At 37.9% G+C, this 1,153,433-nt stretch overlaps 2 pseudogenes; one reads left to right on the top strand and one right to left on the bottom strand.

The window, feature by feature from the left end:
* Positions 1–582,820: 582,820 nt before the first annotated feature.
* LOC121462019 lies at positions 582,821–583,419 on the bottom strand (annotated as a pseudogene).
* A 552,172-nt stretch (positions 583,420–1,135,591) lies between these two features.
* Positions 1,135,592–1,136,935, top strand: LOC121461737 (annotated as a pseudogene).
* Positions 1,136,936–1,153,433: the final 16,498 nt, after the last annotated feature.

Here is a 1,153,433-nt window from a genome sequence, read left to right as displayed (position 1 = left end):
CCCCATTTTTTAATTGGGTTAATTAGCATTTTAAAGTCTAGTTTCTTGAGTTCTCTATATATTTTGGAGATCAGACCTTTGTCTGTTGTGGGGTTGGTGAAGATCTTCTCCCAATCAGTAGGTTGCCTTTGTGTCTTATTGACTATGTCCTTTGCTTTACAGAAGCTTCTCAGTTTAAGTAGGTCCCATTTATTCAATGTTGCCCTTAATGTCTGTGCTTCTGGGGTTATACATAGGAAGCGATCTCCTGTGCCCAGCTCCTGTAGGGTACTTCCCACTTTCTCTTCTATCAGGTTCAGTGTGTTCGGGCTGATATTGAGGTCTTTAATCCATTTGGACTTGAGTTTTGTGCACGGTGATAGATAAGGGTCTATTTTCATTCTTCTACAAGATGACATCCAGTTGTGCCAGCACCATTTGTTGAAGATGCTTTCTTTCTTCCATTTTATACTTTTAGCTCCTTTATCGAAAATCAGGTGTTCATAGGTTTGTGGGATAAAATTCGGGTCTTCTATACGATTCCATTGGTCGACTTCTCTGTTTTTATGCCAGTACCACACTGTTTTCATTACTGTAGCTCTGTAATAGAGTTTGAAGTCAGGGATGGTAATGCCTCCAGAAGATCCTTTATTGTATAGGATTGTTTTGGCTATCCTGGGTTTTTTGTTTTTCCATATAAAGTTGATTATTGTCCTCTCCAGATCTGTGAAGAATTTTGATGGGATCTTGATGGGGATTGCATTGAATCTATAAATAGCCTTTGGTAGAATTGCCATTTTTACTATGTTGATCCTCCCAATCCAAGAGCAAGGGAGGTCCATCCATTTTTTGGTATCCTCTTCAATTTCTTTCTTCAATGCCTTAAAGTTCTTGTCAAATAGATCTTTCACTTCCTTGGTTAGATGTACCCCAAGATATTTTATGCTGTTTTTGGCTATTGTGAATGGTGAAGCTTCTCTGATTTCCCTCTCTGCTTCCATATCCTTTGTGTATAAGAGGGCGACTGATTTTTTGGAGTTGATCTTGTATCCTGCCACATTACTAAAGCTGTTTATCAGCTGTAGGAGTTCTTTGGTGGAGTTTTTGGGGTCGCTTATGTACACTATCATATCATCTGCAAATAACGAAAGTTTAACTTCTTCCTTTCCAATTCGAATCCCCTTGATTCCATTATGTTGTCTTATTGCTATTGCTAGAACTTCAAGCACTATATTGAAGAGGTATGGGGAGAGTGGACAGCCTTGTCGTGTTCCTGAGTTAAGCGGGATGGCTTTGAGTTTCTCTCCGTTTAATTTGATGTTAGCTGTCGGCTTGCTGTATATAGCTTTTATTATATTTAGGTATGACCCTTGTATCCCTAATCTCTCCAAGACTTTTAACATAAATGGATGTTGAATTTTGTCAAATGCTTTTTCAGCATCTAATGAAATGATCATATGGTTTTTTTCTTTCAGTTTATTTATATGCTGGATTACATTGATAGATTTTCGTATGTTGAACCAGCCCTGCATCTCAGGAATGAAGCCTACTTGATCATAATGGATAATTTTTCGGATGTGTTCTTGGATTCAATTTGCCAGTATTTTGTTGAGGATTTTTGCGTCGATATTCATGAGTGAGATTGGCCTGTAGTTCTCTTTCCTGGTTGAGTCTTTGAGTGGTTTTGGTATCAGAGTAATTGTGGCTTCATAAAAGGAGTTTGGTAATGACCCTTCTGTTTCTATCTTGTGGAATACATTAAGGAGTATAGGTATTAGATCTTCTTGGAAGATCTGGTAGAATTCCGCATTGAAACCATCTGGTCCTGGGCTTTTTTTGGTAGGGAGGTTTTTGATAACCTCTTCTAATTCTTCGCGACTAACAGGTCTATTTAGATTGTTCACCAGGTCCTGATTTAACTTTGGTATATGATATTTATCTAAAAAAGTATCCATTTCCTTTACATTTTCCAATTTTGTGGCATATAGGCTTTTGTAGTAAGATCTAATGATTCTCTGAATTTCCTCTGTGTCTGTGGTTATGTCCCCCTTTTCATTTCTGATCTTATTAATTTGCAAATTCTCTCTCTGCCGTTTGATTAGCTTGGATAGTGGTTTGTCAATCTTGTTGATTTTCTCCAGGAACCAGCTTTTTGTTTCATTGATTTTTTGTATTGTTTTCTGTGTTTCTATTTTGTTGATTTCAGCCCTCATTTTGATTATTTCCAGTCTTCTACTCCTCCTAGGTGAGTCTGCTTCTTTTTTTTCTAGAGCTTTCAGGTGGGCTGTTAAGTCTCCAATGTGAGCTTTCTCTGTTTTCTTTAAGTGGGCACTTAGTGCTATGAACTTTCCTCTTAGGACTGCTTTCATAGTGTCCCATAAGTTTGAGTATGTTGTTTCTTTATTTTCATTGAATTCCAGGAAGACTTTAATTTCTTTCTTTATTTCTTCCTTAATCCAGCTATGGTTCAATAGTTGACTGTTCAGTTTCCATGACTTTGTATGCTTTCTGGGGGTAGCATTATTGTTGAATTCTAACTTTAATCCATGGTGATCTGATAAGACACAGGTGGTTACTAATATTTTTTTGTAACTGTGGATGTTTGCTTTGTTACCGACTATGTGGTCGATTTTCGAGAAGGTTCCATGAGCTGCAGAGAAGAAGGTATATTCTTTCCTATTTGGATGGAATGTTCTATAGATGTCTGTTAAGTCCATTTGATTCATTACCTTCACTAATTCTCTTATTTCTCTGTTAGGTTCCTGTCTGATTGACCTGTCCATTGGTGAGAGAGGAGTGTTGAAGTCTCCTACTATTAGTGTGTGCGGTTTGATGGCTGCCTTGAATTTTAGCAATGTTTCTTTTATGTACGTGGGTGCTTTTATATTAGGGGCATAGATGTTCAGGATTGAGACTTCATCCTGATGAACTGTTCCTGTTATGAGTATAAAATGCCCCTCTCCATCTCTTCTGATTGATTTAAGTTTAAAGTCAACTTTGTTAGAGATTAGTATGGCCACACCTGCCTGTTTCTTAGGACCATTTGCTTGATAGGCCTTTTCCCAGCCCTTTACTCTGAGTAGGTGCCTGTCTTTGTGGTTGAGGTGTGTTTCTTGTAAACAGCAGAATGTTGGATCCTGTTTTCTTATCCAATCTCTTAGCCTGTGCCTTTTTATAGGTGAGTTGAGTCCATTGACATTAAGTGATATTAATGACCAGTGGTTGTTAACTCCGGTCATTTTTTTTTTTAGTCGTAGAGTTTGTGAGTTTCCCTTCTTTGTTTTGTGTTGGTGAAGGGTCTCTAGATGTCTGAGGTATTGTGGTCATTGTTGGACTCCTTGGTTAGTGATTTTCCTTCAATTACTTTCTGTAAGGCTGGATTTGTGGCTGCGTATTGTTTAAATTTGTTTTTATCCTGGAAAATTTTATTTTCTCCATTTATAGTGAATGAAAGCTTGGCTGGGTATAGTAATCTGGGCTTGCACCCATGGTCTCTCAGTTTCTGCAGTACATCTAACCAGGACCTTCTGGCTTTCATGGTTTCCATGGAGAAGTCAGGTGTAAGTCTGATAGGTTTACCTTTATAAGTAATTTGGCCTTTTTCCTTTGCAGCTCTTAATATTCTTTCCTTATTTTGTATGCTTTGTGTTTTGATAATTATATGGCGAGGGGATGTTTTTTTTTGATCCAGCCTATTCGGTGTTCTGTATGCTTCTTGCACCTTCATAGGAAAATCTTTCCTTAGGTTGGGAAAGTTTTCTTCTATAATTTTATTAAATAGATTTTCTGGTCCATTGAGCTGCCCTTCTTCTCCTTCTTCTACTCCTATTATTCTTAGGTTTGGTCTTTTTATTGTGTCCCATATTTCCTGAATGTTTTGTGATGAGAGTTTGTTGGACTTGCTGTTTTCTTTGATCAGTGTGTTTATTTTCTCTATGGTGTCTTCAGAATCCGAGAGTCTTTCTTCTATCTCTTGTATTCTTCTGGTTATGCTTGTTTCTGTAGTCTCTATTCGTTTACCTAGATTTTCCATGTCCAGACGGCCCTCTGTTTGTGTTTTCTTCTTTGCCTCCATTTCAGTTTTCAGGTCTTGAACTGTTTCCATTATCTGTTTGATTGTTTTTCCTTGGTTTTCTAGGGTATCATTCACTGATTTATTCAATTCTTCAAACTTTCTGTTATATTTCTCATCCATTTCTATAAGGGCGTTTTTTACATGCTGTTTAAGGGTGTCAATCACTTTCATGAAGTCAATCTTTTCTCCTTCCTCTTGATTAAGGGGTTCTTGTCCTCCTGTTGTGAGGTCGCTTGTTTCTGGTAGCTTCATGTTGCTTTTCAGCTTGTTGGGCGAATTCTTGCCTTGACGTCGGCCCATCTCTTCTTCCAAATGCTCCCTATGGATCTTCTTTTACCGGATTAGGTCTCCTTGCCTACCAAACGCTGTCTCTCCCCAATGTTGGCTCTCCCAATGCTGGGTCTCCCCAATGCTGGGTCTCCTGGCGCCGAAAGATCAGGCCTCCGTGCTGGTTGGGCAGCTCGCAGACAAAGCGCCTACCCCGCTTGGTGCAGGCAGGCCACAGAAACAAAGGAACTGCTGCCCCCCGGGAGCCCCGGCTACTCGGACTCAGTGCCCAGATAGGCTGGGCTGGGCGATGCCACGCGCCAAAAGAGGGCAGTGGGGGCGAAGTGGGGAGGGCTCTGGACGGAAGCTGGGTGGGCCAGGAAGAAAGAGGCAGCACCCAGGGAGTAGAGGCCCTGCAGAGAGCCCAAACAGGACAGGGGGCCAAGAAACCCCCGAGCTCCCCGTCCCAGGCTGGCGCCGTGGGCCAGAAACTCACCCCAATGCTGGGTCTCCTGGCGCCGAAAGATCAGGCCTCCGTGCTGGTTGGGCAGCCCGCAGACAAAGCGCCTACCCCGCTTGGTGCAGGCAGGCCACAGAAACAAAGGAACTGCTGCCCCCCGGGAGCCCCGGCTACTCGGACCCAGCGCCCAGATAGGCTGCGCTGGGCGATGCTATGCGCCAAAAGAGGGCAGTGGGGGCGAAGTGGGGAGGGGTCTGGACGGAAGCTGGGTGGGCCAGGAAGAAAGAGGCAGCAGAGAGCCCAAGCAGGACAGGGGGCCAAGAAACCCCCGAGCTCCCCGTCCCAGGCTGGCGCCGTGGGCCAGAAACTCACCCCAATGCTTGGTCTCCTGGCGCTGAAAGATCAGGCCTCCGTGCTGGTTGGGCAGCCCGCAGACAAAGCGCCTACCCCGCTTGGTGCAGGCAGGCCACAGAAACAAAGGAACTGCTGCCCCCCGGGAGCCCCGGGTACTCGGACCCAGCGCCCAGATAGGCTGCACTGGGCGATGCTACGCGCCAAAAGAGGGCAGTGGGGGCGAAGTGGGGAGGGGTCTGGACGGAAGCTGGGTGGGCCAGGAAGAAAGAGGCAGCAGAGAGCCCAAGCAGGACAGGGGGCCAAGAAACCCCCGAGCTCCCCGTCCCAGGCTGGCGCCGTGGGCCAGAAACTCACCCCAATGCTGGGTCTCCTGGCGCCGAAAGATCAGGCCTCCGTGCTGGTTGGGCAGCCCGCAGACAAAGCGCCTACCCCGCTTGGTGCAGGCAGGCCACAGAAACAAAGGAACTGCTGCCCGCCCGGGAGCCCCGGGTACTCGGACCCAGCGCCCAGATAGGCTGCGCTGGGCGATGCTACGCGCCAAAAGAGGGCAGTGGGGGCGAAGTGGGGAGGGGTCTGGACGGAAGCTGGGTGGGCCAGGAAGAAAGAGGCAGCAGAGAGCCCAAGCAGGACAGGGGGCCAAGAAACCCCCGAGCTCCCCGTCCCAGGCTGGCGCCGTGGGCCAGAAACTCACCCCAATGCTGGGTCTCCTGGCGCCGAAAGATCAGGCCTCCGTGCTGGTTGGGCAGCCCGCAGACAAAGCGCCTACCCCGCTTGGTGCAGGCAGGCCACAGAAACAAAGGAACTGCTGCCCGCCCGGGAGCCCCGGGTACTCGGACCCAGCGCCCAGATAGGCTGCACTGGGCGATGCTACGCGCCAAAAGAGGGCAGTGGGGGCGAAGTGGGGAGGGGTCTGGACGGAAGCTGGGTGGGCCAGGAAGAAAGAGGCAGCAGAGAGCCCAAGCAGGACAGGGGGCCAAGAAACCCCCGAGCTTCCCGTCCCAGGCTGGCGCCGTGGGCCAGAAACTCACCCCCAGACCTCTCTTTGAACACAGTGCAAGTGTATATGTCGAAGTTTGACCACGTTAGTGAAATCTTCTTGTTTTGCCAACTGGGTGTTTGGCACCTTCACTGCTCAGCTTAGTATCACTTGTTGTGATTTTTATTATCTCAGTGTATCAATAACATTTTAAAACACCACATCAGGTGTGTGATTTAATCGAGACAATGCTTTAAGGTTGTGACAGATCATTTTGTTCAGATGATATGAGAGAAAAGTGAAGGATTTTCCCGACCAAACAATATTGGTAGCTTGAGCAGTCTGGGGAGGAATTTATTCACTTTGCCTTTCTCTGAATAACAATGGCTTCTTTACTGTCTGCTCCTGTCTGAAATTCTAAAATAAACTCGGATTTGACAATCTCAACTCATTAGTCACTTGGCTCACTGTGTCCTCAGTCATTGGCTTAACCCTCATTTGCCCGTTGGGTTACATGGGTTTCACTGATTGTTTCTCACTGTCTGGCAGCCTCTGTGCTCTTGGCATCAGAATATGGCAGTTTAGCTCCTAGAATGTTCCATGTCCTTCTGTTTTACCTAACGTGTGCTGTTTCCCATAATGGCCTCTTTATGTGTCATAGGACACCAGTACTGGGAAGCACAGCCCATAATGAGACAGGTCCTCTCCCAGCTGCCACTCACCTTCTGCATTTTCAACGGTTTCCATCATACTTCTACGGTATCTTCTATTGTCATTACAGCTGCATTTGAAATGCTGATAAGTTATCCAGTCACTAATGAATTCTTATCCTGATCCCTGCTACTGCTCTCAATTTTGTGAAAATGTCTTCTTTTACGTCTAAAATATTTTAAGCCTCTTAATCATGATAAATTCAATCCAGAAAGATTTGAATTGATAATTTATAATAATATATATTCTCATGTTTGACTTCTGAAAGTGATGAGCCGATTCATGGCTAACCCACGATCATGAATGGGAATTTGACACCTATCTTAGTCACTGTGCTATTTTTGTGACGAGACATCATGACCAAGGCAACTCTTGTACCAGAAGTCATTTAATTGGGGCTTACTTACAGCTTCAGAGATGAATCCATTATCATCATGGTGGGGAGCATGACAGCAGGTAGGCAGACATGATGCTGGGGAAGGGGCTGCTGGTTACATCCTGATCACAGGTAGCAGGCAGGGAGAGAGGCACTGGGCCTGGCATGGATTTTGGAAACCTCAAAGCCCACCCACAGTGACACACTTCCTCCAACAAGGCCATACCTCCTAATCCTTCTAATTCTCAAATAGTTCTACTCCCTGGTGGGATTAAGCATTCAAATATATGGGCCAATGGGTCCATTTTCATAAAAAACCACCACAATATCTAAGCATCGACACCATATACCTTAAAAGTCATACCATGTATCAGATATCCTGCATACCAGATATTTATATTACAATCCATAACAGAAACACGATTATAGCCATGAAGTATCAACGGAACAATTTCATGGCTGAGGGTCACCACAACGTGGAGAACTGTATGAAAGGCTCACAGCATTAGGGAGGTTGAGAACCACTGAAAACGCAGCATCTTCTACTTATCTCTCCATCCGCGTTGAGCCATCAGAGACATGAGCACTGCAGAGAGTAGCTGTCAGTGCCCTTGACCCTGCTCTGAGTCTTGTGATCAACAGCTGGGGAGATAAATAGATATAAGAGGCAAAGGCAAACCTGAGTAGTAAAAACTTCTTTCACAAACAAGCCTCTAATTGAAGAACAACCATGCTGCTAAAAATGTTACATGGAAAATGCTGGTTTTAAATCCAGGTTTTGTAGTTGGAAATTTTCACATTAGCCATACCATTTATATTCACAGCTTTCTCCTGTAAATTTTGGTGATTGCATTCATCTGGAAGGACTCCTAAAATGTTTCATGATGCATGCTTAATCGTACCACACGGATAAGTGCTCAACTATGTCCATAGCAGCATTGTTTGTAGTAGCCAGATCCTGGAAACAACCTAGATGCCCCTCAACCAAGGAAAAATATGGTACTCATTTACACAGTGGCGTAAAAGTCAGTGGTAAAAATAATGACGTCTTGAAATCTGCATGCGAAAGGATGGATCTAGAAAAAAAAAAACATGTTGAGTGAGGTAACCCAGAACCAGAAAGACAAATAAAATACGTACTCAATCATAAGTGGCTTTTAGACATAAAGCAAAGAAAAACCAGCCTACAGTCTACAACCCCAGAGAACCTAGACAACAAAGAGGACCTTAGGAGAGACATACATGGATCTACAGAGGAAGGAGAAAAAGACAAGATGTCTTGAGTAAATTGGGAGCATGGAGATGATAGGAGAGGGTAAAAGGAGAGAAGGGAGGAAGGGAGAGGAGTGGATAAAAAATGTATGGCTTAATAAAAACAATAAAAAATTAAAAATATTTTATGAAGTCAAATGTGGAATGCCTACCAGAGACCGATATAAATAGGTAAATGAAATGTTACAAATACTTTTAATTCATGCCTTTTTACTCTGGGTGTGCTAAGAATTTTCCCTCTGTACTTTATGTAGCATTTTAGAAATGCTATATTGTTTAAAAGCTAGTCTCCAAGTTGTCTAAATAATACAATTTCTTTAAAGAATTCAAAAGCACCAGAAAATCTGAGGAGGAGGATAAAGGATGGAAAGTTTTAAGCATTTTGAAAATATAGTTCTGACACAGAGTCAGCGTGACCTAATAGTCACACGCTGTAAATGCGGGGTGTTTTGAGATCCCCAGATGAAAGGCACTTGCAAAATAAGGCATCATTACCGCTGATTTTACTATGCCTGCCAAACAAAATTTTTGAAATTACAGAATGAAGCCACACAGCTCAGCCTCTCCATCAGGTAACTCCTTAGAACAAGGGCAAAAATGTCTAGCTTATTAGCAAGCCTCAATAACATACACAAATTTATGATCCTAATAATGAAATGGCTGCTATTTTCTTTCGCCAGCAAAGTAAGAATAAAGTCATGTTTTATCAAGAGGAAAGGGGGAAAGTTGTTTGTTCAATTAATAGCCATATGAAGCATTTATCAACATAGAATAAAATGATATCTTGTCTGAAATATTATTGTCATTTTTGTTATCTGCTTTCCCAAGGGAAAGAGAGCTTCCAACTTATTTTTGCCTGGAATTAAGAAATGGCTTTGTGTCCTATGTAGTTTAGTTGATAGTTTTCTTTTCTTTCTTAGAGACATGCTACCTGGGGTGACAGGCACTCTCTTCATTTTCTTACCATTTGGTGTGTTTTTTTTTACTAACCACACATGCTATCAGTCAGAGTCATATCAAAGCAGCTTCAGCGGAAGATGCCAAGAACAGCCACAAGCTTGTGGCAACCCCTGATACCACGAAGGACCACTCATTGTCTTTTGACGTGGTTACCCAGCAAGCCAAGGACACTTCTTTGATTTGGGTCATGCACACATTTTCCTGGGCTGTTAAAAAATACCTTAGAAAAGGAAACACACATACTAGACATTAGTTTTCTTTTAGCATGTTTAAGAAATCATTTTGAAACGTTAAAAATGCATGCTTCTTAGAACAAAAGCAATATGCATTTTCTGTTCAAAACTAGACAACAGGAGAAAATAGGTTCATTTTTAGATTCTGTATTTAACATTCTTCAACTAAAATTCTAGTCTATCCAAAAGACTTATTTTCCTTTATGCAAACATTATATAATACTCTTGAAAAATTACATTCCTTTATTTTCATTATCCTTACTTTGCATAGTATTTTGCTTTTGACATAAGAAACAGCAACAAAAAAAAACCCCATGGAAATATATGAACACATAAAATTTCAGTAGCAATTACTATCACAAGGTATAGTAACCATTGACATATCCTTCCAGAACCACTAACAAAGCTCGTGTCTCATTTGTTAGCAAAAATGCACCGACCCCCTCTAAAGTACATGTTAATCCATCTTCGACCACACATGAGCCTAAAAATGTCTTTGTGTTGTTTGTGGTGTCTTTAGAAATAAAAGTGTGATGTCGTCACTGACTGTGGAACAAGAAAGCATCTTTATTACCAAGTGATATCCTTGAATAGAAAAGGAGAAGGGCCATGAGCAGAACAGGAAGTGTCCGCCAGTGAAAGCATGGAATGGTCGTTCACCGTGGTCATTTATTTTCTTTTGAATTTTTTTGATGCAGGGCCTCACTGTGTAGGCCAAGCTGGCCTTAAACTGGCATTCCTCCTATCTCCCCTTCCTGGCTTTACAGTCATACACCGCCATGTAGGCTGCTTACTTATTCCTTTTAGTAGAGAAGAGAGTAGGGAAGGGTCAGTTCAGATTCAGGAAATGGGCCCACATTATGCTGGGAGGTAAAAGAAATTCCACTCAGATTAATTGTCTCTTCTCAGTCACAGAAAAGTAGCTTCAATGACAGAAAGAGAGAATGCAGGGCGTTCTACATGTTAGGATGTTTTAACTCAGCTCCTATTAGAAAGACCTCTAGTAACAAAGAATCATTACAACCCAAGCGGACTGGTTTCTGCAGAGCTTGAGATAGGGAATGACTGTCTAGAAAAAGGTAGCAGGGCTGGACTGGGGAAGCTAGAATTTCTGGCTAGCATTTAGTTTATTTGAGAGCAGAGATGATACCATTAGAAATCTGTTGAACCTAGGCTGCGGGTTCTCACTTCCTTGTCCAGGGCAGAGTCTGCAAACAGGTGTCTTCCACTCCATGGTGTGGTGAGCATGCAGGAGAAGAGGGCAGTCAGACACTTGTCATATATCCAGCTACAGCAGGAGAAACCACCAGTAGACAGAATAAACAGAATAGGAAGCAATGAACCACAGCCCCAAACGCAAAGCAGAACGGCCTCTGTGGTTAAATGAAAACCACAAATACACCAGGGCAGCAGACTCTAAGCCAAGGAGTCTCATAGCCAGGATGCCCTGAACTTAAAAGAGCACGGATAAAGGATTGCTTGCTCAGTCCTACTGTTTGATGTGCTGTGGACTTAATCATCTAGAGTGCTGTCATCAACAGTGTCAAGCACAGGGACTCTCTAAGCATTTATGCTAACAATAAAGTCTCATCCATATTGCTGATGGTCATTATTTTCAGATCTTATTTTTCAATTCACATACATATGCTAACAATTTATTTGTGACCCCCCCCACATTAATACTGGGGGTGGCTTCATCGCCACTCAAAGACGGGTACAGGAAACTGGAAAAGCAGCGTAAGCTCATAGGCACAGCCCTCACGGCTGCTAAACAAAGCGATTTTCTGCCTTTCCCTTTCAGTGGTTACATCATAAACAAGTGTCCTTTTCGTGGTCTTGTTTGCTCCCTGCGTTAGGCAGTTTTGGTTGGTTGTTTTTCTATGTATAAATATTTCTTTGTAGAGCCGAGGAGCTAATGAGTGTTCGTAAGCATGGGAAGGCCCGTGCCTTGTAGAGGAAATGCACGCCTTGCGTTAAGTTACATTCGGGTCTAAGTAATTGTGCTGTTGGCCACGAACCCAGCGTTAATTAACATCACATGTTGAATAAGGTGTCTTTAAAGAGAAACACAGCCGAAGTCAAGGTTAGGCATGATAAACATGCTGTGACCGGGGTGTGTGTGTGTGTGTGTGTGTCTCCCAAGAAGCCGAGCCAGAAATCTCCCTAGGAGCAGTGGTTCAGTCCCTGTTAATTTGGTGTTTGTGGTGGACATGATAGAACACAGCTACTTTGAAAAGTGACTACCAACTGTATGTTAGGTTGTGAACCTAAAATATGTCAGAAATGAAGGGCTCTTTGTCAGTTTCCTTCCAGCACTCGGAGCTCACCTCTGTAAACACTAGGAATTTGCCCTTGACTCCTGCACTGGATTCTCTGTGGGGCTTTGAAAATTGCATTCTCAGTTCACGTTCCTTTCTAAAGGAAGCCTTGAGTGTTGAGTTTCTCCCGAGTCCGGGCTGTGCACCTTGCCTCCTCTCCCACTCCCCCTCCTCCTCCGTATCTTACAGATTCTCCTGCTTCCTATGATGACTTTGTGTTGAGTCAGTTGCCTAGGCTGAACAACAACCCTCAGCATTTCTTTTCCAGCTTATTTCCGGCGAAGGTGAGATAATAGGAGCAGTTCTCCTGGAGGCGGTGAAGGTTGGCAACACTGGAGCATGCGTACACCTCCCGCTCGCCATTCTAATGCTACTCTAGCTAATCCACGCGCTGCTGTGTAGGGACTGTACCTGTGGTTCCACCACCAGGCAGCTGAGTTATGTTGATCCAGAGAGTGATTGCCCTCTTGGAAAAGCAGATACTGAAACCATCTGTGCTTTGTTTTCAGCTCACCTGCAAATCTTTTCAGACTTACTCAGTCGGAAGTCTTTTTAGAAAGCAGAAATCCTCCTTGAGTGAGGGACTAGCTATTGGGTCTGTAATTGTTTTCTCTTGCCCTATCTTCACCTACAGACTGTGGACCTACCATGCCAGCACTAGAATTGCCTCCCAGCACTAAAAGAGAACAGACCTTTTAAAACTTTAGAGACACGGTTGCTGGCTTTGGCCCCTGGTTGAATTGGGACAGCCTACTCCTACGTTGTTGACTACCCAACCCTGCCATCCTTTCTTCCTCTGTAATAGTCTACTCTTAGAGACGGCTCAGGAACAGTGTTCAAACAGACCCAGATAGCTTCCTTTCTCCACATTCACATCCGAATCCTCGGGATCCTTAGTTAAAACAAAACAAAACCCCCAAAACAAAACAGCAAACAAAACATAACTGTCTCAACAGGAACTAAACCGGAAGAGAACAAGAGTATTGGCTGTGAGGACTGGAACTTTCCCTGTAAGGTTTCTTAGACAAAGTGGGTCCTGAACCCACAGTGATACAGTCAGTGCTAGAGAGCCGAGAAAGAAGCAACCCTTTGATGGGAAGGAGGATTTTGACTTGTGTGCTTTAAATGAATGTTAGCACGTAAAGGGGAGACAGGAAGCGGGGAGGGCATTTTGGGTAAAGGTGTGACATTACTGTCACATTCCTTGCCTTAGTCTGTGTATCTTCTGAAACTAAAGCTACAGCAGGCAGGCATTCGCGTGCAAGGGGATCCCAGGGAGCACAAGGGAGGATGTGAATAGGGAGTCAGGTGGGGTGATGGAGAAAGCCATGGAAGAGCTGTTAGCAAGCGGGGTACCACTGGGTTCACAGCTCAGTTCCACCTGGGTTCTCTGAGAATGCATGATGTATGTGCCAGGAATAATCTGCTGGGATGAGGGAGGCTGTGGCACTTGCCCACCAGTTCTCATGCACTTCCCCCTTCCATCTCCTCTGCAATGTGGTCTAGGAAGCTCTGGACCAGCCAGCGAAAGCCTAGAAAAAGAGAGCTTCAGCATACGGAAGACTCTCTGGGTTTTTCTTTTTCTCAGTTTTGTCCCAATCTTCCCTGGTTCAGTGACCAGTTCCACAGTTGATCCAATAGCAAAAGACAAAATGTAATACTAATTCTTCAATCACTTTATTTATCATTTACATTGTGCCTGAGGAACATGTAGTGCTGGCTAGCAAGATCCAAATGCTGTGCGATAAATTAGCCCTTTTCTCTCCAAATCCATTTCTCCATCCAAATTTGAACTGGCGTTAGCTGGTTGAACTTGTTGCTAAATTGATGCAACTGGGCCATGTCTTCAGAGCCCTCCTTGTGTTACTGCCATACTGCCATATGTGACTCCTGTGTGTTTCTCTTCCGAATTGTTCACCCTGTATGTGAGTATACACATCTTTAGCTTGGGATGCTTCTCCTTCCACGCCCTAAATAGACAGTCTAGCGCATTGTCCAAGGTTATTCTAAATGAGATTTTTTTTTCTTGCTTCTGACGTTCAAGATATTCTGTGCTATACTGTGTTCCCCAAGGGAAATGCTGAAGTTCTAACTCCTAGTACTTCTGAATATCCTCGTACTTGGAAATTTGGTATTTGCAGAGATGTCCATTAAGATGAGTTTATATGGGTTATCGTAGGCCTTACTTCAGTTGCCAGGTGTTCTGTAAGAAGCATGGCAGGGGTGCTTGAGAGATAGTCAGATGCAACGTGCATGCTGTACCAGTAACACGGATTGAGTTGTCAGTCAATCTCCAGAACCCATGCTAAGAAAAAAAAAGTGGTGTAGCAACACATCCTTGTAATTCTGGCACCAAGGAGGCTGTGACAGCGGATTCCCGGGGCTGGTCAACTTCATGATTTCTTTAACAGTGAGAGATATTTTTCAAACTAACTATTAAATAAAAGAAAGAAAAACATGGTATGTACTTGAGTAACTACAATTAAGTTTGTCTTCTCACCTCCACATATACCCTACACAGGTCCTGGCCTGAACACGTTTACAGATACAAATAAGTGCATGCACATCTGTATACACATGAACTCACACACATATACCACAACAACAAAAAGGGAAAAAAAAAAGAGGAAAAGAGAATTTAGGGACAGACTCATGGGAAAAAGGATATGTGAAGTCAGAGACAGAGGGTGATGTGGCCACAGCCAAGACTGTCTGAACCACCAGAAGCTGGAAACTTCCAGAAGGATATTTCCATGAAGCCCCCAGAAGGAGAAACATCTTCACAATATCTTCATTTGGGCTTCAAGAGCTCTGTTGTTCCAGACCGTGGTACCTCGTTACAATGTCTAAGGGAGCTAAGACACAGGGCCATCCCTGAATGGTACAACAGCACACGCCAAGTTAATCCCACTATCAACCAAGATCAACTGATTTTCTCCTGTATCTTTGGTTTCCAAGGATACTACATCACCCACAAGGTGGGATACCTGTGGGCGGAGAGTTGCATCAGCTCCTGCCTTCAGGTTCCTGCCCTACTCGAGTTCCTGCCCTCACTACTTTTAACTAGTCTATGGAACTGTGAGTGAAACAAACCCTTTCCTCCCAAGTTGCTTTTGGTCATGGTGTTTCATCACAGCAATAGCAACCCTAAAACAAGTCTGTGTGTGGGTAAGTGCATGTGAGTCAGGTACTTGAGGAGTTCATAAGAGAGTGACTGACACCCTGAAGCTGTAGCTAACAGGAGGTTATGAGTCGCCTGACATGGGTGCTGGGAAACGGAACTTACCTTTTTTTTGCAGGAGTAAAACACTCTCTTAACCACTGAACAATTTCTCCAGTTCACCTTTTGTATTTCTTAGAACAATAACCCTGTATTCTGGTCTCATAAATCCCTTTCTGGCTTCTATCAGTTTACTGGGATAGCATGTTCTCATAGGTGGTGGTTCCCATCCCTTACTTAGGAGACCCCAAATTCCTTGGATAGTTTATGCTGAGACTTGACCTTAAATCAAGGACTGGTGGTTGGGCGATGGGTAGAGGTAGCTTCTGAGGGTCAAGGTACTGTCTCTTAAGAAACAATCACTGTATCAACCACAAACAAGAGGGAAAGATTTGTATTTGGCAGAGACGAATGAGGCATTTCTGCTGCCCACCAGGTCCAGCTACATTTGGGTTCCACAAGTCTCAAGCATATGGACCTAGATACCCCACCCCATCCCAGGGTACCATTTCTTCATCAGAGCCTTGCTCTGTTTTACCAGAGTTGTAGTCTTAGCAGTACAAGCTTCTCTGAAGGTCTGTGAAAGTTATAATTAGTTTTCCCATCACTTTGAGCAGGAAGTGATTCAGCTCAAAATTTCATTTAGAGTCTATGTTCTAAAACCATTTCTGGTACCCATCATGTTCCAGTGAGTTTCCTAGAAATAGTGGGAAATGGAGACTGTGTGTGGACTGTTGGAGGAGCAGAAGTAGACAGCGACAAAAATCACACAGTAACTGAATGGTAGCTGAAGGCTCATATAATCCTTTGGAGGTTTTGATGTTGTGATAGTCCTTCAGAGTCACCCACACGTGGACACAAGCATAGCAGGTCTTCATGCTTCACTTTAACCAATAATTGCTCACAAGAGGCCCTAGGGGAGGTGTTGTGACCTTGGATAAGGAGAATTCCTTTGACAGAGCACAGGAGAGAGAGAGAGAGAGAGAGAGAGAGAGAGAGAGAGAGAGAGAGAGTTATGAGATGCAGAATCAGCCAATACTCTCAGAAGTTCATACAAATGACCACTTTTCCGACGGGGTCATCAGAACAGTGACCAATTGTTTCCAGCGTGACACACAGCCTGCTCCCATGCTTCCCAGTTTAAGCATCACTTAGATAGCAGTGAGAGAGTCCATACTCGATAACCTCATCCATTTGTATCTGTAGAATTCAGAGCAGCCTGGCTTAGTATTTACTCAAGAAGTATTTATTGACTACATGATTGAAATGCATGAATAATAAAACATATTTATAGATGTCGCATTTTGTAAGCTGACAATCACTTTCAGGGCACATCACAGGCAGTAGTAATACAGGAAAACACAAGCGGGAAAACATCCCAACTTACTCTACTTTTCAGAAGACTACAAACCCAAAGGGATTACTTATTGATTTGCTTTCTAATTTATTTGAAATTAAAACGAATTCTAGAGCTCTAAGGGGACCAACAAATGGCACAAGTAGGGGACTTTTTTTTTTCCTTTGATCTCCCAAGCTGATAGGGAATTTTAAGGATCAGACCCGACTGTTCCGTTAACAAAGATGCTGTCACTAGACCAATGTTTGTGGTTGGATTGATGCAGAAGGTAACTCTGGTTTGCACCCAGTTCTCATTTTTGACTACCCACTTCAACACGTGTCTGGACTTTAAGTATAGATTTTCAAATATTTGTACAATATGATAAGCATAGTCAATATTCTCAAATATTTTCTTCTGATCATTTTCTATCAAACATTGGCAGTCTTTCGTAGGGTGTGAGAGAAAGTGTCAGAGTTCGAGAGTCACTGAAGGAAGACCTCAGACTCAGTTTGCAAAGACAAAGAGTGTTTATTTCAGTATGCGGGGCACTGTTAGTACAAAACGGCAACACGGAAAAGAGTATGCAGGGGAATCAAAAAGCTCAGCTAGGGGACTTCTGGGAACAGATAGGTTTTCTCAAACATAGTTGGTTAAACAGGCTGTAGATATATTAGTACATTATTAATTGGCTGTGGTTACAGTTTTACTGTCTTGGGGCAGACTTGGGCAAGGCAGGATATGTTTTAGGGAAACTGTAGGTACTATCTTTTGGTCACTACCTTGAGGTACAGTCTATGCGCTCTCTCTCTCACCTCTGTGTGTGCGCTATCTCTCTCATCTCTCTGTGTGTGCTATCTCTCTCATCTCTGTGTATGAGTTATCTCTCTCGTTGTCCTTTTAGGAAACTATACCTCAGGCCCAGTTTTATAATGGGGAAAGTTCAGACATTTCAATCCACTCTTCAAATATTTCTAATCATAAAGTTTCATAAAAATCAACATTGGTAATGTATTTGTTTCCCCCAATTTGAACATCTACTGTGTGTTAGTTCAAGAGTGATATTAGGAACAGCTGTGAGAAATTTTGTGGATTTGCTCTCCTATCAAACAAGCATAAATAGTGAAATGCATTTTCTTTTAAACCCAATAATTTATAGTGTATAGAACTTGTGTCAATAGTTTTCAGCAAAGCAGGGCTCTCAACCTGTGAGTGGCAACTTAGCAAATATCCTGCATATCAGATATTTACATTACAATTCATAAAAGTAGAAAAATAACAGTTATGAAGTAGTAAGAAAAATAATTTTATGGCTGGAGGGCAACTCACCACAACATGAGGAACTGTATTAAGTATTGCAGCATTAGGAAGGAACATCGATTTGAGAGTATTTGCGACAGATCAGATAGGAATGAATGGCAGGCCTCCTGTGATACTAGGTCCCTGACACAGAACTCTTCATAGTGGGTATAGCCAGAACCACATCTCTTTCCTAAATTCTTATCAGTGAATATGTCATCTCACAAGAAGAGACAAGCCCCAGAATCTCTCACACTCTGTTACTGAGTTTCAGAATCTAATATCCAAGTGAGTGTAGCTGAGAGGCCAGGGGTCCCTTTTAGCTTACCTGGTCCCAGTTTATTAGCAGGAAGCCCTATCCAGGTATGGCAGTTAAAAATGCTGTCACTCTGATTTCTTTTATCTCACCTCAAGACTAAGGGAGATTCGGTGTCAGGGAAGGTCAGCTGAGCACCAGACTGCTGTTCACTCTTTCCAGCCATAACAATTGGCTCAGGGCTTTTTAATTTTTTTCCTTAATGGGAGAGGTAATTCCCAAGAACACAGAGCTTTAAAACTCTTCCCAATAGAACTGAGCTGCCTTGGTGAATGGACCAAGAGGTGAGTTATCGTCTCACCAGCTGGACAGCCCAATCTCCAGGCCCTGGACTCCTGGGTAAAACCTTGGGGCCCTCCGCCACCTGCCTCATCTTCACTAGCAGGCTAGCAGGCAAGCCACCTACAGGCAGCCTTCTTCAACACCCCCACATGGATTGGATTCAGCAATGTACAAGTGCCACTTGTCTCCCAAACCCACCCATCCACCTGCTACTATTCCATACACCTATGAACATCTGATTTTTGACAAAGAAGCTAAAATTAACGGAAAAACGAAAGCATCTTCAACAAATGGTGCTGGCATAACTAGATGTCAACCTGTAGAAGAATGAAAATAGATCCATATCTATCACCATGTACAAAACTCAAGTCTAAATGGATCAAAGACCTCAATATAAATCCAGTCACACTGAACCTCACAGAAGAGAAAATGGGAAGTAGCCCTGAATGCATGGGCACAGGAGATCACTTTCTAAATATAACCCCAGTAGCACAGACACTGGGAACAATAATAAATAAATGGGACCTTCAGAAACTGAGAAGCGCCTGTAAAGCAAGGGACACATTCAATAAGACGAAAAGGTAACCTGCAGAATGGGAAAAGATCTTTACCAATTCCACATCAGACAGAGGACTGATCTCTAAAATATATAAAGAACTTAAGAAACTAGACATCAAAATACCAAATAATCTAATTTAAAAATGGGATACAGATCGAAACAGAGAATTCTCAACGGAAGAATCTCAAATGGCTGAAAGACACTTAAGGAACTGTTCAACATCCTTAACCAGCCATCAGGAAAATGCAAATCACAACGACTCTGAGATACCATCTTACACAAGTCAGAATGACTAAAATAAAAAACATCAATGATAGCTCATACTGGAGAAGATGTGGAGTAAGTGGAATGTAGTGATAAGAGCGATGGGGCTGCATCCCCAGCACCCTGGCCGCCTGCTAGCTTATGCCCGAAATAACAACACACAAACTGTATTCATTTAAACACTGCTTGGCCCATTTCTATCTAGCCTCTTCTAGGCTAATTCTCACATATTAATTTAGCCCATTTCTAATCATCTGTGTTGCACCCCAGGGTGCGCTTACCGGGAAGATTCTAGCCTACATCCATCCTGGGTCGGAGTTGAATCGCGTCTGCCCAGGAGAGTGGAGCATGGCATCTCTGTCTGAGGCGTCTTACCTCACTTCCTCTTCCTCCCAGCATTCTGTTTGTTTACTCCACCCACCTATGTTCTAAGCTATGAGCCCAAGCAGTTTGTTTATTACTTAACCAATGAAATCAACAGATTGATATATGACACTCCTACATCAGTGGAACACTCCTCCATCTCTGGTGGGAGTGCAAACTTTTACAGCCACTTTGGAAATCAGTATTACTGTTTCTCAGAAAATTGGGAATCAGCCTACCTCAAGACACAGAAAATACCACTCTTGGGCATATACCCAAAGTATATCAATAATACTACAAGGATATTTGCTCAACTATGTTCATAGCTGCATTATTTGTAATAGCCAGAACCTGGAAACAATTTAGAAGCTGCTCAACCTACTGTGGGACAATGGTCTGGTACTCTGTAACAATTTGTTACTTTTATTTTAATAAAATGCTGATTGGTCAGTAGCCAGGCAAGAAGTAGAGGTAGGGCAATGAGAACAGGAGAATTCTGGAAAGAAGAAAGTTCAGTCTGCAATTGTCAAACAGATGCAGAGGAAGCAAGATGAAAACATCTCACTGATAAAGGTACCAAGCCACATGGCTAACACAGACAAGAATTATGGGCTTATTTAAGATGTGGGAAAGATTAATAAGAAGCCTGAGCTTATAGGCCAACCAATGATTAATGTAGACCTATGTCTGTTTTGTTTGGGACCAAACGACTATGGGACTGGGCTAGAAATAAATTTCAGTCAACATCAATTGAAGAATGGATAAAGAAAATGTAGTACATTTACACAATGGAGTACTACTTAGCAGTAAAAAACAATGATATCTTAAAATTTAGATGCAAATGAATAGAACTAGAAAAATCTATGCTGAGTGAAGTAACCCAGACCCACAAAGACAGACATGGTATGTACTCATTTATAAGTAGATATTAGACATAAAGCAAAGAATAACCAACCTATAGCCCACAAACCCAGAGAAGTTAGGTAACAAGGAGAACCCTAAGAGAAGCATACATGGATACCCCTGGGAAGAGGAAATAGACAAGATTTCTTGAGAAAATTGGGAACATGGGAGTGAAGGAGAAAGGAAGGCAGAAGGGGAAGAGGAGAAGGGAAGTAGGGAGGAGAGCATGAGGAAACAGGATGATTGAAAAGGGGAAGAACAGAGAGGGAGAGCAAGGAAAGAGATATCTTGAGTGAGGGAGCAATTATGGGGCTAACAAGAAACCTGACATTAGGGAAATTTCTAGGAATCTACAAGGATGGCCCCAGATAAAACTCTAAGCAATAGTAGAGAGGGTGCCTAAACTGGCCTTCCTGTAATCAGATTGATGACTACCTTAATTATCATCATAGAACCTTCATCCAGCAACTGATAAAAGCAGATGCAGAGATCTAAAGAGAAGCACTGGGCTGAGCTACAAAGTCCAGTTGAAGAGAGGGAAGAGCAATAATATGAGCAAATGGGTCAAGACCATGATGAGGATATTCACTGAAACAGCTTACCTGAGCTAATCTGAGCTCACTGACTCCAGACTGACAGTGGAAGAATCAGCATAGGACCAAACTAGACTGTCTGAATGTGGGTGACAGTTATACGGCTGGGACAGTTTGTGGGACCACCGTAGTGGGATCAGGATTTATCCCTAGTGCTTGAACTGGCTTTTTGGTGCCCATTCTCTTTGTATGGATACCTTGCTCAGTCTAGATATAGAGGAGAGGGCCTTGGTCTTGCCTCAAAGTGATGTGTTAAACTTTATTGAGAGTTGGGGGAAGGTAGAGGGAGCAGGAGGAGGGGAGGGAGTGGGTACTAGGATCGGTATGTAAATTGGAAAAAGATTACTTTTAAAAATATATAAATTTATGAAAAGAAAAGAATCTGTCTAAAAATTTGAAGGATGCTAACAATGTATATAGTTAAAATGAATAAAGACAACTTTTATATTGAAACAAAACAAACTGAGCTGCCTTGAGGCAGAATGTGGTAATGTTCAAGCCTAAGGGCTCCACTCCACAATGATCAAGATTTTGGTGCTTAGCAGTTAAGTGGAAGTTGGTACACTGATGAGAGTGGCCGTCTAGACGGGTGTGTTAGTGTGCCAGAGCGAGCATGCAGAAGAGAATCAAGAAGAGCCCTCAAACTGTACGTCCATGTTTCTTTTGTTTCTTTTCTTTATGTATGTAGACATGATTAAGAATAGCTGTGCACAATAGCTAGATGAGCATGGAAATGCAGTACAAAGATTAATGACAGCATGAAGACAATGATTGACAGCCAAAGCTCCAGAGGAGAACAAAGAGATGCAAGATGGCAGCAGAAGTTCAGGGCAACAAGTAAGAGACTAGAAATGACAAACAGCATGGTGACTATGGCACATTTTATAAAGAATTTTAATCTGTTATTTTCTTAGCTGTTTTAGGAGAAATAAAATTTTATTACAATCTTGAACTCTTAGGCATGGGTATACACATAAAACAATGAAGAGAGGATATAGTAGACATATTATATTATATAATACCACTTCTTAATCTGGAATAAAATGTGCATCAATCTTAATTTTATTCTAATAAGTTATAGAATTTATAGTAAACCCTAAAACAATTAAGAAGAAAGTAACTTTTAAAATGTGAAAAAACCAGTAGGCTGGTGTAACTCAGTTGGTAGAGTGCTTGCCTAGTATGCATGGGGCCCTTGATTTGATCTCCTGAATAAATCAGGTACAGGGGTACACTCCTGTGAATCTAGCACTCATGTAGAAACAGGAGGATCAGAAGTTCAGTTATATAGAGTTGGAGACCAGCTTAGGCTACCTAAGCCCCTCTGTCAAAAAGAAAAAAAAAGAAAAAAAGAGTTAAAAATAATTAGGTGTAAAGACAGAGTTAGAAAAAAGCCAGGGAAAGGTTAAGGACTGCCATCAACCACAGGAGAGATGGAGAAACATGAACAGGTTCTTCCCTGGAGCTTTCAACTGGAACATGGCCCTATCAAAGTCTTGATTTTGGCCTCTAGCTTTTTTTCCTTAAAATTTGGAAAATGAAGAAAAATTTCAGTAAAATCTTATGTACTATTACAGATTTACTTGTACCCCCTCCACAGTTCATTTATTGGAGCTTTAAGCTTTAAGTAAGAGAGGCTTCAAATGGCCTCTCTTGGAAATAGGGTCCTTGCAGGTACAATTAGTCAAGTTGAGGTCATAATGTGATATGGCTGAAAATTAGGACATGAACACAAGGAGTGTGCAATGTGAGCACTTACACAACAAGGGTGCCATGAGAACCCTCACACAAGTTATACTGCCATAAGCCAAGCAACTACCAAGAGCTAGGAGAGAGGCCTAGAACAGATTATTCCCTGGCAGCTTTGAATATCATTGCCCTGCAGGCACCATGATGTTGAACCTGCAACCTCCAAAACTGGAGTACATTGCACCTCTGTTCTCCAGCCTGCTTTGTTGGATTACTGAGTTATGGTACCCCTGAGAAATTATGAAACGCACAATAATAGCTTCAAGTCAAAATAACTTTAGTTTCAGTCTATAAATGCAAAGATATATACGTATACATATACACATCTGACACATAGATGCATACAGATATATACAGTTTCATATGACTATTAGAGAAATCTTCCTGTAAATTATTTAAAACTGGAATAAAGAAAATAATTTTCTGAATGGCCTTTTTTATTCAAATGGAGACCATTTTAATGAGTGGATGTGAGTCCTCTGTCACACTGAGAGGAAGCAATTTTGCTGGGTTTACTGTTGATGAGGGTCCAGATTCTGTAAGGTACATGTCAACTTAAGGAAGGTTGACATAGCTCAAATTAATTCTTTTCTGATGAAACATTCAATGATTTGTCTTTTGGGAAAGGTAGCCCTCAGTGATTAAGATTTTAATGTCCTTTATCTAAATAGCAGTCTAATTTGAGTTTCCTTTCTTTTTCTTTAACTTTCACATCCTTTCAATAGGTTCACCATTTTGATCCATTTTCTCATTAAGGAGTTCAAAATATTCTGACATCTGTACACTAAATATTTGTACTAAACTCGTGTTTCAGTACTTAGGTAATTATGCTTTGACGTGTCTTAGATCCATAAAATCAGATTCTCAAGCTTTATGAAGAAGGGACTATTAAAGTGAAATGAAGTTGGATGACTGAGATAGACTAGTCCATTTAAAGTTCTCAAATAATACCAATTTAAAAATCACAAACACTGAAAACTATTACCTAGTATTACTACCATTTTATAAATTGCAGTAAAGGGATTTTTAATACTAAGAGAGTAGGATAAAATGTATTGCAAACTATGTGGCATTATGAAAATTCACTCCATTTTACTTATTTTTCTCAATGAGCTACGTTTTCGTGAAAATTTTCATGACAAGCATGATTTAGGAAGCATTGCCTACCAATGATCGGCTTTCTTTGTATTTGTGTAGCTTTCTTTATTCACCCTCTGAAGATCTCTACTGGCAACTTTCCATGTCCTGTTGAGGCTCCACCATGAGGCAAAGAGCATCAACCTATGCCATGAGCTTTCTGTGTATGCAAAGATGGTTCCTGACATTGCAAAGTCTATATTCTAGCAGGAAAAGATCAACACTGACTAAAAGCTCAAATAACTTACAGTTGAATCTTTTGCTATGCATTACAAGCAAAGATGTTATTAGTGTGCCCTGAGCAGTCCATATGCGTCACGGCATAGGGATGATGGTTGCTCTGGTGGAAGGGCAGAGGAACTCTGTTGGTGTCAACCAAGACAGCAACCTTCCTTTCCTTAAGGCTGACATATAAGATTGAAGGTAGTGCATAGTCAACAGGAGGTCTTTGTCTTTCTATCAACCTGGATTTCTCAGAATCTCTTGGTACAAGCAGATCTCTACCTCTTGTTTGCAGTCTCATCCCTAGAATAAGAATCTGGGCACCAAAGAGGCTCATCTAAGTGTAAATAACCAAATGAAAACCCGGTCACATCAAGTTAGACTGAGAATACAGAAGTGCCCTGTTCAGCCGTGTGGTGTGAGTGAGAATGCCTCCTACAAGCTCATATATTTGAATGTTTGGTTCTTAGTGGATGGACTCTATAGGAAGGATTGGGAGTTGTGGCCTTCCTGGAGGAGGTGTGTCACCTAGGGATGGGCTTTGAGGTTTCTAGAGCCCTTGACAGGATTTGTCTAGCTCTCTTTCTGCCTCCTTCTTGTGAATCAGATGTAAACACTTTGCTACTGCTCCAGGACCATGATGGTCAAGGAGTCACCCTCTGAAATGGTAAGCAAGTCCCAAATTAAGTGCTTTCCTTTATAACTGCTTTGGCTGTGGTGTTTTCTCACAGTAATAGAGCAGTAATTAAGACAAATGAAGAGTGATGGTATATCACAAATTGGCCCTATTTAACTTAGGTCTGCCACAGACTTGGGTCATAAGGCTGTGAAGTAGTTCTTTCTACAAAGAGGGAAGGACTTTATGATGGATCTATTACATTGGTATAATTATCAGAGAGGTAAATACAAAAATCAAAACCCAAGTGTGAGCTTTCCATGACCTAGCCTCTGCTGAACACTTGCTGTTCCATAACACAATCCTGGCAGGACCTTTCTAAGAAGACCGGGGCTTGCTCAAAATTGAAATGACAATGTCTTAGGAGTTCCATCGCTCAGAAGAGGCACCATCACCATGCCAATTCTTATAAAGGAAAACATTTAATTGGGGCTGACTTACAGTTCCAAAGTGTGGTAGTTTGAAGGCTATTGATCCCCCAAAGGAGTGGCTCTGATAATTATAGCAATGTAATAGATCCAACAAACACTGTGGTGGTGTAATAATTCAATTCGTGCTCCTTGGAAAAAAAACTTTCACTTTTAACTATCACCTGCCTAAATTTATGAACTTCTTGGATGAATATTTGCACGGTTTTAACAATATGGCCCTCTCTGGTTCCTTCTGTACCATCATCTGTGGAATTCTACTGACTTCCCAATTTCACATAAAGTGTGAAATGTAGAAGAAAGCAGTCTCAAATGCATTTTTCCTTCATTGGTTTCTTTTAAACTAAATTGAAATTTAAAGCATTGCCTGTGTGAATCAAATTATCTAAATTTCTTTTTTCCTCCGGAGGGAGATTTCTAGGTCAAAATGGTTACAGGATATTAAGAACTATTCTGAAAAGCAGATATCAATTAATGACATCATAGATTGCTGTATGATTCTGAGATTATAGATCGTAGTTAATAATCACTAATACTTTGAATCCCCAGAGGTAGATGTCATGTCCTACAGAATTAGGCTGGCACAAATCCATTGCCTAGTGCCAGGCTGACTTTATCAGACATCCACATCTAACAATTTCCACTGAAAGTGGATCACTGAAGCCTGTAATTGTTAGGAGTGTGTTCAAATTATGAAAAACTATTAACTGCTATTTGTAAATCAGGCAAAGATGAAAGTTTACCTTAGCTCAGGTACCTTTATTACAAGGCTGTCAAAGGGAGAGAAGTGTAAATATATCCCATCTGTTTATTTTCTTTCTGGACTCTCTGTGAAATCTTGATTGCAATGGTGAGCTTGTCATGCATTTTTTTCCTATCTAGAAAGAAATGTTTTTTTTCCTAGTTTTTTCTCAGTATAGATATTAGGTTTCTACTTCATCTGTCATGAGTTTGGCAGGCATGTACACTGCTTACTGATTGAGTTCAGTTAATGAGGAAACCAGTTTGTTTCTAAGAGGAGCATGGCACCAAACAAAGCTGGGCAGCACCAAATAGAAAAGAGGTAAATCCTCAAAGTCGGTTTGATTGACTGCTTGGGCTGACCTTCAGTGCAATTACAAGCAGGGTTAGAATTAAGGCCTAGAACTATATAAGCAAGCCCCAGATGATTAAGGGTAGTCGTTCTGCAGGTAATAAGATCAAGAAGCAATACGTGCTGACTAACAGTAAGGAAGCTTGAATTGGAAAAATGGAAAGAAAGCAGCGAAGGCAATCAAGAATAGAATAATGTAAAATAAAGTAGAGCAACCTTGGTTGTGGGTCTTCAGCAGAAGCTGTCTGCTATTCAAAGTTGCCTTCTAGATCTGAATGACTTTGTTACTGTTGTGTGACAGATTCTTCCTGGGAAGATACGAAACTATCTATCACACACATGCACGCACGCATACGCGAGCACACAAACACACACCCCTACACACTCCAGATAGGAATCCCACGATAGACTAAAGTAAGGATACTACAAAAGTATTATCAACTTGGTAAATCAATGAATTTACAGGAATATGGGTGAGGGGAGTTCCATAAAGGAGTAGAAATGACACAAAGATAACTGCATCACCAATCCCACCCCAGCATGGATGACAGCTCACAAAAACTTGGAACCCAGAGCACACTACACAGCCTGCAGGTGCTTAGCTTGAAGCCCCTGACTGTGACAACCCCTGAAGTGATTCAGAAATGAGTTATGTCTCATCAATTGGGACATTTAAAAGTCAGAACATATGGTTTGAATAATATTTGCTAATTGGGTCTGATAAAATCCTTTCCTTCTTGCCTCAAGGGATTTTCTTTTTCTGTGTTGCTGCTTCATTCCCCAGAGTGTTAACCTAATGTGGGAAAGTACGATTCTCGCTTGATGAAAATATACATTCATAGAGATGTAGGTAGAAGAACCGTGGTAGGAATAATGAACTCTGAAGATGTCTTAAATAAATGAAATATTTTTAACAAAACGAAAATGCAATAAAGTCAGACTACTGTGATACAGTTAAAGTAGTCCTTGGAGAGCAAGTTCCATCAACCAAAATGCTAATACTGGAAAACAAAGAGCTCTGGACTCGATGCTGCTGGCTTTCACATTAATAAACTAGAGAGGAAGTCCAGGGTAAGCCATAAGCAGGCAGAGGGAAAAAAGATAAAGATCAGAGCAGAAATAAAAGAAATTGAAACATGAAAAGAATAGGGGCAAATAAAACCCAAATGATAGCTTCTTGAAAAGCTTAACCAATTGCTATATCTTCAGGAAGCTACTGGAAAGCAAAAGTGAGAAGAGACAAGATGTTAGTAAAGACAGAAGAGGTATCACCCTAGACTCTGTAGACACTAAGGACATAAAGAAGTACTGTGAGCAATCTCTGCACATGTCTTTCATAATTATAAGGTACACTGACTTCTGGAAAGATATAAACAAGAAACAGAGGATGACCTAAAGGTATCATACAGAAGAAAACTTTCAGATGATGGGTGAAACATGCTGAACAGTTTTTGGAAGAAACAAAACCAAATTTCCATAAAATAGGAGCAAGGCTATTTACCAATTCATCAAGTATGCAGTGTTTACCAATATCTAAACTAGAGGAAGGCAGTCAAAGAGGAAACCTGCAGACCAGCTCTCCACAAGAACAGGCCCCAAGTCTCCAACAAAACTGTACCAAAATGGGCCTAGCAGGATCCAAAAAGTCCATTATAGTTTATTGTGACCAAGTGGAGTTTCCCTTGGGAATACAAGGCTTGTTCTGCATTCATATAGTTACTTCACTAATAGAAAACCAAATAGTGATATTTATAGATATTGAGATGTCATTTAAAGAAATTCTGAAGGAGCTGGAGGAGAAGGGAGTCTGTGATGCAACTCGTAAAGGGCCTCTGGAATGAGCACCATGTTCAAAGCAAAAGGCTAAATACTTGACCTGTGTAAAACACACAGGGCTAGCGTAAGGATATCCACGGTTGCCACTTCTACTCGGCATTGGACTAGAAGTTCCATTTGTAAAGTAAAATTAGAAGAGAGGGGTTTAAAATCAGAAGGGAAGGAACAGAATGGTTCCTATTACAGGCACAATAATAAGTCATAGGGAACCTATTTTTGTTTACTTTTTTGTAACAGGGTCTCACTATGTAACCTTGATTGGCCTGGAACTTTCTATGTAGACCGGGTTGTTCTACCTTCTGAGAGCTGAGATTAAAGGTTGGTAAAGGACCTATTTTAAGAGAATCAAGAGCTAATCCACTACCAAGTAATAACTAGGAACATTTTCAAAGAAATTTTGGACTTTTTAAAAAAATAAACTGTTTTTTTTAATTTAAATTAAATTACAATTTTCTCTGCTCCCCTCCCTGTCCTCAGGAGAGCTTGTCTTTTTCTATTTCCCATGTAGATTAGATCCATATATGTCTCTTTTAGGGTCCTCATTGTTGTCTAGGTTCTCTGGGATTGTGGTTTGTAGATTGGTTTTCTTTGCTTTATGTTTAAAAACCACTTATAAGTGAGTACATATGATAATTGTCTTTCTGGGTCTGGGTTACTTCATTCAATATGATATTTTCTAGATTCAACCATTTGCCTGCAAATTTCAAGATGTCATCATTTTTTTCTGCTGTGTAGTACTCCATTGTGTACAAATTTTCCTTATCCATTCTTCGGTCGAGGGGCATTTAGGTTGTTTCCAGGTTCTGGCTATGGCAAACAATGCTACTATGAACATACTTGAGCACATGTCCTTGTGGTATGTTTGAGCATCCTTTGGGTATATACCCAAAAGTGGTATTTCTGGGTCTTGAGGAAGGTTGTTTCCTAATTTTCTGAGAAATTGCCATACTGATATCCAAAGGGGCTGTACCAGCCTGCACTCCCACCAGCAATGCAGGAGTGTTCTTTTTACCTTAAACCTCTCCAGCATAAGTTGTCATCAGTGTTTTTGATCTTGGTCATTCTTAGCAGTGTAAGATGGAATCTCAGAGTTGTTTTGATTTGCATTTTCTCTGATGGCTAAGGATGTTGAGCATTTTTTAAGTGTCTTTAAGACATTTTAGATTCCTCTGTTGAGAGTTCTGTTTAATTTTGTATTTCCTTTTTATTGGATTATTTGTTCTTTTGATGACCAATTTCTTGAGTTCTTTGTATATTTTGGAGATTAGTTCTCTGTCTGACGTGGGGTTGGTGAAGATCTTTTCCCATTCTGTAGGCTGTCATTTTGTCTTGTTGACCGTGTCCTTTGCTTTATAGAAGATTATCAGTTTCATGAGGTCCCATTTATTAATTGTTTTTTTCAATGTCTGTGCTACTGGGGTTATATTTAGGAAGTGGTCTCCTGTGATAATGAGTTTAAATATTTTTCCTTCGTTCTTTTCTATGAGGTTCAGTGTAGCTAGCTGACTTTATGTTGAGGTGTTGAGGTCTTTGATCCATTTGGACTTGAGTTTTGTGCATGGTGATAGATATGGATATATTTTCATTTTTCTACATGTTGATATCCAATTATCCCAGCACCATTTGTTAAATATGCTTTCTTTTTTTCCATTATATATTTTTTGCTTCTTTGCCAAAAATCAGGTGTTTGATGGTGTGTGGATTAACATCTGGGTCTTCGATTCAGTTTAATAAGGAAGTCCAAAAAAGACACAAACAGTTGAAGCAAACCAAAAACAAATCTCTTCAAGACCTGAAAATAAAAAATGCACATGGATTAATTCTGGAAATAAAAAAATTAAGAAATACAATTGAAATTAGAGAGGAAAACTTAAGAGATGGAAGAAAGACTGCAGATGTCGAAGATATGATAGAAGAAACAGATGCATCTTTCAAAGAAAATGTTAAATCTAAAAATCTTTTATTGCAAAACATCTAGGAAATTTAGGACAGTATGAAAAGATCAAACCTAAGAATAAAATGAATAGAGGAAGGAAAAGAATCTGAGCTCAAAGTCCAAGAAAATCTTTTTTAACAAAGTCATAGAAGATAATTTTTCTAATCTAAAGAAGGAAAATTCTATAAGGGTGTAAGAAGCATACAAAAGACCAAATAGTTTGGGCCAGAAAAGAAAGTCCCCTCACCCCATAATAATCAAAACACTAAATATGCAGATATTCCACGATAAAGTCAAATTTAAACAGTATTTATTTACAAATTCAACCCTACAGAGGATGCTAGAAGGAAAACTCCAATTTAAGGAGGAGATTAACTACACCCATGAAAGGCAAAGAAATAATCTCATACCAGCAAAATCAAAAAAAGGGAAGCACACGCACACATACACACAGAAACACACAACCACCACCACCACCACCACCACCACCACCACCACCACCACCACCAACTACTACTACAAAATAATTAGAATCAACAATCATTGGTCATTGACATCTTGCAATATTAATAGTCTCAATTCCCTAATAAAAAGATACAACCTAACAGAATGGATGTGAAAACATGATCCATCTTTCTGTAGCATCCAAGAAACACACTTCAACATCAAGGATAAACATTACCTCAAGGTAAAAGGTTGCAAAAAGATATTCCAAGCAAATGGACTTAAGAAGCAAGCTGGTGCAGCCATATTAATACCCACCAAGATACACCTTGAACTGAAACCAATTAAATAAGACAGGGCAGGGAATTATATACTCATCAAGGGAGAAGTCCAGTAAGGTGACATTTCAATTCTTAACATCTTATACCCCAAACACAAGGACACCCAAGTTGTCAAAAGTGACACCGTTACCGCTTAAGTCACATACTGACCCCATACACTCATAGTGGGAGACTTCAATACCCCACTCTAACCAACGGAGAGGTCATCCAGACAAAAACTAAACAGAGAAATACTGAAGCTCACAAATGTTATAAACTAAATGGACCTAACAAATATCTAGAGAACATTCCACCCAAACACAAAAGAATATACCCTCACAGAGCTCTCTTTGAAACGCATCACATATTCAGTCACAAAGCAAGTCTCAACAGATACAGGAAAATTGAAATAAGTCCCTGCATGCTAACAGATCACTATGGATTAAAGCTGGATATCAACAACAGAAATCTTGCAAACTTAGTGGTACTGAACATCTTCCTACTGAATGAAAAATAGGTCAATACACAGCCTACCCCCACCGATGGGACAATGAAAGCAGTGCTAAGAGGAAAGTTTATAGCTTTGAGGGCCTACGTAAAGAGATTGGAGAGATCTCACACCAGCAACCTAATAGCACACACGAAAGCCCTAGAACAAAAAGAAGTAATCACCCACAAGAGAAGTAGATGGCAGGAAATAATCAAACTGAGGGTTGAAATCACCAACATAGAAACAGAGTGAACAACACAAAGAGTCAATGAAACAAAGAGTTGTTTCATTGAGAAATCAATGAGACAAACTAACCAAATTAACTAAAAGGCAGAGAGATATTATCCAAATTAACAAAATAAAAAAATAAGATAGGGGGCATAACAATAGACAAGGAGGAAATCCAGAGAATTGTAAGGACATACTTTAAAAACCTGTACTTCACTAAATTGGAAAAACTAAAAGAAATGGAAAATTTTCTCTATAGGTACCACTTATATTAAGTTAAATCAAGTTAAATTAATTATTTTATTTAATATATAATATATAATTTATATAAATAAATCATTTATTTATTTAATTAACTTAATTAATTAAGTTAAATCAATTATTAATCAAAGTTAAATCAAGATCATAGAAACAATTTAAATAGATCTATAACCCTTAAGAAAATAGAATCAATCATTAAAAAACTCCAAACCAAATAAAGCCCAGGGCCAGACAGTTATAGTGAGGAACTTTGCAGACTTTCAAAGAAGAGTTAGTGCCAATGCTTCTCAAATTATTTACCAAAATAGAAAAGGAAAGAATATTGCTCAATGCATTTCATGAGGTCAGTTACCTGGTATTACATAAAAACTCAAGAAAGAAAGAATTACAGGCCAATCTTCCTCATGAACATAGATGCAAAAATACTCAATAAAATACTTGGAAACCAAATCCAAGAACACACAAAAAAGACCATCCACCAAACAAAGAAGGAAAAACCACACCAAACCAGGACACTTGGCTTACACTATAGTAATCAAACATCATGCAAGAATGGTCTTTACCTGTTATAAAAGCCAGAAAGATGATGGAGAACTCTTTTTTAAAATATAAATATAAGTAATTCTAAGTTATCCAAATGTTATATGTTTTCCAGGTGTATTTTAAGACTCTTGACTTAATCCCAAAACTCTCTCATGTATAGCTTTTCTTCTGGTCTGGAATCTAAGTGATCAACCAATTTTTCAGTTAAATATCATTTTGGTACTTTTTTTTAATTGTGAAAATGCACCAAAACTCAAAACCAGTTCATATCACCCCGCAAATAAGCCATAGTTCACTTTTTCTCTCCTTTTGATATTTTTGACAGTTCATCTAGAGCCATTATGCTAGAGTGGACCCTATACAATACTACCTTTACAGTCTTAAAAAAATTGTTTTTATGGTAATTGAACCCCAAATTTTCCAAAGGCAGATACAGGTAGAAAAGAGGAGGAGAAGAAAGAAGAGAAGAGATCCAGAAACTATGAAATTTTGACTGTGAAAGGCAATCACTCACCCTTTTCAAGAAGGCATGTTTGATCAGTTTGGACCACCATACTACAACATGAACTGCAAGATGGGAACACGGCTAAGTGAGTAAGAGTGCTAGCCTTGCAAGTGTGATGGCTTGAGTTCAGTTCTCCAAGTTTGATTTCTAGAACCTATGTCAAAGGCCAGCAATTATAGCAGCCATCTGAATCCCAGCATCCTCATTGTGAGAAGGGAGGTGGGGACAGGAGGATTATACGTGGGAATTTGTAGGCCAGCTAGCCTAGGGTACAAAATACAGTAAAAGAAGGGACAGCAGCAGAGGGGCACACACACACACACACACACACACACACACTTCATTAGTAAAGTAAAACTGAACAACCAATATCCAGTTCTCAGAGCTGGGAGTCAAAGACCCTTGTATGAAAGACCTGAGGTCTGGCGAAGACTGCCTTCTCTGTCTTTCAACCGGGCAAGGGCAACAGAGATATGGGGCTAAGGTCCCATTTCCTGGTACCATCATAGGGGAGTCAGGATATTAACCCAAGTGTGGAGAAACAAGCAAAAATTCCGTGCATAACAGAGTCAGAAGTAGCTTTGGAAGTACAAAACCCATTTTGGTATAGAAGTTCTTAGACATATACTAGATTATAATAGAGAGTGGGAGAGAGGAAAGGGGAGTTGTGGTGTAGGGGATGGGCTATGCCCCCCCCACCACATTTATCAGGCCTCTAGCAATTCCATCAAATGTACAACCAAAAATGATACTTTTAATCCCCGAGGTACAATAGCAAGGGCAGTGGGATTCTCTGTCATCAACTGATCTCTCCTTTCGACTGACAAAACAGGAACTCTTGTGATTCATTTTCTTTGCATGGGCTCCTCAAATGATTCATAACAGTCTTGTCTAAATTCTCCAATTGGTCACTGGGCACCGAGTGTCCCCAGGGGAACTGTGCCATTTAGTGACAGATGAAATGAAATACAACAAGAAGAGAGCAGGGATTCTGATAGAGGGCAAAAATAATGAGAAGATCCTTTTAGCAATACAGGGATGACTGGGAATGCTTCCTGTGTAAACCTCAAGTCCTTAGAAACGGGGCGAGGCATGTTTATCATTAATAGAATCCAGTGTGCGCTCCACCGTGGGACATATATCAGATGAAAGCGTTCCCAAAGATGCACAGTCAAGACTAAGGAAAACCCTCACAAGGTACTGAGAAGTGGCAAGGCAAACTTTTTTGAGACTGTGTTTCTCTGTGTAGCTTTGGAGCCTGTCTTGGAACTCACCCTGTAGTTTAGGCTGGCCTTGTCTCTGTCTCCCCAGGGCAGGGATTAAAGGTGTGCGCCACCGTCTACCACCGCTGCCGGCTATCCTGCTTGGCGAGCAAGGCAAACTTTTCCCAGAGAAGCTGACCAAAATGGCCAGACCGGTCAGCTCTTAGCTCCGTGTCTATTTCCAGAACCTTCATTTTACAGTGCCGGGTAGAAAGTGGTTAGAGAATACAAAACTCATACTGAAGCAAGGGTCACCCTGGTTGAGAATGTCTGGTCAGGAAAAGGCAACTGCAGAATGCTGGGACCTTATGATGAAGGGCAGAGGAGTATTTTCCCTCCCTCCCTCCCTCCCTCCCTCCCTCCCTCCCTCCCTTTCACTCCTTCCATGTCTTTCTTTATTCTTTCCTTTTCTTTCTCTTTTCAAGCACAAGGCAGAATGAATGACAGACTCAGTGTGTTAAGTGACTATTGAAATTATGGGAGGATAATTTTATTGGAGGCAAGAATTGCTGGTGTTTCTTATTTGTGAGTGCAAATAGAGATAACTGTTATTACTGATTAATTTTAGCTGATTTATCTATGGGATAGCTTAAGGGTTCCTTGCATTAAAAGATTATGAGGCACGAGGATATTGTGTATAAAGTCCCCTAAAAAAGGTAATAAATATGGTGGTATAATATCAATATGATCTTGTCCCAATTTTGAAGGACTTTCAGGTAAAGAAAAGATGAAGAGTCATCTCAAATGTAGACAACATCTTTCCCTTAGACCGACTGTAAGAGGCTGTACATTCCAATGTTTACAATTACATTTACTGCTCTTTATAATAAATACTCTTTAAAAACCGCACCATGGAAATGTTTCTCAATTTCTATTTTCTAAGAGATTTATATCAGGAATATGGTGGGATTTTATCGGGTGTTCTTTCTACATCTCTTGATATAATCATGTGATTTTCTATTTTAATAAATGTCTCAATATTGGATTTTTCTTTATTCCTGATATGAAACACTCTTCTTACATAGATCTTTATTAGATTCCTGAAATTATCTTATAACATATTATTTAGCACATTGGCATATTTATTCATAGGTGCTAGGTGTGTTTCACTAGGCCAAATTAACCATAGCTAGGGATCCTCTGGAGATCCCTGAGACAGGCCTTCCTTGTCTCAGAAATATTTGGTGGTGTCTTTCTTTAATCAGCTAGGCCTATTGTCACTTTGGATGGAAATGTTTCTATTTTTTTTTTCACAAGCTCGATCCTTTCAATAACCTCACATAAATGTATTGAAGGCTTCTTTCTAGAGCTTTGTGGTGTGGCCCTGGCAGTGAGGGTGGGGCAGCCATCGTGTGAGCAGAACACCCATAGGTCCTTCTACTTCCTGTTGTGTCGCTGTGAGAATCTTCTAGATTTCCTGCCTTCCCCTGAATCATGCTAGTAAATTCTGTTTTTCTGGTTCTCAATAGATTTAAATTGCCTTTTGAGCCCGTCAGCACAGTGACTGCCTTGACACTCAGATTTTAGGAGATTTTTCAATGTGTGTTTCCTTTTACTTAAAATAGTTTACAATTTTATACTTTGCCTTTTTATTTCATGATAAAGAGGCAATGCAGAAAACAATATCCAAAAAGATGAATTGTTACAGCACTAGCTAATTTCTGTCAGGAATGTGTGCATGTGTATTTGCACTTTCAATTTATTCTGTGCTTTTCCTTTTTAAAATCCCTCAAGTAACCATATGAGGTACAGTTAAAGTGAAAGGGTAATTTTTAAATAGCTGGTGTATTGGCGTCTGTACCTTTGTATCTTATAATTTATTTTTTCTAAGGAATATTTCTATTCTTTAATTAATATCCACAATATATGAAGAACTCAGAAAGGAGAGTCAAGAAAACAAACGACCCAATTAAAAATTGAGCTATAGATTTGGATGAAGAATTCTCAAAAGAAGGAATAAAAATGGATAAGAAATAGTCCAAAAAGTGTTCGCTATTCTTAGGCATTTTGGAAATGCAAATTAAAATAACTTTGAGCTTTCATCACACTCCAATCACAATGGCTAAGACCAAGAGAGCACCTGACAACAAATGCTGGAGAGGCTGTAGGGGAAGGGGAGCCCCCCATTCTCTATTGGAGAGGCTGTAGGGGAAGGGGAACCCTCATTCCCTATTGAAATAGCTATAGGGGGAGGGGAGCCCTCATTCTCTATTGGTGGTATTATAAACTGGAGCAGCCACTCTGGAAATCAGCGTGAAGAATTTTCAAGAACCCAAAAATAAATTTACAATGACTCAGCTATATTACTCCTTGACAGATGCCCAAAAGGCCCGACACTCTACTCTCCTGACACTTGCTCAGCCATGTTCATTGCTGCTCTGTTCACAAGAGCTAGAAAATGGAAATAACCCAAATGTGCTTTAACTGAGGATAGAAAATGCAAATGTGATACATATTCAGTATGGAATACCTTTCAGCTGTAAAGAAAAATGAAATCATGAAATTTGCAGATACATGGATAAACTAGAAAATATACCCCATGACCCGGGGGCTGTATTTAGTTTTTTCTCCTTGTTGATACAAATATGCCTGATCAAAGCAACTTAAGGAAGGAAGGTCACAGTTCAAGGTTATAGTCCATCATGATGAGGAAGTCATGATGGTTTCCTGGTCATGAACGGAGACTGCTAGTTATATAGCATCTGCACTTCAGAAACAGAGAGATGAAAGACGGGGTACAACTTGATTTCTCCTTTCAGTTCAGCTCTGGGCTCCAGGCTATGGAATGGTACCTTCCACATTTAAGGTGGATTTTCCCACGTGCGTGAACCAAATCTGGAAATTCCCTCACAGTGACTCCACATCCTAATCATGGGGTGCATCGCTTGTATTTGAGTCTGGACTCTGCCACCTGCTGGCTGTGTGACAGGAACAGGCTCTTGAATCCCACTTGCTTTCCTGCTCTGTAATTTGGAGATAGCAATAGTAGGTATGTAACAAGGTTAATGCAAGAATTAAAGGACCAAAAAAATAGAACCGACAAAATACTAGTTGTTCATTAACTAAGATATGATAGCTTCTGGAACCGTGTGGGAGAGAGGAGGCAGCTCCTGTCTTCTGTTATTGAACAGATTGTTCAGGGCTTTGCTTCATTCTACAAGAAAAGAGCTGCCTTTGGTGCTAAAATAAGAATCCTATTTGATATGGTGAAGACATGATGTGACCGCTGCTCTCAAATGGCTTTTAATGTGAGGTCATCTTTTGTGCGATTAGAAACTTGATTAAGGGATTTTAGGTCTTTGCACTCCTCTTAGGAGCTGTCCTTTAAGATTTTGAAACCCGGAGCAATTTATGATACTCTGTGCTAAGGGTGTCGGCTGCAGATGTAGCAGCAGCATCAGGAGAGAAAATTAGAATGAAGAGAACATCTCGGCAGCCTTTCATCACAGTTACAGGGAGAACAAAATGTCAGCATCGTAAACAGAATGATGATTCATGATAGCACGGCCCCAACATTTATATTAGAAAAAACAAATTCTAGGCTAAGAAATCACGTGCTAGCATCAGTGTGGCCTAAGATCATGTCCCTTTCCTTGTCTTTGATTAAACTGCCTGTCATTCCATATTTATGCTAACTCCATTCCATTCTAGAGCATTCCAGCAGGTTTTTAATTCTTTATTCTTTTTTTCTTCACATCTGAGAATAAAATGTTCTTTTACTAGGAGAGGAAAAGTCCAAAAAAAAAAAAACCCAAATCCAACAAACCTGTTCAAGTGCGTCACAACCCAAGAAGTGCCCGTGGGCAGCTCATAATCAAATAAAAGCATTACTACTGCTAAAGCATCAGAATATTTTTAAAAAAGCAGGATACGCTTTGTATTCTGTGGTAATTGCTATGTGTTCTTAAAACAGTGGTTGGAAAAAAAAACAACTTGTACAGCTTATTCCCAACCTGATGACTCACCTGTATTTTAGTGCTTCTAGATAATTCTAGATTCCCTTCTCTGAAAGAGAGCACCTCAAATTAAGGTGATCCCATTATGCCCCTCATACGTCTTACATCATAGCAGCCATTGTTCATTACAGTGGCCTCCTGTCTGCTTTTTATTATTCCTCTGATGCAGCGATGAAATAAGCTTGGGATGATGCATCCTCAGGAAGCTCCCGTCTCAGGAAAAATCAAAGGGTCAAGCTCTAAGCATTTGCTCAGGGAATCCTCCTGGCTCAGTTAAGACATCCTGAAAATCTCTGAGGGAATATGGTACAAAGGAGACCATTGCATTTGCTTCTGGCCTTTCCGGCTAACAGCAAATAGAAATGTCAGTTGCTAAGGGATAAAGGGAACTCATCAGCCACACAGAAGAACTTCTGCACCCGGGTGACACCTATTTCATCCATGAACATTCTAGAACCCTTAGAGAAATGAGAGGAGGAGGAAGTGTGTGACTCACGAACCCTTCCTCAGTAATTGTGGATGTTCTCAACACAGTCTATAGTTTCAGGTAGTAAAGACCATTACATTTTAGATCAGAAACAATGCTCTTGGTTGTGTTAACACTTCAAATTTCATATAAAGAGAAGGCTCAGGTGTATGAGGTTTCTAGTATCAGATGGGGTCAATACTGGGATTTTTATTAGATTTATTGATAAGTCACATTTTTCATAGGTATGAATCTTTTGTGATTCCCTGCTCAAATGCACAGTTATGTTGGTTTGGCAAATAGAGGTGTTAACAACATATGGTTCTGGGACACAGGTAGCCTGAGCTTGCTTTTGTAAATTATTACTGGGACATACCATGTGTGGAATAGGAAGCACAAAATAATTGCCATTTGATCCTCTTCCAAAAACACTTGCTGATCTCTGGATTAGTTCATGTTTTCATAACCTTTCTCAAAAGTTTCTTTATGGCTGCACATGTGATCTGTCCTGAGGGAAAAAGCCAGCCATGTAGCTACAGCTGGCTAAGGAACTCCTCCGTGGTTTTATGCTCTGCACTGCCTGTTTACCCATCCAAGCAAGGGTTCTCCTTTCTTTGTGTCTTTCTAGACTCTAGAGATAAAGCTATTTTTTTTTTGCAGCAATTATTTTAAGTGCTTGTGTTTTCTCTTTGTTGCTGAGGAACTTGAGGGAGCAAGACTCATGCTAAAGTTTTTATCACCAAGACCTAATCTGATTAGATCTTGTTAGCAAATCGAATTAAATTGCACAAAATCCTTCAGTGTCCCCAAAGTAGAAAGACTGTGTGAAGTGTGCAAAGAAGCAAGGGTGGGAATGCATCCTCCTTCACAGCACCTTAAACTAAGAATATCAAAGAGTAATCAATAACAAGTTAATTAATGATTATTTCACAACCTGAGAAAGAGCAGGAGTTGAAAGTCTGTAGTGTGACTTGATCAACAGCGCAGTCAGTAACAATGAAATATATTTTTAAAAGACAGGGGGGGATTTAGTTTTTGGCCAGATAGACATGGTAGGTGAAACACCATCATGGGGTATTGAAACAGGAAATCAAGTTAGAGTAGTTTGGAAAACTTAGCAAGTTCTTACTTAAAAATAAAAGCAAAAGAAGGGCTAGGGGAGAAACTCAGTGGTAGAGTTCTGAGTTCAATTTCCAGTAGCTTGCCGCTTCAGGATTTATTTTTAGTTTTGATTTTAAGTTTTCTTTGAAAAGAGCGTGATAACACAAACTCTGTTGGATGGCATTGCTTAGGAGTTAGGATTTTGCAGCTCACTGAGAAATCGTTCTGCTCACTCTTCAGTAGCCCATTGTTGTTTATATAGTCCTTAGAGAAGGACAGACAGTTGAGTTGTGTGTTAGGTGTTTTTCACTGTGACAAAATGCCAGAGATAAACAGGTTAAGAAGAAGAAAGGTTTATTTTAGCTTACAGTTGATGTGGGAGTCCCCTCTGTGTGCTGTGAATAAAGAAACTGCCTTGGCCTGTTGATAGAGCAGAACTTAGGTAAGTGGGGAAGACTGGACTGAATGCTGGGAGAAAGAAGGGCAGAGTCAGAGGGATGCCATGGATCTGCCACGAGAAATAGATGTGCTGAAACCTTGCTAGTAGGCCACAACCTCATGGTGATGCACAGATTAATGAAGATGGGTTAAATTAAGATGTAAGAGTTAGCCAATAAGAAGCTAGAGCTAATGGGCCAAGCAGTGATTTAATGAATATAGTTTCTGTGTTTTTATTTTGGTTCTGGGTGGCCGGGACAAACAAGCAGGGTCCTCCTCCTACATACAGTGTCAGAAATTCTAGACCATGGCTGCTTGACTTTACTACTCTGGGCCTGCAATGAGGCTGAACATTATGATCAACAATGGAGCAAAACTAAGCACTTCCTGGTAGCTGGGAAGAGGAAAAGGACCAGAGTTCCCATGCATTCAGCAAGGACATGCCCAATGAAAGGCATCTCCAGCTATGTCCTTTTAGAGTTTCCCGCAGTGCCTGGTTTTACAATCAGTGGTGGATTAAGTCTTCAACATATGAGCCTTGGGGACATCAAGATCCACAGCATGAAATCTGTATTTACTAGATCTATTGAATTAATGCTTTTTTTCTCTAGGGTAAATATTAAGGACTGAGTCCTATAGCAAGATAATGATTAGTTCATAAGACACTGTTAAACTATTTTCTAGAATGGCTGTACTGCCTACATATCAAGGAATATGGGGTACATATCTCAGCATAATAAAGTCAGTATACAGCAAGCCCACAGTCCAAATCAAGCAAATGGAGAAAAACTCAAAGCAATTCCATTCAAACCAGGAAGAGAACAAACATGTACGCTTTCCTCTCCCTGTTCAATATAGTATTTGAAATCTCAGCTAGAGCAGTAAGACAGTGAAGATTGAAGAAGATCAAGGGGAAACAAATAGAAATGGAAGAAGTCAAAGTTTCTTTATTTGCAGATGATAATTCTATATGTAAAAGACTCTAAAGTCACCATCAGAAAATTTCTACAGCTGCTAAACACATTCAGCATGGTAGTAGGATCCAAAATGAGCACACAAAAGTCAGCAGTCCTCCTATATATTGAAAAAAAATCAGGGCAGTAATGCTACTCATAATGCCTTTGATCTTATCTTGAAATAAATCTATATAAGGAAATGGAAGACTTGCACAATGCAAACATTTAAGACATTAAAAAAATTATTTAAGACCATAACGAAGATGGAAAGACCTTCCATGCTTAAGGATTGGTAGGATTAATATTGTGAAAATAGCCAGTTCACCTAAAGCAATCTATATATTCAAATTACAACATAAATCTTTACACAATTTGAAAAAAATCATCTTAAATTGTATGTAAATATAAAAGACTCCAGGATAGCCAAAATAATCCCAAATAATAAACTGCTGGCGATATCACATCCCTAATTTCAAGTTATACTACAGAGCCCTAGTTATACAAACGGTATGGTGCTGACATAAGAACAGACAACTGCAATCGAGGACCCACCTGATTATGGCAAAGAGGTCAACAATAAACATTAGGGAAAAGACAACATTGTCAATATTTGTTTTTTAACATTAACTTTTTTGGTACGGGTGATGTGGCATATCTCAGTAATTTTCATAATGTTCAGTATATTTTCATGCATTTATTTATATATTCACGCACTTGGTCAATTGATTATACAAACATTTCTCCCATTTAAAAACTAGCTGTTTGTTATATAGATACATAAATATTTTCCTCCAGTTTATGGCTGACCTTCATTTCTCAATAGTCTTTGAAAGGTTTTATACCTTGATAAAATCCCATCATTTGTGGGTTGTCTCCCCCACCACCAAATTGGACTTCTACTGTCAAAGCTAAGAATTCTTTGCTTAACTTCACATCAAGAGGACTTCCTGCTTTTTCTTTAAAAACTTTATAGTTTTATATTGTTTTGTTTTTCAAGAAAGGTTTCTCTGTGTAACAGTCTTAGCTGTCCTGGAACTAGCTCTTGTAGACCAGGCTAGTCTCAAATTCATAAAAATCTACCTGCCTCTGCCTCCTGAGTGCTGGGATTAAAGGTGTGTGCCACCACCACCTGGTATAAAATTTTTATATGTAGATCCAGATTTCATATTGATTTGAAGTTTGTATAAGGTATAAAGCTTGAGTTAAATTTTTGCACATAGATTCCCGTTGTCCCACGGCTGACTAGATAATTTCCCACTGAATATCCACTCTGTCTTTGGGATGGAATTATCAGTCTTTCACATTTGCATAGGTTTCTATTTTCTATTATATTCAGTTCACTTTCTAGATCTCTTCATCAGTAGCATATTGCTTTCATTATTGTAGCTTTATAAATTATTAAATCCCCTCCAGTTTTTCTGCTCTCTCAAAATTGTTTGGACTATTCTAGTTTCTTTGTTTTCCTCTGTACACTTAAATTTTCACCTCCTTATTACTACGTGTGTGTGTGTTTGTGTGTGTGTGTGTGTGTGTGTGTGTAGGTGCACCTCCTCCACAATACGTGTGTGTGGGCATCAGAAGACATGCAGGAATTGGCTCTTACTCTTTCCATCTTTCTGAAGCCAGGTCTTTCACTTGATTCTGCTACACTGTACACTCCAGGCCCAACAACCAAAATCTTCCCAACTGTTCTGGCTCTACTTCCCATCTTCCAGTGGGAATGTTGAGATTCTAGATGAGAGCCACCACAACTGGCTTTTTGCAGATTCTGAGGGTGGAGCTCAGGTTACGATTGCATGATAAGTTCTTCTGATCCATCTTGCAGGCTCCCTGTACAGTTTAGAATCCGTTTGTACTATATGTATGTACAAAACCCTGTGGGATTTTAGCTGAAAATACATTTGAATTGACACTTTTATTATGCCGAATCTTCTAATCTAAGAACACAGTGTCTCTGTGTATTTTGAGCTGATTTTTTTCAGCTGATATTTTGTTACAGTTATGTCTGAGCATTTCACTCTTCAGGAGCTATTTTTCTTTTAAAAAACTGTTTCAGTTTCCAACTGTTCAGAGTGAGCATGTCGGAATGATTGATTTTGCTGCGTTAATGACATTTCTCAAGACATTACAAAATGCACCTATTCGTTCTGGATGCTTTCTGTCGATCACTTTGGATTTCCTACCTGGATAGTTTTGCCTCTAACAGATCAGAACAATTGAATTCCTGCTCTGCTGGCCTTTATTGTTCTGGACAGGAATGACGGAAGTGGGTTTTTTCCTGCTGTGGTGGATCTAAAACATTGCCTTTCACAGTAAGTATGATGTTGGCGATGGTCTTTGGGTTTTGTTTGTTTGGTAGACAATTCTTAACATGTTAATGGAATTTTCATCCATTCTCAGTATGATGAAAGGTTTTCTTTCTTTCTTAAATCATGAAGTGATGTCTATTATTTGTTTATTCCTGCATCTACTGAGATATCACATAGCATCTGGGTTTAGATAACACAGTAGATATATACATTTTTCACAATGGCCCTCGGCCATTATTTATATATTACTGTATACTATTTGTTAATGTTTTGATTTGATTTAATTTGACTTCTGAGACAGGGCCCTATATAAGACAAGATGGAGAGATGGCTCAGAGGGTAAGAGCACTGCCTGCTCTTCCAAAGGTCCTGAGTTCAATTCCCAGCAACCACATGGTGGCTCACAACCATCTGTAATGAGGTCTGGTGCCCTCTTCTGGCCTGCAGGCATACACACAGACAGACTATTGTATACATAATAAATAAACAAACAAACAAATAAATAAACAAACAAACAGGATGGCTATAAACTTACTTTGCAGTCCAGGTTGGATTTGAACCAATGACTCAGTGGCCTCAGTCTCCCAAGTGTTGAAATTACTGAATGTGCCACCACATCTAAGTTTAGTGGTTGATAATTTATATAGGATTTTTATGCTGATGTTTAGGAGTCAGTGACTGTGTTTGTTTGAATGAAAATGGCCCCATAGGCCCACAGGGAGCAGCGTTGTTTGAGTTGAGGCCTTGTTGGAGTAGATGTGGCCTTGTGTCACAGTGGGTAAACTTTGAGGGTTCAGAAGGTCCAGTCAGGCCCATTGGTTCACTTATTCTTCCTGCTGCTTTCCAATCCAGATGTAAAACTCTAAACCACGTCTCCAGGACCATGTCTGCTTGTGTGACGCCACATTTCCCGCCATGACAATAATGGACTTCGCCTCTGAACTGTAAGCCACCCCTGATTAAATGTTTCCTTAAGGTATGGCCTAAGTGACACATTCCTTCAGTTCCAAGAGTGATAATTTGTGTCTTTCCCCTGTCTTTTCCTGCTTGTCAATGTTACTAATCATTTTAACAATAAGTAAAAACAATTTTTTTTCTGTCTAGCGTTTTTCTCTTTTCAATTTCTTATGTCATGTTTATTATTTCTTTCTTATACTTATGGTTCAGTTTCTTAAAGGAAAAACTTAAAATAATTACTTGAGTTCCTCTCTGGTTTTTAGCACAACCAATTAATGCTACCATTGTCCCTCAAAGGCAGCTTTAGAAGGCATACTTCAAATTTAATTTTAATTTTTTCAGTGCTAGAAATGGAACCTGGGACTTGGCACTTGTCAGATAATCTGCCTGTCACAATTAATTAAACCGAGAGAGAGAGAGAGAGAGAGAGAGAGAGAGAGAGAGAGAGAGAGAGAGAGGTATTGGGGTTCAATCTTAAGATCAGAAAAAGCGAAGTAACCAAACCACTAAAGAACTCTTACCTCTAAGAAATCTTCAGACTAAAAGAAAGTAAGGTTCTGTCTCCTCCTGTCTTATATTCCTCTCTAGTGCTGGGATTAGAGGTGTGCACCACTAATGTCTGGACTCTGTGACTAACTAGTGTGGCTGCTGGGATTAAAGGTGTGTGCAACCACAGCCTGGCCTGCATGGCTGACTCGTGTGACTGTTTTGCACTGATCTTCAGGCAAGCTTTATTTATTAAAACACAAACAATACACCACTATACTGAGCTTCATCTGCAGGCCTTGACTTTTAAAATATTGCATTTAAATTTTTTTCACAACAATACGTTTTTCAAAATTGTGAGGTTTCTTATCCAATTCATGGTCTCTATGACACTGATGTTAATTTATTCTTTTATTTTCAGATAACATGCCTTATATAATATTAAAATTTTGAAATTTGTTAAGGTTAAGTTTGAAACCCAGTACTTACAATTATACCACATGCATCTACAAAGAATGGGTACAATGTGTTTTTCAAAAGAACTTCTATTTCTAAAATTTCATTGTGTATACATCTGTGTGAGGGTCCATACATATGAGTTCATTTGCCCAGGGAGACCTCAGAGAAGGTGTTGGGTACCCTGGAATTGGAGTTACATATGGTTGTTAGCTGCCCGTATTGCTCAGTTCTCTGTTCTTTCTGATTGCTCTATGGAACCTCAGGAGGGGTTGAGGTTGCCTTGTGTAATTATGCATTTGTTCATTTGTTTGCTCTTCTTTGTTTGTCTCCCAGCTTTTGTTTCTGTGGTGTTGAAGCTCTGTTTTTGGTCCATTCACATTTAGGTTTTTCCTTCTTGGTGTATTGATGCTTTTATTATTATGTAGCAATCCTGCACTGTATTTTCTCTTGATAAGTGTTTTAATGATGCACCTTTTCTATCTTTTTACTTTTAACTTGCTTCCAGTTTGTCATTTAACATCATTTCTGACAGTCTTTGTCTTTCTGTTTGTGCCTTGACTATGTGTGTTGAATTAACTGGTGCATCTGGATTTAGGCCTGCACTTTACTGTTTGTATTTTCATTACCATCATCCACTGTGTTGTATGAGCTTCTGGAGTTCCATCTTATGTATTGTATGTCTCACTATATCTTTAATTATAATTTAGGTATCACTTGCTCAAGCATTTGGAAGTATTTAACTTTTCACAGGCTATATAGGACTTAATATTTTGCCATTTTCACTAGAATAAAATAAATTTGCTCTTTTATAGGTGCTTTTTTCCCCCTGTATGTTTTGCTTAAGTTGTCCAAGCTATTATATTAATGTTCACTGGAAAATTATCAGACAATGTGATTATTTTGTTTTCATCTAGCAAATCTACTTTTGTTGTATTCATTCATTTATTGTGTGTGTGTGTGTGTGTGTGTGTGCATGTGTGTGTGTGTGTGCACCATAGTGGGTAGGTGTATGAAGTTTAGGGGATAATCTGGGAGATTCAGTTCTTTCCTCACACCAAGTGGGTTCTGGGTACTGAACTTGGATCCCCAAGTTTGGCGCCATTGCCTCTGCTTGCTGAGTCATCTCATAGATCCATCAGATGCACCCTAAAGAGCTCAAGAGAAGCCATATTTACTTGTATTTCTACCGTGTTTGTTGCTTTTATTTTGTTTCTGTTAATTTGATCATATTTTGATTTAAACAAACTCACTCTAGGAGGATTTGGAGGGTAGGAAAGGAAGGGGGAAATGTAACTGTATTACAATCTTAAAAATTAAAAAAAAAATATAAATGAAAAAGCAAAAAAATTTCTCCACAACATTTTTTAGAGCAATATTTTGGTGATGCATTTTCTTGGTTTCCTTTATTTCAGAAACTATTTCTTCATCATTGTTTTGTTTGTTTGTTTGTTTCAAGACAGAGTTTCTCTGTGAGGCCCCAGATGTCCTGGAACTCACTCTGTGTACCAGGCTGGCCTCCTCTGAGAGATCTGCCTGCCTCTGTTGCCTGTGTGCTGGGATTAAAGGTGTGTGCCACCACTGCCAGCTCATCAGTAGTTTTGAAGGATGAGTGTTCACTTGAAAATGTTGTGACTGACCTTTGACTTAGAAACAGCTAGACAGCTGGAGTGCTCCCCTTCCTTTTTAAATTCCCATTCTCACTCACTGATGCTTAAAGTATTTTTCTACATATTTTACTTTGAAAAGCTTGATTGTAGCAATCCTTGGCATAGGCATTTTTGTGTTTATTGTGTTGTTGGGGACTATTTGGTTTCTTTAGTCTATGAATGTATGGTGTTCACTAACATTGGCCATTTCTAGACATCCTTTCTTCAGATGGTATTTATGAACCATTCTTTTTCTTTTCCCTTAAGAGATTTAATTACACAAATATTAGATATTTTGAATAATTTCCCTAAGGTCCTCTTTCCTGTCATCTCCATCTTGTTATTAAGCTTACCCAGTGGTTTCCCGCCAAGTTTTCAATTTATCACAGATTTTATATTTTCAACAAAGTATTTTATTAATAGTTAGAATAATATAAGCCTCTAGTCAGGTCACAGGGAAATTATAAATTAGTTTGAAGTAAACTATGTGTGGGCATAGTTTTGGAAAGTGTCCACACATTTCCTAACACACTTTTCATTAGGTTCATTTGAACCACTGCTTCCTTTCACAATGCCCAGTGTGATTCAGTTGCATCGACTGGGATGAAATATGAAGTCGGGTCGGTATCAACATCAGGCCAGCGAAGACAGTAAGCTTCCCTGGGCCTTTCTTTCTTGAGAAATGTGCTCTCGTAAATCAGCCGCCATGTCGTGGAGACACACATAGACACAGATGAACAATGTTTGAGGCAGCACTCCCAGTTGGTGCTCTCAATCTCCAGCAGTAATCGCCTGACATGTAAGTGTCCAACCTTAAAGTTGCCCAGCCAACGTAGAGTGTCTACAACCTGTCCCAACTGAGCCCTGTTCAACTTGTTTTCTCTTCTGTGGTGCCGTGAATAAACCCAGGGCCTTGTGCATATGCCAGACTGGAGCTCTGCTACAAAGTGCTCCTTTAAAATAACAGAGTCTCGTTACTTGCCTTAAACTCCCCCCACTCCAATTGCGAGGCCTTCAACTCGCAATCCCCCTGCCTCAGTCTCCTTAAGAGCTGAAATTAAAGACCTTCACTACCAAGTCCAGCTAAACTGCCAGTATTAGGTAAAGTATATGTTGCTGTTATATGGCTATATATTTTGGGGTAATTTGTTATCTAGCAATAGGTAAACAGAATATATTTTGGTATTGGGCACCTGAAGGAGCTTCAGAGAAGTTGTAACAAAACCTCAAAATGTAGTGACTGCTATGGAATTTCAAGAAAAATGCCAATGAAAGTCTGATGTCCTTTTTTTTTTTTTGGTTTATTTATTTTTTGTTTTTCTTTTTTTGAGACAGGGTTGCTCTGTGCAGCTTTGGAACCTGTCCTGGAACTGGTTTTTTAGTATCATGCTGGCCTCGAACTCACAGAAATCTGTCTGCCTCTGCCTCCTGAGTGCTGGGATTAAGACGTGCGCCGCCGCCACCACCACTTGACTGAGAATCTGATGTTTTAAAGCGACTGTTTGTTAGACACCTGATGGCTCTTGAGGGGCATCAGTGAGGGTGTAAGCTGAGGGAAATGTGGGTGGAAGTTGGAAGAAAAGGGACGCTTGTTACGTAGAGAAGGAAGTTTGATGCATACTGCCACACTCGACAGTACTATGAAGAGTAGGAAATCTGAACAACAAAATGACAAGCTCCCCAAAGTTCAAGGCTTAGAGCCAATGCTACCACTTTGCTCTCTCTAGCAACTATTGTCAATATATTTGGCCAGACAATACAGTCGAACACAAGGAGAGAGGAGAAGGGAATGGAATATAACTGTGGGACAGAAAGCAGCTATGTTGTGCAGAGGTTAAGGGAGCAATCATACAGGTTTGGATTAGATTTGCGGCCTATTTCGCAGGAGGTTAAGTCATGCTTTGCGCTGTAAAACCAGGCAAGACCCCATGGCTCAGGAGGCCACAGGTCCTGGAGGGAGCCCTACTACTATTTATAAGTTCCCTTGCTAAATAGACATGTCGCCAAACTGCCTTCCGGTAGTATATTTATTCTCACTGATCAGCGATGTCCTCAGTCTTGGCCAGAGAAGCTTCTCTCTGCGGGGGGGAGGGGGGTTGACAGTTAATGCAGAGACTTATAACTGGCCGAAGAGCTGAAGAATAAGGGACTATTGAGTGCTCTGCTTTCAATGGGGCATCCACACTAACACCGTGACCTAGGCTCAGGGAGTAGTGTGGAAGAGGAGGCAGAAAGAGTGTAGGGGTGAGACATTGAAGAGGAGTGTTGTCTTCTGACCTAGCATGCTCATCACACTCATGAAGTCACTGCAGCCATGCATGGCCACGTGTAAAAGACGACAGTCACCATTCGTTAGCGGCTCTAATGAGACCCAGGTTACAAAGTGGAGGGAGGACATCAAAGTGGGAAGAGATGGGTTGGGGTGCCTAGGAGGGTGGGCAGTGGGCTAGATATGATCAATATACATTGTTATAAAATTGGCAAATAACATAAAATATTCTAATTCTTAAGTCCTTTTTTTGGAAATAACGTTATTTTCTCAAATATGGTCTAGGAAGCAAATTAAAAAGAGGTTCCAGGCAAGGACTGAAATCAGAGCACTGAGGAAACACAGAGCCAAGGGTGTAATGTGCTGCCTTTGTTTCTGGCTCACAATGACTTCAGGTGGCCCAGCATCAGATACAGAGGTTTCTGGAAGCTTCTCCAAAATGTGACTCAAGTTCGATAGAGGGAAAATATTTCTTCACTGCAATCTAATAACAGAAAAGTGCACGAGGTCACACACAATGCATTTTGAATAGCTTGCTTTAGCCATTCCAGAAAGCATACATAGGTCAAAACATCACATCATGTTGTATGGTATAAATATACAACAATAAATAATTATTAATTGTGTGTATCTATATATATGTTATATACATACACAGTTATATAAAATCATATATATATATAATTATATATACATTGTTTTTCGAGACAGGGCTTCTCTGTGTAGCCCTTGCTGTCATAGCACTTGCCCTGTAGTCCAGGCTGGCCTTGAACTCACAGCGATCTGCCTGCCTCTGCCTCCCAAGTGCTAGGATTAAAGGTGTGCACCACCATGCCTGGCAAAATACATCTTTAAAAGTAGGAAAGTGCTGATCATTTTGAGATTGGTAGGTATAGCTTATATGAAATCAAATGAGTCCCAGTAAAACCCTTAAGAAACCCACGAAATAAAGAGCATTATACTCCTAACAGCCTGGACCAAGCCTCTCACTGACATTGTGACCTCCACTGTTACTTCCTGCCTCTGCCCTGGAGAAGGATGTTCCACCTTCTATGGAACAGAATCAAGTAGCAGGTTCTTTAGTCTCCAATAATTAATCCATCTGAAGCACCCATTTATCTAATCCTTTGGATCCTTCCATCAGTTTGCAGAACATGGTCTGTCATCTCTACCACAATTAATGAAGCATGATGTCATATCCAAGCATAATAGAGCTGTTGTAGCAATATGGGAAAAGTGGCTGTAGACATTAAGATCCGAGGGAGGGTAGTCATGCTAATAAAGCCTCCCTCAGCCAGGTCATACACTGTTTCCTGATCTTAGCCCCATTCTAATTCTTCTTGGTATATTTATTGGCTCAATCTTGCAAATTTTTGTGATTTGCTCCAAGAATCAGTCCTCTGTGCATTTACGATGTCACAGGCTGTTGTGACAGACACGCAGACAGTGAGGAAGTGCAGATCATGAGGAACCCAGGCATGTGTGGTGAGCATTTCTTTTAACTGTGCTACCGCAGGGTCTCCCACCAATAGCCAGTTCTCCTGTCTTCTCCTGCCTCTCTAGCAGATAGTAGAGATTATCTCCACAGCACAAAGTGCTTAAAGGAAGCTTGATATTCCAAATTCGCAGTCTTATCTACACATCTCTCATTCTGGAGGTATTTTAAGACAGGGTCTCATGCTATTAGCCAGTTTGTACTTTTAAGTGACTCCTGTAAACTTACTGAGTGACCTTATAAAAGTCTGGAGAAAGCCTGGAGATAGAAAAGCAGTTACGTCATCCCCTAGGAGAAACACCATTACCACACATGAAATTGTTTACCATGGCTGAACTGAGATCAGATGGACTCAACAGTGTGAGCCTTTGGGTACCACAGTGCCTACCACTCCTAATTTAATTGAAAGATGTATTAAATTTTGTTTAATGGGTGTCATTTATTTTCAGTCAAACTAAGAGGTTACCTGGAAAGCTTAGAGCCCTACATTAAGAACCTGTGGTCTACAAGAGCGGTGGTTCTTTCCAAGCATAGACTTCTGAGTCTTCCTTTCCATCCAGGTGTGTCGTGGGACTTAGTGATGGCTTGTAGAAAGAAGTAAAATGGACCACTTCTCCCCCTAGCTCTTAAAGTTCTCTGACTCTGCACATCAGTCAAGGCAGAATTCAGGAGGAAGATGCTGAACGAGGATAAAGGAAGACACCTGAATCCTTGAGTCATCCCTTGTGTAAATGAAATGCAAAAGTTATCAAAATCAAAATAGATGCACTCTGTCTACTCTAACAAAATACAAAAAGTAAACACAGCCCAAAGGCTGTGAAGGAAGGCTTCTTGTGTCAAACTGCCTGGTAAGCACTCCTACAAAAGACACAGAAGCCTTACAGCCTGCATTGCACCGTAATGTACCCACAAAGAGCCACCAGCGTACTTCACATAAAAAGTGCTTGGACAAGTACGTCTGTTCTACTTGTCTGTTCGGTCCAGGACCAAGGCCACCCGTACTCATCACTGTGGCCTAGGGTTGTTCTTTTAAAATAGCTGGTGTAAACTCCCTGTTTTGTCTTTGAAAACCTCCTTGAATGTGCCATAGTTTGGTATGTTCTGTCTGTCCCAAATAAATATCATTAATTTTGGCAGACCAGCTCTCTGTTTCTGTTTGAGGCTAGAATAAGGAAGGTTATGCTGGTCACTCAACTCTTATCATGCAGTGTGACCTGAATAAGAAGTAAGTTCTGTCTGTCTGTCTGTCTGTTTGTCTGTCCTGTCTGTCTGTCTCTGTGCCCTCTCTGTTCTCTCGTGTTTGTGTGAGGGTGTTTGTGGGGGTGCACACTTCTGTGAGTGTCCACGGATATTTCCAGTTGTTTTCTTTTAGCGAGTGTTAGCGCACTGGGCTAAATAAAGTTGGTGTGTAAACTAAGTCCAATTCAGACTCTGAAAAAAAAAAATACTTGTTATCATCTTCTGTGAGGATGGACAGAATCAAGCATGTGGTTACTGTTAGCCATTTAGGGACAAAGAAAGCAGCCAGTTTGAAGCAGCAGCCATTACTTCTAGGTAACCAAGTCCCTTGCTCCTAGTTCATGAACCCTGGCTACAGTTCTTGTGCTTGCTGACCACAACTTAAGGGGAAACCCCTCTCCCCCACAAATCCTCTGATACACCCGAGGGAAGAAACCAGAGGGAAACACTGTCTGCTTTCTCTTTTATTACTAGTGGCCAAGAAAATATCTGGGCTATAATAAATACGAATCAATGAAGGACAATCAGATAATAGCTCAGATTTTATATAAATATAAAGGAGCTCGCCAAATGTTTAATTGTTTGCCTTATCACTAAAACCAAAACCATAAGGATACTATCTCCTCCCTGTCAGAGCCACTAACAAAGAAGTAAGAATACTCCCTCTTGTGGTTCTTGGGAAAAATAATCCCTGTTATGAGAACATACTGAGAAAACAGAAGGACGGTTTCAAGATATCATCAATGGTAATTGCAGTGTCTGGGTTTCTCTCTCACCTGGTTTTCTGGGCTAAGCGACCTTTCTGAGTTGTGCTGACACAGACCCTCAGGGGAGAGTGAGCTTGCATGGTGACTTCTGGGAGGAGCCAAGATTGTCACATGAGCAAAGGACTAATCAACCTGGCATGCAAAAGGCTGTTTTCAAGTTGGATTTTTTTTTTTTTTAATTCTCCCTGAAGGGTAAAAGGAAAAAAACATTTGTCACCTGCTCTCCTCCTCTTCAGCTGCACCTGGCTCTCCAGGGTAGCCTCCTCTTGCTCCTGGAGATTCTTTGACCTGTGAGGAGCATGTTCAGTCCTCTGAAACACATCCCTTGCTGTCCCCCCCCCCCCCCCCCCCGAGATATGACGTATTTAACCCAATGCTCACGCTTTTCCCTGGCCGTTTGGGACGTCATTTTGCACCTTTGTTTTCCCCAAAGGGTGGTTGACGGCAAGGGCTCGAAATAAGAATCTCCTCATTTCCTAGGAGGGAAAATAGAATGGCTCTATAATTAAAGACACGGCTTCGCGAACGTCCGCGGCGGCTCCGTGTGCGCCTCTGATGTCTGTTCTGACGACGGAGGGGCCTTGCCTTTCTGCTTCCAATGTTTCACCATTGGACACGTCATCTCCCCTCGATCTTCTCTCATCAGTGTGCGAATCGCTGTGTCCCCCAATCTGGTTTTCTAGTTAGAATGGTTTGGCCAGAAAAACCTGGTGTAGGCTGCCATCTCAGGGGCCTGCTTGGTTTAAGGTCTGTTCCTTTCACATTGTGTCGATGGGGATTTTAATTTTGCCAGTCATAAAATACAGAATTATGAACGCTGGAGGCATTTTACTGAAAAGATTCAATTATTTTATTGAAAACACTATATTCTTAAAAGAGAACACCCGTGACATGTTACTGGGAGCAAAGGGGCCAGCTGAGGTGCGTGAAGATGTACCAAAGGCCATCGCTATATTTTTTAGGGGATGATGTTCAAGTAATCAACATAAATGTTGAAGAAATTTTTGCTTAGTCATGTTTTGTTTTAAAAAACCACTCTCCTTTTGAAACAGTTCTACTCAGGTTATTTTATTTGGATTCAAACGATTCCATCTCTGGTTAATAAATCCATATACATATGACTCACTATTTTAAGTCTGCTTTGCATCAGTCTCTGTGATTTATACGAATTGGTACCCAGCATGATTGGCCTTACTGAATCTCTACATCTCCATCTTCTTTGACAGAGCCTTAGCCATCATCATTGCCTTACTTCCAGGGCTCAGGAAGTCCTGTATCAAAATCTCCCACAGGACTAGGTTCACCGACTGCACAAGGGTAATAGTTTCCAAGAAACATTGGAGGGAGGAGCTGGCAATACAGGTTCTGAGCCCTAGGAACTAATCCCTCAGAAGGACAGTTTGAAGAAGCAAGGGCCCTTAAGGGCTGAGTCATCTCTCCAGCTTCCGACTGTTTGAATTTTAAGCAAACATAGAAGAGGTTAGCCCAAAAAAGAAAATTCTTTTTTTTTTTTTTTTTTTGGTTTTTCGAGACAGGGTTTTTCTGTGGTTTTGGAACCTGTCCTGGAACTAGCTCTTGTAGACCAGGCTGGTCTCGAACTCACAGAGATCCTCCTGCCTCTGCCTCCCGAGTGCTGGGATTAAAGGCGTGTGCCACCACCGCCCAGCAAGAAAAATAATTTCTGACCCCCAAGTATTTCTATTAATGCCCACTATTTGCTGCTTCTGTAGAGAAGGCCGTTTGGCTCTAACACTTACATCTTGAAGCTCACAACTGCCTGCGAAGACCACTTCTGGTCTCTGTGGACAGTCTCCCCCGACACGCGTACACACGCATGCACACTAACTCAGAAGGAGTGCAAACGTAATCCTTACCACTTCTGTTCCTACTCAAGTTAAAAACAATGTGACTTTTTTGCTCCTTTGTTCCATTGGGAGCCTCGTGTTCCCTGATCTTACCAGATTTCCTGCCTCCCCTGACATCACCAAGTGGGTTCTAAGCCACATTGAACTGAATATGTTATTGTAAATTAGAGCCCATTATGACTCCATAGCCTGCCAGGCCAAGAGTAATAAAAAACAAAAGCAATAAAATTTTTGAAATTCATTTTTATTTTTTCTCATTGACATATATTTATTATGCATGGTTCTAAGTTACACAAGGCTATTTTCATATATATATATATATACACATACATACATATATATATATATATATACACACACACACACACACAATGTACCTTTAGCATATTCTACCCCCTCACCAGTTAATGTCCTCCATTTTACTTCTCCCCCTTCCTGTCGGTCCCCTTGCTCCCCTAGACAGTTTTGAAAAGCAGTGGAATTTTAACATAGCCTGTAAAAGCACCCCATTCCTTCTTCCTGGTTGGCCGAGGGAGGGAGTAGCCATGGACCTGGAACTAATGCCTCCTTGCTGTAGCTTCCCTGGTAGGAGCATCCGCTATTTGTAGAGGCAATTTTGTGCATCGCTGCTTATCTGGCTTTTAGTTACTCTTAAACAGCCATGGTCGTTCCAGTCTTCTCTCTCCTTTCAAAACCATTTCTTTACTTGGGCAATCAAGACTTTTTAGACCACGAGAGTGGTTGCTTTAGTTCCCTGGTCTGCAGTAATGCTGAAATCAGTCTTTAGGCAAAATTATAGTGTGAATGGCCTGCAAAGCTGCTGCAGCCAGTGGGCGAGGGGGCCCACAAGGGCATCGCAGGATAATTAGGTGAGGGTCTCAGTTCCTCCTGACTCTTATCCATAAGGGGCTGCCATGTGTTTGTCACAGGCACCTTTACATTCTAGTGTCTTGTTTCTTTGCCATAAGTTTATAAAGGTTGAGGACTCTGTGATGCAGCACTTTTGGAACATGTATGAGGCCATGAACTTGATCTTTATTACCATATAAAAAACAAACCAATAGAGCAGGCGAGCTGAGAAATCAACAGAGTTAACTGGCAAGGAAGTGACTTTTTTTAAAATTAACGGTAGAAGTGCTATGACCTCAGTGTTTTCATACTCAGTCAATGAATTTGCAAAAGAAGTAGAAATTGGTCAAGGATGGTTAGGAGGTAGGAATCTGCAAGGCTGCCTGTCTTAATGGTTGCCAGTGCCTGAGTCCCCCAAAATGAACTTGTGTTATGGATGGTGACCCAAACTTCCAGTTTACTATGATTTACTTGTGTTGTTACACTAATCGATTTTCTGTTTTCTTCATACCTTGTAACTTATCACAGTGAGACTTGTCAACCCGCATAGGGAGACAGCCAAGGAGAGCATGCAGGAACTATGAGAGAGTAGAAACATGCTGGTCGTTATTTTTAATTTAAAGATTTTTAGAGTTATTTATTTTGCGTGTTGAGCATTTTGCCTGGATGGATGAGTACTGCAGGCATGCATGTCTGTTGCCCTGGGAAGTCAGAAAAGAATAACAGGTCCTTGGGAACTGGATATGAGCTGCCATATGGGTGCTGGGAATTGAACTTAGGTCCTCTGTAAGAGCTGGGAGTGGTTTTAACCACTGAGCCATCTTTCTAACTTCCCCCGATATGTTGCTTGATGCCATCTACTTTTACATAACTCATTGCATAGCAAGAGACAACCAATAGCAAGTCTGTCTTATCTCCAACTTGATACTATTTTCGGATCATTAGGATGAAGACTGACCATAAAATGAGGCTTAAACAATCTGAGTTACCTAATAGGTATGTCAATTAAACGTCTAAAGTTAAAAAAAAATAGGATGACTTGTTGAGTGGTGATAACTAAAATTTTCATATTTAAAAAGTAGCAAACACAAAGTTCTTGGGGTAGTCACTGACATAAAAATTAGAGAATTTGGAAAATTCTTTACACCTATTTTATGATGAAATATTTATATTCATTATTATAGATATGGGCACAATATCTTTGTAATACCTAGGGACTCAAAATCTTTAATTTGATTATAGGTTCAGGAATGCTGGAAAGCAATACTGAAGTGAACTTAAGATTGCTACATGTTTATTGGATGACGAAGACTCTGAAAGACAGACGTGGAGAGCAACAAAGGGCAAGCAGAGCCTCGGGTCTGTCCCTTGGAAGGAAGGAATGAAGAAGTCAGATATGGCAGAGGGAACCTTAATCTATGGTGCAGATCTGACAAGTCATGGCCAATCCAATCCAAGGGCCTACAGCTTCCTTCTGAGAAGTTCTGTTTAGGCAGAAATGACCAGCACCTACCTACAACATGCTGGGTCACTGAGGTCACTCAAGGACATAGCTTTAGCTAAAATGCTCAGGTAGTTTCACAGAGGTGCTACCAGTCTGGAGAAGTGAGCTGTGCATGACACACCACAGGACCCCACGATTGCGGTTCTCTTCGGTCAAGTCTGACCTGCACACTCACTGTTTTAGTTACTGTTGCTATGATAAAACAAACAAACAAACAAACAAACAAACAAAAACAACACTGACGAAAAAGACTCACCAAAGAGTTTATTTGAACTCGCAGTTCCAGAAGGATGTGAGTCCATCACGGCCAGAGATGCATGGTGGCTAGCAGCCAGTCAGGAAGCTGAGAAAACACACCTTCAATCCCACATATGATGCAGAAAATAAACTGGGAGAGGGCGAGACTCTCAGAAACAGCTCCCACGGGGGGAGAATCTCAGAAACAGCTCCCAGGGATGTACTTCCTCTATCAAGGCTGAATCTCCTAGAGGTTCAGCAACATCTCCCAAACAGCCCCAACTGTAGATCAGGTGTTCAAAATGTTGGACTATGGCATAGATCTCCCATTCAAACTGCTATACTTACCTTACAGTGCTTGATTTTGCCTGGTGGTTTGGCTTTCTTGGCTTTTCTGCTTCTTCGTGATTTAACTTGGCTTATGGTGTTGATTTGTCATTTAAGGCCCCATGACAACACATTCATTTCCTTAGACTTATTACATGTTGCAGCTCTAATTTCTTAGGCGAAAAAATTCTGTTTATATTAGTTGCTTTTCGATTGCTCTGATAAACACCATCACAAGGCCGCTTAGAAAAGGAAGTTGTTTTTTTTTTTAAATGAGATTATTAGTTCCAGAGGGTTAGAGACCATGATGACAGAGCAGAGGTAGCAAGCAGGATGTGGCACGCATGGCTTAAAGGAGCCTAAAGCTCACATTTTGAACCACAAACAGAAAGCAGGGCACACACTGGGAATGGCGTGAGACTTAGGAAATCCCCAAGCTTGCCCCAGTGACCTACCTCCTCCAACAAAGACACATCCCGAATCCTTCCTAAACAGTTCCATAAATCGGAGACCAAGTATCCAAACATAGGAGCCTATGGGGTCATTTTCTCTTGTGCCACTACAGTGAGGTAACTGCATTTCAGATACTATTGTTGGGGAAAGAGCTACCATTTTCAGAGCTCCTAACAGAGGGTTTGATAGTTTGCTGATCTCTGCAGTTCACCACGGTAAGTTATTTTATATACAAATGCAGATTTTGCAGATTTTGCTCAGCATCCCTGGATGGCTCTCCTCCCCTTCCTTCTGTCGCTTATGTCTCTGGTAGCTTCTCCAGGGAGTTCCACCATCGCACAGATGGATAGACAGTATCAGAAACTGCCTCTGGCTTGTGTTTTCTTTTGTTCCTATGTCCTGTATTATATGTAAAAGGTCCAAGAGGCATAGTTTAGCTCTGTGCCCAGGAAGAGAGAACAGTATTGCTAAGTATTTAGCCAGTTTTTCATCAGCTGCTTTTTTGGTCACTAACCCTTACTTTCATGCTTCCGCTTGTGCGTACCACATAATCACCCCTTTCTCGAGAGGGAATTCCAGGGCTCCACCCAGTCTGTCACTATCTAGTTTAAACTCTAGGATGTCTAAATGAAGGACCATTCTCTACTTTAGTCCTGAATGCGTTCCTCATGGACCAGTAGATGGTGATCCAAAAGAGATGGGTGGTTAGTTACCCTTCGCCTCCCAAACTCAAAGCAAGAATAAGGCAAACCAAATGCTGGTTTTTTTCCCCCTTTTTCCAATCTCTTTTTGTTTGGTGGGAAAATGTCAGAAAGGAAGATGCTGGAAAATGGTTAGGCTGTGTAGAATCCCACTGAACCCACAGTGTGCTCGTGTGAAGCAAAGTTGTTAGATGCAGCTGATTTCTAACGTCTTTGTGTGTCTTCTCTGTCTATTGCTTCTAGTAACTGCTGCTAGCTGGTTCTTCGCAGGTAATTGTTCTTCATGGATTCCTCTGATCCGGGCATTGGGAGTTCGCCCTTTCTGGCTATGTGCACCTTAAAGAATAGTACCTGCTCATGGAAGTTGAAAACCCAAATTTAGTGTCAAAACTCAAAACTTTTCTGTCTCTTGGAACTTGCTAGTATATTTCTCTTAAAAACTTAGCATCTTCCTACGTTTCCATGTAACCACTAAAATTCAAAGACTTCTCAGGTTTTTTTTTTTTCTCTTTTCAAACCCTCATTGCATTAACTCCGATTAGTGGTATCAACCCTGGAGCTGCCAGGCTAGAGTAGGAAAACCACGCGCTCTATGACTTTACACTCAAAGTCTGAGTCATTCAGTCTGCCAAGACTCTAGGCTTCATCTTTATTGAAACCGAACCTTCTTATAATTTAGATGACAGAAGCAGTTGACTTTTCCATCCAGCAAGTCCGGGGCTTTCTTTACTTTCCTGTTCCCTTTCGCTTTCTTTTCCTGAACTTTTGGACAGCCACTTTTTAGTCTCTGACAATCAATAAGCACCATCATTCCTCTCTTTCCCAGTGCCGTTTCTTTAAGGGTCCATGCTAAACGTGTTTAGTACAAGATTTATGCTTTGTAGCCAATGACAGTTTTCCCAGGTACTAGAGCAGGGTAGATGAGAGTTGGTCTATCAAAGGTGTGTTCTTTTTTTTTAAAACATATATGTGACTTTATTTCCATTCTGTAACTTCTCCTGGAACACATGGTGCAGCTAGTGGGACCATGCTGTAGTTTTTCTTACACATTAATTCTTACAGAATTCTTCCAATCTCATCCTCTTATTTATTTTTTAATTTTTTTATTAAAATGTACTTTTCATTTTACATACCAATTCCAGTTCCCTTTCCCTCCCCCTTTTCCGCTCCCCACCTCTCTCCACTCCACCCCCATTCACTCCACAGAGGGAGTATGGCTTCACTTGGGGAGTCAACAGAGTCTAGCAGACCAAGTTCAGGCAGGACCAATCCCCCTCCCCACCCTGTATCAAGGCTGAGCAAGGTATTCCACCATAGGGAATTGATGGAGGAAGGTCATTGGCTAATAAAGGAACTGCCTTGGCCCATTTTATTGGTTAGAAGATAGGTGGGAGGAGTAAACAGAACAGAACGCTGGGAGGAAGAGGAAGTGAGCTCAGACTCCACAGCTCTCCTCTCGGGAGCAGACGCCTCAGAGAGACGCCATGCCCCGCTCCTGGGGAAGACACACGCCATGAAGCTCCGACCCAGGATGGACTAGGCTAGAATCTCCCCGGTAAGCGCACCTGGGGTGCAACACAGATGATTAGAAATGGGCTAAATTAATATGTGAGAATTAGCCTAGAAGAGGCTAGATAGAAATGGGCCAAGCAGTGATTAAGGAATACAGTTTCCGTGTAATTATTTTGGGTAAAGCTAGCCATGGGGGCGGCCGGGTGCTGGGGATGCAGCCCCACAGCTCGTATTACTACAGGGAATGGCTCCAAAATGCCAGTTCATGTACCTGGGAGAGGTCCTGGTACCACTGCTAGTCACCCCCTCCCCAATAGATCAAGTCACATAACTGTCACCCACATTCAGAGGGCCTACTTCGGTCTCATGCAGGTTCCCCAGCTGTCAGTCCATAGAGTGTGAGCTCCCACTAGGTCTTGTCTGCTGTCTCTGTGGTTTTCCCCATCATGCTCTTGACCCCCTTGCTCATATGATCCATCCTCCCTCTCTTCAACTGAACTCCAGGAGCTCAGCCCAGGGCTTGGCTGTGGATCAGTGCATCTGCTTCCATCAGTTACTGGATGTAGGTTCTATGATGACAATTAGTATAGTCATTAATCTGATTAGAGAGGAAGGCTTTTACAGACACCCTCGTGACTATACTAAGAGTCTTAGCTGGGGTTATCCTTGTGGATTCCTGAGAATTTCTCTTAGCACAGGTTTCTCTCTGACCCCAAAATGGCTCTCTCTATCAAGATATCTCCTTCATTGCTCTCCCCCTCTGTCCCTCTCCAACTCGGTCTTCGTGATCCCTCATAAAAAAAGTTTTAGGAATCTCTCTCTCTCTCTCTCTCTCTCTCTCTCTCTCTCTCTCTCTCACACACACACACACACACACACAGAGAGAGAGAGAGAGAGAGAGAGAGAGAGAATCTAACTGATTACCTACAGATAATATTTAGGAGCCATGTTTTCTTTTTAATAGTAGTAAAATTGTGAGCATGGTAGTTTTAAAATTAAAGCTATTATTATATTATAGCATGGAGTGGTTAATTACATATTAGATTTTGATCTTAAAATTCTAAATTGCTCAATGTAAAAACTTTTGTAAAACATTGCTATATTTTTCATTAAAGTAACAATAAACCTAGATTTCTTTTTTATTGATTTATAAAGTGGACAAAAAGCTGTATTCTTTTTTTTCATTGTTGTTGTTTGTTTTAGTTTTTCGAGACAAGGTTTCTCTATATAACTGCCTTGACTTTCCTGGAATTCGACTTGTAGATCAAGCTGGCCTTGAACTCACAGAGATGTACCTGCCTCTGCCTCCTGAGTGCTGAGACTAAAGGCATGCGCCACCACGACCGCCCGGCAAATGCTGCATTCTTTCTCTCGCTTCTCAACTGCTAAGTTACAGGACTATCTAGTTAGTCTCTGCCATACTGACCTAGAAAAAAAGAAGAAGAATAAAGGAAGTCCATGAAAGGTTTGTCTAATACAAAAATAAAAAATGTAATTTCTACTTCACCACTAAAGAAATGGAAGTTTGGAGAACCTAGGAACATCGTCTGTGGATAGGCTGGCAAGATTGCTCAGTGGGTCAAGCAAGGTACTGGCTGCTAAGCCTGTTGCCCTGGGTTCGATCCCTCTCTCAGGCCCATTTGGTGGAATGTGCGCACTGTGGCATGGGTGCTCAGATACATGTTCACATATAAATAAATTAACCAAATTAATTTTTAAAAGAGAAATGGCCTATGCACCGAATATGAGTATCACCAAGCTCCAAATATGAGTCTGCTTGACTTCATGCCCCCGCATTCACAATTGCCTCCCGACGTTCTTAACGGTTCCCAGCAATCACGCTTATAGCTCATTTGTGTCTGTGGTTAACCGAAGCTAACATTTCCGTGACGGGAAGTTATCTCTTGCTTTAGCCAAATCATAACTCTTGCACAAGCTCTGAGAATCCATAGCTGGGTAAATATATGAGAAGGATTTGTATGCTTGTCTGCCAGTGATTTACACTTGATTTTCTTCTTAGGAAAGTTCATTTTATTACCTTAGTTATTTACAGAAAGTAATAGGCTTTCTTGTCCCTTGCAGGTCCATGGTTTTCCTCCCTCCTTTCCTTGATTACTTTATTTTTCCCCTCAGTAACCCCTCCTCCATGTTTGGTTAGAAACAGAACTATACAAGATGATATATCATCTTTGTTTGCTGAGCATAGCATAGATATATAACCTAGTTCTTAGAATCCTTCAGGGATGAAATAATATAAGCCTGGAATGAATATATATATGTATACACACTTATATACACACATACAATTTTCTCCCATGTAAGTAATTTGAGACTCATAAAAGAAAAAATAAAAACTTGAAATTAAATTCTTCTTTGCTTTTGTTGGTTTAGTTTATCAACTGCTCATCAAATGGTTGGTTTAATGGGATGCCGTAGTGAGATTTCTATTGCGGCAATGAAACACCATGATCCAGAAACAAGTGGGGGAAGAAAGAATTTATTTGGTGTACACTTCCAGATCACCATTTATCAGCGAAGGAAGTCAGGACAGGGACTCCAGCAAGGTAGAACCTGGATGTAGAGGTCAGGGAAGAGAGCTGCTTACTGGCTTCTCTCCATGGCTTGCCCAGCCTGCTTTTCTATAGAACCCGGACCCATCAGCCCAAGGATGGCATGATCCACCATGCAATGGACCCTCCCATATCAATCACTAATTAAGAAACTACCCTACAGCTGGATCCTAGGGAGGCATTTTCGCAGTTGAGGTCCTCTCTTTTTAGATTGCTCCAGTTTATGTCAAGTTGGCATAAAATATCCAACACACAGAAAAACTACTTAAAAATACAATTACATTAAATAAGTCACTTGACTGTTTTTCCACTCTTTAAAGCAATCAGGAGTCAAAACAAAGGATACATATTTATTTCTTTATTTTTATTTTCTTAGCCTTGGTGTTTTGCCTGCAGGTATGTCACTGAGAGGATGTCAGATACCCTGTGGCTGGAGTTAAAAACAGCCGTGAGCTGCCATGTGGGTGCTAAGCATTGAACCCAGGTCCTCTGGAAGAGCAGCCGGTGCTCTTAACCACTGAACCACCTTTCCAGCCCCCAAATTTCAGTTTTTAACAGACAGACAAGACATGGCTCTTCGGCTGAAGGGAAACCCCAATGTGCTTTCTCTATTTTGGTTACCAGAGCTAAGTCCTTTACTGGAGGTGTTTAGGAGGATGATTTCACATGACGTTTGTGACCAATCAAAAGTTCAGAAATGAAAGATTGGTCGGAGGAGTTGAGCTTTTGTTCTTCCATTTATTTTGGTCTTTTCCCCCGGTTCAGTCTCAAAACACAAGTGGACTATTTAGCATTCATAGCCAACTGCATCTCTGTGCTAGCCAGATTTCCTCTCCCTGTGACAAGTGATTGAGAGAAATCACATAGAGACGGAAGGATCTAGTTTCATGGTGGCTTCAGTCTATCATGGTTGGGAGGGCATGGAGCAGCAAAATAGATTGCCTCAAGGTAGGCAGTAAGGAGGGACAGAAAGAGCGAGGGTGGGGCTGGGGGAAAGGGGTTGGGGGATCTGGTTAGTGCAGGCTCTTCCTTTTGTGACAGTTATCATGGAACCACCTGTGTTTGGGGCTAGTCTTCCTTCTTTGCTCTTTCGTTTTGGAAAAATACCTAGAAGTGTTGTCCAGTCTCTTAGATATTCCCAATCCAATCACATTGGCAATCCAGAGTAACATCCACCCTTCCTATAATACAAGCTTTCTTCCTGTTTTGATTCTCCTATTTTCCACTATGGACAGGGATAAAAGAATCCTGATGCTCCACTGCACTTGAGACCTGCAGAGCACTTTGTAGACTGAACCGATTATTTTTCAACTTGTCTTTTTTTTTGGGGGGGGGGGAATGTATTAGGTTGAGTGGTAATTTGTTCTTATAAACCAGGGACACATAAATCCCCACTTGTTTCAAACTACAGATCACACATTTAGCCACAAGCAGGAAGCAGACTTTCTCAGAGAGCAGAAGTTAAATGTACACAGTGTTCAAATGGACACAAGCCTGCAGTTCCCATACCTAGGGTCTGTAAATGTGGTAAGGGAGCAGGTTCAATAATAAACTAGAATTCAGACACGCCTGAGCACGCCCTGTGTACTGGTAATGCCACTTCCCCAAAGATCATTTTTCTGTGAAACAGGAAATTTCTAAAGAGCTTGACCTCACAGGGTCAAAACCTTATTTATATCTATATGGCTATGATATGGAAAAAAAATGCTTAGAATTTGCACTTTCAGTCAACTTGTATTCAGGGTGCATGAGATATGGGCATAAGTCCTGCAGAAAGGAAAGAGTCTGTACGTACTCACTCACACAAACAAACACATACACCAAGACCTGATTTTCTAAAAATAATACATATACAAACAATTCTTTACCATAGTGGGAAAAAGGGAAATAGACTGTATCCCAGTAATGATTGTGGGGAAGAATCTAAAAATGCTCCCTCCCATCCTGAGATCTTTGGTCCTTAGTTCTCTATTGAAAACTAATCTAGACTCTGCTTTGAAGAGATTTTGCAGATGCAATTAAAGTTTCAGGTTAAGTGGCCATAAAATATAGTGACTATTTGGGCTATTGTAACCCAATCAGATGAACCTTTTGAAAGGGGGGTTGTCTATAGATGGGAAGAGAAGAGGAAAATAGAGGTTCTCAAGGCTTAGGGGGATTTGGTGCACTGTTCTTGGATGGGAGAGGAAGAGGCCTTGTGCCAAAGTCTGCAGGTGGCCTAAAGAGCTGAGAGAGGTCCCTGGCTAACAGCCAGAGAGGAAATATGGGCCTCAGATCACATTTGGCAACAATCTGAATAAGTAGATTTTTCCTAGGAGCTCCATAGAAGAGCTCAGCATAGTGGCACCTTGATTTCAGCCTTGGGTGATACTGTGCAGAGAGCTCATTTGACTTACACACTAGACCTGTAGAAATGAGAGAAAACTAATTTGTGAGGCATTCCCTGTGCTTTGTTGGGCATCGGTAGAAATCTAATGTTGTAATATAATACGACATAGGTTTGTATATTGTTGACCTCAGATCCCCAGTGTGGTGGGAGTCTTAGAGACCCAGAGATCTTGGGATATATAGTGTGTGCCCAGTGTTGAATAGTGAAGAACAGTTAGGACAGGCTTGGGAAAAGCAGGGAGACATAGGTTATTACAGTTAATATGAGTCACTGAAGTCTGCAGGCTGATGAAATGCAGAAAAAACTGACTGTTCCCTTTCCATAAAGTCCAAATCAGTTTAATCTTATAACGTACATTTTATCTTGCAAAAGAAATACAGTACTTTGTCCACCCCCCTTCCCATTTTTAAATTCCCTCTTGACATTTTAGTGGGTCCTGACACCCTTTCAACAAGAGAGATTTATTGAGTATATTCTTGAAGATCTAGACAGCAGAAAAAAACCTATTATTAAATTCTTGTTACTGAGATAAAATAGGAAATCATTATTGAGAGGCAGGTCATCTTTTTAAGTAGAATTATGTGTCTTTATCATATACTTCTATTAAAAATAATGAACAAACATTTTATATTGAACTTTTAATTAGAGAAACTTGGTAAAGTCTGGAAGAATGTGGAATTACCAACTTCAAAGCCAGCCTGCAGATTAGGACAGAGATGACCCAATGACAGATGCACTATAATTTTATTTCTGGATTTGCTTTTGCACTATAGTCTTACTGAAGTACTGATGGGAAGCAGTTTTGCACAGATTTCTGGCGTTTCTGCACATCTTCTTCACAGACACATTTACAGCTTCATCCTGGAGTATCTTTTCAAGTGTGTTTACATGGTAAATAGATTCAGAAGATAAAAGCCGGGTCTGGGTACCAGAAAAAGAGGAGATTTGTTTGCTGTCCAGTATAATAAAGATAAGATCTTTTTCCAGACCCAAACAGAGGCAGGTTTGAGAGCATTTTCCTTTAAACGTTTGCTGATTCTTGAGCTCAGGGTGTATCAGCTGTGATGCAAACCCCATGTGCAAGGGGTGAGCAGTGTGCTCTGGTTTGTCTAAGATTTTATTATTCTAGCACGCAAGAAAACCCAGGATTAGGGAAACAGAGAGGGTAGTTAGCACAGTGAGCTGAGTCTTCTTGAATTTCTCTGTGTTCCCACTATGGAACTGGGAAACACAGGAATCAGGGATGCTGGAGAATTAAGGACTTGAATGAGAAGTTTCATGTGTTTTGCTAGTGTCCTTAAAATGATGATGAGGGTAAGGGGAGATGGAAAGAGAAAAGTGAGAAGGGAAGGAGCGGGGGGATCTTGGGGAAACAGGAGGATTGGGATAAAGGAAGGTTGGACAGGGGAGCACGGAAACACAATTCTTAGTTAAGGGATCCACCTTAGGGTTGGCAAGAGACTTGACCTGATGGAGGAAGGTCATTGGCTAATAAAGGAACTGCCTTGGCCCATTTTATTGGTTAGGACATAGGTAGGTGGAGTAAACAGAACAAAACGCTGGGAGGAAGAGGAAGTGAGCTCAGAGTCTCGACAGCTCTCCTCTCGGGAGCAGATGCCTGAGAGAGATGCCATACCCCGCTCCCGGGATGAAGCTCCGACCCAGGATGGACATAGGCTAGAATCTTCCTGGTAAGCGCACCTTGGGGTGCCATACACAGATGATTAGAAATGGGCTAAATTAATATGTGAGAATTAGCCTAGAAGAGAATGGGCCAAGCAGTGTTTAAATGAATACAGTTTGTGTGTTGTTATTTCGGGGCATAAGCTAAGCTAGCAGAGCAGGCGGTTGGGGTGTTAGGGACGCAGCCCCGCTGCTCTAATTACTACATTGACCGTAGAGTGGCTCCCAGGAGCTCAGGGTGATGTCCCCAGACAGTCCCTTGGGCAGCTGAGGATAGGAAACCTGAAATGACCCTATCCTATAGCAATACTGATGAATATCTTGCATATCACCATAGAACCTTCATCTGGTGATGGATGAAGACAGAGACAGAGACCCACACTGGAGCACTGGACTGAGCTCCCAAGGTCCCAATGAGGAGCAGAAGGAGGGAGAAGATGAGCAAGGAAGTCAGGACCACGAGGGGTGCACCCACCCACTGAGACAATGGGGCTGATCTAATGGGAGCTCACCAAGGCCAGCTGGACTGTGACTGAAAAAGCATGGGATAAAACCGGACTCTCTGAACAGGGCAAACAATGAGGACTGATGAGAAGCCAGGGACAATGGCACGGGGTTTTGATCCTACTTCATGTACTGGCTTTGTGGGAGCTTAGCCAGTTTGGATGTTCACCTTCCTAGACATGGACAGAGGGGGGCGGACCTAGGACTTTCCACAGGCAGGGAACCCTGACTGCTCTTTGGACTGGAGAGGGAGGGGGAGAGGAGTTTGGGGGGAGGGGGAGAAGAGTGGGAGGAGGGGGAGGGAAATGGGAGGTTGGGAGGAGGCGGATACTTTTTTTTTCCTTTTCTCAATAAAAAAAAATTAATAAAAAAATAAAAAACAATGAAAAAAAATGATGCCATGCTAACTTATTAGGTAGCAAACGAAGAAAGACCTTGGCTGTTTTACAGTTCTTTCCAAATAAGTGTAGGAGTGTAGTTGGGGGAAGACGTCTATTTTAGATTAAAGAAGTGGAGTCTGGCAGAAACCTCCTCAAACTTTCCCAAAAGCTGCTTCTGAAAGGCCGGTGAAGAGCTGGCGACTTCAAGAAAACTAAGAATTTGGATTGGAAGCTTTCGGCTGCATTTTACCCGCATGCTCATGCTTATACAGAAGCATGTTGCCTAATTTCCAAACATTTAAGAGTTTTCTAATTATCTTTAAGTCTCTGTCTTTACTAATCAGAAAACATTCCATGTCTCCAGTTCTCTGGAATAGATAAGGATTTGCTTCTGTGTATCAGGATAAATGTCCACATGCATTTGGCAAAACTATGTTAAGAGGTTGCTGCCTATAGTGTCTGTCTGCCAGTTAGGGAGGGTGGTGGGCTATCTTTTACATATTTTGGTTATTTTTATTATCTTTATTTGATCATTTTGTCAGCTGTAGGTACATTGTTAAGGATGACTGTCGATTTGCCTCCCTTGTCTTTATATCGGAAACAGAATTCTTGATTCTTTTGTCATTTGTCTTTCCTTCAAAGTCTACTTTGGTATTAGTAAAGCAAACATGAGCTTTCTTAATATTTGTTTGTCATGTGTTTTTCTATCCCTTTTACCTTTAAGTTTTCTGAGGCCTTCTGTTTAAGAAATAGCTCACATACTTGGGCATTGGTGCGTTTTTCAAAACTTCAGCACGACAGTCTTGTGATTGAAGTCTTTGGCTTCTTTACATCTCATGTAAGTGCTAATATTGTTTGAGTTAAATCTATGCTATCTCTTTTCTGTGTTCTTTCTGTTCCTGGTTCTTTATCGACTCTTTCTTTAATAGTTTTAGTCAGGCAATTCTTATTCCATTTACTGGTCTTTTAGCTATTGTTATAGTTAGTATCCACTGTCACCCCACTGGGCTGAAAATCTTCTAGGTGACGGACTTCTGGGTGTGCAAGGAGGGTATTCCAAAGAGGATTCTTTGAAGATGGAAAACTACCCTGGACACACTGGGCACTTCCCCATGTGTTGAGGGTCCAGAGGGAATAAAAGGGGAAAAGAGAAAGCTTGGTCAGTGCTGGCATCCCTCCTTCTTGGCGTTCTCACGGAGATGTGAGCGAGCGGCCTCACTCTTCTGCTTTCACAACCAAGGATCACACCCTCCTTTATGCTTTCCCCACCATGACCTACCACCAAGCCACGATCCAAGATTCAACACATCTCTTCAGTTGCTTCTTGGTAGATATTTGCACGCAGTGATGAGAAAAGTAAATGGTATAGCTATACATTTAAAGTTATTCTCTCGGCCCAGTGAAACAGTTCTATGTTAAAGGCCCTTGCTTCCTAGCCTGATGACTTGGGACTCCTTGGAACCCACCCAATGGAAGGAGAGGACGGATTCTTGAATATTGACTTCCACATACCATGACCCTAAGTAATTGAATAAATAAACACCGAAAAAACCTTTTAATGATTTTTATTTAGTTACAATATATATTTCATATCTTATTGAACTCATATTAAGAAATACTAGTTGCTATTATGAGAGCAGTTTAATTCCAATTATGCCGGTTTCATCTTAGATTTCTATCAGCATGAAACATTACTACGAGGTGAGAGGCATTTGAAGGTGGCTTAGGCTCCTACTTTCATTTCCTCAGGAAAGCCTGAGACTTGGAGGCTCCGTTCCAAGTTGTCTTGGCAGTTCTGAACTCATCAGACCGTCTATCAGGGCAGCTCTCTCCGGGCCCCATCACAGTTTGAAAAAACGTCCTCACCAAAGCCACAGCATGCGGGTGTCGTGTGCCCTACGTGCTCCCCTTACAGAGTGAGGCGGTCCTGCCTGTGCTGGTTTCCTGCCAAGGACTTCAATTGGTTGATTTATATACTTTTCCGTGTTTATAGGTTTTCTTTCTTCTTTTCTTTTTTTTTGTTTTCCAGCAAAAGGTTGTTTCCGCTACCAGCTCCATTCTCATGCATGGCTGAGGTTGGAAGTGACTTTGAACATTTTTAAGACAGAAATCTTCTGTTTATCAGTCCTGGTACATATACCCTATTGATTGATGTAGTCACACATGTATTAGGTATGACATTTGTCAGACTGTTTGGAAACAAACCAAGAATTGGCTGAGAATGTGCACACTTTCCCGTCCCCTGAGAAAAGTCTATACAAGACCCATATTTCATCCAACATGAACAGATTCTGCTTTATAGGCATCTATTACATTTCTCATTATAGACTTTTATGATGGTTTCTTTTCGAATTAAGTTTCTAGCCAGTGTTTAGAGGTTCCTTTATCCCTATAGCCTTCCTAGCATTGGTTGTCATTTTTTAGAAAAAAATGATCAATTTATTTATTTAACTAGACTTTCACACACGTATGTGTATGCATGCTTATTCACGTAGGAGTCTGTTCTTACAAGTGCAGCTGCTCTGGAAAACAGAAAAGATAATTGGAGCCCCCAGGAGCTAGGGAGCTTGGAACCAAACTTGGTCCTCTGCAAGAGTAGTACTTGCTCTCTGAACGACTGAGACATTCCTTTGACCTCAGTCATTTGGCTCATTGAGAGTTAATTTTGTTACCTTTTGTTTTGTTGTACTTGGTTGAGTCAAGACCTCCCTTCATAGACCAGTCTTCCAACTCTCTCGCTTCTGTCTGCCAAGTGTTGGCATTCCAAGTCAGATGCCATCATGCTTGACTGGGATTCTGTGCTGTGACAGCAGTATGCTGTATCTTAATCAGAATAGAATATGCATGTGTGTGTGTTGGTTAAGCATTTCAGCATATCAAGAATCAAACAATTCCAATGTCACTAGTAATAGCATAGACTCAAATATAGGAATTTTAAAGCATATTTGTTGAGCATGCTTTCATTTTGAACAAAGTTTGCCTAGAAAATATTTTACAGAGTTTAGAAAATGAAGCTTCCCTCCCCGCCACCCACAGTGCCTCAGCAATGTATTTCCCTTACTGTAAGTAACAGAAAACTCTAGAGAAAGAATAAGCAGAAGGCTTTCTGTATCATAATTCTCTACTTGCTATTTTAATCATATGTTTAAATATACTTATTTAATCAACATTTATAAAAAGCCTAGCAAATAAGCTGTTGGTTAATATTTTCTATAGAAGAGTTGGTAGATTTTTAGAGAAATTCTATTGGCTATTTTACATTCACATTATATTTAGATAGAATCATTTAATATACATTTCTCAGAAGCTTAGAGAATAAGGTATTGACAAATCTTTTCTATGGGAGTTGGAAGTTTAAAGAAATTCCAGGTATGAATGGTGTGATTTGTAATGTGATCTTTTTAGACAAGAGTTCTTCATACGATAAAGTGTTGAGGTCATCTGAGGAGCATAGTGATTTTACTATTGACAATAACTCTGCGTGTGTGTGCATGTGTGTGCACACATGTGCATGTGTGTGTGGTAGATGATTTTGAGTGTACTGTGCTTCATGAGCTAATGTCTCTAACTTCAATAAGGTTATTAAATCTAGTGGTAGGCATGTAAGCTATAGAAATTGGGGAGAGCAAGAACTTGAAGAACAGATTAGGGGTATCAGGGAGCATCCTCTACTGAGCAGTCTTGGTATTCTGTGTGCTTCCCTTAATTTCAACGCTCATCACAGTGGAATCATTCCAGGTAGAGGGACTGAGTAACACAAGAGTGTAAGGGGAGAAGGACAAACGGAAACAATGCTCTGATTAACTGGCCTTGATAAAGAGCCTGCCCTTGGTTTTGTACCAGCACCAGGGAAAACAGCTGGCGATATTATATAAAAACCTACAGAAATTTAGTCAGTGAAATATATCCAGAAAATTTTAGTATGGGGGATTAGGCAAAAGAACAAAGAGCTGCCAAGATTTCTGACTTTACTAAGCGAAGGAGTGACCGAGTGGAGTTGGGGGTGGAGTGGGGTAATCACTTTGGGGGAGGGTAGAATGTGCTGCATACAGTATCTGTGTGGCGCTATATCTAACCAGAGTTATGTGCAGATGCATTGGGAAAGTATTCATATTAACCTTAGGTATCTTGTTGGTTAACCTCCCTACTGCCCACAGACAGTGAAATGCATCCCCTGTTTTTATTGGGAAACATCTGTCTTGTCTTGCTGCCCTTTCATTGTTGACTTGTTCTGCGGGCTTTCGTGTCCCTTGAATAATGCCATGCTCTTGGTGGATATTTTTATAATGAAAACACACACACAGGGCTGTTTGTCATAGAGATAGCACCAGTCTCTTTAGAGTGCATCATCACACAGAAGTGGGCCTGGCTGAAAATTAGAAGAGTATGTCTTGTCAGTTGCGACTCTGAAAGGGATTTCAGTACCTGCTAACTGATTGCAAGTGTAAGGGAAGAGCAAACTGCACATCCTTAAGGAAGACACAGACAGCATTGGAGCAGACATGACGTGCAGGACAGTGTTGGGAAGAGCCAACAATGTAGAGGATTAATTACGAACATGCGATTCTGCTTGGCACAAGAGTCTGTCAGATAGGCTGCTATCAATCATCTTGACATTGATTTCATGTACAGTTTTAAAATCAAAATGTTTATAGCTCTGTAAGCGCAAGTGTTGACGTCTTAGTTTGCTTTCTCTTGATGTGATAAAGACTATACCCAGAGCAGCTTGGGGAGGGAGAGGTTTATACGGCTTACACTTCCATGTTACCGTCTATCATGAAGAAAACTCAGCACAGGAACTCAAAGCAGGCACCTGGAGGCAGGAACTGAAGCAGAACCACAGTGGAATGAGGAACGCTGTTCCTGACTCTCTAGGCGCACATTCAGCTGTGTTTTTATACCTCCCAGGACCAGTGCCCACATGTCACACTGCCCACAGTGAGCTGGAGCCTCACATATCAACCGTTAATCAAGAAAATTCACCCACAGACTTCCCAGCAGGGGAGTCTGATGGAGGCACTTTCTAAGTTGAGGTTCCCTTTTTCAGATGTCCCTAGTTTGTATCAGGTTGACAGAAAACTAACCAACACAGTTGACAAGGTTAGAGACTTGAGCTTTGCACTTTGTTGAGTTTCCTGTCTTTATAGGAAATGGAACTGTTATGAGGAGTCCCGGAGCATTGACATAGCACCTCTTGTTTGTGTCTTTCTACGTCAGTGTGGATCTAATGGTCTCACTTGAGAGCCATTTTGTGTCTTTTTATGTCAGTGTGGACCTAATAGTCTCACTTCAGAGGCACAGAAATGATTCTCTATTTGTATGTCGATATTTCCATATTTCTTTCTTTCTGTCATTTCAAACATGACCAGTAAGCATTTTAGAGGTCATCCACTCATGGTAGACACTTGGCATGCTCTCCAACTGTGCATTAACAAATCCTCTACCTTCTTATATCAATTATGGGTGATTTTTTTTTATTTAATGTCTCCAAAAAAATCCTTGAATAAGGTCCAAATATTTTGTGTTGTCATTTAAAGGTCTGCCTGTAAATTTCATTACCAGCTCTCTTTTTCCACAGTCACCATGTTCACAGCATCATGGAGGCTGATGAGCAGGGGTTAAGCAGCGCCGAGATTCTGAGGTGGATAAATGAGTGAGTGCTCCCTGCATCCTTCATCCCATTCTCCTTCATGGAAGAAGCATTCAGACTGAATTACTGTAATGAACCATTTATGTCTCTTTCGCAATGCTTATTTTCTTCTTAAAATTACTCTTGGTAATAAGAACCTCTGGTTGGGCTTCACATTGTATTTTAAAAAACCATTTTAATGTATTAGATTATGAACACTAGGATTAAAAAATAACTGATACAAAGGAAAAGTTTCTTGTGGCTCAGTTTCAGAGGTTTTAATCCATGAAACTTTGATCCTATTTCTCCCGATCTGTGGTAGCATGGTTTGCCACGGGAGAAGCATGTGGTGGATGAAGGCTGTTCACCTCATCACAGTCAGGAAGCCAAGGCATCTGCAGGAAGGTGGTCCAGTTCAAACAGCTCCTTCTGTGATGACTAGTTTGATGCCAACTTGACACAGTTATACAGACATCTGAGAGGAGGAATCATCAATAGAGAAAATGTTTCCACATGACCAGGCTATAAGCAGGCCTATAGGGCATTTTCTTAACTAGTAATTGATGGGTGACTAGCTCATCATGGGTGGGGTCTCCCCTGGGCTAGTGGTCCTGGTTGTATAAGAAAGCAGGCTGAGCAAGCCAGGAAGGACAAGCCAGGATGCAGGACCCCTCCATGGCCTCTGCATCAGTTCCTGACCCCAGGTTCCCACCCAATTTGAATTCCTGCCTTGGCTTCCCTGTGACCTGGGACTCAGGTTATGTTAGCCAAATAAACCCTCTTCTTCCCAAGTTGCTTTTGGTCAGGGTGCTTCATTATAGCAATAGCCACCCAGCCTAGTTCATCTTCAATGGCACATTCTCAGAGTCCTAATTTGCTGCCACTAGGTCCTATCTGTTAAAGGTTTTACCGTCTTCAAACAACAGCTTGGGTTGGAGACTCAACCTTAAATACCTGAAATGAATTGAACGGGGAACATTCAATATCCAAACTGTAACACCTGGATTCTAAACTCACAGTATATACTTAGTAACCAACAATTCCCTGGGTTCATTATCTAATAAAGCTGTAAAAAGGCCTCGAAAGTGTGCTGTGGTATGAACAGTTGTCCCTTAAGAGCACGGGTAAAACTTTAATTGCTACTATAATATTGAGAGGAGAAACCTTCCCGAGGTGATTAGGATGTGAGGCCCCTACCTTCCAGAATGAAGTTGGTACCAAGCTCAGCCTCCTCTTGTACCCTCTAATCCTCAGGTCATCTTCAATATGTTAATGGGACAAGAAGGCTCTCTCCAGACACTAGCTCTGCAACCTCAGTCCCTGCAGCCTCCAGGCTAGGAGAATGGTTTTCTGATCATTATAATTTGCCCTGTCCCAGGGTCTATGTAATAGTACACTAAAGAAGACCAAGTAAAGAGATCACTGGGAGGAGTTCACAACTGTAGAATAGGTTTGACAGCTCACTCAAAAAGTAGTAAAAAATAAATTGACAGCCAATTTTGGTATCACCAAACCAGTGACGAACAACATTGACAGTTGAAACTGTGCCAAACTATCTAACCTCTTCAATTATCCCTGGATAACCAAAGAATTCTTGCAAGGCACATATCTGCTTTGAAAATGGTCATGTTAAGAATCGGAAAGGTGGTTCAGTGGTTAAGGGCCCTGGTTACTCTTTAAGAGGATCCAGGCTCTATTCTCAGCACCTACATGGTAGCTGACAGCCATATGGACTTCAGGGGATCTACCTACTCCTTCTGGCTTCCCTGGGCACCAAACGTATACATGGCACATAGACATATAAGCAGGCAAAAACCCCATACACATAATTTTTTAATGAGCGTGGTAAAACGGAGTCTTTAATTTGTTATGAAACTGGACCAAGATGGAAATACTGCTGTGATTTTGACCCCAAAGCTATATCTATGGGTCTATCTGTCTAGGTTCCATAGATTAAGAAAAATGTTTAGGGCGCAGAGACACAAGCGGCAGGGACCGGGGCGCAACACCTAGAACAGATCGCCCCACTACAATTAAATCAAAGAGGTAGGCCTTTTATTGTCGAGATCCCTGGTGAACAGGGAGCCTGGTCCCATTCCTGAAGACCCCTCTGAGTGGGGAGAGGGATCTTGGCCCGCGGCAGGAGCCAGGAAACAGAGCGAGGGCATTTTGTAAGCGGAGCTCCTGGCCAGCAGGAAAACCTGATCCGGTTTTAAAGACCCATTAGATAGCATCTATAGGAAGAGATGGGCAGGCGCCAAGGCAAGAATTCACCCAACAATCTGAAAAACAACATGAAAACACCAGAACCCAATGAACTTACAACAGAAGGACTTGAACATCCTAACACAGAAGAAGTGGAAAAAATTGACTTTATGAAAGCAATAAAGTCCCTTAAACAACATGTAAAAAATGCCCTTATAGAAATGGATGAGAAGAATAACCAAAAGTTTGAAGAAATGAGTAAATACGTACATGATACCCTGGGAAACCAAGAAAAAATGATCAAACAGGTAATGGAAACAGTTCAAGAATTGAAAACTGAAATGGAAGCAAGGAGGAAAACACAAACTGAGGACCAGCTGGATATGGAAAATCTAGGTCAACGAGCAGAGTCTACAGAAACAAGCATAATCAATAGAATATAAGAGATAGAAGAAAGAATCTCAGATTCTGAGGACACCATAGAGAAAATAAATGCACTGATCAAAGAAAACAGCAAAGCCAACAAATACTCATCACAAAATGTTCAGGAAATATGGGACACAATAAAGAGACCAAACCTAAGAATAATAGGTATAGAAGAAGGAGAAGAGTCACAGCTCAAAGGCCCAGAAAATATTTTTAACAGAAAACAGTCCAAAGAATCAATGAAACAAAAAGTTGGTTCTTGGAGAAAATCAACAAGATCGACAAACCCCTATCCAAACTAATTAAACAACAGAGAGAGAACATGCAAATAAATAAGATCAGAAATGAAAAGGGGGACATAACCACAGACACAGAGGAAATTCAGAGAATCATTAGATCTTACTACAAAAGCCTGTATGCCACAAAACTGGAAAATGCAAAAGAAATGGACATTTTTTTAGATAAGTACCATATACCAAAGCTAAACCAAGACCAGGTGAATGATCTAAATAAACCTGTTTGTCGTGAAAAACTAGAAACTGTTATCAAAAATCTCCCTTCCAAAAAAAGCCCAGGACCAGATGATTTCAATGCGGAATTCTACCAGAACTTCCAAGAAGAGCTAATACCTATACTCCTTAATGTATTTCACAATATAGAAACAGAAGAGTCATTGCCAAATTCCTTTTATGAAGCTACAGTTACCCTGATATCAAAACCACACAAAGACCCAACCAAGAAAGAGAATTACAGGCCTATCTCACTCATGAACATCGACGCAAAATTCTCAATAAAATACTGGCAAACCGAATCCAAGAACACATTAGAAAAATTATCCATTATGATCAAGTAGGCTTCATCCCAGAGATGCAGGGCTGGTTCAACATACGCAAATCTATCAATGCAATCCAACATATAAATAAACTGAAAGAAAAAAAACCATATGATCATTTCATTAGATGCTGAAAAAGCATTCGACAAAATTCAACACCCCTTTATGATAAAGGTCTTGGAGAGATTAGGGATACAAGGGTCATACCTAAATATAATAAAAGCTATTTACAGCAAGCCAACAGCTAACATTACATTAAACTGAGAAAAACTCAAAGCCATCCCACTAAAATCAGGAACACGACAAATATGTCCACTCTCTCCATACCTCTTCAATATAGTGCTTGAAGTTCTAGCAATAGCAATAAGACAACATAAGGGGATCAAGGGGATTCGAATTGGAAAGGAAGAAGTTAAGCTTTTGTTATTTGCAGATGATATGATAGTATACATAAGCGACCCCAAAAACTCTCCCAAAGAACTCCTACAGCTGATAAACACCTTTAGTAATGTGGCAGGATACAAGATCAACCCCAAAAAATCAGTGGCCTTCCTATACACTAAGGATAAGGAAGCAGAGAGGGAAATCAAAGAAGCATCACCTTTCACGATAGCCACAAATAGCATAAAATATCTTGGGGTAACTCTGACCAAGGAAGTGAAAGATCTATTTGACAAGAACTTTAAGTCTTTGAAGAAAGAAATTGAAGAGGACACCAGAAAATGAAAGGATCTCCCTTGCTCTTGGATTGGGAGGATCAACATAGTAAAAATGGCAATTCTACCAAAAGCAATCTATAGATTCAATGCAATCCCCATCAAAATCCCATCAAAATTCTTCACAGATCTTGAGAAGACAATGTAGAGAGATTTCCTGATTCGGCAACAGCAGCAGAAAAAAAGCTGCGTCATTTTAAAGTGCAGTTTCTTGGGACTGTGCCGCCAGTGCAAACTCTGGCTTTAAAGCATTTCAACTGCTTTTATGGGACTCGATGTTTGTGTTCCTGCGCTAACCTGCCTGGACCTGGACAGACTGCAGAATCAGGCTTAGGCAGGAGGAAGAGCGTGGCGGAAGAGACTTGTTTTCAGACTGCGCAGTGCTCTGCATGTCAGATTTGGTTGTAACTTGGATAAAAAGAGTTTCTGTAAAAAAAAAAAAAAAAAGAGTTTCTGTGCTGCACGGTCAGTCTTAGAATTAAACCGCTGAGTGAGGCTCCAACGCGGACTTGCTGTGTGCCTGGAACTGTGAGCAGCTCAGGGACACCAAATGGATCTGAGGCAGTAGCAGCTGCTCCAGGCTGAACTGTGCTGACCTCAGGCAGGAACTGCCGTAATTACCATAATAACAGCTTAGTTAAGGTTTCAACTGGGCAGGACACAGGCAGTACCGTATTACTTGTACATGGTGCAACTTAAGTTTTTAAGAACTGCTTAACATTTTAAGAAATGCTCCTGGATAGTAAAAAAAAAAAATGTTACAGATTCACAATAAAACAGATTCGGACATAAAAGACCACACTGTTAGATGAATGTACGTAGGCTTGAGAGAGAGAAGAAAAAAAGAATATAGAGAATAAAGTTAATGGTTTTTTTTAAAAAAAAGGTAAAGTCTTTAAAGAGACAGTACAGATAGTTAAGAGATTAAAAGAAATAAAGAAAAATAAGCCACGTAAAAATGGAAAATTCACAGAGAGTCTGGATTATGTACATTGTGTTTTCTTTAAAATTTTTGACTGTAAAGGAGCTAAGTACAGAGAGACATTTCATTACATGGGCTGCCACGCTAAACCAGAATGGATATAAGGGTATTACGATTTCAAAATTTGGGTCTAAGAATATGATGCTTTGGAGAGGGTCTTCTTTTGTTTTCACAGAGGACCAGACCCTGTGGATTTCTTCTATTTCAATTTGGTATGATAGACCACACCCTCCTTTCAGAACATCTTCAGAAAATTGCTTCGCTCAACTGCCAACTGAGATGAAACTAGCACACAGGTTATACCATGAAAGACCTAATTAACAACGCCCCCATACAGCAGGAAGCAGTTTGGAGAGAAAAAACTGTGCCCATGTTTCCAAAATATTGTTTATAAATGTTCTTTTACATTTAAAGGGGGAAATGATATAGGTATGAATAATTTGCATTGGTATGGATTTTAAGGTCAATTTTGTTATATGTATATGTATTTCTGCTCTTGATTAAGGTATTGTGATTGTGTAGTTCATTTAAAAATGTAATGTATAATTAGGAAATATAATTTGCTAATGGATAATCATAAATAATAGTCAAATTTGTAGTCATGTTACTTAGATTTTCTAGATATATAAATACATTTCAGATAGGCATTCTTCATATCTTTCAAAGACTGCAGAATATGGCATTTTAAATGTTTTAATAACTTAGGACTTTTCATGACAATGAGACACTCTGCTTCTGGCAGCACCAATCTACTTCAAGAGGAAGATGGGCATCGAAGAGGATCCTTATGGAGTTTGATAGCCATTTGGGCAAGAAACTGCTCTTGCCTGGACTACTGCATAAACTGGACACAGAGAACCCGCAGAGAGAGGACTGCTGAACTTGCCTAAAGGTGAGACGGTCTTTTGGGGTTCATGACTCATGAAAGAGTCTGCGAGACATTCTGCAGGACACAGCAGATAGTGACTGAACTGTCTTTGGAATTTCCTGCTTGATGAATATGTCTGCTGGATACTATGGGCCTGAAGGCTGAAGATGGATGCCCCAACGGTACAAAAGAACTTTGGGTGACTGTCCAGGCAGCGAGATGTCTCTGTCATTTCTAGAGTTTTCTTATTTCTTGTTAGGTAGTATTATATCCTTCTGGAGTCCTTGATGGAGTTGAAGAATGAGTAGATAGTTATAGTTTTCCTTAGTTATGATAAAAGATAAAATAGATATAAATATTGTAACTGTAATTCTTGCTTGATAACTTTTTGTTATATGTAATTTTACTATGTTAAAGTTAAAGCCTTTCTTTTTTGTTTAAACAGAAAAAGGGGAAGTGATGTGGGAGTGTCATATATCAATCTGTTGAATTCATTGGTTAAGCAATAAAGAAACTGCTAGGCCCATTTGATAGGCCCACCCTTAGGTGGGTGGAGTAAACAGAACAGAAGGCTGGGAGAGAGAAGCTGAGACAGAGAGTCGCCATGGTTCTCCCACTCCAGATAGATGCAGGTTAAGATCATTCCTGGTAAGCCAGCTCGTGGACTACATACATTATTAGAAATGGGCTAGTCCAGGTGCGAGAGTTAGCCGAGAAAAGGCTAGATATAATGGGCCAAGAGGTGTTTAAAAGAATACAGTTTCCGTGTAATTATTTCGGGTAAAGCTAGCCGTGCGGGCGGCTGGGTGCGGGGACGCAGCCCCGCCGCTCCTAATACAACAAGACAATAATTAACTTTTTAATATATTTATTTATTATGTATACAATATTCTTTCCATGTGTATGCCTGCAGGCCAGAAGAGGGCACTAGACCCCATTACAGACTGCTGTGAGCCACCATGTGGTTGCTGGGAATTGAACTCAGGACCTTTGGAAGAGCAGGCAATGCTCTTAACCTCTGAGCAATCTCTCCAGCACCTGACAACAATCAACTTTATATGGAAAAACAAAAAACCCAGGATAGCCAAAACAATCTTATACAATAAAGGATAGTCTGGAGGCATTACCATCCCTGACTTCAAACTCTATTACAGAGCTACAGTATTGAAAACAGCTTGGTATTGGCATAAAAACAGAGAAGTCGACGAATGGAATCGAATAGAAGATCCTGACTTTAACCCACAAACCTATGAACACCTGATTTTTGATAAAGGAGCTAAAAGTATACAATGGAAAAAAGAGAGCATCTTCAACAAATTGTGCTGGCAAAACTGGATGTCAATCTGTGGAAGAATGAAAATAGATCTATATCTATCACCATGCACAAAACTCAAGTCCAAGTGGATTAAAGACCTCAATATCAGTCCGAACACACTGAACCTGACAGAAGAGAAAGTGGGAAGTGCTCTACAACACATGGGCACAGGAGACCACTTCCTACATATATTCCCAGCAGCACAGACATTAAGGGCCCCATTGAATAAATGGGACCTCCTGAGACTGAGAAGCTTCTGTAAAACAAAGGACACTGTCACTAAGACAGAAAGGTAACCCACTCACTGGGAGAAGATCTTCACCAACCCCGCAACTGACAAAGGTCTGATCTCCAAAATATATAAAGAACTCAAGAAACTAGACTGTAAAAGGCTAATCAACCTAATTATAAAATGGGGCACTGAGCTGAACAGAGAATTCTCAGCAGAAGAAGTTCAAATGGCCAAAAGACACTTAAGGTCATGCTCAACTTCCTTAGCGATCAGGAAATGCAAATCAAGACAACTTTAAGATACCATCTTACACCTGTCAGAATGGCTAAAATAAAAAACACCAATGATAGCCTTTGCTGGAGAGGTTGTGGAGAAAGGGGTACACTCATCCATTGCTGGTGGGAATGTAAACTTGTGCAACCACTTTGGAAATCAGTGTGGTGGTTTCTCAGGAAATTCGGGATCAACCTACCCCTGGACCCAGCAATACCACTCTTGGGAATATACCCAAGAGAGGCCCTATCATACAACAAAAGTATATGCTCAACTATGTTCATAGCAGCATTGTTTGTAATAGCCAGAACCTGGAAACAACCTAGATGCCCTTCAATGGAAGAATGGATGAAGAAAGTATGGAATATATACATATTAGAGTACTACTCAGCAGTAAAAAACAATGACTTCTTGAATTTTGCATACAAATGGATGGAAATAGAAAACACTATCCTGAGTGAGGTAAGCCAGACCTAAAAAGAGGAACGTGGGATGTACTCACTCATATTTGGTTTCTAGCCATAAATAAAGGACATTGAGCCTATAATTCCTGATCCTAGAAAAGCTAAATAAGAAGGTGAACCCAAAGAAAAACATATAGGCATCCTCCTGAATATTAACCTTCATCGGGCGATGAAAGGAGACAGAGACAGAGACCCACATTGGAGCACCAGACAGAAATCTCAAGGTCCCAATGAGGAGCAGAAAGAGAGAGAGCACGAGCAAGGAGCTCAGGACCGAGAGGGGTGCACCCACACACTGAGACAATGGGGATGTTCTATCAAGAACTCACCAAGGCCAGCTGGCCTGGGTCTGAAAAAGCCTGGGATAAAACCGAACTCGCTGAACATAGCAGACAATGAGGACTACTGAGAACTCAAGAACAATGGCACTGGGTTTTTGATCCTGCTGCACGTACTGGCTTTGTGGGAGCCTCGGCAGTCTGAATGCTCACCTTACTAGACCTGGATGGAGGTGGGTGGTCCTTGGACTTCCCACAGGGCAGGGAACCCTGATAGCTCTTTGGGCTGAGGAGGGAGGGGGACTTGATCGGGGGAGGGGGAGGGAAATGGGAGGCGGTGGCAGGGAAGAGACAGAAATCTTTAAGAAAGAGAGAAAGAAAGAAAGAAAGAAAGAAAGAAAGAAAGAAAGAAAGGAAGAAAAATGTTTAATTCCATGTCTTGTGTGACATTAAATGTCAATGAAACCTTCACAATGGACCTGAACACCACTAAAAAGTCTTTTTGTTCTTCCTAGAGATGTGATGGTTTCATTGCTGTTAAAGCAAAGCAGTGCCCATGGCAAAAGTTTTATATCTCAGAATTAAAGTTGACCCTGATCAACGCTGTCTATAAAAACTGAACTTGTGAGGGAAATTGTGTTACAATCCAGAATCTAACAGTGGAAGTGAACTTGAGAGTTCCTAAGGATCTGCTTGAGTTCAGCATAAAGACAGGTGCATTCTAAGGAATAAGAGGTTCTGGTGTTGTCTGCTTCATGCTTCCTCATTAACCCAATTTCCCCTGCCTACTCTATGGCCAGCCATCCCTGGGATGTGCTAATTGTAATGTCTCTGGGATCAATGAGAGGTAAACCATACAGGTACAAAAACAAATTACCTGTAAAATCACCAATTATATTTCATAACATCCCCAGACTTTGTCGTCCTGTTTTTTTTTTTAAAGAAAATAGGTGAAGCTAGTGAACTTTTAATTCCATAATTATGAAGCTGATGCTCACTACCTTTTAGATGAAGTGTGGCCACTCTTTCAGTCTCCCCAATAACAGGTATGTTCGAGATACATGTTTTAGATCTTCCGAGCTTGTCTCCTTTTGTGCCAATAAAAGGAGACAAGTCTCAGTCTGTAAGATTTTCTGCTCATTCAGTTCTTTTTGCAGCATCTCAAAGTAGTAATAGTGAATGAATTGGAACTGCTCATGGTTTGGTAGCGATTCATATTTTCAAATTTATTATGGTTTTAGTCTAAATTAATGACTTGTGGAAAGTAGACTGAAGATATTTTCATTTCTGCTTTTCAGATGAAGAGTTAAGTCTTCTTTTTAATTGTAAGAAAAATAGCATTTCATAGTTCTGCAATCACAGCCATGAAAGTACAACATTAAGTTGGGAACCTGCCTACAGGTAGGACGTCAGGTACACAAGTCCTGGCTATGACACAGTGCCTGCATGCTATTGAGCAAGTGATTTGTCTAAACTTCAGTTTCTTATTCTGAAGAGATAAGAGTGGTGATAGTTAACCACTTTTGATAGGATGTTAGAAACTGTTTAATCTCCAGATAGTCATTATTGCAACTATTTATTATTATTCTCATATTGACTCATTCATTAAATAAATTTCAGAACACACCTGATCTGAAAAACAAATAACCATATCTTGGTAACGGGGCTGACTGGCACCCACACTGCTGCAATATACCTATTCACCTTCAAATCTCCACATTAGAATACATGGAAACATGTGCTATAATCTAGTCTGTCCCAGACACATTGCTGGTTGCCATCGGTACTTACAGGCCAACATTCATCAGTGTAGCCTACTGACACAATACCTAACATTTTGCAACAATTAAAAAGCAGCTATTTGTGTCATGGTAGGTTGTGCAGTGTTTTAAGAGATTCCCTCCATTTTAAGGGAGTAGGATGTCCCCATTTCAGACTCGCTTTAATACATTTATTTTCTCATGCAGAGCAAGACATGGGCATCTTACCTTTGACATTGGCTTCATTTATTTTTTGAAAGTAACCAGGACTTGAGGAAAGTACAGATCACTCGCTGACCTGAGATTCTTGCTCTCAAATATTAAAACGTGATTAGTTTTGGAATTTAATTCCTTGTTTCGGGGGAAGGGTGAGAGATCAGAAGTGATGGTTGTGTAAGTTTACCTTTGAGGTTTATTGGGGGGGGGGGGTTCTGAAAGAGAATCATTCTCATGTTTATTACAAAGACATGAAGAGCACATGCTGTAGAACTTGTAAATGATACCTCAGCCTGGACAAGTTTGTCAGACTAATAAGGGATTTTTAACATATAAGAGTCTGAAAATTACTAATTTTTATTTTGTGTGGAAGCCTTAGAACCACAGTGCACATGTAGATGCCAGAAGACAGTTTGAGGGAATTGGTTCTCGCCTCCTATGAATTGAACTCAGGTTACCAGTTTTGCCAACAGGTCCTCTGATACATCCTTCAGCCCTTTAATACTCTTAAAGAAGATTTTAAAAAAATACTTTGAACAAAAATGCCCTATAAAAACATAGTAAAATTCATGATGACAACATATAGAACATCTGATATTTGTCTGTGCCGTTTCCTTGCCTCAGCTGCTTTCTTCTTCATAAGCATGACAAAGTCTGTTATCTTAATTTTAGGAAAATAATTCACTGAAGATTTATAAAACAGCTAGGAATTTTGAATACTTAAGTGGCTGTGTTTTATAAGTAAGTGAAACAGAGCTTTGTTTTTCAAAAAAGCTTTACATACAAATAAAAAAATTGGCTTTACTGGTTACAAACACAGATCCATTTATTTGAAGAGAAGCAAGTTACCTGCTAATTATTTTGATTTGTAAATATGTAGCCTTCAAAATGAGCTCTACTAAGATTTTCTTGCAGAAAGACCCTTATATGAGAACAGTTTTGTAATGTCCTTAGTTGTATTAGTCTGCTTTTCATTCAGGGTGAGTTACCTGTCTCCGGTGAATGAACTGTGAGCTCCTTAGGTCGTCACTTCATAATCTGAGACAGGTAATGTTCAGTATTCAATTTGTACAACATTTACACAGGGCCTTTGTTTGGAGAGCCTACAAGCACTTGCCTGTCGCCAAATATATTTGCCATGTGTCCACAGGGTGAGAGCTATGAAGCTATTTCCTTCACCAAACAGAAATTACAGCCATCGCATTTAAAGGCACGCGACTACACAGCAAAGGAACAGGGCCTCCGGTTCACATTTCCTGCCATTCTTCCCATAGACAGCCCTGGAGGACAGTCATTTTAAAAACATAGGTAGCTCTGTAGAGGATGTGAAGAACAGAATCATTTGCCGCTTGCTGCTCCCATTTGCTGAGGCTCTTATGAAGATTTTCCCTGGGCACATGAATCAGTTTAATAATGATTGCTGCCAGTTGGTGGCTAGACATCAGCATGCCAGCCTCCTCAACAGTGTTGCCATCTGCTATTTGGACTCACAGTGTGTTGCTGCCATGTACCACCTCATTAAGAACGGGACCCTTGTGAGCCATAGACAGTAGCTTATTCAAGGGAGCTGAAGCAAACGCTTCCCCAAGCCAAATTTGGAGAGGCTGCATGCATCCCTGCTTCCTCGGAAATTGCGCTGTGCTGATCGTACGGTCTATGCGGATCATGTAGTCTGATGGCTCATTGTCACTGATTAGCTAGGTGTTAGTTTTTCAAGCCATTCTCCTCAAGGTAGCATTGAAATGCAAATATGGTCATGCAAAATATTTAGTCCAGGCTTTTTTTTTTTTTTTTGGTAATAGAGTCACATCTTGAAATGATCCCAGCCACCATATTACTGAACACAAACAGTTCAACAAGTCTATTGTGATCCACTCTCCTTTTTTAGATAGTTCAAATTTGCTGTTTTCTTTTTAGTTTTATGGGATTTCTGTTATGTGGCTTTTATTTCTTGGAAACAGATATTTCAAAGGCTTTCATAGGACTTTCCCCCTTTCCCTACTAAGTATGTCCAAAGGCAGCTATAAATACAAAATATTTGTATTTGCTTGACAAAAATGGGTGTACTTTCTCAGTTCTCACATCTGTACTTAGCAGCAGCCAGATGTGTTTCTTAAACTCGGTGCCTGTTAGACTGCCTATGTTTTTTTTCCTGGGCAAATCAAATCTGAACGTGTGTTTGTGCCGGGCAGGTCTGAGCCTCTGTGTTCTGCAGGAGACAGCTCTTGAGACTCTCAAACACAGCTGACGTCATGGCTGTTTATTAAGAAGTGTGCTTTGGACAAGCATTTGTAGAGAAAAGACAGAGCAAGCTGGGTTGCTACACGGGCTCAGCAGCAGCTTCCGCCAGCACCACGGAGAACTCTGGAGAGGAGCCACGGAACAACTTTGCATCCCAGCAAGGATCAGTCACTGATGTGTGTCATCCCGTGAAGGAGTGTGGCATTAGAGAGGGTGCTTCTGGGCTGCTGAGGCAAGTCTGGAAGAAACCTGATGGCAGGGGAGCCCTGACAGCTGCAGGCTGCTTGTTAACAGACCGCAGCAAATGGGGGTGAGTCCTTCTCTCGTGGGAGACCTGCGCCACACATGGATATGCTTCTGCACACGCCACATTTCCTTTGGAAAGGTGCTCCAACAACCGCACAAGAATGACTCTGAGAGTCAGGCATTAGAGAAACCTTTCGGCTTTGTGTCGTTCCCAGCGTCAGTTCATTTGCTATGAACTAGTAACAGAACATAATTTTATAAATACCACCCTAACTGGACAGGGACTTACAGAGTGTGTAAAACAAACAAAAACAAGACAAGACTGCATGCGGATTGTTTGTTTGCTCTAGGTTCACTTGTCCTTCAACAGCAGGCTACTAGTCCTGCCTGAAACTCTCGTTTCCTTAATTAACATACTCAGGTATATGGAAACCTGTTTTTTTTTCCAACCTGTCCCCCACCCTGTTTCCCATCTCCCTCACAACCCCACCTCCATCCACTCCTCCAAAAGGGTAAGGTCTCCCATGGGGAGTACACAAAGCCTGGTACATTCAGTTGAGGCAGGACCAAGACCCTCTCCCTGCATCAAGGCTGAGTGAAGCAGCCCACCAAAGGGAATGTACTCCAAAAAGCCAGCTGAACAAAATTCTTACAGTCTGTCTATGGTATGCATATGAAAACACACACACACACACACACACACACACACACACACATCTCAAACCCTTTATTTTCCCGATGAATATAGGCATTGCATTTTAAAATAAGTTAATGCAACATTTTCTCTCAGCTTGTTGGCATTAGTGTAACAGAACACCCACTATATACTGGGTAGATTATAAATAACAGAAACATCTCAGACTTCTGGAGGCCAGAAAATTCAAAACCAAGGTGCTGGCAGAGTCTGTGGTGAGAACACACTTAATCGCTCCTGGCAGCTGTCTGTTGTCACTTGGCAGAAGGGTGAATGAGCTCCCTTGAGCTTCTTTCATATTGGAAGGCATTCTCTTCACTTCCTGAAGTCCCAGTCTCCCCCGATACCACCACCTTTGGAAGCAGGGTTTCAACACAGGAATTGTGTGTGGGCATACTAAGTCCCCAGCACTCACTTTCCATTCAGGGTTGTATCCAAGCTCTAGAAGGTTAAGAGGTCTCATAGCATTTGATTTTTGATTGATGTCGATCTATGTGGCTTCAATCGAGATGAGTACTGTCCCTTCTGGTAATCACTGCCATGCATTGCCATGCTGATGTCTGGTGAAATCTAAAGGATTCTCAGAGTTCACACTGTATTTCTGCAGAGAGTCCTTCAGGCCTGTGAGCTGTTAGACTTATTGAGATAATGCTCCGAGTTGTACACAAAGAGATTTTCTTGGTTGCCTGACAGGGTAGTAACTGTATGGTAATCTGGAATCCCTAAATCTAGGCACATGCAAATTCAAAAATACTGTACAGACTAACTCTATGCACCATCATGTCTCAGGCTAACAAGACAGGGGCACTGAGCGCTAGTCTTTCCACTCTTAGATCATGTACATTCCTTTTGGGCTTTTCAGACTGTGATTTGGAATGTGGACTTCCTTAGAAACTCTCATCAGCAATAAACTCTACTGAATTCTCTTAGAGATTACTCACTGATGAGATTGATTTTTCCCATCCCCTTCTTTGAGTGAGTTCCGAGCATGTAGGGTGTGACACAGAGGGCCAGGTATTCCTCCAGTCTTAAATTTGAAGCCATGACTTTGGTCCTTGGAAAAGCAAAAGCCATTAAGTTTTCATTTGCATGTTTCTTTGACGGGGGGGAGGTTGTCTATGGTTTCTTTCCTCCTGAACACTCAACTTACATTCTGGTTTAGGGTAGAAATATGCCTAGTGTGGGGTGTGTACGGAGGTGAGAAAGAAAGCATTTGCCTTCAGAGGAAAATTTACCCAGTATTTCCGCATTTATTCCATTCATCTAGTAGTCATCACAGTGAAGTTCCCCGACTTTTGCAGTTTGCCTGGGTTGTGATGGCCCTGAAGATATCCTTCATAACTATTTTGGCTGTTACGAATCCACTCAATTTCTAAGTACGTTTCAGGCAGTTTATCAATTTCACCAAAAGAAACAGATCTCCTGGGAGCATCTTAGGGATTACAGACAATAAATATTGAGTACATTCAAAATATTGATCTTTAAAACATCTAGTCTTTCGTGCCTCAGCCGTTTATTATCCACTCAATTAAGTCATTAATGTCTTAGTAATGATTTTCCATTTTTAGTGTAGAAAATTGTAGATTTCATGAGTTTGTTCTTAGATACTTGAAACTTGTTATTCTTAATACATTTTAAATATGTTAACGTTTTCAGTTGATCCAATGTAAGGGTATACAATTTCTGATATTTTGACCTTAAGTGCAGTCACTCTCATGGCCTGCAGAACAGTTCAGTTTTTCTACATGCACCATCATACGTGGCATGCCTGAGCTGCGTGACAAGGACAATACACAATTGTGGGAAAGATTCATGTTCCATTACTAAGCAGTTTGCTAACTGTAGGTTTTCTTAATAGATCGCTGTCAACTTCCCTTCTGTTCTTAGTTTTCAGTTTGTATTGTGAATGTGTGATGGTTTGTTTGGTTTGTAGCTACTGACATATGGTTTGTCTTATTCTGTTATATGATGAATTGCATTAATTAATTCTCAAATGTTAAGCCATTTCATGATGTGCTTGTCTCTTTATATATTGCAACTTTCATTTCATAATATTTTGTTTAGTATCCGATTATTGATGTTTGTGAGACTGACTGACTCCCAAACAGAAAATTAGGTGGCTAACTTCCATTACTTTCTCTGTGGAGGCATCTTGGGGGGTCGTTTCTAGGAAAAGAAGAACGTGGATGAATCTCCTCGTTTGCATAGTGACAGCAGACTTCATGAAAGAGTGGGAATTCCCAGGAGTTGGCCTTTGACATGCTTCCACAGGTTACCCATTTTAGGGTTTTGATAGTCTGCAACTATAAAATTATGAAGGAGAGTGCCTATACAAATGTTCTACGAAAGTTACCACTATCCAATTATTTGGAGATGTAACAGGCTCTATGTCATGAAAGGTGATGAGATTCGTCTTTACAGTAGTGAAATGGATTATCCACAGCAAGAAAGAATCCCAAATCCTGAAACTGCCCAAGACTTCTGTCTGCTTTGCTTGTGCGCAATTCATTATAAATTTAAAATGAATAGATTAACAAATTTATAATGAATAACATCTTGTTTCTATGAGTTTTTCATGTTGATTCAGGAATCTTACCTTTGAGGTTGGGTCAATAATTTCCCTTCTTCTGATAATATTCTGTCAGGTTTGGGTTCCAAAGTTCTGTTTATCATCTACAAGTGGGAAGTATTTGTTTCCTGAATCAAGCCAAAAGCATCAATCTTTTCCTATTTAGTTGGCAAATCCTGCAGGTTTGGTGGCATTTTCCCATGAAATATTAAGACAAGTTTAACAATGAAATTGCATTGGCCCAAACAGTGCCTCATGGAAAGGTGTGCATATCCTCCATCTGTATATCAAGAACCAAACACTAGATCTTGAAAGGTAAATATTAGAGTGTGCACCTGCACCCATGGAATGGCTGTCTTCTTTCCTGATTGCGAGGAAGATGACTGGTTAAATTCTTCACATAGTCAGTGGAGTGATGCTGTGTCTGACAAGGCAGGAAAAATACTATATACTGAAGAAGCTGTACGACACACATGTAAGAGCTGGGCAAATATTCCTGAAAGTAAAGTTTATCCGTGCTTTTCTGAGATGCTAGAATATAAAGGCAGACATGTAAGAATACATTTATTTAGGACTATTTCAGGTACAAAGTGCTTATCACTTGGTGTCATCTGTTTACCCAAACTCAAGTGTGAAAAGACTTCATTGCCAATGGGAATATATTAACAGTTGGTACCTTCTAGAGATTAGGGAGCTACCTAGATCTGTCTTAAGACTTCATCTCAACGATGTGGTAATAGTGCACAAACCTGTGAAGGGCGGAAGTTAGAAAGAAGCACACACTGGGCCCCACTAGACACCAAACTCACTGACATTTTAATCTAGTATTTCCATACTCAAGACCAGTGAGAACTAAATTCATGCTCTTTGTAAATTAGTCAGTCTCAGATACTTTGTTACAGATGCAGAAATGGATTAAGATATTACCCCAGGAGGACCAACAGGGAGTGAAACAAATTTCCTGATGGAGTGGCTCTTAAAAGCTTATAAAGGTAAAAGGTTATTTCTGAGCACAACCATGATATCCACATTGCTGGGGTAAATATGGAAGACTGAAGGAACTGGTCAGGCTAGAATGGATACATGGTGAGTGTAGGAACATGTGGCTTGCTCCAAGGTTCGGACTAGAGGACACACAATCCACCAAGGCCCCCAAGAACACTCCTATGAGAGGGTACCAGTATCACTGAGATAAGTGGTGGTGCTTGTATTTAGATAGGGCTGAAGATAAGGCGGTCATGGAACTGGGCTTGTTAATATCTCTTAGGGTAATGGACCCTGTAATAAAGGGCCCTGCAGGACTGGTGCTTAGCTACCAAAAGCCAAGAGGCCATAATTACTGTAACAACTGGTAAAATTGGAAGGGTAGTTAAGTGGGCTTGACTCACAGGGTGTTAGGGGGATGATTAATTGAAGGTAACACCCCTATAGGCAAAACAGATGAGCAAGTAAGTAGCAAGGATGTCCCTTAACTTCTGTAACTAATTAAGGCAAGAATGGAAAAGTGAGATGTTAATGGTACTGTCCCTGATGAATCTTTACAATCTCTTGCTCCAGTTTTGAGACATTACAAGAAAATTTTCAGGGTTATGGAGATGGGGAAAGGGACTCAGTCTGAACAAATAAAGACCCTGTTATACAATGACCGGTGCATGTTGAGATGATGTTCAAGTTCTTCCCCAAATGGACTCTGGCCATTGAGTAGGGTGACTCTTCACTAAGAAAGGAGAATACTCACCTATTTCTAGAATTGGTTAGCAGAGGCTCCAAACTGATCCTGGCACCTGGCCATATTTCTGGCAGTCAGGTCAAACCATCCCCAAGTAGTGAGCATGCAGAACAAGGGGCAGATGGAACCGGGGCTGACCCGCACCACTTGGACTACTGCCTGAGGAAAGCTTAGTGGTCTTGCTGCTATTCTGAAGCCACTGCTATTTTCTTGCCAAGGTTACATTTCCCACAGGCTCATTCTGTGAGAATGGTAACTGAGGAATACAGGTATACTTCCATAGACTTCTTCTTGTGAAGCACGGGCTGTCTCCATGGAAACTGGCTTTTCGGCTGACCTTAAACTTGATTAGAATCGTGCTGCAGCACAATCATCCTGATATTCTCTGTCTTTCTCTATTAGGGTTTCCCATAGAAACAGAACCAATAGGACCCACCCATCTATCCACCCAGATATTTTAAAGAATTGATTCGTACCCAGATATTATAAGGAATGCATATACTTGGGGCAAAGTCCCATGATCTGCTACCTGAAGACTCGAGACCCAAGAGCACTGAGCGTGTCAGACCAGGTCCAAACCCTGAAGATGGATGCCTCATTTCAGTTGGCAGGAAGAGAAAAAACTCAATCTTCCATGTCTATTTTGGCTTTATGGAAGTCTTTTATAAATTAGATGCCCAACCAGGCTGGGGACCACAAGCTGTTTTACTCAGTCTGTCAGTTCAATGTTAATCTCTGCCAGAAACACCCTATGGACACACCCAGAAATGATGCTTCACCAGACATAGTCCAGGTGGCAGGTATACCCAGTCACACATGCATAGGATGAAGGAGGTTATTTGGTCTAAACACTTCATCTTCCCGGGGTTTTCCTCCTTTTCAACACTCACAGGCATTTCCCCAAATGAGACTCTTGTAAATATAATCAAGTCTTTGTAAGCGCTTGTTAGGAGGACTGGACTAACACTTGTACTTTGTTCTGGGAGGAATTTATATTGGATCATTAGGGTACTCTTCAAGTTTTACTGAAGTTCCTTTTTGGGTGGAGTAGTTTTTATCCAGACAATTGAGCCCCACTGGTGTCATGCATAACCTTTCAGGGCTCCTGTTCTCACCAAGGACTGTCAGCTATGGCTGCAAGGAATGAAATGATTCTCATCTCATGCCAGCCTTGAGAAGTGGGAAGCTGAGTGCCAAACAAGTACACAGTGACCTCTTTGTAGATCTTTGGAAGTTCCTGCCTGCATATCTTCCCACCTCATTGGTACTTTGTCATGAAAATTCATGCCACCCATTCCGACTTCAGTCTTTCTCCCAACTCAGCAGATCTGTCCGCTCAAACACCCGGGAAGCTAGCCTGCAGGAAAGTCACAAACTGAAGAGATGGCTGAGAGGTAAGGGTTCTTTGTCCTCTTGCAGAGGATGGGGGTTTGATTCCCAGCATCTACACTGGGTAGTTCATAGCAACCTGTTAACTCCAGTTCCAGGGGATCTAACACCCCCTTTTGGCCTCTGTGGGCACTGCATCCCAACCTCACCTTCTGGATTTTAAAAACAACTATTAACAATCTTTTCACAATATTGCTGCATAAATATGTAATGTACTTAGAGCTATATACTTCGATTAAGCTTTTAAAAAAAAATTTGGGTATCATGTAGCCCAGACCAGCTTCTCTTGAATTCTTTATGTACCCAAAGATGACCTTGAACTCCTGTCTCCACTTCCCAAGAACCGGGATTAATCAGGCATCACTACATCCACAAACTCATCACACAAACTCATAGTATTTTAAAATCATGCTGATTTCAAAATATATTCTCATTTCTAATGTAATTTATTGACTCATTAGTCATTGGGTTTTTTTGCTTCTTAAACTGCAAGCATTTAGAATCCTTTGGCATCTTTACAAACTTGACTTTTAGCTTTACTCATATTATATATGGCTTCAGTCTACTGAAACTTGGTTTGTGATCCAGTCTTTGGGGATATTATTTTACATGACAACTTTCTTACAGGCATATGACAATATCGTATACTCAGTAGAACTCAATGCATACTGAGTTGAATGACTCACAAGCTTTCTTATTAACATCAGTTAACATCAGTTAGTCAGAAAGTTGAAGATCAGTAAGATGCTGATGACATCACTATTCCTTAGGGAGGAATAGATAAATCATGCAACCCCCATATCCTGACAAATGTTAACACCAACCCTTCATACGATGGGAAGCATCCCAATGCTTTTCTGCTTGTGTTTCTCTCCACTAGGCATGTTTTCTGTCACTAGTCCTTCATGAGAATAAAGTATCTTAAGAAAAGTCTATGACAATAATTTATAAAGTGCTCAGACACTGAAGACATAGTTTTCTTAATTCAGTTTTCCCACCCAAAAGCTACTCCTAGTTGTTCCTGAAATGGCACGAGAGAAGACAGTAACTGACAGCACTCAGCAGTGCTCAAACACTTCAAGGAGAATAATTTATTTTCCTTCTCTCCTTTTTTAAAAAAAATTATTTTTCAAGACAGGGTTTCTCTGTGTGACCCTGGCTGTCCTGGGACTCACTATGTATACTAGACTGGCCTCAAGCTCAGAGATCCGCCTGTCCCTGCCTCCTGAGTGCAGGGATTAAAAGCATTTGCCACCACCACCCGGCAAGAATAGTTTCTTAATTTTCCAAATTTATTATTGTTTTTGCTTATAAACAAACATGACTCGAGGTTAAAACTGTTATAAACAAACAACTTCTATTACATTTCCTCTTCCTTTTGCCAACCCTTTCTCCACAGCATGATTACAGAAAAAAGTGGGAATGGGTTTATCCAGGTCTAAAAATGTATTATGTTATCTATGACAGGCCTCTACACACTGCTCAGGTCTTTTCAACTTTGGATTTAGGTCACAGTTCTGGAAATTTGGACCTGCTCTTTGTTAAAGGTGCTTCAATCACTATCCCAAGCAGCCAGCCTCCTAACCTGAGGCTTCTCTGATGTTGTGGTACCAGAGGGAAGGCAGAGTTGGCATCTCAAGGGAGCAATTCTCAACACAGTGATGGCTACTGATAGAGAAATGCATCTCTCTCTCTCTCTCTCTCTCTCTCTCTCTCTCTCTCTCTCTCATCTATCGGAAAGACATCTGTGAGACAAAACATGAGCTGCTTCTGCCTTACTCAGCATTAACAAGGATCTCTTGGCAAAACTGCCCTGATTTCCTTGGATTTTCTTTGCCATGTGCCCAGATTCAATTCCCCGTCTTTCTTTCCTGTTCCCTGAGATCACATTTCCAAGTAGAATGTATCTCCTTTTATTTCAGGCACTACGCTCAAGAATAACCTAGACTAAATCAGTAGATAAGCAGGCTGTTGATATTACATTACATGGGAATATTACTTGCTTGACTCTGTGCAAGCTATAAAGCAACACTCATCCAGTTGGCAGCATTGTTGGTGCCTTCCATCTTTTTCCTTTTTGAAAGCTCACAGTCCATTCTGAGCCTGACCGCCTAAAGACAAACAAAAAGGTGGTACAGGTTAGCTTGTAACTGAACAGGCAATTTTCTTTGGGGTGATGGCTCTGAGCACGTTCCCTGAGTAAGGGGGTCCTTTGATGGAGGAAGGTCATTGGCTAATAAAGGAACTGCCCTGGCCGATTTTATTGGTTAGAGGATAGGTGGGAGGAGTAAACAGAACAGAACGCTGGGAGGAAGAGGAAGTGAGCTCAGAGTCTCGACAGCTCTCATCTAGGGAGCAGACGCCTGAGAGAGACGCCATGCCCCGCTCCTGGAATGAAGCTCTGACCCAGGATGGACATAGGCTAGAATCTCCCCGGTAAGCGCACCTTGGGGTGCTACATACAGATGATTAGAAATGGGCTAAATTAATATGTGAGAATTAGCCTAGAAGAGAATGGGCCAAGCAGTGTTTAAATGAATACAGTTTGTGTGTTGTTATTTCGGGGCATAAGCTAAGCTAGCCGAGCAGGTGGCCGGGGTGCTGGGAACGCAGCTCCGCCGCCCTTAATACTACAGTCCTTAGCAATTTGGATGGATACTCGGGTGTAACGTGGATAAGTCCTCATCCTAATTAATCAAGAAAAGCTCTTGGTTGCCTTGGAAACTAGCACACCACGTTCTTAAGAATATGTAAAAAGATACATATTTTACTGCTATAATATTTTTCTATTAAAAAAATTGAACACAACTTTAAAAATGTCTGCTTTACTAGAATATTTGGAGGGTTTTCTTTGTTCATGAACATATTACAGAAGGCTCATATAGATTATATTATATAATTATAGATTCCTAGTTAGCAGTGAACTATTAGGAATTCAATTAAGACTGCCCATATGCTAGCCCAGGGTAAAGACATTAGTAATTCTTTTTATTTTAGTTGTTGCTGAAACTCATCTGAGGTTCTAAAGACATTACAGAAAACAACACTGGTTACAACCACTCCTATTTAGAAATTCTAGTAGCCGAAGGTGAGAAAAGAAATAAATTAGTAACTAAAACATATTATATTTGAAATAAGAATTATAGACAAAAATAAACTATGGATGGCAGTAAGGACAAAATTATGTTCTTTCTACAAAAGTCTTCTATTTCAGTTCTTACCATCAGAGCCCCAGAATTTGCATACCTGGAGATTTTGTTTTTAATTATGTTCATTTGTCTGTGGGTGGGTATATGGAGGTGCCCCCAGAGGCCAAAAGAGTGTTAGACAACCCCCTCACCAAGCTGTAGTTACAGAAAGCTGTGAGCTGCCTGAGACAGGCATTGGGAACAGAATGTTGGTCCTGTGTAAGAGTTGCTAGTGCTCTTAACTCCTGATCTGTCTTTTCAGGCCCTGGAAGCAAGACTTGAGGAAATGATTAAAATAAGGACCTCAGGGTGGAGCCTACTCTAATTCACATCCATGCCAAGAGGAAATCTGGACTTCCATCCTGGGGTTGCTCAAGCACACAGGGCCAAAGCCTTAGGAGAAGGCAGACTTACCAACACCTTGGCCTTGAACATTTAGCCTCCACAACCAAGAAGTCAATTAAGCAGGCCATGTACTATGTGTATTAGCTGCAGCAGGCCCAGCAAACTGAGGCACACAGAGAGGAAACACGCAAGATTTGTTTTGTTGCTCCCCCTCCCCCGCGAGGTCTCACAGAGAAAATAAGATTTCAACAAAAACCTGAAGAAGAAAAACGTCAGCCAGAGGATATTTGGGAGATGAACCTTCAAGAGAGGATGGGAGACATAACCCTGGAATCCCTGAGCTGGACGGATGCCAGTGTGGTTTGAGCGAAGGAAGGGCATGAGCAGGAGGCAATGGCAGACTGTTGAGCGAGGTTCTCCACCTATGTTGTGCACTGAGGAACCGTTCTCAAGACCTGGGAAGACACTGTCCAGATTAATGTGGTGATGTGGGCCTGGTGGGCTTGGGGGGCCTGGTGAGCCTGGTGGGTAGCAGAACCAACATTAAAGTACAGCCACACACGGCACAGTTCTACTTCTGTAAGGTAACTTTCCACTTGACTATGTTACTTTAAAATAACTCTTGAAATAGCTATAGCTACTGAAAACATATAGCTTGGAAGCTAATAGCTCTTTAAAGAGATATAAAACCGCTAAGTTATTTATGAGAACAGTTAATTTCATTGATGACAAACTTGGTTTCTGGATTAATTCTCTGTTCTAAACAGTTAAAGATTCTGGATTAAACATATTTAGTAAAATTTGTAAATGGGCAATTACCTTCTCAAATAGCTTTCAGTTCCTTACTCTTTCTCTTTCCCTTCTGGGGATTCCATGTGTGCTAGTTGACTAATACTAGAAGCCACTGAAACTCCTGTTATTATATCAGACAACAGCGATGATGCTGATGCTGATGACGTTTTCCCTTATAGACTTTACATTCAGACACATCCTACTGACTGCTCCTTTACTCAAGTCTGTTCCGTGTGTCACCTCTACTGACAGTCTCTGATGACCTCAGTTATGTGTCCAGTTAGGCTTTCCATTCATCCTCTTTATATTGTTTGTGTTTCTCTTGAAATTCCCCGTGCCTTTACCTTGAAATCAACCATTAATAAAACCCTTTGTATACTTGCCATGTTATTCCACATGCCTTTTCTACTAACATCAACCTCTACAAATCTGTTTCTTTGGTTTGTGATCAAGGTGATAGTGTAGAATTATGTGAGAAGGAGCTTAATGTGCTTTTTTCACCCAAGAAGGATTTAGGTCAATTGGATAATTAAATTAAAAAAAAATCTTACACAAGATCTGAAATTAATTTTAGTTGGTCAGTCAAACACTCACACATAAGATGGTCATCTAGACAAATGTCCTTGTGGCCATGTAGGTAAGAAATAATTATTTATAGGTTAGTCATGGTACTGATTCTGGAAAAAATACTACATACATTAATAAAAATCTAACAACGAGACAGGTAAAATACAAACTGTAGAAAAGAAAAGCACATTTGGGGATTTCTAAGTGTGAAGTCAAGTATAAATGACAAGCAATAGAAATAACTAACTAGAGAGGATATGTAAGTAGCTACTGATTGTAAGATAGAGACTTTCTCTCATCGGTCAGTAAAGACTTGTAAAGTAACACCGTACAACCACCAAATGCTGGAGAAGGTGTGGAGCAGAGTTCTTATCATGCAGGCTAGTGGGGCTGTAAACTTGAGACGCTTGTCCTGTAAATATAAGTGAGCCACAGCACCGGCCATGCCTGTTCAACATGCAGGTGTATCTATCAAGACGGCTGTGTCTACGTAAAGACACACGAGACTGATATGTATTCATCTGAGTATTATTTGTAAGAACACCAAATCTGAAATAAATGTACACATCACTATGGGGAGACCAGACACAGAGTATTTCTTTACCACACGATTCAATTTGTAGAAAATGGTCACAATAAGAAAGTTTATAAGCAAGATTATTGGTTGAAGGGAATGTGGGTGCCTTCGAAGGGTAATAAGTGAAGGACATGGAGTTGTTTTTCAGGTGATGAAAGTGATCTAAAATTTGGTAATGGTCACAAAATGAATATAGTGAAAAAAAGTCACTCTAAATGGATGAATTGTATGGCTATACCTCATTAGTACTATTATTAATAAACTATTTTGTGTATATTCAAAAAAAGAGTCCACACAATATTAAGAACAAAGTAATATTTCAAAAAAGATCCATTACATAGAGCAACATGCATGAACTCAAATATAGTATGAGATGAAAGGACCTGGGCATTACAGACTATTTGATGAATAATTATTATGACAGAAAACACAATGTCTAGAATACTTAAGGCTACGGCAGTGTCTATATTTAGGGAGAGTATGCTATCTTTGTTACTGCCTGGGATGAAAGACACTTGTAATAGTTTATGTTATCTAGACGTGGCTGCCGGAGTATGTTACTTTGTGTACTGACCGATATTTGTAATCAGTGCTCTATTTTTGTGCTGTATTTCAACAAATATTAAATAGCTTTAAAAACCTAGCTGTTTGATAAGTGGTCTTACAAGTAGTCACTGAGAAAGGACTAAAAGAACACATAAATATTTTCAAGTTGTTTTAAGTGTGTTGGGATTATGTAGAATCTCAACATTCTTCTATACACTTTTCGTTATTTTTTTAAATGATCACACTGGGCATATTATCACAACAATGGAGCAATTATCAATATATAACAGTTTATCTTATATTATTTTTACACTAAGCCAATTTACCCAAAATGTAGGATTTTCGCTTCCCACGGGAAGCGACTGCTATTTCCCAATAAAAGCTGGCCAGTGTGGCTACTATTCTGAGGGGTTCCTGGTGATCTTGACTGGCAGGAACTCACCAGGCAACCGGCCCTTGGAGGAGGAGCAAACAGGTGTGTGGGACTCCCGGGGCACTGAGCAGAGCTTGGGCAAGCAAACCCTGAGCATCCTTATAAAACCTGGGTCCTTTCTGCGCGCACCAGGGAAGTGGCACAGGGTTTAGCGAGGCTCCCACAAAGTGAAGAATTAACCTGCCATTGCAATCTGCAAGCGTGTAAGAACCCGGCGGTGAGTCGGTGTTTCCTCCTCTTCCAAAAGGTTTTGAAAGATGAGTATGTGACAGATTTGGCTCTTCACCGGGTTGGGAGTGGGGAAGTGGGGCTCCACAGAAAGGATGACTCTCTAACCGGCGACTCTCCAGACGGATCTTAAGGCATGTAAAGTTTTTACCTGGACAGGCGATGGTGGGCGAGGAGCGGGCTGTAGCCGGGTGCCTCCCGCAGTGCAGGACCTCCTGAACGTTCGGGACGCTCGGACTCCGGGGGCGGAATCCGCTAGGTGTCAAGATGCTGCCCGGGTGGGATAGGAGGAAACTAGAATCCCTTCGGCCGACTTCGAGCAGCGGGAGCCTCTTCTGACTCAAGCGAGGCCCTTGGGGATCCGGGCAGTCCACGCGGAGCGGTCTTCCCTTTCTTCGGTTGCCGGGACCTTCACCTTTCTGGCCTGTCGGCTCAGCTCTTTGCAACTTTGGTAGTAGCGCAGCGTGGGTGCGGCTGGCTGCACTGCGCGTGCGGAGTGCCCGTTCAGGCCCCGCCCACTGCTTAGGCTCAGGCTCCGCCTACCGCTTAGCTTGGCCGCTTCCTGAGCTGTGGGTAAGAACCGGTCTCTCCCAGTGCTTGAAGGCGGAAGGAAACGTACAGGATTTTGAATTAGTTGTGAACAACAGCAGAAATACCAACCATACGGGACTCTTGCAAACGGCAAGGTCCTGTGCTTCAGCCTAGTTTCTCAGAATAAGCGATTTTTCTCCACCAGGGTTTCTCAGCCACCGCGGTGGTGGCGATTCGGTGTGAGTGATCTTGGGTGTGTGGATGAACTGTAGTGAGTTAGTATTTTGCAGCATCCCTCGTTTCTAATCACTAGATTCCGGCTTCAACCCCCACCCGCGGCGATTCTGACAAACAAAATGTCACCGAAATCTGCTAAGTATGTGCATGTCCTTGTCCCCATTGACTACTATCCCACAGGAGCAAAAATGCAGGGGACAGGAAATGTAACAAAGTTAGTAACTTCAGTCTGACAGAGTTAATATGCTTCGTTTCCTCAACTGTTCCAAAATTCTATTTTACTTTATTGTTTGTTGGTACAATTTAAATCAAGGACAAAGTCGCTCATATACCGCATTTAGATGTAAATTATCTTTGGCTTCCTTAGATCTAAGACAGTTTCCTGTCTTATATTTACTGTTGGTTTTGACAAGGACAGGTGTTCTTCCAGAATACCCTTCACTCTCTCTATTTGATGGCTTCTGCATATAGATAAGGCTAAATTCCACCTAGATGGTTATACACATATTTTTTCTGTTTTCAAATGGCTCTCTACCCATTCTAACAACAGTTAATTTTACAAAGTCCTTCCCTTCCTTGCCTCCAGGGGTGTGGGCTACTCCCTATGTAAACTTCTGCATTGTATTTAGGTCTGTATTTTCCCCACATTGATTAGATGTTGTCATATTCTCAATTTACCCTGTTATAATTATAGTTTGTATAGTCTATTGCAATGTCTGAAAGGCTTAGGCCAGCCTTGTTGCTGCTTGCTTTCTCCATTCTTGGGTTTTTTTTCCATATACACTATAAAATATAGCTCCATTAAAATACTTTTAAAGAAATCGACCATAATTTGATGTGTTGTTCTATCAGAGAAAGGGTTTATTTTTTCCTTTTTCTTAAGACCTGGATTTGTGACATTCAGCAAGACTTTCTAGTGTTTTCCATACAGAATGCCTGCATGTCTTGCTAAGTTATACCTCGGATGGTTCCTTTTGTGTTTGTACCGTAAGATAGGATCATCGCTGCAGTTGCTTGTTGCCCCACACAATGAACATAATGATTTCTGTATGTAATTTTATATCTTAATTTGTTATTGATTTGGGAGTTTTTCATTGAAAGCGTCTCTATTCTTTTATGTAATTGCAGCCATTACTTGCTGAGGCTCAAATTGCCCATCCTTGATACTTATACTTACCTGACACAACTTGAAGTGCTTTCGGCTGTGTCGGAGCCCTGGTCTCCTTCCAGTGTGGTTCTATACTGTAGTGCTTCAGACTGAAAACCAATCCTTCCCAGGGAGTCCTTACAGCTCCCATTGCAGACGGCCTCTGGAGAATGCAGTCTCTGCACTTCAGGTGCTCATGGCTTGGCATGGCTTTTTTCTCTTCCAGAAAACATTTAAAAATATGTATTTTTAGAGAAGAAAAAAACCATAAATTTGTGGCAATATTCAACTTCTAATGAAAGATTTTTGAATGATTATATTTTGATATTATGTTGCTCCTCTTCCCTTCACACTGTAAGTGATAAATTCCTGAATTTTATGATTGTTCACCTTTTCCTACATTATTCTAACTGTTAATAAAATGCCAGGATTTGTTTTATATTGTTTAGTTAAAAAATAAAATTAAATACGAACTGTAGAAAAAACACTAACATCATTAGATGTATTCTTTTGAGTGGAATATCTAACTTATTTATTTAAATTTCTAGTTTTTATTGGTATAGATATCTACAACTCTCATTTTTATTCTAAACATTTTTCAGACACTATTATGTTTTCATTTTATCTAGAAATTCTCAATATCATCTGACACTTCCTTTTGTGTAAGCTTCATTTAGTAGAGAAATTGAAAATGTCAAGGTCAGAGGTTTTTATTACAGTTTGATGCTCTGATTTCTAGCTATATCATACTGTTAATAGAGATTATTATTATATTTCTTCATGTACTTTATCAAAGTATGCCTATTTTGCCTATGAATGCGAAACGAAGGCAATTTAAAAATAATTTTGTTAAATTCGTACTGGATTAAGAGATTGTGCTATTCACAATTTTTACTTATGCCTTTCAGTTTTTCTTTAAATTAATTATAATCTCCGTGAACATACTTGCTGGGTTATTGGTTATATATGTTTTCATAAATATTTTTTACTTCCCCACAAAACACAAATTGTGGGGAAATGAGATATGCTTTATTTAAATGGTTTGAATTCTAAATTTTTCACTTCTTGATTCAAAAATAATCTCAGTTCTTTTTCTTATTGTTGTTGTTGTTGTTGTTTTGTTTTGTTTCAAGATAGGGTTTTTCTGTACCTTTGGAGGCTGTCCTGGAACTAATTCTTGTAGACTAGGCTGGTCTCACACTCACAGAGATCCACTTGCCTCTGCCTTATGAGTGCTGGGATTAAAGGACCGGCTCTCAGTTCTTTTTTAAATAAGTATTTTTTTTTTTTTTGGCTATACTTTTGCCTGTTATTTCATGCATCCATTTTGTTTTCTAAAGTTATGGTCATTCCTGAACTACTTTTAGCTTTACTGTTGTTTTTCTATGTGTAGCAGAGTTGGGGTTTCTCTGGGATCAATTCGTGTTATTGTCTTTTCTAGCGAGCAAAGCCAGCGACTGAGGCATCCTGTCTCAGTTGCCTACTTTATACTATTCCTATATGTCAGGCGATTTGATGGAGATTAGTGCTGTTGAGAAAAGTGAACAAAGATCAGTTAGGAAAGCTGGAGAGGGGGCAAACCCTTTGCATAAGTGCTTGGGAAAGTCACCTTGAATGTGAGTTTTGCACAAACACGAGGTAGGCGAAGAAATGAGTCGTCTGGATAAAAGCGGCGAGAATGTTCCTGACAGGGAACAGTGTGGGCAGAGGCGTGCAGCACCTGGACACCCACGCTTGGATCTCTAAATACCTTTCGCCCTCCCCGGCCCATTCCATTGCAATGATCCTTGACTATAATGGCCTTCAAGTCTCTGATGTTTCAGTTTGAACTTTGCGTTCTACCTCCAGCCTGTCAGATAAAGATCTCAGTGCTTGCTTTGGGCTGTTTATCTCAAGCTTTGTGGCTACAGGGAACAATTTTTTTTTGTTGCAACATACGCACCAGTGAAAAGTACCTTGACTAATGAATGTTCAAAAGGCACAAAAACATCCACCCTCTATGCTCAGAAATGAACAGTATCTCTAGCTTAAGACAGCTTTATCTTTTAAAGAGATAAATCTAAAACAATGAACAGAAAACTGTATGGCAAAGAAAGTAGTGAGAAATGAGCAATATGTGTGACAGAGTAAAGAGAGTCAAATCTGTAAACAGAAACACTGAATTAAGGATGGTAACAGAGAAGGGACAAACTTTTTATTTTGATTTGCCTTCCCTACTTTATTTGGAAGCGTTTTAACTTTATCTCTTCCATTTTCTTTACCTTTCATTTTCTTAAGCCCAGCTGTCACAGGGAAGTCTGCCTAAGTCACAATTCATGTAGAAAACTGAACCGTGCATTGTAAAATAGGACACAAAACAAAAGACTTCATCTGAGCTGAGATCATCGCTCTCACAGAGATTAGCGCAACCCTTCCACAGTGTTCCTAACAGCCTGGGACGGTTTCGGCATTCTTGGTGTGCTATTGCCCCCTGCTGTTCAAGTGAGAGCATTGACTCAGCAGTGGTGTGTTTAGAGCATGCTTTCAGAAAAGTTCATGAAGATTGAACAGAACGGTTTCAGAGCTATAAGGTATAAAATAAAAACGTAAAGTATGAAGTATAAGTATAAAATAATTTTCAAAGCATTTTCCCATACTCTATGATGGGCAGAGAAAAAACGATTTGAATCTTTGTTTTGTTTTAGGCGGCTCCTTCCTTCCTTCCTTCCTTCCTTCCTTCCTTCCTTCTTCCTTCTTCACTAAGGTAGCATAAAGACAGCAGGGAGTGAATTAAAAAGTGAAATGGTCTGTCTCGATAAACCTAAAAACCAAATAACCAAAACAAAACCAACAATAAAAAGTAAAATGGAGGCAAAAAATGCAAAAGGAGTGGGTATGTGGGCGATGTCCACGCTGCAAGGACAAGGAAGTCAATCCTGAACAGCCTCTAGCCTTACCCTGGAAGCCCAGGTAGAAACTCACTCCTTGGAGGATGCTGCGTGGGCCCGTTGTGAGCTACAGTTTTGCTCCTTCTTTCTAAGTTTGATCACAGATGCTTCTCAAAGCATCTGTGATTTAAGTTAAGAACTGGGGCCTCTGCAGCAGTGCCAGGGGCCACAAACCAAGGATCTCATTTCTTGAATGGTTCTTAGACATCCCGGCTGGTCAGGGTCTGTCTCCCGGAAGTCAGCCATGTGCAGAGGTGTGGACCTGAATGAGCATAGGAGTTGTGTGTTGTGGGTTCCAGGGTTCAGAGCTCTGACTCCTGCAAACCAGGGCCTAGTGGGATGCCACAGCAGGTGAGAGGATCTGCGGAAGCTGGAGCAGAGCTTCAGAGTCTTGCTCGTAGTCTCTCTCTTTGAACCACACCGTTATAGCCAGCTCTCTAGCTGCCGACTGGTTTTCTTATTTGGATTTCTGCCTGTTCCCAACCTTGGCACATCTGTGTAAGGCACCTAAGGAAGGCACACGGTGGGGACCTGAAAGTTTGTTTCTTTCTGCAGACCTGATGGCTGTGAGGTCCATTTTCAAGAGGGCGATTATATGCATGATTTTAGAATAAATATCCAGCTTGCCATTGCTTTATTGTCCAAAGTTCAGAGTTTACTCGTAGTTGCGTCTGTTTATTTTTTCAGCTGTCTACAACCCAAGTTGCTCCCAATTAACTGTCATAATCTCATGTCATATCAAACTAAAACAAAACTAAGTTACTGCACTACAGTCTTCAAAGTGCCTCGCAGAATATACTGTTGACTTAAGGTGTTATTCTTTTTCTTCCTTCTGAAGTTCAGCGACTCACAAAGAAAGCTGTTCTTACTTCGGAAGCCCTGTAGACTGATAACAGTTGCAATGGACCATAGAATCCAACAAAACAAATTATGATACCAAGATGCTGAAACTCTGTCATTAAATAACCTCATGAGTAGACATGTATGTACAATGCTCATACATGTAAAATAAATTAATCTAAAATGTTATTTAAGTTTATGTGTATGTGCACTGTGTAGAGGAGCCCATGGGAGGCAGGATCCAACTGGACTGTTGTGAGTCACCATGTGGGTACTGGCAATGGAACCTAAGTCTTCTGTAAGAGCAATTTACACTCTTAACCACAGAACCATCTCTCCAGCTCCCGAAAGTAATTTTTAAATCATTCTTAGAATGCTTGTTTTTAAACACCATCCCCCTCTCAATTCAACTTGCGCCAGGATTCTACGTGTTTAAGATATTTTGTATTCATGAAACCTCTTTTTATAATTGATGCTGAGGTTTGCTTATAATCCAGATTTAATTTGTAAACTGGAAGGTTCATTTATTCATGATGTCACAACTATTTCTTATTTTCTGTGAGTTTTTATGCGTGGAGTTGGATTCAAGGCTAATTTCCCTATTTACTCTGAGTTCTTATGATTGTAGGGTTGGGCTCAAGGCTAATTTCCAAGCTGATTTATACTGTAGGAGTTGCATTTGCCCCAATTCCAGGAATTCCCACTTGCAGAACAGATTAGGTCTTGGCCAAGTGTCTCTGTTGCTTGTTTTTCCTCTTGACGTTCATGTTGCCGGCTGGAATGGAGACAGAGCACAGTCTAGCCTTGCTCGTCTGTGTCCTTGGCAGCTGACACAAAGCCTTTTACAAATGGAGGTACAAGAGACTGGGCTGGGTGCAGAGAGGCTCACAGGCACAAGCGTAGCTGTTCTCAAGGATGCTGGGATTTTCTCTGCCTGTTAGGGGCGGGCGTATTGCACATTAGCCTGTCTCCTAACATAAAGCAAAATCTTCTCTTAAAAAAAAGAAAGAAAGAACTTGGGCTGGAGAAATGACTCGGGGGTTAAGAGCACTGGCTGCTCTTCCAGAAGACCCAAGTTCAATTTCCAGCACTCACATGGCAGCTCACGACTGTCTATATCTCCAGTTCCAGTGGATCTGACACCGTCACACAGGCAAGCATGCAGGACAAACATCAATGCACATAAAAATTACTTTAAACAGTTTTTTTTTAAAAAGAAACAACTAACAAACAAGCAAAAACAAAACTCTGCTGGGCCTGGTGTAAAGAAGCACACCTCTAATATTAGGATTCTGGAGACCAAAGCATGCTGGTTTCTGAGTCTGAGATCAGTCCGGTCTATATAGGGAGAACAAGGGTTACACAGGGTGAGGCTCTCAAAACAAAAACAAAAAAACCCTGCTTTCCCCTCCTCTTGTGGAAGAACTATTGGCAGGTTATAGCAGCTCTGGGAAGGGAAGACAGCTTTCTCCAAGAGTGTCATATCTTCATCTGGAGGGAAGAGAGAAGGGGGAAGGGAGGGGGAAGGACTGGAAGTAGGAGGGAATGTGTAGAGCCATCTGGTCTTGGGCCTTCAGCCTCCCAAACTGCGAGCTGAGTAAACTCTTTCTGAGTGAGCCACGTTGGGTTTGTGTTGAAGTGATGCGAAGACATCTTGATGTAAAGAAATAAATCGGCACTTAAGTTGTCGTACTGCCGGACACTTTATTTTCTGAGACAAAATATCGCTCCATAGCCCAGGCTGGCCTAAAACTCAGGCTCCTCCTGCTTCAACCTCCCATGTGCTAGTGTGTGCTATACGTTAATACCTATTGATCTCGATTTCGTTTTGTAAACGTAAAGAAGTATAATTAGTATTATTAACTTTACTAGGAAAGTCTATTACATATGAAGATGTTGCATATTTTTTCTGGTTCTTCTGTTTTTTCAGGTGTTATCCCTCAGGCCTCTTCACTGTTTTGCTCACTCCCTGCATGGCCAGGTCACCCTTACTTGGGAGGTTTGGTCCCCTCCCCCAAAGTGTTCAGGGCTCCAGAGGTAGAGCTCTCACATCACTGCACCATCTCTTCTGCCTCCGTTACCATCTCTTAGATCTGTGTCATAATTAGGGTCACTGCCATCAGTATGTATCAGGTATCAGACCTACTATTACCTAAGAAGGCATTTGTCTTGCTCTTGGTAACATCTACAGGAGTGTCCTTTTAGAGCAGACTGATTAACAGATTAAGGTTCTTTTCGTAAACTGTTTGCAACAGTCAAATGGAAGCAATAAGGAGGGCTAGCTCTAGGTAGTTGAACCTTGCCAGAACCCTCGACTATTAGATTGCCATCTAAAAGTCACTCTAGATTCAGTTCATTGCAGTCACTGTAATTGCTACAAGTTCTAAAAGCTAACAGGCAAACGATGCAGAAGGACATTGATTGTTTTGCATGATCTGTTTGCAGAAATGATCTCCCTTAATATTTTCTCCCTTTTGATGAACAAAGAATGAGGCAAGAAATCATCCTATTAATAGTGTTAGACATTTAGTAAAGAAAAAAAAAGAAACCCTCTTAGTATTTACTTATATTTTGTTTTTGTTTTGCTTATTTTATTTGGTAATTGCAGGAAACTGTGTACAGCTCATTGCCACCTGGACACAGTAGCACTGGCTAACACAGTTCTAGAACAGGCCAGTTATAAGTCAGTCCCAATTTCTTCGTGTCTATACTGCTTTGTTTTGCTCCTCATAGTGGAAGGAAAGGATAAAGTCATATATAGCTGTTAAGCAGAAGATGGAAACTGGGAAGAGATTTTACCTTAAAAGATGAATGTGGGAAAGAAGGAAAAGGGACGTGGAATTGGATGAACGTGTAGCCTTCTTAGGGCTTCTTCAACAAGTCACCCCAGCATTTGTGGCTAACTCTGAAATTGAAATACATATCTTTAAAATGCAAAGAAATAGCAATAAGAAATTCTCATCTTATGCAATAAAGCAGAGATTAATAGGGAAGACCCCTGATATCTTTATCTGGCCTCCTCTGTATGTGATCATGTATATAAAGCACACACACACACAGACACACATACAAACACATACAGAAACATACACAGGTACACACACAGACACAGAGATACACACACACAAACACATACAGAAACATACACAGATACACACACACAGATACACACACACACAGATACACAGACACAGACACACACAGAAACATACACAGGTACACACACAGACAGAGATACACAGACACAGACACACACAGAAACATACACAGGTACACACACAGACACAGAGATACACAGACACAAACACATACAGAAACATACACAGATACACACACACAGAGATACACAGACACAGACACACACAGAAACATGCACAGGTACATGCACAGACACAGAGATACATAGACACAAACACATACAGAAACATACACAGATACATACACACAGAGATACACAGACACAGAGATACACAGAAACATACACAGGTACACACACACATAGAGATACACAGACACACACACACACAAAACCATACACAGATACATACACAGACACAGAGATACACACACACAGAAACATACACAGACACCCACAGAGACACACACAGAAACATACACACACATACACAGAGACACACACAGACACAAAGATACACACACACAGACGCAGAGATAGACACACACACACAGAAACATACACAGATACACACAGAGACACAGAGATACACAGACACACACAGAAACATACACACACATACACAGAGACACATACAGAAACACACACACATACACAGAGACACACACAGAAACATACACACACATACACAGAGACACACACAGAAACATGCACACACATACACAGAGACACATACAGAAACACACACAAGCACACACACAGACACAGAGATACACACACACACACACATAGATACACAAAACCATACCCAGATACACACGCAGACACAGAGATACACAGACACACACATAGACACACACAGAAACACACCCACCCACTGCCATTACCAGCAACCACTAAAGAAAACAAGGCCATGAATTTGGGAGAGAGCAAGGGTTTCAGGGGAGGGGCTGAAAGAGGGAAAGGGAAGAAATAAATCACGTATTGCTATACTAATTTCAAAAATTAAAAATTATTATAAAAATAAAATGAATGATTTAAAAATTCTCCTAGCTGCTTTATAATACAGTTTCTTTGCCTACTCCTACAAGCGCATGGTAAGTGAAGACTTCCTGGCCTATAATTCATTCCTACAAGATGTCAGTCAATTTTATGACCTCCCAGGGTACTGATAATCTGTACTACACAATTTAGCACCTAATTATAATTGGTTCCAAATTGTTCATTATTATGTTATTATAAAACCCTGTCCCCTCAGATAGATTATGTGATCTTAAATGGCAGAGACATGTCTGTCTTCACACTCCTTACCTTATGCTGAATGGATAGACAGAGGGACTAGTAGATCAATTAAGCAATCCCATCCTTCCACTTTTTGTGGCATACCTACTATGGCCACTAGATTTACAGACACAAGGACATATTCCCATGTCCCCAAAAGGTTTGTCATCACAGGGGAAACCAAGGCAAGGAATTGATTTCCTTTCTCTTTCCTTTAACGGTAGACGGGGGCAGATGGAGGAGCAAGGCAAGCCCCACTGTGCCCCATTATCATCTTGATGCAGATGATGGCAGACATATTCCTCTCCCTTTCTGCAGTTGGGCAAGCCATCTGACAGTGTCTGACCCCTGGGGTTTCACTTGGCTGAGCAGCGAGGCTAAATGGGTTGGCACATCTTACCTTTCCTTGTGAGTGAGCATGTTTCTCAGGGAATCAGAATCACGTTTTCTTACAGTGTGGTAAAATACACATATATAAACATTGCCTTTTTAGCCACTCTCCAGCATAGAGCTTAGCTGTTAAGTATATTCATGTTGTTTTACAAATATCACTACCATCTGTCTAGGACTTTTATCATCTCAGTCTGGAACTCTGCATTCCTTTGAATAATTTCCTATCAGCCCACCTCCTAAGGTACTCTCTGGCTCTGTGAATTGACTGTATAGGAACTGGATATATACTAACCACAGTGTTTTCCTTTTAGTCTAGAGTTCTTCTTACTTGACATGATGATCACAGTTTATCCAAATAGTGGCAAATGCCAGAACCCTATTCCCCTTTAAGGTATCATATATAATCTAGTTGTCTGTTATTTAACTATTCATCTATAGATAAACTTTGGTGGGTTGTCATCACCTGTGGTTCTTCTGTATGATAGAGCTGACCAATGATATATACAGACCCATGATGTAATGAAGAGCCCACCTCATATTCACTATGAACAAAGCACCCAAAAGAGAACACAGATTTGGGAGGGAAGAGTAGTGGTGAGGCGCAGAAGAGGGATTGGAGGTCAGGGAATGGGTATGAATGGATCTGGTAGCTCACTTTTTTATTTTAAACAAAACTTTTAAAAATTTAATAAAATATATGGGTAGCCAGATTTGATGATGTGTTGTATGTTAATAATCCCAGCACTTGGGAGGCTGAATAAAAAGATCAGTACTATGGACTATATATGATGCCAGTTTTTGTTACATAGTAAGACCCTGTCCAAAAAAAAAAAAAAGCCGCCTTCACTTTTGTAAGACTGAAGGAATCTCTGGAATTTCATAACCTGCATTCGGGCTTGAGCACTCATCAGGAAAATGTGGCCTGACAACATTTTTTAGATTAAGACCATGAGCACTGGGATTTAGTAAATATGTCCTGTTTATCCTCAAAATGCTTCCTGTAGCTAATTTCTCCTCTGCCAGGACTCCAAAGTCTGCTCACTGCTGAGCAGGGGGACTGTGGAACTCATATTCCTACTGCTTCATTTGACTTCGTGTCCCCTTTCTGATTTCTCTTACAAGATATGGCTCTGATCCCTGGAGGTTACTGGACAGAAACTCTGGGAGCTCTCAACCACATGCTCGGCAGAGCAGCCCTGCTTGTCTGACCCAGCGTCTTCTGTAACAGCCCCAGCTACCTTCTAGACCCAGCTCCTCCTGTTGACATCAACTCTGCTCTGAGTGAGGAGTCTCTTGTCATTCTCTGAACAAATCACAATTTTCTTTACTTTTCTCCTCGCTGTTTACTCCATCACGTGCCAACATTTCCATGCTACTTCCACAGCAGCTCAGCCAAGTCTTCTCTCAAACAATGTGTTTGTTAATGGTCGATGGCTCTGTTGAGTATCTGTGTCCTTTCTGTAGGGCCAATTATGCTAAGAACATGTTTACAATGGCGAACAGTTTTTGAGCCTTTACCTAAAGAACTCCACATGTGTTACTTCATTTCCTCTTTACACCATGCTCACATAATAAACTATTGTTATGTCTTACCCAGATGCTAGACTTCTGTCTTTGATGTGCTAACTTGTCCTAAATCACATAACTGTTAAGTAACAGATCTAAAGTCTGTATATCAAGTTTTCGATGAAAAAGTGCCATTGAATGCGTGTATCTATTGCCTTGATTAGATTATAGGTCCACGAATGAAAAGTGATTGAACTACTCACTGCATTTCCCCTGGGAACTGTCCATGAAGGGTCCAAAAAGCCATAAAAAAAAAAAACCTGCCCACAGACTGAACACTTTTTCTTTTAGCCTACAGTGCAGTTTCAGGCTGCTTATTCCATGTTGTTTCTTCAAGATGAGGAACGTGTAACCATTTATGCATGATTGAGTGCAATTCTGAGCTGTTCTTCCAAGGATAGACCCAATTGCACTGCACTGATGTGTAATGTTTGGCTCCCTAGCAACACCCTTGGCTTGAAACCTCCAATCTCAACAATGTTTTGCACATGTGCTCAGTGTATATGTTAACCTTCTGTTGCTATGACAAAATACCCAACTTGAAAAAAACCAACACAACAAAAGGCAGATTTATTTTGGCTCTTGATCTTAGATGATTCAGTCCATTGTTGGCTGATGTCACTGAGCACGGGCTTGTGGAAGGACTGTGCATCGCAGCCAGGAGTCTGGAGTAGAGAAAAACAGCTGCTCACGGCAGCAAGAAATCAAAGGCAGTGAGAAAACAAAGGAGGAGAAGCAAACTTCTCAAGGGCCTACCCACAATGCCTTCTTCCTTGTATTAGTCCTACCTCCTTCAAGTTCTTCTCCCTCCCAATACCACCACAGGCTGGTAGCCTGTGAATCTCTAAGGGATCTTTAAACTCCAAACTATAGAAGTCACTAAATGCCTACTAGGTGAATCAATTGTATCTGTGGCTGTTATATACCCTAAGGGTTTTGAAATGTATTTCTTTTCAAGTTGGGCTGATGGAGGAAGTTCATTGGCTAATAAAGGCACTGCCCTGGCCCATTTTATTGGTTAGAGGATAGGTGGGAGGAGTAAACAGAACAAAATGCTGGGAGGAAGAGGAAGGGAGCGGAGAGAAGCCACAGCTCTCTCGGGAGCAGACGCCTCAGCAGAGACGCCATGCCCCGCTCCCGGCATGAAGCTCCGACCCAGGATGGACTAGGCTAGAATCTTCCCGGTAAGACCGGTTCTCACAGATTATTAGAGATGGGTTGATCGGGATGTGAGAATTAGCCTGTAAGTGCTAGAGCTAAAGGGCCAAGCAGTGCTTAAAAGAATACAGTGTCTGTGTAATTATTTTGGGGCATAAGCTAGCCGAGCAGGCAGCCGGGGTGCTGGGGACGCAGCCCCGCCGCTCTTATTACTTCATATGGCGCCCACGTGGACAACTGCTTCCACATAAAGCCTGAGACAGCTTGGGAAGTAATTCTAGAACAAAATGAAAGCATTGTGCCTGGTTTCTTGGTAGCAGCAATTTCTCGGTTCTACTCTGCTTGCTAGAGGCAAGCAAGCGCCTCATCTAAGAGAGGCTTCCTGACTCAGCTTTAGCTGCAAAGCCTGCAGCTCATTAAGAGGTCCTGCCACGAAACACTTAAACGGTGTTCACGAAAAGCTGAACACATGCTTTTCGGTTTTCAGCCATAACAGGAAAAAAGCTGCGCCATTTAAAAATGCTGGCTTTCTGGGCCATCCTGCCAGGGCAAACTCTGACTGTTTAAGGCAGGAGGGCCGGCTACCAAGAGAGGACGTGAGTGTTGTCTGTTGTAGCTCACTTGCTGGCAGGGACCTTGAAATGCCATACAGTTGTTGCAGTAAACATGGCTACAGCCTGTATATCCGCCATGAGGCTGGAAAGCTAAGGAATGGACTGGATCCAGCCTGCAAAGCCACGCCTTTAATCCTACTGATATTGCTTGGTAAATTAAAGACTCGTGTGGTCAGAAAAAGAGAGATATACAGTAAAGAGAGATTCAAAGACAGAGAAAATTTCTGAATGGTTTACAGTGTGTTAAAAATATATGCAGACTAAAAGTTGAAGTTCTTGAAGTAAAAAACAAAAAAAGGAAGAGAGTTGTTATGTGTGGTAGCACACGCCTTTAATCCCAGTGCCTAGAAGGCAGAGACAAACAGATCTCTGTGAGTTCAAGGTGTAGTAGTGTACACCTTTAATCCCAAATGCCTGGGAGGCAGAGACAGGCGGATCTCTGAGAGTTCAAAGACAGCCTGGTCTACAGAGTTACTTCAGGTCAAAGATACAGAGAACCTGTCACAAAAATGAAAAAGTTAAAAGTAAAAATAAACAAAATAGAGGTTAAAACAAAGCATACAAAGATGGAAAATACACAGAGACTTTTGATACTGTATGCTATTATGCTCTCTTTGAATTGTTTAAATGCTGAGGAAGGAGCAACAGATGCTAAAAGATATTTATTTATAAATGCTGCTGAGCTAATCCAACATAGATATTTTGATGCCTTGAATTTGAAATTTGGATCTAAGGACATGATGCTTTGGAAAGGAGTTTCTTATTTTGTTTTCACAGAGGATGAGACGCTGTTCATTTCTTCTATTCCGATTTGGTATGATGGACCACGCCCTCCTGAAGGGTTGCAGTGAACATCTTCAGAAAATTGCTTCGCTCAACTGCCAACTGAGATGAAACTAGCACACAGGTTATACCATGAAAGACCTAATTAACGACGCCCCCATTCAGCAGGAAGCAGTTTGGAGAGAAAAAACTGCGCCCATGTTCCCAAATATGGTTTATAAACGTCCTTTTACATTTAAAGGGGGATATGATATAGATATGAATAATTTACATTAGTATAGATTTTGCTTTATTGATAGAAATTTAAGGTCAATTTTGTTATATGTATAAGTGTTTCTGATTTTGATTAAGGTATTGTGATTGTGTAGTTCATTTAAATATGTACTGTATAATTGAGAAATATAGGTTGTTAATGGATAATCATCGATAATAGTAAAGCTTGTAGTCATGTTAGTTAATATTTTCTAGATGTGCGTAGATATATTTTAGATAGACATTCTTCATGTCTTTCAAAGATTACAGAATAGGACATTTAATGTTTTAATAACTGAGGACTTTTCATGTCAATGAGACACTCTGCTCCTGGCAGCACCAATGTACTTCAAGAGGAAGATGGGCATCGAAGAGGCACCTTATGGAGTTTGATAGCCATTTGGGCAAGAAACTGCTCTTGCCTGGACTATTGCATAAACTGGACACAGAGAACCCGCAGAGAGAGGACTACTGAACTTGCCTAAGGTGAGATGATCTTTCGGGGTTCCTGATTCATGAAAGAGTCTGCGAGACATTCTGCAGGACACAACAGATAGTGACTGAACTGACTTTGAATTTTCCTGCTTTATGGAAATGTCTGCTGGATGCCATGGGCCTGAAGGCTGAAGATGGATGCCCCAACGATACAAAAGAACTTTGGGTGACTGTCCAGGCAGCGAGATGTCTTTGTCATTTCTAGAGTTTGAAGTTTCTTAGTTCTTGTTTACTTAGGTAATAATATATCTTTCTGGAGTCTTTGATGGAGTTAAGAATAGTTAGTTATAGTTATAGTTTTCCTTAGTTATGATAAAGATTATTGTAACTTTTACTTGATAACTGTTTTGTTATATGTAATTTTGCTATGTTAAAGCCTTTTTTTGTTTAAACCGAAAAAGGGGAAATGATGGAGGAAGTTCATTGGCTAATAAAGGCACTGCCCTGGCCCATTTTATTGGTTAGAGGATAGGTGGGAGGAGTAAACAGAACAAAATGCTGGGAGAGCCGGGCGATGGTGGCGCACGCCTTTAATCCCAGCACTCGGGAGGCAGAGGCAGGCGGATCTCTGTGAGTTCGAGACCAGCCTGGTCTACAGAGCTAGTTCCAGGACGAGCTCCAAAGCCACAGAGAAACCCTGTCTCAAAAAAACCAAAAAAAAAAAAAAAAATGCTGGGAGGAAGAGGAAGGGAGCGGAGAGAAGCCACAGCTCTCTCGGGAGCAGACGCCTCAGCAGAGACGCCATGCCCCGCTCCCGGCATGAAGCTCCGACCCAGGATGGACTAGGCTAGAATCTTCCTGGTAAGACCGGTTCTCACAGATTATTAGAGATGGGTTGATCGGGATGTGAGAATTAGCCTGTAAGTGCTAGAGCTAAAGGGCCAAGCAGTGCTTAAAAGAATACAGTGTCTGTGTAATTATTTTGGGGCATAAGCTAGCCGAGCAGGCAGCCGGGGTGCTGGGGACGCAGCCCCGCCGCTCTTATTACTTCATTGGGCAATACATAAGTTCAGTGAAGTTAAACAGGTATGTTCTCAATCAGGAAAACATGGCAGTATTAGTGAAAATTAGAGTTATTTGTTCTGCAGTTTGCATGATACAGTGGCATTTGGGTGCAGGGAGCTGGAATTTATATGCAAGGGTGACAACTCCTATATGTGAAGAGCTTGAACAGATTTTCTTTGTAGACAATTTGCAAGCAGATGCAGTTTGTGATCTTATACACATATTAATAATTAATAACTTATATTAATAACTTATTATTAATTATTGCCATAATATGCTTTGAAAAGGACATCGTGATTAATCATCGAATTATCCAAATACCTCGATTCTTAAAAATCAATTTCACAGAAAGTAACTATTGAAATTTTGGTCACCAGGAAAGGTGTGTTCTTCATGAAAGACAGATTCTTTGTATTTACTTACTTGCAATCCTATAACTACACCTTTAAAAAAAAAAAAAACCAGAAAGTTGAGGGCAGGAGAACTCAACAACAGTTTTCAAATAATTTGTGTAGACTGATACAAAAGTGCCTGGCACAATCCTTTGTCTGTAGCAAGGGCATACAATACATACTTTTTTCCCCCACAGCAATAGAATTTGTTATTCTAAAGCAACAGTTGTCAATTCTTTCTCCTTCATGACACAATGCTACCCAGTGCTCTGACCTTCGAACACATTTCCACATGCTTGCTGTAGTTTGTGCTTAGGTTCATGTACAATAACTATCTTTGACTCCGTTTTTCCCATTCTGGAAGGACACACACATGCACACGAAAACATATCATTAGACAGCAATAATGACTGTAATAACAATAACAAATTTACATAATATAATTAAAGTGAGTAGTGGCTTTTCCAGTGGAAGCTAAGTTTCTGGAGCCCCCCAACTAACATCTCACCTCAGAATCATCTCAGCAAAGCACAAGTAGAAAGGACAAAGCAGCATTCATTATGAGCTTGGCTATTTTCCTACCAGATTAAGGTGCAGGGAGACTCAGCGGTGGTTCAGAATTGTAATGGTTATGACAAAAATCCACACTGAAGAAAAGAAATGGAATTTTATTCAGTACTAAACACTGAAATTATGAGGTAAAGGTGTAAAACTAGAAAAAAATATTACACTGAATTAAGTAACCCAGACACAGAAAGACAAGCAATATTCTCTTTCATTTGTGGCTCCTAGCCTTGAATGTTTAGATTTGTATGTTTATCTTGTAGTGCCTGCAGTCCAAGAAAGTAGGGAAGGGCCACTGGTCTGATTCATAAAGGAGGAGAGATATGAAGGAATAAAAACAAAGAAGAAAGTCTAGGCATAGAGAGGTAAGCAGGGGTGAGGATGGGGTCATGGAGGCTGGGGGAAGGGAGGAAAGGGTAACCTAAAAAAATGGTGTTTACAAAAGCTGTGTAGAAACCTTGTACTTTGTAACAAAAGACAGATAGCTACATAGATATTTAGACAAGACAGACAGATAGACAGACAGACAGAGACAGAGAGACACACAAAGAGAATATAGGATATAGGGTTGGATATTGATGCATCTAGAAGTCACAAGTTACTAAACAAGAAAACAATCACATCAATGCCAGGTATAGTATACTTCTTTATGAATTGTTGGTCACAGAGGCCCTAGAAGTCCTCAAACAATACCTAGGCCTTAGGGGAACTTACTACTCTTATTTAGATTAATTATTATGACATCAAATGGCCTTCTTAATACCTTTGTTTATGCCAGGAGACAAGGGCACATTCCCGGTGACTTACCTCCTCCAACTAGTTCCAACCTTCTAACCATCTGTTCAGCTATGAATCCATCAATAGATTACCCATTGATGAGGTTACAATAACCATGATCCAGAATACTATTCTGGGGACATTGTATATATAAACCACAAAAGTAATAAAACAGGCTAGGTGTGGTGGTGCATGCCTCTAATCACGGCACTGGGGGGCCGGGGCAGGTGCATCTCTGAGTTTGAGGCCAGCCTGATCTACAGAGGGAGTGTCAGGACAATCAGGGCTATGCAGAGAATCCCTGTCTCGCCAAAAAATTAAAAAAAAAAAAAGATTAAAAGATTAGAATATATTCATGGTTTTACCTATTTTTCCTCTATGTATTATTTCCTTTATAAACCTTTTTATTCTCTGTGTGTGAGCATCTTATCTACATGCGTGCCTGTGCACCACATGCATACCTAGTGCCCTCAGAGGCTCAAAGAGAGCATGAGAGCCCTCTGGATCTGGAGTTACAGACAGTGGTGACACACCACCTGGATGGTAGAGCTTGAACCTGGGTTCTATGCAAGAGCAGTAGGTGCTCTTCACCATTCCAACCCCTCCGTAAATAACTTAAGACAGACTGTGAGGGACGGTAAGGAAGAGAAACGTATGCTTTCATTTTGTTCTAGTGGCTGAAACTCTGGCACTCAGCACAGCTGTGGTCTGATTAATCCTGTGGCAGGATCGACGCCCCACCCCCGCCAGCATTCCTCTAGTTAAAAGAGCACAAGCCACTGGTAAGTATTCTCTGAAGAGTGCCTTTCATTTTAGTAGTAACTTAATACACACTTATTATACAAAATAAAAGCCACACATGAGAACAAGTTAGGCACTGCCCTTTACAGCCACCTTGACTATAAAATGGTCCCTCTTGTTTTATATGATTTAAGTCAATACACCAGTCCTTTTAATAATCCCTTCTAGTCCTCCAAAGACAGTAAACAAAACAAGAAAACGAAACAAAAACACATCACAATGTATTTTCTGAATGAGAGACTGATCTAAATACTGAAAACACAGAGGTACATGAGTCTGGCTCCTGATGAATCTCAACAGTGAGTGGGAATGGTGAGCAATGACTGCTCAGGAAGTTTGTGGAATTGCAGCATATCCTCAAGCCTGGCGCTTCACATAGAAGTTCAACGGGAAACAGTGTTTATGATATTTACTCTTCCGGAGCAACATGATTGGGCTGAGAGACACCTAGGAGATTACTAAGGACATTCTAGGAATGTCCATTAGAGCAATTCCAGAGATGACTGGCCATAACTAAGGGTAGATCTTTTGTGAATGTGGATAGCACCGTCCTCAAGCTGAGGAGCCACCTAGAAAGTCCAGCAGAGGGAAGAGAAAGCTTGTTGGTCCAGGTTCATTCCATGCTCTCCACTTCCTGGTTGCCCCAATGCAGGCAGCTTCGCTCTGCCACACTCTCAAATTGCCATGCTTTTCTGCCTCACCACAAGTTCTAGGACCCCAGTAATGAGCCAGCCAGTCCTGGACTGAATCCTCTGAATATAAGGAACTCCAAATAAATATTTTTCTCCTTTAAATTATTTATACCATGTATGTGTTACCATGAACTAATCTTTTGACCCAGTGTAGATGTGGCTTCGGTCAGTAACTGCTTGCGTCAATGTGCTTTCTGTGAATTTTGGTGTCTTTACCAGTGAAATGAATGGCTTAGGGAGACCATCTGGAGAGTGGCCAACTTCTCTTGGTTTGCCTGATCCTTTCGCAGTTTCAGCCTTGATTTTAAACCTTCAAGTCCTGTATTCTGGGGGTCCTCAAAGGCCTGGGGAAACTGAGCATTGGTAGTCTCTATCAGGAAAGAATGTTTGAAGTTTTTGATGGGACTAAGACACCTGGACTGGATGGCAGGAACAATATCACTGGTTTTCTCTTTTTTAAAAATGATATTTCAGTTTATTTTTCTTTATATATACATACTGTATATCCACATTATTTATTATACACATGTATGATGGAGCCTTAGTCAACCATTAAGAAGAAGAATCATTTGCAGGAAGATGGACAGGACTGGAGATCATCTAGAACAAAGAGCCTAGACTCAAGAAGACAAATGCCATATTTCTTCTCATATGTAAATCTAGACTTGTAAATATAGACTTGAAAGGAGATGGAGGGCTAATTTAGGGGAAGGAGAAAGCCTGTAGGAGGGGCAGGAGAAGCTAATGGGAGGTGAATATAAACAACATGCAATATATATTTATATATATATGAATATAATATCAAACCCATTATTTAATAAAGTGAATATATATACTCATAAAAATATAAATACTAAAGGGTTAATTATAGAAACACCTTTGGGTTTCTATGACATAGGTTGTGTGCTAGCTGTGACAAAAAAATTGATAGTATATTTATGGGAGACTGGATTTTGCTTTTCCAAGAAAATCTCTCACAAATGATCATACCCAAGTATGCTACAGTCAGAGCTTTATGCAAGCCTTGGATATGACTCTTAATGGCAGCTACCTCGACTGTGAGCCTCAGTTGTGTCTTTTGTAAGTTTGAAGACATGGGAAGTGTCCTGGCTTTGTAGTCAGGTGATGGCTCATCACAGAGCTGGAGAAAATACCACTTTCATAATAGTTTCTTCATTTAGAAAGTATGAGTAATCACAGACACCTGGCAGGGTAAGTGAAGGATGGGAGCATATTGTTAGTTAGCAAGCACTCAACAGATATTTATTTTATCTCTCTAAGCAGTGTGTGTTCTACTGTTCTTAACTCAGAGAGACCGGGTTTTGACTGGTGTACAGATGAAAAACATATACTTTGTGGTATTGTATGCAACAGTCTGAATATAAACATATGCATATATACATGCATGTAAACTGTTGTGTAATCTCTGTTCATATTCCTGTATTGGTGTCTTAGGGTTTCAATCGCTGTGGTTGAAATAAACACCATGACCCACAAAGGGTTTATTTCAGCTTACACTTGCAGGAGATGGTCCATCATAGAGGGGAGTCAAGGCACAAACTCAAGCAGGCCAGGGACCCGGAGGCAGGAGCATATGTGTATATATATATATATATATATATATATATATATATGAAGGGAATTTGGTAGACTGGTTTATATAATACAGGTTTGATAGTCAAACAATGGCTGTCTTCCCACTAGAGAACCTGAAAACATGGTAGCTGTTCAGTCTACAAGACTCAATGCCTCTTGTCTTCAGTCTACAAATTAGAAGGTTGAAGAAACTAGATTCCTATGTCCCAGAAGGATAGTTTGGGTATGGTCAGTAGCGGTGGTGGCAGTGGTAGTGGCAGCAGTGTCAGTGGCATCGCCAAAATAGGGGCACTTACAAGCAAGGGGTCAGAGTAAGCCGGCAAGAAGCCAAAGGTTTCCCCTAGGAGCTTCTTATAGCTGGGTTGCATGTAGAAGGTCTAGTCTACTCTGGAGAAGGATTTGCCTATTTCAGCCAATCATTCCAAGAATGAGCCTCACAAACTTTGTCTTCCAGTTGATTCCAGATTCAATTACAGTGACAATCAAGATAAATCCTCACAGTTCCCAAGGGCATTTTAAATATTACATCTCAAAATTATAATCTAGTCTAGGTATTCGCATACTCACGAGGTAGAAAAAGAGTTAAATCATCTGATATACACTGTCTAATGACAGCTTTCTATTTTAATACCAAAAACAAAGCCATTAAGGTCATAAACAAAATTCTATGAACTGCTGATATATATATATATATATATATATATATATATATATATACCTCCAACTTGGTTCATTTTAAATAAAACTAAAGTTTAAAGTAAAAAGTTTTACATTTATTTAAAGTGTGTGTTTGTGCACATGCCTGTGTGCCATGCAGCAGTCGGAGGATAACTTCCTGGAGTTGGTTCTCTCCTTCTACCTTGTGGGCTTTGAGGGTTGTGAGGCTTGGCCTGTACCCTCTAAGCCATCTGCCTAGCTCTAAAACTGTTGTGGTACGAGCGGTAGGGCTGCTTCCCTGGTGCCCCGCCACCCGCACAGCTAGCTTTATAGCCGAAATAATTATACGGAAACTGTATTCTTTTAAGCACTGCTTGGCCCATTATTTCCAGCCTCTTATTGGCTAGCTCTTACATATTGATCTAACCCATTTCTAATAATCTAGAAATTTTTAATTTCTAATAAAGCCACGAGGTGGCTTACCAGGGAAGATCTTAACCTGCATCTGTCTGGAGTGGGAGAATCATGGCGACGCCTGACTCGACTTCTTTCTCCCCGCATTCTGTTCTGTCTACTCCGCCTACCTAATTTTCTGTCCTATCACGGCCAAGCAGTTTTCTTTATTAATTAACCAATGAAAGCAACAGATAGATACAAGACCCACCTCCATCATAAAACTTCAAAATCCACAAATGAATAAAATTTATAAATAATAATATTTATAACAATGTGCACCATAAACACCACTTGAGAAGCAATGATTGAGAGAACAAAAGCTGCTATACATAAAGAAAACCACAGAAAGCAGTTACAGGTATGTTCAACCTCTGCCACGGTCAGCGGACATCCCAGAATGAGGTCTAGGTCTAACTCATTTGTAGGTGAGAATGCTGTGGTGCAGTGCCAAACATCTGGATATATTGGTCATATCTGGGGAAGATGCAGAGGTAAGGTCCAAGGGAGCAGGGGCTGGACTGATACGTACATCTGTTCAATGACTAATCAGAGTGGTGTTATCCTGAGTTCTAGAAAGGGACTTTAATGTACTGCTACCCAGCTCCACAGTTCTCAGCTAGGAGAGAGAGGGCAGTTTGTATTTCACAGGCCAGACATCAACGTATCCATTTTCATTTCTCTGTAGAGCTAAAGTCATTGGCCACCCCCCACCCCACAGACTTCAATGCTTTGTTTGATTCCAATGCCTACAGGCTGCTATGAGTCGGACCGTGTTGTCGGGTGCTAGGAGAAGAACTCAGGAGGAAGGAGCCGGCTGATAAGCAATGAATGAAGAAGCAATCCAGCAAATAGCTGGCATAGTGTTGCCCTCTAAGAGTTAAGAGTTTTGCTGAGGAGGCACAACTTTACCAAAAATAAATAAAATAAATAAATAAATAAATAATTAAATGGAAGGCAATTTAATAGAGACAGTTTAAACATCAGTTTTGAAAACGTTTTTTTTTCTTTTTCTTCCATCCAGAATTTAAAAAGAAAGCAGGACCGGAGCCAAAGCAGCCCGTTCTAATGTGACGTCCTTAAACTTTAGTGCACAGCAAAAACATTCCAGGAAGTGAAGCAGTTATAAATAGTTTGGATCGTTGTGGAAATGTACTGGGAAACTGGCAGAAAATGAATCCATCGGACTTCCCACACGACCCACCGAAGTGTGATGGCAAATCAAAGTCCAGGGGGGACATCTGGAGATGACATGCTGATGTGTGGTGACAGGGTTGCAGGCACAAGAAAGAGAGACGCATTTAGTGACCTTCTGAAATCCTCTCAGGCTGGATCAACCCTAAAGAAGGACAGCATGCTTTCCTAACAGAAGAAGAAAGTCTCTGGAAGATGCCTTTTCTAGCAAGGCAAGGCATTCTCCCCACAGACTGCAGACGTCTCTGTCCGGAGTAAGGGCTTCTACGTAGGAAAGCTGGTAGACTGAGCACCATTGCATTTTGCTTTGTTTTGAATAAACATGGGCACCTCTGGGGAAATTTCTAGCATTTTATATGGTGCCACATGTCTCACTGTGGGATCTGATGAGACTCATAGAAGGAGGTGTGATGTTCAGTTTGAACTGGAAGTCCCCATAAAGTGTGTCACGGGGATTTCAGTGTGATGAACTTGACTTCCTTTATGTCTTTGATCTTTAATTTTGTGTGTGTGTGTGTTTATCTGCATATATGTCTGTGCACTTAATCACTGTGTGTGCAATGAAGAAAGAATATAGAAGAAGGTGTCAGATCCTTGGGATTGGAATTACAGAGGGTCCTTAGCTGCCAAGTGAGTGCTGGGAATTGAACCCTGTGCTCTGCAGGAACAGCCAATGCACACTCCCCATACCCCCCCCCTCCCGTTCTGCAGGAGCAGCTAAAGCTCACAGAAAGCTTTTCTCAAGCCCCCCTTCCCCCGACTGCCCCCTTGCCTGTCCTTTGTTTGTCTGAAAGAGGAATAACTGACAAGAATAGCTACATTCCCCTTTACGCCTAGGATGGATGCTTGTGAAGTCGTTTTCCTGCTTAGTGAAAGAGATGGGAAAATCACAGAACTCCAAGAGGGGGTCTGGGAAAGGGTGGAAAGAACTCTGCAGAAATGGAGCCGCTCTCATGATGCTGGCGCTGTTTACCATGTTTTTTCGTGTTTTTTTTGTTTTTCCTGGGCTCTGAGTTCTTACAGACTAGGAGGCTAAGGCATACTTTCCCTGGGAAATGTCGGGCACTTCCTAAAAACCATGAAACAAATGTAAAACTTCCTTCTGAACTTTCTTTTGAGCATGGATGAAACATTAGACCACGGGCATACTGGGCAACTTATCAGTACTGATTGCTAACATAAGCCTAGGTCAAAGAAAACCTCTCCCAAAGAGGGAAACTAAATTTCTGAGATTTTCTTTTCAAGGTCAAAGGGCAAGAGTTCGTGGCTCCGCGAACTTGCGATTTCCTTCCTGCTTCTCTTCATCTTTTATCAACTGCATTCCACTGCTTTCCCGCTGGTGGCCCTTCCTCCACACAATACTTCTGCCGTAGATGATTTTCTATCCAGGACTCGATGCTGTGTCTGTTTTGGCGACAGCTCTGGCACTTCTGTAGCAGCTTTTAAAAGCCCAATCTTTTGAGCAGCCGCATTCGTGCTGACAGGAGCCAGTGGGAGGGGCTTAGAGGAACTGGCTCCGTCCTCCAGGGAGCAGAAACCTTTTGCAGTCTACCAAACAAAACATTTAGAGTCCACTGACTTTCGAAGTTCGCTCTGCACATGTGAGAGCGACTGCAGTTTTTCCCAAGGTTTACTGAGCTCCGCACCCCCCTCCACCCCCATTCTCAGAAGGAGTCAGGTTTCTGCCTATAGAGAAGCACATTCTTTAAGGATTAACTGTGATCTCATAGCTAAAGTGGATGCAAAATGAAATCTGGAGACAGCTGGGAAGTGATGAGAGGTGGCAGGGACACATTTGGGGAAACTAAAGTGCCAAGGTCTAGTTTTTGTTGCCTGTGTACACTACAGCCTAAACTGGGAGGGCACATTATTATTATTTTTCCCGTCTTACTCTAGTCTCCCTATTTCACATAGGGGATTTTCAGTGTGGTTTCCCTTCCTAGGGGCCTGAAGGGTCCAAGATGGCTTCTTAGAAGGTATTTCACTGTTCTTCCTCCAGGGATGACAGCGAACTACCCATCAGGCTGTGCCTGTGTCTGAGGCTGCCACACTGAGTCCCTAACTAATGATATTTGATCCTACAAGGTCGATTTGATCAACCTCATGTTAAGAAGAAAAACAAGGAAAGTACTGGGTCTTGGACTTTTTCGGGAAACTAGAAAAACGAGCCCTTATTTCTTTATTTCCTTGCATTGTTCTTCCCAGCGTGGCTTTTTCTTCCTCTTTGTTGTATATCATAAAATGGAAAGAAGGGAGTCCTGTGTGAAAGGAATGAGTCACTAAGGAAGTGGGAACAATTGATTTTTTGGTAAATTAAAAAACTTAGACAATGCTTTTCTTGACATGCATTTTGCAAGGATAAAGTGTCACAATCAAGACACTCTTTATACTGAGAAAAGACAAGAACATTGTACCGTAGCAGAAAAAGCAAGCAACAGTCAGAGGTCAATTGGAAACTCAGAGGCACAATCCCTATGACTCTGGAGAGTTTCACTTTGCGACTCACCAGGCCAGGTGAGGTTGTTAGTTGTAAATAGAAGATCTCTAAGATATACAGAAAAATAACTATCTGGACAACCATCCAAGGGGGTCTTCTATATCAGCCAGGGGCTTAGAGATCAGATTCAGAAGGCAATGGAGGAGTAAGAAAGATGAGAACCAGCTGGAGGTGCAGTGCTGCTGCCCCCTGGAGGAGCCTCAGCCTCAGCAAGCCTTCTTCAGCCTTCAGAACGGCTCCACCCACCAGCACCGTCCCACAGCAACTCTTCAGGGATTCGCTTCTCTCTTAAGAATCCACGACAGGGAAGAGTGTCAAGTGGATGAGCCCTGCTCACGCTTCTTTGTCTAAACCTCCAAGGATGTACTCAAAGTGTGGAAGTGGATTAGCATGACATTGAAATTGGCCTTTTCATTTCCAGCTTAATTTTATCCATCTGTTTACTTTCACAAGGACACGATGATTCTCCCCTCTAAATACGTGGGAGATATTTTCCTCTCTCCCCTGTACTTCAGTAATTCTATGGGTCTTAAAATATTATTCTACTTAGACTCTATGGGTCTAATGTCTCCCACCTGATTGAATCTATGGAAATAAGGGGCATGTTGTGTTTCTAGTGTCTTTACCTATATGCCGAGCATGTATCATATATATTATATATTTTAGAATACCTAAATTTAGTAAATTACACTTAGTGAAACTAGCATAGGGAAAGTTAGCATAATGCTAGTAAAGAACACAATAGAGATGGAACAGGTCACATATGGTCAGTTTTCTCATTTTGTCTGCACAGCAATCCTGTTGGTTCTGTTTTTTTTTTTTTAAATTTTTTCTTTTTTCTTTTTCTTTTTAACATGAGAAACTAAGACTCAGGTTAAACCGGTGTCCTGGTTCATGTATGGAAAGGGACAGAGTTGGGATTCCAGCCAGGGCAACAAAGGCCAGGCTGATCCTCAGAGCTGTACTGCCCCCTGGAGGAGGATCAGTAGGAGAGCACGCGGGAAAGAAATCCTGTCTCAGAGAGATGGCAAGCTCCCTACTTTGTGTTCCCAAACACCCGCCCCAGTAAGGTACTTGCTTGGTGGTTGATTGACTAAGGAGGATTTTATGTTGACTCATAAAAAGGAAATCTTCTTTTAGACTAAATATTTTTTTTCTGAAGGGTCTGATAGTTCACATTACACTTTTTAAATTCATACTATTCTTAATGACATGTATGCTTGTTAATGTAAACAAAGGGAACAAATATGGATAAATCCACAAAATTATACTCATAGGACAATCATTGTGTCTCACATAGAAATATTATTTTTTTACTATTTGGCTAACTGAAGTAGTAAAATTAATCTTCCTGATTCACCTTAACCCTTAATAATTTCAAATATCCTTCTCTTTTTCACCAAAGATGTATTATTAAGATTTTGATCTGAGTGAGTACATCCCATGTTCCTATTGCTTTTGGTAGTAGAGATTGTGTGTCTCCCTTCTTTGAGATGTGGCTACTGCACGTACTGGCTTTGTGGGAGCCTAGGCAGTTTGGATGCTCACCTTACGAGACCTGGATAGAGGTGGGCAGTCCTTGGGCTTCCCACAGGTCAGGGAACCCTGATTGCTCTTCGAGCAGATGAGGGAGGGGGAGGGAAATGGGAAGCGGTTGCGGGGACGAGGCAGAAATCCTTAATAAATAAATAAATAAATTAAAAATAAATAAATAAATAAAAATAAACAAAAAAAACAAAAAAAAGATTTTGATCTGAAAATAATTCTGCTTAAATCTGAGTAAGTATCATACAAAATAGTGGTCATCTATGTATTTGTATTGGCATGAATGTATGCTTTTGGTTTTGCTGTACATTAATGGCTTATTTGTGTGTGTGTATGTGTGTGTGCTTGCATGTAGGCCTCGAAGGATGGCTTGTAACATCACGTCTCTTCTTCTAACTTGTACCAGCAACTAAACCCAGGCCATCAGTCTTAGAGGGAAGTACCTTTACTCACTCCGCGGTCTTGGGGCATATATATACATGTGTGTGTGTGCGTGTGTGTGTGTGTATAAATATGTCATATACATATATATCTTTGTGTGTGTGTTTGTGTGTGTATGGGGGGCTTTTGTCTGCAACCCAGGCTGGCTCTGAATCTTTGCTGAGATTACAGATGTGAACTATCATTCCTTGCACATATATGCATTTATTGAAAACTTCATAGCTATGGGAATTATGCCTTTGTGTGTGCCTATGCACTTGTGGACCCAGTCCCCACAGAGGCCAGAAGAGAGTGTTATGTCTTCTGCCATTGGAGTTAGAGATGGTTGTGAGCCACTATGTAGGTGCTGGGTTGGAACCCAGATCCTCTGGAAGAGCACTCGGTGCTCCTGACGGCTGAGCCATCTCTCCAGTCCTCACACATCTATGCGTTTTAAAAGGTGAATTTTATCAGAAGCAAAATCATACCTTCAGATAAAACATGGTTTAGAGAAATATTTCTATAAAACGGCAACAAGCCTGCCTTTCTTATATTCTAAACCTGAAGATAGTGTCTCATTTGAGTGAACACAGAGGAGGGCTTATTTCCGGGGGTGGCCAAGCATCTAGGATAATCTAGAGGACAGAGTGGAGTGAGGTTAGAGCCAGGCTGAATTCAAAGTCAGTCGCTTTGCACTTGGAGCATAGTTTGCTGAAGTGAAGATACACTCAGTGGTGTCACTGTATTCCCAATGCTTTAAGCAGTGTCATAGGTACATGTAGAATTCATATCTGTAGTTGCAAGTTTTAAATATATGTGCTTATTATTGACTTATGTTATATATATATGTGTATGTATGCACATATGTAAATATATATATATATATATTTATAAGTTCTACCCTAAGGCTTTAGTCAATCTAAGTTTCAGGCATGCAAACAAGCAGTAAATGGAGGCTTAAGAGAATGATTTGAACTTTAGTGAGCTGGTGGAAAAGATTTTATAGATTGTGAAGATTGAACCTATTTGTAGCAGAGGGAACAGGAATGGGGGACAAAGCGGAAGTCCAAGAGAGACAGAAGGCCACCATGGAGGCTTTATCTCATTGAAGAAAGGGTGGCAGTGAGAAAGATATGTAGACTGAGGGACAAATGAGGGGTGGAAGTAAGAATGAGGGAGTCAGAGGTGAGAAATACAGAGCAGACCCTTCACCGTGAAAGTGAGACAGTTCTCAGAGATGGTGGGACAGTTACACATCTATGTCTGTAACTTCATGACTTACAGCATCTAGAAAGAACAACCAACCTGATGTCCATGGATTGCTGAATGGGTAAACAGATGTATTACATATGCACAATGGAATTTTATTCAGAAATAAAGGAAAATGGATAGAGTTGGGAGTCATTATGTTAAGAGAAATAAGCCAAACTCAGAAAAATAAATATCCTGTGTTTCCTCTTATCTGTGGGATCGAGATTTAAATTGATATCAGTGTGTGTGTGTGTGTGTGTGTGTATATGTGTGTGTGTGTGTGTGTGTGTGTGTGTGTGAGAGAGAGAGAGAGAGAGAGAGAGAGAGAGAGAGAGAGAGAGAGAGAGGCAAAATAAGCACCATGAAAGGGGGTGAATAGATCTTAAGGGGTGGAGAATGGGGAAAGGGAAGGTAATAGAATACATGTACCATGAAATGGCTCAGATGATAGCAAGGTTGAGTGGGGAGAGACAGAAAGGGGAGTAAAGAAGAACTAAGTACATTGAAATATATGTAAAATATGTCACTATGTATTCATTACTTTGTATGCTAACTTAAAAGATTAAGTTTTTTTTTTTTTAAAGCCAAAGACCCATGGGGTTTGCAGTGAGTTGTGGTAGCAAAGTCTCCTATCCCAGAGGTATGTTTCAACAAGAGCAGGGCTGTCTATGGAGCCCACAGAATACAGCATTAAGTATGGACCACTTTTATTTGTGATAGACTTACAGAGGAATCCTAAAATGGAAATCAACCGATCCATCAAGGTTCTGGTAAAGATGATAATTAGCTACCAAAGTTTAGAATGTGTGGAATAGGAAGGAATACAGGTCAAATTGCTGGCTCTAAGAGACTGATTGCTTAGGGTCAAACAGGACATCTTTATCTTCTCTCCAATTCAGGGCTCAAGGAGAGTCTTCGCGGAAGATACAGAAACTAAGAGTCAGGAGTTAGAGGGAAGTACTGAGCAATGCTGTCTTCTGGATATAATAGGGCACTTCATGGAATCCCAGCAGCTGTAGGTGCCTTGCAAAAGATCAAGCCAGGCAACCTTTATGAATAGATGGGGTGGGCAGGACTCTTCAGTCCCTACCTGTTCCTGAGGAGCCATTGGCTGGCGACAGTTGCTCAGAAATAATCATTCTCTTTTGAGGATGTGAACATTGGAAACTTTCCCATGCCCCAGAGGATGGCCCCATACCCATGCACATACAAACATCACTAACTGGGTTTAGTGTGTTATTAAACAAAACAAAAAAAAAAAGAAAGGAAAAAAGAAGTTGGGAAGGGAGTTTGTTAGGGGACACATTGGGGAGTTAGGTGGAAAATGCAGGGTGGCTAGGAGCATATTTCCTTCTGTACATGTGCGAGAGTCTCAGGAATAAAGCCTAAGTATTAACACAAGAAAAGTGCTTAAACCTTAATTGAAAATGTGTTTGAAATATTGTGTAATTCTGTAGCTCAGGAGACGAGTCAGGCTGGCCCATCTGCTCTAGAATGCCACAGAAGTCAGGTTCATTAGACAACCCTTGCTCTCCAGAGGAATCCTCAGTTTTAATCCCATTTTAGAGTGTATTTCTGAGTTGTCTTTTAGTCTTGGGCTGTGAGACACCTATTATTGATTGTACTTGTCCATGGCAAATGGTAGTACAGGGAAATAAGTTACACCCCCACCAATTGTAGGAAGCTCTTTCAGCACTGATGATAAAATTAAGTTCACTTTCTTTATCTACCAGAGCTTACTCTCAGGCCCAAGTATATCTGCAGGAAGCTTTCTTCTTCCTTTTCAAAATGTCTTGACAAGGTTTAAAAATTAAATCCTGCTCCTCTTAGAGACTGAATAGATGGAGCAGTGACCTTATCATTGGCAAGGGGGCAACAATTGTGGGTTTCTTGGGCTTTGAAGAGAAACTTTTCATAATGAAACTTGCATAATGGCCTTTTTAGAATCTTAAATCTGTCTTGGAAAAAAAAAATCTTGTCCTAACTTGTTTCTGGATCTTTCCTTAGGAAATACAGGTATTGACAGTGCCATATATATATATAGTTTTTTTTATTAGATTGCTACTTTATTTCAAGTTGTTTAAGAGTAATGATTATTTTTTCTTTTCCCTTTAAAAATGTTCTAAGAATTCTAAAGTTTATTTTCTTTTTACCAACTTTTAATTATTTTTTTAAAATAAATGCAGTGTTAAAAACACCATTCTGGTGGAGTCAGAGCAATGGTTTGTTATTATTTTGTAAAATAATGTAACACACTAAAGTGTCAAGTAAGGAATGTGGTCATCTGGTTAGCATATGATTTCCCTTTGTAATACGCTCTCAATGAATCATTTCTAGGCTTTTTTTCCCCCCTCTTTGGCCAGTAATAGGACTTTTCAATTATCTGATTTAGAAATACCAAGTTACTTGTTCCAAATACTCTTCATAGTGACAAGCCACACGAGGCAAATGTCGTGCTACTTTCTTTAGAGACCTGCAAACTCAGACCTTCTAATAATGGCTGTGCCTTTTCTAGTTGACTTGTGGGGAAACGGGACAGTGCAGTCTGTGGCTTCTGTGACGGGGGGACCTGGCTGCAGGACTGGTCAATGGGAAGGGGCCCAGATTCTTCAGAGCAGCTCTGTAACCCTCCAGGCCCAAGCTATGTTCGCACAGCCACATTTCATGTGAACATGACGCCTACACCCTCATTGGCATGAGATGGTCCTAAGGGGCTTTTGTAGATTCATTCCTGACAGCTTCTGAAGAGGCTCTCTAGCTGTCACCATAAACCTTGCTGGGCTCAGCATATGTTTAAAACATGTGGAGGGACCATCCGGTTTAGAGGCTCCACTGAAACTTGGTATTGTTCCTGGCTCAGCTTTCTGCTGGACTTGCCAACAATCTAAATGTGTGGGCTTGCAGTGTCTGCAGGCACACTGGTTTCAATTTAAGGTTTCTGAGTCCGGGAGGATGCCATCCCTTCTGCCAGGAGTCCTCCTATTTTAACCACTTGGATTGTTTCCACGTTCAGAGGCAAAGATGCTCTCTCTCTCTCTCTCTCTCTCTCTCTCTCTCTCTCTCTCTCTCTCTCCCAACTACATATTGTAAATTCATGGATGGCTACTCTATTACCTGTTTATGAGATGGTTACCATGGGGGATCTATGTCATGAAGCGCTTGGTGTCATCCAGTGATGTTTTCCTACTGCCTTGTGCTAGTTCTTGCTAAAAGGGCATTTGGTGTAACCTCAAATTTTCCTTTCGAGCAGGGGAATCTGCTTTATGTAGTGGTGTAAGTATGAGTTGATTGTGGACAGAGAGGTTGTGGTGCTGACCTCTGACAGTTTTTCATAAGGGACTTACCACGTTTCTATGCACTGTCCAGTCTCTGCTGCTTTGTCTTTAGAAATTGAGACTGGGTTTGTCAGGATGAAGCAACACAGTGTGTGTGACAGATCATTTGGTTGGTTTCATGAAGTCCCTGAGGATTCTGCAATGGAGTTAATTCTGAGGTCTTTGAGCTTGTAACATTGGCAGAAACTGTAGAGCAGGGGTTTGGAAGGCAAGTACAAGATCACTCTTCCAGGATCCATATTTAGGCTGTCATTCCCATTGTTTTTTTTTTTTTTTGTTTAATCTCACAAAAGCCCAACTATCAATCCTGTTTTTTTGGGTGTTCAGATTTGTGTGGAGGCCAGAGATAGACAGTGTTGGGCAAGTCAAAAGAAGAGCTCCAAGTTCAGAGCAGTCTTCTTCAGTATTCACACTTGGGATGGATAAGTGTGAGCTGCCTTACTGCTCTCTACTCTATGATTTGAGTCAGGGTCTCTCACTGAGCCAGGAGCTATCTGAGTTGAATGGACTGGATGGCTACTGAGTTCCAGGGATACCCCTACCAGACACAACTGCTTTTTAAATGGCTTCTGAGATCTAAACTTAGGTCTTCAGACTTGGACAGCAAGTACCTTACTGACTGAACCATTTCCTCAGCACCCTACTTTCCTCCTGTTTCAAACCGGGGCTGAACTGATAAGTATCGTATCCTAGGATTTCTATTTCTTGAACAATATAAACATTTTCACATCTAGTTAAGTCTGATTCCATAGCCAGTGTTCTCCCACTGGAATGTATATGGATCCCCAAATTAGCTCACACCTACTTTTGAAAGTGTAAGTGTAACTGTGCTCATTTTGGAGGCAATTTACTTACCTTGTTATCTCCTGATGAAGACAGTGGCATAAACTATTAACTACTTTATGAAAAATAAATTGCCAAAACATAATTAGAATTGATCCCATCCCTATTTATACCAAATCAAAGCTGTCCTCTAGCGACACACAGCTTTGGAGACTCTAAACCATAGAGGATCTACTGCTGATTGTTGTGTTTACAAAGATACAAAGGGTTTAAGTGGATTTGTAAGCCTACTTAGGTTTTTAACCTGTTGAGCGCTGAAGACGGGCATCATTTTCTAGAAAGCTATAGGCAAAACAAGGCCTCCCAGATGGAGCCTAGACATGTGTATTGAGGACTTCTAAAAGATTTGGCTAGGCTAGACTAGAGAGTGAGGGTCTTAGACATAAAAGGAGGCAGAATGAAGTTGGCTAACACCACAGGCTGCAGAGACAACAGATTTGATGAATCTCATCCTTGCTACTTAATAACTTTGTGACTTAAAACAATTGTCTAAATTCTCTGAGTCTGGTTCATATTATCAGAATGGGTGAAATAATTCCATCCCTTTCCTGTAGATTCATTCTAACAAACACTACTTTTTTTTTTAACTATGGTAGCACCATTGTCTAGTCCATGACAAAGCTCTATGACTCTGAGGGTAATGGCTAGGGTGTGGTGCTGAAAGAACTCAAGACATTGGTTCTAGTAAATGAACAACTCAGAAGGTCGCTGCTATCCAACAAACAGTGACCAAGTTAGAAGAATTGAGGATAGTGTGTCTGAAAACGTGTAAGTTTTCTTTATAATTTTGGTCCAGTGTTCTAGTGGACTTATAAATTTCAGTGAATCTAGAGGTATCGGTGACAAATGCAGTGAAAATTAACCCACAGATAACTCTCCGGCATATCTTTAATTTTGTGGGCAAAATTTTAAAAATTCTGCAAGTTCCAAAGCTCCTGATTTAAAACTCAGGAGGAACATTGGCTTTTACAGTTTAGGGCTCAATACATGAAGATCATGGTTCAAGGAAGTTTGTTTAAAAGTAGTCTGACTTGCTATGACAGCACACTAACAGTCTCTGGAGGTGAAATGGGCTGAATTTGTCTTTAAAAAGAAAGCAATCAGCTTCATTTACATTAGAGACAATTTCAAAGTTCAGCTATCATGACATTTTGTGAACAGCACCTGTCTCTACATAAACTCAGCCCCATGTGCAAGGCAAAATCTTTTAGTTTAAATTTATAACCTGCATGTTCTCATAAGTTGAGGAGTTTTTAAATGCCACAAAGTTGTCATAAGCAATATACTTATTGGAGCCACTTTTCATAAAACAGCGCTCTCCTTTATTACTTTTAATGAATAATTTATGTATTTTGGAAGTACTTGGTGTTAGTGTCTGTGAAAAGTAATAATGATATTTGTTTGAAAGCTTCATCTTCCCCCAAGAATAAATCGGAGCTTCTTGATCAGTTGTCTTATCTACAAAAGCATTGTAGGTACAAATCAAGTTACAAATTAAGTTAGACATGGATTGATTTTGACAATTGTGTCCAAATGAAATAGCCTGGACCCAATAAAACTCTATTGATTTCCAGCAATGACATTTGGGATAGTCTTGCGGTGCTAATGTGATGGTCATGGCCTGGTATTTATAGTCAGCTATGGTAGTAGGCTAAGCTTAAATTGCTAGGATCGGATAAATAGCGTTCTTCAGTTGTTCTGGATGACAGCCTATCTAATGTAATTGCATTTGTCTGCCGGTTTCTGTGTGTTAGAGCAAAGAAAGATTTTGATCCATGAATAATTTTGATAGAGAAGTTCAATTCATTTCCTTCTGTAATATACTACAAATTATAAATTTTCATTACGATGGTTCAATCTCTCGAGAAAGGAATGCATTTTAAATCAGGTTCCGTGCCAAATACATCATTTCTGAAGTCATGCTGCTTAAAATCGGACAAATTGATTATTTTACTGAGTATTGAAAATATTAGTTGGAAGCATTAAAAGCATCTTTATTAGCTCAGGGATTCAGTAATATATATATATATATATATATATATATATATATATATATTTACTTGTGTGAGAAATATTAAAAGCTTCTAGTATCCCCTTGTTGAAAGGGGAAGATTTCTACTTAGTTCACTGTGGTGGATTATTAGGATATGAATTCACAGGGCTGGGTGTTGAAACATGACATAAAAGCCCAAGAATCTCATCAGATGTTTTGGACGTACAGTCAATATGCCCATTGGACAGTCCGATGTGACACTGTGGGCTTCAAAGCTGATGATATTGGTGATTTTGCCTATATAGCTTCTTTCTTTACAGGTCTATGAATAGTTACATGGTCACTCAGTAATTGATGACCACAACCCCTTTATGGTCGGAATAGCTGGTCTTTATTTGTTCTTTCAGTACCTGTTTGCTTTCCAGGCTATCATTTAAATCAATCTGGTTCAGCACTTGGAGCACATAATGTGCGTATGTGAGTCTGGATTGAACACTTAGCAAGTCACCAACCGCCACATTAAAAGATAAATGATTTTTAACCAAAGTTTCATTTCTCGCCTTATGCGTGCTTCTCTTCCTTTTAAAACTGTCAGTATAGCTCTGGTATTGCCAGGGTTTTGATTTTGTTACACAGAACCTCATAGCCAGGGTGGGAAGTGAACTTCAAGGCTTCAGGCTCTGACTTTGCCAATGTCTGCCCTCTGAATTCCTTGAAAGATGGGCACTGGCCAGGATTGTAAATGTATTTTGTACAGTTTGCAGTAAGAGACCCTTGATCTCTGTCTTCTAATAAGACCAAGCAGAGACTACTGTAAAAGTTTCAAGATAACTTTTTAGTTTAGGGGTAGCTTAAACAAACATTAAGTCTACTTTTTATACCAAAATAAAATTTCTCCATCCTAACATGATATTTAGAATTAATGGGAATTGTGGTTTCTATTAATTTAGCACTCATAGTGATTGACATTTCCATATTCTGTGGGAGACAGTTCTAATTTCTCCTATCTCAAAGCATTAATATGATTTTTAGAGGTTAAGTGGGTTGCACCAATTAAGATTTTTTTCTTGTGTTTTTAGTCAAATTGAAGATGCAGATGAGAACATAAACATATATTGTTTTTCAAGGCTAGGCCTGGTGTTAAGTTGTTCATGTATCCTATGTAATTTTCAAATATTAAGTTTTTAAATTTTGTGTATAAGATATCCTTGGTACCTTTCTCCTCAGTTTTTTTATTCCAAAAATAGCATCTTAAAAAACTGTAATTCATCAGTATGGTTATAGGATAGGGTCATTTCAGGTTCCCTCTCCTCAGCTGCCAAAGGAACTAGCTGGGAACATCTCCCTGGACACCTGGGAGCTCCTCTAGAGTCAAGTCTCTTGCCAACCCTAAAATGGCTCCTTTAATTAAGATATATACTTCTCTGCTCCCATATCTACCCTTCCTTTATCCCAACCATCCCATTCCCCCACGCTCTCCCCATCCCCTCTTCTCACTTTTCTCTCTCCATTTCCCCTTACCCCCATCCCACCCCACCCCCAAGTTCCCAATTTTTGCCCGGCAATCTTGTCTACTTCCAATATCCAGGAGGATAACTATATGTTTTTCTTTGGGTTCACCTTCTTATTTAGCTTTTCTAGGATCACGAATTATAGGCTCAATGTCTTTTATTTATGGCTAGAAACCAATTATGAGTGAGTACATCCCATATTCATCTTTTTGGGTCTGGGTTACCTCACTCAGGATAGTGTTTTCTATTTCCATCCATTTGTATGCAAAATTCAAGATGTCATTGTTTTTTACCACTGAGTAGTACTCTAATATGTATATATTCCATACTTTCTTCATCCATTCTTCCATTGAAGGGCATCTAGCTTATTTCCAGGTTCTGGCTATTACAAATAATGCTGCTATGAACAAATGATTTTGTAATATGATAGGGCCTCTCTTGGGTATATTCCCAAGAGTGGTATTGCTGGGTCCTGGGGTAGGTTGATTCCGAATTTCCTGAGAAACTACCACACTGATTTCCAAAGTGGTTGCACAAGTTTGCCTTCCCACCTCAATGGATGAGGGTACCCCTTACTCCACAACCTCTCCAGCAAAGGCTATCATTGGTGTTTTTGATTTTAGCCATTCTGACAGGTGTAAAATGGCACCTCAAAGTTGTTTTGATTTGCATTTCCCTGATCGCTAAGGAGGTTGAGCATGACCTTAAGTGTCTTTTGGCCATTTGAACTTCTTCTGCTGAGAATTCTCTGTTCAGATCAGTGCCCCATTTTTAATTGGGTTGATTAGCATTTTAAAGTCTAGTTTCTTGAGTTCTTTATATATTTTGGAAACCAGACCTTTGTCTGTTGCATAGAAACTTCATCTGGCGATGGATGGAGATAGAGACAGACCCACATTGGAGCACCGGACTGAGCTCCCAAGGTCCAAATGAGGAGCAGAAGAAGGGAGAACATGAGCAAGGAAGTCAGGACTGCGAGGGGTGCACCCACCCACTGAGACAGTGGGGCTGATCTAATGGGAGCTCACCAAGGTCAGCTGGACTAGGAATGAAAAAGCATGGGATAAAACCAGACTCTCTGAACATGGCGACAAAGAGGGCTGATGAGAAGCCAAGGACAATGGCACTGGGTTTTGATCCTACTGCATGTACTGGCTGTGTGGGAGCCTAGCCTGTTTGGATGCTCACCTTCCTAGACCTGAATGGAGGGGGAAGGACCTTGACTTCTCAAAGGGCAGGGAACCATGATTGCTTTTTGGACTGGTGAGGGAGGGGGAGAAGAGAGGGGGGAGGGGGAGGGAAATGGGAGGCGCGGAGGAGGCGAAAATTTTTTCAATTAAAAAAACCTGTAATGCAGTATCATTGTACTCCATTGCAGCCCTAAATATCAGTTGACTATCTGATTAAAATTTCCCAGTTTAATTTTTATTTATTATGGGGCATCTGAGCATTGGTTATGCTTTTACAGACAGGTCTTTCTGTGTAGCTCAGGATGACTTAAGACTCACCACGTAGTTCATGACGGCCTTGAACCATGGTTTCTTTCCAGCTTCAACAGCTGCAGTGCCGGGATTGCAGCCTTCACAGTACATCTGACTTGTGTATTGACTTCCGCGGAATTTTATCACACATATATGTTCATATGCCCACCATGGCTGTCAATTTATGGAGTATTCTAGTCCTTTTCAGATCACTGGTATCACCCTTATTTTAGCATAGAGAAGATACCTACTTTATTTCTCCCTTCCCAATCTGTGCTGGCGACCACTCCTAGAAGCCTTTTGCTTGTTCTCTGCTTTAACAATTTGGTCGTTCTATGGATAGTATATAAACAGAATCATACCATTTGTAAGTGGCAGAGGACTTGCCTCTACTGGAGCTGTGCAGATAATGTGCACTGTAGGAGAAGTCCAGCCCAATGGGGAGCGTGTTCGCCTCGGGCTAATGTTTATGTATAAATCTGGTGGGCGTGAGCCCCGCCGGTCCTGTTTTGGTATTTCTTGCCCATCGCTGGATCCCTGGTGTTGTAAGCTATCCCTTCATTAAAATTTGCTGTTTCATATTAAGCTAGCCTGGTTAATACGCCGATTACAGTGCTCATTGTTGTATACCAGTGGTTCATTTTTGTTCTAATGTGAGGAGCCCATGACATGTATGGATCTACCAGAAGCTGCATCACTACTAGCATGTTGAAAGACACCTGGACTGACGTCATGTTTGGGTTGTTATGAGACATGATAAATGGTTTTTAAGTTTTTATGTGAGCTATCCATGTTGTTACTTATCTGAGATAACTTCTTGGGGGATCCAATTACTTGGTTATGGGGTGATTGCATATTTAGTTATGAAGAAACTGCCATCTCTTCTCCAGAGCTTCCTATAGCAAAATGTAGATTATCTAATTTCTCAGTATCCTTGCCTTCATTTGATGTTGTGACTGATTTTTTTAATTTTAGCCACTTTAATAAGTATGTAATGATATTTCCCTGTAGTTTTAATCTGCATTTCCTTATTTGCTAATGATTTAAACACTTCTCCATATTAGTTATAATCTGAATATTTTTTTTAGTCTAGGCATTATTTTCCTTCATTTCTAAATGGATAGTTCTTATTCTACCTCTGGAGTTCTTTGCATACTTGATGCTAGGCCTTGGCTGGAATATGGTTTGGAAAAATTTTCTCCCAAAGATAGCCTGATTTTTTATTCTCTTAACAGGATATTTTTCGTACTTGAAGGTTTGAGGCTAAACCAAAATTTATAAAATTATTCTAGATTCTTCTATACAAAGTAAGTAATCTTTTAAAATATGTCATCTACTTTTATGATGATTACAACCCACAATTTATTTATTTTTAACTTTCTTTTTATTTACTCTTTGTGCCTTTCATATCATGCGTCTTGCTCCCATTCATTTCCCCATCCCTTCATAACTGCCCTCTGCCCTTGTAACCTCCCCCTCAAAATAAAATTTAAGAGAAAAAAAAGAAAGACAAAAATAAAGGAAAAATCTCATCATAGAAGCTGTAGTGTAATACAGTGAGTCACACCGTAGACTTGTTTGTCCATGTGTCTTTACTTGCAAGTGTTCACTGCAGAGTCATTGGTCTGGCTTGAGGCCTCTGGTTTCTTTTACACTCTGGATGCTGGGCCCTCAGTGAGACTCCTCTTGGAGTTCCTGTTGTTGGCTTGTGTCCTGGAGATCCTGCAGCTTTGGTTCTTCCTTACCCGCCCCTTCACATCTTCCAAAAAATCATACTTGGGTTGGATGTTGGTGTTGGGGCAACTCATAACCCTGGTTCTGGGCCTGAATAGTTGCAGGGGAGGTCAGTCACCAGCTCCCCTCCTCCCTGATGCCTGTCTTCACAACTAGGGTGAGTTTTCCAGTTGCTCATAATTTTTTATAGTTGTGGTGTACATGTACGTTACTGGTTTTTACCAAAGTGCAGTCTTTGCAATGTTTGTTTCCTATAAAGTGACAATGTGTCCCCGTGTCCCACAGGCGATCTGATGTTAGTGGACCAAACTGACCGACACAAGTCTTCCCTTTCCTTTTCTGATGCACAGCAGTTTGGGGTCTTAATACTTCCACTTGCCCTAACTTCATCACATCTTAACTTACGTGCCCAATTCCATCTGTTTTCACCCTAAGCCAGTCTACACACTGTATGGTGATAATTTTACAACCCTGCAAAATCACCTTTCCCTCTCTGCCTCAACCACAATGTTCCATTCTAAATAAAATTGAGTCTAGTGAGTGTGGTATCTACAACTGTGTTATCTCCTTACCATACCTATCTAGTGTCTACCCTAAACTCCATACATTTGTCTTGACCCCTTGGGCAAGCCGTGTGGTGTCACTGCACACACCGGAACAACCCTGGTCAATCACACTGGAGGGACTGTGCATGGCAGCTTGGGGCAGGGTAATTGTCTTGAGCTTCCTAGCATCTTCATGCCCCAGAGATGAGAACTTATTTAAATCATAGCCGTAACCTTCACAGGAAACACCTGGGAGAAAGCTGTGGCCTGTGCTTACTACACTTGGGTTTTCCTCATGCAGTCTTCTTTCCTTGTAAACTTTGCCTTCCACCAATTTCATGCAACTCCCTCCCACCATTGCTTCTCTTGTTAAAATAAATATATGTCTGTTTGCAAGAGCCGACTATGATATTACAGCCTTAGAACCTTATGTGACTTTCGGGCTTCCCCATACTGTTTTATTTATACATTTCCTTATAAAACTATAAATAACACCTCTAAATTACTTATAACCTTATTAGTTTCCTTCATTCCAACACCACACGTTGGAAAATTGTGTGTGAAGCCATGTGTGCTCATGCCATGGAACCCGAGTGGAGGCCTGAGACAACCTTAGGGGTCAACCTTGTCTTCAGCATGATTTGAAGCAGTTTCATGTTCTTTCCCATGTCATGTGCTGGGTTAGCTGGATCAGGATCTTCCAGAGAGTTTCCTGTCTCCTCCTCCCATGTTCCTGTAAGAGCTCTGGGATATCAGATGTGTGTGCTTCCTAGTTTGGCTTTGTGTGGCTGTTGGCTGTGAATTCAAGTCCATATGTTTGCCTGGAAAGGCCATTACCCACTGAACCATCTGCCTAGCCCCTGAGACAGTAGAGCTTGCATCTGTATTCCAATCACTGTTTTTCCACTTTTACTCTTCCTCGATATACTTGATAGCAGCTTGTATACATAGACACAGAATAAACTTTTAAAGTTGAATTTTTGCCTGGCAGTGGTGGTGCACACCTTCAACCCTAGCACATGAGAGGCAGAGGCAGGTGGATCTCTGAATTTGAGTCCAGCCTGTTCTACAGAGTGAATTTCAGGACAGCCAGAGCTACACATAGAAACCCTGTCTTGAATAAAACAAAACAAAACAGAAGAAAAGTTGAATTTCTATGTTTTATAAAAGTAGTATTTTATGCAATGCACAGAGCAATTAGATTGACAGTATTTCTCATCATTTTTTTAAAAAATGAAATTGTGTTTGAGTTTTATCTTATATTTAAAAATTATTAGCATAATGTCTTAGTGTGCATGGACTTACACAGAGGGTTTGTTACCATGTACACATAGGTGGCTTGGCTCCAAAGCAACACTTCTGAGTCTGTAGGCTCAGGGAATATCTGGAAGTCGCATTTCTACCAGGCTGATTTTGAACTGATGCTGCCGACAAAGGTGGTGTATTTTGAGAATAGCTGTGTTAAGATCGCAAATATATACTTTTTCATTAGAAGTTCTTGTGAAAATATGATTTCATAGGAATATTTTTTGCATATGTTTAACAAAGAAGAATTTGGGAGATTTCTTCAATCATTTTTCTTTTAGGACATCAACAATCACGGAATTCCTCTGGGATTTCATTTTCTTTCAAACATGGGCATTCTGAAACCACAGGGACACAGTGCTATGCAGGGGAAGGCCCTCCCTGTGACTTCTGGAATCAGAAAACATTCTTGAAGTCTCTGTTTTTTTTTTTCTTTCACTTATCATCTGTGGTGATTTGAGTAGTGTTCATTTTACCAAATTTTTGTGTTGATAACATCGTCAACAGTGAGAAGAACATGAAGATTCTGAGCGAGGCATGTGGTGATCTCTTAAGTGGATGCAACCTTCAGTAAGCCAACTTCGAGCCAGGGATCAGGATGTTTGAGAGATGACTGTTAGAATTAAAATAGGCATTACCCAGGCCTTCTTAGAGAAATAGAACTCATAGGAGGGACACAGGCTTACGAAGAGGACATTGCACAAGAGGAATTAGTGCATCTAACCATGGACGCCATTGTAGTCCATGGTCTCTCTGCAAATTGGGGACCTGCAAAGTGGATGATATAACTCAGTTTGACCCCCAAAGGACTAGAAACCAAGAGCATAGATGTTTTAGGACAGCATAAGATGGATGTCTTAGCTCAGAAAAATGCAAAAAAAGAAGAGTTTTCCCCTGCATTAATGTTCTTCTCAGACCTGTATGAATTTGAAGCCCCTCACACTGCTGAGGAAGGGTCTTCATCCCTTATTCTAGATATGCGAGTATCTTCCATCATCATCGTCACAGTCATCCCTGAGCCCAGTCAAGATGACACGCATGAATATGTAACACAACATCTGTAGGGGAAAGCTAAGGAAGCAGGACTGGGCTAAAGAAGGAAGGTGTCTGGGGGATGCAGCCACTGCAAAGCTCTCCTCAGCTGGGCCTGTCGATAGTGATGATCTGGGTCTCATCAGTGCGCACATCAGCTCCTGCATAGTGCGGTTCATCTGTGTAATAACTCACATATAAGCCATGGTTCTATTTTTACAGGGGATGTAAATGAAAAGATGGCCCACACATAACCAGATAGAAGATGACTGACTGCTGCAGTCCCTCTTTAAATCTCCTGCTCTCACTCTTGAATACATGCAAGAAACATAACTACATGGATTTCCAAATCTGTACAAATCCTGGATTGGTCTTAGAGTGCATGAGCAGAGGCTTCTGAGGTGGTCATTCCTGACAATGGGCAGAGGTCATGATCAGCCCACATGTGGGTTATGTGTGGTTATCATGTGGGTAACTTATGCGGGTGGGGAGGAGTGATGACAAGCAATAGGAAGTAAACTTGATATTTCCAGCATGTGTAGTAGGTGGTGGTTAATTCAGAAATCCAATACTGGTCAACGTGCAGAGAGTACACATCAGGGGAGTGCTCAGCTACCCATACCGCATCTGCTCCATGCCCCTTACTGAAAGCTCAAGGAGCATCTCATGAAAGAGGGTGAAAAGACTGGGAGAACCAGAGGCCTGGGAAGATTGGAACACAGCAGTCCTCTGGACATGACAGGACCACTGAGCTCATGAGCCCACGGCAACTGTGATGCCTTCACAAGACACGCCCAAAAGAGCAAGTCGGTCAACTTCTGGCATGGACTGGGAAGGAGCTCATGGGCCTGCACTCCTAACTGAGGGGCTATGGGCAGCTGATTGCTTCTTTAGGGGGAGATTTACTTTGCTTTAAGGGTATGTCTCCTGGTAGTTGATTAGACTGGAGTGGAAGGCCTCTCACCCAGGAGCACAGGGGCAGCACAAATTTAAATGAATGGGTTATTAACTGGAATCTTAAAAGGAGAATATGAAGTTGAGGGGGGAAGTAAGGAGATGGAGTTAGACCTGGGAGGAGTGGGGGTGACCGTGATCAAAACACACTGTAAGACATTCTTAAAGAATTAAGGATCTTCGCTCGTGCTCTCTCTCCTTCTGCTCCTGATTTGGACCTTGAGATTTCTGACCGGTGCTCCAATGTGGGTCTCTGTCTCTGTCTCTGTCTCTGTCTCCTTTCATTGCCTGCTGAACATAGTGGACAATGAGGACTACTGAGAACTCAAGAACAATGGCAATGGGTTTTGATCCTACTGCACGTACTGGCTTTGGGGGAGCCTAGGCAGTTTGGATGCTCACCTTACTAGACCTGGATGGAGGTGGGTGGTCCTTGGACTTCCCACTGGTCAGGGAACCCTGATTGCTCTTCGAGCTGATGAGGGAGGGGGACTTGATTGGGAGAGGGGGAGGGAAACGGGAGGCGGTGGCGGGGAGGAGGCAGAAATCTTTAATAAATAAATAAATTAAAAAAAAGAATTAAGGATCTTAAAAATGTCTTCTTAAAATGGGTATACTAATTTACAGCAACAGCGATATCTCCACATGCTCACCTTTGCTGGCATTTAAAAAGGCCTTCACGTGTGTATATGCTCACGTTCATATGCCTGAAGGTGGGTGCATGCATGTTGTCCTAATATGGTTTCTGTTGCTGTGCAAAGACCATGATCAAAAGCAACTTGGGGTAAGGAAGGGTTTACTTAGAGTGCACTTTCGTCATGGTCCATCATCAAGGGAAGTCAGGAAAGACGCTCAGGGGAGGAGCTTGGAGGCAGGAACTGAAGCAGTGGCAGCAGAGGAGGGTGGATCACCAGCTTGCTCTTCACAGTTTGCTCAGCTTGCTTTTTAAAAACAACCTGGGGCTACCTGCCCAGGGTTGGTTCATTGCTCATGGTAGGCTGAGCTTTCTCACGTCAGTCATAAATCAAGATAATATACCACAGGCTTGCCTACAGTCCAATCTGATGGAGGTATTTTCTATGTTGAGAGTCCTTCTTCCTACATGACTCTAGCTTGTGTCAAACCGACAAAAAGAACAAAAGCAAGCAAGCAAGCAAACAAACAAACCAGCACATATGCTGTGGAACCTAGCTTGTGAAGGTCAGAGGAAAACCTGAATTTGACCATTTATCTATTTATTTGAGAAATGTGCACTCAAGTCTCTGGCCACTCATTAATAAAGTTGTTTGATTTCTTTCTTACTGAATAGTTTGGGATCTTATGTGCTATGGTTATTAATCCCATGCAGTGTTCAATTTGTCAGCGTTTTCTCCGATTCCGGAGGCTGTTTCTTCTCTCTGCTGATGGTGTCCTTTGTTGTGCAGGTTTTAATTTGGCATCATTCCATTCTTTTGTTTTTGCTTTTGTGACGGATATCTCTGACATCGCATTTAAAAAGTGCTGCCCCTTTGTCATGATGCTTTTCACTTGTGAAGATTCCCACCTAACATCTCCACCCAACATATCAATAGATTCACAGCAACTCTTATCGCAATAGAAAGAGCATTCTTCACATAAAAGATATGTATGATTTGTGTGAAACTGCAAAAAAGCACTAATGCAGTCTTCATCAAAGAAAGAACAAAGAGGAAGTCATTATATTACATGATTTAAAATAAGTTACAAAGCTATAGTAACTAAAGCAGCATGACACAAGAACAGCTAAGACAAACAGAAGAGAGGGAAATAAATTCACACAGTACACCCAAATAATCTTTCATAAGTACACAAGGGAAAATTGATAATTTTTTTAACAAATAAAGGATTTTAGAAAAATGGATGTCCAGAAAAAATAAAATTGGACATACCAATGTATCAGCGAATCAACTCAAAATCAGATTTATATTTATATTAGATTAGGTTAGAGGTTTATATTTAGGATACAAAACTCTGAAACTTATGGCATCATTTTCTCTGAAATATTTGATTGGTTTGAGAGTCACTGTCTCATTATTGAAGGGGGAAATAAAATACTCCAATTCAGCAATGACTGCATAACACTTACATGAGTTCTTAGAGAGCATCAGTTGATTTTATGGAGGCTCCAGAGGCCACAGGCAGGTCCTGGTACCAACCTCTCTTCTTCAGGCACTGCTTTCCCCTCTGTCTGCTCAGATCTCATGGAGATCTGTTCACTCCCACCAAGAGGATCTTCCTGAAGACTCAGACTTACCTGACCTTTTACCCCATGGGTCTTCCTCAAATACACTCACCATGGAGTTGATGCCAGCTCTGGCCTTGGCCACAGCCTCTAATGTCTGCACCGTTTCACCCATACAGCAGGTATTTCCCTCGCCAGCAGGCAGGATCAGACCTTCGCGTGTAAATGACTACGTATCATCCATGCTTCTGTCTGTGATATGCCACTTTAGTTCTACACTGCCACTCCCAAGCTGATGTGAGGACAGCTTTTTAAATCGTTGGTTAGAAAAGGGACCAGAACATGTAGTCGGGCTTGGGTTCCATCTTTCTATGAGCCTTTGCACATTAGCTGAAGGGAAGAACGGGGCAGTGTCTGCTACTGTTCCTTTTTTCCTCCTACACTTCCCAGGGCATAAGGCCAGGCTCGCAGGCTCCTCTTTCTAATGTGTTCAGATCTGCTCCTTCTCCCAGAGGCGGTTCCCTTTCTCCTTTCTAGAAGAGGTGTTGGAATTGCTGTGGGAGAATTGATAACACAGCAGTTTAGTATTCTCACAAGTTCATTTTCTATCAGCTACGGCACACACGATGAATTAGCCTTACATTTCCCCTCCGTACCCCCTTTATTCTATGCAATGTATTTCCGTGATTTTTTTTTGCTCTAATTTCTCCTGACTTATAATGCCTCTGAATTAAACATTTTACGAAAGGAGCAAGAGGGAGAGCCTTTCTTCAACTTTGCGAGTAAATTGCACTATTTAATAATTTAATGAATCTCTCACTTTTTTTTTATGTTGTTTGAAGTAATAAAAAAACCCAGCTGTAGTTAAATGTCTCAGAAATTGAAATATTCATACACGGAGTCATTTCTGATATAATTGTAATGGGTACTTTTAAGCCCACGGTGTATGATCAGAAATCTAAGAGGTCACAAGAGTAATTTAAAGTCATTAATATTAATGGCTTCTTTAGCCATTCAATTTCCTTTAAGGTCTCATCAGCATGTAGTTTTCTTTCATTCCCTACTAATAGACCATTTCTACCAGCTGACAGCTCTACACTGTTTTTACAGTGCTGGCCTTCTGAAGGGCCATGTGGTCGGCAGTCTTGCTGTTCTGTTTCCTCCTGGCCCCGTGGAATTGAAATCACCTGGAGCTTATGCTGACTCTCAGCTCCCCACAAACACACCACATCAGAATCTGGAGCTCTCCCACAATCCCAGGTGACCTGGGCAAGGACTAAGCCATGAGAAGCACTGGCCAGCCGCGCGGGAGCAAAACCTCCTGGGAGACAACGGTGATTCAGGCAGAGTGATTTTGCAAACAAACTGTTTATAAGAAATGAAATGGGACGGAAGCAAATCATTTCTTTGTATTCTATCTTATTACGTTTCTCAAATTTGTCCCCATTTCTTTCCCTAATTTGAAAGCAGACAGCTGTTCCCTGGGTGGACCTGAGCTATGCCTTGTCCGAGCCGTTCAGGCGTCGGCATTCGTCAAAGCTGTTCTTCAGCACAGCTGTGGCAGAATTTCAAGTCAGCGCTTCTCTCGGCCACAGCCAGCCTGTCACCACAAGCTACAGCGGGACACTCCCAAACAATCTCTTCTTTCCTCCCCCTTTGCCCCTAGTTAAAGCCCATGGTGATTGAAAGCAACAAAAAATTACTTGTCAAGAGGAAATCTCTCTGAAGAAAAGCAGCTGTGGTGTAGAGTGGAACGAATTTTACTGAATCTTTTCCTTCCTCCACACCAGTTGAAACCACCGGAGGGAGAGGGTTGGGAGGGGGACTTATAAAATTTCCCATGGCCTCCCAGGAGAGACCTCTACAGCCAAAGCAAAGGAGGAACTGAGGGAAGGTCTTGCCGTGTAGGCCAGTCCCGCACGCACTGCCAGCGTAATGGGTGTCCTACTTTGTTCTACCTTCCCACTCCTTGCTATTTTCTCCCAACTCCCTTCTCCATCCAGACCTCTCCCCCATTGCCCTACCTTTTTAACATTCCAAGAATGCTTCTGAGCCTCCACTTCATTCTGCACACCCACCCTTTCCTGCTCCGTCGTCTTTTGTTCCTTGATTAATTCAGCCACTGGACTTGGTGCAGAGTACTGGCCTAAAGCCCATTCCTTTGATCACAGGGGCCCAGAATGCACAGGCTGCATGCACAGTAGTATGGAGCAGAGGTTTGGGGAGCGGAGAGTGAGGTCATAGACTCGCATGTTTGGTGATAGGTATACGTGTTATTGGCAGATATCAGAGTCTGGGAGCACTCAGCAGAATTTCCAGGTGCTTATGTCCCTGAAACAATGAATTGGATAAGAGCCGAAAAGGAAACATTTTATTAAGAAATAGCATAGGGGTTGGGGAGCAGAGAGGCAAGTGTTCAATGGCTCTGTGTGTGAGGATTATGTCCTTTAGAGGCTATTTGCATAGCCCCGACTTTCTATGTCATAGTAAATGCTCTATTGTTATCTGTCAGTCAGCTAGCGTGCTCCCCCCACACCCCACTCTCCACCCCTCGTCGTGTGTGTGTGTGTGTGTGTGTGTGTGTGTGTGTGTGTGTGGTGGCTGGAGTTCCATTTTGCCAACTGTTTTTTTTACACTCTAATTTTGAACTGACTCTGTCCCACTCTCCTGCCACATGGCATTTGGCCATTATTAGGCACAACCAACAATAATTATTTTTATAAAGTTATTTTATTGAGCTATACATTTTTCTCTGCTCCCCTTCCTTCCTCTCCCCTCCCCTTTAACCCTCTCCCATGGTCCCCATGCTCCCAATTTACTCAGGAGATCTTGTCTTTTTCTACTCCTCATGGGGAGATTAGATCCATGTTTGTCTCTCTTAGGATGACCAGCAATTATAAAGATGATTTGTTAGCTACCTTTGAATGTCTTCATCTTGTTCATTTGCTTATCACTGGGTTCTGAATCAAGTATCATTATCACTGTTATCATGTTTACATTTCAAAATGAAGGCTCGGTCTAAGAGACTCCAAACAATGCCCACAGTTAGCAAACTGAGATTCAAATGTGAGTGTGAATCTGATCGAACAGCCTGTTTCCTTCCGGTGTCCCATCAGATGAGCAAGGCACGAATACAGGCATGTCTAGCAACACAATGAGGTGTGGCTGTGCACCCAGGTAGCAGAGGGTGACATTAGGAAGGTCCGTCTGGAAGTAGTGGAATATCTGCTGTGGGCTTAGAGTTGAGGAGCATGATGTTGAAGTACAGGCAGAAACCAAATAGGGTTCAGGATAAGGAGAAACAGGATTCTGAGAAACTATAATTTGTATACCCCAATGCACGTAGAAGTGACCGCCTGGTATAAAACTAACAGGTTGAATCCTAGCAACTAGTCACTGAGACTTAGGGCCAAAAGTTTAAACCAAGCGTTTCGGGAACAGCATGGGATCACATTTCACTTGGGATGCAGTTCTGTGAACTGTGCTGACTCATGGGATTTTCTCTGAAGAGCATAGAGCTGGCCTCAGAGACTAGGGTGTGATGGCATAGGAAAGTGGAGGTGGAAACAGGAAGTGACAGAGCTCTCCAGAGCTTCCACTGCAGTTGCTGGAGATCAGAGTGGAAATTACAGCGAGTCGAATCTAAGGCAAGTCCAGGAATCAGGACTCCAACTGGATCACAATGCTATGTGAAGGCATCCTGCTCCCTGCCCCTAGGACTTAGGAAAATACTGGGCTTAAAAGGCATTTAGTGATGCCCGCCATATGTGTAATAACAATCTAAAGTCTCACTGTGGCCCCAGAATCAGACCAGTATGTCTCTGCCCCTCAGTCTGTTGGTTTCTCATCCATTTAGTTTCTCTTCAGGGTTATTCAAAGGGGATGTTTATATTTTGCCCTCGAAAATTCTTTCTGGGAGTGGGAGTGTTTTGAATAGCACTAGATAGTTAGCACCTCTGGTTCTTATTTGTGAAATGCCAGCACTGCCCTCATGCCCTCACAGGCCACATGAATGTGCCCACACAATTTTATTTTTTTCCTTATTTATTTATTTATTAAAGATTTCTGTCTCTTCCCCACCACCGCCTCCCATTTCCTTCCCTCTCCCCCAACCAAGTCCCCCTCCCTTGTCAGCCCAATGAGCAATCAGGGTTCCCTGCCCTGTGGGAAGTCCAAGGACCACCCACCTCCATCCAGGTCTAGTAAGGTGAGCATCCACACAATTTGAACAATTCAGTTGAGTCCCAACTGTGGCTTTCAGTCATAGCTTGTCTATGCCAAGATCATCCTTGTCTAAGGGTACCACTTCACATTAGATGTTTTTTTCTATGAAGTTTCTCACATTTCTTGTGTTTTGGGGGATGGTCTCAGTACCTTTCCTTGAAAGAGCACCTCTCTTTCTTCATTTAGAGTGCTTACAACTTTCCTTGCTTTAGTGTTCTAGTATCACGGCTTTGAGCATATTTGAAGGAAAAGAAGTGCTTCTTGGAAGCTACCAATGTTTTGCTTGTATTCATTTATGTAAAGATGAATGAGAGAGTGTAATCTCAAAGAATAATTACATCTCCCTCCTGGAAAACACATTTTAATAATGAAAGGAGTCTTCCCTTCATCAAGACAAACTGCAAAATGTAAAATCGTTAAATACAGTACGCAAACATTGAACATTCTCTAATCTTTGTCTAGAAGACAATGAAATCTGTAGAAAGTCCTAAGTAAGTTTCCTGATGGTAAAGACTATATATGTAAAATAAAAGCTCCAAAGGCTACTCCCATTTTTGTTACATATCCCTGTGGTCCATAAGCATGAGGGTAACTGTTTTGGGGAGTGCTTCATCTAGCTCCTGAGCTCTACAGGAATAGAAGTTAAGGAATTCCCCAGAGCAGAAGGTGTGACATTCTAGTGCCTAAGGGGAAACCTTTCCAGATGCTTCCTGATAGAAGACTGACAAATTCCTGGGCATGAATCCCCCAGTGCTCATCAGAACATGAGGGAGGTGATTGACAGACCAGTGAGGGATTATTGAAATCCTGACAAAAGACTTAATTTGTATTGTTCTTAGAAGAGTTAATTGTTTCTTTTCTCATTGCCAATATCCATAAAAGCATCACAATAAATTTCACTGGGCACACACCAGGAGATTTGCTGAAGCAGACTGTTTTTTAAGCCTCCCTTCTCTTGCATCTCCCAGAAGTGTGCATTTTTGCATTCTTTAGGTTTCCCATTGCCAGGATTACTTTTTTTTTCCCTGAAATACTTAGGTTATAGAACTAATCTTTCACAGTTAAACACAAATTAGATATTATTAGATAAATAAAATTGGAAGTCTAGGTTATACTTAAATTTCAGAGTTGATGCATGGTGCTTCTTTGGAAGGAAAGGATGGCCTTCATCTATCAGTGATAGTTTATGTAATAGCTGTTAGATGTGAATGTGACTGAGGAATACAGTACATTATTATTTCTATAATGTTAGAGATTAATCAGATTCCAAGGCCAAGCATGGAATTCCAAGAAAGTTCTGAAATCATACGCAAAAGAATGTAAATGTGCATTTTTCTGGAAGGAGAAACTATAATGCTCGTTAGACCCTCACCAGTTGCTTTCTAGTGTCCTGACTGCCGTCCTAAAATGCTCTCCACATGCAGACATTGAATGCTCTGTGGGAATTCTGTCTCCGTGATTTCCATAAAGCCTTTGTTAGCTTCTGCTCTTGCTAGTGTGTACCTGTGGAAGCCCCTTGACCTTCAGTAGATGCTGCTGCTGACTTACAATTCTTAAGGTCAACCTCAAAGAGTAGTTGAGGGTGGGGAGCTAGGAAGAGGAGAGGTACTGAACAGCTGCATGAAAAACAATATAAATTAACCATTTCTCTTTCTGTGCGTGTACATACAATACTTTATGGTTTCCATGACAACTAGTTCTTTCAGTTATTTCACTCTTTTAGGACCTAGGTTTGTAGATTTGATTACCTTACTTCCAGAGGTTGTCTTTGGGGAAATGGCAAACTTAAGAAAAAAGAATTAAGGGCATCTTTAGTAAAAGGTCAGGGTAAAAACATTTGTTTATTTTTGGTAGTAGTCACTCAGAATGAAAAAAATCAACTCTACTTCCTTGTTGTCTGTGCTGAAATATATAAATATACTATATTATATTAATATAGTATACTAATACTATAGTATTTACAAGGTCAAAGGAAGAGGGAAGCTGGGTTCTGGAAATGTGAGACGTGTCCTGGTTTAGGAGAAAAACCAGAGCAGAAGCTTTGTTCGCAAGCACAAGTCTTTGCTTTAGAAGGACAGCTACTTCTCAACAGTTGACTCTGAACATGTTGTCATGGAATTATCCATGGATGCAGGAGTTCCAAGAATAATTTTGGATGGAGTAAGAGCGTAAAGGAAAAAAAAAAGGTCAAAAATGAGTGGAAAGAGGGAATGGAAAGAGCTGACTGGGAAAACAAATGCTGCATATAAATCCTTGTGTGGGTGTACAAGAGAGCGCTCTTATTGGCTAACTCTCACATCTTGATTCAACCCATTTCTAATAATCTGTATGTTACCATGAGGTCATTGCTTACCGGGAAAGATTCAACATGTCTGACCCGGTGGCTGGCTCCATAGCCGCTCTCCCCCTCTGCCTCCTTCCTCCCAGCATCAGTTCTGTCTTCCCTGCCTACCTAAGTTTCTGCCCTACCAAAAGGGCAAGGCAGTTTCTTTATTTAAGCAATGAAAGCAACACAAATACAAAAGGACTTCCTACATCATGTAGGTACACAAGTGCAACTTCCAAGTGCACTGTTCATAATTTCGTTTTGTGACTGGTGAGCAGCTAAGGATCCCAGGTGTCAGTACAGGAATACTTACCTGGATTTGAGAAACAACAGTCATGGGAAAAAAAGAATTAAAGGTGTCCTCAGTGTATGGCCAAGGTTAAAATACAGCATTTTTCTTCCTACTGCTTCACCACACAATCTGATGATGCCTGGAAAGGAGCCAATCAGCTAAAGATCCAGCAACAGGGAATTTCCTCAGGCAGATGACTTGAAAGGAGTCCTTGGTGAGATGGGTGTTTTTCTTCCTTTCTTGAAATCATTGCTGGTGATGCATGGAGCTACACACACTCCAGAACAGCAGTTATTCTGTCCAGATTTTCTGTTGTTTTTCTGTTACAGACTTTCAAAAGACATGATGTCTTCTGATGTGTGATTTGTTTGTGTGCATGTACAAATAAACTTATATAGAATAACATCATAGGCTCTGCCTGGGAGAACAAGGGATTTCAGAGTACTTAGTCATTAATGGGGCATCTGCATCATATTCCCCTCCTCCTAAGGCTCAGTTGGTGTAGGAGGTTCTTCTGTTCATGTGTTGCTTTCATTGGTTAATAAATAAAGAAACTGCTTTGGACTTGATAGGGCAGAACTTAGGTAGGTGGAGAAGACAGAACTAAATGCTGGGAGGAAGAAGGGCAGAGAGAGAAGCCATGGATCCTCCACTGGAGATAGATGCTGGTTAGACTCTCTGGTAAGCCACTGCCACGTGGTGATACATAGATTAATAGAAATGGGCTAAATAAATCAAGATTTAAGAGTTAGCCAAAAAGAAGTTAGAGCTAATGGGCCAGGCAGTGTTTAAATTAATACAGTTTCTGTGTGGTTATTTTGGATGTAAGCTAGTTGGGCAGCCAGGACAAACAAGAACCCCCCCTCCTAGCAACACTCAGGGACCACTGCATAAGAGGGAGTAGTAAGTTATTAAGACCATCGATGACTCTTGTAAAATAGTGTTGGGGAGCCAGAGAGTTGCGTATGACAGTGGCTGAGACTGCAGGCATAAGAATTCCATAACATCAAGTTAGATGAAATCCCAGTATGGGAAGGGAAGAGGAAAGGATCAAGAAATCCTACCCCTATCTGAGAAGCTATTGTCAGATTCTGGCTGCTGAGGGAGAGAGAACTAGATTTCTTCAGGGGTGCAGACCAAGCAGCTTACACATGTCCAGCAGATGGTCGTAATACCCATGCACATACTGGCAGCATTAAGTGAACTAAATGAGATAAAAAAAAGACACAGAAAATTGGAAAAAATAGTGTTGGTGGAAATGGGGAAGGAATTGGAGTGGAGGGAATGGGGGCTGTTGCCTGATATTATCCATCATTTAGAGAGAGAGAGAAAGAGTAAGAGAGAGAGAGAGAGAAGGAGGGAGGGAGAGAGGGAGGGAGAGAGGAAGAGAGGAAGAGAGGGAGGGAGGGAGAGAGAGAGAGAGAGAGAGAGAGAAAACTGCCTGTGTTGCCTTTAAGGTCACCTTTAAATAAGGATATTCCAGTCTGCACCTACAGTGTTGGTGTTACTGGTTCAGCACAAGAACGATGACTAAAGGGAGTCTCCAGCTAGACACATACTTCTCTTGCAGCTGCACTCATGCAAACATGCATACCGCATGTAGATCTGCTCTCACAGCTGCACTCATGCAAACATGCATACTGCATGTAGATCTGCCTTGGTACGCACCTGTGGGAAACTGGGATCTTTCTGTGTCCTACTTGAGCTGTCTGGAGACAGTTTTACTCAAAGCATAATTCTGATGCTCAGATTGAGTAAACAAGCAAGCAAGCAAGCAAGCAAGCAAGCAAGCAAACAGACCATTTGATACTTAAATTTCTTCTATTTCTAGAAAACATGATAATTCCAGTTCTTGTAGAATCTTGCTTTTTGATAAGGACTCCAAGGATTTGTTTTAGAAGTTGTACAACTTTTAAATTACTTGTGGAAGTTAATTTTTGTTCCTAGGGATGAGATTAGTGTCTGATCTTGAGCAAACTGCCTTCCTCCATGTGGATGTGTACCACAAAATCCACTGAGGCCTGAAGAGAAGAAAAGGTACAGTATGTGTATGCCTGGTATACTCAGGGGTAAGAAGAGGGCACCAGATCTTCTGGAATTGGAGTTAAGCATGGAACCAAACTGAGGCCAACAACAACAGAACCAGAACAACAGGTTCCCTTAAGCACTGAGACAATTCTACATGCCCGTGCATTTTCTTAATCAGTGAATGATGTGGAAGGGCTCAGCCTGCTGTGAAGTATAAGAAAGCAAACTGAACAAGTCACCAGGAACAAATCTGTAAGAGCATTTCTCTGTGGGCTCCAGTTCCTGCTTTCACATTCCTATTCTGACATTCCTTCATGATGGACTATTAACTATGAGTGGAAATCAACCCTTTCCTCCCTAAGTTGCTTTCAGTCATGGTGTTTCATCTCTGAAAGAGAAACCTAAGTAGGACAGACCCTCAGTAACACACTGTTTAATCATTCCTTTTTTGAAAGCTTTCCCTGCTTTTGTTTGTTGGCTGCAGCTGGTCTTGGATATTCTCTTTCTCTACAGGGATCTCTAAGTTTTAACCTTGGGATCTTCTCCCTATTTTAAACACTTATATATTAATTAATATCCTTGTCTTCTTGCTTTAAAACTTGACACTAATGACTGAATACTTGTGTTTGTCTTTGACGTTCAACCATGGGCACAAGAACTGTATTGAAAAATACCTCTTACTGTGGCTAGGACACTCTATCAATACCTATTCTCTGTCCACAGCCTGGTTTTGGTTTTGTATTTTTATTATTAATGGGTGAAATCTCTGTCTATTCAGCTTTTAAACTAGAGATATGAGAACAATAATAATTCTTTCATATGTAAATGTCTCGATCTAGTTGTGCTATGTGCCCAAATTGCTCTAATGACAAATTTCTCATTTTTCTTCAGAAGTTAATATTGTATCCCTCTAACCAATTCACTTCCTTCCTGCTTTAGTTTTCTAACTTAATCTTCAATGACAAAGTCAGCTGATCTTTCTAGTGACACTCCTAAATGTTTCCTTCCTGTGAGTAAAATTCTTCTGTAGTTCTACATTGACTCAGGACTGTGTTCAAAACTTCCATGGCATTAATACTCCCCACCCCCCACCCCCACCCCCTAGGATGTTTGGCTTCTACATTTTCATTGACTGCTTGTGTCTTTTATGTGTACGCCCAGTCTAATGGAATCCATTACGGCCCCCAAGTATCTGTGTTTTCTTTTACTTTTCAAGTAAACATTTTTGGTAAGAATAGGATGGCCAGGTCTTGCAGTGTGTCTGGAATTTTCCTGCTTTAGCCTTTTGTGTCTCCTCCATCTCCCACATCCCTGCCTTCTCAGGCAAGCCAAAATGGCATATCACTTTAGTACAAAGAATCTTTTTAACTCTAGCTTGTTTTCTGAGAATCCTTTCAAGCTTCTCCTGCAAATGATGCTCCAATCTACCCGGTTCCACTCCAGATTGAAACATGCATAGTTGTGTAAGCCTCAAAACAAAGGACTGACTGTGTTTGATTGCAGTCTAGTCTTGCTATCCTTTGTGTTTTCCGAGGAGAAATGTTGCGTTTTGTTCCTCCACACATCTCTTAACTTCAAACACACTTGGTACAGAGTTCACCAAATGCCTGATCATCTATTGCTGTTTGCTGTGCAATACTAGAAAAATCCAGAACATCTGTCTTAACTTTCAATGAGCACAATGATATTTTGTTGAATAGATTAGAGCTTCCAGTGCTATCATTGTTTCTCCCTCTGTAAAGAAATGTTTTCTTTCCCCTCATGTACTATCATCATTTAACTTAAAAAGTAGCAATTCTTCTCTTATCATTATAGTGGACGGCATTTAATATGTTCAACATCTGAGTATCTCCTCTATGTTTGTTCTATCTTAAAAGATTTATAGATGTTTGGGAGACTTAAGCATCGTTTGAAGCAGGATTTCTTAAAATATTTCATAAGCCCCAATGCTATGAAAACTATGTCTAAAGCAAGGAAGCTTGACTTCTGCTTTCCAGACGTTTATAATCCAAGTGGCAAACCAGGCACATAGACTTAAGTACAGAACGTTTTCTTAAGAATTTCAGGGGCAGGAAGGCCTGGGGAATAGAGAACAGATCACAGACATATAATCTAATGACCTGATTTTTTACCCCCTTTAAAGCACAGAATGTTCAGTTGATAGAGATAAGTAGAACTGAAGTAATTTGCTAGTTACCAAACACAGCCAAAAGAAGGCATACTCTCTGAAACATGAAATCTTCATCTTGTTTTCTTTCAGGGATAATTTCTTTTAAACTGCCCTGATATGAAGTTTTAAGAAATTTCTACCTCCCATCTTTTTTAACAATGAACCTTTTTCATTGCTGTTCACATAATCTTATTTATCAGAGAATGTTAATAATGATTTTGAGAAGTTCTCTTCTACCCTGCATGACTTGCTCTCCTCTGTACTTCCCTTTTATTAGTGTTTCTATTAGAGAATTTTCTCAAGCACTTGTCACACTTGACTATCTATTTATATTTAAGGATGAGACAATGGAAAATATATCAAAAGCTGTAGTCCCAGGAGCTGTTACCTATCTGCTAAAGATTTTTCCAGGTTGAACATGTCCTCTTCAGTCGTTCACACAATGTGATGGGTTTAAGCAGGAGGACTTACAGAGGTAATTAGGCCACAAGAGCTCCTCTTTTCTCTGTGATATTAAAGTCCCTATAGAAAGGCTTTATGCGTCCCTGGGATCTCTTGATCTCTCATGTTCTATGGGCTTCTTCCCCTCCAGATGTTGCAGCAAGATGCCATCCCGGAAGCAAGGATTTGCTCTCATTACACAACCAAACCCGCCACTCCCAATGACCCAGGAATTCTCGGCTTTCAGAACTGTGAAAAACTAAACTTCTCATAATTATTCAGGCTTGGGGCTTTGCTATAGTGGCACAAACTGAGCAAAAGCCACTTGCTGTAGGAGAACCAGAAGGGACTAAGAGCTACTGATGAGCTCTTAATTTGAACGATCTTTTCCTCTGGCATCATTGAGGGAGGAATCCTCTTAACATACTGTTCTATGATGGAAACTAGGTCCTTCCGTATACACAAGGGGAGCTGGGGAGACAGCTGGGAGCAACTACTGTTCCTTTGAAACTCAACAGTCATCCCGATAGAGCTCCATTTCCATTTTGCAACCTCTCCTTAAGCCTGTGTATAATTCTGGGTCATTTAGATTCAAGTTCTCCACAGAGTTAATCTCTTGTTTTTCATGAATGGGGGAGTGGAGAGGGGCGGGGGAGGTAAACCCTGAACAATGTGGGGTTGTTAGGAAAGGCCTCTAGTTCTCATCCTGCACACAGAGTTCCAGTTAATGCCTCTGGTTTTAGCAGTACACCCGACTCCTCATCTGTACTATTCCGTTTCTTTTCTGTTCTCACACTTCAGTTCTCCCAGTGAGGTCCTGGCTATGGGTCAGTGACATCTTCCCTCACAGGACACTCATAACTTATTTCATGTATTAAGGCTGTTGTTAATCCTGATCTATCCTTCCATCTTTATAAAACCTATTGACACCCATAAGATCAGTGGTATTTCACCCTATTTGTTTCTCTTGGTGGTTTATGTTTTCTAATGCCTAATTTTTTTAAGTAGAAGGTGTGCTTATGGAACAGGTGGAAAGTCGGTATATGTGTTTAACTTGCTGTTACTCTGAATATTTATGTTAGATTCATAAATTTATTCCTTTTTAAGGTTATTTTTGCTAGAACACACTGCATATATGTTTCTGTTCTTTTTTAAAATTTATTCCTATTTAATTTGACAGTTTTCTTGGTTTATTAGTTAATTTTGATTCATTTAATACTCTGCTTCTTATTTGTTTAGAAGCAGAAATATTTAAAAATTTTATTATTATGGTATGTGTGTGCAAGTTCATATGATGCCTCTGTGTGTGTGTGTGTGTGTGTGTGTGTGTTATATGTGCTTGCAGGCCTGTGTGCGCATGCACTGGCGCATTTGTGGAGTGCAGAGGGCAACTTGCGGAAGTCTGTTCTCCACTTACATCTTCCCAGGAACTGGATTTAGGTTGTTAAGCTTTCATGGCAGATGTCCTACCCCCAGGGCCATCCTGCCAGGTCAGCAGAAGTGTTCTTCCTCCCTTCTTCCTCGTTACTGTGGATTCAATAAAGTGTACTATTAATGATACAGTTATGTTTGTACCAAGCTATTCTCTTTAGGAATTCTAGGGAAAGAATTGAAAAGCAAAGCCCACAGTGCCTCCTGGGGGGCGGCCTTGCTTCCCATGGTTTCAGTTACCCACAGTCAGCTGCTGTTGGATGTTGTTAAGGAAATCACAGATGGATAATGTTTTCATAAGTTCACGGGTGTTAAGATGCCAGACACTTAACGGAGAAAGGCCGTTTACGTCCTTCTTTCTACAGACAGACAAGGGAACCAGTCTTCAGGCTTTGTTGATTTTGATTTCTGTTCTCTAACCCTCTACTTCCCACCTCCTGCCTGAGCCATGCTTGTCACTCATGAGTTCTAATGAAAATGGAACATCTCCTCTCTTTCCTTGTTCCTTTGCCCCACCCTGTTCTCTACCTTGTGACTGTAGTGGTGGCTTAAAAACAGGCTTACTCATAACTCCAGAACAGAAATTGTTAGAAATCATCCATGTTGGTGAAGTTTAGAGGTCTGTGAATCCCTTGAATTATGTAGCAAAAATAGTATTTGTTGGGATAGGTATATAGCGTGGTGGTAGAGTATTTGACTAGTGTGTGTGAGGTCCTTGGTTCTATCTTCAGTACTGAAAAGTTAATCAATCAAACAAATAAACAAACAAAAATCCTTAAATAATGTTTAGTATTTTATTTCAGAGGAAAAAACCCAGGTATCTTACCATGTCCTTTAAAACATCTGTGTTATCCAGTTTATTAAAAATTGCTCCACAGATGGTTAAGTCGGTGAATAGTAGTGAGAATGGCTGATACCCCTTCCCCAAAGGACTCCATTACTTTTCTAGAAATTTGGCTGCCAAATATTCAGACAAAACCTGTTATCAATTACCATGCTCTTTTCCCCACCCAGAGTTTAATGATGTGTCTGTAAAACTGACTACCGACTCATTCATTAGAAAGCAGACTATTAAAATGCAGGCATAAATAACTTTTACGTATCACAAAAGTCATGCAAATAAAGGAAAGCTCTGCAAAACCAGATAGTAATTTTTCAATTAAATATGACCAATGTGGTGCTTTTTGATATCCTAGTCAGTATTCAGGGTTCTCAGATTGCCGTACCTACCTATGTTATTTGGGGGTCACTGCTTTTAAACACAGGTGCCAGCCTAGAAATTCTTACCTCACTAAGAGCACGCTTGCTTTGACTATTTCCTACTTGTACAATTATGGAGATTTCACTCCATTGAACACTCTTATGTTTATGTACATAAATATTTATGGGGAAATAGACTCGCGTATTAAAAAAAATTGTAATTCAGCTTCCTTGACTTCATCAGGCTGCTCGTGAAAGGCTATTTCACAAGCACACAAGTTAGAAATCAAAGGGATGTGACATGTTTTTATATTATGAGGCAGCATGGTGAAGAAAAGAAATGGGATGGAGTTTGTGATCTTTATTACTCAAGGTGACAAGTTAATATGTGGGTGATGGTGTGTGGCTCCCAAATGAGATTTGCTGTATCCTCGGAACTGTATAAATTGTCCAAAGCGAGAGGAAAGCTTCCATGCCACAGACCGATGCACGGGGTCTCCCGAGGAAGTTAGATTGGAAATGTAAAGTCCACAGTTGTTTGTAGGCAGTGCAATGCATGAAGTGGAGAGTGTGGAGAGACCGGGCTGCAGGAAGAATCGGAATGACCTCAAGTTTCTTTCCTTCTTATTAGTTTAGCAGAGGGAGGGCAGTGAGACAGGGAGGCCATCAATCTTGCAGATGCCTTTTTCTTCTACATAGGGCAATGAATGGCTGATTTGGCAGGAGCATTAAAAAGCAGGAAGCCAAAAAATAGAATCAAGTAAAAATGATTTTATAGCTGTTATTCTTCCTAAGAATATCTGTGCTCCCAGAGGCACATATCACAGACGAGAAAATGCTGTTGGAAATCCAGGCCTCTGCATGGAGGGGCTGTTGGTCATTTGGAAAGATGTGCTGATCGAATGGGACAGACATCTCTAGGGCTGCTCCCAGACCTACTCTGAATTCAAGGCTGTGCACCTCCTGTTTGCTCCTAAGACAGGTAAGTTAGGTTCCCTGCTGGGGAGGGGAATGAGTTACTTAAAGCCACTGATCCATTATTATCCACTTTCTTCTTGACCTAATATCACAAGAGAACTATTTATCCACAGCATCGTTTTCAATCTGTTTATATGGGAACTTCTCAGTCCTGACTCGATGGTATGTATGGAAGTAGGGTAAACCTAAAACACTTATCTGACTACATGAGCTAAACATTTCTGCTGCGGCCCAAGTAAGTGGCTTTTTCCTATTTAATTCTCTACGTGTGAGTGCTTGCATGCATGGGCAACCCAAGCTTGCCTGCTTCCCAATAAGGCCAGAAGAGGGCGCCAGATCCATTGGAACTGGAATTGAAGGCAGTTGTGAATTGCCACGTGGGTGCTGGGAATTGAACCTGGGTCCTCTGAAAGAATATCAAATGCTCTTCACCGCTGAGACATCTGCCTAGTTCCACCATAGGTATTTTTTTTTTTTCTGTGCCAATTCCAACCTTTATGTTTTGGAGGGGATTGGTTTTTGGATGGTGTCATCCTGTATTTTCCTTAGGAGCAGGAGGAAGAGTTGGAAAATTGCTTTAAAATTCTTGTTAGATCCCAAGATTGAGGCTCCATGGTTTCATTCTTAATATGGAAAGCCCATATTGAAACAGCTTCATATTTTTACTTAATCATTTCACAATGATAATTTACTTTTGTCTCTTTGAGAATGTCCAAAAAGGACACCAATTATAAGCTTGCTATGGACAGGGTCCCCGAATCTTTACCTTTTCAATAAGACAACAACATAACATTTGACTCGATGGAAACTCATTGTTCACCATATCAGTCCTTGTTTTCGCCTATTTAAAACTGACATGACCTTGAAAGATCAGAACTCACCGGCTTTTAGTGTTCTATGAAACAAGAAAGCAAGCCGGGCAATGGTGGCTCACGCCTTAATCCCAGCAGAGGCAGGCGGCAGCCTGGTCTACAGAGCTAGTTCCAGGACAGGCTCCAAAGCCACAGAGAAACCCTGTCTCGAAAACAAAACAAAACAAAACAACAAAAAACAAACAAACAAAAAAGAAACAAGAGAGCAGAACAGCTTTAAAACGAACACTCAGGTGGATCCAAGAACCTCTGTCCTACGTCAAATGCCATGACAGGCATCGCGGAGAAAAAAGCAAATGTTAGACCATACAGAGAAGAAGAGATGCTTACCAGACAGCTCTGAACAAAGCGACGAGTGCTGTGATAGAGAATTCTATTCTGTGATTTCGGTGTCGGTTGATCTCTGATCCAGTTCATCTTATCTGCCAAAGGAAATGTCACCTCTCCGCACCACTGGAAATTACTTTATCAAGTTGTCACTTAGATAATTTTACTGGGTATTTCCCAACAGATGATATTGAGGTACAATATGGATGTTTTTAGTAGGGTACCCACAGACTCACAAGCTCTGATATTCATGTTATTGTACTCAGCTACCTGTCCATTCTGGTCTTGCTTCGAAGGACTGGACAGTTGATTTCCATGGGCTTCCTATTAATGCAGACCCTCATCAATAACCTTATCGCCCTCTTCCTTATCCATTCAACTCCCATGAAAATACTTACTGGATATGAATTGAGCTGCTTTTAAGGTTTTCTGAAAATAGTTGTATCCTTGGTTTGCTTTTTATATTAAGGCCAATTTTTCTTTGTCTTAGAAGATTTTTTTTTTTAGTTTTATTACTCAAAAGTAAGAGTCAGTTGTATATTTTAATCTTGGAGGTCCCGAGTTTCAGAACTCTGACAGACTGATAAAGGAGGCATTAAAGTATCTCACACACTTTGCTGTATGGCTTGGGTCTGCCCTGTGTATATCTAGAGCATTGAGAATTGGAGCTAATGTTCAAAGCCATGCACAGGTTTCCTCATTGTCACCTTCTTTCAATCAACCCATGGGAATCTTTTCTTGTTTTGCATTTTGTTTTTTTGTTTTGTTTGTTTTTGCTTTGCATCCTCTGGCCTTCAGTTTGCCATCTTGCTCTTCAAGGGTCTGATACCCTTACAGTTGCTGTAAAAACCCCTACAGAGTCCATTTTCTTTGTTTTACCCCCATCTCTAAGTAACTTTGAGCTTGTATTCTATTTATTTTCCCAACCCTTTCAGGATACAAGCTAGGAATTCTTGTATGCACTGACACAGAATGGATCAAACAATTGTGTCTCATTAGAAGGTACCTCAGAGGGACCTTAGGGAAGGAGACCTTAGATATGGCAAGAAAACCACCATGGAATATTGGAAGCTTTTGGTGGCTGTGTACAACTGCGTCTCTAGTTAAAAGCAGGCGACACTTGGGTAAGGGTGAGAGAATAACTTGAAACAAATGTTTTTTGTTCTTAGGTTGTAATATTGTTTAACTTGCATTCTTGATATAGACTTTGCCCACACAATGTTCTAAAGCTGTTTGAGTCTTACAGAATGGTGTCTCCTGAGGAAATCACTTACTTCTCTGAACAGAGCCTAGGTAGGCTACTCATCTTAACTGTAAAGAGACGATATCTCCATGGGGAATGCTTAAAAATACATAAAGCAAAAATTACATCACCTTAAGTACACCGAGCGGATGAGCAGGCAGCCAGCCTGCCAAGTTTTCCTTTGCCTTGGAGAATTAGAATAATTATTGTAAGCGCAGACAAAGCTAGGTTTTTCTTCCAGGTATATTCTGGGGATTTCATCCTAGGCTTTGGAGGGAGCTAAAAGAAATTGCTGCAGTGTGGCCAGAGGGGGGCAGCAGATCATCATGATTGATAGACTTGCCTGTGCACTGCAGAATACCCGGGTATCAGGTCTGCCGAGCCTGTGTCTACCGTGAGCCTTTCGACAGATAAAAACACATTGAAGTTTTTCTGCTTAATGACTCTTCTTTAAGCTCATACCCAGCTTCAGAGGCCCTGGGAGTGTTCAGCTAAGGAGGATGCCACAGTTGGCATGGTCTGTTTGTAAGCATCGTCATGAAACCTTAGCATCTTTTCCATTCCTTATTTCAGTCACAGGATAGTGACGGACTTGAGAGGAATTGGGATACCATTCTTCAGTCTGCTTGTACTAGGGGCAGGCAGAAATGGGTATGGGCGGGCAGCGGTGGGTCTTTCTGGATCTTTCTCTTTAAGACAGAGAAATAATTAGTTGTCCAGATATGATGATGATGATGATGATGATGAACTATTTACTTGGCCTTCAGGAAAGGGCCACACTTTTTTAATGTTCTTATGAGTAGCTTCCTTTGCCATATTTTTAAAGAGGTGCTCTATTCTAAGACACCATTCAAAATGATCCCATTACAATCCAACATCACCTAGCCCAGAATCAATACCTCACCTTGAATGGTAGTTATTCTTCCATGACACCTGCAACTTACTGACATGTCTTTATTTACAACTAGTTCATTTAGGGCAGTGAACAAGGGTGGAGACCAAAGGCTGGAAAAACTCCTGGGCCAGCTCAGTAGATCCGGGTGTGCCTAGGCTATTCTTTGGAGTCCACAATGGACTCCAAAAGGTCTTTTTGTAAACAGTTATGAATATCAAAAGTGGTTAGTTATGATCATGTGACATTTAGGACTAATTATTTATGCCCTAATATTTCATTTGTCATCTCCGTTCTCCTTTTCAATATTCTGTAGGGTTTAGGAAGGTTTCAATGTCCTTTGTTTCTTTTGGTAAGGTAAGATCTGCACCCCTTCATCACGGGGACACATAACGAGTAAACAGAAGCACACAGCACTTCCGATAGGAGACAGGTGGTGAGGATCCCTGTGAGTGCTAATATCCCCACATGCTGATATTTTAACTGATTTAGATCGTGCATGTTTGGAAAGACGGCTGAGTCATAAATGTAGGTCCCTGCCAGTTAGCTGATTGGTTTTAGCACGTTGCTAAGTCTATTAGTGCCTCAGATTCTCAATCTCTAAAAAGATGACAAATCACAATGTGAGAATAAATGAGATGTTTTCTTTAAAGCAGAACGTAGACTCTGGTTTAGGATTTGGTAGGTACACAAGAAATAAATGCTTAAAGGTGAGACAAGACATCTATAGCAGCTCTATGAGATTTTTATTTTACCAGGGAAACTTACTATCCAGTGATGTTAATATGGACATATGTTCTTATTTGTTTCTTGTGCTCAGTTTCCACCTGATGTTTCAGGATGTCTGTGATCTCTTATGGTGATAGAAACCTTGGGGAGAGAAGTTCTATAGCAGCAAAAACCTTACACAAAGAGCATATCACAATAAACTCCAACATAATTTATTTAACACATATTTATATAGCACTTACTATGTGCCGTGGACTCCTTTAAACACTATACAAATATTAGCTGGCTTAATCTTCATTATAACGTGAGAATTCTGGTTGAATTTCAATAAAGTGATGTGAGAAAAATCCCATAGCCTAGTGCATGAGATTGTAACCCTTCAATAAATATTTGTTGGAGGAATGAATACCTCTGAGCGACTCAATCAATCAGTCTGTCTTGTTTGGCTATCAAAAAAGCAAACACACATCAGGCTGTGATATTAAGTGACCTAATATGTTCAGGGAAACTAGAAACACAGGTACTCTTTTACAGCTGTGTTAGATTCTTACCAAGGTGCCCTACATGATTCTGACTCCTGGATAATCACTTATTTTATCATTGGCTTAGATTTTTAAATGTTATAGAATCTATAGTCTTTGGTGACCTATAGATGGCTACATTCAATATAGCTTTAATACTTGGGTAGATGAATATAAATTTCCATTTTTGTCATCATTTAAGATTGGGAGCAAGAATTATTATGGACTCTTAAAAACATTAAGATTTGTTGATTTTCTTCCTTATTATTTGAATTGTACTATTTGTTCTAATCTGCAAAACATTTGTATTATGTTATTGAAATGGTCACCAGAGGTCAGTTAGCAAGTGTGATATTTTGTATTACTTTATCAATTTAATAATATCCACAAGTTCTGGACAGTGATGATGCTCACCTTTAATACAGCAATTTGGCCAGAGACAAGTGGATCTTTGGGTTTGAGGCCAGCCTGGTCTACACAGTGAGTTCCAGGACAGCCAGGGTTACAGAGAGAAACTCTGTCTTGAAAAACTAATATATATGTATCACATATATGTTACATATGATATATGCATCATATATGTGTTATATACGATACATATATATATTATATATAACACATATATAACTTAATCCTGAAGAATAAGTTTCAGACACTATTTAGGAACACCAAACAAGGAAAATACCAATCTTTTATGGAACTATGCTCTGTGTGTGTTTAGATTTTTGAGACAAGGTCTCACTCTTTAGCCCAATCTGGCCTGAAATTCAAGATCCTTCTGACTTAACGTCCTACATAAATGTTTTTTTTTTAATTCAGTATCTGATGGCTCCAATCGATTGTAGGTCCTGTTTAGTCTCACTAAATTAATTGGGGTTAGTTTCGAGTCCCACTTGTTGAAACATAATTAACATGACAGAAAAGAATCTGTACCTGTATAATAGCAACCTAAGACTTAAGTGTCCTGTAATGAGTCTTTCTCTGTCCCACCAGCTCCCAAATAATGACATGGAGAGTTCTTATTAATTATGAAAGCTCTGCTGATAGCTTAGACTTGTTCCTAACTAGCACTTATAACTTAAATTAACCCATTTATATTAATCTACATTCTACCACTTGGTTTGTGACTGCTACCTCTCCTCCTGCACACCCTGCTTGCTTTGTGTCTTCTGCTGTTAGTATTCAGGCATCTGTGCTGACCTGACCTTGGAGTTTATGTCCTCAGCTGTAACCACTAAGAGCACCTCATGTGCACATGCTCTATGTTCTCCTTTAAAAGGGCTCCACCCACCTCCTATCTCTTCTTCTTTCTCTCTGTCTTCATTTATCTGTTTGTCTGTCTGTCTTGCTTCTCTCTGCCACTCCTGCCCTCAGAGGCTGGTTCCACCTCTCCGCTCCCCTCTTTTCCCATTTACTTTTCCCCATTAGAAAAACTTCTCCACCTGAGCTCTGTTGCATGGTGTCACCTGGTATCTCTGCCTTTCTTCTTCCCAGAGTCCTGTCTCCAGAAGTCCTGCCTAACCTCTTCCTGCCTTATTATTGGCCATTCAGCTCTTTATTAAACCAATCAGAGGAGCCTTGACAAAGACCCCTCTTTACAATGCAAACAAATATTCTTCAACACCATCCCCTTTATATCACTTTTTGTCAACCAAAATATTATGTCTTCCTGAGTCATGACATACATCAGGTGAAATGGATTTTTTTTTTAAATCAAGCTATTGAGAGGTGGTAACTGAAGGTACTTGGAAATAACACAGGTAGATTTCCGTGGGGGAATATATTCATATCATGCCAAAGTATTCTCATGTTATTTCCTTTACCTGTTTTTTTTCTTAGCCCCTTCTTCTACAAATCATGGCCCATCCTTTAAGGATAAATAACATATATTTCTTTGGCTACTTTCCTCCAGACTTTTGCCCATTTGCTAACCTGTATTTTATCTGTTTATCTAGGTTGGAGACTTTCTAAGAGTAAGTAGCATAAATTTGCTTTCTTGTTTGTTACATCTTCTCTGTTGCATTATACTCTGGTGCTATTTATCTTTTCTTGACAGCTTTATAGTCTAACGTTATGTGATTGCAAAGCAAGTAGAGAAAACCTTGACTTTTTCAAAAAGTGAAAACCCAAGCAAATTTAGCCATTGCCCTCACAAATTATAGATTACCTAAAAGTGTTATTGAGAGCCCCCTTTGCTTTGTTTTATATTTATCTCTTTCAACCTTACCTTAAATCCAATCATGGCAGAAGACATTATTAGATTAGCTGCATTTTTTTTTCTGGTGGATAAAATACTGAAATTTCATATTCTAAAACATGAGCTGCATCATCAAAGATCTTATCTGAATGGATCTTTTATAAGTTACTGAAAAATATGCATTCGAATTGTTGAAAGATTTTTTCCCTAAAACTCATGAATTATATATGTCATATTCACAAACTACAGTGCTTAAATTTATGATTGTATTAGTACTAAAGTAATTTACTTTTATAGGATATTTTAATCTCCTTAGAATTGTAATGTCAGATATCTTGTTAAGCACATGTACTTGGTTCTCAATAATTGCCTTATAGAAAAATAGATATGTATATACACATTTGAGTGAAATATTTCTAATTTTGGCATCCTGATTTGAAACTGAGTTCTTAATCTGGGTGATTTTGGCATATTTCCAGACATAATGTCTCTGAATTGAATTCTGTAACAGCTTTTATTTTTGACCAAACTTAAAATCTCTGAAATAGTAGAGGTGCTTTTGTTTTCATAAAGCTTGGAAGACAATGAGCCATTTTATGCACAGAGATTGTATTTAGTTCTTTCCGAGATTCACAATAGTTCATTATTATAATTATACTTTTATCACAGACTGACAAATGTTAGTATTGTCTTTTCTTTTTGTTTTTGTTTTTCTTAGCATATTTCTTTCATAAGGCCATTCATAGACTTTTAAATTCAATTACATTCTTTATATTGCATACGATATACTTACACTGTCTTTGGATAAATGTTTGATGATTGTTTTCATAGCTGTGTTATAGACGTTAGCATTATTCAAAGATCCAGAATTTAAATTTGACAATTTCAAAGCATTTTTCTTTTCAGAAATGCTTACAGATTGGTTCTTTTCTTCTTTTCTTAGACTGGGTCCATGATGGCTGTCAAGTAAAGATGATGTCATACGTTTCTCTTACATGTGATCTAATTAATAGGAAGGTCTATGGTTAATAAGAAGCACACTGTGGGCAAGTTGCAGGCTATTCTTGATAGTGTAGGCTTGTGGCAATGGATTGCATGAGGCTGGTTTTCATCTGCCAACCAGAACAGTATAAGGAGAGACATAGAAGCAAATGTCCAAGTCTTATGAAGAACTTTCTGTGGACTTGACCTCTTCTCTAAATACATTGGCAATGCATCTCATCTATGACATCATAGAAAAAAAATGGTATTTGCATTGCTTACTGCATGATGCATATTCTAGTTTAAATGAATGCCACATAAAGTTATCATCTTACTTGAACAAAAGTCTTATCAAACTGAGCTTGTCTTTTACTGCATGTGGTGTAATTAAACTTTTTGGATGTCATTTTTTTCAGTTGGAAATTTATTTTAGTTAATTATAAATCAGTTATTACAGACTTCCAAATAGTGTATCACATGATCTTGCATTTTCTATTTATTTGGCATTGGGTGAATTTGAAAATCCTAAAAATGGCTTTGTGGGAACCTAGGCAGTTTGGATGCTCACCTTACTAGACCTGGATGGAGGTGGGTGGTCCTTGGAATTCCCACAGGGCAGGGAACCCTGATTGCTCTTTGGGCTGACGAGGGAGGGGGACTTGACTGGTGGAGGGGAAGGGAAATGGGAGGCGGTGGCGGGGAAGAGACAGAAATCTTTAATAAATAAATAAATAAAAATTAAATATATTATTAAAGTAGAAATTGAAAAAAATATTCAGAGATAAAGCAACAAGTATACAAATGAAATTACTTTAAAAATAAACGTTTAATAAAACTTTACTTGCAAAAACTATCTGAAACTATCAAAACACCCCAAAATATACTACACAGAGATCATTATCTTTTTACTCATGGACTTAGAAGCTTTTGTTCTTTTCTATCTTTGTAGACAGGATCTTCCTAGGTTTTTCAGGCTGGTCAGAATTCACAATGCTAGTGCTTCGGCCCCCCTAGTGTAAGAGAGCTGGTATATATGACCATTCCAAGCTAACTGAGACAAGTGTAAGATAATGCTTTTAAAATATGAGCCATTTTCTCTAAAGCAAGTAAAAACACAACTGATAAAAATAAACCCTTAGAAATCTGGCAGAACAAACATTTTTTTGTAAAAATAAACAGACCAGTGGTCATTAGTTAGTGTGTCAAAAGAATTACACCACCTACCGTGTATTGATTGATTCTTGCTATGTGCTAAGTTGACATTGTGAAGACAGGCACTCTGAGGGTCCTAGTGCAGTTATTTCTCGTGGGGCCGTCTTTTGAGTGATGAGGCGTAATATCAAGGATGGCTCCCCAGGGCGAATCGCTTCAGATCACTGTGAAACTGAGAAACATAGGTAAATAATTCAAAGACGTGTCAATTATATGCCGGAAGGAGGTAGGTATGCAAGTCAAATGGAGTTCATTTCAGGACGTCTTTCTTCAGAGGTCATACAATAAGTGCTGTTGTTGAGAATGCTTCTTAAAGAGGAGGTTGGACAAGGAAGTCCAGATAGTAGACTCTCCAATGATAACTCTTTCCCTCTATAATCCCGAGCAGATTATCTGTCTCCAATCACCTTAATCTGTTCCCAGAAGATAAACTGATTTGTCATGCACATGAAGCAGTGCGTTTGATAAAGCTTGAGTTGTAGCTGCAGAGTTTTGTACCCAAGGAACTCTGGAGGGTACCCTCTCCCAAGGGCAGCTAAAGAATCACATATTGGGAGTCCAAGGTTTCCCGGATCAGCTCTTGCCATCCCTCCCCATTTATTGCCCTCTTTCTGGATGCCTACTATTATCTGAAGGCTCAACCTGAGAGAGATATCATTGCTGTAATAAGGCCTTATCAGTTTAGGAACTCGGAAACAAAGTGTTTACATTAGGTTCTCTGCTTTCTCCCAAACCTCATCTTAGGATATTGCAGACACAGGCATGCAAGTGAAAAAAAAAACAAACCTGATTTCAACACGGGTTTTAATTCTTCACTTAAGGATGGCCTCTGGAAATTGCTCAGTAACTCCATTTTGCATGTGGATAAGGAGCACAGAGATGACTATATTTCCTTGAAAGCACACCGTACTGCTCAACAGAGTCAAGATTTCAATCTAGAGTTGTGTAGATTCAAGGCCCTTGGTGATCTCAGTACTGGGGGTGCTGGTACATTTTCTCCATTTAAAAAGGGTCCTTGATATTTTTCTAAATTGATATTATGATACTTTTCTTATTGAGTGTGGAATGTTAAGAAAATGACCCAAATTGTTGTTGTTTCTGTGTGATCCAGAGATGAGAGAAAGGCTGCTTTCCCTATAAATGAGAAACTCATCTCTATTTTTTATCACTTTGGATTATGATTGTACCTGATGTCTTTTGTGGAAATGACCTGAATACAGACTGAAGCGCTGTGCCCTATAAACCTGACATTGTCCACTTGAGTTAGTTTCACTAATACTTGTATGATCAGGCTGTGCGAAAATTAGCATACATTATTAACTGAACCAATTGAAGTAGAAACATAAAGCAAAAGAGCTAATAAGATATTTTAATTGATCCACTAATTAATGTCTTTGCACTTTCTCCTTCTAGTTCTAGGGGTTGAACACACAGCTTCACAGGCAGGACAACTGTTCTATGAAATAGCTACATTACCAACACACTGTTTAATTTCTATAAGTCCCTAACAAGGTTCCACTTAACTGTAGAAACTTGAATATATACAAACTCATATGTAATAACCCGTTTCTCTCTTTGGGTTAAGGGTGCTAGCCTACTGGGCAAAGAAAGGGAAGTTCAGAAATCTGTTTATATTTTAGCTGCCCTCTTTAGCCATCTGAGGAAAAGATCTACTGGGCAAATGAGTAATCTATGTTACAGTTTTCTGTTCTTCCATCTCTGCCCCACAAACCTTCCTGAAACAGTACACTTTAATGACCTTTCTAGATCCAAAACTAACAGTGATATTAAAAAAAAAGGATTTGGGTCACAATATTGATGGAGCTGATGTCGCAGTTCTGCCTTGAGCAGATTTCTTGTTCCTCCTGCATAAGAAGTACATGTCCCATGGCTGTCATTTAGGAGCACATTTGTATCTCTGTAAACCTTCATATTTCGGGATACAATGTGGGCAGAAAAGGATGAATTATATTAACACCATTTCCCAGAACAGGTCTTTTACAGGGAAAGCTACATGGTGTGCTAATTTAAGAGCTTCTATGTATATTAAAATATCTCAATCTTGAGACATGTTTGGAATGAAACAACTCAAAATCACACACAGTGTTGGCATGGTTTGAATGTGTGACCTTCTGAAACTCATACATTGGGACACAAGTGACAAGGTATAAAGTCTAGGGCTTTGGGGAAGTACTTACTTTGAGAGAGTTCTGTCCCTATGATTATGACTAAAGTCTTTGTAGGAGAGGCCTCAGATTCCTGCCTACCCCTTCCAGCTCTCCTATCATGTAATGAAGCAGTGTTGGACTCTTTTTGCCCTGTGAGATACAGTAAGAGGCTGCCGCCTTGGAAACAAGGGGGGTGTGCCTAGGGAGCAGTAGCTTGCTAGCACTTTCGTCTTGCCATTGCCAGCCTTCAGAATGCTGGGGAAAATCTCTGCTATTTATGACTTATCCAGACCTGGGCATTTTGTTTTAGTAGCATGAATGTACTTACAAAAATTTTGGGAGGGCTGGAGGGATGGCTTAGTGGTTAAGAGCTTTGCCTGTTCTTTCAAAGGTCCTGAGTTCAAAGACAAACACATAGGCATCCACAGGAATATTAACCTTCATCAGGCGATGAAAGGAGACAGAGACAGAGACCCACACGGGAGCACTGGACAGAAATCTCAAGGTCCAAATTAGGAGCAGAAGGAGACGGAGCACGAGCAAGGAACTCAGGACCACGAGGGGTGCACCCACACACTAAGACAATGGGGATGTTCTATTGGGATCTCACCAAGGCCAGCTGGCCTAGGTCTGAAAAAGCATGGGATAAATCCGGACTAGCTGAACATAGCGGACAATGAGGAATACTGAGAATTCAAGAACAATTGCAGTGGGTTTTTTATCCTACTGCACGTACTGGCTTTGTGGGAGCCTAGGCAGTTTGAATGCTCACCTTACAAGACCTGGATAGAGGTGGGCAGTCCTTGGGCTTCCCACAGGTCAGGGAACCCTGATTGCTCTTCGAGCAGATGAGGGGGGGGGACTTGATCGGGGGAGGGGGAGGGAAATGGGAAGTGGTTGTGGGGATGAGGCAGAAATCCTTAATAAATAAATAAATTAAAAAAAAATAAAGTGCAGATAGGAATTATGCAGGTTTTGATAAAAAAAATTTTGGGAATCATATAAAATTTTAATTACTTCATAAAGGCCCCCAAATTTTGAATGGTTGAGCTTTATTAATGGAGGGTGTTGGCAGTGAAAAGATATTTAGGTTATATAATTGAGCAATAGTCAGAGATACAGGTCTTAGCCTGTCTCCTTAAAAGACTGAAAATTCAAAGACACTGACTTCGGCTTGGCAGCTATTTGTGCTTAGTTCTTTCAGCATCGAAGGCTCAGGATCTTGAAGGTCTCCAGCCGTGAATGCTGGTTGATGTCAATAACTTTCAATACTAAATAATTTTAAACTATTAATTGTTTTGGAGAAATGCTTAAACAGACAGTTTTAGAATGTTTCATTTATGCCCTTTTGTTCTAGAATAATAGCTTCATGCTAATTAACCTATAATATCGATAGTATTACATTTGATACCTGTCAGTTTTTTCTATTGTTTAAGTTGCATTGTGTATATCCTTGTTTTGTACATAATTAAGGCAGCCCAGAATATTGGGGGGAGTTGACTATGTTTGGTAGAAGGCCCAAGAATATTGTTATTTTTTTATGGCTACTATGTCCCAGGAAACGTGGGACTAATCAGCTAAAGGGTAAACCCTAGATCATTGCTTGTAGGGGTTGGTTAATGCCAGCAAAGAGATCATCTAGGCGAGTCCAAATGATCAATAAAAGGAACTGTGCTTTCTGTAGGATGGTAAGTGGAAATTCTGCTAGAGTGTTTATGCTACAAAAGCCCTTTCACGTACCTGTCTTCTGGAGGATAAGGGCTGCCATGCAGCAGGGAAGAAAAAGAGGCTTACTGGCTCAAAGAAATGTTTTCAGGTGATAAACATCTGCAGCTAGGATTTTCCTACACATTTTGAACGAGAATACCTGTCACAGACATGCAGTTGGGGTCATGGATATTGAAATTATGCATTTTAACATTTATTATAAAAAGGCCACATTTATTTGTGAATTGTATTGAAAATACTGATATAAAGAAGTGATCATATTACTATGAATTTGTGGGTGATATAGTCAGTGTTGGATGCAGACAAGGCCTGCAGTACAAATTCCGAGGATGTAGATTACTAACCAAACCCGAGAACAGGTTATGATAGGGCTGAGTCATTTCCTTTGCTTCCCTTCTGACAGGGAGGAGGGAGCTGAGCGGTCTTTCTCAAGGACAAAACTAGAATATTCCTTAGGTGAGTAACTGAAAGAGTAAATGTGTCTGAGGTGACGTAAGCATAAATTTCTGTATTAGTAGAAAACCATTTTTTTTTTTTTTAAAAACCTCCTTTTGCAGTCAGTGAGATGGTGTAGAGGTGCTTGCATGCAGACCTGAAGACTGGAGTACTACTCCTGCGTCCCACAGAGTGACAGGACAGAACTTACTACTGAGTATTATCTCTTGACTCCCACATGCTTAGGTGGGTACATGCACATGTACCCTCCCTCCCCCTCACACACACACAAACACACATACAAATATCTCCTTTCAAAAAGCAAGTAGGTCCAGAGGAGAACATGATAAAGGCGTGCTTCAAAATGGTGCTTACATTTGGGGGAATTAGAAGGCAAGCAGCAATACATTCTGAAGAAAGTGTTTTGGGAGTGTGAGAAAGCCATTCTAGGAACAGAGAGGATACACAGGGGAAAAGTCTAGGCAACTAACGCGGAAGAGTCAGTATGGCTGAAAGAAAAACTGGGAGTGTTTCTGGCTTGCAGTGAGCAGGGTATGTGGGAATGCTCATTTCCACATGGGCAATGCACAAAAACGACGTCGTTTATGCTTCTGCTTGTGAAAGAGATGGGAAAGCTGCTGAAATCAAAATGGAGACGCTTGGGACAACTCTGACACAGAAATGTCCACATGCGTGGGAGGTTATGCGGGAGTGGTTCTTTCACCTGATTGTGAAATCATAGTCACATCAGGGGCTGCTACACCGAGGCTATTGCCATCTGTGCGCACGTAACACTACAAAGACATCTGCCCAGCAACTATTTGTTCAACTCTGGGCTTGTGCCACAGTTCGCTATTAATCATCGTGAAAACAATTCTCATTTGAAGATATTGGATACAATCTCCTCACATTTTGTTTCTGCAGACCTCCTCTCATGCCATTGACATGACTCAGCAGTTAAATATACTTGCCACCAACTTAATAATCCAATCTTGATCCCTACGACCCACAGAGTGGAAGATAAGGACTGACTCCTGGACTTGTTCTCTGTCTTCCACACGTGAGCATTGTGGCCAGCCTGTGTGCACACACAAATATGTACACACAAATGCAATAAATAAGTACATAAATAAATGTACCTAAGATCACCAAAAGAACCCTTCTCTCCTCTCACACTCTTTGCACATGCCCAGAGTTTACTGTGTCTGTGTCCCCATGTCATGTTGCAATACTCTAGTATTTCCAGATAGAGACTATTTTTTGGAGCACCTTTCTCTAGCTTTTCAAAACCTAGTTGGTAGGTGTGTTTGTTTGTGTGCACATGCATACGTATGTATGCCTGAAATAAAGGATTTCAAATCTGACTTCAAGGCACTAGGAGAGAAGTAAAACCCAGTAAGGCTTGTCTGATTGCAAATGAATAAATTGAATTTTCAGGTGTAAACAATCAATATTCCACAATCTGTGGTGTACATTTAATCATTCCCCATTTTGTTTTCCTTTATAAAATACTTATTTAATCCCTCCCAGATGTTGTCATACATAATTAACTGAATTGAAGGTGTTTCTGCCAACAATTGCATCAAGATTCGGTGGCTGGAGGGTACCATAGGTAATCAACATTTTTATAGGATGATTCTGGAAAAGGTTTTATTTCTGTTGACATGAGGCTGGCATAACATATGCCTTCAAGTTGTCATTATTTGTGAATTAATAAGATAGTTTATAAGCTTCTTCCCCCTTTTAGCCGAGATGCAATTCTTTATCCAACTAATGAGGGACTGTTAACACAGAAGTAATATTCCAAGAGTGTGCCTTATCCATTCTAGCAATTCAAATACTTATCCAACTGGAGATAAAATCAAGATCTAAATTCAAGAGCTCTTCTGTGTCCTTCCTCAATGGAAGGTATAACATGACGTAAATTAAGACCCAATATAATTTATTGGATTTTTAAAAGCTTTATGCACTTTCCCTAAAAAATGCCCTGAAGCATTAACAATAAAATTAACTCAGGCATCTGCATCTACTTATTGCAATAGTGATCTACTCAAATGGAAATCAGGAGTGTGCAAATCAAGCAATATGCTCAGTTATCCTTGGAACTTTGAAGGGTGCATTAAAGATATATAGTTATTTTAATTAGGAAGAGTGACAATCTTTCTAATGGCTCCCTCTTTTAATAGAATGTTCTCTACTTCCCTCTGTAAGGCAGCTGGCAAAGCGGGCGAATGTGTGCCAGTGATGGTATAGACATTGTTACCCGGCTTGGAATGTGAATGTCCTTGCTTCTTGTCTGCCCCTGCCACGGCCTTCCACCCTGAGTTTCTGCAGGAGGTGCTGCTATTGGACTATGCCCCCCACACATGCCGGAGGAAAAGGTAACTCTCACCTCAAGGACAATAAAAGTTTATTCATGAGTCAGATTTGAGTGCCATGACTGTGGATGGTGTATTCAATGTGGAAGCTAGTTCATGAAATGTTTCTAGGTACATAGCAAAAGGAAGTTAGGAGGTATTTTTCAAATACACTGTAAGGAATATCTGGAAGACTGGCTTCAGGGGAAATCTCTGCTGAGTTTCAGATACCGTCTCTTGACAGTCTTAGTTTTCTGTTGGTAAAAGTTTGTGCCTACTGAATTGATACAATTCAGAAAGTTTTAACTGGTAGTGAAAAGGATGTTAGGTCAAACAAAGAATGGTTACTGAAGGAACTAAAGTCAACCTGAAGTAATTTGTGCTCTGAAGTTGCAATGTTTGAACTCTCCACAATTAAGCAGTAATTAGACAGTCTTTAGAACTGTTAATATAAGTGTTTTTGTTTTATAAATTTAGTTCACACGTACACTGGCAATCCTCCATTGAACAGCCATGTGGGACTCACGCAGCTCCGTACATGCCTGCTCCTAGTGGGATGCACACGTTTGTTGTTCCACACACTGGGACATCAGAAAGTCCTGTACATTCATGTTTATGTTGTGGGAGTCCCCTCTGTGTGCTGTTATTACCATTAATGAATAAAGAAACTGCCTTGGACTATTGATAGGGCAGAACTTAGGTAGGCGTGAGGATTGGACTAAATGCTGGGAGAAAAAGGGGCGGAGTCAGGGAATCATCATGGATCTGTGACTGGAGGTAGATGTGCTGAAACTTTGCTGGTAGGCCACGACCTTGTGATGATATACAGATTAATAGAAATGGGTTAAATTAAGAAGTAGGAGTTAGCCAATAAAAAGCTAGAGCTAATAGGCCAAGCAGTGTTTTAATTAATATAGTTTCTGTGTGGTTATTTTGGTTCTGGGTGGCTGGGAAGAACAAGTGGCCTCCTCCTACATGTTTATATATATATATATATATACATATACACATACAATATAAAGCACATGACTTATGTGGGAACAAAAGGAGTTTTGAAAATTTTGTATACCTGCTTTTTTTTTCTTACACAGGGATCTCTTTTGTGTTAATGGAGTGAGAGCATCAACTTGACAGTTAGAGATAATTAAATCTCTTCTGGCTAAAATAGCCTCTTGGATAAACATTCACTATGCCCAAAGTTCACACTCCTTGTGTAGGTTGGTGTTTTTCTTACAAATAGTTCTGCAATCCTGCAGTATGCTACTCCTATCCTTCCCAGGATAGCAGCAGGAGAACACTAATGAAATGTCCCCACGATGGGTGGGAATTAGAAACTGGAAGCTGGAGGATGCCCCAGTCCCTTGACTCCCCTGGGCCAGTGTACTCATCTTTTCCTCTGTGGACTGAGCCCTCTGCCTGGTTGTTTTTATGGCCTTCACATTTTGTAAGCACGGGCAGTGCAGCTCGGAGCCGTTGGACTGCCCTTGTGATTTCTTTCGTTTTCATCTTTGTTGTGCTCATGGTGCTTGTGTCAGAGGTTTGGCTGTTACTCATTTAACCCCAGCTAGGCAGCCAGCGATCAGGCTGCCATTCCAGATATTCACTGTGGGCCACTACTTAGTGATTACTGCCATGGCACATAGGCCATGGGGAACACAGGATACTGTCTCAGACCACTTGCTGTTTTATTCCACCACAATCACTTCAAATTTCAAGGTTGATTTGTCCCAGTTTTTCCGAGTCCCAACTAGCACCATTTACTCTTTACTAACTTGGGATGTCTGTTGCCCTTTTTGACTCTGATCCATCACACTTTGTACCTTTTGCTCTAACCTGCTGTTTTTCTCTCGTTTTTCACTGTAAAGAAATAGCCATTCACAGAGGGGAAATGTGAGGGAAAGGGAGACAAAGATGATCAATTCTTTGTAATCTTAAATCAAATCCAAGTCTTGGTCCTAGTTCTCCAGACTGATTGAGGGACATGACATCGGATCAAAGGGCTGGGGTCTATACAGGATCCCCAGAGAGCAGGAATAGTGGATCTGTTACAAGATCCTAGCCAATAACTTCACAGTGTCAACAACAAGATGAACAGTTGCCATCTAAAACGGCTCACCTTTTCTGCTGAGAAATTGAAACCAGCTCAAAACTCTTGTTGCAGTCTTATGATTAATCATTTGTGCTGAGGGTGGAAAAGGAACTGTCTTAGGGTTTCTATTGCTGTGAAGAGGCACCATGACAATGACAACTCCTATAAAGGAAAACATTTAGTTGGGCTGGCTTGCATTTCAGAGGTTTAGGTCATTATCGTCATGGCAGGAGGCATGGCAGCACACAGGCAGACATGGTGCTGGAGAGGCAGCTGAGAGTTCTACATCTGGATCATCAGACAGCAGGAAGAAGGAGTGAGTCAATGGGCCTGGCTTGAGCTTCTGAAACCTCAAAGTCCTCTCTCAGTGACACATTTTATCCAACAAGGTCATACCTCCTAACAGTGCCACTCCCTATGAGCCTGTGAGGACCATTTTCATTCAAATCACCACAGGAACTAATTGTTCTGTTTTTGCTACATTCTTAGGTTAAAAGCTGTATTTGTCATGGTGACCACAGCAAGAACCATGAACTGAATGAGCTCAAAATAGAGCTGTATCCCTCAGGAATCCGGATGTTTGACGGCCATGGTCAAGGACAGGGGGTTTAGGTTTTTTCTGAGGCTGCTCCCGTTGACTTGCACATCGTGTCTCTCTGTGAAGTCCGTCAGGATGTCTCTTCCTTTTAGATGATGCAAGCCATATTGGATTAGGGGCCCTAGAGTGGGAAGTTTGCTAAAACTGGTGAAGCTACAGTGACACATTATCGTCACCCAAATTCTTAGGTAGACTTGGATTGACTTGCTGTTGTGCCTTCTGTGGATTTGGGCAAATGTTTAATGTCGCATATCTATCCTCAAAATATCAAGTGAGTATTTTCACTGCTTACAGTATCTATGTACTCTATTGGCCCCACAACAACTCCTGGAAAGAACTAATCTTTTGTATTGTTGTCTTAGATTTAGATGTCAGGTAATTGGGATCAGACGGCATGTAGACCTCACATATTTGCTTCTTTCAGTTAGTAACTGAGATGGCTAATGTTAACTGTCAACTTGAAAGAATCTAGAATCACCTGGGGGACATGCCTTTTGTCAGTCCTATGAGGGATTATCTTAATAAAAGTAATTTAAGTGGGAATACGCTCCCATCACAAGGGGCACCATTCCCTGGCCTAGGCTTCCAGCCTAGATAAAATGCAGAAACCCAGGAAAGCATCAACATGCATATACACACTGTTGTATGTTCCTGGGATCTCTGCTATGAATGTGTGATTCTGTAAGAAATGACCAAATTCTCTTCCGCTTTGCTGTCCACTTGAGCATGGTGTGGGAGAATTGTCTGTCTTCTGTCAATCATGTTTTAAATAAACGCTGATTGGCCAGGCAGGAAGTATAGGTGGGAAAACCAGACAGGAAGTAGAAATGATGCAATGAGAACAGGAGAATTCTGGGAAGGAGGAAGTTGATTCTTCCCACTCCTGCCCAGACCACCAAAGCAGCAGTCTGTGATCTGCCCCACTGAAAAAGGTACTGAGCCATATGGCTAATATACATCAGAAAAATGGGTTAATCGAGATGTGAGAGTTAGCCAGTGAGAGGCTAGAGCTAATGGGCCAATTACCTTATAATTTATGGAGACCTATGTGTGATTTTCTTTGGGGTTAAACAGTTGTGGGGTACCGGGCAGGACTCAAACCTCAATAACCCCACAAGCAGGCACCTCATGTTACATGTGCATTCTTGTTATCCCATGTGCTTGTTATCACAATTGTGCCATGTTCTGGATTTTTGAGAAACCTAGTGTATTTGAATTGGCATATCTTTGTTTTCGTATGCATTTTTCTTATGACATTTGAACTATTTCCCCTAACCCCTGCCCCAGCTATCTGTGTATCTTCTTTAGTGGGTACAATGCTAAGGCCTTTGGCTCATTTTTCCCCCCTTGGGGAGTTTGTTTTCTCATGTTTATTCTTAAGTCTGTATTTTTGGATAATATTGGTTTGTTGTAAATGTCTTTTGTAAAAATCATGTCCCTGTCAGTGGCAAGTCTTTTTATTTTCTCATTCTCTTGATATTTTATTTTGCATAGCAGAATATATTAATTGTAATGAAATACAGCTCGTTAATAATGACTTTTCGTGAATACTAGCTCTGGCTTTGTATTTAAAACCATTGCCATTCCCAAGGTCATCTAGTCTTTCTCCTGTAATACACTGTGCAATTTTTGTATTTTAGATCTAGATCTTGACCTTTTTGGAGATAATTTCCATGCACGTCAGATTTGTGTCTAGAGTCAGTACTTTGCATGTGAACACCCATCGTTCTAGCACCATTTTCTGGAAAGATTGTCTTGCTTCTTTGCCAAGGATTAATCAGCTATATATATGTGTGTGTCTAGTCCCTTTCTTTCTATTTCCTTGCATTGATCTATTTTTTTTTAAATTTGTTTTTTAAGACAGGGTTTCTCTGTGTAACAACTCTGGCTGTCCTGGAACTTGCTCTGTAGACCAGGCTGATCTCCAGCTCACAGGGATCCACCTGCCTCTGCCTCCTGAGTGCTGGGATTAAAAGAGTGCACCACTATCACCTGACTTATTTGACTATTTTTTAAATCAATACCACAAGCAGGTTTTTGACTGTAGCTTCACAAGTAAGACTTTAAGTATCAGCTTTTCTACTTTGTTTTTCCTAAACATTGTGGGCTTTTCTGGTTCTTTTATTTCTCTGTATCAACTATGGAATCAATTAGCTGATATAAAAATAGCTTGATTGAACTTTTTTTGAATCTACAGGTCATTTTAGAGAAAATGAACACCTTGATTATGAGTCTTTTTATTCATGCAGATTATAGGTCTTCCTATTGATCTAGATTTTTATGCCTGTCTCTGTTTCCCTGTCTCTTTCTGTGTATATGTGTGCTTTGAAGACAAAAGGTGACATCAAGTGTACTCTTCAATCATTATTTTATTTTTTGAGACAAGGTCAGGCACTGAACTGGGAGCTTGTTGATTTGATTAGATTGGTCTCAGAGATTCTTCTGATGAAAGAAATTTAACTTAGATTCTTACGCTTGGGTAGCAAGCACTCTACTGTTTAAGACATTTCCTCGACCCTATTTAGTTATTAAAACATTTGTTCATATCCTTATAATTTCCTCATATAGATCTTGTACAAATTTGATTTACACCTTAGGATTTCATCTTTGGAGATGTTTGTGTAAATGCTGTGGTGAGTTTAGTTTTGATTCTACTCATTCAGTAAAAACATATAGGATATAACTGAATAGGCTAAATTGACTTTGCATCATGAAGCCTTGCTATGTTTTTTTTTTAATTTTTTATTTTATTTTATTTTTTTTTGGTGTGTGTTGATTTTCTATATAGAAAGTCATGTCTTGGGAGAACAGGAAAACTTGGTTTCCTTCTTATCTCCTTTTCTTTTGTTATCCTTATTATGTGGTTTCAATTTCCAAAACTTTGAAAAGTACTGAGGTGAAGATAGGCACCCTTGCTTTGCACCTGGCCTTGGTGGGAAAGTTTTGAGTTTCTTACCATTAGGTATGCTGCTAACCATAAGTGTTTTTTAGAATAGTCTTTACAAAGGAGAGGAGAGTCCCTCTGTTGATAACTTTGAGTGTCATTTGATCCTAAATGTGCATTAGACTCTGCCAAATGTTTCACTGCATATAGGGCTAAGATAATGTGATTGTTCTGCTTTTGGCCATAGATGTGATGGCCTCCTTTACTTGATTTTCAAATGTTGGGACATCCTTGTCTTCTTAGAATAAATCCCTGTGATTCAGTTTTTACTAACGTTTTTATACAGCAGTTTTTTTTTCTTGACTCAAGTTTCTCACCTTATGATATATTGAAAGTCACTTGACAAATCAGTACGTGGGTCACTCTGTCTAGTACAAATAGGAGAGGAAACAAGACTAAGGCTTGTATCTATGCTCATCCTACTTCCAATCTCCAGTATTCTATTTAAAGAGAGAATCTGTAGCATCTTAGGGCGGGTGGATTTCTGACTGTTGTCTCTGTCATCTTCAGCAGACTTTCTTCCTGTCTAGATACTCACAGATGAGACAGAACTCTCTGAAAGAACAAGAGAGCCAAATACTGACTTCTGCACAGTGGCTCCATCTATGACATCGAGATCACCTCCATCAGGCTTGAGAATCCCTTCTTCACTTTGTTCAGAGTCAGTGATTCTTATTTGTCATTCAAGACCAAAATTTTCATTTTTTCCCCCAGTCCTCTGATAGGAAACATATAAGGCCACCACAGACTGAAGAGCATGGGTTTTTTTTTTTCTCACTAAAGGGATGATGAGACAAGAAGATACCTAGAGGGTCTGGCAGAAGGAACTTAAAAAGTAACATCCCCAGACAGAAAATATTGCTAAAAGACAAATCAGTGGATGCTGTATTTCAGTTCTGCTTCACACTGGAAGAAGTCAAATGCTTTCATTTTCATTGGAGATTAATTAAACTTTGAACTCAGGAAGGAGAACAAAGAAAGAGGCAGGGCCGAAAGAACATGAGCTGAGTGAGTGTGAACACGAAAAGAACAATAAAGATGCAAATGGGAAGATATATCTGTTTCTTCCTCCTGGCCTCATCTCCTCTCGGCGCCCCCTCCTGACACCCTTTCTTCCAGCTCTACAGACACGTGAAGAGGCTCCAACAGGAGCTGTCTCTCTATCACCCCCACACTTATCTTCCATCTTCCTGGAACAACAGCTTATGCAATAATATGCGTCTCCAAGCATCCAAGTGTTTGGCCTGTTTTCTATTTTTTTTTTCTGTAGCATCTAATTCCCTCTCTGGTGCTAGATATTTTATGGATGAGCATTGATTAGCATCTCTTTCTGTGACTGGGATGGGAATTCAAGGAGGGAATTGTTTTATTCCTGGGCTTTACATTGTATCCCAGTGTCTGTAACAGGAACAGTGCTCAATAGTTATTTTTTAACTGAATGAATGAAAGGATGAAGATGACTTCGGTAAGAGGTGGGGAAGGTATGGCATGAGTGTCATCCTCCTGCTTCAAATTCTTTGTCCCTGGACCCAGCAATACCACTCTTGGGAATATACCCAAGAGATGCCCTATCATACAACAAAAGTATATGCTCAACTATGTTCATAGCAGCATTGTTTGTAATAGCCAGAACCTGGAAACAATCGAGATGCCCTTCAGTGGAAGAATGGATGAAGAAAGTATGGAATATATACCTATTAGAGTACTACTCAGCAGTAAAAAACAATGACTTTTTGAATTATGCATACAAATGGACGGAAATAGAAAACACTATCCTGAATGAGGTAAGCCAGACCCAAAAAGAGGAACATGGGATGTACTCACTCATATTTGGTTTCTAACCATAAATAAAGAACATTGAGCCTATAATTCGTAATCCTAGAGAAGCTAAATAAGAAGGTGGACCCAGAGAAAAATATATAGGCATCCTCCTGAATATTAACCTTCATCAGGCGATGAAAGGAGACAGAGACAGAGACCCACATTGGAGCACCGGACTGAAATTTCAAGGTCCAAATCAGGAGCAGAAGGAGAGAGAGCATGAGCAAGGAACTCAGGACCGCTAGGGGTGCACCCACACACTGAGACAATGGGGATGTTCTTTCGGGAACTCACCAAGGCCAGCTGGCCTGGGTCTGAAAAAGCCTTGGATAAAACCGAACTCACTGAACATGGCAGACAATGAGGACTACTGAGAACTCAAGAACAATGGCAATGGGTTTTTGATCCTACTGCAAGTACTGGCTTTGTGGGAGCCTAGGCAGTTTGAATGCTCACCTTACTAGACCTGGATGGAGGTGGGTGGTCCTTGGGCTACCCACAGGGCAGGGAACCCTGATTGCTCTTTAGGCTGACGAGGGAGGGGGACTTGATAGGGGGAGGGGGAGGGAAATGGGAGGCGGTGGCGGGGAGGAGGCAGAAATCTTTAACAAATAAATAAATAAATAAATACTTTGAAAAAAAAAGCACCCCATGGAATTACGACTAAAATGAATACAATATTCTGGGATAAGGTAAATATATTTTCACTATATTTTGTTTATATCAAATGCAGCATCTATAACTTAACTTCCAGCAGCTCAAAGGGCGTGCGCCATGTGCTGAAATAAATGCAATGCTGTTGTCTGTGAAGGTGGGAAGCAGAGATGAGTGGAAGCAGGGTCACCCTGGTGGACTTCCTGTCTGCCTTTGGCCAGCTGGCACTTCTCCATGAGGCTGCCTAAGCAAATTTTTCTACTTCAGGTTTATACAAGTAAGGTGCACTTTAAGGCAGAGATTTCTCATTTGGTGAATAATGGAATCAATAAAAGATTATCAGAGATTCCTTGAAAACTAACAAGTCAGATGTGTGTATTTGGGTAAAGATAAAACCTTTTCTTTTGGTGGCCATTTTCAAATAATTATAAGCATTTAAAATTACTGTATAATATTGTCATGTGGAAAAATAGAATCAACTGCACATACATCTTCTTTTTGTTTTTGTGCTGAGGTTAAAACCCAGTACCTCCTGCATTCAGAGTGTATGCTGCACGTCTGAGCTATCCACCAGTCCTTTGTTTTTGAACTGTACACAGTTTTAATGAGGGCTGTATGTGTGCAAGGGGCAACCAAAAGGCTGTGAATTCTGCAAGCCTGTCATGTAGATTTTGATAGAATGTTTGAATATTTATATGATGTGAAATTGTAAAATGAGACGGCTAGAGAGCAGTGCATTGAAATTGTATCCAATTGCAAATCCCAGCTCAAATTTATGTCCCTGGTGAGATTGTGCTGAGCCTCTTGACCTGTTTGGAACTTTTCTCCTTTAAAACGGAGTCACACTTTGCACTGCTTTCCAAACAATTGCTGACTTTGTATTCTGATGACTAAATGTGTGTCCTGCTTGCAGGACAAGATTATGCTTTTAAAATGTACAGTTGAGCTTAAGATAGACCTGTGACAGTTTTAAAATAAATGTTGCAAATGTCAGCTTCATAAGAAGATGAAATGGATCTAAAATCTGATCACACCTTAAGGTACCCCAAATATTTACTTAGATAAAATATATTTTAATATCAATCAAAGTAGATTTTTCAGTGCTGGGAAGTGAGAAACAACCCTCTGCCATCAAAGGAATCTGGAGAATGAGCATTAAAATAAATACCCAGAGAACATGGGCAAATAAAAGAAAGAAAGTAGAAGCAAGGCCAAATCCTTCATCCTCATACTTAGGGCTTGTGTTGAGAGTATGCTTCCATTATAATTTTGTTGCAAAACCAGAAGATAAACATACACAGAGGCACAAGGGCCTTTCCTTCCCGTGAACACAATTGTTGAGAGCACTGGGCTGAATTTGAAGCTATTAGAAAGAGCTTTGCTTATTGTTTTTATATGGCTGCTTAAGACTGTCCCAGCACATAACACTTAGTGTTATTAAATGATATTAGGGGAGAAGAAATAATTGATTTGGATTATTTAGTCAGTCTCTAACACTGATTTGCTTTGCATATTGTCTCAGAATCTTATGCATATTTTTTTTCTTTTTTTAAATTTATTTATTTATTAAAGATTTCTGTCTCTTCCCAGCCACCGCCTCCCATTTCCCCCCCCCCTCCCCCAATCAAGTCCCCCTCCCTCATCAGCCCAAAGAGCAATCAGGGTTCCCTGCCCTGTGGGAAGTCCAAGGACCACCCACTTCCATCCAGGTCAAGTAAGGTGAGCATCCAAACTGCCTAGGCTCCCACAAAGCCAGTACGTGCAGTAGGATCAGAAACCCATTGCCATTGTTCTGAGTTCTCAGTAGTCCTCATTGTCTGCTATGTTCAGCGAGTCTGGTTTTATCCCAGACTTTTTCAGACCCAGGCCAGCTGGCCTTGGTGAGTTCCCAATAGAACATCCCCTCCATGTTCACCTTAATATCTATTGCAAGAGAACCTTCTCTTCCAGGGATAATGCTCAGAAATAGGCTATGTTGGAGATGTTCTCCCAAGTGAGGCTTGCAACACGGTGGTTCTAGGGCTCATATGCTTAATGGCTTCATTGACGTAATGAGCTGCTACTTGAGACTCATTGAGAGCTCACCCATTGAGCTGGAGCCCTCAGAGATAACAACCATGCTGTTATCCCAAAGCGCACAGCACTGCAGTGGAGCCAAAGACATCATTCATTTGTGGATGACCGTGAAATGAAGTGGAATTGGCTCTCAGAGAACGTCAGACATAAGCCAGGGCTAGAGATGATATTTGCAGAAAACACTGTCTATAAAACTGTCAGAAAAATAAAATTTCCATTGGTTAAAAACAGAGAAAAACCTTTAGAAAAATCTTTCTGGGCAAGCCAAACGTATCTGACTTATGTGCTTGTCATTTTCGAGGCCATGTTTCTTTTATTGTCTTTTCAAATTTTTTTCCACTTTTTTTCTTACTTCTTTCTCCCCACCCCCCAACTCTGTGAGCAGCAACACAGTATTTGGACCCAATCGTAGAGCACAAGCATTTCTTCTTGCCGACAGTGACAGGAAAGAACAGCTTAGGCACAGGAATGCTTTCCGCTTCTTTCCCTGCCTATCTAAATATTTATGCAGTTTTCCCTTCCAGCTGCCAGGCAGATGTGCTGGATGTCAACCTACTACCAAGGACAAAACCAGGACTCCACACTTCTTCCTACATGCCATCCTTTTACTGGACAGTGGCTTAGGAAATAACCCCTGACAATTACTACTGTGGTTACACAGGTTGACAGAGATCCTTGGCCTATTAACCTCCCATGGCATTTTCATTACAAATCCCATTAAAGTATGATTTATGGTCTCAAGTATCTGAGGCATTGTCCCAAGTCATTCTTCAGGGCAGATTTTCACAAACCACCCCCTCCTTTCTTTTCAGGGGTGATGGGCAAAATCCAAGGTTTTTCTGCCCAAACCCTGAAGTAATAGGGGCGGCGGCGGCTGCGTTCCCAGCACCCCGGCCGCCTGCTCGTCTAGCTTATGCCCCGAAATAACAACCCACAAACTGTATTCATTTAATCACTGCTTGGCCCTTTAGCCCTAGCCCTTACTGGCTAATTCTCACATCCCGATCAACCCATCTCTAATAATCTGTGAGAACCGGTCTTACCGGGAAGATTCTAGCCTAGTCCATCCTGGGTCGGAGCTTCATGCCGGGAGCGGGGCATGGCGTCTCTCTCAGGCGTCTGCTCCTGAGAGGAGAGCAGAGCTGTGGAGTCTGACCTCACTTCCTCTTCCTCCCAGCGTTTTGTTCTGTTTACTCCACCTACCTATGTCCTAACCAATAAAATGGGCCAGGGCAGTTCCTTTATTAGCCAATGACCTTCCTCCATCAAAACCCTGTGCATATTTTATAGCATTATAATGACTATTGAGTCCTTAAAGAAAGTGAATTGTTACATCTTTATTTTATTACTGTAGGCATTATACCATACATTTTCGAAGGACTCTTCTCCAGCATATTTGTGGATTTTGAAGTACTCTATGAGAGAAGTTATATTTTTTGAAGGAATGTCTGAGTCTATAATATTTGCTATCCATATATAACACAAATTAAGTGATAATTAGGATAATGAAAACAATTTATGCTTGTTTAATTCTAATGGATTGTGACAACCACAACAATGCCAATTTTCCATCTTCTACTACCTTCACAGATAGTTTCATACTGGCTCAGAACTTGTCCCTTTGCCTCAGGTCAGTCCCTGTGAATGGATACAGTGACCACCAGGCTTCATTTCTTTAGACAGGACAGAAATTAGGAGAGAATGTGCCTAGAAAGGACTTTCCAGAGTACTGAGTTTCTTCCAGGGCTTCTTTCTTTAGGAGACCAGGGCTTTCAAGGCTGTGTGAATGAGTGACCTGTGGGTAATATTGAATTCCAACCATATGACTTCCTGCGTATTAGCTGATGATGAGTCCAGCCTGTGGCCAAGACCCCATGTGTGGTTTTTCCAGCTTAAATGAGAGGTGTTGCCAGGGTCTTACACGTCAGGCTTCATGGGATAAGCTCCTTGTCTTACCCATGACTCAGCACGCAAGCCCATACGCTATGATTGGTGGAGTGTGTCTTGAACTTCTGGCTTGTCAGGTTCTTTCAGACACCTGCATTTCCGCGTCCAGTCCCCCCATTGTTGGATCTTCAGAAGTCTTCAGCAGTCATGTCTCCAGAGATGTCTCTATCTGGGAGAAGTAGAAACCTTGAAGATAATTTTCCTGCTTTGACCCTGGACTCAGACCTTTTTGATTCCAAGGAGTTCTTATCGATTCCCTGCCAGGCTCCCTTGGTTCATGAAACCACAAGAGCCTTTGTTTGAGATGACCTGAGCTCACTCTCATGGCCTTCACTTAAAAGCGAGCCACTGGAGAAATGAATAGTGAGGGAGTCACCACTTTCGCCAGCTTGGCCTCATGCTTGCACTGTCGCACCCATGTCCGAAAGCTTGACAGCTACTTTCTTATGGCATGATGTTTTAATAGATGACTCCATTGCTTTGCAGCTCAGTTCAACCCTGCTTATCTCTTAGCAGACGATATTATTGACATGCAGAGTAATAAAATTTCCTTTAAAAGTTATATCTTGATCTAGTCTGGATGCTTATGTGTGCATGTATGTATGTGTATGTGCGTATTATGGTGCTCATGTGGAAGTCAGAAGGCAGCTGTGGGAGCTGGGAGCTGGGAGCTGGCCTGCTCTTTCTACCAAGTGGTTTCTAGGGTTTGGATTCAGTTTGTCAAATCAAGGTTGGCAGCACATGCTTTTACCATCGGAGCCATCTCTTTGGCCTAAGCAATCTTATTTGGGCTGCTATTTTCCATTCCAAATTTAAGCATTATAATGGAAGCCAGAAGTCTAACCATTAAATCAGACCCTCCTGGAGTTGCACGTATACAGAGGGAGAAACCTCTTATTTTTTTTTTTTTTGATAGGGTTTCCCTGTATAGCTTTGGAGCCTATTCTGGCACTCGCACTATAGACCAGGATGGCCTCAAACTCACAGAGATCCACCTGCCTCTGCCTCCCAAGTGCTGAGATTAAAGGCATGTGCCACCACTACCCAGCTAGGAATCAAAAATGTAACCAATGCTATCTTTAATTAAATAATTGACATTTACAGATTAGAAATTTGTGCCCTTTGTTATGTTGAAGATATGGTAATAAAGAATAACTCACAAATTGTTATTACAATATTGAAGCAAAATACAGCCACATAATGCTTTGCAAACAGACGAGGACAGCACTGTGCTCATGGGAGAGCCACACTTTACTCTAGCAGCAAGCTGGTTCCCTGGCTTGTGAGGATGAGGAGACAAGCATCTGCTTCATGTTTCATTTTTGTGTTATGAAGACACTTTCTCACTATACATCTTTAGCTGGGTTGGAAATCACATATAGGTGGAATGCCTTGAACACGGGGTGATGTTTCTGCCTCTTCCTCCCAAGTTCTGGAGTTACTGTTATGCACTCCCATATCTAGCTTGCTTCCTGTGTGAGGCTTACTCAGTAGAGTCTACCAAAAAAGTGAAAAGTAAAAAAACAGTGAATTAAATTCTTAGAAAGGCTAAGCAAGAAAGGAGGAAAGAAAAAAAAGAATGCTAGCTCCACTTGGGAAAATGAGACCCAGAAATAAACTATTGATAGTTATTTCTGGTCCCCAGTGTACCTGAGCCCTGGGTACTCTGGTCCATGGGGAGAGGGCCATTCTTGTTCTGTGACAATCATGACAGTGTTCCTTCTGATCTTTATTGCTTTCAGCAAATTTTTATGAATAAAAATTCATGTAATACTGGGCTTTTTGGCTATTGTCCTTGTGGACCAATCATCAGTCTAGGAACATTTCATGTTAAAAGATTCTCATCAAGGAAAACATATTTATAATTATGCATTAGGATCATTCTCAGCAGACAGGTAGAGCAATTGCTTCTGGCTTGGAACAGGGAGATTCAGAGTAGTGTTGCCATCCTGAATGATATCTTGGATGTCTGGAAATGTTTAAGGTGTCATGCTGGGATGGTTGGGTATGCCCAACTGAACAGGGATGCTTTTTAGTCATTCAATGCATCCCAAAGAAGCAACACTTCTGTCCTCCCTGCCCCCAGGAAGGAAATCTGATCCAAAATGCAATAGTGCCAAAATTGAGTAGTACTATTATAGTGGCACATTATTTTTGTTTTAATAAATAAAGCTTACCTGAAGATCAAATGGCAAAGCAGCCATACTAGTCAGCCATACAAGCCAGGGAATGGTGGCATACATCTTTAATCCCAGGATTTGGGAGACAGAGACAGACAGATCTCTGTGAATTCAAGACTACCCTGGGTTACACAATATCAATCCAAAAACAGATCCAGGTGGTGGTGGTTCACATCTTTAATCCCAATGTTTGGGTGGTTCATTTTTAATCCCATAACTAGGGAGATGGAGACAGGAGTGATATGGCTGGGCAGAGAGAAAAGTATAAAGGGGAAGAGACAGAAACTCACTGGAGTGTGGAGTCTGAGGATTCTTGGAGACAGGATTTCATCCTTTTAGTCTGAAGATTTGGTAGAGGTAAAAGTTCTCTTTAGTAGTTGGCTGCTTTGCTTTTCTGATCTTCAGCTTGAACCCTAATATCCATCTCTGAGTTTTTATTATTTGTGCTACACTATGTTAAAATAATCTTATGCCATTGGTTCCTTGAAGGACAGTGACTTTTTATCAGAGAAATAACTTAAGTAATATTACCAACAGAGGCAAAGTCTTGTTTAATTTTCTACTGGGTTTACCATTCAGACCCATGAGCCTCAGAACATAATGGGAGATATTGGTGGCCTGATGTTCCTCCCCAATAGCAACTTTCTCACAGCATTATCTACTCTTGAACCTTTCCTCTTGTAACGTTCCTGATGATATTGAAAAAGCCTAGTCTCCTGCATTCTGATGAACTCAAAGAATAGGGAATAGTAGCCAAGAACCATATTATATTTGACTGGGAAATCATAGAAAAATTAGTCATTCCCAGATCCACTTTCCTGTGCTGAGTTTCCCTGCTAGCTATTTTCTCTCTGGTACTGATGAAAGTCTTTCTAGATTTGCCCTCTTTTGGTTATAAGGTGCTTCATAAATCCCTTTTGGGGTGAGGCCTGATAGCTGAGTTCTGATGGGCTAATTGCATTTAATCTGCACATTTATGAATGCCATCAAAGATTAAAGCGTGTGAAAAATTAAATAATGTGAGATTGCTTTGACTCTGGGGTAGAAATATTCTTGACCCATAGTAAATCTTGTCTTTTCTTCATTTTAGTGAAGCTTATTGGCTTTGAGCAGGCTTCTTAAATCTTTTCAACTTGTGAGTTCTTTGTGCTCAAGAAATAATTTTTGGGCACTGGATATATAGATATAAAATAGGTATACAAATTAAAAAGTAGCTAATAAAGACTAAGACATTTTCTTAAATAACTCTTTGGTATACATATAAAATTTCCATTTATTTAAAAGGATAGCATATTTGTATAAATTAGCATTGACATGCTTATTTAATTTTACATAAAGAACTAAATCTTGGGTAAATATTTGATCCGGTAGGATAGAGCGAATTCTCAGTGTACTTCAGAGTTGAACTATGTTTTCATTTTTTTAATTGTCAATATTGAGAATGTCATTTCATGTAAACACAAAATGGAAGAAGCATATAAAAGACCATTCCAGAAATTGTTGGAAATTATATACTCCAAGACCAAAAGTCATTTAACAATTTCTAAATGAAACTTAAGTCAGCAACTCAATCAATAAAGTTAAAAACCAGACACTCAAAGAGTGCAGCCCGAAGACAGATTGATTTGATTCTTACGTGTTGAGGAATGGCAGTAGCATAGTACCAGAAGTCTTCGTTTTCCATAATCAAACCATTATGTCTCTCTAAGAGCAGAAAAATCTGAACGTGAGGAGCAAACACTCTATTTCATAACTTTTAACAGTCCCTAACTTGACCTGGTGTATTTCAGGCTCTGTTAGCTGGTGTTGCTTAGAGCCCGTGTTGTGTGCTCAGAACCAAGCCTGAAATGAAGTTATGTGATGGAAAGGCCTAAGTGCTGCCTGAGCACCTTGCTGCCATTATGCAGTTGATTTTGGATTAAGTTTTGATTATCTCATGTTCAGAGACCTTTTCTTCCTGCCAGCTTTTCATCGTCCTCACTTTGAGTTATATGTTCCCATGCAGCATGGTAATTCACAGTTTAAGAACTGGTGAGCTAGTTTGCAAAATACTGAACGTTTGAGATATCCTTAAGACCGGGAATTCATATTATCAAGGCTGCAGGGGAAGGGTTTAGAGGGCATGAAAATCTGTTCTTTTAAACTGCTGAGGGAGCAGAGGCTCTAAGCATGTACGGGGCCCGTACTGGAGGACAGGTGAGTTACAGTTCTGGGTCTGTAGTTCAGGCTGTTTTATCAGGCTGAAGTGCTTTTGATCTGATTCTGTGCTGTAGATTATATTTGTCTCTATGTAGTCAGAGATATCCAGAATGCACTACGCTAAGGTCAGACTTATTTTTCTTTGCATATATATTTGTATCACTTCAGAATATTAATGCTTCTTCTTATGTATGTTATCCGATATCAAAAATATCTTATTACTTTAATAGAACATTTTTGTTTCCATTAATTAAAAGGCAATGACAACCCAAAGATATGAAGTAACATTTAAAGTAACTAAACCAAAACCAACACAACAGCGAATAAAAGCTGGATCTAAAGTTCTGTGTTCTTCTTGTGGTTTATGACAGAGTTAAACAATTAGACATTGGTCCAAAAGCACTTGGTCTTTACAGGTGCTTAACTTTATGCCTGATACTGTGCTGAGAGAATCATCTAGCACATTCATTCCTTATAATATTGTAAGAGGAAGACTTACTTATGTCTGTGAATCTTTTTTTTTTTTTTTTTGATTTTCGAGACAGGGTTTCTCCATAGCTTTTTTGGTTCCTGTCCTGGAACTAGTTCTTGTAAACCAGGCTGGCCTCGAACTCACAGAGATCCACCTACCTCTGCCTCCCAAGTGCTGGGATTAAAGGCATGCGCCACCACTGCCCGACTTATGTCTGTGAATCTTTTATCAATATATTTTTAGTTCTTTATGAATTTTGTACATCATGCTTTCACCATTTTGTCCCCCATCTACTCTCAGATCCACCCCTTCATATCTACCCAAATTTGCATATTTTTTTTAATGCATAAAGTCTAATTTGCGTTGATTAATCATTCTTGGATGTGAGACTTTCCACTGGAGTGCTGTCAACTTAGTAGGGGCTACACTCTGAAAGAAAACTGATTCTTCCCATCCCAGCAACTATTGATTGCCAAAATCTTCTTGACTAGGGGAGGGAGAGTGTGCCCAACTGTCCCCTCTACTTTGGGTTTTGGTCTGGCTTCAGCGGAGACACAGGTCTTGTGCTTACTCTCACAGCCGCTCTGAATTCATATGTGCAAATGCCTTGCTATGCACAGCAATCCACATTTCTTTCTTTTACACTCTCTCTGCTCCCTCCTCTGCCATGATTCCTGAGTCTCAGGAAGAGAGGGTGTGATAGAGATACTCCATTTAGGGATGAACATTCCCCAGTTTCTTGTTCTCTGGGTCTTGGCCAGTATTAATCACCACCTATTGTAAAAAGAAGCTTTTCTGAAGAGGATTGATTGTCTTACCAATCTGAAGAGGAGGGCCTGAAGGGCATGATTGTTAATCTTGATATCTGATGAAGAAACCAATGCTTAGAGAGGTTCATCAACATGATTATATTGATCTAGTCTTCTAAGTTTATGTCAAGATTTGTTTCATTCCAAAGTTTGTATTTTAATCATTATACTTTGGACAGAGCTCTTTTCAGTTTAGTGTTTCTGTGCCTATTTTGAAAATACCTACAATGTCTTGATTGGAACAGTCACTGAGCATCAAATTCTATGTATTTATTTTCTGATTTTCAATCATCCTTTACATTTTTTATCCTTATATTTAGTTGATACTAGGGAGAATGAAGGCCACAGACAAAAGGTAGTTTTCTCTTTTTCCTATGTTTTTCTGATTTTCCTTCCTTAGCAGTCCTGCATGTATTCACACTCTGTAATCTACTAGATGCAGTCAGGGCTGACTTTCTCGGGAAGATATCTGATTGTGTCAGTATTTGGATGCCTTTAATGAATTACAATAGCTTTAAACACCAGGTCCTTCATGATCCGCCCCCTGTTTTGTTACTTATACCTTGCCAATCCTTCATACACTGTGCTCCAGGTGTCCTACTGTCTCTTCCTTGACCAGTTTTACCATGTAACTTCCTGTGTCTGCCTTTTCATGTTCTTTGCTAATTATTTATCTGTTCCCCATCTCTTTTGCTGGTTTCACCTCAGCCCCTTAATTATTCTGCTCTTCCAAACTTTCCTGAAGAATATTGCTTCTGAACTCCCCAAGAGTCAGAATCCAGTTCAGTTCTAACATAACATCTATTACTTTTATTGATAGGTACCATTCTTTTCAAAATAGACTATGAGCCACTTGATGGAAGAGACCTTTCTTATTTGTTATTTCCCTAATTATTTGCTCAGTTCCTGGTGTATCACAGCAAGTTAAACTAACATGGTAGTACCAGAAGAACTTGAGAATTGAATGGCTATGAAAAGTAAAGGCGAGGAAAGGGCAGGAGATGGTTCCAAAAGATATCACCTCTGTTTAAGGAGACGTCTTGGAAGAACTTTGATTTATGGACTGGAAAAGTATACTTGAGAGTGAAAATGTCGTAGAAAAGGAAGAATGGTAAACTTGATTTGCTTGTGTTGAATATAAGATGACCTGGAAACAGCACTCTCAAACAGCTTTTTACCTTACAAGTCTTGCAGAAAACACAGAAATTCAGTATCTGTGGACAAAGGCATGATAGGATGTCTCAACAGTTTTGCAATTATATATTATTATTATCTAATGTAACTAAATAGATCTCAACTTTAACTACAGTGCATGCATCTGCAAGCATAAAAACCAGAATAGGACTACTGAGAACTCAAGAACAATGGCAATGGGTTTCTGATCCTACTGCACGCACTGGCTTTGTGGGAGCCTAGGCAGTTTGGATGCTCACCTTACTAGACCTGGATGGAAGTGGGTGGTCTTTGGACTTTCCACAGGGCAGGGAACCCTGATTGCTCTTTGGGCTGATGAGGGAGGGGGACTTGATTGGGGGAGAGGGAGGGAAATGGGAGGCGGTGGCGGGAAAGAGACAGAAATCTTTAATAAATAAATAAATAAATTTAAAAAAAAAAGAAAAAAAAACCAGAATAGGGCTGATTTGATTGTTCTGGCTCTAGGTTTTCTCCATTACTGTTTTGGACATTGTTCTGGAACAAGTAAAAAAATTGACTTTTAGGGGCTGAAGAGTTGGCCCAGAGGTTAGGAGCTCTTACTGCTCTTGCAGAGGACCTTTCTGTTTGAAGCACCCGCATGTTACCTAACAGCAGGTTGTAATTCCAGTTCCAAGGAATTGATTGATGTTATCCTCTTGCTACGATGGACAATTGCATACATGGGATGCAGAAACTCATGAAGAGACACACATACACATTATAAATAAATACATAAAAATGAAAAGGATTCTAAAGATCAGCAGCAAATGAACGTGCTTGTAATAGAATGTCATGTACAAGTGGGTTTTGGATAGTCACATGACGCTTAATAACACTGTGCAAATATTCACTCAATTAGCATACTGTGAATAGTTTGCTTTATGATGCTATGCTTCTTATTTAATATTTAATAATATTATTTAAGAAGATGATTTGTATTTGCCTGGAGGCTTCCTGTTCTCAGCTGGGCCATGAGAGCTCAACTGAGGTTAGAAATAGCATGTAGAATCCTATAAGGGATGAGCTCCCTTTGTAAGAATGATTCAGTACTAATAGGAATGCAGACAGTACATGCGTAACTCGCTACTTTGATCTCTCTATCTGGTTACTTCACTAAGATTTTTTTCTCTTTCCCATCTATGTATATCTTTTAGCAAAATTGAGCCCAATAATTTCTCATTCTATTTTTTTTGAGACATCTCAGGCTTTTCTAATTCTCTGTCTGAAGAGCGATCGAGGACTTTGAATTCTCAACACAGAGAATTTACTGCAGATGTAGTTCAACTATAAAATATGAGCTCCTGAGTGGGAACCAGGACTCAATGAAGGCAAGTGCTGGATTGCTGTGGAATGTCTGCCTTCCTAGTCATTCTGGGGGCATTTCATCAAACCATCAAATATGAACATTCTGAAACAAGAAGTACGGCTTTACATGAGGAACTGTGTTGCTATCTGCAGCTTTATGTGGTAAGATCCTGTCTTTCATATTTGATTATATTTGGAGATGGGGTCTTTGTGGATGTTAAGATAATATGAATCACGAAAGCATGGGACATCCAGGCCAATATGCCTTTAGCTTTTTGATGAAAGGGCATTTGTATGGCAGTATGGAACAATGTCACATGACAATGTGATGACCATGTGGTGGTTTTTTCCATCCTCACTTTGGTAGTCTAAAATCACCTTGGAGACAAATCTCTAGGCAAGGTGGGAAGACTCACCCATTCCATGAGTTGGGTGGTCCTGTAGTGCACAGAAAGGAGAGACTGAGCTGAGTGAAAACATTCATTCCCTTTGGCTTTCTGACTCTGGATGTCATGTGACCAGCTGCCTCATGCTCCAGCTGCTCTAACTTTCTGGCCACGATGGACCATGTACCTTGGAACTGTGAAAGGAGAACAGTAGCTGAGACAGACCACCACCAGCAAGCCGAGGGGAAAGACCTTGCTTAAAAGGACCCATCACTATGGGTATCTTGATCTTAGACTCTAGCCTCCAGAGTGGTTAGAAAATACGTTTCTTTGGTTTTAGATACTCAATTTGCGGCACTTTGTTTTGGAAGCTCTCGTGAATCAGTGCAATATTTTCTTATTTTTATAAGCTCAGGCCTTACAGCATGCACAACTTGTGCCTTAGGGTTTCTATTGCCGTGATAAAATCCCACAAACAAAAGCAACTTGGGGAGGAAAGGGTTTATTTCAGATTACAGTTCCAAGTCACAGTTCATCACAGAGAAAATTCAGGACAGGAATCAAACAGGGCAGGAATCTGGAGACAGGAGCTGATGTGGAGGCCATAGAGGAGTGCTATTTACTGGCTTGTTCCTCATGGCCTGCTCAGTTTGTTTTTGTTATCTACCCCAGGAAAACAAGCCTACTGGCCACAATGGGCTGGGCTCTCCCATATCAATTGTAACCAAGAAAATGACCCACAGGCCAATCTATTGAGGGCATTTTCTCAACGATTATTCTCTCCTCCAAAATGACTCTAGCAAGTGTCAACTTGACAGCGAGACCAGCCAGGACAATCTGTGATAGAACAGATGCTCAAACAGACTTTCTGAAACAGTGGAGAGGAGAGGGCGGCATAGCTCATAGGTATAAATGCTTATTTCTATTGCCTGCTATCTACATTCCCCAAATTCATTAATCAACTACAGTTGGCCCCATTAGGACAATGGCACATACTGTGTATTGGCTGTATTAAGAACAATGCCCATCAGCTCTGCCTTCAGACTGGTGACTTCCTGGGCATAGACATCTTGGGGAAGTTAGAATTAAGCGAAATGTCCCAGGTGTCCCTATCTTCACAGGTAGTTCCTTTGTTTTACTGCTTGCCTTGGTACTGGGTGCCAATAGTGGCTGTTTTTGTTTTCTGTGAAGGAAGAACAGTAATAGTTGAAGATAACCCCAAACACATATTCCAGATTTTCTCCTGAGAGGTGAGGGGTAGTCAGGCTTCAATGGGGACAGTATTCCAATGGGCAGGATTAAGATCACTCAGTTACAAGCATCTTCTGGGGCTTTAGGTAGTCTCTAGTTCTCAGTATAATTTTAATATTTTTGAATTCTTTATTCAGATTTTAGAGTAAAAAGTGAGTAGTCACCATGAGCCCGAAAATGTAAGTGAACTTACTTTAAAACCGTGTTCCCATTCACCCTCAAATGCTGCTCTTCGCACCCCTCCACCCCACCTTCCACACAGTTCTGGGTTTGCAGGCAGGCTGGTCTGCTCACTGCTCCTTTTTAGGAGGAAGGTTTTCCCTTGGCGTCTTCACATCTAGCATCTTCTCAGATCCTGTAAAGCACAAGTCTTTTGCCTGCCTCACCTGGGTCCCTTTCTAGTTGCAGTGAGCTGACCCTTGCCCCTAATCCTAGAGCTCAGGAGGTTAAGGCAGGTGGATCTCCAATTCAAGGCCAGCCTGGGCTACATGGCATGACTTGAAAAGAAAGTAAAATGAAGTAAAATAAAATGCAGAATGAAAGACTATGTTCTCCTTCTCATGTTATTGCTGACTCTTCTCTTACAGCACACGTCTTTGTATTGTGTGCTCCCTTTGACCCCTGTGTGTTTTCATCACAGCACAGGAAACTTGTCTTGGGAGGAACAAAGGTGCTTTATTCAATAAATACGCACTAGGTGCAGAGGGAATGTTTGTTGTCAAGTGTTTCTGCCTATCTCAACAGATTCTGACATAAGATCTGAATTCATGAATGAAATGAAACTAAACTGTTGCCCATTTTTTTCAAGCTTGAGACAAGTGACTGTGTTTTAGCTTGCACATAATTTTCTGTGGTTTTCAGCCAACATTAGCATCATTCCAACCTAAGTTTTAGTTTTGAGAACCTACCTGCATAATTACAAAAATTTACATCCTTTAAGATGAGCAGAATTGGTATGAAATATGACATACAGTTCTCATTTCTTATATAATAAACCACAAAGAAAGTTTGGGTCTCTAAGCATTTGTTTACTCAGTTTGTGATTCTATGGGTTTATTTCTGCCATCAGCTATCCACCGGTGGTGCAGATCTGCTTCTGGGGTATCGCCAGTGGTACTCTGAGCAAAGATGAAAATGAGTGAGATGATCACTTCTCACCCTTCTGCAGACCAGTTCAGATACCTTCATGGAGGCTGGGAAAGATTCCAAGAAAGACAGTCGCTTCAGACCTGGGCATGAATCTGACCCAATTCTGTCTTACTCTTTTTGGCCAGGCAAGGTACAATGTCAGCTTTTTGTTCAAGGAGCAAGGAAGTAAGTTTCAACTCTAGATGACAAGAGCCAGAGAGTTAAGGGCAAGTGGACACAGAAGAAGGAAGAGGAATGATTTATGGTCGTTTCATAATGTACCATATTGGATGTGCACTTGAACAGTGGCGCTTGGGGGATTTCAAATGTGTTTCTTCTCCTGATACAGCCAGTGTAGAGAGCAGAAGGCAGACGTAAAACAGGGTTTCTCTCTATAGCTCCTTTGTTCACCCACTTCAGTTGTCACTGGAAAATACAGAGTTAGAAGAACACAGTCATTCACTTAAAAAGAAAAAAAAAACCTTCCATTTCTAAGCTCATTTATTTTCGAGTGGAAAGGGCTTCTCTCTCTCTCTCTCTCTCTCTCTCTCTCTCTCTCTCTCTCTTGGAAAGAGGAGTTGTGTTGATTGCATCATCTTATCCCCATGGTAACGGCATTTTGAATTCTCCAAGTGTTCACCACCTGGCGCTGGAGGCCCAGTAGCCAAATAGTGTCACCTTCTATAACATGACCAAAAGAATCTACATACACAGCATTGAAAAATGTTAGAACTGCAGGTGACGTTTGCTACCGAATCAGAATTATTCCCTATGCAATAGCAGGAATACAGTTAAATTCCTAAAAGAACCATGACTGTACTAATTAATCTTTCTTTTAGGAGATACTTGAATAATTCTGCTCTTACAAACAACATAGAAACAGATTACGTTTTCATGCTTTTAAATACACCCAAAGAAGAAGCATACAGGACTGCGTGTGTCTACACACATCAGCCCACAGGCACAAATGATCACGGAATTCTGAAGTTAAATACAATGACAGCAGCTGTGATAAGCCTTTAAGCAGTTGCTGGAATATTTGACAGCCCCTGATTTGCTTTCGTTCATTTGACAGCCCCTGATGTGCTATCATTGTTTAAAGAAGCTGTTTAAGAAATACAGTGTGTACTTCATTATACCTTTCTGTGGGTGGTGCTGTTTGCGTGGAAACTGTGCAGGCCCCCAAACCTCTGTGTAGTCAGTGTCGCTGAGGCTTTTTAAAATCCAGAAATCAGATTCAAATCAAGCTACATCTCCTCGAGGTGGTTTGATGCACAGAAGCAGCAGATGTAATATCTGTCTGTATCTATGACTACTGTTCAGCCGCACAGGAACCATGAGAGAAGAACAAATCCTTGATCACTGTGGTGGCTGAATGACTGCATCGCTGCTGAAAGCAATTTTCTATTGTAAAACCCAGAGTAATAGAATTCGGAAAGGTGGATGCCTAGGGGGTAGGAGATGGATGTGTGTGGGATGTTTGTGAATGAATCATGGGGCAGTTCATGGAGGTGTTCTTCAGATTAAAAAGACGAAACTGGTAGGTTGATTGGAAAGGCAGACGTGAGCTTGAGAACAGATCTTCTGGGACCCAGGGCTCTGCCTCATGGAGGCTGAGAAGTTTTCAGGATGATGTCATCCGCCTAGAAGGGTTCAGAGAGTAGGTGACCACAGTCCTGACTTAAACACGAGTCACCTGGTATAATGACCAGAGACGACAATGCAGGCAACTACAGTTTAAGGTCCAGAAAGCAATGTGCAATGTACTTTATGAGTCCCTGGGAGTTCACTGGAGGAGAAGTGAGGCCAAAGCAGGGAGCTGCGGGATTATTTTTTTAAAGAAAGCATTGCTCAGAGGCCATCCTCTGTCCCCTGAGTGGGCCAGGAGGACTCTGAGACTGAATATCTGAGGAGAAAATTGAATGGAAGAAAGAAGCAGGCAATTCATTGCTCCTTCCCATGGTGCCTCATCATTACTTGACAGCTGGGTTTAGTTCTCTTAGGAAAGCGAATTCATGCTCAACAAAGACTCTCTGTGAACTCACCCATCACCCAGCTCAGGGCGCCACATAAACTTTTATCTTGTGTGTATCTTTACTTCCCAGACTCACTCTATCACAAAAATAAATAAATAAAAAAATAGATATTTTAATTTTTTGAGATTAGAAAATAATTACACCATCCTCCTCCCCTTTTTTCCATTCAAATCCTCCCATGTACACCCATTCCTTCTCCCTTGTAAATTCATGGCCTTTTAAAAAATGTTGTTACATACAAATGTATATTCCTAACTACAAATGCACAGTGCGCTCAGTCTGTGGAATAATCTGTTTTCAGGGCTGACCACTTGGTGTTGGATAACTAATTAGTGTGCTCTTCCTTGGGGAAGACTATTTCTTCTGCTCTGAGCATTCCCTAGCTGCCCGTAGTTCTTTGTGTTGGATTGAGGTCCCACGGTCCTTCCCCCATTCACTTTGGCTTGTACATTGGTGTAAGAAGCTACATGCATAAAGTCTTGTCAATACAGCTGCCTAGACATGACCTGAGCAAGGATGGCAATAGCAGAGACACTAATATGATATATATATATATATATATATATATATATATATATATATATATACATACACACACATGTATATATCTATACGTTCTGCAGTCACAATTAAAATCTAGAAGGCTGCAAATTTGAAATTTTGGTAGTGACATCTGACTTGAACTGTCATAAAACAACAAATAAATTTATTCCCTCAGTACTAAATGCATTTACCAAGCTGGTGCACTTGCCAAAGAATTAGCACTATGTTTTATATTTAAACATTCTCATAGGTGTACAGGTAACACTACATCAGGAAATAGAAGCTTAGGCTATGATTCCTTTATTGCAGAAAAACAACTCAATCATCAGCCTTCTGTTTTACATCCTATCGCTAAATAATCGTGAGGTAAATAGAAATATTCTTTACATAGCTGCGTTTAAGCGGTATTGTCTGTTAACCTAACATAGCAAGACGGAAGGAAATATTCCCATGATGAGCATGTCAGGTTCTTCTTTAAGTCTGCTTGGTAGTGATTCATTCACTTTTATTTTCTGGCGCCTAGGGCTTTGGAGTGCCCCCTCCCCAGAGCTGGCCTAGTCTATATTTGTATCATAGCTAACAGCTGTCATCTTATCTATTTTCAGAATGTCCCCACTGCTTCCCCCCCCCTTTTTTTTTATGGCTTCTGTGTGGGATAGCTCTGACCCTGCTTTGCTGGTGGCTAAATGATGGCGGGAGGACAGTGATTAAAAAGGTTAGGATCAAGCAAGATGACCGTCTGACTTTTTGTAGAATATACTTTTCATGCAATCTGTACCTTCAACGCTGAACATTGGTTTAGTCTCCTAAAAATGGATTAAAATCTCGACCTCATGTATTTTTAACAGTCTTTTATAGCGGCCACAACATCATGAAGATATCGGAAAGATTTTTTTTTTAAAGACTGTTCTAAAGTTTCCCTGACCATGTCATTTCAAAATGTATGAAGAAAGAAAACTGTCACTTATTCAGCTTGGGTTTGATGTTTGTCCTCTGTCTTTACTGTCACGCTACCCCGCAGGCCTTGGCTTTAACGCGGCTCACTTTTCCAAGATATGATAGTGTGGAACTTCAGGGACCCTGTAGCACTGATTCCCCAGAGCTGCACGTCAGCCATGGTTTCTGGATGCCCGTGATGCAGATGAAGCTCGGAATCCATAACTCCGAAAAGACTGCTGATCCCTGGATGGATGACAAGATGTGCCCAGGACGTTACTAATAAAGGACAGCCCTGCTGGGGAGGGTGAGGGAGGGAACAGATGTGAGGGCAAGATTCAGGCGACAACCTGGACATCAGAGACACAGGACTCTCTGGAAGGGGGAGGGAAATCGGCTGGCATTTGGCGGTCTGTGCAGAGTCAAGACCTTAGAGGAGGCGGCAGACGTCGAGGCTTTCAAAAATTTCTGACCTTCTGCCTGCCAGCTTGGTATTAAATTTCTTGATGGAGCGGGGAGGAGGGCAGCGGCGGAAGAGGCAGCTGCCAAGAAATTCCTTACCTGGTACCCGGACAAAGGAACGCTGCTGCTGCTGTCGCCTGAGGTGTAGGGGGCAGGCCTGGGTAGTTGGTAGAGCCAACACAAAGCGCTAAGTGCCCCAGTTTGAACTGCTTGAGTGTTCTGGGGTAGCTCTTCTGCAGATGGTCGAAACTGTACAGCAATCAAAAGGACACCATTGTGAAATTTAGTGGTTTTGGATCGAGTGTTTAGGTTGGCTTTGGAAACATTTTGTGGGCTTTGTCCTGTCCAAGAAGCATAATCCCTTGTAGTAAGATTGATGACGCATTTACAAAAAAGGATTCTCAGTAATATAGTCATATTTTCAATTACAAAAACAGAGGTCTTGGGATTCAATTACATCCCCCCCCCTCCTCCCTGGTCTGTGCAGTGACTTTTGCAGGTGCTAAATATTGACCCAGAATAATATCAAAGGCAAGGACTCTCCGGTTGTATTGGCAGGCAATGGTGCTGCCTGTATCACCAAAATCCACTAGATGCCGCTGTTACTCAAGGAAGCTGGAAGGGCTGCACGGGCCCTTTTGTGCCAAGGGGAAAACCAACTTCAGGAGAGGTGGATAATGCCGTCTGTGTGGATTTAAATAAGACCTCTTCACCTGGCATTTTTATCGAAAAACAGATACTCCGTATGCTGTGGTATTTGGTTGCTATTTCCCTTTCTGTTTTTGAGCAGAAGCGCCTGAATTAAATGTCTTTCACCTCACCAAGACAGCTCACCTTTTATCCTCTCTCATTCTTAATTGTCCCTCACAATATTGCTTTTCAGAGGTATAATGAGAGTTGTTTGTTAGAAAATCACTGTACTTTCCGTGCTATATATGGACTCCAAATGTTTCTCTCTCGGTCTCTTCCAAACCCCAGAGAACTTCAAAATGTCGTTTCTAATTTCTTTAGGGAAAACGATGGAACGCTAACTTTAACCAGCAAATGACTCTCAGATTCCTGCTTCAGCCTGGAGGACAAATGTTGTGCGTGTCGTGGTGTTAAAACCCTGGTGTCAGACACACTCACTTGTGCTTCTGTTTAATTTGTGTTTTCTCTGATTAACTATTGAATGTAAGTACTCATTAAAGTTTTAGTAATTTATGTAAAATTAAAACAGTGAAAAATGCATTTCTGTAAAGTGTTTCTTGAGAAATAATCATGATTTAAGTGAAATTGCTATTCTATAGTAAGTTATCATCTGTAATAAGGAATGCAGGATTATTACATTAAAATTAAAAATACATTCTTCTTTTTCTTTTTTCTTTTGGTTTTTTGAGACAGGGTTTCTCTGTGGCTTTGGAGCCTGTCCAGGAACTAACTCTGTAGACCAGGCTGGTCTCGAACTCACAGAGATCCTCCTGCCTCTGCCTCCCGAGTGCTGGGATTAAAGGCGTGCGCCACCATCACTCGGCTAAAAATACATTCTTATAGAATATATACTAAAAGGAGAATCAGGGGGCCAGTGAGATGGATCATTGGGTGAGGGCACTTACTGAGTCCTACTTCTGGAGTGCGCATGGTAGAAGGAGGCGTCAACTCCTACAAGTTGTCTTCTGACCTCTCACACAGTGGCACATGCATGTTCACACGTGTAAACACACAAATATGCATATAAAATATTTTAATAATCAAATGAAGGCCTTAATTGAATAGGTGGTAGAAAATAAGTCAAACCATTCATTCATATGGAGTTTTTTTGAGCTTCGCATCTAAACACTTAACATATATGTCTTTAGCTGTCGACTGTCTCCAACAAGTACAGAGCCAGTTGACCTCCAAATAGGTCTCCATCAATCTGTTTTCCCTCTAGCCACAATGCCTTAGGATTTAGAACTATTGAGCCCTGTGATTCTAGCCCCCCGGTGCCAGTGTTCTTGAAGGGCTCTTGCCAACTTGCTCTGACTCACATGGGAATAACAGGTTCCAAGGTGAAGTTGCCATAGATATTTGGGATCCTTAAATCCTCTTCTCTCTTTCTCCCTCTCCTGACCCATCTCTTTTTTTTCTCATTTTCTTTGTTTTCCTTCTTCTTTCTTTTTTTTCTAGTCTCCTTTCTTGTTCCTTCTTCCTTCCACTGCCTGCCTGTTCCATGCTTCTCATATGTGTGGCAATTCAATTTGTGGTAGACTCTTATGAGTGGTAGAATCGTAGCCATATTTACCATCCTTCCCAGTGCTTCAGAACGAATGGACTCCAACTACACAGCTCTAGACAGCACATGCTTTCTCTCCAAAAGCTCAGTAGGTGTCAGAAGACTCTCTAGTTTTGGGGCTTTGTGATCCTCTATCTGATCCTAGAAGACCTCGCTCTTTGTGGAACCCAGATTCCAGAGCCTTCTTCCTGGTATTCTTTTGTTTCATACTCCCCCTCCTCAAAGCCAGCACTGCAGCATCCCTGAAGGTCTTTCTTGTTGAGAACACAGCATCCTCTCCCTTCCATGCCACAATTCCCTCTGCCTGTCTCTTTAGGATCCATCTGGATAACCCGGGTTCACGTCTTTTTAATATTCTTCACATAGACACACCTATAAAATTCCCTTTCCTGCGGAAGCTCACATTAAAAGTTCCAAGTAATAGATCCTGGATATATTTGAGGAGTCGGTTTTCAATCTCTTCGGCTTCCTAGAGTTATCTTTGGTAACACACTGAATCTCTCTAAATTTCACTTTTCTTACCAACTAGTGTTTCTTTAGGACTTGAGACAGAGATTGTGAAGCGCTTACCACAGTGCCTGGCAAAGAGGGAGGGTGCTTTAAACTAAGATGATTTAAGTGCTAATAAATACTGTCTATGACGAGGCCTAATCATTGTAAAGAGCATCTAATTTTCATCTCCCATTAACCTTTATTGTGCTGCGGTAGAACCTTCATTCTTTACCAAACCCCTGTTCGAGGTCAGGAGTCTCCTAAGCTGATCAGTTCAAAGGCAGATTCTAGGGCTTCCTTTTGGAAGTGTTGACCACACTCTCTTTAGAAGCCACCTCCTTACCAGGCTTCTGCTGCATCACAGCAGGGTATGATACATACTCCATCTATCTTTTCTTTTTTTTCCCGAGACAGGGTTTCTCTGTAGCTTTGGAGCCTGTCCTGGAACTAGTTCTTGTCGACCAGAGTGGCCTCAAACTCACAGAGATCCTCCTGCCTCTGCCTCCCAAGTTCTGGGATTAAAGGCATGCACCACCGCCCGGCTATCCCGTCTGTCTTATAAGTGACAGACAAGTTATTTCTTCTATGTCTGGAAGCTGTGGTTCTGAGACCATGGTGCTGGTGTGATTGGCACTGGTAAGTGTCCTCTTTTATTTGTTGACTTTGTTTTTTGTAGCCACACATAATAGAGAAAGGCTGAGAAGGCTCTCAGAGATTGTTTATAAAAGGCACCAATTCCAATCCACGAATCCACTGTCATGTCAGTTAAGCACCTCGCGAGAGCCCTATCTCTTGACCATTACTTTGGCAGTTACAAATTCCACATCCAAATTCTGGTGGCTTGGTCCATTCTAGGGATGTAAGTTCTTTCCTGTCTACACCTGAAAGGTCTACACCTGGAAACTTCTTCCTTTCTGCAGGCTGTTAAGTCCCTGAGCTGACATGCTTTATGATAGTTCTGGGCCTGGGAAATGATGGGAATGTGAGGATGGCAGGGGCTCAGCTTTATCTTCCGTGTTTAGTAATGGTACACGGTTCTCCACATGTTGGGAAAGCCTCCCCGACTGTAGATGTGATTCGGACAGCATCACGGTGTACTTTTTGTGTGATGTGTCTTAGCTGGGGCACAAGATAAGGCAGAAAGGAATGTTTTCAGCTTTACCTTGGTCTCCTCACCAAGCAGTCACATAAGCAGAGGCCCAAGCGTCCTCCCAGGAGCCCACACACAGCAACAGTTCAAGGCAGTATTGACCAACAGTCAGAGTTCAACATAGAAATAACAATTTGGGGAAAGAGAATAGGGCACTTGTCACTGGGTATTGTGACCACTGAAGTGACCAGATATCTTCTCGTCTCCTCTGAGAAGCTTAGATGGAGTTCCAAAGACCATCAGTCCCTTCCTCCCTTTAAATAGTTACACTTGCAATAAGTAGCAAGCATTCTGTGAATGCAAAAGGGTGGTGTCTGGATAAGATACAAGATAACCGTAACCTCAAATGACAACATGCTGTAAGCGTGAGCAGAGAGGTCTGTGAAGAGCTTTTGCTTGGTGAAGGGGAACATTTGATAGACATTATCTGAGTCATTTAGAAAAATAGAGTAGTAATTCCAGGTGTAAATTTCACTGAAAAAAAGTGTTCAGTCGAAGCCACAAAAGTATTAATTTTATTATCATGTTGATGGCGTTCTTTTACTGTCATGTGGATCCCCACGATGGAACTTTGAGTGATATGTTTCTCTCCACTGCGCAGATGGGTAAGATAAAATGCTATGAAGTCTAGGACAAAAGGATAGTCTGGTGCAGACTAGATTGAGGCCTGCAAGACTGTGAATTTGTACCAATGCAATGCTGCAGGTTGCCCATCATGAAGTTATTTCATGGTAGAGATCTTTCTGTTCCCCCCAATTAAGCAAACGTTAATGACGTTACACTGCCACATATACTAAACCACCTGGAGCGTCAAAGGACAGACGGAAGCACATAATAACCTAATTAGCTAATTCCGAAGGTGTCAATAACGACCCCAATTTTGAAGTTATAGGTTATAGGAAAATTCCACCTCTCTTCCAGATACAATAAGAAATTTACACTAGAGAATATAACTTATCCTGTATTATTGATCTGCCCTACCACCTAAATTCTACACTATAGTGACAGAATTTCTTCTCAAGGGTATTTGACTTTCATTTAGTAATGAGGGCTTGCTGTTTGCGTGCAGGAGCACACTACATGTGTCTCACCTTTGTCTCTCATCTTGATTCCTATGACTCCACATCCCATAGAAGATGGAGATGTGTTTCGTGGGCGGGAGTCTCCAAGAGCACAGAATGAAAAGCTACCAATCATGTCTTATGAGAAATGGAGGTCTAAATCTGGTTTGCCCTCAAATCTCTTAAAATGTGTTGCTAATCTTGATTGATTGACAACTTTATTGAATCATGAATCATCTAAGAGGAAAGTTTGGGCATGCTTGGGAGATCATCTCTAGGAAGCATTAACAGGGGAGGGGAGAGACCTTTCCCTAGGTTAGGTGTCATCATTTGAGGCAGCTTAGCTATAAAGAGGTCTGGGGAATGGGGACTTGCTTTCGTCTGCCCACCCTTGTTGCTTGCTGTTCTGTTCTTGCTGTTGCTTCTGCTCCAGTCCTTCATTATCACTAAACCCATCTTCTTTGGCTTTGCAATGAGGTAGAAGAACAGTGGCTTCTCAAGAATGCTTCAGGCCTTCAGTGCCAAATTAGGACTGTTGAGGCCTCTACCTTCACAAACCAAGCAGTTATTGGGTTCTTACCCTCTCCAGTGTACAGGCCATTATAGGAATATTCAGCTCATGTGGTGCAACCCAAACCCAGTAGATCCATTTTCATGACATATATTCATTCTATATGTGCCATTTCTCCAGAGAACCTTTCCTAACACAAAGTGAAGTTGAATATGCTACGTAACAATGACAGAGTCATTATTGTCGCACATGAAATGTCCTGCAGGGCCTCTGGAGAGACTGTAAAGGGGGGTATAAATGAAAGCCAAAAGAATGTTAATATTTTAATTAGTGTGTATTTATAAGCAGGTTTATAATTTTAAACCCCATATAAGTAGTTGTCAAACTTCAAACACAAAGGCAAAGCACATTACGGCTAGAATATTTTATGGAGTAAGTCAGTCACTATGATGGTTTTTCTACTCTTTTGTAAGCTGGGTTGAATCAGAAAACCCTCTGCCACTCCTCAAGGCAACATCAGTCAGTGTTCTGACACCAGAGCGACGCGTTTGGCCTAAGCTTTCCTTTGTCCCATGCAGGTGTTCCTGCTGTCACATATGCTATTGTCTTTGGCATTTGGTCTTTCTCCTAATTATGTCATCAGAAGTGCCTGTGTTATCTAGTGGTTGACTGCAGCACTTTGTTCCCAGGGATTGGGGATCTCTTTGAGTACTTCATTTCATAAGTTTTGTATCCTTTTAGGCAGAGGATGTTGTGATTGTCTTCCATGATGTTCTTGCTGAACAAAGTTTGTTTCTGTAGGTTTTCTGAGTCTCCATCAACTATATAAACAAGCCTGACTCTATCAAAGCCATGGTAGAAGGGCCCTAGTATTTGGAATTCACATCTTGTCTTTTCAGACCTACAAAAAATATTTTCTTTTCTGTCTGAGTCCAACACGTTTCCGAGGGTTCTATTAGGAGCTGATCAGCCCTATTTGGGTTACATACTCAAGAACAAGCAAGTAGTAACAGCCACTTGAAGGCTGCCCTCGCTTTGAAGCATTGCTAAGGTAGCTAAAGTGGAAGGAAAGCCTGACATTTCTGCTGTCATCTTCATCTGTTTCCTTTGCTTCCAGCCACTGGCTTCTCTGTACACATAGGTGTCATAGTCAGTCTGGCCATCCTTTCCCACTTAAGGTAAAAGGAACAGAGTCATTGTCCTAAACTTGTATATCAGGAAGAGCCAGGCATAGGAGGCAAGACAGATGCTATATGTGGAGTAAGCCCCTTGTGGGAAGCAGACTGTTCCTCTTAGATGATGACAGATTAACAGTTCTTGTTGAATTAAAGGACCTGAGCTGAGACAATGATGGTGGGATCCTTGTTGACCAGGACTGCTTAAGTAATAATCACACCTCTTGTCCCCTGCCCCAACCCTGCTTCCATCTAAACATAAGTACCCCAAAGATAGACTTGGGCTCATCAAGCTCCTTTGTATGTCTCTCTTCCCAAATGAGCTGTTTAAATCTCCCTTCTCTACTGTTCACTGATCCCTTCCTTTAAGTTGGCAGGTGTACTTACTGAGCCTAGGCTCTTGGGGCTGCTGGAGGGAATGGGAAGTTTTTTTTTTTTAAATCTTTTCTTTTTTTAACTTTCTTTTTATTTATTCGTTGTGTCTTTCACATAATGCTCAATCACATTCATTTCCTGTCCCTGCGTATCTGCCCTTTGCCCTTTCAGCAACACTCCCTGGCCCCCAATAAAGTTTAAAAGAAAAAAGAAAAAAAAGGAAAAACAATTTCATCATGGAAGTTGCAGTGTGACACAGTGAGTCATGCAGCAATCCCCTTTGTCCATGTATCTTTACTTGCAGTGTTCATTTGCAAAGAGTCATTGGTCTGGTTTGAGGCCTCTGGTTTCTGCTGCACTATTGATGCTGGGCCTTCACTTCTCGTTTATCCTGCTGTTGCCTGTATTATGGAGATCCTGCAGCTTTGGGTCTGCAGGCCTGGACCCTTCATGTGCTCCAGCAGATCACAGATGGGGTGGATACTGACTTAGGACAATTCCATAACCTTAGCTCTGGGCTTGGGTAGTTGCAGGGTTGATCAGTCTACCAGTTCCCCCTTGTCCTCGCCATTAGGGTGAGTTCTCCTGCATTGCCTTGGTGAGTTCATCCTTTGCAGCAATGAACACAGGGCAGAACCAGCTTTCCTGCTTTCACGTGCTCAGGCTTGATCTCCCACACCTACACCTTCAGGGCCAGCTCTACTGTGTGAGCCAAGTGTGTTGTAGGGGCCACTCTTCTGAGTGCTGCAGCTGATGAGGGGCAGGGCTAGCTCTCTCACTCTTATGACCTCAGGTGTTGACAGGCGGGGGTGGAGTGGGTGGATGTGGGAGGGTGATCTCTCTCTTGCCTATGCCACCACAGGACAGGTGACTGATGGGGACAGCTCTCACATGCTAACAATATCGGGTCTGGCTAGCCCACACCTCTGCTAAGGGGGTTAGCTCTATTGTGCTGCCCAGGTGAGGTGCACAGCCTGCTCTCCTGAGTGTTGCTGCTGGTGGTAGGCAGGGGCAGCTCTTTTGTCCTCATGGCCAGCTCTCCCACGTGCCACAGGTATGGTGCACATGGCTTGGGTGGCATGGGGGGCATCTCCCCCCTATCCATGCTGCCCCATGACATATGAGCAATGGCCATAGCTCTCCCATGCTAACAACTTCGGAGCTAGTTTTCCCGAACCTCCACCAACAGGATTGGCTCTATTGTGCTGCCCAGGTAGAGGGCCTGCTCTCCAGGTGGTGGCCAGCAGCAGAGTTGGGGGTGGGAATAAGAGGTCTTTCTACTTTACCATATTTTCCCATGTTCTCCTGGAAGAACTTACTTACCTCACTGCCCAGTATGTGACTGGCGTCTTCTCACCCCTCATACTTTCACATTCATGGTAATCTTCCTTATTATTGCTGACTTTCTAACCACACCTTGTTCTTGATCTTCAGAGTGTGTGTTCAGTGATGTCAACACTCTATAGCTCATTGCCTTTCACTCCAGTTTAACTACCAATTCCCTAAAAATAAAATGCATGCCATTTCTTTTTTTTTTTTAATTCACTGATACTCTCTAGCATCAGACTCAGTGACAGGCACCTGATAACACCAGAAAAAATGTAGCATAATCACGGCACGGGTACTGTACCATATGTAGTGGCACAGTTAAGATACAAGCATAGGTCAGACTTGCTTGAATTAGACACTTAACTACTGTGTAAATGGTTGGGCTAAAGTGATGGTTTCTGTACTCAGGCTCTTCTTGGGTTAAACATAGGTTGTAAGAGTAAGAAATGCATAGGGGTGGTTTTAATGATAAAATGTATTACATGTAACAGTCTGTGTATACTGGCACAAAGCAAGGACAATAAATTATCGATGATTAGTGTAGAGGAGGTATTTGGGCACTGCTGTCCATGTGGGCATAGAGAAGGTGAGTGACAGAGTGGTGAGGGATGTGGGCAGCCTAAGAGAGGACAGCAGCAGGGGATGCGGAAGCCCAGAGGCTGTGCTCAAGCAGCTGAGCGGATGGAGGACAGTACCTAAATCAAAAAGACAGACTGGGAAAATGAGAAATCTGTATTCTGCCTAAGCATGAGGTTCTCAGAGTGTGTGTAGGGTGTGCATTGGGCGGGGGGTGATGTTAATGACAGAGGATTCATTGTATGGTTTTGCTTTGGCTCGCCCCTGCAGAGAGCAAGCTGCTCTTGGTTTTGGCAGGGATTCACGAAACTGATATTTTGGAATTTGTTTTTCCCCTTGAAAAATCCCTGATTAGCCATCGCAAGCAGAGAAATGTGCAGGCAGGCTTGCAGACCTGTGGTTTGTAAATTGCTTATAATTCTCATATTACTGCCTGCCACCAAAATACTATAGTCTGACAGGATCAGAGCCACTGTCACCCTTTTACATTTAATTTTAATTTACATGAAATAATGCCTTTCCTGCTCCATTCTGCCCAGCTCCATTCTTCTCCTCCCCCTTTCCATTTGTCTATCGCTTCTAAGATACTCCTTTCAGTAATGTCATCTTCTGGTGTGATGCTTGTTACCTTTGCCTGTCTCAGAAATGCATTATCTTCATCTCAGGTCAATGTCTTTGGTGTTACACTTCTTAGAGGCAGAATTAAAGTAAAAAATGCGCGGTTTAAGGGATGATTTCATACTGGCTAACAATTACTTTAGCTGACAGTTTTTTTTCTTTAATGCTTACCTATAAATTTAGTTTAGAAATTCAGGGAAGTCTAGAAAACCTATGACTCTATCTTCTTTTTAGTTTTTTTTCCCTTTAGCTCCCTACTTTTCTTTCCCTCTTTCTGACCCATGAATTTACAAGAAACCTGTAACAAAAAACGATAGACTTTTAAGGATATTTTTAAGTCTATTTTCTGTATATTTGATCAGTAGATTTATAATTTTCTAATAATAATAGTTGTTTATTTTTTGGGATGTAGCTCAGAAGATCATGAATTGGGGACGAATTTCAGCATGGGATTATTTCTGCTACCTAAGGTGAATTCTTAGTGCATAACCTTAGGCATGGGGCTGGGCTTGCTTTTTGAGTTTACAAATTATGTACTTAGTGGCTACCACTTTAAGAGTCTGAAATTACTTTAGATAAATCACGTACTTGCTCTAAGTTGCTAATTCTTTATGCTCTTATGCAGTTGCAGTGAAGCTATACATTTTAGTATAATTTATTGCCTACATAATCATTCTGCTTCTGAATATGGAAATAGCTCATGCCTTTTGTTCTGGAAAACTGGGTCAGTTTTGCTCCCCGTTTCACTCTCACCTCTTACCATGGGCCACTACTTTTGCAATGTCATATCCTGATTGTTTCAATGAGATGCTTTAATTTGTTAATTTATTTTCCCCCAAAGACATGATGGCTTCTATCTTTCTATAAACCACCACACTCATTTTAGAAAAGGCACTCATTATTTTTATGTGACTTCTGAAGCTGGATTCATGTGAAAATGTGTTAATGATAGTGAGATCATTTTTTCTCCTAAAATGTAATTCCACAGGTGATCTCAGTAGAACATAAAAGAGTCTCATGAGTTTGGTTGCTTCCACAGCTAATGCAGGGATCTGACTTCTACCCTATATATTTCTGAGTGCTTTATACTTAGCAGGTTCTTGGTAAATGTTTTTGATATTATCAATTTTATAACCTTCACTTTTATCCAAGCTCTTGGAAGATTTACGTAGTTTTGAAATTGACATATATAGAGTGATATGCGTCTCATGTTTTCTAAGGTGGTGTCATAGCTGGCAAAGTTGATAGCTGTGTGGCTATAGCCTGACAATACTGTAATTCCACCAGTATCTCTTTCCCTGCTGCATAAAAATCCTGTTTTTGTGTCTTGGCTTACAAGCCTTTCTTCAATTATAGAAAAATCACTGCTGCTTCCTCTCAAGGACAAATACTTTGCTTCTCTGTTAGAAGTTTTGTGACAATTATTAATTTCCTTTTCAATTTTCTGCATTACAGATTCTATCCAGTTCACTAAAACTGTATGCAACTTTATTTCTTATCTCATGTGTTCTGTGGTTGAGACCCATTCCAGCAGAAATGCTTGTGAGATAACGAGATTCCATGTTATTGGCATTTCACTGCCTCTGTGGAAAGGAATCACACAGCAAAGCCAAAAACCTTCAACATCTGAGCAGTGGAGAGGGCCCTGGAGAGAAGCCAGGTTGAGAGTGGTGGTGATTATTGCCTCTGTCGATCCATTGACTATTTATGTGATTATTGCCTCTGTCGATCCATTGACTATTTATGTGATTATTGCCTCTGTCGATCCATTGACTATTTATGTGATTATTGCCTCTATTGATTCATTGACTATTCACACGATTATTGCCTCTGTCGATTCATTGGCTATTCATGTGGTCATTGCCTCTATTCATTCATATTCACTTAAAATCTTTAAACAGTATTTATGAGTTGCCTGCTATCAATCAAGCTTTATTCCTGGGACTTTGGTTTTTCTTTATCCCTGTTTAATTTTTTTAAAAGGAGATCTTATTTTACAATTTAAGGATGCTTTTGGCTTCCTGGGACCATAGTGTTTACATAACAACTCATTATAGTTAGAATGAACCAGAGTTGTTGCTAATCAAAAGAGCAGTGATGCCAGGTGGCACTTCAGTAGGGAACTAGTGTCACCGCCACAGGACACTAGCTGTCATGTCGTTTCATTTTGACCTTCCAATTTGCTGGTGACCAGTCCAATATTGCCACTTGTTCTTATCAATTCCCAAACATGCTGATCTGGACTTGATGCTCTTTCTGCTTGCCTATTCGTGGCTTTCTGACCATGTGAGATATTTTTCTTCACGCACAACTCCACATGAATCTGAAAATAAATCCAAACCTACAACCAACTTCTAACTATTGATTCATTTTAGAAATGTTTGAAAACTGATCTAGGATACTTATATTCATCTTCTATAAGCGTTATTATTTCAGAACAATATGTATCACTTGAAAAACAAATAGATGTATAGCAACATTAAATTTCAGGAGAAGAATTATTAGCACACATCAAAGTTGTAGATGTCTTGGAGAGTAGATGTTGGTACTCATACATATTCAGGACTATGTTAGACAGAAGAGACAGGTACCCTCTCAGTCTTTTGGTACTGAGGGAGTCAAACAATTTGTTTCTGAATAGAGACACTTCCAATTCATTAGAATATGGTCTAATATCTAATCTTTCTGCAATATTATGTTGCAGCAAATGGAATCATTCATTTTGAGCTCTTAGATTTGGTCTGTGGACCACTGTATTTTCCTATTTCTTTTCAAAGAATGGAACACATTGACAAATATGTGAGTATGAAATGAATAAGATAAATTCAGATGCGCCTGATGACCCTAGCAACAGTTTACATCTCAAACTGGTGGAATAACACAGAAACCATGAGATTTTTAAATCTAGTAAGGCCAATGTCATGCCTCTTGAATCTAGTGTGCACAACAGTCACCCAAGACTTTGTAAAAATGCATTTCTAAGTCTATGGGGAATTGAGTAGGGCCTACAATTATGCTTTGTTATGAGGTTTGCAATTGACTCAGGCCTTGAAGGACAGAGGACTATTGGTTAAATTTAGGATCCACTCCACCTCTTAGTATGGACCCAGTATCCCCCACCCCATTCATCCCTGTTTCTACAGACTTTTCCTTTGTCCTAAAGCAGCCTGCCTGTGAAACTTCATTTTTCTACTCCATCTCTGTTCCCTAGGGATCCTGATCATCCTAACTTCTCACAGAAGACCCTCTTAGCCTTTCTTTCTGTCCCATTACCATTTTTTAATGCCAATATCTGATTGGCAGAAGCATTCTTTACCAGGGGTCCTATGCCCTAGAATCCCAATAAGGCATTAGGAAACAAAGTACTTAATACCCACCCAACAATATATAATATAGATACTAAGAAATACTTTAAAAATCATTGTAACTTTAGATACTTGACCACAGCATAAAAACACAGGCATGAATAGTTATGATGTGGGATTTCCCTCTAGATGCTGTAGTGAACACTGGTGAATAAAGAAACTATTGATAGGGCAGAACTTAGGTAGGTTGGGAAAACTAAACAGCATGCTGGGAGAATAGAGGCAGAGTCATAGAAAAGCCATGTGGTACCATTAGAGACAGACACCAAATCTTTGCTGGTAAGCCACAGCCACACGGCGATACACAGATTAATAGAAATGGGTTAAATTTATATGGAAGAGTTAGCCAATAAGAAGTTAGAACTCAAGAACAATGGCAATGGGTTTTTGATCCTACTGCACGTACTGGCTCTCTGGGAGCCTAGGAAGTTTGGATGCTCACCTTACTAGACCTGGATGGAGGTGGGTGGTCCTTGGACTTCCCACAGGGCAGGGAACCCTGATTGCTCTTTGGGCTGATGAGGGAGGGGGACTTGATCGGGGGAGGGGGAGGGAAATGGGAGGCGGTGGTGGGGAGGAGGCAGAAATCTTTAATAAATAAATAAATTAAAAAAATAATAAAAAGAAGTTAGAACTAATGGGCCAAGCAGTGATTTAATTAATATAGTTGCTGTATGAAGGTTCTATGTTGATAATTAAGGTAGTCATCAATCTGATTGCAGAGGAAGACCAGTTCAGGCACTTTCTCCACTATTGCTTAGGGTCTTAACTGGGGTCATCCTTGTGGATTCCTGAGACTTTCCCTGGTAACAGGTTTCACACTAACCCCATAGTAGGTTCCTCAATCAAAATATCCCTTTCCTTGGTCTCCTTCTCTGTCCTTCCCCCATCTTGACCATCCTGTTCCCTCACATTCTTCTCCTCCCTCCCTTTATCCTCTCCATCTCCCCTTCTGCCCTCCTTTTTTTTCCCCAACATTCCCAATTTTCTCAGAAGATCTTGTTTATATCCTCTTCCCTGGGGATCCATATATGTCTCTCTTAGGGTTCTTGTTCTCCAGCTTCTCTGGGGTCATGGACTATAGGCTGGGTATTCTTTTCTTTACATCTAATATCTACTTATGAGTGAGTATGTACCATCTTTGTCTTTCTGGGACTGGATTACCTCACTCAGAATGTTTTTTTTTTCTAGTGCCATCTATTTGCTACAACTCAACAGATATAATAAAACTTAAATAATATCCTGGATCATATCTGAACACCATAGATGAAGACTGGATATCAAAAATAACAGAAAGTATTCAAACTCATGTAAACTTAAAAACTCACTACTGAATGAAAAATGGTTCAAGACAAAAATCAAGAAAGAAATTGAAAACATTTTAGAATAGAATAAAAATCAAAACAACGTACCCCAAAATGGGACAAAATGGAGGTGGTTGGTTCTAAGTGGCAAGTTTATAGCATGAAGTGCTTACATAAAAAACTGGAGAGATATCATACTAGTAGTTGAGTGAAACATTTGAAAACTCTAAAGCAAGAAGAAATAACAAATGAAAAGAGTATATTATAAGAAATTATCAAACTAGAGACTGAAATCAGAGAAATAGAATCAAATAACACAACAGATCAGTGAAAGCCAGAATTGAGTCTGAGAAATCCTATGCCAAGTTAGCCAAAGATGGAGAGAGAAGATACAAGTTAATAAAATTAGAGATGGGAAGGGGGGCATTAAAATATCAAGAAATTTCAAATAATCATAAAGACAATTTAAAAATATGTACTTCACCAACCCCCAAAACCTAAAATAAATGGATGAATTTCTTTATATATACCACCTATCAAAGTTAAATCAAGACCAGACAAGCAATTTAAAAGTTCCATAATCCCCAGTAAAATAGAATAATTAATTAAATTCTTTCAGCTAAAAAAGGTCAGGGCCAAAGAGATTCAGCACAGAATTCTACTAGGTCTTCAAAGAAGAATTAATTCTAACGTTCCTCAAATTATTTATTGAAATAGAACCTGAAGGAACATTTTCTAATTCTTTTTATGACACAACTATTACCATGATACCAAAACAACCCTAAGATACAATAAAGAATATTATAGGCCAATATCTTTATGATTATAAATGTAAAGTTTTCAAAATATTACTTGCAAACTTAATTTAAAAACACACTAAAAGATTATCTGATCAAATTGGCTTCACCGCAGAGATACAGGGATGGTATAATATTTGTAAATCAGTAAACACAATCTACTGTATAAACAACTGAAAGATGAAAGTCACATAGTCTTCTTATTGGACTTTTGACAAAATTCAGCATCCCTTTATGAACAAAGTGCTAGATAGACTAGGGATACCAGGGGCATTCTTCAACATAATAAAGGCAGTTTACAGCAAGTCCACCATCAGCCTAATGGACAGAAACTCAAAACATATCCACTAAAATCAGCAGCAAGACAAGAAAGTCGACTATCTCCATACTTACTCAATATAGTAATTGAAATTTTAGCTAGAGAATTAAAGTAGTGGGAGGAAATCAAAGGTATACAAATAGTAAAGGAAAAAGTAAAGATACCTTTATATGCAGATAATTCGATTTTGTACATAAAAGATCCTAAAAAAAATCCATGAGGAAGCATTTACAGCTAATAGATAAACACTTTCAACAAGGTAGCAAGACACAAAATCAACACATAAAAATCAGTAGGCTTCCTATATGCAAATGACAAGCTGTCTGAGAAAGAAATCAGGATTACAGTACTGTTCATATCAGCCTGAAAAATAAATATTGGGACAATTCTAATCAAGCAAGCAAAAGGCTTATATACCAAAATCTTTAGGATGCCGACTTAATTCAGATGAAAAAAGACAAGTGTTGTATGTTTCCCTTTATATGCGGGCATTAGCTTTCAAGCCTTCAACATGTGTGTTACAATCATAATTACTACAGGTGTTAGGCATATAGTAAAAGATTAGTGTGGTAGAGAAGATCTCCATGGGAAGGGAAATGGAGTATATTATTATGGAGTAACAGAGAAAACTAGAATAGGAGGATTAAATAGGAAGGGTGATAGAGGATATTGGTTAAGGAGGGAGTATGGGGAGAGAAAACTAATACTAAAAGTCATTTGAAAAATCATATGAAAACCTTCTAGTAAGAAACTTTCTAACATATATACATATATGAAGGGAATATAAATGGAGTCACCAAATAATAAGGGAGACAATGCCTCACATAGATGTCACAGGACACCATGTAAAGCCTCCATTGCCAGGAATGGGTTACATCTCGTTGAGTTGGCCAAAAAGGTCCCATGGAAGCCCCCAAACATCAAAGACTATTTCCAAGGCTACCGACTGTTCTCTATATCCTGATGGTAAGTCCCTATTGCTGAAGACCCTGATTAGATACCTCATCAAATATAGAGAAGTTGAACAATGGCCTAACTGGAAGTTTATCCCTATTGACTTGCATTTATGGTACTAGAAGTTACCATCATGCTGCTGAAAAGAAATCATCGAACATCTCCCAGCTGTAAGCCCTGCGATCTATAACAATGACTTACCTACAAGATATACTGATGTAATAGTGGTACAGATGTTATGGAATTGGATTTAATGCCAACTCCACCAGATGACATTGCTTAAAGTGATCAAGAATCTGAGAGTAGATAAGCATGGGACTAGGGGGAACCTAATAGCATTATTCTGTTACAGGAACATAGCAATGAATGATTCCTTCTGCTACACCTGTAGATCAGTTGCCTTTGGTCAACCATCATTATAGAAGTTTCTTCTTGAAATAGATCAGAACTAACACAGAGACCCACAGCTGGATAATGTGAAAAGAGTGACAGACTGTGGAACTCTCAGCCCTAAGCAGTATGTTTTCATCATAGCCTCTTCCTTAAGGCTCAGTGATGTACACCGAAGAGGATGCAAGAAGATTCTAAGAGCCACAGGTGATGGATAACTCCCAGGAAACTATGTCTTCCAGACATAACAGAATGGATGCACATATGACCCCACAGAGACTGTAGCAGAATGCACAGGCCTGAACAGGTTCAAGGTAAATAGGGTTCCAGCACTGAGAGAGAGCCAAGTGGATATGGGCTCTTACTCCTAACCTAGAAGTTATCTGCAGTTGATAACTGCTTGAAATAGAAAAATAAGTTTGTCCAGTGGTGTAGCACTAGGTATATTAATCAGATCAGCCTCATAAACAGGAGTAGTTGGCTAATACAAATGAACTCAATAGGGTTTTTGTAGGTGTTTGGCCTCATTTTATTTTGTTTGGGCATTTTTAGTCTTTAAGTCTTTTTCTTGCATCTTTTGACTTATGTTTTTGTTGCATTATTATTTTGTGTGTTTCTCTTTGAGAAAGATATATATATATAAACATAAAGTTGTGTGGGTGGGGAGGTGGGAGAATCTGAGAGGAAATCAGTTCCAAACTCCCAGTCTGGAAATTGGAGAGTAATGAACTCTACAAAGCCCCCAAATTACTATACAGCTCACATGTTTTATGGAAATGCAGAGACCCCTGGAATGGATGCAGACAGGACTCACTTTGAGCCCAGTTTTCCTCCTCTTGGTGCCATGACAAGGACAAGTTCAATGTTCTGGTTCAGTTTCTATTTTTTTTTTGCCTATAAACTGACAACAAAAGTAAAATTTAACTTCATAGGTTTGTCTTGATATGAGGCATGATACTTACATGATAGTGTTTTCTAAGTGTCTTGTACTATGCAAATACCAGTTGAGTGAGGGCTATGAGCTGGTTGCCCACCAGAGTACTTGTTTGCTACAGTAACCTCTACTGTGTTCTCATTTATTTATGTGGTAGATATTCTGACTGAGAAACAGAAACACCTTCATTTTATACAGACATTATCTATGTGTAGGTACTGGCTGTTAATTTTGTAGGTTAAAACACTTTTTTTTCCCATAAGAGACTAGCATCGTCATTGCTATTCCAGTATGGTTCATGGAAAGAGAAAGTGATGGGAAGCTGTGCAGTAGCTGATATATGAGTCTGCTTCAAATATTTACTTAGGGTTCAGAAGCAGGTGTGAATGATATCTTCAGAGAATTGCTTAATAAAAACAGATCTGTTTGGTCAGAAGAGAATACGCTGTCCTCAACATCGAGGGAACTAGTTTCCCTGCAGGCAGCTTGCATTTTAATTGATTTCTTGATGAACACTGACTGTACTAATTAAGTATTATACAAAATGCCCCATGGCATCTGATAAATGACAGGAAAGACATTAGAAGTTTAGTCAACACTTAGGAATTCTCCATCAGCAAACATTTATTGAATGCCCTCTGGATGAGAAAGAAATATGCTTGCATTTAGAACTTGTGTTAGTACCACAAATTATATTTTCGATACATTTTTTGTTGAGTCTATTCTCTTTTCTGACATAAAATTCCATATTTATGGATCTCTAATTCACACACACACACATGCACACACACACACACACACACACACACACACACACCCTCAGGAAAGTGCATTTCAGAAATAAATCTTTGAGGAAAGAAGGAAGGAAATCTGATAAACATTTAGAATTTTTATTGCCTGGGAAACTTACTCTTAGTTAATGCTTGTGAAGAAATGGTTGTAAAGAACTAAAGATGTCAGACATCGTGTTGAATAGCAAAGCTTGATCGTTTTCACTGTCCTCTTTCTAGACCCTCTGATCCTTTTCAACCTTGGCCCTGTCTGTTCATGCTTGTCATTTCTCTTCCAAGTTTAGAGAACTATTTTGGATTTGTCACTATGGTTATCTTATACTAAGCATTCAAGGTCTGTCTTTTGAAACACGGTAGATGGCTCTTTCTGTGGGCATTAGCTGTCTTTGCTGATGAGGCCCTATTTAGTGCTTTTAGATTCATCACTGGCTGGTGTAGACTTGGGTAAATACCAAGTTGGAGATCAGGGTCCATTTCACCTTAGGGCATTTCTGTAATTCCTCTTTTCTCTCACATATCTCTGGTGGTGTCATTCATTGCCACATTACTCCAAAACAAGTAGGGGAAAACCAGTGAGAGTTTAGTAAATTTGAACTAGGGAACATTTATTTTTCAGAAATGCATGGAACATATTTATTTGACCTAATTTCTAGTATACCCATATATACATGAATATAGATATAAGCTAAAGAGAGATAATGACATGATCAGTTAAGTGGCTAATCAAAAATTTTCTAAATGTTTGTATTATATCATATATATATATAATATAATTTTTGTTTAATTGCACCCAAATCCTTGCCAAGTAGTTATTGCCCTATAGACATTAACCTAATGAATACACAAGTTCATTTGAAAATTACTTTATGTACTTGAACAGTTTGACTTAAAAGGGATACACATTTGTATTCCATATAATGTCAATTTGTTGTTAAGTCCTTATATAAAACCAAACTATTTAATCAAATAAATGTGTACTATGCTGAATATGGATAAAGTAATTAATGAGGGCTTATGGTCTTGATTTACAGACCCTTCTTCCACCGACCCAATAAGGGACACTAAGCCTTTGTCTTCTTTGAACATATGTGATTAGATCTTCTAGTGTCCTTGGCTCTCAAAGGCATCCTCGAAGAGACTTCTTTCAGATCTCCAGGTAAAATTTACTTTTTGGCTATTAATTTTTATATATTCATTTTGTTTTTCATATATAATATGTGTGCAACACACGCATTCATTGCCCACAGAGGCTAGAAGAAGGTGTCTACTCCCTTGGAATTGGAGTTACGTATTGCTGTGAGCCACCATGTGTGTGCTGAGAACTGAACTCAGGTCTTCTGCGAGATCAATCATTGTTCTTAATCTCTGAGCCACCTATCCAGTCCTGGACATTAATTTTCAAGTACAAAGAAGGGAATCATAAGTTACCCAGTGTTAACTTGTGATGATAAATCAGCCAGTGGTGTTTACGAGTTAGGCCATGAGTCTTGCCAACACTGGGTAACTTATATATATATATATATATATATATATATATATATATATATATATATATTTATATATATTTGTAAAACTCTTCCAGTACAATAAGAGTAGTTTTTTATATGTGGAGTCCCTTGCTCTCTCATTACCCACAATCACCCCCCCCCCACACCCACACACCCATGAAAAGCAGACAGGAAAACAATATATTTTTATAATAAAAGACATATATCATAGTTAACCTTAAATCACACATCTGGGTCTATTTCCCTCAGATACATAACTTTGAGCCTGGCCAGAATTGTCAATTGATGTAAGAGTAGAGAAAATCTCTTCTGAATCCATGTGAAAAAGTTAAAAGATCTATTTGAGTTTTTCCTAATCCGAACCCTTTATCCTGTCCATTCATTTTCACACATATGATTTTCTGGATTATAAATTTGAGTAAAAATTTCTATGAATTAATTTTTTTCTTACTCTGAGGAAACTTTTCATTGTCATTTTTCCCCCTGAAATATGTTCTACATTTTACTGGCAAATCCTTTTCAAGTAAATTAGAAAAATTCTACCGGTCAGTGGTGGTGCACATCTTTAATCACTGCACTCTGGAAGCAGAGTCAGGTGGATTTCTGTGATTTTGAGGCCTGCCTGTTCTACATAGTGAGTTTCAGGACATCCCAAGACTACACATAAAAACCATGTATTAAAAAAAATCAAAAGGAAAAGAAAAATTTTGACTGCATCCACTTACTGAACCTAATATCTTTACTTAATATCTGGTAGACACAATATAAGATGATGCAGATAAAATGTTGGGAAGTCTGGCTATTGCCACTATCCTCATATTGCTATGATCTTGTAAGGATAACAAAAAAAATCATCAATGGATTACATGAATATGTAATGCTCACAGATAATTATAATGAATATAAGTGATAATAGGACACACATTATGAGAGAGTATTTTGGGAAGCTTGTAAATGGTTCTGAAGGACTTGTGGGCTACAGAAGTCTTCCTAGAAGAAGGAAGACATAGCAATTTGGGAATCAGGCTGCATGCATAAGGGACAGAAAAAGAATTGATTACATGATGTTGGAGGAATCCAAAGAAATGTAAATGCAGTGGATCACACATGCCAGTGAGGTGAGGAAAGCGGATGCGAGAACAGGCTGTAAATCAATACAAATGTATTGAGAATACATTTGAAGGACAATGGCATCCTCCTACTAATCATTGTTGTTGTCTAAGAATGGTTTTGATCATTCTTTGTTGTCAGATTTTCAAAAAAAAATTTGGGAGCAATATGAAATTAGAGTAGGAGGGTATGTATTGACAGAATTATGTCCCCCTAAAATTTATATGCTGAAGCCCCAACTTCCAATGTGACAGTATGTGGGGATGAGGACAAGAAAATGGCTGTGCAAATTAATGGAAAGAAATCAACTGGTTGGCCTGGGTCTGTATGAGAGTCAGGAGAGTTCTCTCTCTCTCTCTCTCTCTCTCTCTCTCTCTCTCTCTCTCTCTCCCTTCCTTTCCCTTCCCTCTATGCACAGATGAGGTACCACATGAGAATTCTTCCATAAAGTCAGGATGAGCAGCCTCACCAGAAAACAAATTTCATCTTCTACTCTTTAGAAATATAAGCAAATAAATTTCTATTCTTTAAGCCCCCAAGCCTGTGGTTTTTTTCTTACATCAGTTTAAGAAAATGAATATAGATTGAAACAGTAGATATGGGAGTCCTCAATAGAGGACCATAGGTGTGATTATGACAGTTAACCATGGTAACATTTAGGACAGTAGAGAGAAAATGTACAGCAATGAAATATTTCTTTTCGGGTAAAATCAACAGCATTTTGTATTGGATTGACTAAGGTGAGAGAAATAGTGAGATTAACCTTTTTGACTTGCAGAATGGTCATGGCATGACTTAGTATACTATAGGAGTCAGAGAAAGGTCAAAGTAGAGGCTGAAATATACAAGGTGCTTTTGAATATTTGGAAGAGTCAGGTGGGTCTGCTGCTTAGAGGGGCAATTAAACCATGCTCAACAGATATCCTGTGTAACTTTTCAGAACTTTGAACATATTAATGTGAAATATGATTCTTTAATTCATCCTGTGGATTTTGAAAATTTCCAAAGTTGGACCTCTTTTCTGAATAAAGAGGGTCACAAGGTTAATAACATAAAATGTATTTAGTATTTAATGTTTTGCAGGTTATTTTTGTCATTAATGGTAGTTAAAGAATATTTGAATGTTTTTCTTTCCTGTTGCCTGATTTTATTTATTAAAACAGCCTTTGGATTCATGATAGCCAATGTACTTTAAACTGAAGGGGTGGAACAGAGAAAGATCTAATGACCTTCTAGACACCCTCAGCCGATGTTGGGGCAGAGGGATTGGACAGAGGTCTTTGCCTCCTTAGACAAGTTGAGAGCTGTTTCTTAGGGTTATACTAATATTGGAGTTAGATTTGATCTTGCAAACTTAGAAAACTTGTTTTATTTGAGTTAGCCAACACGAGGTTTTTAAAGGTCTTACCTGAAGGAGTCTTAGGAGTTTAAAATTTTGAGAAATCTCCTGATTCCCCAAGTCCCCCCTCCTTCCCTTCTACCTTTTCTCTCCCCATCTCCCCTTACCCCCATCCCACCCCACCCCCAAGATCCTAATTTTCTCACCGGCAATTTGGTCTACTTCCCTTAGCCAAGAGGATAACTATATGTTTTTCCTTGGGTTCACCTTCTTACTTAGCTTCTTTAGGTTCACCTATTGTAGACTCCGTGGCCCTAATTTATGGCTAGAAACCAATTATGAGCGAGTACATCCCATGTTCATCTTTTTGGGTCTGGGACACCTCACTCAGGATAGTGTTTTCTATTTCCATCCATTTGCATGCAAAATTCGAGAAGTCATTGTTTTTTACCGCAGCGTAGTACTCTAGCGTGTATATATTCCATACTTTCTTCATCCATTCTTCCATTGAAGGGCATCTAGGTTGTTTCCAGGTTCTGGCTATTACAAATAATACTGCTATGAACATAGTTGAACAAATGCTTTTGTCATATGATAGAGCATCTCTTGGGTATATTCCCAGGAGTGGTATTGCTGGGTCCAGGGGTAAGTTGATCCCGAATTTCCTGAGAAACCGAAACACTGACTTCCACAGTGGTTGCACAAGATTGCATTCCCACCAGCAATGGATGAGGGTACCCGTTCCTCCACAGCCTCTCCAGCAAAGGTTATCCTTGGGATAAAGGAAAGGTGGATAGGGGAGCACGGAACCACAATTCTTAGTTAAGGGAACCACTTTAGGGTGAGCAAGAGATTTGACCCTAGAGGGGCTCCCAAGTGCCCAACATGAGGTTCCCAGTTAGTTCCTTGGGCAGCTGAGGATTGGGAACCTGAAATGACCCTATCCTAGAGCAATACTGACGAATATCTTGCATATCATCATAGAACCTTCATCTGGTGATGGATGGAGACAGAGACAGAGACCCACACTGGAGCACTGGACTTAGCTCCCAAGGTCCCAATGAGGAGCAGAAGGAGGGAGAACATGAGCAAAGAAGTCGGGACCACGAGGCGTGCACCCACCCACTGAGACAGTGGAGCTGATCTACTGGGAGCTCACCAAGGCCAGCTGGACTGTGACCCCGAAAAAGCATGGGATAAAACCGGACTCTCTGAACATGGCGAACAATGAGGGCTGATGAGACACCAAGGACAATGGCACGGGGTTTTGATCCTACTTAATGTGCTGGCTTTGTGGAAGCCTAGCCAGTTTGGATGTTCACCTTCCTAGATATGGACGGAGGGGGGAGGACCTAGGACTTACCACAGGGCAGGGAACCCGGACTGCTCTGTGGACTGGAGAGGGAGGGGGAGAGGAGTGGGGGGAGGGGTAGAAGGGTGGGAGGAGGGGGAGAAGGGTGGGAGGAGGGGGAGGGAAATGGGAGGCTGGGAGGAGGTGGAAACTTGTTTTTTGTTTATGTTTTTTTTCTTCTTTTCTTAATAAAAAAATTAAAAAAAAAAAAGAAAAAAAAATTTTGAGAAATCAAATTACATAGATTTTGTTGTTGGTGGTGTTTGGGACATGTATAATATTACTCTGTATGTAAAATTTATAGCTAATTTTTATTCACCTATATTCTGAAAATTTCGCTAACTGAATTTAAATACACCCATGCTAAAGTTTTATAATGTATTTTATAGTATTCTTTAGTATACATATCAAAATGTGTTTAGACATGCAGCTATATCCAGCTTAAACTAAAAATGTGAATCGTGGGCAAGAAGAGTGGTAGAAAATAGAGAATGGAATAGATCAAATATAGCAACTCAATGAACATGGCTCTTTCTTCATACACACACACACACACACACACACACACACACACACTCACACACAAAACCCAATAAAAACAGTTCCCGTCCCCTTCAAACTTGCATGCACAGTGAGCATGTTTACTTCTGAGAGAGAAGTGACCAGTTAAATAGATTTGGAAAAATCTTTTGGCTAAATTTGATTCTAATGTCAAGTAGTCCATAATATTTTGTGATAAAATGCATAACTTTCACTTCCTTAATGCTTCTCAACTGTACAGAAGTCACTGGAAACCTTGTATCCCAGTCATTTGTGGTAGTTCATTAAGGTACATAGTCTCTTGTGCCCCAGATGCATGGCTCAGAATCATTCGGTAGAAGCTTTTGGTATGACTTTTGAATTGAATTAAATACTCCTTCACTTCTGGTTAGTAGGCTACCAGTGAGTTCTCCAGCTTCATTTGTATCATTGTACTTCCAAGGGAAAAGTTTTGAAAGTGGTATATGTGGACGTTAATGACTCGAATATCCCCCAAGATAATGTAGTTGTTATTCATAAATGCCAGCACCCCTCCACCCTACTCTGCCATTGTCGCCATGACATGTAGGCACAAAATAATTACTAGAGAGTGGAGAAGTTGAACTCAATTTACCAGTTGCTACAAGGGAAAAAAAAGAAGTGATATGAAACACAGTTTTCATTATGAAATATTCATAAGAATGAAATTTAACCTGCGTGACAATAAAATGTTAATAAGACTTTTAAGAGCATTAAAGTAACATATTTACTGCAGGGACAACTGAATTCAAATCTATTATTCCTAAATTTAGCATAAAGGGGTCCTTTTGTGGTAACAAATATAACATAGGAAGGCATTTGCTTTTTTTCCAGAAAATTTTTCCATTGCTATAAAATTTCCACATGAAAAAAATTTAATTTTCCATCATCTTCCCATGGCAATCCGAAACAATTAGAATTAAACTTTAAAGGTACCAATAACTTTCAGTCATAATATATTTAATATCAATTTAAACAGCCTAGTGAAGGGGCCCAAATTCACTAAGATTCTTGACTACCTGAGTGAATTTCTCTGTTAAGAAAAATTCTATCTTTCAGGGTTTAGGAACTCGCAGCGAGAGATAGAATGAGCAACCAGCATCTGCCAGAATCAGTAAACTATTGATTGGATATAGAGGGCCATTGTAAAGTGATAAGAAGACGTGGAATTGTAGGAGGAATGTGTAGGAGGGGTCAGGGTCTAGCTTAACTTCTGTTTTTCATATTCCATCCTCCTGACTCTTCATCCATGTGGAAACTGACACTCTCACCCTGACATGGAGCTCACTGTGTCCTGTGATCTCTGTCTCTGTCTACTTCACCCTTGCTCCTGTGGAACTTCCTTCCATGCTGGATGAACTACTACTGTCTGCTCAAGCGAAATGTCAAGGTATGGCTGATTCTAATTGTATTTTTAGATATGAATTCATATTTTGATATAATAGGTTGGCCTTAACTAGACTACTTACACTGCAGGAAGAAGGGAAATTACCTATCTTGTAAATGTGTTTTTAGCTACTTAAGGATGAATTGTGAAGACAACACTCAGTTTTTGTTAGAAATGATAACGCCATAGATCACATGTGATCTGTTACTATTATGCTGAATCTAAATGAAAAAGGTCGGAGTGATGTTTGAGGCTTGATAGTCTTCTGACTTCTTCCATTTCCTCCTCCCCTCCTCCTTCTCCTTCTTTTCCTTCTTCTCCTCCTCTTCTTCTAGGATTTCTTTTTATTTTATTTTTTATGTGTATTGGTGTTTTGCTTGCATGTATGTCTGTGTGAGAGTGTTGGATCTCTTAGAACTGGAGTTACAATATGCTATGCATATTGAACCAGAGTTCCTCTGGAAGAGCAGCCAGTGCTTTTAAACTTCAAGGCATCTCTCCAACCCCTCTTCTGACTTCTGGTATGTTCTGAACTTAAGTTTGAACTATTCAAGTTGCTTCATTGAAAAGACATTTTATAAACAAATGGAAGACCATTACTATCTCTCTTTAGCATAAGGTTGATTGAACTGAATTTTGGGTAGCTTGGTCACACTATGTATTCATGGCTGTTCCTGTTGCTATGATTCAGCAACTGCAGATAATGATCTCTATACGATTTCCTCCATAGTTTAAAAAATACTATGTAAATGCAGTTCTGAGGAGAATTGCCTTTAGATTTTAATTATAATTTTTCAACACATAGTTATGCAAATTTAGAATTTTATATATGCCACTTAGTGTTGATGCTCATCAGCTTGCGGAGAAGTTTTAGCTTCTCAAATGGACTGAAAGAATATTTAGGAGTTTGCATTTGTAGGAAATTCGGGGTTAGTGAAGCAACTCATGAGGAGGCTTGCTCTTCTCTGAACAAATGGAGGGAAAGTAAACTTTTCCCTGCATGTTTAAACAAAGTCATTAGGATTCTCTCGCTCCTTCCTGAAGCTTTCCTCCAGATGTAGAAACCACCAGTGTCACGTGCTTCAGGTGAGAAATATGTGTGGAGGAATTGCAGCTTTTGCTCATCCCAGTGATAGGAAACACCAATTTTCTGAGATAAACTATAAGTTCCGAGAAAATGGAATTTCCTGGCATGTCAATTCTGGACATTCTGTGAGTGTCCAGCAAAGAAGCCTGTGAATTGCTTCTGTCAGTGTGACTGGCAGAAGCTCTTGCAAGTGTTGACAGCTTGTAATTCTTTCTACTGACTTTCAAACAAATTACTGACATTATTATGCATCAACTTTCTGGTAATACAACAACAACAAAGCACATGATTGAATGAAAAATTTCAAGTAAGACCTTATACTTAAAAATTAACCCCTAGGAAGACTTTTATTTATTGTTGTTCAGTGACTATTTGATTGCATAGAGCTTTGTTATGATTTTGGCTAAGTTTTTAAATCTAAAGTGACCTCCTGGGATGCCCTCACACTTGCGCTGGTCTGCGCGAACGCTGTGGAAGCAATTAATTCTTCCAGATAAATTGCTTGTGACTTGGGCTTTCACTTCATGGCTGGCAAGCTTCTGAGTTATGCTGTAAATTGTACTACACCGGATGGATTCTGTGCTGTAGAATCCATCCGGTGTAGTACTATAGCTGTATGGTGCTATATTCAGCGAAGTTGTTTGTGTTCTATTAACACTAACTTAATCTATCTTAAACCATAGTCTCACGTGGTAGGCAACCCATTTCTTAAAGTATTTGATGCTGAATTTCACAGTTTGATTAAAAACTTCTTTTGTTTACTAAAATGGAATTTGGTTTTGGTTCCAATTAACCTTCTGCTTTTCCTGTGATGTCTCCATGGGTAGTACTGTGTCTTTTTGACAATAGAGTACAGTTTTATCTTGTAATTCTCACTGAAACTACTTGTGAAGTTTGTTTGAGACCTTTAATGAGTTATATTGCTGGGATGACTAAACCATGTAAAAAATAAATATTTTCACTTTATTCCATGCCTAAAGTTTATTCCTTATGACATTTTGAAAATATTATAATGTGAATAAATCATTTCTTGATAAGTTTAAAGCATATTGAAATCAAATAATTTCAAATTTGCATAAGCTTTACATAAATCTAAAGCTTTCAATACCATCTATTCAGGATTATTTAATGAACACTTTATATTCAATTTAATTAAACAAGACCTAGAACTTCAGTCCCTCATATTAGAAAGTTGAATAGGGTTTTCTAACTCTGAAGAACTTACTGTCTATCAGGAAATGCAGGTGTGTAAATACTTAGCATATTGTTTGAGTTCTGAACGAATCATGCGTTCGAACACAACTGCACACTAAGAACAAAGCCTCTTATCTGACTCATTAGGGGAAGGCTCTCAGAAGAATTTAAGAGGGAACCTATGAGACAAAGGATAAACCTTCTTATTTTAAATTATCTTCAGAAGCAATACTCACAAAGACTTTTACTCCATCTCTGACACTGACTCACTTATATTCTCCCTAAACTCTTTAGTGATGCAATGACGTTGACTTATAGGATTCTCTGAAAGAAGGATGGCCATCCAGACTAGGCACAGTATGGGGGGGGGATTGTTTCCCTGGTTGTGGTTTCCTAAACTCATCAAATTACCTAAACAGTACAGCATGGGCAGGCACAGTTCCCACAGCCCACATCTTACTCTAATGGGGCTCTCCTGACCTCACACACTGCCTCACCAAGGAGTTTTCCATATGCACTGGACTGCACATAGAGATACTTCAATGGCCGTAAGCAAAAGAATCAAGAGGAAGAAGGTTCAGACACCTATTCCTTACTGCTAAACTCACATAGTCACAATTACTATCTACCTTGAACCCATAAGGGCAGTTCTATGCCTTCTAATTCTAATTTTTTCACACAATAAGAGAAGAATCAGACCACTAAGCTCTGGCTTCTTAAATATTTTCATTGTGCTTTCTGGAAACCGTGATTCAACAGCAGAACTTATTCTATTTGAGATCAGTCTGTTATGGAAACCCTCAAACCACCTCTTCCCACCCACTAGGAAGCTGTTCATCTACACTCTCGCTTCTCAGGTCAAGACTCTTTGACACTGTGAAATATTTATAGTTCTTTGTTCAGATGGTCTGTACTTCTGGAACTGCAGAGGAATTTATGCCGCATGTTTATGTTACTCATATTCTATCATTTTGCTTCCATCTCAACTTCTATATTGTTACACCATTTTTTTCAAAGATTTTAACACTCAACTTCTTCACCATAATCATTCTGGACTTCTACCTGATATCAACTTCTATTTTATGACCCTTTTATTTCTGTTCTTCAGTAATTTTTCCTTTACCCAATTTTAAATCTTACTTAACAGATTCTAACTAAACATTGTCTTTACAAATACTTATATATTCTTTATATACAGCCCTTTCACAGGGGTCACCTAAGATAATTGGAAAACATAGAATTTTACATTATGATTAATAACAGTAACAAAATTACAGTTATGAAGTAGCAATGAAAATAATTTTATGTTTGTGGGCTCACTACGACATGAGGAACTGTGTCAAAGGGTCACAGCATTAGGGAGGTTGAGAATCACTGCTTTAATGTTTCAACAATTTCCTAGAACTGCACCACCACTTAAGGAATCAAGTGTTCAAACACAAGGGACCTTTCTCATTCAAACTGCAACATTCAGAGTGAATTCTGTTGTCAATCACTAGGGATGCTCATTGCATAAATGTTCCATTATTTTGTTTTTTTCTTCATTAGACCTAACACGGAAAAAGTGACAACTCTAGTAAAACAACCTCTTTGTCCGCTCCATGTCCACTGACCATATGCTGTCTACTGTTTAGTAAGGCATCTAAATATGCTGGGGTAACACTTCAGATTCTTGAGAATGAATATCAAATACATTTTGGGACTTTTTAAAAGCCATACCATATCTCCCAGTGCTACTATTGACTTCCACACACTGCTATTCTGTACAGTTACTCTACACCGATAAATCTCATCCTCCAAATAGAATTTTGGCCAACAATACTGCTTCCTATTTCATCAAGAAAATGGAAACACTTAACTGAGAACATATAAGGCATCCCAAGGGAAAATCTACTCACCTATCAGCTATTGTGCTGACATTCTTGTCTTTATGCTTTTATTTGGACTTCTCTCAAAATCAAATCTACTTGTATACAAATTGTGTAGACTTGTGTGTATTCTCACCCCTTACTTGATGCCATTTAGAAAAAAGGACATCAGTAATTACAGTCTTAGAATATTGTAACTGTATTTAAATCAAATGTATGTTCAGCAAACTGCAGATGTGTAAGATGATGCATTCTTACTCATGTAGAAACCCGTGAAAGACGTACCATGACTGATGCTGTGGGAACTGTCATCAACCTGGAAATCACAAAAGTCTCCTCATGTGCCACTAAAGTCCTCTTTTCCTCTCTCTTTATCTACCATTTCTAAGAGGCAACTTGATCAACTTTAGATTTTTACACCTAACACATTAGTCAATATTTTTGTGCATTTAAACTGTTCATTTCTTTATAATGCTAAACAATGTTCCATAATGTTGCTATGGTAAAATTTATTTGTTCATTCATTTTATACATTTTTACAAAATGACGAAGTTTTTGTTGGGTTATATTGTATCTGTGGAATTTTGCTGAGGACTCTGCGTTGAATTTGTAGATTGCTTTTGGTAGAATGGCCAGTTTTCATTAATCCTATTCAGCACTAGAGATCTTTCCATCTTCTGATATCTTCTTCAATTTCTTTTGGCAACATCTTAAAGTTTTTATCATATAAAGTCTTTCACTTGCTTGGATATAGTTACTCCAAGATAGTATATATTGTTTTAGGCTATTGTGAAAGGTGTTCTCTCCCTGATTTCCTTTTCAATACATTTGTCATCTGCATATAAGAGTATCAGTATTTTTTTCTTTGTGTGTATGTGTGCTAATTTTGTATATTACTACCTTGCTGAAAGTGTTTGTAAGTTGTAGGCATTTCCTGGTTGAATTTTTAGGGTCACTTATGCATACTATTATATCATATGTAAATAAAAATACTTTAACTTCTTTTTTTTCAAAATTGTATCCCCTTGATCTTCTTTAGTTTTCTTATTGATCTAGTTAAAACTTCAAATACTATATCAAGTAGGTATAGAGAGAGCTGCTACATGGTCCCACTGCCACAGAACTGCCTGCCAAACAAGGACAATAAAAAAAAACACATCTTGTGCCTGATTTTAATAAAAACGCTTTGAGTTAGCTCCATTTAAGTTGATGTTGGTTGTAGGATTTCTGTAACATTCCTGTATTGTGTGTAGGTATGTCTCTTATAGACCTAGTTTCTCTAGGATTTTTATTATAAAGGAGTGTACAATTTTTTTATTTAGGAGATCTTGTCTTTTTTTAGTCCCCATGTAGCTTAGATCCATGCATGTTTCTCATAGGGTCCTCATTGTTATCTAGGTTCTCTGAGATTGTGATTTATACGCTGATTTTTTTTTTTTGCTTTATGTTTAAAAAAACACTTATGAGTGAGTACATATGATAACTGTCTTTCTGGGTCTGGGTTACCTATGATGTTTTCTAGCTCCACCCATTTGCTTGCAAAATTCAAGATGCCATTATTTTATTCTGCTATGTAATATTCCATTGTATAAATGTACCATTTTTCCTTATTCATTCTTTGGTTGAGGGGCTGGCTCAGTCCTCGATGCCAAGGTTTTTAAGTCGTCAACTTGATCTTTCTTTACAATGCTAATACTTGATTTTCTTACCCTAATATATATTATTAGGTGAAATTGACTAACATTGTGATAAAATTGCATTTATCGACATGAAGGACATTGAATTGTAAGTTTCTTTTCTGATAATGTGTATATTTGATTTTGATGTCATCATAAACCTGTTATCAGAGGATAAATTTGGTAGTATTAACTTCCCTTAGATTTTATAGAATATTTACGTTAAAGTTATTATTATTTCTTTTTCAAATGCTTGGCAGGATTCTAAACAATAAAACAATCTAGTCCCTGAGCATTCTTTGTGAAAAATCTTTCAATAACAAATTCATTGCCTTGAGTAGACACCAAACTTTTCAAAATATTGATTTCTTATTGAGTGAAATCTGCTAGTTTGCCTTTCAAAGTACTTTTTATCAAACCTATTAGGTTTAATTCATTGTCATATAGTTACTACATATGTTTATTTTAGATTTAGTCATTTAATTTATGTGTGAGGGCTTTTAATGCATGTATGTGTGCTACATGTATAAGTGCCCAGTGTTCACAGAGGCCAGAAGAAAGCATCAGACCGCCTAAGAACTTGAGCTGTGCATGATTGTAAGCCACTAAGTGTTGCTGAGAATTGAACCTGGGTCTTCTCCAAGAGCAGCCAATGCTTTTAATTACTTGCTTCATGGGTAGTGTCTATTGCCTCTCTCTGTTTTTATTTTATGAATTTATTCTCAGAACGTTGGAATTATATTTACTTAAATTGTTTTGGTTTTATTTTCCTTATGAAAGGTAGAATCTGAGAAATCTAAGACTTTTTAGTTTGTTTCACTAATGTATTCTGACTTGTTTTGAAATGCATTATTATTTCACCTCTGTATTTTTCTTTAATGCAAAAATTCTTAGAGCTGTTCTATTTGATTTTTAACTATTTTTATTGGGAAGTATTAGGATATGTTTTTGTTATGATTTCTCATTTAATTCTATTGTAATCAGAGAACAAACTTTTCTTTATTTTTTTGTCTCTTATAATTTTTGATACTTGGGACTGACTAGACAGCTTAGGGGTTAAAAGCACTGGCTGTTCCCACAAAGAACCTGGTTCAATGTCAAACACCCACATGGCAGCTCCCAGGTCTCTGAAACTTCAGTTCCAGGAGTTCCAATGCCCTCTTCTGCACTGCAGAATCTTGCATGAATATGGGGTATATAAATGTACACAAGCACACAAACATACATAAAATACATAAAAACATACATAAAAATACATTAAAATAAAATTAAAAAATTAATATGTTGCCTAGAATCCTCTACTAACCACACCATTTATACTCAAGGAGAATATCTACTATTTTGTAGGATAGACAATTTCCTGAAATGTTAATATACAAACTGAATGAAAACTACTGAATTTCACTGTTTTTTTTTCTGATTTTCCATGATTTTTTAAGCATCAGAAGAATATTCAATTTTCTAAATGTAATTTTAGTTTTGTCTATTTTTCCTTGAAGATTTATGAATACATACTATTTATTTTGAATATTCATTATTCAAATACTAGATTCAAAAATCTAGAATTTTTAAGTTCATTCTGAGAATTTGACTCATCATTATTAAATAATCTTATCTTAGGCACTTGAAACAGATGTTGTAGGACACCAGTAAAGATTTCTGTTTTCATTTGGAAGTGATTTTTTTTTACCTTTTAAATTTTATTATTTTTAATTTTTATCTTTCCATCTAAAACAGATTTTCTTTGCCCTCTTTGATTAGACCTTGTTTTATTACTAAATTTTTAAAATATATGCATTTTATTAGCATGCTTAGATTATTTATGTTTGGGTGAAATCCATTTTCATTATTTTCTGTTTGTATTATTTTAGTACATTTAGGTTTAATGTGAAATCCATCTCACCATTTTCTTTGGTTGTATTCTTTTAGTCTACTTTCCTCAGATCAAAACCTACAAAAAACCTGGAAAAATGAATGAAATCTTTGTAATATAATTGATCCTTATCTCTCTCTGTCCAAGTTGTTAGATTGTATTTAAATTCAGGCTCTGTCTCATTGTTTTCACCTTATTTTGAGCCATCATTTTCTGCTTAGATTACTGCAATAACCACTTAACTTCACTCTCTACTTTCCTGTTTTTCCTTTTTATGTGTTCTTAAGACAGCAGTTGGAGTAATGCCTGGAAAACGTAAATAAAGTCATGCTACTCTGCCAACAGCCCTGCAATAGGTTCTGTTTCACACAGAAAAAATAACAAACTTTAATATCATTCATGTACCAAATATTCTGCACTCATGTCACCTGCTCTCTGTCCTCATGATGTGTTACCACCCCTCACTCTCTTCCAGGAATGCTTGTCTTAGTGCTGTATCTTCAACATGTTAACTCCTTTCTCACCAAGCAAAGTCTTGCAGCTGGCAATTCCTTTGTTTGATAAATAGAAATCAACTCCAAGTCCTTGATCATATATTACTTCTCAGTGAAGCTCATCAGGATAGTAGTATAAAAATTTAAAGTTATCATTATGTGATTCTCTCCTTCACTCTACTTACAGAATTAATTTACCTTATTAATGTATTTTTCTCGCCTCTCTCCTTTCATTGGCATACTCTAAGCCTCTGCAGAAGTATCTAGTTCATAATAAGCACTTGAGAATTATTAGTTTAGTTTAGTACAAGTGTTTGAAGTGGGCCTTTTGTTGTGGGAATATCAAAATAACAATATGAAAAGAGTTGGCTTGATATCCACCATTGCCTAAGGACTTTGCCTCTTGTCCTATTTCAAGTACTGGCTATAGAAACTTGATACAGGGACTATGTTTTGTAGTAAAGGTAGCACGGGTACATACTTATTTTTAAAGGTCATTTTATAAAACCAGGTGCATGTGTTAGAATCACAAGTAGTTTCTGTAAGAGGGAAATAATGAGAAAATATTGCCAATAAAAGACTGCTGATGAGACCACACATAGCTGTCTTCTGATATCATTGAGCCCAATGAACATCTCTCACTATACCTTGGGCTTTGAGCATATCCTTATCCTGCATGTCTTGTTCATTTTCTTTCTCAAGCCTTTTATGATTCTTAACTACTTTTAACCTAGACTGTCAAAACCTTACATCTATATTCAATTTCCTCAAAGAAAATTGGTTTTAATTTCTTACAAGCTTCAGCATTAGTTAGCAAATTGCATCTACTTGATTTGACATCTGTTTTTGCTTTTATCTTTTAATATCTACTTTTATCATTGTATGTATTCTCCAAGTATTATGTTACTTGGCATCATGTAGTACAATGTCAATAAATTACTTTTAGATGATTGAAAAAGGTTAAAAGACAGTTGGGTTCAGGGCAATGGTGATTCAGATGTGCGTATGTGTATGTGTGTGTGTTTGTGTGTGTGTGTGTGTGTGTGTGTGTGTGTGTGTGTGAGAGAGAGAGAGAGAGAGAGAGAGAGAGAGAATATTAAGCATCTATGTGTCATAAAGGAGAAAGAGAGATCAATGATGTAACTAAGTTTCTTGGAATCCTCTAATTATCACCAACACTTCGTGATGTAGTAGACAAGAAAATATTATCTCTCTTTTTCCTTGGGTTTGATAGAACCATATCTATGAAATATTTTATGTAATTTATAACTTATAAAGGAAAAATTGATGCTTGCTAGACTTGAGATACAGAGACAAATTTAAGTCAGCCAAGTATTGAAGAAATACTTTTTGAGGTATCATTTAACCCTTAACTGAGCATAATATCTTATATCCACTGACAATGAAGCAATTATATGTATAAGCAGAAATTGTGTGGCTATTTGATGTGGGAGTCCTCTCTGTGTGCTGTGATTACCATTGATGAATAAAGAAACTGCCTTGGCCTGTTGATAGGGCAGAACTTAGGTAGGCGGGTGGACTGGACTGAATCCTGGGAGAAAGAAGGATGGAGTCAGAGGGACGCCATGGTTCCGGCAGAGATAGACGTGCTGAAACTTTGCTAGTAGGCCATGATATACATCTTAATAGAAATGGGTTAAATTAAGATGTAAGACTTAGTTAATAAGAAGCTAGAGCTAATGGGCCAAGCAGTGATTAAATTAATACAGTTCCTGTGTTATTATTTCGGGTCTAAGCTAGCTGAGCAGCCGGGATGAACAAGCAAGCCCTCCTCATACAGCTACTATACATTTTGTTCTGTGTGTGGAAGTCAGAAGTGGACATTGGGTATCTTTGTTAATTACTCTACATCTTACTTTTTGAGACAGAATCTCTCAGTGAACATGGAATTTTTCCAGTGATTCATCTAGCAGTCCCCAGAGAGCCTCTTCTTTTTGCCTCCCCAATACTTATAGGTATATGTTTCCATGTCCACTTTTCTTATATCTTATATGGGTGGGATGAATTTCTCAGACCCTTGAACTGTTATGATAAGCACTTTACCAGTAGAACCTTTCCACGGTATCCTGCAAAGCTTTTCTTTAATGAAGTTTCAAAGCAGCCATGTGGTAGCTCTTGCACTGACATTCACCTAGGCTAGTCAGGGATACATCTAAAGTGACTGACTAAGAATTCATCTAGGGGAAATACCAAAGTCAATACAACTTGGGGCTTTCTAGTTTCAGATACAGAGGCTCCACCTCAGGGTAATAATATGAAATTAAAGAGTGGACATTCTTGTTCCCCCTTTCCTTAAAAACTATTTATCCTACTGTGGAATAGAGAAAAGGTAGCGTTAAGGTCAGAAAGTTTCTGTCTTGAGTTGAGTCGGTTGGTCTCCAAACAGACAGGAAACTCTGGAAGATGATTGCCCACATGCAAAAAAGGGGTAAGGCCATTCAGGTGTATCTGTTTTATTTGTTGTAAATAGGTATGCTGAATTTATCAGTGAGAGAAGAATCAGAATGAAATCATGAATTTCATCAACCTCTATTGGTTCAAACACAACCTCTTTTACAGAAATTATTATCATACAATCTCTGGAATTATGGGTAGAGTGTGTGCTGGCTCATGTTATTAACACATATTCTTGAATCAGGATATTTAGAGATACTGGGTATTATACTGGGTGTAATTGCATTACATGGAAATAGGGATAAAATTTTCTTACCACTGATAGGGCATAAAAAATGCAAAGAAGAAATCTCTTTGAATTAACTTTTTATCAATATACATGAGGATGATTTCAATTCTCTTGCATTTCCATGTTTCTCTTCTTATATCTATTTCTTTGAGAAAAAACTGCTAACATAGTCATATTTGATGGGTGGGTGACAGATGCATTTTCACTAGATAGTTATTTTATGTTTGTTTTCTTAGAGTAGCTGTGCAGAATGATGGGCTCAGGTCAGCTCTTGCTGTCTGTAGCCTTTTACAATCTTTTCAATTTTCACAACCTCTGTGACTATAGGAGATGTGATAATTGAGTCATGGACCATTTGCAAACCTAGATAACTTTTTAAACTCCAGTTCTTCATGTAGTCCACAAGACCATGCCCATCTTTAATAGACGAGTTTGAAGCCTGTCTATTCACTGAAGGAATATTTGGAGAAATTAATTTTCCTCATGTGAACCTGCCATTTTATAGAGCTCACACGAATAAAGATGTACAAACTGAGGCATATGTCGGTCATTTCACCTGAAATGTAGAAAAAGAGAAGGATTTCCTACAGATGACAGCAGAGGACTCTGTCACCCTTCTACACATTTGTGATGCAGCCTGATGGCAGAGAATAGGGATCCTATTATTTTAGCAGCCTGAGAAACTCAAAGAAAAGTGAAGCAATACTGTTACTGGTCTTTGCCAGAAGACTTACCTATACTGCCCGAGGTGTGCCCAAGGTTAGCAGCATTTGCTTGGGATATGAAGATCAATTCCACATGTGGGCTTCCTATTATGGTATCAAGATTAATTTCTTAGGTTGAATATTAAGGAATAAGCTATGTTCTGTAAGTTCAACTTTTACAGTTGGATTATGGAACAAGTTCTGGGCCTTTTAGAAGACACATTGGAGAGTGTAACAGTCCCCATTTACAAATACTGGACTGAATTTGAGACATGCCACTTGTTGGCTATTTGGCTCTTTTGTTCTTTTATGTCAGGGTTCTTTTGTAAGTTCAACGTGAGGATCAGATACGTTAATGCATGTTGATGGCTTAGAATGAGTCCTGACAAATAGTAGATAACAATTTGAATTATTATTGTCTTTATTGATGCATTAGCAAACATTTATACTAATTCTTTTTTCTTTTGTTAACATTTATATATGTAACTCCTTTGGGTATTCCTTGGAAGAATGTGTATGGGACAAAAATCAGGACTATATTGTTTTCTGGAAGTAGTCCTTACCTGAATCGTGCTTCTTCTAACTCTATCCCTAAAGGAATCACAGTACTCATTTCAACTAACAAAGCAATGGCTACTTGGATCATCTAGAAAGTTGAGCAAAATATTTCACTTGTGGTTACTGTGCAATAACTACTGGAATGAAAGCAGTGAATCCTAGAATCCCTCATTTGTAGAGAAGTGACTAGGTCATGTGCATGGAGATTAGCCAAAGGCCACACAGCTAGGTTCCTGCAGACAGAGATTAGAAGCCACCTGCTTGGATGGACTCTCAGTCCATTACTTTGAAAATTGTTTCTGCTGCTCCTTGAATTGTTTTTGTATTACTTTAAAACTACATCTCTTCTCCAGAGAGCAGGGTAAAAAATTCTCCTCCTTGCAAATCTACTGGAGCTGAGAAATCAAAAGACAGCATTGAGACTTTGAGTATTGCCTGTAATCAAATTCTACATCAGGTGCCAGAAATCAGACGCAAGAGTTGGCTCTTCTGAATTAAGTGTCCATTGAAACAGCAGTGCCACTTCCCCGTATGTGGCTGCTCTTATGCAAGCATACCACTTTTATTGACTTAATCTTGATTTCTAAGCTGTTTGAGGGCTGTAAGGAATCATGGGAAGGCCTGATCAGCACTCAGAGGAAGTATATTTTGATTACAGCATCATCAACTGGATTCTGTGGCAGACTATTTCTCAGATATATACCTGAACAATTTACCCGGTTTCTATAAATTTGTTTTTAAAATGTCAGAGAAAATATAATATCTTGTCATGTTTTCATGCATATATTAATATATAAGCCATTGTACTCTGTTCTTCTTCATCCCCCTTTCCTCCTACCCTCTCCTGCTCGAACTCTACATCTTTTCATATAGGTCACTTCTAGATACATTACATTGCATGCTAACTCAAAAAGTTAATAAAATGCAGAAAAATAGTAATTTTACTTAAAATCAAATCTGTATTTCACTATAATAATAAGTTTTGCTTATCCCAAGAAACTAACACTTTAGCTTATCCTTAATTTAAAAACCTTATTTTCTAAATTTGCAAGGTTCAAATGACCAACAGAATGGCTGTGCCCTTCTGTCATAGTGTTATGATAGGCCCTGTGAGTTGACTTCTGGGTGGAGGTGCTTGCAGGCAAGCAAACCATGAGAACCTGTGTCCCATCACTGAGGCCCACAGACAGGTGGAAACAGAAAACCAGTTCTGTCCTCTGAGCTCCATAGACTGCCACCTCCGTCAAACACACACACACACACACACACACACACACACACACACACTGCAATGAACCCTTTTAAATTAAGAATCTGGAATACAATAAATTTACCCATGGAAGAGTGAAAATTCCTTAGTTCATGTTGCAGCACACAGCTTTGTCCTGCCACTCAGGACACCGAGGAAAGGAAGCCTACGCAGTAGCTTAGGCTGGGGCACAAAATAAAATTCTGACTCAGCCAAACCGTAAAAGATTAAAAATTCTGGCATGGTTTTCATAAGGCCTTTACGGACTCCTTGGAGCAACACTGTGTTAATTACATTTTAATAGGATTGAATTTGAAAATTCATTTCAAATTGAAACGCCTTTTATGCTTAATGCTGCAATATAAACTCCTTGAGAGTCTGGGCCATTCTTTGATCACTTGGCTAAGTCTGTGCACAACTGGATTAAAAGAATTTATAAATAATAAATATAAATTTATTATTTAAATAATAAATATTATTTATAAATAAATGCAATATTGTATGATGAACTTTGAATTAGGGACAAGTGTAAGGGTGCTGTAGACATACACAAAAATTCCAAGGAGAAAAATAGTTATTGAGTCATGTACCTGAATGATGTGCTTTCTACTTTCTTCTGGGATGGTGATTTTCAGTACTTTGAAGCTAATCTGTGCATTTAAATACTAAAATGACTCCAAGGAAATGCATGACCTGAACTAATGATGTTTTTAAAAGGCACTTAGGAAGAAACTCCCAAGACTAGAAGGAGAAAAAGGCCTGAACTGAGGCTCCTAGTTTCTGATGTGGACATGGACTCAAGTTAGTGCAGGCTGAGAGTGAGACCAAGGCTTAGCTAATGTATCCATGTATTATTATTTTTTTTTAAATAAAGGAGGTGGTCTATGCTGGGTCCAAATATGAATTACAATGGCCCAGGGATGCAGGATTAGTTTTTCTTGAAAACCATGCACTAATGATGCAGTGATTTCATGAAGTTTTTATAGGAACAGAACAAAGAAAGTCATCTAAGAACACAGTTTCAAATACAACGGAAACTTCAGGTAGCAGGTCAAAGTAAATGTCAAACTCTGCTATAGGTCTGAAGGGCTCACTACATTCTTCCACCTTTCATTGGCCAGAAGCAAGGGGGTCTATTTATACATTTCAAGTAATTTAGTTAATGTTCAGAGAATTAGTTCAGGTATAGAGGAAGGCAATATTTGTTTCATATGTGGTCTAAAGATGAACCAAGAAAATTTGGCTGTGCTCTTTGTAAACTTCCAAGTTTTTTTTTTTTAATTTTTTATTCTGAGATTCTTTTTTTTTCAGTATCATTTCTTTTTATTTAAAAAAACCCATAATTTATTTTACATACAACAATAAAGTTTACACAGCAAATACTGCTGTTGCAGACTGATTTGATACTGTCTTTTTTTTCTTTTTTTAACTTTCTTTTTGTTTTATTGAGAAAAAAAACAATTTCCGCCTCCTCCCAGCCTCCCACTCCTCCCTCCCCACTCCTCTCCCCGTCCCCCCACTCCTCTCCCTCTCCCCCCATTCCTCTCCCCCTCCCTCTCAAGTCTGAAGAGCAGTCAGGGTTCCTTGCCCTGTGGAAAGTCCAAAGTCCCCCCCCCCCCATCCTGGTCTAGGAAGGTGAACAACCAAACTGGCTAGGCTCCCACACAGCCAGAACATGAAGTAGGATCAAAACCCAGTGCCATTGTCCTTGGCTTCTCAGCAGCCCTCATTATCCGCCATATTCAGAGAGTCCGGTTTTATCCCCTGCTTTTTCAGTCACAGTCCAGCTGGCCTTGGTGAGCTCCCAATAGATCAGCCCCACTGTCTCCGTGGGTGGGTGCACCCCTCTTGGTCCTGACTTCCTTGCTCGTCTTCTCGTGGAATATATACACATTAGAGTACTACTCAGAGGTAAAAAACAATGACTTCTCAAATTTTGCATGCAAATGGATGGAAATAGAAAATACTATCCTGAGTGAGGTAACCCAGACCCAAAAAGATGAACATGGGATGTACTCACTCATAATTGGTTTCTAGCCTTAAATAAAGGTCAGTGAGTCTATTATTGGATATCCTAAAGAAGCTAAATAAGAAGGTGAACCCAAAGAAAAACATATAGCTATCCTCTTGGGTAGGGGAAGTAGACAAGATTGCCAGGCAAAAATCGGGATCTTAAGGGTTGGGGGGGGAGAGGGTAAGGGGAGATGGGGAGAGAAAAGTGAGAAAGGTAGGATGGGGAGAACTTGGGGCAACGGGATGATTGGGATAAAGGAAGGTTGGATAGGGGAGCAGGGAAGCACATATCTTAATTAAGGGAGCCATCTTAGGGTTGGGAAGAGACTTGGACCTAGAGGGGCTTCCAGGTGCCCAAGGCGAGGTCCCCAGTTAGTTCCTGGGGCAACTGAAGATAGGGAACCTGAAATGATCCTATCCTATAGCCATACTGATGAATATTTTGCATATCACCATAGAACCTTCATCTGGTGATGGATGGAGATAGAGACAGAGACCCACACTGGAGTACTGGACTGAGCTCCCAAAGTCCCAATGAGGAACTTCCAAGTTTTTTATAGCACTGAAGTTCACACTGTAGTCAAAGCTTCTTTCAGTTAATTCTCATTCACAAGTTTTACTTTTAATTCAGGTTATCCTTAAAATTCTCCATCCTCCTACTTTAGCTTCTTGGGTGCTGGGATTAAAGATATTGGCTACCATGCCTAGGAAATTTGCATAGATATTTAATCAATGCTGATGTAAGAATATCCAATGAGCATATAAATAGCTCATTTTCTTTCACTAGAGAAACACAAATCTAAACCATTTTCTATTGTCGAGAATGACTGCCATCAAAATGACAAATATGAAGGATTTTTGAAGTTACGAAGACACTAGAACCCTTGCCCATTTTTTGGAGGAATACCAAATGTTATAGACACCTTGAAAAACAGTTTGCCAGCTTCTAAAGGATTAAACATAAATTTGGAATATGGCTGTTCTCCTGAGAATTATTAAGGATCAATGAAACTGTCTTATCTCTGCAAATGCATGTTAAATGTATTAGCATTATTTCCAGTAGCCCCAAATGGAAAATGACTATGTATGTATGATTCTGTGAATGTGGAAAGAGCACAAACTACCTCCATAAAAATGCTACTAGTACTGTTGAGGCAAAACCCACAGTTCTCATCTTAAATAGATAAAGGATGACTTATTCTGGAACCATGTTGAGGGTCTATGGCTTGGGAATATAGACTTATGTCACCATAAATTCCATGTTTCAACATAGTTGAAGGGAAAATTTTAATTTAAAGTATTTTTTCTTAAATATTCACTCATGTATATTTGTATTTTGCCTGCCTGCACATATGTTTGTGAAACCCAGCGCATGTCTGATGCCCATCAAGGTCAGAAGATAGTCTTAGAGTCATTGAAACTGGAGTGTTGCATGGCTGTGGGACACCATGTGGATGTTAGGCACTGAACCAGGATCCTTTGCAAGAGCAAAATGTCCCCTTAACTGTGGAGTCATTTTCCTTTTCCCCTCCCACCTTTAAAGGAGATTTTTGTGAAGACCTTAGCTAAAGGTACACGTCTTATGGGTTAAACTTGTTATGAGCCAGAGGAAAGAAGTAAAATATCATGAATAAAATATCATGCTTACAGGTTTGTAGAGCAGAATTTAGTGATGGGCATGTAATGGAGGCTGGGAACAAAAGACAGATGTTGGGATTTCTGTGTAGGGAGAAACTCAGCAGTTTAGAGCAAGGAAGTATTATACATACCAGCGTCCCATGGAGAGTTAATCCACCTGTTATGAGAACCATGCTTTACTTACTTTCTCTGCTATTCTGTTTTCTATAAGGTGGGCACAGCACTTCCTTTTTACTAGGTGGTCATAATGCATAAATGTATGTTGTATGCATCAAGAACACGATTAGTTCCTAGGAGTAAGAGGTCCTTTCCTGCATCTGTGTTACACTATTGCCATCTGGAGGCGGGTGGGGGGGGGGTCAATTCTAGGAGGCTGTAGATGGAATGCAGCTGGACACATTGATCCCCATGGCTCTATGAAGGGCAGCTGGCCTTCTCTTCAGCTCCTTCTAAAGAGATAATAAAATTCTCATCCTCTCTTTCTTGCCCTCCCCACCCTCATGCTTCATTCCAGGAAAGAAGAGAAAAAAATCTCCAATAGTTCCAGCATTGAATCCTCTTACAGTACATTCCCACTTTATTTTCCTTTCTCTCTCGGTGTGTAATCTTTAAGAGAAATAAATGGATAAGCTAGATTTTCAATGGGGAGGAAAACAAAAAGAAAAAATATCAAGTAGATGCGCATTGAGAAGTGAGAGGAACCGGATTATCTCTGAATTGCAGGCTGGGTTGGTGCAGACAACTGACAGACGGATGTGCTGGGCTTGCCGAGCCCTGGAGCGCTGCCGGCTCTGACCACCTTAATATTTAATAGGTGTTTGTACAGACACACCGAGTGAGCATGAGAGAAGTTAATTGCTCATAACGTTTTATTTTTTTCTTTTGTAATTTAGCAGGCTGATAGCCATAAAATGAAAAATGTTGTTTGGTTAGGTTGAAATATTAATGTTCAGCTCTTACATTTTTTTTGAGATAATTTTCCCATGGAATATTTGTCATAAATATGTTGTCTTGCTCCAAAGAGATCAAAATCCTGATCAGATCCTCAGAGAGACCTGGGGAGAATTCCAAGTGCTCTGAATTCACACAGCTCTTCTGAAACTGCTGCTCCGAGAGAGCACTGGGTGTGAGGTGTGCAGAAGGGGTTTCTTGGATCTGTGAGCTTCTGTAAGCTCTGTCTGGCTATTGACTCTTACCATGATGCTTCACCCTGATGGCTCATGGCCTTTCTGGTCCTGTCACCATCACTGAGTGGTTTGATTTGATATTTCTTTATACATCATTTAAAAATTAGACTTAGTGATGAATAATTTTATAAAACATCTGTACAGAAGTATTGCATCAAACTGTTTCTAGTTACTTCACAAGTGCTCCAGTAAGAAGAGAGAAAACGTCTAAAGCTATCAGCGGGAGTTCTCCCATGAAGTCTCTCTGTCCTGACTGTTTATACTCTGAATTGTCTTAATACAATGTGCTAGTCCCTTTGCTATTAATATAGTTTTCTTTGTTTTAAAACACAGATTTTTTCCCCTCTTCTTCATTAAAACAACAGTTTATTCAGTCTGTTCAAAAGCTACCTCCTTTGAGAAGTTTTCCCAAAGCCAAGAACAGGGCTTCCTTGGTCATTATTTAATGTAATCTATTTCCTCCAGCCCAGCGGCTTCTTCTCCATAGTGTTACAATTATTTGTCGACATATTTATCTTTCATGCCACCTGGTAAACCTACTGAACAGAGTTCATCCCTTCTAGGGATTCTTTACTCTCTGTCGTGTGATGCTGCTCAAGACAAAGACAAAGAGTTCATCGGCACCGTAGAAAGAATCCTTTCTATCCTTTATCAGAAGTTTCTCCAAGTTCTGAGACAGCAGCAGATGCTTCGTGTTGAATAGGATTCTCCCTGCTTCCACACAATCATGACAGTGTCAGCTGTCCTATTGTTCACTCTGTAACAATAATTAAACAATTTCTGGTATTAATTTAAATGTGCATTTGAGAAGCGAATAGGAGAAAAAGCAGCCTGTAAAAACTAAAAATGAGATAAGAAATAATTATGGGATGTAATTTATTTTCTAAAGTGAGTTTGCTTTGATGAAGTGAGTTTCCATGGACGGAAAATGCCTGCTTATGAAAGGCAACAAGGTGCTTCAATTTCTAAAACCATCCACAGATATATAAGTTCATTTCTTCCCAATATCGGCCCAGAAGCAATAGAGTCACTTGTTTGCTCCCGTGTATTAAATTCAATTCTTCATTTTATATCTCATTTTGTCTGCTTGAATTTTATGGTGCACAATCCAGTCTTCAAGAGAATGTAAGTTTAGCCTTCTCATTCTTCCCAACACTGTCGAACCTTGAGGCTGTTTTCACAAAATAGTTCAGCAAATTGAATAGATCACAGAGCAAGTAAGTTGTAAGGAAAGTAAAAGCGAAGGTCTTTTACTTCTCTGATGGCAGTCTACTGTAGGAAGACTGAGCTGTTCCGTTCTTGGATCACATATTTCATGATGGTCTGGAAAAGAGCATACATTTTGTTCAGGTATCCCAACATCTTATAAAGAAATAAACATGTATGTAAATTATAAGTTACGAAAACAGGTTGTCTGGGATGAAGGAGGGCCTTTCACAGAATCATAGCCATTCATTCCTTTCCCAAGTCTCTCAAGGGAATCATCAAAGAGGAGTGCAAAGATCTAGGTTCAAGAAAATGTGAACATTACTTATCTTAGCAAAAAAGGGGACCATCTCATTCGGATATGGAGATTGGTAAATAGGGCAAAGAACAGCCACACTCTAAAACAATCCAGATTGACGGTTCCTATAAAAATGTGCAGAATGGATGCACATTTGATGAAGATAAGAACAAACTGGCATAAAATGTAAAATTAATTTTTAAGTAGAGGTAATAAACATACATATTATAAAGAGGGAATTGAGAAAATCATGTCCTTTTTTGAGCTTCACTGGTGCATTTGAATTTGAAAACTGTTAGTCAGTAATGTAGTTGGGTATAAAGACTCCATGGTTTGAATACAGAAAGCAAAAGCTCATTATGATGTTCATCAATGGGTTAGTGGATTACAGGAAATACTAAAGAAGAGCCATCCATTTGTAGTCTATCATGTCGTCACCTTTTCCACATCTTTACTCAGAAAAAAAATATTAATTTAAATTCACATCTCTCAGAATTCCTCACCAAATAAATTCCACCATTTTTCTCTTTATATCTACAACTTTCACAACAAAGAGTTCTTTTCTCATACAGTATGTCTTGTGAGTTTAGCCTTCTCATTCTTGCCAACACTCCCCCTCCCTCTACCCCTCACAGGGCCTCTCACCTCCCTTCCCATCCAGATCCATTCCCTGTTTCCTATAGGAAAAGAAGAGTCTTGTAAGAGGTCACAATAAAGCATAACAAAATAAAAAATAGTAAGGTAAAAAAAAAGCCATTACATTGAAGTTGGACAAGGCAAATCAAGAAGAGGAAAAAAGTCCCAAGATAAGGCACAAGAATCAAAGACCCATTCCTTCACACAGGAGTCCCATAAAAATATTAAACTGAAAGCGTACTATAATATATATGCAGAGGATCTGGTGCATACCTGAGTTGGTCCCATGCTTACCACCCCAGTCTTTGTGAGTTCATATGAGCCTTGATTAGGTGAAACAGAGGACCTTGTTCTCATGGGTCCTCCAAACCCTCTGGCTTTTATACTCGTTCCATCTCCTGTTCTCTGGGGTTTTGAGGTCTGAGAGGAAGGATTCAATGGAGATTTTATGTGGCAAGATCTCTCTCTCTCTCTCTCTCTCTCTCTCTCTCTCTCTCTCTCTCTCTGCTTATCTGGTTGTGAGTCTCTGTATTTGTTCCCATCTGTTGCAGGAGGAAGCTTCTCTGATGATGACTGAATAAAACCTTGATTGGTGAGTAGAGCAGAATTTCATTAGGAGTTATTTTATTTTATTTTTTTCATCAAAAGGCTTTTATTGTTATTGCTGTTGTCATTGTTATTGATGATGATGATGATGTTTTGATGAAAATAAAGAGACAGTATGGAGTTATTTTATTGTTATTTTTTTTTTTTTGACTAGTAGTATTTGGTTTTACCACAGGTCTCTGGGCTATCTAGTCTCTGGTTCTTGGTTACTCAAACAGTGTCTAGTATGAGCCCCACCTTTGTTAGGGTTTCTACTGCTGTGAAGAGACACCATGACCCTGACAACTCTTATAAAGGAAATCATTTAATTGGGGCTAGCGTAAAGTTTTGGAGGTTTAGTCCATTATTGTCATGGTGGGTCTTGGTACCATGCAGGTAGACAAAGTGTTGGAGAATGAGATGAGGGTTCTACATCTTTACCCACAGTCAAAGTGAACTGTGCCACTGGGTGTAGCCTGAGCGTAGGAGACCTCAACCCCCCCCCCCCACCCCGTGACAGATTTTCTCCAACAAGGCCACACCTTCTTATAGTGCAATTCCCTATGGGGGGCATTTTCTTTCAAACCACCACAGGTTCCATTTGGTGAAGTGGGCCTCAAGTCAAATCAGACATTGATTGGGTTACTCCTACGAGTTTTGTGCCGTCATTGTCCTGGCATATTTTTCTGGCAGGACTGATTCTACATCAAAGTTCTTGAGACTGGGTTGGTGCTTACATTTCTCTTTTGGTATCCTGTAGAGTAACTTCCTGTAGCAAAGACACTTGTATATAGGTGTGAAGGTTTTATGTAGGTACCAGCTTAACCTCTCCATGTTCAATGCATTGTGTGAGTGTTGTCTTCAGCAATGGGGGACCTTGCCATCAGTTTGTGAAGAACAAACTCTTCTCGTGGCAGCAGCCTGGGCTGTTTGGGGATTTCCATGGGATCTATTTGGTCAACAATTCAATTAGATGTAACCCAGTACTGCGATTGGAAGCTTCATTTGGTGACAAGAGATGATCAGTTGGGACTCCATCTTCCTCATGTATTTTAAACAGCATTTTCTTATCATCCTGCATCTTGCTACAAAAGAGAAGGAGTTGTGAAAGGTACCACTGCATAGAGCGATTACAATCAGTTTGTACTGTGGAAAGTTGCTTTTCAGGGCAGAGCCCGTATTTTAAAGAGCCTATTATATGTGAGGTTTCCCTGCACAGTGTTCTAGAAAAATGCAAGCAGATCTCATTTGATTATCATGGGGTGTGTATATTAGGAATATGTGGAAGGAGAAAAGCTTCATAAAAATAAAAGTCAAGATTCCTGCCTTGGCCTCATCTCTCGTGGGTGGACTGATTGCATGTAGGGCTGCGGATGTGAAGTCTAACACGTTTACCTTGATTGAGGTTTCTCTAGGCAATTCAGATTCATAGCAGTAACCATCCTATATTGCTTGGGTTTGCAATAACAAGAGCAAACAAATCTCAAATCAATCTTAAAAAGAAGAGGTGAGGATGGACGAGGATGAAACATTTAGCTTCTGTTAGGAAGACTAAGCGAGGTGCTCCGAGCCTCTGGAGAGGGGATAATTGCCGAACATGCTCCACTGCTGGTACATTTGTCTGTTACCATAGAGACAGAGTAGTAGTCTTATCTTATTACTTCCTTAAACTCCGAACAAAAGACAGGCATAAAGGGAATGAACAGATATGTTTTTATTGGAATTGTGACCTAAGAAATACATATTTGCTTATTTTAAAGAAAGGTGTTCCCAAGTGGACAATCTAATTTAATCAATATTTCTATTCTCAGGGACAATACCCAGAGCTTAAAAACTTTGAAAATCCCTTACCATTCCCATTGATCATGATCCTGTTTTCAATATTAAATTGTTATATACTTTCCTTATCTTACATTTTAGAATTGCTTTTTGGCCAGACAGACCCCAAGTTTGTAATTTATTTGCTAATTGAGGTTCCTATCAATCTACTAAAAAATGTTCATTCTATTTATCTCTTGTTAAAAATTTAGCAGTCTGGGAACAGTGACATGGTTTAGTGGATAAAGGATATTGCTGTGCAAGCATGGCAACCTGAGTTTGATTCCTTGAACCCACAGTGGAAGGCAGTAACCAACTCCTGAAAATTGTCCTCTGATCTTCACAAACATAAAGTGCTGTGCGCATACTCACATGCATGCCACACACACACATGCATACACATACACACCACCATCACCACCACCAATAATTAATAATAATAATAATAAATAAAAGCAGTAGCAGTTTGGTCAGTGAAAATCTGAGAAGGAACACTAATCTTTGGTGAGTTTTTACACGTTTTTGTTTGACCTTCCCTCTTAAATATGATCTTTTGAAAATATGATCAAAACTACAACACTTTAGCTAGTTTAGCTAAGTGATTAGGGTGTGTGTGACTATAAGGAAATATTTCAGATTCGGTAGTTCATACTTTCAAATGGCAGTTAATAAGCATCAGAAATTAATTGCTTATCAATCTGCAGATTTGGGATGACCAAGATGAAGGTGCGAACACTGGTGTCAGCTGAGGGTTACACTTCACTTCCAAGGCTCCTTGATGCTGTGTTGTCACACAGAGAATGGCAGGAGGGCAAGAGAGTATGGCTTTCAACCTGAAGCCTTTCACAGGAGTGCCGATTCCACAAGCCATGATTCTTTTACTTCTCTACTGGAGATGAAAATCCAACCTGAGGTTTAAAAGGCACACTCCTAGTCAAACCATAGGATTTCACTCTTATACCCCTGAATTTCATGTTCTTCCTTGCAAAATACATTCATTTCATTCCAGAAGGATACAGAACTTTTAACTAATCCCAGGCATCAATTTTAAAGTCTCTTCTAAACTTGGACTGCATCAGATTTGAGTGAGATTCAATGTATGTACAACTCATCCTGAGGCCAATTATGACGCTGAAAAACATATAAGCTAGTGTTTTCAAAATACTGCAGTGGAGCAAGTACAGGCTATACATTCCAATCGCAAAGGAGAGACATGGCAGGAAGAGAGGAGTAACACGTCACAAATGAGTCTAAAATAAAACTAGGAAAACTACATTAAGTCTTAAGTCCTGAGGATAACTGTCTTTGATTCTACAATCTGCCTCCCAGACAGATGAGGGTGGAGGTTCTGAAGATGCTTCTTTCAAGGCATTAGGAAAGCAGCTCAGGCTGTGACTTATCTAGGTTGGAGTCAGGTGCCTGGAACTTTCACACACTGCCTTTCCATATTGTGACTCTCCCAGTTGGCTTCCCCATAGCAGAACTGCCAGCACGGTTCCACTATGCATTGGTTTAGTGGGAACAATGTTCAGTGATACTAAAAGTGGGGAGTTAATCTAACAATTGGGGTTAAAGGTACAGATTTCGGAAGGGAACCAGGATTAGATAAGGTCACTGGGACAGACTCCCACAGTTGAGCCCCAGTGGTTTTCTAAGAAGAGGAAGAATAAGAGACATTCAAATATGTGTACACTCCCTGTCTCCTAACACCCTAGGACTCTTTCAGTGAAAATATCACTATATGTAGTCCTGATAAACTTTAGACTCCTAAAAACATGAACCAAGTATTTCAAGTATGAACCAATTTTCCTAGTCCATGTGTTGTGTTATTAGCAACAAGAAACATACCACTATGTTCAATTCTTCTAGTACACTGCTGAAATTGACTGGCTAATTTGTTTTTAATTGAGACTATAGAATATTTACATGTATGTTCATAGACATATTAACTTGCAGTTTCAGTATTATATATTTTTATAACTGTAATCAAGTAATATAAAAAAGATTAGAAGTGTTCATTTCTCTTTAGACTTTAGAAGAGTTTGTAAAGGATTGGTATTGATTATTTTATATGTTGAGTAAAATTAACATAGAAAGTGTCTGAGCCTAGACTTTTCCTTATTGGGAGTTTTATTTTTTTGATTACCAAATAAACCTTCTCACAAAGTATAGGTCTGGTTAGAAGTTTTTACTTCTTCATGATTTAGTCTTCGTAGGTTTCATAATCTAAGAATTTATAAATTTCTTTTGGATTATTCAATTCATTGGAATAAAATTGTCCCTGGTATTTATTTTTCATGCATTCTAGTTCATCTATCTATCTATCTATCTATCTATCTATCTATCTATCTATTTTTGTGTGTTTGTGTGTGCAGCACAGCATGTGTGAAGGTCAGAGGACAACTTTTTTCAAGTGACTTTACCCATTGAGCCATCTTGCCAACTTCATCATTTTTTTTATAGAATCCTTTTTATTCAGCTATGTTGTATCTTCTTTCATTTCTGCTTTTGAACCCCCCTTTTATACAAAAGAAGGGAAAAGCAAAAATAAATGCTGAGGCTCTATAGATTGCTAAGCTATTAAGGGCATTTGCTACTGTTCCAGAGGACACCACTTTGATTCCCAGTTCTTCAAGTTGAGCAACTCACAATTGTCTATAACCTCAACTCCATGGACCAAACAGCTTCTTCTGACCTCAGGAAGCACCCATATACATGTTGCAAACACACACACACACACACACACACACACACACTTAATTTAAATTTATAAAAAAGAACAAAAGGTCTATAAAACAACTTTAAACAAACAACACAATGACAGAAGATTTTATACCTTAATAAGTGCATTGAAAAAAAAAGTAGATTAAATTCTCTAATAATAACAGAATATAGTAAACATGTTTTAAACAAAATACAAAATTCTTCTAACTTTGGAAGATTCACTAGTAGGAATTAGACCATATGAATGGATGGAAAATGTTATTCCATATTAATGAAAACCTAACAAAATGCTTGTATTTTTTCTTTTTTGATAAAATAAACTTCAAGTTAAAAAATGTTAAAAGAGACAACACTGCTATAAAGTGTTAAGGAGGCCAAAAAGTAATAGCTTATAAGAATTATAGATACAGCCAGAACTTGGAAACAATCTAGATGCCCCTCAAGTGAAGAATAGATAAAGAAAATGTGGTACATTTACACAATGGAATATTATTCAAATGTTAAAAACAAAGACTTCAGGAAAAATGTGGTACACTTATACAATAGAGTACTACACAATAGAAAAAAATAACAACATCTTGAATTTTGCAGGCAAATGGATGGAGCTACAAAACATCATCTTGAGTGAGGTAATATCACATGTATTCACCCATAGGTGTTTTTAAAGCATAAAACAAAGAAAACCAGTCCACAAATCACAATCCCAGAGAACCTAGACAACAATGAGGATCCTCAGAGAGATATACACAGATCTAATCTACATGGGAAGAAAAAAAAAGGCAAGATATCCTGAGTAAATCTGGAGCATGGGGACCAAGGAGGATTGAAGGGGAGGGGAATGAAAGGAAGGGGAGCAGAGAAAAATGTAGAACTCAATAAAATCAATAAAAAGAAAACTTGAAGGCAAATGAATAAAACTAGAAAAAAAATCATCCTGAGTGTGGTAACCCAGACCCAGAAAGACAAACAACATGATATATACTTACTCATAGACAAATATTAATTGTAAAATAAAGGATAACCATGCTACAATCCACATACCCAGAGAGGCTAGATAGCAAGGAGGGCCCAAGGGGGATGCATGGCTCTCTCTGGGTAGGGTAAATAGATCTCCCGATGGACTGGGGCTGGTGGAGATGGGAACTTGAGGGATCAGGTTGGTGGATGAGTCAAAAGGGGAGAATACTGAAAGCGATGACTGGAAAAGGGTCAGGTAGAAACCTCGTACAAGAGAAACACTGTTCCTCTGTTGGGATATTTGTTCAGTGGCTTGTCATTTGTCAAACACTATTAAACAAGACCTGTCTTCAGGTCTTCAGTGCTGGAACAAAAAAATAATAACAAGAATAAAACCAAAGTAGCAAAATCCAAACATTCCCACCCAAACACAGACCACCCGCATCCCTAGACACTCCTCCCCAAGAAGAATCTTCTAGAAGTTAAAGCAGAATAATAGTAATGAAAGATTGGGAGTGAATGAGGTCAGCCTGTGGAAACAGTGCTATTACTTCATGTGAAGAGTAAGGTTTGTTGTTTTGTTACACAGAAGGAAGAATATAATGAAATATAATGCCTCAAATCAGGAGCAGAAGGAGAGAGAGCACGAGCAAGGAACTCAGGACCGCAAGGGGTGCACCCACACACTGAGACAATGGGGATGTTCTATTGGGAACTCACCAAGGCCAGCTGGCCTGGGTCTGAAAAAGCCTGGGATAAAACCAGACTCTCTGAACATAGCGGACAATGAGGACTACTGAGAACTCAAGAACAATGGCAATGGGTTTCTGATCCTACTGCACGTACTGGCTTTGTGGGAGCCTAGGCAGTTTGGATGCTCACCTTACTAGACCTGGATGGAGGTGGGGGTTCCTTGGACTTCCCACATGGCAGGGAACCCTGATTGCTCTTTGGGCTGACGAGGGGGAAACTTAATTGGGGGAGGGGGAGGGAAATGGGAGGCGGTGGAGGGGAAGAGACAGAAATCTTTAATAAATAAATAAATTAAAAAAATCTCAAAATAGAGGAATTTAATCAAATCAAAACATTACATTTTAACTCATAAATATGTACAAATATTACAGGGCAATAAAAAAACCTGAAAGCCAAAAAGAAATTGGAGGTCTAAGGTAACTAGATGGTATTATTTAATTCACAGCACCAGTGATTGAGGAAGCAGGTATTGGTTTAAGGACATAACATATCCCAAACTTTTTTATAGTTATATGTATTCATACAATCTAGTGCTTGATCTATGATCAAAACAAAAAATATTTTAACCTTCCAAAATTTTATTCCTTGTTGTTTTCCAATCAATCCTACCCCTCCCCCAGAGACAGGCATTGCTATGAATTGTATGATCACAGATTGCTTTTGTCTGTCCTTGAACATCATAAAAATGGAATAAAACAGTGGATTCTCTTTTGTGTCTGGGTTCTTTCACTCAGAATAATGTCTGAGGGATTTATTCATGCTGGTGAATGTTTCAGTAGGTTTTTGTTTATTTTTCTTTTTTGTTTGTAGGTTAATATGGTTGGAAGTATGAATATAATATAAGCACAATTTGTTTTTCCATTAACCTCTAGTCAGGTATTTGGAAATCTTTTTTTCTGGTTTGGGCTGATAGAAATAAATCTTCTATGTAAATGTATTTCCTTGGTCATGCTTTCCTTTTTCTTGGATAAATGACTGTAAAGTGCTAGACTATTATGTGGATAAAAATATGTTTGATTTTATAAAAAACTACTATCCTGATTTATAAAATGGTTGTACCATTTTGGTTTTTACCTGTAAATGTTGAGTGATACATGCATTTCACATCCTGGGATTATTTGATGTTTTCAGCCACTGAGTAGTTTCTCAACATGAGATATTTCCATGACCAATCCTTTTCAGTTTTATGTGCTTTTTGGACATCCCTGTAATCTCTTTTGTAAAATGTCTTCTGAGTTATCCCTCTTTCATAGGCTAACACTTCCCCTATTGATTTTGGAAGCACTCCATATACTCTTTTAGGAGTCTTTTATTAATTATATATCACATACGTGGTGTAAGAGGTCCTTTTGTTTATGTGTTGTTCAATAAAGAAACTACTTGGCCTAATAGGGCAGGAGTTAGATAGGTGGAGAAGACAGAACTGAATTCTGGGAGGAAAAAAGCAGAGTCAGGGAGTGTAGTAATAGGAGCATCGGGGCTGCGTCCCCAGCACCCCGGCCACCTGGCTAGCTTATGCCCCGAAATAACAACACACAAATTGTATTCATTTAAACACTGCTTGTCCCTTTAGCTCTAGCCCTTACTGGCTAATTCTGATATCCCGATCAGCCCATCTCTAATAATCTGTGAGCACCGGTCTTACCGGGAAGATTCTAGCCTACGTCCATCCTGGGTCGGAGCTTCATTGCGTGTGTCTGCCCGGGAGCAGGGCATGGTGTCTCTGCTCCAGCGAGCAGAGCTGTCGAGTCTGAGCTCACTTCCTCTTCCTCCCAGCATTCTGTCCTGTTTACTCCTCCCACCTATGTTTTAACCTATGAGGGCAAGCAGTTTCTTTATTGCTTAACCAATGAAATCAGCAGATTGATATATGACACTCCCATATCAAGGGAGAGACACCATGGAGCCGCCAGAGACAGATGTGCCTATTCTTTTCCAGTAGGCCACTGCCACGTGGTGATACAGATTAATATAAATGAGTTAAATCAAGGTGTGAGAATTAGCCAATATGAGGCTAGAGATAATGGGCCAAGCAGTGATTTAATTAATACAATTTCTGTGTGTGTGTGTTTTTTTTTTTTTTTGGGTGTATGTTAGCTGGGCAGCCAGAACAAGGGGCCCCGCTCCCTGCAACACATATGTTTTCTTCCCGATCTTTGAGTTACCTATTTTCTTTTTTCCTGTTCCATTTTAAAGTGTTTTATTTAATATGCTGTTTGCACATAACATGTGTGTTTCAAATACACCTTATTTCGTCTCTTTCAATTTCCCCCTTGTCCTCTTCCCTAGTTTTCAAGAAAATTTCTCCACATATTAATGAGGTAATCACCATGAATTTTTTCAGTGGTTAACATGAGATACTGAAGTATAACCTATTAATTTACCTATAAAACAGAAATCATTTGTCTTGCCATTAGCAAGATTATTTTATTGCTAGGATTCATTTGTGTGACTTTTAGTGGTCTACAACTCAATGACTACTGCTAAGTTATAAAATTGTCCAGGCAATAGAAAGTTAAGTGAAGTTTGCTTGCTCTTATAGAAACAACTACTTCTTAAGAGATCAACTAAGCAATGTTAAGCATACCGCTACAAGTACATCTTATTCTGTGTACTCTTTTTTTCTGGAATTCTTTAGACATAAATGATCTCTAAAACTTATTATGGATCACACACAGAACATCTGGTCTAAACAAATTTTGCTGGATGTCTTACATAGTTGTAATTCAATACATCTTTTTAAATTTTCTGGATTGGAATTCGAGGGCATTTTGGGACTATGTAGAAACTTGGTACAGTGAAAACTCCCTGAAATCTATAAAAGTGACACTAGCAAACTCTCCATTAATGTGGAATACAGATCTTGTTCTGGCCATCTTCTATCACTGGGCATGACTCCTAGATGATTCCCAATGATATGTGCCTGCATTTGGGACCCTTTTCCTCTTACTGGGTTGCATCTTTCAGCCTTGATAAGAGGGTTTGCCAGTCTTATTATATCTTATTAGACTATGTTCGCTGGCCACTCCTTTGAGGTTTATTTTTTTATTTTGAAGGGAAACAGAGGAGTTCTTGATCTGTGGAGGGTGACTAGAAGGAGTGGAGGGAGGGGAAATTGCATTTGGGATGTACTGAATGAGAGAAAAATAAAAGTTAAAAAAAAAGAGCAATGGAATTTGCAGAGATTACTAAATATAAAGCATTCCTACCTGAAACCTTCATGTGTTCATGTGGTAAAAGGTTAAAATTCTTCATTAACTGCTTGCAAAGAATTGAATATTCCCTGTGGGAGCCTCTCTCAAGTCATAACTTGAAGTATTCTAAACTTCAAGATATTGATAATAACAAATAAAGCCATTGAGGAGTGGAAGACTCACTAATGGGATTAAAGTTTGTATACGGGCCAAGGAGATCTGAGTTCCCTTTTGTCTTGCTGTGAAAATACTGCTATACATGAATCAGGAAGAAGCTCTCAGTAGAACTAAATCCTTTTGTACCTTGAATTTGGATACCCAGCCTTCTGAACTTTGATACACCTTTCTATAATTTACTCTATACCCAATTTGTGGTATTTCATTAGAGTAACCTATTATAGGAGGTTTTTCTGTCTGTCTATGTGTTGCTTTCATTAATGAATAAAGAAACTTCCTTGGCCTGTTGATAGGACAGAACTTAGGTAAGTGAGGAAGATGGAACTGAATTCTGCGAGGAAGAAAGCAGAGTCAGAGAGACACTATGGAGCCACCAGACACAAATGCTGGGAATTTCACCTGGTAAGTCACTGCCATGTGGCAATATACAGATTAATAGAAATGGGTTAAATTAATATAAGAGTTAGACAATAAGAAGCTAGAGCGAATGGGCTAAGCAGTGTTTTAATGAATATGGTTTCTGTGTGATTATTTTGGTTCTGGGCAGCCAGGAAAAACAAGCAGGCTCTCCTCCTACAGTAACCCAATTGTCTAAGTCAATGTCCTCTTATTGTAAATCAAGAAAGACAAAATCCAGGAACTCCTTTCATGCAATCTCACCTGTAAGTAAAGGAATTAATTCTTCAAGAAAAATCTCAAAATTTGTGTGCATCCTTATCTGTCACATGATCCTTGGCACCACCCCCCAGATACTGGAACTGTGTGACCCTAAGCACTAGGCCATTTTTCTTGAGAAATCTGGGAGGCATTAATTCCAGGTTATACCATGTACCTTCCCTGCCCTGAGGTGTTGTGATCTAGCTTCTTTGAAACATTCATTCTTCTTTAATCACATAAAAATTATGGTTTCTCTTTGGTCTGTGCTTTTTGTTCTACCACAAGTTGCAAGCTCCTTTTCCTTTATTTTTATGTTTCCAGAACAAGAATTGCTTGTATTCTATCCAGAATTTCATTGTATTTGAGCATGAGAATTTTTAGATTATCTTAGTTCTCCAAGTTTCTGACATGGAAAGGCAACTTACAGATTTGTCTTTATATCATGATTATTAGGAGTAATGTATTAGTGACGAAACATTGATGTACCCTAAATTTTCACTGAAACTCTTACAAATACAAATACTTTGGTCTAATAGAGTAAGATTCATACTCACTCAGTTTTGGCCCACTGCCAAGGACATATGTGCTTCCTAAAATGTGAGTCTGATATGAATAAAAATTAGAGATGATAAATCAGTTATATGGTGACTGGAAAATACATAACACCAATTAATGTTAATTTTGTGTTTGTTGAATGAAAGAATCAGTTCAATATAGCTGTTTGGTTTTCTAGACTGATGGGATGGGAAATTATATACTTTAGATTTTGTTTCAATAAACTGATCTATGGCCACATTAAAAGACTGAGTCAATTCATAACTTTTGATGAAGTTGCCAATGCTCCCTAGTTGCTTAATGTAGGTAAAGCTTCCTCTAGCATGTCCTAGTTAACGTCACTGTAGGATCTGACACAATGAAATCTCTCCCTAAAATGTCTCCCTTTGTTGTCTTTGGTGACATCATAATTTTCTGGGTTCTTCCTACCTTCTGGGTTCTTAATTAGAATTCACTCATTTTCTTGTTTCCAATTTCAAAATCTAAAACTTCTAATCTGCCTTTCAATCTCATTTTAATGCCCTCAGTTATTGCTTCAAACATACAAAATTTCTTTCAGTGAAGGAATTCACCGTTAGTGTGTGTGTGTGTGTGGTGTGTGTGTGTGTGTGTGTGTGTGTGTGTGTGTGTGGTGTATGCACATATTCTTTTCCAGAAGTAAACACTTACTGAGTTTTCTTTACTATGCTACTTTCTGGGTATATAAAGTTCATTAAGTTTCCACCTCTGCCCTTAAGGAGTTTATAAATCAGGTGAATAATGATATCATTGGATTTCTGAAAGAATTCTATGAATGCTGCTTCAAGGCTATGAAAAAATTTCCTTTCTCCCTGAAGAGGTTAAACATTTTCTTTTTCATCTTCTTCTTTTCATTTTCTTGAAACCTTATCTTAAGGTCATTCCCTGCTCCAAATATATTGTGAGAATGTGGAAGAACAGAGAAGGAAAGATAAAAAGGAAAGGCATGTGCTGATTTATTGGGCCAGTAGAAACCACCCTTCTTCAATTTCCAGAAAATTATTCCTTGTATTCCTGATGGATCCTGTCAATCACCCTCTGCATCTGTCATCCATGAATAGGTATGAGCAAGAGCAGTAGAATAAGATATGTTTGGAAGTGTGTGTGTGTTAACACCTTAACCCAGATTGATGTATTTGACTCTCTGCTTATCCTTCTCTGATTATGTCTTCTGATTTTCTTTAAAAGGCTATTTTTCTGAAAAATATTATTAGTAGCAGATTTTTGTGTTTAGATACTCATTTTAAATATTGTCTTATTTATTTTTTCTTCTGTATTTAAATTTGTCCTGGGAGAACTGTTCTTCTGAAGACAGCAATATTTTCACAGAAATATTTTCCCCAAACTAGGACAATAATTTCAGGTCATTAATTTGTCTGCAGGTTATCTTGACCCTGCACATGGGAAGACAGTTACTAACTGAATTTTGCTTTGTATTGGAATTGTCTATCTGCATTATTTTGTCTCACCAAAACAAAGTTCTAGTAAACACACTGTGTTATGCAAAGTTTAGTTTTAAGAACATATCAATGTACCCTAAATAGAATAACGTCCTGTAAGAGGAGGGCCCGCTTGTTTGTCCCAGCCACCCAGAACAAAAATAATCACACAGAAACTATTAATTAAATCACCACTTGGCCCATTAGCTCTAACTTCTTATTGGCTAACTCTTCCATATAAATTTAGCCCATCTCTATTAATCTGTGTATTACCATGTTGCAGTGGCTTACTAGCAAAGATTTGGCAGCATGTCTGACTCTGGTGGTGGCTCCATTGCATCTCCCTGACTCCACCCTTCTTTCTCCCAGCATTCTGTTCTACCTCCCCACCTAACTCTGCCCTATCAACAGGCCAAGGCAGTTTCTTTATTCATTAACCAAAAAAAGCAACATACAAGCAGAAGGACTTCCTACACCAAGGTCCTGAAAATTTGAAGAAAAAAATGGCATTGAAATTTATTATGAGTTATGTGCATAAGCTGCACACTTATTAATCAGAAGGGAGTTCATATGCAACAATTGGTGTCACACCTTACTTCATTCAGATTAGTTAGAAACCTGTCTGTCTCCAGCAATAATAATCAGGGCTCAGTAAAAGATGTTAGAGCAGGTTGAGACCTTGAGCTTCCAATTAAACTCTTTTGTTAAATTTGTATTCTTTTATTATTCCTCGTACTGGCTACAATTTTCCATCACATGTACAACTAGCTGGTGCTTGTGTTTAGCATTGTCTTGTAAGTGAGGTGACTTCCTGAGGTGGACAAGGGTCACTTCTAAACGCAGAATCTAGTCCTGAATAAAATAGCTGTAGGATCGATGGCAACTGTTGCAGTTAGACTAAGAGAAGGGAAAAGATCTGGTATTTTCTGAACATAGGGAATGCCCTCTAGGTAACATTTAGAAAGTCCACTCTTGTATTCTGCTGCATTTAATTCTCAGTAGTGTGAGGAAGGACTTTTCTTACTTCTGGCCAAAAATTTTGTTAAGAAGAAAAGAGGAACTTGGGGAGTTTGAATCAACAAATTAATGTGAGAAGCTGAGAGACCTTCCTAGCTGCTCATAAAAATCATATTGCCAAGGAAAAGGCAAGATAGGCTTCAGGGCTGCGAATGTGGGAAATGTTATGAATAACATCTTACTTTATTAAAAAGGAAAAAGCACAGCATATGCACATGTATAAGTAAATAAAATCGATCTTTTAAAAATCCTAGGAGGCTCTTTTGTATGTGAACAGCATTTAAGAAGCACGTGTGTACATCATGTAGCCAGATGGTTGTGATAGTGCAGTGTTAGGGAAGACAGAGTCTGTCTTTGATTTCTCAGGAAGGAGTAAATTCAGATATTCTTGAGACTAGTCAGCTAATTCCTATCCATTTCTTCATCAACTAAATGAGAGGTTAGTCTGCTGGCTTAGTGGAAGGAGTTTAGCAAAATGGAAAAGATCTCCTGCAACAGAAAACAAAACCTCTTTCAGGAAGTGGGTAACAGATACGTCCCTCCTTCTCTAAAACGTCCCAGGTCAACCAAGAAGAAGAGCATGGAAGAAATGACGGGTGTGGGTGTTTACAGTATGTCACCAAGAAGAGCTTTTGGCTTCTAGAAATCACTGAGCTTGGATTTTCACCAAGGGCTTTCAGTAAGGAACAGCCACTGAAAAAATCTTTCCATTCTTTGTGAGATACAAGGGCCATTAGCCTGCCTTACAAATAGTATTAATTTACATGAAAACATTCAGTAGTTGTATGTTGCAATGATACATCACAATTGAAATAAATTAGTAAGAGTTTGGCAGTCAATGGCTTCTGTTCAGCTAGTGCCTTTTGTTTCCAGAATAGGCTGACGATACTTTCAAGATGCAGTGAGAGGCGCACACTCAGAATACACATGATGTGAAGCAAGTGGTTGTAATTTATAAGTAGTTGAATAAAATCATGCCAAGAGCTAGCAGGAGAGGAGTTGTAAGGGAAAGTGAAAGCAGGGATTAGTCAGCAGAGTTGGGCAAATTATGAAGAAAGACTCAAAATCCTTCCAGATTGAGTCTGTCTAGTGAGACAGAATGCTAGAAAGACCCAACTCCCACAAAAAAATATTCAGAGTTGGAAAAGGGATCTATAGAAATTATAATTCTAAATATATTTAGGGCAAAACCATTACCATACGACTCATATAATGTTGTCATATGACCCCTCAGATAGAACACTGCAACAATGTTATAAAATGGTTCAGATATGTCATAAAGTGAGTATGTGCCAGTGTGTGTCTCCTTATCTGAATGTGGGGATTATACTTGCCTTACTCATTTAGTTTCTTCAATGATAGATTTAAAAATTAGGATGCTAGCAAACGTGAGCTTAGCAAAAATTCAAAATATGAAATAAACTTTCTGCTTATAGAATAGTCAAAAGATGAGATATAGCACATGCAGTGACTAATGTAGTATAAAATTACTATGAGTTTTTGTTTTATTTAATTTTCTTTGAGCCAGGGTCCTTCTCTGTAATCTAAGTTGGCTTCCAACTTGCAATCTTAGTGCTCTCATGTGAGTGTTGGGATCCAGGACTCCTTACCTTTCTAATGCCTCCTCCAGGGTTTTTGATGGGGTGAGAATGACTGACCTGCTGTAGGATTCTGCTCCTACAGAGTCAGCTAGGGTCCCTGAATTGGTGGTCTTTAAGGCTGAGGAAATGTCAGATAAAAGGAACGGAGACAGAAAATACAGAATAGAGTCAGGAGGTCTGTCTGGTCATGCCGAAACAGCCAAGCAGCCCAGAGTTTATTTCAGAACTTCCTTATTTACAAAAGCAGAACAAAGCACATCATAGATGATCAGTCAGTATCTAACCACAAGACCATTCCTGTTTTTGAGTGAGCAGCCTCAGAAGCAACCTCACTTTCTATGATGTTCCTGAGGTTTGTGGTCAGCAGTATACTTTCTATTAGATAGAGTGTTCTGTTCTCACGGGCAAAATCAGAAGTCTCTCATGGCCCTCAAGGTTATTGGGAAAAAGCAGGGCAAGCAAGCTTGAACTCAAATGATTTATAAGTCAGAATGGCCTCCAGATGGAAACTGAGTTACACATGGGCTTTCACAACCCACAGCATGCTGACCCTATTCACTTTAGGAAGTCTATGGGAAGTTTGATGTCTTTTCTTCCAGGGATGAGGAATTCTGGAAAATACTTATCTTTCCCTAACCTACTTGTGCAATTGCATGCAGTGAGGACACAACTCAAATATACTGAAGTAGTAGACATTTGTAGCTCTCTTCTGTGGTTTGGATTGGAAATGCCCCCAATAGCATATGCATTGGAGGTTTGGTCTCCAATGCAATGCCAGAAAAAAGGGTGGAAGTAATAAGATCATAAAGACTTTGACACAGTACATTGAAGGATTTATGATATGATGTCAGAATTTGATGGTATTATTTGGAAGGGAAAGAGATTAAGAGGGAGTGTCTACTTGGAGGAAGTTCTTCCTCAGAGCCTCTTTCTGGCCGGGTCCCTGATTTCTAGTACTCTTCTCTTCTATCTCTGATCACCATGAGATATTCTCCTTTGTTTGACTGCGTGAGTATATAAGATACATATGGAAGGGCTTTACCCTTATGGGATGATCATATTTTCTTTTAGATATACTGTGTAGAAATGGTTCAGCCTTGGTAGAAAGTCTAAGTCACAGACACATCCAACATTAGCACTTAGTAATATGCTTGTTCTTATCTTAAGATGGTCTACATATCATTCAGGTATGTCACAGTTCCTTGAAGTGTCCTACTGAGGTGATGAAGAGATGGTGACATACTCATGGCTATCAGAAGCTTCTGGTCAAGACCAATTGGCCATCATAGATGAGGACTTTGAGACTGAATAAAATAGTTCTGGGTTCCTACAAAGAAACACAAAGTCATTCCCAAAGCCTGGTGGAGCTCATTACTCTTGAGCCAATTTTCTGGAAAGTAAAACAATACTGGAGTCATATACAGATGACATTGGCGATCAGAAGGGCGTGTCATAGAGTTGAGGGTCTATCAGTTTTCTCTTTGCTTTCACCCACTTTTGTGAGAACAAAGTCAACTGTGTGCCCCCATAAAACTGTCCACCACCACCACCAGCACCACCAGCACCAGCACGAGCATCTCCGTCAACATCCTCTGCATTATATCACAGGCAAACTTAACACAGTTCTACCTGGATGATGAACTTTAAAGCGGCTGGAAAAGGATTGTGGACATGAGAGGATATGGAAGAGTTTTAACTGCCAGACCAAACAGTGATAACAACAACAAAAACCCCACCCAGCAGAGTTTGAAATTATGAAAAAAATAAACAGTTTATTAAGTTTATTTGGAAGCTTCTTCCTTTGTGCTATAGTCATACTGAAAGAAAGGGTTCAAATCCTTCTATGAGCATAGATCATCCAGTTTTTAGGAGGATTAAGAAATGGGAATTTCTTTTACAGTGCCAGGGTCTAATAACATTTGCAATTGATGCAAGTATATGGTGGGTTAGAAGAAAATACTTTATTTGACTTAAATAGAATACATGAAATTTACCAGTGTCTGAATTAAATGAATTTAAAGAACTTTTGGCTACCTAACTTTGATCTGCTAAAATTAGACTCACAGAAGTAAATTCTGGCTTAAGAAATTCTTGCAATGATTTATCTCTATCATTTGTAGTAACTTAATTGCTTTCTCAGACTCTTCCTGAGGCTGATAATATCTGCCTTTGATAGTTGGATCCATCTCATTATGATCCCATGGATAGATGTAATATGGACCAGGTCTCCTGTTTGTTTTGTATATATAAAGTTTTATTGGGGAAGAATCATGTCTATAATTTTACTTTCCCTTCCGTGGCTGCTGCTTTATACAACAACGGCAGAATTGAATATTTAGTTGCAACAGAAATCATAGCCTGCATTGCTGAAAACATTTGCTACGTAAGGTCTAAAAGACAAAAAGAATTACAGGTGCTAGAGTGAAATATGCATAGTCATTCTATGAGCAGGTACTAGTTTTTGAACGTCTTATTTGCTTCTTGTCTGAGTTCGTAATCATACAGTTGCGTTTCAGTAAGCAGTCCCTTTGAAAGTTACCCTCAGTAGTCCTCATTGTCCGCTATGTTCAGCAAGTCCGGTTTTATCCCATGCTTTTTCAGACCCAGGCCAGCTGGCCTTAGTGGGTTCCCGATAGAACATCCCCATTGTCTCAGTGTGTGGGTGCACCCCTCACGGTCCTGAGTTCCTTGCTCGTGCTCTCTCTCCTTCTGCTCCTGATTTGGACCTTGAGATTTCAGTCCAGTGCTCCAATGTGGGTCTCTGTCTCTGTCTCCTTTCATCGCCCGATGAAGGTTAATATTCAGGAGGATGCCTATATGTTTGTCTTTGGATTCACCTTCTGATTTAGCTTCTCTAGGATAGTGAATTATAGGCTCAATGTTCTTTATTTACGGCTAGAAACCAAATATGAGTGAGTACATCCCATGTTCCTCTTTTTGCTGCATGTACTGGCTTTGGGGGAGCCTAAGCAGTTTGGATGCTCACCTTACTAGACCTGGATGGAGGTGGGTGGTCCTTGGACTTCCCACAGGTCAAGGAACCCTGATTGCTCTTCGAGCTGATGAGGGAGGGGGACTTGATCAGGGGAGGGGGAGGGAAATGGGAGGCGGTGGCAGGGAAGAGGCAGAAATCTTTAATAAATAAATAAAGAGAGAGAGAGAGAGAGAGAGAGAGAGAGAGAGAGAGAGAGAGAGAAAGAAAGTTACCCTCTTTCTGGGCATGAGCTCTTCTGGCCAGAAGAGAGGGTCCTTTCAGTCAAAAGCATGACTCATGAACATTAACTGGCATACAATTTCTGGGGCAGCTTGAGAAGAATTTGTTGGCTTTTTAGTTTGCCAAAGCCTGATTTCTCTTGTTGATAATATTGAGCACCCCCTGTCTGTCTGAATTCACAGAAATTCCCTACACCACCGTCCTTCAGACCAAGCACGCAGCCTCGTACTTAGTCTCTGCTTCCCCACACTTTCTACAATTTTCTGCTAGTACGATCACACAATCAAAAGGCAAATTGCTTTCAAGAAAGACACAGCATGTCCAGTTTGCTATGTAATCCCTCAGGATCACCCTTCCTGTGTACTCTTGATCTTTCTAATGCCTCCTCCAGGGTTTTTGATGGGGTGAGAATGACTGACAGCTATTATTGATAACTGAACCTTGGGCTCGATTTGGCAAAAGACTAGAACCATGAATAAATAATACTATAAAATGTTAGCTTATAATTAAATGAAGGCTGATGTAAAAAATCAGTAATAAGGCATTCAGCAATGGGAACACAATAGACTCAGGTTAATTATATCATTCTTTAGGGACAAAGTTGCTAACAGCTTACAAGCTGCTATGCGTTAAAAGAGAAGAGGCCTTAGATTCTATTCTGGAGGCAGAACATTTTGAAGTGGAGATGGTGTAATTTGGCCAAATGCTGATGAAACCTCAAAAGGTAATTATGCCAGCCCGAGAATCCTATGATCATGAAAATAAGATTAAAAAATAGTTGTGGGTTTTCAGTGCAATTATCAGACAGCTTTAGATTTGGAAGTGGCTGCCTCTGTGCTTGATCACAGCCTAAATCTTTTCCTCCCCACCAACTGTTCCTCTCATTTGCCCAAAACATCCCGTCTCCCTCTTTAGTTCTTTTCTTTGTTTTTCGTCTGCCTGTTTTGTCTCTCCTTTCTTCCCTCCATCCTCACTCCTTCCGCAGCTACCAATGCTTTTTAAACATATATCTAGATCCATAGAAATCCGTGATCATTCGCTAGTGACTGGGGAGCCAAGGGTTCTTAATGTGCCACTGACTACTTATTTACTAACTAAAGGAGCTCTCAATAGTCCTTGTGAGCTCAGTTCTCTGGTTACTCCCAGGTATTCTTTGTTACCTTGTCAAAGCATATAATGTATAGTGTGTATTGCTGTTCAAGGAAGGGATGAAAAATTTGAAATCAAGCAATCCCAGAGTAGAAACCGGAGGAATAGTGAGGCCAACCAGGAAGACATCTCCAGAAGTGACACTGACCAAGCCTCAGACATATGGAGGAAGGGACACGCCCTCTCCTCCTTGCTCCACAGAGGACTACAGGCATCACAAACCATCTGCTATCTTTTGTTTCAACTCTATATCACAAATCTAAGAATACCACATTATTTTGTGGCTGGGATATTATAGACTTGGGAATGTCTCCAAAGTTGCCAAGTAAACTGAGTGGTCACCTGAGGGTTCTTCTCATTGATGCTGTATCATTAAGAGGTGCCAGAAGGTTGGAGTATGATGCCGCGTTGCCAGAGACATGAATTATTTATCCTACTGTACTTGCTAAGACAGTCTGTGTGACACAAGGTGTTCTCAGTTGTTTGGCTTGTCGGAAGACAGAAAGAAGTTAGGAGTAGGAAACGCCAAGACTAGGGAAATTGCCTCAGCTGAGAAGTTGGCCTCCAAGGATTGTGGCAGGAATCTGACTTAGGTCCAAGTTGACGGAACGAATTTGTTCTCCATCTGGGCTTGAATTGATGCTCTGAGGCTAAAGTCAGGTGGTTGGAGGCCAGCCGCTGGAGCTTCCCAGCAGCGGTGCTACTCAGAGACAGGTGGTTTTTGGAGTGTGATAGTCCATCTGGGTTGGAAGCAGGATACTGGCAAGTTGTGGGCAGAAGGGAGCAAGAATCCAACTCCAGGAAATTGAGATGGTTTTCAAACCTTATTATAATTATTGGAGTTCAGGAACAAGAGGGAACTCTAAGAAGAATCTCGTGTATAAGCAAGACCTGATACAGGTTTTTAACACCCAGAAAGTAGCTCAGGGGAAAACAGTAGATCTGGAAGCATTCGTATCATTTAGAACTTCCACCACACAGTCTGGGAGGGATTCTTGACTCTGATGCGTAGTTACACAGTCAAATTGGTTCATTTGGTTTAGGCAGGAGAGGGCAGTGTGCAAAGCAATAGATATGATAATAAATGACATCCCTGGTGGAATCATAAGAAATGTTTTGAATGTTGCTGACAATTCAAAAGATCCCGGAGGCACAGGCAACGAGGATCATTTTCTGGAGGGCAAGTAAAACAGTTCAAGGCTGATTACTTCAGTCTTTAATTTATTAATGTATTCTTCAAAAATTCTATTGCCTCGAAGAACAGACAGCTCAACATTCCTCACTTGGGTTTCACAAGAAAAATGCAAATGAATAAATTGCAAGCTTGCTGTGTAGAGGAGTGTGCCTGGGGTTTATCTCTGCATCCATGCCTCTTACTCCAAATGCCCCACATCAAGAATAGCTACGGCATGCAAAATTGATGTTATGCTAAAGGTAATTGATAAAGTAAAATTTAGCATCATTTTTAAAGGCAAACATTTGTTCTTTAATGAGTCAATATAAGTGTTTATCCTAGTGCTTTAAAATATTTTAAAAATACAATTCATATAAATTTCATCTTCACACCTACATTGTGTAACATCGAAACACATTCATGTCTTCTGTGATGATCCAATTATAACATTTCTGTAAATGTACTGCAAAAATGGTTTAGCAGATATAACATGTTGTTATCACAGTATGTATGTGGGTTGAATATTTATGTTCAGGTACATCCATCATATGACTCTTCTGAGGACAATGGATTATCTTTACATCATGGTAACTGTCATTAGTTGGTATTTTTGTCCATCAGACACTGTGCTAAGTGATTTTATAAACATTAACTTGTTTAATGCTCAGAAAATTAATACACAGCAAAGTTATTATCCTGATTTTGTAGAATAGGAAACAGAGAGTTTGGGTTCTAAAAATAAATAGTATGAAAGCTTCATATGGCCCTTGAATTAGAAAACAGCAGAACTTGAATCAAACCAAAGTCTAAGCTGATGAGAACCTGTGCCATTTGTGCATTACCTGCACAAATTACCTTGATTCTGTAGTGAAGACATGGTTGTGCAGTCAGTTTGATATGAACTACTTGGCTTTGCATGAAGAAAAGAACACTACTTCTAGGTCACCTCTAGTGATCAGTGCTTGAACCTTTGTGCCTCTAAGTTGGGCAAGACTCATGTGCTATTTTATTTACTTTTGTGTGTGTATTTGCGCCTACTTGTTTTTATGTGTACCAAAAAATATACAGTGCCTCAGAGACCAGAGAGAGCATCAGATCAGAACTGGAACTACAGGTAGTTGTGAGCCACCTTGTAAGTGTGGGGAACTGAACCCCGGTATTCTGCAAGAACAGCAAGTGCTTTTGACCTCTGAGTTATCTAGAAAATATTATAAAATACAGTATATAAATGAATATCTCTTTACATTTTGCACTATTATTTGTCACATATCTAATACCAAGGATACAACAATCGAAGAGAATTCCCCCATATGGAGCATCATTAGCTCTTCTGCCTTCACTCTCTTATCTGTAAAATGAGGTGCTGTGTTAGAGATTTTCACATTCCTTTGCGTTCTTGAAACACAAGTATTCTTAAAATTTCATTAATTACTATACAAATTACTTTTATTACCCATAATACAATATAGATAATACTATTATTCATGTGTCTACTTTATGTATCTAGTAGAGTATAAATTTTACATATTTCTATGACTACATAGCCATTTAAGCATACCAGTTCAGTTCCCTAAACTAGTTCACTTGCATGCTGCACGGTAATGGACGTCCTGTGCATTACCCAGACAGCATATTGGAACTTGGAGATCTTGTTCAACTTTCCAAAGATCTCAATCATAAGCTAGGAGTCATATTTAAATCCATTTTATTAAAATCTGAAGTCAATATATTTCTAAAAAAACATCTTTTTGTCTCATCTAGGAAAGTAGTTTGTTTAAAAAATACTATCCTTTAGCTAGGTGACAAGTTGGGACATGGAGTAAGAATAGCTTAAGACAGAAATGTTTTTAATGTGAATTTAGCAGGAAGTATTGAATTGTCTAAGAAGAAAGTAGGTCGAGGCCATATATCCACTTCTAACTTCTGTGACTGTGTTGCACATATCAGTTCTATCCCCATCCCTGTTTGACAAACGAATCACCCTTCTCTGACCCAATAGCAAGGAGAATTTGGAAATGGGGTCTTATATTTTCAGAAGGAGGAAAATGACATCGGATTTCATGAACCCATTGCATGTGTTTGATCTGAGCCTTAGTTGCCTCTGTGGTCAGGAGGCCAAGGGCTTCTGCACTAACTGTTACTACACTCACACACAATCCAGGACATATGCCACAGCGAACATCTTCCTGTTGGGCATGGTTAGTCAGAAAGTTTCAGGAAAATAGACCAACTAGAATATAATAGAAAATCAGTCTTCCTTCCTATGTTTTATTTTATTCATCATCATTGTTACCTTTGCGGTCATCATCATTATCATCATCATGGTGATTATTATGAATCTTGTTATGAGCTTTGTAACAATGCTGGAGGGTCAGTAAATAAAGTTGTTAGGCTTGCAGTGCCCACCAGAAGAAACTCTCAGTGAAGGTAAATATTTAGAAAGACAATATTGTTATTTTAAAACATTGCAAGGTTTTTTAATGTAACCTTATTTCATCTCAACTTCTCAACATTAACAAGGAAGGCAACGTTGGTCCACAATGGTTGTTTCAGATTAAAGCTTGACCTTCAAACCTAAACAGATTTGCAAATATTGACAGACTCAGGCACATGATGCCCAGAGCCCTTTAGAAGAGAAGGTTTAGCAGGACACCTCATGTTTTTGTACATTCTTGACTCGGGTGCCCTTTGCTTCTGCCAGGGAACTTGTAGAGGCAGAGATTATATTTTAGTGAAGTAGCATTCGTTGAGGCTTGTGCTTCTCAACCTTTCCAACTACAAGTTCCCTTTTAAATGTCAAAGTTTCAGAATCTCAAGAGATACTAGTTGTAGTGTTTGAATCAACACTGAGGAACTGCAAAACATTAAAGGTCTCCCTGAGCTCAATGGCAACCATGCTTTATTAGCTCCAGCTATGTGCCTTTGAAAACGATTCAGCTACCAGATGAATATTTTCATTTAGCTGCACTTGGTATGGCATGCATTTGAAAGTGCCTTGCGGTGAGTCCAAGGAGAGTGAGCTGTGAAGCTCTGAATTTGGCTGAGACAGTTGTTTGCAGGAAGCCGGGGAGGTGTTGAGAAGGTATGTAACATCCCATCTGTATCCTTTATATGCAGGGAACTTTTAGTAATTTTAATTATTGAAAAAGAGTATCCCATTAGTCATGCATACATTATGGAGAAGGATACGGAGGGTGTATGCATTTTGTGTGTGTTTTCTATTTATTCATTCTTTTGTTTGCTAGTCTAAGTATTAAAGAAGTGGTGAATATTAATAAAATGTAAGTAATATCTACTAGATAAAAATTTTAACATGGCTATACTGTTATTCCTTTCATTTAATAGACAAGGGAATGTATTATGGTTTAATGATATTCTATTCCACTGGCTGTGCCTAGTTTAACACTCTTTTTTTTTTCCATTTTTTTATTGAGAAAAGGAGAAAAAAAAACAAGTTTCCACCTCCTCCCAGCCTCCCATTTCCCTCCCCCTCCTCCCACCCTTCTCCCCCTCCCCCCACTCCTCTCCCCCTCCCTCTCCAGTCCAAAGAGCAGTCAGGGTTCCCTGCCCTGTGGTAAGTCCTAGGTCCTCCCCTCTCCGTCCATTTCTAGGAAGGTGAACATTCAAACTGGCTAGGCTCCCACAAAGCCAGCACATTCCGTAGGTTCAAAACCCCGTGCCATTGTCCTTGGCTTCTCATCAGCCCTCATTGTTTGCCATGCTCAGAGAGTCCAGTTTTATCCCATGCTTTTTCAGTCACAGTCCAGCTGGCCTTGGTGAGCTCCCAATAGATCAGCTCCACTGTCTCAGTGGGTGGGTGCATGCCTCGTGGTCCCGACTTCTTTGCTCATGTTCTCCCTCCTTCTGCTCCTCATTTGGACCTTGGGGAAAAAGGAGGATTGGGATAAAGGAAGGTTGGATAGGGGAGCACGGAAGCACAATTCTTAGTTAAGGGAGCCACCTTAGAGTTGGCAAGAGACTTGAACCTAGAGTGGCTCCCAGGTGCCCAAGCCAAGGTCCCCAGTTAGTTCCTTGGGCAGCTGAGGATTGGGAACCTGAAATGACCCTATCCTATAGCAATACTGACGAATATCTTGCATATCATCATAGAACCTTCATCTGGTGATGGATGGAGATAGAGACAGAGACCCACACTGGAGCACTAGTTTAACACTCTTAATACTGAGTGCTCAAATCTGGGGTACCGTTCATTATGCTGCACCGTCTCTCCAAGCAGTTAGCATAGTTACTATGAAATGTCTTAGGAAGCATAGTGGATAAAATGAAAACAAATAATAAAAAATCCTCCCTAATTTATGCACAGATAAACTCTGAGGCAGAAAATGAACGAGTAGGTATTTCTGGGAAATACCTCGTTAATGGAACGGCAGAGGATTTAAATCAAGTATGTTTAAATTATTTTTTTCCTTCATCGACCATCACAAGAGCCTGTCATTTTTCACATGGGACCAACTGTCCACCGATCCCGTGAGGACGCAGTCTGTAGCACATATAGAATGATTAGGTTGCTGACTCAGTCCTATCTTCGCAGTCTATTTCCATTGCAATCTTGTTCACACTGTATACTTCGATAATCTCTTGGCTAACACCAACTGTAGTGAGACACTCTTAGGTTTTAGTTTGTGATTTTGCTGAAGACATCCTACAGCGAATCACTCATCATTCTTCTGTTGGTATGAGTTTTCATAAGATGGGCAAATCAAAAAGCATTATGACATTCACTGATTTTTAATCCAGCAGCTATCAGGCTCACCAGCTGTCCTCATAGCTAGGTTGCCAAGATACATATATTCTGATTTTTTTTGTCTTGTTGAGACTGAAAACTGAATATTAAGATGTGAAGTTGTAACTATAAGCATTGTGGTGGAGGTGTGCTTCCTCAAATCCACACCATTTTTCCTGAGTCTCAGTATTTATTGCTTTCTTTCAAGGCTATGCTTTCCACATTCCAAGGAGCTGCTAGTGTTTCAAACCTCAACACAACCACAGCACTGTGCTGTTCGGTCACAGTTGCTCTGAAAAGTGCAGTCCATCCTGTGTGGAACTTTAACTCTTGTGCTGGAGGTGGCAAAACCTCTCTTAGTCACTTTCTGAATTTCAGAGACAACCTCTCTGTCTTCATGTTTATATGAACCTATATTTTTCTAAGATTCAAATCTTTCTTCTATGAAGGACCTTCTTCCCAATCTATATGGCTGGCTCTCCATATTCCTCTTACATTTCCTGTGTATTTCCCCACATATGTGTGAAAATATGGCAGGGTTATATCATCATCTTACTATTGTGCTGAATTTTAGAAATTATTAGCATATTTCTGAGAATCATATTGTGGACATGGCTTAACACATTTCTCTACGTTCTGAGGGGGCTCCTGGAGAATTAGTAGAACCCCATTTCCTTCACTAGCTTTCTTCTCATTACCCTAACATGTCACATCCAATGCGAGTGCTTCCTTTTTGTGCCTGATTCCTTTTTATGTTCTTCAGGAAGTACTCATCACTTGCCTATCTATGTCTTATGTTTTATTGAGTAGTGTGAACACAGTTCTGAAAAATCCATAATTTAATTGTTTTCAAGGTGGTACATTTTAGAAATAAGATGATTTATACAAAATTATGTGCATGTGAATATGTGAGATGCACATATCCATTTTTAATCTGCTGTGTTTATTGTGTTTATAATGGACTAACTCCATCAGGGACTTTGAATATGTATTTGTCTGACTCTTTACAGTAGTCTCGTAAATCTGTATCATTCTGTGGCTGACTTTAGAAGAACACTGTAGCATGGGTTTTTCAGAAGTTCTTCAAGAGTCACAAGGCTAGATAGGTAGAGGAGCAGGGAGTCCCACTCAGTCCCACTTGCTCCAACTCTGTGTTCTCTTCTAGTAGGTTTCCTTGTTTTAAGATATTTTATGCTATCATTAGTTTAATACTCTTCTTAATCTTTGGCTCTTTGATTCATCTTCTAAGGCACAGCTACTTGATGGAGGAAGGTCATTGGCTAATAAAGGAACTGCCTTGGCCCATTTTATTGGTTAGAGGATAGGTGGGAGGTGTAAACAGAACAGAACACTGGGAGGAAGAGGAAGTGAAGTCAGTCTCGACAGCTCTCCTCTCGGCAGCAGATGCCTCAGAGAGACACCATGCTCCTGGCTCCTGGGCAGACGCACGCTATGAAGCTCCGACCCAGGATGGACATAGGCTAGAATCTTCCCAGTAAGCGCACCTTAGGGTGCTACACACAGATGATTAGAAATGGGCTAAATTAATATGTGAGAATTAGCCTAGAAGAGAATGGGCCAAGCAGTGTTTAAATGAATACAGTTTGTGTGTTGTTATTTCAGGCATAAGCTAGCCGTGCGGGCGGCTGGGGTGCTGGGGACGCAGCCCCGCCGCCCTTATTACTACAGCTACTAACTTTTCATTTTCCTAACTCAGCGCTTTCGGGGACTATGAACTGTTTCCAGGTATTCTTCTGTGGCATTTAACCATCTTGATTAACTAAAATTTGTTACAATTCAATGATGGTCACAGTCACATGGGCCAACTTCTGTCTCCTAGACACTGTACCATTTCTCATATGTTCTCTCTTCCTGAAATATTTCCTTGTCTTTTTACTAATCGACTGAACACCTGTTCTTCCTTCAGTAATATCCTGTGAAAAAACTCTAACACTTATCAATTCCCACTTCTGGTATGTTTTGAAAATGTTCTAGGGTTTCCTAGTGCACTCATCATTTTCTGGTTACTTTTGTAAGTTTAAAAAAATTATTCCACGTATTTTTTATGTTTTGCCTTTGATTTTTATTAGCATATTATAGTGGTTTGAATAAGATTGGCCTCTACAGGTGCATATATGAGCATTTTCAGTCCCCAGCTGATGAAGGACTAAGAGGTGTGGCCTTGATGGAGTGGTGTATCCTTGTTGGAAGAGCCATGTCACTGGGAGTGGACTTTGAGGTTTCAAAAGCCCACACCATGCCCAGAGTCTCTTTCTGACTGCTGTCTTTGGTTCAGCATGTAGCTTTCAGCTACGTCTCCAGCACCATCCCTGCTTGTGTGCCACCATGCTCCCTGCCATGGTGATAATATACTAGCATTCTGAAGCTGCAAGCGAGTCTTCAATTAAACGTTTTCTTTTAGAAGAGTTGCCTAGGTTGTGATGCCTCTTCACAACGACAGGACAGAGACTAAGACACATATATTAAAACACATATATTGGCAATGAGATATTCTTGCGTGTATATAACTTTGATCACACTCTATAATTTGTTTTTGTGTCTCTTTAAATAGCTAATCAAATGCAGTTTCTCAGTGGTTGAGACCACAAAAATTATTGCTTTTATAAACCTCTGCTGCAACTAGACTATATTCAATACTAATAAAATTTTTTTCTGACATTGTGTGTGTGTGTGTGTGTGTGTGTGTGTGTGGTGTATGTATGTATAGGACAGAGGATAACATTCGCTGTCATTCTCAATTTGTTTTTTCTTTAGTTTTGAAAAAAATCTCTCATTATACTTGGAGCTCATGGATTTAACTGACCAACAAGCCTTAGAGGATCCTCCCATCTCTGTCTTCCCAGACACTCTGCAGATATGCCCCACAGCACCAGGCTGCTATGCATGTTCTACTGATCCATCCCAATTCCTCATGCATCTGTAGCAAACACATTTAGCAACAGAGACATCTTCCTGGTCTCTTCTATTTTCACCTGTCACATAAAGTCAAGGGTGACTTTTTGACTTCATTTGTACAATGCTGTTGGTCCAAAAAATTGAAATAATTCGGATTTTAACCACACTATGTCCTATGCACAGACAAGCTTTATTTGTCACCCTAGAAGAGACAGAATAGTGATTTCAGAAAACAAGAAAATTAGGATGTACAGTGTAGTGTTTTCCAGCTGTCTCCCCCTTTCCTTGCCTTTACTCTTAGAAGGGATGGCCAGAACAAGTGAATGGTGAACTCTTATCACAACTCCAAATAGGAATTGACCAAATAAGCTTCTGAAATAATGGCACTTCTGACGATGCCATGCTGGCTTTATCATCTCACTCACATTCTTATTTCTCATAAATTACAGTTTAAAAGTCTGTGAAAATACCCAAGAGTAAGAAAACATAGGGAATGGTGTGTCTGAGTTATGCTACCTTCCTTTCTGTTGAAATTTATAATGAGTAAACTATCAAAGCTGCATAGTGAAACACTGGATTATAAGGAACTGAACAAGAGTTTTAGATAGAGTCCCTGACCATTCATATCAATTTTGTTACACATACAGTTTTGAAAATATATTGGTAAATGCCAGTCATTGTACTTCATAAAAGCAGCTGCATATCAATGGGATATTTTGTAGTATTTTATTTCTATGACTATGCTGAAGCTCGCACTTCTACTATAGACAGATTTTTAGAGTATTAGCAGGGCTATAATAATTTGCTAGCAGACAAAGTTTTTAATACCAAGTCTAACCATGGTGCTGTTTTAAAGTAATTACTGTAATGAAGTCAAGATTATTTATTTTACAAACTACTGTATACTGAAATAGACCTGGGAAATAAGACTTCATTCTCAATGTGTCTTAAAAAGATTTCTAGCTTTGGGGCTTGAAACCACATTCTCTCTTAAATGTAGAAGATTCATAACTCACCATCAAAATAAAGCAATTGAAACTCACCAACTTTAATACATAAATAACCTATATATTCTAAACATATACCTCAGGATAATCACTCTATTTGAATACAACTTCAATGAATTCATATGAGAGGCAGGATTTATGCTGTGGGTGGGATATTAAAATGTTTTTATTGAAACTCTAATAAATAGCTTATTGGGTAATATGAATATTCAGAATAATGTTAAATATATAAAACAGGAGAATGAAATATATAAAGAAACATTATGCAAGAAGGAAAACAAATGTCAATAAATGTTTTCAGCAGCATATATACTATAACTATAACTATAAATTCTTCCATTCCATCAAAAACACCAGAAGGATATATTACCTAATTAAACAGGAAGTGCATTGTCAGCAACTTCCAAAACTCTAGAATTGACAGAGACAGTTTTCTTTCTTTTTTTTTTAAATTTATTTATTTATTAAAGATTTCTGTCTCTTCCCCGCCACCGCCTCCCATTTCCCTCCTCCTCCCCCAATTAAGTCCCCCCCCCCCAGCCCGAAAAGCAATCAGGGTTCCCTGTCCTGTGGGAAGTCCAAGGAACCCCCACCTCCATACAGTTTTCTGCCTGGACAGTTACTCAAAGTTCTTCTGTACTGTTGCGGCATCCATCTTTAGCCTGCTGGCCCACAGGATCCAGCAAACTTTTCCACGAAGCAGGAAATTTCAAAGACAGTTCCACCTATATTGGCAGTTTGACAGTCACTTTCTTTTGTGTCCTGCAGAGTGTCTTGCACACTCTTTTATGAATCAGAAAACCTGAAGGACCATCTCATCTTTATGCAAGTTCTGCAGTCATTTCTCTGTGGGTCCTGCATGTTCAGTTCATCAAGAAGTCCAGGCAAGAGCAGTTTCCTGTCCAAAATGCTAACCAACTCCATAAGGAGCCTCTTCAATGCCCATCTACCTCTTGAAGTAATTGGTGCTGCAAGGAATAGATGTGTCTCAATGTCATGATAAGCCCTAAGTTTTTAAAACATTTTAAATGCCATATTCTGAAGGTCTCTGAAAGATTTGAAGAATATTTATCCATCTGAAATACATCTCTGTACATCTAGAAAATCTAGCTAACATGACTACAAGCTTGACTATTATAAATTACATATTAACCTATTTTTTTAATTATACATTACTTTTTACATGAGCTATACAACCACAATACCTTAATCAAGAGCCGATATATATATATATATATATATATATATATATATATATATATATATAAAAACAAAATTGACCTTAAATTTGTATCAATAAACCAACATCCTTACGTATGCAAATCTCTATAGCATATCCCCCTTTATATGTAAATAAGCATTTATAAACAATATTTGGCAATATGTACATAGTTTTCTCCATATTGCTTCTTCCTGTTTATTGGGTGAAATAAGTTTTTTTGAGGAGTATTCAAGGTGTCCTTTCAGGGGGTCTTTGTCCATCAAACCACACTAGTCTAGAAGTATTCCACAGGTTCTCATCCTCTGTGTAAACAAAAAAGCACCTCTTTTCCAAAACAATATATCCTTAGACCCAAATTCTGCATTCAAGATACCTTTAAAATATATATGTTGGCTTAGCTTAGCAGTTAATATGATAAAATGTATCTCTGTACTTAGCTCCTTCACCATTAAAAAATTCAAAGAAAACACAATGGTACACATAATCCAGACTTTCTGTGAACTTTCCATCTTTATGTGGCTTATTTTTCTTACTCTATTACTTTTTAATATTTATTTTATTATCTTTACTCCTTTAATCTATAATTGTACTGTCTCTTTAAAGACAGTTTTATTTTTTTTATAAACCATTTATTCTATACTCTTTATCTTGTCTCTCCCAAGCCCACATACATATTTTAAACACCTTGTCTCGTTTAGAGGTCTTTTATGTCTGAATCTGTCTTATTGTGCATCTGTAATTATTTACTGACCAGAAGTGCTTCTTAAAAGGCTAAGTGCTTCTTAAAAACTTAAGCTGAGCCATTGCTAGGGAAAATATGGCACTACCTTCTTGCCCTGCCTAGCCGAGCATGGCGGAGCTGCTTGTCACCTCTGAGAGCCATGTACAATGCCCCATCTCTAAGCACACAGCTGGTCCATATTGCCACCAAGCAAGCCATAGCATATTGCTCACAAACCCCATTCAAATGATTTGTCTTCTGAAAGAGCCAGAGGTCATGCCAGCAGCATGGCCCCGAAAGCTGGCATTTCAAATTGGTGTGGCTATTTTTCTGCTACCACTGACTAAGACAAACCTCTCTTCAAGGAGCTGAAGCACGCCACCAGCAAACAGCAAGAAGCTGTGTTAAACTCTGTATTTTTGTGTCTAGAATTCCTTTTCAAGCCCTCTCAGGTTTTAAGTGGATTTTAGTCAATCACTAAAACTTTAAGTTGTTACCAATTTGTTGGAGGCGGCTACTTATTGGCTCCTGGTTGCTGAGCAGCTCAGTCCTGAAATAACCACACAGAAACTATATAAATTAAGTTGTTGCTTGGCCCATTAGCTCTAGCTTCTTATTGGATAATTCTTACAAATAATTTAACCCATTTCTATTAATGTGTGTATAGCTACGAGGCTGTGTCTTACTGGGAACCCCTTCTTTCTCCCAGCGTTCAGTTTAATTTTCCCTGCCTACTTCTATTCACTGTACAGGATCAAGACAGTATCTTTATTAACCAATGGTATTCACAGCATACAGAGGGGAATCCCACATCAAGAACAAGGTTTTTGTTGAACCGAGCTAGAAGCAGGGTTGCTTGAATTCTTGAGTCTTCTACTTCGCACACCAATTTGCTTGATTTCATTGCCACTAGGGTTCCCACATATTGATTTGAAGTAGAGGAGAATCTGTGATTGAGAATCTGTAGGTGGTCATGTTATAGTGATGTGCGCTTGATTCCTGAACAAGGATGTGGGGAGTCATAGATCTGAGATTTACTATTTTTACTGTTTGATAGAGTTGTTTGCTGAATCTAACACATTTATTTTTATGGCTTCTTGATTATGGGGGCTGAGTCTTGGGCACTGTAAAATTTGACAGTCTAAAAAGTACTTTCTAAAAGTATTATTAAATTCAGCACTAAATTTCAGCTTAACATTCTAAGTAAAGGGGTCTCTGAGCATAGTGGAAAGACTCAGGACCATTCTTAAAATTAAAGTGCTTCTTAAGTACTGACCTCACTCCCTGCTCTCTGTTTTAACGAGCTATTACAAGCCATTATGAGAACTACGAATACCAATGTTCATATATTACTGTTTCAAACATGTGATTAAAAGGAATGAGATAGGTAGTAGGTAGGTATAAATTTTGTGAATCATTCCTTAGATAATGTGCCAAATAGAAATTTAAGAATATAAGTTTTGGGCATTGCCGAGGTTCAAATTCTTGTACTTACTAAATTAAGTGACCTTAAATGAATAATTTATCTCCGTCCTGTGCTACTTTCTATGTCACCTATATCTATCTGTATATCTATCTGTCTATCTATCTATCTATCTATCTATCTATCTATCTATCTGAATACTTGAGCAACAGTAATAATAATAAGGGTAACTATTCTATAGATTATATATAAAGATTATATTTTATATGTATATATTATTACTTTAAGGGATTAATTTTTTTATGTGTTGAAGTGTTTTAACTGCATGTGTACTATGGACAAAACCAAAATACCTGTGAATGTCAGAAAGGGAATAAAATCCTCTGCAACTGGAGTTATGGATTATTATGAACTGACATTGTTGCTAGGAACCAACTTGTGTCATCTGCAAGAGCAACATTATATATATTTCTTAATAAAAACAGGGCCTAGTTCAAATAAGTTCTATGCAGAGTTATTAGTACAGGCTTTGATTCTCCAGTTAAATAATTCTTTCAAAACATCCATGAACTTAAATGGTAATTGTAAAAATTCTGAACATTGACATGAGTATTGTGCTTGGCTCAGAGCTGGATCTTATAGTTTAGGGATGCTATAAGTAAGGTGGCAATTTCCTGATGGAACATTTATTTTCTTTCTTCAATGTTGAATGATGCTTTCATATGTGAAGAACAAAAGATGTGAAGTTTTTAATTTCTAAAGGTGTCTTTTTGTCTGGGAGAAGTTACAACATCCTTTGATCTGGTATATTACATAATCACAGGGTTTGTTTTTAAAAATGAATTCATATACTTGTATGCCCTTGTGTTTATGGTTTAAGTTTTATATTTGCACAAAGAAGTTGCTTATCAGTCGTTTCCAACTGGTTTGTGTTGCATGCACACAGGTGTGGGCCATTCTCCTTCAGCTCTTAGAACAAGTTCTTGCATTGTGAAACGAGTCACTCGGGGCAAGGTATAGCCTGCAAGCTACTATTTGTATAAAGTAGAGTAAGCAGCACACTGCTTGATCGTCACAGCAGGTGGCTAATAAGAGAGAGTATCACAGTAAATGAAACTGTCAGAAAGGTACTCCATCTCACTGGTGATCAGTGGTAGGCTAGGCAGAGTTCACAGCACACTCAACAGAATGACTGAGATTTAGAGACAGCCCTACTAAAGCTTGCTGAGAATTTGGAGACAAGCCCTGCTGGGAAGACTATTAGTGGGGCCAACAACCAGTTTGACAATATATTTACTAGTATCTCTTAAAGCTGACATTTTGCATTAGAGATTTTCCATATAAATGGGAAAGATTTATGTGTTTCATAATACAAACCAGTTTCAAAAATGAATAAACTATATTGGCTACATTCATGGCTCTCTCTCTCTCTCTCTCTCTCTCTCTCTCTCTCTCTATATATATATATATATATATATATATATATATGACATTTCCATATCTCACTACCTAAAAGATTTCCAGTAACTATAGATACCAAAAATGCAGCAATAATAGAATAAAATTGTATGTGTGCATAACCATGAATACTTTAAATTTAATCATTGTCTACCATTCCACCCTTTCCACGATGAGTTAGGGTTCTTCCTCTTTTCACCAGTTTAACAGCCATACAACTGTTTCTACACACAGTGTGTGTTCATACCAAACAATGAAATTGCCATTGAGAAAGATTCTGAATATCATGTTAGGGTTTCAAAACACAAGAGCACAATCAAGGTAGAGTCTTCGTTTAATATGCCAGGCAGAACTGGCACCATGTCAATGTCTCTAGCCTTCTAAATTGGGCCTTGAGAGCAAATGCAGTCAAGGCTGTTTGTCATGAGACTATCTGAAATCCATTGAACCTTAAAAACACATATTGCATATTCATTAGCGATCATTGCTGCAGAGGAGACCTGGAGGCAATCATGCAGATGAATGTGTACCTTCCACTGACACTTGCTGGCAAAGTGCACTGTCCATGAAATTGTAAATAAAAACATCTCGGAAGCAGCTGCATAATTTTTCCAGGCCCTCCTGGCTATTCTGTTTTACTCGAGGTCTGAACATGATGAATTCATGTTAATCATGTGCCTCTTGGAAAATGCATCTTTCCTACCTCTGCACATGTATTACTGACAGTACATTTTATAGAAGTGTTTAGATGGATGTAGGGCTGTAGGTTGTTTTTTTTTTTTTTGCTCTTATCTTTGAACTTCTTGGCCTCTTTTAGCAAAAAGTAAGCGTCTGAACTGTGGAGTGTGGCTGCTGGGAGCTTTGTATGAGCTTACTTAAGATTTAAGAGAGGTTCTTAGCATCTCAGTGGCACAAAATAACCTGTTAATAATCAAGTGGCTTGCATAAGTAGTTAGGTCACACACAACAGAACTTTCAGCTGGTTAAAAAGAATACTGTAAATTATCAAAAAAGAAGAAAAAGTTTTCCAATTGGAAGTTATATAACAGTAACTTTTAAAATAATAATCTTCCTATAACAATAAAGTTAATCAATATGAACTAGAAACTAGATATCCCAAAATGATTTCTGCCAGAAAATTTTGCTTCTTACTCATTGAAATGCAAACTTTTATTTTACAGAAAAATATTCCTACCCTGTTACTGTAATTTTTTTTTTTAGAACAGGGTTTCTCTCTGTGTCATCCTGGTTGTACTGGAACTCACTCTGTAGACCAGACCTCAAAGTCAGAGATCCACCTGCCTCTGTCTCTCTAGTTCTCGAAATAAAGGAAATAAAGGTGTGTACCACCACTGCTTCCACAGAGGTCCTAGTTTTGCACAGTGAGATCTGTTGGTGATAGTGTTGTATTCAGTCTTCCAAACCATTATAACGCTTTGTTGCCCAGGCAAGGTGATTACAGTTTAGCACTGACTAGTAAATATTTAATTAATTCTTAGCTCTAAATGTACCACAAGCTTCAGAAGGCAAAGGGTGGCAGCATGCACTTCACAGAGTACAACTTATATTTCCATTAGTCTTCTGCCAAGTAGCATTGAAATTCATTATTATGGCAAAAGGAAATCTGTAATACCCCCCAAAAAGTAAAGAAGCATTATAGTCAATGTTCCAACTCAGAATCATCACTTTAAAATGGTGGTTGCTAGCAGAGCTTATAGGGGCTCATAGAGACTGAAGTAGCAATCATAGAGCCTGCATGGGTCTGTTCTAGTTCCTTTGAATATAGGTTATATTTGTTAGTTTGGTGTTTTTGTGCGACTCCTAGCAGTAGAAATGGAGGTGTCATTGATGATTTTGCCTTGGAACCCCTTTCCTCCCTTTGGGTTGCCTTGTCCAGACTTCATTTGCATGTGTGTGTCTAGTCTTATTTGTATCATGTTATGCTGTGCTCAGCTGATATTCCTGGGAGCGCTGATCTTTTCTGAAGGGAGACAGAGGAGGAGTAGACCTTGGTGGAGAGCGCGGGTGGTAGGGCTGGGAAGAGTGGAGGTGAGTGGCTGCAGTGTCTCAGGCTTTAGATGTGGTGCTTTCTCCTCCATTATTTTAACTTCTTCTCAATGCTGCTGTAGTTTGTACTTATTAATATTGAAATGGAGATTTCAACAACTTTAACTAATAGTCTAATAAAAATGTTCCAACCAAAAGCCCAAATTAAAACAAAAATCCCAAACAGTGGTTCTCAATCTGTGGGTCTCTACTCATAGGGTTTCATATCAGATATTTACATTGCGCACAATTCATAACAGTAGCAAAATTGTAGTTATGAAGTAGCAATGGAATTTTAGGGTTGGGGCCAGTTACTACAGCATGAGGAACTTTATTAAAGGGTCACAACATTAGCAAGGTTGAGAGCCACTGCTTTAAAAGGTAAGCAAGCAAAACACTAAGTATACAGGGAAGCCAGCATGAGGCATAAGGAAGGCAGTGATTAGAAGAACTTAGAGTCAAAGAAACAGCTACTAGAACAGCTAGGAAATACATTTTCTACCTGGGTGCCTTTTAATACACAAATTTCAAAAGGATGCTCCTACTTAAAATTCAACCAATCACATTACATGGTAAATAAAATTGTCAGGCACATAACAATAAAACTGATGAACTCAGTGAACAAACAACATGGTCCCCAGAGCTTAAAGGTGAGGTTTTCTTTTCTTTAAACTGAAGGCATGCCTACAATTCTTACACTTGTTTTGTGAAGTTAGTTACATGGTCAAGATACTTTTTCAAACAAATAACAAAATTCTACTAAGCAATTGCAACACAGAGCAGAACAAAAGCTTATGAAAGTGAGACAGCCCTGGCATGGCACAGATGATGGGTCCCACATTTCAGCTCCACCTGCTTGAACGTTCAGAACACAGGACAAAAGCAGTCGCTTGACAGTAGATGAAATATTGGTCAAACATTTTTTAAATCTGAAAGATACTGTTTCTTTACATTATGAAGCCTAAATAAATTATTCAGCAAGATTATAAAGCACTCAGCCAGATTGTGAACACTACCCTATCTAATGAGATTTAGGACACTAAAAGACAAGAACAAACCCCTAAAACCTTCCTGAGAAATAGAAGGTGAGTACGCCAGGAAATGATAGATTGAAATTAGATTTGCTGCAAAGCCGCTGGATTTATGAGATGTAAGAACATATTTGAAACTGCATTATAAGGTAAACAATCTCCACCTGTCGTTCTTCCCTGACATTTGATTGTGAAAGAGAAATAGGGTTGTTTTGCACATAGATTGAGTCATAAAAGTGTATCAATTATAGACAAAAGCTGGTTTACTTTTGGGTGTTTTACAAGAACAGAAATATGAAACACAGAAGAATATATAAGATATTAGCAACAGTAAAGTTAATAAAAATGAGCAATAAGGAATGTGTTGTAATTATTCTAAGCACCAATACTTAGATATCAGCCATTTATAGCTTAAAATTTCAAATAGAATAACATGACAACTCACCTTACTAGACCTGGATGGAGGTGGGTGGTCCTTGGACTTCCCACAGGACAGGGAACCCTGATTGCTCTTCGGGTTGACGAGGGAGGGGGACTTGATTGGGGGAGGGGAAGGGCAATGGGAGGCGGTGGCGGGGAGGAGGCAGAAATCTTTAATAAATAAATAAATAATTAAAACAATTCTGTAGTTCTTGCTTTTTGATGGACATTTAAGGAACATCATTTAACAATAGTTTCTGTTTAAAATAATATATTATGAAAAAGTTTTTTAATATTAGATACAGAAATGCAGAGTATATAACTTCCAAATCATTAATAAACTATTGATTAATTTAATAAAAAGCAATGAAGGATAATATAAATGAACAACCTATATATATGTAAAAAAATTTAAAATCTATCAATAGCATCAAACAATGAATTAAAATTAATAAATGATATAGGGCTAGCAAATTCTTTAAGTATCTAAAGGAATTTGCTGCCAGTCCAGATGACCTGAGTTTGATCTCTGAGCCCCATATGTTTGAAGGAGATAGCTAACTCTTGTGAGTTGTTTTATGACCTCCATAATGCACAATGACATGTACATACACAATAAATAAAAAGTTACTAGATAAATAAAACATTAAAATAAAAAAAACACTAATATAGTAAATAATTAGTTTTTATCTCACAAATGTAAGAGTAGTTTAACAATAATAAAACTTAATGCAATACACAATTTATGGAAAATATACAATTTAAATAGAATTTTCTAGTGATTAGGCTAAAAAAGTCTAGAAAACTAGTCCCCTGTTCATTATCCTCAAATATTCTTTATCAAAATATCTATAAAGACCCATAACATGAGTGACATTTGGACTGTTTCCTATTGAAGGCTTGGGAAATGAAGTAGGACCAGTATCACCCTGATTCTTTTCCAGGACACAGAGACCCAATCGCAGCAGCAGCAGTGACAGTGTCCCTGGTACCTGGGGAGGATGCTTGTTTACGTGAATAGTCTAAGAGAATCAGCTTCAAAGTCATCAGCATGCATTAAGTTACTTTCAAGGAAGTTAAATCAAGTATCAACCTGTGAAAACTGTAACATCAAAGTAAGGAATATCATATTCAAAGTTCAAGTAGAGTCGCTGACAGCTGCAACAAAAACACAAACTGTAAGATGTTCATGAGTAAAGTCAGCAAACGATGCTCAAGGAACTTAGGTTTAAAATTCTAAAATACCTAAATGCTGTTTAAAAATGCAGAAAACACCGCATATATAGAGAGATAAAACATAAAGAAGGAAATTTCTTATTTAAAATACTTTCATTGTCATAAAACAAACCCATAATTCAGAGCAAAGCCACGCAAATCATGAATTTTTTCTCCATCAAGTGAGAGATGTGGGCAAAAATTTATAAGGAGCATTAAATGTGAGAAAATAGTCAAGATAATATTTAAAAAAGTGGTGTCAGCTTGTACTTTTAACATCAAAGTGCTACCAATCGTCACGAGGTGACAATTCTGCCATGATTAATTGGGGTAATGACTTTTTAAGTGTCAACCCCTCCTCTCATTCTCTGTTTAGCATATTGTAAAGTGGAAATTTTATAGGAGGAGAAATAAATTATTCATTAGAGAATAAATTGGTGTTTGTTCTATAAAACTTTGATGAGATTTTTATTCACAAAACTCATATGAAAGTAGATTATTCACAAGACCGAATAAAATTACATTAGCGATAGTCATGTAAAAGTAAATTTAGTCTGTGCAAAGACAGTATAGAAGACTGTACACTTGATTTAAAAGTTATTTATTATTGTATTGTGTGTGTACACATGTGTGAGTGTGTATGGGTGTGTGCATATGCATCATAACACGTGTGGAAATAAGAGGGCAATGTTGTAAGTATGTTTTCATCTTTCAATTTGATGTCGACTATGGAGATTTAACTCCGGCCATCAACCTTATGTGGCAAGCACCCTTATCCACAGAGCTATTATTCAAGCTTGTAAATTTACTTTTCAAGTGGGAAAGCCTTAAAAAATAAGTCACAAAGAGAAAAACCTATAATGGAAAATTTGGAAAAAATGAAAATATACTTGCAAGCTAGGCAGTATGAAAATTTGAATATTAAGTGGTATTTATTAATATTATTGATATATATATAAATATCATAAGTAAATGAGGAACAGATAATGAAATATATAGAAAAACAATGGAAAATATTTGAATTAATATTCAATAAAATAACAAAGAGAAGTGGCCCCATGTTGAAGAAAAACAAAAGGTCTTCCTTAATATTATATATATTCTTAAATTACCATTAATATGCTTATAGTTTGCATTAATATAAATAAACTATATGAAATAGGTTATAAATTATATGAAGTTACTTAGTGTGTTTACCATATATGAGATCATAAATGACATTTTTCATTCAGATCAAAATTCATGAAGGGAGATGCAATCAGTAAAGGGATCTGGCTTCTCTGGGAGGAGTCGAGAATTTAATTTAGTGATGGGTTTCTCCTTTCTCCTTTTTATATCTTCATTTTCAATAAGATAAGTATTCATGAAGTACATGTGTGAAATTATTTTAATGAATTTATCACTAAGGCATTAGAAAGGTAAAACAGGCAGTTCTCATAAATAAATCTATTTTTAAATTAAATTCTAAGATATAGATACTAGTATCCTAAGCCACTAGTATCCTATACCAACAGGACAATCTTCTGAATATTCATTTTTGCAAAAGCAATTACAGAATTTAATTGGGTTGTCATTAATGAAGTACCAGAAGTTTTAGATTTTATTTGGGCAGGAGCCGGGCAACTCCATTAACATCTACCTACTAGCTAAGGCTCCTGGGTTTCTGCTTTGGGGAACTGAAGTATAGCTGGATAGTTTTTGGAGCTTTCTTTGCAATCAAAATGGGTGTCTGTTCCTCTGAGGTGATGATAACAAATCTAAATATTCTGAAGTGGGAGTTCTCTGAAGAGAATGCTGAATACCTCATCCTCACTACAGGGAGAAGCAGTGAAATAGTCACGTGTTCTTCCATACTTCATTTCTGTGCCTCCCTTGTTTAGTCGATAGAAAGCTTTTAATACTTCAGACACATTTTGTTCAAGGAGTCATAGAAAAGAGCAGAATGTCTCTACTTATAATGGAATGCAGCTTAGAAGGGATGCTGAGGATAGAAGAAAGAAATTCATACAGACAAATGAAATAAGTACTAACTGGCAATCCCATGGACAGGTTGTCTCTGCATGTGCCTACGAAATTATTTTACAGGAACAATGGGTTCCTAGGCTTTCTTTCCTAGTAGCATACATATCCATTCTCCTTTAAAAAGTAGAGTTTATATAAATTCAATCATTTAAAGAAATTTTTGATTAAACTTAGGTTTTAAACCTTCAGTATTTTGAAAACCTTTGGCCTAACCACCGACTTCTCTCATGCCAATTCTTCAAATGGATTTTAAGCATTTTATATTTGTATAGTGTTGTGCAGTGTGGCATCTACTACACATGTTGAATATAGCACCTGTTCAAAAGCAAAAGATACATGAACATACCAGTGAGAAAGATGGACAGAGACTGGGTTAGGAAAGTAGAGTAATGTGATTATTTTCCCTCAAATGACACTTGTCCGAATTTCTTTGACAACACAGATTTAAAAAAAAAGTGGGAAAGTAGACACCCATCAGAGTGTCCTAAAGCAATGACAGATGGAAAAAAAGCCATTTTGCAGAATTTTAAGAGAGAAATTCTTATACTCATGATACAGGTAGATCTGCTTACCTTTTATCATGTTAATTTTCACTTAATATTGGATTATGATTGTTTGTGACTATTGGTGAGGTTGAACACTACTTGTGTCAGTCAGAGTTCTCTAGAGAAACTGAGCTAATAGAATGAACCTATGTACATAAAACATTATTTATTAGAGTGGCTTACAGACATGGTAGCTCAACAATGGCTGCTTGTCGGAAGAAAGTTCAAGAATAAACAGTTGTTTGGTTCACAAGGATGGATGTTCCAAGTGCTCTTCAGCATACATCCGAATTTTCAAGAAGTAGGCTCTTATTTCAGTGAAAGGACAAACTTGCCAGAGCTAGTGGGATACGCAGACAAATAAGAGATTCCTTCTCCTGTATCTTTTATATATACTGCCACCAGAAAATGTGGCCCATGTTTAAGTTGGGTCCTCCCACGGCAAATGAGCCAAATTTAGGGTGAGTTTTCACATGATTCAATCACAAAAAATCCCTCATGATAGGTATGGAAAAATGAAAGATTGTTCAAAAAATAAATTTAATAAAAATAATAAAGAAAAATCCCTCACAAGTGTACCTAGCAGCTTGGTTTTTAGTTCATTACAAATGTAGTCAAGTGGACAACCAAGAATAGTCAACACACTACTCAAATTTTCTTTGTACTTTTAAACATTCAGCCTTTTCAACTGTATTATTCTTTCATTTTTAGAGATGTCCAATATTCACTTATTTATTTGGATCAGTTTTTTAAAGTAACTTTTCCATGTTGTTTATTATTCATTATATTTTTAACTTGCCTGATATTGGAGAGACATTGCTTAAACTTCTATAATTCACCCCCTTTTTTCTTGCCAACAAAGTACTTTTTATTTAAATTTATTTAATTTTTTAAACCATTATCTTTTCTCAATTTACATTCAAATCCCAATTTCCCCCAACTTCCCCCCACCTTCCTCAACCTCAACCCCCATCCACTCCTCAAAGAGGATAAGGCTTCCTGTGGGGCAAAGGATATCCAGCCTATAGACCAGGAATCCAGAGAAGCTAGGTAACAAGGTGAATCCTAAGAGAGATATGCATGGGTCCCTCTGGGAAGGGGAAATAGACAAGATCTTCTGAGAAAATTGGGAGCATGGGTCCTGGGAAAAGAGAGGGTGGAAAGGGAAAGAGGATTGGAGAAGGGGAGGGGGAGGAGAGCATTAGAGAATGGGAGGGTGGAGATAGGGGAAGGACAGAGAGGCAGAGTAAGGAAAGAGATATAGGGAGCCAGTATTGGACTAATGAGTAACCTGGCACTAGGGAAATTCCCAGGAAATCCACAAGAATGACCCAAACAAAGTACTTTAATAATTAAAAAGTATCTGAAGTTTTCATGTTGAAAAGATTACATATAACTCTTTTAGAGTAATGAGGTCCTGTTAAATGTTTTGTTTTGTGACAGAAAAATTTGTGAATGTTTCAGTTATTATGGTGTCTCTTACTCTAGGAACTAAATTTGTTTTCTTAATTAGTTGTTACTTTGGGGTCACACATTATTCTGATATGCAATTTTTGTGTTTCATTGTAAAATAACAGAAATATTTAAAATTATGTTGAAATATTAAAATCTTTAAAAATATTCTAAAATAGGTTAATAGTTAATGTTGTCAAAGATTTGATTTTTCCTTTATATTTTGTTATTCTTTTTGTTAATAACTAAATATCCTTACTTGTAGATAGAGGGTTAGTCCTCACTGAGAAGTTTCATGTTGCCATCAAGGCAACAGTGCAAGTTAATAGGTTTTATCTGCATTGCATATCCATGTCACCTTTCCGACATTAGATTTTATTTATTTTTTATTTTTTTGTTTGTGGTTTAATATTCTGTTGACAAATGAAGCCTTCAAATAAAAACAGAGAAGTCGACCAATGGAATCGTATAGAAGACCCGAATTTTAACCCACAACCTATGAACACCTCATTTTTGATAAAGGAGCCAAAAGTATACAATGGAAGAAAGAAAGCATCTTTAACAAATGGTGCTGGCATAACTAGATGTCAACCTGTAGAAGAATGAAAATAGACCCATATGTATCACCATGCACAAAACTCAAGTCCAAATGGATTAAAGACCTCACTATCAGTCAGAACACATTGAACCTGATAGAAGAGAAAGTGGGAAGTACCCTACAGGAGATGGGCACAGGAGATCGCTTCCTATGTGTAACCCCAACAGCACAGACTTTAAGGGCAACATTGAATAAATGGGACCTACTAAAACTGAGAAGCTTCTGTAAAGCAAAGGACACTGTAACCAAGACAAAAAGGCAACCTACTGACTGGGAGAAGATCTTCACCAACCCCGCAACAGACACAGGTCTGATCTCCAAAATATATAGAGAACTCAGGAAACTAGACTTTAAAATGCCAAATAACCCAATTAAAAAATGGGGCACTGAACTGAACAGAGAATTCTCAGCAGAGGAAGTTCAAATGGCCAAAAGACACTTCAGGTCATGCTCAACCTCCTTAGCAATCAGGGAAATGCAAATCAAAACAACTTTGAGATATCATCTTACACCTGTCAGAATGGCTAAAATAAAAAACTCCAATGATAGCCTTTGCTGGAGAGGCTGTGGAGGAAGGGGAACCCTCATCCATTGCTGGTGGGAATGCAATCTTGTGCAACCACTTTGGAAATCGGTGTTTCGGTTTCTCAGGAAATTCGGGATCAACTTACCCCTGGGCCCAGCAATACCACTCCTGGGAATATACCCAAGAGATGCCCTATCATATGACAAGAGCATTTGTTCAACTATGTTCGTAGCAGTATTATTTGTAATAGCCAGAACCTGGAAACAACCTAGATGCCCTTCAATGGAAGAATGGATGAAGAAAGTGTGGAATTAGAATACTACACATTAGAATACTACACTGCAGTAAAAAACAATGACTTCTCAAATTTTGCATGCAAATGGATGGAAATAGAAAACACTATCCTGAGTGAGGTAACCCAGACCCAAAAAGATGAATATGGGATGTACTCACTCATAATTGGTTTCTAGCCATAAACAAGGGTCACGGAGTCTACAATTGGTGATCCCAAAGAAGCTAAGTAAGAAGGTGAACCAAAGGAAAAACATATAGTTGTCCTCATGGCTATGGGAAGTAGACAAAATTGCCGGGGAGAAAATTGAGATCTTGGGGGTGGGGTGGGATGGGGGTAAGGGGAGATGGGGAGAGAAAAGGGAGAAGGGAGAATGGGGGGAACTTGGGGAAAAAGGAGGATTGGGATAAAGGAAGGTTGGATAGGGGAGCACGGAAGCACAATTCTTAGTTAAGGGAGCCACCTTAGGGTTGGCAAGAGACTTGAACCTAGAGTGGCTCCCGGATGCCCAAGCCGAGGTCCCCAGTTAGTTCCTTGGGCAGCTGAGGATAGGGAACCTGAGATGATCCTATCCTAGAGCAATACTGACGAATATCTTGCATATCATCATAGAACCTTCATCTGATGATGGATGGAGATAGAGACAGAGACCCACACTGGAGCACTGGACTGAGCTCCCAAGGTCCCAATGAAGAGCAGAAGGAGGGAGAACATGAGCAAAGAAGTCGGGACCACGAGGGGGGCACCCACCCACTGAGACAGTGGAGCTGATCTATTGGGAGCTCACCAAGGCCAGCTGGACTGTGACTGAAAAAGCATGGGATAAAACTGGACTCTCTGAGCATGGCGAACAATGAGGGCTGATGAGAAGCCAAGGACAATGGCACGGGGTTTTGAACCTACGGAATGTGCTGGCATTGTGGGAGCCTAGCCAGTTTGGATGTTCACCTTCCTAGAAATGGACGGAGGGGGGAGGACCTAGGACTTACCACAGGGCAGGGAACCCTAACTGCTCTTTGGGCTGGAGAGGGACGGGGAGAGGAGTGGGGGGAGGTGGAGAAGGTTGGGAGGAGGGGGAGGGAAATGGGAGGCTGGGAGGAGGAGGAAATTTTTTTTCCTTTTCTCAGTAAAAAATATTAGACTTTAGTATTTCTTTTAAAAACATATGAAACATTCTAAAAGAAAGTGCCTTAAATAGGATAGTCAGAGTGATAATCTATCAACATTCAAGTTAAGGAATAATGATTCATTTTGAATGAGAATGGCATTATAGGCTCTGAACTCTTAAGGTCAATAAATGTCTAATAACAAATGTGTAGTAATTATACCTCTGCCTTGCATACCTGTGCTGTTTCCAGTGGACATGTCAGTTTTTGACACACCTGGTTTCTTTTTGAGCTGCATACCTAGTTCAAGGTTCCCATGAAGCTATGAAAGTTAGTTTCTGAAAGAAAGTGAACCATCTCTTGAATTTTTGAAACTTCACTGAAGAATGAAGATGTTATTGATTACTTGGATATAATAGATAGCCTGATAGATGAACACTTATAGAAGTTTAAACATTTTCAAAACTTACTTTCATTTTTAAATTATGTATTTGTTTATGGGTCTATATGGGTCTATGTGCCCCAAACCTAGAGCTGTGGTGTCTCACGGGAGCTAGAGTTATAGGTTATGTTGTGAGCAGCCATACACAGGGATTGACATCTGAACTGGTTCAATGCAAGAGCGCTGTGAATGAAGCCATCTCTTGAACCTAAATTTCAAGTATTTTGGTGTACAGAATATATACTATGCATTTACTAAGGTGGATTATTTAAACTCACTCTCAACTAGTTTTCATAATCTAGTAGTAAAAGACTTCAATATTATTCCTAACATGAAAATTAGAAAATAAAAAAAGAAACTAGACTGAGATTTCATGACACCTTGAACTTGGGGGTGGTATATAGGCCTAAATAGTTTGTTTTCTTTTAATACTAGTGACAGATTGTGTTTTCCAAAATGACAGCAATGGTATTTCTCATTCTAGTACTCCATGCAACATTTCTCCCATTGGAAGTTTGGTGCTGTAGAAGATGGCTTTTTCTGTTATCTGTTCTTAAATCTGAGGGGTCTGTTGACTAAGGTAGCTATGACACATAATGTGAATTCCATAGGTTATAAAAGACAAGGTAGCCTATTCTTTGATCCCAGTCTGATTCTTGTCAGAAGACCTGGGTTTATCGACCCAGCCAATATCCCAAGTCATGATTCACAGCAATGTCAAGGCATCTAAGTGGCCAAAGCTTTGAAGGATTTCACATGTTGTCCTTCATGTTATTTCCAACATTAGAATTCTTCAATCAAGATTTTGAACACTATAGACCTGAAGAAAACCATCTTTCCTATGTTCTGTACAAAGTTTTGATGTTTGGAAACTATGATATAGCAAAATTACCAGTAGATATTAGGGATGATTTATTGTTCAGCAACAAAAATTCAGAACATATCTGGGTATGGGAATAAGAACCAAATTAAGCTAAAAGTTTATAGGTAGATCTTTTTGAATATTCCTGAAGGTGGAAGAACACTAAAGAGATAGTTAATTAAAGCCTCATAGCCTTTAAGGAAGAGCTAGGCAAAACCCGAATGACTTTAGAATATGTTAGTATTGAAAGCCCAGACGGCCATACTCAAGTCATTGGTTAGCAATACAAGGAAGGCATCAAACATTATTGAGAACTGCAAAATGAAGGAACTCTTGCTATAAAGTGATGGGAGTTTAGCAGCATTGACATGTGTGGTACATGGAAGTAGTAAGTGTATCTAATAAACTTTATGATCTACTTAAAGGTCTTTCCAGGCAGCATATGGAGAATGCCTGTGAGCTTCTTCTTGGTACTAATGATACATACAATGTGACAGAAATGAGAGACAGAAGAAAAGATGGTTATATGCAAAGGGCCCACAATTTATTACTTTAATGTAAACCCATTTTTGAGTCTCAATTCTTCAAATGGATAGTGACTCTAAAATTAAGAAAGGGATTTTTAACCTGGACCCAACTCATGGCAATTGAGATGGATCAATTTTCATTCTTCTACATGTTAAAATCCAGATATGACAGTACTATTTGTTGAATATGCTTTCTTTTTTCCATTTGATATTTTTTGATTCTTTGTCAAATATAAGGTGTTCATAGGTGTGTGGATTGATAACTGGGTCTTTGATTTGGTTCCATTGGTCCTGCTGTCAGTTTTTACGTTAATACCAAGCTGTTTTCAGTACTGCAGCTCTATAGTAGAGCCTGAAGTCAGGGATTGTGATGCCTCTAGAAGTTCCTTTATTGTACAGGATTGTTTAGGCTATCCTGAGATTTTTGTTTTTCTATATGAAGTTGAGTTTTGTTCTTTTGAGGTCTGTGAAGAATTTTTCTGGGATTTTGATGGGCATTGCATTGAATCTGTAGATTGCTTTTTGTAAGATTGCCATTTTCCTTTGTTAATTCTACATACCCAAGAGCATGTGAGATCTTTCTACTTTCTGGTGTCTTAAATTTCTTTCTTCAAAGATTTAAAGTTTGTGTCATATAGCTCTTCAACTTGTTTTGTTAGAGTTACTCCAAGATATTTTATGTTATTTGTGGTTTTGTGAAGGGTGATGTTTCTCTGATTTCTTTCTCAGCCCATTTATCATCTGTGTAAAGAAGGGCTACTGATTTTTGTGAATTAATCTTGTATCCTGTTACATTACAGAAGGTGTGTGTGTGAGTTGTAAAAGTTCCTTTGTTGAATTTTTGGGATTGCTTATGTAAACTATCAAATCATCAGCAAATAGTGAGAGTTTGAATTCTTCTTTTCTGATTTGTATCCCTTTGACTTCCTTTTGTTGTCTTGTTGCTCTAGCTAGACCCTCAAGTACCATACAAATAGAAATGGAGAGAGCAGACAATCTTGTCTTGTTCTGATTTCAGTGGTATTGCTTTGAGTTTCTCTCCATTTGATGTTGGCTGTTGGCCTGCTGTATATTGCCTTTATTATGTTTAGGTATGTTCCTTGTCCCTTCCAAGATCTTTGTCATGAAGGGATGTTGTGTTTTGTCGAATGCCTTTTCAGCATCTAATGAGACAATCATGTTTTTTTTTTTCAGTTTGATTATATGGTAGATTATATTGACAGATTTTCATATGGTGAAACATCCATGCATATCTGGGATAAAGTCAATTTGATCGTGGTGAATGATTTTTTTGATGTGTTCTTGGATTTGGTTTGCCATTATTTTATTGTGTATTTTTGCATTAATATTCATGAGTGAGATTGGTCTGTAGTTCTTTTTCTTAGTGATGTCTTTGTGTGGCTTTGGAACCAGGGTAATTGTAGCCCCATAAAAAGAGTTTGGCAATATTTCTTCTACTTTTATTGTGTGAAACAACTTGAGGAGTATTGGTAGTAGTTCTTTTAAAATCCTGTAGAATTCTGCACTGAAACTATCTGGTCCTGGTGTTTTTTTTTTTCTTGTTTGGAAAACTTTTGATGACTGTTTCTATATCTTTTTTTTTTTTGAGGTTGGATATTTATTTAGAGGTTTTGGAATGGAGAGGAGAAGAGTAGAGCAGAGAGAGAGAGAGAGAGAGAGAGAGAGAGAGAGAGAGAGAGAGAGAAGGGAGAGACAGAAGCTGACTCTCCAAGAGGGAGACAGAAAGGAGAGAGAGACTAAGGCTGCAAGCAGGAAGAAAGACCTACCTACCTCAACAGAAGGGGGAGAAAGTGGGCATGGCTTGTCTCTCTCTCTCATTTTAAAAACTTATTTATTTATTAAAAATTTCCACCTTCTCCCCTCTTCCCATTTATCCACTCCCCCCTCCCTCTCTAGTCCTAAGAGAAGTTAGGGTGCCCTGCCCTGTGGGAAGTCCAAGGCCCTCCCCCCTCCATCCAGGTCTAGGAAGGTGTGCATCCAAACAGACTAGGCTCCCAAAAGCCAGTACATGCAGTAGAATCAAAACCCAGTGCCATTATCATTGGCTTCAAGTTTGACTATTATAAATGACTAATAATCTTCAATTTTTAACTATACATCACATTTTTAAATGGGGTGTAGAAACATAATGCCTTAAACAAGAGCAGAAATGCATATACACAGTGTAACAAAATCAATCTAAATTTTGTTATCAACAAACCAAAGTCCATATAAATAGAAAGTATTAATTTCTATATCATATCACCCCTTAAATAAAAACAAACATTTATAAACAATCATTTTGGGATTTTGGGCATTGTTTTCCCCAAGCTGCTTCCTGCTGTTTGTTGGGTGAATTATTTTTAGGGTTCATGAATACCTTTTGGGTGAGTCTTGTTCCATCAAACCTCATTAGTCTGGAAAGAATTCATAGGTTCTTATCTTCTGGGGAAACAAAAGCAGAAGCTCTTTTTCAAAGTATCTTATCCTTAGACTCAAATTTGAAGTTAAGATAACTTTAACGTATATATGTTTGCTTAGCTTAGCAGCTGCAGAATCAAATGTTTCTCTGCAGTCAAGAAAATCAAAGAAAATTCAAAGAAAACACATATAATGCAGACTCTCTGTGCATATTCCATCTTTATGTGTCTTTTTTATTATTCTATTACTTTTTAATATTTATTTTATTATTTTCTCCTTTAATCTATGACTATCTTTACTCTCTCTCTCTCTCTCTCTCTCTCTCTCTCTCTCTCTTAAGCCCATGTACATTTATCCAACACTGTGCCCCATTTAGAGGTCTATTTTATCTGAAGGTGTCTTATTGTGTATCAATAATCATTTTTTGATGAGGAGAGATTTTTTTTTAAATGCTAAGTGGGAATCACTAGGACTAATGATGCAACTTTGACTTTTGACTCTGCCCTGTCCAACATGACCACCTCGGCAAGCCATGCTCACTGCCCCAGCTCCAGGGACATAGAAGGTCTATGTCACCATTAAGTAACAAATAGCACTCTGTTCACAAATTCCATTTAAGTGCTCCTTTTCAGGGCCTCCTGAAATAGCTAGATCTGTTCATACCAGCAGCTTGAATCAGAAAACTGGTTCTTAAAGAAGCTGTACTCCTGCTCACAGCCAGAAAACAGGGCCTATTTGAAAAAATGTGGCTATCAAGTAGCTCCAATTGACTCCCATTTTTGTGAGTCTAGTAGCCCTCTTTTTTTCTTATGCTTTTTTAGGTCTTATGTGGATCCATGTCTGAGATGGTGGGTGCCATTTGTAAACAGAGACGGCACTTTAGTTTCCTGGCCCCCTAGACCTGAATAATCACACAGAAACACATTAATTACAGCACTGTTTGGCCAATTGCTTAGGTGTATTTCTCTCTAGCTCTTTTAAATTTAATTTCTATTAATTGATGTATCACCACAAGGCTGTGGTCTACTGGTAAGTATCCAGCTTTTATCTTCTTCAAAAGCTACATGGCACCTTCTTGACTTTGCCTATTCTCTCTCTATATCTCTGTTCAGATTTTCTGCCTGGATTTATTCTACTCTGCCATAGGCCAAAACAGATTCTTTATTAAACAATGGTAACAAATCATATTCACAACATATAGAGGGGAATCCCACATCAGTTAAAGATACAAGTAGGTGTACCTGTCTTTTTATGTGAGTGTTTGGGATAAAAATTCAGGTCCTTGTTCTTGTGACATAAATACTTCATCAATCAAGCAGTTGCTCTAGCTTCTTTTCTTCACTGTTCAAGAGTAATCTGTTGTTACACTACTATAACCCAGATTTAGACTCCTATCTCTGCTCAATATGCAGATTGATCGTGATTCTCCATTTGTGAGGTAAAGTCCCTAAAGAATACATTTGAGAAATCTATGCTGAAGAACCACATCCAACATCATTTAGAGGACTGTTGTGCACATGGACCCATTTCTGTAATAGAAGGAAGCTTTGCAGTTTAGATGGCAAAGATGTTTTATGTGTTAGAGGATGTGAAATGTTATAGCCAAAGTAAACTATAGCAGATTGTCTTGACCATGTAGGCTGCAGAAATCTCTTTCATTTTGTATGCTTTTCTATGGTGTGATGCTGATACTCTTCCTTGGAACTACATTTTTCCTGTATGATTTTCTACATTGTAATGCTGATAGTCTTCCTTAGAACTCCGTTTATCCTGTATGCTTTTCAACAGTGTGATACTGATATTCTTCCTTGAAACTACGTTTGACTGGAGATATTATTTCTGAAGCTAGGGCAGAAAAAGAATAGACCTGTTATCTCTGGGGTTCTTAATTTTTTTTCTTTTTAATTTATTTATTTATTAAGGATTTCTGCCTCGTCCCCACAACCGCTTCCCATTTCCCTCCCCCTCCCCCGATCAAGTCCCCCCCCCTCATCTGCTCGAAGAGCAATCAGGGTTCCCTGACCTGTGGGAAGCCCAAGGACTGCCCACCTCTATCCAGGTCTCGTAAGGTGAGCATTCAAACTGCCTAGGCTCCCACAAAGCCAGTACGTGCAGTAGGATCAAAAACCCACTGCAATTGTTCTTGAATTCTCAGTATTCCTCATTGTCCGCTATGTTCAGCTAGTCTGGATTTATCCCATGCTTTTTCAGACCTAGGCCAGCTGGCCTTGGTGAGATCCCAATAGAACATCCCCATTGTCTTAGTGTGTGGGTGCACCCCTCGTGGTCCTGAGCAGAAGGAGACGGAGCACGAGCAAGGAACTCAGGACCACGTGGGGTTCTTAATTTTAAAACTCACTCCATGTGTGCTTAAAAGAAACATAAAACTATAAGGAGAGGTTAGTAGTAAGCATTTGACACATGGACCCTAATGAACACACAGCTAAGGCAAGTCAATAGTGAGTGGGCCAATTCTAGACTTTTGAACTAAAGAATGTTTAGCTGCCTCTAGCGAGTCGTTCATTTCCAGTCTGAAGTCTTTGTACTGAGACTTGCCCCCAAGCATTGTAGAGAAGATACAAGCTGTTTTCACAGTTCTAGGTTGAGTATCTCACTCAGAAATCAGAAAAAAGCATTGAATGATTGCCATGGGTTTCAGCCACAGAGTTTAGGAGATGGTTATGGAGTTCTCAGTGATAGCTATGTAAATGATTTATGAAATCAATGCTACTTTACAAAACCTATACTTAGTATTTACATAGGGAACTTGGCTTCATCACTACACATTGAAAAGAGTTTTATTTAAATTTTGACCATCGTATGATGATTTATATAATATTCTTTGCTTTCAGTTAGACTTTTGGTAGAAAAAATTAGTTATTTATTTAATTTAGTTAATCAAAACATGTTTGCTGAAGAGTCACTGTACATTATGCTAGATTCCTAGTGACAATGGAAAACCAGATTAATTATCTCTCCTTGCTACTAATAAACCTATTAGGGGATTTAGACACAGAAGTTCAGTATTTATTCTGTGGTAATTATTTTATCTAATGAGTGCTATCATAGTCAACACATGATACATTAAGACGATGGATGAAGCAACTAACACAACTCAGGCAGGAGGGCTTTCTGGATGAAGTCATTCTCAGAGACTTGAGTTATTTTCCATTTTATACCTTCTTTAGATCTAGCTCTTTCCTTCTTCACTTGGTGTCTTGTTTCCTAGTGTCTTAAGAGGTTCACAGTTGAGATATTTTTGTCTTTCTTCTCTTTTTGAAACTGAATATTCTGATTCATAATCACCACACATTTGTAGCCAATTACTTACCACTAAGAGTAATCCTACAGAGATTTACCTTTAATGCTTGGGAGATCCCTAGGAAGGCATACATGGAGGGCCACTTGCCATCTAGATACTCGAAGGTAATAAGTCAAGTCAGGAAAATCTAAATTACATAATTTGATATTTATTCTTTGAAAGATATATTTTTGTAATCACAGAGAAAAAGTCTCTTCAAATTTGATGTGATACCTCATCTCCTGCAAAGAACCATCTTTTACTTCACTTCAGGCTTAGAGTTACTTAAACAAGGTGATGCAGAAGGTAGATTATAGGAAATAATTACATAGGCTCTGCAGGATAACTGAGACATTTGTGGAGAACATGGTAGTGTCCTATGTATACATAAAATGTTATTAAAGTTGAGGGATAGGATCAGGATAGAGTTAGTCTAAGGTCTCACAAACTTCTTATCTTGCTTTTAGAGGAGTGGGTAGAGAACACTGAGAACAAAGTTCCTTTTCCCTGGTAAGGATAGTGACTGCTACTTGAAAGATCATACCTAAATTACATCCCAAAGGTGACTAGATTGAGATCTAAATTCTTTGACTTTTTGTAGGTTGAATTTGTTGAGTGGTACTTTTAATAAATCTACATCAGTGGTAGCAAGGAAAAGGTGTGTTGATGAGATGAATGTTCCTTACAAATATCCTGAGTAATACAGCCCACCTAAGAACCTTCTTCATCTTTCCTGGCTTCTGCATTGACTGAGGAGGTAAGGGGGGGATCTCTTGATATTTTCTGATTTGACTAGCCTTGTCCAGTTTGTACAAGAGTGATTTGAGGACTTAGTGGAAAGAAGGTACTCTCACTTCACCATCCTCATGGCTGGACAGAGAACAAAGGGTTCCGGCATTCATCTCAGGAAAGGCAGAGAAGAGAGTGTTCACAGATATAAAAGATAATGCTATATGCTTGCATCTAAACACCATAAAATAATATCCATGGGCACACAGCATGCCAGTAATAAATTGTCATGACAAACAGTTGTTTATTATAAATTTTCAACTTTTTATTCAAATGCCTTTGGTTTCATTAAATTAAACATAAAGATAGCGATCCACAGCTGAAGATGAATATTTCAGTGTGAATCTTATGGACATAAAATAAATTTAGTGTTTTTACATTCCTATTAGCATATTTTAAGTCCTGCCTCGGGAAAGTGCTTGCGTGGCAGTGAGCTGAACTCACTGTAACTTTTGATTTTCAGTTCATTTTAGGAAACATGTGGGAATCCATCACAGAACTTTTCAAAAGTTACAGTGGAAGGAAAAATTTCTTGCCTGAACTTTAAAGAATTTCAAAGATCTCTGTGTTTTCCAACACAAGCTGTAAGACAAGGATGCTATGATTTGTCTCGCTGTACTTCTAATTTTAGGGTACATGAATTTATTTCCAGTTACATTTCTTCCAGAACCATCTTCAGTGAGCATCATTTGCTGGAAGGTCAGCAGATGATATTCTCTTCTCTGTGTATATCCATCTGACTATGCAGCTGGAATTGCTATACTCCAAAAGGCTAATGAATCCTGGCCTTAACCTCTGTCCCCATCGTCATCTTGACCTCCAGGCATTTATTAATATTTGATATTGTGTACACTGACAACCATAAATCAACATGTCTGAAATAGACTCTTGGTTGTCTAAGCCTTCACAGTGTTTTTTTCCATGTTAATCAGAAGCATCACCCCCAGAGTCATCCCAAAGGCCTTTCTTCCTTTCTCCCTCCACAAGCAATCTATCAAACAGCCATATTGGATCTGCTTCAAATATACCAAGGAGGTTATTGAGAATTATATTTAAGTTATTCATCAAAAGATCAAGTAAACTGAAAGGCATTTAGCTGAGGAGCTCCAGGGCTTCTCTTGGGTGAAAAGAACCCTGCCCTGGAACTGTCACAGAATGCTTTAGCTCCCATAGAGCCAAGTAGAAGGAGGAATATGAGGTTTCTGCTTCTGTGAAGATTGAGCAGACATGTTTCTTTCACTAAGGACAACAACCTCTTAGTGTATTTGAAACATACACAAATAAACTTTGAAATGTAGAGAGAGGAAAGCTGGCTGATTTGGGATTTCAAAACTCATGAAATGACATTATGAGGGACTTTGGTGGTTTTTCTTTTGCCTCAGATATCCTACACTCAGAATTGGAAATGTTATAATTTTAAAATGTCAACTCGGCTGCAAAACAAAACAAAGAAAAACAAAGCAAAGCAAAATGAAACAAATATCTTCTTTTTTGGCCCACAGAACTAGGAAAGGGCAACCTGACAGGATGGGTGGTTTTAGAAAATAGTCATTGTATTTTACCTACACTTCTCAGAAAACTCTTTACTCCAGCTAGCAAAGACTGGGGATTGTATGGGAATTTAGATACCCATCTTACCTAGGTTGTTAAAAAAAATTCTAAATCTTTACCAAAGTATTGACGGAGAAGCCAAGTTAGGACCAGGACATTCAAGTCTAGAAGCTAAGTTAGGATCAAGACTCTTATGTCTGCCAGGGGTCAGAATATTGAAAAAAACAGTTTGATAAGACTTCCACCTCTATCCAATATCAATAATATGTTCTTTGCTTTTCTTCTCAGGAAGATATAGGGAAGCTCTATTAGAAACATATTTTAATTTACTGCCCAGTAATAATTAAGCCAAAGATTAAAATTCTTACAATTCCAAAATCAATGGTCCTACACAAATACAATCATATTAAATAATTTAAAGGAAAAATCACTTTAGTAGAATTTTAATAAAACAGTATGGAACTTGAAGGATAGAAGTTATAGAACACTGATAGGTGAAGACGCTGACATGATCTAGAACTAAGTTGTTGCAGAGACATCGTGTGTTTACGAACTGAAGCATGCAAAAAAGATGCCTGTTCTCACACCAATTACAAGGTTTCACACATTTTCTATGACAGCTCAAGTCTGGTTTAGGAAGACTTACAAAATATTTAAAATTCATATGGAAAATAATGGACCCAAAGTAGCTAAACCAATTTAAAATAAATAAAAATGAGAGAAACCTGCTTTTGTATAACTTAGTGTGATATTGATACACTATCTCTAATAATTAATGTTATATGATGTTAGTGGAGGGCTATACATAGAACAGTGAACTAGAATAGAGTTTCACAAAATAAGCCCATAAATATACTCACAACTGATGTCTGAATTAAGTGCAAAATAAATTTTATGGAGAAATAATAACATTTTCAACCAACTATTGGAATAATTTTATAACTGCACAAATAATATCTGTCTTATTTTTCAGACAAAAATTAGTCCTAAATAAATAGCACATGAGTATAAAATGTTACAACAATCACATCTACTATTGGACAAAATTTTCAAGGTCTAGATTTAGGTAAGGTATTAGAACATTATCCATAAAATAAAACAGTAACATATTGAAATTCACCAAGATTATAAGCTTTCCTTTTGAGAAAGACCCATGAAGCTGAAAGGAAGATTGGATATAGATTGAGAAGAAATAATTATAAATCATATGTCATCAAAAGGTTAGTATATGAATATACAAAGAACTCAGAAATCCCAAATGTGAAACAAAAATCCAAGTAGATAATGGGCAACAATAAACATTTCTATGGGAAGGTTGCAAAGACCTCAAAAAGGTCCATGATGAGGTGTTTGTTATCATTAGACTAGGAAACACAAAACAAATATTAAAAGAGACCAGTACACGTTTTAGAAAAACTAAGATGAAAATGATTACACAAATCACAGTGAGGACATAAAAAAATTAGCTTATTCTTTAAATGCTGGAGGGGATGTAGAATTGTACAGCTACTCTAGAAAACAAGGGAAGGCTTTCTTAACATTAAACATGCAGAGCCAATGTAAGTCATCGACTTGTTCCTGTATGTTTGCCTAAAGAACTGAAACAACATATTCATGCAAAAAAAAAAAACTGTCCACGAATGCTATGTAAGTTTATGTAAGATGTGTTTCTAATTGCACTACATAGATATCCTTCTGTCTGAATGGTCAAACAGTCTCCAATGTTAGTGAAAAAAGGAAGCATATTACTGTTATAATTGACGATCTATGCAGCTCTTTGGAGAAAGACATTTAGTGGAAAATGACTATCTCAAAAGGCTGCTTACTTATGATTCTATATCTATACCCCTCCTGAAATAAAAATTATAAAAACAAGAACAAATTAGTGTTGCTGGCGTAAGGAGAGAACATAAATAACCATGGAAAGCAACAGGAAAGATTTTTATGGTTCTGGAACTACTTTATGTTTTCTACATCTAAGTCTGTACTCCGTTTGATGGATACAAAGTCCCTGCTTTCTTACGAGGTTCACTCTCTGACTCACTTCTACCAAATGCTTATCATCTCTAGTGCCTAACACATATTTCCCAGTTCCCCCTTGACAAACTTTTTCATTTAATCTAAGCTGATGTTTAAATGTCAACCCCTTTGACACCTTCTCTTCTGTCTGTATAATTTCCCAGTCACGACTGAGTAGACATATTTTGCATTTCCCCAGGAAAAATCTTAATCCTGAATAGCTGTGGAATTCCAGAATCAAACAAGTCAATGGGGGTTATACCTGTACCTTGACATCTTTCAGAGATTTTTCAGTAGGAGTCAGGCATTCATTCCCAACTTAGGCTGAAAGAACTGGATCCACTCCATAGGGTCAAAGGTCACGTCATTTATAAAGCCAGCAAGTCTTGTTGTCCCTGCCAGAAAGCTGATACCAACAAATGTTAATTGGTTGACAGGGTGTCAGCTGATAAACTAAGGGATGTACCACCTCTGTTGCTCCTCCCTCCCTATACTTCCCCCGAAAGGGGATTTCGTGTTATTTTAACTGATAAAGCCTGCCTGCCCTCAATCCAACTGTGTATATAAATTAGGTGTATTTTGCTTCTTTTTGTCTTCAAGTTAGCCATGTGGTTTCCTGTTCATATTCACAACCTTTAGACTCTCTAGCCTCTGTTCTCTTCTGAGTCCTAAGACTGCACGCATGCTTTGGAGTCTTGTTTGGGGTCCTGGGTACTGATAACACCAAGCATCTTTCAGTATTGATTCATCCATCAATTCTTTAGTATCATTCATAGTCTTTAATGAGTCAAGGGTATCAAAATCTCCAATAATACTGTCTTCTGCTTCCACAGGTTTATTTAGCATGAGTAATTAGTATTTCATTGTTGATTTTGAAAGGTAGACTGCATGGTCATGTGTAGAGGGAACTATGTCTTGTCTTGATCTTGGTCTCATTTTTAGAATTTAGTTTAGATCATAACAAGGAACATATATTCAGAAAAATTTCCTTACAAGCTAAATCATACAGGCACAATTAGTACATTTAAAATACTACATTTATGACTTAAGACAGTATATTTATTCTTCTCTAGGCTGGAGCTAACCTGGTATGTCTCCTCAAGTATAAGATTATAAGTGAAGTCTAATTTCATGAAATGATAAACACATTAGAGCATGCTGTTGGATGAGGAATGAAATGAGTTTCAGAGGAATAGACTCCTTTATTATTTCTTGAGCTTGTCTGATATTGACTTGCCAAAATTGAGCTACTGTATAAACCAAGGGTCTCTCAGTGAAATGATCTCCCAGCCTTTGTTCCTTTCATTTTGTTTTACTTTCAAAAAGGCCCTTTGGACATCTATCAAAACTACAAAGTGGAAATGGGGTGGCTTCATTTAATACTAAATCCTGCTGCAAAGGCCTTGCATCAAGGTGCTTGCCATCTTACATTCTTCTTAATTTAATAGATTTGCAGCTTCAAAACATAGAAGTGTAGCTTGCTAAAGGCTTCCATTGTAAATCCCACAAGACCCAATATTTGCAATATTAAAACCTCATCGTAGCAGCCACAGGAATAAAACTTTCTTTTATTCTTCTTTCCAAGACTTATGAAATCACAATTATTAAATCAGGAAGGCCTTGGGCAACAGAAAGAGACTCCCTGGCTCTTTAACAGGGCAGAATTCCTTTGACTTGACTGACACTATCTTATGTGCTATTTGTAGTTCCAAGTTTAAAAGGCAAGAAGTGTTCTGATTTTCACTTAAATTTCAGAAGAATAAAAGGAGCCATAAAGAGCTTTCCTCAGAGGAAACAATGTCATAAAAGAATAAATTATCATTGCCTTAGCATGGCTCCATTTTGATTATGAAAATGAAAGCCTGTAGGATAGAATTTGCTGTTTTCCTATCAGGTTAAAGAAACTGCAAATTTTACAGGTGGAATTTGTTATAGATTTTTGAAAGAAAATGTGTATAGTTTGACATATGCCACAGGTATTATGCCTAGAAGCTATTCCTTGTATTTTATTGATATAATCTCCTTCTTTGATGTTTGATGTATTTTCTACCACAAATGTTTTCTTTGTTGAATTAGGCATTCAGAGACAGAGCAATGGTTGTTTTTGATGAAAATATTTCCTACCAACAATTTTGAATACTTTTAATTCATAGAAGAGTATTCTATATCTTTGTGGTTTTGATTTGTGTAGGAAATGCAATCCTTAGCATTTAGCATTTGACGTTTAAAAATATATGCTCTCTGTATCTTAGCTTAATTGAGGTTTGAAATTACTTGTGCATGATCAGCTGGGTCAAAACCTTTCTCTTCTTGGTGCTGACTTGGGGTAGTGGTGTCAGAGATTTCTTAGTGACCTCCAAGCTCCAGAAAAGGAGGTTTGTAATTTTATTTATGTTGAAAGATCTATATGTCTCTTTATTTATTAAATTGACCCCTAAATCAACTCCAAACATAATTTATGACTTCTGTGATAGCTTGCAGACAGTAAATCTTTACATTACTTTATCTGGATTCACATTTTAGTGTCATCTATTTTCAGTTTTGTGATTACAGTGTTTGGAGCTGTACGCAATTTAATTGTCAAAACTTGACCATCTAATTTGTTATTGTGAAGTTCATCAGGCAATTTGTAAGTATTACCATGAAAGAAATTCTAGCTCTCCAGAAACTCTCCTGAAGCTGACGTCCTCCCAGGAATATAACTTTATATACTTTAAACCTATAAGGAAAAAAAATATTGAATAGGTGGTCCCAGTGCAATAACAACAGAGCACAAGAAATTGCAGTAGTCATGCATGACAATGCACTCCTATGACCCCGACACTAAGGAGGCAGAGGCAGGGGCAGGAGGAACTCTGCAAACTGTAAATCAACCTGATCTCTCTAGTAAATACGAGACCAGTGAAATTGTATAGTGAGATCCTGTCTCACACCATGAAAGAAAACAATAACAAATAACAACAACAAAAGATAAAAATTGCTACTTAGTAAGCAATGCTTTGGACATTGTATTGTATTTTAGTGTGAACTGTTTTACTAGGTATTGAGTTGAACACTAGAGAAGGGAGTAACAGGGTGCAAATGTGGTTAACAACATGAAGGGACTTTAATTAGTGAAGGGGAAGAAGATAAAGAAGGTAAAATAACAGTCATGATATCTGAAAGTCATAAAGATTCATACTATTAACTGCCTAACAATACCAATAGCACATGTAAGTCTGTATACACATATTCATATATAATTTAAGTGAATAATTTCTGTCTTGGCTGATGATGCTGCCCCTGAGGGCCATAGACCATCTAACAGAAACCTCAACACCAGTTGTGTAAAAGCATTCTTTTGAGTTGTTGTTCAGGGTTGTCCAAGAGACTTCCAAACTTTGTAGAATATTGCTATTGTCCTTGGTTGTCCTCCAGAGGTAGAAAGTAAGTTTGTATTGCTGAAGATGCCATGAACTTTGAACAAAGGACCCAGAAGACCAGAGCTGTAACTTCCTTGAAAGCCTCCTCCCAGAGTACTAGCTTCCATGGTACTAGAAGGTGCTAGGGAGGCGTCCAATGGAGGGAAAACACATATTTTTCCTTGGAAACATACAGAACTCTATTTGATAAGTGAAAGTGATTTTCATAATGTTTTAAATATAAAAGTGTGATCGTATCACCTGTGTATAAATGTCTAGGTGAGATATGTGCTTTGCATCCCCATGACTACATAGAAGGCTTCAAAAAATTGATCAGCATCTCTATCAACTCTAGGATTATCTGTGTGGAGAGGGAGTCTGAGAGAGTCTATGATAAAACATGGTATGACCTCAAAAGTACCACCTCTGTTGATTAAACTGTAATAAATTGGATGCAAATTCTTGAAACAAGTATCTGTAGAGAATATGGTACATATTTCAGTAATGAAAAATCACTTTCTTCTTTTTTCCTTGGTAATTTTTTGCCTTCTGGTTTACCTCGCTGTACTTTTGCTGACTTCATAGCTCTTCTCTGTGATTTGGGAAACCAGAGGACAAAGATTTCACTCCTTATTCTTTTTTATTCTTTTCATTTGAAGTCTTTCTCCTTGATCTTTGCTTTTTAGTACTAGAAAACAAGATAGCCATCATGTCATCAGAATGGGAGGTGTGGGTTATTTCTCTGTAGGGCATTAGAAAAAGCATCTTATGGACCACAAATAACGCCTGAGTTTTCTTACTAACTTGATGAAGCAGAGACAGGTGAGTTAGGTTGCAGCATTGCAATGCTTTTCCTCAAACTTCAGTTTTATTAGCAGAAAGTGATGAATAACACAGAAATGCCAAGGCATACTTTCAGTCTGAAAACAGTCAACTTCCCCTTTTTACTGATGCTAGTGTGGACTCGCAGGAGGAAGAATTCTGGAGATGTGGAAATCAGTGTTCCAGGAACTCTCTCAGGCTCTGTCCAAGCACATCTGCACCGCTAGCAACTGTTCCAATATGCTTGTTTTATACACTGGCTTTGTTTTCCCTAGTGTGAAAACATTAAGGTCTCTTGTGTCTATGTACATTCCCAGATTTCTCCTCGCAATGGTCTGTATTCACTTCTAATTTACTTCTGTCTGGGATTACAATGGGAACTGAGCTGTTTTTTAACTGTAGCTCAGAAATGTCATCTTTACTAATCCATTGGAATAAAAATCCTGTAAAAATCTGTATGATAATTACATTGCTATGTCTCTTTTTCTGAAAACTGGAAGGATTAAAGAAAATCCACGCATGAGACATTGATTGGATAACATTCCTCATTCTCTTTCTTTGATAGCAAATGAAAGTTTCCTAAACAAGAAAAATATACTGAAATGCTATGTGAGACCTTTCTATTTTTGTGGTTAAGAGATCTGAGTATTGATCACATGGATTTAATGTCTTAGATGCAATAAATACAATTTGGAAAGCGGGGAGGCTGAGATAGGAAAAGCATGAGCTTGTTACATAGTGTTTAGTAGACTAGCCATGGAGATATATACATGAAGACTGAGTCTCACAAGAAAGAGGAAGAGAAGGGAGGGCAGGACACACACACACACACACACACACATACACACACACACACACACACACACACACACACACACACACACGAGGTTACTGAAAATCTCTAGTTATGGGTTAGTAACCTGTATTGTTTCTTCTTATTTAGAAATCAGATAAACCTGAAGGGCCTTCATAATGAAAGGTGTTTGGATGATGAATTAAAATACGTAGGTTGGCACCAGAAACTCCCAATGACAATGGATCAGGTTTATGTTAAGAGTGAAACTTGCAATAGTATGGTGTACCAGTATATACAAATAGGATTATTTCTTAAGACTTACTAATGAATTGTTCTGAGAAATTAAGCCTTGTTGCTGGGAAATGAATCATTAGATGATTTCAATGTGTACATTTGACAATCGTTTTGTAACTACTCAGAACAATGTTATGGGCCATCACAAGAACAGTGGTAAGGAAATGAAATTTAATTCCAGACATTGATATTAAGAAGACAAGAATATGATCTACCAGGTGAAAGTTCAACATCAACTGACTGACTGCTTACCAAAGATGTTAAAGAGGTAGTCTAGCATGACTTTTGACTTTGGTAACCATAGGTGAAACGTCTACATCAGGATTTAAAGGCAATTTCACACTATATAGACTAGAGAGAAGGGAGAGGGGCAGGGTCATGATGCATTCAGTACTGAATCAGAAATACATGTGCAACAATGATATTAACAGGATCTCTTTGTTGAACCAGAACAGTTTATACACTTTTAATTTCTATTAAAAGCAAAATCTCTGACACCCTCCCTTCTCTCATATTATAACCTATCTTATATTCTGGTTTCCTAGTTAAATTTCCTACCTGTATTTTCTCATTCCACCCACTTTCCCTTTCCCTTTCCACACTTCTTCAGTTTCTTGTCCTAACTCACCCATCCATTCCATCAGAGCAGCACCGTCGATGTCAGTAGTAGTGATCCTGATGTCAAGTGCAACGATTAATTTTATATCTTTAACTTAATGCCACAACACCAGTGGCTAGAGATGACCTGCTGTTTAATGTCACAGATTGACTTATCAGTACCAAGTGTACAACCTAGAGTGAGCAGAAGAATAAACACATGTGCCCATTTTTGAAAGAAACCTGGAAACAGTTGAGAGAATAATGCAACCATCTACATGACTTCAGATCTACATGGTCAGTCTAACACTGGTTAGTTCAAAACTACATTCATCTCAAAAACATTTTTAAACCCTTGTCTTACAATATATTTTATATCAACAGATAAAACCTTTGCCTGTATTTTGATTTCATCATCTTTTCAAATATGCATGAAATGTTCAAAATATCAAAGTATTTTAAAAGAGTCTGGTCAGAGGATGCTCAAGCTAGTTTTAAGTCATTCATTATTTTCACTGTTTCACAGCTTTTTTTCCCTGTTCTTTTTGATCCTGAACTTTGATGGAGGAAGGTCATTGGCTAATAAAGGAACTGCCTTGGCCCATTTTATTGGTTGGAAGATAGGTGGGAGGAGTAGGCAGAACAAAATGCTGGGAGGAAGAGGAAGTGAAGTCAGACTCCACAGTTCTCCTCTCGGGAGCAGACGCCTCAGAGAGACGCCATGCTCTCAGCTCCCAGGCAGATGAAGCTCCGACCCAGGATGGACATAGGCTAGAATCTTCCTGGTAAGCGCACCTAGCTGTGCTACATAGAATATTAGAAATGGGCTAGTCCAGGTGCGAGAGTTAGCCTAGAAGAGGCTAGATAGATATGGGCCAAGCAGTGATTAAATGAATACAGTTTGTGTGTTGTTATTTCGGAGCATAAGCTAGTTGAGCAGGCAGCCAGGGTGCTGGGGACGCAGCCCCACCACCCTTATTACTACAGAACTTGTGTAAAAAATTACAACAATCACCAACTTTCTAGTTATTATTCCAATTATTAAGAAATATCAAATGCATTCACAGTTATATAAAGGATACATACACTATGCAATTGTGAGTATATAGTTATATATGTGTGTGTTTCTATTTTTTACTTATATGTATTATGCCTAGATAAAATGTTTACATATACAAGTAAAATTTATGCTTTTACTATATATTTAAGAAGTAAAATATTATTTAATTTTATGAGAAAAAGAAAACTACTATTATAAATTTTTTAGTTTTGTTTGCTTCTTTTTTTTTTTACTAAACATGCATGCTGACTTCATCATCAGACTTTTATATCTGTTTAAGTAAAATGATCGATCATGAAAGGCTTCAACTAGCAAGTCTGTAATTGTTTATATTAAATATTTAGTCATTGTGAATTTATTTCTGCCAATTTTAGCAGTTTAATATATGAGTGTGTCAAATCCTCTTATCCTTTTGAGAGATATTTAAGTTGTTAATGCATGTAACTATTGTTGATACTTTTGAAATACCTCCTTATTACTATTTGTGATCAAATGTTATGTATTTTCATCAGTATGCAAATAACAGTATGCAGAGACTTTCCAGAATGGCTGGGTATTGTTAAGGCATGCTGAGAGTGGAAGAAATAGTCTTCCACTGAGAACAGAACCCCAATCAGTTATCCAATAAAAAACATTTAGCCCTAAAACTATACGTATAATGAACATTATACAGACTGAGCAGGTTGTATTTAGCAATACACACATGCACATATACATGTGCATGCATGCATGTACAACACAGCTTCCTAAATACATATATTCATGAAATAGCAATTAATAAAAGAGAAGCAATGTATTACAAGGAAAGTAGAGAGCCAGGTGTGGTGGCACATGCCATTAATCCCAGCACTTGGGAGGCAGAGGCAGGCAGATCTTTATAAGTTCAAAGCCATCATGGTCTACAAAGTGAATTTCAAGATATTTAGGGCTACATACAAAGTAACCTTGTCTTGAAAACAAAAAATCAAATCAAAACAAAAACAAAAACAGAAAGAAGAAGAGTGGAGAAGGGCATATGGGATGGTTTGGAGGATGGAAAAGGAAAAAAAATGGTGTAATTATATTATAATCTCAAAAACTGTAGTAAAAGTAGTTGACCTCCCCAAGTAATTGTTGATATTCAATTTTTTATTTTAGCCAAACATCATTTTTTAGAAATGCTAAATTGACATTCATTTCCATTTCTCTTTACTTCTGTGGTGAGCATCTATTTGCTGTTTGTTCTTATCTTCTGATATTTTACACTGGATTATTTGTATTTTTGTCCTTGTCTGCAACATCCTTCTATATGAGCATGGTAGTTATGGTCACATGCTTACTCATTCCACACATGTTCCCTCGACCTTAGCACATCATGATTTTGTCTGTGTCAGTAATGAACTGGCTTAAAAATTAGCTTTTCAATCACAAGAGACACAAGGTACAGTTCTCAGAGGTGAGGCATCAGTGAAAACCTAAGAGCAATGCATCCTTCTCAGAATAATATGACAAAGCATTTGAACCAAAAGAAACCATTTCTCTGTCTTTACCTATTTCATTCTTTACCTATTATTTCATTCTCTTAAACTGATCTGAGGTTCTAGTGTTGTAGATGTCTTGAAACCATGAGACAACAGGCATAGAGAGATGTTTGTTCATAACAACGAGAAGATGAACACAACCTGGATCCCTGATGGATCATTTGTCAATAATAAACCTCCCCACTTCAGAGATTCTTATCAATGAAACATGTATTAGTATTTTGCGTAGTGCTGATTTTTGTTTTATTTTTTTAATTTTTATAATGAGTATACAAAGTAATGGATTTTATTATGATAGTGCCACTGTATATTATGCAAGTTGAAGATCTTAAATTTCCTACAGTAAACAAAAAGTTCTCTCTCCCTCCCTCCTTTCCTCTTCCTATCTCTCTTCTTTCTATCCCTCTCTGTCTCTTAAACAGAGTTCCTTATGTGTTGGCTAATTACTCAGGTGGTGTGCGATTTTCTAATATATGCTTTGATTACCAATAATGAATAAAGAAAACTGGCTTGAGCCTATAGCAGGGCAGAACAGAACTAGGCTGAGAAAACTAAACTGAATGCTAGAAGGAAGAAGGCAGAGTCAAGAAGAAGCCATGTAGCTCCACCAGAGATAGACGCTGAATGGAAAATTACCCGGTAAGCAACAGCCATATGGTGATACACAGATTAACAAAAAATGGTTAAATTAATATGGAAGAGTTAATCAATAAGAAGCTAGAGCTAATGGACCAAGCAGTGATTTAATTAATACAGTTTCTATGTGGTTATTTTAGGGCTGAGCATCAGGGAACAAACAAGCATCTTCTATAACAAATTGATGCAAACATGGCCACCTAAATCCACTTAAAACTTGAGAAAGCTTAGAAAGGAATTCTAGACACTAAAAAACAAAGTTTAGCTGCATTTTTTTCCATATGGGCTCTGCTTGCTGGTGACAAGCTGCAGCACCTTAAAGAGAGGTCTTCCTGATTCAGCAGTAGCAGAAAAAAAAAGCCATGTGGTTTTGAAATGGCGACTTCCTGGGCCATGCTGCCAGCATGAACTCTGACTCTTTCTGGAGGTCCAGCTATGGATCATTTAAATGGGGTTTGTGAGTAGAGTGCTACAACTTGCTTAATGGCAACATAGACCTTCTGCTATCTGAATCTAGAGTGGAGAGAATGACTCTAAAAGGCAATGGACAGACCTCCTCCAACATATTGAACTGGGTAAAGCCAAAAGGCAAAACAACCTTAGTCGTAGTAATGCTTCTTAGCATTTGAAAAAGCACTTCTGGCCAGAAAAGGATTACAGATACACAATAACCTCAAATTCAGATAAAAAAGACCTCTAAATGGGCCATAGTGTTGGATAAATATATGTAGGCTTGGAAGAGAGAAGAAAAAGACTATAGAGAATTAGAAAAATAAAGAAATTGTTGTTTAAAAAATAAAATAAAGTCTTTTAAAAGGCGGAGTATAGACAGTCATAGATTAAAAGAAGTAAAGAAAAACAAGCCACATAAAGATGGAAAGTTCACAGAGAGTCTGGATTATGTATATTATTCTGTTTTCTTTGATTTTTTTGACTGTGAAGGAGTTAAATACCAACATATATACTTTAAAAGTATCTTGTCTTCAAAATTTTGGTCTAAGAATATGTTGCTTTTGAAAAGAAGTTTTTCTTTTGTTTCCACAGCGGATGAGAACCGGTAGAATCCTTCCAGACTAATGTGGTTTGATGCACTAAGACCCCCTGAAAGATTGCCATGAACACCCTCAAAAATACTTTGCCTAATACAAAGTAGGAAGCAGTTCGGAGAGAACTACACACATATTCCCAAATATTGTCTATAAATTTTTGTTTACATTTAAAGAAGGATATGTTACAGAAATTTGCATTGGTATGGATCTTGGTTTATTGATACAAATTGAAGGTCAATTTTGCTATATTATATATATGTATTTCTGATCTTGGTTAAGATATTGTGTTTGTCCAGATCATTTAAAAATGTAATGTATAGGAAACAGAGCTTGCGTCGATACTGAGGGGACTTAAGAGTTGAGTGAATAGCCAGCCACAAAGTGGGACATCCCACTCTCTAGGACCTCCACAGTGGGACAAAACCCCAGGCTCCTCCCCCAACTATGTCAGCTTTTCTAGCCAGCCAGCAGGAGAGTTCCCTGCAGGTAGGCTCCCCCAAAACCCAAACCTATCCACCAGCCTCTTCAAGATACTAGTCCCACCCTGCTTCCAAACTTGCCTATCCTCCTGAAACCTCGGTGGAACTCTGAAAAACAGCTTGTTCCAATACTGAGGGGACTTAAGAGGTGAGTGAACAGTCACATGGTGGGACATCCCACTTTATCAGACCTCCAGAGTGGGACAAAACCCCAGGCTCCTCTCCCAGCTCCCTTGACTTTCTGGCTAGCCAGCAAGGAATTTCCTATAGGTAGGCTTCCCCAAAATCCAACCCTAATCACTGGACCCTCCAAGCTACTAGCCCCACCCTGCCTAAGAGCTGAGAGCTTGCTACAATACTAAGGGGACCCAGAGCTTGCTACAACACTGAGGGGACCAAGAGAGAGGAGCAAAAGTGATAACAAGGAGAGAAAACCAATAGAGTAGGTTTATAGAGACCTCAGAGACTTTCTGAGACACAGACATTGACAGTACAGAGCAGACCAAGAAAAACTCCTAAACACTCAGACAGCCGCTGCAAGGATTGAACCAAGGCAAAAAGACACTGCTGGTCTCATCTGAAGAAAGAGATGGGTATGTGCTGATGCAATAATTCATCCAACAACTTAAAAAGCACATGGTAACACCAGAATCCAAAGTCACAAAACAGGAAGACTTGATCATTGTAATTGAGAAGAAGCAGAAGAAAACAACTTTAGATGTAACTTTATGAAAATGACAAAGACCTTTAAAGAAGAAATGAAAAACTCCCTTAAAGAAATGGAGGAAAAGGCAAACAAAAATGGAAGAAATTAATAACTCCTTCAAAGAAAACCAAGAAAAATCAATCAAACAGGTGAAACAAACAGTTCAAGACTTGAATATTGAAATAGAAGTAATAAAAAAAAAACACAAACTGAGGGAACTCTGGATGTGGAAAATTTGGGTAAACAAACCAGAACTACAGAGACAAGTATAACTCACACAATACAAGTGATAGAAGAAAGAATCTCAGGTGCTGAAGATACAATAGAGGAAATAGACTTCTTAGTCAAAGAAAACATTAAATTCAAAAAATTATTAACACAAAATATCCAGGAAATCTAGACACCATGAAAATACCAAAACTAAAAATAACAAGGGTAGAAGAAGAAGAACTACATCTCAAAGGCACAGAAAATATATTCAACAAAATTATAAAAGAAAAGTTTCACAACCTAAAGAAGGATATCCTTAAGAAGCTTACAGAACACCAAATAGACTGGATGAAAAAATGACCCCTTGCCATATAATAATCAAAATTCAAAACATAGAGAATAAAGAAAAAATATTAAGAGCTGCAAAGGAAAAAGGTCAAGTAACATATAAAGGTAGACCTATCAGAATTCTACCTGACTTCTCAATGAAAACCATGAAAGCCAGAAGGTCTTGGACAGATGTGCTACAGATACTATGAGACCAGGATGCAAGCCCAGACTACTATACCCAGCAAAACTTTCAACCACCATCAATGGAAAAAACAAGCTATCCCATGACAAAAACAGATTTAAACAATGCCTAGCCACAAACCCAGCCCTACACAAAGTACTAGAAGGAAAACTTCAACACAAGGAAGTCGGCTACATCAAGAAAACCCAGGAACTGATAACCTGCAGCCTCCCCCCACCAGCACAACCCAAAGAAGGGAAATACACAACACTACTATTGAAAAATAACTAGAATTAACAACCTCTGGTCATGAATATCTCTTAATATCAATGGACTCAATTCACCTATAAAAAAGACACAGGCTAAGAGAATGTTAGGATCCAACATTCTGCTGTATGCAAGAAACACACCTCAACCTCAAAGACAAATGCTACCTCAGAGTAAAGTTTTGGGGAAAGGTTTTCCAACCAAATGGACTTAAGAAACAAGTTGGTGTAACTATCCTAATAACTAACAAAATAGATTCCAAACTAAAATCAATTAGAAGAGATGGATAAGGACACTTTATACTCATAACAGGAACAATCCATCAAAATGTAGTATCAATCCTGAACATCTATGCCCCTAATACAAGAGCATATATATATATATATATATATATATATATATATATATATATATACAAACAATTACTAAAACTTAAATCGCACATTAAAACCCACATACTAATAGGAGATTTCAACCCTCCACTCTTGCCAATGGACAGGTCAACAAGAAAGAAACTTAACAGAGAAATAAGAGAAATAACAGATGTCATGAATCAAACGGACTTAACAGACATCCACAGGACAATAACTCAAACCAAAAGAATATACCTTCTTCTCAGCACCTCATGGAACCTTCTTGAAAATTAATCAAATACTTGGTATCAAAGCAAATATCCACAAACACAAAAAAACTGGAGTAACCCCCTATGTCTTATCAGATCACCATGGATTAAAGTTAGAACTTAACAACAATACTGTTCTCAAAAAGCCTACAAACTCATGGAAATTTAACATGAAAATTTCTTCCTTGAACAACCCCTGGGTTAAGGAAAAAAATAAAGAAAGAAATTAAAGACTTCCTAGAATTCAATAAAAATGAAGTACAACATATCTAAACCTAAGGAAAGCTTATAGCACTAAGTGTCCATATAAAGAAAATGGAGAAAGCTCATATTAGCGACTTAACAGCACACCTGAAAGCTCTAGAATAAAGAGAAGCAGATTTACCCAGGAGAAGCAGAAGACAGAAAATAATCAAATTGAGGGCTAAAATAAACAAAATAGAAACAAAAAAAAATATAAAGAATCAATAAAACAAAGAGCTGGTTCTTTGGCAAAATCAACAAGATAGACAAACCTTTACCCAAATTAATCAAAAGAGAGAGAGAACATCCAAATTAACAAAATCAGAAATAAGAAGGGAGACATAACAACAGACATTGAGGAAATTCGGTGAATCATTAGGTCATACTACAATCCCCTGTACTCCACAAAATTGGAAAACAGAAAAGAAATGGACAATTTTCTAGATAGATACCGTATACCATAATTAAATCAAAACCAGGTGAACAATTTATATAGACCTATAAACTGCAAGGAAATAGACCTTCAAAAATCTCCCAACCAAAAAAACCTCAGGGCCAGATAGTTTTAGTGCAGAATTATATCAGAACTTCCAAGAAGAGCTAATACCTAGACTTCTCAAAGTGTTCCATATAATAGAAACAGAAGGAACATTGCCTAACTCTTTTTACAAGGCTACAGTTACTTTGATACCAAAACCACACAAAGACTCAACCTATAAAGAGTGACAGACCAGTCTCACTCATGAACATGGATGCAAAATACTCAATAAAATACCGGCAAACCGAATTCAAGAATACATCAGAACCATCATCCACCATGATCAAGTCGGCTTCATCCCAGAGATGCAGGGCTGGTTCAACATATGAAAATCTATCAATGTAATCTATCATAAAAATAAACTGAAAGGAAAAAAACTGTATGATCATTTCATTAGATACTTTAAAAGCATTTGACAAAAGTCCAACACTCCTTCATGATAAAGGTCTTGAAGAGATCAGGGATACAAGAAACATATTTCAATATAATAAAACCAATATACAGCAAGCCAGCAGCCAACATCAAATTAAGTGGAGAGAAACTCAAAATGATTCCACTAAAATTAGGAACAGGATATATTTGTTCAACATAGTTCTTGAAGCTTTGGCTATAGCAATAAGACAACATAAGGAGATCAAGGGGATTCAAATTGGAAAGGAAGAAGTCAAACTTTTGTTATTTGCAGATGGTATAATTGTATATATAAGTGACCCCAAAAACTCTACCAGATAACTCCTACAGTGGATAAATACCTTCAGCGATGTGGCAGGATACAAGATCAACTCAAAAATTCAGTAGCCCTCCTATATACTAATGATAAAGAAACTGAGAGAGAAATGAGAGAAACATCACCTTTCATAATAGCCACAAATAACATAAACTATCTTGGAAAACCTTAACCAAAGAAGTGAAAGACCTATTTGACAAGATCTTTAAGTGTTTGAAGAAAGAAATGGAAGAAGATGCCAGAAAATGGAAGGATCTCCCATGCTCTTGGATATAAAAATGGTAATCCTCTCAAAGGCAATCTATAATAGATTCAGTGCAATCCCCATCAAAATTCCAACACAATTCTTCACAGACATTTAAATAACAATACTCAACTTTATATGAAAAAACAAAAAACCAAAACAATCCTGTACAATAAAGGAACTTCTGGAGGCATCACCTACAGCAATGAAAACAGCTTGGTATTGGCATAAAAACAGAGAGGAGGATTAATGGAATCGATTGAAGACCCAGATATTAATCTACACACCTCTGAACACCTTATTTTTTTTAGAAAGAAGCTAAAATTATATAATGGAAAAAAGAAAGTATCTTCAACAAATGGTGTTGGCGTAACTGGATGTCAACCTGTAGAAGAATGAAAATGTATCCATATCTATCCCCATGTACAAAAATCAAGTCCAAATGAATTAAAACCTCAATATAAACCCAGCCAAACTGAACCTGATAGAACAGAAAGAGGGTAGTAGTCTTCAATGCATTGGCACAGGAGACCACTTCCTAAACATAACTCCAGTAGCACAGATACTGAAAGCAATAATAAAGAAATGGGACCCCAGGAAACTGAGAAGCTTCTGTAAAGCAAAGGACACAGTCAATAAGACAAAAAAAGGGGAGATCTTTACAAACCCCACATCAGACAAAAGACTGAATTCCAAAATATATGAAGAAGTCATGAAATTAGAGATCAAAATTCTAAATATCCCAATTAAAAAATGGGGTACAGAACTAAAAACTTAGAATTCTCAACAGAAGAATCTGATATGGCCAAATGATTCTTAAGGAAATGGTCAGGATCCTTAGCCATCAGGGAAATGCAAATCAAAACAACCTTGAGATACCATCTTACACCTGTCAGATTGGCTTAAGATGAAAACACCAATGATAGTGTAAGCTGGAAAGGATGTGGAGTAAGGGGAACACTCATCCATTGCTGGTGAGAATGCAAACTTGTACAACCACTTTGAGCATCAGTATAGTAGATTTTTTAGAAAAATTGGTAATCAACCTACCTCAGGATTCAGCAATACAACTCTTGGGCATATACTCAAAAGATGCTCAATCATACCACAAAGGCATTTGTTCAACTATGTTCATAGCAGCTTTATTTATACTAGCCAGAACCTTGAAACATCCTAGATGTAGCACATTTACACAATTGAGTACTACTCAGTGGTAAATCAATGACATCTTGAATTTTGCATGCAAATGGATGGAATTAGAAAACACTGCCCTAGCCGGGCGGTGGTGGCGCACGCCTTTAATCCCAGCACTCGGGAGGCAGAGGCAGGCGGATCTCTGTGAGTTCGAGACCAGCCTGGTCTACAAGAGCTAGTTCCAGGACAGGCTCCAAAACCACAGAGAAACCCTGTCTCAAAAAACCAAAAAAAAAAAAAAAAAAAAAAAAAAAAAAAAAAAAAAAAAAAGAAAACACTGCCCTGAGTGAGGTAATCCAGAGCCCCAAAAATGAATATGGTATGTACGCAGTCATAAATAGATACTAGCTATAAACAAAGGATATTGAGCCTATAGTTCATGATCCTAGAGAAGCTAAGTAATAAGATGAACCCAAAGAAAATCACATGTAGATTTACCTGGAAATTGGAAACATACAAGATCACCTGACAAAATTGGGAGTGTGGGAATGGGGGGAGAAGGGAGATTGAAAGGGAAGATGAGGGAAGAAGGGAAGGGGTGAGGAGAACTTCAGGGAATGGTATAGTCGAGATGGAGGAGGGACAGAGATGAGAGCTAGCAAAGAAATATCTTGATTGATTTAGCCATTATATGGTTACCAAGAAACCTAGCTCTAGAGAAATTCCCAGGAATCCACTAGGATCACTCCGACTAAGACCCTAAGCAGCAGAGGAGAGTGGGCCCAATCTTGACATTCCCTGTACTCAGACTGATGTATATCTTAACTATCCCATGGAACCTTCATCAAGCAACTGATGAAAACAGACCTGCAGAGACCCACATCAGAGCACTGGACTGAGCTCCCAAAGTCCAGTTTAAGAGGAGGAGGAATGAGAATATGAGCAAAGAGGACAAGCCCATTATGGGTCCAACCACTGAAATAGTCTACCTGAGCTAATGGGAGCTCACCAATTCCAGCCTGACTTGGAAGGAAGAAGCATAGGAGTAAACTAGTCCCTTTGAATGTGGGTGACAGTTGCATGGCTGGTGCAGACTGAGGGGCCACTGACAGTGACACCAGGATTTATCCCTACTGCATGTACTGGCTTTTTGGGAACCTATTTTCTTTGGATGGATACCTTGCTTAGCCTAGGTTTAGTAGGGAGGGCCTTGGACCTTCCACAAAGCAATTTGCTTTATCCTCTCTGAGGATTGGATGGGGGCTAGGGTAGGAGAGTATATGGAGTGAATTGGTGGAGGGAAGGGAGTGGGCACTTGGATTGGTATGTATAATGAAAAAAGATAGCTTTTATTTGTTTGTTTTGTTTTGTTTTGTTTTTTCGAGACAGGATTTCTCTGTAGCTTTGGAGCCTGTCCTGGAACTAGCTCTTGTAGACAAGGCTGGCCTCGAACTAACAGAGATACACCTGCCTTTGTGTCCCAAGTGCTGGGATTAAAGGCATGCACCACCATTGCCTGGCTAGTTTGTTTTTTAAATAAATACAAAAATTTTGAAAATGAAATGTATAATTACATTAATAATGAGATGTCTCTGTCAATTCTAGACTTTTGAAAGTTGCTTACAATGCACTTCCTGTTTACTTAGGTAATATATTATATCCTTTTGGAAACTTTGATGGAGTTGAAGAATAGATAGTTATAATTATATTCCTTATTTATGATAAAAGATAAAGTAGATATAAATATTGTAACTGTAATTATGTTTTGTTATATATAATTTTACTATGTTAAAGTTAATATCTTCTTTTTTATTTAAACAGAAAAGGGCAGGTGATGTTGGATTCCCCTCTGTATGCTGTGATTACTATTAATAAATAAAGAAACTGCTTTGCACCTATAGCAAGGTAGAATAGAGCTCAGCAGGGAAAACTAAACTGAATTATGGGAAAAGAAGGTGGTCTCAGAGAGAAGCCATGTAGCCCCAGAAGAGACAGACACTGGAACTTTACCCAGTAAGCCACAGCCTTGTGGCGATACACAGATTAATGGAGATGGGTTAATTCAAGATAGGAGTTAGTCAGATAAACGCTTAAGCTATTGACCAAACAGTAAACAGTATTGTACACATTATGGTTTCTGTGTGATTATTTTGGGGCTGAGAAGGCAGGAATGAAATAATAGCTCGCCTACAACACCCAGGGACATTCTATTAAAGAAACCTGATTTTTCCTTTGCCAGTGATGACATCAGTTTCTGAGAGCTTCTTGTTTAGGTGTGGGAGAGTGTTCACTTCTCTTAGTGCTGGAAACCTATCTTACTTGAACCTGTGCTGATATTGGATGGGCTGTCAAAGTCACTGTGAGTTCATATGTGCATATCTGGTCTGCCATGTCTGGAAGACACTGATAACCAGAACTCATCCATGACCGGTTGGAAATTTTCCGTCTGTTCTTCTGCATAGATTCCTGTCTTGTGTGAGGAAACATCCCCTGATGTTCTGATGAAGACATCGGACTTAGGACTGAGTATTTGAAAGTCTCTCACTCCTTCCATTTTGTCTTCTGCAAAAAGAAGCTTCTCTGACGTGGGTTGAGTGAATCTCAGATCCTCAACATCTGCTTTTCTATATGAGAAGGAACAGCACAGGCTACTGATGGGCACTTATAGCAGTTTGCAACAGCCTGTTCTCTTTCAGCAACCATCTCTCTCTTTTTCTCCTGCTGCCTTTTACTCAGAATTATGAGTATATTTCACCCATGACTTTAAATACATATGGTCAATACTTTGGCCTCCTAATCACAATAATATCAAGAAACATTTATCTTGCCCAGGAAGCTTTAATTCGGAGAGAGAGAGAGAGCGAGAGCGAGAGAGAGAGAGAGAGAGAGAGAGAGAGATCCCATGGAATCTATGTTGCTCAGGCAGATTTTTGTGCAGCATTTGAGATTGGGATCTACTTTCATTCTTTTCTGTGTGGATATCTCATTTCCCTGCCACAATTTGTTGAAGAAACCATATTTTCCCCAGTGTATGTTTTTGTCATTGTTCTAGTTTGCTTTCTGTTGTGATAAAGCACCATGACTGAAACTAACCCAGGGAGGAAAGTGTTTGTTTATTTGGCTTTCACATCCTGACCACAGTCCATCATCAAGGGAACTCAAGGCAGAAACCTGGAGGCAGGGATTAAAGCCGAATCCATGGGAGAATGCTACTTACTGCATTGTTCCAGACCATGTTTGGCTACCTTTCTTATAGGATCCCTGCTTGCCTGCCTAGGGAGTGTTCCACCCACAGTAGGATGGCCCCTTTCACATCAATAAGCAATCAAGAAAATACCCTGCAACATACAAGCTGTGATTACTAATCTTATGTCAATTCGACATAGGCTAGAGTTATTTGAAAGGAGCTGAAACTCAATTCAGAAAGTGCCTCCATAAGAGGCATTTCTTAATGACTGATTGATGTAGAAAGGTGTAATCCATTGTGGGTTATACCATCACTGGGTTGGTGGTCCTGGGATCTTAAGAAAGCAGACTGAGCAAGCCTCACCCCTCCATGGCCTCTGCATTAACTCTTGCCTCCAGATTTCTGCCATATTTATGTTCCTGCCATGACTTCCTTTGATGATGAACAGCAATATAGAAGTGTAAGCCTAATAAAATCTTCCCCACCTTGTTTTTTGGTCATGTGTTTCATTGGTGCAATAGAAACCGCAACTAAGACAAAGGCCAGTTTCATGGAGGCAGTTCCTCTCGGAGGCTTACTGTAGAGATTCTAACCGTTACTACACATTCTCTGATTTTCCAGGCATTTCTCTAAAATCTCAGTAGAATCCTTTGTGGCCCTACAATGCTTCCATTCAGCATCTAGCATATCTGACCAATCAGTTTCACAGGAGGACGCTAAAGTCTGACTCCAGTGAGAACAGCTGGGCCAGTCTTAGAACAGTTTTAGTGGCCTTGTATGACTGAGTTGTATAAATGAAGAAGTAACTTCCTAAATTCCTCCATGGTACAGGGATCTCCAAGCCCTTCTTCTCATATTATTCAAATGAGTTTGTAGTTTTATATCTTTCCTCTTAGTATGAAGAGATCTTGATCATTCTTAAGAAGCCTTCAAATCATTTTTTTTTTCTATTGTCTACAGATTTAAGAAAATCCCACACTGATTTCCAAAGTGGCTGCACCAATTTACTCTCCTGCTAGCAATGCATGAAAACTTTTCCTCCACATCTTCTTTAACAGTTGTTACTTGTTTTCTTGTAGACATTATGGTTGGAGTGAAATGAAATTTCAGAGTTGTTTTGCATTTCTCTGAAGGCTAAGCAGGTTGAACAACTTTATATATATATATATATATATATATATATATATATATATTTCTTCTTTTGTGAACTATCTATTCAGTTGATTGCCTAAGTTATCAACTAGATGAAATTTGCTATTTTATTGATACTAAACCATATATCATCTGTAATATTCTTGATATTAAACTACATGCATTTTGTATATATTCTTGATACTAAACCATATACCTTCTGTATATGTTCTTGATGCTAAACCATATATCTTCTGTATATATTCTTGATACTAAACCATATGCATTCTGTATATATTCTTGATACTAAACTACATACCTTATGTATATGTATTGATACTAAACCATATACTTTATGTATATATTTAACCAAGATTGTTTTCCGTGAGTATCCCTTATGCTATTAGAGTTTACTTCAGAAAGTCTTTGCATATATTCATGTTTTGAACTACTTTGCCCATGTTTTTCTATACTTAGACTTCTTGTACAAGGTGAAAGGTAAGGATCTAGTCTTAGACATTTGTGGATGTCTGGCTTCCCCAGTACCACCTGTAAAGACTTTTCTTCTCCTAGAACATGCTCCTGGCACAGTTTCATAAACAGGTAACAGTAACTTTGTAACTGGCAGGTGGAGAGAAACTTCTATGTATCCATCTCATGCCAGCACCATGGGATCTTTTTACTATGGCTTAATCTGAAGTCAGGCTGTGAGACACCTCACACATAGGGTTTTTGCGATTACTTGGATATTTGGGTTCCTTTGTGTTTCTATATGAATTTTGGCATTGTTATTTTTCTAGTTCTATGAATGGTGTATTGGGATTTGATGGGAGTTTCCTCTTCTAATTTTTTTTGTAGGAATGTCTACTATTGGATCTTAATATGAAAAAAGGGGAAGGGATCAAGTATTGCTCAACACTACTTACAAGTCTGACTATTTTGTTTTAGAGAGCCACATTTACGCTTATAAACTTTAGTGAAAGCATTTTCTCAGATTAATACTTTCATTAAGCCCCATAAAAGCCGACACAAAATAAAGAATCATTTGTCCTGGGTGAGAAGAGGCAAATAGAGGCAGGTTTGAAATGTAAACACAAGGCTTGCATAGAGAGAAGGCCAACTGCATCAGACCCAGCAGAGGAGATGTGACAGGCAGTGGCCTGTGACTTGTGTTCTGCAACACTAGGTGGTTGACCTTAGTGAACTTGCAGTAGAACAGTCAGTGCCATATTACAAGATTACAAGTCTTAATTTAGCATGGAAAAATCATCACATTAATTAAACAGTGTTACTCTATGTGTTTCTTTCCTTCAGTTTTTTTTTTTTTTTGTATTTGCTATACACACTTGGGTATATGATGGCAAAAGCATGGGGTGTGAGGAATCTACTGTTGTGTGTATGTGTGTATTTAAAGCATTATAATGATATATGTCAGTTCTGTTCCTTAATATGTCTTTTGCTTTTATGTGGGTCTCTCCTAGTCTCCAGTTGGAAGTCATTAGGTTTAACCACAAACACTCACCCTGCAGTTTAAGAAGGAAAACAAACATCTGAAAGGGTCTACCTACTGTGACCCAGTTTTGAAATGCTAATAGTATACTTTCTAGCTTTAGAGTTCAGATTAATTATCATGTGAAATTTAGAATAACTTTTATCACATAAAAGCTTGGGGCAATGATCTGATAAAATGATGTTAGGAAAAAAATACATAGCAATTGACCGTTGAGCTTCAAGACTATTGGGAATTTCTTATTAGAATCAGTCTGCATTAAGTGTATAATGTGTTTCCTCCTTGATGTGAATTTCAAAGAAAATAGAAACAAAAATTGAAATTGGTTGAAAGACAGAATGAAGTCAACTTCTTTCCTTCAGAAGAATAAAGTAATAACAAATTCAGGTTCATTCTTTACCCAAAGTCATTTTTAAGAAAATAAATTTATTGATTCTTTGGTAATTTCACATTATGCACCCAATTCCATTCATTTCCCTGTCTTTCCATATTTGCCCTCCACCCTTGTAGCCTCTACACTAAGGAAAAATATAGAAATAAAAAATCTTTTGCTCCTCCATCTTTCCCACCTATCCATCTCCTCTTCATTTGTCCCTGTGCCCTTGGGAACTGTGGTGTGTCATGCAGTATACTTTTTTGCCTAAACAGCTTTACTTGTAGATGTTCACTGAATTGAGTCATGATTTGCTTCAAGGCCTCTGGCTTCTGCCACACTATTAAAATGAATCCTTACTGAGACACCTCTTGACTATTCTGCTGCTTCCCTGAAGTCATGGAGATTCTCTGGCTATTGTTCCTTAGGACTGATCTCTTCACACCTCCAGCAGGTCATAGATAGTGTGGATGTTGGGTAGGCTAACTCAAAGCTATGGATGTGGGCTTGGGTGGTAGCTGAGTTTGAAAGGCCAGACCTTGGAAGGAGGTCAGTTGTCTGGGTTCCTGGCTGGAAGGCTCTGCTCTCTAGCCCTTAGCCTCTAATAGGTTATCACGAGCCCCACATTCATCCACTGAAGCCCCAGGGACCTGAAACACAGCTTCACCACCACCCAAAACATCTTCCACCATATCAGCGACCACTGGAACTGTAACCTTGCCTTTACTTGGAGGAGCAACCATTGGAGGCCCTGCCTGCTATACCTGGGAAAGCAATTGCCAGAACAACAGGCCACAACTGCTCCTGGAAGAAGAATAACCACCTAAGCCACAGGCCCCACCTGTACCAATTGGAGAAGAGTAATATCATAACTGTCTGTCAACATGTAGAAAAATCTTACCTAAAAGTTTGCATGCTCTTGAGTTAGTTCTATCATTTTTTATATTCTGAGTATTTCTGGGGAATTTTATAATTTTCTATATTTCATTGTCAACATTTTTTTTTTCAAAAATGTTTCACAGGTGGTAAAATTCACAAAATTATGTATGCCTGAAAATATATTTTGCTTCTATGTTTTGTGATACTTGGGCCATGCATAAAAATCTTGATTTTTACATCACAAGTATTCATGGGAGTTTGTAAGCATTTGCTATATTAATGTGATTATAAATCTGGTATCAGTCCGTTAATCTTAATTTTGATTCTCTTTTGAAAGCAGGTACAATGACAGAGATTGAGATGTAGGTAGTTCATGTACCACATATGAGAATGAGAAGTAAGAAAATGATGAGAAAAGAAGAAACGGAAGAAAAAAATAATTTCGGGATTCTTTATTAGTATGGGTGCTGTGAGCACCAGACTGGGGTCCTGTGGTTTTCAGCAATGTGCACATAATTTGGAGTGTTCCAAAAGTGTGGGTTAGTGCAGCCGTGACACACAGCGTGCAGGTCTGCATCACTTGTAGGAGTCTCAGGTTGATTTCCATTTACCACTGTCACCCTGGGTGTGGAATGGAAGGTTTAATCTGAGGATGTAAGGAAAGATGTATATGCAGTGCTTCCAAAGAATCCCTTGGTGAAAAGGGATTTGTGTACAAAATTCCCAACATTGGTATCATTTACTCTTCTAAAGAAACAGATTTAGATTTTTTTCTTTATAGAAAAAATACATTGGTTTTATACACACACACACACACACACACACACACACACACACACTGCCATTCACTGCTCACAGGGGTACAGGGGTATGAGGTTCTGTTGGGAGTAGTTGAGTTGTGGCAATATGGGCAGTTTTAAAGTTATCTGTATTTTATTCTTTCTCTTTCAGCACTTACAGGGTCTCTCAGCCTTAGACCTGTTGCTGTTTACTCTCAGGCCTGTGTCTGACATCTGAATTGTACAGTTTATATCCATCTCTAAGTTTCTAATATCCCCAGGTCTTGTCCTGATTCATTATTTTACTAGTAGGCCTCCAGCGGTTTCTAGCCGTACTGTTGAAAAGATATATCATGTGGGCTATGCTTCCTTGCCTAATGTCTGTTTCTGACTCCCTCTTCTGTCCTGGAGATAGATGTATTTCTTTGCTCTTTTGTAGAGTATGCAGGACAATTCTGCAGCTCATAAAAATTCATGGAAAATGTGTTCCTTGTTGTAACCAAGTTGTGATGCTTTCCTTCTCCACTGCCTTTTCCTAAATTCCACCTTTTTGCTACTGACACGTTTATCTGATTATTCTTTATCAATAAAAACTCAAGAATCAGATATCAGGTTAAGTACCTGAATGATCAGAGAAGCACTCAGTGGCCTCTTTTTCTCCTTCCTTGATTCAAAAAGGCTGAGAATCTTTCTAGGCACCACCCTACAACTTTCTTTGTCTCTTTATATGTCCTCAGTCCTCCAAACCTGTATGACTAATTTTGATCAGCTAGTAGCTAACTTTACCCTCTGACTCAATGTAAATGCTATTGTCAGTCCCAGGAGAATCAGAGTGCAATCAAATATCCCACAACATGCTACATTCCCGTTCACTTAGCTTAAGGAGTTCTTCCCATCCACAGTCCTTAGTATATGATACTTTTTATCATGTAAGCCTCCTATATCACTGGATTATCCTTTAAAATATAATTATAATTTTGAGTTCCTTTAGTTAGAAAACAGCAATTTTTCTACACATAGCAGTTTAAGTGTGTATGGCATACATTGATGTATAAATCTCTCTGCTTTATTTTTCCATCTGAGATACATAATTTGAGTTATTTAAAATGCTTTATTATTAAAATGCTATATTATGAGCAAAAGTTCATATTAAATATAATTTTGAAATATGTATATACTTACGAGACCATGCCACATTTTATGTCATGAACCTGAGAGTCACTATCAAAAGTTTCTTCTTCCCTCTTTATGATTATTATTAAAAATATTTAAAATACATTATATATCGTTAATTATAGACATTTTGATGATATATCTTAGACCTCTAAAACTGAGTTATCTTTTATAGACAAGGTTTTTTATATCTATCTAATTAATAGCTTCCTATTTCTAACCCTCATTGTTTGTCAATCAGCACTTTTGTTCTCTGTTCTGAATTATTTTAGTCAATCAAATTTCTTCTCTGACAATTCCCTTCATGTATGTTCTGCATTCTGATTACTCTTTTATATTCTGTCTACCCCAGTCAACTTTCCTTTTGAATTGAGGTACGTAAATATATTTAATTGTATCTTCTAATGAACTTCGCCATGTTCATTCTTCTAATGAACTTCACATTTTTGTCATGTGACAATTTGACAGACGAAGCTCATGTGTCCTTACGTACAAAGTGAGTCTCATGTAGAAAGCATGTAGTCATATCTTGTTTTTCTATCCAGTCAGGAGCTCTTTGACTGTGCCCTTTGACTGGAGAATAATTTAATCTACTTACACATATTATAAATACTGATTGGTGGTGAGGTATTGTTATGTTTGGTCCGTTGTTTTCTTACTGCTCTATAGTTTTTTGTTGTTGTTGTTGTTGATTAGGTGGGTCTTCTGTCTATGTGCTACTTTCATTGGTCAAATAAAGGGACTGCCTTGGCCTTTGATAGGACAGCAGCTTAGATAGGCATAGTAGACCAAACAGAATGCTGGGAGGAAGAAAGCAGAGTTAAGCAGACACCATGATTCTCTGACCCGAGATGGATGCAGGTTAGGATCTTTCCCAGAAAGCCACCAATACCTCGTGGTGCTACAAAGATTACTAAAAATGGGTTAAAGCAAGATGTGAGAATTGGCCAATAAGAGGCTGAAACTAATGGGCTAGGCACTGTTTAAATGAATACAGTTTCCGTGTAATTATTCTGGGGCTAAGCTAAACGTGCGGGAGGTGGGTGGAAGGAAAAGCAGGTCTGCTGGCCTCATCACTACATGTTGTTGTTTTCATTCTCCCTCTGTCTTCCTTTCTGTTTTGTTGACTTTTTACATGCTGGCCTACTTTGACTTTCTTTTTGGTCTTGTGTGCATTTGGTACAAGTTTTTTCTTTGTGGTTACTTGATATATATTTGACTGTTGTCAGAGTTCTAACAATTTCACTAATTTTTTGACATTTTTACTTTGGCTCCCTGAAAAGATTCCACAGAGTAACTTTTCTTCTCATATGTTACAATGTCAATGTCGGAATTTAGATTTTCTATTTGTGCAAAACTGTCAAAGTTACAGTTTTATTATATTTATTGTGTTTGAATTTTTTCAATGCTGATTTACTTTCTGTAGTAACAGTACTGCAGAATTACAATTTGACTATATTCTTACTTTACATTGTATTTTGTACCTTTATATATTTCATATTGTTGTTGTTCTTTGTCCATGTTGAAGAATTCACTTCAGCATTTTTGTGAAGCAGATATAGTTGAAATGTTTGTAAAGTTGGTCTCTGTGGTAGTTTTGGTGTAATTGCCCAATAAACTCATACAGAATTGCACTATTAGGAAGTGTGGCATTGTTGAAATAGGCATGGCTTTGTGGGAGAAAGCGTGTCACTGTGGAGGTAGGTTTTGAGATCTCATATATGCTCAATCCACACCCAGTGTCTGACATCACTTGCTGTTATTTGTAGCATTAATTGCAGCTCCTTCTCCAACACCATGTCTGCCTGCAGGCTGCCATGTCCCATCATAATGATCAAGGACTAAACCTCTGAAACTGTAAGCAACCCAATTAAATGTTTTTCTTTATAAGAATTTCTGTGGGCATGGTGTTTCTTCACAGAAATAGAAACCCTAACTAAGACAGTCTAGAAATATTGCCTGTAACAAATTTTAATTTTCATTTATCTTAGAAATTGTGTTTTTGTTTATTAAAGATGGTTTGCAAGGTGTAGTGCTTACTTGCCTTTTTTTTCATCTTCTCAACTTTGAATATTTTATCCTATTATCTGGTCTTTGAGGTTTCAACTGAGAAATTCACTGATAATCTTACTTGGGTTTTCTAATATATTACAAATTGCTTTTCTCTTGCTTTCTATGGTTTTTGAGAATTTTACTGAATGGTAGATGAGTGGATTTTGTTTGTTTATTTATTCTATTTGTAGTGTTACAGGCTCAGAAAAATTGAATATTCATTTTCCTGCCACAGAATTTGATAAGTTCTTTTTTAAATTGAGTCTGTAATTTCTGAAAACTTTGAAAAGTGACAAGAAGACATTTTTGCTATTATTTCCTTGTGTTTTCTTTGGTAAAGACTGAACCCAGACCATCATACATGCCAAACAAGAATTCTGCCATATAATTACAATATCAATAGCAAAAAGCAAAATTTTGAAAAGAAGCCACACTATTCCTTACCAAATTGTATATGTGTGTACATGTGTGTGTGTGATTGTGTGTGTGTGTGTGTTTGTGTGTGTAACCACTCATCACAAATGAAAGACATATTTTTATTTTACTTTATTTTTGTTGACAAATGTCAACACTATCTTAGGGTTTGTTTTGCTGTGAAGATACATTCTGATCATGTAACTCTAACAAAGATAAAAATTTATTTGGGGTTTGCTTATCGATTCCAAGGTTTAGTCCATTATCATCATGGTAGGGAGCATGGCAATAAAAGGCAGACATGGGGCTGGAGAAGGAATCAAGGCTCTCCATCTAGATCATCAGACAGAAGGGAGTGGGGAGGTGGAAGACTGGGCCTGACTTCAGCATTTGAAACCTCAAGGCCCACCTTTGTGACAAACTTCCTCCAATAAGGCCATATCTATTTTGGCAAGACAACAACTCCTCATACTACTACTCCCTGGTGATCAAGCATTCAAATCTATTATCCTATGAAGTCAATATATATTCTTTGCCAAGTATCACAAAATATCAGCATTCTGTCTCTAGACCCCATAGTAACCAGGCCCCCAATGTTTGTATCACCCTCAGCAAACTGTCTTCCATGCTTCTGCTAGTGTGTCCCATTCAGTCATGCTTAACGTGCTCAATTTCTTTCTTAATCCATCATCCCCAAATCCATATTACTACCCCCCCCACATGCACACAAACATACACATATATCAGGTCAGGCCTATTAGAGCAACCCCCCACTTCTGGTCACAACTTCTGTTTTATTTAGGGTTTCTATTACTGTGAAGAGATACTATGACCATGCAACTTTTACAAAGGAAAACATTTAACTGGGGCTTGCTAACAGAGTTTTAATTCATTAGCATCATGGTAGGTAGCATGTTGGCACACAGACAGACATGATACTAGAGGAGGCGCCAAGAGCTTTTCATTTGGAATGACAGAAGAAAGAGAGAGAGAGAGAGAGAGAGAGAGAGAGAGAGAGAGAGAGAGAGAGATTGGGCCTGGCTTGAGCATTTGAAACCTCAAAGCCTACCTTCAAATTGCCATACTTCCTCTAACAAGGCCACAACTCCCCATATTACTGCTACCTGGTGACCAAGAATTCAAACCTATGAGCCGATGAGGGTTATTCCTCTTCAAACCACCACATTATCCAAAAGAGATCAACCCTGTGTTGCTGTGAATATACTGGAGAATGGGAAATACCACTTATGATGAACATGAATAGATTTTTTCTATCATTATCTCTGAATAATGCAGAAAAATTGTTATAGAGTTTATACTATTTTGTTTAATAAGTAATAAAAGTGCTTAAGAGATAGAAGAGAAAATGAGTAGGTGATATACAAATAATATGCCATTTTGTATAAGTAGAATATCCATGGATATGTATCCAATGAGAGTTTTATAACTAATTTGAAGGATACTGAAGGAAAACATCTCTGCCTAGGTTTCACATGATGACTGTGTTACATGAAGTTATTCGCTGAATTTTCTTCATGCAATAAAATATGGGATATTAATATTATGAGATATTACATCATTATATGTATGATTAATATATATTAATGTGTATTTAATATGTTATATGAGATAGTACATCATTTAGATTAGCTTCAGTGTGTAGCACTGTGTTAACATGTGTTTCTACATGTGTCTGCACAGCATGCCTGACTGTTTTCAAATATACACTGCACTTTGCTCATTATTTTCCCCTGATGAGTGAGTGAGTCAGTATCCAGTTAATCTGATTGAATTTTCTTATTTGAAATCTCACTGGTTTCTCACTGGACATAATACATCCTTGGGTAAGATAAACTCTGGAGAAATATCTAAATATTTTCATTTATAATTCATAAATTTTGTAGAGGCAATATTTTGGCCAAACTCTTTTATGGTGTGCTTGATGTACACAATGGCTAAGTGTGCTCTTCAAAGATATACTCCCTAGAGTTCAGTTATAGGTGGCAACAATTACTCTCTCTTGTTATTACCTCTTGGTTTTGAGGTTGAAGTATTGTTATTTGGCAAATTAAAAATACTTAGAGGCAAATTCACATATTTGTAGGTTTTAACTGTGTTATATTGAATGTACCACTTTATAGTTTTACCTCAGTTCTCATGTATGAAATAAAAAAAGTTCTAAAAAGTGGAGAATCAAAAGGAAAAAGACTTAGTGAAGGTCCAAATTTAACCCATTTTTTATGATATCAGAGTTGTCTCACTAAACTATATGAATCACAGTTTCAAAAAATGAAAGTTGATATTTGGTGTCTTACGGGAGGATGATGCTTCTGCTGGAATATTTAGTACTCACATAAGAGTATAAAAAGTACATTGCTGATGTATGACACACAGTCTCCCAAACTTATGTCTTCTGGGCTTCCTGAAATATTTCAGAATCTTAATTTCTGAAATATCTCAGAGAAGAATATAGAATAGAGATTAAGAACACAGATTCTGAAGCTAGACTGCTTGAATTTATGATGTTAAAATTTCCTGCGTATATCTTTCATTTCACAATGTCTCTCTGGCTCTGTATGTGTGCTCTCATTTGTAAAATGGAAAAATAATAGCATCTCCATCCTTATTATGAGGCATTGCCTTGCACATACATCATAACCGACATGCAGTTTGAGAGCGATGAAATTTGGAGTACAGCTACTTGGCATGAAAATTTGGACCCTCGTCTAATAACTTTTACAACCATGGACAAGCCACTTGACCTCTCAATGCTTTAGTTTCTCAGGTGTAAAATGAGAAAATATTAATATATGCACAAATGTTGGTCATCAAAATAGAAAGCAAAGTCACTACATATAAAACTTATCCAGTCCAGGCTACTTAAATATTCAATGAATATTAGTTGCTACTACTCACATTTACCAATTGAACGGTTCATCAATATTAGAAAATGTTACAGCTTGAAAAACAATACTATTAAGATTTATGTGAGAATGATGTAAAATAACAGTGACTATTCCTCCATAGATAGGTGTTTAAAACTATCATTTACAAGGATGTTGGATTCATAAACAACTTTTCAGTAGGTATGTGTGTATCTATGGAGGTTATTCATTTTCTGTGTCTTTGGCTCAAGCAAGAAGGGAGTTTTCCGATGAAATGGTTTTTTTTATTCTTCAAGATATCTTACATCTTCACTATATTGATGCTTACTAGTACTTATGGTCCTTTTTTTCCACATGACTTCAATAATTGGCTGTGTGTTCCTACACTTAGCTCAGAGACTGAGGCCTTGCTGCTTCTATTCTATATTCTTTCGGAGAGACAGAGAGAGATAGGAAGAGAGAGATGAAGTTTGAATAAAAACTCACAGACTAATCCTACATCAAAAAGAACATTTTAAGATCAAAGAATGGAAGTTCATAATAACACAGTGTGTGTTTATGGTGCGTTCTTCCTTCTGTAAGGCCCAGGACAAAGGGCTCCTACCTTCTTTAGATGGGTCTCTGCTGGAGGAGCAGAAATACAAGGGAGGACAGCATTTGGATGTAGTGTGCACAGGAAGCTTTTTTTTATTTTTTAAGAGAGAAGTGAGAGAGTATAGGTCTTACACATTATAAAAAAGAAACAGGCAGAATTAATTTGGTAGGGAACTTGGAAGTTCATTTTAGCATCCCCTGTATTTTGCCATTAAAAAAATTATACCCAGTTAATTTGAGCTAATAAGTTTGGAAGTTCTTTCAAGCCATTTAAAAATACTCATGTATGAAATTGCAGAAAAGAGATAAGCCATATAAAGGGACAGGCAATTCTTCTGTGACATTAATAAAAATAAATTCAATTTTAGTTTGCATACGTGTTGAACTATTTGGAAAGTGATATGCAGTCTTGTTAACTACTAGGAGAGTTCCACTTTCCAAAGGAGTGCCCAAATTTACCTGTCATGCTATGGTTGTCTCATATCTTGGGCAGAGAGGGCTGAGGGAAGTGTTGAGCTTTCTGAAAAGGGCCTGGACCCAGCTATTTCTTGCTGTGAGAACCCAGAGAAATTTACCTTCTATGTCTTTTGCCTAAGGACTCTACACCTGTGTTCTTATTTTCCTTTTCTGTTTTTCTGGTTTAAATTTTTATTTGCCTTTTGAATTTTGTTCAAAGTGTTTCTCCTGCATGAAATCTGATCTCTCAGAGGGCAAGAAAAGATAGGTCCATCTCATAATTCAAGGTTAATTGCAGATCCTAGATTACATATTTATCTTTGATATTAGTCTTTAAAATTCTTGGGGAGGAAGTTGAAACAACAATGTTGCATGATTTACGGGGTCCTGGCACAGACTCTTTCAGAAGTTCCTCCAGCTTTTGAACTTCAGGCTTAGATTTGAATATTTAGACCTAGATTCAAATGTATGATTGAATGTATATATTTCTTTTTAGATTGGCTCAACTGATATTGTGGTGGGTTAGAGATGCCTAAGTAACCTAAAGTCATTAGATATATAATTATATTAAGTTACATAAAATCTCTAGTCAGTTGGTTTGGCTTGATACAAGTATTTCTAATTATGTGTCAAAGTATTTTCTAAGGTACACCTGCATTAGAACAGTTTGGATAAGTTTTTATAGCTATTGATTTTTATATTTATTCCAGAAGATCTGAAATCAATTGACTACAGTAGAGTCTTGGAATTTTACACTAAAAATTCCATCAAGTAACCATCACACCAAATAATATGTGAAACCAATGTTCTGTTGCATCATACGATGCTAACTTTCACATCATAAATACACTGAATGCAAATCAGCAATAACAATAGCAGGGACCTTTCATTGAGTATTTATTTGGTGAATAGTAAGAACATTAAGAGGTATTGCTATACTGCTGTTTCACAGATACAATGAGGATTATGAATTCACACATACTGAATTGCTCTGTGCAGCCATGAAATACAATTACATCTCAGTTCACAATGTGACTTGATAACAAAATTGAAAACTAAGGCCAGGAAACTCCTTTGTGTCCACCAGTGAGTTCTAGAGTAACTCAAATGAATAAGGACAGGATTTATTGTTTAATGCCCATCTCTTAGGTGATTTCAGTTTGGATTCCTCTTTGATTCCATCTGAGTACTCTTTAAAGAAGGTCGGCTACTTATGGCTTGTCATGTCTTCACGCTTCCAATGGGGAATTAATGTACTTTTATGACAAGATTTGGAATATACTACTCAAATCTCTGTAAGTTTTTGGAATTTCAGGAAATTTATGGAGCACTAGGGATGGCTTTGACCTTCCCCCATTCTTATTTTCTAAAGCAGAGTGTAAAATCAAGGAAGGATTATATGGCCTGGCAATAAATAGGTTTTAGATCCTTCCAATAGGAGTACCCTTTGTAAACCTGGATGTAGGAACATTCTTTTTCTGATTTTATTTCCAAAGATAGAAGAGTCTTAACTAATAGCTCCTGCTGGGTTTCTCTCTTTTTATTACCAATAGCTCTTATGATTTTTGGAGTATTATATTTTTCTACTACTATCCACTATATCACTATAAAAACATTTAAGTTTAGCTGTCTTTTGAGTTTTCATTTTCTTGTGCAATCTCCCCTGTCCCGTGAGGCATATAATAAATGAATTTGACTGTTTTTTTCCTTTTGAACCTGAATTTTGTTATATAACCCACATCCATGAACTTACGCTTTTTTTTTCTTTTTTTTTTTTTTGCCTATTCTCAAGTTTAGAAAGTAATTCTTCTTGGTTAGTGACACACACTCATCACTGGAACCAGCCTGGTGTGATTGATTTGTTCATTCACTGGGGTAGAGTCTAACTAGCAAGTCAAGAGACACAGTATCAAAACAGAGCTGATCCATTTATGCACTCTCTCTGTTTTTGTATTCTCTCATCATAATTTTGAATTCCTCTATGTTATTTTATTCTTTGTGCCCAAACTGATAGGTTACCTCATTTTGCAATTCAATAAAGTAGTATAGGTTGTGTATCTAAAATGCCAAGGGCCAGAAATGTCTCAGATTTGGCTTTTTCATATTTTAGAATATTTGCATAGATTTTATTTGTTATGAATCTCAATTATAAATATTTTCAATGCAAAATGTTTAGAAACTCCTTAGCATCAAGCTCTACATCTAGGAAGATTTGAGAGCTTGTAATGGTTGCACTGCAATGCTTATCCTGTATCAACTCAGACAATGTTTTACTCACCTTCATAATATTAATAATTTTAAAATTATTTAATTAAAATAATTAAAAATTAATCTTATTAATTTTATTCATATTGTGGTACATGTAAAGAGTTCATTTCTTTACACTAATTCACAATGTTTTATTGCTAAGACTATCAAAAGCCTCATTCCACTGATCTTTTAATAGGAATGATAACATTTGCAGTATTATTATATTACAGAAACAATGTTTCCAAGAATATGCGTGTATATGAATACACACATACACACACATATGTGCACATGCATGCACTTATATTTACATATATTTTGTAATATAGGTTTAAGAGTTTCTGGTACAGACTCATGAACAAAAGGATTGTGACATGGGGTGTTTATGTTGAAAATTTACTCAATACCTTCTCCTAATATTTTTAAAAGAACTGGTTTGTTTTACTTATTTTTTTAAGAGCAATGTTTAGCTATCATCAATGCCTCTAAGTTCTCTCTCAATGATACAAATCTTTAATTACAATCACCCTTCTCCATATTAATGTTAAGTATTGTCTGCATGTTTGATATTTTTCTCAGAATGTTTCTTCTATATTACTAACTCCCAGTAGTAGATCAGGATATTGGTGATTAATGGGCTCTCACCCTGGGTCTGCTGTTTTTTAAATGTGGTTACTTAATCAAGCTGGTAAGTCTGTTCTGTCTGGTCTCTCCATCAGTAAGTGAACCTGTTATTAGTAATGTTCTCACAGATTTGTTATGAGAATCAAGCTTTATTATACATGTACTTAAGGAAGTTCTAACCCATAGAACTATATTAACCATCACTTCTTAATATTTTATTTGTTAGCTTTTTATCCCTAGCATTGTCATTATAATTAGTGTTTCACACAATACTTGATTAGATTTATTATGCTTGCTGATTTCTCTGCTTGCCATTGTTTCTTGCATCCTACTTTCTCATTAACATAAATTTCTAACCTCTTTCCTCAATTGTCTCCTAATCAATTCTTTGATAAGTATTTGTGAGTGGTAATTTAAAAAATGAACATATTTTTCTTTTGATTTGCTTTTGTGTTGTGATTTAGCTCTGCTTGAAATTTTAGAAGGAATATTTTTTCTATCTCTGCTTTTATCTTTAATATGCATTAAAGTGCACGTATATATATCAAAGTACTGTTTTAAAATAAATTTCTTTAAGAGCTATTATCAGCAAATGTTTGATTTGTATCCCAGCTTTATTTGCTTGTGTACTTGATTTTTATTATTAATTGTTTATATGGAAAATTTTAGCTCAGTCCTTGAGAGCTCAATAGTCTCCTTCCTATTGTATGTCATGATCAGTGTTCCAACAAAAATGCTTTTGTTTTTTGACTATGACTCTGAATGTTCTAAAATAGTTTCTTTGATATGGGCTTGATTATATTTCTATATTTCTATATACATATATATATTCTTAAATCTAAAACTTTATGATTTTAAGGAATTATAGGTAATTTTAAGGCAACAATTTTTGCCATATATTTTGTAACATATAATAACATATAGTTGGATAGATTTAGCAGCTAAGAAAACTGAACCCCAAGGGTTAATGCCATTCCTATTATCAATATTAACATAAATAGCATCTACAATGAATCAATAAATACATATCCTATTAATAGGCACTAATATACAGTCTTCATCTTTCAATTACTAAATGCCAAGTCATACAGAAAAAGTATTTGGAACATAAGAGGGTGTGGTAGTTTGAATGGGAATGGCCTCCTTAGGCTCATATGTTTGAATGCTTGGTCATCAGGAAGTGGTACTACTTTGTAGGGATTGGGAGGTGTGGCATTTTTGGAGTAGGTGTGGCTTTATTGTAAGAAGTCTGTAACTGGGGGTGGGTTTTGAGGTTTCAAGGGTCTAAGCTAGGCCCCACCTCTCTCTCTCTTCATGTTTCTGTGGATCCAGATGTAGAAATCTCATCTACTTTTCCGGCACCATGTCTGACATGAACACAATGGACTAAACCTCTGAAACAGTAAACAGGCACCAATAAAATGCTTTCCTTTATAGGAGTTGCTGTGGCCATGGTGGTATCTCTTCATAGCAATAGAATACTGACTGAGACAAAGGGTCTTGTAAAAAAGTTTTATAGAATGCTGTAAGGTTTCATACTGCTTCTTACACCAGCTTGCCACACTGATAATGTGGTGAAGATGGTTCCAAATGTTGTTTGTGCAGAGCTTTTTGAGGGAATCAGGAGGAAACTGAATATCTCTAGGTTTATGTGTGGGTTAGGGTTCTAATTATACTCTTTTTTTTTTTTTTTGGTTTTTCGAGACAGGGTTTCTCTGTAGCTTTGGAGTCTGTCCTTGAACTGGCTCTTGTAGAACAGACTGGCCTCGAACTTACAGAGATCCTCCTACCTCTGCCTCTCAAGTGCTGAGATTAAAGGCATGCATCACCACCATCTGTCCTGGTTTAACTCTTCTTATTGCCCATTAAGAAGTCAAGCAATCTTCATCTCTATTAGTCTGAATAGTGAGACATGAAAAATTGTCTGTTTCCTAATTTTCAGAACCTATAACTATCAGTTATATACATATGATGAAATAAAGGACATGGGATAATATGAGCAGACCTAGTTATGGTTACACATATCTTACAACTGAGGGCAGAGGTGAAGCACAATTCATAAAAATGCAGCGGTAGATTTTGGTGTTCAACCTGAAGGCCAGAAAAGCAAAGCAGCCAGCCACTGGCTGTTACCTCAACCTCAGTCTGAAAAATGGTGATCCTACCTCCAGGAAACCTCAGAATGAGACTGTGCATGAGAGCTGCCTCCTCCTGTTTTATAATCATCTCTAGCTCTGAGATAAAGGACATGCACCACTACTGCCTGGTTTCTATGGCAAGCTAGTGTCGCTTCTGAGATTGAAGGAGTGTGTCATGGTGGCTACTGGGTTTAAAGGTATATGTCATTGCTGCCTGGTCTGTAAGGCTGACCAGTAGGGTTTCTGATCTTCAGGCAAACTATATTTATTAAAATACAAATAAAATGCCACTACACAGAGGAAAATTTTCTTGAAAGAACAAGGCAAAGTAGTGTGACCATAGAATAACAATCTCTAGCCTAGAACTGCCTGAATCCAAACAATTCTGACTTGTGATTTATGGTATTGACAACTATGAAAGAGCATTTCAGTTATCTTTAGTCACTAAATCAGAAGCGATTTCCTACAGTAGCCATTAGTGTATGGTGCACTGCCCAGCAGAGGTGTTCTTTTAAATATTTAAAGGTGGTGGTTTGTTTTTTTTTTCCTATGCTGGAGTCTTTCGTTGTCTCTGATGTTACTGCTTCCATCTGTCAGTGTGGAGCTTAGAGAATGGGTGGGTCACCTGATGCACAGAATCTACAACCTTGGAGCTCGAGAGTGCATCCGTCAGATATAGGAATGTTGGACTGGCATAAACAAACAGCATCTCTAACTCACATTCACACAAGGCAATCAGGAATTTCATTGTGTAACTAGAAGTGTATGCTGAACTGGCATAAAATATAAGGAAGGCAGATGTGTGTGCTGTAGATAAGAGGAATGGAATACTGCCTAGTAGATACATATTGCTCTGTAGTTTCCATCGGCTTTGACACTTTTAATTGACTCGTGCATGTTTGGGTGTTGTTTTCCTGCCAACACAGCAGCTGCACCTGAATCTATTGTTCTTTCAACCAGTAATTGATGTGTGATTCCCTTCTGTATGCTGTGAATACCATTGGTTAATAAAAAAAAATTGTCATGAGCCCATGATAGGGTAGAGTAGAGCTACGCGGGAAAAACTAAACTGAATGCTGGAAGAAAGGAGGCAGAGTCAGTGAGAAGCCATGGGACCACCAGAGACAGACATGCTGAAACCTTGCCCTTAGGCCACGAGCCTCATGGTAAAATATAAAATAATGGAGATGGGTTAATTCTAGATATAAGAGCTAGCTAGCAATATGCTTGAGTAATGGGCCAAACAGTGATTTAAATAATATAGTTTCTGTGTGATTATTTCTGAGCTGCTGGGCTGCTGGGAAACAAACAAGTGACTCTGCAGTTACTAGACTGCTTCTCAGGAAGTAGCCCAGCAGGACTTCTATGTCCTGCCAGATCCACCTCCTGCGGCTGCCACTAAATGTAGTTTTTAACTAAATATCATGTTTACCAATGAAAACTCGGGAGTCTGAGACTGGGGTGAAAACCTGCTAGCTCAGAGGGATTGAGGAGCAACTCATTGACCTTCCCTCTTCTCTGGCATCTCAGAAAGTGTCTCTTGCACTGCTCCAAACCAAAAATGACCAACACAGTCAAATCCCCTCCCTCCTACTTACTGTGCCTCTCTCTATATACTTTCCAGGTGCCCTCTGACTCTCTATGATTACTTTCTCTCATCTAGTTGCTGGCTCCACATCCTGACCCAAGGTTGGGTGGTTTTATTTAATTGACCCCAAAATAAACATGGGGTTCACAGTGTGATCATAGATCCTACAACATTTGGGGACTCTCATATCACTGTCTTCTTTCAAGACTCTCATAGAGTCTCATAGTTATACTAGGACAGAAAAGGCAGCCGTTTCACATACAACTGGGGGAATTGGTACATGGGCATTTGCTGTTGTGTATTTGTCTTACATAATACCATAAATAGTCACATGTACTTTTCTGATTCTGTAGCATACTTATAAATATCCTCTACTTGCCAGAGACACAATTGAAAATGACATTAATTACTATCCCTTTTTTTTTAAAAAAAACCTCATGTCCTTAAATAGTTTTTTTTTCTATGAAGCTCACTTTTGCAAACAAGTATAATGGGTTACAGTGAGTAATCATATTCTGCATCCTCTACCGTGAAGATTTCAGATGTATCTCGACATTTCCACTCCAATTTCTGATGTTGGAAGGGCTACTTGGCTTACTCCTGTACTTATTAAGATGCTATCCCAGATTAACTTCAAGAGAGTACAATGTGGAACCAACATTCAGGCAATGTTTTAGATGCCACCCTCTCCACCTTTCTGCAACATCATTTAAAAGTATTTTGGCTTTTTAATTTCCTGTTCCCCATCTTTCAGCTTCTCTTTATCTTCTAATCTCTACTCATATATCCAGTATCCTATTGTAGCCTCTCCCCCTGCAACACCTTGAAGGTTTCCTGATTTCTCTGCTCATTTCATTGTCGTGTACTCACATCTGAAGGTCTGGAGCTAGGAACTGCAGAAAACAGAGAACCTGGGATCTTTCTAAATCTGACTAACTTCCCTCAATGTTTTTTGTATTTCTATCAATTCACCTTTGGATGTCACTTTCCATTGCAGCTTAGCAGTATTCCACTGTGTATATGTACCACACTCCCATTATCCATCCATCAGCTGAAGGACAGTTGGGATGTTTCATTCCTAGTTATTGTGAATAGAGTAATAATGAACATGGCCGAGCAAGAATTTGTGGAGTAGAATGTCAAGTAATATCTCTGGGCTGCATTGGGCATTTATCACTATTATTTTGTAGATAACTTAAAAAAACACACATACATTGAATTTTTAATTTAAATTACTGGATTCTTACTTTCAAAGCATTGTACTTTCTCCCCAGTATTTGATCATCTTTTAAGAGCATCTAAAATGACTTTTTTGGTCAAGGTTTTCTTAACTGCCATATACCATAAATGTGACAATTTTTATGCTATATTATTCATTTTCCATTCCTTTCATTAAATTATGAAGACTCTAACAATACTACATGACTTGTTCAACTTTATCCACCTTGGTATTAGTTTTCTCATTTAACTCCAAGAGTATTTTAGGTAGTACACATATTCCTTTGTGTTAAGTAAAAAAAAAAAAGCTTTCTCTTTAAATTTGCTTACAATATTAAGTGCAGAGTACAATTTAGTAAGTAACTAATTGCATTCTGTACTTCCTTTTACTCTGACACATGTTATAGAAATAAATCTTCAGGGTGAAATGTTTGTAGATGAAATTGGAAATTGAACCATAACTTTGCATTTTCTAGGTTGCTAGATCTCTACTTTTGATAAATAGTCCATTATGTTCTTTAGTATTTCATCTGATCCTTGATGAGACACAAAATAATCTTTAAGAAAAGAATACTTCATGCAAGATGGAGTTTATTTTGTTTAGTTAAATATAGTTAAGAATTCATTTATAAACTTGAAAAGTTGTAATATCAATAATAATCACAAATTGTAGCTTCAAAACTTCTTAGATTACTGGATGACATAGGTAATATGTATCAGCAAAGTGGAATGTGCTCATTCGTTAATTACCAGAACTGACATGAATATTTCATTACAATGACTGATGTTTTGGGGGCACTGAGGTTCTAGTCAGTAGGTAGGACTCTCTGGATGTACATCATATACTTCTTACTTAATAAATATAGGTTTGGAGGACTGGACAGCTGGCTACATGAATAATAGTGTGTATTGTTCTTGCAGATTTGGTTCTTAGAACCCTCATTGGGTAGCTCACTATTGTCTGTAACTCCAGCTTCAATAAACCCAACGCTTAGTAACTGCACACACACACACACACACACATACACACACACGAGAGAGAGAGAGAGAGAGAGAGAGAGAGCGAGAACTAATAAATAAATCTTTAAAAAACTTAAAATCTCAAAATCGAATTATTTTGCTGTTGTTCACTATTTATCTTTTTGAGGACAGCTGATATCATCTGGATGACATCAAGTTAGGATAAGAAATGTTCTTTTGTTCAGAATATCTTCTCTGTTTGTTTGGAAATTCTTTTCCAAATTCAATATTAAACATGATACAACTAGGAGGAAGTTTCCTGGGCAGTCTTAGAGAATTGGAACAGGCAAGTGCTGCTGAAAGATACGTGCAATTGATATGCGTGAAACATGAGACATGCATGCATTTTACACAGTCATTTCAGCAAGAATTCTTGAGTAAAGGATAATTCAGTAAATTTACATGAACAATCTAAGTATAAATATCAGATAGCTCTTAAACTGGCATCGAAACAGGAATGATAGCATCCATTCTTGGACATCAGGCTAAATGTTTGCTCATCAAACAATTAGTTCTCGGAGGGTTCATTTTCAAGTAAGCAGTCCCTCCAAGAGTATGGAAAATAGGAGTTTTTTTCTTTGTTACAGTTTAATGATGTAACCACAAAAATGAGCTTCTATGAAAAGGGTCTTTTCCACTGAGCAAAGAGAATTTGGGAGATGAATTCACTGTGGCTGCTTGTCAAACTCCAATGAAATGAGCGAGGCCTCTTATCAAAATGAAGGAGAGATGAGTTTCTGAGCTCACTGCTCATTTCCTTCCTTTGGAGCTGTCGCTGGTTTTTTTGAAGCTATAAACGATGCTGAAAGAATGCAGACTGGGAGCTAATGAATTTTATGCAAGGCAATCAGAGAAAAGCATACTTCCCACTGTCATCCTGTTTATGGAGGGCTTTTAAAGAAGCAAATTAATACAGGAAAGTCTATAGAATTCACAATGCTTGATCAAGTCTGGCAGGAAGAGACTGTCTTTCTGAGCAGGGCAGGCTCCAATTTCGGTATCTGTGTTTCAGCTGAGGAAGCTGGAATTTATAGGGGGACTGTTCGCAAGGGAAGACTAGTGTTAGACCATATTTAGCTCTATTTACTTAAGCACAAGTTACTGACCAGAGCTTTAATGACTTACTGTTCAGTGCAAAGATACAGGTATGGCTTTTACTCCATCTTGTTGAAGAGGGAGGTGCATCTTACTTACCCAAAGGAATAAAATCTCAACTTTAAGCATCTGGACTCAAAATGGGTCTAAACCTCAAATAGCTGTAGTTAAAGTCTGTGTTCAGGGTAATACTAAAGCCCTGTGCATTTTGTATGCAGCTAATAACCCCGACGATTTGGCAAAAAAAAAAAATTTGTGATGTTATTTTAGAAGCTAAAAAATGTGTCATAAATATTGTTATCATTTTAACCAATACACAGAAAAATTTTATTTCGTGACTATATAAGAACAAGAGAATAGTTATTTAAACGTAATGTGGTTTCTTTGTAGACAGTGTGTTTGATTAGCATAGAGGCTGAAATTAAAACAACCCCATAAAATAGCAGTTTGTTTCATTGTTCTATTTTATTTCACTTGCCTTTTCTTTTTATATTAGTGATACATAAAGAAAATTAGGCATGAGATAAATGTAAGAAATTCAAAATAGGAAGAAAATGGTCCTGTCTTTGAGGAACTGTACTTTAATTGGAAAAAAGTCAACAGAAAGGCCGTTTTCTTCACCTGGAAAATATGGTAAGGATGGGCAGATGGGTTATAGGGTGGGAAGGTTGGTGCTGTACTGACCAATTCAACAACAGTATTTTAAGATTTATGAGGCAAACTGCAGATGAATTTAAATGACAATTGAGAGTTTGAATTACTAAGTATTTAATATTTCACTATTTTAAAAGTGCTTATCAATATTTCTATATCCCAGATCAATAGTGTCTTTCTTTTTTAGGTTAATTTTGGTATTATCAATACAAAGGCAAAAACTTCCATAGAGTTGTACATGAATAGGCTACCAGAGTACAGGGCAGTTGAGAATACTTCCTGTCATGGTGTATAAGAGTTACTTCTGTTTATGTGTTGCTTTCATTGGTTAATGAATACAGAAACTACCTTGGCCTTTTGATAGGGCAGAACTGAGGTAGGTGGGGGAAAACAGAACTGAATGCTGGGAGGAAGAAAGGCGGAGTGAGAGAAGCCATGGATCCTCCACCTTAGATGGACCCCGGTAAGTCACTGCCACGAGGCAATACACAGATTAATGGAAATGGGTTAAACTAATATGTAAGACTTAGCCAATAAGAAAATAGAGCTAATGATCAAACAGTGTTTTAATTAATACAGTTTCTGTGTGGTTATTTTGGGTGTAAGCTAGCCGGGCAGCTGGGATAAACAAGCAGCCTCTCCAATGCAACAATGTAAAAGCTTGCATTTTGGTGAAACATGTTCACTGGTCTATATTTCTTCCTTTCCTAAGTGAATAGACTGAGAACTCATACCTATAAAGCTATTCATTTGGACATCTATGCACCTTTCTCAAGAGGGCCCTTTAAAAAGCAGAAATCAAGTTAAGACACAATTACACATGTACACATGTGACAGCGCTTACAAAATTGATTAGATATCTAATATCAATGACTCATGAGTTTGAACAAAAAAAGTTATTTCAAAACATTTCCCTCTGGTTATCCTTGCAAAGAAAGGCAGCTTAGGAACAATTATAATATTTAATTTTTATTTTGATTTCAATGCTAAAGATTGAATTCAGGTCCCAGCATATGCTAGGGAAACACTGTTATGATATAGAATAACTGTGGAAGTCAGATCCTTTTCTGTCCATATTACTGGTCTAGTGCATCAAAGAATTTATGGAATGACATAGCAGGCCACTCATCAGAAAGTTGTATTTAGTCAATGAAAGTACGTGTTGAGTAGGAGTCCAGGAAGCCTAGTGAAGGAGAGCCACACTGACTCAGCTGGGGCAAACTCTTCATGGGTTAGGAATGAGAACCGAGCGGGATATTCAGTTGTTTTATTTTGATTTAAATAGTTCTTAAGGCTATCTCAAGGTCTCATCAACAAAAATTATGCCCTGATTACAGCGGCAGACTAGAGCCATGTATATGGAAACCAATTTTCTTTTAAATTCTTTCTTGATAGAACATCCCCATTGTCTCAGTGTTTGGGTGCACCCCTCGCGGTCCTGAGTTCCTTGCTCGTGCTCTCTCTCCTTCTGCTCCTGATTTGGACCTTGAAATTTCAGTCCGGTGCTCCAATGTGGGTCTCTGTCTCTGTCTCCTTTCATCACCTGATGAAGGTTAACATTCAGGAGGATGCCTATATGTTTTTCTTTGGATTCTCCTTATTTAGCTTCTCTAGGATCGCGAATTATAGGCTCAATGTCCTTTATTTATGGCTAGAAACCAAATATGAGTGAGTACATCCCATGTTCCTCTTTTTGGGTCTGGCTTACCTCACTCAGGATAGTGTTTTCTATTTCCATCCATTTGTATGCAAAATTCAAGAAGTCCTTGATTTTTACTGCTCTGTCCTGGGTCTGAAAAAGCATGGGATAAAACTGGACTTGCTGAATATAGCAGACAATGAGGACTACTGAGAACTCAAGAACAATGGCAATGGGTTTTTGATCCTACTGCAAGTACTGGCTTTGTGGGAGCCTAGGCAGTTTGGATGCTCACCTTACTAGACCTGGATGGAGGTGGGTGGTCCTTGGACTTCCCACAGGGCAGGGAACCCTGATTGCTCTTCTAGCTGATGAGGGAGGGGGACTTGATGGGGGAAGGGGAGGGAAATGGGAGGCAGTGGCGGGGAGGAGGCAGAAATCTTTAATAAATAAATAAATAAAATAAAAAATAAAAAATTAATTCTTTCTTATTGGTTAAATGTCACCAGTGGAATTCCATCTGGTTATGGATTTTCAGGACCTGTGTTTATTTCAGTAGTTTTGTGGCTGGTGGTTTCTTTGAAGATCCATGAAGGAAATGGCTCTTCCTTACTGATTGGCTAGGAAGAACAGGATATTAAAATGGTTTGTCTCAATATGATCAAAATAACGATGAGCATTATAAATTTGTAGATGTGGCCCTTATTCCTAACTCCCTGTGCACTAACCTTTTCCTATTGGCATTTAGTTATTGCTGTGTTTATTTCTAAGAAAAAGATGACAAGTCATCTAGTATTAATAATAGTAGACAATAGGATTGAATAACTGAGAAAATTTTTTATAACTTATAGTTGCTTTTAAACACATAAAAATGTTTCCAAATCTTAAAAAAGACAATTTAGATTTTATAGTGATATTATTTAACAACAAAGAATTACTTTTAAATACAATGAGGAAGGAAACAGTTGTCATTTTTCTCTTACTACAACCTTCCTTAGATCATTAGCTTTTTTGGATGAAGCTCTAGAAAATGGGATATATTTTATTTAGAGAGGCATAATTTTGGGATTTAGAAAAATGACCTCTTGATATTAAAATCAGCAGTGACAATGGCAAAATGAGAAAAGTATACAGTATAATTTTAATCCTTCATTTTTCTAATTTTTCTATACTAACTTCTTAGGTACTGTTATTTTTCTCTAAAAAATTAACATTGATTATTTACAGACCACCTTTATCAGTTGTGGCTATTAGTTCTGAAATTGTACTGTTTATTGTATGAGGCCACTTGTTCATTCCCAGCTTCCCACACTCAAAATAACCACACAGAAAACTGTATTAATTAAATCACTGCTTGGCCCATTAGCTCTAGCTTCTTATTGGCTAACTCTTATATTAATTTAACCCATTTCTATTAATCTGTGCATTGCTGTGTGGCTGTCGCTTACTGCCAAGTTTCTATCCTGTATCTGTCTCTGGAAGGGCTACGTGTCTTCTCTCTGACTTCACCTTCTTTCTCCCAGCATTCAGTTTAGTTTTCCCCACATAGCTCTGTTCTGCCCTGCTATAGGTCCAAAACAGTTTCTTTATTCATTAACCACTTAAAGCAACACATAGACAGAACGACCTCCCACACTGTTTCCCCTTTTCTATTTAAATAAAAAGGAAGGTTTTAACTTTAATATAGTAAAATTACATATAACAAACAGGTATCAAGAAAGAATTTCAGTTACAATATTTATATATATTTTATCTTTTTTTGTAACTAAGGAAAACTATAATTATAACTATCTATTTTTCAACTCAATCAAAGACTCCAGAAAGATATATTACCTAAGTAAACAGGAAGTGCATTGTAAGCAACTTCCAAAACTCCAGAATTGAAAGAGACATTTCACTACCTGGACAGTAACCCAGAGCTCTTCTGTATCATTGGGATATCCATCTTCAGCCTACAGGCCCATAGTATCAAGCAGACTTTTCCATGAAGCAGGAAATTTCAAAGACAGTTCCACCTATATTGTCAGTTTATCAGTCACTTTCTTCTGTGTAATACAGAATGTCTAGCAGATTCTTTCATGAAGCAGGAACCCCAAAGGATCATCTCACCTTTAGGCAAGTTCAGAAGTCATTTCTCTATGGATTCTGTATGTCCATTTCATACAGCCTAACATCAAGCAGTTCAGACAAGAGCAGTTTTCTTGCACAAATAGCTAACCAATGACATAAGGAGCCTCTTTGATTCATCATCCTCTTGAAGTAGACTGATGCTGCCAGGAGAAGATATGTCTCATGTCAAGAAAAGTCCTACCTTCTTAAAAGAATGTAAATGCTATTTTTTGAATGTCTCTGAAAGATATGAAGAATGCCTATCTTACTGAAATATATCTCTATAAATCTGGAAAACCTAACAAAAATGACTACAAGTTTGACTGTTATAGATGATTATCTATTAACCTGTATTTCTTAATTATCCATTACATTTTTTAGATGAAATGCACAATCATAATATGTTAATCACAAGCAGAAATATACATATAATAAGATTGACCTAAGATTTGTATCAATATAGAAAGGTCTATACCAATGCAAATCTCTATAACATATCCCCCTTTAAATGTAAAGAAACATTTAGGGAATTTGGGCATTGTTCTCTCCAAACTGCTTTCTGCTTTTGTGTTGGGCAAAGTAATTTTTGGAGGTGTTCAAGGTGACCTTTCAGGGAGTTTTGGTCCATCAAACCACATTAGCCTGGAATGAATCCACAGGTTCTCATCCTATGTGGAAATAAAAGAAGAACTTTTTTTCCAAAGCAACATATTCTTAAACGCAAATTCTGAAATCAAGATACCTTTAAAATATATATGCTGGTTTAGCTTAGTAGCCCATACAATGAAATGTCTCTCTGTACCTAGCTCCTTTACAGTCAAAAAATTCAAAGATAACACAATAATACACATAATCCAGACTCTGTGTATGTTCCATCTTTATGTGGCTTAATTTTTACTTCATTATTTTTTCAACAAGTTCAATATTTATTTTATTATCTTTACTCCTTTAGTCTATGACCATCTGCACTCTTTTATACTACATTTACTGTCTCTTTACTCTTTTTCTTCTCTCTTCCAAGCACCTTTTTTTATTTTATTATTATTTTTTAATGCTAAGTGGGCATGGCTAAGACCAACTCTACATGCCTGGCTGCTTGCTTTGTACAATCCAATATGGTGGAAACATGTTCATTGCCTCTGAAAGCTGTGCACATTGCCCCATTTTCAAGCACACAGAGGTTCTATGCTGCCAATAAGCAAGTTGTAGCACTCTTCTGACAAACCCCATTTAAATGCTTGGCCTCCTGAAAGAGTCAGAGTTTGTGCTGGCAGCACAAATCAGTAAGCTGTTGTTCCAAAACCAAAAGTTTTATTTTTTTCTGCTACCTTTGTAACAGGAAAACCTCTCTTAAAGGAGCCACAGTGTTAAGCCATTTTAACTCTACTTTTGGATTGCTTGCTTGTTTATTTTTGCCTAGAATTCCTTCCCAAACTCTCTCAGGTTTTAAATGGACTTTTGTTGGGCACATTGGCAGCAATATTGTTGAAACTACTTTGAAGTCAACAACTATTGGCTTAAAAATATATATGAAGCATCTGCTTTGGAGTGTAAAAGCCCATTGTTTTGGTTAAGTAAAGCTTAGTGCACATTCAAGTGACTAACTACAAATAATATGAACTTTGAACTTTTTATTCTTAATGTCATAATGCCTTAAGCAATGTTTAAATTATGAAGCATAAAGATTTACCCATATATTTGTTTTAAAAAAATCTGAAGTTCATTTTTGTACACTTAAGTCATGGACTTATAAGAATGGATTTTGTGTTTGGAAGACTGTCACCATTACTTAGATAGAATCTTAATCCTAGGACTTCTGACATGCCAGTCCCTCACACTTCACCTCTCTTCTGTGAAGCCTTTACAAGCTCCCCTAGTCTATTTCACTGGGCTCTGGTTATTCTCCAACTTAACATCACATTGTCTCAATTTATCTTAGCCTGAGGAAAGAAATTTAATTGGCTCTCAATTCCAGTGACGAGAAAGTCTAAATGACCCATTGTTGTCACCTTGGCAAGACTTGCTTGGCTGTGCAATGGTGTAGCTAAGAACTGTTAAATGAAGCAGCTATAAGCAAGACGTCCAAACACCTGGGTGTCTTTGCTCTGTAGAACCTCTCATGGGAACCAACCCAGAAATGCCAGCTCCCACAAAGCAACATTAATCCCCATGCAGCTGCAAACTTCATGACCTAAGAACACCTTCTGCTTCCTCTCACTTTTCAAGGTTCTGCCACAACACTGGAGGTACATTTCTAGAAAATGAAACTTTGGGGAACACATCACAGCAAACTACAGTATAACACACCCACACACATGTTCTGCTAAAATCTTTTTCTTCATTGGTGCCTTAGGTATACTTCATCTTTGATTTTCTATAACCATTTTAGAATAGCTTGTCAAATTTTAAACCAAACCCTATGATTATTTTGAGTAAGAAGGCAGTGACTATCAGTAGGGAAAGGATGAGGGTTAAAATAAGTGCTGGTGTTTTCACTGGTTTATCGCCTGGATGGCCCTTTAACAATTGTACATCTTTTCTCTGTATGGGCTCTGAAATGAAAGAACTCTCCCAGGGAACCTTACAACATTTGTTGCTGCATAAATATATGGTTTTACAAGCCTTTTTCATAATTGTTTATTGACAAGACATAAAAAATCACAATATTTTATCCATTTGGACCTTAAAACCACCAATCTAGATATAATCTCATTAGTTCCTTTGAATTTTAGGTAGGTCATTTGAGTCTTTTCAATTAGAACAGCCATAAATAATGAAAATTTTAATATTCTTTTTATGTTCTTTATGTTTCATCCTTTTACTGGTTTTTAGACTGTGAGTTAGATATTCCATAGAATATATAGTTGAAGAAATTGAATCATTGTTACATTTTTCTCACTTTCAAAAAAATACTTCCTATAACTCATCAGCAATACTTGCTATAGACTATTCGGCAGATGTGTTTCATCAGGTCTCATTAAGTTAGCTTCTTGACCCAATTTGGTAAGAGATTTTATCTTGAACCTACATCTGCCTTCTCTCTCTCTCTCTCTCTCTCTCTCTCTTTCTCTCTCTCTCTCTCTCTCTCTCTCTCTTTCTCTCTCTCTCTCTCTCCCCAGTAGTGGTTGAAATAATAAGCTTTCCTCTTCCAGTTACTATGATTTTCCTAAGGTCATTATTCTTGGTTCTCAAGGATAGATATGAAGTATTTCTTATGAATTTTAACAGTTGAAAATGTGGTATCTGATGTTAGCTCTTTCAAAGCCTGGCAAAATTCGGAGGTCAGACTTTATAATTTTTGGAATATAGTCAAAATATTCCCTTGTGCTGCTCTGGGTTTCTGTAATATCTTGCCATCTCTAACTTGATGAGTTTGGGTCCTGTCTCTTAATTAGTTTTTCTATGATTTGCCAATCACATTTACTCCTTCACGTGTCAATTTTTGTCTGGTGATCCAGTGAATTGCTCTTCCAGTTAGGATTTCATTAATTTCTGCTTTTTGCTATTTTCTTCTACTAATCTTAGAATGTCTTTATTTTCTGAAGGTATTAAATTACATCATTAGTATATTTATTTGAGAGTCTCTGACTTTCATCCCAGACCACTTTCAGTTTTTAATATAATTTTTATTCATTATCTGAGAGTTTCAAAGAATATATTTTTGATCACACTAATCCTCATTCCTCCCTTTAACTCTTTCCATATCCACACTCCTCCTCCACATCTTCTCCCTCATGTGCTCTCTCTCTCTCTCTCTCTCTCTCTCTCTCTCTCTCTCTGTGTGTGTGTGTGTGTGTGTGTGTGTGTCTGTGTGTCTGTGTGTCTGTGTCTGTCTGTCTGTCTTCTTTCTTCGGGAAGTAATCAGTTCTTCATAACTCCTCAGTTAGGTTTTGGACTGGTGAGTTCCTCCCCCCCCCCCATGCTAACTGGCTATTTTTTTTGCCAATGTTGTAATCAATACCTGCTGTGAACTCATGAGTACAGACCTCCTGTTAATTTCAGAAGACATTGTTTTGCTCCACCCAACTACTGGTTTTGTCAGTCTTTTCATCCCATCATTGGAGATGGTCATTGAAGTCTGGAGGGTTGTGGTGGTGACATGTGTAGATGTCCCATTTGTGGCTAAGCACTCTATGAACATTTCTTCTCTGCACTTTGGTCAGTTGGGAGTTAGTGCGTTAACCATCATCCACAGCACATAGACATTTCTATGATGAGATACAAGCCCTGCACTGGTCTATGGGTTTTACAGGTACAAATTTAGAGACTGAGTAGATACTGTGTCCATTTTTCAGAAGAATAGTTACAGGCAGAACCATTTTAATTAAATTTCTTGTATTCTGATTTGCTTTTGAATCTGGGGAATTTTCTTAGGCAAGTCACTGATAATTCAAGAGGACATTGTTCAATTTCCCTGCCTTTGTATAATCTCTGCAGTGTTTCTTGCTGTTGGTTTTTGGTTTTATTCTATTCTAATATCATATACGTTATTTCCATTTTTTGTCTCTGTCTCAGTTTTGTGGCTACAGGAGAGTGTTGCCATGTTTCTGTCATGTACACACACTCTCTCCCTCCTCCTTCCTCCTCTCTCTCTCTCTCTCTCTCTCTCTCTCTCTCTCTCTCTCTCTCTGTGTGTGTGTGTGTGTGTGTGTGTGTGTGTGAGAGAGAGAGAGAGAGAGAGAGAGAGAGAGAGAGAGAGAGAGAGAGAGAAGTATGTCTGTTAGTTTGGATGCTGTGTGTGCATATTCCTGTGTATGAATGTTCATATGTGAGAATGTGGATGAGCACATGCCATGGTGTGCATATGAAAGACAGTCCTGGGATATTGGGGCTCCCTTTGCACCTTGTTCACCCATGGAACAGCAGGTTACCTAATCCATGAAGCTTGAGGGAGGGGAATTATTTTTTCTTTACCTCATCTCACCATAGTTACACTGGGTTTACAGATGCATGCCATTTCATATTACTCTGTGGGTTTTGGAGATGAGAATGCCAGGCCTCATGATTTCAACAAGCATCTTTCTTACTAGGTTATCTCTATAATCTATTTCTGGCTTTTGTGTCATATGTGTGTTAGGGATCTAATTTCAGTTCTTCATTATTGTTAATTCATTTTTTTGACTAATTCAACTCTCAATTCCAACTGGTTTATTTTATTTTTATTATATGTTGTGTAACACCTGCATGTTAGTACTTCTTGTATTTATATTATGGGTCATGAAAGCACCTCTAAAGTAATTGTCCTCAGAAATGATTGCTGATAGCTATTACTCAGCTGTCATCTTGTTTAATGTATTGATTAGTTTTTGTTAACTTGACAGAAACTAGATTCACCTTGAAAGAGGGAAATCTGAGTAATTGCCTCCATCATACTGGCTTATGGAAAAGTCTGTGGGAAATGTTTTGATTAATACTTACTGTTGGAAGGTCCAGACCCTACAGGTGGTGCCATCCCTAGGCACTTGTGCCTCAGCTGTATAAGAAAGAAGGCCAAGCAAATCATGGAAAGAAAGCCAGTAAGTACTGTTCCTCAGTGGTCTCAGCTTCAGTTCCAGCCTCTGGGTTCTTATTGGAGCTCTTGCCTTGGTTTCTCTTGATGATGGCCTAGAAAATATTAGCCACATGAATGCTTTTCTTTCCAACTTGTTTTTGGTCATGTTTATCTGTAGCAACAGAAACAAAACTAGGAGGCTTAATCTGTAATAGTTCTTTTTCTCTTAGTTTTTCTTTGCTCTACTTGGTTTTTACTTTTTATGGCACTAGTTCCTTTTATGCATAATTCAGAGATTTATTTTGCATTCTACCTTAAGGAGTATTTTCTTTTTCTGTTTTCATTCTAATTATCTAGACATCTTGTGGCTATGCCTGGATTTTCTTCTTAAAAAGGGAATTAATAGAAGCAATTATTTTCCTTTTCTTTTTGAGAAGACTTTTTGAAGTATCAAATATTGGATTTTGGATTTTTTGCCATTGCAATGAGCACCTGAAGTAATATCTCATGAAGAGGAAAGGTTCATTTGGGTACAGATTTGGAGATTCCAAGGATTGGCATCTGCAGCAGCTACATTCTGTTGAAGGTGACCAAAAATGGCATGTTAGACAGAAATCTAGCAACAAAAATCATATTGGAGACTTAGGTAGAGGGAGGAAGAGATTGAGGAGGCTTTATATTCCCTTTTGAAGACATGTTGTACATAACCTATGAATGTATAATAAAATTCCCCCTGTATAGGTCTATTGATGCTCTATATTGCAGCACCTCAACATCCAAGTCTCTACCATGGACACTTGAGAAGATATGTCATTTAAGTACATGTGAACCATAGCACAGTGAGTGGCTTTGATTTGAAGCTAGGTGCTGCCTTCTCCACTGGGTAGCTTCATTTGAATGATGACTTCATTAAGCTCTCTGTGTCACATCTTCAGTCACTTTCCAGGTACCAATAAAGTCATGTAAGTTTTCCTCTCTTGCTTTGCTATTTTTATTACCTCATACCTCTACCTGGTTTGGGGCTGAAGCAAGCAAGTCTGTAAGTTTAGATGTATGTACTGCATACATGTTTCTACTTACAAAAATTTTCACAAAATTTTTTACCCACATACTGGACTGTATATAAGCAAAGTATTTTTATAACAATTCTTTATAACAAACACACATACACACACGTGAGAGTTTCACTTTACAGACCAGGCTGGCCTCAAACTCATGATAGTTTTCCATTTTCAGCATCCTTTATACTAAAATTATAGGTGTGAGGGCACCAATTCCAGCTTAGAACTTGCTGTTTTCAGTAACAAGTTCAAAGTGCATGCACTTTTAGAATTTGAAAATGTTCTTCTTCAAGAAATCATTCTTACCAGTATCTTTCTCATTACACAGCTCTGATTAACTTGTCATGGTTATCTAAATGCAGCAATATCATACAGCAAATGCAACACAGATTCTATTGTTATCACAAGAAGTTTTGTTTCTCAATATGAATAGGATTGAGAAAACTAAATGACATTTTCTTTCTAAAATTTTTTAATATGTATAGGGAACTAGGTGAACATGCTATATAATTCTTATTCAGTTTTACTGACGCACAAGGCACAAAGTATTGAGTTCCTAGATGTTCCCTGATCCATCTTGGAATCATGACTGATCTTCTATTTTTCTTTCTTTTCATTTATTTATTTTAAAAAGGAAAAAAAATCTTGTTTTTCATTATACATGCCAATTCAAGTTCCCACTCCCTCCCCTCCTCCCATTCACTCCACATACTCCCCACCCCACCCCAATCCAGTCCTCAGAGAGGTTAAAGCAAATTGCTTTGTGGAAGGTCCAAGGTCCTCCCTACTATATCTAGGCTGAGTAAGGTATCCATCCAAAGAGAATGGGTTCTCCAAAAGCCAGTACAGGCAGTAGGGATAAATCCTAGGTGCCACTGCCGGTGGCCCCTCATTCTGCCCCAGCCGTACAACCGTCAACCACAATTAGAGGGACTAGTTTGGTCCTATGCTTGTTTCTTCCCAGTCCGGCTGGAGTTTATGGTCTCTCATTAGCTCAGGTAGATTATTTCAGTGTGTGAACCAATCATGGTCTTGACCTCTTTGCTTATATTCTCATTCCTCCTCCTCTTCAACTGCTTTGGGAGCTCAGTCAAGTGATCTGATACGGGTCTCTGCCTGTTTCCATCAATTGCTGGAAGAAGGTTCTATGGTAATAATTACGATATACATCAGTCTGACTTCAGGGCAAGTCAAGATTGGGCCCCCTCTCCTCTATTGTTTAGGGTTTACTGGGGTCATCCTTGTGGATTCCTGGGAAATTCTCTAGGGCCAGGTTTCTTGCTAACCCTATAATAGCTCCCTCAATCAAAATATTTCTTTCCTTGATCTCATCTCTGTTCTTCCTCCTTCTTGACTATCCCATTCCCTCAAGTTCTCCTCACCCCTCACCTTCTCTTCTCATCTTCCCTTTCCACCCTTCCTACTCCCTCTACCCCCATGTTCCCAATTTTATCAGGCGGTCTTGTCTGTTTTGACTTTCCAGGTGGATCTAAATATGTTTTTGTTATGGTTCATGCTATGGCTTAGCTTCTCTAGGATCATGATCTATAGGCTCAATATCTTTTGTTTATAGCTAGTACTTATGACTGAGTACATGCCATATTCATCTTTTGGGTCTGGGTTATTTCACTCAGGATAGTGTTTCCTAATTTCATTCATTTGCATGCAAATTTCAAGATGCCATTTTTTTTATAGCTGAGTAGTACTCTAATGTGTAAATGTGACACATTTTCTCTATCCATTCTTCAGTTGAGGAACAACTAGGTTGTTTCCAGGTTCTGGCTATTACAAATAATGCTGCTATGAACATAGTTGAACAAAAGCCTTTGTAGTATGATTGCATATCCTTTTGGATAATTGATCTTTATTAGTTAAGCTTTACAGTTTTTATCTTAGTCACAATCTAGCTACAGAACTCCAAGTGAAGATCTCCCAACAATCGATGGGGATGGCATTGTGAAATTCTGTGTGTGACTTAAGTCATAAAACCTGTCTGTTACCTTTTTGTTTACTGCTTTTAGGTATCTAGTAAAGAAATGTATCTTTAGATACAGGAAAGTGTTAATATCTCATATGATTTAATTTTAGATCTTCCACCTCTCTTAAAAGCCCTGGGATACAGGATGTTTCATTTCAGAATAAATTCTGTGTGGGTGTCAATGACTATCAAGTGGAAGAAAAGGGTATGGTCAAGAAGTAGCTTAACAAGATAAGCTTAGCATGAAAGCCTTCAAGGAATATTTGCAAATTATATTCTACAGGCAATGAGTAGGTGTTACCAGACAGAAGAAATAAATTTTTATGAGAAAATCATTTCCCAATAAAATAAAGCTTTGGATTTAATCAAGCTATGACTTTTTTTTCCCCTGACAAACATTCTTACAGGGAATAAATGGCACACATTAAAAATCAGTTTGGGAAAATTTCTTCAGATCATTTCACCAAGAAAAATTAAAACTCCCAAACTTTATATACAACATAAGAAGACTCTGAAAGTTGGAAGAGGAAAGCAATCTGGAGACCAAGACATGACAGAGTTTTCATTTTGCCTCTGATGTGCCAGAATTTGAGCTGAAATGCCAGCAGCTTGGCATTTCAGGGAAGAGCTACATCGAAGGAGAATGCAAATAAATCATTGCTTTTTCTTCCATTTTCTCAATAAATTCTAACCTGCAAGCATTAAGTCACCAAGAGCAGCATTTTCCTTTTGCTGTTGTTCTGTGTCATTACAGCATCTGTGGTTTCAAACAACAGAGATTGACTTTCTGTGAGTCCTGGTGGTTGGAAGACTGAGGCCCTTCTCTCTGGAGCAGAGGTTCTCAACCTCTGGGTCAAGACCCTGCACAGGGATTGCATATCATATATTTACATTATTTTATAACTAGCAACATTACAGTTATGAAATAGCAATGGAATAATATTTTAATTTTTTTATTGGACTCTACATTTTTCTCTGCTCCCCTCCCTGCCTCTCCTCTCTCCTTCAACCCTCTCCCATGGTCCCCATGCTCCCAATTTACTCAGGAGATCTTGTCTTTTTCTACTTCCCATGTAGATTTGATCCATGTATGTCTCTCTTAGAGTCCTCATTGTTGTCTAGGTTCTCTGGGATTGTAATTTGTAGGCTGGTTTTCTTTGCTTTATGTTTTAATACCACTTATGAGTGAATACATATGATAATTGGTTTTCTGGGTCTGGGTTACTTCACTCAATATGATGTTTTCTAGCTCCATCCATTTGTTTGCAAATTTCAAGATGTTGTTATTTTTTTCTGCTGTGTAGTATTCTATTGTGTAAATGTACCACATTTTCCTTATCCATTCTTCAGTCAAGATGCATTTAGGTGGTTTCCAGGTTCTATCTATGACAAACTATGCTGCTATGAACATAGTTGAGCAGATGTCCTTGTGGCACAATTGAGCATCCTTTGGATATATACCCAAAAATGGTATTGCTGGGTCTTGAGGAAGGTTGTTCTCTAATTTTCTGAGAAATCACCATACTGATATTTAAAGGGTCTGTACCAGCTTGCACTCCCACCAGCAATTCAAGATTGTTCCCTTTACCCCACAACCTCTCCAGCATAAGTTGTCATCGGTGTTTTTGATCTTGACCATTTTTACAGGTGTAAGATGGAATCTCAAAGTTATTTTGATTTGCATTTTTTCGGATGACTATGGATGTTGAACATTTCCTTAAGTGTCTTTTAGCCATTTTAGATTCCTCTGTTGAGAGTTCTCTGTTTAGGTCCGTACTCTACTTTTTTTTTAATTGAATTATTTGTTCTTTTGATGAACAATTTCTTAAGTTCTTCGTATGTTTTGGAGATCAGACCTTTGTCTGATGTGGGTTTGGTGAAGATGTTTTCCTATTCTGTAGGCTGTCATTTTGTCTTTTTGATAGTGTCCTTTGCTTTATAGAAGCTTTTCAGTTTCAGAAGGTCCCATTTAGTAATTGTTTCAGTGTCTGTGTTACTGGGGTTATATTTGATCCTTTGGACTTGAGTTTTGTGCATGGTGATAGATATGGGATCTATTTTCATTCTTCTACATGTTGATATCCAGTTATGCCAGAACTATTTGTTAAATATGCTTTCTTTTTTTCCCTTTGATATTTTTTTGCTTCTTTGTCAAAAATCAGGAGTTTGAAGGTATGTGGATTAATATCCTAGTCTTCAGTTTGGTTCCATTGGTCCTCCTGTCTGTTTTTATGCCTACCAGGATGTTTTCAGTACTGTAGCTCTGTAGTAGAGTTTGAAGTCAGGGATTGTGATGCCTTCAGAAGTTCTTTTATTGTACAAGATTGTTTTGGCTACTCTGTTTTTTTTTGTTGTTGTTGTTGTTTTCTTTTTTTTTCTTTTCCATACAAAGTTGAGTACCATTCTTTTGAGGTCTGCGAAGAATTTTGCTGAAATTTTCATGGGAATTGCATTGAATTTGTAGATTGCTTTTGGTAAGGTAATGGAATAATTTTATGGTTGGTGGCCACCACAACATGAGAAACTATATTAAAGGGTTGCAACATTAGGAAGGTTGAAAACCTCTGCCATAGAAGAAAATCCTTTTCTAGCCTCTACAGGCTTTCTATATGCTTGCATTAATTTTCTTCTTGCCTCTTCTTTCCTCCCCCCTTCATGTGTGTGTTTTCTGTTTATCTCACACAGACACAATTTTTTTTTTATGATTAACTACTCCATATCTTTTTTTGACTTTGTTTCTTCTGTTACCTTCTTACAAGAGCCATTGTCACTATACAGTCTGGATTTGCTGTGTTAGTTGGTTTTTTTTGTTGTTGTTGTTGTTGTTGCTCTGACAAAATACAATCCCCAAGGGAAACTCAAGGAAGTAAGCATTTATTTTGGCTAAGAGTTTTGGAGAGTTGGAGTCTACAGTGGTGGGAACAGCATAGCAGGAAGAGCAGGGAGCTGATACATCAGTAATTTTCAGCTACAAACACAAATCAGAGAGCAAATGAAAGTAGGACAAGGGTATTGATTCTCAGAAGTCACCCTCATTCATGTACTTTCTCCAGCAAGTCTTCATCACCTCTTAAATCTCCCCAAATAGTGTCACTAAATGGGAACTTAGTGACACTCAAGCCTATGGGGAAGGGATCTCATTCAAAGCACCATACTGAGGCAATAATCCAGTAGACATCACATCTCAGGATCTTTCACTTAATCACTCCCTGCAAAGTTTCAAAGTCCCTTTGCCACAGACTGTATTACATCCTTCCTCTTAGGGCATTAATACAGGATATATTGTTACTACCATTATTTTCTTTATCAAATATAGTATTTGCTTTCTTTGGATTTTGTAATACTATCTTGTCCTGTTTTTATTTCTTGACTATGTGACCACTCCTTCTCAAGCTCCTTTTCTGATTTTATTCTCTGTCTCCTTTAATTATTGGGACTTCTCAGGTTTTCTTCTTAGTTGTTGGGATCATTCTCAAGGGGCGAACCTAGAAATCTCTATTACAAGTTTTATTATGTGATTGAATTTCTGCACTAATTACCCGAAGACCTCTCAATTATTACTGTGTCCCAACCTTTGTACCATTTATTTAATGCTGCACTCTGCATCCTCTGCTGAAGTGAAGGAAGAGTCATATGTGATCCTATCTTCTTCCCAAATCAATAAATATACAAATTATATTAACTTCAATTCCCCTCCCACATGCACAGACAATCCTCAATGCAGACCACTTACTTTCTGTTCAGTAGATTTTGACAGCAGACTACAAAACAGCCTTTACTTTGGGTCTGGTCCCTACTAAGCCATTCTCCACATGGCAGCTCGGCTAAAAGCTCCCAAGCATCTATATCCCTCCTTTGTAAACAGCAAGCTGAATCCCAACACACCTATTGCTAAACTCTCCAGTCTCTTTATGGATGTCAGGATAAAATGAAAACACTTTCAAAACACGGTATGAAGTTCCTGCATACTGAGTTACAGAGGCCCCTGGCTTCCCCTTCAGCCTGTCTCAATTGCTTTCCAAGGACATCCTGGGCTGTCCTTCTTCTTCCCTTAGACTCTCCTGTATGAGTTTTTGTGCCTGGAAGTTTTTTCTCTTAACTTCTTTGCTAACTTCTGTACTTTTTGCAGATTCCCATCCTCTCTCTGAATTCAGGTTACATGTACCTCCAGTGCCTTGTGTAACACACGGAAGTAGGGGTGCCCTCTTTCTGGAGACACTGGTTGAAACCCCTCCTTACCTTAGAAGTAGGGATTCCACCACAAATGGCAGCATTTTCTGTGAAACTTGTCAATGTAAAGATGACAATTCTTTCATAAGTAGATAATTTTATATGCAAATAACCATGAGTCAGATTTAAGGCCTTCTGGTGGTTAATACTGGATTTTTCTCCCAGATACTCTCTGGGAATTTCATAAGTAAGACTATTAATTTTGTTTGCAATGGAGATATCTTAATTTCCTACATCCCTATGATCTGAAGTTTGAATTATAATGTTCTTGAGTACTGATCAAGAATCATACTGCAATCTCATCTGATTCCTCAGCAACCAATTGAAGATAATAATCTCCTACCTGTGATTATTGTAAAGACAATAAAATGAGACACTTTTTCAAGAAAGTCTTTCTTTCTGAGCATCTCTCTTGCATTTAACCCTTTGCCTATAATCTATATTAAAATCTCTTTTTAATAAACTCTTGCCTAGATTTCTCCTGGCCTGTCTTTATTTATTTATTTATTTTTGCATCAAAGACAAGAACTGTCTGGTTGCCTGTGTGGAGGCCTCTGACAAAAAATGTTCAGGAAGTTTTAGGCAACATCATAGAGCTGTGTGTCCTCCCTTGGCACTGCTGACATGTCCGCTGTGGTGGGTAGAATGAGAATGGCTTCCATAGCTTCAAATATTTGAGTACCCAGCCCCTAAATTTGTATATGGTTTAGAGAATAATTAAGATGTGTGGCTTTGTTGGAATAGATGTATCACTGGAGGTTTTGAAACTTCATTTTAAAAATCCATGCCAGTCTTGTCTGTCTTTCTCTCTCTCTCTCTCTCTCTCTCTCTCTCTCTCTCTCTCTCTCCTTCTCTCTCTCTCTCTCTCTCTCTCTCTCTCTCTCTCTCTCTCTCTCTGTGTCTTTTGCTTCAGCTAGCTTTCTGCTGCTGTCAGATCATGTTATAAAACTGTCAGCTACTGTTCCAGAGTCATGCCTGTCTGTTTCTCACCATAATAATCATGGACAGTCATTCTAAAAATGTCAACAGGCTCCCAATTAAATGCTTTCTTCTACATGCTTTTTTCTTCATGGTGTTTCTTCTTAGCAACAGAACATTAACTAAGACAGTTATTTTGTCTCAACCACCTTCATGCTCTAATTTACCATAGAGTACTAGACTACAAGCCCTTTGAGGGAAGACATGATGCTCATATCACAGATTCTTATTAATTATTTAATGAAAGATGATAGGGAAATTATAATATTTTATTGAACAGAAATTGAGTATAAAGGGCTGTAAATTCTATCTTTCTTTGAAAAATAGAAATATCCTTTGGAGAATGCCTCATGTTTTCTTAATAAGAGATGCAGAAAGAGAAACAGCAGTCTCTATGTAATGTCTGTCAGTGATAACTTAAAATATTAAATTGTCTTCAGAGAAATGAAGTATGAAATTATGTGATTTATTGTTGATACATATTAATCCCTAAACAAGGCACTGATATGTTTAACCAATTAATTTCTTGATATTTTTATAGTACCATTTAAACCTATTTGTCATCAAGAATAAAATCCATAATGTTTTCAGACTTGTTGACCATGCCAATGTGACTATATATAAACTGAGCAGGGTTCAGTGCTCACTGAACCCTGTTTTCACTCATTTCTGAGTGAGTAGGGCCATTGCAATAACTACCGATTCTTTGATGACACTTCTTATCAAAGCCTCACATTTTGGGGTCTTGATTTTAATTCCGGCCTTATTTCCTTTTCCTATTGTTGTGAGAAAATACCCTGACAAAAGCAAATCAGGAGAGATAGGGTTTATTTCAGGTCACAGTTCTGGGGAAAAGGCTTTCATATCAGAAACGTCAACGCAGCAAGAGTCTGAAGCAGCTGGCCAAACTGCATCCGCAACCACGAGGCAGAAACAATGAATGCCTGTTCAGGTTCCGCTCTCTTCTTTATCCAGTTCAAGATTTTTGCTCAAGAAATGATCTGGTCCACAGTTAAAACAGGTCTTCCCTTGTGAAAAACCCAATCAACACAATTGCTCACAGATATTCTCAGGGGCTAACCTGAATCTAGAGGCCTTCCCTAGTCTGCCTGGAGGACCAGGTGATTTTAGATTCTGTCCTGTTGAAACACAGCGCTAACTGTTGCAGTATCCTTCATCCACAAGTCTTCAAGTCGTCATAAAATTTCTGAGCCAAATGTGAGTGTTTTAAATAATCTGAAAATAGTGTGCATGTTGAAACTGTTAAGTCATGAACATCTGTGTTTTTTAAGTTCTCCATTTTCCTTGATTTGGAGTTTAGAATGAAAGATATTAAGTTCATAATTCAAAACAAGAAACTATAGAAAATATGCTGTCATGTAGAAGCTGTTCAAACATGGTAATTTTTCTCACAAGCATATAATACTCATACAAACACGCACATATCCCAACTGCTTTAAGATGATTTGTTTACTTTTTTCTGTAATCACATGTTCTTTCCCCACACTGTCAGAGTTGGATTGTTTCTATGACGCAAGAAAGAAACCCAGAGCTCCTGTCAGTACAAAACTGCTTCAGGGAAAGGAATTATATACCCCGCAGAACTTCTTTCCTTACTAAGGACTTTTTTTTAAAGTAAATATAAAAAGCAAATAGAAAATGACAAAGAGCAGTGTGAGTCACTGCTTTTGATTACACATTTAATCCAACATTCTTTATATTATGTTCAATGAAGCTCTTAAGAATGCTACTACTTCCCGCCCGGCAGTGGTGGTGCACACCTCTTTAATCCTAGCACTCGGGAGGCAGAGGCAGGCAGATTTCTGTGAGTTGGAAGCCAGCCTGGTCTACAAGAGCTAGTTCCAGGACAGGCTACAAAATCACAGAGAAACCCTGTCTCGAAAAACCAAAATAAATAAATAAATAAATAAATAAATAAATAAAGACAGGAACCAAAAGCTACGGAGAAACCCTGTCTCGGAAAATCAAAATAAATAAATAAATAAATAAAAAAGGAAAAAGGATGCTACTATTTCCCATATTTCTATCCCTCCAATCCTCTCCCCCCTGTTCATCTAAGAGATCTTTCATACTTTGTGCCATTTTTTTGCATGCAAGCCCATTCGAGGCCTGCCTCTTTCTGAATGGAATTGGAGAAGGAGCAGATGGAGAGAGGGGTAGATGGGAAAGAGGAGGGGATGGGAGGAGAGGAGAGAGAGGAAATTGGTTGGAATGTAAAATAAATGAAAATAATGTCAATTAAATACAAAATTAAAAAGAATGCTACTATTTTTATGACAATCACCCTACCTTATAAATATGCAATCCAGCATTAGAATCTATAGAAGCAGTGTAAGATAAAAATGAACAGAATTAAAGAAAGAAAAAGTTGTAGTAAACCAAAGGCACAGAGAAATTATTTTTACTTGATAGAATACAGAAAAGACATTATAGTTTTAATCAAATCCTATATTATCAATCTTAAACAGTAGTTTCCAGTTCTAAAAATAACTATGAAAAAAAGGGTTTTTTGTTTGTTTTTGCTTTGTTTTGTTTTTGTTTTTGTTTTTTTGCCTAGCAACTCAGAGGTGATGACAATTTCCCATTAAAGTGTATTGCATTCCTGACATATTTTGAGTAAAATATCAAGGGGAGAAGAAATGAGAATGGCGATTTCTCCCTGAGAGGCAGTGGGAGTATTGTACATTTCAGTGGAAGAAGTCAAGGACAAAAGGTGAAAACAATGGAATTAATGACAACCCATATGAGCTAGTGTTGTTCACCTCATCACTATCTAGGGTTCAGCTTTAGCATCTGGACTCTTTGCATCTATGATTATTTTGCAGCTAAACATGTTGAAATAGAAACTTATTAGGAATATATCAAAACAAATGAGAAACAGGAAACAAATACTTAGAGAGGTAATAGATGTTAAAAGATTTAATAATGGTGCATCGAGCAGGGCTTGTTCAGTGATATTTTGCTTAAATAACAAAGTTTTCTCATAGTTTGAAATGCTCAGGACAAATGTCTTTAAATGTCACTGATGACAGCTTCGTAAAACAGCATGAACCCATCGTCCTTGAGAAATGTTAAACACTGATGGGTCTCAAAAAAGTGAATGCAATTCTCTTGAATTTAATAGGAACTTTTTATTTATTTACTTATTTTACCTAAATGCATCACCACAGAGAGGCCATCCATTCTCCAAGTGAAAGCAAGCAGGAGTAATATGTCAGATTGATTCTGAAGAGAGAACGAAGCATCAGATCAAGATATATGTACATCTAACAAAAATAGTGACTGAGGAGTCAGACATGGGTGACCAGATGGCAGGAATGCTGGGAAGGAGATAACTGGAGGACAAGATTGAGAGCACACAGGTGTGAAAGGTGACTGTGTCATTGTGTTAGCAAACATGAGGGGATATGGCCACATATTGATAGCTATGAAGCCAATACTCTTTTTTGCTTGATATAATTATATACACTTATTTTTATTGATTTGATAAACATGTGTTTTTTGTTGAAAATAAACTTTAAACAGTGTGTTCTCATCATGGCTCTCCACCTTCTCTATCTCACCCAAATCATGCCTTCTTTATCTCTCTCTTTAGAAAACAAAGAAGCAGAGGAAACAATCAGAATAAAAAAAAATTGAAAATAAGAAACAAAAAGAAATCAAAATAATAAAATAATAAATAATAAAATAATATTATAAATAATAGAAAAATTATAAAAAACACAAAGCATACACGCATAGACACACACACACAAACCAAAGTCAGAAATCATAATATATAAGTAAAGGCCTGTAAGAAAAAGATGCCTAAACAAAGCAATGTGAGATAAAATGTCTATAGAAATATCATGGAGTCCATTATGTGTTGGCCATATTTTGGGGGTTATGGGGCTTCCCCTTTAGTATGGTATGTATAGCCAATGCAACTCCATAAGAGAAAATCTTTTTTTAAAAAAATTTTCTTTCCTGTGAGATTATCAGTTAGAGATAGCTTCTTGGTTGGGGTTGGCAGCTCATGTCTATTTCTCCCTCCCAGTGCTGTGACCCTGTCTGGCTTGAACCTGTGCAGGCCCTGTGCATGCCCTCAGTGTATTTTTGATTTCATATGTGTGTCAATTGTGTTGTGTCCAAATGACACTATTGTTTTTTGGTGTCTTCCATCCCCTCTGGCTCTTAAAACTCTTCTGTTTCCTATTTTCCATAGTTCTCTGAACCCCGAGAGGAACTCATCCCAATTAGAACTGTTAGATAGTATTTTACTCTCTGCATATTGTCCAATTGTGGGTCTCTGTATTAGTCTCATTACCACAAGAGGAAGCTTTTCTGATGATGGTTGAATAAGGCATTCATCAATAGATACTACAGAATTTAGTTGGGAATCACGTTTTTGCTCTGTTCCTTTGGCAGAACAACAGTATGTAGTTTTATCCTAAGCTCCCGCCTATCTAGTATCAGGTACTTGGCTGCTCCAACAGTGTCAGGAATGGGTTTCATATCATGGACTGGGCCTTAAATCCAATGAAAATGGATATGCCCACAGTATTTGTAATCCTATTGTACCAGCATATCATGTAGGCAGGTGATCATTGTAGAATAAAGGGTTTATAACTGAGTTGGTGTTTACCTTTCTCCTCCAAAGCTTTCAAATTACCTTCCAGTACTATTCATATTAGTTTGTAGAGGTGACGCGCTAGTCACCAGCATCTGCTCAATTTCTACATGTTAAATGGGGTATGTTAGTATTGTTTCAGCAATAGTGCCTTACCATCAGTTTGTGGAGAGGAACCAATAGCCTTGACAATAGCCTGAGATATTTGGGGATTTCCATGGGATCCCTTTGGGCCAAACTTAACTATATGTAACCCATTTCCGGCACTTGATATGCCACATGGTGGTAAAAGATGCCTAGCTGGGGGCATTCTCTCTGCTATTATTCAGTGACTCCATTTATATTTCTTTCATATGCATATATATATTTAAGAAGTTTATACAATAGTAGGTTTCCATATGGCCCCTCAAATGGCCCTTAGTGTTAATTGTACATCCTCATATTCTTTCCCTTATTCCCTTTTTCTCTGCCTCTGCATTTGATTCTCCTATTTGTCTCTACCTGTCTCTCCATGACTCTACAGTATTTTCCCCCTTTCTTGGGAGAACCTCTTCTTCCTCCCAGTCCTTTTACTCTATATGCAACCTCTGTGGTTATAGGGACTCTAGCATGCCATCAAAGCTAGCATACACATATAAGATAGTACATACTGTATTGTCTTTTGGGGTCTGGGTTACTTCACTCAAGATAATTTTCTTCTAGCTGAATCCATTTATCTGCAAATTTATTTTTTTTAAAAAATAGTCAAATAATTCATCTTGTGAACATGCATCACATTTTCATCGTGTCTTCTTCTGTTGGTGGACATATAGGTGGTTTCCCGTTTCAGCCATGATCAGAGATGCTCAAGTATCTCTGCGATAGAACAAAACGTCCTTTCAGTATTCACACGAGTGGCATAGCTAGATTGTGAAGTCAGTCTATTCCCAGTTTCCTGAGGACCTGCCACACTGATTTCTGTAGTGGCTGTGCAAGTTCGCACTCTCACCAGCAATGGATGAGTCTTTCCCTTACTCCCTTCCTTCAACAAGATGAGCTGTTATTTCTTTTACTGATCTTAGTCATTCTGATTGACTTAGAGTCAAATCTCAAATTTGCATTTCCCTAATGACTAAGGATGTTGAGTATTTCTTTTTTTTCCATTTTTTATTGAGAAAAGGAGAAAAAAAAACAAGTTTCCACCTCCTCCCAGCCTTCCATTTCCCTCCCCCTCCTCCCAACCTTCTCCCCCTCCTCCCACCCTTCTTCCCCTCCTCCCACCCTTCTCCCCCTCCCCCCACTCCTCTCCCCATCCCTCTCCAGTCCAAAGAGCAGTCAGGGTTCCTTGCCCTGTGGTAAGTCCTAGGTCTTCCCCTCTCCATCCATTTCTAGGAAGGTGAACATCCAAACTGGCTAGGCTCCCACAAAGCCAGCACATTATGTAGGTTCAAAACCCCCTGCCATTGTCCTTGGCTTCTCATCAGCCCTCATTGTTCGCCATGCTCAGAGAGTCCAGGTTTAGCCCATGCTTTTTCAGTCACAGTCCAGCTGGCCTTGGTGAGCTCCCTGTAGATCAGCTCCACTGTCTCAGTGGGTGGGTGCACCCCTCGTGGTCCCGACTTCTTTGCTCATGTTCTCCCTCCTTCTGCTCCTCTTGGGACCTTGGGAGCTCAGTCCAGTGCTCCAGTGTGGTTCTCTGTCTCTATCTCCATCCAACACCAGATGAAGGTTCTATGATGATATGCAAGATATTCGTCAGTATTGCTATAGGATAGGGTCATCTCAGGTTCCCTATCCTCAGCTGCCCAAGGAACTGACTGGGGACCTTGGCTTGGGCATCTGGGAGCCACTCTAGGTTCAAGTCTCTTGCCAACTCTAAGGTGGCTCCCTTAACTAAGAATTGTGCTTCTGTGCTCCCCTATCCAACCTTCCTTTATCCCAATCCTCCTTTTTCCCCAAGTTCCCCCCATTATCCCCTTCTCCCTTTACTCTCCCCATCTCCCCTTACCACCATCCCACCCCACCCCCAACATCTCAATTTTCTCCCCGGCCATTTTGTCTACTTCCCATAGCCAAGAGGACAAGTATATGTTTTTCCTTTGGTTCACCTTTTTACTTAGCTTCTTTGGGATCACCAATTGTAGACTCCGTGACCCTTGTTTATGGCTAGAAACCAATTATGAGTGAGTAAATCCCATATTCATCTTTTTGGGTCTGGGTTACCTCACTCAGGATAGTGTTTTCTATTTCCATCCATTTGCATGCAAAATTTGAGAAGTCATTGTTTTTTACCGCAGCGTAGTACTCTAGTGTGTATATATTCCATACTTTCTTCATCCATTCTTCCTTTGAAGGGCATCTAGGTTGTTTCCAGGTTCTGGCTATTACAAATAATACTGCTATAAACATAGTTGAACAAATGCTCTTGTCATATGATCGGGCATCTCTTGGGTATATTCCCAGGAGTGGTATTGCTGGGTCCAGGGGTAGGTTGATCCCGAATTTCCTGAGAAACTGAAACACCGATTTCCAAAGTGGTTGCACAAGATTGTATTCCCACCAGCAATGGATGAGGGTACCCCTTCCTCCACAGCCTCTCCAGGAAAGGCTATCATTGGAGTTTTTTCTTTTAGCCATCCTGACAGGTGTAAGATGATATCTCAAAGTTGTTTTGATTTGCATTTCCCTGATTGCTAAGGAGGTTGAGCATGACCTTAAGTGTCTTTTGGCCATTTGAACTTCCTCTGCTGAGAATTCTCTGTTCAGTTCAGTGCCCCATTTTTTAATTGGGTTAATTAGCATTTTAAAGTCTAGTTTCCTAAGTTCTCTATATATTTTGGAGATCAGACCTTTGTCTGTTGCAGAGTTGGTGAAGATCTTCTCCCAGTCAGTAGGTTGCCTTTTTGTCTTGGTGACAGTGTCCTTTGATTTACAGAAGCTTCTCAGTTTTAGTAGGTCCCGTTTATTCAATGTTGCCCTTAAAGTCTGTGCTGTTGGGGTTACACATAGGAAGTGATCTCCTGTGCCCATCTGCTGTAGGGTACTTCCCACTTTCTCTTCTATCAGGTTCATTGTGTTCTGACTGATAGTGAGGTCTTCAATCCATTTGGACTTGAGTTTTGTGCATGGTGATAGATATGGGTCTGTTTTCATTCTTCTACAGGTTGACAGCCAGTTATGCCAGCACCATTTGTTAAAGATGCTTTCTTTCTTCCATAGTATACTTTTAGCTCCTTTATCAAAAATGAGGTGTTCATAGGTTTGTGGGTTAAAATTCGGGTCTTCTATACGATTCCATTGGTCGACTTCTCTGTTTTTATGCCAGTACCACACTGTTTTCATCACTGTAGCTCTGTAATAGAGTTTGAAGTCAGGGATGGTAATGCCTCCAGACAATCCTTTATTGTATAGGATTGTTTTGGTTATCCTGGGTTTTTTGTTTTTCCATATAAAGTTGATTATTGTCCTCTCAAGATCTGTGAAGAATTTTGATGGGACCCTGATGGGGATTGCATTGAATCTATAAATTGCCTTTGGTAGAATTGCCATTTTTACTATGTTGATCCTCCCAATCCAAGAGCAAGGGAGGTCCTTCCATTTTCTGGTGTACTCCTCAGTTTCTTTCTTCAATGCCTTAAAGTTCTTGTCAAATAGATCTTTCACTTCCTTGGTTAGAGTTACCCCAAGATATTTTATGCTGTTTGTGGCGATCGTGAAAGGTGAAGCTTCTCTGATTTCCCTCTCTGCTTCCATATCTTTTGTGTATAAGAGGGCAACTGATTTTTTGGAGTTGATCTTGTATCCTGCCACATTACTAAAGCTGTTTATCAGCTGTAAAAGTCCTTTGGTGGAGTTTTGGGGGTCGCTTATGTACACTATCATATCATCTGCAAATAACGAAAGTTTAACTTCTTCCTTTCCAATTCGAATCCCCTTGATCCTTTTATGTTGTCTTATTGCTATTGCTAGAATTTCAAGTACTATATTGAAGAGGTATGACGAGAGTGGACAGCCTTGTCGTGTTCCTGAGTTTAGTGGGATGGCTTTGAGTTTCTCACCATTTAATTTGATGTTAGCTGTCGGCTTGCTGTATATAGCTTTTATTATATTTAGGTATGATCCTTTTATCCCTAATCTCTCCAATACTTTTATCATAAAGGGATGTTGAATTTTGTCAAATGCTTTTTCAGCATCTAATGAAATGATCATATGGTTTTTTTCTTTCAGTTTATTTATATGCTGGATTACATTGATAGATTTTCGTATGTTGAACCAGCCCTGCATCCCTGGGATGAAGCCTACTTGATCATAATGGATAATTTTTCTAATGTGTTCTTGGATACGGTTTGCCAGTATTTTGTTGAGGAATTTTGCGTCGATGTTCATGAGTGAGATTGGCCTGTAATTCTCTTTCTTGGTTGAGTCTTTGTGTGGTTTTGGTATCAGAGTGACTGTAGCTTCATAAAAGGAATTTGGCAATGCCTCTTCTGTTTCTATATTGTGAAGTCTCAGTCATTTGTCTTTTATCTCTTGAGAACTCTCTGTTTAGTTTTGAACTCCATTTTTTTAAAATTGGATTGTTTTCTTTGTATCTAGTTTTCTTTTTATTTCTCTCTATATTTTAGATATTAGTCCTTTATCAGATGTATGATTGGTAAAGATCTTTTCCCAATCTGTAGGCTGCCTCCTTTTACATATGATGGTGTGTGTCCTTTGCCATGCAGAAGATTTGCAGTTTCAGGAGATCCCATTTATTGATTGTTAATCTTAATGCATGTGCTGTCAGTGTTCTGTTCAGAAAGTCTTTTCTCAGGCAATGAGTTCAAGGCTATTCTCACTTTCTCTTCTTACAGATTTAGTGTATCTGTTCTTAAGTTGAAGTCGTTGATCCATCTGGAATTGAGTTTTGTGCAAGGTGATAACTATGGATCTATTTGGATTCTTCTACATGTACGCATCCAGTTTGACCATTTGTTGAACAAAGTGTCTTTTCCCCAGTGTACATTTTTAGCTTCTTTGTCAAAAATAAGTGGGCCAAAGGTGTGCATACATATGTCCGTGTCTTCAGTTCAATTCCACAAAACAACCTGTTCATTTTTATGCAATACCATATTGTTTTTATTACTATTGCTCTGTAGTACAACTTGAGACTAGAGATGGTATTACCTCCAGCAGTTTTTTTTTTTTTGGTATTTAGTATTATTTTTAGCTATCCTGTTTTTTATTTATGTTTTCATATAAAACCGAAAATTGTCTTTTCAGTTTCTGTGAAGAACTGTGTTGGTATTTTGATAGGAATTGCATTGAATCTGTAGATTGATTTTGGAAAGATGGGCCTTTTCACTATATTAATCCTTATATACCAGCACACATCTAAATACAGATATAGAAGATGAGATAAGACAAAGCTTTTAGATTCTTATCACCCCAGATGATCTTGGTGTAATGGTTTCATCTTCTTTAAATTATCTCAGTATCTTTGGTTTGGATTGTGAAGCACACACAATGATCTCACATCACTTTCTTCTTGTCAGTTTCATGCACAGCCTTGAGATGGTTTCAAACCACACAAATCAAAGACCTTGAACAAAATCTATCTCAAACCTCCTTTTTGGTAATATTCCTATGTCTTTGAATGCTTCTACTCATTCCAGAAAGTAAATGGAGTTTCCAATTAGCATTTCTGTGTTTCCAGTATAACCATCAAAGGCATTATTATGCTAAGTTTACACTTGAATAAAAACTATTTTATCCTGTTCTTCTCTTTGTCATTGAAATAGCACCCTTGAATTATAGCTCTGTGGAATATTGATTTTAATTTGGGATATGACCTTAGTTTTGAAAATAGCACTAATTCTAGCCTTTTTGGAAATAAGGAATAAAGACACCACTTTGAAGGACATTGAGGTTGTCAGTATCATAGCAATTTCTAATCTCTTAATATATTGTACCTAATTAAATCACCAACTAGACATATCCTGTTTATAGCTCTTTTAAATTAAAATAAATTAAATCAGAAAAGAAATACAAGCTAATTGGCCTTAGATAGGTTGTTATACTGTTACTACAACAGTTCTTTTGGAATTTGGTAATCATAATTATGCAAATCTTAATTAGGTAACTATTGCTATGCAGTTTTTTTTCCTAAAGGGGAGAAATCCATTGGCCCAATCAACCACAGTATGCTGTGTCAGAAACTATACATCAGAAAATAACTTCAACATCAGTTCTGAGATGCTTTCTTATTTAGGGGAGTATAATTCTTAAAGCAGCTAGAAGAGGAAAGCTCCAAAAACACCCCTTGCTTCAGTATTCTCTGTAGTAGTTAAATTCTGCTCTGATTGTAAGACTGAGTGAGGGATGTGTGCAGGTGACCTTCCATCAGTGCAGAAGTGAGATGAAAGGTGCTTATGGGTTGTTGGTTCTTCTGTGAACAAACTTGAGTACACCTTTTTGCTTAGTCCATCAAATAATGCATTTAGCCATTTTATTTCTGATTTTCATATATAGGAGGAGACGCTAAGTGTCATCCTATACCATGGCATAGGCATTCTCTGAAATTTATATAACCTGCAAAACAGAAAACAACCCATCCTGTAAAAATTAGAGCTACACAAAACTGAAGAAGGAACCAAAGTACTAACAAAAACAATGACAAATGTCTCAGAAAATAAGTCCAACAAGCCAGGAAGACAGCCCAGCAAGGCTGAGTTCAGTGAGTTCAGAAGATGGGCAGGGTGGCTGAAGCATGGGTACAGTGGGTCTCTGTGCCAACACGTTCATTAAGATGGACACAGAGGATGCATAATCGGCTCTGATGCTGAAGCTAGTAAGTCAGAAAGCTTTCTCTTGGTAAGCGATTTCTAGGCTAAAGCATTTGCTTTTAATTTGCTACAAATATAAAGAAAATCAGCTTTTCTGCCTTCCTGGATCCCTAATCAATGATATAAACAAATAATTCACACATTTTTACTATTTACAAATTGCATTTTTGGTTGTCTGCCATATATCTATATATCTGAGACACACATGCATATATATGTATATACACATGAACACACATGTACATACACATACAGATACATATACAAATACATATGTCTTCTGCTTGAGCTTACCAAGTGTTGGAAAAACAGGCATACATCACTACACTTGACTACAAATCTTTATTTTTTCTTTTATTGAAAATATATTTTTGAGCTTATATAATATATCCTGACTACATTTGTATATTTTTGTTTTTCTCTTTGATTTATAAGCCCACGTCTTTCATTCTTTTATTTTCTCTTAAAAGTGTGTTAGGTGGCTGGAGAGATGGCTCAGAGGTTAAGAGCATTGCCTACTCTTCAGAAGGTCCTGAGTTCAATTCCCAGCAACCACATGGTGACCCACAACCATCTGTAATGAGGTCTGATACCCTCTTCTGGCTAACTGTATAAATAAATAAATAAATAAATAAATAAATAAATAAATATTTTTTAAAAAAGGAAGAGTTCCCCATTTGTTCCATAGCAACAGTACTGTTATTGGTGAGTAATTAATGAGAGAGGGTATGAGAGGGCATGCAGAAGAGGGTACTTAGAATACATTGTATTCATATAGGAAATTGGCAAAGAATAAAGTCAATAGAGAACAAAAATTATTCTACACACAGGACTACAACGTGCTAACTTGCTGGAATGATTAACAAGATTGTTTATCACCCAAAACACTGAAGCAATGTCTTAATCATCTTAACTAATTGTTTTCTAATAAACAGGCTTTTGGAAAAACTTAAATGTGAAAAACTTTAGTTGAAGTTCATTGTCAATGTGGATAATTTTGTGAGTTTGCATAATTTCATAGATGCTTCTCTTTTAACCAAAATAGATAATAAAAGTTGAATTGGAAAGAAAATTGGAAAAACTAGAGAAAAATGACTTTGAAATTTTTTTAATTTTAGAAAACTGATAAATATTTGGGGAGAAAAGTATATTTACCTTTTCCAAAACATTATGTGGTGTGCAATGTACTGGTAATTTACTTAGTATTTCCTAGTATCTACAATTTTTAGTTTTTAAAAAACAATTTAAATATAAAAATGAATAACTTCTGCTTTCTGTACAAAAAATAATCCTTCAAAGTTGGGGAAAGTGCTTGGTCTGTAAGTTAATACCTTATGAGCATCTGAGTTTGTTCAACAGAACCCATATTTAAAACAACAAAATTAACAAACCTAGTCCTGGTGCTATATGATTTTATTTCCAGTGCCAGTAAATCAGAAACAGACAGATCATGGGACCGTGTGGCCAGCCAACCTACCCTCCTTGACAAGTCCCAGGCCTTTGAGAGACCAGGTCTTAAAAACACAAGCAAAAAGGTGGATGGTACCTGTGTGTTCCATATGCATATCACATAGGGGCATATGCACCAGCTATGCATGCACCCCCTATAGACCGATATTTATATAATCACCCACATACAAAAGATCCTTTTCAATGCTTGTACAAATAATATGCAGACAGAATGAAGCACTAATACTCTAAATACTTCATCTTTTAATCAGTATGTATAGGCATATTAATATAGATTTTCTATAGATGAACACATACATGTTATAGATGTATATGTGTTAATGGTTGTTCTTTACTTTTTAAAACTCTACTCTTTTGGCTCTTTTTGGGAGCCTGCCACCAGTATCCAAATAAATCACACACAGAGTCAAATTCTTTCTTATAAATGCCTGGCCTTAGCTTGGTGTAACATGAAGGCCTGCTTGTTGGGGTTTCTGTCCTGCCCAGTTCCCACAGCTGGTAAGCCCCAAAGAAAATCACACAGAGATCTCCATAAGTTATAAACTGATTGGCCCATTAGCTCAGGCTTCTTGTTAACTCTTGTAACTTATATTAGCCCATTATTCTAGTATATACTAGCCACATGGCTCAGTACCCTTTTCAGCAGAGCAGGTCACATCATGCTTCTTCCGTATCTGGGCAGGACTGTGAGGGCACTTCCTTCTTCCCAGAATACTCCTGTTTTCATTGCCCCACCTCTGCTTCCTGCCTGGTTTTCTCACCTATACTTCCTGCCTGGCTATCAGCCAATCAGCATTTATTTAAAATCTAATTGACAGAATACAGACAATTCTCCTGCACCAGCTTGGCTTGTTGCTAGCCAGCTTGTATTAATTTAAATTATCCCTTCTACCTTTGACCCTTGGGTTTTTTCTTTTTCTTACTTCTGTAATCTTACTTTCACCCTGACTCTGTGGCTGGCTGTGTGGCTGTATGACTGGATCCTTCTTTCCTCACTCCTAATTTCTCTTCCTTTTCTCCTTCTATTTATTCTTTCTGTCTGCCAGTCCCTATTTTCCTTTTCCTGCCCCACTATTGGCCATTCAACTCTTTATTAGACCATGTGGTGTTTTAGACAGGCAACGCAATACAGCTTCACAGAGTTAAGCTTTAGCCAGAAGCATTCTTTTGTTCCACCCAGTCCCACTACTTTACTCTACTTTACTAAATGCATAATATTTCTGTTTGTCCTTCTTTCCATGAACAAGACTTACTGATTATTTACCTGAAACGATTATCTCCATATTAAGGTCTGTTCCCTGTGAAATTCTGTTTGAGGCACCCACTGCTGTTCATAAATCTATGTAGCTGTCTTTCCACCTATCTAGCCATTTATCAATCAATTTTAGAAACCTTAACATTAAAATCACTTTGATTAGAACTAATTAATTAAAAGGACTATAAAACTAATATGTATCATGTACATATATAAAATATTTATGTTAAATTCATATATACATATATGTATGTGTGTGTGATAGTGACCTCTCAATTTCTCTTTTTCTATTTCTCTGCAATATTAGTAGCCTTAATAAAAGTGAAAATGTATATGGGCAATTGTATATTTACAGAGATCAATACTGATAGTGGAATTTGACCTATAATGTCAGGATATGAGCTAAGCTAATTGCTTTTATAGAAACATGACAAAATCATGCCCAGTTTGAGACAAGTCTTGAGAACATCAGGAAGAATTTTATTGAAGAAGTGGATCATTAATGTGTGGGGAGAGCCTTGGTAGCAACTACTGAGAACAAGGTGAAGGCAGAAATTTTGGCACTTTAGTAAGTAAATCATTGTTATTTCAAAAGACAAGAAAGAAATGCTCCTGGCTTTATCTCTGTCTGTTGTTCATCTATTACCTTTTCAAGCTTCATAGCAACCCAATAACTTATACCTACCCCCTTGTGGACTTGGATCATTAGGAATAGCTTTATAAATTCTATTCTTCATTTCCTGACATCTGCTTATGGCTCTTACTTCACTTTTTGGCCTCTTTCTGTCATACTTTGTCATTCAACCCTCAAATCATATATGTAGTTCCTAAGGCAGAATTGTGTTTTTAGGAGACACTAAATGGTTAATCAAATAGAGTGCTGCAGTTCTCTCCCCCACTTAATGCTACTGCTCCCAAACTATGTGGTCTATAGCAAGTTACTTTCTGTCTTTGTGCCTCAGTTTCCAGATCTGTAAATTAAGATCATTTTAAGTATTTAATTTAATATTCTCCTGACAAGGAGTATTTAAAGTAGACTGAATCATAGCTTCCAAATATTCTCTGGGGCTGTAATATACATTTAAGAGCTCTTTTGATACATTTTGAATTTTGAATTTATTGCTAGACTAATAAGCACATTAAACACATTTTTAAACATTTCTGATTTTACCTCATGCATATGTATGATAAAAGTAAGTCATTTGACAGAGTACTTAAATATGGAAATTATTCTATAACTTCAGAGAATCTAATAAAAAATTATATAAAATGTTTCTGTGTCCTAGAGATAGCATAGGTGTCTACCAATTATGTGTCATATACCAGTTCATGGGAACCTTTGAAAAAAATAAAACTCTAAATGTGGCTGGAGATATGGCACCATAAAATAAGATTTTTATTGTACAATCATAAGGACCTGAGTTCATATCCTATCACCCATGTAAAGTGTCAGATGTGATAGCACATGCACCTGTAAGTCCATTTCTGTGAAATGTTGAAGCAGAAGTGTCACTGGGGTTTGTTGGCTACAATCTAGCTTCAGGATTATGTGAGAGGCTATGCCTCAAAAAGCAAGATGTGGAATGGTATAGCAGGACACAAGATATCCTCTGGTAAATATTCCCAGTGGGACTTGGAAGGATTGCCCTGTTAGGGAGACTAAAATGCCAGTTAGTTAGTTCCTTACAGTGGCTGTCACCACCAGGGAAGAGGCCTTCATGTTCTCTTCTGCTTCTTTGTCTTTGTTGTTGTTGCCCATAAATCTAGAAAGATGCAAAAGGCTTTATGATGTGGAGTGTCCTTCTGTATATGTGTTGCTTTTATTAGCTGATGAACAAAGTTTTTTTTTTCAGCATGTAGCTAAGTAGAGTAAAGTTGAGTAGGAAATCTGAAGAAAGATATATAGAGAGTAGGCAGATGCCATGTAGCTGCTGAAGAAGAAAGATGCCGCAGGTAAGTCATAGCCTTGTGGCAATATATAGATTAAAAGAAATTGATTAATTGAAGATGTAAGAGCTAGCTAGAGGTATGCCTGAGCCATCAGCCAAATGGTATTGTAATTAATAGAGTTTCTGTATGATTATTTGGGTCTGTGTGGCTGGGAAACAAAAAATATATTCTCTGTTTGCATAATGACACCCAATATGGGGAAACAATATCTATATAAAGTCTAAGAAAGCTTCAAAAAGGGCTCTAGATTCACAAAAACAGGACTCAATTAGAAGATTTTAGTAGCCACATATTTTTCTGTTAAGCTCTGTTTCTTGGCTGCAAGCAGAGGCATGGTTCCTTTAAAAGAAGGCTCTCTGACTCAACAAAACTGGGTCAGCACCAAAATCTGTGCAGCTTCTTTAAGAGACAGTTTCCTCAATGAAATTGAATAAGAACCGAACTGAAGACCATGCACCTACAGATACCTGATTAGTTAGGAAGAAACTGTAAATATACATTGGGGGGAAAATAATATCTTCAGCAAATAGTACTGGTCCAATGGGATGGTTGCACGCAGAAGAATGCAAATAAGTCTGTACTTATCACCCTAACCAAAACTCAATTCCAGATTTATCAAAGACTACAGCATACGGTATGATACACTGAATCTGACAGAAGAGAAAGTGGGTAGTGACTCTTTAACTCAGTGGCACGGGAAAAGGCTTTATGAACATGACACCAATGACACAGCCACTAAGAACAGAAATTAACAAATGGGAGCATGCTAACCCTTTACTTTTGATATGATCAATGAGATGATTAAGGTTATAGCTATCATAATGCTCTTTTCACTGGAGAATGTTCTACTGAATGAGAATTTTATTTCAAATGGAAAATATTGGTAAGATCTGTATAGTATTGGAAAACGTAAGTTAATAATTAAAGTATGATAAACTCTATTACTTAAAAAACAAAATGCAAAATGATAAAATTTGATTTCTATAGCAAATAATCTTTAAAATAATGTGTATACATATATATTACATACATGTTTTATTATATAATGAATTGAAGTTAATGCATTCAGAGAATACAAGTGGATGCCAGTAAAATTCACTAGGCTTTTAGAATTGTTGATTAGTATTTCATTTTGGTTTTTTTTTTCTATAGCTTAGTAAGACAACCTGAGATTCAGTATGGTGACGCCTCCAGTAGCACTTTCAATATTTGGAATTGTCTTAGCTGTCTTATGATTTTTGTGTTTCTGTATGAAACTTAAAATCTTCCTTTCTGTTATCTATTTCCAATTTCCCTGTCTCATCCTGAGACCTGTAGCAGACAATATGCAATGGCTTGTTTTTCTTCTCTGTGTTCATGGTTTCTGAAGTTCTCAGATCCTGGGGGTAGGAGGACAGAACAGGATGAAACAGGAAAGAAAACACCGTATATATCCCTCTTCCCATCCCTCTGTGTCAGCCAACAATGCCTGAATTAATTTGTTTTATAACTACATAATGACAAATTTATTTTTACTTTTGTATTGCTGTTTCCCAAAGATATATAGAATTCAATTAGCTGACCTATGATCTCTATACTTTCTATACCCAGAGAGAGTAAACCCCTTGTGTGTATATCTTTAGCAAATGGACTAGAGGTATGTTTTATTTATTTATTTATTTATTTATTCATTTATTTATTTATTTATATATTATGTATACAATATTCTGTCTGCATGTATGTCTGCAGGCCAGAGGAGGGCACCAGACCTCATTACAGATGGTTGTGAGCCACCATGTGGTTGCCGGGAATTGAACTCAGGACCTTTGGAAGAGCATGCAATGCTCTTAACCACTGAGCCATCTCTCCAGCCCCTAGAGGTATGTTTTTAAAGAAGTCTTACAAAATCTGCTAGATGGATTCCCAAATGGTGTCACAGAAAGTTAACAAGTTCTCAAGTCATAAAATTCATATATCTCATAATTTAAGTCCTCAGTAATGTGCATGAAATTCCATCAACTTCACATATAAACTTGATATATTTTCCTGGGCCAGATGTGCATGCCCAATGTAAAAGGACAAAGAAAATCAAATTTGATGCATCAGACTTCTGCTGGATTCATCTGAATGTTTTAGTTGACTAACATCTCTAATTAATATCAGTGTAACTCAACAAACTTATATCTCGGTTATTCTGGGAGTTCTGTGAGTTTGTCTGGCAGGTAGATTAAATAGGTTTTAGAATATGCATAGCTTTATTCATTTTTATGCGAGTTGACCAAATTACAATGGATCAAATATGTCTCAAGACTAGCATTTATTAAAGTTCTTGGATCAGTCAACGTTTTCTGGTCAAAACAAATAAAATAAAATCAAAAAGTATATTCACGTTAAAAAGATAAAAAAAAGAGGCAGTTTCCTGGTTTGCACTGTTGACAACAATGGCTCTGAATCTTTTGGGCAGTCCTTCTATGGAACACTTAAATGGGCTTTGTGGGTAGCACGCTGCAAGTTACTTGGTGGTGGTATAGGCCAACTGTTTCCCAGAGTTGAGATGGTAAGCATGGCTCTCAGAGTTGTTGGTAAGTGAATCTCTGCCATGTTGGAAAGCCAAACAGGGTGGAACCAACAGTCCAAATGGCAGTTCTAGTCCTAGTCATGCCCACTTAACAGTTTAAAGCAGCGATGAAAAAAGGATTACAGATGTACAATAAAGACAGATTCAGACAAAAATAAACCTCTAGATGAGTTATAATGTGTTTTAAAAATGTATGTAGGCTTAAGAAAAAAAGAAAATGCATATAGGCAGTTATAGAAAGAAATAGTTTTTAAAAGTAAAAGACTTACAAGACAGTAAAAGTAATATAAAAGTACAGATAATTGTAGATCAAAGGAGTAAAGATAATAAAATAAATTATGAAAAGTAATAGAGTAAAAAAATAAGCCCTGTAAAGATGGAATATACACAGTCTGGATGATGAATATTATTGTGTTTTCTTTGAATTTTTTTGACTACAGATTAGCTAACTGCAGAGAGAAATTTCATTGTAGAGGCTGCTAAACTAAACCAACATATATATTTTAAATCTACTTAACTTCAAAATTTGAGTCTAAGGATATGTTACTTTGGAAAAAAGATTCTGCTTTTGTTTTCACAGAGGATGGAAACCTGAGGATTCCTTCTAGGCTAATGTGCTTTGATGGAACAAGACCCCCTGAAAGGTCTCTGTAATCCCTAAAAATGCTTTGCCCTAAAAACAGTAGAAAACAGGTTGACAAAAACTACACCCAAATTCTTAAAATGACTGTTTATAAATGTTTATTTTCATTTTAAAATGGTTAGTTATAAATGGTTAATAGTTACAGTCAATTTCTAAAGAAAGAGAGAAAAGAAGAAGATATGATATAGCAATAAATATTTTACATTGGTATGGATTTTGGTTTATACATACAAATTTAAGGTCAATTTTGTTACATGTGTGTTTCTATTCTTGTTTAAGGTATTATGCTTATACAGCTCACTTAAAAATGTAATGCATTGATCTCTCGGCGCCAGGAGAGCCAACGCTGGGAACCTTCATCTGGTGATGGATGGAGATAGAGACAGAGACCCACACTGGAGCACTGGACTGAGTTCCCAAGATCCCAATGAGGAGCAGAAGGAGGGAGAACATGAGCAAAGAAGTCGGGACCACGTGGGGTGCACCCACCCACTGAGACAGTGGAGCTGATCTATTGGGAGCTCACCAAGGCCAGCTGGACTGTGACTGAAAAAGCATGGGATAAAACCGGACTCTCTGAACATGGCGAACAATGAGGGCTGATGAGAAGCCAAGGACAATGGCACAGGATTTTGATCCTATGTAATGTGCTGGCTTTGTCGGAGCCTAGCCAGTTTGGATGTTCACCTTCCTAGATATGGACGGAGGGGGGAGGACCTAGTACTTACCACAGGGCAAGGAACCCTGACTGCTCTTTGGACTGGAGAGGGAGGGGGAGAGGAGTGAGGGGAGGGGGAGAAGGGTGGGAGGAGGGGGAGAGAAATGGGAGTCTGGGAGGAGGTGGAAACTTGTTTTTTTTTTTCTCCTTTTCTCAATAAAAAAAAAAAGTTAAAAAAAGAAAAAAAATTAAAAAAAAAAAACCAAAGAGGGAACAACACAAACATTTTCATAGGAGCAAAATAGAAGGCACATTCCAACATGGCTACAGGTGCATCTGAGAGATGTTCCATCAAATAAATAACCTGGAGCTGGCTACAGTGATATGCATCTATTCCCAGCACTCAGGAGGATGAGGCAGGAGGATTGAGAGAGGTCAAGACTGCAAATCAAGCATCTGTCTCAAAAATTAAGATATTCAAGAAATCAACCTAATAACTAAAATCCTTATTAGCCTAATAATTAACATCAAACTTCTCCCTTCTTCTGAAAAAAAAAAACAAAACGGTGGAAGGATGGGATGATAAACACACAGAGTCGGATGACCTTGCAAATACTGCAGTGTGGTGATTCGGTAGAGGCTACTGAGGTCTTACGAGGAGAAGAGGATGCCTCCCATGACACTTGAGTGAAAGGCAGAGCCAGGACTGAGGCTCTAGATGTTAGTAAGGATGCTATGTCTCCTAGAAATGTTACTAAGTAGCCATCATACATAAACTCTAAAAACACAGGCATGGTTTAAAAAAAAAAACTCACCTGAAGAATGCATCAAAAAATTGATTTTCTCTTTTTCCACCTCCTGGAAATGAACTGACCTAAGACTCCTGATATTAAGGATACTCAGCAATGCATTTCCTCCAGATAAAGGTCATGTTACATGGAGTGAGGTGGACAGTACTGGTCTGCTGAGTTCTAGCTGTTGAACACACGCTTTTGACGTCATCCTCAGTGAGAATCCCCAGCAAGCCACTGAGTCTCTGGGGCATCCCTTATTCTTCTTCGTAAGTCAGAGAATTTGGCCTGAAGTTGTGGATGCCTATCTGCCATATTTACATCTTCCGATACTTCTGTCTTCTCTCCTTGTCTAAAAGATGGGCCCTGGAGGTGGTCGGGTCTCAATTCTGTTTCAACAAGAGAGGCCATGATTCTCCAGGCTCATTCATATCCCACTCTGCTTATACTTGTCTTTCTGGACATTTGCACAGCTGGGAATGGCTGCCTGGATCACAGGACCTCTCCTGACCCTCAGGATCAACATATCCCAACACAATTGCTCTCAGAGGGCTCGTAGTCTCTGGGGCCACTTTACCAAGACCAGTTCTATCCCCCAATGTAGATTGTATTGCTTTTGGCAGTGTTCTGAGAGAGAGGACCAAGCTTAGGTCCCAAGTACCTTCCTAGAGTCAAAGCACTCCTGTGGGACCAGAATCCAAAGGTCCCAAGTACCCGTCCAGAGTCAGAGTGCTCCAACGGGACACAAAGAACTCACTCTGTGACTGTGTGTCTCACCTGTATAGCTAACTACTTTGTTGGGGAAAGCAGTGGTGGCAGTGACCCAATATAGAGAAGGCTATGATTAGATGCTATCTCTGTCCATCAGCGGGGAAGCATGGGAAGCTTGAATATAAATAACCAAGCTGTCTCCCAGGGTTTAACCATGGCTGAGTCTTTGATTATTATCTATAATTATTATTGTAAGCTCACCCGAGGAAGGGTATAAAGTAATGTCTCACCAGAATAGAGGGTTGAGAAACAAAGTTGCTAAGGTGTGATATATATTAAAAACATCATCATTAAGAAAAAAGAATGCTACTTCTGAACACTGTTATAGCATTGCACAACTTACAAATACAGTCATTAGTCATATCAATCCAATCAAGTACATGAGACATATATATGACTACTACTAATCTCATGTTATAGAAGAAACTAGATATAAAACTCCAGACAACTTAGTTTCCTTTCTTCTGCTGTAGACGGAGAATTTCTGTCCATCTGCCAGTTCTCAAAACCACTCAGAGGTTTAATATTGCTTATAAATGCTTGGCTGATAGCTCTGACTTGTTACTAGCTAACTCTTACATGTAAATTAACTCATATTTCTTAACTATGCGTAGCCATGTGGTTCATGGCTCATTGCCTCATTTTCTACATGTTCTGTTTCCTAGGCGGCTGACTTAAATCTCTCTCTCTCTCTCTCTCTCTCTCCCTCTCTCTCTCTCTCTCTCCCTCTCCCTCCCTCCTCTTCATCTCAGTATCTCAGTTTTATTATCCTGCCTTGATCTAGGCCAATCAGCTTCTTTGCTAACCAATAAGAGTAATACATATTCTAGGAGTAGAGGAGGATTATTCCACAGCATTCTATCCATTATTTAGTCTCATTCTTTAAACTATATATCCTTAAAAGGCTGAGCTTAGGGCTGGGGATATGGCTCAGTGGCTAGAGAGCTTGCTGTGCCAGAACGAAGGCCTGAGTTCAGATCCTCAGAGCTCATGTAAAAAGCTGAGCATGTAGGTGTGTGCCTGCACCCCAGAACCGGGACAGAGACAAAGAACTCTGGGCCTCACTAGCCAAACAGTCTCCCTGAAATGACAGAATCCAGGCTCAATGAGAGATCATATCTCCAAAAATAAGGTGGAGTGTGATCAAAGAAGACACATGACACAGCACAGACACACACACCACACACATGCACACACACAAGTGCAGATATGCACATAAGTTTACACTACACTACACATACACACACACATGCTCACACATGTGCAGATATGCACATAAATATACACTACACCACAAACGCATGCACACACACCCAAGTGCAGATATGCACATAAGTATACACTACACCACACACACCACAAACACAAATGCACACACAAGTACAGATGTGCACATAAGCATACACTACACTATACACACATGCACACACACACACACACAATATTGTAGCTTTCACTGGTTTAAACCACACCTCAACATGCTGGCATCAAATGAATTACATGGGTTTATCAAAAAGGAACACATCAAGACAATAAAAAAATTTCATGTGATTAGTCATACTGTAAAAAATAAATGCTTGGGGGGGGGAGTTAAAAAAAAATAAATGCTTATCGCCTCTCTACTGATAACCAATTACCAAACCAGAAAGCTAGCACAAAACTTAAAACTGCAGTTTAGGCGTCATCATAAATCTGAATTGATGACTGCTCCAGGTACCACACCATCCAACACTGTAGGCAACACTAAAATACTTCCATAGCAACTGTCACCAAGGACATCAGAAGGATGCTGAAAATATAAAAGAGGAAAAAGGAGCTATAAACTAGAGACAAACAAGATTGCTTCCCTGGTAGAATGAATTCCACTGTTCAATTTCAATAAATATTGAACCACTTGAAAAAAAATGTGATGCATAATTAAAAATTGCAGGTTAATAGTAATTTATAGTAGTCAAACTTGTAATCATGTTAGTTAGGTTTTCTTTTTTGTTTTTTTAATTGATTTTTATTGAGCTCTACATTTTTCTCTATTCTCCTCCCTGCCTTCCCCCTCCCCCCTTTATCCCTCCCCCAAGGCCCCCACGCTCCCAATTTACTTAGGAGCTCTTTTCTTTTTCTACTTTCTACTTCCCATGTAGATTAGATCTATGTAAGTCTCTCTTAGTGTCCTCATTGTTGTCTAAGTTCTCTGGGATTGTGGTTTGTAGGCTGCTTTTCTTTGCTTTATGTTTAAAAACTACCTATGAGTGAGTACATGTGATAATTGTCCTTCTGGATCTGGGTTACTTCACTCAAAATAATGTTTTCTAGCTTTATCCATTTTCCTGCAAAATTCAAGATGTTATTTTTTTTCTGCTGTTTAGTACTCCATTGTGTAAATGTACCACATTTTCCTTATCCATTCTTCAGTTGATGGGCATTTAGGTTGTTTCCAGGATCTGGCTATGACAAACAAAGTTGCTATGAACATAGTTAAACACATGCCCTTGTGGCACAATTGAGCATCCTTTGGATATATAACCAAAAGTAGTATTACTGGCTCTTGAGGAAGATTGTTTCCTAATTTTCTGAGAAATTGCCACACTGACATCCAATGGTGTTGTACCAGCTTACATTCCAACCAGCAATGCAGAAGTGTTCCTCGATATACAGCGATATATTTTAGTTAGATAATCTTCATCACTTCAAAGACCTACAGAATATTGCATTTAAAAGATTTTAAGAACTTAGACTTTTCTCAACAGTGAGACCTGTATACTTCTGCCAGCACCAATTACTTCAGAGAAGTTCATGTTCATTGAAGAAACTCGTTATGAAATTTGCCTTCAAAGTGACAAGGCTAGCCATTTGGGCTAGTAACTGCTCTTCCCTAGACGGCTTGATGGTATGCTGTATAAACTACACATGCAGGACACACAGAAAAATGACTGCCGATCTTGCCCCCAAAAAGATGAGACAGTCCTCCAGGGTTTCTGCTTTATGAAAGAGTCTGCCAGGCATTCTGCAGGACACAGAAGAAAGTGACTGACAAGCTTTCAATATAGGTGAATCAATCTTTCAAATTTCCTGCTTTATGAAAAAGTCTGCTAGATACTATGGGCCTCTAGACTGAAAATGGATGTCCTATTGTTACAGAAAAACTTTGGTTGACTTTCCAGGTATTGAGATGTCTGTGTCATTTCTAGAACTTTGAAATTTGCTAAAAATGCACTTCATGTTTACTTAGATAATATATTCTTCTGGGGTCTTTGATGGAGTTGAAGACTATATATTTATAATTATAGTTTTCTTTAGTTATGATAAAAGATAAATTAGATATAAAACTTTAGACTTCCAAAGATAGGATGGATGATAGAAAACTTTCCTTAGTTTGTTAAATGTAAATGAACTAAATATTATAATTATAATTTTTGTTTGATTCATATATATTTATTTAGTATCTATGTAATTCAGTTATGTTAAAGTTAAAACCTTTCTTTTTAATTAGATAGAAAAGATGAAATCATGTGGTATGTCCTTCTGTATATGTTGCTTTTATTGGTTGAGGAATAAAGCTGTTTTGGCTAATGGCTTTGCAGAGTAAAGCCTAGAGGGAAATCTAAACAGAGATATGTAGAGAGTAGGCAATACCATATAGATGCCAAAGGAGAGAGATGCCAGAACCTTATAGAAAAACAGATTCATAGAAATAGGTTAATTTAAGATGTAAGAGCTAGCTAGAAATATGCTTGAGCCATTGGCCAAACAGTACTTTAAGTAATATAGTTTCTGGGTGATTATTTGGGTCTGGGCAACCAGGAAATGAAAACACAATGTCTATTGCAGCTTTAAATTGTAGATAATTGCTTTTCCATGGATTAATGACACATTTGTCCCAGTAGTGAATTTTTCATTGTGTATCTTAGACTTTCTGGGCATTGGTTACCTGCTGTAATACAGGCCAAAGTTGACAAGAGCTAATTTCCAATATTTGTTTAACTGGTGACAGTTTCTTTCCCCCATATATTCAAAGTAAAATTGTTAGAGGCTCTTCCAATACACATATTGTATAAACCAGTTGCCACAACCAAGATGGAATTACTAATTTAAGGATTTTATTTTCATTTCAATATTTGGCAATTGTGGTGAACACAACAATATACATAAAGGGAAATATTTTAGAATGCAGCTTTTTCTTTTTTGATACTTAATTTGTTGTCACAATTGACTTCAAACTCCTCAGTGCAAGACACAGAATCCTCAAACATTTCTGGCGTTCATTTTCTTTGATTCTTCTTCAGCTTTCCCTGACTGCCTACAGAATGGCATTCTGTACTTTTTCTTCACAATTAAATCTTTATTGCCTTAATCCATTAGGAAATGAGTTAATCAGCCAACAAGCATTCATCAGTTAACTTGATGACCACTCATATTTAAATATATGTTTATATGTAAATGCGTATAAAATAAATGAAAAACAATCTGGCGTGGTGTTTTTCTGCTCATTCAACAAACCAGTTAGTACACATTACGTCATCATCTCCCTTTATTCCTACTCACTTGGTCAGGGCTTTATTATTCTATCCATGCTACTACAGTACTTCCTCAGCTTTCCATGTCTCCAGGTTCTAATTCTCATTTTTCAGTTCAGCATGGAGGATTGAATTCCTTACTTTCATCTCAGTCATTTATTTCTTTGAAAAAACTGACAGTGCCCTTTTCATTTTGAGGGAAAAAAAATCTTCAACATAAAATCAAAGACAATTTTAGCAACTGGGATGTGGTCAGAAACAATATGCTCATCTTCATGCCTGGATTACAACCTCCTATATAAAGTACAAGTAGCATCTGAAAAGGCTGTCTTCTGAATTGTTTATGCATTCTACATGCAATACTTATTTAGCATCTGTGATGTCCTAGATGCTGTGATTATAAAGAGGAGTGAAGAAGCCCTTCTATTTTCTTCCACCTGCTGGCTACAAATGATCAGAGTGATAACGGAAGAACCAAGGAAGGAACAACAATAGCATCCCTGTTCAGCTTCACAATAGAGCTTCCTGCTCCTCCAATCTACTTATGCAGTGGGACTCACACAAAAGAAAGAAAATTCTACTTTATGAAATGCCAAAGCGCTTGGGAGATATTATGTGAAGCAGTTAGGCAGATATTCTATATAATGTTGCTAAGAGAGAATCAAGGACCAGAGAGGAGGCTCAGTGGTTGAGAATGTGAATAGCTATTCAAGAGAACTTGAGGTCAGTTTCCAGCACCTACATCAGACATCTCATAATGGTCTGTAACGCTAGCTCCTGAGTGTCTGTCAACACTGGCCTTGAGGGCACCACTATACTTGTGACATACTTGCACAGACAGATACACATAATATTGATTTTATGATAAAAATAAATCTTAAAAGAAAATGGAAAAGTCTTACCCAGGAATGAGCCCCTTGGTGAATTAGCCAATTTCAAGTACTCAGCCCTTGTACATGTGAATAATACTAAAAGGATTCAGAGGCTGTATATGTATATAATATATATGTACATATAGCATATGTGTATGTAAAAATAATAAAGAAGTCATAGATTAAAGGGAAAAGTAGGGACACAGGAGGAGTGGGGAGAGAAGGACTATAAATGATGTAAATAGAGTACTCCTGTTCAAAATTTTTGAAAAATTGTAATTTTTTTGGTAATTATATTATCAAGCCATTTCAAACAAATATGTTTTGTGTGGCCAACAAGTAGGTATTACACAATTGGTATATAGTTTCAGTTAGTTTTCTGGTTATAGCTTCCTAATCTATTGGCATTTTTATAACAATCTAAATAAATAATTCTTAATTTTGTTTTGGAACATTTGAAAATAATGTCTTGTTAATGGTTTATTAATTCTGCATAAAACACTTACTTACAATCTATGACATCTTAGATACTACATTTAGTAATCAGGAAAGAAAAGTTTTATGCAAATACAGAAGGTAATTAAAAACTCGCCTATAGTACATCTTCAATCAATTTCTTTCCATATACTTAGGATGATAACCCCATGAACAGTGTCATTGTTTCCAAGTTCCCAAATAATCTGACTCTCATTTATAGACCTGAATTCTTCTGTTGATGCTAGTGGAATAGTTCTGCTTTACTTCATTTTTTTGTATTGGTTTAGAAGGAAAAATTCTGTTACTGAATGCTGAGCATTGTACAAAATCAGCATGGGCTTTCTTTTACAAGTATCATTGCTTTAAGAATTCCTTACATAACTGGACTACTATCATGGCAATACCTACCACCATTTCCCCGATGGTCCTGGAAGTCATATTTTAAAATCTAGATAAGTACGTCAGAGACAAGAGAAACAGACTATAACATGTGTGTGTGTGTACGATGTGTGTCCCTTAAGTCTGTATATACAAGTGTGGCTGCTCACATGCTGTAGAGTGAGTGCTAGTGGAAGTCAGAGGGACAACTTATATGTTGGTTCTCACCTTTCACATTGTTGCTATGCTTTCTTTGTTTTTCTGCACCAGGCTAGCTGTCCTTCAGTCTTCTGGAGAGTTTCCTGTCTCTGTGTCTCATGTCACCATTGGGACATTGGAATTATGGATGTGTACTACCAAGCTCAGTTTTATTCAGGTTTGTGGATTCAAATCATGTCCTCATGCTTACACGGCAGGTGCTTTACCCACAGAAAGAGCTCTCCGGTCCCATAAGCAGTTTTCTTCTTTCATGACTTCCTCACTGAAATAGTGTTGCCATCACACTTTACAACAATCCCTCTGTCCTCAAAAAAAAAAAAAAAAACTCTGTTTGTAACTAAAGAGATTAAACTGTTGTTGACTAATTCATCAATTCACTGGTACACTTTAAACAAAATACAGACATTTCAAAAGAACCTTGATGCTTCATTTCAGATTCTGCTTTGCCCCTGCATTGTGTTAGCTCTTTGTCTTCCATGCCTGAGGGAAAGGACTATGTGAGATGTGATTTTGAGTTCCCACACAAAGTCATTTAATATAGTCTTGATGATTAAGGGAGGGAATTAATGAAATAACATACACATTTTACTATCACTCTGAAAAAAATAGGACAAAATAATTGAAGTATAGATGTAATTGTTGTATAAAGTCTGATTTCTTGTCCAAGCATTTATAAAATAATAAGGGAAGAAAATTGGTAACAAGAAAGAAAGGAGAAAAATAAGGAAGGGAGGGTAAAAGTCAATCATTAAATAAAGAGAAAGGAAGAACTTGGAAAGTGAGGGGGGATTGGATTTATACTGGGGATAAAGCAAGAGCTAAAGAAGACATTAAAATGTTACTGGAATCAGCCAGTAAACAGCCAAGATTGCAGTCAAGTGCCTTCCTGCCTGAGTATCAGGATGTTGTAAGGATGTAGTACAGTAAACCACAGAGTTTCTCAGAAGGAAGCTGCGCTCTCGATAAGAAAGCACCATTATTACATATTATTATTTTCCTTTCATGTTGGGTGGATGTTCCAGTGACAGTTGGAGCCTCCTTTCTGCCAAATCACTCCCATATGTTACATAATGCTGCCACTGATTAAAATCCTGCAGAAGAGTCGGCTGTATGTGGAACAATGGCAGCTTGCATTCGATTTATCAGTCTTTTGGGGAAGCAAAGATAATCAAATTTCCCCCATCAGCAGCTTTGGGACCAAGGCATTTGCTGAGCTGACAATGGATACGGGTTGCACACTTTTAGCTTGCTCACCTGCTGCCTGTTAATCACAATTTCTCATGATTTGTGTGGGTTTTCTTCCCCTTCTTATTCAAGTCTTATGGATCCTGCCATCTAAAGGCATGTGCACTTCTGCAAAAACTAGTACAGAAACACGCACAAAAAACAAGGGAGATCTGTTGGGAGACAAAGTTCTGGGTGATACAAGGAAATACACAATCTTTAGTCAGAAATTTGGGCTGCAATACACTTTTTAATTTTTCAATATATGGCTCTGACAAGTCATTTAAGCCCTTAGAGCTTTGATTTTTTTTTATCTGTAAGATGAATAATGATATTAACATCAGAAGGGTGTCTGAGGATTAAATTATACAATTTATGTTTCACTCTGCATTCTGGAAAAAAATCAAGGTATTGAGAATTGAAATGAACTTTTGGCAAAGATATATTAATCAAATTCCTGCATTGGGTTTTGATTCTATTCCATACCTCATGGCAGACTGAGGAACTGCCCCTGGAACAACCTGTTCTCCTTTGGTCTAAAAAAATTATTTGTGAAAGTAACAAACTGAACCAATGGTTTGTGCTGACCACTGATAACTGATGCTAGGCCTCTTTCTTTGGGAGTGCTTGAGAGTCTTAAATGGTCCTTTCTCTGCCCCTTGGAGATTTGTGTGTCTTATCCAAGGATCTGAAGACCATTTATAGGAAATATAACTTTTAGGAAGGACAGGGTCCTGTCACTAGACTCCCAACTTCTGGAATTGCCAGTGGGCAGCCACAGCTTATTGCACTTACAGTGGACAACTTGGCAGGTTTCCATGGAGCTGTAGGTTGCCTTGCCTCCTCTAGGCTAATGAGAATGAGACTCAGCTCCTTCCCCTGCTGTACTGTGAGCAGCTAATGAGGAAAATGCGTTTTGACTACTTTGATATTTACATTTTGTTATTGTTGATAGTCGAGATTAGTATTGAGATGACTCATATCAACCCACTGCACCCCTGCCCCAGATCTCTTTTTACTGTACAGATGTGTCCATTTGTATGCTCGTGTGTATGTAGCTGAAGGGCAGGATTAGGCTGATTATCGTCAGGAAAGGTCATGAGAAGAAATTGGGAGAGCAGGAAGTAATTTGTTTCCTTTCTGACGGTGGTTATAGGGAAAAGGCTGAAGGCTTGTTTCTAATCATTAGTCTGAAAGATCAGAGATATAACATAAATATCGCTCCCATTCTTTTTGTTTAAACAAGAACAAAATGTAAACAGATGGAAGATGAAATTAGTACTCTGTTTATTTCTCTACTACCATAATTTGAAGAAATGCAAGGTGTGGAGACAGTAACACTGAATTATTCAGTAGAATAGTCAGAACACACTACTGAGCACTTGAGATGTAACACCTACCAAGGAACTGGATCTTTAAGCTAATCTGAGGGTATTTACATATAAAAAGTGACACAGTGCTACTTTTTTTTTTGGAGACCATACTTCAGAATTATACCACACCTCTTCTGGGTTCTTCCTTCAGACAGGCAGTGGTAGTAAGACGGCGCCTGCAAACTTCCAGCTCATTTGGGCCCTTAGAAATTATCACGGAGAGAGAGAGAGAGAGAGACCCTATCTTCTTCACCAGCATCATCATCCTGAGACAAAGCTCCTGACTGGTCTTGATTAGTAGCTCACAGTATGGAAGAGGATGAACACTGTTGGACCAGACAAGCTGGGGAGAAGCAGTTGCTAATCAGTGATTAAAATGGAAGTTGATTTTGTGAGAAACAGCTGTTAAATAATAATTAGACTGGGTCGTTGTTTTGGACTGAACTTCTGAGTTCTAAGGAAATCATGTTATACACCTACACGGAGCCACTTAGACCGAAGTGCCACACAGTTACCAAACAAAGTGGTCATTTGTCCTCCTGGGAAATCAGGAGAGAGCTAACAGCAGAAATTTCCAAATAGGCCAATTTTTTAACCACCACCACAATAAAGGATTTTTCCTGCCTTTATCTTTGTAAAATGCTAATCTAAATACCAGGACAACAGCCAGTTGTTATGTTTTTATTATATCTCATTGTCCAGCCTTATACGAGGCAAGAAAGTTTGACATGACAAGTTAGTTTATTTACTCTGTGTTTACTTCCTTCAGGCCTTCTTTGGCTATGGAATCACTCTCTCCTGCTCTGCTCATTGGGACAAGTACTCTTATTTTGACTGCAGAATCACCAATAAAGCCATCGCAAGATCTTTGAACGTTTGGGAATTTTGCCTTTTGTCTATGCCATAGAAGCAACATTTCATGCAATTGATAAAAAATGGTGCACATGTGAGTAACTGTTTCTACAGCACCAGTGATTCGGCACCTGGAACCCTGGTAGGGCACTAGCTGTGACTAGGAAGATGAGGGACTTCGTCCTCACACCATCAGTCACCGCAGCACCAGGGCACACGGAAGAGTCACCAACTTGGGAAGAGTTTGAGGGCATGGGCAGTGTTGACTGTCACATGACTCATTGCAGCTGATGAGACATGTTCAGCTTCATGAGAACAGAACACATTACAAGAACATAAAAAATGGTAGAGACAAAGGAGGAAAAGGAGTACGTGAATGTGGGAGCTAATGCAGGAAGCAGCTCTCTGCTATAGACATGGCCAATTCTGTGTTCAGAATCTGTCTCCTGAAGCTGAGGAATAATTTGGATTGTATACTCAAGTACTTAGAATTCTTAAGCCGTCATTTAGCATGCACATGCACATGTGAGCACACATGTACTAACACACATACACACAGAAACATATACACAGACATATGTACATATATGCATGTACATAGTCACAAATCTTTGAGTTAGACTAAAACTTTTCTGGTCACTAATGATGTTGATGGTATGAAGAGCCATGAAAGACTTTATTTTAGAGTTTAGAGTATCCTTTACAACTATAAAATTGAATAATCTGAAGCCTCAGTAGCTAGGAAAACACATTATCAGAAGTTTTAGAATATTAAAAGCCAATCTATGGGCTGAGATTATCACCCACTGTAAACAACCCAGTATGCTAATTGTTAATGAGCTGGGATCAAGTTTCGTGAATTTTTCTATCTTTTATCACTTCATTTCTTTATCTTGCCACAAACCAGCGATTAAAAACTTAATTTTCAACATGGGGAGGGACCTCAGTTCCTAAGGTATGGTTTAAAATCAGTATTGTTTTCATGGGCTAAGGCTAGAAAGTTCAGTTTTTTTTAAAAATCCTGATTACAGTCCATATTCTACAAGCATTTCAGTTTTCATGTGCCTATTAATTGACCCTAATCATTTGTTATCAGATAACAGCATACTCTTTAGAAATCCTATCAAAATGGAATGTTTAATGGATGTCATCTGTTTTAAGGGGTGCAGTAGGGCTTTGCTTCATAGAGTGTGGATATAGTACAAAAAACGGGCTTAAAATTTGATCTTGGTGTGATGCAATTCTGAATATTTGCTGTAAAGAAGGTCATAAATATGCTGTCAAATCAAAGCGTTATCGAAAAAGAGTGGCCCTTGGTTGCTAAACATTGGGTAGCCATTTTCAAAAGGTGTAGGCAGATAGGATATTCAAACAACTCTTCAAAAAAATTAGGGACCAATAGAGTATATCATTTCCAATCTAATAGCCCCACATTGTCCTTTTACAGCTAAGCATGAAGATTACATACAGACAAATTTTTATGACTGGTCAGGTGTGTGTGTGTGTGTGTGTGTGTGTGTGTGTATCACCTTCCAGTGATCTGGCTTATGCAGTTTAATTGTGTTAGGTCCTACTAAACTGATTTGAAGATTCTAGTGGAAGCTAATGGAAGCTGAGTAATTAGAAGGCCTGAAGAAATGGTATGGTCTCAACTAAAGCCTGTTTGGATCAATAATTCTAAAGAAAACCCTGTAGCTGTTAGCCTAAAACCTTGAGAGAAACAATTTTGTAGCTGTAGGCCACTGGGATTAAGGCTGCATTACTCTGCAATGTGCTGGTGGTTGAGATATTTGAGGACGGCTGCGGTGAAAGCCTCAGCTCTTCTGACATTTGACACATGATGGGTTCAAATAGGATTTTGGCTTCATTTTTAGAGCATTTCCCTCTTTCCTCAGATACAAACCGAATCTGAGGGAAGTGGCATTTTGTCCTTTCTACCTCATTACCCTAAAATCATGAAGAGAAATTTAAAATTGTAAACATGTTGTGAACATCTCAGGGATCAAATGTGTCTAAGGCAGAATCACACCACAGGGCACTAACACGCGAGCCAGACTCTTAGATCATGGTTCCTTTTCTTAGATTTGTTTGCTAAGGGAAAAACGGCAGCAGTTGCCATGACTTCTGAAAACCCAAGCTCAGCATTTGAGAGCATTTAGTATTTAGCCAAGTGGCAGAGCAGCAAACTCATTTTGAGTAAGATATTTAAGGAAGTGAGAAGTGCCACATGTCATCAGCTGGCAACATTTAACTTGCAAATCACATGTTGGGGATAGCTGGGTAGAAGCAGATGGCTTAGCTCTTCAAGGCTACAGACCCCAAAGCTATCCTTCCCCATTTTGTGCTAAAAAATCTAATTAAACATCTTTTTTCATCATTATCAAACTAATTATAAACAAGTCTTTTATCTCACAGGAGACTGGTCCATGTTTAATAAACCCATTGTCCTTCACTCCCTCTGTTTTCAAGTGTTCAAGAAAGCCTTGTCACAGATAATTTATTCAAATTAAATATTCATAACTTTTAATCTTAAGTTTCTAATCTGTGTTTACTTAGGACAAATATAAGCTAGTTAGTCACAATTTAGGACTGTGGTTCTCTGCCTTCCTAATGCTGTGACCCTTTAACACAGTTCCGCATGCTGTGGTGACCCCAACCATAGGATTATTCTGTTGCTGCTTCACAGCTGTAATTTTATTACTGTTATTAATCATAATGTAAATGTCTGTGTTTTCTATTGTCTTAGGCAACCCCTGTGTAAGGGTCATTCTTTCATGATCCATGGGTTGAGAACCAGTGATTTAGGACATCTAAGATAAAATTACTTAATAATTTGATTTCACTACTTATTTAGGGAAATGTGAGGACAACTATCTCCAACTAAATAATTCCCACTGAGAACAGGATTTTACAATATCTAATTTTAAAGTCTTGTAACATGTGGTAGCACAATTAATGTCTGAGCAAACATTCATTTCATGAATTTCTGTCATTTCACAAGAATAACCTGATGCTTTATTTGTATATCATAATCCAAGTTATGTAACATATTTCCCACCTCTAACACTTATATATTTGTAATGAGGGCATTCAAATATAGAAAGTTCAAGAAAAGTAGTTGTATACCAAACAATAGCTTACTGCTTTATATACAACTATTTCTTCCCATATGCAAAAGAGCTGTACATTATGATGGCTTAAAAAAACCCAAAAAGTAAAACAGTTATCTTCTGGCTTCTAACTGGGACATAAAAGTTGAAAAGAACATCATTCCTTTCCTTTCAATAAAGAGATAGAGGATCTACAAATTCACAGTTGTCCTTGGACTCATCAGAATTGAGACAACCAACTATTTTAAAATATAAAGAAAGATGTTCACATAAAAAAGAGACAGTAGCATGAGCATTTTATTTTCTCAGGATACTGATGCCAGTCCCACTAAAACCCCACCAGAAGAATCCAGTTAAATTTTTTTGAGGAAATATTAAGACCTGGCTTTGATTCCTATGTGAGTATGCAGCACTACAGAGTGGTGGGAGGAGACAAGTATCTTGCCCTCTCTTATGTTGGAGTGTCATATATCAATCTGTTGATTTCATTGGTTAAGTAATAAAGAAACTGCTTGGCCCTGATAGGTTAAAACATAGGTGGGAGGAGTAAACAGAACAGAATGCTGGGAGGAAGAGGAAGTGAGCTCAGAGGCCATGCTCGCCTCTCCCAGGCAGATACGATGAAGCAAGCCGCCAGGTCAGACATGCTGTATCTTTCCTGGTAAGACCGGTGCTACACAGTTTATTAGAGATGGGTTGATTGGGATATCAGAATTAGCCAGTAAGGGCTAGAGCTAATGGGCCAAGCAGTGTTTAAAAGAATACAGTTTGTGTGTTGTTATTTCGGGTAAAGCTAGCTAGTGGTGGGAGCTGGGTGGTGGAATGCAACCTGCAGCTCCCTCCAACACCCACTGTCCACAACCTCACTGGGTGCTTACATGAGAGTTCAGAAGGAAAATAGGACAGGAGGTTGTATTGGGTGGGCAAGGACAGGCACCGTAGAAAGAAAAGGCAGAAAGCCTCATCTACAACCTTCTCCTTTGTGTTCCCTGTGGAGTCAAAGATTAAACTTCTTGAGGAACCGCACTGTCCAATGCAGACATGAAGCAAACAACACTTACCTGTGGATGAGGGACAGAAAGCATGTTGAGGACAGAACATCTGGAGCACAGCATAATCACCGCAAATGTAATGTGATGTCCATGTATTGAAACCGCAGTGCACACTTCCAGCAGAGACTGACTCACAACTGCAATGACCTTTCTGCCATTCCTCTCCCATCTTGTTCTACTGGGCTGATGAGTGACCTATGACAACTGACAGAAGGTCATGGATGGAAGAAGGGGAAGTGAGGGAGAGTTTTCCTTAGGAAAACAAACAGAACAGCAGCAACAACAAAACATCAGGAAGGTGAAACACTGGGGAGAGCAACATTGAGGGGAAAAAAATAATCTGAAACATTGTGCTTCTCACAATACCCCAGACAGCAATAGAGAAATGCCAGGAGGAAACAGCAAACAAAGTGAGATGTGAAATCATTTAATTTCCTGTTGAATAAACGTAAATCTTCCGGATAAGAAGGGAAAAGCCATGCATACTTCCCTAGCATATAGACAAGTTGTATTAATATTGTTCACATCACTACAAGATATACTTGTTCCATTTAAAATACAGATACATGGAGAAGAATAAAAAGCTCTATTAAAATATCAATACCACGAAGACTAAAATACTAATCAAAAGTGTATTGAATGTGCAGAAAGGGATCTTAACATAGCCCAAGCATCTGAACTGGACTGGAGGGAAATCTGGATTTCCCTCTCATTCAATGGATGGAGAATTTTAACTGGGAGAGTGACAGTGATTTCAATAAAGTGGTGGAGATCATGTCATTCTACACCCCAGGTCCTCTGGTATATTAGAAAGATACCTGCGTGACTGTCCTACCCACCGAACTACGGCCCCAACACCAAGTTTCTGAACTTCCTGCAGGGGTAACAGGCCTGTGTTCCACTCACTGTTCAGGTTAGGAAGGTGCAGAGAATTCAGCCAGGTCCTTTGGTAAGCTAGTCAGGCACTCTGTCCACTGAGTTTCTCCACATTGTATAGAGCAGTAGCTTTTCTTACTGTGCTTTTCTACTAATTCCCATTTAGCTTTTTTTCTCCATGGCCTAATCAAATACAGCAGTCTCAAGTCCACCAGGATCTGACCTACATTTCTGGACTGCCCTCTTCTTTGGGACTGAGAATCCTTATGTCCTAGATATATTCACAGCCTCAATTTCTGTGTGTCTTTTGTCCCGTCAGAGACAAAAGACACTGTGAGACAAAAGACACTGTTTGCTTCTCTTTTGCTTAACAGAAGCCATGGCTCTTATGAGTCAGAAACAAAGGACTGCAGTGGCCTGTGGTGTCACCATTCCTTGGCAGATAAGAATGAATGTCTGTTCACCCTCAGAGAGGACACTAATGATGGACTAAAGGGAGCATTATACCCAGGCATATGACAGACCAGAGATGCAATTCCTCCCAAATCTTTTCTCAGTATCTAGTGGGTTCACTGGGGTAACTGACAGGAGTGTGGGTCAATATCTACTATATGGGTGATTCAAAGACAAGTCTACTGCCTCATGACTAATCATTCATGGAATCTGAATCGTAGGTTTTCATTACCCATCTTACAGTTTGGGAGAGTGTTTTCTTCCCTAGCAAGCATTCACAGCTTTCATAAACATGAAGAAGAAACTTGTGAATCTTGTAGCCTTCTGTACTTCATTAGTGTCCAAAGCTTCATTAACTCTCTGAGTCTTATGAACCTCCCTCCACCAGGAATGCTTCCATTTGGAGGAAATAGCTACATGACATAGTTAATGTATGCTAATTTTCTAGTGCCTGTTGCTCAGACTAAAATACACAGAGAACCAGGACCTGTCTTCATACATAAGAGATGTGTGTGACTCACTCCTTGACTGCACATCTATTCCTATTCCAGGAATTGCTTTGAGAGAACAAATGACCAACACTTGTCTGCCAGTTCTCTGTGGTACCATTGTCCCTGTGATCTGGGTGCAGTCATCCTCAAATCCAAGGATGCTTGATTTACCTTGGGCTTCACCTGGAGTTTCTAGTTGTTGCTTGAGAGCATTGTTGTTTTTTTCCAAGTAAGCTCATTTTAGCTGTATACACAATGCTCCAACTTGCCATGATAGAACTTTACTGTGCCTTTTTCTTTTGTTTTATTTTTATCTCCTTCTTTAAGGATGTAAGCTGAGTGAAATCATATTTTTGGATGATGATTCTTTAAGAGATTTCCAATGCCTTTGAGAAGCACATGACAACTGGTAGGGCCTAATAATGTTAAGTAAACAGCTCAATTGAGGTGCTGAAAACAGTGAAAGCACAATTTGAAGATTTTGTTTGCTCTGCAGATGCCTCCTGACATATCTTATAATTTCCATGTCAGCCCACATATCTGTTGGTAAATATTTCTCAATGAAAGCTTTTCCAAGTTTCTGCAAATGGATTTTTTAAAAGTACAGGGATGTCTTCAGCTGTAGATAGAAGGAGATGCTCAGATTTTTTGGATTTGAAAATTGTTTATTTTTTTAGGTTAAAAAAGATATAGACTATTTGTACATGTATTCTTTTTCTTCCTCTTCTTGTCCAGTACGGTGATGCTTGTGTATTCTTCCAGTGATCTGAAAGAATGCTCTTTTGACAGCTAGCTATAAAGTTACCTTTTACTGGCAGTCTCCCTGTGACTTTCTTCTAGTGACTTAGTTTTACCGTGTCTCTAGCTCTGAGTAGGTTCTTCTATCACAACACTTTTGACATTTCCCTTAGTTGCTTGTTTGCATGTCTTCTTTCCTATATGACTAGTGAGTTCTTTCTATAAACAACTCTGAATCCTTTCTATTTCATGTGTGAGCAAGCACATAGAGGTTCCTCGGGTAATGGTGTTTGGATGCTATATTAAGCCTTGACTGTCTTATACCTTAGAAGGATGTGTATTCAAAAGAGACACCAACATGACAGCCTGTAATTTTGGAATTTCAGTTAGCAGTTTTCTGTATGGACAAGTTATTAGAACACCAGAAAGACATATTCAGAATCACTGGAATCCATTCTGTTTATCCCGAGACTTACACACTTGAAACCCTTTTACATTATAGACTTCCTTGGAATCAGCTATAGCTTCCAGAGGTGCAAACAGCAGGTCAACAACACCCTTTCTTAAACCTTCGCTGGCTGTGCTTAGGTTCCATGTGTCTATTTTGTTGCTTTAGTTCTGAAGTTACAGCAGAAATAGGTGAGGTCTGGACTAACAGCTATTGGTCAGTTCATTACTGCCCCAAATGTGATTGTGATCTGAGACTTGAACTTACTATTATTCTTACTTCTTTCTCTTTGCTTTCCTAGTAGAACATTATCTGGGGACATTAAAACGCTCACAATGGAGGAGGCAAGTCTTCAGAAATGCCAACTTCAGGCATTGGCTCTTAATAGTAGCTTAATCTAGAGTAAGAGACTTACCCTAGATTCCATACACTCATTTGTAAAACTGAAGTTTTTAAATGTCACCTATATTGAATCGTTGTGTTGACTATTACATGACATATTTGTGTTGGCTAGTCTTTGTCAATTTAATACACCGAGAGTCATATGGGAAGAGAGAACCTTAATAAAGAAAATGCTTCCATCAGATTGGCCTGTAGGCAAATCTCTTGGAGTATCATTTCGATAAGTGATTGATGTGGGAAGGCCCATTGTGGATGGTGCCACCTCTAGGCAGGTGGTCCTGGGTCCAGTAAGAAAGCAGATTGAGCCAGCCATGAGGAGCAAACAAGAGACATTCTTCCATGGCTTCTGCTTCAGATCCTGCCTTTAGTTTCTGCCTTGACCTCCTTCAGTGACGCAATGTGATGTAAAAGTGTAATATGGAGTATTATTCTCTTCCCCCAAGCTGCTTTTGTCCATGGTGTTCACTGCAGTGATAGCAAAGTAACTAAGATAATCCTGCATACAAATCATAATATTATCAATTAATGAACGTGTAATAATGGTTGCTTCTGTTCATTTTACCATTATCACCACTCATGTAATAAATAATATTTCTTGCCCCTAAGAGTTCTCTAAAGTGGACAGAATTAATGCTGCTCTATGCTTGAGAAAAATCTGTGGTGGACTAAGGTGAAATCCTTTTTCCTTCTATGTTTGCTTCTGGCTGTGATGGAGGGAGGGATAATTTATTACAAGTATTTAATTCCTAATGTGCACAGCTCGACTTATTCCCACTTTTAAGACCAGGTTTGCTCACAGAGCATATAATTTTACCATTTTGATTTTCAGCCTACTTCTATAAATAAGACTTTCAGTAGCCCAGCCTTGTTGATGTTTAATTTAGGATGAGATGTAAACAATAAGCTCTATGAGTATTGTGATCATTTTGTCCCCATGTATTTTGTTCTCAGATATTTTTTTGAGGTTAAATGACAAAGATTTTTAAAAAAAAAATCTCTTTATCTGCCTTCCAATGCCTTGATTTTTTTTTTTATTTTTGAGATTACTGATGTGTCCTTCAGCCCTATTAACTCCAGCTATCCCCATGGAATTCCTTTACATTTTGAGGCTCAGATGTTTCTCTCCATATGCCGGCGGCTCCCTTTCCAGAAAGAAGCCATTGTCCCTGCTGGACAACTTCCACAAATGCTTTTGGCTCTGCTCCCATCACAGCTGCCAGGTTGATGTGAAATATCCATGCTGTCCAAGACAAACTCTCAGGTCAGGGTTAGCTACTTCTACTGTTGCCATGGCAGCCATAGATGACCAGCAATAGGGAGACACATGCCTTCTTTAAGCCAAGGTATCTTGCAGTTCTAGGATTATGATAGGACTTGGTGTGCTCTGCTCTGCCACAAGTGGCAGACACATCTGCAAATATTAAGGACGTGAAATGTCCCATCTACCCACATCACAGCAATGCTCCTTTCCATCCACATGTAAATTTCCCCCAACTAGACTTTCTTCTCGAGAGCAGTACCTTTATTGAGTGTGCCTGTAACTTTCAACTTTAGGTTGAACTGACAGCTGTGGAAATAAATACCTTGGTCAGGGGTGCTGAAGCTGAGAGCAAAAACATATTGTCAGCCATGAAGGAATTCACTGGCACATGTTTTGTGCAAACAGCTGGTGCATTTTCAGCTTTGAACTTGGCAGACCTTATAGTAAATGTGCTTTGCCAAAAACAAATGGCTCATTTGCCTTGCTTTTCTTCACTATCAATTCGAGAAGAAGAAAAGGTCAAGTGAAAAACTAAAGAAGGGCCAGTGTGGAAATGAACCTCTAGGAAACAATACTACTTATTCATCAGCATCAGGTGTCCGGGAGATCTTGGTGGCTGGTTCTACTTAGGTATGTAGGTGTGCATGTGTGTGTGTGTGTGTGTGTGTGTGTGTGTGTGTGTGTGTGTGTTTGTGTGTTAAGCTTGCTATAAGCTTTAACAGTACAAAATTATGGACTTAATGATTTGTCATGGCTCACTAATCCCTAGTAAGATTTCTGGTTCAGTGACATGAATCTATACATGCCGTACTGTTTTATAACTGCTATGCTACTTATTTCTTTTTCTTGAATTTTATATCAAATAAAATTCTTTTAAAGCTGAATTGCTATTCTCTTTGAATAGAATTGAGCAATTGTTATGTTTGGTACTAAGAATACCTATTATTTCCTGTGATAATTTATTTTCTTGAAACCACCTGCTGTGTGTATAATTCTGGTGGTCAATTTCACTCAACTGACTTACGATGTCAGTTTCTCCCCCTCCATGTCACTTTCTGTTTACCACTGGTGAATTATAGGTGAAGATACATATTGACTGTAAGCATTCTTCTGTTTTCATTCCTGTGGCTGCAGAGTTTCCAGAGAATGGCGTGCCTACTCTATGTTAGTATAAAAGAAAGTCGTGAATTCTAGAGTGTGAAACTCCAGCCTTCTGTCATGAGGCCCCTATTTATCACTTCCTCCCAATTCTTCCTCATTCCTCTGTAGGATCCCATGATTATCCTTAAATGTAATTTTTGGAGCAATTATGCTTTTTAATGTGTAAGAGAATTCCTTCAGTGTACTTATATCAGATTTAATTTTTAAATTCTCCCTTGCCTAGTGAACACCTCCTTATGAAGGTTTTGAGCAAAGTATACAATGCTTCCTTCTCTACGTGTTTGATTAATGACCTAGACGGAAGTTAAAGGGAGGGAAATTAACTTACTTATCAAATTTCCAATGATGGGTGTGAGAGGAGGCAGAGAAGCTGATGTCAGTCTTCCTCATGACTTCCTTGCGATGACAGTGTTCTTCCTTTCTGGCTGTCATCATCACAGCTCTAGATTGTGGCATACTGATGAGCCTATGTGGGTGGTAACCTCCACAGGTCCTCACATTGCCATATTCAGACTGAAGCTTCTTCTTCAATTGTTACTGTTACTTGAGAGAGCGCCTTTATCTTCTGGCTGCCCTCATACTCATTGTCTTTAAAAGGAAAAGAAGCACTGCCTAGGGCTGGTCTGTGACCAATATGGAGCTTCAAGTGCCATTTACACTACAGAAACCCACCACAGTTATTAAAGGCTGGGATTCAAAGTAGCTTTTTCTCTTTTTTAGCTTGCCTGAAACCGTAAACTCCCCTCTACTAAGTGCAAAGAAAAAAATTTCACTTTATCTTCCTATGTAATTACTCTATGCAGTGCATCCTAAGCTCCTTATTTTATAGAGGAGAAAACTGGAGCCCAAATGCAACATAAAGTCATGAAAGTCTAGCTCCAAACCCCAGTGTTTTTGCATCAGATCCAATGCTCTTCACTAAGCAGATGCTGATATAGAATAAATACTTAAATTGGATGAAAAATATTTGTTTATTGTCTAGGATATGATAGTCCCTCACTGAATCTACTATATGTACACCCATATTACATAGATCACTGGATGAGCAAGAAAATTGTGGAGTTTGGATTTTTATGACTCTGAAGTAAATGATCATTTTGCTAAAAATGATTCTATTTACAGTTTTGAGGCCAAAAGTAGTTTAGTAAGATATATTTTTAAAGGAGTAACCATTTCCCACTTTACAAAAGCATCCATAGCAAGGGTAAGCTAGAGTAAAGACGAGTAATCTGAGGCTCTGGAAGGTTCTGTTACGCTCTGACATTTTCTTTTCTTTCCAGCCCTATTACCAAATGCCTGACTTAAGGGGAAAAGTCAGAAAACGATGGAAAGCACCAGAACTTTATTTCACTGACTCAAACCCATTGCAGTAAGCAGAGTGGAGTGGATAAATGGTTTTGTGTGCTCAGCACCTCAATTATTAACCACATCCACAGAAACCTGTTCTGACACATGAACTGGTTGTTGTGTCTCTGGCATGCTGTGTAGTTAGCCATCTCGTTTTGCACTTTTAAGCAGAACATCAGTAAAGCAACATCAGTGGTTGCGGTCCATGTTTAAATAATGAAAAACTGTATGTTTTGATTGTCTATACTAACTATATTTCTCACTTAGCATTCCAAAACAAGTTATTGAAATTAAAATCATGGCATTGCTATAATTGCATTAGATAGATTGCACTTATGTAGTTGTTACAGAGGCATTGAGGTATTGTATATTTTTGTTTTTCTCCCTGATTTATAAGCATACGTCTTTCGTTCCTTTATTTCCTCTTAATTAGTTAGTTAGTTATAGCATATAGTTATAACAGTAACTAGAATATCGTGTGGTTCTTGTATACTAGATGGTATTTTTAATTTTAATAATGCTTCCTGGCTTTTCAGGGGACACAGATTCTGGGCAGCAAATGGAGTCTTCTCTTTCTCCTGTTTTCAGGTCTGACTTCACTGTCTCATGTGGAAGAGCAAAGGATGGCCTTTTTTTTTTTATTTTTATTTATTTTTTTTCTTTTTTGAGACAGGGTTTCTCTGTGGTTTTGGAGCCTGTCCTGGAACTAGCTCTTGTAGACCAGTCTGGTCTCGAACTCACAGAGATCCGCCTGCCTCTGCCTCTGCCTCCCAAGTGCTGGGAGTAAAGGCGTGCGCCACCACCACCGGGCTAGGACTGAACTTTTGGTCTTGAGAAAAATCTTTCTCCGAGCGTGGTGCCAAGATGTTTGAATCACAAGTAGGCTTTGTGGAGAACTGAATTCGGTGAATGAAATAAAACCCCTGACAAGACTGTACACGTGGCAGAGTTGACCAGTATCTGCTATGACTTGAAACTCAAATGAACTCCTTTCTGAATTCTCTGGCTCATGTGCACTGTGGTGGTTTGAATGAAAATGGCCTCCTCCCTAGACTCATAGGGAGTGCCTTTGTTTGAGTATGTGTGGCCTTGTTGGAAGAAGTGTGTAACTGCGGATGGGTTTGAGGTTACAGATGGTCAAGCTAGGCATTGTGCCATTCTCTTCTTCCTGATGTGGATGTAGAATTCTCAGTTACCTCTCTGCACCATGCATGCCACCATGTCCCACAAGGTGATATTGGGTTAATCCTTTGAACTGTAAGGCAGCCACAATTAAACGTTTTCATTGCTGTGACCATGATTTTCATAGGAATAGAAAGGTAACTAAGACTCGCATTCACAGGTTCTCTGTAAGGAAACGTCACAACGACTGAATTCACCGGCTGTAGTAAAATGAACTGCTGATCTACCTGTTAGAAGGGCATCTCACCGTCCTATCAGAGCTGAGCTCTGCTCGGCACCTAGTTTTCCCATGGTGCACTCAGGCAGGTCAGGTCACTGTGCCCTGTCAGCAAGAGTTCCATCTGGACAGAGATAGAACAAATTATTGTCAACATGATTTTCATATTTAAAAAAGTCTCCTAAAGATAAAGACAGTTGGTGTTGGGTTTTAAGAGACACATCTGGTATGGTTTGGGCTCAAAGCCAAATATTTCCACTGTCGAGTATTTGTATCATTTTGCAGTTTTTGGCATTTTGAAATTACTATGCACTGGATAAAACTGGCTTTCAAAAGTTTTAGGAAGAATCTTGCTGAAATGCAGCTTGGTATTTTCAGTCCAATATTGCAGATGACATCATAGAGAAAAGACCAGTGAAGTAGCTAATTCAAAGATGCACATCCCTTCTCTAACGGACCCTTTCATCAGCTACCCCTTCCTTCACACAGCAATGACTTCAAGAATGCTGAAGAAATTTTTAGGATACAATTGCTACATTGTTCCACTTAAAAAGAAAATAATAAAGATATATTTAAATATGTATTTTCATTTTCTTCTTTAGTAATAGAACTCCTCATTTTAACTTGACATATGGCTACTGTTTGGGTGGAAGCCTCACCCTAGCCTCTGACATCTATATACCCTAAGGGTCTGGAATGTTTGTATTAAGGCCGCACCATGGTCTCTTGCATCCGTGTACCTAAAGAGTCTGGAATGTTTGTGTTAAGGCCACACTACAATCCCTGGCATCATATATCCAGAGTCTGAAATGTTCAGGTGGAAGTTTCATCCCAATCTCCCTCCTCTGGGAGTTGCCTCAGTCCAGACTCCACCCACAAGAAAACCTGTTAAATGATGACCTCTTCTCAGAGATGCTTAAGACCATTCTCACAGGGTATTTAATCTGCACCCTGTTGTAGGAGGCCACTTGTTCATTTCCTGGCTGCCCAGACTCCTGAAATAACCACACAGAAACTGTATTAATTTAAACACCGCCTGGCCTATTAGCTCTAGCTTCTTATTGGCTAGCAGTTACATATTAATCTAACCCATTTTCATTATTTTATATGTTCCCATGAGGCTCGTGACCTACAGGCAAGGTTCCAGCCTGTCTGTCTCTGGCAGCTCCTTCATGGCTTCTCCCTGACTCTTCCCTCTTTCTTCCAGCATTCAGGTTACTTTACCCCACTTAGTTCTATTCTGCTCTGCGCAGGCCCAAGACAGTTTCTTTATTCATTAACCAATGGTTCTCACAGCATACAGAGAGGAATCCTATATCACCACCCCAGAGAACACAAGTGGATTTTCCAGTCTTCCTTCCCTCTTTCCTCTGGGGGCTGGGGATTGGGGCTGAAAACCATCCAGGAGCTTTGGTATCCATTAAACCTGGACTTTTTCTAATTCTGTTTGATTTGGTTTGATTCAGATTATTGCATCGGCGGAGAGGTTTATTAGGGTGCAGGAACTTTTCAACTACCCAGAATTAAAGCTAAATGTCCCTAGGTCCCTTTCAGTCATGGACAACTGAAAAGAAGCCTCTTGAGATTACAGAGAAGAAATGATATGTACACCCTGTTTGCAGGGAAAGCATAATCTTCCATTTCTTTTTCCTCTTCGTCACTCATGTCAGTATCTATGATACCATGCTTAATGTGGGCAATGGAAAAATTCTGAAAAAAAAAAAGAAGTCAGAAAAGATGTAAACCCTGAAACAATAGAATGATTTCACACTCTAGTGTTTTTCCTATCTATATTTTTACACAAGACATAAGTAACTATTTATACAGTTTAACTACTGATACTTAGCTCTCAGTTAACAGCCACTGAACATAGTCCTATTTAAGTTTTTGCAAATTTTATATACAAGTTAATATTTTATAACTACCAAATTTACATGCCAAAAATGTACACTCTGCTGTGCAAATGTCTGGTGGGGATATTAACCACTACTACTGTATATTGCAGGAGAAGGCTTTCTTTTCATTCAGAGTCCTTACTATAACCTATACTACTTGACTCTTCCCCCACTAATAGTGTCTCTCTAATGCCCTCAAATTCTGTTCTGGTGGCTGCTGTCAGCTGTAATGGCTTCTTGGCTTATCTTCAGTATTCCAGCCTCCCTTTGCCTGTTTAGTCCTTTGCTGTGTACTTAGTGCACTCTCTAGGATACACACCTGACAAACACTTTCTGAATGTGCATATGACTCAGTCCATTAAGAATGCTTTTACATGATTATATTTTGCTGATAATTCAATATACAGGGAAAATGCTCTTTCCTCTAGAGGTAAGCTAGTTTCAATGAAACCATAAGACTGCTAAAAGTCCATGTACCAGTAGATGAATCTCATTCAATTATCAGCAAGTTTATATTCCCTAGCATATTCCTGACCTCAAAGGAATAATAAAATTTTGCATTTAATTAATTCTTTGAGAATTTTGTTCAATGCATTTTGGTCATATCCACCTTTTCTCACAATTTCTCCCAGATCTCCCCCTTCCCCACTTCTAACTTTGTAGCCTCTTTAAAAATAAAAAATAATAATGAGGGTTGGGAGATACACTAATCGATGGGTATAACGATAAGTCAACTGCTATGTTGTTTTGAATTTACAAATCGAATTAGAGAAAACACTGAATACCCAGTGCTGGGATTAGACTAGAAGTTAGAAGCCCGCAATTTTAGGCCTGCTTTCTTCATGTGAAAACTCTGGTTTTACAAAATTGAGAAAGTTTGAGTAAAGTTGTCTTCTAGCCGATGGTAGTTGAAACTCACTCTGCCAGGTGTTGCCTGGAACAGAATATAAAAGCTGGTTTCTTGCCACACTCGGGGACTGCTTTGCATGGGCTCATGCTGTCTCTTGTTACCATGCTGCTTGCTGCATTTGACACAAGCACTCCCTCCCACAGGCCCCTGTGTCTAGGCTCAGCAACATGTTGTTAAGTTCCCTTCTCCACCAGAGTTATCCTATTTGAAATCTCCCCCAATCTTGTCCTTTTTCTAACATATTAGAATCTACTTCATTCCTGAAGCAAATGCAGTATCCCTGCTAACCCTAAAATGTCATCCCACTGCCACCAAGAGTCTTGGAAAGCCAAAACTGAGTTTGCCTCAGGAAACACGTCAAAGTAATTTCAGAAAAGTTTTAAGGAGTTCCGTTAGTCTTAGGAAGTTTTTAAAATATTTTGAAGTGGCAAAAAGATTATTAGGTTTTCTGACTGGGACAAGTTTGTATAAGTTATTTTTCTATTTTTGAGATAAAACACCAAGAATAAGAGAATTTATGAAAGAAATAGTTTATTGAAGCTCTTGGTCCAGAAGGTCTCTTATGATACGGGAGCATGGCAGCAAACAGCAGATAGCAAGTACTAGCACAAAGCAGAGAGAACAACTGGAAACTGTAGGAGTCTTTAAACATGCAAAGCCCACCTCCAGGGGCATGCTTTCTCCAACAAAACCACAACTCCTATCCTCTTTCTTTCTTTCTTTCTTTCTTTCCTTCTTCCTTCCTTCCTTCCTTCCTTCCTTCCTTTCTTTTCTTCCTTTTTTCTTTTGATCTGTTTGTCAGATAATAACTTGATAATAATGCAAAAATGATTTAAGCACTCCCCCCAAAAAAGACAAATCAGTGTGTAAAATAAAATAAAATTGATTATTGCCTTGTCGGTACTGACCAGTTTTGCATCTATGTATATATTAAATTCAGAATCAGTCTTTATAGTATAAAAGAACATTTAAATTTTTGATGTTTCATTAGCATACATTAGTTATACTTAATGTGCTCATTATGTATACATGTACATTATTCATTCGTGTACATAATAGATTTCTGTTGTGTTTATCTATTTTACCATTTCTTGTCTTCCTTCTGCTTAGACTGAACCTATCCCTTTTACAACTAGCTATGTTTCTTTTTTTTTTATTTTTTTATTTTATTTTATTTTTATTTTTTAAATTTATTTATTTATTAAGGATTTCTGCCTCGTCCCCACAACCGCTTCCCATTTCCCTCCCCCTCCCCCGATCAAGTCCCCCCCCCCCCCCCCCCCCCCCCGCCCTCATCTGCTCGAAGAGCAATCAGGGTTCCCTGACCTGTGGGAAGCCCAAGGACTGCCCACCTCTATTCAGGTCTCGTAAGGTGAGCATTCAAACTGCCTAGGCTCCCACAAAGCCAGTATGTGCAGTAGGATCAAAAACCCACTGCAATTGTTCTTGAATTCTCAGTATTCCTCATTGTCCGCTATGTTCAGCTAGTCCGGATTTATCCCATGCTTTTTCAGACCTAGGCCAGCTGGCCTTGGTGAGATACCAATAGAACATCCCCATTGTCTTAGTGTGTGGGTGCACCCCTCGTGGTCCTGAGTTCCTTGCTCGTGCTCCGTCTCCTTCTGCTCCTGATTTGGACCTTGAGATTTCTGTCCGGTGCTCCCGTGTGGGTCTCTGTCTCTGTCTCTTTTCATCGCCTGATGAAGGTTAATATTCCTGAGGATGCCTATGTGTTTGTCTTTGGATTCACCTTATTTAGCTTCTCTAGGAACATGAATTATAGGCTCAATGTCCTTTATTTATGGCTAGAAACCAAATATGAGTGAGTACATCCCATGTTCCTCTTTTTGGGTCTGGCTTACCTCACTCAGGATAGTGTTTCAATGCAGAATTCTACCAGAACTTCCAAGAAGAACTAATACCTATACTCCTTAATGTATTTCACAATATAGAATCAGAAGAGTCATTGCCAAATTCCTTTTATGAAGCTACAGTTACCCTGATACCAAAACCACAAAAAGACCCAACCAAGAAAGAGAATTACAGACCGATCTCACTCATGAACATCGACGCAAAAATTTTCAATAAAATACTGGCAAACCGAATCCAAGAACACATAAGAAAAATTATCCATTATGATCAAGTAGGCTTCATCCCAGAGATGCAGGGCTGGTTCAACATACGCAAATCTATCAATGTAATCCACCATATAAATAAACTGAAAGAAAAAAACCATATGATCATTTAACTAGATGCTGAAAAAGCATTCGACAAAATTCAACACCCCTTTATGATAAAGGTCTTGGAGAGATTAGGGATACAAGGGTCCTACCTAAATATAATAAAAGCTATTTACAGCAAGCCAACAGCTAACATTAAATTAAACGGAGAAAAACTCAAAGCCATCCCACTAAAATCAGGAACACGACAAGGATGTCCACTCTCTCCATACCTCTTCAATATAGTGCTTGAAATTCTAGCAATAGCAATAAGACAACATAAGGAGATCAAGGGGATTCGTATTGGAAAGGAAGAAGTTAAGCTTTCGTTATTTGCAGATGATATGATAGTGTACATAAGCGACCCCAAAAATTCTACCAAAGAACTCCTACAGCTGATAAACAGCTTTAGTAACGTGGCAGGATACAAGATCAACTCCAAAAAATCAGTTGCCTTCCTATACAACTAGCTCTGTTTGTACATTCATTTTCTCCCCCTGTTTATGGCTGAGAGAGTTTCATTTAGGGTTGCTTATAGAAGTATGAATGAGGATTTATTTACAAGAGACTGGTGTCTTACTGGTGACTTCATTACTGAATAAAATTTCTCTACACTCCCTAATAACAACCAACTATGAAAAAATCTTCATGGTTTGGGTCCCACAAGCTTCTACCACGTCAACAACAGGATATTTGGCAAGCCCAGTTTTGTGCAGGTAGTCACAGCTGCTATGAGTTCAGGGCATGCTCAGAAGCCACAGTTCCACACCACTCAGGTGTCTTCCTGTGGTTCTTCCATTCTTCCTGCCCCCTTCCTCTGTATTATTCCCTACACCTTTGAGAAGTGGTGTAGATCCATTTTAGGGTTTAGGTTTCAATATTTCCAGGCTTAGTACTGTACTTAGTTTCTGTACTGGCTTTGGTTGGTGAGTTCTCAGAATTCCATTTCCAGTTTCACCCCCACACTCTCAGACCCAGCTCAGGTTACACAGCTCCTGGACTGACACAGCCTAGGTAGTCTAGAGTTGCACCAGGCACATAACATAAGAAGACCATGTGCCTGGATTACATAAATTATACAAGTAATCGTAAAGCTCAAGACAGCACACTCTCTGATCCACTGGTCCTGTAGAAATGTTCTCCAGTGTGAATAACCAGATACAACTCAGGATGTAGAATTTAAAGGAACAACTGTGTTCATCTTCAAAGATCTCAAGGAATTTAAAAAAGACAAATGCACAATAAACTTACAGAGAATGTCAGCAAACACTGATGTCTAAGGAGTAAATGAAAACAATGAAGTAAGGAAAGCCATACAAGATCTGAAAACTGAATCCAGTGAAGAAGTAAAAATATTGAAAAGAACTCAAGCTGAAATAAAAGTGGAATTGAATAAATCAATAAACCAATTAGGAAACACAAAGGAAAGCATTATATGTAGAGTGGATCAAATAGAAGCTTGAACATAGGACTTGAAAATAAGTAGAGGAATTGGACCACTGAAGCAAAGAATATGGAAAAAACTAAAACACATGAATGAAGCATGAGGAATTATGGGTATCATGAAAAGAATATGTATTAAAATTCTAATCTAGATTACTGTACCCAGAAAAATTATCTGTTGTTTTTAAAAGAGAGAGAAAAACTTCCCTCAGTTTGGAAAGGCTCTGTTGGTTATTAAAATAGATATAATTAAAATATAAAAGCCACAAAAGAGCCTCAATGAATCTCCTAAATAAAGATAAAAAGAATCCAGAGTCTAAAAATGCATTTGGCAAATATTCAAAAATTGACCAGGGAAACTTAAGAAAGTTATAAGTAATCATTCTTCTAGGAGTAAAAAAAGAAGAAACATTGAAATGTATACTAAAGCAACCCTTGTAAAAAACCAGCAAGATTAAAAGAAAAATTCCTGAGCTGACAGAATTATAATTACATTACAGCCTTCAAGATATATTCAATATAACTATTTGACAAACTTTTCGGTGGTTTAAAAATGCAGAAGCTAATTAAAACTGGCTGGGACCTGAACACTGCCGTGAACACTGGAAATGAGATAAACACAGGATAATGCATTGGGAGAGCAGAAGGAGCAATGAATATCTTTGTGGGTTTTATTTGGGGAAGTGAATTAAAGTGGAATAAACAGAACAATAGACGGTAAATACAAACTTCTATTATTCAGATATTGAGTTTGTTCTATGGGATAGATTTTAAAGGCCACTACATAAGATATTAATTTCCTAAAAACGTGTATCCTGTGATAAAATGAGTGACACTCAATTAGAAAGAGCTATCAGGGCTGGTGGCAATGATACATTTTCTGAATAAGATAAAATTCTTTCAAATTGTTTGTTATGTTTATTAGTATTTATGCTTTGGAAATTGTTGGATGTGAATATGAATAAATTAATTAGGACTACTTGTTGAGGATTTATTGCATACAAGACACCAGTCCAAATAATTTTTCTCGCTGCAGCTTATTTAATCCTCTCAATAACTCCCAGACACAGCGCTGAATTCCTCATGTCTCCTTCAATTATGCTAATGTGAGCATTCTACCTTAACTGCAGACACAGAAGCTAATCTCATCTGCTGAGTTTTATTTTCACTCTCTCTGCTTCTCCGTCCTCCTCCATACTGGGCAGATAGACACATAGTATATATTGTTTTATGTCATTGAGTAGAAGACAATTATCGCCTCATGGGAAGTTGTCAAGTTATCATTTTCTTTCAAAATAATCTATCACAATTTAACTGCAATAGGTTTTTATTTTTTAATAGATAACAATTCAGCTCAAATTATGTGCTGGTCGCTCTTCTAAGTCTTTTCACATATTATTAAGCTTACCCCGCCCAGTTTTGTGCTGTAAGGCAGAAGTTTAGGAGTGATATGCAAATCAAAGCTCCATAGCCAGTAGGTGGCAGATCTGGGTTAACTTCTAACTTCAAAGTTTTTTTCAATTTTCCTAGCATATCACTTCCTGGAAATAGGTATTGATGTCACTCCAACATTCTGCACACATCTAACCCCCAACACACCTGAAGTGAAATTTATATGCAATAGATACACACATCTTAAGGATACTTCTTAACAACATGATTTGTTTATTTTTATTTTGTGTTCATTGATGATTTGCCTGCATGTTTGTCTCTGTGAGGGTGTCAGATCTCCTGGAGCTGGAGTTACAGACAGTTGTGAGTTGTCGTGTGGGTGCTGGGAATTGAACCCAGATCCTGTGGAAAGGCAGCCAGTGGTCTTAGCTGCTAAACCATATCTCAGATCCAATCCATCTGAAGGACCTCAGAGAGGATAAATCTTCTGTCCTCACGACCGCACAGGCATGGTATAGAATATACAGCTCACTTAGAACACTGCTACTCACTGCTTCCAGTCAATCTCCATATGTAGGCAAGGGCTACTTTTGTTTATTACCATGGAGTTTTCCCTGCTCTTAAATTTCATGTACATACTATGTCTATTCGTTTGTGAACTACATATTATATCATCTTGTTTTTAAGATTCATTTTTGCTTCCTGAATAATTCATTATATAAAATTTTCATATTGCTCATATTTAGTTAAGTTTTATGTGGTTCACTTTAATGCTAATATAAAATAGACATATTTTTCTTTAAAAAATATTATTTATTTAGAGAGAGACAAACAGACATGAGAGAGAGGGGCCACATGAGTGGAGGTAAACATTTTTTCTTTTTAAACATTTATTTAGAAAGATAGACTTCTAATATAAATGCACTGTTTTTCAATATAATTTTTATTTTTTCTGCTAATATATATATAATTACAATATAATTTTATGTATTGGATCGTCTACCCTGAACAATTTCTTAATTGACTTGTTAGTTTTTATTATGGACTAGGTTTATTTCCCTTAAACTCATAAATATTCTTGATTTATATGAATTATCATTAAAGAAACAGTCAAATTAAAATGAGACCATTAAGGTGGGTCCCAGGAATGGGACCGGGAGCAGCAGAGACAATTGATTACCAACTTTTCTAGCAGTTAATGGGAGAAGGACTGGTAGTGGATTTAGGTCTTGATCTTTGTATTTAGATCTCTCTCACCTGTTAGGTTTCTATACTTATATTTCAAAATTAGGTACAATATCTAATTCCAAATTAGTTATACAAATTTTTCCTAATTTGTGTGTACATAGTTAAAAATGGTGTCTTCTTGGTGAATTTGCTGTTTTCAACAATTTCAGTGCTTTGGGTTAAGTATTTAAATGTCAAGTAAATACTTTCTTTTTCATGTTTAAAATATCTTATGAATATGGGTGGGTTTTACTTTCTTTATTGGGTTTAAACACAAACACCCCCCCCCAATATTGAGGATGAACTTGTAACATGGTAAACTGTCTTTACACAGAAAATTGCAAACTCTTAACACTCTGCTGAAGTCACTCACAGCCAGAGACATTTCATCAAGTTTCCATAGTTTCAAAATGGTGACTGAGTCTATAACTTACCAGTTTGAAATGAGTTTTTGCAACTGTTTAATTTTAATCGATGTGTTCTTCGTAACTCACCCATAGGCCCTGAATACATGTTGATTTTATGCATTTATACACTCCCAAAGTAGTACATTCCTAAATAGCATTGCTGCCACTCCTGGGTATTACTTTAAACATATTGCTAATAAATGGCAACCTTTCATTGGTGAAATATTAGGAAGGTGCTGGAGTTTGGTAATCTGAAGCGATCATATTTTACATATACACTCTTGGATCATTTCTTTTAAAAGAAAACAGAATTCCTTGAATTTAAGTTATTTTTTCTTTGTACTTAGTTATGATTTTTCATTTGTTGCTCGATTCTAGCAATAGTTAGTGCTATGACAGAGATTAAAAGACTAGTACACATCTGTATTGGTTAGTTCTTTTTTTTTTTTTTTTTTTTTAGTTTTTTGAGACAGGGTTTCTCTGTAGCTTTGGAGCCTGTTCTGGAACTAGCTCTTGTAGACCAGGCTGGCCTCGAACTCACAGAGATTCGCCTGCCTCTGCCTCCCAAGTGCTGGGGTTAAAAGCATGCGACACCACTGCCCGGCTGGACTGGTTAGTTTTTGTGTCGACTTGACACAAGGCAGGGTCATCTGAGAAGAAAGAATCTTAATTGAGAAAATGCCTTCCTAAGATTGACCTACAGGAAAATGTAGCATATTTTCTTGATTGATGATTGATGTGGGAGGGTTCAATTCATTGTGGGTGTCCCTACCCCTACTAGTTGATCCTGTACAAGAAAACAGACTGAACAAGACATGAGGAGAAAGTCAGTAGGCAATGGTTCCTCCAGGATGTCTCCTTCAGTTTCTGCCTCTAGGTTACTGCCCTGACTTTTCTCAGTGATTGATGGCTACCTGGAAATATAAGATAAAATAAATCCTTTCTTCCCCAAGTTGCATTTGGTCATTGTATTTATTTTTATCACAGCAATAGGAACCCTAACTAAGACAGCACTAAGTATAAATTTATATCTACATTTATTTTCTAAATATATGCACTTTCACGAGAAATTTTTAACACTTTTTTTTATTGGAGTGTTTGGGAGTTTACAATGTGTCATTATTAATTCTCTTTGACTTAAAGCCTGTTAGTTTTTGTCCCATCTGGTGCTATATTTTGAGTTCTTTTTTTTTCTGTGTTAAAAACAATATAAAATGAAACAAACAGAAACAGCAGCAATATAACCTTGGAGTTTAACATTCCAGTTAAAAATTACACATATCTCTATCTCCATCCATCGCTAGATGAAGGTTCTATGGTGATACGCAAGATATTCATCAGTATGGCTATAGGATAGGGTCATTTCAGGTTCCCACTGGAGCATCGGACTAAGCTCCCAAAGTCCCAATGAGGAGCAGAAGGAGGGAGAACATGAGCATGGAAGTCAGGACCACGAGAGGTGAACCTAAAGAAGCTAAATAAGAAGGTGAACCCAAGGAAAAACATATAGTTATCCTCTTGCCTATGGAAAGCAGACAAAATTGCCGGGGAGAAAAGTGGTATCTTGGGGTGGGGTGGGTTGGGGTTAGAGGAGATGGGGAGAGAAAAGTGAGAAGGGGAGGATGGGGGGAACTTGGGGAAACAGGATGATTGGGATAAAGGGAGGCTGGATAGGGGAGCACGGAAGCACAATTCTTAGTTAAGGGAGCCTCCTTAAGGCTGGCAAGAGACTTGAAACTAGAGTGGCTCCCAGGAGTCCAAGGCAATGTCCCCAGTTAGTTCCTTGGGCGGATGAGGATAGGGAACCTGAAATGACCCTATCCTATAGCAATACTGACGAATATCTTTCATATCACCATAGAACCTTCATCTGGTGATGGATGGAGATAGAGATAGAGACCCACACTGGAGCACTGGACTGAGCTCCCAAGGTCCCAATTAGGAGCAGAAGGATTGAGAAGATGAGCAAGGAAGTCAGGACCACGAGGGGTGCACCCACCCACTGAGACAGTGGGGCTCACCAAGGCCAGCTGGACTGTGACTGAAAAAGCATGGGATAAAACCTGACTCTCTGAACATGGCAGACAATGAGGGCTGATGAGAAGCCAAGGACAATGGCATGGGGTTTTGTTCCTACTTCATGTTCTGGCTTTGTGGGAGCCTAGCCAGTTTGGATGTTCACCTTCCTAGACCTGGATGGAGGGGGGAGGACCTTGGACTTTCCACAGGGCAGGGAACCCTGACTGCTCTTTGGACTGGAGAGGGAGGGGGAGAGAAGTGGGGGGAGGGGGAGAGGGGCGGGAGGAGGGGGAGGGAAATGGGAGGCTGGGAGGAGGCAGAATTTTTTTTTCAATAAAAAAATAAAAATAAAAAAAAAGAAATAAAAAAAAGAAAAAATTACACATATCTTCTACCTACTAAGTTTGTCTTGGGGTTACTTTGGGGGTTAAATGTGTGTTTTTAACTTGCCATAACTGATTTATTAATACTGTTGCTTTGCACTGTTGCTTATCACATGGTGTTATATGTTTTCTTGTAAAACAGTCATATTATTTCAAGAATGTAAGAATAACTTTGCCTAAAATTGGTATATCTGAGTCTTTAGGTAGATTGATTACCAGTTTTTGAAGAAATGGCTATGCCAATTTCCAAAGTGGTTGTACAAGTTTGCACTTCCACCAAGAGTGAAAGAATTTCTCCTCTATATCTTTTCAAATCAGTAACCCTATTTTTTAATCATTTTATTTGGTATTTTGATGTTTAGCTTTTTGAGTTCCTTATATATTTTGGAGATCAGTCCTCTATTAAATGTGGGCATAGAAAAGATCTTTTTTCCAATGTGTAAGCTGTCCCTTTGTCTTACTGACAGTGTTCTTTGACTTACAGAAGCTTTTTTTTTATTTCAGGAGGTATGGGGAGATGGGGAGGAGGATAGAAGGGAAAGGAGAAGGGATGGGAGGAGAGTAGGGAGAAGAAATTGGCTGCTATGTAAAATAGATGAAAAAAGGTTATTTAAACAAAAAATTCCGAGAAAGAATAATTTTGGCTTTCATATTTAATTATACTGGCATTTTCAGCAGTATTTCTTTCTGTAGATTCTAATTTTACTTGTTTACTTACCCTCCCATTTGGACTTCCTTTTCTACACTGCAATATTCATTTTTGATTGTGATATATTCTCTCAACTTTTAATCACCTGAAAATAACTTTATAACCTTTTAAGTTCTGAATTATAATTTTGATGAAAGATAAATCTGGGTTGATATGCTTTAAAGGACTTCGAAGATGCACTTTTGTCTTCAGTCTTCTGACATTCATTTTGTGTGTGTGTGTGTGTGTGTGTGTGTGTGTGTGTATGCGTGTGTATGTTGAGAAGGCAGATTTATTTATATTTGGTTGTTTTCAATATTATTTAAAACCAAAATCATTTGGGTTTTAAGCAACAAGACAGTAAGGCACCTTATTGTGCTTTCTTAATCCAGGCTTTAGGTCATTTAAATTTAGGGATGTGAACTTGTCAGTGGATGTTTTCTCAAGATTTGGGGGAATTTCATGTTTTTTTTTTTTTAAAGTATAGCTTCATCAAAATTTTCTTTTTTTAAATAAGATTTTAGTTCTACATAAAAAAACTATTAGGCATTACTCAATATGTAGTAGAAAAGCTAAAATTTATGATTAAGTCTTTTATATCTCAGGACTCCAGCTTAAACCATTCTACTAAAATCTTTTTAAAAATTCTACTGACCATTTCCCTCTCCTGTTATATTCACACCACATCTGTGAAAGGTGATCTTCTTATTACATACTACAGTTTTTCCATTAGAATGCCCATTTTTTTTATATTTTGCATTTCAATGCTAATATTTCTTATTATACTCACTATTATAATCTTTCTGCTTACTACATTAGCCTCCTTACAATATATGCTGTAAACTCCTTGTCCATTGAGTCTAGTTCTTACCTTATTTTTATTTATTCATTGCTTTCTCTTTGTAGATGCATAATTACTTGTCTCATTTTTCCACTCATTTGATTATCTGCCACTCATTTTTACTCAGAAATCCTTATTAGAAAATTTTGGTTCCATCAATTTCCACTAAAAAATGTTACCATAATCTGATCACAACACTGAACTTTTTATCTTGCTTGGGCATGTTTAGGGAGGGTCTGTGGTAAATATGAGTATCTACCAAAGCCTCCTCAACATGGAAGGACCATTATCCATGTTCTCGGACAATAAGAAATCCAGTCTGTTTTCAATTCTTTCACCACTTTCAATATTTGCCTCCCCAGTTGTTTAGGTTCCATTTGTGTGTTTGCTGTTTAGGAGTAAGCATGGAATGTGGGAGGTGCCAATGCTTTGTATTCTTCCTCCTCTTGAATTCTGTCATGGAATTTTTCTGTTTTAACATCCACTTATTTAATGACTGAGGCTAAGTAGTCAGATGGCTTGTGTAATAAATAGAACAGCAACTTTTGGTTTAAGTGCTGTAGACTCAGGGATACTCTCTATGCCGCTTTCCCCCCCTTGTGCATATGTGGAAGAGGGTGAGTGGGTAAGTGAGGGGGTTTGTTTTATTTTCTGCTTTTGTCCAAATTGTAATTATCATCAAGAAATCAAGTCTGCTAACAGGAAGTGGGATTAATGAGTTTAGATTTACTCATTTATCTTTGTGCTACTTAGTCTCCTCTAGTATCCCATCGCTGGCTCCATGAGTTTGCTGTCTTGTCTTGTCTGCATCACCTTCTTAGAATGAATTCTCATGCTTATACTCCCGCTAGGGAAGACTGAAAATACTTGACCACAAAGTCGAACATCACCTAGCATATCATCACTTTCCAAAGAAATTACAGCCATTGTGAGAGATCTCGTTTTATTTATCACCCAAATATCTGAGACTATTGACATATGTATACATATATTATAGTTTGCTACAATGATTTTAATTTCATCTATAAGAAAAGATAACTATTCATTTTGTTTTATTTCACATTTTTGATTATTTTTTATGTGCGAAGGGGAGGCCAGAAGACAATGTGTAGGAGTCTGTTATCTCCTACCATTTGGGCTGTATGATTGAACTCATGATATTAGACTTAGTAGCAGGGACCCCTGGGAACTGAGCCATTTCACCAACCTACCCCCCTGTTCTTGTTTTAACATGGTCTCCCTTTTATCAATTGACCAATAATAGACAAAGCAAACTTGCATGTTATAAAAAAGTGATGGCTTGAAGACAAATTATTTCTGTCCCAGTAGGGGGAGGGGAAAGCCAGACAAAAAATTTCAGCATTTTTATTTCTCATCTTAGTTACTACCAAGAAGGCTGTTTTGGGCTGAAATGGTTTTAAAAACTCAATTAACATGCAGCTGCATGTAAAAGCAAAAGATGGAGAGAAACAGTTCCTGAAATAAGTGTCTTTTCCCCACTCAAGTCAAAATGGAAAGCCAGAGCTAATCTAAGCTCCAAGCAAGTTTCAGATGGTTAAGTATGCCTTTGCTCTAGGCTGAAAAATCTATGTATAAAAAAAATTGTCTACTGCTATTATAGAATTTTACAAGTGAAAAACACTACATAAAGAAGGGTTGTATACTATTTGAGATCATTTATAAAATAGTGGTATAACATACATTATTTTTTGCAAAGAACCATGGAATAGAAATGGCATGTTAAATTTCAAGAGTTCAAAAAGTATACTTGAAATCAATAAAATTTGTGTTTTTTTAGATAGCTCTTTTTGGTACTAGGTAAATTTCCATATATTTTTATTCTTAGAAAACAGAATTTTTTATTATTTTTTCTGTAAGACAGAGGAAAAGTCAAATAGAATATATAAAAAGGCAAAATGGTCTAGTTCCCATTCTATTTTACTTCATGTTAGGTGTACTTTGTGTTATTAATCATTTGTTACAGTGTTACTGAGTTCTTTTTCTGCGTCCACTTCTAAATATCTAAAATAAGTGTCTCTACATATATCCACATCTTGATTTCGATGTAGCATAGACAGCCTCTTGTTTTATTTCATCATAGTTAGCACTGTCTTGACATCACTGTAGATTCTTAAATATATCAATTATTTTTCCTTTTGTTCTTTGACAAAGTACCTGGCATAAGCAATTTATATGACTCATAGTTTGAGGGCACATGGTGGTGGTTCTCAACTTTCCTAATGTTATGATCCTTTCATACAGGTTCTCATGTTGGAGTCACCCCAATCATAAAATTATTTAGTTGTTACTCTATAACTGCAATTTTGCTATTGTTAGCAGTTGTGATGTAAATATCTGATATGTAGAATATCTAGTATGTGACCCCCCAGAGGGGCTGTGATCCATAGGTTGAGAACTCCTGGTCCATGGTATACAAAAGAATGAGGCATTTTCCATGGTCATGAACCATAGAGAAATGTCTCAGCTGGCTTTGTCTCAGCTAGCTTTCTCCCTTTTCTTCTTTTACTCTTTCTGAGACTCATTCTCTTTGTCTGCCAGTCCCACCTATCCATTCTCTGGCTAGCTATTGGACATTCAACTGTTTAATAGACAAATCAGGTGCCTTAGGCAGGTTAATATGAAACAAATGCAAAACATATTTACATAATTAATAACACATCCTTACAGTGTTAAACAAATTCAGCATAAACAAACACAACATATTTTTACATACTCAAAATAATATTCCACAACAATCAGTTCCATGAGAAATTTTATTATTTTTAATTCTTTTTTTTATGTTTTCTGGAAGAGATTTCTGAACTAAAGTAGCCTATTAGAAAGAAAAATGGTTTCTTGCATAACAAACACTTGTACTCCCCGAGTCATCTCCCTCATCAGCCTTTATTTTCTAAATGATAAAATAAAATCTCTAGAGGTCATAATGCTACAGAAACATCAACATATGGATTTAGTCTTCCAAGAGGTACAGTGCAATTATTTTACTTTGACTGTCACTCACTAAAGAAAAATGATTGAAATTTAAAATTTTAATTCATCAACCCATATAACAGATAAATAGTAACCAGAATATTTGTGAATAGTAAATAAAGGGAACATTTCCCCAACTATGTGATATTTAAGCTATAGTAAAATATTTATATCCTGTGTACGCCTGACCCTGAGTTTGATCTTAGGAACTCACATAAAAGGAGGATGCAGAGACTCGCTCACATATGCAAGCTCACCACTCCTAAAGAAGATGGAAGGCAGAGACAGAAATGTTGGCTGCCTGGAGTATGCTGCCTAGGGACGGAATCAGGAATGACTCTGCCTTAAAAACAAGATGGAAGATGGGACCAAGCTGATAAAAATTGTTCTCTGATCTACACAATTCATTGTCATACTTGCATGTCTACATTTACACACAGATCGACATATGCACACACAACCATCAGAGAGAGAAGTAAAAAAAATAAGTAAATAAATTTTAAAAAATTAAAGTAAAATTTGTTGAGTTTAATTTCTGAATGAAAACTCAGAATCTTGGCATGTTAGGTATGAATCACCTAAAGCCTCCTCAGCCAGGATGTGTAGTAGGAGGCTGCTTGTTCATTCCCAGCTGCCCAGACTTGAAATAACCACACAAAAACTGTATTAATTAAATCGCTGCTTGGCCTATTCATTCTAGCTTCTTATTGGTTAGTTCTTACATTTTAAATTAATCCATATCTATTAATCTGTGTATTACCACGTGGCTGTGGCTTATCAGCAAGGTTCCGGCTCATCTGTTCCCAGTGGTGGCTACATGGCATCTTTTGACTCCACCTTCTTTCTCCCAGCATTCAGTTTAGCTTTCCCTGCCTACCTCTCTTCTGCCCTTCCAGGCTCAATACAGATTATTTATTAACCAATGATATTCACAGAATACAGAGGGGAATCCCACATCAAAGATGTTTCCAAACTAATTTGTTCTCTCAAAATTCTACCAGGGATAGAAACATCAAAATTATTGTAGGATTAAATAAGTTATTGTATATATTTGTGCATTTTTAAAGTTAAATACAATTATATCAGTATAATGATAACAATATGAATTTTCATTTGACTTCTCTGGGGAAATTTATAAATACAATTCAGTTTTTAAAACCACTAGCAACAAAGAAGACCAGAGAAACTTCAAAATATGGAGTAGATTTTTTTCTGCATGAATCATCCTTAAACACTAAATGGAAGAACTAAAAGCCAGGGAGATAGAGCCAAAGTTACTTGGCTGAGAAGGTTCCAACAAATAGGTACACTTTCTTCCTTCATAACTACATTAGTGGGAAACAAAATGAACTGTTCTCTGGTGAATATCTGTGCAGCATAAAGGAAGGCAACTCACAGAAATTGAAAAGCCAGTAGCTGAAGTCAATAGATATGAGCAAAGATTGGGGCATTGGTTGTATTAAAAGTGTGTGGTGAGAAGAAGCAAGCAAATAAGAATATAAGAAATGTCTTGGGAAGCTGAACTGTTTTCTACAAATTTTATAAGAAATGAAAGTTGACATAGTCCATTACCTAGAAATACAGCACAGTTTTAGATCAAACAGCCATTTTTCACAAAGTCACAGAAACCCAGACAGTGAGAAAGCCAAGAGGAATGCAACAAATGGATTTTCTGAGGTTTGAGACTGATTACTCGTTTCAGTAGTTAGTGGGGGAGAATTGACCTAAATTATATGAGACCACAATAATAAAGATTTAGATTAGTGAAATAAACGATGCAGGTGAAAAGTACCAATTCATGATCTGATCTTCCCTATAAAGTTACAAAGTTGCATCAGCAGTATGTTCATGGGACTAATAGAACCCTAAGAAGGTATTGTAGCTGAATCCTATGGTGTTAAAAATGTAGTTCAGTCATATTATGAAAACATCTATAAGCCTGGCAGGTGGTTAAAATCCTGCCCTGGGATGGTTCAGGGGTAAATGCACTTGGCATCAAGTACTTTGCACAAGGACAATAAATAAAAGCTTTGAGGCTGCCTTATGAGTGAGCAAAACTTCTCATAGCAGTCAAAAGATATAAATGTATAAATTCTTCTTAAAGGTTTCCTTAACAGAGAAAAGTTTTCCCTATTAGCAAGCAGCAGTATAGAAAGTTGCTTCCCCAAAATTTATTTCACCATACTATCATCCTATAAACTCAGAAGATGCAGTGGCCCTGTTCCCAGGGTGGGCAACTAGTGGAAAGCTTGGAATCCTTTAACTTATACTTATTTTTTATCCATGTAAGAATTCTGGTGCCATAAGATTTCAAAGCAATGCTTTTTAGGCGAGGCAGGTGAGGCAGCATGTGATAGGGTCAAGATCACTGTAGGCAGCTACTTAGTAATGTGCAAAGCTAGAAAGGTGACACTTAATTGCACTAAAGACACTCCGTTATTGATTATTCTCAAACATGGTACAATTGCCAAGGAAAGCTATGAGCAGCAAGCAGAGCCAGCTGAATCCAGTGACAAATAATAGCAAGGCCATAGCAGTAGCCCTGCCAAAGTCCTGTGAAGTGTACAACATGCCACCATGTGCCTTGGATGCCGCATATGTAGCTACGATGTTCAAATATTTGTACTTCTATGTTTGGGTCTTATTTTGACGCAATCCCTCCTTGTTTACTATTTTGCTACTCCCACTTTTTCAAGAGACTACATCCTTTGCATTACTGTTTATTAGATATATGAAACTTGTTTATTGAATTTAGAAAGATCTCACAGCTAAGATGCTGTGAGTGTCAGGTGAGTTGTGAAGTCCAGATATTTAAGCAGTATTGGAACTATTTAAACTATGAGGACTTAAGAACATGAACTGAACTCATCTTGCCCTGTGTATAGAACATGAACCTTTTGGTACTTAGAGTAAAGGAAGAAGTATTGTTGGAGGGGAATATCTGGACCTGGTTTCTTCTTTCCTCTTCAAGGCTTCCTATCTTACTATAATGAAATGAAAAAGTTTCTCTGACATCTGCCCCACTACCATACCATGACATTCTGTCCAATCCTATAAAGATCAGCAACCATGGACTGAGCCTTCTAAAACCATGAGTCAAAATATGTATTTCCTCCTTTTAGATAGTTTGCTCAATGCTGTGCAAATGTAACCAGCAGGAATAATATTAGATGGGAAACAGTCATTGTGTTCATAAAGCTTATTTTTAAAACAACCTTTCAAAGATACATAGGTACAAGTGTTACTGAGATTTTATTGGACAAAATGCTTGATCTTATAGCACATGGCTTCTGTCATTATTTACTAAGCTATATAATTGGGCCTGTGACTTAAATGTGGGTGTCTGGATAGTTTTATCCCAACTTGGCACAAGCTATATTCATATGAGAGAAGGGAACATCAAATAAGATAATGCCTCCCTAAGACCAGGCTCTAGGCAAGCCTGTAGGTCATTTTCGTAATTAGTGAAAGACCCAGCCTGTTGTGGGTAGGGTCATCTCTGGACTGGTGGTCCTGGACTCTATAAGAAAGCAGGTTGGGCAAGTCGTGAGGAGCAAGCCAGTAAGCCAGTAAAAAGGCATCTTTCCATGGTCTTTGCATCATCTCCTGCCTCCAGGCTCCTGCCCTATTTGAGTTCCTGTTCTGACTTCCTTCAGTGATGACCAGTGATATGAAAGCATAATTCAAATAAACCCTTTTCTCCCTTTTGGACATGTTGTTTCACCAGTGCAAAAGTGATTCTAAAAAGGACAGTGGGAAAATTTAAAAATTGGTTTTTGTCATTATTTCCAGATAGAATATTTTAAACCTAGTAATTAGAGGAGGCAAGATATAGTGTAGAGAACTCTGAGAATTAGCCTTACTCTGTGTATTATCTGCATAATCTTCAGACAGGAAATCCCCATTGCCTTTAGCCAGGGTAATCAAACTTCCCAGGGCTCCACTTCTAACCATTAACAAATTACTGCCTTGTCTCTTTTGAGGCTGATGGGCAATTTTAGTGATAAAGTTGAATATTTCAAAGCAAAATTGGAATTACTTTGCATATATTTACACACATAAACAAAGCAACATTTGGCAATTTAGGATTTGTCAGGATAAAAGACATTTAATAAATTTATCACCACCTAGTTGTTCCAGAGGCAAACACTAATTTTGATGCAATTAATCTAAGCATTCAAAGAATGAATTAATGAATTTTAAGTAACTTGTTATGGTTTTCTTCCACCTGTAGAGATTTTCATATCCACTTTCATTGAAACATCTTCTCACTTTATGTTCCCTGCCTCTCTTAAATTTAGGGGAATTCAAACAAATACTCAAATAGTTACAGACAGATAGGAAAAGGAAAATCTCATTCTTTCAAATGCACATGTAAGAAAAGTAACATTTTGATGGTGGTATTTTTTTTAAGTAATCTTCCTATTGCTTGATATGTAACAGTATAGGAATTTTGTGAATCAGAAGTTGAGAGATTTAAAAAAAATAGGTGCTTTTCTCCTTTATAGAACACTGCATTGCAGAATATCTGGTAAAAAGTAAAGAGCCTTTGGAATTAACAGACATATAAGATGGAAAAGTAGAATAGCATAGCATAGCTTTTTTTTTTTAGTGGTTGAGTTTAGCAATATTTTTCTAAATGCACTGTCAGTAAGTGAATAAACATGCAGTGATTATTAGACAAGACTAACTTTTCAAAACAAAGGACAATTTTGTCTGTGCCTGGACAGTCATGCGGCTGTCTTCCAAGCACAGGGTAAATTCAGCAATTTTAGACAATTGCTGAATAACATACCTTCAGCGATAACCTACTCAGTACAGTAGCCTTTCAACTGGTTTGAAAAAGACAATGTCAAATAATAGGTTATTTGCTAGTCATTCAAAGAAGAAACACAGGGCTGGAAATGACTTTATCAGTGTTTTCAAGGACCTGCTAGAGCAATGAACTGGGAGATGTTCTTCTCTTTGGGCATGGTGGGAATGTACAGAGGCTAGGAGAAACATGGTGGATGCTTTCTTGGCTTGAGTTGCCCATGACAGCAGCTTGATGAATTTTACTTAGAAAGCTACGAGGTTCTTGTTCTCATCTTTAAAACTCATAATGCCAAATTTCTTTGAATGACAACGGAGCAGTAACAAATAGCAGGTCATTATAATTAACTCATGGTTTTATAAAAAGACATTCCCAAACTTGGAGAATAGTAACCATTAGGATTCCCATGTCTGGAAAAGCAAAGCTGGGCAGTGATCAAGAATACATTTTCTCTTACCATAGGATTCTGGTTAATGTATATTTGTAATATTTCTCTAACTCCTCCTGCTCATATCACAGAAATCATAAAATGACTATAGGCACTCTGTTTTTCTTGTCATTTTTAAGTGTAACATGACAGAATGTTGTAGAATGCTGGTTGATTTGCATTTGGCTGATGATTCTTTCTGGTTATGTGCTGTTATAGGCTTGAGAAAGCACATGACTTCTGATACAAATATGAGATGTCCCCCGGATTCTCTGTGAGTCATCAGTAGTACCTGCAGACCCTTTCGATATCACCATTGCCTGTGGGAGGGTGGATGAGCATGAGTCTCAGTTTACCACATACAGTCACTTGGAGTTGCTTAATTTACCACATCTGCTTCATAGGAGTTTGCTGAAAACCCAAGAGAATGACCAATGTAAATGGGCAAGAAAACTGCAGATCTAAGTGGTCCTCTTAAAGAGAGTTAAGACAAAGTATGTTAAATAGTTTACCAAATAGTGACCTTGGAGTAAGCTTTCATTTTATAATTTCTCCCTTAAAAATTTTAGTGGCTGCTTTTGAATTTTGCTACTTCTATCGATACTCCAAAGGGCATGTTAGGTATTTCTTTAAAATTAATAGTGGAGAATGTCTTATAAATAACTCTTGCATTAGTGTTCAATTATAATAAACATTTATAGATGAGAGGACAGTGGAGTCTTTCACTGTAGCAATCCATTCACTGAGGGTTCCCTAAGCGTGTGTTGATGCCATATTGAAGAAGTGATTCATGAATTTTATATGATTTGGATCCAAGTTTTTAAAAGTGTGATGAAAGAATAGAACAATTCAAATGAAAAGGGCCTGATTTTACTTTCGGATCAATCCTTCGGTAAACGCATTTCCAGTGACTTCCAGCAATGACTCTTCTCCCCCGACATCAGTGCTCATTCTTATCTGGCATCATCATCATTCTGGTCTTAGTTTACAGTGAGCACGTTGGAAACTCTGAGTGTCACAGAAGTGGTCTCTGGAATAATTGTACAATACTGTCTACACAAATGTAATTCTTTTGTGAATAACACAAAGTGCTAGTTTATCCTTTTGTAAGGAGTAGGCATAATAACAATTCAATAGACTTAAAGTGAGATAAAATTAAAATTTTATTTGGGTCATTTTCAGTGCTGACTTCATTATAAAACATTCATAAAGTTATTGTCATGGCAGAGTGGGTGCAAAAAATGTGACAATGGTTTCTGCTTTCAGTATTTGTTCTTTTTATTATGTCATTTTTATTTTAGATGTATTAAATTCTTCATAGTCCATATCATAATAGTACTAGATTTTCAAATATTCATAATAGAGTTGCTATGTGTATTTAACTTGACTTGTAAATATTCTTTGTTGAACACTTTCTGGATATTGCCTGTGAAGAGAAATGACAGTAATTATTGAGACAGAGAATTTTATAGCAAGTAAATGAGTGGGGAAAGAAGGAGGTTGGACGTTTCAGCTCCCAAGTAGAGTTACGTAAATGACAGGTGACTGACGGGAGTTGATAGTGGATTGGGAGACAGTGAGAAGGAATTCAGAGAAGAGACACATGTACTCAACTGCTTTTTAATCAGTAAGCTGGGAGTTTATTATTTTGTTATTAGCATATGTGCAGAAGCAGGAACTAAAGAAAGTGGAAAATAATTTAAACTTGGCGATGTTAGAAATGTATAACATTTTCCTCCCCAATTGTCCTGTCTCCTATGATCCTGAATGCAACTGTCATCAAGTACTGACTTCTCTGCTCTTCTGTGTTCTCATTTCTCACCCTTGAGATTGAAAAAGCAAAACAATAAAATGAAGCTTTTCCCCCCTGGCATTTACTTTAAAAATACATCTTTATTGCATTTCTCCATTTTCTTTCCTTTACCCAGCCTACCCCACTCCTTTCTTTAAGCATGTAGGTAGGCTCTTCTCTCCAACTTTATTTTATCCTTTTTTTTCTTTCTTTTACTTTGTTCGAGTTGTGATATTCACGGCATCTCTGGGAGGTCAGGTGTCAGATGTATGAGAATTCAGCTGAGCCTCCATGCACCTGTGGCTGCTGAGGATGGCCCTGCTTTGAATCTGATGGGACAGGCTGGTTTTGTCTGCTCAGTGCTGAATTGTGTGGACAGTAGTAAGAGGCACCTGGAATGTGCAAATGAGCAGGTAAATTTAGACACCTGGAAGAATTGGTACTGCTGGGATTTTACACTCCTGCTATTGTCAGCAGGGACACCAAACTCCCACAGATCAGGCAGGAGTAAAAATAATGGTGAAATAAATGTCTAAAAGATGGAACCCAATAAAAGGAAATTCTTCTTCTGAATGCAGGCACTGTGCAGTGTGCTTTTGCATACATTTCCTGAATCATTTCTCACAATAACCGGTAAGGTTTACACGAGTGTCTTGGATATAAACTTGTCAATTTAGGTGGCTTTAGTAACTGAAGCTTCCAAATTCAGTAGCTCCCTGTGACAAAATCTGAGCAGAGAGGACAGGATATATCACAGGAAGACCCAGGGGACTCTCAATAGTGATGATGACGGTCAGAGATAATCCTTAGTAAAGATGACAAAACACTGGTGCAGATAGAGATGGGGAAATACCACATCTACAAAACATACACCCTCGTTGCTTTCACCCCATCTTTAATAACATCCTGCTACCTCCTCCTAAGGCTCTAAATACATAGCCAAGCTAATGCAGCCTAGCTACTTACATTGGTGTTATCTGACTAAGTTTAAATTTCCCCTGGCCTCCCTAAACTTTAGATGCACTTCTCATCTTTTCTAGAGCTTTTACTTTAGAAAGGATGCAATTAAGCCTCTTACTCTGTCTGTCTGAGATATAAGTCTTTTTTCAGTCTCTGGAAAGCTTTATAACCCAAGAAAACCTTTCTTAAGGAACAGAAATGTAAGAAGGATAGAGTCCCAGTCCCCCATTCCCTGTGGGAAGCATTAGGAGGGTAACTTCTTGACCGAGCTGTCCCTCTAAAGTCCTCCAATATTTACCCATTAGTTCATCCCAGTAAGCGAGACCTTCTCCTTGGATTTCAGTGGAGCTGAATTCAGTCTCTTCCCAACCATCTTAAAACATGTCTTCTTTACCGGTCTAATTCCAGCAGAGGCAGATTTCTTTGGCTTTGCTAACTCCGAGCATTCATTTGTGAGACTGCATACACAGTGTTCTTTATACATTCAAAACAAAATTGAAAAAAAAAAAAAGAACCATTAGTCTCTTCTAATTAGAAACAATTTTCTTTGGAGGTAAAAGATACTTTAAATAATCTTTGAGGCAGTAAAACTTATGATATTTGATATTTGCTATATATCATTTTAACAGGTTAAATCTCAAAGGAAGAAAAGGAAAAATGGAAGTGCACACCACACACACACACACACACACACACACACACAGAACACAGAGCAACAAGTTATGAACTTCACTTACACCAAATGTAGGGATGTATTTATTATATACTTTGTGGTTACTTAAATGATTGATACAAAGTCGTTAGAAAATTTCGAGTTATTTTCTGTAAAAGGAATCTAACAACTGTTTCATTTTTCTGTTGACCAAACTCTTAGCTTCTCTTTCTAGAAAAATAAAGTATGGAGCGCATTACTAAGGAAAGTTGAAATTTTCATGACATTTGGGGATAACCAAAGTAAAATTACACTATTGGAGTTTCCTGGGCTATCTGGAGGGCAGGCATCCAGTTTTTGACTGTATACAGGTCTGGGATCTTGCTTCCTATCTTAGGGAAATGTCAGTGTCAATCCTGCAAGGTTTCTGGGCTTCAGCTCCTCCCTCCTCCCTCCCTTCTCCCTCCCCCCAACCCCCCACCTCTGCTTCCTTCTCATGTCCACTTAACTCTGTAGTTTGAAGTTATCTCTCTGTTTAGTACTCCTGGCAGTGCTCTTGTCTTTTCTGTGTTGCACTTTATTGGGAATTTTCACTTGTTTATTGAGTTTGGAAGGGGTTGAAAGATCTCCTTTGCAGATCTTTACGTTCCCAGATAAAGTGCAGGCCAGATGGAAGTGCCAAGAGTGGATATTTTGAAAAACAAAAGTTTGAAGAAGCTCTCCACAGATAAAAATACAATGAAAGAATGCAGAAAAATGGACATTGTTGGTTATTTTATCAGTCATCAACTCCGTGCCCTTCACCATCGAATTCACCATTCAGTGTAGGATCCAGGACCCATGGGTTCCCATTTTTCTCCTTTAAAATGAGCCTCTGGCAGAGGGCGCGGTAGGAGTGTTGTGGATGTCCAGAGTCCTGCAGTGTCTGCTGTCAAAGAAACGGGGAAGACATCCAGGATCGCTTTGCTTCAACTGTAGATTTGGAAAGACCGCATCATGCAGAGCATGGGCTCTCAGCCTAATCTTAAAGCAGCTTTCTGATGAAAGCGGGAAAACAGTGCCCAGCTACTGCTCTCTGTGTTATAAAGCTAGATTCCCTCTACAAATTCCTTTCTAATCCAACAGGTTTTCCCACTGTTGCTATTCCCTCTGCAGACCCACCCCTCACCTGAAGGACTCTCACTCCAGGTAGTGGGCCACATAATGATGTTGATAACTCCTCCCCCACACCATTTCATCCCCCTCAGGCATCTGTGCCTAAAGACTGGGATGTGCTGACCCAGTTTTGCTTAGCTCTATTATCCTGGAGAAACCAAGAGTTTTCCACTATTCATTCTCCAACACTTCCTGAAGGCCAGCCTTAGAGAAAGCAGTCTGCTTCCAAATTTTTCTTTGCTAAGGGGCTTTTTTTTTTCAGGCCTAGAGTATCACACAGAGCTTTTGTAGATATTATAATTATTTTATTATAGTTTAATACTTGATTATATCAAAATTTCATAGTACCCATTGTATGAGTTCCATCTCACCTTTCCCTCAGACTAATGCACACATTAGGTAGTGCAGGCTAAAATTAGAAGGCGGTACCTTTGAATGCCCATTGTGTTTGTGTTGGTATACATAGATACATACTAGATATGTAGTATCAAATGTGGTGAGCACGTAGCACACATGGAATATGCATGCATTGACTGTGAGAGTATAAAATATTAGTCTTTCAGTTTCTCATGGAATTGAAATATATGTCTATTTTATGACTCACCAAGCCTACTCTGAAAGAAACCAAAACATATGCACAGTAAGGAATGCATAGGGATGTTCTGGGCACTTACATGTGTGAACAAATCATCTTATCGACATATATATGGACAAACAGACAATATCATATTTACTATTCCTGATAACAGAAAAAAAAAACTATTCACTTAAGAAAAGAGTGAATTCCAAAAACACACCGTGGGAAAGAAGGCTTAAACAAAATTATTTAACTATCTGTATTCCCTTAGAGATCAGGTAAACAAATTGTTGGTGGAGAAAATTCCAACAAGTGAATGTCTGGAAAAGGTTCAAGGATGAGGAGGAAGGAGACATAGACGAGGACTGCCTTGGAGTGCTGCTAATTTTATACTTCATAGCATCTGACATCAAAATTCTGTGAGAAATGGCCTAAATTACATAGATTTTGTGTTTGTCTTGATTAGTTAAATGGTACTCTCTATATTTGTGACTTTGGTGGAAGATGCATCTCACTGAAAATTATAAACAAAATAGTGTATGTACATACACACTATTTCAGTGGATGTGCACACAGGTACCTACACACACATACACTCTAACATACACACAACTAACCACAACTCAACATACACACACACTCTCTCTAACACATACTCTCTCTAACACACACATACACTCTAACATACACACAATTAACAACCAACTTATACACAAATTATAAACAAAATAGTGTATATACATACACACTATTTCAGTGGATGTGCACACAGGTACCTGCATACACACATACACTCTAACATACACACAACTAACCACAACTCAACACACACACTCTCTAACACATACTCTCTCTAACACACACACACACACTCTAACACATATTCTCTCTAACACACACACACACACTCTCTAACACACACACACACTCTAACACACACACACACACACACACACACACACACACACACTGGAACACACACATCCTCTATCACACACATACTATTTTTAGTGTACATGTGTGCTAAAATATGTCAGTGTGAAGTACACTACACTGGTAGCAAATGTGGAATGCAGTACATATAGCCTGACGCATATATAGAGGGAGGGACATGGGGGAGTCAGATGATGAACACAGTATGGAAAAATGTTCAGGAGGAATCTTTGAGAGGTATACACTAACTTCTTTAATTTTACTATCTTTTTGAGATTTTCATAAAAGTAATCGGAAAAAATTAAGAGTGGGATCAAAATAAGTGTCTTCTTGCTATTTAATACTCTGGATCTTTTCTGGTCTGCTAAAATAGTGAGGTTCAGGACTTTATTGTTTTGGGTCCACTTGGTGTTCATGAGCTTCATGTATGGCTCAGGTACTTTTCTAGTGTTGAGGTTTTGGGAAATCTGACTTGTCTGAACTTCTCTTTTTTTGTAATTCTTCAAGGTCTGTGTGATGGCCTAGAGAGTATGTGTTCAGGGCTTATATATGTTTCTGTGGTTATAAATTTATATTCTTGAAAAGGACCATAAACAATGTCACTTAGTACTAACATGCAGATGTTTTATCTATTGGCTTATCCTCTCATCTGTGTGCATCTTGATTAAGTTCATTAAAGTATTTATTTTGTATTTGCCATCCAATGAATGAGACAATTAAGTGATGGTAGTGTCTATTATTTAAACACTAAACAGCATTTGAAGCATCCAAGTAAGGTGAGGTCCCTCAACAAATAATATTCACTTCTTTAAAATTTATTAGAAATAAGATAACATATTAGTAGTTTGGCAACACTATTCAAATTTTAGTGAAAAAATGTAGATTGTAGGGCTTTTTGAAGAGGTTTGATGTTTAGGCATTTATTTCCTTTTGATAGAAATAAAAAATTATCAATGACTACTTCAACCCCTTGGACATAAGGTCCTCCTACTCTCCCCTCAATGATGCCAATAGAGGGTCATGACAAGGTAAAACCAATTGAATAATTCCAACAAGCCAAGGGACACTAGAGATGTGAAAAGATTCTATGTTGTAAATAGCCAATGAAGAAATAAAAATTTTGAACAATTTATAACTCCAAAATAATGTTATTCACTAAAAATACATTTATTTCTTAAATTTGCAAGAAAAATGTTTAAAATAAGTAAAAAGTGGGACATACAAATTTTTTAATATAAATGTGAATCTCTGCATCAATATCCCAAATAACAGGAATGTTTCGTAGCATCCATATGAACAAGTCAGGGTCACTCGACAGATTAAAGAATCTATATATCAATAGTACCAATTAAATATACTATGTATTTATTTAAAAACACACATGGAGTTGTTAACAACACTGTAACTTGAAGACTCAACAAGATATTTAAAGTACAAATCAGAAAAATAATTCTACTAGGACTCGGTATGTTGTTAGTGCAGGCAACAAGAATCATAGGGTCAAGTTTAGCTGTCTCTGGGAAAGAGTTCTAGAAGCAATCAATTCTTTGCTGAGATTGGCAGACATTGTTGGTAAGATTAGGGTGACTGGCAGAGAAGTCAACCATGGAAAATGTCCAAACATACAGAAGTAATGAAATTATGTTGAGATTACAGGGAAAGAGGGATTCCAAAATAGATAGCAGAGGTGCTGGGGTGAATTAAAAACTTCAACATTTTTAAGTACATGAAATCAAGAAATAGTCTGGTTTTTAGAAACATAAAGTCCTCTATCTATTTAACATCAATAAAATAAAACTTAATCAAGACCAAAAGCATACTACCTTCAAGACATTACAAATTTTACTTCTCAGGTTCCATTAGAGAGAAGTAGATAATATGAACATCCCATCCCATTTATAAGGTTTATCTCTAGTTTCAAACTGACAAAAATTCTAGACACCATAATGGATATATAAGTATGCATAAATACAATATATATGTGTGTATATATATATATATATGTATGTATACATTCTCTGTCTTGAACATAAAATTTAGATGACATGGATGAAAAGATATTTAAAATGTGGATGATTGTATTCTACTTATTACTAGGGTTCATAGAGTTCATACACTTTTCCTAACTGTGAATTCACTAAACATGTAGTACAGATACTTATTTTGTCTTGTTAGGCATCATTTAATTGAATGCATGGCAATTCCAAGTTATTCTTTTTTTTTTAAATATTTATTTATTATGTATACAATAGTCTGTCTGTGTGTATGCCTGCAGGCCAGAAGAGGGCACCAGACCCCATTACAGATGGTTGTGAGCCACCATGTTGTTGCTGGGAATTGAACTCAGGACCTTTGGAAGAGCAGGCAATGCTCTTAACCTCTGAGCCATCTCTCCAGCCCCTCCAAGTTATTCTTAAAAATATATATATCTTCACTTAAATGAATGTATATGTAAATACACCATGCAAAATATTATAAATTTTTGCTAAATAGATCTTTATTAGCTGTTTCAAATTATTTTCCATCATTGTGAAAATTCTGTGGTGAAATTTTATCATCATTGTAACTTTAATTTTTCATTAAAATTATGAGTCAGGGGTGTGGGGTTTGGGGGAAAAGAGGGAACGAATGTGAGTGCACAGGAAATATTTGCCCCCAAATCTTCTCATGTAATCTTTTATGTGGGCAGGGAAGTTGCCACTTTTTCTCCTCACAGTTTCCTTACACATGAACGACAATGAGAAGCAGATGGCATCTATCACCCATTAATGGCAACACATCAGGTCACCCACTTTTAAGGAATCAATTATAAGACAGGGAACAGTGTTAAGCAGAGTTTTCTTTTTAGGCTCTTGCCTGAACTGTGACATGTTTACTGGTTAACAGGCTGTAATGAAGACGATTTAGCCCACGCTGCTTCAGGAAATAGGTTTGGCACTCCATAAATCCCGGGTCTCCCTTGTTTCCAGTGATCACACAGGCACCCTTTATTCTGCTCATCTGCTTTGAGCCTAATTAATTTACCGAGGAGTATGCATTACTCACCCAACCATAGTGTGGACTTGATTCAACTCTAACTCTTGTAAGCTAATTGTGCTGTGCTGGATTCAGAGCAGATAATGATGCGCAGTGACAGGTTTAACGAATTTTCTATTACCACATTCAATTACTTTTGGTGCATCCTACTTATCAGGAAGGCAAACATTAATTCATTTAAAGCTTTGACAAAGGATATGGGCTGAGATGATTCATTAGGAAGATGCCCAGGACAGGTCTTGCCCTCTAGATATTATGAAACAACTCCCCTTGTGTTGTAGCCCAGGTTGATCCTGTGTTGTAGAAAAGTGTGGTGATTGTTTGTTTCATGTTCTTGTCTAGAAACCAAAGACTCAATCCATTAAAATTGCATTCTTGTATGTATCTGCAAATTTATGTTTCTGGTTTATAAGTTAATTAAGCACATACATATAGTTATTATCAAATGACAATAGTCAACTGTTATTTATTTTCTGAATTACTATGAAATAAATAATGATTAATTTCTAAGTCTACATTTATCAATTTTATCCTGTTTAAAAGAACATGAATTTTCCAAATGAAGTTAAGTTGTGTATGACGGCTCACATATATAATTCTAGCATTTGAGAGCCTGAGGATAAAAGTTTGCTGCAAGCATTAGGAAGATACTGTGCCAACAAAATAAAATAAATAAATAAATAGATAGATAAATAAATAAATAAAATAAAGATCTACTTATGCCAGTTACTTTTCTGGAACCCTTTATAAATAAGTTTTAGCTAATGCTTAGAAAAAATTGACTTATAATATATTTTACTCTTTGAGTCAATAGGAGACAGAAGAATATTTAGTAAAAATCATTTAGGATTTAGATGGTGAGATGGCTCAATTAGTAGAGGTGACAGGCCTCATGACCAGCGTACTACCCCTGGGATCTATGTGGTAGAAGGGAAAACTGATTTTTGCAAGTTGTTTCTCTGACCTTCACTTTTGTGTACACACCCCAAATAAATAAATTCTTGTAATAGAATAAAGCTGAACAATGTGTCCATAGTTAAAGCCAACTTCACTTGTTCCCATAAATCTAAAGGTATATGAAATTCGAACATCTTCAATTATTGAACAATCTTCTTTCTTTAAACTTTTCTTGCCCAAAGTTGCATTTAAATAAGCTGACAACACTGTGAATTGGATTTGCCCTACTGAGTAGTCAAATGTATGGGTTGTATTCCCAAATAATAATAGATACTATTGCTTTATTTGAGGCATTTTGCTCATTATTGAACGTATATATCAATGTTAGTGACAAATGATAGTCTAGACAATTTTCTTCATATTTTCTAGATGGCAATATTAAAGTTAATCTTCTTCATCTTGGCCAGATATAAGAACTAGTGTAAGACACTGGAAGTTATTGCTTTGTCTCAAAGGAGCATTCAACTGATAGGTTTGATTCTTATCATGATCAATTGTGTGTATTTTATTAGATGGCATATTAGTTTGTTTTAGGACTGTCTTCCTTTTAAGTAACTGCTTCAACCCCAACCCGTACTTTGATATTGAATGCTCACAAGATTGATGCATCTGTAGTCTTCTGGGAAGAGTCTGATTAAAAGCTCACATCTGTCTCTAGGCACTAAATGTTACCTTGAATTTGTCATAGTATTCTGATGCAAATATTTAAAGTAATCATCAGTTATGGCTACTCCAATTTGCTCCTCTGAGCCAAGGATAGTGCTTTCGAAATAGGAGACCTGGGGAGCTTACTTTCACTTGTCCCAATTTTCCATTTTATCTTTTGCTATGTCCCCAAAGAAGTATTTTCTTACTCAAATGCAATATTTGTATGAAATTTTACAAGGAATTAAGATAATAATGTTGCCTCTTTTACAAATTTCCATGAAGTGACCATCCCAATCTATACAAATGTGCTATTTTTCTACTTTTATTTATTTATTTTTAATTTTTTTTAAAAATCATTTTTTTCCATTTCACATACCAGTTCTCACTCCCTCTCCTCCTCCCATTCCCTCCACCTAGCCTCCCCACCCCCATCCACTCCTCAGAGAGGGTAAAGTACCAAATGTGCTATTTTTGGTTTAGAGGGTTACAAGTCTGACACAGAGTAATGTCACACAGAGACTAAGATTCCAGTGGATTTCGTGCAAGGGTCTGGTTCTTCAGAGTCATTGTGATAGTTACTGCCATATAATCATGCATAAGAACCCTTCTTTCATAAGTTTTGGATGTACTCCTCCTCCTCCTCCTTCTTCTTCCTCTCTCTCTCTCTCTCTCTCTCTCTCTCTCTCTCTCTGACACACACACATATTTTTTTCAGGTTAACAAGAGTAAATCCATTTTTATTTTGACAGTATTTACAATCCTTTCAGAAAGTAATCATCTTACTAGTTGTTTTTGAGATAAAAACAATTACAAACTTTCCCTATTTCTCTTTTGAATATATATGTATTAAACTTTTTGCAGAGTAGACTGTGAATGCTCTCATAGGTGTTTGGATTTCATTTTGTAGGTAGTCATTCTCTTTGGCAATTTAGAAGTGCTGATAGTCATTATTTTCTTTACTAGTTCCCAAAAAATCCCTATGGTGACAGCTTTTCAGATGTAACTCTGTGCCTTCACTTAGAAGCAAGAGCTTTGATTCCTGTGTTGGAGTATTTTAAGTTTTTGTCATTTTCCCCCTTTACTACTGCTATTTTCTTCGCTTTAGTGTAAGCGCTCAGACAAAGCAACCTTGGACAACTAGATGAAGAGATTAACTATCAAGCAATTAAAAGCAATTAAATCATTGTTGCTAAATGTGTGCTCAGAGCTATTTGGGAATGTAGGTCTCTGAAGAATGTTGCGGGTCTCTCTGAACCACATCTTTATACACGTTTTAAGAACCAATCTTGTTCCCAATAGATCAGCTCCACTGTCTCAGTGGGTGGGTGCACACCTCGTGGTCCCGACTTCTTTGCTCATGTTCTCCCTCCTTCTGCTCCTCATTAGGACCTTGGGAGCTCAGTCCAGTGCTCCAGTGTGGATCTCTGTCTCTATCTCCATCCATCACCAGATGAAAGTTCTATGATGATATGCAAGATATTCGTCAGTATTGCTATAGGATAGGGTCATTTCAGGTTCCCTATCCCCAGCTGCCCAAGGAATTAACTGGGGGCCTCGGCTTGGGCACCTGGGAGCCACTCTAGGTTCAAGTCTCTTGCCAACCCTAAGGTGGTTCCCTTAACTAAGAATTGTGCTTCCATGCTCCCCTATCCAACCTTTCTTTATCACCAAGGCCAGCTGGACTGTGACTGAAAAAGCATGGGATAAAACTGGACTCTCTGAACATGGCGAACAATGAGAGCTGATGAGACGCCAAGGACAATGGCAAGGGGTTTTGATCCTATGCAATGTGCTGGCTTTGTGGGAGCCTAGCCAGTTTGGATATTCACCTTCCTAGATATGGACGGAGGGGGGAGGACCTAGGACTTACCACAGGGCAGGGAACCCTGACTGCTCTTTGGACTGGAGAGGGAGGGGGAAAGGAGTGGGGGGAGGGGGAGAAGAGTGGGAGGAGGGGGAGAAGGGTGGGAGGAGGGGGAGGGAAATGGGAGGCTGGGAGGAGGTGGAAACTTGTTTTTTTTTCTCATTTTCTCAATAAAAATAATAATAATAATAAAAAAGAACCAATCTTTTTAATCTTTAATACAAGCAATTCTGGAGAATATATGATGGTATACTGGTGTGTAGAATTCCAAGATAGGCCCACAGTTCCTAGTCCTGTTGTAAATCCCTACCCAGTAGCACAGGTAAGAACTGCGAAGATGAAGGGGAGTAGCAGAATAATGGGGTAATTAAGGTCTATTATCAGGCAGCTTTAACTTAATCAAATGATTATCTGGGAAGTTCTGGCCTAATGAGATGAACACTGTGTAAAATCGATTTAAAAGTTAGAATTTGGAGACATCAGGGAGAGGGAGCATCAGATGCCTTCTTGTATGTGATGGAGGAGGGTCATCTTTCTATCTGTTGATTTCATTGGTTAAGCAATAAAGAAACTGCTTGGCCCTCATAGATTAAAACATAGGTGGGTGGAGTAAACAGAACAGAATGCTGGGAGAAAGAAGCTGAGTCAAGGAGTCGCCATGATTCTTCCACTCCAGGCAGACGCAGGTTAAGATCATTCCTGGTAAGCCAGCTCGTGGGCTACAGCAGATTATTAGAAATGGGCTAGTCCAGGCGCGAGAGATAGACGAAAAAAGGCTAGATATAATGGGCCAAGCGGTGTTTAAAAGAATACAGTTTCCATGTAATTATTTCGGGGTATAAAGCTAGCCATGCGGGCAGCGGGGTGCTGGGAACGCAGCCCCGCCGCTCTTATTTCAACATGTAGACACTACAGAAATAAACCATCGTGTCCTGGACTGGCCACACTTAAGGGATCAGGGAAAACCTCTAGTTACAAGGGTCATAGTGGCATAGTCTTCCATCTATAAGGACCTGGATTCTGTCCACCGCCCCTGATCTGGGATAAGAACCAGAGCCATAGATGTAGCAGAGGCCTCTGCTGATACCATCATTTGCAATGGGCAGGTCCTCGGGAGATTACAGAACTCATTTCACCTAAATCACAAGCAACTGGTATTTGGGCTACCACAAAATTATTATTTTAAGCCACTGCATTTGTGATTCATTGTTACATGGCCAAAAGAAGCTAGTATTGCTGCTAGCATTTGTTTAATTCCTCCTATGGGTTGAGCTCTGTACGTGAGAGATGTTTAATACTCAGACAGACTTATGAAGAACAATCTACTGTTAGTATTTGAGACAGGGTCTCCTAGAGTCCTTCAGTTTTTTTGGAAGAAAAAAATGTTCATATCCCAGACTGGAATCAATCTCTCAGTCCTCCTGCTTTAGCGTCCCAAGTGTAGGGATTACAGGCATGCCTCACAATAACTTGGCAAATGTGTTATGTAAAAATTTTACAGGTGAGAAATTTAGCTTTACAGAAGTTAAAACCCTTGGCTCTGGCCACAGAATTAGTTGCTGAGAGAACTGGGATTTGAACTCATGTTTTAATCACTTTGTTAGACTGTGTTCTTTAATGTGAACATTCCACAGAATAACACAAGCCAATTTTGTTCTGATTACCACCTGTTCAAATACCATCTTTTGTCTTGTGCGTATCCTTCACAATGTGACAAAACACTGAAGAATAAACAGCTTTTTGTTGAAATCCATTTTCGTAGATGATTTTTCAGAAAGACCTTTATCCTAATGCCTCACCAATTATAGAAGAAAGCCTTCTGAAAATACATCCTTTTAAAAAGTTATTTAATTGCTATTTTACCTGGAAGAAAAAATAATCTATTCCTATCTATCAGGTAGTAATGAGAAGTCATTATCTTGCACTCTTCTTTAATTAACATCAATCCTGATTAGTCGGAGAAAAAATTAGGCTCTTTGTCTTTTTCCTTAGTTGTGATTCCTGTGGCAGAAGAGCCATTCAATTATATGTTATCATGTGTTATCACTTACAAAAGATGTCAGTGCAATTACAGTACCATATTTCAAGTTTTACTTTTAAACATACTTCAATGATAAAAATGTAGGGTTTCTTTTCATTGTTTCTGTTTTTTTCCTTAAATGTGGGGATGAAAATCAAGTAGTAGTCTATGAATTTATTTCCATGCTAAAAACAAAATGCACAAGGCATATAAAAGCTCAGGGATTGGTAGAGATGTTGTTTATAGTAATTTGCCTTGAACAGAATAGGGAGAGCATTATAGGCACTCTGAGTGTTAGGACACATTGTGGGGACATGGTAGAAGAAAATGGAAGTATTCTAAAATAACATACTGAAAGTTCAAATCAATAGTTTATCATATCTATATGAAAAGGACTCATTATCATAGGGATCATTATTTCTTATTTTTGTAGAGTTTTATGTATGCTCTGAGATAGGTGTTATTTTGCCTGGTATTCTGACTGTTGAGTAATATTTTTAAGGAGGTGGAACAGGATATGGAGGACTGGGATTGCTCCAGCAATTGACCCCTATGTCACCCAGGTAAAGTGGGAGGCAACCACATACACTCCGGTCCATCTCACTCCATTGTTACTGCTTGGGTTAGAGCAGAGTGCTGGAGCAGATTAGTGGGAGCAGATATGAGAAGCTGTGCTGTATCTGACCTTGTTTGAAGAGAAAACCTTATTCTTTAGGTAGCACTAGTCAAACCTTTTGGAATCACAGCTCCTGTAGAATAGAGATCAGATGAAAACAAAGGGTGATTTACTGTCCTGAACCTCAGCAGTTAATTATATTTCCCATGAGATCACAGCTGTCTTCATGTGCTCTGTTTTCTTCTTCATTCTCATTGGTTCAGCATTTCAGCAGTGACTTATTGCCCTAAACCTACCATGCTCACTGTCTGCAACTGTGAAAATAGAGCAGAAATCATTTTCCTTTGAGAAATTTAGGTTGTTGCTCTTTCTGTGGCATTTATTTGGTATTTTTAAGGTTAACTGATCATGTCTGAAATATAAATGAAAACAACAGAATAATCTTCATCTTACTGGAGTGAGCAGTGTTACAGATCACAAACTTTGCCCAGGAGACACTGTGTTCTTCATTTGCAGCTGCAATGGCTTTTTATTGGAAACATTTGCTCTGTTTCCATGATTTTGAAACGACTATCTGACAAAAAAGCATATTGTTTGGGTAAAGCACCACTGCATTTAAGATCCATTTTAAATGTAAAATTTCTTATGTTCTAATTTCATAGAGTTGATTTTGGGAGGAAAAAAAACAGACTGGAAGAGAAGAATGTCTGGGAAATTTACATTCTTCTACCAATGGATTCTTCAGTTTTTTACTAAGATGAAGAATTGCATTCCAGTTGTAGAAATTTGAGTAAAGCAAACCGCAGGTAAGAAGCTTGGATCACTATTTTTACTTTGGAAAGTAAAACAGGAGGAACTTTTTGAAATGTAGAAATTTAATTTCATTAGATACATCTATGATTTGTTAAGCCCATCCTTGGAATATTATGTGATTGCAGTTCAAAGGGATAAAATAAATAATATATTACATGCATAGCTAAAGTTGTCAGGCTAGTTTGGAGACCAAATAGAAATTTCAGCTTTTAAAGCGATACTTGAGGAACAAGTGAGATTACCTCCCTAAGACTGGGAAGTTCTCAGTGCCTGTCTCTGCACCAGTTGTAGTCGGCATGCTTTTTAATTTGGAATAGCTATTAAAAAAAAAAAAAACAGAAGTCTTATCTTCTCATCCTGAATGCCCAATATAACACCTGCAACATTAATTAATATTAAATGCTCACTAAATATTTGCTTCTGTGAAAATAAATTTGGTTCTATCTTCAGAATTCAATTTTAATTGGGGCACAATATGCTATTTCTTAGCTCTACTTTGCATCCTTCTAAAATTATAAGGTGTGTTAAAAATCTCCAGGTGGCAGGAGTTAGAAAACACGTGTTAATGGTACAAGAGACTGCTAATGAGGGAATCTGTATGTGTTCGTATATCAGTGCTATACCAGAGTGCTTTCTGAACAACATTTGCTTTGGACTGTCTTGTTTGCTGATTAAAATGAAACTACCCAGGCCTTGCCCAGAACTACTGAATTGGGATATCTGGGAGTAGAGCTCAGGAACCGACTGTCCAACAATGAGTTATTTGTCAGCGAGCATCACTAAAAATCCTAGAGAATATCTTACAAATGGAGACTCGGCTCTAAAATAGACCCAAGATATTTTTGGGGGAGGTGAGGGTAAGAGAGTTTTTAATCACAGAAACAGAATTAAATAAGAACAAAGACCACACACAAAAAAAATCTTAGGTTTCTTTTAGCTTACATCTCCAAGGTCATGATCCACCATGGAAGGAAACCAGGGTCGAACTGAAGAGAGGAGAAATGCTGCTTCCTGGTCTCTTGTCTGTCTCAGACTCAGCTAGCTTTCTTCTACAACCAGACCCACTGACTAGGGACAGTGTCACCCTCAGTGGGCTGATCCCTCGTATCAATCATCAGTCAAAATGCTCTGTCACAGATGTGACCATAGGCTCCTTCTTCCTAGGTAACTTGAAGTCCTGTCGAGTTAATAGTAAAACTAACCAGTAGATTCTTAAAGTACAGATTCTCTAGCTTAAGGATGTAACTATTAGTTTTTGTTCTCAAGACATATACCAATTCTGATATTTTCCTTCTTAAACAGGGTAGTACTGTTTATTTTTCAGGATTGCTCCTATGAACATACAATAATATTACACTATGTCTTTATAAATAGCCCGTGGATTCTGTCTATAATGATGAGACCTTCTCATGTTTTTGCCCCATATTCAATACCCACTTTGAAAAAAAACTTTTATTACATTAGAGGAGTCACGTGTCAATAACAGGGACAACTTAAGATTACTTTTGGTGAAGTTAGTGGTTATAATTATAATTTTAACTGTATTTTAATGATGTATCCATTCACTATCATGGGTGAATAATGATGTTTTGAGCTCTGTAATAAAATGCAATAAAATGGTTTAACCAGATTACTAAACATCACAAATCAATGCTAAGTTCTGATTTCATCTCTTGGGGCTATCTCATCCTTTTATTCAGTTTTTGCTTTTCTGCACATTGCAAAGCATTATCCCAGAACCTTATTTCAATATCCTTAGTTGCGGTTTGTTAGTAATCACAAGTGTGCAGGAAACATAGCCTGGGTTGATGGACAGGTACAAGCTTGGAGGAACAAGGGATCTACAGGAGTTTGCTAGCCATTTGGGCAAGAAATTACTCTTTCATGGACTGCTTGGAAATGGACATGCAGGACCCACAGAGAAATGACTGCTGAACTAGTCTAAAGAAGGTGAGACAGGAATTCGGGGTTCATGATTCATGAAAGAGTCTGCCAGAAAGTCTGCAGGACACAGAAGAAAGTGACTGACAATATAGGTGGAAATGTCTTTGAAGTTTCCTGCTTCATAGAAAAATCTGCTGGATACTATGAGCTGGTGGGCTGAAGACGGGTGCCCCAGTGAGTGATACAGAGGAACTCTGGATAACTGTTCAGGCAGCAAGATGTCTTTGTCAACTCTAGAGTTTTGGAATTTGCTTGCAATGCACTGTCTGTTTAGTTCGGTAACATTATGTCTTTCTGGAGTCTTTGATGGTGTTGAAGAATAGATAGTTATAATTACAGTTTTCCTTAGTTATGATAAAAGATAAAGTAGACACAAATATTGTAACTATAATTTTGGCTTGGTAATTTTTTATATGTAATTTTGCTATGTTAAAGCTAAAGCCTTCTTTCTTTATTTAGACAGAAAAGGGGAAGTGATGGATGTATGCTGTGGATATGTTTACTGCCATTGGATAATAAACAAGCAATGGCTCAACAGAGTAAAGCCAGGCTAAAAGAGATATACAAAGAGAGTAGATGAAGGCAGAGAGAGAGAAGCCATGTAGCCGCCCGCAGGAGACAGATGCACCAGAACCTTGCCAGTAAGCCACGGTCACGTGGTGATACAGAAATTAATAGAAATTGGTTAATTTAAAATATAAGAGTTAGCCAGAAATAAGCTTAAGCTATTGGCCAAACAGTAATGCAATTAATACAGATTTCTGTGTGATTATTTTGGGAGTCTGGGTGGCCGGGAAATGAACAGACAGGCTCTCCCAACACTGTATAACTGCTTTCTCTTTTAATTTTAGCTTCAAAGCTATGTTCTAGATATTTGACTCCTAATTAGTTTGATGCATGCTATTTTGTAACTATATCTATCAATCAGTCATTTTAATGCTCTTGGTTATATTACATTATGGAGTATGTGTTATATAATACATCCATATATATATATATATATATATATATATATATATATATATATATATATTACTTCAGGTAAATTGGGCATAGGTGAATAACAAACAATAAAGCCAAGTCTCATTTTCTGAAGTGTCATGTTCTGTAAATTTACCACAAGCAATAAATTAGAGACTACTGCACCATTTCTCTTAAGGGAAATATAAGCTTCGGTTCCAGTGTTCTTTAGGGCCTCTATTACTCTAGTTACCAACATAGCTTGCTCTTATATGTCCTTCCATCCCTCCAGCTAAAACACCTTTAGAAAGTGTGTGCTGATTTATTACCATTGAATTTACAGGCTACAGGCTGTAGCATTAGAATTCAGACTGAATGGAGCTTATCTTTGTTTATAATAAACAAATAACCTTCCTGTGCTTGGAAACACTGGATAGTACTTCAACATCATACCTGGGAATAATTTTAAACAGTGAAATCAGAATGAAAGTTTGGAAAACATGGCACTAAATAGACTTCCACCAGGCCACTTAGTTACATTATGAGAGCATCTTGAGCTGAGAGTAGTGCTGGTGGTTTAAAATATTTTATTGCTTCACATACTCAAGGAAGATTTCATGAGCATGAATGTGGAATGTTGATTTTGGTGTTTCATGTAAATTTTGTAAGTGAATTTTTGAAAAGATGAGAAAGGGGGCCTGTTTTAATTTGATTTACAAAGTCATGTTATTTCATAACCATTTTCTATCTTCTCATTATATTATATATATACATATATATAATCTACAGTTTCTGAAATTTGATAAGCTTATATTTCAACACATACACAAACTGAATGCAAAGCACAAAGCACTTTTGTGGATTTGAGCAATGGCCTACGAGTTGTAGACACAAAGGGCCATAATCACAGCCATTGTCTTTGTGTAATTGAACCCTCTTTCTATCCTCTAATTTTTTTTTACTTTTCCTCTTTGTTCCCCCTGACTCTTGGCATCTTTCTTCTTGTCTTCATTGTTTCTTCCTATATCTCTCTCTTCATAAACACAGGGCATGAAAACAGAGAGTGCACTCACATGCATACATTCACACACATGTACATATATATTCACACATACACATGCACATTCACATATACACGTGAACTTAGGGTTTACTTTTCCAAGGTTAGCAATTATACTTGAATATGTTTTACATGTAAAATAGCACACTAAAATAGGGTTTCTTCTTCAAGTCCCTTTATGGTCACTTCTTTGCCTACATGAGCTATAGGAGAAATATGACAGGGGTCTTCATTGGGCTCTTCATTATCTGCAGGTAATTTTAGTGAATCTTAAATAAAGATCTCTATAAAATGTTCGAAGACATCTGTATAGAATAGATAGAAACTGAAAGAAGGGTTAGCAACTGGTTTGCAAATAAAGGATTTGCTTATTTCTTTCCTAAATGCAGTCCTCTCCTTCTTCTCTGTCCAGGAAGTCTCAATTTTACCTCACGTCAGCCATTATGTGCCACCACACTCGTGCTAATGTATCCTGGTATATATGCTTTAGAATTCAGGGAACTTAAATAAGCCAAGAAGTGCTATTCATCACTCCTTAAAATCGAAAAGGAATGTGCTTGCTTTATTTATAATATTAGCTTCTTGCAAATAAACTTCGTGTGAAATATCACCTCAACAAAAGAATGCAATATATATTTTTATGCAGTATTAAATTTATTCTCAGGAAACAAAGGCATCTGAAATAGTAAATGGCATCTATGCCACATTTCCAATCTCTGTCTTCACATTTGCAATTATAAGACTGTTTTCTATTGTAATTATTTCATAAGGAATTTTTTATTAGTAGACACAGAGACTCATTAGTGACAGATGGGATTGGGAAAGCTGACCTAAAGTCAGCTTGTAGGAACCAGCACCCTGAGTTCAAGAACAGTGCCCATCATAAATGGGGGTACGAAGGCTTGCAGGGCTATAACCATGGTCCTAACTAGCTTGGGGACAATTACCCATGATCAGTAGACACTGGGCATATGAAAGTGCACAAGCTTCTGCTCCTCCAAGAGCATTACTTATGAAAGTGGCAGTGGAATGTGGTAATATACCTATGAGATTAGATAAAGAGGTTCAATGTAAATAGCTAAGCACTAGAAATATTAGCTTCATTTGAGAATCTGTGATTACTGCAAAGTGAAATACACCAGACTAAAAGTGATGGAAAAACATATTTTAAAAAGAAGCCTATAAGCACTCCAGTACAATAGTTATTGAAAAGACCAGAAATAATAAACCTTTAAAGACGACCAGAGTTTTGGGACTATCAAACCTAATCCTGTATATTCAGAACTGAAGAAGTCAAGTTCTCAAGACCTATGTGGAGCATGTGTTATTCTATATATGCTATTTTAGAGGAAGAATGAAACTTTAAAAATGGAAGAATATCATGCTGACTATTCACAAATTTTAAATCATTATGTAGCCATGGTTTCCTAAATTACTAGTCATTATATCATCTATGGAGACTCTAAGTAGCTTATATTGAAACAAGGATATGGAAGGGGATTGATATAGGTATCTGACAAGATAATAATACAAATTCTGATCATTAATTAAATTGGGCAGTTTAATTATTAAATTTCTGCATTCATTTTCAGAGATTTCAGAGATGTGAAGAACTTGTCTTTATGACTATTATTTGTTCATTATATTCTCAGCTTCCCCCAACATTGCACACACACAAATACACACACACACACACACACACACACACACACACACACACACACTTCCATTCACATACATAAATTTAGGTGAAACTTGTGAAAATATTATGTCACTGTCAAAAAGAACATCAGAAAAATCCAATAAAGTACTTCTGAGGCTGAGGGTGTGGCTCAGTGGTAGAGCACTCATCTAACAAGTGCAAGCCCAGAGCTGTTGACAGAGGTTTCTGTCCCACCTAGTTCCACAACCGTTAAGTCCCAAAGAATCATGCAGAGGTCTACATTAACTATAAACTGATTGGCCTATTAACTCAGGCTTCTTATTAACTCTTATAACTTATATTATCCCATAATTCTTGTCTGTGTTAGCTACGTGGCTTGGTATCTTTTTTGCTGAGGCAGTCGCATCTTGCTTGCTCTGTGTCTGGGTGATGACTACAGACTGACTCATTCCTATTCCCAAAATTCTGTTCTCATTGCCCCAACTCTACTTTCTGCCTGGTCGTCCCACCTATACTTCCTGTCTGATTAATGGCCAATCAGCATTTTATTAAACAAGTACAAGAAACAAATCTTTACAGGGTTAAACCATTGTCCCACAGCCCCCCATTTTTTTTTTAAAAAAAGAACTCTGAATCTAATATTATTTGTTTAGCTTTTTGTGCAGACCATTTTCTATCAACATTCTTAACAAAGATAAATATCCATAATTCATTTTTGGGGGGAATGTGGGCATAGTTTTTCAGGATACTTATTGCTGTGTGGGGGCACTGATGATCTTATAGGGACCTAAAGAAAATTTAGAATTACAGTCAAATCCTGACTGGAAAATTCTGTGAGGCTTGATCATCTCAACTAGCAGTCTTTTAACTGCTCTAGATGTAGAACTCAGAGGAAACTCCAACAGAGGTCCTCTGAAACATTGGATCATCTGAGCCATCTACTCTTATTGGAGATTTCTCAGGGGGTCTTCCTTGATCAAACCTGATTTTTCTTAACTCAGAATAAATCCACAGCCTCCTGTGGAAACAGAAGCAAAATCTCTTCTCCAAAGTAGCATACCTTTTGGCTTAAATTTTGAAGTCAAAACATATATATATATATATATATATATATATATATATATATATATATATGTTAGATTAATCCTGCGGTATTTATAATCAATATTTTTAGCAGCTTTTGCTCCTTCCTCAGCCATCAAACAATTTAAAGATAACACAATAACATACAGTAACCAGACTCTGTGCACTTTTCATCTTTGCATGACTTTATTTTAAACTCTATTTTTTCTTTTTCTTTTTAATTTTTTTTTGAGATCAGATTTCTCTGTGTATCTTTGGCTGTCCTGGAATTTACTCTGTAGACCAGACTGTCCTTGAACTCACAGAGATCTGCCTGCTTCTGCTCCTCAAGTGCTGGGATTAAAGGTGTGTGAGCACACCTTGAACTCACAGAGATCTGTCTGCCTCTCCCTCCCAAGTATTAGGATTAAGGTGTGAGCCATCACACCTGACCACTCTCTTTCTTTCTTTTTTATTTTAGGGACTTTATCCTTTTTCTTTTTTCTCCAGAACCTACATATATTTTTAAACATACTATAAACAATTTGGAGTTTTTTTTCATCTTCTATCTTTACTGTATCTCTCTATTTTTTTCTGACCACATGAGTATTTAATTTGCCAAGCAATATGGCTAGTATTAAAGCCATAGCTTTGATGGCTGGATCCAACCCATTCCTTAGCTTTCTGAGAGCCTAGCGTCATGGTGGAGGTACTGGCTGGAGCCATGTTTATTGCACATCTCTATGGAATTTCAAGGTTCCTGACTCCACCAAGAAGAATGCTATTAACAATTCATAAACACCATTGAAGTGTTTTGTGGCAGGGACTTTTAACAGTCAGAAAGCCTGAGTCAGGAAGCCTCTTTTTTTTTTTAATGATTTTTATTGAGCTCTAGTTTTAAAAATCTTATGAAATACTTATTTGCATCTTTGAACTTCTAGGTTTCTTTCTTGCTTTTTTAGTTATCTCATTAACTAGTGGAATTTAAAATTGCGTGACCAGTATGTACATAGGTGTTAGAGCATCTGCTGGACCACAGACAGACTTTCAGGGTACCACCCTCAAGAAAACAGACCTATCCCTTCACCAATAGTCATCAATTGGCAGTGACTACATAGGTAAGCATGGAACTTTCTGATTTTTATAAGCATGTATGAAATTCTCAAATAATAAAAAAATTAAAGTTGAAAAGTACTTGTAAATATTCTAAAAGGAATCTCTGTATCTTGACACACATTGTTAAGACTCTATCTGTGCTTATTTTAGTGTCAAACATATAAGTCAGTATGAATTAAAAACTGGTTAGTAATATTTAGAAATATCTTATCTACTTTCAAATAGAAAGGCATTTTGCTGCATATTTTTTTCTCAAAAACGTAATGTTAACAGTTTGGTGAACAAATTTTACTGTTAATTGATAATATCTTAACATCCCTAGTGGTGATGTATAAATCCATTATTGATTCCTAATGCACTGTACATGAGACATACATACATAATATATAAGGGGCTTTAAAATGAATTTAGTAGATAAGTGTAAGAGTCTTTAACATGCTTATTCATTGTAAAGTCAAATGAGCCATTAGTTGATATGTGCAATCATTTTTTCTGATGAATGCAAGTTTAATGCAACAAATTTCTATGACCCCATGTCTGTTTTCATTTTCTTTTATCTTTTTTTTATTGATTTTTTTGAGCTCTACATTTTGCTCTGCTACCCTCCCTGCCTTTCCCCTCTGCTTCAACCCTCTCCCAAGGTCCCCATGCTCCCAATTTACTCAGGAGATCTTGCCTTTATTGACTGCCCATGCGCATTAGATCTATGTATGTTTCTCTTAGGGTCCTCATTGTTGTCTAGGTTCTCTGGGATTGTGATTTGTGGACTGGTTTTCTTTGCTTTATGTTTAAAACCACTTATGAGTGGGTACATGCAATAATTGTCTTTCTGGGTCTGGGTTACCTCACTCAAAATGATATTTTCTAGCTCCATCAATTTTCCTGCAAAATCCAAGATATTGTTATTTTTTCTGCTGTGTAGTACTTCATTCTGTAAATATACCACATTTTCCTTATTCATTATTTGGTCAATGGGCATTCAAGTTGTTTCCGGGTTCTGGCTATGACAAGCATTGTTGGTGTGAACATAGTTGAGCACATGTCCTTGTGGCCCAATTGAGCATCCTTTGGTTATATACCCAAAAGTGGTATTAATGGATCTTGAGGAAGATTGTTTCCTAATTTACTGAGAAATCACCACACTGATATCCAAAGGGCCATACCAGATTGCACTTCCACCAGCAATGCAGGAGTGCTTTCTTTACCCCCAACCTCTCCAACATAACTTGTCATCAGTGTTTTTGATCTTGGCCATTCTTACAGGTATCCGATGGGACCTCAGAGTTGTTTTGATTTGCATTTCTCTGATGACTAAGGATGTTGAACATTCCCTTAAGTGTCTTTCAGCCATTTTAGAGTCCTCTGTTGAGAGTTCTCTCTTTAGGTCTGTACTCCATTTTTTATTTGATTATTTGTTCTTTTGATGACCAATTTCATGAGTTCTTTGTATATTTTGGAGATCAGAACTCTCTCTGATGTGGGATTAGTGGAGATTTTTTTCCCATTCTGTAGGCTGTCGTTTCGTCTTGTTGACTGTGTCCTTTGCTTTATAGAAGGTTTTTAGTTTCAGAAGGTCCCATTTATTAATTGCTTCTCTTAGTGTCTGTGCTACTGAGATTATATTTAGGAAGTGGTCTTCTGTGCCAATGCGCTCAAGTGTACTTCCCACTTTCTTTTCTATAATGTTCACTGTGGCTGGCTGTATGTTGAAGTCTTTGATCCATTTGGACTTGAGTTTTGTTCATGGTGATAGACACAGGTCTATTTTTATTTTTCTACATGTTGATAACCAATTATGCCAGCACCATTTGTTAAATATATTTTCTTTTTTCCAGGATAACCAAAACAATTCTGTACAATAAAAGAACTTCTGGAGGCATCACAATCCTTATTTCAAATTCTACTAGAGTGCTACAGTATTGAAAACAGCCTGGTATTGGCATAAAAACAAGACAGGATGACGGATGGAACTGAATCGAAGATCTGGATATTAATCCACACACCTTTGAGCACCTGATTTTTGACAAAGAAGCAAAAAATATCAGATGAAAAAAAGGAAGCCTCTCTTAAATGAGATGTGCTAGTCTCTAGCAAAGAAAGCCCACCCTAGAAAGTTCTGCCACCAATAAGCCAAGTTTAACACTGTTATTTCATGTCTAGAATTACTGTTTAAGGTCTCTCTGGTCTTCTGTGGATGCAGTTGTCTTCACATTGGGCACCATTTATTGAAAGAGGTTTCTGTCCCACCCAATCACATAGCCATGAAGTTCCAAAAAAATCATACATAGGTCTACATTAATTATAAACTGATTGGCCTATTAGCTCAGGCTTCTTATTAATTCTTATAACCTATATTAGCCCATAATTCTTGTCTGTTTTAGCCACATGGCTTGGTACCATTTTCGTCGAGGCAGACATATCTTGCTTGCTTTGTGTCTGGCTTCCTCTGTGTCTGGGTGAGGCCTGCAAACTGACTCTTTCCTATTCCCAGAATTCTCCTGTTCTCATTTCCCCACCTCTACTTCTTACCTGATTACTGGCCAATTAGCATTTTATCAAAGAAGTACAAGAAATAAATTTTTACAGGGTAAAACCATTGTCTCACAGCACTGAGCTCAATCCCTAGTGTCGTAAATTGGAGTAGCGCTTTGGTTCATCCATTGTTAAGCCAGAAAACACATGTAAGAGGCTCCTCATCACCAAAACAGAAATCTGTGGGCCTACTACAACGGCATAGAAAGATGCACCGTGAGCCTTTCTATTCAGTGCAAGATTATAAGAAATAGATGAGAAAGGAGGAAGCCCAGTGCAGCCTAGTCTCTAATGAAGACAATTAGATTCCAGAGTTGTGGAGTAAAGGAACATTGTAATAAAACAAAAAGTCTTTCCTGAAGGTCAGACATGCTATATTTATTGCTTCCTCCTTGTCTGTAAGCCAGAACATTCTATCACAGCTGTGATACAAGCCAACAAGAGCCAAATAAATCTTTGATCCTTTTGGTTCACTGTGTCATTAAGCACAAGGCATTTTAAAGTCAGGAAAATTACCTGAGAAGGGTGCCGAGAAATTGCTTGGTTCAGAAAAGACTGACCACAGTGATTAAAGGACTGAAAAGGACGACCTGTCAGAAAACTCAGAGAAGCTGGAATTGCTCAGTTGAAAGAAGAGAAAACCAAAAGATAGCTTAATAACTACCCTCAAATTTAAAGAGGGCTTTCATCCCTGTTTTATCTATTTCTATAGCATTTGAAACTACCAAGGATTTACTCTGAAGTTTTCTTATGGCATGCATATTTAACTCATTTTGTACTACTATCTTTTCTTTCAGTTTAAAAATCTGAACTTGCATTTGTCATGCATCTGTTTGAAAGAGTAAGTAGTGGTAATAATAATCAAATGCAACATGTGACTGCCTTTGTTACCTCATAGTTGGAAGGACAGTTGTTTTTTTCATCTTATCATAAACCAACTTGGACACATTATTGTCATTTATCAAATTCAATGTCCTATGAATTAAACTCTCAATTCCTGACTCCATCTATGCAGTGTTATTATTATTGCCAGTTCTTAAAAATACTGACAAAATAAGAAAGTGAACAAGTTAGAAATTAAACTGCATTCCTGTTTTAAGCTGAAATAAGACTTGACTTGGAATTATAACCTTGTTTATTTGCCATGAAGACTAATTTGAAGCATCTCTAAGTTGCTTTGAATTAATCAGTGAGTAATGTGAGCCAAGTATTGTTAGGAATTTGTGTGAAAGACAATAAAGGGAAGAGAGACATGGTCTTCAAAGATGCTTATAGCTGCTGTAAAGATAATTTAGTGAATTAGAAGCTGATGAGCAGCCCTTACTCACAAGCATGCATCATACCTCTTTGAGAGAGACATGTATCCCAGTGGAGCCAAAGCATGCAGAGCTGGGTGTTTACGTCTGTTGTCTTGACTGTCGACACCACTGTTCTACATAAGCATAGCTCAGTTCCTTCCTTTCCTTGTCTTCATCCCTATCACAATCTCAGTACATCGTATACATTTATATCCCACCAAATTGGTCTTTTTTTGTCTTGGATTTGTTTTGCTTATTGCTCTTTACATCCAAGGGTCTCCTTATAGTCTCTTTATGTTTTGTGTCTCAAAGGTTTAATTTTGAAACTGAGCCAGGTAACACTTTATTTTCTGATTCTATGAGTCATTTTCTTAATGTAAATTCAAGAGAAGAACCTTCTGATTATTCATTCTTATTTGAATGGCTGGTCACCTTACAAGTCCCAGTCAACCCCAAGTCAAGGGTCCATGTGCATCAAATTTAGACTTGTCCTCTAAGATTTGCTCTGCTGCCAGAGCTGTGAACCAGAATTCCTTGGCATAGAATTAAGACTTACCACTACCATAATTGATATTTAGTTGAAGGAAGTATGGAACATGAAATTTTTAAAAAATGCCAATATTGAAAGGAAATTTAGGGCAGACCCAGGTATGTATATGAACACAGGATTTAGAGAGAATGCTTGCTTTATCTGAGGAGAAAATCAGTGGAAAGAAGAGAAATGGGAGCCTGGCTAGGTAGGCTTTGAGGAAGTATCACCTATCACAGGGAGAGTGAGGTCTTAAAACTAAGAAAGCATAGTTATCCTGTTTACAAAATAAATAGCTACATAGGGGTTAAAGGTTGATTTTAACATTTTTCTTATTAATTTTACTGCCGATAATAAGGAAATTTTTAAGAGATAATCTCAAGCTGTGCTTCACTATAGGAAAAGACCATTTCCTGTCAGTTAGAAACACATAATAATGGGGAATCTAGAGTGTGGTAAACCCAGAACTAGAGAAACTGCCTTTTTAGGGTTTAGGCAGAAGATCGACACGTCAAGCTTACTTTAACCCTAACTCAAACACTAACCCTGAGCCCAAGAGAGAGCATATTCCTTTATCTTAGATTATGTGAAAAGTTGAACTTTAAAACTCTTTAAAATATTTTATTGTAACAAACTCGAAATTAAAACACCACACAGATAGTTTAAGGTGGCTACCAAACATGTATTATCACTCCCCAAATGCAATGCCCCTCAGTGAACAGTTAGAACCGTACAGTTAGAACGGTACAGTGACAGTTAGAATGAACGGTACAGCTACAGTTAGAATGGTACAGCTAGTTAGAACGGTACAGCTACAGTTAGAACGGTACAGCTACAGTTAGAACGGTACAGCTACAGCTAGAACGGTACAGCTACAGCTAGAACGGTACAGCTACAGTTAGAACGGTACAGCTACAGCCAGAACGGTACAGCTACAACTAGAACGGTACAGCTACAACTAGAACGGTACAGCTACAACTAGAACTGTACAGCTACAGTTAGAACGGTACAGCTACAGTTAGAACAGTACAGCTACAGTTAGAATGGCCATTCAAAAGCAAAGGGGTGGCTTCACATGAGGTTTTGAATGTTTACAGTCCATTACATTTTTATACTCCTACACACACACACACACACAAAGAAAGAGAGAGAGAAACACACACTCATGGGGAAAGGAGAAATAGAGTTGAAGATATAAAAGAATTAGCTTCATATCCTTTTTCAAGTTTTATGAGTTATTTTGCCTATATTCACCCATTCTCATCACCTAGTGATACCCTTTCTTACAGCCTTTCTAAACATTAAATTATGCACACTCTTGCAACTTTTCACATATAAAGCTGTATATATTATAAACTATAATCCATATGTGACAGATAACATGTGGGTTTTCCTTTATGAGCTTGGATAATTTTGCTTAATATTATTCATTTTTATAGAAGTATATTATTTAAAATTAAAATATTTTATTCAAAATCAGACAAATCTATATGCTATGGCTGTCTGACCTTTTCCTTCAAAATGGTTATGTGGTTCAATTATTTTTATTTTCTTTCAAAACTATGCCATTTATAATTATCTTATGATGACTGCAGTTCACATTAAAGAGAAAAAAAGATAGAACATGTTATGACCAAGAAAGTTCAATACAAACTCAACTTTTAAAATAAATTGTAGTAATAAGGGCGGCGGGGCTGCATCCCCAGCACCCCAGCCGTCCGCACGGCTAGCTTATGCCCGAAATAACAACACACAAACTGTATTCATTTAAACACTGCTTGGCCCATTCTCTTCTAGGCTAATTCTCACATATTAATTTAGCCCATTTCTAATCATCTGTGTATGGCACCCCAAGGTGCGCTTACCAGGAAGATTCTAGCCTATGTCCATCCTGGGTCGGAGCTTCATCCCGGGAACGAGGCATGGCGTCTCTCTCAGGCAACTGCTCCCGAGAGGAGAGCTGTCAAGACTGAGCTCACTTCCTCTTCCTCCCAGCGTTCTGTTCTGTTTACTCCTCCCACCTATCCTCTAACCAATAAAATGGGCCAAGGCAGTTCCTTTATTAGCCAATGACCTTCCTTCATCAATAAATTTATTTATTTATTTATTTATTTATTTATTTATTTATTTATTTGCATCCTGGCCATTCTCCTCCTTTACTTCCAGTCCCCCCCAATCTGCTGTTCACATTCACCAATCCACTCCTCCATTTCTGTTTAGGAAAGGACGGGTCTCCCATGAGTATCAACCAAACATGGCATATCAAGTTGCAGTAAGACTAAGCACCTCCTCATGTATTAAGATAGTGTAAAATGGCCTAATATGAGGAGTGGGGTCTCAACATCCAGTAAAAGAGTCAGAGACAGCCCCTGCTTCCACTATTAAGAGTCCCACATGAGGACCAAGCTATACAACAGTAACATATAAGCAGAGGGACTAGGTCAGAACCATGCAGGCTTCTTGGTTGCAGGTTGTCTCCGTGAGTGCCTATGAGTCCAGGTTAGTTAATTCTGTGGATTTTCTTGTAGTGTCCTTGACCCCTCTGGCTCCCATAATCCTCCCTCCATGTATTCTGCAGGATCTGCCTAATGTTTGACTGCATCTGCTTTCATCAGTTGCTGGATGAAACCTACCTGATGACAACTGGGCTAGGCACAGTTCTGGCCATAAGAGATAGCCAGGTCAGGCTACGTATCTGCTATTGCTAGGAGTGTTAATTGTGGTCTTCCTTGTAGGTTTTTACTTGATCCCAGAATGCACACACCCCTTCCTAGTAGTGTCTTTCAGTGGTCTCCCCTTCTAACTCCCCACTACCCTAACCTGATTGCTCATGTTCCCATCCCCACCCTCCCTCAGCCCACTCAGTAATAAATACTATTTTCCCTTCCCAAGGAGATCTAGTCAATGATTCTTTTAGCCATGAAGTTTGGATGAGAAGTTTTCTTTTCCCTGACAGTTGTTCTTTTATGAACAAACCAACTCCTACCGTTCACAATCTGCTGCTCCAAATGATGAGCAAAATTTTAAGATACAGATCCTTCCCACAACAAGTTTCTAATTTATTTGAAGAAAGAACAGTCACATACATAAAATAATTTCTAAATGAGGCATGCTTATGCAGTCATGCAGGTAGCCCTACTTTCAGTGAATGTGAAGAAACCAAATATTAGATGAGTTTTCAACTGGGAGTTTGTTGCATTCTAATACTGTTATCTCTGTCTGTTGACTCACATTGGGCTTATATACTTGCTAACACAAGTTAAAGAGGGCAAACTCATTTTACTGAACATATTTTCCTTGTGTTCTCTTTATATCCTACCTAACTTAATTCTTACATTTCCCACAATATACATTCCTTATTTTTGGCTAAGTAACAGTTCAGAGAATTTAAGTAATGTTGCTAATTAATACTTTTATTAGTTATCAATACTTAGATTTGAAATGAATTTTTCTCTTTCAAACTCTTGAGTTGTGATCAGATGCTTGTTGTCTATAAATTGTCTATGTTTTAATAACGGCCTAAAAGAGTCCTGACACTATCTTACAACCTTCACTTGACATGACTTTGAGTCAGAAATGACATGACCCTTTGTAGAGCTCAATGCTCAAAGCCCTAAAATGAAAAGCAGAGAGAAGTGAATACCACTTGCCAAATATTATGCATTCTCCTGACTCAGGAAGGACTGAGAGATTAAATAATATGACACCCAGTAAAGGAAATATCAGAGTATGCCAGCGCAGTGTAACAGCAAACAGAACACTTTATGGAGACCTTGACCAACACTTTCACACTTAATCAGAAACTCACAGGTAAATATCTTCATTTCCATCTCCCTTTCCACCCTCCATTAGTCCGTTCTCTTCTATTTGGTGTATAAATGCTATGTGTCATAGAATAGCCCATGTTATTTTACATGTGAAATATATGATCCATCATGTTATCCTCCTAAAAGTATTTCAGATTGAGTATAACATGCGCCGATTCCATTTTTGATGAGGAAATCTGTTACCTCGTTTCCCCAGTTTTTGCCTTACCTACTATCACAGGTCTCCAACCACATACAAGTCCTATTGTGACTTAGAAATTTGACCAGAGTGCACCTTACACGTGTAGGCTCTCAGGTAGTTGATTTTGCAGGCTCTGGTAGAATGTCTTCTCTGCAAAACTTCACATGCTAAATCATAGTATACCGCCATTCAAACCTGTCATGAGTGCCACTTTCCCTTCTCACATGGGTATGCGCAATGCCTCAGGAGACATTTTAAAGTAAAGCTCCTTCTAATACTTTGGGGACAGCTTCTTCTTCCTCTATGCATCATACTTTTTAGGTTCCAAGTGGTTCCATTACACTGTACAAATCTTTAGGAGTCAGATTTTAGTCACAGACTCATCTCCAGATTCCTGAGTTGGATTCCCAGTGGGTTGAGGCAAGAGCACAGCACAGTTCTTTCTCCACTTCCTTTCCTTTGACCATTAAGACTGTTTTACAATCAAACACCTGTTAGACTTGCTTTTCTTAGGGGATAATTTTCTTCCATCTTTTTGTAAAACAGGTTCTTCAAAAGCGTTGTCCAGCAACAGGACTTTGGTCATCATCGTGCCAGATAAAGGTAGGGTCTGTGAATAAAGTGACACCTGAAAATAAGATCTAGACTTCCCTTCATTAATTCCAGAATGAAATGTCTTTAAGATTAAAAAAATAAAGAGTTGTTATATTATACACATTGATTTTATCCAAGAGTGTTTAGAAAGGAAGTCAGTGAGAAAATGAATGGGAATTATTTTGATAAAGACCCTGAACTACTCACACATACACACATACACATACACACACACACACACACACACACACACACACACACACCTTTTTTTGTGTTGAAAAAACTAAGCTTTCTCAGATTCTTAAAAGGTTGCCCCTACATGAAGAAACAAAAAGACTTTGGGTGGTACACTAAGCCATTTCCCAATCTTTAATCTCCTTTAATTATTCCACCAAATGTTTCCATGCTCTGGCTTATTTGCAGCCTCCCAGCTATATAGCTTCCAGCTTCCTCTTATTTCCTATGATTTCATTCATTTAATCTTCTAAGTACAAAGAGAATTTCTATATCAAATCCACTGTTTTAGTAAGGTGAGTTCCATTGGTCAATATTCTTTAAGGATATACAAATTTACCTTTAATTCAGTGTTTAAAATAAAATAATTTGGTTTGCTCATCACACATCCACATATTCTAGCTGCCTTGTGCTGCATGAGAAAACTTAACACTGGCTTGCTTTACAGAGGAAAAAGTAAAGCAATGAAGATATTTCAGAGTTACTTTCCGATCCAAATTCAAACCCGTGGCTTGGACTAGGACTCAGTGGGACTTCGTTAGAATAGCTGCAGAGGATTTGATTGAAGACTCAAAGGGTTTGTGCATTCCTTCTGCGGAGGCAGGTCTGTGGAATTCAGAACAATACCCCTGAGAAGCATTAAGCAACAAGTCATGATTTCTCACTTTCCTGTCTCATTTGTTTGAGAAGGCAGTTTTCCTTTCGTGAGAGAGGGTAACAATGAGGTCATTAGTTTCTGTTTTCACTCTTCTCCAGGACCGTGCAAAGCGCAGGTCTCAGGTGATGTTTTCAGTGATTTCTCTAACTGATAAAGAAATGTGCCCCTTATGAAAAAGAGTAGGGCTGAAATTAACCCATTACCAGCCGGTGTTACAGGTGGACAGATTTCCAAGTTAACCCTTGATTCAGAAATAGATTCTCTTGTTAGCTCCTATCAACACCAAAGGTTAGAATGCTCTCATTGTGGATGGAGAGAAGAAAGTAGTTTGCAGCATTCATTTTAGTTTGCTCACCCCACCCAAATGCCTGAGTGGTTTTTGCATGGTATATGAGGATCTGGTAACCACTCTTCATTTAAGCACTTTATCCACTGAGTCAACTCTCCAGCCCACAAGAATCTTAATATTTGGGTAATCTACAACATATGTATTTGGATATTGATATAGCTTTGGCATTTAAAACATCAGTAGATTAGTATCTGAAATCATTTTTAAAATAAAATAGAATTTCATGCATATATATATATATATATATATATATATATATATATACAGTGTAGTTTGATAATATCCACCCCTCTCTCTTCTCCTATTCATGATCCCTCCTCCCAACATGCCCCCAACTTCATGATCTCTTCTTATTTTTTTTCTCAATGAATAAATACACTTTTAAAACAACAGTTTTGTCAGAATAAATGCAACCTTATAATAAAAACAACCCTACAAACTAGCTGTGGCTAATCTTTGATTTTTTCCTTTCCAAGAATTTTTATTTCAATGATTTTCTGCTTCTGATCACAGCTATCTTTGTAGGAAAAAAATAGGCTATGTGTATTTTGTGATTTGAGGGGCACTCGCCAGGCTCATCTTCCCAAACACAATTTCTGTTTATATTGAGAACTTTTGCAATTTTCTCTTCAGATATCCATTTCTTTGAGCATCCAGAAGGGTATATTACAGAATTGGAGGCAACAACATTATTCTCTAAGGCATCTTCAGGGTTCTTTAATTTCTGCACAGTTAGGGATCATGGGCTCTATTCTGCTTCTTTGTGGAAGACTACATGAGACTTCTTTGTCTCCATGTCAAGCTGTTAGCTACTTTCACCAAGGACTGGAGGTATTATTGATAAGAAGAAATGAAAAATATAAAAGAAAAATAAAACAAAGGGAGATAAAGAACATTAAATATCTCTTAAATGGCAGTAAAGCTAATGATGTCACCCTTGTTAAGGTTATTTATAAAACCATTTCATAGGTTAGATTGAGAAGGCAGAGTAACTAAATCACATTTATAACTATTGTCATCATCAACCTAGACCAGGAAGGCTCCAGCTGTATTTGGCTTTATCTCCTGTACCCCTATCTGTGCCCTTCTCTATAAAACTATTTTCTGGGTCTAAGATGGCATACTATCTCTTTGACGTCTCTTCTAAGTTATGATTGTGACCTTAGAACCTGTCAGTTCACTTCTTCGTGTCTGTCTTCCTACCTTTGTCAGGTGTGTGTTCTTAGCTTCAGCAAACTGCAGTTCTGTATTGTTAGTGGCAGCCTGTGTTTGTTCACAATAGGAACTATGTTGGAAATATGCGCCCCCGTGATTTTGCAGTCTCTCAGACAGCTCAGGGGACTGAAATCTAATCAGTGCTCTGTTTCTGTTGCTATGGCTCACGCAGCTTAGTTCTGGATATCCTACCATCTGTTAGCAAATGTAAGTAAAAAAGATCAGTGACATGTGCATGGGAATTGGAAAAGCTAGGTTTTACAGTTTTCAAATCAGTGGTCCTGTTCCAGGGCATCTGAGAGAAAGAGAAGGAAGGGTAGAGAGGAGTAAAGAGGGATCATAGGAGTGAGAAAGGATTTGGTTTGAAATGAAGAATGTTGCAGTTTGGTATTCAAAAAAGAGAGGAATGACCTATTGTGTGTTTGGGGGATATTTGTTTTATTATACACTTGCATTACTAAAGCATATTCTTTGAGTTTACTGCATACTATATATATATATATATATATATATATATATATATATATATAACAATTTATTTTTTTAGTGAATAGTATATTCTTGTAATGTACAATACTATGAAGACTGGTAATATTATTTCACCTAATGTTGGTGACTCAGAGTAGTTAGTTGTCTTGATAATTACCTTGACACCTTATGAACACATCTGTATATTTATAGATTATCATCTACTTAACAGTGTTCTCCTAATTCTTAAGTTGAAGGGCAATCTCTCAATATGATAATTTTTAGAGATGGATCCTCTAAGAGGCAATTATATTTACATTATGCCATGAGAGTAAGGCCTTCAAGGTGAGTCTAATTCCCTCCTAAGTATCACATTTTTCCCCTTCTGCTTTACCTTCCTCTCTCTGCCACATAGGAATTCATCAGGAAAGAAGCTATATTTACCTCAGGAACTAACTAACCTGGTACCTTGTTCTCACATTTACACTCTTCAGAATATTTAGGAAGTCATTTTTGATATCTGAACTACCCAACTCATTATACTTGCTTTTGATAAACTAAAACACAGAAATAGATATGATAATGATATAGAACACTGAGGTAAATAGAGCCATGTAATACCTGTTTATACCTTTTCACTTGTTTATATAGCCTAGAAACACCTCTCTTTCTTTAATTCCTATAAGAAGGATATATAATTGCGTATAACAGATCAATAATCTAGTAGCTTTTATATGTAATTAATTAAAGTGGTTATGAATAGAATATTTTTCCTTCTTGTGATTCATCCTCCTCACTAAACACCACTTTATCTGTGATCATGGTTAGTTTTCTTGAACTGTCATGGTTTCTTAAGTTTAGTCTATAAGCAAACCTGTTAGGCATTTTGATTAATGATTGATGTGAGTTGTGCTATCTCCAGGTAGATGGTATAGTGTCTATAAGAAATCAGACCATGCAAGCCAGTCATCAAAGTTCTTCTATGGCCACTGTTTCAGGTTCCTGTCCTGCTTGAGTCTATATCCTGATTTCCCTCAGTAATAGACAGTTGGATAGAAGTGTAAGATGAAATAAACCAATATCTAATCAGGTTACTTTTGGTTCTGATATTTTTTCACATCAATAGAAACCCTATGACAATATATGTATAAAATTGCTAAAGAACCAACTTAACTAATAAAAAATAATTAAAGTCTTTTAAAGTTTATACTGTAGACTCAAAGTATGTTTTCATTTTTCAGAGTGTGCTTTGTAATTGTTCTAGAATAAAACTGAGAGGTTGAATTGATTAGAGTTCTTATTTTTCTGTTCTGGGTAAGCTGAGCTAGGAGATGGTTTTCTATTGTCCAAAGAATAATAACTGGAAGCATCATGCTACCTGGCCAGTCCTAATTCTTTTATTGGAAAGCACTTAGAGTTATTCAGTTTCTTCTGGATGTTGCTAGTGTTACAATGCAGATAGATTTCTTCAAAGTAGGTCATAATTTTCCATTAGTCTGTGTTTAGACTAATTTTATCTACTCCTCTTTAATGAACACAAGTATGAAACACAAAAACACAAGCGTTTTTCCATTTATACTAAGAAAGGGAACTGGTTTAACACCCTAACTTAAACCATAGAGTAGGCCATAGAGAATCTTCATTCTCCATTTAAAAGAGGGAGCTTTCTGAAACCCCAAAGAGCTACCAAAATTAGTCCTGATAGTCTTGTTTTTCCATAGATGCAATAGGAGTTCCTTTGACATTATCAGAGGAACGTGACATTACTACCAAGGTAAAATTTATCAAGACACCTGCAGGGACCACTAGCTAATAAAATGCTGAATTTTCTTCTAAGCTTATAACTTTCCCTTTCCACCCAAAGAAAATGAAGTTGCGTTTTTGTCCCCGGATCATTGGGCTCCTAGGCGGCCCTGTTTAGGTACTGAGGAGTTCCATCTGGACGGGTCCTTTGCTCAGGAACAGTTTTCTGCTTCTACACTAAGGCTACCCACCCAGAGAGGTGAGTGACTGCCTACTGGGCAGGCCTCAAGGACCCCCCCTGAAAGGGAGCCCAGGCACTTTCAGCTTGTGCTCCAGGGGTGCCTGTCCTCTCCTGGATCTCACACCGCCTGCCTGGTTTTTCCTTTTGTCCCTGGATCATCGGGCTACCAGGCAGCCCTGTTTAGGTACTGAGGAGTTCCATCTGGACTGGTGAGTGTGTGCTATCCAGGGGCGGATTTTCCCAGAAGAGAGCACAAACCCCCTTCCCCCAGCTCCTTCTGCAGGGCTGTCTTTCTTATGCACAACCCAGCTCCCCAACACCCCCCCCCCCCAACCCTGCCCTGCTGTATGCTAGAACAAGTGTTCAAGAATAGTTTTCTGCTCCTACACTAAGACTACCCACCCAGAGCAGTGAGTGCCTGCCTATCGGGCAGGCCTTAAGCTCCCCTGTAAATGAGCCCAGGCACCTTCAGCGTGTGCTCCAGGGGTACCTATTCTCTCCTCGATCTTGCACTGCCTGCTTGGTCTTTCCTTTTGTCCCAGATCATCAAGCTACCAGGCGGCCCTGTTTAGGTACTGAGGAGTTCTATCTGGACAGGTGAGTGTGTGCTATCCAGGGGCGGATTTTCCCAGAAGAGAACACAAATCCCCCTCCCCCAGCTCCTTCTGCAGGGCTGTCTTTCTTACACACGATCCCCCCCCCCCCCCCAACAAGCCTGCATTTTCTGCTACGTCCTTTGCTCAGGAACAGTTTTCTGCTCCTACACTAAGACTACCCACCCAGATAGGTGAGTGCCTGCCAACCGGGCACCTTCAGCTTTTGTGGCAGGGTGTCCTGTGTTCTATTCGTCCCCGCCCTGCCCCCCAAGTTCTCCCTTTTGTCCGGGGGTCATTGGACTACCAGGCGTCTATGTTTAGGTGCTGAGGAGTTCCATCTGGATGGGACGGTTCCTGCTTCTACAATGAAGAGTTACACCCAGAGAGTCAGTCACAGCAAAGACTGGACCAAGACACCAGGCCTCTCCAGGCTCCATTTGAAGGAAGAGATGGGAAGGCGCCAAGGCAAGAATTCCTCCAACAACCTGAAAGGCAACATGACATCACCAGAAACCATGGATCCCGAAATAAGAATTGTACACCCTACTCTAGAAGAATTAGAAGAAATCGACTCAAAAGTGAATTATATGAAAATAATAGAAGACCTTAAACAGGAGGTGAAAAACTGCCATAAACAATTAGAGACCACAAACAAAAAGGTAGAGGAAATGAATAAATCGCTCAAAGATACCCAAGAAAACCAAGAGAAACAAGAAAAAGCAATCAAACAGGTAAGGGAAGCGGTTCAAGACATGAAGAATGAAAAGGAAGTAATGTAGAAAACACAAACCGAGGGAAGGATGGAGATGGAAAATCTGGGTAAACAAACAGGAAATACAGAGACAAGTACAACCAACAGATTACAAGAGATAGAAGAAAGAATTTCAGACACTGAAGACACCATAGAGAAAATAAACTCACTGATCAAAGAGAACAGCAAAGCCAACAAATTCTCATCACAAAACATTCAGGAAATCTGGGACAAACTAAAAAGACCAAACCTAAGAATAATTGGAGTAGAAGAAGGAGAAGAAGTACAGCTCAACGGTCCAGAAAATAAACTTAATAAAATTATAGAAGAAAACTTTCCCAACCTAAAGAAGGATATTCCATTGAAGGTTCAAGAATCATACAGAATACCGAATAGACTGGACCAAAAAAAAACCATCTCCTCGCCATATAATAATCAAACACAAAACATACAGAATAAAGAAAGAATATTAAGAGCTGCAAAGGAAAAGGGTCAAGTTACTTATAAGGGTAAACCTATCAGACGTACACCTGATTTCTCTATGGAAACAATGAAAGCAAGAAGGTCCTGGATAGATGTTCTGCAGAAACTAAGAGACCATGGATGCAAGCCCAGACTACTATACCCAGCCAAGCTTTCGTTCACTATAAATGGAGAAAACAAAATTTTCCAGGATAAAAACAAATTTAAACAATACGTAGCCACAAATCCAGCCTTACAGAAAGTAATAGAAGGAAAATCACAAACCAAGGAGTCCAACAATAATCACAATAACTCAAACATCTAGAGACCCTTCACCAGCACAACTCAAAGAAAGGAAACACAGAAACTCTACTACTGAAAAAGTGACCGGAGTTAACAACCACTGGTCATTAATATCACTTAATGTCAATGGGTTCAACTCACCTATAAAAAGGCACAGGCTAAGAGATTGGATACGAAAACAGGATCCAACATTCTGCTATTTACAAGAAACACACCTTAACCACAAAGACAGGCACCTACTCAGAGTAAAGGGATGGGAAAACATTTATCAAGCAAATGGACCTAAGAAACAAGCAGGAGTGGCCATACTAATTTCTAACAAAGTTGACTTCAAACTTAAATCAATCAGAAGAGATGGAGAGGGACATTTTATACTCATAATAGGAACAATTCATCAGGATGAAATCTCAATCCTTAATATCTATGCCCCTAATATAAAAGCACCCACGTATGTAAAAGAAACATTACGAAAACTCAAAGGCTGCCATCAAACCGCACACACTAATAGTAGGACACTTCAACACTCCTCTCTCACCAATGGACAGGTCAGTCAGACAGAAACCTAACAGAGAAATAAGAGAATTAATGGAGGTAATGAATCAAATGGACTTAACAGACATCTATAGAAAATTCCACCCAAATAGGAAGGAATATACCTTCTTCTCCGCAGTTCATGGAACCTTCTCGAAAATTGACCACATACTAGGTAACAAACAAAACTTCCACAGTTACAAAAAAAATATTCGTAACCTCCTGTGTCTTATCAGATCACCATGGATTAAAGTTAGAATTCAACAACAATGCTACCCCCAGAAATCCTACAAACTCATGGAAACTGAACAGTCAACTACTCAACCACACCTGGATCAAGGAAGAAATAAAGAAAGAAATTAAAGTCTTCCTGGAATTCAATGAAAATAAAGAAACAACCTACTCAAACTTATGGGACACTATAAAAGCAGTCCTGAGAGGAAAGTTCATAGCACTAAGTACCCACTTAAAGAAAACAGAGAAAGCACACATTGGAGACTTAACAGCCCACCTGAAAGCTCTAGAAAAAAAGAAGCAGACTCACCTAGGAGGAGTAGAAGACTGGAACTAATCAAACTGAGGGCTGAAATCAACAAAATAGAAACACAGAAAACAATCCAAAGAATCAATGAAACAAAAAGCTGGTTCCTGGAGAAAATCAACAAGATTGATAAACCCCTATCCAAACTAATCAAATGGCAGAGAGAGAATATGCAAATTAATAGGATCAGAAATGAAAAGGGGGACATAACCACAGACACAAAGGAAATTCAGAGAATCATTAGATCTTACTACAAAAGCCTGTATGCCACAAAAATGGAAAATGTAAAAGAAATGGACACTTTTTTAGATAAATACCATATACAAAAGTTAAACCAGGACCAGGTGAACAATCTAAATAGACCTGTTAGTCGCGAAGAATTAGAAGCTGTTATCAAAAACCTCCCTACCAAAAAAAGCCAAGGACCAGATGGTTTCAATGCAGAATTCTACCAGAACTTCCAAGAGGACCTAATACCTATACTCCTTAATGTATTTCACAATATAGAAACAGAAGAGTCATTGCCAAATTCCTTTTATGAAGCTATAGTCACTCTGATACCAAAACCACACAAAGACTCAACCAAGAAAGACAATTACAGGCCAATCTCACTCATGAATATCGACGCAAAAATCCTCAACAAAATACTGGCAAACCGTATCCAGGAACACATTAGGAAATTATCCATTATGATCAAGTAAGCTTCATCCCAGAGATGCAGGACTGGTTCAACATACAACAATCTATCAATGTAATCCATCATATAAATAAACTGAAAGAAAAAAAACATATGATCATTTCATTAGACGCTGAAAAAGCATTTGACAAAATTCAACATCCCTTTATGATAAAAGTATTGGAGAGATGAGGGATACAAGGGTCATACCTAAATATAATAAAATCTATATGCAGCAAAAAAAATTAAATAGAGAGAAACTCAAAGCCATCCCACTAAACTCAGGAACACGACAAGGCTGTCCACTCTCGCCATTCCTCTTCAATATAGTGCTTGACGTTCTAACAATAGCAATAAGACAACATAATGGGATCAAGGGGATTCGAATTGAAAGGAAGAAATTAAACTTTTGTTATTTGCAGATGATATGATAGTCTACATAAGCGACCCCCAAAACTCCACCAAAGAACTCTTACAGCTAATAAACAGCTTTAGTAATGTGGCAGGATACAAGATCAACTCCAAAAAATCAGTCGCACTCTTATACACAAAAGATATAGAAGCAGAGAGGGAAATCAGAGAAGATATTTTATGCTGTTTGTGGCTACCTTTCACGATAGCCACAAACAGCATAAAATATCTTGGGGTAACTCTAACCAAGGAAGTGAAAGGTGTATTTGACAAGAACTTTAAGGCATTGAGGAAAGAAATTGAAGAGGATACCAGAAAATAGAAGGACCTCCCCTGCTCTTGGATTGGGAGGATCAACATAGTAAAAATGGCAATTCTACCAAAGGCAATTTATAGATTCAATGCAATCCCCATCAAGGTCCCATCAAAATTCTTCACAGATCTTGAGAGGACAATAATCAACTTTATATGGAAAAACAAAAAAACCCAGGATAGCCAAAACAATCCTATACAATAAAGGATCTTCTGGAGGCATTACCATCCCCGACTTCAAACTCTATTACAGAGCTACAATAATGAAAACAGTGTGGTACTGGCATAAAAACAGAGAAGTCGACCAATGGAATCGTATAGAAGACCCGAATTTTAACAAACAAACCTAATAACACCTCATTTTCGATAAATAAGCTAAAAGTATACAATGGAAGAAAGCAAGCATCTTCAACAAATGGTGCTGGCACAACTGGATGTCAACCTGTAGAAGAATGAAAATAGACCCATATCTTTCATCATGCACAAAACTCAAGTCCAAATGGATTAAAGACCTCAATATCAGTCTGAACACACTGAACCTGATAGAAGAGAAAGTGGGAAGTACCCTACAACAGATGGGTACAGGAGATTGCTTCCTAGGTATAACCCCAGCAGCACAGACATTAAGGGCAGCATTGAATAAATGGGACCTACTGAAACTGAGAAGCTTCTGTAAAGCAAAGGACACTGTGACTGAGACAAAAAGGCAACCTACTGACTGGGAGAAGATCTTCACCAACCCCGCAACAGACAAAGGTCTGATCTCCAAAATATATAGAGAACTTAAGAAACTAGACTTTAAAATGCTAATTAACCCAATTAAAAAAATGGGGCACTGAACTGAACAGAGAATTCTCAACGGAAGAAGTTCAAATGGCTAAAAGACACTTAAGGTCGTGCTCAACCTCCTTAGCAATCAGGGGAATGCAAATCAAAACAACTTTGATATATCATCTTACACCTGTCAGAATGGCTAAAATCAAAACACCAATGATAGCCTTTGCTGGAGAGGCTGTGGAGGAAGGGATATCCTTATCCATTGCTGCTGGGGATGCAATCTTGTGCAACCACTTTGGAAATCAGTGTTTCGGTTTCTCAGGAAATTCGGGATCAACCTACCCCTGGACCTAGCATTACCACTCTTGGGAATATACCCAAGAGATGCCCTATCATATGACAAAATAATTTGTTCAACTATGTTCATAGCAGTATTATTTGTAATAGCCAGAACCGGGAAACAACCTAGATGTCCTTCAATGGAAGAAAGGATGAAGAAAGTATGGAATATATACACATTAGAGTACTACGCTGCGGTAAAAAATAATGACTTCTCGAATTTTGCATGCAAATGTATGGAAATAGAAAACACTATCCTGAGTGAGGTAACCCAGACCCAAAAAGATGAACATGGGATGTACTCACTCATAATTGGTTTCTAGCCATAAATAAGGGTCATGGAGTCTACAATTGGTAAACCTAAAGAAGCTAAAAAAGAAGGTGAACCCAAGGAAAAACATATAGTTATCCTCTTGCCTATGGGAAGTAGACAAAATTGCTGGGAGAAAAGTGGGATCTTGGGGTGGGGTGGGTTGGGGGTAAGAGGAGATGGGGAGGGAAAAGTGAGAAGGGGAGGATGGGGTGAACTTGGGGAAACAGGATGATTGGGGTAAAAGGAGGCTGGATAGGGGAGCACGGAAGCACAATTCTTAGTAAAGGGAGCCACCTTAGGGCTGGCAAGAGACTTGAACCTAGAGTGGCTCCAAGCAGCCCAAGGCAATGTGCCCAGTTAGTTCCTTGGGCAGCTGAGGATAGGGAACCTGAAATGATCCTATCCTATAGCAATACGGACGAATATCTTTCATATCACCATAGAACTTTCATCTGGTGATGGATGGAGATAGAGATAGAGACCCACACTGGAACACTGGACTGAGCTGCCAAGGTCCCAATTAGGAGCAGAAGGAGTGAGAAGATGAGCAAGGAAGTTGGGACCATGAGGGGTGCACCCACCCACTGAGACAGTGGAGCTGATCTATTGGGAGTTCACCAAGGCCAGCTGGACTATGACTGAAAAAGCATGGGATAAAATCGGACTCTCTGAACATGGCGAACAATGAGGGCTGATGAGAAGCCAAGGACAATGGCATGGGGCTTTGATCCTACTTCATGTTCTGGCCGTTTGGGAGCCTAGCCAGTTTGGATGTTCACCTTCCTAGACATGGACCGAGGGGGGAGGACCTTGGACTTTCCACAGGGCAGGGAACCCTGACTGTTCTTTGGACTGGAGAGGGGGGGGAGAGGTGTGAGGGGAGGGGGAGAAGGGTGGGATGAGGGGAAGGGAAATGGGAGGCTGGAAGGAGGGGGAAACTTTTTATTTTTCCTTTTCTCAATAAAATATATATATATATATATATAAAAGAAAATGAAGTTGCTTGTATAATCCAGTTAAAAAGTTTTGGTTCCAGCAGGTAGTCCAGCCTAAAATGACTCATTCCCATAAGATGAAGTACTTTTTTTCTGTCCCAGACAATCAAGATGGAGAATCAGGGTGGATAATTGCAGCCACAAAAGCAGGCTTCATTTTAGAGAGCCACTTGGTACTGGAAGCCTATTCGTCTCCACTGGACCAAACACTCATGCAGCTATCCATGGCGTTTCACTAGGAAGACAGAAGACAACAAATACTGAGAGATCCAGCAAAACAAAATAAAGAGAATAAAATATTTCTGCTAAAATATAACTGCTTTTGTAATCACAGCCTGCAATCTCAGGTTAAATATAAAATATGAAAACTAAATACACACGCAAAAATGAATGAGAGAAGCTGTTGCTAAAATTAAACATCTAACTTAACTTAAAATTTTTCTAACAAAAAATATTCAGAAATCAATTGAAAATATTCATTGAGACCAAAGAAAATCACAACGTCCATAAGGAAAGAGTCACTTCTTCATCCTGGCCACCCAGCCACAAATTAACCACTCAGAAAACCATATTATTTGCAATACTGTTTGGCCAAAAGCTTAAGCTTATTTCTGGATAAACTAATATCCTAAACTAATCCATATCTATTTATCTGTGTATTTCCAGGTGGCAGTGGCTTACCAGCAAAGTTACTGCATGTCTGACTCTACCCACAGCTCCACAGTGTCTCCCTGACTCCACCTTTCTTCCTCCCAGCATTCAGTTTATTTTTTCCTGCCTACCTATATTCTGCCTTGCTATAGGTCCAAAGCAGTTTCTTTATTCATTAATCACAGCACATAAATGGGACTCCCTCATCAAATGTTCATAAGGAAAAAAAGAAAAAAAAAGACTGGGCTATAATATAAGAATACAATGGCTGCAATGTAGGCCAAATTTCCTAACAGACACAGATCTATAGATTAAAGAACACAAGACAGCTCTCCAGAGGAGGGATCAGGTAGAGGGAGGATGGAAGGAACGAGTACTCAGACATCTATAATGGCAGGGCATCTCTAGGAAAAGCTAGAAGCCTAGTGCAATGGAAACTCTTAGGAATCTATGAGGGTGAATTGAGCTAAGACTCCTAGCAATGGAGAATATAAAGTATGAACCAGCCATCTCCTGTAATCCAGTCAAACAGGTGGAGCTAGAGGAAGAATCCTGAGGACATGGGAGAAGGAGGAAGGATTGTAGGAGCCAGACAGGATGCGGGGAGGGGAAGAAAGGGGACAGAAAACTGCAGTCAGGCTATAAAAATAAATAAATAAATACAAAAAATTAGAAGAAACAAAGAAAAGAAACTTAACAGAAGTAGGTAAAAGTATTATGAAAGATACTGATATTGGTAGGTTCTAATAAGTTGCATGCTTTATTTATGTATCTTCATTAATAACATATTTGCCAATATTATAAATATTATGTTAGAGAAATTACTCTAAACATTATACAAAATGGCACATACACAAAAATAATATAAATAAATCAATATAGACCGTAAACAATCTCCAAGTAATTACAGGAATGAAAAAGTAGCATGAGTAAAAGAATCAGATTAAAAAAAAACATACATTCAGATGGCAGGCTTAAATATGATCAATAATAATTACCATATACAAAAATGCTTTAAATAACAGATTTCGAGGAAAATTAATTAATAAACACACAACTTACCATATGTTATTTGGAGGAATCTTACTTCTAATTTAATGATGGTGAGTTGGAAGTAAACTACTATAAAGAGAAACACTACATTGATTTTAATTAATGTGAAATTCATTCAGTAATTGTTATTTAGTGTCTGATGAAGTAGATTTAAAAGAAAATAAAATTATAACAAAATTAAATTATGTGACAGAATGACTAGTAAAAAGATTATAATAATTCTAAATACTTCCATATTAAAACAGAACCTGAAAATGCAGATACAAAAATCCATTTGAGTTTAAAAGAAGTATTGAGACTTATCATTGGTGCTTTCAAGGTTTCCATCTTAGAAACTGATACAAAACCAGATAAAAGATCATAAAAGCATATGATATCTGAACAACAGTCAATCAATAGGACTTAACTGACTTATGAAGACAATTCTACCCAACAATTGAGTATACATTTTTCAAGTATTAAGTTACCAAGAAAAGACAGTTACTGTGCTACAAAAGTGTCCTTGATTCCCCAAGTTCCCCCCATCCTTCCCTTCTCACTCTTCTCTCACCTTCTCCCCTTACTCCCTTCCCACCCCCCCCTAAGATCCCAATTTTTTGCCTGGCAATTTTGTCTACTTTCCATAGCCAGGAGGATAACTATATGTTTTTCTTTGGGTTCGCCTTCTTATTTAGCTTCTTTAGGATCACAAATTATAGACTCAGTGACCTTTATTTATGGCTAGAAACCAATTATGAGTGAGTACATCCCATGTTCATCTTTTTGGGTCTGGGTTACCTCACTCAGGATAGTATTTTCTATTTCCATCTATTTGCATGCAAAATTCGAGAAGTCATTGTCTTTTACCGCAGCGTAGTACTCTAATGTGTATATATTCCACACTTTCTTCATCCATTCTTCCATTGAAGGACATCTAGGAAGGTTGGATAGGGAGCAGGGAAGCACATATCTTAGTTAAGGGAGCCACCTTAGGGCTGACAAGAGACTTGAACCTAGAGTGGTTCCTAGGTTCCCAAGGCGATGTCCCCAGTTAGTTCCTTGGGCAGCTGTGAGGATAGGGAACCTGAGGTGACCCTATCCTATAGGCACACTGATAAATATCTTGCATATCACCATGGAACCTTCATCTGGCTATGGATGGAGATGGAGGCGGAGACCCATACTGGAGCACTAGACTGAGCTCCCAAGGTCCCAATGAGGAGCAGAATGAGGGAGAGCATGAGCAAGGAAGTCGGGACCACGAGGGGTGCACCCACCCACTGAGACAGTGGAGCTGATCTATTGGGAGCTCACCAAGGCCAGCTGTACTGGAACTGAAAAAGCATGGGATAAAGCAGGACTCTCTGAACATGGTGAACAATGAGGGCTGATGAGAAGCCAAGGACAATGGCACAGGGTTTTGATCCTACTTCATGTTATGGCTTTGTGGGAGCCTAGCCAGTTTGGATGTTCACCTTCCTGGACCTGGTCGGAGGGGGGAGGACCTTGGACTTTCCACAGGTTAGGGAACCTTGACTGCTCTTTGGACTGGAGAGGGAGGGGGAGAGGGGCGGGATAGAGAGGGAGGTGGGAGGCTGGGAGGAGATGGAAACTTTTTTTTTCTCAAAAAAAAGAGTATAAATAATAAAAAATATAATATTTCTCTTTCAGAATTTGCAAAACTATTCTAAACTTAAATTTTTGTTCACAGTAAATATTAAATAATTTTCATAAATTAAAAAAAGTGCCCTTGAACTTAACCAAATTAAATATAGCATATAATGTGTTCTCTGTTTATAAGAAAAAAATCAGATACCAGAATAAGAGAGATAATAGGAAAAAATAAAACATAGACATTACTATCAAAAATATGCAACTATAGATGTAAACAAAAACATAATGTATTAAACTTTGCAAACCTGAGCTGATGCTCAGGTGGAAAATGCATATGGATCAATGTGATTAGTAGATGAAGAATGTTGGTCAATAACATCCTAAGCTTGTTCTTTAAAAAACTAGAAGAGAAAGGACCAATGAATTTCTAAAACCTGAAAGAAGAAATAGCAAGTGTAGTAATAAGGGCGGCGGGGCTGCGTCCCCAACACCCCAGCCGCCTGCCCGGCTAGCTTATGCCCCGAAATAATTACACGGACACTGTATTCTTTTAAACACTGCTTGGCCCTTTAGCTCTAGCACGTACAGGCTAATTCTCACATCCCGATCAACCCATCTCTAATAATCTGTGAGAACCGGTCTTACCGGGAAGATTCTAGCCTAGTCCATCCTGGGTTGGAGCTTCATGCTGTGTGTCTGCCCGGGAGCGGGGCATGGCGTCTCTCTCAGGCGTCTGCTCCCGAGAGGAGAGATGTCGAGACTCTGACCTCACTTCCTCTTCCTCCCAGCATTTTGTTTACTCTGCCCACAGGGCCAAGCAGTTTATTTATTGGCCAATGACCTTCCTCCATCATTTCCCCTTTTTCGGTTTAAACAAAAAAAAAAAAGGCTTTAACTTTAACATAGCAAAATTACATGTAACAAAACAGTTATCAAGTAAAAGTTACAATAATCTTTATCATGACTAAGGAAAACTATAACTATCTATTCTTAACTCCATCAAAGACTCCAGAAAGATACAGTACTACCTAAGCAAACAAGAAAAAAGCAACTTTTAAAACTCTAGAAATGACAGAGACATCTCGCTACCTGGACAGTCACCCAAAGTTCCTCTGTACCGTTGGGGCATCCATCTTCAGCCTTCAGACCCATGGTATCCAGCAGACATTTCCATAAAGCAGGAAAATTCAAAGTCAGTTCAGTCACTATCTGCTATGTCCTGAAGAATGTCTCACAGACTCTTTCATGAATCAGGAACCCCGAAAGATCATCTCACCTTAGGCAAGTTCAGTAGTCCTCTCTCTGCAGGTTCTCTGTGTCCAGTTTATGCAATAGTCCAGGCAAGAGCAGTTTCTTGCCCAAATGGCTATCAAACTCCATAAGGTGCCTCTTCGATGCCCATCTTCCTCTTGAAGTAGATTGGTGCTGCCAGGAGCAGAGTGTCTCATTGTCATGAAAAGTCCTCAGTTATTAAAACATTAAATGTCCTATTCTGTAATCTTTGAAAGACATGAAGAATGTCTATCTAAAATATATCTCTATATATCTAGAAAATCTAACTAACATGACTATAAGCTTTACTATTATCGAAGATTATCCATTAACCACCTATATTTCTTAATTATACAGTACATATTTAAATGAACTACACAATCACAATACCTTAATCAAAATCAGAAACACTTATACATATAACAAAATTGACCTTAAATTTAAATCACTAAAACAAAATCCATATCAATGTAAATTATTCATATCTCTATCATATCCCCGTTTAAATGTAAAAGGACGTTTATAAACCATATTTGGGAACATGGGCACAGTTTTTTCTCTCCAAACTGCTTCCTGCTGAATGGGGGCGCCATTAATTAGGTCTTTCATGATATAACCTGTGTGCTAGTTTCATCTCAGTTGGCAGTTGAGCGAAGCAATTTTCTGAAGATGTTCACTGCAACCCTTCAGGAGGGCGTGGTCCATCATACCAAATTGGAATAGAAGAAATGAACAGTGTCTCATCCTCTGTGAAAACAAAATAAGAAACTCCTTTCCAAAGTATCATGTCCTTAGATCCAAATTTCAAAGTCAAGGCATCAAAATATCTATGTCGGATTAGTTCAGCAGCATTTATAAATAAATATCTTTTAGCAGTTGTTGCTCCTTCCTCAGCATTCAAACAATTCAAAGGGAGCATAATAGCATACAGTATCAAAATTCTCTGTGTATTTTCCATCTTTGTTCGTTTTATTTTAACCTCTATTTTGTTTATTTTTACTTTTAACTCTTTGCTTTTTGAGACAGGTTCTCTGTATCTTTGACCTGAAGTAACTCTGTAGACCAGGCTGTCTTTGAACTCTCAGAGATCTGCCTGTCTCTGCCTCCCAGGCATTGGGATTAGAGGTGTAAGCTACTACACCTTGAACTCACAGTGATCTGTTTGCCTCTGCCTTCTAGGCACTGGGATTAAAGGCGTGTGCTACCACACACAACTCTCTTCCTTTTTTTGTTTTTTACTTTAAGAACTTTAAATTTTAGTCTGCATATATTTTTAACACACTGTAAACCATTTAAAAATTTTCTTTGTCTTTGAATCTCTCTTTACTCTATATCTCTCTTTTTCTGACCACATGAGTCTTTAATTTACCAAGCAATATCAGTAGGATTAAAGGCGTGGTTTTGCCAGCTAGATCCAGTCCATTCCTTAGCTTTCCAGCCTCATGGCAGATATACAGGCTGTAGCTATGTTTACTGCAACAACTGTATGGCATTTCAAGGTCCCTGCCAGCAAGTGAGCTAGAACAGACAACACTCAAGTCCTCTCTCGGTAGCCAGCCCTCCTGCCTCAAACAGTCAGAGTTTGCTCTGGCAGGATGGCCCAGAAAGCCGGCATTTTTAAACGGCGCAGCTTTTTTCCTGCTATGGCTGAAAACTGAAAAGCATGCGTTCAGCTTTTCGTCAACACCGTTTAAGTGTTTCGTGGCAGGACCTCTTAATGAACTGCAGGCTTTGCAGCTAAAGCTGAGTCAGGAAGCTTCTCTTAGAAGAAAGCGCATGCTTGCCTCTAACAAGCAGAGCAGACCCGAGAACACAGCGAGTCTAGTTGCCATCAAACAAATCGTAGCACTTTACTCCAAATGCTCTATTCAAAAGCTCTGTCTCCCGCAGGAGCCAGACAGAGATCGCAATGGCGGTACAGCCCCAGGAAGTTGCGCTTTAAAATGACACAGCGTTTTTTCTGCTACTGTTGCCAAATCAGGAAATCTCTCTACAGCATGCCACCAACAAACAACAAAAATCTGTGTTAAACTCTCTCTCCCTTATTTTTAAGCCTTCTCAGGTTTTTTAAATGGGTTTAGTTGTCCACACGTCTGGGCGCCAACTGTAGTAATAAGGGCGGCGGGGCTGCGTCCCCAACACCCCAGCCGCTTGCCAGGCTAGCTTATGCCCTGAAATAATTACACGGACACTGTATTCTTTTAAACACTGCTTGGCCCTTTCGCTCTAGCACTTACAGGCTAATTCTCACATCCCGATCAACCCATCTCTAATAATCTGTGAGAACTGGTCTTACTGGGAAGATTCTAGCCTAGTCCATCCTGGGTTGGAGCTTCATGCCGTGTGTCTGCCCGGGAGCAGGGCATGGCGTCTCTCTCAGGCGTCTGCTCCCGAGAGGAGAGATGTCGAGACTCTGACCTCACTTCCTCTTCCTCCCAGCATTTTGTTCTGTTTACTCCGCCCACAGGGCCAAGCAGTTTCTTTATTGGCCAATGACCTTCCTCCATCAAACAAGTAACATACTTACATAGAATTAAAAATAAGACAAAAATAGTAGAGAAAATGAAGGACAGAAACTTGATTTCTTAAAAAGTTAATAAACTTGATTGCATTTGACAAGACTGACAGTCATACAGAGAAAGATGACATGTGTTGTCACAAGTGTGATGTAAGGGCTCATTTCAGGGTCTCAGCATTCAACAAGGCCACAGGCCTTGGTTGGCTTTGCCAGTAAACACTTGACAACCTTGAAGAAATGAGCCAACTTTCCAAAAGCTGGAACAAAAGTCGATGAAGATGAAATAATCCCATAGTAGATGATCTGAATAAATTAATGATAAGTAGGTATCATTTTAAAATTTCAGTAAAGGAAACTTCCAGGCTCTGGTGGTTTTACTAAAGAATTCAATCAAGTATTTTAAGAATTGACCCTAATGTCATAGCAACATTGGAAAAAAAAAGAGTTAGTGCTTTTCAGCTTATGATAGGAGGCCAGCATTGTCTAGACATCAAGATCAGACCATTAGAGTACAAAATGGGCAAATATTGAACATCTTGTGAACTTAGACACAAAAATCTTCAGCAAAATGTTGGCAACTTTTAAAGATAATTAGACACTGTGAACTCATGTTGTTTCCCCAGAAAAATGATGCTCAATAAACACTGAATATCAATCCATGCAATCCATCATACCAGCAAGCTACAAGGAAATATTACATCATATCTATTTATACAGAAATAATTCTAATAAATCTCAATAGTCTTCATGATACAAAATATCAAAGTAATAATAAAGAGGCATCTAATAAATAAAGAAAATAAGATACAATGACAAACTAACCTGAATGGGACAAATCAGATGGATCTTGGAGGATTTGGGGATGGGGAAGACTAGAATCAGAACATATTGTACAAAAAAATCTATTTTCTAAACAAACACTCATAAGAAAAGTAAACATAAACTTGAGAATATTTTAAAAATTGAAGTTCGTTGAGAATACAGAAGTTCATTGGGATCATCTATTTTAATAAGTGCTCCAAACTAAAGTATCTCACAGGAAAGTACTGAGCTAATATATTTCATAGGTTAAGCCTGAGCTAATGTATCTCACAGGGCAAGCCTGAGGTAATGTAGCTCACAGGGAAAGGCTGAGGCAATAATCTCAGAGGAAAAGGCTGAGGCAATATATCTCACAGGAAAAGCCTGAAAGCTTCATAAGAAACCTTGGAAATGAATAAGAATATCCTTCCTCATCATTTATAGTAAACACCATTGCTGCAATATAGTCAGAAAAAATAGCATTAAAGGAGGAAATAATTTAACACTGTATCAGTTCATGATTATATAAGAAGCCAAAGGAAATCTACCCACAATTCACTGAGTACATGGGATTGGCATCACTATGTAATTAATGTAAAAGAAGCACCCACATATCAATTGGATATTTGTAGTAATAAGAGCGCCGGGGCTGCGTCCCCAGCACCCTGGCTGCCTGGTTAGCTTATGCCTCGAAATAATTACACACAAACTGTATTCTTTTAAACACTGCTTGGCCCATTTCTATCTAGCCTTTTCAAGGCTAATTCTCACATATTAATTTAGCCCATTTCTAATCATCTGTGTAGCACAGCTAGGTGAACTTACTGGGAAGATTCTAGCCTATGTCCATCCTGGGTCGGCGCTTCATTGCGTGTGTCTGCCTCAGAGAGCAGAGCTATCACCTCTCTCCGGGAGAGGGGAGCATGGCATCTCTCAGGTCACTTCCTCTTCCTCCCAGCATTCTGTTCTGTTTACTCCTCCCACCTATGTTTTATTTTCTTTCTTTTTTTTATTTATTTATTATGTATACAGCATTCCTTCCATGTATGCCTGCAGGCCAGAAGAGGGCACCAGATCTCATTACAGATGGTTGTGAGCCACCATGTGGTTGCTGGGAATTGAACTCAGGACCTTTGGAAGAGCAGGCAATGCTCTTACCCTCTGAGCCATCTCTCCAGCCCTTACTAATCTATGAGGCCAAGCAGTTTCTTTATTACTTAACCAATGACTTTCCTCCATCAGATATTTATATCATAACAATGAACACAGTGGGCGTTAAAATACACTGCTGTTTGCCAAAGAGTCAAAGCAAATGGCATACTGAGGTCTAAATCCAACAACACATCTATAGGACTAGTACTCAGGAAGGTACAAATTGCTAATGGAAGAAACAGAAAAGTGACTTAAATACATTGGTAGAGGCACTGATTCTGAATTTGATGTCTGTGCGAAGTGAAGATGATGACTCTTCAGAAAAAAGCATGTCTTCTAGACACAGACAAGCCTTCTTAAAAATGCTTATGTGAGGGCACAAACATAGCTAAAGCCATCCTGAAAAAGCAGTACAAATAAGAAATTAGTTTTCATATGCTATTTTATATATGATTTTGGTAGAAAGCCACAAAGCAATGAAACAGAATGTAGGTGTAGGTAATCAAAATAGGCATTTACCAATATGTTCTACATTATTATTATTATTATTATTATTATTATTATTATTATTATTAATTATTGTGGTTGTTATTAATTGAGATAAAGTCTCATGTAGATGAGCCTGACCTAGAGCTTCTCAAGTAGCCAAGAATAAGCCTGATCTTGTGGTCCTTCTGCCTCCACCTCTTAAATGCCAGAAGGCACTAATATACTGATTTATACAGAGTGGGGACTGAGCCCCAGGTCTGGACATGGAAGACAAGCACTCTCCCTGTTGCTTTATAGACACAGCTTCATTGATTTTTGAGGATGTACAAAAGCCAGTTGCTATGGCTTGAAGGTGCCCCAACTCCTCATGTTTCTGAGGTAGAATGCCTCTCAATGAGGAAATGTGGGGACGCAGGGCTTAGAAACAAATGTTTGGTTGAATGTCAGATTCCATAGGAACTGAGGACTCACCTTGTTACAGAAAGGCAGTACCAAGGGAGCTCAGGACCGCTCTTCCTTTATGCTGTAGGAAGTCCTTTTGTCTATGTGTTGCTTTTATTGGTTAATGAATAAAGAAGCTGCTTTCATGCAATGGCTTAACAGAGCAAAGCCAGGCTGAAAGAGATATATAGAAAGAGTAGGCGGAGTCAGGGAGACGCCATGGAGCCACCAGATGGGAAAGACTTGAGTTCTCTGCTAGAACCTTGCCAGTCGGCCATGAGCTTCATGGTAAAATAAAAAATAATAGAAATGGGTTAATTTAAAATGTAAGAGTTAGCCAGAAATACACTTAAACTATTGGACAAGCAGTGATTTAAATAATATAACTTCTGAGTGATTATTTCGGGAGTCTGGGCAGCCAGGAACGAAGGAGCAGCCTCCCCCAACACCTTTAAGTTTTTATTATTTCTATTCTGTTTTCCCCATGATCTTAGCAGCAGAAGTCCATCACTGGACACCAAACAGAATTCCTTTCTTTATAAATTATATAGTCTGGAGTATTTTGTCATAGCAAAGAAAACAGACTGTGACAAACTGTAGTGAAACTATACATATTTTAAACACATGGTGCTGGACTGACTGGGCTGAACACAAAATACAATACTTTGAAGATTACTATATTATCTTATTCTGTCATCTGTTCAATAGGCATTAATCAATGAATGCTAAAATTAAGGATAATTAATTCATTGCCACATTGAATTTTGAAGATTAGTATTAAGTAATATTTCATTGCCAGTGAAGACATTTAATATATAAAATTGCCAACTCCAAAATCTTAAAGGTGTATCAGTTGGAGTTAGGTTCCCTACAATTTGTTGATCACTGCGTTGTATAAGAGGACAAGGCATGAGTTAGAAGAAGAGGAGAGGAGTGGAGGGAGTGATATTACTTTATTACTGAAAATATTTTCAATAAAAATAAATTGTTAATGAAATTTTATTGTATTGTGGCATAGTTTTCTAACCACTGGGAGCCAGTTATTTCACTAGAGATATTTTCCCCACAAATTTGTTAACAAAAACCCATATGTCTCCTTTGTTTCACAGTGCACATCATAAATCCTGTCTCCAGTTTGCTGCTTTTAGCCATTCTCTGTGGGTTCTGATCTTTTAAGTACTCCAGAGAAGTCATAATTCTTTATTATTCTTATAAATGAAATCCATCAAATGAACTCAGCTTAATTTTCCAAACATGGCAATTTGCTTGGTTTTGCTTAACCAATTGTTTTACCTACACAGTAGGAAGATGTTAGACATTTCTGTAAGTCAAATAATGAAATCATGAAAAAATGTCAAACAGAAAGAAGCATGAAGATTAACAATTCTTCAATAAGGTGTAAACATTAAAGAACAATAAAGAGGCTTCTTGGAGTCATACTCAGAAAGTCTGATGAGCACATGCTACTTCTCAGATTGAGAGCTGAGTCCCTACTCACTGTGTTTTCCACGGCTCATAAAAGTAGTTGATGTGTGCCTTTTTGAGAGAAAATTTTGGAAGCACACAGGGAAAGAAGTCTTATAATTTCAAAGAAGTCATAAGAGTGTATCTTTGTAATAGTCACCACAGGGTGGTTTTCAGTAATTATCAAACATCCTAAAGTTAATTATAGGTAAATGAATATGGTCTTAAAGCAGTGGCTCTCGACATATGGGTTGTACCCCTCCCAGGGTCACATATCAGATATTTGCATTACCATGCATAACAGTAGCAAAATTACAGTTATGAATTAGCAATGGAATAATCTTATAGTTGGGACTATCACACCATTAGGAACTGTATTAAAGTGTCTCAACATTAAGAGGGTTGAAAACCACAGACTTAAAGGAATTATGTTGTTTTTGGACAAAAACAAGCCCTTGTGTCCTAGAAACCCTCTGTTTATCTTCACTATAGAACTATCAGAGTCCCCATTTGCTCATGGAATATCTAACCTAAATGTCATCATTTAGCATTAGACTGATAAATAAAATTACTTCCAGAATAATTTAATACGTGGGGTATTACAAGTTCCATGACTAACAGATTATATTAGTAAAAATGCATTAACAAATGGTTGCAAAAGCACAAATTTGAAAATATTATTTTATATGCTAGTTTTTATTAAGAAAAATTATAGATTAATGCAATAATGATGATTTACTCATCATGCCATAAGAGAGCTCACCAAGACCAGCTGGACTGTGACTGAAAAAGCATGGGATAAAACTGGACTTTCTGAACATGGCGAACAATGAGGGCTGATGAGACGCAAAGGACAATGGCACGGGGGTTTGATCCTACGTAATGTGATGGCTTTGTGGGAGCCTAGCCAGTTTGGATGTTCACCTTCCTAGATATGGACGGAGGTGGGAGGTCCTAGGTCTTACCACAGGGCAGAAAACCCTGACTGCTTTTTGGACTGGAGAGGGAGGGGGAAAGGAGTGGGGGGAGGGGGAGAAGGGTGGGAGGAGGGGGCGTAGGGTGGGAGGAGGGGGAGGGAAATGGGAGGCTGGGAGGAGGTGGAAACTTGTTTTTTTTTTCTCCTTTTCTCAATAAAAAAAAAGAACATAAAGACATAAATAGAATAACTTAGAAAATATTGTGAGACCTTAGAGTGACTGCACTGGCAGGCCACTTGGCTGTGTTACAACGTTGTATTCGATTGGCTGAAGTTTACTTGGAGATTTAACCACATGGCTTTTGTGTCAGGTAGAAAATTCTATTGCTACATGAATGCTAAATAATAAAGAGCTAAATTTAGATATCCTTATTGTGTCATTTGAGTCCTAGTTGAGCTTTATATGTGAACATTAAAATATTTTTGCTTCTGGAATTCCTTGAAGTCCCTCAGTTCCGAGATATTCTGCTTCTTTCTGTGGCAACTTGGTGTTGTCTGCTCTGTACTGCTTGAATGCCCACTACCCCGGTCTTCTTAGACTGATCCAAAGTCTCTACAGGATTTCTTTTTTTTAAATAAGTGCTCAGAACACCCCACTTCAATGCTTAATGTACCTGCCTTTCACATCTGCAGTGAGCTGTGTAGACTTTAGCAGTGTACTAAAAACCGGAACATAGCAACTCTGTGAATACTCATAGAATAACTCACGTTTGAAATTCCTGCTTCAGGATATTGCTCAACCTGCTTCTTGTTTTCACAGAGTCTGGGAAAACCTGTCAGTCTTGACAATGTGATTGAAGTCCTATTGAAAATTTCTGCTACGTTCCAGGAGAGGCACCAGATGCTCAACCTGTACTAGCAGATAGAAATTAATTTTGAGCATTTTTGATAAATGAATATTGAGCAATAATCTTACCATATTAATTAATTCATTCACATTATTTTGTCTTTAATTCTGTTCTTATAATCTATTCTTTAAAGATCCTCTGCAGTTTTAAGGCAAAACATATTAATAAAATGATTTCTTTAATAACATAATAAACTGTTTTCATATATGCTAAGGTTATAGTATATAATACATATGTTCTTGAAGAAGTGCTAATATGTAGTTGCCAGAGAATTTGAAGTTCAGAACAATCAAGAGAATCATAATAATGACATTGGTCCCTCTCACATAAGTACTGTCCAAGATAGGAAAAATTTCAGTTACTTTTTATTTCTATGAGTTTGTGATCTTATGTCAGATTTGGATCTTAGTTTTCATTTTTGTTTTTTGTCAATTCAACAGTTTTGATTGTATCACTGGAGTGAAAGAATCAGCACACAATGAACCATTGGTTTCCCTGGTCTAATGAATTTCAGTCCAGCTATACACTCTCAGATATTTTGGTCAGCAGTACATGGAAGCCCACAAACATATACACACACAGTGTCTTTTGTATTCATTATGAAACCCTAGTGCTAAGCAGCACGTGCAGCTCATAAGCTGTGGAGGTTCTAATCTGGAGAGGACGTACTTAGCAGAGGGCTTGAGTGAAGACGCTGACTAAATACCTCTTAGTCCAGTCATTGCTATGCCTCGAAAGCAAACAAAGTTTGTGAGCACTTGTTAATTTCCGTGTGTTTATGCTAATGCTTAGTACTATAGCTCTATAGGAAAATTTTATATGGTTGTATCAACAGAAAATATTTATATTTATAAAATTTACAAGAATAGATAAAAATTCTTGTCTATTTTCCATTATTAATGCTTTTTAGAATCTACATATGTTGTGTCCCCATAAAGATGAATCAAAATAGTTCATTGGCCTGACTAAGCGTAAGGTACATTCTAAGAAGTATATTTTCTGTTGATCATATACATGAATATCATTAAATCAAACACAGAGATTTTTAGTTCCTTGTATCTCTGTCACTGAACCACAAACTTAATCCTCAATAGCTACCTAAGTAAAATATCTGAACTCTTAAGCAGTATGAGAATTTATAGAAGTCTAAACAATGACTTCCTCGAGTATACAGATCTCACTGGCTTCAGAGCAATGGTAGCCATATGTCCCAGCTGGAAATATGTTAGGTGGCAGTTGACAGAAAATGGAAAAACAGGATAAATATATAAACCGAATAGTGTAACACATGTCACACATGGTTTCCAAATGGATTTTTCATAGACCATGAAATTATATGAAAGCTGCTTCCAAACTGATTGAAATTATTATTTGAGCTCAGATGCCAGCTCAACAGATTACAGTCTGAAAAAATAATTAGTCTGTATCTTAATTCCTTACTTTTTTGGAACTGGTAATTGTGATTCAGGATTTTAACAAATGGGACTACAAAATTAAAAACAACCTGAACATTTCTCTTAATAACTGTTATTTCTCTTAAAAGAGACAAAGCCCTCCTTCAGTGGCCCAGTCCCTTTGCAATTATAATACCTTCATGTAAAAGAATTAAAAGTACACTAGCCTGTTTGGAATCTCACCTTCCTGGACTTGGATAGAAGTGGGAGGACCTTGGACTTCCCGCAGGGTAGGGAATATGGACTGCTCTTCATTCTCGAGAGGGAGGGAGAATGAAGTGGGGGGAGGGGGAGAGGGGGAAAGGGGGAGGGGAGTGGGGGGAGGGGACAATGTGTGGGAGGAGGGGGAGGGAAATTGGGAAATGGGGAGGAGGCAGAAAAATTTTTTTCAACAACTAAAAAAATACTATAGATGGGAAAATGAATAATAATAGAAAAATTAATATTCAATTGATTATATAATACTATACACTGTAATAAAAATACAAATAAAATTTAATAGACATACAACATTATATCAACAAAGCAAAAAATGTTAACATCATTCTTGCTACTCTATAACCACTCCATTTATAGCACCATCATTGATATTTGCATGCCATAAAGTTATGATCAAATATTAAAAAAAAGAATTAAAAGTAAATAAATGACAATGACAATGTTATTTATTAAATCAATGAATACATTATCAATACTATCATTGCAGAGCTGGTAAATTATATACTGATTAAGAGTCAATTTCTGTAGTAAGGACTTGGGGAATCTTTGTTCTGTTTGTGTGTGCACATGTATGTGAGTGGATGGTGTTGGGGTAAGGAGGGAACTGGTCAATGTCTTGAGCCATTCTGATAACACAACTCTCTGACTTGCAGATGAGCTAAGTGACAGCTCTGGGCTTCTCCTTAGGAAGGTACAGTAGACAGACTCAAGGTGGAGTGGTTAACAAGGGAGTCAAAAATTCAGTCACTCCCGTTAAAATAAAAGGAAGGCAGAAAACATCATTTTGTGTGCCTATTCATAGATAATGTGTATCCAGAGAGGGAAAATTTTTTACCACTATGTGTTTTTCAATTTTGTTTTTAAACTTATTATTAAAAGTGACATTTAAACCAACATCACCAATGGGGCATGCAATTTATATTAACCAGAAGTCTTTTAGTACATTACTTCACTGTTTTTTGCATGAATGGCATTTTATACGTTTTAGAATATGTTGAAGTCATTTAGAAGATGTTTTTATTTTCTCTTCCTGAGAGTTAATGTTTTCTTCATGTGGTATACCTTGTGTTATCCTTGTCCCAACCTTCGTTCCAATTTATTGCCTATCTTTATGCATATTCTTACTTAAGTATTCCTTACAAAACACCCTGGAAAGAAAATCATATACACACCTTTAAAAACCAAATCTTTCCTTCCCTGTATAAAGAAGATGAGGAGGAGGGATGAGCTAATGAGGGTTCTGCGGGGATAGCCTTACTTGCATTTCAACGTTTTTCACTTATCTGCCTAAGATTTCTGGTATCATTTCTACTTTGGAATTTGTTTTTTTTTTTTTTGTTGTTGTTGTTGTTTGTTTTCAAAATGGCATTAAACTTTAAGCACCACTGCCAAGCATTTTGTCTTCTCTTAGCATTTCGAGAAGGCTGAAAAGACATTGTTGTTTGTGCCTGGCAGTTTCTGATTCACTGAGCTAAGAACTGCACTGTCAGAGAGCAGATAAAAAAAAAAAATGTTGAAAGTGATCTTTTCCCTTATGTGGGCTTTGTTCTTTTAGTTTTTTTTTATTATTAGTTTTTATTTTGAGACTAGAGGCCTAAAGCATTCTAAACAAGACAAATACCTAGCATCCACTGTGGACTCTCAGGCCTTGACTGCTTGCTTGCTTAGCAGTAGAGGTTCAAATCTGGCATATTAAACTGCGTCAGGTCCCTTAGAACAGCAAACTACTATGGAAGCCCTTCCTGAGCCTCAGCAGGGGACAAGCAGGGCCCTCACCTGGGCCTCTGCAGTAGGCAATGAAAGTGTGGTGGGGTGGAAAGACCACGTATGGTGAGCCAGCCAGCAGCAACACCTGTGGCCATGGCGCTCCGGTTTCATAGCTTCCTCAAATTGACGTCAGCAAGACCTTAGTTACCTGTTCAAATTGGAGTTAAGGAACAGAAGAGAACACACAAAATTTTTGGATGACTTCCTCTTTTCATTTGGATGGACTGGGCAGCTCTCTGGCTGCTGTGGATTCTGACTAGTTTCTTAATGTTGACCAAACCAGGTTTTTATCTTGATACAGCAGACCCCTTGGGCCCGGGCAGATGTAACTACTAAAATGATTTTGTTTAAGTAAGTGGTTTTAAAATGAATTCCTTGTTTATCTGGGCTGCCTCGGAGACCTTGTTTTCCTCTTTAGCTCCCAGAAAGAGCAGCTCTACTTAAGAGCTCAGCCTCACTTTTCTCCCTAATTCACTCTGTGTGAAAGGTTTCTTTCAGATGATCTCTTACGTATACAGCCCCTAGAAGTTGACCGAGATACAGTACATCTCAATTGTTTATGGATGCTTTTTCTACACAACATTTTGTACATTTTATTAATAATTGTAGTTTACCATCACCTTGATGTGAACTTGAATTATTTTCCAGTAATTATTATATTGTCACCATACACATACAGACACATGCATGCACACACACTCACACATACAGAGACACACACGCACACAGACACACACACACACACAAAGACACACACACATACATAAACACACACACTTTGTGGTATTATATTTGTCATATTCTCCAGTATGGAATGATCAAGGCTACATGACTTTAAGGAACTCTTCCATGTCTTAGCTACAACAGTGCCAACAATTCATTATCATCAGTACATTGTTCTGGTTTCTAGGCATCATCTAAAAATAAAATCTCTGGGAGTTATAGCATTTTAAACTCCACTAATGTTTAAAAAGACATTGAGTGACAATATTCTATGGGAATGTCTGAATAGACTTTAGAATGTTAACAGCAAGGTGTAGTCACTTGTTAATTCTGGGAGATAGCCTTGAGGAGGAGAATTGTGAAGCTACCAAAATCATTCTGCTTAAGAATAAGTTTACCAGCCTGGTAGTGGTGGTTTACACCTTTAATTCCAGCACTTGGGAGACAGAGGCAGGCAGATCTCTGTGAGTTCGAGGCCAGCCTGACCTACAAGATGTAGTTCCAGGACAGGCTCCATGGCTACAGAGAAATGTCATCTCAAAAAAAAAAAAAAAGATTAATTTTACCTTGAAACCTCCTCTTCCTTCTAGTCTTCTTGCAACTAATTGTAAAAAAAAAATGATATGTTAATGTTTAATGTTAATGAGGCTTATGTATGTGCTGGTGTGTGCTGGTGTGTGTGTGTGTGTGTGTGTGTGTGTGTGTGTTTTAACCTAAACCTGTGTGCACAGAGAATCAGTTTCTAATTGTGGATTTTTACAGCAATAAAGCTGTAAATATCTTGATTGTTTTTCTGTGGGAATAACCCTTCATTTTGTTGTTATTTTTCTTTTTTCTAGAGTTTTATTAATTCTTAGAGAATTTCATACATCTCATCCTGATCGTATTCACCCCATTCCTCTCTCCAACTCTGCTATATGTATTCCTCTTCATGTCCCCCCTTTTTTCTTAAAGGCAAGACTGTCGCTGGGTGGTGGTGGTGTATACCTTTAAATCCAGCACTCAGGAGACAGAGACAGGCAGATCTCTGTGAGTTTGAAGCCAGCCTGGTCTACAGTGCAAGTTTCAGGACATCCAGGGCTACACAGAGAATTCCTGTCTTGATGAAAGTGTGATGGAGGGCTATTTAAAAAGGTAAGACTATCTCCCAGAAGCTGTTTTGGTCTTCTGCCTTTAGAATCTTGTTTCCTCTTCTGCAATGTTCCCCACATCGTCACTATATGAGATATATGGTAAGTGTACTATTTGGGGATAGAAACCTTACAATCATTTGATCTCTGAATTTTGACTAATTGTAGCTTTCTATAATGATCTCTTGATTATAGCAAAATTAAGTTTTTTTAATGAGTGATGTTGATAGTATAGTACCAGATCTTATACTGTTTTAGGCAACTGGTAGTCATAGCTTCTCCAACTGCCAGCCACAGGTAGCTGGCTATACTTCAACTGTCAGGCATGATTGCTCTCCTTGGAGGAAGACTCGGGTTCAATGAGGTGACTGTTATTTACTCTCTGGATAGAAAAGCCACTATTGTACTTCAGGGATGGTCTTACCTCACAGGTTATTGCGGTGGGTCCTTGACATTGCAGATGGATGGACTTATTGATTGCTTTCTCTAATTTTGGTGTTTTCAGAGTTCTTCTGAATCTGTGAGAGCTCGTCCTCATTTAAGGAGGCTTTCAGGTTAGATTCATATAGATCTGCCCCATTCACCTGTTTTATAGCCAAAACCCGGCAGAGCCCCAAGAAAACAAAGAACTAAAAGTCTTACAAACTGAATTCCTTCCGTGTGATGCCATGTTCTTTTACCACTTCCTCATCTTCAGAGTTACATCCTTTCTAGCTTTGTTTGAAAATGTGATTTTTATTTGGAAGATAATTTTTGTTTGTTACTTTTTTACAAACCTATTGATAAAAATGTTTTCTGTGATTGAGAAAGTGCTTTACTCTTTACTAAGTCTTTATCCCATGTAATAATAAGCTGAAGATGTGTAGTGAGATTTCATTTATATTTTGATAAATAAAGCTTGTCTGAAGTTCAGAGAGTAAAACAACTATCCTAGTTAGCCTTACAAACCAGGCAGTGGTGGAACACATCTTTAATCCAAGTAGTCACACTAGTTTGCCATAGAAATCAGGCAGTAGTGGTGCACACTTTAATCCCAGTCCTAGGAAGAAATATAAAACAGGAGCCGATAGCTCTCAGACACAGTCTCATTCTAAGGATTCCTAGAGGCAGGCAGGATCACCATTTTGGACTGAGGTAGAGGTAAGAGTCAGTGGCTGACTGTTTTGCCTTTCTGACATTCAGATTGAACCCCAATATATGCCTTTGGGTTTTTATTAATTGTGAGACAGAGTTTTTTTTTTAAATGTGTTCCAAGCACCTCTACTCTGAGGATATTCCACTGGATGTTTCTCATGAAATATATATGTATTTTACACATTGGAGATACAAGTTGAACATACACACACACAAACAGACACACACTTCTTATATGGAGAAAAATTGTTTGATGATAACAGTAGGTATTTTATTGTAATAAGACTCAAAGACAATATTTCAAAAATATTCTTATGTCATGTGGGGAACATAATTTAAGATTTTGAAATGAAAATTCCTGATGCATAATCAAAATAAAAATTAAAATGGAGTTGGGTATGTTCTTTTGTACTCTTTATTCTTGCCTACTCAATTAACAGGAATTCTGCCACATTGAACTTAACTGGGTAGAAAGATGAAGAATGGAGCATTTATTTAAAAGAAATAGAAAACAAAGAACTAAAAACAGTAGAAAACAGGGCTTATATACAAGCAGATATTAGTGGAACTTCCTTCTAAATCTAGTATTTGGCACAGGGTATGTCTTGAATATAATGTATTGCAATTGACATTGAGGAGATTATAAAGTTGATGCTTTAAGAAATAAGGACTCTTTAAAATGGTAATTAAGCTTACCACCCCAAAGATGTTCAATAAAAACATACACCTTTCTAGCAATGTTAGAAACTACATATATGAAGTCTCACCAACATAACTACCTAAACACAAGCCGAACAAGGACAGCAACAATAGACATGCCAAAGCAGACTGGGAAAATCCTTGAGGCCTCAAACTCTACACCTAGGAAGGCTGCGAGTAGGAAAAACTCTTCTCTAGGAAAGAACATACCAATTGACTATCCAATGACAAGTGGTCAGCCCTGAAAATATAAACACAAGTAACATTATACAGATTGAGCTAGTTATATTTACGAATGTGTGTATATATACAAACGTGCACACACACACACACACACACACACACACATATATATATATATATTCATACACAAACATACATATTATGTGTGTGTAACATCAATAAATTTAAATTTAACACAGGACATGCATTGGAAAGGGAGTAAGGAGGAGTATCTGGAAAGGCTTGGAGGATAGAAAGGAATGGAGGAATGATGTAATTATGTTATAATGTCAAAATAGAAGACAAATGTGGAAATGAAAAGTGACAGCAGAAACCATAAACAGACTTCCTAGGAGTCATGGAAAGAGTTTCCCATTAAATGAACAGTCTATTGAGATGAAGAGGAGCTAAGTCAGCCTCTCCTGGGCAGAAATACTTATAGCAAACTTCGAAACTGGGACAGGATGGATTTTAAAGGTTTACAAGTAACCAGTGTAAATGAAATACGGAGACTGAGGAGGGGTCTTGGTTTAGGTTGAGTTAGAAAAGTGAGGGAAAGTGTGACTATACTGCTTTGTATGGCAAGAGGAAAGACTGCAGTTCTAAAATCAGTGGAGCTGCTGTTCCAACCTTGGAGGTGATGTTGGCAGAATTCATTTAGTTTTCTCAAAGGATCTTTAGGCGTGGCGTAAAGAACTCAACAGGAGGACACAGGAACGGGAAGGGTGTAACTAAAATGTAATAACAAGAGATCCAAAATGATGCAGTATCTCTAATTGATGGCTCTGATACCATTCATTACACTGTAACCCTGGATTCGAATACCTAGACAAAGGGCAGAGAGAGGACGAAAAAGCAAGTTCCGATCAGACTTTAGGGTATTGTGGCTGTTGAAGACAAGCCTAGAAACGTTATGTCGATCAAGGGAATGTGAAAATTCACTATCTCAGTTCAGCACTGATCTAGAACATTCACTGCAGCATAGTGCGAAAAGCACCAGTGACCTTAGCAAGTACCCTTTAGGACAGGAGAGAGGAAAATCAGGGCAGGATGGGCTGAAGGGGAACTGCCCTGTGAAAACACAAAGAGCTTTAGAGAATTCTTTTAAAATAAGTACAAGGGTCAGCCTTTCTTTTAGGTTGAAACTGCCCCTCATTAGTATTTTCACAAATCTCTGAAGTATTTATTTATTTTGTCATTTTTTTTTCATCTGTGAGCATGACTGCTTCCAATCTTGTTTGCAAAGAGGAAAACATTCTTTCCGCAGCTTTCTGTGTCTATCTGAGCATGGGATAATGAACGCAGCAGTGCATAACTTTAATTAACAATATCATTTTTCTTAAATGATTTAATCCCAGAGTGTATCAGTGCCATTTATACAATGTATTCCAATTTAATTCCGTACCATTAACTGGGAAATGTACCAACTTTCCAATAACTTATCTGCCGTGGAAGCAGAAAGAACTAAGATACTGATTGTATTTACCTATGAAATAACTTGGGTCATGATGGTTCAGAATCACAGAATCATTAAGAACCCATATAAGAGAGATGTGAACGGCACTAAGAGACTTCTTTGCTGTCATTAACTTGACAGTCCGTGGCTGTCTGTGAGTGGAGGTATTTGCACTCTAGCGTGGTGTCTGTGCTGTATTGCTGTCTTAAGATTTTATTTTCTTCTAATTTCATAGATTATTAGGATACTTTTACGACTAAAGCATTGCCTGAGTTGGAGTAAAATAAAAATGGTTTAACAAGAATAGAAGGAGAAAAGCAGTTGACAAGTTCTAGCTGAAGTATTGTACAAATTAAGGTTAGTGTTTAAAAAATTTTTTTTTTTTTTTTTTTTTTTTTGGTTTTTCGAGACAGGGTTTCTCTGTGGCTTTGGAGCCTGTCCTGGAACTAGCTCTGTAGACCAGGCTGGTCTCGAACTCACAGAGATCCGCCTGCCTCTGCCTCCCGAGTGCTGGGATTAAAGGCGTGCGCCACCATCGCCCGGCTTGTTTAAATAATTTTAATGTATTTTATTTTTAAATATGACCTCGAGGTTCATTATAATTATTTTTTGTCTGTTCAAGGGTTGTGCGAAAAGAGCCACATAGTTGAGGGGAAAAATAATTTCCTTTCACCTTGAAAATTTACCTAGTGCAAAGTTACAGAATATTTTAATAAGGCTCAATTAATTAGTAAGATTTGAAGTTTAGCAGAAACACAGCGCATCTAAAGCTGCACTGAAGACATTTCTACTTTGGAGTGGGGGAGGATAAAGTAATTTTTAAGGAAAGATTGGTGTGAAAACTTTATTTTGCATTCAAGGTTTTAAATTTTCTTTCTAGTAAAGTCATTTTCGTTTTATAGAGAAATTTATTAAGTAACTGGATATTCAGCTAAGCTCTAATCATTTTTATCACGTCATTAAGATTTCTTTATTTTTTCTTTTAAGAAAAATATTGTATTCACTTTACTGAACTTTGGCTTGAACATGTTAGGGAATTAACCTTTTTTAGTATAGAACCTTTATTTAATAAGCACATGATACTGACTGTTCCTGTGGCAGGCTGTGCTATGCATTCTCTTAGGTGTATCTGAAAGATAGCTGTCTGATGAAGTGAAACAAACATTTAAACTAATTGATTAGATTGGGGTTACATGTGCTCCAATAAGCAAATATGCAGATTACAATGAGTATCCTTAAAGGAGACAGAACACACGTAGCAGCTACAGAAGAGAAGAGAGCAAAGATAATTGGTGAGTTTTTAGAGAAAGGTCACCTTGAAAGGAGTTTTGATTAATGTTCCTGTTTCCCATAGATAAGAAAAGTGAGGAGAAGAAAATGGTTGAAAATGATTTTCTAAGCAAAGGAAATGATGTAAACAAAGACTGGGGTGAGCAATAGCTGGTTTCCATCCAAGCACCAGCTTTGTGGCTGGAGACTGTGTTTGGAGCCACAGTCTTATCTCCCAGGGACCCTATGCCTCCTGAGGAGACAGACATCGCCACTGAAGAGTCTATCAGTTTTTATCACATGAAAAATAGTAAGCTTTCAACGTATTTTATTCAGAAACATACAGTTAAAATGTTTAAATTGTATTTATTTTTATTATTGTTGTTGCATTGGTTTTCCAGACAGGGTCTCTCTGTTTAACAGCTCCTGCTGTCCTGGAACATGCTTTGTAGGCCAGGCTGGCCTCAAACTTGCAAAGATCTGCTTGCCTGTGTCTCTCAAATGTACCACCACCCAGATAAAATATTTATATTTTAGAGATATTGATTAGACAACTGTATGATGGCCAGAGATGAAGAAGAGGCCCTGTGGTGCTGCACAGGGCAAAGACTGTAATCAGAATATGAGTGTCTATAGGCCACTGAAGGACAGATTGGATCTGAGGTATAAATGAAGTGATTGTTAGAATATGTTGTTGGATTGGAAATGATGAAGAGAAGACATTCAAGTTTCTGATGTCAGCTGCAGCCTTTTGCAAATGGTAATACTCAGGGGAAAAATAGGGCTATCATAGTCAGATTGTGAGAGATTGCATTAATACATTTTTTTTTGCATCTCTTGAGTTGCAAGATGTTTTAATGATTCAGAAATTAATTAGAAATTTAAGTTCAGGAAAAACATTCACAACATGTTAAATTCTGCTGCTGACATTTTTATTTTGGAAAAAGGAAATAAAAATATAAGGAGAACAACTGTTGCTAAAAAGCATTTGTGAGAATATGCGACAATCACCAAGTCAAAATTGTGAATTCAAAGCTACATGTCGTTTTGTCAGTTGGCTATTTCAGCCTGGCAGTCAGGAGTAAATTCTGGATGGAGATAATGACTAATGAGTGCATTCACTGAGTGTTTATTATATACCAAACACCCTTACAAAAGTATGAATTTATTAATCTTTATGGGCCTTATTATTGGCTTCATTTTATAGATGAGAAAAGTAGGGTGCAGAATTAATTCACCCTCAGAATTAATTCAGAATACTTCTCAGCTAGTAAGGAAAGAGGATTCCTGCACTCAGTCCAGGTGCTCTGGTTGTACTTTCTGCAATGTTTGATTCTTTGATACATAGAAATTAAAAATTCAGTCACAACATGCAATATTTTACCATTTCAGCCCACATGAATTTTCTTCTTAAATCCACTATCTATCAAAGTATAATCATTCTCCTTGACACTCTGATGAGCTTGGAGCATGTTTGATTTATTCCATTTCTCTCTGACTCACATTCAATGAGTATTTAGACCAATCAATCCTTTTACATCTGCCTTCCGAAGATGGATTCTCTACGCAAATTCATATTCTTGTCATCTATTTCCTGTGTTATACTGTTAGCTTCGCAATTATGCCCAGACCTTCAGAATCTCCTAACTTCAAATTTATGGTGCATACTATTTTTTCAAGTATAGTTCAGAAGCTACCAGTTCCATTAAGAATTTTATGATATTACGCATAGTTCAAAAGGGTCTTAGAGGCAGAAACTCTTATCATTTATTTATCTGCAGTATGTATCATAGTTTCTGCTTAGCAAGATTTTATTTACATGGAAGTGATCTCTCTTCTCTCTCTAACCAGAGAACTACTCATTACTTTCCTTTGAAGTTTTAAAATTTTGTATATTTGTATTTGCATATGTGTTGGTATTTGCATAAGTGTGCAGGTACTATGGCAACCAGAAGAGAAGCATTTCCCATTGGAACAGGTGTCACAGGCAGTTGTGAGTCCCTCAGTGTGGGTGCTGGGAAAGGAACTTAAGTTTTTTGTAAGACTGATATGCTGAGCCATCTTTTCAGCCTTATTTGCCATTTTTCAAATTATACCCATCAATATCAAAAAAGAAATTGTCGATTGTTGAAATTTTATAATGTTGAATATATTTTGCTAATTTTATGATGATGCCGCTTAGCAATAAATTATCTACAATTACCTGATTTAATGTGATATCTATACCACAGCTCAATACATAACAGATGTGAGAATTGTTTATTAAAACAATCATCAATTAAAATTAATGTAATTCATAATGATAATGACAGTGTTTCAGAAATGTAGTTTAGGATATGTAAATGCTTGACAAATAATCTGATTCAATAAAATTATATTTTAAAAATATGTATGAAAACGTCTATATTTGCTATACTGTTCTAAAGCAAATGGATTTAGCTGTTCCTCTCTAATTTAGTGGCAAGAGTCATAATTTTAAGTTAATTATTTCTCAAAGCATGCCCTTTGTCTGTTTTTGTTTACAAGTTGATCACAAAGCAAAGTCAGTTCCAAATTTTTGCATAATTTTAAATTCTCATGACAGATCTAATGTTCAATAAATGTCCATGAATACATTTTTTTACTATTATTTTCTCTGCAAAATTATGTTGAAGTGACTCATTTGAACTGGCTAGGGAACTAATGTAAACATCATTTGTGAGAACTGAATAAGTATTTAAAAACTAATGTAGCTTACATATGGGAAAGTCTGTTGGGAAATAATATCAAATATGTTAGTAACTGCCTCGATGTTACTTCTTGAATTAATAGTAATACAGAGGCCAGAGATCAGCTCCCTCTGGCCTGTTTGAATTCACATTGTATTTAGTAGCACATGGAATTTGCTATGGGATGAAATTTGAATATGGCATGCAGCCAACAGTGCCTCTAGAAGAAGGAACAGAAAGAGAAGATACTTAAATGATATCTAATGGCATCATCTGGAGAGATCTTAGAGGATTTGAATGAAAATACTCAATTTAATTAGAAAATTCAATAAGAATGAGTATACTTTATTTTTAAAAACACCTGTTCTCAAGAATTAGAGGCACATGTTAAAGATGTCAGGAGTTTAGTGAAATGTAGGCTGTATGTCAATCATTTTTGTATTGCTTCTGACAATGTTCTGGCCTCGTTCTTCTTTAGAGAGCTCTGAATCTCTAGCCCTGTGATGGCACCACACTGGTCTTGTCATTATAGCAACAAAAACTCATCCACAAAATAGAATGTGGCCCAAAGCATTCAGACTGTGCTTAGTTGTAAACATGAAAATTAAGCTAACGTCTCTAGGAAAATGTTAGCGGGGAGGTGATGGAGGGTATAGAACATGTGTGATGAAAGACAGGGGAACCCTGTAAACAGAGACTGCTCATTCATTCCTGGTTGTCCAGACCCAAATGTTCACACAGAATCTATATTAGTTATAACACTGCTTGGCCAATGATTCAGGCTTATTTCTAGATAGCTCTTACATCTTAAATTAACCCATTTCTTTTAATCTGTGTATCCTCACAAGGCTGTGGCTTACTGGTAAATGTTCTGGGCATCTGTTTCCTTTGGCAGCTACATGGCATCCCCTTGACTCTGCCTACTCTCTCTCTATATCTCTTCTCCTACCATAGGCCAAAGTAGCTTTATTCATTAACCAATAAACACACGTACAGAAGGGCACCCCACATCAGAATCAAATTAAAAATGTGTGCTCCAGAGTAAGCAAAAACCTCAAGGAAAAGTTCAGTGATTTAATTTTTACTCTTTATATTCTCTTTGTTTCTGTGTGTGTGTGTATGTGTGTGTGTGTGTGTGTGTGTGTGTGTGCACTCATGCAGATTGATAGATTGTGAGAATGTGGGAACTAATATTCTCTTCCGAACACATGATCCTTGGGGATGGTTCTTAAATTGACAGGCTCAGTAGAAGTGTCTTTAATTGCTGCTTTAACTTCTTTGGACAAGCCTGGAAGAAGACGACTACATGGAACTAATATTCATATTAAAGGGAAATACCTGATAACTTTTCAGGAAGAAACTCTTTTTATTCTGTGACCATAAAGAAAGATCTTTAGGTATAGCCCTAGAGGACTTTAATAGAAATCAAAAGCAAATATATCTTTACAAACTTTTAAATCTGGAAAAAGATATTCTCTTGAAGTATGAGTTTTCCTATTATCTGTTAGAAAATAGGTCACCCTTATCCAGAAATCACTAATGAAAATCTTACTGTTCCTATATCCTTTTGTCCATTACCTAAAACAATATTTTTTAAATAGAAAATTACTAAAATTTTGATTTCTCAAGAAGGGAATGTCTGAATTAACAGGAAAGATTTTTGGAATAAGCTATCTCTGAGGTCCCTGCTTGGTGGCTACTTGAGCTATGCTATTACCATTCCAAGGAGACCTGGATAGAGGTGGGCAGTCCTTGGGCTTCCCACAGGTCAGGGAACCCTGATTGCTCTTCGAGCAGATGAGGGAGGGGGAGTTGATCGGGGGTGGGGGAGGGAAATGGGAAGCGGTTGCGGGGAGGAGGCAGAAATCCTTAATAAATAAATAAATTTAAAAAAAAAGAACTGGGCCTCTATGACAGTAAAAGAGCCAGTTTCGAAGACCTTTATTTCAAATCCCTCAGACCAAATAGGTGTCACTATTTTCTATTCTCTGAAATGTTTTTATTCTTGAGTGGAGTGACAAATGAAACTTACATTTCTTGTTCTGACATTCCAAGCTGTAAGAAAACATAACTTTCAGATCTTAAGGAATGTAGAAATGTGTGATCATGAGAAAATCGTCAATTATTAGAAGTGATTTCAGTATTCATAATGATGATTTATTCTGTGTTACTTCTTTAAGACTATGTATGAATACACACACACACACACACATACACACACACACACACAAGACTTTTGGGGTGTGTTGGGAAACAAGAGCTTCCAAACTCTTTAAAAATTTTTATGTCTCTTCAAACTTCTAGCATAATTTATGACAAAGCATTTTGCATAATCTTCCACTACCTGAATTCTTTCTCTATGTCTTGGTGGTTGGTTGTGAATCACCATCTCTGCTTACAAGGTGGCAGCACACAAGTGTCTCATTTACAAGCATACTGTACCCTTACAAAAGCATTCAGCATTCCTTTTCTCACTTAGCTGAAGATGAATTTCCATCCAGCTTGAAACGCTTTGCTCTTTCTCACTTTGTTCATTAGTGTGCAGTTATTGGCAAGTTCCCCTCGAGACAGGGCACCATCTTCTCAGGGTAGGTTTAGGCATAAGCACCCAATAAAGCATAGCCAAAAGGAAATGTATAAATCTGTTTTGAAATTCAATAAATTCATAAACCATGCTACTCAGCAAGGCCTGTGGGAGCATATACATCGTAAAACACCACTCTAAAGCTATAAATATTCCAGGCAGTTAGCAACGGCTGAGAGCACACAGTCAAGTGGGTGGCTAAAGATGGGCAGTGTGGGATGCCCTACGAAAAGCTGGTGCAAGGACTTTGGAGTAGTTTTGTAGATGTTTTTCTAAGAAAATAAAAACTATGGCCCTGACTGGCACCAAGCCCACCTTTATATGAGATTGCAGAGAAAGTAGAGACCATCTCACGTTCAGCTCAGGGGCTTCCCCCACCGTCATTACTAAGATCATCCATTCTACAAATGTGTTTCCTATCAGTGCAATGGGGATGCTGGGGCCTGCGGGGACTTGAGGGACCAACAAGGAACAGAGCGTTTACTTTGGCCAAAGGGTCTCCACCTCAGCTGTCTAACCCTTACTAATCACAGGAAAACCCTGGTGTTAGTAATGACAGAATTACATCTAATCTGGATAAAAGTTACTTTTTTTTGATACAACTTTGTATTATTATTCTCAACTTAAGTTATTTATCTTCAGTAATTTTGTTCTTTATTTGTGCATGCTAGGAGTTAGCTGATTTCTGTAATATGTGATTTTGTGTACTTAATGTTTAATCTTTTATCTTTTTCAACATGACTTTTTCCTTTGGCTTGCTGTTTATATAATTTTGAAAATACCAAAGTATTATTTATTTTCTTATTATCAATTTCTAATTATTTTTAGTGAATAGTTTTGATAAAGCTGGTTCTTTACATTTTATCTGACTTTGCTAAATTTATGATTCATAATCATTCATAGTAGTTTCTTTCAATGTTTTTCTTTTATCCTATTCCTAATTAGAAATTATATACCTTCTTTCAGTGGATTATTTTTACATTGACATATTGTCTTTTATTAAGTATTCTTCTTGTTGTCTGTTAGGGAAAACTTGATATATATTTAACACAAACTAGAAGTACATACCTTATTTATACTTTACCTGGAAAATGCAAGTATCTGAAAATATCAGTTTTAAGACTTATTTTGAGTAAGAGCTTTATTCCAGCCCAGGATGACCTTAGATTTGTTATGAAGAAGAGGATGCCTTTCTGGATCCTCTTGTCTCTGTCTTCATAATTCTAGAATTTCAGGCATGTGCCTCCATGATCAATGTCCAAAGTATTTTAATCTCAATTAATTTCTTTTAGTATTCACACCGTTTTATTAAGTATTTCTTTGCTGACTTTTTGCCTCCTATAACCATGTAGTAGTCCAATAGTAATTTGGACTTTAATTTTTCCTTTGATTAAAGGAAATGAATCAAATAAATATTGTGATTTTGTTTTGTCCATCATTGATGGGCCCTCTTGAATTGTTCACCTGTAGTGAAGACTTTAGTAACTCAAAATTTTCCTTAAATAGGCTTAGTTATGGATGAATGGGGCAAGGGGCTAGAATGGAAGGAGCAAATAGGGGTGGGAGAAAAGACTGTGGGAGGGAATTCCTAGAGGGGCAGCTAAAACGAATGGCCTTTTGAAGGAGTGTATGGAAATTGAATACAGTAGGTTTCTAAAATATGTATCTAGGATGGTGATAGAAATGGAATGTATACAAAAAATAAAAAGGGAAGACAGTGCTCCAAGTGGGCATCTCTCATCATTAATGAAGCTTCAAACACTGTAATTGGTCATATCTAATCAAGTTTTCATCAACAGGGCCCCATTGGATCACCTAGATGATCCAGGCTGTTCTAAGGCTATTGGTTTTTCTCCACAAGCTGGTAGTAAGGCCCTGTTGCTGAATTCAACACTTACACAACTCATTGACTGTGGTGAAGTCGAACTGGGGCCTAACTAGAGCCTTCAACATTACTGATTAGTATTCAGGGTCCTGGAAGGGACTTTGAATGCTATACCAAAGGAGAAAGGTAAACACCAACTCAGTTACAAACGCTTCTATTTACTGTGATGACCTGCCATCAAGATGTGTTAGTGAAATCAAGGCATGAAGCCTGTGGAGCTAACCAACCAATACGTGCTTTTATTTAATGTCTGCTCCATGAGATGGAAGCTATCCCTAACACTTTTTGGGTGCCTGAGAACCAGAGACTGACTAGACTGGCCAGGGACCTGGGAGTAATACAAATGCTACTGTTCTGCTAAAGAAATGTAACGAAATGTCTCCCAATGACATTCTGCTATACTCATGGATAAGTGTCTTACTCAGATATCATCAGAGGTACTTCTTCCTGAAGTAGAAGGCAACAAATATACTCACAGATGGACAATGTGCAGAGAGTAATAGACATCAAAAACTTGGTCCTGATTGTACTGTCTCCATAAATGCCCTCTCCTAAGGGCTCAGGGACCCTATGGAAAAGTAGGTAAAAATATTGTAAGGAGCTAGAGAAAATGGAGACCACACAGGAAAGAAGAACTTCTAAGAGACTTATCTACATAGATTTCCAAAATGACTGGACAAACTTGCTATCTCTACCAACAGTGAATGAGGGCTCCCTTTCCACATATCTCCTCCAGTGTTTTTAGTAGATTGATTTATTGATCTTTGGAATTCTGACTGGGGTAAGATTAAATCTCAAAGTTATTTTGATTTGTATTTCGTAATTGCTAGGGATAATGAGCTTTTCTGAAGTATTTCTTGGCAATATATACACATATACTATATGTATGTATGCATATGTATACATATACTGCCAAGAAGTATACATACATATAGGTATGTGTGTATATATATTGAGAACTTTCTGTTTAGATCCCTGACCCATCTTTTGAATAGATCATTAATACTTTTTAATCCTTGCTTTTTGAGTTTTTATAAATTCTAGATATTAATATTGTATCAGATGTATAACTTGCAACAGTTATCTCCCATTCTGTAGACTTCCTCTTCAGCAGGTTGATTGTCTCTTTAGCCATGCAGAAACTTTTAGTTTTAGGAATTCCCATTTGTTAATTGTCAGTCTTAATTCTTGGGTAAATGGGGTCCTATTATAAAGTTATTTTTATACCTATATCAGAGGCAGGCGGATCTCTGTGAGTTCGAGACCAGCCTGGTCTACAAGAGCTAGTTCCAGGACAGGCTTCAAAACCACAGAGAAACCCTGTCTCAAAAAAACCAAAAAAAAAAAATAAATAAAAAAATAAAAAAATAAAAAAAATAAAAAATATACCTATATCTGTGACAGACAGAAATCATTGCAGACAATAACAAATGATCAAAACACAGCCCTGTATCTACAGATATATCTATACGATAACTTCTGACCCTAAGACTCAGGAATCATTTTGGAAGAAAAATATTGTTACAAGTCAGAGGTTCAAAGTGATTGTTGTGAGATTGTGTCTCCTAGAAATGTCAGAAGCTAGAACCAGAAAGTATCATCAGCATGACTGCTTTATCAATAGCTGGAAAAAGAAAACAACAACTGACATGCTAATATGAAGAGGGGATAAGGCTTGGAGGCCTCAAATCTACACAAAGAAATACAGGCCATTAAGGAATGTTGAGAAAGGGTACAATGGTGTTCCTCAGGACAGAGCACACCAACTGCTCATCCAACAGCAAATGGTCAGCCCTGAAAACATAATACAATACATACAATATACAGACCCGGAATCCACGCTTGCACACGAACACACACACACACACACACACACACACACACACACACACACACAGAGTATATGTATGTGATAAGAATTAGTGAAGAAAAGAGGTCATGGATTGAAAAAAGAGCAAGAAGAGGTTTATACGAGGGTTTGGAGTGAGGAAAAGGAGGGGGGAAATAATGCAATTATATTATAATCTCAAAAAATAAATAATTAAAAAGGGAAAAGTACACTAAAGGAAATGATAGAGTTCAGCTACATATAATGTTTAAAGAACTAAAACAGATTTAATTTTATAAGAAACATTTTATATAGAAAGTAATAAAGAATGCCATGAGCAGATAAAAATATGAGTCTTCCTATGGAAACCTGAAAATCAAAGTAGTTTTTAAGAATTTTGTGAGTAGTAAACAATTCAAAATGCTTTTTTCCTCATAAATATTAGTTGGGCATTCTTTTTTCCTTTTTTATTTTTTACTTTTGTTTTGTTTTTTAAAGACAATGTTTCTCTATGTAACAGCTCTTGCTGTCCTGGAACTATCTCTTGTAGACCAGGCTGGCCTTGATTTCTGCCTCCTGAGTGCTAGGGATTAAATACTGAGATTATAATATATATTTACTATGATGTTTTAAACTAAAAATGTCTCATTATGTGTGAAAATATGCCAAAATATTTAAACACAATCTGGAATTCAAATTGTTCTGATTTGAATCATTTTGGCCAGGTAAGCCAAACATTAAGCAGGTAGCATCTATCTTAGAAAACAAATGATTCTAAAAAGAAATATAAAATAAAGGGGAATTATTTTTGGGTAGCATAGGCAGTAATATGACTGAAACATCATATACATACACATTGCTATACTATTTTTGTACAGTTGTGCTTACCAAAGGAAAAGAATAGAATACAAAAAAGAAACAAATAAAAGATTTAAAATATACCAAGGAAAACTGATAAGATGATGGAGAAACTGAGAATTTTCACAGTCCTGGATTTCTTCGAAGAGTCTAGATAAACTGTACACCGTGGGATTCTCGCACTCCAGCAATGTCAATCTGACCCTCAAAGCTTGCTAGGAGGGAAGAAAAGACCATTTCCTAAGCCTGAACTATAACTTCATGCAATTCTTCCAGAATCCGCTTCCTCGTAAAGTGTCGTAACATCTTATGACAAGTTGTTTGTTATGCTACTTTTATGAGCTTTCAAATATCAAGCTCCAGGCACATGGATCATTTGGATATCCTAGCCTGTCAGTCACAGACTCTAATTGCTGCCTGTGCTTAAACTATGAATTCCTCCTTGAGTCAGTTAAACACATCTCTTGCTTCTGTGTTTTATCTTCCCTTGCTGGCTGCTGGTTGGTGTCTTCAAGCAAGCTTGTGCTACCATTTCTCAGTGTCTTAAAGTGTAATCCTTATTTAGGGAACATTTAGTAAAATATTGCTGATTTATCTCTACAAACACATTATTAGTGTAGCCAGCCTAGAAATCAGGTAACTGTGACAGTACACACAGTAAATGCTTCCCCTTCATAACTGATATCATCCAAATGTTTCCAGTTCTGACATTCACTTCCATCCATTTATGAGAGTACAGACTTTGAAGGTTGATCATTAATTTTAATTATCAATACATCTTTGTTCCTATTATTGCTATATTTATTTTTTCATTCACGCTTTCTGTATAACATTTGTACATGTGTGATGTTTCCCATACTTTGCAATAGGTCAGATACACAAATGTACAAAACACATACATCATTTTCGTATATAATTTTCAGTATGACAGGTAACATGAATTATGTTTCTACTAAGAATGATGGATTGAGGGTAATATTCACATTCTAAAAGTTGTGGTTCTCTTAACTGGTGTATCTACTTGCTTGACAAGTTGAAGTCAAGGCAACCTTTTATAATAAGTCTAAAGAAAGTAAAACCAAATAAGTCTAGCTTGTCAGCAAACCTGCATTACAGGAACTGCACCATTCCCCCCCAGCATTACTGTAAACACAGAGCTGAATTTGAGAAAACCTCAACATTTGGGAATTTCAAGAAATGAACAATGACTGTCCTGAACATTCTGTGAGCTCACTAACTACGTTTGGCTTTCTAACAGGAAACATTACCTCTAGCATTCTTTCTGTGTTTCACAGGCAAATATTACTGACTCGTACAGCAGTCACAAAGGCAGAGGATGGCAATCTTTAGGCTGTATGCCAGATGATGTCCAGCAGGAATATTTGTTTTGTTTATTTTTCTCTCCTCTCTCTCTCCCCAAGAGCATGTACTCAGAAGAGAAAATACAGAGACAGGAAATGAACGTGGTTTCTATTTTAACTTAAGTGGCAACTGCCATTTCCCTACACTTAAGTTTTTTAAAAAAGAGTTAATTAGATCAAATGTGTTTTATTATCTATAATTGTTTTTTATTAGATATTTTTCATTAAGCAATTTTCCACCTTTTCAGGAAAAACTTTACTAGCAGATATTCCACTATATTTCAATGGGTTAGACACAGGTGGAGATGTTAACTGTTGACAACAGGCAACATCCGTTTTAAGAAATCATAGTGCTTTAGAAAGTGTATATACTGTGACATAGGACTGAAGGCACTTCTTGCTAACAAGTTTAACATTTTTTTGATGGTAAGACAATCTATAAAAATATGGGAAAGCAAAGAAGCCATACAAAACCAACCTTAAAGACAGAGATAATGAAGACTGAATGATAAAACTTCAAAATAACTTTTAATAAAAGATGTAGGTGTGTATGCATATGTGTGAACACACACATGCACACACAAACACACGTCAACCAAACTTTAGTCTGCAATCATTTACTCTGTGCCCAACCTTTACTATGATTCTAGCCTCTAAGGTGGAGGGACTAAAGCAGCTATGAATGACAGACAGAAAAGGGAAACTGGGGAGGGAACCTAGCATAGGTCTAACATTAGGGTTTGGAAGAATAATTCATTGCAATTTGAAAATACTAAAGATGTTCCCGGGCGGTTAAGCTCATGACCTACAGGGAAGAAAATCACAGACAATACATGAACAAAAGGATACTTTCAAAGCTTCTGGGGGAAAAGGGAAGCAGTGAAGGGAGAGAGCAGCACTTTTTAACATTTGATTGATGAAGGCATTAGGAGTAAAAAGCGAAAATGGAGGTTCTCATGAGGAAAAGAGGCACTAGTCCTCTCTTCGCTAGCCAAGTAAATTGAAATATCTGCCAAAAGGAATCGACCACAAAAAAAGAAAGGTAATCCAATTATGCCCCCAAATTAGGGAAAATTCGACAATAACACACCAGTAGATTTTCTCTTGTTTTCACAGGAGGATGTGTTTGGTTGTTTGACTAACTCATAAGTCTGAAAGTAGGGATGCAGTGATATGATCGAGGCCCTGGGGCATGAGTGTGAACTTCGTGTGTTGGGGAGGAGTGAGAGGAAACTGTGCACAGTTCTGGCAATGAGAGCCCATAGTCTAACAGGTGTGAAGGTAGCGTATACTACTGAACTTAACTAGGTACTTTGTAACATCCATTCATCCTGAGGGTCTGGAAGAAATGAACTAAACTAAACAACAGGTATATAAAACTTTGGAAAGAGGTATTTTGACTCCATAAGACTAAAAAAAGCTTTTATGATTTTTTTAATACTCTATTATTCTTACATTTTTTTTCCTTGGCAAGAATATGGGCTTTTAATGTGGAAAATACTTTCTGTGTACTAGGGTTAAATTAGTTAGCAAATTATTATTATAAATAATGTTAACCAAGTATCTCACAATTGGAGGAAAGTGCTATGAATTAGGAAATATGGAAGGCTTAATAGAACTCTTATATATTGAAACAGGAGGTATGAATTCATAAAATGGATGGATGGCATGTTAGTGTACACACTTATACATATGTAGATAAGGAATTGAATGTAGACTTTGTGTATGCATGAGTGTATCTTCACATCGACTTCATTTTTTGAGGATATGGCTAGCAACCATGAAAATCTTGTATAATGAGAATACCTCCTTGTGTTTAAATTGATGGCTTTCAAAATTCATTTTCCAATAATGGAAATAAAACAGACTGGGGTAATTGTTTATTTCTGGACCAAGTCTTCAGACACACATACACATACAAGCACACACATGTGTGCAAATACATTCACATACACATGCATATATAAACACATGTATACATGCATGTACACACATACACACACACATTCACACAATTCTGAAATATCTTTTGGTGCCAGAAAATAAAGTATTGAGAGATGATAAAAGATGATAAATATCAAAAAGAACTCTTAAATGTCAAAGCTGAAAAGATTTAAGTAACAAAATTCAGTAATGATAGTATTTATGATGTAATTACATTGTAGGGAGAGATGTGTTCCAGACAAGACCTTTACCAAGAGACAAATGTTAATGTAACTAGAAAAAAAAAAGACATTTCAATATCGTGATTTTGCTGACAGGTTGGACAGAAAAGGGCAAACTATTTCTGAGCTATTTTTGTCAACATTTGTGACCTCAGACTCATTGTAGGAGAAACAAGCACAAATAAAACAACTGAGTAGTCATCTTTAAGGTGGTGAGGGTCATGAAAGCAAAGGGTGCCTGTTGGGCAGGAGGAGACTAAGAACATATAGACACGATAAAACTAAATAATGGTCCTTTGTGGCTTGCTACACATGGAAAAACTAAGGAAGGGCATTCGTAGAACATTGGTAAATTCCACAAAGGGTCTATCAATATAAGCAGGTCACTATTAGTTTCCTGGCTTTGATGACTGCACCATGACTACCATGCTGTTACTTTTAAGGGAAACTGAGGTGCCAGTGTAAAGCAATTCCATGTGTTACATTGGAAACACTAAAGATAAAAGTATTTCAAAAGGAAAAGGAAAAAAAAGAAAAAGAGAAAACAAAAAAGTAAAGAATAAATCCCCATGTTTCTGTTTTAAACTCTGTAACAGTGCTTGCATAATATCCCTTCAAACTACAAATAATTCCACATGCATAGGATAGGACTTCACTATTGCTAAATATGTGTAGTCATTAAGTGAGTCACATATAGAGACAAATTTTGCTTAGGCATCTATATGCATTACTTATATCTGCTGTAACCATATGAAATACAAAATAATATTTTATAAAAATACAACACATTTCTACTCCAAGCTAAGATAAAAGTCAATATAAAATTAAAAAAAAACTAGTGTTGGATCTGAAAATGAGCCTTTGAGATATGATAAGTCTAAATATTCCTTAGAATTATAGGAGGAATGTTGAGTGTCTCTTGCAGAGAACAGTATAATAATTCTATGTCGAGAACACAGCCTCTTGGGTAATATATTTTCTACAAACAGCCTATGATATAGCTTTGTCATCTGTCTTCAAGATACTCAAAGGTTGCCTCATAAAGATAGTGTATGTGGGTTAAATTTAAGCAATATAAAATGTTGCCAATTTCCAGTTGAAGTCAGAGGAGAGAAGGGCATGTATTTTAAATTACAATTAATATATGAATAATGTGTGCTTTATGTTACTTGTCTGGGGATGCTCAGAAAATCCAATCCTTTAACTTGCCATTTATAAATATCTTTGTAAAACTCAGCTTAGCTTTTTTAAAAATTTTTACTCCATATTTTCAAGAAAGTCATTTTCACCTTGCCTGTTCTTATCAAAATAGTTAGTTTTGATCACTAGGAAATTGTGTTGGATAGTTTTATATCAATTTGATACAAGCTAAAACCATCTGAGAGGAGAGAACTTCAATTGAGAAAAATGCCTCTGTAAGATCTGGTTGTAGGCAAGCCTGCAGGACATTTTAATGAGTGATTGATGTGAGAGGGACAAGTCTATTGTGTTGAAGCCATCCCTGGGCTGGTGATTCTGGGTTCATTAAGAAAGCAGAGTGAGCATGCCTGGAGGAACAAGCCTGTAAGCAGCACCCCTTCATGGCCTCTGCATTAGTTCCTTCTTCCAGAATTTTGCCTGGTTTGAGTTCCTGTCTTAATTTTCTTTGATGATCTGTGATGTGAAAGTGTAAACCCAATAAATCCTTTCCTCCACAAGTTACTTTGGTCATGGTATTCCATCACAACAATAGAAACCTTAACTAAGACTGACTTCTTTAAAATATTGTCTGAATCTTTCAATAGATTTTCACTGTTAAATCGCTGGATATTTCAGTTTTTTATATCATTTCTTGTGTCATACTTTCATTGCATTACTAAATGTAGCATCATGGGCAATTTCAGGAAAACCTATGCTCTCTTCTTTTGTTCCTGTCCTTTCTCTTTTATGTATTATATTAGGTTTTTCATGTCTAAGTTATATGACACTGAAGCCATTGAGGATGATTCTTAAGCATCATTGTTGTCTATTAAAATTAAAAGGAGATATTGGCACTTGGTGAGACCAAGCACCTTAAGTTTCTGAAACAATGAATAAAATGTTATAATTTCCCATTATTAAAGAAAATTCCCCCAAAGAAAACCAACAAAATCCAAATCACCTGTGAGGGTAAGGCCACGTTGGAACACAGAGTCTGACAACCTCAACAGGTATCTCATGACTTCAGTCACAGCTCTCATCAGTGATTTAATAGGAGGAATGGCTGTAAGGTCACAGAGGTGGAGGATAAATATAAGAGATGCTTGGTCAGTATTATCATTCATAACTATCCTCGGTGTTAGCGGAGATCACGGTACTAGCTCTGTGTTTAATAACCTTACAAATACTGTAAATTCCACTCAGCTTGTTGTATAGAAATAACAGCAATGTAGAACGTGTCCATTTATTTCTTAATATGGTTGTAGTGTGATGGTTTGCATTCTCTCTCCTCTCTCTCTCTCTCTCTCTCTCTCTCTCTCTCTCTCTTAGCAGAATAATGGAACAACTTCTCTCCTGACCTGTACTCTGACTGAGCTATCTATGGTTTTGTTTACCATTTTAAGTGCCTTATTTCATAGTCATGAATGGCATTTTTATAGTCATCTGCTAGAATTATAAATATTTAGGAAACCCATAGAATATTCTTGGTGAAAAATTTAACCACTGTGAATAATAACAATAAGAAATATTTTTTTTCTCTTATGGCCATCAAAAAGTTACAAGCCATTTTTAAGTAGTTTATGTTTTTTTTTTAAATTTTAACTTTTTGTAATTTAACTTGTGACAATTTAAAAATTAGAATCTAAAAATAAAGCTAATTTTATAAAGTAAAATTGAAAACTCTGTGTTTTTAAAGGAGGGCCTTGGGTCTTTGAAAATATTTCTTCATTAGTTTAAGAAGACCTAGTGTTCCCTGCAGATCGACTTTTTCGTAAGTGCAGATAATTTATCACCACTGATGTCCAGATTAATCTCTTATTTTCTGTCTGTAGTAATACCTCCTACTTAAACTCAGACATTGAGAAAACAATAAGACGATACCCCATCAGGTTGATGTATGCATTCTAGATGTATCTCTGACACTTCAGAGTCCTTGTCACTTTAACTGATTTAATATTGGACAATAAGAGCACTTCCACTTTGTCCTAGGAAGATCGAAGAATAGATGCTCTTGGTAATTTTCCATGCTGATTTTACAATCTGAAAAATAAACATCAGACAAAAATTCAATACTGAGAAGAAATAAAATTGAATAAAAATGGACCATTAACCAAAGAACAATGCATATTATTACCAAAAATGAATGGAGAAATGGAGGCAGAAGGAATGGCACAAGAATGAAAAAGAAAGATGCACCTCTGGAAATATACTTCTAAAAGAATAAGTATAAAGGAGAACTATATGAAGAAAACCACTAATCTTGCCTTGCATACTGTGCTAGCACTTTACATCTTTTTAATGTGCATTTGTGCTTTGATTTGAACGAAACTGTTTTGAGTAATCTTGTAACCCTATAGGGCACAGGCTTTTCACACTTACAGGTGCCAAATTGTTAAAGAGACACACAAATGTGCACTTGCCTATGGAGACTTTTATCAATATTGTTTCAGGAAAATACCCACATTGTGAATTTTTAATAGATATTTAAGAAGTTTTATTAATGTGATATAAGGCCAGATATGGTAGCTCTTCTCCCACAACCCCAGCATATGGGAGCCCAAGACAGAATAATTGCTAAGAATTTGAGATTATCCTTGCTCACATACTGAGTTCAAGAATAACTTTATTCAAGAACAAGATTCTGTCTCAAAAAAGTTTTTAACCATTGTTTTCCAAATAATTTTTTTTTGTATGAACAGAAAATGAGAACGACTGATAATAGCTCACAACCAGCAACTATGCTCCTCCAGTGGTTCAAATTACAGACCTTAATATATCGTACATCCATTGTTGCGGATTGGAGAAAATGGTTTTTTCCCTGTAGATGACAATACCTCTACACAAACTATGTTTCGTAGAGTTGCTAGAGGTGTGACACCTAACCCCAGCAAGTAATGTAGCAGGCAGCGTGTGAGAATTAAAATTTGGAAATCAGACACATCTCAAAAAAGGAGAAAATTAATTAATTTATTCAAATTAAAATTAACTGCATATACTCTCATCCATTGCTACTCTCTTTAGAACTATAATCTATAGACATAAAGGATATAAAGCATTAAGATAGATATATAATGATAATGCATCAAGTTAAATTTTATATTAAAAAGCTAAAATGTTGAATATTCATTGATAAGGAATGGATGACTAAGTTATTATATATTGTCTTTGTTTCTGTCATTTCTCTCTACAGTTTTTCCTCAAGCTCCATCTTTACATTGTGTGTATAAGCAGAAGGGGAGGCTATGGTATCATTAATCACAAACAGTAGATACATGGCAGCACTATCTAGCACTGTCCAGATCAGCACTGAAATCTAGCAGACGCGTGGTGATTCAAATCTACCCATGACCATGATCAGTGTAGCAATTTTCACTGGGGCATATTGGAGAGAAATATGAGAGCAGCTACCAATTTTGATTTTTTTATCCGATAGTCTTTTCCTGTTCATTTGTTAAGTTAATGTCATTAACTCCATTATTAAAGGATAAAACTAACAAAGGATAAACGCCAGCCCCTTCTTCACTGGCATACTCCTTTCTTCAGCGAATTAATTTACCTCAGTCTTTTTGCATCCTCCAAAGTGTTAGTTGAGAGGGCATGCTCCAACAGTATCCTAGAGTAGATTTATCTTGAAATCTGCCAGTCACAATCTGATTGACCACTCAAATGATGTTTCCTTTCAGAGATCTCTGAGCCTCTATTCTCCAGTCAGTAAACCCAGTTTCTATTAGTGATTTCTGTGTTGAAGCTGTCTGATTGCAATTTCATCCTATATATGTCCCGTATTGTATTTTATACCTATATCTAGACATCCCAGGCCCTAAGAGTTAACAGGTGTAGCAACAGATAAAATGGACTTTGTTATTTGACATGTTGTTGTCAGAAAAGATTTTGGAGTTACTGAGCCATAAAATGTCTTTACAGATTTACCAAATCTGGGAAGATCAATAAAGAAGAGCTTCAGATGCTCCAAATATAAAACATATTAATTTAATTATTGAAATAACTGCTGTCCTAAGGCTGATTTCATCACAGGTGTTTCAAATGAAAGAAAAGGTGTCATTTAACAGACGGGTCACACTAAACTTAGAGCAGTGATGTGACTTGAGAGATGTCTAATGGGTTGATGACTTACTGGGATGTGCTTTAATTCTTGTGCTCCTTTGGACTTCCTAAAGGAAGTTCGAGGAGCCTCCTTTGGTCCTAAGAGAAGACTCAGACATAAAAGCTTTAAAGAAAGAGGAGGGCCCTTCATGAACAAAGCAGCTTCTGTAGTAGAGCCCTTAATTCCCTCTTCCCTCACAACAGAGAATCTGCTATTCTCTGAGCTCTAGGCGAGTTTGTCATTACCTTCCTCCCTGATGCCATTGAACTTAGGAGCCACAGCAATGTGACACAGTGTTACTGTGACCTAGGTAACTCTTTCTTCAGGAAGGCCTTGACCATTTGAGGCACGGGAGCAGGTTTGTAAAAATAAAAATAAAAATTCCTTGTTGCAGTTCCCTGCACTTTTCTCTGCCCCTTTGGAGTACATGTTTTTAGATCTAAAGTTTAACTCCCTCAAGAAAGGTGTATTGACAATGCTGCTCCTTGTGCTTCTGAGATGTCTGGGAGATGTAGAACAGAGATCAAGGCAGATGGTTTTGAAAACCACAATGCAGTTCTAGGCTTCCATCTAGCCCCAAATACTGTTGTCTACGAAGAATAAAACATTTGAACCCGATCCCTGTAAGCCAAGTTTACCTCATGTAACTGCATCAACACATACAGATGGGTATTTTCTCATTGTTCTGTTTTGTATTTTGAAACAGTCTTGTGTTTGAGGTTGGTCTTTAATTTCCAGTTCTCCTACTTCCACTTCCCGAGTCTGGGATGATGGGGGCATGCACCCCATCGTTTCAATTTTTAGTAGTTATTTTTAATGTACTTGCCATAAATATCCCCTCTCTGGCCAGTGGGGTAAGCCTGGGACAATGGCTGCTAATAGGCAATGTGAGAAGTAAGTCAGAGCTGGAGACAGCAATGTGATTCTTTACATGTGTCCAAGTGCCAGTGCCTTCTGGGACTGAAGTTACTAGAAGGGTTGACTAGTGAGTGGTAGAGAGGCATGTTTACAAATGGGAAAGTTGGGGAGCAAAGCCCCAAAAGGCCCACCCCAACCCTTTAAGATATGTTGATATAGTATCCTTTAATGAGTGCAAAAACAGAAAATTACAGAGCTTGGTACTATGTCTACATGTCTTTATTGTCTGAATCCAAACTTGTCCACCCCAAGGCCTATAGACTGCATGAGATCAAGGATAGCTATGCACACAGTCCAACATGCCTCAGATTATGAGGACTTGCTTGCATGGTTGCCAGACATATACTTTGTAGGCAAAAATGTTATGTCACAATGTCAAAAATTTGGACATGCCTGCAATTTTAAGAAGTAAGCCCTAATGTCTCTGGGTTTATATCTAAATAACCAACAAGTTTTAAATAAATATTTCACTGCAAAAGCATACAAATGTTATGAACTCTCAATGACCTTGAATCTCAAGACCCCTATAGTTTTACTAGTGTAACTCCCCAGGAAGCGACAGTGAGCTTAGGACTACTGTGAAGGTGAATTTAGACACCACAATATGTGTTTTCCTTTTCTGATAATAACATCTCTTGTCATAATTTGTCTACATGGCAGACACTGTGGAAAGGACATGTTCACAATTTGCTTATTTACTTTTCACAACTATCATCTACATATGAAGAAACTGAAATCACATGTTAATCAGATCAGCTCATCTCTGCAACCTGTGCTTCATCATGCATGACAATGAAAAAGAAAAAGCAAACATAGAAAACTACAACATTATAAAAAGCTACATAAATATGCAAGGGGAGAGTTTAAAATTCAGGAGACATTTCTTGAAAAATCAATATGCATCTGTTTTAAAGAATAGTATGAATCTGAATGTGTCTGTGTGCTTCCTCAGAACTCTGTATTGAGAAGGAATGATTTTTTTCTGCAATTTATTGTTTGGCCTCCTGGTCTTTGGAAATGCATTATTATACTGCCAAACTTGTTGTTTAAAATAATTGTATGCTCCATGTGAGACAAAATGATATATAAAATAGCAAAAGGCTACATAAATAACATCCTACTAATAACTATACTCCGTACATGTAGTACGTTGATGGCTTTAGTGAAAATAAAATAATATGACGTGGAATTCCGCTCTGTATGCAGTGAATATCATTGGTTAATAAAGGAACTGCTTTGGGCCTATAGCAGAGCTTTAGCGGAACAGTGCTGGGCAGAGAAAACAAAACAGAATGCTGGGAAAAAGGAGGCGGAGTCAAAGAGAAGACATGGAACCACCAAAGAAAGACACGCTGAAACTTTGCTGGTAGGTCATGACCTCATGGTGATGTACAGATTAATGGAGGTAGTTTAAATTAAGATAATAAGAATTAGGCAATAAGAAGTTAGAGCTAATGGGCCATGCAGTGATTTAAATAATACAGGTTCTGTGTGATTATTTGGGGGCTGAGCAGCTGGAAACCAACAAGTGGCCTTCCTTGCAATAATAATAGACAATTTAGCCATTGATACATGGAAACCATTAGATCTTAAACTCCCAATTCATCCTCTACCCTTTTCATTTTTATTCAGTGAGGGAGGAAATAAGTGTGTATCTATTGAGAATTTTCTCAGTCAGGCATTGTGCTTTGTTATTTTCACAAAAGATTCAAACACTGTACTTAATAGGCCTTTTGTGTATCAGACTATCTGTATCTCACCAGAGGAAGGCATGGTCTTATAGCTGAGTCTGACAAATTGAGGATTCCATGTCTAGCATGTTGATTCCATAATTTCATGCTCTGACCTATTTGGAAAATTCTACACATATACAATCTGACTTCTGTCCAAATTATTTCATCTTCAAACTTTTATTAGAAGTTAACATTCTGAGAAGTCGAGCATCCACAGAAGAAAAGGTGTAAAAAGTTTCTTCTGATTTTTGACTAAAATATTACATGAAAAAGTACACAAAAGATTGTCAATTTTGATTATAACTTGAGTTCCATAGTTGGTCTTCCCATGTTTAATGTCTTGATGGGTACAATATCACAGTCCATTTTTAAATACAATTACATACCAAATCTTTAAAATCAACATTTATTCTACTTAGTTTAGAAAAGGATTAAGAGTATACTTGTAATATGCATGACATTTTTGGTTTCCATTCTCAACTGCCATGATATTTTATTTGTGTTTTAATAAATACAGCTAAGCCACTAAAATCCAGGTAGTGGTAGTACATACCTTTAATTCCAGTATTTTGGAGATAGAGGCAGAGAGATCTCGTGAGTTCAAGACTACCCTGGGCTACACAAGATCTCAGTTGTGGTGCTTTACACCTTTAATCCTAGTGTTTGGGAGTAACACATCTTTAATCCCAGATCTCGGTAGGTGGAGACAGAAGCCATATGGCTGAGTGGAGACAGGAATATAAAGGGGAAGAGACTGGAATTCATTGGAGGTGGCATCTGAGGTTTGGTAGAAACACAGTGCAGTCTATGCAGTCTGAGCATTCATAGAGGTAAAAGATCTCTCCAGGGGCACACTGCTCTGCTTCTTTGATATTCATCTTTAACCCCTGTATCTGACTCTGCGTTTTGATTATTCATAACACACTGAGTTTTATTCCCACTAACATATTTGTGTTTCATTTGTTTTGGTCTTTTTTAATTTGTTTCATGCATTCAGAAAGCTAAGAAGCCTATCTTTTGTCTCGCTTCTGTTTTCTAACCACTTTTTCTTACATATCCAAATCTTAGTAAATTATCTTACCTAATAACTTCAGGAATAAAACACCATGGGAGCACTGAGAGTGGAAAGAGCTTACCTAGCAGAGTTCTAGCACAAACATTTTATGCTCTTAATGTTGTGGTGTGAGTTACATAAAGTTATTTTCATTTCTTGAGTGATGTGTCTATTTCTATTAGGTTATATGAAAGATAATGCATTTTTCTTAATCTCTGTATATCTCCACTTTTCTCATTTACTGACTTCTGCCCCATGTAGTGTCTCACCTCCTGTCCCATAATGGAGACATCCTTCTTTTTTTTGGGGGGGGGACATCCTTCTTTAGCTCACACAGTTCTAGATGACTGGTCAGAGGTTACAGTCCATTATGGTCTGGCAGCTTTTCCCAAAAGCTCAACAACATGAAGACTCTCTCGACCCCCAGTTAAACTGCTTGTTCTCTAACTTCCCTTATCTAGAGAATGTCCCTGGATCCCAGGACCGACCTTATCTGAAAACTGTAACTAAGTAATAGGCCTGATTTAATTTTAGCTTGACCCTTGGCACAGATTCCTGCTAGAAGACTTGTGCTTGGAGCTCCGTTACAGGACCCTACTGTCAAAGGAGCCTGCCAGTTCATGGAAATCAGAGTTTATCCCCAGGATCCCCATTCTATATATTTTCTATACTCTGGAATAAAGTTGAACTAATTCACCAAAGTCTGTCTCTGGAAGAGCTGTCTCAGTCATGTTCGTGAGCTACACAAGGATCTCTGACACTGCTTCTGCTCCTTTGTCTTTGTGAACTATTGGGCAGCAGACTTCAAAGACAAAGGGGACCCCTACAGTAGGCTTTCTCTCTCACCTATTTCTCTAATGTTCTTCAGTTAGTATACTTGATCCATTTGAATCCTGAACATGGTACACATATAGAAAGAGCAGATTGCCATACATTTCAGTATAGTCTAATTGGCGAAAAGAGAAGGAATAGCATCACCGTGAACACAAGGTACTCTTTATTCAAGAAAATGTGAAGCCCAGTTATGATGCAGAATCAAAATCAGCTCAAGCGTTTCTTTACATTAAGAACCCTGGACCTGACACAAAATTATCTGGAGTGAGTGACATTTCCAGGTCTACGTCAGGTCCATGGCAGATGAGGCTGTACACTGATGGTTCCTTTGGTGTTTTCTTGTTGTTGTCATCAGAAATTAGTTCATGTTAGCTATCTAGTATGCACTGGCGTCTACATTCCTTTCCATGTAGTTTTAGATTTTAGCTTTGGCCTGTACCATGTGATCGTCAAAATAAAAGTTTCATCTCTGTAAAGTTCTTTTGTGATTTTCTTGCTCAATATTGACTCCTCTGATTATTTATAATCCATATTCCTGCGTCTTCATATGTTTTTCCTTTCATTTGTGACAAGTTCTTATGCATGGTTAAAGAAATTACTATTCAACACATAATTTTACTATTTTAGTTAGCGAGAGACTTTCAAAATTCCAAAACTACTCACTCACTCTATTATATGTAGAGTCAAGAGGAAAATTGTGTTTTAGAACCTCAGGTATAATTATTGTGGACCAAACTATATTGTGGGGCAATCTATAAAGGCTGATCTTCCTTTAAACTTAGGTTGTTATTAATGAACTGAGAGGTGGTAGCTAGAACGTTTCCATTTTAATCATGACTTCAAAAATCCCTATCATTTTGAATTATTGAATCACTTTATGTTAGAGTCCCAGTTTTCTTTCTTGTAACAAGTATTTTCTGTTTTATAAGATTATTGTAAAGACCCCCTCCCTCATCTGCTCGAAGAGCAATCAGGGTTCCCTGACCTGTGGGAAGCCCAAGGACTGCCCACCTCTATCCAGGTCTCGTAAGGTGAGCATCCACACTGCCTAGGCTCCCACAAAGCCAGTACATGCAGTAGGACCAAGAACCCCATTGCCATTGTTCTTGAAGATTAACTGTTTCAGTGAAGATAAAGTTAGATTATAATCTTGAGAAACAGGGAGTTACCCCCTTGTGATTATCACTGGTATTTTCAGAATTTTTCAATGATCACTGATATTTTTGGAATATTCCAATGACACCCTCCCTACCCCTTTTGGATGGTTTCTTCCCTTAAATACTCCTTCTCCCAGCTACTCGGGGTCAAACTCCTTACCCCTGCGTGGGAAATGAGTTTTGGCCCCAGTGCACTGGTTCCTGTCCTGTCAATAAACCTCGTGTGATTGCAGCAAAAAAAAAAAAATAAGTATCAATAAAAAAAAGAAAAAAAAGATTATTGTAAAGATATGTTTTATATAAGTACAAGAGGCATAAGAACCACTCTTAAACATGGGGATAGGTATTTTATTTAGTGATCTCAAACAGGAGCATGGTCTCCTTTTGCTCCTGTAACTAGAAACAGACACTTCCAATGGCCCAGAGAGATACCCATTTTTAGCTTCACTCATCATAGATAGATAGTCTATAACTTTTCTTAAAAGAGAGCAAAATTAAAAATGAAAAAAAACAGCTAGTGTCTACTGAATGCCTCTTTGTATCAAAATTCTAAATGTATTGTATAGGTAATGCTCCATCTAAGAGCCATAGACTATCTATCAAAAACCCTGATCCAGAAAAACCTTTCTTCAAACTGTTTGTTAGTCAAGGGAATCCAAGAGACCTTTCAAAGAATTGCCATTACACTAAGTGCCTCCTAGAACTTGAAAGTAAGATTGCTGAAGGTAACTACATACTTCAGATGCAAAACAGAGAGGATTCAAACTAGAACTGACCTGAAAACCTTCTTCCTGAGAACTAGTTCTAAGTACTGGAAGATGCTATGTATAATGTCGGGGGGTGGGGAGCAATCGACAATCAAATCCACCAGGAAAACTTGCAAACTGCAATGATTACCATGCTAAATATCCCCAAAGATACAGGAGTGACGTTTATATCTTAGGAACAACCAACAACTCTCTAATTGGACTTAAGGCCCACTAAATAGGAGAAAGTTCATGCCTGGTAATGTAAACCTGTCTAACTATTCACGGCTGATGGGGGTTATGAACTGTTAAGGAGACCCTAGTATCATCAGTTTTCTAAAACAATATAATAAGCTTTAACTGCATTCCAAATACTTATCATTATGTCCACAAATATATGTAACTCTCAACCATCATCAAAGAAGCTTCTTTGAGCAACTTACAGACAGACAACTGGTCAAAATGTCGAGAAAACTGACAGTGGGATGTCCACCCTCATTTGACACATCAACAAAACATCCCCTACAGTTAGGACTTGAGAAAGTCATGGAAGAGGGCGAACATACTTATAAAATTATAGAACCGGGATATCCGTTTTGAAATAGCGTCTTTTATATATGGCAGGAAAGCTATACCAAGAAAACCTCAGAAATATGATTGCCTACCATGACGAGCACAATGACAACACCAGCTGACATGGCAGGATTGATGAATGAGATGTCACAAGAGTGATTAATGGTTTCTGAGAGGAGAGTCAGTCTCCTTTAGGGACAAGACCCTCACAGTTTACCTAATTCCAAGTGGTCAGCTCTAAACAAATCCACAGAGAGGCAACAGTAAATAGACACAGTGTGCTATATACAAATGTATGTTTAGCAGTAATTTAAAGAGTGGTCATGAATTTAGTGAAAGTGAGGGGGCTACAGAAGTGTTAGAGGGTTTGAAATTATGTAAATATTGTATAAAATTCTAAAAAACATTATTCTGTGATCCCATCCAACTTGAGTGATATTCTATTTTTCTCTAGTACAGGTATAAAGACACTGAGACTAAGGGAGGTTAATTAGCTTTTCTAAATAATACATTTAGAAATATATGGGAATATGTTTTGATTTTGAGGACTATCCTTTTCATTGCAACCTGCAACTGCAATAGTTTTGATATTTAATATTTTTATGGGTATGAATATGGTATTTGAAAATCCCTATTCTCTAATAGTCACTGCTTCTGCTTCAATATTATTACTGGAAAAAAATTCCACTGATATTTCATGCTGGATTGAAATTTTCTGGTCTCTCCAAAACTTTTTTTTTTCTTTTTTGCAGTATTACATTTTAAAAAAAAATTTATTGAGCTTTACATTTTTCTCTCCGAAGCTTTTGTCAAAGATAAGCTAAATAATATTTTCTATTCATGGCTCTAATCAATGCCCATGGTCACATTCAATAGCTGCTTATCAACTGGCCTCAGTCCACAGATCTTCCCGGCAGCAGCACACATTCTCACTTTTCCTAATACTCACTCATGATTGTTGTTGCAATTGTAGTCACTGCTATTAGTTACCCTTTGAATCCTCGAGACAAGCAGCCTACTTATATCTTGAAAGGACTCAACATTAGTTGAGTTCAGAGTCAATTTCAAAATATTTTTTCATACAATAATGCTTTGTTGAGAATTCAAAAATATCTACTTTCTTTTTGTTGTTGTCGTCGTAGTCATCCTTTTGCTTTGTGACAAGGAAACATGCAACCCAGTCCATTCTCAATTTCACCATGTAGTTTAGGATGACCCAGGACGGTGGATCCTTCTTCATCCACCTCTTGAGTGCTGTGCTAACTTTTGATTGTTCACAACTGGTTGGATTTTTTTTTTTTTGAGATTTGTTTGCTTCTGAGTCCTCCCAGTTCCGTGTGCTGGCACTGTCAAAGTTCCAGAGTGATCCCTTGTCTAATGGTGATCACTGGTCCCCATGGCAACATAGATTTTTAAATAAATCCTCTGATCAATTTTTGAAAATGGAACTTCGAGCTTTACTATAGTCAGTTATGTAGATAGATAGGACCAGGGCCTTCTCTTTAGTTTCAACTACCTTTCTAGGTCCTGCATTTCTTTCCTTAGCTCCATTTCTGAGTCTGCAGCCCTTCACAACCATATGTTGCAGTGGAATGACTCTTTCCCCTAGTAGCAGTATGGTATGATTATTTTTTAACACTATGATATATATATATATATATATATATATATATATATATATATATATGCCCTTTGGCTATACAAGAAAACTAGCAATCTCACAAATGCAAGTAATTGTAGCTCCAGTCACTAAAGATTTACTACAGACAAGCATACAGTAAGAAGGTGGTATTCAGAAGTCGTCTCTTAACCTCCTGGTGTTAAATCAGAGTATCTGATATTGAATGTTGAGCAGGCTTCATAGCTGGATATAAGTGTGTGTGTGTGTGTGTGTGTGTGTGTGTGTATGTGTGTGTGTGTGTTGATCAGGATGAGTACACGAGTACATAATCTAGGAGAATGACACTTTCAAATGTAGCATGTCTTTGGCATTGTTACGGGTGTCACATGCCTGTGATCGCTTTTCCTAGTAAATGCAGCCTTCTGTACAAAATCCAGTCATGCAATTTGCCTGCCTTAGCGATAAGGCTAAGGCTCTGTCAGAGCACTTAACCACAGGTGTAAAACTGTGATTAAAAAGAGACTGAACATTGAAGTAGCAGTAATTAGAAGTGAATTCTTAATTGCAAAGTTACAGGAGCATTTAAGCTTTACTTTGCTATCCCAAGCTTTTGAAGGGTGCTATATAAATGCAAATTGCTTCTCCCATCATTCATGCCATGCATTCATGCCATTGAGATGTGCATTTATAGCGAACTAGGCTTAATAATAAAATACTAAATATAAAATATCTATTAAAACAAGCTACATTTCCATCAGCCAAGGAAAGTTTATTTTGGTGTTACCCTTTAAAACATATTCCCAGGATGTTGAGAAGCAAGTTCTGTCTTTATGTCTCATTAAGAGAATGAAGCACACAGATAAAATTCTAGACTGATGAAACTACAAAACTGCAAACAGTTTTTAGAAATACATCACTGTCGTCTAGCAGCATTTAAATCCGGTGCTTTCTGGCAGTGAAGTGCATGCTGGCTGCGGCACATTCACAGCCTGCTGAGTACTTCAAGGACACATTCTGTGACTCGCAGAAATGGGAAACTGTGAGAAGTCGAATATTCTCTTCACATAAGTATTTCTCTCTTCATTTTGACCTCTCGAAACAATATCTACAACAGAAGCTTGGTTACAGATTATAACATGTACCTTTGTGGAGACCAAGAGTTACAATTCATGGGGAAATAATATGGCCTCATTCTCAAAATTATACACCAGCAATACAGGCAATTCATGGATGCTGAAAAGAAGGAAATAGATTTATCCAGGGATGAGCTCCCTGAGAGATTATCCAATCCCAGCAGTCAGCCTAAATTCACATAACACCAAACACACAAACAACACCAAATGGAGTCAGCAAGTGATATATATCTGCCTGCTTAGATATATCTGTCTGTCTGTCTGTAATCTGTCTGTCCATAATCTATCTATCTATCTATCTATCTATCTATCTATCTATCTATCTTCCTATCTACTTATGATATATCGTCTAAGGTAATATGTATTGTAAATAATATTACAAGGAGGTCATGAATTTGAAAGGGTGTGAGGCAGACACAGAGGAATTTGAAGGAGTGTGATGGTAGTGTGGTAATTGTATAAATACAGTACTGGTATGGAATTCTAAAATAGAAAATAAATATTAAAAATTATATGTCAGAAAATAATGAATGACACATCCCCCAAGACTCCATGCTTTATGTATTGGTAAATAACAACAAAAAATATTTGAGAGTAATAAATATCTTTCTCTGCATTTGTATACATATGTTTATGTATGTATTGTGGGTCATATGTGTATATGGTGTGTATGTATGTGTATGTGTGTGTTTGAGGCAGATTGTCACTACATAGCCATGTTATTTCCAGTGTAATACTGCTCTCGGGCTCATGTCTGTACTTGTAATTTCAAGTGCTAGGATTGCAGTCATAGGCTACAACAGCCAGCATGGCAGGTAATTCTCAAACATGTATCTACCATAAATCATTTGCGGATGGATATTGTTACAATAGATTCTCGATCAGTAGAGTGAAGAGAGACCAAGATTTCACTTTTCTGGAAACATTTCTGCTCATGCAGGTTATATGGTTTAGACAATAGGAAGGAAGGAAGGAAGGAAGGAAGGAAGGAAGGAGGGAAGGAGGAAGGAAGGAAGGAAGGAAGGAAGGAAAGAAGGAAGGAAGGAAGAAGGCTTTACATGGGAACCCACAACTTTTTCTTTGTAGAACTAGAGAGCAAATATTTTAGGCTTTGTGAACTATGAGGACTCAGTCATGCATAGTCAATTCTGCTATTGAAATGAAGCTGTCATAGTTAGTATATAAATGAAAGACTAATGGATATAGCTCCCCAGCTATTGTTTGCCAAGATGTTTGTGCAAACTATAATTATGAAACTTCTGAAGAGGTCATCTACTCTTGAAACTTGCATCTTCTCCAAAGGTCCAGCAGAAATAAATATTTGAATAGTCCTAAGTGGCCATCAGCATCAAGTTTTGATAGGTGTGTGTGTGTGTGTGTGTGTGTGTGTGTGTGTGTGCTTGAGAGAGAGAGAGAGAGAGAGAGAGAGAGAGAGAGAGAGAGAGAGGACACTCTTTCCATTTGCCAGTCTTCTGTTATTGCCCTTCTTCTTCTTTCTCTATTTCTCATGTTAATGCACTCCCAGAAAGTATAAATATAAGATAAAATCTAATTTATTCACAGAACCACAGAGAACAGAAATATAAATAAAGAGTTCCTTTATCCACTGGGTTCTTTATCTTTGTTAATTTTTCAATTTTTAATAATTCAAATACTGAAATTATGTAATAAAATTACTTATTCAGGTCTTTCTTAAAGACCAAAGTTGACATGTATAATTACATTCTTCACATCTAGTATTTTTCCATTTCTTGGTTCAGATTATTCTCCCCTTCTGTGTAGAGTTTTTAATCTTTCTAATTATAGTCTTTGGTGTAGAGTCTGGCAACTGCAGAGTTGACATTTCATTAAATCCATGAAGTAGGTTCACATTGCTATTGCATAATGAGAAACCAAACATAGTATCAATATCTACTTTATTTTTAATGTCTAAGTGACAATAAATCTAAGATATGTGCAAATTAGTACAGTTTGGCCTTGGTTCACTTTCTATTGCTAAAACAGAATATTAGATCTCGGAGATTTATAAAGAGATGTATGTACAGGTCTGGTCTTTGAGAAGTTTTCAGAGCATGAGGACTGTCTTCTTCCAGACTCCTGGTGAAGTCTTTCTGCTGTACTATAAAGTTACACAGTAGAAAGAAGTCAAGGGGTTAATACATGAAAGAGATTATACAAGGAGTGACATGGCTCCACAATTACCAACTCTTATAATAACTTATCCAGTCTTGTGACTGCAAGAACTCACTCAAAAGAAAGGTATCAATCCCTCAAAAGACTTACTCATCCCTTCAAGTCCTTGCTCCAAATCCTACCACAATGTGAATCAATTTTCAGGAAAACAGGGAAAGATTAATTTAATATTTAATATCATTAACTATACAACTTACTCACAGAATAAATTAGTCAATTAATTGTGTCATCCTAATAAATTTGACAAGTAAGTAGTGAAAAAGTTTAAGCTGCTTGCTCTGGAGTGCCTTCTGCAAAGGGGTTTGGAGTCACTCACTTTTCAGCTATTGAGAATGGTCTGATCTGCTGTAGGGCCCACTGAATTCTCTTTGTTTCTCTGTTTCTCTGTTTCTGTTTCTCTGTTTCTCTGTTCTCTCTCTCTCTCTCTCTCTCTCTCTCTCTCTCTCTCTCTCACACACACACACACACACACACACACACACACACACATTTTCTGGTTTGTTGAGACAGAGTTCCTCTGTGTAACAGACCTGACTGTCCTAGAACTCACATTTGTAGATCAGACTGGTCTCGAACTCACAGAAGTCTAATTGGCTTTTCCTCTCTAGTGTTGGGATTGAAGGCATATTTCACCATGCCTGGAAGGAATTCACATATTTATGTGAAAATGGCTGATTGTGGACATGAAGTAACTGGTTGATTTTGGGTTTTCATGGATGAAGTTTACTCATGTTTGTGGGAAAAAATTGACACAAAGATAATAACCATTCAGAGGTAAGAAAATGTGCAAAATATCCCATAGTCTAAAAAATGGAAGTGTGTGTGTGTGTGGGGGGCTGTACTGAAGTTTTGGACTTCTAAATTTTTGAAATATCACAAATTTTATAAACCATATTCATTGTACTTTTTCAGTAAAATATAGGAATAGTATTCTACTAAAAGATGGATAGTATATACTTTTAAATACACGTAAGAAAGGAGAGGTTTTTATGCAGTGTAAAACAAGAACAAGTTTATATCAGTCTCAAATATATGAAACATTATTGTCTCAATGGAAGGTTTATAAAAGCTTTTTTTTTAAAAAAATTCTATCAAAATTAGCTGGGTAGTGTTGGCACATGCCTTCAATCCCAGCACTCAGGAGGCAGAGGCAGGCAGATCTCTGTGAGTTCGAGGCAAGCCTGGTCCAAAAGAGCTAGTTCCAGCACAGGTTCCAAAAACTACAAAGAAACCTTGTCTCAAAAAAATATCAAAATCAGAAACTGTGTCACTGGTCAAGAAAAATGAAGAGTAAAAACCAATACCTGATCTCTGGTGGAAATCTCCTTCTTCATCAGGCACCAGGCCAACACTCTGAACCCCATATTGGTGCCTAGCCTAACAGTCATCAGAGAGGCTTCATCTGGAAACTTATGGAAACAGGCACAGAGACCTACAGTCAAAGTAAGCATGGGTCATCCTGTAGAAAAGAGATAAAAGAGATTCCAGGAGCAAGAGAGTTCAAGGACATGACAAGAAAATCTACAGAGCCACTAATGTGGGCTCATAGGAACTCACAGATATTGAACTGACAGCCAGGGATCCTGTATGGAAATGACCTAGGCCCTCTGCACACATACAGAGCTTGTGTAGCTTGGTCTTCATGTGAGACTCATAATAGTGGGAACAGGAGCTGTCTCTGCCTATATTACTGACTTTTTGGGTCCGACTCCTCATGATGCGTCACCTTGCCCAGTCTTAAAATAAGGGGAACTGCTAGTCTTACTGCAATTTGATATGCCATGTTTTGTTGATGTCCACAGAGGTCTGCCCTTTTTGAATAGAAATGAAGGAGTGGGTGGAGAGTGGATAGAGGGAGGTGAAAGAAAGGGAGCGAAAGGAGAGGACAGAGGGGAACTATGGTCTGTATGTAAAATAAATTAATTAATTAAAAAATACTCCCCAAATAATTTAGAAAGTTTGAATATATGAGTTCCTTTTGAAATGTATGTTCACCCTTTTAATATCATCCTGGAAGAAATAGATCAGAAGAAGTATGAGTGATTAGAGAATAGAGATTGTTTTTATCTTTTTGGAAAAAAAAATATTGCCTGAATATGAAAATGATAGATTCAAATTTGTTTCTATATATTAAGTTTTATTGAAAATAGTAACTTATATTTTGGGTGGACGCATGCAATGTGTCACTACATTGGTTGGATCACGTAGCAGATACTCTGCATATGAGATATTTGTATTACAATACATAAGAGTAGCAAAATAACAGTTACGAAGGAGCAGCAAAAGTAATTTTATGGTTGGGGGTCACTACAACATGAGGAACTGTATTAAATGGCCACAGCATTAGCAAGGTTGAGAACTACTGCTCCAACACATTGCTACCTATCAATTTACAGGAAAGAAAAGTGAAAACTTTGTCAGTAATTAGTCTCTAGACATAAAATGTTCTTCAGTTTATATTCCTATATTTTACTAAAATGGATTTATCTTTTGTAAAAATTTGTAGGTTGCCTCCACCTACAAATTCTAAAACAGATTTTTACCTCTAATATTAATAAATGTATCCAGGAATGCTATGCACAATGGGATGAGTTTTCAAAGACATTGTTTAGAATATCTGGATTTTTTCTGGTCCAAAAGAGAAAAGTGTTTGTTTATATTCACACAGTTTGTATATGTTGTTTACCAGGGACCTTGTAAGAGCTCTGTGGTGCTCCTAATACTTACTTGATTAGTAAAAAGCTATTGTCTCACAAATCTTAGGTAGTTTTAGATATAGGCATTTTTGCCATCCTTTCTTCGTACACAATGAATTGAGACTTCAATAGGTTGTCATTTATTCACTGTCATCCAAAAAGCAAACAATCAAGTTAACAAGTGACAGTATATTAAATGAGCTGGCTTTATTTAGGAAAATACACACACCCACGCACACCCCTACAATTAAATGAAAGATGATATGAATTTGAAATAGGGACAGGGAGGTACATGAGAGGTTTGGGAGTAAAGTAAGGAAATGAAACAATGTAGGAGGAACTTTCTGTCTCACCTGGTCTCACAACCATTCAGTCCCAAAGAAATGCACAGAAACTTATATTAATTAAACTGCTTTGGCTATTAGCTCAGGCTTTATTATTAACTAGCTCTTACAACTCAAATTCAACCATAATTCTTGTCTCTGTTTAGCTATGTACCTTTTTGTCAGTGAGGCTTTCTCATCTTGCTACCTCTGCATCTGGCTTATATGTCTCTCTGCCTTCCTTTTCCCAGAATTCTCTTAGTCTGGCTGCCCTGCTTATACGTCCTGCCTGGCCAATCAGCACTTTATTAAACCAATATGAGTGACAAATCTTTACAGTGGACAAGAGCATTTTCCCACAGCAGAGCAATGATGTAATTTTATATTGTCATCGTAAAAACAAAACATATTAAAAAATAAAACAAGAACAATAATAACAATAACAACAAACTGAACAGGTTAATTTGCCTCTTGTACCAATGTTTTAACGGTGTACTTTGCAAAGATAGTACTGATTTTTGTATAATTATTGAACATGTGGTGATTTGTGGGGAAAGTGAGTTAGTCATTTGCTCATGACCTTGGGACCTGGTCTGAATAGTGTTGCTCCAGTACAAGTGAAATGAAAGTACTGGCTATTCTTGTGAATATCGTGGAGAGAATATTTCTTTATAAGTTGACTTCACCATTTCCTTCAATGCTGAGAGACTGACAAATAAAATTCAAAGGTTAACTTGAAGTTTAATTAAGACAAAGAATATTTTCTCTATTCTCAATGTCTTCATGAATCATAAATAATATAGATTGCTGTGTCAACAATGGGAATGTGCTGCTTTGTAATTTGTGAAACATATAAGTGGCTTTCTGTGTGTTTTCCTTTTACTCAGTGGCTTAATTACAGCATTTAATAATGAAATAATTCTCATTTATAAGTATATATATATATATATATTTAAAAGTGTTTTTCATTGATATATTTTGTACATGTGTATAAATAAAAGTCAGAAGAGCAGGGGCACACTTATAATTAGATGCACATTAGTAATTAGTAGCATATATTCCTGAAATTCGATGCATTATCATTTTCCTGACTGCATTTTATGTATCCAAGGGACCTAACATCAGGATTTAGGAAAATCACCTAAATCCAGGTCAAACTATTTCTGGTGGATCATTTATTCACCATTGGCTTGTTTTACTATGTTAACGAGCTATCTGGTGGTAAACACGGTCTATCCAAAAATCAAATGGAGGAATAAGATCTACTGTGGTTGATGTATAGTTAGTTATAGACTTAAAAGTGGTTCTTTTGTTTGGACCTAAGGAGAATATGGAGAGTGCTTTGAATCTGTGAATTATTTTCCCTCCTTGCTGCAGCCTATCTATCCATTGCTTGTTTGCCCAGATAATATGGGAAGGTTTCAGGACTGAGTACTTGGGAATCCAGGTGGAAACTTTATTTTGACAGAGGAGTAATTGGTTAATTCTGTATTAGGAAATGCATTGTCAATGTACATAATGTTTTTTTTTCTTTTGCATAATGTGTTGTCATGCCAATTCCCGTTTTCCAAGCATTTCACTTCCTTCCCATGTCAGAGCCTTTGGTAAACAGATCATGTTTCTTAACTGTATTCACTTCTCTTCATCACACAGCAAAAATATTGTTTGTTTTACAAAGAGAAACTTAAATATGCTATTTATAATTTACAGGAAGGTTGTGAGAACTAGCCTTGAGTGCTTATGATTATAATCAGCTGATAAAAAAGTAATGAATGTCTTGTAAGACTTGCTTATTATTGGTGGCCTCAAGCACAACATCTTTTAAATTCAAACAGCAATGCCCTCTGCTATGAAAAATTGCCCAAAGGGCAAAGAACTGACTCCAAGGCTATTCACTGATGTACATTAAAGCTTGGTGGAAAACAGATTTCCTCTGACAATATAAAAAGGAAGACTACAGTGTTTGTGGAAATTTATTCTTTTCAATAAATAATTTCCAAATGATTTCATTGGGTAATTGAGGCTTTTCAACCATGAATTCAAAGAAAATTAGGACAGAAAGACAAATTGTGACAATTACTAGTATCTAAATATGAGAACAGCTTTAAGTACCATTCTACATTTGAACAAATAATTCTTAAGCTTCACCGTGTTATTTTCTCATTTTATCTCAGGTTGTGGTCTATAAAGTTTCTTATAAGCTGATGAAAATTGAGTTTTGACTTCCCAGCACTGTATAACACAAAGTTAAATCTGTATTTGCTACTACTACCCTAGGGAAGAAAAGGAACACACACACACACACACACACACACACACACACACACACACACTTGCCCTAGGAGGAAAGTCAATAATAAAACTACAGCAAAGGGAAGAAAAGGGAAACAGAAATCACAGTGGGTAAAAACTATTTGTGTTTGCTATTTCTTTTTTAAGTTACTACTTTGTGGGGTGGGGGTATGTGTATCTGTGTGGGTCAGAGGGCATATCTATGATGTCTCTTGTCTGCTTCTACTTTTACAAGGTTTTGGCTCTTAAACTCAGGTTTCAGGCTTGCTTATGGCAAATGCCTTTACTTCCTGAGTCCCATCTCTAGTTCTACCTCGTTATTTCTTAGATATTAATGAATATTTTCATATATGATTCCTTGTTTTCTTTTATGTCATACTTGGATTATGATGTCGTACTTTCTCAAGTTTAGCTTAGATTTTTGTTTTTAGTGAAACTTGTATATGTCATTTGGTCATATGTATGATGAAAATCATTAACACAAGTTGAAAAATAATCCAACTTTCCTGGATTGATTAATACTAAAGAAGAAAAATAGTAACCGATCTTAGCTCTGAGATATCCAGACCCTTTCTTTTGGTATGGCTGCTATTGGCATTTTATATATGGTGCAATTCAGATACAAGTAAGCAAAGGCCTATGATTTGCTAAATTTCTAGCCTGTTAGTCCCCACTGTGTAGCTTGTTTAAAGAATTCCCTTTACTTGCTTTTTGATATTTTCATGAACAGTTTCAGTGGTGGGAAAGGCCAGTATTTCATCGTTAATGTTATAAATATTATAAATGACTTCCTTACCTCTTTATGCTAACTTCAAATTATCATCTTTATTTCTATTCAGGCCACTCAGATGGTAAGATGCAGCAGATTATTTTGTCAAGGGGTCCATGGGAAGACTTCTTCAGATGTATCTTCTGTCCATCTTAGTGCATTTCTGACAACAGATGCATGCACACTACAGGTAAAAATTTTTAGGGGTAGTGGAAGGAAGGCATTTCTCCCTGTGCTTTTACTAGCATCTTGATGTTTTTCACTACTGGTGAGATACAAATTTTACCAGCTGGAATACAGACTTCCCACATACTTCCCTATACATTTTCTGCTTTTTAAATTGCTCATTAAATGATGATCACTCTGCCAGAAAAGTGCTCTTGTCTTCATTTACAGAAATATCCTGTGAAGATGTTCACGTTTTTCACTACACTGATCACATAATAGTCTCAGAGGTGGTGAAGATTTATGACAACTTAGTCATTGATAAATGCTCTACTGGAGAACCTACCATTGTTCCTGGAAAAAGTCAGGACCATTAACTTGTTTATTAATTCATGTTTGGAGGATAACAAATCCCATTTATTTTTCCTTTATTAGAGGATAGCACAATTTGGAAGTCAACAAAGACACTTTACACTTTTAATGTTTTGGGCCATTGTTGTTATTTGAAGAAAGAACCTGATGGAATTATTGTCCTTCATAGTCTACTTCCTGGACCAGAAATGTATCCACAAATGATCATATCTTAGAAATGGAATCATGTGCAGCCTTCTGAACTCTGATAAACTCTGATATAAAAATATCATTTTGCTTTGTTTTTTGAGACAGGGTTTCTTTGTCTAACAGTCCTGGTTGTTCTATAACTTGCTCTTTTGACCAGGCTAGCTTCAAACTCACAGAGATCCACCTGCCTTTGCTTCCTGAGTGCTGCAGTTAAAGGCATGTGCCACCACTGCCCAACTGTAGGACTTTTAAAAGATCACATCTCAATGAACTTTACTGACAAATTCAGCAACAAAAAGCGTGAAGCTCAGCTTACATAGCACAGTGGATATGTTGACTCAGGGCATGTGAGGAAAGAGCTTTGACTGGGGTGAGTGTGCTTAAGACAATAGCAAATGGATGAAAGAGAATAAATAATAAACAGCTGTTTTTATTAAGTTTTCATTCTTGAATGTCCTCTTATTTTTCCTTTTTATTATATTACCAAAAGTGAAAGCTCTACGTTGAGGCTAGTCATTCCATATTTAGCATATAATTGTCCCCTTAGGTATAATGACACCCTTTAATACATAAACTGGTCACAGACCCCCCAAACCAGAATGTATTGTTTTCTAATCATTGATGAAAACTAGCCAGTCATTTACTGAATTGTATAGTTTCCTGTTTGGATATAACATTAAAAGAGAGACCTAGGCCAGCTGGCCTTGGTGAGATCCCAATAGAACATCCCCATTGTCTTAGTGTGTGGGTGCACCCCTCGTGGTCCTGAGTTCCTTGCTCGTGCTCCGTCTCCTTCTGCTCCTGATTTGGACCATGAGATTTCTGTCCGGTGCTCCCGTGTGGGTCGAAAAACGGACTAGCTGAACATAGCGGACAATGAGGAATACTGAGAATTCAAGAACAATTGCAGTGGGTTTTTGATCCTACTGCACGTACTGGCTTTGTGGGAGCCTAGGCAGTTTGAATGCTCACCTTACGAGACCTGGATAGAGGTGGGCAGTCCTTGGGCTTCCCACAGGTCAGGGAACCCTGATTGCTCTTCGAGCAGATGAGGGAGGGGGACTTGATCGGGGGAGGGGGAGGGAAATGGGAAGCGGTTGTGGGGACGAGGCAGAAATCCTTAATAAATAAATAAATTTAAAAAATAAAGAAAAAAAAGAAAAAAAAACATTAAAAGAGAGAGAAGAAACTGATAATGTTATTTCAGCATGATGCTTAGAGTCTGAATTGAAATGGAGGGAATATCTTAAGCCACATATTAAAGATAAATATTACAACTTTGGGGAAAACTGTACACAATAATCTTTCTAATAATATTTTTTATCTATCACACTCTCAAACCAAGAAGAAATTTGAAAACAATTTATTCTACTTTCTTTTCCTAGAGAGGTCAATGTGTCCTCCTTTGAACCCTGTTCTTTACCTAACCTCTCTGGGTTTGTGGATTGTAGCTTAATTGTCATTTACTTAACAGCTAATATCCACTTATAAGTGATTACATACTATATTTGCCTTTCTGGGCCTGGGTTACCTCACACAGAAAGATTTTGTTTTCTAGTTGCATCCATTTGCCTGTAAATCTCATGATGCTATACTTTTAAATAGCAGAGCAACACTACATTGTGTATATGTACCATATTTCTTTATCCATTCTTCAGTTGAGGGACAGCTAGTTTTTTTTCAGTTTCTGGATATTATTAATAAAGCTGCAATGAGCATAGTTGAGCAAATGTCCTTGTTGTAGGATGGAGCATCTTTTGAGTATATGCCCACAGGAAGTGCAGCTAGATCTTGAGGTAGGTTAATTCTCAATTTTCTGAGGAGCCACCATATTGATTTCCAAAGAGGCTTCACAAGGTTACATTCCTACCAGTAATAGAGGAGTGTCCCCCTTGCTCCACATATTAGCCAGCAAGAGTTGTCACTTGTGTTATTGATTTTAGCCACTCTAAAGTGTAAGATGAAATCTCAAAGTAGTTTTGATTTGCATTTCCCTCATGACAAAAGATGTTGAACATTTAAGTGTTTCTCAGACATTTGAAACCCCTCTATTGAGAATTCTCTGTTTATATCTAGACCTCAATTTTTAATTTGATTGTTATTTTTAATTTCTTGAGTTGGGACATTAGACTTCTATTGGATATGGAGTTGGTAAAATTCTGTTTCCATACTGTAGGCTGCCTCTTTGGAGAAACCTGTGAAAGAGAGAAAGGAGAGATTTTAGGCTTTATAGGGAATAGAAGACACCTGGAGAACATAGCCAATTGAATCAACTATGCAGGGTTCAGATGGGCTCACAGAGACTGAAACAGCAAGCTTGGTGCCTTGCCCGATTGTGTCAGAACCGGGTCCTCTACGCTTGGTATTTTTTGTGGGACTCCTAACTGTGGGATCAGGTGTACCTTTGACTTTTTTTTATCTGTTCTTGGGACCCTTTTCATCCTATTGGTTTGCCTTATCCAGCTTTGATATGATGGCTTTTCTTTGTCTTATTACATCAAGTTTTCTCCTGTTTGGTTCTTGTGTCTTGGAAGCCTGTTTCTTAGAGGCATGTTCTTTTCTGAAGTGGAAGTAGATGGGGAGTGGGTTTGGTGGAAGAAGTTACGTGGGGGATAGCTGGAAGGAGTGGAAAAGGGGAAACTGAGGTTAGGATTCATTGTATGAGAGAATAAGCTATTTCCAATAAAAATACAACATATTCCAATAAAAACTATTTCTTTTTAAGAACTGAATAATCATACTATGAATTATTATATTATATACATTCTATTTTATACATTCAAATAAATGAAACATGATCTATTGAAGGGTCAGTTACCTATTGAACAAAAGCAGACTTGAAATTCCTTGAATATTGTAGAATTTGTTTTATTTACATAAATACCCTAAAATAATATTAAAAATTAAAGGAATGAAAGATATTGAAATTTCAGAGAAAAGGAAAGAAAAATAATAGAAAATGGCAGAACTAGAGCACTGATGTCACTTTGTCAAAAGTCCCAGTCAGTAGAAAGAGGTGTGAAATTACCAGAGATTTCTCTAACTCTCAACTTCAGTTCAAGTTCAGGACATTTAAAAAGAGGTTGGGAGAAAGACACCTTAAAAAGCATCTTTGCCTCCACAAATATTTATTAAGAATTTATTAGTGCAAAGATACAGAGGAATCTTGATGAAAGTTTCAAATCCTACATTAATATCAGATAATTGTGTTCTCATTTCAGATACATATTCTTTGGCATCTGATTTATTAAACATAATATAATAGGAAATGACTTGAAAGGTGATCTACTTCATCCTGTTTGGAATTTTATAAAGTAGAGCTCATCAAACTTCAAGAAGCAGTGTAGTAGTACTAAATTATTCATTGTCATAAACACTCAGCAAAACTATGCCTAGACTAAGCTGCTTTCATTAATGTTTCTCTGATGAAGGATTGGTCACTCAGAGAAGTCATTGAGTCTTGACACTGAAGTTTGAAAATATCAGAAAATAATTTAATTGAATAATGTGAAATGTTTTCATTCATCAGTTTTCTCAGTTCCTAAACATTAAAACAATCCCAACTATCCAGGCACTCACTTAGAAGTTAACATTCAATATGACCAAATCAAGCATTCTGGCTTGTCAGGGGCATACATTTTTCTGGGACTATGTTAAGAAAACATTTGTAGAAACAGCATCATGTAGGCCTAACAGCTATGATACACAAACAAACTCAAAGAAACTATGGCAACACACTCAAGACCTGCACAGGTTTAAGTCAGACAGGCTCTCAGCACTGAGAGATGGAAGTGGATGGACATGGTAACCCACCCCATAATCAAAAGACTATCTTCAATCAATACCGGCTGACAAAGGGACAATCATTTGTTTTCAGTGGAATCTCAGTATATCAACCATACTCTATGGCTGGCCCCATGCACAGGAGTAGCTGGCCAACATAAAATGAACTCAATGGGAATTTTGCAGACATTTTGTTTTATTTTCCTTTGTTTTCTTTTATTGTTTTATTGCCTGTTATTTTTTTCTTGCTTTTTTGTTTGTGGCTTCTTTCTTTTTTTGAAAGAAAAAGAGAAAGAGAGAGGGACAGAGAGAGAATATAAAGTTGGATGGATAGGGAAGTGGGGATGGGGAAGAGGAAGAGGGGAAAATGATAAAAATATGTCATTGAAAATATTAATAAAAAATAGAAGAATACGTTAGCCATGCCTGCCATGTTGCTCTTTGTGGAAGACTAAAATAGTCTTTCGCAGAGAGTGGAGGTAAGGTGAGGGAGAGTGGAGAGGTGAGGTCTGTTGAAATTTGAGGAAACCACGAAACTTGGAAGGCTTAGGAAACTGATGAAGTGAGCAGAAGTCAGGCAAGAGTGAAAAGCCTCTTCCCAAGGCCATGAAAGCAGTAGACAGTCTGTGGAGAGGAAGAGTCCCAGATCTGATCAGCTACCTGCAAATCACATAGGATTTCCAAGAATTTGGCTTTTATGAGTTGTCAACAATGCTTTAGGTTCTTTTCTGTGATGGAGTGCCTTTAAGTAACCTTTGCTTTGGTAAGTCACCAACGAATTCACTGGTTCCTTCGGCTGGACTTACATAAGATTGTGTCTTTCTCCTGTTGCCCTACCTAATGCTTGCTTGCATTTCCACAGGAAATGTCAGGTAATATGCTATGTAAACTTCCTATTTTTTAGAAAATAAATCACAAAGAATTAAGTGGAAGATAATTAAAATTAGAATATTTAATGTATTTATATGGAATCGTCAGATTTGGCCTTTGTCTTCTAGAAAACACTTGAAGAGATTCAGTGTGGCCTTGAGTTTCTGGTCCTTATCAGTGCTTCCCTGGCTAGTGGAAAGTAGTCTAGATAATACAACTTGAAATCTTTTTCCTGCCTCAGAAACCTAGAAGAGCAAGAAATTCCCTTTATTTCTGGGACTTGAAAACACATGAGGCAAATCTTTCCCTCTTCTGGGCCCCATCCTAGGGATGTCTATGGCCAGTCTAAAACATCTTATCTGAAGGGAATTCATCTGAGCTTCCTTTCTGTGAACTTGCTTGTGAACCTCTAAAAATTTTTTTAATAGAAAGAGTTCTTTGTAGTACTAATGTCTGAACATAGAATGAACCTGCCCTTTTGAAGAAGAGCAACGGAACAAATTGGACTTTAGCATTATAGTTAAAATCAGGAGAGTAACCACTGCCAGGCCAGGAAAGATCACCATGAGGGCTTTTACCATGCGGTGAAGTACAGAGCCATGCTCAGTCATAAACAGAGTGACATCAATTTCTCTTATACTTTACTAATGTGTTCACCTGAATGTTGTTGTCACAGTTATGTTTATTTGATCACTCAAAATAAATCTTATGTAAATTGGTCATGGTATGTGTGTGTGAGGGGTTAGTTGAAAGCTGCATTGGTCATTAAACAAGAGATATTTGTCAGTAAAACTCTGCATGCCTGCCGCAGAACAAGATATTAATGTAGGGAAATGTTATGCCAGCTATGATGTCTTCATGAATCTCGGAGTTTAGATATTTATAGCTAAAATTGGGTCTTACTTGTTTGAAACTATTTGGTAAGTCTATCCCTGAAGAAAAGAGGTGAGATGACAGAAATCAGATGAATTCCTTTTTATTACATTTCCATGGGAGCCTATTTGAAATGAGACTCTGAGAATTTACTCTGGGCTCGCTTTTTGTGCTACATTTTGTTTATTCTAAGAGAAACCAAAGAAGAATGATCAGATGTGAAGATGCCTCAGGGAAACACAGGTAAGGACAATGGCACATTTTCCTTAAGGGATCAATTTGCAAAGCTGGTTTGTATCACTTCTGCTGAACACATGTTGGGGGAACATTATTCAGACAAAACCAAACCATCACCAAGAGAGCAATCTGACAAAATGAGTCAATTCCGAGATATCTACAAATAGTTTTTATTCTGAATTTCCATTCAGACAATCGAGGATAACTGGGTATTGTTAGCATGGCCACACAATGTGCAAAAGGGAAAAAGCAAATTTTGGGAAGGAAAGTTCATCCACTGCAAGAGCTGTACTGAAAAGCCTGTAGTTCTTAAGCACGCTGGCTTTCAGAGTAGGTGTGGGTTAGCTGACTTTGTTCACTTGACCTTTTTTTTTTAATTTTTTTTTATTGAAAAAAAATTTCCCCCTCCTCCCCACCTCCCATTTCCCTCCCCCTCCTCCCACTCCTCTCCCCCTCCCTCTCCATTCTGAAGAGCAGTCAGGGTTCCCTGCCCTGTGGAAAGTCCAAAGTCCTCCCCCCTCCATCCTGGTCTAGGAAGGTGAACATCCAAACTGGCTAGCACCGGATTGAGCTCCCAATGTCCCAATGAGGAGCAGAAGGAAGGAGAACATGAACAAAGAAGTCAGGACCACAAGGGGTGCACCCCCCACAGAGACAGTGGGGCTAATCTATTGGTAGCTCACCAAGGCCAGCTGGACTGTGACTCACTTGACCTTTTAACACTAACTCTTTCCCTTTTATTTCTATTATAGCCAGAGGCAGTACTATTTGTCACTGAAAACTCATTTTCATAATTTATTAACATCAGTTTTTGCAACTTGCACTCTGATATTTTTTTTAAATCAGATTAACTTTTATTTAAGTGAAGTTCTGTATAAATAGATGACTTGGTACTTAAGACCACTTCTTGCACTTGTAAAGGACTCATGTTCAATTCACAATACCCATGTTGTAACTCATAACTATGGGTAATTCCAGTCCCAAGGGGTCAGACTCCATCTTCTGGCCTCTGTGGGTACTAGGTATACACACAGCATACATAGCCACAAGCCAAACACCTATATACCTGTAATAAACAAAGCCCATGTCCTGTCATAGTCTCTGGGAATACCCCAAACTTCTTCCTAGGATCCCTAAAATAATGACTTTCCGATGCCTTCTTTTCTTCCTATCCTGCCTCTTTGAATCTGACCTAGGGGAGCTCTCGGTACTCACCTGTCTAGCCCACTCTGTGCTCTAGTGCTACTCTGGGCCTGGTGAGTTCAGGAAATCTTCAAGGTAAGTGCTTAGTCTTGGGAACATAATTCAGTTAGTAAGTACTTCCTACCATACGCAAGTCCTGAGTTTGAACTTCAGTACTGCATAAATTGAGCACGGTGGTCCTTGTCTGTAATCTAAGTGCTCAGGATGCAAAAGGAGGAAGATCAGAAATTCAGGATTGTCCTTGGCTACACAGAAAGTTTGTGGTCAACCTGGGCTAGAGTCCAAAAAAGGAAGTAAGGAAGGTAGGAAGAAGAAAAAAAGGAGGGAGGGGAGGAAGAGCAAGAACAAGCGAGGTGGGGGGGGGGGGAAGAGCTTGATACCCAAGCATTGAGCATCAAGGTAACTCGACCTCTTGATTCTCTCTGACAATGTGACCTAATTTTATCTACTTTTCCTTTGATGTGGCCAACACCTGCATTGTACCCCAGCTGGCCCCTGTATGCTTTGTTCTGAAACCCAAGTGTAATGATGCTCAAGCCTCTTGTTTTCTTCCCATAATTGGCTGCCAGTTTCCAGCTGTCTGTCCTGGGCTCAGGCCATACCTTCTGGCTTTTTCTCTCCACACACTCACTTATTTATTGAACTCTCATGTCAGCCAACTCCAAGTTTCAAGCTTGGTCTTTGTCTGGAACTCTAACATATTCTTTCCCACGTCCTTGTCTAGCATCTAACCACAGCCAGCTATTTCTGCTTATTGATTTATTAATACAAACTTAAAAAGTGAATCTTTACCACTAAAACCTTTTTAACATGCTGTTTATCCATCTTGGTTGGACTTATTTCACTTAGCCCAGTGTCTTCTAGAGTTATCCATGTTGGTACATGTTCATTTTTTTATGGCTGTAAAACATTCCTGTGCACAAGCACACACAATCTTTGTCTGTTCAACTATCATAGGAATGCAGGTTATTTCTAGATCTTGATGAACAGGTATCTCTTTAAGATCTCACCATCAATACTTCTGACAACCTTCACAGAAGCAAAGGAAGAGATATTTCTAGACTCCCATAATGTGCCATGCTGTTTCGAGGTAAAGATGTGATTCAATCACATACCTTCCTAAATCCTTAGCCGATCCTTTGGCTTCTTATCTTACTTGCTGTTTATAGTTTCTTCCTCCTACCTTAGCTCTTCTCTGTCATAATGTCCTGTCTTTCACTGAACGTAAGTTTGAATTATCTGATACTTTTTAAGACAGATAGTCTACCCTGGTGTGTATAATTTAATAAGCTGCTTCTTATCAGTGGTTGGAACATTGGATAAGCAGAATTATAATTGCACTGATTTTAACTAATGGCTGTTATTAAATTTTAGCTCAGGTGCAAGCTACCTAGGGTATAGTCTCAAGGAAATTTTTGTTTGTCTGGAATTTTTTTTCTCTTTCATTTTCTTCCCTGATGAGTTGATAATTATGACATTGTTCTGTATAAATATTAAAAATTAAACAATCCATGTTCTGTGAACACAAAGCCTATTATCCAATAATATCTAAGCATGTTTTAGGACTTAGTATTACTATCCATCCTATAATCTATATTTTGTTGTTGGACAAGGGGACTGTTTGTTGGTCCTGGCTGCCCAGTCATGATATAATCACACAGGAACTGTATTATTTGCAATACTGTTTGGCCAATAGCTTAAGCATATTTTTGGCTAATTCATATCCTAAACTAACACATCTCTGTTAATCTGTGTATTGCCACATGGTAGAGGCTTACTGGGTAATGTTCCTAGCATCTGTTTCAGGTGGAGGATTCATGTCTTCTCTCTAACTCCACCTCCTTTCTCCCAGCATGTACTTTAGTTTCCCCCACCTAGCTCTGTTCCCCTATAGCTCTGCTATAGGCCCAAAGCAGTTCCTTTATTAACCAATGATATTCACAGTATTCAGAGGGGAATCCCACATTATTTTTAGGAATATTTCCCTACATGAGCTCTCTGCCTATGCAAAAATCCCAATCAAGCCAAATAAAAACAAACCAAATTAAAAGATATCCAGGTTTAATTGGACTACTGTACTCTCGGGTGGCTCTGAGGGGAACCAGAAAGCCTCATGTGACCACTAGGGAAAAAAGAGGGAAAACTTCATGTTTATATTTTGGGGAGCAGTTTAAATAGCCTGGGGGAGTGGTCTTGACCTTTCCTAGGGAGGGGTTAAGGTTTGATGGGATATCTTTACCCTCCCCTGTGAGGAGGGCCAAGGTCAAGGGACACAGGGGTGGGGCCTCCATCAGAGACAGAGATTTACAATCACCTCCACTTTTCTGTCTAAATAAAAAATGCTTTTAAATTTAACATAGTAAAATTTCATATGTAAACAGGTATCAAGCAAGAATTACAGTTACAATATTTATATCTACTTTATCTTTTAAAATAACTAAGGAAAGTTATTATAGTTATATATATATAACTATAACTATATATATACATATATATATATATATATATATATATATATATATAACTATAAATTCTTTAAGTTCATCAAAGACTCCAGGAGAATATAATATTACCTAAGTAAACAATAAGTTCATTGTAAGTAACTTTTAAAACTCTAGAATTGACAGAGATATCTTGCTACCTGGACAGTCACCCAAAATTCTTCTGTACTGTTGGGGCATCTATCTTTAGCCTACAAGCCCATAGTATTTGGCAGACTTTTCCATGAATCAGGAAATTTCAAAGACAGGTCCACCTATAATGGCAGTTGTCAGTCACATCCTTCTCTGTCCTGTAGAATGTCTGGCAGACTCTTTCATGAAGCAGGAACCCCAGATGATTGTTGCACCTTTAGGCAAGTTCAGCAGTCATTTCTCTGCAGGTCCTGCATGTTCAGTTCATTAAGAAGTCCAGGCAAGAGTAGTTTCTTGCCCTAATGGCTAGCAAACTCCATAAGGAACTTTTTTGATACCCATCTACCTCTTGAAGTAGATTGATGTTGCCAAGAGCAGGTGTGTCTCATTGTCATAAAGAGTCCTAAGTTCTTAAAACATTTTAAATGCCATAATCTGTAGTCTTTGAAAGATTTGAAGAATCACTATCCATCTGAAATACAATTCTGTAATCTAGAAAATCTAACTTACATGACTACAAGCTTGACTATTACAGATGATTATCTAGTAGCCTATAATTTTAAATTATACATTACATTTTTAAATCAGCTAGACAAACACAAAACCTTAAGAACAGAAATATACATATAACAAAATTTACCTAAAACTTGTATCAATAGAGCAATATCCATAAAAATGCAAATCTCTATAGCATATACCCTTTAAATGTAAACAAACATTTATAAGCAATACTTGGGAATATTGGTGATTGTTGGGCATAGTAATTTTGGGGGGTGCTTACAGAGATCTTTGGGGGATCTTGTTCCATCAAACCACATCAATCTGGAAGCAATCCACAGGTTCTTATTTTCTGTGAAAACAAGAGAAGAACCTTTTTTCCTAAGCAACATATCCTTAGACTCAAATCTGGAAGTCATGATAACTTCATAATATATATGTTGGTTTAGCTTAGCAGCCCATACAATAAAATCTCTCTTTGTTCTTAGCTCATTCACAGTAAAAAAAATTTAAAGCAAATACAATAATATCCATAATCTAGACTCTGAGAATTTTCCATTTTACATGGCTTATTTTTCTTTACTCCTTTTGAGCAATATCCATACAGATACAAATCTCTACAGTATTTTATCTCATATCTACATGTATATTTACATATGAACTATATTTTTATATACTTTTCATTATATTTTTATGAATTACTCCTTGTATTACATTTAATAAGAAGCTTTCAACAATTAACCTCTACTTCTGGGATAAAGCAGCTTTTCCTTAGACTTATAACAAGTCAATTTTGACTAGAATGTTTCCAGGGCCTATAAAGTAGAATCCAATTAGTTATACAAGGATATACATCACTTCCTTAGTTTACTTCAAAATGTTCCCCATCAGTGTACCTCAGATAATCTATTTTCTTGTGCTCACACAATTATTTTTACAATTCCTTCTAACCTTTTTTTCCTTCCTTTCTTTCTTTCTTTCTTTCTTTCTTTCTTTCTTTCTTTCTTTCTACTTTGCTTCTTCTTTTCTTTGTTTTGGTGACAAGATCTCTCTGCATAGGCCAGACTGTTTTGGAACTCATTATGTAGACCAGGCTGGCCTTGGACTCAGAGTTCTGCCTGCCTCTGCCTCCTGAGTGCTGGGATTAATGTTGTGCCCCACCATCACTTGGCTACTTTCTTCCTTTTAAAATATGAATAGCATGCATCATTGAAACTTGATTCAGGACTAATATTTTCTATGAAGCAATGATTTTCATGTGTGTGTGTGTATATGTGTGTGTGTGTGTGTGTGTGCATATACTTTCTACACACACATGTAAGTCGAATGGGAAGGCATTGGAGGTTTTATAAATAAGGCGTTTCGCTCCCATTCATTTTCAATATAGCATACGTTGTGAGTGCCTGATATTTACTTTGATGGACATTAATTCTTGGTTATTTTGAATATTATAATAAATGAAAGCTCATATTTCTCAGCTTGTACTCTAGAACTTGGCAAAGGATCAAGCTCAAATTTGCATCAACATATTATTCTTTTTATACAATGATCCATCTATTGTATACATTATGCTTAATCTTGGGGAAGTGACAAGTGTATTCTTCAGACAGCACTACAAACATGAGAATAAATAGCAAGGACACTAAATCATTCAGGCATTGATAATAAAAGTGCTGGAAAAGATGTTTTATTAAAGAGATAGTAATCTTTATGAATACCATTTAAGAATTATTGCTGCAACTTTATTTGGAAGCAGGCAGATGCTGAAAATTTAACGTGATTGGGATCATTTGGATAATTGCAATTGTTATAAATGCTGAAAGCCTGCGTGTGTGTGTGTGTGTGTGTTTGACAGAGAGGCAGAAACAGAGTTGCAGAGAGAGACATAAAAATATCTAAAAGTACCTTTCCTTTTACATGTGAATATGTGTACATATGAAATATAACACCAAATTTAATAATTGGCTACTAATAAAGTCTACATTTTTTTTTACTTTTTATGGCAGTTTTTACCCACTGGAGGAGTGAATGGGTTATGGACTGGGAGAGATGGTGTGGGGCACTACAACAGGCCCTATAAAATCTACTGGTAGGGACTCAGGAGCTTGCAGAGTTCTGGGAGCCTGCATGGATCTGTACTAGGTCATTAAATATGGCTGATAAGCCAGGTGTTCTTGTGTTATTCCTAATAATGGGAGAAGGGGAGGGAGGTTGTTGTTGGCTGATTATTTTGCCCCCTTTTGGGCCCTTTTCGTTCTCCCGGGTTGCCTTGTCCAGCCTTAGTAGATAATATGGGTCTGGTCTCATAGCAGGCATTCTGCTGCATTTTGTTGATGTCCCTGGGAATCCTTCTCTTCTCTGAGTGTAGACTGAGGCAGGATGGATCTGGGGGAGAGGAAAGGTGGGAAGGAAAAACTAGGGGAAGGGGAGGAAAGGAAAACTTCAGTAAGGATGTAATATATGAAAGAAGAATTTTAAAAAATCAGCCAATCAAATAACAACAACAACAAAATGTTTATATAAACCACCTTCCAGGTAAGAATTTGTTCTATGTATGTACTCACAGAAACATACAAATATACATGATCACTGATATAAATCAAACATCATGAAACATTTTTTCCAACATCAGAACCAGACAAATTCAAGAGAGTTATTGAGGGAGCTGTGAACCTCTTCCCACAGCCCACCTCCCGGTCGCTTGACTAGCTTATGCCCCGAAATAACAACACACAAATTGCATTCTTTTAAACACTGCTTGGCTCATTATATCTAGCCTCTTCTTGGCTAACTCTCGCACCTGGACTAGCCCATTTCTAATAATGTGTGTAGCACCCCAACGTACGCTTACCGGGAAGATTCTAGCCTATGTCCATCCTAGGTCAGAGCTTCATCGTGTCTGCCCAGGAGAGGGAAGCATGGCCTCTGAGCTCACTTCCTCTTCCTCCCAGCATTCTGTTCTGTTTACTCCTCCCACCTATGTTTTAACATATGAGGGCCAAGCAGTTTCTTTATTTTTTAACCAATGACCTTCCTCCATCATTTCCCCTTTTTCTGTTTAAACAAAAAGGAAAGGCTTTAATTTTAACAAATCATAATATTAACAGATACTAAAATCTTAAGCAGTCTAAAGAGAAATGTGATGATTAAATAACAAAATATATGTTTTATAAAGTGAAGATAGGCATAGAAGTTAATTTATCTTTTGTTCTAATTTGTATACAGACAGCATACATAGCATATAGTCCAAGTGTGTGTGTGTGTATACTAATGCATGTGCTTATGTATAAACACATTCATAAATACCTGTATACCTGAACGTCACAAAATATGTCTGAATCATCTGAAAGTGATTAATGATGAATTTCTTCATTTTAATCAGGCTGGGTTTCTGATCCTACTGCATGCACTGGCTTTGTGGGAGTCTAGGCAGTTTGGATGCTCAACTTACTAGACCTGGATGGAGGTGGGGGTTCCTTGGACTTCCCACAGGAAAGGAAACCCTGATTGCTTTTTGGGCAGGGGGGGACTTAATTGGGGGAGGGGGAGGGAAATGGGAGGCGGTGGCGGGGAAGAGACAGAAATCTTTAATAAATAAATTAATTAATAAAAAAGAATAAGTTTAGAGGCTAGGAAATAGAGACCTTAGCTTAGAGGTAGGCTGGCTTTTAATCTCTATGTTAACTTTTGTACTATTATAAGATTCAGCAATAAATTGTCTTAAATAATGGACTAATATGAGGATGGTTTAATTTGCCACTTTTACAATTTTGTTTAACTATAACAGAAGGCTGATGTATATGAAATAAATATCCTTACTTTAAAAACTAAAATGACAGGAACTAACCTCAAGATTCATCTGTGTCAATGGGAATAAACACAAATGATTAAGGTTGGGAATCTTCTGTATTCACTATTCACAGAAAAGATTATGGCTGACACTTTTTGACATTTTCATAAGAGGACCAGAAAGCCATACAATTTTATAAATTTAGAATGACATTTTAAAGTATATCCTTCTATGTAATTCTGTGGCTTTGTTGTCCCACTGTCAGTTTTGATTGACACTTAATAATTAAATGTGGAGATACAAAAGGATGATGATTTTATTTTTGAGTAGTTGTGGAGATTGTCAATTCTCCTCTCTGAATAACTGAGTAGAGCATCAAGATCACAAACTCTTTTTTTTCCAATTTCTCCATGTAAAAGGAGAGGTCTGCATGCTACAAAAGCAATTTATTTCAAAGTAAGAACAAATATGTGAGTATAAATTAAAGGGCACTCTGACCAAAATACCATTCTTCTCTGATGCTTAGCATGCAGAAGACAGCTTCTCCTTTTAACAAAATTATTTATATAATCACATAAAACATTCAAAAATACCTTAGCAGTTAAGAGTATATTATCTTAATGTTAAAATTTATCCATGTTGTATAAAATCTGGGTATTTCCACTAGTTTATGACAAAAACAATGAAGTACTCAGAATTCAGTTTTGACATGGAATGAAATAACCAGTTTCTTTAAAAACTATGACTATACACATTAAATTAATGATCCCAAAAGTTTTTGAGTGTTGGAGGGGAGGCCACTTGTTTCATTCCCAGCTGCTCATCCCTGAAATAACCACTCAGAAACTCTACTATTTAAATAACTTCTTGGCCCATTAGCCCTAGCTTCTTCTTTGCTAACTCTTACATCTTAATTTAACCCATCTCCATTAATTTATGCATCACCGTGAGGTTGTGGCCAACCAGCAAAGTTTCAGCACATCTGTCTGTCTCCAGCGACAACTCCATGACTTCTCTCTGACCCTGCCCTTCTTTCTCCCAGCATTCAGTTTAGCTTTCTCCACCTAGTTCTGTTCTGCCCTGCTATCGGTCCAAAACAGTCCTTTATTAACCAATGGTAATCACAGCATATAGAGGGAAATCCCACATCACTTGAGCATAAACTCAGATACATTTGATAATTTGGGGGAGGCTTTATGATGTTATCATGTGAGAATTTTATTGATACATTTCATGCTTTCATTCAAGTCTATAATATTCACTATCATTTTACTTACTGATACAAGCACATTTTAGAGTTATCTCTAGATATTTGCCTATCTTATTATTATTTCAAGACATAATTAACTTTCATCATCTATTTGATTAAAAAATTTCAGCAGATCATAGTTTTGGCCATTCTCAACAATGTAATAACTTTTCATTTTTGGATTCTAAAAGGAATTACATAGGCTATAATTTTATTCTTTTGACATGACTATATTTTTATAGTTAAAATTTTCTGGTGTCTCATTTTTCTTTCTCATATTTATGGTAAGGAGCTATGACTCCATCATACTATCTTTTAATTTGCTCTAATGTCTTTTTCAGTATCTTCAATCAGTTATCCAATATAATCAACAGGAAAAAAAGGTTTTCAGGTAGAAAACAAATTTGCTATGTAACATTCTGAAAACATTTTAGATTAATATGCATAATTTGTGACTTCTTTTTCTGTCAATCTCAGAGCAGTACTAATGCATTTTTGTGATTCATTTTATTTGGAGACTGAGTAAAGCCAAATGTCTATCCATCTCTGTTGTCATCCCCTGGTAATTATGGAAGATAAAACTTCAATATGTCATCTCAAGACAGAGAAGTAGTAATAATAAGTATAATCATATTGAATTAGTACAGATCATTAAATTATGTTGTGTTCATACACTGTTGTATATAGGTCACAAAAACCAAATCACTTATACATTGAAACATTTTAATTTCCAACCTTTGAGTCATTTATTAAAGAATGGCACACAACCTGCTCTACCTATGTAGGTACAGCCTGTAAAGTTGTCAGCATTTGGCAAAGCTAACAGGAGTAACCTGCAGTAAATCCAGGTTGCTGGACAAGTTGTTATGCATTGTGATCTTTTCCCTGCCTGAGAGGTGCCTCTTGGGAGAAATGCTTGGTGGTAAGTCTCAGTAGGATAAACAAAGGTAGCAAGGATCTACACTTCTATTGAAAATTATAAATTGTTCAAATGTATTGATTATATTTTGGATTATAGATTATAGAAATGATAGAGATGAACAATTTTACTGTAAGGCTTCAGATGGCCAGCCTGACAAAGCTTTGCTTAGCTAGTATATCTTTGACTAAGATAAAAAAAAGGCCCTTCAGTAATTTTTTATAATATTTGGATTAAAAAAATTGGTTACACACATAAATAATATCAAAAAATACAAATTAAGTTTGCATTTAAAAAATCACCTAGATATCCCCTCTGCAGCCATATTCTTAATTTAGTCCATTACTGCCCTACTTTACCTATTCCATGCAATTCACTTATATCTCACTGTTTTTATTTATGGCTATGTGGAGTTTGTGCTAGAAGAAGCATAAATATATCAGTTTTACACTAATTAGGTCAAAAAATTGTCAATGCTTCTTTCCAACTCAAGTGATAGAAGAGAAAGGGTTTCAAAGAGGCAAGGGTGAGGAAAATAATTCAAATAGACATGGTGAGTTTGGAACACCTGCTCAGGCATTTTGTGGGGGAAATAAAAATGACCTAAGGTGAGAATGCACAGAGATTTAGGAGAAGTGAGTACTTATTTAGATGGCAATGAGCTTCAAAGGACACAAATAGGTGGGCACAAGATGTGAATGCTTGTCTTGCATACTGCCATCTATTATGGTGAAGGAAATATGCAGAACTCTGTGCCCCTAGCAGGCCGAATACCTGGTATAAGAATCAAGGGGATGAAGCATTGCTGGTCTTGCTTGTACAACTTTTAGTTTTTGTCCTTATATGTTTATTATCATTCCAACTTATGCTTTCTGGGAAATTTGTCCTCTCTGTTTTCTGAAATTTAAGCTTTGGCAGATTTAAAAGTCTTGTTTTCCTAAACTGTGACAGTTTACCAAAGAATTCAACAAGAGTCCTGTTGCATAGGAGCTATTGTTGTCATCTGGGCACTTAGAATCCAGCTTGAGCAATGCATCACTGTGCTGGCAGATAGCTCATTGTGATAATCAGGAGCAGATAAAACTACTGCTGCTGCTTAATAAGAAAAATGAAGACCATTTGACTCCAGGATATATATCTGCAAGGCTCTTGGAATCTATTGTCTTTTTTAAAAACAATGAATGGACATATATAGCAGTCAATGTCTAGGAAGAATATACTATTATCACAGGCTCAAGACGAAGATACATGCTCATTCAGAAGGAAACTGTAAATACAGCAGGAGGAAGATAATGATTATTAACTTCAGCCCTAATGTCAACTACAGCAGTGTCGGCTTTACTCATTCTGGTATTCATCTTGTACACTGGACCCAATTAAGAGCACATCATCACCTAGCTCTGGCTGCTCCCAGTCAGAGCAGGTGTGAAGGAAGAGATTGCTGAGAAACATGAGGCTTTGATCAACAGTGGAACAGTGGATGCTGTTGTATATTACTGGCTTTTGTTGTTTGTGGTTTTTGTTTTTTTTCTTTTGTTTGTTTGTTTTATTAAACTGGGAAACAGAATAGGGGCAATACAGAGTTACTTTTTTTATTTTGTTATATCTTATTATTTTATTAGCAAATGAATGTGAAAGCTACAGTAATCTCAAAATAAATACTTTAATTAGAATTTTTTTCTCATAGAAGTTTCCCATGCCTCGTTCCCACACATTGCTCCTGAGAAATATTTTCCCCATTGAATTACTAGGGTCAGTTGTGTCTGGATTCTGACTGAACTATTAGAGGCCTTCAAAATGCTTTAATTATCGGTCAGTTTGCCCTTGAGGAGACAAAACGGTACAATTCTGTAAGAGAATTAAATTCAGCTAATCAACCACTGCTTTGTCTTGCTGCTAAAGCCTCAATATACACTTAAGAGGACTAAAGTATATAATGGGTGGAAGCCAAAGAGATATGTATTCAGCCATCTTTGATTTCTGCTCAATTCATGTTCTATACAATTGTGTGGATGAGAGCTCTTTAAAAGAATTGGCTGCTTTTGAGTGTTTCTAGATCAAAACATCCTATAGAATGTCCTTAATCTCAGCTGTGGACAGCGTTGGAAAATAGGAAAGATAATACCGAGATAAACTGAAACTTGAAGGACAGACCAATGCTTAATTTACTCACAACTGAATCAGCCTAGCTGGAAAATAGACAAACAGTCTCTGCGGACCCAACAGATATGAGTCAACCGAACTTCGATGTCTGGATTTGGGCCACATGAAACCTTGTGCTGAGGCAGGAAATAAGTAGGGTCCCCCAGGGCACTCTGTAGTTAATTGCTGATGGGAGAGCCTGTCAATTCCAACTCAAGTGCTTGAGTATCCGAATGTGGTAGCAACTCTTCCCCACAGCTTCACAAGTCTACTTCTTTTTTTTATTTATTTTTTATTTTTTTTTATTTTTTTAAATTTATTTATTTATTAAGGATTTCTGCCTCGTCCCGGCAACCGCTTCCCATTTCCCTCCCCCTCCCCCGATCAAATCCCCCTCCCTCCTCTGCTTGAAGAGCAATCAGGGTTCCCTGACCTGTGGAAGCCCAAGGACTGCCCACCTCTATCCAGGTCTCATAAGGTGAGCATCCAAACTGCACGAGCAAGTTACTCAGGACCACGAGGGGTTCACCCACACACTAAGACAATGGGGATGTTCTATTGGGAACTCACCAAGGCCAGCTGACCTGGGTCTGAAAAAGCATGGGATAAATCCGGACTAGCTGAACATAGCAGACAATGAGGAATACTGAGAATTCAAGAACAATCGCAGTGGGTTTTTGATCCTACTGCACGTACTGGTTTTGTGGGAGCCTAGGCAGTTTGGATGCTCACCTTACAAGTCTACTTCTTTTGAAGAAACAGTATTTGCTCCAAGACATTTAACGGCTATTTCGGGCTCACTGTTAAAGTTTATTGTCTGTGTTTGAAATCTGTCTAAACTACTGCAGCTAAGAATGGACACTGGACTGGAGGAAGTTTTAAAGCTCTCCTCTAGTCACACTGTTAATTAGGAAAAGTGGATGCTTTACAGAAAGATACCCCCTGAAATGTCCCCTTCAAAAGGACATGATCCCAGAGCACTGGTGTACTTTATTTTACGCTTAGTCCTTAAAACATGATATTTCTGTGGAAAGAAAAAAGAGTTGAATATGAGAAATATTATAGCTGGATAAGATGCATATCATATATAATATTACCAAACAAAAATATTTTTCTCTTGTGAAATTGTAATTGAGTTACATTATGACCCTTATCTCAAATCAGAGAATAATTTTGAGATCATGCTGTTACCTTGGTCCAAGGACCTAGAAATAACCATTTGATGTCTTCCTACTAGATAAATGCTAATTAATTTACATTATTTTGTAGAATTAGAAAGAACCCAATTGCTAGTCTTTCATTTTTTTATTATTCCCTGCATAATAATATATCATTTAAAATAAAAAAATGAAACTCCTTAAAATCTGCTGTTAGTTAGTATTTGATATTTCTAAGAGATTCCAAATAATGATTTGAAAGTGCTTTGGAATGAGGGTGTAGTTGTCTTTTTTTTTCTTAAATAGAAAATAGATTTTTTTCCATACAATATATCATGAATGATTATGGTTTCCCCTCTACATGTGCCTGTTATCCCAGCCTTCGGGAGGAAGAAACAGTAGGATCATGAACTCAAGGCCATTCTCAGCTCTATAGCCACTTTCAGGCTATCTTGGCTATATCATACCATATTTTTGCTAAAACAAACAAACAATAACAAAACAATAGGGCACTGAGACCATAGAACATTCTTTAGCATTTTTCACTGATGCATAATTAAAAATTGTCTATGTAATACATTCTTTTTGCTACTGATTTCTTTATAGTAGATATCGAACAAATCTCAGTCATGGCACTTTTGTTTTCTAAATGTTTTCAAAGAAAGCTCACACTGGCAACAAAGATGCCTGCCCCTGATCCTGGAGACACTGTACATTTATGAGAACAAGTATCAGGTTAACATTTATTACTATTAGTTTAAATAGCTGGGATCTTAAAGAGCAGTTAAATAAATCACAATGGTTTTATTTTCACTGTTTTCCTCAACTGACAAGTGTTTACCATTTCCAGTTGAAGTCATAGACAGTTTCTTGTTTGGTATTTCTTCTGTTTTTTCTTGTTCTCTGAAATAATGTTATTTTCTCAAGTTGTTGAGGTGTGACACTACCAATTTCCTGCAATGATGGGAACATGATCTTCCCATTCACTATACTGAAGAGGTTGGACAGTGTTTCATAGCTGGAGAAGAGACTATTAGCAAATTGTGCTCTGCAATCTTGACCAGTCTTTCTAAGTACAGCCTCTCAGATTAGCATTCACACAACATTGGAGGAAGGGATTAAAAGATCTTTGGACTATTTCACAAACACCCCTTAATATTAACCTGTGGCATGACTAAGAAAGAGTAAGTGGCTTCTTGTGCCCATGACAATGTATGGCAGTGCTGCTGCTGTATTTGCAATAAATACCTTTATAGCAAGTTTCTTTGACATAGATTTTAATTCTAATGGGAAATGGGAAATGTTAACCCGTTATCATTAACTGTTTTATGTTGAGTGTATTAAACATTTTAATTCATGTAACATGTTGAGTTTTGTGAAACACAAGAAACTGTTGCACAAAGAAACCTATTGCTACAACATTAGGCAAGGATACAGTTGATTATACCTAATAACATGAGGGTAGACTCTCTCTCTCTCAGTCTTCATATTCCTCTTAATGTTAAAAGCATGTAGTTTGGAGTCAAAACTTGTTCACTAACTAAAAAGTTAAATGGACTCCGTGCTTATAATTTTATTTATTTATAGAAGGAGGATAATTACATTTATATAGTAATTTAAGAAAATATGTCAAATAAATCACATAGTTCAGTAGGCCATTAATAAATACTAATATTAATATTAGTAGTACTCACATCAGTGGAAGAGGTTATATGATAAAATTTTATTTGAGGAATAGTTGATGATAACATTATAAATTAAACTGCAATATTAAGCATTATTTCTCACAAGCAAATGCTGTTAATCTTGTAATTCTATAAAGCATGTTAAGTAGTTTCTCTTAGTAGGTCAGAGTCTGAAGGACACACACATACACACACAAGAGAGTAAAATGGGGCAGATGGTAAATATGGTACAGAGTTCTTTGGGTGATTCCATCTCTCTCACCATTTTTTTTTTTTTGCCATCAAAGCCTGCATGGGCTTATCCAAGCACCTTTCTCTCATGAAAATGTCTATACTCTCTCTTCTCTGTTTTTTTTTTTAAATGGATAGTCAAAGTTGACTGCATTCATGAAAAGCAGACTTGAGAAATAAGAGTAATATGATGCATTATACCCAAGGTGTCTGAAGAAATCCTAAGGAAGCCTGAGGTAAGCACAATACAGTATCTTGAGAGAGACCCAAGCCAATCAGAGAGAGAGAGAGAGAGAGAGATAGAGAGAGAGAGAGACAGAGAGAGAGAGAGAGAGAGAGAGAGAGAGAGAGAGAGAGACAGAGAGAGACAGAGTGAAAGGGATAGATAAAGAGAGAATGCTAGAATATATTTCAGCTCTCTGGTTTCTGCTGACCTAGACTGATGATGCCAGCTCAAGCTATGCTGTCTCTATGAGTTTGATTCTTTTACCAAATGTCCATAGAATTCATGGGGAGCAGGTAGGAAAATGATAGTATCTGAAACATCTTTTTCAGTCTGTCAAAAGCCTCTGTGTTTATCTATTTTTTATAGGAAATCAGGTTGCGAATCCCTAATCTGCAGGGTAAGCTTAAAACCTCTCCTGATTGCTCAATATAATTTTTGAAATAGTTTCAGCGTGGGCCCCTAATGTGATAATGTTGGTAGTGTTTCTAGTGAGCAGCAAGGTGTCTGTGAAACTAACATACAGCAAATGCATCCATGACTTGCAAAACAGAGGTTGAAGAATATCTAAGAGTCTAAATTTTGGAGTTTTAGAAAAAAAGGAGTGCTAGAAAAAGTCAAGCTTGCCTTAAACTAGTATGTGTTTCTTGTCAATGATTGCTCTGCATCTAAAACAGCAAATTCCCAAAGAGGAAGTTAAAAATAGAGTCTATAATATGCTAACAATGACTCCATATCTGTGAAGTCACTATCATATCTGGAAAAATTTGTTCCTGCACACTGGAGGATAAACAATCTCAGGTGGGAATATTTCTGATTGGAAATATCAGTGTGGAGAAGCAGGGATTTGTGAAGGAGACAAGATAAAAGGGTCAGGTAAGTTTGAATTGTATATGTTAAAAGGGAATTCGAAGAGCAAAAAATACCACCACAGGTAACAGGTACCTCACTGCTTGAAAGGCAACAGAAGATTGTGAGCTGTTTTGTTTTATCTGTGGGTGTGGAACAGATAATAGTAAAAAATGCCTCTGCAGATTGCAGCATGCAACTGGGGAGCCTACAAGGGTGAGATGGGGCTTCTATGTGGCCATCATAGCCTACATTTCACCTATAAACAAAGAACTCTCAGATGAAGTAGAACAAAACAGCTGCTATAAAGCAGTGGGGGACTGAATGGCTGTAGAATGTCAAAAAAAAATAAGCTCTGGATTCTGAATGGAGATCAAGGGAAAACATTTCAGGTAGTTGGTCCTTTAATAAAAATTTAAGGATAAGTAGGAATTCAATCGAAGGAGGAGACATTACTGTGTGCAGCTTCCAGTTTAAGTAGATAACACAAGCCACAAAAGAAAATAGGTATCTGCTCCTGTTGTCCAGCAAAAGATGAGTACTATAATGAAACTGAACTATAGCTTCTTTGTTGGCAAAGATGAGACTGGAATCTAATCTCAGGTTTGTAATTTCTTCTGTAGACAATGGGGCATCTTTAAATAAAGGGTGATGGTGAAGGAGGGGAGTGAAGTAAAGTGTTATTAAGGACATCATTTTGTAAGCTCAGTAGGTGATGCTCAGAGTCAAGAAATAAACCACTATCCTTGCCTACAAAGACATTCCTACTCACTTTACTTAATTCACTTATTCAAGGAAGCCTTCCTACTCCTTAGACCGGTAATATAACTAAACAGTAATTATCAAAGTATTGTCAGAATTTTAATTAAAGGATAGCTATGAATGCGTTCTAATGTAAACTTGTAAACCAATTTAAAATATTGTACGTGTTTTGCAACTGCTTTTTTTAAAAATTAATTTGCTCGGCTCTAGAACATGTACATTTAGATGGAAACTCCAGGCCTCAGAGACAAAAGGATGGACACTCCTGCATTAGAATATCAAGTCTAATTGAAAATTCATCCATTTCCTGCCTAGCCTCCATTTCTTCCTCTGGCATCACTGCTACTGGATAATTAATCTAAATTTACTGGAGAAAGTAAGTGAGCAAGAACGGAACTTTCAGTCAGTCTCATCTCTATATAAGAAATTTTGATTGAAGTACTTACAGACTTATTATTAATTCTTTATGTTTAACAGAAATATCACACACACACACACACACACACACACACACACAGACACAGACACACACACTCTCCAGGGTGATTTCTAGAGTGGAAAGGTGTGAGAGGTTTTAGTACTAAGTTTAGGGGTCGATGTCCTTCTAGAGAGAACTGGGGTTTGAAAGTTTTGTTAAAGGCAGATATGAAAACTTGTCACTGGACACCTTCAACTTTCTGAATTCAACATTTTTATTTTATTTTTAAAAGGAAATCTTTGATTGAATAATTTCCTCATCTAAAATTATTGATGTCTGTGGAAGTCAATAGTTATGGAACTGTAGTGAAAGAAATTCTCTCTACTGAACACGAAAGTGACTGATCTCTACCCAGGTAATGGACCTGACTATGGTGCCCTGGTTAGAAGGAGTGTTTCACTATAAAGAGGCCTATTTTGAAGAAGACATATTAAACTGATTATTACGTAGTATGTCTATGACAATCAAAATTCATTATTTCAAGAAAAAAGTTTAAAATCTTAGTTTTTAACAAATTAATTATCATAAGGAAAAAAACACATCTGTCCAATTCAGTAGCCAAATATTAGAATGAAGAAAAAACTTTTGTCCTTGCAGTTCAAAACTTGAAACAACTAAATTCTTAATTTAGAATAGAATTATTATAACTGGTTATATTTTCCTCCACATTAATCTAACAGAATTTTGTATTTGGAAGATTTTGTGTTGTGTACCCAAGCACTTGGCAGTTTAGCCATTGAATATGCACCTGCTTCTCAGATTGGCAAGGCAACAATTTACTGTGAAGAATCAGTCGTTTTGAATGGCTAATTGGTTACAGGTGCAATGAATTAACCATCTGCCTTAGAGACCAACTCCACTAGGAGGGAAGGAAAAAATCCCTTTTCTCTCTGTCACTTTGGGAGTACATCAACGCTAGACTTCAGTGGTACCTGATCCTCACTTGGAATTAGTGGTTTCTCTGTTAGGTGAGGGGAAGTATTAAGGTTTGTTAGACAGAAAAATACTATACTTTACAGGTGGTTGTTAGCATTTTTTTAGAGCCATGTACTGTTTAATTGCTGTTTGAATTCGTGGAAACTTCTAAATTACTCAAAGAAAAACAAACAAAATCCCACAAAAATGAATCAGAATGGGTCAGAAGAGTGGTGTGAAACCTTGTCTGTGGTTGCATTAAATGCTCTTTTTTTCAATCAAGTCCCCAAAATTTATTGGAGAATTCTAACATTAGTCATTAGATCACAGTACTGAAAATCTGTCACTTTGTTCAATCCAATGACATTCTTGCTGTAGCTGAAGTGAATCGTGTCATCCAAACAGGAAGCAGCAGGTTTTTTTTTCTTTATTGAGCACCTTCTCTTTGTTCCCAGAAGCTACAGTGAAAATCTTGTTGCCTCTGGAATGAAATGACAGGATGTGTTGACTGATGAGGTGGGAAGCCATTTTTTGTTTACTTGGTCTAATTTTTTGACTTTGTAAACTTTTTTTCTTCTTTTTCCAGATACTTCTCTACCATTTTCTGCTTCTCCACACTTCAGTGAATTTATATTTCGTATGTTACAATTTACCATATCCCATTTTAATAAATATTACGTAGGGATTCGAATTGAAAGCATGTTTTCATCTTTCAGTGCGAATAACACATCTTCAGTCACCTGTGTGAGTAACCAAGTTCTGTGATCTGTTTTGATGAGGGATTGTTTAATGAAATTATTCTATCTGCCCTCATTTATTTTAAGGAATTGATAATATGAAAATTAATTTTGTTTCAAGAAGTTGTGTAGAAACTTTCAAAACACTCAGAAACAACATTTCCCTCCTTTTGTAATATATACTGAATTATACTTGATTATTTCCCTTGGTTAAAACTAATACGTGTGCCCATATAGAGTCAACAAAACATAATTATTTGTATATGTTCTGTTCCTCTGACATAACAATGGAGCTCTGCTACAAAAAGATGCAATAATTAAAACGAATGGCCAGAAAAGACTCCTCAACATATGTTAGATATTGAGGATTGGTAAAATTGGATGATAACTTCATGTACAATTTCTCATTCTGTTAATGTTCTTCATATATTTATAAAATATAACCCATTACAAACATTGTTGTGAATGGTTCCTTTTTTTTTTGTCATGTCCAGAAGATATTACGTTACAGTTATTTTCCAAGGTTCTAGTTCTTATAATCTCTCCCCACCATTCTTTCAGGGTATTCCCTGTTCCTGGAACTTAGTAGTAATGTAACTTATTTCAAACAGCATACAATAAAGCAATATTCATGTCAAGAAACTTTATCCAATATTTTTAAGGTCATTGTACAAAACTATAGTTGCTTTAATTCTAATAAAAGTTCTAGAGGTAGTTCAAGGTGTTAATAAGTAATACAAGAGAAATATTCTTCATTTAAAAATCTATCTTTCCTTCTGTATTCTAGTCTGTGAGATACCACATTCTTCTGTAGTTGTTCTTATATACATGCAAGTATTCTTAATGCTTGTTAGCAAAGTGAGTTTTTCTCAGCACACATTCCTTATAGTCTTTTGCTTCATTATTTCTTCAGCAGTTTTGAACACCTATAGTAGTGTCAAACTTAGAAGCCTTCTGAGAAATCCTCACACAAACTATGCATTTTTTTTAAAAAAATGTCTTTATTGCAACAAGATGCCTTCAGATAAAAATGCAAGACGCATTAGAAAATAAAAATAGCACTGCTATGTGAATACAGAGTTAAAGTGTTCACATTCATCTTTTGTGACTTCCCTCTTGTGCTCCAGGCAATCTTCTATCTTGTGTACACGTGTAGAAGCTCCTATTCTTTCACAATCACATATTTTTCCTGCGCGGAAACTGATGTAGAAAGAAATTATTTGGCTTATCTAAAAGTGCTGGTAATGCAAGCAGAAGAAAAATCTGAATCATTCAAATGGTTTACTTGCTTTGATTGGTTTAGTTATATGTGTTTGGATGTGTGCATGAGTATTGGGGGAAATTGCCACCAAGGCTTACATGTCATGATGTGCATATGGAGGTCAAAGGAAAACATTTGGGAGTCTGTTCATGCTATCCACATTGAAGCAGGATCTCTTTTGCTGTTTCTGTTCCTTTACTTCAGGCTAGTGGACCTACAAATGTCTGGTTTATTCCCATGCCTGTGGCCTCTCATCTCTCAGCAAAAGTGATGGGATTACAGGTTGCATGACGGCATACTGCTTTTAGGGGATTCAGAGGCTTAAAGGAGAGTATTCAGGTTATCAAGGATAGTATTTTTACCTGCTGAACCTACATGGTTTTTTTAATTGGTTAATAGTTTCCAAATTGCTATTCTTTCATTTCAGCTAACCTGTGTGTAGGCTGAGGCTGCTTGTTCGTTCCTAGCCACCCAGACCCGAAATAAGCACACAGAAACTATATTAATTCAATACTGTTTAGCCAATAGCTTAAGCATATTGCTAGCCAGCTCTTACATCTTAAATTAACCCATTTCTATTACACTATATTTTACCATGAAGTTTGTGGTTTATTGGTACCAGTACATGAGTGTCTTTCTCCTCTGCTGTCTCCTTGACTCTGTCTACTCTTTCTCTACATCTCTGTTTGGATTTTCTGCCTGGCTTTACTCTGTTAAACCATTGGTCAGAAGCAGCTTCTTTATTAACTGTGACAATAAAACATATTCACAGCATACAGAGGGGAGTCCCATATCACCTGAGTAGATGGAGATACTCTGTCAACACCTTTTAGCTGCCCACTTCTATGATCTCATGGTAAACTTAAATCTCCAAAGCAAGACTTTCAATCTCTTAGACAGTTGATTATGCCAACTGTTTAGCACAGAGCTACTAGCTGGCTCCAGGCTATTGATGATTTCATTAAGTCTTCAGCCCCAATCTATTTATTTACACAATTTCAACCGAGAAAAAATGCATTGAAATGAAACTTCTCATTTCCATTACTGTCCCAAGGGAAAACGTAACAACACACATCCCCAATTTAGACCAGATGAAACCTGCCACATTTCAAACAGAATGCCACATTGTGAGTTTAAAACCACATTAACCTAGAGGAGATAGTTCCCCCTGTCTATGAACAGCTTCAGTTAATGGCACTGTGATCTATGCATATGGACCAAAGGACAAGTTTTACAACTTTCAAGCTCTAACATAATCTTACACACTGCCTTAGAGACTTTTCTAGCATGTTAGTGTTTGTCTCTGTAGCAAGGACATGGTGGCAAACAAATAAAGTGTGTCTTATTGAATTACCTTGATTGCTGTATTGATCAGTCTCTTGTGCTTTTATCCTTAAGAACAGAGGCGAAATAAGCCAGCCAAGCAAGCCTTTACCTAACAAATAGAAGGAAGAATGGATTCCAGGTCAGAGAAGATATTTTTCCTGTTAGGAAAATTTTAGCTTAAAAAGATACATTTCTTTGTAATGAGGCCTTTGCCAATAAGTCATAAATGAACTGCAATATATTTTCTTGAAAATCCCAGGGTATGTTGACATGGGTGAGACACATAGTTTAAAATGTATAGATCAATTTTATAATTTGTATGCTCAACATGGTTACAGATATTGCATTCTTTATAACTGATCAACATTTTAAAAGTAGGTTTCATGGGAAAGGTAGTTATATTCCACAACTGAATATTAGGCTGTGAGTTTTTCCTTTTCAGAAGTTTAGAGTAGTTCATTTTACGGTTGCCATCTGCTGAAGTTCCTTTCCTTTGCTTCAGCATCCTACCTGAACCATTCCCCACTTCCCCCTCCCCGTACGCCTCCCACATGCATGCCTGTGAGCCTGGGTACACATGTAGCTGTATGTAAATTCCTGTGTACAACATAAGTCCAAATTAGATGTCTTCTTGATCACTCCTCATCTTCAATGTTTAGAGAGGGCTTTTACACAGAAGCTTTTACTTATCAAATCAGCAGGCTTCTTGGTCACTGGGCTCCGATGATCCGCCATCTCTACCTTCCTCCTAGTACTGGAATTATGGACATATTTTGTTGCACTCAACTTTTATGAGGGCACTGGGACCCATATAGAGATCTTTATGTTTCTGCAGCAGGCACTTTATCAGCTGAGCCATCTCTCCACCTAAGGTTTGTATAAGATTCCTTATACTCCATGTCTGTTTAAGAATACATATTAAAATCCTTTTTTTTACTTATTAGTACTATGTAAAACAATATCAACATTTTCTTTCAGTGTGGTATTCTTATAGCTAACAGCATGCTCTTTTCTAACTTTTCCTTGGAAATATTTGTGCTCTGAAACATTTTGTGACTGTTAAACATAAATCATTTATGCTACTGTGTTTAGTGTGTGAAACATATGTTGAATTTTAATGGCGTTTAAGATTAGAAACAAAATGAATGATTACAAAACCATGATGTAGTAAATGAAATATTACCATAAGTCGTAAGATTACCATATAAGATTAAATAGAAAGTTTTTTCTTTTATTTTAATTTTCTAAAATTTCATTTTACACTCTATCCAGAATTCTTTATCCCAACCATCCTCCTGCCCACACTTAGAGGCATGTCAATGGGAACAGGAGAATTCTGGGAAGGAGGAAGCCCATTCCTCCCCAGTCCTGTCCAGACACCAAAGAAGCAGGATATGACCTGCCCCATTGAAAAAGGTACTGACCCCTGTGGCTAACATAGATAAGAATAATGTGTTAATACAAGTTATGAGAGTTTATAAGAAGTCTGAGCTAATGAGCCAATCAGTTTATCATTAATATAGAACTCTGATTTTCTTTGGAACTTGATTGTGGGAACCTGGAGGGACAGAAACCCCAACAAGCAGCTCTTCATGTTACACTTGGCCATTCTATTTTCTGGTGTTTTCATCTCCACTCTTTTCCCCTTTACCACCTCTCTTGCCCCCAGTTTATTCAGTATATATCCTCTATTTCCCCTTCCCTGGGCAATGCTTGTGTCCCTCTTAGCGTCTTCCTTGTTAACCAGATTCCCTGGAGCTATATATTGTAGTCTGTTTATTCTTTACATCTAATATCCACTGATGAGTGAGTACATACCATGTTTGTCTTTCTGAGTTTGGATTACCTCACTCAGGGTGTTTTTTTCTAGTTCCATCCATTTGCCTGAAAATTTCATAATGTTATTGTCTTTACAACCTATTTTTATCATATACTTATCCACATCTACCTATCTATCTTTTATCTATTTATATATGTATGTATGTATCATCTGTCATCTAACCATCTACCAATATTTAGATGATATAGAGACTGAAGTTTAGAAAACAAGTGTTCTTGTCACTAGACAAATGTGTTAGGGAACAGAAGAAGAAAATATGAGAGATTACAATGTAGATCTCAGGAATCAGAGTCTCTAGAACAATGAAAAACATTTTGTATTTTGAATGAGTCTTCCTCATGACTCTAACAATTGATGTGGGAGGGTCTTCTGTTTTGTGTTTATTTTATTGGTTAATAAAGAAACTGCCTTGGCCATTTGATAGTCCAGCCCTTAGGTGGGTGGAGTAGTGAGAACAGAATGCTGGGAGGAAGAAGAAAGTGAGGCAATCGTCATGCCTCTCCTCTCTGGGTCAGACGCAATGGAGCCAGCCACCAGGTCAGACATGCTGAATCTTTCCTGGTAAGCCAGCACTTCATGGTGCTACACAGATTATTAGAAATGGGTTAAGCAAAATGTGAGGATTAGCCAATAAGAGGCTGAAACTAATGGGCAAGGCAGTGTTTAAATTAATACAATTTGTGTGTTGTTATTTCAAGTGTAAAACTAGCCGTGCAGGAACCGGGCAGGATGAAAAGCAGGACTGCTTGCCCCATCACTACAGACAATGACTTAAAACAGACCTTTTTTTTTGAGAGACAGTAAAGGGTTATGCTTTACTGATCACTACTTGACACTTCCATGCATTCTTGTTTTTGGAAAACATTTCTAATTATAATGCTTTTCTGTAAGTCTGTAAGGCTTAAAGGGAGAAAGCAGAGCCAGCCTTTCTCTCCACTTGCATGTTTGTGTGACAGACCATTATTAACCTTAGAAACACTGCCTGCAGAGATAACATGCAGAAACCTCAATTTAGATGATGTGAAACTGGAAGAATGCATATATATGGATGACATATATATGATATCATCAGTTAGCCAGCCTGTGAGATGCCTCACATTATTTCTGCATGAACTTAAACTGCATGTAAAATTCATATATTTAAGGTATGTCAATGTTTACTTTTCCTTAATGCTTAAAAATGTAGTTATGTGATTGATTTAAAGTAATAATTGTTAAACATCATGCATATATATATATGTCTTGAAAATCATAGACATTTAATTAAAGCATAAAGTAAAAAAAAGATGAAAATTATACAAATAAACTTTGTAATTTTTTCAAATGACCTTACAAGAGGGCTTATGCTCAGACAGACTTATGGGTAGATATATGTGGGTAGGTTAATATGTTGACATATGATAGATAGATAGACAGACTTATGGGTAGATATATGTGGTTTGGTTAATATGTTGACATATGATAGATAGATAGATAGATAGATAGATAGATAGATAGATAGATAGATGTGTGATAGGTAGATAGAACCTATATTCTTTTGTATTATTTCAAGGGCTTCTTTTCTTTTTTTGTAAAGATAATAATAAAACATTTTCTTTATATGCCATACCACAGCTCAGTCTCCCATGTGCTTTAATTTGAATCATGTAATTGATTCATAGATAATTCTTCTGTTTGGTAGTCTACATTTTTAAATGGCTATGGGGTTACTACTAGCTTTCCACCATTGTGCTTCCTAAGAGAGCTCTAGTTGTTTCTGGTTTTGCCCATGTCATGTTGCTGCTTGTACATAGACATTACCAGATGCCTTTTAAATAGTAATATGGCATTAATAGAGACCTGGGATTTTAAAAAACCTAATCCTACCAAAAAATGTATCAAATACACACTCTCCAGAAAACTAGTTTTCTTATTCTCAGTGTTATTTAGCTCTTGTGTGGATTTGAGTCCCTTCTCATTTTCTCTGGAGAGGTATTTTGCTTTAGAGTACATTTAATACTGAAGTTTAAATTCCAACTTCTTTATTGTTCTATTTTTCCCATGTACTAGCTGGATTCCTAACTCATCGGTGTACTATGAGCAACACATCATTAATACTAGTGAAGAACGTAGAGCAGTGCTTGGCACTATAATCATGAAATAAAAGTTATCAGTATTCAGCTCATCCTCAAAAGCACAACTTTACAATTTGCTCATTGAGAAGAAATATCACAAAAGAAGTTGCAATAGCTGCCTTTAGCACAAAATTGACCACAGGAAAATGGAGAAGCTTAACACTATCTGTCTGTTCTATCATTAGTATTTGCATCAGGAATAATTAGCTTTCCTTAGAACATTTCGGGGCAAAGGTTATATGTGCTTTGCTCATGATATGTTGTGAAAGGGATCTAGGGCAAAGCGAGTCATTTGGTGGGAATCAGCACTCAACAGACTTGTCTGTGTTTGCTACTGAAAGCTAGACAGTGAGAGAATCTATGTAAAAGACTAGAAGGTGAACACGTTGCATGAAGCAAGAAAAATGGAGCTTGTTCCAAGACGGGGTCAGGGTTTAGGGTAGGATCATGATGAACACTATGTGCTCCACGTAAAGGTATTAGCTGCAAATATTTCTCCAGGTTAAACCAGATGCATGCTAATGCTTGCCTCAGCAACTCTGTTGCTTCTCCACTTTCCTTTTCATGTCCAAGGATCTAGTTGTGATATTGGAGCAGAGAAATATGAGAGATGCCAAGGAAACAATGAAATTAGCCACACCCCTTTGTGTCTCGGATGCATTTCTAGAGCTAAAGTAGGTCTAAGTTGGGGAATTTTCATCATACATAGCTCTGCATTTTAGTGACTGAGGCGGTATTTTTTTTCTTTAGTAACAAGTGATCAGTTTTTTTTTTCACTGTTCTCTTTTACAATGAAATTCAAACTCCAGAGTGCTCAGCATTAAACCTCAGAACCCATTTCTTACAATGAAACTCAAAAGTATTATCAGTATGTGTTGATTCTCTTTATATCCCCAGGCTTTTATCCATGCCGTTCTACAAAATTTGCTCTTACTAAGGTAAAAAATACAATCTCTAAACAGTCGTATATCCATTGCTCTCCTTGTGCTCCTTATTTTGTTCCTTTCAGAGTGATCATATGGCCACTGCTACAGGTTAGATATTGTTTGAATTTCCTCTAAGACTTTATATGGTAAAATCTAAATGCATTGTGGGGTATTAAGAGGGTAGAGAGATAGCTGGAATGTAGAGTATAGCTATGAGACCATGGAAGATTTTTAGAATTAGATAAGGTCATCAGAGTGGATGCTCTATCACTGGGTTTTGGGGGGACATTTAGGTAAAGAAAGAGAGACCAAAGCAGATCTAAATGTATTTTCATGTGATGCCTATAGAACCAAGCTAGTCCATTTAAAGTGGCATTCACAAAATTACTGTAAAATATTATTTTAGTATTAAATTACACAATAATTTTTCATATACATAATATGAAAGGTTGAGTTCCAAAATTGATGTACATGGTATAACAATTAACTTGGGTATTTGCAATACTATCATTTAAGAAATGTATCATTTCCTTGTTTATTTCACAGCTAAGATTATTTATTCTCTTCACTGTTATGTATAGTGAAGATTGACTTTATTTATGCTAATGTTTATTCTTTTGTCTGTGATTCCAACCCTTCTTGCTTCCCATTATTGTGATTGTACTTGTATTTTATTATAATTTGTTAGGTTTCCTCTTTCTTTAGGCCACACTGTCTATAAAACCAGTTTGGGTTTTCATTTTTGCTTTTCATCCATGTTAAATAACCTCAGCATCTCACTTGGGCTTGACATGTAGTATGTGCTAAAGTTGCTTATGAAAACCATTTTTAATAACTGTTCAACTCCGTAATGTATTGTAACATAAAGGAATAATTTTACAATTCAGAGAGCATATGAGCCAAGAAAATTCATGTCTAAGCAGGTTAAACATGAAGGCTACAAATGGGAATTTACTGTATGTACTCTGGGATGTGGTTTCTATAAGATCTCTTTAGGAAAAGTGCTTTAGGAAGCTTTAGTGACTAAAGGATATTATAGCAAAAAACAGACAATAAACAATGTTCATAATTGCAAACCCAAGGCAAAACAAGAATGAAGATAAAGATTAAATATGGAATGTAAAATTTAAAATACCCCGGCACAGTGAAAAGATGCATATAGTAGTACAAATTGAAAAAAAATGTACAAATACCAGTAGAATTTAGTCCTCTTTACATACTACTGTGCCTCATTAATTGTATCAAACACACCATATTAATACAAGATGTTAATGGAGGATATTTTAGGTTGGACATGCTATTATTTATCAGCCCATAATAAACTACCTTTTATAAAATAATAGTGGTAATTATAATTGGATAAAAAGTTGTTGGATATGTGGAACTCCTTGTGTATCCTCATAATTTGTCCTTGATCTATAACCATTGTTATAATAAACATAATCATTTCTTTAAAAATGTAAATTAAATATATATCATTAAATTTTCTGTATATATACTAAGAAATAATATATTCACTTTCTCCTATGTATTTCATATTACCTGTAAAATTCATAAACTTATTTCTTTATTATTGTTACATATATGTGTGTAAACACATACATACATATAAATACAAATATTTGAGTCCATTTAGTGTTGCTCTTACATACATGTATTTAGGGATGATCACTTGGAATAAACAAATTATCAGGGACTTGTCCCTTCGGTATGCTGATTTTACCTTTCTCAGCAGCTGTTAATTGCCTCTAGGGGTGGTGCCTTGTGAGATTTTCCCATCCATATTTTTATGTCCATGACTATTATCACTGTATGTGTCTTGTGTAGGCAATTGTGTACTTGAAATTTCATGGGTATAGCTTCCTTGTTATATATGCAATATGCAATCTTATAGCAGACTTACTGGTCCTCTGATTGTTACAATTTTTATGACCCCTCTTTTGTGATGTTCCATGAGTCTTAGGAATAGGGGAAATAGAAGAAGTTACTTTGCTGAAGGATGAGAGCTAAACTTACCTGCGGGCATAAGAATAGGTGTTTAGAATGTTGTCAGAAATTATACTGTTTTAGAAAAATGTGGTAGTAGTTGGTTCTTCTGATTCATACACAAAGATTCTTAGCCAAAATCTTACATGAGTAGTTCCATTTTTGTATCTTCTCTAAAAGCCCATTTGCCAGGTCTCAACTGTCCACAAATCTCTCTGCATTTCACATCTTCCAAACTCCTAATAAAGTAGCCCAAGAAACTCTGCTCCCAGCATTTAACTGATTGTCTAGTCTAAACTGTAAAACCATTCTACATTTCTCCCTTAAAGCAGTTTAATACACAAACATAAATACACAACATTTTAGGTCTAACACAGCAATGATCCCTACCCTGGTACCAATTTCTGACTGTTTACATCATCGCTGGCTCTACGTTTTTGGTTTATATACTCACACCAGAACTTACACAATTATTCTCCTTTGGTTCTTAGGCTATCAAACGCTGACTGAATTACAGTTTTGTCTTTCCAAACTTCAAATAGCAGATTCTGGGACTTCATGTTCATAATCACGAGAGCCAATTGCAATTTATATCTCCCTAATTCTCTTCCTTTCCCCTCTTACAAAATATGAATATACTATTTTCCTATTGAGTCTGTTTCTCTGAGGACTCTTGTCATGGGATATTTGTGCACTGTGTGAAGATAAATTGATGTGATTGGTATGATAAAAAGTTGAAAGATCAATAACTAGGCAGGGGACTATAGGCAGGACCTCTGGGCAGAGAGAGAACTCTGGGAAGAAAGGTGGAGTCACCAGTCAATAATGGAAGAAGCAAGACAGAAAGTACAGAGATGAGGTAATAAGCCACATGGACGAATGTAGATTTAAAATTATTGGTTAATTTAAGTTGTAAAAGCTAGATAGAAGCAAGTCTAAGCTACAGCTGAGCTTTCATAATTAATATTGAATCTCTGTGTTATTATTTTCAGGCCCTTGATCCTGATGAGAAAGTACTAATACAGATTCTTAATGTTGGATTGGTAGAGGTAGTAACAGAAAATGTACTCATTGAGGTGAGGAAAAATTGTCTAAAGAGTATCTCCTTATATCCTTTTTAGCTTGAAATGTGAGTTCATTATTAATTAACGATTCAAAAATGTCATCTGTACTCAGACTAGGATCTATTAACTCAGTTAACTCTTTTTAAATGTGGCAAATATTAGTGTGTCCTGTTGAAGTCATGTTTATTTGAAAACTATTGATTCTTAACATGCATGTTTTATATTGTTTTCATTCTGTTAGCCTATCTGAACCATCACCTAGCTGAGACAGAGATAGACTCACTATGCATAATAATTCTCTAGCAATCTTTGCAGTGTGTTTTTTTAGATGTCTCACCTCAGTAAGTGCCTTTTTGAATAAAAACTGTAAATAAATTACATAGCCTTTATCTTTTTACATAATAAATATTAAGACAGAAATATTAAAGGTGTCCTTTCCAGATATGGAAGTGACAGAGTATATAAAAAAAATAGTAGGGTAAAATTCCTTCTGCTTTTCTGTTCAGTGCTGCTTTCCATTCTACCTTGCTGCTTTTGTGACTGAGTGGACCTTAGGTAACTCATCCTTATGGCCATAAATTGCACAGTATGTTTCTCTTGGAGGAGAGAAGATCGCAGCATAGTTCCCCTTGGTCTACGAATAAGTCCAATAACATCCCTGCATGTATGTTGTGAGCTGATAATAGTGAAAGAATAATCATTTTTCGATGGAATGGGCTAGATTTGAATCAACAGCATGCACTTGTATACATCTGTAATGTGTTTACCAGTCCTAAGAACCATCTGGCACTTAATAATTCAGCTAAGTATTTCCCCTGCTAATTTTCTCCAATCATGAAATACTTCTAGATAAACTTTCAAATAAGCCACAACTGGTACATTTCTATCACTAGCTTTTCCAGGAAGCATGTGACAGAGGACAATCACATCAAGGACAGAAAATTATAGACTTGCAGAGTGCATTCTTATAAGCAAAGCTTACTCTTTTTTATAATATGTTAAATGTTTACTATTGCTTTTATACTTCAAAGATATCTTAAGTTACTTGATAAAATATTAACTTTAAGTTACTCGTAGAAAATATATTTATATGGTTGGAAAAACATTTTATCTAGGTTCTAGTTATATTTTATCTAGATATATTTTAATATGTCAAATTAGACTTTTTCCTAAATTGCATGTTTTCTTAGTCACTATCATTCCATTGTTTAACCACAGAGAAAATAACAAATCATTCGAGTTTATCTCTTATCTATTATCCTTGTTAATACCATCCATACTTAATTGGAAATTACTATATTTGCAAGAAGTCAACAAGGACAAAATACTCTCAGGAAATCACACTCAAACACAGAGTAGATTTACTGAGCGAACAAAACACAGGCTGTATTCTTGTGAAAATGTCAGTATTTTAGAAGAAAACCAACAGACAGCATGTGAATTAACATACATTGTTGCAAATCGTGTCCTATGATATGATGGAGGAAATCATACATGATAATAAGAAAATGAACATGCAAGTGTGTTTTGGCTGGTGGATCAGTAAATAAAATCCAGACTATGAGAGACAGGAGAGAGATCCTAATAGTTCTTCTACTTCATGACAGTTCTATCAAAGGTAGAGCTCTGCCTGACCAAGGAAGCAAGAGAAATGAGGGCATGCCTGTGTTGATTTTAATAAGTAGAAACAAAGGCTTCTCTCCTAAAATTATTTGGCACTTTATGATGTGCTCTGTACTTCATCCCTGATAATAGTTTATCATGATTTTACCACGTTAGATTGCAGTCTAGTGTAGTTCACAGTCACTGTTTCTAAAGTGTGATATGCTTGACCATGTATTTCTAAAACACCTGCATTGGCTTCTCAGCGGAGAAATAACTGCAAAGTGAATGATGTTTAATATTCCAGATGAAAGAGTGTTGAATGAGACTGGAGTGTGTGATACATTTTCCGCTGCAGTTCCTTTGTGTGACAGCCACCTCCAAAATCACAAACGTTTCCTTTCAGCATGCTAAGGGAAACTGAGAGGCTTAATGGTTTGACTGGAACACTAGGTCTATATCTGTTCCATGTTTGTATTCTTTCTTGTAGTACTGGCAAATTTTCCATGTGTTGTTCTTCTTAAGGAAAGTGACCACAAGTTCAAAAGTCCAAGTTTTATCATGGAAGTACATTAAACCACATGTATTAACTCATGGTCCACTAGCTAGAGAAAAATCCCATAACCAGGTGCATGCATGAGAAAATAAAATTTGGTTATTATGGTGAATCATAAGGACAAAAGCATATTTTATATAATTTATATACATAATTCTAAAGAGAGACTGTAATCCAGTACCAGCTATTACAGTAAGTTGAAAGCATGGTATAATCTGGAAGTATTGTTGAGTTGGTTGAGGAAAATTATAAAGACACTATAATATTTCAGTATATTATGTAAAAAACTGGGTAGATACAAGTGTTGCTTACTCATATAATATGTCTTAGTTAGGGTTTCTATTGTTGTGAAGAAACACCATGGCCATGGCAATGCTTATAAAGGAAAAAACATGTAATTGCAATGGCTTTTTGCAGAGGTTTAGTCCATTATCATCTAGGTGTGACACAGTGGCTTACAGGCAGACATGGTGCTACTGAATGAGCTAAGAGTCCTACCTCTTGACTCACAGGAAACAGGAAATGGTCTGACACACTGGGCATGGCTTGAGCATATAAAAAAACTGAAAGTCCATCTCCCAGTGACATACTTCCCCTAACGAGGCCATACTTATTCCAACAAAGCCACACATCCTCATAGTGCCATTTCTTATGAGCTTATGGGGTCCAATTACATTCAGACTACTAGGTATAAGGATACCCGGATAAAAGAACATTAGGTAGATGCCTATTTCACTTAGGAAACATTAAACAAACTGACAAATAATCTAGAAGTAAGAATTTTGATATATGTGTTTTGAGTGAAATGTGTGGTGGAGTTGCCTATATTTCATTTGTATCTAACGTTGTGAAAATTCTTGAGATCCCTTAGAAAAGGAGCCCAGATTAAGATTATCAGGACTTTAAGTTGAGAAATTAAATAGTCTGTGAAGAGGGTTCAGGAAGAGAAGACTTAGAAGATGACATTAGTGCAGTGGGGGAATATCAGAATGTGACAAGGGACCAAGGAGAATAAAGTATTGATGATGGAGAAGATGGTAACTAGTGCTGTGCTTTGCTGGACTCTCTCCTAAAAACTGAAGACTGATGAAATTAGCATGCTGAATGTATTGCTGACCAGTAAAAGCAGTTCTGTGTAATGAACTACTCCTGATGGCTAAGGACGATTCAGGTAGTTGAAGCATATAGTTGTGTTGTTCGTTGACTGCGTAGAGGTAGGAAGAAATAGGATAACTGAACATCACCTAGGGCCGCAATTTCACCCAGATCAGTGAAACAGGAGAAAATAACAGGGGAAATTGGAGGTATTTTCACAGCCAATTTTATAAAGATTGGCTTTGAAAACCGTGTTAAATAAGAAAGTTAAATGAAGAAAAGAATGGTGGGTGATGAGAGTGTTGGAGTTATCATATCGGAAGAGGGATTCTAGTGATAGGTGAAGGTAGAGTGAGCTTTAAGGATAAGAATGCCTTGTGTATGTGTGCACTTGTGTGTGTGTATTCACACTTGTTTGTGTATGCATCTGCGTGTGTATTTGTGCACTTGTGTGTGTGCATCTATGTGTGTGTGTGTGTGTGTGTGTGATTTTGTAGGTGTTAACATTTCTAGTAATGGTATTAGTTAGCTGAAGTAGATTTTAAAGAATTTTGAAAAAGAAAATATATATATATATATATATATAAGGATTCAATAATCAGTAATCCATTCTTACTGTTTTTGTATATAAAAGATATGAGAGGGGGCTCATGAGTTGGATGCAATCAAAAGAGAGTGTTTTGATGTTTTATTTCAATGTAAGAAAAATAGAAGAAGAAAATGATTGATGATGATGATGATGATGATGATGATGATGATGATGATGATACCAATAATAACACAAGAAAACTGGAGCTAAGATTTCAAATATTCACTTAGGGAAGAAGGCTGATCAAGCATGTAGTATGAGGAACAATAAGTGCCAAATAAGGGAAAAATTGGGACGAGCACACGCTCAGAAGCCAGGCAATCAAGACAAACTAGAAAGAATCCAAGGAATCAAGGGGACGATTTTGGAAGACAAATGTTTGGATCAGATAAAAGGCTCTGTAGATCAATATGGAAGCAAAATTGTGATAAATGAATAGAGAGTCTTAGAGATCTTTCAGGTTGATGTAAAAAGGGATGAAACATTTTTCCATTTCATGTCTTCAATTTTTAAGATATATGTGTTAAAATTAGAGTAACATTTCTGAGTTCTTTTTATATTATGTTAAATATATGAAACATGTATTTTCTCCTTAATAAAGTGTCATAAATCAAGTAATAGAGATGTATATGGGTGAATTTATTGTTTTTTCCTGTAACACTCTTAATACTTGCTATGATAATAATGCCTATTATTAGTTATATTAATGAACTAAATTAATAGTTATATATTTATTAATATATGCATATCTTATATATACAGATTAATTATATTATCGATACCTTTCTTTAAGTCAAATTGTTTTACTTATTTGATAATATGTTTTGTAACATTCATGTCTGTACATGCTTTGCACTGTGATTATTACATAGTGCCACATGTTTCTGCAAAAAAAAAGATTGGCTTAATGATGAACACAAGTGTATTTCTAAGGTTAATTATTTTTAATTTATTATTATTATAATTTCTATTTTTATAGCTGTATTAACAGCTTTATGAAATTTTTGGGCATGGGTTCTTATAATGTAGAGCTTTAATAACTATATGATTTATTTGCAAAACTTAGCATACTGATTCAAATAGGATTTTTATTTTTACATACATAGCTAAAGTACTTTATCTCATGGTAAGAGATGATTTGCCATGACAAACAGCAGCACCCATTTTCTACTTCGTTGCCATGACCTACTGTCATCACTATTATTGTTGTTGTTATTGTCAGTCTGAGAATTATATGCCTACTTACCCATATTTATCCCTTATATGCATATATGTATTTATATGTATATGTATCTGATGTATATAGAAACATGTATACATGAATACATAGATAATTCTCTTGTGATTATATTTTTATATGATATACAACTATTCCCTGTATTCGGTTTGCTAGATATTAAAAATGTGTTCATTAATAGTTAGTAATAATGCTTTCTTTGGTGGGGCCAAATATGCTAGAGAGTTACTTTACTATTAATAAAACAATGTTTACATTATTGCAATTGGTAAAAAAGGAGATATTATGCATTTGTCTGTTAAGTATGGACTTAACCTATAGACATCACTGTGCCCTTTTATTAAAAGCAAGGAATTTACTTTATTGATATTGATAAAACAAATTTTGTTTACAAAGGAATATTGGTTGCAAAATTTGCAAATCCTTTTTCTCTTAATTGTAATTTTTTGAACTGATTCTTTTTTATTGTTTTATTATATATTTTTCTCTAAACCCCTCCATTCCTTTCCTCTCCCCTTCAATCCTCTCCAATGCTTCCCATGTTCCCAATTTATTCAGGAGATCTTGTGTTTTGCTACTTTCTGTGTATATTAGATCTACATATGTCTCTCTTAGGGTCATCCCTGTTATCTAGGTTCTCTGTAATTGTGAATTGGAGACTGGTTGTCTTTGCTTTATGTCTAAAAGTCACTTATGGCTGAGTACATAAGATATTTGTCTTTCTTGGCTTTTTAAGCCAAATTAAAAAGCAATGATAATGAGCAGTAGTAGCATAAACACCAAAGTGATTTGCTCAAGAAAGTAACAAGATAAGAAAATTTGCTTTAGAACAATCTTTGGTTTCTAATATGCAAAACAGGTTGGCTAAGAGCAGAGGCTGTTGAAGCATTTCAAATGAGATATGCTAGATCCCTGGGCTAAAGAAGCAGAAGAAAAGAGAGAAACAAGTAATTGGAATCAGCAAAGTGGGAAGAGCTTCGTGTTTAATTGATGAACCAAATAAAGTGGGATTTAAAGTCAGTCCCCAGGTTTATCGTGTAAACAATTGAATTCTGGCAACAAAAATCCCTGTGTCCCGGCTTGATAGCAGATCTAGCTTCCAAGGGAGGAACAGGTTTAATTTTAAGCATGTTGAATTCAAATGATTCTCAAATGACTTAGTCAGCTGTTTCATCGTCAGTGGGGTAGATGTACTTGGAGACCAGCATTGAGCCCTGGGTTGAACATAGAACCTGTTCTTTTGTTTGCTTTTTCCCCTTTGTTTGGAGAGATAAATTCCTAAAGTGGGTCAAATGGTCTTGAACAATTTCTTGGGTCTTTATATTCATTATAATACTTTTATAAAACTAAATTTTCATTCATGCTAAAAATGTGACTATAATATTTTATCTCATGATAAAAGTTGACTTTAAAGATTTTCACTAATATATATTTTCTTAGAAAACCATGAACACAAAACTGTTTTAGTGCTTACCTTTTTTCTTTGTTTAGCAAAACAATTAATTATATTTCTTTTTGATGACTTGAGTAATTTTCTCTTTTGTCTGGTCCCCATCTGTACTGTTGCCTATGTTTGTGAGCAGTAAGTGATCAGGGAATCATCTGTGATGTTCTTGTCATCATTCATTAGGTAGGTACATAACAGTTTGGAGCTTGACACAGAAAATATATGAGACACAGTTTGTGCCTTCTGATCCAGAGATGCAGTAACTAGACTAAAGCAGTACTATTCTTCACGCCACGAGAGAGGAAGATCCAGGCTGCCACAGAACTATTTTCCAAGATAGCTGACCCAGATTGGGAACCATTTGTGACAGAGAAAGCTATAGCACCAAGGAGGAAGCTGAAGATATTTTGGGAGAGGAGCAGATGAAGTAGATGTGATAGTTTGCATAAGTCAGAGTGGACAATAGAGAGATTCGAATATAAAAGATATTTTGTGGTGAAGAAGACACGAATTGTGAATAGAGACAGTAAAAATAATGTAAAGTAAAAGATACAGAGGTAGATAACAAAGCAAACTGTCTAGAATATCAGAGTTCTCTCAATAGTTTACATGATATGTCTATTTTAAAACTCTTATTTATATAGAAATCACATTTACAACTTATTTCCATAGAGTGGAATTGGGTACAAGATATTATGTTTTCTGCGTATTTTGTACCATTTGATGGAAGTCAGCAATTAACTCAAAATTTTATTGTTCATAGTACAGGTTAAGATAAAACATTGAAGCTGCTTTTTATATTCTGTTTTATATTTCAGACTTTATTTCTCAAGTTTTAAGACCAACACTGTAATGTGAGTATCTGATGAAATTTTTTAGCACTTTGAGATAGTCTACCTGAATAATACAAATTTGGAGTTAATTATGAGAGATATTAGAGAGTATAATCATTAAGTAATAATTCATAGTAATGAAAAAATATGTGATTTGAAATGAGTGGACAGATAACTTTGTACTTTTTACATTCTTTCTTTTCTTCTGCTAAGCAACAGATTTAGAATATCCAGGTACTTACTGCTCATTAGGTTGTTTGTCAGTGAATAACATCAAAATGAGACAAAACACAAACTCACTATTTAGTTAGCACAGGTGGAATTATTTGAAACTTAATTAGAACAGCCACTTAAATTACACATATTCAGACTCATTATTAATAAAAAATAACCCTAACTGGAATTAGTTTAGAATAACAATAAAATTGTTAATATTTTAGCATAATGTTATATTTTAGAACCTTTGATAACTGTGTGTTATGCTTTCAAGCCATAACAGATAGCCAGATTTTCTAAAATGACTTAAATTTTTTTGTAAACTTTGAAATTTATGAATTCTAAACTAAGTTAGAAAGTGTAGGTTATGGTTTCACTGACATGAGTGAATTGATATATTATTTTTATTCATTTTTCTCTCATATATTATATCCCAACCACATTTCCCCTTTCTCCACTCCTCCTTCCTCCCCTCCCCCAACACCACTTCTCTACCCTAAATCCACTTCTTCTTCATTTCCCTTCAGAAAATGAGAGTCCTCCTCAGGACAACTCAGTCTACTCATTTAAACAATATATATACTTGTTTAGCAAAGTGTGATAGCACATGCCTTTAATCTGAGCATGCAGGAAGTAGAGGAAGGTGAATCTCTGAGTTGGAGGTCAGCCTGGTTTACATAGTGAGTTCCAGGATAACTAAGGCCATGTAGAAAGAGACCTTGTCTCAAAAAGAAAATAAGCAAACAAAGTAAAAATACTTGTTTAATGTTAAACTACTAAAATATGGATTTTGGTTATTTGTAAAGGACGTTGGGAATCACAAGAGAGCATTTCCTCCATCAGCCCTCATGAGAGTCCTGCTAACAGGCCATTCTGTTTAAAAGTCCATGGCTATTCTGTTTGGATTTGGGTGAACTTAGCCTGTGTTTGTCAATACCGGGCAACCAATCAAGTGTGCTTGGAAAATCTGAGACAATGCATAAGGCTGTATTTTTATTATTTTAGGAGGAAGTCATAACAGAAATGCTAAGTGAGACTAGGTCCACATACCAAACCCTGTTTCTCTACAGACACACAGACAGTGAAGAGTGTGGGACTTTCAAACTGTAACTGGTGTAGAAGAAACAGCCACGTAAAGACTTTTCTTTTTAACCATATAGACAATGATAACTTTCTGCCTTGTTATCTTGAAAAATGTATATGTGTAAGTGTACATATGTACATGTTTGTGTGTTCACATGAAGATATACAGTTGTTATGGGAAAGAAAAAGGATGTATACAGATAAGTGGTACTATAACCTATTCTGATCATTTTTATATTATTTATGCTTAAAATTGAGATAAAAATTAGAAATCTTATAATTCTATCATGAATCAGAAATAGGGTTTATAATGTGACATTTATTTGGATTAAAAAGATGTAAGAACATACAATAGGCTTAGCATATGTAGAACACTATGTTTAAGGACTATTAGAGGACTTCTCATCTATTCAGAAAATTATGGATTCACAGGTAATATGAAAATCATCTCCACCCTTGCATGTTTTTAGAGAAAACATAAAGCAAATAATGAATGAACAAACATAGCCACCTCAACCCCAGCATTGGTGGCACACAACCAGCAGGGAGTACTCTTCCAACACCTGGGATGAATAGTCCCAAGACTGTGAAGTGGACAGTGCTTAGGTGATATCCTTCTGCAGTGGTGGCCGGTGAACCTTCCTCATGATACACTTCACCATCCATCTGATGCCCTTTGCCTGTGAGAGCAGAGCAGGCCTGGGTCAGACAGACTCGTTGGCCAATCTTCCAGGTACAGTCACTGAATGTAGTCTTGATGTCACGAATGGTGAGGCAGGTCTCCACATTCTGCTTGTTGGCCAACACCAGGATGGGGATACCATCCAGTGCTTCACTTGAAACCACCTTCTCAAATGCCTCTTTGGATTCTGACAGTCTCTCCTCATCAGTGGACTCAGTGACATAGATAGATGATGCCACGGCACTCTGTACAGTATTTGTTCCACAAACACTGTAGCTCTTCTTGTCCACTTAAGTTCCAGAACATGAGACGAGCCTTCCCCACGTCCACACTGCCAATGTTTAAACCCACAGTAGTGGTGATTTTGGATAGACTCATCCCCTTGTAGTTCTTGTTAAACCATGTTTTTGATTGTTCCAAGAAGGTTATCTTCCCAGCATTGTCCAGGCCCAGGATAAAGATGCAGTATTCATCCTTCTGGAACATGTACTTGTACAACCCCAAAAGCAGTGTTTGCATCCTGCCCTGGCACCCTGCACCTGCTCAAATCCGGGAGCCTCAGCTGCAGACATTGCACTGCAAACCCCACTGACCTCGAGTTGGTGATTTTGTTTAAACCTTTTTTTCCCTCCATCTCTATAACTTCTTTAGTGATATTCTGTTTATTTTGATGTGTTTTATTTTAATTTAATTTCACTCAGAATACTTACCAATTTTTCTTGATATTTCTTTAATCTGTGATTACTTAGACGTGTATAGCAGAAATTCTACTATTCAGAATATTTTTCCAGGTTACTCATAATTCTTCCTTTCTGATTTATTTCTTTCACCATTATGCAACACATTCTATTAAAGCTAATTATTTTAAAGCATAACAAATTATGTAATTTGGCCAAAAATAGGTATACTAGAAATATAGTTGCAAAGATGTGATGAGACTATATAGTAAGCAACATAAAACAGCAATAACTGCAATGAAAAACTGCCATTCAGCCATCAGATACTGACTACACAAGGGATTAGGTTCATCATATTAATTTTTTTAGTAACTATAATCAGAACCCTATGTTTAAGGACTATTAGATGACTTCTCATCTATTCAAAAAATTATGGAAGAGCCAGGCGGTGGTGGCACACACCTTTAATCCCAGTACTCAGGAGGCAGAGGATGGCGGATCTCTGTGAGTTTGAGGCCAGCCTGGTCTAGAAGAGCTAGTTCCAGGACAGGAACCAAAAGCTACCGAGAAACCCTGTCTTGAAAATCAACAACAACAAAAAATTATGGATGCACAGGTAATCTAAAAATTATCTCCATGCTTGCATCATCTTTTGTTAGTAACCAATATCTCCTTTTTGTTTCCTTTATGATTCAGAATCCTCTGTGAATCCAGGATGAGTTCATATTATCTGATTAGCTTAATATATTTTCAAAACTATAATTTTCAAATAAAGTCATATTTTCTGGTGTCATGGATAGGGCATACATTTTGGGAAGCACTATTCAAATTACTACAATGATAAATGTAGAATTTGAGGAAATATTATAAAATAAGTAATAATCTGATTACAAAGTAATAATTGTTAGAAATGAATTAGTAAATGAAAACCTCTTGGACTGGGGAGGTAGTTCAGTCACTAACCTGCTTTTCTGGCATCCATGAGGACATACATTTGATTCCCCTGAGTACTTGTGTTTGATACCCAGGACAACATCAACAAAAAAGCAGGTGTGGTGACAAGCACTTTAATGTTAATGCAAAAGAAAGGAGAGAAGTAAATTCCTGGGACTTCTTGTCCAGTGTCACACTTGACATTTTCTAGACTGTTCAGAGATCCTACCAAAAAAGAGTGGTGTGGGAAGTCCTTCTGAAAGAAGAGACAGTCACATTCTGCCCCACTTTCTCCACTTTCTAATTTTACCACCCCTGCTTCTTATTTGCCCAATATAAACAGAATGGTATTCTGCACATCAGTGCCTCACCTTCTTGTGCTGGGCATTTGGAAATCTGGAAAAAACAATTTTGAATGATTCTACCCGGAAGAATTAAAAAAAAAGTCTGAGTCTGAAGAGAAGCATGTTTAAATTGATCTTTTCATTACATAATATACTAAAACATCAAATAGTACCCTGTAAATATATAGTATTTTTAAAGAAAATTTGAAAAGCAGAAATGTTGAAAGATGTCATGGCAAGTTCTAAATTTTATATAAAGGAAGAATTAATGTTAATTATAATGAGCAATATTTACTAAGTTTTTGGTATCTACCACATGCTGTTTCTGTGGATTACCTGTGTCGCACAAAAGCTGTCATGCTTATAAGATTTTTATCTATGATCCTTATACTTTTCAAGTTTACATTGAGAATATAGTATAAATAGTCAAAAACAATAACAGAACTGGAGAGATGGCTCAGCTGTTAAAGACTAAGGCTCACAGGCAAAATGATAACAACCTTTTTTTAATAAATGACTAAATTATAAATTTTTTATAAATGACTAAATTATAAATGATATTAAAAAGTCATTAATAAATCTTATAATCAACACAACATTAAATTCTGTCTCTGAAATACTTTCAAGATATAGATTTAGCAAAAGCAGAAGCTAACACAAACTTCCTGTAGATATCAGAGTTTTCTATCATTCACTCAAACTGAGTACACTTTTAAGGAACTTAAAGTGAGAGAGCTAATTCTGTTACTGTAAATCCTGGTGTGGAAATCCCATATGTCAGAAGCGATAATCGAATGTATTTTACTTATTTAGAGACATAGAAGAAGGATGCTTTAGGTAAGTACTCCGTGGCTTTAATTGGTGTTATTTAACTGCTAGAAAATGGGTGCTAGAAAATTTGGAGAGGAAAATGGAATAATCATGCAGAATATGTATAGGTATTGCATTTGAACGATAAAGGGCTGGGATACTGGATTAAAAGAGTCAAGACAGTGAAAGCCTTTATAAGAAATGTACAATTTGGCTCATTTAAGGAACAGAATAGGAGATGGTATCTCAGGTTGCTAAAAGGAAAATCGGGTCTTATCAGACAATTTATATCTCTCCGTGGCAGCAACCGAGTAATTATATGAGGGCACAGAAGTTGATGCGTTTAACAGGAGTTCAGGCGGGACTTTTGACAGTCTATCATAGGAAAGTTAATGAGCAAAACGCTCCACTTCACTGCAAGTGCCAACCTAGTGGAAAGCTGATTGTAGCCCAAAATATAGGATAGTAGTAAATTGTAACAAATCCTCACCTATGTAACAAGTGGAAGCCTTCAGGACTGTCTTCCAGGCCCATTACTTTTTAACACTCTGCATAAGTTACAGTGTCTGAATTAGTTGATAACATTAAAGATACAATTGTATTTTTTGGAGAAAAAGTTACTGGGTAGAACAGTTCAGTTGCTCTGATTTTTTTAAAAGCAATGATTATTTGTACTAATTTTACAAACTCTCATATATTTTCAGGTTGACCAAGAGGGAGACAATATTTGAAGATTGTGTTAGGAAAATATATTACTATTACTACTACTATTGGTAATTATATAAAAATTTCTAATATACCCCTGTGGACATAAAAAATTCTTTGTATCTATCATGCATAGAACTGATCTGGCTGAAATAAATAAATGAAAATCTCTTTTATTATCTTGGAGAGTGGGAGCCATTACAATATTAGAAAACTGCAGATTTTTGAAACAGTGCATAAGCCAATGGTTATGAAACTCATAGGTGACTGGAACCTAACTAGTCCAGCGATTAGGGAAATCATCCTTAGGAAAATAATATTATCATAATTTTGACACAAACATGAGGGCCACTAGCGAAGAAGGGGAATGAAGAAACAGAAGGACATTGTGCATGTCCAAGGTAAGGAAATAAAATGAATACAGGTCATTTTGAGGAGTGCAAGGACCATGAGTATGTAACATAAAAACTAAGGTGTGAAGCAGATGGTTAAAATAGCTATAATTATTCTTTGTTGACTTACTTGGGTCAGAACATGGTCTTTAATTTTTTTTCTACAGAAAGGTTCAGTCTATTTAACCAGCCCTTGAATCAAGAGGACATTGTGACTTACTTTAAACAGCTGAAGGTGGTACAATAAGAAACATTCTCATCGGTCTCCTCTAAATCTGCCCAGTTTTCCTGGGAACAGCCTAAGTTAACCTTATAGAAGACAAGGGAACACGTAGAACAAAGAGGACTGTTGTAGCTGGAGCCATTTGAAGTGAAAGTGCTCTAATCCAACCTGGCATCTGAGTGAGCCCAACCAAGAGAGCAGGATGGCTATCTAGCTGAATCTTTCACATGTCGCCAGAGTGAGTCTTATCAGCGATTCCTACCTAAATCACAGATTTGTGTACTATATGCTCTGACACAAAACCAAACAGATGTCATAAGTCATAAAAGCATATGAATAGGGTGGGGTTGCTGAAGACAATAGGGTGAAACCCTCCATTTTAAGTTTCTTTCCTTCTTCCTAAACTTCAAAGGACCCTAAATGTATTCTTAAAAATATTAAAATGCTGGGTGGTGGTGGTGCATTCCTTTAATCCCAGAACTCAGGAGGCAGAGGCAGGTAGATCTCTTTGAGTTCAAGGCCAGCCTGATCTACAGAGGTACTTCCAGGGCAGTCAGGGCTACACAGAGAAACCCTATCTTGAAAACCCATACATCTATATCTCCTTATCTCTATCTATCTATCTATCTATCTATCTATCTATCTATCTATGACTTTTATACACTGATTTATGAAAACTTAAAGAATTATAAAATACATTTGCTAAGCAAACTTTTTACATATTTCATTTCCAACATGGGTTCAGTTGCACTAGAAAATGTAGCCCTGTCCTGTTCAAATGCAGGAAAGTGTGTTCTGGTGCAAGCATAACAGATATTGTTAAACTGACATTCTGCGGTCTACACATCATCAGTGTGTGGGTGATGCTGGTACTCATGACTTCCTTCCCCATCTGATTCTGCAAATTCAACTCTTTCCTTTTTATCCAGATCTTCCTGCCCCTAGAAGCATTCTATTCAATCTTCATGTTACGAACTGCCAGAGAGAAGTTGTTTGACTGATGTATGATATGTCCTTTAAACTGTGCATTGAAGATACCCTTGACTGACATGTCATCGTGAAGCTGTGGGTACCCATGGTTGGACAAGCAACACCTCATTTATAAAGCACATGTTATTTCAGGTTTGCATTTGTACTCCTAGGAAAATGCTCTTCTGCTAAGCCATGGTGGCATTATTGAATGCAGCATGGTGAGAAGTCACAATCCAAAGAAGGCTCAGTAGAAGGTGTGGCTTTGCCTCTTTTGTCAGGATCCTCTGAGAACAGGACAGGACACAAGATCTTCCTTATTTACCTCCTCTCACCAGTTCTATATTTGCAAGTGTGTATTTTCCAGAGTGTTTGAACATAAGCTGCTTTGTCTCATGGATTTGCTGTAGTCATTGATCTTGGCTTTTCATGTCAGTGTTTACAGTGAAATAAGCAGCAGCTAATCCCTGGTCATCTAAGTCCTTGCCCATGCAATGGATTCAAAAGAAAATTTGTTCCCAACTTAAAAAGATATACATGGAGAGACAAGGTCAACTCGCCTTAGGAAAATTAAACATTGACAATTTTCTAATGTTCTCCCCTCATAAAATCGTAATATACTAAATTGAACATATTTTCCTGAGTATGAATATTTCAGAATTTCCAAAGTTAAGTTGTTCTCAGATGACTGCATAGTCATGTTTCACAATCGCTACTTCTGATACAATTATTTGGAACAATAATGTCATTGTTGAGAAACTATTCCTTCTTTGGAAATGATATTGTTCTTTAAATATTATTCTTTTCCAACAATGTTACACTTTACAAAAGGTGTGGGAGGAATGAAACCATTAGAAGCCTATTTGCTCGGCCACATTTTTCATGTCTAAATTCTTATCCCAAACTTCCATTCCCCTTTCTGATAAAGAACTGTGACAAAGTTCATCAGGGGGAAAGTTAATTGGATTCTTTTGCTCTCCTAAAAATGTCTTCTCTCCTCAGGGATTCCTCACGTTCCTGTCAGGAGCCACTTAGGGCAGCCTGCGATATTTCCTCCCTCAGAGGAGATAATGGGTATGTGACTGAAAGGTGATGTTTACACAACAGGGGGCAGGGAGCAAAATTATAAAGCAGGTACCGATTGCCCCAGTCTTCTTCACTTCCTCTTTTGGAAACTTCATCCCTCCACTTGGGTCCCCCAGCATACTCTCATGCCTTCCTTCCTCAGTGAAAGCTGTTCCCCACAAGTCTGCTCTAACTGTGTGAGCATCTTTCCTGTCGTCACTCCTCATACCCAAACCTCGCTGAACCCATTAGTCCTTCCATCTTTGAAGGTCTGCTTTAGAAATTTGTGGGCCAGATCTTGGAAGCACAATCATAACGTTTAACAACCCCACCTCACATTCCCCCATCCACCCTCCACAGAACACTGGATATTTCAATAGACACTTCAGAGGGTCAGAAAATTTCCTAAAAAAGTTAGAAAACAATTTCAGCCACAATGTGGACTAATTCCATAATGGTCAACAGCTAGAACTTTCCAAGTTTTCCCTTTGTCACACAAACCTTTAATCTTTACTTTTGGAGAGCTTTTGAGAACCGAGCTATTTTATTTCATTCGAAGAAGAAAAAAATGTTAGAGTGTTAGGTAATGGCTTTGTTTTCTTTCTGGTTTGCTGCCAAAATTAACTGTGCACATACCGCTTTACTTGACCTTTGGTACAACAAAAGCACATTTGTAAAGAGTATTTTATTTCATACTTTAACGGGGGGACGTGGTGTTTTAGAGTTGGTCTTGGAGTTGTTTATCTCTGTGTGTGCCTAAGTTAAGGGACAATTTCTTCAAGTGTCAAACTGACCTCTCTCCTTCCTTACTTGTAATCTTCAAGAGTAACTGTAGAGGGCGCTGGAGGCACAAGAGCCTGAGATAAAGAGGTATTAGGTGGGCAACCCATGGTCCTTCCTTTCTGTCCTAGAAACAGAAAGTCCTTCAAGTCTTAAACCCGATATACTGTGTTGCATCTAGGGTATATATCCCAAAGCAGGCTAACTCTGCCAAAATTCCCCTTAGTCTGCAGTACAAATGGGCATGCATATTAGTAATTCTAGTTTATTTAATGAGCCTGCAGGGCTCATAGTGCCCCCTCATAGGCATCAGTTGTCCATTGCTGTTTATCTATAGGTAGTAAACTCTACTTCTAACTGATGTGCCAGATTGTGCTCTCCCTTAACTCATACAAGCTGAGAGCCAGTGTCCCATAAGGTGGAGTCACATCTGTGTGAGGTGGGGCTTATATTAGCTTCCTAGTACTGTATAACCACCATATGAGACATTTACCAGCTTTACATAGCACCATCTTATTTCCATATATTTCCATAGGTCCCACATCTGGACAAGGTTCAGTTTTATTCCCTGCTTAGGATCTTGATAGACTAATATCAAAGTTGAGATATGATAGGTCTTTCATTAGACAATAAGATCTAGTAAACTTGATAACCAACCACATTGCTTTCTTCCTTCCTTTTTTTTTCTTATTTTAATCATGAGAATAAGGTTTTTCTTATTTCTTTGTGTTGACCAGGTTAGTGAATGTTCAGAGACAATTTGCTGCTTTTGGTTGTCAGGTTTATTTCTCTACAATATAGCCAAATTCTACTTCCCAATCAGCATGTGAGTGCCTTCCTATCTTTCATCTCCCCAATAGCTCTTTTAAAAAAATAATAACTACATTATCTTTTAAAAGGGCCTTCTTAAGCAGATTAGGCTCCACTTCCACTCAGTAACAGACAATTATAAAGAGGATGCAGCAGTTATGGTGGTATCAGACACTCTCTTTGAATTCTGGTGACCACTGAGATGGTTTTCACATAACTTCTCATTGTAGGAAGGGAAATTATATGAATAGATGTGATAGAGAGAGCAGGGCCACTCTCCAAGACCTAGGGGCTGTGAATGCTAAAATCACAGGCCTAAATATGGAGTTGAGTAGCATGTCTTTTCAGGAAACAACACTGTCCCTGGGATTTCCTTCAATGGCACAAGTTCTAAGTGGTTTTCTATCAAAGCAGTTGCCATTAGATGCATAATTAGAAATGTAGCTAATAACTTGAGGGTCTAATTTTAATGGTTTATTTAGTTGTAATTAGTTTAAACAGCCATTAACTTCTAGTGCCTACAATGGTTCGCAAAATTAGAGAAAGACACTCAACTTCCAACCTGTACTGAAGCCCAGCACCATCGTCCCTAAGGTGAAGTGTTTTATGTGGTGTTTCTATCCTGTCTTTAGTGTCCATCTTGAGTCGAGAGTTTCGGTTCAAATCCCAGCTACTATATATCTACATTTTCTCCTGCCTCTTTGTGTCTGACCAATCCACAGTTTTAGGTATCGATGCATTTTCTATATAAGTCATATTATTAGAGATTATTGCAATTTAAACTAGAAATTCCTATCTCACGCTCTCTCTGCCACAAAGGTGCACATACAATAATTGTGATTATTCCCAGTGAGAATTCTCTATTCAAGATTCTATGGTAGGCATCACGTATATGGATTGATTTAATCTCTTCTACCACCGTATATGATAGATTTATTCTTGTTGTATAGATAAGAAATCAAGTCTGTGAGATGTTAAGTCACTTTCTAAAGTTTCACTGTGGCATAGTTCTAGACCAAAAAGCAAGGCAGTTTTTTTGTTTACAAGAACCATATTAGCTTCTAAACTCCATTACCATCATTAACATGGACTCTTTCAAAGTTCAAGAAAATTGGTGTCTGATATCATTAGTGAAAATAGTCTGTATCCTTGAAGAAGATTGCATTTGTGTGCTGATGCCTTAGGAGCTTTGACCCTTCTACAGACTCTGGGAGTTCCTTCAGCAAAAGTGCTTTTATTCACCTATTTGAGTTTACCTCCTTAGATTTCATCCAGGTTTTAAATGTTGTTCTATAAAGTATGAGCCATAAAAGTGATCTGTGCTTTTATCTTGAGTGCAAGTCTTTCTGCCAACAGTTGCTAGTCATTTTTCTCAATTTGCCTCTTCAGCTGTTCTGAAAAATGAATGCCTTGAGACCACGGTGTAGATATTAGGACTCAAGGCTCGGAATTCAAGCTGATCCAGGCTTACCTTCTGGCTCTAGATCTTACAAACATCACATACTTACACCTTCATGTCATGCTTGAAACTAAATTAAATAAATCAAGTTGTCCCACAGCCAGAATTGAGAGAACCATGTATGTCTTCTGAAAAAAGTACAAAGAAGGTGGTGTCTGTAACAGAGAAGCAAGGCTGGGGGATACTAACATAATGCAACAGTGTTGATTCTCCTGGGGAAGTTTTTACTGTGCACACTTTAGCGTCCTGCTTTCCTAAAATCTAAGAAAAAATTTGCTGTTGGAGACATTAAAAGACAACTCCCTTTCTTTCTTAGTTTCTCTCTTGATTAGTCAGGTTCACACAATTGCTATTTAATGTGCTAAGCAAAGAAAATCAGCATCCATGATTTTAGCATCTTTTGTTGCAAATATTTATATTGTATAGTGCTAATTTTGAACACAAATGTAAAAAGCATTTAAATCATTCCTATAATCACGAAAATCACTCAATTCATATTTAATGGCTAGAATTTGCATGTGCTTTATTCTTATCTAAACAATGGAAATGATGTGCAGATTAAAATCTTTTTATCTTACTTCATGATATGCGCACTTTTTTATGGCACACACTGCCTTTTGTTTTCTGGATGAGTAAACACTACACGGAAAAGAACCCATAGATATCCTTAACTTTTCCTTGTATGGTATCATTGATCCATTGGCTAACTTGATCACTGACTTATGGTTGTACAACTAAATTTTTTCAAGAAAATGCCATTTTGTTACCCTGTGACTAATAAAGACTGGACTAGGAGATACCCTGAGACTATTTAAACATACTTTTTGTCAACAACCTTCACATGTTAATTATAGTATTTATGGCGGATGCTTTCTGGGTCATCATTGCTGTGATGTTTACAAACACATGACTTTCTGTTTCTGTTAGTAGATGCCTTCGTTTTATTCTATAGATTGTACTCTTGTATAGTTCATCTGCTTTTGTGTGCTCAGTTTTTCCTTTCCCCCAATGTGGTCAGTGGAAGCCCAATAGAGTGATTCCCAAGTTCTTAATTTGATCAGTGCTTTGAGTGCTCTACAAATTTTTAAAGCATAAATGTTGTTCAAGCCCAATTTATACATCCCCCGAATTGAAAAGAGAGCCTGCTTTGGCTTCAAGGAGTCCTAGGTTGTTAGAAGCCAGTATTACATTTCACTGTTATGGGAATATCATTGCCCCTAGGCCTTTTCAATAAACAGAAATTTAAGGTATGAGGGTATGTTATGTTATATACATATATATATGTAAGGTACCTTAAAGTTCTGTTTATGCACATGAATGTGCATTTGCATGTATTGGATATGCCAGATGTAAGAATTTATATGCCAATATGACAATTATATATAAACACTTTTCTATGACGATTCTCTATCACCTAATAATTGGATATATTACATTGAATTAATCTTTCATTTCCAAATGACATGAGATTTTGACTTGTTCTCTTCAATACCTGCATCAGCTCACCCCTCTTTAGCAACTTGGTGGTCTCCTGCACACCAAAATATATGAATTGAGTGCAAATATCTTTCAACCATTCTTATCGATTTTATTGATGTTTTTCAATTTTGTATGATATTAACATGACAACCAGAGGGGAAACCATTCAGAAAGGTATGCTCATATATCCTGTCTCTATAGCCCATTTTTCCAACATTTTCACCTGCCACCCGTAGATAACCAATTCTAATCTTTACAGGTACTGCCACCCAGAATTTGCGTTTGGAAAAATAAGGAAACACCCAGTCTTTTCCCCTCTTTCTCATTGCGTAGCAAGATACTTACAAGAAAGAAAGAAAGAAAGAAAGAAAACCATGTAATCACAACCTCAAAAAATACTTGGTAAATCAGCACTGTAAGTAATCACAGCCACCTGCTTCACTCATCCGTCTCCTTGAAGCCAATAGTTTCCCCATATTCACAAAATTAAAAGTGGCCTTCTCTCCCTCCTTTCCCCCTCTCTCTCCTACTTTCAAATCAACTCATTTTAACACTTCTCTGAGTCATGTAGCTTTTTGCATTCAACTATTTGAAATTAAAAGTTTTTTTTCGTCCTGAGAATTTGATCATTAAAGAAAGATTAAAATGTCATGATTAGGGAGTGATAAATACTTGTCTTAAATATATGGAGCTTAAAAATCCAACCACAGTCTTGTTCATTTATCACTGTTTCCAAATGTTGATTGTTTTGGAAAAAAAATGAGAGAAAGAATTTGTGACAGAATAATTTTGTGTCATCATGAAAGTAGAAAATCAGTACTATTTCAGACCTCTAAATAAAGATTTTAATAAAATCTGATGATCTGGGAAATTACAGTTCCATGGAGACATACTGCAAAGCTTTGGAGATCTTCTGCTTGTATCACCGTGACCAGTGATTATTTGGTACCTATTCATTTGCTCTCTTTCTCCCAACATTTTCTCTGCTCAAAACCGTAATATAGCTTTGTATAAGCTTTTATAACCAGAAATTGCAGGGTGTCCTACTATTAGGACAATCAAATTTCTATTCAAATACTTTTCAAATTTATCAATTCATCTCCTGTGTGCAAAAGGAGACAAAGGTCCTGGAACTAAAACAGTCATGGCTGTCGCCCCATAGATTTCTTATTTCTTCAAAATATTTCATTCTGCTCAGTATCTGCAAACCATAACAGTCTTGATTGGAAATTGAAGCACCACAGCAAGAACAATTGTATAATTAGAGGATAATCATTTACTCTGGCAACGTCTTGAAAGTAAGAGTTTTAAAGAACAATTAAAATTTTTATGTGTTTGATTGGAATATGCTTATTCTTGATTAACAATTTACAAACATTCCTTCCTACAAACCTTCCTTCAGAAGATCGCAAAAACATTTTTGCCTTCTGTATGATTTTTAGTGACATACATTTTTAATTCTAAAATAATCCAAGATCTATAATGAATTTAATAACTCATTCTACTCATATTTTCCTCATGGCAGGAAAATTGCTTTAAATAAGGCATTCAGACCTAGCAACACATCTACAGAGTAATGCTGGAAGTCAAAATAATCAAACTAGGAGACGAAAGTTGAAGAATCTTCAAATGCTAAACTTGCAAGAAAGTTTGAAATCATTTTATCACTATAGAAAAAAATCAAGTCCAAATTTGCTCATTGAAAAATAGCTACAGAGGTAATAATAACCACTAACATGCTATTGAAAGCATCTGAATCAGGAGAGAATTTCATGACTAAATTGCATGAAAAGGAGTCATATTTAAAACCAAGCCATGATGTGCAATGAATTCTTGGCAAGAAATGAAATGTGGAATTCAAATACTTGTGACTGCAATATGAGGATATTTCCAGAACTGGTGATCTTTTGGGGTTGAATTTATGGAACCCATTTAAATTAGAGCATTCATAATGTCAACATTTTACTGGGATTTATCATTTATGAAATGTTTTGAAACCCATGAAAATACTATATTGTTAACAAGTAATGTCCTTATTTATATATTAATAATTTAAAGTTATAAATATTAATTAAAACCTCATATTAACAAGGAGTGACTCTCCCCTCTTCTTAGGTTCTGTGTTTGTTTCCTGAGCCTGTAAAGGGGAGCCCAAAGCACTCTTATCCATGTGATTGTAGATTCTTCCAGTTAGTGCAGAGACTAGATACCATGTCTGCAAATCTTGAATCCATGAAGTTACATGAAGAACCATGATCTGTTCATCTGAAAAGCAAAAGGCATAAGTGAGTTCAAAACTGATACCTTTTATAAGAATGCTTTAAGTAGCAATGCAAGTTGGTTTTGAAAAAATTATCTTTTCTGTTTGTTCATTTCTATGCTATATAAAGCTATAGCTGAGTTTCTATATATATTCAGACAAACACATTGCCTATAATTTTAGAGAAAATTAGAATTATAACTTTTCTCCCATGTTCAAATGTCATGTGAATCACATCAATTGTCTGATCAACTTACAAACTTCGCATAGGCTATTGAAGAATGTCTTTACTTATTGTCTAATATTATTTTATTTTGAACTATGTGTATACTTGTGGGAATGTGCACATGCATAGAGTGGACACCACTGGTATGGGCACCTCTGGAGCTGGAGTAGCAGGCAGTTGTAACCCACATCACCTGGGAACTGAACTAGGTCCATTTGCAAGAACAAAACTTGCTCTGAACTGCTGAGTTACCACTCCAGTCCCTTTCCTGATATCTTTTTACTAGAACTAGATAACACAGGTGCAAATATATGACAGTCAGATGAATCTGTATATCTAGTAAGTGGCAAGTATTTGTTCATTGTAGTGTGTTTCTATCATCACACTCCATAATTATCAAAAATGATCACCCATTGTTCCTCTGAAGTCAAATTTAAAGACTCTCTGGGTAATATGTTGCACCTCACAGTAAAATCAGTGAGATGTTGTTTTCTGTTCATGGGATGAATAATCATGTTAAGCCTATTCACTAAGCCTAAATCACTGGGACCAGAATAGACTGTTCTGAACTTCATTCAAAACATTTTAATGAATAAGAGACTTTTGCCTCCCAAAGGTAAAAGTCAAAATAGTAAGACCTACCCCAGGTGCAGTCTGAACGACAGCCTCAACAGTATCAGGAGTCTGGTCTTTCTCTTTGGGGATCCTCCCACTCTCAGGCTTCCCTTCCCATCATTCCAATGTGCAGGTATTTACAACAGGTCTTAGATTACATCAACGGGTGGTAATGACCAGAGCAGAAGAGAGAAAAAAAACAAAACACACAAAAAAAGCAGTGTTCTTGACAAGTAATTTCTGAGGACAATGGAAACTTCCCAGAAACCTATGAAAACTTTGTCCTGGAATAGTAGGTTCTATCTTCTCCTTTACTACATATTAGTCATTTTCAGAACAACTTCATTGTGGGTATAATCTAATCATGATACACCCATGGAGACAGACAGCACATCAGTTTTCCATAAGGCTCACAATGGGAGCATAGACTGGAAAAGAAAATTACACCAATGAAATAAACATAAATAAATAAAACAAAATAAAACTTCCTTAGATTCTACTAGAAAGGAAGACATTCGTAAAAAGACACTTACAAAACCAGTATGCTCTTTTAGTTTCCTCTGGCAGGTACAGCTCAAACATTCTCATCCTCAGAAAACCAGATCTCGCAATGCATAGAACAGCTGGTTTTAGAGTGCCTGTTTGAATATTTCTGACATCTCTAGAGTATCTGCTGATGGTAGAAGAAAACTATTCTGAAGAGTTTGACTCATTGCAGGGCTGCACTTGTGCGTAAATAACACAGTTTTAGTCAAAAGGAAGGAAAAACCAAATAGTTCCCCCTGTTATATGTCCTAAGAAAGCTCTCATGTTTCTCTTGAAATGGATTGGGCTAGTTTTTTTCTCATCTCATTTCTAATACATGGGCCTAAATTTACCTCAGTGGTAACAAGAAGCCAATGTTATCTATAGCAAAATTTAGTAAATGATTTCAGAAATTGCTTATTTTGTGGTTCAGGTAACAATATATAAGAGTTACCTTTAACTATAAGTAAGACTACAGATTAAACTGTAATCTATTTATGAATAGAAAGTTCTTAAAAGAAGAAATATAAATGGGCAATAAATATTTGAACAAAAGATTCAACATCCTTATCTACATCAGAGAAAGGCAATTAAAACTGCTTTGAGATTCCATGTCATCCTAGTCAGTGTAAGAATAGCTAATCACAAAACTCAAAAACAAATAGTAGCAAAAGCTGTAAATAAGTGGGGAAATAAGAACTTTCAGACACTGCTGGCAACAATCTAAATGGCTTCAGCAATAATAGAAATCCATATGACTACTTTTTACTACTATAATCTTTATATACAACTTTTGGGTGTATATACACCTGAAGAACACAAAGTCATCATACCAAGCTCAGTGTGTGTGTGTGTGTGTGTGTGTGTGTGTGTGTGGTCTTAAAGCTAGAAAGATGCTTATTAGAGAGAAAGAAGAAATCTGCACTTGATATTAGCCAAAAGGCAAGGATCAATAGATGAAGAAGTTTAAGAGGGAGATGAAACAGGCAATGGAACACCTGCAGTGAGAAAGGAGAAGTGGGGACTAACTGGGGAAAAATGACTAAATTGATGGGTCCTAGGGTACAGTAGTTGGGGAGGGGGACAAGTGAAAGTACATATATATGAAGATGTCATAATAAAACACATTACTTTGCATTCCAGCTCTCAAAGTAATTAAAAAATAAAAAAAATAGAATGAGGGAATGTGTTCCTGTATAGTTCAGATTCTCAATTTCTATGAACAGAATGGATTTTCTTGTAATTTGGAATAAGTGGAGTGACTGTAATTGATTTGACAATTGGATGGAACTATTCCTGCATTTCTTATTCTTGAAGTATATTAATATTTAAATTCCTCACACTTCAAGGATATAGTACTGTCATACAAGTAAGCACTGTTCAAAACAGGAACTGCATTAGTGGCTTGGGGGTGCTAAGACAAGTAATTATTTAAAACAGGACTCAGACACCAAGTGTACACAGCCTTATGTTCTATATGGCACAAATCAGGCACACTCTTGAGACCGTCTTCATCTATTCATCAAGAATACATACAATCATGGACAGTACAGACAAGGTTTCTGATACTGATCCCTGAGAAGAAATTCCTACAGAAAGTTGGAGATTGGCTTCTATCTTCATTGCTGCTGAGTTAGTCAGTGTCCTCAGAAAATAAGTAGACTCATAAAACTTATAGTCTTGGGTACTATATCAACTGTAAAAGTGGAGAACTCAATCATGTAGGATTATTTCAATGATCAGTGTCAAAAAAAAAATTCCATTCTAGGAAGATTTTCAAGGAACAATACAACACAGATTCTATCCTACACCATCAAATTAGCCACAATTAGCTTCAGCAGGGGCAGCATTAAAAGTAAAATGTACATTTTCATAGTATTTCTAAATACCTCTTATCGCATCTTCTATATGAAGTAAAAGATAAGCCTTATTTTAAAACACTTTTTTCATCCTAGAATGTATGATGTATTAAGAGTATCTGTCAACTATTTTTGTTAGTAAAACGTATGAGTTTTATATGGTTTTCTTTGCACTTAGACACTATTCTAGACACTGGGGACTAAACAAAAACTATGCCTATTACTGTTCAAATATAAAAGCACAGAGCTACATGGAACTCAACTTATCTCAATGTTAAAATGAAACCAGTGTTACCTCTAGTAAAACTTTAGTGCATGGACTGAATCTGAGGATATGTAAGAACAGAGTTATTAAATGTTCAATCATAGTTTTTACCACAATTACTTTTACTTTTAAGATATTATTATAAAAATGGTATTTCATATCAATAACTGCATTAAAGATATATATATATATATATATATACACTTTTCCAATATTTATGTATGTATATATTCGGAAAAGTATAAAGTCCAGTTAACTATAGCATGGGTTAGAAGTATATAGACTGAGAAATCTACACAAAACTGAATTTTAAGATGCCTATAGAAAAATAGGTATTAAGGTATAGATGACGAAAAATAAGTTCAAGAAGAATCTTGAAGGTATGAAATGAAATGTACTGATCAGTATGTTATATGGTTGTAGGATCGGGGATTGTTGACTACAGGTAAAAGTCCGTTTTATAGAGCAACTGAATGATAATATTATAAACTAACACTTGGTGGAACACAGAAACTGAAATGAGATCAGGTCTTGATCACCAAATAAACTGATAAGAGAAAATTTATTAGAGTTACTATTTACTAAGTATTTTCCTTTTTTGTTATAAGTACGCAGTGGCTTTATACTGTCCCATCCCCCTATAGTGAGGTATGCCATCATGGTTTTCTTTAGCCCATGGACAAGAGCACGGTGGTGTGTACTGCTTTCACTTGTATGCTATTAAGGTTTGAGATACCAACTCAGGCTTCTGATTGTGGCAGACGTGGAAATGTGTGCTGAGATAAATTCCAAATCAACTTCAATGAGCAGAAAACTCATATGCAACATGTTTCAAGTAGAATGGTCTTCTGTTAAACTGGGGAGAGCTGGCAACTGTACTTGCTTTGACATAATCTATCCTAAGCGATAAACATGCTGTCTGGGGCCCTGTATTACAGTGTATTCACCAGGGTCCATTTGGTGTGGGTGAATTCATTCACTTGTTACTTAGATCTCATCTCATGCCTAGGTTCAGGATCTGAAGAACTGCTACATTTTTAGGTGTTGGGGATTGGCTACATCCAGCAAGACTATTTGAGGACTTGTTAGAAGATGGAGGCGTCTTTACAATTATAAAGCAGAATACAGCAGTAGCTGCCACTGGCAGGATATTTGAAGCCCACGGCAGTAATTAGTACTAGAGAGATCTTTAAGAGCCTCTGAAGTCACTCTTAAATATCACTTACCTTCCTGGAATCTGTACTATCAGGTAGAGGGAAGGGGTAACATTTTCTAGGAAAGGGCAGAAAAACACTCCATTGTGATGGGAAAATGATAGTCATTGTGGAGTATGCAGTCAGCAGAGTTTCAACCGTGGAATTAAACGATCTTTGTGTATGCTGGGTATGAGACAATGAAAAGGAAAACTGTTCCTGGGGAATGTGTTTTGTAGTTAACTGTTACTCATACCGGGGCTCTTGCTTCTTTCTTATTCAGAGCTATGTAGACCTAAAGCTGAGTGTGTGAGAAAGAACAGCAAACATTGCCAGCCATCTAGGGTTGAAGGCTATGTGTCTCTGTGCTGAACTACTAGGAAAGCCAGTATGTGGCCTGCAAACTTCCATAGGACACTTGTTGGCCACATTCACCAGGACCAATTTTCATTTATTTTACATTATTTATTATTATTATTGTTGTTGTTGTTGTTATTGTTGTTGTTGTTGTTACAGTGACTCTTCCCTGTTATATTACAGGTACACCCCCCCAGATTTGGAGTGTGAATTGCTTAATCTTTATTTATGTGCATTTTTATGAATTTTGAAATAACAAGGGAAATCAGTGGAAAAGGAAACATAAGTTAGGCACTAGCTGAGGTTAATGCCTAATTGACCTTCTTGAGAGCCACATAAAAAGTAAGAAAAAACAATCTTTCATCACATATATATGTTTTGGAGGAGGCTGCTTATTGGTTCCTGGCTGCCCAGCTAGCTTAGACTCGAAATAATCACACAGAAACTGTATTAACTAAATCACTGCTTGGCCCATTAGCTCTAGCTTCTTATTGGCTAACTCTTACATATTAATTTAACCCATTTCTAAGAATCTGTGTATCACCTAATGGCTGTGGCTTACTGGCAAGATTCTAGCTGGCATCTGTCTCTGGCTGCTCCAAGGCTTCTCTCTTGATTTTACCCTTCTTTCTCCCAGCATTCAGCCTAGCTTTCTCTGTCTACCTAAGTTCTGCCTTGCTATAGGTCCAAAGCAGTTTCTTTATTCATTAATGGTAATCACAGTACACAGAGGGGAATCCCACATCATATATACACGTGAATATGTATTTCAGAAACTGGGCTTTATTAAGAATTATTTGGGAATACTGTCACCATCTAGTTTAACGTTTGAATGCACAGTAACTCACAGACTGCCATCTAAGTATGGGAACAGTTGATTGTCACAATGCTGTGGCGGGAAGAGGAGAGACAGCCCGGTGCTTTGGTCACAGAAAATAAGGAGCACATGCATTATCTCAATATTCTGTCACAGCTGAAATGCTGTGGCCACATGCTAATTTTTTCTTCCAACATAGCCCCCTATAAATCCCTAGAAACTCCAATCCCTCGATTTTTTTAGAAAATGGGAACTGACAAGGCGATGGGATGATGGGTTTTGTGTATTTGTTTTGTCATATCCTTTCCTGTTGATGATGCTACAATTATGAGTGGGAAACAATCTTCCTGCCTTGGGGGAAGAGGTTGTGCTTAGACAGCAAGTTATAAGTAATAAAGCCAAACACTAGAGCCAGTAACTTGTCAGAAATGTCAAGTATGCCTAGGCTTTATATTTCACAAACCTTTATAGTTCATGCCACAGCTTAAGATCTGCTTTTCAAATTGTTGGTCAAAAAACACAAATGAGACAAAAACAGTCTTTGATGAGCCTTCATCAAAATTTGTCATGGGAATATAAAAGAATAATGCAGAATTTGTTGTATATCATAATGTTTTGATAATTTCAATATAACTTTTACTGGGCTTTCTCTTTGATAGTTTGACATTTGTGTGTAATTTACCTTGTGGTTTCCCCGTTTACTCACTGAGACTCAGGCGAGGCAAAGTGATCTGCCTGTCTGCCCAGAAATACTGAAGTTAAAGTGGCTTTGCTCCATAGGCGGTGTCATGACCCATAAGCTGTATATAATGACATTGAAGAACTACAACAACACACTAGGTAACAGCACATGAGTGGGGAGGAACTTTCTAGGATGGAGTTTGATGGTGGAGAATGAAGCCTCTGGGAAAGAATAAACAAGTTGGCTAAGACAGAAACAGGTGATGACAGAAAAGGCAGAAACTGGGTGGGGCTCCCGTGTGATTGGAGTGCATAAAGTTAAAACGCACAAGGGCGTTGCTCACTGGAGGTAGCTGTAAGTCAGAACACACTGGATATTCGCACTGTCTCCTATAGACATGAATTACCTATGAGTATGGCGACCCTTGGCTCTGGATCACACTGAGTTCACATTTTCTCTTTCTCTTGGAAACACTTCCCTAACAACCTGAATTTCAGTTTGGGAGGAGATCCAGAAATCACCCTGTATATCAATCCAATTTTCCTCTTTGTTACATGCCCTCTAAGAAACAACTTCCTTTTCAGGTATTCACCGACTGTTATCACTCTTTCCGGCCAAATAAAACAACTTGCGATGTTCTCATACATGGTTATCAGCCTCCCACTCCAACATCTGATTAATCTTATTCTGGTGCTCGTCGCTTACACTCCAAGGTTCATCGCGTCCTCAGCGCTGGCACAAGCGGTGATGACGCTCAGGGAATTCACACAGTCTTTTATGAAACCCGAGTGCAGAGGTAGATACCGAGGCTGCTCGTGCAGAATGGGAACATCCTCCCTTGCATGTCTCTGGGGACATCAGGAAAGATGGATCACCTTTAAAAGTGCACTGTTAGCTGCTTTCTTTCAGCAGGGAAAGAACCTGCTTCTACAGTCGGAGGGATCTAAAGCTGATGGCTTTGCCTCTGGAATCTTTCGAAAATGTCTTATGTATTTACCCTTTAGGACAAAAGGGATAATTCATCTCTTTTTCCATAGACTTCTAGAAACTGAATTAATTATCCTACTGATGAAAACTAGTTACACACACATTTACTTAAGGCAATTAAAACAACAACGATAACAACAAAACAAAACAGAACAAAATACCAGTCATTCAGATACAGAGAACTGACTTGCCTAAATTCCTTGGCATTACACTTGCTTAAATATAGAGAAAAAAAAAGATTTTTTTTTAAAAAAGTATTTCTTATTTTCATCTCCTTCAAAAATTATACAATTGCATGCTTTCATTAAATTGGGCTATTTATAGCTATGACACGAATATAATAATCTGAAAAATTTATCAATTTGTTTCCTCAGAATTGATTGGGAAAGCTGAAACTCTATGGTTCCCCAGGTATACTGGAAACAATCCGTCTTCGTAAAAGAAAGATTCTGGCAACTTCAACAACAAACCAGCAAACCCCCGGCCGCTAGTCAGCTTCCAAGACGTTGCTTATTCCAAGCACTAGGGGGCACTGGTGACTTAGCCAAGCATGCTCTTGGGCTTTTCAAAATTCCGTGTTACAGCAGCTCTTCAACTTTGAATGGGCGGTATGGGGTGGCAAACAAACGTTCAAAGGTTTGTGTTTAGAGAGAGGGTGGTTAAAGTACAGTCTCGGTAAAGCCCAGCAGAAGGAGCGAAGTGAGTAATCGCCACCATTTTAGGTAACACATCTGAAGCTTACTGAGTGCAAAGTTAATACTCGATTAAAGCTAGACTCAGGCTGAGACTTGTGAAACAAGAGAAGGCTGATTGAAACCCGCCTTTGGATGTCCAGTTTGTTCCTGGTGACTCCTTGTGTTTTGGGGGGCTGTTATATGGTGACACTGGTTTTTAATGATCAAAGACACGCAGGCTACTAGTAGGAATTAATGCGGATATGTTCATTTGGATTTAATGAGGTGAGACATAAAGGAGCTAAAAAAACAAGGGCAGAATAAAATATCCACGACCTCCATCAGGAAAGTTTAAAATATTAGAGAAGAAGCCTAATTATCTGTATGATGTGTGCTCTGGAGGCTTCGAGGGAGGAGGGGAAAATTAACAGCAGAGCCGGTAACCGCTGAAGGAAACGTAAAGAAACACTGGTGTCTGATGTGAAGGCTTGAAATAAAAGAAGCTAGCAATTAAACGCATTGACGATAATTCCATGAGGTGTGACTAAGATACTCAAAGCAACAATAATCAAAGGCCATAGTGCAATCTACTTCGCCCGTTTTCTTCTTCTTTTTTTTTTTTTTTCAACACAGGTTGCTTTTAAAAATGTGTTTCACACATCCCAAAGCTTATAGTTAAAGAGTTTGAAGACGGCTTTTTTTTTTTTATTTTCTTTCTCCTGCTTTCTTTAATCAGAATTCCTTTCCCCCCAAATAAAACTGTGTTTTCTATGCATGTGGAACCAAAGGCAACTGGGAGGAGGCTGGGTTGTCTCACGTTCTTCAGGAAACACCTCTTGATAGTGATCAAGTTCAGTTGCAATTTTTTTTTTTGCTACTGTGACCCCCCTGAAAAATGTGGGTCACAGTAGCCTTGCAAGCCTGCCTGATCTTCTCCACCACTTTTCCTCAGTTATCACTAGTAAAGCCTGTGGAAACTGACCTTCTCCTCAGATCCAAAGCCTAGAGTCCGTGGAGGCATAGGAAGACAAAGCTGATTAGTAGGTAGACACACAGTTGTATTAGGCAGAGTGCTCACGGGGGATAATAACCACTCATTCGGAGCTGGCCCCAGGTTTGTTCCCTTCTGAATCCCACGTCACCTTCTTGCTCTCTTCTAAATTAGTTTCTCCTAAGCCCAATAAGCTTCCTTTGACCCGAAGACATTCCTTTGCTATCTGGTGTCCCACACAGATGCTCCCACACAGATGACTAGATTGCTTGCTGACTCCAGGCCTTTTTGTGTTGGCTTTGGGAGGTAGTAGCTGTTCAATGACAGGAATGTTGATAACTGTTTACACACTTCTAACCTGGGCAGGAAGATGTAGCAGCTTTCATAATAGTACCTTGTGTGTGTGTGTGTGTGTGTGTGTGTGTGTGTGTGTGTGTGTATGTATACAAATTACCACTTGAAGAGTGGCTCAATGAAGTCTAATACTACTAAAAATTTAAATTATTAGGTATTTGCTATAAAGTGTAAAGGAAAATTAATCTGAAACGTAGAACTGCTTTTGTTTGAAGTCTTTCCTTTAGATGCTGTCAGGCTGTGCACATACACATGCATGTTACAGCCCCATGAGCAATGTGCAGTCTAAGGTGCAAGGTTAATGTGGGTAGCAAGAATGAGAGCCTCATTTTGTAAGTTACAGTGCTCCTCAATTCCTTTATAAAATGAAACTCCCTATTATCGCTTGTAGATGGCTTCATGTATTATTTGAAATTTGGACACAAATACACACACACACACACACACACACACACACATATATATATATATATATATATATATATATATATGCTTATAACAAGCACCAATTTTTTAAATTACTTTCTGGACAACACTTGATTACTTTTTGAGCCAACTTTATTTTTTTATAAAATGGAAGAGTTCACTTTGTAAAAGTTGCACATTTAGGTAGCTAACTTCTTTTTTTCTTCAAGGGTGAACAATGTATGTGTTTGTGTAGTCCTGACTAGTATATTGTCAACTTGACAAGTTAGAGTTGTTCAAGTCACAGAATAGCAAAACTGAGATGAATAAACACTGGAGAAGCAAAGCCCCTAGGGGCTTGTTTCCAGGATGCCCTTTGCTTCTGCTGTGCTTCCTCCTGCTTGCTGCTGCTGTGTTCCTGCTGTGTTTGGCATGATGAGATTACTATGCGAAAGGATTCCGTTGTTTGTAGGATGGTGTGCTTGTTTAATGGGAAAAATCCCACTCCTTACTGGGCAGTCTACTGGAAGATCATAATGAAGATGATTTTTACAAGAGTAATGATGCTTAGTTGAATCGGTGGTTTAATTAAACTTTCTGAATTAGCCTAAAAAATACAGGTGGTTAAGACAGTAAAGATGATTAGGGAAAGGGCATAGGTTATTCTGCCAATTGCTACAAAACAAGAGACAAAAAGGAAAAAAATAGACGAGATGTCACCTTTCCCTTTGTAAGACGTGAGATTTGCAGTTGATAGAAAATACGAACAGGAGATTTCATGCCTTCTAGACCCATGAATTCAGCCTTGGGAAAAACAGGCTGATAATTAAAGAAAACAATTATGTCCCTATACCCAAGGTTACATCTGAATTCCCTGGTCATGTAGCTTATAGAATCAATCACAGGTATGCACCTTGAAAAAACAAAATTGTGACTGGAAATTAAATGATCCTATTGTGTGTAAAGAAGAATAGATGGTTAGCTGACTACTGGTTAAAAGGTTTATAGAAATAGGATAGGAATCTGCTGCACTGAAACCACAAACAGGTGCCTGCCAGTAGAAAAAGAACTGAATGAAACATACTAGGCTTGCTTAAAACTTTGTTAATCAATAATGAAAGAATCGTTGCTCTGGGGTGGAGATGTTACGGTGGGAAAATTCATACAAAGGAAAATGTTTACTTGTGGACTTCTCAGAAAAACATGTAACTTGTGATCATAATGTGATGTTTTCCTGTGCAAAGATTTTAATTTGTTAATGGAAAATTAATTATTTGTGGTTGTGAGACAATCTTTTTTGTTGTCTGTGAAATTTTTTCATTGTTTTTTATTGAGCTATATATTTTTCTCCGTTCTCCTCCCTTCCACCCCCTGCCCCTTCTACCCTTTCCCATGATTCCCACGCTCCCAATTTATTCAGGAGTTCTGTCTTTTTCTATTGTATTTTTCTGTTTTCTGGCTGTACCAGTTTGCACTCCCACCAGCAATGCAGGAGTGTTCTTTTTGCCCCACATTCTCTCCAGCATAAGCTGTCATCAGTGTTTTTGATCTTAGCCATTTTTACAGGTGTAAGATGGAATCTCAGAGTTGTTTTGATTTTAGATTCCTTTGTTGAGAGATCTCTGTTGATGTCTGTATCCCATTTTTTATTGGATTATTTGTTCTGTTTATGACAAATTTCTTGAGTTATTTGTAGATTTTGGAGATCAGCTATCTGTCCAATTTGGGGTTGGTACAGATCTTTTCCCATTCTGTAGGCTGTTTTTTTGTTTTGTTGGTCATGCCCTTTGCTTTACAGAAGCTTGTCACTTTCAGGAGGTCTCATATAATAATTGTTGTTCTCAGTGTCTGTGCTACTGGGGTTGTATTTAAGAATATAAAAATGCCAACGTGTTCAAGTGTACTTCCCACCTCTTCTATGAGGTTCATTGCAGTTGGTTTTATGTAGATGTCTTTGATTCAATTGGATTTCAGTTTTATGCAAGGGGATAGATATGGATCTATTTGCATTCTTCTACGTGTTGATATCCAGTTATGCCAGCACCACTTGTTAAATATGCTTTCTTTTTTCCATTTGATGTTTTTTGCTTCTTTGTCAAAAATCAGGTGTTCGAAGATGTGTGGATTGATATTCGGGTCTTTATTCAGTTTTGTTTGTCCCCCTGTCTGTTCTTATGCCAGTACCAGGCTGTTTCAGGATTGTAGCTCTGTAGTAGAGTTTGAAGTCAGGGATTGTGATACCTCCAGATTTGTTTATTGTACAGGATTGTTTTGGCTATCCTGGGCTTTTTGTTTTTCCTTACGAAGTTGAGTATTGTTATTTTGAAGTCTGTGAAGAATTTTGCCAGGATTTTGATGGGCATTGCATTGAATCTGTAGAATGCTTTTGGTAAGATTGCCATTTTTACTGCATTAATTTTACCTACCCAAGAGCATGGGAGATATTTCCAATTATTGGTGTCTTCTTCAATTTCTTTCTTCAAATATTTAAAATTCTTGTCATATAGGTTTTCCATTTGTTTGGTCAGAGTTACTCCAAGATATTTTATGTTATTAGTGGCTATTGTGAATGTGATATTTATCTGATTTCTTTCTCAGCCCATTCATAATCTGTTTAAATGAGGGCTACTGATTTTATGAGTTAATCTTGTATCCTGCTACTTAACTTAAGGAGTTTATGAGTTGTAGGAGTTATTCTTCAGGTAATCTTTTCTTGTGTAGAAATTTTTGTCTTAGGAGGCATAAAGGGATAAGAAAAGATAAGAACAGATGCAGGAGAAAAACAGGGAAGAGGAGAGGAGGAGGAGGAAGTGGAAGAGGAGGAACAGGAGAAAAACAGCAGGGAAGAAGAAAGAGGAAAAAACAATGGGAAAGAACAGAGTAGAAACAGAAAGAGAAAATAAAATGAATTAATTTTTCCTCCCTGGCTAAAGCCAGTCCATCCATCTGTGTGTGTGTGTGTGTGTGTGTGTGTGTGTGTGTGTGTGTGTGCCTGTCTGTCTGTCTGTCCAGTAGTTCAGTGACTCTATGCCTCCTTTTCAGTTTCTCTGAGATGCTGAGAGCTGTTTCCTTGGTACAAACCCTAGTGATTGGAAACATTTTTTACTTCAAAATATTTTGTTTCTTATTGAACACTTACAGAATTTACAGGATGTATTTTATGCTCAGCTTCCTCTTTGGCGGAGGCTACTCAATCCTATAAACTCTCTCTCGATATATCCCAGAGGTAGATGGTGGTTCCCAATTGCTATTCTACAGGGATATTTTCTGGTTTTTCCTTTACTTTCCTCTCTTATAACCACCAAAACAAAATGAAAGTCTGACAAATTCTGTTTGTTTCAAACTGCTTTCAACCCTCTTCCACAAAGTTACCTAGAAATATTCTGGAACTTTGATTCTCAATGTTCTCTATCTCAAGCCCTTCTTAAAGCTAAGATAGAGAACTTTTTTCTTGCCCAGTATTTCTTCATCATGTCATATACAGCAGATGCTTAATACTTCTGTCTGATCTACCTATTTCTTTTTTCTCTGGACATTTTCAATTCTAAAATAGTTGTGTACATTGACTCTAAGACTTTCTTCATATTCCATCAAATGTCCTCCATCGTCCTCATAACCTAAGCCTAAAGTGTGTAACTTTTTATCTCCCTATCAGTGTCCAATTTGGCATCAATTCTAAACCATTTTGGCTTCTGATACCTATGAATTATGTTTTGTTAGTTGGTTGGTATTCAGAATTCATACACTTGTCTTATCTTTGCAAATTCATTTACAGTCCATTCTTTTTGTTACTTCCCCTACCATTATCTCTCTGATATATTCTTAGTCTGGAAAAATATTTCTTCCCTGTAATATGTGGTTTTAGTTATTACTTCTTTAGAGAAATCCATTCTGAAATTACTCTTGGGGCCTATTTCTCCACTTTCTGTAGTCCTCTGTCTGAAGTTCTTTTCTTTCCCCTTCACAGATGTTTACTTTGGAAGCGGCATATACATTGTCTTATTTACACTATTGTCTGTTTCCTTTAAGTTCTTTGCTTGAGCGAGTGGCAATACCTCTGCACCTGACTCCATGTGCATCTGGTAGGTATTAGCTACTAAAAATATCTGATGAATGAGTGATATGAGTCTGAACCCTTTTTAAAACGATGTTAATATTTATTAGCCAAGCTCTTCTTTTGCGATTCCTTCTCAACTTTGTCATACCTATTAGCTTCGTGAATGTAATGGTTACGTGGTCTTTATGAAGTGATACTTAATGTTTGTTGAGTGTATGAATAATAACTAAAACATAGAAGGTATTACATTTAATTTTGCCAAGAATGATTTGAGATTAGGCTCATTTTCTTCCCATCTTAAAGATGAAAGCACTGTATGATGAATACTTTGTCCCAAATCAAGTATTAACATAGAAGAGCTCAAAAGGATCAAAGTGCTAAAGTGAAGTCTGTAGTTTGTTTTAATAGGGGCTCACCAAGTATATTTAAAATATTTTGGGGAAAGCTGCTAATACTAGAGACTCATCTACTCCTAGGTAGGCTGTATTATCTAAAAATCTACTTAGAGTTTGAATTTTGTTCCTGGTTTCCTTTACAGTTTTCAATTCAGTTAAATTACAACTGTGACTCACACCCGCTCTGCATGCTCGCATCAGTCAGCCTTGTATGTAAATTGTAAGGATAAAGATATATCTTTTCATGATATGTCAGAGGGGACTCTCTAATGATCAGTCTTCCAGGAGAAATAAAAGTGCTTGATGGCTCAACCTTTTTCCAGTTGGCTATATTCACATAGCTAGACTTTAGTTCATGAAATGATGCCTAAAGGGAGTGCGACTTTCATTATTTTATTGACTATTATACATAAAAATTACTCTAAAGTTTAGTGGCATGAAAGAAGACTTTATATATTATGGTGTGATTAGTGTGAGCCAACTCAGGATGTAGCCTGAGTGTTATTTTGTTTAGACTCTCTCACGAACTAGAAATCAAGATGCCTGTGAGGCTGCCACCACATCCAGATTTGACTGTGGATGGCAGAGTAATTCCAATATGGACCATAAAGAGAGTTTTAGCAGAAACTCCTTCTCTGCAATTGACTTTTGGCAGAGAGTCTTCTGATTCATCACTGCATAGTCTTTTTTATAAGACAGCTTCAACATCTCAGTATCTTCACCAAGAAATGGGTGCTTATTTTTAAGGCTCAATACAACATGAAAATGTGTGACATCTTGTGAAAAATATTGATAAATATTGTAAGATAGTAACTACTAGTATTTAGCCAAGTGTGGGTCATATGAGCTTGTATAATTTATACCCATAAACATAGTCTACCATCTCCAGAAAGAGAGGTGGGGGAGGGAGAGAGAGAGAGAGAGAGAGAGAGAGAGAGAGAGAGAGATTGAGATTCTATGACCTAGCATTGGAAGATATTCATAATAATTTCACCTCTGTTACTCTGTTACCTTGTTATAATCCAGTCAGTAATTCATTATTACATTTGGCAGAGAACAAATGGCTTCTCTCTTTTAAGGAGAGGATTTAGGGCATATTTTCAAATTATGAAATTATCTTAAAATCTAGCATCCTATTTTTCTTCTTTATTATCAGTTACACAAGTGCAAAAAGTCAGATATAGAATATATCTGTGAGGAATAGATGAAAAAAAGAATATGCACATGATAGAAAAATCTGGACTCTAGCGAGAGTCACCATTTAAAACAAAGGCTTCTAAGAGAACGACCATCAAGTGCAATAGAGACAGAAACGCAGGTATCACCTAAGTCATTATGAATTTAGACTTATCATGGCATGAATTCCATAATTCATAATTCTGTTTCACATATTTTAACTCATATTTAGCATAATTAAAATTATTTAATTTATAGAAAAAAGGCTCCATATCTTTGTAAGTTATTGGGAATCACATATTTGATATTACATTTCTCTCTTAGTAAAAAGAAAATTTGAGAATATTATGTCTCATGGACATTGATATGAGAGGAATGATAAAACATTAGCAATTAAAATTTAGACCATATAATAAGCTAATAAGCACTCTTGTAAAGTTCATCCCTTAAATGCATGCCTGCCTCAACGTAGAAAACAGTCAATCAAAGGCATTCATCCCAACAGGCTTAGAAAAATTACGAGATCATCTCAGTTGATGCCTGGAATCGTATATGAGAAAATTCAAGAACCTTCTGTGCTCAGTCGTCGCTCCCATTCATCTACTCACAAGAAACAGAAAATTAAGTGTGGACTGAAAGTTATATAAGCAAGAATGGATAATTATGAAAGCAAAGCCTATCTTTGCTAGGATCAGTGTTCTAAATTTTCTTCCTCTCACATCTAAAAAGACAAGAATATTTTTTATTACTTCTATTTAACAGAGGGAGATTGGAGACAAAAATAATACAGGTTTGAAATTAAATGCTGGATGCCATTGTGAAAGTAATAAATGAGTTTAACAAGATTGTGAGATGCACAGTAAATTCACAAAGCCAAACTCCAATTTATATGCTTGCAACAGTAATTTGAAATACGTTTATATTGTGACTTATAATATCTTTAGTGATATGAAATGCTTAGAATTAGATTTCATAAAATGGGTTTAGGATTAAAAACTATGCAACCCTAATGTTAGAAGCAGAACCTTCTGTGTTTTATGAAACAGTGCTCCCCATCAACAGAGGTGACATAAGTAAAAAAAATCATCAGGTGATTTTGTCCTTTGAGGAACTTTGAGCTTTCATCATATAACAAACACTTTTGAAGTTAAAGGTAACAGAGATCAAGACAGAAATATCTGAGTTTTTCCTGGATGACATTTGTCACTTTGAAATACTGATGATATACTGAGACAAACAACACTGGCAGTTCATGGGATGGAAACCAGCATGGAGGGACAGTGGAGGGAAAGACACAGCTTATGTCTCCTGGACACAGAATATTGTACTTACTACAGAAGATACTGGTGGCTTCAATTGAGACAGTGACATCTGAGTGAAACCTTGAAACATGCAGGGGAACTTAGCTCTGCAAATATCTGAAAGGTGTAGAACAATAAGCAAACAACAACAAGCAACAAATCTTCTCCAAGTCAACCTGGCACATAGGGTGAATAAAACATGGTAAGGCTGACTGGAGCTCACTATGTATGGGGTCAGTGACATAAAACAGAACTTTAGTATTAACTTATCAAAGTGTCTTAAAGGCTACATGGGGACGTGTAAGCCCATGGAAGTGTTGCTTTTTCACTTTGGATGCTAGGGGAATTCTTCAGAGACACTAAAATAAAGGAGTCTCATAACCAGACTTTCATTTTTAAGTGTTCTTTCTGTTTCTGTGTTGAAAAAGATCAGAAGAGGATCAGAAAAAAAGAACTATAAGAAAGCTCTGGGAAGAAATAATGATAGCTTCTTCTTTGGCTTTATTATTATTATTATTATTATTGTTATGGAGTTCTACATTTTTCTCTGCTCCCCTCCCTATCTCTCCCCTCCCCTTCAACCGTCACGTAAGGTTCCCATGCTCCCAATTTACTCAGGAGATCTTGTTTTTTTTTCTAATCCCCATGTAGATTATATCTATGTATGTCTCTCCTAGGTCCTCATTGTCGTCTAGGTTCTCTGGAATTGTGAAAATTAGAAAACAACCTTCATCAAGAGCGAGTAATACCACTTTTGGGTATAGTTTCAAAGGATGCTCAATTGTACCACAAGGACATATGCTCAACTACGTTCAATAGCAGCATTGTTTGTCATAGCCAGAAACTGGAAACAACCTAAATGCCCTTCGACCAAAGAATGGATGAGGAAAATGGGGTACATTTACACAATGGAGTACTACACAGCAGAAAAAATAATGACAGTTTGAATTTTGCAGGAAAATGGATGGAGCTAGAAAACATCATTTTGAATAAGGTAACCCAGACACAGAAAGACAATTATCACATTTACTCACTCATAAGTGATTTTTAAACATAAAGCAAAGAAAACCAGCGCACAAATCACAATCCCAGAGATGATAGCTTCTTAAGAATTGCTAAGAAAATAAATTTGTGTTGTCCCTCCCAATACATGTATTAATTGCATCAATTCAATAATTCTATAATATTTACTTATTTCAAAACAAAATATTTTGCGTTATAGATCCATCCATTTTGTATTTATCAATTTAAACATGCACAACAAAAAGGAAATGATGGTGTAACAAAGGAGTAGCAACAGCTGGAGTGGAAATTGGTTAGAGTCTGGATTTTGCTGGTGTAGGCAACAAAATCTGTAGTCAAATTGAAGATATAAAAGAGAGCAGGCTTGGAGAAACAGAAATGTTTTCTACAGTTTGGATATGAGGCAATGGGAAACAGTGCTCCTGTTTACTGAGAATTGAAGATGCCCCTGATGCCTACAACAGATACTTCCTGTAGAATGATATATCAAATCTTATCTTTAGATGTGTTAAGTTTGGAGTGTGAAACAGACATCCAAGTAGACAGAGTGGTTAGGCACTTGACTTTTCAAATCTTCTCTTTGAAAGAATACTATGCTATAGAAAGAAATTTGGAAATCATTGGAATATATGTATTTAAAGTCCTGGGACTAGATGAGAATGAGAGATTAAGTATGGAGGAACTGCGGGAAGGGATAAAAACACATGTACACACATCACACACACACCCAGAGACAGACACACACACACACACAGACACACAGACACACACACACACACACACACACACACAGAGAGAGAGAGAGAGAGAGAGAGAGAGAGAGAGAGAGAGAGAGATGCCAAGGCACAGACAGAAAAAAAAGGGGGAAAGTCAAAAGTGACCGTAGTTGCAGAACTAACGTTTTGAAACTATTCTTATTGTGAAAACGCACATGGTTTCAAGGTTGCTGCTAGAACAGGGTGGCTCCTATTCTTTGCATAGTGACACAGTTTTGTTGTTGTTTGTTTGTATGTTTGTTTATTTTTATAGAAAGGAGAATGACGGAACTTTGTCCAGTAGGGAAGAAATTGTATAGAAGTACCACATGTGGACTGTACCACTGTCTTTGTCCTATATCACTACAAGAAGTGGCTAATAAACATAAAAAAAAAGGAGCAGCAAATTGACTTACATGCGAGTTTCTGGTTTTCTTATACTTTGATTCCCCTCAGGCCCCAGTACTTTTCCAATAGTGGAGTAAATGGATCTACCAAAATCTGGTGTGTCCATGCAATGCTGCATTTCCAGGTAATCTATTGTATGTATATACTGAATCTGGAAAAGAAATCTCAGAATCGTTTGGCAGGACATCACCATGTACATCTGTTTAACTCCCTAGACAGGTCTACCTATCTAACTTCTCTACATGCTTTCTTAAAATTCTGCTTAAAGCAATGGAATATTAGCAATACACACCATTTTATTAGGTTTTCAAACAGCAGGACAAGGGGTCTATAGAATGGATTTTGTGGCTCTGTAATGAGATTCCTAGCTCTGTGTTTGTAGCAGTCACTGGCTTTCTAAGGCAACTGGCTCATAACTAAACCAATGGTAAGCCACATATTATTTGCCACTGATGGGAAAGTACTGATATGAAACCTGGAGACCAGATATAGTGGAAACCACAGGAGACAAAGCAACTATTTCTTCCAATTACATTTCAGCTAAGCATTGTTTCATGGAGTATAATCAAATGTGTACTTTCTGTAATTGGTTTATGCAATGCTTATTTAAACCACAGGTTAATCTGTTTTTAACAGCATGGACTGTATGCACCAATGTTATTAGAGTAAGCAATACTAGGATAGAAATTCTTCTAATATGGTATGCAACTGAACGTGTTAGCTATCTCATTGTTCTTAAATGAAATAAAATTTCATTGTTTAATTTTAAAATAGTATTAATGAAATTAAAGAGTGAAATACACAGGTGATTACTTTTCTTATTTGATCTTGGTCCTTGTGAGAGCTGTTTGCATGGGCACTTTCATATATATTTATATACATATATGAAAATTCATATATATGAAATACATACATATATGCATATATATACATACACACATATTTTGTGTGTGTGTAAAATCGGGGAGGGTTTAGAGAGAGGAAAGCCTAGAAGAAAATGTTGCAGTTATATATTATAATCTCTAAAAATAAAAATAATTTTTATAAAGTAATAATAAAAGTTTTGAATTTTCACCAGTTGCTTTGCTGCATTTACTGTCATATGGATTTCTCTGCTATGTTATCTTGCTCAACTGAGACGTCAGCATAGAATCCCTTTGGAGTGTTATAATGTCCAGTGAAAAGCAGAGCCATGTGGTTGTGGCCTTCGTCTGCACACTCTGTTCACCTTTCTGCTTTGCCACTGCTGACGGTAAACTCTTGCAAGACTGTTGTGCATCTATTCTAGATGCATGAAGTAAACTAAAATGTATTCCACCAAGTGTTTTTATTACATCCATGCAGACATGTCCTTAAAGAGCCAACCACAATTTGTGCCTAGTTTTAGTCTTCCTTCTTAGGTTCATTTCTTCTTGCCTGGCTCCTCCATTAGTTACTATGTATCTCCCTTTAGAACATAATTATCTACATATTAAGGAGGCAATCAATCTACCTGTTTTACTCCCATTCTATCTGTTCTTTGTTCTTCTAGTCAGCTAGCCACCAATTGTCTGGACTCTGACTTCCTGTGTTCTCATTTTTTTCTTTGTTCACCTATCATCTATCTCCATTTACCAAGAGGCAAATCCATCAATTCCAATTTAATGGCATGCTTGCATATAAGTGACTTTCCATAAACAAAATTTTCCAAAATATGTTAGACAATTTGAATTTTAACTATCTTTCTATACATTTGAGGGGTAATTAGATTGATCTTTAACGCTGCATCTCAGAGTAAAAAAATCTGAGGACTAGTGCGCAATCAAGGGTGGCGTGTGATTCTAGTGGCTCAGACACCCTTCACTTCTCTCCTGCTTTCTGTCTTAGCTTCGTCTTTAAATGTTTTCCCCCTTTTATGGCAGCGAGTACTAGCAGCAGCGGGAGAACAAGTATGCTTTTTCATCTATTCATGTATACTGCCAGCTCTCAACTATGTGAAATATTGATTTCCCTCCTCTCACGCTGTAGCTGAAGTCATATGGGTAAAATCTGTACCACAGTCATCCTGTACGCTGATTAGACTTACTTTGGGCATGAAGGATGGAATGGATCACTGCTGTCTTGGATTGTTTGCATTCTACCTATGAGCCTAAATTTGCTTATGTTCCATAAATTACTTGAAATAAATGGAAACTTGTGAAAATTAAACAAAGTTGATGTCATATATTGGGGAGAATATATGTCACTAAGAATAAGCATTTTACCCACGTGCAGTCAGTGATGTCTACTGCTGTTATTTATCACTGAGATATCTTTGGTTCTAATCTTATTTAATTGGTACCTCTACATTTCTTTGTAATAAGTATCCATTTTTAACCCTTGAAGCTCAATGGACATATATGGGTCATATTGTCCAACTGTACACTGGAGAATAGATGGGAATGCCATGTCAGGCTGAGTCTATATAGTCAACAGTGTGGAACACTGAATGAAATCATTGAGTTAATTCAGCACTGAAGGAAAGAAGACAAGGCAGGCTGCTCAGCAATTGATTGACATGGTAGACTGCACCATGGAAGCTACATCATAGCCTTTCCTGAACATCACTATGTGGCTGCTCCTTCCCAGTCATTCTATGGTAACTTTTATCTGATTTGCAAAAATAACATATTTATTGTCTGCAAATGTTACCAGGAACAACAAAAGTCGATACAGGGCCATTTGTTAATTAAAAAATAAACTTGTTTAGATTTATCACTAGTAATGCATTTATTTCCTATGTATTATTATCTACACTAATGCAGTTTTTGCTATCTTTGACCAGAAATTTTATCAACTTTCCTTTAATTGCTACTTTTTTTTATTTCTCTAAAGCAAAAAATGCTAAAAACATTATAATAGTATTTTATATATAGGATAAGAAATGTATGAATTTATTAAGAGGAATATCACACACATATGGAAACAAATCAAGACAAATTCCACAGACACTAGGCCTTAACACATTTTAAAATCCATGTATCTGGTTCTACATAGCTAACAATTGCAACTGCATTTCAGAACACTAGGAACAAACTGTTTTTGACTTTTAAGTCTTAAAAATTACTTTAGGCAATTCAAGGAACGTGCTGTTAAAAATCTTCTAAATATATTTATTTTTAAGAGTGAAACATTTGAAAACATTACTCAAAGAAATAAAGTAACAAGAGAAAGAGAGTAGCATGAGATCTAAAGGAGGAGGGATTGATGTGAATTCAACATGTGTGTGTGTGTGTGCATACGCATGTATGCGTGTGTGTATGTCTGTGTGTGTACATGCATGCGTGTGTGTTTGTGATTTCATTTATTTTATATAGCTCTACAGCTTGAATCTTAACTCTCTTCCAGAATCCATGTACAAAAGACAGTCTCTAGCTAGGCACTACTTGTAAGTAATGGAAACTGAAAGGTGGGACATTTGTCCTTGAAGGGCAACTGGCTCCTCAACACAATATTATATTTCATACAGAGCAACGGCAGTGGGCGGGCAATCTGTATCATGGACACAGATCTCAAGAACTGTAGGTGAAAATGAGCCATCCCTTTCTAAAGTTGATTACCTCAGCTGTTTTGCTACAGTAACATAAAGATGACCAACAGGGATAGAGTGGTGGAGGAACTAGAGGGAAAATTGAAGCATTGATTCCTTTTCAGACATGTCATAGATTTCTCTGTATTCATTCTACTTCTAGGCCTGTTTGGACTTAGTATGTAAAATACAGCCACACATCCTCATTAAATTGACTGAGACAGGGTATCTAGGTATTTTTTTCTCTTTGGGAAATTATTTCATTAAAAACTTCTAATCTACATGGCTTATCAACATTAATACTACTGAAGAAAAAAAAATATGCAGTGACTTAAAGGACCTAGAATTGAAAGTGTGAACTACTGAATTTCAAACATTGTATTTAGCACTTTCCAACTATTGGTTTCATTTAAATTTTTATGGAAATTATTTTGCCAAGAGAGCTGACTTTAGTGAGCAGAATCACTTCTGGTTTAAAGTACTTCCCATATGGTCTATCCAAAAATTGTTCAATGAAGTCTATTATTACTAAGATATTTTGTCCAATAGTGTGAAAAAGCTTTATTTTGGACCAAATCATACTTGATTGTCTACAGCAATAGACATCAATATTTTGTGATTTATTTCCTATTATCAGTGTATTTTTCTACTTTTCTGACTCTTCTCATCAAATGGCCTCAGCATGATTGGACATTGACGTAAATATTTGCATTATTCTTCTTCTGTGTGAGCATGACAGGTGCTTCAGGCTTTGCCAATGTGGGTGATAAGGTGCTGAGACTAGGATCTTTTCTGGCAGCTGAGAACTCAGTGTCTCTGAGAATATACATCGTCCTTCTGCAATTTCATTGATTGGAGACTCTCAGTGAATGTCACTGGGATATGTGACATCTCAAAGTCACTTTTAATCCTTTTGATAACTTGCACTACTTGTTCCAAATCTGAGAATGTTCATCATTTGGTACCAGCTGATTCTGGAGAACTATCTATTCTCTTGGATCTGTTGTGGAAATGGTAAGGGCTCTGCCTCATTAGTTTCTAGGGCTAATTATTTTCATTATGTTCTTGATTTCAGAAACATCGTAACAATAATAACAATAGCTCTAAGGCGATGATACTGGCTTTCCTGGTTGTCTACTATGGTAAACAGACTTACAAAGTGAAAGTTTAAATTAGAATGGATTAGGTTGGATTCTCAAAGAGGTTTCACTGTTTGGAAAAAGTTATTTAATCTAATATGTGGAAAGACTCCAGACACAGTGTCAATTATCATCAAAATTTGGGTTTCAGAAATTAGACTCTCTGACTGAGCTATCCTGTTATCTTTGATAAGGAGGTGTGGACTTGTTTCATGACTTCTTGAATAAGCACCCCTGTATACTTGGGCAAGACAGTCATGAGTAAAAGAAAGGAAATCTCTGCCTAGGTGTATCTAAGGTGGAATCACTCAGTAGGTTTTGTTGGTCTAATGAAGTTATCTCCTGGATTTGAACTCTGTCAAACAAAATTTATTCTTCTCTGTCAACCTTACCTAAGTTCCTGCTCTTTGATTAACTCTCCTAGAACTGCAGGGCCTTACAAAGTGTCTGTTATGGATAAAGGGATGAGGCAAAGAGGCCAATTGATTTAGATATATGTTGATTCTCTCCTGGTGTGTCTGTCTACATGACACTATGACCATTAAGAAATAGGACTTGTAGATAATATCCAGAAATAAGTAGTTAAAAGTCCACCAATAAATAGATAATATTGAGGAGAAGGAGGAAAATCTAGCAATGTAAATGTTCCATTATAGCCCTCATTGAACCAAGTAATGATTGGTGTGGCATTTCGTAAAACAAGGCACCTGGTTTCTGTGACTAACAAGAGCACCCTTTAAATGGGAAGATGCTGACATTTAGCACAGGTTTCTCAAATCAGGATCTCTGCTGATAGCTTGTCAGAATAAACACTTAAAATGAACTCCCAACTTCATTTTTATGCACACATCAATCTGATAAATATCAGGTTATTGTACCCTGCCAAGGAGAGAAAGTACTGCCTCTGGCTGTGTGGTATTGATGAATGCAAGTGTGATCACTTTCAGACCCTTGGCTGTAGTCCATGTTCACGTGATCAACACATCAGTGATGTTTGGTTTCCAGATACATTTCAAGACCCTGTACTCTAAAACCTGCACAAGATAAAGCCAAATTTCAGTGACAATGGGGGAGGAACTCCTAAGTTCCACTTCCAACTAGGGTCACTGGTGCCTACTGGGGAGAAAGAGTCAGATTTATTCAGATATGTAGCCTTTGAAAGTCTATGCATGCTCCAGTATGGTTATACACTCATGCACAGACAGCTATAAATGCAATTACTGGGTTTATAAAACGGTGCAGGAAGTTGGGAGGAAAAAGTGTGTATATGGTTATAAGTGGAGAAGATGGAGAGGGAAGACTTGATCAAAACACATTATTTGCACTCAGGAAAATGTCACGTAAGAACAAGAAAACCTGAAGATGTAGCACAGTTGGGAGGATACTGGCCTAGTATGCACAACGTCTAGATTTGATCCTTAGTACTCCATAACTAGGAATGCAGGTTCATACCAGAAGTGGCAGCTGGAAGACCTGAAGTTCAAAGTCATCCTTGGCTATGGAGTGAGTATGCAGCCAGACCAGGATATATAAGACCTTCCTTGTCTCAAAATAACAGATAAACAAGCAAGAAAAAGCCAGAGAGATGGCTTTGTCAGTCAGTTTTTGCTTCATATGCATGAGGACTTGAATCCAGATTGTCATGTCCTGTGTAAAAAGCTGAATACAGAAGCAGGTGCCTGTAATCTCGGTACTAGGGAGGCAGAGACAGTAGGATACCTAGGTTCACTGGCCAGAGAGATTCTGGCCAGTGAATTTTAGAGTCAGTGAGTGCCATTGTCTTAAAACATAAAGTAGAGAAGCAACTGAGGGAAACACCTGACTCTAACATTTAGTCTCCATAGCATGTGCACACACTTGCACACACACACACAACACACACAACACACACTGAAAGCAACACAAAATAGGCACATAGATAATAATAATATTTTCAAATTTTTATGGATGCTTCCTTCCTCTCTAGGCTTCAGTATCCCCCAACTGCATTATCTATAAATGTAGCATTCCTGTTTCTTCAGCATACTTATTTTTCAGAAGTAGATATGAACGATTTTTCAAATGTGTGCATTTTTTACTATCTCATTGGTTCCACTTTTTTACTTCCTCAGATTCCATTTTTAATTTTTCCTGCACTTAAAAATCTCTATACATTGTGTGGGTTAGTGGTTTTCACTCCTGTGCAGGTTAACTGATTTATGCAGCAAAGAACATTGGTCCAGGAATGCTTGGCTGACTGTAATTTTGGATTTCAGTGAACTCATCTTGCCATTTAATGTCAAATGCAACTTTGAAGTAGTTCTGCTCAAAAAGCTGGAAGCAATGCTTGTGGCCATTCCAGGTCAGCCAACAGTCTACTACAGTCATATTGATGTCAGACTTCATCTATTACTTCTGACTTCACAAGTTCATAGAATTGGAGAAGTTTAGGAGTCTGAGTGGTCTGTAATAGTGAAAGTGTTACTCATAAGTTAATATTAGAGTCTAAGACATGGGCTTCTGGTTCAGGACACTGTTCTCTTAGCAGTGTATAATTTAACTGCAGGTTTTCTTCCAAATGGTGGTATTCAAGGACAGTGAGTTTTGCATGTAGCAAAGTTTATTGTAAAAATAAGATTCAAATGGCTGGGGGAACACTGAGCTAACAAAATGACTCTCCAGATAAGCGATCACTTGAAACCAAAGATAGGAACATGGAACCTGTCGGTCAGTTCTGGAAATTCCTGACCTCTTTTATTAACTTTATTATTGGGATGAATATGAAATACTAAATATGCTTCTCAGAGATGTCTATGCTTAATCAGATCCTGTGTCAGTTCACTGGGGATGAGAAGTATGTTCACCCACCAAAACACTTAGCTCATTTTAGTAAAAGTTAAATATCTCCTATTTCTGTAGAATGATCCTTCTGCACATTGTGGAAATGTGTTGTTCTCATTGTTAATAAAAAGCTCATTGGCTGATAGCTAGGCAGGATTTCTGGGGCAGAGAGAATGCTGAGAAGAAGGATGAAGTTGGTAGAGTTGGGAGAGACTCAGAAAGTAGCAAGGTAAATGTGCTGTGTTGAAATAACATACATATGGCAGAAAGTAGATAAGAAATACAGGTTAATTTAAAATGTAAGAGTTAGCTACTAACAAGCCTGAGCTATTGGCTTAGCATTTTTAATTAATAATAAGCCTCTGAGTGGTTATTTGGGAAGCAACTGGTCGAACAGAACTGTTCTCAGTCACAACAAAATCTCTGCCTATATCTTATACTTAAAATGTTATAACAAATACTGTGTTTGGTTCAAAGGCTAGAAAATTTTTTTAAAAAAATGTTTCTTCCAAGGAATTCAGTTTTCCCATCAACAGAACTTCTAAATTAAAAGTAAAACCAATAAGAGGTAAACACTTTTGAATTAACCTCACAATGTTAGTGTTCCTAAGATTCTTCAGATAAAGTCTATTCCTCTACTTTAAAAACAAAATCAAACATCTGGTCTCTTTGAAAATGTTTTTTTTTTCATTTTATTTCAGAATGTGTTTTTCTTTTGATTGTTTTACATAATCTATTTTAGGATATGAAGTTCCAAAGGTGGGTTAGGAAAAATCTTAAGCAAGCCATATCAGCAAATATTGCATCATTTCAATAAGGATAAAACATCAGTGGCTTTAGTTATGCTAAATGGGTCCTGGAGCCAATTCCTGAGGATATTAAGAGATGACTTCTTGTATGTTGTGTGGTTGCATGCATATATTTGTATACATATATTGGTACTTCTGACAAAAGGTAAAGTGTGCTAAATATAAAAATAAGATGAAGGTTTTATTTTGGGTAAATGTAGATGGAAGTTGTTCATTTGTTCCCAGTTGTCCAGAACCAAAATGACCACATAGAAACTTTATTAATTACATCACTGTTTGACCTATTAGCTTGTGCATATTTCTAGCTAGCTCTTACATCTTAAATTAAGTCATTTCTATTCATCTGTGTATCACGATGTGGCTGTGGCTTACTAGGCAAAGTTCCAGTGTATGACCCTTCTAGCAGCTACATGATATCTCCCTGACTCCACCTACTATCTCTTTTCAATCCTGGCTATATTCTTTTAAGCCATTGGCTGAAAGCAGCTTCTTAATTAACCAGTGGCAATAAAGCATATTCACAGCAAACATCGCCTCCCACATTAGGGAAATATGAAATTTTTATATTCTGCTATAATTTTTTTATTTTTTAATTATTAAAGATTTCTGCCTCATCCCAGCCACCGCCTCCCACTTTCCTCCCCCCCCCCCCCCCCCCCCCCCCCCCCGTCAAGTCTTCCTCCCTCATCAGCCTGAAGACCAATCAGGGTTCCCTGACCTGTGGGAAGTCCAAGGACCACCCACCTCCATCCAGGTCTAGTAAGGTGAGCATCCAAACTGCCTAGGCTCCCACAAAGCCAGTACGTGCAGTAGGAACAAAAACCCATTGCCATTGTTCTTGAGTTCTCAGTAGTCCTCATTGTCCACTATGTTCAGCAAGTCCGGTTTTATCCCATGCTTTTTCAGACCCAGGCCAGCTGGCCTTGGTGAGTTCCCGATAGAACATTCCCATTGTCAAATGTGTGTGGGTGCACCCCTCGCGGTCCTGAGTTCCTTGCTCGTGCTCTCTCTCCTTCTGCTCCTGATTTGGACCTTGAGATTTCAGTACAGTGTTCCAATGTGGGTCTCTGTCTCCTTTCATCGCCTGATGAAGGTTAATATTCAGGAGGGTGCCTATATGTTTTTCTTTGGGTTCACCTTCTTATTTAGCTTCTCTAGGATCTGTAATTTTATGGGCATCAAAACTACCCAACTTATCAAAATTCACTCCTTTGAGTAGTGTTAATGAAGATTGAGTTCATTAGAAATTGAGGTCACTTCCTGGTTTGCTGTCTACCTTGAGGACCCAGTTTCTTCTGCTGTTTCTTTTCATCTGCAAAATGTTTTTCAGTGGGTGTCTTTCATTCTTGTTATTGTCCTGGATATTAAAGGAGTAGACAAGAAATCAATGGCAACTAGTGGCAGGGCTTGGTTGGAGGTGCCCATAGGGCATGTGGAAACACAGAAAGACATCTAAAGAGACTTGACAGCCCAAACTTAGAGAAAAACATGGTGTTCTTAATGTTTTATGTGTCTTGAACTTGTTTGGCATTTTGGTGACACCTCTAAACTCCACAGAATAATTTCAAATAAGAAAACAAATAAGAAAGCACACATGTCAAAATATTTTTCAAAACAAATTTGTGCTGCTTTATTACACCACAAAATTGTAGGTCCTACCAGTAAATGTAACAATAACCACAATTTTTAAGTACTATTTCATGATATTTTAAAAAGTAAGTAACAATGTTAAGGTGCTATGCAATTTTCTCTGGTTTCCTTACTACACATTTGTGGATATTGTTGGTAAATGTGCAGTAGGTGCTGACATTTGTAATGGGAGAAATACTACACTATAGTTAGAGTCGGATGACAAGAGAAGTAACTTTTGGCTTATCAGCACCTCTCTCTTGATGATGCTCAGAGAACCAGGATAAAATTCCTGCTGCAAAGTTATCTGAGAGATGTCAGAATCACAGATGAAAACAGCACCACTAGGAACATCATGCAATGGATTCAGTGACTGGGCAGCAAAGCTTGTGGCTCTGAGAAAAAGTGCTCCAGCTAGATGGCAGCAAGCATTCAGTATCCTCTACACGGCACAGTGATTATAGTTAGTCATAATTCATTGATTTCAAAATTCCCACAAGAGTAAATTTTAAAGATCCCTCATCAATAAAAAATGAGTGTAAGAGGTAATGGGAGTAATAATGAGTTCTATTTAATTATTATACAAGGTAAACATGTATAAAATATTTTATCATATTCCATAAGTACATAATTATTGTTTGTCAATAAAATAGTTCATTTCAGTAGAGCTTAGGTATGAAGAGAACAAACATTTTCTACACAAAGTCTTTAGAGCTCTATTAGACATCTGAATTCCAAATTCCAAAGAGTCTGAAGGATTTTTTTCTTTTTTTCACATACTCTTTATATATGTTTGATTATTTTATAACTGAAATGTTTGTCTTGTGTTAGAGGAATTATTCTCATAACTATTTAATGTGGTAATAGATTTGATACAGGTTTTTGCATGAAAAACATATAAAATGATCATTTCTTTTGAAATCTTTCTTTCTAGAAATTTTGCCTGTAAGAAACCTAAGGACCAGGATAATTTTATACAGTGTTATACATTTGACCTAGAACATTCCCCAAAGGCTTCCATGCTTGGTCTCCAGCTTGCTACTTAGAGGTCTTTATCTCATTAAAGGAGTGGGCTCCTTTGTTCCCTGGCCATGAGGTACGTAGCTTTCCTTTTTGCATCATGTTCGCTCACCGCCATTGATATGCTGCCTTAAAAATATTTAAGAAAAAATTGGTTCTGTCAAAAGGAAAGGATAGGGTCTTTTTTGAGCTGGATCATTCTCTGGACGGGCATGGGTAGATACGTTTCAGGAAGGTGAAATTAATGAGCAGGGTTTGGGGAAGTAGTTGCTTTTCAACTTTGGTCCCTGTCCTGATATTGAGCAGAGAAGCACCAGAGGGGAAATGAGAATGGGTTGTCAGTGAGGCAGATCAGATCTCATTGTCTCATAAGTCATTGCGTATTAACTTCAGGTGTCCTTACGGTTTCCCCTTTCCCCCTTTCTGTTTATAACTCACATGGCAATCTGTTCTTGAACAGGGGAAAGCTAACTAGAATGCAAACATAGGCATGCAGACAGAGGCTGTTTAATGGCTCCAGTAACTAAAGCCCTTCAGTGAGTGTGTAGAAGACCTGACTTTCCTCACTACTCACCTTTATCTCAAGTGGGACTCAGAAGCTATTTTAGGAAACAAAAATAAAGATATTTTTAAGAAAGGGGAGATGACTTTTTCCTTTCCGATTTGAATCCCCTTGATCACCTTATGTTTTCTTATTGCAATTGCTAAAATTTCAAGAACTGTGTTGAAGAGATATGGAGACAGTGGACAGCCTTGTCTTGTTCCTGATTTTAGTGAAATCACTTTGAGTTTCTCTCCGTTTAACTTGATCTTAGCTGTTGACTTGCTATATATTGCTTTTATTATATTTTGATATGCTCCTTGTATCCATAATCTCTCCAATACCTTTATCACAAAGAGGTGTTGAATTTACTCAAATGCTTTTTCAGCATCTAATAAAATTATCATATGGCTTCTTTCTTTGAGTATATTTATATGATGGATTACATTGATAGATTTTTTTAGAGATATTAAAACTTTATTCTAAGTATTAAATGTTTTCCCCCATACCATCCACAAGTGATTGGTACAACTTTAGACAACTATGGAGTGTTTAAAATAAGCCCAGTTAAGTCTATAAAATATTATGCACAGTCAATATTGCAACTACGGAAGTATGGCACATTCTTAGAAAATCATTAAGGACATGAAACATTTTAAAAGGAAAATAGTCAAAATATGATCACTCAGCATTATCACAAAAATATTTGGTAGACATTGAGATCTCTGTATCACAGCTGTTTGATTCTATATTTATACGTATTATTGTTTATCGTTAATTTTAAATCTTACTTTGTTTTCACTTAAACTTTTTGGATATTATTCAAATCTATTCTGTTCTAAGACTGGTTTTTGTGAGTCTTGACTTACTGATGCTTAGGGGTGTGAATATGCCACCTCCACAGATGTACTTCCTTCACTCAGGCCACACTTTAAGACTCCCCAAACAGTATCACCACCTGGGAACCAAGATTTCAAATGTCTCATACCATGGGGGACCTTCTCACTCAAGTCACCACACCCTGGTTGTGTTCAAGCCTGTAGGTAACCTCCTGCATTCAGAAGGCTGAGATGAGTAAAGAATAACCATGACATTGATAGATTTTTGTATGTTGTACCAGCCCTGCATCTCTGGGATGAAGCCTACTTGATAATGATTGATGATTTTATTGATGTGTTCTTGGATTCGATTTGCCAGTACTTCAATGAGCTTTTTGCATCTATGTTCATTAGTGAGACTGGTCTGTAATTCTCTTTCTTGGTTGACTCTTTGTGCAGTTTTGGTATCAGGGTAACTATAGCCTCATAAAAAAAGTTTGGCAATGACCAATAAAAGCAATCTATAGATTCAATGCAATATCCATAAAAATCCCAACACAATTCTTCACATACCTTGAGAGAACAACAATTAATGTCATATGGAAAAACAAAAAACCCAGGACAGCTAAAACAATCCTATACAACAGAGGAACTTCTGAAGGCATCACCATCCCTGACAACAAGCTCTATTACAGAGCGACAGTAATCAAATCAGCTTGGTATTGGCATAAAAACAGAGACAATGGCCAATAGAATTGAATTGAAGACCCAGTTATTAATCCACACACCTATGAACACCTGACATTATTTTTGACAAATAAGCTAAAATTATACAATGGAAAAAGGATAGCATCTTCAATAAATGGTGCTGGCATAACTGGATGTCAACATGTAGAAGAATAATAATAGATACAAATCTATTGCCCTTCATAAATCTCAAGTCAAAATGGATTAAAAGCCTCAATATAAATACAACCACACTGAACCTGATAGAGGAGAAAGTGGGAAGTAGCCTTCAATGCATGGGCACAGGAAACCACTTCCTAAATATAACCCCAGTAGCACAGACAATACAAGCAACAATAAATAAACGGAACTTCCTGAAACTGAGAAGCTTCTGTAAAGGAAAGGATGCAGTCAATAAGACAAAATGGCAGCCTACTGAATGGGAAAAGATCTTCATTAACCCCACGTCAGACAAAGGACTGATCTCCAAAATATATAAATTAGACATTAAAATTTTAAATAACCCAATTGAAAAATGATGTGCTGACCTAAACAGAATTCTCAACAGAAGGATTTCAAATGGCCAAAAGATACTTCATCTTCCTTAGCTATCAGGGAAATACAAATCAAAACAACTCTGAGATACCCTCTTATAGCTGTCAGAATGGCTAAGATCAAAAACATTAATGATAAATTATGCTAGAGAGGATGTGGAGTAAGAGGAACCACTCATCCATTTCTGGGGGGAATGCAAACTTGTACAACCATTTTGGAAATCAGTATGGCATTTTCTCAGAAAATTGGGAATCAACATATCTCTAGATCCAGCAATACCACTCTTGCGAATATACTTAAAAGATGCTCAATCATATTACAAAAGCATTTGTTCAACTATGTTCAAAACAGCATTATTTTTAATAGCCAGAACCTGGAAACAACCTAGATGCCTCAACTGAAGAATGAATAAAGAAAATGTGGCAGATCTACAAATTATAGTATTACTCAGTGGTAAAAAACAATGACATCTTGAATTTTGCATGAAAATGGATGAAATTAGAAGACATTATTCTGAGTGAGGTAGCCCAGACCCAAAAAAATGAATATGGTATGAACTCACTCATAAGTGAATAATAGCCATAAACTAAGGACATTGAGCCTATAATTCATGATCCTAGGGAAGTTAAGTAATAAGTTGAACCCAAAGAAAAACATATATAGACCCACCTAGAAATTGGAAATAGACAAGATTGCCTGACGAAATTTAGAAGCGTGGGGGCATGGAGTAGAAGGAAGGGGAGAAGGGGAGGGTTGAGGAGAACTTGAGTGAATGGGATAGTCGAGATGGAGGAAGGACAGATATGAGAGCAACGAAAGAGATATTTTGATTGAGCGAGCTATTATGGGGTTAGCAAGAAACCTGGCTCTAGGAAAATTCCCAGGAATCCACAAAGACGACCACAGCAAAGATGCTAAGTAATAGAGGAGGGGGTGCCTTAACTGGCCTTGCCCTGTAGTCAGACTGATGATTATCTTAAATATTACCATAGAACCTTCATCCAACAACAGATGCAAACAGAGGCAGAAACCCACATTGGAGCACTGGACTGAGCTCCCAAGGTCCAGTTGAAGAGTGGAAGGAGTGAGAGTATGAGCAAGGAAGTCAAGACCATGAGGGGTTTCACTCAATGAGACAGTTTGCCTGAGCTAATAGAAGCTCACCAACTCCAACTGGACTGGGAGTGAATGAGCATGGGATCAAATTAGTCCCTCTGAATGTGTTTGACAGTTGGGGCAGACTGACAGTGGCATTGGGATTTGTCTCTACTACATTGACTGGCTTTTGGGGATCCTATTCTCTTTGGTTGTATACCTTGCTCAATCTAGCTGTAGTAGGGAGACCCTTGGACTTTCCACAAGGCAGGTGCCTTGCCCTCTCTTGGATTTGAGTGGGGTGGGGTGGGATGGTGTGTGCAGGGAGTGGGAATTCGGATTGGTATTTTTTAAAGTAATAAAATAAAATATAAAAGAAGGAAAAGGTAGATGGCTGAGGTCAGGTAAAAGGAAATATGAGGGATATTTCAGGAGGGATATTCTATGTTAATTATTTAGCCCTTAAACCTCAAACTCCATGTAGAAGGCACTAATTTCCTATGGTCACCTGAAGTATAAAAATGTTCATGAAAAGCAGAAAGCCACAGACACTGGGTCGGGGTTCTCAATGACAACTCCATGCTTGGAAGCCATGGAGAATTTTAAGAAGTATGTGTTCTGTATCTATTCATTCCCAGATAACTCAATTGACCATTGTGCCCTTCTTGACCCATTGTTGCATTTCTTGAAACCTGTCCCAAAATATTTATGATGAAATAAGTTTATAAAGCTTTGTAAGAAGTCTACCATAAAACACAGACTGAAGATTATGAGTAAGGAAGAAACTTATTTAACTTTCTGGTTTTATTGTGCCATTTGTGAATCATCCTCCGTAATAACTGAATGTTGTACACTGCTATGTTTAGGGGACTGAAGAGATCATGAAGGGTTAGAGAGATGACTCAGTGGTTAAAAACCCTTTTTCTTGTCAGAGACTGGGATTCAGTTTCCAGCACCCACGTCCAGAAGCGTATAACACCCTGTGACAGCAATTACAGGGGTTCTGATTTTTTCTGGCCTCAGTGGGCACCTGCACAACTTGTGCTTGTACATACATTCAGATAGGCATGCACGCAACATGTGCGTGCATGCACACACATGAACACATACTTACATACATACACAGAGAGACACACACGTGCCCACAGAAAGACACACAGCAGTACACACAGAGAAAAAACACAGATACACACACATGAACACAATACACACATAATAATAAGATATACATTTAAAAAGTAAAAAAAAGATCACAGAGTACTATCTTCTTTGATGTTGTGTTCCTTTCATATTCCTGAACCACTATCATTTTTGTCCCATGTTCTGGTGATGGACATCCTGCTGCTGAGATTTTCTTTTAGGAGAAACTTTGCTTTCCATCATCAGTGCCTGTACCAGACCCGACACTTCTCTTTCAAAGAAAGGTAGAAAATAATTTAAGTTGATAAACTACAAAGTCTTTCATCTTATTTTCACAACTAAAGATGCCAAAATGAGCATCCTCAAGAAAAAATCATTAGCTCCTCTTCAAACGTGTTAAGAAACCACAGGCGTGTAGAGCATATGTGTTCTCTCTAATGAGCAGTAGGGATTGCAAACTGCTTATTCGCTCATTTTGGGTTTCAGAATCTGTGCTGTAGACAAACATAATTCCAATAAATAAATATTATCAGTGTGGTTCACACTATATATTTTCTATATATTCTATATATATTCTACATATTCTATATATATGTGTGTTCACACTATATATATTCTATGAGGTTTGAATTTTATGACCAGAAAACAACTGTCCTCCAGTTCCATGAGAACTCCTTTTGGAATCCATGTCTAATGACCAAGAGAGCAATGTAGAAAGTGAGCTGCCTAGACCTGTCTTCTTATTCCTCCTTCCATCCCTTAAGCCATTTTTCTTTTCTTTTTAATGATAAATATAATGGCATATGCCAATAAGTAGTATAGCTTGATTATATGGTATATTTACGATCGATCTACTCAGGAGAAAAATCATGCTGATGCTGGTAACCTAGGCAACCTCCTAGGGCTTTGGTGGGTTTAGGGTGATCCGAATGGAAACCAGGACATTCCTGATAAAAGTTCAACAGTCAAAGTGAAAGGACACAGAGTATGATGATGACAGGAGAAGAGGATTTATTTCAGCTGGGAACAGCTACAGAGGAGAAGGCAAGTTGAGTACTGTAAGGTTCTAAAGAGGGCAAGGACAACCAGCCCAAGTGTCTGAGAGCATGTGACTACATTGACTAGTCACTTTTTAGGGGAAAAAAATGAAATGCTGAGCTATATGTGAAAAATCTCTGTACTAAAAAGAACAAAACTAAGAATATTTATTTCTTAGGTCATCTGTGGAGAACCAAATAGAAGTCTAGGCCAGCCCTAGGACTAATAATGCTTAAAACCCCTGATCCAGACCTTCCTCCATCTTATACCATCGTTAACGGGATATTGAACAACGAATGATGAACTAGCACTGTTCTCAGCCGCAAAGGCCTTTGGAAGTATCACATTCAATTTTTGCTGTATCAGAGAGACTCTTACAGAGATGAGGATTTGAAATTGGTCTAAGTAAGCACATGGATAAAGAAGACAGTAGACAAAGAGGATCATGACACAAAGCATCCATATTCAGATTGTAATAGGACTTAATAAATGTAATAAAATATGGTTTTAATATTACTAAGGACATGGGTCAGGGAAATAGCATTTAGGCCTATGAGGGCATGTTGGGCCACTAGAAAATGCTCAACAAAGACAAGGGCTCTGACATGGCAATGCAGATAGAGTTCAGGAATATTTTATTTTTCAGTTGTTTTATGAGATAGCAACAGAGCATAATTGTATATGCCTGTGGTGATTCAAAAAATGACAGCTGGGCGGTGGTGGTGCATGACTTTAATCCCAGCATTTGGGAGGCAGAGGCAGGTGAATCTCTGTGAGTTCAAGGCCAGCCTGGTCTACAGAGCTAGTTCCAGGACAGGCTCCAAAGCTCCAGAGGACCCCTGTTTTGAAAAGCCAAATAACAAAACAAACAAAAAAAAGAGAATGACCCCCATAGGCCCATATCTTTGACTTAGTTTACAGTTGGTCGAACGGATTGAGAAGGACTATGAGGTGTGGCCTTTTTGGAGGAGGTGTGGCCTTGTTGGAGGAGGGGTGTTCTCTGTCTCCTGCTGTGGTTTTGATATCAACTCCCAACTGTTCCTGTTGCCATACCTTCACTCTACCATCATGGACTCTGACCCTTTGAAAGGGTAAGTCCAAAATAAATTCTTTGTTTTTTAAGTTGTTTTGGCCATGGTGTTTTATCACAAAAAATAGAAGTGCGTCTAGTACCATACAGTGCGTCTTACTCTGAGGAAGATCTGCCTCAATTTTTGCTCTCGAACAATGAAAAAAATAAAGAAGTAATGTGATCTCAGATAGAGTCAGCTCTCTGAAAGGAACAAGAAGTTCAGCGTGACTGTGAGGAAAGCGCATATGGTATCTGGCACAAGTCTCTTAAGCTCCTAACTGCACAGTGACAAGGGGAGAGCTTGGCAAAGATGCTCAGAAGCCTACTAATGGATGGATTAAGAATCCCTCCATGCTCCTTCGCTGTTCTATCCTCTATCTTCTTGCCTGTTAGACAATATCAATTTATCTATAATAAAACAATGTCTAAGAAAACAGCAGTAGAGACATATATAGCCACAAAATTATGTTCAGTATTTTCTCTAATAAATTTTTGTGGCTACTTTTTTTTTTTTAATTATGGAGAAACTGATCTTGAAACAGGATCCAGCTATAGCAGATCATTTACAAGACGCCTGTGGTGCAGGAGACAGGAAACATCTGGAAGCACAGAACTGTGGAGCTGTGGTTGAGTGATTCTGCCAACTTTCCACGATGTCTCATTCACTGCAGCCTGAGGAAGATTCTTTACCATGCACTACTTCATACCGAGTAAATAAAGGAGGACTTCCCCATCCTGATCAGATGCCTAGCCTCAATAGTTCTGCCAAGTTTTCAAGTACTAACTAAAACTCTCACCCAGAGTTCATCTGGATTCTCATGAGAATTTTGAGGATGGATGGTTGAATATTTAGCTTACCCACAACTTGCCAGAATAGTTAACAATCACATATTATTGGAATAACACCCCCCCACTTAGTTACATAGTATTAGATTCTCAAGAGCTCTATCAATATTTTCCCTCAACCCAATAGAAAAATTTGATTAAAAAAGATTAAAAATAAAGATTTTATTAAAATAAACCACTATTCACTTAAAATGTTTTCTTCACTCTCCTCTCATTTTAGTTAGTTCAAAACAGCCTTCAGTGGAAAATGGAACAAAACAGTAGCTCAGCGATTTCACCCTCCAGCTCTCAGGTATTTCTGTATGCGGAAAACATGGTTTATAAATTTGTTTGTGTGATGCCGGTTAGGCAAAGGCAGATTAAATATGCATACTCTAGGATTTAAATCTTTCCAGTCTGTGAAGCCCATGGGTGCCTTAAATAACACGGAATGTTTCTGCACATTCACCTCAAAACTTTTTTTTCAGTATTATTTTACTTTTTCTCAATTGAATTTCTCTCCTTCCTCCCACTTCCCCTTCTTCCTCTCTTCCTCTCCTTCTCCTAAGCAACTTTTGTACTTTAGAGATGGGCTACATGCTGGTGAGTGGCAATTCTGTCTTTCGGCAGCTGGAAGCTTGGAGAGCAAGGCTGAGTGAGGCACAGACAAAATAAAACTAGTAAGAGGGAGTAGGCAGCACACAGACTAAGAAAAACATTCCAGGGGGAAAACAGTGACAGCGCCATCTAAGAGAAGTACTAGTGTTACATGAAGAAAACAACTCCTGAAATTTTGATTTACAAGTTAGAAGAAGAGCAAATCAGATTAAAATAAGGTAAGCATGTGGAAGGGATTGTCCATCAGACCATTCAGTGCTAGTTTTCCCAGGGTTAGCTTCTTAGACCACGCTACTTTCTGTTCTCTGTGAAGATGCTATTTTCTGAAGCATCCCAAGCTTCTAAACAAAGAGTTATATCGGCAGCCAGCAATTTCTCGTTTTTCTTTTGTCAGCCAAGTGAGCTTCTCTTCCTATTTCTTCACTAGAAAGTAAAAATATAAACTAGTTGAGATGTTTGGACTTTTATCAAATTATTGAAGACATACATGCTAATAATTGTTAATATGACAGGCATGCTGTCTCATCCATATAATGGTCTAGTAGTTATGCACCCCTGTTGATATCCAGGAACTTGGATTCAGGGACAGATCTCACCTACTTCTTATATCTAGACTATTTATGGAAACAGCATGGTTCGGGTCAAACACAGTACAGATGACTATTTGTAATAAGCCAAGAGAAGCTGCTGGTTTGTGTTCCCCACCCCAGTGGAAGCCTTCACCATTGGGTATCGAACTATTAGGCCCTGGTTGCAATGTCTCACTCACTATCACAAGTCACTGATGAAGTAATTAGACATGTTCTGTCACCCTCATGGGAGATGTTGCCTTTGTCTGTTTTACCTGGTAGAAGAGGATGAGGATAGATATGAATGTAGCCCACTATAAATGCATAAAATTAGAACTTTATGACATTCTTATGAATGAATTCTTTTCATAACTTGATTTTATGTTTCTTAAATATGAACTTTGTAGATGACAGCATAGTGCTATCGTGTCAAAAGGCTGGACACACCTGCTAGACAAAATGCCTTATGTGCCCTTTTCCTTTGCTAACTCTGTCTGCATCCTTCTGTTGCAATGAATCATAACCATGAATATGGCTGTGTGCTGAGTTCTCAAGGCTTCCTAGAAAGTCTTAGAAGCACGGTGGTTCTACATGCAAAGAGTGTTTAGGTAAGTACCATGTGCACAAGTATTAATAAACATCAGATGCATTTATTACATACTTGTCCCCTGAAGTGAGCTCCTTCCAGTTTTAAGAATCACTTTTACACTGATGAGTACCAAGCACGCACCTGCATTCTATCATTTTTCTCAAATTTAGATTCATGTATTCAGTGTCGTGTGTGACATCTATACTTAAATTACTAATGACCATCTCACACTGAGAATACAGAAAAAAGAATTCAGAGTTTCGCTGCAAAAATAAAATAAAATAATTGTGTCACTGGTCTTTATGAGAGTAGTTACTATGGTCACAATCTTCCTGCTATTTGGACTCAGAGGTTTCTTCTTTTCCTCATCTGCAATGTTTAATTTAAGAGTAAGTATCATCTTGGATATTTTTTTCTGTTACTGTGACAATATAATCTGACAAAAGAAACTTAAGGCACAAAGGGTTTATTCTGGATCTGGATCACAGTTGAAGGAAATGTTCATCATGGTACGTAAGCCACAGCAGTAGAAGTCTGAAACAGCTTGTCATAGCTTATCACATCGGTCACCAGGCAAGAAAAATAAAATGAATACAGATGACTACTCAGTTCTCTTTGGTTATAGACTAGCATCTCAACCAGGTCATGAAGTCCTCCTTATCGGTTAGGTGTAGCACAAATAATAAAAACCTGGAGACAGATGTGAGGGTTCAACCTGAAGATCCGAAAAGCAAAGCAGTCAAGCCATTAGAGAGCTCTTACTTCTTTGAAAGAGAAGTGAGTTCCTGTCTCATCCCACCTTCTATTCCTCTCTAGTGCTGGGATTAAAGGTGTGCACCACCACTGCCTGGCCTGTATGGCTGACTAGTGTGCACTGACCTTCAGGCAAGCTTTCTTCATTAAAATACAAATGAAATATCACTACAGGTAGGTCTTCCCATCTCATGTAGTCAAGTGATGCCCAGAGGTTCATCACCCAGACCCAGGTGATGTTAAATTCTGTCAAGATGACACCAGTCACCAAAATGCCACCCTTGTCAACTTGACAGCTAAGAATTACATCTAAGCCACAACTTTTTAGCTCATCTTTTTAGACACATGACCATGTTATGATATAAAATTTTCTCAATACAACTTTAGAAGTCTCTGTAACATTTAAAAATTCAAATACTCTAAAGGTCTAAAGTTTCTTAACTGACAATGCCTATAAAATACAAATGAATTGGCTGGCAAGATGATTCAGTGGGTAGAAATCCTTCCTACCCAGTCTAAAGACAAGTTCAATCCCTGGAAGCCACAAGGTAGGAGAAAACCAACTTCTGCAAGTTATCTTCTGATGTCTCCAGGTACACCCTGACACAGAAGCATGTGCATTAATGATTGAGTGAATGAATCTGAAAAGTACCTGAGAAACTATACCCTTCCAGTGTTGCTATCTACTGTGCTCTATCTAGACACTCTCTTGGGCCAGCTTTACCCCATGCTCATAGGTCTCTTTCTTGGAGGATGGCTCAAATTCTGAAACATCCTGGAGTCTCCATTGTAGCCTCTGCTTCACTTTCACAACATCATTGATAGCCTCTGGGGGGCTCCTTGCAGTAATTCTGACACTTCTACTTGTTGCCTGTCCTTATCAGCTCTCTGAAGCCACAGAGCATGATCTTCTCTGTTTTATATAGTTCATATCTCTAAACCTAGTACCAAATGCATGGCACTGAGAGGTTCAACAGCCATCTTAGGATGGAGTCTGCCCCCAATGGAACGTAGTTCAAGTTCAGATCCTTTGTGATGATCCCAGCTACTACTTTTCAGGACTAGGGAACCCCTCAGGTATATTTCTGCTTCGTATTTTCTCCTTTCATATGAAACTTTATAAATTAGAGGCTTTGATGGGTTGTCTTGTCTTCAAGACACCCTTGGTGGGTGCCCACAGATGTTACCCTGTTCCACCTTGACTAAAGGTCAGAGAGTTTGAATTTATTTTGCCCTTTCAAAGTTGTTGACAACAGATGTGGTTACAAATAAGAGTTCCTGACCTAGAGTGTGGTTAATTAGTATTTTGAGTATACAGGTGGATTTGTTCCACTTTGCTATTCCTGCTCCTTCAAAGGAAATTGGCAAGAGGTTCGAGGGACTGGCTGCCTGTAGGATACTCGGTATATTCCTTATATCATTTCAATGAAGTTTCTTGCCTTCCCCTTCCCTTTTTGGAGTGAAGTATATAGGCATGTGGAAAATAACAGCAGGTGGTTCAGTATTTACTGAATTGTCCTCCTGATGCTATTTTGTGTTTCTGCAGATATATATTCTTCTCATATATGTGTTGTTTTTTTTTCAGATGTCACACCAAAGTGTGGCTTAGGACAACCCTTCTAACTGGTCTCAGTGCTTAGCAATATGTTTCTCTTTAATGGTGCTGATCCCATTTAAACTACAGGAGCCTCATCACTTTCACTCTCTCCTTTTTACATTTATTTTCTTTTATTCTTCTCTCATACATTATATCCCAACTCCAGTTTCCCCTCCCTTAATCTCTTCCAGTTCCTCCCCCAGCTCCTCTCTCCCCCAGTTTCACTTCTTCTCCATTTCTCGTAAAAAAAAATGAAACACAGACACACACACACACACACACACACACAAATAAAAAAAAACAGCAGGCCTCCCTTGGATACCTACTGAATATGTCCTAACAAGTTACAATAAAACTAGTCACAAACCCTCACATTAAAGTTGGTTGAGGCACCCCAGTAGGAAGAGAAGGCTTCTGAGCACAAGCATAATATTCAGAGACACCCTATTTCCTTTTGGGAGTCCCACAATATCACAAAGCTACACAACCATAAAGTATATGCAAAGGACCTACTCTGACTCATATAGGGTCTGTGTTTGTCATTTCAGTCTCTGTGATCCATATGAGTCCTGCCATGTTCTTGTGGTGTCCTCAATCCCTCTGGCTCCTACAATCCTTCCTTCCCATTTTCTGAGGGGTCCCCCTGACTCTACCTAGTGCTTGACTGTGTGTCTCTGCATGTACTTCCATCAGTTACTGCATGAACTGTGCCTGAGGACAAGTGGTCAAGGTACAGGTCTAAGACTATAGCAGAATATAGTAGGAATACTTTTATTGACTTCCACCCTCCCCAGTTGTGTTTGAATCTATCCTGTATCGCTGGACTGTCTTGCCTCTGGTTCCTGGTTATCGAGGCAATGTCAGGGGTGGGCTTCCTCTCAACAACATGGGTCTAAAGTTGGAACAGTCATTGCTTGGCCCCTCCCACAAGTTCCATGCCACCATTCTCCAGCACATTTTGCAGCAGGACAGATAAAGTTTTGTAGCTGTGTTGATATCTCAAACTGTTAGAAGCTTTGCATGGTTATAAAAGATGGTCAGTTTGGGCCCTGTATCCCCTATTACTAGAGGACTTCATTAGGGTCACTCTTGTAGTTCTTCGCTTTTGTATTTTAAATTTCCTTGATAAAACTTCACGCTTGCGTATGTACCTTTCCTCTGATAAATAAACTATCCCATCATCTTTAAATTCTGCTTCACTCAAGTTCTGAGGACGTAAGTGGGATGAGGAAAAATTCGTAGCAAAAATACCTCCCAAATCACCCCAGTTCATTTCCTGATTGAGTCATCATTCCCCTTTGAAATCCCATGAATCGGGCCCCATTACTCATGTTTCATTCAACATTCTTGTTTTACAAGCTCTCAAAGAATGGCTCATTTTTCCATTTTGATGTCATTTGGGGACTTTTTAAAAAAAATCCTAAATCTTCTATATTTTTTTCTTGAAAACTAGTTCTAGAAGTCACATGGTCAGTTTTGTCATAAGAGCAGCTTGGTTTCCAAGTATCAACGTCTTAGTTCCACTTCCTGCTGCTGCAATAAGAGGCCCTGATGAATGCAATTTGAGAGGAGAAGGGTTATTCGGGACTGAAGGTCACAGATACAACCTATCTAGAAAAACAGAAGTAGGCATGGCCTTGGTGGAAGCCGCTGGTCACACCTTATCCATCAGTCTGGAACCAGAGGGAAAAAAATGAAAGAATTCTGTTGCTGAATTCTCTTCCTCAAAGGATCCAGTCTGGGGTCCCACCCATAGTGATTGGGTTTTTCCATTTCAATTACACTATAACCAGGATAATCCATAACAGAAGTGCCCAAGGGAGTCTACACTCTGTCAAATAGACAACCTTAATTATCACAACGATGCTTGATTTAGTGACAATAAGTACAGAATTTCAAAAAATTCAATCTATTTCTCATGTTAAGAACCCCAGCGTTTCTGCTTCATTCTTCTTACCCCTTCATATTTCGGTATATGGTGCTGGCTTTTTAAACCCCCAGCAGACATCTTTCCCTGGTTTAAATCCCTTCATCTCCTATCTTAATCATAAATTACGTCAGACTTTAGGCTGTGACTATCCTCCCGTTGTCAGGTAATCCACTTCCCTAGGATCACCAAGGCTTCTATTGAGACTAGTCGGTGGCTATGAGCAACTGAGCATGGGACAGATTGTCTGCCTGGAGCACCAGAGCTTTGGATCTCTCCAAGCCTCCCTCTGGATGTAAACTAGGTCACTCTCTGATCTAAAGTGACAATAATTTTCGAAACAAAAATTTACTTCAATTTACTGCCATCATGGTAGTTTTGCTTTATTTACTTCTTATTTTTAAAATGGTTTTCAAGATCATTAAAATCAACTCTGACCTACTTTCTTTATCTTAGGCTCTGTAAAGAAACATTTCAGAAAATGTACTTTGTTTTTTTATTATTCTTTAACCACAAATAATACATTTATCATTTATTTATCACCTTTAGTCACATCTGTTTACAACCTACCTTGGAAGATGAAATCTTTTTTTTTTTAATTTTTTTTTTTTATTGAGAAAAGGAGAAAAAAAAACAAAAACAAAAAACAAGTTTCCACCTCCTCCCAGCCTCCCATTTCCCTCCCCCTCCTCCCACTCTTCTCCCCCTCCCCCCACTCCTCTCCCCCTCCCTCTCCAGTCCACACAGCAGTCCGGGTCCCCTGCCTTGTGGTAAGTCCTAGGTCCTCCCCGCTCCGTCCATATCTAGGAAGGTGAACATCCAAACTGGCTAGGCTCCCACAAAGCCAGCACATTAAGTAGGATCAAAACCCCGTGCCATTGTCCTTGGCTTCTCATCAGCCCTCATTGTTTGCCACGTTCAGAGTCCGGTTTTATCCCATGCTTTTTCAGTCACAGTCCAGCTGGCCTTGGTGAGCTCTCACTTTAGGGTGGGCAAGAGATTTGACCCTAGAGTTTCTCCCAGGTGCCCAAGATGAGGTTCCCAGTTATTTCCTTGGGCAGCTGAGGATAGGGAACCTGAAAAGATCCTATCCTAGAGCAATACTGACGAATATCTTGCATATCATCATAGAACCTTCATCTGGTGATGGATAGAGATAGAGACAGAGACCCACACTGGAGCACTGGACTGAGCTCCCAAGGTCCCAATGAGGAGCAGAAGGAGGGAGAACATGAGCATGGAAGTCAGGACCACGAGGGGTGCGCCCACCCACTGAGACAGTGGAGCTGATCTACGGGGAAGATGAAATCTTAGCTCACTTGTATTTTTATTTTTCTTATATTTTCTCCAAAGCTAATAATTATAATAGGTCCTTCTATTGTTTGCATTAAAATATTATATAAATTGCAATAGTCTCCATGTCCTTTTCTCGGGTGTCCTGAAATATATGGAAGATATTGGTGTCTTGTCTCGTCTTTATATGTCTATTTGCTACATTGTCATTTTTGTCACATAAACATCTTTACTTTGTGGGTCATTTGTTTACTCTGTATATTTTAAATAAAAGTCCCTATCAGCTATCAACCTCATAAGTATTGTCTCTAAGAATTTGACTTTATTTATTCTCTTTATTGAAATGTATTTTTCAGTAATTTCATACAGTCATGTAACATTTTGTCAAATCTACCCCATGTCCTCTCTTTTTCAAATCCTGCCATACTCCTCACAAGTTCTCTACAATTTTATAATTTTTCATTTTAATGCACTGAGTCTACTTGGTGGTGGCAGGATATTTTTGTTGTGTGTCTTTCCACTGGAGCATGGGAAGACTAGCACGAGAGACATCATCTCTGAAGATCGTATGCTTCACAGTTCAAAAATTTATCTCAGGCATCATGTTTACAACATTGTATCCAAAAAGCCACTATGAACACTCAGTCATCTATATTTGCTCCCATGTTATATTCCAGAAAATTTACAGGTTTTAATTTCATTTTTATTTTAATTTTACATGTATGGGTGTTTTGTTTGTATGTCTGTGCACTGCATGTATGCCATATTCATGGGGTTAAAAAGAAGGCCCCAGAGAGTCCGGTTTTATCCCCTGCTTTTTCAGTCACAGTCCAGCTGGCCTTGGTGAGCTCCCAATAGATCAGCCCCACTGTCTCCGTCTGTGGGTGCACCCCTCTTGGTCCTGACTTCCTTGCTCATCTTCTCCCTCCTTCTGTTCCTCATTGGGACTTTGGGAGCTCAGTCCAGTGCTCCAGTGTGGGTCTCTGTCTCTATCTCCATCCATCGCCAGATAAAGGTTCTATGATGATATGCAAAATATTCATCAGTATGGCTATAGGATAGGATCATTTCAGGTTCCCTATCTTCAGCTGCCCCAGGAACTAACTGGGGACCTCGCCTTGGGCACCTGGAAGCCCCTCTAGGTCCAAGTCTCTTCCCAACCCTAAGATGGCTCCCTTAATTAAGATATGTGCTTCCCTGCTCCCCTATCCAACCTGACTACTCTTCAGACTTGAGAGGGAGGGAGAGAGGAGTGGGGGGAGGGGGGAGGAGTGGGAGGCTGGGAGGAGGCGGAATTTTTTTTTTCTCAATAAAAAAAAAAGAAAAAAAAAAGAAGGCTCCAGATCTTCTGGGACTGAAGTTTCAGGATGGATTTAGCAGGAACATTGGTACTTGGAATTTAACTTAGTGTCTCTGAAAGAATAGCCAGTGCTCTAACTGCTGAGCCATATCTCCAGACCCAAAATTTCATAGTTTTATGTTTCATTCTTGTGTCTGTGATCTATTTTGACTCAATTTTTGAAAGTTAATAAAACCTATTTTGATGTTTTTTAAAATTTTTGCATGGAGATATTTTACAATCTAGTCTTGTAACCACTAAAGTAACTTTGTTTCAGTAGGACTCAACATTTGTTTTTAGCTTTTACATAGCTGACTGCATTATCCAGGGAGCTAAGCTTTAATTATTGCATCTGATTAATTATGGGGTTTTATAGATATTCTTTATCAAGTGGAGGATGTTTTCCTTTACTGATTTTACTGATTTTGTCTTTAATGCTGTCACAGTACTGTCAAGTGATTTTTATGCTTTTATTGATATTATATCTTAGTTATATAATGATTTGGATTAATTGAATTTAAATATTAAGCCAGTATTGTGTAGTTAAATTGCAGAATTATTTCTTAAAAACACTTTATTTTCTTCATTTTAATGCCTTTACTACTTTGTTAAAGATAAGCTGAAAATATTCATACAGATTTCTTTTTGGCTCTTTATTCTGCCTTAGGAATGCTATTTGTCTATTCTTTGCTAATACCCCATTGCCTTGATTAGTATATTTTGTAGTATGTCTTGAAAATTGGTCAGTGTCAATATTCCAGCTTTGTTTTTCTTTATTTTTGTATTGGCTATGATAGGTCTAGGGTTTCAATACAATTAGAACCTATTATTGTAACTTTTACTTGATAACTGTTTCGTTATATGTAATTTTGCTATGTTAAACTTAAAGCCTTTTTTTTTGTTTGTTTGTTTAAACTGAAAAAGGGGAAATGATGGAGGAAGGTCATTGGTTAAATAAAAAGAAACTGTTTGGCCCTCACTGGTTAGAAGATAGGTGGGAGGAGTAAACAGAACAGAAAGCTGGGAGGAAGAGGAAGTGAGCTCAGACTCCACAGCTCTCCTCTTGGGAGCAGACGCCTCAGCAGAGACACCATGCTCCTGGCTCCTGGGCAGACGCATGCGATGAAGCAAGCCACCGGGTTAGACATGCTGAACCTTTCCCGGTAAGAACGGTACTCACAGATTATTAGAGATGGGTTGATCAGGATGTGAGAATTAGCCTGTAAGGGCTAGAGCTAAAGGGCCAAGCAGTGTTTAAATGAATACAGTTTGTGTGTTGTTATTTCAGGGCATAAGCTAGCCCGGCAGCTGGGGTGCTGGGGATGCAGCCCCGCCGCCCCTTATTACTACAGATATTCACAAAGCAGATTCCTGGAGAATATACTAAACCTGTATGTCAGTGTGGGAGCGCCTGCCATTTTGCAATGTGGACTTTCTCTGTACTTACTTAGTACTTGATTTCTTTCATCAGATTTCTGTTTTTCTCATTTAAATCATGTACGTATTTAGCTACACTTATGCCCATGTACTTAATTTTGTGATGTGTATTGTGTTTCCATTGAAAATTATACCTCTTCATCCTGCTCCATAGAAAAATAAACCACTCGTTGAATAGCCCAGTGCTGTAATTACTAATGCAACTTTGGTTCCCTAAGCCAAATCATTTGCTTGTATTATTTACATAGATGACTGTGCCATCCAAGGGAATAAGTTCTAATTATTTCTTTTTGATCTGTAGACTTTTCATTTCTTTTTCTTGTTTTATTTCAACAGTTATGACATCAAATATAATGTTTAAAGATAGTGGTGAGAGAGGACATTTTCGGCACATTCAAGCTCTGCTGTACCTTTCCAAAACTCTTATTGGCATCCTTCCTCCAGTGGAGTTTCATTTGTCCACCCTCTCTCCCTCCCTGGTCTACATGTTCTTACAAAGTTTAGCATAAAATCAAACATACTAGATAGATGGGGCTCAAACTCATCAGACATCTGCTGAATACAAGATTTAAAGCATTTAAACTTTCCATTATATAGACCTATTCATGCCTAACATAAACACTGCAGTCGTCAAAGAGGACAGATAAGACATGGGATGACTCCTGAATTGGACCACTAGACCACTAGACAAAACTGCCCCATGCCTTACCTGATGCCAGGGCTCTGTTCAAACTGTAAACACTTTCGGGTTAATTGCCTGAAGTAAGGTCAATTTTCCCAAGTACCTCCTCTACAGAAAGTTTCTCCTACTTCTGGGTCTGACAGCCGAAGATGGTCCACCACTGCCCAACTATCAAGACCGTGGGAATCTAGGACTACTTTCGAGGTGATGAAAAAGTTTCTTATTTAAATTAAAAATAGGCCATTTAGATACTACTTCTTAATAAACTTAATCCTTCTCAGATCTCTGATAATATTGACTGACCTGCTCAAACCCACACCAAACTCTTACCAGGAGTCTTGGTTCTCACTACTTCTTAATGTCAGGTCAGCTTATTACATCCCTCACTCACCCCAATAACCCCCTCTCTCACCCTAACTGAAGTATACAGTCAATATATACTCCTCCGACCTTCAAAATCCCACCTTCAACCTACTCTTTCAAAGACTTTTCTTTTTCCTACTCCTTTCTTCTCATATTCTCAAGCCCGACTCCCTTACTAAAAAGGATATCCATTCCAGAATTTACATCAATTTTGCCTTTTACCCTGATGACAGCTCCCAGGACACTCCTGCATCCATTCTTTTCCTTTCCTCAGCCTCTATCTCTACACACCCAATCTCCAAAATCTCCAAGCCCCTCTTGCCCTCTTCTCGCTTTATTTAACCCATTATATGGGGTACCACCTTTTCTTTCCTTGGTGCACATCATGAGCCTCACTCTATGACACTCAAAGACCCTTCTGCCTACATCTCCAAACCCCAATACCCCTACCCTTAATCAGCCTCAGAGGCCTCAAATCCATCATTCAGTCCCTTTTATCCAAACTGTTTCAACCTCTTACCTCTTCACCCTGCAATACTCTCATATTTATAATTTTAAAAAGAAAGAAAAACAAAGACAAAACAACTAACAACCTTCTGTCCAAAACCTTCTTTCCATTAACATGGCCGCTGTCCCACTCCACCCTATGATCCCCTTCCTTATGGTCCCCGTTGGGCACTCAATAAAAGCCTGACTTGTTTGCCCCTTTTTCTTCCCACCTACCTCAGCATGTAGACTACCTCCTCCTTTACAGCCTTTCCTTTTCTGGCCACCCATCTCCATTCCGTATCTCTGTCTGCATGACCAATTGCTTTGACTCATAGATCAATAAATATTCATTTCTGATACATTTCCTATATTAAGCCACTACTGACCTCCTCCTTTCTCCCATCCATAAACAATTTCTCAAACATAAATATCCTTTGTTCCGTGCCAATCCTCCACCTCCCAAATCTATCCAGACCTTTCTATCTTTACTCTTTCTGAACACATAAACATTTCTTTGGACCAACTTTTGCCTCTGTTGCCTACCTCTCCAAAACTCCTGCTGGCCTCCTTGTCCCATTTCCATGGGATATCTGCCCCTTTTTCTGGTCTTGGGATTCCTGGTCTCAACTACCAAGACCATGCGCCTAAAAATTTCAAATGCATATTGCAGATAGAAGAAAACTTCCCCTAAACCCCTTAACTTTACTTTTGTCCTTTATCTGTCTTAGCAGATTTCACATCAACTACAAAAGACTCCAGCAGGTTCAGTGACAGCCCCAGCTATTTTCTTGGTATCTACATCCGTGTCCAGCTTCATAAACTGCCCCAATGCTTTCCTCCATGGGTGTCTACACTTCCCTCTCCTCAGCCTGCTGCTCTTAGCCTTGACCAACATTCCAGTTTCTTTGGATCCCCAATAATGATGCTCCAATATCAACAGGAAGCTGCCAGAAAGAATGGTGCCCACTTACCCAATATGCAGTAACCCAATAATAAACCCAAAAGGTAAGAATGAATGAGTTGCAACAGGCCTAAATATGGCAAGCACAGGCCCCAAGCTCAAGCAGGAGAAACATGACAGGCAGGTTTTGCCCTTTATCCCTTCGCTCTCTCTTGCTTAAAACTGTTACAGTTGGCCACTGTCTCATTCCCAAGACAAAACACCAAGGTCCAAAAACCAAATTTATTATTTCACTAGCTGGTCCGATCAGAATTTACCAACTCATCCTCTCATAGACTCCTTCTTTTACCCTTAAAAACCCATTCCTACAGAAACACCTTCTCTTGCTTCTTTTGCCTCTTTTTTTTTTCTTGCTTGCTTGCATGCTGCTGCTGCCGCCATTGCAGTCCCCTTTCCACTTACCCCTTCAAGGTAATAAATCACCCTTGTGCTGAGAATTTGGCATCTGGGTCTGTCCTGTACCAATTCCAGGGGCTGACATACCTTTCAACCTGTTGATACAATGTTTTTACTAACTGAATTTTAAATATTAAAACAATCTTGTATACTTCAATTTTATCTACCGGCGAGACACTGTCTTTATAAATTGCTGGATTTGTTTCACTAATATTTTAATGAAGATTATTACAACTACGTTCCTGAAAAATACTGCACCCTGTCTTTTCTGCAATGTCTTCATTAAAACAATATTCTAATAATGCTTTGTTCATAGAATGAACTACGAACTATGCTTTCTGTTTCTTACCTCTGAAGTATAATAAGGAATTAATATAATTTCTTCATTAAGTAGTTGAGAAAACCATGTTTACTACCTTATTATAAAGTCTGTGCTGTTTAATGTTTTTGATTTATCAGCATTCTGTTAAAAATTTTTGCATATTTGTTCATTAGAAACATTGCCCAGTCACTATCTTTATTGCATTGTTTTTGTCTGGCTGTAATATCAGGAAATCACTGGCTTCATTAAATAATGTTGAAAGTGTTCTATCCTTTTAAATATTTTAGAATATTGATAAATGCTCCATAGGTATAAGCAGAATTCAGTCACAATGCATCTGCTCTTGGGTTTTTTTTTATTTGAAAATTTTTATTGTTGATTCAGTCTTCTTACTCATCATTATTCTGTTCATACAGTTTGAAGACATATTCAGTAAATACATTATATACTGCAAAATTATTCTCTATTGCCTCAGACAAAGATTGACTCGGAGCTGTATAATCAGATATATTTCTTCAATAAACCCCCAAATAAATGTACAAATAATCATGCTGAGTTGTGTGAAAATAATGTGATCAACAGATTCATATTGGTTTAATGGGATTTTGCTGTCCTGGTGTACACCCCAACTTTCTGACCTTTTGTCCCTTTTCAGAGTATTGTGGGATCTGGAGCTGTGTACTCTTGATCTGTAGCATTGCATGGAGATAGTTTACTATCTCGCCAATGCATTCAGTTTCCCCACTGATTATTTTTCTCTTTTATAACTTAAATCTACATTTTTTTTTCATTTTCTCGTATGGAGCCCATTAGCTTTTCAAATCTAGTAAACCACAGACGAATAATATTCATCATTGTGTTTATCAATAGTTCATCATTTAAATTGTCTCTATTGTAGCAACATCAATGCAATAGGTTAATGTGATGAGTTGTGTTGATTGAGGATGTTAGCTTGGAATCATGCCCTTTAAATAGTGTGTGTGTTTCTAACTGAACTTAATGGATAAATAACATTTAATACTCTACGAAAACCTGCTGCCTTCCTGTATTTTATGATTAAACTTCAGCTCTAGAATACAAAAGACAATTTTGATTTAATCGCTCACTTTTGCGGGTGGAGGACATTAAAAAAATATGTGAAGACACACTTTCCTGTGAAAGAAAAAATGGTGCTAATATCAATTATACCATAAAGAGTATTCTAGAATTCAACTTACACATTTATAAACTGTTTCTCATAGATTTTAATAGAGTCTTTGTTACACAGTATTACTGGTAAACTAGAATAGCTTCTTAGTCTAGTTGGATGTGTGTGAGAATGAAAAAGAAGTCTTAAATGAGTTGCATAGAAATTTAGATAATCATCTTGATACACACACACATATATCTGCTGATATGTGTTCCAAAGAATATGCTTTTACTTTAAAATACAGATAAAATTTATTTGTTAGCCGGGCGGTGGTGGCGCACGCCTTTAATCCCAGCACTTGGGAGGCAGAGGCAGGCGGATCTCTGTGAGTTCGAGACCAGCCTGGTCTACAAGAGCTAGTTCCAGGACAGGCTCCAAAACCACAGAGAAACCCTGTCTCGAAAAACCAAAAAAAAAAAAAAAATTTATTTGTTAGACATATAAATCAAAACTTGGATTTTAATCTGAATTAAATGAATAAAGTTATTATAGTACACTAAACACTCCAATATTCTAAGAGACAACATTATGGAAGCATAAATTAAATTTACCAGTTGTTGTTGATTGCATATAATCCACTCCAAATTTAATAGCTTAAAAGAAAACCTATCATTTATCTTATTATATGTTTGAACGGTTGTTGAGCAGTGTTCAGCCATGTGGTTTTTCTGATCTCAGATGGACTCATGTGATAGCATTTAGCTCTCAAATTAGCTAAGGACTGGGAAGTCCAGGATGGTTCCAGCTGGAATACTCATCAGTATTTCTCTTTGCCCTACACAGTAGAGCAGGCAAAGCCTGAGATTGGTAAAATGGCATTGAAAGTGAGTGCAAGCATGCAAGCCTACATGAGTCCTTGGCTAGGAACTGGCATAATATGCGATTCACCAAAGCAAATGAAAATTCCAGTCCAGACTCAACTGTGAAGAAATGAGCTTCACCTATTGTATCACATTGTAAAGGTTATGGATTCGGGGACAAGAAAGAGGAAAGGCCATTTTTGTAATGATTTTTTGTAATCATGGTCTCAGATTAAATGTATATAATTTAGCTAAAATTGCTGAACATTAAACGTTATCATCAGGAGATGATAATGACCCACGAGTAATGATGATGAAAAGTCACAGGCTTCAATTATAAATGACACAGTGATGGTGTTTGGTAAATATAAGAATGAAAATCTTGTCTGGATGAAAAAAAATGAGATTTGCATAAGAAAGACTGCATATAATCAGTGAGTCCATATGTGTTAGTAAGAAGACTGAATACAATTCTGATTCAGCAGAAATGCAGCCTTCACTTATATGTGGGCACAGTTTCTGAATGCGGAAATGTTCTTCCCAGCTAAGCAGGAAAAATGAAATTCTCAATATTTTGCAAACTAAATTTCTACATATGTACTATATATTCATGATCATGAATACAAATGCCTCAGGGTAAAGATATTAGAGGCAACCAATATTTATTTTAATTTTACATACTTTAAAATTAAGCATATAAATGTCTTACTTGGAAATAGAAAATTTCAAAATGGCAGTCCCTCATAATTGTCTGGGACAAAACAACTAAAAACAGCTGATTTAGCTACACCTTTGAGTCCTTAGGGATACCTAATTTTATACTAAACACTTTGGTGTTTCTTTAAGATTTTTATTTTGTATTTGTATTTATATGTATGCATTGTATCTGTCTTGTGTGTTGCTAAGAAGGCCAGAAGAGGGTATCAGATACTCTGGAGCTGGAGATAGTGGGGCTGGTGAGTCACCTTGACTTGGGTGCTAGAAACAAACCTTGGGTCTTTTGCAAAAACATTATCCACTTTCAGGATATTGCCTAGAGTATTGTTCAGCTTCTCTGCTGTCTCTCTAAGCAAGCCACTGCTACACAGATGCTGCTTATTCCTCTCTGGATTTTTGCTTGCCTTTCTCTTTGTGGTCTCATACATAACTTAAACATTTATTAGTATGGTATCCAACTGTTCACTCCTTAAGCCCCCAGGGAATCCCATAGACTTTGGTCACTGTGTATCATAACTACTATTGTTCACTTCTTGACTGTTATCTAAGATGTCAACTCATGGGGACAGGAGTCATCACTCTAATGGTAGCTGCTACTTTGATATTACTGATATTCTGAATTATAAAGGATGATTACGCAGTATCAAAACATCAACATGTTGGTGAAGTTAAATAATGATGGACAAATTTATGAAAAGAAGAAACTATTTTTTTTTTTTTGGATTTTCGAGACAGGGTTTCTCCATAGCTTTTTGGTTCCTGTCCTGGAACTAGCTCTTGTAGACCAGGCTGGCCTCGACTCACAGAGATCCGCCTGCCTCTGCCTCCCGAGTGCTGGGATTAAAGGCGTGCAACACCACCGCCCGGCGAAGAAACTATTTTTGAAATTTGTTTTATAGTATAAGAAAATATACTTTTATTAAAGTTTATCTTTATTAAAGTCCACTATTTTGTCTATCAAAACAAATTGATTTTGTATGCTTTTCATTTGATTAATCGAAAGGATAAAGGTTGAGGATTGGGTTGGTCCATGCTTTTTCCTCAGGCCCTGATGTACAGAGAAAGAACATAGCTCATTCTCTGTATCAGGTATATATTTTGCAGTACTGATAATGGCCGGGAGTCAGACCCTTTGGGGAGCTGTGACTTTGGATTCTGGGAACCCAACTCTTCAAACTGCATGGGGTTATTAGTCCCAAAGCCATTGTGTGCTACATCACTAATGTTCTTGAGTTACCCAGTATTCCCCTTGGGCAACATTGTTTGATTAGCTTCCCACTGACTTCATACCATTGAATGATAATTTCTGCTTACTTCATTCTGTTTCTCCCCTGGAAATAGTCTATAAGATGTTCCACTTCCTAATAGGCTTGCCTAGAATCAGGCACAGCTGGTGCAAGACCTCCTGACCCCAGCTTTCCTGTCTATCTTATTTATCTTCTCATCTCCTGACCATCCTGTGTAGGACTCTGACTCTGAAGAATGACCTGTTGCTCAAGGTCAGAAAATATGGTAAAAATGTACTGTATGATACTCTCAAAGAAATAATAAAAATTTTAAAGAGAGTAAATAAAAAATATAGTAATACTGATTTCTCACAGCGCATTTTCATGTCCTAATTTTACCACTCAAGATACATAGAACAAATGAAACTGGAAAAAGGAAAAAAAAACACTTTTTTTACTTCTTAAAAGCATACTGGTTTAAAAACACAATCTTCTGATGATTGATCAAAACTAAGACTTATTTCCTAATCATATGCAATTCTGTATGCAAAACAGAAGGGTCCGTAGGGCAGTTCTCCTTCAGTTATTAGAAGAACTGACTTCCTTTGCCTTCGAATCATGGGACCAATTCTTTGAAATGGATTATGGAGAGTGGAGTGGGAAGAACAGTGAAGCTGTGGGGGAACTGTTCACTTTCATCTGCTCTGGAAGAAGTGACATATTTCTATCCCATCTAGAAGCCTTGGTGTAGGGTAATGTAAGGAGTCTGAAGATATTAAGGTAGCACCAAGAACATTTTTCATAATCTGTCAACTGCAAGTCGTGCCACCCAGAAATAAACTAGCTAAATGGAATCAGACTGAGAGCCATTGCTGGAAAGGTGTGCCTACTTCTTGTCTTTTCATGACGGGTAAAATTCATGGCTTAGTGCAATATAGCAGTATTGTTTTCTGAATTGCACTTGGCTGGTATTAGCTCCCTTAAGGCTATTATTACAAACTGTTTTTCCTGGATGTTTTATTAAATGAAGGCTTAGCCACTTGTTTACAAGACAGATTATAGAATTTGGCCTTTTCTGCTTAAATGGATGACATCAGGGAATTGTTTTTAACATGAAAAATAAAAAGTAATGAATTTAGTTAGCTGTATTTTTATGTTATGCAGACTACAATTTCTTTTCTACCAAGTCAGTGGCAAAAAGGAAGCTGCTAATAAGAATGAAACTAGAACAAAATAAAGAAATATGTCTGTCTAGCCAGAGCTGGGCATCCATGAGTGCCCGAGTATATCTCACTCTGGTGGTTTGTTTTCCGAGTTTGTTTTTTTAGATGACAAGGTCTCTGTGTGTACCCAGTATTGCCTCAGGTCACAATCCTCCTTTCTCATCTATTTGAGTGTTATGATTACAGGTCTGCATCTTCAGACCTGGCTTCAGAACTAGATTTTCTTCTTCAGATTCCTTAGTTCACACTTTGTAAGAAGACTGAATATACCCTGTTGACATTCTTAGCAGAATTCTACAGACCTGTGTTTATAGTAAACATGCTATATGTTAAAGGAGGAAAACATTTGAATATGTTATCTTCCGAATATAAAATTAAAATGATGAAAAATGTTACCTGACAAATGTACCTAGAATAAGATCTGAAATACATGTAGCAAATAGTTACACTATTTATAACAATGGCAAAATTACGCTGTGGGACAATCATCTGTACCCTGTCACTTGTATTTTAAATAAATGCCGATTGTATTTTACATAAATGCCGATTGACCAGGAGTTAGGCAGGAAGTATAGGAAGGGCAACCAGGCAGGAAGTAGAGGTGGGGGCTATGAGAATTCTGGGAATAGGGAAGTTTCAGTCTGTAGTCATCACCCAGAGAGGAAGCCAGACACAGAGGAAGCAAGATGTGACTGCCTCGCAGAAAAAGGTACCAAGCCACATGTTTAATACAGACAAGAATTATGGGTTAATATAAGTTTTAAGAGTTAATAAGAAGCCTGAGATAATAGGCCAATCAATTTATAGTTAATGTTGACCTCTGTGTGTTTCTTTGGGACTTAATGACTGTGGGAACCGGGCAGAACAGAAACCTCAGTCAACAAAATTATGCTTTTTTTCTAAGTATTTTTGCTATTGACTTTTATTTTTCTGAATTTTCAAATCTTTATTTTTGTTTTTATTTCTGTACTTTACAATAGGTACATATCACATCATAGTTGGAAAAATACCAAATGTCCATGTTGACAGTGTCATCAGTAGCTTTTGGAGTTAAATATTAAGGAATATGAGTCCTATTGGAGAATTGCATATTAGTTTTGTTTGTGTGGTGCTGTGGCCTTATTGAAATACACCCACACAGAAAAAAAATGCTTCTTGAGGGTTTACAAACACAAACAGTTAAGATGCAAATTTTATTGATAAATCTCTGGGTACTATACAACATTAAAATTTCATTCAGATTCATTTTTATATGTTTGAAGAGACTGGTTGTTTTAAAGTATTTAATTACTTCATGTTTAAAATATCCTTACATGCAAACTGGTTTTACTTCTTAATGAAGTTTTAAAATACTCTCAAAAATTATCTTTTATTAATATTTTCATACTCTTCCCAAAGATTCTTGTAGTCTTGGGTTATTAAAAATGAGATGCTTTTTAAAAAGAGCTGCTACATTTTCAAGGTAGATGTTTTTGATATAATAAATGCTAATCTCTTGTGTGGGCTGAGCTTACATCACGTCAATTTACTGAACTCTCTCCCTTCTTCCAAACTTTATCTGCAAATTCTCATGGGTTCTCTTTGTAGACTGCACATACTTGGAGTATTATGATAATTTGCTTCCTTCCTTCAAATATTTATCTTTTCATCACGTGCATCATTGTGTTAGTTAGTCTTTCCAGTAAAATACATATGTAATAATCTCTGGTGTATTGTTATTTGGAAGACCTTACACTTTTGTCATTAACTATAAAATTTTCATGGAACTGTAGTTACTATTTTTATTAAACCTTTTAATTTATTTATATTCCAGGTTTGGTAAAGTTCTTTTTATCACAGATTTATTTTTCTGCACTTCGACATATTCACCTGAGCTTCCAATTTAATCTCTGCATCCTTGTGACTGAAGTCATTTTGGTTATGCTACATCCCTTTTTGAATATGTGTCTAAATTCAGACCATTGGTTTCATAGAATATCCATCTGTAAGTGGGTGATTGCAGATTAACTTCAATTTCATATTTTATATAGCTTTGATGTGAAGTTTTAATAACATAAAATAACTCTGAATCTCACCATCTTCTCCTTTATTAAAGCAGCTGAGTCTGCTCTCAGAACTAGGAAAAATTACTTTTAAAATGACCTGCAGAGAACTATTTCTCCTGCTGTCAGTATTTCTTGGCTTCCTATAGTTCTTTGTCTAGGATTGAGGGTCTTACACTACCTCATGTCCTCGTGGGTGTCACCTTTGTCCCACACATATTTATTGAGCCAAAATAAAATATATTTATATTTAAGAGAACACCCTGAGAGAAAGCCTTATAAACAGAGCACATCCTTGAGTGTTGCTCCATATTTATAAAATCTATTGTTCACTTCAAGGATTACAATATTGGGACCTAAAGTTCCAATCAAACTCAAAATATGGTTTTGTAAGTGATTAATTATGAAAAGGGGTGGACCACTGTAGTAAGAAGGCCACTTGTTTGTTTCCTGGATACACAGACTCCCAAAATAACCACACAGAAACTGTATTAATTAAATCACTGCTTGGCTTATTAGCTCTACTTTCTTATTGACTAGCTTTTACATCTTAATTTCACTTATTTCCATTAATCTGTGTATTGCCATGTGGTTGTGACTTACCGGCAAGTTTTGGTGTCTGTCTCTGATAGCAGCCCCATGGCTTTTTCCTGACTCCACCACCTTTCTCCAAGCATTCAGTTTAGATTTTCCAGTCTACATATATTCTGCTTTGTGCAGGCCCAAGACAGTTTCTTTATTAAGCAATGGTATTCACAGCATACAGAGGGGAATCCCACATCAGAACACACTGTTTTTTTTAAACACATTGCATTTAGGTGACTGATTCCATATGCAATATTAAAAGTGACTTATTGGGGAGGGGGGCTGGAGAGAGGTGAAGAGCACTAGCTGCTTTTCCAGAGGTCCTGAGTTCAATTCCCAACAACCACATGGTGGCTCACAACCATCTGTAATGAGATCTGGCACTGTATCCTGGAAAGTGTATATATAATAAATAAATAATTTTTTTTAATAAAGTGACTTATTGGGACAGGAATTATAAGGTCTAGAATGCTAAAGTATTATTATTTAGCTCTTCACAATAAAATTTTCCCAATTCATGACCTAATTTAAACTTTATAAATTATCTAATAAATTGTTGTATGAAAGTATCTAATTCAAATTTCAAACACATTGGCTGAATATTTGCTTTCTTTCATGATGATTTATAGTACAAAGGGTTTCTCTGCCACTAAGTCATAATCTCCTAGATCTTTCCACTATCAAATTGCTTATTCTTTTTATGAATTGCTTAGAAGTTTGGTTTGCTTATATATTCATATATGTTTCTTTTCATCTCTATTCATGTAAGATTTTTATGATTAATGTATAGGAAGTTATCTTTGGGGGACATTGGTGTAATTTTTTTGATTCTTGGGTTTAAGGGTTTTTTAATTTCTTGGATATAAAGATTTGTAATATTTAATTTAGAAAATGTTGAGCTATTTTTTTCTTTGGTAATTTCTCAGGTCCCCTCTCCATCTCCTCTTCATGGATTCTGCCTTTACAAATGTTAGGATTATAATTCTCAAATAGCTCATAGTACTTAATTCATTTCTTTAAACTAAAATTTTTATCATTTCTATATTTTACTTTGTATAGTTCACATATAATTCCTCTTTTATTTCCTTAACCATTTTCTCCTGTAATATAAAAGCTGTCATTTCTCTTTGATCATTGTATTTGCCATCACAGACATTACAGTTATGACTTCTAAAATTTTAGTAATGCTTTTGGCAATTTTTTCTTGCTGATTTCTACCTAAAATTTCAATGTGAAAAAATGTATAATGGATAATTTTTAGCTTTAATTTCACATCAGACAACAATGTATAATTTCAGCTATGCGATACTTTCTGTAATGAGGTCTCATTTGGATGTTTTCTCTCCCTGGCAACTTTTGGCTTGATACCAATTCCTAACTTTACCTTCTTGAGGATACTTCTGCCATCATAAACTTATGATCCAGACAGATTTTTTTTCTGTATTTCATCTGGTTCTCAGACAAGGCTTTATCTTTCTTTTAATATTATTTTGAGGAGCATAAAAGTCATGTTTACTGTAAAAGTCACTGTTGAGATGGTCCTCTCTTCTGACCAGCACACTAAGTACTAGGTGATTATGAGATTGTCTCTTTTTTTTTTTTTTTTTTTTTTTTTTTGGTTTTTCGAGACAGGGTTTCTTTGTGGCTTTGGAGCCTGTCCTGGAACTAGCTCTGTAGACCAGGCTGGTCTCGAACTCACAGAGATCCGCCTGCCTCTGCCTCCCGAGTGCTGGGATTAAAGGCGTGCGCCACCATCTAGCTCATGCTAGCAGCTGCTGTTACCAGATCTTTGATTATTGAGATGTTTTGCGTTTTTCATTGCTGAGTCGTAGCTGTTTTCCCTCATACAGGGACTAAGCTGTGCCGACCGCCATTTCTGTGGGATCTTCATACATTACTGAAGTTTTGTATGCACAATTCTTCCTCATTCTTTGTTGTTATTTGAACTTGATACCCCCTTTTGATCTCTGGTTTTGAGCCTGCTTTTTCTACTCAGACAATATGCTGAACATTGCCTCAGCTTCTGAACCTATTTCAAAGCTACCTAAAATGAGCAATAAGTGAAAACATTTGTAAGACTTAAACATTTGACAGCTGATTTGAGATAACTATTGTACGTTGCTTGATTTTTAATGTTTTAAATCATTTTTCATATATAAGACATAATTGTGTACATGTGACTATATATGCATATATAATTATTTCTGGTGCAAAGGCTACTTGATCAGTTAAAGCAGAAGTACTTACGTGTCTGCCTTAAAATTGCAACTTTCAGAATAAAGTCCCACCTTGCATATTTTGAGACCATGAGGGGCTATTAGTGAAAATGCAGCTCAGTTGCAGCAGAAGACACCACCATATTGGACATGTTAGTACCATGGATGGCCCCATGGAATAGCAGCAACAGTGCAGTGAAACCAGTCATTGCCAAGAAGATAAGCTGTGTCTTACAGAGCCAGAGAGATTTGAAGGAGACACGAAGATGGCAGTTGAATTGGACATCAAGTTATTCACATTTCTGGAGTTTGGTTTTGCTTTGATTTGATTTGAGTGACTTTGCCCTCGTTCTCCCATTTTGAAGTTAGAAAGTATTAAATTTTTATTTTATTTAATAAGAGTCAAATTTTGAGAGACTTTAAATTTTAAAGGAATTTGGATTTTAAGTAATTGGTTATATTAAAGAGAATAAATTTTAATGTGTTTAAATTTGTAAAGATTGTCAGATTTCTAAAGTTATTTATATTTCTAATGTGAGATCATTAGATCATTCATCATGGGGATGAATAAGAAAGGGAAGATTATGACTTAATGGTGATGTATTTGTATGACAAGTTGACAAGGGGTCAATTGTGCTGGATAGGTTTATGTCAACTTGACAAAAGCTAATGTCATCTAACAAGAGGGATCCTCAGTTGAGAAAATACCTGCATTTAGTTGGGTTGTAGTCAGGCCTGTAAGGCATTTCTTAACTAGCAATTGATGGGGAGGATCCAACCCATTATGGGTGGTGCCATCCCTAGGCTAGTGGTCCTGGGTTCTATAGAAAGCAAGTTAGGTAAACCATAAGGAGAAAGTTAGTAAGCACCCCCCACTCTAGGGCCTCTGCTTCAGCTCCCACCTCCAGGTTCCTCTCTTGTTTGAGTTCCTGTGCTGAATTCTTCAATGATTGACAGTGATAAGTCAACGAAACATATTCCTACCCGAGTGGTTTCAGTCATGGTGTTCACCACAACTTTAACTGAGACAAGAAGGCATGGAGATTGTAAGAGCCAGAAGTAGTGGACAGCTCCAAGGAGACAACATCTTTCAGACACAACAGGACTGAATGATTCATGTATGAACTCAAAGCCACCATGGCAGTACACACAAGACCTGCACAAGTTAAAGTCAGACAGAATCCCAGAAAGTAGAAGGGAAACTTGGTACAAAGTCTCTCTCCTAACCAAGAAGCTATTTGCAATTGTTGGCTGCTGGAAGAGAAAAATTAAATATCATTCAATGGAGTAACATTGGGATTATAAAACATATTCCAAAGTATGCCTTATGCTCAGGAGTAGCTGCCAACACAAACCAGACTCCATGTTCTGTTTGAGAATATTTTGTACTTTTTGTTTGTTTTGGTTTGGTTTGGTTTTCAGAGAAAGTACATAAGTGGGTGGTAAGGGCAGGGGGAAGAAATGGGAGAGGAAAAATTATAAAGTAAATATCTCCATCTATCGGTTTGTCTGTCTATCATCTATCTATCTATCTATCTATCTATCTATCTATCTATCCATCTATCTATCATCTTTGTATATACTAGGGTCAAGGTTTATTATAACACTGGCTGGATTTGAAGTTACTATGAAACTGAAGGTGGTCTTGAACTCCCCAAATCCTTGCCTGCACCTACCAAGTGCTAGGATTAGAGGTGTGGGCCACCAATTTATGTCTCCAGTATAATTAAATTACATAAAGCACCAAAACCAAGGACATATTCTAAATATATATAGTTAAAATTTATAATTTTGTGGATAGAAAAAAAGAAAATGTATATCAATAAATAACAGAATAACAGAGTTCTGTCTTATTCTGTAACTCCAGTGGAGGGTTGATGGTCATTTATAGTTCTTGAGAGCAATGAGGTTGTTTGCAGAGAATTACACAGGAGACAGCCACTTCTGTGAAATGACTCATTCATTCCATGGTTACAATTATTTTAAAAAAGAACTTTTAAAACAGTTTTAGTTAATTTAATTTATATTTATGAGTACTTTGCCTACATGTGTATGACATGTAGTTAGAAGAGGAAGCTGATTCTCTTAGGAGTGGAGTTATAGATGGTTGTGAACCATGATGGGAACAGAGAACAAAACTATGGTCCTCAAAAGAACAGCGAATGCCCATCGCAGCTAAATCATTTCTCTAGCACCCATGACTGCATATTATTCATGAATATGTACTTGCATGAAAGAAACTTATTTTAATTTGTAAGCTATTCCCACTGCCAAACTGATGGATAAACAGACACAGGGTGGTGATACTGGATAAGAAACATCCCCCTTGCCTTCATACTCTTAATATATGTATATATATATGTGTGTGTGTGTGTGTGTGTGTAGGTGTATAAATGGGTATATATGTTTGTTAGTTATTTTAAATTGATTTGATAGGTTGGAAAATCTTCTTTGATTATAATGTAATGATGAATCTAGGTTATTATTCCAATTATAACTGGTTTATAAATTCAAATCAACATTCTGTCATTTTCCAAAGGAATTCCATTTTGTGTGCCTTATAAAACCTAATATTTGTAGAGCTTGTAGCATGTTTAAGTTCCATTTACATTCATTTGATCTTCAGAACTCAATGCTTAAAAAATGGAAAAGCTGATTATCCTATTCATTCTACTTTTCATAAATAAAACAAAATATCCCTGTGAAAATTCATGTAGCTGCCAAGTTTTTAAGGTATCAGTGATATGAAATCACTGTAATTACCATTTATTTTGTCAGTGGTTTCTGATTGCTTGATAAATTAAAAAGCACCAAGCCTTAAGAACCTAATTTGTAAGCGATCGGACAATATAAAGGTATCTGTAGTCTATTCCTTATGCCATATTTATTTAGCATAATCCACAGTGGCGAGGCCTTCTCAGGCCTACTTTGAAATGAAGAAATCCTATGAGTCCTCCTAATACAAAGTGAGGTTATAAAGGACAATGACACTCAAAGCTTGACTTTCCCTTTCAGTGGCTGAAAACTTCAAGTCAAAGCAGATGAAAGAGTGACTTTTAATTCTCTTTAACATGCTTTGTCACTCAGGTTTGTGTCTTGTAGGAATACATTTGACTTTGTATTTTTTCCATCCTGCCCTCTATTTCCTCTTTTCTTTTTGTTTGCAATTCAATTTCAGCTGCCATTTCTTATTGTCTTCCCAATAATCTTTAAGGAGGATTGTTCCTTAGGCACTGCCTTTCCTGCCAATGATAGATAAACTCAGTGTATTTAGGCTCACATTCTGGTCTGATTGGAAAATTATGCTGGAAATGAGGCCATCATTCTGGCTCTTAAATTGGATGGCTAGTTTATACATTGTATGTATTTTAAGTAAATGTGAGTTGCCAAAAAGTCAGGCCTAAAGATATTGAATCCAGCATTCTTTCTGATAGGCAAGCTGGAGAGAAATGGGATGGTGTATATGCCTCTTCTCTCCTTGTATAAAATGTACCCAGGCGAGGCAAGACACTTAGGCTGAGCGTAATTAAGGCCAATGGGGAAGAGGGTAAGTATTTTTCAAAACGCCATTTAAAATAGCAATGGGAGAAATTTGGATTATTTATACTTCTTGGGTGAATTAAAATGATTATAAGATTCTTTGGCTTCATAAGTAAAGGACAGGTGAAATTGCCAGTGCTAGGCACCACCCTCACCTGCCAAAGGAAGGTGCATCCTAATTGCTCCGCTGAGAACAGGGCAGAGTTGGAACTGCTGTTGTGTTTTTTAATGCAGTTTGCATTTCTGTATGGTAATCTTTTGGCTTTAACAAAAACCTTGATTTACATGCTGTTACAGACTGAGTCATTTTTCAGCCTTTAAATTAAACATTTCTATAGCCTTTTGTCGATGAGGGTTAGGGATTTGGGGTACATATTAGTTTGATTCTCTGTCCTCGAGAAAATCTTCCCTCTCCCATATGGCATTTCCATATGCAAAGTTTACAATGAGAATTTATTTTAGTTAGTAGTTTTTTATTCCTTAATTTATATTAAATGTCATAAAAGCCAACATATTTGCATTTACAGAGATGTTAGATAACATTTTCATGTTCCATCTTCATAAATATTAACTAATCAAAACTGCCAGCATAAACCCTTGAGCAGAGGAGTGGTAGGTGGATCTTCTTTATGTTGTTTGGCTTACCTTACTGGTAATTTGTGAGATTCCTAATGGATTTTAGTACAGAGAGGGAGGGATTTTAGTACAGAGAGGGAGGGAGGAGGAAGGAAGAGAGAGAGAGAGAGAGAGAGAGAGAGAGAAAACAAGAAAGACAGAGAGACAGAGAGTCTTACATTCTCTCTCTCTCATGCCTACAGAGTCAGGGACACAAGGAGTCTCACACTCTCTCTCTCTCTCACAGACATGCACACACAGAGAAAGACAAAGAAAAAAGAGATAAAGAGATACAGAGAGAATCTCACATTCTCTCTCATTGTCACTCTCTCACATACAGACACACACACACACACACACACACACACACAAAGATTATTGTTTTCCTTCAGTCTAAACATGGAAGTCTGGGATTGAAGATCTTACAGTAAATAACCTTGAATAATTGCTTGAATTTATCACCTTAAAATATAGTTTCTCTTGAGACAATAAATTCATCTGAATGAGAGCCTTTGCTCATTCTTAGCTTTGCGTCTTCATATTGCCTAATCTTGTACTACCATTTGTTTGTTTGTTTGTTTCCAATAAACTTGGCAAGTATTTTAAGGTTCACAGATATTTCTTTTAAACTCTCTGGAAGCTAACTGAAATCAACTGTCAGTAAACGTGTCAACATGAGAAAGGCATATGAACTTCTTAATTCTTATCAATACATAGTCTTACAAAATATGAAACTCTGCAAATAGACCAAATGATTAAAATTTCAATACTTTCGTAGTGGAGAGGAAGAAGGGTCTTAGGACAATTTTATAGGGATAGTAAATTACTTGATAAAAGTTGAATGGGCTCAATGAACAGACAGTTTCTCTGTGATTGTCTTTGGAAGCTGAAGAACAGACAATAAATTATGTGTGATAGTATTAGACATAGTGACATAGTGACATTTCTATCTTCTTTCTGCAAAATGAGCTTAATGGTCCCTGGTTAATGAGACTCAAGGAGAAAGACCCAAGGCATTTGTATTTCTGTTCAAAGCTTTTCCTTCAGTATTATTAGGAACCCTAGAAAGGCCCCTCCTCTTGTGAGGGAGTTTATAAGAAGTTTGATTTTGAAGAAGTTTCTCCAGCTATATGTTTGAAAGCATCCCTTTCACAAATACAATATTCTGTATGTTTTACCTTCTGCAGGGATTGTATTACATGTGGGAAAGTTTGTTAATGAATGTTTAAGTCCTTGTTTGGGGGGATAAATTGGAAGGTTAAAGAAGGAATTAGATTTCTCACTCATAAGTGTCTGATGCTGTCTATAGACTCTCAGGATAGCCTGGCAGTGCATGTCAACAGAGACAAACATTGTGCAGCATGATGAATACCGTGAAGTATACAATCCATGCTTAGAAGTTGTTAAGAGGGTGATAAATATTGAGGCAATTTGGATGTTAATTATCTAGGTGCTGCTTCCTATAAAATATACATATCTTAAAAGGCAATGTTGAATATCAGAGACATAAATAATTTTTATTTGCCAATTAAAAGCAAGAATGTAATTAGGAAAGCGATGTGAACTAAATCTCAGGGTTGGAAGTTTGGCAGTTGGAAGGAATTCTTTTGAACTGTGACTCCTTACTCTATTGATTAGATTGGAAATATGTGAACAACTGAATGACTGCACCTTTGTGTACCCTTTTCCTTAGCCTATGACTTCCAGTGTATCAGAAATTCTCATCACTGGAAGTTGCCCACAACCCCTGCGCTTTCCATTCTGACCATGCATTATGCTGTGGATTTCTAAACTAGTTGATAATATAGTAAAAATTGCTGCCTTGGGATGTCATTTATAAACCATTGTATTTTTCCATTAAATATCCTAGGATAATTTGTAGAAGTTTAGCTACCATGGAAACTAGTATACTCTAAAGATTTGCCTAGGAGTATTACCTACCATCCAGAAACTGAATAGAGTTGATACAGTCTTACCTTGTCTCATTTAATTCAATAATAAACACATTGAATTGGAAAATGATGACATTTTATTCAAAGAAGAAGTTTATATGAAAAGTATTGAGTTCTTTATATTTCTCAACCACAGATGCTTGGACAAATCATGATTATAAACGTATCCATATGTTTCTCTGTGTATTCTTTTAAAGTCTTTTTTTTCTCAAAAAGCAGAAATATGAGTGAAATCATGTTGTCAAATTTCCTGATGGATTATTAAGTCTTAAATTTTTTATTTACCACATGAAGACTGATTATGATTACAGCACAATGGTGGAATAAGGAAGGAAATAAATTCAGGAAGATCTATGCTTTAAGTGGTTCCTTTGCAATAAATCTGCCTCACTCATTATCAAAATGTATTTCCAAGAGTTTTACTTCATATTGGATGCAGATTTTCTGCTATGTAGTGAGAAAGTCTTTGCAAAATAGCAAAAACTTTTTAGACTACTGAACTGCATAGTCATATCTCCCCTTAATTCTGACATGTTGTTTTTCAGTATTCATGGAGCGAATTAGAGGCAACATTGCTTGTAAAAGACATTGAACCAAAAACAACAGCTAAAGCCAAATGAAGATGATCCAGAAATTATCCTTGCTTGCATTTTTCCAGATACATGAACATTTTTCAGAAGTTACTGTGTATTATTGGGCAGTCCTATTTGTAGTGTTTGTTTGAAGGTATATTTGAAGTGATGTTCCAAAGACTCAGACATCTTTTTGTCTTTATGGCTCAGTCAGCAGCTGCCTCTTACCCATTTCATTTTTAAGATTGTTTTGTACAAGAATCAGTTGCCCAAAGGAGTTAAAAACATTAGTATAATCAGATATATACTCTGTAAATTTTAAAAGATGCAGCCCCCCTCCAATAATCCAGATACTCAAGGAATGGTCAAACACCATGGAAAATGTCCTATCATTACTCGTGGAACCCACAACGAATGTAAAGCACTGACATGATACATTATTTTAGAGATATAACAGCGTATGTGTACATTATAACACCTTTAATGATATTAAATGATGAACTTTTTCTTTTGTGATCAATGTTATTGGCAATAAATGGTTGAATATAGTTGTGAATGAGAATATGTATATGCACATAAACATATGTGTAGATATTTAGTATTATATATAAGTAGGAATAAGTGAGATCATTTGTTTTTTTATTTTTTATTTTTTTAATTAATTAATTTATTTATTTATTAAAGATTTCTGCTTCCTCCCCGCCACCGCCTCCCATTTCCCTCCCCCTCCCCTGATCAAGTCCCCCTCCCTCATCAGCTCGAAGAGCAATCAGGGTTCCCTGACGTGTGGGAAGTCCAAGGACCACCCACCTCCATCCAGGTCTAGTAAGGTGAGCATCCAAACTGCCTAGGCTCCCCCAAAGCCAGTACGTGCAGTAGGATCAAAAACCCATTGCCATTGTTCTTGAGTTCTCACCTTCATCAGGTGATGAAAGGAGACAGAGACAGAGACCCACATTGGAGCACCAAACTGAAATCTCAAGGTCCAAATCAGGAGCAGAAGGAGAGAGAGCACGAGCAAGGAACTCAGGACAGCGAGGGGTGCACCCACACACTGAGACAATGGGGATGTTCTATTGGGAACCCACTAAGGCCAGCTGGCCTGTGTCTGAAAAAGCATGGGATAAAACCCGACTTGCTGAACATAGCGGACAATGAGGACTACTGAGAACTCATTTGTTTTTTTAATAAATAAAGTTTGCCTGAAGATCAGAGAGTAAAACAGCCCCACTGGTCATCCTGACAGACCACGCAGTGCCGACACACACCTTTTATCCCAGTAGTCTAGAAACCTGTGGTAGTGGTGCACGCCTTTAATCCCAGCACTAGAGAGGAATATAAGAAGGGAGGAGAAAGCTCTCAGAAACAGTCTTATTCTGAGATTCCTGAATGCAAGATTGCCATTTCAGATCGAGGTAGAGGTAAGAAGAGCTGGTGGCTGGCTGTTTTGCTTTTCTGACCTTCAGGTTGAACCTCAATTTTGTCTCTAAGTTTTTATTAGTTGTGCCACAATTAACAACAATAAATTATTAATGTGAATAATGCTGGCTGAAATGATGTAACCATCTTATTTTTATAAGTATTTTAAAGCTATCCAACTACAATATCATGATTAATACTCTCTATGTGTACAAATGAACTTTCTTTATATAACTTTTAAAAAATCAGACTTTGAAATTTCCTGTCAAAAATTGAATATGTCTTGAGTTTATTTTGATTTCTGTTTACTAATTTTACTGACGTTATCTCATTAATTCACAGAATGTGAATGTAAATATGAAATATCAGTGGTATGTCTCATGTGACTATAAACATCTATGTTTTAAAACATTTATGTTTTAAAGTCTGATTGATATTGCTAATTCTTAGATGTTAGAAAAATACACTTTGGGATATTTTTGGAAACCATAGCATGGACCAGAATGAATATACTTGTTTTGTTCAATGATGTAGATTTTTGTGCGAGCTTTGTTGAAATACAAGAAGAAAATACAAAAATAAGGTAGAACTGTATGTCCATAACTTCTTTTCTATATGTTATATGACCTCATGAAAATTGCTACATGTTCCATTTGTGTACATGAGGTGAGAGTAAATTAGTTAAAGTGTTCCTAGGAGAGGCATAATGATGGGTGAAAAAGAAATGTAGCCCTATACTCCTTGTAATTGTCAGCTGATATTACAAAGAACTAATTAAAGAGAACCTTACAATTTCATCCTAACTCTTCTATGCAGTTGCCCAAATAGGGGTGGGTGAAATAAAAGGATAACGGTGGCTGTGTTCCTATTGTATACTGTATACCAAATGGTGAGACTGTCGCTTCCAGCTGCCTGTAATAATAAAAATGTATCATCAAGGAGAATAGTCAGTCAGTATATAGAATTCTCTACTTCTCTAAGATTTGCCTCAAAACAAATTCAGTTCCTTAGTCACAAAATCAAGAGTATCTATATTCAATCAAAATTGGCTTCTCCAAATCTGACAGTTAGAGACTTTTAACTTTGCTAATTTTTGCTCCTCTGTCTTGCTCTTTAATATGTTAAGAAAGAAAGGTCAGAAGCACTTCGTTTGATTTGGACTTTTCTGAATATTATTCTTGCCACTTATTAGTAATAATTCCATCAGTTTTGGAAGTCTGAGCAGCTACTAGACCTTTCTATTGTCAATTATTACTCAGCAATTTTATTGGTTAGTTTTATATTGAATTTAGTTGCCAAAGGGACATCTAATATTGGTGCATTTATCTGCAGATAATAAAGTTAGGTTCAAACCTTATAACCTCAGCTGAAGTGATTGCATTTCTGCAATTACATTAGCTTTCCCTGAAGGAGGTTAATTGAACGACTGTGTACTGTTTTGTCAAGATTTATCCCCCATATAAATCTCCTTGTGTCAGCTCTGAAGCATACTGTTTCAAATGAAAGCTACTTGCCTCTGGAAAAACCAAACAAGGCCCAGGAAGTAAAAAGAATAGAGAGACAGATTAATCTCTGCTCTAGGTTGGAGGTAAACATGTTCCACGCGTTAGGAAGGTTCCAAGCTGCATTGCTGAATAGTGGTTTCCTTTTGAGAGCCCCAAGATCTGGTAGTCCATGAGAAACCTTTCCTTCAATTGTTTCATGTGGAATGATGAATATAAATCCAGTAAGATGTCTGTGTTGTTGAGTCCAGCATGTATTAAATTTTAGATATAATCAGAATTTTTGATATGTGGCTATTTAAAAACTTTCTATTGTATATACATATATGTATATGCATGCATATAAAACATATCTTTAAAACATAGTGGTCTAAAACGATACCTTCTAAGTCATAAGAATTGAGAGAGGTCTAAAATGATACCTTCTAAGTCATAAGAATTGAGAGAAGTCATAGGTTTGATTCTTAAAGACTACTTTATAAAATTAGAAACACGGACCTAGAACTGAATAGGATTTTGTGAACAAAATAAATGAAAAGGCATGTGGAGGCTGAGCAGAGAGGAAGAACAGGAAGTCCAGTGTGGGAAGATTGGGGTCATCCCACCCAGGTGAAACTAGTCACTACACATGACTTCAAAGTGCTGCAAGTTTGGTCATTATCATCTGCAAATGGTGAAGCTAACACAACTTAAGAGTTCTGAGGAACAAGGTAACTCTAGACTGTTACACACTGAAAAGCTTTTGTGGAAAATTTGAGATGGTGGATTTAGATGGGGGAAGCAGAGTAAAAAGGTAACTGTCCAATAACCAAGAAAGCAAGAAACAGCCAAACGTCCATGAAAGACAGCAGGATAAGAGCCCTGGGATGTGAGATTGTCAGCAGTGGGAAGGCTGACTGTAGGACAGACTTATGGGTCAAGTAATTTGTGTTTTCTCCTCTTGTCCCTGTAAGCCTTTGAAGACTTGTCAACAAAGTCACTGAAGTTATCAAGGATAGTATCCTAGTTAGGGTTTCTATTGCTGTGAAGAGATCCCATGACCATCACACTACATCTGGCAGTACCAGGAAGTTGACAGAGACTCTGAGGGGTATTCTGAGCATAGGAAACCTCAAGGCCTGCCTCCAACAAGGCCTTAACCATTCCAAAAAAGCCACACCTTTTAATAATGCCACTCCCTATGAGATCATGGGGGCCAATTACACTCAAACTGCCACCGATAGTATTTGTTTATCTCTTTTGGGTGTTTATGTATTATGTGTATTCGCATGTGCATGCATATACAGGGAATTAGCGGTCAACCTTTGATGTCATTCCTCAGGTACAATCCACGCTTTTTGTTTTTTTTTTTTTTTTTTTTGCTTAAGACAGCGTATGTGTTCCACTGGTCTTTAAAGTAGGATAGGCTGGACCAGAAAGCCCCCATGTCTGCCTGTTTCTTTCTAGAACTGGGATTATACATACATGTTATGAAGCCTGGCTTATTTTTGTTTTTGTTTTTTAACATGAATTCTTAGGCAAATGCCTTACTGACTAAACAATATTTCCAGCCCCTAAATCGTTTTCATATTCATTAATGAAGCAGCCTTTTGCAGCATGGTCAGGAATTATATGTTTATCAAAAAGCCTAAAGTCATGTCTTCTAAAGAGTAAAAACAATGTAGCAGTAACCATCCCATCGCAGTGTTTTAGATGTGAGAAATACCTCTTTCTCCAGTCTTCATTGCACTAGGAGCTAATGAGCCAAATCTTAGATAATCTGATACTACAGGGGAAGAAGTGAAAGGCCTTGTCTCATTTTCTTATCAAACTGCAGAATTCAAAGAGTTATGGAGACAATTTCTGTTTGGCTATGCAGTAACACTGAGGATCTGTGCAATTTTGCATCAGCATTTCAAACTGTTCTTCACCTCTACATGAAGTTATACCAATTTCCAAGATTACATTTCCCTTGTTTGATATTGGTCCACGTACGACTGAAGCACAAGACTAGATAATGTCATTTTAGCAATTTATTGCTAGCTGTGGTTGATAGCTTTATGTTCCTCGTGGGCTCCCTAAGACTCACTATTGCTGTTTAAACATGTTTTTATATTACATTTACAATGTAACACATGCAACCTGCCTTACATAGTTGTATGTATTGAATCTCTAATGTGAGAACATTGCTGCCTTTAAGAAGGGCAACCCAAAAGGGAAGTGCAGAGAGAAAGTTCTAGACTGCTTAGAGCAAAGGCTGTGCCTGAAGGATACTGACATTTTCAAAATTCAATTCTATTTTCTTGATGATTCTTCAGCTACAGTTAACTTTTCTGGTGACTTTAATGAGGAACAAAGGCATTGCATCCTGAAGCCATTTCTTATTTTTGCAGGCAGAATTAGATTCTCGTTCCTTGTTAGGGACTCTTCCTCTGTATTTATTTGTTTATTCTAACTCTCCGTTGCGTACAGAGGTCTTTCTGTAAGGCAGAAACATACTTTACCATACTGTAGTTTGTAGACTGAGAAGCACACAGTGGGTACTTAATGAATATTATCTGAATGATATTGCATGTTTATTTGCATGTCACGAAATTGAAAGGAAATGTATTATTACTGCTTCTTAACATCTTTTTGTAAGGTGCTTAAACATTATTTTGTCAGCTATAAATCTGATCCAAAGAGCGACAAGATGTGCTTGATTGTGTTATTAGCCTCACTATTCTTTCTATTTCCTAATTTCATTTTGACCTTCAGTATTGTGTATTCTAAGGGCACTAGAATGACCTTTATATTGGATACAGCACTTTGACCTTTCTCAATTTTCTAGACTTCCTAAACTTCCCTGGCTTTTTTTTTTTTTAAAAAAAACCTCCATTTTGCTTTTATAATCCGAAGACAGAATTTATTCTGACTCTTTCTGCTCCCACCCAAACTCAGATGTGCTAGGTACTCGTCATTAAACTCATTATGAGCTTGCTTTCTCTTTTTGGAACTTTGATTTTATTCTATACTATATATTCCCTAGAATATTCTTTGGATTGGTAGCTCATTCAGGACTTCACATGTCATTAAACATGTTCCTGCCTCTATCATTATCACCACAGTGATGTCCTTGAGTACCATAGAATCCTCTCAAAGTCATTGTTTAGTGAAACCAAAAGCCCATCTTTCAGGTTGCATTGTTGTCTCTTTGACTTGTACTTTTTGGTGCATGTACCAGTAGTCTTCTTGTTAAATGTGGTCTTCTTCTTTCTCACTGTTTCTCTTCAATTGTTGAACCTCCAGCAAAGACATCTAGCTTTCTTTATGTGATGAGAGACCATGACCACATTCTGCTCTTGACCTCCAGATACTCTGGGAATCTGTGAGCTAGGCTGTGATACTATTAGCATCACAAACTACTTAAGTTCTATACCATCTCTTTCTTAGATTCCTTTCTTATTGACTACTGCATATTAACTGCCTCTCTTAGGAATTTGAGGCCCCATATAAGAAGACAAAGCTCCCAGGTAGCGACTTTATCCCTTCTCAAACTGAAATGTTTCTTATAAACATACTAGTCACCATATGGTTGTACTATTCTTCTGTATAGATAAGTTTAAACACAGTAAGCAAATACATTCTATCTTTTATAAAATATTTGGTAGTTCAATGATAAAACATGTGCCTAGCATGTGTTAGCACTGTGCTCAAACCCCAGCACTGGAAACATTCCAGTTAAAGTCTAAGGACTTCCCTGAAGTTTCCTGTTTGAATATATTTTTAAACTGTAAGGGATAGCATTTTAATTGGTGTACAGGGAAGCATTATAGAATATATATTATGTAGCACAAATATTATTTCCTCCGACATTACGTTTCATTCTTTCTACATTTATCAAAGACAAGGACAAACTTTGATGCTAATTTGTTTTTAACATCACATTAACACTTGTTCATCTTGCTTTTAATTTGTGGGGAAGAAGATAAATAGTGCATTGTCTCGTTAGAAATAAATAACCTTATTTTACATCCATTTGTTTAAATTGCCATCTGCTACTATAAGGACACTAGTTTATATTTTGGATGATAACATTATGTATTCATTTAATAATGCCTTGGATACAAGTATAGACAAATTCTAAACATATAATAAGTAATAATTCCGAATAAGGATCAATTCCTGAAAATGGAACACAAAATTTGACTCGAATCATACATAATCTGAGAGACTTTGATACTTTAACCTAAAATTAGATTTTCCTTTAAACTGTGAAAGAACTTTTATCCCCATTGTAATTATTTCAGTATAGTGATACACATGGTTAAAAACTGGGTTTTGTCACTTACGCTCTTAATAAATTATTAAATATTTTAGTTCAAAGGCTTGATATCTGTACAATGATAATAAAGAAAAGCATGATTTTATAAAATTTCTAGAGGAGTGATATGTTTTATATAGAACAATGGGAAAGTATCTAAGAAGCCAAAGGTGCAGTGACCTCTATTCTTCACCATTACTCTCTTCCTTCCTTCCTTCCTCTCTTTCTTTCTTTTCTTGTTTTACTGTTTTAGCAAATGACATATGGCATGTTTTATGTCCCATGAACAGAAAATTTATGTACTTCTATATTAATGCATGGAGCACTGTGTGGACAAAGTAAACTCTTATTTGAGCCTGTCCAATCATATGCTTCATTGCGCATCCCATCCCTGCATCCCAAGATGCAGGCTCAATAAAGGGGTTGAGTGAAGTGCTGATAGTTAGCAAAAAAAAAAAAATCTCATGAACAGCCACTACCCACTAAGTGACATGTAGCGTCATAGATACTGATATTAGTAGGATGGATTTAACTGCTCTTCCAAATGTAGCTATCCAACATTGGCAAGCTGAGTTATATCCCTTTTGTTTCTCAAATAGTCCCTTTTATGTGGCACTCATCAACAATATTTTGTGCTTGTTTAAGATGTGGTAGGCTTCAATGGTTAATTTAACTTTGACAAATTAACACTCTTGATCAAACAAAAGAACAATTTGTTTAAAAATTATTTTTCTTTATACCTTTTACTTTTCTTTCATGCATTACATCCAGACTGCAGTTTCCCCTCCTTCCACTCTTCCTAGTTTCTCTCTTCACTTCTCCTCTCCCCAAGATTCACTCCTCTTCTGTTTTAAACCTTTGTATCATGGCTGAATGAGACAACCCAGTAGGAGGAAATGTTTCTGAAGCTCAGTCAAAAGAGTCAGAGACAACCCCTTCTCCCATTGTTGGAAATTTCACCAGTACATCAAGCTACGCAACCATAAGGTATATGCAGAGACTTAGCTTAGACTATACATGTTCTGTGTTTGACTCTTCAGTTTCTATGAGCCCTTGTGGGTCCTCCTTAGTGGATTCTGTGGTCTTGGTTCTCATGGTTTCCTAATCCCTTTGGCTCCTAAATTCTTCCTCATTCTCTTCTGCAGGGTTCCCCTAGCCACACTTGATGTTTGTCTGTAGTCTTGGCATGTGCTACTATCAGTTGCTTGATGGTGCCACACTTATGACAATTTGGCTAGGCACTAATCTATGAATATAGCAAAACACCATTAGGGATCATTTCACTGGCTCCTTTTGATTGTTTGTTTTGTCAGTTGTGCTTGTTTCTATTCTTGATCTCTGGGCTGTCCTGTCTCTGGTTCCTAGCCATCCAGGAAGTATCAGGTGTGGGCTACCTTTCATGTCACTGGTCTCAAGTTGGACCAGTCATGATTTGGCCATGCCCACAAGTTCTGTGTTACCCTTGCCCCAGGAAACTTTGTAGGCAGGTTATAAATCAAAGGTTTTGTGTCTGGGTTGATGTCCCAGTTCCACTGCTAGCAGATTTGTCTGGTCATAGAAGGTGGCCAGTTCAAGCTTCTTTTCTCCCACTACCAGGAGACTTCACTAGGGGCACTCTTGTAGAGTTGCTGGAGTTTCCATTGCACTTGGTTTCTATGTCGCACCCAAGTGCTCCCCAATTCCAATCATCTCTACTAGTCCTCTCTTCATCCATCTCTCCAACCCACTACATGTTCACTCCTACTCCCATCCCACATGCCCCAGACCACCTGAAAAATCTATTTTCCTTTCCCTGGGAGATTCATGATCTTCCTTTCCTTTCTCCAAGTTTCTCTTCTTTTTCTTTCTTCTTTAGCATCAATGCATTAGCGCCTTATCTTCAAGACTACACATTTCTAGAAGCCAGGGCTAGCATTTCACCCCTTCCAGAGGTGTCAGAGGACCACTAGATTTGCAACTGATTCCTCTATCCTTAAGTACCTGTATTTGCTCTCCATTTCAAAGAGATTGCTGATATTTTCATTACATCTAGAGCTTACACTTTTCTCACCTTAAAAAAAAAGTATTTATTTATGTGTATCTCTCTCTCTCTCTCTCTCTCTCTCTCTCTCTCTCTCTTTCTCTCTCTCTCTCTCTCTGTGTGTGTGTGTGTGTGTGTGTGTGTGTGTGTGTGTATGCTTATGTATATGTATATCATGTGTGGGAAGGTGTCCATGCAGCCTGAAGAAGGCTTTGGATCACCTAGAATGCACTGTAAGCCACATGACGTGGAGGGAGAGTTTGGTCCTCCAGAAGAGCAGCAAGCATGATTAGCCTCTTTGTTACCTCTACAGCCTGTTTATCTTAATTTTCTTTAGAGATTTTCTAGATGCAGATGCTACTCATTATTGTTTAGCCTGTATACTCACTTATTTTTGACAAAAGCCATAAAAATAAGTGTGAGACACTAACTCTCTGTAGTTTCAGTTTTCAGGTTGGCAATGATGAGTCATTTTGAGTCCGTTTTCGTAAATCTGCTTGTGACTTGTCTTCTTTAGGAAAAGTTTATTCGTTCATATCTAGTAAGTGAATCGCCTTACAGCTTGATTGTTATTTTTCCATTGCAAATGCTTTGTCAACTCAAAGAATTTTCAGTTTATTAATTTATTTATTAATTAAAAATTTCCATCTCTTCCCATACTCCCATTTCTCTCCCACTCCCCTCACTTCCGCTCCCCCTCCCTCTTCAGTTCTAAGAGAAGTCAGGGTGCCCTGCTCTGTGGGAAGTCCAAGGCCCTTCCCCCTCAATCCAGGTATAGGAAGGTGTACATCCAAACAGATTAGGCTCCCCAAAAGCCAGTACATACAGTAGAATCAAAACCCCATGTCATTATCATTGTCTTCTCAGTCCGCCCTCATTGTCAGCCACATTCAGAGTCCGGTTTGATCACAAGCTCATTCAGTCTTAGTCCACCTGGCCTTGGTGAGTTCCCATTAGATCAGTCGCACCGTCTCCATGGGTGGACGCACCCCTTGCGGTCCTGACTTCCTCTCTTATGTCCTCCGTCCTTCTGCTCTTCATCTGGACATCTATGGTGATATGCAAGATATTTATTTGTAAGATACAAGTTAATAGTATGAAGAATTTTATTAAGCACTTATTTTGTTCCACGGTATTCTAAGAGGTTTTCAGAGATTAACCGATGTAACCCTCTCAATAACGCTATGTGAAGATATAATTCTTTGGCCCATTTTGCAGATGAGGAAATAAGAGGAAGAAAAGTTGTAGACTTTGTCCATTTTCTTGTACACAGCAAAGTTGTAGAACCCCAGATTTTTAGCCTCCAAAAGCCAGGCTCATAACTGCAATGCAATTTCACCTTGGGAGAAATACATCAAGCTTTGACTTAATAAAACCAGCAAGATCGGCTTTATTCACTATTGCTCATCTGTCTCATCACCCCCAGTGGCAAGAATTTTCCTACATATAATGTCAAACTTTCTCAAAACCTCCAAAGTGTAGCTGTCATTCATTTATTTCCATCCATATAGATAACTGGAAAAAGTTTTTCTTCTAAAACTTTAGCTTTTTTCAAAGGAGACTCAGTCTATTGCCAGCTAACTTCAGGTTCAGTCACAAACAGGAAAAGAAAACCAGTCTCCACATGAATAACTTTTATAGTTTGTCCATTAGAAAGTCCAGAAGTGTGATGACCAAGCACAATTTGCATCTGCTTCCTCAGCAGACTGCCCTGTAAATGAACAGCCCCTGGCAGTTACTGTGAAATATTTAGTAACTAAGCAGGGAGTAGTAGGCAAGCAAATTATGTGCACTGGAGAAATGCATCATGGAAAATATTATGGTTGTACTTGATATTATAATGTATTACCCTTCCATTTGCCTTTTCTGTTCACTATAAAACAGCAGCCATGACAAACAGAAGAGACACTTTCCTGTGCAATTGTCATATACAAATTTTAGAAGTGCTGTAAACCACGATGTGACTTGAGACTCATAACTGTATATATTTTTCATCTCTCTGTATGTATGTGTATATAATACATATACACACATATATTTAAAATTATATCTTATATACAACAAAGAATACCAAAGTTAAAATGTGCTCATAAACACTCTGAAATTGCCACTTTAATATGCATACCATTAAAGTTGCTACATATCTTTCAAAGTTCTAGTATATATTAATTATTAATGTAACACAAGAGGAGGCCTATGACCTGAAAGTCAAATCTGGATCATGGCTTGTTTTTTAATGGTCTACAAATCAGAATGCTTTTCCCATTTTTAAAGGCTCATAAGGAGAACAGAAGAAGAAAAAAGAGCATGACCGAGCCTATGTGACTTACACAGATTAAAATGCTCACAATATGGCCTTATACAAAAATACTATTCAGCCAGTGATCAATCTTCTAAATCTTTCTTTATGTGTTTCCAGTTTTGATTTTATTATACAGTTGTTTGAGGTTTTTCTTAGAGATTGCTAATTAAATTCCAGTGGAGTCCCAGTGTTTTCGTCCACCTTACAATATGTGCCCATGGCACTGTGATACAAGTTCACTCAGCAAATCCATGGCACACTTTATCTGAGCTAATGTTTACAGGAATGAAGAATATAACTTCAAGAAATACCCTTAAGGAGCTATGATTTGAATCTTTCTGCATCTTCATATCACCCTTAAGCCTCTAAACCTGACACCATTTTGTGTTGGATATCAAGAATGAGTGGGGTAGAGATGTGTATTTCTTATGTTTTCTTTTTTGAGATTATAAAATAGTTAGAATATTTTGCCCTCCCTCTCCTTCCTCCAAATTCTTCTCTATACCCTTCCTTACTCTATTTTAAATTCATGTTTTTCATTGTTATCACATTCATATATATGTATGTATATACATATATATTCCTAAATATATCCTTCCCAGTCAATGTAATGTTACTTATATGTGCGTCTTTAGGGCTGACCATTTGCTATTGGATAACTAACGGGTGTGTTTGTCTCTGGGGAAGATGATTTCTTACACTGTCCGTATTTCTTAGAGCCTGTAGCTCTCTCTCAGGCCTGTGGCCTTTTCCTATCCACTTTACAATGTCTATTGATGTGTCCTACTTCAGCTCATTTTTAGGCCGTCATGTTGGTGCAACGTTATGGGTGTAGTTTCTGATGTTACTAGAAGACACAATCTCACAGCCAACCTTCGGGTACTCTGGTTTTTATAATGTTTCTACCCCCTCTTTTTTGCCTGTGTGAGGAAAGGAAGTGATTGTCTCTGAGTACAGGCTGTGTTATCTACCCCAACTTCCTGGTAGATATATACAGAATTGTGGACTCTCTTTCCTGATGAGATTTGTTTGGCTCTCAATAATGAATAAAATGCTGCAGACGTGAAATTACATTACTTTCAAACTGTGTCTTAAGAAACCTCATAGTCTCTACCTTGTTCTCTTGCAATATTTGTTCTTTGAGTACTTCAATTCAAAATGCAAGAGCCATTCAGTAAGACTCTCAACTGAGCTCAAAGCTGAGTTGTTCTTCAATGGCCAGCATGGAGAGTGGTCATCTCCAGGTGATTCTAGCTCCTGCTTCATCTGTTAATAGTCACTTGAGAATCTAACACTATTGCCACCCACCACAGCCTGGTGACCTCCAGCACCATGAGAAAGTTTCCAAAACTGTATTAAATCTGGAAGTTTGTCAAAAGAGTGATGTGTATACACAAACGTGGAATAGGGCGGTCTTAACATTCCTTGAATGCTTTCTCAAGTTCCTCATGTACTTTCCTTTCATAGCTCTGGAATCAGATCTTCCTCAAAGGAAAAAAAAAACATTGCTTTCCATCACTGGAAAACGAAAATCCTGTATTAGAAAATCTTATGACTACATCAGGGCTCTATTTAGAGATCCTCTCAGAGGACAAAGCTACAACAAAGGACACACTTATATTTAAATATTTCTGTGTATCTAACCAGAGTTCATTCCAGAGAGCTTAAATTTTAGAGGGAAAGGTATATCCCATGCCCTTAGTATGTTTATATATTCCATACCTAACAATGGATTAAATTAATTGATACGTCTTCCAACTTCCCATCTGGTGAGAGTCTGTCAGCCTATTTGTACCTAATTCCATGCTTTGTGAGGACACCAGTGCTGCATCCATGTCTTCTAACAGACTCCTGCCTTCAATAACTCCCTTATGACTTTTGGAGAGAATGACGATAAAAGGGAATAGGAGTTTGGGGAGAAGAGAATGGAGGAGAAAAAGAAAAAAAGGAATGTGGCAGGAAACAAAGAAAGGAAACAAAGAAAAGATATTTTTCAATGATGGCTCTGAAGAGAAAATTTAGCACACATTGATTTAAATTGGAGCTAGGGTTTAAAGAAGGAAGTCAGAGACTGATCAACAGAAAGGCTAATGGAAGGGGATAGATGATCTGAAAACAGAGAAAAGCAACCTGCCAAAGAGGGCTTCGGTTGAGCTTTTGAGGTTTGAGGTTTGAGTCCATAAAAGAAATAATAAGAGGAATAAAGGGAATGAACTCTTTCAAAAATGAAAGGTTTCCTAGAGATGAAGAAAGATTAGCCATGCGTTTATACACTGCATTTGCACATTTTTGGTGCAGCATGTACATACTGTATAAGTTGGTAATACATTACAGCCCCAAGTAGCTAAACACTATGGATCAGTGTTTTGTATCAAGTTAAATCAAGCACTTATCACAACACAAATACTTTCATCCAGTAAAAGCAGAAAGTGTTTGAAAAGTGTTGTTTAGCTTTCCAAAAACAAACAAAACAACAACAAAACAATCACATACTGTCATACCCCTACTATGTATGTAATCTGTTCTCTAAAGCTCAAAAAGATAATAACACAGTGTATATTATCATTCTCCCAATAATAGAAAAAGACCAGCATTGTAAGAAATTACGGTGAGAAAAAAATCCTTAATTCTTCCTTTTAGATTTCAATTTCTAGTTTTTGTCTTAATAAATTATAGGTAAGAGCAAAGTCTTCTCTGTCATCATCCACCCAAACCTTTAAAATAACTGTATTTTAAGTCTAGCTTTGTTCTATCTTGGAAACTGGTCATTAAGCCATTCAGTAATGATGTGTGCTCTGTCATGATGTATAGAATGAATGGATGTACTATTCATGGTATTCGTTCATGAAGTAGCATTTCTTCATTGAGCCTGTTATAATTTTAATAACCTAGAAAATTAGTCCACTCCCCAGAATGTGGTCTTCATCACCCACTACTTTTAAGGCTTTATCATTCACTTCAAATTTTACTTAATAGGCATTTTCCCAGTTAAAAAAAATAAATAATGTAATCTCTATTGATGTAGTTATATGATTAAAATTGATACTTCATGTTTTCCTTATATCCTGAATCTAAATTTAAACTCATGTGTATGTTTGCATTTGTGCATGTGTGTGTATGCGTGTGTGTGTATATAACACAAAAAGAGGACAATGAAAGGAGAGAAAGATATAAAAAGAAGAGGAAAGGCAGGGGGAAAATGCAATAGAACACATGTGACATGAAAGGAAAAGGGACCATTGGCAGTGGAAGGAGGAAAACATAAATGGGACAACATGTCTAGGAAGGAGAAAATTCTAATAAAATACAATTAAAAATTCATATAAAAATTAGAAAGCAGAACACTTTTTAAAAATAAGCAAATGAAACTACACATTCAGAGACTGAAGCGACAGCTCATTCAATAAAGGATTCCACGTGCATGCATGAGGATCTGAGTTCAGTCCCTAACATATACATACAACGCTGGGCACAGTAGTACATATCTGTAATTCCAGCATTATGAACACAGAGACAGATGGATCTGTCTGGGGACTAACTAGCCAGTCAACATATTTGAATCAACGAGCTCTAGGTTCAATGGAAGAGTCTGTCTTAAAAGCAAAGATAGAAAATGACTGAGGAAAGCCCTCTACTTGGCATAGATCTTTGGTGTACACAGCCTACACATGTGCGCGTACAATTTCATGCAAACATGTGTACACATGCATCAATGTATACACATATGCTGTCCAAATATATATGAACTTGCTCACACACACATATACCACACATACACACATGAAGGTATGCATACTCTTACATGGAAAAAACTGAAAATTTAACATTTTTCTAAATTCTTCAGAGGCACTCTAATTGCATAATTCTTTAAAAACAGATTAGTACTATAAGCACAACATTGGGACTGGACTCCACAATTCTGAATTTTGATCTATTGCAAATTAATGCGGTTATATTATTTAGGGTACCTAGGACAATACTTTAGCTGTCAACAGACATATAAAGTGAAAATAAAAATGTTCTAAGAGAGCAGTTTTAATAAGTGACTAAAAGATAACTCTAAGACACTAAAGGGGATTGAAAACATGGCAGACCATGCAATGTATTATAGTCAATATATATATATATATATATATCCTATAAGCAATTATACCAATAGCACATATATCTAATGTTCCTTCTAAGATTGTTTGATTTAGTTCAGTAATAGAAAAATATGTCATCTAAAAGAAGTGCATTTGAAATATAAGAGGCAGAGCAAACCAACAAAATTACCAGAGTTGACTTAAACATGGAAGCTAATACAGTTCTATCATTAAAGAGTATGCTTCCAGATGAAGGACAAAGAAACTTTAGAGTACTGCAGAGATCACAAAGGAAGATACCTCAATTCTAAGTCATTAGTTAGAAATGCAGGCATCTTGTACAGCAAACATAAGCTAAGGCATAGATAAGTCACTATTGGGGATGGGAAGTCAGCATCCTTGCTTTAGTAACTGGCAAAATGCGTAGACGGTTAAATAAATATCTGTGAGATATAAATAGTATAACTCACAGTCTGACCTAATCAGATATGCAAACATATCGCAACAGAATGAATGACAGAAGGCACATTCCTTTCTTTTGAGCATAGAACGTTCTTCCAAATTGACCACATTGTTGTTCAAAAATATCTTGGAACACTAAAATTGTTCAGCTTGCAGTCTCTGACATGATGGACCTACACTAAAATCAGTAATAAAAATATAAATCACCTACAGGGAACTTAGGCAATATGATTCTAATTAATGTGTAAGCAAAAAGAACAAGAAAAATGAAATTATTTCTAAATAAAACTTAAAAGCATTAACTTAAAAGTTAATGATGGAAACTGCTTAAAAGCTTAAAATTTTTAATATACTAACTTTGCTTTCAGCAATCTTTATAAATTTATTGACTTTATTTTTCTTACTACCATTTTCATCTGATAGAGAAATTGAGGATGAACTATCCTATATTTTCTTCTGCTTTTAATTGGAATCACTAAATTTCTGAATGTCACAGTTAACAAAGACACATATGGATTCTTCCCACAACTGAGATACTACAGGCCAATTTCATCACCACCTCCCCAACTATACTAGCATTTGTTTTTATAAAGAATTATGCAATTGGCTACTTGTGGAGAATGAGGATAGGTTTGGGTATTCTATGTGCCACATGTCTGTTTAAGAAGAAAACTGACACCTTTAAACTGAATGTGTTTTAGAAGGAGAAACTTTGAAGGAGATGGAGACCACTACAGAAAACTATAAGAAATCTAAAAGCAGAATTGTGGTTCCCAGTCGCAATGAATGCATCTACAAAACAACTTCTGCACCTAAGGCTCAGGAAACATTGAGGAAGAGGAGACAGAAAGATTAGCAGTGTCAGAGGTTCAGGGAGTTTGCTGTGAGACTGGGACTCTAGTAACATCAGAAGTTACACCCAGAAAGTCTCACCAGCGTGGCTGCCTAAACATGACCTGAACAGGAACAAAAACAGACAAACTAAAGTGGACACAGGGAAAGTCTACTAGGCTTCAGCCCTCGACAAGGAACTACAGGGAATTAAAGAATGCTGAGGGTAGAAGAGCTCCTTTTCCCCGGGGAACAGTACAGCAGTTGGTTATCCAATGCTAGAAGGTCAGCACAGAAACATACATATAAGTTACATTATACAGACTGAGCAGGTTATATTTAGGGATGTGCGTGTGTGTGTGTGTGTGTGTGTGTGTGTGTGTGCACATAATGACAATTAGTTAAAACCTTTCTTAACTAGGAATTTGAAAGATAGCAAGAACGGGTATATGGGACAGTATGGAGGGAGAAAGAGGGAGAAGTAAATGATGTAATTACATTAAACCTCAGAAGTAAGAAAATATGTCATAAATGATTAGCTAACATGGTTTCTCCGAGTTTTTGTTTCAAGAACTCTAAACATCAGGCCAGGACTCAGAGAAGAAAAATAGCAGCTATTAAAACTGAAACTAATTTTCCTTTTATCTGTCTCACATAAAACATACTAATCAGCAAAGATAAAAGCTGATTTACAAAAAAATGTTATTTGCTTTAAAATGTTAGGAATTAAGAGAGAAAACAGAAATTAATAAATACAAGGGTTGGAAATGAATTCTTATTCTGTATTCAAGGGAATGACATGATAATGTATAACACATTTTCCTATAACTAGACAATTTAGGTGAAATAAGCAAATGCTTGAAAAATGCAATTAAACAACACTTAAACAAGGACAAAATATGATACTCTGAATCCTCCTAAATATTTAGTCAAGCAAATTTCATAACCCTTACCAACCTTTGGTAGTAGAAAGGCTGTGCTCCTGGTAAAAATAGCTCATCTAATCATTTTTTTCTTAAGATTAAAGGGATAAAATTTAGTAATGTTAGTGAGAAAAAACTTCAGAGAATTCAAAGAAGTCAGTTATTAATATCTTATTATCTTAACATGACAATTCATAAGAATTCCACAGTAATTAATAAGTGATGTTATTTAGATTTTCAGAAAGCAAATTTGAAGTCAATAAATTATAATGTCGTTTTTTAGATAAAACATAAATGTAGAAGTTAAGCTAATGGAAATGGGTTAAGAATTTATATAAATAATCCAGGAATATCAGTAAACTAAAGATTTGGCTTGTGATCATAGTTAATTTAGCAGTATGACAAGATTATAAATATTTCCAAAATCAGTACACACATTGTACATAAGCTACAAAAATTATAAGAATGTTGTTTTATTTAATGGTTAGATATAGTATAAAAATAAAAAAATTAAAATAATGTTCTGTCCACTCAGAGATAGCTAGAAGTTGATTGGAGGGAGCACAGAAACAAGATAACATTAGAAGAGAGGTTATAAGCAAGTCCAAAAAAAAAAACTTTCCTTAAATATAGCAAGGCAAATACTTGGAAGATAAGTCACAATATTAAAGGTCGAAATGTTCTACAAGTTGACTCGATAAAACGGAGACAACTATGAGAATGATGGGTAAATTATAAACAATTTAAATTATAACACAAGGTGGGGATCTATTTTTAAAACGACTACTCTCTAAAGCAAAACTATTTGCATTTTGTTGTGTGGTTTATAAAGCAATTGATATGAGATGGGAAAGGGACACATGGAGTATGTTGTTTGCATATTACATGATATGCTGCGGTATTACTTAAAAATTTACCTTGATGAGCTAAAATGAACACTGGAAATCCTCTTTATTCACATAAAATCCTGGAAACATCTAAAGCTACTGTTGAAAATTAATCTGGAGCTATAACAAGCAATTATATTGGAAATTATATTCATGAACAAACATTGTCAATTGGGAAATTTTACCATATGAATTATGCTATATCAGTGCTGCATATAATTAACAGACTGATAAAATTTAAAATTTATGCTAGAAATATTTAAAGTATTGACTAAACCACAAAGTGAGTTTTATCACCACTCCAAATCCTTTCAAGACATCATAATGTGCAGACCTGTATCATTGCATTTGGGAGAGTAACAGCCACTCTCACTGCCATGGCAATACATAGTTCTGAAAGTACCAGTAAATGTAATTTAAAATTGTATTGACATAATATTTCTGTTAAAAGTATTTACTTGATCTTAAAAATATCACTATGTTAATAAGAAATTAAGAAGAATTGCCAGTCTACTGAGACATTCTAATTCCTAGCGGATACACTGAACACATGATTAAATAGATACAGTTAGATAGAGGATCATGATGATGATGATAGATAGATAGATAGATAGATAGATAGATAGATAGAGGATATGTAGATAGATATGTGATAGAATAATAGATAGATAGATAGAAGATAGATAGATAGATAGATAGATAGCTATAGATAGATGAGGATAGATGATAGATATAGAATTTGTTTTTCCAAGAATTTCTTGAAAATTTTAATAAAATTATTTTATTAGACAAAGTTGTTTTCAACAAAATATTAAAATTGTTTATAAAATAAAACCAACAAAACTAACATATTGATATCTAGTTTCTTTTTTTCTCTGTTTTAATTTTTTATTGATTTTATTGAGCTCTACATTTTCCTCTGCTCCCTTCCCTGTCTCTTCCCTCACCTTCTACGCTCTCCCATGGTCCCCATGTTCCCAATTTATTCCGGAGATTTCTTGAGCTCTTTATATATTTTGATATTAGCCCTCTATCAGATGGGGAGTTGGTAAAACTGTTTCCACATTCCGTAGGCTGATCCTAAGTCTGAATGAAAGTGTCCATTGCCCTATAGAAGCCAATCAGTGCCATGGGGTCCCATTTATTAATTGTATATTTAACTATCTGTGCTAACAGTGATCTGTTCAGAAAGTCCTCCTTTATATTATTGAGTTCAAGGCTATTTCCCACTTTTTCTTCTCTCAGGATCTCTTTTTACGACTTTATCTTGAGTTTGTCGAACCATTTGGGTTTTATGCAGGCTTTAAAGTATGGATCTGGTTGTATACTTTTCTTCTGCTTGCAACCATCCAGTCTGACCAGTATCATTTGTTGAAGATGCTGGGTTTTTTCCCCAGTTTATTTCTGGCTTCTTCACAAAAAAAGTGAAGACTCCATAAGTGTGTGGATTTATGTCTGGGTTTTCAACTCGATTTCCATTGATTACTATGTCTTTTATTTAAATATCAATACCGTGAGGTTTTATTACTATTGCTCCACAGCACAACTTGAAATCGGGATTGGTAATACCTCTAGCAGTTATTTTATTGTTCAGGGTTGCTTTAGTTACTCTTTGGTTTTTGTTTTGTTTTACATTTGTTTTTTTTCTGTTCTGTTTTCCAGGAAGCTGAGAATTGTTCTTCCCAGGACTACAAAGAACTATGGTGAAATTTTAACGGAATTATACTCACTCTGATTGTTTTTGTTATGATGGCCATTTTCTATGCTAATCTTACTTTTACCATGAGCATGGGAGATCTTTCCATCTTCTGATATCTTTTCTAGTTTCTTTCATCAAAGATGTGAAGATTTTATTATACAAGTCCTCTACTTTCTTTCTTAGTGGTACCCCAAGATATTTTCTATTATTATTTGAGGCTATTGTAAAAGGTGTTGTTTCACTGATTTAAACAAGATAATCTAATTTAAAAATGGGGTACAGAAATAAACAGAATTTTCTCCATAGAGGAAACTCAAATGGATGGGAAATACTTAAAGAAATGCTAAACATCCTTTGCTATTCAGGAAATACAAATCAAAACTATATTCTGCCTTATACTTCTCAGAATGGCTTGTCAGGCAATGGTGGCACACACATTTAATCCCAGCATTCAGGAGGCAGAGGCAGGAGGATCGCTGTGAGTTCTAGGCCAGCCTGGGTTACAAAAGCTAATTCCAGGACAGGCTTCAAAGCTACAGAAAAACTCTGTCTTGAAAAAAAAACAGAATGGCTAAGATGAACAACACAGGTGACAGCTCATGCTGGCAAGACATGTAATATGGGGAACACTCCTCCACTGCTAGTGGAAGTGTGAACTTGTACAGACACTATGAAAATCCATGTGACTTTTTTTTTCCCCAAAAAGACGGGAATTGATCTTCCTTAAGAAGCAGATAGCTGACTTCTTTGCTCATGTTCTCCCTCCTTCTGCTCTTCATTGGGACCTTGGGAGCTCAGTCCGGTGCTCCAGTGTGGGTCTCTGTCTCTATCTCCATCCATCGCCAGATGAAGGTTCTATGGTGATATGCAAGATATTCATCAGTATGGCTATGGGATAGGGTCATTTCAGGTTCCCTATCCTCAGCTGCCCCAGGAGCTAACTGGGGATATCGCCCTGGGCACCTGGGAGCCCCTCTAGGTCCATGTCTCTTGCCAACCCTAAGATGGCTCCCTTAATTAAGATATGTGCTTCCCTGCTCCCCTATCCAACCTTCCTTTATCCCAATCATCCTGTTTCCCCAAGTTCCCCCCATCCTTCCCTTCTCACTTTTCTCTCCCCATCTCCCCTTACTCCCCTCCCACCCCACCCCCAAGATCCCAATTTTTTGCCCGACAATCTTGTCTACTTCCCATAACCAGGAGGATAGCTATATGTTTTTCTTTGGGTTAACCTTCTTATTTAGCTTCTTTAGGATATCAAATTATAGACTCACTGACCTTTATTTATGGCTAGAAATCAATTATGAGTGAGTACATCCCATGTTCATCTTTTTGGGTCTGGGTTACCTCACTCAAGTCAGGACCACGAGGGGTGCACCCACCCACGGAGACAATGGGGCTGATCTATCGGGAGCTCACCAAGCCCAACTGGACTATGACTGAAAAAGCAGGGGATAAAACCAGACTCTCTGAATATGGCAGACAATGAGGTCTGCTGAGAAGCCAAGGACAATGGCACTGGGTTTTGATCCTACTTCTTGTTCTGGCTTTGTGGGAGCCTAGCCAGTTTGGATGTTCACCTTCCTAGACCAGGATGGAGGGGGGAGGACTTTGGACTTTCCACAGGGCAGGGAACCCTGACTGCTCTTCAGACTGGAGAGGGAGGGTGAGTGGAGTGGAGGGAAGGGGAGAGGAGTGGGAGGAGGGGGAGGGAAATGGGAGGCTGTGAGGAGGTGGAAATTTTTTTTTCAATAAAAAAAAAAGAACCAGATAGCTTTATCACTTTTGAGATTTACATAGTGGATGCTTCATCCTGACACAAGGGTATCTCCTCTTCTATGTTTATTGCTGTCCTATTCACAATAACCAGATATGGGAAACAACCTAGACACCATTTAATAAAAAAATAGATAAAGAGAATGTTAAAAAATGATGTCAGGAAATTTGTAGGCAAATGGATGGAACTAGAAAAAAGTTATTCCAAGTGAGATAATCAAGAGCCAGAAATATGATATGTGAACATTAGCTGTTAATTAAGTGGTAATCAACCTACACCCTGTAGGCCCAGAGAAGTTACATATGGATAAAGGGACTAGAGGGAACACAAGGGTCTCCCTGTGAGAGGAAAATAAAATATGCTTTATGGCTGGATCACAGGGGTGGGGATTACAGGGAAACAGAAACAGGAGAATCATGTCGGTAGGGGGAGAGAATTCAGGGAAAGAATGCTAGAATTGAGGTATATTTGAGGTGTGGTGTGGAGATCTAGTTAGTGAAAACTTCCTAAAATATATGAAGGAAGTCTGCATGAAGTCTCCAAATGATGGGCGAGATGGAGACCTAACTTTCCATATCTTCTCACCCAATGAATCTTTCAGTACTGGGACTGGGTTGCATTCAACTGAGTTGAGGGCAAAGGGTTCCCATGGAAACCCCCAAACAATCTAAGCTGTAGTCAAGACAAATAGGTTGCTCTCCACAAACTGACAACAAGGTTCCATTTCTGCAGACAACACCCACACAACTAACTGACATGAAGGGGTTGACCTGGTACCTACATTAGCTTCTTTACACCTACGTTCTCATGTCTTTGTTACAGGTAGGTATTCTGTGGGCTACCAAAAGAGAAATGTAAACACCAGTGCAACCACAAATCTTTTGATTTGCAGTGCTGCCCTGCCTATAAAATATGCTAGAGCAATGGTGGCTCAAAACTAGTGGGAATAACTGAATCAGTATCTGATTTGACTTAAGGCCCACATCAAGAGATAGAACCCAAACATGACACTGTGTGACCAAGAGCCAGAAACTAGATAGTTCATTTACCTAGAGTAAATCCAAATGCTACTGGTCTGAAAACAAAGTACTAATAAAATGACTCCTAATAATATTTTTGCTGTATTCATAAATCAGTACCTTATTCAGCCATAAGGGGAATTTTCTCTTATATAAGATGGGAACAAATACAGAGACCACAACCAGATATTACACACACACACACACACACACACACACACACACACGAGAGAGAGAGAGAGAGAGAGAGAGAGAGAGAGACAGAGAGACAGAGAGAGACAGAGACAGAGAGAGACAGAGGGTAGAGATAGAGACACAGAGAAAGAGAGACAGAGATTTTGTAACACTCAGCTTTAAATGGGAGATCTATATCAACTCCTTCTCTTCTGAGCTCAGGGAAATCTGCAGGAGAAGAGGCAGAAAGAACAGAAAGAAGCTAAGAGCCAGAGGGTTGGAAAACAACAGAACAAGGCATCTAAATCAACATGAGCAAATCTCAGATGAGCTCACAGAGACTGAAGTAGCAAGCACAAACACTGTACTGGTGTGCACAAAGTCTTCTAGTTATACAGAAGAGTTCTCAGTATAGTGTTTTATGGGACCTCCAAGTGTGTGAATGAGAAAGTGTCTGATTTTTTGCCTTCTCGCAGGCTCTTTTCTTTCTTCTTGTGTCCCTTGTCCAAATTTGAGTGATGCTTTTTGCTTTATCATATTATATTTTACTGTGTTTTTTTTGTTGTGATCTCTAGAAGCCTGTTCTTTTCTTATGAGATACAGAAGAGAAATGAATTACAATGCAAAAGGATGTGGAGGAATTGGAAGGAGTAGAGGGAGGGGAAACTGTAACCAGGATGCATTTTATGCAAATATAATCTATTTTCAATGAACAAGAACAAACATATTCATGTTTTGAAAGCAGAAAGTTTACTAAAACAGTGAGAAATAAAAAAAAATTTCAAGAAATTGTAGGAATTCCTACTTCCAGTAGCCTTTCAGTTACCTGACCACTTGGGTGTGGTCTCTTATACAATGCATGCTGACAGAAGTGCGGATTTGGCTCTCTTTTCTGGCTTTGGGATTTGGTTGATGTTCCCTGTTTTAGCAAAGGATTGTGACCTATGAGTCTACCCCTAAATAAATAACCCTCTATTATACTCAATTCTGAGTTAGAGTGGGATTTTTTTTAAACATACTTCTCCATCTGGTGCCCGACATGGATTCGGACTCCACACATACTGGGTGGACTGGCTTAAAGGCCTAACAATTCCACAGCCTGGAAAGTCTCCCATCCCTCCCCACTTTGCTTGCTTTTATCTAAGCAGTTTTTGTAAAACCCATGGAGCTTACTGTATGGGGTGACTTAGAAATTTCCCAAGCTCATGCACTACCCCCACTACTCCTGCATTCCTTGCGATGTTCCCTGCAGCATGGCAACTTGTATAACTTCTGGTTTGTACTCCTGGCTCCTGAATTCTGGGCTTCTTGTTCATGTACAGAATTGATTTAATTCCTTTTAATTTGTCAAGCAAAGCATATTTCTCAGTATTTAACTGACACCAAGGTTAAAAAAAAAAAAGCCTCTCAGGACTGTTCATGGCACCAGGTTGCCCCTTTAGTTGTGACTCTGCAACCATGACACCTGCTGAAAAATAAAGATTATTACACCTAAAACAATTTACTGGATTTCATAACAGCTAATTAATAAACCAATAAACTTGAAAGTTCTATAATGGCAGACAACATTACCATTAAAACATTTTGTAACTTTTTTTGCTAATACTGTGAATTTATTCTACAAGGCTTATATGGTTATGGTGATACATTCATTTATTGGCTATTGGGACTCAGTTTATTTCTTCATATTATATCATTAAGGAAATGGTTTGCTAACAGAGCCAAGAATGAGGCAATTTTAGAAATGATACAGTCTTTACATACTAATAATGAATAGCTAGCTGACAGGATTAATAACATTGAAAATCAAAAGTTACCTGAAAAATTTAATACAATTGGAAAGGGTAACGTTAATTTGATGGACAAAACTGAATCCATATCTAAGAGTACTGTGAAATTATCTGAAAGAATTCATACTGTTGAATTTGACAATCAAAATTTGTTAAAAAGTTATGATAGGCTAGCAGATAGAGTATCTCTCCAGGATGACAATCTGCATGCTATCTAAATAATGTCCTAGGATGAGTTATCTTTAAAGGAAAAACTTCAGACCTTGGAGTCACATGTGCAGAATGTGGACCAGAGGCTAGGTGCCTCAATGAAATTACTAGAAATATATACAGGCCAAGAGATTCAGGCTTTACAAAAGACAGTAGTGAAAAGATTTGAAATGATTGAGGAAATTATTGGAGCTGATGACTAGGGGAAAAAGGTACAAGGACAGGATTCAATATTGCCAGTATCTGTGAGAAATGACTTATCCAGGATTTTAGCTTCCTACCCTGACAAAGCATCAAATTCTAAAGGCCCACGAGGATCCAAAGAAGGTAGATGGATACCTATAGGAATAAATGATTGAAAATAAATTAAGCAAGCAATTGTAACTTACGGCTCATATCCCGCATTTATTAGGGAGATGGTAATGCTTCTAGCATTAAGGCTATACCAAATGACTGGCTTCGGTTAGTTTCAGCAGTCCTGGATGGTGGGCCTCAACTGATGTTTAAATGTTATTTCATAAACAAACTGAGGGCTGAAATCAACAAAATAGAAACACAGAAAACAATCCAAAGAATCAATGAAACAAAAAACTGGTTCTTGGAGAAAATCAACAAGATTGATAAACCCCTATCCAAACTAATCAAATGGCAGAGAGAGAATACGCAAATTATTAAAATTAGAAATGAAAAGGAGGACATAACCACAGACACAGAGGAAATTCAGAAAATCATTAGATCTTATTAAAAAAGCCTGTATGCCACAAAATTGGAAAATGTAAAAGAAATGGACATTTTTTTAGATAAGTACCATATACCAAAGTTAAACCAGGACCAGGTGAACAATCTAAATAGACCTGTTAGTAGTGAAGAATTAGAAGCTCTTATCAAAAACCTCCCTACAAAAAAAAAAAAAAAAAAAAAAGCAAGCCCAGGACCAGATGGTTTCAATGCAGAATTCTACCAGAACTTCCAAGAAGACCTAATACCTATACTCCTTAATGTATTTCACAATATAGAAACAGAAGAGTCATTGCCAAATTCCTTTTATGAAGCTACAGTTACCCTGATACCAAAACCACACAAAGACTCAACCAGGAAAGAGAATTACAGGCCAATCTCACTCATGAACATCGACGCAAAAATCCTCAACAAAATACTGGCAAGCCGAATCCAAGAGCACGTTAGAAAAATTATCCATTATGATCAAGTAGGCTTCATCCCAGAGATGCAGGACTGGTTCAACATACAAAAATCTATCAATATAATCCATCATATAAATAAACTGAAAGAAAAAAATCATATGATCATTTCATTAGAAAGAACATCACCCTCATGACAGCTAAAAGTAATTCTAGAAGACATTTTCCCCTCTCCAAACAAAGTTTGTCCTCAGGATTAGGGGCATCAATTAGGGGTTAATTATAATTGGTATAGGGCTGTGGTTTGAGGGAAAAATCATGTAAGCTCAGGGATCTCTTTTAGAAAAAAAGAAAAAAAATGGATGGGATAATAGATTAGTGTGAGCTTACTCACACTAATAATAATAATGAGTACTAGAGTGAATACTCATGAGCTATATTTATTGGCAATTTACATTGGGCGTGGCCTCATTTTATATATGCTGATGTAAAGTGTGCATCTGGCTCTCTCTTCCAGCTGTGGGATTTGGCTACTGTTCCCAGTTCCAGCAGAGGATTGTGATCTGTGAGTCTACCCCTAAAAAATAACCCTCTATTATACACAATTCTGAGCTAGTGTGGGATTTCATTGAAGGGTCCTTCTTCATAAGAGAATATGGTAAATTTTTAATTGTTTTTATTTTGAATTAGGAAGGATATATAAAAGGTGGCTTATTTGAGAAAACGGAAGTAGTTATCTGATATAACCATTCTGGTTTGCAATTCAAATAAAATTGAATTGCATTGAAATTACACTTTTTAGTGGAGAAATTCCCTCCAAAATTAAGAATAAATCATGAGTGAATATGCTATAATATGCAATAAAGTCATTTATGCGATATTGATAACATTCCTTATATGGTGGTATTAGCATTTGGTCATTTCCTTAAATACTTGAAAACAAAATAAATACAAAGTCAATAAATTTCTCAAACCAAATAAACTTACATATCTAAGATAAACACTCCAGTAGAGAGCCTCAGAGCAGAACATGAACTAGCAATTATAAATCATAAAATAAATGACATCAGACAAAAATGTTACATTACTGGAAATCAAAATAACAAAAAGAAACAAAGACTTTAGATATCATTTTGAAATTACTACACTGTAAAATATTAAAGGAATAATGTGTAGAATAGTGGCCAATTCATACACAGCTGTTTTATTTTAGACATCAGTGTATCACATGAAGCCATGATGGAATCATTTCTCAAACGGTTTTACTGTATTTCATTACCTAAATTTCTATTTATATTACTTTCCTCCTAAGGAAGTTCCCGAAGGCCTGAAGAAATGTAAATATATCAATAACTACCAAATTTATAAGTAAATAGAGAAAATACTCATTAAACTTATTTTTTACCTTTTCATCTCATTTAATAATTTATCATCCTAGAACACAGAGTAAACACACACACACACACACACACACACACACAATTTTAATTTGTTATAAAATCCCCCCAGTTTTTGTAAGCCTTTGTACCTGGGTCAATATGAGTGGCCCTGGGCTGCAGGATATTAAGAGCTGTATGACTATCAGGGTATGGCCAGCCCTACATCACTTCAAGGATATGAGCATCATTAAATTGTATTGATTACTCATTGAATTGTTCCTTACAGGCAGAATGTCTGAGATACTCTGCAAGCAAATGGAACAACAAATCAAGGTATTCTTCTCAGGGAGGAGCTGTTTTGTCTGTTATTAATCTCGGGCTAAGCTCCTTAAACACCACTACATTCTCCCTTCTCTCCTCCCTTCTCTCTGTACATGAGGGCAAGTTCTTTAGATATATGTTATGTCTGTGTCTTGTATAGCTTTGAAACATACCCTATTTTTAAAATAACACCTGAAAGGATAGATTTGGAATTCAGCATACCCAATTCCACACATCACCACAATCGATTGGCAGTATGCTTCCTTACAAACGCTATCATATATCAAAATCCTATCAGATAGTCTCATCTGTTGGAAGGTTATCTAGAGTTCTGGTAATATGGCTTAGGAAAAATCACTTTAATAATGTTCTTGACTTTGGAGTCTTATTACAAGATGATAAGTTTGAATTGGCTGTGGGAGGTTTTATAAATGCTCTTAGAAATTCAAAATTAAGTGTCGACTATCACACTGACTTTAGATCAGATCAAATCTTTATTAGCATCCAAGTTTAATTATTAAGTGGCTGTATAACCTTGAGAAAATTAGTTGACTTCAATTAATTTACCTCAGAAGTGAAGATAATCATAGAAACCAACTTATAGGCAAATTTGAACAAGAATGTGGGTGAAATATTAAGTTCATGTCTGATGGCTATTTATCAGCTTTGATTATGCATACACAGGTCCTCTGTATTTGAGAATGTCCTACTTTGTGATTCTTAGAGCAACTCTCACCAAAAAAAAAAAAAAAAAGCAAGCTTCTTGCTTCTCTAGCCTTGCTGGTCATTAGGCTTAGGCATGCATACTAAATGTTAGGTTTTACATAATTTTTTTGAGAATTTCATATATGATTACACTGTATTCACATCAGTCTTTCTCCCTGCCTGTTTTCCATTCCAACCCCTCTGTTCCTCTTCTTCTCTTTTTGATATTTCTGATCTATTTTCTATATACATTATGGTACATATATATTTTTATATATACATAATATATTATATATTATAAATGTAGTATATAAATATACATATATGAATATACGTATATATTTCTGTATGAATTATGGTATAATGAATATTACATATATCTTCTGAGTCCATTTAGTGTTGCTTATATATACATGTATTTAGGATTGACCAAAGAATTGGATAATCAAAGGGTTCTTTCCTTAAAAAAAAAAAACTGATTCTCTTAGCAACCATAGAATGTTTGTAGTTCTCTAACTAGGAATGGAGCCTTGTGGTCATTTTTCTGGTATAGTTTAGGAAAGCCTATTATTGAAAATCCATAGGTGCAGCATCCCTGTTTTGTCTAGAAGAAAAACTTGTATAAGCAGATTGATTGTCCTTTCAGTAGTGGATAACTCATATCTGCTGCTATAATTACAGCTAACTTTATAGCAAGAGCAGTCACTGATCCTAGAGAAGAAACTATCCTACCATTTCCCTAAACAAGTATAGTGTCTTCCTCTATCCTAAATACTTATTCTTACATCCATAAGTAAGTATATCTGTCACCCTTTATCAAAGAATTTTTTATAAAGCAGACAGAGGCTTTTGTGGAGATCCACAAGAGGTCAAAATTCAGATAATAAGTAGCATGAGATGTCTAGCCACAGTTGGCATGTACATATCCAACAAAATCTTCTACCTAAGGCTCTGGGAACATTGAAGAAGACAGGAGAGAATGTTTACAAGAGGAAGAAGATGAGATATCTGCTTCAAGATAGTGTTGATGCCATCAATCATGTAACTAACATAAATGGTAAAAATCTAGCTCAGCTTCCGTTGGTTAGTTGGAGCAGAGGTGAAAATCATGCCCACCTTTTAACAGCAGTTCAGGAAATTTTACCAACCCAGAAAGAATTTCTGCACAGCTTAAACCTGGTAACTTTCACATGCTTTCATCGATGACTTTGTTTCTATTATGTAATACCCTTGCTGTTCAAATTATCCCTCTTATTTCTACAATTTACAGCCAAGAATCTCCTTGTCATACCAGTCGTCCAATGTCCTTAAAAATATAGCATAAAGTATCATTGCATTGAAATGTGAGTCTCTAAATGTTGATAATTCCTAAGGTGGGTAATGAGTCTATTGAATTCGATTACACTATTCTCTCTTCTTTTGGAATACTTTTGATGATGATTTTAAAATTTACATAAGTATATACATGACACATTTGATGACAGATGAAAGTTGCCCAATTCTTTATATTTGAAACAAAAAAAAAATGTGCCTAAAAGAACAGCAAATTCAAAACATAATACTTTATTAGGTTAAGTTTTGCTTGATATTGTAATATTTGACACACCTAGAGGCCATTGGCATCAGCAATATGAAGGGGTGAGCAATGACCTACCTACACTTATCATCTGCTCTTACAGTTATCAACAACCTAGAAGCTTTGAATTTCATTGTTTGACAATATACATGTGAGGAAATACAATGTAAAATGAATAAGTCATAAGTAACTTCTAAAAATGTTTTGGGAAATGAACTGGAGAGCTGTCTCAGTGGTTAAGATAGTATCTTGTTCTTCCAGAGAATCATGGTTAAGTTTCCAGTACTCATATCTAATTGTTCAAAACCTCCCATGACAGCAAATCTAAAATCAGATGCCTGAGCTTCTAAGAACACCTATACTAGTATGTGTATATATAAACATACATACACACACACACACATACAGAAACACAAACATACATAAACTCTCTCAAAATTAATTTAAGAATTGTAATCATATTCTGCAAATATATACTGGTCATAAAATTATGCCTTTGTCATGTGATACATTTCTAGGAATATCCCATATTCCATTAATTCACATGTTTTAAGTTTCAATGTGTTTAATTTTGTAAATATGTAAAAGAATCTGATATTAGCTATGTATTTTGATATTTATATTATATTTAGACAAATGCACTCATCCAGAGAAATTGATATGTAATTAAACTGTTTCATTTTTCCAAATTTCAAGTGCCTCTATATCATAATTGGAATGGGAGTCAACATGTAGACACACATCTCAGGGAGAGTGACAAAACTATATTTCTAAAGAGAAATCGGGCTAGTGTTACAAGGCAAAAGACTTGTTCAGGCTTTTTATTTTTTAGAACTTTTAGCTTATTTATAAATCTCAAAAAAATTCATATTGTCACTATTTTTCATGCCATGGAGAAAGACAGCGTATAAAGTCACTGACTTTGGTTATTCTCAGTTGAGAAATGCCTTACTATTTGGATGCTTCCTAGGAAAATTTTCAGATAGTTTACCTAGCTAATTTCCATTTAAAAAGCCTCTTTAATGTACATGCAAAGGTTACCCTGAGATAAAAATATTGGTAAATTATATAAGTGCATGCTTAATAAATTAAATTCCGCTCTCAGGAATATACTTTCATTTTCATGATGTGTTCATGAGGTTGGTTAGGCTACAGATGAGACCAACTTCTTGTACCAGTGGCTTACTGATATGATGATGTTTTTCCCCCCCACAGGAAACTTGAGTGTCCAGGGAATAAAATGCATAGACATGGAGGCAAGAATATGTGTTTGGCCAAAGACATTCTTAGTCTAGGTAAAGATATGAGTTCAATGGTCTGAGGAGGTTTGTGGTACCTCTAATGTCAGTGCAGTAAAGTCAATATTACACTTTACAGAATCTTGCTTCTTCAAATGGTTTTTGGTTTATGCTTGCCTGTGAAGAAAATGCAAGGTTTACAGAAGGCATATGTGAAGCAATTTAAGTCTACTTGGAAGACCAGTGATGGGCAGGAGGTTCTTTCGTTGATTGTCCCTACTATTGTAGATCAACTGACCTCTTGCACTCTGAGATGTAGCTAGCTCCATGTCAACTACATCTTTCATTAGCTCCCCTTTTAGCTGTGTTGTTCTGTTTTCCTTAAATGTGCAGCTCCCTGACATCAGCCCCTAGATTCATCTACTGGTCAACTCCATTACTATGGTGTAGAGACTCACAAAATGAAGATTTTGTGTACTAGTTCTCAAATATCATCTTGAGGATCAGCTTTCTTTTTCTTTCTTTCCTGTTTTTTTTTTCCTGGCTTGCTTCCTAACTGCCATCCTGATGATTTTCAACAATTCCATTTTCCATAGATTCTTTTCCATCTCTTGTCATCATATACATCTCAGGCCTATACAAATGTCCTTGTTTCATATCATGAAAATGCCAGGTTCTCTGTTCAAACCCTGATCATAAATATCAACATAAGATTGTCAATTTGTGATAATTTTTTTTTTTGTCAAGAGAGGGAGGAGCCAGGATTTACTTCCTAAATTATACCAGTCATTGGAAATGGGTTTCTCCAGAGCAGGGGAGAATAATCCTCCAGGGTTCTCTGGGGAAGATGGGTCTCATTAAATAAGAACTCCTTTGTTAAGTCCTTATGAAGGAGCAGTGAGAAGCCATTATTGACTCTAGTGCAGGTATGTACACCAGCCAGCAAAAGGAGGTCTAGACAGCAACCACTGGTGTGAGCTCCAGCACCCCTCAATTTATTTTTCTACCAATGCCCAGAATCATTTTCTGATTCTGCACAGGAATCCTAATCTTTGACCATATCAACCTTTTATCTATGTCCTTAATTAGAAGCTATCTTCCATTATCCTTTAGATCTGGGCAGGTTTCCTCCTTTCTCTGCTATGCAGTCTACCAGTTTATTCTCCATATGCCTTTCTAGGAGCTTCACATTCCCCTGTGTGCTGCCTCCATTATAATAATTACTATATTTGCATTACAGCTATGTCTGTGACTTTTAGCTTAAGTATTTGGTGACTCAGACTTGCTATTATTCAGAGGAGATAGAATTATATCTGAAAGGTTAAATTGTCTTGTACCTTGGACAATTGAAATTAGAATGCTAGCAGCATTGCATTTTTAAATCCATAATATGTTTATAATGCATATGTACATTTAAAAGATTACAATTCAGGTTCGCATGAGCTACTATATTCTTAGGGGGAAAATAGGGGCAAATGGAAATTTAAGGCTTGTGAACTAGAAAGTCCTATAGATTTGGGAGGGAGGATTTCATGTTTTAACGACTTTTCATTATCCTTCCTACTGAAGAGATCAGTGCCTAAATCACTTAAATTTGTGTAAATTCACTTAAACGATTTTGAATTGTATTTTTCTCTTGATTTTTTTCTGACAAGAAATCTTGTTTTTTAAACTCTTAATTTACTAAACATCAAAGATTTACTAAAATAAAAGGAACAAATACACTTTAAGAGAATTTTTTCTGGTAGTTATACAAAACTTACAATTTGTAGAAATCATGACAGGATTTTAAGAACAAGCTACAGTTTCATAGTTGATTAACAAAGTAAGATTTTCCTTTATGTTTTTTTTGAGAGAAAGCATTTCATTGGTTTAATTCAAATGTGCAATGATCAGAAGATGCTGAAATAATGGCACTATGAAACTATCATTCAGCTCATTACTGCATGTTATGTGGTTAAGCACCAGCAACTGTAGAGCAAACACCGTGTGTCTTGGTTTTTACATTTTATTGTAGGTTCCTGTTCAAATACTCTTCATAGTAAACACATTTAATTTGAAGCACCAAACGATTCTGTCACAGTCAACACCTAACCAAGATATAAAACAGTTATCTTTGCTGAAAATGTATACCTTCAACCAATTCTCAATCAAAATATAGTCACAGGTAAGTACCCACCCACTTCTTAAATTTGACCTAGGAGTTTAAATGTTTGCAATGAAGACACAGTAAGTAAACAATGTGCCTTTCTTTTGAACAGCACCATAGGTACTACACTGCACTCACTATCAAAGGCATTATGGGAGAAAAGCCTTCAGATCCAATAGTTGGAGGGTCTTGCAACGTGAGTGAGAGTGTAAGGGGACATAGTGACAACATTGTCACGGGTTAATGTTGGTGCAATAAGAGAAGGGATATTGCATGGTAAATTGGCTACAAGTGAATGGTAAATCAGGACCCTTCCAGTCTCCAGCATTTTTCTTAAGAAATCTAGACTCAAACTTAATCCTGTTAAGATAAAAACCATGATAGGGGAGATTTAGGCCTTTGTGCTGGTAGAATACCAGGGAAATACTTAAGGGATTCACTCGGTTGGTGTTTTGCATGGAGGGGGTTGCATGAATCTCTCTCTGGGCACATTCAATCACCACTGCCTCGGTGGGTTCCAGAAACAATAGCAGTCTCCATTACACAATGCCTTCTGGCACTAATGTAGCTGCTAGTGCTGGAATTGCACAGCCTGATGAAGTGGCTCCTCTTCCTCAATCCTCTCTCACCATGGCAGACACCCTCTCTCTAGTCCATCTGAGCAGCTATCATTCCCCAATTGTCCTCATGAACTGGATTCCTGTCAGGTGGAAGATGGGCAGCACTTTGAAGCAGATGAACTTCTCTCAGATGATAGCCCCTCAGATGACCAGTCCTTTGACTGTATTGGTCAGACAGTGAGGAAGTCCTTCTTAATCCCAGCTTTGACCGAGTGGTGATAGCACCCATTCATGCCTCAGTGTTGATTGAACAAAATTAGATTTTCAACTGAATAACTGGTTACCAGAAATATATTGAGAAGTAGGAGTGTCACTTGGGTAATTCAAACAAGATGGTTAATAAACAGAGATCAGTGAACAAATATAGAATCTGACATTTTATTGTCTACCAGAAACTGTTGGAAAGAATAAAAATGTACACTGAAGTCTAAGAACATGGAAATAACCTGAAGAATGACCAAGGACAACAACAAATCACAAAGTTATATATAGCCTACTAAAGTTTGATGAATTAAAGTTACATTATTCTTACTTAATGTGAGTGAATAGTATTCAAGTAATTAATGCTATCTGTTGCAAGCAAACAACTTAAAATGATAAGTGTTTAACACCACGCTTCCCAAAGGTCCATCTCGGGCCATGTTCACATATTAATGAACTAGATCCACACCATCTAAGGTTGTTTGATTCATGCACACCCTTTCCCAGAATGCCATTTATCTCGGATGTCTCATTAATCCATACAATTTGTGATAAACAAATTGCCAAAACAAATAGACTTCCAAACATGTCATAGTACAACACAAGTTAATTCTCATTCATGAAACAGTACAACAGTAATCACTGGACCATCTGTTGGGTGAGTAGCCTGCTTTCAAATGGTTAGTCAGAGGGGAGGTTGCATGACTTACAGCTTCCAGTAATGCTGATTTAGACTTGATTCCAGTTGTTCAGGAGAGTTACCAACTCCCAGGAGCCAATATTCCAAAAAGCCAGGTCTATCAGCTGTATGAATTCAGTTACATAGACAAATCTAATTTCAAGGCAGGTTAAGAAGGTGGGTTAAATGTAACCTCCTGAATTAAAATGAGAATGCGGGTGTAGACACTGTTAGCAATTGCTTCCATTCCTACTTACAAAATCCATCTCAAAGCATACTCCTTACAGGAAGCCTTTTATGGTATCTTTTAGCTCTATTGACTTTTGTTTTTAATGAAGCTAGTAAATCACATATTTTATCTACTTGAAAATAGTCAAGATTTGTTTTCTTTTACTGAGGTCATGCTTCCAGTAGAACAGATGTAAACTCTCTGAAAACAAAAGCTAGTGGGGCTGTGTGTTTGTGTGCAGGCTAGTGATTATGCTAGTGTCTTGTGCATGATAAAAACATAAGGTCTTAGCACTTGGTTTGTTTTATATACTTACAGGAAAAGAAACTCTCCGAATTGAACTCATTAGACTTTTACCTTCATTGTTTTGTTCTACAGATAATTTTAAGGCCTGGAATATTCTCTAATAAATTCATGTTTTAGGAGATGTATTGCAGGCATGATCAAGTGATGTAAGGCACATTGATGCTGATTAAGAACAGAGGACAATACTTACGGTTCCAACATTCTCAAAACCACACAATGAAGATGCTTAGAAATGAATGACTGCTCGCCATGTTCAGAGAGTCCGGTTTTATCCCATGCTTTTTCGGTCACAGTCCAGCTGGCCTTGGTGAGCTCCCAGTAGATCAGCTCCACTGTCTCAGTGGGTGGGTGCACGCCTCGTGGTCCCGACTTCTTTGCTCATGTTCTCCCTCCTTCTGCTCCTCATTGGGACCTTGGGAGCTCAGTCCAGTGCTCCAGTGTGGGTCTGTCTCTGTCTCCATCCATCACCAGATGAAGGTTCTATGATGATATGCAAGATATTCGTCAGTATTGCTCTCGGATAGGGTCATTTCAGGTTCCCAATCCTCAGCTACCCAAGGAACTAACTGGGAACCTCATGTTGGGCATGAAAAAGCATGGGATAAAACCGGACTCTCTGAACATGGCGAACAATGAGGGCTGATGAGACGCCAAGGACAATGGCACGGGGTTTTGATCCTACTTAATGTGCTGGCTTTGTGGAAGCCTAGCCAGTTTGGATGTTCACCTTCCTAGATATGGACGGAGGGGGGAGGACCTAGGACTTACCACAGGGCAGGGAACCTGGACTGCTCTGTGGACTGGAGAGGGAGGGGGAGAGGAGTGGGGGGAGGGGTAGAAGGGTGGGAGGAGGGGGAGAAGGGTGGGAGGAGGGGGAGGGAAATGGGAGGCTGGGAGGAGGTGGAAACTTGTTTTTTGTTTGTTTTTTTTTCTTCTTTTCTTAATAAAAAAAATTATTTAAAAAAAAAAAAAAGAAATGAATGACTGCACCTTCCTCTCGCAATGAAGATTAAACAAAGAACAGAATAAGAACAAAGGGCAGTTTGAAAATGAATAGGAAGCGTCACACATGAGTGCTAGAGAAGATCATTCTTGACAGATGAAAGATGACAGTAAAATAGTTGAAGGGTAAGAACATAGTTCTATTTTTTTTTCACATTTGCACTTTAGGAAGGCAGATGCTTAAAGGACCTATTCTGATTCCAGTAAACCTTGAGATAAAATTATGGCTATGAAATTGTGAAAGACGTTTCTTTAAAACAGGTGAAGGGCATAATGACAGCAGCTGCAGATTAATTAAGGAGCCTGGCTTATTTCCATTTCAGACACATTTTCACAAAAGTGGACAACATACCTGATGCCCTTACAATACTATCAAGAGATGCCAAAGTATGTACTTCTACATTACACCTGTCAACCTATAGAAAATATATATTAAAAAAGTCTTTTTTCCTCCCTTTTGTACAAGATATATAGACTGTATTGCCCACTGACAGCACCCAGGGAGGAAAAGTCAAATTAGCGACAGTGCATTCTTTAAGATTTAAAGGTCATCTATCTAAAGCACTAGTGATGATGATTCTCTCTTTGCACCTTGTAAAATGGACATAATATAAAAATACAATATGAATCTTTATCAAGTACTGTCTTTATTGAAAATTCAATCATTGTATAGAGAAACCTAGTGGATTTTCATTCTATATGCAGTTCAGTTTTATTTCATATCCCTGAAATAAATATACTTTTTAATGTTTAATGTTGTAGCTTTTGAGTATAATAAAATTTTTGTTCACAAGATTTGATATATGCTTCCTAAAATGTCTAAAATGAATTTTCACATACATCTCCAAACATATTCTGACTCAGAAATGAATGAAGTGCAGATCAGAATATGTCCCTGAAATGATAAGGACTTTGCTCACTGGTTCAATTGACTTAGAAATGGCTTAGCCCAATTCAATTACAATAGCCATATAAATTCTGTACATTATTTGTGTGTACAAAGCAAGTTTCAACTGGGAATAAAAACTATCATCAATATTCATGGCAATAACAGTATCTTTTCTAAATGAAGTTTGCAAAATTTTCAAAATTAATTTACAATACATCATAGAACTTTTACAAAATAATTGAGTTTTTTATCTGTCAGAAATTTAAATTTCTCCTATTTAAAGATAATTTGAGCTCCAGTACAGGGGGTTTTGCTTAATGCAATCACCCAGGTCTTTGTTACTTTAGAAAATCAAATACAAATGTACTTGTAAATAAAACTTGATATGATTTCTTTCTAAATTTAAAACAATTAAGCAAAACCTCCTATACTGGAGTTTTTCCAACTATTTGGAAATTCTGATATGACATTTAGTAATGTGTTCTTTTATCTTAAAAAGACAAATTTAGACTATTGATTATACATATCACTTGCTATGCAGGAACAGAGCAGAGAACTATTTAATCCCTTTATCTTTTATTAATGGAGAAATTCTAAATCATTTCTATATGAAAAACTATTTTTTTTAGCTTTTGAAAATTTATATGCTACAAATATGTTCATGATCATATTTAAAAGATATAAGGATTTTACTCCTCAAAGGTCTTCTCTCTCGCTTTCTTCTTTCTCTTTATACATATATAATACTATATATACAGCATAAACATATAAGCAAGTAAATCTAGATACAAACACACACATATATGTTGTGGCACACAAGGCATAAAACTCATATCCTTGAATATATGACTCTGAGCCATATACCCAGTCTAAAGCTCTTATTTATATAAAATCAAGCATTCATTGTCAGTGGCTAACAAGTGTTCATACATCCCCCTTAATTATTAACACATCATTTTTGACAGACAAGATAAGTGTAAGAAAGTAAGCAATTTGCATTAAAAATATTAAATGTTATTTAGGTCTTTTGAAAGGAAAAGACACTTTTTTTTTACATCTTCTTCTAACATTGCAAATACATTATCTGTGGAGACACCAGAATGTATGCACCCCACTTTAGTCCTCATTTCTTTTTCTAATTAACTTGCAGAAAGAAAAGAAAGTAGTACAAACACTGGCATTATCACAAGTTCTCAATTTATTAAATGACTTGCCATTTAACTTTAAGGGAAGAATGCTTATTTGAATAGGCTAAATTTAAAAAGAAACTTCATGCTAACACCTTTTAATATTGTTATAATTATTTTGCTTTGGGCAATAATGAGGATTTGTCTCCTTAAAATCCAGTATTAAGTTTTATCTTCTGTTCTAGTTAATTAGCATAAGTTGCTCAGAGGGTGTTTGGGAGGGAAGAGGAAACACGAGAGGCTACCTGCAGAGCACAGTAATCAGAACTTCTTGTTTGGAGATTTTTGGCATTAATATTTTTACAATGAGAAGAACATATTGTAGTGATTATTGATTGCCTTGGGGAAGCAAGTGCAAGGGAGAAACAGAAGAAAAAAATCTAAGAGGACTCAAAGGCTTGAGCATCTGATTAAGAAGTATAATTAAAGGTTCCAATAAGGAAAATAAATGTGTGCAGATTACGTGAAGGAAAATGATTGTGCTGCTGTGGGTCGAGGATTCTCTCTCTCTCCCTCTCTCAATAATTGATGATTCAAACACTGCAGATTGAAAGTATAGTAATTAAACTATGGTGTTGGAATAATGATTATGTTTTGTGCTTTATTTCTCACATGTCATTGGAAAATTTCCCCCAGAGAATGGATTTCAGGCCTTAAAGAAAACCCATCTAAGGCATAAAAAAGATTTTTAGGGAGCTCCTGGAGCAATTGTTCATCCCTTTTGAGTTGATCTTTTTTCACCCTGTACTGTGTTCAGTGCCACCGAACCTTGTAGTTTTTCAGAAAGTGAAAGAAATGAAGTTAATAGGGAAATAATTTTGTTAACTAGAAAAAGGGAGACAACAGAAGCATCACTGGATGCAAAAATATACATAAAAGGATGAGTGTGGAGTTTCCATTTCTGTTTACTGTATATCTGCCAAACAATCACCATGTTCTCCTTCAAGCCTTCTCTCTTCTCTTTCTTAGAGAAAGTCACCACTTTTCTTCAATCCTTAGAACAAAATCCTGATACCTCTTTTCTTGGGGAACTTCAAATTTCATGCTTTATTATTTTTAATTCAGTAATAAAGTTTTCCTGAGCATTGGGTTCTTCCCTCTTGTCTCACAATTATTACTTTGCAATAAGAACCAGACATACCACTCTTGGGCATATATCCAAAGACATTTGTTCAACTATGTTCATAATGGTTTTATCCATAATATACAGAAACTGGAAACAATCTAGATATCCCTCAACCAAAGAATGTATAAAGAAAAGGTGGTACATTTACACAGTGAAATTTGCAGGCAAATGGATGAAACTAAAAATAAAATCATGGTGAGTGAGGCAACACAGACCCAGAAAGACAAACATAATATCTACTCACTTATAAGTGAACATTAGCTGTTACATAAATGATAATCACACTATAATCCAAAGACCCATAGAGGCTAAGTCACAAAGAGGGCTCTAAAAGGGGATGAATAGATTTCTATGAGATGGGAAATAGAAAAGATTTTATGGGTGGATTGGGGCCCAGTGGGCATGGGAACAATGTGAATCAGGTTGCAGAGGGAGGGAAGATGGAAGAGAATACAGCAATATATGAATAGAATGGAAGACTTTTAAGGCGCATTGTAGAAACCTAGAGCAATGGAAACATCATGGAACCTATAAAAATAACCCTAGCAAGGGCCCCTAGTAATTGAAGAAAAGGATCCTGAAGAAGCTATCTTCTGTAACCAGACTAGGCTCCCAGTGGTAGGACTAGGCTATCAACTCAAGCACAAAATCTTCGACCCGCTCCTGTCCCGTCTGCAAAATGTGCTGGGACTATGGTGATTCAGAACTCATGAGAGTGATCAACCAATGATTGGTCTAAGTTGAGGCCCAAGCCATGAGAGGGAGCCCTTGCCCGACCCTGCCTAGGTGGCCAGAAACTGGAACTTGATGGCTTAAAAATTTAGGGTAGAACTAAACACAACAGCAACAAAAACAGTTAATGAAGTGATTCCTAATGATATTCTGCTCCACTCATAGTTAAGAGCCTAGCAAAATCATCATCAGAAAGGCTTCATCAAAAAAAAAAAAAAAAAAGACCGGAAAGAGACCCACAGCCAAACATGAGGTTGAGCTCTGGGAACCCCACAGAAGTAGAGGAGGGATTATAGGTGCCAGAGGGGTTCAACAAACCAGGGGACACATGGCTGGTCCACAAGATCAATTAAGCAAGGCTCATAGAGACTGCAGTGACAACCAGGGAACCCGTATGAATATGTACAAAGTCCTCTGCGTATGTGTTATTGTTGTTAACTTGATGTTTTTGTGGAATTCGTAACAGTGGGGGTGACGATGTCTCTGACTCTCTTGCCTTCTGTTTGGACATTGGGACACTTTTCTTGCTACTGGGCTTCCTTACCCAGCCTTGATATGAGGGTTTGTCCCTAGTCTCAATGCAGCTAGTTATACCATGATTGGTTGATAGCCCAGGGAGTACTGTTCTTTTCTGAAAAGAAATGAGGGAATGATGATTCTGGGAGACAGAGAGGGAGAGAGAGAGAGAGAGAGAGAGAGAGAGAGAGAGAGAGAGAGAGATAGTGTTGGTGGAGTCAGAGGAGGAGAGGCTGCATTCGGGACATGTTGTATGAAAGAAGAATAAATTTAAAAAAAAATTGTGAAAGTGTTAATATATTTCTGATTAACCTGGGAGTTTTCTGACTGAATTTTTTCTTCTAGCTTTGACCTGACATTCTTAAATCCATAAAGAATGTATGTGTGTGGAGATGGCGATGACAAAATGTCATTGAAATTTTTTTTTTCAGGAAGAATCTTTTTGTTAGGATCCTGAAATAAACAAAGAAATGACTTTCCTAAGACATTGAGATATTCATGACACAGCATGTCTATGACATGTTGTTCAACATCACCCTATTCTAAGTCTCTGGGGACAGAGTATCAGTGTGATGGTAGCATGATTTCTGAGGATCCTTTAATGGTTTCCAATGTCTTGTGGTCCTGTATTATTTGAACAAATTACTCCAAAATAGGTCTTTCCAGAAATATTCTTTCTTCTGTTCTCCTTCCCATCATACATCTGCACCTGCTGCTTATTTGCACCATTTATGCATCGATGTGTTAAATTTCATACTATAACCTTTTGGATTTGATATTTCAAAATATATACTCAAGCAGTTTCATAAAGCAATTTTTGCTTAAAGACAGCTAGATAACAAAACCATTAGATGATGTCAGTTAGAGAATAGCTGGTCATAATTTTCTTTGTATTTCTAACAAAAAACATTCTACTTGAAATATGATTGCGAGTAGGCTATGGGCATACTTCTCTAGGCTATGGGACAGCTGGGAAAATGTCTATTTATCTGAAATATTCTAGTGTAATGTCATGTGAGCTTAGCAGATAGCATAAAGCACACTCAGAGGCAATGTTCGGAATATTTTCAGTTTTAAAGGTTTCTCTTCATTCTGACATCATTCCTGAGAAGAACAGAGACACCTTGGTCTTTGGCAGTGATCTTAAACCTAGTATACAAAGTATGTGACCATACCTTTACAGAGAAAGTTACATGTGCTCAAGATATGCTTTTGATATTGACTGTGAAGTTGTTGTGTGATGTTTTACTCTTTTGGCTTTTTGAGGAGTCCTCTGCCCTGCTACTAAATAAATCATGCACAGAGTCTTATTCTTAGTTATGAATGCCTGGCTTTAGTTTGCCTTACTTTATAACAGATTTAGTTAACTTAAATTATCCCGACTACCTTTTGCCTCAGGGTTTTTATCTTTCTCTATTTCTGTATACCTTTCTTTACTTCTTTCTCTGTGGCCGTTGTATAGCTGGGTGGCTGGCCCCTCAAGTGCTTTTTTCCTTGTTCTTTTGCTCCTCCTCTTCCTTGTTTCGCCTTTTATTTATACTCTCTGCCTGCCAGCCCAGCCTATCCTTGTTCCTGTCTTCTTATTGGCCATGCAGCTCTTGAATAGACCATAAGGAGTTTTAGACAGGCAAAGAATCACAGAATCACACCTTCATAGAGTTAAACAAATACAGCATAGACAAAAGTAATACTGCTTAAAATAATATTCTCTGACGTGATGCAACATCCCTTCCTTATTTTTGCAACTTTTATGTCTATCATGTATAGAAATATGTATGCTAAATGACAGTAAAAGTAATGGCTAAGTAATTGAATGTATTAAATATTCATCTCCCAAGAACTTCAACTAATTATTCAGTCTCAAGTCATTCATTCATTTGAGGTTGAAACTCCTTCCTGCATAGTGTATTTTCATAATGGTAACATAATACATTTTATTTGTCAAGATGGGTATAGAAACAGTAGCATTTAAGTTCCAACAAAAATATTCTCATAGTTTAATTAAAAATAAATTCAAAATAGTTATCCAAACTTACTCACATTTTTTTTCTTATAAATCTACAAATCTACTTATCCATACAGACACTTATTCATTCATCCATTTATTGAGTATAATTTTTTCTAGTCACAAAGCAATCTCTAAACTTTTATCTGCAGAGCAGGGATAGAAAAGGAAACAAACTATAGACTTTTTTTTTCTGAGAAAAGTAGCAGAACCTCACAAATTGACCATATATTTTCTTACCTAACAATTACAATAGGTAAGTCAAGGACTGGTACTGTAAAAAGTATTTTTGTTCAGCATAAGAGCACTTGACTAAATCACAGTAATCTGGGAGCTTTCCTGATTTGAGGGAACATGGGAGACATCAAAGGAAGGTAGCTGGGATTGGGAGGGAGCGAGAAAAGAAGGAGAGGGAAGTGATATGTTTCTATGTCAATCAAAAACTTGTAAAAATAAATAAAATTATGTAAATAAAATCAATGATAGAGTAGCCGTGATGTGTACATATTCAGTGTCCTTCAAGCAGAAGAACATGATGTATTCTGGAGTGTTGTGCCAGAGGACTTTGCACCAGTTGCTTCATCTAACTCAGCCTTGTTCTTTTTACTAACCTATTTTCTCCCTCCCATTCAAGCACCACATTGAGACAGAGAGAGATGCTCTCACTAGTATGCCTGGAAGGATTTACTAAATTGCAGTAAATTATTATTAAAGCCACAGTACATACACAAAATTATAAAGATCTATAGAGATAAACCAGAAATACAGTAACTTTCTTCATTGAAGAAATCCTTACTTAAATAAAACTATTCAAAATTCCAATGCGTTAAAAGACAAGATGAAATGTAATTTTCATAAGACACACTTTAACAGTGGAAATTAATATTTCAGAAAGGGGAAGTCTGTGAAGGCTTTCAAAAAATTCAGAAGAAAATTGACAGAACTAAGAGGCAAGAGAAGAATTTTCCAGTCAAGGGATCTTGTTCAAGTACCTGAAAGGCAGCATGATCACCTCTCTTCTTCAGATAAAGCCTTTGGAAGAGCTTAACCAAATTATTCAGGCAATTATCTTGTACTTTCCTCCTTCCAGGTACTGTTTAAAGTCCTAGATATATGGTGAAATGGCTAGCAAATTGTAGGCCCTGAAGATTTCACAGTCTAACTGGATAGGATGATATCTAACAACAGTCATTGGTGGATAAAGTAACTTTTAAAGTTTTCACTTCAGATGAGAAAAAAAGGATAAAATTCTTTAAAAGCAAGTAATTAAAAAGGACTAAAAGGAAAACCAATTAGAGAGGTGTTGCGGGAGGTCCTCTCACTCCTCCAGCCTATAGCCCCTGAGATACCAGCCCATTGGGGCGTGGTTTCTCTCCCTTTAAAAAAGCGGCCACTTCCTTCTCCTCTCTTTCTTCACTTCCTGCTCCTCCGGCGACTAGACTCCCTTCCTGGTTGCGTAGAGGGCTGTTGTCTGGGATGGCGATCTGTAAGTTTTTTCCCCTTTAAATAAATACCACCCTATTAATCATAATTCCAAACAGGTGTGGCATTGTTTGTGACTTATGCCTTCAGAGAGGGGACTTCTAGGTGGAAATAAATCTGAGAGAAGAGATGGAACATTGCCTACTGCCAGTTAACAAGGGCTGAAGCATTAGGGGATTGTAATGGCAAACATTTTGTATTATGTCACTAGAACCAGTGAACAAAGAAAGTTGGGACTAAAATTTGCAGTCAGGCTCTCAGCTAGCTACAGTTGTCTCAGCATTCTGTTGATTTGGACATGTCCCCAAGGTCACACATAAAACTGTGGGTGAGTCTCAGAAGATCTTGTAAACCTTTTATGTCCCCTTGATAATGGGTCATTCTGTCTGTCTTTGAGTATCCCTATGATATGAAGTCAGCTTTCCCCTTTCCAGGGCTGCCTCACATCTTGACAGCTGCCTTTTCTGAAAGCCAGAGTAGAAGAGTGAGACTGCACCAAAGTGGAAATGATCTACTTTTTCTAATCTGATATCCAAAAGCACATGTCATATCTAGTTTTCCTTTGTGTTTTCTGACACACCCAGATTCAGGGGAATTGTACAGAGTTGGATTTCTAGTCCAATGTTTGTAGTAAAGTACTCTGTACTTAGTACTTAGAAATAACCATTTTTATTTCACTTTTTTATTGATTTTTATTGAGCTTTACACTTTTTGTAGTAGACCTTGTTGAGTGATACATTTCTACTGACTCTTTGCAGCTGGACCAACCACTTCTGTGATGGATCCTTCATTCACACAACCGGTGTACCAGTGGACCCTTGCCTGCCCCTTCCTATGATGTATCATCTCATTCAGAGGGTTCCACAAAAATCTTGATTCTTAAAACCTTGTGGTCTTAGGATGGTGAAGTTTTTTACATGGTGTATCTCATCTAAGAAAGAATCTGCCAACCCTCCAAAGGCTATTTTTAGGGCTAGGACAGGATCACTCCCATTGTATCCATCTTGTAAAGGTCATTCCAGAGTCAACCCACAGTCCAGAAATGGAGAAACACATATAACCTCTGGATTAGACATTGTCAATATGGGCTGCACTGCATACTTGCAGCTCTGGGTACACTACTGAAACTACCTTGGGGGCAATACCATCTCCAAAGTCAGAACACTATCCACAAAAGTCATATGCCACATACATGCAAATTTCACATATTCTCTCCTTGAAAGCATTGTATCATTATGGAAGTGAGATAGTATTCTGTTACTGTGACACAAGATTTGATCCGTGCCCTGGGATCATTTTAAAGAGAATCTTAGGCCATTAAGAACTCTTCTAGCTTACTCACAGGGCCTCAAACTTCAGACTAAAGAGACTAGTACATTCCTCTACATCCACAGTCTATACTTCACGTGTATTATGCACTGCTAAGTAACACAGTGGAACACGTAGAATGAAAAAAATGTACTTTGTCGCATTCATTTAGGAAATTTGAAAGTCATTTTGCCTTAATTGGAAGGATTGAAATGTCAGTTTCTCCTCTTTCAGTGGCTGCTCTGGAGAATTGTGATTTCCATCTGGAAGTTTGATTTGTTTTCATGATGCTATTGTTGGAGGATTGTACCACTTTTTCATACCGGCTGCCCAGAACCAAAATAACCACACAGAAACTGTATTAATTAAATCATTGTTTGGCTCATTAGCTCTTGCTTCTTATTGGCTAACTCTTACATTTTTAATTTAACCCATTTCTATTAATCTCTATATCGTCATGTGGCAGTGGCTTACTGGCAAAATTTGGCATGTCTTACTGTGGCTGAGGCTCCATAGCATCTCTCTGGCTCTGCCCTTCTTCCTCCCAGCATTCAGTCCAATTTTCTCCACCTACCTAAGTTCTGCCCTATCAACAGGCCAAAGAAGTTTCTTTATTCATTAATGGTAATCAGAGCACACAGATGGGACTTCCACATCATGCTGTCTTCTTCCAGAGAGAATATTCTGAGACACTCAAGCAGACATGTCAAAACTGATAGTACTTATTTCAACACTCAATGAGCATCAGTTTCCTGCCTCCTCCTAATTACATGGTGCCATCCGGATTAACCCTGGACAGGGACCATATGGAGATATGCAAGCTGAGAGATCTTAGTTGATATGGAGACTGTTTGACCACTAACTACTATGAAATCCTTCACTATGTGCTCATTGCATTCTGTGATGCATGTGTTTGCATTCACAGCTTCTGATAGGATTATGCATGAGCACTGCATTTATATCATTATCTCTCCCTCTCCCCACCCTAAACTCCTCCCATGCCCCCCAGTAGGTTATCTGATTCCAAGTGATTAAACATTAAATGGACTTAGGTTTGGTGTGTGTGTGTGTGTGTGTGTGTGTGTGTGTGTGTGTGTGTGTGCATTGTATTATATAGGTATGAGTGCATAATAATAATAAAGAACTACTCCATGGTTTATCAGTCTTTGGTAAAACTGTGCTTCCTGAACCTCAAATTTCATCTGAGTTGGTAGGTAAATAAAGTTTATTGCAATGAATTTGCAGATGTAACTAAATTATTATGGGTTTTATAAGGCATAATAATACCAAATGACAATATTTCCTCAGACTAATAAGTTTAGTGTTTCAGAATCAAAGAAGTAGTTTCCATGTGTGGCACCTTGTGCATTTTTACTGGATCCCAGGACTTATTGTTTATTATTTGTATAATTTGTTGCTATAAATAATATAGTTTCCCTTTGTTCACAAAAGTGAGTGGGAAGCAATATACTGAGTTGGAAGACATGCTGTATGTTTGTTGTTGCTGTTATTTACATAGGAACCTATATATTAGTATTTATGGATTTATTCAATGAGCAGGCCCCAAGAATAACCTTCATAATATATATGAAAAAAATAAATATATCTTTTGAATTTGCGGCATTTTAGATGGGGAGAGGCATTCATATTAGGAGTGCTTGACTGCTATAAAGGATGAGTTATATCAATACCGTTTTCTGAGAAAAGCATAGATAAAGGTCATCTAAGGACAATATGGGTCATATTTTAATGGTCAACAATCTGCATTAATTACTTCTATGGAGGTTGAGTCTTGGCTCACAAATAACGATTCGAGCTGCGCTACCACTGTTAGTCTGTATCTACAATAATTGCTTACACAGAAAAGAAAGTGGGATAATGAGGCTGGCAATGATAAGGTAAAGAATACAAAAGGAAAGGAAATGCCTTTGTAATTATACAGAGTGCTGAATTACTAGAGAATAAGAGGGGGTTGCTGAGCTCTAGTCAGATAATGCTTATTATCCTGAAAGCATTCTATGGGTAATTTGTGAAAATGAGATAAATGACTTCTTAATTATATAAATGGTGAGGAAAGTTTGAATTTTCAGAAGCAATGATATATTTTTAATCTTTATTAAGCCTCCCAAATTAATTGTAGTCTTGAACAGTAACTTAAAAATAGATCTTAACTACATTGTAATTATTGTTGATAAAAGTATAATGTATTGATTGGTATTTTCAGGTGGTTATTTGAGTCTTTAGGTGGAAAACAATTAAAATATTTTATTTCTCCAAAATGATGAAAAATATCTCAGGGAGCTTTTTTATCTATGTATCTATATATTATGATATATGTACATTTTATATATAAGCATATATGAGTTTTTAACAAAATTAAAATGTGTTTCTATATCCTCATAACATATGGTATCTCTATACATAGTTCTGTAATACTTAATTTTTCTTTTGTGTGTCTCTTTGGTATATGCATGTATTTGGTATAGTGTAAGACATGGGTGAGCATCCTGTGTCCTCTGTCACCTTCTATCTCAGTTTTTGGGACAAGTTATTTCACTGTACCTGGAACTCTCCTTTTTGAAGAGGCTTCCTGCCAGGTAACTCTCTGGAACCGCTTACCTTCACATCCCAGCATTGGAGTTACAGATACCTGCTGTTGTGTCCTACATTTTCATGGTGTGGGGGGATCTGAACTCAGGTCCACATGCATACAGAGCAACCATTTTACCCAATGAGTTACCTATCCATCCTTCTTTATAACGTATTTATTTAAAAATTATGTCTCACTGAATAAAGGATAGCTTTTTTTCCTATGTATTATTTTCTATGTGGAGTTGAAGACAATGTGTTGAGACATAGTACATATTCTGGAGGAAAAGATGCATACTTTATTTTGTATTTTTTGCATCAGAAAGCTATATATGCTCTTATGAGGTCTGACTTCGGTACAGCATACCTCTACATTGATTCTCCATGAGGAAAGCATAAGATGAGGTGTTAAGAATTAACTCCTTACTGGACTTTCTATTTATAAAGAAATTTTAATATTACCTGGCCTTTTTGACTCCATGTATATCTTCATGGAGATACTGTAAACTTGAGGATTCTGGAACAAGCCTATACATATGTCTCTAAGTTCAATCCTTGAGAAGCATTGATATCGGACCTCCTTTAGAGTTGACCAATAGTTAATGTTAGTGTCCCTCATACTCCTTCAACAACCCCTGGGATTATGTACATTTTCACCAGGAAGTTCCCCAACACAGTTAGTGCTTCAGAATAAACCTAAGGAATTTCTATGTCTGGGAGATGAATTTGACTTACAAAAAGGCAAGAAGAAGTTCTGGAGCACCGATATTCTAGCAGCAACTCTTTACCATGAGGGGTAGAAGTCAGAAGACAGAATGGAGTTCTAATTTTTTGGATTCTGGAATTCAGACACATGCTGTATGGCAGTAAATCTCCCATGAATTGCTGGAAACTGAACTCTTGTTTTGCAAGTGTACCAAGCATTCTTAAATGTTGAAGCATCTCTCTAGACCCAGTTATTATTTATTTAACTCTTATTTCAAGTTTCATTTATTTGTTTGTTTGTTTGTTTGCTCCTTGTTGAGACAGGGTCTTTCTACAACATACAAACTGGTATTGAACATCGGGCAACTCTCTTGCCTCAGAACCCAGATTCTGGAATTACAGGTGTGTATTGCCACATTGGATTAGTTTTTGTTTTCATAAAATACATCAAGATCATGTATTTTCTAGAAAAACAAGTTGACAAAAATAATGCTTCTGGTGGCTGGTGATTGGTTGCACTAAGCATTTACAAGAAAATGAAAAGAAAACAAAAAGATACCGTCTTAGTATTCTTGCCATGGGGGTCAGGTTCAGTTCACATTCTTACCATTTTTGACCTGACAACTCTCATCATTATGAGATGAGGCACTTCACACATACATGTATAGGTACACACACACCACACCACAACATGACAGACATAGGCACAGAGGAATTCATGACAAAATGATTTTCTTCAACTCTAAGAAGGATGGCTTTTGTGGAATACTGTTTCTGACAGATTGCACTGCCCATTTCCTGCTAATCATTTTTTCATTAGACTTGAACTTTATGACTGTTTTAAATAATTGCCTGTGGAAATGGAACCTGAGCTGTTGAAAGTCAATGGTCTGCAGCTCTCACCATCTCTCACCCGTATTTTCTTTCTGCTTAATCAATTAGAACAATCCACTGTTGTGAGACCGGGTGGCTGGTGCGCTCTGTTTATTTCTCTGCATTAACAACAGCACAAAATGCCTGGCAAATATTAAAAGCTTCCCTAATATTTTCAAATGAATCAATTCAATTACTTAGTAGCTCCATAAACTTGAACAAGTTGATTAACCTCTTTGCTCAGTTTTCTCATGTGTACAACAGGAATAATAAAATCCTTCCCTTAAGTGATTACTTTGGGAATATTATATGCAATGTGCCCAGTCTAATGCCAAACACAATAAATACCTAAAAGCTTAGCTCTGGGGACACTGAGATGGATCAGCAAGTAAAAGTGCCTACCTGTCAAGTCTAATGAACTGAGCTAAGTTCCGAAGAACTGCAAGGTAATGGTGACTTCAGAAAGATGTCCTCTGATCTCACATGAGTACCATTGCATGTGTAAGGCCGCATTTGTGCACACAAAAACTAAATAAAATGTAATGTGAGTAAGATAGTGTAAGCCAATTATTTAATTATTTTAAAAATAATAAGTTCAACAATTTAAAGATGTAATTATGATAGACATATTCATTATGTGATTGTTTATTAAGAAACCTTTGCTCAGTCTTGATGTATGTTGGGGGATGGGGCTTGTTTCTGCTGCTACTTAATGTGCCAGACTTTGTTGATTTTCCAAGGGAGGTCTTATCCTTTGGGAGGAGTGAATGGGGACTGGGCTAGTGGGGAGGGAAGGCAGGAGGAGTTGTGTGAGAGAGAACTGTGGTTGGAATGTAAAATGAAATTAAAAATAAAATAAAAAGGAAGCTCTCTTAATATTTCAGTCAAAAGCTGATGGCCAAGTAAAATGCACACATGTCTGCATATTCATCCTATTAGAATAGATAGAGGTAAGTGGACAGTCCTTTGAATGACAGAGCGATACATTAGAAGAAGGACGAAGGGGATATAAGATGACTATATGTCCCCTCAGACCCAGTGGGGGAGAGTGCCATAGAATTGGGATCAGATAGAGATGGATGACAACAAGGCTCTTACCCCTTTGTTTAACCCAGCAAGAAGAGGGGCTTTCTGCATGCTTCTAGAGTGGGGAGTGAGAACCTAAAGAAATCCAAGTTAGGCTGAGACAATCAGGGGTTCTGATGTAGATGTGGAGAGGTGGAGTGGACAGAGTGAAGAGTCAATGAATATACTCCAGGAGGAGCTGCTAGTTTGTTATTGGGACTGCCTCCAGCATCACTTTCATCTCTCAAGTGATTCAATTTTTAAATTTACCCAAGGCAAACGCAAAAGCAAATTTTAGGGCCTCTATTTGGTTACATTGGTGTCATCTTACTTTGGATAAAGTATTATTATATCAGGTCAAACGATTCTTTCCCAATTGTTTGCTTTCTAATCTTTAAAAGCTATGTAATCTCTCCTTTGTACAAACATGATATTACCATTTTATTTAAAAATAAAATTTTGTACGGCATCAACTACCTGGTGAGTTCAACTTTCTTTTGATGTTGTGACTCATCTACTCCTTATTTTTGACAATATGTGTTTTATTGTTTAAAGAATCAGTTTTCCTGTTCCTGCAGAAACTAAAGGGGAAAAAAATCTGGTTTTCATGAAAGTTTATTTGAGGATTTAAGTAAAATTCCTCTAACTAAATCACCTGAAACCACCAGCTTCCATCATTGTAAAAGTATACACATTCCATCAGAGTCAACTGTCTCATCTATAAATGCTTTGGAGGTATTAAAATATTAATACCTTAATTATATGGAATAAGAGTAAGTGGCTGGGTGTCCCCACTTTCTAAGAGATGAAAGGGCATCACAAATTCATGGCAGAATGAATGGCTTTAGTAGCTCCTATATAATTCTAAACCCTGAAGGCTGAAAGATGCTTATCCAAGGCATGTTCAAGCCTCTAGATTTTATATATCTAAATGTTTTAGTAGAAGCCCTTCTACCTAAAACACACTCTATGAAAAGTTCCATCTACTTGGTAGCAGGGACCATGTCAGGAATATCATTTGTAGTATCTAATTATGGTGATCCCCAGGACAAATAACTTATTTTTATACCTGAGTCTGCACTGCACAAGGTTTCTGGGTCACACAGAGAAAGGAGCCTTTGCCATAGGTTTTGGTCTCACTTGTATCTGTGGAACCGTCATGGTGTGGTGTCTACTTCTTTTACTCAAAGTCCCTCTTTCTTACTGATTTAAAATGTTTGTTTTTAGTATACGTGTCTTAAGGATATAGGCAAATGAGTTTTGAGAAACATACACATTTCTGTAAGCTGCACTAAAGATAGACATATTCATATCCATATGGCTTTATATATGTCCACACGTGTGACTGTCTACAGAAGTTGTCTGTTATTAGAACGTGTATTTGCACCTGTTGGCAAGTTCCCATAGCCTGAAAATGTCAGGCCACACCCTGGTATGGGAAGTCCCTCTGTATATGTGTTGCTTTTATTGGTTAATAAATAAAGCTGTTTCGACCAGTGGCTTAGCAAAAAAGAGCAAGGTGGGAATTCCAAGCAGTAGAGGAGGAAAGAAGGCAGAGTCAGAGAGAAGCCATGTAGCTGCCACAGGAGACAGATGCCAGAAGGAACCTTACTGCTAGGCCACAACCATGTGGCAATACCAGATGAATAGAAATGGGTCCATTTAAGGTATAAGAGCTTTCTAGAAATTCGCTTAAACTATTGGCCAAACAGTATTGCAAATAATATAGTTTCTGTGTGGTTATTTCTGGTCAGGGTGACTGGGAATGAATGAACAGAACAGGCTGGGAACAGCCTCTGTCTACAGCACCTCCCTGAACAGCTCTCTGGGACAGACTCAAGAAACTGTCTGTGTTATGGTATGACCTGGCTATTTCATGCTCTTCATTATTTATTTTATGATGAACGAAATCACATGATTTTTAACTCCTCAACAGCTTCCTGTCATCTTTAAAATTAAAACTTATGGATGTCTGATAATTCCTTTGATCCTGGTATCTGTTCTGTGAAGTGTCTGAAGTCTGCTCTCTGTGGAGAATCCTCGGGCCTCCTGTCCCATCTCTCTCATGATATCATGGTAGCTTTCTCAATTTCTCTTTCCTGACAACTTTCCCATTCTCATTCTTACTCTTCCTTCAACTCCTGTCCGGGGTTTAAAGGGAAATCTGCCCCCCTTATTACTCTGTCGTATTTTATTCTCCATATACTCTATTGCCCTGTCTATGTTCTTCCTCCCATTTTCAGACTCTTTCTCTAATAAATCTACCTTCTGACAGGTATCACATGTCAGTTTCATTTCCTATTGGATCCAATCAATGCTAATTTATTATCACTTCTTTTTACTGTATTTAACATCAGCATTTTCTAAGTTTTTGCTTAATGAACATATATTCTCTTGTGATTAAATAACTATAAGCTTAAATAAACAACTTTAAACAGACTTCCCAGAAACAAAGTCCCTAAGATGGGTTCCTTTATAAATTATTCCTTCATGAGATAGATTTTGAATGCTTTTTTCTCAGATTCTATGGTAAATAAGAAACATGGGGGTAATGACTAATTCATGGATTGTATCAACTTCTGCTTGTGCTAAAAACAGTAACATATTTCAAAGATAGAAAAGAGTAAAGCATAATGTGAAATAATCCTTAAAAATCTCCCAGCACAAAGTCTGGTCATAGGCAGGCAATCAATAGGGATTAGTGTCTTTTCATGCATCCAAATCTCAAAGTCAAGATATCGTCCTAAAGCTTAAAGACAGAACTGATGACTCACAGATAAAATAGTTTTTGTAAACAAATATAAGATTGACATCCTCAAAATCATTAAATCTAAAAGAGATTGGTAGAGAAAATTCTGTAATATTTTTGAAGTTCAGTAAAGGTAGCTATGTAATAATGAATGGAGGAAACTTATAGTGTAGAATAAACAATCTTGTTATGAACGAGTGAGTAGAGTGTCTCACAGGTTCTCCAGAGGAATCATTTTATTCAAGCTATGTGCACACAGTCTTTTCAACTGTGTGTACTTGTTTGGCATGAGCATTATTTCGAAACTCTCTGTCTCTGTTTATGAAGCTGGTGTTATTTTGACTTGCATGAAGCAGAGCCTAATAAACACCTACAGGAGAAGTGAAAACAAAATTGGGCAACATGGGAAGCTGAGCTGATGGAAAGAGCTCTTTACAGGAAGGCCAGACCACATCTCAGAAGGAGCTGTGCTAGAAATGCTGTATTGACAGAAAAGAGCAAAGAAGTGCATAATGCTTGGGAAAACGATTGTTTTACTGTGTAACTAGGTCATAGCAAAACAGTGCTGTCTCCGGGTTACAGCCCACGTCCCCGCTGCCACCCTTATCTTCTTTCTATCTTTGTTCATAGCCTCAGTGCAGAGACTTAATCGTGGTGTGAACTGATCAATGTCTTTTTGGGATTTAACTGTTTGCTAGAACAAACATGTACCTCTGGCCTCCTTCCCCTCTAGTCTTCTTCCTTACAGACAAAGAAAATACCTGCTACATCTTACCACTTTTTATGACAATGAACTGAACTTTAAAAACAACTATAAGAATTTGCATTTAATTAGAGAACTTTAAATAATACACTCCTAAATGTAAAATTTCAGTGTTGGTGAAATGACTTTATATTCATTTGTTATGGAATTTTTTGTTGCTAGTCCTTATGGATGTCAACTTACCATTTCTACATAAGCCTTAAATCACAATGCTTATTTGAACTATTTCATAGCTCTGTTCTGCAAACCTGCCCACACTCTTTAGTATCACACATTGGCAGAGATAGAACAGTTCTGCAGGGATAAGAACATTTTCTCAGATATAACCTGCACATATAATTTATAGGACAGGAAAAAAGGTAACTTGCCATTTAATGAGCTCAGTAGACTAAGCAGGATGGTACACTCTGTGATAAGTAAGCGTAGATAAATTAGATCCTTCTATAATTCCCTTTTCCAAAGAATGAAGACTATTTATTAGATTACATTTAAATTAATTATTGTTGGAAAACATATAGCAATTTTAAATTATCCATTGGAACAATAAAAATAACTTAGGTTGTCCCCACATATTTATACTCTATCTGGTGTTTGTGTACTCTGCAATGTGACTTTCCACATCGCTCTGTTTACATTTTACAGAAAACTCTCCTTTGCTGCTCTAATAATGACTGCAAACACTCAATGGTCCTGGTTGTGCCTGACTACACACATGACATCACTCTCATTCTCAGTCACAAGTGAGAAAAACAAAACAAAATAATAAGAATTCAAGCTGTGGTAAACAGAGAGGAAAGAGGCAGCATTAAGTCTCTGGAGCTGTTCAGGCAGGATTTCTCAATGATGCCGCCATGGTCTTGCGTTTTCAGCTCTATTCACTTTGTCCTTTGCAATAAAGAATGGAGATTGTAAGTTCCATTTAAACATTGTTTAAATATATCATCAGTCAGAAAAAATGTCTCCTGTAATCCCCTATAATTCCCTATATTGGAGCCAAGCTGGATATTTCAACTGTCCCCTTAACCAATGACTAGTCTTCTATCCAGGTGCATTAGGAAGGCTAATCAAGCAAAGAGGAAAGGAGAAGAAGAAGCAGGCTAGGATCCATTGAAGGCGCAACATCTTAGTCACATTTTCCCATGATTTCTTTTTAGAGATGGCAATAGGTTAATTTTTGTGTCTTAGGAATTTACATTCTTTTCATACCACAAATGGAAAAAGACTAGTAGCAAAAACTGTTACTTAATAATCTGTGTCAATTCCTATTAACTAAAAAAAAAAAATAGCATGTTTCTTAGTTTCTCATCAAAGCTAAATGGGAAGACCCTAGTGAAGCAAGATTAATAAAAACTCAGAGACAGATATTGAGGTTCAACCTGAAGACCAGAAAAGCAAAAGAGTCAGCTACTGGCTCTTACCTTGACCTCAGTCTGAAAGTGGTGATCCTGCCATCAAGAATCTCAGAATGACACTGAGACTGGGAGCTGTCTTTTCATGTTTTATAATCCTCTCTATGCTGGGATTAAAGATGTGTGCCACTACCAGCTAGTTTCTATGGCCTGCTAGTGGGGCTACGGGTATTAAAAGTGTGTGTCATTGTGGCTACTGGAATTAAAGGTGTGTGTCATTGTGACTACTGGGATTAAAGGTGTGTCATTGCTGCCTGGTCTATAAGGCTGTCCAGTGTTGTTGTTTTACTTTTCTGATCTTCAGTCAAGCTTTACTTATTAAAATACAAAGGAAGTTCCACTATACCCTAGTGTTGAAATCACCAGTTTGGTCACAGGACATGAGGACATCAAGTAAGTGCTGACCAGAGAGAGTCCTCCCTGCTGGCAGCCTTGTAAATAAGGTGCTTTGCAACCTGCTGGGGTGCAAAAGTCATCAACACTCTTACCCAGCTGTAAATCCTGTGAAATGCAATAATATCCAGCACAGCAAGCTATGCCCATGGGCGCAACAGTGAGATGAATGTTGTGATGGTGACCAACTGGTTTCTGATTTGATTTACATCCCATTCTGAAGGAAAACACACAAGTCCGATAATATGAATGTTAGCACAATATAGGGAACTCATGGGCCACAGGGGTAAAGCTATTATGGTTGCTCTGTTAAGTGGACATAGTATCAAACTGTCCTCTACATTCATATTTCTCTGTCCACAGATTAGTGCAGCTCTGAGTCTTCATCAGCAATGTCTCTTTCTGCAATGGGCAGCAGTTAAACAGAAAAGTGAAAAGGATAAAATGCAAAGAATAAACATCCATGGACTGTTATATCACAAACAGCACATTTATATCCACTCCTGCAAGGCTCAGGGACCACCTCAAACAAAGAAGCAGGAAGATTATATGAGCAGAAAGTTGGGGGTGGGAGCAAAACCATCTCCCGGCAAGACAGGAACACTGCACTCGAGATCACAGAGACTGTGTTCTCTGAGTAAGACCTGTAACAAAATCAAGCCATTTAACATTCTACCAGAGAGGAGCAAGAATCCATGACTCCTCTGCCTAAACACACAGCTATTGATGGCTGACAGCTTCCTACAGTGGTGTTTTCTTTAAGGTTATGGCCCCTGGACAGTGATCCTGCTCCAATGATGGTCCTATACCAATTAGTATAACAGCACTACAAACTGACCTTAGTGACTTATACAAAGAAATGATAAAGGACATGAAGTTAGGGGGTGATTGGAGATACGGGGTAGATGTGATAGGAGGATTTGGGATAAATATAATAAAATATATTGCACAAAATTATCAAAATATTAAGTACTATATTTTTAAATTAGCATTATTCTTCTGGATTTTTTTCTTTTTAAGTTTTCCAAATTTAAATTGTGATTTAATTAAAAGATACAATTAATAATAAGTAGATATATAAGTAATTTTTTTAATTTAATGAAATAAATAACAATTAAAATAAAATTAAATTTCAATCGAGACAGGGTCTTAATGTATTGCTAAAATTGGCCTAAAACTCACTATGTAGCCCCGGTTGGCTTCAAACTCAAGAACCTGTTATCTCAGCCTTTCAAGTGTACCATTCAGCCAGGTATCACCATGACAGGCTTAGCATTCCTTTTTAAGGAAAAAGGTGTCTCTTTACTAATTATTTCATGTTTTCTTGACTTTTCAAGATTTAGGAATACAAAGATGTCCAAGGAAGTAGAGAACTGATGACTTTTACAAAGGCCATAAGACATTTGTATAGCCTAGAGAACTAACGTCCAATTTGGGAGGGATATATCCCTGTTGTGTCTTACTCTTTTCCACCAACTACATTCTTTGATTCAGTAAAAACTCAATTTTCTCTTCTTTAAGATAGAAAACATAATAATCTCATTTAATATCATGGCGAACACTGATGAGATTTTGTCGGAGGAGGTCACTTGTTCGTTCCCAGCTTTCTAGACCAAAATAATCACACAAAACCTGTATTAATTGAATCACTGCTTGGCCTATTAGCTCTAGTTTCTTATTTGCTAGATCTTATATCTAGAATTAACCCATTTTCATTATTTTATATTTTACCATGAGGCTCATGTCTTACCAGAAAGTTCCAGCTTACAGCTCACATCTTTTTCCTTCTGGGGGTTCCATGGTGTCTCTCTGACTCGCCTATATATCTTTTCCAGCCTGGCTATATTGTGTTAAGCCATTGGCCAAAAGCAGCTTCTCATATACAAAAGGACTTCACACACCATGTTTTAGTTGTTTGAGTGACTAGTTAAATTGAAATAAAACAATTGACTTTTTTATGGAAAAGTGATACTTCATATTGCAAAATAAACAGCAACAACAACAAAAAACCCAAACAAATCATAGTTTATAATACTGAGACCTTCAAGAATTAACACTTTTCTAAAAGATGTAGTGATATTTCATTTGTATTTTAATAAATAAAGCTTGCCTGAAGTTCAGAGAATAAAACAGTCCTGCTGGTCAGCCTTACAGACCAGCCAATTACACACCTTTAATCCCAATAGTCACACTAATTTGCCATAGAAACTGGACAGTGCATGCCTTTAATCTCAGTGGTGCATGCCTTTAATCCCAGCCCTAAAGATGAATGGAATATAAAACAGGAGGATATAGCTCACAGACAAAGTCTCATTTTGAGATTCCTGGAGGAAGGATCACCATTTTTGGACTGAGGTCAATGTAAGAACCAGTGGCTGGCTGCTTTGCTTTTCTGGTCTTCTGGTTGAACCCAATATTCATCTATGAGTTTTTATTAATCATGCTCTCAAAAGAAGATTCCATCAGGAATTTTAAGATTGCTGTTCTTCTGGTTTATAATTGTTTACTTCCACATGCAGGCATAAGAAAAAAAATGATTCACAATATATTACTTTGTGTCTCCTTTTCCATTTAAATAAGAGTATAAATGTACCATTGTTTTTCTTGTAAAAAATATTTTCATATTTAAACTCAAAATTAATTTAAATAGCTTCACTTATTATTTTTAACCCAAACAAATTTCTTAGTAAAATTAAATTTGAAATTCATCTCATTTAATACAACTTTAAAATTAATGGTTTTTTTTTTTTTTTTTTAGTCTGCTTGACCCTCTCTACTCTGCGCCCTCCCCAACTTCCAAAATCTAGCCTGGGTTCCATGCACAGTGTCTCAGCTTTGCTTGGCTTTCCGATGATATATGAAACCTTTCTACCCAGCTAGTTCTCCTCTATCCTTCTGCAGAGTCTATTCCAGTGAGGTTCTCTGACCTTCTCTTCCACATAACCCAAGACACACATACTGTGCTCCCACCTAGTATGGCTTTCCTTGCCTATGCTGCAACCAATATGCAAATTTCTATCCATAACCATCCTGCCTACCCCTCAACCCACAGATCCCCCACCATGACACCCAACCGCTCCATCCAATCTTATCTACTCCCACACTCCAGTCTTGAACCAGGAGATATATCCTGTAGAAGAGCCCAGTGCCTTCTGTTCATTTGACATAAAAGCAATCAAGCTATTTCCAACATCTAATCACACATCCTCTCTTCTTCCTTAACCTGCCCTGGCTATATCAGACTTACAACTACCAAAGGAAGCCTACATACCAAGATCTCATCATAAAAACATAAACAATATAGATCAACTCAGCAACTTCTTGTAGTGGTGTGAATGAAAAAGGATCTAGGCTCATATCTTTGGATGCTTAGTCACTAGTGGGTGGAAATGTTTTGGGAGAATTAGCAGGTTTTTCACAAGGAAAGGGTTTTGAGGTTTCAGAAGTCCACACCATTCCCCTCTCTCTCTCTCTCCCTCTTACTTTCAGAAAAGGATGTAAGATCTCAGCTGCTGCCTCAGTACCATGCCTGCCTGCCTGCCTGCCTGCCTGCTGCCATTTTCCCTGCTATGATGTTCATAGACTCATCCTCTAAAACCATAAGCCCCCAATAAACTCTTTTATTGGCCTTTGTCATAATGTCTCATAACAACAATAGAAAAGTAACTGAAAAAGATGTTGGTACCAGAGAGTAGGTCATGGCTATGTTAAGTGTAACCATACCTTAGGAGAAAGGTGGAAAACTTTGGGATTTGGTACCAGGAAAGCAGTTTAATCTGCATATAAGGCATAATGCGACATTTAATACAATATTGTGGTGTGGGATTTCCTTCTGTATGCTATGAAAGTTTTATTGTTATTAGTTAATAAAGAAAATAGGTATAAATATTGTAACTGTTATTCTTGCTTGATACCTGTTTTGTTATATGTAATTTTACTATGTTAAAGTTAAAACCTTTTTTATTTAGACAGAAAAGGGGAGATGATGTGGGAAGTCCTTCTGTATATGTGTTGATTTTGTTGGTTAATGAATACATAAGTTGCTTGGGCCTATGGCAGGGCAGAATAGAGCTAGGTAGTAAAAGTAAACTGAATACTGGGAGAAAGTAGGCAGAGTCAGAGAGATGACATGTAGCCTCTGGAGTGAAAGACGCAAGCTGCCAGCCTGAACTTTGTTGGTAAACCACAAGCCTCATGGTAAAATATAAAATAAAAGAAATGGGTTAATTTAAGATATAAAAGTTAGCAAGAAATATGTTTAAGCTGTTATCCAAACAGTATTGTAATTAATATAGTTTCTTTGTGATTATTTGGGTCTGAGTGGCCAGAAACAAGCAGTCACCACTTTCCCTCAATATGCTGTGAATATGTCTTATTGCCATTGATTAATAAAAAATATATTTTTGGCCAATGGATTAACAGAGTAAAGGTAGGCAGAAAATCTGAACAGAGATGTACAGAGAAAGTAGGTGGAGTCAATGAGATGCCATGCAGCTGTACAAGGAGAGAGACATCTAGGAACCTTACTGGTAAACCATGAGCCTTGTGGCAAAATATATAGATTAATAGAAATGGGTTAATTTAAGATGTAAGTTCTAGCTAGAAATATCCTTAAGTTATTGGCAAAACAATATTGCAATTAATAGTTTCTGTGTGATTATCATCGGTATAGGTGGGCAGAAAACAAACAAGCAGTCTCCAACTACAATTTTGGAAGACAAGTACTTCTAAGAACAATTCACTCTACGAAGGCCATGCTCAAGATGTTTCATATAGGAGCAAAAACAGCACATGGACTTTAGCCCATTCTCGTGGTATTTTAGGCAAAAATGTGAATGCTTTTTACCCTTGTCCTAAGAATTTACCTGTAGATCATGGACTAATTTCATTGGTAGAAGATATTTTAAGATAGCCTATTATTGACTCTGACTGGTGATACTAGTGATCATTCTTATTAACACCTACAATGAAAAAGAGCAAGGAATGCAAAAAATAAATACAGAATGTAAGGTTTGAGGTGAAAAATAGTGCCCAGATATTTCATGTTGAAGCCATGGCTTGTGCTGAATACCATGAGGGGCCTAATGCAAAGTGAAATGGAAGGATGGGTGACTTCAAGGGAAGATCTTGCCCAGTTAAGTTTCCTAAAAACAAACAAACCAAAACCATTACAACAGAACAACAAAATAAAGTTTATGCGAATATAATTCAAGGAGGAAGCCAGGTTCTACCCCTGTCATACAGTATAACTTTGCAGTATCAGCCATGCGGTTCTAGTTGTAGTGGCATGAAGGAACCAGGACTAAAAAGGCTGTGGAATCTTTCTGTATGGTTAAGGAAATCCATTGAAGCCAGGTGTGTGGCAGAGAAATCCCTGCTTGTAGGTGCAGAGAAGTTATTGCATAAAGCTTGAAAGGTGATGTATGGATTGCATTGGATTTCCTAGGATGTAGGAGGTGCCAGAGCCATGAGATGTCTACCAGGGAGAGCTGCGCACATGAACTGAAACTATCCCAAGGGGGAATAAGAGTGTATTACAGTCAGCAAATCTGGAAACATGGAGTTGGTGCTGTGAAATGGACATGACAAGGCTGATGCACACATAACACTTAGTAGCTGTGATAACCTACACAGGCCAGTTAAAAATTCCAGCAAGGAGCAAGGCAAACATCTAAAGTGTTATCCTGACCCTGTGGAGCTATTGGCAGCTAATGACTGGAGAGGCATTTTTTTAGGACTGTGACCGCTGAATAGTTCATGATATTTTAACTGATGATCCAATGCCCATGTGAATATGGGGAACACTAATTAGACTCAGTGAATCAAAGAAACCAAGTAAATAAATAAATTATAGAAAGGAGGACATAAATGGGAGTAATATGTGATGAGGTTCCGGAGGCATTTGAAGGAGGAGTGAGGGATGGACATAATCTAGATACACTTTATAACATTCATGAAATTTCTGATAAATAAAAATTAAAATAAAATACAAAAAGAAGATGGAGAATGTAAAACTGCCAAGCAACAATGAAGTACTGTATATAAGGCATTTGCTTTAGGGTGGAGCCAAAATAACTAGGTGGGAGGTTGTTTCCCTTTCCCCATTTCTTCACAATAAAATGTGTTTGGTTCAACAGTGCAAGGTGCAGCCAAGTCATAGCATTGTCTTACTGAGAGGCTAACTGGTAATGCAATGTGTTCATCTTTGCCAGAGTAATAAAACTCCTGAAATGGACCATCAAGCTCCATAGCCAAAGGGGGAAAAGGAGATGAGCCACACAGAGATGAAGCAGATGTCTGAGAGGAGCTGGGGCTAAATAAATCAGTGGACAGTGGCTGCTGAGAGACTTACACCAAGAGAAGCCTAGACAGAAATGCCCAGCTACTTCTGCAGACATTACAAGTCCAAGTGCATCTATGCTCATAAACTCACTATGAGGTAAAAAACAGCATATGACAAAGATGGTAGATCTCTTAACTGCTTTCTTTAGGACTGCAGGTCACGTTTTTATTCTAATGGAAAATGACTTTTATTGTCTATATGTCAGAGGGAAGAGGGTGTGGTTCTCAAGAAACGGATTCTAACCACACAAATGGAAGAAGAAGTGGGTGGGCAGGAAACAAATGGAGCCTGCTTCCCAAAACCATATAACCTTGTCCTCAGTGAGAAATAAAGTGAAGGGATTTTGTGGTTTGCCTCCCAAATAGAGTAAAACAATGAGTCTTGTGTAACATAGGTAATTACTTTGTTAGGGTTTAATCATTTAAAACCTAGATTTTATTTCACATGGAACAATGTTCTAGGAAAACACAAGGTTTTAAATATCGAGCAAGCATACACAACAGAGTAACTGGAAGCACTTTAGGTGTCCTATTTGTCTTAAAATTGGATAAAAATGGATGTTCATAAAATATGTTAACACTCATCAATGAACATAAAGTTCACCCTATTTATCAATTCAATCTAGGGAGGCTAAGGTAAGAAGATTCCAAGTTCAGTATAAAAACCTTTATGAGAAAAAAAAACACCTAAACCAAAAAAATAAATAAACAGAGCCAGGGAGATGGTTTGGTAACTGAAGTGCTGCCCGAGTTCAGGTCCCCAGAATTTTTGTAAAAAGCAAGACGGCACCCACCCACCCATAACCTCAGCTCTAGGGAGAGGACAGAAGTAGATAGAGATCAGACGGTTAATCTAGCCAACATGGTGAGCTCTGAGATGAGTGAGCCTCTATCTCAAAAATTAAGATAAAATAAGGTGAGATGGTTCTGAAGAGATGACTGAGCAGTTAAGAACACTTGCTGCGTTTGCAAAGACCTGGGTTTGGTTCCTACTAACCGCTTAATGGCTGACAGTTAATCTATAACTAGTTCCCGGAAATCTAAGATACTTTAGGCACAAATGTGGTACACAGACTTGTAGGAAAACACGAATCCACGTAAGTTGTTATAAAAAAATAAGGTAGAAAGTAATAAAACCAGGTATCCGATACAACTTCTGGAACACACACATACAAATAAGAGAGAGAGAGAGAGAGAGAGAGAGAGAGAGAGAGAGAGAGAGAGCGAGCAGAATTGCTGGTGCATTCAAAGCTTCAGAGCCTTGAGCACAGGCCTATCAAATGCTTATGTTGAATCCAACTCCTTGACAAATCTAAGAGAAACTCATCTTGACCTTCATGTGGTTCCTTTACAAGTTGTGACCCCTCTCTGACTAGTTCAGGATCTGAAGGAATGCAATCTCTGATAAAAGTGCCGTGGATGGGTTGAGGAATGAAACACAGTGGTTAAGATTCTGAGAGCCCCAAGTGTTCCACTCTGCCCAACGCCTTTCAGCTTTGATGTCGAAATCAGAAGGTAGAAGGAAAAAAAGGGGGGGATAGGTACTTTGGAAAGCAGCAGGGACGTTTATGATGTTTCTCTTTTGATGGATTACCTGTTCTGCGGTCCAGCAACTGAGAGAGGCGGCAAGGTTACAAGGGCATAAACTGAAGGAGAGCATTGGTATTTCCTAAATTCTACATAGTTCCTGCAGCTTTGATACATTACTGCCCTATGTGAGACCATCAATTCTCTGCGTGGTCTGGCACCACGCTGAGTGGAATATGCAATTTGTATGATTATAGTTATCATTATTACATCAAGCTGAGCAGCATTTTCAGCTCTGTGAACTTGTGGGAGGACAGGCAGCAGAAAGGATTATATGTAGACTGACAAGAAATATGAAGGGCAGAGTGGAGCATTCTGGAATTCTTTCTCTTCCCTTTCCTATTGGTTCCCAAATTCTAATGTTAGATTACATGTTTATAGAAAGTTTTTTGATTGGGTGGAAGCAAGGCCAAGAACCCTGCATCTTGCAAGCAGTGTCAGGTGACCTTGGGACATTTCAAAAGGACTGCAGACTAGATATAGTATAGTTGGTACCATATGAGATTAGATGCCTGATTATAAATGTGCACACACCGAAAAGGCTAGTGCAATATTGACTGAACCACTGGATTCCTATTAGGTGATCAGACATACCAAATATACCTAGGCATGGCAGGATCTGGTTTGCTTTCCTGGCTCATAGAAGAAACTGTAACAAAGAGTCAGCATCAATTGGTGGAGGTCTATGCATAAGGAAGTACATACCCAAGTCAACATGATAACGATGTCATCTTCTTTTGCGTATCAGCTTTCAAACTTTTCACCACAGGGCATCTACATAAGGAGTCAGGAACCACATATTGCTGTAAATGTTGTGATGCCTGTAAAAGAATACCCAAGTCTTAACCTACAGTTTTTTGTTTCTTTTTCTGACGGACTTAGAGCACAATCTGAGGAAATGTAATATTGAATCATCTCAAGACATTTCTAAAAGTATCATTAAGTTCCCTGGACAGCTTTACTGACATGTCTTCCTCATTAACAAGGGTCAATTTTTTGCTTTAGCTATGAGCTTTAGATTCATTCCCTGGGGCACATATTCCGTACACATTTTCTCTTTCTGTTCCCAAAGAAGAATGAGCACCAGTAAAATGAAGGCCTCATTTATATTTTAGGAGATAAACTAAAGTCTGAGTTGACAAAAGCCAAAGGACAAGCAAGTATTTTGTTGTGCTGCTTGAGCTGATTCATTTTCAATGCTCTATGTTCCAGTTTTGATATGTAGAATGTTATTGAGACAATGAAGCCACAGCATCAGACTGTCTTGCCTTTTAATATTTTTGGTAACATTTTAGAGTCCTACTGAGGTCTACATACAATAGGTTTATAAATATATCTACTTATTTACATTAACATTTAATTAAGCATCCATATGTGTACAGATACCTACAACTATAGGGATAGTTTCAACAACTATGTTTGTGAAAATCATCTCATAAAACTGCATGAAAATTCAAATAGAAATGTTTCTGAGATTGAATAACTTGATAAATTTGCACAACGTGAGTTTATTTTGCTGGGTAAATTAACAGAGATGGATTCATTTCAAGGATTGTGTTTTCTTATTTAGGTAGATTAATTCAAGGGGGAAAATTAAGTAGAATATCGGCATTATTGAAATGTTATTTAGCATACTATGATGTACAAAGTTGAATGGCAGAATGTTCATTCATTAAAAGTGTGCTGTTGGTATGTAGTGTGTAGTGTTGACAATGCTGATTGAAATGAAAGCTCACGTATGTTAAGATATAGTACTTCAACCCTATCGAGTTTCAGATATCCTGATGGGATACAGCAGCAAACAGAAGGAAGTTCTTGATACTGCAAGATCATTCTAGTTGTGACATACACACACTGATGATAAGTCCTGTGGGGGAAAATTCTAAGATATATAGTAAGATGATGAAGAGCAACAGAAAGGGTATCACTCTCTAACTAATACTCCGATAAAGAGCCTGGAAGAGTGTTGTGATCTAGCTGCCCTCACTCCCCCTGACTGACAGTGGAACTTCCTTGTGGTCTGTAATTGACAAGGATGTTTGTATTATTTCTGACTAGTGTTTTTCCACAGAAGCAGTAGAGATATAAAAGGCTTTAGCTGAGGCAAAATAAAGGTTGCTGTTCTTCCACCTAAAAAGAAGCCCCTGTCTCTATCCGAGTCCCCCACCCCCACCCCACACCAGTCTTGGGCGGCAGAAGAGTGATCACAGTGGATGGCCCAAATAATGTCTCTCAGAAGAATTTAACTATCCTGGCATGTATCAGTACCCAAATGTCAGATGCAAGGACACATAGCCTTTTTTTTCTTTCTTTTCTTCTTCTTCTTCTTTTTTTTTAAATCACTATGAGTACCAAAATGGATGAAATGGCAGAGAGAAGAATGCAGAATATAGAGTCACATAAGATAGCAAAGGTTAAATTATGTAGATTCCTGAATTGTATGTAAAGTTGTTGAATGTTTTGTGAGGGGTGTGTGTGTGTGTGTGTGTGTGTGTGTGTGTGTGTGCGGTGCGCACGCGCGCAGGTGCTCATATCTGAATGTGTACTTGAAGGCTATGGACATCATCACGTGTCATTCCTGAGGAACCAACTGTCTTGTTTTTGAGACAAGGTCTCTAATTGACCAGCAACTTAATCGTCTAGTCCCAGGAATCCACATGCCTTTGCTGCGGTTGCAGCAAAGGGACTGGGTTTGCAAGCATGCCACTATCCACACCTGTTTTTATTTTTATTTATTTATATTTTTAATGTGGGACCTTGGGATTTAACTCAGGTCCATGGAAGGCAATCCCTTTGCCAAGTAAAATATTCCCCCTCATCCCTTACTGAAATTTTTAACAATAATAGTCTTTCTGTGAGTGGAATTGATGCAAGATGGAGGTCATCCTTACTAGATTTCTAGTTAATTCTTAAATATGTAGAAATTTTCAGGTATCCTGGGTGTTTTATATTTTAGAAAAGCTCTCTGTAATGTAAATGAACAAAGCTACAAGCTCTAGCTTGAAATTATCTTCAACATATTGTCTTTGATGAATAACAGAATTAGTAATGACAAAAATTAATCTTTCAATTTTATTTCTATCCTTAAGTATATAATTTGGTTCTCTTGAAGAGACATTGGAGAGTGAAAAGTATTAGCATTTCAATGATTCACGCTAAAGTCTATTCTACCTATTTAGGTTCAAAATTGAATTTTATTCTTAAAACCTGGGAAGAAAAAACCCGAAAGATCTTAGGATTGTTGAATCTTTTCTCGGCAGGAGGCTGCGTTTCTTGTATGAGAGGGTCAATTGTATGCAGGGAAATACAGGACTGTCTTATTTCCAAAGAGAAATTTTATCTAATTTTGAATCTCTCATGGCAGCCCTACAAAAATAGAAAATGAAAGCAAAGAATGGAAGGGGGATTAGGTAGCAGAGAAGATTGTTTACTTGCCTTTGTCTCCTGGATTTTTGCTCTTTTCTTTTATCTCTGCAACCCTGTGGATTTATTGGCACCCATTTCATTTGTCTTTCTGTGGTTTTAAAATTGAGCTGATGAGATGGAATACTACCTGTGTGCTTCAGAATGTCCATGAGTGACGTGTGATAGTTGCCTAGGAAACTAGAGACAAAATTTTACAGACCCTTGAAAGGGAGAATAAAGCTGAGTTGAAGTTCAAATAGTACACTGACATTGTGTGTTGATCCCACATATTACTTGTTGAGATAGTCCAGATTCAGATAACAGAATCTCCCAACGTGGCCCATCCAATAAAAAAAAAAATCTTATCTAATGTAATTGATAGGTCAGAGACAGGGTGGGCTTCTGCAATGAGAAATACAGGTAAGCAAGAACTCAGGCCCCTTTCTGCTCCTTGTTGAACTCAACTTTCGGTTGAAATCAGGTTGTCCTGTGGTTTCAGGATGGCAATGACTGATGATGACCATGAGAGTGACACTAATTTTTATATATTGCTAAATGAGGAAAAATGAAAGAGCATAATCCCTTAAACAAAGGAACAATATGACATCTTTAAGAGGACTGGGGAAGCTTATGTGAGATTGGGGATTCTAGCTATGTCAGCAAAGCTGCTTCCAGGAAATCTCAATAACATATCTGCCTAATGAAGGCCTGAGCAATTCTAATAACACTTGACATTCCAACTTGAACAGAGGAATTTTTGCCTACATGGAGAGCTACAGAGAGAGAAAGAAGGAGAGAGGGAGGAAGGGAGAGATGGAGACATGGAGGGAGAGGGGAAAAAAGGGGGATGGAGAGGGAGGAGAGAGAATGAATTAGTCTTCCATAAAGTTGAGCCTCCTGATTGGTTACCTAATACTGAGTGGTCACCCCCTATAAAAATATACTTTCAGGAAACACTTAATATATTCAGCAAGTTATTTTTATATGTTTATTTGGTTATAGCTGTATTTAAGGACAATGGTTAAAGAGTAAGAGGCAGAGAATTCAAAAGAGGTCTGTCAAGCATGGGAATAGTGTTAGGGAAGAGGAAGAGAGGAGAATATATGTAAATTATATTTATTGTTTTAAAAGATGAAAAAAAGAAATCTTAATTTGTATATCCACATTTAGACTGGAGAATGCTATTAGCTGATGGACTTTAATAAATCAAAACAATTCTTAATAACTAGATACACTGTGACTCTTTGGACATAATCAGCTTATGTGAGAAGAATTATGAGAAGAATTGGTGACAATGTGCTAGCTGTCATCCCTAACATACAACAGAGAGGTGTTATGGTTTGACTTTAAAATGTCTACTGTAGGCTCACACTTGCTCCCCAGGAAGTGTCGCTGTTAGGGAGGTTTTGAAACTTTTGGTACATGCAGCCTAGCACGCAATGTATGCTATAGGAGATGAACCATGAAAGTTTATATTGACTCTAATTGGCTGAAAATTTCTACTTTCTGGTTGACCACTACAACGTGACCAAGCATCTCAGACATTCTGCAGACATTAATGGAGCAGCTCTGCCTCCATGCCCTCCCCCACAGTGAGGAACTGAAATTTGCCTAAACTGTGACTTAAATCATTTATCTCTTATATCGCTACAGCTAGAAATTTTGTGGAAACAATAAATAAGTTAAAAAATACAAGAGGCAATGTTCAACAGCAAACTCCACACCAATATAAACTTCCAAAGAATTGAGTCTTTCTCTCAAGGTTAATTATCCTGCCTCTTTTCAGCAGACACTAAACATGCATCTTCACCATAAAGATAGAAAAAGGAAAGGGAGATTGTTCTGATGATTTCAACATTTCTGTTATTCAAAACATTTTGAAGATCTACATTTAAATAACTTTAGAAACAGGAATTTAAAAGTGTGCATGAGCCTAGCAGCATGTCAAACACTCCATTAGATCAATGAGTGCTTGTGTTATTATCACAGTAATGAGCTCATTACAGGTTCCTGCATTGTAAATCTCATGTGTAGGAGACTTGTAATAAATTATTTTCAGGAGATATATTAACTCTGCCTGTAAATGTCAACATTGGTAAGTAAAGAAACAAGCATTTAAGGCATATATTATTTCTTTATTAATAAGACTGTTTGAAAGTGACTATCATTTGAATGGCTGCCTGGTCAAGAATATATGTGTGTGTGTGTGTTGTGTGTGTGTGTGTGTGTGTATATATATATATATATATATATATATATATATATATATATATATGCTTTGTTGTAGTTTGTATACAAAGAAAATACTAGTTCTTAAGAAGCCATAATAAATTACCAAAAATTGGCATAGTAAAGCAAGATAAATGATTATCTTAGCTTTTGGGGGGTCAGAAATCTGAGTATGATAAAGGTAGTTTCATTGTTTAGGATTTCCCAGGGTGAATCACAGATTCAAGCAAGCATCATCCCAATATCATCCTGGTGTGCGAGGTCCTTCTGTCTACTGTCTACATGTTGCTTTGATTGGTTAATGAATAAAGAAACTGCCTTGGCCTGTTGATAGGGCAGAACTTAGGTAGGCGGAGGAAACAGAACTGAATTCTTGGAGGAAGAAAGCAGAAACAGGGGAGACACCATGGAGCCTCCATAGTCAGACATGCCAAATCTTTGCCATGTGGCGCTATACAGATTAATAGAAATGAGTTAAATTAATATAAGAGTCAATAAGAAGCTAGAGCTAATGGGCCAAGCAATGTTTTAATTAATTCAATTTTTGTGTGGTTATTTTGGGGCTAAGTTGGCCAGGTGGCCGGCTTGAACAAGCTGCTCACTTCTTGCAACACCATCCTACATGAAAATGATGGTGGGCTTTCAGGTCCTTCACGGATGTTAACAAATACAGTTCTTCAGAATTTTAAGACTGTCATATGTTTAGTTACTTACAGCTATTTGCTCTCTTCCAAGATAACAGCATCTTATGTCTTACAAGGATCCTTTTGTGTTTCTATTGCTAAAAACTAGACAAAAATCTAATAGAATATATAATAAGTTAAGGCTCACAAACTTAAAGCTAGGTGATTAAGGAGCACAAAACTCCATGAAAGAACTTGGAATTGAATAACTTGGAAAATATGTGTACAGAAGGAACCTCTAACACATGTAGGTTGAGCTGAAAATTCATGTCTCATTTGTTGCAATGAAATATCCGAATTTTGTTATCTCAGTTTTGTGGAGTGGAAACTAAATACACAAAATGACTTTTATATATATCATCTTTCCTTGTTTTTCCTTCTCCTTTTCTCTTTTTTATTCAGTTGAACAGAAATCACTTTTCTCTTTGGTAAAAGAAAAATAATAATATTTCCTTGAGCTCAGAAGAAAACAAAAACTAGTGAAGAAATAATAGTATGCCTAAATAAAATAAGGAACAACATCATTGAAGAGAAATATGGTAGAGAAAACCAACAGAGCAAATACTAATGAGAGAAAAACATTTTAGGTAAACCTAAATCAGAAGTATCGTAAGAAAACAAGAGAATGAGGAAGGCAAAGAAGGGTGACAGGGATGTGAGCCACAATAAGGATACATCTGTGATCATGGGTTTGTAGCCACTCTGAGTATGCCACACTTCCGTTTCTTTTTCATAATTTCCCAAGGTGAAGAAAGGCTCGTGGCCTTTCTTACACATATACTTGCACATATTGTGTCTATATCTTCATCTTGTTAACAGTATATCTCAGCATGCTCTCTGTTGTAGCTGAGTTTAGACTTTGAGGAGTCAGACAAAGCAGGTAATAGTATATTTATTAAGAGCATGTAAAAGCCAGAAACAAAACTAAGAACAACTAATTTTTAATTGCCCAACATTTTCTTAGAGGATACCTGCAATTCCAGAAATGGGACCACGAAGTGGGCATGTGGACTAGTGTGGCTCTCTCTATTTTCTCTTTATCCATGACTTGTAGAAGAGGAGCTTAATTTAAAAGAAACCTCATTAATTCACATTTGTCAGGAGACCTTTGAATAAATAAATAATGCAGATAGGTACCAATTGGTTCTTTGTTATAAAATGTGTAATGAATAAGTAAAATTGATGACAGAAGGTTGGTAAACTAAGAACTTAAGGAGTTTGTATGCCTGCATATAAGTGTGTGTATTGTGTGTTTAAAATGCTCACAAATATGTATATACATAACATGAAGTTCATATATATATGCCCATTAACTCTCTTTAAAGCCAGTCATCTGAATCAGTGCTAACATAAACTGTGAACTAGAGAAATAACATTTGACATCCCTCCTCTTCTTTGATGTGGCTCATCTTTTAGGTTCTTGGCCCCATAAAAGAAAACCTCCCTTGCTCTTGGATTGGGAGGATCAACATAGTAAAAATGGCAATTCTACCAAAGGCAATTTATAGATTCAATGCAATCCCCATCAAGATCCCATCAAAATTCTTCACAGATCTGGAGAAGACAATAATCAACTTTATATGGAAAAACAAAAAACCCAGGATAGCCAAAACAATCCTATAAAATAAAGGATCTTCTGGAGGCATTACCATCACTGACTTCAAACTCTATTACAGAGCTTCAGTAATGAAAACAGTGTGGTACTGGCATAAAAACAGAGAAGTCGACCAATGGAATCGTATAGAAGACCCGGATTTTATCCCACAAACCTATGAACACCTCATTTTCGATAAAGGAGCTAAAAGTATACAATGGAAGAAAGAAAGCATCTTCAACAAATGGTGCTGGCAGAACTGGTTGTCAACCTGTAGAAGAATGAAAATAAACCCATATCTCTCACCGTGCACAAAACTCAAGTCCAAATGGATTAAAGACCTCCATATCAGTCCGAACACACTGAACCTGATAGAAGAGAAAGTGGGAAATACCCTACAACAGATGGGCACAGGAGATCGCTTCCTATGTATAACCCCAGAAGCACAGACATTAAGGGCAACATTGAATAAATGGGACCTACTTAAACTGAGAAGCTTCTGTAAAGCAAAGGACACGGTCACTAAGACACAAATGCAACCTACTGACTGGGAGAAGATCTTCACCAACCCCACAACAGACAAAGGTCTGATCTCCAAAATATATAGAGAACTCAAGAAACTAGACTTTAAAATGCTAATTAACCCAATTAAAAAATGGGGCACTGTACTGAACAGAGAATTCTCAACAGAAGAAGTTCAAATGGCCAAAAGACACTTAAGGTCGTGCTCAACTTCCTTAGCAATCAGGGAAATGCAAATCAAAACAACTTTGAGATATCATCTTACACCTGTCAGAATGGCTAAAGTCAAAAACACCAAGGATAACCTTTGCTGGAGAGGTTGTGGAAGAACGGGTACCCTCATCCATTGCTGGTGGGAATGCAATCTTGTGCAACCACTGTGGAAGTCAGTGTTTTGGTTTCTCAGGAAATTCGGGATCAACTTACCCCTGGACCCAGCAATACCACTCTTGGGAATATACCCAAGAGATGCTCTATCAAATGACAAAAGCATTTGTTCAACTATGTTCATAGCAGTATTATTTGTAATAGCCAGAACCTGGAAACAACCTAGATGCCCTTCAATGGAAGAATGGATGAAGAAAGTATGGAATATATACACGCTAGAGTACTACGCTGCGGTAAAAAACAATGACTTCTCGAATTTTGCATGCAAATGGATGGAAATAGAAAACACTATCCTGAGTGAGGTGTCCCAGACCCAAAAAGATGAATATGGGATGTACTCACTCATAATTGGTTTCTAGCCATAAATAAGGACCACGGAGTCTACAATAGGTGAACCTAAAGAAGCTAAGTAAGAAGGTGAACCCAAGGAAAAACATATAGTTGTCCTCTTGGCTAAGGGAAGTAGACCAAATTTCCGGGGAGAAAATGGGATCTTGGGGGGGGGATGGGGGTAAGGGGAGATGGGGAGAGAAAAGGTAGAAGGGAAGGAGGGGGGACCTGGGAAACAGGAGAACTGGGATAAAGGAAAGGTGGATAGGGGAGCACGGAACCACAATTCTTAGGTAAGGGAGCCAGTTTAGGGTGGGCAAGAGACTTGACCCTAGAGGGGCTCCCTAGTGCCCAAGATGAGGTTCCCAGTTAGTTCCTTGGGCAGCTGAGGATTGGGAACCTGAAATGACCCTATCCTAGAGCAATACTGACGAATATCTTGCATATCATCATAGAATCTTCATCTGGTGATGGATAGAGATAGAGACAGAGACCCACACAGGAGCACTTGACTGAGCTCCCAAGGTCCCAAGGAGGAGCAGAAGGAGGGAGAACATGAGCAAAGAATTCGGGACCACGAGGCGTGCATCCACCCACTGAGACAGTGGAGCTGATCTACGGGGAGCTCACCAAGGCCAGCTGGACTGTGACCAAAAAAGCATGGGATAAAACCGGACTCTCTGAACATGGCGAACAATGAGGGCTGATGAGACACCAAGGACAATGGCAGGGGGTTTTGATCCTACTTAATGTGCTGGCTTTGTGGGAGCCTAGCCAGTTTGGATGTTCACCTTCCTAGATATGGACGGAGGGGGGAGGACCTAGGACTTAACACAGGGCAGGGAACCTGGACTGCTCTGTGGACTGGAGAGGGAGGGGGAGAGGAGTGGGGGGAGGGGGAGAAGGGTGGGAGGAGGGGGAGAAGGGTGGGAGGAGGGGCTGGGAAATGGGAGGCTGGGAGGAGGTGGAAACTTGTTTTTTGTTTATGTTTTTTTTTTCTTCTTTTCACAATAAAAAAAAAAGAAAGAAAGGAAAAGTCTAGGCAGAGATCAAAGTTCCTATGACACTGACTGGTGTGAATACCCCTGGCTATTTTTAATGTCAGCTATAAAATTAACTCCTCAGTGAGATACTGTTGGTCATGAGGATCTTCTCTAGGTGTATTTTCATCATTGAATGGGGATTTGTATGCATGCTGCAATGAAATCATCAAATAAACAAAAAAAAAGAAAGGAATTGGATGAAACAACTTTCTATGTGTGTGTGTCAAGAATCTTTATGTCATAAAAAAGTGATGATTCAGAATCAGGGTGGCTCACGCCTCTGATATCTGTTATAATGTGATGATTGCCATTTGTCTTATCTAAGACATCTCCTGTAAAAATGAAGGCAGATTGCTCTAAATATTGGCAGAAACATACAGAAGTGTTGATAACATTTAACAAAACAGATAAAGTATCTATGTTATTTGTCTCTCTCATGATGAGTATGAATTCCAATAAAAGGCAGTCTCTAGTATTGATGTGCTAGATTGAGGTCACTGCCTGCTCTTTCGACTTCTTGTATGTAAATTAGGTTGTGGGTTACCGGACATCAATTTTTTCTCATAAAGTCCATATGAGAAAGAGGGAGAAGGGAAGAGAAAGGGAGGAAAGAAATAAGAAATGGAATAAAGGAAAGAGGGAGCGATGAAGGGAGAGAGAGAGGGAGGGAAGGAGAGAAAGCCTGTGTGCAATTCCCCATGGCATCCAATTATTCCTTGCTAAGCTTACCAAATGGTAGTAGCATTTTGAAACTTTGGAAACACATAAATTTAAAAATGAAGTTAAAAAGTCTTCAAGTTTTCAAATATATTATGCTTTTTACTATATGCCAGAGTGTGCTCTTGGTCCAGGAATATTTTCTGTATCCTTTATAAATGGAGATCATAAGTACAAAAAGTACCAGCCTTTCAAGGTGATAGAATTCTTTTTTATTTTATTTTTTATTTAAAACAAAAACAAACTATTTTTTTTTCACTTTTCATACCAATCCCAGTTCCTACTCCTCCACTCCTTCCATTCCCTCCACCTTTCCCCACCCCACCCCCTTGTTAGCAGAACTTTATCTTGCTTAGGTCTTAGCTTGAACAAAGACTACCAACATCTTTGTCCTTATATGTCTCTAACACAGAAATGTTCTTGAATATCACTTCCTGAGATCTATATTAAACTACAAGTTTTGTGGACAACTGCTCTTACTATCTATCGCTCTTAGGGCCAGTTAAGCAATATAACTCATGACAGAATCAACTAATAAAAAGGGAACAACAAAATGAGCCATTTTAAGTTGTTTTCTCAGTTCATAGTACACTAAGAATTACGCTGTCACTCATCATCTGTATTCTAACGTTTGTGATTGTTAGTTATCTGGTTGTTTCAAGAGAAAGAATATAAAGGTGATATTCTTGTTTCTGGCTTTATCTTCATTAGATAAATCAGAGCTGGTGAGGACACAATGGATCAAACTGATTCCTTCATTACATCTAGAATGCAAAAGTAAATAAAGAATTCATTAAATTAATTGGATTTTTATTCAAATGTTTCCAAGGTGATTATCATGATACGTAAGCAATCAGACACAATCTAAATAAATTGATTCCATAAAATATTAACCTAAATTGTATCTTACTGAAAGAATTTCATTAATGTTGTTAGGGATAATTAGAATATCTTCCAAGTGTCTCAAAATCCTCAGAGGTTCAATGTGACCATAGCTTGTCGGACAGTGGAACTCAGCAAGTGAAAAAAACTATGAAACTGGTTAAAAGAGGAATGAGGATAATGCTTTCTGATGTACTGGGATATCTTACATGAAAATATTCACTTTCCATCCTTCTCATGTCTGAAATATTTTTATTTCTCTATCAATTTTATATTTCAGAGAGAAATGTTATTTTAGTTAAGGCTAACCCATTGCTTATGTTCTAAGTATATTTATTATCCCATCTACTCTAGGGCTTGTCAATGTCTTGCATATTAGACTGTTTTAATTTGTTCTTCTATTCCTTCCCTTCTGCCTAAACAAAAGTTTAGAAACGAGCAAGCAGTGTCCTCCGTACTCTACCGAATAATTCACTCAAAATCTCGCTGTTTTGACACTATTGTTTTATTTTCTTTGAAAAATTCTAGGGGATGTTTGTATCTTTGGGGTCTTAGCTTCCATGGAATTGCTTATCATTTACACACAGATTTCTTTCTATCAGTTAAATTTCTCTCAAAAATAACTTTTTCTTGGTGAATGTGTTTCTTCTTCAATTACAGTGCCAAGGTCCACATTTCCCTGCAAGTGTCCTCTTCTTCCTTCCTACTGCTATCTACAAATTCAGTATTTCCTTTCTCTTTCAATTTTGGCAACTTTCAGTGTTCTATAAATTCTGAAACACAGGAAAATTGGTTATTTTTCCTTCTGTGAATCCTGTGTTCATTTTCCTGGTGACCATATTAATTCATTAGTCACTAATTAGTTTCATACTCAATTAGGTCCAAAGATGATTTCCTGTTGGTTTAATTTATTTCTAGGTTTCTAAAATTCCAACTTGAGGTGATTAGTTTGTTAATATAAAAATTTATATCATCTAAATTTAAAGCAATTGAAAATATACATATTTGAGGCTTTTATCCTTTAAATATTCTTAAGCTTGAAATGCTACTTCTTTTATTTTTATTTATTCTTGGTGCCTTTCACATCATACCTCTCCATCACATTCATTTCCCCATCCCTTCATATCCACCCTCTGCCCTTGAAACCTTCCCCCACCCACACAAATTAAATAAAATAAAAATTAAGAGAAAAAAAGAGACAAGAGAGAAGGGAAGAATCAATCTCATCATGGAAGCTGTAGTGTGACAGTGAGACACGTAGTAAGCCCTTTTATCTATATATCTTTACTGGCGCATGTTCCTTTCAGAAGAGTCATTGGTGTGTGGTTTGGGGCCTCTGGTTTCTGCTGCCCTATCGATGCTGGACCTCCACTGGATCTCCTCTTAGTTACCTCCATGTTGTGGAAATCCTGAAGCTTTGGATTTGCAGTACTGGTCCTTTCAGAAAGGGTGAGTCAAAACTCATAACCCTAGTTCTAGGCCTGGGTAGGTTTAGGGTTGGTCAGTCTTCCAGCTCTCCCAATATTCACCACCAGGGTGAGCTCTTCTGCATTGTTCTGGTGAGTCCACTCCGTGCAGCAAGGAGCAAGGAGTGGGAACAGTTCTTCTGCTTTTCTGTCCTCAGGGCCAGATCTTCCACATCTACACCTTCAGGTTCAGCTCTACTGTGTTACCCAGGCGTGCACTAGGGGCTTCTCTCCTGAATGCTGCAGCTGATAAGGGGCAGGATCAGTTCTACTGCTCTCATGACCTCAGGGCCAGCTCTCCCACCTCTTAATAAGAGTCATTTCCTTTTAATTGAAAACTCACTCATGTATTCATTAGTATTCTTAACTTTTTACAAGCTAGAGCATATTAATAACTTTTATTTACTGCTGGTTAGCCTCCAAATCTTTGTGCAAAGGTGTCTTCTTATCCCACCAGAAAGACTAGTAGTACTCTAAGGTTTCTGACTCAATTAAACATCTTATTTTTCATGCATTTACCATTATTACCAAAGTCACCAACACTGTATTAAAAATCACAACTTCAATACTATAATTTTTGCCTGCTTTGTACACACATGTTCAATAAATTATCAATAATTCTGCGGAATAAATATGTGAATTACTTTTAATGAACAATGAAGTTACTTGTTCCAGATCACTTTGGTGGCTGTTAAGAATGTGAAATTCCCATTGGTGATGTGAACTGATGATGTTCCTGATGTTAGGCCTGAGGAAGTCTATCAGCATGTGTACACTGAGATCACACAATTTACAGTGACCCCAAGACATTGGTGAAATTATGGAGAGATACCAATAGAGCCTAGTTCTTGGTGACACAGGGATGTTCTGTGAGCAATTTTGTTCAAGGGGTCTTTGTCAACCTTTTGGCACTTTTTGAGGCATGCTGTAACCTAAAATTTCCATTCTTTCCTTTTCTTTCACCTTCATAGGGGCAGACTTCAATCATGATTACACAGCCTCTCAATTTTCTCCATCTTCCTCAGAGACAGCTTTTGTCTTATGCTACCCTGGCATATGTTTCTTGGAGCACTTAGTAGAACATAGTCACAGTATTAGAGACTGTGCTAAATGTTGTATTCAGCCATATCTGAAAGTACCATGTGTAACAACCAATATTTGTCTATACTCCCAGTCTTCTCAGTCATCAGTAGGCCACCATATGGCATCCTAATCAGTGTCACCAGTCATTATGATTCCAGTCCCTTCCTTTTTGCAGCTTTCCATCAGCCCCCTTCACGTTATATACATTTGTTAAGTCCTTGAACATATACTGTTTATGCCATGACACTTAATTTTTCTTTGATGCAACTATAAATTTCACTTCAATGCTTCTCTACATTCTTGAAGTTTCTGCAATATGGTACCAAAATATGTAATTCATTCTTCTTCCTAATATTGACTTCTTGGGTAATGGGTGACCATAAAACACGGGACATTTTTATAGTTCATTGGGTTTAATTTTATAGTAGGCATGAATAAATATGAATAATTTCTAACCTGGTGAAGTAATGTTTGCAGTGCTAAGGCTTTATGAAATTTGAAAATATATTTACAGAACATCAGCTTAAACCAGGATGTCTGTGATAGCCCATTCCTATAAAAAACACCATGATTGTAGTGAGTGTATTTTTCCTATTTGTTTTCTGTATGTTTCTCCCTTCAGACAGGCCATTTTGGTTAGAGTATCACTTTGTGTACTGGCATACAGAGTTCACTCACCATTGAATCTTGATCCCAGCAGAGTTCTGACATGAAATAGTTCATTAATGACTATTTATTATGCAAACAAATAAATCAATAAATCCATGAAAATTTTATGGTATATTTCATCCACTGTGTTTTAAATTAGCACTTTCTAAGGAATTTGGGATACTAATAGCTAAACATTAGCTAAATGTAATGCCGTGGAATGTCAGTTTATGACAGTGGTTATTTTTGTGTCAAAGGGTAAGTTTTCAGATTATGTCTCCACACTCAAGGGCTACATTCTATAAGACACACAAATCACATGGCACAGAGGAAGGTATGTCACTTTCTCTCTCTTCCAAGGATCATCTGTACACACAGAAACTTTGCTCTCCTCAAAGGATGACAAGCTTTCTTTCACTTCCAGGTCTTCGTCATTCTGTGCCTATTGTCCTTAATGTTTTTTATTTCATATTTGCTTTATTACCTGTTGCTTTTTCTTGAAGGAAACAGAGATCATATCTTCTAAATAAAATCATTCTTTGTCACCACCTGTCTGAGTAACATAACCTTCTTCTTGATGCTACGAGGCATATCCCATGTCTCCTGTATTTTACACCACTACCACTGCTGCCACCATTACCACCACCACCACCACCATCACTACCACCGCCACCATCTATTCACTTGTTTTTCCCTATTGCTATACTGTGATTTACCTATGGTCTGTTTCCAACAAAGCCCATGTTGATGCTTATCTCTGGGGCAACAATGTTGATAATTGGTGAAGCCTTGTACAGATATTTAAAGTTATGAGGGAGCCAACCGCACAAGTAAGTCGGTAGCTTTCTTCAATGAATGTGCAATCAAGAGAGTTGGCTGTCTTCTCTAGTACTCATTTTCAGTGATGAGTTAATGCTGTATGATACCCTCCTCAGAAGACTCCAGAGACCCACACTGTGATCTTGAACTTTCAGACCTATGACTGAAAATACAACATTTATTCCTTTATAAGTTGTCTTTATTCTTTATAGCAACAGAAAAGTATACCCCTGATACTATTTCTGCTCCATCTTTTTTTCTACATTTTTTTTCAATTTTCAGTGCCTAAATTAGTGGCCTGATATTCCATAAATCTTCAAAATTACTTTCAGAGAAGTGATATATAAAATGTTAGAGAAAGTTTGTGTTCTATATAAGTGGAAGATTCCCTTCCATCATGAGACAAACCAAATGTACACTCTAAATGATTGGTAATGAAGAGAAAGCCATCTTCATAAACAGTTTGACATCATTGCTATCTGTTCTAATACAAGAAACATTAAAATCCCTAATGCCTAAAGAAGTATCATTATTCAATCTTAGGGTTTAGGTAATAAGTCTTGTTGTCACTCCCAAACTTCCCCAATCCCACATCTCAGAAAGAAATCATTGTAGAAATCTGTTAGTTTCCCAGGAAGCAGTGCATTTCAGGAATGAACATGGGTCAGATGACTTTGGAGAGAGACAAAATTATTAAAAGTGATAAAGGGTGGTACCTTGGTAACCAAGCATTATTGGGGCAAGAGTAAGGAATTCCTGCAGTATTAAAGGCACTAAAAGTAAACATAACAATATGCTCTATTGCCAATATTGATCAGATTCCAGATAACTATACTATTTATTTGAGATGCATAAGAAATCAGTGTGGGGTATTCAGCTGCAATCTAAGTGGAACTCTGAAACACAGCCTGTTGCTACACAGAGAGGAGCAAGAGGTGAGTCACCAGCCACCTGGCAGGACACCTTACTTTCTAGGCCCTCCATACTGGCACAAAACCCCAGGCCCCTACCCCACCTGCCTTGACTTCTATAGCCAGTCATCAGGAGAGTTTCCTGTAGGTAGCCTACTCCAAACCCCTGAGACAAAGATATCGACAGTACAGGGCAGACCAAGAACAGTTTTTAAGACACAGACAGCCACTTTAAGGATTAGACCAAGATGGAAAGACACCTCTGGCATCAATTGAAGGAAGAGATGGGTAGGTACCAATGGAAGAATTTATCCAACAACCTAAAAAGCAACATCATAACACCACAACCCAGTGATCATCCATCTGGAAGACTTGATAATCCTAACCCTGAAGAATCAGAAAATGATTTTAAACGTAACTTTATGAAGATGATAGAGACCATTGAAGAGGAAATGAATAACTCCCTTAAAAGCTGGGCAGTGTTGGTACACCTTTGATCCCAGCACTCGGGGGTTGAGGGGAGAAGGCAGGAGGATCTCTTTGAATTTGATGCCAGCCTGGTCTACAAGAGCTAGTACCTGTTATGGTTAATTGTCACTTTAAGAGACAATCAACGCCCACTTCCAGTTTCCCCTGCCCACCTTTCACCATCTTGATTCTCACTGTCCCCTTTTGGCATGTGCACCCTCTCTCCCACTCCCTTTTCTGTGTCTCTCCTTTCTCTTCTCCTCCTTCCATCCTCTAAGTAATAAATATCCTCTATTCTGTACGATGTGTCTGTCCATGTGCCTTCTACCCGCCACCTGCTCACACCCCCTGGCTCGCTGGGACCAGCACCCAGGAACCAGCCACCACTCAGGAATGGCAGCGGGCCCTGCCTGGGACTAGCTGCTCTGTGGGCCTGCTGCCTACTGCCACGGGGGATCTTGCAGCATTTTTAACAGGGCCAAGATAGGCTCTAAAACTACAGAGAAACCCTGCCCCCCCAAAAAAAGGAAAAAAAAGAAAAACTCCCTTGAAGAAATGGAGGAAAAGACAAACAAAAATTGGAAGAAATTAATAAATCTCTCACAGAAACCCCAGAAAACCAAAAAAAAAAACAATCAAACAGCTAAAGCAAACAGTTCAAGACTTGATGTCTAAAATAGAGCCATAAAGAAAACACAAACGAAGGGAATTCTAGATATGGAAAATCTGGGTAAACAAATAGTAACTACAGAGACAAGCATAACCAACAGAATACAAGAGATAAAAAAGAGAATCTCAGGGGTTGAAGATACTATAGAGGAAATAGATTCAGTGGACAAAGAAAACATTACTTCCAACACAAAACTTCCAGGAAATCTGGGACACCATGAGAAGACCAAACCTAAGAATAATAGAGATAGAAGAAAAAATTCAGCTCAAGGGCACACAGGAAATTTATTCAACAAAATCATAGAGAAAAGCTTTCCTAACCTAAAAAAGGATATCCCTGTGAAGGTACAAGGAGCTTACAGAACACCAAATAGACTGGAACAAAAAAAAGTCTCAGAACAGAGGGGGCCTGGACTGGCCTTGCCCCCCATCATACTGATGTTTATCTTGAATATCACCTTAAAATCTTCATCCAGCGATGGATGGAGATAAAGACAGAGACCCTCATCAGAGCAATGGACTGAGCTCCCAAGGTCCAGTTGAAGAACAGAAGGAGGGAGAAGATGAACAAGGAAGTCTGGACTGCTAGGGGTTGGTCCACCCACTGAGACAGTGTGCCTGTTCTAATGGGAGCTCACTAAAGCCAGCTGAACCAGGACTGAATGAGCATCCAATCAAACAGAACTCTCTGAATGTGGCTGATAATGGGGGCTGACTGAAAAGCCATTGATAAAGGCACTGGAACTTGCTTCTACTGCTTGTACTTGCTTTTTGGGACCCTAGTCTATTTGGATGCAAAGCTGCCTAGGCCTGGATGTAGCAGGGAGGACCTTGGACTTCCCACAGGGCAGGGTTCCCTGCCTTCTCTTAAGGAGGGAGGGGAAGGGAGGAAGGTGAGTGGGGGAGCGGGAGGGGAATGGAAGGAGGGGAGGAAGTGTGAAGTTTTAATGGAATAAATAAAAAAATCAAAATGCAAAATATACAGAATAAAGAAAGAATATGAAAAGCTGCAAAGGATAAAGGCCAAGTAATGTATAAAAGTAGACCTATCAGAATTACACCTGACTTCTCAATGGAAACCATGAAAGCCAGAAGGTCCTGGGAAGATGTGCTGCAGACACTAAGAGACCACAGATTCAAGTACAGACTACTCTACCTAGCAAAGCTTGCAATCATCATCGATGGAGAAAAAAGATATTCCATGACAAAATCAGATTTAAACAATACCTATCCACAAATCCAGCCCCATAGAAAGTACAAGAAGGAAAACCCCAACCCAAGAAAGGAAGCACCCCCATTACCTATAAAAATAGCAGGAATTAACAACCACTGGTCATTAATATCTTTAAACTCAATTCACCTATAAAAAGAAACAGGCTAAGAGAATAGACATGAAAGCAGGATCCATCTTTCTGTTGTATACAAGAAACACACCTCAACCACAAAAACAGACACTATCTCAGAGTAAAGGGTTGAGAAAAGATTTTCCAATCAAATAGACCTAAGAAAAAAGCAGATGTAGCTATACTAATAACCAACAAAATAGACATCAAACTAAAATCTATTAAAAGAGACAGAGAAGGACACTTTATACTAATAACAGGAACTATCTGTCAAGATGAAATCTCAATCCTGAACAACTATGCCCCAAACATAAGAGCACCCTCATATGTAAAAGTAACATTACTAAAGTTTAAATTTCACATTAAACCCCACACACAAATAGTAGGAGACTTCAACACCCCACTCTCCCCAATGGACAGGTCAATCATATAAAACTTAACAGAGAAATAAGAGAACTAACAGATATCATGACTCAAATAGAATTAACAGACATCTACAGAGCAATCTGCCCAAACAGAAATGAATATACCTTCTCCTCAGCACCTTATGGAACTTTCTCTAAAATTGAGTACATACCCAGTAACAAAGAAAACCTAAACATATACAAAAAAATGGAGTAACCCCTGTATCTTATCAGATCACCATGGTTTAAAATTAGAATTCAACAGTGACATTAAATTCAGAAAACCCACAAACACATGAAAATTAAACAGTACTCTATTGAACCACCGCTGGGTGAAGGAAGAAATATAAAAGGAAATAAAAGCTTTCCTAGAATTCAACAAATATGAAGGAACAACTTACCCAAATCTATGGGACACTAAGAAAGCACTGTTAAGAGGAAAGTTCATAGCACTAAGTGCCTACATAAAGTGCAGAAAGCTCATACCAGTGACTTAACAGCATGCCTGAAACCTCCAGAACAAAAAGAAGCAGACTCACCCAGGAGGAGTAGAAGACAGGAAATAATCAAATTGAGTCTGAAATCAACAAAATAGAAACAAAGAAAACAATACAAAGAATCAAGGAAACAAAGAGCTGATTCTTTGAGAAAATCAGCAAGATAGACAAACCCTTATCCAAACTATCAAAAGGCAAAGAGAAGACATCCAAATTAACAAAATAAGAAATGAAAAGGGGGGACATAGCAACAGACCTTGAGAAAATCCAGAGAATCATTAGGTCATACTTCAAAAATCTGTACTCCACAAAATTGGAAAATGTAAAAGAACTTGATAATTTTCGGGATAGGCACCACATACCAAAATTAAATGAGGACCCGGTGGACAATTTAAATAGACCTATAAATTGCAAGGTAATACAAGCTGTCATCAAAAGTCTCTCAAACAAAAAAGCCCAGGAATGGATGGTTTCAGTGCAGAATTATACCAGAACTTCAAAGAAGAGCTAATACTCCTCAAAGTGTTCCACATAATAAAAACAGAAGAAACATTACCAAACTCTTTATAAGGTTATAGTTACCCTGATACCAAAACCACACAAAGACTCAACCAAGAAAGAGAATTACAGCCCAATCTCACTCATGAACATATATGCAAAAATACTCGATAAAAGACTGGCAAATCAAACTTAAGAACACACACAAAAAAATCATCCACCATGATCAAGCATGCTTCATCCCAGAGATGCAGGGATGGTGCAACATGTGTAAATCTATCAATGTAATCCACCATATAAATAAACTGAAATAAAAAAAATATATGATCATTTCATTACATGCTGAAATGCATTTGAAATATCCAACACCCCTTTATGATAAAGGTCTTGGAGATACCAGGAATACAAAGAACATATCTCAATTTAATAAAAGTAATATACAGAAAGCCAACAGTAAACATCAAATGTGGCACATTCACACATTACAGTACTACTCAGAGGTAGAAAACATTGAAAACTTGAAATTTGCATGCAAATTTGGAACTAGAAAAAAACCATCCTGAGTTAGGTAACCCAGACCAAGAAAGATGAACATGGTATGTACTCAGTCATATGTGAGAAGGTGTAAAATAAAGGATATTGGGCCTATAGTTCATGATCCTAGAGAAGCTAAGTAACAAAATAAAACCTAAGAAAAACATACACAGATCAAATTAGAAAGGGGAAGCAGACAAGATCGCCTGACAAAATTGGGAACATGGGAATGGGTGGAGTAGGGAGAGCAGCAGGGAAAGACTAGGGGAGAAGAGGATGGGGAAGAGAACTTGAGGAAACAGGATAGTCGAGATGGAGGAAAGAAAGGTGTGAGTAGAGAGAGAGATATTTTGACTGAGGGAGCCATTGCGCGACTAGCAAAAGAAACCTGGCACCAGAGAAATACCTAGAAATCCACAAGTGTGATGCTCGCGAAGACCCTAAGCAATAGAGGGCAGGGTACTGGCCTTGCCCTATAGTAAGACTGATGAATATCTTAAATAGCACCATAGATCCTTCATCCAGCAACTGCTGAAAACAGAGGCAAAGACCCGCACCCGACTGAGCTCCCAAAGTCCAGCTGAAGAGTGGGAGGAATGAGAATATGAGCAAAGAGGTCAAGACCATGACAAGGACACCCACTGAAGCAGTTTACCTGAGCTTGGGAGCTCACCAACTCCAACTGGACAGGAAAAGAAACAGCATAGGTCCAAACTAGTCCCTGTGAATGTGGGTGACAGTTGTATGGCTGGGGCAGACCGTGGGGTAACTGGCAGTGGCACAAGGATTTATCCCTACTACTTGTACTGGCTTTTTGGGGAACTTAGTCTCTTTGGATGTATACTTTGCTCAGCCTACATATAGTAGGGAAGGCCTTGGACCTTCCCCAAAGCAATGTGCCCTATCCTCTCTGAGGAGTGGATGGTGGGTGGTGTGAGAACAGGGATTGGTATATAAAATAAAAAAGTTATTTTCTTTTAAATAAATAATTAAGTAAATAAAACAGTGTGGAATATCTGGAAATTCAACCATTCCATACCTATCACTTCCCCAATTTGCCCCCTACCCAGTAGTCACCTGTACTTCTACTTAATATTTATATTTAAGCTTATTCATATTTTAAAATCAAATTTTTATAGTTCATTTACCTGGAAAAGTCATCTATGTTAAATTTACATTAAAAATACTATGTTTTTGGATATACACTAAGATAACATAATTACTGAAATAACTAAGTTCATCTTGGTATCCTAAATTAAGAAAAACATTTACTATGTAACAAATTATCTTCTGAAATCAGCTTGACCAGAGTCCTATAATTAAATATAAAATGTAACTGTTATATGTCCTTGGAATAATTCTGTAATTATTTAGCTTTCAATTACTAATCATTAAAAAAGAAGAACCAGTAAAATTACTTGTGTTTTAATGTTCGGAAAATTAAACGTGATGTTGATAGTTAGCATACAGTCTTGCCAATATAGTAGATACTTATTGAAGATAAGTGCTTAAGATATAATTGCCTTAATTTCACCAAGGTCTCATAGCTTTATTCTCAAATGACTCCATATGCATTATTTTCTTTGGCATATTTAATCTCTTCTTGATAATGTCCAATAGTAAATTTTTAAGCTGTATTTTCACTAAAACAAATATGGAATAACTTGGGTATTCTCAGTATTTCAACAATGGATGATTTTAATTATAAATTGAAACCATGTGCAGTACTAGGGAAATGGAGTCTCAAAGAGGGTATTACCTAGATAGGTCGGTCTGTGGCATCTCATGATTTCCTTGACTACATTAACTGAGTGGGATATACAGTCTAAATGGGACAGCACCATTCCCTGCGTTTGGGTCCTGGATTGTAATAAGGAGAAAGGTGAAATAAGAATAGACAAATATACATTAATTTTCCCTTGCTATCTAAAAATCTGTGAATATATGCCACTATGATTGGTTTAATAACAAGCTGACTGGCCAATAGATAAGGAGGATAAAGTTAAGGGGAAAGTCAAACTGAAAATGCTGGGAGGATCAAGGGAAGAGTCAGAAAAGTTGCCAGGCAGATGGGGAGGAAGCAAGACATGTCTTAGAGATAATGCCATGAGCCTTGGAGCAGTACATAGATTAATCGAAATGGGTTAATTTAAGTTGTAAGAGTGAGTTAGTAATAAACATGAGCTATTGGCTGGCCAAGCACTTATAAATAATATTAAGACTCTTGAGGGGTTATCTGAGAGCATCTGTCAGCACAAAAAATCTATTCCTATATTTCCTTTGCTTTTGAGTGTGGAAGTGATGTAACTAGATACGTCAGGTTCTTGCTCTTTATATCCTCATAGACAGTCTATTATTTTACTTGTGAATTCTAATAAACCTTTTCTCCCATAAGTTATTTCTCATCAGGTATTTTATTATAGCAATATAAATGAAACTAGGACAGTTTCATAATTAAATGTTTCGTGTTTCTATGTGCGTGTGTGTGTGTATGTGTAAGTGTAAGACAGGGGATTCACAGGAACAAAACAGTCCATCAGAAAGAAAATATGACTTTCAGAGACAAGTATATACACATAAAATCATAAAATCTTAAATGCATTCAGACTTATAGAATGGGATTTAGACTTATAAATATGGAATTTGAGAAAGTAAAGGACTTGGGAAGTATAGGAACATTTCATGCTTAAAAGTAAACATGGGATACTAAGTTCACTTAAGCAATATAAACAGAATTTAACACCAAGAGAAAGATAAACAGAAGTGTGCAGCCGCACCAGTAAGTTATACAAAGGATAAAACAATTCACCACAAAGACTTCCAAAGGTCTCATTTAGAAATTTTCAATCTTCAACTTTGTTAAATGCTTGCCGGTTTTTCTGTTATCCTCACTCTTACAGAAGAAGTATTCCAGAGCACTAAGATAGAACTGGACACATGATAGCTATTGTTTCAAAGCCCCAGACTTTCATAACATTTTAGCATCCATTAGTAGTCCCAAATTTTAAATTCTCATTTCTGTTGTATCTGATCTGTTGAGCCCTGTGTCAGACAGTAACAGTAGCAGCCCCATTGCTTCTTCCTCACAGCTTCACTTGGCATCTCAGTTGTGAAATCTTGCATTTCTGCTTCTTTGTATCTGTAGATAGCATGTTTGTCATTTCACATCCAGCAGAGTGCTTTCCTCAGGCAATACAATGTAAACATGAGAATTCCAGTATTCATTCATCTCTCAAATAAATAAGACATGGAATGGCCATTCATAGCAATGTGAAGGATGATTGATTTTTTATATTCCATTTTATTCTCTCTCAAGAGAGAGAGAACTAACTGCAGCCAAGTTATAGCGAGAAGTTTTTTTTTTTTCTCTTCAATGTTTTTCCTTTCTTACGCTTTTGGTAGGTCTTATAGGACTTTCTTGTTTTGCCTTCATGTCTCCCTTTCGTCTTCTTCTTTTCTGATGTGTTTCTTTGCATATTTTTTTGCATATTTTACAACTTGATTCCTTCACTACTGCAGAAAAGGAATTATTTTAACCTTATCAAAGCTTAAGAAAATTGTCATTACATTTATTGGGGGGAAAACTAGAAACACTAAACGAGTGGAGCAAATACCAACATAAATAAAATATTACGGCTCTTCAATGTGATGACAAATTTCATTATTTAGCAGGTATTGACTGAATAATTTCTATGCATGCTTTTGTAGACTTTTTTCCTGTTTTCTGAGACAAAGTTTCTCTGTAGCTTTTGTGCCTCTCCTGAACTAGCTCTTGTATACCAGGCTGGCCTCGAACTCACGGAGATCTGCCTGCCTCTGCCCACCTAGTGCTGGAATTAAAGGTGTGCACCACCACTGCCTAGCTTTAGGCATTTAATAAAGAATAGGGAGTAAAAGTAAAAAGAATTCCTTATTTAAAATTACTACCTACAAAAAGAGAAGTGAACAACTTCTCAAACAAGTGACAAATGAGTTCAAGGAATCTAAGTGGATGTGGGAACGTATTTCACCACAAGGAATAACGGGAATGACTTCTGATTATGCTTTTCCTGGTGTGAACCATAGTTGTCATAAAATGATTAAGCAAACATTCTTTCCAGAGCATGGTTGAAGAGCCCAGTTTAAGGTATCAGAGGAAGAAGCATTGTTTACTCACTGTACTCAAGACCACTTACAGCCTAGAGTAAGTCATGTGACTCCCCTGTCTCTGGCATGGATAAAATGAAGAAAGCATCCGAGCAACACAGCAAACTGGGAAAGGGAAAATTTTAGGAAGTCTGAGAACTTTTTAGGCACTTTGGAAAGCAGGTTGTCAAGGACAAGTATACTCACGTTTGAGCACTGTCCAAGTCTCTGAGACAGGGCAAATTGAGAGAGTCAGCAAAATTCGTCACCAGCTGTAGAGTTAATGATGGCTCTGTGCTTAAAGACCAACACTTAAAACAGTTGCTAAAGAAACACCATAAATTTTCTCTTGTTCATACACAGAAAAGACCATAAATGCAAATGTTCTTGCTCCAAAGTCATCTGGAGTGACACATAGGGTGATAAATCAGGTCTTGCTATAGTGATGGTGGCAAGGCCCAGCAAGGCTGGACAGTTACAATTCTGTTAGCTTCTCTCAGTTATGGATGATCATAATTCCTATGGGAAATTAAACCTATTACCCAACACCTTGCAACATCCTTAGAACAGAGTTTGTGCAATCTAACTGCTTGATGAGTCTGTACTACAGAAAAGTAAACTCAAAGGAGACTAAAACAAAAAGAGAATTGACTGTGATTTATAATGAAAATTATTTATAGCATTGCTTGAGTAGAACTTGCAAGTTGGATAGCATCAATACCTGAAAATTTTTTCAAACATTTTTCAAAGGATGAAATACAGCTGCCTTTATTGTCCATTATGAATGTTACCACTTCTTCATTCATGTCTATCCTATCATTCTGATTCTTATCTTGAAGTTCTCACCAAGGCACTTCTAAGCTGGGATAATATTGATAGCATTTATTATTTATAATATTAGCAATAGATATATATTGGATATATGCTACAAACAGCCTGACTCTAGCTGTAAGCAACTATGAATCAGCATTTGATGCTGACTACTTATGTCAATAGTGTACAGAGTACAGTGAGAATTGAAATAAAGAGGTTAATTTATGGCTACTAGAAACATAAAAGACTATGTTCTAGATCTTAGAAAATGAACATATTTTCAAAGTAGAGTTGGGAGCTAACAAGGCATTAGAACAAGAGAGAATAAGGGAGGAATTACAGGATGATGGTAAGTATATGCAGGTCATGGATGGAGTACATGTAATCAGTTAATGCTAAATTTTACCCATCAATAGTCATAAAGGAAGGTGCCATTATATATATATACATATATATATGTATATATATGTATATATACACATACACATACATACATGATGGAGGAAGGTCATTGGCTAATAAAGGAACTGCCCTGGCCCATTTTATTGGCTAGAGGATAGGTGGGAGGAGAAAACAGGACAGAACGCTGGGAGGAAGAGAAAGTGAGGTCAGAGACGCGACAGCTCTCCTCCTGGGAGCAGACGCCTGAGAGAGACGCCATGCTCCCGGCTCCTGGGCAGACACACTCCATGAAGCAAGCCGCCAGGTTAGACATGCTGAACCTTTCCCGGTAAGACCGGTGCTCACCGATTATTAGAGATGGGTTGATCGGGATAACAGAATTAGCCAGTAAGGGCTAGGGCTAAAGGGCCAAGCAGTGTTAAAAAGAATACAGTGTCCGTGTAATTATTTCGGGGCATAAGCTAAACAGGTTGCTGGGGTGCTGGGGATGCAGCCCCGCTGCCCTTACTACTTCACATACATATATGTCATCTTTGCAAAAAAGATGTTTGGACTGATAGAGGAAGGTCATTGGTTAAAAAAAATAAAGAAACTGCTTGGCTGGCCCTCATAGGTTAAAACATAGGTGGGAGAAGTAAACAGAACAGAATGCTGGGAGGAAGAGGAAGTGAGCTCAGACTCGACAGCTCTCCTCTCGGGGACAGATGCCTCGGAGAGACGCCATGCCCCGCTCCCGGGCAGACATACCCGATGAAGCTCCGACCCAGGATGGACGTAGGCTAGAATGTTCCCAGTAAGATCGGTGCTCACTAAGACCGGTGCTCACAGATTATTAGAGATGGGTTGATCGGGATATCAGAATTAGCCAGTAAGGGCTAGAGCTAAAGGGCCAAGCAGTGTTTAAAAGAATACAATTTCCGTGTAATTATTTCGGGTAAAGCTAGCTGTGCGGGCGGCCGGGTGCCGGGGACGCAACCCGCCGCTCTTATTAATACAGAGTAGTTGGGCGCCATTTGCAGTAATATGAGCGTTGGGTGCCGTTCTGTTGTATTAGGAGCGGCGGGGCTGCGTCCCCAGCACCCCGGCCGCCTGGCCATCTTATGCCCAGAAATAACAACACACAAACTGTATTCATTTAAACACTGCTTGGCCCATTTCTATCTAGCCTCTTCTAGGCTAATTCTCACATATTAATTTAGCCCATTTCTAATCATCTGTGTTGCACCCCAAGGTGCGCTTACTGGGAAGATTCTAGCCTACGTCCATCCTGGGTCGGAGCTGAATCACGTCTGCCCGGGAGAGCTGAGCATGGCGTCTCTGTCTGAGGCGTCTTACCTCACTTCCTCTTCCTACCAGCATTCTGTTCTGTTTACTCCGCCCACCTATGTTTTAACCTATAAGGGCCAGCCAAGCAGTTTCTTTATTTTTTTAACCAATGACCTTCCGCCATCATTGGACTATCAGAGAGTGGTTGGATGTAACACTCTGGGAAAATAAAGATGCACAGTACAAGTTGAAACTATTAATTCGCAGTGGGAATACATGAGGTTTCAGTTTGTCCCCTTAGTCACCCCTACCGCATACTGAGGCAATGGATAGTTCTTGGGAGACGGAAAGCCATTGTTTTCTGAGGCTGTGTCCACTTGTAGGGTTCCCATGCTTTAGCAGATGGCCCCACACCCATGCAAGTGAACAACACTTAAGACGACTTAGTGGTTATCAAGACAAAGAAAAAGACATAAAATTGGGAGGGGGAAGGAATTGAATAGGGAAAAGGGGGATAAATATAGTCATATTTCATTGCATACATGCATTAAATTATAAAAAAGAAACAGCGAAAATTTGAATTAGAAAAATGGAAGTAGGTCAGGAGGCAACGAAAGTTGAGAGTGATGCTGAGTTTAGAACAACATACTCCAAGGAGGAGAAAAACTGCAGTCTGAAAATAGCTGCTTAGAGCCAGTTAGCATCCAATACTTTACAGAACTGACTTACTTCCTGTTTCAAAAACCAGTACCTTAGTGGCACACCTTATAACGCTTTATACCTGATGTTTCTTGAGACAGTTAATTGCTTCTTTAAGTTGGCTTTAATGCTGAGAGAAATATGCCTTTGCTTTCTAAGGTGAAACCAATAACAGAAACACAATGGCAATTAAATGAAAGGTTAGCCTTCTGCTAACCCTTTGCAGTCTCAGCCTGACAATGTAAATTTGGCGGCAAAGCCTCCTGGTCCTCTCTGCCCTCCTGGCAAGCCAGCCATCTGGCCAGTTGCACCTGTTTCCTGCAGCCCAACTAGTCTCATGAGCCCTATGTGGATTTCAGTGGAGTGGGACCTAATGGGACTTGAATTACACGTGGAATGGGATGGAAATGTGTGAAAAGGAGGCCTAAGCAAAGCCAATTAGTTAACTCGGAATCGCTAAACTAGAGTAATTGGGAAGAATGGCAGAACAAGGTTAAACAAAATAGCAATGGAGATGATGAATGTGCTTTGCAAAAGCATAAAAACGAAGAAGCAGACACGTTTATGCTCTAGGGGGACGAAACAAAACTCCATCTGCCTATTCAAGAGGCTCCAGCTTCTCATTCATATTAAAGATAATTCTGAACTACACTCTGAGACAAATGGCTTCAGGGAACAGACTTCCACCCTCCCCATCCTTTTGATAGCTTGGGGTATACAATGAGGGCTCTGCTGCTGTCAGATCTGTACTGAGAACAAATTAACATGAGAAAAGGGGAAAGCTCCCAAAATAGCAGAAACAATGATGGTGTTTTAAAGTAAAAATTGCCAAAATGGTGTAGATGTGAATTCTACCTCATTTCATACATCATTTCTTCTCATCGAATCTCAGTGGCACTCGTTGCTATTATTCCTTGATCTCACAATTCTTATTTTAGAAATTTCACTAGCAAAATATGTACTGTAGGATTAATTTTTTTTTCTGAAAAGAACCACTGAGCAACAAAACAATCCATGACTTTGTCCAGTATGTGTCCTAATGATGGGCTGCAAAATTTCCCAGTCTTGTAATAGCTCTGTCATAGAGAAATTCACCCCAGTGATCTTTGGAATCACTCCTCCAAAAGTTAGTCAGTGACTAGTAGTTAGACATAACTCTGCATGTGTGCATCTCAAATTGACCAACGTCGTAGAAAGTTTTCCCTAGGACTTGGTCGTAAATATGTCTCTTCTTACATACAGAAACTGCCTAACCTAAGCATTCATGACAGATTGAAAGTGATTGTTTTCTATGATCCAAGGTTCTGAATGGGTCCATCTGTATACTTCCACATTTACTGAGGATTGCTTGTGCAAACCGATTAGACAGTCACCATCTTTTTAAAAAGAGCTTAGTGATTGTAAAATCTGGAAATTTTTCTAGATTTTCTATAGGGACAATTTTCTTTGTATTCAAATACTTTAAATTTTCTAATATCCCGTTAACATTTGGTCATCTATCAAAATTAACCATTCTGATGCAAAAGTTTTAAAATTTGCGAAACCATTTCAGTAGAGGTCTGTGAATAGATATGTCTGTTTGATTGTGCTCACATGTCTTTTTGTTTCTGTGTGTGTGTGCTTGTTTGTGTGTTTTCCTCTGTGTGCACATATGTGCATGTATGCATTTGGGTAATCTACACAGAAACATGTATATATTTATGTAAGTGTGTGTGTGTGGGTGCATTCATGTGTGTGTATGTTTAAATCTGGTTATGACAGACACTAGTTTATGAAGGCGTTGATTATATGATGGAGATCTCATGTTTCCACATTTAAAGTGCAAACTCAAAAACTATACTCGGACAGCATACAACATAATTCTCAGAGATGACATTAAAATCACTGTGTATGTTCAGCGTACTTTGAAATACAAATATTTGTTTGGGTTTGGGCATTAATATGAGTTCTTGACATATATTTGATCCTTCAGGAAGAGATAAAAATATTGAAATATATAAGAACTTCTATCGTCTATGCAACTGACACAAGGAAATTTATGCATACAAAATATACATATGCATAAAATATATTTAATTAAAAAAGAAAGAAACTAAATAAATACTGTAAAATTGACAAGAGGATTGTCTGGACTTCACCACAAGGTGTGTTGATTTTCATCATATTCATATTTAAAGAATTTCTTTTAGTTACTATGCTGAAAATCAAAGTAAAACAGACCTGGAAGATGGAGATATAAAATTGGTTGGTTTTTCAAATGAATAGGTGATTTGATGTCAAGGCAGCTATGGGGTTTACTTGAAAACAAGGAACTGAGTTCAAATATGAATACATTTGTATCAGCCCTACTTTTCCCTGTGACGAATCAAGTTGAAATGAATGAGCGTGGCTGCAATAAATCTTGATAACTAGATTTTTCTTTCCTTTTCATTCTCGAAGTGGATACTTAAAAAAAAACCCTTTCCTCTGCTATTCCACCAATAAATAATAATAACATTGGTATTAACTTAAACAGGCTAAAGTCCTCAGACAGCAGAAAGTCACATAATCAGAAAGGACTGTCTAATTGTACACGTAACACCAATGTCCTTTTAAGAGATGCCCCTTACATACATTGGTTGTTCACTATCATTTTTTTCAGGAAGAGAGGACCAAGACTGAAGGTGCAATTCTGTGTAGGACCTCTTCATTTCATTCCATGCAAATCTTCTCCATTCTCTTTAACAAATTTATACCACCTCTACAAAAGCCTTAATTTGAAGACCGTGTCTTCAGTCTGCTTCTACACATATGTTACCCAGTAAAATCAAAATAATTACTTTGGTCTACCATCTAGTTTTAACCTAGTACAATGCAAATAAAGCACTTCTCTAGATTATCTTCCAAAGCTATTCTTTTATATACAGGGAAGACTCTGAACAGATACCAAACATTGTAGCCAGGATTGTTATGTACCAGACTAGTTCAGAAAACAAACATAGGACAACATCAGTTCTCATCTTTGATGTATCTAGGCATTTTTGGCAGCCACAAAGTTGTCAGACCTATGTATATCTTTTTTTTCGCCACAATTTTCCATTGAACGATTTCTTCATGATGCTCTCTAGACAGAGATTTCACTGCTGCTTCGGGATGATGGGTATGAATACCAATAAACCCATCATTGATAAAACCATCAATCTAACAACTGGGAGATTTTCTTCATCAAATCCCAAATGGCCTTCTGAACTAGCTCTTCTCCATAGCAATCAACCACGCAATGAAGCCCCAGATTGTTTAGAAAACCATGCTAGTCATGGAGCCTGTCTTTGTCAGATCGGTGCCCCCCAGGAAAGCCCCACGGAGCAGCCCTTGTCAGCTTGCATTACTCAGCTTCATTAATGCCACCTCACAAGCCACAGCACTGCAGCCTGCCCAGAGCTACCTGATAGGCTGCTTCTTCCTATACAAACTCCTCAGGGGCCCTTCGAGATTGGCCTTATTGAGGGTTCTGGTGGAAGAAATGGTGCCTTAATGAAAGACATGTGCCAGAACATAATTAGCTACTACCCAGCACACTGTGGCTATGGGTAGTCATTTCATCCATTTGTCACCTCTGAAGATGGTGACGTTTTTCTTAATGGAAAATGCAAGATGGCAAAATAAACTATTAAAGTTAAATTAGAGGAGGGAGCACTTCAAGAAGCAGTGTTAATAGAAACATTTTCGAACCTCATTTCTTCCACAAGAACCAGTCTTTGGTCTATGAGTTGGTTTAGTGAGATTAAGGAAAACAGCCTCAGGAGGACCGAGAGTGAAGTCAAAACAAAGGCCATGGATTTGTCAAGAAAACCATTTAGCACAAGAGGTAAATGTTTATTTGACTTGTGACAAATGTTGTTAGTAGAAGATCAAGATGTGGTGAATTTAAACTCTGTCATGGCAGGATACCCTGAGCCCAGAACTGTGCGCAGGAACATTTAACTCAGGACAATTCATCCCAGAATTAAAGGTGACAGGAATGATAAGCAGAGATGGATGATAAATATGCTCTTTGATAAAACCTTCTTCTGTTCTTTTAATATTTTCCCAATGACAGCTTCTTTGAAAGAATTAAAGTAAGTTTAAAAGTTGCTTATTTATACCTGATTTAAAATGCTGAGCACACATACCAACTCCCCCATCCCCTCAACACACACAAGCCTTTCACCCTGAATCCAGTATGCAGCAGCTGCTCTGATTTAATTGCCTTTGCAAAGCCACAAAAGAAGTAAATGACTTTGTTTTACTTAAGCTGCAAATCAGATTCCCCTCAGCTATGGTTGGCATCTGGGTATACGACTCCCTGTAGCAAGACAGTGTCCAATTACTACCAAACAATGCTGCTCTTCCCCAAAGAAAAGAGAAATCAGACGCTCTGAGGCAGCACAGGGCCAAACAGTTGGAAGGGTGGGTTACCTTTGACATCTGAATATTTATCTAGTGCTAATCGGAGTAGAATATATTTCATCCTGGCCAGATGGAACTCACCATTGAAATAGGCAATCCTAACACCCACAGCAAAAGCTGGATAAAAGTAGTTGGAAGATGTTTTTAAACAAATCTATAATTATCTGCATAGCTCTGTTGTCAAGATTTTCTGTATTATTTATGGGAAGACATTATTTCTCCTTTCAGTTTTGAGAATCTCATCTTTTTATTTCTCCCCAAAAGAGAGTCCACTGAATCATTCTGGCAGTCTGTACCTTGTACTCAAAATTCTAAAATCCAAGCACGTCAAGATATTAGAGTTGACTTTAGTGTATTTTGTGGTATAATTCAACCTTAGTTGAACTTAACTAACAGTTAAGCCTCATCTTACCTCACCTAAAGCTATGCATATTCTTTATTTATGCACAAAATGTTTATACTTTACAATCCAAAGTGTTTGATTATGAAACTCTGCTCTGGGTTTATATAGGAAATATATATATATATATATATATATATATATATATATATATATGTATGTATATATATGTATATATGTATGTATGTATTTTGGATTTTCGAGACAGGGTTTCTCCGTAGCTTTTGGTTGATGTCCTGGAACTAGCTCTTATAGACCAGGCTGGCCTCAAACTCACAGAGATCAGCCTGCCTCTGCCTCCCGAGTGCTGGGATTAAAGGCATGTGCCACCACCGCCTGGCCTTTAGACAGGATATTATGGTATATGGGGCATTTGTCTTGTTTTGCCTTTGTAAAATTGGAAAAAGAGAGAGGGAGAGAGAGAGAAAGAGAGAGAGAATGTGTGTGTGTGTGTGTGTGTGTGTGTGTGTGTGTGTGTGAGAGAGAGAGAGAGAGAGAGAGAGAGAGAGAGAGAAATATCTGTCTCCAGGAGATTCACTGAAGTGATTGTGAAATTCTATTCTCATTCTAGAACCTGATCCTGGCTTTTCTTATAGTTAAAATTATGATGTATAGTGTGTAAGTTAGAGTGAGTAATTTACTTTTTTTACTGCAAGAAAGATCATTTCTGGATTGATATTTATTTTCTATTCTTTCTTCAATTATTCAACTAAAGCAGCCACAAACTAGCCCTGAAAACATTATGTAAAAAAATCTTAGTTGTAGAAATAGTTAATGAAATATTTAAATAAACAGAACTTTGCTTAAATTTTACTTGTGGGTTTTTATCTTTATAAAATTTACTTTAAATTGAGTCACTTGGAATCATATTAGAATATTAAAAAGAAAACAATTAATTTTTCCCTTTATTCATAATATTCTGAAAGCAGTTAGCTGAATGCTATATTTATATCCATGAGTTTCTATATATGACAGTATACAATCGTCTGGAAGATACGTATTTCACTCAGAGTAATAGAGAGAAAACTAACCGAATGCTAATATTTTGCTTAAGTTAAAATTTTAGCATATCTAAAGTTATAAGTCTATTCTTCATATAGAAGATTATCATATGTTTTCTGGTTTTCCAGAAGTCTTAATCAAGATTCCTAGATCAAGAAGTATTAAGTGGGGCTTTTTACTAGTAGCATTTTTGGATCATTTGGTGGTCAGTATTCCCCTGGTATCTCCACTCTGGGAGAAACCATCCGCATCCAATTCACATGTCCAACTTTTAACCACTACTACCTCATAAAGCACCATAGGTTTAGACATAGCTTCTTCAATGAGGTAATGAAATGGGAAAGTGTTTCCTAGAGTGGTTTTTAAGCTGGTATTAGGCATGTTCATAGAAAGAAGACATTCGGATTCAAGCATCTACCAATGGAATTCTCTTTGACAAGATGGCAACTGCCATCTCAAAGCCATGAGAGAGGATGTAGACAACACCTATATGACAAACATCTTGATTCTGAACTTCTGGATTTCAGAATTGAGAGGAGGCAAACATCTATGCCCTGCATGCAGTACTTTGGATAATTCTAGTAAATCAATGGCATATTTCTTGCACATTTCTTCAGAAAGGTATAAAATGCACACATTTATGTGCATTCATGAACATGCATACACACACATTCACAGTTTTTCACTGCACCCAGTTCTTCTGGAAAGGTTTTCATTGTCAAACATACCTGTGTTCCCAATATTACAAAGCTGAGTGATACATTTCTTCTTCCAATTTTAGAACCAAGGTTCATTGCGTGTTTGCTTAGGATTTCCTTAAAGGAAAGTAACTATAAATACATAAATAACAGAGGATATAGTCAAACTTCTGTAGGCATAGAGGTAAGTGAGGCACAGTTTCTGTTTATTATTCTCTGGAAAAACATTATTTAAAGACAGTATCCTAACTTAATCTTGAAGTGTGAGCATGCCTCACTCAACAAACAAATAATCCTCAATTAAACCTGAAAACACAAAAGTTATACTGTAAGACACTTAAGATATTTCCATACTCCAAAGATTAATGTAGAAATAGTCAGGGGCCTGGTGTGGGAGGTTCTTCTGTATGTATGTTACTTTTACTGGTTAATGAAAAAAGAAGCTGCTTTGGCCTGTGATAGGGCAGAATAGAGCTAGGCGGGAAAACTAAACTGAATGCTGGAAGAAAGTTGGTGGGGTCAGTGAGATGCTATGTAGGTGTTAGAACCTTGCGGGTAGGCCACAACCTTGTGGTAATGCACAATGTGTTAATTTAAAAGTAAGATCTATCTAGAAATATGCACAAGCTAATAAAACAGGCAGTGATTTAATTAATACAATTTCTGCGTAATTAATTCAGGTCTGGGCAGCCAGGAAAAATACAAACAGTCTCTGCCAACACAGGCCAGAAACTGCAGAAGAAATGAACAGCAGTCATTATGTTGAGCTGATGTTGTAGTGACCTGGAGTTGTATTCCCCTGGGTAGAGATTTTGGTAGATGGATTGGGATTTGATACCTGAATGGCATCTGAAGATGTGTCATGGACCTCCATGAGGTGGGGATTTGGAACTGAGTTACTGAATAAATCTAATATCTGCCCACTTCAGAGAGAGGGGTTGGTTATATTCCATCAACCAATGGAATAAAATATAAGGAAAACATTTACTTTCTATAACTTAAGGGAGGAAAAGTTTCATATCAAAAACTGCATCCCAAGCCTGGGCTATTCATCAGCAGAGAGTGTTCATATTACACTGTCCATGACTATGGAATGTCAAGCTAAGAAATCAATTTGAATACTAGTCCAGATCACTTATATTCATTTTTTATTGCTGTCTCACAAATTACTACAAACTTACTGGCTTAAATTAATACCCATTTAATTGCCCATTGCCCTCTAGGTCAAAAAACCTGGCTAAGCCCCCCTGTTTTTCTACTTGTGTTTGCCCATGGAGAAAATCAAGAGAGCCATGCTGAATCCTTATTTGAAAGTTTTAGGCAGAATCTGCTCTGGACTCTCTTGGATGCTTATCAGAATCAAGTTTTTGTACACATCAATTTGAGAAACCTCTTTTTTCTATACCTTAAATTATAGCCAAACACCCTCTTACTTTTGTGTTGCTGTTCTACCAGAGGCACTGAATAGCAATTTATGAAATATAGATCTTGCATAACATAAAAGTCTTAAAAATACTTCAAAATATTACATTTTGCATATCTGTATTCTTCTAAAAGTTTATACTAAACCTTAATAACTATTGTGATGATGTTAGAAAGTAAGTCCATGGGGAGGTGTTTAGGCTGAGAGAATATTCTCAAAAGGCATGGCACTGGGTTTGTGTGGTTCTTGGAAGGAAGTGAGAGTAGAAGGTCCAAAGGAATTTTCAATTCATCAGTAGCAGCTTCTTTATTACGAGTAAAACCATCTGAAGCAAAATGAGAGGTTTTAATGGTTATTAAATATCATTCTCTGTTATATCCTACTTTGTGATACCATGTTTTTTTTTTTAAATAAATTCCTTCTTAAAGGAAAGGGGGGCTGGAGAGATGGCTTAATTGTTAAGAACACTGGCTGTTCTATCAAATGACCTAGATTTGATTTCTAGCACCCACATGTTGTCTCACAACTGTCCATAATAAGTTTCAGGGAATCAGATGTATTTTTCCAGCCTCTGTGGATATCATGCACATACATAGCACACAGGCACACATTCAGGCAAAATACTATAAATGGGAACCATTGGATATACTCTGTGAAGTGAAGTCCAAAACCTGAATACCCCTCCAGCAATCCATGAAAAAGATGATCTATGTCTATGTCCCTCAACAGGAAAAGCAGATGAGACATTTCAAAATCAATATGACCTGACGAGTAAGTTGATGTGAGTAGTAAAGGAAAATGTCCAATAAAAGATTATGTTTGTGATGTTGGGAAATTAAATAGATATATGTTTTCAATTTAGTAAGACAGCAGAATCTACACAGCCTTGGCATAGCTGTTCAACGTATGCCTAGGACAGATGGGCAGATGACTGGAGAATTAGTACTTGTGTATCTTTTTCTGCATTCCTCTCTTTTGTCTATCCCTCTGTCTAATGCAACCTACGAAACAGCCATCCAAGGGGCCTCTACATTACACTTTGCTTTGATACTTGTTCAAAATTAAAATATTTGAAATATTTTTCATCAGGTGAAAGAAATATGAAAACTGCTATATTGGATGTCTAAGGACAGAATTGTAGGTGGCATAACAACCAGAAGAGAAAATCTATAACCGCAAATACAAAACACTTCAACTCAGTTTCATTTCTTTGCAGGTAGAATTTTAATTTGAAATTATTTGCTTCCACTCTTGCTACTGTCTTTAAACATAGCGAACTTCTGCCGGTTTGTGATTTAGAAATGTTTGCTTTAACAAGGATTGTGTAGTTTATTCCTATAATTTGGTGGCATTTTCCTGGTAATAGAGAATGAAAAAAATTGTTGTGAAATGTCAGAGAATATAATTCCTTTGGAAAAGTTGAAATTTATTATAAATAACACAGAAAATCACATTACTAAGTCTGATGAACCTTCAAGAGGCAACTTGAGCTTTCTCTTTACATTATTTTAGTCACTTTTCTCTGTTTCTTTACATACCATTTCTATTTTGTCTGTTTATTAGATATCCTTGAATCCTAGTCTGATTGTTTTACTTCTACTGTAGTGTCCCTTTTTAGTGTGCTTGAAAAATTCCACTATTTTGTCATAATGCTGAAGAATGGGCAGTAAATAACCACATACTGATGAGTAGATCCAGGACTTTACAAAGTAACCCACGTGTTAGTGTTGGCTCTTTGGGCAGGATGTGGTTAGTAACATTTCTCCTATAGCAGCAGTTAAGTGACTGTCACCCATATATTAAACTTTCTGTGTGATTGAATGTATAAAGCACTTTCTGCAGAGTTTTGGTTTTTCAAAGAAAGAAATCAATCAAATGAAACATTATTTTTTTCTGATATTAATTCATTAAGGAGCAATGGTAAGAAAAGGCTGGAACATAAGAAGACATTAAGGGCAAAAACTCATTCTATCAACTAAATGCAAACTCATGTATTTCTCATCAAATCCTTGCAACCAGTCAAGATAATAACCTACAATACTCACTGAAGATGGGACAGTGCCAGACACGGTACTTAGATGGTTCAAAACTCACACTGAAATAATACTGCAATCAATGATAACATATGATAAGTGGACCAATCCTTTTTATTTTCTAAAGTTTTTTCTACATGCCTTGCCCATTTATAGTCTGGGAGATGCATCATTTAGGCAAAGACTCATCCTTGTCTCCCTTAGAAGTAATATTATCTTCATATGCTAATCATGTATGATAATTTATTAAGTATTTATGGATAGTCACTCTTCCTCAGTGAACCCTATCATATTATTAAAAATATCTAATTGTTGGCAGGATGAAGCCATTGCCTCAGATGTGAGCATCTTCTCAGAGATCTCAGGAGGGTTGGAACCATCAGGACTTAATTACACATTCTGTTATCTAGGCAGCGTCCCACAGCTCCTCTTCACCAGCTTATTCTGTTTTTCTTTAGGCTAGCAGGCAGTGTCATAGGAGGACTGGGAATGGCAGTGGAAACTTTGAACATTTAACTCAACAGTAGAATTTTCACTGCCCTAGCTCTGATATTTCTTTAGGGCCTGCAGGCAGTTTGAAATATGAATGTCTTCTCCATACAACATTAGAGTCACTGTCATGGCCAGTGACTACCTGCCATCATGTCTTAACAATATTTCTGATGCATACAAGTACTACTGTATGCTGCCTTAGAATATGCTACATGTTTTAAATAACTATTTCTGCAGCTATTTGCCTAAGATCTTCCTTTTCATAAACGGTAAGCTCCATGAGTTCGGGGAGGGTTTCTGTTTGCTCATCACTGTATCTCTAAGGCTTCAAACTAGCTGGAAGAAATATATCCTCATTTGGGATCTGTTGAATAAACTGATGATTGAAATGTCACAGCCTGTTAGCTACACTGGAAGCTTAATAAAGAGATAATGCATTTGTCTTTCAGTTCTTGCTCTCCAGTGTATAAAACAGGCACTCGACGTAATCAGCGTTGAAACAAAGGAAGAACTGTTTTACTAAAGACCTGTTTGAGATATTTTTTTCTTTTGTGGGGAAAGGTTCTCTTTCAAATGACAAGGTCGTGGTCATTGGTGGCTTGAGATGACATTTTTTAGAGTTGATGGAGAAAAGATTTTTAAAAAAGTTTACTTTCCTTTAGTGTTCATACAGGATGCCAGACAAAGACTGTAAGTTTTGTGGCTTATGTTTGAAGATTTTCCCTGCACTGAATCTGGAAGGCCAGAATCACATGGAGAGATGAGTAAGTAATTCTCAGGAAAACACGATTACTGCTACCCAAAGGGGAAAAAAAAAACAAGTAAAAATTTGCCACATTTACAGCTTCCATACCCAGAATCCCATCCAACCCTGCAGTTTGCAGATATACACAGCACGAGGGGAAGTCAATCCATTAATTATGTATAATCTGAAAGGCTGTACTTCATTAGCAAATGAATTGCTGCTCTTAATTTACTAGGGAGACGTTCTTTATGCAAAATTTGTTTCAGCTACATTTCATAGTTAATGTTTAAAAGAAAACTGAGTGTGACTGCTGCCAAGGCAAAGGGCTTCAAGCAATGATAGGAAACTCTTTTCGGCTTCCATTTAAAATGAAAAGTTTTACTTTGGGGCCTCAAAAAATTTCAATTTTCCCTAAAAACATCCCTCTTAATGGGAACTTTTGTTGATTTCTTTTTAAAGGCACTTAAGTAAAATGTAGTGGTTCTTTTTTCTTGGCTAAATGGAATCTTTATGTTATGCTGATGAATGCAGGTCTAAAGTAATAGTATGTGTAGGACTACCCTGGGAATAAGATAAAATAAAAGCCCAGAGATTACTATTGGACTCAAATAAAGAAATAAATGGAATACCGAACATCAAATCTTGGAACTATGGTTTCAAGGATCTTAGAGTACATTTAATACTATCTCTCAGTAACCCTGAAGTTCCTCAATTGGTTCCATTTGTTTCACCTCTGTTTCTCAAAAATAGTTTTTCTCTGATACTCAAATATCAAGATTTCCCAGTCTTCCCTACTAGTCTGCAATTCCCAACAGACATGGAAACTTTTACAGAAAAGCCAAGTATGTAGCAGCAGGCCACTTGTTGGTTCCTGGCCGCTTAGCCCCTAGCTGAGATTCTAAACAGAAACTATTTATTTAGATCATTGCTTGGTCCATTAGCTCTAGCTTCTTACTGGCTAACTCTTACATATTAATCCATCTCCATTAATCTGTGTATCACCATGAGACAGTGGCTTACCAGAAAAGTTTTGGCATGTTTATCTCTGGCGGTGGATCCATGGCTTCTCTATGGCCTTTCTCTCTCTGACTTCTTTCTCCCAGCATTCAGTTCAGGTTTCCCTGCCTACCTAAGTTCTACCCTATCAACAGGCTAAGGCAGTTCCTTTATTCATTAACCAATAAAAGCAACACATAGACAGAAGGACTTCCCCCACCACCAATTTTACTTTTGTCTCCTTTGAATCCATTCTACTTTTTGATTCTTTTTCATTTAAACTCTTCATACTTTCATTTATTAATTGTTACATCTGGCCATTTTTGATTATTTTTTTCTTTTTTCTTTTTATTGTTTTTTTGTTGAGCTCTACATTTTTCTCTGCTTCCCTTTCTGTTTCTCCCCTTCAACCCTCTCCCAAGGTCCCCATGCTCCCAATTTACTCAGGAGATCTTGTCTTTTTCTATTACCCATGTAGATTAGATCATTGTATGTCTCTTTTAGGATCCTCATTGTTGTCTAGGTTCTCTGGGATTGTGATTTGTGGGCTGGTTTTCTATGTTTTATGTTTCAAAACCACTTATGAGTACATGTGATGATTGTCTTTCTGGGTCTGGGTTATCTGTTTTCTAGATCCATCCATTTGCCTGCAAATTTCAAGATGTTGTTATTTCTTTCTTTTTATTCCATGTGTAAATGTATCACATTTTCCTTATCCATTCTTCGGTTGAGGGGCATTTAGGTTGTTTCTAGGTTCTAGATATAAAAAAAAAATGCTGCTATGTACATGGTTGAGCACATGTCCTTGTGGCACAATTGAGCCAAAAGTGGTATTGCTGGGTCTTGAGGAAGGTTGTTTCTTTATTTTCTGAGAAACCACAACTCTGACATCCAAAGTGGCTGTACCAGCTTGTATCCCCACCAGCAATGTAGGATTGGTCTCTTTACCCACAACTTCAGTCTGTGCACTGATTTCCCTTTGTGATAGACTATAAGCTGAAGGATAAGATGTACCCTTTCCTCCCAGGTTGCTTTTGGTCATAGCAACAGAAAGTAAACTAGGATGCTGAATAAACCAGTCCCCAACTCTTCAGTACTGTAGAATAACTGACTTTCCTCATTTCCCTTCTCAAATAGTTTCTTACTCTTACTCACCAACCACTCTTGCTCTCTCCAACCTCTGATCTTCACTATTACCTTCTCTACACTTTTTGTGGGTGTTGTTTTTTTAACTTCATGCTTTGCCCCTTGTTTCTGCTATCATTGCTGAGCATTTCTCCTCAGGAGAACACAGAGGCTTAAAGTAGAAGTTTCATATCACTATGCAAGGACCCTAGTTTAATAATTTGCTAGTTGGTTATGCTAAATCAATTTATTCTCTGTGTTTTACATTCCGTCATAGACAAATCTTCTTTCCTATTTCAACAAGGGTAATCAACCCTACTCAGCTAATGTTTTAAAATACTTTGTAGATATAGTAGAGGTCATTTATCTGAGTTATTATTGAAGTTAGTTGGAAATCCATACAAAAAGCAATGATGTTTAACAGTCTGATATCTCTAATCAATGAACGTATGGATTTTCATTGGTTTTGTTTAAGCTGGGATATGAATAAATGACAATAAATGTCTTAATGGATGTCAATCTTCATGGTCATCAAATCAATGTAGTGAAGTTATCTAATAGTTAACCACTGCTAGCTCTTATTTCCAAAAAAAGAGTAACAATTTCATCCAAAGATAAAGAGTCCTGAAATTAAGCTTGCAAGATCAGGATCATAGGAATAATATAGATTTTCTGTTCTGCTTTCTTACTTATCAAGTATTCAAACAATTTGCTGAGTATCTCTTTGCATGGAATTAAAATTTTCTATTCTTTAGAAGTTAGCACCTAATGTTCATGATGATTTCCTCTGTTATCATGAAATTATATATATGAAGATATATATAAGTCATATATCTTCCCTTAGTGGGTAGGATGGTATCTTCTTAAATGTTATGCCAAGTCAGCTTTTTTGGTAAAACTATTTGGAACACTGTTACAAGATGCAATTAAACTGTGATGAGGTCATGGTGAATTATGATGCTATGTTACTCCAATAAACGCTGACCTTCTGAGTCACATATGTGACAAATACAAGGCCATGCAACAATGAAGACAAAGATTGAAGTTAAGACCTTTAAGCTAATAAAATCTAAGGGCTGCTGGGAAATACCAGAACCTAGGAAGAGATAAGAAGGAATTTTTCTTGCATTGTTAGAGTTTCCTGGGTTGTTTAAAATTCTACTTGAAGCCATAGAGGGTCCAGAATAAGTTACTATTGTTTTAGCCAACGCTTTATGATCCTTTTTTATGGAGTCACAGAAAACTAAGACAACCCCTTATGAATATTTTCATAATACTTACCAATTTTATAACACAATGAACTTACTCACATTCACTAAAATTGTGATTATTTCAGTAATACTATTTTATTTTTTATTTATTTATTAAAGACTTCTGCCTCCTCCCCGCCACCGCCTCCCATTTCCCTCCCCCTCCCCCAAAACAAGTCATCAGCCTGAAGAGCAATCAGGGTTCCCTGCCCTGTGGGAAGTCCAAGGACCACCCACCTCCTTCCAGGTCTAGTTAGATGAGCATCCGAAGAGCCTAGGCTCCCACAAAGCCAGTACGTGCAGTAGGATCAAAACCCAGTGCCATCTTACTTAGCTTCTTTAGGTTCACCAATTGTAGACTCCGTGACCCTTATTTATGGTTAGAAACCAATTATGAGTGAGGACATCCCATGTTCATCTCTTTGGGTCTGGGTTACCTCACTCAGTATAGTGTTTTCTATTTCCATCCATTTGCATGCAAAATTCGAGAAGTCATTGTTTTTTACTGCAGCGTAGTACTCTATTGTGAATATATTCCACACTTTCTTCATCCATTCTTCCATTGAAGGGCATCTAGGATGTTTCCAGATTCTGACTCTTACAAATAATGCTGCTATGAACATAGGTGAACAAATGCTTTTGTCATATGATAGGGCATCTCTTGTGTATATTCCCAAGAGTGGTATTGCTGGGTCCAGGGGTAGGTTGATCCCGAATTTCCTGAGAAACCTAAATACTGATTTCCAACCCAAGGAAAAGCATATAGTTATTCTCTTGGCTATGGGAAGTAGACAAAATTGCCGGGGAGAAAATTGGGATCTTGGGGGTGGGGTGGGTTGGGGGTAAGGGGAGATGGGGAGAGAAAAGGGAGAAGGGGAGGATGGGGGAACTTGGGGAAAAAGGATGATTGGGATAAAGGAAGGTTGTATAGGGGAACACGGAAGCACAATTCTTAGTTAAGGGAGCCACCTCAGGGTTGGCAAGAGACTTGAACCTAGAGTGGCTCCCAGGAGCCCAAGGCGATGTCCCCAGTTAGTTCCTTGGGCAGCTGAAGATAGGGAACCTGAAATGACCCTATCCTATAGCAATACTGACGAATATCTTCCATATCACCATAGAACCTTCATCTGGTGATGGATGGAGATAGAGACAGAGACCCACACTGGAGCACTGGACTGAACTCCCAAGGTCCCAATGAGGAGCAGAAGGAGGGAGAACATGAGCAAGGAAGTCAGGACCACGAGGGGTGCACCCACCCACTGAGACAGTGGGGCTGATCTATTGGGAGATCACCAAGGCCAGCTGGACTGTGACTAAAAAAGCATGGGATGAAACCGGACTCTCTGAACATGGCGAACAATGAGGGCTGATGAGAAGCCAAGAACAATGGCACGGGGTTTTGATTCTACTTAATGTTCTGGCTTTGTGGGAGCCTAGCCAGTTTGGATGTTCACCTTCCTAGATATGGACGGAGGGGGGAGGACCTTGGACTTTCCACAGGGCAGGGAACCCTGACTGCTCTTTGGACTGGAGAGGGAGGGGAAGAGAAGTGGGGAGAGGGGGAGAAGGGTGGGAGAAGGGGGAGGGAAATGGGAGGCTGGAAACTTTTTTTTTCCTTTTCTCAATAAAAAAGGAAAAAAAAAACAAACCCAGTGCCATTGTTCTTGAGTTCTCAGTAGTCCTCATTGTCTGCTATGTTCAGCAAGTCCTGTTTTATCCCATGCTTTTTCAAACCCAGGAGAGCTGGCCTTGGTGAGTTCCCGATAGAACATCCCCATTGTCTCAGTGTGTGGGTGCACCCCTCGAGTTCCTGAGTTCCTTGCTCCTTCTCTCTCTTCTTCTGTTTCTGATTTGGACCTTGGGATTACAGTCCGGTGCTCCAGTGTGTCTCTGTCTCTGTCTCCTTTCATCGCCTGATGAAGGTTAATATCCAGGAGGATGCCTGTATGTTTTTCTTTGGGTTCACCTTCTTATTTAGCTTCTCTAGGCTCAATGTCCTTTATTTATGGCTAGAATACTTTTATTTTCAGCACTGGATACCCTATAAATATATCAGCATCAGAATGATGAGAATCCAGTAACATTCCTTGATTCAGTGAATGAGCATATTTTATAGCACACTTACTCCATTATTCTCTGGATAACCAATGTTTTGCAGTATAACAAGGAAAGTGCACATCATGACCCCTGACCATCAGTTTTGAATTTCATCCTTAGTAATATTTTTTCAAAGTTTTTCTGCATAGGAAATAAATGTAAGATTATTGAATGTCACATTTTATTAAACAAGGACACTTGCATTAATCTTTTGATGTGTCCTTCTTTTTCCTGAACTACATTAAGAACATTTGGAAATTCTATGCAATAAATATTAAAATAAAATTTAAAACTGAAATTTGAGAAAAGCATGGACAGTAAGAGAAAGAATAAGCTCTTGCCCATATTTTTTCTGGTTTTACAAAAATCCCAACTTAGCTTCAATATTTGTCTCATCACAATGAATTGACATAAATTTTTGAGGAAAAATATTGTCTGATCTTAATGATCCATAAATGTTTTAGTTGTCCTTCAGGTAGGAAAAATTCTTAAAAATTTATTTGTGATACTGCCTTATATGAGACTAACAAAGAGTCACTTTTTTTGCAACAGTTATGTGGGTTTGCTGACTGACATAGCAGTCTGGGTTTTAAGTGAGCTTGGATGATCAGTTTTGTTTAATATATTTCCAGCACGTAGAGGAATGCTTTCTCAACTAGATAATGAACATGTATTACATGAGTGGAGTAGATTTTTGGTGTTCCCTGCTACTGAGGGCACAATTACTACATGCTTGCCTCTTTTGTTCATTCTGGTACAGAGATCTGCAACTCAACAGAAGTAATGCCCAAGATTTTTTCTATCAGTGACATGGTCCGCCACACTGCCTATACTTGTAGAAAATTGTATTATTAACATCTCAGATGGTGAGCTTCTGTTTTTTCACTGATTCCTGTTTTTGTCTCATCTCAATCATTTTTTCCTAGTGTGTTCTTTATCACAATGCTTTGGCTATAGCAGCATTCATCAATAATAACAGACTGAATCATATTATTTGTCATTACTATTATATTCATCCTTCCATGCAATAGAATATCAGATCATATCCATCTTATCAAACTATAATAGCATATCCAATAACTAACTGCCCATCGCCCCTGAGTCTCTGATAACCACTGTTTTATAGAAAACTTCTATGACATAAGTTCTGTTAGATTCCACGTGTTACCAATGAATTGCAGTGCTTGTCTTTCATGCCAACATTTCTGTATGAAGTTCACCAAAAGCTTACCCAGTGAATTCTTGATCCTTAGGACAGCAGTAATCAGAAAGTTAAATTTTAATGGGGGACTGGTTCTTTGAGAGCATTAACTCATCCATGAACTAATATTTTGTTAACTGGCTCATCTAGTTGGAGGAATTATGCTCCTGGGTGGGGGGGTATGACATTAAAGCATATTTTGGGATCTTGGTTCATTCTTGCTGATTTGTCTTTGCATTCTGGCTGCTACTAAATGTACACTGTTTTATGCCTCACTCTGGAGACACAGTAATATTCTGCTATATTCCAAGCCCATTGAAATGAACTTAAACCAGTTGATCTTGAATTGAAATCATGACTTATTTTACTTAAAAAAAAACCAGTAAAATAAAAAGTAAAACTAAAAGAGAAAATGAAAAGGAAGGAAAAGAAAGTATAAAACTTGAGTTTCATTTATTAGACTTTCATAAGTCTAGATACTTCTGACGTATGACTGTAGACAATTTCAAGAGGTTGTACATGTTTGCATATTACTTTAAAGGTACAAAAGAAATATATGAATTATATAATTAAGATGTATTGTACCTCTCTTTCTCTCATCTTTATCATTTTAGAGACATCACATCGGACCAAAGAAAAATTAACATTTAACACAAAAATGTTAGCTAAAGCCTTCAAGAACTAAGCTATTCTTCCTGAATTTGAGATTAAGAGGTTAAGGAACACAAATAAGTGGAAGGATTAACACTTCTGGTGCTCAGTTTCATCCAAAGTCCAAGTGCTGACATCAGTTCTTTTCTTGTTTTTGTCTTTTATCTTTACCCTGCTGAGACTTCAGGAGCAGTTTCCGTTATTGTCTGTCATAATGATTACTCAACTAGACCTGAACAGAATGTCTGGTTGGGATCTTCCAGAACAGGACACAGGCTAAGCTTACATAGGAGGAAGGAGAAAATTGGGTGACAGTCTAAGCCAAGTGCATATCAATGGACTCAAGTCAGTCTTCAACCCAGGAGCTGTGTCTCCAGCATAGCTGCTGAGGAGAAAGCTATCTTCTGCCGCCCTCCCTTCTGTGCCTAACAGTCTCTTGGTGTGCAACTTGAGGAAACAAATTCTGCATGCCAGAATAGTTTCTCCATGCCAGAGAACACAATAGCACTGTCTTCCTTAAATTGTTGAGATAATTTGACAGTTTTAAGTGTCTGAGATGGAGGCAAGAGGTGAACTTAGTCTGAACCGTTAAGAGATTTCAAATGCATGAGCTACACCCCTTCCCAGGGCTATGTCACCAAGCTCCTATAGTTGCCGGCAGACGAAGCATTGGTTGGTAGAGGGGAAATATTTCAAATGACTATAAGCCTTTACTTTTCTTGAGTGTTTATCTCTCTAAACCATTTGTATTAAGTAGTTTATATGTCATATCTATTTTTATAAATTATCTAAATTCACTTAATCTACCTCCCTTTAATCAATTAGAAAGTTGAGAACAGCAAGAAGACTCTAATGTGTCCAAGATCACTCAGCTATAGTAGAACTTTATTTAAACCTAAAATCCATCTTTACATGATACTTCTAATGCTTTACTCAAAGAGCAAAAAGAGACAGGAAGCATCTCATTCTGGTAACCAAATATGGGATCCTCTGTTTCACTCAGAATCAGATCAATTGCAAGTCTAGAAGAACATGGGAATCTAGGTAAATTAATCTTCAGATTTTGGTTTTCTTTTTTTTTTCAGACAAGATGAAAGATTCACAGCAAAAGTAAATTTAGTTTGTAACATTTTTGAGCAATGCAAAATGAATCCCATGAAATATTCAGTGTTGGGAGTCACTAAAGGCAGCTTCCTCTTCTGTTGGATAGTCTTTTTGATTTCTTTTTTTAGCATAACAGCCACTCAAAGACCTCACTGTGCCTCTGAATCATCTAGAAGGCTGTGGTAAAGCTCCTATTGTTGTTCCAGACTCAGATTCCTGGTGCTGTCTGAACTCTAAGTACTTGGGATAGTTTTGGTCTAGGTACCATAATTAAACACCATCAGACTGATCAAATTGATACACTTAAGTTGTTCATGAATAACATGCACCAGGGATCAATCCTGATCCCATTGACAGGGGCCCTCAAACAGGCCAAGTTACCAAACTGTTGCCCACAGGCAGAGGTCCTATTTCTGTCCCATGCATGCTGCATAGCTATAGGTCTAGAATCAATGAGCTTCCATGAGCTTGGTTTACCTGTCTCTGTGGGTTTCCCCATCATGATCTTGTTCCTCCTTCCTCTCTTCAAATGGACTCCAAGAGCTCAGCTTGTACTTGGCTGTGGATCTCCGTATCTGCTTCCATCAATTAATGGATGAGGTTCTATGATGATAGTTAGGATAATCACCAATCTAATTACAGCAGGAAGGCCAGTTCAGGCACCCTCTTCACTATTGCCAGAAGTCTTAGCTGGGGTCATCTTTGTGAATTTCTGGGAATTTCCCTGGCATCAGCGTTTTCTCTAACCACATATTGCTTCCATCCATCAAGATATCTCTTTCATTACTCTCATTTGAACTGTCCCTCAACTTGACCATTCCATTCCCTCATTTTCTCATCCACATCCCCTAACCTCTACTCCCACCCCCAGTTTACTCAGGAGATAGCATTTATTTCCTCTTCCCAGGGTGATCCAACTGTTCCTCTTAACTTCTCTGCAACTGTTAATTGCAGTCTGGTTATCCTTTGATTTGCATCTAATATCCACTAATGAGACAGTTCATACAAAATTTGTCTTTCTGGGTATGGGTTACGTCACAGAAAGTCAGAAGTAGCCTTGGATGCAGTGTTTCAGAAGACTGCTTCCTAAATACAAAGCAAGTGGCACAGACACTGAGAGCAACTCTCAATACATGGGACTTCAGAAAATGAAACGTTTCTATAAGGAAAAGGACATAGTCAACAAGACAAAATGGCTGCCTACAGAATGGAAAACGATCTTCACTAATTCCATATCTGAGAGAGAGCTGATTTCTAAAATATATGAAGAAATCAAGAAACTAAATATCAAAATAAAAATTAAAAAGTGGTAGATAGATTTAAACAGAATTTTAAACAGAAGAATCACAAATGGCTGAAAAACATTTAAGGAATTGCTTAACATTCTTGTTTATCAGGAAAATGCAAGTCAAAATGACTCTGAGATACCATCTTATATCTGTCAGAATGGCTAAGATCAAAAACACTTATGACAACTTATTTTTGAAAGGATATGGAGTAAGGGGAACACTTCACTGCTGGTGAGACTGCAAACATGTACAGCCACTTGGGAATTGGTATGATGGTTTTCCAGAAAATTGGGGATCAATCTACCTTAAAACCAAGGTATACTACTCTTGGTCATATAGCCACAGGATGCTCAATCATACCACAAAGACACTTGCTCAACTATGTTCATGGCAAAATTATTCATAATAGCCAGAACCTGGAAATATCCTAGAAGTCCCTCAACAAAAGAATGGATAAAGAAAACATGGTATATTTACACAACGAAGTATTACTTAGCTATAACAAAAACAATGACATCATGAGATTTGCAGGCAAAAGGATGGAACTATGAATATACCTCTTTAGAAAAGCACAAACACTGATACAAATTTCACATTTGAATTTCATTTGTCATTGTGGGTCCTGTATAACAGATCTTATAAAATTTTATGTGCCTGAATAACTGCAATAGGTTGTTTTTATATGCTTTGATTTATTTGGAGAAATATTTTTAAATATTTAAAATTCAGGTACTTAAAGAAAACTATAAAATCTCCTTGAAGGATATAAAACAATTTTTTCAACAAATAGATAAACAAATGATCTTTTTAGATGGGAAAACTATAATAAAATATTAAATACTTTGAAATTAATGTGTGGGTTTCTTTAATACAAGTCAGAAATTCTTATGGGAATCTTCATAAATACAAAATTTCTCTTAAAATTTTTTAGTATTTTTATATTTATATACATAACACAAGTTAGATATAACCTTAGAATTATATAAAATACTTGTGACTTTTTGTGATTTTGTAAAAGTAAATAGAATACACAGATATAAAATGTAAAATCTAAATTACTGTGGTATTTGTGTGACATATGTAGATGGATCTAAAGGAAGAATTAGTACTCTAGAATTCAATCCAAGTGTTGTAAACAGAGGCGGATCTTTTCTTTTGAACTGACTACCTGGTCTCAAATAATCATATAGAAGTTTATATTAGTTATGGATGCTTGGCCTATAGTTCAGGCTAATTAAAAACTAGATCTTATTACTTAAATTAACCCATTTCTCTTAATCTATATTTTGCCACGTGACTTTTTGGCTTTACCTGTTCTCTAGCACATCTTTTTCTTTTGGCGGCTGGCTCACTTCCCCACCACCTCCACCCTCCTTTCTGTATCTCCATTTGACTTTCCTTACTAGCCTTGTTCTGTCTGGCTATAGGCCAATCCAGCTTTATTATTAACCAATAAGAAAAATACATGTTCACAGAATACAAAAGGATTATTCCACAAAAAAATACTCAGTAGATTTCATTTTTGCCAAAGTTCACATTTTAGTTCACCGAGGAAGAAATCAATGAATAACACTGCCTGGTATAATAAATTACCCATTTATATCTTACAGATGAACTAACAGGTTTCATATGGACTAAAGACATACTTATAGAAAGTAAAATATTTCTGCTGCAAAAACTTAGGAGACGATATGCATATTTTTGATCAAATGTGACCTTGTTTTTACCTAGGACCAAAAATCCAGAAAGTATAAGAGATAAAGCACATAAATTAGCAGCAAAAGATAAAAGAAACAAAAAGAAAACATATAATAGACTTTGAAAAAAATACATGCACTGGAAAATACAGACAGAAGGTTGCTTCTGCAATACACATAGGACCCTTAAAATGTGAAGAGCTGAGAATCAAAGTTAAAAAAAAATAAAGAATCAGATTACAAACATCTTCAAATGATCAAGTGTATGAAAAGGTTGCTCAAATCCACTGCTAATCAGATAAATGCAAATTAAAATAACAGAGAGACATCACATCATACTCAAGAGGCCTGCGGCAATTTAGAAGAATAAAGACTCAACTGGCAAATGTAAAATCAGAGTTTTAAAGACAGTTTGTAAAATGTAGTATCTGTTAAAATTAAATGTATTCTTATCCTTCAGCATAGAAACCCCTCTTTATTAGTCTAACCTTAAAACAAAGCAGCAGAGATCAGGATATATATATAATATATATATGTTAGGTTTCTCTGTGCAGTTAGCTTATTAGTGTTGACTCAGAAACTATTTGGTTAGTTATGTAAACCAAGTTCTGTTCAACTAACATATGGAGGTGTTGGAGTAACTAATTTTAAGAAATGTTAGGTTTCAGAAGAAGCTTTGCAGTAGTTTAGTTATAGTGCTTTAAAACACACCCCAAATTATTTAACCCTCTTTCTATTGGTAGGTGAGGCAATATCCTTCTTTTACAGCTTAAAGGGGAGCTTTTAGGCCATAATCTGTTGTTTGCAACCCCAAATGCAGGGATATTGAGATCATGATATTTTATAATCTAGTAAATAAGGCACACACTTTAGAAGCGACAATGAAAGAAATGCTATTGGCTTAGCATTTTCTGGAACCACTATGATAAACTCAGATCACGTAGGAACAGATGAGTAGTTACATCAGAAAACCATTACAGCTAATATCCAGCACTTTGAACATCAAATACTGTGAAGTTGTCTCAAGATTGTTCTAGCCTCCTTTTGCCATGGTCTCTTCAGACATGATGTCTTATGCAATATCTTAAGACAACAGAGAGCTGTCATTCACCCTTGTTTTACCTTGACTAAATTGCTGACCTTTAATCAGTGAACAAGATAAAATGATTGTCATCAAAACTAGCTAGGGACACAGAGCAGTCCGGGTTCCCTGCCCTGTGGTAAGTCCTAGGGAGAGGAGTGGGGGGAGGGGGAGAAGGGTGGGAGGAGGGGGAGAAGGGTGGGAGGAGGGGGAGGGAAATGGGAGGCTGGGAGGAGGTGGAAACTTGTTTTTTGTTTATGTTTTTTTTTTCTTCTTTTCTCAATAAAAAAAAAAAACTAGCTAGGGATCCTGGAACAACTTCTCTCTTCAGGGAACTTCCCTTGCCCCATGGTAAACGGGTACAGTGAAAATACAAATCAAGGAAGTTGTTTTGACTAGACGTAGTTAAGGTAACCATCTTTAAGGAAAAAAATCCGTGAGAAGATGGCAATAATCGATGTTGTATTTTGGATTTCAAATGTCCCCCAAGGCCCATATACTAAATGTCTTATCATCAATGTCTGACACCAATGGGCAATGATGAAGGTTTTAGGAGGTAGCCAATAGCTAATAGAAGTTAGTCATGCCAGTCCAGTATCTTTGTATGTCTCTCTCAGCCACCACAAACAGAAGAGAACTCCCAAGCCATGGGATCCCTACCATCAATCACATACCACCTTATGATAAGTCTAATGTTAATAAGACTAAGTCATGATCTGAAACCATGTGCTAAGACAAACCTTTGCTTGTTTTAGTTGATTCTGTCTAGGCATTTATATCAGTGATTGTAACACACAATTTTTCCCTTATAGCCACTGTCTTTCTTGACACTGCTCCCCATGTTACTATGAGAAGGTATTCCTCTACTATCCTTCTCTCTGCTTCATTCTCAGGTCTGTCTGTTTCCTTTCCCCAGTCTGTTCGGGTCATCCCTACTTCTCAGAATCCTCCGGCCTTTAGTGACTCCACCAGTAAAGTGATTGACTTCACTTTTTCACTTTGACAATATGCCTTTGTAGCATCATTTTGTTATAAAGCTAATTAATAAACAAAAATCTTGATATCTGCCTCTTAGATTTCTACAATATAGTAGGGGGAAAGTCCATTCTTTCTAATCATGATGAACAAGACTAAGTAGAAGAAAACAGAGAGTAGTGAGAAGATGACACAGAGAGTGAATTTTCCTCCATGAAATTATCTATGAATTGTGAAGAGTCTTACTTAAAGAAAACAGAAATTCATGCCTTAATAAAAGGCAAAGTGATTCTGAATGGCACAAAAGGATGACATCAAGATGAGCTAGTATTGATCATAGCAGGACCATCTGATTCAGGAAGCATGCTGGGCAGGTTACCTAGATTTAACAATACTCTTCCAAACTCACAAAATGTTCTCATCTCTTCAAAAAAACAAGAATAAAAAATTAATTTTCTGCTATACAACAGAATATCAAAAATATTATCAACATCTTTATTTAAACAATTCAAATAAAATATAATCTTACTCATTTTTATTTTATGGGAAGTAGGATTCATGATCATACAAAGTTACGATGCAGCCGGTCTCAGACAGCCCTGCATCCTAAGACCTAGAGGAACGAACTGCCTCAGGTCCTGATTTAAGAATGTAACTTCTGATCTCACCTGTGGCAATAATGGCTCCTCTCTAACCTCTGTGTGTGAACTTTTAAAGACGTAGTAGTGGTACTATGCACCCACTGAATGCAATCCAAGGCATAGGATTTCCTGACACTTTCATCCATGACAGCAGAGTCAAAAGTTTGAAAGAGGAAAGATAGAAACTTGACCCTTCCTAATAGCTACCACTCTTCAGAATCAGTGGGTATCAGAGGCATTCCTGGGCCCAGAAGACAGTGCCAAGCATCCAGTGCCAGATCAAAGGGTACTCAAGTGATCCTTGCTTAAAACAGTACCTCTCAACCCACTTTTTCAGGTCTTGCAAAGTGATGGCTCTACAGGATCAGGTCTTTTTTGGAGGGTTATTCAAGAAGTTTGGGCTTTCCATCAGCTGTGGTCAGAGGCTTTTTACCTAAAGGAAAACAGTGCCAGGAGAGCTATACAACTGAAAATTTTCACAAGTCAGAGAAAAATAAATAGCAAAAGTTAATATTTATTCATAATGTTTGCCCTAATACACACTCAAACCGAACAATTTATCGGGTTGTGCAATATTACACAAAACAAAAAAATAAAAAAAATAATAATAAAACTAAGACACTTACCCCAAACCTAACAAAGGAGATAACTGTTCCAAACTGCCTTGAAGATTGTTTTCTTCAGCAGTCCTGAGTGATACACTTAGGGGGTATTAGAAAGGAAGCATACATGGAAATTGCCATTTATCCACCAACTCGTGTTTTTCTCAGGACTTACTAGACTGAGTGTGCATACAATGTACTCAATAAATATTTGTTAAGAGAGAACTGAAAGAATATAAAGCCTATTTTAGTATTCAATGCCTATTCTGCATATTTGCTGGTACTCTTATAAAATTATACCAGTAGAGCCCTGAGTTCCTTTTACTTATCCCATACATTCTTATATCTTCATGATACCTACACCTTTTTTTGCCTGGTGACTGCCATCTCCCTTGTTCTTTGATGGTCCCAGATTCTAATTCTGATTATTCAAATCCTGATTACTGTTCTGCCGGCTTTACTTGTTATGCTTGTACATTTTCATATGCTGCTCTCTTTCGGACTGATGATCATATGCTGCTCTCTTTCTGACTGATGATCCACCCCCTCAATCATGTTCAATCTAAAGGATAATAGGATCCAGTCAGTCATTTTGAAACAAGTTGTTTCTACCTTCCTCAATCTGCCTCAAAAAAAAGTGTTTTTAAAAAAGGTATAAAAAATGCACAGCTCACCTGACACTTGACTACAGGTCACTCACTCATCTGTGAAGACAATGCTCATCTCAAATTTTGTGATTTCATATTGTAATGTTTGTTTTTGTCAGTTTATATTAAGGGAATTGTAGGGATAAGTCCCGCCCCTTAGGGGGCATGTTTGCCTCGGGCTAATGTTTGCCTATAAATTTGGCAAGCGTGCTCCCAGCTGCTGCTTCGTGGGAATGGTGGTTCTGTAAGTCTATTTCTCCATTAAAGCTGTATATAATTTTACAGTCTGTCTGCATTCGATTACGCCGTTACAGGGAATAATTCTTGTTACCTCCAAACATCAAAACTCTTACAAATTTAACCATAACAATGTGCAATATAAACCTGCAGGGAGTGAGAGTGAATTATGAGAAAATCAGGAACAAATAAACATTTATGAATTTACAAAGGAACATGTTTAACTACTTACAGTTGTGCAGCAAATGCTATCAATCAAAGCAAATGAACATTTTTGGGGTGTGTGTTATCACTATGTTGGTATGTGCTTATATATTGTGTTTCTATATTAGTACTAAATTTACTCTTCCAAAGTGCTGACACACACATTCACTCACACAAACACAAGCACGCACACCCACACACCCCCGAGACACACACACACACACACACACACACACACACACACACACACAGAGAGAGAGAGAGAGGTGGGGGGAGAGAGAAACTTGTGCAATCAATTAATCAGACTTAGGTGCAACTCTTTTGTTTGAATTTTCTTGACTCTACTTCCAAAATGATCAGATAGTATTAATTTTTGGTAGGATTTCATAGGATCCTCATACATTTCAAATATTCACAAAGTAAAAGAGTCAGATCTACTTCCAGGTCTAAAGAACATAGAGTCAGACTTACAGATTTACCCTATAAGAACATGGTTGTACTGAAAATTCAGTTCTACTCTGGACCAATTAAAATAACATTTCTCAGGAGCAGAACAAGTGCTAGATATGCAAACACAGAGAGATGTTCTGAGCTACGAGTAAGTATATATAGGAAGTCATTCTGCTGTTTTCTTCCCTGTTCTTAAAAGAAAAATCTTTCAAATGTGATCTTAGAAAAATGATACAAAACAAAGAAACACTCCAGGAGGACTAAGTCACTAGGAAAAATATATCTCTGTTGTAACTTGATAGAGTGTCTTCACACCACCTGGGAATAGGTTAAATCTGAGTTTGAGAGCATTAGAATTTTTAGCAAGCTCCCATGGCTGAAAAACAAACATAGTAAGTCTCTCTCGGCAACAAACCTTTATCCAATTCACTGCTCAATTTTGTGTGCACTGTTTTTTGGAGATAATAAAATTTCTATTATTTGCTGTTTAATGTTAATTACCTTTGTACTTTAGAATTTATTCACAATGCATTCTGGAACGCTGTGAATACATTAGTGTCTCTGAGTATCAAAATTTCTCCCAATTTGTCCTTCATTATTATAAAGCTGAAAATAGCTATAAAACACTCTGCTAAATTATTTATTTTTCATCCATTCAAATATACTTCTTTGATAAACAGGAGGAAATTAATCAAGGAATTTAGTGCTGTCTCTATGTGATTCTGAATCTATCTAAGGAATTTCAAATCTTTGTATATAGGTCAATGACATTTCCAACCACTAATGCTTAGTACTGCATAAAGAGTCTAAAGTGTATAGTTGAGATTAAATTCAACTCATAGCTTGAGAATTTTATAATCTGTCAGAAAGGAAGATATAGGTCAGTACTCAGTGAATATGAATACATACAAAGAAATATTCTGACAGGGAGTGATAAGGGAGGGGTTGGATGGATCAAAGAATAAGCCGTAGTTAATTGAGGGAAATTTCCCTTGAGAGGCTTCCCTGAAATGGGTTCTGAACTTCAATTTAACAAGAAGGATATGGTTTGGAGGACAGGAATATTGAAAGTGTGCCTTGTATATGTGATAAATTAAATGAAAACTCAAAGAACTTGATAAAAAGAGTAAAATGGGGAAAAAACTGGTACATCTTTCAAATGACTGTGAAAGGAACAGATCACATTTTGCTAAGCAATTTTTCTGTGAAATTAACAATTTACAGACTGTGTTCTGAACTAAATTCATATATGAACATTGGTAGGTGGAAAAGCATGTTTCTGATATTTTACTTTTGAAGGCATTCCCTTCTTAGATATGAACAATTCTTTCTCTATGCCTCTTAACATAAATATTGTTACTTCCTGTGTAGGTATCATGCTGCCAGGGGTGTATATATTTGCCCTTAACAAAGCTCATGTGCGTTTCTGTATTTACACCCTCATGAAACCTAAATAGGACTGTCCAACTGGTATTTTGGCTAGTAGGCTGTGATAAGATGTAAGTGTGTGACTTTCTGACGTGGGCATCATCTGTCAGTGAGTTCCGTCAATTCTGAGCTTCCAGAGCAGATCACCTGACAGCCCATCCAAGCAACAAATCACAGCAGAATGAATGTCTGGGTCACCAGTATGTAGAAACTTGCCTAAAGAATGATGTAGCCTGTGTATGCAGTATTAGGTTTTGGATTTTCACTGTATTGTAGAACCCAATGTACTCTTCATATTCTTTATAAGAACAAAATCTTGGGGTAGAGATAAATTTAGGGGAAATTGTGTCAATGGAGAAAGAGCCAAAAGCAAAAGTATCATTCTGTTTAAAGACCTGTTCCTGCTACAAATTCTTTCCTTCGTAAAAGAAAGCTTAAATTGTAAGACTTTCCCCCTGAATTTCTAAGGATTCTGTTTATTAACAGTATTGTGTTTCAGCAACAGTTACTAAACTTGTCTACCTTGTGATCTGAATTGTTCTCAGGTTTTATTTTCATTTGTATTCATTCAATAAATTAAGACAAAAACCACATTATCTGTTTTCATTCCTTCACTGTGCATTTTCTCTTCAAGAAAACTTTCAGTGGTGGGGGATGTGTCCTATGCCTATTAATATTTAAAAACATGTCCATGCGGAAAGAAACACCAGTGTTTTTTATTTATTAGAAGGTAAACGCCTGCTTTACTCTCACCAAGCTTCTTGAAAACAATAGTCAAACAAAATGTAGTCAGCCAAGTTCAGAATCCAAGAAAAGCTTTACCCATATAAAAAGTCCAGCATGCCAAGTGGCCAGGTTTTAGTTTTTAGAACACATCAACATATAACGCTAAAGTTAAAAACTAATTTTTTTTAATTCAGACATTAAAAGTATATAGAAATTTGCACTAACTGACATCATTTTAAGACCACTTGTATGAGTTACATGGTTCCTGATGCATTTCTGTGTCCAAAGATGTTTCTAAAAATAATATATAAGAGTGAAATTTTAGAAACAAATAAACAAACAATCAAAAAACTACATGATAAGTGGAATAGTAAACTAATAGGGTAGTTTTATTTGAATAGAGATTTTGGCATAATCCTGTTAAGTAACCTCATTTGTACTTATGTATAATTTTCAAATATCATAAAGTACCTGTGAATGAATTTTATCTGTGTACTTCATAAGTTGAGCAATAATTGTAGCATGTATATATCTGTGAAAATAATTTCATATTGTTTGAAATACAGTCAATAACTAGAGTAGAAGTAAAGAAGTGATTAGTCATGTTTTCATGTGTTATTTTATTTAACAAACAGAACAAATGAAATGACTTCAGATAGAATTGACAGACTAAAGACCAGGTTACAGGAATGATTAGCCAGAAAACTCAGGATGCTGGTTTCAGAGAGACCAGACTTCACATCTCAACTTGACCTCTTGAGATTCAATTTCCTTCTCTGCAAAGTGAAAGTAATCTTATCTGTCTTGGGGAATATTGCAATTAATTGTAAACATGTACATGTCAGTTCATACATGACAGAAGACACATTTACATCCTCACAATGATAGATGCATCCTAACATCTTTTATTATTTGTTCTGGATGTCAAACATACCAAGACCTGTGTTAGTCATGAATTAAAGAGAAGCAATCCTAGTTCCGTGTTTATCTCTATGGGTAAATCATAGCTCTTCCCTGAAGGCCAGTTCCTCTGTACTCAGAGCACTGAAAGAGCCACTCACTGCTCCTCTAAGCACACTTAGTCAATTCTGACTTCTGGAATTTGCTTTGTTTTGTTTTACTCTGTTTTATTTTATTTGCTTGAGACAGAATCTCTTTCTGTAGCTCGGATTGGCCCCAAAATAATGTCAAGATCCCTTCCTTAACCTACCAAGTCCTGAGAATACAGGTAGACGGGGTCAGTTTATATTATTTTTCCTTTTATTTTCTTTTGTTTTGACAGATTCTCACCACAAAGCTCTGGCTGATCTTGAATTTGAGATGCTCTTGGTGAGATTACAGGTATGCACTGTCATCTCCTACTACTATTCCGACCTGACCTCAGCAGACATGTTGCTTAGTAAAAGTGAAGGGACAGTGAAGAGGGGAAAGCTAACAAAATCAAAACCAGACAAAGCTGGGCAAAATGATTCAATGGACGTAAAAGTACACGGAATGTTTCAGTACTCAGGTGTCTGGTGTATTTGCTAACAGTACTAAAAGCTTTGAATCATCAATTGGTTAGGAAATATCAAAGAGCTAATAATAAAGGATTTAATAGATAGCTAACATTCAAATACTAAATTTTGGAATACAAACATCTAATAAAAGTTATTTTCAGTTCTAATGTAACAATATATTACATAGAATATCCAACATATTATGCATTTATATTCTTGTAACATACATAGTAGTATTCTACTGTAGGTAAGACAATGGTATAGTTATTATAGAAAAGAGATGGATTTTGGCGGGGCTGTGGTGGCTCACGCCTTTAACCCCAACACTCCAGAGGCAGAGGCCAGCCTGGTCTACAAGAGTTAGTTCCAGGATAGCCTTGCCGTGTTCGAGACAGTGACCCACACAGGAGCACTGGACTGAGCTCCCAAGGTCCCAAGGAGGAGCAGAAGGAGGGAGAACATGAGCAAAGAATTCGGGACCACGAGGCGTGCATCCACCCACTGAGACAGAGGAGCTGATCTACGGGGAGCTCACCAAGGCCAGCTGGACTGTGACCGAAAAAGCATGGGATAAAACCGGACTCTCTGAACATGGCGAACAATGAGGGCTGATGAGACACCAAGGACAATGGCAGGGGGTTTTGATTCTACTTAATGTGCTGGCTTTGTGGGAGCCTAGCCAGTTTGGATGTTCACCTTCCTAGATATGGACGGAGAGGACCTAGGACTTACCACAGGGCAGGGAACCCGGACTGCTCTGTGGACTGGAGAGGGAGGGGGAGAGGAGTGGGGGGAGGGGGAGAAGGGTGGGAGGAGGGGGAGAAGGGTGGGAGGAGGGGGAGAAGGGTGGGAGGAGGGGAAGGGAAATGGGAGGCTGGGAGGAGGTGGAAACTTGTTTTTTGTTTATGTTTTTTTTTTCTTCTTTTCGCAATAAAAAAAATACACACACACACACACACACACACACACACAAAAAAAAAGAGTTCGTTCCAGGATATACTCCAAAGCTACAGAAAAACGTTGTCTCGAAACACTAAAACAAGAACAAAACAAAAAGATGATAATTGGAGATATTTCATATGACTCGATTACTTTTAACAAGTTTTTCCTTTGAGCATAAGTGCCATCCATGTACGTGGTTCTTCTCTCATCTCTTCAGCCTCAGTCTACTTACTGCCAGCAAAGTTAGCAGAGTGTACTAGTCAGGAAAACTGTGTTTCCTTCTCTTCTTAATACCACAGGTTTCTTTTGATAATAAAAACAATTCTATTATCTCTTGAAAAGATTCAAATTCTTATTTTTTTTTTGTATCTCTGAGGGGTACTATACATGTGAGGATACCACAAATAATGCTTTACTCTTTCTAGAAAAGAATTGCTTTAAACTACCATTTACCCAGCAGGAGCTAAGGGGGTCTTAAACTGGGTTATTAAGCCTAGGAGAGGATATAAATTTTATACACACATAAGGTTGTCAAAGAGCAAACAATAAAAATTATAAAACATAAAATTATAATTTTGAATTTAAAAAGAAAAAAATGAAATGGATAATGTCATTAAAAAGCAAAATCAAAATGATTCTAACTGAACTGTCTTTGTGTGTCAGTTCCCAATTGTTTTAAAGTGTTGGGTGAAAAGATCTGGTTCTCAAACTGCTTGAATTTTGGGAAGTGCTTATGTTCCTACTAAAGTTTCCACATGCTGAAATAATCTTTGTAAACGTGTGGAAAAATCAGAAAACTGCTAGATCAAATTAATTTTGCTCTCAGTGTAATTCAAACTTTTAGTGTAGGAAAAATAGATTCTTCTTTAAGTCTCTTTCACTTTACAGTCGTGGCTGAGCTATAGTCAGAGGCTTGCAAAGGCTGTTTCCTTCAACCTGCACTGAGGGGCAAAGCCATGCTGGACAGCTTTAAATCTGAGAAACTTTTCTACAGGAAGGTCTTTACACAAGCCTTACCTTTCCTTGTGGGGACAATGCACGGATTTCTTCAAGTGACAAAGAACATTATAGCACAACATGATTGGTAAGTTATAATAGTCAGCCTTTAATTCAAAACATAGCATGGTGCATACTGAGGAAAACCTATGGCTGCCTTTTCCCTCTATATTTTCTATTTCTTTTAGTTCAAGAAGTAATTTCTATATCTCAAGTAAAAGGCCAAAATGAGTCATCATTTCTAGTGTATCCATGTCCCCAAATAGAATGTTCAGCTTTTCTCTGTATGATCATTGAACACAGGTCTGTTGCCAATGGCCTGGCTCCATCTAATCAATATCTTCAATGTTTGTACTATAACATTTGACTTCGTAGGCATCGTCTTTGTCATCTTTTCAAACTCTTGTTCAAATAAACAAATTTCACCATCACATTTTAAGATGGTGGCTACATCTGAGCAGTCAAGAAATAGTCCATATGCACTGGGTTGATGAAGCTCTGAGCATAATATCAAATCTAAAAATGCAAAGTACAAACTATTGTACCCTTTATTGGTCTTACCCACCTCAAGACACATTAGCAAATGTAAGATCCCCAAGACTCTATGTTTTTTACTGTTATCTCTTGTCCTGAATTACATTTAAATTAAAGGAAATTAGCCTACTTCTGTGACAATCCTCTCCTTCTTGCCTCACTTGGGAGAAAACAGAAGTTACTAGATTAACTGCTATGTTAGTGATGCTGTGGTGCACGTCTCCACAGGGTGGTCACATCTCGAGGGACGGGAACCACTTACTGCCTGACTTCTCCTATCAATGTCCTGATTTCCAGTCATTAGATTGTGTAGCGTTTTCTAAATCACTGGATTGTGTAGCGTTTTCTAAATCACTGGATTAGATGACAACATTGAACTTGTTGATTTTTAACAGTTTTTTCTGTACCCTTCTACAGAATTGAATTTCAAATATTTATCTGTTCCTCATAATGCACTTGTTGAAAAAAATAAAGAAATGAAATAAAGTTTATTCAGCTACCCTATAAAGCACAGAGTTAAATTTAGATTGAGACAAATATGTTACTGCTCCCTCATGAATCGTACACAGTGTTTGCTCATCTGAGGACTCACTACAATACCAGAAACAGATTATCCTAAAAATTAAGTGGTGCCTTTCATTGATATTGTTCACATCCATTAAGATTTTGTCTTTCTTGATAAATGTTATTTATCCTTGAAATACGACAAAACAATTGTAGCTCTTTTTCACATAGCATAATGCTTTGAGAACTGGAACCGACTCTTGTTCTCTTTTTCATTTTATCATCTTTGTACCACCCTTGGACAGGCCCAAATAGACAGCTTTAAGCCTCAACACCGACCCCTCTGCCTGGTGTGCAAAATCTGCTGAAATAGATTCCTCACACATTCCTACCTCTTACTTCTGTTACCTTACTAAATGTGCTTCAAGAAACCAGGCTGAAGACTGAAGATAAATTTACATATAACAAGTTGGGAAGATATTTGGAAAATGGCACAACATAATAAAGAAGATCAGAAAGATAGCTGGGAAATATCTTTCCTATTCATATATTTTGGGGGCAACTTGGAAACCCAAACTGATGGAGAGATTATTGAGTCAGTAAGTAGAAAAAGAAAAAAGGAAAAAAGAAAAGAAGGAAGACACTTTTCAGAGTGCTGACCCATCTCATTCTTAATTCCTTGGCTTTCGACCTTCTATTTCCCCACCCTCATGTGTAATGTTCAGGGTACGAAGCCTGGTGGTTTTTTTTCATTTTTTTTTCATTTTTTTCCTGGCTATTCAACTAATGGAAAAGAGATGTCTTACTAAAAATGAATGGTGAAACATCCGGAGTAGTCTACAATTTCATGCTGGAACTGCTTAAAGTTGTTCACTATATTCTATAGGCGTACATTGAAAAATTTGGGTCATCTGTGCATAGATGCAGAGTGTTTACTAAACCTTAAGTGTTTGATAAGGAATGCAAAAGACAAGCTCATACTGCTTGAGGAGAAAATACTCATAATGGCAGAGGGAGAATTTTAGAAAGTATAGGTTTGCTCTAAGCTCTAAGTATCAACAGAATGCATAGTTAGTACTATTTCATCAACAGACAGAAAAGCACAATTCTTAGTTTATAAATAATGAAGTGAATTCAGCACCTTGTGAAAAACATTGCAAGGGTATACTTAAGAGAAACATTGCCCACTAAAGTAATAACCACTGTTTAGCAGAAAACATAGCATTGACCATGTTCTGTTTATTTCATACTAATGCTACAACCACTCTTGGCTATGACATGATTAATAGAATGTAATACTGAAATGGCTTGTGAGCACCCTCAATGTCCCCTCACACACCTCCTTCTCCTATTTTAATGCCTTTTCCTTAAACCCTTAGATGAAACCCATATGTTCTGTATGGAAAAGTGGCCCTTCCCTGCCTTATAAATAGAAGACCTTGACTCGGAGGAGACTGGCAGCAATTCAGCATTGCCACCTTTAGTTCTGAGTTAATGCAGATAAGAGCTATCAGCTCAGGCAGTAAACTGTAGCAGCAGATCTGATTGAAACGGAGATTTCAGTAAATTAAGAATTTGTTATCGCTTAGAACAGGTTGTCCTTCTTGCTGGGCATGTGAACAAAGTCCCAAGTTGATTGAAAGATTGCCTATTCTAATAATACTCAATATTTATTTTTCTGAAGCCGAAATGATAGCCTAAAGATAGCACTTGGAGAGTCTTGACAAATTCAGGTACAGAGCCAAAACACCAACCAAGGTGGCTGTCTACTACAGAGGGGTCAAGAGCTTTCTGGAGGCTCCTATCCTCACAGGCCTAAGATTCCCCACTGAAGCATCTCTTTCTAGTAGAGTGAAGTTTTAACTTGAGAATTATAGTTCCCGTCACCAAGCGAAACACACAAGGGACAATCGTTCAGCTCTTGTAGGACAATTTATCATTAGAGTGTGTTTGTGTATTTCCTAAAAATAGGTATGTTTTTTTATTAATTTAAAGAAAAAAGGTTCTTTTTTTCTTAGATGTTTTTAATTGTTAATTACTACCAGTCAGAACACTAGCCACACTTTTATTGCAAGGGTCCAGTTAATCATTTGAAATTGCTTCTTGTTGTAAGCCCTGTGAAGGCAAGCACATGCCATTCCAAAGAAGCCTGGTGCCAGAGGCTGGTATTTAATGAACGCCCAGTTTTTGTTGTCTTGAATTAATTTTCATTTTTATAAAGCTTTATTTTTAAAAAAGAATAAACTTGTTTCCTCCTTCAGTTAAGAGAAAAGGCAGAGCATGAAGTGCTGCTGTTACCACAGAAAAATCTCACATGCTGAAAATCATCAAATCTTGACTGATGTTATATCTGAATTCATGATCTCTACACATTCTCCAAGTGAGGATAATAGTTGCAATGGCTTTCCAAAGCCAGACATAATAGACACTGATAAGCTTTACCAGAGTGGGTGCTCGGAGGACACACACTTCCCCCACCTTAATTGTCTTTCTTTTCCCTTAAGGTGTTGCTGTTGGGAAAATATCACAACATTTCCAGCAATCTCTCAGAGGCACACCCAATCTGGAAAACTACTCTGCAGAATACCTTATTCACAAATTGCTTCTAAACTCTAGATGTCTTCTGCTTGCTTAGACTGACAAGGATACTGAACTCTCATTTCTGGTCAAGATATCTCTGGAACAATGAAAGATTTTTTTTTGTATGGAATTCTAGTAAGGTCTATGACACCTGTGATACTATTTAGATCAATATTTTTTGGGTATTGATTGGCCTTTTCATAGTGGTTGCAAATCAGATATCCTGCATATCAGATATTTACATTATGATTCTTAGCAGTAGCAAAATTACAGTTATGAAGTAGCAATGAGATAATTTTATGGTAAGGGGGTCACACAACATGAGGAACTGCATTAAAAGGTCTGAGTATTAGGAAGGTTGAGAAACACTGCTTTAGATGGTGTGCCTTATTTCACAACTTTACCTTCCACCTCCCTGTTGTTGGCATCCGGCTGGTGATCTGGGAAGGCACCTGTTGGTGATCTTCTCGGCTTTATCAAATGCTTTCCTTACTACCACTGGACTGACTAAAGTAAGTTTATTAGTATCATAACCTTTCCTCTGAAAAGAACATTGTTGAGTCCATACATAGGCAAATTGGCAGGCGGGCTTCAACAAAGTTTAAGTTCTTTCAGCTATGACCATCGATCCCCATTAAGAGAAGGTAAAAAAGAAAGTACCTTTTTAAACATCCTGCTAATTGAAGAAAGTCTCTCTGCATCTTCAAAAGCAAAATAAACATATGCATCCATGACACTGTTTCCCACGGACCATAGGCTAGTAGGTCAGGCACTGCTCTTTAAATACAGTGAAACTGAGCTTCTCATATATCGATGTGAGAGCCATGTTTTTCGCCGTTGAAGTTGCAGTTTGCAGATAGGCAGAAGTAGATTAGGGCATCCGTATACTTCTTGGTTAAGTCAGTACAGTACAAATTCTTGTTTAGTTTAATGAAGAACAAATAGAAATGTTCACTGGTACTGTAAAAACACAGAATAGGAGACTTTTTTTTTTCCTTTGTCTGAAGAATGTCAAAACAATAAGACCTCCATAGGGAAAAAAACACATCTTATACTTCCATATTGACTTTTAATGTCACCAAACAACAAAAAATTAAACAAAATAGAAGAGTTCTTTAGAGAATGTCTGAAGGATCTAGAACTTGGAAAGGAAAAATGCAAGTTAGCTATTGAATGTTCCATACTTCAAAACCCTAAAGAAGTCACACAAGAACACAATGTGACATAAACAAACATAGCAACAATAAAGCCATCCTAAAACAACCTCTATTGATGGAGATCTGACAGAGATACATAAAACAACTGAAAGATTTTACTATGACCAGAGCAACAAAATCAATAGGCTAATATTGATTTGTAATTAAAAATAACAAAAGAATGATCATGGCATATATTGAAGTAAGGGTATTATTGGATAAATTAATAAATAGTGAAAAAGAAGCATACTTAGTAGAAGACTTCCCAGGAAACTGTAGAAAATGCCATCCTGAGGGAAGTAGATCATTACCCCTCACTCCTGCAGTGGGATATACACAAAACAGGTAAAAGTACTGCAAGACAGAGAGCAAAAATGAGTAACTTTATACTGGAAGGGCCTGACACTGTGGGTAAAGGAATGTCCTGGTGATACTATATGTGGTAAAAATAATACCCTATCTCTGTGGCCCATCTTAGAAGAATTAATAACTCAGGTCTTAGGATGAAAAAGATCAGATAAATCCCCAGACAGTCACATTCTACAAAACACCTGACAGTTGCTCCTGAGAACTGTCAAGGATGTCAAAATACACGAAAGCCAAAACTTACTCAGTCAAGAGGAACACGAGGAAGCGTGATAACTAAATGGAATGAGTCCTGGAGAGGATTCCAGCACAGCAAAGTAGCAAATGAGGAAATAGAATAAATAAAAGCATATAAAGACTTAAGAGACTAGCAACACAGTAAAATACTGGTTCATTTTTCTGACGATTATACCACACAAATATAAAGTATTAAATATAAAGAGATCAGAATATGTAATAAGTGGAGGGGTTGGAAACACATTTGGTTATCTGTTCATATTTTCTGTGAATCTAAAACTGTTCCAATTAGGGATGTAGCTCAAAGGTAAAGCCCTTTTCTGGAATGTCCAAGACTCTTGACTTGATCTTAGAACTAAAAATCAAACAAAATCAACTCACAGTTACCTTAAAATCAGATTAAAAATACAACATATAACATCAACCACGTAATGGGAATGTTGTCTTTCTAGATGGTCACTGAACTAATGAAGATTGTGCTAGGTCCCACAAGGATATCAGGAAAGGGGGAAATGCCTAGAGATTCTGTGTATGCTAGTGCTGTGTTTGTGCAAACATTTGCTCTTTGTTTCCCAATTTCAGGTCTCTCAGGTTTTCTTTTTCTCTTCCAACAATTAAAATTTAGCTATAGCCTTGTATTCAAGTATTTGAAAATCTGCCAATGGAAATGGAAGTAGACATTTTTCTGCTTTCTATAGTGTTTGGATTGTATTAAAGAGGGTGCAGACTCAGGAAGACTGGGAGTAAGAGCAAAAGAGGTACTTCGATGCCCTTCAAGTGGTTTCAAAAATTATCCTATCGAAGTTTATAGGTCAGTTATGTATCTTGACTAATTTTATAAATAAACTTGTTAAAAAAAAACAAGAAACAAACAACAACAAAATATCCCACCAAGATGCTGCAAACCCCCTAACATGGCAGTCTTGCTTTAGTGAGTATTTCTACACTGGACATGTGTAATTGGAGTAGAAAATCACACAGGACGTTTCCACCTCTATTTTAATATCTGTGGACAGTTGTCCAGTTTTGTCTGTAGCTAACACTTAAGACAATTTGAATGTAGACATAACTTGAGCAGAGAATGTCTGCTACTGACCACAGTTCTAAATTTAGCTGATTGCTCAAACGATACCAGCTGTTCCAGTCCTCCAATAAAGGAAATGTAGAAACTTAGCTTAGTTAGCTGGGCGCTTTGGGGGCCATGCCATTTGCCATGTGGTGTATTCCCGTCTTGAACTCTTAAGGAGTCGGATGACTCAATCCACAACTTTAGCAGTTTTATATCACCAATCGTTGAGCTTTGCAAATCTGAAAGCCACAACCCCACAGCTTGGCACCAGGGCCCTGTAGTTAGGGAGATAGTGATTGCTGGTGCCCGGTGAGGTGGCTGATGGGAATGAGTGAGGTTAAACTGATGGATGGACTTGTGGAAAGAGGTTTACAGTTTGATCTCACTTCCTATGTCTAGTTCTCCTTCTTTATGATATACGTTTGGAAACTCCATTGTGGAGAGAATAAACCAATCCCTTTTTTTGTGTGTCAAAGATGGTGTGATAAAGTGAATTACTAAACTTGGAGCACTTTCCATAGACAACAAGAAAATCTCAGACTCTATCCTTGGACACTTTCCCTTTCTCATCCTCCTTCTCCCAAAGGACATGGTGTAGTAATAAGGGTGGCAGGGGGCTGCGTCCCCAACACCCCAGCCGCCTGCATGGCTTATGCCCAAAATAACAACACACAAACTGTATTCATTTAAACACTGCTTGGCCCTTTAGCTCTAGCCCTTACAGGCTAATTCTGATATCCTGATCAACCCATCTCTAATAATCTGTGAGAACCGGTCTTACCGGGAAGATTCTAGCCTAGTCTATCCTTGGTCGGAGCTTCATGGCGTGTGTCTGCCTGGGAGCGGGGCATGGTGTCTCTGCTCCAGCGAGCAGAGCTGTCGAGTCTGACCTCACTTCCTCTTCCTCCCAGCATTTTGTTCTGTTTACTCCACCCACAGGGCCAAGCAGTTTCTTTATTGCTTAACCAATGAAATCAACAGATTGATATATGACACTCCCACATCAACATGGGAAACATCCCTTTAACCAATCAGTCTTAACCAATTATTATTAATACAAACTGATCATTTTCTGTATGTACCAAAGAGATAATTAGTGAAGAAAAGCCTAATCTGGTTTATGTTACCTGCCTGCAACTAATATTACATGTGTTAAGAGATCAATTTCTCAACTAGAATGTTGGGAAGATATATTCCTTTACAAACTTGTATTGCATTGTATTGCAAAATAATTTAAGCTCATTAGCTGGTCTTGGTCCTTATGTGCAATACAGTTAAGACAATTTCTTATCGCTTATCCTAATAGAAAATAAGAAATGTCTCTGATGTTAGTTGAAATGCTTTGAGTTTCTCTATCTTGAGGATAGTAGGGCTTAGTATAATTGCCTTTGTTATGTTGGCATATGCTCCCTTTGTACTCTCGCCAAGACTTTTAGGGTGGTTAAATTTTATCAAAGGCATTTTCTGCTTCTAATGTGATTTATTTTGGTTATTTTCTTTTTTTGTCTTTTAGTCTGGTTTATGTGGTGAATTAAATTTATTGATTTACATATGCTGATCCATTCATGCACCTTGTAAATGGAGTCAACTTGATTATGGTGGATACTCTGTGGATGTGTTCTTGAATTCAGTGTGCAAATACTGTTTTGAAAATTTTTTGCATTTATGTTCATAAGAGATATTGATCTATATCTGATTTTCTGTTGAGTCTTTGTGTAATTTTGGTACAGGATATAGTGTACTCATACAAAGAATTTGAAAATGTTCTTGTTTCTATTTGTGGATTAACTTGAGGCATGTTGATGTTAACTCTTCTTAGAAAATCTGTTAAAATTCTCTGTGAATCTATCAGATCCTGGATCTTTTATGCTTGGGGGATTTTAAATTCTTATTTCTATATCACTAAGGTTTATGGGCCTGTTTAAGGTGTTTATTTACTCTTGATTTAACTTTGGTAGGTCATACATGTCAAGAATATCATCTATTTCTTTTAGATTTTCCAGTTTACTGAAATACAGAGTTTTAAAATATGTAGATATGATTTTTTGATTTTTCTTCATGTCTGTTATCTCTCCCCCTTTCTCTAATTTTATTGATTTATATTATTTCTTATTTTGACTTAATTTGACTAAAAGTTTATTAATATTGTTGGTTTTTCTCAAAGAATCAACACTTGATTTTATTAATTCTTTGCATTTTTCTTGTTTCTATTTAATTGATTTCAATCCAAGGTTTGCTTATTTCTTCCTATCTACTTTTTTGAGTGTTAGTCCTTCTTGTTTTTCTAGATCCTTTAAGTTTACTATAGGTCCTGAGAGCTATGAGTTTACCTTTTAGAACAGATAACTTTTAACTAACTGGTAACCTCATGTGTCCCAAATGTTTGAGTATGTTGTGTTTTAATTTATCTTCAGTTCTAAAAAGGTTTTAATTTTCTCCTTGGTTTCTTTCTCAACCTGATTTTTATTCCCTAGTGAGTTGTTCAGCTTCCATGAGCTTGTATGATGTCTATAATTTTATTTGTTGTTGATAAGCAGCTTTAATCCATGGAGGTCAGACACGATGCAGGGTATCAATTTTCCAATATTTGCTAAAACTTGATATCTGTCCTAATGTGTGATCTATTTTGTAGAAAGTTCCATCAGTTGCCAAGAATAGTTTTATTAGTTTTTGGAGGAAAGCTCTGTAGATGCCTGTTTAGTTACATTTGAGTTATGATATCATTTAACTCTAGCATTTCTGTTTGTTTTCTAATCTGAATATCCTATATAATGGTAAGCAGAGGATCTTAAAGCCACTCAGTATCACTGTACTATGATCAATATTTGATTTTTTAGATGTAGTTGTGTTTTTTTTGTATAATTGGCTACTCTTTCATTTGGTGCATAAATGTTTACAATTACTATATCCCCCAGATCGATTTTTTTTCCTTTAATGAGTATATCGTACTCATCGTGATCTCTTCTGGTTAGTTTTGACCTTGAGTCTATTTTGTCAGATATTAAAATAGCCATGCCTAATTGCTTCATGGCTTCATTTTAATAAGATCCCTTTTTTCCATGATTTTACTTGAAGGTGATATCTAACCTTAATGGTGCAGTGTGTTTCTTGGATGCAGCAAAAAGGTGGATCCTCTTTTCTAATCAAAATTGTTAGTCTGTGTCCTTTTATTGGGACTTGAGACCATTAATATTAAGAATTATCACTGAGCAATGTTTATTACTTTGAACTCTTTTGCTGTTGCTGTATTTTTCCTCTTTTGTTTAACTGTTCTACTAAGAAAACAGTACAATACACATCTGAAGAATTCTGAGCTTCTTTTTTTATTTCAAAGGCCAATATTTCGCTAATATATTGCAAACAAAACATAAAAGTAACACTCAGCTCAACAAGAGGACATCTTTTTTTTTCTTGATTATTAATACTAAAGGCTGTTCATTAAGCAATGACTTTCCCAAATGACCTGGAAGAATGATCATCCCTATTTTAAATAGTCACTATTAACACTCATGAACATTGAAAGGAATCAGCAGTATCATTTCAACATGTGTGAGTCAGTCTTGTCCTTAAACAACTCTGATATAATTAGAAGTTGATCATCTTTTACTTGCTTTTTTAATACTGCTGGTTAGCAATAGGTTGCTTTTTTATCGTTCACAATGGGGGAATGAATGTTGAAATCCATTGCTGCCAGGGGAAGATTATATGATGTGGATGAAATGTCTCCCATTGGGCAGCAAACACAAGGAATAATAATACTGAGAAATGTGGCAGCCCAGGATACTAAAGAGAAATTTGCTGACTATGAGGCTTCTTGTTCATTTTTGTTTCTCTTATTACTGGCTTTTGTTATTGAAAGTTTCTTTTGGATGAAAAAGGCTTCCTGCATGATTTAAAGCAGCTTTTATTTTAAAAGTTTAGACTTAGAGTAGTGATATAGCAAAGAAACTAAATGTCCTTGCCTTTGGGTCAACAGGAAATGAAAGGTCTTTCATTAGCGCTTCAAAACTGTTTCAGTTTAGAAACCTTGAAATATTTTTTTAAATAAAATACCACAAAGACAGGTGATCAAATGAATGCAGCACAGGCGAGGTTGGGGTGCTAAATCCTTTAACATTGGTCAAGTGAACATTTTTGATAGAAAGTATGTAAGATTCCCTGCAGATCTCAATCACTGCACTCCCTCATCTTCTTGAGACAAACTCTCCTTCACCCTTCCAATCACTGAGTAAATATCTTATCTAGTAAGTGTCTCACTATGAATCCAGTCTTTTGCAACCCAGCAGTTAACCAACTAGGAAAAACTATCCATGATTTCATGGAAATTTATTGTAGGCTGGATGTCCTTTAAGCAGTATTGTTATGATTTAAATATGAACTATACCTCTCTGCACCAGGTATCTCAACGCTTGATCTGCAGCTGGGGTCACTATCTGGAGGACTTATAGAATCTTTAAGAGGTGGAGTGAAGACAAAAGCCACAAAACAATCCCACACCAGTTTGAATTATGATTCATAAAAGGGTTATTTATTTAAGGGGAAAACTTACAGATCACTGTCCTAGACAACAGCCCTCTGAGTGAACAAGAATAGAGTCTAGCAGCCTTAAGCAGGAGCTGGAAGCAACAGAGCAGGAGCAGGGCTATCACTGCTTTTTAAAGCAAAAGAGACCACACCCAAGTGGGCTGATATCTTAAAGGCTGAAGGAGTGGAAAGAGCTCTGGCAGCAGTGGAGCATTGTTGTGGGAAGTATGTCACTGTGGAGTGACTGTGAGAGTTGGCAGCCTTACCTCACTTTCCATTCTTTCTCTGTGCTTTCTGTGTGGGGGTAAAATGTGATCGAACATTGTATTGCTCCTGCCAGCATGCCTGCCTACCTGCTGCTCTTACAGCTTCTGCTGATATGGACTTCATCCCCCTGGAATGATAAATCAAAATAAACCCTGTGTTCTTTAACTTGCCTGTCATGGTATTTCATCGCTGCAATAGAAAAGTAACTAATGCAAGAATTAAACTCGAGTGGTTATAATTGTGCCAACAAAAGGATAGTGTTGTGACTTGATCTTAATAAACCTAATAAAACCTTAGTTACCAAAATGCATGCCAGTATAGTTTCTCTATGAAGACTGTTGGGGAAAACTCACCATTATTAAAGCACTCTCCATACACATACACACAAGCTCTAGTATTTGGTTGGGAAATGGGACTTGTCACTAAATTTAGCCAAACTTAGCATTGCATAGTCTGAGATATTTCTCAGCCAAGCTAACTGTACAATCTACATATAACCATACTTCATATCCTTTTGCAAAACCCTGCTCAACACTCATGCTGCCAATGTTGCTGCTGCCAACACTGCCAGTGCACTTTGCTACCAGAGATTAAAGGTTGGTACAAATAATTTCCAATGAATAACTCTAATTAGACACTAACACGTTGGCATATTTCCTACAATCTAAAATTAGATCACAGAGATGACTTGACATGAAACATCCCCATTAAATCTACAGACTTCCAAGTCCTATTTGCTTGGGGAAATTACTGTTTTGAACTTTATCTGCTATCTGAAGAAGTCTGTAGTCAGAGGTAATAAAAAGACACACAGAACTGGACTTTGGCTCTGATTCTGTTCTCTTGCTCAAACTTCTCTAAAGAAACTCATAAAACAAATAGTTGTGCAGGATATTTAAAATGACCCAGTATTTTAATGAACAAAAGAAAAAGGTCATTGTAAAATGTAAAAAAAAAAATTAAGTAGAAATTAATTTCCAAAAACAACAGCAAAAAGTTTCTAACTCTTTATGTCTATGTGATTTCAGTAACAAAGGAATATTTTGATGATGCTAGTAATATAATTAATATATCAGCCTTTAATTAATAAATGCATGTCCAGATTTGAATCCTATCCATTTGAGGCTTAGCATTCAGTATGCTTCAGTTTGGGAAACAGAACACATGTCACTGTTTGGTGCGTATGTGGGAAAGGCTGCTTAATAACAGCTGGTGCCATTTCTCAGCATCCTACAGCTGTCCCCTCTGAGGTAGTACATGTCCAGGCAGCTCATGTGAGTCATCACCTGCTCCTGCATCATAAATAAGCACCTGATGCGGAGGCTATTGTTTTAAGGTACAGGATGCTGTCTGTTGTCATCAGCTGCTGTGTCACTGATCTGTTGATAGTTGACATGCCAGATGTCTGGTAGAGTCACACATACACTTCTGCAGTTTCACTGGGGTAAAATTAATCACTCCACCCCTTCAACATAAATGGAGGAATCGAGACAAAGGGTAGGCATGGGAAATTGGTAAAAATGCTGGACATAGAAAATGTTTTACATTCAAGTAATAAGGGACTTTTGTGTTAGCTGCTGGAATAAATCTGTATTTTGCTGCAAGTCCCCTATTAATAGTACTTTCAATACTCTATAATTCCTTAGAAAGTGTCTGATAGCATATCATTCTGGTGGGATTCTATTGCTTTGAAAATCTGTGCCCTAAATTGGTGTCTGGCTTTTTAAATATAGATAGAAAGACTGGCCCAGTTGAGCAGTTCATTTCCCAAGAAATTTTCTTGAGACTACCAAGCCCAAGACATAGTTAAGAGAAGGAAATGCATGAACCTTGTAGTTTGTAGTTTAAATTATTTAACAAATCACTAGTTCTAGCAATGGCAAAACAATTTACTTACTTAATTTCACATATTCGTGTACCCTATCTTAAAGGAATTTATAAACATTTGAACTAGAAAAGTAATGTTATCTGTCCATGCATTATATTTCTCTAAATTGAACAGCATCTAAACCATTCATTCATAGAAAGCAAAAAATATATATTAACCATTCCTATCATACTGAGGATAAAGCCAAGAAAGCAAAGTAACCTGACTTTTGAATTTAGTGATTGACACAACATGCTGATGCTATTTATGTTCTAAGGTATAATGTAGTAAGAAGAGCTGCAGGCCATGTCCAGAAATAATTACACAGAAATTGTATTCATTTAAACACTGTCTGGCCCATTATCTCTAACCTGTTATTGGCTAACTCTCACATCTTGATTAACCCATCTCCATTAATGTGTATCGCCACTTGACTGTGGCTTACTGGCATGAGTCTATCAGCATCTATCATCTTGGGCAGGAGAGCCATGGCGTCTGCCACACTGCCTTCTTCCTCCCAAAATTCAGTTCTCTTTTCCCTGCCTATCTAAGTTTTTCCCTATCAAAAGGCCAAGGCAGTTTCTTTATTTGACCAATGAAAGCAACACATAGAAAGAAGAACTTCTTACACCAGTATAATATTAACTAATAGATATAAGTTGAACATTTCAAAATTTTCAGTGTAGAGTGGAATGCAGAATTAAATTCCAAACTCATATATGGGAACACACATTAGAGAGTTTCAAGTTGAATTTTCTAACAATTATACACAAAAGATTTCATAACATTTGCAACTTGAGTGTTTTTAACAAAAATTAAAATAATTTGGTTTATGACGAGGTAGAAATAGGATGGTGTGCTGGCTGTAATCAGAGTTCTTCAGAAAAATAGACGAGTAGTCTCTCTCAAAAATAAACCAGTAGCCTCATTCTCTCTCACCCTCCTCCTTTCTTCTCTTCCTCCCTCTCTTCCACCTAACCCCACTCTGTAAACATAAATAGATAAATTTAATTTAATTAGCTATCACAATTGTTCGGGCTCATATTCTGTGACCAGAAAGCTGTCTTGAATATCTTGATGGAAACTAAGAGTACACTATTGATGCAGAATTTCTTCCTCCTAACAATCTCAGTCTCACTATTAGGGCTTTTTATTTGATTGAATGAGACCTAACCACACTAAAAAGGGTCATCTCAACCACTTAAGGTTAACCATCTCTACAAAAGAGCCAATCATGACAACACTTAACTTCCTATTAGATTAAATAACAGGCTCATCCAAATTAACATTATAAAACCATTACAGAGGGTTAAAAACTAGTGTCCAGGTGAGCATCTCCCTTCCATGGAACATAACAAATACCTGAAGAAAATTGCATCTAACTTCATAGCTTCCATTCATCTATATATTTCAGTAGTACGTCTTTTACTTTAGAGAAGTTTTGCTGGGAAAATAGCACATGTTGTATTTAACAAATGTAGTACTCATATTTTTATGCGAACAAGAATAGTCTGTGGAAATGGAAGCCCGAGAAATAAGCTTCTACACTGAAGAGAAAAATGCTTTCTCCAGGAACTGGAGAGATGGCTTGGCAGACAGGAACACTAGCTGTTCTTTCAGAAGATCTGCTTCAATTCTCAGCATCTGCATGGGGATTGCAATATAAGTCCAGTTCCTGGAGATTCAATATCCTTTTCTGGCAATTCTGGACAATGAACATACATGATCCACTTACATACATAAAGGTAAATTTCTCACATACAAAAATAATAAACTTTTTGTTTATTCTCTCTCTCTTTCTCTCTCTCCCTCTCTCTCTCTCTCCTATTCATTTTACATACCAACCACATTTACTCCCTCCACTCCTCCCACTCCATCCACCTTCCACTACTTCCCATTAACTTATCAAAGAGGGTATAGTCTCCCATGGGGAGTCAACTCAGCCTGGCAGGATCAAGTCCCTCCCCTCTGTATCAAGGTTGAACAAGGTATCCCACCACAGAAAATGGGCTCCAAAAAGTCAGTTTGTGCACCAGGAATAAATGGGTCCCACAATTAGACTAAGCCACACAACTGTCAGCCACATTCAGAGGGCCTAGTTCAGCCCCATGTAGGATCCCCAGTTGTCAGTCCAGAGTCGATGAGCACTCACTATGGCGGTTTCTCAGAAAACTGGCAATCAATATCTACCTCAAAACCCAACAATACCACTCATGGGCATTTATACAAAGGATCCACAGTCATACCACAAGGACACTTATTCATCAATATTCATAGCAGCATTATTTGTAATAGCCAGAATCTGGAAACAATCTATATGCCCCTCAATCAAAGAATGGATGAAAAAAATGTGGTGCATTTACCCAATGAAGTAATAATCAGCAGTAAAAAGCAATGATCTCTTGAAATTTGTAGGCAAATGATTAGAACTAGAAAAACCATCATCCTGAATGAGGTAACCCGTACCAGAAAGACAAACACAGTATGTATTCCCTCATAAGTTGATATTAGATGTAAAGCAAAAATAATAAATTTTTAAAATGCTTCTTCCCAGAGTGGTATCACGTACTCACTCTAGTGTTACTTTGTGACTGGATTTGCTACATTTATTCCTACCACTTAGATGTTATGTAGTGATGCAATCAAGGAGTCCTTGCGAAAGGAAGCCAACAGTATTTCCAGCTCCAAGTTTGTTGGAAAAGCTATCTGTGCTATAAGGAGTCTTACAAGATTAGAGAGGAGGAGCAGGAAAAACAGCCCTGGAGGTGCAGTCTGCTGTCTACTAAGCTGGCTCTTTCAAGTTGAGTTCCTGCACCTTGCGACCTAAGTCTGTGAACTAAAACTGAGAAAACAATGATTATAGGGCAGAGAGTGAGCTGTTACAGGAAGCTGGTATTGCTACTTCATTTTTGCTGGATTTTAAGAAATGGGCACTCTACACGGGATTTGGTAAATCAAAAGGGGAAAAAAAAAAGATTGGCCCTTCAGCTCTTGGAAATACCTATGACAAGAATTTATTTCTCTAGAAAAGTAGTGTGGACCCTCCCTCCTGTCCTCTGGAGCTTTACTATCTGCTGTGCTTTTGTCTTTCTAGTTAAATGATAGACTGGGACATTAGGGCTCCTCTGTAAACGGAGAACTGGAACAGGACTGGTGGTTGGTAATTATGTTTCAAATGAATGTTTGAATATTTGCAGGACAAGAGACAGGAAAAACCAAAGATGGAAAATGATCATGCTATTTTTATATTAGATTTGAAAGAACAAAATTAAACATATTTAGAGACTCACAGAAAAGATCTACCAAGGTCTGACCCTTTAAAACGCTTTGTATGCTTTATTGAGCATGCCGGTTTTTAGTTTAAATGCATATTTTAATTGAAAGTTGTAAATCAATGCAACAAAGACACGGCATGATGGAGAAGAAAAGAGAAATCTGCCTTGGCAACAGGGCATTCTGCTAACAATAACCAGCAAAGGTGCTCTTTGTCTATGAATATGGGGGACATGTATCACCTTTGTTAGCAGTGACCAAAATTAAGAATGGGAGAGTTTATAGCAATCACAATTGGATTGGCACCATAATTTTGAGAGTTTATTTAATGCTCCCTTCCCATAAAAAATCATAAAGACAAAGAGCAGACTTTGAGCTGCTACCTATAACTCAACAATGTTTGTTCCAGTGATTTCTTGCAAATAGGAATAGTGTTTTCTTTTGGCATGTGAGGTGATATATTTTTTCCTGACTTATTGACAAAAGAAATTTAAAAAATATCTTCACATAAGTGGCTAGCTTCCTTGCTATGGCTCACCAGCCTCAACACCACTTCCAATCACTTTTGTCGTAATGTGCTAACATGTCTGATCAACTTGTCAGAAAAACACAGACCTAGGAAACTCAAAAAAAAAATATTTATCGATTTTTCAGGACAAGTAATTTGTATTAACCTGGGGGAGATCAAAAGAGATATGTTCAACTAAAACTTACTTAGATTCCAAGGACTTAAGAATTCTTTGGGATTTCTAGAGAAAAAAAATACCATATGCTACAGAACAATTTAAACCCCAAATCTTTGCTGCTCAGCTCTCCAACATATAGGTTACCTCTATGATTCTGTGTAATTAAAGAGGATTAATTTTGATTTATAAATACATATGTGGCATAATGTCGTAACAAAGCAAAGGCTGTCAGCTTTGGAGCTACACAATCCATGAATGACTATAACACCTTAAGTAAATCTCTCACAACTTTAAAGGGTTTAGTTTCTCACCTCAAGCAGTAATTAAAATTCATACACTGAAGTGTCACCCTGACCATTGACTATTGTTTGAATGCAAAGCAACTAATGTCCATTCTAGCACATGCTCATTCACAGCCAACATCCAGTTTCCTTCTTTGTACTCTCATACATAACTTCCCTTTGAAGAGCCCACATCTGCTTTCAGATTCAGCTGAATTTGCCCACGAGTTTGCCCAGTACTTGCAGCAAATTCAACTGAACATGGCAGGATGTCTTTTAACTTGGATGCAGTCTTTGCTCCTCTTAGAAGACATAGTTCTTTTGAGACTATTAAAATATGATACTTTCCATTTGTCAAGGAGCATTACTATACCCTTATCAATAATTCAGTTCTTGTGTCTTTGACTTGGCAGACCCAAATTTAATCTCACTTTAAAGATAGACTTTTTTGTTTGTTTTAATTTCACAAACACAATCTTAAAAATGGCAATAATAAATCTTTCTTTTCAATTCATTTTTTTCCATCTTCAAGAAAAAATAAAAGGTGATGTCTACATGAAATTCTGTATCTAATAATGGTGTGCTTTGGAAATTACTTTCCAGATCTCTCAGTTCAATTTCCGTGTATGTCATTTGACAATGTATTTGTTGCCTGGCTTTTAATCTATGTCATTTTCTTATTTCCTAAAAGACTTTAACTCATTTGTCAAATTTTGTGTGTGCACAGAAAGTTTAATAGTGTGTTCACATAGCTTCTTTTCATTTCACACTAAATGAATGGTCACATTCTGGAGTTCCTTTATAGACTTTGCAAGAAAAATCCCATGGTGGTAAGAGTTAGTTTTTTCAAAGGCTTAATATTTTATAAATGAAGGTAACATAAAGGGTGGGAAACTTTGAAACATCTGCTCTTCCTTATGCAACAATAGGCATGCTATAGAGAAATGTCCATTGTCCTCTGATATTTAAGGTGAAATCCTGACCTATAAGGTAATGGTTAGGTGGCTAGTCCTTCACAGGTGGGTTGATCATAAAGAAAAACTAGCTATGTTGACTGGAATTAATGTCATTACGAAAGAGGCCAGAAGAATAATGGTTTATTTCACCATGTGAGGTAATAGCGAAAAGACAATGACTTGTGAACCAGGAAGTGAGTTGTCATCTTTCCTTCAATCTGTCAGCACAATGATGTTGGGTTTTCAGCCCTCAGAACTGTGAGAAATACATTTCGGTTCTTTAAAATAAAAAATTTGGTGACATTTTGTTGTATCAGTATAACCACATTAAAACAAAGCCTTTGCCATAGATTGAGGAAAAGAATCATGCTCGCTTTTAGAGTAACATAATTTCACCCTGTGTAATGTGAATGCACAAGCATTGATATATACAAACACCCATTCTCACACACCATGAGCATGGTGTTCCAAACAGACAGCCAGCTTTCCTGAACAATCATTAAACTAGTATGGAAAAGTCCTAATTTAGATCCTAACAATAATTTCCTACCTAACACATTGGATGTAGCTAAATACTGTTAATGAACATTTGTTTGAGACTTTGCAGGTGACCAAAGGTTTGTATTGAACCATTCCTTGTGTATACTCAGAAGACACATATAATGCCTTTCCATGGAACTCCATGATGACAGAAGTTCATGTGAAATTTACCATGTGTCCTGAGATATCATTTTCTGTTTTATTTATTGAGACATGCCCTTGACCTTAGATTTTCCCACCTACTTTCAAAATTCTGGGATTTTTTTGAGATTATAATTTAATATTTTTTTCTTCCCATTCCTCCCACCTAACATTATTATAAGCTATACCATAAAGCCTCACCAGCATAACTTCCCAAATATGAGCTGGACAAAGACACCAATGAACTTTCAAGATGCTTAAGTGAAATATACAGATTCCAAGAGCAGATAGTGATCACTGAAGGGGTCACGACTTCATGGCTCATGAGTAAAAAATGAATTTATTAGCCAAAATCAGATTCTAGCATGATACACTAATCAAATAATGAGGAGCGTTTCTTAGAAACCAAAAGTATCACTAATTCCTGAGCAGTGGCTGTCTCTTTCCTTGATTGCACTGCCTTTGTAGTATAAGTGACTCAAGACAACTCCAAATGTGGTTCATCTGAATCCTAGGCTTCATGGGAATAAAAGAACAGGTGACAGAGAGCAGAGATCAATATGCTGTGTACTAAAAAGAAACACCTCGATACCTATAATAAGAGATAATTGTTTTGTCAAACTCTTGAAAAATTTAATATCCTGAGTAAAGTTAGACCTATTTTAGCACTCTATTTTTATTTTTTTTTTGAAAATTTCTTTAAAGCCTGAAACCTCTCCTCTGTCTTCCACTTTGACTTTTATGTTTAAAAGAAATGCCATTTTATTAAAGCTTATATTGTAAATATTTCTGCAATCCATTCAGATAATTATGTGCCTGGCGTTCTCTTGTTCTAAAATATGATTTTTGAAATTATGAACCTATAATGGGGTAGAAATAGAAGAATTTGATCCTGAAAGGTTATAGACTGTTGAAAGCAATATCAGCTTAACATCTGAGAATAGTGAGCAAAGGCATCTTTTGTTGCCTTGTGAAGTATGCAATCCCTTCAGAAAGACAAAAAATTTGAAAACTATTTAACAGAGGCCAGAAAACACTTTTTTTTCTACAAAAATTACAAAGTAAATTGTTTCTTTGCTTGTCCGAGACAGGCACGACTGACATCTTTCCTCCCTACCCAGCGTACCAATGATAGAACAACATCAAAAATAACACAATTCACCTCAGTATGTCTTAACAAATGAATGTGTTAAAGTTCCTTATACTATCATGAGTGGGACTAAATCACCCAAGCAACAGTGAATTGTCAGCCATACCATGCATGATGACTTCGTGGAAGCTCGTGTCGAGTTCTACTCTCAGTTAATTTTTTAACCTCTTTTCTAATACAGCTTCACAAGACTAACAAAATAGCATGGGAGTAGGGATAAATATGGACTGTCGGATGAGGGTCCTGTTCTGTTCCTCTCTCTTAGTATCAGGAAATGTAAAATTACTACAACACAATCCTAACTTTCACCAATTATTTTGCTTATGCCATTGTTATGTGTGTGAGACCAAGCATTTTGAAGGTTAATGCAGCATCCTTAGTCCATATTGGTGGATGCTATCATGCTCAGAGGGTATCCCTTCGCTCCAAAACAGCAATAGTCTGTTCAAGCCTGAAAGAAAATTATACATGGCATGTACATCTATTTCAAAAGATGGAATTAACTTTCCTAATCTTCCTTGCTTTGACCCACTTATCTGTAATGGGTCATGAATGAATAACTTTGGGCCAAGTGTCGTCATGTCAAGATAAATGATCCTGCGGTAAGAGACTACTTAAGTGTATAGAGAACCATGACTCTTTCAGATAGAATATGTGATCTAACAGCAACAGCTCCCATGGTTCCTGTGTTTATTCTAGAGCTCATATATTTCAACTTAATTGGCCAGAAGCATCTCATGTAGTTGCTGATTATATACAGAGACTCCATCTCTTAGTAACCTAAAACTAAGTTCTCCCAAAGAAGGAGGTGAGCCTGAACAGTGATAGTGCTTAGGGACAGACTAGGAGCACAGCTATAGGAGCAGAATGAGAGACAAGAACATTAAAGGATTCTCAGGTTTACTTCCTCAGGTACATACGGAGAGTCTGCTCAGTGTGGGTGTACATAGACCTCAGTGATCTATAATATCTTTACTGTGTCATTAGTATGCTATTAATACTGACATATAAAGATGGTATTATAACAATTTGTCTTCCCTTCATCTTTCTCAGTCTTTCTTTCCATGATTGTGATAATCCTGACTGGAATGAGATGGTAACTTGTTATATTATTTTATTTCCCTGATGACAAAATATATTTTACTGGCAAGTTCTACTACTGAAGTTTTCAAAACCATCTAGAAAAACAAACTGGAATACCACTTTTAAAACCAACCTAGAGGTTCTCAAAAAATTAAACTTCCATATAGTCTTTTCTTAATTTCCACATTGCTAAAGCAGCCCAACTTTCCATAAATAGATTAACAGATAAAGAAATATAATATAAGGAGTAATAGGAATGCTTATTATAATTAATATACCATATATACATATTTACAAAAATACATTCTTAATAATATTCACTAATAATGTTTTTATAAATAAGGTACAAATTGAACCTAATGTAAAATAATAAAATTAAACAAAAAGAGGAGAAAAATGTTCAAAATTAGTAAAGAAAAAAGTTTATATCAATAAAAAAGTTTAAAGATAAAATCATGAGTAAGAAAATAATGAATGGATACATGTCAAGAATTTTATTTAGCCAATTTATCTCATTCATTATTTAAGAAATCTATAATATTCAATGAAACAAGAGTAAATGGACAGTTGTGTAAAACATCAAGTAATATGGACATAAATTTGCTAATAGATATAAGACAAGATTCTTCACTAGGTTAGAGATAAATTCCATCACCATGACACAATATCCACCTCTATTTATATGAACAGAAACTATTTAGAACTATTATGCCTCCTCATGGTACTCCCACAGTATTGCAAGACAGTTAAGAACAATGTGATGTAGTGATAACTGTCCACTCACAGGATATGAAATCAGCAGTAGTAACTCTCTAGGCACATCTGTGAAGGACTGTTTAGCCTCTGAGAAGCTCTGTGACAGGGTATCTAGTTTAGGTCAATTGGTGTAGGAAGAGCCACACTGAACAGGGAGACCCCATTGTCTGAGTTTGGTCTGTGAATTATACAGAGAAGAGAAGCCCTGAGCAGAAGCATTGCTGTTTCTGCTCCTTGTCAGCAGATGCAATGTTCTAAGCTGCCTCACGCATGTGCTGTCATGACTTCCCATGCAGATACGGGACTGACTGTCCCTGGCACAATGTGAGCCAAAATATACCCTTCTTCACTCAGGTTGCTTTTATTTTAATATTTTATCAAAGCAACAAGAAAAGAGAACTAAGCAAGGAAATAGAGGTGCATGTTCTCATAGTCAGATAACCCTGGTAGATTCTGCAGATATTGACAAAAGTCCCACTCTAAATGCACTTCCCACTATAAATGTCTTCCATTTCAAATCTTGTATCTGATAAGATAAATGAAACTCAAAACAACATGTGAGAGATTTGCTTTAGTGATATTTAAGTGATTCACTCAGTTCTTTATCTTCTGACTTCTTAGGAGTTACTACTTGTAATAAGTGGTTTCTTTGAATGTGGACCACCTTTACATTATTGTAGACAGAGACTGTGCTTTAGTTTCCCAGTCACCTGTACCTGAATAATCACACAGAAACTATATTAATTAAAAACACTGTTTGGCCAATGGCTTAGGCAGATTCCTAAGTAATTCTTATATCTTATATTAACCCATTTCTGTTAATCTACGCATCGCTACCAGTAATGTTCTGGCATTTTTCTCTTTTGGCAACTATACGGCCTATTCTCTCTCTGTATCTTTGTTTGGACTTCCTGCCTAGCTTTCCTTTGCTAAGCCATTGGTCAAAACAACTTTAAGCATATCTCAATAAAAGCAGCACATAGGCAGAAGGACATCCCATATCACATCATAGTAAAGTAAAAATAACATAATAATAATAACAATATATAATTTAAAGTAATCTAGAGTAATTTATAGATGCTGTTAGTCAATTTTCATTTCTGTAGCATAATTCCTGAGGAATGACCTTACTACATGTTTCAGCAGTTTGGAGGCATGCTTAGGTGGACCCATTGTTTGAACCTATGTCGGGATAAAGCATCATGGTAGCTTGAGCATATAATAGAAGAAACTTCTCACTTCATAGTGGCCAGAAAGCTAAAAGATTGAGAAAGGGGGAAGCCAGGTTAAAGTAGACCTTTTAAGATGAAGCCAGAAAAAACTTCTAGTTCCACAGTTCCTATCACTCCCAGTATTTCATTCTATTAAAATTCTATCAATGGGTTAATCTATTGGTGTGGTGAGAGCCGTCAGCAATCCAGTCTTTATTTTAGTACCCCTCTGAGAATGGGATATAACCATGCCTTTGCAAGAACATGCCAAATACAAACCACGACACTGATGATCTAGATAGAGAATATAGGTTCAGAAGAGCAGAACAGTTGGCCTATGTGTGCACTGAAGTCACTTTCATAATAAATCCAGTGGAGTCTCTTTCCACTAGGACAGGGCACAGTGGGCATGTTGTATTGTGTGTTATTCTGATCAAATTCTCCTAAAAAAAAAAAAAGCCTCCAACCTCTGAGGAGCAACTGTGGATAGTTTGCATGGCAAACTAAAAAATATAAATAAAACCTTGAAGTTATTCCAATTCAGGGATTTATTTTTATTATTTTAAGAAAACCAACAGAACCAAACATGTGCTGCCTGACAAAGAACTATCTCCTAGGCTTATTCGAAGCAAGTCACCCTACCTATGACCTGGGGAGTGAGAGAAAGAAGACCCTGGGAGTGAGAGGCAGAAGACCATTTGGGAGATAATTTAGGGGAAAATATCCCAGCTGGCGGTTCGAACAGTTATGAAATTAGAATAAACAGCCATTAATTCCCAAACCTCTGGTCCCATAAGCTGTGCTGAATTCTAATAAACCTGCTGGATACAATTTTTATAAGTATATAGCCTTATTGTTCAGTTCTCTCTCTCTCTCTCTCTCTCTCTCTCTCTCTCTCTATATATATATATATATATATATATATATATATATATATATACAATAAATTCTCAAAAGGTGAGGCAGTATGCAGGCCTCTTCTCTGCAACCAAGTGACCGCACAAATGATGTCATACTCTCATTTGTCTTGAATTTCTCATGTGCATTTTTCCAGTGATTTATTCTGAGTTACTCTTCTGCTATACTATGCTGTGGTATGTTAATAAGCCAAACAGAAAAGTTGCTTCTGAAGAAGTTTCCCGAAACTGGCATGAAAACCTTTTGTTGTTTAATTTTATCAAAGATCCTAAACATAAAAACCAATTCTAAAGCACTAAAGTGACTCATTTTTATTAAGGTCCTATTTTTACAGTGATTTTTAAAATAACCAAGGCCAGTGCATGCTGTGTGTGCTCTGAATACTGGTAATGAGGTGAGCATCAGTTTACAATATGCTCAGACTATGCTGGTACCCTTTTCAGAGATTCTTCTAAGAAAAATGCACTGGCATCATTATAGAGGTCAGGATCATCATTCCTGTATTCTGAGCACTGAAATGGAAATTAGGATATGCATTATTTACTTTTTAACCTGGGTCTGATTGAGGAATTAAAAGTCCTACCCTTGCAATTTTGCTTTTAAAATAATGAATAATGAATCTGAAGACACTTGACACTATGTTAGGGGCTGAGGCACATGGGCACAACCAGAGCCTAGCTTCAGGCAAGACTGAGTGTGGGAATGAACCACATTAGAATAGAATTAACCTCCACAAGCCTTCTGGCTTCACCACAGCCTCAACATTACAGCATCACAACAGCTCCTAAGATTCATAGGACAATTAATACAGTGTGAAAAGTATGCTTTTTTTCCCCAGTTAATCTTCTAGGTTCCCACCTGTTCTCTCTTAGAAATTGTCTCTTCTGAGATTTAACATTCATCACCATCACAATCAGCAAATTTGGTACAGACACTAAGAGTAATGACAGTCAAGTCATGTCTTTTGCTGATTATCCGTGGAATGACGACTGTTACTGAAGACTTATCACTGACTTCAAGGACAGACTAGGGTGAAGCCAGGAAAATCCTGGCACAAGATTCTGTCATATACCACTGTCATGTTTGTGTTGAACACTTTGCTTTTTAAAATAAATTTTATTTTACCATTTTATCATTTGAGTCTCTTTTTATTATTTGAACTACAAAATTATTGTTGCTTTAAAAGCATACTTTTGTGTTGTAAGAACTGCTTGTTTGTTCCTGACTGCTCAGCCCTGAAATAATCACACAGAAACTATATTATTTAAATCACAGCTTGGCCCAATAGTTCTAGCTTATTATTTCCTATCTTTTATATCTTAAATTAATGTGCTTCTAGTAATCTGTGTATCACCATGAGGCTGTGGCTTAATGGGCAAAGTTCCAGCGTTTGTGTCCAGCAGGGCAACAGGGCTTCTCTCTGACTCTGTCTCCTTTCTCCCAGCATGCCGTTTAGTGACCCCCCCCTCCCGCCTACCTAAGTTCTGCCCTATCAATATGCCAAGACAGATTCTTAAGCAAAGATTTTATAATCTGTTCAAAAGCAGGTAAAAAAACAATTATTTTGTTTTGTTATATATTTGGATTGAATAGTTTTTAAGTAAGTTTGTCATATTTCAAATTATTTCTTAAGAGATACAGAAAGCATATGAGCACTCCTGTAACAAGATATAAAGGTGAACATGCTTGTTTGGTATTTCCGTTCCTTGAAATTTGTTTGACTACCTATAATGTTAACAAAAGATGTTTTCATCTATGTATCAATTATCTTGAAATTCACTCAAAGAGAATAGACACTTTAAAATATCTCTTTTTTCCATTAGTGAAAGGTAATTAGCATGGTTTCACTGATGTTTTTTTTTTGTTTTGTTTTAGCAACACTTTTTGAGTTATGATAAACAGACGCTCCCATTTGTGATTTGTATTCACTATCCTTGAGCATTTATCTTTCATTATGAATTCCAAAAGTGTTTGTGTAGTTGCTAGAAAATTTTAATGGTAGTATTGATTCCAAGCATATTGACCTGGCAGAAAGATTTTGAAGGAATTGACATTATATTTTATTCATCACTCATCCTGTTCTTTGCTCAGATCATTAAGTTTCTTTTCCTTAAAAATTTGTAACTCTGTCCTTTTCAAAACGTGAGTACATTGTGCTTCTATCAGTGAGTAAAAGTGTTATAATAAGTTAGTATTCTTGTCTAGTATCAACTCATGGGAGACATTTGTATATATTTCAATTACATATAGAAGTACATGTATTTTAAAATGTTTTCTCACTAGAAATGCAAATTCCATACTAAATGCATTATTTTTCAAATGGAGTTCTTTGGAATTAAGAGAATTAAAAATAGAAAATACCATTTATAGAATCTAGTCAATCTCTTTCCCCAGGCAAACACAAATGCTATATTTAAAGAAAAGGTGGAAGGATCATATTTCATATAGTCTTGCTAAAGTTGTATCTTTTGCTTAGCAAACTGCTGACATTTTCTTCATTTTTAGATATCCAATAACGTGATTTTAAAGGTGAAGTGATATCTCTATGATGAGCCTTTTGATATTTGAAATATTACTCTTCAATATTCCTATCTTCTCATGCAAAAGCTCACAGAAGCCAACAAGACTTCAGTCATTACCTGTACACATCACAGCTAGAATTTAGTTATCAGATTAAGTTTGCAATCATGAAAGCTGGCCAAGGGTAATTCCTATAGAATGCTTCTGAAGGCAGGTGTCTTGGCAACACCGGAGCAGAACAGCAGGAGCAGGAGAGGTGAGAAATGACTGCCAAAACCTTCTGGTGTGCTTTACTATTTCAGCAAGACAAGCCTAGGGTAGAGAAAACAGGTAATTCGGAACAAGAACCTGAAAGTGGGTGCTTGAACTGAGTATCATTTTTTTATTCTTTTTTTATTTTTATTGAGCTCTACATTTTTCTCTTCTCCCCTTCCTGTCTCTCACTTCCCCTTCAACCCTCTTCCAAGGTTCCTATACTTCCAATTTACTCAGGAGATTTTGTCCTTTTCTACCATCCATGTAGATTAGATCTATGTATATCTCTCTTAGGGTCCTCACTGTTGTCTAGATTCTCTAGCATTTGCGGGCTAGTTTTCTTTGATTTATGTTTTAAAACCACTTATGAGTGAGTACATGTGATAATTGTTTTTCCAGGTCAGGGTTACTTCACTCAAAATGATGTTTTCTAAATCCATCCATTTGCCTGCAAAATTCAAGATGTCTGATCTCCAAAATATACAAAGAACTCAAGAAATTGGACATCAGAAGAACAAATAATCCAATAAAGAAATGGAGTACAGACCTAAACAGAAAACTCTCAACAGAGGAATCTAAAATGGCTGAAAGACACTTAAGGAAATGTTCAACATCCTTAGTCATCATAGAAATGCAAATCAAAACAACTCTAATATTCCGTCTTATACCTGTAAAAATAGCCAAGATAAAAACACTGATGACAACTTATGGTGGAGAGGCTTTGGGGTAAAGGTAATACTCCTACATTGCTGGTGGGAATGCAAGCTTTTACAGTCCCTTTGAATGTCAGTGTGGCGATTTCTCAGAAAATTAGGAAACAACCTTCCTCAAGACCCATTAATACCACTTTTGGGTATATATCCAAAGGATGCTCAATTGTGCCACAAGGACATGTGCTCAACTATGTTCATAGCACCATTGTTTGTTATAGCCAGAACCTGGAAACAACCTAAATATCCCTTGACTGAAAAATGGATAAGAAAAATGTGGTACATTTACACAATGGAGTACCACACAGAAGAAAAAAATAATGACATCTTGAGTATTATTTTTGAAAGGGAGAACAACCACTGCTCATAATCTTAGCTCTGGGATCTGTGAAGATCGAGATGCCATCTAGTACATAAAATATTCTGCAACTTTTCACTAATGTCTTAGCTAAACAATTTAAGGTGTTTAGTAGAAAGATTCCCCACATCACTTATATCCCTTTGTTGCAATTTGTGTGTCCTGTTAAAGGGAGGTAAATGTGAGAAGGGTCACAGAAAGTACTGCCAAATGATGACTGCTAACTTAATGAACAGTAATATTAGTTTCATCTGTAATAACTTGTTTGGTATAGAGTTTATATTAACTTCATAATTTAGGTAGTGATTACTGACTAGTACTGTGTAACAGCTCAGAACAGAGAAACAAGTCACCTAAGGTTAGATCTCAGAGTCCTCTTGACATCTCCGTAGAGTAATTAGTTTATTCAACATGAACTATGTCACCCAGCATGTTCTTGGTATTGCTCTAAGAACTAAGATGAGAGTAATGAACAAATTAAAGTTCCCGCCTTAATCAGATGAAAGGCACATTTCACTGAGAGGTGAAAAATAAGCAAACAAAACTATAAATATGTTACAATAGGCAAACCTTAGGAAATTCTAAAAACTAATCAGTCAGAACTCAAAAGTTAAAACCTGTCTGAAGATTTGAGCTGTGTTAGACTCTGAGGAGTCCTACAAAGTAAAAACTGGCATCCAAGAGCAAAGTGCATGAAAACTACGGAAGGCTGAGTGTGCTGTTTTGCCTACTAGTGAGAACAGTACGGTCCTGAAAGGAAGTGTAGTAAGAAATGGGCCCGAATTGTAGCCAGAGAGCAGGTCTAGAAGGACTGTAGCAGCTGGCTGCAAACTTAACATTGATTTTGAAGCCAACAAGCAGTTGCTGAATATATTTAAAAGAATAAATGACATAAAAATCTTGGATTTGTGCTATAGACCTTCAACGGTTGAGAAAGGATTTGATTAGCTAGACGTAGAGATGGGACCAGTGATGATCAGTTATCATAGTCAGAGCGAGAAATGGCGGCTTATGTCAAAGTGTATGTCAGTTCAGAGCAATATAATGGAGAGGAGAGGAGTGTGCATGCGGTGAGGGAAAGAGTCAGTGGGACTTGGTGACTGGATATGCTGATAAAAAAGCCGACAAGAGTCAAGAAAATTTCCCAGCTTTTATAATTCACAGCAGGAAAGAAAGATGCTGCAGCACCAAGAGGTTATAACACTGGCAGTACTAATTATAGGAAAATTTACTCAAAAAACACAGACATTGTAAATCTCACTGACACAGGAATAGTGTATTGATGAGTGTTTGTGTCTACCCTGTTAAATCTATGTGGAGAGCTCCAAGTCACCCTTGTGACAGTATTTATTTAGAATTGATTGAGCTTCTAAAGACAAGGCTCTCATGACAGATCTGGTAGCCTTTTCAGAAGAGATGTCATGCCTCTGGAATCTTAGCACTGAGGAGACAGAAGCAGAAAGACAGTCAGTTAAAGGCCAGCCCGAGCTACACAATAAGTTCCAGAGCAGCAGTCATGGATACACAAGACCTTATTACATCAAACAGATGACCCCGCCCCCACAACACCCATTCTCCACAAGCTCTGCAAGCCAGAAAATCCTTTTCAAGTACTGCCATTTCAGAGCCTTTTTTTATTTATTTATTTTCTGCCTCCTCCCATCCTCCCATTTCCCTCCCCTTCCTCCCACTCCACTCCCCCTTCCCCCACTCCTTTCCCCCTCCCTCTCCAGACCGAAGAGCAGTCAGGAGGAAAGTTCAAGGTCCTCTTCCCTCCATCTAGGTCTAGGAAGGTGAGCATCCAAACTGGCTAGGCTCCCACAAAGCCAGAACATGAAGTAGGATCAAACCCCAGTGCCATTGTCTTTGGCTTCTCATCAGTCCTCATTGTTCAGAGAGTCCGGTTTTATCCCATGCTTTTTCAGTTCCAGTCCAGCTGGCCTTGGTGAGCTCCCAATAGATCAGCTCCACTGTCTCAGTGGTTGGGTGCACCCCTCAAGGTCCCGACTTCCTTGCTCATGTTCTCCCTCCATCTGCTCCTCATTGGGACCTTGGGAGCTTATTCCGGTGCTCCAATATGGATCTCTGTCTCTATCTCCATCCATTGTTCGATGAAGGTTCTATGGTGATATGCAAGATATTCATCAGTGCGGTTATAGGGTAGGGCCATTTCAGGTTCCTTATCCTCAGATGCCCAAGGCACTAACTGGGGACATCCCCCTGGGCACAAACTGGAAAATGTAAAAGAAATGGACACTTTTTTAGATAAATACCATATACCAATGTTAAACCAGGACCAGGTGAACAATCTAAATAGACCTGTTACTCGAAGAATTAGAAGTTGTTATCAAAAACCTCCCTACCAAAAAAAGCCCAGGACCAGATGGTTTCAATGCAGAATTCTACCAGAACTTCCAAGAAGACCTAATACCTATACTCCTTAATGTATTTCACAATATAGAAACAGAAGAGGCATTGCCAAATTCCTTTTATGAAGCTAAAGTTACTCTGATACCAAAATCACACAAAGACTCAACCAAGAAAGAGAATTACAGGCCAATCTCACTCATGAAGATCGACACAAAAATCCTCAACAAAATACTGGCAAACCGAATCCAAGAGCACATTAGAAAAATTATCCATTTTGATCAAGTAGGCTTCATCCCAAAGATGCAGGGCAGGTTCAACATACAAAAATCTATCAATGTAATCCATCATATAAATAAACTGAAAGAAAAAAAAACCATATGATCATTTCATTAGATGCTGAAAAAGCATTTGACAAAATTCAACATCCCTTTATGATAAAAGTCTTGGAGAGATTAGGGATACAAGGGACACATCTAAATATAATAAAAGCTATTTACAGCAAGCCGACAGCTAACATCAAATTAAACGGAGCGAAACTCAAAGCCATCCCACTAAAATCAGGAACACGACAAGGCTGTCCACTCTCTCCATACCTCTTCAATATAGTGCTTGAAGTTCTAGCAATAGCAATAAGACAACATAATGGGATCAAGGGAATTTGAATTGGAAAGGAAGAAGTTAAACTTTCGTTATTTGCAGATGATATGATAGTGTACATAAGCGACCCCAAAAACTCCACCAAAGAACTCTTACAGCTGATAAACACCTTTAGTAATGTGGCAGGATACAAAATCAACTCCAAAAAATCAGTTGCCCTCCTATACACAAAGGATATGGAAGCAGAGAGGGAAATCAGAGCCTTCTTATTAACCGCACCAGCCTCTGGGAATACTTGAAATAAAATATATATTGAAAGCCAAAAATCTTTTTCAGGGGCAGCCAAAGATGACTGAGATAGAAACAAACAGCTGGAGTGACACTAACAATATGATGTTAATAAACAGAAATGCTAGCCTTTGGAAGAACACTGTGGAATGCTATCAGAAGAGAAGCCTGGAGTCACTGTCCCACTCACCCAGTCACCATATGCTCTCCTTGATGCCGGTTCCAGACTTGCAACTTCATGCTCTTGTCACAATGTATTTTAGAGGCACTGAAAAAAATAAAACTATGAAATTTGATCAAACAAGCAACGTTACAATTATCTTTGTCAGTGTAAAAAAAAAGTATTGTTTCATTTGATCTTTGGTATTATAAACATTATAAGTTTCACATCGGGGAAGCTAAATTGAGAGACATATTATGAGCATGTTCACTTGGGGGCATTCATCTCTTTCTTGTCAGGTTACAGCCTATAAGTTATTATTAGTTTTGTTTGATGTCTCTACAGAGTAGAAGGCAAAACATCAATAGCAGACTCTGTGCTGGAAATGGGAGAAAAGAATATTTCAGAAAGGAAAGGGTAATCAATAATTCCAAATGCCATAAAGAGGTTTATATGACAAGTATTGAAAGGCAGAATTAGATGGGGTATTGAAAAGACAGCAGCAGACATATAAAGGTTTCAATAAAGCACCGGGAATGGCGAGTGCTCTGGTCAGCAGTGAAAATGACTTAGTTTTTGCATTATCTTACAGGATGAGAGATAACTAAAAATGGCTAACCAAAGCTTAAAGTAGTGCCCTACAGAAAGCAAGCATGGAGTGGGTCCCATGTCCAACAACTGCACACAGAGCTTCTCTCCAAAATTTGGAAAAAATAGGAAGCAGATTATTCCATGGAGCCTCTGCCTACACACTCATCTAAGAAACACTTAAGATTCTTTTTTTTAAGAACTTAACCTACTCCTTTGACCTTCTACATAGAAAGATTACATGTTCACTCAGCTAGTACATTTGAATCAATCTCTTACCCAGCAAAGGCTAGTAAATACATCTCAAGCAAATGTTTTCTCTGATGTCACTTGGTAGATAACAGCAACAGTGGGAAGCTAGCTTGATTCAGAGTTGGGGAAATGAGATGCTAAGCAATGAGGAAAAAGATAAACAAGTCAACATGCTGAAAGAATGGAGTTTTGCTTGGGGTTGAATAGACAGAGCTGAAATAGTTAAAGTGAGATAATAGGAAAAATATTAATGTTTTAACTTAGTTTTACTTTTTATGCTGCATGTGTGTCTGTGTGAGCACACATGTGTGCTCATGTGCCATAGTGCACATGTGCACATGTGGAGGTAAAAAGACAATTTTAAGAAGTTTGTTCTCACCTTTCACCTTGTGGTCACAAGATCTCTCTTATTTATTTTGTATAATGCACTCCAGGAAAACTGATCAGTGGGCATCAGGGTGACTCTTCCATCTCTGTTTCCCCACCGCAGGAGTGACGGCATTGCAAGGGCAAGTCACAACATCTGTTTTCTTTTTAATTCTTTCTTTTATGTTTTGAGATTATAATTAAATAATTTCCCCCCTTCTCTTTCATTCCTCCTAATTCTCCCACATACATCTCTTTCTTCTCTTTCAGATTCATAGTCTCTTTTCTCACTAATTGATGTTATATTTATAAATGTTTATTTGTATATTTATATTATGTGAGCTCCAGTGACCAAACACAGGTCATGGTGCTTGGGTGGCAAGCATGTGAAGCCCTTACCCTAGTCCATCTTTCATATGACATTTTAAAGAATTGGAGAACAAAGTCACCGTGTCGTTAATGACAGTGGGAAACTGGAAAAATCAGTTATTTGTTACCCTTTGACTGTTAAGAGATGAGGCAATGGTGAGTATACTTAGAGCTGAGAGGCACCCATAGTATAGAAGGAAGGAGCTCTGGCCTTGAGGAGGTAAGTACATCACAAGACTTAAGTGCTGTATAGTATGGACCATGTAGTCTACTGGTGGACAGAATAGAAGACAGTCACAGCAGTAGAGAAGCAACTGAAGATACTGTTAGCTTCAGGCAAGAAGAATCAGGATGTCATAACATAGCGTAAAGAAATATTTCAATTGAAAAACAGAGGGTTAGTGGTGTAAATGAGACATAGAAAGTCAGAAAGCTGAAGTTCATGTAACAGAGCTCTCAGATGGTTACTGGAGAATTAGTGGCCTCTATCTCGGCATTACCATAGGCAGGAGAGCCAGATTTGAAGCAATGGGTGAAAGCATTTCATAAGGCATGTGAGGCTGTGATTTGGTTTATTAGGAAAATGTTTCAAAATCCTAGAAGGGAAGAAAAACAGATGATAAATGTAATTCAAAGTGTTTACTGCTACTGGTGAAATTAGCAAATAATTTTTCATTTATGAAGAATGAAACCAGGAGGAAAAAAGAAATGAAGGGTAGAGGGATGAAGGAAGGAAATGATGGGAAAGCCCACCTTTTATGATAAATAAGAAAAAACCAAGTAGAGTAAAATTTGCAATAGACTTCTTTTGAAACAAAAATGATCTTTTTTTTTTCTCCAAAAATGTTCAGAAGTTGTTTGACTCTCATGTCTTGAAAGGGTAAGAACACAATTTCTCTTCGCTTGGATATCTACTCTTACACAGTGCCTTGTTCCTAAACAATACCATGACAGATGTGAGGGACAAAAGTCCTCATACACATCCTCATGGGTTGTTGAGGTTCCTATTCTTCTACATTACTGTCTCCAAATGGCTGTCGTATAATAGAAGCTCTTAAGCCAGTATACAAAGAGGTTCTTGTGATGGGGAATTAGGAACACCAACACACATATGCATCATCCCAGAGTAGGAAGCATTTGTCTCATGAACATTTTCAGCTGGCCATCATCACAGCTGGTGTCTTGATTACACAACTGTAGTAAATGGCTACACAATTTTTGGTGGTCCCCAAGTGATAACAGGCTGCTTCCAAAATCTTGACCCTCAAATGTTCTTTGTGTAAGGTAATTACTTTAGTTCTAACATCTATGACTCAACAATTATTTTTCCCTCCATAGGTTGACATTACTTCTATGAAGGACAGAAGGAAGTCTACTTAACTTCTAAAGTTGATGATACCGTTGGAAAGAAACAAATCTTATAAACCATTAAGTTTATGCTCCCAACAAAGCATTCAAGAGGAGCAGCATGTACTGTAGCTAACTGAGTACATCTTTAAGTCAGAGACATGACAAAGTGGCCTCTATCCCTACAGCCTGCCTTTCAGGCCTATGTCACTGGCTCATTCCAGATACCCCTATTATACCATTATGTCAGTTCAGTCTTCTCCTTATGAACTCATGATGGTTTATCAGTACATCCCAAGTAGAGGTTAAGTACTTCTGATTTAATCGCTCAATTCTGTCTTCATTTCAATGCTCATACTGGAATCATTTTAGCCTGTTAATCTTTGTTTTCTGTTATTTCCAATACCCAAAACACATCTAGCCTTTCAGATGTACATTATTATTTGTTCTTTCATATTCCACCCCATGGAAGCACTTTTTCTATTAACATCTTATCCACTCCTCCTTTTAGATATCCATGGTTTAGCTGTTCAAAAGTCAATCTAAGTGCTAGCTTAGTTACAAGACATTTTTTGAAATTTATTCATAAAAATATCTCAAATTAAAAATTTTCCTTACCCAATAGTTGTGCCACAGCAATAGTAATAGCAGAAATAGCAACACATGATTGGAAAATATTCTGCCTGCTCACATTTTTTTATGCAATTGACATTGAATTATGTCTGTCAGTGCATAATTTCCTGTCTGGGAAGTATATATTATACTGTTTGGTTTGAATAATGTTTCAGGAGTGTCTGCACTCTAATTATGTTACAAATTCTTTCATTTAAATAAAGTAAAGCAAACATGTTTCTGTTCTCTGTATTTCTCACATCATCTAGTTTGTGTATAAAAAAAACTAAACAATTGCTTCAGCATTATTCTATTGTTGTCTCTCTCAAAGCCTATTATCTCCTTTTTTGTTATGGTCTGGGCACAGAGCCTGTATGACCCATGTTCCTTGAAGACAGACGGGCATCTGGGGCTAAGTTCTGGACAAAACAACAGCAACAAATGCGGCATGTGTCGTCTGTAGATAGAGCTCCTAATAATCTCCCACATGAAGCTCGTCAGACCCCTCTGTTTTTGTCACACATTAAAGGTGATGGCTTCAGGGGCTAGATTCTGTGACACCGCACCGAAGACACATCATCTGGTGTGACTTAAGTGTCTGTCATAACAACAACATCTGCATCACATTTCTCTGTGGTAAAGATGTAGCATCTTTCATACCCTTGATGTTTCTCTGTTACAACTACTGGTATCAGTTATTTTGTCCAGAGGTTGATATAAAATTCAGTTATCTTTGAGAAGCTAACTAGGCAGACTCTTTCAAACTAAGGTTTCATATTTCTACATTTCAATTTCCATTTTAGAAATCAGAGCAATTGTCCAAGTACAAAGTGTTACTTTTAATAATGACATTGTATTTTCTCTATGGTTAATAAAACCCTCTGAAGTCCTGCATATCAGTCAGAGATACAAATGCCACTCCCAAATCAGGTAAATTTTCAATTTAATTACTAATTTTTATTGAGTCAAGATGGATTTATTTTACCATAATCATACACAAAAGATTGTCTACTTATAGTAATATTGATACTAATGCCTATCCATATGCACCTGCTATGTTATAAAAATAAGGATACTAAAAGAGCACAAATTTTAGTGGTGATTTTTCTATTTTGTTTCCCGACTATTTATTTACAAGAATTTGTAGAATTGATTTGATGTTTAGAAATGTTACATATTGTAAGAATGGGGGAGACCTCTGAAATCAAAGGTTTCGGGAACATATCTTACAGGCTTTCATTTTTCTTTGCAGCTTGAAGTCCATTTGAAACTGGCCCTTTTATCTTGTCAGCTTAATGATGAAGAGGGCAGAGCCCACGATGAAATTTGTCCTTGACAGGTAAAAGGAGAGTGGAACAGGAGTATTTAAGATGCAGCGTATTCATGTGGTATGCTAGGACACAGCTGTCACAGGTCTTTTGCCGGAGAGAGAGAGACATAGATTATGATCATAACCTTGAATTATCATTCCTTGTGGCATTGCTTATCTTCCTCTAAGAATTCTTATGAATTTCAGGTAAAAATAACTCTCATATTTCTTCCCTCAGAGAAAGCTAACAAACTTTCTTTAATGTGATCTTCCAACATGTGTTACCTTTTACTATTTATATTATAATGGCATTTGCACTTCAAAGTTCACCCATGACTGTAGATTTAAGACTGTCTACTACAGTGAAGTCTATAGAGCAAATAGCTTATGTTGGCAATATAAAAGTACTTTTGTCGTGATCTGCTGTTATATAACCTTGGTCATGAACTGCTCTTATGTTACTCTCCTTTGGTTTTAAAGCCCATTTTTTCTCACTTACTGACCTTGTATAGTCCTGTACCTTATTTTTATGATCCCTTCATGCATTCTATATAATGCACTGTTTGCAAAAGGAAAACCTATACACATGTGTATACATTTTGTATCGTTTTGCAAATATTTAACAAGTGTCTATTTGTCTGTCAAAGTATTAGCTGCTTAAAAATTAAAAGGTAAGCATTATTGAACTTCTTGATTCGAAAGAAATTGCCACTTATCAGAGAGCTAGATAATGAAAGAAATCTTTGCTATTTTATTATAATAATTATTATTCAAGTAAGTTACACTGCCTGATGCTGAAGCTGTTTTTATAAAACATGTTAAGAAAATGAATCTTTATTTTGGAAGCAATCATAACCCGTTGAGCAGTATTAAACTTCCACTGAAAAGGAGTTGTATCATGGGAGGCTAGGGGGATAGGAGGAAAGGTACCCTATCCTTCTTCAAGTAGCGGCTCATTTCTATTCGAGGCAGGCTAGAGCCACCCCCTTGACACAAATAGGATATCTGCTTAACTGTGACCTCATTATCTTCAGAGTACCTTATAAATGGAAACTTAGTTGGAATTCAGGCTCCCAGCTGACGTCTGGGTATCTGTCCAGGGAGTTGCACATCCCATTGAATGGACAAAGGTGAGTTTTCAATGGGAAGTCATGGATCATTAACTGAAAGTTAATGTTAAGATGCCCTATGCTTAGGAGCAGCTGTGTTAGTGGGTGTCATCCTGAGCTTTCTTCTGAGGTTTCAAACCCTGCTGAGCTGATGGAAATGAAGTCCTTAATTTCAAAGATGGTCATTAACCCCCTGCTTTGTGTTTTTACAAATCATTAACATGTCATTTGCGTTTCATTTTAAAGATAGTCTTTGTGCTCAGGGAGCTGAACTGTCAGGGTGATGGGGGATCAAGTACGGAGAGGGAAAATGCATGACGCATTGCATTGGCAGTGCAGCGAAGGTCGTTCAGTAGAAACCAAATTTGATCTCTGGTGGAGAAGCGAAGTGAGGACAGGAGCGCAGTTCACTGGTGGTGGTAGTGTCTGCAAGCCGTCTTTTGTCTAGGGAATCATTGAGCCCCTTGGCAGAACAGGGACCAGATTGAAACATCAGAATTAACATATGAAATAAGCCAGTGTGCAGAGGAAAAACTGGAAGCCTTTTCCTCCCTACCTGGGCTTCATCTGAAGAGGAGAACCTATGCAAGTATGTATGCATATGTATGTATATATGTGTGTATTTGTATGCGCTCATGTGTGCATTTACACACCACCGCCATGTACTAGAAGCCTTGGGACTTTCCTGTGTCCATCAGCTCCCTTCTGTCCTTAGGAGTTCTTTCCCCTTAAGACTGTCCTTACTTTTGCTAATAATACTGGATCTGCGGAAAAGCCATGTGCTTGGGGACACAATAACCAAGGATTAAATACTCTCTGAAGTTAGATCAGCTACAGAAAACTGCCAAGCATTTTCTCTCTGACACATGAAGTTCTCACCATTTCTCTGGCCTCTATAATTAACTCAAAGGCATGCTTTTCTCTCCATTTTCCCTTCTACTGGTGGCTGAGTAACTTGTTGATTTGTTTGTAGTGTTGATTTTCCCTCAAACTCTATTCAAATTGTCCTCAATCTTCCTTCTGAACCCATTTTAAGTTATTTTACATATAAGACTAAGAACTTAAAAGGAAAACAAACAGAAATTTCTCATACCCCCTGGTTACACCCCAAAAGAAAAAATTGAAAATCTCAAGGACTTTGTTAGTTTCAAGTGCTATTTCATTATAAAATGAAGTTTAGGGTCAATTGATTACCAGTTCAATTTGTCAAGCATATAGTAAGTAGGTACTGTACAACATTCCAGACTGGATGACTTTGCAATTCTGACCTTATTGCCTCTGCTTCCCGAGTGCTGTAATTATAAGCCCAACTTACAGTTTATGTTGCAGTGACTTACCCCAGGAACTTATGCATGCTAAATAAGCACTCTAATAACTGGGTTACCTGGCCAGTCTCTAAACATTTTCAACGATATTTCCCTTGCTTATGATTGTTGTAAAAGTGTGAGCCACCATGCCTGCTTTAGTCGTTTGCCAGTTTTTTTTAACATAAACTATTATTTTAATGAAATTACACAGTAACAGTTTTTATGGCATTGTCATACATTTTTCCTCAATCTCTTTTATTTTTTGAGATTATAACATAATTGCATCATTCACCCCTTCCTTTTCATCCCTACAAATCTCTTCTTTTTTCAAATTCATGACCTCTTTTTCATTAATTATTGTTATATGCATATATATGTATATATATATATTCCTAAATATAGCCTTCATACATATGTTGAAGGGGCAAGTCAAGGAAACTCGCATTTTCATTCATCTGAATTAGAACCATCCATTTTTAAGAAAAATAAAGTGTCAAGCAATGTGGTTTTGGACAGCTGTGGTTTGGTGACTACTCTTGATTTGGTCTGCTCTGGTGGATCTGAGTACATGAGATTAATCCAAAGCCATGGACTCTCAGAGTCTTTGTTTAGCGTTTGCAGCCATTAAGTCAGGGTAATCTCTGATGTCATAGATCTAATGAAACATTCTATTCAGTGAACAAAATGTAACATTTCTGGGCCATATAAGGATCAGAGCAAATTTTATGCTCTCATTGATTTCAGAAGTAGCAAAAATGTCATTTAAGTTTATGAATGTTAATTATAACTTGTTTCTCTGAATTAAATATCTAAGCACTAAATTTAGTTTTTTCAAACTAATGGTACCAATGGATGAACTGTTTCTCTTTCCGACATTTGTGTGATTTAAATATGCTACTTATGTTGCATGTAATTTAATTTAAAGCAATTAAAGTGAGAATTGAAAAAAACACCTTTGGTTGAAAATAATTCTACTTATTTATCTAATTAATTGAGTTTTCCTGGGTGAAGACTTCAAAAGCAGTGAGCATCGATTGCCTATTTTGCAAACTTCAAAATAAGCATACTGGCAAAGTCGTAACATGATGAGGAAGTTATGAAATAACAAAATCAAGGCACATGATAGCCTGTGGTTATTCTTTTCTGGACTATGTGCACGCTTTTGTGTGTTTAACATGTAAAATATCTACTGCCTCAAGGACATTATACAAAAATATGGTTATTATGAATCTAATTTAATATCACAACTTAAAACATACAGCAAATAACAAAGCACACACTATTTATACCTTGTTTAAGAACAAAGTGCTTTCTTTGGACACAAAATAAAACTCAGGCCATAATCTTTTTCAGGCACTGTGAAAAGCTCTTGTGTACATTTTTATACCAGAAAATAGACTTGATGGATGATCTACCTCATGTATATATATATATATATATATATATATATATATATATATATGTATTTTTCTACAATGTGCTAAAAATACCTGCGAAGCTCAAAAGCATGACAAATCACATCTATTTCTTATTTGGAAAAGGGCTCTTGCATTATTCCATTTTTATGCAATTGTCATCATTCAAACCTACTTTTGCTGCCGGTGAGCACTTGTCTTTATCCTTGTGATGCTTGCTGGCAGAGCTGACATTTTATTTGTTGGCCGATTTCCCATAAGCTGTACCTTTGTGCATTGTTGTTCCTTTGACTGTTTAATAATCCACTGTATATTTTGTTTGTGACCACACTCAGAGCAAGACTTCACAATGCATTGCAATACAGGAAAGTCTACTAAAAGCAATAAAAAAATAACAGCTGTAGCATGTCATTCCAACCTTGAAATTTCAGTTACTTCATATAATAATCTCTATTTATTCTGAAATAAGGAGATGGTGCATACTATATATTTTTTAATCTTTTGACATTAAAATGTGTTGTGTGGATCAAAAACAACAAAAAAAAAAATCACCTAAATAAAAGAATCCTAAACCTGTGATTTACAAACAAGTTGATGAGATTTCTCAGAAGTAAAATTACTGTTGAGGGATAATCATAGCTAAATGAAAGTGTATTAGCATGCAAATGCAATGTTCTTTTTTTCCTTGTTGGTGATAATATAATATTGGAATCATCCTAAAACAAGAGGACAATGCCCCTACTAGGTACCACAGACTAACAAATAAAAAGTTCAATGACAGGAATGGGTTACCTCTTTTTAGTTGTTGATCATTAAGGTTCCATAAATCTATTAATATTACAGACTATTGCCAGTAATATTGGTTATGCTCCAGAAATTGGTGATAAGACCTTATTTCTCAAGATACCACATACTTGAATCATAGAACATAGAACATATAATCACAAACAAACTGATACTGACCTGAACCCTTCATTCCTACTGGCTAGGTTTTCCTAGTTCTGTAAGGTATCGTGCATGTTACTGAAAGATAAAAGTAATCATCAGTCTTACCCGGGAATCATGTGAGAACAGAAAGACGTGCACACACAATAGCAGCACGACTATCATGGTAACAATCAATTGCTTTATGATTGTATTTAAGTCATGTTCTACAAGATGAAACCAATACTGAGCACCATTGTCTGGCCAAGAACCTATGACAAACATGTCTTGGACCAGAGGGGAAAACTCAATACCATTGTTCTACTAAATAGACATAGTATTAAACTAACACCTAATGTAACATCATTATATCTTTAGTTTAACCCATTTCTTTTTTTTTTCTCTTTTTATTGAGAAAAGGAGAAAAAAAAAAACAAGTTTCCACCTCCTCCCAGCCTCCCATTTCCCTCCCCCTCCTCCCACCCTACGCCCCCTCCTCCCACCCTTCTCCCCCTCCCCCCACTCCTTTCCCCCTCCCTCTCCAGTCCAAAGAGCAGTCAGGGTTTTCTGGCCTGTGGTAAGACCTAGGACCTCCCACCTCCGTCCATATCTAGGAAGGTGAACATCCAAACTGGCTGGGCTCCTACAAAGCCATCACATTACTTAGGGTCAAACCCCCGTGCAATTGTCCTTTGCGTCTCATCAACCCTCATTGTTCGCCATGTTCAGAGAGTCCAGTTTTATCCCATACTTTTTCAGTCACAGTCCAGCTGGTCTTGGTGAGCTCTCAATAGATCAGCTCCACTGTCTCAGTGGGTGGGTGCACCCCTCGTGGTCCCGACTTCTTTGCTCATGTTCTCCCTCCTTCTGCTCCTCATTGGGACTTTGGGAGCTCAGTCCAGTGCTCCAGTGTGGGTCTCTGTCTCTATCTCCATCCATCACCAGATGAAGGTTCTATGATGATATGCAAGATATTCGTCAGTATTGCTCAAGGATAGGGTCATTTCAGGTTCCCTATTCTCAACTGCCCAAGGAATTAACTGGGGACCTCAACTTGGGCACCTGGGAGCCCTTCTAGGGTCAGGTCTCTTGCCAACCCTAAAGTGGTTCCCTTAACTAAGAATTGTGGTTCCGTGCTCCCCTGTCCAACCTTCCTTTATCCCAATCCTCCTGCTTTCCCAAGGCCCGACCTCCTTCCCTTCTAACTTTTCTCTCCCCATCTCCCCTTACCCCCATCCCACCCCACCCCAAGATCCCAATTTTCTCCCCGGCAATTTGGTCTACTTCACTTAGCCAAGAGGATAACTATATGTTTTTCCTTGGGTTCCCCTTCTTACTTAGCTTCTTTAGATTCACCTATTGTAGACTCCGTGGCCCTTATTTATGGCTAGAAACCAATTATGAGTGAGTACATCCCATGTTCATCTTTTTGGGTCTGGGATACCACACTCAGGATAGTGTTTTCTATTTCCATCTATTTGCATGCAAAATTCGAGAAGTCATTGTTTTTTAGCGCTGCTGAGTAGTACTCTAATGTGTACATATTCCATACTTTCTTCATCCATTCTTCCATTGAAGGGCATCTAGGTTGTTTCCAGGTTCTGGCTATTACAAATAATACTGCTATAAATATAGTTGAACAAATGCTTTTGTCATATGATAAGGCATCTCTTGGGTATATTCCCAAGAGTGGTATTGCTGGGTCCTGGGGTAGGTTGATCCCGAATTTCCTGAGAAACCGAAACACTGACATCCATAGTGGTTGCATAAGATTGCATTCCCACCAGCAATGGATGAGGGTACCCCTTCCTCCACAGCCTCTCCAGCAAAGGTTATCGTTGGTGTTTTTGACTTTAGCCATTCTCACAGGTGTAAGATGATATCTCAAAGTTGTTTTGATTTGCATTTCCCTGATTGCTAAGGAAGTTCAGCATGACCTTAAGTGTCTTTTGGCCATTTGAACTTCTTCTGTTGAGAATTCTCTGTTCAGATCAGTGCCCCATTTTTTAATTGAGTTAATTAGCATTTTAAAGTCTAGTTTCTTGAGTTCTCTATATATTTTGGAGATCAGACCTTTGTCTGTTGTGGGGTTGGTGAAGATCTTCTCCCAGTCAGTAGGTTGCCTTTGTGTCTTAGTGACAGTGTCCTTTGCTTTGCAGAAGCTTCTCAGTTTTAGTAGGTCCTATTTATTCAATGTTGCTCTTAATGTCTGTGCTTCTGGGGTTATACATAGGAAGCGATCTCCTGTGCCCATCTGTTGTAGGGTATTTCCCATTTTCTCTTCTATCCTTTTCAGTGTGTTCGGGCTGATATTGAGGTCTTTAATCCATTTGGACTTGAGTTTTGTGCACGGTGAAAGATGTGGGTCTATTTTCATTCTTCTACAGGTTGACATCCAGTTGTGCCAGCACCATTTGTTGAAGATGCTTTCTTTCTTCCATTGTATAATTTTAGCTCCTTTATCAAAAATGAGGTGTTCATAGGTTTGTGGGTTAAAATCCGGGTCTTCTATACAATTCCATTGGTCGACTTCTCTGTTTTTATGCCAGTATCACACTGTTTTCATTACTGTAGCTCTGTAATAGAGTTTGAAGTCAGGGATGGTAATGCCTCCAGAAGATCCTTTATTGTATAGGATTGTTTTGGCTATCCTGGGTTTTTTGTTTTTCCATATAAAGTTGATTATTGTCCTCTCCAGATCTGTGAAGAATTTTGATGGGATCTTGATGGGGATTGCATTGAATCTATAAATTGCCTTAGGTAGAATTGCCATTTTTACTATGTTGATCCTCCCAATCCAAGAGCAAAGTAGATCCATCCATTTTTTGGTATCATCTTCAATTTCTTTCTTCAATGCCTTAAAGTTCTTGTCAAATAGGTCTTTCACTTCCTTGGTTTGATTTACTCCAAGATATTTAATGCTGTTTGTGGCTATCGTGAATGGTGAAGCTTCTCTGATTTCCCTCTCTGCTTCCCTATCCTTTGTGTATAAGAGGGCGACTGATTTTTTGGAGTTGATCTTGTATCCTGCCACATTACTAAAGCTGTTTATCAGCTGTAAAAGTTCTTTGGTGGAGTTTTGGGGGTCGCTTAAGTACACTATCATATCGTCTGTGAATAACGAAAGTTTAACTTCTTCCTTTCCAATTCGAATCCCCTTGATCCCATTATGTTGTCTTATTGCTATTGCTAGAACTTCAAGCACTATATTGAAGAGGTATGGAGAGAGTGGACATCCTTGTCGTGTTCCTGAGTTAAGCGGGATGGCTTTGAGTTTCTCTCCGTTTAATTTGATGTTAGCTGTCGGTTTGCTGTATATAGCTTTTATTATATTTAGGTATGACCCTTGTATCCCTAATCTCTCCAAGACTTTTAACATAAATGGATGTTGAATTTTGTCGAATGCTTTTTCAGCATCTAATGAGATGATCATATGGTTATTTTCTTTCAGTTTATTTATATGCTGGATTACATTGATAGATTTTCGTATGTTGAACCAGCCCTGCATCTGAGGAATGAAGCCTACTTGATCATAATGGATAATTTTCCTAATGTGTTCTTGGTTTCGGTTTGCCAGTATTTTGTTGAGGATTTTTGTGTCGATGTTCATGAGTGAGATTGGCCTGTAATTCTCTTTCCTGGTTGAGTCTTTTTGTGGTTTTGGTATCAGAGTAACTGTAGCTTCATAAAAGGAATTAGGTAATGACCCTTCTGTTTCTATATTGTGGAATACATTAAGGAGTATGGGTATTAGCTCTTCTTGGAAGTTCTGGTAGAATTCCGCATTGAAACCATCTGGTCCTGGGCTTTTTTTGTAGGGAGGTTTTTGATAACAGCTTCTAATTCTTCGCGACCAACAGGTCTGTTTAGATTGTTCACCTGGTCTTGGTGTAACTTTGGTATATGGTATTTATCTAAAAAAGTGTCCATTTCTTTTACATTTTCCAGTTTTGTGTTATACAGGCTTTTGTAATAAGATCTGATGATTCTCTGAATTTCCTCTGTGTCTGTGGTTATGTCCCCCTTTTCATTTCTGATCTTATTAATTTGCGTATTCTCTCTCTGCCGTTTGATTAGTTTGGATAGGGGTTTATCAATCTTGTTGATTTTCTCCAGGAACCAGCTTTTTGTTTCATTGATTCTTTGGATTGTTTTCTGTGTTTCTATTTTGTTGATTTCAGCCCTCAGTTTGATTATTTCCAATCTTCTACTCCTCCTAGGTGAGTCTGCTTCTTTTTTTTCTAGAGCTTTCAGGTGGGCTGTTAAGTCTTCAATATGTGCTTTCTCTGTATTCTTTAAGTGGGCACTTAGTGCGATGAACTTTCCTCTTAGCACTGCTTTCATAGTGTCCCATAAGTTCGAGTATGTTGTTTCTTTATTTTCATTGAATTCAAGGAAGACTTTAATTTCTTTCTTTATTTCTTCCTTAATCCAGGTATGGTTCAGTAGTTGACTCTTCAGTTTCCATGAGTTTGTAGGCTTTCTGGGGGTAGCATTGTTGTTGAATTCTAACTTTAATCCATGGTGATCTGATAAGACACAGGTGGTTACTAATATTTCTTTGTAACTGTGTAATTTAGCTTTGCTACCGAGTATGTGGTCAATTTTCGAGAAGGTTCCATGAGCTGCAGAGAAGAAGGTATATTCTTTCCTCTTCGGGTGGAATAATCTATAGATGTCTGTTAAGTCCATTTGCTTCATTACCTCCATTAATTCTCTAATTTCTCTGTTAGGTTTCTGTTTGATTGACCTGTCCATTGGTGAGAGAGGAGTGTTGAAGTCTCCTACTATTAGTGTGTGTGGTTTGAAGGCTGCTTTGAGTTTTAGTAATGTTTCTTTTACATACGTGGGCGCTTTTATATTAGGGGCGTAGATATTCAGGATTGAGACTTCATCCTGATGAATTGTTCCTGTTATGAGTATAAAATGCCCCTCTCCATCTCTTCTGATTGATTTAAGTTTGAAGTCAGCTTTGTTAGAAATTAGTATGGCCACACCTGCTTGTTTCTTAGGTCCATTTGCTTGATAAGCTTTTTCCCAGCCCTTTACTCTGAGTAGGTGCCTGTCTTTGTGGTTGAGGTGTGTTTCTTGTAGACAGCAGAATGTTGGATCCTGTTTTCGTATCCAATCTCTTAGCCTGTGCCTTTTTATAGGTGAGTTGAGCCCATTGACATTAAGTGATATTAATGACCAGTGGTTGTTAACTCCGGTCACTTTTTTAGTAGTAGGATGGAGCTGAAGGTGCCTGGCTCCCTTACAGGGGACCCTGAGGCCTGACCGGTAGGCAGGCACTCACCGCTCTGGGTGGGTCGCCTTAGTTTAGGAGCTTAAGACTGTAGTTGAGCACTGGTCCTAGCATACAGCAGGGCAGGGTTGGTGAGGGGTGCTGGGGGTGCTGGGTCATGCGAAAGAAAGACAGCCCTGCAGAAGGAGCTGGGGGAGGGGGTTTGTGCTCTCTTCCGGGACAGTCCGCCCCTGGATAGCACACACTCACCCGTCCTGATGGGATTCCTCAGCAACTCAGTTTAACCCATTTCTTAACCCTTTTCCCAAAAGCTTCTATTTGCAGTAGATGGTGATTAATACAAAGCCCCTCACTAGTCAAAGTGCCTAGAGTAACAGACTGCAGAAGGTTCAGCTCTAAGTCACACATGTGTGTCACGGCACCTCCCCAAAGCTCAGGGATCATTGCTAGAAAACCAGAAAGAATGTGAGAGGCAGAGGTGGTGGATAACTGTAAGGAAACTGTGCCTTCTAGATACAAGAAAACAGTTTCAGGTATGAACTCACAGAGGTTTTCATTATGGAGTACCTTACACGGTTATCTTTAATTGGACTTCCCTTAAAACACTTCCCACAGGGCAGGGAACCCTGACTGCTCTTTGGACTGGAGAGGGAGAGGAAGAGGGATGGGGGAGGGAGAAGGATATGGGAGGTAGGGAGGAGGCAGAAATTTTTAATAAATAAAAAAAAACATTAATCCCTGTTCTTTATGACAAGGAATAATGCTAATTTACAGTTCATGTCATGTAGTGGCATTTCAATTGTATTTTAAAAAATAAAGACTGCCTGACGATCTGAGAGTACAACAGTCCCAATAGCCAGCCTTACAGATCAAGTTATGGTAACACACCTCTTTAATCCCAGTAGCCATAATAACACACACCTTTAATCCCAGCCCTAAAGAGAAAAAGAAGACAAGAGGGAGACAACTCTCACACGCACAGTCTCATTATGAGATTCCGGGATGCAGGATCACTATTTCAGACTGAGGTTAAGAGTTAAGAGTCAGTGCCTGGTTTTTTGGGGTCTTCAGGTTGAACACCAGTTTCTCCCTCTGAGTTTTTATTAATTGTGCTTCAATGTCAGTCAAAAATCATTCTAGTAAGCAGAGCAGAATATGTAATATTATTGATGAAAATCACTACTGTCTTTATTTTTCTAGTAAAATCTAGAAGGTTGTCAAGTAAATTAACTTTAAATTAAAATTATTTTGCTAAAATTTTATTTTAGCAATATATTGAGAAACAGTAACTTTGTCAGAGAATCCCTAATCATTCTGAAATGTGTATTAAATTTGATTTTACAGTTTGTCATTGACACAATATTGGAATTTGTCTGTTATCTTAAACTGGTCCTATATTTGCATACTTTTCTCTGTATTAGAGGAACTAATGCCTTAAAGAAAAATGCAATCACCTCGACTCCTGAATATTCCACAACATCCTGCCCTCTAACATTCATTAAATATTTTATAATCTCATCTTTGGACTGTACTTTTGTTGAAAATTAAATCCTCCAAAACTTAATTAAGAGATAATTATCCTATCACTTTATCTTCTTATAAGGGCTGTTTCACATCATTGGGATGGAATCTAAAAGTAAGAAAAGCTAATGTAAAGGAGAATTTATTTCTTTGAAATTTCTTATTTATGTTCGATCTTTACAGGGCATGAAGCAGCAGCAAATTTCCAAGAGAATGTGTATTACATTCGTTCATCAATTTAGTGAGTGTCTTTGAAAATGTGAGTCTTATCTTTCAAAGATATGTCACACAAATGTTCTATCAGTTACACGGGCCCTTCATTTCCCTAATGGACACTTAGCTAAATGTCTATTTTCATCCTCTTTTGGGGGGATATCTGGGGAATCTAAATAGTAACTCACAGAATAAAACCCATGCTTTACTATACTTTCAAGTAGAAAATAAAAAAAAAGACATTGATGTGGCAGATGAGCACGATCCTTTTGATGTATTGCCTTCCAAGTGGAGCTGTACTGGCTGCACACCTTTAAGTAGTAGCACGTTTTATTTTGTGTTCCTTTCTCATTACCACTAATGGACACTTTGGATGTTTGGCCTGACTTAGATACTCAACGGCAGTACTGGCAGGAAGCTTATTACATGGTGCTACTCTCTTGCCTTTGATGTTCTGTAAACCAAGCGTGGCAGTGTCATTGCTCTAGGAAGAAAAAAATCAACTCCCGGCAATTTAGACCTGGAGAAATGTCTCCAGCACTCTGTTTTTGGTACTGAATCACGGCGTGTGTAAGAGGTATAGAACAGTTAAAGATTATTTCCAGATCCCCAATATGCCAGGTCTTTTAGTGAGAATACCATTTAATTTACTTTAATTCTTTTGACTTTCAATTTTTTTCAATACAGAAAGAGAAAAAAAATCATATTAAAGTATAGTAAAAGAAGCCATGATGATGATGGTACCATATTTTAGTATGTATATTCCACACAAATAATTTCTGTTAGATTAAAGAAAGACAATTTAATGCTTTGGTGGGTATTGTAGAAGGTGTTCATGATTGAACCTAGGGCCTCACACCTGGGAAGTATTCATTTTGCCACTGAGCCACATCCTCAGTCCCAAATTCGCTCTTCTTAACAGAGACTCTAAACAATAGGAAAATGTGCTCAACAATCCTTGTTTAAGACAGTATTTTGGAGGGAAAAAGACATTTTTATAAAAAAATATTAGGTCAAAGTTTTAAATCAGATACACAAATGTCAGCTGCAATCTTGTATAATGTACCTAAGAAAGCTCACATGCTCATCTTATGAGACAGGAGAATCTTCCTGAGGATAGAGAGGAAAAGAAACAATAGAATATATACCTTTTTCTGTCTGTATGCTTTTGAAACAGGGTTTCATTGTGTATTTCTGGATGTCCTGGAATTCGCTCTGTGAACCAGCCTGGCCTTCAATTCTCAGATACCCTCCTACCTCTGTATCCTGAATAGAGGGATTAAAGGCTTGCACAACCATAGCTCAGCAGAATCTCTATGACTTTGAGTTCAGCCTGGTCTACAGAGTTCTAGGACAGCCAAAGCTACACAGAGAAACCCTGTCTTGAAGAACAGAACAAAAACAATATAAACCTTTTTACTAGATGCCAGACATATTTGAAGACGAATTTTGAAAAAGACAGAAATTGATTTTCCAAAGCCACATCTTGTTTGGATGCCTCTGATACTCCCATTTCTTGTTAGCGGCAGATTTTTATCATTTTCCAAACTTGTCGTCAAGAGATCACACTTGCTTTCAGTATCCCAAATGCAGCAGCCCCAACCCTTGATTGTGCTTTAGCTTGGCAAGTGTAAGGTGAACTTCAGATTGGTTCAATTAACAAAGCAATAATATTTTCAGGAAAATACATCACAAAATCACCACCAGAGTCATGCCAATCTGCATGGCCTACACAGACAGAAGGGGTCATGGCATCCTCTGGGCCTAAGCTACTTGCCTTGGGACATTTCTGGGTCTGTAGCTCAATAGTGACCATGGGCTGGACTGATGTCCAGTTTTCAAGTTTACTGCAGGGAGAAATAAGAACTAGGGGGACCTTACTGAGCCAGCTATGCCTCTCACTGGCCCCTGGATAGCTAGCTGGTCCTGCCCCATTGATGGACATTGCAGTAGGGGATCTGGCCTGAGACCCCCAAGGAAGAACTGACCCCCACATACACACTGCAGAGAGATGGTCCCACCCCTCCAAGGGATGGGCCTAGGCGAATTGGCTCTTCCCCTTGCCTGGGGTGGGGGGTTGGTGATCCCGGGGGCCTAACTCAGCTAACATCCAGACCTACATGCTGCACCTCAGGTTGGCCACCCTAACATCTGCCCTATGTATAACCTGCTGGGGAGAGTGAAGGGGTGGTCATGTGGAATGACAGCTGTAGGGACTCCATGACTCGGGGAAACAGCAGAGTTTCCAAGAGGGATTTCAATGAGGGGCCAAGTTACAATGGTGTTCTAGAGACTTTGAATCAGACCAAAGTCTCATTGCAATGAACATTTTGTGGGTGGGGTTGTTTGGACAAAATGTATACTGTGAGACACAATGCAACTCCTGATGCCACTAGGATAAATGAAGAGGATTTGGAAAGGTGGAGGAGTGAAATGAGCTTTTTGTTTATTTCTGTTTGTTTGCTTGGTTTGTTTTTAATTAGTTTGGGGAGCATGCTGCAGGGCTCGGGGACATATATGGAAACACTTGGAGGTGAGGATGATTAGGGTTCATGATGTGAAATTTCCAAAGAGTCAATAAAGAATTATACATAAAAAATTAAGTGCATGTGTAGAGTTAAAAAGCTGTTATACATTTATGATTTAATAAAATAATTCTAAACAGAAATTTTTAATAAGAAGACACATCATAAAGAATAAGAAAATGTGAATTAAGTAAGGAATCATTGAAAACCTATATTAAAATTTGAGAATTGACCTTGTAATAGCAGAGCTTAAAACCTTACTGTTATGTTAGTTAGCTGATACCATTTGAGACTTATGACTTGTGCACTTTGCAGATATGTTGAATACATATGTAACATCAATGTTGCCAACCATTTTAATTTTTATATTTATAGTTAAGAACTACATCAAAGAGATATGATCCACTTAAATCTTTATATGTAATAATTTTACAATGCAATAATTTTACATTGTCAAAGAGCAGTACAATGTTATTGTTTGTGTAATGGGATGCTCTATCTACAATGCAAAGGAAATTCCTAGCTCAGTGTGCAGGACAGGATAGGTATGAAGTAGGTTTGCTGCATTTCCAACTCACCTTCACTTGAAAGAATTCAAATGAAGATTGATATAGAACATTGCATAAGATGTTTCTGTTAATTTAGTCAAGAAAATCTGCATGGCAGATAAGCCTAACAGAAAAGCATATGTCTGTTTATGTAGGTATTTATAGAGGAAATGGTTTTCTTGCTCATCTGGTTTCTACAATAATATACAAATGACACTAAAGAAAGAAACCTTTTAACAAACCAAAACATATACTTGAGAATGTTACACCAGTCAATATTCAGAGTCAATGTCTAAGTTATATGAATAAAATGTACTATTTTCAGCAAATCCTTCATAAAAGATCTCTGCATATAGTCACAGGTAAAAATAAACTCCATCTTAAGAGGATTAAAGCTAGAATTATTTGTTCATGATTGGCAGGATAACAAAACTTTGTCTCTGAGGCTGATAGATGAATTAAAAAAGAAAAATCAAAAGGCCAGAAAACCAAGCTGTCTGGTGTGGGAGGTCCTTCTATCTGTGTGTTGCTTTTCTTAGTTAATGAACAAAGAAACTGCCTTAGTCTGTTGATAGAGCAGAACTTAGGTAGGCAGGGAAGATTGAACTGAATGCTGGGAGAAGGAAGGTGCAGAGAGAGATGGCATGGATCAGCTGTCTGAGATAGATGTGCTGGAAGTTTGCTGGTATGCCACGACCTCATGGTGATATACAGATTAATAGAAATCGATTAAATTAAGATGTAAGAGTTAGCCAATAAAGTTAGAGCTAAGGGGCCTAACAGTAATTTAATGAATATAGTCTCTGTGTGATTATTTCGATTCTGGGCAACCAGGACGAACAAGCGGTTCCTTGCAACAGCTGTCAACCTCAGAAAGACACCATCACAAATCTCAGGATTTTTAGATAAGTTGCTCCAAAGTTTGAGAGGAGTTGTTAGAAACGGTAGTCAGCAAAGGGCTGGTGACCGATGAGCTGTTATTAACCCATGGATTCTGTGATAGCTGCAGGTGTCATTATGATGCTACTGAGTGCCATAGGTCAGAGGATTTCTACTAGGAGATCCCTGTAGGATCACAAGTAACACTTAAAGGTTTAAATCAAGATAACATAGAGTTCCTTAGAGTTATATGTATGTCCTGAAAGTGGGAATGATGTGTTTGGGACCCAGGCTTTCTCTTTTCATATCATAGTTGTTTTATTTCTAACAAGCTCAAGAAATGAAAAAGAAATCCATTACATTCTTATTTTTTTTTATTATTTTTTTTTTTTTTTGGTTTTTTCGAGACAGGGTTTCTCTGTAGCTTTTTGGTTCCTGTCCTGGAACTAGCTCTTGTAGACCAGGCTGGCCTTGAACTCCCAGAGATCTGCCTGCCTCTGCCTCCCGAGTGCTGCGATTAAGGAAGGGCACATGTGGGTCCAATACTTTTTTAACCCTTCTTTTGTATGAATAAAATTTTAATTAAAAAAATTGTAAACCCCACAAAATTTGTATTTCTAGATGACTGAAGATCTTTTTTTTTTAAAATCCCAAGTCACATTGAAGATCCTGAACAGTGTGTTTCAGTTATATACGCTTAACACTTTCTGACAATTGGCAGTAAATATACATGGTACCACAACCAAGTGAATAGCTGACTTCATTGTACAGGATTAAAATTGGGGACTCATACATCACCCAGAAAATCCAAAGTAAATATATCTAATCAAATTTTGTACCAAAGTTACTATCTACTATTAGAACTTTTAAAAGTAAGGTTTAAAAGATTTTGTTAAAACAACCAATTAAGACATGGAAAATCTTGGAAATGATTCAACATTTCTGGTTTAACGAAAAGTAGATAGTATTTTTTTCCCTTTAAAATATGACGGCATATTTGACCGGTACGCTAGAATTAACCAGACCAGCTCAAAACAACAGATATGTTGTAATAATTGAAACGGGGAAACTCACACGACCGGGGTAAAAGTTCCAATATCCAAAACGGGTCCAGCAAACACCATGTGCAGAGAAGAAAGAGAGTGTACCTGGATTCCCAGATTTTCTTACCTGGTCCCAGGCAGCCACACCCTAGCAAAATGTGATTGGCTGAGCTTCCCCATTAAAAATAGATTTTTTTCTCATATAGTATAACCTGATTACTATCTCTAATTCCTCTACTTCAAGTTCCTCCCATCTCTCATCTAATCCAGATGCCGTCCCTTTCAGTTTCTCATTAGAAATTTAATAGGATTCTAAAGGATAATAATATAATTAGTAAAATATAATATAATAAATAGAACAAATATAACATATTGGAATAGAGCAAACCAAGTAAACTGAAGGAAAAGAGCTCAAGAAAAGGCACAAGAAACAGCTACTGATACAGAAACCCACTTGCTTACACACTCAGGAATCCCATTAAAAAAAAAAAACTAAACTCGAAGCCATAATAAAAAAAATACACAAAAGATCTGTAAGGTATAAAACAAACAAACAAAACCCAGAAAAATAATAAAATGATAAAATAAAATATAGAAAAGATAAAACTAAAAGAAAAAAGAGAAAAGAAAGAAAAATAAAAGTCCCAGCAAAACTTGAAGAGACAAGGATGCCCCTGAGTTCATTTCCTGTTGGGGGTCTACTGCTGACTATGTGGTCTTAAAAGTAGTTTGTTTCCCCAGCGATACTCCTTTGGAGAAAACTAAATTGTCAATTGCAGATAGCTTCTGGGTTAGGGGTAAGGGCATGTGTCCATATTTTCTTTCCACTCTAGGACCCCATCTGGTACAGATCCATGCAGGGCCTCTGCATGCTGCCTCAGTCTCCCTGAATTCATAAATGCCTCTGTTCTGCTGTATTTACAAAGCCTTGTTTCCCTGGTGTCCTCCATCTCCTCTAGCTCTTATATACTTTCTAACTCCTCTTCCACTGGGTTCCCTGAGCACTGAGGGGAGGAATTTGACAAGGTGGAGTGTTCCAAGGTGTCTCACTTTCTGTATAATATCTGTCTGTGAATATTTGTATTTGTTTCCATCTTCTATAGGAACAAGTTTCTCTGATGGCTGAGCAAGGCACTAATCTCTGAGTACAGCAGAAAGTCATTGGGAGTCATTTAATTTTATGTTTGTTTAGTAAAAGAATAGTAATTAGTTTTACCTTGGGGCCCTGGGTTATTCATTCTCAGGTTCTGGGTTACTCAAACAGTGTCAAATATGAGTTTAATCTCCTGGAGTGGGTCTTAAGTCAAATAAGATATTGCTAGGTTACTCCACAAGCTTTGTGCCACCATTGTCCTAGCGTATGTCACAGGCTGGACCTCATTGCAAACTGAAGGGTTTAGAGCTGGGTATATGTTTACTTTTTTCCTTTGGTAGTGTGCAGAGTGTCTTCTAGTACCCCGAGTAATAATCAGTAGGAAATGAAGGCTCTATGTAAGCACCAGCTCAATATCTTCATGTTCATATTTATGTAAGTGTGGTCATAAGTAACAGGAACTTACAGTCAGTTTGTAGAGAGAAACCTATAGTCTTGGCAATGACTGGGTTGTTTGGGGGTTTCAGTGGGGCCCCTTTCGTCAACAACTTCATTAGTTGCAACCTATTGCTCTTACTAAAAGTTTCATGTGGTTACACCATATGTCCAGCTTGGGCTGTTTGCCTCATTATTTGGTGGTTTTATTTACATGGCCTTCATATGTTCATATTTTAGGAAGTTTGTACTGTGTTAGGTTTCCATACTGTCTTTTAAATGGTCCTTAATTTTAGTTGTCTCTTCCTGAATTTCCTTCCTTCTCCTATTCTTTGTTACCCCTCCCTACTTAATCCTACAGTTCCAAGCCCCACTCAATCAATCAATAACTATATATTCAACTACCCACTCCTAGAGAAATCTATCTTCTTCTCTAGGCTCTTATACTCAACCTCTGTGGTTCTAGGAATTGTAGCTTCATTATCAATGACTTAACAGTTGTTATCCATATATAAATGAACTCATGCCATATTTGTATTTCTGGGTCTTTTGCCTTACTCAGCATGATGTTTTCTAGTGTTATGCATTTACTTGAGAATTTCATGATTTCATTTTTTAACGGCTGAGTAGTATTCATATGTTCAAATGTAACACATTTTCTTTATCCCTTTATCTAGGTTGTTTCCAATTTATGTCTACTATGAATAGATCAGCAATGAATGTGATTAAACATATGTCTCTGTAGTAGAAGGAAGAATCCTTTGGGTATATGCCCAAAAGTGATATAGCTAGATCTTGAAGTAAATCAATTCACATCTCCTTAGGTAAAACCACACTTATTTCCATGGTGGTTGCACAAGTTTCTAAGTCTCTAGGTGTGGAAGCTGACACTTAGGAATAGGGATGGGCTAATAAAGGGAGTGCTGAGGGGCAAGACAGGGGTTCCTCAGGACGTACTTAGTCCCCTGGTTACGGGAGCAGAGGGAGGAGAGACTACAGCAGGTCCTCTGTTATAGAGTTGGTCATAAAAATGGAGAAGAGCAGGCAAAATGAAGGTCTGAAGTTTACCTACCTGCTTTCCTGAACTATTGGCTTGGCTGACAGATTTACAGTGAATGCCTGCTATAGTTGAAGACTAGATTAAGTGGTTAGTGAGGGTGGGGGAAGGAAGGTGGGAGTGAGAGGAAGATCTGCGTGATCCACTGGACAGGGAAATTGGAAAGGAGAGGGGGTGCAGCAGGTGGTCTGCTATAGAGCTGGGGGTGAAACTTAAAGTTGGTTTTGGAGGAGAAGAGGGAGTAGTGAAGATCTGCAATTAGGCTACCTTGACTGGCATGACATTCCATCATTATTTTTAATATAATAATTTTATTAATTCTTAAAAGATTTATTGCAATATATCGCCCCAACCTCAATCCCTCTGATTTTCTCTAGATGACACTGTCTTGTAATAGAAATCTTCTTTAGTTCTCTGGCTCTTATAATATTTCTGCTCTTCTTCCAGGATGTTGCCTGAGCTTAAAGTGTAGGAGCTATGTTGCACATATATTAATTATAGGTAGTTACCCATCATCATTTGATCTCATCATTTTGACCATTTGTGGTTAAAAAAAAACTTCTCTGATTATGAGTGAGAGCTACACATACATGTGGATATAAAGATATCTGTCTAGATGGGTGGGTATGGAAACTTGAAGGATAGGGTCACTGGGTGGGCAGAGGGGGAAAAAGTAGAAACTGAAAATGCAAACTTTCCATTTCATGGGATAGTACACACACACACACACACACTCACACACACACGTCTTAAATATTTCTTTAAAATGCTATCATTGCTTGAGATTTGTAGAAAATCAGCAACTTGATTAGCAAGCCCATCCTATGGAATAGTTACCCTATATCAGCTCTCCTAAAAACATAAAGGGGAGCCTTATGTGATTCCTCAGTAATGGTAACTTGTTCAGGGTTTTTTTTTTTCTTTCTCAGACAACTAGAGTAGTCCTCTATTGATATCCTAATTGTTCTCCTAATTTTTTCTGATCATCCAATATTCAGAATGCCAAGAAATTATTATGAAGCCCTTTCAAACTCTATAGAACGTAGCAGGCTGTGATGTGCACACAGTCAATTTCTGTGCAAGTCCTGCAGTCTTAGTTCTTCATCCTTTAGCGTGGTCCAGTGTTCTTTGGATCTTCCTACCCTTGATGGAGGAAGGTCATTGGTTAAAAAATAAAGAAACTGCCTTGGCCCATTTTATTGGTTAGAACATAGGTGGGTGGAGTAAATAGAACAGAATGCTGGGAAGAAGAGGAAGTGAGCTCAGAGGCCATGCTCCCCTCTCCCAGGCAGACACCTCAGTCAGACTCGATAGCTCTGCTCTCTGAGGCAGACAGCGATGAAGCTCCGACCCAGTATGGATGTAGGCTAGAATCTTCCTGGTAAGCGCACCTCAGTGCTACACACATTATTAGAAATGGGCTAGTCCAGGAGCGAGAGTTAGCCGAGAAGAGGCTAGAGCTAATGGGCCAAGCAGTGTTCAAAAGAATACAGTGTCCGTGTAATTATTTTAGGTAAAGCTAGCAGTGCGGGTGGCCAGGTGCCGGGAACGTAGCCAGCCACTCCTATTACAACAGAATGGCCCCCAACATGTGGACAACTGTATCCACATAAAGCCTGATACAGCTTTGGAAGTAATTCTAAAACAAAATGAAAGCATTGCACATGGTTTCTTGGTAGCAGCAATTTCTAGGTTCTGCTCTGTTTGCTAGAGGCAAGCAAGTGCTCTCATCTAAGAGAGGCTTCCTGACTCAGTTTCAGCTGCAAAACCCTGCAGCTCTTAAGAGGTCCTGCCACGAAACATTTAAATGGTGTTGATGAAAAGCCGACTGAATGCTTGTGTGTTTTCAGCAGTAGCAGGAAAAAAACCTGTGTTGTTTTAAAATGCTGGCTTTCTGGGCTGTCCTGCCAGGGCAAACTCTGACTGCTTGAGGCAGGATGGCCTGTTACAGAGAGAGGACTTGAGTGTTTTCTGTTGTAGCTCACTTGCTGGCAGGGACCTTGAAACGCCATAGAGTTGTGGCTATAAACATGGCTGCAGCCTGTATCTTCGCCATGAGGCTGGAAAGCAAAGGAATGGACTGGATCTAGCTGTCAAAGCCATGGCTTTAATCCCACCCATATTGCTCAGTAATTTAAAGGCTCGTGTGGTCAGAAAAAGAGAGATATACAGTAAAGAGAGATTCAAAGACAAATAAAATTTCTAAATGGTTTACTGTGTGTTAAAATATATATGCAGGCTAAAAGTTAAAGTTCTTAAAGTAAAAAAGAAGAAGAAAGAGAGTAGTTGGGTGTGGTAGTACACACCTTTAATCCCAACACTTCTGAGGCAGAGGGAGATTGACCTCTGTGACTTCAAGGAGTGGTAGCACACACCTTTAATCCCAGTGCCTAGAAGACAGAGAGACAAACAGATCTCTGTGAGTTCAAGGTGTAGTAGCTTACACATTTAATCCCAATGCCTGGGAGGCAGAGACAGGCGGATCTCTGAGAGTTCAAGGACAGCCTGGTCTACAGAGTTATTCCAGGACAAAGATATACAGAGAATATAAAATAAAAGTAAAAATAAACAAAATAGAGGTTAAAATAAAGCCACACAAAAATGGAAAATACAATGAGAATCTTGATACTGTATGCTATTATGCTCTCTTTGAATTGTTTGAATGCTGAGGAAGGAGCAACAGCTGCTAAAAGATATTTGTTTATAAATGCTGCTGAACTAATCCAACATAGATATTTTGAAAATGCCTTGACTTTGAAATTTGGATCTAAGGACATGATGCTTTGGAAAGGAGTTTCTTATTTTGTTTTCACAGAGAGTGAGAGTCTGTGGATTGCTTCTATCCCAATATGATATGATGGACCATGCCCTCCTGAAGGGTTGCTGTGAACACCTTCAGAAAATTGCTTCACTCAACTGCCAAGTGGGATGAAACTAGCACACACGTTATACCATGAAAGACCTAATTAACAACACCCCCATTCAGCAAGAAGCAGTTTGGAGAGAAAAAACTGCGCCCATTTTCCCAGATATGGTTTATAAATGTTCTTTTACATTTAAAGGGGATATGATATAGGTATGAATAATTTGAATTGATATGGATTTTGCTTAAGTGATATAAATTTAAGGTCAATTTTGTTATATGTATATGTATTTCTGCTCTTGATTAAGGTATTGTGATTGTGTAGTTTATGTAAAAATGTAATGTATATTGGTTGTTAATAGATAATCATAATAGTCAAGTTCGTAGTCATGTTAATTAAGATTTTCTAGACGTACATAGATATATTTTAGATAGGCATTCTTTATATCTTTCAAAGATTATAGAATATGGCATTTTAAATGTTTTAATAACTTAGGGCTTTTCATGACAATGAGACAGTCTGCTCCTGGCAGCAGCAATCTACTTCAAGAGGAAGATGGGCATCAAAGAGGATCCTTATGGAATTTGATAGCCATTTGGGCAAGAAACTGCTCTTGCCTGGACTGATGCATAAACTGGACACAAAGAACCCACAGAGAGGACTGCTGAACTTGCCTAAAGGTGAGGTGATCTTTCGGGGTTCCTGATTCATGAAGGAGTCTGCAAGACATTCTGCAAGACACAACAGATAGTGACTGAACTGACTTTGAAATTTTCTGCTTCATGGAAATGTCTCTGGATACTATGGGCCTGTAGGCCAAAGATGGATGCCCCAACGATACAGAGAAACTTTCGGTGACTGTCCAGGCAGCAAGATGTCTCTGTCATTTCTAGAGTTTGGAAGTTGTTTATTTCTTGTTTACTTAGGTAATATTATATCCTTCTGGAGTCTTTGATGGAGTTGAAGAATAGATAGATAGTTATAGTTGTTTTCCTTTGTTATGATAAAAGATAAAATAGATGCAAATATTGTAACTGTAATTCTTGCTTGATAACTGTTTTGTTATATGTAATTTTGCTATGTTAAAGTTAAAGCCTTCCTTTTCTTTGTTTAAACAGAAAAGGGGGAAATGATGAAGGAAGGTCATTGGTTAAAAAATAAAGAAACTGCCTTGGCCCATTTTATTGGTTAGAACATAGGTGGGTGGGGTAAACAGAACAGAATGCTGGAAGGAAGAGGAAGTGAGCTCAGAGGCCATGCTCCCCTCTCCCGGGCAGACACCTCAGACAGAATCGATAGCTCTGCTCTCTGAGGCAGACAGCGATGAAGCTCCGACCCAGTATGGATGTAGGCTAGAATCTTCCTGGTAAGCGCACCTCGGTGCTACACACATTATTAGAAATGGGCTAGTCCAGGAGCGAGAGTTAGCCGAGAAGAGGCTAGAGCTAATGGGCCAAGCAGTGTTTAAAAGAATACAGTTTGTGTGTTGTTATTTCTGGTGTAAAGCTAGCCGTGCAGAAGCCGGGCAGGACGAAAAGCAGGCCTGCAGCTCCCATAATGTACCCTGTTCTAGCACTCTCTGCTCTTGTATCTTTCTGCCTTTTTTGTTCCTTTTCAGACTAAATTTTCCTTGTTTCTTCAGGAACTAATTTGGCTTGTCTCTGGATTAAAACTGGTGTCTTTGTTGGGGCAGTAAGTATCTCCCTAGATGACCTTGGGGGTTATTAGAGCTGGTTTCTATTATTCCTCATCAGTGCATCTATAAAATGACTCTTCCTTCACTTCATGTCTTTTGCATTTTGTTCTCTCTGTTTTGCTGGTGCCCTTTGCATTGCCTACGCTCCAGGGAATTCTGGAATCTGAGTAGAATTAACCAATAGGGAACATTCATAAGATGTTAATAAATCTCTTCAAATGTTCAGAAAATGAGAAGCCAAGGAATGTCTTCTGATTGGATATTCGTTCTGGATGTGATTCCTCTTGGAATGTTGTCTGCCTATGGTTCTGAATCTCAGTAGATGCTGCTAATTCCTTGCCTCATCTTCTCCCATCTGGTGGTAATAGTCTGCCTTTGTTTTCTTAGTTCCTAAGCACTTCACATCTGTTATTTGCTTTTCTTAATCCTGCACACACACTGTAAACAGTCCTGTCATTAAACTCTCTTTGAACATACCTTCTGTTTTCTGTTGACGTTATGACTAAAATGACTCCACAAAGCCTCTATTGCCATGATCCTCATAATTATTCTGGCAAAAGACACACCTTAGTTTCTGGTACTTCACAGCAATCAAATATTGATACACTCATACACTCTTAAGCCACAAGTTAATCATTTATATTTAGAGAAATGAAAACTTGGATGGTCTTCATATGACTGTGAAAATAAGCAGCTTTCAAAACACAGAAATACAAGGAAGGAAACTGGAAATGGCTTTCTGTTGTGTTTGGTCCCTGAGGGAGGTCAATCAGTTTTGTTTGTTTGTTTATCTTGATTTGTTTTCCTTTGTTTTATTTTATTTTACTTATTAATTTTTATAGAGGCTGAAATGTCCCATTCAAAATAGTAATTATTATGTTATGTGAATCTCACCACAATTAAGAAAAAACAAGATACAATTTTCATTATTCATTGACTATATAGCCCCTTTCTACCTCTGAAAAACATAGGCAAAATAAATGCTCCAACCAAAGAATTGAGAGAACTTACAATCTCCCACCTAGGAATGTAGGAAGGTCCACAACACTGACATCACAATGCTTAGGTTATTCATCTGTATTCCCATCTTCTGTTCAGTTTATTACTAGAACATTCCATACCTAAGTGTATTTTCTAATGTGTCTCAGTTACAGCTATTTATAGTCTGTGAATATTTGTGTATTACTGATCTGCTCCTCTTTCTCTTTCAAAAGCCATTGGTAATTTAGTTCTTCCTTGGTACTTATTGTCTGGGTTGCTAAGAGCAAAGCCATGACTGATTGTGAGAAATTTGTTATTTAGGTTAGCCAGCCCAAACTAGACCTCTCAGCAAAGACATGCAAATGTTCATATTTCAAAATAAGCCACATCTTTAGGTTTGTAATTCTTATGAGTAAACAAGAAAATTATGAGCACACATGAAAAATAAGACTAAAAGTCAAACAAATTGTTCCCCTGAAACTTTGTATAGTTCAATTCATGCATTAGTAAAAAAGTTAATATCTCTAAATTCCTTGCTCATTACTGATTCTCCATTGGATAAACACACACACACACTTCTTTTTTTTTAATTAAAGCTCATCAATAAACACTATGCATTTTCTCGTTTTTGGATCTGTTATGGTAAATATTGGTTGCCAATGAACCAACAGAGAAAAATCCAGATTAATAAAAAACATTTCTGGTTTGTCTATGACATTTACTTTCTGTCATATGGGACAGTCTGGGATGTGATAGACTTGCACTGATTGTGATTGGAATCATAGGAGAGATTGGGGTGCAGACCTAGCAGAGACAACCAAGAAAGAAGCCATGCAATGTGTGCAGGCTTCACTCTTCCTGTGTGAGTACATCTGTTGCTGTTGTCATTTCCTGGAGACTCCAAATTCTTCAGTCTTTTCACATCGCCCTTTATATATGGTGACTCTTCAGGGAGTTTCCAAGATTTCCACCCTGGACTGGTGTTACATCATCACTCCCCCTTGTTCTGAGGTTTCTGACTTCTCTGCTTCTCCAGGATATGGATGACCATTGCTCTAATGGTAGAAGCCAATGTAATAGAAGCCCTTTTAAAACTGTTTATCATACAGTTGTTCTGTTGCTGTAGAGAGCAAACTAAGAGAGGTACTCAGTGAGTGAAAATCTTCATTCTTTTGCATATAATTATATGATAGAAGGAAAAGTATGTCTACCAATGACTTACAAGTCTCTTCTAAATGCCAGGCTCATTCATTAGCATCTTTGCCATCCAAATTAATAACTATTGATTTTTGCCTCAAGGAAAGACAGCAGAGAAATAAGTAAATGTATATTATAGTGGATTTTAGATATAAGTGTGAATAGAAGGTAGAACAAATTGTTATGGAAATACTGTAATGGTTTGAATTTTCATTTTGATATTTAGATTTTTAGTTAGCAAACCATGTAACAAGTATCATTGTGACTTTTTTACATACATACATTACTGTGTTCGTTTATTTAATTACTTTGAGACAGGGCCTCACTATATAGCCTTGGCTGGCCTGAAAATATGTAGACAAAGCTAGCCTCAAAGGCATAGATACCTGCCTGCCTCTTCGTCCTGAATATTGAAATTAAAGACATGTGTGGAGGTATAGGTGCATGCCCAGCCTATAGCACTGTATTGTCACATTAATTGCAGTCTCAACTGCCTTTTCCATCTCTTTTCAAGCCCTGTTGCTTTCTTGTCATATAGATTTTCTTACTCTCTTTTCTTCTCCTTTTGTCCTCCCTTTAGATAGCTTCTTTTTTTTTAACTAACTTTCACAAAACATACATATTTATATATCAAGAACTTTTTAAAAATGACATTTGTCCCTCTGGCTTATTTCACTTTAAGTAATGATATTAGGTTCTATTCATTTTTCTACAAATGTCATAATTCCACTCTTCTTTGCAACTATAGTCAGAGACTGCTAATTCATTTTCTAGACACTCGGTCTCGAAATAATCACACTGAAACTGTATTAATTGCAACACTGCTTGGCCAATGGCTCTAGCATATTCTTAGCAAGCTCTTACATCTTAAATGAACCCATTTCTATTCATCTGATTAGGCCACATGGTTGAGGCCTACCCATCCACCCTCCAGCATCAGGCATCTGTCTCCTGCAGCAGCTATATGGCATCTCGTTGACTCTGCCTACTCTCTCTATATATCTAGCTGATTGGAACTCCAGCCCTGTTCTCTTCTGCTAAGCCACTGACCAAAATATATTTATTCATTAACAACAAAAGCAATACATATGCAGAAGGAATTCCCACACCACAAATGAATAAATTTACATATATATATGTAAATATATATATATATATATATTCACACATACATATGCCATGAGTTTTACTGATTCAAATATTTGTTAGATACCATCTGTTAATGGGTATCTAGACTCGTTCCATTTTCAGCTATTCTGCTTTAGATTTAAAATGTTCTTCCTCCAAATTCCTATGTTGAAATCTTCTTAGTCCTCACTGTAGCAATGTTCAAAAATAGGATATTTTTGTGGTGACTGGTTCACAAGGACTCTGCCTTCCTTGATGGATGAATGCATTATAGCCATATTCACAACTTAGCATATTAGTAGGGGATTTGTTATAAAATCTATTTGTCTCTTTTCTTCCTGTCTTCTGCAGTAGTAGAATTTTGCTCCCCCTCAGACTCGGTGTGATGTATTGCTTCAGCTTAAATATAAATGTAACCAGGACAAGATACTGTAAATCTCAATCTGCTAAGCCATAAGTGAAAACAAATATTGTCCTTTGGGATTATTTCTATTATGCATCATGCTAATAATGACTGAAATATGGATACTGCAAAACTCACCTACAAAGGGAGTAAAGAGAATGTAGTAATTAACTTCATGAATGGGAGAGTAGAAATGTATTTCCAAAGGGTAATAATACTTATTTGAACTTTGAATTTTAAGAAGCTCTTAATGAACCTAAGAGGAGCAAAGTGATTTTTAATGTAAATAGCAAGATGCACAAAAATATAATGACATGGCAGAGAATTTATGCTCCAGAAACTGGGCAGAGTAAAGCTATGAATGGAAGAGAAGGCAACAACAAAGTAGAGGACTCCTATGAGAATTTATTTATAAGTTTAGTATTCAAAATAACAGCAGGTCTCTGGCCTTCCTTTGTAACAAGGAAAGGCCTCAGGTGGAAAGGGTAGGCTACCAACCAGCCACAGAACCCTCGATCTACAGTTTGTCTTGCCTGCAGAGTGTTCAGGAGCCAGAGCCTAGCAGAATCATCATCAAGGAGACATGAGAGACTTCATGCAGCAACTGATGGGAGCAGAAGCAGAATCCCACCAACAAAGATTAGGCAGAATTTGGGGAGTCCTGCATAGGAGAGGGAGGAAGAGTTTTATGAACCAGAAAGCTTAGGGATACAATGAAAACACCACCCACAGAAACTATTGACCAGGATTCATCCGATTTGCAGGAGTTAGGAAGGCCTGAGGGATCTAACCTAGGTCTTCTGTGTGTATATTACGGCTGAATAGCTTAGTGTTCCTGTAGGATTCCTAATAGTGAAAATAGGGCCTGTCTTTGACTTTTGGACTGCTTGGGGGATCCTTTTTCCCTTACTGGGTTTTCTTGTCCAGCCTTGATGTGATAGTGTCTACCTGGTTTTCTTGTACTTCTTTGGTCATGTTTGGTTGCTATCCCTGGGAGGCCTACAATTTTCTGAGGGAAGGCAGCATGGTAGATATAGGGGGGGAGGGGATGTGGGAGGATAGAGTTAGGGGAGAGGTGAAGGGAAACTGCAGTTGGGAGGTAATATATGGGATAAGAATAAAAAAATAACAAATGGTTTCCATTTTAGTGTTGGGTAAACTGCTACCCAGCAAATGTTTGTCAATAAAGAACAATGACTAGGTTTGTTTTATAGGGAAATCACTTAGTCTTCCAGAAATATGGAGAGAGATAAATGAGTTCTGGACATTCAACAAGAAGAAAGAAGACTATGCTAACTGTGATGGAATGGACAGTGGTAAAGAGTGGCTAAGGCAGCGATTGTGGAGACAGAAAGTCAAATATGGATATAATGGAACTTTGAAGGCTTGGTGACTGATTAGGAATGAGAAACAAATTTGAGACTGCAATCCTGGAATATGTAGCTGAGGGTTATCAAAGAGACCATGACTGTTTATGAAAGATCCAAATATGCAGCCCAGCCTAGAAGGCTTAATGAAAGGCAGGATTCTTATACAAGGATATTTTACAAAAATGACAGGATTTAAAATGGAGGTTCAGAGTAAAGAGAGATCCAATGTCACTTAAAAACTTGTTCTAAGTGGCATTGTGCATGGTATAAAAGTGATATATCACAGATACACCACTCTAGTCTTTTCAAGGGCACTTAGTGTGTGTGTGTCTGTGTGTATGTGTGTGTGTATGAGAGAGAGAGGGGGGGCAGGAGAGGGAGAGAATAATGAGAATAAATATGAGTGTGATTAGATCCCAAATGTTTTAGCCATTCGGATCAACACTCCTTGGTATAACATAATATAAAAGCAGTGATTGAATAGAGTGAAAATAGGAAATAATAAATGACAAGTTGTTAAACTTTATAATGACAAAAATAGGTATGATATTTCTGCTTCCCTTAGAAGCAGAAATCATTACTAAATTAGACAGTCAAGAAATTCTTTAAGCAAAACTTCTTTAGAATCTAAATAAAGAGAAAAAATGACTGGCTAGGAAAGTCTTCACATAAAAGTCAGATTGAACTAAGTTGAGTCAGGCTGATAGGAACACAAAAGGCAATGTTTAATATACAATGGAAAAGTGAACTGGGGGTGAGGAGGTGAGTTGAGAGGGTTAAAATGTCATGGGTATCTAGGTTGTTTCCAGGTTCTGGCTATTACAAATAGTACTGCTATGAACATAGTTGAACAAATGCTTTTGTCATATGATAGAGCATCTCTTGGGTATATTCCCAGGAGTGGTATTGCTGGGTCCAAGGGTAAGTTGATCCCGAATTTCCTGAGAAACTGAAACACTGACTTCCACAGTGGTTGCACAAGATTGCATTCCCACCAGCAATGGATGAGGGTACCCCTTCCTCCACAGCCTCTCCAGCAAAGGTTATCATTGGTGTTTTTGACTTTAGCCATTCTGACAGGTGTAAGATGATATCTCAAAGTTGTTTTGATTTGCATTTCCCTGATTGCTAAGGAAGTTGAGCACGACCTTAATGGAAGAATGGATGAAGAAAGTATGGAATATATACACGCTAGAGTACTACACTGCGGTAAAAAAAAATGACTTCTCGAATTTTGCATGCCAATGGATGGAAATAGAAAACACTATCCTGAGTGAGGTGTCCCAGACCCAAAAAGATGAACATGGGATGTACTCGCTCATAATTGGTTTCTAGCCATAAATAAGGGCCACGGAGTCTACAATAGGTGAACCTAAAGAAGCTAAGTAAGAAGGGGAACCCAAGGAAAAACATATAGTTATCCTCTTGGCTAAGGGAAGTAGACCAAATTGCCGGGGAGAAAATTGGGATCTTGGGGGTGGGGTGGGATGGGGTTAAGGGGAGATGGGAAGAGAAAAGGTAGAAGGGAAGGAGGGGGGACTTGGGGAAACAGGAGAATTGGGATAAAGGAAAGGTGGATAGGAGAGCACGGAACCACAATTCTTAGGTAAGGGAGCCACTTTAGGTTGGGCAAGAGACTTGACCCTAGAGGGGCTCCCAAGTGCCCAACATGAGGTTCCCAGTTAGTTCCTTGGGCAGCTGAGGATTGGGAACCTGAAATGACCCTATCCTAGAGCAATACTGACGAATATCTTGCATATCATCATAGAACCTTCATCTGGTGATGGATAGAGATAGAGACAGAGACCCCCACAGGAGCACTGGACTGAGCTCCCAAGGTCCCAATGAAGAGCAGAAGGAGGGAGAACATGAGCAAAGAAGTCGGGACCACGAGGGGTGCACCCACCCACTGATACAGTGGAGCTGATCTACTGGGAGCTCACCAAGGCCAGCTGGACTGTGACCGAAAAAGCATGGGATAAAACCGGACTCTCTGAACATGGCGAATAATGAGGGCTGATGAGATGCCAAGGACAATGGTGCGGGGTTTTGATCCTACTTAATGTGCTGGCTTTGTGGGAGCCTAGCCAGTTTGGATGTTCACCTTCCTAGATATGGGCGGAGGGGGGAGGACCTAGGACTTACCACAGGGCAGGGAACCCGGACTGCTCTGTGGACTGGAGAGGCAGGGGGAGAGGAGTGGGGGGAGGGGGAGAAGGGTGGGAGGAGGGGGAGAAGGGTGGGAGGAGGGGGAGGGAAATGGGAGGCTGGGAGGAGATGGAAACTTGATTTTTGTTTATGTTTTTTTTTTTCTTTTCTCAATAAAAAAAAAATGTCATGGGTAAGGTATTAGGGCCAGGGTGGAGATAAAAAGGAGTGTATAGAGGCATAACAACTGGTTCTATTCTTCAACTGTGCACCCCATAGAGGAGATAAGATCACTGCATAAATCTTGCTGTCATGATGACAGACCACAGAAAAAAATATTCTGAGCAGAAGTAGAAATTTAAAAGAAGAGCCCAAATTAATACTTTTGAAAATTTGAAAGGCAAGAGTCTTAAAGAAGGAAGATGCAGTCATCGAATGCAGTATTTGAAATTGTTGCATGCATTTGGCTAGTCTTTTACCATTTAACCACCACATAGTGTATCAGATGGCATGCATCATTGATAGAGGAGGGTCTTGGATCTTATCTGTTGCTTTCATTGGTTAACTAATAAAGAAAACTGCTTGGCCCTAATAGGACAAAAAATTAGGCAGGTGGAGTAGACAGAACAGAATGCTGGGAAAAAGAAGCTGAGTCGAGGAGTCGCCATGATTCTCCCACACCAGACAAACACAGGTTAAGATCTTTCCTGGTAAGCCACCTCGTGTGCTACACAAAATATTAAAAATGGGTTAGATCAATATGTAAGAGCTAGCCAATAAGAGGCTAAAACTAATGGGTCAGGCAGTGTTTAAAAGAATACAGTTTCTGTATAATTTTTTTGGGGCATAAGCTAGCCGGGTGGTGGAAAACAGCCCCACTGCTCTTATTACAACACATCATCTCTAATATAACTCCTTTTCTTCAGTGAGATCATCTATTTTTTTTTATTCTGTTGCCATAAAAAAAAAAACCTCACTAGTAAATTTTCTTTCCTTAAGCTTATACTCTGGTTGTAGGGAGGCAAACACCAGAAAAGGAGCCTAAGCCCAGGGGCATAGAAAGCTTGATGGTGATAAATGTCATAAAGCAGACTGAGTACACATTGGTAAGGAGTCCTTTTTTTTTTTTTTTTGGTTTTTCGAGACAGGGTTTCTCTGTGGCTTTGGAGCTTGTCCTGGAACTAGCTCTTATACCAGGCTGGTCTCGAACTCACAGAGATCCGCCTGCCTCTGCCTCCCAAGTGCTGGGATTAAAGGCGTGCGCCACCATCGCCCGGCTCAAGGAGTCCATTTTTAAATACAGTGTATTAATTAAGAGGAAAAATGATTTTAAAAGCTCTGAGGCTTGGGGGTGTTCACGCTGTATGAATTTCTAGTAAAATGACCCCGGTGATATGATAGAGTTGCCACCAAAGTCCTAAGATCAGTAAAAGCCTGAAATTTTAAAGTCAAGCAAAGAGACGGATGAAAATTAGTGTATATGAAGACTGTTTTAAACACTCTATTATAAAAAATATCATTTTAGATGAGTCCCATGACTTCTGCCAAAGCAGAGAACTCCAAGCATCCAGGCCTGAAGCTGCTATGGGTCCAGAGCATACTAGGTAAGCAGACTTTCCTCTGTGAAGAAAAGAACAAGAAAGGCTAAGGGGAGGGGTAATGAAGAATAACTGGCTGTAGGTAATGGACACTAATTGTTTCTATAGTTCAAGTCCCATCAGCTTTTTGTTGTTCTTTTGGTTGTAAATAAGTATGCAAAATATATTTTATACCAAAAGTGAAATATTAAATGTGAAACTCCACAACTTTCATTCTGAATGTGTTCATTGAGTTGTACAGACTTTGGGTCTGGTTAATTTTGGTTTGTATTTCTTTTTATTTACCTGCAAGGGTTTTTAAAAAATAAAAAATACATTAAAGAAAACATTTTTTTTTCTATCCAGCTGTACCACACTTTTTACTTTCTGTCTTATTTTAAATAATAGAATCCTTGAAATCCATTAGAGGAGGAGGGGATTTAATAGTCTTTGCATTGATTTTTGTACTGTAAAGTGAAATTTAGTTCCAAGTTAATCTCACAAGAAACAGTGATTTCCTCTAAGAGGTGTGGTGAGAGAAATCCTGTGCACACTGTGCCGGGATCTCAAATCCTTTGTTCTTGAAATGTCAGGTCTGCCCGATGCGCCTCTGCACATTCGTGCTGTTGCTCTTATGCTTCTTAGAGAGTCATGACCATATTTTTCTAGAACTGTCCCAAGTCTTCTCCTACTTATCTTCATCTGGTTAATGGATCTCGCTCTAAGCACATATCTAAGGAAATGACATTTCAAGTTTGCTTCTATTCAGGTGATTTGGTAATCTCTCACATGGATCTGCTTCACTAGCTTATGCTGTATCCAGTTTGTCCCCATTTTACCAGACCAATAACTTAATATGAACATTAATATCTTTGTCTTCAAACTCAGGTGAAATGTCTAAAAGCCATTTTCATTTGTCTACTGAAATTTAACTCCCAGCTCTCATCCATCTTCTCTGACGTCAAATTTTCGTCTGAGAAGGAGACTTCGCCTTCACTGAACCTAATATGATGCATTATTCCCCCTCTCACCTATTCTTTCCTTCATTGTCTCTATAAAAATGGGAACAAAGCAGGGTAAGGAATTCAATTTCCATCCACTGACATGTGTTATTATATTTACTGTATATAAATGTAACAGGGGTTTCTTCTCATTCAACTTCTCTTTGTGCAAGAATCTGCTGATGAAGAATTCTGTAATTGTACTATAGATCCTCAGAGAAAGAAAACCAATAAGATATATGTAGATATTATTAAAGTAATTGATTATAAGTGGTTGACTCATACAATTCTGGGTCTTAAAATGTCCTCAATCCATCACCTACATGCTGGAGGTACAGGAAAGCCAGAGATGTTATTCAGATCTTAAAACCCTGAAGACCAGTTCAAGTCAAGGAAATGTTGTTGTCCTGACTCAGCAGAAAGGTTTTCGCATTTCCTGGGCTTTTCATGTCATCAGTGTTATAAGTGGTGTCACCCACATTAGAGAGAAAATCTTTCTTATTCTGCCTACCATATTGTAGACACAGCCTCATCGACATACTCTGAGGTCATTTAGTAGCTGTATGGAGATTCGTGTAGCCAGTCAAGCTGAAAATTAAATTAGCAGCCCTCAGAAATTCATCTATCAACTTTTTTAAAAGAATATAACTATGATGTGTCATGATAAAGGAACACCAGTCACCAAAGATCTTGAGGGATCCATGTATAGTTGGGCATCCAGGAAATACCTTGTCTTTCAGTGCTCACACCCAATCCTCCAAAGTGCACATTCTTTCCACCTCTTGCACTTTTACAAAATACAGCAATACTTTGAATTTATTTTCACAAGCTTTCTGTAAATGATATCTGGGTATAGCCAAAGAGAGTTCAAACTAGTTTCTTTAAATGAAACAAAAAAAGCGTAAGATGTTACAAAAAAAAGTTTAGAAAATACACTCATCCAAATCACTCTAATTAATAGTAATTTTGCTAATATTAGCTCTAATGTTGATTTTAAATTTTTATATGTATTTATTTTATGATTATAAGTTTTTTTGCCTGTATGGATATATGTACACATTGCATGTACAGTGCCCATAGATATCAGAAGAGGGCATTGGTCCCTAAGAACCAGAGTTACAAATGGTTGTGTGGTGCAGGACAATTCTGTATTCTGTCAATTATGTTTTAAATAAATGCTAATTGGGCAGTAGCCAGGCAGGAAGTGTAGGCAGGACAACCAGACAGGAGGTAGAGGCAGGGCAACGAGAACAGGAGAATTCTGGGAAGGAATGAAGCCCATTCCTCCACAGTCTTGCTCAGACATGGAGAAAGATGTGACCTGCCCCGCTAAAAAAAAGTACTGAGCCATGTGGCTAACATAGATAAGAATAATGGATTAATATAAGTTATAAGAGCTAATACGAAACCTAAGCTAATGGGCCAATCAGTTTATAACTTATGGAGACTGCTGTGTGATTTTCTTTGGGGCTTACCAGTTGTGGCTACTGGGCAGGACAGAAACCCCAATAAGCAGGCCCCCATGTTACAGTTGTGAGCCACCTTTTTGATGTCAGAAAGTAGCCCTGGGTTCTCTGCAATAAAAGCAAGTGTGCTTAGATGCTGAAGAATCACTCCAGCCCCTTAATTTTATACTTAATAGAAACTAAAATTAAATTTACTGTCTTTAGACAGAAACATGAGAGGCATTGTCTCATGTAACCAGCATTATCATATTCCCAGTTTTAAACTTTTTACTTAACAAGACTTTTCACATTTATCCTTCTTGGTAGCCAAGACAAGTCCAGGATTCAATTGTTTTCACTATTTTCTTCAAGTTATTATTTAAAAATAGATTTATCTTTCCTAAAGAGTTCTTATAATGCTTTCTTTCAATTAATGCAATTGAACAAAATAAACATATGTATTAATTTATTGCTTCCACACATTGATCTATTTGTTGTAATGACTGATAATCTGTGAGCTAGTACCCATAAATAAAGCCTCAGGATTGAAAGATTCCACTCAACGAGGTTTATCATCAGGTTAGCAAGTGTTCTTTTGGTCCACTCATCTTTGTCAATGCTATTATTTACTGTGGTGATGGATAACTTACACAGAACTACTGATGTTTATTATTTGAGTGTATCCTTATATCCAATAAAAATCTGTGAATTTAGTCAGTCATATTTGTATAAAAAATATAACAGTGTCCATGTGACATAATATTATTTCTTCTTTACTACCAATCCATTAATTTCATTCTAGAAGGATAGAGGGAAAATAAAATAGATTTGACCCAATGGGACTACACTGATATTCTGCATTGGCTCAATGGAACTATACTGGTATTTTGCATAACATGAAATTTGATTAATATATAATCCAAAGTGTTAAAATTAGGTATCATAGTAATTTACCATATGATTAGAAAATTTTTGTACAAAGAAATTAGTTCTTTTCTACAAACAAATGTAAACTGACCATGATATACTGAAAATAAAGGATTCAATTTGCTTCTTTTTTTTAATTTTCCAGTGTTTTGCTTTATTTGTGGAATTTTTTCTTTTACTTTTTTTTAATTAAAAATTTCCACCTCCTCCCCTCCTCCCATTTCCCTCCCCATCCCCCCATTTCCCCTCCCCCTCTCCCTCCCTTTTCAGTCCAAAGAGCAGTCAGGGTTCCCTGCCCTGTGGAAAGTCCAAGGTCCCCCCCCACTCCATCCAGGTCTAAAAAGGTGAGCATCCAAACAGACTAGGCTCCCACAAATCCAGTACATGCAGTAGAATCAAAACCCAGTGCCATTGTCCTCGGCTTCTCAGTCAGCCCTCATTGTCAGCCATGTTCAGAGAGTCCGGTTTTATCACATGTTCCATCAGTCTCAGTCCAGCTGGCTTTGGTAAGCTCCCATTAGATCTGCCCTGCCGTCTCAGTGGGTGGGCATACCCCTTGCGGTCCTGACTTCCTTGCTCATTCTCTCTCCTTCTGCTCCTCATTTGGACCTTGGGAGTTCAGTCCAGTGCTCCAATGTGGGTCTCTGTCTCTATCTCCATCAATCGCCAGATGAGGGTTCTATGGTGATATGCAAGATATTCATCAGTGTGGCTATAGGACAGAGCCAGTTCAGGCGCCCTCTCCTCAGCTGCCCAAGGAACAAGCTGAGGACATCTCCTTAGACACCTGGGAACCCCTCTAGAGTCAAGTCTCTTGCCAACCCTAAAGTGGCTCCCTTAATTAAGATATATACTTCCCTGCTCCAATATCCACCTTCCTCCATCCCAGCCATGCCATTCCTCCAAGTTCTCCCATCCTCCACTTAAAACTTTTGAACATATGTTACATAAGCAGTTTATTTAGCTAAACATAGATCATTGATAGAGCATGTGCTTGATAGCATAATATAGAGGTCTGATTCCCAGCAATGAAAAAATAAAGAGCCTAAATATGCATGTATATTTTCCTTACAACTTAATTTTCATATAAACATCCTTTGTAATTAAAACATTTCTTCTGACTCACTAATTAATTTCCTACATTAAAAAATGAGTAAACAAATACAATCATTAAGTAGATAATTATAAACTCAATCTGTCTGATTTTGTTGGATAATTTTCCAATCAAGAAATGCAATCTTTAGGAAAAGAACTTTTGAACAATACAGCAAAGACCACATAGACAGAAGTATCAAGTTCTTTAGGATTTGTTGATTTTCCAGTAGTTTTTTAGTCTTTTTTTAAATTTGAGCATGATTTTCCTTTTCCTTAAAGCAATCTTCAGTTTGTGAACAAATCCTATTCCATGCACATACGTGAACATGCTGATGCGTGACATCTATTACCAAAGATCCATAGTGGTTTCTGAGTTCCAATTAGAATTAAGTAAACTCTCTGATTAAAAGAATGGCGAAAAGTTATTTATGTTTGTTTCAATGAGAATTAAAGAATTGGTGTTTACTTACTAGAAGCCATTGAATTTTCATCAAGAATGTACACAGATGTAGGCTAGCAGATCTGTTTGTACACACAAATCCAGGCGCACCACTTTCAACACAATGCAGTCATTACCCACGCTAACCATCTCTGCTTTAGACCACTTCCAGAAATTTCCTTGAGGCAGATTTAAGAGTGTATTCCTCTTTACATATTTCAAGCTTCTGGCCCAGCACTTGTCCACAATAAACCTTTGGTAAATACATGTTCAGTGATTGATTGAAGTCTTATAAGGACACCTGTGACGCTCTAACATTTGTTTTCTTCAGCCTAGGACTAGGGTCTTAAGTAGCACTAATGGCAGCACCAGGGGTGTGCACAGTAGTGGCAGTTGCTATGGTAATCACAGCAGCTGCACCAGTAACTGGAACTTTAAGATCTGGCAAGGAGGGTGGGAAAGAGGAACCATTATATCTACTTCACTTACTCCTGTGAGATAAAAACAGAACCTTAGATTCATCATGGAGATTGTGCCTAGAGGTAATGAATAAAGGCCAGTTGGAGACATATTTAATACAAGTGGTGACTTAACGCTCTCACCAAAGCATTTTGTGTGGGCATTTAGTCTTTCACAAATGTGATGCATCCCAAAATCTTTCAAAATCTAGTCTGATGTTTATCATTACTGAAGATGAAGTACAGTGAAACAGAAGGCTCCAAATGCATACATGGTAGCCTTGTTACCATACTTGGTAGGTATATATTATGATTATTAATACTAGTTATTTATATTTTATGTGTTAGGTTATTAAATTGGTTGCAAATTCTGAAAATATACTACTGCCCACAGTTATCTTTTAAAAATATTTTCTTCTATTTACCTTTTATTTCTGCCACTCAGACTTGTTTTTTTAATAAATTTATTGTTTTACAACAATCTTTTTCTCATTTTACATGCCTATCCCAGATTCCACCTCCTCCCTCCTCCTACTACTCCCTCCTTTCCTCCACCTCAGCCCCCCATCCACTCCTCAGAGAAGATAAGGCTTCGTAAGGGGAGTCAATAAAGTCGAACATATCACTTTGAGGCAGAACTAAGGCCCTCCTCCCTATAGCTAGGCTGAGCATGGTATCCCTCCAGAAAGAATGAGCTCCAAAATACCAGTTCAAGCACTAGGGATAAATCCTGGTGCCACTACCAGTACTCCACAGACTATCCAAATCACACACTGTCCCCTACATTCAGTGGGCCTCACTTAGTTCTGTGCAGAATCCTTTGCTATCAGTCCAGAGTGGGTAAACTCCTCCCCGGGGGGGGGGGTAAAAAATCATCTGGGAGTGTTTTAAAGCCACCTAGACTTGTAAAAAGTGTACTAGATTCTCTAAAGCCATTGTACAGGATGAATATACATTAGTATATTTAGAAACAATCCCATATCTATTCTCCTACGTGTATTTGATATGCCAACACATGCACATGACACTAGATATTTTACATGTCCAAAAGTTGTGCATATTTGCATATTAACTTTCTAGTTTTATCTATTTAACATTTACCTTTTGTTTATATTGATGTAAATGCCATAGACGTGAAAGCACCCATGGTGACAAGAAAAGAGGGTCAGATTCCCTGGAGCTGGAGTTATAGTTAGTTGCGAGCTGCCCACCATGGAAATTATTCTGAATCCTCTACAATAGCAAGTGCTCTTTAACCAGTGTGCCAACTCTCCACTACCCCCGTGTTGTCTTTATTGAGTATATGTTAAAAATCAGCTTAGCAGCTTTTATACCATGAACACATTAAACCTCCTAGATGGAGAAATGAAGTAAGTTCATTTCTCCATCTAGAAACAAATGAAAGGTGGATAATGGTTGGAGAATATTCTCAGAGCTTAAAGTGTTTCATAACTGCTCTGGCAGATGCATGAAAGAGGATGTCATTTAAAAAAAAGATTTATAGAAATGTTACTACCTTCCACAAACCTTCAATATTTATCTTTATACTATCATATATTCCAAATAAATTTGCTATTAAAAGCAGTCTGAGACCATATGAGTAGCAATTGTGGTTATGATATTTTACTAAGTCACTTCTTTCCTAATTTCAAGTATAACTAAAGCCTAGGTCTACATGTAGAATGACAAAATAGTTGTAATCAAATACATACATTTTTTCTATAATAGACATAATTTATACTAACATGATACCTTGAACCAATAACTAGTGACAAGCCTGTAAAAAACCCCATCACCTCTAGGTAGGCTATTATTTAAACAGATACATGACAAGGGAATGAAGACTTAGCAGTTTAAATAGGCCAACATCTTGATCTTCCTTGGGTTACCTAACTGTCAAAGTTTTCAGTAAGATGCCAATATATAGATTAATAGTTGGCTTGGAATGTTTTCAAGCTAGAAAATCTTAAGATATAGTCAAGGATCCATGTGAAGGATGTGTAAAATAAGTATGATTTTAACAACAAAATTCTAACCATCAGTGACCATAGAAAATGTGGACAATGAGAAAAACAGCATATGGTATCCATTATATTTCATTTCAGTATACTTTAATATTGTTCACCTCCCACTAAGCAACTCTTCCAGAATACTACCTAAGCTTAAAGTCCAATATTTGATTCATCACTTTAAATTAAGTTAGTGATGTGGCATGAAGTCTAGCATAGACAAAAGATCAAATTCACAAGAGCCCAATGTCCACATTGCCAAGCCACAGAGTTTTCAAGAACTGCATTTGACCAATATTTCTAAAGGACTTCGTTATTTTATCCATGTATTTGATATCAAACGTAACAGTCCAGACCAATAACTGCCCTCATTATATTGCTACAGATGTGCTGGCTGTACTGAAAGATTGTTGCAAACAATGGTTTTTCTTTAATCTAGTGAATACACAGGAAGATAGAGAAAAGCAAACAAGTCCAAAATTTAAATGCCTACAGATGTGGGGACATCTGTATAGAAGGAGGCATTAGAAGAAGAAAAAAGAATACTGAGTGAGCATTTTGTAACATGTGCTTACTAAAGTAGTAAAGGAATACAGCTATTTCCCCAGGGTCTATACTTTTTTAGGGCTTGGTATTTTCAGCTGTTTTATTAACAATGAACATTTATCAAGTGCTTATTTTGTCCCCCAAATTGTAGTACATGATTACTTGAATTATCTCAGTTAACGTTTGCAATTTGCATGGGTGGGGGTTAGAGAAGCTGAAACACTTCTAAGATTTTCTTCTCTGAGAAAGGAAAACCAAGAAAGAAATACAAAGTTTTGGATTTCCCTTAATCATTTTAGCTACAGTTTTTATGACTTGAAGATCCAAGACCACTGCTTTGTTTCTAATATCTACTTTTTCTTTGCTTTTATTAACCCTTTCACTAGCATAAACTTCTTTTTGGTTATAGTGATTTTGTGCCATGGCCATAGATTGATGCAGAAAGCAAAGAAAGACTATAATATTCCATTCCTCAGTTTTCTTTAAAATTGACAAAGGTTAAACTTCAGTGATAATTAAACTGATACCCCCATGACCAGCGCTTCTTATACAGAATGTTGATCTTTAAAGAAATCAAGGAGATGATTACCATACTTGTCCACTGTTGCTCATCACTAAGGATGCATTGCAGGCTGACTCAAAAATATAAAGTCTCTCAGTTTTCCTTCAATTATATTTGTCATTACTTACCTAATTTGAATTTTCTGCAATTATATGGCACTGAGATAATCAATTTTTCAAGGGTATGTACTGTACTGTATTTTAAAATGAATCACCAATATAAAGTTTAATAAAAAACTAATATAAAATAAAGGAGCAAATGACAAGAAAAAGAAAATAGAGAAAGAAGAGAAAAGGAGGAGTGGGAAGTAAGGAATATTGAGAAGAAAAGTAAGCAGAAAAGTCAAACCATATTCATACTAGAAATCTCTTGTCTTATAGCAAGTGAAATGAACGACTGAATTTTTAAAAAATTAAATCAACACTCACTTGTTTAAAATAAGAACAATAAGTAATATTAAATGACAAAGTACTAACTTGAGACTGAGTTCTTTTGCAGAGTTTAAGTGCTATGCACTCCAGTTTCTGTTTTTAATTAATCTCTCTAATCAGTCTTAGAGAAGCATGGTTTAAATTATCATTGAGAAGAATAAAATCAGCAACACACAGAGAAAAAAGCCCTTATTTGAGAATGAAAGAAATAAAATAAAGAGAATATGGCAATAAGACAAAGATTTAAGGAGTTATTAGTAAAAAGATATGAGTAGTTATTAGTAAGTGAAATAAATACAAGATGCTAAAACACACCAATAAATATGTGAAAATATACTCCCTAAAAATGAGAGAAAGAAGTGGTAATGGTTAAGAAAATGAAAATATTCCCAACAGAAAAAAGCCCAGAAGCAATTTTATATAAAATAATATAATGCAGCTAAAATTTAACATGTTGGTCAGATCAGTAATAGAATATGAGGAAGCAACCGTATTAAAATGAATAGTCACTCCATAATATTTTCTAAAGAATAGATCTCATATCCCAGTAATATCAAATTTCAGGGATGTTAAAAAAAACAAGTATAAAGTAACATGCTACAAAATGTAGCCTTTAAACCTCCACCCACATGTTTTAACCACCCTATGATGTATGATTAATATTGCAATACAATATTTTTATGTAGCATGGTTTAGGGGAAAGCATTAAGAAATTTGTTCACATTAAATACAGACTGATTTTTCCTTCAAAAATTTTTGCCCACAAATGTGTATGTTACCATAAGGATAGAGAGGATGGACTGTGCTTTCAAACTGGTCTCAAAACAAAATCCAGTTCTATCTTATGTAGAAGAGATTATTCCGACCAAATTAATTCAGTTATACCAAATAAAGAGAAGTCACAATTTTACCAGCAAAGGAAAAAAAAAAGCTCTTATTAGAATAATTGATAAGATTAAATTTAGTCAAAAAGATAGCGAATGGAAACGTGATTTATTTTATAATATACAAGGAGTAAGTGGGGCTATATATACTTAGTAAGTGCTAGTGAAGGCTTGTTAGAGAATACCTTAAATCCCAGCACTCAGTAGACAAAAGTTGGCAGACCTTAGTGAACTGGAGGCCAGCTTGGTGTGCACAGTGACTTCCAGGCCAGCCTTTCCATGGGTCACATTCTTCTATATGCCTACTGCTTGACATTACCTTCTTTTATTGATGGACACACTCACTGGTAGTCATGTGAGAATCTCTTTCCATCACAGAAAAGGAACCAAATCATTCATGTCAACACACTTTTTAAAATCTATCTAAACACTCAAGTATAGTTTTATTATCCTGTTTACATAGTTGTCAAATTTTAATCAATTTGCTATTGCCATAGAAGACTTTGACCTTCCCCTTTAACAGGTTCTCAATGAAAACAATCACTGTAAACAAAGAAATAAGGAGTATAAATAGACAGCTTCCTTCAGGTGTCCAGAAGACAAAGCATCAACAAGAGGACAGCTTGCTAACCAGGTCAATAGCTATTTGGGCAGAAAAAAAGAGATAAGAGCAATTTTTAAATGTTCATATCTGACACATTTTAAGCATTTAGCAATGTGTAGGACATTCATTCAGTGTCATTGATTCTGTCCTTCTAGAGAGAACATCATAGCAGGAAAAACACTATAATAAAAGCCAGTAAAAATGGCCATTAGAGTTGTAAAAAAAAAAAAAAACACTGAAATGGATGCATTTGGGTAAATACTAAAGAAGATGCTTTCAAACCATTTCTTTACTCCATGTGATGTTCTCTCTTTCTTCCTGGACGAGCACTTAATACTTTCACAATGGAATCAATAACAAGCTTATTTTGAACTTCCAGTTCTTTCTTTCCCTCCCATATTGGTACCGGCTGGCTACATAGGGTCACCATCACACCTCAGGCAAAGCCTTCTTCTCAAGATTGGCCTGAATACAATGTCATAGCAGATATGAAACATCCAAAGATGAATGAGAGTATTATTCCCACATGTACAGTATTGAAATATACTTATGTTGTTACCAAAATCTCCTATTTTGAATCCACAGGGCCAGAAGGGTGAAGAAGGGTTCTTGACTACTCGACATTGTGAGATAGATGAAGGTTTCTGAAGGCGTAAGTCACAAACAATGCCACACCAGTTTGGAATTATGATTAATAGGGTGGTATTTATTTAAAGGGGAAAAAACTTACAGATCACTGTCCCAGACAACAGCCCTCTGCTCAACCAGGAAGGGAGTCTAGTCGCCCGCTGAGCAGGAATTGAAGAGAGAGAGGAGAGGGAAGTGGCTGTTTTTTTAAAGGGAGAGAGACCACGCCCCAATGGGCTGGTATCTCAGCAGCTATAGGCTGCAGGAGCAGGAGTAACTCCCGCAACACCTCCCATTTTTGTTTAAATAAGAGAGTTCTAAACCTACTATGAAATTATATACAATAAGTACAAATATCCTATTCTAACTAGCTTAGGTCTTGTATAATAAATAACTTGGCCAAGTCATGAGAGAAAGTAACTACATTTATATAGTCTTTAACTCCATCGAAGATCTGAGAAGGGAAATAATGTTACCTGGGTAATTAGGAAGTTCAGTAAAACAACTTCCAAAACATGCAACAAATCACAGAGACAACTAGCTACCTGGGCAATCACCCAAAGTCACGTTAGCAGTGTTGAAGCAACCAACTTTGGCTAAGGCCTAACATAACTGACATACCATTTTCAAAGGCAAGCAACTTTTCAAAACTATCTTACCCTGTCTTGGCAGGATATGACAGTCCTGTTTTATCCATTGATGCATGCTCTGTATCTCTGTCAGAGGTTGAGGTATGGGCATTTCTTTGCCCAAAGGCCAGTTCTGCCAAAAAGAAAGGCTCCAGGTGGAGTGTCTTTGGTGCTCAACATTCTCTCAGGAATAGAGTGGTGTTGCCAGGAGCAATTGTGTCTCACTACCACAAAACTCTGAGTTAGATTAAAGGCCATTTTCTACAGCTCTTTGAAGAAGTTGAAGATTATCTATCTATACTGAGTATAATCTCTATATATCTAAGGAACCTGATTAGTCTAATGATAAATGACAAACATAGATGACTATTAATCTATATAATTTTCAATATCTATCTAACTTAAAGACTAAGAAAATAAACGACTGTGAAACAAATGAGGACAATGATCTCCAAATATCAACAATGTACAAATATACATTTCAGTAGGTAAATATATATCAATACACAAATATTATATAAGTATCTTAATCACAGGTAGAAATGTACACTGCAATATGGTAAATATATACAATATATATATGTATATATATATATATCAATACAATATATGTCAATACATAAAAAATGTTTTAAATAGAGGTAGAAACATGCATGCATACAATAGTCAATATAATTTAACTTTGTATCAATATACAAGAATTGATACCAATATATTTGTCTAAAAACAGTAACTCACAATTACAAATCTATTATCCCATCATCCCTCTTTTTTTTTTCAATATGATCCCTGAGCTTATAAAAGTCCTCCCTCAATTGTATGCTAATTATAATCAACCCCTAAATGATGTCCCTAAACCCAAGGGCAAACTTTACTGGGAGAGGGGACGTCGTCCTCTAGAATTACTTCCAGCTGTCATGGGGGCGACGTTCTTTCTGGGGGATCCTGTGAAAAAGAATGATGGTTAAATTTCAAGATCAATGTCTTTTAAAATTGCCAATAATCTCTGAGTATTTTGTGCAGGTCTGGCCAAAATGTTGTATAAGATGTGCACCATTTCAGCTAACCAAGTTGGAACTGTCTTGTGCAGATGGTACCCAAAGCAGGTCTTGTAGTAGCGCTATCAGTATCATGACATCATATCAACCAGGTGGAGTTGTTGTTATGGGGCCCCATCTTCTTCCTGGAAACTTCAAATGTCACTTCAGAAAAAACTCACTGTTCATTGTGAAAATCTTAAACATTAGTCATATAGACATATATAGACATACATATATATATTCAATGAAAGGCATGATAGATATATTCAATGAAAAGTATGATAGATATGAAGAAAAGCAAAGATGTTTTCTAAACTCATATTTCTTTCTGTCCCATATCAGGTTTCTTTAATACTAAAAAAAGGAAAGAAAAGAAAAACATGATAACAATGACAACAAAATCATTTAAATCCATGAAATAGCATAAATGAAGAAATAAATAGAAATTGTTGTATGATTAAAAATGGAGGCTTAAGCAGAATGCACACAGTGCCCTGGATTTAAACACAGTCCTGGTGTGAAACCTCAATGGCAAGCAGTTCCCTGTTGGTGTATAATTCTTGTTGCCTATTTAATGAGGGAGTCACAGAGTGGTTGTAATACTTTTCTCCAACAAAATTACAAGTATCCAGTCTTAGTATTTAGCATGTTTATTGCACAAATACTAATTATCAGAATATTCCCAATTTCTTTTTTTATTACTTAAAAAATTATCAACCAAAATTTCCACTTTTTCCCCTCCTCCTTCTCTCTCCAAACACCCTGCCACCCCACCCCCTCCAACCTAAGAGAGGACAAGGCACCCTGCCCTATGGAAAGTCCAAGGTCCTCCATACTACATCTAGGCTGAGAAAGATATACATTCAAAGAGAATAGGACACCAAAAAGCCAGTACGTGCAGTAGAGACAAATCCCAGTGCCACTGTCAGTGGCTCCTCAGTCTGCCCCAACTGTCAACCACATTCAGAGGGACTAGGTTGATCCCATGCTTGTTCACTCTCAGTCCAGTTAGAGTTGGTGAGCTATTATTAGCTCATGCAAACTGTCTCAAAGGATGAACCCCTCATGGTCTTTATCTCTTTGCTCATACTCTCACTCTTTCTACTTTTCAACTAGACCTTGGGAGCTCATTCCAGTGCTCTGATGTGAGTCTGTCTCTGTTTCCATCTGTTGTTGAACAAAGGTTCTATGGTGATATTTAAGATAATCATCAGTCTGACTACAGGGCAAGGCCAGTTCAGTCACCCTCTCCTCTATTGCTTAGGGTCTTAGCTGGGGTCATCGTTGCGGATTTCTGGGAATTTTGCTAGAGCCAGGTTTCTTGCTAACCCCGTAATGGCTCCCTCAATCAAGATATCTCTTTCCTTGCTCTCATGTCTGTCATTCCTCCATCTCAACTATCCCATTCCCTCACATTCTCCTCAACCCTCTCTTTCTCCACTTCTTTCTGCCCCCTGCCCCCATGTTCCCAATTTTGTCAGGCGACCTTTTCTGTTTCCAGTTTCCCTGCGTGCGTCTATATATGTTTTTTTTGGGGGGGGGGTTAACCTTATTACTTAGCTTCTCTAGGATCATGAACTATAGGCTCAATGTACCTTTGTTTATGGCTAGTATCCACTTATGAGTGAGTATGCACCATTTTCATTTTTATGGGTCTGGGTTACCTTACTCAGGATAGTGTTTTCCACTTCCATTCATTTGCATGTAAAATTCAAGATGTCATTGCTTTTTACCACTGAGTAGTACTCTAATGTGTAAATGTGCCACACTTTCTTTATTCATTCTTTAGTTGAGGACCATCTAAGTTGTTTCCAGGTTCTGGCTCTTACAAGTAATACTGCTATGAACATAGTTGAAACAATGCTATTATAGTATGATTGAGCATCTTTTGGGTATATTCCCAGGGGTAGTATTGCTGGATTCTGAAGTAGACAGTTTTCCAATTTTCTGAGAAACCAACATACTGATTTCCAAAGTGGTTTCATAAGTTTGCATTCCCACCAGCAATGGATGAGTGTTCCCCTTACTCCATTTCCTCTCCAGCCAAGCTATCGTTAGTGTTTTACCTTAGCCATTCTGACAGATGTAAGATGGTATCTCAGAGTTGTTTTGATTTGCATTTCCCTGATAGCTAAGGAAGTTTAACATCTCCTTAAGTGTCTTTTGGCCATTTGAAATTCTTCTGTTGAGAATTCTGTTCAGTTAATTGGCCATGTTAGAATTAATTCAATACTCCAATTTGAATGTCTAATTTCTTGAGTTTTTTATATATATTTTAGAGATCAATCCTTTGTCTGATGTGGGGTTGGTGAAGATCTTTTCCCATTCAGTAGGCTGCCTTCTTGTCTTATTATGTCCTTTGCTTTACAGAAGCTTCTCAGTTTCAGGAGGTCCCATTTATTTATTTTTGCTCTTATTGTCTGTGCTACTGGGGTTATATTTAGGAAGTGGTCTCCTGTGCCCATGTATTGAAGGCTACTTCCCACTTTCTCTTCTATCAGGTTCAGTGTGATCGGGTTTATATTGAGGCCTTTAATTCATTTGGACTTGAATTTTGTGCATGGTGGTAGATATGGATTAATTTTCATTCTTCTACATGTTGGTAGTTAGTTATGCCAGCACAATTTGTCGAAGATGCTTTCTTTTTCCACTATATAATTTTACCTTTTTTTCTATAAAATCAGGTATTTATAGGTGTGTGGATTAATAGCTAGGTCTTTTATTCGATACCATTGGTCCTCCTGTATGTTTTTATGCCAGTACCAAGCCTCCTTCTGTTTATAAGAAACACACTTCAACCTCAAAGACAGACACTACCACAGAGTAAAAGGGTGGGAAAAGGTTTTCCAATCAAATGGACATAAAAAACAAGCTGGTTTGGCTATACTAATATCTAACAAAATTGATTTCAAACTAAAATCAATCAGAAGAGATGGAGAAATGCTCTTTATATTCATAACAGTAATAATTCATCAAGATGAGGTCTCTCAATCCTGAATATTTATGTCCCCAATACTAGAGAACATATGCAAAAGAAACATTAGTAAATCTTAAATCGCACAACAAACCCCATGCACTAATAGTAGGAGATTTCAGCACTCCTCTCTCACCAATGGACAGATCAACCAGACAGAAACTTAACAAAGAAATAAGAAAACTAACAGATGTAATTAATCAAATGGACTTAACAGACATCTATAGAACATTCTACCCAAACACAAAAGAATATACCTTCTTCTCAGCACCTCATGGAACCTTCTCTAAAACTGACCACAATCTCGTTAACAAAGCAAACAACCACAGATACAAAAAAAAATTGGAGTCTTATTCCCTGTGTCTTATGGAATCACCATGGATTAAAGTTAGGATTGAACAACAAAACTACTCTCAGAAAGCCTAAAAACTCATGGAAATTGAACAATCAACTACTGAACCACCCCTGGGTCAAGGAAGAAATAAAGAAATAAATAAAGTCTTCCTTGAATTCAATGAAATGAAGGCACATCATATCCAAACTTATGGGACGCTATGAAAGTGGTGCTAAGAGAAAAGTTCATTGCACTAAGTGCCCACATAAAGAAACGTAGAAAGCACACATTAGCAATTTAATAGCCCACCTGAAAGCACTAGAAAAAAAAGCAGCGGTCTCACCCAGGAGGAGTAGAAAACAGGAAATAATCAAATTGAGGACTGAAATCAACAAAATAGAAACACAGAAAACAATACAAAGAATCAAGGAAACAAAGAGCTGGTTCTTTGAGAAAATCAGCAATATTCCCAATTTCTTGAGCAAAAACATGGCTGTTGTCAGTCTGCAGCTTGCTACATCCTTCCCTGTTCTGTGCTGAGCCAGGCTCTTCTTGGACACCTGTAAGAAGGCCAGGAGGCACACAAAGTCCCTAGGACAAAGAGAACACGGAAAAAAAAAAATCTCATGACAGTGTTGACTTACTGTGAAAAGATGCAATGTGTTTTCTAGATGTATTACTACTTATTCTATTTAGAACACTGGCTAAGTGCCTAACAGGATAAAAAATAGTAGTAAGACAGAAGATAAAGACAGAACAATCTAATTCAATGATACAGCTCAAAAAAAAACATTATACGTAAACATAGCATCTATGTATCTAGGTATGTATCCACACAGACATAATTATGTCCATATGTATGTTTTTGTGTTCATGTGTATTGCATGTCTGTGTATAAGAATCATGTGTAGAATGGGAAGATTTCTGGCCAAGTACAAGGTTTGTTATTTTACATGAAATAAAATATGGCAACATTTTTCTGTTGATTTAATACAAAATAAAAAGGCAAATACCAAGAATGTGCCTTCTAACACCTAATTCTCTGTTTATATAGAAATAAAAATTAATCTTCTATCTGCCTCTTTGATGAATGTATTTGGCCTTAACTAGAATGCAAGAATCAATAGCTATTTCCAGAGATATTTACTTAAAGTTTGATTAGAAGCAATTGAAGAAAACATAGAAGGCAGTTTCTCATCCACTTTATCCACCCACTTCCCACATCTTGCGGCAAAATATGTCTTCATTTTTCTTAAAAAAATAACCGCCGCATTATCTCTCCTTCCGATTCTAGCAACCACATGTATTCTTAACCCATCCTATTAAGATTTGTGCACTCACTACACTGAAACTGCATGGTTTCCAGGCTTATCAGCTATTTGTGTAGTCAGTTGATGGAATGGAGGAAATGAACATGAAAGAAGGTGTATAATCTAGCCTCAAGGTCATCCAAGTTGCTTTTGGTATTTCATCTGTGGTCCTTTTATATTATGTAGGTTACATATGCAAGCCAAATACTTGCCACAGTAAAACAAAACTTACAGAAAAGGTAGAAAAATAATTAGGTTCTATAGTTCTATGGGGATAGAGTCTCCTGAAAATCTTATTGCCTGACTTCAGGATTTATTACCGAGAATGAGTTATTCCCAAGACTCAAGGAATCCTATGCAATAAGAATAATGTGGGAGTGGGGGCAGAAGCAAAGCACTATCAGTTGCCATCTTATACTCTCCAAATAAGCCAGGTTTTGTCGTATGGTTGCCATAAATTCATCACATTCCATTTAGCTTTTACAAGGGCCAAAAAAGGATGACTACTCTTACTTTCTAGGTTAAACGATAGATCCAAGTTGCAGAGATTTCTGTACCAGACTCAGTGACAGCAGGAGTCCTTGTGAATGTAAATTTAAGGGAAAAAAAATGTAGACAACTTTCCGTGTGCCTACTTCAATACCATTTGGAGATGGATTCTCTCTGTCCATTGTAATCACAGAATTAAATTATCAGTTAGTAATTTGTTAATCAAAATTGATGATGCCTAATAGATTATAAAATATTTAGAATTAAGCTATAATGATAAAATGCAATTACTTGAAAATTGAATAAATGTAAAACAATTAAATCAAAAGCATTTAAAATGTAAATGAACACCAACAGAGCTTATCATTAGTAAATTAATTATTAAGTGATTAATATTACAGAAATTCAAATTCAAAGACAAAAAAAGTTGACATTTAATATTTCCATAGTTTGGAGATAACCATTCATATAAGAAACTTTAAATTGTTTATTGGCTGAAACCTGATTATCTTCTTATTATAAGGATTTGTTCCCAAGAAACAAAAAGAATAGGCACAAAGATCTAGTTATATCTTTCACTGTCCTACTATGACAATATCAAAAACTCAATTATCATATACAAAAATTCTAGCCACTAATAATATCAGATTGCTTAATTAGATGATATATTTAAAATATACATGCCTATGAAACTTTAATCAACGTACAAAGAAGTCATTGATGTTAAAATATGACTCAATGGAAAAAAGATTTTTCATAAAAAGATAATATCTATTTTAAGTGATTTTTAAGATAACTATCTGGTTATGCTGGGTATTATTTGATCTACTGGAGATCTGATGTGGGAGTCCCTTTGTGTGCTGCAATTACCATTAATGAATAAAGAAACTGCCTTGGCCTGTTGATAGGGCAGAACTTAGGTAAGCAGGATTGAACTGAATGCTGAGAGAAAAAAGGGCAGAATCAGGGAGACTCTATGGAGTTGCCACTAGTGTCAGACATGCTGGAATTTTGCTGGTAGGCCACAACCTCATGGTGATGTACAAATTAATAGAAATGGGTTAAATTAAGATGTAAGAGTTAGCCAATAAAAAGCTAGAGCTATTGGGCCAAGCAGTGATTTAATTAATATAGTTTCTGTGTGATCAATTTGGTTCTGGGTGGCTGGGATTAACAAGTGGTTCCTTGATATAGAGATCGAGGAATTAGAAAAAGGAAGAGTAAGTCAGTCTATTCTCACAGAACTTGTATTTCCTGTGGGATAAGACAGAGCTTAAACAGTAACTTCGTAACAGCAATTACATAGATGGTAAATAGGTAGACTGATAGATAAGATAGTGATGATGGTAAATTAGTCACTTACATGGAATAAGTGAAAATGAAAATAAAACTAACTAAGGCATATTAAGAAGCTGGGTGGGAGGCAAGGACAGGGAGCAAGAGAGAGCTGACCACAGTTTACCTGTTCAGTAATGTTTAATTTTACTCTGACAGGAAGTTAACAGGAAAGTGTTAGAAATAAAATATTAAATTTGCTTTTCAAAAAACCTAGTGCTTAGTTCAAAGGGGACTTTAACTGTCACATTGGCTACAGAGTGAAGACTGGATAAGTGTGTTTGAAGAAAAGAGACGTCAGAAGAATGAGAAGATTGGGGACAAGAGAAATAAACATGACACTCTCACAGTCTGGTAATATCAACAGAGGATGAGAAATGATTATATTCTGGGTAGATTTTAAAAGGAAATATAAAGCTACTCATAACATCCCAATGAGACTGTGATAGCAATCAACAAATAGGGGTATTTCATAAGGTCCCACTTTCAGATGAAATACTACAGGCAGTTAATGGCTGAGGAAGAATTATTCTTGTCACAATGCACTTCCTGTTGCCTTCTAATAAAGATGCAACCAACACCATGTCTACCTGCAAGCCACCATGCTACCCACCATGATGATATTGGACTGAACCTCTGAACTGTAAGCAAGCCACCAAAATTAAATGTTTTATTTGTAAGAGTTATTGTGATACCTCGAGCATAGGGAACTCCAAAGCCTACCTCACAGTGACTCACTTGTCCAACAGAGCCATACCACTTCAACAAAGCTGTACCTCCTAATAGTACCATTCCCTGTGAGTTTCTGGGAGCCAATTGCCACAGTGGTAACTTTGTAAGTATAGTAATCAATCATGGCATGTTTAAAAAATAAAATATTTAAATAGAAATCAGAGCTTATAGTGTTAAAAATTTGAAATAAGACATTACAATATGTGATACCTTTGATCATGAATGTGGATTGTAACAGAGCAGGAGGCACAGGTGGATAGCATTCAGTGTGGCGTCTTAAAGTGTGTATCAGAGACGTTTCAGCACTAAGTTACCTCGTGAGCACATTTGGAAAGATCGACAGAGTGGTCCACACAGGTGGGTGGGGATTGCATGTGAAGCAGACATAAGCAGGGGCCCATATTGATTGTGGAGAAAGTGGTCCTGGGGTTAGAGTCAAAATGCCAATGCTGCTGAAGCAAAGGGAGAAAGGAGAAAGAGAAGATGAAGGCAGACAGTTAAAAAGAGGAAGAAATGGACAGAGATCAGAGTGGGACAACAGACTACACAAAAATTTTTCTGGTCTTTTATTCTGACAGAGAGGGGAAAGCATTAGAGAGATCTGAATTGCACTTTAATCATTCTTGAAACCTTGTTGACAGCAATAGCAGAATTGTTAATAGTAACTAATAATTAAGAATAGCAGTTAAGAAGCTATTACAGGACATGATTAGCTTTAGAACACAGGTGACAACAGTCATGGGCTGAGGGGATTAGGCAAACAAGCCCTATTGCCATGTTTCACGTAGCACACAAGGGGAAGGAAGAAGTAAGTTAGGACTAAAGGGTTTTAGTTAATCCATTGAAAAAATTGAATTAAATGCTATCTATTTTTGGAAGAGAGAGGAACTATGTACTGGGACTGACAAAAGAGCAAACACAGGGGGTGAAGATGAAGAGCAGCACAGACTGGCTTCCAGCATGTTCGTCTGAAATTCCAGATGGACAACACAGTGTTGAGAGTAAAATGAGAACTTAGAGAGACAGGCATTCAGATGAGGTTCAGTTTGAAGGTTAAAAATCAGTTTTTTGTAAAGGGCAGATGTATTCAAAGATATGGGAACAAGTCTGAACATTGAGTAGGGAGCATTTCACAGATAGCACACCACACATAGGGAGGAAGGGGGAGAGGAAAGGAAGCTCTGAAATAATGGACAGTAATGTTTAAGGTCATCTAAAAGAATATGGTATTTTGGAGGGGAACAGAAAGTTCCATAATGAGCAAGTGATATGCTGTGTACTGGGATAAAATTATTTACTACAATAGCAGAAAGCTGCCCTCAGGAAGAAACAGTGAGAGCTTTCTTACAGACCATATGAGGTATTTGTCTGGAACGGGAGAGTAAATGTCGTTAGTGTGAGCCTAAGATGGAACAGAGAAATTTTGTAAAGTTATTACTGTTCCTTCCTCACATACATCAACATCCTTAACACAGACTTGCATTATAATAACTGGACAAGGTAGGTTTAATGGCTCACACCTTTAATGCTAGAACCGGAACCTGAAAGTAGGAAGATCTTTGTAAGTTCAAGACCAACCTAGCCTGCACACCGAGTTCTAGATCATCCAAGTCCACATAATGAAACTTTGGTTTGTTTGTTGTTTGTTAGTGGTTTTTTGTTTACATAATTTATAGGATAAGAGAATGGGTGAGTGCAAAAGGTGATTCTTTTTGTAACATTAATGGGTAATTGATGAAATTTTAATAAAGTCTTCATAGCAAATCATAAGAATTTTATCGCTGTTTTTCGCTATTGCAGTAGTAGAGAAAGGCTGTTTCGTCTTTAGGCTTTACATGCCAGTGGTTAAAAAGGCATTATGAAAGCTCACAGTATGGCTCAGCGGTAGCTTGCTTGCCTAGAATGTACAAAGCCATGAAGTAATTGTGTTTTAAAACAAACCAGCATAGAGAAAGCACTTTATCAGTAACTTTCCCTCAAATTCTTAAGAGAAAGAATCAAGTTAGTATGATAAATTATTTTATTGAGGACTCTGAGGAATAGTGTCTTATTTTCAACCTCTCTAATGTGTCTGAAGTTATTTAAAACTAAAAGAAAAGCAAATTTATGTAAAACTATGGAATTATTTTTAAGTAGCTGGTAGAGAAGGCAATGGAGAATGAACAGCTCAGTCAACTGACAGCTAAATCCTTTTTCTTTCCTAATTTCCCAGCCAGCCTCTCAAATGTGTTAAACCATTGCTTAGAAGTATTTCTTTCTGCAGCAACATAGCTGAGTCTTTCCCCCTTTTCTCTCATTCTTTTTCACTCTCTCTTATTTTGAGTAAATACTAGGGGGTATGTGAAAAAAAAAAAACTATCTATTGTCTCCTGGGTTTTCAGAGCAAGCCTGAATACTAATGGTGTATTCTAACTCTAGGCTTTTAAAATTAGCTTCTTAATCCTTGAGTTTACAAGAAAACTTACTGAGTTTTTCTCCTTTTCAATCTAAAAGGATTGCATACCCTCCCTATAATTAGTTCTTCATTGCTTTGCAGTTGTTCATTAATAAAATCCCTTCTCATTTTGATAGTAAAGCTATTCTTAGTGTTGCTGAAATTTAAAGCTGTGATCATAGCCCATGAAATGAATAAATCCAAAGCAACTTGATAAAATTTTATGGGGAGATGATTCCGGAATCTTCAGATAAGCCACTTAAATCTCAGAGCTTATCACACCACAGTCCTCCCTGCACCTCCCGTCTCTGAGCCCTGAAAATATAAGTACCGTATTAGAGGAAGGCAAGGATTTGTGATGATAAAGCAGAAAGTGACAGGAACATTGGGTGTCTATGCTGAGCTGGGCATCGTTCTGAAAGACGGATGTGTGTGCTAATGAATAGACACTGGCAATGACACATTCCAAGCAGAAGATTGGTGTCAACTCTGAGTCATACAAAAACCGTTCTGAAGACATGACATTGTAGAGAATGGATTGGGAGGGGAACACTGAGTGAAATTTTAATGCAGAAATCCACCCGCAGTTGCATGAGAGGAAATGAGATCTTGGGTGGAGAAAAGGTAGAGGGTAAAAACAGGGTGGTACCTTCAGTCATGACTAGCCCATAAATGATTGTTCTTCATAGCAGAGTGAAACCAAGTTCCATTTCATTAATTTGTTAATGTCTTTCCCCGGCTGCATACATTAGTCTTGCTTCCATATTGATTCATGGTAATGTATGCACACAGGCACACAGATGCCCTGCTCCTTTGTTATTTGGAGGTGATCTCTCATCTTGGCTCCCCTACCGTGTAGATAGACCCCACAGGGCATGATTCTCTAGCATAAAATCCCTCTACACTTGAGCTCTCAATCTTCCCAGACCTGTCAAAGATTTTACTTCCCCATATAGTCCGCCAATGATCCATATAAATTGGAACGAAAGCTAGCAAGATCCCATTTTTTTCTCTGGTATAGAAAGTGAAAGAGCATAATCCAAACTTATCCTCAGTTTCACCTTCACTCAGCGAGGTTAAGGCTCCTCTTGTAGCTTTCATATCCTTTTGGTGAAAGAGTGTGGGTAAGGGATATTAAACATTCTTACTGAGAACATTCAGTGAGACAATTTGAGAAACGCTAAAAATCGTAAGTAGTACATAAAAACAACTCAATAAATGTTACTCACATGTAATAGTAGTAAGAGCAGTAATCAAATTTATATTAACAGCATTAATACATTTTAGGACTCAATTATCTTGGGCATTATAAACTGAAATTTCATAATTATACTGAGATCTCTCATTCTAAGGCAATAGAAAATTTACTAACATGGAATTAACTTTTTATAGTAATTTTTATTGTAAGTTAGTATGTGGATAACCTTTTAACCTACCAACAAATGGGCATGCGTGGTCTTGCACTTGAAGAGGCTTCTTTCTCATTGCCTGTTGGTTGAACACAAATTAGACTGGCAAGTATAGATCAACAACAGAAATATGTACAAATTGCACCTGGTGTTAATTCTTCTATACACATAAAGAAGTGCTCCTTTATGTTGGATTTCTGTTGCTATGATAAAATATCATGACCAAAAGCAATTTAAAAGAGGGAATGGTCTATATGGCTTACAGTTTCAAGTTGCAGTCCATAATCTAGAGAAAGATGTATAACAACTCAAAGTAGCCAGACAAAATAAATCCAAAATCTAAAGGAAAGGGAAAAAATTGAATGTATGCTACCTGCCAACTGCTTTAGTTGGTTTTCTCCTGTGTCGTGTCAATAGCCTAGACCAAGGGAATGTTGCTGCCCACAATGGCTTGGGTCTTCCTTCTTTGATTAACAATCAAAACAATCCTCTAGAGAGCAGCCTATGGGCCAAGTGAATTTAGGCTACTTTTCACCTCTGATGGGATTCTAAGTGGTAGAAAGCTAGCAATTATAAATAAACATCACAGAAGCCTAATGCGCAAGTAACAAAGCCCTAAAGAAGCCAGTAGGCCCCAGAACTCATGAGCATGCTATTTAATGGAGCATTAAATTGTGGAGAAAGTAAAGGAAAGGAGAATTGGGGTTAGAGATGGTAAATTATATATGAATTTCTAAAAAATAAATGTAGGCAAAACAAAGAAAGCATGAGAGTTATTGTGTTATTTGTAGACCTATACTGTTGTCAACTCATAGTTCCAATGTGAAGAATGTTCTCTTGCCACTAGTACAACAATGACATCTGTCTCATGGCAAATTGTATAATGTGTGTGTTTGTGGGTTTGCCTATTCAGCTGGAATTCTAAGTTAACAACTTTTGTGTTAAAAGATGAGACTTAGGGATCCGTTATTCTATCAGTTATTTCCCAATTATCCCAGGTAAAAGATATCATATCAACTGACTATAGAGGGGTTAGTACATTCTGTCACTTTCAAACTCAACTGAGTGAAAAAAGCATATACATATTAATTGCATATAATTGTGTTAATATATTACTATATATTGAGATATAATGCAATTGACAATTTCTAGAGCTTCCCGTTAGTGTAATTAGCAATATACTAACATCAGGCCCTCTTTGTATTTGTGGATCCTAGACTCATTAACGAACCCATGAGAACAGAGACTTAATAAGGAACAAGCTCAGTGAAGCCTGACTCAGGAACATTCTAAAGCACTGGAAATTCGTTCCCAGAGGTGCCATCTTTCCCACTATAATAATACAACCTTGGCAACATATATCCTACAAGTATTGCATTTATCTTAATATCTAATGAGCATATATTTTGACACACTGGTACTTCATACCAAATCTCACACCTGGTAATTAAAGATGAGATCATGAATTTAAGAGGAAGGGGGAACATGACAGGAATTGGAGGAGGAGTGGGAAGTGGGAGGAATAGAAATGACATCTTCATATGTGGATTTCTCAAAAAATAAAAATATTTAAAAAGAAAGTTATATGTCCCTATTTGACTTCATTATTGTTTCACTTATAGATTCTTTTTGTAATTACGAGGGTTTGTCAGTTTATAAACAGATTTGTAAGTCTATAAACAATTGTTTTTGCAGGTTTGAAGAGTGTTGGTTAAATTTTTGCGAACATGAAATGAAGTTGTTTAAGCGTAATACATTTCCATGTGCAGGCTCCATGGTGGAAGGATCTGTCTCTAACTTTCCTCAAGCTGTTACCAAATTCATTTTCTAGCAGCTACATAATTTAAGACAGGATGATGGGATGGGGAGACACAGGCAGAGAGATAGGAAGTAGAGGAAGAGTGGGAGGAAGAACAGAAAGAGGAAGAAACAATATAAGAGGATTTGTGTTTTAACACAGATGCTTTATAAAAGAAATTACCACTACAGAGCAGTACATAGGGTACTGATCATCAATTTATAGCAATTCAGGTATTATTAGATAATGTTCTTGCATATGTCATTTTGCTTTAATTGGATTTTATTTTTATAAAATCATTTTAATAAAATGTTTATTACATTAAAACTACTTTAATTTTCTTCCAAATGAGGTAAAAATGTGTGAATACAGAAAATTTGGGCTGGGTAGCATTGCTGAAAAGATATAGGAATGTTTATGGTCTATAAACTCTAAATTAGTCAATAATAACATATTATTGGTATAGAACGAACTAAGATGCAATCCCCTGCACTAATTTACAGAAATATGAATAAACAGGAAGATAAAATGCTCTATATTTCCCTTCACTCAAAACCCGATGTTTTAAGGCTATGATTGTTTGCAAGTGGCTTATTTAATTTTATTTTTCTATTATAACATTAATGCTTTACTTTTATTATAGAATCAATATATATTCTCTATAGAAAATGTTAAAGAATAGAATAAAGGAAAATTTTGCAAGCTACGTGTTTGAAAATAAGTATCTTAAACATTTTTGTGTTGATCTTTTTAGTTTGGTTTTCTCTTAATATATCCCTGAGTACTTTGTGAACATATAGTGCATTGTGTCTACCTTCAATGTTTGTAAATTAGCATAACATAGAATATTCATTTCCAGTCCAGATGGAGAAACAAAGGCTAATTTGAATAAACACCTCTTTTATTTTTTGAAAAACTGAAAAGAGGCCATATACACATAACAAAAGATCTTAGGTTATTGCTATCAAACAAGGGGGAACAATTCATGAGAGAGAGGAGAAAGATGAGAACCTATTTAACTTTTGGTGAACACCAAGTTTCCACATCAGGACACAGCGAAGAGAAACCCAAGTTTGAGGGATGCTCTAGGGTAGCATATAGGGGAATGTTCTAAAGAGATGACAGCTACACGAAGACAGCTCTGCATGACCTTTCAAAGGCAGTCTTCCAAGAATGTGCGGTAAAGTTCATGTAAATATATGTCTGTTAGAAATCTACCCAAGGCCAGGCAAGAATAATTTTATATCAAATAAATTCTATAGCTTATGTGAAATGAACAAATAACTCAGAAAACAACAGCTACCAAACTTACTGAGTAGCCCCTGAAATATGAGTACAAAGCTCTAGGAACATAAGGGTTTTCTCAAATGGTGTAGAATATTTAAGTAAGAAATATTATAAATATACATAATATAATTATAAAAATTGTCCTATGGAATTGTGAGGGAAATTAACAAATCATCTAGAAAGTAATCTATAAATACTGAACATACGCAAGATGCAAAAGAAATCAATAACTTTGCATAAATCAAGTCCAAGAAATAATTTTAAAGATAATGCCCCCCTGTCATTTTCTCTCTCCAAGCTTGTAAGTGTCAGCTAGTTTTACAACTTCCTCCTTGTTTTGATCATTGGAAGACACAGATATTTACATTATTATTAATAGCAGTATCACAATTACAGTTACGATGTAGCAATGAAAATCATTTTATGGTTGGGAGTCACCACAACATGGGGACCTATATTAAAGGGTCACACCATTAAGAAGATTGAAAACCATTGGTTTAATGTAATAGAATATATAGTCGACATTTCTTGAAAGACTGAATAAGAAACATATGCATATGAAAATGTTCTCCAAACTATTATCCATTGATGAAATGCAAGTCACACTAAGATGCAGCTTCATACCTACTAAGTTGACAGCAATCAGAAACAAATAGCAAGGATTGGTGGGAATGTGGAGAAACAGACAGCTTCACACACAGCTTGTGAGAACATGAAAGGGTGAGGACTCTGTGAAACACTTGGGCATTTGTGCAGAAACTAAATTTAGATTTTAATGAGAATGGGAAGATCTATACTACAATTAGAAAGTGGTTGCATATGTTCCAGTTAAGGACATCTTGAGGGAAATGTGGACAGACTCCTAATTGTATGTACTTCTTTGGGGAGAATTTTAAAGGCCACGAAATTGACTGTGGGTTTACTGGTTTGCCAGGACTGCTGGAAGTACCACACACTGAATGACTGAAGTCATAGAAATCTATTGTCCCCTGATGTGAAAGTTGAAACTTTGAGGTCAAAGGGTGAGTAAAGTTGTCTGTTTCTGAGCGATGAGAGACAAATTCTGCTCCAGACCTCTCTCCTCAGCATTAAGAGAACCATTTACTCCTTTGCTTTCTTTCCACCATCTTTTCTCCATGAAAATTTCAGCATCCATATTTCTCTCATACATGGAAACAACCACACTGGATCACGGATTACTTAAATTTGATTATCTTTGTAAAGACTGTCTCTAATTAAGGCTACATTCTAAATTTTGAGGGATACAGTTCAATCTATCATAGCAGCAGTAAAATGAACAACTTTGTTCTCAAAATCATAAGATTGAACACATTAAATGAATAAAGTTTATAGTGTAGGATTAATATTCCAAGCATCTCTTACATAAAAATATGGGCAAATGCACAAAATCCCCTATGTTTAAAAAACATTAATCATTATGGAATTCAAAGCAAATTCTTATTTGATAGTACCAAACACTCCTAAAATGACTAAAATCCAGAGATTTAGCAACTAACAGCAAACATGAAGAGGAAATGGAATTCACAGAGGTTATTGCTTATCAGAGAATGATATTTTACACTCACTTTGCAAGTGTTTGTTTTATGTAAAGAAGAACAGATAATGCCAGTCCTAGATACCATAACACTATATAAGAAAAGAATTTGCCTGTTTGTCTCTGGTATCAGCAAAGAACGCTGAAGGAACTTCCAGGTCCCAGGAATTTCCTGGCAGTAGAATTCCTTTATCATACGACCATTTGCACCAGACCTTCTGGTATCCTGCTGAGATGATTTACACTGACCTTCTAAGTGTCTTTGGGATATGAAGTCAAAAAAACAGGAGATTATTGTTGAAGTGTTAGAATTGAGTGGCAGAAACCCAAACTTTCAATCACTAATAAATAGATGGGGGAGGCTGAAGGTAAATATCAATCATGTAATTGGTGATTTAGTCAAGCAGTCTTATGTACAAAAGCGGAGCCAACATTTCTAACAGGTGAAGCTGTCACGTAGACTGGTAGTTTGTGACACTCCATCCCACTCCTACACAAAGTGAAGGAGGGAAGGGAACATCATATCTGCTTAACTCTCTGACATCATCTCATGTGCTGTTTCTGTTGACTCACCCTAATTGGTATCTTCGCTGCAATGAAACTGAAATTTAAGTACAGCATTTTCTTGTGTTCTGTGAGTCCTACATCAGAATGCACAACTTGAGAAGGAAATGGGAACATAGCTTAGCTGTCTAGGAATTCTCGTATATGTAGATGGCATTGTATTGTAGCTGTAATTGAAGACAGTCAAGAGAAGTGAGGCTAGATTCTGGGTAGTCAGCATCAAAGCTGCATTGGACACCATAAAACTAAAAATATGTCAGTGTTATTCTTTTCTGCATTCTTTTTTTTTTTTTTTTTTTTTGGTTTTTAGAGACAGGGTTTCTCTGTGGTTTTGGAGCCTGTAGACCAGGCTGGTCTCGAACTCACAGAGATCCACCTGCCTCTGCCTCCCGAGTGCTGGGATTAAAGGCGTGCGCCACCACCGCCCGGCTCTTTTCTGCATTCTTATAGCAGCTGTAAGTAATCCTGAGTGGAAATAAGCACCCATAATGAAAGACTAAATAAATATTGATATTCACGTCTAATGCAATATTAAATAAAATCAGAAATAAATAATGAACATCCTCAAGTAGATAGTATAAATTATTAAAGATATATTAATTTTTCATTTAAATTGTTTTCTAGAAATTCCCCCCTATATTCTTTAATAAGTTACACTTGGCATTACTGTGTCACTTAGACACAGTAAGAGTAAATTCATTTGGTATTTAGAATTGTAGAAACACAGGCAATATATCTTGTCTTTCAGGGCATTGAGGCCTTTTCACAGGACAGCCTTTGACTGGGATGAAAAGCAGGAAGCATATTCTTTGAGGGTCCAGATCAGTCATGTAGGTTCTTGGCAACAATATTCTCCTGCTTTGAATTAATTGAGAAACAGATTCCCCTCAGTCCATGATAACTTCTTGACAATTGAGAAATTTTTAAAATAGTAGGCATTCCACAGATGAGTGGATTCTTCTTCCCTGAACAAGAGAATTTGCATCAAAGAACTTCAGTACTACAATAATAGAATATTATGTTCTACATGAACATCAATCAATATTGTTCAAATATCTTCCTCATTTTCAACTTTTCTAAGACTTCAAATAATTATTTTTTAAGGTCTTATCCTGCAAGACCACGGCAGAACATGGGTTATCTTCAGATATGGTTCCTAAAAGGAAGCCAAATAGCTCAGAAGAGTGAAAGTCTATTCACAGGACAGATATAAAAACTAAACCATGAAATTATTCTGAAGGGTAGGAACAAATGAAAGAGCTTACCTGGGTGATAAGAAAAGTATCAACATATTAGACATATGCTTAAATTACATTACACTATAGACTTGTGTGTACATGGCCTTGTGTAACCTATTATATAACTTTTAAGTTTTAAGTAAAAGGACTTCTGATGCACTAGAGTAGATGGGGAATGGAAGAATCAGAAGAGATCTCCAGTCCAGACCCAGCCACGGGAAAGAAAGTATGCAAAGGCTAGCAAAGATGCTCTCTGGCCGGATTCATCTTTAAAAGCAAGTATCGCTGCCTGGATTTTTGCTGTAATCAACTTGTAAATGATCAAACTTGGGACACTAACACTGTTCAAAGAGAAGCATAACCACATTGATATTTTAATGCATTTATATGAGCTTTTACCACTCCATGAATTGGAAAAGACCACACTGCAAGTGGTTTACACCAGAACAGAAGATGGAGAAAGAATCATTTATGAGATGTTTTAGAAAACAAGACAGAAAAAAAATAAATAGATTAAAATGAATAGCCCATAGTTAGAGGTCAATTGTCAGTATCTACTTAAGCTGTAACTTCTTTACACTCTTCATTGAACTGGGTTTCTGGGAGAACCATGGTGCCAGAACTGTATAAGTTTAATGGTGTCCTAATTATTTGTTTATACTACAGAGTACTGTACAAAGTCCCATTTCTAAACAGCAGTTACTTCATGCAGACTCTCAAAGGTATACAAGAGAAGAAACAGCTGATCCTGAGCACACTCATAGAACCTGGGGCTTCTCTCATTGGGTTGATGTTTTGTTGGACCAATAGTGGACAAAGACCTCAGCCATTTCTTGGTTGGTCTCCCCTTCTTCTTTATTTTTCTATTCACTTTCCTTGCATCTTCTTGGTTTTTTGCTCCTTTAGCCCCTAAACTCTCATGCTATGGAATCTCCTAAACTGTAGATTCAGGTATATTAAACATATATAAAACATTCACTATACCACTAAGTTCTATCCTCAACCTGAATCTTTTGTTTTCTAAAACAATTGCTTCCCATACCAAAACCAAAACCAAAACTTGTTTTTTTGCAAGAAGCTATCACAACCAGGTATGGTGAGTAGACAGCTATGAGGACTGCCTCTTCTGCTACTGCAGCATTTCAGAACTGCACACAGGTGAGTCTCTCCTTGACATTGTGAGCTTGAGTTATTTCACTATATAGTAACTTTTGTACACATACTTTTAAAAGAATGGCTAAACAGGTTTTTAAAGTACAACAAAAGTTGATATTGGTACTTAAAGATAAGACTCACCTTTGTGCTACTATGTTACCCATATTCCTAAACTGAAATATATATACCATTTTCATTTATTGAATTATAGTTGCTAAATATAACTTTAAAATAAGAGCAAATGTGGGGCTGGGGAGATGGCTGCACAAGCCTGAGAATGTGAGTTTAGATTCAAGCACCTACATAAAAAATTCAGGTGTGGCCCACGTTCCTGTAACTCCAGCACTCTCTAGGACTGAGACAGGATCCTAGGACTCATTGGACAGCTATTTTATCTGAAAACTAGTGAGTTTAGGCTTCAGTGAGAGGTCCTGGAAATAAGAGAAAGAGTGATAAATTAGGAACCTGACACCCTACTCTAGACTCCACAATGCTCACTGTTCTCTCTGTATGTGTCTCTTTCTTTCTCTGTGCCTCTATCTGTCTCTGTCTCTGTCAAACACACACACACACACACACACACACACCCACACACACACACATCACAAGAAAAAACAAGAAAAAAGAAAGAGAGGGAGCCCAAGTCATGGCAATGATATTTTCTTGCTTTCCTTATATAATACAATTGGATACTGTGTAGATGAGTCTTCTGCAAGTTTAAAAACAGCATTAACAAATAGCACTTCTGATCTGTGTGTACATTAAAAGTTAGGAACATTTTTATTCTACATCTCACTCTGCTATTCTTTTCTTGGCTATATTCCTGTTTTACTTTAGGGTTTAATGAAATTTCCCCTCTGAAGTTTCTCCTTTCACTGATCAAAAGAGAATCCAAGCTAAATATTTTATATAGAGAAATATTTTGAAAACTGTATGGCCTGCTACTGAGAGCTCTTTATATTTTTCCTGGCTCTGGGGTTTAGTATAGACAAATAAAAACGAACTATCCCTATAAATTCTCTTGGAATCTCCAAATCATATGATTCTCACTGATGAGCACAACCTCATTTATACAAAGTTATAATTCAAGGAAGATAAAATTCACTTAAAACAACAAAAATTGAATATTAAATGCTAGTCAAGAAGGAGAGCCAGAAAAACAATCAGTGGGTAAAGGTGCTTGCTGATGAACTTGATGACCTGAATTCCAGCCCAGGGACCAACATAGAGGAAAGAGAAAACCAATTCCTACAAGTCGTTTTCTGACTTTCACGTGTGTGCCGTGGCACACTCACCTTTACACACACATACAAACACACACAAACCCACACAGAGCAAATAGATATGATTTCTTTTTTTAATTAATAAAGAAAACCGGCCAAGAAGTTTGATGGCTTGTCCATTTGAAAATTTACTTTCTATATCGTGTCTTCGTCTTAGCATTGTATCTTAAAATAAAGATAGAGGGGAACCAAATTCAAGTCCATTTCATGGCAGGACTACCATCAGCACAAGACAATTTAATGGCTGTCTTTTAAGGTTTAGAATGAGTCATTCTGGGGAAAAAATTCAATTTATTTTTTCAAGCTGCTGTGTAAAAGACAGAGATGAAAACCAACTCTGTCCTCAAAATCAAGGAAAGTAGTTTAATAGGCAGAGGACTTGTCATTTGACCAAATATCCCTCATATTTCTACCAGAGTCAAGATAGAAAAGATCAATTCGGCCTTTTAAAGAAGCAATGACTCAGAAAACCAATCACATCAGGACAGGGCCTGCTGTTTAAACTGCTTAGATTTTACAAGGTGCTATTAGGTATACTTAAAGTTGATTGGCCTATAAATTGAAAGAAAAAAAGAGCCACTTGTGGTTGCTTCATAAAGGAAGGTTTTCCTGTGAGTTTTAGATGACTTTCTTTCAGAGATGGGGGTGAAGAAATTGTGCTTCAGCTCTGTTTGTTCTTTTTTATTCCCAGATTAGCTTCTCTCCTGGTTTCTTTCTTCACCTGGAAACAGGTGGTCTGCTGCTTGTTCTAATTTTTAAGAGACATTTGAAGCAAGGTGCCCCTTTCCCTGAAGATTCTGTTCACTTTATCTTTCCGTACATGGCCATTTTTTTTCTGCTGGTGAGTACACAGCTTGCTTCCTCTACTCCAATCAAATGGCTCACCCTTTGGGACAAATGAAGCAATCTGTGAAAGATGCTATGCTTTAACTGTGAGATTCTTGAATCTAAATATAATTATATTAGTAACTTCTGCATTGACCAACCTACCTGAATGGACAATGTAAAAGCAAAATAAAGAAACAAACAAACTTGACTCATGGTTTCAGAGGATTTTCTTCTGTAGTGTGAATTCTAGTTGGTCTTAATAATAAAAACTCAGAGTCAGATATCAGGGTAAATGCTGAAAGATCAGAGAAGTTAAGGAGCCAGTCACTAAAGTTCTAACCTCTACCGAATCCTCGGACCGAATAGGCAATTTTGTCTCTACAAATCCTCAGACTGCTTGCCGTCTATACGAAACCTCAGACTGAATCCTGATTCCTGTCTCCTCCTGCCTTATATTCGTCTCTGTCCGGTCATATCACTTCCCGTCTCCATCTCCCTAGTGCTGGGATTAAAGGGGGGAACCACCACCACTCGACTCTGTTCCTCTTTTAGACTGATTTAATCTTGTGTAACCCAGGGCAGTCTTGACCTCACAGAGATCCATCTCCCTCTGTCTCCCAAGTGCTGGCAGTAAAGGTGTGTGCCACCACTGCCTGGGCTTTTTAGCTAACTAGTGTAACCAGCTATACACTCTGATCCTCGGGCAAACTTTATTTGCTAAAGCATAAACAAGATATCACCACACTCTTCTTTTAGTGGTTTCTCAATCCCATGTGATCGGGCAGAACATTTTGGAATCATGTGATAAGAAGGTGACTCATTTATAGTCAGACAAGAAAACATGAGAAAGGAAGGGACCAGTGATTGGATACCTTCAAAGACCTGTCCTTGGCATCTACTTTCTCCATCCCAGCTTCTACCTGCTGAAGCTCCTAGAAGCTCTCCCACAGCACCACCAGCTAAGAACCAAGTTCCCAGCATAAGAGGGACATCTCATATTGAAATGGGAACCACTGTTAAAATGTTTATCAAATAAGAACTCAAAAGAGGGTTTTAGAAAACTGGTATGAAGGAGGGTCTTGAGGCTCAGGTTTTGAAATGCAAAAAGTTCTCTACTTAGATTTTCACTAAGTACAGAAAAAAGTCTCTTTAGCTGTGAAATGTTATAATAGGAACACTAGAATTACTGAGAGACATTAATGAGTTAAAACTGTCCACAGATATTTCGATAAAAGCTACTACAGTCAAAGTAAATGAATGATAACAATTGGTGCTTTAGTTTGGGCATAGAAAGATGATAAAAGCTGTAACTGCTAGATCCTTTCAGTGTCCATCCCAGCACTGCTTTAGTGGTTTGTAAGCTGGTCAGGGCACCTTTTCTTCACCAGATGTCAGAGGCCTTCCAGATCTCCATCAGCTAAGGGAACCATGCCCTGAAAAGATGAAGAACTATGTGGGGAGGTTTGAATTAGAAAGGCCCCATAGGCTCATTTGTTTAAATATTTGCCCCTCAGTTGATTGAACTGTTTGGTGAAGAGGACCCTTGCAGGTATCAGGCAGGGACACTAACAAAGAAGTGAGAATAAAAACTCAGTTCAGATTGACTTTGGCAACCTGGATCAAACCTTCTAGAAAGTCTGATGCCCTAAGGATTGCTGTCAGCATATTAAAAACACAGTGCCATTTGGGGCAAAAAGTTTCCTGGTAAGAATCATGCCCATTTCAGGTTTCTAAGCAACCATAATTGCAATTCCTGGTGTGCAATAAAGTTTAAAATCTGACTACATAGAAACTCTTTTGCAAAGTATGTGCAAGCATGAGGCTGGGTTCTCTAACTAAAAGGTCTAGAATCTAGTGTGGTCTTTGAGCAAGACAGCATAGAGGTCAGCAGGCCTCTATTCAGTGACATCCACCCAAAGGATGGGTTCTGTGCACTGGGAGCTGGAGATAATGATCTAGGAAGAAAACAATCTAGGATAAACATTTTATGTGGGATCTGCTTTCACAGATAGTGAAAAGGTCACCAGGTCATTAACAAAATCCACTCCCAGATTTCCAGGCAGGAAAACAGGTAGCTTATCTCCTCCATTGAGGGGAGCTCCCTGCCTGTTTAACATTACTAGTTTCTCTAGAGATCTGTGGGCTCAAGGAATTTTGTGCCCTCAACAGTTTGGAAGGATTAAGAGATACAGCTTTGTTGGAGGAGTTTTGTCACTGGGAGTGGTTTGAGGCTTTAAAAATCTGTTCTTTTATTTTGTAACGTAATTTCTTTATTGATTCTTTGGGAATTTCACATCATGCATCCCAATTCTGCTCATTTCTCAGTCCCTTATATCTGCCTTTTACCCTTGCAGTGCCTCACTTCAAAGAAAAATTTTTAATGAAATAAATAAAATGAAAACCAACCAACTCAAGAAACAAACAAACCTCTTCATGCCTGCATTTTTCTTACCTCTAACACCACTTTATCTGTCCTAGTGGCACTGGGACCCACTGTGTGGCACACACTATACTCTTTTATTCAATCAAATTTACTTTCAAATGTTCATTGAAATGAGTCATTGGTCTGGTTCAAGGCTTCTGGTCTCTGGTACAACATCCTCAGCATCCCTGAACCCTCACGGAAACTCCTCTCAGATATCCAGTAGCCAACCATAATAGAGATCCTACAGGTATCATTCCACAGGACTTGTCCCTTCACAAGCTCCAGCAGGTCATTATAGATGGGGTAGATGTTAGTGTGGACCAACCCAAGGCCCTGGATGTGGGTCTGGGTGGTAAGTGAACTGTTCAGTCTTAACTACTTGGGCCACCACTCTCAGGTAACAGGCAAAGCATCCTCTTCTACCCCCATGCCATCAGAGCCAGTTCTATGCCTGTGGTGAGGAGTGTGTTCATCTCTCCTAAGCTGTGAAGACCAGCTCTTTTGCTACAATATCCAGTGAGGTGCAGGGTCAGCTTTCCCAGGACCAGTGAAGGGTGTGGCCAGCTCAGATTGGCCCTCTGATCTCATCAATACAACTTTCCTATGGCCCCTTGTGGTAACAGACGCCATAGACATCAAAAGAGACCCTAGCTTGTAGCACAATGCCTGCTCTATGTGCTACGCACTATGGTTTGTAAGTCAGGTAAGGGCCTGGAGATTGAAACATGCACATACACACAGACAGACAGGGGTAAAGCCAAGAATGTTCTCTTTATTGTGTTCTTGTGTAGCTTATATAGGGTCACCTTGACAAATGGCCACACCCTAACTCTCAGCCACAAGCCTGCCGGAAACCACTCCCCTGCCATCAGGAACTCCTGAGAGTCTCGTGCTAAACACAGGAAAACAAATTGTTTGCTCAGAGCAGCTGCAAGCATAGGAAAACATTTTGTTTACTCCAGCAATGGGGGGGGGTGGGTCTCAGGAATTCAGGGTCTTGGGGTCCACAGTCCCCAACACCAGCTGAAGCAGGGTCATACAGATTTGAGAGGTCTTCAGTTCTTTCCAGGTCCTTGGTGAAATCTGGGCCAGAACTGTAGCTGAAGGTCATGCCCAGGCTGTGACCCTACTGCTGGCAGGGTCTGTGTTGACATCTGTGGTTCCTGTTACCATTGAATCCCATTGGATGCCAGGGTCTGAACTGCCACCTGGAATCATGTTGGTGTCCAAAAACCATACTGCCAATGGGGTCAAACCAATCTGAATGGCTTGAGCTGCTACCTGGGGCAATGATGACATCCAGGTCCTGCAGCTACCAACGACCATGTCTGGGTCCAATGGTCCTACTGCAGCTTGAGTCTATGTTGAAATCCATGTTGCTACCAAAGGCCATATGGAAGTTAGGAGTCTGGTCCACAACCTGTGATTTTGTTCCTTCCACCACAGGCCATGCCACCACCGGAGCCATGCTAAATGCAGTGATCTTCCCAGGCACTAGAAGCCATGGTATAGTCAAAGTTCAAGATGCTGCCATGGAAGATGTCCGGGTTCATGGTCCTGCTGAAACAAACCTGCTTTATCCTCAGTGCTCTCGTCCTCCTACTTATGGACCAAGATATAAACTCTCAGAGGATCATCTAACCATATATGCCTTTGCTCTACCATCATAAACTCTATCCCCCTAGAACCATAATCCCATTTAAATTATTGTACAAACTGGCTCAGTTATGGTGTTATTCCAGCAAGAGCAAAGACACTGAGTCTCCACTAAACTTAGCAACCATGTTCCATACCCTTTGTCCCTCTATCTTCAAGTTTTGTGGTTTTTTTTTTTTTTTTTTTTTTTCGAGACAGGGTTTCTCTGTGGTTTTGGAGCCTGTCCTGGAACTAGCTCTTGTAGACCAGGCTGGTCTCGAACTCACAGAGATCCGCCTGCCTCTGCCTCCCGAGTGCTGGGATTAAAGGCGTGCGCCACCATCGCCCGGCTTATCTTCAAGTTTGAAAGAGTGTTCTGGATATTACTGGTGAAATCACTTTCCCACCTTCAGGTTGAATAATCAGGCTAATTTTCTTTTATCATTTATGGTTTTGTCTTAGTTTCCCATATGTTCTACTGCTGCAATATTCATAAACATCCCTGTCCATGGCTGACCCAATTGCTTTCATCCATACAGATTTACAGTACTGCTAAAAAATACAGTCTTCTATACTTTTATACTTCCATTTACAGATGCCTAGATTGGCACTTATATTTATTGGAAAATATAATTGACAGTTTATTTTCTCTCTCCTTTTTCAGGTATCATAGGACATAGCAATAAAATAGATCCTAAGAGAGCTCTGTTATCCTTAGAACTTTCCCTTTCTCTCTAGATGGCCAATATAATAATAAACTTGCTTTATCATTCTTGAACTTTTCACTCAAACTTTACCTATAGACAGTAACTGGACCCCAATTTTTTTCATTATACTTGACAATCTTTTCTGATTCCCAAAATAGTGATTAAGTAAAGAACATCATGTATTCTAGGACTTAGGTGATATTGAATGTCTTACAAATTGAACTTTAAATGATACTGAGTGTCTTACAAATATGGTAAATTATAAATTTTCCACTGTAAATAATGCACAATGCTTAAAGAGAGACATTTATTAACTATTTACACATACAAATCTCAATGCACTCTCTTAAGAAAACAGCTGATATCTTCCTTACCTTTCCAACTATCTTATTATGTAAGAGTTCCAAGCAAAGCTTTCTTGCTTTTGGCCAATAACCCAATGCTTTGCATTCTGGGTCATTAAATAAGGTCTTTGAATTTTTTTTGTATTTGTTCATTTAAAAGAAAAAATAAGGACTAGATATGTAGTTCTATAGTAGGATGTCTGTCTTGCATCAGAGGCCCTAAATTTTACTTTCAGGATCTCAGTACATAAATTACAAAAAAATTACATTTCGTATTTGCTTCTAGAACTAATATAGTCATGTCTTTAATACCAAAAATTGTTTCATATTCAAAATGGCAGCCATCAGTCCTTTCAATTTGAAGATTTGTACCAGTATATAACCTATTTTTAAAAAATGTTCCAGTAAGATTACAAAGACTCTTCCTAAAATGAAAATAGGTAATTTCTCTTTCTGTAGTAATGGAAATCTATACATGAAACTCACAAAGGTGACATTGTCAGCAAAAAAAGCATCCCCATCATCTCTCTCAAGGGAAAATAAATGTCAGTTGTACTCAGCCTTGAATTATATTATTTTTTATTCTCTCCATTAATCAAAACTGAAACATCTATTGATGTGGTATTATAAAAAGAAAATACGTAAACTAGGGAAATATTAGCAAGTTGGAAATTCCTAACATCTTGCAATGTATTTAAATGTCTCTCTGGAGACTTGTCTGGAATTCGTGTTATTAAGATTCACTTTATGTTCCTGTTTGCTGCTCATCCCCATTGACCAATTGACATTTCCAGTCACCGGAAGGCCTTGCTCTTGCTTCTGTTCATGCATGGGAAGAAAATAAACAGCAAGTCTCCAGTCTTCTTGCCTTCTCTACTGTAGAAAAAAATAGTTTTTTTTTTTTTTTTGGTTAAGAGAACTACTTTCAACTTAGCAGCTTTTTCTACCTAAATGCCCGGGTTGTTGGATTTTTTTTTTCTTTCTTTTTATCTTTATGTAGCTACTCTGGTAGGACAAAGAAGGATCCAACTGTGCTTGATGGAATTCTAATGATACACGCTCAAGGATGTTGTTGCCATTGTCAGATTTCTGCATCCTGGGTTCTTTTGTCACTGTACAAAATTTGCCAATTTAAATGACATCCAAATTCTGTTCTAAACCATCCGATTCACTATATTTATTCTAATAAATGTCGCTCGTATTATGGATAATGAAATACTTGCATGTGGTTAAATGCAATGAAAGTTGCATTTATTTTTATTATGGCCTAACAGTTAAACTAGAAAATTGCAGTAGAATTTATTTGTTTACAGTAGCAAATAGCAAAGCCCATATTCTGCATAAGCTGCTAATACTTGCTTGAAAGTATTAAAACCTCAATTATGTTTTTTATTAATATTATTTTTTACTTTTGTAGACAGGGTTGCAGTATAAAATTCTGGCTGGCCTAAAACTCACTACATAAACCAGGCTGGCCTCAAACTCTATACATAGATTCTCAATCCTCTACTTCCTGAGTACTGGGATAAAGTGTATGCTACAGTGAATTCATTATGTTTAGTAGAAAAACCTATTTTGATATACCTCTTGGTAGTTTCTCTCATACCTAGAAATAACTAAATGAAGCACATTCACTTATTTTTTTTTCTTTAGTCCTCACTTATTTGAAGTAAATAATCAAAGGAAAAACAACTATGACAATCTTTAAAATTACCGGGCAGTGGTGGTGCACGCCTTTAATCCCAGCACTTGGGAGGCAGAGACAGGCAGATCTCTGTGAGTTCGAGGCCAGCATGGTCTACAAGAGCTAGTTCCAGGACAGGCTCCAAAGCCACAGAGAAACCCTGTCTCAAAAATCAGAAAAAAAAAATACTCCTTTTACGTCATCATACATCAGCCCTCACCGGTACCATTCACTGCACTGATACTTCTACAGCAAAAAATTGATTTGTTCCTTCATCAATTAAGGGTGTGCACATATGTTGGAGAAACAACATTGAACCAATTTTATTTATTAATAAATTTATTTTGTCTTCATTTCTCTTTGTTGACTTTATATATTTATGTGATTTTAAAAATGAAATTTGTCTTTGACTTCAAAGAATATGACAGCCATCATATCAAAAAAAAAATCAATGACAGAACCAGTCCTGGATATTACAAAACCTGCTTTTGACCAACTAACTAAAATGTTTTTGATGAACTCACTACAAAATTTACCTACTATCTTATAATAAAATCAAAACACAGGTGCTAACTAGAGATGGCCTATGCAGATTATCACAAGCAAGGGGGTTTAAAGCATTCCTATGGGGATTATGTTCACAAAAAGAAAGAGAAATATTTTATTTTAAAAAAAAAAAACAAGATTATTTTACTCAGATTTTTTTTTAAAAAAAAAAAGAAAGAAAAACAGAGAATCAACTATTCTAGATTTTGCAGAAAGATGTTCCTCAAATCTGTTTCTCTGATGACTAAATTGTCTCAGAAACAAAATAATTCTTTGCCTGTTTGTTCATTTGCTTGGGAAGTTAGCAGCCACTGTCTAACAATGCATAGCTTTACTACAGTGCTTTGTCAAGTATGAGCCCAAACATTTGTCCTGGCTCACAGCTTCACATCTGATCAGTGGAGAACAGGAGAAAAATGGGTATGGCAGTTTGCTGGATAATTTTGTCTCTTGAGTCTGAGAGTCAAAAGAGAAAATTGCCAATTATATTTTGAATTAGCTAGTTTTGTTTTATTTTCCCATAATAATTTAAAAATTCTTTTTAAAATTAAAAACATTTTATTCTCCATCCCCACCCCGTGTGTGTGTGAGTGTGTGTGTGTGTGTGTCTGTGTGTGTCTGTGTGTGTGCGTGTGTGAGTGTCTGTGTGTGTGCGTGTGTGTGTGTATGTGTGTGTGCGTGTGTGTGTGTGTGTGTGTGTGTGTGTGTGTGTGTGTGTTGTAAAGGTCAGAAAACAACCTTTTGGAGACAATGTTCTCTCCACTGTAGGATCTGGGAATTAAACTCAGGTCATCAGACCTGTGGAACAAGTACCACTACCCACTGAACAGTCTTCTCAGGCCTATTTTCAAGTTTTAATTTAAATATGAATGTAAAGTGCACAAAAAGTGTGGAAAGGAATATCCCACCACCGACAATAGCTTTAAAAATACTGGAGTATTCTTAATGTTGGTATCTTTAGGACAACTGCAGATGTTTGTTCTTTGCATAGTTTGACTGCAAAGTAGGAAATGCTTCTTTGGGATGCCACAACTTACTCTTTCCACTGATCTAATAATACTGGACAGAAACCCATGAGATTATTTTTATACTGAGTTCATAAGACTGACAGTGAGGTTGTTTATTAGCCTAGGTTGCTTTCATTTCCTGGTCACTGACAATCAGGTTTCCTCGGTATTAAAAGTAGATTGAAGCTGCACTGAATTACAGTCATCAGCCTGATATAAAATAATCTAGAAACATTAACAAATCCTCTATCCAATATTTCATAATGTCAGTCCTCAGCAAGCTTGAAAAACTCATTTAAGCAAAAATAAAACCACTGGAAACTGTCATGTTCTGACTTTGGAACTGTTATTCCTAATAAGTGGAAGAATTGATCTCCTTCATCTGAATGCACAGGTCATAGCACTGGTCTTGAGCTTCCCACAGCCAGGTTTGATTGATTCAGTGTCCTGCCCAGTGATTATCACTTTTGTTTTGTTTTGTTTATTTTTAAAATCTTGATTAGGGTGCCATTCAAAATGAGTAGGATTTGTATAAACTCAAAAATGGGAGAACTCTGTATGAAAGATTGTACATTTGTGCAACTGCATTATGAGAATCCATGTAGTGGAACAAAGCTGAGTTTAGAGGTGATTTGCATATATGATATTTGATTTCCTCTGAACTATAACATCTGATCTCTAATATTAAATTCCCAACCACCTCTGTGATAAAACAACTACATATACCACTGTAAATTTTATTATGCACCATCTTTGTAGTAAGGCATTTGACTGTGACATAGAATATGATGGGCTAATGATTCTTCATCCTCTTGCATATGAAAGGGTAACGATTTAAGAAAAAAATAAAGAAAGAAAGCAGAAGGCTGATGTAAGTGATGAAACAGTAACCCAATTGCTTAGTTTCCTTCCAGTTAGTTTAACCAAAGTGAAAACTATGAAATACAGCATAAATAGCAATCAGTGTTTCCTGTCTTTTAGCTTTCCCTAGCCTCAGTCTATAAGTCAGCAAAGTTCTTAAATCTTTCTAAGCCTTCATCTTTTCCTCACTTTGCAACTTGAGTTTGATCATTTTCTCTCTGCTATGAAAGAAAATTAAATGCTACGATCTTTTTTCTTAAATTACACAAGTCTCATTTGACTCAAAGAAAATTTGACTAATGAAAATGTCGAGACATATTTTATTTGCATTTCTTTTTTATTCTCATTTTTTTTCAAAGTTGGCACATCTTTCTTTTTTCTTCCTTTCTTTCTTCCTTCCTTCCTTTCTTTCTTTGTTTTTTTTCTTTCTTATTTTCGTTCTTTCTTTCTATTTTAATATGTTCTTGTTTCCAACAGGTAAAACAGGCAGGCCTTGACTCGAAGTAAGAGTCATTTAAAGATATCATAAGATTTCTTTACAAATAGATGCTTGTAACTGGATCTGTTTCCTTTTAGGAATAGTGGATGCAGATGACTGCTTCTAGAGGAAGCAAGAATTTCCGGCTCTAAGATAGTGTGGTAACAGAGCTCTCCCCACAACAATCTTAAGTTAGGGGTCCGCATGCTTTGAACTTCTTGATTGATTAGGTATTAGAGTGCTGGCTCAGACAGGCTTCTTTGTTGGAATATCTACAATGAGGGCTCTTGCTGCTGTGGAAACCACGATAAGGATGATGTCAACTGTGGTTTCATTTTGGTACCACAGTTAGCAAGCAGCAATTGTTAACTGGCAGACTTTTGTGCATCCATAGTAGAAGAAAAGTCACTCACATAGAAGAAGTCCTCAGTTTCAGCATATGCGTTCTAAAGGATAAAGTTACTAAACACACAAGCAAACATGACATTCAGAGGGAAATGCTAGCATAACCTTCATACTTGAACTTGTCTTCTTAAAAACACTCTTACACAGTCTATGATGTCGGCAAAACTGATATTCACCCATTTTATAAATGATAAAATAGATGTTAGCATCTGAGACCCTGGGCAACTGTCTAATGATGAAGTTAGGATGTGAAAATACATCTGTAGGTACCACTTATGGTTTCTTCCTGAATAGGGAGGTGATAAGCAGTAGTGATGTTGGATTCCCTCTGTATGCTTAAATACCATTGGTTAATATCTTAGGCCTGTGCAGGGAAGAATATAGTTAGGTGGGGAAAAGAAAATTGAATGCTAGGAGAAAGAAGGCAGAGTGGGGAGAAGCCATGGACCTGCCAGAGGAAACAGATGTGAGTCACCAGCTGGAACCTTCCTTGCCAGTAGACCATGAGCTTCGTGGTAAAATATAAAATAATGAAAACGGGTTAATACTAGATGTAAGAGATAGCTAGAAATACACTTAAGTGATTGGCCAAGCAGTGATTTAAATAATATAGTTTCTGGGTGATTATTTTGGGAGTCTGGGCAGCCATGAACACACAAGTGACCTCCTACAACACAGTAGGAGAAAATAAATACCACTAAAACCAGAAATGAATGAAAAACAGTAGTAAAGCCATGTTTGTTCTTTTTGCATTGAATTTGGCCATCTAAGACTTTAATCCTTTCTTGTAGTCCTATTCAAAAAACACACATTTTAGTGTTTATGACAGTCTCAATTTAGTGTCTGCAAAAGCAGTCTCCTTCAACAGTGAGCTAAGTTGTTTTTTTATCAACTTGATGCAAATTTAGACTTATCAAGGAAGAAGGAATCTTATTGAAAAAATTGCCTCCATAGGATTAACGTGTAAGTAAGTCTGTGAGTTATTATCCAAATAGATGATTGGGCTGACAGGTCCCATCTTTCCAGGGGTGGTATAGGTGGTCTGAGAAGGTATAAGCAACCAGAGTGAGAAAGCCAGTGTCACTCCTACACGACTTCTGCTTCTGTTCCTGCCTCAAGGTCCTTCCCTTACTTTTGTCAAGGACTGTGATGTGAAATTGTAAGCTGATTTTTGCTTTTAGATTTGGTATCTTTATCACATCAATAAAATCCTCACTGAAACAAAAAAATTTTGTTTTTCAATTTGGAAAGCAAATACTATGAAGAAGCATAGGAATCCAACAGAGTAAAGAAAAACATTAAGAATGAGAGAATAAATGGGCTAATATACTATTTTCATGATGTTTGGCACAGGAAATTTATTTAGGACTGAACATAGAACAATAAGATAATCAGTCTGTCCAATGAGAGAGAAAGGTAGAATGCAGACATGGAACAAACAACCTGAAACCTACATAGAGCTGTCACACACAAAGAGAAACAAACCTGGTGGACAGGGGAAGTCCTATAGAGATCTGAGAGTACCAACGAGGTACCAAAAACATTCCCTATAAATGACCAAAACTCGATCTGATACTAAGGGCATTTTGATGCATAGGGTAAGTACCCATGCCATATGCACAGCACAATAAAAGGCATTTGGACTGCAGTGAGATATAGTACAACAGCAAAACACTAAAGTTGCTTATCCCCTTGCGAATATGCTATTATTTGTTGTGTATATGTGTGTTTTTTGGATGTATGGACACGTGTTTTTGAGGGTGTAAACACCCATGTTGTAGTGCAGGGGTTTTAGAAGAACACTGAGGTGTCCTCTAAGAATTCCTACCTTATTCCCTTGAGATAAGGGATCTCACTAACCTACAGCCATTTTTCAGGTAAGTTGGCAGTCAGCAAGCTCAGTGATCCTTCTGTTTTATACACGCATATCCTCTAATGTCAGACCCACAGGCACACACAGCCACTCAAAGTTTTGTTGTTGTTGTTTGCTGTTTCATAGATGCTGGACACCCAAACTCAGGTCTTCATACTTATACAGAAAATTATCTTACTCACTGAATCATCTACCAGGCTCCTCGAGAGAAATTTTTAAAATCAACATTAGTAATGTTAGTCTATGTCAAATCTCCTGAAACTTTGAAGTCATAATTTTATGTGTGAATCACAAGTAATCTTAAAGTTACAGATACTGGCTCACTAAAGCTTTATAAAATCACGGAGTTATGTATGTATGTGTGTTTATTTTTCCCCCTCAAATTATAATGAAGTCACTCTAGCATAATTTATTAACATTTTTATACACCAAGAAAGATCATAATTTCCAATACCATGCATCCAATGATGAGAGGCAGTCAAGGTCAAGTATGATGAACTGGCAGTCAGGGACTCAGTTTCTACTGAGGTCTGCATTGACTCACCAGGATGGGTATACATCCAATTGCTCGCTCTTACTGTAATATACAAAGCACTCAAGGACCTATTTTGCTAAGTGCTTCTAACTTCAAGGGCATCTATGGGGACTAGCAAAATTTTCCACACATTATGTCGATCATACACAATGGTGACTCAACTTGCAAAAGGTATAGAAATCAGGAAATATGAAAGCCTTACACTATTAGGTCATTACCTTGGATGCCTGACACATTTAGAATGATTTTGGTAAAAGCAGCTGCAGACTATTCTTTAGATGTAGATCTCACTCTTTTTGGTTGTATGATACAGTCGCTACTATTATTTATCAGATCCATTATTTTTCCAGAAAACAATGCATATTATGTGATGATTGCTCTGAATACAGAATTTTGCTGTTCTTTGCTGAAAACAGTTATTCTTGTGCAACATGTTTAAATTACATATATAAAATTTTTATGGATAATGAATCAGAATTTGTCTTTTGTTGACCTTTATGAAGGACTGCTTCTAATTTTAACTAATAGTCGTACATAAAAAGTTATGATCTTTTCCACTTTTTATTATATTTTTTTTGTGTGTGTGTACACATGCATCTGTGTGCCACAGCAAGCATAGAAGTCAAACGACAGCTTTCAGAATTCAAGTATCTCCTTGTTTATCCTGATGAAGAAACTTAGGTTGTCACACCTGGTACAGATGATCTAGCCCTCTGAGCCAGATATTTTCTTTAATCTTATCTTTTTAAATCTATTCATTCAAACTTTAACAAATGCACCCTTTCTGATTATCCCAGTTTCCAGCTAATGGCTAGGTAAGTCTCAATCATAGTTTGTCCAGATAAGTCCACAAGTATATTCTTGCAGTGCATTGCTTTCTATGAAACTCAAATATATGCACATGTACACACACACACAGATACACGAACTCAAACACACACACACACAAAAAAACAAGGACATATGCATGATTGTAATTAACAAGTGTTTCAGGCCTAATCTGAGAGCTTAAAAATTACCTAAAACAATCTTAACTCAGACTTTAATACTAAAATGCATAAAAAAGAAGAAGAAAGAACAACAACCCATGGAATTTGGACAAACATTTGGAATGCTTTTCATAGGGACCAAAATTCTTATGAAAACATTTACAAGTTACCTCAGATATGAATATTTTGTTGTTTTTTAAAATAGATTAAAGTGATTTATCAGTGATATCATTCTTATTTGTTCACTAAGAGTTATACTATAAGAAACTCCTGGTGAGATATCAGAGACCTATAAAAAGATCTGTACATAAGATCATTAATTTTGTGGCAGTCCACACCCCATGATCTTCTTCACCCTTCTTCATTCAAATCAGAACTAATGAATCAGTAACATTTGAAAACTTAAGGGAAACATACTTACCACAAATAGATGCTTTTTTTCATGTCCTTGAAGAGGAAAAAGCTTAATGTTTTTATAATAATTAATAGAGTTGAGTCAACTTTCTCTGTGTATTATTTCTATAAGAAGATTAATTTGGACACACACCATGCTTCCAAGAGTTTTTGGTCTTATTATTTTAATTTACTTGCTTGTGAAGCTTTTAAGGAACTATTTATAGGCCAACAGGGAATAACCAAATCAATGCCAGAAGTTAAGGCTTCCTATGTCTTTTATTCTCTTCTTTTTCCCAATCAAAACATGATGCTTTGAGGAAGCAGCCAAGAAGGACATATGTTCTTTTGAGTAGCATATTAGGAACTCTCCTAAGGACATAGAACTCTCAAAGGCCTAAAGAAGGCAGTGCTCTCAATTCCTTTCCTCCTCTGTCTTTCAGTTTATATTTACTATCACTTTGAGATTAGCCATACTTACTTAAAAATCACCCAAACATGTAGTCTTGTCCGTACATTTGTTATATTTGTCATCTTGAGATCCTGCAAAAAAAAAATAGCTTAACATAGACACTCTGCCACTGTCAAGTGCTGTAGAATAATACTTTTGTGCAGTGTAAAAATTTGTCACTAGAGTTGGTTTAATAAAAATCTGACTAGCCTAAAACAAAACAAAACAAAAATCTGACTAGCCACTAGTCAGGCAGGGAGGTTGGGCAGGACAGCCAAACTAAGGATGCTAGGATGAAGAAAGGCAACATGAGAAGAATCTCTAGCCAGACAGAGCAAGCAAGACATGCCAAAGAGATGAATGTCATAAGCTTTGGGAAAGCACATAGATTAATAGAAATGGGTTAATGTAAATTCTAAGAGCTACTTAGCAATAGGTCTGAGCTATCAACCAAAATTTATAATTAATATGAAGACTGGTTATTTGGGAGCAGGAAGTTGGGACAGGAAAACTGTGCCTATAATCAAGAGTTGTTTCTTTTCAGCAACATTTGCATTGTTATTGAGCATATTTTTTGTGTGTCAAAAACTGGGAAAGCATGAAGTAGAGAGATGATTCAGTGGTTGAGAACACTGGCTGCTCATTCAATGTATCCAGGTTTCATTCCCAGAACCCATATGATAGCTCTCAACTGTCTGCAACTCCACTTCCCAGGGATCTGTTTCTGACTTCTGGCCTCTGCAGGCAAATGTGGTGCATAGACTGTATGTAGCAAGATACCCATGTACATAAATTAATAAAAATAAAAAAATAAATAAATTTGAAGAAGCAAAAGGGGGAAAGGAGAAGCCCTTATATAGTTCATAACGAGGAAGGGAACATAAAAATAAATTAAAATCTATCAAAACAAAGAAAGAATATGTGTGTTTCTACAAAATTTTGAAAATGCAGTAAAAATCATGGAGTCACTTACAAATACATTGAAATTGATGAAAGGAGATATCATTGCATGAAAGAAAAGATTGATGCTTGACGTTGTAATAGAAAAGTTGTCCAGAGTAATGAAGAGAATATTTGTCAAGGTTAGTATTGAATTTCAACTTGATACTCAGGAGATGGGTCTCTAAGCATGCCCTATGGAGAATTATCTTGATGAGTAATTGAGGTGGAAATGCCTTCCCAACATGGTGCTATTTCTTTGGACTGGGATATTGGACTGTGAATAGAAGAAAAGAAATTGAACTGCTGCAGGCTTCCATAGCTCTCAGCTCCTGATTGTTTATGATATGACAAGCTGCTTTAGTCCCCTGTCACCTTGATACCCACTATGGTGGGAGGTTTGCTTGATCTGGGAAGCAGAATAAAACCTTTATCCTTTAATTTGCTTTTGTCAGGGAATTTTATTACAGCAACAAAAAGTATGACAGGGAGCAGTACTGAACCAGCGACCTAGACTGGAGCCGACCTGAGACAGGAGCAGGACTGAGCTAGTGACCAAGACTAGGGTGGGCCTGAGATGGCTAGCTCCAGGTGAACAGGAGCAGATCCGGATCAGAAACGTGATTGAGCTAGTGGACTATGCCAGAGCAAGCATGAGACAGCGAACTCCACAGGAGCAGGTACAGTGAAGCAACTGCCGAGGGAGTGGGCAGGAACCAGAGACCTCTGCGGGTCCATGCATGAATCTGAACCCTCCAAAGAACTAGGCCTTAGCCAGGACTTCTGCAGGTCCAGCTGTGAGTCTGGGACTTTCGAGGTAGTGTCCTGAGCCAGGACCTCTGCAGGTCCAGGTGTGAGTATGGAACTTCTGTGGGAGTTGGCAGGTACCAGAGACCTCTGTGAGTATAGGTATGAGTCTGGGATTTTGAGGGAATAGGCCTGAGACGGAACCTCCTTGGGAATGGGCACGGCTGAATCTGGGACCTCCAGGAGAGTAGATTGGAGCCAGAGACCTTTGTGGGACCAACTCCAAGTCAAGAACTTCTACAAGAGCAGATCCAGACCAATATTTATAGAAACAGGACTGAGCCAGCAACCTAGGCTCGAGCAGGCCTGAGACAGCGAAGTCCACAAGAGCAGAGCAAACCCAGGGAGCACTGAACAACCTTCAGGAAGACAGAGGGACCAATGGGGGTGATTAGAACCAGGGCACTGACTGTAACATGAGGAGCAACCATCTGATGCTTGGATTGACTGACACCTGGAAGATTGATCACCAGAGTTACAGGCAGCTTCAATTACGCCAATCAGAGGAAAAAATGGATAGACAAGGTAAGAACACATGCAACACCACAAAGAACAACACAGCACCAACAAAAATTAGTGACCCTACAATAGCAAGACTTGAACAATCAAATATAGATGAAGCAGAAGAAAATGACCTAAAAAAACTTTAGGAGAACATTTGATACCCTTAAAGAGGAAATGAAAAATTCCCTCAAAGCAATGAATGAAAAGACAAACAAAAAATTGAAAGAAACCAACATATCCCTTAAAGAAAACCAAGAAAAAGCAATCAAACACATGAAAGAAACTATTCAAGACTTGAAAGCTGAAATAGAGACAATAAAGGAAACACAAACTGAGGGAATTATAAAAACAAAATCATGAGAAAACAATCAGGAACCACAAACACAAGCATAAACAGCAGAATACAAGAGATAGAAGAGAGAATCTCAAGCACTGAAGATACAATTGAGGAAATAGACTCATCAGTCAAAGAAAACATTAAATCTAACAAAAGCTAAATATTAAAATCCCAAGAAATATGGAACAGTGTGAAAAGAACAAAGCTAAGAATAATAGGAGAAAAAGTTCAACTCAATAGCACAGAAAAATTTATTTAACAAAATCATAGAAGAAAATTCTCCCAAACTAAAAGAAAGATAAGCTTATGAAGATACAAGAAGCTTACAGAACACCAAATAGACTGGATCAAAAAAAAAAAAAGTCCTCTAGCCACATAATAACTACAACACTAAACATTCAGAATAAAGAAAGAATATTAAGGAAAGGCCAAGTAACAAATAAAGGCAGACCTATCCGAATTACACTTGACTTCTCAATGGAAACAATGAAAGCCAGAAGGCCCTAGTCAAATGTCATGCAGATATTAAGAGACCACGAATGCCAGCCCAGACTACTATACCCAGCAAAACTTTGAATCATCATAGAAAGATAAACAATGTATTTCATGACAAAACCAGATTTAACCAAACCTCAAAATCATTATCCACCACGATCAATTTGGTTTCATTCCAGAGATGTAGAAATGGTTCAACATACGAAAATATGTCAACATAATCCACCATATAAACAAACTGAAAATAAAAACCACATGATTATCTCATTAGATACTGAAAAAGCTTTCGACAAAATACAACATTCCTTCATGATAAAGGTCTTGTATATAGCAAGAGATACAAGGAACATACCTAAACATAACAAAGGCAATATAGAGTAAGCCAACAGCCAATATCAAACAAAATGGAGAGAAACTCAGAGTGACCCCACTGAAATCAGAAACAAGAAAAGGTTGTCCACTCTCCCCATATCTATTCAATATTGTTCTTGACGTTCTAGCTAGAGTAATAAGACAACAGAAAGAGATCACCGGGATACAAATTTGAAAAGAAGAAATCAAACTTTAACTATTTGCTGATGATATGATAGTCTACATAAGTTACCCCAAAAATTCTACCAAGGAACTTCTACACTATAAACACTTTCAGTAATGTAGCAGGATACAAGATTAACTCAAAAAATTAGTAGTCCTCCTTTATACAGATGATAGATGGACTGAGAAAGAAATCAGAGAAACATAACCCTTCGCAGTAGCCACAAATAGCATAAAATATCTCTGAGTAACTCTAACCAAACAAGTGGAAGACCTGTATGATAAGAACTATAAATCTTTGAAGAAAGAAATTGAAGAAGACACCAGAAAGTGGAAAGATCTTCCATGCTCTTGGGTAGGTAGAATTAACACAGTAAAAGTGGCTATCTTACCAAAAGTAATCTACAGATTCAATGCAATGCCCCTCAAAATCCCAATAAAATTCTTCACAGACTTCAAAAACATGGTACTCAATTTCATATGTAAAAGTAAAAAACCCAGGATAGCCAAAAAAAAAATGTACAATAAAAGAACATCTGAAGACATCACAATCTCTAATTTCAAACTCTACTACAGAGCTACAGTACTGAAACCATCCTGGCATTGGCATAAAAACAGACAGGAGGACCAATGGAACCAAATAAAAGACCTGGATATTACTCCACATACCTACAAACACCTGCTTTTTGACAAAGAAGCAAAAATCTAAAATGGAGAAAAGAGAACATGTTTAACAAATGGTTCTGGCATACCTGGATATCAATATGTAGAAGAATGAAAACAGATCCACGTCTATCACCATGCACAAAACTCAAGTCCAAATGGATCAAAGATCTCAACATAAAGCCAACCACACTAAACCTCATAGAGGAGAAAGAGGGAAGTATACTTGAACGCACTGACACAGGAGACCACTTCCTAAATATAACCCCAGTAGCACAGACACTAAGAGAAACAATTAACAAATGGAACTTCCTGAAACTGAGAAGCTTCTGTAAAGCAAAGGACATGGTCAACATGACAAAACAGTGGCCTACAGACTGAAAAAAATACTTCACCATCCCTATATCAGACAGAGGTCTCATCTCCAAAATATATAAAGAACTCAAGAAATTGATCATCAAAAGAACAAATAATCCAATAAAAGAAATGGAGTACAGACCTAAACAGAAAACTCTTAACAGATTAATCTAAAATGGCCGAAAGACACTTAAGGAAATGTTCAACATCCTTAATCTTCAGAGAAATGCAAATCAAAACACTCTGAGATTCCATCTTATACCTGTAAAAATGGCCAAGATCAAAAAAACTGATGGCAACTTATGCTCGAGAGGTTGCATATATGAACCAAGTTTAGAGGAATAGTTTTGATTAAAATATAAATTTATGCATTATCAGAATAATTATGTCAGCTGAATCCATAGACTTAGAGAACACAATCATAAGGTAAAGACTGACAAGAACATGCATTGTGAACAGTGCAGAATCTGTCAGAATCTGTTTAAACAAATCACCTCACCCTTTCTCCCTACCTTCCTTCATCTTTCTTTCAATTTTATGCTATTTTTATAAATCTTTTAAATGTTCTTTAATATTTTTCTTAGGATCATGTAAGATGTGAGAGAAATGTAGCACATGTGCCATGGTGTGTGCATGTAGCGGTCAGAGGGAAAATTGTGGGAGTCTCTGCTACCCTGAGTGTCCCAAACTTAGGTTGCTAGGCTTGGCAGTAAGGGCCTATATACACCATCTTATACACTTGTATATTTTCTGAGTCTTTTCTGAAAACAAAGGAATTATAACTTTTATCGTTAGATTACTTACATTGAAATAATAAGTAGTTTTCTACATGCTTTGATGATATAAACTAAAATAGGTACAAATGTTGTAGCTGCTGCTTTTGTGGTAGTGGTGGAACTTTGTGTTAGGGGTGGGGATGATGGGAGTTTGTGATAGCTGTATGTAGGGGTCCCTTCAAACTTAACATAAAAAAAAGGGAAATAAACTGCTTGAAGCAAGAAAGAAAACTCAGTTCAGCACAACTTAAAAAGTTCTGGGCCAAAACTATTGGAGTCTGAAACCAGAAGAGTTAATTTTAGACTTTGAAATCCAGTATAATTTTGAGAGAAAAAGTTTCCTGGTAACAATCATTCCAATCCAGTACACAGAATAAAGCTGAAAGTATGATTACATTAAAACTCTTTACGAAGCACATTGACCTCTACCATAGGATGGATTCTACAGCTTAAAGGCCTAGGATCTGGTGTGGTCTCTTGCCAAGATAGTATAGGGGTCAAGAGACTATAAAGTATATGTGACATCCCCCTAAAAATGGGTTCTACTGACTGAGAGACAAAGCTATAGGTAAAGGTCGAGGAAGGAGGAGTCTCAGAATAACATTGGAGATTTAGATGAAGTCTGGCTGTAGAGATAGTATAGGTCAGCAAGTCATTAACAGGTATTTGTTTTCTCTTTGAGGAGATAAGGCTTCAGGATTAGCATTTCTGGTTTCTCCATTACTTATCTGCAATACCTTCTGCTTTCCACAGTGGTGCCAGTTATTGCAGTTTATGGTGATGGTGGGTGCGGTATCGAAGGTGGTGGCAATGAGAATCTGTGGTGGTGGTGGTGGAAATGACAGTTGCAATTTCCATTAATAAGATGGCTACACATTAAAGGAACAAGAATTTTGGTCCAATGATAGCTTTGAATTACAATCTTACTGAAATACTTTTGTAGACAGTGTAATAAACAAGCTAGCTTAATATGAAACAGCAAATTTTAATGAAGGGATAGCTTACAACACCAGGGATCCAGCGATGAGCAGGAGATACAAAAAAGAGAGTGGCGGGGCTCAGGTCAGCCAGATTTATATGTAAACATTAGCCCGAGGCGAACACACACCCTAATGGGCTGGACTAACCCTACATCTCCCCCTTTTGTCTAAATAAGGCAGAACTAATCCAAATACAACTACATACAATAGTAACAAATAATAAATATAACAAACAATATTGAGCAAGAAACATATAACAAAAATTTTGCTAAACATTCTATCTCAAGGAGTCTAAATAATGTAGAGAGTAAGTACAATTATATAATCTTCAACTCCGTCAAAGATCTGAGAAGGGAATTAATATTACTTAACAAATGAGAGATATCCAAAATGTGCAACAAATGACAGAGACAACTGACTACCTGGGCAATCACCCAAAGTCTCGTTTGCAATGTTGAGACAACCAACTTTGGCTAAGGCCTAGCATAACTGACATACCATTATTAAAGGCAAGGAACTTTCTTAGAACTATCCTACCCTGTCTTGGCAAGATAAGACAATCCTGTTTCATCCACTTACGGATATTCTGTATCTTTGTCAGTAGTTGGGGTACAGGCTTTTCTTAACCCAAAGGCCAGTTTTGCCAAGAAGACAAGCTCCCAGTGGAGTGTCTTTGGTGCTCAACGTTCTCTCGGGAGTAGACTGGTGTTGCCAGGAGTAATTATGTCTCGTTGGCACAGAATTCTAGGTTAGATTAAAGACCATTTTCTACAGCTCTTTGAAGAGGCTGAAGATTATATTATCTATACTAAATATAATCTCTATGTATCTAAAACACCTGATTAACCTAAAAATAAATATGACAAACAAATAATTCTCAATACCTATCTAACTTGAAGACTAAGAGAATAAACAACTGTGCAATATGTGAAAACAATGATCTTCAACTGTAAACAATGTCATTACATATCAAATGTAAAAAATGTTATTATATAAATAATATCAGAGGTAGAAAGGTACATTATAATATGGTAAATACAATATAGACAAAGTTTTAAGCATACTCTTATACAAAAATAGAGGTAGGAACACTCACATTCAATATTCAATATATCAATATACAAGAAACAGTACCAATACAATTTTCTAAAAACAGTAATTCACAAATACCAATCATCCCATCAAGCCAGTTAATCCTCCCACCCCCTTTTTTTTTTAATTTTTTTTTATTGGGAAAAGAAGAAAAAAAACATAAACAAAAAACAAGTTTCCACCTCCTCCCAGCCTCCCATTTCCCTTCCCCTCCTCCCACCCTTCTCCCCCTCCTCCCACCCTTCTCCCCCTCCCCCCACTACTCTCCCCCCCCTCCCTCTCCAGTCCACAGAGCAGTCCGGGTTCCCTGCCCTGTGGTAAGTCCTAGGTCCTCCCCCCTCCGTCCATATCTAGGAAGGTGAACATCCAAACTGGCTAGGCTCCCACAAAGCCAGTACATTAAGTAGGATCAAAACCCCCTGCCATTGTCCTTGGTGTCTCATCAGCCCTCATTGTTCGCCATGTTCAGAGAGTACGGTTTTATCCCATGCTTTTCGGTCACAGTCCAGCTGGCCTTGGTGAGCTCCCCGTAGATCAGTTCCACTGTCTCAGTGGGTGGATGCACGCCTCGTGGTCCCGAATTCTTTGCTCATGTTCTCCCTCCTTCTGCTCCTCCTTGGGACCTTGGGAGCTCAGTCCAGTGCTCCTGTGTGGGTCTCTGTCTCTATCTCTATCCATCACCAGATGAAGATTCTTAGCCAAGAGGACAACTATATGTTTTTCCTTGGGTTCACCTTCTTACTTAGCTTCTTTAGGTTCACCTCTTGTAGACTCCATGGTCCTTATTTATGGCTAGAAACCAATTATGAGTGAGTACATCCCATATTCATCTTTTTGGGTCTGGGACACCTCACTCAGGATAGTGTTTTCTATTTCCATCCATTTGCATGCAAAATTCGAGAAGTCATTGTTTTTTACCGCAGCATAGTACTCTAGCGTGTATATATTCCATACTTTCTTCATCCATTCTTCCATAGAAGGGCATCTAGGTTGTTTCCAGGTTCTGGCTATTACAAATAATACTGCTATGAACATAGTTGAACAAATGCTTTTGTCATTTGATAAAGCATCTCTTGGGTATATTCCCAAGAGTGGTATTGCTGGGTCCAGGGGTAAGTTGATCCCGAATTTCCTGAGAAACTGAAACACTGACTTCCACCGTGGTTGCACAAGATTGCATTCCCACCAGCAATGGATGAGGGTACCCGTTCCTCCACAGCCTCTCCAGCAAAGGTTATCCTTGGTGTTTTTGACTTTAGCCATTCTGACAGGTGTAAGATGATATCTCAAAGTTGTTTTGATTTGCATTTCCCTGATTGCTAAGGAAGTTGAGCATGACCTTAAGTGTCTTTTGGCCATTTGAAATTCTTCTGTTGAGAATTCTCTGTTCAGATCAGTGCCCCATTTTTTACTTGGGTTAATTAGCATTTTAAAGTCTAGTTTCTTGAGTTCTCTATATATTTTGGAGATCAGACCTTTGTCTGTTGCAGGGTTGGTGAAAATCTTCTCCCAGTCAGTAGGTTGCCTTTGTATCTTAGTGACCATGTCCTTTGCTTTACAGAAGCTTCTCAGTTTAAGTAGGTCCCATTTATTGAATGTTGCCCTTAATGTCTGTGCTTCTGGGGTTATACATAGGAAGCGATCTCCTGTGCCCATCTGTTGTAGGGTATTTCCCACTTTCTCTTCTATCAGGTTCAGTGTGTTCGGGCTGATATTGAGGTCTTTAATGCATTTGGACTTGAGTTTTGTGCACGGTGAGAGATATGGGTCTATTTTCATTCTTCTACAGGTTGACATCCAGTTGTGCCAGCACCATTTGTTGAAGATGCTTTCTTTCTTCCATTGTATACTTTTAGCTCCTTTATCGAAAATGAGGTGTTCATAGGTTTGTGGGATAAAATCCGGGTCTTCTATACGATTCCATTGGTCGACTTCTCTGTTTTTATGCCAGTACCACACTGTTTTCATTACTGTAGCTCTGTAATAGAGTTTGAAGTCAGGGATGGTAATGCCTCCAGAAGATCCTTTATTGTATAGGATTGTTTTGGCTATCCTGGGTTTTTTGTTTTTCCATATAAAGTTGATTATTGTCTTCTCCATCTGTGAAGAATTTTGATGGGACCTTGATGGGGATTGCATTGAATCTATAAATTGCCTTAGGTAGAATTGCCATTTTTACTATGTTGATCCTCCCAATCCAAGAGCAAGGGAGGTCCATCCATTTTTTGGTATCCTCTTCAATTTCTTTCTTCAATGCCTTAAAGTTCTTGTCAAATAGATCTTTCACTTCCTTGGTTAGGTTTACCCCAAGATATTTTATGCTGTTTGTGGCTATCGTGAATGGTGAAGCTTCTCTGATTTCCCTCTCTGCTTCCATATCCTTTGTGTATAAGAGGGCGACTGATTTTTTGGAGTTGATCTTGTATCCTGCCACATTACTAAAGCTGTTTATTAGCTGTATAAGTTCTTTGGTGGAGTTTTGGGGGTCGCTTATGTACACTATCATATCTTCTGCAAATAACGAAAGTTTAACTTCTTCCTTTCCAATTTGAATCCCCTTGATCCCATTATGTTGTCTTATTGCTATTGCTAGAACTTCAAGCACTATATTGAAGAGGTATGGCGAGAGTGGACAGCCTTGCCGTGTTCCTGAGTTACGTGGGATGGCTTTGAGTTTCTCTCCATTTAATTTGATGTTAGCTGTCGGCTTGCTGTATATAGCTTTTATTATATTTAGGTATGACCCTTGTATCCCTAATCTCTCCAAGACTTTTAACATAATTGGATGTTGAATTTTGTCAAATGCTTTTTCAGCATCTAATGAGATGATCATATGGTTATTTTCTTTCAGTTTATTTATATGCTGGATTACATTGATAGATTTTCGTATGTTGAACCAGCCCTGCATCTGAGGAATGAAGCCTACTTGATCATAATGGATAATTTTTCGGATGTGTTCTTGGATTCGATTTGCCAGTATTTTGTTGAGGATTTTTGCGTCGATATTCATGAGTGAGATTGGCCTGTAGTTCTCTTTCCTGGTTGAGTCTTTGAGTGGTTTTGTTATCAGAGTAATTGTGGCTTCATTAAAGGAATTTGGTAATGACCCTTCTGTTTCTATATTGTGGAATACATTAAGGAGTATAGGTATTAGGTCTTCTTGGAAGTTCTGGTAGAATTCTGCATTGAAACCATCTGGTCCTGGGCTTTTTTTGGTAGGGAGGTTTTTGATAACAGCTTCTAATTCTTCGCGACTTACAGGTCTGTTTAGATTGTTCACCTGGTCCTGGTTTAGTTTTGGTAAATGGTATTTATCTAAAAAAGCGTCCATTTCTTTTACATTTTCCAGTTTTGTGGCATACAGGCTTTTGTAGTAAGATCTAATGACTCTCTGAATTTCCTCTGTGTCTGTGGTTATGTCCCCCTTTTTATTTCTGATCTTATTAATTTGCATGTTCTCTCTCTGTTGTTTGATTAGTTTGGATAGGGGTTTATCAATCTTGTTGATTTTCTCCAGGAACCAGCTTTTTGTTTCATTGATTCTTTGGATTGTTTTCTGTGTTTCTATTTTGTTGATTTCAGCCCTCAATTTGATTATTTCCAGTCTTCTACTCCTCCTAGGTGAGTCTGCTTCTTTTTTTTCTAGAGCTTTCAAGTGGGCTGTTAAGTCTCCAGTATGTGCTTTCTCTGTTTTCTTTAGGTGGGCACTTAGTGCTATGAACTTTCCTCTCAGGACTGCTTTCATAGTGTCCCATAAGTTCGAGTATGTTGTTTCTTTATTTTCATTGAATTCAAGGAAGACTTTAATTTCTTTCTTTATTTCTTCCTTAATCCAGGTATGGTTCAGTAGTTGACTGTTCAGTTTCCATGAGTTTGTAGGCTTTCTGGGGGTAGCATTGTTGTTGAATTCTAACTTTAATCCATGGTGATCTGATAAGACACAGGTGGTTACTAATATTTTTTTGTAACTGTGTAAGTTAGCTTTGTTGCCAAGAATATGGTCAATTTTCGAGAAGGTTCCATGAGCTGCAGAGAAGAAGGTATATTCTTTCCTCTTTGGGTGGAATAATCTATAGATGTCTGTTAAGTCCATTTGCTTCATTACCTCCATTAATTCTCTAATTTCTCTGTTAGGTTTCTGTCTGATTGACCTGTCCATTGGTGAGAGAGGAGTATTGAAGTCTCCTACTATTAGTGTGTGCGGTTTGATGTCTGCCTTGAGTTTTAGTAATGTTTCTTTTACGTACGTGGGTGCTTTTATATTAGGGGCATAGATATTCAGGATTGAGACTTCTTCCTGATGAATTGTTCCTGTTATGAGTATAAAATGTCCCTCTCCATCTCTTCTGATTGATTTAAGTTTGAAGTCAACTTTGTTAGAAATTAGTATGGCCACACCTGCTTGTTTCTTAGGTCCATTTGCTTGATAAGCCTTTTCCCAGCCCTTTACTCTGAGTAGGTGCCTGTCTTTGTGGTTGAGGTGTGTTTCTTGTAGACAGCAGAATGTTGGATCCTGTTTTCTTATCCAATCTCTTAGCCTGTGCCTTTTTATAGGTGAGTTGAGCCCATTGATATTAAGTGATATTAATGACCAGTGGTTGCTAACTCCTGTCACTTTTTTAGTAGTAGGGTTTGTGTGTTTTCCTTCTTTGATTTGCGCTGGTGAAGAGTCTCTAGATGTCTGAGTTATTGTGGTCATTGTTGGACTCCTTGGTTAGTGATTTTCCTTCTATAATTTTCTGTAAGGCTGGATTTGTGGCTACGTATTGTTTAAATTTGTTTTTATCCTGGAAAATTTTGTTTTCTCCATTTATAGTGAATGAAAGTTTGGCTGGATATAGTAGTCTGGGCTTGCATCCGTGGTCTCTTAGTTTTTGGAGAACATCTATCCAGGACCTTCTGGCTTTCATGGTTTCCATAGAGAAGTCAGGTGTAAGTTTGATAGGTTTACCTTTATAAGTAACTTGGCCTTTTTCCTTTGCGGCTCTTAATATTCTTTCTTTATTCTGTATATTTTGTGTTTTGATTATTATATGGCGAGGGGATGTTTTCTTTTGATCCAGCCTATTTGGTGTTCTGTATGCTTCTTGAACCTTCATAGGTACATCTGTCTTCAGTTTGGGAAAGTTTTCTTCTATAATTTTATTAAGTATATTTTCTGTACCGTTGAGCTGCACTTCTTCTCCTTCTTCTACTCCAATTATTCTTAGGTTTGGTCTTTTTATTGTGTCCCATATTTCCTGAATGTTTTGTGATGAGAGTTTGTTGGACTTGCTGTTTTCTTTGATCAGAGTATTTATTTTCTCTATGTTATCCTCAGAATCTGAGATTCTTTCTTCTATCTCTTGTATTCTGCTGGTTATACTTGATTCTGTAGTCTCTATTCGTTTACCTAGATTTTCCATGTCCAGCCGGCCCTCTGTTTGTGTTTTCTTCTTTGCCTCCATTTCAGTTTTCAAGTCATGAACTGTTTCCTTTATCTGCTTGATTGTTTTTCCTTGGTTTCCTAGGGTATCATTCACTGATTTACTCAATTCCTTGAACTTTCTATTATACTTCTCATCCATTTCCATAAGGGCGTTTTTTATATGCTGTTTAAGGGTGTCAATCACTTTCATGAAGTCCGTTTTTTCTACTTCTTCTTGATTAAGGTGTTCATATCCTCCTGTTGTGGGGTCACTGGCTTCTGGTGGTTTCGTGTTGTTTTTCAGATTGTTGGGAGAATTCCTGCATTGGCGTCTGCCCATCTCTTCCTCCCAATACTCCCCTTTGGATCTTCTTTTACAGGATCAGGTCTTCTTGCCCACTGATGTACCTTCCCAGTGATGTCACTCCCCAGAGATGTTTCTCCACAATGATGTTTCACTCGGTGCCCAGATCGAAACTCCGCGCTGCTTGGTTAGCTCGCGCATAAAGGGCCCACCCCGCTCGCTGAGGGCAGGCTATGGGAACAAAGGAGCTACTGGCCACCCCTTTGTCCTCCCGGTTCGGTCCCAGCGTCCTAGCAGGCAGGGCAGGGAGGAGCTATGCCCCAAAGGAGGGAGAGAGGGAGGGAGACAGGGGGTGTGGGGATCTGGATTTAAGCTGAATGGGATAGAAATAGAGAGGCGGTTTGGGCAGTATAGCCCCTGTAGGGATGGCCTGGAAGTGTGGGCGGGCTGAGGTATGTTCCCAGCTGCCGCAGCACTCACTCACCACAATGATGTTTCACTCGGTGCCCAGATCGAAACTCCGCTCTGCTTGGTTAGCTAGCAAACAAAGGGCCCACCCCACTTGCTGCGGGCAGGCTATGGGAACAAAGGAGCTACCAGCCACCCCTTTGTCCTCCCGGTTCGGTCCCAGCGTCCTAGCAGCCCCCTTTTTTTTTAATATACCCCTAATTCCATAAAATATTTCCCCATCCCCTCAACCCTAAACCAACCACTAAATGTTGTCCCTAACCCTGAGGGCAAACTCTGTTGGGAGAGGGGACATTGTCCTCTAAGATTGCTTTTAGCTGACATCGGGGCGACATTCTTCTTAGGGGGTCCTGTGAAAGCAAATGATGGTAAAATTCCCAAATTAACCTTTGACCTAAGAAAATTGTATCTAGTCTCTGAGCATTTTGAGAAGGTCTGGCCAGGGTGTTGTCAAAAATGTGCACCATTCGAAATGGTCTCGAGCAGTAATAACCAGGCTAGCTTAATATGAAACACCAAATTTTAATGAAGGGATAGCTTACAACACCAGGGATCCAGTGATGAGTAGGAGATACAAAAAAAGAGAGCAGCGTGGCTCACGCCCGCCAGATTTATATGTAAACATTAGCCCGAGGTGAACATGCCCCCTAATGGGCTGGACTAACCCTACATACCTTTAGACATTTTATTGATTTTTTTTCTCCAGAAAATATTGGAGACAATTTAGCTTTTCTTTGATGACTCAGTATCACCTTTTGAACATCAGTTCTTTTTAATGGGCTCTCATATATTTAAAGGTCATTTAGGGGTGAAAACCCTGTAATTAATTATGATAGCATTCTAGTGCTGATTGACAGTTATGTTTGCTGGCCACAGTCTCTCATGACTGCTTCAAGATGTTGCTTTTAATATGCTTGGCATCAGGTAATCAAGTGTATTAGAATTGTGACTGGGATAGATAAAAGATCATACATGCTTCATTCCTGATTGGTTTATAACTTTCAGATTTTTAGGATTGTCAGATGCTAGTGCACCTTTGATAAAAACACATATCTGCAGAATAATAACTTCTTAATCTTTGATTCTTTTTAAGTATAATTATGTGTAAAATTGCTTACAAATAGTCATATATTTATTTTTATTTACTTTGATAGTTTTTATTGTGCATTTATTTTCCAGTAAAGTATCTGCATGCAGAACTTCAGCTGAAAATCATGAAACATTAACTGAGAAAGTATACATATTACTGTTCATATATTTTGCAAGTAAAATAAATATACAAGAAGATATTGAGGAACTTGCCTGACTCCATTTTGAAGGCAAGAGCCATTATGCTGTATTGTTAAAAATAAGCTTCTCTTTCTTGTAAGAACTAAGTTGCTCTCTGTTTCCTGGAACCTAACCTTCCCCAACCCAGGACCTTGTCTTGTTTTTTTAGACTATTCTTACCTTCCCTGACTTTCCCTGACCCTCCTTAACCCCCACATCACATGGTGAGTACATGATATTTTTGATATATTTTCTATATTCCTTTATTGTCCCATTATCTCTCTCAACTAAATTTGCTTCGCAGTTATTCATGATTTTACTCCTTAGAAGGGACCCAGGAAATGAATTTGGGGTTGCCTCCCTTAACCTGACTTTGGAAGCAGCCACTGGCCAGCTCTTGGGTGCACCCAAATAAAAACAAATCAAGCCTGCTTCAAATTTGACTAAAATTGTGATTGTGGTCTTTTTCTCGTTGTTAAGATTGATAATATATGAAATTAAAGAATTCAAAAGTGATATGCTTACTAATATTAAAAGCAATACTACTTTATGATTCTATAAAAATGTTAAGCAGTGATGGCATATAGGTATGCTTCCTTTCAACACGCAGAAAGAAGAGCAAGAACAAGTCAGGTATAATGGTTGTTAGGAATGAGGTACTAGGCTGGCCCCTGTCACCTGGCAGGATGTGCACAGGATCCTGTGGCTTTTATGTCACTACAGTCTGTACTTAGAACTGCTGCTCTTCTGAAGAGGCAGGCTGGTCCTTATTTCTTCTTTCTTTTCCTCTCTCTGTCTCTTTCTCCTCCCTCTCTGTCTGTCTGTCTCTCTCATCTGCTGTTTCTGTCTCCAGATGCTGATCTTTTCCCTCCCCTTTATCCTTCTTTCAATAAACTCCTCACTTAAACTTTGCTTGTATGGTGTGTTTGTCCCTCACCCGCCATGGGCTCTCACTTCCCATGTGGAAACTGGCCCACCAAGGTCCCTCTCACTCTTTTATAACAGTGGTGAATGCTTATAATTCTAGAACTCAGGGGTCAAAATCAAGAGATCAAGACCAGGATTAGCTACAAAGCAATTATCAAGCCATCTAGAGCTATCATACCAAGACCTTGTCAAGAAAGAAAAAAAAGGAAGGAAGGAAGGAAGGAAGGGAGGAAGGAAAGAAGGAAGGAAGGGGCTGCCTAAAACAAAACAAAGTGTCCAATGGGTTATGAAGAAGGATGAGGAAGAATAAGAAGAAAAACTATGAAACAGCAATGTTTCCATGTGGGACCTTAAGGTCTTCTGTGGGCAACTCGAGTATGAGGACACTAAAAAGACTGTAAAGAGTAGATATCTACTATCTACCCAGGACCAAATAGACACCATGAGGGAACCAGAAGCCTAGCAGCAAAGAGACATAAAGTTAAAGACTAAGCAGAAAATGGACAGAGACAACAGAAATTTGACACTAAAGTTGCTGAGCTTCCAACAAAATGATGGTAGATTTGCTGGGGTTAAATGGGTATTTTCCCCATCTACTCAAATTCTGATGAATCTTTTCTTGATCCTTTGTGGCTTTACCCAACAATCCTGTTCCTTGATGTACCAGAAGGGGGTTAGTTATCTTTGCCTTAAAATGAAAAGACAGAGATTAGGACCAGTCTCAGTAGATAAAGCACTAACCACACAAGTGGGAAAACCAGACTTCAGATCCACAGAACATAAAAGCTAAGCAATCATGCTGCTGCTTGTAATCCCAGCACTCACAAGACAGAGAACCAGATCCCCAGAGCAAACTCATTAGCAAAACTAGCCAGAATCGAAAGACCTTGCCTTGATAGATAACATGGACCCAATAAAGGACTATGCCTGTATTCATTCATTCACACACACACAAACACACACACAATCACACACACACTCACACACAGCAGGTATACATACAAATAAAAACAAACAAAGCCCTTACAAAACAAAAGCAACAAGAGCAAAGCAATTATTTCTGGTTTTCTTAAGTAGCTTGATGTTAATTTTTTCTCTTCTATTCAAATCAATATTTTAACGACAGATATGGAATTTAGGAGTCTCTACTCACTTTGGCCTATACCTTCTGTAACCACTGGCTATTTGTTTTTCACATGGGCGATTTGGGCTCTGTCATTGTTGTCTCATCTCCGTATTCCGGATTCCTAGGGGACATGGTGTCAAAGTGCGTATGAATAATAGCATCTCGCAGACTGGTGTCGAGTTCTTGTCTACTTCAGGATCAATGATAGAACTGGGATTTGGGGTATATACTTTGACTGCTTCCTCCAGATAATTACCGAACATATTTCCTGACCTCTTTAATTACAGCCCTGCTTCTATATCCATTAGAATGAATGTGGGTCATAAGTATCCATCCTTAGTAGGAGCAATTTTCACAAGATGCCCCCCTTCCCCTCTCTCTGTCTCTTTCTGCAAGCTGAATTACTCTTGATCTTTTGCTCTTTCCACAGAAAACCTCAGGGGTACAGAAACCTGTGAGTTTTATATTCTTGGAGACTAGTATTTGTATAAGACCTTAGTGTATAATTTAGATCTATGAATGCATGACTGTTGCACTTCCGTCTGTTACTTAGAAACAGATACCAATAGGATGCTCTGAAAAGGTGCTTTACATTAGCGCATTTAAATTGTTCTCTGGGATGAGCCAGCCTGCCTCCATCTTTGGCTTAAAAACCTAAGTATAGTAAAGACAAGCTAGGTTCATTCCTTTTTGATTAAACATCTTTTTCTTAATGATTGGGCTATGTCGGCCTTAACTACAAATGGTTATGTACTGCCTGTTCCAGGAAATGACAGTAATTTCTTTTTTTGAAACCATCTTGCAACCCTACCTTTGTTTCAAAAGGTCGTTATGACTGCATTACAATCATGTCTGTTTCAGGAGGTCAGTACATGAGTTTAAAAAAGGGCTTACTTTAGTTAACTCCTTGTTTTAATTGATTTGGCCTTTATGATTTGTTTCAGTGGTCTTTCTCCTTGAATCTTTGGTATTAATATCTGTTCTGGTAGGATATGTAAAATAAAATATTCCTATTATTGTTTTCTTTTGGTCAGATTTCTACTATCCCTTTTACAATAGCCAGGAGAAAAATGCCCCCAACTGAAACCTAAGTACACTGGTTCAGCAGAAGCATGCACATGGGCCTCCAGAACAGACTTCTAGCAAACCGCACTTTCCTTATAAAAAGAGTTGAATATAAGCATAAAAACACAATATAATGCATACGGAAGATATTTTTGCTAAGGTAAGCCTCTAAAGTTCAAAAATATCTATGAAATTTTTAAAATCAATGTGTAAGCAGGTCTGAACTTCTATTTACAGATCTCTCAGCCATAGTCCTTAAAAAGTCTGTATTATTTTAATGTAGACTTTGCATCTGTCTTAGGAATTTTACTGCTGTGAAGAGATACCAAGACAATGGCAACTCTTACAAGGAAAACATTTAATAGAGGAGACTTGTTCACAATTTCAGGGCTCAGTTCCTTATCATCATCGTGGGGAGCATGACCACATGCAGGTCGACATGGTGCTGGAATAGCTCAGAGTCTTGCAACTTCCAGGCAACAGGAAGTCAACTGACAGTCACACCGAGGAAAGCCTGAGCAAATGAGACCTCCCAACCCTCCCACAGTGACACACTTCCTCCAACAAGGCCATAATTCCTAATAGTGTCAACTCCTTTGGTGCCCATCTTCTTTTAAACCACTGCATTCCTCTCCCTAGACCCCAAAGGCTTATAGCCGTATTGCAATGTAAAAAAAAAAAAATGCACTCAGTCTAACTTCAAAAGTCCCCAATAACAGTCTCTGACTTGTTTCAAACTGCAAGGTCTCTGATGAGATGCTTTGCAATCCCTTAATTATAATCCTATAAAAATAAAAATAAAAAATAGATCACACACTTCCAACATATAATAGCAGAAGATATATATTACAATTCCAAAACACAGGGAAATGAACTTACCAAGGAAATACTGGACCAATGTAAGACTGAGAAACACCTGGGCAAACTCCAAATTCTGTATCTCCATGTCTGATGTCAAAACATTCTCCAAATCTCCAACTCTCTTCAACTTTGTTGACCACAACACATTTCTTTCTCCTGGGCTGTTTCCATTCCATGTTAGCGACTCTCCTCAGCAGGTATTCCACAGCTCTGATATCTTTAAAATCTTAGGTTCTCCAAGATAATGCAGGCTTCAGCTTCACAGCTTCACTAAGGCTCTCTCTACTGGTCATATACTCAGGGACATCCTTGACACATGCCTGGCCTGAGCAGTTTTATTCCATAACACTTTTCTTCCATCTTTAACTCTAAACACATGACCATGTGGCCAAAACTGCCAAGTTCTGATGCTTACTGATGCTGGAATATGGCCCCCATTTTCAATTACATCTTCACCAACTTTCTGTCTTTCGCTGCCCAAACTTGACTGTCCTGAAACTTGCTTTCTAATCAAGGCTGACCTCAAACTTAGAAATACTGCAACATCTGCTTTACCAGGACTGAGGTTAAAGGTATGCCCCAGTACACCTGGCTCGAAGCTTTTCTTTAATTGCTTTACAAGTTGGAAATATAGCTGGGTGGGATCTTGTCCTGAGGCTACCACTTTCTTTATTTCATTTCTTAACCAGTTTATCTCCTTGACCATAGGATTTAGCACCATCCCTCTTTCTGTGCTTGTTTTTGCCTCAAAATTTACATTTTATAATTTACACTGCTAATCTTGCTCCTTCTCATTATAAATCTTTATTAGAGTTACCATCAATATCAACACAACGGAGTCCATACTAGCCTGTTTTGAGATTTCCTTTGGCAGTGGAATTAGTCCAAAAAATTTTTTCATACAAAAATATGTATTTCATGGAGGGGCAGCATACAGGCAGACAGGATGCTGGGGCTAAAAATCCTTACATCTTGATAGGCAGGCAAAAGCAAGCTGAATGATAGTAACACTGAGGGAGTTTGAGCAAAAAAGATCTTCAAGTCTGTAACCAGAGTGAAACAATCCTTCCACCAAGGCTAAATCTCCTAAGAGTGCCAGTCCCTGTGAGGTCCATTTTCTTTCAGACTACCATAGCATCCATATATAAATCCATGGGACTGATAGTATAGTATTGTTAAACATGTTATCACTGATGATAGTGTAAGTGATGCAACAGCAAAGAAAATATTCACTGAGATTGTGGTTTTAAAAAACAATCTTTATTATTAATTAATGCAACATCTGGAATTGTCACCAACATTTATCAAATTAGTACATCCATATTTGCTGAATTTCAGTTGTTTTAAATAAAATCCTTGGCACTCACCAAGAAAGCATTATAGTTTCACAAAAGAGAACTTCAGTCAGGAACAAAACATTGATCTCAAGGGATGCAAATCCTAGTCTCGTGTAAATATAACCACACATGTTTCCTGAGGGAAAATAAAAGGGGAGATTACGTTAAATAAAATGGAGGTTGAGTACTTAAGATTGGTAGAGTTTAATATATGAAAATATCTGGGCCAATTATATCAATTGGTTAGATTCCCACCAGTTAATTTATCAGAGGTTTAATATTCACATCATTTATGACATTTTACTTTAAAAAAATTATTTAAAAGGTTTTTTTTTCATTTTACATACCAGCCACAGTTCTCCTTCCCTCCCATCTTCTTGCTCCCCTCACCTTCGCCCTCTCAACCCCACATTCACACCTCAGGAAGGGCCTGCAAGTATCTGCATCAGATAGGATCCTAGCATTGAAAGAAGTACATATATATAACTATCTTTAACTGGAAGCTGTCTCCAATTGATAACCAATTGAAAATGAAAAATTAATTGTCTCCAAAGAAGTTTCAATGGGGATACAAGCCACTCTTAAGAACAGGCCCGATGCATCAGCATGCATAGTCAAAACAAAACGAATTCAGTGGCATCTTTGGAGGTTCTTTGTCTCATAATGTTAAGTGAAGGCATTTTTTTGTTTGTTATCTTTTGGGTCTATCATGGCTACACATTTTATGATTTTATGGGATTCGTGTGTTTAGAAACTTGTGTGTCCCTGTATTTATATGTGTTTCTTGTACTTTTTCTTTGGCTACTTTTCTTCTGTTTGTTTTGTCCTACTCTAGTTTGCTTGTTTTGTTTCATATTATTTTATTTTATTATTATACTTTAGGTGCCGGTTTGTTTTCTTACAAGAGACAGAAAGGGTGTGGATTCAGATGGGAGGGGAGGTAGGAAGGATATGTGAGGCATTCAGGGTGGGGGAACCATAATCGGAATGCATTGCATAAACATCCATTTTCAATAATAGAAAAGTAGAGTGAAAAAAATCCGCTTTTTTGTTTCCATCAATAAAATAGTGCCCATTAAAAAATAAAAGATAGATAGAGACTATATCTGAATAAGGATATGGAGTATTAACAGTTCCCAGATGGATGAAACTTTTTAATTACAGCAAGAGCAAACAGCACACAAAGAAATAGTTAGAACAGAGAGCTATAAAGCTCCATCTTTTCATAATGACAAAACTGAACTTGCATACCCGAGATTTTACCCTATATCCTTAGTCCCCCAAATTATCAGATGTTTAGAGGTAGTCATAATTATTCTTAATTTAGAAAGCATATCATTTCATGATATTCAAGGTCAACCGAAGTTTTGAGATAAAAACATTAAGCAGAAATATACACTGAATGAAATTTAGCATTTGTTGATTTTTGCTTCTCACACATATCCTCTTTTAAACAACATATAAGCTAGAGCTGAAGTTCATTAAGAATCACTGTGTGAGTGGTCATTTCTGCTTCTCCACAAACTCATCTAGCCCAAATGGTTGACTCCCAAAATTATATGTGGAAGCCACATCACCAATGTGACAGTGTATAGACTCTGTGGCCATAATTAGACCATGAAAGTGGAGTCTCCGTAAATGACTTCATGTCCTAGTAAGAGAGACGGCTACACCTATGTATCAGGTAAGCATTCAAATCAATGACGCCCTCTGTGAGCTAGGAAAAGCGACGTAATCAGACACTGCTCCTACTGGCACCCAGATTTGAGATTTCCCAGGCCTTTAATAGGGTGAAAAAAATACATACTTTGTTGTTTATAACACACACAGATTATGGTACTTCATTATACATTTTCAAGCAGAATATGATCCAAATTCTATTGTTATGACATGTAATTACCCTTATAGTAGGATTAGTGGGAATAATTCTGCTTAATGCCTTTTAATTTAAGACTTCACACATGCCACCTGAGATAATTACTTATACTAATAGGAAGGAAAAGAGGCTGAAACAGGGGTTCTTGGGTCTGTTGGTTTATCTGATGGAGCAGATTCAACAGAGAAACAAATTAGCATGGTGTTGTTAGGCAAATTACTGTTACAACTCCCTATTTTGATGACTTAATTTTTAATAATTGAATTAAGAGTTTATCTATTTTTAAAATTTCATAATTTTTATAAAATTGTAATTAATTTAGAGGATGAAAAGATTCATTTTACCTCTTCCAAACTGCCTTAAAAATTTTTGTTTTATATCTAACATATCATGCATAATGATCTTATTTGATCACAGTAATTTTAGAAGACCCTATATTAGGGGTTTTTGCAAGCTGTTGTTTTGGTTTTTCTTATTTTAAAGCCAAAAAGGATTGAAAGATTTGTACAAATGTACTTAATAGGTTTAACCACAGATCCAGAATTCACAAATGACTTTAGGTAACAATAGTATGCACGTCCTATTGTCTGTATTACACTTTTCCAAAAGCATATTTTTCATAGTTGTACCATCTTATCTTGATGAGATTGTTGCATAAAAGAATGGTCTTAAAATGTTAGTGATACAGGTACAAAGACACACATACACGTGTGCATGCACACACACACACACACATGACCCCTTGTTTACTCAAAAGTAACAAAAACAAGTATATGGAAAAGAAATTAGAATAACAAAGACTGAAAATGAAGAGAGCTGGCTTTTCAACAACAGCACACAGAGATCTTTTTTGGATATCCCCTAGAGATTTGGCTTTGATCACACAGCATTTCTCCATGTTCTCAGCCTCCAAATTCTAATAACAAAGAGTTCTGAGTTTTATCCTGTTTGGATTTTGTATGCTACTTGATACAGGAAGGAAATAATTTTCTCGGACCTCTTATGTCCAAGAGCTGAGTCCTCTAAAGCAAACTTGCAAGAAAAAAATAGTAGAATAAAAGGCATACACACTTTAATTTTTAATTTTAGGTGCAAATATTCTCTTACAAATCAAGTGAATTCCTTGCTCATATTCTCCGTCCTTTCGCTCTTCAACTGGACCTGGAGGGAGAATATGAGCAAGGAAGTCAGGATCATGAGGGGTTCACCCACTGAGATAGTGTGACTGGGCTAATGGGAGCTCACCAACTCCAGCTGTACTGGGCATGAAGGAGCATGGGATCAAACTAGTCCCTCTGAATGTGGCTGCCAACCGGGACAGACTGAGGGGTCAATGATAATGTCACTGGGATTTGTCTCTACTGCAAGTACCGGCTTTTTGGGATCCTATTCTCTTTGGATGCACACCTTCCTTTTTTTTATTATTTTTTTTAAATTTATTTATTTATTAAGGATTTCTGCCTCGTCCCCACAACCGCTTCCCATTTCCCTCCCCCTCCCCCGATCAAGTCCCCCTCCCTCATCTGCTCGAAGAGCAATAGGGGTTCCCTGACCTGTGGGAAGCCCAAGGACTGCCCACCTCTACCCAGGTCTCCTAAGGTGAGCATTCAAACTGCATAGGCTCCCACAAAGCCAGTACGTGCAGTAGGATCAAAAACCCACTGCAATTGTTCTTGAATTCTCAGTATTCCTCATTGTCCGCTATGTTCAGCTAGTCCGGATTTATCCCATGCTTTTTCAGACCTAGGCCAGCTGGCCTTGGTGAGATCCCAATAGAACATCCCCATTGTCTTAGTGTGTGGGTGCACCCCTCGTGGTTCTGAGTTCCTTGCTCGTGCTCCGTCTCCTTCTGCTCCTGATTTGGACCTTGAGATTTCTGTCCGGTGCTCCCATGTTGGTCTCTGTCTCTGTCTCCTTTCATCGCCTGATGAAGGTTAATATTCATGAGGATGCCTATGTGTTTGTCTTTGGATTCACCTTCTTATTTAGCTTCTCTAGGAACATGAATTATAAGCTCAATGTCCTTTATTTATGGCTAGAAACCAAATATGAGTGAGTACATCCCATGTTCCTCTTTTTGGGTCTGGCTTACCTCACTCAGGATAGTGTTTTCTATTTCCATCCATTTGTATGCAAAATTCAAGAAGTCCTTGTTTTTACTGCTGAGTAATACTCTATTATGTATATATTCCATACTTTCTTCATCCATTCTTCCGTTGAAGGGCATCTAGGTTGTTTCCAGGTTCTGGCTATTACAAACAATGCTGCCATGAACATAGTTGAGCATATACTTTTGTTGTATGATAGGGCCTCTCTTGGGTATATTCCCAGGAGTGGTATTGCTGGGTCCAGGGGTAGGTTGATCCCGAATTTCCTGAGAAACCGAAACACTGCTTTCCAGAGTGGTTGCACAAGTTTGCATTCCCACCAGCAATGGGTGAGTGTACCCCTTTCTCCACAACCTCTCCAGCAAAGGCTATCATTGGTGTTTTTTATTTTAGCCATTCTGACAGGTGTAAGATGGTATCTTAAAGTTGTCTTGATTTGCATTTCCCTGATCGCTAAGGAAGGTGAGCATGACCTTAAGTGTCTTTTGGCCATTTCAAGTTCTTCTGTTGAGAATTCTCTGTTCAGATCAGTGCGCCATTTTATAATTGGGTTGATTAGCCTTTTACGGTCTAGTTTCTTGAGTTCTTTATATATTTTGGAGATCAAACCTTTGTCAGTTGCAGGGTTGGTGAAGATCTTCTCCCAGTCAGTGGGTTGTCTTTTTGTCTTAGTGACAGTGTCCTTTGCTTTACAGAAGCTTCTCAGCCTCAGGAAGTCCCATTTATTCAATGATGCCCTTAGTGTCTGTGCTGCTGGGGATATACGTAGTAAGTGATCTCCTGTGCCCATGTGCTGTAGAGTACTTCCCACTTTCTCTTCTATCAGGTTCAGTGTGTTCGGACTGATATTGAGGTCTTTAATGCATTTGGATTTGAGTTTTGTGCATGGTGATAGATATGGGTCTATTTTCATTCTTCTACAGATTGACATCCAGTTTTGCCAGCACCATTTGTTGCAGATGCTCTCTTTTTTCTATTGTATACTTTTAGCTCCTTTATCGAAGATCAGGTGTTCATAGGTTTGTGGGTTAATGTCAGGGTCTTCTATTCGATTCCATTGGTCGACTTCTCTGTTTTTATGCCAATACCAAGCTGTTTTCAATACTGTAGCTCTGTAATAGAGTTTGAAGTCAGGGATGGTAATGCCTCCAGACAATCCTTTATTGTATAAGATTGTTTTGGCTATCCTGGGTTTTTTGTTTTTCCAAATAAAGTTGATTATTGTCTTCTCCAGATCTGTGAAGAATTTTGATGGGATTTTGATGGGGATTGCATTGAATCTATAGATTGCTTTTGGTAGAATTGCCATTTTTACTATGTTGATCCTCCCAATCCAAGAGCAAGGGAGGTCTTTCCATTTTCTGGTGTCTTCTTCAATTTCTTTCTTCAAAGACTTATAGTTCTTGTCAAGTCGATCTTTCACTTCCTTGGTCAGGGTTACCCCAAGATATGTTATGCTATTTGTGGCTATCGTGAATGGTGATGCTTCTCTGATTTCCCTCTCTGCTTCCTTATCCTTAGTGTATAGGAAGGCAACTGATTTTTTGGAGTTGATCTTGTATCCTGCCACATTACTAAAGCTGTTTATCAGCTGTAGGAGTTCTTTGGTAGAATTTTTGGGGTCGCTTATGTACACTATCATATCATCTGCAAATAACGAAAGCTTAACTTCTTCCTTTCCAATACGAATCCCCTTGATCTCCTTATGTTGTCTTATTGCTATTGCTAGAATTTCAAGCACTATATTGAAGAGGTATGGAGAGAGTGGACATTCTTGTCGTGTTCCTGATTTTAGTGGGATGGCTTTGCAGGGCTGGTTCAACATACGCAAATCTATCAATGTAATCCACCATATAAATAAACTGAAAGAAAAAAACCATATGATCATTTCACTAGATGCTGAAAAAGCATTCGACAAAATTCAACACCCCTTTATGATAAAGGTCTTGGAGAGAATAGGGATACAAGGGTCCTACCTAAATATAATAAAAGCTATTTACAGCAAGCCAACAGCTAACATTAAATTAAACGGAGAAAAACTCGATGCACACCTTCCTAATCCTGGATGTAGTGGGGAGGACCTTGGACCTCCCACAGGGCAGGGTGCCTTGCCTCTCTTAGTACTGGAGGGGGTGGAGAGAGGGGAAGTGGGGAAGTGGGAGGGAAGTGGGGGGGAGTGAGAATTTTGATTGGTATTATTTATAAAGTAATAAAAAAATCAAGTGAAACCCCAAAGAAGCCATTAGAAGTGAAATGTTGTATATGACTTTTAACAAACAATGGCAGATTGTCGAGAACTGTCCAGAGAGAGGAAAGAGGAGCTTTGGGTTTGGTAGGTTATAGGAAGGAGAATTTAAGAGGCCCATTGATGGTAAACAAAAGGAGAAATTAAGAGGCCCATTGATGGTAAAAACAAGGGCTTTTGTTCAATATTAGCTCAGCTCCACTCCTATTAAAGAAAATAATGCCTGCCTCCTGTTTCTGATGTGAAGAAAGGAAGACAGAGCAATTGCAAGGGGTTTTTCTATGCTTTGTCAATAGAAACATGGAGAAAACAGGAAGTTGTTCTTGCATTGACTTTTCCTCATAATAGTTCTTGCTTCCTCGTGACATTTTGTGGAGTCACATATAACTATATGATCAGTTTTGTGGTCACATATATTTGTGCTTCCAGCACAGACAACTACATGAAGTTGAGAACTGGTATTTTCTACAATATAATCTGTCTCTGTTCATATTGCCATGACAAAATATCACAAAAGCAACGTAGGCAAAGAAGGGTTTATTTGGGCTTGCAGTTTGGGGGTCCCACCCATAAAATTATGGCATGGGAAGCATGGTAGCAGGAGCGTGAGGCAGCTTGTCGCATTGTATCTGCAGGCAGGAAGTAGAGAGCCATCAATGCCAGGATTGTTTACTTTCTCGATTTTACTCAGTCTAGTATTCCAGCCCACAGAGTGTTGCTGTCTACAGTTAGGGTGGGTAGTTCTACCTCAATCAACACCGTCTGGAAACTCCCTCACAGGCTACATAGTCTAAGTCACTGGTTTTCAACCTACAGGTTGTGACCCCTTTAGGGTGGCATATCAGACATTTACATTACAGTTCAGAACAGTAGCAAAATCACACTTACGAAGTAACAATGAAATGATTTTAGAATCGAGGGTCACCACAACATGAGGAATTGTATTAAAGGGTCGCAGCGTTAGGAAGGTTGAGAACCACTATGATGTAAGTGATTCTGTATCTATATAGTACCAAACTGACAAATATTTGTCATCACAGACACCAAATATTAACTGGAATAAAAATATTTTCCCAGCTTGATTCTGCAACCCTTTTCCCTGATATTTAATTTAGAAGTGTTTTAATACTGTATTGAAAAAAGGACTTCAATGGGCTTATGATTCTACATGTTAAAAGTAAAAACACTATACTACAGGGTAAGCTTCAGACACCATGCTGTAATCTGTGCCACGTTCTTCAGTTATTGGCATTCATATGGTAAATTATCGATTAAAGTTAAGCCCTGAAAACACACATACTAGTAACATTATATAAGCTGAGCAAGTTTTACTTAGGAAAATATACATACATGCACATAATAACAATGAAAAAAGAGGCCATGAACTTGAAACTGAGCAATGAAAGGTATATGGTAGGATTTAGAGGAAGGAATGGAAGGGAAAAAGATTGTATTATGATTTCAAAACTAAAATTATAATTTACATTTGTTATGTTACACCAGTGTCTTTTTGTTCTTTGCTCATGTTTTCATTTTCTTTCATCCATGATTTTAGTATCAATTGTTAATTTTTGTGCAATATTTATTTCCATTAATGAACTAAACTTTAGTTGTTGCTAACATAGTTGAGTAGAGCCTGTGAGTTGATAATGTTCATAGAAAGCAGTATAAATATACAATATAAGCAGCAGAAATCTGAACCTAATTACCATAAAATACAAAATTTCATTATAAAAGAGTTCTACTTTTCTCTTCCTTCATTTATTTCTTTCTTTATTTCTTTTCTTTCTTTTTTTTTTTTTTTTTTTTTTTTTTGGTTTTTCAAGGCAAGGTTTTTCTGTCTAATAACCCTAGGTGTCCTGGAACTCTGTATGTAGAACAGACTGGCCTCAAATTCAGAAAAATTCCACCAGTCACCCAGAGTGGTGAGTGCCTGCCTACCGGGCAGGCCTCAGGGTCCCCTGTAAGGGAGCAGGGCACCTTCAGCTCCAGCGCCAGGCTTCCCTCGCACTCCTGGATACCACCCCCACCCCCTTGCTCCATTCATCCTGTTGGCCCTGGATCATTGGGCTACAGGTGGCCCTGTTTAGTTGCTGAGGAATCCCATCAGGATGGGTGAGTGTGTGCTATCCAGGGGCGGACTGTCCCGGAAGAGAGCACAACCCCCCCTCCCCCAGCTCCTTCTGTAGGGCTGTCTTTCTTTCCCAGGACCCAGCACCCCCAGCACCAATCCCCAACCCTCCCCTGCTGTATACTAGGTCCAGTGCTCAAGTAGAGTTTTAAGCTCCTAAACTAAAGCGACCCACCCAGAGTGGTGAGTGCCTGCCTACCTGGCAGGCCTCAGGGTCCCCTGTAAGGGAGCCGGGCACCTTCAGCTCTGGCGCTAGGCTTCCTGCGAGCTCCTGGATACCACCCCCACCCCCTTGCTCAATTCATCCTGTTGGCTCTGGATCATTGGGCTACCGGCGGCCCTGTTTAGTTGCTGAGGAATCCCATCAGGACGGTTGCTGAGGAATCCCATTGGGACGGGAACGGTTCCTGCTTCGACACTGAAGAGATATACCCAGAGAGTCAATCACAGCAACGACTGGACCAAGAGACCAGGCCTCTCCTGGCTCCATTTGAAGGAAGAGATGGGAAAGCGCCAATGCAAGAATTCCTCCAACAACCTGAAGGGAACATGACACCACCAGAACCCAGGGATCCCGAAATAAGAAGAATTGTACACCCTACTCCTGAAAAAATAGAAGAAATCGACTCAAAAGTGAACTATATGAAAATAATAGAGGACCTTAAACAGGAGGTGAAAAACTGCCATAAACAATTAGAGATTACAAACAAAAAGGTAGAGGAAATGAATAAATCGCTCAAAGACACGCAAGAAAACCAAGAGAAACAAGAAAAAGCAATCAAACAGGTTAGGGAAACGGTTCAAGACATGAAGAATAAAATGGAAGCAATGAAGAAAGCACAAACCGAGGGAAGAATGGAGATGGAAAATCTGGGTAAACGAACAGGAACGACAGAGACAAGTACTAACAACAGATTACAAGAACTAGAAGAGAGAATATCAGACACTGAAGATACCATAGAGAAAATAAACACACTGATCAAAGAAAACAGCAAAACCAACAAACTCTTATCACAAAACATTCAGGAAATTTGGGACACAATAAAAAGACCAAACCTAAGAATAATTGGAGTAGAAGAAGGAGAAGAAGTGCAGCTCAACGGTACAGAAAATATACTTAATAAAATTATAGAAGAAAACTTTCCCAACCTGAAGAAAGAGGTACCTATGAAGGTTCAAGAAGCATACAGAACACCAAATAGGCTGGATCAAAAGAAAACATCCCCTCGCCATATAATAATCAAAACACAAAATATACAGAATAAAGAAAGAATATTAAGAGCCGCAAAGGAAAAAGGCCAAGTTACTTATAAAGGTAAACCTATCAGACTTACACCTGACTTCTCTATGGAAACCATGAAAGCCAGAAGGTCCTGGATAGATGTACTGCAAAAACTATCATGGATGCAAGCCCAGACTACTATATCCAGCCAAGCTTTCGTTCACTATAAATGGAGAAAACAAAATTTTCCAGGATAAAAACAAATTTAAACAATATGTAGCCACGAACCCAGCCTTACAGAAAATTATAGAAGGAAAATCACTAACCAAGGAGTCCAACAATGCCCACAATAACTCAGTCATCTAGAGACATTTCCCCACCGCATCTCAAAGAAAGGAAACACACAAACCCTACTACTAAAAAAGTGACGGGAGTTAACAACCACTGGTCATTAATATCACTTAATGTCAATGGGCTCAACTCACCTATAAAAAGGCACAGGCTAAGAGATTGGATACGAAAACAGGATCCAACATTCTGCTGTCTACAAGAAATACACCTCAACCACGAAGACAGGCACCTACTCAGAGTAAAGGGCTGGGAAAAAGCTTATCAAGCAAATGGACCTAAGAAACAAGCAGGTGTGGCCATACTAATTTCTAACAAAGTTGACTTCAAACTTAAATCAATCAGAAGAGATGGAGAGGGGCATTTTATACTCATAACAGGAACAATTCATCAGGATGAAGTCTCAATCCTGAATATCTACGCCCCTAATATAAAAGCGCCCACGTATGTAAAAGAAACACTACTAAAACTCAAGGCAGCCATCAAACCACACACACTAATAGTAGGAGACTTCAACACTCCTCTCTCACCAATGGACAGGTCAATCAAACAGAAACATAATAGAGAAATTAGAGAATTAATGGAGGTAATGAAGCAAATGGACTTAACAGACATCTATAGATTATTCCACCCAAAGAGGAAAGAATATACCTTCTTCTCTGCAGCTCATGGAACCTTCTCGAAAATTGACCACATACTCGGTAGCAAAGCTAAATTACACAGTTACAAAGAAATATTAGTAACCACCTGTGTCTTATCAGATCACCATGGATTAAAGTTAGAATTCAACAACAATGCTACCCCCAGAAAGCCTACAAACTCATGGAAACTGAACAGTCAACTACTGAACCATACCTGGATTAAGGAAGAAATAAAGAAAGAAATTAAAGTCTTCCTTGAATTCAATGAAAATAAAGAAACAACATACTCGAACTTATGGGACACTATGAAAGCAGTCCTAAGACGAAAGTTCATCGCACTAAGTGCCCACTTAAAGAAAACAGAGAAAGCACATATTGAAGACTTAACAGCCCACCTGAATGCTCTAGAAAAAAAAGAAGCAGACTCACCTAGGAGGAGTAGAAGACTGGAAATAATCAAATTGAGGGCTGAAATCAACAAAATAGAAACACAGAAAACAATCCAAAGAATCAATGAAACAAAAAGCTGGTTCCTGGAGAAAATCAACAAGATTGATAAACCCCTATCCAAACTAATCAAACAAAAGAGAGAGAATACGCAAATTAATAAGATCAGAAATGAAAAGGGGGACATAACCACAGACACAGAGGAAATTCAGAGAACCATCAGATCTTATTACAAAAGCCTGTATAACACAAAACTGGAAAATGTAAAAGAAATGGACACTTTTTTTAGATAAATACCATATACCAAAGTTAAACCAGGACCAGGTGAACAATCTAAACAGGCCTGTTGGTCGCGAAGAATTAGAAGCTGTTATCAAAAACCTCCCTACCAAAAAAGCCCAGGACCAGAGGGTTTCAATGCAGAATTCTACCAGAACTTCCAAGAAGATCTAATACCTCTACTCCTTAATGTATTCAACAATATAGAAACAGAAGGGTCATTACCTAATTCCTTTTATGAAGCTACAGTTACTCTGATACCAAAACCACACAAAGACTCAACCAGGAAAGAGAATTACAGGCCAATCTCACTCATGAACATCGACGCAAAAATCCTCAACAAAATACTGGCAAACCGAATCCAAGAATACATCTGAAATATTATCCATTATGATCAAGTAGTCTTCATTCCTGAGATGCAGGGCTGGTTCAACATACGAAAATCTATCAATGTAAACCAGCATATAAATAAACTGAAAGAAAATAACCATATGATCATCTCATTAGATGCTGAAAAAGCATTTGACAAAATTCAACATCCATTTATGTTAAAAGTCTTGGAGAGATTAGGGATACAAGGGTCATACCTAAATATAATAAAAGCTATATACAGCAAGCCGACAGCTAACATCAAATTAAACGGAGAGAAACTCAAAGCCATCCCGCTTAACTCAGGAACACGACAAGGCTGTCCACTCTCGCCATACCTCTTCAATATAGTGCTTGAAGTTCTAGCAATAGCAATAAGACAACATAATGGGATCAAGGGGATTCGAATTGGAAAGGAAGAAGTTAAACTTTCGTTATTCACAGATGATATGATAGTGTACTTAAGCGACCCCCAAAACTCCACCAAAGAATTTTACAGCTGATAAACACCTTTAGTAATGTGGCAGGATACAAGATCAACTTCAAAAAATCAGTCGCCCTCTTATACACAAAGGATATGGAAGCAGAGAGGGAAATCAGAGAAGCTTCACCATTCACGAGAGCCACAAACAGCATAAAATATCTTGGGGTAAATCTAACCAAGGAAGTGAAAGATCTATTTGACAAGAACTTTAAGGCATTGAAGATAGAAATTGAAGATGATACCAAAAAATGGATGGACCTCCCTTGCTCTTGGATTGGGAGGATCAACATAGTAAAAATGGCAATTCTACCTAAGGCAATTTATAGATTCAATGTAATCCCCATCAAGGTCCCATCAAAATTCTTCACAGATCTGGAGAGGACAATAATCAACTTTATATGGAAAAACAAAAAACCCAGGATAGCCAAAACAATCCTATACAATAAAGGATCTTCTGGAGGCATTACCATCCCTGACTTCAAACTCTATTACAGAGCTACAGTAATGAAAACAGTGTGGTAATGGCATAAAAACAGAGAAGTCGACCAATGGAATCGTATAGAAGACCCGGATTTTAACCCACAAACCTATGAACACCTCATTTTTGATAAAGGAGCTAAAAGTATACAATGGAAGAAAGAAAGCATCTTCAACAAATGGTGCTGGCACAACTGGATGTCAACCTGTAGAAGAATGAAAATAGACCCACATCTTTCACCGTGCACAAAACTCAAGTCCAAATGGATTAAAGACCTCAATATCAGCCCGAACACATTGAAAAGGATAGAAGAGAAAGTGGAAAATACCCTACAACAGATGGGCACAGGAGATCGCTTCCTATGTATAACCCCAGAAGCACAGACATTAAGGGCAACATTGAATAAATGGGACCTACTAAAACTGAGAAGCTTCTGTAAAGCAAAGGACACTGTCACTAAGACACAAAAGCAACCTACGGACTGGGAGAAGATCTTCACCAACCCCGCAACAGACAAAGGCCTGATCTCCAAAATATATAGAGAACTCAAGAAACTAGACTTTAAAATGCTAATTAACCCAAGTAAAAAATGGGGCACTGATCTGAACAGAGAATTCTCAACAGAAGAAGTTCAAATGGCCAAAAGACACTTAAGGTCATGCTCAACTTCCTTAGCAATCAGGGAAATGCAAATCAAAACAACTTTGAGATATCATCTTACACCTGTCAGAATGGCTAAAGTCAAAAACACCAACGATAACCTTTGCTGGAGAGGCTGTGGAGGAAGGGGTACCCTCATCCATTGCTGGTGGGAATGCAATCTTGTGCAACCACTATGGAAGTCAGTGTTTCGGTTTCTCAGGAAATTCGGGATCAACCTACCCCTGGACCCAGCAATACCACTCTTGGGAATATACCCAAGAGATGCCCTATCATATGACAAAAGCATTTGTTCAACTATGTTCATAGCAGTATTATTTGTAATAGCCAGAATCTGGAAACAACCTAGATGCCCTTCAATGGAAGAATGGATGAAGAAAGTATGGAATATCTACACATTAGAGTACTACGCTGAGGTAAAAAAACAATGACTTCTCAAATTTTGCATGCAAATGGATGGAAATAGAAAACACTATCCTGAGTGAGGTATCCCAGACCGAAAAAGATGAACATGGGATGTACTCACTCATAATTGGTTTCTAGCCATAAATAAGGGTCATGGAGTCTACAATAGGTGAATATAAAGAAGCTAAATAAGAAGGGGAACCCAAGGAAAAACATATAGTTATCCTCTTGGCCAAGGGAAGTAGACAAAATTGCCGGGGAGAAAATTGGGATCTTGGGGGTGGGGTGGGATGGGGGTAAGAGGGGATGGGGAGAGAAAAGTTAGAAGGGAAGGAGGTCAGGCCTTGGGAAAACAGGAGGATTGGGATAAAGGAAGGTTGGACAGGGGAGCACGGAAGCACAATTCTTAGTTAAGGGAGCCACTTTAGGGTTGGCAAGAGACCTGACCCTAGAGGGGCTCCCAGGTGCCCAAGCCGAGGTCCCCAGTTAGTTCCTTGGGCAGTTGAAGATAGGGAACCTGAAATGACCCTACCCTAGAGCAATACTGACGAATATCTTGCATATCATCATAGAACCTTCATCTGGTGATGGATGGAGATAGAGACAGAGACCCACACTTTAGCACTGGACGGAGCTCCCAAGGTCCCAATGAGGAGCAGAAGGAGGGAGAACATGAACAAAGAAGTCGGGACCATGAGGGATGCACCCACCCACTGAGACAGTGGAGCTGATCTATTGAGAGCTCACCAGGACCAGCTGGACTGTGACTGAAAAAGCATGGGATAAAACTGGACCCTCTGAACATGGCGAACAATGAGGGCTGATGAGATGCAAAGGACAATGGCACCGGGTTTTGATCCTGCTTAATGTGCTGGCTTTGTGGGAGCCTAGCCAGTTTGGATGTTCACCTTCCTAGATATGGACGGAGGGGGGAGGACCTAGGACTTACCACAGGGCAGAAAACCCTGACTGCTCTTTGGACTGGAGAGGGAGGGGGAAAGGAGTCGGGGGAGGGGGAGAAGGTTGGAAGGAGGGGGCGTAGGGTTGGAGGAGGGGGAGGGAAATGGGAGGCTGGGAGAAGGTGGAAACTTGTTTATTTTTTTGTTTTGTTTTGTTTTTTTTCTCCTTTTCTAAAGAATAAAAAAATAAATAAATAAATAAATAAAAGAAAACAAAACAGTCAAAAAAAAAAATTCCACCTGCCCCTTTCTCCCCAAGTTCACGACCACACAATAACACAATAACCTATGTTATTGTACTTTGAATTTTTTCAATAAAATTTGTGAGAAAAAAATTCATGTTGTTATATGCATAACATATGTTCTTAGGTTTTTGTTTTGTCTCTAACTCAAAATAGTTTTGTCTGTTTTTATATGAAAAGTAGGCCAATCTCTTATCTAAGTTTGTATCAAGCAAGCTTGACAACTCAGGCCTATACTCCAGCATTTGGTAAGTTGAGGCAGAAGAATTGGGAATTTGAGGCTAATCTCAGCTATATAGCTACCTTGTCTGAAAAGGCAAACACACAAAACGTTTGGATTCCATCAACAGCTAGGACACTCACCTTTCTACCTGAATTTCAAAACATACTTTGGAATGCCTGAAAATAGGCTACACATTGTTCTTTCTTTCCCAGACGCAAGCAGTAAGTCCCAAGCTCGCATACTTTTAATTGGAATATTAGTGATTGACTAGCATGTGTGCATGCATGGAGGGTGAAACCTCATTGAAACTTTTCTACAAAAGCCATGGCTTTTTTTTTTTTAAGAATGCTTTTATTTTGGAATTAGCAAAGACATTCCCCAATTAATAACATACAAATGAATGATTGAATGGAATAAAGAATTTGAAAGTTAGTATTTCTTATAAAAATAAAACACATATCAATGCCATACATCCTTCAGAACGCTAGTGTCTATCACTGGTTGCTTGGACCCAGAAACTCTCAGAGAAGAGAAGGAGGCTGGAACTGTAGGAGGAAGCCCTTGCTAGACATGACTCTGATGCTCATTTCTTCTCAGACAGTGCAATCCAGTGAGGAGAATTTGTGCCCATTATGTTAATTTTAATGGGTGGAATCAGATACCATGTCTGCAAATACAAGCCTTCCAGATTTCTGGATTTCTGTTCTCACTTAATCCTCCCAAAAAAGCATTTCATACTGTGACCTTATCCTTTTTTATTTTTATTTTTTTAAAAAGAACCATATATGATATGACTCAAAAGAATTGACATCATTTTCTATGGCTATAAAGCCTGCATGTTTCAAAACTGGCATTTAAATGTTAATTTATATTTCAAAATTTATGTCACTGATGCCTGAATTAAAGAATCTCATGGTTTAGTGGTTCCTACCTGAAAATCTTTTCATTTAATAAATTTGAGAAGTCTCCTCTAAATGCCAAAGTTCCTACGCTTGGCTAGCATTATGTCTCTGTGTTAACCTTTCGATGGGGAGTAGGAGGGGGAAATTTAGAGGGAGAAGCTGTTCTTCCAACAGTAGGAACAGAGCCAGCTAATCTAACCTGACCTTGGTTATTACACTGCCTAGGGCAGGACTCGCTTCCAGTTGTGATTTCATTGAACATCTTTACCGAGAGTTCATTTACTTTCTGATCTTTGGGAAAGAAAATGTCACCTTAATGAGACAGAAATCTCCAAGTTACATTGCAAAATGGGGTTTGAAATCCCAGGCAAGCAAGTGACACCCCATTCCTGCCCCAGTTCAATCCTTAGCAAATGTCTTTATTACCACAAATAAACAACTGTTTGATATATTTCCTTCTTTTTGGATAAAATCAAACTATCAAGTTTATAGTTGATGATCTCTAGTGTTTTAGTGATCCCTATGTGTGTATGTATATGTATTGTACGTGTGCATGCATGTATGTGTGTGTTTATTGTGTGTATGTGCCTTAAACTTTTGCCTCTACTATTCAAGTGCTATAATCACAGGTGTGAGCCAAGGTAGCTGACTTGAATTTCATTTTTAAAAAACAAATCATCCTTTATATTGCATTTATCTCAGCTAACCAATGAAACTGAAATAATTGCTGTTTCCACTGAGGTGGGTAAAAATTAGTATTTTCAGTGGATGTGTTTGTGTTTGGGGGAGATAGAGGTTAGAGGTGGGTAGGTGGGGTGGATGTGACAGAAGTCAACCCCGTCAAATGGAGGCTTTTAGTAATCTAAGAAAATGCCATGCCCTTAAATCTTGTACATCATGGAAACACACTTGTGAGTTTACTTTTATGTGAATGTGGCTGTGTTTGCATATTATACTACACTCAGTAAAAGTAACTTTAGTGGAGAAATTACTCTTCTACAATTTTGATAGGTTGCCACACAAACAAAGCTTCCATGAGTCCCTTAACATTTTCTCTTAGAGCCTCTGGGTTCACGAAACAGCTGCTTAGGTGACGTCTCTAGGCCTGCTTCCTGACGTCCTTCCTTTCTTCTTTTTCGTGTTTGCTTCTTCTCTATCAAGCATGCCTCGTACTTGGTGCGTCACTCAAGGCAGAGTTTGCCAACACAGTTGAACAAGCGCAGTGTGGAGAACTTTAATCTACTTGGCAAGTATCCAGCTTGGAACAAAAGACAGTGTTGGGCTCAAGACTGGCCTTGCTTCTTTTTCTTTTCTCTGTGCCTGGAGTCGGGGAGTCCTGGAGCTGTCTGGACTTTAAGAGAGAGATAAGAAGCCCCTCTGGTTAGGAGACATACTTAGGGGAATAATCCTCAGCCCTTCTTGAATTCAAGTGTGCCCTAAGGAGGTTTTTTTTTTTTTTTTCATTTGCTTACTTCTTTCTGTATGTGAAGCTTGCTTCACTAATTCTAAGTCAGGTCACAAGTCAGTTGATGAGTGGGGAGATGAAATATCCTTGAGGGAAGAGAACCTTGAAAATGGTAAATTCTACTAAATCGTTGAGCAATGTGAAACTGCTAAGTCCAGAGTTAGAGAAAGCAATTAAGTCAGACTGATGTGTTTGTGGCCTACTTTCAGGGCCTGAATTAATTCATGGAATTAGAAGCAGAATAAGTCAAATATTCAAAATCCTAATAACTGAGTTTTTAGGATTTTCTAGGCACTGTGCTCAAGTTCTTTATGAGAGCAGATTAACACAACCACAGCCACACCTTATATTCCTAATTCATTCCTTTAGCTGCTCAGCTGCTAGCATACAGCAGACCCAAGATAGGGTAGAGCAATAGGAGGAAGATCCTATAGTTTGGATTTACAACTCTGATCGTCTTTCATCAATCTGACACACTGCCTTCTCTCCCCATAGCTCAGATACCTCTCGTTTTCAACATCTATAATATAAGAAATTTGCTTATAGATTGCTGTTTGATTTCTTTTTCCAGCACACACACACACACAAACACACACATGCACACACCACATACCATACACATCGCACACGTTGTTAAGAGGTCATCTTTCTACCAAACCTTGAAGGATCTACATTTTAAACAGCTACCTCACATCAACCTATGAGCAAACAGTGCTACTCTCTTCAGTTAACAAATGAAGTAACTGGCTATTCCAGAGACATCGACTGATGAATGATGGCAGGAGAAACAGGAACCAGAGCTTTCCAATGCTGAAACAATCTAACAGTGGTTTATATAATGCGGTCATTCCCTTCAACTTCCAAGAACAGTGGGGTTTCAGAGAAAGACCCACTCAGTTTCTTTTCTATTGCCATAATAAAATACCCTGACAAAATCAACTTAAAGGAGAAAGGATTGATTGGGCTCACAGTTCCAGGTTACTATGCATCATTATGACAAGAACTGGAAGCAGCTAGTAATATGTATCCATCATATATATCAAAAGAAGAGAGCAATAAGTTAATGCTAGTATCTAGCTTGCCTTCTTTTTTACAGTAACACCCTCTGCTTGGGGAGCAGTTTCACCCACAGTCAGGATGTATCTTCCCACCTTGACTAAAATAACCAGGACCTAAAGTCTGCTTCCAAGGCATCAAGTTGACAGTTCATATTAGCCACCACATGAGACTATTTGGAGAGCCTCAGGAAACTTCAAAGAACTTGGCGATAGAAGACATTTGCAGCTGTGAGTCATTGCCCAAAGTTTCATAATCTTACCCACAAATTGGTATCCACAACCATTCCCAAGCCTAGGGTGGTTACGAGACAGTTCGAGTGAAAAATGTGGACCGTGTTCAGTTCTTGGCAACATTCAAACTACTTTAGATTCTATTAGTCCTTAATGACAGCAACATTTCCAATTACATTTCTACTCACAGTTGAAAGAGAAAGCACATGTAAGGATCAGCATTATTTCACAGGTACTGAAGACCTATTGATTCCCACTAACTGGGATAATCAAAATAAAGAATAATAAAGCCACACACAGCCTCTTACATAGATGCTGATTTAGCTCCATTGTGAGGTTTTCATATCAGTTACTATTTTCATCCCAAGCCATTTTGAATGAGCTAATATTTTATTTGTGTGTGTTTCAAGAGAGATTATAAAGTGGAGTGAAGTAATGGCTCCATTATGCACATTAAGGGTTTGGATTCTACAGAGGCAACGAGGAGGAAGAATCTGGAGGTATTTCAAACCACCCTCCTAATTTTATCTCTCCACTTTCCATACAAGCTGGAAAAAACGATGAAACGTCTGAAGAGCCATAGTATAGACAAAAGAAGCCATGTACATTCACATTTGTTTCCATGTATGTTTGAGCCTGGAGATAGTTCCACAGTCCCACATTGAACAAGTATCAATGATAACAGCTATCTCATTATTAGTTGTGACCTTTAGATTTCTAGAGAATCTAGATAATTAGTGTGGTGACCATATGTATAATGTGTTCTCACTGCATTTTTAAAATTTTGATTCTCTGAACAATTTTGTGGCTCCTTCCATTCATAATTGGAAAGATCTGTAATTCAAGCTTGCTATTAGATTCTGAGTGTAACAAAAAGGTTAAAAAATACAATAAGCCATGTTCCAAGGACATTAAATAATTAAGGATGAAAAGAAATTATGCCTTTAACTTATAAATTCCTATGTTCCCTTAAGTTATAGCTGATAAGCTGAAATTTTTCTTGAGCTAGATGTTTTAATCATCAGCCCCTTCAGGAATGTTTGTGAAGTACCTGTGTGGTGTGATGAAAATGCTGGGTGCGGTAATGCCACTAATGGCTCTGGGATGCATGAGCAGCAATTTTAAAGGTTTTCAACAAGGTTATAAACTAATTAATTTCAAGATCTTTTTTATATAAATACGAAGTAAGGGATCTATTCTTGAAGAGGTATAGTTTTAATGGCCTATGCTAGGGACATCTCAGTTTTTCTACTTCTCAAACCCAGATGCTGTCTAGGCTTTAGTCAGCGTACAGGAATGTCAGGTAACAAGCACAAAAATTCCTGTCAATCCCAGAGATCATCTATGTGAGGAGTAAACCTCAGGGGTCGAGGCCTTTATCCCCACCCTTCTTGAAATTGTTTATAACTCACAAACATATTCCTTGGCTCAATAGAGGAAAAATGCAGCTTGTCTCTTTCCCTGGACAAGGAAAAGTCACCCGATGTTTCTAAGGTACCTCAAGGTTAGCATATAGAAAACTGTGTACGGTGTCTTCTTTCGTTCTCCTCCTTGTTGGAATAATTTTGAATGGATGTGAACCACAAAACGAGAACTCAGAGCTTTTCTAAACATCCCTATCCTTCCACACTGAATTTATTACCACTATCGTTTTGTGTTGTGAACATTCTCTTTGTTTCTTGTTGTAAATTTTATTAAAAATTTCCACCTCCTCCCCTCCTCCCATTTCCCTCCCCTTTCTCCCACTCCCTCCCCCTCCCACTCCAGTCCAAAGAGCAGTCAGGGTTCCCTGCCCTGTGGGAAGACCAAGGCCCCCCCCCCCCCCCCCATCCAGGTCTAGGAAGGTGAGCATCCAAACAGACTAGGCTTCCACAAAGCAAGTACATGCTAAACGATCAAAACCCAATGCCATTGTCCTTGGCTTTTCAGTCAGCCCTTATTGACTGCCACATTTCTGTTTCTGCCCTTTCATTCCTCGTGGTCTGAGTACTGACACTCTGCATGACACCATCAAATGCCCATGACAGCCCATTCATGGTACCCAACCTAGTTTTCTCTCCTTGTCTTATTCCACCTACAGACATATTAGCAATCTTTCTAACAGATGCAACACTGTCATTTCTTTATGAATCCCTGATCTACCTCAACATTGGAATTCTATCGTCTCCCACCCAGCCTATCACAACCCCTAACCTGTGCCACTATGCCTTCCTTCCCTAGTGTGCTCTTGGCTTTCATCTTCTGCAAACCAGCACCCAAATATTCAAAAGACAGAGCCATATTTCCACACCCCTTGACCTGATTAAGTCATCCTACAAAGTTAGAAAACTAACTTTTTCAGAAGTCATTCCCCATCATACTTTCTCAGACATGTTATACCTTCCCCATCATTACAATGGCAATGGTGCAGTTACTGATGATTAATATGTATGCTACCAAACTGAGGTCACCATTATATCTTAGTGTCTTGTACAGTCTAGTGCTCTCAAATATTATGGGAAGTCCTTCTGCCTATGTGTTGCTTTTATTATTTAATAAATAAATCTGTTTTGGCCAGTGGCTTAACAAAATAGGGCAAGGTGGGATTTCTAAGCAGATAGAGGGGGAGTGAGTAGGCAGTCAGTGAGATGCCATGTAGCCACCAGAGGGGAAAGACAAGCGCTGACAGCTGGAACCTTGCTGGTAAGCCACGGGCCTCATGGTAAAATATAAAATAATGAAAATGAGTTAATTCTAGATGTAAGAGCTAGCTAACAATATGCTTAATTGATTGACCAAGCAGTGATTTAAATAATATAGTTTTGTGTGATTATTTCAGGTCTGGGCAGCTGGGAACAAATAAGCTGTCTTCTGCCTACACTCAAACATTCAACAACTAAATATATGTACATAATTCCTGGCAAGTCAGGGCTGCAGAATGAGACCCTCTTTAATAAATAAACGAATAAATCCTGTAACAATCAGAAGATCTTAAATCTTATTAATAGCAATAAATGATAGTGATAAATATTGTGCTGCTAAGTACTTGCATGGGTAATAGTTCTCTATCACTTCTATCTAATAAGAATTTGTGATTCTTATAAAGAAACACACATACACATACACACATATGTGGTTATTAAGTATGACTTAATTCTAAATGAGTCCAAATTCTCTGGAAACAATATAAAACTTAATTCTAAGTTTGGTCCAATTAACTTTCAAGTATACTTTCAAGTATACATCTCATATTCAAAATAAAATGATTGATGCTTGACCCTAAATGTGTGAAATCCTTCAAATGTCTTTTATAGAAAAAGGGCCAATCGCAAACTTTCACAAATTTGTCTTATATTCATATCAAGCTAGTGCTGGCATGAAAACACTGGCATTATGTTGGAGACTAAAGTTTGATTTCTAATTTCAGTTTTCTAAAGGTTTTAAAGCTGTCTTCATTTTCTCATCTGTGTTCAGCTTTTACCCCTTAATACTGTGTAAAATACCAGTGTATCACAGAAATCCTAAGTCTGGAAGTTTCTTCTCTCATGTTGAGTGTATACTAATGTTATTTTCATTTCTCCAGACTGTGGATACCCCATCAATAAGAAGGAGATTAAATGACTGCTTAATCTTTAACTGGAGAATTAAATGAAAAGCAAACTGCAACAACAAACAGTGTATAAAATACCTATCATCATGGCACACGTACACGGAATTCCCAACTAATGTTCATTTTTACCTTTGTAGGTTTTTTTTTTCTTTACATTTACCAGATCATTTTGACCATTAACATTCGAAAACTGGGGTCCACATGCCCATTTGTGTATGCTTGGTTTCAAACCAGGTTTGCTCTCACCTCTGTAGGAGGTGGCTACAGAGATCTTGCAGCTGAGAAATAGGACAACTCTTTTTTTTTTTCTGATGACATATTTATAGAAAGATGCCAATCAAGACCGCACTAGAAAGCTCAAAGACAGAAGGACCTTAAAAAAGCACAGGAAGGAGGACATGTAATTCGTGTCATTTTCAGATTGAAGTAATCTGACATGTGGTTTGTCAAAAGGAAATAATGGTGGCACCGAAATGTAGCCTTAGCCTTTCCCACATACATCTAAGACTTTCTCTGAGGGACTACCTTAGTGTGGGAAGCTGAGTCACACCCCGATTTCTCTGGGGAAAAAAGTGATTTGAAACCAAAATCTCACTTCCTCCAGGCATTTTCTACCCCTTTGAGTAGAAAATGTGTGATAGAAAAACTACAGCTGTTTCTTCTTTGTAGAAGTTTTCTTTTACAAAGCAGGGGAAGGAGAAATAAAAGACTTCTTATTCAATATTTTCTTTCAAAAGTCAGAGTGGAAATTTGAGTGTTTGCATTTATAAAGAAGGTATATTTCAGAGCAGAATATTTTATTTCACCTTGAAAAATCTCCTTTTTTGTATTTAATATTAAATTAGATGTTAACATCGAGTATTCAGTGTGTTGGTTCTTGGGCAACACACACACACACAAAGCATACATATATATTGCAGCATAAATGCACTGTAAACAATTCAAGTTAATAAGTGAATAAAACCTCTGTTGGAGTCACTGATATTTGGTAGAGACTGCTAGCTAAAACTTAGCCTTTGGAGTCACTCAAACTGAAATTCTCTGGCTTAGGGCTCTTTGCAAATAAAGATACAACTCTCCATAAAACAATTTCATTCCATCTAATTGATACTCATACAAAGAAATCATTTCATTATTGCCAAGTAAAAGAGCAGTAGAATTGCTTGAGAGTCAACAATATGGATTTTAAACTCCTAGTTCTATCGCTCATTGATTGATATCTTGAACTAGCAACAAAGACTCTCTTTACTTCACTTTTTTTTATTTGCAAAATGAGTATGTTATTAGCTTATAATTGTGGAAAATTTAAATATAAAGCATGTATATTGGTAATAAATTTTTGTTATTGTTTTGTAACAAAGTTTGGGATTTTAAATACTTATCAAAAATTAACACAGACAATGTTCATTGAATAGCTACACTAGTGTTCATGAGAGATGAACCACCCTTATGGAAGAGTGGCCCGAAGCTGGTGGGGTGATGATTTTCAATTTTGCATTGGGTGATGTGGGACTATACATGCCCTGGATTTGACTTCCCTCAATTGGTTGTTCTAGAATATCTAAATGTACAGGTTTGTTCAGTGTAACTATAAGATCCAATGATGATGCTTTAGCAAAGGCTTCCTTGCCCACACACCTGCAATCTACTGCCTGGGATTATTTGTGTCTGAGAATTTAGTATTCCTTTAATGAAGACATGGATGTGGGTATGACAGAGGATGCACACAGGGAAGACATGAAAGCTACAGATTCTATGAGAGTCTAAACTGTGCATGCTGAAGAAAGCACTCTGTGTGATTATTCTCTCACTCTTTCCCTCTCTTTCTCTCTATCACACACACACATACACACACACATCACGTGCACACATGCATGCCTGCTACTGCCATAATATCTTTACAGAACTCACGACTAAGACTATAAAATGAAAGAACTGTGGAAGAGGAAGTTGGACCTGACGTCTTGACTCCTCTACCTATTCCCAACCAGACTGAAAGCATCCTTCTGCACGCTCTGCTCATTGTAGAAATGAAAGTGGGTTAGGCACAAGAACCAGATATTGACTTTTGCCGATACAATGTCCTCCCAATATTCCTGCTGCACATTTGAAGTTGGAGTCAATTCAAAATTGAGAGATAAACAAGTTATTTTCCCAGCTTCAACAGCAGCAATAAGAGCAGTTTTGCTGTCTGTTATTTTGGGGAGGGGGCAGTTACATTTGATTAATGCAGGAGAGTGGATAATAAAGCTTTGCATATTTAAGCTCCTTCTCTAAAAAACAACAAAAATTGATTCATCCCATCATTATCTCTAAAGTGCTAAGTTTTGAGATTATAAATTATTCTATTCTCCACAGCTTCTAATCGAGTCTGAAGTGGATGAGACTGTCAGATTCAAAGATTTGGATAAAGTATGCTTCACACTGTTGGGATGAGAAGACTGAAAAGCACTTAAAATAAATGTTCTGCCTAAGGGACTCACATTTATGATTGATTATTGATCTCTGGAAGGGCTTTATAGAGGGAGAAAGTTTCGATATTAAACCTTATGTCCTGGAATTCAACCCAAGCATTTTTTCAAACAAACTGCACAATGTAACTCTTCTCTTCCAGTTTCACTTGGAAGAGAGTCAGGTTGAGGCTTTTAAAGCCCCACATCTCTCTGCTGTTTCTTTGATGAGTTTTTCTCAATTAGATCTTGTTTGCCTGTTTCTCCATTCCTGGGTGTACTGGAGTCCTGGTGCTCACCTCTGCTTCCTTGATGTTCACACTCAGAACATGAGCCTCTTTCTATGACAATTTTCTCACTGTTTCTTTCGGAATCACTCCTGACAGAAGTGGTGAATGAGTAGATTCATCTTATGTGGTGATTTACCATGAAGACATTTGTAGAGTTTTCTTTCTATGTCATAATTCATCATGCATATATAAAAATTTTTCTTAGTGATTATAAAACTCTTGGTAATGTTTTTTTATGTCATGAAATGTATTTCCAAACAGTCTTTAACAATGGCCCATGAGTAGGACCTCCTCTGGAGCATGTCCATGCCAGGACCATTTGCCAGAGCAAGCATCCTCCACGGGACCAGGCCCAAGCCCAGGCCAGAGACCTCTGTGGAAGCAGACCTAAGCCAGTGTCCTCTGCCTAAGAAAACTTGAGCTAGCAACCTCCAAAGGAGCGTGTATGAGGGAATGACCTCCAAGGGAGTAGGCCTGAGCCAGGGACCTCTGTGGGACTGGACCCCAGTAAGCAAACTCCACCAGAGCAGGCCTGAGTCAGCAACCTCCACGGGAGCAGGGCTGAACCAAGCACATCCTCAGGACTCGGCCCAGCAAGTGACCTTAGGAGGAGCAGGCCCGAGCTAGGAACTACTGCAGGAGCAAGTCCAAGCAAGCAACATCCATGGGACCAGGCCTAAATGACCTTTGGGATTGCAGAGTGACTTCAGGGAGCACTGAGTGATCTCCAGGGTGACAGAAACCATGACCCCAACTCCACCACAAGAAGCAACCATCTGAGCCTTGGATCCACTGGCACCTGGAAGTGATCACCAGAGACACAGCCACAACTACACTAATCAGAGGAAGAGATGGGTAGACAAGGTACGAACACACACAACACCACAAAGAGCAACACAACACCAACAAAAACTAGTGGTTCTAAAACAGCAGGACTTGAACACCTCAATATAGATGAAGTAGAAGAAAATGACTTAATAAATAACTTTAGGAGAATGTATGAGGTAGTTAAAGAGGAAATAAAACATTCTCTCAAAGAAATGGGGGAAAATACAAAAAATTGGAAGAATCAACAAATCCCTTAAAGAAAATCAAGAAAAAGCAATCGGACGGGTGAAAGAAATGATTCAAGACTTTAAAACTGAAATAGAGACAATACAGAAAACACAAACTGAGGGAATTTTGGAAATGGAAAATATGGGAAAACCATCAGGAACCACAAATGCAAGCAAAAACAGCAGGATATAAGAGAGGGAAGAGAGACTCTTAAGTGTTGAAGAAACAATAGAGGAAAAAGATTCACCAGTCAAATAAAATATTAAATCTAACAAAAGCCTAATATAAAATATCCAGGAACTATGGGATACTGTGAAAAGACCAAACCTAAGAATAATAGGGATAGAAGAAAGAGAAGAAAACCAACTCAAAAGCACAGGAAATTTATTCAACCATGTCATAGATGAAAAAATTCCCAAACTAAAGAAAGATGTGCATATGAAGATACACAAAGTTTACAGAACACCAAATAGACTGGACAAAAAAAAGTCCCCTCATGACATAATAATCAAAACAATAAACATACAGAAGAAAGGCCAAGTAATATATAAAGGCAGACCTATCAGAATTACACCTGACTTCTCAATGGAAACAATAAAAGCCAGAAGGTCCTGGTCAAGTGCTATGCAGTCATTAAGAGACCACGGATGCCAGCCAAGACCACTATATGATACACTGTGATCAGATTCATCCCCTTCTCTTATGCAACATATTCAGAACAGTACATCCTAAAATGGAATGCCTTAAACACTGCCATCTAAAGCAGGCCTATGTTCTAAGCTCAAGGAAACGCCTCAAAGTCAAGATTTCTTTAAGCAGCTCTGACAGATACCCAAGAAGCAACATGTTTGAAGTATTAAAGGTTGGCTCCATTTTTATTTCTTAGTTTTGCAAATTCTGTCATTTTATATGACATTCCTAGGAGTCCTGAAATTCTTTGGTAGTCATGTTGTCCAATAATCAGAAACCTGTGCCTTTCAAACCTATGAAACTGTATTATGCATATGTAATTCTTTGGGATGCAAACTCCTGTCCTATCAGAGGCTTGTTATTAGCTTCCTTTCTCCAACACTTCCTGTAAATAGCTACTAGGTTTATCTTTGTACTGCATTGTTATTATCAAGTGATTAGGATACCCCCTCCCCAAATTTATAGCATTCAACTATGAAGAGAATTAAATGGAGTGGCATGGTGTTTCCTTGTGTTATCACTGTTTCTAAGCTTTAGCCATTTTGTTATGTTCATTTCATGATAAACTTAAATAATATTACCTTCGTCCCATAGAGAAAAAATAGAAAAATCAAACATGTTTAGGTAAATTACAATTCAAAGTGAAGTCATTCTTACCTTAAGTCCTCGAAATTTCTTTCCATGTGAAGGTGTCTGCATTATGCAATTTTGTTCAAGCCTACACAATTTTTCCAGCTTTAAATAAAGGAATCATCTCCCATACTCTGTCCAACTTTGTTTTGCGTACTTCTTTTCTTATGGTTCTTGAACTGTATTAATCTAACCATCCTTTACCGCAGCGTAGTATTCTAATGTGTATATATTCCACACTTTCTTCATCCATTCTTCCATTGAAGGGCATCTAGGTTGTTTCCAGGTTCTGGCTATTACAAATAATACTGCTATGAACATAGTTGAACAAATGCTCTTGTCATATGATAGGGCATCTCTTGGGTATATTCCCAGGAGTGGTATTGCTGGGTCCAGGGGTAGGTTGATCCCGAATTTCCTGAGAAACAGAAACACCGATTTCCAAAGTGGTTGTACAAGATTGCATTCCCACCAGCAATGGATGAGGGTGCCCCTTCCTCCCCAGCCTCTCCAGCAAAGGCTATCATTGGAGTTTTTATTTTAGCCATTCTGACAGGTGTAAGGTGATATCTCAAAGTTGTTTTGATTTGCATTTCCCTGATGGCTAAGGAGGTTGAGCATGACCTTAAGTGTCTTTTGGCCATTTGAACTTCCTCTGCTGAGAATTCTCTGTTCAGTTCAGTGCCCCATTTTTTAATTGGGTTAATTAGCATTTTGAAGTCTAGTTTCCTGAGTTCTCTATATATTTTGGAGATCAGACCTTTGTCTGTTGCGGGGTTGGTGAAGATATTCTCCCAGTCAGTAGGTTGCCTTTTTGTCTTAGTGACAGTGTCCTTTGCTTTACAGAAGCTTCTCAGTTTTAGTAGGTCCCATTTATTCAATGTTGCCCTTAATGTCTGTGCTGCTGGGGTTACACATAGGAAGCAATCTCCTGTGCCCATCTGTTGTAGGGTACTTCCCACTTACTCTTCTATCAGGTTCAATGTGTTCTTACTGATATTGAGGTCTTTAATCCATTTGGACTTGAGTTTTGTGCATGGTAATAGATATGGGTCTATTTCTTGAATTTTGCATGCAAATGGATGGAAATAGAAAACACTATACTGAGTGAGGTGACCCAGACCCAAAAAGATGAACATGGGATGTACTCACTCATAATTGGTTTCTAGCCAAAAATAAGGGTCACGGAGTCTACTATTGGTGATCCTAAAGAAGCTAAGTAAGAAGGTGAACCCAAGGGAAAACATATAGTTATCCTCTTGGCTGTGGGAAGTAGACAAAATTGCCGGGGAGAAAATCGGGATCTTGGGGGTGGGTTGGGATGGGGGTAAGGGGAGATGGGGAGAGAAAAGGGAGAGGGGAGGATGGGGGGAACTTGGGGAAAAAAGGCTGATTGGGATAAAGGAAGGTTGGATATGGGAGCACGGAAGCACAATTCTTAGATAAGGGAGCCACCTTAGGGTTGGCAAGAGACTTGAACCTAGAGTGGCTCCCAGGAGCCCAAGGCGATGTCCCCAGTTAGTTCCTTGGGCAGATGAGGATAGGGAACTGAAATGACCCTATCCTATAGCAATACTGACAAATATCTTGCATATCACCATAGAACCTTCATCTGGTGATGGATGGAGATAGAGACAGAGACCCACACTGGAGCACTGGACTGAGCTCCCAAGGTCCCAATGAGGAGCAGAAGGAGGGAGAACATGAGCAAAGAAGTCGGGACCACGAGGGGTGCACCCACCCACTGACACAGTGGAGCTGATCTATTGGGAGCTCACCAAGGCCAGCTGGACTGTGACTGAAAAAGCTTGGGATGAAACCGGACTCTCTGAACATGGCGAACAATGAGGGCTGATGAGAAGCCAAGGACAATGGCATGGGGTTTTGATCCTACTTAATGTTCTGGCTTTGTGGGAGCCTAGCCAGTTTGGATGTTCACCTTCCTAGATATGGACAGAGAGGGAAGGACCTAGGACTTACCACAGGGCAGGGAACCCTGACTGTTCTTTGGACTGGAGAGGGATGGGGAGAGGAATGGGGGGAGGGGAGAAGAGTGGGAGGATGGGAGAAGGGTGGGAGGAGGGGGAGGGAAATGGGAGGCTGGGAGGAGGCGGAAACTTGTTTTTTTTCCTATTCTCAATAAAAAAAATCAAAAAAAAAAATCTAACCATCCTTCTGAAAACTCACACAAGGGCTTTCTCACATAATGCCTCTTACTTTACATTTTCATTAGAGTTCTTATTGCTGCAATGAAACATAAAACACCAAGAGAAAACCTGGGTTGTGAAGGGTTTGTTTGGCTTACACTTCTGTACTGCTGTTCATCATCAAAGGATGTCAGCAAAGGAACTCAAACAGGTCAGGAACCTAGAGGAAAGAGCTGATGCAGAGGCCATGGGCAGCGTGCTGCTTCCTGGCTTGCTCAGACAGATTTCTTATAGAACTCAGGACCACCAGCCTTGTAATGGAACCACCCACAATGGGCTAGTCTCTCACCCCAACCAATAACTAATTTTTTTAAAAAAATGCTTTCCAACCAGATCTTATTCAGGTACTTTCTCAGTTAAGGTTCCATCCTCTCTGCTGGCTCCCGTTCTTGGATCAAGTGAACACAGACTAGCCAGTACACTTTACACAGGAAAGACGCTCATTCTACACTAATAGCTCACTGTCTTCTGGGACCCACTCTAGTCTGTGCTTTCCTTCTTCTTCTGCAGTCATCCCATTGATATGTGGAAGCATAGCTCTATTATCTCTTCTTTTGATATTTTTTTTTATCAATTTAGAATGTTATGTGACTTACCTAGTGTGTGCTTTTCCATCCCAATAAATTACAGGCAGCTGAGGGAACCATATAATTTAATTTACAAACAGCAGGGTTTCTCTTTATTTGTTGAATGAGTGATTATGTATGCATGCATAAGTGACCCATTTTCTGGCATGAAACACAGTCACATTATTAAGTCTTTCTTAGTTGATTCTTTGTTGAATTCTTCATGCAATGGAGGAACAAAATAACTTGATTTTCTTTTTTTAAAAAAACATTATAAAGATCCTATGATGATATGCAAGATATTCGTCAGTATTGCTCTAGGATAGGGTCATTTCAGGTTCCCAATCCTCAGCTGCCCAAGGAACTAACTGGGAACCTCATCTTGGGCACTAGGGAGCCCCTCTAGGGTCAAGTCTCTGGCCCACCCTAAAGTGGCTCCCTTAACTAAGAATTGTGCTTCCGTGCTCCCCTATCCACCTTTCCTTTATCCCAATTCTCCTGTTTCTCAGGTCCCCCCTCCTTCCCTTTTACCTTTTCTCTCCCCATCTCCCCTTACCCCCATCCCACCCCACCCCCAAGATCCCATTTTCTCCCCGGAAATTTGGTCTACTTCCCTTAGCCAAGAGGACAACTATATGTTTTTCCTTGGGTTCACCTTCTTACTTAGCTTCTTTAGGTTCACCTATTGTAGACTCCGTGGTCCATATTTATGGCTAGAAACCAATTATGAGTGAGTACATCCCATATTCATCTTTTTGGGTCTGGGACACCTCACTCATCTGGTGATGGATAGAAATAGAGACAGAGACCCACACAGGAGCACTGGACTGAGCTCCCAAGGTCCCAAGGAGGAGCAGAAGGAGGGAGAACATGAGCAAAGAATTCGGTACCACGAGGCGTGCATCCACCCACTGAGACAGTGGAGCTGATCTACGGGGAGCTCACCAAGGCCAGCTGGACTGTGACCGAAAAAGCATGGGATAAAACCGGACTCTCTGAACATGGCGAACAATGAGGGCTGATGAGACACCAAGGACAATGGCAGGGGGTTTTGATCCTACTTAATGTGCTGGCTTTGTGGGAGCCTAGCCAGTTTGGATGTTCACCTTCCTAGATATGGACGGAGGGGGGAGGACCTAGGACTTAACACAGGGCAGGGAACCTGGACTGCTCTGTGGACTGGAGAGGGAGGGGGAGAGGAGTGGGGGGAGGGGGAGAAGGGTGGGAGGAGGGGGAGAAGGGTGGGAGGAGGGGAAGGGAAATGGGAGGCTGGGAGGAGGTTGAAACTTGTTTTTTGTTTATGTTTTTTTTTCTTCTTTTCGCAAAAAAAAAAAAACATTATAAAGGATTTGTTTTGACCACTCTGTAAATACATACTAATTTTTAAGGGAAGCTTTACTTTTAATATAGTAGAAAGAGAAATTTCTCAAACGTGTGGCTCTTTAATAGGTCACTAGACTTTCCTTAAGTCAATACTATCTGATTTGACTTTAATAAAAAGAAAATTTAGAAAAAATATTCTCTGTCTGTCTAATGTTACTTATACGTATGTGTTTCCACGACTGACCATTTGTATTTTACAATAATTAGTGTGTTCTTCTCTGGAGAGAGACTATTTCTCCTTCTGCTCAAAGGAGAGGCATACGAGAAGGCTTAGAGGAGGAAAGAAAAGGGAAGAAATACTGGATTTGTTTTTAAAGAAAGGAACAAATTGTAGTCTGGATAAAAAAAATAAAAAGCAAGAGAAATGAAAACTGTTCATTGTCAAAAATCTGTAAGGTCATATATGGTTTGTGTAAGCATGGATTTAATATGAAATGCAGAGAGCTATGCCAAGTGAGCACACATGTAAGTTTACACATGCACAGTCTTAAATGCCGTGTCTTTGTTAGTTAAGTTCTGTGCTGCTATTGATGGCGTATTCTTTATAGTGTTCTTTTCAGAGACACTGACAAGATAAAATTTTTTTTCAAAACACCCACACATGCACACACACACACAGAGGCAGGGCCTAATACATACAGATTGGTTCATTCTTACTAAATTAAATATCACAAACATGTTGTCTTTTTGTATATAAAAGAACTGAGCACTACAGGGAACTGAAAAGCAACTATTTGTTTATTTGGTCCTTTTATGTGCCATCCTTTACAGGGTTTGAGTTCTCCCTAGTATCACAGAAGGAAACAAGAGCTACTAAAGTACAAGCACCACTTTGTCCTTGCCTTGTCTTATCTTCAAAGAAGGAAAAAGCCCATGTTATCTACAACCAGGTGAAGAAAGAGAACAATACCAACACTTCCTCACTCTGTCTTCATCCTGCCACGTTAGCATTCATTCAGCTACTGGAAACATACATCGTGACTTTCACATGAATAAGTTCATTCCAAGACTGCCCCGGGGTTTAGCTGCAACTGCCCAGTGTGCTGTTTATAACTGGCTTTATTAATTACAGCTCTTGAACAGTGTTTAACTTTATGATTGGTGTGGTTGTTTTATTGCCTGTTTGTTTTTGTCTTTTGATCATTTGATCTTAAGTACCAGCATAGTGGGTGAGCTTTTGTTTCAGATGTCAAATACAATGTATTAAAATTATACCAGTAATTTGAAACTTTTAATTATTTAATTATTCTCCAAATTCCTTTTGTTGCAGTTGTTGTTGCTTTGGGCTTTAATTTAAATTGGGTTTTGATTCTCCTAACGATGCTTTAAGTCTGAATGCTGGAATCTCCAATTTTGTATTGTGGACAAAAAGGAGACATTTTCTAAACACTCAGAAATGCAAACTTCATTGGGCAATGAAGGTTGTGTGGACTCAGCTGTGTATGTGATGATGAACACTAAAAACACAGCGTAAGCACTGGACACTGATTTAGTTTCTGTCCTCTCTCCCCTTCTTGCTTTTCCTCTACACATCTGCGGTTCCTTAAGCTGTTATTTCTAACTGGGATTTTCTCATTTTTGTTTATGTTAGTGGGGCAAAAACATCAACAAATGTACATAGATAATTGTGGTTTGAAAAGTGCTTCAAGAACACTTCAAGACTACCACTAGATAATTTTAATTTCCTTTTGGGTATTCACTTGTGTTTTTGTTTGCTTGGATCAATATTTCTTTTCTACTTTTTCATCAAATAGCATCTGCCCTAATTGAGGACTGCCACTCTCTCACTTTGTGGTTATTCTGGTGGAAACTTAGTTTCTATGGACCTCACCATTAATGCACCACAATCTTGGTAGATGAGGCAGTAGATTTATTTTCTGTCATAGTACAGGAGGTCAGAAGTGCAAAACTATCATGAGTGTTATTCCATCTTGGGGGTCTTAAAGAGACACATACATTACAGACTTTCCCTCTGGGATCTAGTTATTGTTGTCTGAACATAACTGATACTACATGGCATATAGCTGCAATGTGTCAGTCAGCCTCCATTCCCTGTCCCTTCTCCCACATGCCTCTACACTGTCTTCCATGAACATGTTTATATCTGGCTCTTTTTTTCATAAAGCCTGCAAAATATTGAATTATGTCTAAAACAGGTGAAGACAGTCACATTTTGAGGTTTCAGAATGGGTATGTACTTTTAGAGGGTGCGACCTGTTTAAGTCAGTACGTTCAGATGACCGATCATATCAAACCTCCTGGAAATAGTAGCCCAGTTGGTGCTTGCTCTGAGAGTTTATTTACCAAAACACGTTTGGGGGTTTTATTTCTTCTTTCCTGGATCTCCAGGCTGAAATGTGGTTGACCTGAAGTCTTTTAAAAAAAATAACTTTAAAGTGAATGAAGTTAATATAAAGAAAAAAAACAGACCCAAATAATAGAACAGTAAAAGGGTGGAAGAAAGATCTGGCATCTCCAAACTCAAACAGAAACTACAAATCCCTTTGTTTATCTGTGAGGTTAGATTAGATTTGGTTTGAATAGGCTCAAATGCATTGGCGTGCAGACATCACACCAAAACAATTATTTTATTTTTATTGCGAACATACTCAGAAGTGAGACTGATAGGGAATATGGCAACTCTTTTTTAATTCTATAGGGAGCCATACAGTGGGGAAAAGAGATATTGGACAACACTTACAAACAGTCAACTATAGTTCTTTATAAAGAACCTAAAACCCAGCATATGACAATTTTGAATCTCAAGGAGGGAGTAAAAGAAAGGAAGATGTCTTCAATTTAAATATAGCTATGATTTTTAATAAAAACTTTTGAAAAGTGCAGGTAGCTGGTATTCATCATTGTTGACAAACGAAATAACACATGATAGTGATGTCAGTTTCAAGTGGTGTACATGCAAAGCTTTGGAGATGGAGGACTGAACTCTAGAACTGACATCAGCAAACTCCAGATATTGCAACCCCATGGTAGAGCTGCAGATCTGGAAAATACTGAAATGTCATAGAACCTAATTTCCCTATTTCAGTCAAATAATTATAGTAGTAATTCTTGATCTGAAATTGCTATGAGGATTAGGAATATGTAAGAGGTATGCTCAGGGGATGGAAAGAATGTTTGTTGGTTAGAGCACACTTTTTCTAGAAAACTCAGAGTCCATTCACAGCACCGTATGGAGGTTCACAATCTTCTGTAACTCTAGTTCCAGGGGATGGACACTCTCCTCTGGTCTCTGAGGGCTCTGCATGCCTGGAGTGCACAGACATAAATGCAAAAGCCTGCACATAAAAGATAAATACATATTTTTTAGACAGAAAGAGACAGAGATACACCAGAATCTAACTTCTATACCCAAGGTAAGAACTAGGTTGCTTACGTAAGCTTCAATTTGCAGAAATAATTTATTTCAAACTATCCAATTATATTTGTTTGTTTTGCTTTAGGTTTTTAATCATATGTTTTTTTACTAATGATTTACTCTGGTTTATAGTGGTACAACTGACAGCTATAAATGTGTGTATCCAAGGTAAAAAAAAATACAGGGCATGCATATTCAAATAGTGACCATTAAAAAAACTAATTAGTACATCCATTAAATTTGCATGTGCACTGAAAAATAGTAAGTATACAGAAGAAATTCCAAACATAAATTTCTATTACATTATATGCAAACTACCATATGTTAAGTCTCCAGACATGGCACACGTCTTAGCTGAGAGTTTGTATATTTTGATCAATAGCTCCCCATTTTCCGTACCATCTGACAACTTAAAAAATTAAAAGCAAAATTAATAAATACTCTAGCAATATCCCTTCTGAGTATATAGGTAATAAAATTATTGGTGTGTGGCTTCTGCCTCCAATCTTCACTCTTTCATCGTTAACAGTATCTCTGATACAATACCAAAATAAGTGTATATCATCAGGTTAGTAAGAAGTGAAATGAATAATGGGATATGATTCAATCTTCAAAGTAGAAATCTTTCCATTTCTTCCATCTATTATATCATCAATGAACCTGTGGTAGGAATCCTGCAGGCAGCTTAACAGGTTCTAGGATGATAAAATCCCCCCAATACTATTTATAAGTGGAATATGCAAAGAAATGAACTTTCAAAAGCTATTACTTTTAACGTGGATAATATGATCTGAATTTCCAGCTTTTCCTAAGGACAAGAATCAGATTCGAATGCTAGGCATTGAAGACTCCATGGCAGCAATAGCCTGAGGCTGAGGATAACTGGCCCCTGGGATCTGGCTGGATTCCAAGCTCTCCTGTTTCTCTTAGTTTTTGCTCAGCAAGCCTTCTTCACGCAGGTACCTTTCAATCCCTGAAGGCAGACACGTGTGTGACACAAATATGCACTATTCAAAGAACAAACGTCTCAGTAGCTGCTAGAGTACACGGACATGAAAGGAATGCAACCTCTCAAAGAAGGCAGTGCATTGGAAAAGACTGTCTCTTTCGTGTTTTTGATCTGTGTGATTTAATAAAAACTGACATACAAATCCATACATTTCAAGTGTACACAAGAAAGGTATGTTCAGATATGAAAAGAAAATAAATACACAGAAATAACGTTTTATCTTTAAAGTTTCTCATTGTAAATACATATATGTGTTTCAAAATATTCGTGTTGGTCCCCACACATACATAAGTAGTATGAGAATAGACTTCCTAGGTCATGACATTGTTTGACATTACATTACAACCCATTCCATATAAGTGCATGCAGGCCTGTAGTTGCATTCTGATAGGAACATAATATTAAAATATAAAATACATTGTGCACATAGGGCATTCTCTATTTTTAAACAGAGAATAGTGTTTACAAACAGTGGTGTTATCATCATCTCTTCTATTCAGTGCCAGTTTGAGTTCTAGGCCCCATATTTTAAGCAATGCCCCTGGGCGAAATCGTCTGTCCCTATGGTGGTCTACAGACTTTTTTCTCATTGCGTATTTGCTAGTTTGTCTGTTGGATGACTTCAAACACAAAGTGTTCTGAGATAAAAGTAAGTGTAGATTTTAGTTTCTGATTAATACAGATGAGCAGATATTAGTCAGGAGCCTTAGTGGAGCACTGAGTACAGATGTGTTTAGATATTAGTATGAGATCACAAAATATAATGGTGTGTTTTAATTTACTAATAGCATTTCTTGAGTTACATTCACTCTGTATGAAAATGTAAACTGACAAAACCAGGAAAACCAAGCTACTAGGAATGGAGAGAGAGAGAGAGAGAGAGAGAGAAAGAGAGAGAGAGAGAGAGAGAGAGAGAGAGAGAGAGAGAAGAGGAGAGGAGAGGAGAAGAGAAGAGAAGAGAAGAGAAGAGAAGAGAAGAGAACGAGAGAGAGAGAGACTATGCCCACTGTTGCCCTCCCCGCTATAACTAAATGCATTAAAGACAGTGTGGGTGTCTCTGAAATACATCTTCTACTAATAAAAGTGACAACAGAAGGAGAGCTTATCCTCATCCCAATCAGTTAGAAGCCTAGAGAGAGCCAAGTGGAAAAGAAGCAAAGCCATGAGCCAAAAACCTGCAGAGGCAGGAAGTACCGTGGGCTGAGTTTCAGCTGCAGAGCGACTGTGAAAAGCCTCAAATGCTTCAAATGGCAGTCTGCAAGAGAGAAGACTCTTGTGCTGCAGGCTGTGCTACTAGAAAGACTGTCTCTAGTTCTTTGCTGTTAAGTGATTTAACCCTGCCCATGCCAGTTTCTTTAAATGTATTTTACTACATACTCTGGGGACAGATCATGATATATACATACTCACTTCCTGGGGAAATCTGTAAAAACTGCTCCATTAAAGCTTGCTTTAAGTTACCCCAAGAAGGTATCATGAACAAGTCAATGAGCTGTAAAAAGGCTTTTTCTCTTTCCTCTAAAATCTTAATTCTTTAATGTCCATGTTTGAAAATGTATATAGTGTTTTAATGGCATGGATGGATTTATTATAAAATCTAATCTTTTTTCTTGGAGAAAGCATATCCTATGATTAAAGAATATCAACACCCAAAGGGCAAATGTAAACAGAGATTAATGGATCCGGCTGTTCAAAAATCTATACAATGGGTCAAAGGGCCAATAAATTTGTTCCCATTAAGGATTTTATGTTCAGTAAAACCAGGTGCCAGTATATTGCGGTGTAAAAGGAATATAATTTATGAGTTGTGAAAAAATCTAGACCACACACAGCCATACCTTCTCCTTGTGGAACGTTCACAGTTCTCAAAACACTGCTGCATACCCTAACTCAAGCAATTTATTCCCAGCAGTAACCTTGCACATTCTGCAGAATACATGGCAAATTTGATTCACCCAAGGTTATCTCAAGTCCTTTGTAAAAGGTCAGAGTATAAGTGAATTCAATAAGCAATTGCGAGAGTGGGAAAATGGGAGACAAAGTGTCTCACCAAAGATAACACAAAGCAATGACAGGCCAAGCCCCACACTTCTGTAGATCTCAAGGCCAGGGCTGTTTACCACAAAGTTGCTTTTATTTCCTTTTTTTCAGAGAAAATGTGTGTTATTTATTAGAAGGATTTTCTCCTGCCCACCTTGTCAGTAATGGGCATTATGACTTCAGAGACCCATTGTCCGCAAGAACATTTCCCTCACACTGAATTGTCATCTCTTAAAGCTATTAGCTGTGCTGGGGTGGCTTTACTGAAAGAATATGACTTTTGATTTGAAAAAAAGACAAACTATATATGAAAAGCCACAATTCCAATAAAGCAAAAAAAAAAAAAAAAACTAAGAGAGAGTAAAAGAATAGTATGAACTCAATGATACTATGTGTCCTTGTTAACTTTAACTACCAACTGGACACAACCCGGAATTGAAGAGAATCTCAGTTGAAGAATTCTTTATATCAGATTAGCCTGTGGGCATATTTGTGTGGTGGTAGTGGTGAGGTCTTAACCGCCAATTGATGGAGAAAATTCAGGCCTACTAAGGATGTCACCAGTCCATGGGCAGGTGGGTCAGAATGATATAAGAAAATGACTAATATATTCCTGACAACCAGAAAGCAATACCCTTCATGATTTCTGCCATGCTTCTTGGCTGCCAAGTTTCTTGGCTAGAGGTAACGCTCTTTGGAACAGCAAACAGGTCTTCCTTTGAATCTTATTTCATGCCTGACTTCTTTTAGTGATAGACTGTGACCAGATCTTATCTTGATTTCCTGCCTTGACTTCTCTCAGTGACAGACACTGACTTGGAATTACCAGCCAAATCAACTCTTTACTTCCTAAGATGCTGTGTTAGTTACTTATCTGTTTTGAGATGAAATACCAAGCCAAAAGCAAGTGGTGTGAGAAGGAGTTTCTTTTTGCTTACATGCCAGAGAGATAGTCTATCATAGGAATGGCGGCAGGTGAAAGAAACTGACATAAATGTCAGAAAGCATAGAGTTCACATTTTCTTTACACACAGGAAGCAGGAAAAGAGTACAGGAAGTAGGACTGGGCTGTAAAACCACAAAGCTCACTAAAAGTGGTGTACCTCGGCATGGCTCCATCACTTAAAGTTTTGTAGCTCCCCAAAATGCATCACTACGTAGGGTGAATATGTAAACCTATGGGATACATTTCTCGTACAAACCACAATTGCTTTTGGTTACCATATTTGATCATAGAAACAGTAGGAAAATTAGATCGACATGTTATTAGAGCAAAATGGACTTTCTGTGTAATTAATAAAATTAGCAACTGGATAATAATTATGTGATACTAATATGAACCAAGACAAATTTACAGCAAGCTTCCAGAAATATGATAGTTTGAGAAAGATTCACTGGGGCTTGAGAATTTGACCCCAAAAGGAATTATAGAATACTCAGCTAAACAAAAGATTGATATTTTCTAGAAATGTGAAGACCACAAATCATTAGTAAGCTTTTCAGAAATAAAGAGATTAACAATTAAAATCCATTTGGGAAACTGAATTCAGTGTTCCTACAAAAAATCGACAACTAAACATATTAGTAGAAAGACTTGTAAGAATCCAAATACACAGCTTAGTTAATAGTAGTTTATTAATACTAATTCTTAGTTTTAATATTTCTACTAGAAGTTATACATGTTATGCAGATGTAAGCTTTGGAAGATTCTAGGTGGAGGCTACTCAAGAACTATTTACTCAGAAATATCTCACTCTAAATTTATTTTAAAATAAAGAGGAACTAAAAATGAAATGGATGATTTCAAGTACAGGACATACAGGACAGTCGTTGGGAACCTAAGACTATTATTTTTCCTTTCTCCTATTTTACAATCTTCCTGCACACATGTTCTGTCTATAGACTCATTCGATGCTGAATTCACCCCACTATGACCAAGTTCCATTTATCTCACTCCTAGGCTATCTTCTGTAGAGTTTGTTACCTGGGCTTTCCTACCGCGTGGTTTCTGTAAACACAATGGCAGCAAGAGATTAGAGATTTGAGAAGTTAGTAACGTCAATCCACTGTGTCCTTTCATTTTAGCTTAAGGTCTGTAAACGCCTTATGTGTTCTGAGTCTACTGAACGCTCTTATAGAACATCTCTACTTTAACGCTAGAGTTACAACACCCTGTATATTCCTGTACTCTCTCCCTCAGCGAGTCAGATCTAGGCATGATAATTGTTGCAGCTTGCTTTACGTTGGTTACACTTTACTAAATTCCTAGCTTGCAAGAATCATCTCATTTTGCCTAGATCACAATTATTCATATTCTAAGAGCTGCAAAAACAATCCATTTAGATACAACCATCTTTCCTTATCTCCTAAAGCTTGAAAGGCAAGAGCATGTAGTATCTAGTGTAAAGGATAAACTGTCTCTTATATAAGCCTTCAATTCTTACTATCTCACTCACGGCCTTCACTCTTCTATATGTCTGGTCCATGGTAATTACTCATTATTCACCAGCTCATTCGTGGAATGTTGATGCTGTTGTTCATATTAAATATTATATACCACCCTTACTTTGTCTCTAAGCCCACAGCTACTCTCCACTGTCACCAAATTTACCAAAAGCTGAAAGTCAATCACTTCTTACCTCATTCTGTATTAGAAGAATCTTAGCTCACTGTGTCCTCCTTGGATAAATGAAATTTATCTTCAATTAGTTTCTCCTTTAACACCTTTACCTTAGAGAAAATCTCTCTCTCTTTCTCTCCCTCCGTCTCTCTTTCTCCATGGTTGCTAGGTGAAAATTTTAAGTATTAAAATCAGACTAAATAACTTCTTTGCCTAGAACTCTCCCAATTCTGGATCTTTCCATTGCTGTGGCATCCAACAAATTATTCTTTCTCCACATCTCATGTCTCTGGCCTTGTCTACTAATGAGTTCTGCATTTACTGTTCATCTATACTGAACTCCTTGCTCTTCCAGAAGCGTATTAGGTATTTTCTTTCTTCCCCTATGGCTTTTTCTGGGTTTTTTTTTTTTTTGTTGTTGTTGTTGTTGCCTGGAAATGTCTTCTTCGGCTCACCTATTGGCCATTTCTCTTCCTTATTTCAGTTCTTTGGACAAATTCAAACTTTCTCTGGCCAAGCTGGTAAAGTAAAATAGCATCTGTACTCCTTATTCTGATTTTTTAATATTTCTCTATATAAAAACGAAACCACTATTTATGACATGTATGCTATGGTTAGAATGTAATCCCCAATGTAACCTTCTTAAGAGGTATGGCCTTTAGGGAGGTCGCAGGGGTTCTGCCTTCATGGATGGATCAGTACAGTACTCATGGAAGTGCGAGCTGTTGCAGGAGTAGGGACATCTCCCTCCTCTCTTAAGTCCATTGTCACCATGTGATGTCCTAATCATGCCCTAATCAAGAAGGCCCTTGTCTGCTGTGGGAATTTTGTCTTGAACTACCCAGACTCCAAAACCCTACAAAATCAATCTCTATTATTTATAAACTGTCCAGTCTAAGTTAATCTCTTATGATGTCACATAACAGATTAAGGACATGTGTTTTGTTTGTGTGTAAAGAACAACATGTACACACACACACACACACAGTATATATGTATATATATATATATATATATATATATATATATATAACTCTTTCACTAGATTATACTTTCTGAAATACCCTGAATTTTGTTCAATTTTATATCTTTAGTATCCAGAAGTGACTCTGGTACATAGAATACAATAAATGCCTTAGAAAAAAATTATTTGAAAATATCAATTGGATATTTACCTGAACAAATGTTTTATTAATATCTGTTGAGATTTGAGAAGATTTCTTCTTTGGAAGGAAACAGAGAAACTTTGACAGAAATGACTCCATTGCCTAGCTAAGAAGGTGAAGGAAAAATAGCAATAAACTCCTCCCTCATCAAGCAGTCCTTTGCCATTCCTCTCACAAAGCAACCTGTATAGAAACTTCCTCAGATAGTCAGAGACAAGTTTTATGGATACAGTAAATAAAGTTTTATTGCTAAGTAACCTAAACTGTGAGCAGGAATGCTTAATGATGCCCTGTACTGGCAGCAGCAGAGGAGAGGGATGTGAGCTCACCATTCTTCATACATTGCTGACATGTCAGGTACAACACTTCACACTGGACTGAGGAGCTATGAAAACAATTACTAGGTCATTAACAAGGGCCTCTCGAAGTGGTTTTGAAACTACATCCTAGGAGAAAACTTACTTTGTAGGCATATCATACCACAGTTGGATCTGGACCTGAAGAGGTTCCAATTTTAAGTCCCAATTTTTAATCATTTCATTTCTGGGATTGAGGAAGACAGTCCCAGAGACAGGTAGAAAACATATTGAAGGTCCTTTAATAACCCATTGATGGCTGGACTAGAAGAAAGCAAGCCCTAGAACGTCTTTCATTACAAATATTCTTATTTTGCCTGTTCTGAGAGTGTAAAGGGAAATGACAAATTTGAAAGGAGAAGTTAATATCCTGTATTTGGGGGAATACAAGGACACAACTCCAGAAAAATTTCTATGCTGTGTTTTAAAAATCATTTATAGCAGTTATGACTTCCTGAATTTTAGAGACAATTTCTGTAGGTGTTCTAGTCTGTCGATAACTGAGATAACTATTCTGTTTACTTTTCTTTAGTGTGGAGCCTTTTTTTCTTCTCATTTCTCACTTCCAAATGTTCACTTTCTTCATGTAGCCTACGGTTATCTTAAAACTGCTTTCTCCATAATACCACACCTGCTTCCCAATCAATCCTTTTCTCCAGAGGCAGTTTTATCCCATCCCCTATAAGGAGGAATAAAGAAGAACATATCCTCCTCAAAGTAATTTACATGGGTTATAAATTATTATTAGGCCTAACTAATGAAATGCTCATTAGCATTTTCAAAAGAAGCCAATGCAAATGAATTAAATGTTTCACAACCTCCTAGCTATGAGAAAAAGTTCTGTTGCGTTTTGTTGTTTCTTTCACTAAAACAGAAATTAAATACATACAATGCAATAGAGACCAATTGCAAAGGCATTAATTCCCTATTAATGATTAAATGCAAAGTCGAGCAAAACCATTATTAGCTGGTTTATTTCTTCCTGAACCTCCCCAAACCACCTGCCTATGTGGTCAGTCCTAAAAATATGCATACATATAAGAAGCATTATATCAACTCAGAGTGTATTTATATATTTAGAGTGTGTGTGTGTGTGTGTGTGTGTGTGTGTGTGTGTAAAACAATAAGTAATCAAAATGAGGAATGGAGTCACACAGTGCAAGGAGGAGTCTATAGGAGGGTTTGAAAGGAGGGCAAGAAGTGGAAAATGTTGAAATTCCATTGAAAATAAAAAAAGAAATGATATGTTGTAGTTGTCTATAGCAAAAGTATCTACATTATTATTATTATTATCTTCATCATCATTATTATCTGTTTGGATTTTTTTGGTTTGCCTTTTTTGAGACAGTTTCTCTCAAACTCTGGCTGTCCTGCAACTATCTCTGTAGACCAAGCGTGCTGGAACTCACAGAGCTCCACCTGCCTATGCTTCACAAGCACTGGGATTAAAGGTATGTACCATCAAAAAAAAATATTAAAACTCAAAAATTAAAATAATTTAAAAGTAAAGGACATAAAGATATGTTATATTTTCCCTTAGTATTGGTACTCAGTCTGTTCTTGAATAAGGACAGAAATTTTGCAGAATTTCATTATTTTAATAAGCAGTAGTCAAATATGTTGGGTATATGAAGACTCAAGTTCCATGAGGTCCTTCCATGAGCACATTCTGAGGATGTAACAAGTACACATATCAATCCATCTTCCCTGTTCCTTTCCAGAGAACACAATTCTGTAGAAATGGAATCTTCATGTCCTGCTCATAGTCTTGATGTACCCAATCTTTAAGTTCACGTGTTGCCCAGGCTACATAAGAGACATTGAAGTATTTTAAATATTGTCTAGCTAAAACCTTCATGTCATACAAAACAAATGATTAGTAATATTAAACTAAATGTTAAGATCACTCTTGATCATTGTTTTATTGGGATGTACAATGAAAATTATATAATTTTCAAATGAGAAAACTATAAAATGGCAAAGCCTGTTTTTATGGATGCAAACATAAGAGTGGCATAGCACAGTCTTTTGAATACGTGTGTGTGTGAGAGAGATCTTTCAAAACCTATGAACATTGAATATATCCAAAATTTTCTCTCATATAAAATATAGACTGTATTAACTATCTGTTATTACACAAAAACTGAATTACAGTTTAATGACTTAAAATATTAATGAACATTTTAACTCTTTCTTTCTGTGGATATTGAATTAGAGATCAACTTAGATGGGTGATTTTGGCCTAGAGTTTCCTAGATTCAGCTGCTGGCAGGTAACAGTCTTCTGAAGGTTTGTCTGAGGATGAGAGACTTGATTTTCAAGCCTATCATTACCAATTAATGGCTGTTGGCGGTTGGAGGTCTAGTAATCATAATACAGACACCTCTATTAGATTGCTTGAGTACCCATGTTATACAATTGCTGCCTCTTCTCTGAACGAAATATTCAAGGTAGCACAGTGCAGAAGTGTCAGTGTGTTGCTGTGAACTGATTGTTTATGTCCCTCCAAAATTTGTAAGCTTAAGTCAAAACTCCCTATATGAGGGTATTAGGAAATGAGTGTTTGGGAGGAGGTAATTAGATTACAAAGGTGAGGAATTGTCAAAAGGGTTCAATATTCTTCAGTCCTGTTGCTTTTTTTATCTTAATGAAAAGAAAACCATATCCAAACCAGGAAGTGAGTCCTGGTGACTTGTAACTTGATCCTGGACTTCCTGTCCATCAGAACAGGGAGGAGTAGACATACTTTGTTTCCGTCGTGCAGTGTACCGTAAATTGAAATAGCACCCTAAACACACCAAAAATGTTCCATGGCCCTGGATTTGTCACAAACTTTTATGTGGCTTATTAGTCCCGTTAACAAATCTTGATGCCATGAAAAAAGCATCTGCAAAAGAATATGAATACCAGAGAGGCAAGAGCCATAGAGAACCACGTTCAAGATTGGCAGCCAGGCTCTGCAGTGGTGGCGCACATGTTTAATCCCAGCCACTCTGGGAGCAGAGGCAAGTGGATCTCTGTGAGCTTGAGGCTAGCCTTGTCTACAGAGGTAGTTCTAGGACAGCTAGGGCTGTTATATAGAGAGAAACCATGTTTTGAGAAATCAAAGGATTGAGGGGGAAGATTGGCAGCCAAGATGCGGTAAGCAAAAACATTGTCTTGTACACCTCTTACAGTACACGTGCACTGAACAAGTGTGTGTGTGTGTGTGTGTGTGTGTGTGTGTATTTAAAATCTGAGAAATGAAAAGTAGAATGTTCACGAGTACTGATGATTCATTAATAGCAGGCAGCTGTGTTTTCACCTGTCATGGTCTCTAAACAAGAATTTCATCTTCATACTTTACCTAATGGATTATTAATTTTGCTTTGTGATAAAGTATTTTTGGATTTTATCTATTATCTAGTTTATGTTTTTATATGTGCGCCTGATTGTCAGCATGTGTGCCATCTGTGTGCAGGTGTCCATGGAATCCAGAAAACTACTCTGATCTCTCTAAACTGGAATTATAGGTAGTTGTGAGCCTCCAGAACTAAGTCCATGTCCTTTGCAAGATCAGCAAATGGTCTAAACAGCTGACCCATCTCTCTACACCCCCCCCCCTTTTTAGACAAATTATCTAGAAAGAAAACATGGCTAAAATAACCCTCTTAACAAGCCTGGGGATTATCACTTTACTCCAACGATATTTGATAAAAATTAAGCAAAGGTCTGAAGAAAATAGACCAGCTTTCAAAGTATTATCATACATCCTTTCAAAAACTTACCTACAAATGGACCTCTACATTGTCCTCATACCTTCTGTAAGGCATACAATGAAAATAACAAGCACGTAACCCTAATTAGTCATCTCTATTATTTGACTGTAACAAATATATCTTCCTAATATCATCTTTTCAAAGTAATTAATGCATGTGAATGTCATCGAATTTTGAATACAATCAAGCCTTTTAAATCAAAGTCTTGTCTTCCTATACTTAACTACCCATTTCCCCAAGATCAATAGCTTCTCTGATGGAAAGTAAGAAACAATTTTTTAGAACTAATAATTCTCTGTTTCATCATTTTCTCATTAAATCCTTTTATCCTGAGAACTAGTGGGAAGGCAGAAGTTCTCACTAGAATTCATTGGTCCAAATAAGACTTTGGCTTCAAACCATTCAGCGCTTTCAGATAATTAAAAAAAAAATAGTTCTCAAGATAGTGTGCCAGACTTGAGGCTTTAAAAATTAACTATAATTACACCATTGAAGGAGTGTTTCACAATTCAATAGATTTTCTTCCAGGAAAAGTATTTTGGTGTTAATTCCAGATGCTTTTCTTCTTCTTTGTACTAGACTGACAGTAGCTGTCTTTTATTTCTTGCAGCACCCTACAGGGAATGGGAATATTTTGCAAATTAAACACTATTTGATCAAATCTAATAAATTGGGTTTGACTGCAGTCCTTTTCCTTTGTGCCTGTGATGACAGCAAATTTTGGTATTAATACACATATTTACCCTAGTTGGTGCTAAAATTTTCCCCTGTCACAACTGTTTTGTGCTTGCGTGAGTGGTGTGGCGATGGTCAACCACTCTGCTTCATGTGCAGTGGTTCTTTCTGCCCTCTGGATACTGACTGTGTTCTGAATCACTCATGGGGCATTCAACCTAAGCCCGCCAAGCTAGATCCGTTCAGTCCAATCACACTTTCCAGTTCCTAGAAAGTGTAGCTTCTTTTCTGAATTCATTTTTTTTGAATTTTTAGTCCTTGTAAATGTGTTTATTTTTACAGAATGAAACAATAGCTTTGGATGTAGTGTTTCAGAGCCTTATTGACCAGGGTTTTTAAAATAGTTTGTACTGCTTGTTAATTGTGTGAGATTTGTCTAAAGGTGAAATTGTTTAAAATACAGTGAAAAAGTATGCTCACATAGACAGCCCTGATTTCGAACCTTGCTGTCACCATGAATCATCAAGTGTCATTGGAAAATAACCTAATGATTCTGATATTCCCAAGACACTTCATTTATTCACTTAAGAAATGTATGTTATATGCATAGAGTTACAAAGATGCATGAGGGTCAGTTATGTTTCTCCCTTATTGTAACAAATTCTTTTTAAAAAATATTCTAATTTTGTTGCTTTATTTACTATTACTATTATTTAATTTTTTCATATAATTTGTTCATATTATTTCCCCTTCCTAGCTTCTTCCAGATCCTCTCCACCTCTCTACCTACCCAAATTCATGTTCTTTTTCTATAGAAAAAACTAAAATCAAACAAACAAAACCAAGCAACACAAAAAACAAAAAACAAAAAATGCAATACACCTCTTAAACACACACACACACACACACACACACACAAATTACACATGAAATCCATTTTGTGCTTGTCAGCTTTTCCTGGGAGTACACCCTGACCTGGAGCATGGTTGGTAAATCCATGAACAGTTCACTAGAGAAAACTGATTTCCCTTTTCTCAGTAAGTATCAGTCTCTTTAGCGTTTTGGTTAGGGGAAGCATTTTGGGGTCACTTCTCATTCTGCATTCTGGGACACTGTCTGATTAGAACTTGTGAAGGTTGTGTCTATTCTGGCATGCCTTCTGTGACCTCAGATGTGCCCTGGACCTGTGCGGTGTCCAGGAGATGCCTTTTTCTTGCCGTCAACAAACCACCTCTGGTTCTGTAACATTTGTCTGTCTGGGTCTGGTTCACCTCACTCAAGCATTTTTTTCTAACTCCAACCATTTACCTGCAAATCCCTTAATTTCATTTTTCTGAATAGCTTGGTAATATTCCACCATGCAAATATGCCACATATTCATTAGCCATCTATCAGTTGATGAACATCTAGGTTGTGTCAAAGTCATGAATAGAGCAGCAATGAGTATGGATAAGCAGGTATATATGTCTATAGTAGGGTGTAAACGCCACTGAGTATATGGTGTAGCTGGATTTGGGGTAGGTATATTTTTAGCTTCTCTTGAGGTTTCTCTACTCTGGTTTCCATAGCAGCAGTACTGCTTGCCACCTTCACCACGTCGTCACCAGCATCTGCTGTTTATTGTTTCATTAATTTTGACCATTTTGCTTAGATTAAATGAAATATCAAAGTAGTTTTAATTTGCATATCCCTGATGGCTAATAACTGCAGATTTCTTTGAGTTTTGTGTTTCACAACCATTTGTAAGTCATCTTTCTTAGTCTAATACCCACTTTTTATATTTTTTATTTTTCAGTTTATAATTACATCATTTCTCCCTTCTCCTTCAAATTTTGTCATGTTACACTCACTATCCAATTCCCACACTCTATGAAATTCATGACCCCATTTAATTTTTTTCTTTTATTGTTGATGTGTGTATGTTTGCTAATGCATGCATATATATGGACCTCATTAGATAAATATAGTTTTCTTGGTCTGTATAATATTACTTATATGTATATATTTTTTGTTTTGTTTTATTTTGTTATTCAAGATAGGGTTTCTCTGTGTTACTTTGGAGCCTGTCCTGGAACTCACTCTGTAAACCAGGCTGGCCCCGAACTCATAAAGATCTGTCTGCCTTTGCTTCCCCAGTGCTGGTATTAAAGGCATGTGCCACCACCACCTGACTTACGTATATGTTTTTAAGGCTGACCATTTTGTATTGGATAACCAGCTCTTGTGTTATTCCCTGAAGAGGACTATATCTTCCACTCTGAATGTTTCTAGTTGCCTAAGGTTGAGGTCTCATGAACTTCTCCATCCACATTTACAATAGCCCAATTTTTAATTTGGTAATTGTTGCTGTTTAGGGTTTTTTTTTTTAAGGAGTGTTCAGTGATTTTTTTTAAAGTTGTTTATTTAACTCCCTCTTAGATAAATAATTGACAAATATCTTCCATTCTGTAGGTTATTATTTGGATGCTTTAATCATGTCCTTCAGTATACAGAAGGCTTTTAGCTTCATGGAGTCCCATTTATTAATTCATGGTTTTAATGCTTGTGCTATATCAGTGTCCTTCAGAAAGTCCTTTCCTGTGCCAATGAGTTCAAGTGAATCCCAACTTTTTCTTCTATCTAATTCAGGGCATCTGGTCTTATGTTGGGGTGTTTTGCACTGTTTTTGAAAGTGTAAGTGGTATGTAGGGTATTTGTTCCTACTGGTTAAGAAAAGATCACATAATAGTTTTGTCATTTCTTTCTTCCTCTTTTTTAAGTTTTTTATTCTTATCTTTATATTTGATTTCAGAGCAATAAAGAATTCTGATTCCATGGGAAGAGAATATCTTTTTTTAATACAAGCTGATAAATTCTTATATCTCTATACTTATATCTTAAAAATAGTAAGTTTTAGAATTTAAGTATTTCAATGTGCTCACATAATTGTCTATAATGAGAAAGTTCTTGATCTTCATTATTTTCCCACCTCCAACTAGTATTAATAAATTGAGTTATAAAATATCTTAAAGTATCTGTATTATAGTTGGCTTTGTCCTACAAACCATTTCTATAAATTTAAGAATAATCCTAAAATTCTCAGAAAATATAGCAGTGGATAGTGTATTGATTTGAATGTGGAAAGCTGAAGCTGATTTGGAGATATTTTAAGAATTCAAATCATACGATTCCATTGGTCGACTTCTCTGTTTTTATGCCAGTACCACACTGTTTTCATTACTGTAGCTCTGTAATAGAGTTTGAAGTCAGGGATGGTAATGCCTCCAGAAGATCCTTTATTGTATAGGATTGTTTTGGTTATCCTGGGTTTTTTGTTTTTCCATATGAAGTTGATTATTGTCCTCTCCAGATCTGTGAAGAATTTTGATGGGATCTTGATGGGGATTGCATTGAATCTATAAATTGCCTTAGGTAGAATTGCCATTTTTACTATGTTGATCCTCCCAATCCAAGAGCAAGGTAGATCCATCCATTTTCTGGTATCATCTTCAATTTCTTTCTTCAATGCCTTAAAGTTCTTATCAAATAGATCTTTCACTTCCTTGGTTAGATTTACCCCAAGATATTTTATGCTGTTTGTGGCTATCGTGAATGGTGAAGCTTCTCTGATTTCCCTCTCTGCTTCCATATCCTTTGTGTATAAGAGGGCGACTGATTTTTTGGAGTTGGTCTTGTATCCTGCCACATTACTAAAGCTGTTTATCAGCTGTAAAAGTTCTTTGGTGGAGTTTTGGGGGTCGCTTAAGTACACTGTCATATCATCTGCGAATAACGAAAGTTTAACTTCTTCCTTTCCAATTCGAATCCCCTTGATCCCATTATATTGTCTTATTGCTATTGCTAGAACTTCAAGTACTATATTGAAGAGGTATGGCGAGAGTGGACAGCCTTGTCGTGTTCCTGAGTTAAGCAGGATGGCTTTGAGTTTCTCTCCGTTTAATTTGATGTTAGCTGTCGGCTTGCTGTATATAGCTTTTATTATATTTAGGTATGACCCTTGTATCCCTAATCTCTCCAAAACTTTTAACATAAATGGATGTTGAATTTTGTCGAATGCTTTTTCAGCATCTAATGAGATGATCATATGGTAATTTTCTTTCAGTTTATTTATATGCTGGATTACATTGATAGATTTTCGTATGTTGAACCAGCCCTGAATCTCAGGAATGAAGCCTACTTGATCATAATGGATAATATTTCGGATGTGTTCTTGGATTCGGTTTGCCAGTATTTTGTTGAGGATTTTTGCGTCAATGTTCATGAGTGAGATTGGCCGTTAGAAGGGAAGGAGGTCGGGCCTTGGGAAAACAGGAGGATTGGGATAAAGGAAGGTTGGACAGGGGAGCACGGAACCACAATTCTTAGTTAAGGGAGCCACTTGAGGGTTGGCAAGAGACCTGACACTAGAGGGGCTCCCAGGTGCTCAAGCTGAGGTCCCCAGTTAGTTCCTTGGGCAGTCGAGGATAGGGAACCTGAAATGACCCTATCCTAGAGCAATACTGACGAATACCTTGCATATCATCATAGAACCTTCATCTGGTGATGGATGAAGATAGAGACAGAGACCCACACAGGAGCACTGGATTGAGCTCCCAAGGTCCCAATGAGGAGCAGAAGGAGGGAGAACATGAGCAAAGAAGTCGGGACCACGAGGGATGCACCCACCCACTGAGACAGTGGAGCTGATCTATTGAGAGCTCACCAAGACCAGCTGGACTGTGACTGAAAAAGCATGGAATAAAACTGGACTCTCTGAACATGGCGAACAATGAGGGCTGATGAGACGCAAAGGACAATGGCACGGGGGTTTGATCCTACGTAATGTGATGGCTTTGTGGGAGCCTAGCCAGCTTGGATGTTCACCTTCCTAGATATGGACGGAGGTGGGAGGTCCTAGGTCTTACCACAGGGCAGAAAACCCTGACTGCTCTTTGGACTGGAGAGGGAGGGGAAAAGGAGTGGGGGGAGGGGGAGAAGGATGGGAGGAGGGGGCGTAGGGTGGGAGGAGGGGGAGGGAAATGGGAGGCTGGGAGGAGGTGGAAACTTGTTTTTTTTTTTCTCCTTTTCACAATAAAAAAAGAAAAAAAATTAAAAAAAAAGAATTCAAATCAATAGAATTTAGAAAGTCTTTGGCTATTGAGACGGGTTTCAAGTTTTTGGTTTAATGAATATTGATACATCTTGAGTTGTCAAATGTGAGTATGTTATACCAGCAGGTTGTTATCCTATTTTTGTGTATTTTCTTAAGCTTAATGCAATTGACTGGATAAATCAACTTAAAACTGAGAGGACAACGTAACTAAAGAATTTTCATCCTCTGACCTCTTGAATATCACTGCCTTTGGTCTCCTCATAGTTTAACTTCTAGATTTTTACCTTAATACAATCTTTTATATTGATATTTTCTTTTCTCTTTTGTAACCGATGTGTTCTCGAGGTCCCCAAACAACTCACCTTTGGCACTTGTCTCTGTGTGACTGCTCCCAGAGAAATGCCACTGAGAATTCTTAAAATCCTGTTTGTAAAATCTCTTCCCCCCAATAAGGAGAATTTTTTTATTGCCTCTGAGTAGTTCAGCAGTGAATGATGCTTGCTTTAAAATAAGCAGAAACTGGCCTTTGTGAACTTGAGTGACCCCCTGAAGTATTAGTTGAAGTTTTTAAAAAGAATCTCACATTTAGTGTTTTGGACGTTCGTGAGGACTACCTTGCCCATCAACGTGATAATTTCCATTTCCCAGAGGACCCACTGCTGGCTCTAAGAGTCACCATCACACATGTCAGTGTTTTCTTTATTTTTTTTTTGAGGCATTTCTTCAAAATGTGCTCATTATGTATTGCAATAAGTTAACTCAAGGTGTTCTTTGATTGTTCAGTGTGTTTTGTTTTTCAGAACCTCATTTCAAACTTCATTTTTCTCACTTGTTCATCTAAAGTGACAGAGGCATTCATAATAGGGTGCATAAATTTTCAAATGTTTCATCATTTTGCCCATATCCTTTCCTTTGGAGTCTATTGCTGGAAATGCTTTGTTCCTCTGGAAACCTCACACTACTTTGATTTTTCATTTCACACATTTGTGACCCCCAACCAAGCATGCTTGTGAATCTAATGGATCAGTTGATCATACCATTGGCTTTCCTAGTTAGAGGTTGTATATGGAAATGCCATGTTAAACATATGTAATGACTAGAGTTATTTAATCCTGTCTTCTGAATACAGATGCAGCTGAGTTATGGATGATAGCTTACCATCATCCATCTACATTTGGGACTACACTTGTGTTTACAGTGAAAAGTGTAAAACAGAGGGTCAGCAGGCTTAAGCAGGCCAATGTTCTCCCTCAGTCTCACATCCATTCCCTTTAGAGCTTTCACTGTTTCTTGATAATTTCTTCCAAGTTAAGAGATACACGATACATGGTCATATGTAAACTAATCCAGAGGGCATGGTGTTCTGTGCTAGGCAAAGGACATGCACCTGAACTCTGATGTGGGCCTACTTCTGGATAATAATCAAAGGTCAGAGAGGCAACAAAGTGACCGAACTAGGCAAGGTATGAGTTTAGCTTCCTAGAGTGTTATGCCTATGGGAAACACACAGCAAGCAAATAGTGACACTTCTCTTATGCCTCAGGGGATGAACATAAAGAGTAGTAGTATTATTTGTGAGGATCAAATCAGATATCAGATTAGCAACCCAAGCAGTCAGAGGAAGCCCTCTGCTCTAATGTCATTTATGATTTTTATGCTAATGAAGTTGTTTTACATTAACAATTAATTACAAATTATACTTAGAATTTTACAAGTTATTTTAAATTCTTTTTATATGTATGTATATTGTATTGTGTATGTGTGGTTTTGCACACACCCATATAATAGAAGTTCAAGATTGAATATTTTTCATGCAAACCTGTAAATTAGCAAGAGTGTGATGTTTAGAGATAATTTTTATAAGCTCCCTGTTTAAGAAAATAGCACTTAGGTCTAATATGTCCTGCCCCTTTTCCTTTTACAAATAATGACTTGGTAAATCAATTAACAGTAAAGAGCCATGGCCTATGTTCTCTACCTGTGTAATCCTATCAAGCACCACTGTTCTTCCCTCAACTACAACTCCATACTTAAATTGAATAAAAGGAAAAATATTTAAATAAATTAGCATTTATGGGGCACCTACTAAGTGCTAATCACAATCCATTTGTAATGAATTTCTTTAGTTTTTTGTACATGACTAAACCCTTAAGTGAAGCTGTGATCTCAATAAGCAAGAGGAGAAAGAAGCAATTCCAGCATTTCACAGTACTGAATTTCTGAGGCTCTCTCAGAAATATGATAAATTTACCTTAAAGCTTTTAGTCAATCTCCAGTATAATAATATTTGCTTATCATTAGTGGACCCAAGAGGAATGTTCAAAATGCAGTTTCCTTATTATGTCTATTCTGTTCCAAATTTGTTGCTACATCTAATAGCCTTCAGAATAGAAACTGCTTACTGGCTGATATGACAGAAGATATTCACCATTTTTTGCCAGGAATCATGAGATACTTTGCACATACGGTAGTAGCAGTGTTGCTTTGGCTGTGGCATTCAAAGCTCTTTGAAATGCCTCTTTTATTCTCTCTGCATGACTTACAGCTATCAAGCAGAATTTTAGGACATGGATTTTATGTACTGTACATCCCTTATCCATGAGCAGTAAGTTCCAAGACCCTAATAATACTCAAAACTGCAAATACATAATGGCTTTCTCTGTGCACAAATAACCACAATAAAGTTTAAATTTTAAATTATACGTAATAAGCAGTTAACAGTAATTAATAATAGTGAAAATGAGTTGTTATAACCATAAACTATAAGAAAAAAATCAAGGAAATAAAACTGTGGATAATAAGAAAATAAGCTGACTCATAATGGCTGGTAGAGAATAGAAAGGCAGAGAAAGTGAGAGAATACAGAAGGGAAAGAAGACTCCCACACAGAGGCCAACTTGAAGTCCGACACAAGCTAGAAATAAACTTTCAGCACAGCTAACAAAACCTTCTTTGAGATTGTCTATGTAGAGATATTATTTCTTTTATAGAGAGCTATTTCTATTAAGAATACAGAAACAACAATGAGCCGTTTTTTAGGTCAGAGTGTGTGATCAAGCGTGACTTTTCTCCTTTCACAAATTGTAAGTCTGAAAATCTCTTACAGTCTCCTGAGCAAGACTATACTACAAACTCAATTTGCAGTAGAAATTTCTTAGGCTTACCTTAGAAATGGTAAGGTGTCTTACCCACCTTGTTCCTGCTGGGCAGTGGTGGTGCACGCCTTTAATCCCTGCACTCAGAGGGCAGAGGCAGGCAGATCTCTGTGAGTTCGAGTTCAAGGCCAGCCTGGATCTACAAGAGCTAGTTAGAGGACAGGCTCCAAAGCTACAGAGAAACCCCGTCTGAAAAAAAAAAAAAAAGACATTGAAGCGTGGCATTAGGTTTGTATTTTCTTAAGGATATATTATCCCCTGGGTTTAAATCTATCTTAAACTTTCTTCCGAATAAACCTCAACTCTGCTCCATATTAACTTATTCTGAATATTTTGTTTTGTTGCTCAGTCAAGAATCTTATTTCACCTGAATAGAAGTCTCTAAAACGAACTTCTCAGACTGGCACAGGTAGCATGAAGCCGTGACTAACTGCTGCTCCCACAGCTTCTGGTGTTACCATGTGCATATCTGGTCTGTCAAGGTCACACCATGAACTTACACAGTAAGCAGTATTAAATGTCTAGTGGTTTTTTGTTTGTTTGTCTTAATTTCCACTTTGACACCTTGGGTATGAGAAAGACCTCACACGTACATATCTATGAGTGCACTGTGGTTTGCAAAACTATTTCAAGCATTGAGAAGGCTCTAGGGAAATTCACCAGTGTGATTGTCTTTTTTGCTTTTCACTTTGATACTGCATAGTGAAATTTTTTCACAACTGCTTTTTATCAGTAAAGACTTAGTGTTTGCCATTCCCAAGGGAAAAAAATGTACTTAATTGGTTAAAGAATACTCGTGATCCTTAATCATCATGGAAAGCAAGTCATAGTTATGTTGAGATTCTATTTCATCTCAATCACGATGGCTATATTTGAGAAAGCAAATGACAACAAATGTTGCTAAGGACAGGAGGAAGAGGAACCCTCATTTGCAGTTACAGGAAGTGTAAGATGGTATACAAAATATGGAAATTAGTGTGGCAGAAACAAAAATAAAACTACAGTTATACCACTTCTGGGAATATGTCCAAAGTACTCTAGGTCCTACCACGGAGATAACTATGCTTCCAAGTTCACGGTGGCTGTTGTTACAATAGCCAGAAAGTACAATCAGTCTTGAGATCTATAAAAAGATGAATATATAATGAAAATAGAAAATAGGTTATAATGGAATTTTATTCAGCTATAAAGAAAACTATAATTACAAATTTATAGGAAAATATATTAATTTCCCACAGAAAATAGTGAGGTAACCTAGACTAAGTAAGACAAATATTATTTGTATTTTTCAATGTGCAAGTCATAAAAAAAAACTTTGATGTTTTAGATTTTTATGCTCAATTTGGAATGAATGCCTCTAGAGACCAGGATCCTAGAAAGGGGCCATAAAAGATGTTAAGAGGAGGGCTTTTAATATGGGGATGATATAATACATTCTTTATGGATGTAGAGGAAGGGGATATTGGGAATGGAAAGGTTTCTGTGGGGACTTTGATGAGAGAATGAGAGGAAGTGGGGTGAAAATTTTCCTACAACTACAGATGTATGAAAAACCTTAGCGAAAGCTGCTGCTTTGAAAGGTGCTTTTTAAAGTGTAACGAAACAAACAGGAGTCTGAATAGATGCAGCCTGCATAGGTGAACAAATGCTGCTTCCAGAAGTCATGGGCTATTCATCTCAAATCTCAATAACAGATGTGGGATACCCTTCCATGAGTTGTTGATCATAAAGACCCCCAAGACTTGACAAAGTAGAGTATATTACCATTTCTCTTTGTCCTGATGATAGAACCTATTGCTGAGGATTTCATATACTTTGCTTATAGGACAAAGAGTTAACTCAAGCTAGCACTGAAATGAACACATCTTTCCTGATGGCTACTTTTGGTAGTGCTAGATGGTACTATGCCAGCTGCTGGAGGAGAAAAATCATTCATGATCTTATCCAGCTGTGACCTTGTATGCTACAATATGGATCTGCTAAACAAGATAGGCCAGCTGTGGCAGTTATGATAATAACCAATCACACTTTAACTCTATTTGAGACCTACTCCACAGAAAGGAAATCAGGATTTGTATTGTAAACCTGGTCAAAAGCCAGTGACTGGGAAGATCACAGGCTCTAGAGGGGAACATACTAGTGATGATTTTTTTCCTTAGTGATCACATTTTCAAATTTTCCTGTAAATATTTATGTCCCTATAGACATGAACCTCTGCTTTTCAAATTGATGGAAAATATGTCTCCTTGTGGCGAATGTAGAGTTTTATAATGTGTCAAAGAAATGAGATTATTAGATTATTGGGTGCTGATCGCTTGTTGGGATATTTGGATCATACCTCCTTTGCCTCATTGAACATCTCAGATAGAGGAGTCAGTAAGAATGTCCATAATCAGAGGAGGAGGAAGATTGCTATAAAATGTTGGGTTCTATATCTGATACAGCTATCACATCTACAAATTCAAAGCTTTGACAGTTACCTATAAAATACCTGTAAAAGATTGGACTTGGACTCAGAAACACTCCATCGTGGATTGGGAGGTGTTCAGAAGCCCGCATCACTCCCTGAGGAGTTTAAGGTGCCTGTGAGGGATGATCTAGAGAAGATTAATTGAAGTGGGAAGATTCACATTCAGGCTGTAATATTTCCTGGTATTGGGTCTTGGGCTGTATGAAAAGGAAAGAGGTAGCTAGTCATTAGCCTGCATCATTTTCCTCTTCATGACTTTGAAGGCCTTGTGACTAGCTACCTCAAACTCCTACTGCTGTGACTTTCTCCATGGCAGGTGATATCCTCGAACTGTGAACCAAAAGAAAACTGTTGGCCTTTATGTTGTATTTATCAAGGTATTAACATAGCAATAGGAAACACAGCTAAGCACTATGCCTCCTTACTCCAGAGTATCAAAGCTTCAGATAAGGATATATTCACTCTACATGATGATGAGAAAATTAAACCCAGATAATCTGGATGACTTAAGATCATACAACAATTGGACGGCAGACTATAAGCATTAGATCAAAATTTACATCTCTGTTTTTCCCAGAACTTTCAGTCAGTTAACTACATTCATGAGCTGCTGTTTTTCCAAGCATATACCCTTGTCTTTGTAGAACATTATGAGAATAAAGCTCTAGAAAGAGCGCTGTGTGTTTATAACTATTAAGAGAGATCATCTGGATGGTTTGTTTTGCTAAATTTTAACAATTCTTTTCTGTGTGATTTATAACTGTTTCAATTAACTGTCTGATTAACAAAACGAATCAGTTCATTTATTTCTAATTTCTAATCCCGAAAAAAAATTAGAAAATTTAAAAAAACTTGATGACATTGTTTTTATTCCCTTCTGCCTTAAGAGGGCCTTTGAGATTGTCCCTACCTTAGAGAATGATGAATATTTCACACAAAACATATTACCACTTGCATCAATAACAAAAAGAAAGAAAAGCCTAGAACCTGTGTTTTATTTGTGACTTCAAAATACATAAATATGTACCCTGATTTTCAAAAGAGTGGACATTATTTCCATTTAATTCACTTAAGGTTCTTTTTTTGTTTGTTTGTCTTAATTTGGTTTTTAAAGGTTTGCATACATACTTTTTGAGCAGGCTTTGAAATCTTTTGAAGCCTTTGGCAGAAAAAAGCCAATATATTATACAAAGACTAATTTCATTATTGGTCTTTTCTTTATTATAATCATTTTCCCAATGGAAAAGAATTAAGCAACTCACTGTACATCTGGAGTGTTTGTGTTTTATTAGAGTTTTAATGATGTACATGAAAAAGACCAAAAACTTATAAACTGTCTATTGGAAATATATAACATATGATAATATTTCAAAAAGTTTTTTTATCACACTGAAAACTTATTTTATGAAATCATTAAAACTTAAAAATATAAATTTCTCATCAGAAAAAAAAAAAACCAATTTCTTCCCTAAAGAATTTCTTTTCAGGATGGCCTACACTTGTGAAATAAGCCCTTGTTCTCAGGCTCAGCTTTAGCAAATTTTCTTCATTGGGCTCTTGTTCCCTAGACAACTAGCTAATGAAAAAATATATATTGGAGTTCAAATGACAAAGAGGCCGTCCTGGGAAATGAGCTTCCTCTCCCCACTTGCTCAGCAGTTCTTCCTCCTGGATGGGAGCATCTGGCCTCACTGATTCAGCTGCTTCCACCTGCCCAGAGGCTGTCTGTAATCCAATTTCTAATCTAAACCCAGAATGTCACATCTGTGAAGACTCTCAGGCAACCTTCTGGTGAAGAATCGAATTGCTTTGCTTTTGTTGGAGGCAAGAGTGAGTGCTGCAGTTCTCAGCAATCTCACTGTTGGGCTTAGAGTGTAGCCAAAACCTGGTGCTCTGGGAAGCCTGGGATCTGCTGTGCATCTGAGGCAGGACACTGTGCAGGCATGAGAAGGGAGAGGACCCTGCATCCTGGAGACTGACTAAGGTCTCTTGTCAACTTCCAATGCAGAGATAATTGTCTTTCAATTATAGATATTTTGTATTTTAAAATAGCACTGAGTTAATCTTAAGACCAGAATATATATAACCTTAGGTAGGTCCTCATTTCATTCCCCAAGACCTCCCCTGAAAATCTCAAGTGAAACTTCATTTTTTTTTAGAGGAGAACTATACCATTGCAGCATCACTCCCACCCTCCTCAGGAACCACCCAGTGATAAGACCTGAAACTACACCAAAATCCTATATGAGATTATCTTAAAACAATGGGCTGCCCTGTCCCTTGGAGAGCGTGCACTCACACTTGCTTAAGTCTTACTTTCTTCTGAGCACCATTTTTTTTCCTCCTAAACCTCTATATTTAATCTTGGAATAAAACATCCTTCGTAAAATTTCCCACTCTGGGCTGGAGAAATGGCTCAGTGGTTAAAAACATTTGCAGCTCTAGCAGAGAGGCTGAACTTAGTTTCCAGTACCCATACCTGTTGACTCACAAGCTCTCTGTAACTTCAGCTCCTGAGGGTTCTGACGCCCTCTCTTGGGCCCCACAGGTACCCATGTGCACATACCAACATGTAGACATACACATAAATAAAAATAAAATCTTAAAAAGTAATCTTCCTAATGCTGAGTCATCATAGATTGGCTAGTCATGAAAAGTCTTCGGTGTCAATGCCATGACAGAGCCAAAGTCATTAAACCTCTAGGGACACTCATCAGAATATTGAGGGTAATGGTAAGGTGATTCCTTTACTTGTACCCAAAAATGCTAACAGATGTGAACCCATTCTCATGATCCATTTTCCTAGTCCCCTGCCTTCAGTGTTGTAGTAAATGTGCACCAACTTGTGTTAAAAGTTCAGTGTCTCTATGAGACAGAGGACCCGCAGCAGCCCAACTGTGTGGAGAAAACAGACCCTCCTGATGGTGGCATGGCTGAAGAAGCCAGGCCTACATCTGATGCAAATACACGGAAAAAGAAAGAAGGTTGGGAGGACTTGCAAAAAGCTAGGAGTAATTTTCTTAACATTCTAAATAGACAAATCTTTAAGAAAGGAGAGGAGGGTTGGAGATATGGCTCAGTGGTCAAGATCATTGCCTGCTCTTCCAAAGGTCTCAAGTTCAATTCCCAGCAACCACATGGTGGTTCACAACCATCTGTAATGAGGTGTGGTGCCCTCTTCTGGGCTGCAGACATACATGCAGACAGAATATTGTATACATAATAAATAAATAAATAAATATTTTTCTTTAAAAAAAGAAAGAAAGGAGATAAAACAAATTTAAAAAAACAAACAAACAAACAGAAAAACCAAATAGAACTCTACCCTGAAGCTGGCCAACAGATGAGACTGAGGCCTCAAGGCCCAATTTCCTGGAAAAAAACCAAAAAAAAAAAAAAAAAATAAAATAAAGCCATAAAAAAACTGATAGTCTTTCATTCATATGAGAATAATCATGACGACAAAATAAAAATCATCTAATCAGGGAGCTTTTCAGTTGAAATATTTATTTGAACATTTCCTTAAAAGGAAGATTTGATCTGTTTAAGGTTAATAAACAACCTTAGAATTTTTCTTTCCATACAAAATTCTTCCCAAATCATCAAAATCTAGGAATCAAATGGAAAGCATTCCCTTTTCTGGAATTTTTAATGCTTTTTCCTGCTTCTTATGCGATGTTACTGCTTTGAGTAAAAACCTAGAGTTGGCTTCAGTTTTTTCTGTAAAGGAAAATGTGAGTCTGATTTTAGAAAAAAAGGTAAAAGTGGTCTCGGAGTGAAAAGAAAACGTTGCATGAAATTTTGATAATTGTGACTTAATTGTGCCAGTCCAACTCTGTGGTGTAGCTTCCTGACTTTTAAAGCAGTATTCTGGAAAGTATGGCTAAGTATAAAATTATATATGAAATAGTGATATCCCAAGTTCCTCAGGTAAGTTCTTATTAGCATATTCAAATCATTTCTCTTTCTAAATGGTACTTTTCTGTTATTACTTTCTGTTATCTTATTTTTTTATTTTGGTCTTTTAGTATTGAGATGGCATTTCTCCACATGCTTTCTCTGAGTTATTACACTGTAAAGCAATTCGTTTTGTAATACCCATGAATGGTTTTACACAATAAGTTGAAATAAAAAATATAAGTTCCCATTGGTTCACTTGGTGTTGTGGCACACACTGCTAATCACAGCACTCAGAGGCAGAGGCAGGTGGATTTCTCTGAGTTTGAAGCCAGCCCTGTTTAAGTATTGAGTCCCAGGATAGGCAGTGCTATGTAGTAAGAATCTGTCTCAAGAGCAAAGTAAGCAAAGTAAGAAATATATATATATATATATATATATATATATATATATATATATATATATATATTCTCTATCTGTCATGCAGATTAGAAAATTAGAAGACATTAAGCCTGAAGACAAATAATAGTGACCTGTCATGTGAAAAGATAAGTACATTAAAAAGTATAATATCAAATAAGTTTGGAAAATAGTGTGAAATATTCCCTCTTTGCTCTCTTAATCAGGTGATACCAACTCTTTGTGTGAGTTTGTAAAACATGCATATGGAGAAGTATATAAAAGTAACTATGTCCAGGCAGAGCAGGCTGTGTTTAGGAATAGATATGTATATACTTATATGCAGGTAACAGTTAATGAAAAGATGAGGACGTGAGTTTGGAAAAGAGCAAGAAGGAAGAGGATGAGGAAGCAAGAAAAGGAATGGGGTATTTACATCATATGTATATAATTATAAGCAACTATAAGTGAGATTTTATTCTAATCTTAAAAATAAAAGAAAATTTAAAAAAATGTTACAGGATTGTAGGTCTTGGTGGGTGATGCTGCTATAAAAAAAACTACTTAATGACCAAATGGCCCCAAAACATTTCATATATATAAGTATATATATATATATGTGTGTGTGTGTGAGAGAGAGAGAGAGAGAGTGTGTATTGTGTATACATTATAGACATATATAATTACATTATAAGTATATACAGTACATAATATTGATAATATTAATCAAATATTCTCTAATTTTGTCCTATAAACTAAGTGGATCTCAATCTGTGGTTCAGGACCATTGAAAAACACATTTCTGATGGTCTTAGGAACCCACAACTATAATTTATTTTCATTGACACTTCATAAATATGATTTTGTTATTAAGTGTTGTCTCAGTTCCAGGACCTTCATAAATATGTTTCCTGATGGTCACAATCCACAGATTGAGAACTGCTGGTATATAGATATATTATATCATGTTTCTAATTACTTTGTTTTGAGGCAGAATTAAAACGCATCTTCCAGACAGGTCTAGAACTTGTCTATAGCCAAGGATTATCTTGAAGATAATTCCTGGATATGTTGAATACTCTACAGAGTTTACAACACATTTCAAAACAGATTAAGAAGAAAAACAAAGAGGTAGAAAAAAATGATTACTAGAGTTAATGGTAGTATTTATAAATTTATAAATGGGAAATACTGAAAAATTGGCAATCAAATAAGAAAGTTGAAGCCTAGAGAATCTTCAATGGACTGTTTTTGACGGTAAAAGGCAGCAGGTGAGAATAGGATAGAGTTTATTAAGGATATAAAAAAATGAAGATGCAGCTGTGGACAAATTTTTTTTTATTTTATTTTTTTTTTAGAATTTTTTTTTATTGCGAAAAGAAGAAAAAAAAAACATAAACAAAAAACAAGTTTCCACCTCCTCCCAGCCTCCCAATTCCCTTCCCCTCCTCCCACAATTCTCCCCCTCCTCCCACCCTTCTCCCACTTATCCCACCCTTCTCCCCCTCCCCCCACTCCTCTCCCCCTCCCTCTCCAGTCCACAGAGCAGTCCTGGTTCCCTGCCCTGTGTTAAGTCCTAGGTCCTCCCCCCTCCGTCCATATCTAGGAAGGTGAACATCCAAACTGGCTAGGCTCCCACAAAGCCAGCACATTAAGTAGGATCAAAACCCCATGCCATTGTCCTTGGTGTCTCATCAGCCCTCATTGTTCGCCATGTTCAGAGAGTCCGGTTTTATCCCATGCTTTTTCGGTCACAGTCCAGCTGGCCTTGGTGAGCTCCCCATAGATCAGCTCCACTGTCTCAGTGGGTGGATGCACGCCTCGTGGTCCCGACTTCTTTGCTCATGTTCTCCCTCCTTCTGCTCCTCCTTGGGACCTTGGGAGCTCAGTCCAGTGCTCCTGTGTGGGTCTCTGTCTCTATCTCTATCCATCACCAGATGAAGATTCTATGATGATATGCAAGATATTCGTCAGTATTGCTCTAGGATAGGGTCATTTCAGGTTCCCAATCCTCAGCTGCCCAAGGAACTAACTGGGAACCTCATCTTGGGCACTAGGGAGCCCCTCTAGGGTCAAGTCTCTTGCCCACCCTAAAGTGGCTCCCTTAACTAAGAATTGTGGTTCCGTGCTCCCCTATCCACCTTTCCTTTATCCCAATTCTCATGTTTCCCAGGTCCCCCCTCCTTCCCTTCTACCTTTTCTCTCCCCATCTCCCCTTACCCCCATCCCACCCTCCCCCCAAGATCCCATTTTCTCCCCAGAAATTTGGTCTACTTCCCTTAGCCAAGAGGATAACTATATGTTTTTCCTTGGGTTCACATTCTTCCTTAGCTTCTTTAGGTTCACCTATAGTAGACTCCGTGGTCCTTATTTATGGCTAGAAACCAATTATGAGTGAGTACATTCCATATTCATCTTTTTGGGTCTGGGACACCTCACTCAGGATAGTGTTTTCTATTTCCATCCATTTGCATGCAAAATTCGAGAAGTCATTGTTTTTTACCGCAGCGTAGTACTCTAGCGTGTATATATTCCATACTTTCTTCATCCATTCTTCCATTGAAGGGCATCTAGGTTGTTTCCAGGTTCTGGCTATTACAAATAATACTGCTATGAACATAGTTGAACAAATGCTTTTGACATTTGATAGAGCATCTCTTGGGTATATTCCCAAGAGTGGTATTGCTGGGTCCAGGGGTAAGTTGATCCCGAATTTCCTGAGAAACCGAAACACTGACTTCCACAGTGGTTGCACAAGATTGCATTCCCACCAGCAATGGATGAGGGTACCGTTCTTCCACAGCCTCTCCAGCAAAGGTTATCCTTGGTGTTTTTGACTTTAGCCATTCTGACAGGTGTAAGATGATATATCAAAGTTGTTTTGATTTGCATTTCCCTGATTGCTAAGGAAGTTGAGCACGACCTTAAGTGTCTTTTGGCCATTTGCACTTCTTCTGTTGAGAATTCTCTGTTCAGTTCAGTGCCCCATTTTTTAATTGGGTTAATTAGCATTTTAAAGTCTAGTTTCTTGAGTTCTCTATATATTTTGGAGATCAGACCTTTGTCTGTTGCGGGGTTGGTGAAGATCTTCTCCCAGTCAGTAGGTTGCCTTTGTGTCTTAGAGACCATGTCCTTTGCTTTACAGAAGCTTCTCAGTTTAAGTAGGTCCTATTTATTCAATGTTGCCCTTAATGTCTGTGCTTCTGGGGTTATACATAGGAAGCGATCTCCTGTGCCCATCTGTTGTAGGGTATTTCCCACTTTCTCTTCTATCAGGTTCAGTGTGTTCGGACTGATATTGAGGTCTTTAATCCATTTGGACTTGAGTTTTGTGCACGGTGAGAGATATGGGTCTATTTTCATTCTTCTACAGGTTGACATCCAATTGTGCCAGCAACATTTGTTGAAGATGCTTTCTTTCTTCCATTGTATACTTTTAGCTCCTTTATCGAAAATGAGGTGTTCATAGGTTTGTGGGATAAAATCCGGGTCTTCTATACGATTCCATTGGTCGACTTCTCTGTTTTTATGCCAGTACCACACTGTTTTCATTACTGTAGCTCTGTAATAGAGTTTGAAGTCAGGGATGGTAATGCCTCCCGAAGATCCTTTATTGTATAGGATTGTTTTGGCTATCCTGGGTTTTTTGTTTTTCCATATAAAGTTGATTATTGTCCTCTCAAGATCTGTGAAGAATTTTGATGGGATCTTGATGGGGATTGCATTGAATCTATAAACTGCCTTTGGTAGAATTGCCATTTTTACTATGTTGATCCTCCCAATCCAAGAGCAAGGGAGGTCCATCCATTTTTTGGTATCCTCTTCAATTTCTTTCTTCAATGCCTTAAAGTTCTTGTCAAATAGATCTTTCACTTCCTTGGTTAGATTTACCCCAAGATATTTTATGCTTTTTGTGGCTATCGTGAATGGTGAAGCTTCTCTGATTTCCCTCTCTGCTTCCATATCCTTTGTGTATAAGAGGGCGACTGATGTTTTGGAGTTGATCTTGTATCCTGCCACATTACTAAAGCTGTTTATCAGCTGTATAAGTTCTTTGGTGAAGTTTTGGGGGTCGCTTATGTACACTATCATATCATCTGCAAATAACGAAAGTTTAACTTCTTCCTTTCCAATTCGAATCCCCTTGATCCCATTATGTTGTCTTATTGCTATTGCTAGAACTTCAAGCACTATATTGAAGAGGTATGTTGAGAGTGGACAGCCTTGCCGTGTTCCTGAGTTAAGTGGGATGGCTTTGAGTTTCTCTCCATTTAATTTGATGTTAGCTGTTGGCTTGCTGTATATAGCTTTTATTATATTTAGGTATGACCCTTGTATCCCTAATCTCTCCAAGACTTTTAACACAAATGGATGTTGAATTTTGTCAAATGCTTTTTCAGCATCTAATGAAATGATCATATGGTTTTTTTCTTTCAGTTTATTTATATGCTGGATTACATTGATAGATTTTTGTATGTTGAACCAGCCCTGCATCTGAGGAATGAAGCCTACTTGATCATAATGGATAATTTTTCGGATGTGTTCTTGGATTCGATTTGCCAGTATTTTGTTGAGGATTTTTGCGTCGATATTCATGAGTGAGATTGGCCTGTAGTTCTCTTTCCTGGTTGAGTCTTTGAGTGGTTTTGGTATCAGAGTAACTGTAGCTTCATAAAAGGAATTTGGTAATGACCCTTCTGTTTCTATATTGTGAAATACATTAAGGAGTATAGGTATTAGGTCTTCTTGGAAGTTCTGGTAGAATTCTGCATTGAAACCATCTGGTCCTGGGCTTTTTTTGGTAGGGAGGTTTTTGATAACAGCTTCTAATTCTTCGCGACTTACAGGTCTGTTTAGATTGTTCACCTGGTCCTGGTTTAGTTTTGGTAAATGGTATTTATCTAAAAAAGCGTCCATTTTTTTTTACATTTTCCAGTTTTGTGGCATACAGGCTTTTGTAGTAAGATCTAATGACTCTCTGAATTTCCTCTGTGTCTGTGGTTATGTCCCCCTTTTCATTTCTGATCTTATTAATTTGCGTGTTCTCTCTCTTTCGTTTGATTAGTTTAGATAGGGGTTTATCAATCTTGTTGATTTTCTCCAGGAACCAGCTTTTTGTTTCATTGATTCTTTGGATTGTTTTCTGTGTTTCTATTTTGTTGATTTCAGCCCTCAATTTGATTATTTCCAGTCTTCTACTCCTCCTAGGTGAGTCTGCTTCTTTTTTTTCTAGAGCTTTCAAGTGGGCTGTTAAGTCTCCAATATGTGCTTTCTCTGTTTTCTTTAAGTGGGCACTTAGTGCTATGAACTTTCCTCTCAGGACTGCTTTCATAGTGTCCCATAAGTTCGAGTATGTTGTTTCTTTATTTTCATTGAATTCAAGGAAGACTTTAATTTCTTTCTTTATTTCTTCCTTAATCCAGGTATGGTTCAGTAGTTGACTGTTCAGTTTCCATGAGTTTGTAGGCTTTCTGGGGGTAGCATTGTTGTTGAATTCTAACTTTAATCCATGGTGATCTGATAAGACACAGGTGGTTACTAATATTTTTTTGTAACTGTGTAAGTTCGCTTTGTTACCAAGTATGTGGTCAATTTTCGAGAAGGTTCCATGAACTGCAGAGAAGAAGGTATATTCCTTCCTATATGGGTGGGATTTTCTATAGATGTCTGTTAAGTCCATTTGATTCATTACCTCCATTAATTCTCTAATTTCTCTGTTAGGTTTCTGTCTGATTGACCTGTCCATTGGTGAGAGAGGAGTGTTGAAGTCTCCTACTATTAGTGTGTGCGGTTTGATGGCTGCCTTGAGTTTTACTAATGTTTCTTTTACGTACGTGGGTGCTTTTATATTAGGGGCATAGATATTCAGGATTGAGACTTCTTCCTGATGAATTGTTCCTGTTATGAGTATAAAATGTCCCTCTCCATCTCTTCTGATTGATTTAAGTTTGAAGTCAACTTTGTTAGAAATTAGTATGGCCACACCTGCTTGTTTCTTAGGTCCATTTGCTTGATAAGCCTTTTCCCAGCCCTTTACTCGGAGTAGGTGCCTGTCTTTGTGGTTGAGGTGTGTTTCTTGTAGACAGCAGAATGTTGGATCCTGTTTTCTTATCCAATCTCTTAGCCTGTGCCTTTTTATAGGTGAGTTGAGCCCATTGATATTAAGTGATATTAATGACCAGTGGTTGTTAACTCCGGTCACTTTTTTAGTAGTAGGGTTTGTGTGTTTTCCTTCTTTGATTTGCGCTGGTGAAGAGTCTCTAGATGACTGAGTTATTGTGGTCATTGTTGGACTCCTTGGTTAGTGATTTTCCTTCTATTATTTTCTGTAAGGCTGGATTTGTGGCTACGTATTGTTTAAATTTGTTTTTATCCTGGAAAATTTTGTTTTCTCCATTTATAGTGAACGGAAGCTTGGCTGGATATAGTAATCTGGGCTTGCATCCGTGGTCTCTTAGTTTTTGGAGTACATCTATCCAGGACCTTCTGGCTTTCATGGTTTCCATAGAGAAGTCAGGTGTAAGTCTGATAGGTTTACCTTTATAAGTAACTTGGCCTTTTTCCTTTGCGGCTCTTAATATTCTTTCTTTATTCTGTATATTTTGTGTTTTGATTATTATATGGCGAGGGGATGTTTTCTTTTGATCCAGCCTATTTGGTGTTCTGTATGCTTCTTGAACCTTCATAGGTACATCTGTCTTCAGGTTGGGAAAGTTTTCTTCTATAATTTTATTAAGTATATTTTCTGTACCGTTGAGCTGCACTTCTTCTCCTTCTTCTACTCCAATTATTCTCTAGGTTTGGTCTTTTTATTGTGTCCCATATTTCCTGAATGTTTTGTGATGAGAGTTTGTTGGACTTGCTGTTTTCTTTGATCAGAGTGTTTATTTTCTCTATGTTATCCTCAGAATCTGAGATTCTTTCTTCTATCTCTTGTATTCTGCTGGTTATACTTGATTCTCTAGTCTCTATTCGTTTACCTAGATTTTCCATGTCCAGTCGGCCCTCTGTTTGTGTTTTCTTCTTTGCCTCCATTTCAGTTTTCAAGTCATGAACTGTTTCCTTTATCTGCTTGATTGTTTTTCCTTGGTTTCCTAGGGTATCATTCACTGATTTACTCAATTCCTTGAACTTTCTATTATACTTCTCATCCATTTCCATAAGAGCGTTTTTTATATGCTGTTTAAGGGTGTCAATCACTTTCATGAAGTCAGTTTTTTCTACTTCTTCTTGATTAAGGTGTTCATGTCCTCCTGTTGTGGGGTCACTGGCTTCTGGTGGTTTCGTGTTGTTTTTCAGATTGTTGGGAGAATTCCTGCATTGGCGTCTGCCCATCTCTTCCTCCCAATACTCCCCTTTGGATCTTCTTTTATAGGATCAGGTCTTCTTGCCCACTGATGTACCTTCCCAGTGATGTCACTCCCCAAGGATGTTTCTCCACAATGAGGTTTCACTCGGTGCCCAGATCGAAACTCTGCGCTGCTTGGTTAGCTCGCGAACAAAGGGCCCACCCAGCTTGCTGCGGGCAGGCTATGGGAACAAAGGAGCTACCGGCCACCCCTTTGTCCTCCCGGTTCGGATTCGGTCCCAGCGCCCTAGCAGGCTGGGCAGGGAGGCGCTATGCCCCAAAGGAGGGAGGGAGACAGGGGGTGTGGGGACCTGGATGTAAGCTGAATGGGATAGTAAGAGAGAGGCGGTATGGGCAGTATAGCCCCTGTAGGATGGCCAGGAAGTGTGGGCGGGCTGAGGTATGATCCTAGCTGCCGCAGCACTCACTCACCACAATGATGTTTCACTCGGTGCCAGGATCGAAACTCTCTTATTTTTTTTTTATTGAGAAAAGGAGAAGAAAAAAAAAAGTTTCCCCCTCCTCCCAGCCTCCCATTTCCCTCCCCGTCCCCCCACCCTTCTCCCCCTCCCCCCACTCCTTTCCCCCTCCCTCTCCAGTCCAAAGAGCAGTCAGGGTTTTCTGCCCTGTGGTAAGTCCTAGGTCCTACCCCCTCCGTCCATATCTAGGAAGGTGAACATCCAAACTGGCTAGGCTACCACAAAGCCAGCACATTAAGCCGGATCAAAACCCCGTGCCATTGTCCTTTGCTTCTCATCAGCCCTCATTGTTCGCCATGTTCAGAGAGTCCAGTATTATCCCATGCTTTTTCAGTCACAGTCCAGCTGGCCTTGGTGAGCTCCCATTAGATCAGTTCCACTGTCTCAGTGGGTGGGTGCACCCCTCATGGTCCCGACTTCTTTGCTCATGTTCTCCCTCCTTCGGCTCCTTATTGGGACCTTGACTTCTCAAATTTTGCATGCAAATGGATGGAAATAGAAAACACTATCCTGAGTGAGGTATCCCAGACCCAAAAAGATGAACATGGGATGTACTCACTCATAATTGGTTTCTAGCCATAAATAAGGGTCACGGAGTCTACAAGGTGAATCTAAAGAAGCTAAGTAAGAAGGTGAACCCAAGGGAAAACATATAGTTATCCTCTTGGCTAAGGGAAGTAGACAAAATTGCCGGGGAGAAAATTGGGATCTTGGGGGTGGGGTGGGATGGGGGTAAGGGGAGATGGGGAGAGAAAAGTTAGAAGGGAAGGAGGGGGGGCCTTGGGGAAACAGGATGATTGGGATAAAGGAAGGTTGGACAGGGGAGCACGGAACCACAATTCTTAGTTAAAGGAGCCACTTTAGGGTTGGCAAGAGACCAGACCCTAGAGGGGCTCCCAGGTGCCCAAGCCGAGGTCCCCAGTTAGTTCCTTGGGCAGCTGAGGATAGAGAACCTGAAATGACCCTATCCTAGAGCAATAATGGCGAATATCTTGCATATCATCATAGAACCTTCATCTGGTGATGGATGGAGATAGAGACAGAGACCCACACTGGAGCACTGGACTGAGCAGTGGACAAATTAATGATTATTTTAACTGCTATTTCAAATACCTAAATCATAAATACCTTAGAAGCTAAAGACATAACAGAGACTTGCATTCTTTTTAATATTGCATGTTAATTGTTTTGTTAATATGTATATGTGTATGAGTGTAGGCATGCATAGCCATGCATGTTTGGACCATAGAATTCAAGTCATCAGACTTGTCAGAGGAGAGAGCACCTTTCCCCAAGACACCTCACCCACCCCTAACATATTTTTAAAGGAGCTAGGGAGGTGGTCCAGTGGATAAGATACACTCCATGCAAACATGACTACCAGAGTTTGGGTACTCAGAACCCACATATGTGTTAATAATCTCTATAATAGATTCTAATAATGTGGTCTGTAATCCTTGTGCCATTTATGCTGCCAAGATGTAAAACAGATACTGGAAATCACTGGAAGCATGCCAGCCTCCTAGCTTGGTATAGACAGCAGGAAACAAGAAACCCTGTCTCAAACAAGGGAGAAGGTGAGGACCAGTCCTGGAGTTGTCTAGTGACCTCTGCATGCATGCTTCATTATGCATGCTCACACACACACACACACACACACACACACACACACACACACACAAAGAGTGAAAGCAGAGAAAATTATTTTTGAGACTTTCTGTGCCATCACTGTGAAAGGCTTTATATTTCCCAAGGACTCTGTTAAAATAGGCAAGCATCTTCAATCATGCCTTGAGGGCACTTATTCAAAACATAATTTTTTAAAAAAAAAATAGCCTTATATGATATAAAGAGCTCAAGGAAATGTGACTCACATAATTTTGATTTCAGGGAATTCTTAGACTGCGGGTAACGTCAGGAATTATTTACAAGTTTTCTTTGAGGCAAGATTACTGTGTCCTGCTACAAGTTAAGGACTCTAAGTTGTCTGCTACTTTTATGTATTTACATATACAAAGAATTGTAATGTCATACACTTACTCATTTCTGTAGAGACAAAGCAATGATATCAGGTCTAACTTAGCCTCCACCTAAGGGTTTCATAAGCTGTACCCTTATCCCACTGCATGCTACTTTAATACACAAAGGACTTGCACATACCATACGAAACGTAAAGCCTTGAGGTTCACACTGAATTGAAATGGTCAAGTCACTTGGCAGTCAGTATTAAGATTGAACTCCAATTTAATATCTAAAATACAATTTTAACCCACATAGAATAAATTATTTTTCTTCCGAAAATGGCCAAAGAGGCTCTTGCATTTTTCTTAGGTATTTCTGTGCCAAACCAGCTGGTAGCAAGCAAATACCTTTTCATCTATAATCATCTTTCTTCACTCTCTCCACATCTTAGTCTGTGTGTGTGTGTATGTATGTGTGTCTGTTTGTCTCTCCATCTCTCCTCCTTTCTCTTCATCTTTTACATGAATAAGAAGCCTTTCAGTAGTCTGTTGTAAGGGTTTCCAAGTTCAGCTGAATCAGAGTCACCAATGGTTGTCTTTCAATGTGTCCCTGCAGCCCTCGCATTTTCAGACTCAATCTGTTTTCTATTTCAGTCAATCCAAACCCCCTTTTCAGCTAAATCCTTGCAGCTCCTCCTCCCTAACCTCAGTTTAGCCAGGCTTCTCAAGAGAAATCAGGCATGGGGGGAGGGGGTCATCAGTATTTCGTTTATTTCTGAGTAGAACGATCATCACCACAGTATGTTTAAGCCTATTTTACAGTAAATTATTTTTCTTGTTCATGTGAAATAACCTAAAAAGGGCACCCTGATTTAAAATATAGAATATTTTATATAAATAAAATAAAGCACTGGCAGAATGTGCACAGCTAAGATTTCTTATCTGACTTGGGTTTTGCATGCCAATTTCAGATGGGAGGTTACAAAAATCATTGGTTTTTTTATCTTGGCCATCTACTTAGACAAAGTGACAGATACACACTCATAATTTAAATGAAAATTTTAAGATATTATGTCACAGCTAAAACTATTTACCAGATGAATAAAAAAAAACACATTCTATGTGGTAAGTCACTTCATTAAAACTGTATAATTCTATATCATCTGCCCCCCACTTTTCCATTCTTAAAAGAAGCCAAACAACTTCAGAACAAACATTGTCTTCCTGTCGATCAGATATAGAGTGCCAACAGAGTTTCTTTTCTTTGCTTTAAAACATATTTATTTTTAGACCTTTCAATCCACTATTGCAAACAGATGTGCTCTTTTTCCCCATAGAAGAAAATAAATAACCAAGGTTACAATTGCCCTTTAAAACTTTTTTTTTTGAGTAAAAGAAAAACAATAGGAGTTTTATTTCAGGATTCTACACTTGCCAAGCATCCAATCTGTAAAACATTTTGCCCTATTGGTTCAGGATGGGGAAAGACATCTGTGCACGAGGCATCAATCTGTTCTTTTGAAACACAATTTCATTTCACAGAGCTTTGATCTGTTGAGTGTAAACACAATTTTCTGAAGCTGCTCATTCAGAAGCAGAAATATTGACAATCTAAAGTCTCATCCCTAAAGACAGAGTTTTATGCCAAAAATAATAACAACTAATATTTATAGAGCCTTACAATGGGCCAGATGCTAAGGGAACTACTACATTCAGGATATTCCAGTTGCTCCTTTCTTTTGATTAGCAGTGTTCATACCAGCATTAGATGCGTTTTATGAACATGAACACAGAGAAACACAAGGTTACATGCTCTGCACAAATCATTTGGATCAATAGAATTACATTCAGGTACCAAATCAAGGTTTTGACACTCAGCACAGGCATCTTCACCTAAAACAAGCCACTTCTCTTGACCAAAGTGTGCTTTGGACTTCATAGCAGACATAACCGTGATCTAGGTTAGAATACAGATATAAATTTTCTCTTAGGGTCTTCTGGGAGGTCTTACAGAGGAGGTAAAATATGGGAATCTATTGCAAGCACCAGATCTAAGCACCCTGTTAAGTACTTTTTTTAAAAAATGATTTTCTATTGAATAGAAACAAGGGCAAAACAGACATCTTGTTTGCTCCCTTAAGTACTAATCCGTTGAACATAGAGGATTTTTTAAATACCTAGATTCAATGATACAAAAACATCTATATAGTTTAAGAATTTTTTAGTTAGGCATAAGACTATGAAAAATTGATCTCTAATTTTTAGACAAGTGTTGCCTATATTTAAATAAAACCTCCAATTCAGTACCTCACTTGTCTTCTCAACAGCTTTATGGAACAAGAAAATGAGCTTCATTGTTTTAGACCTTACTATGTGCTAGTCAGTAGGTTTCCGTGTCTCATTCCTATTAAGTTTACATGTTTTCCTAGAACTCAAAAAAAGAATGGCAGAGTTTTGGTCTCTTTTTCAGTCTAATAAAGCTAATCATTTGGTGTAGCATTTTAGCTCCCTTGAGTTTGTGCTTCGTATAATATCATGCTAGATAAGCCCCTAGCTCTGTCTTTTAGAAGCCTACATTGGTTGAACATTTGAAGTATTCAATGAAATATTTATTTTCAAGTCTGAACAAATCTAGGGCTTTTCTTTGCTTTCCTCTCTAGGTATTACAGTTACCACTTCCTTTTCTGTAGCTGTAAGACTTTATCACATATCAGGGTCCCCAGAGGACATGGAAGAATGCAGCTTAAGTAATAAATGCTGGGAAAGAACAAATAAGCATTACATAAAGTGAGGAAATGAAACCAAGAGTTATTAGAAAAGGAGGAGATAGAAATTGTAAAAAGCTGGAAGAATCAAGAAAGAATAGAATTAATGAATATTGTTAAGCATGGTAGAATAAAATTGTAGCCCCAGCACTTGGGAGGTGGGGCAAAAACCTTAGGGCTTCTAAGTTGTATCCTCCTACAAGGTCAGTTTGAAACCAGCTTGGACTGGCCTAATATCAGTCTAATTACCAAGGTATTATGTTAAAAAACAGGAAGGAAAAAGTAAAATAATACCACCCTCAGGTAGCAAAGAATAAAAGGTAGAAAAAGGAATGAAAGAGGAAGAAAGATATGACTAAAGGAAGGTAAGGTAAAGCACCAATACTGATAATCACTTCAAGTGTTAGCATAATGGTGAGTCATTGTAGTAGGGAGAAACTAGTATAGAAACAGAACATGGGCTTTGGAATAAGACTAAAGAGTTGAATTCATTTGTCTCCTTACTTGATAAGCAGTATGTCCTTACTTGGTCTGCTCAAAATTCAATAACAAAATAGTGTATACATAAATGACAGAAACTGATTTCTCACAAGTCTAAAGTCTGCAAGTTCATAATCAAAGCTCCAGCAGACACATTTTATAGTGAGGGCTAGCTTTATAGAAAAGACTCATGATGTCTTTTCTGATGGAGAGGCAAGGGTGGCTTTCTAGCCACTAAACAAGGCACAAACTTCATTCATGGCTTGACCATCTCTCAGAGTTCCCATCTACAATAGCATCATCTACAATACCATGGGGTAAGGATTCTAACATATGACTTTTGGATCTAGACCATCAAAATACGACCATAGGACTTCCTGCCTTCTTCCCTCTTTCTTCCAGACAGGCCCTTGCTATGTATCTCAAGCTTGTCTGTGAATCGTTGTGCAATCCTAAACTCACCTCAACTCACAACCTTAATTCAACCCATTTTTAGTAATCTGTGTATTGCCACGTGGCAGTGGCTTACCCGGTAAAATTCTCAGCGTCTGTCTCTGGCAGCTCCATGGCATTCCTCTGACTCTGTCCTTCTTCTTCCCAGCATAGAGCCTAGCTTTCCCCACCTAGTTCTGTTCTTCCCTTCCATACACTCAAAGCAGTTCTTTATTAACCATTTAAAGCAACACATAGACAGAAGGACCTCCTACATCACACACAAAGTATTATTTTTATATCTTAGATTGCAACTGGTTCCTTTGACATTATATTTGGATTATCACTGCTCCCTTCTAAAGGTTTTCTTTACCAGAGGAGAAAGTAATAAAGGAATAAATCACAAGGACATCATGAAAGCTTGGCAGGCATTTTCTCTACTATAGAATATTCCTGTGCCTGAATGCCCATTTGGAAATACTGGATGGCTTTTAAGACTAAATGCTAAGAAAATCTGAAAATACTTGGCATGCGTTTCTACTTAGTTACTCGTGTGTACACAAGCAAATCCCACTTTAATCCCTGCACATGTTTGGTATTTCCTAAAATAGGAGATGTAGATTTGTGAGATGACACAGTAGGTAAGAGAAGGAAAGTTAAGTTCAGATTCCAACTTCTATGAAAAAATTCAGCATAACTATACACACATCTGAGAACCCCAGAAGATTACTGAGGTTTACTGGATGCCAGCCTAGCTGGCATTCAGTGAGAGACCCTGAATCAAAGGAACACAAAAGAATGGTAAAGCAAATCACCTGACATCCTCCTCTGGTCTCTATATACACAGGCGTGTTTGCCTGCTCACAGACATGCACACACCACATAGACCATCCTCAACACACACACACATACTTACACAAAAAGAGAGAAAGGATATATGTATAAGAAAAGGGAAAATTTCATCTGATTTATAACTAATAATAACTCAAATTTGAGCGATAAAGAAACTGCCTAGTTCTAAGCATGAGAACACATGCCTGTGAAGAAGAAAAATATTGGAGGAGAGGATACAAATTGCACTGCAGGTCTTCCCTCTTAAATGACAGCTAGAAAAGCTGAGTTCTATTCAGGCATCCTGCTCAGAATTAAAAACTCCCCGGACATACAAACATCAGACGTACAGGCCTTCTTTGTGCAGATTTCCCTATTATTCCTTCAACTGAAAAAAGTTAAACCAAATGAGAATAATATTATCACAGGCGTTCAGGAAAGATTTTAAAAATATATAATTGCTGACCTTTGCCCTAAATAAATGGAAGACTAGTTGAAACTCTTCAGAAAATGTAAACATTTCATATATTAAATAGACATCAATACTAGGAAGCATATAATATTGGATCAGTCCCAAGTTTTGTGGTATCTCTTAGCTATCACCATGACCACTGACAAAGAACAGAATAGGAAAACCTAATAAAAACAACTTTAAAATATTCTTGTGGCATGAATAAAATGTAAAAAGAAGTAGGTAAAATTTATTTTAATATTCTATTTTCTTAATCAAAAATATCTAAATTATTGCTTCAGCATGGAGATGTTTTGTTTTGTTGTTTGTTTGTTATTTTGTTGTTTTGTTTTTAGTTTTGTCTTTCATACCATACATCCAGACCAGTTTTCCCGCCCTCCATACCTCCCAGTTCCCTTCTCTTACTCTCCTCTTCCCCCAGATCCACTCCTCCTCATTTTCCTTCAGAGAAGACCAGGCTACCCAGGGATAACAACTGAACATGACTTGACAAGAACAGTAAAAATAGGCATAAGCAATAATATTAAGACTGGAGTGGCAAAGGATTTGGAGGAAAGGATCCCAAGAGCAGGCAGAGTCACTCCTACTACCACTGCTAGGAGTTGATATTTATGTGTTTTTTTGAATGCTCTCCATAAAATCTGTGTATTTCTCACTTAGATACTAATTTGAGCCAGCATCACTTTATAAGTTCTTAGCCCTTGCTACTGCTGGCTACACTGATGGCCCAGTCTCAGCCTTCCCTCAGCAACGTAGATGAGCTCATGGCTTTTCATCATGTTTCTTGGTCTACTGTTACTCTCTGTATCTCAGCTTCCTCCTAGATCTCTATTGTTTATTACAAGGTCCACAGGTCTGAATGGCAGAGAAAATGGGGTTAAGGTTGTGTTGTTCTTGAGTTTGCTTAATAATTCAACATGTCAGTATGCTCCAATATGTCTTAGTAAATATATGCTGAAAAGTTCTGACATTTAGGATAAAGGACCAGAATGGAAACAGAAAATTATAGTATTGAATGTGATAGCTAACGGGTACTGGAAGCCACAGAAAGCCACCCACAGTTTCAGACAGTAGAAGCTATAATTGCTGTGCCCATGCAGTTTTCCCAGTTTAACCCTGATCATTACCTTTCAGGACCTCCCAGAGTCACACCAACATATACATACTGTTTTGATGAGAACATGCTACAGGGGTGGTATATCATATAAACTGTATCAACAGATAGCCGTATTTGAGGAGCATGTTGAATCCTTTGTGTATGGTCTTTGGGATTTTCCACAGGTACATTTAGTTTAGTTCATTGGTAGATACTATAGCACAGTGTCGTGAGAATGGAGCATTTGAATATTGATGCTGTCACCTTTTATCAAGCTAGTAGATCAACTTGAAAGACTTGCAGAGTTGCTGCTGACAGATCCTTGGACATTTTCTCATCAGTTCTTGCCTCTCAAGTCATGTGATGGAATAAAGAATGCCCATGGATGTACCATTAGTATTGTCACATCTGAGGACTCTTAGATGAAGGTAATCTCAACCTCTTAAAGACCCAGAGGTGTACTACTAAGCCAGGTCAAACTTTACCCAAGAGAGAGACAGTATCTTTGTTATCCTGGATAACAAGTAAATCTATCTGACATTGAACAGACATTTTATGTGTCTCATAGGGCAGTTTTCCATACAAACACATTTGATAGATATCTTCACTTAGATAATAGACAGAAGCAAGAGGGTTTTGCTTCCTGACATTCTTCTTTTAAAGTTTCTTGTTAGTCTTTTAAAACCTACTAGATAAACTCCCCCTTTTTGAAAATATACTTACCTATTGCTTGTTCTGTGATATTAAATTGGAGAGATTGCCAGATATTTACAAATAATAATGTCTAATAGGTAGGACCAGCAAGACAAATCAGTAGGTATAGGCACTTGCAGCACAAACCTGGCATTTGATTTTGATCCCTGAAACCCACATAGTAGAAGGAGAGAACCGACTTCTCAAGATTGTCCTATCTCCACATCTCTGTTCCTTATGTTTGCCTATGTTCACATGTATTGATGGAGGTGGGTCTTGTATCTTATCTGTTGCTTTCATTGGTTAACTAATAAAGAAAATTGCTTGGCCTGATAGGACAGAAAGTTAGGTAGGCGGAGTAAACAGAACAGAATGCTGGGAGAAAGAAGCCGAGTCAGGCAGTCACCATGATTCTCCCACCAGACACAGATGCAGGTTAAGATCTTCCCTGGTAAGCCACCTCGTGGTGCTACACAGAATATTAGAAATGAGTTAGATCAATATGTAAGAGCTAGCCAATAAGAGGCTGGAACTAATGAGCCAGGCAGTGTTTAAAAGAATACAGTTTCCGTGTAATTATTTCGTGTAAAGCTAGCCATGTGGAACTGGGCAATGACACAGCCCACCGCTCCTATTACTACAATGTATCATACAAACATACATATCCATAAACTAATAGAACACATGAACATGATAAATAATGATAATAAAGAATTTGCTCACCTTCCTAGACCCGGATGGAGGGGGGAGGACCTTGGACTTCCAAAAGGGTAGGGAACCCTTACTGCTCTTCGGACTGGAGAGGGAGGGGGTGGGGAGTGGAGGGTGGGGAGTGGGGGGAGGGGGAGGGAAAAGGGAGGCAGGGGGAGGCAGAAATTTTTAATAAAAAAAAGCACAAAAAAGAAATAAATAGAAATAAAATGACTCCCAATAGTATTCTGCAAAAAATGTTCATATTTAATTAGTTTTTTACTCAAGTAAAAGTACTCAAGTTCAAAATTCTATTTTCTATAACAGGAATTGGCAAAACCACTAGTCTAAACTAGATTTGAAAATAAAGTATATTTCATAAAATATTTCTTTGTCTTCAGACCTAGAAACCTTCATATGTATGTGTTTTATATAGCTATCTATATATTGTTAGATATGTATAAAATGATAATTGAGAAGGCTTGGTGACTCACAACTATAATCCCAGTCTTTTAAGGCTAAGATAGGAAATTTGCTATGATTTTGAGGCTACCATAGCTCCAAAATGAAATTCTGTCTCAAGAAGAAAGTTCTTCAATGAACCCCTAGTAACCTAATAACTCTATGCAGACTTTTCAGCTTTCTAAAAAGTTGTAGAGGAACTCTGCAACTTGGGATATTTGAGAGAGATGTCACCACATCAAATTTAAGTTTTCAGGGAAACACAAGTCAGCTAGAGGTCATTCTCAAAAATGGAATAGGAAAGAAATCCCAGACCTATTACTCAAGGGGACCTGTTTCATGAAGAAACTTTGCTCACTCTGTCATTTGTAGACCTCAGAGGGGTTTGTCCTGGCTCATTTCTCCATTGACCATAAGGACAACTCTGGAATAAATTGTCACATATTTTGGGCTGTCAGTGACTCACAGCCCAACCTCAGCCACTTCTAGGTGGTTTCTGTCCATTTTGTTTGTTTGTTTTTATGGTTTACTCATCAAATTCTGACTTTTATGGAAATGAATCCTCAAAGCTCAAGTTGACTGTATGTCTTGGATAGTTTGATAACTTTACTGGTAATTTCTTCCCCAATTAGACAGGAATTAAAGCCACCTGGAAAGACAGAACGTTAGTTGAGGCACTGTTCAGATGGGCTTGTGAGCATGTCTCTGGTACATATTCGCTACTAGTGATTGTTGTGAGAGAATTCAGCCAACTGTAGATGGTACTGCTCTTGGGCAGATGGGACTGGATTGTGTAAGAGAAACAGCTGCGTACAAGCACTTAGAGCAAGCCAGTCATCAGCTTTCCTCTGCAGTCTCTGCTTCAGTTTCTCCCTTCTGGCTACTGCCTTGAGTGCCCATCATCACAGATTGCAAGCTGTGGGGATAAAACAAAGCCTCTCTTCCCTAAGTGAATTTTGATGAGAATTTTGTAACAATAACAAAATCAACCTAGAACCAAAAGTTTCAGCCTAACTCAGAATAGTCAGAGTTTTGAAGGCCATTATTGTTAACCACTTGGCATATTTGAAGACAGTATATGGGCATCCACTATCCAAACAACAACCTTGAGTTTGGCTCTAGTTAATTACAGCAAGTTATTGGAGACAGGGGGTTTCTTTAGCTATAGACTTTCAGAGTGTGATGTTAGGGGGCAACTTGACCAACTAAATTGAGTAGTGAGAAGAAAACACCTAGTCACCTCCCAGCTTTGGCCACTGCTATTCCATTGAATGCCTTGCTTGACACCCATTACAAAATATCATGTACAGACTAAAGAAATGTGTGCGTCCATTTATTGGTGTCAGTACCTGTTCTATGACACTTGGATCACGTAGCTTGTTTTTCTTTACTTGGGTGGCTCTAACTCTTATGGTCATCTTCCTGGGAAACATGTCAGCTGGAAAAAAAAAAAGCAGATGCCAGCTATCTTTAGGTTAACCAGAAGGAAAGAAAAATACAATCATCTTCCAGTCACGTCATTCTGAATCTTCTCACTGCATCAAAGAGAAGCTCAGAGATAGATTTCTTGCAGTTTTCACCCTTGACAATGTGGGATACCTCAGTCAGTGAATAATAGATGCAGCCACAAGGAGCACAATTTTAAAAGAACCTGGCATTTACAAAGCAGTTTTGCTAATGGAAAGAGTAAAGGCTTTGAATATTCTGTCAGTTTGAAAAGAGTTTCCCTGCCACACTATCAGGGCACTCAAACCATCTGATCAACTGCCAATTGATGAAAGCATTTATTAAAGTCAGCATAGAGAAATACCAGTCAGAAAGATGAAAAAAGCTAAATGATTTATTTGTAAACTTCTGAGAATGGAAAGGAGGAAGGATATTTCTGTTTTGAGAGTGAAATAAGACAAAATTTGATTAACGTTGAAACCAAGTAGAATTGTACTACTCCCTTCATCGGACTGGAAGAGACAGACACCAGGACATTGTCTTAGAGGACGAGCTAGAACAGAAGAGTTTAACATCTTACAGTTTTGAAAGTCTTCATTTCAATGACAGTCCACTTATACAAAGAACACAAGAGTCAGTAAAATAGGATTTTCTAGATCCAAAGTTGTTCCAATAATCTGGCACACATGTTTAGTCTCAGCACTTGGGAGGCTGGCAGATCTCTGAGCACAAGGCAAGCCTGGTCTAGAGAACAAGTTCTAGGAGAGCTAGAGCTACATAAGACATACCCTGTAAAAGAAAAGAGAGAGAGAGAGAGAGAGAGAGAGAGAGAGAGAGAGAAGGGAGGGAGGGAGGGAGGGAGGGAGGGAGGAATGAGATTTAAAGCAACTACAAACTTACTTGAAAAAGACAGAAACTAATCACCAAGGACAATAAAATGGAAATTTTCTAATAAAATGCTATAACAAGCAAAATCAAATGGTTGATAGGTTTAGTGATGATAAGATAGAGAGAATGAGAAAAGAAATAGTAAAGTAAAATATGGAACTATATAAATTATTTAATCCAAGCAAGAGAGAACAGACTAGAAAATAAACCCATAAAATGCCTCAATGACCTCAGAATCATATAAACTAACATGTTATCCAAAAACTGAGAGAAGGGAAAACAGAAATGGTGGCTGAAACATCCTCAGCTTTGTTGAAACATTAATCTCTAACTTTGAGATGCTAAGCCAACACCCAAGGTAACCCCAAATGCATCCACTGGTACACATCATAATCATCATACTAAAAAAAAAAAAGACAAAAAACTCAAAAGCTATAGAGGAAAATGGTGCCATGAGTGCAAAAAAAGAACCTAGTCTGATTATTACCTGATTTCTCATAAAAAAAAATCTTGGTGCCCTGAAGGTCCCCAATAACATATAAATACAGAATGAAAAGAAATGCTAAACACAAACACTAGATCCAGTAGGAACACCCTACTGGCAAAAAAACGGTGGAGTTCTCTCTGAGGAAGAATGGGGGTAGATTTTCCCCCAAGTAGATATATACTTTTAAAATAAGGCTAATGGAAGGTTTAGTAAAATCATGTAATTTGCAGGAGTTCCTACAGCAACTACCTTACCAAGTTAGCACAATCTCTATCAAGATTCTAAATATTGATTCTTATACACACAGATCAGTGTAATTATCGTCCTTCATCAAGGAAATGACTTTTTCTGACAAATGGAGATTATTACAGAATGCCATAACCAGTCAAAAGGCTGGGTTGTCAAGCCCAGTCCCAAAGCATGCATTTAGAACACAATTTCCATCACTGGAGAGGGATGCTAAAAGATTGGAAGAGCAGCAATTTTGTGTGAGATTATGTCTCTTGCAAATATTGGAAGCTGCACTCACAAAACTCACCAACATGACCACCCAAACATGAACTGAACAAGGTTAATGCCAAAAGAAATTCCTAAGTGGATGGGGAAAAATACATGAGACCTCAACACTACATAATGAACTACTGGGAGTTAAGCAATAGTGAGTTGGAGAAGATGAACACACTAATTGATCACTCAATACCAAATGGTCAGACATGGAAACATATACAAACTGAGAAAATTATACTTATGTGCTTAGGACTATGTAACAACATATTAGTGAAAAAAAGAGATCATGAATTTGAAAGAGAGAAGGAAGAGTTGTGGGGTGGGGGTTGGAGGGAAGAAGGTGAAGCGGGTCAAACTTGTAACATTATATTATCATGGCACATGTGCTGAGGTCAGAGGACAATTCTATGGAGCAAGCTCTCTTCTTTAGATGTAGGAATCAAATTCAGGCTTCCTGGCTTACTCAGCAATACACACAATGAAAATGATGTCCATAATGTATACAATCTCTATATATGCATGTGATTTCATAAAGAAATAATATAGCCACAGCATATGTGCTGAGGTCATAGGACAATTCAATGGAGCAAGCTCTCTTCTTTAGATGTAGGAATCAAATTCAGGCTGCTAGGCTTACTCAGCAATACACACAATAAAAATGATGTCCATAATGTATACAATCTCTCTATATGCATGTGATTTCATAAAGAAATAATATAGCCACAGCATAAGTCCACAATATGTGCATCTAAGAAATGATATCAAAGTATCACAACTGTAAAAATTTGTCTCTTGCTCATTTTATGTTGCAAGGGAGAAGGCTGCTTGTCTCGGATGCCTGGATGCCCGAAATAGCCACACAGAAACTGTATTAATTAAATTACTGCTTGGCCCTTTAGCTCTAACCTCCTATTGGCTAACTCTCACATCTTGATTTAACCAATTTCTATTAATCTGTATATCACTACGTGTCAGTGGCTTACCAGAAATGATTCAGCATGTCTAACTCTGGTGGCTCCTTTGTGTCTCCTACTTACTCTCTCTTCCTCCCACCATTCAGTTCTGTCTTCCCTGCCTAAGTTCTGCCCTATCAACTAGGTCAAGGCAGTTTCTTTATTCATTAACCAATGAAAGCAACACACAAACAGAAGGACACCAAATTTATGCCACATTGTAAGTGACTTTACCTCTTTTCTGCATCATTTATATACTAGGACCTAGGCTACAGGAGTGTGTTCCCCAGAACACACCAAGCCTTTAGTAGAAAAATAATATAATTAACATTGTTATGACTCTTGTGTTTTCTATTAGTGCTTAAAAACAAACAATGTCTGTTTCTTCTACATGCAGGCCAAAGGAAATTGGGTGGTCAAGGGTGACAACAATGAAGTGTGAATATACAATTCTTTCTCACACATAAAAAGGAAATCAAATATATAGGATATCAGCACAGTTCACCACAATGAATGTGTGTGTGTGTGTGTGTGTGTGTGTGAGAGAGAGAGAGAGAGAGAGAGAGAGAGAGAGAAAGAGAGATCAACTTATTGCCACTTAAAGTGTCTAAAAGTGTTACAACACCTATCAATATTTTTTTTCTGATATGGAGATATAGAGCAATGACCTGAGCATGGGATTGGTCTTGAGTTAATCCTAATCCCCCCAAAGAAAATCACAAAAATGTCATGTTTTCTCACTTCCTCAGTGTCACAATACCTGTCAAATATTATTAACCATGCTCCTTTTGGAGAAGAATATATTTTATATAATCATTAACTTCCATTTGGCTTAAATAAAGTCCACAGTATCTTTCAAAAATGTATCCTACAGAAAAATTTTGAGTGTCTTTTTAATGTTACTAACATTTTAAGCGTAAGTACTACACTTCTGTTGATTCAGTAGGTGCTCATTAATTTTATGTCATTTTCAAAGTCAGCTTGTGCTCCTATAAATCACAAAATTTATATATATATTCGATTATATGCATATATACATAAGAAAATTCTGTTTTCATATATATGCACATATATGGAAATTCTATATATCTGTCTAGCTTATAAGGTTATATCAATAGTATTTTTTAATATAGTCAAGCATTGAATACAAATTGCAAGCTTAATAGGTTTCTATCTTTCTGTTGAATATCACATTGTGTCATTTTGCAAAAATATTTCAATGTTATGCCTTAGTTCTGTATCTTTTCATATTTTTTTCTGGTTAAAAATATTGGTATGGAAATTTTAAAAGTCCAGGCAAGAAAATAAAATATCCCTATACCATCAAAAACTATTTATTTCAACGTGATCTTGAGACCACTTAGAACTGAGTCATCTCAGTTGATAAACATGATTTCAAAACTATATTCATATAATCCAATAATTAGTATTGGGAGTTTTTCTAGATTTCTTTCATGTCTTCTTCACAAGTAGCAATAGCCAAGCAAATGGATAACTTCTAAAAATCCAACATTTTATGACTTCTTTTTATGGTAAGTATCAGTTTCCATGGAGGGCTGAGAAATAAATAAGACATACAAGTTAGACAAAGAATACGAAATGAGAGCAGCTTCCCTACCTGTATTCCTTCCTAGAAGGAAGACTGGGTTATTTTATTTTATTTTATTTTGAAGACTGGGTTATTTAAACAGGCTTTGAGAAAGACCTTTCCCTGGAAAACAGGGAACAGCCAGCAATCACATGTATAAAGTCAATGTACACTCACAGAAAATAACCCTTGTGAGTCAAGACGAATATCTAGGTCTGTAGTAATAAACACTGGAGAGCAGACCCATGTCAAAGAAAGACCATTCCAACTGCAATTTAGGGAGAAAGAAAACCCAAACTGTCATCAAAGTCTTGACAAACAATCTGCTTCTTTGACCCCTTTAGGATCCTTTTATCTCCTCTGTTTTAGAGCTAGCCATTGTTTATTGAGGAGGTGAAAATTTGTAGTTATATTAGAAAACTACTATTAATAGCGGATTTTCAGAAATATCTCTTGAAAAATGTTGCTGGATGCCTATTTTTATACTTTTAGTACTAAATTTGATGAAATTTAAAATATATACTTATATTAATATACATTACATATGATTTACATATAATATATACATCTTAAATGGGGTTACCCTATAAGAGGGCAACAATGCCCCTACAAGGTGCCACAGGCTAACAAAAAATTGCTCACTGTCAGTAACGGGTTACTTTATTTAAGTTGCTGGCCAGTGGGGCCCCAAATATTACAGACTATTGCCATTGTTTTTGGTGACTCCAAAATTTGCTTGTAGGACCCTATTCCTGAAGACACCACATGCTTCAGTCATAGTGGAGAATCCGTGCTGGTACTGACCTGGACTCTATTTGTACTGGAAGGTGCTATGCATGCTGACAAAGGAGAAAAAAATGATATCAATATTATCAGCTGTAAAAACCTGTGAGCTACAACAATGACCTTTTTGGGAAGATATGTGTACTGGTGACAGTAGCAAGAATGTCATCTGAGTAATCAAAATGTTGGCTTTAAGGCCTGCTCCACAAGGTGGAACCCATACTTGGCATAGTAACTAGGGCCAACCTTTTGCAGTTAGACAGGTAATAGGCTGCAGGGAAAAGCAAATATTATTATTCTGCTAATGAGATTCAGTGTTAACCTGTCTTATAATAACTTCTTTCTGTATCCATAGACTAGCACATCTCTCTAACTTTATCAGAAAGGGTTCTTTCTTTTTCCACGAGATGGTGATTATTACAGAAAAGTGGCTGTGGAATGGTCATGCTTAAGGACATCAATATCATGTCACACTTCCCTTCTTCCAAAAACCAGGGATCACTGCAAGAGAGGGGGAAAGGAGCCAGAAGCAGAGGATGGCTATGGGAAAGCAGTGCTTACCAGATGCAATAAAGCAGCTGCACATAGGAAGTCAATGTGGTTGTGACAGCCTGTGCAAGACCACACAAAGCTCAAGACAGACCAGATCCCAACATGGAGAAGAGGATGAGCAGTATACTCTTAGCTGAAGAGCTGTTGGTAATTGATAGCTGTTGTAGAGGGAAAGTCAGCATTATTTAACGTTGTGGACCCTAGTATGTTTAATATGTTTCTATGGATTGGCCATACACTTTAGACAGCTCGGAAACCTGCATGGAAACGATCCAGGCCCTCTACAGATATGTGATAGTTGTGCATCTTTATCTACTTGTAGCGCTTCCAGTGGTGGGAACAAGGTCTGTCCAGAATGCTTTGGCTGCCTTCCATGAACATATTCCTCCTACTGTGCTGACTTGTCCAGCCTTAATAGAAGGCAAGGAGCTTAGTCCTGCCTCAACTTGGTATGCATGCTTTGTTGACACCCATGGAAGGTCTTCCCTTTTCTGAACAAAACAGAGTATGGGGACACAGATTGGGAACACAGTCGAGGTGGAAGAAAGGGAATGGGAGAAGAGGAGGAAGGAAAAATTACATTCAGGATGTAAAATAAATTAATAAATTTAATTAATAATAAAAAAGAAAGCAAAAGAGTATATAGGGAGCACCAATTGTATTGAATAGATTTTTTTATGAAGATACAGTGGGTATGGAAGAGAAAGAGTAGGTCTATAAGAAGTGGGGGATGAATATGATCAAGATACAATTAATACAATTCTTGAAGAATTTACTTTATCAGAAGAGAAAATTCAGGAACAAAAATTTCAAGAGTAATATTATTGCCTGAGTTCTAGTATTATAGCAAAACATCATGGGTTGGAGAACTTAAGTAGAAGTTTATTCTCACAGTGCTATAAGTTGTCAAATGAATGTCTAAGGTGCCAACAGACCTGGTGTTGGTAAGGAGGCACATCCAGTGTTCAGAAAGAAAGGGAGTGGCAAGTCCTCTGATTCTTCTGATAATGGCCTAATCGCTCCCTCCTTTTAGTGGCACAAGTGTTACCTGATTTCTGTTGAGGGTTTTCCCCAGTTATCATCACACAGGGGTTCAGGATTTCAGTGCCTAGTAATTGTGGCAGATGAATGACAGTGTCAGAGATATTCAGCATCCAATCAGAAGGTTTCTACATAGATGAATTCATGTGAATTCATGTGTCCAAAAACAGATGGAGGCATCTTTAAAGTCTTCTGTCTAAAGTTGGTTCATTTTTGCCTGACATCCTGATATTCCTTGCCTTTTCTATTTCTCAGTTGCAAATTCAGTGAATAAGTTGACTGGGGGTAAATGCAACTCAGCCATGCATTGTGTTTCTGTCATGACCTATGTCATCTGAAACAGTTTTCTGTGAAATTATTTCTAAGCTGGTTGCGTTGTTATTTTTGACAAATGTCCTAGGCTACTCCCTGTAAGGAAAATGTTTGGGTGGCATTTTTTTCCTAAGTCTTTATTAGTATCATCTTCACAGTTCAGAGGATTACAGTGATAAATGATTGACAGATGAGAAATAAAGTACTTCAAATATTTACCTCACAAATAGGCCTGTTTGTGAGGTCCTGAGTTGAACTTTAAGTGGAGATTTTTTTATGGGTTAGAAATATAATATTATAAGCAACATAAAAACCATAATATATAAAAGAACAAAGCTAATGCTCAATTTTCATAAAATGGTTTTAAAACACAATATAAAGACATTGGAGACTAGAAGAAAATATTTGCAAATTGAAAGTTTGATAAAGACTTGTATCCAGAATATACAAAGAATGTTTAGAGTTTACTACCATCACTGTGACTAGTTAACCTTTTGGAAATTAGGCCAACTAGTTGAACAAAGTTTTCCCACAAAAGCCACACGGATGGCAGGTGAGCACCTGGGGAGATGCCCAGGGTCGCTCGTCATCAGGGAAAGACAAGCTTGAATTCCAGGGGCACATCTACATACATGTTAAAGCACCTGAGCCTGCTGTATCGATGGTTGGTTGGAATCTGGAGTGACTCAGCAGTTTCCAGAGGAAATGCAAGATGATACAACTGCTCTGGCAAAGTTGGCAATTTCTTTAAAAGTGAAATGTCTAATTACTGAATGTCCCCACTCTCTGTTCTTCATAGAATCAATCTACAGAGACTCACAGAGGCTCATACACAAGTCCCTGTCAGCTTTAATTGCCACAGCCTCAAACAAGAAACAGTCCAAATGCTCACGCACATGTGGCTGGCTAAAGAAACACTGGAATGTTGCTTGGATAAGTGGAATTTTTTTAAGAAGACATTTAGAACTCGAAGACAAGATAAACTGACAAAATGTAAAATGAATAGGTTTCAGAGGCTGAGAGATAGGGCATGGGCAGAACACTGCAAGGAAGATTGGTGATTTAGGAAATGGAAAATGAGATGCTGTAATTAGTTGGCTGGCTTCTCAAATCATTGAGAACACTGAAAGATTTGAAAAATAGCTCAATAGATGTCATCATTATAATCAGGTTACTGCAGAACCCAAAGAGACATAATTCCACATCTGTAACACTGGTTTTATGCAAAGAACATCAAAGCAGTTAATATAACTTCAGATAGAAATATCTTATATTTCCCATATGAACATACCAACAACAGGAAGATATTAATTATTTTATTTTCCTCTATTTTTTGACAAATCAATATACCTTGGGTCAAAGACTCTATAATCTATCTAGTGAGTCTGGCTCAGTTCCTGCTTCTGTATACTAAACATTACTTTTGCATTTTAAATGGATAAATATTTTCCAAATATTTTGGGAGACATGAAAGCAATATAAACTGCAATGTCACCCTCTCCTCTGCTGCATCTGTACTGCAATGGCAGAGTTTGGAAGTCACAAAGTCTATCCACCAACAAATCTGAAATGGAACTTGTTTGGTCTGTTATTGGCTCACTCAGTAAGTCTATAGGAGATGCTACTCCACATTGATGAAACAGTTTTAATAGAGAAATCCTGGCAGTGCCATTCCACACAAGAGGACTGGAAGGAAATTGACTGCCCCTAGAATACAGGACATGTTATATTTCACTGTGACCCACGAGGGCTAGAGTCTGTTTATTTCAGTTTCACACATAGTTTCTATTTATACTCAGTAAAAACAGCAATTTTCAAGTATTCTACACTTCTCATGTCTTATTAGCATTTAATCTGTTTTCTGATTCACTAAAGTAGGTGTCTGATCATTTTTGATATGAGGAAATTGTGGTTGTGAGTAAATTGCCAAGTTTTTCAAAGTAAAATACATTAGATGTACTAGGCTTATTGAATATAAAATGATCACTTGCATTTTACCTAAAAACAAGAAATCATACCCATAAGTAATGATAAGTAAAACTGATTCTATAGGAAGATGGACACAGTTGGTCATAGTTCTTAGATACTCTGTGTAAGCATCTCTTTCATGAAAATCCTCATTGCTCAGCAGTAGTCTTGTGTGCCAATTTAATTTTATAAAAACAACATATTTAACAATGATATAAATATGCTTGTATATTTTCACTGGCATTGGGCTCTTACAGCCAACATCTTGTGCAGTTATATCTAAATTATACTGCCTAGAAAAAGTTGGGCAAGTTATTTTCTGACACTGACTTTCTTCCCTTGTAAAGTGAAGGAAAGACCTTTGTATCTGAGTGATCTCAAGGGAGATTACGTCAGTGTCTTAGTGCATCTCTCTTTTTCTGGTTCAGTAAATCAAAAGTGGAATCTATTTCAAAAGAAAAAAAGACTAATAAAAAATAAAACACAGCTGTAGTTAACACATTTTCAACCACTCAAGAAAGTGGTATTGCAAGAGTAAACCATACACCTAACTCCAAAACTTACTGCTTTTTAATCTTGTTTAACAGTAAGGCATTTATTCTTAATGTCAGGGTTACAAGTGTTCATTCACCTAAAATTTCCTGATTTTCTATTAACCAGTGGGGCACAGGGGACTGTCTATGTTCCTTATACTAATAACTAATTTTAAAGTTAATATGCACGTTTTCAGAAATCTGAGTCTGGTGATACACACTGCCATCCGGTCGACCATTTAGAGATTTCTTTGATAAAAATCGCCTCGCTGCAGAAGTCATTTAATTAAAGAATCATAGAATGTTAAGCCTGATTTGGAAACACAGACTTTTGAGAGCCCAGAACAACAATAACAACAGCAACAACAACAACAACAAAATGGCCTGTCCATGCCCTTGCAGCTGCAGGAAACCCCAGCGTGGGCAATGCAATTTTTACAGCTCAACAACACTGATGAAAGTTCATTAACCTGTGTGTGACTTGACTCCAGGAGTTTCTGCACACTAGGTCATTCTTAGAGCCAGCATAGTTGAATGGAAATATGTGAGCTAGGTATCTGTTTTTCCAAATCGAACATAAGTCACCAATAGCAAGGAAGTCCTGAACTGATGAGAAGAGGCATCATTAACAAGGTGAGAGAAATCAGTCCTTACCTGAGAAAACTATTATTGACTCTCCATCTATCTCTTTCAGGTCATCTAAAGAATGCCAAAACTTCTTTCTTCTCAAGGTCAACACCCTAATTTGTTTTGTTTGGTTCATAGGATACCAAAGGGCAACTTGTGCAAGAGAAATAGTATAGGGTGTCCAGTAGTAAGGCTCACAGCAAAATACTACCTCCAGGAGGAAGGAGCATAGAGGGAGGACCCAAAGCCTCAGTAGGTAAACAGTTTCCAGGTTTAGGGAGCTAATAAAATTATAAGGTTCAAGAAACTCATAAAAGTGACAAGATTCTCAAGGCCTTTCTTCAGGGTGACATAAGTTACAACTGCTGGGGAGATTATAACCTGGGACACAGGGTATGGGTCCTGCAGGAGCCAAGGCTGCAGCTTTCTGAGCAGCCATCCATGTTGAGGTAGGTTTCTCTGTGACAGAATTGCCTTTGAGTTACACTCACTCCCATAAGTAACCCGAATAAACACTTCGGTCCACTAAATTGTACTTAAATAGAATCATTTCTTTAGCCTGTAGTCAGTAATCTACCAAGGGTGAAAAGACATTTGTTCCTGTAGCTCTTGGAAAACACCAAATACAGATGGCTGTAATTTTTATGTTGTACTTATAAAATGTCCTTTATTTGATTTAGAACTTTTTGACTATGAGCAACAGATAAAGGTGATAATCAGGAAAAAAATAGGCTTCAGAGGAAAGATGAGGGAGAGGTACAGCAACAATGAGAACGCTGCTGAAATGAACAGTGATCAAAGAGCAGCCCAGGCCCTAGGAAGAAGCAACAAACTTTGCCTTCTAATCTAGCTAAGGAATGTCAGACCCAGTCACAGCAATGGGAAGTTTTCCCAATCTATTCTCTCTTCACTGCATTGAAGTGTCAGGGTGTCTTTTCACAGTGTCCAGTAGGCTGTTCTTATGCCATTCTCTCTCCCATCGGTGCTAATAGAGGGATGATCAGGATAAGCATTAGAGAACCCATGGGCTGTTGTCTCCATCATCAAATAGAATTCACTGGGGGAAGATCCACTAGAGAATGGGAGGATTATGAGGAGGGATAAATAGTAGCAAATTCTTTCTACCTCTTTGCTGAACATGCCTAAACCACAGAATGCACTCCTGTTCTCCTTAAACAACATCCTTGGTAGTTTTTAAGTCAACTAGTTTACAATGATACATTCCTAACAAAATGATGAAATTTTTATATCACAGTCACATTAATATTGACAATACCTACTTCTTTTTATGCATTAAAGCAGACGCACAATACAGAAAAAATTCTGACTTGTAGCCTGACCAGGAAAAAGGCCATTTTTCCTGTGATAAGAATTTATTTGTGGGTGCTTCTCTGTGCACATTTAAATGATAGAGGCTTGCAAATTCTTCATATTGATTTTGTGATGACAAGTTTGGTCTCCTTAAAAGCTGTTGTGTAGTGTTGGACTTGTAAACTTTCAGGCCATTAATAATATTTGCTTAGCATCTGAGAAGTGAACATTCATCTCTTAATAAAGAAAAGAAGTAATGCATCAATACCCAGGGAAGGCGAGGGAGATGCAAGCCAGACAGAGCAGAGAAAGGGGGTGCAGCAGGAACAGCTATGGTTTGGCCTGACCTCTCTACATTAAGAACTTGCCCATCATTATAGTTTAATGGATTATCCTTAAAGTTTTCAGCAAGAAATTTACTGAAACAGCAAATCATCTCTCTTACAACTGAGTGTCAAAAGAGCTTGGTGAAGTGTTTAGAAATAATGAAGCAAGTTGGAGAAAATGAAGGCACTGCTAATAAGGTAAGGGGAAAAAATCAAATGAGCTTGGAAACAAAAAGCACTGAAAGCCAATTATGATACCTGTAGAGAAAGATTTTATATATTTCATAAGAACTACATAGTGTGTCAGCAATTCTCTTTAAGCACAGCAATATTATTTGAAGTCTTCCTTCAAAGTTTCTGACTTGAAATTATAATTCATTTGTCACTCATCATGCATTTCTCAGTACCGCAAATGAGAGTGACTGACATTTTCTCTGTGAAACATGGCCTCCACACGTCCTAAGGTCCATATAAAAGTTATTGGTGCTCCAAATTGCTCTCAACTCACCTTTAGTGAGCTGGAAAGTTTGTCAAGTACGGTGCCCTTTTAATGAAGCACAGCCCTTTAGTCTGTTCATGCTATCTAAACAATAAATAACATAGGAACATAATTAATAGGTAATATATTTAATAAAAATAAATTATAAAATCATGAATTAAATAAGTATCTCAGACATGCAGGCAGAAAATATCAAGATTAATTTTAGCTTAAGCATTTGCAACAATGAAAGAAAATCCAGTTCATCTGAGTCAGGAGGAAGGATGATATAACAAACATAAGAGATAGTAGTTAGTCCTGTAGTTATAAAGTATTATATCTATTGAAGGCAGTTATGGGCACATTCCACTCAGAGAGATTCTGTTCCATGACAAACCTAAATACTGCCTAATGTTCACCAATGACACCATAATCATTTTCATATAAGGATGCATATCCCATGATTGTCATGCAATGGCAGCATTACAAGCAATATATTCCTCAGAATGTTATTTCTGTCACTAAATGAAGCATGAGTATGCATATGTGTCTCAGTGCTCTAAACATTTCTGCTTAAGGATTACAGACTAGGAGCCCATCATTTGTTCCATAACCCAAATTTCTTCTCCATTACTTGTACATGTTTAATTGCCTCTTTTATGCAATAATATTGCTTTATTGGTACTTAACCTCTTGGTTTTCTATTTGCTTATTTACAATTATTAGAATTGTATATTCAACTCTTTTCATTTCTTAAACATTGTATAAAATTTCTTCATCTTTTCAAGAAACTTACAACATGATTTTATGTAAGCTGCGTAATAACCAGGTTAGCTTAATATGAAACAGCAAATTTTAATAAAGGGATACCTTACAACACCAGGGATTCAGCGATGAGCAGGAGATACAAAAAAGAGACCTGTGGGGCTCGCACCCGCCAGATTTACACATAAACATTAGCCTGAGGCGAACACGCCCCTCATTGGGCAGAGTTTCCCCTACAATTTTAGTTAGATGAGTCATTAATGTCTCTAACACAGTATTATGGTTGTTGTAGGATAAGCTTCAAATTAAGCCAGTATAATTTTCTAAATGATCAAATTTCTCAACACCTTGCTGGTGTTGAACACTCTGTTTTATTAATAGTCTATGTTCTGATTCTTCTGGAGCATTTAAAGATGCATTAGGAAAGTGTCAAGGTTTCCTTGTACTCTATTTTCAGAGGTCTCCAATGTTCCCAGATGAAAGTGTCAGTGCTCTATGCTGTGGAAGTCCCATCATCCTGGAATCTGTTTTGAACTTCACCCTGGAGAAATCCTTCTCTTGTAGAAGGAGCTGTAGGCAAGCCTGCTTTTCATCCCACCCGCCTGCCACACAGCTAGCTTTGCCCCAGAAATAACAACAAACAAATTGTATTCTTCTAAACACTGCTTTGCCCATTAGCTCTATCCTATTACTGGCTAACTCTCACATTTTGATTAACCCATTTCTATTAATTCGTGTAGCACCATGAGGTGGTGGCTTACCGGGAAAGATTTAGCATGTCTGATGTGGCAGCTGGCTCCATTGCATCTGCCTCACTTCCCTTCTTCCCAGCATTCTGTTCTCCTACTCCACCTATCTAAATCCTGCCCTATCAAAAAACCAATGAAAGTAACAAATATAAAGATGACCCTCCTCCATCATTCTCTCTTTTCTAAGTCAGTTTCCAGGCCCTGCCTGCAAACTCTACTATCTCTATGAGAGCTACTCATACTTAAGTGATGAATCTGCAATAGATATAGGAATAGAAGTAGCAATTCGAAACACTCTCCCTCCAAGTCTTGAAGGTATTTCTCCATTGTTCTCTACAAGATTTCACAAGGTCTTTGGTCTGTTCTTGATGCTGCTGCTGGCCTTTGCAAAAATTATATGTCCTGTGTCAACTAATTCGCAGCTACTGTTTTGTCCATAATCTGTAAGCTCATATTGTGTGATTTAATGTGACCTTTATTGATTAGTTGTGATTTCTTACTTCCTGTTTTCTCAGGCTGCGGTTTCTATAAATCAGGTGTTATACTTCAGAAATGGAGTCTCTAGTTTTCTTATGATTACTATAAAAATATCTTATTTTAGGATTTAAACAAATCTGAATCAGCCTATTTTGAATATTTATTTATTCATCTTTCAAATGGTTTAAAATGGAATTTTATTCTTTCTTTTATATTTTTCTTAATTTTTGTATTAAGCATTTTTAAATATAATCTTTTCTCATTTTATATAGTTATCCTTATTCCCACTCCCTCCTCTCCTTCCTCTTCTCCCATCTTCCCCTCACTCTACCCCCCATCCACTACTCAGTAAGGGTAAGACTTCCCATGGGGGGTCAACAAAGCCTGACACTTTGCTTCAAGGCTTGACCAAGGCCCTCCCCTGTTTCCAGAGTGAGCAAGATCTCTCTCCAAAAAGTGCTTTTGTGTTGGCATATAAAACTTTTTCAATAGCCCCGAATGGAGGATACCAAAGGTTTATTTATTTGGAGATAAACTCAAGGAAAGAACTGGACATGAATAGAACAGCCAAGAGGCCCATGCATGCTTTTCATCTGCATTTATAACACATGAGACCACACTCAAAGTGGGCCAGTGTCATAAAGACTGTTGGATGAGGTGTAGTGATAGGAGTGGTGGGCAGGCCTGCTTTTTGTACCGCTCAGCTCCCACAAAGCTAGCTTAGCCCCAGGAATAATAACATGGAAACTGTATTCTTTCAAACACTGCTTGGCCCATTGTATCTAGCCTCTTCTTGGCTAACTCTCATATCTTGATTAACCCATTTCTAATAATCTGCGTAGCACCACAAGGTGATGGCTTACCAGGAAAGATTCAACATGTCTGACCTGGTGGCTGGCTCCGTGGCAGTCTGACCTCATTTCCCTTCTTCCCAGCATTCTATTCTGTCTACTCCACCCACCTATGTTCTGACCTGTCAGGCCAAGCAGTTTCTTTATTAATTAACAAATGAAAGCAACAGATAGATATATGACCTTCCCACATCATCTGAGGGAGATCCCACAGCCTTCCTAGATGAACCCTGTTCCCACTGCTAGTGGCACCACAGACTGCCCAAGCCTCACAACTGTCCCTCACGTTCAGTGGATCTAATTTGGTCCTATGCTGCATCCCCCACTATCAGTACAGTCAGAAAGCTCTCACTAGCTCAGGTCAGCTGTTTCTGTGGGTATCAACATCATGATCTTGACTCATTTGCTTATATTATTGCCCCTCCTTTTCTTGGTCTGGTCTCAGGTAACAGCCCAGTGTGTGCCTCTAGATTTCTGCCTCTACTTCTGTCAGTTGCTGGTTGAAGGTCCTATGATGATAATTAAGGTAGTCATCAATCTAATTACAGGGGAAGGCCAGTTTAGGAATTTTCTTCACTGTTGCATAGAGTCTTAGCTAGGGTCATCCTTGTGGATTCCTTGGAATTTTCCTAATGCTATGTTTCTCAATAGATCTTTAATGGCTTGCTTAATCAAGGCATCTCTTTCCTTTCTCTCCCTCAATGTTCTCTTCCCTTCTTGAGCATTCCATTCCCTCATGTTCTCCTCTACCCTTTCCCCTTCCCCGTTTCTATCTTCCCTTCTCCCCACCCTGCTCTTAATTTTCTCAGAAGATCCTGTCTATTTCCCCCTTCCCAGAGGGATCCATGTACATCACTCTTTGGGTTCTCCTTATTACCTAACTTCTCTAGGATCAGGGAGTATAGGCTGATTATCCTTTGCTTTACATCTAATATTCACTTATGAGTAAGTATATACCATGTTTGTCTATCTAGGTCTGGGTTACCACACTCAGAATAGGCTTTGTTAGTTCCATCCATTTGCATGTAAAATTCAAAATGTCATTGGTGTTTTAACCACTGTGTAGTACTCTATCGTGTAAATGTATCACATTTCCTTTATCCATTCTTCAGTTGAGGGGCATCTAGGTTGTTCCCAGGTTCTGGCCATTACGAATAATGCTACTATGAACACAGTTGAGCAAATATTCTTGTGGTATGAATGTGCATCCTTTGGGTATATGCCCAAGAGTGGTATTGTTGGGTCCTGAGGTAGACTTGATTTCTGATTTTCTGAGAAACCACCATACTAATTTTCAAAATGGCTGTAAAGTTTGCACTTCCACCAGCAATGGAAAATCCCCCTTATTCCACATCCTCTCCAGCGTAAGCTATCATCAGTGTTTTTGAGTTTATTAATGCAGACTGGTATAAGATGATGTCTCAGAGTCATTTTGACTTGCATTTCCTTGATGGCTAAGGATATTGAGCAATTCCTTAAGTGTTTTTCAGCCATTTACAAATCTTATTTTGAAAATTCTCAAAATTTTTAGATCTGTACCACACTATTTGATTGGATTGTTTAGTAATTTACTTCTTGTTTCTTGAGCTCTTTATATATTTTAGAGATCAGTCCTCTGTCTGAAGTGGGGTTAGTGAATATCTTTTACCATTCAGTAGGCTGCCATTTTGTCTTAATGACTGTCTCCTTTGCTTTACAGAAGCTTCTCAGTTTCAGGAGGTCCCATTAATTAATTGTTGTTCTCAGTGTCTGTGCTATTGGTCTAATATTTATGAAGTAGTCGCCTGTGCCCACATATTTAAGGCTTCTTTCCATTTTCTCTTCAGTGATGTTCAGTGTGGCTGGATTTATGTTGAGGTCTATGATCCATTTTGACTTAAGTTTTGTGCGTGGGAATAGATAAGAATAAGATCTATTTGTATTCTTTTACATGTTGGTATCCAGTTATACCAGAATAATTTATTGAAGATGTTATGATTTTTTATTGTTTACTTTTAGCTTCTTTGTCAAAAATAAGGTATTCATAGGTGTGTGGATCAATATCAGGGTCTTCAGTTCAATTCTATTTTTCCACCTTTCTGTTTTTATGCCAATACCAAGCTGTTTTCATTACCGTAGCTCTGTAAGAACTTGATGTCAGGAATGGCAAGGCCTCCAGAAGATCCTTTGTTGTAGAGGATTGGGTTTTTTTATTTTTTTGTATGAAGTTGATTATTGTTCTTTCAAGGTCTGTTAAGAATTGTGTTGAGATTTAGATGGGGTTTCATTGAATCTGTAGATTGCTTTTAGTAAGATTGCCAATTCACTATGTTGATCCTACTTATACAAGAGCAAGGGATAACTTTCCATTTTCTGATATCTTCCACAATTTCTTTCTTCAAAGACTTAAAGCTCTTGTCAAACAAGCCTTTCACTTCTTTGGTTAGTGTTACCCTGAGATATTATATATTATTTGTGGCTATTATAAACAGTGATATTTCTCTGATTTCTTGGTCAGCGCCTTTATCATTTGTATATATGTGGGCTACTAATTTTTTTTAATTGATCTTGTATCCTGCCACATTACTGAAACTGTTTATCAGCTGTAGGAGATTCCTGGTGGAATTTTTGGAGTCACTTGTGCATAATTTTATATATGATATGAATGGTTACTATATCATGTGCAAATAGCAAAAGTTTGACTTCTTTCCAATTTGTATCACTTTGAGCTCCTTTTGTTGTCTTACTGCTATAGTTAGAACTTGGAGTACTATGTTGAATAGGTATAGAGAATGGACTTTCTCGTCTTGTTTCTCTGAGTGCAGCTAAATCTGTGCCTATAATTGATGATGATAAGATTCAGAGACTCATCTCAAGGAGCAGTCTGGGTGAAGCCTCTGGTGGTCACAAATGAGTGGAGGATGGCACTGGGTGTGTGGAGGCTGCTCAGGGTCTCTAGGGCTTGGTGGTTAGGGATGGAGGAATGAGATATTCCTCCCAGGACAAGGGCCTAGAGATCCAGGACCTCTAAGTAGAGACACAGATGCTTACCTCTCCAGGGGCAGTCTGGGCCAAGGCTCCAGTGTCACAGGTGTGGTGGAGCATAATAACAGGTGTGTGGAGGCTGCTTGGTGTTTCCAGAACTTGGTGAGTGGGGGTGGGGGAATGGGATATTCCTTACCCTGCAACCGCCTAGAGAGCTGAGCCCTCTAAAAAATGACCCATATGTTTACCTCTCCAGGGGAAGTCTGGTTTATTCTTTTTCTTTTAGATTGTTTTAAAAATATTACTTGCTTAGTTGTTTTACATAGCATCAGATGTTTGGACTCTTGGGTAGTGTTCCCCAAGGGTTCACATGCTGAAACCGGCCTCTTTTGTGAAGTATAAGGTAAATAGAAACTTAACTTCATTGTGGTCTCAGACTTTAGGGACTGATTAGGGTTAGAAGATACCATTACAGTGGATTCTCGTGGCAGAATCTTCTTGAATTAGTGAGTAGAGAAATGAAAGTAATGGATTCTTCATACTCTGTCATGGATTCTTCAGAAGAAGAATCAAAGCAATTTTTCAAAAAAAAAAGAAGAGGGAGAGGGAGCAGGAAGAGAAGAAAAAGGAGAAGAAAGAAGAAGAAGAAGAAGAAGAAGAAGAAGAAGAAGAAGAAGAAGAAGAAAAAGGGGAGGAGGAGGAAGAGGAGGAGGAGGAAGAGGAGGAGGAGGAAGAGGAGGAGGAGGAAGAGGAGAAGGAGGAGGAGGAAGAAGAAGAGGAAGAAGAGGAGGAAGAGGCAGAAGAAGAGGAATTCGAGATTCGAGGAAGAAGTCGCCGCCACTGGATGCAGCATAGGTCACTTAATTCGTGTTCATGATTCAAAAAAATTCCTTAACTTTTTTATAAAGTAACTCAAATTCACATATTTTTATTACAATAGAAAGTAGAGTAACAACATACCCTATTGTGCTCATGCAATTTTTTTGTGTCTATGTGTTCTTGGTATTTTGTTTTACTTTTCACCTTTTTCTTTCACCAAAAACAGATTTTCTTCATACAATATATTTTAATATCATTTCCCCTTCACAAGACTCCTCCCAGATCCTCCCCACCTCACTTCCCAATTTAATTCAAACCCTTTTTGTCTCTCTTTAGAAAACAAATAGGCATCTGAAGAGTAATAATAAGATGAAGCAAAAACAAATAAGCTGGAATAGGACAAAACAAACGGGGAAAAGCACAAGAACATATAGACACAGAGACACCTCATTCATATGCACAGGAATCCCATTAAAAACATAAAACAGAAAGCTATAATATATATGCAAAGGACCTGTTAGATGAAATAAAATAAAACAAACATGAATAGTAAATAATAAAAATAAAAATAATTTAAATATTCCCTAAGAAGTAAATATTATGAGACAAACAATTTCCAAAGATGCCATTGAGGCTTGGCAGTTGTGGTACATTGCCACAAAAACAAAAAAGAATAAAATAAAATAAATAAAGATGCCATCCAGCTCATTTTGTGTTGGCCATTTATTGATGTGCAAGGGGTGAAAATATCACTTGCCATGGTAGGGGCTTGGGGATTAGAAATATAAGTAGAGAGTACAAAGACACAAAAATAATAAAAGAGGAACATTGAATATTACTGGTAGGGAGTTCCAGTGAATCCTGAAATTGCCAAGTTTAATTTCCAATTGCTTAAAATGCCCTGACCCCAAGGGGTAGGAGTACAATAAAAAAACTGCATTAACATGATACAAGGAAATGAACAAACCAGTTGAAGGTCAGGTGCTACATTCATAGTTAAACATTCTGTTGCTAGAACAAAACAAGTCCTGCTCACACCCTTGACTAAAACATTCTGTAAGTAAACCACTCCTTGGGTGGAATCCATTGTTCTCTCCATAAGGGAGTCCTTAGTTGAACCCTTAGACTTTTGTTTGCGGTAGAAACATATATACTTCTCAATTCCTGAAATACAAGGTTTGGACATTAGCCTTACCTGTAGCCAATAACTTTGAGAGAGCAGTAGTCTCTGCTCTACTTCTAGGTGGAACCTTTGTTTGGGGTAGAAACACAACAACTTTGAAGTTCCAACTCTCTGACCTTCAGTTAAGATGGAACTAGGCTCATATCTTTTGGTCTCCACAATGGGGCATGCTCTTAAAAGTGGGTGCTTTTAAACATCTAAGTAAGACTCCACTGAAGATAAATAATTTTTCATTTGCAAATGGTGATCAATTGGAGATAGCTTGTGAATTAGGGATGAGGGTATGTGTCCTCTTCTCTCAGTGTTGGGCATCATCTTGTACAGACCCAAGTAGGCCATGTATATTCTTCCACAGTCTCTTTGAGTTCATATGTGTGCTGGTTCTTCTGTTTAGAAGGCCTTGTTTCCTTGGTTGCCTCTATCCTACCTTGTTCTCACAATCTTCCCATCTCACCTTTCATGGGTTTCCTGAGCCTCAAGGGAAATGATTTAATGGACTCTTTCCAAATAGGCCTGAATGTTCCAAGATCTCTCACTTTCTGCATATTGTCTGGCTGTGTGTCCCTGTATTTTTAACTCTACATATACTAATACTTATTTTCAAAAATTTTGCATAATCAGTTTAGTATTTTCTGCCTCCCAGTTTCTTCTCTGTAAATGATAAATCATGTTTAAAAACACATAGGGATAAATTTTTCTATTGCAGACTTCACAGTAGGATCTGATTGAACATCTTCTTAAGAGAATGAATTTTGGTAGTTTAGGTTCTTTTTTTTTCCTTTGGTTTCACCCGATTAATCAGAAAAGAATATTTCAGGCATGTGTCATTCTGTTGCCATAGTGGTAACCGAGTTGGAGATAAAGGATATGGGGCTCTCAGCATTCCTCTCTATATCCATAGCCTGCCCTCTGATGTTGCTCCTCTCCAGGTCAAACATTCTGCTTCCACCACTACCCACAGTCTCCACTGCAAAAGCCTCTCAACTGGTGGTATAAATCCTGTGAGAAAAAAAAAAACACATTCACACACAAATCACGCAACGCAGATATTATTCACAATAGTAACATGTTTTAATTTCAAGACTGAATATGAGGAACATAATTGGAAGAAATACTGTGCATATAGTGAGCGTTTGATTGGATGCTTACTGTCAAGGCATTTCTTCACATGTACGAGAACTTACTGAAGAAACATCCTCTGAGCACATCAGCGTTGGCCACAGTAGAGTTGAAACAAATTCATTCTTTCTGCACCTAGAGCTCTCACAGATTAACTTTGCTGTTCATCACCAGTATTGTTAGTAATATTTTAAGCGCTCCTTTGAACTTCCCACCTTTGATCTCTTCCTCATTTGGTTTAATTATTCAAGTCATTGACAGTAACGATAGGGACAAATAGCTGGAATTGAACAAGGATAAGAATAGCTTGGCCCTCAGTCTCCCATGTGCCATTTTTTGTCACTTTAGAGCTTCTGGGACAGCCATCGTGAAAAGCAGATTGAATCTTAATACCATAAATCCACACTTTATGAAATTAAAAAAGGACAACAGTGATTTGCTTTAATGAGATTCATTCCTTTTTCAATAATCATGATTGAAGCAATGGAGGAAATGCCCACATTGTAAAATGAGAGCAAAGCACTCTGGATTGGCTCCTAATTATCCAGGAATATCCAACGTGACCTTGAGCTGTTTGCTCAGCCCATCTGTGAGAATAAAGATAATGTCATTGGAAGAACATCTCCATTCAGGAAAAATGGTAAAGTGCACTTGAAAATATAATTTTGTGTCTCAACATTTGATTTTATACTGTAACAGCTGATGTGGTAACTACTTGCACCAAGCTCAGCAATCAATGAGACTCTGCAATGTCCAGTATGTATCAACACCATGGCCATTTCACCTTCTAAGGGAGTTTCTGATTCATAACCATAAGACTCATGCCAATGAAAGCAAGCCAATAAATTAAGAGCAAAGGATGTAATTGCCTGACATGCCTTTCACATTACTCATTTTTAGCCTCAGGGAAGAGCAGGCATTTAAATTTTTCCTGTAGCAATAGTCTATTTCAGAGTTAATGATCTACAGACATATTTGGTAATGTAAACAGAGGCCAAGTGATTTCAAAACAACCTTACAAAACTGATGCACATATGAACACATAGAGAACATGACAGTAGGTACAAGGCCTTCACAGTTTAAAGCGAGAAAGGATGCTAGTGCTGATAGTACAACTGGACAGAAGCCCCCAGCCCTGATCAAGAAGTCAGTTTTCTCCAAAGGAGTCTCATTGGGTATATTAACAAGTTACTTAAGGATAGGCCCCATGCCAGGCAGTAGATAGCCAACACAAAATGAGCCCAATGGTAATTTTGAAAACTTGATTTGTATTGCTTTGTTTAGGCATTTTTTGCTTTATTGGTTTTTTGTTTGTATATTATGGTTTCCATAATTTTTTGTGCTCTTTGTGAGTTTTTAGGGGTGTGTGTATGTTATGAGTATGTTCTATGTGTTTCTTGTGTGTGTTCTTTGTATTACTATTATTGTTACTGTTACTATTATGTGGGGATTTTTGTTTGTTTGCCTGTTTGTTTTATGGAAGGAAAGAGAAGGATATGGGAGGAGTTGAGGGAGGGGGAACCATGATCAGAATATATCATATGAAAACAATTATTTTCAATTTACAAACCTTATTCATAATTTCCCTGGTATGGGCTCTCTTGTGGTTTTGTTAAACTTTCCTTCTTCTGAAATTTGAAGAACTATCATCAAAAAACCAATGCTTTGCCGGGCCGTTGTGGCGCATGCCTTTAATCCCAGCACTAGGGAGGTAGAGGCCGGTGGATCTCTGTGAGTTCGAGGCCAGCCTGGTCTACAAGAGCTAGTTCCAGGACAGGAACCAAAAAGCTACAGAGAAATCCTGTTTTGAAAATTCAAAATAAATAAATAAATAAATAAATAAAACCAATGCTTTCATAGAAATAAATGTGTATCAGAAATTTACATCAAATACCACTATCCTTTAAGTTTGTGTCCTACATGCTTGTCCAAATTAGTCTCCAATTATAATTAGTGTTGGAGAAAAGTTAACTCTGATGGGTCTGAGTTTCCATGAGTGTTTAATTAAATACCAAAAAGCATTGGATGAGCAGCACCATAACATTTTATTGAAAGTTTATATCCTTCAAGTTTCAAATATCTGTAGACACAAGGCTAAGTGGGGTTTTTTTTTACTATATTATCTCATTCAGTTAGCAACTGAATAAAGAAGACTTAGCATTCTGCTTTATTGCGGAATAAGCAGTTGAGTAATTCTAGAAATCTCCATTCCTTTTTTATTTTCCTTTTTAAATTGATTTTATTGAGCTTTACATTTTTCTCTGCTCCCTTCCCTTCTTCTTCCCTCCCCTTCAAAACTCTCCCAAGGTCCCCGTGCTCCCAATTTACTCAGAAGATCTTGTCTTTTTCTACTTCCCATGTACATTAGATTCATGTATGTCTCTCTTAGGGTCCTCATTGTTGTCTAGGTTCTCTGGGATTGTGATTTGTAAAGCTCCATTCTTCCTAACACTCTCAGTCTTCAGCAGGGAACCACTTATCTTGTATAAAGTATATTTAATCCAAAATATGCAAATACAGGGAGAAAGGCTTCTTTTTATGATGCTGCAAGGCATTAAATCAGTAGTCTCATATCAGAAACAAAAATAATCAGACATTTTGATGTGTGCAAGGGGGTAAATCACAAATGGTTAAGAGGATGTTGATGAGGAACCACAGGGGCTTTTGTTTTAACCGCCAGGCTCTAATATTCTTATAGAACTACAAATTGCCTGTTTTGTTTATTTCATTTGTATTTCAAAAATTTCTGGTGGGATAGGCTTCTCCTTCAGATGAGAAATGGTTGTCCAAGGATATGTCAACTTGACACAGGCTAGATTCATCTAAAAGAAGAGAACATCAGTTGAGAAAATATGTTCATAATATTGGACTGTAGGACATTTTCTTTTTTTCTTTTTTTTAAAAAGAAAATGTAAAATAGTTTATTCTGGAGCCATTTTGAGTGATCATGGCCTGAGAGCACATATTTAGGTACCCCAAAACTCTAAATTCCACTGTGAAAACAATCTCATGAAAGCTTACAGTTTTTGTTGATTGGTTTGTTTCTTGGCTCTTGTTTTTTGAGACAGGTTGTATTGTTTCTAGAACTTACTCTGTAGACCAGAACAAAAAAATCATAAATTAAGGCAAGTTCAAACTACATTGGTGGGTCCATCAGAGTGGCAGGAACAAACTCAGAGCTTATGATCATTAGTCTGTGGTTGTGTGATGAGGGTCAAGCATCTGCTTACTAAAGTAGAAACACTGATTCCAGGGTTGATACAGAGGCATTCTGCAAATGTAGCTGACATCTGTTATCAGTCAGGTGTAGATGAAGGAGATTACCCTTGACAATGTATATCATGTTTATTGCGGGACTTAAAACCAAAACCCAAATGTCCTAGGGAGATAAAACCTGTGTCTCCAGAGCACAGCATCAGCTTCCACCCAAGTTCCCATGCTGCCAGAATTCACTTCTGGCTTTAAATCTGCTAACCTCACAGTTGTTTGTTCTAATTCCATAATATATGTGAATGAGTACTCCAGAAAAGAACCTGTCTACAGAGACTGACAAATCTCAGTACTGGGGAAAGATTGGAATGTTGCTGGTCCAGAGATAAATCGCCTCTACTTAGGCTAAGTTCTGACTCACTATAACAGCCATTCTCTACCCATCTCTGTGTCAGAACTAACATCTGACTAATAGACCAAAAAATTCTTCTGGAATTCACTAACATAGCAGAAGACTAACCTGCACAAACCCCAAAGCTAAATGTCATCAGATAACATCTTGGACATTTTCTAAGTTAGTGATTGATGGGGGAAGGCCAGCTCATTGAAGGTGGTATCATCCCTATACTGGTGGACCTTATTTCTTTTAAGAAAAAGTAGGCTAAACAAACAACAATGAGCAAGCCAATAAGTAGCACTCCTCCATGACTTCTGCATCAACTCCCGCCTCCAGGTTCCAGCCCTACTTGAAATCCTCTCCTGTCTTCCTTCATTGATGGACAAAGATTTGGAAGTGTAAGTTGAAATAAATCATTTCCTTCCCAGCTTGCTTTTCATTATGATATTCCATCACATCAATAGTAACCCTAACAAAGACACAGACAGATTTAGAAATGAGAAGTAAAGGTTTACATTATTTCTTATATTTAGTTTTTTTCTTGTCCAACATTTTTTTAATTAGGCATATTTGATGGACCAGAATTTCTATAGTTCTTGTAGTATTTCAAAGTCTATTCTAATCAGACTTTTCTTTTGCCACTAAGAAGTTATTATTTGCCAGGAGATATAAAATACCTCTATAGTTTCCTTCCCTGAAAACTTAGCAAGTCATGTAAGCCAATCACGCCCAACCTGGTTGGCTAAGTCTCTGCTAAGCCTCATCAGATACTACAAATTCAGCTTGATGTGGCTTGTTTTTGGTTTTTGGTGTGTTGGTCCTTTTGCTTTTTGAGTCATGGATATATATATATATATATATATATATATATATATATATATATTCTTAACTCTGTCCATAGAAATAAAAAGTATTTATATACACACACCTATAATGAAATATTCCATTTAGAGAAACTTTAGGACTCCAGCTAATCCATAGACCTAAATTAAGAAAAAAAATATCATAAATTGTTTTAGAATAGTTCAAGTCATTATGATTCTAGTACCTGACTTAAGCCCTTTTTTATGTTCATAAAAATTTCCTGTACAATAAAAATTATATGTTCTAATAGTCCCAAATTGTTCAATATATAAGACCTGAGTTTGAATAGCAATAATCAGATAATGAGCCAAACATAGCTGTTTATCCTTTTAACGTTGACATTGGGAGGGAAAGATAGGCGGATTCTTAGAGATCACTATCCAGATAGTACAGTGCAACCATGAGCACCTGGTTCAGTGAGAGATTCTGCCTTAAGGTAGTCAAGCAGAGAGTGATTGGCAAATACCATTGGCATACTCCTCCAACCTCTGCGTCAAGCATGCATGAACAACCATATAAGTGTGCAATGCACACACACACACACACACAATGTAAAACCAAAAAATGGGCCCTTAGTTTATTTGTGTTTCTTTTCAGAGATGTTTCAATTAATGTGTGATGTTTATTCATTGACATTGAACTCCACCAATAACACCATAATTCACTAGTGAATGGCATTTATTTAGACATGACTTTTCTCCAAAAGACATGCCAGGGCCATTTTGTACTTCATAACAAAAAGAACTAGCAAAGTGAATGATAATCTTAAAAATTGCCTCATGTGGAACACGAAGAAAGATTCCTTATTTGCAACCTGAACATAGAAGATAAAAGGTTGTCTATTTCTATTCAGCTTCAACTGGAAATATTTCCTTTTAACAAAGTTTTCCATCTTCTGCATCTCTATGGTGCCTCTAAAAATTACCGAAAATATGGAATATAGGCTTTGTTAAAGACTGGAGACTTAAAGCTCTCTCTTCAAATGAATATACTGACATTCTAACCCTCAAGACAACAAACAGCCTTAGGGACTGGACTTCTTGGAGATAAATGAGTCATGAAGGTGGAGCTTTCATGAATGAGGCACTGAAATTTTACAAGAGTCTTTGAACCCAGGTTCCCTGCAGAAGGTCAAAGGAAGACAGCCATTTATAAACTATGGAACCAAAACATCACCAAACACAAATATGCTGGTCCTTTGTTCTTACAATTTTCATTCTCTAAATCTGTGAGGAATGTATTTCCTCGGTTTGGGTACCACCTTGTCTATAACGTTTGATATAACTGCCCAGACAGACTAGTAATCCTATATATCAGTTATATCAAGCATTATACATGTAATCAATCAATAAATCAATAAATTCACAAACACGGAGGTGTTATCTGGCACACCTATGGTTTTTAAAGTACATTATCTTGAATTTTTGGTACTTGGCATCTCCACACCTATCATTCTTTGTAGGTTTATGCATAAGTCATACTTCAGAATTCAGCTCCACAATGTCAAAGTCTGCATATGCTTTTACAGATAATAACACTACAGTTCATACAAAAATCCTTTAATGAAGGCAAGATTAAGTGGGAGGGTAAGGCTCCCACATATAGGTCTAGAGTCTATTGTTCCATTTCAGCCCAATTGCTGATGATTAATTTTAATAGGCTATGTAACACATTCTCCATGGCCTATTATTATTGTACATAAAGTATCTAGGATTTCAGATTTAAAAAGTATATTTTCCCCTTTCTTCACTGTTGTCTTTTGATCTAGATAGCTTCAAAATGTAACTATATTTTGCTTGTTCTTATTTTTCAATATAACACCATTTTTTGTTCAAATATGAGCTGAATCTGTGCTCATAATAGAAGCCAATGCTACTTCATTTCTGGAGCCACCTAAGAGAATATGATATGAGGTCTTGGGTTAGACCTTTTATTCTAACCTTGTTAGGAATATGTAGACAACAAATGATCAGACCCTTAGAAGAGATAAGAAAGCTTTCCATTCTAGCTATGATGGTATGGCAGAATAGATAGCCATAAGACTTGTTGGGGCATGGGCTTTCAGGATCATGCCCCCCCAAAGCTAAAGGCTAACCAAATACTACAGGGTTTAAGAGTAGAAATGTGTGGCCAGTATCCTGCTTTGACTTAAAACACCTTTTGCTGCTCTATTACTGGATACTATAACTGGCAACGTTGTGTTTCTCTGGGCAACCAAGTTAAAAAACAGTTATAATTTATTAGCTTTTCCTTGAACATGAGAACTGATACTTGAAAGATGATAAAGAAGCTGGGACAGTGAAAAAATAGACTATTTTTTTAAAGGTTGCAGAAATTTTCACTGCCAAGTAAATGAGTTTTGAGGCTTCTCTCATTCTAGATTTGGTGATAGAGGAATTATCTATCTCAGCTCTATCTTAGGGTTCCTCTGCTATAGACCAGTGCTATCCCATCTGCCAGCCTCTTATGACATGGAACTTAGGCTCAATAAAATTTTATTTTTAATTCTTTGGCTCAATTCATGACATTCTGAATGCTCAGTATGCTTATGCAGATAACTATTATATCTGGAAGTTCAGGTTTCCATCACTGTGGACATGGCATTTTTAAACAATAAAATGTAGTAGTAAGTTTAACGCCTCTTCAAATAGTTCAATTTTTAATTAGGGAGGAATTATTGTTGGTAGTTGCCACAATAGATTTTTGTCTTCAGGTAATAGAGAAGTTTACATGACTGTAAAACTAAGCCCTTCCTTCATCTTAACCCTTCTCCATTCCATCTCCCCTTCTCTTGTTCCTTCTTCCTTAGCTTAGTTCCCCCAAATAATCCTCTGTTATTAACATAGATGCATGGAGGAAAGAGAGGAAACAGGAGATTCTGCATTAGAAAGATAGGCTGTGGTAAACTGGAGCAGACTGGTTTGCAGCACTTCCTGGTTCTGATAGGAGGCAGCTTGTGTGACCCACCTTTGTCTTCTGAACCTAAGGAAATAGAACTTTTTATTCTTCTGAAATGACATTTCAAACAAGAGCTCATCATTCCCTCAGCAGCTAGTTATCCCAGTCTTTTGTCTGTAGGACTGAAGTCTCTAGAATATTATAAAACTAAAACTGCACCTTCCATCCCTGTACATACTCGAGATGTCTTAGATCTTGTCTTAATCATCTTCTCCTGGTACAACAGAGCACCACTGAATACACAGTTGATTCCAAACCACAAAGGTATTTATTGGACTTCTGGAGTGGTAAGTCCAATATCAAGAGTTTGACATATATTGAAGGACCTCATGCTGCATCAGAACATGGTTGAGAGTTTTACATGTAGAAAACTTAGAAAGAGTGATTTTTAGAATTCCCTTCTACACATGGCATTAATCCCAACACAGAGACTCCTCCTGTGATGACCTCCTCCAACCCCATATACTTTGTAAAGTGTTCTCAGCTGCAAATGCCATCAACATACCCACTCCAGGATCAGGTTTCCAGTACATGAAGTTTGTGAGATGTAGCAGAAGATTTGCTTGCACTGTTGCTCTAAAACTGCCAATGGAGCTAAACCTTGATTCAGAGGGTGGGGTTCACATTCAGCGAGCTGCAACAAACCACAGAGGTTTCTACCAACCAAGAAGAGGATAGAGAAACCCAGAAAGGAGGGGCTCATAAAGATTTGCAAGCCTTTTTATACTGGGAAGATATAGAGTAGGGTCAGATGATCGTCCCTCTGTCACTCTATAATGTTTATATCCTAATATCTGACTCTCAAGTTTTATTTATTACTAGAACAATAAAAGTAGCCACTATAGGGAGACCAGTTTAAATGATAATATGCTGCCCTCCATGTTACGAGCCTAACATCTAATTACTGTGTAGTAAAGTGTTTTAACAGTGTAGTGAGCTCAACACAACAGGCTTGCTATTAAATGTATAATGATTATATTATAGTAAATGTATATCATGGATACTGTGTGCAATTAAAATGTTCATTAGAAAGTCTTTCAGTTCAAGGCTAAGGCAGATGGAATGTTCAGAGTTCAAGGCCACTCTAGTACACTTACCAAGTTCGTATAAGCTTGTGAGACAGAAGAAAATCTTACCTCAATACAAAAGCAAAACTTCTTTGAAAATATAGAATGCAATCTACATCCACATTATTAAAATATTTAAATGTCATCTCTGCAACTCAATTTTACAGTACCAAGGTGAATTTTATGTTGTGATTTTTGAGAAAATGCAACTTTAAATATTTTTAAATCTTATTTAAATGACTTTTTTCCTTTATTTTACATACCAATCACAGTTCAACGTTGGAGGAAGTAATCCAGCATGGGGAAGAGCTTCCCAAAAGCCACAGAAGTATCAAGGACAGGTCCTGATCTCACTACTAGTAGCCTTGTAAAGAGACCAAGCTACACAACTGTCACACACGTGAAGAGGGTCTAGCTCTTTTCCAACTGTTGGTCCAGAGTTCATGAGTTCTGACTAGCTCAGGTAAGCTATTTCTGTGGGTTCCCTGCCACAGCCCCCTGGCTCATACAATTTCTCCTCCCTTTTCTCAGCAAGAATTCGAGAGCTCAGTCTAGTGCTTGGATATGAATCACTTTATCTGATTCCATTAGTTGCTGGATGAAAGTTCTATGATGACAATTAGGATAGTCACTAATCTGATTACAGTATATGGCTAGTTCAGGAATCCTCTCCACTATTGCTAGTTTTAGCTGGATTCTTGATGTTTTCTCTGGCACCATGTTTCTCCTTAACCCTGAATTACTCCCCGCTCAGAACATCTCTTTCCTTACTCTCCTCCTCTGCCCTGCCCACAACCTATCTCCCATACCCAGCCCAACCAACTCTCTCCCTCAAGTTCCCATTCTTATTTCCCCTTCCTAGGGAAATTCATGCATCCTTCTTTGGTCCAACCTGTTTGTCTAGCCTCTCTGGGGCTATAGTTTGTAGATTTGTTATCCTTTTCTTTACTCCTAATATCCACTTATGAGTGAGTACATACCATGTTTGTCTTTCTGGGTCTGGGTTACCTTACTCAAGATGATTTTTTCTACCACAAGAACACTTTCTCAACTATGCTCATAGTATTATAATTTGTAATAGCCAGAACCTGGAAACAACTGAAGAATGGCTAAGGAAAATGTGGTGCACTTACACAATAGGGTACTAATCAGCAGAAAGAAAAAAAAAGAGAAAAATAAAAGCCCCAGTCTCATGGTATTTACAGGCAAATGGATTGAATGAGAAAATAAATTTTAATAAGAAATAATGTAAATGATGGGAAAGTGGCTCAGTTGGTAAACTGTTTGTCACATAAGCATGTGGTCCAGAGTGTAATTCCCATCACCCATGTAAAAATTTGGATGTTCACACTCATGAACCTGTGGTTATGGAATCAGTTTCAGGAATATCCTTAAAGCTTGACTAGCCAGTGTAGATGAGTCAGTGAGCTTCATTAGTCTCAAAAACTAAGATTCAGAAGTATTGAGGACTACATCTGATACCATAACGTGACACATACCTGCTTAAGCATGGGCACACACACACACCTGGTAGAAATTAATTTTTGCTTGACAATTATCCTATATACTATCTTTGCAGTTAATTTTTCCTAGCTAGCCCTAATTTGTATCATTGATAAATACTATATATTCTTTTATAGATTGTGTTTATTATACTGTATTAAAGTCCAGTTTTAAGAATGGGAACAGATTTCTATGTTACTGCCACTGTCTGCACCTTTGATTAAATATTTACATTTGCTAAACTTTTGATAGCCTTATGATTTATAAATTCTTTTCAGTGACTAATTTGGTTTAACCTCTAAATTTGTCATTTATGTCCTGAGTAGTATTAACCCCAGATAATTTTCCTCACTATATTGACAATAATGCTACTTTATTGAGTATAATTTTATACTCATTTGGTCCAGTCGTGCTTCAAACTCACATCTTCAAGTTATTTACTGTTCAAACCCCGATACTCAAGTTATTCATACCAGTTGTGCCAAGAACAGTCACATACAACTTTGCTTTACCCTCGCTGCCACTGTAGCAACTATGGCCAGCTACAGTGCACTCCTTCCTATAAAATGGAGCCTAGAAAGTATCAAACATGGGCTTTACAGGCAGATACATCTCCAATTGGAGTCTTTTGGGAAACAAAATACAGTTTTAAAATTAACAGAGTTTCACACTGATGAGGGAAATGCACACAAAGAAACTGTTTGGTATTTGTTTTTGGTGAAGTGGGGGCATGAGCTTGGATGGAAGAAAAAAAATTATATGATTATATTTAAATTATATTTCCAAATTAAAAAGTCAATAGTTGAACAGCTTATCAATAGTAGTACACAGAATTTGTTGATCAAGGATATTCCTATAGGCTGAATTCACAGACACTAATTTCAGGTAGCAGTGGTTTGCAGATTACTGACCTATCATGCATATTATTATTCAAGATGAATTGCTTTAAATTATAATTTGAATAAAAAAGGCCATTTAAAAAGTCATTTTTTTCCTTTGCATTGTCAAATGCCCATAAACAATCTTCTTTTATCAGAGGCAAGAGAAAAATACCAAACTATTTTGGGGTACATGTGTGCATGTATGTGCACATGTGGAGTGTGTGCGTGTGTGTTTGTGTAAGTCCATGCATGGGTCTGTGTTTGGAGAACAGAGGATAATGTCAGGTGTCGTTCCTCAGGTACTGTCTACTTTTTTTATGGACAGAGCCTCTTACTGACGTAAAATTTATAAAGTAGAACAGCTTTCTGGCTAGGAAGTCCCAGGAACCAACTTGTTTCCTCTTCCACATTGCTGGGAATACTATCACCACCTCTACAGCAGATTATTTTATGAGAATCAAACTCAGGTCATTGCGCTTGCAAGGCAAGTGCTGTAGTAATTAATTACCTGATACTCAACTAGCAAAAATCTTGATTTTAATAATATAAGCATGAAATTATACTCAAGCATTTTTGTGTAGGTGTGTATATGTGCATGTGAGGGGTGTACATGCATGTGAGTTCATGTTTCTTGATGTTGGAGAACAACCTTAGATGTAGTCTCCAGGGGAGACATCCACCTCTGAGACATCTTATTGGTGATGAGTTCACCAATTTAAGCTAGAGAGTTGGCCCAGCAAACCTCATTGACCATGCCTGTCATTTTTAATGTTGATGATTCAACTCAAGTTCCATATATAAGGTGAATATTTTATCAATGTAAACATTGCCTCAGATCAATTTCTTTTTAACTGCAAAACATAAATTTATAAACAGTGTCCTAAAAAATCATAAGACAATAATATCATAAGGACTATTAGTTCAAAGGTTCATATAAAATGTTTAATAGATAATTATGACATCTTTGCTTGTAAATGGAGTGTCATGTGTGCAAAAGAAGCTGCAACTGAACAGAAGTGGTCTAGGAAGAGGAGAGTGTACTTTCTGTTATGGGTTTTTAAATAACTGCCCTAAACCTGGGGATTTAGGCTGCACATTTCATGAAACCAATAACTGAAATAATTCCAGGTTTGTTTAAAAGTCAGTCATTTACCCAGAGAACTGTGGGGTTACTAATGTCAATAGCAATATAAGCTCACTGTGTATATACAAATGCTCAGAGAACTTGTGCAAATGGGCATTTGTGGTGTCACCGCTGATATTTGTGTCAATCTTTCAGTGACACAAACATTAGTACAGAAAGTGCACTGACCACAGTGATTTTTCAAGGCCTGTGTGTCTGAGTTTAATTCAGTGGGCATTTTACTTTAAGGAAATACTTCAGTAACCTTTCTAAGCTTCCTCTTTTCACCATTAAAGAGAAAAATAGTGCCTACTAAACTCATTCTGGCATTTATCATGTAACGAATTCTCCATATGTTCTCATAGGTATAAATGTGAATGAGAAAGAGCCCTTGTCCTCAGAGAACTCATAAGTTACTGCACGAGGGATTAGAAAGAACTCCAGTAGACATAATAGCAAAAGTATAAATTAAGATTTACAGCAGTTCTTGGGGCCCAGACCAGTTTGTTCATTCAGCTTTTATCATAAAACTAGTGAGGCAATGGCAACTCAAGTCAGGAATGGTGGAAGACAGGCTATGAAATGTGACCATGGGAATGTAACCTTTTCCCAGTTGCTTCTCTGATTGTACTCCCAAGTTTACATCATTTGTATTTGGCTACCCAGTTTCAATCCTTTCTAAAACAAAAGAGAAGACACATAAATTGTATCATTACTGAAATTCAGTATTGTTTGATTATTGATCAAAAGAATCTTACTAAATTAACTAAAATATATACTTCAAATATTTTGTTACTTTAAGTAAAGTGTAATTTTAACTCTCTTGGCTAAAGCAAGCAAGACTGTGAGGACTTCTCTGGCCTTTTGCACCAGTGTGAACTTTTAATATTGCCTTCTCTATAAGTAGTTTGCACCTCACAAAAAGAGGTTAAATTGGTATGGAATGAATGAGGCGGTTAAAAAGTGAGTATAAAAATTGTAATATTGGAAAAAAGAAATATTAGAAATGTTACAGATCCAGGAATGGTTTTTACCTACTTTCTATCATTGTTTTGTTATAGACAGAATCTATATCATCTCAAAACCTATTTACAGTCTTTGCCTCTGAGAAAGAAGGCAAATTTGCGGGAAAATAAATTCTAATGTCTCTACGACATATGAGGAAAAAATCAAAATGTATATATCACTTTGGATCAAAGTCTTGTAAACATAGACTGCTCTTTTTTGCTTCCTAGCCAATCAGATCCACATAATCACACAAAACTCTAATAATTATAACACCATTTGGCCAATGGATCAGGCATATTCCTAGATAGCTCTTATATCTTAGATTAATACATTTCTATTAATCTGTACATCACCATGAGGCTGTGAGTTGCAGGTAAGTTTCTGGTGTGTTTCTTCTTTGGCAGCTACATGGCATCTCCCTGACTACACCATCTTTCTCCCAGCATTCAGTTTAGTTTTCCCACTTATTTATATTCTGCCGTGACACAGGGTACGGCTGCCTCTTTATTAACCAATGATAATATAGTATATTCATATTATACAGAGGGAAATCCCACATCATCTCCCCTTTTCTGTCTAAATAAAAAGAAGGTTTTAACTTTAACATAGTAAAATTACATGTAACAAGACAGGTATCAAGCAAGAATTACAGCTATAATATTTCTTTATAAGTTCAAATTTTCATATCTAATTTATTTTTATCATAACTAAAGTAAACTATGACTATAGCTATCTTTTTTCAACTCCATCAAAGACCCAGAAGGATATAATATTACCTAAGTAAACAGGAAGTGCATTGTGAGCCATTTCCAAAGCTCTAGAATTGACAGAGACATCTCACTGCACAGACAGTCACCCAAAGTTTTTCTGTAACATTGTGGCAACCATCTTTAGCCTATAGGCCCATAGTATCCAGCAGGCTTTTCCATGAAGCAGGAAATTTGAAAGACTCTTTTGCTTATATTGACAGTTTGTCAGTCACTTTCTTATGTGTCATGCAGAATGTCTGGAAAAATTTTTTTATGAATCAAGAATCATGAAAGACTGTCTCACCTACTTTAGGGAAATTCAGCAGTCATTTTTCTGTGATTCCTGCATGTTCAGCTCATATTACATACCATCAAGCAGTCCAGGCAAGAGCAGTTTCTTGCCCAAAGGGCTATCCTTATCACATTGAAGGCAAATTCCATAACCTGTTTCTTCAATGTCCTTCAACCTCTCTGAAGTAATTACTGCTCCAGACCACACATGTCTCACTGTTGAGAAAAGTCTAAGTTCTTAAATCCTTATATACGCCATATTCTGTAGGTCTTTGGAGTGTTAAAGATTGTCTATCTAACTGAAGTAAAACTCTGTATGTGTAGAAAATCTAACTAATGTAATTAAAAGTTTGATTATTATAGACGATTATCTATTAGTCAGTATTTCTTAGCTATACATTTTTAAATGAGCTGCACAAGCACAATACCTTAGACAAGAGCAGAAATATTTATTAACAGTGTAACAAAATTGACTCTAAATTTATATCAATAGACCAAGATCCATATCAGTGCAAAGTATTCATCTCTATATCATACTCCCTTTTATAGAAAGAGATTTATTGTGACCATTAACCACTTATAATCCACCATCTTTAAATAAAAACAAGCGAAGGCATCCACAGGTTCTTCTTTTCGATGGAAACAAAAGCAGAATCCCTTTTCCAAAGTAAAATATCATTAGACTCAAATTTTGCAGTCAATATACTTTTAAAATATATATGTTGTTTTAGCTTAGCAGCCCTCAGAATCCAATGTCTCTTTACAGCCAAAAAATCCAAGGAAAACAATAATATACGTAATCTAATCTCTCTGTACTTTTTCCATCTTTACATGGCTTACTATGCATATATTTTATTACTCTATTTCTTGTTAAGAATTTTTAAATCATTATTTTAGTCCGTGACTGTTTCTATTCTTTCTTTTCTTTTTCTAAGCCTATGTACATTTATTAAACATACTGTGGGCCATTTAGAGTACACTTTTGTCTGATTTTACTATATATCTGCAGTTCTTTTTTTGACCAGGAACACCTTTAAAATGCTAAGCAGTATAGCTAGTACTAATATTGCAGGTTTTCCTTTTGGCTTGACCTTGTTCAACATAGCAAAGGTACATTTACTGCCAGCTCTATGAGCCATGCTCACTTTCCCAGCTCCAGGAAAGTGGATGTAGCAAGTCTATGCTGCCATTGAGCAACTTGTACTTTTCTTACAAACCCCATTTAAGTCCTCTGTAGTAGCATTTCCTGAATAAGCCAGAGCTATTCATGCCTCCAGCACAAATCAGGAAGCTGCCTCTAAAAGAAGCCACACCTCTGCTCAAGGCCAGCAAACAGCATATCTGGGGGGAAAATGTGGCTACCAAGAAACTACTATTGACTCCTGCTTCTGTGGGTCTAGAAGCCCTTAAAAAATGTTTTCTTAGGCTTTATGTGGTTATTCTTGCCCCATGTTGGGCACTATCTGTAAATGGAGACTTTTTCATTCCCAAGCCAACCAGACCTAAATAATCACACAAAAACCATATTAATTACAACAATGACTCAGGTATAATCCTAGCTAGCTTGTATATCTTAAATTAACCTATTTCTATCCATCTGTGTATTGCCATAAGACTGTGGCTTACTGGTAAGGTTCTGCTATATTTTTCCTTCAGCAGCTACATGATGTCTCCCTGACTCTACCTCTTTTCTCCCTGTATTCAGTATAGTTTTCTCATCTACCTATATTCTATACTGACATAGGCCAAAGCACTTCTTTATGAACCAATGTTAATAAAACATATTCATAGCATACTGAGGGAAATCAAAGTCTTTCATTTATTCTTTGTATTGAGAAAATTGAAGTCTTTCTCTGTCTATTTAATTTGCATTTGTAGAGATTATTAAGTGAATAAGATGTTTCAAAGAAATTTTTAAATAAAAAATAACTGCAGCTTTAAATAAAAATTATTTCAGGAAAAATTAGAAAGAAAAAAATAAAAACAAACAAAAATGCTTGGGAAATATACAGTGTTTTAAGTGGCACATTGTATTGTAAACACATGCATGTGTAGTGGTCACAGTTTGCAGCAACTCTGAGTAATCGTGCTCCAGTTAGCCTACATGCAAAATACAGATCTCAGTACTATAAAGTAAGCATTCCTTTTAACACATGGACACTGAACAAACTGGCTGAGAACAGCTTGAAACTGTGATAATAAAAGTATCATAGAATTTACTAAAGCCTGCCGGGCGATGGTGGCGCACGCCTTTAATCCCAGCACTCGGGAGGCAGAGGCAGGCGGATCTCTGTGAGTTCGAGGCCAGCCTGGTCTACAAGAGCTAGTTCCAGGACAGGAACCAAAAGCTACGGAGAAACCCTGTCTCGAAAAATCAAAAAAAAAAAAAAAATTTACTAAAGCCTGTATTTTGTTAAGACTGTGGAATAGAAACTAAAGTGACTGTGATCTTTTAACTCCACATTTCATTAGGATAATAGAAATATTTAATATGATTTTCACCTACCTATAAAGGATATGTAGTAAACAGCCAAGCCACTTAGTGACTTATGTTTGTATGTATGTATATAATAATACAATTATATAATATATATTAGGAGGAGCTACTTGACTTTATTGAAAATTTTAATCCTAAAATCTGTCATTGAACTGGCAACATATATGGGATGGATATGTGAATAAATGAAGTTAACATGCAAAATAATCAATGAAGCCATGGAAATAGTGCTTCCTAATTTCAATCAGAGAATATTTTATCTACATATTGAGACAAAATGAAAGCACAATGGTGCAGCTCTGTCCTCATTCTCATGACAATGTGATAAGGCCTGATGCTCCATCCTGATGATTGGCTTGCTCTGGGGCCAACAAAGAGACAACCCAGATTAGGTTGGCCTCAGGCACACCCATTAGGCATCCTCTTGATTACGTTAACTGAAGAAGGCCCACCCTGAACATGGTTAGCCAGATAAAAGGTTTGAAGACAAACCTTTACTTTTTGCCTGCTTTCTTTTGCTTTTCATTGGCAGTTCATTCACTTTCCTTTGTGACTTCATATACCCCTTTGCTATAACTGCTATCCTTCATTGTCATAGGAACCCAGCTTCCATGGGAGGTGGAAAGCAATGACTCTCCAAATATCCCCTAGGTTATCAGTGCTATATTGGAACAGCTGGGGCAAACAGCTTTTTGGACAAAGCAGCTACTGGTTCTCAGAGTATTCAGTGTGAAGATGTCCTTTAATGGATTATAGAGAACTATGCCTTGCAAATAAATCTAATAAAACTATTTTTAGTATACCCTCATTTTGATGGATTTATTTTTCTAAAGAACCCTAATATCAATAGGTTTTAAAATATTTTTCTTTTCTAAAACCTTTTCTTTTATTTGTACATGCATGTACCTGTATATGAGTATGCATGTCCCATTTCCTGGAGCAGAAGTTACAGGTAGTCATGAGTTGCTTTGGATAGGTGCAGGGACTTGAACTCTGATTTTCCACAAGAGCAATGAGTACTCATTTTTCCAGAGCTGTCTCTTCAGCACCATGTTCTAAGAAAACCCGAAGAAAAAGTAATTATTTAACTCCCTTGGTTACTCGTCTTTTATAGAAGATCAATAGTCTTCATACCTAGCAGACTTATTTACTTTTAACTGTCTCAGGCTCCTTAGAACACGGGGCTGTTTAATGAATTGCTTGTCAGTATCTAACAACTCAGGACTTTGTATCAAGTCGTATTGGGTCATTCTAGGGTAATATGAGTGCAACCATAAACTCAGAGATAAGACTAGAAGGACATTGTGCTTAATTTCTTTATCTTTGTGTCCCAGGCTACCTCCCCCTGGCTTTTCCACAATATTAGAGAAAGCAATAACAGATTAGAAAATCACGGGGAATGTAGCTAAGTCACCTCTAGAATTTTGTAGAATTCTGTTGGAAAGAATAGAAAACTCAAAGAAATTTCTATGTGAGCAAGATAATGAATTCCTTGGGAATCAAAATCCTGAAATAAATAGAAATTCTTAAAAATAATAGAATTCTAGAGGGAAGTAATTATTTACGTAAGGACATCCAGTTAGCTATTTATAGAAGAAAAATCTCTGGAAAAATCTATTTTCACTGATTTTACCCACATATATTATCCCTGTGGGCCTTGACACTTGTGATTTGTTTTTCAGTCTCAAAATCAAAGATCTTCATTGTAGTCTTTAGTGGAAATGAAATTTATGATAATAAGAATTACTTATATATTATGTGAATATATATATGAAATTGATAAAAAATCAACTAATCCCAGAGAGAATAGCAGTCAAGTGTGCACATAGCTTATGTTCATGTGCATGTCTCTCATGGATCAGTGAGAAGTCATCACAAAAGAGCATGATTACAATTATTTCAAAATCAATATCAAGTGTGAAAACACAATGGTTTCAGTCACTTTCTTAAAAATAACATTTTAGGTTTGCTGCACAGATACATATCAACATATACCAACAACCCATAAATCTAGTGACTAAAATTCCATTATATTAAAATACACTAAGCTTATAGTAAAGACATACACTTTATAATGTTCATCAAATCCCTAGATTCATCTTCATTTTGTGTAAAGAATTCAACTTGGCACAAAGCAACTGAAGTTGCTCCTTTATTGATGCCAGATGACGTTGTAGCTATCTTGGTTACCAAAGTTTTTCCCATCTGATACAGGCTGCCAGCAAGTCAAAGAATTGGGTTGTGATTCAAAATTTTAAAACATGTTGGACAGGATCATCGAGTAATGATGATCGTCTTTGTCTTTTCTTGGACAGTCCACAGATTGCACAACCAGAGGAGAATAATAGAGACATTCAGCCAGAGCCGTGGGCTGCATGCTACTCTGTGCAGGTCAACATGTTACAAGTGAGTGCCTACAGACACAAGAGAAAACTACCAGCCCAAAGTGCAAAACAGGTGACCTTCAGATTCCCTGTCAGGCTGAGCTCTGGCAGATGTACTTTTGGAAGTTGCACACGGCCATCCTGTACTCCTGGGAGTTACAAACTGCTGTCCAGTCTATAGGGAACTAACCTTTACATCACTGTTTCTTTCTTTTGAAACTTTATCAAAGACAATTCTAACCTTTCAAATTATATAAAATTAGACAGATACTTGTAACTAAATTCTAAAGTTGAAATGTTAAAGAACTGAATTTCTCTCCCCCAAAGAAAAAACCACCACAAGAACCTAAAAACCAAGATGACACTTGAGAGCAAGAAAGACTGTGCTCACCAGTGACTTAGGAAGAACCTTTGTGAGCAAGGATATTTCAGATGTAGAATTGGCGTAGATGCTGGGTCATCGTAGCTAAACCTTGGCAAGGAAAGAATAAGAAACTGAATAATAGTGACCCAGATCAACATAGAGAAGAGCTAGTTTTAACTGAGAGGAATTCCAAAGAAACTTTCTAGAGCTTAGCACATGCAGCGAGGCTCAGAAGAGACTGGGATGCTGAATAAACAAGTAATGGTGGGTCAGGCCACCAACGGGAAACAGATGAGCACCAAACTCTGAACTGCAGGAAACAGATAAGCACTGAACTCGATGAACTGCCTGCTCAAAGATCGGATATTTCTAGGAATTTAAGCCTGAGTGTAGATGATGATGTTCATTTAGATTAGATAATTTAAAGAGCATTTCCTTGTAATTAAATGTTCTGGTTGGATAGCTAAGAGTTCTTGTTTCTTACAGTACTGAGAAGAAATTAGAATATTCAGAAAAAAATCTGTGAAATGGATTATCAGGTGGGAATTAGGGAAAGGGTGTAAGAATGGGCACCCCATCCATTGTAAATGGAGTGAAATCCATCTGAAGATGAACGCTTAATACTAATGTTTTCAAACTCACCTCTTTCCGAGTCAAGGCCCCTACAGTTCAGGAGATCATTGTCCTCGGGGATCAGAGTCAAACTCACACTATTGTCTTCATGTTATAGCTCTGAAGGTCTTGTTGCAACATGCCATGAATTATAAACCAGGGGATGAAATGGAATTTGAATAAAGTATAGCACTAAAATATTAAAAGTCTGGTTATTTTTTTATTTGCTCATTTGTCTCAAGAAAGGTAAATTTTGACTTTCTTTATAATGACAAATGGAATTTCAGATAGAGGCTTTTAAATATGGCAGCAGACTGTTCTCCATTTGCATTTATTTTGCTGTAATTACAAGATTTCATTTTTATGACTAACTAATATTCTTTGTATGGGTAGACGTTTACACTAGCAAGTTTTATTTCTTTTCCTGGATATATGTGTATATATAAATATATATATAATCTTCAGCCATTTTCGAAGATAGGGTAGCTTAGGTACTTTGTTGCTGGAGTGTGAAGAGTGAAACTCTCCCTACCCTTAGCCTCCTATATATACATACATACCAGATATATGCATACACACACACACACACACACACACACACACACATATAACCCTCTACTCTCTGTTTTGATTAAGTCACTTTGATGTACAATGTGTACATCTGGTAACATATTTAAAATGTGCTCTAGTGAACGTACTTTAAAGTCTTCTGATAGTAAAGGAAGAACGTGGAATGAGAATGATGAAACTGAGATGGCTTACTAGGGATGTGAGCGCTGCCCAGAACATTAGGAAAGACACTTTAAAAAAAAAAAAAGACTGCAGGATTGAATTTACTGTGTTCCTCCAAATATGTAGTGTCGGGATGCTTAAAGGAGACTGCACATATGTATATTTGTATATTCCATAATAACCTGAATTTTTCTAAAGTCTCTAAGCACCAGGACTGTTGCATACGAACCTCGTTGTAGACACACTTTGTCCACCTCTCAACTGAGGCAGCTTTGCAGCAGAATCTATTTTGCATTGCTTCCCACACTGCTACAAACTGCAGCAGCTATGGACTGCTGCAGCACTCATCAGGGGCCACGTCAGTAATATTTATGCCCCACGAGTAGGTCAGGGAACAAACTTTCTGAAGCATCCTGGCTGGAAGGCTATCTTTTGAAGGGTTTTTCTTTGTGGCTAGCCTCAGATCTGTTTTGAGTGGCCCACTGCCAGCTGATGAGAGGACAGGCCTCAGAGTAAAGGGTCTGCAGGTTAATTCTTGGTGGTAAATTAAATCTTGGACAATAGATTGTTTTATCTGTTGATGGCAATAAAGTTAAAGACTCAGCCAGTTTGTTTTCCATTCACTATTGTCCCGATTTTCTTTCTCATGCAACCAAATTCTAAAGGATGTGTGGCTGGAAGGTTTGATATGAAACTTCCCTCTGTTCATCAAATGTTTGTTCTGTCCAAAAAGTAAGCCTCCTAAACCAAAAGACTACAATGCTCAAGATTCACTGACATTCCTTTTTTATGTCACTTTGGTATTTAATGAATTTTAAGTTTAGTAACTATGATGGCACATGCTCATTGTCAACTTGACAAGATCTAGGTTCAATGAGCGACAAGCCTCTAGATGCACCTCTGGGTTTTCAGGTTGGCCTAATTGAGCTGGGAGAACTCATTCTCAACTCCAGTGGCATTATTCCATGGGCTGCATTCCCAGACTATATAAAATAAAGAAGCCAGTATTTGTCTATCTCTGTAGCCTGAAGCAGATGCAGTGGAACCTGATGCCACATGCTCCTGCCACCATTTTTTTCTCTGCCATGATGAATGACACACAGCTCAACCTAAGAGCCAAAACAAACTACCCTTTCAGTTGCTTTTGTCAGGCTTTTTGTCAAATGACAAAAGTGGCTATGATGACCGACGACTATCCTTGCTGTGAGTCTTTAAACGTCCATTCTCTTTTCAGCATCATCATAATGGCTCCACATATGGCACCCGTTGTTATTTACCGTGAAGAGGCTCACTTCATAAGAAAAGGAAGAAGGTATTAGTAGACATGGTAGTTTTCTATTGGTAGTTTTTGGAAAGAAAATGCTACAAATGCAAAGTAGACCCTTTATGACTTGATGTTGTAATCTCCTGTGTCAGTTAGAGAAAAATCACCCTGGTATCATGTTCAAGTATTTGTCTCTTACATAAACAGCTGTTTAAACTTGGGCTAGAAAACATACATGGCATGGTGCCTTTGACGGATAGTTCCACAGACAAACATCATTGATTTAAGTGTCCCAGCACAAAGTGAAAAGATGACAGTCTCCTTTAGATGCACACAGTGCCGCTGATGCATTGCTATGTTGCCACATGGAGTTCCAGTTTTCTGATTTTGCTTCTTGAACAGCAGAGTTTCTCTAGAAATACAACAGGAGTAAAATAGTGCTACAGTGTAACTTGTGTGTTCTTAAGAATCCCAACCTAGTGTCCAAGTCAATGAACAGGCTGAGAAGCCCCCTCATCACTGCCATGTTCAGGATGGAGCTGACAAAATCTCATCAAGAGTACTTACTTCATTGATGTCATAAGGAAACTGAATATTGGGCACTAAACCTTTGATCCTTTGTTCCAGGACACCAATGATACACCCCTAAAAGTATAGTTCAGATCAAAATTTCTGCATTAGCAGTTCACACCAGACTACTGTGGTTTTACTTCACTCTTCACAGTTCTTTCATAGTTATAAATAAAGAGCTACAGAAAGAGTTGGTCAACATCCTTCTTGGGTTCCATACATACACACTGATTTTTCTTCAAACTGCAATCTATCTATCTACTCTTCTAAACATTTTTTTATTTTACTTTATATGATGAAACAAAATTCTGTCAAAATACAGAATGATCACTTGATTCCCAAGAATTAAATTCTAAAATTAAAAATGGCTGACAATCTAACACAACTTTATTAATATTACATAGGGTATTAAAATCCTGTTGTGGGATATTTGAACAAACTGTATAAAGTTATGTTGCTGTTTTACATTGCCTGCCTAAGATACCTGATTGGTTTAATAAAAAGTTGAATAGCCAATATCTAGACAAGAGAGGCTGGGCATGATTTTCCATGAGAGAGAGGGAAGAAGAGACATGGAGAGATGCCATCAAGATGTGAAAGAGCTGGACATATAAAATGGGAGAGAAGTGAATGTCATGTGGTGGAACACAGATTAATGGAAACAGGAAAATTTGAGTTATAAGAGGTAGCTGGGAACAAGCCTAAGATAAAAGCCAAGCTTTGATAATTAATAATAAGTCTTATTAATAATAATAACGTTATTATTTGTGGCTGGCAGTCTGACAAGAAAATACTACTACAAAATCCAATTGGTACTGTTTTCCAAGGTAAACACGAAAGCTAAATAACATGTATTCCACAGAAGGTCCCTCTGTGCCTCAGACAAAGCTCCTGGATATACCAAACTCTTCATGAAGTCAAGGTATTTTAAGTAAACTGAAGAGCCATGGCTCAAAACAAAGTAGAAACAGAAATTTTATATGTAAACATATATTGACATAAATGGCATCGGAGTATGATTAAGACTAATAAAGCATGATCAATTATTCACTAAATAAAAATTATTTTCAGTAATATAGTGGAACCAATAAAACTGAAAAAGAGAGGATTCAAGTAGAAGCCATGACCAGAGAGAAAGACATATCTCTATTTGGCATAATCTCAGTGAAAGGAATAGTATTGGTTCAGGACCTCCAAGGCCAAGTTCTTGGTACAAAGAAGATTTATTTTCCCCAGAGAGACAGAGGGTAGGGAATAAGAGACAACCACAGGAGACAGAGGACAAGGGAGAAGGAGATAGAAACAAGAAAAGGGGGGACAGGGGCATTTGTCCCAAAGAGACAGATGTGGCCCATAGCCAAATGGTAGTTTATAAAGGTACAAGGGAAACCCTGTGTTAGAATGGGTGTTTAATTTTAATTAGGCATATTAATTAGGTGAGTCCAAGGGTTTTTGATTGCTATATTTTGATACTTTGATATCTGGACGTTGGTAGTAAGCCTCAGGAGGAGGAAGTGGCCAAGTAAGGAAATGAAGCTTGATGGCTGATTTTAGGAATGTAATCTAATGATTTTTAGCAAGACAGAAAGAATGCGGGTGAATGGTAAGGCCTGCCAGAGTCACACTTCCTAAGCTCGAACCACACAGAGTCCCTTCACTCAGAGCTGCAACACTCATAGTACACTGTATCTGTTGGTTTACATCCTCAGAGTCAACAAACCATGGAAGAAAGTGTCTTGAAGAATAACAAAGAAACCTACATCTTCCAGAACATGTGCAGAACATGTTTTATCCTGTCACTATTCCCTAAACAATTTGATGTAACAACTATTTACATATCATTTGCATTGTATTTGGTGCTATAAAGCAGCCTCAGATAGTCTAAAGCATGTGAAAATCAGTGCTTAGATTATCTGTGAAACTTGACTGCTTTATATGAGACTTAGCTTCCATAACTTTGCTGCCTATTGGGGTTCCTAGAAGCAATCTCTTTCGGATATAAAGAAATAGTGGCCTTTATTTCCAGTTTTGGAAACCAATCACATTTCAGATCAGAGAAAGGAGGAAAATCAGACATGATTTTAAAAGCCATCCGCCTTAGGGATAAGGCTGAAACCCTTCAGCTGTGTGAGACACTTCTGACTCCATCATGCTACAGAACTTTAGCATCCACAGACATTTACGAAAAATCCTGGGATGTCAGATTTCTGAAATTGCTGCCCAAGGGAGGTCTACAAACAAAATTTAAAGTTCAGTGAACTGTTTCATTATTGACATCTCTTTCTACTAGCACTTTTTCAAATGGAAAATATCAATTTCTCCAAAAGTCAGAAATATTTCACCAAAATCTTATTTCATTTTTATCTAGAACAACTTTATAACTTCTGCTGCACTTGCTTAGTTCATATTTTAGTTAGCTTTTTCCTGTTGTTTTTCTTCACGTGCATTCATTTAGGTCAGGGGTCGTACATGTCTCTACATGTGTGTGGAGATCTTTGAGTACATACAACTTGCATGAGTCAATTCTTCTTTTCCCCCTATGTGTATTCCTGTAATAAAACTTAGGTTGTCAGATTTAGTTGGTACAGACATTTCTCGAGAGACACAAGACACACACAATTACTAACCCCAGCTAGGAACTGATGACTATCCAAGGTATAGATGACACCCAAATCAGACGTGGTGAATCCAATACTTAGGTACTTAGGAACATAGGTGAGAGTTTCCTTGCAGGAGAAGACTCAAAGACAGATGCATTACCACAACTCACCCAAGTACAGGGTCCAGCTCATCAAACTGTGAAGCCTCAAGCCTTTAGCACAGTCCACAGACAGCTCAACACGCTTGAGAGTGTCTCTTGCAGATGAGGTGACTCAGTATGAGTGTTTTCCATGCTTTTGTTTCTTAGAGGGAGTTCTGGGGGTCTCTGCCTCTTACACTCAGCTGGACTTGTCTTCCGATCTTCTCTGCAGCTTGCTTTATCTAAGAGTGATTCTCAGCAGTCTTTATTGTTTATATTTTCTAGGGAAGAAGGAACCATCCAGTGAATATCGTCAGTTTAGGGGACTTCCTGGAGCTATCAATAGTTGTTTACTTCCTGTCTTAAGAACTTTGCTTCAGGATGGACTGTTCCAGCCTCGGAAAAATATCGTGCAACTGTCAGTTGTGTCTTTACCTGGAACCCTCTTGCCCACCAATTTTAGGGGATTCTTTTGTTTGTTTATTTTTGTTTTTAAGTGTTTTGAAATTATAACATTACATCATTTCCCTCTTCTCTTCCTCCTCAAACCTCTTCCATATACTTCTCCTTGTTTCTTTCAAATTCAGCACCATTAGAGTGGCAGAGGTAGGCAGATCTCTATGAGTTCAGGCCAGCCTGGTACACATAGCAAGTTCCAGGACAGCCAGAGCTACACAAGAAGACCTTGTTTCAAAACAAACAAACAACTCTTTTGGTAATTCATAGAAAGTTGCATTGTATTTTCTTATGTAATGGAGTTTTTCTTTATTTCTAAGTTACGATTTATAACACTGTAATAATTTAGCCTGTCTTGGTCTCACAAATTCCATGGTTCTCAATCATCTGCATAGATAAATATTATATTTCCCATTTATTTTCTAGTAAGTAAACTTAATGTCTTAGAAGGAGTTCAGTTTCACAACTTAACTGAGCCCAAATGCAGAGTCGTCATCTGTTCATTTCTCTCCTACTTCACACAATCTGTCTATCATCAGCTTCCTACCAGAGCTAAGACACATTTGTTTTTACCAGTGAGCTGGTTTGACATCTCTCCATCCAACACTGGCTCTGTATATTAAAGGTGATGTTGTACAGTCTATGGCATTTGACAAAAGAAACAATTAAACATTGTTTCTTTACCCTAGCATCCCTCTGTTTTTGCTTCCTCACCTCTTACACTAACCCTGGAAATCACTTATACATTCGTATTGTCCCCATAGTTTAGACTTCATTATCACACAGACTTTTGCCCATATTTTTTGCATGTATTTTAGACAATAGTGATTTATCAAATGAGTTTTCCCTGTGCATTTATACTTATTTTTATTCTCTTGATGTTCTCACCTATCTCTCTATTTCTCTCTCTTACACACACACACACACACACACACACACACACACACACACACACTTGCTCTTTCATTCTTGCTCTCTTTGTCTCACTACATATTTTTGTATGTGGGTGTTTGGCAGACTCTATTGTATCTGAGTGTGTGAACATGCACACATCTATTCATGTACACCTAGACAACTGAAGACAGCATCCTCTACTGTTCCCGACATTACTATTTTGAGACGCAGTCTCTAACTGAATGTGGAGCTCAGTTGGTTAGTTACACTGGCTGGCCAGAGAACCCCTGCTCCTCGTCTTTATACCTCCAAAGTACTGGAATTACAGCCATGTGTGATCATGCCTAGACTTTTACATGGATGCTAGGAATCAAACGTAAGCACCCATCCTTGCGCAACAAGCACTTCATCAACTGGACTGTCTTGACAGGTGCTGGTGCTGTTTTTTACCCAGTAAACTTATATTGTGGATGAGCTCCATCTTTCATTGTTCATACTTTTATTTTAGATCTTAAAAATATGGTCACAGAGAAAGTCACGAACATTTCCTACTGTTATCTCCTAACAAGTTTACGGTTTTGCATTTTCATTTAGGACTACAATCCATTTTGTTTTACGTTATGATATGTAATTATGTCTAGGTTTCTTTTCTTGCACATTGATGACTGGCACCAATTGTTGAGCTGACTATCTTTGAATTTCTACGTTGCTTTTGCTTTTTTGTCAATGATCATCTGGCTATGTTTATGCAGTGTTTTTCTCAATTCTCTATTCATTTATGTTGACATATTTGTCTTGCAATGGATACCACATTGCTTCAATTCCTATAGCTCTACTGAGAGCCTTTAAGTCAGTTAGTGTTAGTTTTCCATATCTGATCCATTTCAATATGCAGTTGATTATTTGTGATCTTTTGACTCCTCTTGCCAGGCTGTTTGGTCAGTGAGCCAACATCCACAAAGTAGTTTTCTGGACTTATGACTGAAGTTCCCTTGGAGATGTAGAAAACGTTGGGGAAAACTGCCCTCGCGAAAACATCAAGTATATGAACTTTGAGTAGATTTTTTTATATGGCTTTTACATAGTTTTCCTTTATATAATTCCTATATAAATATTCATGGATTTATATTTATACATTTTGCTTCAAGAGTGCTGATATAAATAGTAATGTGATTATAATTTCAAATTCCACTTGCTCATACTAGGCATATATAAAATGACTTACTTTTATATATTAAACTTATTTTTATAAAGTTCCTATAATTACCTTCTAACTTAAAAAAATATGTGTATGATTGTTTTGCATGCATACTTGATATCTATCATGGTCATAAGAGGGTCTCAGACACCCTGGAAATAGAGGTTCAGATAGTTGTAAGTGGCCATGTGGGAGCTGGGATTAGAACCTCAGTCCTCAGAAAGAGAAGTCACTGCATATAATCACTGAGCCATCTCTCTAGCTCCCCTAACAATTTTTTTCAAATCAAGATTTTTTTTTTTTTGGTTTTGTGTTTTTGCTTCTCTGAGTGGAACATGAGTACCTTTTCTTTCTTTACACACATCATTAGCTGGGACTTCAAGCACAACACTGGAAAGACAGAAACACCCATAGCTTGCTGCTGATCTTGGAGAGGAAATTTGAAGATTTTCACCAATAAATATTATCTTAACTACAACTTATTGAAGAATTCCTTTGTCAACTTGAGGAAGCTTTCATCTTTTCCAAGTATTTTGAGAATTTTTATCATAAATTGATACACATTTTTGTTAAACACGTGTCTGCATGTACTGATACACAATGATGTGATTTAAAAAAATCTTTTGGGGCTGGAGAGATGGCTCAGCATTTAGGGCACTGGCTGCTCTCCCAGAGATTCTGCATTCAATGCCCAGCAATCACATGGTGGTTTGCAACCATCTATAATATAAATCTAGTGCCCTATTATGGTATACAGACTAATATGCAGCAAGAACTCGTATATATAAATAAAAAAATCTTTTACCTGTTATTACTATAAGTTGTGGGGATTAATTTTCAAATGTCAAAACAGTCTTCTATGCTTAAAACTAGTAATATTAGGTATAGTATTTTTGTATTAGTTCATTTGACAATACTCTTTTGAGGTTTTTTTATATCTTTGTCATGATAAACATTAGTCATCATTTTCTTAACATATCTTAATATTAGTGAAATGGAACAGAATTAATTTCAAAGTATTTCCTCTGCTTCTCTTTTTTGTAATTATTGGAAGATTAAGTAAATCGATTCTTCCTTAAATATTTGTAAGATTTCCCCAGCTAATTCCTCTAAATCTGTTTTTTTCCCTGAAAGGTTATCAATTTCTGGCTTAATTTCTTTAATAATATGGAATACCTATTTCTTTTTCCCTGAACATTGGCAGATAGTACCTTTTCAATATTTGGTCCATTTTATGTGGGTTATGATACCAGTGCACTGGGAGTTGTTAGTATTACAGCTTCATTATTCTTTTACCATCTGTGCAGTTAGCAATGTTGTTCCTTCTTTCATTTTATATATTAATAATTCTTGTTCTCTTTCTTTTTTAATTAGCTTGACTAAATGCTTGCTGATCTGTTTACTGGGTTGACATTTTCTGTTGATTTCTGATTTTAAATTTCACCTTTCTAAAGTAGCATCTGGGGTTTGACATTTGAGGTGTTTCCTCTTTCTGGTGTCTGCATTGCGTGCTGCTAACCACGCTTCAAACACTGTCATCTCTACGTCCCACACATGTCAACAACTGCGTTTTCATTTCCGTTTGCTTCAAAGTATTTTCAAGTTTTTCTCTTTAGTCTTCTTTGGTCCATTTTCTATGTAGAAACATGTTTAATATCCTTGTGTTGAGGATTTTCTTTCTGTACCTATCTGATACAGGTTTCTAGCTTAGTTATTTTGTTGAGCTCCACTGTGCCTTGAGAACAGAAAGTGCAGGATGTCTAGTCTTTTTAATTATTACAATGGTTTCTTTGCCACCTGAACTGTGTCTAGTGTTCTATTGTTGCTGATGGGCTCAGTAGAGGTCGGCTAAAGATTGTTCAGCTCAACTCTGTCCTGACCGATTTTCCACTAGGTGGGTGTATCTTTCTCTGCTAGAGTGGTACTAAGATTGTGATAGCATACTCATCTCATTCTCCTTGCAGTTCTTTCCCATCCACCCCATATCTTTAAATGTTTTCATATTTATTTGTTTTATTATATATGTGTATGACTATTTTGCCTGCATTTTGTTTACCACGTGCATGCCTGGTTCTCATAGAAATCAGAGGAAGGCATAGGATCCCCTGGAGCTAACATGATTGTGAGCTACCATATGTGAGATGGGAACTGAACCAGGGTCCACTGAGAGAGCAGCAAATGTTCTTAACCACTGAGCCATACTCTTAACCTCACCATTTCCAAAAGAAAGTCACTAAATTAGGATTGCGACTCAACTCAATCAGAAAAAAGTTTAGAAAAAAGGACTGTATTCCTAAGACTATGCATTACTAAGATGTAAAATGAAAATATTATGCACAAAAGTTCATTACAGTACGAATTATACTGAGGAAAATGTGATAGCTGTAATAGTTAAGGAAATTATGTATATTCTCACAATAGGATACAAAGAAAAACATGTTAAAACTAAACACAAGTTAAGTGATATGGCTGTGATCTTCTACCTGCCTGCCTCTCTGCCCTTTTCTCTATATTAAGTGAAGAAAGATGGTTACAAAATGTTCTTAATAAAGAGTGGATGGGTTGGAGTGGGGAGAAATTGGGAGGAGTGGGAGGTTGGGAAGAAGAGTGAATTGAGATTGGTGTATAAAATAAGGTTGTTTTAAGAATAAATTTCAAAAAAGATAAACAGGAAACATATAATAAAAGAAGATTGTAGCTGTATATGTTAAACATTTTAGAAAAGTATATTTTGATTATTATATATTACATGTATTATTTTAATGCAACAATGAAGGTGAAGAGATTGTAAAAGTCTTTGGAACAAAATAATTATATTTCTTAGGAATTTAGTTTAAAATTTGGAATCCTAAATATCAGTTTTTATATGAACATTGATGTCATTGTTCATATGATAGAGTATGCTTGGAAAGCGGGTGCCAGGTTGTTTCCCTTGCCATAACATATACTCAAATGAATAGCCCTTCAGAGGCTTTCAAAAACGGTATTATGTGTCAGTCTAAACTGGGTGTTTGTGCAACAATGCAGAGAATAAAAGGATTAGAAGAGCAGAAGTTTTCTATGGAAAAGAAAGTGTTTTGGCAATGTAGTGGGTTTTAGTGGTGCTAGGCACCGTCATTCAAGCTTGCCTTCAATTGCAATCGTTGAACACAAAGTGAAAGATGCATGTGCCTAAATCCAAGCGAGCAGATAAGTCTGCCTTGAAATGTGTTGCACTCAGGTAGAACGCTTTTTTTCTTTTAAGTTCTTTTTCAATAATTCCTTGCAACCCCAGCTCACACACAATGAATTGTTGGTTTCTTTATTGAAAATGTGCATGTGTTTGGGGAGGGGGCGAGTCTTCACCACTTCTAAAAGCCAATACCAAAGAAAACAACTCCTTTTGTGTAAAAAGGATCAATAATGGTCTCTGTGTTCTTTCTATTTCTTGTTTGTGTTTCTATTGATGTGTACAAAACCTGGACATTCGGGTTTAAGTGTTGTTTGGATTTTTTTTTCAGAAAGAATAAGAGGAAAGCAGAAAATTTTCTCCATTCTTGACCTACTTTAAAAATTCCTTATGAAGTATGCGCACTTCAACAAAGAAGAAATATTGAGTACTATATAGCTACATGCCAAAACGTTTATTAGCTTTCATTTTATTGTTTCTCGGGCCATAAATACAAATGTTACAGATATTTATCCATGTTTAGCTTATGATCAGAAATTTCTCTGTAGGCAGAGTCTGTGCTTTGTTTCTTGGCTTCCCAGTTCCAAGTAATCACACAAAAACTATATTAAGTACAACACTGTTTGGCCAATAGCTTAGGCATATTCCTTGCTAGTACTTACATCTTAAATTGACCCATTTCTATTAATCTGTGTATCACCATGAGGCTGTGGCCTACCAGAATGTTTCAGTGACTTTCTCCAGTAGCAACCACATGGCATCTCTATGGCTCTGCTTTCTTTCTCCTTGCATTCAGTTTAGTTTTCCCAACATAACTCTATTCTGCCCTGCCATAGGGCACAGCAGCTTCCTTATTAACCAATGGTAATAAAAATATATTCATAGCATACATAGGGAAATTCCATATCATCTCTCATTTTCTATCTAAATAAAAAAGTTTTAACTTTCACATAATAAAATTACATATTACAAAACAGGTGTCAAGCAAGAATTTGTTACAATATTGTGTCCATCTTATCTTTGTGGGTTTAAAGTTTTGTGTCTAGTTTATTTTTCACCATGACTAAGGAAAACTGTAACTATCTGTCTTCCACTTTGTCAATGACCCCAGAAGGATGTAATGTTATTTAAATAAACAGAAATTGCATTATAATCAACTTCTAAAACTTTAGAATTGACAGACACATCTTGCTACCTGGACAGTAACCCAAAGTTCTTCTGTAACATTGGAGCATCCATCAGCCTACATGTCAATAATATCCAGCAGACTTTTCCATGAAGCAGGAAATTTGAAAGACACTTTTGCCTATATTGGCAGTTTGTCAATAACTTTCTTATATGTCCTGCAGAATTTCTGGCAGTTTTCTCTGTGAAGCAGGAACCCTGAAGGATCATCCCATCTTTTGGAAAGTGTATCAGTCATTTCTCTGTGGGTTCTGCATGTCAGTTTATATAGTATACCATCAAGAAGTCCAGGTAAGAGCAGTTTCTTGCCCAAATGTCCAGCCTTGTCACATTAAAGGCAAATTCCAGAATGAGCTTCTTCGATGCCCACCAACCTCTCTGAAGTAATTGGTGCAGGCATAAGTAGACATGTCTTACTGTTGAGAAAAGTTTAAGTTCTTAAACCATTTTACATGTTATATTCTATAGGTCTTTGAAAAATTTCAATAATACTTATCCATGGGAAATATATCTCTGTACATCAAGAAAACCTAATTAACATGACAACAAGTTTGACTATTATAGATGGTTATCTATTAATTCATAATTTTAACTATACATTACATTTTAGATGAGATGCACAAACAAAATACCTTAAACAGGAGCAGAAATACATATACACAGTATAATAAAATCAATTAATTTAAGCCATATACTACAATAACATTGTCATAGTCATGCTTTGTGTAGTACTATTCACAATTGTCATGCTATCAAGCAAGCCTTGGTATTAATTGATAAATGAATAAATAAAGAAAATATATATTCAACAATATATATGTTGAAGTTATTTTTAATCACAAAAATGATTGAATTTGGATGAAATCAAAGTTAATTCTGTAATTTAAATGAGGTAGATTCAAAAATATAAATAATCCCACAAGCCTATATATGTGCATACATACACATACATCTGCCTTGAAGATAGAAGAGAAGATGTTTAGTAAAAGGAAGGGATCAACGGGAAGAAAGGAGATCATGAGAAATTAACATAAGTTGAAGATGTTTATAATGCCTGAATATACTCAAAAATGTCAGTATAAGTTTCATCTTTTGTAGAATCGCTATACAATACTTAAAAAAGAGATGGGACAGGGAACATGGTAAAGTACCATGGGGAAGGGAGAAATGAGAATAAATCATACTAACATATATATATATATATATATATATATATATATATGAAAATGACATTAGAAAAAAATTGCTTTGTGTGATAACCAAAAACATAAAAATACTAAAAAGGGAGGATGTGAGAGATGGAAAAAGGAAGAAAGAAGAGGAGGAGGATGGGAGAGAATAAAGAGAAGGAAGAAAGAGAAAAGAGAGGAAAGGAAGAAAGGGGATGAAGTAAAATGATCCATGGCTATGTATCTAATTAAGCAAACTTCTTATAGCTTCAATGTTTTAATTAATCCTACTCTTGTCCTGTCATGTATTGTCAGAAAACACACTGCTAAATCTACACAGCTACAGCCATGTCCTACTGCTCAGGGAACATGAATAACCGCAGTAATGACAAATCAGATTTAGAGGGAAAGCCATATATACCTCAGAGGATTATTTAAAACACTGAAACTGCATGGGGTTTGCATAACTAGATAAAGAACCATGAATCATTTTCCTTCCAAGTTCACTATGTGGACTAAAATTTGAAGGCTACTATCCAATGTCTCTTGTACTATAATATTTAATGAGCAGATAATTCCTTAGCTTTCAAGTTCTGAAGACGTGGAGAAGTGCTCCAGGATAGATTATTCTATTATTCTAAGAAGATTTCCTGCTGGTAATTTATGTGGGAGATTTTTTTAAAGCCAGTGAGATTTAAATGAGAAAATGGTCTTTGGGATGAAGTAAATGTGTTTTGTGTGTTGATGGGTATTAAAATCTGGAGGTAGAGGACAATGAAATAGGCAGAAGAGCCTGAGAAGATTCCTAGGTGTGATCTTCAGCATCACTGATTCATTGTGCATGAAAAGGAATCTTCAGAGATGCGACAAAGGCTGAGGACCTTGAAATGAGAGACAACCCTGCATTATCCATATTGGTTTTAAGAGCATAGTCTCTCCAACTAGAGGGTTGAAAAGTGTAAGACTGAGGAGAAATTAACATAAGAATGAGGAACTGGCACTCTTTAAAGACAAGGGACTGAACTCCGCCATTGCTTTACATGACCAGCAGAAAGGATTCTCCCTTATGACTTTGCACAAGCAGTATCACCTGAGGCAGACCTCACTTATGGACTGGAAAGCTCGTGTTGTTATTGAAACCTGTGCTGGTCATAGACAGTCATACTCTATGACTTGGCTTAGTATAGTAAGATAAACTCAGTACTTCAGAAGCAAAACTCAAACAATGCAGGGGCTTTTGTCTGTTTCCTTGTCTCTGCTTCTCTCCTGCATGTTTTTTCCTTCTCTAAGCCCTTGTTCACTTGAAATATATTTTAAAAGGTTTTAGAATTACCTTTCCATTTATTATTATTTTCTTTTTTATTATATTTTCCATTTTTTAGTTTATTTCAAGTGTTTATATCTTTAGTTATTAATGTCCTTTTATAAAAATCTTTTCTGAGTCAACACTCAATGTCCCACGTTCTGTGTCATTTAAAAGGTAGAATTCTAACAAACATATGGGACCACTAAGATAAAATTGTGCACTGCACCTACATAAACCTTCATTACTTTAAATATTTTTAAAGGCTTACAGATTTTACAGAAAAGTAGGAAGATGGCAAAAAGAAACAAAACATAAATTCATGTGATACCCAGTGTTCTTTTGAGTAACCTGAGGAATTTTCTTGAGTGTTTCTTGTAGTACCTATTTATGATACTCAATTTCTTTTATCGGAAATATTTTTTGCTTTCATTCTTGAGTGATAATATGGATATAGATTTCTTTATTGACAGTTCTCATTCGTCTCTTTCTTTCTTATTTATTTATCTTTTTAACATAATCTTTTCTCATTACAGAGCTATTCTCAGTCCTACTTCTTCCTCTCCTCACAGACTTTCTTGACTCCCCATGAGAAGACGTTCTTATATTTTAATCATTAATTGTAGTCCTCCACTCTCTTCTGGTCTTCATGGTTTCAGACAAAAGTTATGTATTTGTTTATGTATTTGGAGTGTTTTTACAGCTTATATTTGCTCTTTATTTTTGAATTCAACAGTCTGATTAGGATGTGTCTTAGCTAAACAGCCCTGTGGGTTTTTTAAAATTTTTTTTAGCATCTTGTATCTCTAAGTCACATAACTTTATCAATTGTGAACCATTTTCAATTTTTATTTTTTAACATATTTTTCTCTCTCACACATTTTTTTCTTCTCCTCTGGAACCAAAAATCAAACATTAAGTTAAACAGATTATGTAGCATATGTATAACCTCCATTGTGTGTTGTTCTTTCTTTTTAATTATTTTAATTATATCAGAATACTCATGAAGATTGTCATGTTGACCATATTCAAGTGTCCATTCTAGTTGTATTATGTACATTCGCAAGTTATGTTACCCTTACCAACATCCATTTCCCAAACTCTACATCTTGAAAAACCAACACTTACCCATGCCTCACATCCTACGGTAACTGTCATTCTACTTCTTGTTTCTGTAATTTTAAATACTCCAGTTACCCTGCATGATTAAAATCTTTTGGTGTTTGTTTCATGGGTCTTCTCCTATTTAATTTATAAGATCTTTGTGCTTCATTCACTTACAAACATGTATATAGACATATTTTTCTGAAGAATATCACACTGTATATATAATTCACATATTTTACATATGGTTTAATATGTCATACATGTTGCTGCTCTGAAAGTATTTCTCCATATTCTCTTCTTTTGAAAGAAAAGCAGCACTTTGAAAAATAAAATATTCTACATGTGCTACACACATGTTCATGCACACATTCATGCACACATATGTAGATACAGAGACACACACATCACAAATACACATATACACACACTCACATAAACACACACAAAATAAATAAAGAAGAAAAGAACTTGTTAGCTTGCTCACCTTTTGTCTATGTTTTGCTTGCAAGCTTTAGAAATAGATCCTTTCCCCTACTCATCTACCTTTTGTTTTCAAGATATGTTCTCAAGTTCTCCAGCTTTCACACCTTGGAGAATTTTTAGTGCATTTTCCCAGATTAATTCACCGTCTCATTTTGCTTGCACTTCTTAGAAAGCATTTCTATTCAGAGAACTTTCTAATTTTAGAAAGTGAATTTTCTTTAGCTCTAAAATTTTAATTTGAGAAACTTTTATTTTTATAAGCCTTTTTTGACTTAACCAGTTAATTATAACTAGAGGAATCTATTTGAGATCCTTGTCTGCCTGCCTAATCATTAGTTTCATATCCTTTTTCTTAAAGCTGTGAGTTTCTAAATTTGTATTTAAGCCATCAAGTAATCTGGGTTTTTTTATTTTTAATTTACAGTTTTGGGGGGTAACAGTGTTTGCTTACATGTATCCAAGTATACCATATATGTTCCCAATGTCTATACAAGCCACAAGAGGACTCAATATCCCTAGGAACTAGAGCTACAGTTTATTTAAATAGTAAATATTTACTATTTACTAACATATAAAATTTTTATTTAAAGCAATCAACACTATGACAAGTAACTAAAACAAAAATATGTTCAAATTAAAAGTTTAAGACTAAGTAGTAGTTTATACATTGCTAGTAAATGATCAGAGCTTATGGAAAAGAAAGTCTTTTTATTCTGACTTCCTCATTGGACCACCTGTTAAAACCCAAGAAGACAGCTGGAGTTTTCATTTTCTGTCTGTTTCACCAGTTCAAAAAGAGAAGCAATTGATTCTAACACAATTTAAAACTTCCCATTTAGAAGGAGCTTATACCATATTTTAACATATTTAGGTCCACAAAGTGCTTGTAATAATTAAACTAAGAGATGCAAATAGTTTAAAATATACTTCACAAGGTGTCAGCTTTGCCTGTGGTCTGTCCCCTCTCATAAACATGAGTAGGAAAAACTGACAAGAATCACAATACTGAGAGAATTAGTTGAACCTCAGAGTTCTGAAATTAATTATGTTGCCAATTTTTATACAACAAATTCTAGATACAGTTTTTAAAAGGCAATTATTTATTTTGAAAACTTTCAATTAGTCTAGTTCACGGTTGGTAAGCTTCCCATTAATTACTATTGGATTTGAAGACAGATGAATCTTTCATTACATCAGGTAACTGTGAAGGGAGCTATAAAGGAAACATGCTATTAATACATGTTATAGCAATATATATTACTTAACTTAGCCATTGGGAAGGCTCCTGATAATTTTGTATGTAGATATAAATTACATGGAGTTCTTTCTTCTAAAGTAGAAAATCTGCTTATGCATTTAATGCTTATAAAGGAGTCATCTTCCTGATTATACAGAGCTGGGAATCTAATAAAAGACATAATTTTTTATCCATTATAGTAATGGCTGAACAATAAAAATTAAAATATTAAATTAAAGAGTGAGCAGAGTTAAATAAAGAACAGCGAAGAAGGACAGTGGACTAAAGAGACAGTAGAGTTGACTCTTACAAGATTCTATGGGATGTGTCCAGAAACATGAGATTTTGGTGCAGAAGTACAAAGAGCTCAGTAATATTTAGAAAGCTCTCGTGGGTCATATTTATAATTTTTAATTCTTACAATAGTAGGCATTATGATCAGATACCTTTAAAAACTGCATTTATAGAAAAAATGAGTAATAGTAGGCATTCAATGTTAATTTTCCATAAGACCAGTTGAGAGACATTTATCTATTTCATTTATTTTAACCTGAAGGTTAAATTTCTCAGGGTTGTCAAAAATCACCTTTTCCTCATTTTATTATGGATTTTCTTATCACTCAGTTGAAGTATAGCTCATGCTATGTGCTTGAGATAACAATAAATAAGTTGTTCTCAGCATCAGTTTTGACTCAATAAAAAAATTGAGATTTTTCTTATATTTACTTCAATTATGTGTATGACTATTTGTTATATATGCATGGGTGCTTCATGGGCTCCTTTTCCTCGTAGTGTCAGATTCCTCAAACTGGACTTACAGATGGTTGGAAACAATCATGTAAGTGCTGGGACCTGAAGTCAGGCCTTCACCAAGAGCAGAAAATGCTCTTAACTACTGAGCCATCTCCCTAGCCCCAGTAGGTTGGTTCATATTCTTGGAAAGCGTTGATCTTAATGGATTTGAACTGTTCAGTTCTGTAACATAACACCCAACTACATGTAACCATTTACATTTGAATTAACAGCCAAAAAATTCCTTTCTTAGTCATATTTGTCACATTTCAATAGCCACATGGAGCCAGTGTCTTCTTTGCATTGAACAAATCCACCACCAAAAGAATTTTTACAGGACAGCAGTAGGAAAGTACAGGAAGAGAATTGTTGTGGGCAGAGGCTGCTTGTTCGTTCCCGAGCCACTCAGACATAAAATAACCACACTGAAACTATTTGATTTGCAGCACTGCTTGGCCAATGACTCTAGTGTATTCCTAACTAGCTCTTACATCTTAAATTAATCAATTTTAATTAATCTATGTATTGCCATCTAGTCGAAGCTGGGCTGTATCCTTCGGCAGTTACATGGCGTCTCAGTGACTCTGCCTACTCTCTCTCTACATCTATGTGCTTGGAATTCCTGCCTTGCATATTCTGTCCTGCTGGTAGGCCAAAGGATGTTTATTCATTAGTCAATGGCAACAAAAAACATTTACAGCATATAGAGGGAAATCCCACATTAGAATGTCTTCTGTGCTTCATCAGAAAATGAAATTTTTTATCTCAAAATGGTTCTATCAATACCTATGCTGATTTGGAAGACATGATCAAGGCTGCACTTCAGTGATTATGCACCAACCTCCTGTTGATTCCTTTCATAGGAAACTCTTACTATGATTTTGATCAAGAAAAACACAACATAATAAAATATAGTCCCATGAGAATGCAAAGTTCAATCACTGGCTTTTTTAAAGGAAACAAAAACAACATGTGTGTTCCCATAGATCATTAAGTATCAGTTGATTCACCATCCACTTTTCTTAAACATAAGATCAAGAGCAAAGACCTCTGCTGACACAAAATGCTGTGACTTCATTTCACCTTGGAAAACCCTGATTTATCCCACTGGTTTCCTTGAATGATATTCACAGATATTAACTCTTTTTCTTTGATTCAGGATTTCGGAAAACCCAGGTTGCAGTAGAGATTAAAATACTTTTTTTTTAAATTTAGTCTGAGAAAATTTAGGGAACTGAAGATGAAGAAGAAAACATGGAAAAAGAAACGGAAACATTCTCTTCAAACAGAGAATGTTTGAATTTAATAAATGGCCCTTCCCTGTAAAGTTTTCAAAAAACAATAGTTGCAAACTGAGAGAATAAACAAAAGCTTATTTCCCTGCTGTCTTTCAACTCAATTCTTCCACTAGAGGAAGTGGAATCGTGAGGAGGAGACCTTTCTTGTCTAAGATATAGGTAGATGTAGCAAGTATGTCAGTGGATTCAGCACAGTAGAGACCATCAATTACATATGGAAGAATGTGTGAGAATACACTGCAATTGAACTGACACCCTGGAACTTGGCAAAGCCCAAACAAGGTGTGTGTGTGTTCAATGTTGGAATGGGGATTTTGTATCATTAGTTGTTGTGATGTTAAGTAAATGATAATCAAGCTGCAATCCACATAATTAAAGAGTTTTGGTAAAGGGGGGGGGGCTTTAGTTGTGGACACAGGGCTTCCCCTGGAAAGGGGAAAAAATACATAGGAGCAACCATCAGTTAAAAAAATCACAGAGAGAACAGTGTCCTTGTGGAACGATCACTCTTCTGTCAGAGAAATGGGGAAGGGACTGGAGAGATATATCACTCTGTCATTAAGAACAGCACCCTGTCTGTGTGGTCCCAAGTTTGGTTACAAGAATCTTGTTATGTGGCTCACAACCACATGTAACTCCTTTTCCACTCTCTTCTTGTCTTTACAGGCACAGGCCACATCAAATTTATGACACACACATACACACCACTTTTTTTCTTAACTAAAGAAGAGACTACAAAACTTCCAAAAAACAGAAAGAAAAAAAAAGTCAAATAGTGGAACGGAAGTTTAAGGTCAGGATAAAAGTTGAAGAGCAGTGCCATAATGTAGTAAGGTTTGCTGATTGAAAAGATGAAAGCAAGAGCTAGAGTCGTTGTTTTGTATTGGTTAGAGTTCTTTAGAGAAACAATGTGTGTATCTCTTTCCATTTAAAAGTAAGTTTGTTCCAGATGTGCGTGTGTGTGTGTGTGTGTGTGTGTGTGTAATAAATGATTAAATCAGCCCATGTGCTTAAGTAAAAATAGCAATATTCATTCTTTGGTGCAAGGGCATTTAGGTTGTTTCCAGGTTCTGGCTATGACAAACAATGCTGCTATGAACATAGTTGAGCACATGTCCTTGTGGCACGATTGAGCATCCTTTGAATATATAGTCAAAAATAGTATTACTGGGTCTTGAGGAAAGTTGTTTCCTAATTTTCTGGAAATTGCCACACTGACATCCAAAGGGACTGTACCAGCTTGCATTCCCACAAGCAATGCAAAAGTATTCTCTTTACCCCACAACCTCTCCAGTATAAGTTGTCATTGGGGTTTTTGATCTTGGCCATTCTTACAGGTGTCAGATGAAGTCTCAGAGTTGTTTTGATTTGCATTTCTCTGATGACTAAGGATGTTGAACATTTTCCTAACACCAGAAAGTGGAAAAATCTCCCATGCTCTTGGACAGGTAGAATTAACATAGTAAAAATGGCAATCTTTCCAAAAGCAATCTACAGATTCAATGCAATGCCAAGCAAAATTCCAGCAAAATTCTTCACAAACTTCGAAAGTATGGTACTCAAATTCATATGAAAAAGAAAAAAAAAAAAGAAAAAAAACAGGATAGCCCAAACAATCCTGTACAATAAAAGAACATTTGGAGGCATCACAATCCCTGATTCAAACTCTATTACAGAGCTATAGTATTTAAAACAGCCTGGTATTGGCTTAAGAACAGATAGGAGGACAAATGGGACCGAATCAAAGACATGGATATTAATCTATACACCTTCAAACACCTGATTTTTGACAAAGAAGCAAAAAATATCAAATGGAAAAAGGAAAGCATATTTAACAAATTGTGCTGGCATAACTGGATATCAACATGTAGAAGAATGAAAATAGACCCATATCTATCCCCACGCACAAAACTCAAGTCCAAATGGATCAAGGACCTCAACATAAAGCCAGCCACAGTGAACCTTGTAGAAGACAATGTGGGAAGTACACTTGAATGCATTGGCACAGGAGACCACTTTCTAAATATAACCCCAGTAGCACAGACACTGAGAGAACAATTAATAAAGTGGACCTTCTGAAACTATAAAGCCTCTGTAAAGCAAAGAACATGGTATGTTTTATTCTTAAAATTTCTTACCATCCTGATGTGGTTTATTTTTTATATTACTTAACTCTTTCTTTAAAGACTATTATTTTCTACTATTTTTTTCTATGACTGTCTTTGCCCAGTTTTCATGTGGGATGTTTTTCTGTCTGTGTGTTGCTTTTATTGGTTAATGAATAAAGAACTGCTTTGAACCCATGGCAGGGAAGAGCAGAACTAGGCAGGAAAAGCTAGACTGTATGCTGGGAGAAGGGAGGGCAGAGTCAGAGAGAGGCCATGGAGCCGCCACCAGGGTCAGACATGCTAAAACTTTGCCGGTAAGCCACTGCCACATGGCAATACCCAGATTAAAAGAAATGGATTAAATTAATATGTAAGAGATTAGCCAATAAGAAGCTAGATGTAATGGGCCAAGCAGTGATTTAATTAATATGGTTTCTGTGTGATTATTTCAGTTCTAGGCAGCTGTAACAAACAAACGGCCTCCTCCAACACAGTTTCTTTCTTTCATCAGCACCTAAACATATTTTCAAGCATATTGTACCTGGTCAGAGGCTTTCTCAGTCTGGACCTAGCTTTCTGTGTGTTGTGGTTCCAGGAAAATGTTGCAAAGTCCTTCTTGAATCTTTAGGCTCCTTCTGTGACTTTGCTTAGCACATGGCACTGGTGGCTAAATCTGCACCACTCAGGTTCATGAGAGCTGAGCCTCATGCCAGTCATACCTACTCATCCCAGCTCTGGAAAATTGCTGAGCTAGTGCTGTGATAGGCATTTCTATTTAGTTTCCCTCTGAGAAGTGTGCCAGCTTCTCGTGGGCCCTATGCTTGGATATATATGCCTCCACATTAGGTGCTAAATGTAGCAGGTCTTTCTTTTGGACCATCAGCTCCCAAATAATGACACAGAGCTTTCTTATTAATTATGAAAGTTTGGTCTTGTCTGAGGATTATTCCCAACTAGCTCTTATAATTTAACCTGTTTATAGTAATCTACTCGCCACATGACTCATTACCTCTCCTCAGTATAGTATGCCCAACTTGCTCTGCATCTTGCTGGAGACTCTCCCACACCAGATTCCTTCCCATAGTTCCTATCTCTGACCAGACATTCCGCCTATCCTCTCCTGTCTAGCCATTGGCTTTTCAGATCTTCACTGAATCCATCAGAAGGTGACTTAGGCAGGTGAGGTATGACAGTGACACATCTTCACACTGTGGAAGAAAGATTATCTCAACAGAAAGCAGAGATTTTAAAAAAACTGGTTTGAGTTTTCTGCTAAGAATTTCATTTTTTAAAATAGCACCATTGCCTAGGGCATTTTATAGATTACCACTATATCTGAATGTGTTATACTAAATAAAATATTTATATCAAATCTAATTACCATAAAATATTCTTTGTAATATTTGCTATTGCTTTTAACATTAAGAAGAGTTTGTTTGCAAAACAAAGCAAATATTTTACAGAAAACTCTTACATAGTACACTACATATTACCATTACATAAATCTTCCCCATTTCCATTTGTGCTAAGCAAAAATGTACAGAACTAGCTACAATCTTTAGAAAATTGCTAAAAGAATGCAATGTGGATGGTTATTAATAATCTTTATAAGCCTGGAATAAAATTATGTTTAGTTTCAGTGACCTTATATCCATTCTTATTTGCATTAGGATACTTTTTTAGAACTGAATGAAAATTGTGCTTAGCTCAGATGCTTTTATATACCTTCTCAAATATATGGCTAATTTTTATTTACATTTTTGTAATTCTTTAAAAAAATTCACAAATGATACTGTATTTATGTCATTCTCTTCCTTTTCAACCTCCAACTCTTCTATGTCCTCTAACTCCTCAACAAATTATTGACCTATTCTTACTTAATTATTATTGTTACATATATAAATGCATACATAAACACAAAGTACCAAGTTCATTTCATATTGTGTGTGTGTGTGTGTGTGTGTGTGTGTGTGTGTGTGTGTGTGTGTTTAGGAGTGAACAACACTTGGGATTAGATAACCTATTAGAGGCTTGCTTTTCGGAGAAGAATAATTTTCCTTCCTTCAATAGTCATCAATTGCCTGTAGTTCTTTATCTATGGGTGAAATCATGTAATATTTCTTTATTCATGTTGACATATCAACTAGGGGTGTAACTGCACAGCTATTGTTTAGGCAAGCATTAGTGTTGAGATTTTATGGTAGAAGTTTTCCTGTCATAGATAAAACACACTATCTTACTGCAGACATTTTGGTCCTTTGACATTTGAAATCTTTTCTCTGTGGTATTACCTAAGCCTTAGATATAGAGGTTGCATTGTAGATGTATCATTTGTGGCTAGGCACCCCAAGTTCAATTGTCTGCATTTAGGCCTGTAATGGATTATTGAGATAGTCTTTATCTGTTCTTAGAGCAAGCTTCTCTGTGGTAGGTGAGGGCTATACTTACCTGTATGCATAAGGCTAAGTACTTAGAATGTGATTAGGATTTATACTAGTTCAGGAATATGGTGGCAGTAAGTTATTTACTTCTGTTTCTAGTCATATTTGAAAAGATCAGCTTTTAAATTTGTCAATAGTATATAAAATATCCCTTTAAAGCCAGGTGTGAGGACTCATGTCTGTAATGTTAGTACTTGGAAGGCTGAGAAAGAAAGGTCACCAAGAGCTTAAGATCAGTGTAGGGTACAGAGTGAGAGCTTATGGAAAATAATAAAAATTTCTCCTAGATTATTTTTTAAATATTTTTATATTCAAGATAACTTTAATAACCTCTGAACTGCTTTGAATACATGGCAACTACATTTTTTACTAGATAAGTTATTTAAAAAATTATTTTCATTTTTTAAATATTTTAACTACCTGTTCTTGATTACATAGTAAAGACCTGCTCTTATATCCAAGTTTTGGATGAAAAATTTATCAGTATTTCTTCATGGTTCTTTGTCTCATGCAAAATTTCTTTAAATACTTACTGTGAATTTTCCTCCTTATTCTCTGTCCAACTCTTCCCATGCCCCCTCGCCTTCTCATATATATGGACTCTTATTATTTAATTATTATTGTTATACACATGTATTTATACTTATACACACAATCTTCTGTCTCTTCAGTGTTTCTAATATGTATACATGTTTTGGGTCTGATTGCTTAGAATTAGATAAACTATCAGGTCGTCCCTGGAGAAGAGTGATTCTCCTGCTCTCAGAAGTCACTAATTGTCTAAAGCTCTTCATCTAGGCATGGAACCTTGTGATTTTTCCCCCATTCAGGTTTGCTTGTCAAAATGGAAAATGAGCTCATGGTTTTGGAGGTTGGGAAGTAAAACAGCATGGTATTGGCATCTGGCAGAAGTCATACCATGGAGACACAGCATGTGAACTGTGTTTCTAAAGGCTGTGTGACTTTGTTTTCATGTGTAGGACTTGGATCCAGCAGGACCATTTTGGTGTATGCAATTTGTAATAAAGAATGGCACTCTGCTCTTTCTTTACATGGAGCCAGCATGAGGTCACATTTTTGTATGATTGATCTACAGGGTGCCTTGCTGTTCCTATGTGGATTTAGCTCTCTATTGAGACTCTTTTTTATTGGCTTTTGACATAAATAATAAGACCTAATGTTGTGACGTTACAATATAATAGATTATAAGTAATTTCCTTTCTTTCTCTATCCTTTCATTTTTCAGACCTGACCAGGATTCAAGACTTTAGCAATTACAATATGTACATGATAAATTTGATATAGAAAATATTTATACTGTTTTGTATTTTGTTAAAATAATCCATATCATAATCAATTTGCTTCAAATATTTTTATTGTTTATTTTCTATATAAAATAAACGTTTCATTATGTCTAATATTATATAGTATATACTTCAGTATTAGTAAAATATATATTTTGTTTAATTAGCTCCTCTATAGCAATAATATTTTATCTAATTGGCATAATTCATTGTCTTACTTATTTTACGAGATTTCAGTGATTTTAATGAGCCAAATTCCATTGTCTGCAATTAATCAATCATCTAATTTTTAAAAAATATGATGGTTGAAGTGAAGCATTGGCAGGTGCCTACTTTAAATAAGAATCTACTAAAATATGTTAAGATTTGAAGTCTTAAGCCAGTATTAATCTTTGATCATCTCAATATTTATTCCTTCTCCAAAATTTTTGTTGCTATGTTATTCCAAAAATTTTCTAATTTCTTAATTAATATTAAAGTTTACTTCATAGCAATGATTCATTTGTTAGTATCTGAAATCATAATTTGAGATTTTAGCTTGCAAGTTATTACATGGTACTTTATTCACATTCCTCTTGCAAATTATCTTTTCTCACAATGTCTTTTTCTGATATTTCTATTATGCTTACATTGAATTTGAAAAGGAATTTGAGTATGTCTTAGTGTGCTCTCTGTCATTAAATAGAAATATTGATAACTTTATGAAAAGTGGTATTGGCACCCAGAAAGGTTCTTCCTGACGCTTCACAGTATGCTAGATGTCTAAGTTAGAGTTTCTATTGCTGTGAAGAAACTCCATGACCATGACAACTCTCATAAAGGAAAAATATTTAGCTGGGATGATTTATACTTTCACGGGTTAGCCCACTTTCATCATGGTGTGGAGTGGTAGTGTGAACGCAGACATGGTACTGGAGAAGTAGGCAAGTGTCCAACATCTTGAGTTGCAGGCAACAGGAAGTCGACCAACACACAAGTGATGTATCTTGAGCATATACAACACCTCAAAGTCCACCCCCACAGTAGCACACTTTCCTTAGTAAGTACATGCACTCCAACAGGACCACACCTACTGTTGCCACTCCCTTGAAGGCCATTTTCTTTCAAACCACCTCAGCAGGGAATATCAGATACAGCCCAAGTATCAAGTCAGGTCTTTCCTCATTTTATTTTTCTTATGAAGCCACTAAATATCATCACACAAGCCCCAGCTTCACAACTCAAACTCTGTCTCCCTGATGGCCTTGCTGGAAACTGTATTGCTTCCATTTTCTGTAATTTTGGTAATCTTTTCTCAATAAAGTCACAGAAAGTACTTCAAAGTCCCCCACCTGACTGATGCTATCTAGTCAATCATCACTTTTATATACTTTTGTTACAATAGAGCACCAGAGCTTTTAGAAACTGGTGAATAATTTCATTCTTATAGCACTCACCATGCCTTTGGGGTATTTGTTTTAAATCCTACTTAATAATCCCAATTTAAAATTTAAAACAGATCCCTTTTTTTACTTTTCTTTCTTTCTTATGTATGCCATAGAATCTTTCTACATTGTCCATCAAAGATGGTCTCCTGTCTCATCCTCACAAGAATTGGAATTATATGTATGTTGACACACCATGCCAGACCATGATAGTTGCATTTTTGGCTATTATTCTGTAGCCAACTCTTGTTTAGCATGGTTAACACAAAACATTTTATTTTCATTTTGTGCACTTTTTTCAAATTTAGTTACTCTTTGGCATTGTTTGTGCCTCTTAAGAACAATATTAAAAATGAATATTATAATATATACTTTTAGCCAGGCATGTTGGTATATACTATAATCCCTGGACTCCGGAGGCATGGAAAAAAGAAGCAGAAGTTCCAAGTAAGCTTGACTATACAGTTACATTCTGAGTCAATAAATGTTCATAATAAAAAAGGTCTACCGATCCTGTGTTTTCATAGCTAAGTGGGTTGCTAAGTGTGTGAGTTACTAATTGCTGCCTTCTGCATCCTCACACATGGTACCCAACAGAAACCATTTAAAGGAAGAAAGGTGTATATGGGCTCCAAGTCAGCATTCCAGACCATGACTGGCTGTTTCCATATCTGTGAGCCCACTGCAGGGATGAACAACATGGCAGGGAGGGTAGCAGACATGGAAAAGAAGGATGGGAACAAAATACCTATTTCACATCACATGCACCCTATGGCCTATTTCCTCCAACTGAACTTCCTTCCACCACTTAAAATATTGCTGCCAAATGATGAATCCAACTAAGTTGAGACACTGAAGAAGGCTGAGCTCCTTTCACCTCTGTGATGATCCATGAGAGAGACCAAGCCTTCACACAGGATTCAATCAGTCTCTTCATTCTCAAACCCTACAAACCCTAGCACTAATCTTGACTTATATTTGGCAATTTTTGTTTTCATTTTCTTTCTAATTTCACAAATTATTTGCTTTAAAAAATGAGTATTTTCTAATTTCTACCACTCTTATGTGGCTTTTTTACATTATCATATTCCTCTTATTTAAGTAGTTTTATGAATGTTTTCAGTACAAAGTCATGTGATCATTGCTACTTTTCCTAAGTTTGCATTTTTTCTCTATTATCCTCTATTATCAATATTCAGTTTATTATCATGTTTTTTTGTGGATAACAGAAAAAGCCAAGAATTTGACATGGGTTTTTGTCATTAATTATCCAATTAGGACCCCATTACAGATACCAAACTAGCTAATGTTAGGAACATATCCTAATCTTTAGGTTTTTCAATCAATTTAAAGCTACTGTGCATATCTTCCTCTTACCCCTGACTATATCCACATTATTTCCATACATCATCCAAAATTGTACCTTGACTTTAAAAAAAGTAATAAAATTTCAGCAAAAAGGATGTGTTTGAATTATATGTATAAGCCCATTTTATTTTCCCCACACAGTTGTTCACAATTCTACTTCTGCCACAGGTATATGAATTATTTGAGACTAAAATAATTGTCCCTGGACTTCTACAAATCAACCTATTGTTCATGTGTATACTAAAATGTATTCCTGGTACCTTTTTTTTTCTTAAACAACAATTTAGAGGGACACATAAATGCTCCTTAATCTAGCACTTTGAAGTGACTGTTGGCATCTTCTGAGCTCTGTTGCTTCTGAGTATTTTACATTTTCATCTAGCCTTATTCTCTCCTAATCATTTGCATGTCAAATTTTCCCTTCCTCCAATTTTTATATGCTGTAGGACAATCATCCTTATTTCTCAATCATTAGTTTTACCCTCATTTCTCAATCTGAAGCTCATCCAGGTTTTTCTTTTTACCAGTTTTTCACTCCTCATTCTAGTAACTAATATTTTTTTATTTCTAAGAATTCTCCCACTATTTGTTTTTCCCATGTGTGAATTCATAGCCATTCTAGTATCATAATCATTCTTTTCTTGTCACTCATGCACTTTAAAACCTTACAAAACTTAAATCTTTCCCAAATTGTTCAATCAGGTCATCAGATTTATAGCTATTTGATGGTTGTCTCTTTTTATAAGTGTTTTCTTCTTCCTAGAAGGCTCTCATTTTAGTGCTTTTTTAATATTGCTTTCCGTCATTATTTTTATCTGATCGCTCTTTCTCATCTACCCATGTCTGACAGTGTTATGGGTGTTGAGACCTGCTTCATTCTTTTATTGGAAACAAGCAATTTTAAAATGCAAGCATATTGCACATTTTAGCAAGCTAGTTGGAAGTTGGCCCAACAAAAGTGAAGCGTGTATTTGTGCTTCTTCCCAATTCACTAGGTAACTCTTTGCTGTTAGATTTAGCTTAATCTCTGAGCATGGGTGCTGTGGTCCAGGAGCCTGTAGCACACATTGATTCTGACTTTATTTACTCACTATTTTGATGTTATGGATTTGAATAACGCAAATATTTCTGGTTCTGGAAATCAAGTGACCCATGCCATGTCAAACCACATTTACGGTCATGTGCTCTTATTCTGCTTCTACTCTTTAAAGATATTTAAAGGCTGTAGCTGTGGCTTTAAAAAGTAACCGCAGGAATAATTGACATGAGCTGCCATTGAACAGGAATCTTATTGGAAATGGTTGTAAACAAAGACCAACAGTAAAAGCTAGGGACTAAAGAACAAACTTTAAAAATAACTAAAGCATTAGCCCACTACTCACTGGTGCAATTCTGGGTGGCATACATGTATATATTTATATATGCCTGGGGAGCTGAATAAATGGCGCGCTGTTTCACAGTAGTAATTAGTTTTTTAATCCGTTCATAAAAAGATGCCTGAAATTTAAGAAAGAGTTTCTGACATTAGTTATCATCTTTTCTTTTGACATAGTGAATTTTCCATGATTGACAGGATTTTTGGCTCATGTGCTGAGGCCTAAAGTCTATTGTTAATGTTCGATACTTATTTCTTAAGTTTAAGGTTCAATTAGAAAGTGTTGTGGTTGAAATACAGCTTCATTTATAAGTCCTAAGGTATTATGAATTGATCTTTACTATGATTAATTAAGAGAATATGTATGTATAAGGAAGTAATTTGCATATGATATTAATATTATGGGACATTGGAGATTTGTTGGTTTTATAAAAATATTACTTATATATTTGAATACTTTGTTTCCAGCTGGTAGAATTGTTTGGGAAGGATTTAGAAGGTGTGGCCTTGCTGGAGAAGAGGTATGTCACTGTGGTGGACTCTGAGGTGTCAAAATTCTATACCATTTCTCTAGTTAGCTCTCTTTGTCTTATGCCTGTAGATGAAGACATAAGCCTTTGGTCCTACTACACCACCATGCCTGTCTGTTTATTGCCACATCGCTGCCATGATGGTCATGGAAAATAACCCTCTGAAATCATGAGTTCCAAATTAAATGTTTTCTTTTATAAGTTGCCTTGGTCATGGAGTTTTATCACAACAATAGGAAAGTAATTAGGACACAGGATAATAAAGATTGCATAAAATCATTGTAGTCACCATGATTGCATTTGAGGAGCTTTACAAGAAAAGAAGAGACCAGGAGACAGATATACATACTGTGTATTTAGCTATGTGTTGCTGTTTGAATATGTTTTGAGTGTTCTTGAAGGATTCACAGACTGAAAGTTTAGTTTGTAGTTTTATTTGGGAAGTAGTATCTAGAGAAAGGGTCTTGGATCACTGTGAGCATGGCATTGAAAAATAGCTCCCATAGGACTCATTGATAGTTCTCACAAGAAGGAGGTTACAAAAGCCTGTGTTTCATACTACCTCCTCCCTCTGTTTCTCGTTCCATATATCACTGTTTGGTTCTATAACTAGATATATTCCTACTAGAATGGATATCTATATTCTGGTTGTTGAGGAAACTGTAGTTTCCTTTCAAGAAAAATCAAGTTATAACTCATATTGACACCAGACTTTGTGATCCATATTGAGTTGATTTTTTTTAGGTGCACACAATGCAAAAGTTAGAGAATCATGGAAGTTTTTATCATTATTCAAAAAAAAAAACACTGGGGACTGAGCAAATGTTTGCCCAAGGTCAAAGCCCAAGCAAAGAGTACCTAATGGAATGATAATTAAGAATGTTCTATGAATATGTGGAAATACCACAAATATAAACATGTTTCCCTATGAGTAACCAAGTGGCCTATGGTAAGCAAAGTGCTACACATATGGTAGAGTTACTTTTCACCTCCATATTCCCAAGGCCAAACAAGGAGCATTAACATTAAATATCTGGTTTGTTGAGATTGATCAGCTTTTAATTATATATAATAATATGTTCAATTATGACATTTTTCATAGAAGTATTTACTGTGTTTTGATAATATTCAGTCTCCATTATTCCCTCTTGTCCTCCTCCACTCTTTTCATCTAGTTCCCTCTTCTTGAAATTCATTTTTGTCATCCAATGAGTTTCACAAGGCTTACCTGTAACAGTGTGAGTGAGGGGTTAGTTGGGGATATTTACAGACTCATGATTACGTTACCACTGACAGTATTATATAAAAATGTCTTTCCTCCCACAGCAACCATTAACTGCCTATAGAGCCACAAAGAGGAGTGAAATATTGTGTGTCCTCATCTAGAAAAAAGATTTAATTGATTCTATTGAACTCAGAACAAAAGCTGATTAATTTATTTAACAAATAAAATGAAAACTATGATTTACATACATGAACTCATTATCAAGTAGTAGAATCCAGTTTATAGAAATAATTCCAATAATAAACTCTCAAAATTATTGTCAGGATAGAACTGGTTAGATAACTCAGTGGCTACAGGTACTTTCTGAATAGGTTTACTGACCTGAGTTCAATGCCCATAATCCACATGGTGAAGGAAAAAAAATCAGTTTCTGTTATTTTTCTCCTGACCTCTACATGTGTTTCTTTGCATGAGTACAAATGCATGAATATACCCTAGACAAATAAAAAATATCAAAAGTATTTTAAAATACAGCCAGTTTAAATTAAATTAATAGTTGATGCAAAACTATCAAAGTTAATAAAATATTAACTTAAACTGAAAATACTTAGAAAATGATAAATGCATTCAGAGTATACAGAGAAAACAAAATTTAAAAGTAAACATTTCATAAACCATTGGTGTGGTTACAATACCTGAGCCCTTGTAAATTAAAAAAAAAAATGCAACTTGTAAATGTAAGCTGCTTGTTTGCCAGCAACTCAGACTCAAAATAATGACACAGAAACTATATTAATTGTAATACTATTTGGCCAATAGCTTAAGCATATTTCTAGCTGACACTTAGATCTTAAATTAACCCATTCCTATTATTTTATACTTTACCATGAGGCTCTTGGTTTACCAGTGAGGTTCCAGGGCATCCGTCTCCTTTGGCAGCTACATGGCATCTCCCTGCTCTACCTCCTGTCTCTCTCCAGCTATTTTGGATTGCCTGCCTGGCGATACTCTGCTAAGACATTGGCCAGAACAGCTTTATTCTGTAACCAATATAAGCAACACATATACAGCAACTGTTGTGGGATTATGCAGATAATGCATATAACTAAAAATTTATCATTTTGAATATCATCTTTAATTGTTACTTAAGAATTTTACACACAACTATTTTGGCGAAGGCTGCTTGTTCATTCCTAACTGCTCAGACCTGAAGTAATCACGCAGAAATTTTATTATTTGCAATACTGTTTGGCCAATAGCTAAGGGTATTTCTAACTAGCTCTTGTATCCTCAACTAACTCATCTCCATTAATCTGCATCACCATGAGGCAGTGGTGTACCAGCAAAGTTATGGCAGGCTCCTGCAGTGGCGGCATGGCTTCTCACTGACTCTGCCTTCTTTCTACCAGCATTCAGTTATTCTCCACTACCACCACCACCACCACTACCCTCCCCCACTTCACCTGGCTCTATTCTGCCCTGCCACAGGCCAAAGAAGGTTCTTCAATTCATTAACTAATCAAAGCAACACACATACAGAAGGACTTCTCACATTACAACTACACTATGTTACACTATATTATACCATTTCTACCCCTCCTTCTGCCCTTCCCTTGTCTCATTTTTCTTCCTTTTGCCTCTTTCTTCCAAATTCACCATCGCTTTTTTCTTGCTATTTCTCACTTATGGTATTGCACGATAAACCTTGAGCCTGCCTGACAATTATGCATGAAAAACAGATAACTTCTTTGGTTTACAAGTTCACATCTTTTATTTTCATGTTGAGTTTTAAATGTGATTTTTTTTTGTACTTCAGAATTTACATTAATGCTAGATCAAGATAAGAGTGCCAATACTGTGGGTGGAAGGTATAGGAATCAGGAAAGCAGCGAATAAAATGCAATGAGTTTAAGATGACTTGCATGTATCTCCCAAGATTTCACATATTTAAATTTAATCTCCATTGTAAGGAATAAAGAGGTTGTAAACATGATCTATCTTTGGTGTTTAAAGGCAGAGTCTTCGTGAAGTGCGTAGGGTTAGATAGTGTTATGATTAGGATGGAGTCCCCACTTTGAGTTCTAATGGCTTTTTAAGAAGAGTGAGAGAGACTTGAAGACACACACTGTGTACAGGCATGGTGTCTTGACAGCTGATGCTCCCCTATGCTGCCTTGGGACTCTGAAGGTGATGGCCTTCACTAGGTCCCACCCCTTCACTATAACCTTCTAGAACTGTAGACCAAGATAAATGAAGCCATATTTTGTCTAGCATCTGAATTTTGAAAACAAATTATATTATTGTTGAAATAACACCGGTTTGAAGGTAAATAAAAAAGAAAGGTTTCTACCTACAGCTAGGTCATCTTCAGTTTTAATATGTTTTCTTAATTTCAAAAGTAGAATCTTCATGAATATTACAAAATATTAGTTAAAAGAAAGTAAAAATGGGGAGACTTTAAGCACTAAAAATGCAACAAAATCTACATTCATGGTTACAAAGTCTAGAAAATTCAGCTGGATAGACAACTTGGAATACTAACCACAAAATTAAACATATGATCATTAATTTTAGGGAGTACTTAAGGCACAAAGATTTTATTTTCATGATTTCAAAGGAAAACACTGAAATTTGCATAAGTTGGGCTTAATTGAGTACTCTCTGAAGTGAGAAATCCTGAATAAATTCATTGTCATTGCACATCCCCTGTAATAACTGACAAATAGGTTCTAAGTGAGGACTCTGAGAACTAATACTGTGTCAAAGAGTAAAACAAATCACTTCGCAGAATGGCTAAGTAGGCAACAAAGAGCAACTGAGGTTTTTGCTATTTAAAGCTGTTGGCTTTTATTATTCCTTGGAGAGATAGCATGGCTGTGGACACTACCATTGAACAAAACCTTAAATTACACAGCATAGATATAATCAAACTCATAAATTAGCCCAAATCCCTTGTTGTTGTTTTTAACTAATTACAAGCAATTGCTCCTGTATCAAAATTGAGCCCAAAGGATATTAATAGCTCTATCTTATCTTTTCATCATCTCTGAAGGTTTTCAAAGCATTTTATAGGCATTATCTGACTTGAGCTTCACAATAAATTTATAGAACATAAAATATTATCTCCAGCACACAGTTAAGAAAACTGAGGCCAACTGTAATTCAGTTCTCCATTAACTAAACAGCACTTGGCAGGGCTAACAAAAATTCTTAGTACGTAGCACAGCATTGTCAACACTTGCGTTTTCATTGTGGGGTGGAAGACTCAAGGAAATTAAATTACAGTTCCACATTATATTTCCAGCATAGCTAGACCACTTATGCTATCTACTGCAACCAAATGGCATGTTTTTGATTCATAATAGAAATCGGTGAATTCAAAGATGACTCTTAAAAAATATCTTTTACAGTGTTTCATGTCAAGTACTTCACAACTTATTTGAAGATCTTCAAAATGATAATAGAAGCGATTTAATAGATATAATTTTGCATAATGGCAAAAAACTAATAAATAAAGTAAAAGTATCTCCCTTATTGTTGACAAAGTATAGCATGTCAGAGATGTCAACAATTTTCTTATGAGACACTGGATACTGAACTCAAATAGCTATACCAAAGGTGTAAGTCTAGAGTTTGCATTAACACTAAGTTCTGATTTATTTTGGGAAGGCTTTGTGCATGCATGTTGACAGGCTTAAATACAACCTACTGCTTCTTGAGTGGAAATTCTTTGTGATATTTGTAGTAGCACACATTTATATAAACTTATCAGCTCTCCACTAGGTTGCTAAAATGCCTATGTCGCTTAAAATGTAGGTCCCTCAAACATGAAGTCATTCTGCATTCCTTGTACTTTTCCTATATTCTGAACTGTAAGCCTTATTAGCCTGTTTCTCCAGTGGTTCCTTCCATAGATGAGAATTTATTTAATCACCATGTGGCCCTGTTTCACATTCTGAGACAAATGTGCTCAGAAACTCTTGAAGTTTTCTACATGACCACTACCCTACTCCACAACATATAAAGTACAAGAATTCTCCTATGCTCTGAGCCTCCTGTCACTATATCAGGGCTTCACAAAGTACATATATAAGTTGACATTAAAAAAATCAATCATCTCGAGTATAAAGTCACATTTTATCCCAAATATAAGCCTTTGGTAATTTTTTCTATTGGATCCTTTTACTAGAAAGTAATATTTAAAATTATATTTAATACTCTATTGATATAAATATGAATATATGATTAGTTCATAACAAAATTTTTAATTTAAAAGTTCATTTTTTTCTACTAGTTTTTGAATGTATTAAAATTTGTATGGTGCTCTGAAATATCTCTGGATCCTATATGTGCTGCACACCCATACCTAGTAGATAACTGCGCCTTAATTCTAAGGCTGAGTAAATCTCAAGAAAGTAGATTGTTCTTTTACTTCCCCTCCAAAAAGGAAAAACCCATTTGACCAAAGTTTTCTAGAATACTCTATTATATGATGTTTATGTGTCTAAAACTTTTTCCCATCCAAGAAGCATGTTTCCTCCTTTGATGAGGTGAGGACCACAGATAATAAACCATTCTTCCTAAAGGGTAAGGCTTCCCATGGGGAGACAACAAAGCTTGGCACATTTAATTGAGGCAGGATCAAGTCCCTCCCTTTGCATCAAGGCTCAGTAAGACATCCCACCATAGGGAATGGCCCCCAAAGGCCAGTTCATGAATCCTGGTCCCACTGCTAGGGAATCCTCAAATAGACAAAGCTACACAACTGTCAGCCACATGTGATGATGTGGGATATCCTTCTGTATATGTGTTGCTTTTATTGGTTGATGAATAAAGCTCCTTCGGTCTATGATTAGTCAGAATAAAGCCAGGCAAGAAATCTAAACAGAGGTATACACAGAAAGTAGGTGAGGTCAAAGAGACACCATGTAGCTTCTGATGGAGAAAGATGCTGCCAGAAACTTACTGATAGGTCACAGTCTCGTGTTGAAACACAGATTAATAGAAATGGGTTAATTTGAGATGTAAGAGCTAGCTAGGAATATAACTATGCTATTGGCTAAGCAGTATTGTAATTAATATAGTTCTTGTGTGATTATTCAGGCAGGTCTGGGCAACCAAGAAGCAAACAAGTAGTCTCTGCTCACGAAATGGCACCCAAGTTCCGCAATGTACATCCACATAAAACCTAAGAAAGCTTCCTGCTTCATAAAAGAGTCTGCCAGACATTCTGCGGACACGAAAGAAAGTGACTGACAAACTGCCAATATAGATGGAACTGTCTTTAAGGTTTTCTGCTTCATGAAAAATTCTGATGGCTACTATGGGCCTGTGGGCCAAATATGGATGCTCCAATGTGATGGAAGAACTTTGAGAGACTGTCCAGGCAGCAAGATATCTCTGTCAGTTTTAGTGTTTTGAAAATTGCTTACAATGCACTTCCTGTTTACTTAAGTAATATTATATTTGTCTGGGGTCTTTGAAGGCTTGAAGACAGATAGTTATAGTTTTCCTTAGTTATGATAAAGAATAAATTAAATATAAAACTTTAGACTCACAAAGATAGATGATAGAGTATTTTCTGTAATTTGCCAAATATAAATGAACTAAATATTGTAACTATAATTCTTGCTTGATAACAGTTTTATATATGTAATTTTACTGTGCTAAAATAAAACCATTCTTTTGTTTAGACAGAAAAGGGGAGATGTCCTTCTGTATATGTGTTGCTTTTATTGGTTGATGAATAAAGCTGCTTTGCCTATTGTAAGGCAGAATAAAGCCAGGTGGGAAATCTGAACAGAGACATAGAGAAAGAGTTGGCAGAGTTAAAGAGACACAATGTAGCTGCTGAAGGAGTAAGATGCCTCTGGAACCTTACTGGTAGGCCACAGTCTTGTGGTGATACACAAATTAATAGAAATAAGTTATTTTAAGTTGTAAGAGCTAGCTAGAAATATGCAGAAGCTATTGACCAAACAATGTTATAATTAATATAGTTTCTGTGTGATTATTCTGGTCTGGGCAGCTGGGAAACAAATGAGCAGTCTCTTTGGTGCCTAGTTTGGGTCCATGCAGACTCCACAGCTGTTGGTCTAGAGTTTCTGAGTTCCCATGAGGTTGGTTCAGCTGTCTCTATAGCTTTCTCCATCATACTCTTGACATCTCTTGCTCATATAATCCTTCCTCCTTCTTATCAACTGAACTTCTGGAACTCAGGCTGGTGCTTGGCTATGGATCTCTGCATCTGGTTCTACCAGTTACTGGATGAAGGCTCTATGATGACATATACGTCATCTGATTGCAGGGAAATGCCAGTTTAGGTACCCTCTCCACCACTGCCAGGAATCTTAGTTGGGATCATTCTTGTGGATTCTTGAGATTCTCCCTAGCATAAGGTTTCTCCCTAACCCCATAACCTCTATCAAAATATCTCTTTCCTTGCTTTCCTAGTTTGTCACTCCACCAACTAGATCATCCTGTTTCCTCATTGTTAGGGGAGGCCACATGTCTGTTCCCAGCTGCTCAGACTCCAAAAATAATAACACAGAAACCATATTAATCACTGCTTGACCAATCACTTAAGAATATTGCTAACTAGCTCTTACATTAACCCATTTCCATTACTTTATATTTTATCATGAGGCTTGTGGCCTACTGGCAAGGTTCCAGCTAGCAGCAGTTCATGTCTTTCCCCTCTGGTGGCTATATAGTGCTCTTAGACTCCACCTACACTCTCTCTCTCTCTCTCTCTCTCTCTCTCTCTCTCTCTCTCTCTCTCTGGTTATATTCTGTTAAGCTATTGGCTGAAAGCAGCTTCTTATTAACCAATAAAAGCAACACATATACAGAAGGACTTCCCACACCACCTCATGTTCTCATTCCCCATCACCTCCCCTTTACAGACACCCTGACCCGAGTTTACCAAGGAGATATTATCTATTTTCACTTCCTAGGGTGATCTATGCATCCCTCTTAGGGCCCTTTTTGTCACCTAGATCCTCTGGAGCTATGGATTGTAATATGGTTATTCTTAGTTTTACACCTAGTATCCACTTATGAATGTGTAGATACTGCATTTGTCTTTCTGAGTCTGGGTTACCTGACACAGGATGTGTTTATTTATTTGGTTGTATAGGTGTGTGGGTACATGCATGTGAGTACAAATGACTGAAGAGATCAGAAGTGGGCACCAGTTTCCCTAGATCTGTAATTATAGGTAGTTGTCATCTGAAGTGGGTGCTGAGAACCAAATTCCCATATGCTTCAAGAATAGCAAGCATTCTTTACAATGGTAAGTTCTATCCAGCCTTCAAAGGGTGATTTTTTTTTCTGGATTTTTCGAGGCAGGGTTTCTCCGGCTTACATAAATAGTAAATCTAAAGTTCAGGAAAATAAAACAATCTGTTCAGTGATCCATAAGGTATGATTGGAAGCAACAGCACCAGTGTTTATTTGATCCTTCACCATAATGTTTAACTCAGTGGGTTATTAATGTATTTATAGTAAATTACAGGTATTAGCAGAACTTATTCACTGTAATGTACAAGCTCTTCTTCTAAATGCATTTTATTATAAACATAGAAGGGAAAATGCTTCCAGTTTTATAACATTAACTGTGGCAAGAAGCTTTTATTTGAGCCTAGTTTAAATCCACTCCCATCACCACATATATAAATACATATTTGTACTTGTACACATTTGCACATGCACAGAAAGTCTTGCCTATTTTCCTCAAACATTCATCACATTAGATTCTTCAGAGAACATTCCTTTAACTCACCAAATGCCTTTTGTTCAATTTCTAAACTATATATTAGTCATGCAAAATATAAATATGAGAAAGATACTTAGGGAAAAAGAAGTCATTTACATTTATGTTTTTCATTATTTTGAGAAACGTGCTTTGATTGGTCCCAGATTTGTTGATCTCTATAGCTCAACTCCAGAAACATCTTCTTATCTAAATGTGGTGTGCATGGAAAAACTGTATTTTACTTGCTAAAAAATGAAAGAGAAGGTAATATAGACAATGGACAGACTGGTAATCTGCTGGATAAAGAATTTACTTAGTCGAGTAGATGATGCTAAGATCATACAGCATCATTACAACAAAGTAAGGTGCTTGCTTTTCATGTCTGGTGCTCACTTACTAGTGCCTGAACACCTGTTCTTTGAACAGCACTTACTAGCCTTGACCAGGGTAAACAAATGAATATGTTGACCATTTATCATGTGTATCTTTAACTTTATTAAACAGCTTGCTTGTGAGTTCAGATTATGTTTATTCAGTGTCATGAATCTGTAGGGAAGGTGAGAGTAGTGCTGTAGGGATATGAGATTCCCCTCTGTGTGCTGTGAATACCATTGGTTAGTAAAGGAGCCTATAGCAGAGCAGGGCAGAAAGAGCTAGGTGGGGAAAACTGAAGTGAATGCTGGGAGAAAGAAGGGCAGAGTAAAGGAGAAGCCATGTAGCCCTGCCAGAGACAAATGTTGAAACTTTAGCAGGTAAGCCACAGGCATGTGGCAGTACACAGATTACTAGAAATGAGTTAAATTAAGATATAAAAGTTAGCCATTAAGAAGTTAGAGCTAATGAGCCAAGCAGTGTTTTAAATAATATAGATTCTGTGTGATTATTTGGGGGCTGAGCAGCCAGGGACCAACAAATGGCCTCACCACAACAATTGGAATGCCAATGTGGGTAATTACATCCATATAAAAACCTGAGAAACCTTAAAAAGGAATTCTAGACACAAAAAAAAAACATAGTTAAACATGGATTCTTGGTTGCCAGAATTTTGCTAGTGGCATGTCACAGTTTCTTTAAGAGAGCTTTTTCTGATTCAGTGGTAGCAGGGAAAAAAAGCCACACCATTTTGAAATGCCAGCTTTCTGGTCCATGCTGCCAGTGCAAGCTCTGAATCTTTCAGGAGACTGAGCATTTAAATGGGGTTTGTAAGCAGCATATTACTGTTTAATGGCTCAACATAGACCTGCTGCATATTGGAACTGGGGTGGTGTGTGTAGCTCAGAAGCACTGGATGAATCTCCTCCGCCATGCCATGTTGCACTGGGTGGGGCAAGCAGGTAGTGCTGTATTTGACCTAGCAATGCTGCAACTTAAGATTTTAAGTATTGTTTAGCATTTTAAGAAGCGCTTCTGGACAGTAAAGAATTACAGATACACAATCTGACAGATTCCGATGTAAGAGACTTCTAAATGGGTCACAGTGTTGGATAAATGTACATAGACTTGAGAGAGAGAGAAAAAAGAATATACAAAGTTATAAAAAGAAGTAAATTGTATTAAAGTGTTTAAAGAGTCAGTATAGACAGTCATAGATTAAAGGAGAAAAAAATAATAAGCCATGAAAAATTGGAACATACACAGAGAGTCTGGATTATGTATGTTATTGTGTTTTCTTTGAATTTTTTGACTGTGAAGGAGCTAAATAACAAAAAAAAATATTTAAATAATATGGTTTCTGTGATTATTTCAGGGCTGAGCACCCAGAAACCAACAAGTGACCTCCTCAAAGCACTGTAGACTGAATTTACTTATGAAGTTGTGTTTTACCTCAAGGAAGCTGTTCATGAGCAAACACTGGCATTATGTTGTTATTTTCATAGGGTGTGTGAAGGTGCCCAAAACATAGCACAATGACAATTTTACGCACTTCCTCTTCCTTTCTGTTCCTGAGAAGGCATAAGTATGCTGCCTCTGGAGAGTAAAGCAACTCTGGAACAAACTCTCATCCAGGAATAGGAAGTCTTAAGTTGGAAAAAAACTACATGGGGAGAAAAATAATTCTATATAAGAAAGAACTCTATACCATCTAGGTTCTCAAAAAATATTTTTTAGTCAACTGCTGAATAGTCTCCTGATTTATTTTAAGATAAACTTTCTCAAGATTTAATTAGATGAAAAGTTGCATTTGGATGACCAAGGAAAACTGGAGGATGATGATGTTGCAGGGATTATTCTGCATTGCACATCTCTGCACGCAGAAGAATTTGATCGCAGAGTTAGAGGCCAGTATCTTCAGAAGGTAGATGGAAACACTTTCATTTCAAACACATATGTATGTCATCAGGTTTTCAACCATCATGTATTCCATGTATTCTGTATATGGTACACATACTATTTGTCGGCACTTTCCCAAATTTTTCCCAGGTTCATATAAGATATGACAATGTGGCAGGACTAAGTTTGCTCTTATGCTGCACATGCATTCACGTGCATGTGTACACACACACACACAAGCACACACACACAGTGAGAGAGAGAGAGAGAGAGAGAGAGAGAGAGAGAGAGAGAGACCGATTGACTGACAGACAGATAGTTGACAGTTGGACGGACAGATGAGCAGACAGAGATAGAGATGGAAGTGGGGTAGAAAGGACAGGAGTGAGAAAGAAACTGGATTCAATAGGCAGAGTATTAATTCAAATCAGAATAAGATAAACAAACAAGAAATTCAAAAGAATTGCTGCAGCGATGGTTCTATGGTTAAGAGTACTTGCTGCTCTTTCAGAGGAACCAAGGCAGTTTTCCAATACACACAGCAGGCACTCACAACTGCCTATATAACACCAGCTCCAAGGCATCTGACAGCCTTTTCTGGTTTTTCTGGGTAACTAAACAAACAAAGAATACATAAACATAGGCAAATATACATATTTTAATTGTTTTAATCAAAAGAGGAAAACAAAGAAGGTGTTCAGTTTCTTATTGTGGGAGAACCATCATATTCCTTAGACATTTGCCCCATCCTCCTCTGTTCATGCTTTTTCAAGAGCTATTCGGAAATCCCATGCTTTTTTGTTTAAAATTCAAGTTTTCATCTCTGTTTCCTTATCTTACTTGTATCTTCATATGCCTTCAGGAAAAGCATAATGAACTCACCAGGAAATCATTCCAACTGAAAGCTGTAGAATTTGGGAAGAGGTTATTTGTTTTTGTATGTGGTTTTTATTTGCTTGTTTGTATTTTTCTGTTTTGTTTTATTTTGCATAGTTAGTATCTTGGTTGGTTTCTGATGCTAGTTTGTCAAATTTCCGGTGGTTTCTGATGGTAGTAAATGCTTTCTCCTTTCTGGATGCCCTTGTTAAATTGCTACACAGTAGACACTCCTCACTAAGATTAGGTCATACACAGGATCATCTCTGTAGTTCAGCAGAAATCTTTGAAAAACGTGTGCGGGCCTTTTTTTGATAAATCAACAAAAACACTAAATTTGTTAATTTACAAATAGTAAAGCTTTATTATTCATAATTCTTAAGGTTAAGTAGCCAAAAATCAAGATATCAACGCATTCATTACCTCCTGAAGGCCTGTTCTTAAATGGTCTTTTTCATTAGGATACCAATCCCACATATTAAATTCTATTCTCTTGAGCCAATAGCCTCCTCAGGCCCTATGTATTCATATGATTAGAGAGTAGAGGAACAGTTTTCAACCTGTGGATCGCATTCCCTTTGATGGTCGCATATCAGATATCCCATTTGCCAGATATTTACATTATGATTCCTAGCTGGATCAAAGTTATTAAGTAACAAGGAAGTAAATTTATAGTTTGGGGTCGTTAACAACATGAGGAGCTGAGTTAAATGATCATAGCATTAGGAAGGTTAAGAACCACTGCACTAAAGTAACAAAACATGAATTGTGAGAATAGTGATAGTTCACATTACAGTAGTTTCCCGTCTTATTGAGCAGAATAAAAGCTAGAACAAAAAAGGACAAAAGAACACTCAGCTGTGTTCTCCCAGAAGGATTTGGCTTATCCAAGAGACTCTGAAAACACAAAAGTGAAGCTAAAGGTGTCCCTGCATCTTTTGTTGCTCCAGATGTTGATCTTGTTAATTTCATCCAAACATCAAGTGGGTTTTTTTTGTGCTGTGATGAGAACAGGCACACATAATGAGAGAATAGTGACTTTTTCCCCAGAGGAATAAGAACCGATGGCAAGAGGCAGGATATATATGCTAATGGGAACAGAGCACACTTTGGTAAAAATCTACTCTGAATAGGTGCACATATTAGATTAACAAGTTAACAAAATTTATTGCTTTCTCTTGATTCCTTTTCCATGCATTTATGTGTTTTCTCAACTGCCAAATCGGTTCAATTCCACACCCTCATCCTCCTCTGATGCTTGAAGGACTTCCTGGTCTATCTCATCATCTTATTTCTTTCATAGATCAGATGCTTTAAGGCATGAATATTTTCACATTAATTCTTGAGTGCATCTTCCCAATAAATTAATGCTTTAATGTCATGAGGTAGCCATACAAAACAATCAAGTTTTTTTATATGTAATATCTTTCTCTTTTAAGTTTACCTTTATGTGTGTATTTTGCTTGCATGTATGCATGTACACTGTATGCATACCTAGTGCTGCAGAAGCCAGAAGAAAGTGATAAATATCACAAATTAGTTATGTATTGTTGTGAGCCTCTGTATAGAAACTAAAAATTGAACCCGGGATCTTCTGCCAGAGCAACAAGTGCTTTTAACCACTGAGACATCACTTTAGCTCTATAGGTAGTATCTTAATGTGAGTGAAAATAGCAACTGTCTTGTTTATTATTAACCTCTGATTTTAAAAATTCATAGATGATAAATTCTCATAGACTATTCCCTCCCATCATGTTTCCTTCATAATGTTATTTTTTCTCCTTGCATTATTCCCAATGGTCATTCCTGGTATATGAAATTCTCAATCTACAAAGCCTCCTTCTATCTTTACCACCACTATTAAGTTACCAGAGCAATGTAATTGTCACAACCCCATCCATCACCATGACCACCCCTACTGAAGATGTAGGGACTCATCCTCTTGTTCACAGTTTGCCTAATATTTCAGAGAAGTCCTCCAAACAGAGTGTTCCCACACAGTGCTGCTTAATACATATTGCTGAGATGATCTGTGCAAATGGTGTGGATATCCTTCACCATCTATGCTAATTACATAGCATTCCACAATATCACATCCAGTCAACTGTTTCTCAACAACAACAACAACAAAAAAAACATACTGCAAACCCTACTCTAACCTTTGATACACCTTTTCCTGTTTCCTGCATGTGTCACCTCTGTTTTTAAGGTTGTGCAGTGATAGAAAGGGTTATAACATCGAAGCAGTGCTTAAGTTTCCTTATATAGGGCCCTACCATGGGTGCCAAGCAATGGTGAGACCATCAAGAGAACAACATTTGTTGTATAGTTACTTAACTTCATTTCACAGACAGTCAAAAAACAAAGAAACTAATTATTTGGGGCTTTATCTACCATTTCCAAAGAGTTTGAATGGCATAAAAAAATGAAACAAAAAAGTGTAAATTGTGCTAGTTATCAGAGAGCACTACTCAGGGGGGTTGCTGAGGGATGATAAGTAAAACTTCAAATGATTTCAGAAAGCAGAAAATTAGCAAATAGTTAAGAACAATAAATGTCCTGCTTAATAATAGGTGTGGGGGTAGATTTGCAAATACTTTGAGTAAGGGAGAGGAGACCTGGGGTTTTATTTGTTTTATTGACAAAGAAAGCCATAAGAGATACACAAACATCTATGAACCTTTTTAATATTGCAGTGAAAAATGGACATAGTGATTTTCAAGACTGGTTTATTGCAATTCAGTTGGCACATTTCACACATCTGCCTTCACAGAGAGTAACCAGCTGATTCTTCAAATACAGAGAATAGCGATCAAGATAGAGCACACCCATCTCCCAAATTTCACCCATTCTTTCTGCCAGTCTCCCTTATCAATTCTCCGGGATCTGCTTTTTCTTGTTATTACTTTGATTTTTTCTGTAATGCCATAAAAATAGAATCAAAGAACATGGAAAGTTTTCAGACACATTCACTTAATTGTCATCCAACATTCTTCTATCTTGGGGGGTGGTACCAAAGTCAATGCTTCATTTTATTTGTGGAAAGAATTTAATTTTGTAGCTGTATAGAGTTGATTTTGTATCACCAACTGGGTCGTGTAGGTTGTTTTCAGTTGGGAATATCATGATGAATGCTGCTGTTCATATCTGTGCCTGGGAATTTTAGTGGCAAACTGTCTTCATTTATCTCGGTAAGTATCTAAGAGTGGTATTGCTGGGTCATACCACCATATATATATTTGATTTTATAAGTCAACTGGTCTTGTTTCAGACATTCTGACATTTTTTATTTTCTTCAATTTCTCACAGCTGCTTTTATGACCACTGGCAAGGAGAAGGCCCCACAGATGCTGTATGACAGTTATAAAGGAAACGTAGCATTTCCAGATTTGATGAGAAAGAAGGCAGATGTCATATATGAAAGTGCAGGTATGATGTGTAGTCCCGTGTAGTTTTCCCAGATGAACTTTGCTGTCATAGTGAGAATGAACACAGGTTGGCACAACTGATTGCACATGGCTGGTTCCCTCTCTCCTAGCTTTGTATTTAGGCTTCAAAGTCAACACTTTCCATAAACCTCCTACCGCTTTACAAAAACCTGACTCCAACTTCTCTCAAAGGGACTGGGGGTAAGATTCAAAAATCTGAACGTGTGCCAAAAAAAATCAACCTATGTCTCTATGACACCATTAGCAAAGTTCTTGAAAGAATGTAAACGGAAGGGAAATAAGAAAGACATCTTGCTTATATGACATTGTTGTCATCATCATCATCATTATATATTTTCACCTTTGTCTGATGCATCACTTTAATCCAGATAAAACTGAAAAAAACATATCAAAACACAAATTGGAAAAGTACCCATGCATGTGTTTTTTGCTTTGACTGGAACAAGTAGTGAAATTTTTAAACATGGCTGCCTACCTCCTGTGCAATTTGACAGTGCCTATTTGCCGATATCACTGCCGTCCACAGTCTTGTCTCCCAAATCCTGGGACTCTGATCCATTTAGAATGTACCATCCCTCATTAAACCAAAGATTACTGCAGATTTGGGTGGAGAATGAACAACAAGGTTTCCCTGCTGCTGGTCACTGCTGTCTTCGGGAAGAGAGAAGGACTTTTAAGGGGCATATGAATCATATCTTGGGAGAACATGTATCCCATAGTGATAATAGATATCTTTCAAATAACTCTTCATGCAGTGAAAAGATCACTGTGATGAGTCACACTGTTTGAACACTAGCTGGAAGTCACACCTTAGTCACCGCTCATGCCCGGAATGGATGGCCTGTAGGCGCAACTGTTTGTGAGTGATCTCTGATGAGCGTCTTCACAGGAAAAGTTGAGCAAGTAGCTTGTGGGCTAGATACTTATTAATTCCCTCTTCTAACTGTGTAAGAGATACAAAAGGCTATCCAGAATTTAATAATCAGACAATGGTAGCACAGACCTTATGAAAAAGAGATAATCACAGAGAAACGAAGCCATTGAGAGTCTGGCAGTGAACGGAGTACATTTCCAAAACAACTCTCTGTTTCATTAAAAATTTATTTATTCACATTTAATGTGCTTTGAAATGAATTTGAATTTTGCAAAGAACAGAATATATTTTCATAATACGTTATCAAGGAAATACCACCCCAGAAAGGTCACTTCTGTGTGTGACAATGTCAAGTAAGTTCTGTTCTAAACTTGGCATACTGGAGGATTAAATTCATGTTTCATAAATTACTCATGATGGTATTTTACCTTTATACTCTTACACGTCTTTCTGTCAGAGTCTTTTCAAATATACTTTGCACTTCAAACTGATTTAATACGATATACTCAACTTAATTCCTCCTAAAGCAATATGAAGTATATATTTATTGAAAGTGCACAGACCTGCCGGGCGGTGGTGGCGCACGCCTTTAATCCCAGCACTCGGGAGGCAGAGGCAGGAGGATCTCTGTGAGTTCGAGGCCAGCCTGTTCCTCAGAGAAACCCTGTCTCGAAAACCAAAAAAAAAAAAAAAAGAAAGTGCACAGACCTGGTGAAATAAGAAATATATAGATAATCATATGCATTTATATATATTTATACTCATATTATTTATAAAATATATATTTTGAAAAAATTCTAAAGTATGAATACCTGTTTTTCAATAAAAGGCTGATTCCAGATTTCAGTTACAGAACTTATTACATTTGTTATTCAAACCACAATGTATTTTGTATAATATTTTGTTTTATTATAGTATAATCATAATATTAAACCATTAGGGAAATTTAAAATATAAATATCTAAATCAGTGGCAAGCCAACTATAATCTTGGAAGCAAACACTTATTTTTTTGAAGTTATTGGAATCCAGTTACAACCATTCCTTTGAGCTCTATTTATGGTCTATATTTTGGGTATGGTGAGAGAAATGGGGAGTTGCAAAAGAGATATTTGACCAAAATGCTTAAAATATCTACTCTTTGATCTTATAATAAATGTTTTATATAGCTCATACATTTAAAAAGACACGAAACATTTAACATTTTCCATTATACTACCAAGGGAATAAATAATCACCAAAGGAAATCTTAAAATGCCAGAAATGTGTGTGGCAGAAGAATCTGTGTGGAGAAATTGACTTCTGACCTTGTGTATAAATGTGGGATCAGAGGAGTGTGCCCTGTGGGAGAAGTATGTTCCCTTTCCTCTCGCTATTGGAGGAAAGATGTCCAAAATACAGGGCAGCTCTAGCGATGCTGGATTTATTGGTCTGCAGCGTGATTTGTAGGATGAAGTTTATTGATCAGAAGAGCAAGGGACTGTAGAGCAAACTCATCATGTGTGGTGAAGAAGCCCATCTCCCTTGTGTTGTAAATGTTGCACAGAACAGGCCTGAAATAAATCAGCCACACAGTTATTCCCGTGTGGCCTCTCCCTTTTCCAGCCCGGGAATGACAGGGAGAACAAAGCAAGCATCTGTGAGGGTGAATGGCGTGTTCCTAGGATGAAACCGTAAAGGGGCAGCTTTCTCACAGGGAGACCAGAGGCACGGTGAAAGCAAGTCTTCAAAAACATTACATTTCAATGTTTCCTACAGTAAAAAAGTACCAATAGCTGACTGTTAATTTTAATTTCATGATGCTTGAAAAGGCCACTAATGGTGATGAATTTGTGATTAAAACCATATTGTTCCCTGGAATGGCAGCCCTTTTAGTTGTGGAATTGATAGTTTTTGGAAGGGTGAAATGGGGCTGTGCTGTGTGTTCAGTGCTACCATTCATGGTTTTAATACAACAAATGTTATATAGAAAAGCACAATTTCTCAGAGTAGAAGTAATCATACCTGCAAACTTATTCTTTGCATTGCTATATGAGCAGCCTGTGTCCTAGAGCAAGGGTCCATAAATCACCGAAACAGAGTCACTATTAAATTTCTTGGCAGTTCTTAGCACAGTCCTGTCTAGGAACAATCTTAGCACTGGCTCTTCTGTAATTCACTTTTAACACCAGGTACTCAAAATGCTGAACAAAGAGAGCTGGCATCATTCTTTTTGTCACCCAATTGTTTCTTCTATTAAGAAATTCATTGGGGTGGACATATAATTGTCTCTATTTTAAGTGTAAAGTCTTGTGGGTTGTGATAAATGGGTTCACTTTTATAATTGTTATCATAATCAGATTATATGTATTTTCATCACTCAAAGAAATCTCTCTTCTCCTTTTAACACCTGCATCCTACAACTCCAGAAAGTGACTGCTCAATGATTAACAGAGCATCTCTGGCCCCTTTGAAAATTTGCCTGAGGGGTACAGCATTTACATATTGGTGTGAGAAGTCCTTCTGTATATGCATTGCTTTTATTGGTCAATGAATAAAGCTGCTTTGGCCTACAACAGGGCAGAATAGAGTAAAACAGGAGTTCCAAGCAGATAGAGGAGGAAAGAAGGCAGAGTCAGGGAGATGCCATGTAGCTGCTGAAGGAGAAAGACACCTGGGAACCACAGCCTCATGGTAAAATATGAAATAATAGAAATGGATTAATTTAAAATGTAAGAGCTAGCTAGCAATACGCTTGAACTATTGGCCAAACAGTATTATAATTAATATAGTTTCTGTGTGATTATTTTTAATCTGGGCAGCTGGAAACAAACAAGCAGCCCCTGACTACAACTTATACTTCCTGTATCAGCTCTTGCCACTCAGTATAATGGTACAATTTATCCACATTTCTGAATGTATCATACTTCAATTTGTTTTATTCCTGATGTAATAGTCTTGTGGAAAAATCTCACAATTCATTTATGAACATTTGATTGCTTCTAACTTGGGCTAACTTGGAGCAAGCAACAGTAATGATCTATAAACTCTCATAGTAAGTATTGTGAGGACATTTCTTTTTGGTAAACAAGGAATACACTTTTCAGTATTAATATAAAGTTTTAAATATTAACATTACATTTTATTCTAATGATTCTGGTAAATGTTTTAAGTATTCTATTAAGTCTGTGCTCCATTTGCATTAATACTTACTATGATAAATTGGAATGAGATGAATTGCATATATTGATATATGGTCAAAACTCAAAATTGTGGAAGGTATTTTGGAAGCATCAATTCTATTCATTTTGTCTACATTAAATAGCTTTGATAAAATTCTCAAAAAATAACTCAGGCTTGGTGAATCCTGATTTCTACAAATTCTCATTTCATATTTCTTTGTTTGCAAGAGTTCACCAAACATGAAACCTGGGGGCTGTGGAAGTTCTGAACAGAAAAGGTTCTCCTAAGCATGGAAGAAATGATACCTTCAAAGCTATCTGAAGTCTTCACACTTTTTTTTCTTGACCTATATGATGTGAAACCTGCGTTGCTACAGTTTTGGGCCCAGACAAAAGAGAATGTAGAGGAAAGACATATCAAAAAGATAACATAATAATCGCTAGTATCAGAATGCAATGAGCTCAGAGTTCTAGAAAATGGCCCTGTTAATCATGCATGCCACTGAAAAACAACAGAAATTCCCTCCAACATGAAATGCATGTTATGAGTCATTTAAGAGTTAGAAATCAACAACGAATGAGGACTTAGATGGGTAAGGCCTTCAAAGGTTTGAAAGGAGATGATGTTTCACACTGTTTACAAGTCAGTCATTATCCTGAAAGAATACAAGGGAACAGTTTCAAGCTACCCAGTGCTTTCAGTGACTGGCACTGGCTCCACAAGATGGCCTTGCATCTCGCAACAACATTCACAAGGTCACATTGAGACTAAATATTTGACTCCCAAAGTGAAAACAAAAGCCCCAAGGCAGTCATGATTGTCAACAGCAACAGAAAGTAACAACAATAAAATCAGTGAATAGATTAGCAAGAAACATATGTATTTTATCCTAAAAAGCAAATGAAGAGAAGGTTTCACGAGTCAGAAAGCACATTACAGTATTCAGCAGAAGTTTCCATACACTAAGCTGTAATTATATCATCTACACTTTTGAGGGGGAAGCTATTTGGGAGCCAGGGTGATGGCTACAGCTTCAACTCTATGTATACAAACAAACAAAATAAATCAATCTTATTTTATTAATAAAATGGATATTTATGTCCCAGTATAAAGCACTGGCTCTTGCCTCTGCTGGAGGAATTATAAATCGTAATGCATCTTATAAATCAACTGCATGAACCATGCATCCTTTCCTGATATTTTAAATCAGTCATGTTCACAGAACAGTTGCATGACTTGGAAGCAACTCTATAGATGAATAAATCAGTCACCTCCAGATATATGAATAAGTGACATGACCTATAAATCACATGACTGCATACCCATGCTTCATCAATCTGAACTTTTATTTCTAATTTGAAAATTTAAAAACGCTTATTGTAAGTGATTTCCTAAACATCAGAGCCAGATTCCCACAGCACTAGACTATGAAAAGTAGGAAAAATCCAAGTTTTCCTATGTCAATGGTAATTTTTTCACTACATAGAAAACCAGTAGTTTGCTGGAGTTTGCCAGCAATCTGTGCTTATAGTAACATCCTATTATCCCTACACAGACGAGGAAAGAAAAAAACTACAATGTTGTTTTAGTTACCAACATGTGTAGAACTTTCCACACAAAGACTTCTCAAGCCTTAACTGCATCTCCACAATTTAATTCAACCTGATACTAATGGGTTAAATTATTTGAGACCCCATGGGTAAAAATCTGAGTCACAAGTCTTTCTTATTTCAGGGGCCTATGCATGGTTTGGACTCCAGAATTGCTCTCAGCTTTCATTCAAGTTGGCTACAAACACAAGGTTCCCATAGCTCCTTCCTCTACTCTACTGTCTTACTCAAGTGGTCTATAGACCTTAGACAAGTACTTTGCTTGCTGTACCCATTTCTCATAAAGGACACTACAGGAGCAGCTTGATGAAAGACACACAGGGCAGTGTTCAGGGACAGAAGCAAAGTCAGTATACCTTTACAAGACATGCCATTCTCCAAGTGTTTAGCCTAAAAGCTCCGGAGTCTTACTATTTGGTGAGTGCCTGATGGCCCCATTACATAGGCATGACTGGCTAAATCATTGTTCATTGGTGACTAATTTAACTGTTAGACATTCTTCCCTTCCCTGTTAGAGAGTAGGATGGAAGTTCTAACTCTCTAATCTTGTTTGGTTGGTTCTCTTTGAGAGAGGGGATAGCCTCCAATCAGTGCCTATCTGGAAGCCTCCAAACATTTGCCAAGTCCATAGCATATACTGACACTTTGTAGGATCCAAGATGTTAGGAACTGTGTGCTGGATGTGTTGCAAATACAAACTTTTCAGTACAAAAAAAAAAAGGTTGTCTGTTACGAAGATGCTTGGACCTTTATAGCTATCATTATATCTGTATCAAAACAGAATAGCTACGATTCACATCTCTTTACATTAGAGTAGATATTGCAAATGATTTCAAAATAACATACAATGCAGGAGGATGTACATACTATACCATTCAACATAAATTTCTTAAATACCTTCAAGTGTTCTTTTCTGTGAGAGTTCTCAGTAAGTCCCCAAGGATTCTGGGAGAACATATTCTTTGTCTTATTGTTTGTTTTTGAAAAATAGTAGTATCCTGGGCTGGCTTAAAACTCATCATGTAGTCAATAATCATTTCATTTTTTTTTTAAAAAAAAATCTTGAGGTAGGTTGACTACCCATTTCCTGAGAAACTGCCACACTGATTTCCAAAGTGGTTGCACAAGTTTGCATTCCCACCAGCAATGGATGAGTGTTCCCCTTACTCCACATCCTCTCCAGCATAGGCTATTATTGGTGGTTTTGATTTTAGCCATTCTGACAGGTGCAAGATGATATCTAAAAGTTGTTTTGATTTGCATTTCCCTAATAGCTAAGGAAGTTGAACATGACCTTAAGTGTCTTTTGGCCATTTGAAATTTTTCTGTTGAGAATTCTCCTTTCAGTTCAGTACCATATTTTTTTAATTGGGTTATTCAGAATTTTAATGTCTAGTTTATTTAGTTCTTTATATATTTTGGAGATCAGGCCTTTGTCTGATGCAGGGTTGGTGAAGATCTTCTCCCATTCTGTAGGTTGCCTTTTTGTCTTAATGACAGTGTCCTTTGCTTTACAGAAGCTTCTCAGTTTCAGGAGGTCCCATTTATTCATTGTTGCACTTATTGTCTGTGCTACTTAGGAAGTGGTCTCCTGTACCCATGTGCTGCAGACTACTTCCCACTTTCTCTTATTAGGTTCAGTGTGGACAGTTTTATATTGAGGTCTTTATTCCATCTGGACTTGAGTTTTGTACATGGTGATAGATATGGATCTATTTTCATTCTTCTACAAGTTGACATCTAGTTATGCCAGCACCATTTGTTGAAGATGCTTTCTTTCTTCCATTGTATAATTTTAGCTCCTTTGTCAAAAATCAGGTGTTCATAGGTTTGTGGATTAATAACCGGGTCTTTGATTCGATTCCATTGGTCAATGTCTCTGTTTTTATGCCAATACCAAGATGTTTTCATTACTGTAACTCTGTAATAGAGTTTGAAGTCAGGGATGGTAATGCCTCTGGAAATACTTTTATTGTATAGGATTCTTTTGGCTATCTTGGGTTTTTTGTTTTTCTATATAAAGTTGATTACTGTTCTCTCAAGGTCTGTGAAGAATTTTGTTGGGATTTTGATGGGGATTGCATTGAATCTATAAATTGCCTTTGGTAGAATTGCCATTTTACTATGTTGATCCTCCCAATCCAAGAGCATGGGGGATCTTTTCATTTTCTGGTATCCTCTTCAATTTCTTTCTTCAAAGGCTTAAAGTTCTTGTCAAATAGATCTTCAAGTCCTTTGCTAGTGTTACCCCAAGATACTTTATGCTATTTGTAGCTATCATGAAAGGTGAAGTTTCTCTGATTTCCCTCTCTGCTTCTTTGTTCTTTGTGAATAGGAGGGCTACTGATTTTTTTTTGTTGTTGTTGAGTTGATGTTGTAACCTGCCACATTACTGAAGGTCTTTATCAGCTGTAAAAGTTCTTTGGTGGAGTTTTTGAGGTCACTTATGAACACTATCATATCATCTGCAAATAACGAAAGTTTGACTTCTTCCTTTCCAATTTGAATCCCCTTGATCTCCTTATGTTGTCTTATTGCTATTACTAGAAGTTCAAGCACTATATTGAAGATGTATGGAGAAAGTGGAAAGTCTTGTCTTGTTCCTGATTTTAATGGAATGGCTTTAAGTTTCTCTCCATTTAATTGATAATAGCTGTTGGCTTGTTGTATATTGCTTTTATTATATTTAGATATGAACCTTGTATCCCTAATCTCTCCGAAACGTTTATCGTAAAGGGGTGTTGAATTTTGTCAAATGCTTTTTCAGCATCTAATAAAATGATCATATGGTTTTTTCTTTCAGTTTATTTATATGATGGATTACATTGATAGATTTTCGTATGTTGAACCAGCCCTGCATCTCTAGGATGAAGTCTATTTGATCATAATGGATAACTTTTCTAATGTGTTCTTGGATTCGGTTTACAAGTATTTTATTGAGAATTTTTGCATTGATGTTCATGAGTGAGATTGGTCTATAATTTTCTTTCTTGGTTGAGTCTTTGTGTGATTTTGGTATCAGGGTAACTGTGGCTTCATAAAAAGAGTTTGGCAATGATCTTCTGTTTCTCTTATGTGAAACACCCTAAGGAGTACAGGTATTAGTTCTTCTTGGAAGTTCTGGTAGAATTCTGCAATGAAACCATCTAGTCGTGGGCTTTTTCTGATTTGAAGGTTTTTGATTGCAGCTTCTATTTCCTCGTGACTTATATGTTTATTTAAATTGTTTACCTGATTTAATTTTGGTATTGGGAATATACCCAAAAGATGTGCAATCATACTACAAAAGCATTTGTTCAACTATGTTCATAGCAGCACTATTTGTAATAGCCAAAACCTGGAATCAACCTAGGTGCCTCTCAATGGAAGAATAGATAAAGAAAGTGTGGCACATATACACATTAGAGGTCTACTCAGAAATAAAAAACAATGACATCTTGAATTTTGCATGCAAATGGATAGAAGTAGAAAACACTATCCTGAGTGAGATAACCCAGACCCAAAAAGATGAATGTGGTATGTACTCACTCATTAGTGGATTCTAGCCATAAACAAAGGACATTGAGCATATAACTCATGATCTAGAGAAGCTAAATAAGAAGGTGAATCCAACAAAAAACATATTTATCTTCCTGGAAATTGGAAGCAGACAGGATTGCCAGGCAAAAGTTGGGAGCATAGGTTTGGGGTGCGGTGGGAGGAAGGGGAGAGGTAGATAGAGAAGGGAGAAGGGGAGTATTGAAGAGAGCTTGGGGGAGTGGGATGGTTGAAATGGAGGAAGGGTGGATATGGGAGCAGGGAAGAAGATATCTTAATTAAGGGAGCCATTTTAGGGTTGGCAAGGGACTTGGCTCTAGACGGGTTCCCAGGTGTCCAAGGAGATGTCCCCAGCTAGGTCCTTGAGCAATAGAGGAGAGGGTGCCTGAAATGGCCTTTCCCCATAGCCACACTGATGAATATCTTGAATATTACCATAGAACCTTCGTCCAGCAATGGATGGAGAGACAGAGACCCACATTGGAGCACTGGACTGAGCTCCCAAGGTACAGTTAAAGAGCAGAAAGAGGGAGTAGATGAGCAAGGAAGTCAGGATCGCAAGGGGTTCCTCCACCCTCTGGGACGGTGGGACTGATCTAAGGGGAGCTCACCAAGGCCAGCTGGACTGGGACTGAACAAGCATGTGATCAAACTGGACTCTCTGAATGAGGCTGACAATGGGGCTGACTGAGAAGCCAATGATAATGGCACTAGGATTTGATTTTACTGAATGTACTGGCTTTCTGGGATCCTAGTCTATTTGGATGCATACCTTCCTAGGCCTGGATGGAGCAGGGAGGGCCTTGGACTTCCCACAGGGCAGGATACCCTGCCCTCTTTTAGGACTGGAGGGGGAGGGAGTAAGGGAAGTTGAGGGGTGGGAGGAAAATGGGAGGAGGTGAGGAGGTAGAAATTTTGAATGGTATTTTTTATAAAGCAAAAAAAAAATTTAAAAATTTAAAAAATATTAAAAATTTCTTATTCTATGTATATTTTGTATGTTTGTGTACCACTTATATGTCTGATGCCTACAGAAGCCCCCAAAGAGCATCAAATCTCCTGAATTTGTAACTCTAAGATAGTTACAAGCTGTTGGGATATTAACCCATGCCCTCTGAAAGAATAATGGTGTTCTTAATGGTGAACCATATCTGTAACCCCTACCCTGAATATTTGATGATCAAATAATATCAAATAATCATAATCTTATCAAATATTATTGCAGGCACCACCATGCGCAAGGGCCTGCTTAACAAGGAAACCATGGTCTCATGCAGGGTAAGCAAACACTCAGATCTGTATTTGGTAATTTGTTATTACATTGCAGTTTCACAACATGAGTGCACATAACCAATACAAAATCTATTTTCTACACAATAATTTTTACAATATATAGATATGAACATATCAATTATCACAATTATTTTATTTGTAGAATATTTTTTAAAATAGTTTATTCAAAGCAATTGTAGCACAGAGGAAAGAATAATCGAACATTAACAGATTATGTCTACTACACATTAATATATGAATCTGTACAAGTAAATTTTAGTACTATAGTTGTGTTTTACAGTCATGTAAGTATTATATATTTATTATTCTTACAGTTCTGTCATAGTGGATATGACTATTTTGTCACTGTGGAAAGAATGAGGATAATTGAAATAGTTAAACATAGATTTTTTATCTACTGCTTCTTTATTTTATTCACCTTCTCATGACTCCTTGGATAACTTTGGCTGCCATTAAAATGACACTGATGATGTATAATTTTTCTATGAGCATATAAAATATATTCATTTAAGCTTAATATTCATTGAGTTAAGTTTAAGTTTTGTTTATCTAGATATATTTATATAGGCTTGGAGATGTCTTTCCCATTCTAGAAGCACTTATCAACTGTCATTATTAATTAACATTTATGATTATAAAATATTTATTTTTGCAGCACCATTATATATCTGATGTGAACCAAAGGTTAGATTTTACATTTGTGATAGCAAATACTTCTTTTCTGAATGAGTCACCATATATTGCTACAAGTTAAATGACTTTTGTCATTAACTATAGCTATCACAAAATGGTGGAATTTATGGTTCCTTATTGTTAATCCACATGACTGCATAATTACTAATTACTGAAAATTTATGGTCTATCCAAATCTGTTCACACACATTATTTGATGATAGGGAATATCCATGGAATGTCAGGCTCTGACATTCTTTACTATGCTTATTCATGTGGACCTAACCTAAGTGAGGGATCAAATACTTCTAGCCCCCTTTAGGATACAGGCAATTTATGTAAAAGCGATTCAAAATCTAGCAAGGAACTAATTTTATAACTTCATGTAGACTATGGTATTCATTCTGGATTTTCTGATAAAAGCAATAATTAAAAGCAAAAAGCTTTTTGGCTGAAGCATTAGGCTGCCTTTCTCTGATTTTCATTTCAGGCTTTGTTTTTGTTAGAACAATACTTTTCAATCACTCACAAAGGGTGTTTTGGCAACTATTTTCGTTTTTTTGTCAATTATCATTTGGGAGTGAGAAATGAAAAGTGTTCTTACAGGATTGAAAGTTTCGACTTCAAAATATGCCACTCAGTTTTTGATTCATTTGAAGCTGCTGCTTAGTGCTTTGCTAAAGAGATAATGACACCTCCTCCACATCTCCAAAAGGACAGATACCATGCTGTTGCAAAGGTTTGCCCACTTGGTATAATTATATAAGATCCAACATTAGTTCACCATATCAACACACTGAGTCACAGAGAACTGCACAGACAACATAATATAGGCACGACTGTCCTTATTTGTTTTGGAGGTTAGGTGTTGCTTCTGTGACCCAGAGCATATGACAGATTCTCTGCTGGTTACAATTCTGTGTCTTTAAGTAGAAGACTAGATTACTCTTTTCTGTTTTGTGAGACTGTTATAAGCAAGAATTAATAAACATGGATGCACTCTAGACAATACCAGTCTGAAAAGTATGTGGTTGTCATAAATGGGATTGGAGATTCATGATTCCATTTAGTGAACAGTTTGATTAAAAAAAAAACCACCTTAGTATTGGAGGTAAGTCATTGTTTTTCGGACCTATTGGAAAATAACATCATTCACTGGAAATAGTGCTTTATTTAGCTTTATATACCTATTACATTTTTATTAATTGTGGAAGTATACAGATGTTATTACCTTTGTTCCACTTATTCAGTAAAGATGATTCTCTTACTATAGCAATCACCTTTAGAAGCTTTTTAAGCTCTTAAATTCCATGAAGTTCATGAGAACTTCTAAATCAAGCTGAAACACTTAATGCTTGCTGTGTTTTTCATACAACAAACCTCAAAAATAATAATGAACTCACCAACTAAAAATAATATGAATCCTGAGGATTTTAAACAACTGTATCATTAATAAATAAAGGTTGGTGTGTTTTGAAATTTTTTCTCAGCTAGCAAGAACATCATGAACTTTAAGATTTCATCACTTCCCCAGCACCCCAGGAAACAGACTATAAAACAACTCTCATTTACCATGGTTCAGCCCTTCCTGTCCATCTGGATGTCAGATGGAAGAAATGAGATCCATAACCCTCTGAAATAACTGAGGTGTCCTGGGTAGTATTTCACAACGAAAATTACATATCTCCTTCTCTGCTTGAACTCTTACTAAGTGGATGATGGAGGCCACATTTCCATCCAAGTCACTTTATAGTCACATCTTCTAATTCATCATTCTTAGAAAACTTAAGAAAAGATAAAATAGAATTAAGTTTTATGTAATGTTCATTATCATTCAACAAAGTACATTGTGGAATCATCTTCCAAAAGTCCTTGAACTTTTCCCAATGGAAACTTTTTCATTGTCTCTACTGAGTAAGACCGCGGTTCCACATTGAGCTTCTTATTCTTGGCATGCCTGCCCAAGGCAATGGGGAATGAACAAAATGGAAGGAGAGAGAGCACAATCAAGGCACTCAGGACCGCAAGGGGTGCACCCACACACTGAGACAATGGAGATGTTCTATTGGGAACTCACCAAGGCCAGCTGGCCTGGGTCTGAAAAAGCCTGGGATAAAACCGGACTCTCTGAACATAGCGGACAATGAGGACTACTGAGAACTCAAGAACAATGGCAATGGGTTTCTGATCCTACTGCACGCACTGACTTTGTGGGAGCCTAGGCCGTTTGGATGCTCACCTTACTAGTCCTGGATGGAGGTGGGGGTTCCTTGGACTTCCCACAGGTCAGGGAACCCTGATTGCTCTTCGGGCTGGGGGGGGGACTTAATTGGGGGAGGGAGAGGGAAATGGGAGGCGGTGGCGGGGAAGAGACAGAAATCTTTAATAAATAAATAAATTTTTAAAAAAAGAAAAGAGAAATAATGGAGCAAGCATAGCCCCAAGAAAATTCTTAGTGAAACATAAGGGAAATAAATTTTTCAGTCTCAAAAATTATAAATGATCTGCAAAATACCTCCACAAAAAATAATTCCTTGAAACAAAGTTTGTCAGAATTTCTGGATAGATATGGTTATGTCATCTCTCAGGTCCTGATCTCTTTGTTCATAACAGAACTAACCTTCATGATTTCAGGCTTACCTAGGGGTTATGGAACTAGCATAGAAAATTCATTGTGGGGAAATCTGAAAGGTATCACTTGTTGACTTCACAGATTCCCCAGAGAGAGCTGAAAGGCAAGGGTTCATTATTCTTGATTGTTCAATTTGCCTGCATATCAAACATCCATGATGTATACAAGGCAATCTGCAATTGTCATATATCATGGGTTGTAAACAAACCTTTCCTATTTTTATCTCATGTATTGTGTGTGTGTGTGTGTGTGTGTGAGAGAGAGAGAGAGAGAGAGAGAGAGAGAGAGAGAGAGAGAGAGAGAGAGATAGCGCATTGTGTGGGTGTCAGAAGATGCCTTGCAGGAGTTAGTACTGTCCTTATACCAGGTGGGTCGTGCGTACTGAACTCAAGTCATTAAGCTTGGTGACCAACTACCATCCTTGCTGAGCCTTCCCACTATCTTCAAATATTACTGTTTTAAAGCACTGAGATAAGAGTTGACATCTTCTCGTAGTATCACCATTGCATTCTTAATGTTACACATGTAGTAGGAGGAGCTAGCTGGGCTGTGTCCTGCCACCTGGCTAGCTTATACTCAAAATAACCACACAGAAATTGTATTAATTAAATTACTGCCTGGCCCATTAGCTCTAATTTCCCTTTGGCCAAATCTTACATCTTAATTCAACTCATTTCTACCAATCTGTGTAACACGACGAGGTCATGGCTTACCAGAAAAGATTCTAATCAGTGTCAGTCTCAGGCAATAGCTTCGTGGTATCTGCCACACTGCCCTTCTTCCTCTCAGAATTCAGTTCTGTCTTCCTCACCTACCTAAGTTCTGCCCTATCAAAAGGCCAAGGCAGTTTCTTTATTTAACCAATGAAAGCAACACAAATACAAAAGGACATCCTACACCATACACATGTCTAACTCTTTTAGATAAACTTATAATCCTTAGCAGGAACTTTCCAATGCTTGTGTAGCTCACAACTGATACATGTGCTAGTCATACAATCATTATTGTGTATTAAATAAAAGATGGCTTATTAGATTTGTAAAGGAAATATGAATTATTCTTATACAACCATTTATGGAAATGCATGATAATCAATAATCAATAGGTACATCTATTATTCCATTCATATGTAAAAAAAGAAAAATTCCAAAGTAAAAATTTTCTACTTACATAATGAGATCAATTCAACTGTCTCTGCCTAAGCAGTTTATATCTATGTGATGCAGTGTTACTTGAGGATCCATCATTTTTCTCCATCACACAAGCATGGCAACAACGATGTAAAACTTCAGTGGGAAGAAAGATTTTGTTCCTGTTCTTGTGGCCATTTGTTTTGTGTGTTCAGAGGCCTTAAGCTGGAATAGTTGAAGAAGACTGATATCCACAGTTTAGATCTTGTGATTTACCTGGCCAGTGTCTGATTAAAAGAAGGAACTACAAGTGATCATTTATATACTGGGAAAAAATCTCCCTTGGGGTGATCATTCACAAGGACACTTTAAAAAACATCCTCTTGGGGCCCTTTCTAGGCGATTCTTTCCAAACCTCCTCCACATATCTTGTCGTCAATCTTCTGAGTCTCTTCCCATCTAATGTAATAAATTCATCCTTAGGATACCCAGAGATCTGTACTTTGTGCAATATCTCTAGTTGCAAAGGAGTCTACCCTGACATTCCTAAGGCAGATAAATCATTCTCTTCTAGGATAAAACAGAGAGAGGAGTGGGGGGCAGGGGAGAAGAGTGGGGGAAGGGGGAGAGGAGTGGGAGGAGGGGAGGGAAATGGGAGGCGGGGAGGAGGCGGAAATTTTTTCAATAAAAGTAAATAAATTATTTTAAAAAAAAACAGAGCAACTGGGAAATTAATAAAGTGCTCATCTTTCCCATTTCAAAAAAAATTCACAATTATTCTTCACCAAAAACTAATTGCAACCAAGTCAGATCTCTTACTACATTCCTCTGCTGTCTATTAAAGTAACTATTACTGTCATGTCACTTTTGATTAGTGCTTCTACTTTGTCCATGTCACCCAGGGATTCCTTAACCCTGCTAATGTCAGCCAGTCTGTTTAAATATCATCATCTCCTAACTTCTCCATTGGTCTATAGAGAAGAGACATTGGAGATCTTTGGCTAATGTGTTTATCTATATTGAAATACCCCTCAGTATCTGTCTGCAGTGAGAAAGTAAGCTATGCCCTTTCAGAGGATTAAGAATGAAGATATGACTGAGTCAGTTGCATGGAAAAAAATCATTTTACTCATGTAACATCTCTTAGTTTAGAGTTTTGTTCCCTACACTATCTTAAGAAGATTCTGTCTGTTGTGAGGTAAATAATAAAAATAAATAATAATAATAATAATAATAATAATAATAATAAAATGATAGAAAAAAGAAGGTTCTGGCTTCTTAATTTTCTTCACCATATACTAATATCATTTCCAAGTTTTAATCAACTCACCAATAAAATAGGATCACTGCCACCTCCTGCCCAACCTAGAGATCTAAATTAGAATCTATAATTAAAGATTCTTTAGTCATGAAAACCATTATTAGCAGCAAGCCTACGCCAAAATGACATCCTTGCTCTTTTGCCTAGAATGTCAGACTCTATTTGCTTGAATTTTTCCTTACAATATTCAAGTCTTGCAATCATTTTAGTGTAGAAGTTTCATTTCTCCTTGTTTATTTGGGAATTGGATCCCAGGAGTAAACTGAAGCTTTGCTCTCTTTTGTGACCTTGATGCAAAAAAAAATGAAAATAAATATATTGAAATGAGAAGAATTTTCATCCATCTGAAAGATAAATAATTAAATGAGACATGTATTAAACTAATATACAGGAAAGAGTCAGGCATATGAATTAGAAGTGAAAGTGTAGTCCATGTCAATGGAAGGAATATTGGAGTAGGGTCTTCAAGAGGTCCTACAATTCCACTCGCTATATGGCATTGGAAAGTATCTAAATCCTTCCCATTTTTAAACCTTGTCTTAATTTATACTAAAAATATAGCTATGAATTCAACCTATGGTATAATTAAACTGCCATGATTCCCTGATTTTGAAGAATATTGGAACTGATTTTTTTTAACTTTTCTCTTTATTTATTTTATTTTAACTTTCTCTTTGTGTCTTTCGCTTCATGCATCTTGATCCCATTCATTTCCCTGTCCCTTTTGTACCCACCCTCTGCCTTCCACCCCCATGCAAAATAGAATAAAATTTTAGAGAATAAAAGAAAAAAGAAAAATAGAAAAAAATCATCATGAGGCTGTAGTGTGACACAGTGAGTCACACAGTAAAGCTTTCTATATGTATATTTTTATTTGCAAATGTTCATTGCAAAGTCTCTGGTCTGGTTCAAGGCCTCTGATTTCTGCTACACTATCAACACTAGGTCCTCACTTGGACTCCTCTTGGATAGCCTGGTGTTATCCTGTGTTGTAGAGAGCCTGCTCCTTTCGTTCTATAGGACCGGCCCCTTCTCATACTCCTGAAGATCATAGATGGGGTGGACGTTAAAGTGGGCCATTTCATAACCCTGGTTCTGGGCCTGGGTAGCTGCTGGCTTGTTCAGACTGCCAACACCCCCGCCCCCCGTCCTCACGACAAGGGTGATCTCTCTAACATTGCCCCAGCTAGTTCACCCTTTCCACAGTTAGCAAGGGGCAGGACCAGTTCTCCTGCTTCTATGCCTTCATGGTTTGCTGTCCCATCTGTCACAGGCTATGATGGACAGAGCAGGAGGGGGTTCTCTCCACACACATCCCCATATACCACAATATGGCAGATGGGGAATCGGCCAGATTTACCAAGCTCATGTTCTCTGTCTGGTTCACCGATGTCCCTGTCAATAAGGTCACCTCTGCTGTGCTGCCCAAGCAAGGTGCAGGGCCCACTTTCCCAAGTGCTGCAGCTGGTAAGGGAGAGGGTCAGCTCCCTTGCCCAACAGAGATAGCAGGGCAAATGGGGAAGGGCATCTTTCCCTCACCTTCACTACCACATGGCAGATGAGGGGCTGTGGCCAACTATCACATTTTTACATCCTCGGGGCCAGCTCACCTGTGCCACCACCAACAGGGTGTGCTCATGTGATACCCAGGTTAGGTGCAGGGCCTGCTCTCCTGAGTGATACAGCTGGTGAGGGTAAGGGTCAGCTCCTTCATCTCTCACAGACAGCTAGGAGCAAGTGGTAAGGGGAAATATCTCATCCTCGACTCATGCTAGCACATGACAGACCAGTTGTGGGGACAGTTCTCCAATGTTCACAACTTTAGGTCTGGCTCACCCACATGTCCACCAACAGGGTGCACTCTACTTTGCTGCCTAGGCAAGGTGCAGCGCCTGCTCTCCTGAGTGCTGCAGCTGGTGAGGGGCAGGGGCAGCTCTCCAGCTCTTATTACCTTAGGGCCAGCTCTCCTGCATGCCTCCGGTATAGAAGGGTAAGGGGTAGGGCATCTCTTCCCCACCCAAGCCACCATATGACAGACGAGGGACAGGGCCAAATCTCTCATGCTCTTTTTCTTAGGGCTGACTAACCTGCAGCCCCTAAACACTGCCCAGACAGGTGCAGGGCCCACTTTCCCAAGTATGGCAGCTGGTAAATAGGAGAGTAATCTACTCCCCAGTCGTAAGGGAAAGAGGGTAAGGTATCTTTCCCTTACTCCCACCACCATGCCACAGATAAGGGAGGCAGTACCAGCTATGCTCTTCTTCCACCCTGGGATGGCTTACCCAACCCCTGTTGCCAGGGTCAATTCTACTGTTTGGCAAGGAAAGGAGAAGGGCCTGTTCCTCCCCAAAAAACTCTGAAGCTGGTAGGGGTTGGGTCAGGTCCTTCACGTGCTGTAGGTAATGAGGGGTGAAGGGAGAAGGGTATCTTTCCCTCACTTATGACACCACATGTCATGTGGGATTCCCCTCTGTATGTTGTGAATATGATTGGTTAATGAATAAAGAAACTGTCTCGGGCCTGCACAGGGAATAGAGGTAGGTGGGGAAAACTAAGCTGAATGCTGGGAAAAAGAAGGAGGAGTTAGGGAGAAGTCATGTAGCCCCACCAGGACAGATGCCAGAACTTTACCTGGAAATCCACAGCTTCATGGTAATACATAAATTAATAGAAATGGGTTAAATTAATATGTAAGAGCTAGCCAATAAGAAGTTAGAGCTAACAGGCCAAGCAATGATTTAAGCAGTTTCTGTGTGGTTATTCTGGGAGTCTGGGCAGCCAGGAAAAAAACAAGCTGCCACCTTACAATACACATGACCCATTCTCTCCCATTCTCATGCCTTTAGGGTCAGCCCACCTATGCCCTGCAAACAGGTTCAGCTCTACTGTGCTACCTGGATGAAGTATAGGACCCTCTCTTCTGAGGGCTTCAGCCATTGAGGGTTAGGACTAGTTCTCTCTAGTGTTGTAGTCAGAGAAGGGTGAGGCCAACCCTGTACAATGCTATCTTCTCTGATTTTGGTAGTATCAGGAGCCAAAGAAATCAGCAGAGACCGTGGCTGCATCAGAACCGTGAACCCAGAATTGGGCCCCAGCAACATCCCAGACCCAGATATCACCATGGCCCTGGGTAAAAATGAAGCCACCCACCTCAGCCCACTCCTCCCCTCTTTCCACAGGACATGGACCATTCTGTCTCTTTCTCTCCCCCATACCACAGCATATATTTGCTCACCATAGTATTGCCCGTCTGTCTGGAGCCACAAGGTGCCAAGTGGGTCTGTGTTCTCTACTCAGAACCCTAGAGAGACTGTCTCATGCATGTGGGTCTCCTTGTCCCTCTCAGTTTGTCATGGTGCTGGGCAGGACCATGCTTCTTCATCACCAAAAAATCATATTGTGCCCAACCACCAGGTACCGTGTTCCTGGAATCCTCTCCAATGCCTCAGCTGGAAAGCCCAGACTGTATCTGTTTGAGTTTTCCCTGCCCCAGGCAATGCATGCGGCAGAAGTGTTGCTGGAGTCCTCTTGAAGACCTGAACTGAATTTTTGTCATTAGTTAGAAATAATTTTTTTCATACAATGTATTTGATTATGGTTTCCCCCCATATTTCTCAAAGTTCCTCCCTATTTCCCCTTCCATCCTTCACCTCCTCTTTGTCTCTCAATAGAAAATAAACAGGCTTATGAGAAACAATAATAAAATCAGATAAGAAAAGAATAAATGCATAAGAATAGGACAAAACAAAAGAAGAAAGCCTAAAAACAGGCCTTAGAGACAGGTATAGACACAGAGACCCTCTTGTTTAGTGAGTCAGGAATACCATAAAGATACAAAATCCGAAGCTATAATATATTTACAAGTGACCTGTGAAGAAAAAAAAGGGAGAAAAGAGGAAAAAATAAAAGTAAGAAAAATTAAAATTGAAAAATAAAACCAGAAAGAAAAAAAAGAAAAGCCCTGGGATGGCAATAAGAGACAAGGTTTTTCACATGCTGGGTTATAGTTGCGCTAAGATATTTTGTATAATTTAAGGTTATTGTGAAAGGTGTTGTTTCCATGAAATCCATGATTTCTTTCTCAGTTTGCTTATTTGTATATAGGCGGTCTATTGATTTTTTTGAGTTATTTTTGAGTTATGCGCTTTGCTGAAAGTATTTTATCAGCTGTAGGAATTTTCCATTGTAAATTTTAGGATCACTAATGGATATTCTAGCATCTGAAAGTAAAGATACTTTGACTTCTTCCCTTCCTAGTTGTATTTCTTTACTCTCCTTTAGTTGACTCATTGTTCTAGCTAACACTTCAAGTACTATATTAAATGGGTATATAGAGAGAGTAGACAACCTTTCCTTTTTCCAGATTTTAGTGAAATTACTGAGAGTTTTCTCCACTTAAGTTGAAGCTCCCTGTGGACTTGCTGTAACCTTTCTTAATTTCTATCTTGAGCCATTTTTCATTCAGTACTGAGTTGTTCAGTTTTCGTGAGTTTGTAAGCTTTCTATTGTTTCTGTTGTTGTATCCAGCTTTAACTTGAGTAGTCTAATAGGATGCACGTTGTTATTTCAATTCTCTCACATCTCTTGAGACTTGCTTTGTGTCTGAGTATATTGCCACAATTTCAGAGAATGTTCCATAAGCTGCTAAGAAGATATATTCTTTTCTGTTTGGGTGGAATGTTTTGTAGATATCTATTCGGTTCATTTAAATCAAAACGCCTGTTAGTTCCATTATTTCTCTGTTTAGTTTTTGTCTGGATGATCTATTAATGGTAAAATTGTGGAATTAAAGTCTCCCACTATCAGTATGTTAAGGTTAATATATGTTTTAAGCTGTAGTATTGATGCTTCTAGGAACTTAGTTTAGAACATGGATGTTAAGAATTATAATATCATCTTGGTGAATTTTTCCTTTAATAAGCATGTAGTCTTTTCCCCTATATCTTCTGAATAGATTTTCTTCAAAGCCTATTTTCATGACATTAAAATTGCTACACCAACTTGTTTCTCAGATCCATTTGCTTGAAAACTATTTGGCCATCCTTTTACATCTATCCTTGATATTAAGTTATGTTTCGTAGATACAGGACAAGGATGAATCCTATTTTTGCATCCATTCTGTTAGTCTGTGTGTTTTTATTGGGTAATTGAGATGGTTAATACTGAGAGGCATCAATGAACAATTTTGGCTGATTCCTGATATTTTGTTATTGTTTTGTTTTGCCCTTCTGATTTATGACTTGGGATTATTTATTCCTTTTGTTTTCTTAGATGTACCTAACTTCTTCAGGTTGAAATTTGTCTTTTAGCACCTTCTGTAGGAATGGATTTGTAGATAGATACTGCTTATGTTTGGTTTCATCACAGAATGTATTTTTTTCTCCATCTATTGTGAAGTTTTGCTGGGTATAATAGTATAGGCTGGCATCTGTAATCTCTTAGACTGTTTAATCACCTTTCCAGACCTTTCTGGCTTTTAGAATCTCCACTGAGAAGTCAGATGTTATTCTAATAGGTCTTCTTTTAGTGTTACTGTGATTTTTTTCTCCTGCGACTTTTAAAATTCTTACTTTGTTCTGCACATCCAGTGTTCTGACTTTTTTTTCCATTTTTTTTATTGAGAAAAGGAGAAAAAAAAACAAGTTTCCACCTCCTCCCAGCCTCCCATTTCCCTCCCCCTCCTCCCACCCTTCTCCCCCTCCTCCCACCCTTCTCCCCTTCTTCCCACCCTTCTTCCCCTCCTCCCACTCCTCTCCCCTACCCTCTCCAGTCCAAAGAACAGTCAGGGTTCCCTGCCCTGTGGTAAGTCCTAGGTCCTCCCCTCTCCGTCCATTCCTAGGAATGTGAACATCCAAACTGGCTAGGCTCCCACAAAGCCACCACATTACGTAGGTTCAAAACCCCGTTCCATTGTCCTTGGCTTCTCATCAGCCCTCATTGTTCGCCATGCTCAGAGAGTCCAGTTTTATCCCATGCTATTTCAGTCACAGTCCAGCTGGCCTTGGTGAGCTCCCAATAGATCAGCCCCACTGTCTCAGTGGGTGGGTGTACCCCTCGGGGTCCCGACTTCTTTGCTCATGTTTTCCCTCCTTCTGCTCCTCATTGGGACCTTGGGAGCTCATTCCAGTGCTCCAGTGTGGGTCTCTGTCTCTATCTCCATCCATCACCAGATGAAGGTTCTATGATGATATGCAAGATATTCGTCAGTATTGCTATAGGATAGGGTCATTTCAGGTTCCCTATCCTCAGCTGCCCAAGGAACTAACTGGGGACCTCATCTTACACCTGTCAGAATGGCTAAAATAAAAAACTCCAATGATAGCCTTTGCTGGAGAGGCTGTGGAGGAAGGGGTACCCTCATCCATTGCTGGTGGGAATGCAATCTTGTGCAACCACTTTGGAAATCGGTGTTTCGGTTTCTCAGGAAATTCGGGATCAACCTACCCCTGGACCCAGCAATACCACTCCTGGGTGTATACCCAAGAGATTCCCTATCATATGACAAGAGCATTTGTTCAACTATGTTCATAGCAGTATTATTTGTAATAGCCAGAACCTGGAAACAACCTAGATGCCCTTCAATGGAAGAATGGATGAAGAAAGTGTGGAATATCTACACATTAGAGTACTACGCTGCGGTAAAAATCAATGACTTCTCAAATTTTGCATGCAAATGGATGGAAATAGAAAACACTATCCTGAGTGAGGTAACCCAGACCCAAAAAGATGAATATGGGATGTACTCACTCATAATTGGTTTCTAGCCATAAACAAGGGTCACAGAGTCTACAATTGGTGATCCCAAAGAAGCTAAGTAAGAAGGTGAACCAAAGGAAAAACATATAGTTGTCCTCTTGGCTATGGGAAGTAGACAAAATTGCCAGGGAGAAAATTGAGATCTTGGGGGTGGGGTGGGATGGGGGTAAGGGGAGATGGGGAGAGAAAAGGGAGAAGGGGAGAATGGGGGGAACTTGGGGAAAAAGGAGGATTGGGATAAAGGAAGGTTATATAGGGGAGCACGGAAGCACAATTCTTAATTAAGGGAGCCACCTTAGAGTTGGCAAGAGACTTGAACCTAGAGTGGCTCCCAGATGCCTAAGCCCAGTGTTCTGACTTTTATGTGATGCAAAAGCTTTCTTTCATGGTATAGTCTCTCTGTTGTTCTGTAATTTATTGCACCTTGGTAGGCATCTCTTTCTTTGAGTTGGGGAAATTTTCTTCTATGATTTTGTTGAAAATATGTCTCTGATTTTGTTTTTTTTTCCTTCTTCTATTTCCCATGTTCATAGATTTTGTCTTTTTATGTTGTCCCAAATTTCCTGGATGTTTTGTGCTTAGAGGTTTTTTAATTTAAAATTTTCTTTGACCATGATATCCTTATCTTCTATCTTGTCCTCAATGCCTGAGATTCTCTCTTCCATCTCTTTCTTTCTGTTGGTGAGACTTGCCTCTGAGGCTCCTATTTGAGGCCCTAAATTTTTTATTTCTTGATTTTTCTCAGTTTAGGTTTTCTTTATTGAATCTATTTTTATTTCAAGTCTAAAACAGTTTTTTTTTCATTTCATTCTCTGCTTATGTGTTTTATTATAAATTTCATTGAAGAGTTTATTCATTTCCTCTCTAAGGACCTATATCACATTCATAAGGGTTATTTTAAGGCCTTTTTCTTCTGCTTCAGCTATGTTGCAATTCTCATGGTCTACTGCAATAGTGCTTCTGAGCTCTAGTGGAGACATATAGTCCTGAGTATTATTGTTAAGAAACACTCTAGATCAATTGAAAAGGGCATTTCCAACCATGGTGGAAACTCCTTTAATTAAAAGACTATGGCTATTAAGAGCATGTTTATTTATAAAAAATTGTATAATTGCAGATAAACTCTCTTGGCAAAAAAAAAATGGCTCAGAGACACAGAGCTCATGAGATACTTTCTCCCTTAACACTTTGCTTATAGAGGTCAGCAGCCACAGAAGGGTTTGACACTTTTATCTCCCTGGCACCTAAGACATGAACCTGTATGGTTTAAAATACATGTACCAAAGGCAGATAAGCCTGGGAAATGGGAAACAAATGCAGTCATCTGTTCTGTTGCAGAAGCACAGGCTTTATTAAAATTAATAAAAAAGGAAAAATTGTGGAGGCCCAAAAATGTGAACCTAGTTCCACCTTGCCTAATGGTCAGAGAGTTGGAGGTTGCTCAAACTGGCTGACAAACTTAGTTGCACGTCCCAAGTCAGGATGTGATTACTTGTTTCTTTGACATTAAAATAGCTCTTATACATAGGTCCATTCAAACCTGACAGATGGTCAGTGCCAGGCTCTTTAGCAAATAGCATTGAGGCAGAGCTGGTCCTGTCAGTTTGTCCCTGGGCTGAGTGTGATGGTGAGTGTTGATAACCTAGACCTCCCCAGTGGCCACTGGTGAGAAACACACTGAATTGGGAGTCTTGTCAAAGCAGGATCTCATTTAATTGTATTAGGCAGGAACTTATATAGGGTTGTGATAAGGGGTGGGAGTCTTGTGATGGGGTGAGATGGAGTAAGGAATAAGGGCCAATAATAATATCCTGCCACGTTAGTGGTGGCTAGGCAGAAGAGGGTTTAGGTCAGGCTGTGCTGAATCACTCATATGTGGAAGTTATGGCCAAAGACGGCTCTCCAAACATGAGCTGGGCTCAGGAAGCTACACTGGACCTCACACCCAGGCCATATGAAGCCCAACAGTCAGGATACGCAAATGTACTTCTGCTCCTTCTTTTGTAACTCTGAGGTCATCTGAGGAGTGGCTGCCTTCAGGATGTGTGGTGGAGGGCAGCTTCACTGCCTAAACAACAAAATGCTAATGGTTTGATATCGCAAAATGTTAAAGTGATTAACTGTTGAAACTGTCCTTTATATTGTGTTAATGAAGTCTTTTGTTACATGCTCCACTCCCCACTTGTATAGAACTATGTGGAAGAATAAATGCAAACAATTTCAATATTCACTTGAATTCCCTCCTGGTATTTCTATGATTTTTGTTCTTATTAGTTTTCATGTGTTTTCATATTCTTTACTAATATTTATAAATTCCCATGCTCCTACCCTGGAAGGAGGTGTTTTTGTCAAGGCTGGTTCCTGACAGTAGATCTTGTGAGATTTACTGTTTAAGTGTTGACATGTCAACCTGTGTTGTCTTTATTTAGATCTTGTTTAGTTGACTATATTGTTGAGATTTCATGAGTATAACTTCTATATAATATATAGATATAACACAGCAGCTGTCATGGTCCTCTCAGTCCTGTGATATTTCCATCCCTTCTTCCACAATGTTTCCTGAGCATCAGGTATAGGGTTTGCATTATAACTGCAATACTTCAAGGTCAGTAGTTTTCTGAATTTAACTCCCTGTGACTTTCTGTTATAGTCTCCATGTGCTCCATGAGTGAGAACTATACTCAGTTATCTATAGGTATAAGGACAAGTATTTACAATGCAGTTAGAAATTATATTAGTTTATGAAAGTGGCAGTAATAGGTTCTCTTACAGATTCCTTGGTCTAACCAGCCATAGCAATTGGCACGAATCCCCTTCTTTTGAGAAGGCCTTCAGTCCAATTAGATTGCTGTTGGTTACCCCCAAGATACAAGTACCACTATTGCAACTTTTGAGATATCTTCTGAGTTGGTCATTATTGTGATTAATAGGCTTTATAAATGGGTAGGACTATTGTATTTCTTTTTTGGCAGCTTCACAGAGCCTTTGGAACTAGAAGTCTCTAATCCTTAAGGAGGAGACTTCCAGGTTCGTTCTAGCTTGATATCTCCTATGTTGTAAGTGTGTGATGTCTTCAGCAACAGGATGTTACCTGACTTTTTTTTTTTAAAAGAAAAGAAACAAGGGGACAGAAATGGAAGACTACACTATGAAGCTTTATATACACTTTATCTGAAAGCAACTTGAAAATATACCGGGTAAAATCTCACAGCATGAGACCATTCAGAGTCTATGACTTGGAGAATACCAACAATGATAGAAGGATAAAAGAACTACCAGGGAAAAGACAGCCAAAGGAGACGTGGTTACTTGAGTAATATTGATTAGCAACACAACACTGTCTGGCTCTAGTGTCTTGAAAGATTCAATGTCCCTAATATCAAAAGGCTTATCTTATTTATGATTATCAAATTCCGGGACAAGTTTCATGGAGTATGAAAAACAAATTGATCTTAAGTAGCTAATAATTTGTTTCTTTGGGTTGTGTTTAAAACCACTGGAGATGAATAATTTTATTTATCTTTTTGGGTTTTTTTGTTTTTTTGTGGTTAGTGAAAAGGAGAAACTTTTAATTTTATATAATTTTCATTAATTTAAATGTAAATAATCCTTCGTTGCCAGTGGATGTCCCAGGGAACAGTTTAACACCTATCATGAAAATTAATTAGATCAGAGACTCCGTTGTATACTTTTCAATCTCCTTCTCTCTCTCTCTCCAAGTCCTCCCCTGTAATTAATTTGTTTTTTTTTATTTATTTATTAAAGATTTCTGCCTCCTCCCCACCACCGCCTCCCATTTCCCTCCCCCTCCCCCCATCAAGTCCCCCTACCTCATCAACCCAAAGAGCAATCAGGGTTCCCTGACCTGTGGGAAGTCCAAGGACCACCCACCTCCATCCAGGTCTAGTAAAGTGAGCATCCAAACTGCCTAGGCTCCCACAAAGCCAGTACGTGCAGTAGGATCAAAAACCCATTGCCATTGTTCTTAAGATCTCAGTAGTCCTCATTGTCTGCTATGTTCAGCGAGTCCAGTTTTATTCCATGCTTTTTCAGACCCAGGCCAGCTGGCCTTGGTGAATTCCCGATAGAACATCCCCATTGTCTCAGTGTGTGGGTGCACCCCTTGCAGTCCTGTGTTCCTTGCTCATGCTCTCTCTCCTTCTGCTCCTGATTTGGACCTTAAGAAACTAGACCGTAAAAGGCTAATCAACCCCATTATAAAATGGGGCTCTGAGCTGAACAGAGAATTCTCAACAGAAGAAGTTCAAATGGCCAAAAGACACTTAAGATCATGCTCAACTTCCTTAGCGATCAGGGAAATGCAAATCAAGACAACTTTAAGATACCATCTTATACCTGTCAGAATGGCTAAAATAAAAAACACCAATGGTAGCCTCTGCTGGAGAGGTTGTGGAGAAAGGGGTACACTCATCCATTGCTGGTGGGAATGCAAACTTGTACAACCACTTTGGAAAGTAGTGTGGCGGTTTCTCAGGAAATTCGGGATCAACCTACCCCTGGATCCAGCAATACCACTCTTGGAAATATACCCAAGAGAGGCCCTATCATACAACAAAAGTTTATGTTCAACTATGTTCATAGCAGCATTGTTTGTAATAGCCAGAACCTAGAAACAACCTAGATGCCCTTCAATGGAAAAATGGATGAAGAAAGTGTGGAATATATACATATTAGAGTACTACTCAGCAGTAAAAAACGACTTTTTGAATTTTGCATACAAATGGATGGAAATAGAAAACACTATCCTGAGTGAGGTAAGCCAGACCGAAAAAGAAGAACATGGGTTGTACTCACTCATATTTGGTTTCTAGCCATAAATAAAGGACATTGAGCCTATAATTCGTGATCCTTGAGAAGCTAAATAAGAAGGTGAGCCCAAAGAAAAACATATAGGCATCCTCCTGAATATTAACCTTCATCAGGCGATGAAAGGAGACAGAGACAGAGACCCAGATTGTAGCACCGGCCTGAAATAATTTTAATTTGGTAGCTTTTGCACTAATGAATGTCCTCAGCGTTATTTCCTTAGTAGGACATAGACGAAAACCACACAGTGCTAAGTTACAGAAGCCATCTTTAATACTCATATAACACTTGAAAATCACCAAGTTTCTGATTTTTTACAACTTCCACTCTGCTAGTATAACAGACATCATCTTAAGACATAGATATTTTTGAGACATTCAAAGACATTTTGAGGCATTCAGAGCTCTATAGAGCCCTCAGGGCCATCAGTTTCTCTCAGAATCTTCTCATACTTGAATCACCATTAATGGACTATTGGAACTGCCATTGACTCTGGAAAGTTTTCTCTTCAAAAGAATTTTATTCTGCAATCAGCCCAAGAGAAATTTTTAAATAACTTTAACCACTGGTTGTCATGGGAACATATTCTATTTTCCAATAATAACTAGACCCTCTACACATAATCAACAAAAGATGTTTTTCTCTTTGCGACTTGGTTACCAGCAATCAATTGGAAAAGTAATTGCTGCATGACTCAAATTTCACTTTGAAGGTACTATATAATGAATGTTTACGTTACTAATAAAATTCATTTTTAAAGCAAACTTGAAGGATAATAGTATTAGTAAATGTAGCTTTGAAGACATTATTAGGTCATGAAGGCATTCCTCGGTAGGAATGCTTTAGTACCTTATAAAAGAAATTCAAGGGCTGCATGCTGCCTCGCGCTTGCAGTCTTAGCATTTAGCAGGCAGCGGTAGGAGAATTGTAATTAATTCAAAATTAAAATTTGTAATGTCAAGGAATCTCATTACTTTTCTAAAATCCAAACGATGAAATACCAGAAGATACAGAATTTGTGGGGACATTAATCCTAAATTTTTCAAGCTGCAGGGCTATAAAAACATATTTATATTGTTTATTATCTAGTTGAAATCATTTTATTACATTAGTACAAATGAGATAAGATAAATCCCTTCTTATTATTCAATCAGAAGTTATTTAGTAGGGGAACACTTGTGAATCAAATATTGTAGAGGAGAGAGCATCACACCAAGCTCTTAGGATAAACTATGACTTGCCAGAATCTTTCTACATTTTTCCTAAGGATACTGCTGAAGGGTGTTGAAGGTGAAATGCTATTTCTGCTTTTGTACATAAGACATTGTCCATGGAAAAGAAGAGGCAAAAACAAACATAAAAACTAGAATTACAACCAGCAAGAGCAACATCAAATAAGAAACATAAGTTAAATGTTTTGATAGTCATCCTATCCTAAAGAGTCTAAGTCTTATATTAAAAATGGCTTGACTAAGTAATGAGAAGAAGGTAACCATGGCTATCTAGTCTTCAACTTTATCAAAGAACTGAGAATGAAAATGATATTACTTAAGTAAACAGAAAGTGAAATCAAGCAACTTCCAAAAGATGAAAGAAATGACAGAGACAACTGGGTACCTGAGCAAAAAAAGTCTCATTTGAAACACTGAGGCAACCAACTTTGACTAATGCTTAGAGTATCCGATGGACCATTTTCAGAGACAGGAAATTTTGAAAAATCATCTTACCCTGTGTTGGCAAGGTTTGTAAGTCATTTTATTTGTATCCTGCTTGTGCAGGGGGCATCTGGACACTGTGCATCTTGTCAGTGGTCGAGGCAGGAGCACTTCTTTGCCCAAAGGCCAGTTTTTCCAAGAAGAAAACAAGCTCAAGTGCAATGTTTTCAGTGCCTAACATTTTTGGGGGAATGGATCAAAACAGACAGGAGCAATTGTGTCTCATGTCAATAAAATCCTAAGTTATTTAAATGTCATATTCTACAGCTTTTGGAGTGTTTGAAGATTACCTATCTATGCAGAATACAATCTCTATGCATCTAAAGAACTTGATTAGTCTAACTATAAGTATGACAAACTTGGATGACCATTGACCTATATAGTGTGGGAGGTCCTTCTGTCTATGTGATGCTTTTATTGGTTAATGAATAAAGAAACTCGCTGAGCCTATAGCAAGGTTGAAGAAGGGCAGAGTCAGGGAGAAGCCATGGAGCTGCTGCCAGAGACAGAATCACTGAAACTTTGCTGGTAGACCACAATCTTGTTGTAATGCACATATTAATGAGGATGAATTAAATTAAGATATAAGAGTTAGCCAATAAGGCTTGAGGACAATGACCTCAAAATGTAAACAATATATAAGTATCTTGATCAGAGGTAGAAATGTATAGTGCAACATGATAAATATATCCTAAAATTGCATCAATATACAAAATATCTTAAGTGGAGGTAGAAATATGCATGCATACAATATAAAAAATAAATTTGCATAGGTGCACAAATATTGTAAAAAGAAATATGAAAAGAAATAGAAATATTCAGCATAGCAAATATAATTTAAATTTCTATCAATATGCAAGAATCTACACCAATACAAATTATTTATAAATAATAGATCAAAAATAATCTTACTATTCTTCACTATTATTATTAGTGTGAGTAAACTTACACTAATCTACCTACTATCCCATCCATTCGCCTTCATTTCTTTTCAAGAGAAATCTCTGAGCCAACTTCATTTCCACTCCCAATAACATACTAATTATAACCAACTCCTAATAGATGTCTCTAACTCTGAAGACAAACATTATTGAAAGAAGAAATGTCATTTTCTAACATTACTTCCAACTGTCACAAGGGCAATGTTATTTCTATGAGTTTCTGTAAAAACTAAAATAATGGCTAAGTTTTAAGATTGCTGTCTAGTATAATACTGTCTAGTATAATAATAGTAAATAGTCTCTGAGTAGTCAGTAGAATTTTTCTGATGTTCTTACTTGAAGTTCTGACCAGAATGTTGCAAGAAGGTACACCTTGTCAACTAGCCAAGTTGGAATCATCTTGAACAGCTTGTAACCCAAAACCAATCTTAAAGTGGTGCATTCAGCATAATAACATCATATCAACCAGGTGGAATCATTGTTTTTGGGCCTCATCTTCTTCCTGGAAACTTCAAAAAGTACTACAGGAAAATTTGTTGTTCATTGTGTGGTGTAGGAGATCCTTCTGTCTATGTGTTACTTCCGTTGGTTGAATAAAGTAATTGCCTAATCCCAAACAGATTTAGAATCTGTGTGTTGAGGAAAAGAACCTTGATATATACAAAATAAAAACAGAAACTTAGCCAATTTGATTCAGTATTCCTGGCAAGTAACATTGCATTTCCATGATGCTTCTTGGAGGTGCTGATGGTGCTACCATGTAAACCACATTTGAACAGCCACTCTTCATATTTGAAGGTAAAAGTCACTAAATATCATCACTGCCAGTTCTGTAAGAGATGATGGAAATACTATGTAGCAAAGGGCTCACGATCTTTAACATGCAACTTTACAAAGCCAATGATTAATATTTCACTCACATGACTCAAGGTGAGTAATTACATTAGTCTTTGAGGTTTCAAGAGGATTAAATGTCATGTCTGATTTGTCTAATGGTAAACATCATATACTTCTTGACTTTCCCACTAAACATCTAGGTTTTTGTAGCAGTTTGTTGATTCTTTAAAGCTTTCCCAGAAAGATCATGCAGCCTTGTATTTGGTTTAGTGACAAGATGAAGTCAGAGATCATTGCTTGGAACACAACCTAATAAAATCAATAATAACAGATAAGTTGAGCCATCTAAAGGTTTGTATCTGGAAAGGCTATTAATGATACTTCAACCCTTATAAAAAGTGATCAAGCCATCTTTTGAGTATAATAATAATACAAAAACACAGTGCTTCAATCTAATTATAGGAATCAGAATGTATTTTCTAGGCTACCACTTAACTATGGGACAAGAAATTGGGTTTTTATCCAACTAATGTTATGATGAGTTAAAGTAGGGAGATAGTCTAAATGAAGTCCACAAGGAAGAAAATGCCACAGTCAGAATTTATTGATTTGAACCTAACACTGGCTAGATAACTATCTTATGGGATGAACATGAGATATTACAGATTGATAGCTTAATAAAAAAATTCATTGGGGCAACCTAAACTTGTAACAAATAGATAGTAAGACAATGACAAATGCCTTTCTGAAATGCAGCGGTATTCTGGTATTTCTTGGATCTCTAAAACGTGCTGAGAGGGAAAATATGATACCCTGGATTACAAGCACTGAAAGGATCTAAAAACTACAAAAATCTAAGTAAAATTCGACTTTTCCCTTCTTTTCACTCTACAACATGCTGGATCTCCAGTGTATGATCACAGCAGAAGTCTGTTATAATGACTGCCATTAAAATAATTTAAATGTCATAAGTAGAGAGGAAGAGGATTTTCAAAACAGAGAATGTGTTTTGAAAAACCAAGGGATAAGAGATATTTTATTTTTTCTATCTGTTTTACCTTTTTAAAAAATTATTTATTATTTTCAAATTGGCAGCAGTTTTTCCTCCCTTCTCTCCTCCAAGTCCCTCAACCCTCTGTTCCCAACCCCAAATCCACTCTCCCTCCATTTCTGTTCAGAAAAGGGTAGGTCTCTCATGAATATCAACAAAACATGGCACATCAAGTTGGAGTAAGACTAAGTAGCTCCCCATGTATTAAGGCCTGGCAAGGCAACACAGTATGAGGAGCAGGGTCCAAAAAGCCAGGAAAAGAGTTAGGAGTCCTACAGGAGGACCAAGCATCATAATTGTAGCATATACAGAGAGTGCCTAGGTCAGTCCCATGCAGGCTTACAGGTTTAGTCTCTGTGAGGCCCTATGAGCCCACGTTAGTTGCTTATGTGGGTTTGTTGTGGTGTCTTAACCCCTATGACTCTCTACTATTTCCCCCTGCCCTCTTCTGCAGGATTCCTCGAGCTTGGCCTAATGTTTGGCTTTGGGTCTGCTTCTGTTTCCATCACTTGCTGGACGAAGTCTCTCTGATGACAGTTGAGCTAGACACCAATCTATGATAAAGGGATCTTAATTATCCTGTTGTTGCTACACACAAGTTTCTCAGGTATGGTCTGTGAACCCAAATCATTTTACAGTTTGGTCCTGAGAATTCATTCTAAAAACTTAGTTGGGTTTATTTAACTGACAAGTTTATATTTCTGGTATTACAGAGGTAAGGGCCACACCCTGTGCCATGATGGATGTGCTCCACATTTGTCGCCACTGTAGGAGTCCCTCGCTAGTAGCTGCTCTAACTCCTTTCTGTCATATTTTTTAATGCAGAAGTTTAATGCTTTGTATTTTTCCTACATTATTTTACACACTGGAATGGATATACCTCTTAATGAGGTGACAAAAATATGTTCATGCTTTCCAAAAGTTTTACTTAGAAATATGCTAGTACTTCTCTGGATACAGATGTATCTGTTCTGTCTCCTGGGAACAAGTTAACAGTAATTCAGATCATCCATCATAATGCATTTTACACTGATGTACTAATATGCAAAAAGAATAATAAACCACATCCAATTTCCTAAGCATTAATTATGAGGCATTAAGAAGCAAGTCATCATGATAAATCTCTTCATTTGGAAGCCATCTAGCTAAGCATCAAATTTTTGAGAAATATGTTAGTGTCAAACAGGACTCTATAATTAATTATAAGACTTCCAGTGTCAAAGAAATTAGCTTACTTAGTTTGGTTCCAGAGGGCTGAATAAAGGTCAATGAGCTGAATTATAAGAAATGCATTTTTAAAAATATTATTTAAAAACTATTTCTAAGAAATAGAACTGTTAAAAATTGAGTGGACTTAGCCCCAGATGAGAAATTTGAAGCTATGATTGCATAATTATTTTGGATGATATAAGGGCATTTAAATACCACTTGAGCAATGAACCAAGTGCCCTCTGAGATCTTGTTTTATTCAGAACCTTTAATTCTATACCAATAGAGCCTAAGGGGATTCTAACCACTTGATTCCACTTAGTGTTAAAATTTTAAATTAATTTACAAAAATGTCTCCAAAGTATTAATTTATTCCCTGGTACCTGTCCTGTTTCTTTTTCATAATATCCTCTTCATCTATGAGAAATCCCAAGCCACGGCAAATACCTTATGTGCCTTATTCTCAGAACCGAGTACACTATTGGATTTTGATATCACTGTGAGGTGGGAACTTAAAATACTCTGAGAAATTCCCTAGGTCTATTTCTTTCCCATTTCTGACATTCAATTAGACTGTATTCCACCACAGAGGCCCTGAGAAGGTGTGGGGTACAGAAAAACCTTTAGAAAAAAATGCTTGGAAGATTGTGAGTTAAATAAAAAAAGGAAACAGAATGTTCTTCAAAACAAAAACTGTGCCTCAGAGAAAGTGAAGGTTTAACCTACACTATTATTTATAGAGATAAATTCTAAACCATTAGCCTCTAAAACAGTCAAGAATCCCTCCCTTGCTGTTGTCACCAGCAGACAGAATCAGCTAGAATTCAACAATTCTCAAGAGGTAGATAAGCAGACTTATCTACAGAAAGATCTTTTTGGTGACACTCTGTCCCTTTCTCCTACTCCTTCCTCTGACAACTTTAGCCTCCTCCCCACCCCACCCCCTTTTTAGCAAGGATTCTTTCTAGTTGAGAAACATATTCAGAATGCTGATCTGGTCTTGTTTCCCCACAGCCCTTGTTTCCTCTTTCCTTTGTGAGAGTAGTCAAGAGCATCTTGTACAGAAAAAGAAAAGAAAAAAAGAAAACACGTCACAGAGGAGAACCGCAACATGTTCAGGCCAGAACAGCTGACATCACATAGGACCCAGGATGCACCAGCATCCTGGAACTAGAAGTATGATATGACATCCAACACAAAGAAAGAGGCTGAAAATTAACCAAAGTTAAAATTTTCCAACAGCCTATTAAAAGTCAAAAGTCAGAAATTAATAGGTCATCGGAAATAAAGGCATACCTCTTTTTATAAGCATGTGACACACAGATGCATGCCAATCACCAGTGGATAAAAAGAGCCTATCAGATCAAATCAGGAGATTATGAAAGCTATAAAACTCACATTAATTCAGCTTTTCATGTCTCTATTGGGCAGTGGTGCTAATTTCTTTTTTTTTTTTTTACTTACTGACAGCTATTTCTCAATATCATAACCTCTACTTATAAATTCCATTTTAATTAATGATGGCACAATCTAAATCATCTTGTGAGAAAGTTCTTAAGAATTTGGTTCATTCCACGTACTTTCTTCTCGCCACCTACCATTGAAAGTAAAATAAAATCAAGATAAGTTTGCTTTTTCTTTAACAACACCCAGAGTCTTTTCAGCATGGGGAAGACTTTAATCTTCCTCACAGAATGAAACTCAAGCTTCTGCTTGAAAAGGTAGTGTAACAATGACTTTCAGTCCTCCAGAGAACACTCGTTTAAATGTTCTTCATGTTATACTTTTGTCCACTTGATCTACATAGTCCCTGTTATAGAATGTGACCATTCTATTCTATTCTTTTTCCTTTTCTTCTGGGAGAAATAGCTTCTGTTTTGACATGGCAAACACAGTTTTGTCTTCTGTATTTGATAGGTCAACAGTGTGTACATCCCTTAACCTTAAATTATTTCTCTCACTTTCCAACCTTTTTACGATGTGCATGTGTGAAAAATCCCATCATTCATTTTCACCTCAAGCACGCATCTACTCAAGAAAGTTGAAGCTGTTGAGATCCTACTGGAGACTAAAATTGAAGAACAGCTACTAAACTCTGGGTGGTACTCATCAGGTTTTTCATGTGTGGGCTTTCTATAGCCCTAAGAATTATTTGGGCACTTCACAAAATCACAGGGAAGAATCTCTACTGAACACGGGGGATTTTGGTGAGTGAGCATCACCCACCTGCTATAGTCATGCCATGATCTTCTGACTCAAAGTTCTATCTCTGACCTACAGAAAAAATTAAAGTTGACACCCTCACACAGTTGTACAGGTGGGCCAAACACCAGTGTACATAAAATACAAATAAATAATGACAAACATTTTGAAAATAAAAATCCACTTACTGGAGTAAAGAAATGTCTCTGTCAGTTCCTATAGTAATAATAAAGTATCTTGAAACAGGTATCTTTTTTAAAAAAAATAATAGAAGTGTATTTACTCATAGTTTGTGAGGATGAGAAATCAAAAAGGTGCCAGCAGATTTGCTATTAGTGGAATTCTGTTCTTCATGCTTGGTATCTGTTTGCCTCTTCACATGATGAGAGGACAAGGGGACCTCTTAAAGTGCTTTTATAATGGTTTTTGTCCTATTTATGAAGATGGAGTCTTCCTTATTATTTCATCAGAGATCAAACCTCAACATATGAATTTTACATCCAAGCATTCAGACTATAGCACCCTTGCTCCAATAATTCTCTTCAGTTTCACCTTATGCTACTTCTAACACAGAAACTTTATTTGGTCTCACTAGGCTCATTAGTAGCTGTCTATTTCTGGTTGTATTACACATTCATAATTACTGTACAGCTTACTAAATGCAGCAGTTTACTGCTGTGTCAGGTCATGTAGTTGAATGTATTGAATTTTGTTCACTATCATTTCAGTAACATCAGACTGTTTGGAGATACAAGTCATAAAGAAACTGATTTTGGTGATTTTTAAATTGTACAAGGAATTGATAAAATATCTGTGGCCAACATATATCTGTTCATTGTGAATAATTATTAACAGCTCTGTTCATAGTGGGATCTCTCAGTCTTCTGCTTAATGTTGGGTATGGGTGGGCCATTGTAAGTGGCTTTTCTGAGGGTGCTGTAGCGATGTGATTCTCAGCTACCTCTAGATAAGAGAAAGAAGGATGAGAATGGAGGCTCCTGTGAGGAGAAGGTGAGCACTCACTCCTCATTCTACCAAGCCACTTACATTATTAGTCTTAGGAGAGTCTTTTGAAGGGTCATTTGAGACCCATGAGTCAGGTTGATTCCACATTAAAATCCCACTAATAATATCAAATAACTAGACCCACTTAATATTGGTTCCCTTAACAAAGATAATGCCTCCTTTCAAAGAGTGAGTCTATTCCATGCTGATTCAAGTCAACTGTGCTCATTCAAGGCTTAATCCCCATGTACAAGAGCTGAAAATCCAGCCTTACGTTAAATAACAGCACCAGCCATCTGGGACAAGCATTTGATTTGGATTTTTGCAGAATTAGAAAATGAGGGGGCAAAAAAAGCTTGTGTGCTTTGGGGTTTCATTTTTCAGCTGAATGAAGCGTGGAGACCTGAAATGAAAATCCTTAGTAGTGCTTAGATAAGTTTTAGCCAGTTTACACTAGCTCAAAATGGAAACAATTTATTTATTAGTTGTGGAGAGCATTGTCACAGATTCTTTATGTTTAAATGATTGCTTTAAAGACCCTTGTCTTGAAAACTGCCTAGGGAAATATATAAGTTGGTATTTAAGAAATAATTAGGGCACTGGGAGTAGAGCTGAAGAGTAAAGCTGTTTGCCCAGCATATAAGTTCCTCTGCTTAATTCCCAGGTCTCATCAAGTGAAGAGAGGAAAGAGAAAGACAGAGAAACACAGAGAGAGCAAGACAGAGAAAAAAGGAGGAGAGGGATGAAGGATGGAAGGGATGAAGGAGTAGGAAAACAAACTATTTGTACCATGTCTCATATTTTTTATTTATATCCATTTTTATTGAAAACAAATTCTTCTCTTTTGTATAGTACATCCAGACAGTTTCACTTCCTTCCCCTTCTCCCAGCGGCCCCCTCCTCTAGGTCCATCTCATTCCCCTTTCCCTTCAGAAAAGAACAAGCCTCCAAAAGACAACAACCAAATATGACAAACAAGATACAATAACAGAAACAAAAGCTGAACAAGGCAACTCAACAGGAGGAAAAGAGTCCCAAGAGCAGGCAAAAGAGCAGATCCTATGCTTCCTGCTTCAAAATTTGTGAGCCCTGCTTAGTTGAATATTAGTTGATTCAGTGGACCATGTTCTCCTGATGTCCTCCATGTCTCATATTTTAATTAAGTTTTTTAATTATGAAGATATATGATGGAGTTGGATGAATGATAATCAAACTATTAGTAATCAAAATGCTTAGCTCTATCTTTTTTATTTTGAAATTTCAAAAGCAATTAATTGGATTTTAAAATGAAATAGTATTGTATAATATTTTTGAGATATTCCATGTACGACAGGATGATTTAGGCACAAGTTTCGTATTATAATTAGTCAGATTACTACACCCACTTTCTCACATAGTTGTTTCTTTGTGAAAAATGCAGATTACATTTCTTTCCCTAATAAAAATACATAATTTTGTATGCTATCATTAACTGTAGTCTTCATGCTGTGTGCTGTGTCACTAGATTTGTTCATTATATGTATGTTACTTTGTTTTCTATAATCTATATTTTAAAAAACACAATATTTTTATATTTTTGCTGCAAGCATTGAATATGTCTAATTAAATATCTGAGGACTTAAGATATTATCATCAATGGCTTGATTTTTTCAAATAGTAAATGCTAAATTTTATTATTATTTTTTTTTTTTGGAGTATAACAAAGGTTTATTTAGCTAGGGTAAACTCACAGAAAGAGTAGCGGTAAATTCTAAATCTTTTCCATAAAAAAATGGTTAGTAAAATTAGACCAAAGTCAGGACTTAATCATATTTTAGAAAACTAACCTCTAGAAATTTCTGTGCAATTTTGAAAAAGATAATGTATACCTAAGGTTGTATTTTCTTGTAGGAGTCCCAAGCAGTAATAGAATAACTCCTTTGTATGCACAAGTCTCTAAATTCAATTGTCAACACACACACACACACACACACACACACACCCACCACTACATAGCCCAAATTAAATATGTATTAGTAATATTTTTTAAATAATTTAAAAAAATATTGGTAAATAAATGCTTTTATTTTGTTTGATTTTTGTACTGTATTAAAATGTTATTTTGGCATACATTATGAGCAATAAGTTGCTTTAAAAAGATCTGCTCTTCACATGTAAAATATCCTTGCAGAAATATAATACATAGTAGTGTCTGGAATTTTTAATATTGTATCTTATAAAAGTGTCACACACATGCCATTCTACATATATATGTATATATATGCACATGGAAAGATTAAAATGTAAGTTGTAAATTTGAAGCTAAAACCTCCAAATGGTATATATTGCTTTCTCAAGTGGAAAGAAAGAGGAAACACACGCCAATGCAGACTAAGTATGTGCCATGACAGCACATGTGGACATTCCAAGCAGTATGTATCTATAACATTGACTTTCATAGATCTTACACTGAAGGTGAGAGGAAATGCTATTTCTTTTTAGAATGAGTTGGGTAAATGGTCATGAGTGTTTGCCTATCTCTGATAACCTCATTGTACTCAGTAAAACCCCTACTCTGGATGTAAATCTCTACAACAGTGGTTTTCAACTTCTTCATTCTGCGATCCTTTAATACAGTTCTTCATGTTGTGGTGACCTCCAACTATAAATTTCATTGCTACTTCATAGCTGCAATTGTGCTTCTCTTATGAATCATAATGTACATATTTGTTTTCCAATAGTCTTAGGCAACCTCTGTTTAAAGATCATTTAATTTCCCCAAGGGGCTGTGACCCACAGGTTAAGAAACACTGTTCTACAGTATTAGTTCCACTTTCTTACTACTTATCTTTTGCCTTCCTTCACAATATGTGTATTGCACAATGATCTTCATGATGTATAGGAACACTACAGAGAATAAAAGCATACAACGGGAGGAGTAAACAAGAATCTGCACACAAGTATTACTTAAATAGCATAAATGAATAAGTATCTATTTAATCTAGCTGAAAATTTCTTATTTAGGACTGCACCAAACTTAGTGGTAGATGACAGCAAACTGTGTTTAACTCACTAATTATTGGTGTAGTTATGGGTTGTCCACTGTCTAAATACTAATATTGGTTTTAGCTTCTGAAGATGCGGGTAGCAACAGAACCCGCATACTCTCTGGATACATGAAACTCACAGAGAATTGACAGGTAACCAATCACTTAAGAGTGGGAGTGGCTACCCTGGAGCTCACGGGGCAGTGTCACAGGAGACTGGACTGTCATACATGGAAGGAGTGTGAGGTAACCTGGTGACTGGTCCCAGGATGGCTGCAGCACTATTGAAAGATGTCATCAACCAGCCAATAAAAGCAACAAGAACATTCAGTACAGCAGCTATCGTCTTTCACAGTCAGAGAAAATGGAGTTCAAAAGTGGGAAGTCAGTATGCAGGCCTGGGCTTGAAGGTCAGAAAGAGATACCTTGGATGTGTCTGCACTTTTCCCCATCCCTTCCTTCTCTCAAGAAATGCTTGTAGAAAGTGAGCACAAACTAGCAATACTTGCTAGTGCTGGGAGAGGATAAGAATCGGAGAATCCCTCACTTTTTGAAACTGAAAATACATCAGGTAAAATAAAACTTAGACAAGTAATTATAAAAATCAATAATTGCATATAATAATGACAACTCTCACAAAGGGAAAAATGCAAGGTGTTTTAAGAACACATAATTGGGAGGAAGGGATAAATTTATCTACAATTTCTAAGACAGTAATGAATTTCCATGAAATGGGAATAATAAGTGAGGGAAAAGGACAGAAGAGAGAAAGCTCCACCGTCTCTCACAGGAACAAGGGGAATTTTAAGGCTTCTGGAATATCCTGAAGAGCACTGTGGAAGTCACGGGAGGGTGACCTTCAGAAGCAGAGCAGTTGTGCCCCAGTAAATAGCAGTAATCTGAAGTGGAGAAAGACTTGGGAGAGAATCAAAGGTCAGATCGTGAAGCACTTTGCATGCTGTGCTAAAAAAGAAAACTCCATTTTCATCCTGAATGGGGAGGTAAAAGCAAAGATGATGTCAAGTGTGTCCCTGAGGTTTCATGGCTAGTGTTTGCAATTCACCTGGAAAAGGAATAAAAAAAAAAAAACAAAAAAAAAACATTCATTTGCAGACTCTATGTGCTCTTGATGAGTTTAAAATGTCCAGGATTTTTCAGAGTGGTGTTGTCCAATGGCTGATACATTCACAACCTTCTCAAGAGGAAACCCTGAATAACCTAGATGGGGAACAAAAGCAAGCACTAAATACCATGACTAGACTGCTGCTCCCCCAGACTCCTTGGTAGTCTGCTAGTGGGAGGTCCTAATCTCCCTCTCCGACTCAGTTTTCGCGGACCACTTCCAGGACTAAATGTGCGTGAGTGCATCTTCATCCACATCGGACAGGCTGGTGTCCAGATCAGCAATGCCTGCTGGGAGCTCTACTGCCTGGAACATGGCATCCAGCCTGACGGCCAGATGCCAAGTGACAAGACCATTTGGGGAGGAGACGACTCCTTCAACACCTTCTTCAGTGAGACAGATGCTGGCAAGCATTGTCCCAGGCAATGTTTGGAGACCTGAAACCCACAGTTATTGATGAGTTTGCACTGGTACCTACTGCCAGCTCTTCCACCCTGAGCAACTCATCACAGGCAAGGAGATGCTGCCAATAACTATGCCCGTGGCCACTACACCATTGGCAAGGAGATCATTGACCTTGTCTTGGACAGAATTCGCAAACTGGCCGACCAGTGTACAGTTCTTCAGGGCTTCTTGGTCTTCCACAGCTTTGGCGGGAAAACTGGCTCTGGGTTCACCTCTCTGCTGATAGAGAGGCTCTCTGCTGATTACGGAAAGAAGTCCAAGCTGGAGTTCTCCATCTACCCAGCCCCCCAGGTTTCCAACGCTGTGGTTGAGCCCTACAACTCCATCCTCACCACCCACACCACCCTGGAGCACTCTGATTGTGCCGTCATGGTGGACAATGAGGCCATCTATGGCATCTGTCGTAGAAACCTCGACATTGAGTGCCCCACCTACAGTAACCTTAACTACCTCATTAGCCAGATCGTGTCCTCCATCACTGCTTCCCTCAGATTTGATGGAGCTCTAAATGTTGACCTGACAGAATTCCAGACCAACCTGGTACCCTACCCTCACATCCACCTTCCTCTGGCCACATATGCCTCTGTCATCTCTGCTGAGAAAGCCTACAATGAGCAGCTTTCTGTAGCAGAGATCATCAATGCCTGCTTTGAGCCAGCCAACCAGATGGTGAAATGTGACCCTCACCATGGTAAATACATGGCTTGCTGCCTGCTGTACCATGGTAATGTGGTTCCCAAACATGTCAATGCTTCCATTGCCACCATCAAGACCAAGGGTACCATCCAGTTTGTGGATTGGTGCCCCACTGGCTTCAAGGTTAGCATTAATTACCAGCCTCCCATTTTGGTAACTGGTGAAGACCTGGCCAAGGTCCAGAGAGCTGTGTGCATGCTGAGCAACACTACAGCCATCACTGAGGCCTGGGCTCGCCTAGATCACAAGATTGATCTGATGTATTCCAAGCGTGCCTCTGTGCATTGGTATGTGGGTGAGGGTATGGAGGAGGGGGAGTTCTCTGTGGTCCGTGAAGACATGGCTGCCCTAGAGAAGGATTATGAAGAAGTTGGGGCCGATAGTGCTGAAGGAGATGATGAGGGTGAAGAATATTAGCCCTGTGGTGCATTGTCTACCCTTCGTTGTCTTTTCTTTGTCGTTGTCTGTGTGTATCTGTCCTAAACTGTCAATAAAAATGTTTCCAGTGCAAGTGGGAAAAAAATACTATGTCTACAGTTGAATTTCACTGACTAAAAGACTATGAGAGTCAAACAAACAGCTTATAATTAGCCAAAAATGTAAAAATGATCTCCACTTAAAGGAGGGGCTGCTAACCAGCTTTCAAAAATACATAAAATCTTGAGTACTATAAGAGGGTGTGTTATAAATATCAGATGCAGATGTATAAAGATATGAAGAAATACATGCCAGTAGGAATAAAAGGACAAATGGAAGAGATTTTCCAGCATCATCCCAAGTTACTGTCTATTTTTATTTCTTCAGTATGTCTTTTAAATAGTGTATGGGCATGCATATGTGTGTCTCTGTGTGTGTGTATGTATCACAGACTTGTAAACGTGGAAACACACAGAGAGATACACACACAAACACAGAGACTCATAGACACAGGAACACATACACATGAACAATCATACACACACAGACACACATTGACACTAAATTACTAATACAAATGAAATCTTGGGTAGGTTTATGTGGGACAAATAGCTTATGAATCATGCTTTTACTGTATAATGGCTGTAAACGAAATGAGAGAAAACATGATTCCTGATAAAATGACTCACTTCTGTAGAATAGTTTGCAATGTTCAATCGGTTATGCTTCCTCAGTTCATTCTCTTACCAAAGTCAAAGTTGGAAGGTGCTTGGTTATTACCTAAGATTATAAACAGCAGCAGATATTTGAACTGTGTCTAGTTCTCCTTCCAAGACCTTCCCACAATACTAGGAACCAAGCAGGTCCTTCCCACTTATTAAGCAAGTGGTTTGACCCGTAACTATTTTCTCCGGTTGTTTTTCTCAAGCCAAATATTTCAAAGAGACTAACACAAAAAGAAGGGGTGAGAGATACATATTTTTTCAAGGTTCTTGGTAACTTCCAAAGTGATTCATAATGGTTATCATACCCATCTCATTTATAGTCTGTTCAATAGCCAAACTGTGTTTGTGCTTCAGAAAATAACAATGTAACTTCTCAAGTCTAGCAAATAAGATTAAAAATTGAATTTAAGAAATATTACTGCTCCCTCTCTCCCTCCTTTGGGGCATAGCGCCTCCCTGCCCAGCCTGCTAGGACGCTGGGACCGAACCGGGAGGACAAAGGGGTGGCCGGTAGCTCCTTTGTTCCCATAGCCTGCCCGCAGCGAGCGGGGTGGGCCCTTTGTTCGCGAGCTAACCAAGCAGCGCGGAGTTTCGATCTGGGCACCGAGTGAAACGTCATTGTGGAGAAACATCTCTGGGGAGGGACATCACTGGGAAGGTACATCAGTGGGCAAGAAGACCTGATCCTGTAAAAGAAGATCCAAAAGGGAGTATTGGGAGGAAGAGAAGGGCAGACGCCAATGCAGGAATTCTCCCAACAATCTGAAAAACAACACGAAACCACCAGAAGCCAGTGACCCCACAACAGGAGGACATGAACACCTTAATCAAGAAGAAGTAGAAAAAACTGACTTCATGAAAGTGATTGACACCCTTAAACAGCATATAAAAAACGCCCTTATGGAAATGGATGAGAAGTATAATAGAAAGTTCGAGGAATTGAGTAAATCAGTGAATGATACCCTAGGAAACCAAAGAAAAACAATCAAGCAGAAAAAGGAAACAGTTCATGACTTGAAAACTGAAATGGAGGCAAAGAAGAAAACAAAAACAGAGGGCAGGCTGGACATGGAAAATCTAGGTAAACGAATAGAGACTACAGAATCAAGAATAACCAGCAGAATACAAGAGATAGAAGAAAGAATCTCAGATTCTGAGGATAACATAGAGAAAATAAACACTCTGATCAAAGAAAACAGCAAGTCCAACAAACTCTCATCACAAAACATTCAGGAAATATGGGACACAATAAAAAGACCAAACCTAAGAATAATTGGAGTAGAAGAAGGAGAAGAAGTGCAGCTCAACGGTACAGAAAATATACTTAATAAAATTATAGAGGAAAACTTTCCCAAACTGAAGACAGATGTACCTATGAAGGTTCAAGAAGCATACAGAACACCAAATAGGCTGGATCAAAAGAAAACATCCCCTCGCCATATAATAATCAAAACACAAAATATACAGAATAAAGAAAGAATATTAAGAGCCGCAAAGGAAAAAGGCCAAGTTACTTATAAAGGTAAACCTATCAGACTTACACCTGACTTCTCTATGGAAACCATGAAAGCCAGAAGGTCCTGGATAGATGTTCTCCAAAAACTAAGAGACCACGGATGCAAGCCCAGACTACTATATCCAGCCAAACTTTCATTCACTATGAATGGAGAAAACAAAATTTTCCAGGATAAAAACAAATTTAAACAATACGTAGCCACAAATCCAGCCTTACAGAAAATAATAGAAGGAAAATCACTAACCAAGGAGTCCAACAATGACCACAATAACTCAGACATCTAGAGACTCTTCACCAGCGCAAATCAAAGAAGGAAAACACACAAACCCTACTACTAAAAAAGTGACCGGAGTTAACAACCACTGGTCATTAATATCACTTAATATCAATGGGCTCAACTCACCTATAAAAAGGCACAGGCTAAGAGATTGGATAAGAAAACAGGATCCAACATTCTGCTGTCTACAAGAAACACACCTCAACCACAAAGACAGGCACCTACTCAGAGTAAAGGGCTGGGAAAAGGCTTATCAAGCAAATGGACCTAAGAAACAAGCAGGTGTGGCCATACTAATTTCTAACAAAGTTGACTTCAAACTTAAATCAATCAGAAGAGATGGAGAGGGACATTTTATGCTCATAACAGGAACAATTCATCAGGAAGAAGTCCCAATCCTGAATACCTATGCCCCTAATATAAAAGCACCCACGTACGTAAAAGAAACATTACTAAAACTCAAGGCAGACATCAAACCGCACACACTAATAGTAGGAGACTTCAACACTCCTCTCTCACCAATGGACAGGTCAATCAGACAGAAACCTAACAAAGAAATTAGAGAATTAATGGAGGTAATGAAGCAAATGGACTTAACAGACATCTATAGATTATTCCACCCAAAGAGGAAAGAATATACCTTCTTCTCTGCAGCTCATGGAACCTTCTCGAAAATTGACCATATACTTGCTAACAAAGCTAACTTACACAGTTACAAAAAAATATTAGTAACCACCTGTGTCTTATTAGATCACCATGGATTAAAGTTAGAATTCAACAACAATGCTACCCCCAGAAAGCCTACAAACTCATGGAAACTGAACAGTCAACTACTGAACCATACCTGGATTAAGGAAGAAATAAAGAAAGAAATTAAAGTCTTCCTGGAATTCAATGAAAATAAAGAAACAACATACTCGAACTTATGGGACACTATGAAAGCAGTCCTGAGAGGAAAGTTCATAGCACTAAGTGCCCACCTAAAGAAAACAGAGAAAGCACATACTGGAGACTTAACAGCCCACCTGAAAGCTCTAGAAAAAAAAGAAGCAGACTCACCTAGGAGGAGTAGAAGACAGGAAATAATCAAATTGAGGGCTGAAATCGACAAAATAGAAACACAGAAAACAATCCAAAGAATCAATGAAACAAAAAGCTGGTTCCTGGAGAAAATCAACAAGATTGATAAACCCCTATCCAAACTAATCAAACGACAGAGAGAGAATTTGCAAATTAATAAGATCAGAAATGAAAAGGGGGACATAACCACAGACACAGAGGAAATTCAGAGAGTCATTAGATCTTACTACAAAAGCCTGTATGCCACAAAACTGGAAAATGTAAAAGAAATGGACGCTTTTTTAGACAAATACCATCTACCAAAACTAAACCAGGGCCAGGTGAACAATCTAAACAGACCAGTAAGTCGCGAAGAATTAGAAGCTGTTATCAAAAACCTCCCTACCAAAAAAAGCCCAGGACCAGATGGTTTCAATGCAGAATTCTACAAGAACTTCCAAGAAGACCTAATACCTATACTCCTTAATGTATTCCACAATATAGAAACAGAAGGGTCATTACCAAATTCCTTTTATGAAGCCACAATTACTCTGATACCAAAACCACTCAAAGACTCAACCAGGAAAGAGAACTACAGGCCAATCTCACTCATGAATATCGACGCAAAAATCCTCAACAAAATACTGGCAAATCGAATCCAAAAACACATCCGAAAAATTATCCATTATGATCAAGTAGGCTTCATTCCTCAGATGCAGGGCTGGTTCAACATACGAAAATCTATCAATGTAATCCAGCATATAAATAAACTGAAAGAAAAAAACCGTATGATCATTTCATTAGATGCTGAAAAAGCATTTGACAAAATTCAACATCCATTTATGTTAAAAGTCTTGGAGAGATTAGGGATACAAGGGTCATACCTAAATATAATAAAAGCTATATACAGCAAGCCGACAGCTAACATCAAATTAAACGGAGAGAAACTCAAAGCCATCCCACTTAACTCAGGAACACGGCAAGGCTGTCCACTCTCGCCATACCTCTTCAATATAGTGCTTGAAGTTCTAGCAATAGCAATAAGACAACATAATGGGATCAAGGGGATTCGAATTGGAAAGGAAGAAGTTAAACTTTCGTTATTTGCAAATGATATGATAGTGTACATAAGCGACCCCCAAAACTCCACCAAAGAACTTATACAGCTGATAAACAGCTTTAGTAATGTGGCAGGATACAAGATCAACTCCAAAAAATCAGTCGCCCTCTCATACACAAAGGATATGGAAGCAGAGAGGGAAATCAGAGAAGCTTCACCATTCACGATAGCCACAAACAGCATAAAATATCTTGGGGTAAATCTAACCAAGGAAGTGAAAGATTTATTTGACAAGAACTTTAAGGCATTGAAGAAAGAAATTGAAGAGGATACCAAAAAATGGATGGACCTCCCTTGCTCTTGGATTGGGAGGATCAACATAGTAAAAATGGCAATTCTACCAAAGGCAATTTATAGATTCAATGCAATCCCCATCAAGATCCCATCAAAATTCTTCACAGATCTGGAGAAGAAAATAATCAACTTTATATGGAAAAACAAAAAACCCAGGATAGCCAAAACAATCCTATACAATAAAGGATCTTCTGGAGGCACTACCATCCCTGACTTCAAACTCTATTACAGAGCTACAGTAATGAAAACAGTGTGGTACTGGCATAAAAACAGAGAAGTCGACCAATGGAATCGTATAGAAGACCCGGATTTTATCCCACAAACCTATGAACACCTCATTTTCGATAAAGGAGCTAAAAGTATACAATGGAAGAAAGAAAGCATCTTCAACAAATGGTGCTGGCACAACTGGATGTCAACCTGTAGAAGAATGAAAATAGACCCATATCTCTCACCGTGCACAAAACTCAAGTCCAAATGGATTAAAGACCTCAATATCAGCCCGAACATACTGAACCTGATGGAAGAGAAAGTGGGAAATACCCTACAACAGATGGGCACAGGAGATCGCTTCCTATGTATAACCCCAGAAGCACAGACATTAAGGGCAACATTGAATAAATGGGACCTACTTAAACTGAGAAGCTTCTGTAAAGCAAAGGACATGGTCACTAAGACACAAAGGCAACCTACTGACTGGGAGAAGATTTTCACCAACCCCACAACAGACAAAGGTCTGATCTCCAAAATATATAGAGAACTCAAGAAACTAGACTTTAAAATGCTAATTAACCCAATTAAAAAATGGGGCACTGAACTGAACAGAGAATTCTCAACAGAAATTCAAATGGCCAAAAGACACTTAAGGTCGTGTTCAACTTCCTTAGCAATCAGGGAAATGCAAATCAAAACAACTTTGAGATATCATCTTACACCTGTCAGAATGGCTAAAGTCAAAAACACCAAGGATAACCTTTGCTGGAGAGGCTGTGGAGGAACGGGTACCCTCATCCATTGCTGGTGGGAATGCAATCTTGTGCAACCACTGTGGAAGTCAGTGTTTCGGTTTCTCAGGAAATTCGGGATCAACTTACCCCTGGACCCAGCAATACCACTCTTGGGAATATACCCAAGAGATGCTTTATCAAATGACAAAAGCATTTGTTCAACTATGTTCATAGCAGTATTATTTGTAATAGCCAGAACCTGGAAACAACCTAGATGCCCTTCAATGGAAGAATGGATGAAGAAAGTATGGAATATATACACGCTAGAGTACTACGCTGCGGTAAAAAACAATGACTTCTCGAATTTTGCATGCAAATGGATGGAAATAGAAAACACTATCCTGAGTGAGGTGTCCCAGACCCAAAAAGATGAATATGGGATGTACTCACTCATAATTGGTTTCTAGCCATAAATAAGGACCACGGAGTCTACAAGAGGTGAACCTAAAGAAGCTAAGTAAGAAGGTGAACCCAAGGAAAAACATATAGTTGTCCTCTTGGCTAAGGGAAGTAGACCAAATTTCCGGGGAGAAAATGGGATCTTGGGGATGGGGTGGGATGGGGGTAAAGGGAGATGGGGAGAGAAAAGGTAGAAGGGAAGAAGGGGGGACCTGGGAAACAGGAGAATTGGGACAAAGGAAAGGTGGATAGGGGAGCACGGAACCACAATTCTTAGTTAAGGGAGCCAGTTTAGGGTGGGCAAGAGACTTGACCCTAGAGGGGCTCCCTAGTGCCCAAGATGAGGTTCCCAGTTAGTTCCTTGGGCAGCTGAGGATTGGGAACCTGAAATGACCCTATCCTAGAGCAATACTGACGAATATCTTGCATATCATCATAGAATCTTCATGTGGTGATGGATAGAGATAGAGACAGAGACCCACACAGGAGCTCTGGACTGAGCTCCCAAGGTCCCAAGGAGGAGCAGAAGGAGGGAGAACATGAGCAAAGAATTCGGGACCACGAGGCATGCATCCACCCACTGAGACAGTGGAGCTGATCTACGGGGAGCTCACCAAGGCCAGCTGGACTGTGACTGAAAAAAGCTTGGGATGAAACCGGACTCTCTGAACATGGCGAACAATGAGGGCTGATGAGACACCAAGGACAATGGCAGGGGGTTTTGATCCTACTTAATGTGCTGGCTTTGTGGGAGCCTATCCAGTTTGGATGTTCACCTTCCTAGATATGGACGGAGGGGGGAGGACCTAGGACTTACCACAGGGCAGGGAACCCGGACTGCTCTGTGGACTGGAGAGGGAGGGGGGGGAGAGGAGTGGGGGGAGGGGGAGAAGGGTGGGAGGAGGGGGAGAAGGGTGGGAGGAGGGGGAGAAGGGTGGGAGGAGGGGAAGGGAAATGGGAGGCTGGGAGGAGGTGGAAACTTGTTTTTTTGTTTATGTTTTTTTTTCTTCTTTTCGCAATAAAAAAAATTTTAAAAAAAAAGAAATATTACTGATGTTTACATAAAAGTTCTGGTTTATTTTGGATAATTTGCAGTCTGTATGTCTGTCAAATAATGTTTAACTAGTTTCTTGCATAGTTTTCTTTGGGACACTTTTGGATGATGTGGTAGAATTACTGGTTAAAATTTATCTTATAAAATTATAAAATTGTTAAACATTTTGTATTAATAAGTTAATTACAAGATCTATAAATGACATAATTTCTTAGCAAATAATAATCACTTTTATTAATCACATCCAATTTATAAGAAAGCATGGTCTTAAGCAAATATTAAAAGAGAATGTGCTGGCCCAAATCATAACAAACAGGACAGTAAGAAACCCAAAAACCAACATGAGGGAGCAAAAGTCATGGAAATGCCTAAATGAGAGAGAAGATAAGAGAGGAAAGGAAAGAGGTGGGGGAGGCATGGCAGAAGGATGACTATTTACCTTCTGCTGAGTTGATTTACCTGCTTGCTGCTTCTGTTGATTTCTTCACTGATAAATCAGAACCGGAGTTTCTAGTCTTATGTTACTAACTAAGGACAGTTTGCTCTCCGGGAAACCTTCAGATTAGAATTGTTGAAGTAAACCGTTTCATGGACTACTGTATTCCCAGTCTATCAGGGTAAGATACTACTCTATTATTATTACTATTTCATCACAAGCTAATTTAATAAATTGTGGTGTGTGTGTGTGTGTGTGTGTGTTCATTCTCACCCTGTTATTTTTATTACTCTAAAGATCCCTGACTAATGCAGTTGTCAATGTAACACCAAGGACAGAAGACATTTGGCTTCAAGTTCCAATCTGTCACTGAGTATCACAGATAGATAAAAGTTCCCTGTTATCTTGACTGGGACAAGCAGAGTAGATTAAAGCTTCTATGTGAACAATCAATAAAGACAAGACAGCATATTAAATAAATGGTTTTCATTTGGATATCAAATAAAGAGGAGAGAGAAAAAACAAGGTTTGCTAGTTTGTGCACTAACGACACATGAGATATAATTGAATTTGTAAAGTTCCAGAAAACACACACTAATGTATAATGTCAGAACGCAGATCAGAGGTTGTCTTGGATGTGTGTCCTACTAGAAGAGGTTGTGGAGAATGCAGGAAGGGAGGCTTACAAAAGGATCATGGAGAAATTCTGAGAGGTGTGTAAAACCAACACTGGAATTGCTCTGTTGTTTTCACAGTGTACTTGTCAAAACACATTGAAAGCACATGCTGACTGTGTGAGGTTTTCACATGTCACTGTTTAATTAATGTATATGGAAAAACTCTATAACCTAAGAGCTTACAAATCTGAATACCATTTATTTTTAAGTGCTGATAAGAACTCTTTTCAACCTTAGAAGATTATTAATTTGATTAAACAGCATATTTATGTTCAAATGTATGTAAAAACATTTGATACATTACTTAGTATTTCAGAAGAGTTCAGCAAGTCTTCAGATTACTTTGTGGGATTACAGATAGTGTGCATCCCTTTTCCCCTCCCCCTACTGTCTATGAGAGCAGCCTATACATGACCACAAATTTCTATCATACCCCATAAGACCAGTCATTCTGAAAGCACCTCTAAGAGTTTGTTGGCAAGAAATTAATCTTCCAGCATTGCCAGCCTGTCTAATGCTTGGCTGCAGCACATTAAACTCCGTGTGTTCTCTCTGCTGCACGCCTGTCTGTGGAAGCCAAACTGTTACGGAGCCAATACTTCTGTCTGGCCACATGACGGAAACAGGATGGGATGGAGGAAACCTGCAACTGGACTAATGCTGACATATATTCTGGTGTTCCATGACTTAAAGTGTCAGCGATCACTACAGACACATGTTTCTCACTGTATTTACATAGTTTCTACATTTTTGATGATAGTAAAAGAGTCAACTTAGTGACAGAGCAATGGGGCTGTTTTATGGCTCCAACAAATCTGTATGCTGAAATCTTAACCCCAGTATCTTAAATATAATTCTACTTCAAAATAAAAATTTTTGTTTCAATTTGAGGTGTGTGTGTGTGTGTGTGTGTGTGTGTGTGTGTGTGTTTCATAAGCACATGTGTGTATGCAAGGTGCATGTGTCCGTGGGCATATGGAGGCCAGAAAAGAACATTAGGTATTATGTTTTTCACTGAAGCTGGACTAAGCTAGTGGCCAACAAGCTCCAATGATCCTCCTGTCTGTAGACCTTACAGATAACTTGAAGTCACAGGTACGAATGACTACATTCGGGTTTGCTTATGGGTACTGGGGCAGTTTTGAACTCAGACGCTTGCACTCACTCAGCAAGCATTCTTACTCATAGTCAACTCTTCAGCACCGGCAAACGGAATTTTAAAGGAATAATTAGATTAAAATGAGGACCCTATTATTATTGTGGACCCTAATCCTTATAAGTTTCTTTATGAGAAGAAGAAATTTCATGTAATGGCATGTACTGGGGGTTTAGAGAAATTCTATAAAGCAACATGAAAATAGGCTTCCACAAGTAAAGAACAGAAGCCACAGATAAAAGAAATCATAAGGAGACCTTTTCCATGGACACCTACCTTCCAGAACTCTTAGAAAATAAACTTCTGCTGTTTAGGGAACCTAGCTTGTAACCCCCTGTTAGAGTAATTCGAGTTAACTAATATATATTATTTCCCTAAGCTGATATTGAGGCTCTCCTATTAGAATCCACTGTCTTAAGCCCCAGAAACTTATTGTTTTAATTTAAGTATTCACAATCATTCCCTAACTCTCACTCAGTTACTTTTCTATAGGTATTTAAAACAAGTTCTCGTGTTTTCTCAGTCACTGCGTTCTTGTCCTTGCTTATGGTTCTTTTTGCTGGGTTTCTGGATTGCCTGCCTGTACTGTGTTCTTGGAAGTCTTCCTCATTCTATTATTCATTCTCTGGCATGTGCTGTGTTCTCCAGAGGATCACAGTGCCTCTAGAATCTCAGTCCTCATTTCCTATAAGAAAACATTTTAGCTTCAATGCTGAAATACTTTCCTCCCACTCATTAGTTTAATGAGTGGCAAAATTACACAATAATATATGAAACTTCTTTGAAGAGTATCAGCCAAGGTGAGAAATGAAATACATGCCCTGTCACTTATTTTGAAATTTAAAATCCTACCTGCCACTTACTTAGTACATAATTCTAATTAGTTACATTTAGGTATCAACTTTAACTACTTGTATATTGGCATCCAAAGTGTATAATGCAAATGATAATTGGAAAATCCCGGTATAATTCTTCGGTGATGAATTTAAATTTTTTCCATTGCTGAAAACCTAGAACAACTTTGGAATAAGAAATGAAGGGAAATATCTTGGAAGGGAGGGGGAATAAGTAATTTAGTGGTTATGAACAATCCTTTCACTTTTTATAGTCACTTCCTGTATCTGTACTGAGTATATGGCAAAGCCCTACAGGTCTATCTGAGGCATTTCATGTTTTTAATTTATTTTGTTTTGTTTTTCAGTGCTAGACACTGATAATATTGGGCCACAGTTCCACTCCTGTCTGTAGAATGTCGTTAGTATAATAAGAACTTAGACTATTCTCATATTTAGAAACCATGTTATCTCTTCTGCTTCCATCAGAAAATTCCCAATGTGGTTTCTGGAAGTGCAGGTATCTGGAAACATTCTATGTTTATGAACAGACTCTGGAAGGAGAACTAGACCATTTTTTATAATGCTTCCAACATCTTGGTGAAGGACAGGTAATTATTAGAAAATTTCCCACATAAAAATAAAGGCAGCTGAGTAGATGGAAATTAAAAGTCTTCACAAGGAAGAGTTATATTCTTTTATACTGTATTGTTCATATTTTCAAAGACAGGAAAGCAATGCAAAGATATCAATTCTCCTAAGTGTTCAAGACATCAACTATACACAATATGCTTATTTATTACTATTTTATATTTAATTATATTTTAAGCAAATGATCTTTTACTAATAAGTCATACATTAGCTTAATTGCATAAAATTCCTAAACCAAATAAAGTTTTCTTGCGTTTTAAAAGCAATATGTGATAGTGAATCTAGATTGTCAATTTTTTAGACTGAGAAATACTTAGAAGCATAGCAAATTGCATCTCTAGGTATATCTATGGGCATCTTTTTAGAGACAATAAGTTAATAAAGTCTCTGGCCTAATTAGTATGTTAATTTTAATTGATTTGTAATATGATGGCATTATTAGGAAGTGATTGAAAGTAGAAGTTGTAACCTTTGAAAGATGTAGTTCCCTGATTAAGTATAGCCATGTCCTTGGGGCTGCAACTTCCGCTGGTCCATTCTTCCATTTCCAGTCCTTTGCCTCCCGACCTGCAAGCATTGTCCAACAGCCTGCACTATATGCTACCGTCACCATATTGCTCCTCCAAAGCATATGATGCCAAGCAATCATAGGCTAAGCCCTTTTAAACCATGAACCAAAATAGACCTTTCCTTCAAGTTGTTTATATCAGGCTTTGGGTCATGGTGAAGAATAAAGTAAGTGATGCCTACAAAGAGCTTTAATTGACTGAGATTTTTGAAATCATAAGGACATTTTGAGTAAATAAAGAAGCTATCGACTAATTGCTGTATCCTCTAAAACAGAGTAAAATGGGCTTCAGTTGGTTGATTCATTGGTTGAGTTGCACAGGTTCAGTTCAGTTCAGCTGAGAAATTGCCTGTTGTCTGAACACAGCAAAAAGACATGAGTTTGAATCCTTAGTAACTATGTAAAAACTTATCCTGACAGCATGTTTCTGTTGTTGAAGTGCTTGACAGGAGGGGAGCATGAAGACAGCTAGATCCCTGATGCCCACTGGCCAGCCAACCTAGTTGAATTCATAAGCTCCAAGTTCAGTGAAAAATATTGTCTAAAAGTAACATGGAAGCTTTAGTGTGACTCAGTGAGTCACACCGTGTACCCTTTAGTCCATACATCTTCACTTGCAAGTGTTCCTTGCCATGAGTCAGTTTAGTTCCAAGCCTCTGACTTCTGCTATCCCACTGATACTGATAGCCTCGCTGGGGCTCCTCTTGGTTAACCTGTTGTTGTCCTATGTCATGGAGATCTTGAAGTTTTAAATCTGCAGGTCCTGTTCCTTCAAGTGTTCCAGCAAGTCATAGATAAAGTGAATGTTGGAGCCGTCTAACTCATAGCCCTGGTAGTGGGCCTCAGTGGTAGCCTGGTGGGTCAGCCCACCAGTTTTCCCTCTCCAGCACTGCCTCAGCTAGCCACTCTTACCACCAGGACCAACTCTACTGTTTTGTCCAGACGAGGTGCAAAGCCGGCTCTCTCACATTCCGTAGTAGGTGAGGGACAAAGACAGCTCTTCCACTCTTGTGAATCTGGAATCAACTTTCCTAAGTGCTGTAGGTGGTGAGGGGGGAGGGGGTGCCTAATTCTCCCCCATGAACTGCAGCAACAATCAGAGAGTGGGGCTGCTCTCCCATGCTCACACCTTCAGAGCTTACCCACACCTCTGCCAACGGGGTCAGCTCTACTGTGCTGCCCAGGAGAGGTGCAAGGTCCTCTCTCCCAAAAGTTGCAATTGATGAGGGGCAGAGCCAGTTCTCCCTAGCGCTGTAATTAGTGAAGGGTGGGGCCAACTCTGTGCAACACTGTCCTCACTGTCTTTGGTGGGTACAAAGGCCACTGATATCAACATAGACTGAGGCTACTGCAGGACTGCGGACCCAGACAAGACACCACGCCCGTGAGTGGCAGTGTAGGCTGATCAGATCTGTATGGCTCCAGAAGTGACTCAACTTCCAGACACTAACATGGCTCTAGATGGCAGCCCTGGACTTCTTCAGGACTTTTGGAGGCAACATGAACCATGGATGCCAATATAGACCCTAACTGTGACTGGACCATAGACCCAGACATGTTTTTTGTTCATTTGTTTGTTTGGTTTCAATTTTTGTTTTCTTTTCAATTTTATTTTCTTGGTGGGGGAGAGATTGCAAAGGCAGAGGGCAGACATGAAGAGACAGGGAGATGGATGGTATTGGCATACATGATGTAAAATCCTCAAAGAAAAAGTTTTAAAAAATAAGATGAAAAGGGGAACAAAGAAGACATCTGATACCTACCTCTGGCCTAGATACACACACACACACACACACACATGCACACACACACACATGTACACAATCACATCAACACCTTAAAACACATGAGGACAAAAGAGAACAAGTTAGAGAAGCACTGATAAATCATCAGGCATTGAGAAAAGATTAATTGGTATTAATTCAACCATGCCCATGAGTTTTTAACTTGTGTCTACACTGTAAAAGTCATGATTTGTTTTGTCATTTAGCAATTCTTATAACAACTATGATATTTCTAATATCATGTGATTAAAAATATAGTATCTTGGCAGGCACATTGTTTTTTTTCAGTGATCTAAGAATCAATCTATCACATGTTTCCTGATCTAGGTTCCCATGCTGGTAAACTATTCTAACCATGCTTCATTTGCTTATTGCTATAAGTGAGAACTGAAGTCACTGGTTTTCTTACTGGCTAGAACTGACTAAGGGTGATCAACTGCCTGGATGATAAATGCCTTCTCTTTCTGAAATCCTTTCACGTCATACCACTTTCTCAATATATCTTCAGCACTCCGTATCAGACCCCTTGATTCTTTCTGCCAGCTTCAGCAATCACTTTATGAATTTCTTGTCCTTGTTAATAAAGTTTCTTTAGAGAAATTATTAAGTGGACAGATGGATAGATTTAATGATAGATAAATAGATAGATAGATAATAATAATAATAATGATGATGATTATGATGATAATGATAATGATGAGAGAGAGAGAGAGAGAGAGAGAGAGAGAGGTGCATGGATATACACATACAAACATACATACATACATACTCACTGTAAGGAATTTGATCTTGTGATTACAGAGGTTAGCATATGCCAAGTCTTCTGTGTGGGTAAGACCCAGGATTGCTAATAAGGCAGTACCTGACCATCTGTTACTGAAATTCCTCTTCCTGGAACTGAGTGGTCTTTTTGTTTACTAGTTAGCTAGAAACTGTTAACTAGTTTTTTGTGACGTTAACATATTTATTCATTGATTTTCATTGAGTTCTACATTTTTCTCTGCTCCCTTCCCTGCCTCTCCCCTACTCTTCAACCCTCTCTCAAGGTCCCCATGCTTCTAATTTACTCAGGAAATCTTGTCCTTTTCTACTTCCCATGTATATTAGATCTATGTATGTCTCTCTTAGCATCCTCATTGTTGTCTAGGTTAACTAGGATCGTGATTTATAGGCTGTTTTTCTTTGATTTATGTTTAAAAACCACTTATGACTGAGTACATACGATAATGGTCTTTATGGGTCTGGGTTACCTCACTCAAAATGATGTTTTCTAGCTCCATTCAATTGCCTGCAATTTCAAGATGTCATTATTTTTTTCTGCTGTGTAGTACTCCATTGTGTAAATGTACTATGTTTTCTTTATCCATTTTTCAGTCGAGGGGCATTTAGATTGTTCACAGATTTTGGCTATGACAAACAATGCTGCTATGAACATAGTTGAGCACAGGTACTTGTTGCACGTTTGAGCACACTTTGGATATATACCCTAAAGTGGTATGGCTGAGTCTTGAGAAAGGTTATTTCCTAATTTTCAGAAATATCGCCAGACTGCTATTCAAAAGGGTTATACCAGCTTGCACTCCCACCAGCAATGCAGAAGTGTTCCCTCTATCCCACATCCTCTCCAGCTTAAGTTGTCATCAGTGTTTTTGATCTTGGCCATTCTTGCAGGTGTAAAATGGAATCTCAGAGGTGTTTTGATTTGCATATCTCTGATGACTAAGGATGTTGAACATTTCCTTGAGTGTCTTTCAGCCATTTTAGATTGCTCTGTTAAGAGTTTTCTGTTTAGGTCTGTACCCCATTTTTTATTGGTTCTTTTGATAACCAATTTCTTGAGTTCTGTGTATAATTTGGAGATCATGCCCCTGTCTTTTGTGGGGTTGCTGAAGATCTTTTCCCATTCCATAGGCTGCCGTTTTGTTTGTTGACTGTGGTTTTGCTTTACAGAAGCTTTTCAGTTTCAAGAGGTCCCACTTACTCATTGTTTATCTCAGTGTCTGTGCTACTAGGGTTATATTTATGAAGGGGTCTCCTGTGCCAATGTGTTCAAGAGTACTTCCCACTTTCTCTTCTATGAAGTTTAGTGTGGTTGGCTTTATGTTGAGGTCTTTGATCCATTTGGACTTGAGTTTTGTGCATGGTGATAGATATGGATCTATTTTCATTCTTCTACACATTGATATCCAGTTATGTCAGCATCATTTGTTAAATATGTTTTCTTTTTTCCATTTAATAGCTTTGTTTCTTTTTCAAAAATCAGGTGTTCGAAAGTGTGTGGATTAATATCCATTGTTCCTCCTGCCTGTTTTATGCCAAAACCAGGTCATTTTCAGTGCTGTGGCTCTGTGGTAGCATTTGGTGTCAGAGATTGTGATGCCTTCAGAAAGTCCTTTATTGCATAGGGTTGTTTTGGCTATCCTGGCTTTTTTGCTTTTCCATATGAAGTTGAGTACTGTTCTTTCAAGGTCTGTGAAGAATATTGCTGGGATTTTGATGGGCATTGCATTGAATCTGTAGCTTGCTTTTAGTAAGATTGCCATTTTTACTATGTTAATTCTACCTACCCAAGAGCATGGGAGATCTTTCTACTTTCTGGTGTCTTCTTCAAAGATTTAAAGCACTTGTCATACAGGGCTTCCACTTGTTTGGTTAGAATTACTCTGAGATATTTTATATTATTTGTGGCTATGGTGAAGGATGATATTTTTCTGATTTCTTTCTCGTTTTTTTTCTCATCTGTGTACAGGAGGGCTACTAATTTTTTTTAGTTAATCTTGTATCCTGCTACATTACTGAAAGTGTCTATGAGTTATAGAAGTGCCTTTGTAGAATCTTTGGGGTCGCTTATGTAAACTATCATATCATTAGTAAATAGTGAGTGTTTGACTTCTTTTCTGATTTTTAGCCCCTTGATCTCCTTTTGTTGTCTTATTGCTCTA

Source organism: Microtus oregoni, unplaced genomic scaffold (assembly GCF_018167655.1).
Source record: "Microtus oregoni isolate MIOR12 unplaced genomic scaffold, Mior012 000023F_ref0000262, whole genome shotgun sequence".
Lineage (NCBI taxonomy): Eukaryota > Metazoa > Chordata > Mammalia > Rodentia > Cricetidae > Microtus > Microtus oregoni.
Note: the sequence above shows the minus strand (reverse complement) of the source record. Positions and strands in the feature narration are given on the sequence as shown.